We start from the raw sequence: 1,153,433 nt of genomic DNA on the forward strand, positions 1-1,153,433 counted from the left end.
AATATGCATATGGGCTCTTCCTTAACATTTGAAAACAAAGTCAACAAGACACACTTTGTAAATGAAAATGGGACTTTGGAGTGTTTTATTTGTTGTCATTAAAAACAAAGTGATGGAATAAAATCTTGAGAGCAACAACATTAAACTCATCTGCAGTGGGCTGGATTCTGTTGTAGGGGGGCAGTTAGAGAAAGAAACAAGAGACCACCGGTGAAGGTGATTTTCTGTCAGCATTTGGTACTCAATAATAAACAAAAGCTGATCTGCCTTAGCTCTTTGATGTATATTGCAAATTACAGGGTTTAGATGTTTGACATTGATGAGCATATGTCTTAATTTTCATGCTTTAAATTTAGGCTACACATTTTACGCCCTATGCACTTCTCTTCCTGGTGTACCTCTATCCAGCTCAGTCAGTTGACTGAAGCAGAATCTGTGCTCTTTAACCTGGAAATAAGATTTGAGACTAATAAGGTAACGGGGCTCTCTCCCACACTACAAATTAAAGGAGAAATTGTTGGCAAATGTCATACTTTGATGAAGTAGCTCTATTCCTGGGTCTTTTGGCCCAAGGCCATTTTATCCTAAGATGCATAATTTTTAGCAATGCTCTCAAAGTCTTAGAACCTCATGGGAAACCACAGGCCTGATTTCCTGTACCTCACGTAGAATATTATTTCGTGTACTTTCTCCTTTCCACATACATATTGGTACCATTAGCTGGCACATTTTGCTGCTGTTGTGTATAGTACACTGATGACTTTTGCATTCTTTAGGTCTTTGTATCCTCTTCTCAAGGTAAACCATGTTGTTGTGATGAGCAGTTACAATGGAAATCACAGTGAAAAAATGTGAGCACTTCTAGACTTTTAAAAGTAGGTGCTCTTAAGTGTCTTTCAGGTACGTTGGACAATTTAATCCAAAATTGGTGAAGGGGCAGAAGTCCAAAAGCTACAAGATTTCTACAAGTTACCTTAATCAGGCAAATTGAGAAAAAGATACAAATTAGAAGGCAAAAAACGTAAAGGGTATGCTGCTTCCAGCCGTCTTGGTGTTTATGGGAGTTAAGAATTTAAGCTGGGAGATACTGGTATGTATGTGTGGAGAGAAATTATAACTCTTAGAGCTTATAGTCAAAGAACATAAGTATTTTGGCACAGTCAGTACATTTAATAAAGATGAATGAAAAAAATCCACAAAAGACCTTTGGTATCAGGAAATGCTACACAGTAGTAAAATCTCATAGTGCACATAGTTAATGCTTTGGATCTCTGGCCTTTAGTACTCAGCTGCCTACCTTTGCTCAGGAGAGCCACGAGGTTCATCTGTGGCACTTTCCACAGTGGAGTTCAGTGCTCTTTACTAACCAGAGTTTTTCTGGAATGAAAACATGTATATATCCCCTTTGAATATAGGCTCATCTGGTACTTGATGAGATACTGTTATTTAAAAAAGTTTAAAACTGACAGCTTTCTGATTTGTTTTTTCAGCATCTGTGACTGAAAGAGCTCTCAGAAACAACACCTCTTTGTACACCACTTAATCATAGAGATAAATACATTTTCGACTACAACAGCACCCAGCATTACTGATTTAGCACTCTAGAAGCAACAGCTAATATACCAAAAGCATAAACACTGAAGTAGCAAGTAGAAGCATGCTGATCTTCATATTGGGTGTAGGTGGAGTACAGATTGAGAAGTGGGTATCACAGGTCACTGATGAGCATGCTGGGTGTTTAAAAAGCTGCGTATGGTTTGCATTGAGATAGAGGAGTTTCTCCATTAGCTCAAGGAATATGATATCGTACTGTTTCTGCATATAGTATGAATTTTGGACCTGCAGTGATGTTGATATATATCAACATTTACCACATTATATTTGTTGGTTGGTGCAGTATCTCGCCTTCAGCTGAGAAGGAAAAAAACTAAAATACTGTAACTCATTTCAGAGATACAAACACATTTGTCCTTAGTGAACCTGACTAATTATTCCAACTTCAGATCTCCAAGATGTCAGAGAAGCAGAAAAATAATCACATTTGTACTTAAACAAGTCTTTACTGTCTTCAGAGTGCTTCTAAGGTGTCTTGTAACACGAACTGTATCATGAACTTAACCATGAAGCAAAAGTGTTTGCTGCAGGGGTTTTGCAATCTTAAAAGGAACGACTGCATATCAGCTGAAAATCACATTTGTTGTTGCCTTTAGAAATATGTTCTACCTTACAGCCTTGGAAAAGTAGAAGTCCTGTTTTTGAAATAAAGTGAAACAAGTCCTGTTTGGTAACTTTATTGATGATCCGGACAAGGGGATTGAGGGCACCCTCAGTAAGTTTGCAGATGTCACCAAGCTGGGGGGGAGTGTTGATCTGCCTGAGGCCAGGCAGGCTCTGCAGAGGGATCTGGACCAGATGATCTTTTGAGGTCCCCTCCAATCTGGGGTGTTCTGTGGTACATAAACATCACGTGCAATATATGAACTGGTGAAGTTAGGTAAGGGAATTGGTAGTGATTCAGTCAAATAAATAAAGATCATGCTTTCAGAGAGCTCAGAGAAGAGTCTTGCCTCTTCATGAAAGTTGTTAGCATTTATTGATGTTGCAAAAGGAGTTGGAGACCCTAGTCTGAAAAAGGTCCCATTTCTAGAATTTTTATGTAAGGACTTCTAGTGAATGGCTTGTTCTGATTAAAATCTACAAACATTTACTGTCCCGAGTTAAAAAATTGCAGTCTTACAGTACAGAGAAAGGGCAGTAAAGTCTGTACATCCCCTAAATACTGAATTTCTGTTGCATCTCTACTCTGTTGTGTATGTTTGTGAGATTGGATGCTCTTGTATTTGTAATTTAAGTTTAAGGAAGTAGTTAGGTGTATTTGACAGGAGGTTGGTCCTTCCTAAATTCAAGTTTGACCCTATGTTGTAGAGGGCTGAGTCCTAGAATATTTTACAGAGCATTGCACAGCTGTTTGCACTGGGATTACATGCAGAGGTTTGACTCAGTGAGATTATTAAGGGATTGGTCTTGATACAGCTCATTTTACTACCTCTCATTCATGCCACTCACATCTCGTAACTCGAGAATAAGGGTTTCTGCATTTTGCTGCAGTTTATACAGATAGAATACAGCATTTAATCCCACTGTGATCCCAGTAAGTAGTACAATGTTTATTTGCACTGAATTTAGAAATGAATGGAATGAATGCTTTCCCAGGCAAAAAAAAACCCCTCTTTATTAAGGTTGGTAGGTGTTCATAGCTGTACTTTAGCCTTAAGTTGAGTATCTGGCACTACTCCTGGTGCTGAAGATGGTAGTGCAGAGGGGCTAAGGCATACTTTCACAGAGGAACCCCAGTGAACTCCATCAAAAGTACCAAGAATTAACTCTTATCTAAGCTGTAAAGGTCTTCAAGGGTTTACAGAATGATTTAAAGGTAGAACACATTTCTCATACTCCACAGCTGCATTGTGTGTGATACAATTAATATACACCACAGCTGCGTCATGTATGATACAATTTGGAAGCACATCCCAATATATTTCACAAAAAGGTTTTTGATTGTCAGTGTGATGGCTAAAGGGGATATGACAAGGGATGTATATATAACAAGGCTGGCTCAGTTCCAAAGAGGTTCTAACAGAAAACTGAAGCAACATCCACCCTAATATAGCCATGCCCAAAGTTGAAGTTAATTTTGAACAAATTAAAATATTTAGAGAAACTACCATTTTTAGAAAAATATTTGACATTAGTTTAAAAATCATGTAGAAAAATTAGTCTGTTAATAGGACAGTGCTGCCCACAGTGACAGCTGGACTGGAAAGGAGAAGGCTCTTATGATGGAAGTGATGAAAGTCTTTTCTTACAGGGCTGCTGTAGTGCAGGTAGTGGCAGTGCAGAGGAGATGCATGCTATTAAATGTGGTCTTGCTGTTACCTGAACTGTAGTTGTTGGCTGCAGTTATGGCATAAATCCTTCCGTAGCCTCTGTGGTTACATTGGGGTCGGGGGGAAAGCAGCTTAAGTGATACATAACGATCTTCAGCTAAAGATTTTGGAACACAGACTAGATTCAAGAGAGAGGCATATATCTGTAAAAATAACACAAGGAAGCTCTTAGCAAATTTCTGCTAATAACACTTAGAGGATATTCTGAGGTAAATAGAAGAGTGAACAGATTGTCACTGGTGCCAAGATGAAATGTAACCTAAATAGCGTCTTGGTGCCCTGGTAATGGGGCAACTTACCACTAGTGAGGACTCTACTGAATACATTTCTATTTCAGTTCAGAGCTTGGATCCCTGTGCAGGGGCCTGCAGGGTCTGTGTTGTTTACAGCTATTCTTCTGCCAATCCCATGAAAGCTTTGCTTTCATTCAGTTGAACTGCTGCTTGGGCACAGTAATTTTATATAAGCAACTAAACATTTTTTCCTAACCAAGTGTGAAATATTTTGTCTTCTGAATTGTCCCGTTTGACACTTCAAAATTCGAAAAAACACATTTTTATAATTAAAAAGGTGTATTAGAAGGAAGCCCTTTTGAAAATTGTTTTGGATTATCATAGTTAATGCTGAAAATTCAGAGAAACTTATTTCTTGCCAAAGGGAGAAATTTTTTGGAAACTAACCATCTTTTAAGAGTAAGGTAATTCTTAACTAAAATCAGACAGATTTGGTTTCAAAGTTTATGAATTTTTGTTTTACTTAAACATTTAATTTTAAATCAGAAGTACTTACCTAAGTCTTGTCTCTAATGTTGGTTGAAGGAGAAAATATTATGGTATTAGTTTAATGTGGAGGCTTCCTGTCTGGGGCTAGGGAAAGCTATCATATTTGACTCATGGAAGAAAAAAAGAGGCATAATTCATGTTGATCAGGGAGCACAGGAATAGCTGCCCTGCACGAAGGCATAGGTTTTAAGGATTCCTTTCTTCTTACCCAATCTGACTTATATTAGAGTGCTTTAGGAAAGTCCTTAGTGCCTTTAGGAAGGCCCTGTTTTTCTAGGTGTATCAGATTTGATTGTGTATATGAGAAAGCATTTCTCATCTATCTCCTTATAATCTTGGGGTAATCAAGCTATGTGAAAGACTGAGTTAATGCGCTTCTATAGGCAGGCAATAACAAAGAGCAATTAGAAGAAAAATCCTGACCACCTTTACAATCTTAGCTCTGTTGCCTGAAAAGCAGATCTGAGAGCTGAAAACTTGTTTCCCTTCCACTGCTGCCTGCAGTATTTAGCTTCTTCTCATAGCAGAGCACCAGCCTCTGATCTGAAGGATGGACAGGCATAATTCCCAGACCAGTACAGCTGAGCATAGAGATTCAGAGATTTAACTTGCTGTGGAACACATGGGGTGTGATTTGCAGGAGCCGGGAACATCTAGAGAACTTCTACGTGCAATGACAGCCCCAAGTAATGTCTCCTTCAGTGGGAGACAGCAAAGGAGAATGACTAAAGCTTTAATTTCTACTCTGCTTTGCTCAAATGCAGTAGATATTACGTATAAAGGGAATACTTGCCTGTAGTGTGTGGGGTGATCCAGAGCCTCTGGCACTTGAAAGGCTTGCTGGTGAGCACTCTACAGTAAAGCGGTTTTTTCTCTTTTGGACTAAGCTTGTCAGATCTCACAAGAGCTACAGCCTGAGGAGGGTTGCTAAGCAGTGTCACACCTAGGCACTTACAGCTTCTTACAGTCATCACAGAACAAGATAATTTGCAACAGCCCAACGAATTTCACCCTTAAAATTTGTAGCAGCTGTAACCCAGATGAATCCTGACAAGGCTTTCTGCTGTTGTGGCAGTGAGATAGGGTCTACCACAGAGGTATTTGCTTGATGAAGCACAGGATTGGTAGTTCATTTCCCTGAGGGGATTCCTGAAGTGAAGGGAGCTGGATCATCACTGTGCAGAAACAGAAATCTACATGTAAAACAAAGCAGTCACAAGAAACTGAACTGCTGACTTCTTACACCACAGAAGGCAAAAGTTTTACTGTTCTGAGTTGAAAAATAAGGCTAAGTCATGATGCCTCTGGCAGCAATTCAGGACTACTTCAGAATCCAACAGCAGAAGAGAGTTACCCCGTTATGAATGAATGGAGATGTACACATGGTATAGTGGGGATTTTAAGTAATTTTTGGCCCCGTGTAAAAAGAGTTTGACATTTTCAAGAAATCAACTGCCAAGAATTTTGTATAAGTGATGTGTATCATAAAAGGAAGAGTATCCAGAAGTAAGCAGACTGGACAGGGAATTAGAAGCCCGTCTTAAGAGTTGTACTCCAGCCAATGGTTATTGAAACAGGTGGGTTTAAATTTCCACATTTAAAAAATATTTCTCTAGTGTGTCTTCGATTAAAAACACAGATGGGTACTGCTAGTAATTGTTTTATTGCACACTATCTAGGCCATTTCTTGAACCAAAACACTACTAACTGAAGCACTAGCTTGCAGGTGTTTAAATTACATTTGAATATGATGCTCATTCTGATGTAGAAAATTCACCCAAGGTCCAATATTCTGATGAATAACCCTTTTGAAGATGTAAACTAATATTATAATATTTAACAACACGAATCAGCATTAGTAGCATTCAAGAGCAAGCCCTGCTGTTCTGTGGTATTAGAGTACTGCAGGAAACTAACTGTAGCACTAGCAAAAAAGTTTTTCCTGCAGTTTATTGTTAACAGTTAATACCAAAGTATTGTAATTTAAGGCCATAACATCTTAAGAATGTAAAAGCAACCAACTGTGTTACATCAATATTTATTACCTGTGTGGTCTATATAAGAAATCCAACATATGAGAAAGCACTGAAGCCACCTCCAGGTGTTGAACTCTACAAGACAAACTCACGTTTGGAAACCATTCAGGGATGCCAGAGTAGGTAAATTTGGTTTAGTTTTGTTCCCACAAGCTACAGGTGAAGCTGTGTTCTAAAATCTCTGTGTGTAATATGCTCCATCTTTGAAGAAGTGTAGCTCTGACTGGGAACACACTACCTGGTGGGAATGCCAGGGGAGGCAATATGCAGTTGGATGGCAGTACGTGAAAGGGAGCTGGAAAACGTTCCTCATTAATGTCTCTAATGATGTTCTTGGGTCTGCTCAAAAGTCTTTTTAAGCACCATTCAGAATCCACATGCCTTCTTAGACACCTGTGCCATAGGTTACATACTGTAGTATCAAACCATGGGATGCATAGCTCTATTGAAAGATTTGATAGTACAGTTTGGAGGAGGCCTGGGGCAAGCTGGGATATGTTGCTATAAAACCCCAGTAATGACTGTCCTCTAGAAGAGCAGCAGATTACATAGGAGGGTAAAGGCTTCCTGTTGGATTACAGCATCCAGCTCCCAGGAACTAGATGCACCATATCACATAATGTAGTTTATTTCTAGGGAATTACTGAAGCCTGAGGACGGCAGTGGTTTTCAGCCCTCTAGGAGATTCCAGTTATCTGGAAGATTATTCTAACATCAGCTTCTTCTACTGCACTTACTGGAGAAGGTAAAGAAGCAAACAGGAACATTCAGAATTGTATTGCTCCTTTTCTTCAGATCTAAACAACAGGAATTCTGCCTGGTACTGTTGTTCTGCACTAAAATGTCACACAGTAAAGCAGACTAGTGCTGAGGTCTGTTTTGTCTTGAGAAGTAAAACCCCATACCCTCTGATTTGAAGCAAATGAAACGTGGTCTGTTTCCACTGGATGGGAATTAAAAGCCACAGTAAACTATTCCTATACCATTGCTCTGCCAGACAGAGTGGTAGGAAAAAAGACGCTGTGTAGACGTGTTCATAAACTGGTTTGTCCTTTTTATCAGAATTTTCTGGCAGCTTCTCTTGCTGTACAGCTCTGCCTGGGATGGGTCAGTCCTGCATGAAGCAGAGGCAGATGATGACAGAGACCAGATTTATGCCCATCCCTTTCCAGTGCAGAAATCCTGCTGACTTGGGTGAACCCACTGTAGTCCTGTAGGGCTGAGTTAATTCATAAGTATTTTTCCACACGTAAAAATCGTTATTGACATTAAAATGTTACGAGCAAAATTTCTGCAGGGAAAATGGCTCATAAAATGAAAATACCTGTATTAGCAATTATTTTTTTACTCCTCCTTTAACAAGATGTTTTACCAACTATAGGGTAAATGATGTAAACATACAGAATCTGAAGACTAGTATTTTTATTAAAATTAACTCCTTGCTATTGCCAGAACATCTTTGTTAGGTTCTCAGCACCCTCAGAAACACTGCAGTACTAGTCTACTTCTAGCTCTAGAATGAGTAATTTTTAAATTCCTTGTCTAAAACTTCTAGCCACGTAACGGTTTTAAATGGGACATACATGTAGCATTATATGCTGTATTATGACGCAGGGCACTAACGTTGCTGTAAGTTGTACGTTACAGGCTCTTCTGGCCTAAATTTTTAGTCTTTACATACTTCAGCATGACTTTGTTTTGGTTTGTATTGGGAAAAACATCTTCCTTTTATTTCTCAAAGTGTTTTGGAAGAAATGCATGAAAAATGCAGGAAAGAAAAATTAGACGACTAAGTGCAAAATAGAAGTATAAAATTTATTTAAAACCACCCACAAAGTTCTGTGTAATCAGGAATGATACAATTTGTAATAGTCTTTTTAAAAACTCATGACAAGATTTAAAATATATTTTCAATTACAGTATTCATTTAGCCTTATTCAGTTAGGACAATTAAAAAAAAAAAAGAAAGTTTACGTTCTAAACAGATGAGACACACAAGGAAAATAGAACAGACAATTTCCACAACAACAATTTTTACATGTATGTTTCAATACTAGTATCAACATTTCAATGCATCTTGCTACATAAACATGAAATCATGTACAACAACTGCTTGCACCAAAAAACATAGCTTAATTAGATCTTTCAAGTAACATGCAGTCACAACTCACAAGTCTTCAAGTACTGCTGGTAAGGGTTCCCTTGTCTGCAAAGAAGATTTTAAGGTTCAGTTTCTCAGCTAGCGTAACTCTCCACAGCTCCACCAGCCTCATGAAGCTATGCTGTTATACTAGGAAAGAATCAGGCCCAAATGATTTTTGAGAACAGAAGTAATTTTTGTACTTTCTCCTGTAAATACTGTGACATAATGAAGTGCTTTTTCTTTCTGATTTTTTCCTCCCTGTACATCATCTTTTGTTTAAAAAAAGTTAATTTTATGTTCCCGGTCTAAATACAGTAGGTTGGTAACTGGAAATAATCCAAACCCTCAAATTCAAAGTTGAAAAATAAATATCAATGCATCCCAAATAAAGAAAAAGAAAGAGAGAAAAGGAGAGAAGGAAAGAAAAAAATGCTGACTTTTTTTTTTTTTTTTTTGCTTTGGCGTACTACTAATCTTTTGATTTTGCAAAGCAGGAGAGAATTCATTAGTTGTAGCATTTCAGTACACTGTGTCCTTACATATTAATGTACGTTTTTATGATAGCAAATTCTGAACAGTATTTATGAGCTGGTGTGATATTTGATATTGTCACATTATAAAGAGCCGTCTCTTCCAAACTGAACAAATAATTGTAGAATAATTAATTGTTAAAGACTGAAATGTTTGAATGTTTGTATTAGTTAGACCTGGCTTTCTTATAGTGGTACTGGGATATCACATTTGTTTTTCTTGCCTACGGTTATTTTTTCATTTTGAGGACAAGAGATTCATGAAGTTCAGACGCTGCCTTTCGAGTTGCATGGATTAGACTTGACATTCACAAAGTTAGCATGGAATCTGTTCTCATTAGGCTCTGCAGTACCACTGCAGTTTAGAAATTTAAGAATGAAAATACATTTTCTTTTCCTCAATTTTTTTTTAATAGAAGTTTGCATTGCATTGCATTTCATAACTACAATGTAGCAGGGCTCGATGCTTACATAAAGCTTCCACTGGCACCGAGGGAAGCTCTCCCTGCGTGACTCAAGCACACAGGGCAGTGCCAATGGTTTCACTGTGGAGTATCACCACAGTTAGGGCAGTCAGAAAATGCTGGCTTTTAGCTCTGTGTCTAAAAACGCACCACAGTGTGACAACACCACACAATACCGCACACCCTGTTGGGTCTTAAGTCAGAGAAGAACGGAGTTCAGTAGATTGTCACAACCCCATTTTGTATAATCAAGTAAAAAAGATCAAGTTATGATAAAAGGGAAGCAAGTATTTTAAGAAAAACTACCAAAGCTCAGAAATAGTATTATTGACAATTCTGTGAGATTTCTGGCCAGGCTGTTACGTATTGGTACAAATCTTTTACCACTGTCTGTAGCCAATGCTGGGAAAAGGACAGCCAATATAAGTGTATACTTAAAACCTGATGAAAACCAAGCCAGTTTATTTTCAACCTGTATTTCTAAACTAAGAACAATCTGGATGTTACTGGCCAGTATGTGCACAATGGGGATGATATTAAATTGATTTCACATGATTGTACAAATCAGTCATTTGGTAACGGTTTTGATTTATACTACTGACCTTTGCATAAAATTATCGTTATCAGTGTAACGGGATACTCTGAAGGATGCAAGCTAAATGGACAACATTTAAGGCCCTTTTATCCTTTTAATGTGATGCAAAGGACAGTAGTATGAATGAGAATCAGGGCCTTCATTCTTATTTTAAGATGACTCCCAAACCCTAGACCCCTTTTCCATTACAATATTAAAAATACAGACATACATGTAAAATATTGACCAGGTCACAAAACTTTCCACAACAGTATTAAAATGTTTTGTGGCAACAACTGCAATACTGAACATCAAACTAGCACTTCCCTTGGCCCACTGCAACAGCACTTCTTTGGAATACAGTTCATCTGCTCTAACTGGTAGCTTTGTAGATTAACTGCCAAATCTGTCCTCCTTACGTATGTAGGTTTTTTGAGGTCTACACCTGCATCCTCTGACCTTATGAGGAAAGGTAGTAAGGTGTGCAAAGTGTTAAAACAAACATTGTTAATTGGTCATACCAAACAGAGCAAGTCACCTTCACATCACGTTATTTAGCACCCCAGTCTTGCATTCACTGTAAGTATGCTGTTGGAAGATTCCAGCACCTTAATATAAGTATGTGTGGAAAAAATACATATATAATCAGTACACGATGAGAAAAATATACTGTTGTGGGAAGAATTAAGGATACAGCACCAAGAAGCACCTTGTAACTGAAGTTACAAGTATGTGTACAGTTAAACACTGCAAACAATGTTGGGATGATGAACTGGGGAACTGGACTGAAAAAGAGTCCTAAAGTCTTTATATATTGGAAAGAGGAAAACATTGATGCTGACGCCCCTATACCCTTTAATAAAAGACAGGAACTACTTAAATATTTTCTGGTCAAGCTCAATCAATTCCACTTGCTGCTACAGAGGAAGAACATCTTTTTTCCAAGCAGTCCTGTGTTGGTTAAAGCATTTAACTTACGCAGTACTCGGGTTTCTCACAAGGACTGTGACTGATCTAACCAGATGTAAAGAAACACTTCTGCTTTTGTAATTGTGCAGTCTCTGCAGCATCTGTCTTATGACAAGATTTGAGCAGAGCTGGTAGATTAACTCAGAAGAAAAGAGGGCATTCCATAGAGGTGCTAGCAACAGAAGCAAATATTATATTCTGAGAAGGGATGGTTTTTCCTTTGCAGGGGGTAAGCAGTTTTCTAGTCTTGCAAATTCTCTTTTGTTTGGCTAATTACGGCTATAAGGACAGAGGGCAACAACTACATCAAGAAATGTGAAAATTAACTGGAAAATTGATTATTTGACTTAAACAGTAAGAAAACACTGATTGTGACATATAATGAATTGTTCCTCTTTTTTGGAATGAAAAAAAAAAAGTCTAACTGCAATATTCTAGGCTTCCTATGAGAGAACATGCAGTAAAAAAAACCCCAAAGCCTAGAACTGTCCTACACAGAATAAAAGATGACTGAAGGAAACAGATTTTGGAAGAGTCAGAAGAACAGACTCTTACAATATTCCTGAGATGAAGACAGGCTGATTTACATACAAAGCAGCAACAGTTGTGCATGGGGAGTTCACAAGCAGGCTGGCAGCTATACTGCTAATGCCGAACTGAAGCAGATCTGCAGAGGAGTAGGAAGAACTTCAGGAGCAGCTACAAGCATTTAAAGCAGCATTGAGCAGCAGGTTATAGTGTGATCTAGCACTGACTGAAAATAACTAGCCACAACAGCTGGTCCATAAAGAGACCAGGGAGTGAGAAGAGTGGCTGTAGTATTTGACATCATCCATACAGTAGTAAGCATTACCTACTCATCAACATTAGTCAAATTAGGTATTCTTCAGCGAGACAACACAGCATTATGTAGAATTAAGTCTTCATAATTTAGTCAGGTATGTAAATGACAGTATTAAAAAGTTTTGCTCACTCCTCTACAACAGCCAAAGAAGTTTTAATAGGGAAGTAATAAAGTAAACACAAAATACATTTTCAACCACTCTTTAGAAGAAGTGATCCATATGTCAGCTGGTGCCTGATTAGATACTATTAGAAATCCCTGGTCTTTAAGAAAAGCTCAAGTATAAAAATCCTTCCTTTATGTAAATACAATTTTGCAGCAGCATACTGGAGCTGCGTGCAGACAACTTGTGAAAACTGACTAAACATCAGGTAATTCCAGAAGACACTGAAGCCAGTTTCTGTACTGTTCCACTAAGCAGCCACATCCTCAGGACTTTTCACACCGGCCACTCTTTAAGATTACAGGAGAACATAAACGTGTCACAGACTAAATAAAAAAAAGCATATGAATTTAAAGTTAGATGTACCAAAAAAAGTGTCAATATAAAGAAGTACCCTGGCAACTACAACATCTGTACAGAGAAGTCTGTCTCGAAAGCCAGCTGTACCTTTGCAGTTCTGCTGCGACTTACTCATGCTGTGCACCCCATCAGCTTTCCACATTCTATAGTTTGGTCATGAGAAGGAGCAGCAGACTGGTGGTGATGGCAGTGCTCGCTGTCTTGTTCATCTACACAGATTAAAGGGTGACAAGCTCTCTCCCTCCTCTTTTTTTTTTTTCTCCCTTAAACCAGTATATGCAGGCAGAGGACAAAGGAGAGGTTACCGTCTCCAGAGGAACCGTGGAAAGATGAATTCATACATCTATCCACAGCTGCGTGACATGGCAACACACCCTTACTGCTTCGAAACAGTGCTGTAACAGACACTGCAGGGCAGTACCATGGTGTCACAATAATCAATGGCAACTTTCTCTACAGTCTAATTTTATGGAAAGATACTCCCTAAACACTTGCTCCTGAAGGTCAGATCAACACCTGATAAAATTAAGAAGAAAGCCAGAATTTCCAAATGTGATTGGACTGCTTCTCATCTCTAATTGTTTAACTTAAGATCAGATCATAGACAGCATCATAGGCCACAGTTGGGCAAACACCTTTCAGTCAAGAAATAAACCACCATTTTATGGTAGATGAGTCACAAAAACCCTAAGCTGAATTTTAGCAACCACAACAGACCTGAAAGAGAGTTTGCTCAGTGCTGCCTGTGCTGGTAACATATACAAAAGTGGACATGCCATTTAGTTTTCCGTGTATCTGAGGGCCCAGTTATTTCCTCCTGTTAACCTAGAAAGTACCAGATTTCTACAGAAAAAAGGAGAAAATTCCTATACGTATAAATGGATTACAAAACTGATGACTGCTTGATAAGAAGACCTAATTTCAACATGAGAGAAATTTCATGGGATGTGAGAGGGCAAGACTGACCGTATGTTTTAAATACAAAACCATCAAGATGCAGTTTTACTAGCATGCTTCTGCAACAACTCTCTCTCATTGAACAACCTATCACATTAAGAAAAATCAAAAAAGCTATCAAAAGCATAAGCCTGAAGGTGGTCTGAAAAAGACCTGCCTGCCTGTCTGAAATTTGAGGTGAAGGTTATTATGTCTCCCTACAGACCCTGAATCACTTCTCATGCTACAAAAAATAAAACCTCTCTGTTTAACCAGAAGTACGACATCTACTCCAAATCTCTCTCCATTTGCCCTTCCAAACCTGTTAATTGTGGTAGGGCCACAAGCGTCTTGAGTCAGCACTGACTTTGGTCAACTGTTATCCATATCCATCAGTTACATATGAAAATTGCATGAAAGCTTGATGAATGAGCACATTGCAGTCAGTGGGGCTGCAGCAACATAAATAGACCCAAATTTAACCCACCAAATTTAGCATAATACTGCAATGACATTAAAAAGGTCTTTAAAAAGCCCCAAACAGTTGTATGTTACAAGTAATCTTAAGTACTAAAGTAGTTGTCATTTACCCATGCTTAACATAAAACGTTGCTTAAGATACTAGTTATTTCCTGTTCTAGGTATAAAGAAGCACTGACATCGGTAAAAGACTTTTAACAGCAGTTATTCCTAAGTAAAGGTTAGCTTATAAAGTCTACGGACTTTGTTTTATGAAACAAAGTAAATCTGAATACAGCCATTACAGGTAGAAAGCCACAAGTATTTGTAAGTTCTTAAAAAGCTTTCTGGATCTTGTGGCTAAAATATTTATAGGAATAATTTATTCTATTTTCTGTAATACAATAGCATGTTACAAATCAGTAAGCACAGAGAAACTGCATGAGTAAAGTTCACGATTTAATTGGGCATGAGTGCAGTAACTCCAACAGGGACTCAAGGAGTCAAACAGAACCGACTCCTGCAGAAAGCACTACTCCACCTCTGGAGCAAAGGGAGAGTGGTGGTACTGGCCCCAGCGGAGAAAAGGATGACACACATTTCTTCTGGGAAGCCAGAGGTGTCCCATGTTGGATCACGACAGTTTTTGCTAGCATACTGTGAAAAAGGATCATAAGACAAACACGCCCCACCACCAGCCCACACCTGAATCCATTTTCTGGTTTTTCACCCACAGCACAGTGCCAGCTGTTGGAAACCAAGTAAAATATGCAGGTCTGACTTAACCAGCTACCTTAATTTTTATCCAGCTCCTGATTTGGCCATCCTGGAAGGACTTTGTTAAGGGGTAAGAGCGAGTTACAAGTGGTGGTGCAGGCTGCAAAGGAAAGCAATAGACCCACAGAGCTGCAAATTGTAAGAGACAAATACTGATATGAAACGATAACCTTACCCAAAACAACATAAGTTGTGTACAAGACTGATAAATATTCTGAAATGTTACAATAAATAGCACACAGTTGTAAAAACAGTAAATAGTTGCATTTTCTATACTGCAGTACAGCAATAGAAAATATTAGCTTGTCAGATCACAACCTGCTGTGTGCCACAGCAGGAAATGAAAGCGGCCAGCTGACCGACCTGTAGGTACATGTTCAAAAAGTAGTTATGTGATAAGACAGTCAAAGAAAGAGCACCGCAAATGATATTTTATTGTATAAATGATACATTTTCCTCATGTAAATAATCTTAATAAAGTAGTAACTGTGAGTTTTAGCACCCATCAGTAAATAGCATTAACTATTCTGTGAAGATAACCTTTTCTCTGTTAAAATTGCCATTTCAAAAAAGGTAGACCTGGACTTACTGAAAGTCTGTTGGTGCAGTCACTTGAGCAGTGACTTCCCAAGGGCTGTGTTTGGAGGTATCCTGGTAGATTCACCTTTCAGTTTCTCACTTCTTTGAGGAAAACTGCTGGTTTTTCAATTGAAATTTTTATCGTGAAGTTTCCAATCATACATAAGTTAAACATGGGCATTTACAGGGGAAGATTCAAGTAAAAATGATTCACTTTAATGATCTGAACATTTTAAAAGGTAAAGAGATGGCTCTGTAACTTACTTTGCGTAGAAAAATTGTTATTTATATGGGAGTGCTAAATGAGAAATCATTTTTTCGGTGTGTATTATAGAAACTAAAGTGATCCGCACTAATCTTCTCTGTAAATGATGGATCGTGGTGGACAAGGGTTTTCAGATAGCAAATACATGAATGGAACAGCTAGGGAACGTACAGTACTACTTACTGTATGGACAGCTGGAATTCTTGCTAGTCTTCAGCTCACCAAAAATATACAAGTTTTAAAATGGAAATCTAAGGCACACAAAATACCATAATGATTTGATGTATACCGTATATTACATAGTCAATAAGCATAAAACTGCTGGTACAAAATGATGGCATAATATTGGTTTTGTTTTATTATTTACAATCCCTTCATATCCTCTATTTGAACTAATATTAAGCTTTGAACTAAAATTTGCAGCATACCCGGTTTTTACAAATTTTACTTAAAATAGGTAAGATACAAAGAACGGGTTCAATTCGTCCATCCTCTGCCATCAACATTTTTGTTATTTTTGACAGGAGTCTGTGGAATTGAACCCAGGGTTGTTACATAGTGATTGCTACTTCAGACCTTGCTCCTGCAAACACTACACGTGTATACATTTATACAGGAGAACAGTCTCATTGATCTACAGCCACATTTAAGTATTTGTAGCACCAAGGTCCTAACTGGCACTATGTGTTAAAAATACAATTTATGTACTTTTTCGTACCGAAACTGTAAATATAGCGCTTAGAGTTCAACGTTTCAAGGAAAAAGCACCTTGTCTAGGTTTTAAATAAAGCAGATCTAGATATTTCATATTCCTCTGTTACAGCACCACTACATTATAATATTATCAAGTATATTATTAGTATATTTTCGCACTGGAAAACTCTGACCTCGTTATACCTACAGGTTACCCAGCCGGGGAGGACTCCGAGGCAGAATTAAGGTACAGCTTCGTCTCTGGGGCCTGATCCTGCAGCTCACAGTCACAAGAGGAGTCCTGGCTTGAGAGGTCCTCCTGGCTCTGACTGGGCAGGTATGGCTACGCAGAGCGGTTCTCATGGAAGAAGTTGCAGGATGAGGTCAGTCCTTCGCTAACATTGTCATTTGGTAATTTGTTTAAATAAATAAGTTTAAAAAAGAAATACACAGGAGAGGAGAATCAGAAAGAAGGGTGGGATGCTACAGTATTTAAAAGCAATGGGAGTGTCTCTTTCCTCTGGTTTAGCAAATATTTGTTCCATGATATGTCACTTTTTCAACAGAATCTGAGAACACAGATTTTGTATGTTTGGAAGGAAGACTACAACCCTTCCTCCATGAAATGTATAAATAACTTCAGAAATTTACAAAACATTTTTGTAAAAAAACTGAACTTAGAAAGCTGGTGAATATTACAGATAGGTTATTCTTAATGAAAAATTTGCTGTTAAATATTAGAAATCTCATACTTTTCCAACACTTCCTTTGTACTTTCCCAAAAAAATGTGGGTTTTTTTTTTTTTTTTCCAGAATAGAATAAGGCAACTCTAGGGGGTATTTTTTTTTTTAATCCCAAAACAATCCTACCCCTGAGGCATTAGGAACATTTGGTTGTCATGTTAACTTATAATGCTCCAAACGAATGAGACTTACGCACTTATTGCTCAAAGAAATCGTAAGAAATGCTGCCTTTAAAAAGAACAAATAATATTCCTAACTCCCAGTAACAACACAGACATTGACAGGACGTCTCCTAATTTCATGTTTGTACACTCTCTTGAATATAATAAAAATGTTTCTGTACTTTATAACTGTTGTTTATATGCAACATAAAATCTTCCATGAAAAAGGGCAAGTCTAAGAACAATCACATATGCTATTAGCATACATACTACAGCTGTAACAATATGGAACTCTACACAGCAAGAATAAAATTATTTCTTCTGTAGAGTATGCACAAACCATAGACAATATGATCCTTATACTATACTATTTCAAGTTAATTTTAAAAATAGAAAGTGCTTTTAAAATATATATTTACAGCTTAAAAACAACTTCCAGCCATCATTACTGATAACTTCATTTCATACATAATGACAAATCTCGAGAAAAAATTTCATTGGTTTTCTAAAAGATTTATCTGTAATTTGGACTATATAGCAATGGTTGGAAGTTGTTAAAGCAATGGCACCATGAAGTAATAATTCAGCTTATTTATTTTTAACTGTTTGATGTGGTTAAGCACCAAGAGCTGTGTAGAGCTATTACTGTATAACTTGATTTAACGCCATAAACTGTGAACCTGTTAAAATCCCTATAAATGATTTTTGTAGTAAACAGACTTGATTTAAAGCACCAAAATATAAATTCCTACAGGTAATAAACTGAATGATTCAATCAAGGTTAATAACCTAAACAAAATCTTTTTTAGAATGTATTAAAACTATACAACTTTTTTTTTTTTTGCTTAAAATGTGCTTGAGCACCACCAAATGTTAAAGTCACAGTTTAAGAAGAACACCCCCTCCCCCCCCCCCGTTTTTTTACCTCAGCCTTAAAATGGTTGAGATGAGCAAATAGTAAACGACACGAGACTTGTTCTTTAACAGCACCTTAAAGAAACACTGTGTAACACTGCACCAAGAGGAGGCATTTGATACTAAAACCTATGCCCAATGGTTGTAAGGCCCTGCAACTCGTGTAAGGGCATAAGAAGATACTGTTATTACGTTATCCTTAGTTACTGTTAATGCTCTGCGTGATGGAATTTGGTTGAACTCATTGTCTTCATAAAAAATATCTCTGTTTTCACTTGTTTGCTTTGTTTTCCTGCTGCTAGAGTTTAGTTCAGTATTCTCTGTTCCTAATCTTTCTGCTTCTTTTTCTTTCTCTTTCGCCCTCTCAGCCATCTTTGCTTCCCACATGGCTAAACCATGTTTTGGCTCATTTAAATTTTTGTGTTGGTAGAAAACTAAAGATATTCTGGTGGGATGATTGCGGTTGGGTTTTTTAATAGGTGTGGTAGCATGGAGTTCACGTCTCGCACATTCAATTAAGATAGAACCATGAGAAGGTGCCACAGCAACCCCGCCAATGTCATCATCCAAAAAATTGTGCTCACTGTCTGACCACAGTTCCTCAGCTTTTTCTTCAGAATCAGTCGGTTGTCCCAGTGCACTGTTTTGCTTTTCATCAACACAGTCAAAATCACACATCTGTTCTCGAAGGGAGCTGCCCTTTTCCATTGGGCATCCATGGGAACAGTCGGCTTCGTTTCCGACTACATCCTTTGCTGGAGATCTTAGCGGTACTGACAAATCACAAGAGCTGATCATCTGTGAAGAAGGAGAATTGTCTAACTGAAGCTGACAATTCTGTTTGTCTGGCTGACGTTCAAGTATAGTGGGCAGGGGGTCTTTATGGGCAGGGGGACCTGGAGCAGTGACGTCTGGAAGAATCGGTGGCACACCATTCATCTTATCATTCAGCAAAATTCCAGTATAATCTTTGACAGACACATCAAAGTTCTTACAATTAACATAAGGTGTCACATGAGGTTGCTTGCTACTGCATTCAAAATACCCGTAGGGAACTGAAAAATCTTGTTGAATATTAGTCACTGCTGTTATGCCAGGCTTATGTGCTAAAGATGAATAAGGATGTAAACTATCCACCTTAAAAGGGGAGGAAGCCGTATACTGTTTTAATAAAGAGCAATTTTTAGTAGTGTTTGAAGTATGTTTCATGGCATAGAGGTGATCAGAAGTCTCCGTTTTTATTCCAGGTTTTAAAGCCTCTGTTTTGTTCCCTAAAAAAAATGCACACCAAAGTGTAAGTACTTTTCCTCACTTAAGGAACACAATACACCTTTTATAATGTTTTCATACTTGCTTTCTAATACAAAAGACATACATGACGACTACAGAGTTTTTGAAAATGTTATTTTTAGCTTTTTTGGAATACCTCTGTGACCGTAAGTACATACATAATAACCTTGCTGAATTATCGACTTAACCTTTTCCAGTCAGAGTGTTGGTATATAAAATAGAAAGGTATTCCACAGAGCGACAAATAAAATAAACCGATAAAACAAAATAAGCACTCAGTCGCAATTCACACAGCCCAACTCCACGAAAAGTGCTTCCCAGCAGCTGACTGCTGGCCTTCAGCACCGCCCAGGCTAGCAGGAAGCACTATGTTCAAGTTTTTACATAATTAACGAAATTTAGTCTGCCTGAAATTAAGCCTGTGAAACAGTTAAAATTCTTGGCTGCCTTAACCCCATAATATTGTGATGAAATGAAAAAAGGGTGTTTATTGATCCTGTCCATCGCAGCAAAAAAGTTACTGAATTACTTGGTAGCACACAAATCATTGTAATTCCTCAGAAATTTTCTTAAAAATAAAAAGTTTCTGGCAACATACTCCAGGTAAATCCATTCTTACAAAGCTGTACCATGTGATCTGGCTGTCTTTGATCTAATTGCCATGCATTAATTATTTCAGATCTTTGTGGAGACATACTTGTTCCAATTTATGTCAGTTCCCTAATCAATTTCTAGTCTTGGCACCCTGCAGTTGTGCTAGTTTGTGGAACAGCCTCCTCAAAAAGATTCATTCCCATCACAGGCAAGTTCAATCCAGAGTCCACTGGAGTAATGGGAAAGAATTCTATGGACTTTGATGGGCTTTGCATCATGGCCTGAAATTGCTTTACATGTGTTTTGCTGGCAGACTGGCACCCCACAGAGAGCTCCTGCATATTCTCATGAAAGACCACCTCTGTCAGCATTTCTTCTTTGTTCCATAAATACATAGAATCTTTAATTGCTTCACTGAATATAGAAGAACTATTTTTCTTCTATTCTGTCATCTAATGATTTATAAATAATGATGGATTAAAAAACATTCTTTCGGTAGGAATGCAAAAAAGGCAAAGTGGGACAAATTATGGACACAATAGGATGCAAATACTGAAGTTGCGGAAGGACATAAGGAAACAGTACCGATTCTTTAAAAACCTTTTCATGAAATCAAAGTATTTAATTGAAGACGACCTCTGCAGACCAAGGCCTTCCTCCAAAAGATTTGGAACACAGCATCTGAGAACTGCACTTCCCGTAATCTCTGAAGAGAGACCTGCATTCCCTGAAAATAAATTCTAACAACCCACAGCACACTCAAAATAGCCATGGCTCCAGTAAATTCGCCATTTCTTGCCAGAAGCTCCTTGCTCTGCGGGCCAAAGTAGCAGAGATTAAGAGAAGTTATTTCAAATATATGAGCAGAGGGAAATCACTAACAGTTCAGGCAGGGTGGCATTGCTCCCCAGGAATACCTTCTGTTCAGACAGAGCCTGCTGCACCTCCACTGTTGCTGAAGTGGCCACTACTCTGCTGCGGCCAGCTGAGAAACTGTCTCTTAAGTTGATGGTTCCTCTCCTGCTCTGTCCAATGTGGGCCAAGAAGCATTTGACAGTATTAATGGAGATAAAAAGAACCTTTCTGTCTGTAAAGTTTATTTCTCCAGAATAACATGGTTAAATGACAGGACTATACAAGGAAGGATGTAAGGCCTCTATCTTTAATGCATGTTTCATAATAATTTAGGATTTCAAAGGCTCTCAGCATTATCACAAATGTAAAAATTAATAGTTCTGCTGCTTGCTGTTGGAAAAAGGCGCATGACAAGCGCACCCTATTTAACATGCAGTGGTTCTACAAAGGGTTGGCACCATGGAGATTCAAACCAAGTCTTCACATACGCCTGCGCTACCAAGCTGACATAATCAGTCTTCAGCAATCAGAAGGCCCTCCTCACCACCTCTGCTGCCAGGTGAAGACAGTAAAGAGGACTAGCGAGTCCTCTTATCTCTTTTTAATCTCCAGTTCTCCGTGTGGTGAAGACATGCGGGTTAGCAGGGTCTCTCAGGTCCCTTTGAAAAGGACACACTACATCTGTGTAACAGGCAGTACGGCATGGCCGGCCTTGTGACTCCCTCATCATCCTCCCAGGCTACTCCAGAGAGTGATAAGCCTCACATGGCCGAAAACATGACGGTATAGACCATGATTATCTCGTCTAACTGCATGTTCTCCGTATTCTTTTTAATATTTAAAAAGCCAAACCAATATTCTAAACTCTTGTCCTTGTTAGTAAATTGAGTACTATACATACACCATTCAGCCATACCTTTTCCTTTACAGCTGAAGTGTAGCTAAGTGTTCTTTTGTTCTTACATTAGGAGAATGTTTTACGTTTAAACGGTGTGACCAGAATTGAATGCCGCTACTAATATGAAGCGATGCTGATTTAAATAATCATTTCCTCTAGTTTACCATGACTACTGGATAGTCCAATCTCAACTCCTTTGTTTCACAGGCCCTTTGATTTTGTTTTCCTATTAAGCCTAACAATCTCAGCTAGATGAAAATTTTCCACTCCTCAGGACTAAAATGATACCTGCCACTGGCAGAATGGACAGAACCAATCAATGACTGATCCCCTGTAACCCCCCAAAACCAGTACACACAAGTACAACACTGTAGTATTCTAAATCCATATTTACAGATCTTTGCATTTTACTGTGGGTTAGGGGCAGGGCAGCAGTGGTGTGCTGAGGTCTTTACCCAGCCGTTGTCCTGTACAACTAAACGCATAAGTGATGCGCATAAATGCTTCAAGTGATTTATCTCCTGCAGAGCACAACACCTTACGCTTTGCAAACCTGAACTTCCTCTGCCACTGCTGCCCAGTTACTGAAGCCTCTTTGGCAATGTTCACATGGCCAAGTGCAGCAATACGCACCATTGGCAACATTTCGGGATTGCAGTGTTGACACCTATTTTGAGAGACTCCACTATCAAAACTTCCATGACAAAAACTGCAGGTTGATGATAGAAATAAATATTTCATTTTTACAACTTTCTCACTCATAAAAGTATTTTTCCTTGCTCTGTGACTTATTTTTATCACCAGCCCTTGTAAATTACTTTACCAAAATACTTTTAAGTCAAATGAAGTAACTTGGTTGTTTACACAGTTACTTTATCATTTTTGCATGTTCAAGGAACAAAATTCTGTGTTCCCAAAGCATACGGCAAAACTCCGCACAGTGTACCATTTGTTAAACGCATGGGTTTCAGACACCAAATTCAGATCTATTTGTAACTACAATGTCACATTCAGGTAGGCAGTTTGTAACTCCGGTTCAGTGTTTCCAAACAGAGTTCCAGTGAGATCAGACAATTTCAGAATTCCTTCCCAAACAAGAGCCCTCTAATGCTTCCCATCCACCCTAAGCACAATGGAAGTTATTAATCATTGATTCAAAGTTACTGTTGGACGTCATCCTCAGCCTGAGGAGTCCTTTAATTTTTTTTCAAAGCCTGGACTGTGTCTCCCAAACTTGCATGTGGATTAACTGAACGTCTGTAATTTCCTGCGGGTGTCAGTAATACCGTTTTGCTTGTTCTTATTCCATCTTGCTATATGCAATGTTTATTGGTTGTCCTGACTCCTCTACTGAGGCAAAGCAGGGTACAGAGTACAAATGACAAAAAATGTGTCAAATGGATTTTTTAAAAAATTTCATCCCCCCACCGCCAAATGCAGGTGTTCTTCTAAACACATTTAACTGTTACTCCTCCCCTTAACTCTACTACGTATATCTGGATGTCTTTTATGAAATAAAATTATAGCAGATTGGCTAATTTTCCTATCTTCTTCTTAAAAGGTAAATAGGCTATGCTTTAATTACTTTTATTTATATTTTCCCCTCTAATAACAGAATCTAAGTCCATAGACTACGCTTTAATTACTTTTATTTATTTTTTCCCCTCTAATGACAGAATCAAAGTCCATGGCTCTCTCCACTTCTTCCTTCTTTGCTGCTTCTCTTTACTGCAAAGCTCCCTGGAATAGTTCTGTCGTCCAAGGTACTGGCCCACAACCTGACCCCAGGTACAACAGCGTAAATGAAAAGCGCCCCCGCACAGCTCAGCCAAGTCACAGTTCCGTGTTGCACAAACACATGCTACAGCAGGGGCCTGCCCACAGCAATCACCTTGTACCAGAACAAGCACGGCATACCTTTCACCTAGCTGCCGACAGATTCCACCTCTCTGGCCCTTGCTAAGAATATTTCAACGAACCATTTCAGTAGCGCTGTCTTATTTAATAAGACCTGGGGTTTTTTTGCAGCAGTATCCATACCATTGACAGGAAATTATCGAGTTCTGAGAAAGCCATTGTCTTACATAGGAAGTGGGTAACACAGTTCTTGTACTTTCAAATGACAAAAATTCATGTCAGTTATTTAGATAAACATTCCTACAACACATTTCAAGATGATTCTACTGCCGTTATTTATTAGAATATAGGAACTTGGAAATATTTCACTGGTGCTCACACACCACCAGAAATTTATTTTGGGGCAATGACCTGTTTTTTCTCCTGTGCCAGGAGAGAATATTGACTACAGTTCCTGCTCATTAGCCCCTAAAATGCAGAATATGCAGGTATTTTACAAAACCAAGTACTAAGGAGCATTTCCTTCCCCTCAGATGGGGAGTAAGAGGCCACACAGTATCAGGAGAGACTGGCAGAATGTAATAAGCACCACTCACCTAAACAATGCAAAGCGTTGCCAAGATTTTCTGGGGCTTCACTTTTCAGCTTTACTGGTGTCGAATATTTTTTATCCATTAATGGCTGCTTTTCAGTCGGGGCCCTCCTTGTGTCTGGTTTCTTTTTCTTTGTAGCTCTGAGAGGCTCAGCTAACATTCGTACTTCCCTGGGAAAAGCTGTGAGCACCTGTATGGCTCCGGCTTTTATCTTAGCTTCCAGTCCCTCTTCGGTGCCGAATTCATCTGTTTGTGAAATTTTGTAAAGAGGTAACACATGGAGCTGTTCATCACTTGGAATCACCCCCACTCTCCGGTTATCTTCCTTCGTTAATGTACAGACCTGGCAAGAACAGAAACATTTACAAATACAACCCCATATATAAAATACACAAGTTATTTAAATATTAGACTTCATTGTTTTCTTACCTTTTATGACCTGAATGCTATGGGTTTTTCAAATGAAAACATCTTACAAATATGTTGTTTGATTTACGATAACGCAGAAAAATTATTGGTACTTGAAGAATAATATCAAGGCACACATCTTGGACAGGAAAAATGAAACTTTGGCTCAACTTGTGCTATCCACAAATACATGCCAACCTTGGTAAATAATTTGAGCTGTAAATTCCCATGCATTCAGAATTTTTTTTTGTTTTTTTTTATACATACTCGATGTTCAGATTAATTTTTAAGGACTAAAAACTATGAAAAAATAAAATACTATTTTTAGATTGAACAAGAAGTTTCTATGACATGGAACTGGTTTTGTTTTGGCTGGCAAATGAGAGAAAAAGCCACAAACAGTTACTCGTACTGCTCTTATGTTTTTAGCAAATCTCAGCTCTGACTCCCTCCCTCTCTCTTTATACACACTTCCTTAAATCAACACCCTTCCCCAGCTCTGCCTGCCTGCTGTAATGGAGTCATGAGACTCAGCAAATGTTTGGTTTCTCTTAGGCCACTGACCTACTTTCTCCTATTAGATTATGTGTTGGTGAGATACTGGAGCCAAGAGGAGAATGTTGGTTACATCCAGCTTGATAAGGGCACATCAGAAACATGGATAAATATTCAAACCTGCTGCAACAGTTTTCTTGCGATAATTGATTTTGCCAAATCACTGCTGAACATTTGCAGTACTTAGAATTTTCAGCACTTAAAAATTCTGGCTATTAATAATACCAACCCTTCACCTTGAAAGCAGCGCTAAACCCAGCGGTATGCTTTCTGGTTTCACTCTGTGCTTTCCAAGGGATGGCAACCATTTTACATATATGAAAAAGTGGGCAAATAGTCGTGCCATTTTTAGATTTATCAGTTACATTCATAAGAGACTACTGTTTTTCACAACAACAGACTACATTGCTGGAAAGCCATACATTGATATCACGGCTTGCTTAAGCTTCTATTTCACAGGAAGTTAAGTTACTAACTACACACATACAGGAATATGCACGCCATCCAAGGATAAGATGATACTCCCTAAATGGAAACGCTATCATTCCATCATTGTGTAGGCTGAACGTGATACCCATCATAAACAGTTAATCGAGTTTCCCAGAATCTTGTCACCATGCCTAACATTCCAGGGAAGAAGAATGATATTTGTTATTATTATTTAGAGGGAGGGGAAAACCAAACATACTTATTTTATTTTGCAGCACAGCTTTCACACAAAGGCATCACACAATTACTTCCAGAACAATAAAGTTACAGAATCACAAACTAAAAATCTGTAATAATAAGGTGGCAGTTAGGGCTTTATAAATAGCTATATGCGAAGCTTGACAGTTGCAGAGCAGCAAAAGGAGAAACTTTGAGGGGTGGAGACAAAGGAGAAGAGCTTTTCAGGTGGCGTTTTGAAAGGATCAAGAGAAGGGCTCTTAAGAAGGCAAAGTGAAGGAAGGGGCAATTAGAAGCTGATGGGTAGCGTTTACTGATGTGCTTGCTCCATGCGTACTTACCTCCGCTGGGCAGCCTCTGGACTATTGAGGAAGATTTAGAAAAAACAACAAGTTGTTCCATGAGCAGCAAATGGCGCCTGGTTTCCTATGGACTTCTCCGTCCCCACGCTTCCACGCGCCCAACCCCAGCACCGTCATCCCTGCTCCCTTCCGTGCCCCGCCACCACCTCCGCTGGGCAGCGAGCAGGAACAGGGCCCAGCTGAGGCTGGGTGCCGCCTGGCTGCTGGGCCAGCAGAAGCATGCAGATAAACCTGGGCTGTGAGAACCATGCCACTTGCTCCTTGAGCCAAGAACCATGCTCCTTGATGAAGGAGCCAACCTGGACCCATCTCCTCCACTCACCAGTGAAATTTCACAACTTGGAATAACAGGTTAAAATCTCCAAAGACAATTCAGTTTCCACAAAGGTCAATAAAATCTGGTTGAAATTTGGCAAGAGTTTCCAAGTCAATCAGGAAGAGTGAAAGAGAATAGGATATATAGAGAGCACAATCACATATGACTCGTGTTCTTAAAAAAGCCCAGCACATCGCTCCCCTTCTGAATTAAAAAGTAAAGCCATGATAAACAAGTACGGAGGGGCCTAGCTGCCACTTTCTCATCAGAAACAGGGTGATTCTCACTTGTCTTTTAAAATACTCTGTCCAACCCATGTCTCGACCCACGCACTAGTCTGAAAAATGTCCGTATCTTGAAGATTCAATCCACAATCTTGCTTACTTTGGAAACAGAGACCCTCATCCAATTTACAGTTCTAAATTTTTATGTATTTTACCAGACACTTTCATGGAAAACTGATCTTGTACATCTATTAGATTTATTCTTTTCCATAAAGATTTACTTTTTAAAATGTATTAATTATCTTTCATATGACTTACATTTAGGCAAACATAAGATTAGCTCTACATTTCCACGGTGCTTGGCCCAGGGGTGAGCATACAAACAGAGACAAAAATCAAAGCTTGTACTGGTTGAAGGAAAACCTATTTTAAGCAAAAACGAATATGTGTCACTATCACAAAGCCCACACAGCTAACAAACTGTTTTGAGGAACTAAAGATGAGGGCTGCAGGATACTGGCAGAACTACGCTGAAAGTATCGTCAGCTCCAATACACACAATATATTAAATACTGAGTCAGAATACATAAAATTAAGAAATCAGTGTATATTCAGAATTGTGTTAAAAACCTGATGACCAGTACGCCTACAGCCTAAATACCATGACAGCAAATCTAATGTATGTAAAATTTCAAGGTCAGTGTCCTCCATAATGTATTTTAATATAAAAGGAAGGACACAGTGGTAAGCAGGCAACTGAGAAGTTAATGTTATGGGGAAACCAGCTACAGATTAAAGCCCTACAAATAAACTAGCAGTTTACAGCTGAAGTAATCCACCAAATGAGCAACATCTACTTCAACAGCCACTCTAATATTCCCATCTGTGCAAAACGCTCTACTAAGAATCTTAAGAGAAGCTATTGCTGAGAAGTTAAAAGCAATAGTTTCCATCGGTACCGATACTGTGCTGCAGACCAACCAAAATGAAACCTGAACATGAGAAAACCAATCGACTCTGTTACAAAGTCCAGTTACACAGTAAAGCTACGTACCCTGCTACTCTAAATACTTTTTCCAGAACACACAGCTAAATCATCCAGAATGCTCAACAGCCAAAGGAAATGTTGGCCCAGTGGTTTGTTTAGGTTTCCAGTGTGCTTGGTGATCAAAACCATTACCTATTCTGGGTTTAGTGATGTCATGGTAGAACTTGCATGTTTGTAAAACTTTATTTTTGTTTCTTTTAAACTTAAAATGCACCCATGAACTCAATGAAATTCCCTCCACAGATTTCCAGAGAAACATCTGTAGCTACGCAGCTCCCAATGCATTATTCTGGGACTCTTTGATCTGCCTTTGTCCTCTTGAACTTCACATGTAGAAATGATGTAGCCTTTTCCACTGTGTCGTAAGAACAGCCATTTTGAGTACAAGTTTCAGCAAAGCAGTCAAACAGCCTTTCTAAACTTGAAAGATGTAATCAAGTTTCCTATCCTCATCTTCCCGTGGCAGATGGAAAGCAGAGGGGGTGCCATTTGGGACTGAGGTGCTGCTGCATCATCACCTACCATTACAAATAGGAACAATGTTGATTTTCCTTTACAGCTGAGACAGACTGTGTGTTTTATTGGCCTGTTACACCCTGGATAAGCCTGCGTAAGTCTGAGAGTCAGAGAAGGGAACCCCAAACGTACTTTCCTTTTGGCCACTATATACACACACAGACGTACCATCAGTCCGCGTTTCTGTATGTATGCTGCAAGACAGCTATGGTGCGCACGCCATAGAGTGATCTTCTAATGCTTCTCCATTTTCACAGTATAAAGAACAGTAATAAAAATCCTTCCTCTACAGCTCTGCGGGGCTTATCTTTTCTCCTGTTTGGTATATTCTGAACCACCAGTAGTTTAAGCATCTAGGACTTCTGCAGTTCACAAAGCAAGCTGTGGGCATGGCCCAGAATGTATCTAACCTGCACAGACACATTCTGTTACATATTGCAAAGGCTTCCACCTATATGCAATGACTTGATGAGCTGTAACTAAGAAATACAGTAAATTATTGGAAGAGCAGAGGATTTTTTTTTAAATAAATCAGGAATAGTTTGTTGATGGATTCCTGATTAGCGCTATTGCTGCTGCTAATACATTTTATATTGTAGCTGCCCTTGAAGCATAGATTTATCTTCCTCCCCTTCTTCCACAGTGCCTGCTACAGACTGTGTGGCACCAATGATTACACGTAATTGCAGCTTGTTTCCCTCCTTCCTCAAAAAGGACAACATGCCCCATAGGATAAGAAACACCCATATACATCCTATAGATCTAGTGAAGTCTTCATTCACCATTTTGTTCCAGTGATTTAAATGGATTCACACAGCTATGCAGAACATGATCCTATGCAGCTAATCCAACAAACAGAAATATTTCACAGGCTCCATTAATAACTACAAAGCTTTTATCTGTGTGTTGCTCATTTAGCTTCGTATCTACAAGGAACACTGCACCCTAACACTGCAGTTGTAAACGTACATCAGCGGTCCTTAGGAGAACGCTAAAAGATGACAAAAGGAGTCTGAGTAAAAATCGATGGTATATTTATTGACTTAAAAACTCAATCCGTAGGCAGAAATTACTTTTCCTACTTTCAGATAAAAATGTTAGTTTACACCTCTGTAGAATTACCAAGTGTGTTCATTATACTACAGAGCAAACAGAGAATAGTTTTAGCTTTTCTACCAAAAAGCAGCCCCGCTAAATTCAGGGCATGATTCTGCTAGCCAGGAAAGGTGTTCGGCAAATCAAATCTCCCATGGTAAACATCAATTTGTGTAAGTTAAGATGTACTATTCTATCTTTTATCTATAGAAGACATTTCCCAGACTTTTTCCCCCACTGCTAACAAAAATGACAGCCTCATTTTAACAAAAATGACAGCCTCGTTTATTTTCAGAATCGCATACAAATAACACAGCTAATCATTAAAACATGTATACCCAGAAAAACACAAGGAATGCTTTTCTGAAATTCCGGCAGAGACAGAGCAAGGGAATTATTATTGACAGCTCATTAGATAATACATTAGTATACAGTAAACTCTCATGCTTATCGTTAAACTCATCTAAGTGCATTGCTGAACTCACGTCTGTGTCTGGTTTAAATAATTTAAATAGAGTCTGGTTTTCCTTTCCTTTTTGTGCACTGTGCAGCATTCCTTTCATATCTGTGGTAAGAGTGATTCACCAGTAACTGAAGGGAGAGAATGAGAAGGTGTCACTTACACCGCAAGTAGCGGTGATAGAGCTGGCAACGTTCGCAAATACCAACTTATAAGGTATTAATTTTAACCTTTTTATTCTAGAGGAACTTTAGATCTTATAAATGAAGATTTTGTGTTGGAATAAGGAGGAAGGGAAGAATTGTCTTACCAACACTAATGAGATGCAAGATGACAAGTACACTTTGGACATACAGATTTAAACTGTAAGGTGTGACTACCATATTAAAAAAATCAAATAAAATACAAGAGAAAAATAGGTTATGGAAGTTTGAAGTTTGTAAGGCAGTGCAAATTGTTCTCATTATGTTTATTACTATGTTATCAGAAAGCAATCTATATGAAAACCATCCCCTCAGATGTATAACTTGCACATAGTACGTTTTACAGACAAAATGTGTCATAGTTACGTAAATGACTCCTCCATCGTTATTACCGATTATTTATAAGAAATCATAATGTATTTTAAAGTAAGTAGGTAGCCAAAGTACCTTCTGGAACTGAATGGGAATGCAGCTGGTGACCAAACAGAAGCTAGAATCACACGTAGGAATTTCTTTTTGTGTTCTTACCACTGGTTTTCCTATCTTATTACCAGAATTGGTTATAATTTCGATCATCATCAAACTGATCTAGATTGACGAAAGCCAGCATGTCCTATCACCGTTTGCAGAACAGCAATGTTTTTTTCCTTTAGGCTTCCAATACGTACCACTGTAACTATATAGCTAGATAGACTGAATAGACAGCAAACTCTGTATGTCCTATCAGTCACAGCCCTATGTACTCACTGTGAAGGCTGTATATAGATCATTAGGTAACTGAACCCTAATGACCTTGCAAATGCCCCAATTCAAGTATATAAATTGAGCATTAATACGTGCAACTATCTCCTGTTTATATATAGCCCTTTGTTGCAAGTATATTAAAATAAAGAGATAACAAACCTAAATAAAGAGACTATCAGCTATGCACTAGTTATTTGTATGAGTGAGCTGTCTGATGAAAATTGGATTCTAAGGCCTGGTTTTCAGCAGTTACAGTAATTTGATAATGTCCTTCAAGGCTTACAAAGTTTGGCAGAACTTGATAACAGAACGACAGTGATAAGTTCTGGCCTATACAGCAACCTTGCACAGGTCCTAATTTTCCATGCTTTAAGATTTGGAATTACTTGCAAACACATTATGCACAATCTGAGGCTGAAATAACATCAGATGATTATGGGTGAATACATTTGTAGAACTATTCCCTGGTACATTCGTCAAAAAACCAGGGCTAATAGTCCCTTCAGCTGCTTCTGGCCACAACTTACAACTTCTCTGGGATCCAATGTGGCGGAATGAATAGCAGACTCAGTTTCTATTTAATTTGTCTTTAAATTAAGAGGCAATATAGCACATAAAGTATTATTATTTTCAGAATGCCTGAATTAAATTTAATTTAAAAGTATACCATGCAACTTGTCATGAAAAGGAAGCCTCATTTTCAAATCTGGGATCTTTAAGAGGTTTGAATTCCTACACTTCAGAAGATTTGAACGGACTGTACTATCACATGAGCTTACTCTCACACACATAGCATCTCACTAATAGTTTGCGAAGTATGGTTCTGGCACTTTCTTACAGATTATGTGCATGTAAGTGGCATTCAACGCTAGGGCAAAACAGGACTGCCATTCCTGGTGAATTCTGAGACCTGCGCTTCTGTCCTTTAAAGTAACAGACATTTGCCCAACATACAAGCACACAACGTTAAACAGCTGTACCAGTCATTTCATTGCTGATACAAATGCCGAATGTTAAGTATGTGTGTGAATGCAACATTTTATTGATTCACAGCAACATAATAATACAATTTTCATTCCAAATTCTAAAAAAGACCCTTTCTAGAGTAGACAGAGATTTCAGATAATTTTTTTCCAGATATGCATTCCTTGATAGAGAAATTACTCTTGAGTGTACCTCCACTGACGTACAAGAAGTCATCTTAGCAATTTAGAGCACTGAAATGCTTTGAATACTAAAAAACACATTGCCAGTTTTTATCTTTTCTCCTTTGAGCTTGGCTTTCTTCAAGACTGTGGTCTCAATCACTTAACTGAGCAATTCCCCAATGTTCCCCCCTCCCAGCAATTCAGCAAGGTACTTGTTACAACAACTACGCACCAAAAAACCCACACCTGCGGGTTTTTCTTTCATACTGAGATCATAAAAGTCACCTGACTCCACCATGACACAGTACTCTCTATTTTTGGACTAGTAACTACACTAACATGAAGCCTGGTAAGTGCACAGTGCAAGATTAAGTTAATGTGATGAGAATTGAGCTTCGGGGAGGTAGAGTTAATGATGAATCAGTTTGATTTAGCTCTTACTCTACAGCTCTTTCCATACGGCTCCTTGGTTAGGTAATTATTTGCCTTTGAACACCAAACCTCTGCTGTGAATAGCTTATCTGTCCTATGGCCAGTCCTCTCCAAAGGACCTGGGTGTCTCAAAAGAATGAAGGTATTTTGTAGTAGGGATCACTCCCATACCTTTCGTGGTCTGTTCTGTAATAAGATGAACTTACATCATCTGTAGACCAGTATTAAATACATGCAAATAATATGGGAATTTATAAATGGCAACATGCAGTTAATGTCATAATACCTAAAAAAAACCAAACCAACCTTCATGCAAATGTACCCGGCTAAGTCAAGCAGCATTTTAAAACACACAGTTATCACAATAGTAAACAGTACAAATGAGAAAATCCTGTGTACGTACCACAGTGCTTCCATTGTGCATGTTATGTGTATCCTTATGGGCATGGGCACAGAAATCTATGCAAGCTGTTACACCAGAGAAAGGCCTACCGTCCTTAGATCCAAGCCGGCAGTCTGGGCCCATGTGTTCATTCTCCACCTAAAAGTAAAATAAACTACAGGTACTTGGGACTGAAAGTGAGCGGCTTGGAACCCCATGAGCCACAGCTGCACTTGGGACTGAACAAATGCAGCCAGTAAGAACAATCGGAAAGCACCTATTTTCCTATGAAATATGTGACACTTATGACTGGTTCTCAAGAAGATAATCAGCTTCACCAGAGTCAAAATGCCTTTAAAGAATAAAAACATTTTATTCACAGTATTACCTCTAAGCCATTTACGTGTGCACAGCTCAAGGCATAACTTAACCATCAGTTTGAATAAAAAAGGTGCATTATTTTAAAACTAGCCAAATGAAGCAACTGCTGTAAATAAGCAATGGAATCCACCACGTCTGTGAGGTCTGTGGCTTCTACCGACAAACATACTTTGGGGTTTCATCTTGTTTTTAAACTATGCTGTCTGTTCAGAGCTACAGCTACACCAGCTGAATGTCACAGGCCTACCTGGTTCTGGAAAGCTTCAGGAGCAAGCTTTTTATAAACCGGAGCCAAATCAGTAGCTAAAGTTTGCAAATTATTTTCAAGAAGTTCCTCCTGCAGAGAAAGGTGACATTTAGAGTGTTGTAATTTGCTTTGTAAGACTCTAATCCAGATTAAAGATGCCTAACAAGTCAGTCTGTATTTCACAGTTTATTAATCTGACTTCTCTTCTGCTGCCCTTTGTCACTAACCGGAAAAAAAGTTCACTATTGCATGACTAAAATACCAAAATCATTACATGTAAGTTAACCAAGTAACAATGGAGGACATCTGCTAAGGCGAAGAAACCCAACACACACAGAACCAATTTCTGCATCATTTCCCCCGAGCTGATATGTGGACTGTCAAGGAGGGAGGAATGTTTCACACAAAATAGAGAAGTAACATCCAGAAGAGAAAAATTACACCACATGCTGAGTGGAGATGGAACCCCAGGTCTTCTTGTAGCGTTTTGCTTATGGGGCCTTAATTTATGTTGTCACAGCCCTGCTAAAAGAAGCCTAGGTTTCCACCACCTTTTGCTTTTAATTGTATGAGTAACTCCCAGTAGCATTTAACATTAATTTAATCTCTTAGGGGAAAAGGTACATTTCTAACATTGCAACAGAACTTTTATCAGGAACATTTGTTAAATATTTTGTTCTTCGGAGGTGCAAAACTCAGGACTTTATGGAAATGTGTATCTACTAGATTTGGAAGTAATACTCCTTTCCTTGGGCTAAGCCATATAAACATGGAACCAGCTAGGTGGGCTTCTATGGCAGTCTAACATTTAAGCGCTTACTTCTAGAAACAACCCATATGTTCTCTTCCTAAATTTTTGCTTTTCCAGGAAAATCACCAACCAACTGGGAAAGAAAAAGGTGGTGATACACTGCCTACTTTGTTTTCCTCCAAGGGCCGGGCTTTGAGAGACAACCGCAGCTTCGGTTTTGCATACTGTATAGTGGCAAAAAGCAACAGTTGATTTTGTTTAAAAAAAAACAAGAACAAAAAAATTTCCAAAACCAAAACTCCGTTATCACCATATACTGCAAACACAAATGTATGTAAACATACGGATAATTTCACATTTTTCAATGTGATGTTACATTACAAATTGATACTGTATTTTTTAACTCATACAGTTTATCAACAGTTGATTGGGACCACAAGTTTTTCTGAACTGCACTGAAGGTAACGCACCCTTAATTATCTGTCCTACGTACTATTCTTACCTAGGTATATTACACCCTTAACCTCATCTCACTCCATCCAGTGCCTCAAATGATCCAAATCTTTCTGGACTTCGAACTATCTTCTTCTTAATTTGCTATACCTCCTAGCTTTATGTCATCTGCAAAATCATCAATATCCAATATTTAGCTAAAAGAAGCATGTGCTAAAAAAATTAACGACAAAACCAAATTAAGAGAAAAATTATTTACCAGTAATTTCACTTCTTTGAAGTGCACTGACAAGCTGCATGCACACTGCACCTGCCCCAGCACCACTGCCACCAAGAGCTGGAGGCTTTTGCACAGTGGTAGCCTAAGGGTGCATGTGCTCCCCTTGCAGGCACACACCGCCTGGAATACCTGTCAGCTGTGCCACCCTCATCCCTCTCAGCTGCAGAATACAAAGAGGTTTTAAAACAACTTCCATGGAAAAGGGAAAGCTGCTATAAATGCTGTTGTGCTTCAGTAAGTGTGCAAATGGAGCTCAGGGTGGCCACTTGGCAGACTCAAGAGGAAGTGATATCACCAGCACAGCTTGCAGTCTCACAAAGCACATTCCCATCAAAGACAGATCTATTTGAGCTGTCTCGTAAGAGATGTGGCACAGCCTAATATTTCATTAGGCAGCACATATCAAGGTTGCCACCTTTGTTGATTCATCAGCCAATGTTATTAAAAACATTAGAAACCTACAGAGAAAACACATGCACAGAATGCTCCATGCCTAGCATTACACAAGGGAAGAACCTACAAACACAGGATCACAGAGAATGAAAAAGGACAAAGGAGGAGGAGCAGGGCTTCTAAGATGAAAGAATCCCTAATAAATACATTTTTCCATAAATGAAAATGTCTAGAACAAATTCCTTCTTGAGACAAGCAGGGCTATTTTCAGCTTGTACTGCCTTTGCCTTAGTTGTGTATTCAGTGAGAAGGGCAGAAGGACTGCGTGCGCTTTATTCTGTTTAGGCAGAAGCCCCCCCCTTTAAGCCCTAATGAAGTCTGTGAATACCCACAGTGCGAGTGGACAGCACAACTCTGAGGAGACTGAAGGGTTTGCATTCCCACACATATGCATAAAAGATGCTTCATCAAAAAATAGGACTTGGGAGGAATATTTAGCTCCAGTGAAACAACTGACTTCACTCTCTTCCAAGAAACAATTAACATTTCACATTGTGTATACACCACACATCAAAAAAAGCAAGAGTACCTCTGCTACTGTCTGGACTCCACCCAGCTAGGTATTTTCTGTAGCTAGCAGCAGTGGAGTTCAGGAGCTGAGAAAGATGATGGGCAGGTGACCCAAACAGAGCGCTAGGTAACTGACTGCGCTGTAGTATATGTCTCTTCAAGCATGCCAGATGTGCTAGTAAAGCCGTGACACTTTTATCTAGGAGTTCCACAGGGAAGTGGGGTTAGAGCCATCTACAGTCAGAACCAACGGTACTGTTGAGTTACGCTGAGGAACTTATGTTCATGAGGCAGTGGTTATCAGTCTATAACACCTGATTTCTTTTTCATTAAATTATTCCCATTGTAAAAAACATTTGGTTGGTTTTGGTTTTAGAGGTTTTTACTTCACATATCACCATGTTTTCTGTGCTGTCTCAGCTTCATGTCATCACTGACACTCATAAGCAGCAATTACAGTATCATTTCACTGTATCATATCTTGGCATGTTCATTTCCTTCAAGAATGTTTATAAAACATGCTGTTCACAGAAAAACCAGTTTATTCTAGGTGGCAGACAGAAGACCAGGTTGTCAGCGGGTCAGCCAGCAGTGTGAAAGCAGTGCAGCCCAAGGTACAAAATTTTCCATGACAAGACAAAAGGACTAAATCTATGAGGTGCAGGCTTTGGTGCTTAGGAAAAAAATTTAGCTGTATTTTATACTTGCAAAGAATTAACATTAAAGAGTTACACAGTGGAGCTAAATATGCATACAGAAAAGCATTTAAGGGTAATTTTAGGGTATCTTAATACATAGTAAGGGACACTAAATTTTCATACAGTGGTAAAATTAATAAGTTCTACAGTTACAAAACAGCTGGGTGCCTGTGTGACAAGTTATGCATACATGTGTGAGAGAAAAGGGTGGATATCCGTAGATACAATTTCTAGTTCTGAAAATCATCGGAATAAATACCTGGAGGAAAAAAAACCAATGAATGAAATAAATCTTACTTGCTTAGGGTCATCTGTGAGAAGCCTAAATTTCCTGGGGTTTTTGCTTCTGGCAAACTTACAGCCATTGAAATACATACTCCATGAACAGCCAAATGAGAATGACGCTCCACAAGTTTCTGGATCAAGTCCTTGACATGCACAAGTACGACTATGAAAGGAAATAAAGACATACCAAGTTGGCCGATAACACAGCTCTTTTTATCTTTTTCCTTCTGTTTTGCTTGTTTAAGTCAATGCTATTTGCTAGTTCTTTTATTATACATAGCATAAAACCACAGGAGTTTATGAAATATATGATTTAACCGGATACCTTTTGTTAATGAAATACTCGTGTAGAGGACTGACTTTTTTCCCCATAAAGACAGTCTCAACTCCCCAAAGCCCCAGTTCTGGGAAATAAATACATAACAATCAGTTACAGCTATATAGATATACCCACACTACTTCAATTTTTACTTTTCCAGTTGAATAAAATTTTTATCCCAGAAAATACTACTGCTACTAAAGCCCACCCCTAAATCCACAGTTATTTTGTTACATGTGACACTACCACTGGTTCCAAATACCACTGATCCAACTCTGAAAGTCTTAACAACTCCACTCAGCCTGACCCTTTAAAAACACAAGCATTAGATTCAGGTCACTGTACAGCTATTAGTGTCTGTTAAACACAGGCTAGACAAAAATCAGCACAAAGGCAGCACTGCTACAGAGCCTCAGCTGCAATATATTATCTAGTCAATTAAACTGAAGTCCTCCCAGAGACACAGAGAGGAAGATCCTAACCTTGAGTGTTCAGTCTGTCACTTATTTAAACAAATCACATATCACCTTCTTAGCAGCTCGTTAGCATGGCCATGTATGCAAAGGGCACACTGACTGTCTTTGGGCAGCGTGCACAAAGCCAGAAGAGAAGCTCATGGCCATTCATTTCCCTGAATGCTCACAGCCTGGTCTCTAGGAAAAGCCAGGAACTAAGTTTTTTACTGAAATGACACCTAGTGGTTTGTAATTTTAAATGAGCTTTTTTACATTTATTTTATTAGTCGAACTATTGAATTCTCAAGTTACTTATTGCAGAACGTTCAACAAGCAACACAACAATCGTTCGCTATTAAATAACTTACTCTTCATTTAACGCACATCTACGGCTGGTGGGACAGCCGTATTTTCTGAGACTCTGTGTCAGTTCTTTGTACAGCGTATCAGCCAGGAGATGCGGGATCCCTTCCCAGGCCAGTATGAGAATCACGATGACGGCAGTTTGGCAGTGGTGTCCTGCACGCTGACGTACCAAGCACAGCAACTTTTCCTCATCGCTACTTCTTCGTATCACCTGGAAGAATCATTTTGTTTATTCTTTGATAAGCGTAGGAAACGCGTAACGTGCTGCTCTTCTCTGGGACATGTAAGGCCTGGAAGAGTAAGAAATACTGCCGCCCAAAGAGTGTCTGTCAGCAAGCAGGACTGGGACAGCATCACACACTGATCTCTGGTGTAGAACATGATTTTGCGTTGCCTTTTTACCTGTAGAAGAAATAGCAGTACATTTCACAGGAGGAGCAATATTTTAAACGTTCTACATAAACAACAAAGAAGATGCATTAAAGGAAAATAACCACTAGAAGGAAATAATAATCCCGAGACAACGTATCTGCTAAGAACCTAACAGTTAACCTTGAAAATAATACAGAGAACATACCGCCAAAACCCAGCACGCAGGTCCATAGCAGCACACCACAGAAGCACATGCAGGCGTCTGTTAGGATGGTTACCACAGTTATGTATCAGTACATAAAATGGTTCCCACCTTGCAAAGTAAGATTAGAAGAAAGCGATGAGAATAAACTGTGTTCTTGGTGAAGGAAACAATGAGATTTTTCAGAACACATCCCTAGACTACCTACATTACAGTTCTTAGCAGAGCGCTGAAGTTCTTACCAAACTGCATGATACACAACGCAATCTTTGTCAACCTTACCCATAAAACACAAAGACTAATACAATATGGATCAGTACAATATACCAATGAATAAAAAGGAATTTTTTAAAAATATCGAAGAACTAGACAGTCCTACTCCCCCATACTTAGGTTTTTTATCACAATCTGAAACAGAGCTGAAATTTAAAATGAAAAACCACAATAAAGCTAGATAGTATTAGAACATGATCTTTGAAAATATGTTTCTTTATTTTTCCAACGTGTTTTAGCCAGCATAGCCTGTACGAGGCCTCCAACAAAGCTGTCAAGATCCCAGTGTTAAGCTTCAAACACATTAGGCCTGGACCTCTCTTGGGCAGCAAAGGCCAAATCTTCCTCCTCGGCTCCACCGCACATGGATAGGGACCAGGAGGTCCCTCCTTACTGCGTGCAGAGGGCGGCTAAGGCTCTGCCAGCTCCACAGCAATACACTCGCTCAGAGCAAGCAGTCGGTCACCTTGGCTCTCCACCCAGCGCTCCCTCTCCACCAGCAGACCTCCCATAGGTATGGCACTAGTCACGGACTGTAAAAGCAGGAAGACAACGGTGTTTCACTTACTCTTTGAAAACCTCCAGATACCTGAGTTTTCATGCAGATTCCCTACTGGACTGATGTCAAAGCTTCTTTGTTGCCAGAAGTGCAGCTGTCATTTATGTGTGACCCCCAGCCTGATCAGCTCTGATTAAATTATTTGAACTCATTAAAAGTGGGGACCAAAGTACGCTTGCAATTAATCTGCAAATGAAAAAGTTTGCAATAGATGAACAGTTTCAGAGGGAATCTGTGCCAGCTTAGCAGGAAGAAGCAACCTTAAAGTTAATTTGTGTCTTCTGAAGTTAATCATGCAGTCTTACAATCAGCTTTAAACATCATGAGAAAACAAGCAAAGGCATCTGAGGTACCCTTGCTCAAAAGGAGTCTTGGTTGTGACTGACCAACGAGTACAGTATTTTTTACAAAGAAAGAAAAATAATGCAACTCATTTACATGTGAGTGAGGTTTACAGAAAATCTATTATGGCTGATACACAATACAGTTATTCACGTCAGTGTGAGCTTTACATTCCTGAGGCAGCACAGTTCCTTCAAGGAGGAGAGAAATTGAGGGTTTTTTACTCAGCATGAAGGGTGATGCTTTTACTTTTTTGTTTGTCTGGGGGTTTGTTTTGTTTCTGGAGTTTGTGACTTCAATAAGGTTATCTGGTACCTTATAGTTTCTCAGTACGACATCAGGTTGCCTTTTTTGAGTTCTCATATAGTTCTAAACTGGAAATACACAGTCCAGGAAAACTGACAGGCAAACAGGAAGGAAATTTATAGTTAAACATAGCTGGAATTTGCTTCATTATGCATACAGTGGAGAATGCAGTGCTCTTATTGGACCCAAAAACATTTTACAATTCATCATCTTTCAGGCCACAAAGGTAGCGAATTGATTTGTCAGCTGTCTGAATTTACTTTCCGTGGCTCTTGAGAGGTTATATGGTATGCTCATCTGCCTACAGGTGGAGTGCTCCCATCCTTTTGTTACCAGAGGTAAGGCACTTTTCTCACCTGTCTGTTTAGAAGAACACATCTTGCACCAAAACAATCACGGTTCCCCTGGGCCCGCAGACAGAGCTGGAGCCATCGTGCTTTTCCTGCGTAAACTGGCGATACCCCTGTCAGACGTGCTACAGCTGACATTCTCAAGCAGGAACAGAGCCTCTCTTCTGTGACAATATATCCACAGCAACACCCCAGTCAATATACAGAAAAGCACATTTGAGCAAGACAACCACAAACCATCAAGTAAATCCAGCCAGCTGAAACACCATGTCATTCTTGAGGATTTAACGGTTTTTCTAGTGGGGAAAGAGCCACGGCAGTTGCCATAGTTTGACTCGGTGACTTCTTAGTTACAGTAACACTGATGTAACTCTCTTATTGCTAGATGTATACTGTATTATAAGTGTGTGTGTGTATATACACACACATATGTACCTATATAAAGCAAAAGTAAAACTGCATTTTTGTTACTAGTGGTTATCTGAGTAATCCAATCCAAAATATGACTACTAACTGTGTAGTGCTGGTCAAGATTTTGCCTGATGTGCTTACAGATCTGACTTCTTACTGTTTTTTAAGTAAAAGAGCTAGTAAGGCTTTAGTTGACGGATCATTTCTTGAATTACTTTTTAGCTGTCTCCACTTTATTTCTATTCCAGTTTCTGCAGCTTGTAATTACTGGGGATGAATCCAAGATCTTTTCACCCTTAAACATCTCCTAACCATACAGTGTTTTAACCACCTGCCCCCGCCCCTTTACTTTATGGAAACATCACTTGTTAAATTCATACAACAGCAACACCATCTTAGTGGTGTCACCAGAAGAGTAGTATAAATAAAATCTCAGCCTACACTTTAGTTTACTTTATTCTTTTCAGCGTGCATTTGACACTGTGTCCTCCTCAGTAGGGTAAACGCTGTCACTACCACAGATAATACAATAATAATGCAATTTATTAATCAGTTCTTCATGCAATCATTTAAAATGTGTATTTATTTGCTATTGCTTGCAAACATAATTCCCAGTGTACTTATTGCTTACCTATGAAACACTGAGATGCCAGATATTAAGTTAAATATGTAACAAATACAGCAAGTCCCTGAATGTTTCCTCAGACTATAAGCCATGCACAAATCAGCTGGCAAATCTTGTGTCCAAAAGCTGTTGGTACTATTCATGATTTCTGTGATGTAGTTAACAACAGTGATAAAGCAAATAATTTAATACTTCAGTTTGTTTAATTTTGGTCCCTAATACATTTAAAAGGGATGAAAAATCAAACATTTAAGTGGTGGAACTTTAAAGCTCCGTTTTTAAAATGGCAGAATAAAAACATTTTCCCCTGCAATTACTTTTCCACACAAACTAACCATGTGGAAGTGTGGACTTCTTAGTGAGTCACATAGAAAAATAATCAACAAAACAGACTTGTAATAAGTCGGTATAACACTTGAATGTAACAAGCAATAGGACAATAGCAAACGGCCTCAAGTTGCGCCAGGGGAGGTTTAGATTGGATATTAGGAAAAATTCTTCACCAAAAGTGTTGTCAAGCACCGGAACAGGCTGCCCAGGGAAGCAGAGGAGTCACCAACCCTGGAGGCATTTAAGAGGTGTGTAGATGTGGCGCTTAAGGAAAAGGTTTAGTGGTGGACTCAGCCGTGCTGGGTTAATGGTTGGACTCCGTGATCGTAAAGGTTTTTTCCAACAGAAACTATTCTATAGTCATCTTTCTGCAGGTATGTAGGGCCAGATTATCCCTGAACTTGTTTGAGCAAGCACTAGCTGTCATCAGTACGAAGTATCCATCAAAAGATTCCCACATGAACAATGAATCATCCGTTTCAGCTGCAATGCAGCACTTCTGGAAAGCAACAGACCTAACAAACTCGCCCACAATGCTTGATCAGTACTTACCGGCCCCGTTCTGCACTCACAACAACTGGGTGTGATGTTATGTGCTACTCATTCCGTCACCTGTTTGCTAACATAACCATGTCTAGGACAAAAGGAAAAACTGAAATGGGACACTCCTCCTTCCAAAGAGCTGTCTTATGCACACGCGTATTTGGACACACGATACCACGATACATCCTTGCAGGCTGCTGAGTTGGGCAGGATGCTGATGTATTCTGACTGTTTTCAAAAACCAAGTTGTGCACATCCCTCCCGTGCTGTAGTCAGGCACCCACCCTACCACTCTGTACTATGCCTGTTCTGCATTATTATGGCTCTCTGTGTCCTGTTTATGTGTACATCTAAAGGAAGGCAGCAGTTCAAGTAATTTATTTTATTACCTAGCCCAGATATTTGAAAATGGCAGAATGTGAGAATAAGAGCAGGCCTTCAAAGTGAGCCAGCCAGCCAGCCAGCAAGGAGAGAAATACAATCAACAGCGACTATGGCAACATACCACAGCTAAACCTCTGTTTCTACACACCACAAAAGGTAGAAGTTTACCCAATTTTCTTAAGAGAAAGCATGAGCCAAAAGCTAAAGTGTATTTACTGAAGAAGAACCACAGAGCAGAATTTGCGCCAGCAATTCAGCAACAAGTTATGGGATAAACAAGAGGAAAAGTTAGTTTTTTCACTCCTTCACATACAAGGACAGTGAAGAGACAGAAAGGCATGCTAAGATTAAAGAATACAAGAACAGGACAAGGTCAGGAGCGGACTGTCCAGCCTTATCCTGAGAGTGACTAACAGCAGTTGCCTAGGGATGAGGAGTAAGAAAGGCCCTTGGATGCGGAGATGCTTCTCAACAACCACAAGGCACCTTCCAGGCACCTGCCAGCAGCTTGGAAAATAATGGTCTCTCCCAGCTTTTGAAGGATTTGCTTTTTGAGCATCTGTCTACTCACTTCTAAATCTCTGCAGCATTCTACCACCCACTACCCTCCTGGGCAAAGTTCAGTTCCAGACTGTGTGAAAGAAAAAACCGATACCTTTTCTTCAGGGTGAGCTCGCCCCTGCTAGTGCGCTCTGGTTTTGATACAGGGTGACTGTGAATAACAGGGGCTATGCAGCTCTCCGTGCCACCAGAGCCTTTAGAGCGCCTTCTCCCCTTCCCTCTGCGCCAGGCCGATGGGTCTGTACCTCTACCTGCCTTTGCTAGTTCTGCTGTGCTTTGAGTTGAGGGACCAGAACTGGACAGTGTTCAAGACTGGGGTGCACCATGCTTTCTCACACAGGTGTAATTATGTTTTTTTAATGTTTTATGTTTTCTTTGCTCCTCCCCAGTAATTCTCCCCAGTTTCTTTCGGTGTTTTCACCACTGCTGAACACTGAAGCTGATGTATAACAAACTGTTTATCCCAAGCAGCAACACGCAACCTAGTGCCCATCGCTGTATATGAATATAGAACATTCTACTTTTTGTGTAACTGTATTTATCAAGTGAGTTTTATCTATCACTTTAGCAGCCATTCGTTCTGGATCACAAGTCCTTCCTGCTCTTCCATGATATGTGTCCCTCCTCATTATCCTGAAAAACTTCGTATCGTCAGCAGTTTGTCACCTCAGTGTCTCCCACTTTTTTCAAACAATTTCTGAGTGTATTGAACAGCTATCGATAAAACCTGCTGCAGCTGTCCAAAAGCTGAAGTTCTACTTATTTGAATTATTTCTTTTAGATTGTTGAAGCAACTGTCTCAACCCTTGGCAGGAGCTCTAGAACAAGGAATAAGTACACTGTGAATAAAAATTACTTGATATCCTTAAACATAAGCCAGTCTATCTAAATTAGCACGTACATGACTTATGCAAGTAGCTAAGGGGCGACTGCAGAAGCTCAGCATACCAGATGCTGAATTACCACATGGATGAGAAATTACTTTCCAATTTAGGATCACCAGAATAGTTTTGTTAACATGACACAAACCAGACACCACCAGCAAATTTTAATTGCCAGCTAAATGCACCGCTATAAATTACTGGGTGAAATAAAAATAATGGAACCAACAAAAAGGTCCTTTTTAGGTTTATTTCATCTCCATATGGTTCCACGGCAATAATCCCTCCTGTCCATTCTGAATTTCTTCAGTAAAACAGGGTATCAGTAGCTGATTTTAAAGTGAGAACATAGCTCAACTGCTCACTGTGATTTCCTGAAATAGGCAGCTCAGGACACTCTGGCTCCAGGTTTTCCAACCTGCAGATTTTACCTCTGCACAAAGTTCACGTATGGAGTCTTTTCTACACAGGACAAGATTCTCTGCTAAGCTACAATTCCATAATAACCTACAGCAGTGCAAAATGAAAGCTCGGTGCTGTTAAAACCTGCTGCTGTTCTACCAGGTGATGCTGTGTAACAGCAGGAGAAACATTCTTGTCTGCCACAGAAGCAAGTCTGCCCTCCCTTTTTCCTAATTCACTCCTACACACACGTTAAACGACATTAAACTCTCTTCTTACTGGAAAATGTTATATCCTCATTCTCAGCATGTCTAAGAGATATTAAAATGGAAATAAGTTCCACTTCCATAAATTCTCTCTTCTCAAGTACTAGCAGACTACATTAAGAGTTAGCACAGAACAGTCACTGTCCATCACAATACTACGAAGTTACTTAGCTGTTCTTACAGGAGTATCAGTGAAGTGTGGTATCTCCAATTATCTGCAGATGGGTTTTTTCAGGTTGCTGCTGGGAGCAGTATTGTAGCGTTTACAACTGTGCAGATTGCAGTATATATAGGTTAAATGACTCTTCTACAATCACACAACCAACACTGCAGAAATGAGGACAAAATTCCAGTCTCAACTCCCAGCATCCTCTTACCCTCCTGACTCCCTCAGAATTCCCTTTCTGTCATGTTTCAGGCAATGGTAAACTGCACCTCTTATGATACGGATGACAATAAGAATCTACTCTCTCTGTTCAGGTATCCCATTTTTTTAATTAAAGTAATGATAACAGGAACTTAAATGCTTGCTCTTTTTGTAATACTTAGTTAAGATAAACATAGCTTTTTCGTTTAATGTTTACTCTATTAAAATATTTGAGTTCTTCTTCATATTAAACAATATTGAAACTTTTATTTACTTCAGAAACCATGTAAAAGAACCTGATAATTTTGATTGTCAAAGCATTGCAGCACTTAACAAAAAAAGGCTTTACTTTGGATAACATTACAAACATTTTCACCCAAAATAAACTCCTCTAATTCTGTACTTAGCAGGTGTGCCTCCTGGCAAACGGTGAAAATAGTGCTTGCACAGCTACAGTACCTGCTACACACACAAACTGAATGTATTACATGATTATAGCAATAAAGTGATGCTCTAATACACCATTGTCCAAAAAAGTGAACAAAACTCCCACCAACCACCCTCCTTGTGTGTCAGAATTAATTTCCTTCCAGAATTCTCCTATGGAGAACATAATTTAAACATAGACACAGTTTAATAAATTAAATAAAAGCTTTAAGTACAGTAAGCTGTTTAAAGCAGAATGGAGCTGCACATTCTACTTAAACCTGTGGCCAGAAGACAGTCAGTCCAGGAGAATTTGCTTTAAAGCCCTTTTCAAATATATTTCAAAAATTTCCTACTCTGCCATGTTCCAAATAGCACAACAGCTTCACTACCCCCAAGCCAGCAGTGCCGCACCAGGCCTCCTGACCATTTCACTGCCAGGTGGGGTACACAAAGTACCTTGCTCATTTCTCAGTTTGTTTTCCCTAATAAATTACACATCTCTTCTAATACTAACAGTAACTTATATGTAGAGAGCCTAGAAGCTGGAGTAACTTCTCAGTTTTCTTGCTTTTTCAATTTCCAATTTCAGTCACTTACTCAAGTCAAGCTAAACTAGAAAACTGAAAAAAAAAAATAATCTCTGCATCTGCAGAAGAATCTGTTGTTATCAAGGCTCATGCAGCAGCCAATAAATTGTAGTTTTTGGCATTTAGCCACAAATTTCTATCAGTTCAATGATCTATAAAATCTTGGTTGTAACAGTGGGTTATCTAAGCATTACTTTAAAAAAAAATCATTAATTTCAGTGGCTTATATTAGGTTCAGGTCCGTACAGGACTAATTTCAAATTTAGCTGTATTTTATAAGTATTTGTAATCAGGTTTTTTACCCATTTTTAATCCATCCCTATTTTTTATTGTTTATATATCTTACTAATATACAACAACACTGTAATACTACAGGAAAGTTAATAAAGATCTGTCAAGTTATAAACATAAAACCCAAGTAAGGCAGACAGTACAGAAGTGAAAAAGTTTGAGAAACTACTTGCAAAAGATAGAAAAGCCCCATAATACTGTATTTGCAAACAAATCAAGGCCACCAGCAGGCTAACAGAATCTGAAGGGTCAACAGATCATAAAAGGCGGGGGGTGGCGGGGTGGGGGTGGGGGGTTGGGGTGGGGGGAAGCAATCAGAGAAGATAAGGCTCAAGATGAAAAAAACACTGGTTTGGGAAGATTCCTGTATCAGAAGCCTTCTTCACAGGGGATGATCAAGGATTTTTTTTCCTGAAGTTAAAGCTCTGACAAAAGTGGTCAGAGGACAAAACAATAAAAAAACCACCAAAAACCATGCCCCCCACCAAACAGTAGCAATTTGCTAAGTTCAAATAATACCCACAAAAGCAACTCAAGGATGAAACAACTGAAGTATTAAATGCGATGTGCACTGTTTTGATTTATAATACATTAGCATCAAAGGGCCTGAAGATTACCAAGAGGATACCACTTTATAAAAAGACCCTAGAAGAAATATGTTGATTCAGTGATCCCACTAGCCTGGTATCTCTGTGGGGCAAAGCCATGATCACACAGGGAACTATGAGGCACAGGGAAAAGTAAAATAAACTTTTCTGAAGTCACAGCTCAGTCATACTGCAGCTCCTTCTAGATTTCCAAAAGCCATTGAGTAAGGTTCCTTAGTAAAGGCTCTTAAAAAAACCCTAATGTGTCTTGGGACAAATCAAAAGACCACACATCAATAACTGGTGAAAAGACATGAAACAAAGGCTGGTATGTCTCCGATGAGAGCTCTGTAGAGCTGTGTTCAAGCCTGTGCTCTTCAGCATATTTGTTAAGGGTAAATAAAAGGATGACAACATTTGTTGATGACACTAAGCAATTCAGAGTAGTGAAGACAAGCACAATCTGCAAACAAATGAAGGAGGAGCTCATACTGCTGAGCGGGCAGTAAAATGGCAGATAAATTTCACTGTAGATGTGCATATTTAATGCACATGGTGAAAACAATTCTATTTTTAGATAAAGATGGACTCCGAGCTGGCCATTACCATGCAGGAATGAGAATCTGGCATAATGATAGAAAGCGCTATGAAAATGTCGAATCACTGCTCTGCAACAGAGAAATAGCACAAACAACTGCTAGGAATTACCGAGAATAGAGCACAAGGCTGAAAACATTACACCAGCATTTTAACTCCTAGCATAAGAGAACAGGAAGGAAAAGGAAAAACACAGATGGCAACATTTATGAAAGGCAACTGAACACAAAGTCACTGTCTCCAGCTCAGGGAACCACAGAGCTGTGAATTACTGGAAACCAAGTGAATCTTCTGGGAGGCAGCTGCCCTGCTCTTATACCTTTATGCCATCGGTCAGTGCCGGAGATGGGATATTGGCAAGAAAAACCTCCAACCTGACCCGGCCGTTTTTAATTGCTTCTTATCTCTTGTCTTTATTCAGAGCTGGAGCCTTAAAAATTATATTGCAACTCTGAATAAAGACGACAGATAGCAATGATAGCTTAGCTGATCCAAGCCAATGTCCACTGAAAGCAGAAGGAACCCACAGGAAATGGGTTTAATCAAGAAAACATTAAGACCTGCAGCTGACCCCCTCTGAGGTCAGTGACATGTATCTTTGACTTCAGTGCAGCAGGGCAAAGCCTACAGGAGTTACTCACAAACAACTAACAAATTCATAAACCATTTCACATCAGTCGAGGTAACTGTAATTTACCACCAGACATACCAAGAAAAGGAAAAAAACCAACAACCACCCCACAACCATGGGACCAACACGTGTCAAGTCACTTATCCCTGGCTGGTTATAGGGGATTCCCAGTAACATGAAACTTTTTATTATATGAATGGGTTACTAAGAATGACAGGCCAGTAATTTCAGTACTTCAAAGGGTTTTTTTCTTTAACTTATTATGAAGTATGACTTGGGCAAATCAAAAAAGCAAAAGAAATCCAAACAGAAAAGAGTACGTTTATCCTGACAGATGTCACAGAATGGGAAGTTATTTTCTAATCATACAGCTATCACCTACACAGATATCCACACATTTGAAATCTCTGGCAAAACTATTAATTCTGTTTTGACACAAAAATGAGACTATACAATTCGATGTAAAAAAAGTCAAGAGGTCAAGCAGTCGCCTTGCCACGGCATGTAGTGAAAACAATAGCAAGCCCATCTTCACTGCACAGTTTAGTTCACGTGGGTGTCGGTCTAATGCTTACACATACAGCTACCACAAGGTCTCAAACCCTAGGTAGTATTTACTAATAGTATTTAGGTTTAACTAATAGGAGCATTCTTGTCCACATCCAGAGGGACAAAGTATCACCCTGAAATATAATACATGAAAAAAATACAGGAAAGACAGATACTCATTTCTTCTCAAAAGAAAAGTGATAGAGAAAAGATTCTGCTAGTTTGTGATAATCTGAAATATAAGGAAGAAAACATCAGCTCCTTTCGGGGAGTCTGTTTCAGTAAGTGTTTAACACACCAGACACATATCTGGAGCCACTTAAGCAAAACCAGTTTAGGAGGGAATCAGTATTATGAAATGCAGTCACTAACAGAAGAATGTTAGTAAGGTATCTTAGAAAGCTTCCTTTAATCTTAAAATGTTTCTAATGAACCAGTAAGACAAAATTATCTAGTAGAAATAGGGAAAATTAACTGGGAGATCAACAGATATATTCAATTTTTTTTAATCATATTTACTTCAGCAAAGCTTCATCGTGGTCCTCTCACCAGCAAGTCTCAGGAGCCCTAAGGGCAATAGCTTGTCCATCTGCAAAGCAGAAATTACTCTGTCCCAAAGTACATTGTAAATGAGTAAGTGAAAGTCTCTGTGCAGCTGACAGAACCTTGTGACTACAATTATCAGAGAGCACAGCAAACTTTTTCCACAAAATGTGGATTTTGCACAGGATGAAACAGTTCTACAGAGATTTCAGTGATTTCCTTCCCTCTCTTGTACTGAACAGTCACACAGTAACAGCAGACTTGGAAAAACATTCACCTCTTTAGGTCTGAACTTGCACACACAAAAAGGCACTGCTGCATAAAACAAGATTGGAACTTCAGTTAAATGAACATTAAAGCTTACTCTCGCTGACACTTTACATACAGAAATGTCAAAATCTACCTAACTGGAGAGCAGGTCCCCATACCTTAACACAGCCTTTACTGTATGCATCCGAGTGCTTTCTGACTGTCATGATGTACACACGTCGGACACCTACAGCCATGCAGATATACAATAAAATCTATCATTTCTGCTTTACATAAAGGACAGTATGTTGATACTGGCAACAGAAAAATCAAGTTTAAGAGTTAGTTTTAAATGCCTTCTTCCTTTCAAAGGCTCACAAGTATTTCTGAGGTAAGATTTTTAACTCCTGTCCTCTGTTAAAACTGAGTGTTTTATTTAGTTGAAATACTGAAAAAAAAAAAAATAAATCACTCCTTTCTTTTGGGGTCAGTTGTTTATGAAATTAGTTTTACCATCTTTTTTTCCTGGATGCTGATTTGTTACTAAATATTATCTAAAGCAACATGCACATATGGATTCCTTTCTGAACAATAGTTTACGTATCTAGTATGGAAAACACACTTTGACTGTTCCAAACACGAGCAGTAAATATTTAGCATGCGATACCATTCACACATAATATGTAATAACCCTATTTTTGTCATGTAATCACAAATGTCAGTCTACCAACTGTACAGTTACCGTCATCCTTTTTTCAATCAAGTCTGAAATTCCTAAATACATCAATAACATTTTTTTCTTTTAACAACCAGGTTAATTTGTTTTTTCCAAAACTCAGTTACAAGATTTCCAGTCTACTTGTTACCTCCCTCGGTGGTTTCAGCAAAGATTAAGGACAATCAATTCTTGCCAAGCTCTCTCCTGGAGCTTGTGTCTGTTACCTCATTTCCTGGCTCCTATGAAGCAATGTGAGACAAGATTTTGGTGAAAACTATCACCATAACATTTACATTTCCAAATACTGACTTCAGTTTCTCAAAAATAGTGATGAACTCCATGGCATATGAGATTGAACTTCCTCATCCATCATACTCTCTTTTCTTCAGGTGTTCATAAACTAAAAAAATGTTACTGGATAGTTTTCCAACTCTCCCAAGCAAGCATCCCTTCTTTTCTCTCTTTCACACTTTCCAATAACATATTTCACTATAGACTCCAACTTTTGGTCATTGTCAGGGTCTTCTTACCCTTAATTTCATCATCTGCTACCTCTCTTAAGCACCTCTCACACTCATTCAAACCACTACATAACACACAGCACCACATTTTAAATAAAGAAATAAGTAAATTGTTTTCTTTAGCTTCATCATTTACACAGACTGTAGATCAATTAAATGAAGAATGAAATCTTCAATAAAGATCAGAATATATTTAAGCTCAAGGACTACACATCACTTGATATTTAAAAGCCACACAAAATTATTTTACTGCTGTAACATAAAAACTTACCCACTTTGCAATTGGACACCCCTGAGAGCTTTTTCCTTCTTTTCCTGTATAAACCACTACCTCTATTCTTACAGCGCTTCCTTTTGCTCCATACCTGTATTAAAAAAAGTTTATGAGTAAAACAAACTACTGTAGATCAGTTTAAAACAGGAAACATTTTCAATAAAACAAGAATAACAAACTTAGCTTTACTGAGAATGTTAGAAACCCAAAGTATTTATAATGTCAAAAAATACTTAAATTTAAAAGCCTATTTGCAAGAGTGATTTTCAACATCTCTCTTCTGATAACAAGCTTCTGCCACTGAGGAAACATTGTCTGGGGAAGAAATGTTATCTGCATATAAGTCTTAGTGCGCTTAACCACTAACGCGACCTTTCTGTTCAGTTTGCCACAGCTTCTTCGCATGTAGGGCACTAGAAAAACTAATTCTACCAGCTGCTAATCTCTGTCATTCTTATTTATTTCAATGGCACCTGAAAGCACACTGCATTTGAAATTTAACCCTAAAGTTGCAAGAGCTCAGAAAAGACAGATGAGTTTGGAACTGAAATACGAACGCTCACCTCATGCACATCTGAACAGGAAAACATTTAACAAATGAGTACTGCAAGAAGTTCAGAAAAAGAAAGCTAAAACATAGAACCTGATTCCTCATAGCTCTTCTTCTTTCCTGTTTAGACAGTCAGAAATACTGTGAGCATTAAATGCTGAATTTTCCTCACCTGTTCTCCATTATTTCTCTCACAGCAGCAACACTTGGTCCTGTCCCAAGGTGTGTGTAATATGGGCCTTCATCTTTCTCTATAATTTGCTCTGTAAGCAGGTTGAGAAAACTAAGTTGGCACATATGAAATTTATTTACACCATTACAAGTAAGCTTAGAAATGGTTTACAGAAACATCTTCCAAAATAAATTACAATACAGAACATTTGTCCCTGAAATGTAATGAATAAAGAATATGGCAGATTTTTCTCCTCAGAGGCATCAAAATTATTTTATGCTTGTTTCCTCCTATTAATCTGCTAGTATTTTTTCTTTATGTTATAAAGTATTCCTAATTATAGTAACATTTTGCATTCTTTACAAATTTTCATTACAGGAGCTGGCATGTATTGACTAAATAAGCTTCCCAATATCCTTGTTGGTAGGAAAACATTAATTTCTTTCAGACAAAGGAGAATTGCAAGGGGGGGGGGGAGGGGGGAGAGGGGAGAAATAATTAACTGATACTCACATACTACTGAACAGAAAACATAATCCAAGCCTCTTAACTAGCACTCTGTTGATTCAGAACATTAAAGCAAAGATGAAACAATCTGCCTGTGTACAATTTGTTGTTAAGCTTCTGACTTGTTTTTCCATCTGTGCGCTTTGATAGTTGGAAAACACAGCATGTCTAACACCACCAATCAAGCTGTATTTGCAAAACCCTCAATACTGAGGCCTGACATTGAGCCTGACAATGCAAATTATTACATGTGTGGCCTCACGTGAACTCCACCTTACCTCTCCTCTCCTCTACAAGAGGCATCTAGTAGACTTTGGCACAGACTCTTAAGGCAAACTGACATCAGTCATCAGGACTGTGACAGTAACAAGATTGTCCACAGCTATGCCCTGCTGCTTATTTAACAGCATTTACGCAACAATTACAAGATACTGGGAAATGTTTGCCCAGCCCATCTGGCAAAAACTAGTTCTAGACCATAAAAATCAGAAGCTGATACACTGCAAGTAGATTCACATGCAACACAAGTCAGCAATGACAAAACAACAAATAGAAAAACTCCTTTTCCTCCTGGGTTTAAATTTAAGCAGAGAATTTAAACCTGCCAGTTGCAATACCAAAAATACTCAATTCTGCTGTGCTTCGCAGGCCCAAAGAACCCCAGGCAAAAGTTACAGGAAGGGGGAAAAAAATTTCTTCTTCTTCCTATTTCCTAATGACGAAACACTGGTCCTTTTGCAACAGCTGAGTAACTGTCAAGTACAACTTCCTCACATTAGAGAAAATACATGAACACACCTACATCTGAAAGGCACAGGCAAAAGTTAGCAAAAAAGACTTACCAACACAGTCACAAGTTGGCAATTCAGATTGTCCTTTTTTTGTAGGTGTATCTATTAAATTTTTTGTAGGGGTATCAAGAAACTTCATAGGTGATTCAAGGAAACTGCTGAGCGTGTTTTTTGCTGGAGAACATCCTGAGTCGCCTGTGCTCTGTGGGCGGTCAGTACCCAAACTGGTTGACGTCAGAACGGTCACTTCGCCCGCACACTCCATATTCCTGAGAGCTTCAGCAGAACCTGGTACCTGGGCCCCACCACAGGGAACAGGCAGCACCGGTGACTTCAGATCTACTTGTTCTACAGCACCGTGTACATAAGTTTTGTCTTCACTATGCATTTCGTTAGCTCTCAGGTTAGACTGATTACAAGTTTGAGGCAAAGGATGCGTCTGACTGACATTCGCTGTTTGCTGTACCTGAGAATTACATTTTTCTGTAAACATCGGTAGGTTTTCACTTGGTCTGTTCAATAAGGATGCAGTTTTCAATTGTGAAATGGCCAGAGGGTTACGGGAGGACAGGTCACCATGTTGGTTACATGCAACAACCTCATTTTTCAGTGGGTCAATGCCAAGTGGGTCACCGGAACCTGCAGTTTTGATTTGCTCATTCATGACGTCACAGCCAAACAATCTGTCTTTTTTTTTCTCTTGCAGTACCTCAGGTAAACATCTATGGAATTTTATCTGTGTTTGCGGGAGAAATAATCTAGTTTTCTCTTGTGATGCTAAAGTATTTTGATTCAGTGCTCTCTGTACTTTGGTTCTTGGAGATTTTTTTTCAGACGGAGCTATTCTGGAGTCCTGTGGCATGGTTTGACCAAGCTTGTGTAGTTTTGATGATATCCAAATGTCCTGTAACTCGCTATGCTGGCATGACAACAGCTCTAGCTGGCTTTGATTATTTTGTTGATAGCGTGCTTCTTGAGGCTTCTTTTTGTGTCTTGGTTTCCATGGTACAGCATTTCCTTTTTTATTTGTTGGTTGTTTTTGCTTTAACAGTAAGGAACTATAATTATGCCTAAAAAACACTGATTCTTTTTTCTGCAACACATCTTGGTTGTATTTTGGCTGCCTCTCGTGTGATATTAGATTAAGCAGCGATGTCTTTATGTCATTTTTCTGCTCTGGATTAGTCTGGTTTGACTCAATTAGCGCCGCAAGTTGAGTTAGTTGTGTAGCTACATCCTCTTCATCCTGGCTGTGAATTCCTCCTTCTTTAATCAAAGAACTAGTTTCCAAGTTCAAATCATTAGAGGTTGGCTTTTGCTCTAACTGACCAAGAGTTTCCAAGTTGTTACTGGTTTGCTGAACATTACGTGAAGCATTGCAATACTGTGCAAGGGTGACTGGATGATGAGCGTAATTTTTCTTGGTAGTATATCCTGAAAATGATTTTGCATTAGATGTTAAGTCAGATAAAGTTTTGGTATCTCTTGAGGATAACTGTAATTTATACATCTCACCAGCCAGACTGGCAGGTTTATCATGCAATTCAGGGACTGAACTTTGGCCATTGTATAACACTGCCTTATTAGGGAGCTGCTTCTGCGAGTGAGCACAGTGAGCCAAGAGCTGTTGCTCATTCTGTAAGTAAGTGTCTTTGATTTCTTTTAATGCAGAAGATGTGAAGGAGGATGAGATATCCCTTTTATAACTATGGAGGAAGTTCGAAGTTGTCTTTTCTGTATATTCAGTACTTTCAGTTTTAGCTGGTGAAGTTGTTTCTAAAGGGGCTTCTGATAACTGTGTTAAAGCTTCAATAGCTACAACCTGCTCTACAGTTAAATTTCTGGTTTTAATCAGGGACAAGAAAGTCGGCTGGAGTGAAGAATCCTCATGCTGTGTCTCTGCATTAGGTACTTTAAAGCCGTCCTTCCCTACATGTACTTCCTCTTCAGGCAGTGGAGGACAACACAAGCTTTCTTGCAGATCCAAAGCGGAACCCGTCTGCAAACCAGACTTACCAGAACCCTCAAAGAGACTACAAGTGCAGTTTTCCTCTTTCATTAAAACATTTCCTTGTTTTTCTGGGTGAACACAGCCAACACCAGTTGTCAGAGTGTTTACTAAGTTATTCAGATTGCTACCCTTCATCCATTGCACATGGGAGTTGTTTGTCAAATCCGTCCTTTCCTCTACAGATACTTTTTTCAGTGAAGCAACTGCTGGCGGTGGTGAATAATGTAGAGTTTTTATGCCATTTTTGATGGTCTGTGCAAATGATTTTTTTGGCTCAGCTAATGGACTGGGAGAGACTGCTCTTTCACTGTCTTCAGCATTTTTCAAGTGTTCGCTGCCTGTCACAGTTCCATGGATATCTCCGTTGACATGGACACCAAAAGATGGCTTCTCGTTATGTGCCCACTTCTCTGCTTCTAAGCCTGTCATTCTTTCTTTCTCCTTACACTGCACATTTTCAATGGGTACTGTTTGGTTTGCTTTCACCCTGTATTTTTCACCATGACCACATATACTGCATTCCATGAGTTCTGGTCTGCGGCCATTTACTGGTTTGTTTTCTAAATTTGCCTATAAAATAATAATACAAAAATTTGATGTAACAGCTGTTCAAAAGCATTAAAAATAAGAAGCATAAGATTTACAGCAATTAAACCCTACTTTGACACAAATGAGGAATATCCTCATTAAGCACAGACACTGGGGGGAAAAAAACCCAGGAAGTCATTAAAAAACCCTGAAGCCTAAAGACCCTATCCATATTTATAGCCATTTTCCCCCCACTGTTGGAGGGGGCAGATGAAGAAAGCGTGTGCATGTGGTGGTGGTGGTGGTAAAGAAATGAATGAACAGATAAAGGATGTTAGCATTTAGAATCACATCTAAGGACTCAATTTTTAATGAATTTCCATAAGCAGATGAAAGCCTCCCTTGAGTTCAAAGCAGGACTGAAAACTAAAGGCTTGTACCACAGAAAGTGTAGTAGTGATTTGGTATAATTATACCAATTTGGCTAAACCAATAAACTGATACACTTGGCTGGACACCCTAGCAAGAATGGCTGGTTTTCAAGCTTAGTTTCAAGTCCTTAAAAAAAATCACAAAAGCTAAGCTGGATAGTAAGCCAAGTAACATTAGCTCACTTGAAAGTTACCCTGTAAATACTGTGTTTAGCATCTGTATTCAGATGGTAACTTCCAGGTTTCTGAACAGTCTCTCACGTAAGCTATCCTTTAACAGTATTTTAATAAACTCTAAATTCTAATATTTGATTAAATATATTCTTTATCTTCACTGGTGTTATACAATTGTGTGGTTGAAGCAGTAGAGTCAGAATATTGTGTCCTAGAAATAATAAGTATATGGGCCTTAAGATAGTATTATGAAGTAAGGAGTTACGCAATTCAAGTTTAAAAAACAAGGCAGGAATTCAAACAGAGACAGCAAAGGAAAAAGTAATAATTTTTATTATGTTATATTTATTATATATTTATATTAAATTGTCTTTTTAAAAATTTTCAGTCACAATAAACAGTGCTGGTACTTAATATTATTGTAACATCTAATAATTATTTAAATAACCTGTAGCCTTAAGCCCTATTTAACAAGAAAACCAGTACTGCTTTTCAGATCAGATGTATGCAACACAACTGGTTAATTAATCATAACTCAACACAGTACTTCTTAGCAGTTCAGTTTAATATAAAGCATTCAGTTAAATCAGACATGGTTTTGTGGCAATACCAACTAAAGTGCATGGACTTCTCTGAGAAAATAACAAATGCAAAGTAGATTTATGATTAATCATAACTATCAAGATGGAATTGCCAGGAACCTCCAGGCAAAACAAGGCATATGGACCCAGCTCCATCTGGAGCCCAGTGTTCACCTCACAACTGATTCCCAACTGATAAAAAACTTAAAACTGGGAATCCATAGCATACCCTAGATATTATGACAGGCATCTTAAATCCTCATGGAAATGGTATGTAAAAACATGTCCAGCACCTATGCAGCTAAGTCAAAGCTATGAAAATTACAGTAAGGACACCTTATATAATGCTTCTTCATTACACAGAGATGCTGACTAACGGTCTACCAGCCTGAACTCCTCTGGATCCTGATGATTTTCAATCAATGATGCACAGACCCAGGGGATCACTGAGCAATTTCTAAGAGCTCCACAAAAGTGGTTAAGCAGCTTTATTGTTAGCAGGGGTAAATGCATTACATAGGCCTCTGCAACCATACCAGAAAATGTTTTAAGGGTCCACCACGGAAAAGTAAAAACCCACAATTCTGTATTTGTGCAAAAGCTGAATTTCAGTTACGTTAACTTCAGAAAGAACTAGGGATATGAAATTGCTGGGGTTTTCTTCAGCAAAAGTATATCTAAGATCTCCATCAGTCCAAAATTTGTCCCCACCATGTAAAAGTGTTATCAGTAATTTAATTAGATAATTAGGAGGCTGACGAGATAGAAGCAAACAGATTAAAATAATTCCCCAGCATTTATACATTTTCAACACAACACGTGTTTTTGTATTACCTTCATTTTTAGAGGGTATCACTCACTACATTAACAAAAAAGTAAAAAAAAAAATCTAAGTCTGGTAAATTGAGAGCAATGAAAGATGGGGGAAAGGAGGAGGGTTCATCCATGATCAGCTGAGATTAGACTGACACAGAGTCCACTGACAGCACTAGAAGTGCAAAAATGTCATCACACTTCTCTCAACTGTATTGTTCCTCAATAAAATACTTTCATCTGATCAAAAAGCACTGCTATGCTCAAAAATACTCAGAATATTCCCTAATCTGCTAGTAGTGCACAGGTGCAGTGCTGTGTCCCCGTAAGACCCCAATGATTCCAGCAGTAAAGTGGGATTACTTTTTAAATAAAATTATTCCTCATACATCATAATTTCCACTAACATTACTGAAAGCTGCCCACATGCAATGAGAAAGAAAAAAGAACCAGATGAATCATATCATTGGCATGATTTGGTTCATATTTTTCCACACAAAGAATAAATATTATCATGGAACTGGATTTTTTTTTAAAAATCATACTCTCTTCCTTGTGAGCACTATGTTGCTTTTTTCTCTTGTTACTGAACTGCAACGAATCCTAAAAAATACCTTTTTCTTTCCTCTCTTACCAGACTTCCCATGTGAAGTTATTGTCTCCCAATATAAAAAGAAATGCAGGCAAACTACCAGGGGCAGAGCCCATTTGATTCCTCTCCTCAATGTAAGCCTGGCAGACCAAAAGCAATAGCTCAGCAGAAACCTTTCGCAGCTAAATAACCTAGGAGCAATCTATCTTCAAGTTCTGCATCAGGACTCAAAAAAAACTGTAGTCAAAACTACAGACAAAGATACCACAATTCCAAGCAACAGTCTCAAAATTCATGGAAGTTAAGCACGTAAGTCTGATCCGATTGAATTCTAAATCTTTTACACAAGTGTAATGAAAAGCTGAAGAGTAAACCAGATCAATAAAAGTAATTTCCCCTCTTCCTCATTAAGGAGAGCACTACTCTATCTGGAAACATAAAACACTAATAAGTCATGCTCAAGCTCAGACTCTGTCTGCAGTAGTTAGTGCTATTAGGACAGGAACCACAGAGTACAGTCTGCTGTAGTCATTGCTGTATTAAACTTCAACCAGACATTATCTCTGATATACACACACAAACACAAACTCACTCTGTGAGGTAATGCTTCCAGCACACATGGAAAGGCAGTTACAGCAAATCACTTCACCATTCTGAAAAGGGTCAGAATATTAACCTTTAACACAAGATACCTCTGAGGCAGTGCAAAGAGTTCACCAATTCACAATCAAAATACAATACTAAAGCTACACTAAAGACATTTCCACATCATCTGTACAACAGAGAGAAGGCTATCAGTTTATGCCTCATTTCAAACCTCTACAGGTTGTAACAACACATATTGTACTAAAGGACACAACCAGAAACAATTACTCCCATAAACCAAAAATAACAGATGATGACCTGATCAAGTACTGATAAAATGGCTCTACGAGCAAGTCATGACAAGTTAGATGATCACCAATGCCAAGTCCCCCTAACTAGCCCTCCCTGTGAGAGCCAGGTCCCCATGAGAATACAATACCCAACAAATTAAAAAATACTTGCACCTCCTAGCTTGTGCCAATAACCAGGATGAACCGAAAGGCAGTTCTTCCAAGGTCACAACATTCATCAACATAAAAGGACAAGAGGGTGAGCAGTGCTTACACTTTGCATCTCTCTTCCATTACAGTACAATGGGTAAGTTTGGATCCTGATGCAGTGTCTGCAGCCACGTAGCCAGCCCCACATGCCCTTCCACGTTGGCACAGAGCTGGCAGCTCCTCAGAGCTCAAATACCACAACAGAAGTTTTCTTTCAGAAAAACTGTTTGGAAGAACACCCAAACATACCTCATCTAACATTTGAACAGACTGTTTTACTCATGGTCCAACTGTCAGATGTCACTGCTTCAAGAGGTAAGAAAGCACCAGCCAGCTGACCAGCAGCAATTGACTCCTATACAATTTATTCCTACTTTCTAGTGTTTGCTCCCCAGGACGTTCAGTGGAATGCAAGACTTGCACTGTACAGGACCAACATACAAGGATAAGGAGATAAGATATGGACAGGAGAGGGGATAGGGAAACAAACAGCACAGATGTGGAGAAACAGTTGCTTATGCTGAGTGCTGTGTAGAAACCCATGCACTGCTTAGTACTGAGACAAAAGTAAGGTGGAAAGCTGTGGAAGGTATAGGCCACCTTCTAAATACAGCCAAGTTTTTTTGCATTCCAAAATAAATGCAGACACAATAATACACTTAAGGATAAACTATTTAGGACCACACTGGTTCATGTTTGAATACCATAATGCAGACAACAGCAATGTGCTGTAAGTTGCTGCCCAAGGCTGCAGCCCGAGCAGGGTTTCCAAGCAGGCTACCAGCAGAGAGCGAGCAGCTGAGTAGGGGCCAAGCTGCAAACTGGGGCACATTCCCATGACTCTCACCAGAAACATAAAGCAATTAACACCACACTTTTTTTAACAACCATGGACATGAAACAGTCTCTTAGTACAGCACACTTCTACAGAGGCTCAGGTAAGGCACATTTTCTATAGGTCTTTGTGCAAAGAAACACATTTGGACCCTTTATTAATGTAACACAGCCTTCATATACAAGATGTTTTGTTCCTCAAGAGAATAATGTTCATAGATGGCACTGAGGGACAGGACAGGTAATATTTAGAAGCTACTGCAATCAAAGGGAACAACCTCTACTCTTGGCAAAATGATACAGACAAGTTTTAGCAGACAGGCTGGTTTACACGGAATCTCAGGGAACAAGAGATTCTGCAAATCTGAGAAAGCAACCTGACCCGGGGCAGGACATCCAGGCTTTCCTGGAGGGATCCCCCTCACTCCCAATTCCCATGCCCCTGAATATCAAAATTCACCCAAAGCCACCAACTTCAGTACCACAGCAGGTACCATTTCAAACTGGATCTTAGATCAGCTGGAAAGTCTGCTCTAGTTGATAGTGCATTTTTTTTATATCCATAACCACAATGGCAAAGAACATTCTCCAAGCTACAGCTTAACTCTCTCCTCCTCAGTTTCATCTCCATTTTATCTACACCTGTATCCTCTTTGCAATGGTTTTCAAACACCAGGCAGCTTCCCCACCAGCAAAGTTCCTTATCTTGTCTTTCCATAAGGAATTAGTACATTATTGCCTTAAAGTCTTTACATCTTGTTGTCTTCATTTTCTCTCTTACACCATTATGACAGTCCTCCTGCCCATGTTGTGTAACAACTTCAGTGAGACCACTTACAAAGAAGATCTACAGTATCAGACCCTAAAGGATGCACTTACCAACAAAGTAAAACCCTACAGGATACTGCTTCTGGCTCTAAAGGCTTCAAATGCTGGCCCCAGAGAAATGCATCTATTGGATTACTACTTGGAAATAGTGGCTCTCAGCCACGAACTCAAATTATTGTTTCTGTCACCTCTGAAGCTCTAGGTTGTAAAAGCTACAAACAGGAGCAAGAAAAAAAATTCAGAGTGCAGGAAACCCCATTCTCCTACACAGGCACCCAAGAAGTGGATATGTTAAGAAAGAAAAAAAACCCAAACATTACAGTATTTTTTCTGCCACAGAAGGAAACACAAACAAGGCTTCAGGCTTGGTGGGTTTTGTTTGGTTTGTTTTTTACTGGTGTTTTGAATTACTCATCATTTGTCTTCAACATTGAAATTGAGCACTCAAAGAGACACTGGCAGCTCTGGAAAATATAGCACTCAATGAAGCCACAAAAGAAAAACGATATAATCAGCAGCAATATGTATTCCCTAATACAACCTTCCCCTAATGTGCTCTAGCTCAAAAGCAGAGATGAAAGAAATTCAGTCTCCAATTTTATCCATGCTAGCTGATGTCTCTTGCGGTCTACTCATTTATGAAACCATCACCACAGCATTAAGAAAGTACTGCCTGCCCCTTAACTGTAAGTGGAGAATCATCGCAGTGTTCATAACAGGGTCTTCAGGGAACACATCACAGCTATAGATAACATTTTTAGCAATAATCTGGAAAAACAGTGAAATTGATACTGATAAAAAAATATCAAATAATTAAAAGATCAGACATGACGCTTCCTAAATTAACTGGCAAGCCAGCTGCACGCACACAGTTCAGTACAGCTAAAGGTGAAGTTGTGTATCTAGCAACAGAGACATGGGACTATATTTACAAAATGCAGGAACTATAGAAACTCCTGCTGCAACTTCATGGCCAAAAGGGTTAGTGAGATTCTTGGATGTGTAAATAACAACATAATTAGGAAAAGACAGGTTACTTTCTATCCTGTACTTAGCACTTTTGCACCTGCTATATATAAATATGTAATAAGTAATAAATAACTAAAAGTGGGATAAAGCATCCAGTTCTGGCATACCCAATTCAAGCAAGACATTGATATGCTGGAGAGGGCTTGGAGGACCATGAGAACAGCAAAGAATTGGAACATCTTGAAGTGAAAGCCTCAAGTTCATTCTACTCACTCTGCAATTTACCAAAGGAAAAGAAAATTGAAAAGCCACAAACTGCAGCTAAGTCTATGTGGAAAAGAGAGCTGATAACAGAAGACTCCTTGTTGTAGCAGACAAAACTATAACAAGAGTCAATGACTTTAAGTTAAGGCCAGAGAAGTCTGGGCCTTGAACGCTGGCACACATTTTTGCAGAGGGACAGAAAAAAGGTAAAGAATCTTTTAGGCATCTTGTTAGGTGTTTTGATGCACTCTTCATCCACGGGAATTTTCAAATTCAAGTTCTTTGTGCTATTTTTAAAAGAATGCTTAACCCAAATAAATTTGATACAGTCTTACAACCCAACTTCTCAGCACAAGAACAAGTGATCACAACAATCTTGCCTAGGTTTACCATATGTGAACCAAACTGATACAAGTTAATTATTTTCCTTCAGTTACAGTTCAGTAAAGGATCTGAACCACTAAGGTAAGGTAATAAAACATTCTACTTCCTATAACGTAACCAGGAAGATAGGTAGCTCCTTAATCTAGAACCCAATTTAAGTGCCTAACCATCTGTTGTACAACCAATCATATTATTTAAAGTTGCTACAAGCTGGTAGCTGCTCTCAGACCAGATCTGCCAAGGACATACAACACCTTAAGTTAACAATGCCGGCCAGCCCTCACACACACGCATTGTTTTCCCCTCACTCTGAAGTATCAGCACAGGTCCCAAATACACATTGCAATGAGTTCACACACAGGTTTGCTCCAAATTTAAAAATCTATATTATGGCTACACCCTAGCCTGGTTTTAAATCGGATGGGACATCACAAGACTAAAAGGAATAATACTCTTTAGCAATAGAAAAGTCGGTGACAAATATGTCAGAAGAACAGCTAATGGTAATTCAGATAAAAGAAAGAAAAATAGTCATGCTGATCACTTAGCCACCAAACTACCCAGCTGCAGCACTATTCCAGATTTTGTGTCTATTTTTTGGTTATTCTCATAATGAAAAAAGCCTAAAAAATGGCAAACGATGCTTCTCTTCTGTCTCAGGCAGAGCTAGTACAACTATGGTTTTAAATAAAGCTCAAAATGGAATTTACGCTGTATCTAACTTCCACTTTCTCTGTACAGGAATACCAACTTTCACGCACATACTGAAATAATAGCAACGTTGTTCTGGAGCAGCACTGCAACAGTGGTGTCGGCATTGCAGAATTCAGGCAGTGATCATCTGTCACAGAGGTAAATGCTTTACATTCTTTACATAAAGTACACAGAAATTTTTCCTGTTACTCACAAGTTCAGCAAAATCTTTAAGAAAATTAAACAGAGCTCAGTTTTATTACACAGCATCAATGAATAATATTACAATACCAGACAACACCAACAAAACACCAAGAAAGAAATTCACAGTCAAGCATCAAGACACAAACCACTCTATTTTAAGTCAGCCTTGAATAATACTAATATCCTAAAAGGCTTAATATTAAAGCTATTAGGACGACAAGGACAGCCAAATATATTCTACATACTAATTTTACGTAAGTTAATGACAAGTGACTACTGTTATTTCCCTACATGTAATTCCAGTTTCCTTTTTTCTTGATATTGGCTAAGTTTCATCTATTTGACATTTAAAAAGGAAACACCTTTACAAGAATGAAGGGATTCTTCTTACCTCCCAGATGAAATCCTGTAATTAGGAATTTATTTTAGTAGGAATTAAACCTTTTGGTCTCTCCATAGGCAAGGCTCCTACTAATGTCAACGGGAAAGTTTGCTGCAGTAGTATCTGCCATACTCTACATATTTAGATCTACATACTGTACATATACAATACTATATTTAGTAACACTAAACACAAAAATTTTAGTGTAACATCACAAAGAAAAAACAGGTCACAGAAGTGAAAATCTGCTGTGCTCAAGAAAGTTTGGGATTTCTCACTTGTTTTCTCCTACATCAGTTACTAAAAACAACAGACTTGCTTAGCAACATGGTATCAGAGTCTAAATAATTAGCGCCCATTTTCAAAGCACTTTCTAGGTATTAGTGTCTATAAACGTATAGACAAACAGCAAACTGACAACAGATCTCTGGGATTTGCAAAGCCATCTCAATTATTTCAATGCCTGCGTTATATACAGCATCTACAAGTATTCAATAATGCTCAAAATTCAGTAGTGACTACAAATAACATCAACAGAACAACATATCTGGAATAGGAAACCAACATTTATTTTGTAATGCCGTAACTTAATTAAGAACATCTAAACAATGTTTTCAACGTTCCTATTCAACTGACCTTCATCTACACAGGTACATTTTCCTTTCTTCCCACAAACCATGTTACTGTTACTTTACGACATTTTTTTAATCACACTTTCTACCTTTTTAAGAAGCTCCGCCTCTGAACCCACTAAAGTGGAAGACCCAGCACTGCACTAACACACATAAGTGACAGTCAAGATCTACAAATAAGTAGTGATTCAAAATGTGTAAAAACCCTCCAAAACCACTGTAATCACTAGGTCAGCCTGGCCTGACTCACCACTTGCCAGCCACACTGTGCCTCTGCCTCCACCATTCCTGAGAAGTCACACTATCCTCACAACTGCTCCGCTACAGCAACAAATGAGTTAAAACACAAAACCTTACTCCTCCCTGCCTCCTCTCAAAGGACAGTGTCCCTTTCTTCCCTCAGCATTCTGAGGACTTGGGTTGTGGGGACAAAGAGTAGCAGGGCAGCGGAGCAATCAGTCCTGACAAGGAGGTGGATGGCAGAGGGAGCAGCGGAGGGGGGCAGCAAGGGAAGGAGAGCATCTCTGCATCCTGTCCAGCTCGTTCTGCACCACAGGAAAAAGTCCACAAGGGACAAGCTTCGACCTCCCCCCAGAAACTGGCTGGAACAATTAAGGATTAGAAAATTACTAGAGTAAGATTAATAATTTACAGACCACTTACAAAGGCCTTCTTTGTCAGGACTCCATTCACGAAATGTCTACATACATGAGTAGTCTTAGCAGTGCTGTACAAACAAAATATGGAAGTGCTTCTTCATATGCTCACGAGTGCATTCACCTGAAATGCTGGAAAGGCTGCATGTGCAAGTGTGCTATTAAATTACAACCATAATCATGCCTGCTCACATCATGAGGTGCATGAGCCTATCAAGAGGAAAAAAAAAAAAAAGCCCATTCAAACAAGCACATCCAGCTTGAAAAACAGCAAAATTAGAACATTTCTTTCACAAATGATACCGAGACTGTTTTAAATTAAGTTTAGAGCTAAGGTACTTACTTATTTTAAAAATAAAAATTAACTAATTCGTGTGGGCCACTGAAGTATGCTCTCCCTACCAATAAAAAGGAGAGAAGATGCACATAAGAAATAGGCAGACACTTTCAACCAGTACTTAAAGCAATTTTAATTAGTATTTACTGAAGGAATATGTTCCAAGGTGATAATGTCCCCTTAAAAAAAACAGAAAGAATAAGATAAGTATTTGCTGGACAACATCCTTTCCAACTCATACTACACCATTCTGTTTTCTTCCTCTGTAAAATTCCACTGCAGTACAATTCCATCCACTGACTTGCTCATATCTTATTTTAAAGGGGAAAAAAAGTAATAAAATTAAATTTCTTCCAGCTAAATACTCTAGCAGATATGCACTAAAACTATACCATAATTTAGAATAAATGTTTAAAATCAGTTCAATTTATGCTCACTCAAAGCATTATCATGAACATTAACAGTTACTTTCCTTAACTTTTGTATGAGCCTCACAAAAAACCCTGCATCATAAAAAGGGCAACAGCAGGTCTGCCAAACCAACTTTGTATTTTAAAGTTGTTTTTGATAAGAAAAACTATGCTTTGTACGTGTGGAGGAGAAAAAATAAGAGAGTGCTCAAGTATGTGTTTGTAGCTTTGATGGAAATGAAACTTTTGCTGGTTCCTAATATGATTTTTATATAAACAAACGAAAAGCTCTAGATACTGAGTCATCTCTGGCTTTTGGCTTGGCTTAAACCAAACGGATTTTACAGTGCTTAGCAGGCATCATTCGCACTTTTCTGGCGCACACGATTACCATTATAGTGTTTATGCATAAACACGCAAACAGAATCAGTCAGAGAACAAAGAATGTGCATGCAGTTATAATAGTCACTTAGCGCTGCATATATTATTCTGAGTCTCTCCCACAGTTTCTTCCCTTTGTTTTTGTTTAAAAAAAAATCTCCATCAACACAGCAAACATCTGCAGCCATCCAAATGGTAGCCTTGGCTCCACAGAACCTAGTAGAAAGACCACAGACTGTACTACTTCATCAGCTGTATCTTGATCTGTGTGAGATTACCTTACTAGTGCCACTGCTGTCTATACTTGGTAAGTGTAGATTTCCCTGAAAACATGATGCCATGTTCAACTGTCCCATTCTTTTGAACTCTCTGTCAATCAACTTGCAAATGACTGCTAAGGAGAGGTGCATTGCGCTGCTCAAATTGAGTGAGAATGCTGCTAAGTGGTTAAAAGGAAAATGGTAGTAGTAAGTGAAGCAGGGTGTATAATATGCCTTTCGAAATGCAGGTGAATTAATTTTTAAGTATTAATTCCTTCTATATAGACTTTCCATTATCAGGTATAAAACTAAAGAAGTGTCTACTTAACTGGGGGAAACACAATATAAACCGTAAGAAAAACCATGAGTATATTCCTTCCTTAGTATCCGTCACTATAAACTCGTAAAGATGCTTTCTTCAATGAGCATTTGCTCACTAGAAGTGATTAATATTTCAGATGTTCTTTCAAAATAAACATGCAGAACCTAATACAGTATTTATGGTATAGAATAATTTTCTAAACCAATAACCAGAAAGGAGCATTAAACCACAGGTGTTGAAAATGGTAAATAGTAAACAAAAGGTACAGTATAGTAGCATGTATCACTTTGTCTTCATGTTTCTTCCTGTCCAATCTGTTTCCAACAGGAACACATTGCTTATTTTCACCCTCCAGAGAAGAATTTGTAAATATGTTGGTCCCTAAGAAGCACAATTAGAAAGAGCACTAGCCTTCCAAGTAAATAAACGTGCATCTATAAAAACTTAGGAGGATTAGAAAAATACTAACTCCACGTGTTATTGGAAGAAAATACTACACAACCTCCTTCAAGAAAGTGTACAATACCATTTGAAGAAAACACAAAGAAAGAAAAAAAGAAATATTCTGTTAAAATTTTGAAAGCGTCACTGGTCAGATGCCCTCAATTACTAGGAATCATTAAATCAAATGTTGAAGTTACGATTCAACAGATATGACAATACCACTTTACATGGCAGTCCCACCAGTAACAGAAGCCAGGCTAGAGAGTCATATACCAGAATGTCATATTTCTAAAAATGCCCTTATAAAGAAGTCTGCAAATTATACAGCTTTTCCTAAGTTTACTGCAGCTGGCAGAGCTGCAACATAACTTGAGATGACCAACCTCCATCCTCCCCTCCAAAAACAAATGTAAAATCCCCTCAACCCCAATCTAGACATTCCATGATGCCTTCAGGGGTACCATGCCGTACTTGGTGGATGCAAGTGAACAAATTCATACAAAATACACTTCAGCACCACAAAACAAGGACAAGTACTAGAAAAACACAAAGAACAGCCCCTAAAACCAAAGAGAACACACTGAAGAATCAATTCAGCAAATGAAAGTCAGAGCAGAAATAAACGCAAGTCCGATGACTAACGTAGGATTCTACACACACACAGAAACAGACAAGCCTTTCCATTTAAGAGCCAAGGAAAAAACTCTTCAGAAGGCTTTTTGGAAAGGCGAGGAATGACAGCATCATATTACATAGCAACCTGCTCTGCCATCAAATCAGGAAGAGTGGCAAAATGAACTCAAAGAGAAAAATCTGAAGACCCACTACGAATCCCTACTGTAGACAGTCACCTAATACAACATATCCTCCTATAACCAATTAAAAAAAAAATATGTTCACACCTTGACAGAACAGGTGTCACACCAATTACACATAACAAAGCTGAACGACTCATTTACAAACAGTCCTTATTTTGCACACTACTATCAACCTAACCACACAAAACACAGAACGAACAAATGCTGAAGTTTTAACGACACCTATGCATTAAGTTACAAGAGCAACTGTAACTAAAATTAATAATTAAAAGCATATCCGTGACTTACTGAAAAATGTTAATTTTTTAATGGATGAGTTTATTTAATACAAGGGGGGAAAGTACTTACTAGTGCTGTACAACCACAATTACTGCTATCATACAGGGAGGTGGTTTGCAGAACTACTCCCATGTGAAAAGACAGACACCCCCTTGAGGCTAGACATACTTTCAAGTCAAATAAGGTTATTTGCTCCTAGCTTAATCTTAACTTTGCTTTGTCTCACAAAAGCATAACTCCTTTAAGCAACTTTCTGTAACGTGTAACAGTGACAACGAAACTGATGAGAAACGGGGATGTTTTCAAATAAAATTACACTACATTCAGCATTTATCAAACCCACTATGTCAAATAACTTCTGAAATTTTAAGGCACTGAAACAATACTAAACTATCTTACATTACTTTTTTTATTATATCTAGCTGGTATAAAAGAACAGCTCTACAAGTTTAACAACATATACATATACACACACAAACATAAGCATTTTCTCATTTTCCTTAGCTTTGTCCTACATGTACCATCCATCTTACTTGAACCATCCATCCTCCAACACGTTAGTTTGCAACAACGGAATTAATGACTGACTTCTATTCAAAATACTCTAAAGACTAACTGAAAGATACAATACCGATGAGCTGCCACCTGTTACATTTTTAAAAGAACGTTAGCCATGAGTGTAGCAAGTTGATATTTTGTTATAAAAACTAAAACATTTCCACCATGCGAAACACCGATCTTTTGTTATCATGGAAGATAGCCATCTTAAAAATCTTGAAGAAACGTGTTACCACGTGAAACCGAAGGCTGTTGTAAGTTTACAGAATTTTCAGTTTCACTTGAGGTGTTCCAAAGTTTAAAGAAAAAAAGAAATCAAAACTACAGCAACGTCAGCATAAAATTTCCACTTTTGTTAATTTGGTTTGCATTATAACATTGACTTCTCATGTTAAATTTAAGACGCCACAAAATCTGCATACTAAAGAGCCCCACCAACATTCAGCTGTTACCTCTGGATGTAAGAAACTAGGAACAGAGGAAATTAAAGTGACTGGCTCCTCAGTGCAGTGGAAAGCAAACTTTTGGTCTGCAGACTTGTGTGGAAAGATTCAAATATGTATAAAACATGCCGGAAAAAAGGGGGAGGGGGGTGGTGGGAAAGAACATGTTCTACACTTTTAAAATTAGCTAATCTCCTGAAGAGCTGGAAAGCGCCAGCGCCGCTTCCCAGAAGTTAACCCTTTGGCTTCCTAGTCTGCATGACAAGAAAATGCCACTTAAAACGGGAGAGGATAAATATTAAAGCCATCATCGGTTACCTTTAAAACTCTTTGCTTCCTCCTCTGAGGCCTTTTGTTTTCAGTTAGAACCTAAAAAAACATCAAATTGCAGAATAAGTTGTGGTCACAAAGGCAGACACCTCCGATTTTATTCTCAAACTGCAATATTTCTGAAATACCCAGCGTGCTTTACATGCGGCACTTGAGAGGGCTGGCGGAGGCCCTACGCGGCCCCGCCGCCGCCACCCCGACACGCGGCGACGCCGGAGACGGCCGAGGGGAGAGGCCCCGCCGCCCCCTGGAGCCGGCCTCGCTGGTGCCCCGCATTCCTCACAGCGGCGCCCACGAGGCGGCCATCTTGCTTCCTGCCGCAGCGGCGCCCTCCTCCAGGCGGCGTCGCGGGCGCGAGCCTCGTGCGGCCCCGCCGCGCGTGCCCCGCCCCCGCCTCCCCGCGCCGCGCCGCGCGCCCGCCCGGCGCGCGCGCCTCCGGCACGAGGACCCGCGGGCCGGCCCCAGCCAATGGGGCGGCTGCGGCCCGCGCGCCCCCCCCGGCCTCCTCCCGCGCTCGCGCCGGCCCTGCCCACACAAAGGGTCCCCTGTGCGGGCGCCGCAGCGGCCGCCCGCAAGAGCCGGCACGGACTCGCCGCGCGGGCGGAGGCGGAGCCCGCGCCGCCGCGCGCCCCCCGGCCCCGCGCGCGCGGGCGGCGGGGCGCGAGGGAGGGCACCCACCGGGGCCGCGGTGGCGGGGTCCGTCGGCTCGCGAGGGCCGCCGCGAGCGGGGTCAGGCGAGGACACGGCCCCCGCGCACCCGCACGCGTGCCCCCATGCGCGCGCCCAGCCGCGCGCCTGCGCAGCACCGGCACGCACGTGTGCGCGCGCCTGTGCCCACGCAGGTGCCCACGCGGGCGGGCACCGGGCGGCGACGCGTCGGGCGGAGGCGGGGGCGCTCCCCCGGCGGGCGGGGGGTCCGCTCGCAGAAGGGACCCGCAGCGGGAGCCACCAGCCCCGCCAGCAGCGCCGCCCGGGGCGGGGGGCCCAGCGCCCGCCGGGCTCACCAGCTGAGGGGCCCGCACGGCCCCTGCCCACCCGCCGCCTGCGATCCGCACGGCCCCGCAGCGGGGCCGGGCTCTGTCTTCGTGCGGCGCCCAGCAGGGTACCTGCTGCAAACCCCTGCCGCTGCCAACGGGCCACCACAAAAGCACAAAGCGCGGTTGGGTTGTTTCCCTGCATCGCCACCTGCTCAGCACGTTCACCCCGACGGAATAAGGGGTGGCGGGCTCACAGCGCTACCGCCACTTCTCCCACCAGGCCCCCATGCACCGCACAGACGCTTGTACCCATGGCCGACAACCCAGTAACACCACACCTAACACACCACTGCTCACCCAGGGAGCGGTTACTGTAACCACGTGCAACCAGAAAGTTGGCCCTGGATTATCCGCTACACACAGGGGGAAAGAAAACAAAACTAAACAAAACAAAACACCAACAAAGTATAAGATCATCTTTTCAGCAGCTGCAGACTGCTATTTAAAAGGGGTTTTTATCTACGGCTAAATTACAAGTGTAAATCCTGTCTGGTTATTGGTGCAAATCAGTTTAGTGCAAATGCTCAGATGCAGACACACAGCTCCGTGCACAGTGTATCAATGCGGTCAGAGAAACCTGTTGCCCAGTGTTGCCTGACATTACCTTGTGTTTAACTTCCTCACCTGCTGCACCACAGTACTGTATCAAATAGGTTTTAGGTTCAGGAAAAATAAGTAGTACTGATTTGTCATGTTTCCCCAAAACACCACATCCACAAGGATCTTTAAACATAATAAAAATGAGAGGTACGTACACTTGGGGATCTGATTTTTCTTTGCAGTTTTGCCTACTTAAGATGCTTTACAATCCAGGAAAAAAATATTAATTTTGTTTGCTTAGAAACCTAAAACCCAGTATCCTGATTTAGTCCCCAGTTTGTTGCATGACTGGACAGCACTTAGGCAGTATTTTCAGATTTCCTTGTTAGCTGGCCAGTGTCCCCTCCTATGAGGATGGGTCCTCATACACAGGGGAAGGAAATGACCTGGATGAGGAGACAGCAGGTACTCTCAGCAAGTTTGCTGATGATGCAAAACTGGGAGGAGCGGCTGATACACCCAAAGGCTGCGCTGCCATCCAGCCAGACCCAGACAGGCTGCAGAGTTGGGCAGAGAGGAACATAATGAAGTTCAGCAAAGGCAAATGTAAGGTCCTGCACCCAGGGAGGAAACGCCCCACGCACCAGTACAGGCCAGGGGGTTGACCTGCTGGAAGGCAGCTCTGCAGAGGACCTGGGAGTCCTGGTGGGCAGCAAGCCGCCCATGAGCCAGCAGTGTGCCCTGGTGGCCAAGAAGGCCAACGGGGTACTGGGGTTCGTGAGGAAGAACGTGGCCAGCAGGTCGAGGGAGGGGATCCTCCCCTCCTACTCTGCCCTGGTTAGGCTGCATCTGGAGTGCTGCGTCCAGTTCTGGCCTCCCCGGTTCAAGAGAGACAGGGCACTACTGGAGGGGGTCCAGCGGAGGGCTACGAAGACGGTGAGGGGACTGGAGCATCCCCCTTAGAGGAAAGGCTGAGAGAGCTGGGCCTGTTCAGCCTGGAGAAGAGCAGACTGAGAAGGGATCTTCTCAAATGTCTACAAATACCTTAAGGCTCCGTGTCAGGAGGATGGGGCTGGGCTCTTTCAGTGGTGCCCAGCGACAGGACAAGGGGCAATGGGCACAAACTGAAAGACAGGAAGTTCCATCTGAGTATGAGGGAAAACTTCAAAACCTGCCTGGATGCGATCCTGTACAACCCGCCCTAGGTGAAGCTGCTTTAGCAGGGGGTTGGACTAGGTGACCTCCATCCAGGGGTCCCTTCCAACCCTGAGCCTTCTGTGATTCTGTGAAAGAAACCTCTTCAAATAAAAATTTCTCTGTAAAAGCTACAAGAACTGGCACAGAAAACAAGAAGCAGTTAGAAGCAACTTTTAAAATGCATCCTCTGAAAATAATGAGACCCCAAACTAATTAATTTCCCTGTAATTTAGGCTACGTTATAGTCCACACCCAGGATTACAGCAAAGTGTGACTTGCAATTATTTTACACACCCACAGAGCACAGGTGTGTACAATAAGAGTAAACTGTACCACTCCAACTCCCTGCCCTGCGTCCACAGTACACAGCTTTACTCATCTTTGCCACACTTTACCAAACTCCTCAAGCCCTTGTGCTATATCCCCTTACAAAACTCCCAAGTATCATATTCAAGAGGAGTGTTTTTATGCGCAGTCATTTTAAAATTTAACTGGCTTAAGTATTTCTGGAGTCTATTGTAAAATAAATACCACAAAGTCTAAATTTCTTGTCTGGCTAGAAAACAAGAATTCCATTTTGCTTTTATTTTTTTGAGATTTCGACACTTGGTTGTGTTCCAAAGCAGAGCAAACCTTTCAAAAATTCAAGAGGAGACAGATGGGATGTGGGAGACCAAAGTTCAAGCCCCTGGTCTGCATCAGGCAAAAAGCTCTAATCAAGCTGTTCTAATAATTCTCTCCCCACTTTGTAAGTTTTAAGCAGAAATTTCATTTGGAACCTTACAAAACTTTCCCCAAAAAATAGCTGCATCGAGACAGATAGTAGCTGTGAAAGCTTCCTGTTAAATCAGCATTTTCCATTCAAGGAACAGCTTACTGGAAAGTTCCCAACCAACTAACTGCAGCATCCTTTTTAAATATGTCTGGGTTTTCGGCAGCATGTTAAAAACCCACAAGCAAGCAGGCCCTTATTGTTATTTAATCTTTCCATGTTACTCAGATTACAGCTATTAAATAAGATGTCTCAAGACACCTTGGTCAACCCCAGTGAACTCAGGCTCAGTGACATGATTTTATTTCCAGTTTGTTGACTCCAGGTCCCACTAAATCTAACATGGTCCATTACCTAATACAAAATAAAGCTCTCCCTGCCCAAGAGGGGTGCCTGCCCAGGTAGGGCCTTGGCAAGCCTTGCAGAAAGCAGCCTTTGGAGATGAGGGCTCCTTTCAGCTGCTGGTTTTGCTGCAGACCTGTACGTTTATGGCCTTTCGGGCAAGAGGCATGTTACGAAACCCTGTAAGTTCACCTCAGTAATGGGAGCTGCTCAGCTTGGCACTCTCCCGGGCCAGGGCTGGGGCAATGGCTACACCCAGGAGAGCACTGACCAGCTGGGAGCCAGATGAGATCCGAATCCGCTTGCCCAGCCAGAGCCCAGCACACCGTGCAGTCAGCTCGAGCGATGACTGCAAGCACCCAGAAGACAGCATTTTTCATCTCAAGTTTGTGCTGCTACATCTGCAACACCTGCCTGTCCAAAACAAGATTCCCTTTTTGAAGGAGAAAATAAAATAAAACATGGACCACCTTCCCTATCTACATGGTGGTATGGAAGCCTACAAAATCCTTGCCCCACACTGCGATGCACCCAGACAGCCTCGACACGTGTGACAATGCAATGGCAGCAAAGCAGACCACTTCTTGGAATGAAATACGCGTTTCGGTAGAAAGTAGCTGCAAAATAGCCTTCAGTAACTGCCACGCTATTTCAGAAAACAGCAGTCTTGGAAACACAAGACTAAAATGTGAAAGCATCACTCTCATGTATGTAAACTTGTCAAACCCTCTTTTCACTGTGAAGCATTTCCACGTTATTAATTCCGAGAGGCACAGTAACCCAATATAAAGCCTTCTTCCCCTGCTTTTCAAAGCTTGCTTACATTTATTTACTGGGCTGCTCTTTCAAAAAATTCGGTAAACAAGAAGTTTTTTCCCTACATATAGTTTAGAGTTTTTCTTTACCAACTGCTAAGCAAGCAGCCACAGTGTGAATCCCTCAGGAAGAGCGGCATCACATATAACAATATTGCTACACACAGGGGCTGTGAAATAGAGCCCACAATGCTTTATCCAGACTTTCATGATGTCACATCCCTGCAAAACCCATTACATTCAGCAAGGTAAAGTATCACTGAAGGTTTATGTGGATGTTATTTTTAAGTGATATTTTTCAAGACCAATATAGTTTTCAAATCTTTATCTGGATTATGTGTGAATTAATGAAAATAACAGTAATGTAACTAATACCAGCTCCAAACATGCAACCGATACTCTCTGAGGGTTGAATGCTTGTGCACACACGGGCATGTGCGTTGGAATATGCACTTCAGTCTACATTCACAGCTTCCACCAGCCAGGCCTTACCCCCTATAACTGTAAATCCACATAAGTTCTTAAGGAAAACCAACACCTCTTTTTTAAACAGCCTCCATGGACTGCCAACCCATACACCGGCTATCCTACAGCTGTTTAATGTACAGAGTTTTGCATTGTTTAGTTAGAATGCGGAGAGATAATTCCCTTTAAGGGAAAACAGCAATGTTTAAACTACGTTTATGCAGAGCATGTCCACCCCCTACACCCGCCTCCCAGTGAATCACCTCCAAAAAATGCTTACATTCCACCAACATAAGAGAGATTTGCAAGACTCTTCTGAACAAGGAATGCACTGAAGACAACCTCATTTCTCTTAACTATTATGTTCGCTTTCTATACCATGGACAGAGACCTACAGTTTTGGGTTTTACCCAGCTGCCTTGTATTTGAAACACATTACTGTCACAGAAGTCCCAGCTGTTGCAGTTCCAGTCCTACCAGTTTGGGAAAACACAATGGGATTCTCTTAAGGAGTGGTACAAGCTTATCTAGAGGAGAGCTGCTGAACAGAGTGATATAGTGCTTCCCATCCCCCAACATCTCCCCCTCTGTATCTCAATGTCTTTAAAGAGCTCCTGTAACATATCTAAATTGTAGAAATACTTCCCTCTTTCATTTTCTCAGAGCACGGTTTCGAGAGATTACAAATGAGCCGAGGCTTGCTTCTAGGAATATCTGAAAAGGCACCAGGTTTCATTCAAATACAATTTCCTAAGAAAATACCTGACATGTTCTTAAATGTCAGGAATACTTCATTTCCTCCATGCAGTACTCTGAAGCTTCATACAAAATTTAATGAGAAATGGAGGCAGCCTCTGGTGCTGCTCTAAATGCATTGTACAAAACTGAACCAGTTTAATAAAATAAAAGCACACCAAAAAAAAAAGCTGTCAAAGAAAAGAATAAAAACAAGGAATCTCCCGTAAAGAAAGCAAAAGGAGCACCCAGAGAGGACAAAGGTGAAGGGGCAAAGCTAATCTGCAAGGAAGAGGTCAGCCTGAGCAACACGAAAAGAAGTATGTTTAGCCTGGAAAACAAAGGTTGACAGAAAAGCTGGAGTGCTTCCTTTCACCAACCCTGCCAAAACCCTTTTTAAAACATAGCTTTTAGATCACTTCCTACCTCAACTCCACCAATTCGCTCCATGAGCTTCTTCAATCCCGCTGACTAAATATACAAAAGGATGTAATGTCACTACTCTTTTGCTGTAAAAAGTCAGGATCCGTCTCTATCACCTTTATTGTTTTATTTTATATATATACATATATATAAAGTCACATTATAGCTGTCCCTGTGTCCCCCACCCTTTTTTTTTTTAGCATTTACAAGCAGTTGAGACACAAAGAGGTTTTTGAATGAACTCTGAGCCAGGCTGTTTAAACCTACTTCCCTAAACATTACAACTTAAAATATACTTCCCCCACAAAGGGAAATATATCATATCCCCTCGCTGCTGCAGCGCTTTTCTTTCTGCTTGTCTACCTTAAAAACAGAACGGACTTCTCTGCAAACCCTGGTAAGCACAGGACAGAGCAGTAAAAACAGGAGGTCTCCCGAGATCTCCGCAGCTGGCGGGAATTTCTACCTGCTGTAAGAACACGCTTTTTTAATGAAACTGCTATTGAGAAAGTTTTTGCAGGTGCATTCTCCCCAGCATGAACCACTCCACTCAGAGTACACACTGGCGCAGAGACTTGAACCTGTTTCCCACATCCCAAGGCAATGTCCCAGTGACTCAACTACCAAGACAGCGTCTCCCCCTCCGTGGCTCAGGTACTATTGGATCATACAAAGCAGAACACTCCCAGCAGGACGTGGCAGCACAGAGGCTAACTGCAGCTCAGAGGTCAGGGAGTTCAGTTGGGATGTGGGAAATCTATGTTCAACTCCCTACTTACCTGATTTAAAGCCTGATCTTGAACTGAAATGTCTCAGAAGGTCACTGCTGTTATCACAGGGGCATACAGACTGTCTTTTCCCCTCCTCTTTGTTCCAAAAGTAATGACCTGGGTTACAAAAGGCTGATGAATCAGAAAAATGAGTAAGAAACACAGAAAAAGAAAGTATGTATGGGGGATGTGGTAAAAGACAAAGGGAGACAGGCAGGAGAAGTGAAATGAGAGAAACAAAAGAATAGACAATTAGAAAGGCAGAGAGATGTGAAAGGGGAAAATGCAGCTACAGTTTGGTCCTGAGGTTTATAAATTTATTTCCACCAAATCTGGCATCACAAGCAAATTACTTTAACTGAATTAAAGAGCAAACAGTCTGCCTTCCTTTGCTTTTTAACCTTAAATATTATGAAATACAGACTCTCCCCCTAATAACTCAGTCTCCTAAAAAAATCCTCATTCCCCCCCTTCCCCACATTCTGCACTTAAGCCTTTCTCATCTCTTTGTGCCCTCAATTCATTCATTGTTTTGGCCAGTATCTGTAACACAGAGTTAAAGCCATACCTACCTCTGATTTTATGCATTTACACACCAGAAACAAGAATAACACCAGCTCACTTTAATCTACACCTCTACAGATGGCAAAAGAAAGTTACTATACAACCTGTTAGCTCCAACAGTAACCCTAAGCTCTCTAAAGCTGTATGTCCCTTTGCAGAACTTCAAGATGTACCGCAAGCCTCAAAAGAGTGCCTTAATTTGCAGCTTCTTTGGCTTACCTCAAAAGGTAACATGATTGGTGGTGGTGGCTTTTTCAGTTCTTCACATTTTCTCTTTTTACATATCCGGTGACTAGTTTTGCGTTTCCTGCAACAGCTGCATTCTTCACAATTTGTTTTCCGCAGACAGGGCTCACAGACTCCACAACGCCTTCGTTTCTTTTTCTCTAGCATAGGGAGCAGAGATGAATATGGAACAGGGTAACCACCAGCTGGATTTTTAAGAGAGGACGACCCTGAGGCCTCAATTGCTTCAGTGCTGTCGCTCACGTTGTCCTGAACCAAATTCAAGCTTACTCTGACACTTCCCAGCTGTGATGAATAATCATTATGCTGCAGTCTTGAGTCAGCTGGCAAATCCGCATTTATGGCTTTTTCTGAGGCAAGAGCAGAGATTTCCATGCTTGAAGGCAACTCTGAAATAAAACCTTCAGAGAATTGTCCAGAGCTTTCACCAGAGATTTTATCAACTGTGCTTTTTTCTAAAACTGAAGATAAAGTGGGGACATAACCTGAATTCAAAATTAATGTCTCTGCATCAATACATTTAACAAGCTGTTCAATGTCCTCCACTTCAATATTGTTTAAAGAGGTATCAGAAACTGGTTCACATACTGTAAATGTGGGGTTTGACTCAGATTCTGAATTCTCTCTTGTACAGCTCAAATCCAAATTTGAGTCAAGTTCTTTGTGAATGGGTACAAAATCCACAACTACCTTCATGTGGGATTCTGCAAGTGAGCTTGCACCTTCAAACCGTAAAAGCGAATTTGATTCAGTGGCAGCTACAGAGCTGGAATTTGAATCACTATCTTTATTCTCAGACTCTAAATCCCAGTCTGCCTTCAAGCAGGACTCTGCAAGTGAGCTTGCATCTTCTAATGAATGTTCTTGTGAGTTAAACTCAGAGGTAACTACAGATGCAGAATTTGAGTCTTGTTCTTCCCTAGGTAGCACCAGGTCCAACTCTGCTTCTATGTGGGATTTGGCAAGTGGGACCGACTCTTCTAACAGTACCATTGAGGTGAGGTCTGAGGTATCGACAGCACCAGAGTCAGGTTCTTCACTGTTAGGCACCAGATCGAAGGGAGTCTCTACAGACACTTTCAAGTTTGATTCAGAGGTGATTATGGAGTCAGAAGGAGAAGACGGAAGCACAAGTGCAGCATCTTCAACAAATACTACAGCTGAACTACCTGTATCGAGATCGCTGGGTATCTGCTCACAGGACAGGTCTTCATGCTTGTATGTCACCTCTGACGTTTCTGTATCATTATCAGTTACCTGACTGCTTGGAATGGAGTTATTTGCTTCAGGTATTTCTACCTCTCCATCTTGACTAGCACATGTGGTAGCAGGCTCTTCACCTGCACTACATGGAGCATCTTCTACAGGCAGAGGCACTAACTCATTTTGTGCTAAATCTTCTTTCAAAACTCTTTCGCCTGCTTCAGCGCTTTTTTCTTCTACTGCTGCCAGGGCTTCTTGTTCATGTTTTTCCTTTGTTTCTAGCCTTTTTTGTACTGCAGCTTTCCTGGGTTTTGCAATTGCTGGAGTTTGGGACAATCTACGGGAGAACGATCGGTTACGGAGAGACATTGTAAAGCCATTGATGTTGAAAGAATCCTGGTTATGAAAGAGGATATTGTCAGCTTTGTCCAAACTCACCCAAGATGCTCCAGACAGGGCTCTGGTTACACTGCTTCTGAGAAGTCTACCTGAAGAGCTCATGATTGGTTTCTTTTCTTGCTGTTTTTTCTTAACATCTTTTTCTTGCACTGGCTTTTTGCCTTTTCCAGAACTAACAGCTTTTGTGGAAGCCTTTGTGGTTTTCTTTCTTACTTGGCTAGATTTCTTTTTGCCCTGGTTAGTTTTCCTTTTACCTAACTCTTCCTTTTTGACTATTCTGGAAGGCCTCGCATGGTGAGCCATGTCTGCGGAGTAGTAGAAATGTTAAGAGGAGAGATGGAAAAAAATCATGAGCTCTTGAGAGAACTTTTCAATAGAAAACCGCATACTCCCATTGCTGGTCTCTGGTGCTACAGCATTAACTCTGAAATAGAAAGAGATAAAAAACAGCTTTAACATAACCCTAATTAATGAAGGGTGCATATACACTAAACCAACCCTTTTTTAATATTTAAAAGTACACAGGTAGAATTAGAAATACTGGTGTTGGACATAACGTTCAATTAACACGAAAGCTTTGAAAATATTAGCATATTGCAAAATGGAACATTTAACACAAACGAAAAAGCAAATGGAGCTCAACAGGAAACATCACGTTTACTGTTTTATGTCAGTTCTAAGAAGTTTGAATTTTCTCAGCCTTATTAACAGTTTATTAACCAGCTCTCCCCTTGAGTAAGAACAGGTAAAGTTTACATCGTTATGTTCAACGATCACTGTAAGGACATTCAGGAAAAAAAAAAACCACAGCTGAGTTTACTTTGTGTGTGTGTACACACTCATACACCATCACCAGGGCATCCTTCATTCTTTTACTGCCCATCAGCTGCCCACCACGTTACAATTCCAGATCAAATGGGAGAGGTAACCAACTCTCTGAAGATGTCTAACTTAGTGTTACTCACAGGGGAGCTGAACCAGGGAAGAATTGCTGTTCCCAATGTCATCTCCCAAGATAAGATACTGGTGCATGGTGTTATATTGCAAGCCTTGATTCCATCCTGCCTAGCGATTTCAAACGTATTATGCAGGCAGTTGTCTCTGCTTCATCATCATGACTACTAATATATTAGCCCTCAACAGAATACCATACATTTGTCCTAAGCTTTTGTCCCCAAATACAACTGCGATGCGGAAGTCCCCAACTCCCCAAATACAATTCAGTCATCTCAGAAGATACAACAGAATCTTCATGCTCCAAATCAATATCCTTCAAGATGGGTTGGGTTTTTTTACATGTAAAGCAATTCTCATCAGTACATAGTTTCTAAGCACATGGTGCTTTTAAGTGAAGGCTTTTAAAGCTTTATTTAGCTGTCTGAATAGATCAGATGAGTAGACAAGGGCAGCCTAAAAATGGGAGCAGGCAGAGCAAGAGGCTCTGTAGCATCAGGCCGAAAGGTGCCCTCCCTTCGTCGTCATTCCTTTAAATTCCTTGAGCTCAAAAATCAAGTCAGCTACAGGCCACCTACACCTCACTAATGGGAAGAGGGAAAGAAAAGGAAGAACAAGAAAAACAGGGATGATGTCTAAAATTCTGACCCCTACAGAAAGTTAAAAAAAAAAAGGGGGGGGGGGGGGAGGGGAAGAGAGAATCCTAGATTCCAAAGAAGGTAGAAAAGGGAAGAAGGGTGCTACCAGGCTCCTGACACCACCACTCCTTCCTATGACCTCAACCCCACCTTGAAGCCAGCAAGGTGATCTTATGGAGGCTACACTTGCCCACAGCCTGGTCTGAGCTCTGCAGATGGTGGGGAGAGCTACACTAGTGTTGCCCAATCTACTTAACACCCCAGAAACGTTTAATGGTACTACACTGGCCAGGTTTGACTGGCACAGGGCATGTGAAGGGCAGGCTCCACAAGCAGAACAGACCCCGCAGAACAGACCCCCAGACCACAAAAAATATCTACAGCAGAAGGGATGCAGAAAGCTTAAAACTATCTGCAGCAAACAGCACTGCACTCCTCCAAGATAAGCTCGTTAGCCTGCCGAGGGGATGGTCCAGCACAGCCAACATGCACCACCTCTCTGTGGGACCACCAGCTCCTGCTGCTCCCCAAACCAGCACGCTGGCAGCGAGCTTGTTTCTGACTGCCTCAGCAGCCTGCCCAGTGGCCACAGTACCTACCAAGGCTAAGAGTAACTCCCCAAACTCTTTTTGAATAGCTTATTTAAAGCTTTTTGAAGCCTAGGTCTTGTTTATTCAGCAGTAGTAAGCTGATTGATCCTGTGTACTACAACATATAAACCAAGTATCTTACCTAAAGATAAGATTATTCTGTATCACATCTTTATATTACATATCAGGTGAACGTTATTACTGGGACAGCAGTTTTTCCACACACTCAAATACCATTTTAGAGTCAGCGCTGCTGTACAAGACAAGGCTAAACACACTTCTAAGGTCAGATCAGAAAACAACATATAAATAATACATTATATTATTTATATGTTAATAATATACATTTACATGTCATAATACAATAGTATAATATATAATTAATATGTTATGTGTTAATAATATATGCCAATGTAATAGATAACAAAATAACACCCAAACATGCAATAAACAAGCTAACTGCATCCCTCCTCCATCACAGCAAAACATCCAACCTGGAGAGACTAAGCAGACACGTGCAGTTGTTTATCATTGCGCATAATGCTTCAAAGGCCACAGAAAAGGAGACCTGAAGAGCTCCTGCAGAAATGCACTATACATAAAGCTGGGTCAGACACTGAAACAGCAAAATAAATACAAAGCTGAAAGGAAGGTAATCCGAGTCCATTCCTCCCCCTACCCTTCTCTGGAGACACACGGGGGAAGGGGGACATGGCCATTACTAGTCACTCCATGAATCAAAGAGGACCTCGGCATCACGTCAGCAGGTCCATGAAATAGTTGTTGGCAGCCTGCAAAAAGCTTCCCCAGTTTCTTGTGGTTTTGACAGAGACTGGGCTCCTCATTCCAAAGGATAGCCTGGAGGGCTGCAAAACCAGTTGGAAGCAAGCAGCAGATCTGTAGCCATTAGCGGCCGGGCTACATAACAGTGGCAGGAGAGGAAATGTGAGCTACTTGCAGAGGCTATAGCCAGGAAAGCAAGGAGGAAAGCAAGCAAACAAGGAGAGCCAGGCAGCATGGGAATGTGTGAATCAGGAGGGGGACTGAAGAGATAAAAGTTTTTTTCTCTTTATCAGCCCTGAAACAGAAGCAGAATGTCAAGAGGGTACGGGAGATCTGGAGTGGAAACAGAAACTGGATTTTTGAAGATAACTGTATATAATGCTTCGCTCCTATTATTTCTCTACATAAGCAGTTGCCACTGCTGTTGTAGAAGTTTGGGAAGTGTGATCATCAAAATTATCAATTAGAAACTTCACTTATAACAATTTTGTATTTTTTTTAAATCATCATTATAATTACATGATAATACGACTGTACCTGCATTTGGAAATTGCAACATGGTTGTTTCAGAACTGAAGAGACAAGACCATCCTGTTTTGGTTTTTGTGTTTTTTTTTTTCTTTTAACACAGAAAAACATACCTGTCTAGCAAGAATGTAGGAAAGCATCAAAGCCAGTGTTGCTTCTTTTCAGGGCCAAAATTAGAGGCTATAAGCATGGAGTGGTTGAAGACTTCCCTTTTTCTTGGAAAGCACAAAATGCTGATATTTGTAGGAAACTGGCATTTAAATGCTGCAGTAAAGAAGATGGCAAAGGCTGCTAGTATTTGTATTGCTCAGAGATGACAATATGGGGCACAAGAACAGCAACAGTTTTATACATGTTTCAATTTGCCACTGGAGTGAATTTAGGTTTTCCAGAAAAGATCCAGAAAAGACCCCCTGAAGGAAAAAAAAAAAAATCTTTCTTTTTTCCCCTCCAGTTAATACTAGACTTCAGTTACATTTGTCTGGGACTTTGAACACCTGACCCTCAAGGTGACTGCAAGCTCTTGGGAGAAATGCCAATCAGCAAGAAATCTTTGCTTCCCTTAAAGAAAGCCCACAGTCTTTATGAATACTAGTCCACCACAACAACCTTAACCACTAGGTAAAAACTGTCTAATGCTTTTTAAATAAAGTGTCTAATAAAACTAAATTACATTGTTATTTCTTTGTTTACCCTTCCACATTTAGGACCAAAATACTAGGTAGCTACAAGTTTAATACTAAAGTCTTGTTTTCTGTAACATTAGGAAACATTTTACCTTCCCTTTTCCATTTAAAACACTGGACATGACTGTTGATGCCTGCAGCAGCTGCAAATTGCCTCACATCATTTCTTAAGGACAACGAATTACTATCATATTGGTCACATTTCATAGCAAGAAATCAATTATATTTCCAAAATATCTATGTTGACTTAGCAGGATTATCAAACATAAACCTCATGGGGCAATATAACAACTTGGCAGTTCTCCACCATCCTGGACAGAAACAAACTTACTTCGGTGCTCTCTTCTGAAAGCCAAATCAGGCGGGACCTACCATACCCTCCCTGAGAGCAGAGGACAGGCATCTCTATGAAGTAACACAGGTAATATGCGCAGGAGGGTTTGCAGGGAACTTCCCCAGATAATAACAGTGCATCCCGAAGCTGTCTGTTACTTGAGCTGACTTATCTCTTCTAATTCATGTGCAAAGCTGAAAGCTGGTTTTAAGGTCAGTTGCTTAAGTTTTGCTCATTCACAGTAATAAATCTGGACCAATCCCACCGACTGCTATAATCCTCAACAAATACTGCTAAAAAGCTAATCAAGGGCTAAACCTTTTAGTCCCATCTTGGTCAAAATTCCAAATAATTATAATGAGAATTTTGCCTACAAAGTAATTGGGGAATTTAACCCTATACTGCTGGAAGGCTTCCAGAAAAAAAAGAAAGAAAATCCAGTCCAAAACACTCTCCCTGCTTTTCTTATTTACTTTCCCCGTACACAAAAGGATAAAAAAAAATAAAGCAAGTTTTCTTTATAGAGGTAATGTCCATCAAGATTCTGACCCATAACTTGATTCTTGTTGGAAGATGGGGGGAGAAAGAGAGATTAACTCAAAATGGTGGCAGCTTTATTATGGCATCATGAAAGACAGCAAGTGACCCCTGAACAAACACAGGTGCATGGGGAAAAATAATGACCCAGCTACGACTAGTTGAGCTTGGTTTCACTATGTCAGATGCACTAATTAAATAAATTTTGTTCAGTGTTTAGGTATCTTTTTAAAAGTCACTTGAGATTGGTCTGACAGGGAAACAAGACCTGGAAGCTTTCATAAAAGCCACTTAATAATGCACAGGTCCCAAGCAATCAGGCCCACAATCTGACTTCGAAGTTGTCACTCAAGCTCATATCTACAACTCTGAATTGAAAAGCATCTCATCTTCCAGCAGCAGATGCTCTACAGGAAGACACAAGAGACACCCAAGATGACAGACACCGGAAAATCTGACCCTCATGTTAGACGCAAAAGCTTTTTTCAGTCTTTTCAGGATTATGACATATCAACTGCCTATTCTTCCCAGCTGCACCGATGTCAACCTGCTTTTAAAACCCGCCTAATTCCCTGTATCTACTGATAACTCTGCACAATACTTTGTATATGAAAAGAAGGGAAATGGGTTAGGAGGAGGGAATTAGCTTTAATTTTCCCTTTCCCCCCCTTCTTCAGTTCCATTTAGTTTTGGTTAAGAAATAAAAATGAAACTTCTCATCTGCCTTCTCAGTACTGCGAGTGACTTCATACAGAGTCTTGTAAAGAGGCCTCCCCAAGTTCCCTGTGCAGAGGCACCCCCAAAGTCCCCCCCCACTGACTGTCCCCAAGATGTCTCTTCCCGCAGTCCTGTTTCGCATAATGTTTCTATACTCTGACACGTCATTCAAGAACACTTGTTTTCCGTTTTACTACGTGTAATTTCTCTGCTTTGCTTTACAGGATTATGCCACTCTTAAGGCAACGAGGCATGCCTTAGCCACATATATTAAACTTTGAGTTAAGTCAACCCTTTCCAGTAGCATAACTGCAAATCTGGGACAGGCACTGCAGGATGCCACCTCAGTTTCACACAGACAAAGGCACACACTCAAAGCATAATCCTTTTCCCACTGACATCAGTGACACAAGATGATGTTGAGCAGACCAAGCACCAAGGCTTTCCTCCTGAATTTTTGTCCTTGCTGGACCCGGAAGGCCACCTCCGTGCTTGGATTGTAAGTCTGGATAAGGCAGGGCTGCCACCGCATCCTACTTCTCTCCAGTACATGGGAAGCTGAAGACTGCTGTGAAATACATCCTCTCAGTGAATTCAGCAAGAGATGTCAATGTTTAACATTTTGCAATGTCATGACTTCATGCACCTTGGAGCCTGCACAGCGAGTGAAACGGATTTTAAAAAATAGCACCAAAAAAAAAAAAAAAGCCCTCCTGGGTTAGGAAAAGCTCTATTATATTAGAACGATTTAAAAAAAAAAAAAAAAAAGAAAAAAGAAAAAAGAAAAAGTGTGGCAAGGAACCACACATGCTTAAACCACAAAACCGGATTAAGCCTCAAACAACTGGCACCAAAAATCCATTGTGAAGACTCACACCGCATGTGCAAGTATCCTCCCCCCCAGCCCAGGCAGGAACATGGGCTTGCTTTAAGCTCTGTTCAATGTAGCCAAACACTGACCTTAACAGAGGGAATGCTAAAAAGTAAAAATATACCAAGTAATTTCTAAGGGTTCTCCAAATGAAGGCCCATTCCACCAGAACACTCCAGGTACTTTTGAATACAAAAAAGCACAAGCAAAACAAACAAAACCCGTCAGCTAATCATATGCCTCTAATTCTACATTTATGCTGCTTCAAACACTGCATTTCTTTTTTATAACATTTGACTGCATTCTTCAGGGGTTTTGCCTTAAAAGAAAAAAACACTAACTGAATCACCTTATCTCAAACTCAATTAAAAGAAGGGGGAGGTGGAGGGAAGAACCTTCAGGCAAAGATTAAGCCTGGAAAATTTCAGCCTGAAAGGTGTTTTGAAATGTAAGTAACTGAAAACAGAAAGCAGGATGGAAATGCTTAGGCCAGCTTTAACAACCCTGGGTAGCACGCCAGCCAGCCCTAATAAAACACTATCAGTGGAGATTTTGAATTACTACACAGTGAAGACTTAGGTTTTACAGAAACCCTAGGTATTAGAAAGTTCCTCAGTACACCCCCCTTTGAATTCACCCCCAATTACCTGCTTTGTGCCACCCAGCCTGTCCTTGTCTCCCCCAGCACAACCAACCCCTCTTGTCCAGAAGGACTGAACATCATCCCAAGAGCAACCACCACCCATCCTTGTGCTGCCAGGAAACCGGTTCTGAAAAGCATCAGCCAACCTTCTCCCCTACAGTCAGGGCTGACCAGGCTACCCGCCCAGTTTTGCCCAGACCAAATATAAATGTGAAGTTCTCTGGATTCAATCTCTACTCCTAATTCGTGTTGACTGGCATTAATGAAAACAAGGTGATTATGGCTCAGTATAGCCTTCTGCTTCTCCACCAGAGTACCTTAAAAACAGTATCGAGAACAGCTGCGAAGAGCTACTATTTGGAAGATTATTTTTTTATTATTATTATTTCCACAGGTTTCCCCACTTGCTTTAAAATTTAAAGAGGCACCTTTGCCCTAGAAGTCTGCTCGGTCACATTTAGATACATAAGGCTGCAGTACATCTCTGCCCAGTTTTGCCATTCCGTATTAACACCTCCAAAAAGAGCTCTCTGGCCAGAGCCACGCTGGTGCAGCCCCCTGCCCCGGAAAGGGTGCGTGCACAGCCATCGGGGTGCTCCTGACCCGCTCTAGACGCCTACTTGCATGTTCCCCTCTCCTCCTTAAAGAAGTAGCATCCCACCACGCCGGGCTGCTGCTGCACAGGCCAAAACACAAGTGATGCGGACTACGTTGCTCTTTAAATATCTTTGGGGTGCAGCAGGCCGGGCCGGGCACACGACGGGCGCGACTCCTTTGCCTACCGCTGCGCCTGGGCCCTTTGCGAACCCAGCCTGCGGACCCAGCACGGCGCGCCGCTCGCCCTCCGGCACCAGCAGCCATGCCTCGGTAAGGTTAACCCGTCCTGCCTCCCGGCAGGCCGCCTGCTCCTTTCTCCTTACCCATCCCATTCGGTGAACCGCATCCTTCTCCCCTGGCTCCATCTCGAGCACGGCAGGGACCATCCCCGCCAACACCAAACCTCCAGCTGCGAGCAGACCACCGCCGCCTCTCCCCAGCTCCCAGACCAGCTGGGTAGGAGCTCAGCGCCCCGGGAGCACCTCGGGGGCTGCCGCCCCGCCGGGCTCCGGCTCCGTCAGTGCAGGCAGGCGGACCCCGGGGGGGAAGGGAAGGGGCAGGCAGGGCCCGCCTAGGGGAGAGGCAGCGGCTCCTCGTGGCCCGGCCCCGCCGCTGGCCGTGCCCCCCCAACCCCAGAAGCCCTCCCCGGGGCTGCAGACAATGGGGCCGGCCGCAGCGGGAGCGCTGGGGACCCGCGGCGCCCATCCGGACGCGCCCGGCTTCTGCCGCGGCGAAAGCAGTAAGCGGCCCTCGGGGGTGCGCCCCCCGGCCCCGCACGCCACCGGCACTCCGGAGGATGATGTTGCCGCCCGGCCCTCGCTCGCCTGGGCTTTTTTCGGGGGAGGGCAGCTGCGGGGTTGTTCCGGCTGCCCGGGAGCCCCTGCTGCCGGGCAGGGTCCCTTTTAATTGTTCCCTGCCCTCCGCGGAGGCTGCAGGCAGTTTCTCTCGCCTGGCGGGTTTTTCCAGGCAGGCTCTGGCTGCTGCAGCGCAAACACGCTCCAGCACAGCCAGGGAGACCGGACTTTTTTGCTCTTTCGGCCAACAAACTACGTTTTGCATATGAATAACCCCCAGCCTGCCCGCCTGCCTCCCTCCCCGCCTCGGAACGGCTCCGAGCCCGGCCGCGGAGGTACCCCTGCCCCCCCAGCTCAACTTTGCACCGAGCCAAGCAGCTAAGCGGGAGGGGAAGGAGGGAAAAATAGGGAGAGGGGGGAAAGGGAGGGGGTCCGAAAGCAGGGGTCTCCGTCCCTCCCCCCCTCCCCCAGCAGCCCGGGACCCGTCCCACACACGTACCAGAGCTGCGGCGCGGCCAGCCCGCAGCTCCAGCTCACAGGAAGGGGCGATGCTGGCATGGCTTGTCGCCCCGCACTCGGAGGGGGCGAGGCGCGGTTCACGGCCCGGGCCCCCACGGGCGGGCGGCTCCCATGGCGCGACGAGCCCAGGCGCGGGAGAGGGAGCCCCGGGCCGCGAAACGTGCTCTCGGCGGCGGCGGCGCGCGTCGCCCCTGGCCGGACCCTCCGGGAGGGAGCGGGGAGGGGGCGGCTCGGCGGGGCGCTCGCCGCACCGAGCCCTCCCGGCAGGCGGCAAAACGCGCCCTGGATCCCCGCGGCTGGAGCGGGATTCGCCGCGGCCCCCACCCCACCTCCGCGCTGCGGGGCGAGCCGGCAGCGGCGGCACTGGGGCTGGCCCGGCACGGCCCCCGGGGACAGCCAGGGTGGCGGCCGCCTCTCCCCGCCTGCCCCCCGGGAGCCGCAGCTGGCGTGCCAGGCTGGTGACGGCGGGGATTGTTTAACAACAGCAAAAATAGATAAAATGACGATAATAAGAGAAAAGGCGAATTATTCCGTTACTCGCAGAGGCTGCGGTTTGACGCCGCATACCTCCCGCTCAGCAGCGGAGGTGACACCTCTGAAATCATCCCTTGTTTTTGTGCTGGAGGAGGGAAAGCCTGCTCAGCGGTGACGGGCGAGGGGTTCGCCGCGGGCTGGGGCAAACTCCCTTCCCTTTACACGTGCCGTCCAGCAGGGCCCTCGCACCCCGGCGTCCACCCGGGACCGGCCGTCCACGAGTGGAGAGCACACACCCAGAAGCATGGGGAAGATGCTGGCTGAGAGTAGGAAGGGCAGCTGAGCCACCCTCTCCCTCCTGCAAGGAGGAAAAAAAAAAACCTCAGCCTTGCTCTCCCCATCCCCCACCTCATCCATGAAAAGCCACTGATAATATTTGCTGCTCCTTCCCAGAGGGAGCCGGCTGAGCAAAGTGTTAGAGGAAGAGGAAGAGTCAGTCCAGCCTTCTTACACTACTCACTATCACTACAGCCTTTCCGTCAGAGTGGAAAGCAGGCCATCAAGTCTAACATCTCTTCAGACTGGAAAACAGATGTTGGAAATGGGATCTATAAAACAATATACCCATGCAGTACTCTTTCAAAAAGCTTCATTATTATCAAGTCTCTAGCTCCTGTCGTATAAAATACTTAAAATGTGAACCAACGCATCCAAATACAAGCCTGCAGAAAGGCTTTTCTGCTGCATAAAAAGAAAGCAGCACCGTCCACATCCACTCCTGTGAAGATGCTTTAAATGCCAGTGTTTTGCTAACTACTTCAATCGGCATGTGGGAAAGGAGAAGCGGTGGCACAGATCTGCACATAGTGTTAGGGCTGCGGTTCAGTGCCGGTGGGTAGGTAGCCTTCACCAATCTGTACCTCCATCCTCTTGTCTCCTCCCACTTATACTCCCTGCAGTGAAAAAACACATATGGTCTGGGAATCTCAGCCAAGCTCACACATTTCAGATGCAACAAGGTGAAACCAACACCACACACACCTAGTTTTGAACATTTGGCTGATCACCTCTCAGTGGCTGGTAAGTTTAGGAATGCACGAGTCCTCTTTGCTGGGTGTAACCATACTATCTCCTAATCAGTCCGAAAGTTTGCTGAGAAAACTGCTTTTCTAGAGGCCTGGATAGCAAGACTTCTGTCATTCCAAAGATCTACCCTGCTAAAAGAAGAGATAGCACAAGCTAGTTTCATAAGCTAAAATAATAGATTATTTGAAAAGTAAAAAACTATTGTTCTCAAAGTGCTGCACACAGCAAAATTAGAAGGAACTGGAACTGTAAGATGAAGCCCCACAGAAGCTGAGTATTTTCTTGGGAAGACAGTAATAAACTGGAAGTTGTGGGCTTGAATAAAATGCATTCTGAGAAATTAGTAACTGATGAAAGCAACAAGCAATAAGGGCCAAAGCTGGGTTAGAATAAGCAAGTTAATGGGAGCACCCAAACACTGACATGTACAATCACAGCTCCATTAAAGACATGCTAAAGGCTAGGAAACATACAAGAATTACTTGAACAGAACAACTGTCCATGTTCACCGCCACAGACATATATGCTCATGGTCATTTTCATCAGTAATAAATATCCCAGGAAGCATGGAGCAACAGGTGACAATCTTTCCTAGCAACACTAAGATACTCAGCCTACCAAGACAAGCTAGGTATAAACATTTGGACAAAGATCTCCCAGTAATGACTGGCTGGGCAACAAAATAGCGGATGAAATCCTTTCACTAAAATGCAAAGTGAGGCACGTGGGGGGAAACATGGAAGTCACAGCCCCTGAATTAAGTATTACCATTCAAAACAGATCCTGGTACAGTGACAGATACTTCCGTGAAACTGTTCTGTATGCTCAAGTGGAGCACTAGGAATCGTTACAAAAGGGGAGAGCAGAACAGGATACATCACTGCACCATCATTATCTAGTCCAGATCTATTGTCTGCTCACATCTTTAATATAACATGCAGTTCTGCTTAAAAAAGTGCAAAGTGGAACTTCAAAAGCCACAGGGAAATGTAGCAAGGGTGGCCAACTAAACACACCAATATTTTCAGCCTGGAAAGAAGGCAATCTGGGTGAAATGCCAACCAATATATTATAAAAACCAGAGCAGGATAGAAAGTGTTATCAGAGAGTGAACACACAGTTTCTCTAAAGTAGAGAATATCAAGCCAAATTATCAAACAGATGCATCAGAACAGAAGACAGCTACTTCATGCAATGTGTTGTCAAACCATAAAACTCACTGCTACAGCACTATGTAGATGCTAATAACTTTATAGGTTAATTTTTTTAAGCAAAATGGGAAAAAACAGTTAAAAGCTACTTAACATAAAAGTATTATTTTAACTATACGTTAATGGAAGCTGGAAGACCATGTTGCAAAAACAGCCCTGTATGTGACCCGAGCCTTCTTCCCTGTATACGTGGTCTTCAGGGTAAAGTTTTCAGCTGGTGGACCTTTGGCCTAGCACAGTGCTACCATCCCTGTGTTTTTATCCAGAATAACATGCAAATCAGTACATAGCTACAGAATGATTAAAACCAGACAACACAGTAGCAAAGAACACAGTGCACAAACCTGTAAGTAGTTCTACATTGCAAGCAGTACAGAAAATAGTGGAGTCTGTGGGGAGTATGAGAGACCTGCAAGGGGTAGCTGCTCCTCAAGGGATAGGGAGCCCCACACAACAGCCAGCAGGACAAGGACCTCACTAGCCAGCACGCAACCCCACTGTACACACGCAAGGTAAACAGGACAGGCCATAGGGTGGTATCCAGATTCAGCCAGCAGTCCAGATAATAAAACAGCTTTCAGGAGATGAGGCAGGTCTGGAACTGAACTAAGAACTCAATCTGCAAATCAGAAGCAAATCTTATAACCCAATGGGTAAGCAAAATTAAACACATTCCAAGTATAAATTGAACAGGGCCCATAATAACTAAGCAGGACAAAGACAAAGCTCCAACTCACCAAGACCCACAGCTTAGCCAGGGCTGTGCTTTAATAGAGCTCCTGGGCGGGGGACAGAGGATGTGGGTGCGGGCCCCAGGTGCAGCTGGTTGTGTCCATTAAGACCTATTAGTGCCCTCAGGACCCTGACAACAGAGCTACTCAGGTATATGGTCCCTAAATCAGTCCTGCAGTTATCTGGATCAGGTCTCTGCAGCAGGCATGGCATCAGTCCAGGTGAGGGAAGGTTAGACATGTCACTGATGCTGAACCTAAGTTAAGCCCTCCACAAACCAAAAGCTCTAGGAATTACGTTGCAGAGACACCTATGCTGCTTTGTAAGGGAAAGATTGGATCTAACCAGGCCTATCTCAGCTAGCCCTGCCTCCCTCGTAGTGGAAATGTGATGCTGAGACTTTAGAGCTGGCTCCCTGTGCAATTACAAAGCACAGATTACAGCATCTACCTTGCAAGTCCTCCCTCATGTTTGTTACCTCAAACTGCAGTGTGACAAAGTGACTGGCCTGCTCCCAGACCAGATGTGACCCAGGAAGCTATATGCTGCACTGATGTGGTGCTGTGCCTGCGAACCCCGCTGAAGACAAGCCAACCACTGTTAATGCCTTTGTATTTGTAATACAGATGATGAGATAAATCACCCACAGCATTGTTAGTTGGCAGTATCTGAAAGAGAAAAGTCTTGAACAACATGAGTTTAATGCAGAAACTCTTGAATTCTAATTGTGGTTTTGACAATGACTTCCTCGTTTAGTCTTTCTTGGCCCTGGTTCTGTAGATAGTTATCTAGCTGCCTGGTTGGCACTGAAAGTAAGTTAACATTTGTAATCACGCTGAACACAGACAGTTTAAGTGTTAATACCATTTTATGTTAATTAAGGCCAGAAAGGACTATGATTTCATCTTCTGACACCTATTACACAGGGCTATGGCATTTATTTAAGTATTTCCAATCAGATATTCCTGACCTGTGGTGGACAGCAGTTTGTCTTGTTTCTATTTTTATTGGAAATCTTGGCCCTTATTTCACTGCATGATTGTGCATGAGCAATACAAAGCATGAGTGCAGAATGACTGCGGCCAGTAAACGCTACATCTGAGAAGACATGGCTAATACTGCATGCACCAACCCAATATTTTTGGAAGCTTCAAGTCTACTGCACTTTTGTCGTAAGCCACATACCAAAGGGCATAAAGTGCACACCTCTTCCCTGCACCTGGAAGAACAGAAAAGGCCTGCTTAGCTAGAGAAAATTGGCACCTTGTATTTGCAATCTCAATGACTTCAGAGAGTCAAATATTTCTGTTCCTTAAAGACCCCACCTGACACCCTACAGGTGGGGACAGAGGGTGCCAACAGGTGTTAATGGCCTTCACCTGTCCCATCTGGGGCCTCCACCCACACACCTGGTCCATGGGCCCAGCAGCAACATTTAAGCAGAGGCCTTGGCCAAGCAATTGCTTGCTGTATAAGCAATGTTATAAGTGTGGTTGGTTTGAGTCCTAATTTTGGTTTTGTTTCTTGTCTTGATCTGGCTGCTAGATGAACCTCAGACTTGTTTTGGGCCTTATCTCCTGTTGTTCCTCACTTGCCTCTCCAGATGAACCCGGGGCTTGCTTTGTGACCTTGTGTGACTGTTGATGGAGCCTCTTCCCAGCACCCAGCTCTGCCTGCTCTGTGGTAGGGCTGTGCTCTGTTGGTGAGAATATTATCCATGTATCCATGTTGTGGTCACCCTTGACTCCTAACTTGTTTCCCCTCAGAAAGCAGTGCTGTGTTGTCTGCCTGCTAACAGAGATAAAGAGAGCTCAGGATGCCACATTGACAAAGAATTGTGATTTCCTTAAGTATTTTTAATCTGCAAGCTGTAATTTGTGTTGCAGAAGAAGAAGAAAAAAATTCTTAAATTCCTGAGTCTCATGTGCAAAAAGTTCTGTACTTCTGGGGGTTTTTGATATGGTTTGGGGCAAATGAACAGACAACTACACAGGTATTATTTTGGATCACTCACTAGTAGACACCAGAAGCAAGCGTAAAGGGTAAAAAAAGTAAAATAAAATGTTTCTTATGCCTATAGCCCAGAGACATGACACTTCAGGATAATTTGTACAACTGTCTCAAAACAGAGCTAGATGTACATCAGCATTTTAAGAGCACTGAAAATAATCTGTTCAGTAACAACTGCCATGAGAATAGCTTACCTAACCTTAGCATTGATATGTGTCAGGTTGATAAATATTTGAAATATCTTTACAGAAGCAAGCATCCTCAACAACAAAAAATATCAGAAACAAATTACAGCTATTAATGAAGCTACCTGCCTGCTTTTATTTGTCTTCACGTTAGCAGCTCTGCTCTTGAGTACCTTGATGTTAATGTCTTCCCCTGTTTATCATCAATCTGCCAGGGAAGGATGACATAGTGTCAGGCACAAGTGTAACCTGAGTGTAACCAGCATTAAAAATGCTGATGACTTTTAAGAATGGATCATAAAAGAGAAGTCATCAGAGAAATTCTGTGAAGGGCATAAACACTTCAAGGCAAAAAAGGTGAAGTGAGAGCAGTAAGAAGGCTAAGACTTGAAGGCACAAATAGTGAGCTACTGCAGAAGCTAGTAAAGAAAACAGAACTTCAGAGCATTTTATACCAGCAAGTATCTAAAACCCCTAGCTATACACATAAAGCTTATTGCTGAATTCCTTTGTGTGTTGGTATATCTCTATGAGATGTTCTGTTTAATTTTGCAATGCAAGTTTCTTACTGCTTTCCTAAACAGCATGCACTCATGGTGCACGCTTCCCTAAATTACAAGGGCTGACAAAGTGTCTTCCTGAAATATCTTGCCTGTATCCAAAAGAAGTAACAGCCCCTTTATGCAGTTACCTGATTTTTCTAGTCACTGGTGAAACTCTAGAAACTGGATGACTTTCAGCTGTTAGTGTAGTTGCAACACTTTTCTGTGTGAAGTCAGTAAATAAAGTTTTTACAGTTAGAGCAGTATGATTGCTGGGGGGGGGGGGGGGGGGGGGGGAGGCTTTTCCTGAGTAGAATCCCAAAAGAATACAAACTGTCTGGGGAAAACTGCATCAACAGTGACTTAAGCTTGCTTCAATAACTCACAGCACAGTTGCTTTTCCATTACAGACTTAAATATCAGAGTGACTTAGCCAAAAATTATGAATTTTCTAGGTATAACAAAAAAGGCGAAAAGGCTTGAGAGTCTTCTGCTATAAAGGACTTACTTTGCTTTTTCCAGAAGAAATGTGTCTACTTTTGCTACGTATTTTTTTATTATTGGAAAAAATGTGTACTTTAGCAGCCATTTTCTAAATATATAAATGACATAATGATCAAACAGAGCAAAATAGTTTTCCCAATGCTGAAGCAACCTTAATTTTAAGGAATGTAATGTGTTAAAGGGAAAAATGAGTAATTTCTGTTGAAGGCAGTTTGACACAAGCAGAAAGAAAAAAACGTTCCAGCAATTTTTTTTTTAAATAGGTTCATTTTACTTGTGCAAATGTTGAGGTCTGTTTGACTGTTTCCTCATGTTAAAAAACTGACATTTTTAAAAGGGTTTTTGGTATATGAAATACTTGACACTCAGGTCAGGATGTATGAGGCAAAAAGTGTATGAGAGATACATGAGTAACTGCAGAAAACAGAGAAAAGCTGACAGCATTAACTTTCACACCAGTGTCTAGCATCAAGTGTCATCTCCGTCCTCACACCATGCAACAGCTTTCAGGGAGCATGTTTGTTTTTGGGGTTCCCCCCCCCAAGTGTTGAGGATAAATGTTTAACTAAATACCTCCTCAAAAGCTCTATATGCTGTATTCAACAGACACACTGCAGAGAACCTAAAAAATTGCAAAAAATGTTAACAGCTGCAAAGATGATACTGGATTTGACCTTCCCGATTCTGAAAAAGCTGAACTCTTTTTTTTTTTTTTTTATATATATCTGCTTCCCTTTCTGATGCATAATGAAACCTGAATATGAATAAAAGACTATTTTTTGCTAGAGATGAAACCGTAATTGTAGACAGAAGAAATACTGATACATGAAGTTTAGGTAGATATTTAAATGCTTAAAAAAAAAAAAAAAGCCGATGCATGTTATTGTATAGCCTAATGAAATTTACAGGTATTTGTTTCGGTTACACGCAGCTACGGGTCTAGAACTATGTTATTATTTGGAACCGGGCCACTTGCAAGCGGCCCCGGGGGTAGGAGCAGCTCTCGGGGCCAGCCGCGAAGCGGGCTCCCGCCCAGCCGACCCCCGGCCCGCCGCGGGGCAGCTGCACGGTGCGAGCCGGCCCCTGCGGCGACTCCGGGCGGGTCAGCGCGGCTCCTACCCGGGCGAGGCGGCGGAGGGAAGGGGCGGGCCGGGCTGCACCGCCCCGCCACCGCCGCCTCTGACGCGATCCGCAGGCGCCGCGGCGCGGCCCGGCGGCCCCGGGCATGGCGCGGCGCGGCCGGGACCGCAGTGACGGCGCGGGCCGCCCCGAGCTCCGCCCCTGCGCCGCGGCCGGGGCCCCGCGCGGCACCATGCGCCGCCCGCGCCGCCCGCTCGCCGCCTGAGGGAGCCGCCGCCGCCCGCCCCCCGCCCAGCCCTGCCCCATGGCTGCTCCTGCGGCGGCGGGGCCCGGCGCCGCGCTGCCCCCGGGCGCGGCGCGGCGCGACTTCTACTGGCTGCGCTCCTTCATCGCCGGAGGTGGGTGCCCCGGGCGGGCCCTGCGCGGTGCCCGGGCTCCGCGGGCTGCCAGGGGCGGGCGGCCGGGCTTTAGCCGGGGAGCCGGGCTGCGGGAGGTCGCTTCCGTCAGTGCCCGCGGTAAGGCTGCTGCCCGGGGCACCGCCGCCTAGGGGAGCAGGGGGCGCCCCGTTTCCCCGGAACGCGGTAGCGCAGGTGACGCGGCACACGCGAGTGACACGCACGTGTGTCAGCCAGCGACAGCCCTGCAGGCCGCCGGCAAAGTGCTGGGAGAGCCCACGCCCCGGTCGGGGAAGGCGGGTCACCCGCGTCCCGGGCCGCCGGTGTGAGTACTGCGGTGGTGCCCGGCGGGCGGGCAGCCGAGCCAGCACCTTGTTCACCTCGCAGAGAAACAACAGCCAGCCCGCCTGGCTGCGGGGCGCTGGCCCGGCCGCAGGGTTGGCAGGGCGGCGGCAGGATGCTCGCTGGAAGTTTTCCCGTCGCGCTTGCGCTGGCGGTGGGACCCCGCGGGGTCCGCGGCGGGCACGTAGCGCGCTCCGCCGGGAAGGGCAGCCAGGGCTGTGTGCCCCTCGAACGGAAGGGGGACACAGGGCAGAAAACTCTTGAGTAACTTTTTCTGAAAGCCTTTGCTCTGACTTCAGCAGCTGAGAGAGACAGTAGCCTGGGTTTGTTTGATCAGGAAAAGTAGCTTATACGTTTCGTTAAGGCTTTAAGGGTTTTGTAACATACCTCTAATAGAGGCTGTTTACTCGTCACCGCGGCTTTTTCCAGTCCCTAACTGAGTTTCTCCTCCCCAGTTCCGTTTAAAAATACGTTAGAAAAGAATCCCGTGTTTATCTGCTCATGCAAAGAACTTCTTCATCCTGTCGCTTTTCTGTTTCCCCTCTTGGAAAGGTGTTGCAGGGTGTTGTGCCAAAACAACTACTGCACCACTGGATCGAGTGAAGATTTTGCTGCAAGCTCATAACCACCATTATAAACATCTAGGTAAGATGGCTGCTGTGTGTCTTTAATTTTTGGTTTTAAATGCAGCATGTATGGTTTGGGTATGTCGATTTATTCAGTGATGTGGTTGATAACAAAAGTACTAATGGGGCAGAAAGTTGTATCTGGTCAGTCTCCGTGCTGTGTTTTGTGAGGTGTTTGAAAAGAAAAAGAAAGCCCTGTGTGAATAAGTTGCAGTATCGGTTGATGTCTTGAAGACTGAGATGTCAGAATAATCCTCAATAAGGCGTGTAAGAGCCAGGCTTGATCTTCCGCTTACCAAAGGCAGCAGGAGACTGGTAATCACAGGTTCAAAGCCTGGACCATTTATGTAAGAACTGTCACCGCTGGTGGCTGCTGCAGTCTGCCACGGTGGTGGGCTGGTTCCAGAGGGCTGTGGGGATCGGTGCTTTTGGAGCTCAGCAGCTGTCGCAGGGGCTGGCGATTACAAGGCTGTGACCGCTGAATCCAGCAAGACTCACATGCGCTTATGCTCGCAGACAGCAGTGTGGCTGGTATGAAGATAAAGTGGATTTGTGCTTGGCATAAGGCGCAGGTGATCCATGTTCGGCATCTCTATTGCATCATGGTGAGAGAATAAACTCACAGTTGTCAGCATGTTCAGAACCATTCTCTGTGGGGCTGTAACAGTGCCCTCTTGTGCATAGTATTTGAGGTGTCTTATGTCATTTGTTCTTGAAATGTCATCATATGTTCCGAAATTTAAGTGTGTTACAGTTGTCAAGAAAAAAAATAATAATTTTGAATTGGTTACTTTTACATGTAATGAAACTTCGGAATTTTTAACTTAGATGCTAAAGATACATTTTTTTAGAAGGCTGGAAAAATAAATCTTGAAACAAAATTAAATGGATATATATTCACTTCACTGTACCAAAAAGGGAAACTCAAGTAAATGTGGTGTTTTGCTAACAGTCACGTAACTATGTGCTCAAATCTGTAGTCTAAGAATTGAAGCCTGAAATAATTGGTTTGACTGATATTTTAAATCCTTATTTTCTGTTTGCTTTGTACTGTGCCATAATTGGCAAGTAAAATCTTGTATTATTCGCTGTTTAGGGTGTTAGATGTGATGCTGATTATTTGAAATGTCTGACTTGAATGCATGTCCTTGTTACATGCAAGCAAAAAAGAAAATTATGTGAATGAGATGCCTCTAAGTGCAGAGATACGATGGAGTAGTTCAAAGTCCTCAGTAAATGTTTTTACTGCCCTTGCTCTGTGGAGTTTGTGCTGCATGGATCTCAGAGCATGTGTTTTAAGAATTAAAAACAATACTGTTCATCATTGCAGAGAAGAGAGAAATTCTAATCATGGCATAAGGGTTTTCAGAAGCATGTAATAAATGTGACATCTTAAAAATATACTTAGTACTGTATTCTTAGAACCCCAGAAATTAATTAATACTTTTTATTTAAAGTTCAAATGAAAGTTTGTCAACTACTTTTTTTTTTTTGGCCTGAAAGTAAGATAAACGTGTAAGCCTTTTTCGTGTTCAGCTCTTATGTTATTAAGTAGTTGCGTGTGAATGAAAACTGTTTAACTATTTATTTCTTTAAAAAGAATATTAGAGTCAATTTGATAGCAATTGCACGTAACTAATATTATGTTTATAATAAAACTGTAGGTTTTGCCCAAACTTTGTGTGATCTTGCATTATTTCCCACCTATTAAAAGGGAGTAGGATTGCTTCTTGTTGCAATAGCTCTGGACAGGAAGTGTGAGATGTTTAAGTTGTAAGTAATGAGAGTCTTAAACTTGTTTACTTTGTTCCCTCAGTGATGGCACTTAATCTGTAATTTAGCATGTAGCAATATTAGATTGTTTTCCCGTGGTTTTAGATTTTTTTAAAGTATTTATTTTGAATTCACTGAATTGCAAAGTCAACCAGTTTCCTTCCTTCTGTTTCTAGTATTAGCTTCTGTGGGTGGATAGTATCATCTGCAATAGGATTACGTGGGCACGTCTTGAGGCCTGAATGCATGAGTTCAGAAAGGGGTTCACTGAGGCTGGGAGGTGAGGAAGCTGGTAAAACTTAACCTTAAACCTCTTCCTTCTGGCAATGTATGAGCATTGAAAGTGGATTTTCCACTCTCCATAGTTACGTGAACAACGTGATTCAGCCTTAGTTCTGTGCATACTTTCTTATTGTTAGTAATATTTACTTGATTTCTTTTTTCCCCTCTCCCCACAGTGTAATTGTTAAATACCTCTTTTTGTATTGCTGGCAGGAGTGTTTTCTACATTGTGTGCTGTCCCCAAAAAGGAAGGTTACCTTGGGCTGTATAAAGGAAATGGGGCAATGATGATTAGAATCTTTCCGTATGGCGCAATTCAGTTTATGGCATTTGACCAATATAAAAAGGTAGCTAATTTATTTTGTTTTCCTTTTCTTTTTTTCTGCCTACAATGAATGCAGATTTTTTAAGTGATTGAAACTAACACTGTAACTTCTGTGTTTCACTAATTAGCTGCATGTCTTTTCTAAGATTGCTTAATTTTATCTGAATCTAGCCATTAAAAATGGCAGTGCAACAGTGAAACTTTTTGCTGTGCTGCTCAAGGAAAAAAATTCCCACCAATTCTTGTACCTTTTTATTGTTGAAAATAATGCTGTGTTTTTTAATAAAAGAAAAAGGTAATATAAAGTCTGCTGCTATTTGTATTGCTGTAAGGTAGCCCTTTGTGAATAACATAGGAACAAAACGTAAAATGGAACCTTTTATTATAGTGTGTTGGGGATCTTCCTACTTGATGGATAGAGTAACCTAAACTTGAAAGTCTGTCTGGATATGACTGTTACATTTGACCTGACAAATGACTAGGTCAGGTTCTAGCTAAAAAATTACCTGGAAGAGAAAATGCTTATTCCAGGGTACAGCAAGATTTGTGGATTCCTTTCTGCTTTCACACATTTACTCTTTCATAATAAATACAAAATGAATTCCTGTAATCTTTTGGAGGTCAGGTGTTAGCATGAATACATCTTTAAACATTGCTGATATGTAATGAAAAATACTGTTTTACTGTTAGCAATGAGTTCTGTGTTTGAACAGTCCGATTTAGTACCCAGTGAAGTAAATTGCATGATTTTTACTGAAGATAGACTGAAATTGTGATTCCCTTCCTTAAAGAGCAAATTTCAGATGGCTGATACAAAGAAGCAACTGTAGTGAGTTTTGTATGTTCTTTTTTTATAGTAAAATCATAAATGCTGTTGATGTAAGTTTCTGTATAAGGAAAAAAAAATAACAAAATTATCTTCTTTGTAACAGAAACCGCTTCTTAAATAGTCTCAGTTATTTGATAAAAGCCTGGAAACCAGTTTCCAACTTCGTTCTAGGTTGTAAGGTAACATAGGAAGTTCTTGCTCTCAAATGCTTGTCCAATTTCTCTCGTCTCCTCCTTCTTTTTTTTTTTTTTTAAATCCAGTTAAACAAAATCTTAAAAATATATTTATAGGAATACATTTCACATACTGCACAGATGAAAAATTTACTCTTAAATGTTTCACTTTTCAACTTTGCTCGGTGTCCTTTGCCCTCTATCATGCAACAAGGATAGCGTTCAGTTTGCCTTGTTTGACACACATTAAAGGGAACGAAATAAAAAACCTAGTTTCTGAAGGAAACAGTAAAACCACTTTTAACTAATGGTTTTGCTTTGTTAGTAGAATTTTAGCACTTTCATGTTTTTAGTAAGAAATTGGTAACGGCAGTAATGTTCAGTGAATTCTTTTAACAGTAATCAAGTGCTCTGGTTTGAATTTCTAGTGTTGCAAACTTCTTGGAAATAGCTACAGGCTTTGCATTAATGTGCTAATAAACTGTGATGCACTTCCCTGTATTTTCTGATACATGACTATTGTAAATGTTCCATATTTTGTAGGTAATAAAGAAACAACTTGGGATTTCAGGGCACGTGCATCGATTAATGGCTGGATCCATGGCAGGTACTTGGATTTCAGACATCCCTTTTGCTGAAAAGTTAATATTTGTTTAGAGGATGATTTGATGTGTTTTCAGGTCAAACTGTTGCAAATTTGTATTAAGCAAAAATACTAGTAAATGGTTAATGTAACAAATAGTTGCCTAACTGAAAATTGTTTGTCTAAGAGTATTCTTTTTTTTGTTCAAGCATTGAATTCTGTGCTGTGTTGTAGAGCACAGATTTTACAGTGTTTATTATGGCTTTTAAAAAGGAAAAATCTAGTGTCATCAAGATATGAGGTATAAAGATGCAGGTTTTAGTAGAATTGGCTCATCAGCCTGTCTGCCATTGCTGCTAGGTTGAATATAAGCCCATAGAAATAGGGAGAACTGCAGTTCCTTAATTGGTGAATTCTTTGGATTTGCCAGAAACGTCTATTTAATATCCAGCGCAGGATTGCCATGATTCTGTTAGATCGTGTGTGAATGTTAAAAACCCATCATTTATCCATTAATGCAACAGCAGTGGGAAAACCCATTTGTAAACTGCCAGTATATAGTATAATACATTTCTGTTTTCCTCTTGCTAATCATTCAGCGAAAAGTAGCTAAGAAAAAACAGGGAAAGGTAAGTAATAGTGGACTGATTGTTAATCAAGGTGCTTCTTCGCTTGCTTTTACTTTGTAAAACTGGCTTAATACTGTCTAGTGACAGTCGGTAAATAGTTATGAATATTAATATTTAGCTTCTTTTGAATAAAAATACTGGGGCTTGTCAATACTATCTTTAGTTAAACAAGAAGACCTCACAGAAGTATTTAGGCTTCGCATGGCATCAGAGGAAAAGGAAGGAGAATGAAGTGAAACAGGTCAGAAGTCCTAAACACTAGCAAAAGCCATTTAGCAAGCTATGTTCCAGAACCTGGTTGGCTTTCTATCTGAAGGAAATGGGGAAGAGTATATAGATTTTTTTTTTCTTTCTTTCCCCCGACTTTAACTGTACTAAAGAAAATTTTACATTCCACCTTCCTCCACCACCCAAGAAAAGCTTATTAGCTTTTTCAGGGGCCTTGTCAGAGACCTGGATTTTATTCTGTCTCTTCCCAGTTTGGGTGACTGAAGGAGACTGCGTGCTGCATGTACCCCAGTGTTGGTGGAGGGGCATCTTTACAATTTCCTGGAACCTAATGTTAGCAGTTGGAAATGGATAATCCTTGTCTCCTTTTCCTTTCTGTCCCCTCTACACCGTCTAGTCACCCAGCTGTCTGCTTTCACTTCTGCATATGCTACTGATACTTAAATCTTGCTTATGTCACCGTTTCCAGCGTTACTAGCAGGCAACAGACCTGAATCAGCTTCAAAGTGGTGGGAAACATCTGAGTATCTTCTGTTAGTGATGAACAGGATCAAAAGCATATCCACTGGGGAAAAACCAAGCCAATGTGATGGGGGGGTAGTGAAGTGGGGGAAAAGGAAAACCTATTGTAATGCATATATTTGAGGAGGCCAAGTTAAAGTTACTGTGGAAACTTTTAACTCTGAATTTCCTGAGTCTTGTGTGATTCAAATTTCAGTTCTAGCACCTCATTAACAGATAAATGGTGTATAACTTCTTTTAAGGAAACAGAGAGCTGAGGAGAAGATAGAGAAATCATAGAGGTTAGTGGGGTTTAGGAAACAAAATGACCAAATAATACTTGTATCACAGGATGATTTTGCAAATTAAATATTTTGTTTGTTTTCTAATTGAAAAATCTGAATTACAACACAGGAATGTGTATTTCCTCCCCTGCACTTGACTAATTTAAAAAAAGCCAAAAAGAACTAGATGTTATCTAGCATAAACTCGAATTCCATGAAATTGATACAGAAAGCATGTTTTTGTTTTTACTTTTAGTAAAACAGTATTGATCTAGGAGGATACTGATTGTCTCAATTTGAAATAGTATGTAATTAACAGTTACCTATTTGAGTTAACAGTTTAAAAGAATTTGTACTGTTTATTTCTTCAGGTGCATTTCAGAAGGAAACAACTATATATTGGAGGTCTAGAAATATTAGGGCCTTAAATGAGGCAGCTCCTTAACCTGTCTGATAAATATTCTTTGTCATCTATGTCAGCTATTTCTCTCTACATGTAGTTCCTGAAGCTTTGTCTTGTTCAGAAGATGCCTCCTTAATAAATTAATCTTCATAATACGAGTTAAGGAGCATATCTTTCACAGTTCAAGTCTGTGACTTGTGCTTATCACTTTTTGAACTTATACTTCTGATTCGCCTGGTAGTACTTAATTTGATCTACGTAGTTATTGCTAAGTACAAAGAGCATGATACAGAAATTATAAAAGTTTGTTTATCTGATATGTTTGCAGTACTTAATCTTTGTAAATGTGGGGTTACACTTGGGTTTTTTTTTTTCCTCCAGATGTGCTTAAGTTTTTATTTTCAAAGAAAAAACTACTAAGAATAGGGGAATAGTAGGGAAATTGGAAGACAGAGATAAATCCCTCTACAGCTAATCTCACTGTTAACTCCCAAAGCCTGGGAAGCAAATCAACAGTCAGTCTAATTCCTGTTGTGCTTCATAAATGCTAAATCTCAGTAAAGGTCTATATAATCCAGTATCTTGTCCCCAAGAGTGGTCAAAGGTGCTTGAGGACAATATGATAAGTGAAGAATATTGTTCCCCTGACTTCCTTGACTTCTGCGTCAGAATGTGCAATAAAAAGTCTGCTATGCTTGAAGAAGTGGTTCCTTAAAGGAAGGAGTTGCTACATTGCCTTATTACGATCATTTCAGATCAGACACTGGGAATTGCAGTATGTATATTAAATGTTGAGATACTTCCAATTCTATCCTGTTTAACCAACCACGAGAGACATTTTTGGCTCAACTCATTATTTGGGACAGACTTTGCTTCTTCAAGATGGGGAATCAGCCTTAAGATGCTGTGGTCTGACTTCTGATAATTCATAATACTTAGGAAGATGAAGTTAGTAATTGTGTAGACTTCCCACAATGACTTTTTGTCCCAAAGTTGGCTGCTGTTCCTCTCGGAAAGGATAGTGTGTCTTCTGAACTCCAAAGGAAATCTTGATCCCTTGTATGCACATTTTGCTTATATGAACAGCAAGCAGTAACATGCCTCTCCCAGTTGCTTCAAGAAAGCATATTTTGTGGCTGATGTTAGAAATCCAGGGTGTTTTTCAGAATTCATGGCTAGAGGATTTTAAGTTTTTTTAAAAAAAATTCCTATTAAAATCCTTACTACATATGGTTTCTTTTAGTTCCATCTGATTTTTTTTTTTTTTAGTTGTACTATTTTTTGACTGTGTTCACTAGTTAGTGCTTGCACTAGTTAGGGCATTCACCAAGCTCTTGGTTGGTCTGTTTGCTAGTTTTTGTTCCGAGAATATTCCTGGGTGCTATCAGTGCATGATTGGAAAGAAGGGGGATAAAGTTCTCTGTTTGTGAAGTAGGATGACTTTCCTGTGAACTCTTACACTCTGTAAAAGCCTTTTTTCTCTTACATTTTTTTTGAAACTGATTTAATCCATTTTACGGTATTTCTGGATATCTCAGGCAAGCCATTAGAAAAATGCTGTAGTGTGAGGGATTGCATTTAATAATACTGGTCAGTGGAAACAGTCCTAAAGTTGCTTTGGTGTTTTGCAGCTTCTGACCTTTGAACCCTGTGGGTGAGACAACATCAGAAATCAACTGCACATGTCTGCTTTGTGTTCAGAGGTATCATCCAAAAATCTCTGGAAGAGATGTTTTTGTCTTCTGAAAGAAATTGCTAGTAGGATACTCCAGAAGACCACAAACTTTAGTCTCAATTGACAGTTGACCAGTGTCAGCTTTTTGGATAGCTTGCTTATGGTGTTTGGTTTTTTCTTCCCATCTAATCCTGATATCTTCTGTCAGACCATTCAGCTTAAAGTTGTGTTGGTTTTTTTTCTCTCCAGACATAAAAGTTACGAAGTTTCTTTGCTGAGTTGTTGTGTTTGGGTTTTGTTGTTGGTTTGGTTCCCCGCTCCCCCGCCCCGTTGTTTTCTTTTAACCAGGAAATGATACACCTACAAAGAGATATCATTAAGAGACTATTAAAACTAATGCTAGCAGGAAACTACAACTTCTTAAAAAGTGTGCTTATCTTCTGTAGGACTAGTTTTTAAGGGTGATGTTTAGCTAAATCAGAGCAGCTGCCAGAAAACAATACCGATCGCAAAGGTTTTTTTTCTTTTCTCCTTTTCCCAGTTTTTTGGTTTTGGTTTTTCTTTTTTTAATTTTTATTTTTAGTGATAGTGGTATAGCACCAGAAAATTACATCTGTTTTTTAGTAAATATTTTAAACTATTCCTTCCAAATAATTTGTCAGCAATTGAGTGGTTTACCTCAAAAATTAGCAGTAGGAAAGTACTTGTTATTCAGGTAACTGTTAGAGGAGTTGTTCTGTTCCCAGAATTGCAAGTTGGTCAGCATGTAATCAGTTTTGAAGCAGCTTATAACTGGATGAATCCTAAGATTTGATTATTTTGGCATCTTAAGTGTAGAAATAGCTTTTTTTGGTCAGAGTTTTAAAATGGAAGTGCTGGTATAACAACTATTAAAATGCAGTAATGCAACACTGTTAAGTACTCTTTATCAGTACAATCCTCAATTTATTTTAAATGTCATTAGAATATACTTTGCATTTTCAGATGCAGTGGCTACATGTACCCATATCCAGTAATCACAGCAAATTGTGACAAAACCTTTCTGAAATTAAACGTGTAAATTTGATGGGTTTCTTTTATTTTATTTTTTTTATGATATGGTAGGATTAGGTTTTGTGGTTGCAATCCAGTAAAGGTGATGAACTTGAGTAGCCTGATGCTTGTGAGCCATGGACTTAAAAAAAATTGCTTATGTGAATACAGTTAGGTCCATAAATTCTTTGGAAAATCAAGGCCTAGATGTGCAGCTTCGGTGAACACCAAGTATAAACACAAACCCTTTGTGTGTTGCTGGAGTTAAGTGTTTCTATTTGCTGCTAAGTGACTTCAAGTGTTTCTTTAACAAAATTTGTATATGCTATTATATTCACTGCCACAAAAGGAAATTTTAATTTTCAAACTAATTCTAGAATCAGATAAGGTGTAGGTGAGTTTTGTTTGCTTGTTTTGTTTTTGTTTTCAATAAAGGTATTACAGCAGTGATTTGTACTTACCCTCTTGATATGGTTAGAGTTCGTCTGGCATTCCAAGTAAAAGGGGAACACAAGTACATGGGAATTATCCATGCATTCAAGATGATTTACACAAAGGTATTTTTTCTTTTAATCTTCAGTTCTGTCAAAGCAAAATATGCTTTTTAAAGAATGTTGCACTGCATTGAAAATAATGGCTTGGTGGAAAATAACATGACTTCATTGCGTGCACATTGAATTTTTTAATGTAAAAAATTATCTGGATGCTTCCTTCTACTTAAGGCTGCTAAGACACATATAAATGGGAGGTCAAAAACAGCAGAGAATTTGCTTTTCAAGAGCGAGTAGTAATAGTGGAAAAAAATTTGGGGAGGGAGGGATATGTATAAATGCAGAAATGTCTCCTAGATTGTGCTGTTTGATGTAGATTTTTTCTCTTTCATTTTCACTTCGTCTCCTATGGAGCCAGGCAGTTGTCCCCTCAGTTCTTCAGGCACAAGAAATGGAACTTGATGTTAGCTCCTTGGTGCTAGATGATCTAGTCAGATTGCTGTCATGTGAATCTGTATGAACAGTTGTATAACTTGTACAACATTTGTTGTGTTTCTCGCCACAAATATACTTGTATTTTTCTTTCCAAGGAAGGTGGTTTTTGTGGGTTCTACAGAGGGCTGATGCCAACTGTTGTAGGAATGGCACCATATGCGGGTAAGTTAAAAACAGAACGAGGCAATCCTTCAGCAGTTACGTGTGCTACTAAATTTACATAATATATTCACGTACTTAGTTAATTAGCTTCTGTTAAAATCCAGTATTCTGGTTTTTACTGAATGCAGAGGGGTGGCCAGTAGAAGCATTTGCAACTCTTTAATCCCAATCTAGAATTCATCAACGTGCGTTAAAGCATCTTCAACAGGCATAGCCTAATTTTTCTGAAACTTGGAGTTGAAAGGAAGAGAGTTTAAGTAGTGGTTCTTTCTCTTCTTCCCAGTTTTCCCACAAGAAAGCGTGTAGGATATTTCTCTCAAACAGATAGATCCATGAGACAGTCGAGCGCTCTGTAGATGGAGGCCTAAGAGCCTCTGCATTGGCTCCATCTCCTGGCGACTCTTCTGTAAATGCTTACAGAAGCTAAAGCAGTGGGTCACGTGGGTTGGAGGGACATCAGAACTTCCAAGCGAAACTACGCTCATATTTAAGAGATGAGAGATGTTCTCCAGTTAAAAAGATCTTAGGAGTTACTCTTAACAGCAGTCCAGTAATTTAAAACCCACAGTTTAGCTCAGTTAAAGTATTCTTTTAATGTTAATTGTAAATGCTAATTCATTTGGACAGATTTTACTGTAGAAGTTCAAAGTAGTGTTTATCTATTTCTTTCTGCTTAAGAAAAACTTCTAAAAGAATTGGAAAGTAGCTTCATTTTATATTTGCAGCTTTTTGTTTATGATGATGATGCATCAACAAATAGTTTGCTTTTTTTATGAAAGTACATAAATTTCCTTTTAGGTTTTTCATTTTTTACCTTTGGTACCTTAAAGAGCATTGGACTTGCTCAAGCACCTAACTTGCTTGGACGGCCTTCATTAGATAATCCCGATGTCTTAGTTTTGAAAACACATGTAAATCTGCTGTGTGGTGGCATAGCTGGAGCAATAGCTCAGACGATATCGTAAGTTTGGGTATTGTTCGGGGTTTTTTTTTCCTGTATAGCTGTTCATTCTAAAGAAACTTTTATCTGAGAACATGATTTTATGTAAGTCTAGTTATTAATAAAGTTTTTAAAACAGGTTAATCAGATGCTGGAATTCAGTTTCCTATTGTTTCATTTATTAAATATCTATTTAATCTTCAGGCTCTGTAAAGATACATGCATTGATTCTATTAAACAAATTCAGTTAAATCTCCTAAAATTGGTTGAAATCCTTTTTGGTAAGCTATGAAGTTTTGACCACGAACATAATGTGCAGAATTTTATTATTCCAATTTATTTTCAAAACGATGTGACCTGTAAAGCCGTAGAATTTTAAAAAAATAACAAGTCTTAGATACTGTATTTGGTGTTAATTTTTCTTACTACTTTGCCTGCTTTCTCCATTCTCATGCTGTTCTTGTCATTTTATTTTGTCCATAAATAATTTAATGGACTTACATGGCATAATTTTTTTCACTAAATCACTGCATTACAAATGTAATTTTCTATTCATTCTTAAACTGTTAATTTTATTTTTGATTCAGGTGTCTTCTCCCTCCAGCGTTTTACAGACTGTTTTATATTCTCATCTGATCTTCATGTGTCTTCCTTACTCGTGCCAAATGGAATATATTAAGAGATCTGATTTGCTGGTTTTGGTTATATAGGGGAAGTCTCCCTTTTTGGAGAACTTTCAGCTGTGTTGAGAATCTGAGCCGGATTCCTGACTCACTGAAAAGGGAGCTTGGAGGTTGCACATGGACTTCTTTGTATTCTTTTTTTTTTTGAACAATATTCATATAGTCATCACACACCTGGTTGAACTGCTGTTCAAATATCTCCTCTGTAGATATCCCCTTGATGTAACTCGTAGGCGAATGCAGTTAGGAGCAGTTCTCCCAGACTCTGAAAAGTGCCTGTAAGTATTTTCTTTTTATCCGTAGTAACCAAATTCTTAGATGTGTGAGCAAAGTTAAATTCTTAAAGTTTAAAAATAACAAAACAAAAAAAGCCCCCAAGCTACTATGTTGTTGTTGTCTTTGTTCTTTTAATGAGTAAGTTTCTACACCGACAAAAACTGTCATTATCACTCTGGGGTTAAAAAAAAAAACCCAAACTGATATCACAATGGCACTTTTGTTAGTAATGTGTGTTTGTATTAGTAACAATTTTTTGTATTCTAACTCAGCTTGCGATGTCTGTCTAACATCAGCAGAATCCCTAGGAGATAGACTGCGTGCTTCTACTGAAATGAAATGTTTCAGTGTTTTTTAATGGTGCAGAATCTGTTCCATACCATGATTTTGCATAATACTGTTTTATTTGACTTTTTTTACATTTATGGTAATGTCCCACACCCCACATGTGGTTGGGGTTCATCCAGTAGAAGTGGAAGTACTGTAATATCCTTAAAATCATAATATTAAATCGGTTCTTGTCTTGAAAAACTTTCTGAATTTCAAATTGCCTCAAGCAATTCTCAGACAGTTTTATTTTGGTTACTTTTGATCTTGTGGAATTGTGTATAGTGTGAACCTCCTGCCTGGTGAATTGCATCTTACTAACAGCAGCCTGTCTCAGTGCGCTTTCATAAACAACCTAGATGTTGCTTATGGTGAAAGTTGCTGTTCTGTTTTCCTTAACAGCCTTAATGTTGGGGGTTTTTGCTTGGCTTTTTTCCACTTCAGATTATTTTTAAAATAAAAATGTGTTAATTGTTCTTAGTGGTTTACTTTCTGCATTTGTGAGAACTACTTTTACAGACATTAGGCTTCCCAGTTTAACAATACTGTTGTGACCATGTTGAAGAGCAGCGTGCCTTGAGGGAGAGTAGGTCTGTGTCTTTAGAGGATGAGAGGATATAACAAGTAGGGAATCTTGAAGCTTTGAGGCATGTGGAAGATGTTCTCAAAGAGCAATGTCTCTAATAGCTGGGAAATCCTGAGCACCTTACAGTTTTTTATGTTGGTTTGTGTTGAATATTCATTTGCTCTGTTTCAGTATAAGTATGAGGAAAATTTTTCTCTTTGCAAATTCTGCTTTTAAGAAGGTCAAATATATATAATACTTAACATAAATTCTAGCATTTTTCCTTTGAGAGAAAATACTAGGTCTTTGTCATGGTGGAGAAAGCTACACACCTGCAAGTTGTAGAATACAGAGCTAAACGCAGATTTTATATGCAGAGCTTTAGAAGGATGGGTAGTATGATTGAGTGCTTAAAGAAGGAGAATGGGATATGAGCCTAAATACTGATCTGTAATGCAAGAAGTGTGTGCTACATTGGGCAAATGTTGTTTCTGTTACTCTGTATTACGTTTGTAAGAGGAATTGATGCTTCTCAACTGCTTCCTGCCAGATAGGCAACAGAATATACATAGCTGTTCTGTTGTGAAATGTCTGAATATGTCTTTCAGACTGAAACTTCTTTAGATGGGATTGCACTGTACTCTTTGCAATTCCCAGCCATTGTGTCCAGATTTCTTGCAGAAGCTCAGGCTGCCTTCTAAGTCCTAAAAACACTACAGTGCTTTGCTATATGGAGTCCCACATTTTTTTTCTCTATAGATCTCTTAAGAACAGAGTAAAACAAGTGTCTTGTATTTAAAGACAGTGATTTTCGCTATTGCACATGTGTATCCAATAATGATGTGAATTTTTTTTTTTTCAGTACAATGGTGCAGACACTGAAATACGTGTATCAACAACATGGAATACGAAGAGGATTATACCGTGGTTTATCTCTAAATTACATTCGTTGTATTCCTTCCCAGGCTGTGGCTTTCACCACATATGAACTTATGAAACAATTCTTGCACCTCAACTAATGTTTTTTTAGACTTCCCTGTAAAACTACACTATCAGTCTTCAAATTATATTGGTGACTAAATTACTTGAAGTTTAAAAAAAGAAAGCTATCTGTTACTGTGGAACTGCTGTTGTCCAACATTTTTTATTTGCCGAAGTGTGGTTATTTTCCTGGAGTCAAATCAGGAGACAGATCAAAATAAACAGTAGTTAGCTATAAACATTTTTTTACACTTGATCTTCTAGGCTTCATTAGATTAATGTTAAGAATTACACAGTTTAAAAATTACACCCACATTTTATATGGGTTTCAAGCTGTTAGTTATTTAGCTTTATCACCATTCCAGGAGTTACACACATGGTTATGTTGCTTTTTAAACTAGTAGTTAGACATCTGTTCTTTAAAAATGAAATGTAATAAACCAATTTGAACAAAATGCAATGATTTTCATATTCATATACTTGTCAGCTCTGTAGAAGCTGAACTTAGCAGACCACAATTTAAGCATCTTTTCTTTCTTTTTTTGTCTAAGTTTTCTGTACGCAAGAACAAGCATGTATCTTCAGATTGGTACATATGAAAGGCTCTTCAACCATTTCAATAAAAGATGACAAGATGTATGTAACATTATTAGAAATCTTGCAATTTGGAAACTGGTTTCTTGGCATACATTCTATTTTAAAATATGCTGTATTTACACAAATAAAAGCAGGGGGAACTTTTACAGTGACAAGTGCTAGAAAAGGTCTTAAGGCAGTTAGTATGGGACTAATCTTAAAAGGCATTCCAGTACTTTTTCTGTGAGGCTGAAGTTCTCGTTTCAGTTTATTGAAGGCTGAGTATTTATGTACTTTACAGTACTAGCTCATGTAAACAGGTTTGTCCCTTCCTTAAAACATGGTGACAAACAAGACTGCATGCTGCTGCATTTACTTGTTTAGGCATATGGGCCATATCCAACCTCTCACGCAAGAAAAGAAAATGAAGATTGTATTGGAGTCTGTAGATGTGTATATGTACTGTTTCTAAGGTATGGTATGCAACAGACTGTTATGTTTTCCTCCTCTTCCAATTCCTTTTGTAGAGGGAATTATTTTCCAGACGTGTTTATACATTATTTGCATTGGTACTCTTGATTTTACTCACTTGATTCAGGAAACTGTAAAGCATTTAAGTGATGTCAGTTATTTATTTGTTGTAAATATTTTAAAGTGTCTTTGAAGAATTGATAATGTTTATGTTAAATGGTGGATGGTAAGATGGATTTGCTTAATTTTGACAAACTTGACAAACTCAATTTTGAGTTATGTTAAATACCAACTTTTGTGGCTGATTTCCCCCATGCCCCCCCAGTTTCTTAAAAGTATGTATTTCTTTGATATTTAACAATGTAGCTATGGACAGAGAATGAGATGTATTTGAATTTATTTTATTAAAAATTTTGAACTAAGGTCTTTGTGTGGTTTATATGTTACAGTCAGAAAGAATGCGTGTTTCTAGAATTATTTCTGTTTCCCCATGTAGGTAAATCTGCATAATATTGTCATTCATAACTAAAAGACAAGTAAGATTTTTTTCCATATGATCTTTAGTGTCACTTGAAGGAAAACTAACCAATATCACAATGAATTCTTGTATTTTAAAGCCCCTGCAGCAGAGCTATATCCACTGCATTAAAAACCACACCAATAACGCCCCCCCCCAAAAAAAACCAACCAACAACAACCACCCACAAACAAAAAAACCAACCCAAACCCAAGAACAAACCAAAACCAAACACTGGAGGAGATTCACCATTTTTCTTTCCTGTACTGTTCTACTGTGTGAGCAGATAAACATCTTTTCAGGTGCCACTTCCTTGTGATGTTAATACTGTTTAGTGTTACATCTTAATTTCACTAAAAGCAATATATTTGAAGAACTCAAATAGCTTTGAACTGTGTCATGAAAAGTTACGCAGTTCTTACATGGAATAAAGCAGAATCTAGCAGATTCACACTTGAGAGGAAAAGAGCGTAAAAGGTGTCCCATAAATAACTGAGTAGGATATTGAATATGAAAAACTCACCTGGTGGATGAAACTGCTGTACTTTCAGGATTAGTTTTTCAAAATAAAATTTAGAAGAGCATGAATAATTTTTACTTTGGAAGTACTTTGATACTTTTGAGCAAGGTCTATGAAAGAAACACTTTTGTCCAGGGTCTAGAGGGAACAAGACTGCAGTTTCTAAATTTTTTGTCTTGGTAGCTATTTCTAACTCTGTAAAGCTTATTCAGATATTTCTTACTCAGAACATAGAATTTATTTAGAATAGCTGACAACCACAATGGAAATATGGGATTTAATTGTAAGTCTGTCTTTCTCCAGTGCCAGCCCTATGAAAACTGAGTTCATTTTCTTTTAGAACTACTGAGGGATTTATTCCCTTGTTTTTCTTGTCCGCCTTATTCAGTATACTGAAAATACTGAAAAGTAACATCTAATTTTAGCCAACAAAAAGCACAAGATTAGGCTCCAGCCAAGCTCATTTCTATGCCTTAATCACATACTTTCTAATTTTCTGTTTAATTTTTCAGCTAATGGAAGGGACCTAAATATCTGTTTTTGGCTTTATCTCATAATAATTCATATAATAATAATCTCATAACTAATAGTTCTATCCAGTGAAGTAATTACTTCTGTGAATAACTGGTTATGTAGCCTTGGATGATACTGTTAAAACTCTGTTAAACCCACCAATTTCCTGTACTCTTCGACATAAAAGTAGAAAGGAAAGCCTCAGCATTTTAGGACTCCTTCAGGTGAGACATTTTCATACAGGCTTATCCATGTTATGTCTTGAAAATCTCAGTCTCATGAGGGGTTGTTTTCAGTGATTAAACATTGTGCCTTTAAAGTAAACCCCGTACTTCATCTCCACGTTCTTAAAACTGAAAATTCTGCCTGCTCTAAGGTATTTGTATGAATAGTATTGCAGTTTGCAGTCATTACACAGAAAAGATCCATCTATTTGAACGATTATTTTTTTATGCTGATTAATTCCAGTGTCTCTTTTTCATTACTAATATTTTTCAGATTTTTTTTGTACTTAAATGAGCTGAGACTTTAAGATGGACAAATTCTGTTGACACTCTCCAAATTTTTCCCCCCTCTTCCCTGAAAAAGGAGCGTGCAAAAAAAGGAGCCTTCTACAGCCTTATATGTAGGCTTATAACCATGCTAACATGGTTGCATAGTAAATCAGTTCAGGAAGCTGATGGCTTTCCTTGCAGTTAGTTTATACTGTGTCATTCTGCTATTTGGGCGCTGTTTGATGTTTTGCCTTATCTAAGGTTGCTGGGCTAGATATCATGGTGCTTCCTCATGTTTATTTGGAAGCAAAAGAGGAAGTCTGGAGAAAGAAAGACTTTCCCTTGGTTGAGTAGGATCATGTTAAGAGGTCACTTAAGCAAGTAACACCCACAAATCCATGGGCCCCCATGGGATGCACCCCTGAGTGCCAAGGGAGCTGGCAGATGTTATTGCCAAGCCATCCTCCATCATCATTGAAAAGTTGCAGACAGGAGACATGCTTGAGGACTGGAGGAAAGCCAATGTCACTCCAGTCTGCAAAAAGGGCAAAGGGGAGGACCCAGGAAACTACAGGCTGGTCAGCCTCATCCCCATCCCCAGAAAGGTGGTGGAACAGCTTGTCCTGGAGGTCATCTCAAAGCATCTGGAGGAAAAGAAGGTCATCAGGAGCAGTCAACATGTATTCACCAAGGGGAAATCATGCCTGACCAACCTGCTAGCCTTCTATGATGGAATGACTGGCTGAGTAGATGAGGGGAGAGCGGTGGATGTTGTCTACCTTGACGTCAGCAAGACTTTTGACACTCTCCCATAACATCCTTACAGGTAAGCTCAGAAAGTATGGGCTAGATGAATAGACGGTGAGTTAAGACTGAGAACCAGCTGAATGGCAGAGCTCGGAGGGTTGTGATCAACTACATGGAGTCTAGCTGGAGGCCTGTAGCTAGTGACGTTCCCCAGGAGTCAGTACTGGGTCCGGTCTTATCCAGCTTACTAATCAATGACCTGGATGAGGAGACAGCAGGTACTCTCAGCAAGTTTGCTGATGATGCAAAACTGGGAGGAGAGGCTGATACACCCAAAGGCTGCGCTGCCATCCAGCCAGACCCAGACAGGCTGCAGAGTTGGGCAGAGAGGAACATAATGAAGTTCAGCAAAGGCAAATGTAAGGTCCTGCACCCAGGGAGGAAACGCCCCACGCACCAGTACAGGCCAGGGGGTTGACCTGCTGGAAGGCAGCTCTGCAGAGGACCTGGGAGTCCTGGTGGGCAGCAAGCCGCCCATGAGCCAGCAGTGTGCCCTGGTGGCCAAGAAGGCCAACGGGGGTACTGGGGTTCGTGAGGAAGAACGTGGCCAGCAGGTCGAGGGAGGGGATCCTCCCCTCCTACTCTGCCCTGGTTAGGCTGCATCTGGAGTGCTGCGTCCAGTTCTGGCCTCCCCGGTTCAAGAGAGACAGGGCACTACTGGAGGGGGTCCAGCGGAGGGCTACGAAGACGGTGAGGGGACTGGAGCATCCCCCTTAGAGGAAAGGCTGAGAGAGCTGGGCCTGTTCAGCCTGGAGAAGAGCAGACTGAGAAGGGATCTTCTCAAATGTCTACAAATACCTTAAGGCTCCGTGTCAGGAGGATGGGGCTGGGCTCTTTCAGTGGTGCCCAGCGACAGGACAAGGGGCAATGGGCACAAACTGAAAGACAGGAAGTTCCATCTGAGTATGAGGGAAAACTTACTTACCTTGAGGGTGACAGAGCACTGGAACAGGCTGCCTCCTTCTCTGTAGACATTCAAAACCCACCTTGATGCAACTCTTGTGCATCCTGCTCTAGCTGTGAAGATGCTTTAGTAGGATGTTGGACTAGATGACCCCCAGGTCCCTTCCAACCTTGACCTTTCCATGATTCTGTGATTAAAGCGACAGAAGACCAAACTCTTAATACATCATTTTCCTGAAATTTAAACTACATAACAGTGATACTCATGTTTTAAATATAGATTTAGTACCTGTGTCCTTCAATCTTCGCTAGAAGCGATGGTGTCAGCTCCAGAATACTTTGCTGAGGTAGTGGTTTTGAGGCCAAAAAAAGCAAAAGGATGTGTATATCTGAAACTTCCATATCACCTCTGAAAGCCTGTCTGTCAGTGAACAGCACCAAATGTAACAAGAAGTTCTCATCAGAGAACTAGTTTGACTCTCAGGCTGAGATTCACCCATAAGCATTTGGGAGCAAAAGGCACGTCTAATTTTTCTTCACACTACTGCACTGGCATCAGAAGAGGGGCCACGGTTGTAACAGTGCTTCACGCTTGGAAATAACCGACAGACAGGGCTGGGAATTGCCCTCCCTCGCACAGAGGTGCCGGCCGGCGCCCGGGGCCCGGGGAAGGCCGTTAGTTTCCCTCACGGATGGGCCCCGCCCCCAGGGCAGCGGCGGGACGACCCGCGCGCCGCTTCGCGCCTTCAGCTCCTCTGCCCGCGCGCGGGAAGCGCGCGGCCCGCCCAGCACCGCGGAGCGCCGCCCTCCCGGCACCTCCCATTGGCTGCGCGAGCTCTCTTTCCACCAATGGCCGAGCTGGGGGGGTGGGGGCTGTGCTGCGAGGGGCCAGCGATTGCTTGCCCGTCCGCGTCGGGGCCGGGGCGCGGGCTGGGCTGTGGCGCTGAGGCGGGACTTGAGGGAGCTGTGCGCGGCGGAGGCCCCGCTCATGGAGGAGAGGTAGCGGCCGAGTGAGGCGGAGAACAAGGGGGCGGAGACGTTGAAATTCAAAGTGGGGCGCGGGAAGGCCGAAAGGAGTCCTGAGGGCCGCCGCCGGGGGCCGGGGGTGGTAGGAAGCGCTCGGGGTTGCCTGGGGTAGTCGGTGTGAGGAGCCCGCTGCTGCTTGGCGAGTAACCGGCATGTGCGGCGGGCAGGGGGGGCAGCGGGGCGGCCGCAGGCCCTCGGGTGAGCGCTGCCCAGGCGGAGCCCCGGCAGGCATCCTTCGGGGTCAGGAGGGTGGCTGCTCCGTCTGAAATTTGGCTGTTGGCCGGATGAGAACAGAACCTTGAATATCGATTTTATAAACTTTAGGTTACGCGGGTAAAAGTTCGCTGTTTGTGTTCGAGGTACTTGGGTGACTGTGGGAATTCTTACGTGCGTTACAATGTTCAGGGAGTTAGAAGCTTTCTTGCAAGCATAGGGTTTGCAGTACAGTTATAATTAAAAATCAATATGGCTGTATAGACACCAAAAAGAAGCCCTATCTGCAATAGATAACTTAGTATTTATGCCTCCTTCCTTATGTCTCATATGTCCAAATACTTGGTTTTCATACTGTCATCCAAAGAGACAGCGTGGAAACGTTACCAGATTTCCTACTTTTTACCTGTATAGAACTAAAACCCCATGCTAAATACATGTAAAATTTGAAGAGGGTTAAATTTGGGTTTACAGTTGAAGCTTTCCCTCTTATATATAGGTTGGCTGTTTTCTTTTTCAGATAGTATTATGTCTTTGTAATGAATTGTTACTTCAGTTTTCAGAAGACAGTGACTGGCAGCTCTGACACCATACTTAAGAATGGGTTGAACAACAGATACCTTGTGTTGGAAGTCAGCGTAAAACAGAGAAATGGAAGTGACCCTGAGAAACACTTGACAATTACAGCATCTCAGTCACTGGAAGACACAGAACTGTGCATTCTTAGGAATGGCTGGTAATGCATACAGAAATGGAGATGTCTAGAGAAAGGATGAAATACTGGATTGCTAAGTCAATTTTCTTTGTGTTGCCTTTGAGATGAGTTTTACTGTCTTAAAAGTGATCGATATTCTGAAATAACGTTTATCTAAAGTCATCACTATATTAGTGTAATGGATATTTATCTTGAGATAACTGGTGTCATGTAACTTGTGTTTGGTGGATATTGCTACCTTAAAGTTTTAATTTGAGTTTGTACTAACAAAGAGCAAGAAAATAAACCAGCAGGTGATTTTGTTTAAGTGTTGTCTTGCAGCAGTTAGGAGAGTTTTTCTGAATTACGTACCCTCATTGTACATATCAATGTACAAAGCTACGTGTATGAAATGTGTGGTTTTGTACAGTTTGTTAAAATCACCTTACCTTGAGCTCTGCTGCAGAAGTGTTTTCAAGTAAGGATAGGATTCGAATTTAGGTGTTTGTGCGTTTGCATGGCATGTTACAGCAGAAGAGACTAGCTTAGTCTTTTGAAATACATGGGCTTGCACATGCTGCTTGGCAATGCTTTTCATTTTTCATGAAAAGCCTGAAAGGGTGGAGAAAAGTATAAAACTCCATTTCTTGAAGGAAAAATGTAAAAGATCTTGAACCCTGAAATTTCTAAATCAGTAAAAATATTTCTAGTTTTTGCTGACCACCTGAAACAAGTCGTATTGTTAAGTAAGAAGGTAGACCTCATGTAATGAAGAGGTTGTATGCCAGTATAAATGTAATGATACTTAACTGGCTCAGTACATGGATCTGGAATGATTCGAAGTCAACAGGATTTCCCTACATTCAGGCTATTCTGATGAATGATCCAGTACTCAAAATTATTGAAGTTCTGTCAGTAAAAATTCTTCTGTTCACTTTCAGAATTTATTTAGGTCACATTCTTAAAAAAGTATCATAGTAACCTGTTTTAAAGTATGTTGAAACTGATATATTAATATATAATTTCTAATACAGCGTGTGTATAGCTTGCAAATGGTTGTTCAAATGTATTACGTTACAGGGAGTCTGTTCCAGTTGTTCCAGGAGACATAATTCATTTAGAAGGGGAATGTAGCTCCGGTACCTGGGTCATAAATGAACAGTCTGGATACCTGGTTCTTTACCCAGATCTGCTGCTTTCTGGCACTGTGATCTCAAATAGCATTCGATGTATGAGAAGAGCAGTGCTGAGTGAAAGGTTTAGGGTAAGTGTTCTAGAGCATCAAGTGTATTAATGGGTTACTGTTCCATTGAGGCTGGTGGTTTAGCTCAATGGTAAAACTGTCTGAGATGCCGTATTGCAAAATGTTGTTACCAGCTATTCGTAATGTTTATAACATGGAATAATTTAGAATGCAAACTGTCTATCTAAGGTTGGACTTATTTTGAGAATTGCAGCTAAAATAATCCTGTATTCTTAATATAGATAATGGGACAAAGAAATGGTCTTCCCACTTAAAATTCTGGCAACTCTTTTTATAATCTGTTGCCATGGTTTTTGTGGATATGAATCCTTTGTGAGGGATGTTCTACTTGTTGCCCTTAGGAAAACATAGCCACACTTTGCCAAGTATAAAGCCTCTGAAAAAAGAGAGCCACTTCATTTAAGAATTGGTGTGGGCTAACTCTGGAATGTGAATCCACCTGCTGGAACTTGAAAGGAGGAAGGGTTTCTTGTGGTAGTGCCCTTGCAGATATGTGGATGTCAGAGAAGCAACAGCTACCAGTTTCAGCCGAGGAAAACTTCCAGAAGTGGTAGGAATATAAATCCAAGGGATTTGTAGTGCAGTGGTAAACAGACTGGCTGGGAGCCTGTGGCTGAAACAAGAAAATTAAGTACAGGAGATTAAGAGTGTGAAATACTGTCAAACCTTAATTAGAGGAGTAGTGGGAATAAACTAATTGTTTGCAAGGGAGAATGCAGAGGGTCCTTACTCTGGGATAATACCATCCATTAGCTGAGTGCAACCTTCAAGTGCCATGTCTATGAAAGACAGCAGTAAATACTTCAACCACAGGGATAGATTTCCAGTTGTTTGGTGATGGCTTGTGCAGAGGTCATAGCCTACTACCACTTTCAGCTCTTAGGAGTCTACAGAGCCCAGTCCTGGTGATGGTTAGATGAGTTTCTGAGCCATTTTGGTGATATTTGGAATAATTTTGTGAATTGATAACACAGAGGAAACTGCTTCATGTAAAATATAATACCTGTAAGATTGTAAAGGCTTTTGTGTTAGGAAATACTGCTATTAATACTGCCCACAGGCAAAACTTGCTCAATTTTAATTTTAATCTGTGCCTGTTTCGCACCTGTCAGTCACATAAGGGTAGTATCCTAAGGTTATCGGAGTTGGGGTAAAAAATGAGAAGGCAATAGCAGAGACCCATTTAAATTCGGCTGTTTTCACAGTCAGGTCTGAACAGACATTATTTAGTGAGGTGAAAGCTCTTACCGATTTTGCAATTAAATGAGTGTAGTCCATAATGTGCAGCAAATAAAACCCAGAAATTTTATAGAAAAGTTGGCGTGCAGTGGGTGTAAATCTTTGTGTGTGTGTGTATATATATAAAAATATAAAAAATGTGTGTTACATAACATCTGTTGCAGGGCTCAGAGTCTGGTTCGCGCCAAATGCTCATTGGTACAATTCTTCATGAAATTTTCCAGCAGTCGGTCACAAATAATTTGGCACAAGAAAAAGTAGAAGAACTAGCACGTAGAATTGTGTATGGACAGAAGTATCTCAAAGAAATGTAAGTAGCGTTGCAGATTTCTTATGTTTGAAATACAGGGTGGGAACACTTGAACTAGCAGATGGAGTTCTACATTAAAAAAATGTAGCGCTAGTACCAGGAGAATATTCTGCTAAGTGACCTTACTTAATGAAACTTGGGTATCTTTTAGTAAGATAATTCCCTGTCTCATAATGTAATTTAATTTGCCTTCCCTGCTGAGCTGCTTCTATAGATCCGAACTATGCTTCTGAAGTAACTATATGTGTGGTTTTTTTTTTCTTTCAGGCTGAGCAGGTCGGAGTGTTTGTGCCTGTAACATTAAACTTCCAGGCATCTCCCATAGCTGAGTTAAATGTGACAAGCATAATTAATTTTGGTGCTCAGGAGATGAACTAGAAACTTGTGACTAAGCAAGCATTGACATGTGTGATATTTTCATATTCTTTATCAGGTTACTTAGAGGACCTGTAACTTATTTTTCTCTGCAAAGTAGATAGAAATGCTAGCCAAATAAGTAGTCTCCATATTTCCATCAAATGGCAAGATGAATGACTGTCACTTCTAAGATTTTTACTGCAGACTCAAGTAAAATCTAGTTCAAGTCATGTAAAAAAAATACCCCAACTATATCTATGCTTTACATATTTTATGTTGGGCAATATCTGTTGGCCAGTATCTGTTAGCCCCAGATGGGTTGGAAGCTAGAATAGAACCAGAGTAATAAATCTTGTTACAATTTTATCTGCTCTAGGTAGATATTTTGAATTGTGACTGCTAAGGTTATTTAAAGGCTTTTGTGTCGTTCTGAGCCTCTCTGAAACTGTTGATTTGCAATTCCTCTTTGCATATGTAGGCTACTATTTGGATTAAAAAGTAAGTTGTGTGAGTCTGCTGGTTGTGGTCTGTTGCACTTGTGTGAACCTTTGTGCAAAAACCCACTTGTTTTTTTCTATGTTGCTGTAGAGTAATAATGTTATTTCCAGTGAATGCCAGCAATGAATTATCTAATGCCACATGATTAGGTTCTGCTTAATAAGACTTCTGCTTGCTTGTATATCTGTAACTGGAGCAACTGCAGAGGATCGTGATTCCTTTCCAATTAAAATGGTTTGAAGCCTGTCAAAATGCATGTGAAAAACAAGTAGCAGATCAGTCTATTCAGACAAAAAGCAAACTGTCTTTTGCATTTTTTTTAAAATGTTTTCAATTTTGCATGAAGCATAGGAATAGCCATTTTTAAATGCATGAGTCTGGTACTCCTTTCTTGCATTCTGAGAATTAGTTGGGTTTCATTAAATCTACTGTGCTGATGCTTTCATTATGCTACATGTGCAGTTTCAAAAGTTACACCAGAAATGAACATAGTGTATTCTGTCTCTTGTAATGGATGTTCAGTTAAAATTTTATTAATTAATCAATTGAGATGAACCTTAATGAATCTGTCATAATCTACAGTTCATAGATGTTTTTAAAACTTGACAGTTATTTCCATTAACTTGAGGCAAAATCTTGTTAGAACCAGCAGCAAGTCTAATACTTCTGTATTCTTAATGTGTATGGCTTTATCTTTTAGGTATCACTTAAATCTGAAACAAAGAGAAATAATGCAGGAAGTGGAAGAATATTTGCCATCATTTTTTAAATGGGCGGATGACTTCATGTACAATCCAGCTAACCAAATTAAAATGCAACTAAAACTGTAAGAAGCCAGAACTAAAAGTTAAAACCATTGTACATTGTATATCCTGTTTTGGTTCGCTTTTAGTTTCTATAACAATACTTAAACAAATCTGCTCAGTGGTATGGAGCTAATTCATGGCCTTACTGACAAAATAACTCATCTTGAAAGCTGCCTGTTTAGCTGCCATTGTGAGTTCTGGGGAAGATAATAAGACTGAGGGTGAACTGACATAAGATTCTTATTGGTCTTAAAATACTTCTAAATAGTGTGGTACAAAGAAATTTTAGTAACTGGAAAAGCAAGCATATTTGATCTACTCACTAAGCTAGAAGTTATTGTCAGTATGTGCAAGAGTACAAATCAGAATGTGAAACTATTAATGAAATGTAATTCTTCACTAAGATAAATTTATCAGTGTAATGGTGATTTAACTCAACTGCTGCTGAGCTCTTGCCTATGGCTTCTTGCAGTTAATTGTAATAACCCTGGAGTGTTAAAGTTGTAAGTGAAATGGCAGGTCTGAGTAAAATCGATGTGCTACTTTCCAGTGTATATCATTAAACTTTTTGGAGAAACTAAGTGTTATAGAGCATGGTTATTCAGAAAAGACCAAAAACTATTAAAAACAGCTTAAGATTCTTTTTTAACTTTGAAATTTAGGTGAATAGCGAAACTATGTGCCAATGTGCAATTTAAAGTAACTTTCTGATATGATGCTTCCACTGTTAATGGGTAAGGTAGTTTGTGTGAGACTTGATGCACTTTATTTCTAATGCTAGTGCCTAAAGAGTGCCTATAATGAAAAAATGTGAAATACTTCATTACAGAACATTTTAATGTTTAAATATTAAGAATTAAGGGAAACTGTTAACTTCTGATTTAACTTTCTTCCTAGGTCAAGTGGTGAAAAACCTGAAGATTCCTCTTCTAAGATAGAGATTGTAGGTATCGTAGACATTGAAGAGAATATCTGGTCTCCCAGGTTTGGGTTGAAAGGAAAGATTGATGTTACAGCCAGGGTGAAAATCCATCGCCAGTCTGGAGTACAGTCTAGGATAATGCCATTGGAGCTCAAGTCTGGCAAGGAATCTAACTCCATAGAGCACAGAAGTCAGGTACAAAAACAAATGTCTAATTTCACTGTCAGTGGTTACCTGTATTCTTTTATTTTATTATGACCTGTTTTCTCTTAAGAATGTGAAACACTTTGTATGTGGTATAATCTAGATCTATGTTCTGCTGATTCTGGCATGCCCAAAGCTGCTGATACAAAATGAAAGTGAACTGAGGCTTGAGAAGTATTTACATTTGCCACTTCCAAACACATTTATAGTTTTTATCCTGAAATATCTGTTGTTTAGTCTTTTCTTAGATTCAAGTATTAGGTGGAGGCAAGCTGCTTCAGGAATTATTGTACATCTTTCCAGATAGCTGGCCTGATCTAGAGGAGGTAGCCTTGTTACAAGTTTTTCTTAAGGAAGATGCCTTTTAATTGAAATCCTTGATCTGGTGCTTACTGCTTACGGCTTCTAGACGGTAATGGCTGCTTAACTGTATAAATTATGGAAAAGCTAAATACAGCTTATAATGTATTTTGGTTTTAATACACTGTAAAAAGTTTATATAAAATGTTTGCAGGTTGTTCTGTATACACTGTTGAACTTGGAACGGAGAGTTGATCCTGAAGCTGGATTTCTTCTTTATCTTAAAACTGGTAATATGTACCCTGTTTCTGGAGCTCGCATGGACCGAAGAGGTAAAGTTGTTCCCCTTCCCCAGAAACCATAAAACCATATTGTTGGTAAAATGAAACATTTTAGTAATAGTTTTAAGGTTTACTCTCAGGAACTTACTTGCACTTAGGGACATATTGCTTGTTGTAATGTTACTAATTCCAATAAGCTTATGTTAAAAACTCAATTGTTTTATTAACTCTGCTAGGATTTTGCTATGAATACTCACTACTTAGCTGACTAAAAAGTTGATGGGTTGTTACTTCTGAGTTAGAAATTATTACGGATAAACCCAAAAACATCAGCTTAGTTTGTTCTTTTCTTGACAGAATTAATGAAGTTAAGAAACCATGTGGCCTTCTACTTAAAGCACAGTACATATAAATCTGCCATAGGAAGACAGCGTTCACAGCTTGCTGCTTTGCCTCCTGTCATTGATGACAGTCAAGCCTGTAAATATTGCTCCCAAATACACAATTGCTTTCTATACAGCAGGTAAAAAAAATGTGACTCGTGTTTTTAAATAAGCTTGAATAATGGTAGCTTTTGATAACTGTGATTTCATTTTTATGGTTGGCATTTTCATAATTCTTTATGGAGGAGTCTTGCACTGCAAAAGAATATTCCATAGATCCCGCTGCAACTTCTATAGTGCAAGTCCTTGATCTTGCAGAGACTTAATGTGTTTGCTCAGGTGTGTCTTCTGCAATAGAAAATGAGAAATCTCAACAAAATATTTGATGATGAGAGCAGGTTTCTTTTAGATCTGTGTTAATATTATGATTTTAATAAGCTATATTCTTGCAACTTGTTGAAATGGGCAGTCTTTTGGGGCTGAATTAGGGCTGGACAACAACTCTTTCACTTGGACTTTAGAAGATTGTTTCCATATAGAGCAGGGGTCCTCAAACTTTTTAAAGAGGGGGCCGGAGCACAAATGAAGTGGCAGGCAGCCATCTGTGGCTGCTTGGTTCCCACCCCCCCACCCCCCCCCAACCCCTGGCGGGGGGGGGGGGGGGGGGGGAGGGGAGTGGGTGGGTTCTGTAAATACCGGGAGCCGGATTGAGGACCCTGGGGGGCTGTAGTTTGAGGACCCCTGATACAGGGTATCGCACAAGTAATGATACATTGGTATTACTTCCAAATGTTACTGCGTCTCCTGCTAAAGAGGAGCCATAAGCAAATATTTGATACATTGTCACATAAAGTTATAATAGTTTTTTAAAAATTCCAGTAAGTTTGTCTTGTCTTTATGCTGCACATAAACCAGAAGCAAAATTGTATGTTGAACAGATCAAATGGTTTGTTGGAACAGGATAGCTTTTGGGCTGATTTTGTGTAAATATAATGCCTAGTTGTTTTCAAAATTGTAGTGGCAAAATTGTATGTTGAGGAAGCTAGATTTGTGGGCATGCATGATATGTTTTTTGTAAACTGGTGTTTGTGAAATACTACTTCGAATATTAGTTGTTACAGCAACAGAATTATTACTGTGTAGCTATTCACTTCTGAATTAACTTTTTTTCTCTTTGGTTGCATTTTGTATAAGTGATTAGGTATACCATCTCACTAATACTCAGTTTTGAGATAAATTGACTTGTAGTCTGCTTGTGTATTAACTACTAAATCCCCTTTGCTTAGCTATATCTAATCTCAATACAGTATTCATATGTTACAAAAAAAGGAACAAAGGATCAACTATCTGAATGTATACAGTACTATCTTTGAAATGTCTTTAATTGGTATTGGTCTTTGACTAACTTATTTTCCTTAGTTCAAAATCATAGAGATGATGTAAATGACTAGTATGAGACTGTTCATATGAACAAAGGATACAAATTCAACTTTATTTCAGTGATGGTAGATTATTCTATTTGGTATGTTAAGGTATATATTTAGATTGGCATTACGTACATATGGACTTGCAAGGAAAAAGATGCAAGTTGACTCTTTCCTGTGTTTTGGTTCTACTCCTAGAGCTGTAGAGCAAAAGATGGACAGTGTGTGTCTTCCTCCTGCTATGGTACCCATTATTGAAAGAGAGACCCAGCACCTGAAACCCTCTCACTTAGAGTATTTCAGCCTGTGGTATCTATTGTTAACCTTGGAGCTGCAAAGTGGAGAGGGTAAAAAAGGATATAAAAATATATGGATGATACCTGCTTTGGAAAGGTAAGATGTAATTTCTAATTTGGTACAAATGATGCTCCCTTCAGTAACTGGAAATGAGGCACTGTTTCTTGTGTTTTCACTACAAGAACTAGAAATTTGCTAGTGCTTGTAGAAATAGTCAAATATGCTACTTGCATAGGTAGGCTTTTTGTGAGATGTGACCTAATGGAGACATTAGCCTAATAATGCAAATACAAACCCAGTAAATCTATGATACTTGGGTTTTTGTTAGTTATGCATAGGAAGGAGCAAACTGCAGCCTCAGTCTTCAGAAGCAAAAGTGGTACAATTCTGTGGTACAATTCTGTTCTCTTGACATCTCTGGGGGAAGAGGCTGGGTGCTAGCTGTGAGACCAGCTCATTGTGCTGGTGCCCTGAAGGTTTACTTGGCAAACAATGATGCATTTTGGACTGTGCTTTTAGGCATGGCTATGAACGTGGGTAAAAGCAGACTAAGGGCTCTTGTTGGCTGCTGTATTGTGTTATTATACATCACCTGGTCCAGTAGCTCTAGAAAAAATAATTGGCAGTTTGTATGCTCATTTCAAGGCATCTGTAAAAGTGAAATGTAGCTAACTGGTTTTAAGTGAAACAAGCAACTCTACAAGCAAATATGGAACAGCTTAGTGGAGTGGATCCATACATTTTTGGTATTTGTTTTTTAACAGGAAATTATAGATAACTTTAGTCTAAACATTAGAGTCTGTTCTTGGAACAAATACAAGGGTTTTACATATTTTTACAATCCTTTTCTAGTCAAAGTCTCTATTGTAAAGTGACTGTTCAATCTTCCTGGCTCTTGTGTGAATTTGGGTTGAGGTTTTTTTTGTTGCTTTGGGGATTTTTTGGTTTTGTACTTTGATTTTGGGGGTTGGTATGGGTGGTGTATTTTTTTTACTTGTGGACATTTCTTTTAAAATTTCTTTTACTGAGAGTATCTTAATACTAAATATCTTTTTCTAATACTTTTAGAGAGAAGGCTGGAGATTGTGTTGGGAACATGGTCAGAGTTGATGAAGTGCAGGAAATTTCCAAGGGACAGTATCTACATTTTTTTCAACGTAGAAATGGTGCCATACCTGGAAAAAACTTACTGGTTGGCGATAGAGTGGTTGTGAGCGGAGAGGAAAATGGTTTACTTGGCTTGGCTACTGGCTATGTTAGAGAAGTCGGTGTGGCAAAAGTCTCCTGTTGGTTGGACAGGTAATAGAACAAAAAGGAAAAACATCTGTTTAAAGACACTATGATACTGGCTTCAGGAAGGGTACTTCTGGGTGTCCAAAAAGCTCTGAATCTTCTTGCTGGGCTTGGGGAAGAACATTCAGAAGTTCTTTTACATTGATGGAAAATGTCAATACTTGGTCAGTTGTAGTTGCTAGTCTAACTAGGCTGTTTAAATAAAAGCATGCTTGAAAACTCCATTTACTGATGTCTCCAATATGAGACTATATGGATACAGTGATTACAGTGTTAATAGTAACTTTCATTGTTCAGACTGTATTGGCTTTAAATTGGGGTCTGATCATGTTTTATTATTAACACTCAGTTATTAGTGTGTTCTAGCTGTTGCTTCACTCTGGGACCTCTGAAATGTATCCCTTAACACTTAATAATAAGCCTTTAATCGTCAACATACTGCTTGTAAACAGAATTATTTTGTCCGTGTTACTGTCATCCTTCAGGAATTTGTCAAAGCTCCCCGAGAACACCATATATAGGTTGGATCATGAGGAAGGAGATTTTGGTGTAGGAGTCCCTTTTGAAAACCTTTCTAAACTGATGGAAGATTCCCCAGTCAGGTATGAAAAATCAGATTAATTTCACACTGTCAATATTTTGAGATAGTTTCTCAACTGGTAACTTTTATTGTTTGGTTGGTTTTTTTATCCACAGTGAAAGGCTCCGCAATTTGATAATTGACTTCCACAAACCACGTTTTATTGAGCGTTTGAGCTCCGTCCTTCCTGCAGAAGCAAAGGAAACTGTTGCAAGTATTTTAAAGGGTACAAAGTGACTTTCCCCAAAACCCTCTGTTGTACATCTCTATAACCAAAGCATTTATCACACTAATTATAAGGGTTTTTTTTCCTACTTTGGGGTCCAGTCCTAGTTTTCTGCTTAAAAATTAAAAACAAGTTCTTACCTTGCATGTCTTCCTGTGATTAAATTAGTCTTGAACTACTTGGAAGACCTGACCAGATACTTGTTTGCAACTTTATCTTACTCTTGTTAGTTGCTGCAGCTTGCAGTTTCAAACAGTGCCATATGATTACCTCTCTAACCTTAGCAAAAGGGAAGAACAGGGAAGGCTCTTAAGACACGGAAGCAGACTTTGAGGGAGTGTATGGAGATGAGCTTTAGTGTAAGCATTGACTTGTATTATCCCCCTTGCTGACTTGTTGGCTGCTCTGTAGTGTGTGATGCTTTGTGGCACTTTTTTTCTTAAAAACAAAATTTGTTTAGGTATGTGTCAGTGTTTCATATTTGGTGAGAATATTTCATTGTTCTCTTGACAGTTATTTCTGAAAGAAAATTAACTGAATTCTCTTAAAGCAGATGAAACTTTTTATAAAACTCAGTCTGAAGACTTGTTTTTTCTTGCTTGAGTTTTGCCTAGTCCAAATAATCTGGAACATGCTGCTTAATTGCATCAGACTGGGAAAAAACAGCTCTGGTGTAATGTTTCTTCTAAACAAGGTGATGCTGTATGTGCAACTCATTTCCCTTTGCTTTGAGCCATATGCTTAAACATGAAACTGGATATGATAAAATAGAAATGCCTATACGCAATATCATATGGAAGTGGTCGTTTATTGGGGAAAAATTCACAAAAGGTCTAAAAAATAAACAAGTCTTCAGTGACTTATTTCTAGGACTGTAGTGCAGACACTGTACTACGTGTCTTGTGTATTATGTTTGGTATCATTACTTCATCAGAACCTATAGACTTACTCTGCCCAGTTCTTTTCTAAGGGCTTTACTGGAAGAGGAAACTATAGATTTGTTTTATTAATCATTGTAATTAGTAACTGCTAAAGTTACGAAGTGTAGACATCTCATTTTTATTTTTCTTCTCGAAGGTCTAAATAAGCCTCAGAAACAGGCAATGAAACAAGTGCTACTTTCGAAAGACTACACACTTATTGTGGGTATGCCTGGAACAGGAAAAACTACTACAATATGTGCTCTAGTAAGATCGTCTACCCTGATGTTCAAATTTTTTTTTTGTGAGATTTAGAGGATAGCGTTAAACAAACTGTGTTTATACCGTACTGTCCAGAATTATTTGTCATGGCTTAGTCTACTGGTATCTGCTTAATTTCGAAGAAGAAAATGTATTTCTTCTTACTTAAGAACTTATGTTTGGTAGAATTAAAAATGTATTTTGTGGAGTAGGGTTCTCTTTTCTTGTGTAGGAATATACGTGGGAGGGAGGACACTGAAGTGTGATACTTAATCACTTCTGTGACACTTTGATGTCGAGTTCTTGGGCCCCAGATATCAAGAAGTCCTGAAATCCTGAGTTACAGCTCAAAAAGGCAGTGCCTTGAGGAAGTCAGTAACTTGACCATTTTAAGTTGTGTAAACCCATGGTGCTGAAGCTATGTGCAGCCTGCTAGCCATCTCCTCTAGTTGGTGGTTCTCTTTCCCCGGGAATGGATGTAGGATTCAGGCTGTTGGCTGAGCAAGTTTTTTCTTGAAATAGCAGTCATGTCACTTCCAGTTGTCATCAACTTGTGGGGAAGGAGGAGGCTGGAGAGCAAGCAGCTGCTGCTATTATTGGATCCACCCATTCCACTGAATCTGTTGTGGCTAGATTGTCATGGAGAACAGTGTGGGAACAGGCTGTAGGACCTATTCTTACAGCAGGGATCTTTAGAGTGCAGTTCCTTCTTTTCAGTACATTTGCAGATGTGCATGGGTGTTCGTAGCTCTCACTGTTGGCAGCGTGTCGGGTAAGCCAGCTGTTCATGAGAACCTTCAGGTCTGTTGCCCATATTGCTTGGACAATAGCTAGCTGGTAGATCTGGCCAGAAAGACTGATATAAATGAAGTCATACTTGTTGACTCCCTCCAAAACATCTTGTGTTTTTTACCTAGAAAACATGGGATTGTTGATCCTTCCATATGAACTAACAACTTTCTTTTCTTTCCCTTTGTCATTCATTAGGTGAGAATTCTTTCTGCTTGTGGCTTTAGTGTTCTTCTGACTAGTTTTACACACACTGCTGTAGACAATATCCTGCTAAAGCTAGCTAAATTCAAAGTTGGTTTCTTACGCTTGGGGCGAGCTCAGAAGGTTCATCCAGATATACGGAAGTTTACAGAAGAAGAAATTTGCAAGTCCAAATCAATTAAGTCTGTAACAGATTTGGAAGAGGTCTACAATAGTCAGGTGAGAAAAGTGTTTTTTGCTAGTCCTGCAAATTATTATGGATAATTACATTAGTATTCTGGTTATTTGAATGCTGCAGAGAAGGAACCCATCCCAAGGGTGAGTTACTGCCATAAGAAGTCTGAGCTGACAAAGATACTCAACCTCTGCATCACTTCAGTTTCTTGATAGCCAATAATGACCCACATTAACAGTCTAAAAGTTGAAAATCATTGTTTATGTACATACAAAGTAACTTATCATTGTAAGTAATAAGTCCCCAAAACTCCAGTGCTTTTATCTGAGATCTTATGTGGAGGAGTGGTGATAAACTGCTGCAACCTCCTCCATCATTATTCACATATTGCTGCTGTTTGTCCCTTTTTCCCTCCCACTGGTGCTTGTTGTGCCACTTGTACATCAGCAGATGGGGAAGAGGAAGTGATGTGCTGGCCTGGCCAAACACTAATTTTTCATTGAAAGAGTAGTGTTACTGGTGTGGATATTAATGCAAACCATAATGGGAGCTGGGTAAACTGAGTCAGTGGCAGCTTTGAATTAAATTTCTTGAAAGAATGTAGTAGTACATTCTTTCATTTACATAGTAGTTGGAGTAAATGCTGACTTTGCAAAAGCTGCCATTTACTTTTTGTTGATAGGCGTTGCAGGGGAGTGATTGAAGTCATAAGGGAAGTGACTTGATTCATATTTTAGTAATTTTGGATTGCTTGCACTGGAAGCATAGTAGTGGGAAGAACTATGCTACTATTGTTTTGTTTGCTCTTTGGAATTTACAAGAAAGAGCATCATTTTCCACAGTACTTATACTGGCACACTATGTGAATTGTATATGCGTAGGACCTGATATCAATCTGAACACGTGGCAGGAGCAATTTGCTACAGTCTGCTCTAAAGCTGTTTTATATTTGTCACTTGCAATCAGTGCAAGAATGTGAGGCCAATATGTACGTAAGGTGTGCTTGTCTGATTTTTAGGATTAATAATTTAATTTCTTGTATTTTACTTTTTAGTTTAGTTTAATGGGAAATAATTGTTTTTTCTTTTAACCTGGAAAATGTAGTGCTAAAGATGTAAGATGTATCTTACCCTTAAAGCGTGTCTCAATTTTTCAGCCAGTGGTAGCAACGTCTTGTATGGGAGTAAATCACCCCATCTTTGTTCAGAAGCAGTTTGATTTCTGTATAGTTGATGAAGCTTCCCAAATAAGCCAGCTTATCTGTCTGGGCCCGCTATTCTGCTCCAAAAGGTTTGTGCTGGTAGGGGATCATCAGCAGCTGCCTCCACTTGTACTGAATGCAGAAGCAAGGTAAGATAAAATGCTGCTGGACAGTTACTAGTAACATGAATTCTGGGAAGGCTCTTGCAATGTTTTGACTGACATGTTTTTGGGTTTTTTGTTTGTTTTGTTTTGTAACAGAGATCTTGGCATGAGTGAAAGCTTATTTAAAAGGCTGGAACAAAACCAAAATGCTGTTGTCCAATTAACTGTGCAATACAGAATGAATAGGTATTTTAAATGTCTGTTTCTTGCATTGGGGTTTTAATGTGGGATTGAAACAGCAAGATTTAATGTTTTTTTCTTGCTTTTTAAATCTTCAGTAAAATTATGTCTCTAAGTAACATGTTAGTGTATGAAGGCAAACTGGAATGTGGCTCAGAGAAGGTGTCAAATGCCACTGCTAACTTGCCCAACCTAAAAAAATTGAAACTGGAGCTTGTAGATGCTTCAAAAACATGGTTGAAAGAAGTACTTGATCCAGACACACCTGTGTGTTTTCTGAACACAGAGAAGGTAAAGTTTTATGTTCTCCTTTCAAAACTGTATTTTTGATGAAAGTTCTCAATACAGTCAACACGTAAAACTTCATACAGCTTAGGTAGGGTAAAATATATAACTTGAAAAAATCATTTTCTAGTTACATGCAAAATGTGCAACATGCAAGAAAGGTTGTTAGTATAGCTGATCAGTTAGGGTGGTACAACTAGTGGTGGAAACACTGCATCTAAGAGCAGCCGGAAAGATTAATTCGGATAATTCAGAAAATACTGTATGTGCTACGAACTTTATGCTCATGTACAGAGTGTAGCTTAAAACTGTGTAGCCATATTGGGTGCCTTTGCAACTGTAGAATGACATTCTAGGCCAAAGTTGGTTTTGGGTTTTTTGGTGTACTATGCAAACAAAATATAAATATAAGCATGTGTTATCATAAGTGAGACCTAGCTTTTAGAACTTTTTTCCTCTAAAAGTTTTTGGCTACATTAATGCTAGTGTGGGTATAAACCAACTGTCAAAGCAGTGCTTTTCTGCTTGAAGAAAACTTGAGCGCGTGCAAGTTCAGAGGCTTATTAGGTGTGATTGTGTGATTTTTTTTTTTTTTTTTTTTTTCAGAATAGTGAATTAAAAAAACACAACAACCCAAAACAGTACAGGTCTTAATTAGTTGTTATGTGACAGGTTGTAACAACGGTTAGACTGAGTGCATGATAGCAGTGTAAAAACAAGTTTGATTACAGTACCTATTAAGCTGTGTAGCTGTTGAAACTGCTGTTTTGGAAAAGGCGGTGGAGTCTTCTAATATGTAGGAAAATATTTTCTGCTTCTGTAATCTATGCAACACACTAAAAATACACTGCCATGTAAAAGAAGCTTGGACATGTTGCAGAAAAATAGGATTCTTGCTGAAGTATGTGGTATCCTGCTTAAGCAACACAATAGAGACTACTGTTTTTGCATGTGGCTGGAATGCTAGAATAAACTTGATGCAGTGCAGATGTACTGCCTTGAAGACCAGTATATAGAGTTGCAGCACTGTTGCATATGGGTTTATCAATCTATTAATTTTTTGTTTATTTACCATGCTTTAGCATGTGAGACATTGAACATAGATTACACTTAACGAGCTCCCCAGTCAGTTGAATTCTTGGATTTGTGAAGCTTTTGATGCATATTGTACAACTCAGGTTCCATGTGTACAGTGGTACTGCTCTAGCAAGCAGATGCCACTTACCTGGAATACTCTTACAAATACTATGTATTAACCCACACGTTAAACATTAGAGTGATCTCCAAATTCAGCCATTCAGATGATATTGGTGTGGTTGTTTGGAGAAGTAAAACTGATCGTAATAGGATTCTGAGAGTGTTGCTTTAAGTCAGACTATACCACGTCCTGCTTTAAGTGGCAATGCTGTCATAAAAATGTAGAAGGAAAACTGAACAGAGTGGCATCTAAGAAAATAAAGTTGATGTAAGTCATTAGTATCAGTGGCAAATAGTGGAGTGGGTAAAATAGTAAATGAGTAAGGTAGTAAATGGATTTCAGAGCTGGAAAGCAGTTCAGTGTATGCTCAGTTTTAGACTGCTCTTAAGTAAAGAGGTTTCAACTTGACACCAGATGTTTACCTTGCATGACAGTTTACTAGAAGAATGATAACATCAGGGACACATTTATTGCTAATGATAATATTTAGACTTTAGCAAAGGCAAGAGCTAAGCAAAGAGAATAAATTATAGAGCTGTGTTACAGAAATTACAAGTTTACATTGTAAACTTGTTTCTGGCTTTCTGGTATCATTCATACATGATAGAGCGAAAGTAAGTTAATAGTTAAGAAATGTTAAATTCAGGGAGTACTTTTTTTTTTACATTTGGAAGCTTAAATTTAGTACTACCATTTTGGATAGTTTTTCCTGTAGTTTTAAATGTAGGCTTTCAAGTATTAGGAAAAAAAAAACCTTTCTGCCATGGGCAAGGGGAAAATTCACTGTAAAAAACATTAGATGAAAAGCATTAAAATAAAATTCTGATATAAAATATAGTTTGTTCTCTTACCTTGTCAGGTTGGGAAATGTCGTTTGTTTTTTTTGGTTTTTTTCCCCCTTACAGTTCTCACTATATATTGTATGAAAAGTCAGATGATCAAGCTTTGGCAGTTCAAGGTGACTTGCTAGTACTAAAACTCATTTCAGCAGATTTTTTTCAACTCGCTTTGCAAATGGAATGTTCTGAAGTTACTTTGCAGTATAGGCTTTTATACTCTAAAATTGTGCATTTAGGCTTATTTTTTATTAAAACTGTTAGGATAAATAACATGTACGATACAGTGAGTTAGGGATCGGAATGTAGTATGCTATTGTAGATAGCAATAGTAGTAATTTACTGTTTATATTTTTGAAGGTCCCAGCACCAGAACATGCGGAAAGAGGTGGTGTCAGTAATGTGACAGAAGCTAAATTAGTGTTCTTGCTCACTTCTTTATTTATTAAGGTATCTTTTTTACATTGTTCAGAGGGACAGTTTTATAATGAATCATTTTTACATTGTTATAGTGACTGTATGTATTGGGTTATTCTTTGAGGCATAGTCTTAAGGATAAATGTAAGGTTGGCTACCACTAAGTGTAAATGTGGAGCTTGAGGTCTGCATTAAGTTCCCTGTCCCTTGTCTGGCTGGATTTGGGATGCAGAAAAAGCTGGATGCCAAATTACTTTAAGAGATGAGGACATTATTGTGAGGGAGGGAAGAGATGAGAATTTGTCTTCCCTATTTCATCCAACCGGTTTCAGGAGCAGTACAGACTAGTGGTTCTGAATGTTTAGCTCACCATTTGAGGAAGAAAGAAAAATGGCTATTTTGGATTTCGAGGATATATGCCTCTGTGCTAGGTTAAGATGAAGCTTGGGAGCTTGCAGTAACGAGTATTTTCTAATTTCTTTAGTTAATACCAGTTATTGCTAGAGTTCCATAGACAACTTAATTTAGATACAATATCTTGCAGCACTGTTTGGGGGTGGGAAAAAAAATTATCCTAGAGGGTCTTCTGACAGTAATGGGTATCCCAAGCTAACTGCAGTGACGTGACTTTTTTTTTCTGTTTTTTCATTTAGGCTGGCTGTAAGCCTTCAGACATTGGCATTATATCACCATACAGACATCAGTTAAAAACAATCACTGATTTGATGGCAAAATTGAATGAGAACAGAGTGGAAGTCAATACAGTAGACAAATACCAAGGAAGAGACAAAAGTATCATAATTGTATCTTTTGTTAGGAACAGTAGTGATGAAAATGTAAGTTGGTTGTACTAACTTTGTTGCAGTTAATTTTAATACTTAGATGAATTTTGAAAATCTGTGTTTTATCTACATTAAATGTTGACATTTAAGTAGGAAAAATAAAAGCAAGTTACATTTGTTTTAACAGCTTGGCACCCTCCTGAAGGACTGGCGACGTCTTAATGTTGCTATCACGAGAGCCAAGCACAAACTGATCATGGTGGGCTGCGTTCCATTCCTGTGCTGCTATCCTCCGTTAGAGAAGCTGCTCTGCCATTTGCAGTCTGAGGCAATGATATCCTTTTTCTCTACACTGTTTTGTGAAGGGGGGAAGGTAAGATTGACTTACTGAGATTAAGATTAGGGTGGAAAGGTCTTTCATTATTTAGGATATATATTCAACATCAGCAACGAGGTACAAAATGTACTAATAAAATGTGCTTGAGATCAAGCTAATAGTGAAGGTTCTAAAGCCACCTGTCTTCAAAAGCAGGAAATTCCGTGCTGATTTGCAAGTCAACTTTGACTTTTTTTTTTTTTAATTTTGAGGCCTGAATTTTTGATGTTTAATGCTTTCACACTTTTTTTTTTCTGTTATTGTCCTAGTTTCTTGGCATCTTAATGTCAGTATGGTGGTTTTCCTCAGAAATACCATGCATTTAGACGTATCTGGTGAGAGAACAGTTCATGAATAATGTTGCTAGAATGGAAAATGGTGTAACTTTCAGATGACTTGTTAATTTTTCCTTTGTCAGGCATGGTACTCGGTTTACTCTTAACTATATGGGTGTTTCCATCTTCTGTTTAAATAGGGAAGACCTTGGCAGCTCCTTCCTTTGAAAACACCAAGACACATTCAAACCAGTCTTGTGAAAGCGATACGTTATCAAAGTGCTTCCTTAACTTGCTACATCTTCAATCTTCCAGCAGGGGCTCATGAAAGTATCCACAAATGTAACATTTTATGATGGCGAAGATGGAGAGTTTTACAGGCATTCACATATCTTCTTCTGGTGCTGTTCAATGTAAATAACTGATTCGTAGGGTATGAGTGCTGATGTGTACTGTTTAATGTGAGTGAAGCCCAAACAGAAATTGCATTCAATTATTTTAAAGGTTTCCTTTCAGTAAAATGACACCGCATGTTTGTTTCTTTAATAAGCCGAGTTGTTTCAGTACCGGTATACTTGTAACAAACCAGAAATATGAAGGACTTGGTTCCTTCCCATACTTGGATGGCTGCTTGCACATTCACTTTCAGCTTGATAAACACTCATCTGCATAGGTGAATACGAAACACTTGAGGAGGAGGGGGTAGCAAACCTATGCTGCATCAAGTCATAGTTTCCTGGGCTTAGTTTGGTTTTAAAAACTTCACTGTATGTAAAATACATTCTAATTCCATTTATTAGAATTCCTAATTAAGATGCTGTGGTGTTGTGCTGTTTGGAAAAAAAAAAATTAGGAGAAACTTCTTTCTCTTCTTCAGAACCTCACATGCTTTTAAAAATACTGAAATCTTCTATATTTATATACATAACTTAATTGACCTCATAAAGATCCCTTGATGACTTCTCTAATCCCTTGATTTTTGCATACATCTTTGAGACGTGGTGAATCATTTAATCTCATCCCTTTTTATGAACTAATGTATTTAGCAGATAAATCTGAAGTGAAATGCTGCCCAGTTGAAGGTCATAGTAAAACACTGTTATACTACCTCATACTCTAGACTGTTAGTGAGAAGCTTCTTTCAGAGATCACTGGTGGAAACATAAAATATTTTTTTATTATTATTCTTAAAAACCATTAGTATTTGTTTTCTCTTGGATCCATGTCAAATAGTTGTGTGCATATAGTTCCAGACAAACTTCCAGATGTTAAATGTGGGCTTTTTCACTCTTTTTGTTTTTTTTTTTTTTTTAACTGCTCCTTAACTTTTGTAATACTTGAAATAAAATGTTGATGTTGGTTTTGTTATAGTTGTTTATATTTTGTTAATATTTTATATTGTGCAAATATTTTTAACAGTGCGAAAATAATTTGAATAGCTGACAGGATAGTCTCTTTTTCAGGTGAAAATACATGCTTCATCAACTGTATGTGCTCTGGGTTTTTCAAAAGATAAAAATTATACCCTTATTACAGTAGTGATTTCACAGTAACATATCATTGTCTAGAAATATTTTTCTATGTTTAGGATCTAGGTGTACAAAAATCTTTAAGACTTAGCTTATCTGTTTTCCTGGCTAAGCATAATTTCATATAAGAACTTTTCCTCATGCTATTAAAGTTAATAAATCAATAAATTGGAGGCATTGCTATCCCTCCACAAAGTTGTGTGAGGAACAGTCACAAGAACAATTCCGTGTTTCCTTATCTACTTCTAATATGTGTTCTTTCTTACTACATGGTAAAAATTAGATTGAGTAGAGAGCTACAGATAAGAAAACATTTTGATCTGGTAGTCTCTAAATACTCTTGCATTCTAATGAATATGTCTCGAAGTGATATCTTGTAAAAGTAAAAAATTACTTTTTCTGTTAGCCTTCAGAACAGCTTTATCAATGACTTTCCGCTTCATACTGCAGGAAAACGCAGGCTGCATATGGACTTAGCGCATTATGTGTTGCTGGGATTCTTAAAAGAAAAAAAGAATAGCTTGTTTAAACTGCAAACAGTGTTAATGTATAGGTTATTTTGCTTTTAAGAGGTTGGGAATCATGGATGTAGAAGTAGCCCTGTCACCATGGGCTGTGTTCTGCCTCCGTGCTGCCCTCCTCATTTGCAAGCCACAGGGCTGATACTCTTTCTCAGGGCCGTTTTCGTGTGGCCTCTGCAGCGGGGGGAGGGGGAGCGCACCTTTGTGTTCTGCAGTGTGATTTTAAGGCAGTGGCTGAGCACAGCCAAAGGTGATGCTCAGGAGATCCCATGTCTGCGTGACTGGTGCTCGGTGCTGAATGCCTCGGCCCTCTGCGCCTGCACCATTTTTTTTTGTTTTGTGCTGAGATTCAAATGACAGGGGTTTTTAAAGAGTAAAAATAAGACACTTGAAAGGAGCTGCGATACGCGTTTTTTTAAAAGACCAGCTTTTATTCCCGGTACACTAATTTTCAAGGTATTTTTCTAGAACAGTATTTCTCCAAGGCTGGATAGTGTGTGTCGGAACACCTGCTGTTCGTTGGTGTGGATGTAGGGGTCGGAGCTGTCGCTCACAGGGGTAGAGAAGGCTCAGGCTGGTGCTGGTAGCTGCTTGCCCTTAGCAACGGCCATGGCTGCTGAGAGCCGGCTCCCGTCGGTGCGGCTGGGCGCCCACCCTGCGCGGGGCCAGGCCGCGGCCCCTCGCTCGCCCCCGGCTGCAGGGCTGTCGCGGCGGCAGGAGGCGGCGGCGCCGCCCCTGGGGGGACCCCGGAGGGCCGGGCCGGGGGCAGGGCGGGTCCTCCCGCCGCCAGGGGCGCCGTTGGGCGCGGGCGGAGGGGCCGGGCCCACGCAGCGGCGGGGCGGGAGGGGCCGGGGGCCCGCAGGGAGCGGCTGAGGCGGCGGCTCCTCCTCTCCAGCCATGGGTGAGCGGCGGCTGCGGCGCCCGGGGAGGGGGGCTGCGCTGGGTGGGGGGCGCCGGGGCCGGCGGCGGGGGAGCAGGGGCCCTGCGGCGGGCGCCCCTCAGCCGCCGGGGGTGCCGGCTGCCAGCGCGGCGCCCGCACTGGCAGAAAATGTCCGCTGCGGCGGGAGCGGGGCTGGGGGCGGCCCGCGGCCTCGGGGGGTGGTGGCGGGGGCGGCCCGGAGCCGGGGGCCCCGCGGTGTGTCAGCGGGGGCTGGGCCCGGGTGCTGGCGGCTGTCCTCCCGCCCCCGCCGGTGGCTGTGCGGTGCGGGCGGCGCCCGGCTGCCCAGGTGTGGGTCGGGGGGGCCGGGCGTTCGGTGCCGAGGTCGCTTTTTCTGCTGGCTGTCAGGTGGCTTAGGGACACCTTGTCCAGCCTGTAGTCGTAGCAACTGCACGCTTGGGTTTAGGTTTTTTTTTTCTTCTTTTTTTTTTTTTTTTTTTCTTCTTCACAAACACTGTTTGCGGTAAGGGTTTGCTTATCCAAACTGGCTGGGAGGTCTCTTGGGCCAAGCCTTGCCCCGGTGAGGCCGGCGACATCAATGCCACCTGCAAATAGTCCCTGTCTGGGCTGCTGCTGCAGGGTGAGCGCAGCCTTTCGGAAGCCCTTCGTAGCTTGTTTTGCTCCACAGACGTACAGACTAGAAAACATGTTCTGTGAAATTCTAAATCTTGATTATTTTTTTAAGAAGCAGGTGAAGAAATCGGCAGGTAAATCACACTTTAAAATGGACCTGAAATGTGTTTCTCCCTCAGAAAGACGAGGCAAGAGGGCTGACAATTAAAAGGACAGTAGACATGTAGGTCTGTCTGTGGGACGGATCATCTCCAAAACTCAGAATGAGGTCACCTGAAAAAGGAATGTGTCAGGTGCCTTTGGGGAAATAGACTGAGTACGTGGCAAGGGAGAGCTGCCCACCTGACGTCTGAATCGAACCAGGCTTCTCCTACAATAATATTCATATTTAGTAATGCCAATAGCAAACCTTAATAAAAAAGCAGAAAGCCTGACATGAGCTTCACCCACAGAAACGCTCCTGTTGTTCAAGCCCCCATCTGTTCCAGCCAGGGATGCTGGTGCTGCTTTCGGTAGGGCTGGTTCAGTCCTGGCAGCTGAGCGGGCGGGAAGTCAAGAGACAAACCAGTGAGCTGTGACCATTAACTGGATAAATTTTTGCCAGAGTGCTGTCGCTAATTGTCTGCTGTGTCTTCTGACATTTTCAAGTGTTCTCTGTTGAAGTACTGGTAAATTGAGAGACTATAAAAGTAGTTTTTAAGGTTATCTTGGGTACATAATCTCTTTTTTTTTTTTCTGGAAAACTGAGGTTATGTTGTATGGTAGTAGTAGGGTAATTTGATATTTGACAGGCAGTTCAGAATACAAAAAATTAGAAAGTAATTTTCAAAGTTTCTAATATCTAGATACCTGAAATTGCGGTATGCGAGAAATGAGACAAGTCATTTCATTGCTGTTTGAGAAACCAAGAAAGTACCCATCTGTTACGGTGATTCTTTTTGTTTGGCTTTAATGTATACAGTTCTTCACGCTTTCTGATGTGCGAAGAGATAGGGTCAATACTTGAACATACAAATACTCAAATTTGCAGAGGAAGAGGCTCACATTTTTTCTCAGACACAAATCTGTAGAGGTATTTGACATCTGTGTCTCAGTGTCTTAACAAATGAAGGATGCAGATAATATTTTTTGGGTTTTTTTACCTCATTTGTTAGATTTAATTGCAAGTAGCAGAAGACAGTAAATCATCATCCTTTTTTGCTTCTTTCTAAGCTACTTAGATCATGGTGAATAAATAGAGGGTTGTTTTGTCTGTGTTTCAGCCTGACAAAATAGAGGGTGGCCTGAGTGTTTGAACTGCTTCATTACAAATGAAGATCAACTAAGAATCTCCTGAACGCTGGTTTCAGTAGCAGGAGTTCTAAGAGGAACCTTGTCTGTTCTGTCAATTAAGATGATTTTCTAAAGCTGTGGATTTTTTTTACTGTCTACATTTAATCCCCAAATGCGTTTTTGTAGCATGTGTTTTGTGCAGTTTACCAAAAACATTTTTATGGTAAAGCAAAACCTTTAGTTCTTAAGTTTTCTTGTGTAGAAAATACTTTGTAGCTATAGTCAAAACTGAAATTTCAGTATGTACTATTTTCCTGAAACTGCTCCTGGTTTACAGGCTAAGGCCTTGTACAGCATAAGCAGGAAAACATGTGGTTATGTTGCTATGAAATTAAGACTAGAGCAGAAAGTGATTATATATAAGTATGATGTCTTTTTTTGTAGGTAGACTATAATACCCCAAATAGATACTTATATTAATAGGAATTTGATATGATAAGGGCACTGGCTGCTGTTATGCAGCAGAGTTTTTGAGTGCAGCATTGATGCCTGTGTTAATTTGCAGTTACTGACTGCTGCAGAAATGTACTGAGACAACACAGTACCTGAGAGCTGACATTGTCCGCCTCGTTTTTTCATTCATCTATTAAAACAATGTAGGGTCTGTAAGGGTGTTTGTTGGAGTGGGTGCTTTTCTTTAACATGGTGGTTTATAGTGCTTACTAAATTACTCCCTTGAGTTTATCTAGAATAAGGTAAGTTGTTCTTTGACCAAGGTGGTCATGAAGCATTTTATTATTTTGGGTCTCTTCTAAAACTTGAACCATAACTGGTTTTGTTTTCTTTATTGTCTTAGCTGTAAAGGACCCTACAGCTGTAGAAAGAGCAAATTTACTCAACATGGCTAAACTGAGTATCAAAGGACTCATTGAATCAGCTTTGAGCTTTGGCCGCACTCTGGATTCTGACTACCCACCTTTGCAGCAGTTCTTTGTTGTCATGGAGCACTGCCTGAAGCATGGCCTTAAAGGTGTGGTAATTGCTCTCGCTGCATATTTCTCATCCCAGACATGCCATCTTTCTTCCTTCCTTTCTTGAACGAGATAAAATCAAAGTGTGTTACCTTGCTTTAAGAAGTGAAGAAACTATACTCACCTTTTTATAATTAATAGTGTCATTATTAATACATCACAACATATGTTCCCACATTTACCAGCTTTTTCTTTTCTGTATCATTTGTTGTTAGTCATCCAGGGATTATCACAACTGCATGCATGTATGTAGCTTATATTTTTAGCTAGCTTTCGTTTTTACACTATTTTGTTCTAGTACAGCAGTTTTATGTTCACAGTAAAGTGATTTGGAAGATGGCTTTGGATCTGATGAACTGGCCAGTGTCACAGTTATCAGTTATCTCTAAGTCTAGAATCAGTGGTTAATGCTTTCATCACACCAGCTATTTTGAAGGAAGCTGCTCCAGTAGTTGAAGTTAATTCAGGTATTTAATTTTTGTTTTCCTAGTAAGAAAATCCTTTCTAAGTTACAATAAAACCATCTGGGGTCCTCTGGAACTTGTGGAGAAATTATATCCAGAAGCTGAGGAAATAGCAGCAAGTGTCAGAGATTTGCCTGGCCTTAAGTAAGTAGTATTGGTAAAATACAGCAAGAAAATAAAGGACCTGATTGAGAATTTACAGATGTCTCATGATTTCATTTGGCATTAATCAAGTCTTTGAACAGCTAGCACATGATACTGGGGAGAGCACAGGTGAATCTTTTCATATTTTCATATATTTTGCACAAAACAGCTAAAAATGTAGTATTTTTATGTTCTTTTCTGATGTTCCTGGGAGAAAAGCTTTCGGAGTGGTGGACAAAAGCAGTGCAAAAAGAAAAGCGTTTTGTATCAGTCTGCAGTCTAGAACTGCAGCAAACTCTTGAGTCTGGTCAGCAAAGGCTGTATAAAAACAAAGGGTAACATACTGAAAAGTATTAGGCAGCTTTTCAGATTCTTGTGTGTAGGGTCTGTCTCAAATGTAAATTTATGCTGTGAACTACAATCTCCTCCCATTCCTCTGCATTCTGCTTTTGTATTTAGCTATGTAATTGTCTGTACATTAAATTCCAAAAGAGTTTGGTACATTGTGATTGGTATATGAGAGCATAAGGGTTATAATTTATAGCTTTAGACCTTTATATCTGAAGCACGTAGGTATATAAATGTATCAGGTCAGATGACATAATACCTTTTGACAAGCATGTTGCGCTCTTCCTATCCTGACATTGCAGGCAGTCTAAAGGTCCATGTTTAATTTGTTGGGTATTAATATTTGCCAGTTACATCCATTTTCATCTTGACTTGTCCTTCTAAGATACCACTGAATTTGTAAACAGGTATCAGTTAAAGCTAGAATTCACTATGTGTTGTGTGGACCCAGAAAATAGGATTGGAAAGGCAAGCTTGTGTGATGAGTTGTAATGGACATTTGGTTACTTTTTTCACAATTCCTCTGAAGACTTTATAAGGAACTTGCAGAAAGGAGTCTGAATGGTTGCAGACATTTTACTGCAGCTAGAAACGGGACTTTCTTGATTATCTTTACAGGCACTGTCAGGTTATGAGGAAGGTGCTTACAGGAAAACAGCACCACTCAAAAATTCTTTCCATGCTGCTAGCCTTGCGCTGTGTGAGAACAAAGCACATTGAAATATAACAGTGTGGAAAGTTGCGTGTTTTCACTCTCTGAGCAAAACAGTTAATTTTACTGTCAGGCTCTTGTGCTTTCTCTGTTCCTGTTCTTTCCAGGGTCTGCTCCCAAGCCCAGCTGAGTTGAGGAAAATTTTTCTGATATTAACCCAAAGCTTGGAGTCAAAGCCTAGACATTACGGCTTCCCAGACTGCATTGCTTGACTAATAGTTTAGAATACCCTTTCAGAAATACCAGTTGTTCTACCGATAGTCTGGTAAGATGTTTAAGACAGTGAATTAATTGATATATTGTTGATTTGGGACTGTTTGTCTCCGTGCCCTTTTTTCCAGAACACCGCTGGGCCGTGCCCGGGCCTGGTTACGGTTAGCACTAATGCAGAAGAAGATGGCCGACTATCTTCGCTGTTTGATCATTCAGAGAGATCTTCTTAGGTAAACAATTAAGCAGATTTTGCTTATAATTTATTTTTACAGGTTTAGTCTCCTGGAAAAAAAACACTATTATTTTCTATTTGATACTTTTTAATGTATCCTTAGTGTAGCAAAGTGTATCTTCTGGACTGTGGACTGATTTCGCCCAGTCCTCAGGGTAGAGGGACCAAACCTTGCTGTCTCATCAAGATTGAAGGCCAGCTGAGGGGCAAAGGGATGCTTCCTTCCCATCACATGGGAGAGACTGTTCTTTCATGGGTGAGGGCAATGGGGCTCCCGCTGCAGTCTTCCACCATGCAGAATATGGACTAGAAACCTCTGGAGAGGAGAATGAATTCACTCCTACCATATGCATGGTTTCCTACTGAGCTGCCATCACATGGAGGACTATTGCCTTAAACCTTCCTTTCACAGTTCTAAAACTGGCATTGCTCTCTCCTAGTGTAACTTCCTTGTGGTGGGGTAGTTGAAGCACAAAGGGGAAAAACCCTTGTAATCTTAATTTTAGTTTTATAACCTATACATATTTTTAAGACTTTTCTTGCATGCCTGGATAATGCTGGTATGTCAGGATGACATTGGTGTTCAGCAGCTATGGGCTTTTCCATTGAAAGCACAATTTGTTTCATAGAGTCTTAAACTTTATTTAAAAAACACAAGGAGGAGGACATAAATGTTGGTATTCTGTTTAGTGAAGCATTTTTCTTTTAAAATCCTTGTCAGCATTTTAGCCCTTTCCGTTTCCCTTCTCTTACCCATTTAATCTCTTACTTGGCTTCTTTACTTTCAAAATGTGTTCATTAAAGTCCAGACTTTTTCTCACACACGGTAACTTTTTTACCATTTTTCCTTTGTGTTCTCTAGTGTTTCTTAACAGCATAAGAATTGTCTGACTCAGTGTGGCCAAGCATTCATCTGTTGTAGTATTCTATTCAAAAGTGGCTAATAACAAGTATATAGGGAAGAGCTTTATTTTTTTTGCTTTTTTTTTTCTAAAGGCAAAATAGGTCTTGCCCCCCAAATTCCCCAGACCTTCAGCAGCTTGTAGCTCAGATATCTGGAGCCAAAGGTAGTATCTTTGATTTTAACAGCCTCTGAGACAAACCATGCCCTTTCAGTTTTTAAATATTTAGGAGGTAGAAGTATGGGCAGACCCAGTTCATCTTTAAGGATGTTGGAGTAAGGCTAAAATAAGAGAAACAATTCAGATTTAGGTGTCATGTTATTAATTTGTTGGATGTGAATATACTGTGTATACCAATAAGATGCAATTTTCTTTTAACAGTGAATTTTACGAGTATCATGCACTAATGATGGAGGAAGAAGGAGCAGTTATTGTTGGGCTATTGGTTGGGTTAAATGTGATAGATGCTAACCTTTGTGTGAAGGGAGAAGACCTAGATTCACAAGTAAGTCCATACAGGTAAAGTAATGTACATGCAGTCTATAAGATTTTTACGTACAGTGAGTTTTATTAGTATGGAGTTGTGACTTGTTAAAAATCTTTAGTACTAGAAACTGCTTAGGGCGTGATGCTGCTCCTTGATCAGTGGGGGGCTGGTTGCGTTACTATCAGTTGGGTCAGACCTTTAGAAGTTGATAATTGTCAAGAGTGCAAGGGTAACATCTTATGCTTTGTCATCAAATGCATGCAGTGGTAGCAATACAGAGTTCTTTGCATCTTAATTGTATCATTCCTCTGCGGGAGAAGTATAATTCCATGACCAGTTTATCCCAGTCAGTCCATTTATTGTTGTTTTGGAACATATAGGAATGTTTCAAGGACCTGAAACAAGAACTTGCTTTGCATAGTGTAATAAAAGACCTTATAAGAGGGTGACTGCTTTCAGTCTGCAAAACAAGACTTGGAATTCTTCCTCCTTTGCAAAGTGCTTTGACTTTGAACTCTGATCTTTTCCAATAAAATCTTTGCAGATTCTTTTTAAATAAAGTCAGCTGCACAAGTATTTATAAGTAAATGTAGGCTGTGTTCAGTCCTGATTGGGCTTTTTTCCAGCTTCTTTGTGGAAAAAATCATAATAGTTTGAGTATTATTGTGTTGCAGCATATATTTGATGAAAAAGCAATTTCTGTGGAACAGAAAAGTTACAGCTAATCGGGTGGGTGTGCTGTTTAATCATAGGGATAAGTTGTCTTTGGTTGTTCATTCTAGTTACTGTCTAATGTTTTAGGCACTGATCTTGCATACTGGAAGGTGTAACATTGAGAGGTGTGTAGTTACAGAAAACTTAATAATTTGCTTTTCTTAGTATTGAGAATTACTTATGTGTATTACAAATCACAAAAATCTGTTTCTAGCGACACCTTTGTTACCTAGGTCACTTGGTGGCTTTGCTGTATGAAGGGAGATAAAATGTGATTTTAGAAGGTAGTAGTGGCTGTTCTGATGAGGTTTTAGAGTAATTCTCCCTGTGAAGAGTAGTATAAATAACGCACCTTCTCAGAGAAGCCAGAGGAAGCAAGTTGTATTGAGCAGAAAAGAGAAACGTCTGAAGGATGATGGAAGCTGCATCTAGGAGCATAGTTCTGGTATGTTAGAAGAATGCTATTCAGTGGTATAATGTGTATATGTACACACGGAGAATTAAAACAAAGTGACCTTTATAGAGATAACATTTTACTTTTTTATAGACATAGTATTTTGCTTTGATAAGCAAAATTATGTTTTTTAAAAACCTTGTGGAGAACAAGTAGACCATCATAGGAAACTGACAGGAGAGCATTGTGTAAACCAAGGAAACATTGGACTTAGCAAGTTACTGGTATTCAAAAGCTAAAGGGATCTCAAGAAGGAAGCAGTAGATCAGATAAATTGAAATACTTCGTGAAAAAATCACTAGAGGCCGAAAAGGAAGGGTATTGGTAAAGCAAATGTGGTTAAATACTTTCGTTACGTTTGTAAATAGAGTTGGAAGCAAAACTCCTGGTAATGTTATTTATAGTATATATGATTAAATTGCAATTGAATAGAAAATGAATTAATTAGATTCAGATTTAGAAAGGTTTAAAAAAATGAATGTGGTTGAGTTGACACACCTGGGAATCAGCAAGTGTGGAGAGGTAGTATTTGGCAAGGAATACTGAAAAAATAAACATGGGGGAAACATGAGTTTGGGAGATGTGTTGTGATAGCAAATCATGTGAAACATTACAGACAAATTACCACAACTCTGCTCAATCAGTGATAGGGTTGAGTAGTATCTGGTGATTCGCCAAACAAAGTCTTCCTGTAAGTTCTTGGCTAAGCTCAGTCCCCTGAAGTTGTCTTTTCTTTGGGATTTGATACATGGCAAATGGTTAATTTTGTTCAAATGTAACATAATTCTTAACAAATATGTGAGACTACCCTTCAAAAAAACAAAAACAAAAACAAAACCCTAACAACAAACTTGCTTAAAATGTTACAGTTCATTCTTTTGAGCTTCTGGCTGAAACTGGACCAATCTTAAAAAAGTTGATGTAACTACTTAGATACAAGACTGTGAATATCAACAGCAGTTACTTATATGATATGAAACTGTACATTTGCTTTCCCCTAGGTTGGGGTGATCGATTTCTCTGTGTATTTAAAGAGTGATGATGACATTGGGGGTAAGGAAAGGTATGTCCTCACAAAATACCTCAGACTTTGCATGTTAACAAATGATTTCTTGACTGGTGCCCTGCACATTATAGAAATAAGTCAGACTCCCTAAAGTGAAGTCTTCTGATCTCATGCCTTGAGAAAAATGGTGTGCTACCTTGTTCTGTATTACTAGTTAGCTGGAAGAATATTTGCACTGTGAAGCAAGCTTCAGCGACGTTACTTAACTTACTTTACCTGATGGACAGTATTGGAGGATTGCAAGGTGGCAATGAAAAGGAACCTGCTAACCTTTAAGTGCTCAGCTTGGGATTTAGTCAGTGTTTCGAAGAATCAAGAGTTATGGCAGAGTAAACATCCTTTTTCTTTTGCAACTATGTGTATGTTATGTTTCATGTAGAGAAACTGTTTGCAGTTAAAGCATTGGGATTTTTTGTCTCTCACTGATGTCACAACATGTAAGTTCCTGACTTAATGGTTGTGAGTGAAGTTGCTTCCTTTCTTTTTAAGAAGCACAATTAAGATGGACATTTGCATATTAATGATATGTATATTTTCAGTACATAGTTCGCTACATCATTTTGTTGAAGCGGATTTTATTATGTGCTTGCTTTAGAAATGTACAGATTGCTGCGATTTTGGACCAAAAGAATTATGTTGAAGAACTAAACAGGCAACTGAAGTAAGTATTACTTTGAAGTATGCATGTCAGGCCAAGCTTACAGGTAAAACACCTCAGATTCCTTTTCTAACACAGCTTTGTGAGAGAAAGGGGTGCAGATTCTTCATGTTTAGACTGAGGATGTAGTGAAGTTTGAAAGGATACGCGCTTCTGGAGAGACTCAGAAAGTCTCTCAGTTTTCATGCTTTTGTTTTTGACAGTCAGAACCTTTGTTCCTCAAAGAAACGAAAAACAGAAGGCCAAAACTGATCAAGGTCCTCACAGTTTATAACTTCACAGGAATGAAAAGCTTGATCTGGATTTTAACTGCATTCTGTTTAACAGTTCTCAAAAAGTGTTATTGAGTGTTCTGAGTGAATCCACATGGTTTTGTTTTTTTTGCCTTTCATAATATTTTAGTTTGTAGCTTTAATGCCTGGGACCAAAACTGAGTAAGTTTGTTGCTTGCTGGCAACTACTTACACGCTGTAGGTTGTGGTTCCTGTAGAAACAGTTTTCAGGAAAGCAGCCTTTGCTGGATGGAGCAAACCTAGTCCACCACTTTATTTATTATTGTACAAATATAGCAACAGTGATTGTAATTCTCTGAGGAGTATTGTACAAAATTTAACATTGTGAGGAGCTAAAAAAGAAAAAGCCTACCAAAACCAAACAACAAACCCACAAAGAACTTCTGTAGAATCTGTAGTATAGCTGATCTTGATCCCTTTTTGAAATATAATCATATTTTTTAACTTCTAATGCTGTTAATCTCGATCATTAGTTACTGTGTGGCTACTGTTGGGGTAAAGATATTGTGATTTGAAATTGTGTCAGTCAGTGAGCAGAAACCTTCAACAGGACAGAACTGAGTGTGTCAAATATGAGCAAAGTGAAAGGTAAGGAGAAAGGAACTGTCACAATTAAGAACAATTGCATTTATTCAGGTGAGCCTGTGTGTATTGAGTATATTCCTGTATGCTGGTTTTTGCAAGAGATAGAGATAACCCTGGGAGTTAATCGCTGTACCTCACGTTAAAGCTTTTGAGCTTGTTTGAATGAATTTTGATGTAATTTTGAATAACATTTTTTCATTTTCTTTTTCAGTAGCACAGTTAGCAGTCTACATGCAAGAGTTGATTCATTAGAGAAATCAAACACTAAACTGATCGAAGAGGTATTATTTTCTTTTAGTAACGTATAACAGATATTATTTACTCTCAAAGACTGTTTTTCTAAATAAACTTAGATTATTTAGTCAACATACATTCTGTATAATATGTTCCAGTAGCTGTATTTCGACTTGAAGAAAAGGTGCAGTAGCTGCAGGAATTTGAAGTCAGCTTGCCTGGGTAGCCTGCAGCATCAGTAAATTAATACTGTAGAACATCACCATTTCCCATTTTGGACAAAACCAGAAGAGAAATTGTTCTTGATGCCAGCTGTCAGTCTGATTTTGTGCAGATGACTAGTCTATAATAGATGACACCAGTTGCTACAAAGAGATGGAAAGTAGTTCACTAAGCAATTTCTGTTACTGTTCTCAGCTTTAGCCAAAGGATTGTTTCTTGCTTATTTACCGTATGCTTGTAGCAGTTTTTAGCCCTGTATAGCTCTGGTTTTGTATTTATATCCTGTATTTCCAGTTATCTGTGATGCTTGACTAGATTCCAGTATTTTTAGCTTTATAAGAGAGGCCACAATTTATTTTAATCCAAGCTGCTTGAGAAATAGTTAATGAAGGGGAAAATTGAATTGTCTACATTCAGTTGTTGAAGAGATAGCTAGAGCTCACTGTGAGTATTGATATATCCAGATAGAGGGAAACCATTTTTTATGAGCGTTAATTCTTAGATTATTCTGGTTCCTTTACAAGCCTTTAGCTCAACTGTCTACCTGTTTTGATCAGCTGGTTTATAATTCTGACATTAAGGCATATACTGTAGGGCCCAGTTCTAATGTTTCCTTTTTTGTTAATATGTTTTCATTTGGGAGACACTTTCTTTTGTAAGTTGCTCAGTATGATATAATAAGATGTCCAAATTGAAAGGAAAAATATAGGATGAGGAAATGAAGGTCCTTAAGTCATAATGAGGCAATGAAAAGAAAGCATATTCTTTACCAGACATGAAATAGTGAAGAATCTTGGAATGTGCATGCTGTTGTGTAATGGAAGTGACACTAAAACCAGGAACTTTGTTTTCTTTAAAAACAGTTAATCCTCTGTTTGGTAGACTGTGAGAATAGAGCAGAGATTGTCTTGGTCTTGCATTCATCAGAACGTTTTTTTCTTTATTCTACACACAAAAGCAGTCATACTGCTTTTCCTTTTCTTCTTTTCTTTTCTTTTCAGTTAGCAATAGCCAAAAACAATATAATTAAACTTCAGGAAGAAAACCATCAATTAAGGAGTGAAAATACTCTTATTTTGATGAAAACACAGCATCATCTAGAGGTATGTTAGTTCTACCGCATGTAACATAGTAACGTTGTATGGTTCATTGTCATTCAAACGTGCTTACATCTGCAACTTGAAGTACACAGTAGCTGGGCCAAATCTAAACCAGCTTTTATTACGGAAAGAACCTATTAAATTTGAGAAGCTTTAAAGTGGCATAAATACATTGAAATTCTAGGACACTAGATTGTTTTATAACCACATGCAAATTTTGTAGCATTTTTCCTTGCATTCTTTCTAGTTTTTTTCCCTTTTTTTCTTTAGACTATAAGCTATATCTAAGAGCATTTAAGGCCATGTTATCTGAAAATCTTGTCACAATAGTGTGTATTTTAGTTGGCAAACTGTCTATTCTGATGTGCCTCATTATATAGAATGTCATTTGGAGTAATCTTATATACGGTTGCTGAGCTTTTTTAAGCTGTGATTTATAACTCCTTATTTAACTTCCTGTATATTTTACAGGATAATTGGTAAAAGCACAGGTTAATCAGATATTTGGATTGCTCAGTACTGAAACCGCTATGCATTAGAGTGACTTACTGAAGGAGGACTGTAATGCAGTACAGATGTTTATTTTCCTAGATTTAGTCAGTTCTCATTGTAAAACTAATGACCACATAGCAGAAACAGCTTTTTCCGTGTTTGTACTGTGCTTGGAGAATATGTTTTTAAGCCTTTATTCTCTGCTGCCCCCCCTCCCTCCCTGCCAAGTGTTAAATTTATGCTATTAATGGCTAAACTTGTGATGATGAAAGATAAATTCTTTGTATCTTTGTAGGCAACTAAAGTGGATGTTGAAGCAGAACTTCAGACATACAAGCACTCCAGGCAGGGTTTAGATGAAATGTACAATGAAGCACGAAGACAGCTTCGAGAAGAATCACAACTTCGACAAGTAAGTGTTCTTTGCTAGGATTACACAGCACTTCTAGAAGACATTATGCTTGAGAAGAGTCAGTATAAAAGTATAGTTTTGCTTTTGCTGAGATTAGATGCTGCCTTTAATTGACTTTAAATGCCTTTTCTCTAACTGCCTATAATAAGAAGGGTTTTTTAACAGAGCAAGCTACATCAGTATTTCTGTAAAAATGTTGCTAAAGCATGATGAAGCAAATACAATTTCATTGAGAAATTTTTAGGTAAGCTGTTAGCAATACTGTATGCTCTGTACGTGTGCTAAATCTTTCATGTGAAAATAGAAATCCTTTAGTTCTATTTTTGTAATTAATACCTAGGCAACTCTGTGCAACCCTGGGCAGGGTAATGTCTTATGTGAGTTGTATTATCCCAAAGTTAAAAACCCCCACATTGGTCACTAAGTGCATTAACATGTGATGTTTATGAAGTGGATAATTTGCAAAGTTAAAGAAGGGCAGGATTTCTGAAGCGGTGAAATGGGTGGTGCTGCAGCTCTGTTAGTTAGCTTTTGCCTTCTTCAACACAGAGATAAAATGTTGCATAATTACTTAAAGATTGTGTGTTACATTATGTTTGTGTTTTACAGGATATGGAGAATGAGCTAGTGGTTCAAGTTAGTATGAAACATGAGATAGAACTTGCCATGAAGTTGCTGGAGAAGGACATCCATGAGAAGCAGGACACCCTCATAGGCCTTCGACAGCAGCTTGATGAAGTTAAAGCAATTAACATGGAAATGTACCAAAAGCTGCAGGTAAAGGAACAACCTGCTGTTAAACTGATGAAATGTATTTGATGGGAGTGAGAGATGCATTACCATTTTGTTTAGTTAAATGCTGCTCTTTCCTTAATTTTTGGTTTGTTTCTACTTCTTAGGTCAGCTTGTCATTTTGGAACATTAGCGATGCAAGCATGATTTCGCACAAAGTAGTTCATAAGACAGTCACTTAACGTTAATGGGTTTATGGGAGAAAAGAGCATGAGAATAAGACCATGGCCTAATAACATGCTATATGGAATCGAGAAAGTAATAGTACATCTAGCAGTAATGACACTTTTTGGCTTGCATTTTATAAAAACCCAAGAGAACGTAGGCATGTAGTGAGGAGTTAAGAGACCTGAACTTACAAAGTAAGGAAAGGCATTTGGAAAACAAGGTTGTGCTAAATGGAAAAAGCTAATTACAGGGTGGTGGATTTTCTTTAATCTGTTAACAAATTAAGAAAATCTGTAACAGTGCAATGGGAGAATATGGATCTTGGAGACCCAATTTGCAGTTAACAAATGACCAAACACCAGGGAAGTTTAGCAGTTAATTAATTATATTTATGCTGAACAGAAATTTGATTTATGGAATAAATTATCAAAAACAGCGCAAGAAACCAGTCAAATCTATGCCAGAATGAGCAGAAAAAAATTAGGATGCTACAGAGAGGTAATTGAGATGATGGACAAAGGGTGCTGCTTTTCAGCCTGCAATTGTGAGGAAACTGGACCAGAGGAAGAGAGATGGAAAGAAAAATAAGAAGAGACTGTTCTTCTGTATGTTAGGATCTGTAGGATTTTGTTTTTCTTCTAAAGCTGTACTACCGGGGACTGTGGGTAACACTGACTTCACTTAATGGCGTTCAGACCCACTTCCTGGGCAGAGTAAAACAGTTTAATTATGCCCGATCTCTGCTGTTTGGGAACCAGTTGATAGTGTTGATCTGTATAGCAAGGATAATGCTCTACCTTTTGTTCAGATCTTCACGCTGTGGTTTTAACAGCTCTGCAAGCAGTCAAAACTGTGAAGTGTGTTAGTAAAATTCTTAAAAGATTTTTAGGCACATATGGTAGTTTGCTAAGAGTTGGAGAACCTTAGTGATTTCCAGGACTAAGCATCTTGGTTCTTTATTAGTAAGGTTCTAATGAGCTACTTAAAAAGATGATCAGTGGATTTAAGTTGACTTGCAAAATGATTAAGAAAGGAAACAAAAATGAAAAGTGTGTACTTATTTAAATGGCATCTATGCTTGCAAAGTACAAAACTACAGATTTGCTAGGCATAAAATTTTAAGTACTGTCAACTACATTTTTTAGATGGGAATGTTTAAAATTAATCAAAACCTGAAGCCATTTTAACATCTTTCCCTTCAGGTACTGAATTAAGAAAACCCCATGAGGTAACAGTGTAATAATATATATCTACTTCAGTTTTAACCTTTTTTATACCACAGGTTTCTGAAGATGCTATGAAAGAAAAGAATGAAATAATTGGTCGATTAGAGGATAAGACCAATCAAATTAATGCAGCTATGAAACAACTAGAACAAAGGTACAGGTCCATCTTTTGTTTTTCTCCATTCATGTCTCCATCCCTTTACATTTTACTGCATTTCCTACAGTTGCCACTGAAATGTAACTTTCAACTAGAACATTTAAAAAGAACCTTTCTGAAACTTTTATTAGTGCTTTACTGTTCGATTTTTTTTTTTCTTCTTTTTAAAAAATACACTTATTTTAAAGACAAAATTATTGTCTGTTGCTTTGGAAGTACCATTATTTTCAATGATGTAAAGAGTTTTTACATGGAAAGGTTGAAAAGTGAAAGACTACAATTTACAGTATCTAAATTTACATTATGGTTAGACTGCATGTATTACATAATATTAAAATGTGATTTGTACATTTTAATTTAGTGGTCTATATGCAACATTGATCTTTTTAAATGTAAAATATAACATATCCATAAGCCCTCTCATGTTGGTGTTTGACATGTCTTTTTTTTTCATTTAAATCTGATTATGAAGAACATGGTTATATATTAAAAAAATTAGTGACATGAATATTCTTTTATTGACATCCTTTTTCCCTCTTTTTTCTTTTTCTTTTTATCCTTTATCCCAATTTTTGTTTTTACTATTTTGCTGCCTTCATCTGTCTTTGATTTTTGTCCACTGCATTCATGAAGTGACAAAGATCTGTTAACTCAAACTAGGACTATTGCAATGTCATTCGTCAAGTGTGCCAGCAATGAAGCTCAGCACCAGTACAAACTTGTCAAAGACATATCATTCTGAAAGTTCCTCCAGATCAGTTGTGTTTAAATAACTACTGATAAAATACAACTTAAGAATTTTAAAATTACAACATTAAATATCAAGTGGTATTAGAAATCCTGCACTGTAACTGATCGTAGCTGGGTTCTGTTTTGTTTTCTGAAAGAACATCATCTCCGATCTCACTTTACCCCTCTTAGGAGAGAAAAAAAAAAAAAAAAAGAGTAAACTACTGCACTATTATTAAGCAGATGTGAGCTAGTTTTTTAATGCTATGAAATCACTTACTGTTTGTCAGTTTATTTTAAAAGGTTAGCCATCTTTACTTTGACTGTACGTTTTTATGACCTTTGTTTCTAATTAGTGATTTTTCCTATTCTTTGTGTTACTAATAGATTTAAAAAGCAGCCATTCTGACTAATATTTCCCTTCTCCCCTGCTTATTTCTTTCACTTTTAGGCTGTATTAATCCAAAAAGCATGCTCTCTGTTGGGTTTTTTGGTTGTAACTAGCACTGTTTTCTTAAACAGAGTGCTGTATCAGAACAATATATTTTAAAAAAGATGGTGATGTCAACATATATGTTCAGTATGTACAGTGGAAGATTTACAGGCGTTGGAGATAAAACAGCTAAAGCACAAATTCCATTTTGCTGATGTGATGTGGGGTGAAATATTTTCACGGAATTAAAATGTGTTTGGAGCCTGGACTTGGATGGGGCTCCAGACAGCAAGGACAGCCTGCTCTAGCAAATTCTGTAGCTGTGACTCCTGCCTAGAACAGCTGCACCATGATAGCTACAGTGGAAGTTGTAGTAATAAAAAGGATTTACATTTAGGGCCCAGATCCTAAACCTGTCTAACTTGTTTGTCAGCTAAGGATCTTGCCTGTCTGTGGCTGTCTACACTGTAGTCATAACCTACGGTTTTGTCCAACCCCTTTTCCCTCCCTCCGCTCATCACTAAGCAGTCTTTGCAACTCATATTTCTGCTTTGAGTTGCTGCTTGCCTGCACCACAGAAATAAGAGAGTTTTAGCTGCTGACTGCCTTTGATACGCTTCCCACTGTTTGCTCTGAAGTGTGGAGGGGAAGTTGACTGGGAAAAGAATCTTGGGGTCTTTCAGCAGAAGGAGATGAGTTTGCAGAAGTGGCGGCAGGACACAATAATACAGAAGGCTTTCTAGTCCGTGGTTATATAGTACCTTATTCCTTGGTTTGGAATTAGAAAGCCTTTTAACATGGGATGGCTACTAAAAAATAAGTACCTCCCATCCTCAAAGAAAACCCAAACCAGAAAGATGGAATAGAACAGCAGGTAGACCATAGCAGAAATGGGAGCGTTAACCATCTCACAGTCATCTATGCAAACAAGTATCTGCCTCAGTATCACCTGAGTTGCAAATTCTGCTGTGAACTGGGTCCAGCTCAGCATTCAGTTGAATTGGAGCAGTGCAAGTTAGTCTTGGTGCTAGTCTAGAGGATGGTGCTGTAGCTTGGCTTGGCTAGCATGTGTCTTGGGTAGCAAGCTGCCTTTCTGCCTTGGTTGTGGAAACTACACTGCAGTTTAATCTGTGATTTAGGGAGGACTTTAACTTGCTTTTGGTGTTACTGTCTTGTGTAGCTTCGTTCAGCTGCTTCTGCCCAGTGAATTGGTCCTGCTTTTTCCCAGTATTCTCCTTTCCATACATGTTTTGGCCCTCTGTGTACTACTGTTGCAAACGTGACCAGGAACATCCTTAAAACAACTGGTATAGTTGAATGAGATAGTACACACCTCATAAGGTAGTTTAATTCCAGCCTTTTCTTGCTGGTTTACTGGCAGCTTTTGGAAACTCCTGCTGGTGCAACCTCATCAGCGGAAGCACAAATGTAGACAAATTGCTGACTTAATTTCTTTTTAGCTGACATCGGGAGTTGTGAGTTACTCTGCATTCAGCTAGCTGCTGGGAAGTGAGGAATCAAGCACAGAGAGAGACTATCATAGATTTCTCCTACCACTTACCTGAGAGGCCTTTAAAACAGTTTTGTTAAACAGGACGCAGGAGGTGGGGACATTCCAGTGGTATTTTACAGGCTCTTTTACTCTCATGCCTTTTCATTAGGACAGGTGTTGCCATGATATAGCACAAATTGCATTTTAGTACCTTTACTTTTGTTACATTACATCCATCTGTTTCTGGACTGAAGAAGGTGACTAAGCGGAGAGGAACCACATTGAACTAATGGATTCCAAGCGGAGTACTAGCTGAAGCAGAAACAAATCCCTGGAATTCAGAAAGGAAAGATTAAATAAAAGAAATAATCCCTCATTTCTTGATTAATCAGTTTTATTTATTTTGTCTATAGTATGGAGCTATTTTAACCAGTGTAAGAATGCATTATTTTTAATACAGACTATTTAAATTGAATAATATGATGTAGTTGAGGTAGTTCTATAAACGTAGTGGGACCTGTCAGGCTGTGTCTTGTTGTATTAGGCTAGGTAATTTTTTTTGCTGCCTGATCGCAGTGCTCTATATTCAGCCTTGTGCCTGAATTGTTTTGAGCTGCTTTTGCACAACACATGCTCTGCCCTGTCTTAATGGGTGATTAGTACAAGCCAAGTACTTTTACAGGATTTATTTGGGGGGGGTGAAGCTTCCAAAAATAACACACGAACATATGCTAAAGGGAAAAAAAAGAAAAAAGCATTAAGGTATATGCTTCAATTCTAAAATATGTATCATCCTGCTTTGTCATCTGTTATTCATGAACATAAAATAAAACAGTGATTACTTACAGTGATTACTCTCTTACTGTATGAAAAAACAGGAGCTAGTTCTCTAGGCATTGTATGGATTTCTCGTTTGAGTTTGTGAGTTTCCCCCAAACTTTGTTTTTATTTAGAAATGTTTCTATTTCCCCATTTTTCTTTTATTTGTCTTCTTCACCCTCTACACCCTAGTTCTAGCTTCAGTTTTACCCAAAGTTGATTTGAATTACACCAGATTGCAGCAAGCAGAGAAGGCTCAAATGGAGGCTGAGGCCGAGGATGAGAAACTTAAACAGGAATATGTGAATAAATGTGAAAGTCTGCAGAAAGAATTCTCCCAGAAGGAGAAACAGCTGTAAGTATATCTTTCATGTTTGGAAAACTACACAGTAGTACACATTCTGCATTGCAGTGCGTCGTGTCTTAATACAGGCTGGTTGTGGAATGGTTTTGAACAGAATATAAATACTGAAAATCTTCATGTTAGGTACTGGCAAGGTAGAAGAATATATGCTATTACAAGAAAGTCAAGCTGCCTTTGGTTGCCTCTAAAATGGTGTGCAGCTTGAAAGCGGGGGGAATAACAGCATTATTTTTTTGTCTAAAAGTGCCAGCTTAAGTCACAAGGAAATTACCATTAAGTGGGGGAAAATACATAGTGTAGTAGTAACAGTAGTAGATGTATACACAATTAACAAAACTCACAAGTATATAGTAGTATGAACTTAAACAGAAGTGGCATAAGAATAGTATAATTGATCAAGCTTATGAATAACGTAGAAATGCTTTAACTTACCACCGGGCAGGAAATAAAAAATTATAATCCACTGGAGTCTTAAAAAGTAATACAAAAGCCAACCCTCTAGTTTTTCTCCTGTTAAAACCTTCAGTACCAATTTAAATAAATACATAATGTAAAAAGGTCCCTGTAAGGGCAGGTGTTTTCCCTGTTTGGAAAGGTAACAAGTAAATTCTTTAAGCCAGTTCAAATCTGTGGCACCAGAAGGATTCAGTTTTAAAAAAATAGTGATTTCCAATCTAATTATTAGCCCACCCTACCTCTCTTACAACTCAAAATGTTAATAAACTTGTTTAACTGTCATACAAATGTTCACTTTACTACCACAGTCATCTTTGCAGATTTTGGCAAAAGAACAGTTCAGACCCCAGCCTTAGAATTCTGCAATTCTGAAACCTCAAGGTCATGTTCACTTCTGAACTTTTCCAGCCAGATGCTGAGGTAGTGTCCCGAAATGTAAGTTTTTCCTTTAAAAATGGGTTTGATTTTCAAACAGGAAAATTAATATGGATACAGGTTTTCCATCAAAAAAACCTTGCATGACTACTGTCAGATTCTTTCCTCTTTTATTGTGTTGGCACAATTTAGATCTAGAAAGTTGAGCAGTGCTTCCATCCTTTGGTTTCTTTGCAACGTTCTAAACACCAGCTCTTCCATGAAACTGATAGTGAAATTCCAGCTAGAGTGGATCTCCCATCAGAGTAGCCCTAATTCCTTTAACTAGACTCTAGTTAAACAAATAGTTTAGATCCTTCTTTATGTTGAACCTCAGCTATGTAGAAAGCTCACTTAAATAGTAATTTAAAGTCCTTCCTCCTTTATTTTCAATTCTGTTCAAAATGCCATAAACCTTAGTCTAAAATAGAAGTTTCACATCTAAGGGTATAATATTAAATGACTTTTTGTGTGCACCAGAGATATATGCCATCGTTGTCAGCATCACCAAAGGCAGTGTGGTTGGTTGGTTGGTTGATTGATTTCAGAAACAAGCTGTGTGAAGTTAAGGGGGGCTTTGCCTTATGCATGTTTTAAAAGCACTTTACAATTTCGTGGTTAATCTTCTCTTGCTCATTTATTACAAAGGTCAGCTCTTCAAAATTATGCCATGTTCTTGGTCCTTTAAAAAAGCATATATTTTTTTAAAAAAGAATCTTTAAAAAAGCATTTTCTGAATGACAGTGTTTTGTTTTGTTTAGTACCCTGATGTCTGAAATATTATGATATTGATGCAGTATTTCTGTTTCAGAAAAGGTGTAAGATGATCATTTGTTTATTATGATAATAGTATATTGCACCCAGAAATAAATGTTTTTGTTTTTTAAAAATGATACTCTTATGCACAGTGATTGTTTTGTTTTGTTATGCACATTTTAGGCTCCAGCTGGAAACAGATTTGAAGATAGAAAAGGAGTGGCGGCAAACCTTAGAGGATGATCTTCAAAAGGAAAAGGAAACTGTATCTCAGCTGAGAATAGAGACCCAAGAAATAATTAACCTTAAAAAAGTAAATTCTGCAGTAAAACTTGACTAGTAATTTAGAAATTGACTGCAAAGTTAATTATGAACTTAGATGTGGTATTTTTAAGAATTTCTGCAAGTAGATAAGAAAGATTAAATGTATTTGCACAAATAGGTTAAGAAAAAAACATGTTTATTTTACTCCCCATTCAGTCCTCAGATCAGAACTCAGTGTTTTGAATAAGGAAAAACGAAATCCTCGTTTTCCTTTCTCATTGGTATCGAAGGCTCTGTTTTCTCCTCATAGGAAGTGCTTCAGCCCCTCTCTGACTTAGTATCCGTGGCTCTGTAGTAGTGCTGACCTCTGCAATCAATTGTTTTTCTTCCTGGAGAGAACTGCAGAAGCAAAAATGCTTCATCTCTTGGGATCTAAGAGAGTTTAATCCTGAGTTGTTGCTGTTCAAGTTGGATTTGGGAATCTTAATAGAGAGCCTGATGGGTCATTCATTCACTTGACTTTCTCAGTAAGGTCAGCTTTGGGTAGTAGCAGTTTTCTAGGCAGTAGGCAAATACAAGTTTGAGAATAATTGGGGGGTTTTGTTTCTTTGTTTTGTTTCTTGTTTTAAGGAGTTCCTTAAACTCCAGGAAAAGAACAAACAACTGAAAAGGATATGTCAAGACCAAGAAGCTGCTCTCCAAGAACTGGCATCCAAGCTGAGCGAGTAATTTTGTTATTCATGATCATGATTATTTTTGTCATATAAACTTTAATTAAGAAAAATAATAGGATGGTGGTCATGTGAATTAGACTGTATATGACAGTATTACCTAGCCAGTTATCAGTTAGATTAGGTCTGTTTATTTTTATTTTTTGGCGGGTGGGCTAGCTGTGACCTTATGGGTAGTTATAGCGCTCTGAACAGGAAATCCTGGTTTAAAAGGACCTGCGGGCATTAGGAGTTTTTTTGCTCTGGGAATGGCTGGCTGGTTTGCGTGTTGTGGCATTCCCAGAGAAGAACCCATGTAGGAGATAACAGCTCTGTGTGCAGCAGGAAGGTGCTGATCTCTTTGTGAGGGTGCACGCTCTTGGATTCCTTTCTTTGAAGAGATGAAGATTCTCTGTGTGACAATCATAGCTCATTGTTGCCAAGTCTGTAGAGCATGTAAGGGGTTACTTTATCAAAACTCCTTCGGACTATAGTGAGCAATAAATTTTTGAGCACAGCTCTCGTTACAGTTACATGTTAAAGTTTTACTTAATGATCTCTTGTCTTCTAAGTAGTTTTGCTGTGATTAGTGTGGACTTTCATGCCCTGTAGAATAACCTAATATGTATACTGTGCCTCCGTCAGTCCTGAGTGGGTTGGCACCGGGTGACTGTGGGGAGGCTGGTTTCTCCATAACAGCATAACACGCTCTTGTACAGGGCCAGAATTTTTTAAGTTCTGGTTTTGCACCAGTGCACCGTGCTAGCTTTAGGTATTTGCACAGAGCTGTGCTGGTACAAATACCCACATAACCCCAAGCAAACTTCCAGCCATTTGAAGGTTTCTGAGCTCTTTGGAGACAGCGTGTCTTTGTATAGTGCTTAGTATAGCAGGGCGTGAGATTGATTGCATCCCTTCGATGCTGCTGTAATATAAAATACTAACTAAAAGTTCAGAGTACTTAGTTTTTTAAGTACCTACAACTTTTGTTAATTATGGTCTAACAACTTTATATTAAAGTTTAAAATAACATTATCTTATTCTTTAGATCAAAGCTGAAAATAGAAGATATAAAAGAAGCAAACAAAGCATTGCAGGTTAGTAGTATTTGGAGGAAAAAGAAACTTTTGAAGTTTTGCCTGTTCCCTTTGAAATATTTTGTAAGCATGAGAAGACTTCTCTCCAACAGCAACTATTCAGAAGAGATTCATCATATGATTTCCTCCAGTGGGAGAGAACCACAGACACCCTGTAACCTCATGGGGAAAAAGATACTCAGTTGGTTTGGATTTTTCTCGTTTGATGTACAGCTATGCATTTTGACACTTTTCTTGCAATGGTATACCCTTCTGTGTTTTCCAAAGTGTGTCTGGGGCAGAATATGCAGACAACTGTGCTTAAGTTGTCTTACTTAATGTACTACTACTCAGTGATCAATAAATATTTGATCAGCCTAGGAATTAAGTAAACTTGTAGCACCAAAGCTGGTAAAATACAATCTGTAATGTCAAGAGGTTTGGAACTTTTTTGAAGATCTGCAGGGAGCACTTGAGAGCAGAGATTTTGTGTTTGATCATGTGGTGTGTCACCTTGCATGTTATTTCAGTCAAAGTAAAGGTGTCTGAAATGGTTTTGTTGATCAGATCCCTGGTTTTATTAATTGGTTTTGACAGAAGGAAATTAACAGTTCTTGACGCTGCCCTGGTTTTTTTGCTTTCATGCATCTTGGGGACTGATTCTCTGTGATGGGCAGGGAAATAGGCTTCAGCTCTGAAACTTGGATACCTTTCTGCTTTTCCCAGCTCTGCCACTGACCAGCTTTACTACCTCGAGCATGTTCTCTTTGCATCTGTTCCTGCTCTGTCTTGTCTCGTAAGGTTTTGCCGTGTTTCAGAGCAGTCTTGTACTGCTTTAGAGTGTCTCTGTGATATTAGACTGGTCTTGGGGCATTCAGCAATTCAGGCAGTAAACATACTGCTGTTGATTTGTCTTGCATCCTGGAACCCAAAGTTTAACTTCATCAGATATATATAGTTACGTTAATTTTTTCTCCAGGGCCAGGTTTGGTTGAAGGACAAAGAGGCTACACACTGCAAGTTGTGTGAAAAGGAATTTTCTCTTTCCAAAAGGAAGGTAAAACTTTAACAAAATTTCATCCAACTTGTTTACATGTATTATGAGAAAAACATTAATTATCTTAGAGGTCTGGCATGAAATGTCAACACTCAGATGAATGCATAGTTACTTTTGAGATGTCTTTCTAGTTCTCTGATACGTACAATACAGCTGGGACCTAATTTCAAAAGAAACACTGCCGTTTGGTGACGTGCCACAAAGGAGCATGCTTAAAAATTATTCAACCTACTTTGTGGCATCATCATCTCAAACGCTTGTCAGCTCTGGCACTGTTACAATTTGACATCTGTGGAAGTCTTTTTATGGCATTTTTTAAATGGACAAATTATGTTTATTGTTATTTTAAAGTAAAATGTGATATTAATCTTTATGTTTTATTAATGCATGCAGGAATTTTTGTGTTACCGTATTATGTTAAAACTCAATTAGCTACCAGAGAGAAGCATCCACTGGCTCGAATGTCATTGCTTACATTTTTATATAGCAGAGTATGTTATTAATCTGGGGGTTGAATGAATCTGCAAAGCATACATATATATATGCATACACACACACGCAGAGTCCTAGACAGACTATCTACCATGGTCTGTCTAGGATTGCATCATATATTGAGATTCAGATGAATTATCTTTTGAAAACTGATTCCATGCTTAGACTAAAGAAATGGAAGTGATCGCATTTTGGATTGCTTTGTGCATAATTTTATTGGTGTCTAATTACCAAGTGTATTTCCATTGTGAATTTTAATTTTTAATCTTCTCCCCATTATTTAGCATCATTGTAGAAACTGTGGTGAGATCTTCTGTAATGCCTGTTCTGACAATGAACTGCCTCTGCCTTCTTCACCAAAGCCTGTTCGGGTCTGTGATTCCTGCCATGCAATACTTATACAGAGGTGCTCTTCTAATGTGCCATAAGATTATTTTACAAGATATTTATTGCCTTTTGGTATTCAGCTAATCCTGTAATAAAATCCCAACTAAAGAACATACAGCAGTATTGCCAGAATTTCAGGTAAGCAGTTTAGAGTTGCATTTTCAAGGTACCTGAGGAGGAGTTTCTTGTCTGCTTCCTGTTGAAACAAACAGAGAAAATGGGACCCAAATGTAGAAAATGTACGTGTTAAAAATACAGATGAGAATGTCAGTTTACCAAATGGCTCAGATGCTCAAATGGAGGAAGCCGGGCAGTTTATAGAGGAGACTCAGCGTTAACATGTATTTGTTGAGTATCTTAGTCGTTACAATGATCTTGAAAAAGGTGATACGCTTACTTGCTTTTACAGGCTAGTCTGCAAGAAGTCCAACCTAATTCTGCTGCAGAATGTGCCTGTGATGTGCTGTTGTGAAACAAAACTGTGTGCTAGCTGGTTTTAAATTGTATTTGAAAAAAGTAACACAATTAATGCAGTGGTCCGATAAGTTATTGCCAGATGCCGTAGTAGTTTACTTCTCCTCAGTTACTGAGATTTGATACATCCAAGAGTGTTGTACTGATGGCCCTGTTCTTTGTATGCACAGGTGTAAGGGGAGATTGTGCCAGGCAGGTGACAGACAGTGCTTCCAGGCACTTGGTGAGGGAAAGTGCATTTTGCTGAATTCATTTTTTAAGTTAACTATTTGATATATCTGTGTTTCCGTTAAAGGAGAGATGTCCGTCACAAAATTTTTGCCTGACGTTGTCTGTAACCTTCAAGGGATATCTTTGTGTTATTTTCGTGAGTCATGCTATAAAGCTTATAAGTGTAGTCACTGCATAGCTCTAGAGGCAGAGTGAATCTGCCACCAAGAAAGATTAGGATTAAATACTGGGGTACTGTGTTCTTTCTGTGTTGGACAGGAAGGTTCTTCCTTGTTTTGTCAGCACCTTTCTCAAACTTTCAGAGTTTGTTCCTAAACTTCATTTTTTTCCAGAGCACTGTTGGGTAGGCCTAGGTCTGACCACTCTTCGCACTGATGGCAACTTCCACTGGAATGTAAATCCTTATGCTTCCCATAGACAAATACAAATACATCCTTTGATAAATTGTCCTTGCTTCCAGTCACTGCACTCGAACCAATCCACCCTCTTCCCTTCAGTCGCTTGTGCGATGGGGTCCAGCTGCAGAATCTCCACGCTGTGGTTGGCGCTGGCAAGCTGCCGGCAGAACCGTGAGCCCCATGGTTCCTTCAGCCATGGGCTTGGGAAATTCCTCGTACTGACAGGAGAAGGGAGGCTTTGAGACAGGTCTTTTAACTGTTCTTGCACTTTGTTTAGCTTAGCTTTGTCTTTTGAGGATAGGTATTTAGTTACTATTCTAAAAGCTAATACAGCTGTTCTTTTTAACACCTCAATGTAGTTGCTTATGTAGCTTTTGTAAAGAAAAATGTTTTTTAAATTACCTGATGTAACTTTTTGTAAAATACAAAACAAATACTTGTAAATCTGTAAATAGCTTTTGGAAAAAAATAAACTTAATTGATCTGCAACTTAACTGTGGGAATAATGTCATTTCATTTAAATTTGTAATTCAGAGTCTTTTGAGTGTTTTCTTATGACTTGTTCAAGTTGCTTAGAAAGTCCTTGTGTACGCTGGGGAGTGGGAGCTACCCTGCTAATGACGGAACAAACCACGTGCTGCTCACATGCCGCCTGAAGGTATTCTGGGAGTGTTTGCTGGTGGGTTTTACGTGGAGCAGGTATGGAGGCAGCAGGGTTTGATCCAGGATACAGATGATGCTAGTATGTACTGCTTTAATATGTAACTTTTCAAAATGTATTCAACTGAACAAAATTGAGTTTTAAATAGTTGATTTTTAAAATAAGAATATAGTGTACTTCTGTAATGTGCAAGAAATTAAATGTCTGTTACTTAACTCCACTTTTTTCCTCTCCTCAGTGCTGCCCTGCTTGCATGGGAAACTGTCACTGAAGTAGTGTGTAATAACCCAGATCGCTTTTACTTACTTGAAGTAAAACTTCTGCCTGGAATGAAATGGTGAATACTGGATGTTCTATGGAGTTTTATTTCCCTTAGCATCAAACTATGTACCTGGCCTGCTTTTAGCAGTTTTTTGGACCACACTGTTATTAACTCTGTATTTTCGTCTCTCTGTGAACCCGTTTGACAGATTGCAGTTCTAACGCATCCTTCCACGGGGTGGAGGAGGATCTGTGGGGGACCCCTCCACTCATCAGGAGCCATAACTGCCCACGGGAGCAGGGCACCCCGGTTTGTGTTCTTGCGAAGTGACTCCTGAGGGCCGGAGCTGGGGGCATTAGCAGCGAAGCACACGCCCGTCCCCAGCCAGGGCCCGCCGGCGCTGTGCCCACCAGCACGCAAAGCTGGTTCACTGATGTTTGCAGCAGCTTCTCTGAAAGCCAGGGGGACGGGCAGCGATGCCCGGCGTTCCCCACGCCGCTGCTGGCATCAGCTGCTCCCGGTAGCCCCAACAAGCGCTTCAGCTCCTCCTCCTTCTCCCAGCCAAAGGCTGAAACGTAATTTTGCATCCACTGGTGGAATCAGAAACTTCTCAGTGACCAAGCAATCTCTGACCAGAGCTTTTCTTCTCAAAAACAATTCCTCTGCAGTTTGAACACTGCTTAAGTGACTGAAAAGGTGACCAGGCAGGTTCAACTGAATGCTGCTTGTTACAGGGTGGTGTCACCGTGGAAGGGACCAGACAGTCTGAGGGGATTCACTGTCCAGGATATGGAATTCCATTCATCGGGACTCAAGTTCAGCTTGCTTTTTGCAGATTGCTCGGTTATACAAAACAGCTGAAAGTTTCAGCTCTGGGCCTGCTCTCAAAGGGTGAGTCTTACACACGTTCCTGTTCCTGCTCATAAAATGGAACACAAGGTGTGCCCCAGTGAGGGAACAGCGGAGCTGGAACTCTTCACAGAGAGCTGTGGCTATCTGCCGAGGTGACAGAAAACACGTGCTTCCATTAAGCGCAGATGACTTCTACCTTGCTGTATTTTTTGCTGTAACTGGATTAACTCTCGTCCTGACCTTTGCCATCTTGTTTTATGAAAACACAAAAGGTTTTTCAGCAACAGACCAAGAACCCGCTAGTTTTAAAAGCGCTGCCTTAAACCAAAGCCCTGTAAGATCACTGGGGGTAAGATCACCTTCCCCCCCCCTTCCTAGCCAAAACCGATGCAACTGCCCTTTCAGCTACTGTTTCCAGTCACTTTGACACAAGACCACGCTCTCTAGCGAAATAAACTCCATTCTCCTCTCCCACAAGAAGACATTTATTACATATATAACACAGTACTAGCAAAACAGGTGACAGACTTTCAATACCCAAGATCACATTTGACATTTTAAGGGAGGCATTGAGGACAAAGCAGTTAAATTTGGGAGATCACACTGGCTCAGAATAATAAATACCTTTTTTCATTACACATCAGGTATGTTAAGTGTCTTCAAACAATAGTTTCTTACATATCTTACATGTCACAAATGCACAAAAAGTCTTATCAATGTGTTTGGGTAGTGTGTTACTGAACGAGTACCGGGCTTATAGTTATTTTAGAGATACTTTGTTTCTAATGAGCTCATCCATATACTGGCTTGTCAAGTTTGAACAAAATACAGACAAATTGGCCCTGTGCTGCAAAAAAAGCTGAACCATGTTTAAATACAACTTCAGGAAAGAAGTAGTCTACCTTGCTTCCAAATCCCCCACTTTTCTCAAAAGCTGTGTTTGTGGAAAAAATACTAAGTAGACAGCTTCAAATTAGCTAGTATTTGACCTTTCTAATGTTAGCCCAAAGCTGTGCTAGGGGTTTAGTTTAAAATGCAGTTATCGAGAGTGCTACAGCGAAGCACAGAAATAAACGTTGCTTGGTTTTGTGGAGGCACAAAGCTTGGGCACTACTTGTTTGTGCAGCTGTGTATTTGAAGATGATAGTAGAGTCCGGTAGTACAAGAAAGAAAGCCAGAACAATGACTTAGCTTCTGCAGCTTTATGCTGTGTTGAAATTATTACATACAACTTATCAAAAGTGTTTAGGAAGGATTGTTACCAAATAAAAACTAATCTATCCAGCTACTTTTTTCCCCTTAAACAAGTGAATTTTTCAAATTCATTCACTACACCAAGATTACATAGAACTGAATCAGTGTTCATAGGAGTTACAGTACAACCACCTTTATTGAACCATAGTACAACATCTTAAACCAACTGTAATCTTGAATATGTAATACATCCTTAGGAGTAACTAGTATAAAAAGTATCAACATCAGTGGTTTGAATATAAAAATTTATTTAAAGTCAGAGTATGCAACAAATAAAACCTACAGAAAACAGATTTTCCCATCACAATCTGTTGCTTACCAAATAATATTGTGAAAACACATTCCTTCAGTCATTATAAAGTTCTTAAAATACAAAAGAAATCAAATTTTGTAAGAAAGTCTAGTAGACCAGAGACTGTTTCTTCCAGGATGTTCTGTAGAAGCAAGGCTACCCTTCAATACATTCCACGCCATCCTCCTCCACCCATACTGCCTTGCCCATAGTATCCTCCACTATTTCCACTGCCACGACCTGCAAACAATTGACACAAGGTCACGCATACATACCTTAAAAAAAGAAAAAACGTGATGGGTAATACGGAACAGTTCGTTGAAGATAACTTCTACTAAAACAACAATACTTCAGCACTACTTTTCTAAACAAGCATCTGCTGCAGTAGCAAAATGCACAAAGCCCCGATTTACAGTTTACGCTGAACCACCACCCTCCTTCCCTTTCTTCCAGCACAGAAAGCCCAGCCCACCACCCTTCCCCACAGTCTGTCAGAAGACAGATGTTAGCAACATTTTACAAAATACATTTAAAAAGAGAACTTTTACTTACTATATCCGCCCAAGCCATCAGGAGTTCCGTATCCGCCACTGTAATTGCTACCCATTCCCATTCTACCAACAGAACCGTAACCTTGATCTGAAAAGCAGGAAGTGCATCGTTACAAGCCTGGAACTCCTTAAGACTTGGCAAAATGTCAGTTAAGCCTGGAACTGATGCGTACCCATTCCGTCTCTGCCATAGCCGCCCATTCCAGAACCACCTCCAGCAGTTGAATTCAGGAATAGCTCAATATATCGATGCTCTGTAGGGAACAAAAGCACCTCACTTAGTATTTGGTTTCAGAAACCAGAAGCATAGAGATGCAAAGCAAACCCACCCCACCTTACAAGTAAGTCACAAGCCCACAGAAATTGAGTTTGGTATGTGATAGATGGCAAAAAGCCTTCTGACCTGGGTACTGCCTGCACAGCAACTTCAGTTTAATGCAGGTTAAACCCTTATATTCAGTTTCCCCTTATATACTCTGGTCAGTGAAAGCATCAGGTGAACATGACACTCACGCATGTGATTTTTATCCTTAGACATGGCAGCTACTGCATCCTCATGTGTTACAAACTCCACATCAGCCTCTCCTGTAGCTCTTCCGTCTGCCCCAATATCAATGTGAACTCTTATGGGGTTCAATGGTGAGAAAAACTGAGAATTGAAACAAAAATTATAAATAAATAACACTAATGCAGAATTCCAGCCAGGTACTTCCTACCGCTTAAATTCAATTACTAATTTCCAAAGTATCACTTAGTGATGCTTTTGGACCGTCAACATTAGGTTAGTCTACACTTACAATCCATTATTATTACACAACTTGAAGAGCTCCGGCTACAGAACTTGAGGAGCTTTCTGTAAAGGCAAGGATACAAACAAGAATTCCTGCCTCCACATGCTGCTTTAAGCAATGAGTTCTAATATAATGCCATCCTGGAAGAGGAAAATAATCACTTCGTTTTTGAAGCAGCAGAGCCAAATGTATTTCTCAAAGCAAGGACACGTTTGTGGAATTCATAAAAAGCTGTCAATCAGACTGCTCTTCCCTGCTACATAACTCGAGAGATACAGTGGTATTTCTGACTAACAGCCTTTTTACCAAACAGTATATGCAAACAAGCCTTTGGTATGCCACAGAAGTACTACTCATCAACTTGCAACAACATACTCTGAATCAAAGGCTCAAGTTTGGCCCTTGCTCTCAGAAAGTCTTTAGACTACAGATAACAATCAAACAGACACAAAAATACAGCCGAATTAAAAAAAAAAAAGCCACCAAAAGAAACCAAAACAACAAACAAGCACAAGCTTAAGCATGGAGTCCGTCTGTCCCCCAAGAGAGGCTGTGCTTAAACCAAGCCTTATATCCCAGGAAAACTGTCTCCCTACAAACACCACATCTATACTGACACAAGAACTTCCCAAATTCTTGCAGATGTACTTTTATTTGCCTCCCTGGTATCTTATGAGTAATGGGACACCATCTCCTCGAACTGAACACTGCTCCCAACAGTCTCCCCACCCTCTCCCTCCTAAAATAAAGTCTCAGGTCAAAAAATAAATAGGTCAATACAATCAAAGTTTCACATTTGCTATCACTCTTTTACAAAATCAAAAATCTTCAGTTAAGCTTAAACAAACTCCTGAAAACCTTAAAATATGGGTACTGATTGCAACAACTGCTCTCTCTCCAATACACCTTTTCTGGAAATGAAAGAGTACAGAGATTAACGATAAATATAGCTTGGCTGACTTCTTCAGTAATCTCACCTCAGACATTACCCTTCTAAAAGCTCGTTTACTACAAAGTTTTGCAAAACTTGCATAAAAGGCCATTGACTTCAGTTGGCGGATGTATTAGAGCTATTAATCACTTGAGATCTTTAATTGAGTTTGGAACAGGAAAGGCAAGAACGTGCCAACTCTTGGCATTAGAAAGCCCTTTTCCCCACTGTACTTACATTAGCAATATCATTTTCTGTTGCTCGAAAAGGCAGTCCTCTCATGTGAACAAAGTGACCGCCACCATGGAAACCCGACCCTGCCTCTCCAGCTCCACCATAGCCATGTCCTCCCATGCCTATTAAAAAACCCAAACCAAACAAAACCACACACCTGTAAGATCATCACAAAAAGCCAGAAAAGTCCTTACTACTGTTTTTCTGAAAGTGCTGACTTCATACCACTGCATGTAAGTTGTTTACATGTTCCATGTATCAACCCAAATACTAGCAGAAGACATGGCAAGCAATGTGTTTACTTTTTCCTAAAATTCCCCAGTCCTGTTTCCCAGCACCCCCCCCTTTTTTCAACAACCTTCTTTCTTTACAAAATAATCTAATGAAGAAAGCAGTTATTTCTGTCTTGGTAATACTATGTTTTACAACTCAGTAAAAATATTTTTAAACAATTTATTTAAAAAGTATTTTTTTTACCTCTCCCATCCCTCATTCTGTCATCATAGCCATCATTTCCGTAGCCATAGTTATTATAGCCACCATAATCATCAAAGCCACCGTACCCTGTGCAACAGAGAGAAAGAAAGGAGTGATTACATCCTTACCCAAAATTCACAGAGCACTGCACAAGAGTCAATTTTTCAGTCTTTGGGCACCCAGCAGTTTGCAAACAGCCTCTACAGACTGGTAAACCTGAATTTCTGGACAGGGTGCAGGTGTATGTTTCCTTTTACATAGTGACTATAACATGCAAGTGAGAGATCAAATTCTGCTGAAAATACAGTTCCCTTATTATTTCCATTAATCTTAAACACGAAGCCACATTTGTTGATACAGCACAAGTAGACATTTTTTTTGAGATAACTGCGTCAAACCTAATGGGTACCGTAGCTACTGTTCATTTCTTTATTTCTTGACAAAGATGTCAGGAACACAAAACTGACAACAGAACCTCCAGTCATTAGATAAACATACCACCGTCATATCCACCACCTCCTCGACGCATTCTGTCATACATACTTCCACGCCCAGCTCCATAATAACCCCCTCTTCCTCCTAATGGTCTATCATATGGTCCAGGTCGTTGTTGTCCCATCATTCTTCTCGGCATGTCACAGAATCCTCTGATTTCACTCTTACTACTTTTGAAGATTTCAATATATCTAATAAAAGAGGATTTTCAAGGTACCAGTAAGAATACATGCATAAGCTCTCTGAATATTACACAAGGCCATACTACGTTTTCTATAACTAAATGTACAATCCAACAGAAGTGACTAGAGATGCCATACAACTTAAGTTTCTCCTCAAAACTGCAAGAATCTTAAGTGTATATACAAAAAACACACAACACTTTATACAGTGGCAAAAATTACTATGTGAAAATTCCAGCTGTACAGATTAAGCATAAAACATGTCTTTCCAGTATGAGAAACATACTGTTGAAAAACAATGTCTAGCTATAGTAGCATTTATCACTAATTACCCTACACAGGAATGATTGAAACAATTTTCTGAGTTTAGCAAGCTACCCAGAGCAATACTGTCTCCCCCACCCCCCAAAGCTACTGTATTTCCCAAGTTAACTTAGGATCAGTTATAAAAATTCTTAAAAAAAGCCAGTTCCATATAATGGTCCCCAACCCCCCCAAAAGCATTACTGACCCACAACCCCCAAAAATAAAGATTTAACACCATCCCAAACTCTCCATCCCCACCTGTGCCCTATTCTTTCCTTGTGTTTCCCCAGAGCATTTTCTGCTATCTCCTTTGAAGCAAACTGCACGAAGGCCTCCCCTGTGCTTCTCCCCTGGTAGTCCAGCGTCAATGTTATCCCATTTGGCACGATTTCCAACCCTTTAACCCAAGGACAAATAACCCCATCAAGGGGAACAGTGTTAAAGGCTGAAACATTCCCATCTGTAGCAAATACTTAAAAGCATATCTAAACAACAACAACGAAAAAGAAAACCACCTTGTTTCCCCCATCACCCAACAATACAAGCCAACGATCTTTCATTAAACATTTATGGATTTAGCCATACTTCTTTTCCCGTTTAAACTATGCAAAAATACAACCACCTAAGTTACATGAAACATATATAGCTACCAATCAAGCAATTTAGCTGATCCAAATGCTAACATTCAGGTTTTCCCAAAATGCATAATGCGTTTACCACCTCAACAAAATTAGATACGTAACTCTGTTTTACTACATCTATGGTTATTTGTATTTCATTTACAGGGCATAATTCTTACTTAAGATAAACTAATTTAACACAATCCCTCCCATCCACCCCATAAACAGCTATTACAAATTAAAATGTGCAAAACATTGTGTAAAAGATACAAGAAAACTCAAGTCACTATATTCAACTATACTAGAGGTACCTTGGAAAAACTGAACAATCTCTTCTTTGCTGCAACCAAATGGTAGGCCTCGAAGTCGTACCACTGTTCCATCATTAGTTGTATCGTTTGGCCCATTATGTTTTCCAGTCCAGTCCATCTTTTATTTAAATCAAAGCCTAAAAAGAAAAAAAAACAAAACAAAAAACTTTTGAGATTCCATACATGACCAAGTTCCTCCCCTCAACAGAAATCTGGTAGTTTTTCTTCAGACAATTAGTACTAGGAATAATGAGCTTTTTTTTTCTGTTATGTATTTAAAATTGTGTTTGATCGTATCTACAGCACGCACACATCTAGAACCACCCCGCGCTCTGACGGGGGGGCAGCACGTGGGCGGGTACAGCACATAAAGCTCGTTATTTACTCAGAGTACGTCGAACATCCCTTCTATCAGCTTTGGTGGGGGCTTTCTGCGTTATTTCTGGGGGGGTTGTTATGCGTAAGTTGAGGAAGGCGCAGGAACCACGCAACGGTTCCTGCGCGGAAGCACAAAGCCTTCCTTTGTCTGCAAACAAAGCGGCCGGGGCCACGCTCCCGACTGTTTTTTCGGGTGTTTTTTCCCTTCCGCCAAGCCGGGCGGCGCGTTACCCCGCGGGGGCGCGGCCGGGGCCGGGCCCACCCCGAGGGCAGCCGGGCGGGCGCCCAGACCCCGCCGGGGACGGGGAGGTCGGGCCCGCGCGGCGGCAGGTGCGTGCACGCGCGCCGCCCTCCGCCGGGGCGCGTGCGTACGTGCGCGCGAGGCTCCGCGAGCGCCCCACAACGGGCCGCGCGGCCGCCCAGCCGCAGCACCCAGGAAACCGCCGCCGCCGCCCTCCTCGCGCGCGGGGAGGCAGGCCCCTCCCCCCCGGCCCGCGCCGCCGACACCGCGGCCCTGACCCACCGCCCGCTCCCCGGCGCCATTTACCGCGCCTCCCCGCGGCCGCCCCTTCCCGCCTCCCCTCTCCCGCCCAGCTCCCCGCCGCGCCCCGCTGCCACCTCTCCGCCTCGCAGGAGCTGCCCGGCCTCCGCCCGCGCAACCTCGGCCCCCCGGGAGCCCCTCGCCCGCCGCTCTCCTGGGGCCGTCGCGGCCCTCGGCTCCACCACTCAAAATGGCGGCCGTGCTCGGGAACGAGGCTCCGCGGAGAGACGCCGCGCCGCCCCCTCCCCCCCGCCCTCTTTCGGGAGCGCCGCGGCCCACGGCTCCCGCATTTGCGCGCCGGCCCCGCCACCCCGTCGAGGGGGCTCAAAGGCCCGCCCGCCCCAGGGCCTGAGCCCCCTCTGCCACCGCCACCCTGCCTGCGGGCACCCCGGGCGGGCCCTGCTAGGGCTCCCTCGGCCCGCTCCCTCCGCACTCACCAGGAGACCCTCGCACACCCCTCGACGCGCTCCGGCAGGAGCTTCTGCCGCGAAGGAAGCTCCTCCTCACTTCCAACCTGCCGGTGGGCTCGAAACGTACGCAGCGGAGATGGGCAGGCGCGCGTCCCGGCTACGCAAGTATCGCGATAAGCCGCGCCGCGCTGCTCAGCCCCGGCCGCGCGGCCCCGGCACATGCGCGCCTCCGGGCAAAGGCGACAGCGCGTGCGCGGCGCGGCGGCCCGGCAGTTCCCGCCCATTCCCCTCGCGGCGGCCGGCGGCCGGGGCGCGTGCGCACTGTGCCTGCTGTCACGCGGTGCCTGCGTGCGCTTGGCGCCAAGCGGGCTGGGAGCGCGCGGGGCGGGGCGCGTGCCCGTAACGGCTGCCCGGGGATCGCCTCAGGCTGGTGGCCGTGCCCGCCGTAGCGGGGTCCTCCGGGTGTCCGGCTGCCTCGGCGCAGGCTTGGCGGCGAGGATGGGGGGCTTCTCCCGTATGGGCGCACGCAGTGGCAGCCCGCCTCCCCTCGGCTTTGCCGCTGCGGTAAACCCGCGGCAGGCCGCGCCCGCGGGCGGCCTCGCACGGCTCCCGCTTTCGTAAATGCTTCAGCTGTGGTGGGAGGGCCCGTTAGAGCGCTCTGGAGCTGGCGGCAAGCGGCGGAAGGGGGAGGCTAAGATCGTTTTTAAAGAATTGAAAGCAATTTGCCGAGCGCTGGGGGTGTGGAAGGAGGCCTGAGCCCACGTACGTGCTCGGAAGTGACGGGATGGCGGCCCGCTGGCCCCTCCTGCCGTCGGGGAAACATTAACAGAGCGCGGCTGGCGTTTAAGGGTAAAACTGGTCAGACAGCACCTTGCAGAGGGCAGGTTAAGACTAAATAGGCGCAAATGACAATGCAAATTCCTATTTTTACGGTTGATGCATTTACAAACCGGCCATTTTCTGGAAATCCTGCGGCAGTTTGTCTGCTTGAAAATGTAAGTTGAAAAATAACTTCTGTGAAGGACTGCAGTGGCGTTTACCGTTCTGTACTTGACCTGAGCACTCAGCACGGCATTAGACTTTGCTTCCTTCGCTCAGGAGTTTTGCTTGCAAGCTTTGTTTGCTGTTGCTCCAGAATACGGAGAAATTAGTGCAAGGGTATGCTTTTTTTTTACCCATCAAATTTTTTTTCATACAAGACACGCTTCGAATTTTTTGTGGGTTTTAATTTTTTTTTTTAAGGAATATACTAACTTGTTTTAACAGAGTTACGCAAAAAAGAAATGGCTTAATTTTAAAGGCCCAGGAATTCAGAATGAAATCTCTGAAAGGAAATGCTGTAACAGAATCAGTACTCTAGTTTTTGAAGGAAGTGTTAAAAGTGGGTTTTGGTGTTAGTGTGTTTTTTGTGTTCCTCCCTCCTTTTTTCTTTATTTTTTTCTCTTTCTGTGGAAAGAAAGTGGGGAAATACTGAACTGGATCTGAGTCTTTCACCATTACTGGGTCAGATTCAGCTTTGCCCAAGTTTGAACAGCGAATTTTTATTTTTTCAAAGCGTGGTAGTTTTAGCGCAGTTGACAGTAGTCATCCTCATCAGGGCGTTCTGAACAGTTGGTACTAATCTATACACAGTTGATAATTTCTACCAAAACCTAATCATTAAACAGCATTAGAAATGTATAGGCCTTAAAATATTTGTATGGTAACACTTGATGAGAATTTTAAGTATGAAAATATATGTAGAGAAGTCAATGGCGGTAGCTTCTACTGACAATATGAATCTTCTCTAGATGTTCCTAAGCCTATCTAGGTCTCCTACACTATAGCCCACTTACCAGATCAGCTAAAGTTATGACTCGGAACATGAAACTTCAGAGGTATTGTTGGCCCCCTGAAATCTAAATTCTCCCTCTGAAAGTGATCTTACTTAAAACCTATGAGCTTCTAGTTGCATTTTTTATATTAATTTTGCTTTATTACATTAGTATATTGTGAAGGCAACTTATTTGCATGTTGCCTTTGGAATGTTGGGGTTTTAAAGTTATTTTCTACAGTATCTGGGGCTAGAGGCTTTAGTGTTAAAGTAGAGATGCTAATTCATAATTTAATTCTATGCTCCAAGAAAGTGTGGTGCACCTAGCAGCAATGTTTCTGTTCTCTGTTCCCTTCAGAGTCTCAGGAGATGCTTTGCAAAAACTTGGGAGCAAGGCAAGACTGGCAAAGCAAGCCCTTTTGGTTTTCAGAAGTGCCACAGGATGGCAGTATTTCAATGAAGTTCTGTTTTTAATAACATTCTGGTTGGTCTTTGTTGTGGTTTAGTATCTTCAGAGTAATTGACAAAAGTGTTTTCCTGGAATAAAGGAGAGGCACTTGTTACTGTAAAAAGTTAGATTGTTGTTTTACTGTATAGAATGCACTCTGCAAATACAGGTCTATGATACCCATCAGTAATGGGTATGAAATCTGGCTGGGAAAGGATTAAAGTTACTAAGGGAAATAAGTAAAGTTAGCAGGGCAAATGTTTATCTTGCAGAGGATGAACCTGACCAGGTCCACTTAGTATTTTGTTTCATATTTTAAAAACCAGATTCTCAAACCTGGCCAGTTAGCATAGTTGTGTGGAGATCGAGCGATCGAACAAAGGTGAAGTCAAATTTTATGTAATTGCTACAACTTGTGTATCCTGGGCTCAGTGTTCATTGGTTTAAATCTGTAGGCAGTTAGAGCAGAATGTAGTGAGCTTACAGCATTTTTGTTTTTCAGTTTCTCGGCTTCTGCTGACTTAGCATGTCAACTTGTTCTTGTTGTTCAGAGCAGTATCAAGGGTACAGCCATAAGGGCTGATCAGCCATCTTGGTTGTTGCCCTAGCCATTACCACATACCTCTTGCTGGCATGAATTTTTTAGAGTTTCAAAAAGTTGTAGTTATTTTTAGATTATGTTAATAATGACTGACTTCTCAGTGTGACTTTAGTCATAACTTTTAAAAAGAAGATTTGTGTTCATGGAAAGACTGAGTTTAGTGGGTTTGGTGATTTTATTTTCCATGTATTCCAAGAATTTGTAAACTAATGGGAGAGATAGAAGTGCCTATGTATCACACTGATTGAACTAGTTACCCTGTTTTATGCTTAAAAGTTTGGGGTTTTTTTTCCCCTCTCAGAAAGTGTTTTAAACTAAAAACTATGTTTATTATAATTAAATGTCTGTATTTATTTGATAAAGTTTGATTCTGCATTTTTTGGCCTGCTCTTAATTGGATTTTTGGTTTCATCATTAGGACCTGGGTGAAGAATTGCACCAAAAAATCGCAACAGAAATGAATCTTTCAGAAACTGCTTTCATCAGAAAACTGCACCCTGGAGATGACTTTACCAGAAGTGGGTACTTCCTTTTACCCACCAAAATCTCTTACAGGGGAATAGGAAGACACTGTGGGTGCATTTGTAAGGAATGATGCTAATTTGTGAGACAGCCAAAGCATAATTTTGGAACTGTGATGTATCGTACTTAATATAATAATGAGCCTTTTGCACATAGATTCTTTATAAAGTATTTGTGCTCTGTATCAAGTTCATTTTACAATATGGAAACATTTATTATTCTTGAATTAGAGAATTTGTTTTAGTGTCTTTTACTAAATAAGTTGTACAGAGAAAGTGTCCTAAAAATGCTGTGCAAAGATCCTTCAGTTAATACTTGCCTTTCTATTAATAATATCCCGAGATAACTTCTTATACAAGTGGAAGATAGAGATGGAACATGCTTATTCCAAACACACAAGACTGCAAACTGAGTAGAATCTGGCTTGGATGCTTAGGAATTCATCACTGGGGTAACTAAGCTACTATTTGAGTTTGTCACAAAATCTCACAAGTTGTCTATGGAGCCAATACTGGAAAATAAAGGTTTCCAACAAAATTGGGAAATCTGAAGTTGCCCAAATCAAACACACTATGTTGCTTGTTTGAATGGTTTGAGTGGAGGGACTTCACTGGTGTTCTTTGGTAAGGGATGTATATATTATGGGAGAGGAAATGGAGAGACAATAGACAAGATGGAAAATACCAGACAAATACAGAGTTTGTTCAGAATCACTTTGTGGATTAGTTTTCAGCTGAATCAGTTTACTGAATCTGCTTACTTTGCAGTTGTGTGATGGCATGAGCCAGGGGGCTGGAACCCCACTAGCTTGGAGTTAGATTCCAGGTTAAGGCATCATGTTGGCATCATGTCGCTTTGACATGATGTAGTGGCAGAGAGAAATAAACATCTCTGAGGTTATTGGCTGTCCGAAAGAGACCCTTGAACACTGTGCAAACAAACAGTTCTTTATTAGTTGATTGCTTGTATGGGGACTGGGATTCTGTAGTCTCTGTAATTAAAGAGGATTTTCTTAAAGTAGTAGCTATCATTGCTTACTCCTGTTGTTAATAAATTGGAATTTGTTTTAGGGTTAGACTAATTGCTTCAGTCAGGAAGTGGTAATACTTTTCATTTTTCATGGTAACTTTTTTTAAATCTTAACACCTTGCCAGTATGTTTACACATTTTTTTTTCCTCCAAGTCATCCATATTCAACTGCATATAAAGCTCCAGCTGCTTTCCCATTAAAGTGCTTTTGGTATTAATGGGACTAGAGTTTGTGACATCAGAACTGTACAGCTGCTGAAGAGATGCACAATTTTTTTGAAGGAATTCAGTCACTGAGCTACACCTGCAAATGTGTGTATTGAGGGGTGGGGGGGAGTGAGAGGAGACCAGGAACATTAAAATGTTGTTTATGAGACTGTCATCTGCTTCTGGAACATTAGTTGATGTAGTAAGGGCTCCTGGACAAAGAGTATGCTTTTGCAGGAGTATGAGTTTGATCAGTCATTTAATTTCATTTTAGCTTTAAAAAAATCTGTGTTATTTTAGAGATGTGCTGATTTATCAGAGTACAAAATGTCGTCTTAGTCTGAGTACATCTGCATGTCTCAAGCATCCAGGCAGGTGTTCCGAGTCACAGAGCTTGTCTGTCTCCAGTCGGTCATGGGTGACTCCATTTCCTCCTGCGTTCAGCCACAATTCCCACTTAGGGGAGTGCATTAATGCCGCAGGGCAGGCGTGCAGCTGGGTTCTCTGCCGTGCCTCAGAGCACTTCTCTGCCATGTCCATTAGTTTCATCCACTAGGTTTTGCTGGGACTCTGTTTTCATTACATAGGGGACTGACTTCAATGAACAAATTTTTCACGGGGGCAATGACAGGAGTTGTTTGTTGTTTTTTTTTTTTTTTAAATATCATTTGGGTTTTTTGCACCTTTTGGTTGTGTTTGTATGGTAATTATTCACTTGAAATATGTTTTCGTAATCATTCTCTTAAACACCATGGGACAAGAACTCTGCAAAAACATCAGGAAACCAAGTATAGTGCATTTTGCTTCTAGTTCTTTTAAACAACAAATAGAAATATGATTACTAGTGGAGGGTTAGTATGTATTAGAGGCTTTTACCGGTCTTGACTGGTGGTTTAAGCAAAATAATTCATAACTGACCTAGCTCTGATACAGGTTCTATAATACTAAAAAAACTATCTTCAACCCCTACAGTGTAACCCAGCCTGCAAGCGTATAGAAATAGTGACTGTGACGCTCTAGGATTCCATAATATGCCAGGACACAAAGGCTTTATCAAAGGTCTCTACTTTATTAAAAATTACTACATATACCACAAAAATCACCAATAGCAAGTATATCTATGATTAATGAAGTGACTATATATATCTCTCAAGCTATTACAAATTATTATAAATGATCAGTAGTATAGCAGGAATCAGCAATAGCAGCAAGAAGTGTGTATCTACGGTATTACAGGTTACTACAAACTTATCACTAGTCAGTAATCAAACATCAATAATGTAACAGTAGTTATACTTACAGTAGATTACTTACATGTATATGTATGGTACCAAGCACATTAAATAGATTCCAGAGGGTAGGATGCAGCAAGCCCAGAAGTGGAAGGACAAACCAGACTCAGCCCAGAAGTGTGCCCAGAGGGGGACCAGTAAAATAGCAGTCTCAGTTTGACAATGATCTGTGTCATGGAGTTTGGAGTCAGCCGTGTGTCCCTGGCAAGGGTCCATGATCTCATATAAGGTTTGTGCAGACCTGTTTAGGACAGGCAAAAATACATGCAGCACAGAAAGGTCTTTGAGAAGCTCCAATTCGGGTAAAAATTAAGTAATTTTTATATCAGAGACATAAGAGAATACAGGACACCACCACTTGAAGAAGCCAGTGAATGCTGTTAATTCCAATTTTTCACATGGAACAGCCAATAGATAATGATGTTTTCTATTTTCTCAAAGCAGTTTTTATTTTTCCAGACTGTTTTCCTGTTCTTCCAGTTAGAACATCCAGTAGCAGTTAGATTCTTACTTTTTAGGGATGCTTTACCCTTTTTCCAGACTATATTTCACTTTTTTCAGGGGTTAAGTTGCTGTTACAGTTTGTTGATTTTGTGCTTACTGATGGTATCTTGATGTGTCTAGCTACCCAGCAGCGCTTCAAAGGTGCAAGCTTCGCTTCTCAAGGATGCTGCTGGTTCACAGGCCTAGTGCTCAGGTTGGCAGGCATTTCTGCGCTGTATTTCCTTTGCTTTTCTAACAAAGTAGCTTTTTTCTGTTACAAGTAGACTCCTGTTGTTGGCCTGACTCAAAAGCAATAGCTATTTCAAATATCAGTACAAAATAGGTTCCTAATAAGTCGTGTTTAAGACCAAGGCTGATTATAATGTGCATTTTGATTAACTGAAATGTCATCACTCTGTGTAAAGTTTTGAGATAAATTGAAGCTATAGACTTCTTCCACTTAATAATGCATAATAAACTTTATTGTCAAGGTTCCTGCTTTGGACTCAGGTGGTTCACCCCAGCCAATGAAGTTCCTCTCTGCGGTCATGCTACACTTGCAGCAGCTGCTGTGTTGTTTCACATACAAAGTATGTTTACAATCTATTTATTACTATAACATTTTAGAAAATTTACTTATAATTAAGACCTCTATTTTCTGCAACAAAAGCAATTAAATACTCAGAACATTTAGAGAACACATCTAGAAATCCGTTAGGTATTGTCTTTTACAACTGCTCTGTAATTGTAAGGTAGTCTGATGCCTAAACTTGGATTCCAGTGCCCTACTATTACTCATTTAAGAAAAGTGTTAGCTGTCATCTGGGAGAGGTACAATAGAATTTGATGAATAAGGAATATTTCTCTTTCCATTAAAAGGAAATTTCCATTCATTCTAGGAATGTGCAGGAAAGATTCCCCAGCAATTGCTGTGCTTGTTACCTTCAGAAGATTATTTGTTGAGGTAGTTGGGGATTTTGTCTCACAATATGCAAAATACAGGTTTACTGTAGTTAATTCTATTTTAGCTGTATAACCAATTTTTCTGAATATACTGAGCTACTCTATTATAATTCAGATTAAAATCCTTGTGTTTGGTAATGTTGCAGTGTTATCTTTCTAGAAAACACAAATTCAGTTCTGACATTTGTGACACTGAGTGGGGACTTAAAAGCCAGACAAGTGGAAGATTATATTGTGCTGGACTTACCACTTTATGTAACCTACCCACAGGTCAGTCAAAATGTTATTCAGTAAAGGCTTTCAAGGAAAGTGTGTGTTTATATTTGTATGCGTATGTCAGTCTTATCTGTCTTGTCTGTAGTTGGATAGATAGACATATATATATTCTATCTTTTACAGTGTGGTTTGGTTTTTTTTTTCTTCAGGTACTTCATGAAGTAGAAGAGTTAATAAAGGTAAAAAAAATAATCTATATGTGGTCTTAGAAGCACATTTATAATAGCCATAGTTATTCTTATAATTGCTAAGAAGTGGCCACAAGGCATTGCTTGATGTACTCCTGAACTTGAAACACTCAACTTTAAAGGTCCGAGTCATGCAGCTCAGGAAATGGAATTCTCCAAAATGCTGCAGTTGCACTTTTGTCTCCCACTACCATTGACTGGAGTGTCAGTATTTATTTCAGTGGCATTTTCAGCCTGTAGTCTGCATGTGAGAGCAATCTAGTGGCCTTGCCCTCTTCTAGGTCCCTGAATTTCTTTCCAAGTTGACATATACAGAGCTCTTAGCACCTACCCATACCCATTCATGCACTTGGTGCATTTACTTTTCTTGCTTGCATGTACTTGACAGCTGCATGAAAGACCCTGTGTAAGCCCTGTTCTAGCAGGGAATTTGTTCTACAAAAATGTTAAGGAAATATTTTGTACTCAAATGATAGTGGTTTTTCTTTGTCTCCTTTAACTTTTCCACCAGGCAGCCATTGGTGACATGGTTGTTCAAGATCTCCGTTATTCTCCTGATACAAAGAAACTCTTAGTCCGCCTCAGTGATGCTTATGAAAGGTGTCATGCTTTTTTTTTTTTTTTTTTAAATTAAGTGTGCAGAAATTGAGTCTGCGTGTTTAACCTCTGTTCCTTACATACTAGGCTCTTTTATCTGTTTTTTAAATGGGTGGAGGTTAAAACCTCTTAATTTTAAATAACTGTTTAACATAGGATTTTATCTTCTAATGTGAGCTGCTTGAACCTGCAAAGCTGAATAAGATCAATCTGAAATCTATGTCCAAGAAAAGGAGGTGTAGGAAACTATTTTAACGATGGTGCATTTTCCCCATCCGTCTGAGTAAAAAAAGATCCAGTAACCTAGCAGGAAATGAGGAGTCTTGCTTCTCAAATGAAAAAGTAATAGTTGCATAGCTGTAGAGGTCCTCTTAGTGAGATAGGGTGCATTAACAGAATACCATGGATTCTTGTTCCCAGTTGACTGTAATCTGCTTACCCATGCTTAACAGCATCATAAGTAGCTTAACAGAGAAAATTCCAATTCAAATTATTCCAAACCATTTGTTAATCTGAGAGAGCTGAACTTCATTAAGTCAAGTATGATTTGGATAGATATTGGCCAAACACAACTTCTTTATCAGGCCAAATTACTATTATTTTCACTTGCAGTTTGGCTGAGCTAACGTTTAAAGAGTGGGGCTAGCAGGGAGATAGAAATATCTTCAGCAGAGAACTATTTTTGCTCTTTCAGACTTTATTTTTTAAGGAGGTATCTGCAGCTTCTCAGACTTGAGGCTGTTGTGCTTTAGAATCCCATGAGGATCTGAATGGTGTTAGTTATTTGCTTGCTCTTTGCATTCTGTACTGGTGAAATATTTCTTTCAGTGATTAAAATGTTGAAACAAAAGTGTGCTCTTTTGTAGCTAATATTCCAGGATACTCTGCTTTCAGAAATAGATAGGAAATGCATGGCTTGAAATTTTTACTCTGTTTGCTTAAAGCATGTTATATTTAGGGTAGCCTTCTGTCCAATGACATTGGGAGGACAGTGCCCTAGCAAGATTCCTAAATCTTGTCTCTACGTTTTGCTGTGGCTGCTTTGGGATTGTAGAGAAGATGATTTAGTAGTTTTATGTTTCTTTTCAATACTTAATGTAAAATGAAGAATATGGGCTATTAAAATTCTATAATTATATTCAAGGTCTGTTTTGGAACAACTGCAAGTGAGCGCACAATGCTTTTTATCAGCTGAAAAGACGGGAAAGGTGAAAGGACTCATACTCACTCTTAAGGGAAATTCCAGTGGAAAACATAAAGGCCACGATTTTTACTCCAGATATTTTGCACCTTGGTATGGGGTTCTGGAAGACCCTGTTACAGGTATGTTTGTGTGATAAATAACTCTTACTCTTGTTTCAGTTCAGTTAAGAGGTTCTTATTAAACTTAATGAATCTGGTTTTGTGCTTTGGAGTCTCTCATAAATTACTGTTTCATATGGATAATAGTAGTGTGCTCATTAAACTGAAAACTTTCATGACTGTTGCTAACTCATTCAGAAAAAATCAGCTTCTTGCTGTCATCAGGCCAGATATTCCTGTGTCTTTTTCAGATCTTTTTTTAATCTCTTGTAATGATTTCTTAATAATGCTGCATGTCCTGGTGTCCTTGAGCCCTGGTAATTATGGTTACTTCACAGTAGAGTTTCCAGAAGGGTGTCTTTGTCCCTAGCTGCTAAGGTAGACTGAAGCAGCATTTCTAGCTATGAATTTGAGAAGTCCTCCTAAATTTTTAAGCCATCTGCCAGTCAGGAAACAAGAAATCTGTTTTCTAGTTTTCAGAAGCTGTGGTGAGACCATAAAGATCTCTTTGAGTTAGAGCCTGATACTTACTAATATTCGAAACTGAAAAAACCCTGAGGTTTTGTTGTGAAAACTGTTAGGAGAAGAAATAGTTTTGTTTTACACATTGACTTCTATGCACTTGTTCCTATTTTTAAAAAATACCCAAAAGTCTGTTCAGATTTTTCATGATTAGCTGTTCCTATTTCATTGAATAACATCATATTTATATGAATAACATTTTAAATATAGTATTTTGAGATTCTGGTATTAGGAAACCACTTTTGATAGACAAATGAGTACTTCGGCTCAAGTATTGTAATAAAAACCTCCCACCTATTTGTTATTCCTACCAGTTGTGGCTAATCATGAAGCCCTCACCTAGGCAAAATTTCCAGTGAAGCCAGAAGATGAGGAAGTAATACTGCTTTATTGTAAATAAATGATAAAGCCTAAAGTTCTGTCTGCTGCAGACTCTTAGGTGTTTTTGCCCTAAACACACGTGTGGCACTTGATTTGTTTGTGGCATGTACCTTTTGGAATGCACTTGCTCTATAAAGTAGTGATTCTAATCTAATTCCATACTTTATTTTCCAATTTCTTTTAAGGATCTGCTCATGCTGTTTTAAGCAGCTACTGGTCAGAGCAGCTGGGGAAGAAAGAAATGCTTGGTAAGAGAAAATGTTTTCTTGCAAAGCTGCCCATTTATGTAAAAGCTACTCACTAGAAAAGGAAAAGTTATATTATTACTACAATCCAAACTGTAGCAATAACTCCCTATGCATTTTCTCAATATGAATAGAACATTATATAATATTTTATGTGTCAGGTGATCTTTAAGAAATGGCTTTCTCTCCTACCCACCAACATCATGCCTGCAGGGAGTTCAAAGTATCAGTTTCTAGATTGTAACTCTCTGCAGTTAGGTTTTGATCTCAGCTTTTGGGTTTTAGTTTTCATGATCTTTCATCATAACTGAAGCTTGGTGAACTTCAGATGATGTTGTTTATGTCTTTTGATTGAATTTCACTTTACTCCTTGGTCTTTATGGCTTGCATTTTGGGTATTGGGAGCAGGTATCGTTTTCATTATTGATGTGTACTTCTCAGTACAGTTTGGACAGTGTTTTCCTTTCCCCTCATGTATATTAAGATGATACTGAAAAAAGTCATATGGTTTCTGCCTGATTGTGGAATTTTCTTGAGAATTACTCCAGATTAATTCCTTCAGTGACTTCTTTAGGAAACTTAGGGTTTAGAATAGCTAGTGTTTTTATGGCTAGATAATAGGTATTTTTAACAGATTCTACTTACGGAATGTGCCTCGTGGTACGCTTTTTACTGGTTTCTGATACATCTGTGTAGGTATGAAGATCAGTTTTCCTCAGCATGATGATGTTTTACGTGGTAGCAAGGAATGATATAAGAAAGAATAGTCATGTTACAAGAACAGAAAGAACATGATTGGCTTTAAATATGTAAGCATGGGGACAAAATACATAGGCATAGGCAAATTTTGTTTGTGATTTTATTTGCAGTCTTACTTTTAAATGATTAAGCCTTAGTCTGAGATGACTGTCCCTCTGAGGTCAAAAAAAGAGATTTACTGGTATTCTTTCAGTCAGTGAGATATGCTTATTAAATCACATACTTGTTGTTAAGTAGTAAACTGAAGAACTTGGAAAAAAATTAGAGAAGCTTAATAAATGACAACACAAGAGGCATTGGGTGTCTCTTTGCTTCTCAAGTTTCTAGTGCTTTGCCAGAGAATGCACGAACAACAGAAGCAACACAAAATACCCTAGCTGCTATCTGGTTCCCTAAGAGGTGGCAGGGGATTACGATTCTTTTGTGTACCTGACCGCAATTAAGTCTTTGGTAATATTTTGTTTTGAACAGAGGTTGGATCCTTGATCTAATAAGGTTCCCTGTCCATAAAAGTAAACTCTTTTCCAAACAAACAGCTACCTTGAATATAAGCTTTCCTATATTTGGTCAAATGAATCTCAAAATGGATTTTGTTGATAAGGTCTTTAAAGGATATGTGATAAGTTATCATACAAAATGGATTTAAAGAGAACAAGTTCATTTGACATCTGATCAATATGTGGTCTCTACGTGTTTATGAGAAATAATTTTTCCTTACATGCATGTGACTGAGGGGTATGAGGTAGTACTGGGGCAAAATCTATTATTAATGAGATTATTTGTAAGAGATGGCTGGCAATCAAGAAGATTACATTATCACCAAAGATTAATAAAGACGACCATCATTTGAATTTTTAGAAATCTTTGCAGTAGCTTCTGTAATATCTGATACCTTTTATTGCAAGAATAAAAGAAGATTTTCTTCCATAAAATGAAAGATATTTTAGTTCAAAAATAGATCACATATGAAATAATATAAAAATGAAGAGCATTAAATCTATGTTCAGATCTCTTTGGATATTGTGACCTCTAGGAGGAGGTCAGCTGCATCTCTGCTGAAGTATCAGACATAATTTCCTGTGTTTGAGTTCTCTTCTTACTTTTATTAGACCAAATTCTCAAACAACAGCCACCACCCCCATCAACTACAAAGAGAATTTTCCAGCCTTTTTACAAGGTGAAATACTTCACAATCTTTCTTGAAATTATGTATATGTCCTTGAATTTAAGCTGGGTGTTAAATCAGAGTTCGGTATCAGTCCTTGCCTTTTTTTCGTTTGAAGAGTCTCTGCAATATTTAAATATTATTATGTCTCCTATCAGATGTATAGACTTTCATAATTGCTAATGAATGCAGTATTTAGCACTACCTCTGTATCCAGCCCTTCACATAGTTTTCACATTTCGAAGATAACATTTATAAACATACATAAGGAATTTGATGTAACCAAACAGATTAGAGGATTTAGCAAATAATTATGAAGAAAAGGGGCTTTATCCAGTACAATTTTTAATCTCGGTTGAAGCTAGAGGAATCTTTCTGTACCTCTTTACTTCAGACAACTGTAGTGATTTGCAGGGAAATTTTGGTTCTTGTTACTGCCTTTAACTTCTCTGATTCCTTCCCAGTACAGAACAGGTTTATAGCATTTGTTTTTTTTGTGGGAGGTGGGGTGGGGACCCAAACTAAAAAAATCCAACCAAAACCCAAACCTTACTTTGATAACTGTAAGATCATGCTTTCACAAATTTGGCTAGGATTTCTTTCAACAGAAAATCTGTCCCATCTTCTAACTTTTTAGTTTCCTTACTTTTTTGTGTGTGTGAAGAAGTTGCTTTTAAATCTACCTGTATTTAAGTTGTTGCTAATTTGAATTCCCATGAAGAGTTTTGCAGTTATAATCATAGTCTTCATCTTTCCCAGGTAATCTCAACACAGAGATTGATCACATCAGATTTATGCACAAGTGTATCATTTCTGCCAAAGGAGAGGAGTTTCCCTCCGTCAATCACCAGATTTATCCACCTTCTTTCTTAGAATAAAAAAAGTAATGGAGATCTTAACTTCACTTAAGAAAAAAGTGCTGCTTTCATCAGTCCTTTTACAGGGTTTAGAAGTTTGACCCAAATAATAATTTCTAAAAATAGATACTTTTAAGAGAGTGGCACTTGTTCCTGAGTTGATGTCATTATGATGATGTCATGAAGAAAATCCATTACTCCCCAAATTCTGTAAGCAGTGGTCATTGAGATCCATCCAGGCTGATGAGAAGCTCTTCAAAACAACAGGATAATACTACTACAAGGCTGCTGGCTGCTTTGTGAATGAGTGATACATGATTCTATGATTCTGTATATCAACATGCTCAATTTCACAGTGAAATAATTAATCGCTTTTATTTAAATCTGCTGTCATGAGAGAGCGGGAGAGTTTAGCTGTGTATCCACACTTGGCAATAGTAATTGATCAAATTTATCATGGTCTGGATCTTTAAGTGTCCAAAATACTCAACTTGAAGGCATTCCATGCATAGTTGTTATTCTGACGAGTTAAAAACAATAACTGGTGGTTCTGTAAGTGCAAAAGAACAGAAAGTATCTTTCTTTATGAATCTTTACATAGCTGCCATTTCCACTGTTTTGGAGTGTTTGCTTTGGGTGAGAATCTAATATCCTGTTATAAGGAAGACCTTTCTGAGTGGCTGAGAAATTGTTTTAAAGCATGCGTTATATATGCCATCTGTTACAGGTCCTATGATCTGAATACAATCTCTGCCCAATATTCAAATTATGGGTTTGTGAGGAAAACCACGCCTTTTAGCTTTGAAGAAATTTTGCACTAGTTGGAAGTTTGAGTAAGGAGACTGTGAACGTTAATGCCTCTTCATCCATTTATAGCCTTTGACAGAAACAACACTAAACCCAAACCTTTGCTAGGTGCCATCTGCACCAGACCGTTTTCTGATCACATAGTTGTGCAACTAAAGTTGGACTGCTGAAGTAAGTCTGCAGACTGAACATGTGAGGTGAGCATTATCGTCTCACCTGTATATGACTAAACAGTTTCAGCAAAAGTTTAGTTCTGTAATTATTTACAGGTAGAAGGCTATTTCTACTTAAACTTTATCCAGCTATATTAAGTTATGTATTCAGGATTATATAAATCAATATCTGTTCCTGTCTATGTAAGAATTTGGTCTCAGTTTGTGACAGCTGAAGCAGCATCTTTGTTTCTTTGTAGGCTTTTTCCGCTGCCCTGTTTGAGCTTTATTTTCCCATTATCCTGGTGTTCTTCCTTCTTATCTACAGAAATTGTCTATCGCATGAATGGGAGAATTCAGGACTGCTTTTGGTATGCAAAGGAAACTTGGTTGGCCATGTTGCAGCAAACTATCCTTCACTACTTGTCTTAACTAGCATTTTTGTCACTTGATAGACAAGTTCTAACCTGAGATACAGCCTCAGCTAATCTTCGTCTGCAAAGACAATTCATCTAGGGAGTCCCTGCTACAGTGCTTGCTCTGGTGCTGCTTGCTTTGTGAAGACAGAGCTCTCCTTTCCCTGAGTTTTCATGGATTTTTAAATAATTTGTGATAGATACTAGGGTTTTTTTAACTGTGGATTCTTGTTTCCATTTAGCTTTTCAATGCTCCCGCCGTGGAGGAGAGTTGAAGATTTCAGTGCGTAATGATGGAAGAGTTGACATTGCGGGGCGAATTGCTATTGTATTAAAAGGAAACCTGGCTTTCTGAAGAAATTCACACTCATCTCCCACACTTTCAAATTATTCATATTATGCTAGTTATATCTTCACTCTAGGCAGTGAATCACCACTGGCCTCAAAATTATTTGATTACTTATTGTCCATTTGAAAAAATTGCTTCAAAATAATCACTACTCATCTTCAAGATCCTTGGCATTGTTTTCTTCACTTTCATTTTGCCACTTCCTATGTACACTGACCTCAAAAAATGTCCAAGGACAGCTATCTTGTTTTTCTTTTTAAATGATTCTGTTCTTATTTCCAGATTCCATGTTAAAAGCCATTTCTGCTTCCTGGACTGAATTGTAAACATTTCTGATTGATAAAATAATCAAACTTTTTCCCTTTTCAGTCATTTTCCATGAAATCTGACTACAGTCCTTTAAAAAAAATTTTTTTTCTCTGCCATACATCTGCCATATATGATGCTGATATGTTCATTAATTTACTTGAATTAAAATATGAAAAAAATAGAAATGGTTTAGAGATGTGCTTTGTAGTTCTGTTCTGAACAGTATTTTTGAAAGAGGGATGGTATTGCAGTGGCTCATGTTAAATGCTGCTTGGTCAATATTTTTAATTAAAGTTTTACAGAAACATTTGACAGATTGGCATAGTGATGTATAAAAAACTGGTCAAAAATCAGAAAGAAAACTTAGTTACAGCAATGTCATTTACTTTTCAAAGACTGAAGATTTGCACCTAAACTAAAAGTTTCTTCTGTAACTTTCTTCATGAAGTGTATGGCTTCAGTTTTTGTGATTTTTTGCTTTAGTGTTCTGGTCTTTCTCTGAATTTATTAGGAATATTGAAATGTTTCAGTTACTCTAGCTAAAACTCAGTTTTCCCTTTCAAATCGCTTTTGTCCTAAGCTTTGCTTTAGTTTTTTTCTTTGCAATATTTCAAGATGAGGGATTTAAACTCAAAGGCATTTTAATACTGTGGGAATGCTGGATGTCAGCCTTATAAATTATGACGAACTTAGTCATGCCAAGTTGCCCTATTTCCAGTTATTTTGAATTTTACCATAACTTGTAACTTAGATCTTACTTAAGTCTGACTAGCTGGAGGCAAGTAACAGTGTGAGAATCCTAGGATTCATTTGAAATAAAAGCTTCTAGTTCCTGCCACTACACAGAACATACTAAAAATATGATTTTAATGCACTAGAAAGCCCAGGAGCTAGGTGGCAAGCAAAAGGATCTCCAAATGGAAATGCATGTTCTTCTTCTTCCTGAAGTTCCTGGACCTGAAATGTGGTTTATAAACATGGACTTGATCATCAGCTACAAGACTCGGCTATGCAGGCAGCTTAATAGCAGCGTTGCAACAACATGTTTAGCAGCCACCCTGACCTTGCCTTCTCACAAAGCAAACTGATAACTTTCTGGCTACTGACCTGGGTCTTCTTGGGCAATACCGCAGGCTTGTTTTGCTGCATTCGCTACTTCCTACCGGGTTATGCAGAGAGTGAATCTGGCCCATAATCTGAGATGCTTTGCAAAAAACCCCTTCCTTAAGAATATAAATGAACTAAGGAAGCAATTATTGTTTATCCGTCCACATTTAACAGACAGTACAAATACTTTTTTTTTCACTCAAGAGGTCTAATAATGAACAAAGCACAGTACATTGTAAACATATTTGCTATCTAAATTTCCTGACCAAACAAGTATCTTTGCTGCTTAATGCATTTTTTTTATAGTTTACTACTACTTTGTCACTGTTTCTGTTCAGGATAGAAAAATCACCAGAGCTCAGGTGGGAGACTGTGCAGTAATGTGTTTGTAATCAACAGATTAGTTAATCAGCCATGATTTATTAATGATGCATTAATTATACCTGATTGTGCAGTTCTGCTGCCTAAATGGAGCTTTAAAGGAGTTATTTTATTAATCATCATTGTGCTAATTGCAGACACTTACAGAAGGATTGCTAATTAAACATGCAACCATATGCAAAATAAGCAAGGCTGCTGAGAGTGGCAAGAAAAAGAGCACTCATTTTCTGAATAGCAACTTTATTCTCATGAAATATTGTGTAGTTGACCTGGTGATCCTGATTACTCACCGAGACTTATTTTAATACATTGCATATTTTCAGTCAGCAGTAAATTAAATTAATTGTGGCAAATTCTGTCCATCTTCCCTAGTGCAAAAAATATGTAGTGTGAACTTCAAATAAAATTACTTAGAATTTGTGTGGCCTTGTGTCACATTTTCATGTGAAGGATTTACCTGTTGTTTTTTTAGTTGTATATAGTTAATCTAACTTAACTATCTTGACTTGAGCAAGATCCTGAATGCTAAATTACCTTAGCACCAAATGAATTGTATGATTGCATTTGAAATGAGAATTCAGACTCAAAATCACATGAGTTTTACATCAAGAAAAAGAGGAACACAGTGATGTTTAACTCATTCAATTTCCAAAAGCTCAAGTCAGCATAGAAAATGCAGGAAGGAAACAGTGCTTCAAGGTAGATTTCTATGAAGAGACTACTGTAATTTAAATAAACATTAGTGCCATGTGATCTTCAACCTACATAGTACATTTTTTAGGCCCTTACAATGCTAAATACAATTTTTGAGTGCTATAGAATTTGAGTGCTATAGAATTTAACGCATTTTTTTTTAAATGCAAGTTGCTAGGCCTTCTTCATTGATTAAATAAAACTTTGAGAGAATTTTCTAGAACTGCCTGTATAATATTACAACTATTAACATAGAAGTTTACAATTCAGTGTTTCTCTAAGAAAATAGTTAACTTGCATTGTTTTGGTAAAATATTGAATCAAAAGTTAAATTAAGTGAAGAATAAGTGAAAGGCCGGAAAAATGCAGTATCTCTGTTAGGGTTTCTGGTGCAGAGAATTTGCAGAACTGTTTTGTGCTGCTCTCTTATTAAGACTGTAGCACAGGGATGTGTTGAACCAAAGGCAAATACACTTCCAAAAATTCCTATGCACTTAAGAGTTATTTATCATGAAAGTGTCCAACAGAAGGCCATTAAGTTACAGGCCACTGTAAGTTTTGAGTGAGCCTGTGGCTAGATCCAACAGCTGAGATACGAAAATTTAGATCCACATTTGGTCATTTTATTTCTTTAGTGTGTGCCTTTGCAGAGGCATAGCTCGTGTAGAGGTCAGGAAGAAAGCACGGAATCATGAGGAAGGTAGCAAAATAAGAAAAAAAAATACATTGAGCAACAGAAACCATGTAAGTTTGCTGTTATGCAAAGGAATGTACAGCTAAAAGGGATGATAAGAAAATGGAAACCATGTTTTTGTTCAAAAGCCGTTTAATAGATTTGCTTACAGGATTCATGGCAATACTTTGATTTTCTTCTCTGTTATCTAGGTTAGAATAGAGAGAAAACATATGTTGTAAAGTTGTTATCAAAATTGGAAAATTTTGCAAAATGTGGAAATTAAAGATGTCTTGAATGTGTACACAGCAAGAGGCCATAGGAAGGAGCCATGTGCTCCGTAAGGTATAGGAAGGGGAAATTAGCAACAGATGAGTCAGTTATGTCTGGGAAAGGAACAATTTCTTTGTCTCAGTATTCATCAGAGTGACAGGGAAACATGCTAGGAACAGAGGGAACCTTCCCAGAAGTAAGGAAAGGAAACTAAATGAAAATTACGGGTGATGCCAGATCACATAAAAATTAAATTAGTTCGATTAAAAACTGAAAAAAACTGCCAATTAAGCGGTTTGATTCTGACTTTTACATTTTAATATTTTTTTCCAGATGAGTAGATCTGTCTTTCATTACTAGACAAAAATAAAAAGACAGAACAAGCGATTTTTCTATTTTTTCAGTTGCTAGTCACTGTCCTTTTGTTTTCTAAAATTTACTACACACTGTAATGAAAAAATTTCAAAAGAATGGGGAAGTGGAATAACAAAACCCAATATACTACCAGATAGTCAAAAAGTGTGAATTTTTTTTTATTAGACGTCAGCTTTAGGCTGAGACATTTAGTTTAGCCTTAATGTCTAAAGCAGAATAAGAAGAAATAAACTTTTCTATCTCTGTTGGTTTCTTTAGTGAGAGATTCACTTTGACTTGTGTTTTTGCCTTCCTGATTGGCGAAGGATGACATTCTCTGGTTTTTAATATCATGAATCTTACAAGCCTAAGTTTTATCCACGTGCCAGTGTCCAGTGACTTTTTTTTGGTGATAAACCCAAAGGAAGAATCCACTTTCCCATATGTAGTTTTTGTTCTGTTAAGAATTAAAGGGTAGATAAAATACATTAAGCAACCCCCCAAAAAATTGTCAATAACAATTCTAGAATTGTGAAGAGGAAAGAGTTTGAAGGGGATGAAGTAGGTTTGTGAGGAGCAGGAAGAGGAGAAGGAGGTGTACACGCCTGTGTAGACTCTGTAATATGTGAGCATAGTTACAACACCTGAGGGCATGCCCTCAGTTTTTGCTGCTAGTTGAAGTTAGACAGTCTGTGTGACCTGGGAGTCAGGTTGAGAGATCTTAGGCTAGAGGTTGTGTAGATTATAGTAGAGGTGGAGCAGAGTATGAGGTGTGGCAAAGCCAGGAGCCTGAATTTGAATTGAAATGTATTCTCTACCGACCTTTGGCTGTGCTTTGGATCAAAGCATAGGGGACTTACCAGAGTGCCCACCCCACCAAGCTCAATTCAGGTGGGAAATTCCAGTTGGAATTCTTGAATTTTTCTTTTGTTTCAGAATGCCTCCTTTCTCCATAAGTATTTATGGCTGTAAACAGAAATAAATTGTAATCTTAACGACTATGATAATTTCAGTCATCCATTTTCAAAAAGAAATTGCTCCTTACTGGACAAAATAATTGTTTTAAAAACTGCCTTTTGGACTTCAGTATGTTTATGTGTAGCAGCTTTCTGAAGATGCATATAATTGACACTACATATTTAACATCACAGCCTCTACTCTTACCTGTGTTTTTAAGGAGTATGGTTACTACAACATTCAGAAACCTTTCAGCAGTTAATAGCAACAATAAACAAAGTACCCTCTTAATGACAAACTGCAGACACTTTCTCAATAAAGTTACAATTTCAGCAGAAAAAAAATGTAGATTAAAAGGAAGCACCTGCTCCTGTAAATTACTATGCTGCAGGTACCAACCCAGGAGACTCTGCAGATGGTTCAGTATTTGCAAACCTGACCTCACCACCTCTTCATCAATCTCTGACTGATTGATTCTCTCCAAAGTAGAACACACCGTGTCCCAAGGTACTAGACGACACCTTTGAATTAGTCCCAGTCAGAATACCAATTAATTTGTACTTCTGTTTCATTTTGGAAATTCTTAACAAAGGATTCAGTTGTCTTATCAGGCACTAGCACTGACTAAAAAGGTTGTACAGTCAGACAGTTCCAAGAAGACCTCCAAAGGGAATTGTACTTGAGGAGGTGTGATTTTTCCTAGATTTCCCTGCTAGCTGGGAGCGTGAATGATGTTGTGCCATGCCCTAGGATTTTGAGATGGACAAAAAGAAGGTGGAATCTTGATCCTTAGAATGGTACAATAGGAATTCATCGCTTCAGTTAGTCTTTCCTGCCAGCCATGAAAAAGTAGAAGAGAGATCATAAGTTCTGTATATTCATTTTCCCTCCTCAACTGTTTTCAAGCATTTTACTTCCCTTATTGAGACCTAAGACTGATTGTGCTGGTCTTTTCTTAACTAGGAACAAATTTTCTCACGTGCTTCCTCCAGTGTGTACTCATGCAAAGGCCTTGTACAATGTAGTGAGACCAGTCTAATCAACAGATCTTTTTTCTTTGTGGAAGAACACATAAACACCCTTTCTAGAAAACAACCTTTCTGAAAAAAATAGATCCAAGCTTGTGTTCCCTGTCCAGGTGTCATACATGTTCCTTTTTTGTCACCCGTACTCATCAAAATTTAGAGGAAGACTGAGTGATACAGTGATACATTTCAAATTTCAGTAATACCAGTAAAATATTTTGGGTTTGTTTCCTCTTCATTGAGCCTTTTGAATTTTATAGCTTCTTAATTCTCCGAATACCTGAGATATATTAAATGGCTTCAATTCACCTTAAAGAAGATACATGCTTTCCCTAAATAAAAATGAAATTAATTTGCATGCAGTTTACCAGAGTTCTTTGTAGTTTCAGACTTCTAGTGGCTTGCTGTCTTTTATTAGTAGGTAACTTTGGTAGTCTTTTCTGCATTTTATAGATGCATCTATATAAGGCCATCATCTAATCTGATGACCTGAATGTGTACTGCAGACTGTAATAGTCCACAAAGCAATCTGTGGCACTGAAGGCAATACTTTGTGATTTAGGTAAAGTAGAATGACATCCAAATTTAATATAAAAATGTAAGCTTATGAAGAATCTATCATATTCCTTGATAAAATATATTTTGTGTTTCCAGTTCATGGTTTTCAAACTTTGTCCTCTAGCTATTTAATCTTTTTATGGGTTTGTCTGTTAGATTGAATAGCCCATGCTGTAAAGCTTGCATTCTTGACTTTTTAATGCTGTATAACTTGGGCAGGAAGTCTTCCTGGTGATTGACTCTAAAAGCATCCCTAATTCTTTAAATTGATAGCACTTCACTGCACATATATTGGTGAATCTAAATTGCAAAAATACAGATATTACTATGCTTACACTTTTTTTTTAAGCTGTAAGGAAAAACAAAGTAATACATACCTTTTTGCTTTTCAATTGTATATGAGGAAGACCAGCTGCAGGGAAATATAGCTGCCTCAGTGCATTTTCTGTGTTAGGATTTAAGGTCTGGGAGCAGCTGATGGCATAAACCACAGTGTATGTCATTAAATAAAGAAGATTGTATCATTTGTTTTGTATATCTAAAAGGAAACCTGTTTATCAAAAGTGGCTAAATACATTGCTTTAAAAAGCCTTTCATTTGAAATTTTCACTGTGATATTAATTAAGTCTGAGAAAACTTCCCCATCCTCAAGTCTGGATAATTCAAGAGAAAGCTCCACTAAAATCTGATAGAATGCTGTCATTTGAGATTCTTGAAATCTCTGAAATAACAAGGAATGAAAAGAAACAAGTAGCTTCATGGGAGAAAAACCAAACAAGCTTTTTGATACCAAATATTCAGTCCTTTTTCCGTATACATTAGATGAAGTGGTTTTTTTGCTCTTCTAGTCATGGTTTATCACTTTTTATTCTCATTTACCTAATGGGAAACATTGTCCTTTGTGCATTCTAAATACAGCATTATGTATTAGCAATCACTACATTAAGTGTTTCTTTATTCACAACCAGCTTTACTAGTAGCTTTTAGAATATACCTGTCACATCTAATTCATTACAGTTTGGAAATGTGACACTTGGGAGATTAGAAAATCTGAAACATCAAATGTTACCATGTGCTGAAGTATAACATCTTAATCTTTTAGAATTGCATTTCTTTTGATGGAGAAACCTCTGTGGCGTCCTGCTGTCCATTTGGACAAAAGAGCAGATGTGTTATATGCCTGTGTGCATGTGCACTCATCTGTCTATGGCAGGATGCAAACCAATATAGCTATAGAAGTTCCTAGTTAATTTGGAAAGCATTAATTACAACATCAGCCCTTACAGTTGATAGTGTAAACTTTTACTTACACTGAGTGTGAATCACATTTTAATTATAAAGTAAAAATCTTAACAGTAAAATACTATACAAAATGAAGGGAGGTGTATATATGTTTTTTGTACATCTATGTATGTATATATGTGCATCTATCAATTTGTTTTAAGGTTTCCTTTTCTTTTACCCAGATATTTAATCCTTGCCATTTTTCAGTAAGTTTCAAATTTCAGCAAGTAAAGAAAACCTTATTGTAATTTTTTTTTTTGAAATGTAAGTAAAAATGTGCTTGTGGAAAACGTAATATTTGACACATGCTCTCCCAGGAAAGGTGAATGCTATACTTTCATTAAACAAGGCACTTTCTAGCGCACACTAACAGCATTATGAACTGAGGGACTGGATGACCAAAGCTTACAGGTCTTTTGAAATGTGGACACCTGATTAGTCCCATTAACTGCAGTAGGATTACATAAACAGATGAAGGTAAGCATGTATGTGAAATTGGTATGTAGAACATAGAATTCTCATTTTCTTTACTAATAGCTTTTTTGTAGGACATTTCTTCACTTAACTTTCTAAAACATCTTCATGTAATATTTGCATGATAACTATTATACATTACTAAAAGAAGTTAAGTCGGCAGTAGTGTATTTTAAAATATGGTGTACCCTTATGAATATAGAGTATTTAAAATGCCATGAGAGAGAATTTTTAATTTACAAAACTGAATACATTAAATATGAATAATATATATCAAGAGCATTTGATCCATTATTTAAATAACTTAGCTGAATTCTTAAATATACATTATTCTGTATTTAAATAATTTAACGGATTTCTTTATATATATTCTTCTATATATGTTTCTTTAAGTAGAAGTGCCTTGAAAAAGGCACTTGGCTAACAGTTTTTTAAAAATGTCACTAAATATGTTACTAAATAAGAGAAATCTGTCTCATTTTATGAAGCACCATTTGACAGTTCAGATCCTTAAAAATGTTACTGAAAATACTGTCACTTCTTATTTGTACATGTTTCTTTGGGTGGTGACATTTATTTTCTGTACTTTTTCAGTGCAAAAGAGAAAGTTAAGAATGCTTCCAAAGAAATATCTGGACTGCATGGCTTTTACCCCAGAAATGCTGTTGTGACATACTCTGAAAACTGATAGCGGGTACATTTATGTAACAGTTTTGCAAGTATATAAAGTGAAGGATAATCGACAAAAGTCTCACTTGTGTAACATCTTTGACCCATTAGGGGCTTTTAAATCATGCATCACTGGCTTCAGGGTTGCTGTTGTCAAGCTACTTACAGGTCCTAGTTAAATCAGGCATTTCATATTTTTGCCCTCATTCGCTTTTGTTTACCAGCAGGAGACAAAATATTTAATTAGTTTTGGGGCATTTATAATCTCCTCTGGGCCAGCTCCAGCCGCAATGCTGGACGCCACTTCTGAGTTAATTCCAGTCAGGCTGGCCCCTCCAGTACAACATATGGGTAACCTATAAGTCTTTAGCAAAAGTTGCAACTGAACTATTAGAGGGGTGGGACCTCCCTGCTGGGAAAATACTGCGCAACAAAGCAAAAAGGGGCCAGCGTCACCAGCGGAGGTCAAGGCAACACTTAGACCAAACAGCATCTGGCAAACTGTGCCAAGTAGAAATCAATGAGAAGCAGGGCAGTGAGTAGTAATTTTATGCTTGTTTGCACAAGAAAATAGCTACTTCTGAGCTGAAAAATTATTTTATTAAAAGCTTACAGCATCCTTTGGAATTACTCTTGCCGTTGTTGCTTCATATATTTTTATTTCAGTCAATAAACTATATGGCACAATCTATACACAATTTTGTTTTGAGCAAGCAACATTAACTGTAGCATTAATTATGTTTCAGGAGATGAGGAGTTTTGAGACTTCTTCCTAACTGGTTAGGAACCAGATGCATAACTGTAATTAGTTTTTGAAGTGCATTGCATTCTCTGCTTCACGTTACAACAGAGTCAAAGAGTTTGAGAAGAAAAAAAAAGACAGTTCCCAATATTATGGTCTATAGATTCCAGCCCCTGTAAACTGTTGCAACTCAGCCCACTTGAAAGCTTCCCGTGTTTTTCATTTTCCTTTTATTCTCACTTTGTGTTCCCGCCTGTATCTCTGCTTATATCTCATCTTGTGGCCCTTGGTTTTCCTCATTGTCTGTCTTTGCTTTTTCTCTTTTCCCTGAAATTACAAGTGCTGGTATTTATCTTAAATATTGTAAGCAGGCTGCCACTGAATTCAGTGGGTTTACTTAGGGCTTAATATTAAACATACTCAAGTCTTTACAGGTTTGTGGCGTTAGACACTATATTTTATCCCTTATGGAGCTTCTTTCTTGTGCACTTTTCTGTTTCTCAAAACAGGCACCATTCTCTATGGTTCTTGGTTTTTGTCTGCTTGTCAAGAGGTAGTTAAATTTCCAACAATTTTAACGCTCACTTTCATACAAACTACCTTATACTTTCCTACACATCGATTCTTTTTGTACTTTGACTGAAGCAGGTTGTGCATTGCAGATTGCAGTCTTTATGGTATAGAAATTATAGACAAGTAACAGTGTTTCATAAATAGATTTACTATCTTGCAGCACTTGCTTACGTGTCTCCTTAGTTTTTGTGGTTATAGGTGCTGGAAAGATGTCAGCTTCAGTATGAGGGTCTTCATGCCTCTTGATAGAGACAAGAATAGGCTATAGACAGTGACTTTTCACTGTAGGAAAATACGGAGAAAATGAATGTTTTAGTATGCTGATGGAAAGAATAAAAAGCTGAATGTTCATAGAGTCTGTTACAGGTCCTGTCCCATGGAAGGTTGCCATACGAGGAAAAAGAGGACTAGCTCTTGGTGTCTGGGGGGAAATAGTGCTTTTACTCAGAGACTGTGATATTTTGACAGTTATATATTATACAGAAAAGTTTTAATACAATACTTAAAAAGCTGCATTTTTTTCTATTTTTGTAGTAATGTCAAGCTACTTACTCGACCAAAATCTGCGTGTGCAAGCAGTTTGTTTTTTGATTTTGAAATTTTTTCTGATGATGTATCTGGGAAACTTAGTGGGAGCACATCCTTACATTCCTCTCTTTTGATACCATGAAGCACCTTTTATAGCTCCCTTTCTGTACTCCCCTTTCTCCCTGCAACAGGAAACAGAAAACTCCACTAATCTAACAGCTGTCTCTTCCCCAGGCTGTGATAAAGTAAGATCGTTGCTCATTCAAAGAGACTATACTACTGTGTGAACAGTTTCAGTTTTCTCCTGTGAATCAGGAAGACAATCCCCACGTATCAAGAGAAAAAGGTATGTGAGAAAATAAAAAGGAGTTGCTTTTTCACACATCAATAATAAGTGATCTTCGAGAGCTAATTGGGGAGAGCCCTAACACCCCGCAACTGTAAGAACCTGCTATGACATCTGCAATGTATAGTTAGCATTGTTGCCCACGGTCTTGTAAAAGTTGGAAACCACAACAAAGCGAGGTAAAATGCATAATTCATGATTATCAAGTAGGTTAGATACAGGCCTAACTAAATTGGAATTTACAGTATTTGCCATTTTAAGTATAGGATTAGACATAGTCTTAGTAGGAAATTTGGTAAATGTTATACTTGTGCTGAAAATAAAAAGGTACAGAAACTTCTAGGGAAGTAATTTCATTCCAGGATGAATTTCCAGACTGTCTCTTGGCATAGTTACCTGTTCAGTTTCTATGTGCAGGAATTTTTGTGGGTTTTGTTCTGAATTCCAAAGAAAAAAAATAATTTTAAAGTCTAACTTGTGAATGATCTTGGTATTTTTTGTCTAATAAAAAAAAAGTTGTTTTGAATGTAGGACAATTAAAATGACATTAATGTGTTTCTTATGCTTCAGGTGGCATAGCAAATAGGTAATTTAAGAATTACTACAGTGTAAGAAAATGTTTTTCCACAAAGTCAGCTTGGGGAACTGACTCAACCTGTAAGTGCATTATTGCCTACCTTGCGAGTGTTTGGGAGGAAGCAAGCACCTAGGGACAGGAAAGGAGTAAGACCATCTGTTTCAGCAAAAGCCTGAAGTTTCAGTAGATAAAATGTAATAACAAATCATACCCTCTGCTAAGATGACATCCTAAACTGCATTACCTTTGTTGCTTGAGATTGTCTGACCATATCTTTTGATTAAGGAAGAACACTGAGCTAATTTTCCTATTAAGAAGTTTAGTTCATCCATTCTCCTAACAAGTTTAAGATTATTTGGGTTTGGTTTTTTGTAGCACTGCTGTTGCTTCTGTATCAGGGATCTCATTAAATTTAGTTACAGTTATAAACTTCTTAAAAATAAGTGCATGAATCCTAGTTCACCTATGCTGGTTCATAAATTGTTGGGCTTTGACTGTTACCATCTCTGCAGAATCCATTTGAAACAAACATCTCTGGTTTGAAGTTAAAAGGACCGTCTCGTTGTGTTTGGAGGGCAGTGGGCACAGGAGGTGAAACACGGGAGTTTATCCCCCTGTAATCTCAAATATCCCCATACATTTACAGAGGTGATTGTGATGCACAGGAGTGAGGAATGGGCAGGATGACAGTTGGATGGGAGGCATCTGAGAAAGTTCAAGAGTGTGTAAGGGCCACAACAGAGGGAAGTCAGGAACACTGATCCCTCCAGAATCTGCAGTTGAACCCAGGAGTCCTGAGTTTATACTTCCTTCTGGTGTGAGGAAATAGTCACATCAGCTGATGAAATATGTCCCAACCACCTACTTCATCCTTCTAATCCTGAGGTAACTGGTATGTTAAAAGACAGTAATTTATCACTTGAGCTGCTAGTTATCGTGTTAGAAGTTTTTCAGAACAGGTTAGAAAAACATCTAGGAGAGATCATAAAACCAGTAATTCCTGTCTGGAGTCAGGAAGGTAAAGCAGATCCCTTCCCTCATCTGTTTTTTGGTGCATAGCATAGGTAGCACTTTTAATAAACCTCAAGTTATGTAGTAAAGGAAGGTCTTCTCTTGAAGACTCTTGCCTCGCTGGATTTGGGTGTATAGGAAAATAAAAGATAGTTAAATGAATTATATCTTAAATACATGAATTCTGTCTGCTCTTGCCTGAGCCAGAATGCCTAACAAGTAATTTTAATTTTCTTAAAGTGGTTGCTGTGGGCATATTTGTAGTGCCCAGTGCTACTGAAGATAGCACTAAACGAGTTAATTTATGTTTAAAAGATGAACAGAGGATCGGTGTTTTGCCTGGGCTAGTTAGTTCAGCTGTAGAGCAAAACTTCGACAGCTGTAGTACTTGAGTATCCAGTCTTCCTTGCACAATGCTAGTTGAATGGTAAGCAGTGGACATCGTGTCAGGTAACTGCGTCCCTCCCCCCTGTTGTGCGTTGCCTGTACATCCCTTTGTGAAAAAGTTCAGGCCAGCTTTTGCAGATTACTGAGTGTGCACAGGTGGAATTGATCTTGATAGATAACTGTTTTTAACCATAGGAGAACCTATATGGTGTCAAGTACTCAGAAAATTTGCTAGCTTTGTAATGATGTGTCAAAGCTTTTTTTTTCTGCTTTAGTGGTACAGTGGGTTGCAATATCATTCTAATTGGAAACTTTTCTTTTGTTGAGCTGTCGTGTGTATGCACGTGTGTATATGTATGTATGTATATTCAATACATAATACAGGTGAGAAACATTTTAGACAGTTAAAGATTCAAAACATGTTCCTCTAGTACCATGGTAAAATGAACTCTTTCTTATTTTTGTTTTTTGACATTTTAGACCTCCTGTTGTAAAAACATGCTTTAAAACAAAGTTATGTTGAAAGGGTGTTCTGTGCAGGATCACTGGGAAAAGCTACTTAAGAAAGATAACATGGAACAGAAAAGGATGACTGGCAAGGAGAAATGGGTAAATTGAGAAGAAGTGATAGCTGTCCGGTGTCATGGCAAGCAGAGCTTTAAGTGTGGTCGGGAGATTTGTTGAACTGTTAGAGAGAAAAGCTCACCCCAGAGAGACTTCAGAGGAAAATGAAATGTTCTAAGCACTCTAGAAAAGGGTGTCCAGTATGAGGTTGGAAAGCCCCAGGTGAAGTGATTGTAAATTCATCTTACTGCTGTAGATTGCTGTTCAGCTTCCCAGTATGAGTAAGTGTATAAATTTCTCTTCAGTTCAGGATACAACATTCACTTGTGAATTTGTCTGTTTTTTGATTGTCCTAGCTGTGATAACAAAAACAATGTAAATAGCCAAGGGAGGAAAATATGTTATTCTGCACACCATGGATTTCTAGCCTGTCTTGTGAGCTGAGTCAAATATTACTAGAAATTGGACCCTTAAGGATGATCATATTTTGGTAGTTACCCACCTGCTCTTAATTAGGCAGCGTACAGCATGCCAGTCTTTCAGCTTTGCTCAGTATAAACTACAATGGTAAGAAGTCTTGATGAGGCTTTTAGAAAGGATCTCTTGAGATGAAATAGTGAGTTCTGGCTAGAAGGACCAGGTAAGATTCTTTTTTTTGATATATTGCTTGTGCATGTTATTTTTAGTACAACTAGAGAACAGAAGCTATTGAGGAATTAAACTTTAACCAAAATTTCACTTTGACTTCCTTTTAAATTTAGTATTTGGCCACAGTCATTTCACAAGAAGATTAATTAAATTGGGTTTTCCATAGTAGTACAGGTGGAAGATATCCAGCTTTTCTTAGTGGGTGCTGTGATAATCTCATCTGAGTTCTTCACTTGGACATCTAGCAAACAATTTTTAATGTATTTCTGTATGTAGTCATACATCTAGCAGACAATTTTAAATGTATTTCTGTATGCAGTCATAAATCCTGAAACTAGTTAATTTCTTCAGATGGAAACTATACTATATTTTCCTAATATCATTAGTGACTTAATGATGCTGAAATAATTTGGTTGATGACTGAAATAACATTCTTACCTGTCTCTCTTGTTTCTCTCTGAGAAAAATATAATATTTTGATTAAAGATTCTTTTAGAATTAAAATGTGAATCAAGAATAATGCTGCTATGATCATGGAGTAGTGCTAAATTTCCACCTGCATAGTTAGAGATTCAGAGATCGAAATCTGAGTAATTGCGTAGACACAGAACTTCTTTCTGGTGATTCAAATGCTCTTCTGTCTTGAGATTACGGTAGGAGTAAAAGGGAAATTATTGAGAAATGATTGATGTACAATAAGATGAGACCAATATGATTGGGATTTAGAAGAGTTTTTAGCACCACAGCAGTATATCACATCAGATTATGTTAATAGCTTTTTGTAAACATATCATAAAAATCTTGAGAATAATTTGAAAAATTATTTCAAAGAATAAGATCTCTAAGAAATAATTAAAAATAAATGGAGGAGGGGATAGAATTAAATAAGCAATAACTGTGACAAACTGAAATATAGAGGAAATCAAACCAGGTGGAGGAAACCTGGGAGAATTTCACTGATACCCTTTCCATTATTGACTGAGCAGTAAAGCAGTTTATTTTCTAGCTTGAGATAACGTATTTTCATATGGCTGGTGGGCTGTGCAAATGAACTAAATTAGTTGGTGTGGATAAGACCATAATACTCACTTTTCTTATTTCTCTTTTATAAAGCAGAAACTTAAAACAATTGTAAGTGATAAAAAGCAGACATTTTGATCTGCTACAGAACAATTTTTTAGCCTTGCCTATAAACTATAAAATCCTGTTAGAGGTTCATTATTAATCCAGATGGATTTGGGCCCTTGTCCTGTCATTTGATAGTAAATAATTTATGATAAAGTTACAGTTTGTTCTGTAAGAGAGATAAATCATACCGTCTCCTTTGAGATTATATCAGTGTGTTAGTCAAAGCATGATAATGGTGGTGAATCAAGTAGGAAGGGGAAAATTAACAGCACTGTCATGCACTATGTTACTGTGCATTTGTGGGTAAAATGCAAAGTTTTTAGGAACTGATTTTCAATATATTTAAAGTCTTTGTTGTAATTCATACTGTCAGGACATATGAAGTTAAAAATAGGAAAACTGCTGACAAATGAAAAAAAAGGGTATTATACCATATGATATTTTAAAGGGGTCCTTTTCATACTTCTGGCATGAAGTTACCAGCACTCTTAACACTGAGAGTGATTAATTATCTGAACTGAGTAATAGCCATCTCATGAGAATGCACAATATTTATTAACTTACAAAACATCTTAATTTGATTGTGTTCGTTTACATTAAAAACCCCTTGAGATTCATTTTAAGAGACAAAGGATTTAACTAACAAACTTATTTGGGCGTGGAAGGTTGTAGCACTAAAATACGCTCTAGCAATAGCATGAAGTTCAGAGGTGTATTTTTTTTTCTACTGCATGTGTGATACTTCCCATGAAATGTCTTCAGAAAAAGAAGTATCTCACAAGTTCTAATTGCTGATCCTTCTGTGAAAGGCATATGGTTATGTGGCTTTTTTGAAAGGTGCCGTTCTCCACTTGCTCTCACACACAAATAATCAGAAATTGTCATTCAGAAAGTAGCGTTTTAATGTGTAGTAGTAGTTCTTTACGTTTGGGAGAATAGGTCAATGCACACAGATAGGAATGTTGAACATTTATAATGAAACATGATGCAGTTGTACTTCTTTAAAAATTGAAGATGTGGCATACATTTTGATAATGGAATAATGGAGACTCCCTACCTCAGCTATCATTTCTGTTCAAGACCATTAGGATTCAGAATATTAAGAGCAGAGCAACTGGGCGTTAACAGCCTGCGTTCAACATCTGTCATGCTGGAGTCCATTAGTGTTCAATTGCATGCTATTGTTTTTGGATTATTCAACCTCTTTCATTGTCATTGCTTCTGCTAGGGATTAATCAGCTGTTTACAACTACACCAAGTTTTGGAGTCATAATGAAAACAATTGAGCTATAGTTCTAAATAAATATACAGTATTCAGTCTCTAATGAAAAAAGTTACTGATTTATGAAAGCTGGTAACAATTTAATTAAGTTTGAAATCAATACAGATAATAAATCATTGTGTGGCAGGTTTGGGGTTTTTTTAACCTGTTGTGTATCTTATAAAATGATTGTATGATGTTTCCTTGTAAGTTTATGTAGATAATGGTTTTAATAATACAAGTACAGTAAAAGAAAGGTGTTTTGATTATGGGGTGTGGGTATATATATGGTGGCTTCCCTATCATTACAGTTGGTAGCAGAAATAATCCCTTACTGCCAGCAACCAGATTTCTTTTTTTCACATCCTTTTTTATTCTCTTTACTTATTTAGGGATATTTCTAAGATGACACTTTTTTTTTTTTTAAATTCACATAACATACACATATATTCTTCATTGTGATGTAGTAAAAAGGGCAGTTTTCAGATTATTTGTATACTTACATGTTTTTGTGTATGTCTATATCACAACCTATCTAAATATTTTTACAATCATTAGGTAAATTCATAGCTACATCTGAACTGTTTAAATATATTTAAATTATTTTAATGACATTAGATTTGCAGAGAGGTGAATACATAATCCCCATTTTTGTCAAGATACTACTCTCTCTGCAATGTTATGTACTTTATACAACATGAAAATTGTGAGTGCTGAAGAATTTCTAGTAATTAGAGTACTTATTTTGGTACCACATAGTGCAAAAGAGTAGTATTCTCAGCCATATACAATTAAGGTATTTCTCCTCTGTTTCATTAGAACAGTTATTTCTTCTACCCTAAATACTATCTAACCAGAATTTTCACATTTTAATGTACAAATACTACAATGCACAGATTTTTTTTTTTCCTGAGTTGCAACAGATTATCCATTGAAAGGATCTTTTGCTTAACTGCCCAGTCTTGTGGGGCCAGCCAGACACTACTCCAGATGGCAAGTTGTTAGGGCTGGACAGAATGGCTTTGGAAGACTTCTCAACAGATGAAGGCTGGCTGTAATGTTTGGATTTTACTGTTTTGTGTTTTTTTCTGCCTGTAGTTCCCAGGGTGGGAAGGTACTGGGATGGAAGCAGAGTGCCGCCCGCCCACCTGCTACCACCTGTTTAGCTTCTGCAGTTTCTATAAAGCCTTGTGTCAGTAAGACACAATCATTGCTTGCCGGCAGGAGTCAAGAAAGGAGAGATTTCTGTTATGAAGTTACGTCTTCACTTTGCAACAGTGCATCATTTCAAAATACTCTCCTAAACTGAATCAGAACTTCTTTCATTTGAAATGGTTATTTGGAGTGGATGTGTCCTTAATCCATTCAGATCCTTTTTGAATCAAGTGGACCATTTTCTTCAGTAACATACTTTTTGAGAATGGAGATTTCATTGTTTTCTATCTCTTCGAGTTCAAACAAATTAAAAGAATGAAAACATAAGACATTAAAACCTCTTTATTTTTATTTTTTTTTTAACAATAAGAAGCGATTTTCAGACATTTCCAGAAGAATCAGAAGACCTTTCATTTTATTTTTCTTTTCTTTGAGATGCTGAGAAAAATATTCCGTCATTGATATCTGGAAACAGATTCAAGAGGTACGCAGGCTGCTCACTTGAGTGCTTTCCCTACTGCTCTTTAGATACCTAATTTTTAAAAAGTAATCTCTGTGTGTGTGAAACTGAAGCTGCATTGAATATGAAAACCTGTAAATCCAGTCATTTGGATTCAGGTGTAGAATCAAACATCCAGTGCAGAAGTGGACCAGGCTGTGTTGTGAAGTGCAGTTCGGAAAGAATGGAGAATGCTGCCAAGAGGAGACTGGCTGCCAATGCCAGGGAGAGAAGACGGATGCAAGGACTGAACACAGCCTTTGATCGTTTGAGAAAGGTGGTGCCACAGTGGGGTCAAGACAAGAAGCTGTCCAAGTATGAGACCCTTCAGATGGCTTTGAGTTATATCATGGCTCTCACTAGAATACTTGCCGAAGCAGAAAGATACAGTACTGAAAGAGAGTGGATTAGCCTTCACTGTGAACACTTTCATCCGGAGAGCTGCCACCATTACACGGGACAAAAAATGGCAATGGACAGTGATCCTTATGCACAGCGAATATTCAGCTATCACCCCGAACACTTTCAAATAGCTAATTAGATCTTTTTATGCACTGAGAATATGCCACAGGCCAGATGTGTTATTTAATAATTAGCAAGAGTTAATCTGCTTGAATAAGGTAATATTGGCATTATAATAGCTCGGTCTTGTTTGCATCTTATACTAATTTGACAAAATAAATTTGCTTTGAGAACTTTACATCAAAATGCATTTAAGAAGATTGAATATATTTAATGCTGGTGGAAAGCATACTTTTAATTTGAAATCTTTCTGACAGTTGCTTCCTTGTTCATGTAGTTCATTTGATCCTTTTATTAATTAAGTTTTTGGTGTTTTGTTTTTTTTTTTTTTTGTAATGAATGATGATACTATTTTCTACAGATCATGGGCCAAATTGACCTGTGGTGTAACTGAATGGACTAACACCAGAAATTAACTTAATTCCATGTTTTTATTTTTATGTCAGTTTTAAAGTTATTCTTTGGTTTGTTTTCACATAAATGGCTCCCATGGAAAAAGTTTTATAATGTTTTGGAGTTCTAGTCCTCAGAGAACTAACTTTCTTAAACTTTGTAAGTTTAACATGTGGGTTCCAAAGTTGCGTAGGTTTGCTTTAATCCTATTTATGGTGTCTCTTGTATGCTCGAAAAAGAGCTAGTATCGAGTCATGGAAGGAAGGTTTTTATTTTCAATGGCTGTAAAAGCACATGTGATTGCATACCATAAATGAGAATGCTTGAGTGAAAATAATCTAAACTTCTAGATTTTTTTAGGCTTTAAATGTTTGGATTTTAATTTTTAGGCTTATGTTATCTGGAAACAATAATAGATTTTGTAAATCGTAAATAAAGTGTTTTCTATGCTAATGTCCTCGCCAGCTATCTGAAATTCCTACTGTAGGAATTACTTACTAGTGGATTTCCTGCCCCAGGTGTTGCACTACTACCATCATAGTCCTGGCAGTTTAATGTGCAGAAGGATCAACTAGCAAATGATGCTTGCTTCTAAGTTAGAGTAAGAAGTGTGTTTTATGTACCCTCTGAAAAACAGACTTTAAAGATAAGAGTTTGGTAGAAAGTTATAAAGCCTTCTGCAAAGCAGTTGAGTTCATTTCAGCCCTGGTGGCGCCCTGAATGGCCTTTTGTTTGTTTGCTTCTTTCAGTTGTAGAAGTGGGTAGAAAAGGCAGAAAAGGACAGGAGGTGGGGAAGCTCGAAAAATGAGTAGAAGCAGGGCAGCTGGAGAAGCAGATGTGTTTGTAGCAGGATGTAGAGCCTGCAAAAGTTTGACTGCTGATGTCAGTTGTGATGGCGGCAGACTGTGAAGCTGAAGGGTACTGCTGCTGGTGCTGCTGTGGGGAGTTTCCAGGAACAAGCCCTTGCTACTGTTAGCCATGAGGGAGAAGGAGAAAAGGAGCTGCTGTCCCAGAACAGCTGTTGGTGGGTTTCCAGCAGGGAAGGTTGGCGGGTTCCCTGCTGGCTGCTGCCATGTCTTATATTTTAGAATTCTTGCAAATGACAAATGAATAGCTTTGATAGGAGTTATTTTTAACAATTAAGCAGCTTTCAGTGAAAAACAAAAGCATCAGTAGGAACTAAGCCCTGTTTTGGGAGAGCGGGGACTCTGCTGCAGGAACAGTTACATACAAAGATCTGACCTTACTGTCTGTCTTCTCTCAGAAGTCTTATTGACGTTTTGCCCTTGGTCACCATCATGCAGACTAGTAGGCTTCCTGAGGCGCAAGTTGGACTGTTCATGGAGTGAAAGCTGCTGGGACAGACTTTCAGGCTAGGTTAAACACATGTAGAAGAGGCACTGTATGTTCTGAGCAACTCTGTCCTTTAAACACTGGCATTCAGGAGTGGTTTTTATGTATATTTTAGCCTCTCTAAAGGTAATGAATTGTGTTAATTATTAAAATATGGGCTTTTGCTTCTTACGAATTACATTAGGTCTTTATCAGCAAACAGAAAGTGGATTCAGCCTTCTGGGAGTATGAAGTTATGTAATGGATTTATTTGCAGAATTATATATAGAGAGAATAGAATTAAATGTTGTCCATCATATACCCAAGTTAATACTGTTTGGATATTACTCATCAGTCAATATTACAGTTGATTTTAATAAAAATCAATACAATCCATAAATAATGTGCCATTTTACACTAATTCATTAACAAATAAGTAAACCTTAAGCAGACATTGTCTCACCTGCACTGCTAGCACAGTAATGGGTTTTCCATCCTGAAATGGGAGTATGATGCAAGTAAATCATGCAATTATATGACACGGAAAACTTGGCTTAGTGAAAGGTAACCTTCTAAATCTTAGGTGGGAAGGGTAATACAATGCAAAAGCATAAATGTCAGAGTAGTGTGCAAGAACAGTACTGATGTGTTTCTGCACTTCTGGCATATAATTTCATTTAGTGGGACATGACATTGCAGTTTATATGTAATTTACATAAAAGTACTTAACATCCATTTCTCTTTGGATTTTGTTTCTTCCATGCAGCATTGTAATTTAGCATCCACTGCATATGGTGATACATAGAATTATAAAGGTAAGGGATTAATATGCAGTGAATGATTAAATGGTGGTAAGATCACATAAAGAGGAACAAACCAACACAAAATATCTGTGGTCATGTTACCAAAATTCATTCAGAATGGAAACTGAAGTCCTAAAAAGCACTTCAGCGCAATACATTGCTTGTGAACACTTTGTAAAGCAGGTCTTTGCATCAGTCTCTGTGATTGAACAATATAATAAGATTATAATCCTCCTTCTCTTAGATTTGGTTTTGCTAGTGGGAGGTGAATGTTTTACTGATCTCTTTTATCTTGATGCTAATTCATAATGTTACTAGTGGAAACATTCTGATTTTATGTAATGCTGTAGTATTTTTGTTTCCTGGGAGGGTGCAGTGTTGAGCTGGAAGTTGGGTTTTCCAGTTTACTGTAGTACTGAAGGCAGCAGAGTAAGTTCTTTATAGTGTATAGGCAGCTGTCTGCCTATTGATGATGTCAGTGCTTTTTGGGGAGTCAGTTGGGGTGAGGGGGAAGTTTAATCATTAAAAATTCTTTCTGGAGGCAGTCTAAGAAGCAGATACTATCCATGCTGGTTTGGACTTCTCAAACTCAACAACTTTTCAGGAAGTCAGTTTCTTTTTATAGCTTTCCTTTACAAATTTCCTTTACAAATCCTTCAGCGACACTTTGTGGATGTAAACATGACCATTTAACTTGGGTTTGATTATTGCTTTCAAATATTTTTTTCCCTACTGGGTGTTTGGTGCTTGTCAGATGACGGCTGTGACCCTTGTTCTGTGCTGGACTTTACTGGTATGGGCACTTGAAGCCCCTTCCCGTTAGATAATTGTTGCTTCCAGCGGGCCTCCAAATGAAGTAAAAGTTGAATTGCTCAGAGCTTGGTGTGTTTTTAGTGACTGAGTTTTGTCTGCTCAGAAATTTTTGTCCCACTGAACAGCAGTGCAAAACTGAAATACTTCTATTTGTAGTGTCATTACATTGTAATTCTAGAACCACATTATTGTGAGAACATGGGGGATGATGAGAAATGCTTGTTTCATTCAATATTTGTTGCGTGCTACACATACATGTCACACTATTGAAATTCAGTGTGAAATTCTAATGAATTATTTGTGGGAAATTAACCTTTATTCTTGCAAAAGGTTCAGACTGCAGAATTTTCTGTTTGAAGTAGCTATAGATACTCAGTTTCTATGATTCTTTGAATCATATCACCCTGTTTTGACAAGATGACCAGTGTTATATTTGAACTGGAACTGGAGTGACATTTTTAGCTGCAGTAACTTTTCAGTGGCTGAAGGTGGAATTAGGGTAGTACATTCCCAAAATGTATGTTAGTAATGAAAAGTCAGTGGCTTCTTCCTAAGTATTGAGGTCAACAGTGGATATGTATTAGCATGTCTTACAACTTTAATTCATTCCCATTTTATAGGCTTTTTTTTTCCATCTCACCATTTATAAGATATTTAGGGCACAGTCCATCTTGTACTGTACACACATACAGAGCAAAGCTCAATTCTTGACTAGAATTCCTAAACGATGCTGCAGTACAAATTCTGAAAAGTAAAAATGTTGCCAACCTTAATTTTAGTGAAGTCAGTGACACTGCAACTTCTTTGTGGGGGGAAGCATGAGTATCATTAGATTTTTTAGTATTTAGCTAAGTTGCCTATACCTTGTAAAGTAGAACTTCCTTGGTGAAATCTTTGTGGAAGTCCCAACTGTGATATGGTTCACTAGGCACAGATTTTTAAAAATATGATTTCCAATCCAATTTTTGATTTCCAAAAATAAGTGTTTGCCTTAAGGTAGTTACCCTTGCACTTAGATTTCCAGCTATTTGAACTAAGCAATATGGATGCAATTTTCTGTAACTTAGGAGTTAAATTTAGCTAGATTTAAAAAATTCAATAAGAATTTACAGAACAGCTTCTGTTTGCTCCAAATATGTTCAGCTGTTCTATCGCTACAAAATATCCAGGGAAAAAAACGAATGCACTGAGAATAAAGACGTGTTTATTCATTGAAGAAGCAGTCCAGTGTTTCCTATACACAGATATCTTGTAACAAACATTGATTTCACCTGGTACCTGGGCACTTCTTAAAAATGCTTTGTTTTTATAATTACATTTCAAGGAAATGTGGCTTTAAAAAAAACAAAGCAACCCCATGTATAATATTTAAATATATTTTCTACCAAAGAGTACATTTTAATATTGTCTACCCATTTTTTTCCTAATTTGTAATTCAGTTTTCATTTATACAGAAATTAGCATGCAAAATGTATCTTATACAGAATTTACTTAAAATGTCTGCATATGTAACTCCAGGGAATAAGAAGTTCATTGTTGAACGGCTTCCTGCAGCCCAGGGTGCATAGTCTTTTTCTTTTTTTTTTTTTTCTCCAAAATTTCAGAACATCTTCAGTATTTTTCCATTTCTTTACAAAACTGTGTTGCCTGCTGCTAACTGATTGTGTGATCCTAAAGGATGGTCAGTTTCTGAAAAGAATTTCCCACTGATCTAAATGGAGAATGCCACTTATATTCATAGCACATAGAGCCCGTTATTTCTTTGTGTTATGTAATAAATGGTCCTTCATATCTATAGTGGACTTGAAGTATAAAGGCATTAATAAAAGCAGCTTGTGTTGCTCAGAAGAAATCATAAAGTGTTTAGGAGCAGCTTTAGCTCATGGAGTTGTAGCTGAGCTAAAATGATCTTAAGAACATTGTCTCTGATGTAGCAGGCACAGAAGTACACAGAAATCAAGCCAGGTAGGAACAGAGAAATATAGTTACATGGGAAACCAAAATCAGTACCAGCAAATGCAATGTGCTGCGTCATTTTCCCCCCCTGTTCTCTTCTGTACCCAAGCTATAAGATCCCGCTTCCTTCAGGTTTACATCCACTGCTCATTTAAAATTCATTCCAAAGTCTGCTAATGGACCCTTATACAAATAATATGCTAAATCATTCAAGTTGAAAATGTATAGGGAAGAGTGAAATCTGATGTGGTTTGTGCGTTTGATTGGCCCTCATTTAGTTTTCACTTGTTCAAGTGCTGGATGCACAGCTAAGGCTTGAAAACAGTCCTCTGTAACAGGTCTCCAGTGCCCTACTGCACAGAGCAACTGGGAGTGTTGGTCTAGACCCAGTAAACTGGTGTTCCAGGGGGAGTGTGTGGGCTAGGCGACCAGTGCAATAGACAGTCTGTATGGATTTTTGAGACACAATGGAGTTTGGCTATGGGAGACTGTAGGTAGAAGTATATGCTCAAGCGTAGGCTTTGGAGGCTAATTCTCCGATACACTGAGAATCTGGCAAATCTATTGCCCTTTAAAACATAGTGTTTGCCCCAAAGATTCATTGGCTTCTGCTCTGGTATCCCTGAGAAAACTTGTTCTTTCAAACTTTGATGAGTGGGCTGAGGTTATCAGAAAAAGAAAGCATAGTTTAAAACCAAAGCAAATTGATATTAGAACTGTTTAAAAAAGCAGCAACTGTATTTCACAATTAACCTGCTAGAAGCATGGCTAGTATAAACTTGACAGTATTTTATGATTTTCTTCTAGATAATGTAAGGTCTGATTCCATTAACCAGCTGTCACAGTAAAGCTCTGAGGAAACCTCTGGTCTTGTTGCACACTTTCAGTTACTTGAACACTTGAAGGACACAGTTTTGTATGCAACACTGAAGCATTTATTTAGGCTTAGGTAAGACGAAAGTAAATACATTACTGAACAGGCAGGTGTTTGTTTTTTTCTTTCGTATGCACTTAAAATATACTCAAAACTGACATTAACATTTTTCTTCCCAGTGAGAATGACTTTGGATCAAAAAATAAAAAATATCAACTTTAATCAAGAAAAAATTACAAAATAGAATTTTAAGGCTCAAAGTGATTATCTTTGTATTGGAAATAGTAAGGCAATTAACAATTAATCACTTCTCCAATATGTAACAGTTAAAATATTCGGTTGGGTCTTGCTAGTAGTTTTGTACAAAGACATTTTCCATAAAATAATGCTTTTAAACCTGGTAGCATTAAGAACACAGTTCTTAAAGGAATTCTTATTCAAGATTTGTTGCTTTGAAGTACCTATGATTACTGTAAACAGTTGGGATTGGCAGTTGTTTACATATCAAGATAAAGACTGCAGACTTGGCTTTTTGTATTTGCAGTGTATGCTCTTATCTTCTCATGTTAGCAGACATGAGACATTCAGAAGGTGTGTTCCACCTTCCATATGGAAGCTGTTTTAAGGCAACAAGTCCAATGATATCAATGCAAACTGCTTTGTGATGCTGCTGAGGACTAGGTTTGCACCAAGCTGGACCAGAATTTTAAAACAAAGGTAATACTTTTGCTTTTTAGAATTGCAGCACAAAAGTTGTCATTTCTGCTCTTTGAAATACACTGTGCCTCTGTGATTGTATACAAAACTGGAACTAGAAGGAAACGGGAAACTAAATAAACCTACAAGATTCTGAATCAGAAAACAGTGAGAGGTTACAAATCTGAGCATTTCTCTGTCTCACTGATAAAATGCTATGCTCCACATTGTGGTGTTTTAATGGACCTTGGAAGCTAATAACTAATGCTGACTTCAGTTGAAGTTCTAACATTGATTTTTGTTGTCACAGTAGCCTGCCCTGAATAAGAGGATGAAACGCTATGTTAGTGTGAAGTGAAATTGGTTATTCAATTAAACAAAAACAATGAACAGCCAAGCTGTTCAGGAAAGGAGCACAGTTGCATAAGCTCTAGTGCATCTTGACATATGATAAGATAGTGCTGTCCATCACAGGACAAGAACTCAAACAGCATCACGTTTTGTGACAACTTAGTGTTGTCTCTGCTGCTTACACAAGCCTTTCCCCCTTGCCTTTTTCATGAGTTAACAAACACAATTTTTGTGTCTTTTTCTAGCAAGTCTTCTTTGTGATGAGCACATCAATACTACTAATTAACAGCGTTTACATCCATTCACATAAGCTTCCCTTACATACTTTTTATGGGCTCAGTATATGCAGAGAAATGTCCTGTAGCAGTTAATGAGCAAAATTTAACAGCTACAGACCATTTGGGATCAGATTGTGATTTTGTTTGTAGCAATTAACGAGCAAAATGTAATGACTACAGACCATTTGGAATCAGATTCTGATTTTGTTTGTATCAGATGCACTGAAAATAATTGAAATTACTGGCTTCTGCATTATGTGGAGAGATGTGATGGGCAAACTTTTGATCCTTTTGGTTGTAAATACTGCTAAGGAGAGAATATTGTAGTTCAGCTTACAGTTTTGTTGATCTCTCTCTGTAGCCTACCCGTCATCTGGGGCCCCTTCTTGAATGAATAAGAATTAATCCTCCTCACACAGATTTTTGGGAAAAGTCTTTCAACAGTAGCTTCTTGTCCTCCCACTTACAAAAAACTGAATGTACATTTTAAAAAAACATTATCCCACTTAATCCCCTGCTTCAGTTCAGGTTGTAATGATATAAGTCTGGAGACATTCCGCTGAAATCATGGAGAAGAGGCTGAAGATATATGATTTACATATTTTCTCTGTGCACTGTCTTTTAATTTGTACTGAGTTTTTGGGTGTGTTGTCTGATACTGAAAAATGTGAGGACCACTACCACTGTCAATAATATTAACAAGTGTGATTCCAGCACTGGTAACCAGATACTTGCAAATAGTAAGTACTAGTGTTCCTTTCTTCTAAACTACATTCTTCTAAACTCTGATTAAAATGACCCTCTTGTAGCTAGAATTGCCTATTAGTATATATCCCAGTCAAAAAAGAAAAAGTTTGTGCTTGCTTGAGCTTAGTTTCTGCGCAGTCAGTAGGTAACTTAATCCACACAGGGTGTTCAGACAGGCAGTGGAAAGTAAAATAATTTAGCAAGTATAGAGTGATTTAGGTCTGAAGGAACCTCAGGAGGTCATCTGGTCCAACCCCTCACTCAAAGCCAGGCAAGGGGCCACAGGGGAGTTCTAAGCAGACAATTGCTTGACTAAACCTGTGAAGCCTGATGGCTTGTATGCAACTTGGAGTACTTTGTATCAAGATCTACTCTTCAGTTCTGGCATGAAATAATGGGAAGACCAGCGCTGTTGGTAGGAGTAGAATTTGATCTTTCATGTCTTAATTTCCTCCCTTCCCACTTCCCAACAGCACTGGAATAAATAAATAAAATCCAATAATTTTTCTTGGATTATTTTCCCAAGAATAGTTACTAATACAGGAAACTTTAAATTTTGGGTTGACCAACTCTGACTCAGTCTAGGTTTAGTTTTGAAATCCCTAAACAATCCTAAAAACAAGTGAAGATAAGAAAGATAAGAGGAGCAGGAGGTTCTCTGTCCTGGAAAATCACACGCACAATGTGTCTTAAGATGGGCACTCCGTAACTGAAGAATGAATTATAACTAAAGAAGTTCACTTCCTCTAACCCCTTGGGGAACCAACACTTAGAGACAACATAATCTGTATTTGTAGGAAACCCGACAAAAGGCTGTCTCTTTCTCAGTCTCTGGCTATATCCAGTATCCTTTTGCTTTTAAGATAACTTCTCATTGTTTTCTTTGCATATGTAATTTTTTTAAGTTACGTTTTTAAATTTGAAAAAATCCAAATAAGGTCTAAAATGAAAGTTTTCTCTTCATCGCTGTGACTTTGATCAGGACTTTGTTGCATGCTGCAGCCATGTTGAAAGCAGTAAACAACTGCTAGAAAACAATGTCCAAAGAAAAGGGATAGCAGTAATTGAAAGATGAGGAAATAATCTTAGATATTCACAGACTGTAAGTCCTGGGAGGTATTAACACAACCGTATAGATGCTAAATAAATCAATTGTGGTGTTGTCACTTAACACCTTCTATTGCACTTTCATTAAATTGCCTTATTTATTACTACTATTAGTTACAGTAGGTTTTTTAGCTGTTTGCACAGAACTGTTGCTTAACTTCATTACTTTTTTATATCAACAGAATTTTCTCTCTCTTTATAATAGACACCACACTTGTGATCGTTTCCTAAATGATGGTGAAAATTTAAATTCCACCAGATTGTAATTCCTTTTCAGTTGGTTAAAAAATGAGCTAGATAGCAGATGCACTTTTCTTTTAGTCACATTAAAAATTAGGAAAAAGAGACTGATATTCAAAAACTGTGAAGTTACAAGCTTGATACTATCTGTGTTTAAAGGCAGAGAATCACTAACATTGTAAAGAAAAAAGGTATGAAACACATCTGGAAAATAATTTCAGCTATGGGCTCTAGCAGACAACAGGAATTTTGGTTTCCTATGTCAGCGTCCTATGCACGTGCCCTGTACCTTACTTTATGAATCCTTACACCATGAGTACACAGTTCATGGAGTACACACACACAAAAATATAAATATATAGGATATACAGCTGTACCTACATGAAGTGCTATATTTATCTAGTCTTGAGTTCAAAAATTCTAAGGTTATCTGGCAAAATAACATAAAAATGAGTTACATCTTTTCCCTTTAACTTGTGCTTTGTGATTATCTGGCATGTTTTTTAGAACTACATTCAAAGTCTTGTTGTTTACCCTCGTTCAGGATTGTTGTTATTGTAATGTCAACATTTTCACTGGCAGTATTCCAGCTAAACATCATCCGTCCTTAACACGGCTTGCTACAGTACTGTAGCTTTAAATCAAGCAGTAATAGTGGTATTGGCTTTTAGGTGCTGAAAACTATGTTTACTATGTAATTCTTAGCAAACTACACAGTACTGAATTTATTGCACAACACTCCATACCACAATTATCCTGCAGTAAAATAATATGCAAAAGTCTCGTATGATATGTTACTTGCAACATTTGCAGCAGCAGTACACTTAATTACAAACAAGTTGCTTGTAAACCTTGAGCATCTTGACTTGTACCTCTTCCCCACCCCTACTTCCCCCCCCCAGTTCTACTGTCTCTGCAGGTGTAACTGGAACAATTGTTTGTTTTTCAAAGTTCTTCACTCTCCACCACCTTGTGGGTTGGGGATGAAAACAGCATAGGGCTTTCAGTAGTTGGGAAGACAGAAAAAATGTCGAGTCCTTGACCGGTAAGGTTTGCATACCGGCTGCCACCAGGTCGAAGCTTTATTGGTTGCGGAATTTGATGGTGCCACTGAGCTAAAGCAACAGAAACAGAACAGGCTGTATAAACATCTAAGTAAGTTAGCAATGAAACAGCAGAAGTCAATGCACACAACTGAAAAGTTGCTTCCAACATTCTTGAAGAGAGCACAGCATTGCTGTTCTGTTTTAGGCTCTGTTCCTTCAAATATTGTCAATATAGTTATATGTTGATATTTTTTATTAAAGTCTACAGATTAAATTCCATCCCTGTTCAATTCAATAGCAACGTTTACATGGATTTCACTAGGTCCAAAATTTAATCTTTGGAGCCTCCTCCAAAGCTCTTGCAATCAAAATTAAAAATATACCATAGCATGAACAGAGATGAACAAACTGGACATGGCTCTGATTTTGTATTATGACGTCCTCTGGAGAACTTGTCTTCCTGATATTTTTTTTTTCTGGGTGGTATTTCATTTCAAAGTAATAATACAGGGATATTTTTTTTTAAAGAAGTGATTAGAATTTTTATTTCCCTCTACTACTTAAAACTAGTATCACATTTCGTAGATTGTTTTAAAGATATTGAAAGATACGTAATCCAAAACCACATATTCAGTAATTTAAAAGTAACATTCAACATGTTCCCGTATGAACAAATACCATTACAATTTTGTAAGAATATTTAGCTATTATTTATATAATTAACAGTTATCATTATTGAAACACTTCAGAAAGGGGAAGTTGATATGATCTTTGCTGGTATTTATCCATACAAAACCTCCAGGTCTGCACCCAAACTGGACAAACTTATCTGTCAGCAATTAAAATGAAAGGGGAGAAGTTCAGGATACAATTCTCTGAGAACAGCTTAGTGTGGGAGACCTACAATCTACATGTTAAGCATTGATAGCAAGTGTCTTTCCTTGCTGAATCTTTCCATGCTGAATTTTGACGCTGTCTGTCTGGAAATACTTGGAAAAAAGCATCCTTTTTCCTTGCACCCCCCAATTTGTTTCTATTTGAACAATGCACTCATTATTTACTCTACTTTTTTTGTTTGCACATGTAATTGCAAATATCAGATGACACTTTCAATCCCCCAACCCCATCCATTCAAAATAGCACAAAGAAAAATGATTTCTGTCACTCCCTTTAGTGTTTAAGACTTCCAGAGTCTTTAGAAAATATGGTTGACATCAGGCAGCATTTATGACTGTCTGTCTTCTTCCTGTTTGTACCTTGAATCCTTCATATGAAAATTTAATTTGTGTACTGAAACATTTAGATACCTAAGGAGTTATTTTTCATTTTACGTGACCTTTTCTGAATCAGACTGTCACCAGCCCTCTCTTGAACATTACATTACTATTGTCTATATCACCACAAGGTGGCAGAAAACTGACAAAGATGCACTGGTGACTTGTGGTTATCCCTGATAATTAATTGGATTTTCTTTAAAAAATGAGAAACACAAAGTTGAAAACGTGTTGGGTTTTTTTTTTTTCGTTTGAGGCTATGGCTACAATCCAAGAGTTTGTGGAATGTTTTCTTTTATTTTGCTGCTTAAGTGATCAAAGTACTCTCTTGCTCTAGATAAATTGTCTTCAACTATTACATCTTGCATAGATACAGAGTAATTAAATTATGTGCTGTAGTTCTTGAACTGGGCTGGGGCCTTCCATGTCCTAGACAAGCATACTAGATGCAAACTAGCCTCCATTAATTAGGCATAGTTTGCATAATAATGCTCCATAGAAGAAGGGGTCTGCTTCCTTGTGTGCGATTTATTGTTCCATCTCAGGTCAGGGCTGTAGCACAGGCATGTGTCAGAGGGAACAGAGTTAAGGTTCAGCTTGAATACATGTTGATTATATGCTTATGGGCCTAGGGAATTTGAAAGGTGGAAAATGGGAGCAGAGAATATTGTACAAAACTCCTCCTCTGTTTTTTGTCTTTACCAGCTTTTAAACTGATGCAGAAGAGCTAATCAGGCCATTTAGCTGTATTGTGATACCTACTCCTGATGGCCATATTAAGCTGTGGCCATGCTGTGACACTTAATTTCTATTCCATGTCAAAACCAGAAATGTATGGACTAAGAACTAGGTGAGGGCTGGGACCAATCAAAGAGAATAAATTCTGATTTGTTATATTTACTAGCCGACACTTACCGTATATGTCAAGTCTAGCAGTACAAGAGACAATACCAGCTTCGTTTTTTGCAGACAAGGTATACCAGCCAGCATCTGCTTTCTTGGCAGGTTGAATGAGGAGGCAGGCATACCCGGTTGTATCTTGATGCATACTGGGAAAACAAGTGTTTTGGAATTAGTATTTCTCAAGAGAATATCAACTCTGAGATGTTACAATATGTACATTAAATATGAAATAGGTAAGTTGTAACTTCTATTCTCAAAGAGGTAGCAGTCTAAGACATTTATAGTCAATAGGTTGGCTTTCAGTATGTCCTCAGCCAATGATCAGAGTAGCTGAAATCTGTTCTTGCTCCTCTCAGTTGTGCAAAGCCATGGTGTGACAGTGTGAGCTAAATTGTTGCTCTCTATGTGTTAATATTGGAATCGTTTATTGAATTCCAATGAACTAACCCCATGCAAAGCTGCCACACATACTGCATTTTTTCCTAGTTCAGAAGTTGGAAGAATAATATAACAAAATACCAAGAACATTTGTACAAAGCTGTGATATTTTTCACAACAGCAACCAGAAGCAATCAGAAACTTTCGTATGGCACCCTTTTCCTTGAGAAACTGACTAAATGGCAAAATCTTAAAGATCTGTTCAGCCAACACTCTAAAAGAAACCTGCTTCATTATTCCCTCCTCTTCCTTGCTCTTCAGTGATCTAAGACCTTCTGGCTGCGATTTCCAGGAAAAACTGTTCAGTAGTATATCAGAGAACTGAGGCTCCTCTGCTCTTTAGGCTGTGGTTGGTCCTTTTTATCAACCCAAGTGTTTCCCTCATTATAAAGGAAGAGGTAGGGGATGAGCACATCGGAATACTTGAAGTTGCAGGAAGTTCTGAAATTTGAGGTTTTGTTTCCTTATGAACTGGAACGAAACATCAAACCACAGAATTTCATGTCAAGAGGACATTTTGTGCTTCTGACAGCTCTTAACAAAAAAGGGAACATTTACCCTTTGCTTCCTGCACTACATAATTTGCTGTATTCTGGGAGTGGGGTAGTACAGAAGTACAGATATGTTCATATCATGGTACAAAAAGGATCTCTTGGCTTCAGGCACAAAGATAATAGTGACGCAAGACAGGGACAAACAAGGACAGTGCTGTCCATTGCTCCTGTGTGTCTATGTGGAACAACTCAAAGCCTTGGAGTGGTCATGACAGGCTGAAATAGCAGAGGCGTTACAAGCCTTGTCAGCTCCTGGCATTGTGAGGTGTGGGAGGTTTCCCTTAGTCATTCCTTTGCTGAGCTCAAGCAAAAACTTGTTTTCTAATCTTCTGTGAAACAACTGGAAATGAGACATTTTTAGAGCAGTTGTTCATTTTGCATTAACTACAGTGTTTGCGTGTGTATAACTGTAATTCCTGAGAAAGTACCAGTACTTGAAATAAATCCCTGACTAATCTGCCTAGAGGCAGAGGAATAAAGGCTACAGGCTATAGAAGATCAGAGTCAGGTGGGCTTTTTGGAGAAGGACAGCAGTCCCTGAGTGGGGACAGGGAGACCACTGCAATATTTTTTCAAGTAGAAAGCTTTCCCTCATGATAGGTGTGCATTCATAACAAGTGCTGTTGTGGACCCAGTTTTCTTTACAGATAGCCTGCAGGGTATGCATGTGAAAATGTACTTCTGATCTCAGAGATCCAATGACTGCATCAAACCGTTAGTTGGAGCCAAGTGAAATAAAATATTAAAAATCAGTTTTATGCTGAAGTAGAAATCTTTAAGAAATAAACAAAATCAATTATTTCTCATTAATTACAGCCAGGCACATTATTTCATCAGCTTTTCTTTTGCAAAACCTAAAAAATAGTGATGCATTTGAATGGAAGAGGTGAACCCAAACATTGTTGTATTTTATAAGCATGGATCAAAGTCTGCCTGTTTGTCACCAAACTTTGTTATCAGCCTTTGTGTCTGACAGGCTAAATTCTATTATCCCGTGCTCTGGGGCATCCAAAACTCTGTTCTAACTGTTTGGAGTTTGAATTCATCCATAATTAGAACTAAACTGAGGGAAAAATAGTTCAGAGAGAGAATAAGGTGCTAAAATGCATTAAAATACCATATCATAGTATTGCTGATAAGAAGATGCATATGCTATATCAGGCCTATGGCCTGAGAGGTCTATCAGCACTCTCTGAAGCAGTGGTGTATTATGTTCCATGCCTTTATTCTGAACCAAGGGAATAGCTATTGTTCATCTCACAGTGAGACCTTTTTAAAACTTTATGTGGGTGAAAGAAGTTGTTTTAAGAAGACCACCACCTGTCCTTCTCACACAGGTTTTCATGGAAACGATGGGTCAAGCCACAAGAAACTCCAGGCATGGGTATGATAGCACAGTACCTCATCCTCTCTCTGTTTGATGGGATGGTCTCGTTATCCTTCTTCCAGTAAAATATGGGGGGTGGCATTCCCACAACTCTGCACTCTAATCTGACGGGGTACCCTTCAGGAACACCACAGTTCTGAAGCTTCTCCAAAAACATGGGGGCTTTTTTTACTTCCTTTGCTGAAAAAAAAAAAAAAAAAGAATTATTGAACAACAGATACTTTATTCTTTGTTTTGCTTTGAACAGTATGGTAGTGCATGACCCAAAATTATTCCTGTGATATCAAAATAGGTTGTGAATTTTTAATGGGAAGTTGGAAGGAAAATGAAATGCCATGACATATCCTCTGTAAGGGAACATAAAGAAAATAATAGGCAGAACTGATGTTCATAAAAGATTGTATGCATATCTAATGGGTCTAAACATGCTACCATTGAAGGAAATTAATGCCAGATCTATGAATTTCAGTATTTCACATCCTTTAAGGCCTTATTAAAGAACAGTATGCAGATTTGTATTTTTCTATTTAAAAACATTTTTAAACTAATAAAATTTGGATTGAAATCTAGGAGACGTCAACATATATTATTAATTCAAACCCTAAGGGAGAAAATTTCTTGGGGAAAAAATTAAGAATGTCGTTTTGCCGAGACAGGAGAGGTAAAGTGATGATGAGACAGAATTCTTGCAGCCCTCTTAATAACAGGAGTTTACCTATTAACTGAACACCTGTAGGTCCATATCCTTCCATTAGATGAGTTTTACAGCTGTTAAACTCTCCTACTATCAGTGGATTAACTATTTATGTTCGTCTGTTGGGAAACTAAGTATGGTAAGTTTGAAGAAGTATGTAAAAATAACTTCATCATCGTGACTAGTTTTTCCAATTATTCTTACCTACAACAGTGAGTTCCAGACTGAATGAATTTTGTCCTGTTTTATTAGTGGCAAGGCAAGTGTAAGTTCCAGCATCATTTTGTGAGAGAGGATCAATAAGCAGAGAGTGAACTCCAGTCTCTCTGACCAGCATCTTGTGGGTGCCATCTGGTAGCACAGGTTTGCCGTTCAGAAGCCATGTCAGTTCTGGAGTTGGTAACCCACTCACCTAACAGACAGTGAAACAGCTAGAGACAAATGTCAAACTGACAAACAGATTTTAGTAAATTCATAGGTAAGCCTTTTTTTCAAATACCATCTGAATAATGTCAGAATCTAGAACAGAAAGGTTTATTATTGTAGTTCTCAACTTCTGTTTTTCTGCTTAATTTCAAAAGGGAGAAGAACAGAAAACAAGCAACAAAATCCCAAGAAAAACAAATACATGAAATGCCTACATTTTTCTTAGTCAGAAAGGAAGAAATTTGGTTGTATATCAGATTCACAAAAGATTCCTAATAATCTGCTAGTTTGGGTTTTTTTTAGTGCTGACTATAAATCAGAACCCTGGATCTAAACCACTACAGAGTTTTAGAGATGAAAAAGAGTTCTATACAAATGACTTTGTATTTCATAAAATTTGACGAAGAATGATATAGTTAATTGTAGATGTTAAACTTACGTGCTTTAGAACACTACAGGTTAAGTATTTTTTAGAAACATTATTGGACTGTATTATAATCTTAAAGGTCTTTCCAATAGGTGGAAGTACTTACTCATGTCTAAAATTTTGCTTTCCAAACAACAGTCTGCAAACCAGAGAAAGATGGAAGTGGAACTTGCCTGAACGAGGGCTGCTGTCTTTCAGGTTTGTGTAATACCAGACATGCTTTAAGGTTTCACAGGCTCTGCCAGGATAGCAGAACTAAGAATAACCAAATTCTTTGGCATGCTCACTAGTAAACTTTACATCATAAATTGAGTAGTAATTAATCTTGTTCATCTTCAGGGCATTAACTTGTGCTTCAGAGCTTCTATCCTCTTCAGGATAGGAGACATTCTGGAGCATGGAAGAGGTCTGTGTCAGTACTACAACCTTTGCTGTGCTACTGGGACACAGACTACCAAAATACATCGGAGCAGAAGGGTTTCTTAAAGCTGTTCAATAATAGATGTTCTCTGCATGTACTCTAACCTCTGACAACTCTCATGTCAGAATTTGAATCTGTAAATGGGAGTATTTCTGCATCTGTGCATGCTGGGGAAGCATAAAACGAACTGGGCTCTGTTCCCTCTTTTCAGGGAGTATTAATCTTCAGTAGTTCAGTCCAACACAATAGGAACATTTGTTGAACAGAATACAACATGATGAATCCTCTCTTTCTCATGGTTTTGTGCTATTCTGGATTATGTTCAAGAATCTGATAATGGAGCAGAACTTCTGGAGTTCGGACTGACTGCTAAAGGGCATGGTGAACCTATGTAGTAATTTGAACAACCTTGTAAGGGAGCCTTCTATTTCTAGGGTTGTGTTTTCTGTGTTCTTCATTCCATATAGCATGTGTTGGAAAGAAATCCCCTGAATCAGCTCAGAGACAGTGGTAATAGGAAATAATTCTTAAACATAAAGCATTACAACTTTAACAGAAAGTGTTCACGCATGCAAATAAAGAACATGAAAACACCCAGCAATACATGCGCAGAGGTAGGGAAAGTGAGAATGAGCAGAGGAAATAGTTAATACCTTACAATCCAACCTACAAAGTCGCCCTTCGTGTGCTACCATGTCACCTGGAGCCTGTAGAAAGTATGGCCTGAAAAAGCGTTCTTGAACTGCCTCTTTGTCTCCCTCTGGCACCCGGGGTCGTGTTCTGCAATACAAAAATTGCTTGTATATGTTTGGAAGTCAAACTTTTTCCCTAATACTTAAAAAAAGGAAGAAATTGTGGAAAAGGATGAACAGATAGCTTGAGTTAAATAAAAGGGTGGAAAGAAATTATCTGATTGTAATTTAATATTTGTATATTTTCTATTTAGAAAGATTATCAAAGTAACTATATCATGTAGTATTGTTGGATTCCCAAGCTGTCCTTCACTTCTTTTTGCTTTTTTGGCTAGATTTTGTCTTGCTAATCCATCCCTTGCCTTTCACTCCACTGCCACAGGCAAATGAAATAATACTTTACACTTAAAACTTCCCTGTATTTGAAGATGACCTTCAAAAATAGTACAATCGAGAAGTGACCTGTTGGGAGGGAACTGCTGCTATTTCCATTTTATGGCTGAGACCTGAGGTACAGAGTGCATTGAAGTACAGTAGCTAGTTATTTTAAATGCCTTCAATTAAGAAGCATAAAGAGAGTCTGAAGGACTTGTGTTTCCTTTTACCTGTGAGGCTGAATTGTTGATATTCGGCCCCGAACGGGGATACTCTGAACCATCAGGTGTCCTGAACAACTGATTCTCCCCTGAAAATCACAATGGAAACAGAATTAATAGTTGGTTAATAGCTCACTTCATGTTAAAGTATAAATATTTAACATTTAGAATGGAGTAGGATTTATTTTTATAAAGTAACTGAACTATAGTTTAAATATTACTTTTTCAAAGCAGATGTTGTTAGCATGTGGTGGAGTGCAGTTGAGGCAGGGGGTTCTTTGTGTGTCTAGAGCAGTGTGTTTCTCGGACTCTTCAAGGCTGTGGCAATGAATTTAGCAGTGGTGCTATGTAAAGCAGCTTAAACAGTGTCTGTCCCTGCTTGTTCATTCCTGCCACTGTGTCTCCACAGGTACTGTCTGCTAGTACCTTTGTACTAGCATACTTATTTATGCAGCAGCACAGAAACTGAGAAGTAGTTGGGCTGAAATATATTTCAGTAAAAAGACGAAATTTAAACTGGAAAAAGTTGCCTGATCTTCTTGAGTGTACTGCTAAATAGCTAAGCTAGCACGTAGGGTGAAGGAGAATGGTGTTAGGGGATGAGCCTATTTGCAAATCCACATCTTTGCATCCTAGATAAAGAATAATTGCATTTGATAACACCTCCAAATTTGATGGTTTTTTTTTTCCCCTGCTCTGTTATTTCTGCCTGAAATATCATGCCTGTCTTGTCAACACGTCTTGAAAGGTATCTATCAGCAGAAGAGCAGCAGGTCAGAAGATAGGGCGGGAGTTACTAATATGAAAAAATGTCCTTAATGATTGTAACTGGGATGTGTAAAAAAGGGGTGGTCTCATCATTATTCATTATATGGTTTTCTCTTCTATCCTCTGAAGCATCTGATTTTTTTATACAGTCAGTACTCGATGTCAGACTAGGTGGCCCAATCTATGTTCTTATTAACATATATTAGAAAGACATGAAAGAAGCATTTTTGTAGAGGAAATCAAAACACCTTACTTGTGGGTTTGCAGCCATAATTGTGTAGTTGCCGTCATCATCATTAGTAGAAGCTTCAATATGTAAAGAACATGTTCCATCTTCTTCCCTGTTCATTTTGAAATGCTTGTTCTTCTTTGAAATCTGCTTGCCATCCTTGAACCAGTATACCTGTAGTGATCAGACCCCCCCACTGACTTAACACTTGCTCTGTAGTGGAAGAGTGACTAGAAAAAATGTAGATAAGAGCATGACATAAGTTGATCAATTGCTGGTAAAATTTTAGATTATAAAAATCACAGGTCAGTTACAGTGTGAAATAGAATGATTCCTGGTTGAACTCAGAAAGCTGTGTATCTCCTTCACATAGCTGGGCTGTTACTGGTTATCTCAGATCAGTTCTCATCTTTCTGAGAAGTTAATTTTTTGGGGGGTTATGAAGTTCTGTTTCTCTTGGAGTCAGGAGGTTGTGAGGCAGTCCATACAGCAGATCAAGGCCTGATACGTGCTCAGAAGCAGATACTGTTATTTTGGAAAGCAGGAGGGAAATAATTTGTTTTAGAGCTCTCTCCACAGAGCCGTGTTTTTAGGAGCGAGACTTTGCAGAGGGATGCGTAGAAAATAGCAAGTAGTTGTTTTTTTATTTTTTTTACTACTAACAGTGAGAATGACCTACCTTGGGAACAGGTATTCCGACTATTTTGCAAGTGAATGTAATAGGAGATCCTTCCATTACCCGAAAATGCTTGAGTCTCTTATCAAATATCGGTGCTATGTATTTGCCTGTAGGGATTTCCTCGTGTTGGACTTCATCGTCTGATTCATCCACTGGGGTACGTTCAAGGCGAAATTCTATTTCATTCATCAGTCTCTGCTCAAAGCTTGAAATCCTGTATTCCTGCAGAGTGAGAAGGGCACAGTTCTGAACAAGACAAGTCATGTTCTGTGGTATTTGCAGTCATTTGTGCTTTTAGACTAATTCTAAAACGAGTGAAAATGAAAAAGCCTACATAAACTAGGACATATGGAAACAGTCTGAATTTGGTCTGCAGGCACAGATTCTCACTGCATCTTAAGTTTGCAGAATGCAACTAATGAAACTGAGTTTTTTCAAAGGCAGCTGAAAAATCAAATGTAATTCCTCTAAGTTCTTACAGAAAACCTATACTGTTGTACACTGTTGATCAAAAAAAATACCAGATTTTTGAGGAATTTATGTCCAAATATTACCCACCTGCTAATTATAGAAATGAATACTGCTATATATTTCAATTCAGAATTAAATAAGGAAATGATACGTACTAAAATAGAAAGCTAGGAAGAAAGTGAAATATTTTCAGAGTAATTTATCTTCAGGTTAAAACTTGACCGGATTTTTAACTGGTGTAACTGAGAAAGCAAAACACACCACGTTTAAATCCTTAGGAGATTAAACAGATGATGCAAGAAAACCAGTATATTCCTACATAGATGACCATTTCCAGATAGTTTGATGTGATTAGGAGCCTCCCCCTAATCCCTTGAAGTCAATTAGAAACCTCTTGTTACTTAGCTGTTTTGCACGAGAATGTCTCTTGTCTGGACCAAGAGGCGTTTGACCAAATGTCTTGCCTGTGACATGTGAAGCTTCAGACCAGCCAGCTTCAGTTTTTGACACCAAACCAGTGTTTATCCTGGGCATGGTGCAGCACCACAGATGCACCTGAATGTTTTTTTCTGGTAGCAGGTGCTGCCTAGCTACACTACCACAGATGGCTGCAAGAATAGCTCACTTAAGTAATTTTAAACTGTCTTGTGGGGAAGCTTGTATTACCATATGTAGGCCCGTAGCAGTAACCAAATCAGTTTGCTCAGACCTGGATTTATGCAGTTTCTAAGTCCAGAGCTTGCTTTCCTCCTTCTATTGAAGGGCACTGACACCTCTGAAAGCAGGCTTATGTTTTATTCTACTTCTGTGGGAAGTTTGGGTTTTCAGAATCTCACTTTGTCAGATAGTTATTACAGTGGGTTTTGTTACTGTGTTATAGGAAGGAAATGATCTGTGGCTTGAAAGAGAAATGCTTGGGCAATTCCAAAAGTGTAATTCTCATTTTAAAAATAGAATTTTAGAAATTGATGAATAGTAAATAAGGATGTAGCCTGTCTTTAGATATTTATTCCATTTGCTGAAAAAAACAAGGTTCAGAAAATGCATCTTGTCTGAAATCTTACAGAAAGTTGATTAAAGAACCAGCACAAATCCCAAGTCACTGGGACTTACATCCCTGATCATTTAGAAATTCCATCATACTGCTGATTATGCTCTTGACCAGTAGTTCCCAAACAGTAAGGAGCAAAGATGGAGAGGCAGCACGAAATTTTAGCTGGCAAAGACTTCTGATCTCTTGAGGAGACCAAAGAAACAGAAGTAGCCAAAGGTTGAGAGGTTACAGGGGAGTTTTGAGAAGACAGGGATCTCTGAGACTGGGGGTGAGAGGAGGAAAATGTGGCAGCCACAAAGTAGAAAAAATTGGAAATTGCCATGGTGGAATAAATGCCCTGGTAATATCTGACTTTGGCACTGTAATGGTAGATGTTATGTATTGGTCTCTTCATCTAAAATCTTTTGCGGGGGGGGGGGGGTGTTGCTGTAAGGTCAGCTCCAGTAAAGATTAGCTATGGTAGGAAAAGTCAGACAACTCAGAGTAGGGAGGAAAGGACTTTGATGAATGAACTCTCTTGACTGGAAATTGAGTCCTCCTTCCAGTCCTCCCTTCTCTGATGCTGCAGGGCTCTTCCTTCCACGCAGCTTTGGAGCAGTGCCAGCAAGTACAAGGTAACAGGAGTGTTCACAGGGAATTTAGGTTCCTGGGTCCCCCCCTTCAAGATACCTTCCTTACCTTTAACACTCCCTCCACTCTGACAGGGACAGTCTGCTGTCTGATACTTTCTTCAAAGGTACCACTGCAAGTGCAGCTTTGCCAGGCAGGAGTTTTTGAGCTTGCAGTCTGTAGAAGTGTGGGATACATGGCCCCAAGGCAGGGAGCCAGCCACTAGATGGTATCACCCACTTTCTTAGTTGGCTTTGTTTGCTCTGTAGGCTGGCCAACAGCTGGTGTCAGCAAACAGCCTTATAAAGTTTCATCTTGTTGAGCTTTTTTTCTTTCACACAGCATGTCTCAACAAATCACTTTGATAGATCAAATTCTAATCTCAGTTAAGCCAGTGTAAAACCAGAGATCCTCTCATTTCTGACTAACCAAAGCTATCATTTTTCCATGTGGATGGCAAGAGCTGGTTGTACTGTTCCAAGGGAAAGTTAAGCAATCAGTCTTATACCCTTGATACTGAGAAGAGGCCTGTGTGTTTTTAGGAAGGAAGAATCAACAAAAATCAGGGAGTGACTGCTATGTTCTAAGAAACAGCCGTGTCACCAAAATGTACTGTAGTCATATTTCTGGAGTCTCCCATAAATTAAGAAATTCAAACCTAAATGCTTCGTTGCAAGCAATGTACTGAAGAACATATTTGGAGTTTTGTTTTCCTTCCAGTTCTTTGAGAGCTTTCAGTGGTTTCCTTCATGTTGTTTAGGTAGTTCTTGGCAGCAGAGAGCAAGATCTGTGGCAAAAAAATTAACCTACTGAAAAAGGATTACCTTGAGTGTCTGGATTTTCCAGTAGGACCTGAAGATACTACATGTAATTCTTCTAAGAATGAAATAGTTTTCAGGGATTTCACATGCTGTGTGGCCTTTGGAAGTGTGGAGGCTAATTGAAGATTAATTAAGCTGGGGTAATCTCTTTCCTTCCTTCCCTTTCCATGATCTAACAATTTGTCATATGAATAAAGGTCAGGGCAACATACCAAGTATGGCACAGAGAACCTTATTCCTGTTTAAACATGTTGCTGTTTATTGTATAATGATGCTCTCAAAAATTATGTAATAATTTCTGGATGTTGGTTATATGACAGAATAATTATGAAGCTAAATACACTCTTTTGTATACCTGTTTCTAATTTCTCATATTTGAGCACTTTTGAGCACTGTTATGCTCTTTGTAAAGATAAGCCATTTTTCAAGTGTTTTGTATGTTTAGAGGGCAACAGGGCTGATGGACAGAGTAGGCAGTGACTCACAAATCGGTTATCTCAGAATCTAGACACAGTAAGTCTGTGAAGAATTTTTAGTCAAAGAGGGCAATTCTGAACTCAGATTAGAATAAAATGAGTGGGTATGAAAAGTGTTAAGACTTCTCAGAATCAGATAGCAACCTGAAGGCAGTAGTCTAGAAGGCTAAAAATTGGAAGAGTGCTTTTTGCAAGAGCCAAGACCTTTTAGTTTAGTGCAATGTAAGAAAGAACAAAGGAAGAAAAAGTAGGCAGCCTGCATCTGCTCTCTCATACAAAACTGTTAAATCTACATAATCTAGAAGTCAGCAGACCAGTTATTTACTGCCCTGTGAACCTTACCAATAGGTAACATCATTCTTTTACGGTATTATATAAATCTGCCACTGGACTATCTCAGTTGTATCGCATCTTCAATTTTACTGAGCTATATGCATGTCTCACTAGACCTGTGAAGTCTGAATGTGATAACTTTTTTCAGAATGACCTAACTAATCTCTACATCAGAGTTTTCTTACCTCAATTTCCTGGTGACTGTGTCAAAGCAGGTTTTGGAAATGAAAATTGTGAATGACAAGAATAATGTTTCAAATTAAAAAGGCAGTATTGTACTGTTAATATATCCTCACCTGTATATAGTTGAAGACTGGGAAATCACTGTTTGGTCCCTGAAATCAGTTTTTCATCTTACGGTGTTCTCTAGCAGAGGGAGGTAATGGGGCTAGGAAGGCATTACTGTTATACTTTCAAGGCATCACATTAATGGGTAAGATGTTGACTCCAGAACAAAATGCTACAGAGTGGAGTTAAAAGGCAATGAAATACTGCAAGCTAATGGGAGGGTCCAGTATTATTTATAGATAGTTGAGTTTAGTCAGTAGTTTTTCATATTGATGTTTTTCCCCCCCGATTCACTGCTGTCCAAAAGAAGTCATGGTATGTAATAAGAAATGAATAGTGTAGTATTGCTGTAGCCGTGATGGCCTACAGATGAAACCAAACAATGCTGATAGAGACAATTAACTTCTTTTATTTCCTCTTCTCAAAAGGTACAGGTTTGTCTTAAGTTACCAACTAACATAAATCAAACTTTGAGCAATTGTTTTCAAACTGTCATTAACCTAATGTTTCTTGCCTCTGTTTTAGATCTGAAAACATTTTCTGTGAACAGTGTATCATTTTTTCCCTGACTGATATGTTGAGGATATTAACTTACAAACTTAACTTTGTTAAGAAATATAGGCAGTTCTTTTTCAAGTATCTGCTTGCAGAAGAAATATGATAGAGGAAGGAATGCATTGCATAGGGACACTTTTAAGTTAATCATAGACAGGTTTTCTCTTACATTTCGTGAGTGCATGTGGCTCTGGATATATGGGCACACGCAGAAGAAAGGTATAAAACAAAAATAGCAGTTTTTCAGAACAAGTGCGTATTGCTGCACTATCAACACTGGGCTATCATTACCAATGGCTGCTTCTCTGCCAATGGAAGCCACAAGAGTCATTGTGTTTCCATGCAAACACAACAGTCTCTGGCCAGCAACAGTGCACGCTGACTGCATGTGTTTGGACTGTTCGTTTTAAGGAGTTATATTCAAAAATACATTTTAAATTAGAAAATATTGAAGTTAGGGTTCCCACAGTTCCAAAGTGTTGCCTGTGTGTTGTGCTCATACTTCAGTCTTTTGTCTTTCTAAATGTGTTGTTTAGTGTGCATATGTATGCTTATATAAATTTACACACAAACCAACAAGACTAAGTTAACATTGCTGTGAAAATTTTAACACCAACATACATAGACTGAAGGTGTTATACCAAACTTACGAAAAACAGAAATCTCTGAAATAAGTGGAATTACACTGTTATATAGAGCATATAACCTTGGATGGGTTTTTTGCTAGTTTGGTAGGTTTTGTTCCAGGATTAGCAAGAACAGAAGATAGTTAATAGTTAATACGGCTTTCTGAAGAACTGTTTTTATCACATAAGCCATAAAATTATTTCTGAATGTGGTTACATAAGTAGAGTAGGGCAAAGTGTTTGCGGTTGTGGTTCAGACAAGTATTTCGTAAAGCATCACACAAAAAACAAGTCAGTGTGATCACTGGGTACAATGTTAAAACTAGGCTGCAGTTCAGTGTACTGAGGACACTAAGGGAAAGAGTACAAAGGTTCAAGCTCTTTTTTTGGGTCAAAAATGTAGGGTTCCAGCTGCTTTTTGGCAGCTTTCCTGGAACATGAAATTTGTACAGACAGGAGTTCACACACTTGTTTAAGATAATTAAATTGTGCTATCTCCCAGTTAGGAAACTGTAAAATTAAGGTTCCTGTCTAGAGGTGTAAATATTCTGTACCAATTAGAATATATAGAATACATACATATGTGTTATAATTGTATATTATTATCTATAGCTATATATGCTAAGTAGACTGCAGCTTTTGAAACCTGGATATTTCACATACATGCATTACCAAAAGGGGAATAGGCAGTGGTGGTTGCATTAAATTATCAGGGTATAGCTGGAAGGGTAAAAGACTTAAAACGGACCAGAGCAAAGCCAGGAAACCTGCTGGTGAATATGTGTCTTAAGCAGTTCTGGACCATTTTTCTCTAGTCATTAGTAGCACTTTATAAGTGAGCTGTGCGGCATTATTGCCACAGAGACGTGTAGCATATTCAGTATATGATTTCACAGTGTAGCTGAACCAGTTTAGTTGCCAGCTTGTTGTAGCAGCAGCATTCAACTGCTTCCCTCCCTGCTCATATTCACATGCTCCCATACATCCCTCCTGCCATCACTGGTGCTCATCTGATCCCACAGTGATCTGTTCTGCAGGACTCAGCTAGAAGAAAGTTATCTGTTCTGCAGGACTCAGCTAGAAAAAAGTTAACTCAGAAGGGGGGTGGGGGGAAGTCAGACAAGTTCTAGTGGAAATTTGGGGCAGATGGAGAAGTTACATGCAACTTCTCTTCTGGGGAGTTGCTAGCCTTTGCATTGCCTTGGAAATAATGTAGGGTGCTGCTGGATAGTTGTAATTTGACCAGTATGGTGAACAAAATCCATGCAAGTCTTGTTGAAGGTACAGATTCACATTGTTTTGTCTCTGGCCCCATCACCGTCATTTTTTGAGCACCCTTGAGGGCAGGGCTGTTGCCTGCATTTTACATATGAAAAAATGAGGACTAAAGAAGCTGAGTGACCTTGTTAAGTTAACACAGAAAATCTCTGACAGGCCAGAGAGTTGGATCACGGTCTCCTAGATCTTGACTCAAATAATCTATTTCCTGGGCCATACCGCTACCTGTGAACCTTTTGGCAAAAAGGGAATTTTGTAGACTGTAGTAATTCCTGTAAGTTTCTAAGCACCTTTGTGTGTGAATATGAGTTCTAAAATCCTGGATCTGTTGAAGTTAAAACCCGTCTTGCTGTTAACTTTAGCAAGATTCAGATCTTAGTGAGAATACATGCTAACAGTTAGTAGAAGTTTGTCGCATCAAAATAATCTGATGTTAGCATAGTAACCCATTGAAATTACCACAAATAGAAAGACTAGAGGAACTTCATTTGAATGTCAATTTTCATATACTGTATAAAAACATAATTCTCTTTGTCACTCATTACGACCTGCAGATGAATTTCCCAATTTAATCCCAGTTTTGTAACTTTTACTAGATTGGCTTTTTGACAGTTGTTCTAAATCCAGTTGACAGTTTATCTAAGAATCTGGCATTATGTTGCATCTCAGTGTCTGTTTCCGAGCTGTAACACTCCTTGGCTTCAAAGTTCAATCTAGGCTACTCAGAGTGAAATAATGTGTGTAGTTTGGATTCTCACTCCTTCCTCTCCCCTCCCTTCCCTGTCAGTGGTCAGAATCAAAAACCAATAGATCCAACATGTTGCTTTTCTTCACTTATGTCCTGTGAAGAGGTATTACTGAAGTGACTTATTTCTTGCAGATGAATTACGTTGGGCCATTTTAGGTGGCACAAGACATGAATATCATGCTTTCCAAATGTAAACGCATGAAACACATCCAAATGCAAACAGTTGAAGAGTCTAGCAACTCATCTGTGTACACAGCTAGACAATGTTTGAAATATGGTTCAGCTCAGTGATTGAGCAAGAGGAAAACAGAAGAGAAAGCAAATGAGGTTTGCATCTCCAGCTCCCACAGATTTATCAGCTAGAGTGAGTGGCTTAGGAGTGTGTGTGAAAGCATGAGGAGCTCAGGTTCCCTTTCCTAGGTGGTGGGTTCTGCAAGCCAGGATCTTTACCAGGAAAACCTGTCTGTACTTCATTGTTGATTAGACCTAGGTCTTGAGAAGACAGCCACAAGTGGTTGTTCAGTTGTTCATTCCCACAGTTTTATACCTATTAATACCAAGATTTGACAACTTGTCTTGGTCAGGTTCTTAAATCTTTTCTCATTTGTAGTACAGAGCAAATGAGCTTTGATGTGGTTTAATTCCCATCCTTGGTCAAAAATTGCCTACATTTGCTGACCTTTGAGATGTGATGTGAAGCTTAGTTTTGAGCAAGATTTTTGGAGTGATTGAATTAAGGGTAATTCTTGTGCTCTGGGCAACAGAGTTCTTGGTGGTTCTTGGGACCTTTCTGAGGCTGACTGGTTAGTATGGGAACTGCGAGGAAGTGATTCTGTTTGATCAGTGTTGAGGTGTTAATGGTGATGTGGCCTGTGTGATGAGTTGAGTTCTCCATATGACTTTACAAGCCATGGATTTTAATGATCTAAAAACTTTTGGACAAACCCTGCATCTCTTCTGTTCTGAAATCTTGTTATAGAGTATTCCCTAGTAAAAGTAAAGAATGTTCATGTGAGGGCCGTGCATAATTTTCTAAACAGCTGTAGGTTTACTCTTTGTCCTAAAAATAAGGCAGTGACCATGCTGCTGTCTGGGTCTTACGTAAGACACAACCAACTAGCATTGCCACATGATATTCTTCATAGTAAATGACACAGATATGTGAGCACAGTTTGTAGTTCTTATAAACAAAAGGTATATACCAGGCCCAGGTACTTAAATCTCCTTTGCTTTATTATTGCACAGTTAATTCTTTTATTACTGTACAGGATTTTGAGGTTTAATTACCTAATTTTCCTATTATATATTATTTGTATAGCAAAGTTTTGAGGCAGTAATATCATTCATTTCTAAGTTCTGCCTGTAAAACTTAATTTCCTCTATAAATAGTCCCATTGGTGAAGCCTGTAAATGTTTTCAAATATCAGGGCAAGAGAATCAGTTTGCATTACACGTTTACACTTTTGCCAAAATCCCCTCAAATTCTCTGTCTGCCCTTTCCTTCCCACACATCTTTTTGTTTCTACATGACGTAGTCCAACTGAACATTACCAAGATACTTTACTTTGTAAGTAAGTTAAAAGGCCCAGTGGACTAGGTGACAGGTTTGGGGAGGCAGAGATAACACTGGCTGTGCTCTTCTTTCACCAAATGGTGCAGTAGCCCAGATGCTCACAGAGGTTATGAGACTTGGATGCTTTGTCTCACAGAATTTCAACGTGTTTCCAAGAGGAAGCTCTGAGCTCCATGGTAGTAAAATATTATGGGAGTAGAGATGAGTGGGGAGGGAAGTTCTTTGTCCTTCTTACCCTCTTTTACTTTGCAGAAACATTGAAACATACACTGTAGCAAGGACAAGAATCCAGGTGTTTGTCCTAGTTCCTAGGCAGGAGAGTGGCTCTCTTTTTTTCTCTCTCTCTGTCTGTCTCTGTTTCTTTTCTCCGACACAAACTGGAAGAAAGCTTCCTCAAACATCCCTAACCATTAAGGTGAAATGCTATCTGAAGTGTCCTGCTAAAGGAGGGCCTGTTCCACACTGCCTGAAAGTCTTTTAAGTTTTATTCGTTGAGTTGGAGAAGGTGAGAGAAAGGCTCAGGTATCATTTTACGGGAGCTGTTTTGAAAGGTGGAATTTCCAGGTTTTTATCCTGCTGATAAAGAATGCCTAATTATTTGTGCAGCCTGGGACAGCACCAACAGTACACATTCCCACTGGCAAGGGGTTAGGCTGTCCTTACAGGAGTTAAGAGTTATGAGTTCAACTGTTTTCAGGCCAAGGAAGAAACTGAGTTGTCTGCTATATGTTGGGATTTGTCCTGACCTCTTCCTGGAATTGCATAAAGCTAATCCTCATCTGGTATGTCTTCTGTTTGAAAGAACTGAGCAAATCTGACTGAAGACACTTTGTATAACTGAACCAAATTTGTTTCAACACTCCTAATTGTGATGAAATCTCACCTGGCAATATAGCATACTACCATCTGCATAAATGACAGGTGTCTTTTTTTTTTTCTTGTAAAAATGGCAGCTTGTTATTTCACGTACTTGATCAAAGCTTCAGCTAGAATCTTAGCAAAATCATATTTGTATTTCTGTCAGCACTGTGTGATTATCATAGCTGTGGAAGACCAGAGACTAATCTGTTCTGTCTCATGCAACATCAGCAAAATTACCAACTGTGTTCTGATTCTGGATTTCTTTATTGTTGATGATGAATGATGTACTGGATGAACCAGAAGGAGTACATCTGGATCATTAGATGTCATGCTGACTACACAGTGCTGACACTTAGGAAAATCTTGACTTGTAAGCTAAACACATTTCATATGGAAGTCAATGATAGATAATAAATAGAGCACCAGGATGTAAATCACTTATGTTCATTACTGCACTTTACATAGTAATATAAGACAATACCAGTACTTTAAGGCACAGACTTGTCATCTGCAGCTTTCATTCTGGATGATCCCTACATCCTCTGCAGGTACTGTAAATGAGACCAAATGCTGCTATTGAAATATGGGGCTACAATACAATTCTCTAAATAAAAATATGCTGTAGGACACCATATAAAAATACACTATATATAGAAGGAATTTTAAAAATAGCATGTAGAAAATACAAGGAAGCCAACACTTTGAGATTCTTGTTGGATGCTGTACTTCATTATGCAGTGATGTCTCACAGAGTTGCATTTGTAGTTACGAGAAAGCGAGTAAGAAGCCCTTTCCTACCATTATAATTTAATGCAGATATGCTATATATAGCATGAAAATGTCTCCTTTTTAATTGTGTTAGCTATAAGAGGAAAAACCAGAACAAAATGTATGGGTGTGAATCCAGCACTCCTACATACTATTCTCACAATGTTGATTGTTTTAATAACAGCAAATAGGAATTTTGGAAAATACTATGCATCTTCTCATCTCTTTAAATAATCACTGCTTTCATTGAGGAGAAAACTCAGACTTAATTTGCTGGAGTCAGTCAGAGCAGTGGTATTCCTGGGCGTGGAAGAATAAAATCAAAAGTGATTAAAGGTGGGAACTGAGGGAAAAATGAGCAATCTTTTATTGAGCAATCCTAAAATTGTTTTCTAGTTCATTATCATTGGCATTCTAATTACCATAACAATTAGAGATGTGCCAGCTTTGAAGTTTTTCAATGTTTGGGGGATTCGGGAATCTAGATTTTGGTTTGGTCTCATACAGAATAACAAGTAAGTGTATAAATAACTTTTGCTGTCAGCAGATAACTTTGACACTGCTAGTGATCATTGTTTCTAAAGGGGTTATCATGCAGTTAACTCGAAAGACTGATTGGTATTTCACAGTAGCTCTCTAAATAATTTGTCTTGCTACCATAGCAAGTACAAATTGTAACACTTGTGATTCATCTGCAAAATGTACTGCTTGCGAGTTGTTTTACTCAAAGTGCTTTGGCAGCGTGATCTCTCAGAAAGAAAGGTCAATGGCAAAATTAAAAAAACAGGGATTATACTGCAGTTGTCCGCAGAGGGTAATTTGCTCCAGAGACTCCATGGCTTTTTGCTTATCTTTGCGTGTTCTCTGTCAGAAGGGCTAACAGACGTTATGAAAATTCCCTTGTTGATGACAGATCAAGGTAAACCATTATTTGCTGTGTTAAGCTTGAGCTGGCGGGACAGCTATGGAGGGCTTCCTGGCCAAGGTGAAGGTAGGATAGTGGCCTGCAGACAGAACAGCTATCTAGCAGTCCTTAGTGTGTCCTACTGTTATTCAAGGGCAGTTGAACCTGTTCTACAGTGATTTCAACCTTCAAAATATTATTTTCTTTTTTTATTTCTTCTTTAATTTCATAGACACTCTACAGATCCAGTGAATTTATTGATTCCAGTTAAGAATGAACTGATATTTAGTTCCTTGAACTTTGTAAAAGGCTTGTTATTTTGCTAAACTCTAATAATGCTAGGCCTGAAGTTTGGTGTATGCCAGTAACATGTACCAAAACCAGCTACCAAAGTCCCTGTCAATTCATACAAGAAGGGAGATCTGAAGGGAGATCTGGAAAAATAGGTTTAGTGCTAAAAATTGAATATCGCGTTTTAGTTCACCCAAAGTAAAACCAGAAACATTTTCTTAAACAATCTGATTACTTTACTCAATTTGTGTTAAAAATATACAGTGTATGAATGTGTGTGTACACAATGAGTTGAGCAACTGGTAAAGTGAAAAAATGAAATCCGATGTACAGAAGTTTCCATGAAAAGAAGTTTCACATTCCTACTGGTCTCTAACAGAGATTGTTAGAAATTAACAATGCTGCTCAGTCACAAAGTAAACCCTCTACAGCTGCATCCCCTCACACTTGGTATTTAAAGCTCCAGTTTGCTATTCCAAACCAGTACTTACCACAAAAGCTCACTCGGCAAAGCAGTGTAGCGGCTCAACCACACAAACACCTTTTGTTCCACAAGTCATAATACATGTCTTGTCATGAGTGAAATTTATTTTAATAACACTTGATTTTCTTACCTGCTGACTACTTTGTTGATTAACATCCTCTCTGAAATGCAGTTTTCTTTCCAGGTCCTTTACAAGTGCAGCTTTATTTTCACGAATAGAATCATCTGTTGCTAATGGCAGAGGCTTCAGATTTTTCTTTGTTAATCCCTGGATCGGGCTATTAAAAGAAAATTCTGATACTAACATGCAGCAACCAGTACGTATTTTTTTTTGTCACCTGTGTGATATGACATGTTACCCTTCAGTTGTCTGGGGGAACCTGTTATTTATTGATGTAGAGCCAAAGCACAATATGGGATTAGATTTTTTTTGGTACTGTTTTAATGATGCATCCTATTCCCATGCCAGTGAGAATTAAGGACACATCTTAAAGAGAATAAGCATTACAATACTATAATAAGCATTTGGGTTCCATTTATATTTATCCTGGAATAATGTCACTATGAATGCTAAAGAAATGTGTATAGGTGTTACCATAGGTATATAACTTGTACATTTTTCTGTATCAGGCAATGATTTAAGAGTTAATACAATTTCTCATTGATCTTTATCTCACATCTTCACTGATCATTTACACTTGCCATGAACTTTTACTTCTTTCATTTCTCTCACCTTTTTATGACACCTAACATCAACAGTTCTTTTTATTTTTATATTATAGATGTAATCTGTTTTATTTTAGTAAGGTTTGAAAATAGTTAAATTCTTAAATAAGACTGTCAGGGGACTGTGAGAGTGCACCGCTGAAGCACAGCAGCAGCGCACTACTAGAGGGTGTGCAATGTTCTGGTAGTTTACCAGAAGCTGGGATCATAATAACACAGGGGATCCAGGTAAAAGGCATAAGTGATGATTGCTGTGCAAGGTGTCTTCCTTTTGTGGCTCTGCAGACATGGTGTTCTCTCACTGATTTTGTAACCAGAATGAATATGATTGATAATGCTAAAAAAGGAAGCTGAAACTTCATTAGATATTCACAGATTAGCACAGAAATTGTCCAGGTTCCTTCCTGATCTTTTGTGCCCTCACTTTGATTCTCTCCCATGTAAAGATCTAAATTTGAATCTCAGCACAAAGAGCTGTAGTTATGTGGGAATTCAGCTCTGGGCTGGGACCCAGGAAAGGTGAAATGGATAAAACAGTATTTAACTACTCTACCTGGCAGGCGTATTGTAAGGATCTATTTGGAAATGCCAGTACAGCAGTTAGAAAAAGTAAAGCACCTGCAAGGGTTAAGTGTCATTAATGCAAAGAGAATAGGGCTTGAGCACTTGCGCACCGGCTCTGAAGGGGAGGAAGGGGAGTGGATGAGTAGTAGCAGTTGATCTTTTGCTTGCTGTTGCAGTGTTGTGAGAGCAGGCTGAAGGCTTGGGTTGGGTATTGTTAAAGCCTTCACTGTGAACCTTGGAACTTTATTACGTGTGCCTGCCCATGATGCCAGGCCGTGAGGGCCTCCAGGCATGTGCCACAGAGTGATGGCAATTATGTGGCTGTGCTGGGCAGCTAGGAAGTCTGTGCGCAGGAGTGCAGTAATGGTTTGAAGGCAGGCTTCTTGGCACACACTGGTGAATGTTGTTTATACAGGGACACTTTTTTCTAATTATAGATTGCTCGATGTAGTATCAGCAGGATAGTTGGGAGATTGTGACTTACGGATGGCTATCACTACCTTGAAGTGTACCATTGGTAAAAAGGTGAAATAGTCCTCACTTTGTGCAGGATCTGGAGTTCTATGGATAAAAAGTGGTATCAACCTACCGGTGCCAGCCATGCTAACGTGGTGCTCACGTAGCCCACAAAAGGGATATTGATTTAAACTCCACTAGTAAAGAAGGAACTCTCAAGACCACAGCCTTTCCCATACATCATCATCCTTATCTGCTCGTATGGTGGTGAAATCATGGCGGCTGTCAATTAAAATATTTATGTGCAAACCATTAACTCTCCTGAGATTTTTGGGGGGACTTTAAATAGAGAAAGTGTTGCAACCAGAAAAATATCTTTACATAAGTTATTTCTTAGATTTACCTGGACTAAGAAATAACTTATATTATGAGGTACCTTTCAGAACTTTACTTGTTGCTGACAATAGATGAGAATGTTTTTATAGCTTATATAGCCATTGTCTTCGAGTCTTAGGTCTTACCCTGCAAGCTCATGAAATCTCTTTTCACCCACTAGTACAGTCTTGTGAGTCTCTGAGCCCCAACATTATTGTATAATCTGTTTATAAACTCATATTTCTCTATCTTCTTGTAGAAGCTACTAGCTCATCCTTTATTAACTAAATGTAAAAGTTAGATGAAATGACCAGAATATATTAATAACTCACTTTTCTATTTTATGAATGACTTGCATTTCAGTTACTCCCCACTGAACCCCTGAACAGAAATACATCTTAGTTTCCTTTATGAGTAGTTCTTGTCCCTGCTGCACATATGGTTTATGCTACTTACGTGGCTGGTGTACTTCTAGGCAGTCCCATAGCATTGGTTGATGGCCCAGTAGGAAGTGAAGGAAGAACAGCACTAAGGAAAGCTACTGGATTCTGAATCCGGCCAGTTGGGGACATAGGAGCAGGAGTCACACTCTGTGGCTGAAACTGTTTTACGCTCGATGTAGAAAGTGTTAGTGGAGGCAGCATTGATTCTTTAGGGCTTGGTAGAGACTGTTCACTTATGCTTGTAAACCCTCCTGAAGACCTTGATTGGGCAGATGGGGAATTTCCTGTGAAATTTTCCTTGTTGTTTGTTCTTTGAGTTCCTTGAGGGACGTTGCTGAATGTTGTAACTGAAGAGCTGGAAGAAGAACTGCTAGGCGGCGTGGTTTGTGATGGTAGGAACTGCTTAGGTCGGGGATAGCTGAATGCTTGTGCAGCAGGGGCTTTGCTTTGTTTGTACAGAGTTGAGGTGGACTGTTGAGGGAGCGAAGCAGCAGAATTCAGTAAAGTTGTGTTGAATGACAACTCTCTTGTAGATGTCTGATACACCTGCTGCTGTTCAAGCAAGACCTGGTTGTGGAGCTGTTTTAACTGGGTTTGATCGCTGCATATAAAACAAAGATGCAAAAATTCAGTCAAGAGCCCTGAATTGGTGGCTGTCTACATTTCCTTATGTGAATTGCAAGAGAAAAATTCTATGTCCTGTGATACAGTAAGATGTAGGGGAAACTACATGACATATTCCCTAATGTTACGAGAAGAGCATAATATTAGTTTGCTACTAAAATAAACTTTTCCTTCCTCTCCCCTTCTTTGCCAGAGGCACAAAATTTTTTTGTCTGAAAATCATTTGACTGAAGATGATTCTTACATTTTATCATGTGAAATATAAATACAAACCTTACTTGAAGATATTTAAGGGGTAGCATTGTCAAATTCTGCTCTATGTCACCTTAGTGCCTCTCTGCTTGTGTAACGAAGAGTAGGATTTAGTTAATTGGATTTTTAAATGAGCATTTGTAAGATACTTGCTGTTATTTAGCTCCTCAGCATTATGGCTAATAAAGCTTTGTAATAATCCACCCAAAGAGATACTGCCAATGTATTTTAGGTGGTATTGACATTCAGTGATAGGCAGGAGTGCATAATTCAGAGAGGACTTGCATTTCATGCAGTTGTTTCTTAGATGATGTCTACTGTATGTGTCTTCAGGGCTTTTTTACTTTGCAGTTGGGGAATCATTTTGCCTTGTCAAGTGGCTTATTTAGTTGTTATGTATATGGAAATACAACATATAGAAAACAGGCTAATGTTTCCCCTTCCAAAACCAAAAAGGACATAGAGAATACAGAAAATTATAATGTAATAAATCATCAAGTATTAAATAACTGTTCTTAAAAAGCAAAAAATGTAGAAGTAGAGACCAACTACAACAGGTACTAACAAACCAAATACATGAAGTCAACAGAACTGCTTTTTCTTTAAAAGAATTATTGTTTCTATAATGTACTAAACAAAAATTGCATTAAAGGTATATCAAGATAGCAATTTCAAGCTTTCAAATAGTAGAATGTTAGAGAGCTAGAAGTAGTGCAATCCTGATTTTGTGTCCTTTATATATACATCTGCATAATAATGGACTCCTTTGTTACAGTTTATTGGGGGAGGGAGTTTGAGAGAAGTTCTGCTTTATAAAAACATTGGGTAAATTAAATACTGCTTCTGATCCCCCCTTAAAGACACTATAGCTCTGAAGGTATGTAGGTCTGTGAATATAGGCTTAACAAATTAAAAAAGCACTGTTCCAAGTTCTTCTGCTACATGGTATATAAGTTCTATCAAATTACATCCCTGCTTAAAGATACCAATTACTTACTGTATGAAGTCCTTCCTGAGCCTTTACTTAAAGCTTCCGCCTATTTAAGAAATGAAATGAAGGACTGCATGCTTTTTTTTAAACCAGATTTGGGAGGTTTAAAAAATGATGAAAATATATTTCATAACAAACTGCAGTGTGAATTCCGTAAATTGTCCTCTAAGAAAACTACACTACTTCTTAAAATTTCCCCTTGAGCTCACAGTGCACTAATCATGTGAATGCTTTTTAGTTCAAGTGGTTTCACATTATCAAACATTTCCAAGTATTTTATCTGTTTTAAGATTTACATTTGTGAGATGTAAAAGTCATGAGGCATAGCTAGCTGTTAGCCCATACTATGTATAAGACTGAATATATCTGATTTTGGCAAAATCACATACCTGGAATTGAATGAGATATGTTTGAAGAACCTGTTTTTATTTTGCCTGCATAAAAGCAGTATTGTTCACCTTTTGTTTGCAGCAAAAAGCATTGTGGCATTAAATACAATTTCAAAGGGAAAAACATTTTCCTTTTAAAATTGGAGAATGCTTCTCCTAGGAGGGTGATACAGAAAAAAATATCTACCTCTGTTGAGTGTGTTTTCTCAGAGTATGGTTAATTAGGCCAGCACCATGTGAAACTGGCTGTCTTCTTGTTCTGTATTTGAGATTTTTGCTCTAGTGTAATAGTGTCCTGGTCTGTGATTCCTAATTAATACCAGTGATGCCCCTGAGACTTAGAATCCCTTTTACTTACAGCTTTGGTTTAGCCAGCACTGGGGGAGGTTCCTTGGATGGTGATGTTGGCTCTGGTATTTTCATTGGCTGTCCATTTATCTTCTCTTGGAAATAGTTGGATCTGATTTGGTTTGTAGCACCAGGTCCATCCTCTGATGATGATTCACTTCCTTTATCATCTTCAGGCAGCTTGAAGTGCACACGGAGACCTATCTTGGAACTTGATCTGGGTTCATTGTGATTCACAAGAACACCTTCAAGTTTAGGTTTGGGGGTTTGATTTACTACACGATGGGAAGGAGTGTGTGGAGGAGGTTGATGTTCAACAGCAATTAAGTTGATTGAGCTCATTGTGTGAAGGCTAGCAGCATTACTACTGTCTTCAGTTGCTGAAATAGCAAATACCAAACTTTTGGTGAACATAAATTACCATAAATTATGGTGAAATGAAATTACAAAAGTTACAGTTGGAAAAAATCACTCTGATGTCTTTCCAGTTGGACTGAGTTGTTTGACCTCATTTGTTTAACAACAAATTCCCTTAACCAAGAAATATTGTAAAGGGGGGGGGGGGGGGGGGAAGGGAAGGGACGGGACACACTTCTTGTTTGGAAGATTCAGCAGTGCTCTTCAACCATGTCCCCCATGAATTCCACTAGTGTCTTTGAAATACAAACTTTCTTCTCAGAGAATTCTCTAACATTTTAGTTATGAAGAACACTGCCAGAACTTGAGCTGAATTGGAGTCAACGTTGCACTATGCTTTTATGTGCTTTACTTTGCTCACCTAATGGCCTTGGCAGCATAAATGATACAGGCAGTATGAAATAATCTGTTTTGAGGTTTCCTCCTTTGGGCTCTGCACCAAAGGGATATCGAAACAGCAAACTAGACAGTCCATAGAGATTCCAAAAATGGCTAGTGCCCAAAACTTGTGGTCAGCAAGGGTTGTGCTTTTGGAAGCGCTGTGCGGGATTCATTCCCTAATGTTCCTTGTTCCTTCACATTTGTGATTGAGGAAGGACACTTTGAAAAGACATAGCAATCTATCTGTATGTTTGATAAGCTGCCTGGACTGCACAGCGCTGCAGCCTGCTCTGCTTGTATTTACTAGCAAGCAAAGGACTAAAACAAACTCTTACCTTTGACAGTTAGATGAGCTATACTAGATACCGTGCCATATTTATTGCTTGCAGTACAGGTGAAACTGCCAGAATCTTCTGAAAATACTTCAGCAATAACGAGAGTACAAATTTCCTCTGCAAAGCATCACAGCAGTGTCATTACTTGAAGTGAACATGCATTGAACGAACAAACAAACAAAGCCTTGATTACCCTTGGGGACATTTCCTTAAAGTTTTCCACCTTGCTCAGTTTGATTTTAGTTCCATCAGTATTATCAATTTTGGCAGCCTTTGTGTGCAGCAGCTGTTATCAGCATTGTCTGCAGCAACTGGTACCCTCTGTGCTCCAGCATGCCCAACGAAAGGGAAGAACAGGTGTCAGCAGTGTTTGGAAAACATTAGAAAATGTTTTCCTAATCACATGAAGTACAGAATTTATCTCTGAAGAACTTTAAATTTTATTTGGAGAAATATAGTCTACTTTATACTCACAACTCACTAAAATATATGTGTTTTCATCTCTTTGCAGATTGAAAGATTAGTTACAATTAACTGGGAACAATTCAAGTAGAGTCACTCTGTAAGGTGAAGAAATAAAAACCATATACATATAGGCTAGCATTTTCCAAAAGTACCAATGCAGATTGCAGATAAGAGGGGATTGTGCTAATTGTGCTTAGAGAAAGTTGCTTTTTCACTTCTTTGTGAAGAAGACCAGTGGTCATGAACAACATGCTAGCAAAATTGTACTTGCAAAAGATAAATTCCATCTTGAAAAGTCAATCTGGGGCTATGACATTCCTGTCTGACCAGTATCTGACATGTCTGGGCAGCAGTACTAGCTAATAAATACCTATGGTGATGGGATTTTAAATCTTTCATTTGGCTGGGTAGCTGGGATGGGGAGGGAGAGTAATATCTAAAGTGTATTGAAATGTGGGCTGATAGTGTTTCTTCAAGTAGTCAATGACTATTTTGCTACCATTTTGCAAGAAACTTTCCTAAACCCCTACTGGATTAATATTTGAAGAGTATTTCTGTAGAAGACCATACCACACAAACTTGGTTGTTTCATGTCATCACTGAGGAAAATCTAGTAGCAACAGAGTATTTGCTAACAACTATAGGAGAATAATAGTTTATTATAGTACTAGGATTATAGAACTAGTTTAAGGCATTATAGTATCTAGTTTATAGTACTTGGATTTGCCAACCACTGCATGCATGGAAATCCAGATTCCTTCTGAATGAGCAGCAGGTGATGAGGCAGTGACAACTGCACCCAACTGATTACCCTCTAAAAACTGCTTCACATTACTCAGCAGTGATGCCACTGGACAGTAAAGGAACAGCATTGGTGGGTTCTGGTAGAAGCTTCATTTATTCATTCCTAAATCTCAGAGAGAGACATTGCAAGGAGAGGAAGTCTCTTTCAAGCCGCTTTTCTGGGTAAAAAACTTTTAACAGGGTAAGGAGAAGTTACAGAAGTTTATATTCCATAAAAATTAATACTACTTCGGTAATTTTCTGCTTTAGGACGGGTAGCTTTATTTTTAATAGTGAAAAGTGTTACAGGGAGAGCAATAATCTCATGAAGAAGCAATCAAAATCTGTAAGGCTCCTTTGCTCAAATCACACAGAGTAGCCTACATTCTGCTCTGACCCTTGAAATTAGCAAATCCAGCTACTTTTTTAGGATTTGCTGATATCAGGGGTGGAACACCTGATGTGATACTCTCATATTACGCTGGTAGGGAGCAAAGGGAATGGCTGACATGGCTAAACATCTGATGCAATGTTCCCTAACTGGTAAACTAGATAAAAATAGTTCAGTCTACGTCATCTGGTGTACTTCTGAACCTTGGATATACAGGGGACCCTCACACATTAATCTTGTTAATCTTTAGCTCATAAAGTGACAACGTTTAGGTCCTAAGTTAGAACTGGGTCAAAGCAGAATGGAAATACTATTTTCTTCAAAAGTGATAAAATTAATTCGGATTGTATATTTATGGAACAGTCTGCAGTAAAATACTTCTCACTAGTAGCTATAGAACATGGGGAAAAGAAGAAATTATGTTAATTAAATTATGGAGTTTGAATAATTAATATTTTGTGAGGTTAAATAACGACATTTGTATAGTCAAAAAAGTATGTGCCTTTTGATTATCCTCACCTGGTTCAGCCATAGATCGTGGTTCTAAAGGGAAGAAGAGCAGAATTAGTACATTGAAAATACTTACTTTTGCCAATATTTTTAATTTCTTAAGCACTAAATATGAAGCTTGGTCTTCTCAATATGACGGAATACTCCTTTTGATCCAATTTTCTGTTTAAGGGGCGGTGGAGACAGCCAGGCCTTGTACCCAATGGTATGTCAAATCCACTGAACAATATGAACACTTATGAACACTTTTGAGAACTTATGAATAGGAAATAAATTCTGCAAGAAGCAGTTTTTTGCAATCTTAGTGCTACTTTATTGTGTCTTGAAGACAATTCGTCAGACTGTTACACACATGAGATCATCTTACGATAAAACGCTGTTTTGTTTAGTTTTGGTGTAGTGTCGTATTTAAGGAATTTCTATTGAGTTTTAGCAATTTTAGCATTCCAGTGACTTATAAGAAAACTTCAGATATTTAGACTGCATTTGAAAATTAAAATAGAAGTGTATGTTTACAACCTATCATGTGCACACACAGGTATGTGTAAGCATGCTAACGTGTACATCAGGGTACTTTTGTGGATAAATAAGCAATCCGCTGCCCACAAATGCTATTATAATAGCACTTAACTAAAAGATGAGTGATTTACGGGCAGTGGAACTCATATATAAATGGTGCCAAACCCAAACACTAGATGTGAGGCTGAATTAGAAAAGGACATTGAGGTGGCAAAGGGGTCAAAGCAGAAGGCAAAACAATTCAGTAGTTTGGGGAATCTCAGATACTACCTGTGAGTATGCTGTTCAATTCATCCACAGCTTTGACTTCTGGAACCCAGATTTATTGCCATAAATGTGGCTTATATTGTTCTTACCATTGTAATAAGAAATTCAAAATGTTGCTGTGTTAGCAGTTCTGTTGCTGTGTTAGCAGTTTTGTTGCTTGCCTAAACTTTATTAGACACAGTATTTCCACACAAGAAACATACTTTTCTGTAATATCCTAAAATCTGGAGAATCTTCTATCAGTGTTCCTTCTCTATACCATTCAACCTTTGGGGAAGGAGCTCCTTTCACTCGACATTCAAAGACAACAAGCTGCCCCTCAGAAGCTGAAATATCCTGTAACATCTAATAGAGAAAATTAATAAACAGTCAGTAAATGTCTTACTGGTCTTGAAGTAATACTGATTTCAGTAAGATTTCGTAAACCCACTTAAATCCTTGAATGGCTTATGAAATGCACAATTTCTTTTTTTAAACTTTGATAGCTAGAAAATTTTAATTACTTCTCCAAACAATGAATTGACCTCTTTAATTTTCAAATATGTCATAGAACAGATTACCTTTGTAAATACAGGAGCAGCAATTATAGGTCTTCCATCTAGTCCTTGCAAATAGTTAGTGGGGCTTTGCGCCTGTAGATTGCAAAACATTGCATGATGATGTTTAGGTGTACACAGGTTATTTTTCCATATACAAGAGAAACATGCATTTGGAATGACACAAAAGAGATTTTGGTGGGCGAAGTCCAAAGCAAAATATTAATGTAATGAATAAAAGTTGCTCTGTTGTAGACAACTGCTAGCGATCTGCCTGGATGGGTTAGTGCCTGAGTAACAAAAATGCTGTTATTGCCTTATTGAGTTAATCATGGGAAGGAAAACTTCACTGCAGGGTGTTATAATATCTTTCATTAATACCTCACCAAAGCAAATGTATGTAGGCTGCTTGGTGGTGTGTCCTTTTAAAAATTCTTTCTTACAAAATATTTATGGATGTTAGTAAGGAAAAGTTAATTCAAGTCATGTGTGTGACTGCTCAGTAATTCTTCTCCTTTGCCAAACCCAAACAATTTACAGAGGTGGAATATCACCCTATTGATCCTGTTCAGTGAAATCAGAATGAAATTATTCTCCTTCTGGAAAACTTCCTTATATAACTTGATTAATAGAGTTTTTCATTTTAGTGAAATAGCAGCTGCCCCAGAACAGCAGAATTAGGGATTCAGTATCTCTGGAAACATAGCCAGATTTTACAGGTGGTGTCATATAAGCCAACAAGTTTAAAAGTGGTAATTTTTGAGGTAACTATCACTCTTGATTTAGGCAACCTCTGTCAAAATGGCAAACTGTCTCAAAGGCTTAATTCTGTTCTCTTTGTAGTCAAAAGTAAATGTGCATTGTTTCATCAATTCAGTTATTGGCTACCATTAATTCTAGGCTGTAAACATTGAAAAGGCAGCATAAAGCAAGTTTGTCATGAACTTTTGAGTTTTATTTTTAAGTAAATATGGTTCTTCTTTCCTATTAGGAAAGAATTCACAGTTATGAATATCCTGATAGCTTGCAACAAAAAGGACTCAAAATGCATGCAAACATTAATTAGAAATTCTTTGATGTGGATATTAATGTTATGTGGTAAATAAGCCTATCTACATAGAAAGTAAACATAGTCAAATTATTTAGCTTAAAATAAGTTTCGTAGAAAGAACATTATCTCAAGTGAGTTCTGTAGCGAGGGAGAGGGAAAAGTTACAGGCTGCCGCTCATGGAAGTGAATGAGTCAGTCAGCAGTGTGAAGGGGCTGGTGAGCTGACCTACACATCCAAGTGCACTTCATGGCATGCAGTCTCCGACCTGCTGGAGTGCACACAGATTCCCACCGCTGGCTGAGCTAGCGGCAGCTGCTCCTTCTGCTCACTGCCACGGAGATGCCTGTAACCTGGGGATGAAAGGTTCCCTTCCCTTTGCCGGGTGCTAAAGGTTAGCTAGTAGGCAGGACATCTCTTCTGTATATGCAACTACCGTATGGCTGTAACGTTCAAAGCTGAAGTTCAACAGCAAAGCAAAAGCTAGAACATTTTGGGGGTTATGAGTCACAAACTGTAGAAGAAACACCTTTTTAAGAGCTTGGTTTTGGTCCTTGAAATTCACCATATTGTCTCCCCTACCTGATTAACTGGTGTTGACACAGTCTGGACAGGTACAGACACAGGCTGAACGAAGGCAGGTGGTACCTTGGAGGTTTCTTGATGCTTGGTTGCAGTTCTAACAGCAGGAGATGCTGCATTCAAGGAGGTGTCAGCTGGCTTTGTTTTGCTGTAAAATATTAACCAAAATAAAGTTCTCTAACTGGAAGCTAGAGTGTGTCCCTTAGCTATGTCTGTCCCAGTTACATGTCACTTCCAGCCTCACTTCTGGGATTGAATTCCGATTGATCTAAACTGATACATACTCCTAGGTAAACCACATTTTATAAGAGTCAGGCTGCATGTCTTGCCACTGTAATCTCTCATACTTAGTTCACTTACACCAAATGTAATAAATGGCCTGGATTAACCTAATAGTGGCTTGAAAGCTGCTGTTAGCAGTTCTGAGAAGCATGAGAGCACAATGCTAGTTTCTCAGAGGACAGTGCTATTTTCTCTTGCACTGCTCCCTGAACTTGTGTGAAGGTTTGGGCCTATAAGGTAATGAAAATACTATGGTCTGCTTGCATACAGATTCAATAATTTACTGCTGAAGAATAAAAGAGAGGGGTATGCTTTCTGACCAACATGTGCAATTTTGGTAGTGTACAGGTTGGCACCTTTTCACTTCTTCTAGGTTGTTTCTGTATGGAAGTAGAAGAGTTGACCTTTTTTGTTTTTATTGATAAGTGAAATAATGCACACAATGAAGCGAGAGTCTTTTTATTCAGTTTGAGGTATGCAATGGCTGCTCTGGAATGTACCACAGGTCCCCCCTAGGAAAGGCAGTCTTCAAACCAGAGGAAGCCTTACTCAGAGTGAACATATAGTTGCTGTCATCACTGATTTCTCTTTTGAAATTGTGAACTTTTTTTTTTTTTTTGCATTTGTTCTCACATTAATTCCCTTTAATTACAGGTGGTCAGATTCCTTATGACAACAGCTGGAAGCTAAGTAAAAACAAAAGACAGTCTGATTACACCCAAGCCTGATCTTTCAGAATTCTGTCATTTGAGGACATCCTTCTACAATGTCAGAGCAGCATTCTTTTTTTTTTCCAAGAAAACCAGAATGCAATACATTACTTCACAATTTAATGAGGTAAGCAGCTTACAGATGCCATCAAGTGATCATGGTCAACACTATATTAACACCTAATAAGATGAAATGGCTGAGACATTTGGAAAAGTCTGAGCTAGAACTATGAAAAACTTAGCAATTCATCCTAAGACCTTTGAGGACTTCTTGATCCTAAGTTTTATATTAAACACTTACATCCATCAAAGTCTATAAAACAATCCAATCTGGAGTATTTTATGACTTCGAAGTAAAAATCACCTACGACAGGATTTGCTGTCAGCCTGAGGTCTGCAGCATTTTGTATTTGTGTTTTAAAAGAAAATTACATTTGTAATGAGTATAAAACTCCTTAATAAATAATAGAAAAGAGACAGGGTGCATAAGTCTGTTTGGTTAAAATTTCCTCTTTATAAAGCACTGGTTGCTTTTGGGGTTCAATTAATGCATACAAAGGCATGCAAAATAAATGATTGATTATTTCGGTTTTCAACCAGTGTGGCTTCCTTTCCTTGATAGAAAGACTTTGATTCTGAAAGACTATAAATTTTAACAGCTTTGGATCAGGTTCTAAACGCACAGGGAATGGATTTCGTTTAGGAAAAATAATTTTATTTCCCAGGTTTTAGAATACAACTGATACCTTTTCTTACTTCTTATAGTTAAGTAGTTTTTTATACCCATTATTTCAGTTTACTCTAGTTCATATCTATTAATTTCCTTATCTTAAATCTAAATAATCCATGTATAGCCATGTTCTGCCAAAAACTCCATGACATACCATATTTTCATGTGAGAAATTTTACTACACATTTTTTCCAAGTCAGATGCTTAAATCATCATTTAAGTTGGATCTAGTCAAGCGGCATCTGTTTTAGTAAATTAATTTTAGTAGTTTAATCTTTAAGGTAATATAATTCTTCTTATGTTTATATTTGATATTGTTTCACTTCTGAAGCTGAAGTTGAAAACACACAAGAAAATGTGTATTTGTTCCATACTATTTGTAAAGCAAACAAACAAACCCCAACCAATCCAAACAAATGCAAAAAAAAAGCCTAATGTGTTGGAAGTCGCAAAATATTAATGGAAACTGAAATGTCTACACTTGTGGGGTTTTGTACTGTAAGAAATAGGAAAGATGTAATTGATTTTAAACTTACTGATCCATTTCGTCTTTGGTGATTTCACCTTCAGAGTCAGAAGAAGAGACTCCTATGAAAAAGAAAAAAAAAATCACTCAGCAGAGAGTTTTTTGCAGAAGTTTATGTATAAATGATACAAACCTTTATTCAAATTTCCTATAGAGCAGTCTAAGGATATATATTATAGTTATGCCAAACCAAAACATCACATTGCAGTGGAAATGAACCAATGCTGCATACTGTGTAAGATCCAGAACTGCTATTGACATAAGGCAAATTTGGGATGAGGTGCGACTGAAATGAGGAAAACAGCATCCAAGACTAAATGTATACCTGGGTCTTGTCAGATTCTCTTTAAAGTGCCACTAGTGTGATTCAGTCTGTAATTGCTGTTGTGAATCAAGAGCTTTTTTTTTCTCAGACACCTGATACTACCAGTTTAAAAAAAAGAAAGGGAGAGGAAAGAGAGAGACCTGGAGTCACAGCTATTATTCTTAAGCTATAGCCTTATAGCACAGTTTGGAGATGATACAAGCTCAGATTACTAACAGCTGTCTTACACTCCTGATGCAGCCTTTACTGCGTTTAGAATTTGCATTTTCTCTGCAGTTCGTGCCAGGGAGCATCTCCATCAGCCATGGCTTCCATCCAACATCCACTGAGTTAGGTAAAAGCAGGCCTTGGCCCCAGGCTCGAGAACTGGTAAATCCTTGCCAAGCACAGGCGTCTCCCATTAATGTCAGGGGCAGTGCAGATACTAAAAAAGGATTCGTCCTTTCACTGTCAGATTAGAGAGGTGAAAGAAGAATAACAGTAGAGCAAAATTAACCTTGTATTAAGTAGGGTATGTGCTTTAAATTATGAATGGTCCCACTGTTGTCAGTGATGGAACTCAATATATTTTTCTGCCTCAAAAATGGAAAAAAGACAAAAGACAAAAAAATTTCAGTGTGTTTATTTTAAATTTGTAATCCTGCTAGCACAATGATGGATGCAATTTAAAACCTTACCCCAAAAAGTGTTAAAAAGAAATACAATAAATAGACCTCTCTTAAGCCAAGTAGGATATATTAAAGAGCACAAGGAGAAAGAAGAGACACCTAAATCTGCAGACGTAGCTTCTGTTTTATTTACAGAATCTATTGTGCAAGTAAAAATATCAAATTGCTGGCATATTTATTTTGGTTACAAGGTCCCAATAATGGACTACTATGAAGATATATCCAATTTGTAAAAATTACTGCAGAGAAAGGGATTAATAAGAATTAGACACAAAATTGAGGTTCTTATATTTCTGTCAAGTACCACAGACAAAAAATGTAAGGTGGCATCAGAATCTGAATATTTCTAGACCTCAGTCTTGCAGTGAGATATATAAAATCCCTGTGAAGCAGCACAATAAAATTGTATCTAAAGGGAAGTCACTTGTCTGCAGAGTATTTTACAGAGAAATAAAACATATTTTGATAATGATGAAAAGCGTTGCCTCCTTGCTGGGTGTTTTTTGTGACAAATCTATTACACAGTTAACATACAAAATGAATAGTCGTATCTTAATGCTGTATAACCAATTTCAACAACCAGTTTCTTCAACAGTTCTAACATACCTTCTATGTAAATCTCTGCAGAAGTGGAGTCTGTTCCATAGATGTTTGAAGCAAAGCACGAGTAACGCCCTGTATCCTCCTCAAAAGCTTCAACAATAACCAATGAGTGTTGATCACCTGTCTGGATAATTTGAATATCTGGTGAGTTTTCAAGCTCCTTCCCTTCACAGTACCACCTGCAAGGCAAAAAATACCGTTTATCAGTGCAAGCAACTTGGCAACTAAAACGACAATGTTCAAAGTCTTTCTGAGGATAAAATGGGTGGGTTTTAGCCTTGAAGATTCTGACAGAGTACTGCAGACAAGTGTTGAATCAACAGTCCTAGGCGTAAAATATTTGTGATTTTCATAATACTCAATTACAGCAAATAATAGAGCTCCTTTCTTTGCAGTAGTTAAACATACTAACAAGCTAGTTTATCTAAGTGACTCTATCATGTATTTTTCTTGATATACAGATTTCATTAGTAGAGTACAAGGGCTGTGAATCTGGAATGCTATCAGTCCAGCTCTGAATTTCACTTCAGGTACATTCAGATCTGTGTTGAGGCTTAAACTGTAGCAAAAAAAAAACCCCAACAACCTAAGTAAACAAATTTCCCTCAAACTTGTAATTCCAAAGTTCATATTGATTCAGAATATATATTCAGAAATCAGACTGAAATTTACTATAATGTTATGCTTTGTTTTGTTATATATTTAAGATAATCTGCTTTTTATAAAATATGGCATAAGTGTGTCACAAGTAAAGAGAAGTGATCTGTTACAGTATAGAGGCACTTCCTTACAGGGACATGGCCAGTGAGACAGCTGGACCTTCAATTATTTTCTGGATCATATTGCTGTGTTTCTCTTTTAAACCCAACTACACATCCAAGCGTGTATTGGGCCCTATAGAGGCTTCACGCGCTCATCTAAGGCATTCCTAAGTCTCTCAGTGTTCAGAAGGGTTGTTTCAGTAGAAAATGCAGAAATCCAAGCAAAAGTAAAAGCATCACCTGAAAAGACAGCTCCATAGGATGTATTAGTGAGAGTAACCACCAGCTCAACCTGAGAGCTGGTAGGCGGGGAGGGCAGGCCTGATTGCTATTGCTTGTTAATATGGAAAAGACAGAACAGAGAGAGAAAAAGCAGGTGGGTTTGCAGAACCAGATTCAAATTCAGTAAGACAATCTAGGTTTTATAGAGAAGGTGTAGTACTATGTATAGGGATCCAGTTATAGATGTTTGGGTTAATATCAGGAACACCTATATTTTTTGATAACTACCTAAATTTGAAAAGCCAAACTAGGGTGCATGCATCTTCACCGTAACTTTTCTCATAAGTATAAATAGATACAAAACTCCACAAAAATATTTGTATTTTTTCTTTAGTGCTGCTCTCTTAACTACATATGGTTGAATAATGCATCTTGTGCATGTGTGAGTGGGACTGTCATACTGATAACATTTTTTGATCAATGGACTTTTTTAAATGAATAATTGTTTCATACATCTTTATATGGTAACTTAGTAAAAGTACCTGCTAGCTTTTGAGTGCATACAAATGCTAACGAAATAATGGCAAATGTATTTACTATTATGTATTACACCAAATAAGGTTAGTTGCAGAAGGATGAGGATCGGTTTTTGAGTAATAAATTGTAATAATTCATATTTCCTATGCTGTACTGTAAGGTACTTTGATACATTTCCATCTCAGATAATTTAGAAAAACATTAATAAATAAATCTGTTTAATCATTCAATTGTATTCACCTCTTGGAAGTGGAACTTGGAAACAACAGTTTGTGCTACAAATTGAGCATGAAGAAAACACCAAATTAACATCTTGAGGGGGAAAAAAAATATCTATAAGACAGTCCCTACCAATGGAAACCCAGAATTGAATAGAAGTATAATGTAGAATTGAAAAAGGACTCTTAGAGGGACTATGAGGTATGAAAGAGTACAGATTTGGAACTTAAATTCATATTACATAGCTAAGAAGTAAGCCATGCACTATTTGTGCACCATCAGTCCTAGCCATCCAACATGGCTTTCTTAAAGTAGACAGGGTATTCCCCAGTACGCTTGGAGTCGCACATTAGTGTAATCTGTAGCTGTACAGTCAACTGACGTGAACGTACAGCTTGGAAAACATACAGGTCTGCCTGTTACATGGGGAAGCTCCCACACTGTAGAATGAATCACACTGTTTAACACAGTTTCCCCTTTTAGAAAGGCAAACTTTGTAGCTAGAGAGCTAGACCTTAAAAGTCTTGGTTTGTGTCTACATCTGCTTGCTTACCCTCTTTTACAAGCCTCCATTGTAACAAGAATTGAAAATGGGTCTAAGAAGATGACTTTTATGAATTTAACGTTTCTGATTGCAATGGACAGTCATGTAGTAAATATCATCATGTTAAAAGAGGATGCCAGTAGGCTGTGAAATGTCCCAGCTCTCTCCCCTGACATTTCACAACTGAAGTACAGCTAAAATACATCCACATCCTTCTTGGAGGGTTTTACAACAGAGAAACTGGCACTGGTTTATGCGGAGAACTTCAACAGAAGTTACTAATTTCTCTTCCATTTGAGCCTTGGAGCTCTGATAGACAGGCTTTTCCAGATCTGGCAGCAGTACTTTAAATGTTAAAATCCTGATGCTGACTTCTTTGCTGGAGCTTTCTTGCTCTGGAGCAAGGATGGCAGGTTCTGACATATTCCCAGGCCCAGCTGCTACAGTTCTGGTCTAATGAAAATGGGTTTGTGCCAGGACACTAGACATGTAGATCTAGGATAACAGAACTATACAAATTCTCCTATATATCACTTTTGGTAAATGTTAATAGCCATAAAAGAAGGGTCTGGGCAGTCAGGAGGCTACAGCTGCATCTTAAATTGCCACAGGTTTTTGCTTGAGCTCAATGTGAGCCACAATGTTAAGGGAATATTCCTCTGTCCCCTTGAAGTTTGATATAGTCCATTTGCTAGGTTTTCTGTCACGCTGGTGGGCAAAATGAGATGCTCCGATATACTTTCTGTCAGTGGACAATCTGCCTAGGCCAACACTTTACTCCAGGATAGCTTTCAGCAGCCATTCAGGCTACTTCTCAAACCTCAATGGAACTTAGTTTAAGGTGCTTCACAATACAGTTGTAAACAGTGTTCTGGATATTAACCAAACCTATACAACGTATAGCACCACTGGAAACTGAAGAGACAGCTGTCATCATATAAAAGGGAGAAATGACACCAGCACATACCCTAAGATGCCAGGTGAGCTAGCACATGTAAAAAGATAAATAAGAACTTATTGGGTGTTCTGGCTCAGACTACAAGTCCACCTAACCCAGCAGGCTGTCTTGACCAGTGGCTAAAAGCAGACACGGAAGAGTATAAGAACAGAGCGAATATATAGATGTATGTATATTCATATATTTCTCCAGAGTATCTAACCGTTCTTTTTGTCTCTTTATCTTCTATCTTTATCTAGCATTCTCTTATCTTTTTTAGTGTGAAGTAGCACAATTTTTAAAATAATTTTAAAAGGTGAAATCACTGGTCTTAAAATGATTATTTGCAAATTATCTCTGTTTTAAAGGATTTCACTGTCACAGTACCATTACCATTTTTTTCTAGTAGTTGAAATTATATGGTTTTTCACTAACATTTAGTTTGCAAATCCTGCTTTTTATTTGTGTCATCTTTATTTTGAAAGAGGTGATTTACACTTCCATTTGAAATACATTTCCTTTAAAAATAATGATCTTTCTAGCTTCTTCTGTTTGAGCTGTAGTGTTCATATTTCATCATAGTCCGGTCAGGAACCTTCAGATCCTCTAATACAAACGTCTTCAGACAGAAGGAACAGCTACGTGTTTTAGACTTTGTCCATAATGACTTGCCCAAATCTGGTATTTTCACCACTAATAATTATACACAGTGGGGGTTTTTTGACTGGCTCCCCAGAAGTGCAAATCACATTTGCTTTTCTGTTCAGTAATGTCCTTATAAACATGTAGATACAGGCACCATAGCTAGTAGAGGGTCCTTGGTATCCAGAACATAAACGTTTAGTGCCTGGGATAAAGGAACAGCTGTACCATGAGTAAGTAGAGGCAATGTTAGCAGTCCCAAGGGAGAAGTATGCTACTGTGCATTACAGCGTCGATTGAAATTGTCCATTGAAAATGATTAGTGCCATTTTTAAATTCTAGACCAGGAAATCATGTAGGTTTCCTGTGATCCTGCAGGGAGAATTTTTTTTTATTCTATGTATAATATGGTTTAGTCTTCTGTTGTTTTTAAGATTTTCAATTAGTGATAATTGCAAATTATCCTGTGCAACCTGCTCTAGGAGAACCTGCAGGGGGGTTGGACTAGGTGATCTCCAGAGGTCCCTTCCAACCATGACTATTCTGTGATTCTGTGAAAATGGTCACATTTTCAGAGGAGAAGACCAAAGGTTCATGCACAGTTGTGTGACTACAAGCACAAATTTGGTACATGAATGTACAGGTCGCCTTTTAGGTGTGTAATTCATGTAGGCAACTGTGTGCTTTGGGAGGTGAGTCACAGCGCTTACTCATGTCTTTTTATATACCTACCTCATGCCTCTTCCTTATAACATAGCCTTGTTTTAGCATGTTAGCTTTAGCAGACATGAAAAACTATTAAAGCAAATACCCATGTTCTTGAATTTTATCTCATCTTCAACAGCATCTTTTCAGAGCATTAAAATAACTTGTATAGTACAGTGTTATTATATGTTTGTGTCCGCTCAAATGTGGCTCCTTACTTAAGTGACTCATAGGGCAAAACACAATACATAAAATGCTGCAATATAATCACCAGCAAGATGTAAGAACTCTTTGTGTTACTACTGATCAGCTTTTCTAATTAACCTGTTGTGTTTGTGGAGAGATAAGTCTGTATTGCATGCCTTTGTGAGGCACAATTCTTATTTCCTTTAGGCAAATTTGAAAACAGCATGTAAGCTATTCCTTCCAGTTACTTCAGTAGTTTGTGAGTACTATGTTCCTGTAGTAGACTCAAACACACAGTGAGGCAGGACTGAGTTAATTCTTTTCTTTGCAGTTATTTTTTCCTTTGGTCCAAAATTTGCAGTGTGATTTAAAACTTCAGGAATAAACTTCTGTTTCAAATCTATGTTTAGATGTCCTATGCACTGCCTTATTTATTCACTATTTCCACCATAATGTTAAAGTATTTTAAGATTAAGCTGAGAAAAAGAGCATGTTTGTTATCTCTTTGCAATGCTTGTAAATGGAAAACAATTCTCTCTTGGGAAATTAAGCTTATGTGAATCTTTGGTATGGCCATATCTACTCCTTGCTTATTCTTAACATCAAAATGTTGTACGTGGTAGCAATGAAATGTCAGTTCCAAGGGGAGTTCTGACATTGAGATACGTGGCGTGACTGAAGTAGCACTACTTTCTGTCACTGACATTTCATTCCTGCCATGAATTGTAATGATAGCTTCATCATACAAGGCAGGTTCACATTAAGCACAAGCGGTGTCGTCTGCTGTGCCAAATTCATCCTCGGTCTTAATCCATTGACTTGACTGGAGTTGCATGTAAAAGAAGTTTGGCTCTCTAGACTTTGAGCACTAAAACAGATACATGTTTTCATGTGGCAGCCAGGAAGAAAAAATCTTAATCAATCATACGTGGCTTCAGAGTCTCTTAAAATCTGTGATTGGTTGCAGATCTAGTATCCTTAAACAAAGCAGCACTAAAATGCACTTTTTAAGCTTTGTATGTTGATGTTAAAGAATGTTTTCATAGAAACCTTACAACATACAGCCCGTTTTTAGAACATCAAATCCTCATGACACTTCCAGGATAGCTGTGTATGCCAAACCATGCAATGTGATTCATAAGTAAAATTAACCTAGGAGTGATGTGCCAAACAGTTTGGAAAAATGTAGACACCTCTGAACTTGAGGGAGTAAGGAGTGCTCTCTTCATGGGGAGGAGTGAATGTCACACCTATCATTACTCATACAGAAACAAATGTGTAGAAGAAAGCATGAGAAGGAGGTCACCAAAACGTTTAACACTGGAAATATGCTACATACTTCTCTTAAATGCTTATTTCTAACCTGCAGTGTAGTCAGAGTAAAGTAATCAATCAATAATTGTAGTAGTGCTCTTTAATTGCGAGCCAATGTTTGAGCTAGCTAGAGGCCCATATACTAAAGTATCGATCTTTCTTCGTCTCTTCTATGATGCTGCAGCTGATGATAATGAAAAATGGGTGATGTTTCATTGAAACTTCTTTCAAGATAGGTAGGCTTAATGAGCTTCCTCTAATTTGTGGACCTGTTACATTAATGCTGAGTTATCTTAAAAAGCAGTTGGACAGATCTATCTGTATTCAGCCAAGCAGGATTTAGCTTCCCATATACTGATATTTCGAATCAGTTCCCAGTTTCTCCTCTTGTTCCACCATCCAGTTTTATGTCCCTCAGTGAGCCCTCATATATGCCAGGTAGCTACCTACTATAAATCATACTGCTTTATCATTGCATATATCATGATATTTTGACCCTGATCAATTGTGAATATCATTTACACCATTTTTACATCATCACTTTTGTTTTATACTCTCTTGCTTTCAAACATGGTATCTGTCCATCATATTTTCCAGTCCTTTCCATTCCTGTGATCAGCTTCTTTCTAAACCTCCTCTCTCTAATTTCTCTCTTACAATCCCTATTACATCAGTTTAAACATCTGATTGCTTCTAGTGTTGACTGAGAAACTGTGTTACAGAGCTTGTTGAATCTTATTCTTGTTTCACAATGCTCTGGGTTCCCACAGTACCACTTCTGCATCTTAAGTGTATATATTAATAGCATTATAAGCAAGTTGGGATTCCTTTCTGTGGTTAGAAAGTCCATTGGAAGTCAAAGGATGTAGGCAGGTATGCATTCACACACCTGTGTCCAAAGGATGCTTGTTTGCTGAACTTGTTCATTCAGCTAAGTTGAAGGAAGAAGAAATCATGATTTAAAGCCAGCCAGCATTAAGCTTTCTTTCATCAGTTGCTACCTTGCCACTTAGTCCTTTCCTGGAACTACTGATTTTTGTGTCTCTCTTGCTTATCTATTAGAATTCTTCTCTCCTTGCCCAGCTCCACATGATACTGAACTAACTCACCACAAACCTTATAAAACTGTTACCCTCAAAGCAAGACAGTTTCCAGTTCTGAACTCAGTTCCACAACTATGGCCAACAAGATGCTTCCTTCACTATTTTGGAAGCTTTGCACAACAGAGCAAAGACAAGAACTCTTTTTAGTGAAAAAGACCTGCATTCGCCTGATCCCCATAGTTAATGGGACGCATACCCCAAGGTACATTATATTTTCTGATTCCCTTATGCTGTGGCAGTGACTAACAAGGCCACGATCGCTGGAAGCACATAAGTATTTATCACTCAGGCAAGTGAATTTTTTTACACCCTTTCTTAGTGTTACTCCTACACATTGGTGGAGTTGGAAGAATCTTGGATGAACAGGACAAAAGTTTTGTTAACAAAAAGTTGTGATCAGGAAATTCTGTCCAAGCAGCTAACATTCCCAGCTTTCTCCTGAATACAGCATGTACACTCACACATACACAAACACAAGGGGGGAGAGAGTTCAAACTTATCCCCTTGTGATTTATCTTTTATTTGTTAGTTTAAGTAGTGGAACTGAAAGCTGAGCCTGATCTTTTTCTTCAGCTTGACTGCTTCAGACTGATTTTCCCTGTGGGTCTTCCCTGTCTGTACTTCCCTTGGCCTTGGGACATCAGCATATAAGTTCTGGACTTCTGCCTTAGCTCCTCTAGGACCCTGACCTTGCTACAAGCCTGAGTCCGTAAACCAGGTATGCTTTTCTGTTTGAGGCAGTACAGTGCCTGACAGCAGTGTATTATCATTGGAAAAATCTGATGGATGCTTACTCTATAAAAGTGTAACAGCTTCTGTATCAAATGTCATTCACATAAGTAGCGTATTTTATTATTTAAAATAAACAAAATCAAATGTCAAAGTAGAAATGCCAACGAAAAAGCATTAGTTTTGTTGGGACAAAAATAGACCCAAGTTAAAAAGATACTCGTCATCCAATTCTGTGGGTGCATAGGCATCCTGGCCATCCTTGGATGCTCCATGGGATGAGTCATTGTTCCTGGGTTCTCCGATCTGCCCTTGCGAGGCTTCAGTGACTTTATAGTGTCAGCTTCTAATTCAGTTAGTTGTTAAATGCCTATACTTAGATGGCATGAACACCTTGTCAGTTTTATGTATGTGTCAATGGCATGGGCATGATGTGCTGTTGTAAGGATGGTGTTGTGGCCTTCTGGAAAATACATAAAATTAGCATTGTGCACCAGAGTATATGTCTATAAACAAGAAATTCCATGTTCACCTTTTCCGAATGCAAAGAAAGCCAGACTGAGTTTGTGTACAGGTCTATATACATAAGAGAAGATTATTTCAGTTGTTTTCTTTGTATTATGAACTGTGACTGATGAGAGAAAAAAAAATATTTCTTATGTCCAGGGATCCTACTGACATTTTTAATATAAAAAAGATTTATCGAGGCAAGTGCCTGGAGAAATAATTCTCCAAGTTTTTATAAGCAAAAGAAATTTTCAGAGACTGTTGCTAATATCTAGAGGATTATGATATTTCCTGTCTGTTTTCTGTCAAAACCCGCAAAATTCTGGCACTGTTTTCTCTCTTAATCAGACTCCTCTGTGAATTTAAGGGCTAAACACAATACAACATTTATAATGGCATAAGCTCCACCAAGGAAATGATTCAAAATTGTTAATTAAAGCAGCGAGTATAGACATGAAGCATAGTAGAAAACATTCTTCCCAAACAAGGTATTTCCCCCAGCTTTAGAACAGATTCCTCTCCTATAAACGAATTATTCAGTCCTTTGGAAGTTCACCTTTCTGCCATGGACAAGAGACCCTGTGTGGCACCATGGGTCGAGGTCTTGTTAAAGGCTGAGAACCTACATGTTACTACTGAAGGTACTAGTGGGGCAAAATGGTGTGGCAGTCACAGTTCAGGGATCCTATGAACTGGGTAACTTCTTGTCTTCGTGACAAGGCTGTCCATTACAAGAGGATTTGTTTGTAGATCCTTGTTCCTATGTACTTAATATGCATTATAAAAGCTTCTTCCTTGTGAAAAATCAGCAGCTGGCGTGCCAGAAATCCAAGGGAGAGGAAGGCAAAGATTCTTTACCACAAAAATCTTAGGAACTTCCTTCTTTGGATGCTGAAACAGTTTTCATTTGATGATTGTGCCTATTAGTTTAGTGAAAAAGATGATAAAAGATGTTCACTGCAGTAGAAGTGGTAGTAGTGTTGTACTCAGCATTGTTGAAGTATATAAGGAAGACAGTGAGCTGACAATTGGAAACAGTGGACCATCTGTGACTCTCAGAGTCCTTTAATTAGATGCTGAAGATGCAAATAGTTCTTTTCCATGTTTAGTTGAGCAACACAGATTTCTAAAATGCCTATAAAAGGATAGACAACCGTCTAGACTGAGGGTATCTATGATACTTCAAATATTAGGATGCAAATATGTATAGTACATTTCTAAAAGGTGTATAGTGTGTCCTTTCTATTGGATTGCTACGATCCCAGCAAAGGAAATGTAATTCCACCATTGTAAGTGAGAGATAAATTTGACTAATGAGCTCTATATGAACAAATTTAGACTTAGAAATGCTGATGAGACCTAAGAATTTTTAAGATAAACTTGAAAGTAATCAGTTTCTTATTCCACTGATGTCATTGATGAATGAAGTGTAGCTTTTTCACATTTCCTTTAATTGTCAGTGATCTTTGCAGATGTTACTTATTCAGCTTTCAAAATCCTCATAGATATAGGTGAAAACTGAAGCACCAGAATTAGCAGGCTAGTCACACAACATGAATAAGTATCGGTTAATAGGAGTGTCTTATACTTGATAAAACTCAGTTAATAGAAGTGTCTTATACTTGATAAAACGGAAGTGCTTTTTCTAAGGTCACAGCAGAATCATTGTCAGAGTCTGAATTAGAACTGAGCTGCTCCTGGTTATTTGTATAACAGCCTAAATGAACTGTTTTCCTTTCTGTTCATGTATGGATGTTTTTGGTTTATAGGATTCTGTGTTCACTCATCTCAAATACCTTCAGACATCAGCATGAGGTATCATAGCCATGGGTGTTTTTAGCCGGTTTACACAATCAATCTTGTTTTCCATAAAGATAACTAACATTTCTCACTAAGGAGTCAGCATTTTCTTGTAGTTATGGAAGTACAGTATTTAAAAACAGTTATCTAAAATTCAAAGAAAGTAATGCGTTATCTTAAAATATAAGTGGCGTTTTGTACAACTTAAAGAAAACATTTCTTTTTTCTTGATTGACTTTCATAACCAAGATCGAGAGACTTCTGCTATAGATTACTGAAACATATGCATCAAAATATCTGGAAAGAGTAAGGCATACACCTACTGTTACAGAAATACAAACTGACAAGTGCAGAATATGTTTACCTGACTTCAGGTGTTGGGATTCCTACCACAATGCAGTCCAATTGCACTTTGGTTCCTTCAGGAACTTCCCTGCTCTTCAGTTTTTGAGTAAAGCGTGGTGGTTGTCCAATAGGCTCATCAGAATATACAGATGCAGATTCTGACTCTGTTTTTAGCTCTGCACTTGTTAATTGATTGATGGATTCCAGGTTTGCTGCCTGTTGATCATCTGTTTGCTCAAGTGTTTTCTCTGCTTTGTTTTCCAGGTCTTGAGGTACTGGCATGGAAAGCCTTTCTCTGTTTTCTGATGTGCTAGATAGGCTAGAGCAACCCTTTTGAGCAGGCTTATTCTTGGATTCAATTTTGCTCCTGTAGTTTTTGCATGTTCGGGGTCTTATTCTTTCAGAGTTGTGAGCTTTGAAAAGTGACGAGAGCTCCTCAATAAAATCTGCTGCCTTGTTTAGGAATTCCTTTTTTGATTCTGATTCAGAAGGGATGTGTTGTTTCTTTGGATCTTGAGAGCTCCCTTTGGAGCCTTTTGTGTTTTTGACATGGTCCTGACAAAAGTTTGAGTGCAGGCCATTGTCTGATGTTTTCAAAGCTGTAGACTGAGCCATTTGTTTGTGTTTTCCTGTATTTTTCAGCTGATCTGGGGGATGCTGTGAATGTGCCTGAAGCTCATCCCATTTAGTGTCCAGTGGATTCTGATCGATAGCTTGCCTTGCCAGGTTTACACTTTCATCTAGCTCTTCTTGGCTCAAAAAAGCAGAAAGGTCTGGAAGGTCATCTTGGGCAGCTACCTCATCTGAATCACCAGAAGCGTTGCCGTAATGGAAATTATGAGAAGCTGGTTCTGATCTGCTTCTTTCACTCTTCCCTTGATGTTTAGTTTCAGCTAAATAACTTTCTCTCAGAAGTTGAGATATTGAAGCTGAGGATTCTAAACTGTCGTCTTGCATGCTGCCAACAAAAAGGACAAATAGGACCACACCTTATCAATAGCAAATTTTTTGATTGCACACATTCACAGGCTTCTGAAAGCAGAACACAACATTTTCAAAGTGCATCTGTGTGCTGAATATTAACTTGCAAGTATGGCCTTGTTTTAAAGGCTTTCCTCTGTACGTACGGTCAGATGCTATTGCCTTTACCCACTACAATTATTCTTTTATCACTTTCTACCTTTAGTAGCCTTACATAGCTAAAGCAACTGCAGGTGTGGTAATTATACTTTGTTCCAGGCAAAACTTCAACTACTGAGCTAGTAACTGAGTTTCTATGTCAAATCTTTATCATTGCTGATGTGTGTTTCTTAGCTAAGGAACAACCTTATCAGATAGATTAAATGCTGGGTATTTCAAGGACTGAAAGTTGTGAGAGAATAGCAGTACTTTTAAGTTAAGTAAATTTAGCTTGAAAGATACTGAAGTAGTACATAAATGAACCCTCAAAAGCATTTGAGGGATTAGGGAGGAAGAAAGGGAGAGAACAAAAATATTCTATAATGACAATTTTTCATTTATAATTCTTAAAGATATTGCATTATAGGAAGCAATAATGGTACTAAATGTTCTATCCCTTCTTAAATTAGGCATTATTTCTAATAAGCTATATAAAGTAAGTAGAGAACTGTGTCATTATTTGACGAACATCATTTGTACTACAGGCCTTTCAAAATCTTTATCTTAGGTCATCCTAACAGCTAAGAAGACAGTATCAGAAAGCCCATACTTAACTTGCATACCTGATAAGCAAAGCTAAAATACCACTTTTGATACTTAAGTACTTCTGCATAACATTCTCCCTTTTATTTACAGAAGAGCCATTATGAATGCAGCAGGATTCAGACATCCTATTAACACACTCACTTAAGGTGGCTTAAGTGTGAAGAAGAATGAGACAAATACTCTTCACAACCTTTCAGAGAGCTGATACCTCACAGATACTGAAACGAGTGCACGACTATTTACTCGATCTGTCTCTTAGAGTATGCAGTGCACAGTATCACTCTCCTACTTCATTTATGGCCTGGCAAGTCTTGCTGTGATGGTTTCAAATATTCCTGCCCCAGGCTGTCTGATTTGTTGCACCACAGAAGGTTCCGTTCCTGTTGTGGCATCAAGAGAAGGGAACATGCATGCCCTTGCCTCATCCATTTCAATTCATAGCCTAATGTAACAGCCTAAGTTGCCAGAGAAAGAGAAGAAAAGTAAAAAAGGTGAAAGCTGTGAAAGGCTTTCTGCTCTGCTAGCAGGACCATTGTCCCTGGAAAAGGGCTGGGAAAAAGCAAACAAGGTGGTAATATCTGGTACTGCTGCAGTATTTCTCCCCGGAATGTGACAGACAGCCCTTCTTCATTTACAGAAAGGTAAAGTTCAAATTAAGCTGTTTATATTCTTCAATAAATGAACATAAAGCTTTCATATTCCGATGTGCATTTTGAGACATTAATCCATCTGCCTGAGGCACAATTTGCTATGTTGAAATTCTTTTTGTTATGTAAATATTTGGCATTTTAGATTTACTGATTTTGTTTTATTTCAGTAATACTAAACAAGCAAAATTGGTAAGACAACAAAGGCACCCAACTGAAGTAAGTTTGGGCCTGTATGAAAAGCGACAAATGAAAAACCATATAAATTATATGCTTTTAAGCACCCAATCTAGTCCCTGCAACTGAGCCAGGGTCTACAACACTAATTGAACACTTGGCATTAAATTATCTGGCACAGTGTTTCAGTGAAGCTGTGGCACATAAGAGAACATTGATTTGGGAAGCCCACATGAGATAATGTTGTAAGCTGTTTCATGACTGGACAGAGTATGTAATTTAACCTCTTAAGAGAACAAAGAGGTCTCTGTGAGGCTTAAAAGTTCCCACTCTATGGATACTACTTCTGCTTGCTCAGCTTTTACTTCTTGAACAGCTGTGCAACCTTACTGAAGCTGAACGTGTTTAAGGGGTTGTATTATCTTGTTTATGTGCTGATAGCATGATATGCGCTATAAAGGTCACAGCTGAAGCTACAGTTTCAACTCCAAAGAGTTTAAATACATTCTAACATAAGGAGTTTACAGACTGGAAGACAAACCTCCCACATGAATGAACTGCAGACCTAGAATATAGCTGTAACATCGAGCAAGTTTGCTTCAGACCTCCTCCCCATGTGCTGCCTTGTATCTACTTAGAAGGGAAGAAGCAGAGCCACAGCCAGCTCTTTCCTCTGCACCGTGCAGCTGGCTTAGCCTGCAAAAAGGGAGCAATGTGTGCTTTTTAGTGGGATGGCATGGAAGGTAGAGTCTCTCAGAGTTGTCCCTAGAGAGATGTAGTTCCACACTAACCTCTCTACCTGTGGCTGTGGCTAAATTGTAACGTCCAGCTGTATCTTTGTGTAGCTTTAGATGCCACAGTGCAAGGCTGTATTTTGCATGGTTGGGGAAGTGTGTGTTTTACATACTCTTAAGGAGAAAATGCAAGTAGGGAAATAATACTGTGTGATCGAACCCCGCCAAAGTCAAATGAAGTTAAAGAACTCCTGCAATAATTTTGTTGAGAGGGTATATGCAAATCATCTGACTGAGTATTCAGGGTTTCATTTTCCTCTGGTGTACAGATACTGCTTGATTTTCTCATGTAAGTGCTATGTCTATTTCAACAGAGGTTGTTAATCACGTTGCAGCTTTTCTGCAGATAACCATAGTAAAGCAGCTGTTTGTTCAGTACAGTTATTTGAGATTTTGTTCTGGGTCTTCATATCTTCTATTCATCTTTTGAACAAAGCATTGAAACATGAAAGAAGTAATTTCTGCTACTGTGAGAAATAATTTCTACTAATTCCCTTAAGGAGTATTACAGCAATATGAGGAGATGCTCTCAAAGAAGATGCAATTAGATTGGCAAAGTAGATTTATAATTCTAGTTTGCAAAAAAAGTTTAGTGAAGAAGCCACTGTCTGATAGCAAAAAGAGGAAAATAAAATGCATGTTAATGCAACATAACAAAATCAGGGGTGCCTGTACCTGGTGAGAATATAAAATGATAGAGGAAATCAAAGTGGTCAAATCAAAACTTCCTTGTACTGATGGTTCATTTTAGCTAGCTGCAATGCAGTTCTATAAAGCATCTTCCATTCAGATGACCAGGCTAGACAGCACATGGAAGACCAAAACCCACTTGTCTGTCACAGTCCTAAGGGAACACATAAGAAGCAAATGGACAAATAGCTGGTTCAACCCTGTCTCTGCCCCTCTGAGGGCAGTTGAGCAGATGTAAATGGGAGGAAACAAACTTACAAAGGAGCTGGGACAACTTATTTCCTTCTGCCCATTAGAGCAGGAGAGGTTGAAGGGAGCAGAGTGCTCCTTCTGGTGTCGGGGAGTAAGGTATTGATGAGAATGAATCTGATGCCAAATTCTTAATCTTTAGAGAGAGCCGTCACTTTTCTTTAGAGCTCACCCAGGGTCAGAATATTATATCTAACTCTTCTCTATTATCAGCTTGTGTGGAAGATAAGTTTTTATTCTATTTTTAGGAAGAAGTTGGTTACTAGTCAAATGTAGGACTTTGAGGCAGTGCTTGGCTACTGAAGTTTTAAGATATTTTGAATTAAGTGATGTTTCTAATTAAAGGAAAAATGTTGAGTTTCAGCAAATGTTGCTGTGAGGCTACCAGACAATCCAGTTACAATTGTTAATTATGCCTCGCTTATGACTTGAGAGATAGTTTCTTTTTGGTTGGTTGATTGGTTTGGGGTATGGGATGGTTTGGTTTATTTTTTCTGCAAGGAGTTATACTCTCCAAGGACTACAGAGGGCTGATGATGGAGAGAAGCACTGGTTAGGCTGAGTGATTCAGATTTCACAGTCAAGGGACAACAGCTTTTGTTCAAATGAGACCGCACATAGGGCCTGAAAGGGTCTCTGGGCTAGACAGCAATAAAGCTGAATTCAATATATTTCTAAAATATCTATTAAACCATCTTTCTAGTGAGCAAAAAGACACCACCAGAGGAACAATAATCAAACCTGTGATAGCCTAGTTCTTCCTCTGATGGATGCCCCATCCCTGGAAGTGTTCAAGGCCAGGCTGGATGGAGCTTTGAGCACCCAGATGTAGCGGGAGGTGTCCCTGCCCATGGCAGGGGGGTTGGAACTAGATGATCTTTAAGGTGCCTTCCAACCCAAACCAGGCTATGGTTCTATGATTCTCTAATTTAGCCTTTCTATAGCCAAAATGGGAATCTAAGCTCCAAAATTAAGATCTGGTCTTGAGTTCAGTGTTTCTCTTTGCCTGACTTTCTGGATTGTTTAGACTGAGATATGGAATTGGCCTTGATATGCCTTGAACCTTCCCTTTAATTTTTCCTGACTGGGACTTTGGCACAGAATAGTCTTTGTAGATGCACAGAAACCATCCCACAGTCCTGCAGTGACTGCAGATATCACTCTTGAGCAGATAAGTGCTGAGAGCTCTACAGATAACTTGAGAAAGCAGTAAGAAAGACAAACTCTAGTAAAAACACAGTAGCCAGCAATTTGTGGTGTCAATGAAAGCACCAATAATTTTGCAGCCTGGAAAAATCTGTCTCATAATGAACAAGTATCAAGGGGAGGAATTACAATGCTAGTTACAAATAATACTCTAAGCTGGTGTTATTTAGGATTGGAAGTGGGATGACCAACTCCAGCACTCTACTCTTGACTGGTTCATTACCTGCAGCACCAAACAAGTGCATTGAGGGCAACATCTCTTGCTTTCCTGAGACACTAACAACAGTGACCTTGGGCATTTATTATCTTGAGAGGCATCAGAGGATGTCGTGAACAAACCTGCATAAACTTCTTCTGTCTACTAATTCAGTTTACACTAGCCAAATAATTACACAAGCTTTCTGACCTTCCAAGAGCCTGTATATGGCAATGTTCTCTTATTAGCCAAGAGATCTTTAGGATAAAATATTCACAAAGGTAGAATTAATTTCCACAGTTTGTTTTGGCAGTGGCTTGACCTGAAAATCCTTACATGGAAGGGAGGAAAATCGCACCACAGGAAGCTTGCACAGTGTGACACCGAACCCTTTCATTTCCTCTTGTTTGGGGCTTGTTAGACTCATTGCTGAGTCATCACTGAAAGAATCTGAGCTTCCCCTAAGAAAACAGCAGGAGTGAAATCTCAGCAAAGCAGAAGGGAATCCCAGATATATCTAAATGCAGATCCTCTGTTTTATGTGGTGAGAGACATCTTTGAATCTTAATGCCCTAAAGATGTTTTTTTCAAACGCTCCTTCTCTGTATCATAATAAAGAGGTTATCTGCAAATAGCAGATTCAATGCAAAAAGCATTTTAACGTCTTTTGTCTTCAGTTGCAGTTAAAAATGAGTAATTTTACTCAGTATAGGTTGTTCCTATCTAGCTTTTCAAGCTACCATTACTTTAATTGACATTGCTTTTGTATGAAACCCCAGTGTCAGAACAGCTAGCAAACTGATGCTTCTTTCTCTGCATAGTGGCACCTTTGTGACCTTTACACAGCAAGGCTTTGGACCCATATGCCCAGCACCTCTGTTTGGGAACTGGAAAGTTTAGCAGTTATTAGAGGCTATATCCTTTTCCAATTAATTTAATTGCACATAAATTGCATTTACCCGTACACTGTTGAACACTAACAGTTATACATGTGTTTCAACTGTATGATTACAGCTATGAAAAACAAGCTAAGAGATGGCATGAGTGATCAGTCTTGCAGACATTTAATGATCACAATCACATTATTGCATGCTTGCAGGAATTCTCACTTAGCAGTTGCCATTGTCGCTGTTTCTGTTACTGCCTGTTGACAAACTAGCTGCTGCAAGACAAGCTTTGAGACTCCAGACACAGGAAAGGTTAGGCTGGAGCAGAGGACTAAGGTTAGTGGTTTTGTGTGTGTTTGAGGGTGTAAGCGTAAGATGTTTTTAGTAATTATATTCATAAAGGTATGTACAAGAAGGTAGTTTACTTTTCTGTTTTAGACCCATTAGCAGCTTTGAATTCCATTCCTTGTAATGAATCAAGAAAGTCAGATAACCGAACTCTCATTTCCAAGTAATGTAATTAAATAATGGAAAAGAGCCTCCAAAGCCCAGGAGTGTAACAGCTTCGGATGGAAACAAAATCCCTCTAAGAACAAGCAGGCTAAAGGTTATGTCCGTGTTTAGGAAACATCCTACCTCTTTATGTGTATTTTTCAATATAATCTATTCGATGTTCTAATATATGTTGCATTTTCTTCCATCTCTAATCCATTTTATAAATTCCTGATCTTAAAACTCTCACTTGATTGTAAGTCTAAAAGAGGCTGGTAGCTATTTCTTGCTCACTGTTACATGATTCTGTAAATAGTGAAAAGACTGGTGGTGGTGGTGGTTTCGTATCTTCACATACTGCTGCTCTTTGCTTCAGTGTAAATGTCTGCTGTTCAAGGGTTTTTTTAAATTGCTGTTATAACTGATGTATGGCTACTACTGCTTCTGTTCAGAAAAATAAGTAGGATCAGGATCAGGCCCTCTTCTGTATGTAAAACCTGTAATAGTCCAGCTTCTGGCCTTAGCTACCTTGCAGGATAGACCTGCAGCAACTTCACTTAAACTGCCCAGGATTTACATGTAGCTGTGAACAGAATCACTAACTCCCACCCTGCAGCCCCTCTATTTTTAAATGTCACACACCTTAATTTTTTAAGCAGTTTTCAGGTAAAATGCAAAATTTTCCTCTACAAACTTGAATCTTAAACCTTGAAAAGTGTTACCTGTAAAAGAAAGTTTCCTTCTAAAAGGAAGAGAAAACACAGGAAGAAAGGAAAGGAAAAAGGAAGAAAGAAGGGGAAAAAAGGGTAAATGCAGAATATCCAATATTTAGAATTCTGGGAAATTTTCATTATCTTTAATAAGTTGTTAATGACTTGGGAATTGAACAATGCCTCATCTTTTGAATACTTGTGATAGTGGACTGGGACCTTAACTGGTAAAACTACTTCTAGATTCCTATTGAACCGAAACTGCTATCTGGATTTTCATTAGAAAGAGCATACAGAATTGAATTATCTATATACAGTTATATATAGTCTTATCTTTAGCTAAACATTTTATGCTGAAGTAATAAATAATTTGAATTTACAGAGATATAATTTAATGTAAATATTTTATGAACATTAGGTAAATGTCAAACCACAAGCAAGTGATGTGATGCTGGGAATTTTTAAGTCTAGATTTCTGTAGAAGAGGATCTATCTAGACTGCTTTTTGTACCAGTGTTGTTCTGCCCTAACACAGCTCTGTCCCTCTTGTTCACCATTTCACCCACAGGCATTTGAATGCAACTCAAAGTGTACAAATGTTAAAGTCTTAAAATCACCCGTTTTTCTTTAAGAAACTTTAATGCGCCTTAAATGCACCTATTTTGCAAGCAAACAGTGATTATTTGTCCTTCTGGTGCTAGAAATGTGAGAGGTGAAATGCATTCTTCATTACTACTGCATTTAGTCCCTCATGTCTCTTCCCTTTCCTGCTGGCAGCATAAGTGCGCAGCCCACAAAAGAAGAAAAAGGTTGGAATTTATCATCTCAGAAATGGGATGGGATAAACCCTCTCTCCAAGTCATTCTGCAGAAGTCACTGCGAGAGGCCGATGCACATTTGGAGTCGTGCCCTGGCCAGTGACCTCAGGGCTGCTGTAGCAGGCACCCTGAGCAGCATGAAATACTCAACTCTTCTCCAAGGAAAAAGCACAGTCAAAGCTCTTTAACTTTTTCAACATTGCCTTCATACTATCATATAATGAAAAGACCTCTTTTCTTTTTACTCTGATCACAAGAAGTCTTTTATTTTTCCATAATTAATATTGTCCCTTAGTAGTTTTTACAATGAGAAGTGAGACCCTTTCTTACCCATGTCTAAAGTTCCTTTTTCTCCTCAGGGAATCTTGAACTGCAAGGTAAAAAATGTCTTGAAGAAACTCCATATAAAATCAAATTGAAACTGAAATAAATTTAACCTGATTTTTAATTTAGAAGGTCAAAAAGGAAAACAGGTGATGACTGTCTTGGAGGCCCACCTGGGATGCTTCTCCATCCTCCTCTCCCTTTGGCCTGTGAAGGCCTGGCCTCAGATGTTAGGACAAGCTCTGAGTGTAGTACTTCACGTGCCTGTGATGTAGGACAAGTTTTTATTGATTCAAGTAATGTGTACAGTCCAGTTTCCTTCAAGGATTGCCCATATGAGAAAGAGCTTATATGAAAGGCCCCAAAAGATGCAGCAGAGGTCCACAATTTGGTGCTGAACATACATCCTAAAGTCTTCCATGGAAAATATAATGAACAGGCAACAATATTCAGTAACTGTGGTCCAAACGCAGGCACACCACTCTGCAAGCCTTTCATAGCTAAAATTGCAAATTTGCTTTCATGGACTGTGACCCAAATTATTTAAACTAGGTCACTTTATTATTCCTGCTAGCAGTATGTGTGAGCAATGCAGAAATCCACAAATGCATGTGGTTGAGGACTACTGTAAACTTTTCTTTTGAAACTGAGGCTACAGCTTAGCTCTTAGTGTTAAAAAGTGTTTTATGTATTGCATGGACTCAGTCTAGACTGACAGATTACAGCACTGCATAAGGTACTGTAACAAGAATTTGCACAGCTTAAAATGCTGAGAAGTTTCTGTGCTACCTGTTGTCTGTAAGTGGCACCAATGTTAAGGGAATCACATGTGTGTCTGAAGGCTGGACAGCCAACTGCTTATGTAGCCACACTGAACAAGCACAAACTGGACAAAGAAAAGCCCTGAAAAGCAGCAGTATGCAAACTGTGTGGCATTTGCACATCTTTTTGTTTGGTAATTTCAAATTTATGGTTTGTTATGGTTTTAAAATAAAATTCAGTTTTCATACAAATACTGGTTCATAGTGAAAAAGGGAACGCCAGCCTTAAATTAAACGCAAAAGAAATCTGGCTTGCATTTTTCCTCCAAGGTTTTTTAGTTGTGCCTTTCTTTTTTCACACTCTCACTATACTTATTTCTTTTTGTCCACTGTTCTTTTTTATGCTTTTTCATCAGTCTTCCCTAAGAACATTGTGACTTAAAAGCCTTCACATTTGAATCATATTTTCAAAGTACAATGTTCAAATGAGATTTGTATTAGGCAGAATTCATTTGCCTATCCCTGTAGAGTATTACTGTTCACAAAAACAAGTACTAAACCAGTTAAGTTTTTAACAGTAAAGTAAACTGTTTTTGGGGTATTTTGGTAGTGGTTTGTGTCCTGTTCCAACCCCCCAGTGATTTAGATCAAGATTTACATTGCATTGTCTAATTGCTGTTTCGGTATTGTGTAAATTTTTAACAAAACAACTTGATGTTGTATTTATGTAGAAATATACTTAGACTGCTAATTCTTAGCAGCTGTTGATAACAAACATTCCTCCAGTACCACAGCAAGACCTGCTGTAAAATCTCTGAAGAATGCACAGGAATAGCAAACCAGCACAGAACACACAGCTCTCTTTTGTCTTTGATAGTCTGTCAAATACAAAACCTAACTAACTCCTGAATTGACTATAAATAATTTCTGATGGGTAAATATCAGCTATAGGAATGCTCAGCTATAGGAACTCAGACACTTCCTATTGCTGTTTAATTTTGTTAGCTGTTTCTGAAAGAAAGACAAAAAGAAAGAAATATCCTGACCTTAGGAACCTTCAGGAGATGTAGGAAAGGGAGAAGAGTAGAGTTGAAGTTTATGAAGTTGTTCCATTAAGATTTGCTGATTTTTTTTCCACTCTTAAACTCTAGAGCGTCTTCACAAATGTGAGCCTCATGACCAAAACAAAACTACTGATAAAGTAATCAGTGTGTTTAGCACGATTCATATAATGTTCTATTGACGTAAACTCAAGAGCTACCCTGTTCTCTTGTCAATTGTTGACATATTATTTTGTAAAACTTAAGATGGGCTTCTGATTACTGCTTAATGTTGCAATATATTGGGCCAAACATTTGCTACTGACAGTCAAATACTTTTCTGAGAGAGAGAAAGAGAGCAAAGCAGATAGTGAGAACTCAAGGGTGAGAGCTATGCCCTTCTAGCAGGACTGTTTCTGCAGCTGTTGTGTATATTAATCCAGAGAGCAGATCTCCCAGCACTAAATATAGCCGGTGGGGTCATTTTACACGACAAAATAAATAAATAAATAAATAAATAGAAAGTATTTAACTATGGGGACACGTTAAATTAGGTTTGATTTTGCTTAAGAAGGAAATCCAAATTATGGCATCTTGGTTTAAAGGCTGAATACCAGAATGTAAATATTTCAGAAAGTGGAGGGAAAATAAGCAGGAAGAAGAATACAGTCCTGGCAAGGAACTTTTCCTGGTCATTACAATCTTCTGTTGACTCTTTGGAGGAGCCAGTCTGGCTCCAAGGGATTTTGACAACCCCACCAATGCTATTCAGCCCTTTGTAATGCTGCAGAACATTGTTTCCCTTTCACTGCAATACGCACGCCTCAGCATAATTCAAGTCAGTCAGTTTAAAAACTATTTGTTCCCTGTTTATGTCTGACCAGCAACAATTAGCATTCAAATATACATGCTCATCAACCCCTTCTGCACCTGTGCTGCACAATCAAAATGTAGACCGATCTAAAGTTGAGGGATTACCTTTTTTAATTCCTCCAGATGTTGCTGCCCAACCCTGGCAGTTAGTAGCGGTGACAATTATCCAGAAGTGTGAGATTAAAGTTAAGGAAGCGAGGGAATTCTTCGAGTCCTCAGGAACAGAAACAGCTAGGAGTCCGTACAGTGAAGGAAGTTAACCTTCGTTATTATGAGGATGGCTGTAAGAAGCTGGACAACCTGTCACCACCGGAGCAATAGCATTTGTCAGTTTGCAGGTCCCAAGTTATTTTGAGCAGCGTAAACCATGTGCCCACGGAGCATTCCACCTCATTGGACAGGGAATCCACTGCTCTGACAGCACCTATGGGCACCGAGTGCCTTCTCCTCACTCATGAAACGTCCCCTATAGATGCTTATGTGGGTTTTGCTGATTCATCCAAGAGGCACCGTAGTGGCATTGTGTTACTCCTCTCAGCTGGTTTAGACTTCAGCCTTTTAAAATTACTAATTATTGCTATTGTCTTTATGTTTTGATTGGAACTCAAAGATTACAGTCACTGGGAAACCCATCAGCTGATAACAATGTAAAAGTTTTGCAGCTCCAAAGGGAAACTCGGCAAACACTTGTGATTTAATTATATAATATTCCTGACTTCTTTGAAGTGTTCAATTTAATAAACACAGTGCAACAATGCAGAAATCCTTAAGGATGGCCTGTAACTGCAAATCCTCAAAAAGCTAGAAGCTCTAAACTTGTTATTGAATGCACAGAAGAAAACTGTTGGGGGAAAAGTAATTAAAAGAGGCAAGTGAAACTTCGCTGTAAATAAAACTGATATATAAACACAGGTGGAAAAAATTGAAAATATTTGAAGCAGTACACAGAGAAACTCTGTTACTATATAGCATTTAATTTTGTAAAACTGAGTTACTGGTTAAAACCTTGAGTGACTAAAACCTACCTTGGAAATGCAAGGAAAATTGCAAATCTGAAAAATTGAAAATGCAAGGAAATTTCTCTACTTGGAAAATGTAGAGACTAGATTTTCTTTTCTACTGATCCTATACACCAGCAACAGAAAATAATCTGTAATTCTCAACAGTTCAGCTCACCAGAAGCACTGCTTGATTTTTGATATATTACTTTATTAAAAATGCTCGTCACAATTCCGATTTTAAAAGATTACTAAAATGTTATGCATTTATTACAGGGAATGGATATATAGCCCTTTCCACAGCTAATAATATAATTAGATGTCTTTTTGACCTTCTCCCAGTTCTCTCAAAATGTTACTGAGTGAGCGCCTTTGCTAGAAAAGAGATTTCCTGTGGGATGTAGTTCTTCAGAAAGACATTTTTATGAGGCATAACAGTATGAAAAATCAGAGGTAAAGGCAATTCTTTTATGAAAAAAATCCTGAAGCATTGGAGATAGTTTTCTTTTGTTTCTCTTTTTGTAAAATAATGTTGTGGTTCAACCCCAGTTGGCAACTAAGCCCCACACAGCCACCCACTCACTCCCCCGCAGTGGGATGGGGAAGAGAATCAGAAGAGTAAAAGTGAGAAAACTGGTGGGTTGAGATAAAGACAGTTTAACAGGTAAAGCAAAAGCTCCACACGCAAGCAAAGCAGAGCAAGGAATTCATTCACCACTGCCCATGGGCAGGGAGATGCTCAGCCATCCCCAGGGAAGCCGGGCTCCATCACGTGTAACGGTGCCTTGGGAAGACAAATGCCGTAACTCTGAACGTCCCCCTCTTCCTTCTTCTTCCCCCAGCGTTCTATGCTGAGCGTGACGTCAGATGGTATGGGATATCCTTTGGTCAGTTGGGGTCAGCTGTGCTGGCCGTGTCCCGTCCCACCTTCTTGTGCACCCCCAGCCTCCTCGCTGGCAGGGCCATGTAAGCAGCAGAACAGGCCTTGACTTTGTGTAAGCGCTGCTCAGCAATAATGAAAACATCCCGGTGTTTTATCAACACCGTTTCTAGCACAAATCCAAATCATAGCCCATCCTAGCTTATATGGAAAAAATGATCCCCGTCAAAACCGGCACAAATATAATTGCCAGAATAGCTTATGCGCATTGGTTGGTGGTGTGGTTTCTTTAGTGATATGGAAAAATTGCAGTGTGAAGTCAGCCCTTCTTTGGGGACAGGTTAGGCATTTTATGGATTGAGTGATGTCTAATGTAACTTTATACCTGGAGTAGAGATCTAATGTATTCTTTATAATATCTGCAACAGTAGATGTGAGCCATACAATGCTGACAGGAACTGCACGTTGATACTGCACCTCATGCTACTGTGGCTTGGACATTACACTATCTGTACGTCTGTAGGCTGCAAACTCTGAAGCCTGAAAATAAAGTCTGAAATGTCTGATAAAATAACTGTAAGTCTATGTGGACTTCTGCTGAGATGCGCTTATAAAATGTGCATGGAGTCTTGCTGAGCTGTGAACTGCTGTTTGTGCATGATATGCAAAATTAAGCAATCCAAAGTGACTATTCAACCTGATCCAAACGATATGCAAAAATTTTCCACTTTAAGAGAGAGTTTTATATAAGATGCTAGAATTGCAAAATCATTGAATAATCTGTGCAACAAGTGAGCTAAGGGTTATGCAGAAAGTACAGCATTGAGCAACTGCAAAAGTTATGAGCCTTTACTGTGGCAAACAGACTGGCCATTGTAACAGCAGGTGGTACAAGGACAAAACTTCCAGGAATGACGAGAAGTTAGAGTGTACACAGTAAATGTGCCAGGTCTTGCAGAGCTGTCGTCTTGACAGAGCAACATCAGAGAACTGGAGATTCACTAGTTTGAAAATAACAGCATAAAGCCCAGGAAAATACTGTTGTTCCTCTGTCTACTTTTTTAGAAGACCATGAGTTGAGGGTTTTGACTGCTGAGCACCAAAAGAACACTTCACGGTATCATGAGCTCCAGCTTTATGTCCTTTTGTCTTTGCTAGTCGGCAGAAGAGAACATCTGCTTCTCAAGGGTAGGTGTAGTGTCCTAGAATAACTTACATGAGCACTAATTCTTTCCAGATCGTGCCTGTCAAATCCCAAAGTACCTCTAGAAGCAGCAGGAGTGAGTCATAAAATGGAACTTTGTGCATGGCTGGTTGGCTGTTATTTCACAGTAGGATTTTCAGACTGTAATTGTAATTGTAAACCTTTAGGTTTTATCATAAATGGAAAATTCTTGATTTTCTAGATATTAGGATGAAATTAATACAATCCTATTAATGGCATGTGCTGAATTGTTGATTGAGACACGAGATGGGTTACACGTTATTCACAGACAACAATTAATAGACATCTGTGTGGACTGCCCAAAATTATACGAGGAGTCTGTAGTGTCTTTTGGAGGTCATCTGAAGACATTCCTTAATACCAGATATATTGTCCAGCCTGACAGTAAGCCTGTGAATATGGCTGGGGCTGGAAGAAGCCATCTACAGTAGAGTATTGGAGAGTTTTAAAGCCTTAGAACATAAAAAAAGGCACCTAAAGATCTGAAGAAGTCATCCTACACAGCATTGATCTACCACCTTTTTTTTTTTTTTTTTTAACAGTTCAGAGAAGAAGCAGGGCTTAGCTTACTGTCCCAGAGCAACTGAGGCAGATGAGCACTTCTCTGGGACATAGGCTTGCCTTAGTTGCAGTGATTTCAGGGTTACAATTACGCCCATAGTACATGCAGGTCAGTATGATGTACCTAGCATATAGCATATATTTGCTTAATTAGTTTGGAATAGGAAATTCTCCAATTCAAGCTATGTCAAGCTCACAAATATACATGTATGAAAGTTTATTTCGGTTTTAGAGGTTAGTGCTGGAAATAGTCCTGACAGCTGCAAGTTGGCAGTAAGCTTTGGGACATATATTACAGGGCATCCTGATCAGTTAGATACTTATCACAGAAGCTAGTGATGAAAAACAGCTGGACAAACTTCAAAATCTTATTCTGAGCAGGAACACCACCTTAGAACAAAGGCCATAAAACTGAGTGCTGCTGTTGTTTACATAGGCTGGAAGCAGAGAGAGGACGGACGCAGGACCAGAAGGCTGGGAGCCAGCAGGGTGGCCATACCCATGGATCCAGACGGAGCCTCAGGCCGTCCAAGGAAGAAAAAAACCTGCACCAAGCTGAACATTAGCAGTGCAACTCACAGGAAAGAGGGCATCAGTTCCACAAACAAAAACTTGCTGGCAACATGTTTTAACAGCTGGTTTGTGAAGTGACTCTCATTTTAATTAAGCTCAACTGGGCTAGACCAAGCCACTTCCAGATCAGCTCCAGTCAGTTTACACTGTGTGCCTGTGGAGAGACCAAAGTACTGAGAATTTCTGCTGTTGCTCTTTAAAGGCAAGTATGTAAAATGGTATTGTAGCTCAGACGATGCTTCCTAACTCATTCAACCATTATAACTCGATCTGAATTTTTAGGGAAATGTAAATTTGTCAGTGATTTAATTGCATACTATAGAAACACCAGTCAAGAAACATGGATAATCACAAAGACACCTAAGTCACAGAGCATGCCACAGTTACGGTTTCTTCAGTCATTGTCAGCAATCCCTGCCATCATGGAATGAGTGTTCCCTCCCCTGTATAACCAGAACTTCTGCTGGTCCTCACAGTCTGTCCTATGTTTCAGGTAGGCATCTGATAATCTGAAAGGGTCTGGATATATATTTGGGTACCTTTGCCTACAGGAGTAGCTCACAATACTTCCTCACGTGGCAGTGTCTCTGGTAATGAAAGCTCATTCTGGTGTCCTCTTGCCTTTGTTCTGTCATTATTTCAGAAGCACGTAACAGCACTCAGTGTATTTATTCTGGGGTGTTACAAAGTGCCACCAGTGTCTACAGGATAGAGGAAGGATTTTCTGTTTTACAGCTTATCACTCGTGTCTTAATTTTTAAACCAATAAAAGGAGTTTGCAGTATGATTAAAGATATGGGTAATGATGTGCATAACACAGGTTGTGATTCTGTACTAGAAGCATTGGCTGATGGGCAAATACAGATTGCTGTTGTCATGCCTGCCTCTGCAAGAGTGCTGAGGCAGATCCAGAGAGAGTTGATATATTCTATAGATCACACTGGCAAAAAAAGAAACAAATAAAAAAAGAAAATGATGGTCCAGAACTGCTTCTACATTGCAAAAAGCAAGAAAATCTGGTATAGATATGTCATAATAACTTTTTACTATGCTGTCACAAATGGGTTCACGAAAATCTGTGTGCCATTAAGATGATGAAGGTGCTATACAATGCAATAGAAATTTGCTCTTGATTTAGAGGAACACAGTACATGCTTTTGAAAATCAAATACTGCCTATAAGACATAATTACAGGTTTCATGTGGACTTTATTAAAGCCCAGTCTACAAGAGAAAAGAGATTCAAAAGAAGCAGTGATATCATATCAATAATTACACTGTATCTTCAATTTTCACAGATAAGAAAAAGTTTTGAGAAAAGACGCAAAAACCACCTTTTGCTTACCAGTTTTATTGGATTTTTTCGGAGTGATGTTTAGGAAACACCCAACATACAATGCAACAGCAGATTCTGCTGTTGCCCATACGTGTGTACAATAGCCGCAACAATCACTGTGTTCTTGTGACTACCACATGTGACTTTCAGTTATACAGAGCAGGAAGATGGTGTTTATACAGCTATTTCACAAACACAAAATGTGGAGAGATGGGTAAAACTGGAAAAGGAAGAAAAAAACTGTACCATGTCTAAACAAGATTTTCTACAAGACCAGGTTTTTGCCTGTGGTTGTAATCCGATTCCAAATTACTTTCAAAAATATTGATATTGTCTTTGTAATTGGTTCTAGATTTGTTAGGGTTTTGGATTATGATTTTTTTAAATTCCCAGTGAAAATTCTAGAACCAAAACACTAAATGTTCTATTACTTGGAAATCCCCCTTAAGGTTCTTTGCGGTCCAGTTCTAGTGAAGCAGTGATTTTGCAGATCTCTCTGGAGCCCTGTGGAGCGCAGCGTTACTAACTACTTTTAGTTTACATCCCACCAACCACTGGTCTTGCTTACCCCAGGGCTGAACACATTTCTTTCTAATGTGGAACATGAAATAGTGCATTAGGCATGTTTGCTCTAGTGGGCTGAAGGAGTGACTTCCTAAGAGAGGCTTTGCAGAACTGTAACCATTTTGCTGGTCAAATATGAATGTTGACTCATAAAGTACCCACTTTGTCTTTTGTGATAGTAACCTAGTTATACGAGCTTATTCCAAGGGCAGTGAATTGCTCCCTACCTGTGCAGCTTTGAACAGCAGTGATGTCTTTTCTTGACGCATCAGTGACTAGTTGCTGCTTGAGGCATTACATTTAAAGGTCCAGTAATTTGAACATCAGGGGCAAGCCCTATTTCTCTTTTAGATTATAGACTTTAATGACTTGAGGTGTTAATAGCAATTTTCTGAATGCTTCTGGTAAAGCTAGTTCAATAGTGATTTGCAAACCTTGTGTGAGATAATATGATTTGGGTATTTCCTATTCATATCATTATGAAGTACCTCTCTTAGCATAAGCCTGCCAGGTATTATCATAGAATCATTTAGGTTGGCCAAGACCTTTTAAGTTCATCAGGTCCAACCATACACCCAGCACTGCCAAGTCCACCGCTAGACCGTGTCCCTAAGTGCCACATCTACATGTCTTGAATACCTCCAGGGATGGTGATTCCACCACCTCCCTGGGCAGCCTGTTCCAGTGCTTGACCACCCTTTTGGTAAAGAAATTCTTCCTAATGTCCAATTTAAATTTTCCCTGGTGTAACTTGAGGCCATTTCCTCTGTGCGTACTGTGTGATTCTAACTCAGATTCTAATTTTAGAAATGGAGACATATCAGAAGGATGAAAGAAATGGTAGCTCTTTTCTGTAGAAGGCACAACTAATAATGTTGAAACATTCCTTCAGTGCCTGTTTCTCTTTCACCCAGCCCAGAACAGGCTTTATCATTTAACAGGGCAGCACTTAGGTGAGGATTGCCTGAGTGTTACTACAGGATTTTTCAGTCTCATTAATTATTTAGATGAAATATGCTAGTAATTTACGGGGACTGATGCTGTTGCCAATGAAATCAGGGATTGTTCTGTCACTAAAATCAATAGGAGTCAGACTTTTCCTTTAAAGTTAATTATAACCACAGTAATGAAACCAGTCTTTCAGTCATCCACACAGAACCACAATCTCTTGTACTATCCCCATCCAGTTTCATCCAGTGTTCCATTTGCTTTTCAAAATGAATCAATAGGTAAAAATGTACCAGTATTTTGCTTTGTTGCAATAGAAATGGTACAGCTGAAAAATGTTACAAAGATCTCTGTAAAACACAGAGATAATCCCCAGAACATGAAATAATTGGTTTTGGGTGACAACTGTAAAAGCGTATTTGTAAAATCCCTTTTTTCTAAAAAACCTTTATTCAGTTGTTAAAGTGTCAGGTTCTTTAAGGTGGATTCCTTGCCTAAAAAACACGGAGGGCACTGTGTCCTTATTTTAAATTATGATATTTTTTTTTCTTGTGCAGTATTATCCGTTGTACAATACTATCTTGTAACAATATTAGCGTTTCAAAGAACTTGGTCAACTTGCAAAGATGCCTGTAATACAAAAGAGTTAGCAAAAAGTGTCTGTTCACAACCATTTTAAGGTTCCCTCTATAGTTAATATTTTATTAGGTTCTCCTACATTCTTCCTTTTGTAAGGGAAATTCTTTTTTAAGTTGGGATGTCTAAACAACATTTTACAAGCAGCTGGGTTCTTTAATTTGCAGCATTCACATTTTAAAGTGGATAGTTTCCATGTTCAAATATAAAGTGCATGAGCTCTAGTTGGAAGTGCTGACGTGGCTGAGTAGGATCTCCTTGAAGTTACCACCATCTCTGGGTGCAGGGTTTGGCTTACATCAGCCTTCTCTCTGTGGTCAGTGCTACCAGACTGCAATGATTTGTAGTGGACACAGCAAATACCGATATATAGAGACTGGCAGTTGCCCAAAGCAGCAAAAGTTTGATGCAACCTGCTGTATAAGATTGTTTTTAAAAATAATTTAAAAAATCAGATACAGAAAAGATGGAGATAATACTAATGAGGACTCCTATCTCTAAAGTCCAATGACTTGGTGGAGACTATGGTGATCAACAGAAACACAAGATCAGAAATGAGTGGATTGAAATTAATCACCCAGAAACTGGGTTTGGTTTGGTTACTGAAGAAAATATCAAGGGGATGCACTGTTCCATTCATGACTTTCTTTAGTCAAGTGAAGCAGGAGGAAGCTTGATGTGACATTGATGCCAAAAAGCCCAGCTTGATTGAAAGGTATGAGATTCAGAGTCAGGGTTACTACTCCCAGCATCATCAGAGACTGCAGGATCCATTCTGACGCTATAGGATTTCAGTGTCCTGATTGTGAGGCATGACTAGTCCAAAACAGATCATAAAAGGGCATCTGATAAATGCCATTTCTGCTGTCTTCACCTAATTTGGGACACACTGTGATATGTGATATTTGCATTCCCATGAGGACCCTCTCCTTCCCTGTCTTCTTTTATTTCCTCACTTTATTCCTTGTCTTTCATGTCTTTCCTTCTCTTGTTTTTAATAAGAACCTGACTTAGCAGACGAGACAAATTTTGCTATGTTGTTTCAGGCCTCCAACTGAGAGAGCACTGGTTGGCACCAGCTCGGTCCGATGCTGGTACACGTTTGCCAGATCTTGCTGTAGCTGATACAACAGTGGATTTGTTTTCTTTAGTTTATATGTAAGAGAGGGCATGGAGCCAAACACTGTGTTTGCACTTTTTCTGTTCTTTTCTGGGGTTTGCTCTCCCCTTTTTTGTGGCTTGTCTAATTTTTACTTCAGATAAAACAGGATTAGACCCTAGCAACTATGGATTACCTGTTTCAACTAGGTTCTTTATCTTTCTACAGAATGTACATCTCCAAAACATCTAAAAAGGATGTTTATAGCCATGATTAATACCAACTGAACAGATTGTCAGAGGGACTGGTACAGAGTGGAGGTATCTTGTCCCCTAAATCTAAAGGAAAACAAAATACAGGAACGTTATTAAAGTGAAAACCTTATTATATACTTTATATTTTGATTATTTGAACTTTTTCTCCTTTCATTTGTATTGTAATGAAAGTTTAATTTATTTTTTTCTCATGGTAGTTATTTCTGTGGTTGATACTAAGCAGACCTGACATCTACACTGTCTGCCTTTGTTAACCGCTTACTGTTGTCGAGCGAGAGAGTCATATACATGAATGCTTTTGACGGGGTTAAGATTAACACAACAACACATTATGGATTGTATTTTTAAAAGTGGATTAAGAGTCAGTCTAGCGAGGCGTATTTGGTAACCACACAGTCTCTATTTCCAATTACACATTCGTCAAACAGAGATTTACAGTGCAGTCCTTATTCTTATCACTTAAACGGCATTGCATATCTAGAACAGAGAGCAGAATTTCATCCAGGCTATTTACAAAGAAATTCCAAAACCCTTAAAGAACAGAGAAACTTCACTGAGAGTCTATCTGTAAGTGCTTTTAACATAAAAGAACAGAATAAGTGTGGCTGTTATTTGTGGGAACCTGATTAATGTGCATCACATGGTAATGAGGAAAATGTACTGAGGGCCTTGCCTTCTGTCTGAACTAAGGGCTTATATACCATTTATACAAAACACAGGTATCTTCAGTATCTTTTTTCTAATAGGGGCATTCCAGGGTATTTCTTTGTTTTATATTAGAGTCCCTGAGGCCTACAGCAAATTAAACACGAAGGCAGCTGGCAGGAGCCTGAGGCAGCTCAGCCTAACGGTAGGGCAGATCAGGGCCTTTGGGATTCTGGAGTAACCGAAACCAGAATGAATGGCTGGTGGTTTTGGCACCAGAGGCTTTTGCGCCTGTTATAGACAACTAGAACTTGTAGAAAATATAAGCTCTAGTCAGATGTTTAATAGGACAAAACAGTCAGTAACTTAGTTGCCAAAATTATACTTCATGAGATACGCCCCTAATTAGAGTGCCTTAAAGGGTCGTTGCTGGAAGAGAATAAGGAGGGGGCATTTATGGATAGTCTACATCTTTTAAAGTAATCTCTTGAGACCTCTTGCTTTCTGAGCACGCTCAAATGAGAGTTTCAGTGGTTTAGCCACAGTGTGCATGGCTGTCAGCTCATCTCTGAACTTGTGGTCATCAGATCACTGCAGCTAGGTAGGCCTGGGATAAACAGTTTGGAGGACAGCTACGTGATTGTTCAGTGAGGTGACCAGAGGAACGAACTAGAGACGAGGGCTTGACACACATCGATTAGGTAGGAGGAGAGCATAGTTTGCTAACAGTTCGCTAAAATATGACAGAAGCAAACTCCATGGAAAGGAGAGACTTACGTAGTATATTGCAATGGTGCAGCAGGATGAACTGGGAAATGGCCAGTCTGAAGGGCCACAGCTGGGGCGGAGAGATTATATCCGTACTTGCACGGAACACACCATCTCGACACATGGTGGCAGCAGAAAAGCACGGCAGTCTTTGTGCCCAGTAAAAGGCAGCAGTGGCCTCTGGGGTTAGGGGAATCCTGTCGTCTGGTTCTAGCTAGGAGAATGAGTGCTAGCTGCTACTAGTTCACCCCTTGTGCACAGAGTCCAGAAAGCATTGACTCTGCCCAGCTCTCTGATCGTGTAGACAAGGGAAAAAAAACTTCTGCACAAGTTATATGCCTTTAAAATTTTTCTTCCTTTGTATTAAAACCAGTGCCATTTTGTAATGAAAACAGAACTAGGGTGTCATTCCCAAACTCTGAATCTCATTAGGTGACTGATTTGAGAAATAGTTGCTGTTTTAACAGCGCTTCAGTGTGTCACCTTATTCTGCACACTTGAGATCAGTTTACCGGCTCCTCCCGGTGGTTCTGGCACTCTTTCCCTTACGCTGCCTCATCTGTCTGGAACGCCTTCCCTCAGGCCACTGAGTCACCTTCCCACTTTAAATGTTGCGTTTTTCATTGTAATTTTAAACTGACATGCATTATAACATAATGTGTAGAAATGCAGATGCACTGCAAAAATAGTATCTATAGATACTGATGAACCTTCAGAAAACCTGGTTTTTTTAAGGATAAAACTTCACTGACAGAATTAATTTTAAAATAAAGATCTTTCTTGTCAAAGCACAAGCCAACATTCAGAGGGGACAGAGATGGAAATTAAAGTAATTTGATAGTACCAGCTTATTAAACACCATCAGTATCAGAATCACTCTGTCCAGCTGAGTAACAAGTGATATACTGATAATGTAAGCTCACTTACTGGAGTAAGGATCATGACCCAGAAGATTACCTCAGAGCAGCAACAGCAGGAGGTACTGGCCATTCTGACTAGCCATGCAAACTGTTAAGTATGCCTAATGTGACTTTCTCACAAATATATAAGACAGAGAAAGAGACAGAGAAAGAAAAAGAGAGGAGGATAATAGGAAACTAAATAAAACCTCTAATTCATTTCAAATAAGTCACCTAGTAATAAAAAAGGTTATGAGTACTTTCCCAGGCCACATTTAAGCCATTGGTTCTGTTTATGCAGTTGTCAGTCTCCAGAACCGTCTAATCTCCAAACAGTTAAAATATTAATTTACTCAGTGGAAGGAGTCAAAAGATATATCACAGGATTTAAAATATATTCTGATCTGATAAACCACACATATTACAAGCCAAGTTTAGACCAACTGGTACATCAGTGACATGTAGTAATGCCATGTGCTATCACACAAGTTATAAAAAGGAATTCTCTTTCTGCCTAGGGTGCCTCTGAAAATGCTTTTTTAAATGTCTCACTTCTTTTTGCTTTAGAAAAAGAAGAATATTGGAAGACTCCAAACTGTGGCACTTAGAAAGAAAATGCAAATATTATAGTAAGTATTTTTCATTTAATCTAATTAGTAAAGGCCTTTTAAAGCACAACAAAACCTTTTTGGCACGCTTAATTGGTGGTGTGGGGCTGTGGAAGCTCAATATTTGAACTAAATTTTAGACATAATCTTAAGGTATATGCTTAATGTTAAATAAGGACAATATAGCAAATAAATTCCCATTATTTTATAAAGAAATATTTAGTAGTTTGGAAATTCAAAGACAGGATATGACTAAGCCTATGTTTTCATTAAGTAGTTAAAAAAATTTACTTTCAGTTTTCTTACGTATTTGTTGAAAGGCTAAGGGATTACCTGTGTATATCCAGCAGCATATTCTCATTTAGTGTATCTATATAACTTCATATTGCCTAAGATTTTGTCATTTGGGTGACTAGAGGCAGTCACCTAAATCTTTACTCACCATTTTTTGAAAATCAAAATAGACATTTTGAAGAGACATACTTCAGAAAGTCGCAACCATAATGTTAATAACCCATGGGTATCGTATATGAAAATTGTTCCTCCTGCATAGAGTGGATGTGTTTCATTGTGCGTTCAGCTGTTGAATAGGATTTAAGATGTTTGAGTGAATAGAGAAGTTTTAAGTGGGAGCTGGAGCAGGAAGGGGAGCCAGAACTGCTGGTATCATGCTGTGTTGAATAGAGTTTATGTGAAATGCATTTCAGTTTGCTGACTGCACTGCATGAAAAGAGTATAAACATGTATTTTTTCATACTTGAGATACTCAGTTGTGGTTTTCGAGCTGTGATATAAAACGCATCAAGACTTGGCTAGTTTAAATTGGCATTAGTTCCATTGACTTCCATTAAGAAACAATTTACCCATCTGAGGGTTTGAGCTGGAGGAAAGGGAAGTGTGGAAAATGACAGCTTTCGTTTATTGGCCAGGGAGGGCCAAGAGAAAGAACTCAGTGGAAAGAACTTCCAGAGTTTTCCTAGCCTTAGTCAAGATAATGAAGTTTAAAATCCAAGAACCAGTGAATAATTTGATTCCCAAGAATGAGGCCTCCAATAACAGCCTCCACCTTGCAGATATGGCTACTTTCTGTGCCCTCCCAGGGGCTCCTTTTGATTACATTATTGAAACTATTAAGGAAGTAGAACAGTGCTCCATGCATTATTGTTTCCTTTCCTGGTTTTGAAAAACTTGGGAAAGAAACTCTTTACATACTGTATGCTTCCTAATCCTGAAATACTTTTTCTCTATGTACATCACACAAGAGAAAACTTTTGGTTCTTTTGCAGAGATGTGAAGATCTCTCTGCTCTAGATCCTGAGATGCAGGATATGATGCAGCCAGATGCTTACATCAGAAAATACATGACAATGAATATATTATTAGTTTCCTGTTTTATTCTTTTTATGTTGATCACCATATGTCCAAAGAAATTATAGCAGAGGCAAGCATGGTATTTGAATCTTTAATTATAGTTTTAAAAATATTGCAGTTCTACTTGTCAAATGGCATTTCTTTTAACTTGCTATAGTTTTGTTAGAAAACATCAGGAAAATTAATATAACAATATCTGTTATGTTGTTACTTGGGCAAATACTGAGTTCTGTGTCCAGTCAAAATTAGCTGAAAACTAAGGTGTAGGAACTTTTAAAGCTAAGACTTTAAAATTGTATGTATTGCTATTAACTATTTTTGAACTAAATCTTAGTCAAAAGAGAAAAGTTTTCATCAATTTTACTTCAAAATGTGCAGGCAATGCAATCTGAAATACTAGACTTTTAAGAGATCATTGCTGATATAACTTACTGGAAATTATGACTATTTGTAACCGCAATAAACAAAACACTTCTAGGTTCACGTCTATTACAATTCTTCAGAGAAGTCAGTAGGGATTACTATAGTTATGAACAGACTATTTTAATGCTTATGGTTATTATAAACTCAGAAGACAAAACAAACAGGTTTCTAATGTTGATGAGCTATTTAGAGGCTCAAACATAAACAAGAGGTCAGAAAAATCATAAAGATCACGTCATTTGCCTCTCAGAAAAAGTGATTTTTAATCCTAATGCTGTTTATTACAAAGCAACCACTTGGCCATAAGGCCAAATAAGCATTATTTTTGTTCATTTTATAAAAAAAAAAAAGTTATACTCAAAGGAATTTAATTTGTAACATTTCTGTCTGTTAAAGAGCCAGTTTGTTTGGCTGAGTTTGCTACAAGCTTGTAAGCTTACAGTATTGTTTGTATTGAATTGCCTGCAAAATTTTATCACATTGTGCACATTATTTTTTTACAAGTCTACGGGCTAAAAAATAATGTGGAAGTGTTTTCTGATTAAATTGGAGTTTCAAGCTGACTTTCTTGCTGATAATCTGTCTGGGTTTGGATGTCTCCACTGGGTCATGGGGCATACAGGAGCTGCTGTGTCTCAGTTGGATGCTGTGGAAATGCTGTGCCTTTTCCTGAGACAGTCTTGGGGACAATCTCCCAGGGATCCAGTCCCTAGGACTACTCTTAGATCTATGTCTGTGTATGTTTCAGAGTGACTTTGTTGCTCTAGAACCCTGCCTAGAAGCTGAAAATAGCCCTGTATGCTTCCTTTATGAAAGTAAAGATATGTGTGTTAAGTGGGGACTATCCAGTACCCCTCAAGTGACCATTTCTGAAGGGGATCAGTGATCATATTTAGTGGTGTCCTAGTGGCTTGCTGACATCAATGACAAGAAATCCTTCATCAATCAGACATAGTGATGAATCACTGCTACCTCCCTCATCCAAGAAAAAAAACCAACAGCTAAATGCAATGGAGATTTGGCACAGGTGGCTGCTCTACTGTTTCTGCTTCCAAGTGATACATAGTTGCTTTAGCCTCCCCCTTACAAGCTTGAAGTTTTAAAATGAAACAGCTTTTTGCATGCTGCTAGACCAAATAAACAAAGAAACCTTACCCTAGAGACACCGTCCCAAGATTTTCTGGAGAGAAATACGAGCCTCTAAATAACTCATTAAAAAATCAACAACAAGATTGTCAGCATTTTGCACAACTCCAGTGTCAGTAAACAGAAACAAAAGCTTACAAGATTGTGGCGATTTTTCTTTCCTAAACAGGAGCTTAAGAGTATTGGCATAGATCTCTGGGAACATGAGGAGTCAATAGGTTTCTCTACATATGAATTGTGTGGATAGCAGCAGTGGTTCAATTTTTCACACAGCTATGAGGATTTGATTGCTCATTTCATACAGCTCACTTCCCTTCTGTCTCCAAAATCAAATTATTATTTTTAAAAATCTTTTATTCTAGTGCTAAAGTTGAGACCTACAACATAGGAAATTCAGACTTACAGTCCTCCAAGGACTCCAAGCTCTGACTGCTCACACATAATTTCTGTGGAGCTTCTTAACAACCTCAGGAAGAGAAATCTAATTTTCCATCTGTCCAAGAGTCTTTGTCCACTCTGAATATTTAATCCACTTTTTGACCAGAGATCTCCTGTACTGTAGTTGACAACAAATGGCACAGATTCATTACCACTTTGACACCACATTTCAGTCCATGCTATACCAAACATCTATCAGTTGCTAACTGCACAAAAATAGATCTTAGAGTGTCATGCCCCTCTGGGTTTCAGTAATACGTGTGAAATCATGAGTCTTATCCTGAATTAAATCGCAAAAGCTGAAGAGTACTGTCCAGTCTTGTTTACTAAACAGAAATATCTTTGTTGTAAAATAGTCCCATATTTTTGAGCGATAAGTACTAGCAGAAACACCTGGGTGTAGTTTGAACATACTAGCCACAGTTTATGCCTCAGAGTTATTTTCTTCACAGCTATTCTTCATGGAGTCCTACCATAGGACCAGAGAAAATAGCATGTCCTTATAATTGTCTAGGCACAGGGCCACAGGCTACTACACCTAGCTGATGGTGGAGTCCTCAGCTTTCTAGAGACGCGTGCTGTGTCATCTTCTCTCCTAGCAATCAGCCCCAACATCCATTTCATGTCATGCCTGTTGTGCCCTCTGATACTCAAACGTTTCCTTACAGTTTCTTTTTTCTCCTCATCTGCAAGCGTTACTCTGGTCTAGGACCTTTTCTTTCATTATTTCTGTTCCCATGCCCAAGCACATCCATGCCTTCTTGCTACTGCCTGGGAAGGTGGGTTTTTTCTCTCAAATTGTACTCCTTGTAAAGGTAAGGACTTTATCACCCAAGAAATGGGGTGGGAGAGAAAGCTGAATATCGGGAAAAATTCAGTGTGGCTCAACAGAGAGGGGGCTTTATCATGGTATTTCTGGTTTCCAAACCAGCACGATTTTTTCTTCCATTCCACACTCTATTCCAGTAACGACAAACTTAATTATGTGAAGAAAATGCCAGCTTCCTCTGCACCTCTAAGAAAGAGACCATCTGTGTCATTTTCAGAGTTAGTTTTCCCTTCTGCTGTCTCCCAACCCCTCTGAGAGAACAGAGCCCTCCACCCCGCCTCTGATTACAGGAGCACCTTACTTCTTTCACAGTCAGGTCACCCTGTGCGTGGGATAAGAAATGACACTAAACAGTCCAACACAGAAATTTGCAAAGAAGCCAAGAGTGCTCACCATGAAGCGTTGTGACCAGCCTGTGTGTGAGCCTCAGTTCTGGTGCTCTCCTGTGCCTCTTTGTTCTCCTCAGTGCAGGCTGCTACCTTTCTGCTGCTCTTTACGAAATAGTAAGAAGGCTAATTTTAGGATGCTTCATCATCCTGCCATGCAAAGACACAGTGTCATGTCAGAATCAGCAGCATGTGGCACCACTTGGAGCTGCTATTTTATAAGCTGAGGTTCAGCGTGTTCTCTGCACGGCAGAACTGGCTCAATTATTGAGCTTGTATTCCCATAGGATTGCACCTTAAAAATCAAAGGTCAGTTTCAGCCTGACCAAAACCCCAGTTTAATGATGTGGGAACTGATGTCACAGCATCCAACACCTAAGCCAAAAATCCAGAAGATTACATGGGAATTTCCTGGTATTTGGTTGGCACCTGGCCTGCTGCATTATTTATAATAGAAAAATTCATGTAGTAGTGCGAAACATCACTGCAATAAGAAGAGAATGTGCCACGTGCGGGAAGGGGCTGCACTCCCAGCCCTCTGTGTAGGATGCTCAAAAATGTTCAGCATCTTAAGCCCCAACCTGCAGGTGCCTGGGCACTTATGTGGCTTCTGCCATACTGCCAGGATATGGGGTGGTCACTCTGAGTGCCAGTTGTAGTTTGTGTGGGCCTGGGGATATTGGATCCATGCAAGAGTTTGTGAGCACGGGAGCTTCATGCCTAATGCAAAGGTCAGCTGGTTGTTTCCTTCACTGTAATCTTCCTGTCCAGGTTTCATCCTTGTCCTTCACTGCTTTTCCGTTTTCTTTACATCTTCCATCCTATGAATAGAATTCTTGTGGCTATTTCAGTTACATTTGGTGGCCTGAGAGGATGAGGGGAACAGGGTGTTGCAGGTGTTTGGTTTTGCTTATTGTATTTTAAGGTATGACAACTCAGCTTATCCTTAAACAGCTCCCTTAATTAGACACCTCGAGTTAGACACAGAACTTTAGATATTTTTGATTTAGTATTTAGATAGATTTACCATCACAAACAGGTCAAAAACAGTTCATTTTTTTTCACGTCACCATCAGTTAATAAATAATTGGTTTTACTGGTAAGCACATTTGCATTTGAGCTAACCAGAGTCATTACAGTGAGCAGGGTGGGCAGAGGGAGAACTAAAACATACTCAGCTATAAAGTAGCAGACCATATAAAACGTGTGTGTGAGTTATCTGTCTGTGTACACAGCCACTTTCACTAAGAGAACTTCCAGTAAAACTGAAATGGCATAAAAGGTTCTGACTACCTTGTTTGTAAGGCTATTTGCATTCTAAAGCCTTTGTCTTAATCAAGAATATTCTACACAAAAGCTTCACACAAAGGTTAGTAATTTCTCACAGCAAAATGCTGACATCTCTAATTTCATGTTATCAGCTGTTCTGGACACCCATTTCTATTTTCTGTATTCTGTGACACATCAAAGTATAAAACAAAGGTGTTTGAGATGAGGAATTAATGTTTATAAAGTACGTACTGACTGTTGCCAGGAGAAAATGGAGGCAGAGAGCAGAGTCCACCTCTGTTGTTAGCTATACAGAAAGTTTTGTGCTGTAACACCGCAGGCTTCAAAACTGTGTTTATTAATTGGAAGATATTTTCCAGTGATAAAGCATCAAGTATACTTTAGTTAACACTATATATTATTTTTTCATTTTTGTATTATCTGAATGGGTGATTAACTGGGGTACAATTTAAAAACCACAATTTTGCTGACAGCAATCACCAGGCAGTAGCCAAGCATTGCTATTTTAATGGTGGCAGGGCAACTGAAAATAGTTTCCTACTTGTTGTGACCATCAGTGAGAAGACTGTGCAATTGTAATAGGAAACCCTTTGTGCTAAGGCACTCCGAAGGAGTAAATGCCTTCTCCAAAGTTAACCAGATTTAAATTTCTTGTTTTCACAGTATTTTGCATCAATACAATCAATGCAAAATACTGCGGTTTTTTGCAAGTACTATAATGGTCGTTGGGAATTTTGAGATGCAAGCATGCTCACGCACAGTTCTTTTGACCACTGTGCCTACAGAACCACATTTTGGCAGATTTAATGCCAGTGGATGCAGAATTGGTTGCCCTGAGTGCCAGGGAGGCCAGGCAGTGGTGTGGTGTCAGAGCAGGTACTCCCTTCCCGCTGCTGCCTATCTTCAGCCCCATGAAGGAAGGGGCTTTCTCAAGGCACTAAGACAGGCAGGATATGGCTTCTCCAACACGGAGAAGAGGAGTTGCTAAGATAGGTAGTAAGTGGAATGAAAATATGGCTTATACTTTATTTGAAGGTGCATTTGAATTATTTCACTTACAGTAATCAGATTTTAGGACTAAAGTAACTGTTTTAAATAAAACAGCTATGTGTACCACAGAAGGAAGTTGAGGTCTGTGCAACACTGTGTGTTGTTTCAGGCTTTATTATTGTCTTATCATACTATTTTCTCATTTTATTATTATTTTCTCATTTAATGCATTAGGCCAGTTACACCAAAATACTTTCTTATGTAAGAATTGTACTGGGCGTATAATGTTCTCTTCAAGTACATGGACACATCCCCACACGCTGGTCAGAGGACACATTGCACAATGAATAACTATTTAAAATCTACTTCACAGTGTAATTATTCGTAGTTACCACTCTGGTGGTCTCACAAAACAAAGGGAAAAGGAAGTTTAGAAGATAAGGAATGAAATGTTTTCCTCCATTTGCTATGTGTAAGAGCTACTGCTAACCTTCTGTTGTTACATGCAGAATGGGAAAAGGCAAATAACATCTCCTCTTTAAATAACAGACCTGTGTTACTTGCTGCCTTGAAAAGTGCTGCATCATTTAGCCTTTGTCAGCTATGCAGCTCTCTCATTTTCTCAGTGTCTGAGTTTCGTGTTTCTGGTTTGGATCTTTACTGATAAACCTACAACCCCAAGTCCTGAGAAGTCCTGTAGACTCTTACCTATTTAGGTACACAAAGGAGTTTAATGGCTGGACCAAGACATCCCATCTGTTGGGTTGTTTTTTAAATGCTTTCCATTACGGGGCAAAAAGACACCAAACATGGAACCTGCCGTACCCGTAGTTTGCAAAATGATTTGCTGTGAAGTGTGCTTGGTCCTGGCCTTTTTTACTTCCTGACCTACAGAAAGGTGGATCCCAGAATTACTGCAGAGAGGCTGCTAAGTAACGAAACCACATTTGGAATCCCAGCGTGTTCTACTTAAAAAAATTGCCATGGATTTTCCTCCTGGTACTAAGCAAAATCCTAAAAAACTTGTCTAGTGTGTAAATGTATCTTGCCTGCTCCACTGGAGATAGGTGTTCAGTGGAAAAAAACGTTTATGCCCACTTTGCGTATGCTCTGACACTGAGGAGTGCTTGCAACTGGAATGCAGAGTTCAGAAACCTGCACCCACTTCTGTGGGGGGGCGTGCTGTGCTGGCCATGGGCTGGCGGGCAGCAGGGCGAGCGGGCAGCAGGGCTGGCGGGCAGCAGGGCAGCAGGGCTGGCGGGCAGCAGGGCTGGCGGGCAGCAGGGCAGCAGGGCTGGCGGGCAGCAGGGCAGCAGGGCGGGCGGGCAGCAGGGCAGCAGGGCTGGCGGGCAGCAGGGCTGGCGGGCAGCAGGGCAGCAGGGCGAGCGGGCAGTAGGGCTGGCGGGCAGCAGGGCTGGCAGCGGCCGCGCCCGGGACAGCGGCCCGCCGTGCCTGCAGCCGCTGCCGGGCAGGCGGAGCAAGCCCCGCAGTGCGTTCCTGCCGCGCCCCGGCGGCTCCAGCTCCTCCCGCTCACTGAGCGCGCTCCCTCCACGCCCTCGGAGATGGGCCGGCGGCTCCCGCGGGCTCCGGAGGTCACGGCCGGGGAGCAGCAGCGCGCAGCCCCGTCCCGGGCAGCCCCGCACGGCCGGAGGAAGACGCCTCACGAAGCCCTCCTCGAGCAAACCTGGCGGGACCGCTTTGCCCCGGAACATGCTCATTGGGATTTTTTCACTGCTGATGTAAAACCAGTGCTGTAACGCAACGATGGTTTGTGTTTCCAAGCTGCTGTACATTTTTGCGCTCGAGTGCTTCCCCAGTCCCCCGCCGGCCTTTGGGCGCCCCGGGAGGGCGCCGGCGCCGCTCCCCCGAACTCCTCCGGGTGCCGGCAGCTTCTGCCCGGCCGCCTCACAGCCCGGCGGCGGGGCCCGACGCGGTGACCGTGACCGCGACCGCCACCTCCCTCCCGGCTTCGGTCCGGAGCCCGCCCCGGGACCCGCCCCGGCCCCGCTCCGCTCCCGCTCCCGGCAGCTCGAGGACCGCTGCCCCCGCGAGCCCCGCGCTGACGTCACGCCGCGCCGCCGCTGCGTCACCGCCCCTGGCCACGAGGCCGGGGAGGCGGGCGGGGGAGCGGGCGCGCGGTGGCCCCGCCCGCCAGTCGGCGCCTGCGCGGGAGCGGCGGCCCGGCCCTGTCAGCGCTCCGGGCTGGGGCTGCTCACGCCCTCGCGGTGGCCGGTGGGGCCTGCGGCGGGCGGGCCGGCCTTGGGCGCGGCCTCGCGGCGCCGTGGGGAGCGCAGCGCAGCGGGACGGAGCGGAGCGCCTGGCCTGGCCTGGCCTGGCCGCCGCTCGCCGGTGAGTTCCGTCGGGCCGTGACGCGCCGCTGTACCCCCGCGGTCCCGCGCGTGCCGCCCTTCGCCCCGCGGGGCCGAGAGGAGAGCGGCCGTGCCCGGCCCGCAGGGCCCAGCCGCGGGGCCGGTCGGACGGCGACCGCGGTAGCGGGGCGGGACGGGACGGGACGGGCGGCGGCGTCCGCGGCGCGGGGAGGCGAGCGCGGGCGGCCGGTGGGCCGGGGCGGTTGGGACCGTTACGGGCGACGCCGCTCGGCAGCCGCGGGGCGCGCTGAGGGGACGGGCGGAGGCCCCGCGCCGGCCACCGAGCTGCGCCTTTCCGCCGGGGCCGCCCCCGCCCCGCCCGCGCCCCCCGGCGGGGCCGGCGGTGCCCGGGGGAGCCGCGCCGCCCTGGGGCCGCGGGGCGCTGCGGGAGCGGCGGTGCCCCCGCCTGAGGGAGCGGCGGGCTGTGCCCGCAGCGCCGGTACCTGCGCCGCGCCGGTACGGAACGAGCGGGGTGGTTTCCCCCGCGTTCGGTATTTGGTGTCACTGGGCTGCTGCTGACGTCACGGGTGGTAGCATCCAGCAGCTGACACCGTGAGCTGGCTGCCACGGCTACGCGCAGGGGTGAAATACTGCCGTGATTTGCCATCCAAGTGCAAAACTTACTTGGCTGCTGTCTCTGAAGAGAAAAAAGCACAAACACCACACACACACCCCCACACACACCCCGACGGGAGCGGATAGCTGTGCCAACAGCAAGGGGAACTTTCCTGCTTTTTGCCCCACTGGAGATGGAGATAAATCTTGACGATGAAAATCTCAAACCAGTGTAATAATCACGTGTCTCTTCTAACTTCTTGTGTTGCAGGTTGGAGCTTGCACTGCAGTCACTGCTACAGATGTGTCAAAACTGCTGTTGCATAGCTATGTCTTAACCGAAGACGTTTTCATGTTGGTGTCCCCTTCTGAATGTGGTAGGATATAGCTAGGGAAATACTTGATCATGCATCATCTCCTGAGATAGGTAAACAGAATGCAATATATTTTAAGCTGTTTGGGGTTTTTTGCTTGGGGTTTTTTTTTGGTGAGATCGCAGGTGTAGGCATCTTCTTTACTATGTTTTGATGTTTACAAAGAAAATAGTTCATCCTATTGTGCTGGCAAGAATTCTGCCCTTTGGTTTACGTAATGCTTAGGTGCGAACTGATGGCTTGCTTCTCTGAGCAGTTCTTTGTTTAGGCGGTTTACATGTGTTATGACCTGGCAGAATAAGATGGAATGCATTTGTAAGTGCATTGTATTCCACGTTCCATTTTACATGCTGTCTTCCAAATAATGGTCACAGATGAAAATTTGTAGCAGTTTTATACTGTGTTGCACTGATTTTTAAATTGCTCTGAAAATGTGTGGAAACTTATGTCGCCGAAGTGTAGTATAAGTAATAGTGAAAACATTGTCATAAATTCTTTTGAGTGCAATACTGAAAATGAGAGATGTGTAGCTTTGTATCCTTTCTAAATAGGTGCAGAGTTCGTCAGCACAAATACTGGTAATTGCAGTTTCGGCATTAGGCACAGGGGTCTGCGTGGGCAAGTTTGTGTGTGTGGCCTCCAGTTAACAGTAGAGTAACGATGAAGCTGTAGCCGCTTTTGATTGCAGCACAAGAGAGGGGACTTGAGTTTCAGCCATGTATTTTTAAGTTTGGTTGCCTCATAGTTGTTTAAATTTAATGGTTGACACCATATTATTTGGGTTGTGTAACTGGATTGATCAGAGCTGACCAATTTTTTCCAAGCTATGAGTCAAGTGTTGTTTTTGGGGATGATCTTGAGGCTGTACACAGTGCTTTCTGGAGATCCTTGTATAAAGAAACTAGCCTGTACTGTCTCCTTAAAAAGGCGTGTGAGGTCATTTCCACCGGCTAAAATTGGTTGTGACTGCCATTTGTATAGATCTGGATTAGGGATTAGAGAAGTTCTATGAAGAATATTTTAAGTTTTTGAAACTAAGTTATATAAAACTGAGGACCTGCACATCTTACAAGTTGTATTGGAAATGGGAGGGAAAACGTTTTATGCAGAGTTAATGTAAATACTGTGCAAAAAGTAAATCACACTCTTAAAAAAGTGTTTGATGTGTTATATTGGTATATAGAAAGTGAACTTGTGGATTACATGCTAGATAGAAGGTAATATAAATGTTAGGGACAGTACTGACAAACCCTACTTTTTTTTTTTTTTTTGGAACAGCTACGCAGAAGGGATATTCTAGAAAAGCAAAGTTGGAAGATCTCTGTGATCCAGAGAAGCGTAAACATGTTGTGCTGGGGAAATGCATCGTTTGGACAGCTTGGATTGGGTGGAATTGATGAAGAGATTGTTTTAGAACCCAGAAAAAGTGACTTTTTCTTAAATAAAAGGGTCAGAGATGTAGGGTGTGGACTGAGACATACTGTTTTTGTCCTGGATGATGGGACTGTTTATACATGTGGTTGCAATGATCTAGGACAACTGGGGCACGAAAAAGCCAGGAAAAGACCCGGTAAGTTTAGAATTAATGAATTGTGGAGAGTGTGTGGTGGTGCATGTAGTTTTTTATCTTTTTATGCTACATCAAACCCAAGGTTGCCAGTGTCTGCGCATGTGCTGAATTGTATGCATATTAGTTCTTCCAAGAACAGGTATATTTTTAATTTGAAAAGCATACCTTTGCTTGGATTGCATCTTGTGACAGTTGGAAGCAACCAGCTGTGAAACATGGCTGTCCCCCCATGTTTTTGCCTGCTGTGCAGCTGAGTACTACCACTGTTTTTTATTTCCAGCATAGAATTGCTTTACCTAAGGCCGTGGAAGACGCTGGCTGTCTTTAATCTGAAGGGGAGGTGACCTGCTTCAATACATGGATTAGCATTGTAGCATATGTATGGATTTGGCTACTGGAATATGGTAGAAATGAATACCTGGCATACCGTCACTGAGAAACGTCCTGTGTGGTTTTAATTATCTAATATTTGATGTAGAGCAGGTCTGGTAAAAGCAATGTTCTTAATTCTCTGTTTTTTAAGAACTAACGATAAAACTTCTGATAAAAGACTTTCCAGCATGAGCGGTGCTACAGGAAGGGGGTTTGGAAAAGCCTGAAGGATGCAGTGTAAAACTTATTTGGGCTTTTTTCTTCCTATCTATGTTAGGCACGTGTTTCTGCTTCCTGCTAGCGCAGTTCTATAGCAGAAGTGGGTAAACATCTTGCAGGGACTGCAGAGGAGTGTGCACATGGGCTCTTTTCAGAGCTGTGCATGTGAGTCATATCTGCGTGCTACTGAGAGATAGGGAACAGTGCCTCTGACAGTACTTACAGCATAACATAAATGGAAGAGGCTTAGTAAGAGTTTCTTCTAATCACCGCTAGAGTGATTTTTCAAGTTTCTTGGGACAACTATTGATAGAAGTATTTCAGATGGAAACAAGGCATTATGCAATATTTTAGCAGTTCTTCCTTCAGAGTTTTGGCTTTGGTACCAAATAAAGATTTTTTTTGTGTAGTTGATAAGTAACTTTTTAAAACTAATTTGGACTTCTATTGGGTAACAGTAAATGGATATTAAAACTGATGAACTTTAGTCCTGTGCAAACTTCAGCTTCGTGAACATGAATTCATGATTCATGAACACGAATGACTCAGCGTATCAAATTTACTCTGAATGCTTGTTACCCACTTTGAAAATGATGCTGAATTGTCTTTTAAATCTAACAGTTACAACAAAAATACATGACTTAATTTTTGGTTTTTTAAAACAGTCTTTTACGAGCTTTTTTATGTAATGGACAAACATCTACTATAAATCTTTTATTTTTTTTAACACACTCCGACACAGTGGTCATGAGGATTGTAATGTCCTCCGTATTTTTTCTTTCATCTAGAGATTACTGACAATACTGTTGAATGTTCTAACATGAAGTCAGTGCATTGGGACAACTTTACTTGTGCAGCCTCAAGAGGCTCAGTATCTCTACAAATGGGTGGATGCTCTCTTTTGAATGTATTTTTGCTACCTGAAGATAATTTTGTTGTTGTCTTTACCACCTCCATGTCACCAGCGTCACTAGCTGTGCATTCCCTCTTTCCTCCCCACAGAGCTCTGCTTGCCATAGGGATTGTGTAGATGTTCCTTAATCCGTATTAGGCAAAGTCAGCCTGGCTAGTTTAGCAGCTGGTGAAGATAGTCTGAGCTAATCTGCATGCTGTTGCCTGAACTGGAGAGTGCTTACATGACCTCTTCCACTGACAGAGCTGTGGAGGCTCTAATGGGCTGAACTGGGGTGGTAACCTCTTTAATCAGACCACCTGTTTAAAAAAATGAATTTGTCTGCTGCCTGTGTTACTTTATTTTGGAGACTGAGTGCCTGTCACGTTGCAGATAATGTTAGCTACTGTTTTGAATTGAGTTAGGCTATGCTAGGCTGCATTTACAGCACTTGTTACATTGATAATACGCGGGCTTTTTCAGCCCTCTGCCATTCTTAGGCAGGAATAGAATTTCTGTGTCTGAAAACAGGGCACAAAAGCCCGCTTTAACGTTTTATTTAAGGGGACTGTTGAAAAGTCCAACCTTAACGACAGGCTCTGATGATAATTCTCCACTTCAGTGTTGCTAACATGAAAATGTTAAAGACTTTTGATCACAGATCATAAGCACAAAAACAAAATTTGAGTTTTTCCCAGTGTATTGATGCAGGCTACTGGAAAAAAGTCACAGATCTTTTAGTGTTTGCTTTTCAGAGGCATGCACTGTATATCTAGAAAAATTGCTCTGTAGGTTCTGTTTCTACAGTATTTTGCATTATAAAGAAGGACATTGTGTGGCTCATTGCAAAAACAGTAGCTTTAGTCTTTAATTTGCCCTGCCTTGTTCTGCAGGCTTTTTTGTTAATAATGAATAGGTGAATTTAATTTGCTGTGGTGGAATGTTTTCCTCTTACATAATGTCTACACGTGTAGTCATTTGACGATAATCTATTTGGCCTTAATATTAATTGAGTTTCTGTGCTCATTTTCAGATGGGAGGATTAGAAGGAGCCATCAAGCTGCACTTTTTTATGCACTTCTGTATATAGCTCCAGATACAGTTGTTTAGTTACTTTGGGGTGTCAAGTTCAACGTACTTCTAGAATAGCATGCTTATAATTGTAAATAAAGGATGTTTTGGGACGTTTCTGGGCTTGCTTCTGTGTCATTTTAGTTGATATCTTAGTACTGAGTATAACTGTCTTGAATGATACTACCTAGTTAGTAGCTTCTTTTATTAAACAGCTAACTTTCTTTTTTTTTTTTTTTTTTTTTGTTAGAGCATGTTGGTGCGCTGGATGCCCAAAATATTGTAGCTGTGTCATGTGGAGAAGCCCACACTCTTGCATTAAATGACAAGGGTCAGGTATATGCTTGGGGTCTGGCTACTGATGGACAGCTTGGCTTGCCAGGAACAGAGGAATGCGTCAGAGTACCCAGGTTAATATTAATTAGTATGTAATAAGTTATGTTTTTTGGGGAAAAAAAGTGCTTAAGTTCCATTGGTTAAGCTATTCTGCTGTTACAATTAAAAAAGCACATTAGTGTATTTTAGCTGTGGCACTTGCATGCTGTAGACAGTTTCCTTTCTCAAAAAGTCAGCTTATGTGAGAAGTGTGTGATGGGTTTGGTTTGGTCTTGGGTTCTGTTTTGTTTTTTTTTTTTTCTTTAATAGTCATCTACTAAGAATGAGAGTTATGTTAGAAAAGTAGGATGGGTATTTCAAGAATGTAAATGGGGATTGACAACTGCCATTTAAAAGAAGTTAAAGAGAAGTAGAATGTTAAACTTTCAAAACCGGTTGTGGGAGTAGGTTTGAGGAAGGTATGTTTGTGATCTGATTTTTGTCCTTCAGTTTTCACCCTAAATTTTTTTTAGCTGAGATCAAGTGATATGCCTTCTAGTTATAAAAATGAATGGTATCCAGATTCATTTGCTTGTTTTCAGGATGCTGTAAGCATTCCAGCTAGCTGAAGTTCATATTTTTACTGTGATGAATAGATTCACTGAAATCAGTGCAACTGTCTGTAGCAGAAAGTTTGTATATTTGCAAGCTGGAGGCTTTTTCTAATTTTGTATTTTACGTAAGCAAAAGACACATGAAAGTTACAATTCCTTGGAACATTAGTATTCATAACTTCATTGTGGCTATCTGTGACATGTCTAAATATGAAAGACATAAATAACTAATAGAAAGGGTTTTTTATTCCTGTATCAAATTTAAAAGCCCACAGGCCTTTTAGAAAGTCCTGGTTTTCTCATCAGAACTTGAAGGCATACTAGATTTAATTCACATTTGTATGTACTTGCAACTTCTTTCTATTATTGTGCAATACTTAATAGCTCTGTAAATGGAAGTTTTGATTGAAGTTAGTGTTGGTAGAGATGAAAAATTGAGTGTTCAACTTTATTCAGTCTTTAATATTGATAGAAAATGATTGTAAAACCATTTTTCTATTGGACACTAGAAAGTAGGGATCATTTTCTTCTTGCATCCAGTATTAATTTCTTCCACTCACCTGTGTGACATCTCCTTCCTAGCACATGAACCTCCCTAATTCTTCATTTCTAATTAAAGTTACAATATTGAAATTAGTTTCATATATACTTCAGTGAAAAGGATTCACTTATTGTATATTATTACCCTTTGGTGTGACTTTGTTTCATACCGTGGCCTAGTAGCTTAATTCTTTCTCTGTTTTCTTATTCCAATAGAAATATTAAAAGCTTATCAGAGATCCAAATTGTTCAAGTTGCTTGTGGTTATTATCACTCGCTAGCACTCTCAAAAGGTAAGCCAAATTCTTTTGAAGCTTTGTGTACATTCCTACCAGGTAATTCTAAAGGTTTCAACATTTATTTTGTCTTTTTTTAAAACGTGCTACTGCTTAACACAGATGGGATTTCAGGTTGGTGGGGAAGTGTAATTTAACAATGGAAGCTTGAATGTAACAAATTTGAAAAAAAAACAACCCACAAACAAATGTTGGGCTGTGCTGCTTTTTCTTCTTATGCTTTTTTGCTTTTTATCATCTTGCTTTCATGTTTCCTTTTAAAATTCATTTTTGTTTCTCTCCTTTTTCTGGTCCCCTTTCTTTTTCATCCTGCTAGCATGCCATTTTGTCACTAGTCTATTTTAACCTGTGACTTCTAGTTACTGAGGCTTTCACATGATGACTTCCTTGTCAGCTTTTCTATTGGAAAGTCTGTTTTATTGGTGCTTCTGTAGTTAAAATTTAACGTCACATCATAACCCACTTTTTGAAAGGTTTAAACGTGTCTTCAAAGTTTTTCTAGAGCTGTGAGAACATACTTAGTTGGCCTCACTTGTATAAGAATATTGCATGTCTGGTTTGTATAGCTCTCCAGAGAGGAGTGTCAATTTAAATCTGTTGCCTCTTTGTTTCTTTGTGACAAAGCAGAGTTGTGGCCAAAACTTAGGTTTGCAAGAAGTGGCTGCTGGACAGGGTTAATGGAAATAGAAACTCAAAGCAAAAATTCCTGAAAGATTGTAGTCTGACAGTGTTTCTTAACACTGTTTGAAATGTAAACTAAACAAGCTGTGGGGAGGGAGGCATTAATTATATCCTGAATGTATTTGTTGGGTTTTTTTTCTTTAAATACAACAGTTTATACTGACTATATGTGCCTTGATCCTTTGTGTGACTTTTTGTGGGCTCAGACTGAGTTTTCTGTGCTGTTATGTATTCCCAAGCATCTTTACCATTACAACCTAGTGAGGGTCTGTTGTTTTCAGGACAGGCAGAGATTTACAAATAACCCTTTGCCTGGGTTAAGATCAGCAGTAGAGTGTGGGGAGTGTCAGAATTGTGCTAAGTGTTCTGTTGATCAAAGGTGCAAGAATATAATAGGAGTTTATACTTTAAAATTCACTTAAGTGTTTTAAATAGTTATAAGCTGCAAGTACAGCATCACCATCCTGTTGCCAGTTCACAGATTTGCAGCTCTATGGTTCTGGTTTTCATGTGCGTTGTAGGGTGGGGTTTTGTTGGGGTTTTTTCTGATAGCAAGGATTTCTGCAAGTTCTCTTACAATGTAGCAAGGTTATGGTCTTAAAAATAGACCCCCATAGGGAGGAAAATGGGATGAACTTAACTTGAATTGGGCATTTTGAGAGGAGACTTTGTCCTATCTTCAGATCTACGTATGGGATATTGAACAGATGGATTAGTTCATGTGATAAATGATTGGCATAGGATTTCTTTGGTGTTAGGAAGATTGTTTTGTATTAAAGTAATGGTTTGGGGCTTTTTTTTTTGGTTGTTTTTTGTTTTGTTTTTTTTGTGTCTGGTTGGGTTTGGCTTGGTGGTTGTTGTTTAAATAAATACATAAAATCTGAGAGACCTGTACCCCAGGGGATGGGTTTCATTGTTTCCCATCTTGATAAAACTGTTACTGGAAAGATGGAGGTAGGAGACATAGGTAATGTTACTGTTTGAAATGTATCACATCAGCAAAAGGAGAATGTCTTTGTAATAAGGTGGTGATCTTCAGGATAGTCAATACCTTGGCAAAACATTGGTTGTTCAGTAGAACATTTTATTTTGGAGGCAATCTTAATATAAATAGCTCTAATTGTGATTTCTTCAAAATGTTTTTTCTTTATAAGGCATCAAATGACACTGTAAATTTTGTGCTTCATTGATCATTAATATTTTACAATTTAAAGTATGTCATTTAAATTGTATGTGAAAATTAAGTATGTTGCTCTACAAAAGCTTAAATGAGCCTTGTGATTGGAAATTGGAAATTTTTGCATGTTCAGTATTCAACTTCAGCAAGATCTCTGTATAAAACTATATGCAGTAGTGGAACTTCCAATGGAACAGCGTCTTGCTTTGTAATAACTGAACTCAGTTTATCTAACACTATTGAAACAAGGATGTTAAGAGCAATTTTGGGGGTTTAAAATGTGATTTAAATACTTTCAGTCCGATTAAATATTTGTGTTGAATGTCTGCAAATTACACAAACGCTTAGCTTCAGAAGTCAGTAATTGTATACATTTTCCAACTCGCAAATATTTGTAGAGTAACTGTCTTAACTTTTAGCTTTTCTAACAGTAAATAAACTTTATATAATTAAACTATATTAATTGTATTTCTTGGTTTTGGTTTTTTTTCCCCTTTAAACAGGAAGTGAAGTGTTTTCCTGGGGACAGAATAAATATGGCCAGTTGGGCTTAGGTTATGAGTATAAAAAACAAAACTCGCCACATGTGATTAAATCTCTGCTGGGAATCCCTTTTGCACAAATTGCAGCAGGAGGAGCTCATAGTTTTGTACTAACTCTTTCTGGAGCCATTTTTGGATGGGGACGCAATAAATTTGGGCAGCTGGGTCTTAATGATGATAATGGTAAGTAAACATTACTGCAGTAAAATTTCAGGCTGAAGGTCCCGGTTTGTGGATGTAAAGACATTCCTAGAAAAGGAGCAGACAGAACAAACCTTTCTTGAATATTGTTGGAGTGTGCTGATGTCGTGTGAGGGCGCATAAGGAAGACACAGAGGTTTTTTTCTCCTCAGCTGTTTTGTAGTGAAAATTCTGAGTGTTACGTTGAAGTTCTAGCCTGCTTGGTTTTCTTTCCCTCTTCTAGACTTTTCTGTGACTTAAACTTTCTGAATGTGATTGAATTAAAGTACTGTGCAGCTGTTACAGTTTGAACTGAATCTTAGGTAGATGAAATAGCTTGACAAAACCAGTAATCCATCAAAACTACTCGGTTGTGCTTAGAGGACACATGTAAGGCATCTTAAATCGTTTTCTTACTGGCATGTGGGTATCTGCCTGCCTTAGGCCACTTCTGATAATCATTCATGGTTTTTAGCGAACCATTTCCAAAATTCCCTCTGCTAGGTTGTTGATGCTCATTAATGATTTTAAACAAGTGGTTAGGTTAGACAAAAAATGGTTTCTTTGTTGGTTGTGTTATGTTACACGCACGCTATCTGTGCACAGGGTGCCAAGGTGGGAATGTATGCTGTCAGGTTTAGTATTGAATAATCGATAGCTAGTTTCATGAATTTGAATTTTCTCACTGCTTCATTGTTGTCAACACCATTTAAAATTAGAAAAATGTGTTGTAGCTAAAATGTGTGTCTGAATTGATGCTTTAAATCTGGTCACACTGATGTAATAAGAAAATTACACATACTTTTCAGAAATCAGATTTTGGCGGGAGACATCAAGTTGCTTCTGCATATTCTTTGGAATGTATGTGACCTCAGTGTTCTATATAGCATCACGTTTCAGTAAAATCCCTTTTTTACCAGGCACCTTGGTGTACCTCACAAATTCTAAGACATTAGTGTTAACACTTTAAAAAATTGCCTTTGCGCAACTGGATGACCCAGTTGATTGGTTCTGGTGATGGAGGGAGGTTAGTTGTGCTTCCTAATTTTTCAGTATTCCTTTCTATTACACATTTAGTAATACTGAACTATGACCAACTGTTAACAACTTGTAGGAATATTTTAAAAACATGAAACACATAAACAACTCAAACCAGCTGTTCTTTTCTCGTGGCCGTCATGATTTATGTATTCTCGTGATCCTGTCCAGTGAAAATGAGACTATTTGCTATAAAGTATTTCAGTATAGTAGTGTCTCTGTTTTTCCGTGATAGCACTTCTGTCTCAGAGATACATAAACTCTGTCACAATGATTGCATTACGCTATCAAATTCAAAGTGCTTGTTTGACTAGAACGGCACTAGAATAAATAAGCAAAACTATTTGTTTTCTGATTTTGATTTTCAAAATAAGTGATCTGCTGCTGTGTTAAACCTTTCAGACAGGTATGTTCCTACGCTGCTAAAGTCATTGAGAACTCAGAAGGTTGTTCATATATGTTGTGGAGAAGATCATACTGCTGCCCTTACAAAGGTACAATATTCAAATTTAAATTACTTGTTTTTTTAATGCATACAGTTTTTGGAGAATATGCTACCTGAATAGGAAATTAGAAACAAAATTCTGCATAAAATTTCTTCAAGATTTATTGGATGAGGTTCAGGAAACACTGGAAGAATGGTTAAATATTTGAAAAAACTTAGCAAATACAATAAATCTTTCAGTAGTTTTAAATTTTTGACAGATTTGGTGAAATTGAGCATACAAAATACAGCGGTTTTTTATATAACAATTCTGTTTCTTTATTAAAATTACACAGATACTGAAATTTGCATTAGTGTATCCTAAAGAGATTAGCTGTTTTCTGGGCATAACACCTCTAGCATTGCTGTTACCACTGATCAGACCCGAGTTAATTTTTAATTGAAATTAAATGCTGGGGGGATTGGTGTTTGTGGTTGGTTGAAGTTTTCTTACTAAATTGCTATTTGTTGCTGTGGTGGGCTGACTCTGGCTGGATGCCAGGTGCCCAGAGCTGCTCTATCACTCCCTTCCTCAGCTGGGCAGGGGAGAGAAAATACAGGGAAGGGCTCCTGGGTAGAGATAAGGATGGGGAGATCACTCAGTTGCTGTCACAGGCTTGGGGAAATTAATTTAACTTACGGCCAGTCGAAAGTCAGAGTAGGGTGATGAGAAATAAAACTAAATCTTAAAACACCTTCCCCCATCCTTCCCGTCTTCCTGGAGTCAACCTCACTCCCAGCTACTCTGCTCCCTGCCCCGAGCGGCACAGGGTGGTGAGGAAAGGGCCCTGTGGTCAGTCTGTCACTGTCTCTGCCGCTCCTTCCCCCTCGCACTCTGCCCTGCTCCAGCCTGGGGCCTTCCCACAGGGCACAGTCCTCCATGAACATCTCCAGCGTGGGTCCTTCCCATGGGCTGCAGTTCTTCACACCCTGCTCCAGCGTGGGTCCCTGGTGGGGTCCCCAGCCCGGCCAGGAACCCTGCCCCAGCCCAGGCTCCTCTCCCCATGGGGCCAACAGGCCCTGCCAGGAGCTGCTCCAGCATGGGCTGCCCATAGGTCACAGCCTCCTCTGGGCATACTCCTGCGCCAGTGTGGGGTCCTCCACGGGCTGCAGGGGGAGATCTGCTCCACCGCTAACCTCCATGGGCTGAGGGGCACAGCTGGCTTCACTGCGAGCTGCTGCGTGGGAGTGTCTGACCCCGCACCTGGAGCACCCCCCTGCCACCTCCTGCACTGACCTGGGGGGCTGCAGGGCTGCTGCTCTCACTCCTCTCTTCCATCTGCTGTTGCATAGTAGTTATTAACATACTGTTAGCAAACCAACAGAAGAAATTGAAGATTTAATCCACTAGTGAGTATTACAGTTTGAGGTTCTTAGGAAAAGTTGGTCATTTATTTCAAGGCCAATTTGGAAAAAAAACCTGTATTCTGTGTCAGCACGGCGTATTCATGCAGAGGCGTAGGAGCTGACTGAGAGCTGAAATGTATCAAATTGCCTTATACATAACTGTTGGCTAAAGGCTTTATTTGGAGTCTTAAATTTTTAAATTTAATCTGGAAACTTTTAGGAGCAACACAGAATGTATAAAGCTAGTGCTTTCTCACCCTCATTTAAGTGATGAATAGTATATTTCGAGCATCAAGTGGTAAGTACCTCTGTTTTGTGGTGGGTAAAGCAATACATACCTGCTTATCTTTAGATGATCGACTCCTGTACTTTAATTTCTTTGTTTTGTTAGTTGGATTAGACTTCAACATTTATGTATAAATTATTATTTATTAATTCTTTGATGTTTCCTCTTGTTCATCGCTCTCAATAAAATATGTCAATTAATGAACAGAATATTTTGAGCTTACTACTGATAGCAGTAGAAAACAATTCTGGCTGATCAAGATTTGGGCAAGTGACTAAATACCCATTTAATGTCTGAATCTGTTGGATTGAGAATATTGTTGCAGAAGGCATTAGAATTTTGAAAGTAACTATTTTTAATGTTATATTTCTGATGAAAAAAAGAATCTGTGCTTATTTTTGGAAAATGTGTAGGGTTTTTTAATATGTTAGTTTGAATTTTTGCGCTGCAACAAGTTAAAAGCTGTTCTGAAGAATATGATCTGCCTCAGTGTTACCACACTTTTGTTGCTTATACAGGCTTAATTTTTTACAGTGAAAGGAAAAGACTGTTCACAAACAATTGCTTTTTGTCCTAATATATTCTCCTGCTTTGATGGGAAAGATGTGGCAACTTTGTCATCCTGAAATTGGTATTGATGTATTGTGCGAGGTTAGGGAAGTACAGAATATAAAGAAAACAGCAATCTGTAAATTAGGTTCTAAATGTTTTTCCCATTTTAATGTATAGAAGTTAACTCCAAACTTGCTTTAAAGCTGATGGACTTGATTAAGATACAGAATTTACTGTAAATGTTTCTAGAAATTATTTTTGTCACCCATTTGTGTGTAGCTCCTTTTTTCCTTACATGTTAGGCCTTGCAGAATGAGGGGTCTTGGTTTATCTCTTTTTGTAAACAGTACTGAGTACACGTGCAAGCATTCTTCAGGTCCTTCTGATGTTCAGGAAAACCTGTCACTGTTTGTTATCCTGATACAGTGAATGAGGCTGTTGGTTTTTCTCAGTGGATGCTGCCATTTTAATTGTGATTTCCAGCAGAGGTCCAGTCTGATGCAGGGTGGAATTGAAAGAAACAGCTTTACAATTTCAAAACTTTTGAAAATGGCAAGTTTTGAAGTTGTAGTAAGGTAATTTGTATAATTTCTGAAAATGTTTCTGATTTAACATTCTTCTGTTAAAGTTTTTGGTTAATTTCTTGATTAAATTAATCAAAAACACTTAAAAAATTTCCTTCTGAAAATGTTGACGTTTTCTGGTTCCTTAAGCTTTCAAATAACGAAGCTGACTATTTCAGTCATACTCTGCATCATCTGCCTGAGGAGGGCAGCTTCCTATTTGGTAATTGCTCTAAAATTTACTTTGACTTTTAAATTGTGAATATATACTTCTTTTCGTAGTGTGAGTTTATATTATATAATATATTATATTTCATTGTAGTTCATCAACTATTTTTTTATGTAGTTCATCAACTGTATCGGGGGTCCTCAAACTACGGCCCGTGGGCCAGATATGATCCCCCAGGGTCCTCAATCCGGCCCCCGGTACTTACAGACCCCGGGGGTTGGGGGCGGGGGGGGGGAACCAAGCAGCCACAGATGACGGCCTGCCACTTCATCCGCGCACCAGCCCCCTGTTTAAAAAGTTTCAGGACCCCTGAACTATATAATAGGTCCTTGATGAACTATTGTAGTTCATCAAGAAAACTGGAAAAGAGGAAAAAGGAGGGTTAATATCTATTGACACAAATTGATGGCAGGACTAATGTGTAATAATACGGAAATTACAAGAACACAATTTAACATGAGTAAGGTAATACTTGATAGCTGTGCCACATTTTGATAACTGCAATTAACTTGTGACCTTTTTGTGTCTCCGGGCCCTCTTGTGCATGTATATTTTCTCCTTTCCCCACATTTCCAGAATCATCAGACGAGGAGCTTTATGAAACCCCTATTTCTGTTAAGTTTCTTCTTCTGAGATATATTGTCATTTTAATGCAAATAATTTATTTGTTTAGGAAGGTGGGGTTTTTACATTTGGAGCTGGAGGCTATGGTCAGTTGGGTCATAACTCTACCAGCCATGAGATAAACCCAAGGAAAGTTTTTGAACTTATGGGAAGTGTTGTCACGCAAATCACATGTGGCAGGTAAGGGCTATTCTATGCTAGTGCTGTGAATCTTACGAATAACTTGTTTTGTATGAAACTTCATGTATATTGCAATATGAAGTGAGGTTTTTCTTACCCTTTGTGGTTAGGAAAGACAAGATGGTCTCTAATAAAAGATATTTAGACACCTTACTGGGATTCTAAAAACATTCAGCAGAAAACTAAAGGAAGTTACGAGTATTATTATGAGAGGCTATGATTTTCTGAACTGGAAGTGTGAATAACCAGTGAGAAGGTGTTGTTTACTGCTGTCACTTTATCATTTCCTATTAAAGAACAAGTGTGTTTGTGGAGGTACATGAGCATCACTGAGGATAAGAGTAAAATTTGGAACCATAACTTGTTTTATACGATACCTGTAATTCTGTATGGCACTTCAGTTCCTAGTGGGTTTTTATTGCATATATTACAATAGCACCCAAGAAATTGGAAAAATTCCCAGCACACATGAAAATGCTCTTGTCCAAAGAACTGCATTCTAAGATGACAAAATGAGGGAGGCAACATAATTTTAAGAGAAGGGCACACTTTATTATTTGGGTTCAAGAATATATGGATGTAAACCAGTCTTTTTAGCAGTTTTGTTGACATTGAGTGGACCCATTCCCTTTTAATTGTGTATATAAATTCAATACTGGTTCTTCCCAGACTCTTAGAATTGAGAAGGATGGGAGGGAAAAGGAGATGCAGCCAATCTGGTAGAAACTTCAAATTCGTGAATGTCCAGAGATAGGCTGTGACAGCCAGGCTGTGGTGAAGCAGGGGTTCAAGGCAGAACTTGGCATCTTCATTCCACGAACTTTTTAGTGGAAATGGGATACTGCCTATTGCAGCATAAATGGAGTATTGCCAGGGGCAGAGCATTGCCAGTAGAGGGGTGGCGTGTTTGATACTACAGGACCTTTAACACACTAACACAACTCTTAGGCTTGCCTGCACAAAGCATGTTATAATGCTTAGGTTTTCATTACTGAATTTTGTTTGCCCTAGGCAGCACACTACTGCATTTGTTCCTTCATCTGGAAGAATTTATTCTTTTGGACTCGGAGGTAACGGGCAGTTGGGTACAGGAACAACCAGTAATAGGAAAAGTCCCTTCACAGTAAAAGGAAACTGGCTCCCGTATAGTACTCAATGCCCGACAACCGCAGGTAAGCAACATCTGGCATATTTACTGCTGGATTCCTGCTCCTTTGTAGTGTCTTACAAATCTTGAGATTCAAACTAAATATGGGCTAGAATCACTTTCTCCCAAAGTTTGTTTCCCCTGTGCTCTGCTCCCTGAAGTCCATTTCTGCTGTAGGAGATACATGCTTACCTGTGCTGTTGCATAAGCTCCTTTGTTAGCACTAGAGCTAAAACTTAGAGGTGTTGGCATTTACCATTAAATTTAAAAATTTAATTGTGACTATTATATTAAGAACATCTGCTTCAGCAAGGTTATTTAATGAAGAAACCTTTTTCTAATTGAGTGTTGATTGCATTGTCTTAATCATTTCTCAGATTCACAGTTGCCTGTTTTTTATTCCTGTTGCAGACAGTGAGGAGTGTTATTGTGTAAAGAGAATTTTCTCTGGTGGGGACCAAAGTTTTGCACACTACTTTTATCCACAGGTAACAAATTAAATATACTTTGGTTCCAAAATCTGTCAGTTAAATTTTGGGTTTTCTGATGCATTTTAAGAGATTTTCATACTGAAGATGCATGACTACATTGTGAAGTTTGTTAGAGCAGTGTGGAAGCACGAGACACTAAGTCAGTTTAGCAGTTGGAAGACTTGGATCCAGTTATTGAGTGTTAGCTGTCAGTGAGCTCTTGAGGCTTTTTGGCATGAGCTCTTGAGGCTTTTTGGCATAAGCTTTTTTCCTGAGTGATGGATGCGTGCATTTTTTCTTTCATAAAGGAAAAGGGGATTTCTTCATAAGGGAAAAGCCTCAGTAGCTCCTGACTGCAGCTTTGCTACCTTCTGCTCTGCAGCCATTTTAGCATATCACAACGATGAGGAAACACAGAGCTTTTTGCTAAAAATTGTGGGTGATGACACAGTTTATGTGATAGGAATTTTATGCTAGTCTTACAGCTGAAGTTTTGAAAGGACAAGAATTGGTGTGTTAAAATTCTAGGATGGAAAAACAGTCTAGAAGGGCTTCAGAGTAAAAATGGCGATGTGGGAGTATGAGGGGAAAGGACATAATGTTAGAGGACGAGTTGGGAGGAAAAAAACAGGATGAAGATACATAGGACTGTTTCCATTATATCTCAGCCAGTATTAGACCACAGGGATTAATGAAGCATCAAGAGTTGAGTATGGGGGGGTGAAAACTAATTTGGACATGAAGAAAAACAGATTTTAGTGGGTAACATGTTGTCAAGAAAAACTGAGTACAGGTCAGGCTTGCAGCAAGCCTTTGCTCCTGGTTGTACAGAATCAACAATTTTTCTAGTTGTTTGGGGTTTTTTTTCTTCTTAATTCTGATTGAGTTGTGGTAATTATTGCTGTATTTGAGAGAAGCTGGTTTAGCAGGTGTAGACTGGAAAAATTACTGATAATATAGGCTTGAAACTTGTCTATTAAAACTCCTTTCTTAAAAAGTTTCTCATGTGCAATTTTCATAATTACTGCAGTAGATTCTGACTGACTAATTGAAGTGAACTGGAGACTGTATGAATGCAGTTATTGTGGCATGTTTTGTACAAAAAAAAAAATTAGCAATAGATGAACTTTGATGCTGCAAAAGGATCCCTTTTAGTACTCTTAAGTTTGGTAATTTGTATTGAATTCTTTCAAAGTTATGTGAATACTTTACTCCTGGGACTTGTGTGCCCTTGCCGGTTAAGGGGTCTCAGCCAAAATCTGTTTGTTTTCTCAAGTTAGTTTTTGGGCAGCTCACTTCTCCCTGAGTTGTTTCACTGTGGGTTTAAATGACACTTCGGCTGGACACAAAGGAAATGTCAAGAGGGTTTCTCGTCCTGATTCTGTAGGATGGGATCAGAAGTACTGGTTTTTGGCAACAGCAGCTCATCATTCTGCTGAGGCAGCTATGTTGTCAGGCTGCACCCTCAGGAGAAATATGTTTCCTTTTACAAGTGTAACCTTATTTTTGGTGCTCTTTCGCATCTCTTTTCGAACCAATGCTCTCTACTCCAAACAATAGTCTTGGTTCAGCTCATCTTTACTATTGCAAGTCTTACTGGAATTCATTTGGTATGAGCAGCACATCAAAATGCAGCTCGTCTGATGATGCAGTGATGTTCAGAGAAACGTGATTCATTCTCAGAGGAGTCTGATGGAAGTGGGGTGGGAAAGCAGCTGTCTGAAAAATTGAATGGCTCCTTTTCTGTATGCTCACAGCTTGGCAGTGAGCTAAATGGCTCATAGTGACGAGGGAGAAGAGATGCGTGCTACTCTTGTCTAATGCTTGTTAGTGTTCATTATGTAGAAAAATACGATATGTTTAGGGAATTTACCGTTAAGTAAACTGTGGTGTGAATGAACACACTAATCTAGATGGTTTTAGTGTATGCTCTTGCTTTCATAGTGAATGCAGAACTGCTAGAATCCAGTGAATTTATCCCTGGGCTTATTTCACAGTAATAGTCTGGGTAGGCAAATTGTCAGTCAATGAAGAGATAAAGAGCTCAACCACAGGACTGATTTTTCTGGAAATCAATTATGTGTGGTTGATTCTTTATGCTTTCTTTAAAATTTAGAACATGGTGCCACCAGATGATTTTAGGTATCCTGACTTTTTGAAGCAGATCTGGACTGTGAATGAAACGTTTATTCAAAGACTGTTGACTTTCCCATCTGGAAGACTTCCTGTAGAGATAGCTAAGTAAGTGATGCTGAGGAAAGAAGCTGTCTTTTATAATTTTACTTATGAATTGGGCATTAATGGGGTTTTGTACATACATAGCAAAGCTATTTTTAGTGAATGATTTTATTGTGTGCAGAGCTTTTGCTGTGCTCTCACTATCATTATTCTGCTTGTCAAGTAGTTCAGATCCTTTAGTCTGTGTCACCTCTGTCACGTTTTAGATGACTATACAAGATTAAATTAAGTATCTAGTAGCACACTGAAAAATAACAGTATGTGTAAAGGAATATGAAAACTACTCAAAGATTATTGCTTCTACTTTAATAAAGGAGGATGCAAAGAAATTAAAAACAAATTACAGGACTTGCTTTGATTTGAGCTGTCTTAAACATTGAGTCTTGGAGGTTTTATCTAGCGTTGTTTAGTCATATTAAGTCAGAGTTCCATCCTTTGTGTGATGTAATTTGTTAGGAATTAAATACAGTTTTTTATTGCAAATGCTAAATTGTAAAAAAAAACCAAAATAAATGTAATGTATTTCATACGAACAATTTCAGTGAAATTGATGGAACATTCTCCTCAGCTGGGTGCCTGAATGGGAGCTTTTTGGCTTTGAGGTAAGTGGTCAGGCTTTTAAATGAGTATTCCTGTGAACAGCATTAAGGGTGGCTACCTTCTTAGTGTCTCTTGTTGCAACCATCACACCTTCCCAGTATTTCTTTATCTTACTGTTACTCTGGTACCTGCAGTTTGCACTAGCTCCTTTATTGCCATACAGTTTGTCAAGCTGGCCCAAATGCAGCATGCCTCCTGCCAGTCTTTGGAAGTGTGTATCACCTGGCTGCTGCTGTGTAAGCCAGCAAAACTCAGTACTTCTCAGCCACAGGTTGTATGTAATTCAAGGGGAATATATTGCACAGGCTGGTTTAGATCCTAGTGTTGTTACATTGATCGTCTTGCAGTTAGAGAAGATTTTTTTTTTTTTTTAGTTGCTTCAAAGGTCATGTAAGAAATGGAAATCTGACACTGTGATCTCTCGCATCTTAATTCCTTAGTAGGGCTAAAAATTCAAGGTGGAAAAATTCTGGAGTTGCTGAGAATACAGAATTCAGTCTTTTTCTCTGTATTTTTTTTTTCTTTCTGCAGCAACGATGATCATTACAAAACCAGCACTAGATTCTCAGGGGTTGATATGAATGCTGCTAGACTACTGTTTCACAAACTTATACAGCCTGACCACACTCATATATCACAACAGGTTTGTGCTGTGTATTTTCCTTATGTTTGGGATTAACTTTGTGTGTTATATGTATTGAGAAATATTATTGTTATGCTTGCTCAGACCCTTTTAATAACTTTCTTTACTCTTTATGGGCTGCAAATATGTAAAACTGTTGTGTTGTGACAAGTAACACTAGCATATTGTATTTTAGTATTTAATACACTGTCTTTTTTTCTAAATGTATAATAGTCTAATTTAAACTCTTGATGATTGTTTTTTAGATTATTTTTTATCTAGGTGGGCATTTGTTTAAATTCAAAATTGCATTAAAATAAACAGAATTTTATGATCTGCTGTAGGTGGCAGCTAGTTTGGAAAAGAACCTTATTCCTAAGTTGACCAGCTCCTTACCAGATGTTGAAGCTTTGAGGCTGTATCTTACTCTACCAGAATGCCCACTGATGAGTGATGTAAACAATTTCACAACGTTAGCTATTCCTTTTGGAACAGCTATTCTGAACCTGGAAAAAGCTCCTCTGAAAGTTCTTGGTAAGAAACTGAAATCTTTACTGTTAAAACTAAGGATCTCTAGATGAAAACGTGTAGAGATTCAGTCAGTGAAGACATGGTGTCAGCAACACCTGCTGTGTATTTATAGTTCTGTAGAATTCCCCAGTGAGAAAGTTAAGGGTTAACATTGCTTGATGTGTAAGAAAGCGCTTATGCTATTGCTTCTGGGTGAGTTAAATGGCCATTTATATGAATTTATCTCATATTGTAATTTTTGGACTGATTTCTTTTGGGAGGAATTAGACTGTAGTTCAGTGTATTTGATAAATGTCTTCACGCTTTACAGTGAAAATTATGTGGTCAGACAGCTAACAAGCTCTAAGCAATTTGCAGAAGTGTTGCAGAGCAGATGTTAAGTTGTCTTTGAGTACAGCACCTGTTCTGTTGCTTCTGAGCCGTTGATGTTTTCTCACTGATCCTAAGATGAGGTCTTCAAATATGCAGCTGAAAATAGCTCTGGTTTGGGTTTTTTTTCAACTCTTCTTCCTTACACCTTCTTATTGTGACTCCTGTCATCTGAAATTCAGCTTAAAGAATTGAGGTTTCAGAATATTTCCTTTCTAATTGGCATCTTTTTGAAAGGGTACTTTCTTCCTCAATTATTTTTTGTATCGTAACCCATCTCTTGTATTTTCCAGTAGGTTTTGGTGAGAGAAAAGATCTTGTCTGCTGTAAAGAAAAGCAAACCGATAATTTCTTTGAACTGTGGATCCTTTTGTTTTCCATCACTTTTTATTGCTCTCCAGACTGTTTGCTTAACTCAGGGTTTTAGGGTTTGAGCCACCTCATTTTATGTCAAATGTTACTTGGTGATACTGTCATGTACTCTAGTTAAACAGAACTTAGAGTTGGGGTGTAACAACAGAGCATTTCAATAGAGGTTTCATTTATACAAAGAGTCATTTGCTGTTTAGAAGTATGTACCACTCTTGCTATGTTAAACTTTTTTTTTTTTTCCTTGAGAGTCTTTGGTAACTGACAAGTATCCTTTCTAACAAAACATGCTATTTAGTTAAAAAGATAGCATAACAATGTTGTAGTGGCAAGTACTAAGTTTGTGTTCACCGTTTGTTGACAGAAAATTGGTGGTCTGTACTTGAACCTCCGTTGTTCCTCAAGATAGTGGAACTCTACAAGGATGTTGTAGTCCACCTTTTGAAGTTGTGCAAGATGGGCATTCCGGCTTCTGAAAGAAGAATACTTACTAATTTTCTACACACAGCTTTCAGAGTTCTGGAAATACTGCATAGAGTATGTTTACGTCAATTTTAACCAATTACCTGTTTTTGTCAGCATCTGAGTGCTGTGTAGTTGTTAAAAAGAAGTTAAGTTGCTAAAGAGTTTTAAATACTTAGACTTGCATCTGCAGAGATATCTGTAGTTGTTCCATCTGGACCTATGAACCATTGGAATTCTGGATTCCAATCTGACATGGTGATGGAATTACCTATTTTCTTGGGAACACAGACTGACCCAGTCAATTGCATCTGTGAGGGTATGTTGGAAAGAATTGCCTCTTAAGCTTGAAATAATAGCAAATAAGATCACAAATGGAAGAGCAAGCTGTATTTTGAACAAGAAAGATCTGCACAGTTTTACAGAGACAGACATTTTCTGATCTGTTTGAGTTTGTTAGTACTGTAACTTCCTGATGAATTTAAGAACTTTGAACAAAAATAGCCCAAATCATTTGGAGTAACCAGACTGTGCACATCACAGTGTATTATCCAATTGCTGCTGAGGTTTTCTCTCCCACCCTCTATTTTCCCCCCTCTGTAGTTTATTCTGGTCCTGTGGCATTTTGTGTTTATGTGCTAAAAGAATGTTTTAGGCACTCCTTAAGGCACTAGCCAAGTACTGTATTTGTACAGTCTAGCAAAATTGGCACAGGTGTCTAAACTGGACCTTTGTGTGCTGTATGCAAGTGCCCTCCTCCCTAGGCTGTCAGAAAGAATGGAAAAGATTCCTGCTTTGGAAGCTGGAATTGGCATGCTATGGTTTGCTCAGCTTTTCTGTATTCTTTATGGAGACGATGAAATTAAGGCTGAGGGTGAGACTGTGTAGTAACTGTCCTGTGTCACAAGTGCAGGGTGTCCATTACAGATTCCCATATGGAGAGCCATTGGTATGTAATGATTATTTTGCTGCCTTTTCTGTCAGTGCTCGGGCTTGCAATAGCTGTAAATCTTAACAGCAGAAGTTGATCATAAAATCTTAAAGCCTGGTGGGTGATTGTAGAATTGTGATGTGGCTCTCCTAAGTTCCTCTTCCTTTTGAAATCCACCTTTGACTAATATGTAGCTACGTTGTAGAAATAGTTAAATTTGTACCTACCCTGCTGCCAACTGTTTGTATTGGTATGATCTTAGTAATTGGCTAGTAGGGACTAGAGTCAGAGGAAAAAATGGGGTGACATAGCTGGGGTACTTCACGGATTTAGTATCTGGTGGTTTTGGGGGAGATGGGGTTGGTCGGGGAGAGGATTGAGAAAAGTAGATTTAGATTATCTGGTTATAAAGATAGAATTGGGGATCTTGCTGGTTTTTGGCAGTGAACAGTGCTTGGGAAAAGTGTGTTAGGGAAGTATGGATGCTTCTGGATTTAAATTGTAGACAAGCCTGTATAGACAAGCCTTTGTATAATGCTATTTTCCCATGTTTTCTCTAAGCTTAATGTTTTTAGATGGAAACTGTGCCTCTGGTCATAGGTTATAGAGATAGCATTCATACTGTAATTAAAAATAGAGTTCTTGAATTATAGTTCTTAAACTTGTGCAAATAGTATTCCATTGTATACATGGATATACATATTTTTCACTGTTCTGTGAGATCATACGTTGTTTCAAAGTGGCAGTACTGTGTTGTGCAATACTGTGTGCTTAATTAATATTATTTTTCTTTGCGTCTTTGATGGGATTGTGAAAAATCCGCGTCTTTAATGTTGTTTTTGCATTCTTGTGGACACAGTTGTTTTTCTAGAATTTTTTAGTAGCTGCATATCTGTGGCTGATGTATCAAGTGCTTGAAAAACATGGAAGATGTCCTTTTGAAAACTGTTACGCAAAGTGCTAATAAAAAAATTAATTGTACTTCTTCAGGTAAATGAAAGAGGACAAGTTATACAATATGACAGATTTTACATTCATGAGATACAAGATTTGATAGATATCAGAAATGACTATGTCAACTGGGTCCAGCAGCAGGTATTTGGAATGGTAAGTTGTGTTGGTTTTTACTTGTTTTTTGGTGGGCTTTTTCCCCCTGTGTTTTGATTTTGTTTTGTCCCTTTAGAGAAGTCTGTAGATTCTCCAAATAGTGGCACTTTCTTCTCGTAAAAATGTCTTCATGGATCACTGATGCTGAACAAACTCATCTTATGCCAGTTATGATCTAAGGAAGAATTGTTAAATAGCTGTGCTGCTTGTAGGGTATTGTTCTTAGGACTGACACTGTTCAACATTGTAATCCATCAATTAAAAAGTGACTTACAGTGCTGTCACTTGAGACTTGCTACGTCAAGAAGTTGAGGAGTGATAATTTACAATCGGAAAACATGGAGAACAATCTGAATTGCTATATAAGACAGATTCAGTCATTGAGCAAGCTGAAACTGTCTTGGAAAACTAGGTCTGGAAGCATAATAGGGAGTTACAAGAGACATAACTAACATAGTTTTCTACTTTGTGTATGGTAGCAAAAACTGAGATAATTAGTTCCTGGATCTGTAAACAGAAGAGTGGTAAGTGGAAGTAAATTAATGACTGTGCAGAGAATTAGTGTTGGATATGATTTTGCTACATATTTCTTTGACTTACACTTTGGAAGAATATTGAATAAGTTAACGTGCTTTCTCTAGCCACCTTAATTTAGGTTTTTTTGTAGCAGGACCTGGAAGCACATACTTTGCTGTATTTTATGAATACAAAGCAGATGGTGCTGTCTACCTAAGAATTAAAATTGCAGTGTAAAATAATAACAGCAGGGAGATTGGGGAGCATAAAGAAATAACAAGCCAGTATTAGCAGTCGTAACAGATACTTGTTTCAGCCAAGCTTGTCTGAAAAAGTCCCCGGTGTGTGCTGTAGGCTGGTGTCGGTGGCTGCGAGGGGTGCTCTGCTGGGTGAGGTGCAGGAGCGAGGGATGAGCATTGTGGGGCCTTGGAATCAGAGGCAGTTTGTATGCTTGGAATGGGGAAGGGTGCACCAGCGAAGGGTAGAATTTAAAAGACTCTGACTGTTGCAACTGTGCTTTAAATGGATGTAAACAAACCCAAACTGCATATATTATGATCAGAGAAGACAATACTGAATGTGGGGACAATGAGAGCTGGAAAATTGCACTGTAATGAAAGTCTTAATCTCAGTTTGTTAATTAAATCAGAAGATTGGACTTGATATTAAGGATGAAAATACCAGATACTGAATTTCCCTTTAGTCGTCATGATTTTGTCGTGCATTTGTGCAGTTTCAAGTTCAGCAGAAAAATTTATTTTGGTTTATTATAGGACTGAAAGAAATTCCATGGCCTTAAGTCAGATCTCCTTCGTAAATGCTTTTGATGGTCTTTTCCTGCCTTCGTATCCACTTGTTTCCAGTGATGCTTGTCTATTGAATCAGTAATATGAATCAAAATTTCTTTTGCTAGTGTAATTTATATTGTCATAACTTGAGGCAAAAATGTTTGCTCAGTTCCTTAATTGAAACGTGGAGCGGAAAATATAGCAGAAAAGAGACTCGGAAGTATTCAGAGTATTCTCAGAGAGAAACTTGGAAGAAAAAACTTTTTATTTTTTCAGCAACGGAAAAATGAGTGGGGAGAAACTGACGGTACTAAATAATAAACAGTTGATTTGAAGGGGTGTTCTTTAGCTATGCCTTAAAGGAGTTGAGAAAAAACATTTGAATTAGGAATAAATAATGGTAGATACAGTCAGAGTACAAAATTGCATAAATGTAACTGTGACGAGTAGGACACTCAAATCTGATGTTTCCTGTAGGAACTGGGCATACAGATAGAAAGCAAAGTATTCTGGCCACGGCTTTTTGTGAGTCATGGATGTCTACATATTTGACTTCTGAGTTTATATATATATATATAAAGACATATATAAAAAAGTAGAATTTATTAGTTTGCCATTACCTTTTATTCTTTTTCTGCCTGATAGGTGGAAATGAACTTAGCTTTCAGTGGAGGATAAGGAGGCTAACATGACTAAGAAACAAAATAGTAATTCTGGATTTAAGTTGATCTAGCTTGTTGTGGAAGCCTCCAGAGTCCTGGCTGTATGTGTTGGTCTGTCTGGTCCATCTCAAATTTCAAGAGTCCATTGCTTTTTTCATATCATATCTTATCATGAACCCAAATGATTCTTGAGACTTTATCATAAAGTGATGAGGTTCTGTATTTTTAAATTTTTTCCCATTAAAAATGTTTACTGTTTAATTTGACATGCTACAGTCATTTGAGAATGAAAATACATAGGTAAAAGCAAATATTTATTAGTGTATGAAAGTAAACATTTAAAAGGTTTCCTTTTTTGCATCCAAGAAAATGTGATTATTTTAAGTCACTGTTTTTTAAAGACTGATATATAGGGCGTTGAAAGGCATGGATTCTATTCAGTACATTAATTAGAATGATACTTATTTCTCAGTAAATATTCTCTTGTGGGGGGAGGGAAGCTGTACATAAGTATTTTTAATTCTACATCATAGATGAATAATTAATGCAGACACTAATGCTGCTTTTTCATCTTAATTATTGCTACCTTTGTGCAAATGCTGTCATAGGATGTCAACCATGGATTAACTGAGGTAAGATTTGGTTGCAGTGTGATTTCTTTTGCAGAATGTAAGGAAATCAGAAATATGAGTGTCAAGGGTTGTCGTCTGTGTTCTATTGGGACTAAATATTTAAGGTGGTATGGCTGTAATCTGAAAAAGTTTTTGTGGGGCAAAAATATGTAATTTTTTGTATTGCAAATTTAGAGCAGCATTTGAAATCAAGGACTACTTTTATATCTGCTAGCTGTAATAAAAGTTCTGAAATTAAAATATACTAAGTGAGCGTATTGTTTGTGTTTTGCTGTGGTTTGTTTGGTTTGGTGGTTCTGGTCTTTTTTTAAGTACTAAACAATTGAACATTTACTTAATTTTCCTAAGATGCTTTGGTCGTGTGTTGATGATGATTAAAGAATTCTTTCTCTTTCCAGTAAAAGAGATGTATTAAATGAATATTACTGCAATGGCTTCTTTAACGGTAATTGTGTTTTAAAAAAGCAGAAGTAAGACATGGTTCTTTTCATTCTAGTTAACGGATATTCCTGTTACAATTTGCACGTACCCATTTGTATTTGATGCCCAGGCAAAGACAACTCTCCTACAAACAGATGCGGTCATACAGATGCAGGTAAGAGTCTCAGGTTTTAATGTTACGTTTTGGTTTTTTTAGTTGGTGGTCTTGGGGGTTGCTGTGGGTTTTTTATTTTATTTTTAAATCTGTGTAATCCTCATAAGAATGAGGGATGTAGTTTTAATCTCAGGGTATGTATATGATGGGAGCTAGGAGGTTTTTGACGTTTGGACCTCGTTGAAATTAGGTTATTTAATAATTGCACAAATGTCTAAGGAACTTCTTTTCCTTCCGTTAATGAGATGGCTTTTTTTAGGTGTTAACAACCCATAGTACAGGGTTTATAATAATTTCCTGGAATTAAATATTTCCTGAGATAAAAGGAATATGAAGAAGACTTGGGCAAATTTAGTAGCTCTCATAATAGCTATTGCCATTCATGTCTGCTACACTTTTTAAGATGAGACTGATGGACATTTAATGTTGACAGGAATCTTGTTACCTACTGACACTTGCACTTTGGTTTTTTTCCAGATGGCTGTTGATCAGGCTCACAGGCAGAATTTGTCTTCTCTCTTTCTGCCAGTATTTGAATCTGTCAACCCATGCCTGATATTGATGGTACGGAGAGACAATATTGTAGGGGATGCTGTGGAAGTTCTAAGGAAAACAAAGAATGTAGATTACAAGAAGCCACTCAAGGTATTATCAAGTACATATTGCCCAAAGTGTTTTTCACTGATGCGCAAGTAACTGAGAATATTTTTTTGACAAATCTTGTTTCACAATCTGTTTTTAATTCAGTGCGAACTGAATTGTGTGTTTCAGGTTATTTTTGTAGGGGAGGAAGCTGTTGATGCTGGAGGTGTTCGCAAAGAATTTTTTTTGCTCATCATGAGGGAGTTGCTAGATCCCAAATATGGAATGTTCAGGTATTATGAAGAGTCCAGGCTGATCTGGTTCTCTGATAAGGTAGGGAGGGTGTTATCTATAGTCCTTAATCTTCTTTTAACTTACAGTATTTATATTAATAAAGTATAAGCATAGTAGTTTGTGGTGGTTTTATTTCAAGAGGAGAAGCTGATGTAAGTATTCTCAAAAAAAGTTTATTTCTTTCATTGTTAGGTCAAAAGTTTCCCCATTTGTTTTCCCCATTCCTCACTTATTCCTTACCAGTCATCCCCAACGCAGACAAGTTTAGTAGGAAGAAGTGCCAGCCAGAGTAAACCGATTCCAAGAGCAGAATCAGTGAATAAGGATGGCAGAGAAAATTATTTAAGTGGCATGTTGAACAGGTCTTTCTGTGTTCAGTCACATTTATGGGTCCATTTCATAGGCAAGTTATCTAGTCATACTTTCCTGAAAGTTTTTACCATTGACTTTTTAGTCCTCTTTCAGAGGAAAACACTGACTAGGTGGCTGTATCACAATTACCTGAATGTTAGCATTTCCACAGATGTGTTTTAAGGGAGTCAATATTCTTCTCCCAAGAACAGGGTTTTTTTAAAACTAACATTTATTTAAGCACTGCATAGTGCAGTAAATCACTGACAAAACCAGAATCTTAATGTGGTACTTCCAGCAGTATGCATCACTTGTATTACAAAATACGCTGTATCTCAGTTATTGGGTTTTTTTTTTAAGTAGGAAGAGTTCTGTTTACCTGGATTTCAGTCTCTCTCAGCTGCTTAAAACTTTATACTCTTTTCCTCAGTACTTACGGATGTGTATGTGTTTAAAGAAAATAGAAATGAAACTCACTCAGATTATATTGCACTGTACGTTTTTTTTCTAGACTCTGCAAGATTAAAATAATTTATTTTAAACGATCTTGTCTGTTTTCTGTTCTTAGACCTTTGAAGACAGTGACTTGTTTCATTTGATTGGTGTTGTCTGTGGACTAGCAATATATAATTTTACTATTGTAGACCTTCACTTCCCTTTGGCTTTGTACAAAAAGCTATTGAATAAGAAACCTTCCCTGGATGACTTAAAAGAGTTGATGCCAGATGTTGGCAGGTAAGCAAGAAAGAAAAATGAGTGTTAGTGGGAAATAATTTATAATTCAACATTTTCCTTTAAGAACATAAAGATGATCTGTTTTATTTTCATACTAAAAGTGTAAAGGGCTTAGAGTAACAATAGCATGTACTCTTTCTCAAATGACGTGGTGGCTGCAAGTTAAATGTCTGCTTCTAAGTGCTTTGTTTTAATATTTGTGTCTCTGTTCTATTACCCTACAAGAATTTTAGGGGGAATTTAATGTTTGAAATTCAAAACCTTTGAGCCATTAATTTTATATGCCCAAGTGTGAACATAGTTTTCATTCTGAAGGGCTCATTTAGTCCACCAAGGAATCATTTTTCGTTTTTTCAGGAACAAATGCATGCTAAATATCTGCCCTTGAGTAGGGATTTGAATGGCACTAACAGGTAGGAGGTTCAAACAAGCCGAAGTGGGTGTTTGATTACCTCAGTGTTGTAAATGCTGAAGTTTTCATAGATTCAGGAGAAATCAAACAGGTTAATGGAAGAGCCCATCAACGGTTATTGAACTCTTACTGCCTCTGGTTTGGGAATCCCTTAGCTGAAGAGTACAATGTGAATCTTCTCTCTTCACACCTGAAGATAATCAGAAGGAAATAACACTACAAGTAATAGCAAAACAATTGCTTGAGATTTCCCAACACTGTACAAGGTGCAAGTCAATGAGCTCATAAATGAAAGAACAGTAGGAAGAGTATTAATTTTTTTTTTTAATTTGAATTATCAAAGTGTAAAGAACACTTCAGTAAAATAAGTTTGTCTTTTTTCCAATGGTACCAAGTACTTTGTAACTTATTTTGCAGGGGAATGCAACAGTTACTGGATTATCCAGAGGATGACATAGAAGAAGCATTTTGTCTTAATTTTACTGTAAGTTTTATATAGTGTTTGGAGCATTTTTTGTCAAGCTCATACCATCTATTATAGCTGCCTCTGGAGTGTTTGAGAAAAAGCATCAGCTGCTGATTTCCATGACTTTTTAGCATCTGTGTCTGCTGTTCATGTTACTGTTAACTATGTGGTGGGAAGAAATACTCTACATGGTAAATAAGACATACTGGTTTTGTTTGTTTTAAATAGATCACTGTGGAAAATTTTGGTACAACAGAAATTAAAGAACTTGTTCCAAATGGTGCTGACATTCCTGTAGTGAAACAAAATAGGTGAGTTTCATGGGTTACAGGGTAGTTCAGCGTTGCAGTCTCCCTTGGGAATGTAACTGGACTGCTGTAAATATCCTTTGCCAAGCTGTTACACTAATGCTGAAGGCAAAACTCTTTGGTTGTTTTTCCAAGCTGTTCTTGTGTATCTTTAAAATAGCTATTGTATTTTATTGATACTGGCGCAGGCTGCCCAGAGCATTCATGGATGCCCCATCCCTGGCAGTGCTCAAGGCCAGGCTGGATGGGGCTTTGAGCAACCTGCTCTAGTGGGAGGTGTCCCTGCCCATGGCGGGGGGGTTGGAGCTAGATACTCTTCAAAGATCCCCTCCAACCCAAACCGTTCTGTTATTCTTTATTTAAGGATTTCCCAGCTGTGGACAGGCTATCTGATTTTACTCAGAATGTGTAATACTTATTTTTCACTTTGAACTTAAAAGTATTTTGATGCACTTTAGGGCCCATTTTGATTACATGGTCTTTAATTTTATCAGATTCAAAATGGTTGTGTTTCTGCAGAACTCTGTGTATAATTGGAGTTCAGTGAATAACAATGAAAACTTCAACCTAGATGCCATTGTATGGCAACTATTAATATATGAAATATTATTTCAGAGGAGTCTTCCCTTTGTAGAGTGGATAAATCATTGTAATGTTATATAGTGTTATTGTCAGGAAAGTGAGGGGTGAGGTTTTTTCCCTAGTCAAGGATTCTGTTACTTCTGTTTACAAAAGCAGCCTCTCCTACCCTTTGTTCCCTTTCTGCTCCTGGAGGATAGGCAGAATACATCTATCTCTATCTCTGGTGGTGCTTATGTCCCTTTTTGCAGAATACTACCATTTTCCTATTTTTCTCTGCCCCTTTTTCTCGTATATTCCTTTCTGTTCTTTAATCTTTGTGAATGCTCTGTGCTTTTACTTTTTTCCAGAGTAAAGGGAGACTCTAATGGAAAGAGCATAATACTGTTATGAGAACAGAATGCATCTAGGCTGTCCATGGTAGGAACGAGGGAGAAAATGTACCTCTAGGTGTGTTCCTAGAGGGCAGATGTTTTGGGCAACATTTTCTGTAACTAGGTCTGTTGTAGAGGGAAAAAGTGATGATAGAAGATTCTGAGGGTATCATAAGCCCACACACAGCCATGTGCAGTGACAGTACCTCCCACAGCAGAGTGCTTTTTATCCTCCTGACTTATTCTGCCATTAGCAACTGTAATCACCACCTATACCTGTCACACTTCTTTAAAAAAAATTAAAAATCCTTGGCTTATAGATGACTATTTGTGATACTTTATCTTAAACATAGTAGTTTTGAAGTTCTGGTGATATTATTCACATACTGTGGATGTGATTCAAACACAGTAGGTTTCCACAGAGAATGTATGTTGGTAGGATAATTATAATCTATAATGGAAGTCACTCTGCCAATGTACAAACTAACAGTGATAACTAGGATTGATTAAAATGGTAATTAAACCCTCCATAATCATAAATCCTGTATCACATTGAGGAATTTTAGTTTTCCCCCTAAACAATGTGAAGGTGTTTCCAGCAAGATATGAAAACTGCTTGTACGGAGCACAGATAACGGGCCATCTGTTTTTCAGTATCCCAGCTCCTTTGTACTGATCTTTGTACTGTGTAGGACTCAAATGTCCATTTGAAGTTGATTTGCATTTTTAGTGCAAATGTGGTAATCTTTAATTAAAAAAAATGCAACAGCGGTTTCAGGACAGTGCATGTCATTCAAGCCTTTAAGCTTGTTGCCATTCAGTCCAACTCACTGCAATGCACACAAATCAGAAATGTTTATAGTGCCTGAAATAAATAATGCTAATGTTACTGGTTTTCTGTTGCACATTACAGACTGTCTCGGAAGGCATGGTGGGGAAACATGTTTATGTGCTGTTTTCACTGGGTTTATCTTCACTGTGGTTGTAACATGAAGCAGAGAATATATTAGGATCGTTTTTGCTTACATTTCTCCGCTGTGTTCTGTGCAGAAATGGCTGCCATTTTATTGATAGAAGGGTGGTGGGCACATGCTGCTTTTTTTTTTTTTTTTCTCTCAACATAATTTGTTTTTTCTTCTTTGTACAGGCAAGATTTTGTAGATGCATATGTGGATTACATCTTCAATAAATCTGTGGCTTCCTTATTCAGTGCATTCCATGCTGGCTTCCACAAAGTATGTGGAGGTAAAGTTCTTCAGCTCTTCCAGCCCAGCGAGTTGCAGGCAATGGTGATTGGGAACACAAACTATGATTGGAAAGAACTGGAGAAGGTAAGAACCATAATTAGCTATTTGTATCATACATTTTTAATTTCAAGATACAAACCCAAAATCTTGAAGTGTCCTTTTGAGTTCTGTTTTAACTAACGTGATGTCCAGCCTTGATTATATTGAATGTATGAGTGAGGAACTCCTTTTAAGGTGTCAGTGAACAAAGACACTAAAATACCATTTACTTTCCTGCTTAAAGTTTTTCCATCTAATTTCTAAAGGAAATCAGACTTAGGAGAAGAGAGAGGAACAAAAATCCACAGAAACAAAAGGCAGCTGTATACAATGTTTTATGTTAGAAGGGGGAAAGCGAATAAAATGCACACAGTTAAAAAAGTAAATATTACTGATTGCCAAAACTCATTGTGAGACTTTTACTCGACTTTATTGGGATTGAAGGTGCTTTGGAGTATGTGCATCTGTCCCTATAGTTGAAGTCTGACTGAACAGCTGAAGAAAATTGACACGGAAAACAGTAATATGTCACTTGCAGTACCCCTTTACACAAACTGCATTCATTTTACTTTAATGTCGGATTATCCTACTAGTTCTATGTGCAAACAGTAACCTGATTTCCTGCTCATTTTAGAATACAGAATATAAAGGAGAATACTGGGCAGACCATCCTACAATTAAAATATTCTGGGAGGTTTTTCATGAGTTGTCTTTGGAGAAGAAGAAGCAGTTCTTGCGTAAGTATTTGAAATGACTTCACTAAGTTGCTCACTCAGCAGGATCACTATTTCAGGCTCTGGCTATAAGAGGGCAGTGTAAGCGTTTGTCTGTAGTGATGTGGTTAACTTTATTTAGGAGAAAAAAAATCCTAGTAGAAAAAAATTGATTGTGAGCTTGTTGCTGATTTTACTGGCATAGTCTTGAGTAATTCTAGGAGGTGGGCAGTTACAAGATTACAATAGACCAGAGCATCATTAAAAACATAAAAGAAAAAAAGAAAACCCAAACGCAGAAGGACCCTACAAACTAAACTGCTAGTGTCATTTATCTGATAAGTAGGAATTTTTTTCTGTGTTTTGACATGTTTCACATTCTCCATTTTTTTCATTGCAAATAGGATGAAATTTTGGAGTTATAACTGACTGTAAATATGTCAAGGTACTGATATGAGTGGAAGTGAACAGGGGAAAAAACAAGGTTATTGAAGTATCCTGCGAATAAGCTTTAGATTAGTTTCCAATTCCAACAAACTAATTCTGCATATTTGCAAGATGCTTGCAAATGCTCAGTAAAGGTCTAGCCAATGGATTTTAAATAACGAATCCTGGTGTTATAGCTATATTTCTTATATATATAATATTATATGTTATTATTTTATATATTATATAAAAATATATAATAAATTTATATATATCCAAAAATATATTATATTTTACAATATAAAAAAGAATGTTTAATAACTGCTTATTCTCTCGGCCCCCCTTCCCTCCCTTCTTTTCAGGACTGTTTGGTTTCATATGCTAAAATGAAGTGTTTCCCTTTATGTATTACTTGTGTTACAGTCAAGAGTTTACTTACTTACACTTACATGTGTAAGCTTGTAAGCTGGAGATCAGGTTAAGTCTCATTATTCCCCGTTTCTCAAACTTTACCAGAACAACTTCAGTGTGAAAAGCTGACCATTGCTGGAATAATTAAAAAATGCAAATAGTGATTAGAACTGTGTATATGACACATACAGTATTAGTCTTTACTTTCAAGACTTTGTTTGTTTTTTCTTGGCAGTGTTTCTGACAGGCAGTGATCGTATTCCAATTCTTGGAATGAAGTGTCTTAAACTAGTCATCCAGCCGACAGGAGGCGGAGAAGGTTATCTTCCGGTAGCTCACACTTGCTTTAATCTTCTTGATCTTCCAAAATACACAGATAAAGAAACTCTGAAGTCTAAGTTGATCCAGGCTATAGATCACTACGAAGGTTTCAGTTTAGTATAACTTCAGAAATGAGAGTTCTGTGTAATGTGGGATCATTAAACTAACTTTTTGTGTCTTTCTTGTGGTGGTAAATTCAGTGGATTAAGTGATGGGTTGATAATATAACTGATAATTTGCAGAAATGTTCAGTGGTACGAATATTCATGGGAGCCAAAAAACATTTATAAAAATGAGGAACTGTCTTAATACATACCTTCTTGTACAGAACCATGTGGATTTTGCCATCTTACAATAAAAATGAGAGTATTGTGAATGGGAGTCAAGTTTCACTAACATGAATTAACATTTCACTTTATGCAAACAATTTGGCGTGTGAGTGCATGGGAGACTTGCTTAAGTTTTTCAGATCACTTAGTAAGAACATTTAACTTTTTCCCTGATAAATTCACTTGGTAACTTTTCATTTTGTAAATAATAAATTTTTGTGATAAATAATTATGTTCCGATAGCAGTATGGTTTCTATTGCTTGTAATTGAATATGAGCTTATTTTACGGCTTTTAACAAAAAAAGTGACTACTCTGATTTCTGAAGATATATATATTTTTCTGGTTTGTTTTAAGAACCTTAATAATGAAAGTGATTGTTTAAGAGACATTCATCTTCACAATGTACAATCCATGAAGCAGTCACTTAGTGCCGGTAAAAAACTGCATACAATGCATTTTTAATATGTGGATGGACAAGCTGACTTAATACACTGTTTTATTTTTAAGGACTGGTTCTGTAATTAAGTGGATGCAATTATAGAAGAGGTTAATTTATCCTTTGAAACCTCTGCAGCCATGTGTCAAGAATACAGCTTAAAAAAAAAAATGCACCAGACAATTATTGCTGTCAAGAGGTTATATGTTTATTTTTAAATGCTGAAAGCATAGTTTATGGTTTCTAATAGAATTTTCACCTTTTTTCCAGATAAATGCATTTGAAATTAACTCTTTAACACCCCCTCCCCTTTTCTTAAGATTTTATTTTTAGTATAATTGCCCTGAGACGACTGTGCTTAGCTGGATACTTTTGGATTTGACTTCCTTTCTCTGGTTAAATCCCAGATTTTGTGGTGTTAATGCATATGTGACTTGCAGCTGTGAAACAAATATTTATTTTTTTTAGATTTTTAAATGCAGTGAAAAAATTCAAGCTGTAATAAAAGACTTGAATGAAAACCTTTGTTGGTCAGTGTGTATGGATGCTTGCATCATGCATATTTCTTCAGTTAGAAGGTAACTTTTGCATGCATTAAATCAAAAGGACAGCCAGGATACCAAGACCTCACTTGAAGAGTGAGGAGATTAATTCATTGTAATAAACTGTATTACATGCAGTTTCTGTACTAGCAGTAGAGGGTGGATGTAATACAACACAGTACAGTTAAAATTATTCTTTGTTCTTAACACCGTGTTTCTACAGCTTTCTCACGCAGTTGTAACCTCTAGTAATTTCTTTATATGCAGCCCATTTCCTATCTTTCCCAACATTTGTTACCTGGCTGGGAAATTCTCCCTCCTGTGAAAAGCAAGAAATCAACAAATACTAAAGCAGCTTAATCCTACTATGCATGGAAGAAAGAAAAGGAGAAAAGAAGAAGAAAAAAAAATTAAAATATTATGCCTTCATTTTACCAGGTAATATTAAAACACTGTTTTTAAATTATGAGACACCAAGGTTGCAAAGGCAAATTTTCAAAAATTAGGAAGTGGCTAATGTAAAGCTGCCTTCCTTTCTCCCCTAGCTTATTATTACATGAGCCAGTGCTGTTTTCTTTTTTAGGGGACTTTTTCTTCATTCAGTGTACACAGCTGATGGTGTTCACTGAATAACAGGGTTATTTTTATGTTCAGTTGTGCAGGTCTAAGTTTGATCTATTGCATTATTCTAAACCTTGCACTATATATATATGTATTTAATTTCCCTATGGGGTTTTCTCTGATTTGTGCTGTATTGGGTTTTTCATTGATCTCTAATATGAAAGATGAGTAATAGCCTTATTCTGTAGATGAGGGGCTCTGAGACAGAATCCAAGCGATAGTTACTGAACGCTTGTCAATTTTTGGTGCCCAATTTAGGATTTGCCTAGAGAACTTGGATGCCCTTTGTCTTTGACATGCAGCTATTGTTGACTAAAACTGCTGTGGCAGTCGCTTCATATTGCTGCAAAAGTTTCTCCAGTGAAACAGGGCAAGATTTTAAAGGATTAGTTAGGATAGGTTTGGTACCATGCTCTGGGAGATGCTCTGTTTATGTTGAGCTGTAACAGAGGCAGCCTGTACTAAAGTAAGAGACCCGAGGAATGTACTCTGAGCAATCTAGCAGTCATAAATAAAGATCAGGTGGGCATTTGAAGGAGATAGGAAGGCCATGAGTCAGGAGGTTTTGTGTAAGCTCCAGAAACTAGGTCATTGAACAAAGAACGTTGAAAAGTTCAAGCGAAAAAGAAGATTGAGTGACCCCCAGAAGTGCGGCTGAAGAATGGAACGACCACCCAGAAGTCTCCCAAAGGAAGATTCTAGAAGAATCTGCCTCAAGCTCCGCCTAAACCCTGCCTATTATGAATATGATGATTAGGTATCAAAATTAAATGAAAATGTATGTAAAGATGTAACCTCTCATGAAAACTGTATAAATTACCTGACTTTTTCACTGAAAACTTTGGAGCTAGTTTGTCCAGTGCAAACCAGCTAGCTCCCCAGCGTTGCACAAAATAAATACCTTGGCTGCTTAAAGACAAAAATTAATCTCTGAGCAGTTACTCTCTGCTGTTTCGGTATCATTTTGGCAAGCCAGGCAGGAGAACTCTCCGCTGGTGCTGGAATCCAGGGGGCCTGGGGGCTCGCGACTGGATCTTGGGTCAGCGAGACTCCCCTACCCCTCGGTTTCTCACACAGGCGGACAAGGACTTCTGCTTAACATAAAAGGTATTTATATTTGTTCTTTGGTTTAAACTTGGTTGAATTTACCCCTTAAGATGAAGACGAGACGCCATCCTCGCAGGGTTATGAGAAGGGACGCTTTCTGAAAAGGGGTAGCAGCCCCTGTCTGGTATGTTATATTTGGCTGAATACTGTTCATTTTGTCTTAAGGTTTGGGAAGCTAAAACTTCTATGTTTCTTTTTGGTCGTTGTCTTGTTTGGAATTCCCGAAATGTAAACTGAAATAGCGCGCTGTGTTTTGGTTTATGTGCTGTCTTGTTTTATGTTCAAAATTAAGAGTTAAAGGTCTTTTATGGGAAGTAATTCTGGTAATTCTGTGCCATTTTGGTATCATCAGCCAAGACACATTTCTTACTCTCTTGGAGCATTAGTGGACATTAGTAAGCACTGAGAGGGTGAGGGTGGGGAGTCTTGAATTGTTGGTTGAATGTCATGTTAAAAAAACCCTGGCAGAGCAGGGCTGGGGTCACTTTCCTCATGACAGCATTTGCCCGAGATATCTTTCTGTAGTTTTGGCCTTGGTTTTATCCACCTCTGCCAGAAATGGAGTTGGGTCCTACAGAGCGTGATCGTACTTGCTAAATGCTCCTGATAGGCTTACAGGTGTGTGTTAGCTTATTCTGGGCAGTGAGACAGGTGCCCTATTGCAAAACTGACATTATCTAGCTAACAGGGTAAAAGACTTTTCTGTAGTACTAGAAGAATTACTAGCCATTTCATTACTTTACCAAGCAGGTCAATACTTTCTGGAACGCTTACATTGCCATTCGTTCTGTTCACAGCCGTAAAAGCCATGTGAAGGATCTCTGCAGAAGCTGCGCACAGTTAAGTGTTTCCTCTGGCTGGGAAAAGGTGGGCAGCAGGAACTGCTTTCTCTTTCTTGGACCCAGTATCATTTTGCGTATAATATTTGATGCTGTGCATTGTGTGAGAAAAGGAAAAAAGAAATCCCTTCCACTCTATGCTTAGCTAGAATAGCCATGGTGTTAATGAAGAAAGCCTCAGGCCTTCCTCGTCAAATTTCCAATGAATCAGGAAAGCTTGCATACCGCTTTTAAAAGAGTAATGCAAGGAGTTGAGGGATAGTAGTAGTTTGGGCTGCGATAGGAGCATTTCACGAATATAAAAAATCTTTAAAGAAAGTATTTTTATTTGATAATTACGTTAGCATTTTGATAAAGGTTAATAATTATCACTGGAGAATGCTAGTTGCTTGTCAAACTTAGATTCATCTCCATCACTGTTACTAAAGGAGAACTTGTCATTGTCATAGCAGTGCGGTTGTGTACTGGACTTCTTGCACATGTCACGTTAGTACAGGGCTGAAGAATGAACTTGCATGACAAAACTACACAGGCTGTTTCAGCTACACGTATAGCAGAAGTTTGTCCCTTGTGTTCCAGGGGAAAATTGAAGAACACTGTTGTGCTGCACCAACCAGGATAGAAGCAGTGAGCCCTGATAAGCATAATGACTTGTCTCCTTTGGCACTTTTTGGGAGTTACTACTAATAACCTTAGTAGATGTACAGCATCAAACTGTGGTATTACAAAGGATTTTAGTTTGTTGCACTACTCTCTGCTGCAATAAACTTGATTTATCAGGAATAGATAAAGTTTAATATAATCAGATAAACCACCAAAAAGAGAGCTCTTTGTTTAAAGGCACATGATGTTCTGCAGGTAGATAAATGCAGAATAAAAGCTTGCTTTTAAATACTGTGGTTTTCAGCATGACAGACTGGTATATAGCGAGCACCACACAAATGGCTGTGTTGACTTTCTCCATTGTGCAACCAGAACTATGTACTAGCGTGTACTGTGTACAGCTGTCTTAGTTGGGGGAGTGTGTGTTGGGGTGTGTGTGGGTGGAATGGGAAGAGGAAGAACAAAATATTTGTTTCTTCTGCTGACAATTCCTGTTGCTTACCAAATGGACATTTTTTGATTGGAAGGTCAGTGTGGGATTTGGGAAGTAATCATCAAGCTACTATTTTTGTCTTTGTGTGCTGTTCAGGTTTGTGTTGATCAAGTTTGGAGCAGTAACTTTAAAAACATCACCTTAGGCTTGGAGCATCCTCTATGACCTCCTATAGCCAGATTTAATAGTATACCTTAGAGCCCAAATAAATCCTCTTGACTGTTTTCCTGATACATGTGCACACTTAATCAATGAAATAACAAAGAGCCATTTCTATACACTTGAGTTCCCAGACCATTTGACTGAATCCTCAATTTTTTTTTCCCTTGAGAAGAGGAGCCTGTTCATGCCTATACACATTATTTAACTCTGTGCTGTGACACTTGACTTCCTTTCTGCAAGTGGAGTATGTTAAAACTTTTGAACTGCAAACTTTTGCCTGCCCGTTTCTGCACTGATGCAGGTTTGTGGAATGAGAAAGGTGTCTTTTATCTTTTGACCACAAAGACAACGGGGGGGAAGCAGCTAAACCCAACCGTGGCAATACCATAGGCATATTAGAACTGTTCAAAAGTGTCTGGAGGTTGTTACTACCAGTAGACCAAACATCGAGTTCCTGCATATCCCTTGCGTTTGGATATTACTGATCTTATATAAACCAAGAAAATATGTGTTGCTGATGCCAGGAGTGTTAAAGAACTTGGATGGGCTAGGGTAGCAGTCAGCATTTTTTTTTTTTCTGCAGCCAAAGGCATGTGCATCGATCTCAGATTATTAGAAAGGAAAATCAGGTTCATGAATCTTGTTTCACATGCGAACTACAGAGCTATTATGTTCAGCATAGTTAGTGTGTAGGGTGCTAGCTGGGATCTTTATCTCACCAAGGCTCGAGGCTGGTCTTAGGAACAGGTCATACCCAGCACATGTGAATCCTCCACTGTGCAGTGCCTGGAGGCCTGTGAATGTCTACAGGTAGTTGCTGCTTTCTCCCATGTGCCCGGTTTACATGGGGAATTTCAGTGAGGAAATGGATTAATGTTGGATGAAGACTTAAGTTTGAGCAAAGTGCAAAAAAGAAGTTCCATTTCCTTCGCTTTTTTGAGCAAATAGCCTAGCTTTCCATTAGAAGGAGCAGAGATGGCAGACTGTTGTTAAAAGTTAGCTTCCTATAGAAACTATAGAAAAAATTTAAACATGAAACTAATTAAATTATTTGTGGCTTAATTCCACACAGAAGGTATGCGGGTGCACCTGCCAGCAGCAGCGTTTGAGTACTGTGGGAGCTGCGTATAGCACCTCAACAAGCCTGAGGTGACCCGCTGGCAAGGTACGGACACCCCAATGCACTCTGAGGTGCCAAGATTAAATTGGCAATAAACAACGGGAGAGGTAAAAGAACCAAAACCCAAATCAAACCTGGGGAGATAAAGGAGATCAGTAGTACCTTGAACTGAGGGAGCAGCCGGAACGGGGCTGCAGCTCCGTAGCGGGCAGAGCCCAGTGCCCCGACGGGTACCGGGGGTTGCTGTGGGCTCCTCTCTGTCGGTGGCCAGTAGCCAAGGGCTGGAGAAGTTTTAAAGGCTGGGGTGAGGAGGTAGCGGTGCCCCCTGCCAGAGCCGAGGGCGCTGCTGCAGCGCACGGCGTTCCGGGGCCGGCGGCTGCGTGCAGCCCCGCGCGGGGACGGGCAGCCCCTTCGGCGGAGCCGCTGCAGGGCGGGAAGGGGCTGAGGTGGCGCCGGCGCCCGAGAGCGGCTCCGCACGGTGCCACCGGGGCCCCGAGCAGCAGGGCGGAGGTGAGCAGCAGCTCACCTGTGCCAGGTTATCTTGTATCGCAGCGTCCCGTCGGCACACTGAGCGATCCCCGGAGCCGGCAGCAGCTGCGGCCGCCCAGCCATGGCGTGCTCACCCGGGGGCGCAGCGCGGCCGCGGCGGGCGGCCTCCCTCAGCGCCGCCTCGCTCCCCTGAGGTAACGGCCGGCAGAGCGCGGGCAGCACCCCAGGGGCGCCCAGCGCTCCCCTCGAGCGGCGGGAGCGTCCCTGCGGCCTGGCCTCGGCCACGGCCGCCCCTCACGGCCGCCCCTCACGGCCGCCCCTCACGGCCGCCCCTCACGGCCGCCCCTCACGGCCGCCCCTCACGGCCGCCCAGCTGGGAGCTGCCAGCGCGGGAAAGCGGCGCTTCGCCGTTGGAAAGCGTGCGGAACATGACGTGCGGAATCGAACTCTACAGCTCGAGGAGAGTTGTGAAGCAGGTATGTTTATTGCGGCGCTGGGTGCAAGGGGGATCGCTTCTCCTAACACCGTTTCAACAAGCAGTCTGATATTTATTATACAAAGTCGTGCGTATATATAAGGCTTCCAGACAGTCAGAATCTCCTCCCTCTGGCGCCTCTTCAGGATGTACTTTTCATCTTCTTGGGCAGTTACCTGAAGTTCTTGTTTATTTTTGCATATATTAGCAGTCTTTGTTATTTAGGTTCTGTATCTTAAAACATCTGCTAGCTAACGATTATTCCTTCCATATTGTCCACTCTAAACTAACACATGCCCACTGTCTATATCAGCATGATCCCCCCAGTGAGAGATCCACCTTCTTCGGGGTGGGGGCCATTTGAGTAGGAGGTCACTGATCTACTACTGCCACAATTATTTTACCTTGGTTTATTTTCTTTTAGCAGTTAGCACGTCCTCGTCAGAAGGCTCCTTGTTTACGTTCTTGTTGAGCTCATCTCCACCGGTACTAACTGTCCCTTCTCGAAGAGCTAAGTGCTAAGCTCCCACCCTTGCTCTTTCTCGGCTGTTAATGTTTCTGTTATGTATGTAGCTTCTGTCTGCATCACTATATCGAACAGTAATTGCACAGAGCGGGGGAAAAAAAAGTAATAATCCCCGACCAAACAACAAAACCCCGCTGAGGTGGGTCTGGAGGTTGTTTTTAAGGGCTTCAGCACTGCGCTGCTCTGGGAGCCGCAGGCCGCTGCTGCCTGCCGCCGTCGGTAGCCCCGCTGCGGGGACGGCCCCCGGGGCGGGGGGCTGCTGCTCTGGGAGGGCAAAACCAGCCGTGCCCGGCTCACGGAGCACTGGGGTTTGTGTCGCTTGTAGAAACTGCGTCCTTTGAAGACCCGCGGTCATAATACATCTGCGCCCACCGCACCAGGCTCGGGGTGCGCCCGAGGGGCGCTGCGGGCTCCGCGGCTGGGAGGGCGGGTACAAACGGCAGTGCTGTCTCTGCCTTTCACTGGAGAACTGCGGTGCTGGGTTAATCAGAGCTACGAACTGTCTCCACCTGTAGCTAGTTCAGGTGTTTAAGAAGAGAGCAATTCGAGGACCTTCAGTAGTCCTGTCCCACCTGACTTTGCCCAGTTCCTTTTTGAGGCTGCTTTAAGGTCTAGTTGCATCCTGCAGCATGGAGTTTTGCAGCTCCTCGGCCATAGCTTACTTCAGCGCCTCTGCTTTTCTGCATCTTCAACTGAATGGTCCTTGGGCCTTGTGCTGGTACAGTAAATAGCAAATCTCTTCTCTTCATGCACATTGTTAATGTTATCATTACTTTTCCTACTGAGTCCTAGCAGCCTCGGTGCCTTCTCAAAACTGGTGAGCAAAGAGTGAGTTACTAAGGGTATTCTAATGAGTCCATGTCTTTTCTTGATGAGTTATAGCTGGTTTAGAAGCCATTGCTACATAGACATGTCCAGTTAGCCTGAAATCCTGCGCTTTGAACTGGGTTTTATTCTCCAGTCGCTGTGGAGGTAAGTGTATTATGCAAAGAATTGCAACTGCCTTTAAATTTGACCATCCTGGTTCGGTATTTCAGCATAGTTGTTGACTTTGAGGTCCTGAACTGTGTCTTCCTTTTTTGCAAACTTTTTTCAAATTTTCTTATTGATTCTGAATGCTGGTTTCATTCAAATGTTGTACTTTTATAGCCCCTCCCAGTTGGATGTTGTTCAACACTTTGCTGTTGTGCATATAAAAGCATTATGTATTTTCCGTAATCAAAAGCACTAAAAATGTACTGGATTCAAGATAGGTCCATAGAAAATACACAGTCATTAAGAAGAAAAAAACCCCACAGGATTTTTAAATATGGACTTCTTTTACATCACTTGAAATACTTTTGCAAGGTTATTATTGTGTCTAATGCATCAAAATAGACTGAAAGGAGGCTGGGGAGTGGCAATGTCTTACTGAAGAAACGCTTGTACTTCGTTTTTTTTCAGTGTGTCTAATATAAATGCTAAGAGGGTTAAGATGCTTTCATGAGAAAAACAAGTAATCTCTTTGAGATTGTACATGCTCTTCTGTGCTTCCAGATGAATTTTGTGTAAGATGCTGAATACTTAAGGGATAACAAAGAGCTGTGGTAGCAAACGTTTCCCCATTCCCATCGTTTGCCTTGTGATTGTTTTGATATGTAAAGACAAGATCTTCACTACAGGGAAAGGATAGTGTGTGAAATAGAGGAATAAGGTGTCACGTTCTAGTTTGGGGTTCCTCTTCTGTTCAAGTAATATTGGCAAAGATACATGAAAGAACAAGAACAAAAAGCAGAACTACTTCATCTTGACATAGAAAAAGGTGCAGCTGTTTTATTCTAGAGGAGAAATGTTTTTGAGTCCTTTCAGAGTAATAAGCAATTGATAGGGAAACATTATCTGTGTAAAAAATTCTTCGTTTTTTTAATACTTCTTCTCATCTCTCAAGTGTGTGAGTTGCTTATAAATAGGTGGGACTTTTGCCTAATACAAATCTAACTTGTATTTGAGGGAGTGTCATACAGAAGTACGGTGGAATCATCAAGATAGTAAGGTGTTACATAGTGGAAAACCAACTAAACTGGGCCCTGGCCCTTGAGGGCCAACAGGCGTGGATCTTTGCAGCATGCAGGGGGCCAGTACAGCTGTAGCCCTGCGACAAAGTGCAGCCTGACCTGCCTAGGGTGGTCTGTAGTTGGGCTTCAGCCATGCTGTGACGGGCAGGTGAGACTGCTGCCCAGAGAGAAACACACAAACCACAAATGAAGTACATGTGACACCAAAACATGCCCTGATCTCCCCAGTGGTGCAGGTTCCTTACAGAGAGCTTCTCCTGGACACAGCTGTTCAGGGTTGGGGCAGAAGCAACAAGTGCCAAGCACCAAGGAAGCTTTGGGATGGGTCGAGAAAAGGTGGCAGAGCTGCAGGGTACTGGAATGCCAACAGAAATAAACACTTGTTCAGCAAAGACATCTACAGTTAACGTGGAGTTTGAAAGGAGGAAAGTGGTTTTCTGAAGGACAACATTCCATTGTGGTTTAGGAGGCCATTTTACCAGAGACAGTGCAGAGTAGCTTCAGTCAGGCTTTTTTTTCCCCCAAGGGGGCAGATGGAAAAAAGTGATTTACTATATAATGCCTTACAGTAGCTAGGGTATAGCTTGACTTCATAGGGCCTCTTTTGTGAAGCCTTTAAGATCTGACTAGAAATTAAGAGAAACCAGAAATCAAATGACAATTTTAATAGACTTCAGAACAAAGTGTACGAGTATAAAACACTGGGTTTGTATTTCAAAAGTTGCAGGAAGATAGCCAGTCATTTTAAACAGTCTTCTACAAAACATATGCCAGTAGATTACATAAAAGACACTATATACAATATAAAAGAGCAGAAAACAATCCTCACTGTAAAAATAATTTAAAACAAAGTATTTCAATTTAAAATATCTCCTATAGCACAAACTAATACATTGTGACATGCAAGTGAAAACTAAACATATTGCATTCTTTAGTGTAGCCAAGTAAGAGCTGTATTAAATTTGGACAATGAGATAACATGCCAACATTTTCTGATGAATACAGGAGGCTGTTCTTAAATATTTATTAACTGATGGATCTTGTGTTCAAAGAACAGCTACTATACATCTTCCAAAATGTAATAAATATTAAAGCAAAGTATATGAATAATCTACATCATAGAGTTTATTTGGGCCAATGTTGAAAAAGTGGTTTATAGAAAAATGCTGTTTCACTTACTACTGCACTGTGCAATTTAACAAAATAGTTCTGAAGGCCTGGAAACAATCTGCACTTGAACGTTTGCAACACTCAGTTGTAAGGCAGCCTAGCACTTGAATATACAATGCAGTAATTTTGGTAGCTACTTTGCTTTTAACATGCATGGTGGAGCTAGCAGGTGGAAAATTATTTTCCCAACCTGAGACATGACCTCAAAACAGCGTGCTTCCAGGTTAAGTTATTTATCTGTGTTTTATCCACGCAGCGGTATAAGCAGAGGCTCTCAGTACTTGAATTAGTTTCTCCTGGTTTTGTTGCATCTAAGTACAAAGGAAGAGCTTATTTTTTTTGCACCTTCTCCCATGCTGGTAGAAACGGCATTCTGAACTCAGCCTGGCTTCCACATTAAGAGTCTTGGCAACTTATCAAATGCTGTTTTTAATGCAAGCTGCACTATGTTTGACTTTTGTACGACATGAAAAACTTCTACTATGGGGGATCCATTTTGTTTAAAATACCAGTATTAAATTGCTAAGGAGCCAAGATCAACATTGCTTCATATCCACAGGAAGTATTGAACTCAGTAACCTAAGCATTTTCACAGCACTTCTTATCAGCCTAAAAACCATAGGACTTCTCAAGTGCTGGCTGTCTTGTTTCCATTTAACTATCTACTTGCATCTAAATGTGTCTCAAACATACAAGATAACTTGTTAAAGCAAAAGATTAGCTGCCACAGTAGGTCTTGGAAAATGCCAGTGTTTAATGATGGACTAGCCAAGAATGAAAAGTTTAGCAGAAGTGTGAGAAGGTTTTAAATAAACCGAACGGTTACAAAGCAAGAGGTGTGAAAATACCATTCTTTGGTCTAAATTAGCTGTTCCCTTTATATTAGTTAACATTCCAATGGCTTTTTCAAAACTGTTTAAAAATAATATAAGCTGAAATTCATTAAGCAAAAATATGTATTATATACATGGATGCCTAATCAGACAGATGAACTTAAAAGTGAACATAGTGACAATTGTTTAGATATTCCTAGTACCTTAAAAAAAAAAAGATGAGTTAGTGTTGAGTGTGCAGTAATAGAATTTTATTGAAAAAGGTAAAAAACTAAGCATGAAAATCTGTTTTAGTTATTTATAAACACTACATCCTTATGTTTTTGTTGCGCTAAATCCAGACGTAAACATTCATTCTGACATGCCAAAGCTCCTAATGCTGGTGGGAAGTTCCTGTAACCAGTCAGTGATCACTTCACAACTTGTTGCCTGGATGATCAGTCCCTGCAGCTTCATTTGTGTAAGATGACTCATCAGCTGCCGATTCGTCTTGTTCAACTCCATCTTCCCCAAATCCGGGTTCCTCTTCCCTTTCAGGAGCATCCTCATCCTCTATGCCATTGTAAAACTCTTCGATCTCACTTTCATCTTCCACATCTAAGCTCTGACTACGACATGAACCGCTTTCACTACTACTCCCACAAGAGCTAGAAGATATGATATCATCTTCAGAATCTGAGTATACCTCAGCACCGTGGAAAATATAGCGATTTGGTGGTAAAAATAGATACTGAGTACCTGAAACAGAATTTCAGAAGTCAATAAAAGGCTAAAATAAATAATTCGTACAAGATCTTGCAGACTTCTGGTTAAAAGGTACCTGGCATGTATGTCTTTTCCACAGTGACACGTAACCAACAGATTACATTCAAAATGCATTTATTTCAATGTATGTGTATTTATTATGAAGCACAAAACAAATGCTTCACTGAAAAGCTCAGTGTTCCTTCTCCTCCCTCCCTCTGACGCAAAAAAAGCATTTAAACTCTTCAGTGCTTAGCAGCTTTTTTCATTGGTACATGTATTCGCAGCTAGATTTCCATTACTTGTAACAGCACTAGAACCCACTGCACAGAGTATTTGACAAAGTTTAAGAACAGTGTTTGCTTTAGAAAGTTGCAATTTAATACCTGGTTCTTCATCCACACTGATTTTCTAGTGTGATAGCTCCTTGCATCAGTTAAGAGACAGCATACTGGAAGGCTTCCTTGGAAAGGCTAAAGTTTCCTTCAAAATCTGCCTGGGTCCAGCTGTGAGACTTGCTTTTCAGCTCCTATCATGACTCCATCTCTTAGTTCTACTGCCTTACCAAATCATGACCTAGTGGACCAGCTTCTTACCACTTAAGGATCAAACTATTTTTTCTGAAAATGCATTTGAAAATGTTAGAAACTCATGTATTTTTTTATATCTACCTTCAACCTCCAAAACTTTGATCTTTTCAGTGAGTATATAATAACTGATTATAAAAGCCATTATGAATTACAAAAAGAATTCCTATCAGCTTCTTCAAAAGAAATAAATGATACAATTGTGAGTTGTGTGGACACTAGTCTGAACAAAAATAACCACCAAAACCCACTGATTCCATCAAGGATAACTTATTTATTGCTTTAAAGTTAAGTCTGGAATAAACATCTTTGCCAAAAAATGCAAAATACTGAAATGAGTTAACACTTACCATCCAGCCTTTTGCTAATCTGTTCTTTCGCAGATCTGTTTACCCAGCACTTCTTCAGTATTTCATTTTTTCCTTTATTTTCTCCATTGTTAGATCCATTTTCCTTCATTGTTTCAGAGTTCATCAGTTCACTAGTAGGATCTTCAGGGTTTTCTGATGATGTCTGTGTGTCCTGAAGCTTTTCCTCTGTGCAGGTCCCTTTAGTTTCTGACACAGGATCACAGTCTTCTACCTTACATTCAGCTGGGTGTTCTGAAGACACCACTGAAGTATCTGGTGGGGTCATTCTTTCTGGTGAACTAGAGTCTTCTGAAATGTTTAAAGGGGTAGGCGGTAGCTCAGATGAGTGCAGTTCGAGCTCCTTGTGCGTTCGTGGAGGCTTTTCTGTTATTTCTGAAAGTTTTACCGAGTTGTAGCAAAGTTTTGTGTATTCGCTACCTAGCCTTTGACATAATTCATTAATAATAACATCACAGTCTCCAAGAAGCTCCACGTCAAAGTGTAGGTGAGGCAAAGGTTCCCTATTAATTAAGATCTGAGGCACTTCATGGGGGATGGAACCTATATATAGAAAAGAAAATTTAAAGCTAGTCACTTCAGTTTTAATTTCAGCAGAGATCTACTTAGAAAGCTTGATTCCTCAGACTTCTCTTCATACCTTCACTTGTAACAAGACCAAATCAGACAGATCGGGAAGAAGACAAGCAAATCCCAAATTTAACAGCAGTCTGTGGTGCTGTGTTTACTGTAGCCTATCTAGACTTTTTTCCCCTCTTTTTTTTTTCCAGTAAAAAGTGTTCCTCTACTCAATCACTGAGAAACACATGCACTTTGTGATATTGACTACGGCAATGTTTGGTCAAGTGTGAAAAAGATTACTAAAATTAGAACTGTAATCTCTTAGAAGAATAATGTTGATTTTGTGCATTCGTTGTATGTACCAAAGTGCCATGAAGAATCTACTGCTGGTAAATGACACCCCCTTAATTAGGTCAAAATGTTTCCAGGTACAAGCTGTATATACACTATATACAGGGTTGCTCAACCCATCTCTGACGTTTAGGCTTCCAAAACGCATCCGTTTGGTAATGCAGCACTGATTCCTCAAGATAACCAACTAACGAAATCCAGTTGAAGGGCACAGAAAGAGCAATGGTTTGTGTAGTGGATCTTAACTTTCCAGTCCTTAGGCATTTCCCATCAGCTTAAACACTAGGTGAAAAGGATGTTACTACGAGGGTCACAGATGCGGTACTGTTCCCAGTTAAGAGCAGATGCTAAGCACATGTCCTCCTTAGGCTTACACATGAGAATTTTTTAGTACTAGTAAGTCTAGCACTTGGTAGGCAAATAAATCACTGTCACGGTATTTTCTCAGCCTTCCTAAAGTGCATTTTTCTATAACATATATTAGAGATGTTTTTCCACATCACTTTTAAAAGCTAAGGATCCAAATAGTGACACATTATATACTGCACACTGTGTATCATTTAGTTCTGACTTTAAAATAAGCTACAACTTGGACACCTGATGTACTTGATCTGATTTGTTTGACACTACATTTATCTTCTTAAAGATGATTCCTTTCTAAATCTTTCAAGTAAGTCTGACAGCACACTGCAAGCAGGGAGGGGCATGAACTGAATCTCGGAACAAAGTCATTCAAGTTTTAGGGGAGTAGCTTTTTCAGATTATCATTTTGTTACCTTGATATTTGCCTGGAGTGTAGAAAAAGCACTTGGAATTTGTTACTTTCTCTATTTTGCATTTCAGCTTTAGAGAGATAATCAATTTTCATCTTGGAAAACTAGATGCATACTCTAGTTTCTTCACTGAATTGAGCCAAAAGCATTTCTTGGAGCTCTTAACTGAGAATTTCTTTTGATCCAAAATTTTTGGAAGAAAATATTACCAGAGATAGTAACTTACTTGGAATCAATGCTACTGGTCTTACTTTCAGTGAAGACCCAATGACAATAAGGAGATCAACTTCATTTTTGTCATACTTCATAGCGCGATGAAACTGCTCGGGTAAGTTTTCTCCAAAGAACACTATGTCTGGCTTCATGATAGCGAGCGGTTCATCAGGTGGACATCTGGGACATCTAGGTACAACCTGTGTTAGAACAGTTTCTATTACTACAGTTCAAGGCTGTGCCCTTGAAAACCTCAGACTTTAGCAATTCACAGTAACTTATTTTGGCAAAAGACAAGGAAGTTTCAGTGATATTTCCTCACTCCATTTTTCTGTGGATATTCAGATATTACATTTCTTACCCTAGCCTGCAGCAGCTGCACACCGAAATAAAACTACAGCAGGAATAAAGAGGGAGTCCTCTTAAGTCAGAAGGGAGAAACCACACAGATCTATACCACCGGTCTTTGTCTGACAACTAAGCCAAAATCCAGAAGTCATGCTCAGCACCAGTGAGTAACTACTTCCTGTTTGATAGGAATATATTTTTCTCTGTTTAATCAGAGCAAAACCTTACAATTTCACGGTCATTTTCCACTGTAGGATCTGATATAAAATCCTTCCTAATCAAAGGGTGTGTTGCAGACCTTCACTGCTCTACTTTCTCCTCTCCTGAAAGGGTATGGTGTTTCACACAAAAAGCAACATGGAACTGTAGCAGGTGGCTACCAAAAAGCATACAGGACAAGAACATAGGAAAGAACTTTTGTTTGGTCTCTATTTTAAACTTTTCCAATTCATCCAAAAAAAGAGAAGAATCCTTGCTCACTTAAAGTGGGTGAGAGTTATGTTTGTGGCGAAGTATGCTTCCTTTCCTCCCGAAAAGAGAGGATTTTCTGATCTTTGGGACCTCTTTCAACTCTTTCCTATCTTAAGACTTTTTCAGAGAGAAGAAAAACAAGGTGGTGATTGATCTATGTACAGACAGTACTTCAATTACTACTGGGCAACTTTTCTTTCAAATAGTTCACATCTTCTTAGCCGTAGTGTTAAATACAATACCCCAGAATAAAATCTAAGGAGCTAAACATAACTGCAGTCGTATAGCAGTCATCACAAGCAAATTAGTGCTATGTGAAGGTGTAAAGGGATGTGTATTAGCTACTGTAACAGGAAAATATATGAAAAGTGACATTTAAATGCCAACAACTCCCTTTTGTACGGAGAACATATGCAGAAAAAGTAATACAGAACTTAGAAGGTTTAAATCAAAGAACCAGTTTATGGATGCCTACAGCAGGACAAAAGACAATGCTTTCCAAATGAGAAAACATCCCAAGTAAAAGGCCTTCCTCTAGTGTCAAAGACCTTTCCCAAAACTTTAAGCCTTCAAACAAAGAATCAATTCTCCTTTGAAGAAAACCTTGTGGGAGGGATGCATAAGCAGCAATATGGCACAAGAATTGGGATTTGGTATGGAGGAAACCTTCACCATGTGCTAGTGCCCAAGGGAAAACAACTAAAGAATTCCTGAAAAAGGAGCAGATGGGTGGAATGAATCTTGAACTTTTCCCTTGGAACCTTATGTATCAGAAAGACAGCTCATAATGCACAAACAGCTTAAACTTTTCTGAAGATTTTTACCCTGCTGTCTCTTCTGTTGATGTTAGTGATGCTTTTGCACTTTCAGTTGGAAGCTTAAGAAGGGAAAATAATTTGCTTTGTATTAGGAGGAAGATAAAATGAAGACAACCTCTAACTTTAAATTTAAAAAGACCAAGTAGTATAAACTCCATTTCTATAATTTCTCCCAGGAAGTCCAATGATTTGTGACTTAGTGGATCATAGTAAAGGAACTGATGTCCCTATCCAAATCACTTGAGTCCCTGTAATGGGCCCAGAAATGGGTTCATTCAACACTACACTACTCACCAGCTTCTCTGCTAATTCTCAGGAAGGTTTTCAGTAAAGGGGAAGATCTATTCCAAGAGCTGACATTGATACCAAGAAGTTAAAGCTAGATAACTGGCCACTCAATTGCCTAGGGTCCTGTTTCCCTCCAGAAGGAGCATTTCCCCAAAATCCCACCACCACCTCTGGTGATGTATTTGTCTAATGAAAGAGAAATGGAATTTCTCATTGACTATTGATGTTATCTGTACATCAAAAACAAGATTAGTAAAGACTACGTAGGCTTAATAATATCCAAGAACTGGTGTGCATTTTCCATTTCTTGGGCCTTTTCTTCCTAAATCTGAGACCCTTTCACTATTTCTTGAAACTGACTAAAATAGTCAAAAGCAAAGTAAAAGTGATACTTTTGGAAGCGACTGACAATTGTTTTACTCGGAAGTTCTATGTGTGATGTATAGCTACTGCTTCTCATCCAGCAGGATGCTTGTATACAGCAACCAAGACAAAGAATCATGCTACACAGGGACCTAGCAAGTTATCTTGGAAGTGGCAAAACAATGGAGCAGCAACAAGAAATTTGTAGTTTTCTAAACAGATGACCTCAAACAATTCTCAGTCCATAATATGCTGAAAGGAAATCCTGGCAGAAAGATGCTAGCTAGACTCACTTCCTTGTGAAGCACTTATGACCATCAGGGAAAGGACCAGAGCAAAAGAAAGGTAGTATTTTTAGGGAAACCTAAGGACCTGGAGCCTTGTATAACTGAACTTTCAAGCAGTGTAGGACTGCAGAGACCAGAAACTGGACTACCTATTAGGACCCAGGTGCCAAAACCATTTTTCTGAAGGAGGACTTGTTAAGAGAACAAAGCTGTTGAAATGGACAGTGTTTTGTTTCATAAGTACAGAAAAAGTTTCTTTTGATAGATATCAAAAGAACCAAATTCTATATTCTAGAGAGGCAACAGGAAAAGAAACTGCATAGTACTGGTTTGGGAAATGCAGGCTATGGAATAAAGATAACGATGGCAAATAGAACAATTTTTTTTAGGCATAAAGGAAGAAGGGTATGTTTTCTTTCAATAGCTCCATTTCTTCTTGTGTGAAATTATACTTGGCAATAACCACATTTATTTTGCATTATGAAAATAATTCAGTATTACAGCTAGGGCCTGCCCTGGAAAGATATACCTGGTAACAGTACTGTAAGATTAAGGCTAAGAGACTGAGTGTAAAAAGCTCCTTCAGTCCTATCTCAGAAGTAAGAACTCTTTTTTTTTCTCATTATGCAAAAGTTTTGCTACAGTCTTCTGCTCTCCACTTCCCCATGCTTCCATTACTGACCACCAGCAGGTATGGGCCATCAGGGCAGAAGTTTGGTTCAGCACATGAGCATACAATGACTAAAGTGTTGTTGGGAAGCGGAGACCTCACCATTAAAAATCAAAACAGAAAATTACAACATGCTTAGGAAGGCTGTTTAGAAGGAAAAAATCTTAAACTCCAATCAGCTGGCTTTGATGGTAAAGGAACAGCAAACATCTGTAAGATAAAAAATTCTCAAAAATAATATTCTTAACAGCAAAATAAACCAGATTTCACATTCAATATTCCAGTGTTACAAAGCTTCAGGCTTATGAGATTGACATTTCTTAAAGCTTTAACTCAAACATCTCTTCTGAAAGGGCTTTCATCAGGTTCCATTTCAAATGTAATACCTGAAGGACTTACATTGCTTCCATGTTTCTCATCTAAAGTTGCAACTGTGGACCTAAGCATTTATCAAAAAAACATGAGCCTGCAGAAAAGAGAGTCCCTTTCCATTTGTATAAACAAGATCTCTTTGACCAAAGAATCATTATTTCTGTTCCTTCAAAAGAAGGGGAAGAAGAGCAAAGAGGGTTTCTCCAAGCCAAAGGTTCATTCTTCCAGAGCAGAACTAATTCCTGCCTCGGCCCTGGGGCACGTCACACCCAGATGTGTGCAGTTCACAATATGGAGTAGTTCAGAACTCCTAGAAAGCAACCTTCGACATTTCATTTGATCCTCTTCATTGCTCAGAGGCTGCTGGCAATTTCTCCTTGCATCACCTACTGTTCAAACATATTTTTAACATAGGTAGGTGCTCAAAGAGCAACCAATATTATAAACAGATAAGAATGCTTTCTCAGTGTGACTGTGAGTTGAGATTAACATAAAACAGGTATAAATCCAACCTGCTATTTACCATTTTAACCTCTACTTTTCTCGGAGATGCCATTAAAAATGGACTCATGGTTTTGTTCTGCTTCTTCCCATTACCTAATTTTTGCAGTACAGCATCTGAGTATACTTTCAAGTGTTAGAGGAAATGCTAAAATGCAGATAGGCACTTTTATGAAATACATGCAAAGATAACGTAGCCTTTTAAAAGCAGATCCTTTAAGCAATCCAAGTGTGGTGTTTTGGGTTTGGTGTTTTGTGGTTTTCAGTTTGTTGGGTGGGGTTGTGTTTTGTTTTGTTTTTTTGGTTTTTTGTGGGTTTTTTTGGAGAGAATTACTTATTAGAAAGCTGCAGTGAGTTAAAGTAAAATTTTTACCTGGTTGAAAATATCTCCTCGAACAACTTCGCAATCAACTTTGTATTTACAGATCAGGCAGGAAGCTGTTGCAAAGGAACCTGAGGGGAAAAACCCGTACAGTTGAAATAAGGATTTTCAGTCATTCAGATTTGGTTTTTTGTGCAAGCTATTTTGACACAAAGGCTGTTATGCTGCAGTGCTATAAAAATCAGTCATTAAAAAGTAATGGAAAATTAGGAGGAGATACTTGTAGTACTACAAGTAGTTCCAGATGTTAACAGAAATCTTGGTTTAGGAGTAGTGATATACCACATGCATGTCAACAGAGATTATATTGTGTCCTCTCATTCCCCCAACCTGTACAAGCATATACTGCAAGGGGAAAACAGAACTTTCCCTTTTCTCTTTACGCAACTAACAGTAGTGCCGACAGCTCTGCAAACAGCATCAGCTGAAAAAGAACCCACATGAAATCAAGAATCTGTAGGGCAAAATAACTAAGAAAATGCATTAGTAAAGACTTGACTGTAGGCAACTGAATAGGAGTACTGTTCCTTTCAGCAGAAGTGAGAAGCTACAGCTATATTGTTAAAATTGAAATACTGCTCTGAATCTGGTATCCAGCTTAGCTACTGTGTTAATTATTTGGCAAGACTGTAAGTTTGTTGCTCCATCCATCTACTTGGTAGCTCTAACTGGCCTGTTCCTGAAGCCACTGAGGGTGATGCCCAAGTGGTAGCGCATTCATGTCTGTCTCTGTCTAAAGGGAAAGCATTGGGTGGCTAACACACACATGAAAATATAGAGTATGAAATCACTGTGGCAAACCAGAGTGGCCTTTTATGTGTGCATCTGTCCAGGAGAGAGAAGTCTACAAGGCCTTTTATCTGCAGAAGGAAAAATGCTAGAAGTTGACAGAATGCTGAAGAATGAAACGGAAAAATTGACAGACTTTCTCCTAACCATGAAACAAGGAGTAAAAAAAGAAAATTAAAAAACGGGGATCTTTGACCCTGCGCTAGAATATGTCACTCATACAGTAAAAGTCTGGAGCTATCTAATTTCTAATGGTGATACGAAAGCACCTGTAAGTAAGCAAGCCCTGTGACTGAGCAATGTACAAGGGGGTATAAAAGCCTCTCTTCAAAAGGAAACTTTTAGAAAGGTAACCATTAAGATGTTGAAAGCATTGCAGAAGAACAGTTAAAAACCTCTGGTACCAAAACTTTATCCGGAGCATTATTTTAAGCCACCCAAACCAAAGATGTTTTCTGCTCATAACCTATGCACAGCAGTCAACCAACACTTACACTGCTAAATGAAGGGATTCTGGGGCTAAGTACATCATCAAAATATGCTTTGGGGATATTGTATCTGGGTAAGAAAAAAAGAGTGAAAGCACAGAAAAACTTGGAGCAGATTGTTTATGAACAACTGGCAGTTCAGCTTGCCTGATCGCTGCTGGCGTGGAAAGTGCACAGCTTCTGAAACGCTTGCTCAGCACTGCAGCTGCCAGAACTCGAGGGACTCCAAAAACTACAGGAAGTATGACAGTTATTTGCTCATTGTAACTTGTTTATAGTAATAATTGAGGCCTTTATACAGTATGCTAGGGCTGTGTCTGTCAGGCTAGCAGACTTAACACTGTCTGAGGCATTTGGTGCTACCTACTTGCAACTCTAGTACTTGAGTTCTCATTTTTCACCGTCAGTAGTTGATTAAGAAGTTATGCTGCTCCATGCACGAGTCATGTGTAGCCAGCAGGCCACCACCTCTGATCATTCTTCTACAGCAATGGCAAGAAAAAGGATCTAATTCCAGACATGCTGGTCGACTGTAATAGCCATTTTAAATTCAGAAAATGCATCTAAGATACAGTGGTTTTCACAATAGCCACTTTACTGTAAGTCTGCAGTGTGAAATATGTTCAAAGGTTCATATATGGACTTCCCAAATCATGAGAAGGTTCCTTGTCATTTGGCACACATAAACGTGCCATTGCCGCAGCTAGACAAAAATGACAGAACATAGCAGTATGCACCCTTACATAATGGTTTCAGTTTCTCTTTTACCATTAGTCAACTAGCGTTTGTTGAAGAGCAACATAACTGTATGTCAGATAAAGCTCGATGTGCTCAAAACTTCACTAATGTCTGGAGGCCTCAAAATCTCAGAGTTCATAGCATGTTTTTAAAGAATCTTTTTAATTTAAAATCCACTTATAAAGAACGTACACTGAAGATGGTCTGAAATCTAATACTGTAGGTGTGCAACTGAAAAAATGGAAGCTAGAGTGTGACGTGATGTGCAAAACCACAACCATGTAAGAAGTTCATGATAAATACCTCATACAGAATGACAACCAAAGGAAAATGCATGACACAGCACAAACAGAAACTAGCACCAGATCTGGATTATTTGACAGGTAGGATTCTACTGCATGCTGTACGGTCACCATGACAGAGCACTGTGTTTACTCTGTCTGAAAAAAGAAAACTGGCGAATCTGATGCTGAGCTAGGCTTTGCAGATAAGGAAACCAAGTGGGTTTGGTCCCTGGAAAAGGTGGAATTAGATAAGAAAGGTCTTACAAACATGCTAATGCTGCTTTTAAACAATTTATTTGTCAGAAGTCTACTAAATGATCCAAACGTGCACTTGAAGAACTAATTTTCTATATCCTTTCCTTAAAAATGAATCCTTGGACTTTTAACTTGATATTTGCAAGTCCTTAGAAATGGAAAGCGTATCAAGCAACTAATTAAGAGATTCCACTTAATTTGGTATCATCATTACAGAATGTGTATGACGGGGAAGGTGTAACAGGATGATCTTCAGTTCAGCTGAACTGGTGATTAATCCACAGTATTTTATTCATGAGGTAAATTCACTGAAGTGTCAGGATGTTTTAAGATTTCAATGGAATATAACCTAAATAAAGAATGAGGTAACAGCCAAACTCCATTTAATTGACAGACAGCAAGAGGGACCTATGAAAAGACGGATTTCCACACTATGTTCTCATACATAAAGAAACACCAAATACATTTTAAAAGTTAAGGTCTAAGCTTGTGCAGACAGGGTGTGGATCTTCACTGATACACAAAGACCACTGTTTAACAATTTCTGAAAGAAGTATTTCCACTTGAACTTCTGATTTAAATACTTCAGCTACTTAAAAAAAAAATCAACATTTTAAAAGCAGAATATTTGTTGCCAAGAGATACCAATTTTAGAAAAAATAATTTAATTCTAATTATTACCTTGTCACATGCACCAGTAAAAATCATTCCTATATATAAAATAAGTGAAACTAAAACCACTAACCATGACACTGTATTATCCTTTGGATTCCTGCAACCTGTTCCAATGTGTCTATGTTTTGAGTATAGTTGCGAAGTAGTTTTCCTTCTTTATCCATCAAAGCTATGAACTTGTGACAAAGAGACGGCTGGAATTGTCCTGGATAGATTTCCTAGGGAATCCAGAAGTACATTAGAAAGTGTAAATGTCTTTATTCCAACTGCAGCAATTCACAAAAACCTAAATATTATCAATAATGATTATGTCAGCAGTTAATGTTTTCTGGGAATCCTTTGCATTTTGCCATTTCTCCCAGATCCAACTCTTCCTTCAACAGCTGAGCTTCTAATCATGTCAGGATGAATTGCTCCATGCAGGTTGATGTTTTGCTCTTCACACAACATAAAAGCAAGATTTAGATATTTTTGGGGGTTTGGGAATGGTGAAATAGGAAAGCTTTTTTTTTTTCCCCCCTTTGTATATGTCAAGTAACCTCAATATTTGTTATTAGAAACATACATGGTTTAACTGCAGTCTCACAAATATGTCATGAGGAATTTTAATTCTGGTCTTCTGGTTTGGTGTAAGCAGTTTTTACTCCTCAGCATTATCAGCAGCTGTTCCTAGAGGATGAAAGCCCAGAAAGCAGAAAGGCATTGGATATAAAGGGGAAGATCGGTCGTATTCAGACCAGCTTTGCCAATTTAGCCACTTAGCAATAGTCATCAAGTTCAAACCATATGGCTTAGCAGAACAGTTCTGCTATGCCTGACAGATTCTTAGCCCTTTCATTAAATCAAGGTAGAAGAGGTAGGTGTATCTAAAGAGCATACAGGAAATAATGTAGACACTTTTGTAGAATGTTTTCATGTTTGCTCACAGTGAATGAACAAGGAGCCTGTCAAAAGGAAAAAATAAATGTGGGCACCCAGCTGAAAGCGTCACACTAGAGGCCTCTTTCTTGAGCTGACCACCTGGGTGGTACCTCTGGTTGCTGTGCAACAAGGAGGACAACAGCAGCAGCAGCACTATCGCTCTTGGTCAGGAGCACTCATTTAGGGGAGGCACTTTAATTCCAGACCCTCTGCTCTCCAGTCACTTTCACCACTGAACAGTCAACTGGCCTTTTAACACTGGCCAAAGCTGAACCAAAAGTTCTAGCTCAACAGTGAACTATTAAATTAATATTTGTAAAGGCTCTGCCTTCAGCTCTGTATAGCCCAACTATTAAAATGAAAGCATTTGGTTTTCCCCCAAAATATTTCAAGTTACTTCTAATTCTGAAGCTACGTGAGTCTCTGGAGTTAAACTGCAGCAAAATGAGCAGTGATTGCTAATAGTGCTATTAACTGGGTTATGACTAGACTATTATAATTATAATCAGATATTCATATAGTCCTAACCGCTTTTATATCCTGGTCTGAAGAAGTAAGACATGGTCTGCCACTGAGCTCTGCAAATTTATACAGCCATTTCTTTGCCCCTAGAATTAAAGGAACTTAAGACTTCATGGAATAAGAAATCAATATTCTTAACTGAGCTGACGGACAGAAAAGGAGAAGGAGAAATTATTTTAGTAAGAAAGTATAAGCCAAATTGGATTTGGTCTATTTGGGTAAAAACTATGTATAACAGGCTTCAAGTAAGTTTTGGGTTTGTTTGTTTGCTGTAAGGTTTTGGGGGCTTTTTTTTTTAATATTAAAAAAGCAAGTAACTGAGTATACACAACTGAGGATAGGAGGCTTTCAGAGAACCCCAAGCAGCTGAAGAATGCATTGATTTTTCTTTTCCAATCTTTGTAAAATAAATAGTGCAGCAGTATAAATTACATGCAAAGGGAAGAAAGAGCACTATTAGTGATTGATTTTTACAAGTCCTTACTGATCCTGTAGTAATTCTTACAATATTTTGGGGTTTTGTTCTTTGTCCCAGGGAAATTCCAGACTAAATGCAGGTTTGTACATATGTCTACAGCTTCTACAGTTCCTTCTTGTCTTGGAGATGTAGTCCCTGCTTTTTAAACTGTTTAGTATCACTACATCTTTCAAACAACTGTGTTCTCCCTTTTAAGCGAACACAGTCCCTGCAAAAAGGGTTTAATTCTGTAACATGTACAGATCCTTGTAATAACTATATCAAAACCTGAAACAAGAACAAACTTATTAGTGCATGAAACTGCTTCAGTCCCCTTTACTATAAACACAGTGCTAAAATGAGAATGTATTCTATTGAAGAGCATGCCACAGCACATCAAATTCAAATGTAGCTTTCCGCATTACTCATGTGCTGGCCAAAAGTTTCTCGTACTCTGTCATTTTTCAGAGAAAGTAACAGCTGCCAAGATGATTGAGGTTTGATTAAATAATTACAAGTTTTTATTTATCCTTCCTGAAATTAGAGACATCATCTAGAATGGATGAATATATAATGAACTTACAGTGCTAACAGTAAAAATAAGCTAAAAAAAAAATTGTTGCTAAATATTTCTAGTAAGGCTAATACCTGGTTGCATACAATGATGCAAGTAACACTGAGGATATAAAGTTGATACATTGCAAAGATGTGCCCAAGGAGAGTTCCTATGCCACTGCATGAGGTCTGTCATTAAAATGAATTCAATATATTACCATGTTTTTCTATCTTGTTTATAAGAAAAGACAGAGATACCATTTTGTTAACAGAATAGTTTTATATCTGGTTTATACTTTTTAATATTATCTGTCTTTACTGACCAAGATAAGAACTGCTGGAAAACCATACCTTTGCAAACTTAAAAAACGGCCTGGGATCCTTTCTGAAGTATTCTATATCAAACATTGCTTGAGGATCTGGAAGGTCTGGGAAGTCTACAGCAAGGCGTGCATAGATGCCATCTCTTGATCTAAAGTCAGGTATTCCACATGACACAGACACCTGAAATATATTTTTGCAATCTGAAATAAGCAAAACTACCACATATTCGGCTATAAAGAGTTGCTATGATACAACCTATTTGGGAAACCACATTTCTGTATGCTCAGTGCTCAGAGACGTTAAGAACAAAACCAGGCTGGGTTCTCTGTATTTATTTTTCTTTTCATTTCATTTTTTCCCCCTTTATTTTTTTTTTTTTTTTGACCAATACAACAATTCCCAAATCACAAGCAGGAGAGACAGCACAGAAACAACGTTTGACAACTGGACAAAAAAAACCCCTTTGGTACAACCTGTAGAGTTAGTAACAGGACACCAGAATTTACTTTTACTACTGGAAGTTCTATAAGAAGTGAACAAAAATTTAAAATTGCATTAAATTTGATTAGGAAGTGTTCATGGATCTGCCAACTTAGGCTTGGACAAAGTGGCCGATTTTTTGGTTTGGTTTTTTTTTTTTACATGCTAACACAGTAACTTCTAAGGCTTACTTTTTCTGAATAACCCCCTTTTGATAAATAAACATTGTTTATCACAGCATTGTAGTAGTCAATAAAGACTAAAATTTATTGCCTCAGACTACCCCAAAACACTATGGGAAGAGGAGGGGAAAAATGTGTATGATGGCAATTATAGAAAGAGCAAGACTGGGTAACAGAAGTAGTAGAACTTTTCTAACAAGCTGATTTGAATTACTTATCTTTTCTGAATGGTGTCCTACCCTCTGTGTATGAACAACAGAAGCAAAAAATGATCGACTTTTCTATCATATTCTGGTACATGGGTATAAAGCTGCAAATGTACAACAGTTTAAAAATCTTCTTCAGTAAAACAGTGAGTAATCTTATTACCATCATAGAGCAGCACATGTTAAAAGTAATATTCAGTCTACTGAAACCTCATCATACTCTTCTTACAATCCTCACACACAGAAACTTTTTATTTTTTTTTTACTTTGAGTCCTATTATTCTAGTTCCTGTAGCTCCATCAGGTATTTTAAGAGATCCGTTGACATTTTGTTTAAAAAATCATAACTTCTGCTTCAAATGAAAAAATGACTAGGATAGAAAATGTTCTGGAACAGGTAGATGTGATCTTATTCCATAACTATTTTGCATGGAAGCAGCTGTTTTAAAAGTTTAAATGTTTTAAGAATGTTTTCTTATAAGAAGAGAGATCTTGAGATTTCCAGCTTAAGCTTCAATCCTGCAGTGTGCATCATTCTAGTGGATAGCTGTGCTTCCTCTTCCCATCTAGCACATCTATTTGATTACAACATTGTGAGGGTCACATCACCTGCACGCTGTAAAGCACTGGGAAATACTTAACAGTCTACATAATTCTCTCACTGTCATTGCAGCAATACATACCCCAGCTCCAGTCAAGACCATTATTTTTTTGCATTCTTGTAAAAGTTTCACAGCATCATCAATAGTATTAATATCTTTTCGTTTTTTTCTTTTTGGTGGTTCTGAAAGAATGTTTATAACAATTTGCCACAGTGTCATATCATCCAGTTCAGGTGGAGGGATTGTTTCTGGTAGCAGGTCTTTCAGAATTGTCCGTGGGTCTGTACCTAACATGAGATGCTGCTGCACAAAAGCGTAGGGACCTAAGAAAATTTAAAAAAAAATTAAAAATAAAAAAATTGAGTCAAGTATTTCAGATTATTATGATCGTTGTCCCATTTAGTAATGCTTGCTACAGCAGACTACAACAATTTTATTAATCCAATTTAGTGCTTCATTCATCAAAACCCGTGTATGTTTTGGTCTAAATTCTGAGGTGATAGTATAGCGAGGGTTTTTACTTATTTATTACTATTTTATGTTAACTCATGGAGGATGTCATAGCAAGTGAGTCAAGGTAGAAATCCCAGCTCATTGCAAACTCAATGTGTCTTAGAAGTGCACTTATTTAGCAACAAGATTTTCACAATGTACGTCCATTTCATGGCTTCAATTGTATTTTTCCAACATTTTGTAAGGTATTTACAGTAGTAAGTTGAAGAGACAACAAATAATACATATACTTTCTAGTCATATCAAAAACACCACTCTAAAGAGACACATAGGGCCCACTAGTCCATGGATTGTTGTTGTCCTTTTAGTCATCTAACACTAACAATTTCAGATTCAAATCAATCCTTCCAGAAAGACTTGAGATTAGAGCAGCAGAGGAAAAATAAGTAAATCTTAAGAAGTTAAACTGACTAATAGGGCCCAAATAGCTATCACTAAGGCCAGTTACAATACATATAAAGAAAACTGTTTGTTAAACGTATCTACTGAAAAGGTACCAAGAGTGATCCTGTAATAAGGGATCAGCAAAGACAACATATTGGCAGATTTTGAGTGGAATGTTGTGTTATCATAATGTGTTTTCTTGCTGCTATTTTTATCAATACTGGCAAAATGAATGCTGTAGTATTATCATGCCTGTGTAAGGCAAAAAAGCCCCAACCCCTCTGTACCCTGGAAGCCACTGTCCCACACAAATCACCGGTGACCTTAGAAGTTATCTTGTCCCTGTGTGAGGCAAGAGCTTTCTACTGTGTTCCTAACTGCTAATATGCAATATATATGCAGACTAATAATTCCCAAACTGATGTTAACACTTAGGACAGTGAGCCCTAAGGGTTGGCTAAAATACAAGAATCATCTTCTTGTTCCTTAAGGAATTAGTACCAAGTAAACAGGCCAGAAATATGCCATAAATCTGTTCAATTCAGTGAGTCTGTGTGTATGCTTTTAAGATGGATCGTGACAGGATTCCTACACAAAAAGAGACATTGACAATTTTTTAATCATAACAAACCAAGTTTAAAGAGGTTAATTTTAAAACTCCTTAAATAGCACACAGAATACAGTTAACAACTCTAAGCTGCTCAACAGCAGTAACTGACAAATTTTTTTGCTATAGAAGAAATCATTTGAAGACTAGGAAGAATTAAGTAACTATTCAAAGGCAAACAGCATCTAAGAACATTAGACAGGATTCTACCTATACGTGGTCTCGGAGTCCAATCACTAGAACTTGCATGTGAGGCTCTGTCATCTTCGTCACTATCACAGGAGTGAAAACCATTGGCTATGATTTCATCACTAAAAAGGAAGTTATCTGCAAGACAGGACAACAATGATGGGTTATGCTTGAGCCAAATGACACATATATATTTAAACATATCACAAACCTAAAATTGTATGCTTTCAAATTTCATTGCAATGAATTACAAATAGGCAGCTTTGTTATTAGACACACAAAATGTCTTTTTTTTTTTTTGAGTTTACAGATAGCTTTCAAGCCTTCAGTAGTTTACTGAAGGATTTGCTATCTTAATACTGGGCTTCACAGTGGGCTGGATGTTGACCTTAGGGAAATTTTCATTCTGTGAAGTGTTGGGCTTTAAGAATTTTGTAACTTAATATATGTATCTCTCCAAATGCTTTAAAAGTACAATTAAAAATCCCTTTCTCTTACAATTCTCCCTTCATTCAGTTAACTGAGAAACAGGATAAAATGTGTGTCACCATTTATAGCCTAATCTTTGACTAGGTTTTAAGAGCACAGTATTTTAAAAGAAACCCACAGATACACATTTGAATACAACAAAGTTACAGAATTTTGTTAAGCTGTTATCTTGCAGCTGAGCTGCGATGGGTAACCACATACACACTTTGATATTTTAGTTATGACAGAAAATATGCTACCTTGAATCACCTTCACTAAGTTTATCTCATCCTTTTACCCTGCAGCTGGGTTTGGCTTGGAGTACTGCAGTTACCTCAGCTCAGCTCATGGCCTTAAGCCAGAGTAACTCAATCCAACTTCATCATGTATCTAGATGGAGTCCAAAGAAGAATGAGATACCTATCGTACAGCATGCATTACTAAGCTAATGTTTAAGGGGAAATCTAAATTTTAACCCAAGCAGCTTATTAGAATTTAGACTACTAAACTTTTTTTATTGGCCTTATTAGAAATAGCCACAATAACTGCAGCTTAATTTATTGAAAATTTAAGACTATGAACAAAGGAGAACAAGTTTCAGTCATTCTCTCTGAAGCAAAGAATCACTGTAATAGTTTTCAATTTCCGTTTGAATAGACCCCTAAAATATTTTAGCGTGGTTACTTCACTTTACTCTTAAATAAAAAAACACCACAAAACACCATCATATTTTATTTAGAGACTGTGCTGTCCTGTTCTTTCCTACTGGCATAAATACTTTATTCCAAACAGAATGGAAAGAGGTAGAGGACAGGTATTTGCTTTATGTACTCGCTGCCTTGTTCTTCTGAGACTACAGGTGCTCACTGACATCGCTATTTCTTATTATTAACCTGTGTATGTACAGCATTTCACTTCCATCTCAGTATGCATTAAATCAGTGAATATATTATGCAAAAAGCATTATGAAGAAAAAAGTTGATTAGTACACATCAGTAAGCGTGAACTGCAAGTTTTACTACAATGACATGTCTACTGTATAAAGAATGAAAGCTTACATTATTAGAGTCTCATCACATACAGGTCACGCTGTCTTGTATTTGAAAAACACTGTGACAGATCGAAGCAGGCTAAAGGAACAGTTTAAACTGTAACACTCCCTGGGTATTCATTTGATTCCTCAAAGGACTGAAGGGAATGCTTGCCAGAACTAAGCAATCCGCAACAAAACATGCCTGAGGACCTGAGTAACTTGAGGAAAAAGGCTTCAAACAAGGCACTGATTAAGGTATCATTAGCTTGACTGCGGTTCCAATGACGTTTGTAAACACTGAGGCTGTTCCAGGCTTATCACACTGCTCTGTTCCCTTTCTGAATTGGTTTTGCACATGCAGAAGTTTTTTGTCGTGTTTTGCTATGGAGTTAAAGGTAAAATATCTTTAACTGTATTCCGGGATAAAATGCAAAGCCCTTGCTGGCAGAATGCAGTATCTTATACCTTTTAAGAAGTCTCTTCAAAGCACTACCTTAAAACCGAAGATGAAAAAAAAACCTGAACAAACCCAACCAAACCCAAAAAACAACCCCTCAAAAGCTATCTGCTTCAATAATGCAATGCAAGGTGTTTTCACATCGGCACTGCCCAAACAGTATGCTTCAAACACGACCTGCAAAGAAACTTTTTAGAAGATTCTGGTTTCGTTATGCGCTGCAGTCGCTGAAATCTTAAACAAGGCTGTAACTTGAAGTTTTTTAAAGAACTGTTCAGGACTGCTGCTCCTGTGCAAGTTTCCAAGAAAGATAAGTCAAATAATTACCCGGGCAGAAATTGCAAAAAGGAATCGGGGCTTACGATTTTCCGTTTTTAATAACTTGTTGCCAGCGACACAGCAAAATGAGTGCTTTCAGAAGCGAGAACCGAGCCGATCTCCTCCTGCGAAGACCGCCGCAAAAGGCACCGGGCTCTGACAGGGGCCCACCGGCACCGGGCCCGGCCAGGGTCAGCCGGCGGCGGCGGCAGCCCCCGCCCCGCTCGCATCCAGCGTGCGGCTCAGCCGGGCGGCGGCCGCCCCCGCACGGAGCACCCGCTCGCCGCGGCGCCGTGTCCCCGCACCCGGCGCCGGCCCCGGGCGGCGGCAGGCACAGGGCCCTCCGGGCGGCTGCCGCGGCGCCGCGCCCGCGGGGGGAGCCGGCCCCGAGCGCCCGCCACCCCCAGCCACGGGTGCCTGTCCCGCCGGGCCGCGCGGGGGAGGGGAGGGGGGGGGTCCTCACCGGGATGCAGGGCCGGCGCCTCCGCCGCCCCGTTTGAACACTGCGCCCGCCTGCAGCCAATGGCCGCCTCCGCCGCGTCTTCGCCGGGCGCCGCCTCCGCCCCCTCCCCCCGGCCCCGCTGCCGCGGCTGCGGCTCCGCCCGGGGCAGGCCCCGCAGCCCGGCCCTATTGTCCGCGCCGCTCCAGGCCGCCGCCACCTCTTCGTCCTCCTCCGCCGCCCGGCCGCCGCCATCGCCGGCCGCGGCCGCCCCCTCGCACGGCTCGCACGGCGGCTCCGCCGCGGTGGCGAGCGGCGGCCCCGCGCCCCGGTCCGGGCGTTGGGCGGGCCCCGCGTCCCGCCCGCCGCCGCCGTCTTCCGAGTCCAGGCGCTGGCGCTTCGGAGCGGGCTCGGGGCCCTCGGCCGCGCCGCCGAGGCCGCCGTCGCGCGGGCGGAGGAGCGGAGTCTCCTCATCCGCCATCTTGGAGTAGCAACCGCCGCCCCCCTCCCGCCCGGCGCAGCGCGCAGCAGCGCCTCCGCCGCGGCCCCCTCCCCCTCCCCCAGGGAGCGATTTAAACACGGCACGTGACCGCGCCACCGCCCACGCGGGCACCCGCCCCGCGGAGGCCGCAACAACAACAAACCGGGTCACGTGAGGGGGGGGAGGGGGCGGGGGCGCTGGTGCCGTCACGTCACGTCGCGTTGCGTCACGCGCCGCGCCGCTCGTGCCGGCTCGCCCCTGGCGCGGCGGGGCGCTTTTCCCCACTCTGCGCGCGCGCCCGCCCCGGCGCCATGGCGGGCTCTCGTCAGCGGGCGGCGCGGCCCTGAGGGGAGCGTCACCGGCCCGCCCGCCGCCGCGGTCCTTCCCCGCTGCGGGGCGGTGGTCGCCCACGGCGGGCGGGGGGAGCCCCGGCATTGTGCACCCGGGCCGCCCCCCCCCCCCCCCCCCCCCCCGGGTCTCAGCCCGCAGCGCGCTCCGCCGCCGCGGCGCTGCTGGTAAATGGCTGCTGCGGGGTGGCTGCCCGGGCCTCCCCGTAACGGCAGGCGGGGCGCCGGGCAGCGGCCGCGCCTTCCCGAGGGGCGGGCGGTGGTCCCGGCACACGCTCCCGCTGCAGGGCGCCTTGTGGGGCCGGCCCGCGGCTGTGCGGGGCCTGGTGAGGGGAAACCCGCCAGGGGAGACCGGAGCGAGCCCCGCGTGTGTCGTGTGCCGGCCGGGAGCGCTGGCGGGAGCGGCCCCCCGTGCTCTGGAGGCGGAACGGAGCTGAGGGTGGGAGGCATGTGCACGATACAGCTGCTGCCGGGGACGCTGCCGGGCCTGCGGGCTGCCCGCAAGGGTTTGCGCCTGCGGGCTGAGCGCCTGGTGGGGATGGATGCTGCAGTCTGTTACCGTGGCGCTTGGCCTTCTGGGCTACAGGAATGTTTGGGGAGGGGGAGCCTCGGCACCCAGCAGAACAACAGCTGTTTTAGGAACGGGCCCTGTGTAGCGTACGAGAGCGCTGATGGTAAATTGCAAGGGTTGCCATTGGGGGTTTGCTCTAGAGGCATTCACAAATTCATTCTGTTTCATATCGGTGTTCCCTGGTGGGATGTGTGCAGCCAGTTGCTGTGGTGGCCTGTGGCTTTCCAGGGATCTCTTCTGTTACGTAAACTAGAGAGACAATCCTTAGTGGCTGACCTCAGTGCTGAACTGTGGACCACCACTTTATAGTAAATACAGAGGTAACATGTGTGGGCATCCTTCAACACAGTGTCGCTTTCTACCTGGAAGTCTTGTCTGGATAGAACTCTGCTGCTTTCCCAGGACTTCTGCTAACAAAATTTTGATCAAAATTTCATGGATATAAACGTAAATATTTTGTTTATCATTATTTCTTAACATCACGAACTATTTGCAGAATAGTTCTGCTGAATTTTATACAAGTGAATCCCTAAATTTAGTGGCAAGACCAGGATTAGGCAGGTAGAGTTTCTCCCTCGCAGGCCTTGATAACAACAGCTTCTAAAAAAGCTTTGCGTTAAGATTGTTGATATGTGGTTTTTGGCTTCAAAAGGGATTATTTTATCGATAACTGACTTTATAGGTGGAAGATGTATTTGTAAGCAGGTGTGGGTGTGCGTGCGTTATTTTTTTCTTTTTCTAGTTCTTTGGGCTATTAACCCCCCCAAAAAAGATGTATGTGACGTTTCTCACACTAACTAGATGTGAATCAGAACATTTTTATTATTTTGTGCAGACTTGTAGCCAAGCATTTTTTCTTGTAGCTGAGGCAAGATGATTTATTAAAAAGCACATGCCAGATGCTTTTTGTCAGCATGTAAAGGAGAGGTGTCACTTCAATATTGTTTTGGTGCTTATTTATGTGAAGATTGTGTTCTAAGGAAGAAAATACGTTGAGTGATACAGGTGTATGATCTAAAGCTTTCTGTGAAGGTTTTGGTGAGGAAGTGATCGAAGGATCCTAAACCTGATTCTAATGTTAATGGTGATGTTGCAGTAGTTACCCCAAAATCGGGAAGTCGGTCTGGTAGTGCTTAGATCCTCTGCTATTCCTGCAACTCTGAGCGCGTGTGGGGACAGGGATGGAGCATGAAATGCAAAACTCACTTGAGCTATATTGTGCCTCAGACTTCTTGGGAGTGTATACTCTGTCCTCGGGAAGCAAAACAAAGTCAGTTGAGAAGAACTGGTACAGGAAGATTTGATGTATTGGAATAAATTCAAATAGAGATTTCCAGATCTTGGTGTTTTATTTAAGGAGCCATTTATGACTTTTACAAGTTGATGGTAAACCTCCTGTTATACTGAACCAGAATTTAGTTTCACTCTTGGCTCTAAAAAAGCAAAATTGCTGATAATGTGTTAGGAATGAATAGAAACGTTTTGTTCGTGGTTGAGTACACAGAACAAATACGACATTTCCTCACTTTCAGTACTGTTTGCATGTTCTGAGCAACAGAGCAACACTAGCCAAAATGTGTTGACACATAAGCTGTGCCATCTCCTGCACTGCGATTCTCTTTCAAATGAAGTTTGTCCTGAAGGCAATCTTTTTTTTTTTTTTTTTCCCCTGCATACTGTGTGCAGGTTCTCTTGCTCTCCATTTTTTTTTTTAATGATGCTTTGCTGTGAGTTCTCCTGCTGAAGTCAGTAGGAACAGTAAAAGACTGAGTTATTACTCAGTATTTTGTGTCGTGTCCCCGTCCCCCCCTCCCCCCAGACATACAGACTGCACCGTGGGACCCCTTTTGCCCCAAGCATTGGAAATCTCGGGGTGAGGTGGCAGGGGACAGTGGATAAGTGTGGTCACTGCTCCAGTTTGAATCAAAGCCCTTGTTTATTTGGTCTGAACAGACAAGAGGATAGCAGAGACCAAGGCTTCAGCGAGCAACTTCCCTGTGAACAAGCAGCTTGCAAGTCTCAGGGTCTTGCCATCTGAATCCCGCTCTTGGACCTGCAGCTCACCTTGCAGCACAGAAACAGCCACTGAAAGATGAGGGGAAAAAGGGTTAAAGAGCCTTCCCTTTCACCTTACGCAAATATGCAAGAAATACTTGGACATGAAAGGTATGTCAGGAGTGCTGTTGGGAGGAGGGACAGCTGTTTGTTTTTTGTCCTCCCCCAAAGTACAATCTATTTAAATATTTACACGATCTCTTGCTAAAAGGCTTTCTTTTCTTTCCTATACTTTTCTGGTTTATTATTAAGTTATGAATAGGGGAGAGGGAGAGATTTGTAATTGCTAATTCTTCTACTTTGTTGAAAATAGTATCTGTAGTTTTGATTACTCGGAGAGGGATGGTAATTTCACTGAGGCTTGTGCTTTGCTGTTTAATATTGTTCCTTCTTTTCATATACTTTATATCTTTTATGATCTTAATAGGCTCTCTGAACATACAGTAAAAACAGGACATTTCAGACAATACAACCTTGAAGAGAAAGTGGAATGCTAATATTATATGCAAATCATTTCAGAAGATTGATAGTATAGATTAAATAAAGCACTTGTAAATGCAAGCATTATATATTCAGTATTTTGTAAACGGTTCCGAATGGCCGCTAGGTCCTTCACCGATGAACACACACCTGTTGTAGCCTTGGTCACACCCTATTTATCTGTTCTGTGTAGACTCTCCTACTAGGTCACTGCATCTAAAATTGTAGAACTAGTCAAGGCACCTACTTGGGTTAGTTCAAAGAATCAGCAATATTTAGTGACATGAAAGCATCTTGAATTACAAAGCTCTTGCAAGGGTGGGGAAAGTAAAAAACAGAGCTCCTTAGGGTCCAGAGAAAAGACTTCAGCAAGTTATCAATATTACACCTAGGAAGTAATTTTTAAAAGATCAACAGATGAGAGGAGACACTGCAGTTAAACATGTCTGTGGTCTTTGTTGGATGAGACCTTGATCATTATTCACAGTTCAAAATTAAAGGTATTTTAGCTCAACGTAAAATGAATTTTATAAGGAATGTTCTGCACGCAATGTGGACAAGACATAATTTGGAGGTGGTTTAGCATGAGGATGGCTCTCTGATTTGGCAGTAGGCAGTAAACATCTCATGTTCTCTTTTCACAGTCATAGTTTTGTCAGACACGCAACTGATGTACAAGAGCTGTTTGTTTTGAAGGGTAGCATGCGTGTACCCTAGGTAGCCTTCAAAGAGTAAAGATTCCCCCTTTACTGTTGAAGTGCCTGATAGAGCTCTGCAAGGCTTTGGCAAGGTCAGTACTTCCTTCTCTAAAGTTTGCAGCCCTGTGATCGTTATTTTGGAAATAATCCTTTACTCTTTTCTATAATTACCCATGTAATCCCTTTGTCAACGACTGCGGCGAAACTTGCAATTAGAAGTTAAGCAGAAAACACATTTTAGTATCTGTAGGCTCAGGTGGAGGAAAGATTTCAAGTACATGCCTGATTTTAAGTGGCCGTACATGTGACGGTGTGATCTAAATCTCAGATAGAGCTGGAGTTTAGTTAGGGTCCAGAGCTCTTTTCGGTCTGGGCATGACCGACGGCTCAATGGTGAAGTGACTTTGGCAACTACAAATCCCAGGGAGCATTGCCACTAGGAGGTTTGTGCAGCGGATTGGCATGCTGCGGGGGCCAATGGCCGGCACTGGATTCAAGAAAATTCATGTGTGTCAGCTGCCAGTATTAAAAAGCACTGCGAGAGCGCTGTAGACCTGAGTGGAAATTGCCTCTCTCTTGGGGCTGCCGCTAAACCCTTGCGTGAGCTTTGCGTTGATATTGTATTTCACACCCCCTGTGCCTCGGCTTGAAGAAGCCGGCTGGACTAGTCCAGATGGATGAAATTCTGAGCTGCAGACCGGATGACCTGGAAGATTACTACAACTTGCTGGGATGCAATGAACTATCTACGGTAAGAGCCATCCCCACCTCCCCGCCAGGCTGATAACGTTTTGAATGTGCTTGTCTGTCTGCAGGGGAAATTTGAAGCTGTTTATCTCTGCAGGCAGGACTATTTGAAATGCATTGTGAACCTCCTTTCTTGCCACGTTTATCTTCTAGTGGCTCCCTTTGTGAAGCCCAATTTTCTGATCTGTATAGTGATGTTAAGATCCTAGAATAAGACTTGTATTGAAAGTGTCTTATAGGTCAGGATTATGTTATAGATACAGCTGAAATAATGGTTTATTCATTAGTTTAATTCAAAGTGTGATATGGTTATGAACTGTGAGCTAACTGCATAAATTTGACAACATTCTAATACTACTTTGGAATGTACTTCTGGTTCTAAAAGATCAAAAAAGGCATTTGAATGCAACTAATGCAATGAATGTTTGTAGCTGTAGATCACTGATAATGCTATTGAGTCTCTCAGGTTTTATACACATTGTAAAATTTTTTTAAAAACTATTTGTTGGTTGGAAGGATACCCAAAATTAGTATCTTTTTTTCATTCATCACATTCATGATTTTTAAATGCTAATTGTAATGACATTCCCATACTAGTTTTACTGATTTGTTTTGGTAGCAGATACATACTTTATAATGAGATTTAGCTAAGCAATTGTTGAAGGCTTTGTAGCTAAAACGAGTGTTGTTCTTCCTAAAAGTGTGCATATAACGTTGTTTGGATAGTCTGAGCTAGTGGTATGCTAATATTTCTTAATCTAGTTGTTACATTAACTGGAATTGTTTTGGAAGAGGAGTTTTGGTTACTCTGCTTAATGAGGGATGTATTCAGTGTGGATAAAAGCTGTATTTTGCTCAGTAAATTTAATCAGATGCTCTCATCTGTCCCAGTAGTCAAATGCTGGGAAAATACCTCTTTCATCATACTAGTAAGCATCTTCAGCCTGTTACAGAAGGTAATTTAAAGCTTCTCCTGAGGTAACTGCTAAGAAGTCACCCCAGCAGAGGGCGGTGTTAAAGTTTCGGTGTAGGCTTGTTTCGCAGATGCTATTTCTCATTTACTACCTCTCCCTAATTCCTTAAGGGCTTAGCAATTAATGAATAGCTCAAGTACATATGATAATGATTTTTCAAATTGCTTAAAAATGAAACTAAAAAGATAGAATAAACGCTAATGAGTCCTGAAAAATAATCTGTCAAGTGTTATTTGTTGAGAGAAGCATTTGACATGGGAGCAGCTAATATCTCAAGTTGACTGAGTGTCATTACTGCCTTCCCTCAGGATGGTGCACGCTACTTCTAACATTTAACAGAAATCAGATGCGTTGCCAGTGTTTTGCAATCACATTACTTTGTATATGCAGTCAAGCATTTGTAGCTGCACAGGCTTCTTTGGGCATATGCATGACATTCCCAGCTGCAGTACTTTTATCTAAGCTGCTGAATATTCCAGCCTTGATCTGACCTGGTTAAGCACAAGGACAAGTAGTCTCAGTTTCTATAGATTTTCCCTATATTCAGATAAATATCCGTGTTCATTCTTGGCTTCTTATAGAATTGAGCTCATGGGCACCTAGTTCATCTTCAGGTGTGAGAGAAAGAGGGGAGATTTAAACTAAATTCTTCTTCCAATAACAGTTATTCATATATAGTAGGTATTGGATACCTTGGATACTATCTCACTGGATATATTATATAAGCTTCATATATTTTGTATAAACTTCCTATAATTTTTTCTTCTACTGAGTTTTTAATTTAAACTGAAGACTTCCATGCTACCCCTCTGCTACTGTACATATTTTAACTTTAAAGTTCCCCTTTATGTAACTAAGTTTTGGCGATGGTAGCTAGCTATACAGTATTTCAACAAGTTATCTGTACAATGTGCATATTGTTAAGTGTCTTACTGCCTGGAAATATACCACGGTATATCTGTCCTTCTGGAAGAAGTTACCAAGAAGAGTGAAAAGAGTAGAATTCTTAAAATACCTCTGTCGACCACATTTTTCCCAGCATATGACAACAAAATTTGGCCAGCTAGTTCAGTGAACTGGAATTGTATTCTAAAGAAAAAAAATCTTATGAGCCTTAATTTTGAAATAAATCATTTAAATTGTATGTAAATATCAGGGTTTGAAGGATGAGGAATTCATATAAACAACCTTTCTAGCATGGGAAAGAATAGCAGCTAATTGATATCTTAGGGCAAACAAATTGTTGTGAAAGCTGAAAATTTGGAAAATCTAAGCTGATGCCCACTCCAGTGGTTTCCTGTATTTTTTTAACTGTTAATATGCCTTTGTTTTTCCAGTGGTTGTAATGCTTTATTGCACTATAAACTGTGTGGGAACTTGTAATAAACTAATATATGCCAATATTCTAATATTGATTATGAATTTATTCTATTCCAAGCCAACCTTTTTGCACAGCAAATTAACTTGAGAGGAAAAATATGAACTACTAGTTATCTGGCTTTCGGGTATCCAAAATGGAAAAGTCATGTGGTGCTGGCCAGATTTCCTGTGAGGGGGATATGGAGAAAGCCCCCCTGTCCCACAGATTGATCTTCAGCGGTACAGAAGGTCTTTGCTTCCTGCAATGAGACTTCGTTAAAACTTAGAGTTGATTAAACAAAGTGAAGAACAGCTGAAATGATGCATTTTGCCTACGTGGTCAAATGTGAGGAAGGGGTTTTGCAAATACGATCTTTACACATTTTTCTTAAAGCCAAATTGCCATATTGGTTGACTGAGCTTCACAAAAACAAGAATAAGGATGAGCGCCTGGAAAATGAAATTAAATAAGCAGTGTCACTGACAGATGGTTGTTGTTACCTATTTTGCCTGTACTAAAGCTTGTAAAAATGAATAGGAAAAAAAAAAATCTGTCTGCGTTCTTTGTTGTTCCTCCCAACCCCTTTCAAAAGCAAATTTGAAAATCTTTTCTGTGTGTATTTACTCACTTTGAGTCTCAACGTTCTATTTAGGTTGAACAAATTATTGCAGAATTTAAGATTAAAGCCCTTGAATGTCATCCTGACAAACATCCTGGAAACCCCAAAGCAGGTATGTATTCTTCCCAGAAAACCCCAAAACAGGTATTATGCTCTTCCCTGTTTAAAAACAATCTGTTTTTCTTATATTAACATGACTAAGCTATTATTTTCAGCCTTAAAACTTTATTAAATATACTTTTTTCCCCCAATATATTTTATCATGTCGTATTGAGCATATTGTCTTTAAATAGCAAGCTTTAATATTCTTTTCTAGCAGTTGCACACTCCTAGGTGATAGAGCAGGAAGACACTTTTTGAGGTTTTTTTTTTTCCTAGGACTTTCAATTTTTTTTCTTTCTATGATAGAACATCTTTTAATCCAGAAATTATTGATGGCGTGTATCCCTTTCTAGACTGTTGAAGTTGGCCAGCATACTTGCGTCAACGAGTTAATTTGCTTCCATGAAACAAGCCCATCGGGAACACATTAAATGTACTTCAGTTTCTTTTAATGTAACTTAATGACTGGAAATAGAGGAGCCAGCACCACCTGCTTAGCCATCTGTTAGCAGAGCAGCAGCTCACGTTTGCGTTTATGAAAGCGTGCAGTTCATCATACCTGTGATGGCTAAGCAGCCCCTGAGTTGTTTGGAGACAATCTTGCCCCTTCCTATCTATGCAAGATAGCTCTAATCAGTGCCCACCGATGTCAGAATAGTTGATATAATAAAGGTTGTTCTGACCATAATTATGGTCTCCACCAAAAATTTGTTGTAGAATAATTAAATATGCTCCTCATTTTAATTAATGCACACAACTTCCTTTGGATTCCTCGTATATGTTTAACTATAAACTGAACAACACAAGAATAAACTGAACACTATAGCGTACCTACTTGTGTGAGTTTGACCTCATCCACACCCTCCTTCAAGAGAGCAGAGCTGGGAGTTCAGCAGGTGTTAAATGAGACATGCACTCCGGTGCCTTGAGCAGAGCTCTCGGCAGGGCTTGGCTTTCCTTACTGATGTGCCATCCTAGCCTAGAATCAAGAGAGTTGATGGTGGGGAATGTGGGTGTTAAAAGGTGTAATAGGTGGGGTTTTTCACTTTGAGATTCCTTGACAAGGACCCCCCTGAGATTTGGTGTTTGAGAGACAATCTATCACCTATTAACAATGACTTGATCACTAATGTTTAATTTATTCTAAATGACAGCACAAGTAATAGTGAAACCAATGAAATCGACTTTGCAGAAAATTCTGGATATTGCAGTAGGGAAAATATTCCAGTGCATGGTCCTGTTCTGTCTGCACTGCCCCAAAGTCCGTCCATCCCTCTGCCCCCAATTAATTGAAACGAAGTAACTCAAAAAGGGAGGCCAGGTGCCAAATGTTGGAGCAGCTTTGTTTGTCAAGAAGAGATAATTTATGCTCCATTTACCTGAACGTGCGCTATTTACTTTAAATACCTTTTTACAGTACATTACTGGTGAAAGTTTGTATTTTTTATTTCATCAGCTTAAATCTCAATAAAGAGTAATTAAAGTAGACCTTTTATTTGTTAAAAACTAATAACACTAGAAAAAAGGAAACCTAATAGAACTGCCCCTTCAAGCTGTTGTCTGCTGTTTAATTTACAGCTATCAGTTTTGATTAGCATTTGGGCTTAGTTTATTTCAAAAGAAATCTCTCTAATTTGTAAACTGGAATAAATGAATAACAATAATAATAGATCATGGTAACATAGGTGACACAGAGATAAAATCTAAGTCTTTATAACCCTTCTACAAACAGTAATATGCAGCTGCATCCTTAGTAACCATTTAATGAAAAATTAACTTGTAGGGGAAAATGAGAGCTTTCATTCATGCAGTCTGGTATTCAAGACAACATTTTAGCATATGTAGAAAACATGCCTAATAAAATGCACAAGTTACTTAATTTGAACTATATTTAGATTTCTCTTTTTGCTTGTCTCCCCCACCCACCCACTCATGCCGCCTTGTGCTTTGCTCCGAGTTCCTTGCTGCTGTGGACCTGTGTTCCTTCTAAGCCTTAAATTCTAGTATGATTTCCCTTGTCGAGGGTGTCTGCAGGGGGTGACTTGTGCCTTTTGCCTGCTGTACTTTGTAAGTTTCTCTGAACTTAAACGTAGGAGTTTTTGAAGCCAGTAGACAAATGAGCAAGCATTTTAGTCTTCATTTGAAAAGGGTATGAGTTGTCCACCGAAGGTGCTATGACCCTCAAGCCAGCTAGGTCTGTGCAAAGCTGTAAGCAGAACAACCCTATACCTTTATCACTTAGTTCTTCTGTCTCCTCTACTCTGTTTGCTCTAAGCCATTGTTGGCAGCTCCCCTTTCACAGCTGGATTAATTTCTGTGAAAATGAGCATTGGCTTTAGTGTCTTTTTGGTTTGTGTTCTAGTGGAGAACTTCCAGAAGCTACAGCAAGCTAAGGAGATTCTTGCTAATGAAGAGAGTCGAGCACGTTATGATTACTGGCGACGAAGCAAAATTGCCATTCCATTCCAGCAGTGGGAGGCCCTGAGCAATTCTGTGAAAACGGTGGGTGTTAGGTCTAAGTTTGGGCCTTCAGGAGGAGGGGAGGTAGGGCTGGGCAGAGAAAATGTTGCAGTGAGTGAGGGGATGAGTTACAGCGCTTCTGCTGCACTGGTGGGTTTTGAGGATGGGAATAGTAGAGAGTTATCCCTGCACTAAGCGTGTTAAGGAAATTCAGGAAAAGTTGGAGGGCTACAGAAGCCCATTCACAGAAGGGTTTTAGGCTAGTAGGTTTCGATTGAATTTATCAAGTTGCTGCTTTTACGTGTACTATATGACGTTAAGTAACTTAACTGTTTTGAAATGCTTCAGCACACCTTGCTTTTGTAGGAACCCTTCATTTATTGTCAAAGTTAGATTAAAGCTAGGACCTTTGTATGATATAGTCTTCTTTTGGGATATTGCTTATCAGCTGGGTTTTCATGTCATCTGATTAAATAAAAAGCTAACTGAAAAATCTAGAACATAGGCTCCTTGGAACTCTGGCTTTCACACAGGTCTTTGGAGACACCCTGCTAGGCTAGTGGGGTGATTTGTGACAGACAGATGTTCTGAGGGTTGGTTTTCCTCCTAATTTTGCTAGTGAGGTAATTTGGTAGTGTGTTCCTAGTAGATTCTAATTCGATAACGTCTAGGTTTTATTTTTTTTCTGCCTTACTAGGGTGAATGACAGTTACAAGTCTATATTACATTTTAAGGCAGGTGAATGTTTCCCTTGCCAATTCTACCCACCTCAATTCTGCCCACACGAGAGGTTTGAGAGCCCCTCCCACTAAAGCGTTATGCCTGAGCTTAGATGTTTGCTGGAAGCATCCCATCAAGTTTAGTTCAGTTTCAAACAGAAGTCACCCTACAGACTAATAGTAAATCTTTCCAAATGGTCTTCCTTTCAAAGGGCATCTTGAAGTAAAAGATAGCTTTGAAAATGGATGTTTCCTAAGTCACTCAAGCCCTCTTAAGGTGTCTGAAGTCATGACAGAAGGAACTGGACAGAAGACCTTTAGAATTACTTGGTGCATTTGTACTTTTTGTTGTTCATCCCCACCTCACATAAACTGTCCTCTCACATGCTATTTGCAGTGTGTAACCATGCTTTCCCCTATCCTATCGACCTGCAAGCTTCTCTCTAATATGTGCTTATCTTATGATACAAGAAAGAAAAGACAAGTTAATTAAAATCTTTTAAAGCATAGGAATTTGTTCTTTGTTGCTTTTGCATTTCTTTAGTCAATGCACTGGGCTGTCCAAAGTAAGAAGGACCAAATGCTGGAAGCTCCTGACTTGAGTAATAACAGCAACGTAACTAATGAGATTTGGACCCAACAGACTGAAAACAATGAAGATGGATTGTCGGATGGGAGCAGGGAGCAAGGAGATGTTGCAATTCCTGATGCGAGACCACAGTCTTCAAAGAATCCAGACTCCCCAAGTAAGTGAAACCAGCAGTTACAGAAAATTGCAGTATCCAGGGGCTGGCCTGAAATTAGTCATAAGAAATTCTTCTCTGGAATAATATGTTTAACTGGTAGCTTTTTTAATGTGGTTTTAGGTTGGGGTTTTGTTTTGGGTTTTATGGTGTTTATTTAATTTTGAAGCTTTCAGACCTTTCTTCCTACCCCATATTTGTTTGCTTGTTTGCTAGTAAAAGCGCAAAGAAGAAAAAAAGTATTCTTCTCAAACCAAAATAGAAAGTTCAGTTTTGCTGCTATATCAAGATGGAAAAAAAGCAAAAAAGACAATTATTTTCAGCAATTTAAAAAAAAATATTTAAAAAACCTGTTAAGTATTTAGGTATTCTTTTTTTTTTTTTATCCAGCATTCGGTACTTTTGCACAGTTTGCATGTGATGAGTTAATGAGAGCTAAACATTGAGACTTGAAGGCTTCTTTCGTATTTGAATAGATTTTTTTAAAGAATAGTGCAAGCACCAGAATAAATGTGTATTTCAAAAGCTGTCATCTGACAGTATTTCCTGGTTTACTCACCACAGTGGCCACCCTCTGTTCTGCTTGATTCTTCAGGAGTTTCATTATCTTAGACTTACGTTATCAGAGAACTATTATTAAATTCCTGTCATTTCTTCCCATCTTGATCAAACAAGAAATGAAGTTGAACGGTGAGGGTAGGAAAACCTAATTTAATTCCAAACATTTGTGGGAATGCAGAAAATATGTAAGAAAATTCTACAAACAAATTTATATGAGGGGTAACTGAAAAGTTTATATTTAAAAATTACACTTTATTATATTATTTGCTATTTTTTGGTAATTAAATCATCATTTTATGCTTTGTAGAACAGTACAGTTTCAAAGTAAAGAAAGCATCGTTATGTTCCTTGTAATGGTGAGCTTTCTTTGGAGGCATCTTCTTTCTCATAGTTTTTTTTAGTTTTAATTTCCAGAGATTTCAATGGGAAAAATATAAACCCATGAAATGCCTGATTTATCCAGTGGGCATATATTTATATTAATGAATATTAGAATGTATTTATTTACCAGGGCCTGTATGCATTAATTGTTCACATTTGATGTTAGGATGGTGATAATACTTCTGGTTTAGTCCAGGAAAATGTACTATATTGGATTCCACTTTTAAGCTGGGATATTTTCAGTTCCTGTCTGCTGGTCCATAAGAATTACAGGCTACAACTCCATGTAGCTATTTCAGCCTGAATAAGAGATTTTAACACTAAGTCTGGTAATAGGTTTCAGCTTCCGGATACAGGAAGATCACATTTTATTATTAACAGCCCATAGAGCTTACCAAACGTAGCACAGGGTCTGAAAAACTCCCTTACTGCCTTGTATGTGCACGGACCATCAGTGCCTTCTCTCCCCACTGCTGCCTTTCACGTACTTGAAGATTTATCATGTCACCCTCTACCTGTTCTTCTTCAGATTAAGCAAATGCAATTTGTTCAGTTTTTCTTTCTAAATCCTCTTTTCTGGGCTGCCATGCTCTTGCTGTTCTCCTTTGGACTCTTCCCAGCTGATAAATAACTTGAGTTTGGTGTTTGCTTGAGTTCTTATTCAAACAATGCCAATAATACAGAGGCTGTCCTGGCTAGTCAAGAGCACTGGAAATTACCAATTTTTACTTATTATTTTTGCAGAAGATTATCAGGTATTATTTCAGACAACTTAGTTTTATACATGTTTATAATAATTTTCTTGCCTTTCTCTTTTTCTCAGGATTTTCAGAGGCAAATTACTGGCACTTGCGTTTCCGCTGGTCAGGGGACGCTCCATCAGACCTTCTGAGGAAATTCAGAAACTATGAGATCTAAAATGTGCAAGAGTGTGCAATCATCTGTTCGACAAGTCAGTATTTTTTTGGTCAGCAGTTACTTGTATTTTGTATTCATTCATTGTGATGTGAATGTTTGAATAAATGTCTGAATACTGATTTGTTGCCACACACTCTCTGAGCATTACAGATGGAGGTCTTTTTGTTTAATAAGCAAAGCTTTTTTCAGTATTAAAATAAAGTGATTTTGTGAAATTATCTAACATGTTATGTATTGTATCTTGTATTCTTAAATACTGTGTAGTGAATATTTTTCTCCATTCTGTGATGTTACGAGGAATGTACTCTCAGTAGAACCAAAAGTCAACGTTAAGACTCCAGCATATCATCCTATTCAGTGATGATTTTCCAAAAGTGTATGACAATGTACTTCAAACAAAACTGTGCTTGTTTCTAAACTGTGTACTCTAGTTCTCCATTACTGCAGTGATTTACAATGCACGCATGCACAATACTATTACAAATGTAACTTGTTGGAGAATTGTGATCTTAGGATACAGATGAAATAAGAAGGTTCTTATTATCCAAGGTCAAGCACTCCTAAAAATCACTTGCTTTCTATCTTAAGTACGCTTTTTGCTCCAGCTATTTACTTTGGAAGGCAGTTCCAGAACTTCACTTCTCCAGTTAGCAACTACTTCTAAAGATTTATTGATGGACAACTGATACCCCTTGCATCTGTGCCAGCATTGTTCTGTGGCTTAATAGTAATTTCCCTCCCTGCTCTTGCCTGGTAGACAGGGTCCTGTCGGGGTTTTGTACGGTGAGGAATGAAGAATTGGGGCAGTCAGCGTTCATGTGTACAAAATCTCACGTTAAATGGTTTTGATATTTTGATATAGAATTGTCAAATCCTACATTGTGCTTGTTGATTTTGTATTTTCTTTTTTCTCTGTAAACCTGGCTAAATAGGTCAGGTATCAACATTGTGGTTTTGTGCAGGCAAGTGATTCCATCAGCAACAAATAAAACTGCATGCATCCAGAAAAGGGTTGTTTTCATTTTTAATATTTAAATCCTCTACCCACCACAGACATCCCTTTCGAATTTCTTGTTACTTGTCCACTCAGTGGGTAAAAGCTTAAGGGATTCCAGTTATGAATCTTGGCCACCTCCATGGAAAGTCTTACGTGAGAACTACAGTCTTCTCGAACACGGCATCAGTATTACTGCGTCTGTCTCTCCCTGAAGTGACATGTGTGGCTCTGCCGTGCAGGGCTATGATGTGCTGACTGACCTACTGTGCTTCTCCTGTTTGCTATAAATCGTAACATGAGTGCCCACCAATGGAACCCTGATAATACGTATTTCTTATTAGCCTCGTCAGTAAATTTATTCTCGTGCCAGTTTTCTTTCCAGGGGCTGATCATGTTAATGCTGGTTGTGTTTGTACCAGTTTTATAACAGCTCGAAGTACTGGTGTTCTGCTGATACAGCTACATTGATCCTAGACTTGATGGCATCAGTAGCAATAGCTGTTTTTGCAGCACATCTTTTTGCTCATCCAAAGCTCGCTCTTTTGATTCTACGTGCTTGTCCCTTGCATGTTTGGCAGCTGAAAACATTATAGAGATTATTAATTCTCTGCAATATCTGCTAAATGTAATTATAAATTTTCATCTAGTGCATATACTGCTTTCCTTTATATAATGGTATTTGCTCAAGAAAGATTTTCAGTGTGTTTTATAAGGAGGAACTAAAGAATGTCAGCAGAAGAAACTCTAGTTTATGCAAAGGATACAAAAGTAATCAGGTGCAACTTTTGTCTCTGGCAAAAAGATGGAAATGCAACCAGCTAGAGTAATTTGAATCAAACGGCAGCTCGGATCCTCCTCTCCCCATTTCACTTGCTGGTCAAGGGGAAGGGAGGGGGTAGGTAGTTGGGTGGATGATATAGCACCTACCTGGCTGGTTTCCCTCGAGCAGTGGGTATACAATAGACCTTTGAACAGCAAACTCATTTTTCGTATCATTCAAATGGCATGATGTCATTATTAGCCACATATTACATGGTTTGTTTTGGCAAAGCACCTTTAGTTATTTGTTCTGGATGAATAATTGCAGGTATGTGGGAGATCCTTAGCCCAGTGAAAGTTGGTAGCAAAACTTGCGCTTTACAACATACCGGATAGAGATCAGTACTCTCATTTGTATTTGCCCTAGTGAAGGGGACAGACCATTAACTGGTGCTCTAATACACCAGTGCAGACTTTTTCTCTGTAAATGTATGTGTTTAACTTAAAATGGTCCAATTTTCTGTATTTGTCAAATGGAGTTGAATTAACCTGTTCCCAGCAGAGCAAACCCAGAGGCAAGACAAGCAAGAGGAAGCTGTGCAGCCTGTTTTGCTTTTGGGACATCGTAGGTGGGACCTGGCCAGCAAGGACAGTGAACTGGAATAAATGGGCAGCCCAGATCTTCCTCATGTTAGAAAAGAAAATAATAAGGACCTGACAAATTAGTCCATGTTAGATCATTCAGGACCCATCCCCAAACATAAACTGCTTTTTTTTTTTTTTTAATACATAGTATTTTTAGACTTTTTTTGCCAGTAGCAGGAAAAGATCCAGCAAATGTCCAGCATGATGTCATCCACAATGACATGGTGCTTTGCCCTCTGCATGGTAAGCACATCACGTACCTCACATGCTTAAATAATCATTGGAGCAGGGGCTGTAAGGTGGATCTCTGAAGGTCTGCATGATGTGATTAAGAGGCAGTAGAGTCAGGGATACAGGGTTTTTCAGTGGCCAACAGAGAACTTGGACTTTCTTTGCAAAGTGGAAACAGCTGCAAAAGGACAGTTGTGGGGGTGGGGAGCAGCAGCAACAAGCCCAGATACTATAAATTAGAAGGAGAGTCTGTGATTCTTAAGTTGGGGGAAGAGGACAGCTATCTGCAAGGGATGTTGAGGTCCCATTTGCTTTCTTCTTCTCTTCCTGTGAGTTGTTTAGGTAGGTAGCAAAGTGTCCTGAACCTTCTGGGTATCTGAGGGGTCTGACCTGGCGTGTGCTCCCATTACACAGCCATGGAACACTGCCATGCTTGAGGGCTTTGTTAGCTCCAGCTCTGAGTCGCTTAGCGTAGCTTGGTATGAAAGTAAACAGGCCTGGGAGGTGAGGCTGGGTCCTGTGGAGTCTGGTCAAAAGTACTGATTAAACTTGGACATTGCTGGACTTGTGAGGACTGATGCAATTTCAGCTGGAAGTTATGAGAGTGCAGGTGGATGTTGATAAAATACAGAGAATAGGGCTGCTTGTTTAATACAGAGTTTCTAGGTCCCTGGAATTGTATCAACCAGTTTTTTAATATCAAAACCAAAGCAACTATTTAGCCAGCTGTTTACAATGAAACTGAACAGCTTGGGGGGGGTCTTGAATTATATAAAATTGATATATGTTTAATTACTGCTGTCATGCTTGTTCTTGTGCAAATGCTGAATATGTAAGATTGAGAACATTCTAGATCTTCACAAACTTGTTGTTTTGCCAGCATTTCCCACATGACAATGTAAAAGTTTTTTGATGGTTAATACAGGCAGTATATGACTTAAAGTCTTGGGCTGAGTAATGCTGAATGATAGGTAAGGTTGTTTCCTGAATGCTTGTTTTTCTTTTTAAGTGAGAGAGGGGAAGCAAAAAAACCCCAACAACCCCAAACCAAAAAGATAGCTGCTATATTTCATAATAGAAGCAAGTATCCTGATGATTAAAAGAGATACTAGGCAGCTTTAATTTCCTGAGCATGCACATTGCTATCTTATACTTTCATATCCTGCAATGAGGGACAAGGCTGTGGGAAGGTAAGCAGTGAGGCTGTCGTAAAGCTGATGAAATTACACAGCAAAAGATAAAGCAACTCGGTAAACTGCCAGCCTCTGTCACTGTCAGGTGGGGTGATACTTATCGGTTCGCTTATGCTGGGTATCTTTATTGCAGCCCGGTGTACACGCTCATCCTGCTGTTGTAAGAGTTGCTAAGCCTCTCCCCTGGTGGTAGGCACTGGGTATGTTTGTACTTTCATCTTCACTCTCAGTCTCTTCCCCCCTGCCCCCATGTTAATGAAGATGGGGCTCTTCATGTGCTCTGTTTGTCCCAGCTTTGAAGGCCTTGTGGCTGAATCATTACAGTGGTGCACAACACAGACTGGGAACTTTTACACATTCTAGGTCTCTGATGGATATCATAACCTGTTACAGGTGATGGATGCTGGAGAAAATGAGCGTTCTTTCCTCCCTACTCCATCTCCACAGTGGTGTGCTCTTGCTCCCTTCTGGTGGAGCAGTAAGGGAGAGGGGTTACCTCTAGAAAATGAAACATGCTGCCAGTGTTTGGACGGTTTCCAGTCTTAATGTGTGGCGTGGTTCATGGTGCTTTGGGCAAAATGATTTGCTTGTTGCTTTGTCAAAACTGTTTCTTTGAAAATATTGAAGGACTCCTGGCACCGAAGGCAGACTGCTTTTCTAAGGAGATGCAGTTTGACTCTTGGGCATCAGTCCTTACAGAAATTATGTTTACTTTGTCAGGATTGTCAGAGCTGGTCCTTTACTGGAAGGTAATTTCCCTGGAGTCCCCAAATTTATGCTGGGCAGAGGACCGTCAGCTCCTCCTCTTTCTCATGAACAACTTTCAATGATATCGATGGGACAGGGGGAGGGCAGAATAATGAGCAGAAAGGTCCAGAGGGTAAGAGATTGTTCCAGCTGTGGTTGGGCCTGGGCATCTCTGGTGCTTTCTGCTGCTTGCAGTCTTGCCTATCAAAGGGTCTTAGCGTTCCCCAGGATTCCCATGTCCATCCTTAGCCTGCTACTGCCAAAGGACTAGGCTCCTTGCTTCACTGCGAGTAGCTGATGATAAAAGGAGCCTGGACATCTTCAGTATCTCTTTCCTTAGCTGGCTGGAGGCACCTTGATCCCCGCAGGTGCTGTGCAGTGGGGCTGCGCTAGGCTTCAGGAGGAAAATCGCACCAAGCGGCAGAGATATGGAGCAGAGCCGTGCTGAGCCCGTGTGTACCTTCTTGGAGTCTGGACTCCAGCACCAGCTTCATTACAGCCTTGCTTGCTCTCACTCTCACAGCTGAGGTTTGAAAAGGGAAGCAGATCAGAACAGTAGCGCTTTAACTCTTTGCTACAAAATGGAGATGAGAAGCGATAGAACTCAGGAGGAAAGCAATGAAGCCACTAGTGCCACTGATGTGTGTGTAGCTTTAGTGGGCTGTTTGGCAGTCCGTTCTTACTTTCTTCTGTAATTACAAAAAAGTTACAACCCCCCCTGTCCCTGCAATTAAAACCATATGGTTCTTCCCCTTTAGAGCCTTGGTGGGAACGTTTTCATAAAACTTGCTGAAGGGTGAGGGTGGGAAATAACTTGGGTGTTCGCTGCTGCTCTTTTATTTTTCAACTGCAAATTTTAAGGACAATCACTTTCGAGGAGAAAATGTTTACCAAATACAAATACTTCCTTAGACAGAGGAGACTTGTTGCTTTTCTGACAGACTGGCCTCTTATTTTTCAATATAAAATTTAAAATAACATATTTTGGTGTTGATCACTTGACTTTTCCAATCCCAGCAAGATCCCAGTGAAAAGGACATCTTGAAGTTGAAGAATTTCTAAAAAATATTTATTGGATTGGTGCTTTGTCATCAGATCTACTAAAGCAATGAACCCTGTATTTTAGAAATAAGACACTTAAAATGGTCAGTAAAAGACCTGGCAGCTGCTTCAGTGATGCACTGGAAAAGAAGGACTTGGTGCGAAGCTTGCACACTGTGTTTAGTATTTTGACTCTTTTAATACTGTGGTTTTATTTATTTGGAGTGCTACCCAAAGCTGCATTACACAAAATAGAGTTTTTCCTCATCTGTTCTGGATTACAGGGGTGGGTGGGATCTTCGAGTTCTAAAAGAACAAAAAAAGTCTTCAAATTCCTGATTAAACAAAATCAAGCTTTGTATGTGGAGAAGTTATATTTTTTAATTTATCTGAAATATGCACATTCACTAAATATTTTGATATTTTTCAGAGTGACTTACATGTTGTACTGCCCTAAGCACACCACTGTAAGTTGCTGTTAGAACAGAAATATGCTAAGGTGAAAGTAGCATGTATACTGCACTTTAGCAAAGGATGCTTAAGTCAGTACTCCTGAATTTAAAAATTGTGTCTTCTGCAACATCTGATAAGATGTCTGATTCTAGTATCCCTTGGCACGTACCTTCACATGTGAGAACTTAAGAGAAATGCCTAGTGTTATGGTCACGTATTACACAGTGCCACTGTAAGTTATTTACCAGTTCAAGATTCCCTCTGAAGTGTAACCTCTAAGATTTGCATGTGCCCTGACAGAAACAAGCACTAAACCTGAAATCCCTGGAAGCCGTGTTAGGGAGCACTTTGAAACGTTCATTTTGCTGCCAGCTTGAACAATTGGTTTTGTCCCCTTTATTTTGTTCTGAGCAGAGATATTTTAATGTTTCCTCTTCCCCTACCTCCATTTTCTCAGCAAATTGAGTTGCGCTAATAAGATATGATGCTAGAAAGAATGGGTTTGCTTGTGTGTGGGGAGGGTTGTCACCTGTCTTTCAGAAAGATGGGAATGAAAAGTGGTTGCTCCTACTCTAGTGTATTTTGGCCTCTGTGGAAATATCCTTTTTCTTATTTCCAGCCTTCTCTTACCTGAATTTGCAAACTTTTCATCTCTTCATGAATGCTGGGGACACACATATGAGGCAATTGACAGCCGAGTGGTGCAAGGCCGGTCAGGAAGAGGGGATGTGTGTGTGCAGGGGGAAGTGCCTTGGTCTTATGCTTTTCCTGGTTATTAGTTGCATAATAACTTATGTGGGGTTTTCCCCCCTTGTTGCCAGATAGTGTGTAGACGTTTCATGTCTGTGCAGAAGGCCATAAAGGACAGGAACAGATGATCTAGGGGTCTGTACTGGAGGTCTAGGAGTAATCCAGCCAGCTTCCTTCCTGAAAGGGAAAGTTTGATGGAGCAAATGCATTCAATATAGAGTACCCTGCTGCTGCTGAGACTTTATTTTGTATCAGTTGTAGGACATGCAGGCAGGACAACAGCCCTTTGGGCAAATAGGGACACTGTGTGGAATGCTTTGGATTACTCCTGAGCTCTGTGCTGGGGCAGTGCCTGTCATGTCTACAGAGGGCCTAGAAGGTCGGCTTTGGAAAGAACGCTAACCTCAGTGTGCCCCTTTCCCACCTTCACCAAGTTTATCACGAGTGTTTTAGATGCAATGCTGGAAACTTGACCTGGGACCTATTGCTGCTTTTGTACTTTTGTTTCTTGGCAGCAGCAGGGCAGGAGTGTGTAGACACGGCCTAATGAGTTGCAATAGGCTAAATACTAGATAATCCCGCTTGTTGCTGCAGAGGCACCCTTAATAATGAGACGAGACACCAAGAGTAAAACCTGAACATTCTGAACAGTAGGAAAAGTTTGGGAGGAGAGAAAAAAAAAAAGTAACCCACACCGGCTCGCAGCGAGCAGGGTTCGAACCTGCGCGGGGAGACCCCATTGGATTTCAAGTCCAACGCCTTAACCACTCGGCCATCGCTGCTGCTGGTAGCAATCTGCCCGCGCTGACACTCTTACCCGTCCCTCTGGCGGCGGAAGTTCCCGCCCTCGGCCGCGCGAGGGGCCAATGGGCACCGCCGCCCCCCCTGCGCGCTCCGCCACGGCCGCTGGGCCCGCCACGCTGCTGCTGCCGTGCCCAGCGGGCCCCGGGGCTGGCGCTGCCGGGCTGCGCTCGGTACCGCGGCTCGGCGCGACGGTGCCGAGTGCCGTGAAGCTGCGGGCTGTAGCTAGAGGCGCTGCCTCTCGCGCAGCGGCTTTGTTTTGGCTGCTGTGAACAGCGGCTCAGGCAGCTGGGGAGGCGGCCGGTCGCCGCGCCCGTCCCCGTGCAGGTGGTAGCTTAATAAATTTCCCGTGCAGCTGTTCAGCTCAGCAAAAATAAATGTCAATTTACACCCGTCTGGGTGTTTCAAACCCGAAACGTGACGGCGGTGCGGGCCGCGGGGGAGGCGCGGCCACAACCGGAGCTGGCGGGAGCCCGGCGGCGTCGAGCGCGGCCCTGGCGGGTACCCTCGTGCCCCCCCCCCCCCGCTTTACTAACTCTTCTCTCAACTGTTAGAAAAGTTCTCTATCGTGTGACTTTTACATGTAATTTAATTCACTGTAGCTATTTTTTCATCTAGCAATAGCTAGATGTGTCAGCAGTAGTAAATGGAAATTAAATCTAACTTGACTTCATATGCTACAATGGTTAAAAACTTAAGTTTTCCTTTTCACTTATTGCAGGGCTTATGCTAGGGATTGTACCCTATTTTCCCTCCTATAGTCACAGCTTTTGTTACTTTTTTTTTGTTAACACCTGGAATGATGGTGATGACTGTGCTTCCCCCTCCCAGGTTTTTATGAGTTATTGATCAAGAAGCACTCTCAATTACTCTTTAACTGTTATCAGCAACAAAAAACATTGCTGGATTAATAAAGACCTTAAAATAGGCTTAATGAAGTAAGTCTCTTAAAACTTTTTCCCTGGAACCTGACCTGGGGAGTGCAGAGGACAGACAGACATTAGGAAGCATGAGGCATTTCTGTAATTGTCAAAGAAGTCAGTTATTTTGTCGTACTTAAATGGTAAAGAGAATTTAATAAATACTTAAGTTAGTACAGCTTTTAAAAAATCCTTACCTTTAATTGCTCATTAGTAGTTGGGAAGTTAGTTTGTGGTCGTTGTCAGGCACCTCTAACTGCTCAGTTCTGCAGTACGAAAACCAATAGAGAACTTCTCATTAGTTTCTATGGGAAACAATAGTGTTGATGGACCACTTGTAGAAACAGGGCTGATCCCTTAGCTACGTGTAGCAGCCCTCTAATCTTCCCTCTGAAGTAGACGGTAAAAGGTTGGATCAATACAGAAAACTTGATACATGTTAGTAGTTCTTTTTTCTTGCACTTAACTGCATAGGGTTCAATGCTACTGTTGATATTATCTGAGTGTCTTTTTGTGTTATTGTGGATATATTACAAAAATAAAATCAAACTTCATTTAGAGTTTATGCTTGTGCTATTTGCTGTGGCTTAGATAGAGGAACATTTAAAAAAAGTTCGATGGTCCTTAACATATAAATGGTCCATATGAAATGGTCCTTATTATCCTACTCTGTATCCCCCTATCTCACTCAGTAGTTTAGTGTCATAATAATCTTCTTTTAAATTGTTGCCTGTTTAATGTGCTTACACCCAAGGTGATTTGGTCTGTTTTGCTGATGTCCATGTAGTTTTGTGTGTTTGGGTAAGGTTCTCATAAGCTGCATTACGTCTGATAAGATGCTGTCTTTATCCCATAGTGTATCCCCTGGTTTCATATACAGGAAGATGAAAAGCAAGATTATACCAAATTTTTATGATAATGTAAATAGCAAATGTGTGAAGAGCAGGGTGAGGAAAAGTAGTGCCTTCAGTATACCAGGTTATAGCCGGGGGGAACTTCTTAAAGAGCAGATGCAGAGTGGACACAGTCGGAGATCATGTTTGCTTGTGGACAAACAAGTATTTCTCAGGTGTAAATTCCAGAAAAGACTTGTTGGGGCTTTTAATACAAAGCTTTTTTTTTTTCTTCCTCTTTAATTGATTTAAGGAGAAGGAACAGAGCTGTTTACTTCTACACTAATGGATCTGCTGCAGATTTATTTCCTTTACAGAAAACGGACTACTTGAAATCCATACAAGTAATTTGTTTTAGGAAGATCTTACGAAATGCAAGAACATTTTTACTATTCAAATCCAAAGAAAACCAAAAGAACAACACATCAAAGTTCAGATTTGGTAATACCCCTTCAAGTAAGAGCATTTGTTCTAACTGTTCCTGAAGGGATTGAACCACAGCAGTTGATTTTTTTCCCCTCCTTCTACAAAAATGTATGCATATGTGCTATATACTGGTCTTCACTTGCTTCTTACGCATATTTGCCACACAGCACATGCATGATGGATAGGACTGAGATTTCCAGTCACCTAGCAGGCAATTTGAAGCTTTGAGTGAACTGCTGGATATTTATAAATCCTGGATGATCACACAAAATCTTTGCCCTCTGAATAAATGACATTTCTAGGGTGAGTAAAGGGCAGCAACTTAGACATTTATTCTGGTCATGAATGAAGGCCTTTTGCCAGTTAAAGTTTTTTAATGACCTAGAGATCTGTGCAACAAATGGCATGTTACCACCGGAGTCTTTTATGTTATTTGCACGAAGTTATTTTACCCAGAAAACATTCACAGGAAAATTTTAAATGCTCTACATTCTGAATTTTGCCCATTTATTAAGGACATTTTGTAAAAGGGGAAAAATCCCCCTTGTCTATATGAAATATAAAATATGCCTTCCCTACTTTTCCAGATGCTTTGTTATGTTACTCTGATTGGAGAAACATGCAAAAAAATTATTCTGTTATATTACTGGGAGTAATATGTTTAAAATGTTCTTAAAGTCTAAATCAAAATGGTTTTGGTTTTAGACTACAGAAGTGATTCTTGCATTTCATTCTATTGAAGTAGTACGTAGTACAGTGGTTTCTGAGATCTCTAGACAATTTTTTCCTGTACTTCATTGAAGCAGGGTCGTTTTTAAATACTCCTTTTCTTGACTGAAATGTTAAATACAGTTAAGATTTTTTGATAGCTTTTAAAAATATAAATCTTCTGTAAGCTGAGAAAATGTGGAAAACTAAATCTACAGAGAGGTTTTGAGCTGCATAAAAAGAGAATTCAAGAGAAAAATGGAGAATCTGTATGTTTGTTACTGTTTTACATGGGTTTGATAGTAAGCAAAGTCAATGTGAATGGTATCATTAGTGTCTGTGCTATGCTATTTGATCTCTGTTCTGTTAGCTGCCCCAAACTATAATAGCACAATTCCTGCATCTCAGGAATTAAGTTAATTGGCGTCAATACTAAATCATGGAATCATGTTTTGGAGTTTGCATTTGATCTCCTTGTCAAGACATGTGTTTTAAATCTACTGAAAATTAGGCTGGAAAGGCAATTATATTCTGAAGCCATGCAAAATGCAGAAAACCCAAACAAGACACAGCAAAAATAAATTACAGTGTGGTCTCAGTAACAAAAGAAGTTTTGTTCTCTACTTGGAAGAAAGAGAGGGGTGGTTATAGATGTTGGGCTCAGATTGTATCAGCCCTTGGATTCAATGAAAATGCCTTCGCTCCCTATTAGCAAATCCAAGCTGGTTCTTTAAACCAGACTTAGGATGCCAAAACAAAGATTACCAGTCTGAGCTCACAAACGGCAAGACCATGTCCTTTGGAGCACTGCATACTTGAGCACAGTTTTGTGTGGTGACACAAAGACACATGGATCACTTAGGAATTGTGCACCTGGAAATCCCTGGGTGCCTGACAGCTATGTAGGAATAGTTAATGTATTTCTAAGACCCCTGAGGTGTGAGGGTTTGGATCAGAGCTCGAGGGAACACTTAAGTTCAGTTGTTCTCCAGCAGGTCTTCCTTGGAAGGTGAAACTATATAGCTGAACCATTCCAGGTCCATAGGCTTTTTATCAGGTTGAACACAGATTTGCAAACTTGATCACAGACTTGTAAAGACGCATCTAAAACATCCATGCAGTATCCTGAGCCATTGAAACCTGGAAACAGACTCAGTGTTCCTTTTGTCTCACAATTTGCAATGTCTAACTTTTTATATTTTGAATTTAGGAGCCTTTATTTCCTAGCAGGACTAAGAAGAAACAACTTTTTTTTTTTTTTAAATGATAGTTGGCTTTATTTTGTATTCACGTGAATCTAGGACGTGAGTTAAATGTGCAATTTCATTAAAACTTAATAAATCATTAAATTTGTCTGACTTGTGTAAATGACACACTAAGTGTTATATTTAACCAATTACATTCAATTGACTCTTGAAAAATTCGGCGCCTGTCTCTCGTTAGAGAAAACTGTCACTTGAGCAATACTACAGGGACCTCCAGTGTTCTTTGTGCAAACTGCAAGTAAAAGAGCAGATGGGATGTTGCAGGTACCATATACAGGAGCAGGTTTAAGCACTTTCATATGATAACTTTTGAAGATGAGCAGTGATCAAAAAGGGATTACGGAAGAATGGTATCACTTGCAGAGTGCTACTTTAATTCTAGCACTTAGCTATGAAGTTGTGGTGTTCCCAAGACAGACAGATCTTACTACAGCTCAAATCACTGAAAATATTCTAAAGAAAGCCTCAACTAAAATAGCACTGCAGTGTTAAGTCCTAGATACTGAGACAGGGAAACTCAACAATATCTTAAAAAGTCATTAAAACCTTGAGATACAAGCCTGAACTAAACTCTGAGTTAAAAGAGATGTAATAAGGTCTGCTGCCAAAAGCTGGAGAGCCTCCAAACGTACAGGTGTTCAGTTAATAAAGCATGCTACTTGCTGTACATAATCTTATTTTAAGACCTTAAAGTCAGAGATATTTGGATGCCTTTAAGAGGCTGAGACAATGTAAGGGGAGAGAGGTCAAAAGAAAACTGATTTGAGTAGGACAGAGCTTCCCCAGCATTCAAGCAGGTACTTGGCTTTTAGGTGCCTTGGCCAGCTGCTTGGGTCACCTTTCAAAGGCATCAGGGGGAGATCCTTGTCCCTAGTGGGCAAGTAAGCTCCCCTGTTTCAGAATGGTATAAGCAATTCTTCAAAAATACTTTCCAGTAGCCATTGAGAAGCCCTGAAGATGACTAGATATAAAACTGAAAGCCTAACTAAAACATTTTGGTATGTCATAGGCTAAAATTAGCAATGTTTATGCATATATATGGTTAATTTGCACACAATGATGTTGTCAAAGAATTAGCTCATTATGAGAATTCATACATATAACATTGCTTTATGAATGTATTGTTCTATAATTTTAGAATTTTGGAACCTATGGCACTTGTTTTTAAATGGGAATAAAAATTACAGGTGACAGCCTTCAGAAAGGATTCTGGTATTTAGAAAGTTTTCATAAACTGAAAATTGCTTTGGAAATGCAAACTAAATGAAAACCATCAGTGCTTAGAGTTTTTCTTCATAACAGGACTAAATGTGAAGTAAACTAAAAAAAAAAAAAAGCTTTAGTATATCTCATGGGCTTCTAATGAAGATTTAACTGGCCAAAAATGAGCACAAGATAGCAGATAAAATTTCCCAATGGATATGTGTATTTTGGAAAGTAGATTTAATCTCCTAAAGGAGTCTTAAAAGTTTCATTTCTCAGTCACTTAAAATTGGCAAAAGCTGGACACTGGAATAGATAATGGAGAGAGAAAAATCTGGTTTAGGACTGTTATATAAAATAGTGGTACTAGGATAGTTTGTCCATTTTTTTTTTTTCCCCCAAGTGTTTAACTTCTGTAAGTAAAGAGGACAGATACTGCAAAATCTTTTAATAGGAATTTGGACAGTTTAACCAATCAGTAGAAGAAATGTGCAAGTGATAATCAGCATGCAAATATATTCTTCAGCATTAAATAATCTCTATGTTATTACTGTCGATTATAGAACTGAGCCGCAAGCATTTCAACACTTCAGTTTTCTCGCCTTTTTTGCCCTGAAGCGCAATGTTAATTTGGTAATCCCTATTCCATCCCTTCTCATGCATTTACTTTGTGGCTTTTTACTTTGCTGGTCTGGATCAGCTTTTCAAATGCAACAGTTCTAGCAATGCTGCTAGAAATCTGTTAATATGTTATGTCTGTGATGCTTGCAACAGAAAAGTTAGATTAGATTCTGCCTAAGATTACAAGACACATTTACAGCAACGTCAGTGAAACAGTGACTTTGTGCTTATATGTTACTTAGAATATTCAAGAGTGAATTCTGCATCTCCCTTGGAGAATGTGAATGAATTAACAAACCCAACACAAATTGTCTATTACAACAGATAATGCTAGCGCCACTAGACTACGTAATTTCATGTTTTCTTACTGAAGAAACTAATGAATAACAGTAGCAAAAATAATGCTGCATACTGAAGTATATTTGTTTGGTATTTCTCTCATTCTATCTATTAGTTTTGTAGATCATTTAACAAAACTGAATGCCTAAACCATACAACCAATAAAAATAAGAATTTACTTCAGAAAACACTATATGGCTAAAACTTTCCATTCTGTGTCCCAAAGAACAGATCTGGGGACCAGTTTCAGGTACAGGATCGAAAGTGGCTTCATTTTGGAGCTACTACATAATGATGTTACGGCCTGCCCCTATAGTCTGTTTCATAAACTCCCCACATAATTTGTTGATGCTGTGCTGTACACCCCTACTCTTAGTCCACTTATTCAAATTTTTAAATACTGAATTAGTTTATAACATTACTCCTCTTATTAAAACATGCTGTATTTCATTTATCCTAAACCTCGAGAGTTCTTTTGGCATCTCCGATATCACTGAAAAGCCCTTTAGGGATCGCTTGCTGTTTTCATCTATGTTATACATAATTTATATATATTCATGGTGTAAGACTGATGTTATATGCATGTTATTTCTGGTGTGCTACAATATACTTACAATCATTTAGGGTCATTTGGGTAAAAGTGATTTATTTAGCTTTCCTCCAAGTTTTTGTTGCTAGTTCCATTAAGACATTTGGAGACTATTAGATATGAATGCTAAATAAAACAAAAAGCTATTATTCATCACTTAGAGTTCTAACCACTACACCAAATTAACTTGCCTGTGAAACAGATACTAATTTAGTATGATTTTTTTGTGTGCTTTATGAGAATTGTCCCTAATTAAGTAGTCAATAGAGTTGTCAAGTTTCAAAGAGTTTGCATTTCATCATGCTATGCTTTCTGGCACAATTTATTTAAAAAGAACCTAGGTAACTTTTCCATGACATGGGTATGTTTCCTACTTTCTTTCCTAGTTCAGAACCCTGTACTGTGCTCCTATTCACTGTTCATTATTAAATCTGTTTGTCCCTCCCCCTGATTTAGCATTGTGCTTCCCTGTTTCATGGCTCCTGTCTCTTTCTTGAGGCTAGTAAGATGGTGCTCTGCTTTCCTTCTGTTTGGTTGAAAACATTCTGACAGAAGTATACTAAAATTCTGTATTAAGGGATTGCTGACTTGTGAAGTATTTTACTGCCTTGGCTTTATTTGCTTAACTCCACATTCACAGCACCAGGATCTATTGCTAATGACTGAAATGCCTTTCCTGGTATGATAAAATGCAAGAGAACTTTCAGTCAACCAAAGTGCTTAAGAATTGACACAATCTGATCTAGCAATTATGCGTTACCATTAGAAATGTTGAATGGGATCCTGCTATCTTAAATGAAAAGGCTGTTTAATGAATATTGCAGATGTTTATCTGGATAATGGAAAAGATTAAAGCCCTTACCTTTATTAAGATATTAATTACTGGTTGGGAGATGGTAGCATTTTTAAAAACTTCTAATGCCTTTGCTACTTAGAAGTCAGAGCTCTTCTCTGGCTTCCCCTCTTCTGGTCTCCCTCAGCTACGAATAGGGAGTACCAATATGGTCTCTGAGACACAGCTCTAATAACACAGCAGAGAAGGTTTTGTATTTCCAGCAGACATCTGGTCCCTGTAAGAACAAGGACTGGTGATTGTGAGACTTCTCCCAGCTGCTTGTAAAATGTCTCATTGGCCTCTTAATCCTGGCTGGGTGGTTTATAACAGACTCCCACCAGAATATCCGCCTTGTTGGCCTTCCCTCTGATTCTTACCCACAAACCCTGAACTCTATTGTCACCATCATTAAGCTCTAGGCAGTCCAAACACTCCCTGACATACAGGGCTATCCCACTGCTTCTCCTTCTTTGTCTGTTCCTTCTGAAGAGTTTGTAGCCACCCACTGCAGCACTCCAGTCGTATGAGTCATCCCACCATATTTCCATGATGATGACTATGTCATAGCCCTCCTGCTGCATGATGGCTTCCAGCTCCTCCCAATTGCTGCCCATCTTTTGGGCATTGGCACAGGCGCACTTCAGCTGTGCTATGGATCTCGCCAGCAACACTGGGGTGCTGCCCCCAGGCTCATCTCTAATGATCAGGGTTTTATTCTCTTCCCACTTCAAATCTAGTTTAAATGTCTCTCAGGGAGCCCTGCTAACTCCTGAGTGAGAATCCTTTTCCCCCTTTCAGACAGGAGAACCCCATTAGTGGCCAGCAGGCCTGTGGCCCTGTGATCAACAAACCCCAAAATGTAGCCAGTGATGCCAGGCCGGGGGCCACGTATTGATCCATCTGACCTTCCCATTGCAGGCCCCAGCGCTCCCTGCAGCCGGCAGGGCAGAAGAGAGCACTGCCTGGCTCCTGATCCCTCAGCCAGGCGCCCCAAAGCCCCGAGGCCTCTTTTGGCTGCCCTCAGACTTCTTGTTGTTTGGACTTAATCATTGCCCACTTGGAAAACCAGTAATGGTTAATAATCTGAGGGCCGTACCAGAAAAGAAAATTTTTCTGGTAGCACCCCTTACCTGGGCGCCAGGGAGGCAGCAGACTTTCCTGTGGGCTGGCTCTAGTCGGCATACCGGGCCTCCGCTCCTGTCAGAGCAGAGTCGCTGATGACAGCCACCTTTCTTCCTTTCCTAGCAGAGCTGGCCATGATGTGTGGCGGTGACCAACTCTCCCTGGCCAACTCCTCCAACATGGACAGGCTTTTGTCCACACCATCATTTCCTGGCCTGCTTGTTCCAGAGCCGCACACATATTGCATAGGAGTAGCAGGAAAGGTGAAGAAGGCCAGGGGGTGACTTGCCTGCTGCCCCAAGCAGGGACCTGACTCTATTCCTCCCTGTCACTTCAAACCCCTCCATCTGCCTGATGGTGAGTAGGCTGGGGAGGCTCCGCATTCTGTGATGTGTCCATGCAGTGCATTTGCCTCAGCGATGGCAGGGAGCGGGTCTGCCAGCCTCTTTCGCTCTCACACTCCCTGATACTCCTAAAGCATTCATCTTCCTCTTCTTAGCTCTGCCACGAGGCTGAGCTGATCATCCACCTGGTGGCTCCTCACACAGGTGTTATCCCAGCTGCCCTGGGACAGCAGTGACAAGCTGGGGCACTCCCTGCAGTCCCTGGCCCAGACAGCTGCGTGCTTCTGTGCGAGCTGCGTCTGAGGCACCAGACGGTGCTTTTGGCTGAGAGGAAACCACGGCTAGGTTTCTTCTGAAGGGCAGATGACCACTGCTGGGCTCTTTTTGACCTCTTTGAGCTGTCAGGGTGACAGTGCGCCCCCTGCGCCAGCCGCCGCGCCACCCCTGTGCCCTGGGGTTACTCTTGTAGTGTCGGGGTTTGGCCGCCTTCGCGCCGGGCCCTGCGTGCGCTGAGGCGCAGCTGCCGCTCGCCGCTTCCCGCGCTGAGGGGCCGGGGCTCCGCCCGCACCCTGTCTCGCCGCTTCCCGCGCTGAGGGGGCTGGCGTTCCTCCCCTCCGCCTTGGCTTCCCGGTTTTGGCGGTTCGCAGAAAGCTCCCCACGGTCTTTCAGCGTGATCCTCCGCCCCAGAGTAAGCCTGCCAGAGTAGCAGGCCTGGCAGGCTTCTCAGGTTGCTGCTTGGTTGGTTCTTTTTGTTTTGAAAAATTGAAGAATAAACTCCCTTGGTATGAGGGAATGACATTACTCCAGTGTATAGACTTCTTGTAATTTGTCAGAGGAATTGCCGAACTGCTGGTCTGTAAGAAGCTACTGAATTCTATAAGTACCTCAGCGACTGATCACCTGTTTTGTGAATTTATTACATGTAACAGAAAAGGACAGAAATCTTTGAACAAAGGAATAACTTAATCTAAAAATGCACTTTACAAAAAATAAATACAGATATAGCACAAGGGATTTGAGGAAAAACTCCCAACAAGTTTCCTTTTGTGATTAATGTAGTTTCCACGGCAGAATGACTGGTATTTCTGTGGTGAGAACTCATTTTCCTGTGTGGAGGCCATTGAATTGGACTGACCAGCCAAAGACTGCACAACAACAGATTAAAACTGCTCAGTGAAGTTAGCGAGGGATGGGCTAGGTATTGAAGTCAGAGGATTAGATTTACCAATGTGTAATGTTATGATATAAGGAGTTAGGACTGGTTAATAGAGAACAGATATTAAAGAGGCTGTTAAGAAAATCTGGAAGACAGCCAGGGTGCAGTAGTATAGTATATAGTACACAGTAATCCATACCATTAACATATTTTTAGATATTGTGTGTGGAATATTTTAATGCTACTTAAGAATTGGTACTGCAGTGGCATTTGCGGTGGGTACTGCATAACTTCAAAACTTGCAATGTTTACTTGCAATGATGTGCCTACCACTTTGTTTCACAGGCGACATATCAAACCCAAGTTTGAGTGGAAAACCTTTATAACAACAAATTGATAAGAGGATTTATTACGTTAAAGACAACTTGGGAATGATTCAGGTGCCTGAGCATAGGTGTGTAGAGCCATTTTAGACACTTTTGGCCTCATAAAGCATGCTCATATCCAGCCTTGGCATATCTGGTTGAAGTCTGTGGGCGACCTGCGATACACTGAAGGTTTACGTGATGGATACCCTGCAGTATCTAAAATGGCACCAGCTGCTTAGCTTAAGTGACTGAATCCCATTCCTCATTTGATAATGCAGATGACAGGTCAAAGAACTTTAAATAAAACTAGCATTTTTCCACACCTCTCCTTTATGTACCTATTAAAATAAGGAGGATGTCTGTTCACCACTGTAGTAATGTGCTTCATGAATGAAGCACCAGTATATTTACAAAGATCTAATGATTTAAAAAATTGCAATAGGCATCATCTACATAACTCCACTTGTCTATATTGAATCTTGCAGTTAAGTGAATTGTGGTTTTGTTTGTTCTTCACTTTCAAATAACATTAATGAAGTAAACAAGATAGCTAAGAAATACTGAGAAGTACTAACTGCAGTTAGTAAGATTTAGACTTGGATTGCATCACGTAGTTTTAATATAGTGCTCAGAAAATTTAATCTTTCTTAGTCTAGCAGCTTGCTTCCCTGACTATTGTTGTTCATGTCTTCTAAATTCATGAGTTGAAGGTGAGCAAAGAAAGAATTATCTCTCAAGGTTGAAACTTGAAAAAATTCTGAGATGAATGATTTATGAATAAAGTTGTAAGTTTAACATGGCAATACCAGGTACATTTCCCCATAATAAATTATTATATCATCTAGGAAAGTCTGCTTAGTTTCTATGAATAATATATAATGCTATTGCTGGGGAACAAAGTATTCTGTAAGATGTTCTTTATACACTTTTTATCTGACTTTCAAATCTTTTCCTTCTATGCAGCTTTAAGTGCAGAAGATGCTACTGAAATGGCTTGGCCCAAATGGGATTGATTTTTATTTTTTATTTTTGTGTTCCATCCGACTATTTCAGTACTCTCTCTTATGTCTGTCCAAGTCTTGTTTTTTTCCTCACTTATGAATAGTCACAATATGTACTTATTCCTCAGATGCCCTTTTTACCTCTAAATCAACTAAAAATAGCCAAGCTGCTATGGCTGAAATTTTCCAAAAAGAAAATTCAGCTAGATGCATGGACCTCATACAGATTTTCAGACTGAATAGTTTAAGACAATTAAGATCTTAAGCAGCAGAATAGAGTCTCTAGCAGAATAGGTATAAATATTGAGCAACCTCTACCTTTTTGGAGTTTCCAGAGTTTTTTTTACATGAGTGGTATTGCATGCTGTGCTTCAGGGTACTCAACTTCGCTATAATAGCAAATTAACAAAACTTCAATCATATCCATTTCTTAAATGGCTGCCTTGCTGGAAAATCTTACACATGTGAGATTATTGACCTGGAAGTATGTTTTGAGTGTTTTGTGAAGGTTAATGAAGAAGATTGTCATGTACAGCATGGTTTGTATGAACTTTTAGGATATGTAGGTTGCAATTATATTTGGCCAGGCTTTTACAATAGTGGCCTTTGCTTTCCCTCTTCCCTTTCCCCTCCCATGTTCAACCTAAACCTCATCAATTTCAGAGGGGGCTTTGCCACTGATTTAAATGGTGTCTGATTTCTGGTCTAAAAGTTCAGTGCCAAACTATGTTTGCAAGACTAGGAATGAGCTTGGGGTTTCTTTAAGTGGTATTTTCAGTAGCAAGTTGTCAGTGAAGTCAGGAACTAACAGTTTAGGGGGAGGTCCTAAGTGGGTAGCGCCCTCCCCACTTTAATTCTCTTCCCCTCCTATTTCATTTCTCATAGATTAGGAATGACAGGCAACCATTTGCTGTCTTACTGTCAGTGCCTCTGGAGTCCAGCTGCATCAAGAAGAGTTCTTCACAGAGCTGTTTCTAGAATCTCTTAGATTCTTGATATAGAAGGTAAGATTGAAGAGAAATGAAGGGAATTTTCCACTTAGTGAAAGTACACGAAGCTGTGAGTGGAACTATAGTTGCTTAATCAAATGATCACTTCAAAAGTTTGAGATAAAAAGCTGGTTTTCTTAACCAGCTTTTTAGAAGAAGAACTTCTAAACATGATATTTTTAATGTTCTGAGTATTTTAAATTGTCATGGTCTTGTCACTTGAAGCCAGTAGTCAAAGTTTTGCAATGTGTTTTTGTGTTTTCCAAATGTGAAAAAACATATTGGAATATTGGAAAAGGAAGTATAAAATTTTGCGTGGATGCTGTTATTTTAAAAGGTTTAATTTACCTCCTGGTGCTTTGCTGGATTTTGTGTCTAATGCAAGGAAAGTTTATGTAAACGTACATTTATCACCTCGGTGTTGAAAATACTGAATTACTCTACCAGGCAATTTTATACAGCTGTTTCTGATTTTAAAATATGAAAGGCACTTGTTTATAAGTGAGGGGTGATGGAGGGCTGTTATGTTCAATATAACGATTGGTATATTTCTAAAACTTCCTGTACACTAAGACAATTTTCCATTATGGAAAATCCATTTGGATTCCTCTTATTAAAGGCAAGCTATGTTCAAAGCTAGTGAAGCCCAAAAGACATCCAACAGCAAAGAATTAGGCCTGGTGAAAAATGCATAATGATGCTGTTCTCTTCTATTCCTAATCAGCTGGTTGATGTTAGGAAACTTATCCGCCTTGGGAACAAAATTTGGTTGGTTTTGGGTTTTTTTCTTTTTTTGTGGTTGCTCTTTAGCCATTATGCTCTTGAGTTGGAATGAGAAAGGAGGTCAAAATGGGCAGGAATGTCTTCAGTCATTATTTCTGAAGCTGTTTCACCAGAACCGATGTATCAACTAAGTAGGGTTTTTCTTCTGAGCTACATTTTGATTTGAAATTGGTTTTCTGACTTGATAGTGGAAATAAAGTGCTGTGCGGTATCAGGAGCCCTGTGGGAACAATTAATCTGCATGTCAATGGTCTGCCCATGTATAGAGGCATGGCATGGTGGGAATATGGTTTTGCTTATGTACTGTCTCCTGTTCTTTAGATCGTGCTTTTGTAGGTGTTAGCTAACTAGCTGCTTGCCAATATCCAAAATGCCGCAGTTTCTGAGAACCATTTCTCTTATTTTCATGCATATCTCAAAGTTATATACTTAAGAAGTATCAATCACGTATGGTACCATAATTTTGGGGTGGTTTTATGTGTGTCTGTAGACAACTGGGAACAATTATGCTATTTGGGTCACTGGACAAAACAAATAATGCAAGCCTTTATTTCAACTTGAAAACAGTTACATAAAATGGTACATGATGGTGAGGCATCCAGGGATAATGCATGGGTATGAAACAAGAAAATCACTTGGCAAGAGTAGCAGCTCTACAAAGAGAAGGGTAAACCATGTCTTTTTACCTCATTGCAACTAAGAGACATTGGTTAAGCAAAACAGTATAGTATAATTTTGCAATAGATAACCCTCTGCAGATAACAAAAAGGGGAAATCAGGACATTGCATTTAACAAAAATAAAATATAAAAACCTTTCAGTAGCACATCATGGGATTTTTTTGTTGTCTGTTTTTTTTAATGAGTTGAACAATATCCTATTTTTAGTGGAAGGTCAACTTGAACTTTATTTAAACACAGTCTCTTGTTCTGAATAGAGATAGGAACACTTTAACAGTGATAACAAAAGGGAGGGCTTGGAGCCAGACCTTCTTAACCTATCATTACCAGCACAGGATAGCCATCCATGTAGGAGCTATATGCCACTTAAACAGAGATCCTTGTTTCGTGCTCAAAGTGCAGGCAGTGAAAATAGCACAGACACTTAACCAATCTCAATGGATTTTTTTTCTTTAAGAATTTGAAATGTCTCCAAAGAGTATTAATGAAAACCTTTTCTTTTTGAATGAAATGAATCTGATGTCACACCACCTTCTTTTTTTGAAGTGAATGCTTTTTCAGTATCTTCAATATTACAACTGCAGTTCAGGACCGAAAGCTCCAGTACCTGCAAAAATGTACCTGGTAGACATGTTATGAAGATAAGATTGTTAAAGCATTTCTAAACCAAGCAGGATTGCTTTGGTTCTACTGTCACCCACTAGAATGTCATTGATATCAGTGGAATTATTTAGTTTACTGCTAATACAGTGAGAGCATTGTCAGGTTCACACGTTTCTATGGTTCCACTTCCATGGAGAAGATTTTCCTTGCTGTGGCTCTAGGCTCAGGACCATAACGCACATATTTTTGATAGCTGTTGGTTGGAAAGCACAGCCTGGCATGCTAGTGCCAAAGCCAAAAGTTCCGTAGCTGGTCAGGCTGTAGGATTCACACCTCTGCTGGAACATCTCCTAGAATTCATCAGTGTGTCGCAACTGGCTGGAAGTGCGTGCATTCAACCAAGGCAGTAATTTTGACAGTGTGTTTAAGGGAGAAGAATGTATTAGCTGACCTTACTAAGAATAATACTGGTATCGGGATAACCTTGACATAAGTATGGAAGATGAAATTATATTCTTTAGATTTACAGTGTAAATAGTATTTGGAAATGTTTTACTGTCCTTAGCCTGCTTATTGGTCTCAGTTAAAGAAAGTGTGAGTAAGACGCTGTAGTGACTAGATAGTGTATTTCAGCACTCCATCCCTGATTCTGCCACTGGCATTCTGTGTGATCTTGAATAAATAATTTTTCCTCTGTGATTCTGTTTCCTTATGTTGTATTGGAAGACAACCTCTGCTTGAAAAAGTACTTTCAGGGAATGCATTGTAGAAAAAGTAGGCTTGACTATTAAACAGGGAAAGAGAGCGTGTTCTGAGTGTTATAACCCTGGGAAAAATCTTCATTTGTTATCTCACTAGAGATCAGAAAGTCAGCATGAGACAAGTTCATGGAGGTGTGATGCTTTCCCCCATCTCAAACATTTTTTTCCATAAACCTTAATTAAACCTTTTCATGCCAGTAGGTCAGTCATAACCTGTTCCTTGCCATTTGTATTTTCCAGTATCCAGTAAGAACTAGGCTTAAGCTGTGTTCTTTTCCTTGGTATATTCATTATAAGGGATGATGTATGACACTATTTATGCTGAGAAGTATGTTGAAGAACTTAACAGAAACCTTATGTCCTTGGGAATTTCATCTGCTTTTCAGGTGTGGTTGAAGTTGGCCAATGGATTGTAAAAGTACTCTAGGGAGAAAGCAGGCACAGACAGAAGTGAAAGGGAATGTAAAAAGAAAATAAGTGGGTTTTTTTTCTTCTCTTAGCTTTAAAAATTATCTTCCAATTACTTCACTGTAGATCTACATCTAAATGCAAAGCCAGTTTAAATAAAATAATCTTCAGTGGATGAATGTTATTAATGGATCTGAATCTTGTCACCTTCTTCAGTTCTCCAGCTCATCTTTCCTTTGTGTTATCTTTGCATTAACAGACGTGTTTCGTGTTACTAGTGATAAGAAGTGATAAAATCTGAGGTAGTTAGTGTGTAACCTGACAGCTTTGTATGGAAATTTAAAAATTTGGCAGGTGCGTTATAGGTTTTTCCTGGTGTTAAATGGCCAGATCCTTCCAGGTGCCAGAGGGATTGCTCCATTCCAGACATGTTCTGGCCCACAAAGGTCTTCAAGCAAAAAAAGCCCATGCTGTCGTATTGAAAATGGAACTAGTACATTTTTAGCATTCTGAATATCTTAGTTCATGGATCAGCTAAAGGATTAAAGAAAAATGCGGTGACTGTTTTTGTGGCTTCTACAAAATCTGATTTGCACTTGCTGTACTGACTCTGCAGAAAGAGACTAACAAATTTTATTCCCAGAGTGGTGTTGGCACCAACTGATGAAGCTGTATTTGTTCTTCGTTTCAATATTTATTATAATCAAATATATTACATACTCTCAGCAATGTTTCACATCCTGGAATTCCTCAAGTGTCCTGTCCATGTGTATCTTGTTTAAAAATACTAATCCAGACTAATATATTTTCTTGTGTTCCCTGTTTTTTAGAAGGTAATAGGCCTGTGCATTTTATGAAATTGATAGGATAATATATTTTATGTCTGTGTTCAATAGAAAAAAAACCCTAGAGAAAACAAATTTGGTGCCAAGTTGCTGGGTGATAGCCTTATGAATCCCTTTGCTGTCCAGCTCAAAAGTCTGAGACTGAGTCATTGCCTCGAGACAGAAGTTGGCATACAATCAGAATGTATAGGAAAACAGTAGCTGTTCTGAAAATTGCAAGAATAATCACCAGAAGTATCAATAATGACATGTTTCATGTCATCTAATTGTTCAAAAGCTTTTTAACTTTACATTTTTTTTACATATTTGTGCTCTAGTATATAGCTTTAAGGATGCCCATCCCCCTGCCACCCCTCCAGCAGCCACTGTGTCCTGTCAGTCATCCTGAAATACACTGGAGAGCTTGTCAGGCAGTCCCTTGCAGATGCCTCAGAAGCCTAATAGTGAGCCTTAGCAGTTGCACTGAAGTTCCTAACACAAGGAAATTACATAGGCAGTTGCTTTAGTGCTGAATATGGACCATATATATTCTAGGATAGGTGAGTGATGTGCTATTGGCTTTCTAATGATCTAGCAGGAAATGGATTCTAAAGTTAACGTTTTCTAATTTATGCAGAATATCTTTGGCTCTGCTTTCTGACATGAATTAGTTTATTTATGTCCGTATAAAGTGTACTTATAGATTGTTTAAAAGCTCTAGGTACTATGTTCACGTTCTATTGCAGATGGATACAGACTGACTTTTTCTGGTGTCTTTTTTTCTTACACCAAAAGATTCAGCAGTTTCAGTTTGGACACATCTGCTGAAAAGACAAAATTCTCATTATCTTAAAGTTTGTAGCACTTGTTAGGAGTGTTCAAGGTGGCTGCTTTTCTGACTGTTCTGACACATAACTGTATCTTGTGACACATGCTTAACATCCTAAGTGTTGTAAGAGCTGTTGGTCTACAGTGCTGAAATTGCCTACTGTAAAGGTTAATATAACGGAGTGTGAGGTTATAGCAGCCTTTTACCAGAATATCTCACAGTCAAGATCCCTACTGTGATTAGACTGCATATTATACTGGAGTAGAAATATATATTTTTAAAAACATAGACTATGGACTGTGATTCTCATGTTTTTCCTGAGGCAAGCACCAAAATTTATTGCCTCAATGAAGATAATCAGGAAGGACAGAAGTTCAGTTTCTAAGTGGAAATATCAGAGAAAACCCCCAAATGATCTTTACTTTCTGTCACCTATTATCCTTGCCTTGATTTAAAAAATAAAAATTAAAAAAATCCTATTTAAACACTGATTAGCTAATGTAAATAACAATAAGGTAAGCCTGGCAAGTTAAAAATAAAAAGTCAAGGTATCAAAATTATTTTAAGGTTTTGTAGTTTTCACTGCATTGGCTTGCAAACTTGTTTCCATATTTTCAGGAAACATTAGAGTTTTACTTTAAAAAACCCCATGGACTAGAATCAGCAAGTGAGAACTTAAGTAAGTTACTTATACCTTAAAATATAATTGAAATTTTCAAAAACAGTATTTTTTGCAAATGACTCTCAGTTAATGATAAGTTATGGGCCTGACCCAAAGCTAAAAAGCTACTGTTGTGTTCAAAAGCCAGTTAAGCCAGGGCTCGAGCAAAGAATGAAAATGGTTACGTTAGACAATACACTAGGGTTAAAAACCCAAAAAACAAAGAAACCTCCAAACAACCCAAAACCCCAGAAAAGGGAGAGTGATAGCACATGGATTCACATTTTTCTGATCTGCAAAAATGGGATTTGATTTGTAACAATTCCCAAGTTTGAGACTGCTCAGTGGTATGATTCTGGAGCACATTGATCTCTAGTAAAAGGAATTGACTGTGATTACAACTACATTTTTATCTGCCAAATTTTAGAAAAGGTCTGATCATTGTAGATGACTTGTAGTATAGGAAGCTGTGCTGCGAGAATGGAGAGTAGCTCTTGCTGCAAGCAGCCAAGATTTTATTTCTGAATTTTGAGAAAAGCAGTTGCTAACACCCTTCTATCAAGAATTGAGGGGAAGCCACTGTGAAGTTAAAGCATGAGTGTATCTGCAGAAAAAATAACCAGAAAATCACCTAGTCATTTCTTCAAATCTCAGTAGAAGCATGAAGTGCTATATCCACCCAGGTCTTACCTGTCCCCTTGCAACTGATATATGACTTAACCAGAAAAAAATTCACAGCACAATTGATACCATCTATTTGCAACTATTGTGAAGGATTTCAGGAATTACCCATATACTGGGAGGCTTGTGAAAATGTCAAAGGTACAGGCTGTGAACCAGCAATATCATAACAATATTTTTTTTAATATGAATGAAAGGCAGACTCATTGGAGGGTTGGCCAAAGGTTTTCAGAACTAGTGAACTGCCGACAGTAAAAAAAAGTCTGTCTTTTCAAGAGTGTGAAATTATATGGTTTGATGCAATTCTAGTGAAGCCAGAGGAGGGTATCTTGTTGAATTAAAAGGCTTTTTGATTCAGGGAGGAACAGCACGGCAGAAACAGCTTTTCAGCAGTGTAGGTGCTTCTTTGCTGTATATTGATAGGCTGTACCAGGTAGGTGCTGACAGGTAGGCACAGACATGACGCACTATTTGCCAGTGCTGCAGAGTCAACCAAAGGTGCACACGCTACTGGTTTGTTATAGGAGAGGCGGTTTAAGAAGCTATTAAATAGCAGTGCAGTTTGGAGTTGAAGCTAACTGAGAAGAGCAGGGATATGAATGACAGACATTTGTGGCTTTAAGAACAAGTTATTAGTACTGTAGGAAAGCTTACTTTAATGGGTTAAAAAGGGTCTCCCGTTAATATTTGCTATCTTTAATTCAAAAGATGGTGTGGAGGTTTGAATATTAGTGGGAACCTGGCTTCCAGGTTACTGATAGCTCCCTTGATAGTATAGCAGATGTTACTGGAAATAACTATATAGCTGTAGCTATAAGAAAGTTTGAATTTTAATCTACTTTGCAGACACAGAACCTTTCTGAATATTCATTATTCAATAAAATGATACAGTTAATAGGTGCCAGCCCTTTGAGATTGTATGAAGCCCTCTGAGTGATTGTAAATGTGTCTCTTATTGATTCCTCCACTGAACAGCAGATGGAAAGAGCTTGTCTTATTTCTTGCTTTGTTGCATATACAGTGTATTAGCAAGAATTGATAGCCTGGCCATAACAAACATACTGGGCTAGATAGACTGTTGGTCTGATTCAGTAGGACATTTATTATGTTGAATGTGCTTGTAGATATTTTGAATTTGTTGACTTTCGATGCCTTCTGTCTCTTGCGGTTCTCCTTAGTCTGAAATTCTGAAAACACTGGTTAAGCAAAGTTTGGAAACACAATATTTTGCCTTCTGGGAACATGTCTTAATGACTAGTCTCTACAGTTATGCTGTGTTTTCAGCCTGTTTTGTTCTGAGCTCAGTGAGTAAATAAGTATTTTACATTGAGTAGAACTGAACCAGCAGAAGATACAGAGTCATCCATCTCAAACCACTTTGCAACAGCTGCAGTGAAGCTTTGTGCATAAGAGGTGTGGTCTGTACACTTGCATAGCTGCAACTTCACCACGTGAGGGAGGATACATGACAATTAGAGCTAGCAGAAGGGCCACAGTCCTTTTCCGTACTAGGGGCCACAACTTGTTTCTGAAGCAGTGAACGATGAGGGGGCTCGGTCCCCTTCAAACAGAGGGATAAGTTAAACTGGAGTATTTCAAAACTGTGGGAGTATCCTACCTACTCATTCATTGGACAGAAAAAGAACCACTGATGCCGGTGATTTGAGGAGTCTCAGATTTTATTTCCTTGGGAATTGTTACAAGTATCTAAAAGTTAAATGTGTAATATATGGCCAAATACATTGACATTTCTAGAGTTCTCTTTCTCTTAACTAATTTCCATGGAAGGAAAAGTGTAGTTCTAGTCAGTCTGAACTCAAGGTTTTCTTCCCTTTGTCTTCTGATTTGGAATTAAAACTGAAAAATCAATAACCTGACTGTATGCAACTGAATCTGTGGGAACTTAGGGCTGTGACTAGTATAGCTTGTAATAAAAGAATAAACTTGGCACTTGCATTATCTTTACTAAGAATGGCAAACCCCTAAATTACCTTTAACCTTAATTCTTTAATTATTATTCATACTATCTTTGCTTGCAAGTGAAATGTGGATAACTGTTCTGTGGCAAACAATTTGAATCTGTTTCTACACAACTTGCTATAGAAACCCTAAACATACTGTGTGTATTAAATCAATGCTAGGTTCAGTGGAAGGTGACAATATATCTCTTCAGCCTGCACAACTGCAGTACGTTATTACTTTATTATACAGCAGTAATGGATGTAATAAGTCCTGCTTAAAAAGGACAGATATCCATTATTTGTGTGTTTGAGGTCTTTATTGGCTAAAAAGGCTTTGCTGAGCTATGTTTTATGGGAAGTTAAGTTACTGGAAAACTTAAAATGTTTTTTATTTTGGGACAATAATCAGTTGCATTCCTACTAAAGCACAGTTATAATTCTTTGCTGGCGCACACACATTTCACTGTGGCTGAAGGTCTGAACCATGGCCCAGTGAACTCAGTAAAAACTCTTAAATTAACATCGGTGGACTTTGGATCAAGCTCCTAATGAATGATTTATTCACTTTAAAGACTTCACTTAGCTTTACTTCCATCTTGCTGACTTCAGTAATAGGCTTTCTTGACATAACCTGTCTTGACACTTAGAAAATATTTGTTATTAGAGGGTGTAAAATAACTAAATGTTTCACTTTCTCCTGCTATTAATTGTTACGACTTTTAAGAGCTTTTTGTTCTTAAAGTGTTTATTATGACCAGTGTAATTTGGCACATGGAATAAGATACAGGTATTGTGCACATAGCATTCATGTTTTTGTTTTGTGATAGATTCAGTAATGTAATGTATAATTTTTGCTTTAAAACTCCTTTTTATTGACTACTAGAGAACTTATTTTCAAAGGTCTTCTAATGCAATTATCCTTGTGTATTTTTTAATATACTGTCAATTGAGAAATCTGGAAGGGAGGACAGGGAATTAAATGTACTATAAATCGATTATCTCACAGTTTATGGAAATACCTGCATTTTTTTTTCACAATTTAGAAATGAGGGATCATAAAAAATAATTTTATCTCTTGTAATCCTGAGCCTGTTATGGTACCAAGTCTGTACTCCTGTAGGCAGCTCTGTGCTCTGACAGAGGGCAATGAGACTTGTGATTGTGGATAATAATTGCTTATTGGAATTTTATTTTCTTTTGTACCTAGGTGAAATGTCAACAAAAGTGCCGAGCATTAAACTGAAAATTGATCCTCAGGATCTGCAGATCCAGACTTTTACAGTGGAGAAATTACTGGAACCATTGATAATCCAGGTATTTTAGTCTTGCAGAAAATAAATTGGATAACCATTGAGGGAAGGGCGTAAGGCTGAAGAACATTGGCTAAGGACACTATTATGACAGGCATAATCATATCTCTACTTGTAGTTTACGCTGGCTCAGAAACTCTCCAAAGGGATCTGTCTTTTTCCAGATTTGGTCATTCATTTAGTCACTTCCATTTTTGCAAATGCCACACAGAATATCGTAACAGATGTTGCATGTTCTAGCTGATCTCTTGTACAGTATTATCTAGTGCATGTTGAAATGTAGAATACACTGCAAATGGATTTCCAGCACATGGAAAGTTTCATGTTTTAAGTAGTGGACATAGTGGGAAAGAAGAGACTTGAAATCTGTAGTTGAGTTTCTTTGTCTGAGTTTTGAGAATAATTGCATTCTGTTGCATTTTAGAAGAGATGCCCTAAGAACAGTGCAATTGTTGATGTAGAAAACTACCTTAGTAGTTTTCCTTCCAACTAAAGAAAACTCAGACTGGGGAATTTACAAAACTGTGTTTGGGCTTGTTGATAAAACTTTCTTTTTAGGAGGAGTGATTTTACTGCATATTCCAGTTCTATTTCAGGTATTCACTGGTTAAATATGCGATGCTTAGTGTGTTAAAGACTCTCTCATTATCTCTATATTTGGCATGGATTAGAATTGTCTTTTTTAATACAACAGGAAGGACCTACTTTAAGACCTGACCTCATTTTGCAAACAACATGTGTAACTAAGAAGGTGTTAAAAGACCTCTGTAGCAATAAGTTACAGGGTAAAAACCAGAAAAGACATCTTCTGTTTTGAAATTTGAGATATTTTGAATTTTCTCTTTGTGGTACTTAGAACAAAGATTTTGGGGTACCTGCATTTAGCTAGTCAGACACATAGCAAAAACCCCAGGAAAAGGGAAGAGGTGGTGGTCATGTTTTATAACAGTTCTAGGAAAATTTGCTTTTAAAAATCAGGTAATTCATTGCAACAAGCTTATCTTTAACAAAAAAATTAGATATTTTTGTTAGATATAAAGCATAGATATAAAAACAAAAAGATTGTATTTTCCCCATTTGAAACCTCTGACTCTCCCCAACTCATCTAGTTTCTTTTATTAATTTTTCATTACCAACTTCGAAATTTCTTCTCTTATTTTTAATTTGGTGGTCTTTTCCTCCCTTACTCATTCGTCCCTTCTGGAAGATTCTTTTCTTCAGAAAGTAATCTTTTCTTTTTATCATGACTTCATTTCCAGCTGTTCTTAACTGAGCTGCCTCTCACTCATTTTGTCTGCTTTTATTTATTTATATTTGCCTAGGTTTGACTGATGGTGTATAAAACTGCAGGTAACAGTTCAGTGGTTTGTGGGAAGTTGTCAAGCTGAAGTATCTTATATGGATGGATTATAAAATTAGTTTTACAGTAGTAGGAATAGATGTCTTGATAGACTGCATTTCAAAACCTTCCCTTGTATGCCCGTAGGTCAGACTCAGGCAGCTGCAACACTGGGTATTTTTAGAGGAGGTGAAGAAATGTAAATTTTGGCCTCAGTTCTGCGGGATCAAAGAAACCTGACAAAACAAAGAAATACATTTCCAGAAAAAAACCAAAGAAACGATCTCATTTTAGTTTTGTTTTTTTCAAAAGCTCTTCTCAAGCATCTTTAAAAAGATTGAGTCTGTTAAAAATGGAAATGCTTAGATTCAAAGAGAATATGATTTCAGCTGTCTTTTCCCCCACTCAACCTTAATGCTTGCTTTGTTTCGTAACAGAACTGTGGAAGGGAAGCTTTCATTTTGAGTGGGAGATAGAGAAAAAATGTTGAAAATGCAAAAGTGGGGATTATAACTAATACTCAGTGAAGGATGATTGAGATGCTGGAAAGGCAATAAATGAAAACTGATCTATGATTAGAAAGAGAATCATACTAGTCACAGGTAAAAACAAATAGTGTTGTGCTCTGGCCTGATTCACTTGGCAGCTGCTGCTCTGAACATAGTTTAACTTTTATTTTGAGAATTATGGTCTAATTAATTTATTGGATAGTCTTGTAATGCTCTGGTAAGAAAGAGGCAGTGGAAGTGTATGAGCCTCTCTGAAGTCTGTCCGAGCCAGTTATGCTAAGTGTTGAAGCAATCATTAAATTAACAACATCAATATGGGAAAAAAATGAAGGCAAAACTAGCCTATGTGGAAGTAACTTTACAAATGACTTTGCTAGATTCTCTCTCTTCCCTGCAATTTGCAATCGGCAGTGGTGATCATTTCCAAGTTGTGAAAACAGTATGACACACTTTTTTGTATAAACCCTCCTCTAACTTGGCAACTTCTCCATCCTTGGAATAAAACAACGGCCCTAGATTACAATGTCTGGGGGGTTGCAGGGGCAGCAGTCTCACTGCATTTCCTTCTTTGCATCCCAAACAGTGGCCTGACCCAGGGTGGTAAGTTCAAATAGTGCTGCGCAGGGCTCTGCAGAGATAGAAACTTGTGTGTTGGAAGTGACATCACTGTGTTGGTGCAATTCTGTGTCCAGCCTTGTAAACTGTACTCTCGTGGGCATATACTACTAGCTGCACTGTTTCCTATGTATTGTAAAAAAGTTTCTTTAATCCTGTCCATTTACTCCCTCACCAGAATGGGGTCCTTCTGTGGCCTTTATTATATTTTATTCCATGGGCTTTGAGGACATTAGTGAAGGAAGGCTTTTAGGTAACATTCCTTATCAATGCATCTAGCACATTAAAAATTGACATCAGCTGACAGCTGTCTTGATGTGAATTGGGTACATGCTCAGACAAAGAATATTTCTTTAATTCTGGGCTTTTATTAGAGATGCACTCTGTCATGGAGCAATTAGTATGCACCAATCAGTAGATCATGAAGCATTTTCATGCACATAGCTGATGTCTAATATGTGTCTTGCTTGTGCTAGGTTTACTCACAAAATAAAGCAATTAATGTAATGCAAAATATCCTCTTGTTTTGTCTCATCCTCAGAGATTGAAGCCTGTTTAATCTCTTTGCTATACTACGTAATGATTACAGTTATGGCTAGGTATAAAATTGCTTCTGTAGCAAGCTATTATAAGGCTTTTTTCCTTTTGAATTTATGTGCAAGTAAATTTTTGAAAGATATGACTTGATGAGATTCATATAGCTTCATGAATTTGTGCAGGAAATACTTAATAAGTGTCTTTGCAGTCGTTGCAAGTCTTATAAGTTGTAAATTTGCCACATTTGGATATTGTATCTAGAGCTCTCTCTTCTATAGAGATGTATATACACACACAATTAATATATATATTATGTGTGTGTATGTATACACAAACAAATGTTTGTAAGAGCTTTCCCTGCAAAACCTCTTGCTTCCATCTCTTTATATTTTATACAGGCATACATACTAAGGAAAGTTTATGGCTGCAAGAATTATGTAAGTTTTACAGAGTATGTAGAAACATCCATGTGTTCTAGAGTCCCTTGCATCATTGATGGAAAAATAGGCAAATTGAAAGTTATTTATACTCACCTGTCATCCATACCAACAGAAGTTTTCTTGCACAGAAAACACATGCTGTTGGTTTCAGTTCTATGTATGGTAAGTTTACTTTATGCCCACTGAAAGTGATTCACTTGTATTTATTTGTATATGCAATACTTCAGATTTGAAACAGTGAGTAGGCTGTTCTGCTGTTGTCATTAGATCACTGAGTAAATATCTTGTTTTTTCAACTGTCTAGGGTTTGCAGTTACACTGAACTAAATTTTAAACAAAAAAGACTTTTATGGTTCATGGTCTAAAATACTTTTATGTTAATATCAAAGGTGAGCCAAATCTTTTGATATTCAAGGTACCAAGACATTGTTTCCTTAACTACTGCAATCAATATTAAAAGATTGTAAGGGCTGGCAGGAATTGAATACAGCATTGGAAGAACTGCTGCACAGTTCGTTAGGAATTCAGTATTTGGAATAACCATGGCAAAAAAATACTACCCCTTCAGCCTAATAAATAATGGCAGTAACAGGCAACAACAATGTGATTCAGATTTGCAACTGTAACAGCATATGGGCTTGAAAAATCTCACTTAAAAAAGACCTCATACCACTAGCGCAACTCTGTTGCTCCTACCAGAGATACAAAATAACTTCTTGACTGATTTCCTTTGAATGCTGGGAGACCTGGTGTATATGGCAATAAGAAAGTCTTAATAACTGGGAAATACAGTCAGGCATCAGCAGGATTAATTAACTGAAATACAAGTTTTTCTTTTTTCTTTTAATACCATTTTGTCTGGGTATTCTGCCACTACAGTACAGGCTGTGTTGACAGTGGATCAAAGGGGCGCACTGTATTAGCTGCTGTGTAGTTGAATTCTTTCTGTTAGGATCTGCATAAAGTTTTTGCATTCCTCATTGGGATTCTGTATTAGATGATTCAGAGTAGTTTTTCTGTATTCCTTAATATCCATGAGCCAAGAACTACTTATCAAACTTTGACTTGAATTTGAGTTCAGAAGCTGCCTCTGGTATTTCCTGACAGTGATGCTGAAGGTAGAGGTCTTATAGTCAATAATTTTCACCTGCAGGAATGATTATTTTTCATATTTCACCATTTGCTTTGTTTCCTTTTCCTCCAAAACATATGAATAAACAGTACATAGAATAGTATATTACATAAAAAGGAGACTACAGTAAAAATCTGAGAAATGGAATAGATTATTTTCTGGGAATGGTGATTAAATAGTTAAGACACTTAAAAATGTCTTTTACTTATAGATTTTTGAGGCAGCTTCTAATTTTCTACAGTGTTTTATGACTACTTGTTGGAAGTATCAGCCTATAATCTCTTCAACTCACTCTTAAAAATATGATCATTGAAGCTGTATTAAATACTCTAGAACTAATGGTAGAGGGTTTGTAAAAATAAAAGATATTAAGATTCTTACTCCCATTGCATTCTCTAGCAGCTGGCTGATTTATGTGCAATAAATAACTTCATTTACTTTCTTTGAGCCACAGTCAGAAAAATACACAAGCCCTCTTTAACAATCTGAGCCGGAGTTATTTATGTTGCTGCCTCCCTTGTGACATGCCAGAGCAGCCGATGTCAAGTGGCTGGTCCTTTTTTCCCCGAAATTCCACATGAATGATGTAGGGGTCAGGGCTTTTGTCTTTCAAAGATGTGTTTATAGAAATGCTTCCCAGAGGATGTTTGTCAGTTACTTTTAAAAGTACTGACTCATAAAAAACACTAAAGTGTGTGAATTCGTGAGCAAGCTCTAAAGGTGAGCTGGGGCACAGCTAGCACACTTCTTGTTACATACCTGTGAATGGAGCCCTTTTTCCATAGATGAGCTCAAACCAGAAGCTGTACTGCAGCCTTTAGGTAAGCTTGCCTGCAGGACCGAGAAATTCATATACAGCTTTTGCTTTGCTTATACAATTCTGTTAACAATTGGAATGACATTTAATAAAATGAAGCAATTATATACATATGTGTTCACTGAGCTCCAAGACTAGATCTGTACTTAATATTATACTATCCATGTTCTGGCACAGACAACAAAATAGAAGGAGGATTAAAAAACATCAGTGAACTTAATGAAAATAAAATATGTTTTAAAATAGCTATATAACGCGTTTTAGGAGTCTTGTCTTAGTGTGAGAGCTCAAGCAATGACTTATAGAACAGTCTGTTGGAAAAATTCTGTTGGAGTGTGGAGGCTGTGCTCATATGATGAGGAATGTGGAGTGGAATGCTGTATAAAAATAAGTTCTTTATGGATGTTGAAGTGCTTTTTCAAAAAATATAACTTGGACAAAGCTGTGGTAAACCTACATTCTGTGTAAAACTATTCAATTTTAGTGTTGAGAGCCACCCAGAGAATTCTGAGGTGCTGAGTTCTGACCGCTGTGATCATCCTTTGGAAGAAGAGAAAGCATTTTGAAATGTGTCTGTCAGTACTCATTTTGGGTATTTGCTTCTGAGATAACTTGGGAGATTGAAACTGGAAGTATGGGAAGATTCAGCACTGATTATACTTCCTGCCTTGGAAGTATATATATAAACTCCTTAGATAGTTGGGGTTTTTTTGGTTTTTTTTTGTGTGTGTAAATTTTAAAATAAGCATTGTTGGGAGTTTGCATCAGGGTTAATATGACAGTGAGATTTCTATTGACTTTGCTTTGGTTGTACAGAAAGAATACAAAGATGAGGCATATTAAGTAAAATTATCTGTAAGTTTTCATTCAGTGGCTTTTCCATTCTCAGTATGTGTGCTGAGCCTGCCTGCCCCTCTCTAAAACAGGGGGAATCTCATTGCTTATTCTCAACTATATTAATCTGATTTTTTTAAAAACTTGAGAACAATATAAATTCACTTATTATAGTACTTACACCACTATCATCTTTTATGTTTCTTTTAAATGTAGGTTACAACACTAGTGAACTGTCCACAGAATCCTTCTAGTAAGAAAAAGGGCCGTTCTAAAAGAGCTCGTGTCTTGCTAGCATCTGTGGAAGAAGCCACTTGGAATCTGTTGGACAAGGGGGAAAAAATTGCCAAGGAAGCAATTGTGTTTAAAGAGGAACTTCATGCAGCACTTGCTGATGTCCACAAAGAGAGTAAGTACATGACAAATAACTTAGACACCAGAAGGAATGAGTTTAATGTGTGACACTGGTATAAAAATGAAGCTAGGATGTTCATGATGTGCAAATGTCTGAACTTTGAGTTGTCTAGTTGTATGTTCTCAGATAACACTTGTGAGAAGGTAAAGTGTGCAAGATGCAAGCTGGGTCCCATTGTGGAAAAACATTTACAGCACTGGAAGTGTTGTGTGGAGGTTTTTTTGCCTGGTTGGTGTTTTTTTGTGGGTTTTTTTTTTTTTTTTATTTCTCCCCAGTGAAGACAGGATGCCCCTTGTTAACTTTAGTGGCTGTTAAGCACAAGTATAAGTTAATGCGTGCTTTAATGTTCTTGAAAATAATTGTTTACCTGAATCTGGGAATAAGGCCTTTTAATTAAAAATTTAAAAACAGAAGTCTTCTCCCTCTCGCGCAGTAGTAAAGAACTTAATTTGGGAAGGTGTAATAGTCCAATCTGGAGGTACGTTTTGAGACTTCAATAGGAGGAAGATGAGTTCTTTAACCTACTGTAAGATTCATCCCTTCATGACAGAGCAGCTCATCTTTGCTGAATTTTGCCATGTTCCATTTCCTTATGACCTGTCTCCCCATTTCCAACCAGACTCCCAAACAGGACTAGGTTTTATCACCTGCTGAGAATGCTGTATTAGCTACATTCTTTCAGGATCTTTGTTGCTTTATTGATTTTTTACTCTCCACATGCATAATCAGGGCCTAGTGGGTGAGTATGAAGGCAAGGCTCAAATAGTAATAAGCCAGATAACAGACACCTAAAATGTGTTCCTGCAGAAATCAACTTTAAAATTGATTCAGGAGAAGGTTTCAGAGGAGAAAGGGGACCAAAGAGTAATGCTTTTAGTGCCTGTCATATGCAAATTATGTTCTTTCATCAGCGCTCTCTGAGTTTTGTAAACAAATGGTTCCCAAGTGTTGCCTGGAATCAGATTAAGAGAGGCTGATGAAAGCCTTCCCAAACAAGTGGGAGCAGACAAGCAAAGAACAATGGTCTGTACCATAAAGTTATTGGGAGGCCATGGTATTGAATGACCTAGCAACCAGGCTTGGTTTTATCAGGGGGCAAAGTGGGCTTCAGTTGCCTTTTCCCTGTTGAGCAGTATGGTGTATATTCTTACACTATGTAGCAACTTGTGCCTGAAGGACTGCATGTTAGCCATTTAAATCAGGTCTTTACATCAGAATTTTATTTTGCTTGGTGGTTTTTTTTCTATTTTGTCTTCCTCCATGTGCAGCTGGGGTGGTTTCTGAGTCTCCAGTGTTGGTCATCATAGTGATTACTAGCTATTTTCTTCCTCTGAATCCAGAGATGGCAGCGTTTTAGAATTTGATATATGCATACAGTGTCTGAGATACCTCAGGGTCCTTTGCGATTAAAAGCATTATGAGCAGCAAATATCATTGTTATCTGTCACACTGATCAGCTGAGGCTTTTAAAAAAAATCACTAATTTTTGAGTACTCTTAAAATGTTAGCCCATCTATTCCAGGCCGATAACACAAGACAAGAATAACATATATAGTTTTATATTGATTTTTATACATAGATAATATAAAAATATTTCACATTTTCTATTTATTTATTGATTCTCAGCCAAGACCACAGATAACTACAAAAATAAATAATACATAAAGTAGATTATATACACCTCATGCATTTTAAAAGAATGTTAAGTTCATGTTATCACCTATCATTATGCAATGACAAATTGAGTGTTCACAGCTGATCTTCCTCCAGGAATTTACCAAACTGCACAAGTTAATTTTAAGAAGTTGGTGAACAATTGTAAAACAAGCAGCAGTTTATTAATTTTGCAGATCTTATTAGTCCTTTGAAGCTGTTTTATATTTTTAATTTGTGGTATGCCATATCATATATAAATTTATTGCCTCATTGAAGTTACATTCTGCTGCTGTTAAATGTCTCATGTTATTTACTTCAAACTCTTTGGAAGGATGTGAGTCATAAACTGCTTGCATGCAGTCACCTGCCATGCGTGTCATAGCATATAGTATTTAATTTTCTGTGGGCATATTTTCCTGTGGTGACTGGCAGGTATTTTTATTAATATGCTCTTAAATAAATTATTACTTTTTGCATGTGGTTACAACTTGTATTTACTGTGTAGTAGAATTTTGAAACAACCCTTTGGATAATTTCACTCAGATGAGAACCAAGCTACCAGTCCTGAAGTTGCACACCAATGTCTGGAAACAATAAATAGTCTCACTTCTTGCCTTTTAGCTTGTGTCACTCACTGAGCTTGTTGAGCTGAAGGCTGTTACATAAGAATTAAATGCTTATTTCTTTTGAATGTCAATTGCCAGTGTGAAAATGTGGCTTTGTTTACTTCTGGAGGTCATTAATAGGGGTTCCTTTTAGAGGAGTGATAGACTTTTTTCAAGCTGCCGGTGATAATCCTGTTAATCATAATGTTTTGGGGAATAAAGGGGCATATTAGTAGGATAAAAGTGAGCAGTGGAGATAAACACAACAAATCTTCTGTTTATCTTAATTCATCTGATGCACTAGAGACTCATCTAATGTCTTCAGAAATGGGGACATGGTATGGCTTTGCAGTCTACAGTTCAGTCTTGACAAACACTGTCAGTAGATGAGATTTTGGTCTCTCAAGTTCAGTCAAGTTCTGTTAGTGATATCTGAAAGAAAGTGTTGTTGTAATGAATGCAGGCACATTCCCTGGATAAATCTAAATTATGCTTCCTTTGGCATCTGCGAAGTTTTACTAGAGATTTATGGTCTTGCAGCTGATCATCTTAATACAGAGGTCCTCTGCATTTTGCATTGAGTTTCCTCTTCAGAAAGTACTTTTTAAGGTCTACCTCTTATCTATATCTTGATTCACCTTCTTCTGGAGCTCTACTAAGTCACCAGGCAGGCCTGTGGGTGGTGGACTATGTGCATCACCCAAAAATCCACTAGCCTAGTAACTGAAGAACTGTCATGTTTCCCTGTTGATCTGGTTTGATGAAGCATTTAAAAAAATTGCCTTCTGAGGAATAATGTGACACTAAACATCAGACTATAATTAATGTCCTGATTCTGATATTTAATCGATTTAAACTAAATCACTGTTTTGTCTTAATGTGGGGAAATATTCTTTTAGGAATTTGCATTGAACTCTAGCATTATACTATACATATTGTGTGTATATATATTATCCTATATATATAGGATAGAGATTTTTTGCTTTTACATCAAGGTGTGATTGCTTATAGTTTTCAAACAGTTGTACAGGCATAGCTAAAATATTTGGTATTTATTGCCATTGCTTACTGACTATATATAGTCAGAAACAGAACAGTTGTCAATGTTGTTTCTATCTATTGCAGTGTCAAGGTTTTGTGCATTTAGCTGTTATCCTGCTCAAGTGTGTTCCTAGATAAGCCTTTCATCACACGTAACAGTGAATTGAAAGCAAGTTACTTGCTGGAGTTACATTTTGAGCCTTCAGTTACTCTTTAAAAGGAAATTAGAACAAATAATTTGGTATTTCAAATGTCCATATTTAATTCGTTTTGACATTTAACAAGGGAGGCAAGACTTTGATGGCGTGGAAGAAACTACCATTCACTGGCAAGGTATGGGGAATGTACTGTAAGGGTATTTACTAAAGGAAGGGGATAGTGATCTCTTACGTTATATACTATATTCTTATTTGTCCCCACAAAAAATCTTAAAAATAGGCTTAGCTTTCTCATCCTACATTAAGAGGTACATGCGTATGATCTGCATGTAATGGACTTTCGTTCTAGGAGACAGAATTCAGATGTTCAAGTGGCTTAAAATAATCTGTACTGTACACCCTTTCCATCAAACCAAGAACAGATCCCTTGTAAAAAGCTTCTGATACCACCATCACTGGATCAGATGTCCCTGAGTGGGAAAGGGGGAATGAAGAGATGGCTTTAGGGCATGAAGGGGGTGTGTGATGGCTCTGATTACACGTTAGGAAGAACTGTATGAGATGTGGAAATGGAACTTCCTGGTCTGCAGCAGTGAAATAATTGTAGTGCAACAGAATACAGAGGTATGTGAGTGGGGTAAGAGACTGTGTGGCAGGAGAAAAATGTCCTGTAACATCTACAGAAAGCTATTGTGACAATCTGAGTTATCATGGTGTTAACTTAGGAACATGCAGGAGGTATCAATCTGCTTTGCCCTGACACTGATCTTGTCACTTCCAGCTGGCCGGCTGAAGCACAATCCTTTATTTGCTGTAGCAGATGGAGATGGTATTTGTAGGAGCAGAACAGGTGATTATACTAGTATTGTTTAAATCTCTTGTTTTCAGAAAGGGTAGGTTGTTCTGTGCTATAATGTGACATTGACTCCCAACCTTCTCTAGTACTGATTCTGCTTATGTGTATGTTCATGCCTGCAAGGATGTGAGACTGCAAATGCCGGTGTAAATCAGAGTTTAGAAGTTTTCTGTTATTTGTATAAACTGTGTTTGGTTGGTTTGTTTTTTGCTCTCTCAGGTTTGAGACTAGGATGTTTGAAATCCTGTCTTTTAACTGACTCTGTTATGTCCCTCCCTCCCTTAGTCAATGGGCTCCCTTTAACACTTGTGTTTCTCTGGAACTGTAAATCCACCAGCCTCTAAGGGTGCAGATCACAGGAGTGGGTGACAGGACTTGCTTGGTAACAATACCTCCTTGTGGGAGGACACAAGAACGGCATAAAATGCACTGCATTCTGTGTGGATTTCACACTGCTGCAGTTAAAAATAAAAAACAAGAGGAGAAAGCCAGATGTAAAAACAAACAGGAGGGAGAGGAATGTGATGGTCAGATAGGATTTAGTAGGAGAAAGAAAATCTATTCAAAGAAATAAAAGAAGAAATTGTAATTCTGAGTCTTGCCTAAAAATAAAGAACACACAGAGTGTGATGTTGAGCACTGTCTCTGAGGGGTGCTCACAGACTGCAGTTAGCAGTATTACTGCAAGTGTGTCTGTATAGGCAGAATGCCTACCATCTGCAAGCAGCCCAGCAGAAGTGTGTACCTTTTGTCAGCTATTTGCCAACAGCAAATTCGCCAAAAGGCTTACAATTGACTTGTTTTTAAAGGAATTTTCATGTAGGTTTTTGGATATTTTTGGTGCTGGATAAAGTGCATGGATCCTCTACATTTTTTTTTAAAATTACTTGTGGCTGAACTGTGTTTTGACCTTACCCTATGCCTGAGCATAGATTTTTTTGTAAGCACGTGCATAAGAATCAGTCATTTGACAGAAGGAGCAGCCATCAGTAACTGATCAGCTAATGGTAGTAATACCATTTACTTTGGGAGTCATCTATTTGTGTGTGCTGAATAAAGTCTTGGAAATATCTGCCTTCCAATCGTTACGTAGTTATGATATGTCCTGACTTTGGTTCTTTGAACTGCTTCTTATTTGACTGTCTAAAATAATTGAAATACTATGAATACTGCCACCTTTCTTCTTCCCTATTTGTGCCACTAAAAGGGCACATTCTTTCATGTTTCATTGTTCATGACAAATGTAATAATGGAAGAACATCCACTTGATAGGAATTACAATAAAATGGATGAAATTGCATCAAACTGTCATGCCATCTACTGCATTTTAAGAAAGTTCCAACATCATGTTGTTGGAGCTGTCATTTTCTCCTGTTGTGCTTGTAGCTCCTATCTGCCTAGGCTGTATCTCATAGCTCTGTTTTAGGGTCATGATTTTATAGCTGTTCATCTGGCCATCCCAGCTTATGCCCAACTCACTTCTAAGGGGTTGGTCATATTCAGACCCTTCTGGCTTGTCTCTGCTCACATGCTTGATCACAGAATCATGGTATGGTTGAGGTTGGAAGGGACCTCTGAAGGTCATCTGGTCCAATCCCCCCAGCTCAGGCAGGGCCAGCAGTCTGCCCAGGACCATGTCCAGTCAGCTTTTGAATACCTCCAAGGCTGGAGACTCCACAACCTTGCTGGTCAGCCCGTGCCACTGCTAAGTCACTCTTACAGTGAGAAAATGTTTTCTGATGTTTAGATGTAACCTCCTGTAGTCAGTTTGTGCCCATTGCCTCTTGCCCTGTCTCCGGGCATTACTGAGAACACTCTGGTTCCATCTTCTTTGCATCCCCCCTTCAGTTATTTATATATACTGATAAAATCCTTCTGAGGTTTCTCTTCTCTAGCCTGAACAGTGCCAGCTCTCTCAGCCTTTCCTTGCATGAGAGATGCTTTAGTCCCTTAATTGTATTTGTGGCTCAAGTACCCAGAAGATACCAGTGTTGAAATGGTATTATTTTCAGATTTTAGGACTATTTGAGGTTTTGAAGTGTCTTAGGTGCTTGAAAGACACACAAATCTACAGGGCTATTTTCTGGAAAGCACAATAGCAGAGACCTCAGCAAATAATCACGTGGGGCCTGTGAACATGCAGTTCAGCCTTGTGTTTATGGGTAGGAGGAAACATTAGAGGTTTCTGAGGAGCTGTTGTGCTGTCAGAAGATTATTTTTTCCGTCCCAGCTTTTATTATATATTCCTGGTAACAGCACTGTCTCCTATCCTCAGCTAAGCTGTACCTCACTTCTCTCCTGACTCATTCAGTTACTAACTCTGCAGGCTCACCATTCACTCGTGTCTGGGCTTCTCATAACTGAGTACTTTCCTTCCTAACCAACCTGTTCCTTTCAATCTGTAGCTCTGCTTTCCGAGTCAGTTTTGTTCGGGCCACTTTTACTGTGCACAAAGAGACTCTACTAGCAAGATCTACAGAACTTAAAAAATACAAAGTATTTGGTTATTGGCTAACGCATACGGTAGATAGCTCAGACTAATGAGTGACTGAGCAAAGAATGTATTTACTGCTGGTAATGCCGACCAGACAGTTGTCAGTCATGTGGGAAAATGTTGGCCTCTGTTGTTCATTTGGAACTGTGGCTCAGTTTTGCAGAGTTGTTACCTTGCAAGTTCCCGGGTCTTTTTGCCTAAGGTTCATAACATGTCATGTCAGTATTTTTTTCCTTTTGGATTCTTTGACTGCTAATTACTACTATCTCTACAACTCCACCTCTGTCTGTGTTTTTACTTACCTTGTGTGATGTTAGCTAGTGTACTTCCTTGCACTTTACTAAAAATTTTCTCAGCTAAGGTCACATAGTTGTGGTACACCAAACAAGTCCCTGGATCACAGAGAGCTGAACTACAGGACTGAGGATTTCATATAATCTTCCTCTGGATGGTTGGTTCTCTCACTTTTCTCCCCCTCCCCCTGCACTCCAATTTTTCCTTTCAAAGTAACTAGTTCTATTATTTTCTTATTGCCTTCTCTTCATAACTTTTTTTTCTCGGTTTCTCCAGACTTAACTAGTTTTCAACAGAAGTTCTTCTGAACTGCAGCAGATTCTGTGCCTGAGAAGTTTTAAATTCCCCAAAGATCATCAAGTTGATTTGCTACTTGTCCTTTTATCGCGGGAAGTATGTGAGGTTAACAAACCACGTTTATCTTGGGCTACAAATCTATTTGCAAATCTGGATTAAAGTGTTAAGTTAATGTAAGTTAACAGCTGCTTTACCTTTGCTGAGATGGCACAAGACACTGAAAAAATAATGGTGAATCTGGTCTGTTTGCTTATCTTGTGAGTAAATGCTGATAAATAACAGGTAATAGAATACTGTATGCTGTTTTCTTCATTTTCTATAAACACTTCAGATGTTCTTTGTGTCTGGGGGAAAAAAAAAAAAGAGAAAGAGAGTCAGTCCATAAATAATGGCACAAGGAGAGCCTGTCTTCCTTCAAATTTGCATCTCAACACTTCTGTAGATTCTTTGAAGCTTAGTAGTAGGTGAGCTTTTACTGCCAGCCCCAGCTTGCTATCAGTGAGGGCTTTAACTTGGTCTCCTTCCTGATTTCCCATTTTCGTGGATAAGTAGTTACCTTTGAATATCTTTCTCTGTGTAAAGATTTTATTGAAGATGGTCAGAAAGTTCAAAAATTAGCAGGTGACCAGTCAAGCAGTGATGATGTTGTTTTTATTGTTGTGGGAAACAGTGTCTCCCTGGTACTTTAGTCAGTATTTGTTAAAGTGAATCCTGAGGGTCCAAGGTGGACAGCTCTACACTTACGCATCATAACTGCAGAAAAAAATTCTGTTGTTTCATGCTTTCTTGTCTTATTAAGACATTGCATGTGTCAGCTTCATGCTTTTGTGCAAATGTATTTAAGAATCTGACAGTTATAATGGTCTGAATTAATATTACAGTGTATATGCTCCAAATACATAAAAAACATGTTGTTAACTTTTACTTTTACAGCCTGAAAGATAACATGTCATATTTAAGATATTCCAAACCAATAACTGGCAGGGCAAACATATGGTAGTTAAATACTATGAAAGTAAAACGGAGATAGTTTCTGTTGTTCATTGACATTGCTTTCTCTCAGATATTGGGAAAGTTTTCTTTCTGTTTGAATTCATAAGAGAAATGAATGGTCAAGGATTTTAGTTTTATGATGGTGTGTGTGCACTCTATTTCCCACGTCCTTATTAAGGCACAATCAATTTCCAAAGTTAGAATTCCTACTAAAACTTCTCAAGTTGCTATTAATGTATTAACATTTGTAGTAGTCACCTTCAAGATATACATGCATGTAAGCAGAATTTACTCTCTCAGTTTACTTCCCCCACCCAGAATTACTGGGTTCAAATAATTGCTTTGAAACTTCTAGTACTGAAAATGGTACTCATTTGGAGAGCTGTTTCTCCCCATTGCAGATGGGGAAATAAAAACCCTTAAAAATGGGTCATTCTATTTAATATTTGGGTTTTATTTCCTGTAGTTTTATTTGTTGTGTTGTGCTCAGCTATAGTGCATTATAAAAGTTCTAATTTGCTGTCCTGAGCACAAGAAATTGGTATATTTTACTTTCACTGTTTTGTGATGTAGCAGGTGCTAGAACGAGATCTCAAATTAGTGTGATTTTTATTTGCTTATGGAGTTTGCTAAGCTTAAGATACATTATTTGCACAAAGACTAACAAATCCAAGAGAAAATCAGAAAGAACTGTTAAAGATCAGTGTTCCTGATGAGTTTCAGCATGTTGAAAGTATTCAGTGAGTGTTCTGAGAATCAGGCCAGTACTATCTCAGGTGCTGGTATGGAGACTCTGTAGTAATTGGTAGGTTTATTTCTGTAGCTTTTGCTCAATATTTTTCTCAAATGCAGTTTCTAGTAAGAGCAGTAAAACTTGTTTTTTTCTCTGAATCTTGAGAAATGAAATCACATATAGAACCAGTCTGGCAAACTGCTGCACTTAAATAGTCCTCATGCAATTCTGACTGAGAGAGCACATAAAAGTCTGTATGTATGTAATTGCAGGAAATTCCTATGTTTGTATATATTTCTATGAATATGCATTAATTAATGATTCTATGTATTTTGTACGAACCTTGTTGCCTAGTTTTTGATTTGAGGACTCCAAAGCTTATAAAAATGCATACGTGGTTCAGGTAGCAAAACTGTTTGTGTGACTTTAGTTTTGTCTTTACCACCAGAACTCTGAAGTAGACATGCCAATAGCATTCCTGCATGAGCCCTGTCCAGACTTCTTGCCTTTGAGTGAAGCTATACAATGCTAAGGGTACTGTGAATTTTATTTCAGCAGGCAATATTCTCTCCTTACTTCTGGTCAGAATTTGTAGAATGAAAGGAAACAAAAATTACATGTTCCTGTACTCAATCTTTCTATGTAGAACCCCCCTGTTACACAAATGACTGCTTGGAGAAGCGTACCTCATTCTTATACCAAGACTTAGGTAATTTAGATATAGGTAGAAAGAATATTACATAATAATAAAAAAGGATTTAACTCTTTAACATTCTTAAATGCTGTATTTACCTTGACTGTTGCATCCAAAATCCAGGATACACTTAAGGCAGTTGTCAACAAAGGGCTGGTTTTGTGTCTATGTAGTCTTTTAATAGCTACGTTTACTAATGATGTTTCCTAATTTTAGCACAGCGAAAACTATTCATTTTTGTGACTTTTTCTCCCTCTTTGGTTTCCAAGCTGATATAGAGCGTTTAATGGGTCAAACATTTATTTTAGCAGTTTGTGTTTGTGTGATGAGTTTTCCAGTGCTGCTCTGTGTAAAGTTCTGTCGGGGTTTTGCCATCACTAGCAAAGCACCTCAGTTGATAGTAGACTTTTGAAATGCTTTTAGAAATGAGTGTAATGGCATTTTATTTCTCAGTCTAGGTGGCAGACCGCTGAAAGTAAACTTGGGTGTTTGTCATTGTTTTTACTGTTAAATTTCATTTGCAAAACTTCATGCTGGAGAGCAGTATATTGTTATCAACTGGCACGGTTAAAAGCTCCATTGCATAGATTTCACATATTTTATGTCAGTCAGATGTTCAAGTGTATGAGATTTTCATTCCATTAACTTATATTTATAATGAGAAGAACGAGATTTGATATCCTTCTGTGACCAGGAATTATTTAGTAGCAAGGACAGCAAAGTACATAGTAATATAAAAAGCAGTGACTAGAAAAGTTTAACATAGCATCCCTGGCCTTGTTGTGTACGATTAAGAGTAACAGTGTGATTGCCAAGGGAATTATTTCAGAATTAAATGATTCAGAAGAACAGAAAGGGAACATAATTCAAAATGTGGAACATTCTGCATGATCTGTAATAACTGACCTTCATTTCAAGGCATTAGGGCAACAAAGAGATGGCAAATTTATTGGCAGTACTTATGAGTTGCCAAATAACTGATGGAGTCTAAACTGCTTTTTTTCCCCTGGTTGTTGCAATATAGCCTAAGGGAATTTATGTCTTCATTTTGCAGGTCAAGCCTTAAAGGTATCAGCAGAGGCATTTACCAGTGATCCCTGCTATCTGCCTAAGAGGCAGGCTGTTGTCCAAGCAGCACGATCTCTGCTTACAGCTGTCACAAGGCTTCTAATTCTGGCAGACATGGTTGATGTGGCATACTTACTGGAACATTTAACTGTGGTGAGTAGAATTTGACTTAACTCAGACTCCCTTTAGCCAGGGAAGTGTCTGCTGGTGATTCTTTCTGCATTGAAAATTCATCTTTTATTTGGGAATTGCAGATCTCATGCACATAACACCTTGGCAATTGGTAAAACGGTAGATTCTAGGTGAGATTTGTAGAATGTACCAAAAAATAGTCTTCTACTTTTAGCTCAACATGTTTGTTCTGGAGAAGGAGGTGGTTATCTGTACAGTTACATTTTAACTTCCTTTTATTTCTTATTTCCTGATTTTTCTTACTTGAATTGTTTTATAGCTTTTTATACATGAAACCTCCTTGATGTTTATGGCAGTAGTAGGGAATAATTGATTTGCAGAGAATCTTAAAGTTGGAAATTTATGTGGGTATTTGTGGAGGGAAAGAACTGAGTAGGTAAGGGTCTATCTCTGTATTCAAGTTAGTTTGTGAGAAAGATCAGCTAGAAGGAGAGGGAGAAGATGTGTGAGAGGCCTCTGGCAAGTGTACGGCTCCAGCTATATATTTGTACACTGCAGACAGAAGACTGGAAAGTCCTAGTGCTGACAAAGCTTTAAAAATTGTGCAGTAGAAACTAGTCTCTAAAACTCACTTAATTTTTTCACTCAGGGGAATAATGTGTTACCAAAGTGCTTATCATAATAGTGCTGTGTTTTGGGTCATCTTTTTTTCCACCTGTCTTTATACAGGAGGGATGGCTTAATTCTTCTATTCTCATGTACAACTAATGTGTGGTTGTGCCACTATTTCTGAATTAGGCAAAATGCCCGCACTTCTATTGTTCAACATAAAAATACTTTCCTGTGTACATAAATGCAAGTTCCTTTAATGTCAGCCATGGTGTCCCTTGTGAGCAGCCTTTTTTGAACAACATGATTTTAATCTTGCCAGCATCATGTGTCTGACCACAAAAATGTGTTTACTGAGTTTCTTCTCTGGCTCCTTACTCCATTCAGTCTGGTGTGTGTCTTTGTTGGGAAGAGTAAGGAGCTGGTCTGGTTGTGTTTCCTTTTTTTTCCCCCTAACATCTTCAGTAATGTGTGACAGACTGATAAAAATTCAGAGTTCTATTGACTTTTTAATGTTTCAGGGCAGAGGTGAATAATCAGTGACACCTCTAAATAATGCCACAACAGGACCCATTGACTTAAAGGGAACTGTTTTGAAGCAAGTTCATTTTGGTGAGGACAGGGGAATGAAAATCTAGTTCCCAGTTGGAGTAGGAACAGTATTTCATCATAATGTTGTGGGGGTTTCAATGTGGTTTTGAAACATGCAGTGTTGGAAATGCAGTACAGACTAAATGAACGCTGACTTGCAGAAGCCTCTGTGGTGTTATGTATGTAGGAAGTTTGTCAGCTGTAAGAGGAGTAGCCTGTATCTCTCATGCTATTTGTGGACAGATTTCTTAAATTATATTTTTCATTTGTAGCCTAATACATGTTTAGGTATGTATTTTCATAATCCTAGATGCACCCTTCTAAAATGCTTTCAGTACATTTTACATGAGAGAACTAAAATTAGGTACTTTTTTCCTAGAATTTCAGTATTTCTAAACAACCATGTAATTCACTTCATGATTTCTATTTGAAAATGAAAACAAACAGTAACTGAAAATTATAAAAGAATGCAAAGTATCATTCAGGAAAAACTCCAAAACTGCAAAATGTGCAATCGGGTTTTCTTCTTCTTCCATACTTTAATTTAGTCCTCTTAATAGGAGTGAGAACTGAATTATCAATTAACTCTTAGAATAAATTAGTGTGGCATAACACTCTCCAAAATGCCACTATAAAAAGACTCATCCTAGTCCTAAGAGGAAGGTGGGACATTTTCCATATTTATTTAGTCTCTGCCCTGGCTGTTGAACTGGCCAACAGTGGTATTAGCTGTAATGGTGTCTTTTTATGTTGACATCGAATTAGAAAATTGACTTAGAAGATAGACTAATTTCAGCATATGCTGCTGAACATCCTTGAGTTTATAACAACTTTGGTCATGCCTAACTGAGCCAGATTTAAATGCAATTAAATATTTCAATGAGTTTCAACTTTGCTCTTTTCAAAGTCCTTAACTTTAATTATCATACTTTAAAACTCCCTTAGGAATTCAGGTTTCTTTCAATGTGGACTTGCTCCAACAAAAAGACATTATATTCACACAGTGGCTGCAGTATAGAAAGTAGACCTTGTCTTTGCTGTATCAGCTTTAATATTCTCAATGTTTGCCTGTTCATATGACTTGAAAATCAACTCTCTTGAAAAGTCATTAGCCGTTTTTCTTTGAACTTATTCTAAAATTATAATACTTCTACCATATTATCCTCTTCTTCACAAAGACATGGATATTACAGCTGTTATTAATCATTTAAGAGACAAGAAATTTCATTGCCCTTTATTTCCTTAACTCTGAGCTCTATAATTCTCATAGAATAAAATGAAGAAATTTAAAGGACTAAGCCAAAATTATATATATATATATATATATATGAAGTAGTGTAATAGTAGAATAAATGGAATGAAAATTCTAACCAAAAAAGATTTTTTTGTTTGTATGTATAAAATGGAAGTGGTCCAGCATCATCAAAGAACTCTGCAGAGTATTAATCAGATCTTATTCAATATATAAGTATTTCATGGGGAGTTATCTAGTTATGTATCTCTTTTTTTTTTTTTTTCAAATCCATTTATCAAAGAATGTTGAAAGTTTTTAGTCTGGCTCACTCAGTAAAGCTGGTTAATTCCAACATTGACATTCAAAACATTTAAAACCATACTTCTACTGACAGAATGCAGTCTGGATCATTAAACTTTAATTTCCTCTGTAATCTGTGAATAAAAATAGAAAGAAAATAATGACAATGTGACTAGCTGTCATATAAAGCCTCATCTAGTGTTACCTGTCACATCTGCCATTCTAAGTATACCTAGGAAAAAAGATGAGCCTCGCTTACCTCCTTCCAGATTATGTAGTCTATAAGAGTATTATTTTGTGTACATTTTACTTAGACTTTGGACTGATTTTGGCTTCTATGTAATAATTTTTTTATATAAAACAGAGTATAATGCTGAAGATATAGAATATTGTTGTCACCAAAATATTGAAATGCAACTTTTAAGCTAGAAATAACAGGTTAGTCTTTTTGGAAGATTTTGATAAACCTGGTAGGAATTTCACTCCAAATGTCCAAACCCATACCTTTGTGAACATGAGATTAGCTTTTTTGAAATTTCACTGATAAAGTGTAGAGAATTTTGGTTGTTTTATGGATTCTATAGAATCCTTACCCAGCAAAGTGTGTATCAAATAATGCGTGTAAGCCAGTAAAAATTCTCAGTGACTGATTGTATTCTGGTACAGTACATTTCTAGCCATTTGTGGAATTTACAGCCTTGTAAGAGTATGGTGGTGCAGTGCAAACAACAAGCTCATCTTACAGTTGACTGAGAAAATAAAGTACATCATATCGATAAGAATAAGAAAGGTTTTGCTTCTTTAAACAACTTAAATTTTTTTTAAACAAGGAAGAGTTTAAATAAATAGCTGTCTGTATCTGAGTTTCTGTACTGATTTTAGAGTTTGAAGTCTCTAATCAAAAAGCTGAGTTGTGAAAAATGTAGTCAGGCAAAGGGCTATCTCATGCACCGCACTCTGATTCAGAGCTGTATTACCAGCCTCATTCCTTATGGTTAGTAATGCTCGGTATTATTTAAGTGAATTTAACAGACTAATGGAATTGCTCGAATTTATTGATCAGAAGAGAACAGCAAGAAGGTAACAAGTTCTGAGAATTTCATTCAAAGCACATTGGCAGTCTGTCTTTCTCTAATCTATTTCAGATCATGCTGAGCCAACATGTTTTATCTGCCTTTTTTCCCTTCTTGTCATGCTTGTAGATTTACTGTTTAAGTCTTCATATTTTTCATGAACTCCTCAGACAGCATGATCTTTATAAAATGCTTGCTTAGAGTTATTTAAAACTCTTACCAGAAAAAAAAAAAAAAAAGAGAATGGCTATAGATAAGAAGCAACTTGTGAACTTGCACCCTGTGGGCATGGTGCTGTCTGTTCCTCCCTTCCCTGCAGGGTATTCATCAACATTAAAAGTGCAGGAGAAAAACAGTATAGTTACATAAAATAAGAGAGGTAAGTAATCTCAGGCTTACCTACACTTCAGATTTAGGTATTTGGTATGACTTGTGTAACTCTGCTTAAACTAGAATTTAACTTGCTCCCTGCATTACTTTCTGATGGTTTTGGTATTGTGGTATCATGCAGTAAAAAATTAAAAAACAGAAAAAGGGCAAAAAAAATTTGTAGGCTACCCCAGGGGTACAGAGCCAGGTTCTGAAACTGATCAGAATCATAGAATCATTTAGGTTGGAAAAAAACTTTAAGATCATTGAGTACAACCATTAACTCAGTACTACCAAGTCCACCACTAAACTGTGTTCCCAAGTGCTACATCTACATGTCCTTTAAATACCTCCAGGGATGGCGATTCCACCACTTCCCTGGGCAGCCTGTTCCAATGCTTGACCAGCCTCTCAGTGAAGAAGTTGTTCCTAATATCCAATCTAAACCTCCCCTGGTGCAACTTGAGGCCATTTCCTCTCATCCTAGTGCTTGCTACTTGGGAAAAGGGACTGACCCCCACCTGCCTACAACCTCCTTTCAGGCAGCTGTAGAGACCAGTAAAGTCTACCCTGAGCCTCTTTCTCTCCAGACTAAACAACCCCAGTTCCCTCAGCTGCTCCTCATCAGACTTGTGCTCCAGACCCTTCACCAGCTTTGTTGCCCTTCTCTGGACACACTCCAGCACCTCTATGTCCCTCCTGCAGTGAAGGGTATTCAGTATTGAAGGTGCAGCCTTACCAATGCTGGTTACAGGGGGACAATCATTTCCCTTGTCCTACTGGCCACACTGTTTTGGATACAGGCCAGGATGCTGTTGGCCGCCTTGGCCACCTGGGCACACTGCTGGCTCATGTTGAGCTGGCTGTCAACAAGCACCTGACGTCCTTTTCTGCTGGGCAGCTTTCCAGCCGCTCTTCCCCAGGCCTGTAGTGTTCCATGGGGTTGTTGTGACCCAAGTGCAGGACTAGGCACTTCTTGCTGAACATCATTCAATTGGCCTTGACCCATTGCTCCAGCCTGTCCTCTCTACAGCCTTCCTATCCTTAAGCACATCAACACTACTGTCACCTAGCTTGGTGTCATCTGCAAACTTACTGAGGGTGCACTCGATCCCCCTCATCCAGATCATTAATAAAGATACCAAACAGGCCTGGCCCCAGTACTGAGCCTTGGGGGACACTGCTTGTGACTGGCCTCCAGCCAGATGTAACTTCATTCACCACCACTCTTTGGGCTTGGCCATCCAGCCAGCTTTTTACTCAGCACAGAGTGCACCCATCCAAGCCATGAGCAGCCAGCTTCTCAGGAGAATGCTGTGGGAGATGGTGTCAAAGGCTTTACTAAGGTCCAGGTAGACAACATCCACAGCCTTTCCCTCATCTACATGTCATCTTGTTGTAGAAGGTTACACAAACCAAGAGAAGATAACAATGAAAGCAGATTTATCTGGACTCGCTTGATCCTAAGCTTTATACAAACTCTTTGCACAACCCACATGTAAGGGGAGGGAGAGTGAAAGAAGTAGGGCTTATTTTGAATGGGTAAGACTTTATTTAAGATGGACTTTTTCTAGTTTGGTTTAACATACATAGTATGAAAGATATATGCTAATTTTTCATAGAAATGAATAATTGTAAAGTTGTGAGATAAATTCCAAATGAAGTAAGTTGTAAGCATAAAGCTTGAGGAGATTTATGATACAAAGGTGGCTTGTAGCATAGGAGTTATCATAGAATGCATGAAGTTGCCAAAAGTACAGCTGAGTTTGAGAAATCTGTATTATGTTTGGTGATTAAGTTTAAAAATTATTTTAGGAAAGCTGGAAGGTAGGATATCTGAAAAGCAGACACTTATTTTAAATTATTATTTGGACTGTGTAATGCCTGCACGCTCTAATCAGTGACTAGGACTCCATTGCAGTAGTCTCTTTGAACCTATTCAGGAAAAAAGAGCATTGCTAAATTGTTTCCTTCTGAGTAGTTATTACTGTGTTTTGCTTCTACATCAACCCTTAACGCTGAAGTACAGTGCTTATAAAAGGATAATATGGAAGTGACACTGAAATTTCCTTCTATAGAGTGCTAATCTTGGAAGGTAAATTCTAGGCTGGTAAAATAACCTTGGAAAATCAGTTTATCTTGGCAAGTTATTTATTGATAGCATAGCAATGAAGTCAGTGTAATGTAAAATGGCTTGTCTGATCAACAATTACTTGTATCTCAAGCATGCACGTCATTCTGATCTAGAGAAACTTATTTTATAACTTGCTCTTGCTTTTGGAGGCAGACATGATGAAATGCATGCAGACCAAGCAGTATCTGATTTACTATCAAAATGCACGTCTTCAGACCTTAAAATAAGAGCAAAATCATCTGATATTTTCTGAATGGAAAAAGCTGTGTGACCTACTCTCTGTAAACCTCTCTGAAGAGGCATGTTGCCCATTCCCTGACAGCAAAATATTGGGAAAGCAGCTATTTTCTTATGTGTTTCAGTAATTGGAATTTAAGAGGGTTTTTGAATGTTTTTTTTCAACTCTACGTCCTGGCGTTGTAAAACAGTACGTTTGATATAATATAGTCTTCTAAAGAAGCAGTACGTTATTAAAATAGAAAGGTATTTTTTAATGGATGGCTTCCTTATGTCAGAATGGAAATAAAATTGGCTTCTCGTCCTTAATTTGACTTCTGTTAATCCATATGAAAATAAAGAGAAATATTTCACAACTGGAAAAAATATTTCAGTGCTATTTCACTGCCCTGAGCAGTAGAAGATAATAATATTGGAATTCTGAAAGACAAATACTCTTTCACTTATGCAGCTCTAGAAAAACCAGAAAAGAGACAGTTCTCATTCTTGAATAACAGACTGGCTTTTTGCAGCATTGGCCCAAAATATGGATCAAGAATGTAGAAGGAGACTAAGTAAAGGATGTGCAGCAGGCCATTTGATTGTCACCTTTATAACTTAGCTAGCCTCCCAGGCAAATGACATTAAAGATATGTGGTTTGTCAAATAGCATAATTCACAAACTGAAGAAGCAGTATCTGCTGCCTCCCACACATCTTTCTGTTTATATGAAGATTGCAAGGTTATTATCAGCAATAAGAGTTTGTACTCCATATGTAATGGTCTCCTCCCACATCTCTGAATTGTAAGCAATGAAGTACTTTGCATGTTTATATTCTCATATTTTTGTGCTCTGGCCTCCTGTTTAGCTGACATTAGCCATTAATTTTTATGGCCTATGTTGAGGTTCCCAGGCTTGTCAAGGGAATCCCATTAAAATTAGAGAGAATTTTATCTACTTTGAACCAAACAAGCTCAAACTTGTCTAGTGCAGAAGTTATTTTCTTCGGGATTCCATAAAGGATGCTATGAAGTGCAGCTGCAAAGCTACATTATCGAAATGTAGTAAACTAAACTTTAAAAATCAGACAGCAACTGCCTTTAATATCATTACTTATTGCACAGATACTAATATTACGAACCAGTTTGCTTGCAAGAGCTGAACAAGGTAGCAACAGTTGAACATGGAAGCAACAGTGAACAGTGATATTAACCTTTTGCAGAAAGATGCAGAACTAAGCTACAACATGAAGAGACTTTGAAGTCTTTATTAATAGGATAAAATAATTTGAATGAAGACTGAACATAGTAAATTTTAACTTAAGCAGTACAAAAATTTTAGTATGATTTCCTGTTGAAATGTTATGCAACCACTCTGTTTATGACTCAGCTTCTTCTCTTTGAACTCCTTGCCTCATTTCCATTTCATACGACAGAAGAGCAGAAGTTCTAAGGTTCCTGAAAATAGGTAGATGGATAGTGGAGAAAAAACCAAAGGCAGCATCAGGAACTTACAAAGACACCAGGGGATTCTCAGCCCTTATAAAAAGCTTTCCTGCAGAGCTCACATCTCTTCTTTGGCATTACAGTGAATAAGCTGTGAGACTATAGGAAATTTAGTCCTGATGCTTACAGTTATACTTACTACTTAGATGGTAAGTATACCTGTATCTTGATCCATGATCAAGATACCATGATCACTATCTGAGAGAAGATTGGAGGACTTTACTAATCAGGGGCATCATACTTATGAAGAAGCCATATTAATAACACTCTTGTAGTCCATTTGCATTTGGGAATCTTCATCGCTTTTCAAGTTTTGATAGTATTTGTTGCTTCAGGATACCTAAGATGGGTTTGTGAGAGTTGCTGCACTTAATTTAAGACATCCATCATGTGCGGGTTTCCAGTCAGATAAGCATGCAACCTTCATTCATCAATGTCTTGATGGTGCATGTTCAGGACATAGCATCTGGTGTGTTATCCACCTTGTGTGTTGTAGTGTAGGGTCCTTGGCTCTAGTTTTACAGTTCTTGATCTTGGTGGGGTTTTTTTGGTTTTTTTTTTTTTTTAAATTGTGAAAGCAATGTAGTGTATATTGTAATGTAAAGTTCTTGTGTTTTGAAAAGCTATAAAGTTGTCTATGCAATATCTTTGCTATGAAGTTATCTGCTGTAACTGGACAAACAGAAACTCTTCAAAATTGTGGAAATACTGGTATTTCTTCTGTACTTGTGGTCCAGCTTTCCTCAGAGGAAGAATCAGTTCAGGCAGTTACACAGCAGTGCCACAGAGTGCAAAAGTAATAAAGGAATGCTACTTTGTAACTTCCAGAAACTGTGTTCAGAGTACTTTGGAAAGAGTGACAGGCAAAAAGGAGCTGGTGTATCTCTTATGATTGTTTACATTTGGTTATTGGTGAAAGAGGGGGGAAAAAATAGTTTTGCAGTACTGGTATTTCTTTTTACCTCTAGACAGTAAAAGTGTCAGTGAGAGAGGTTTCTTGCCATTCACCAAAAATGGTGTTTCACACAGATAGCGAATGATATGGAATGATCCAGATGTGGTTTTAAGTTTAACATGTGTATGTCTAATGCACATTTTTCTGATTTCCTGTTGACCGTAGTGAAAAGAGCATATGTATGTTTTCTTAAAATTGCTGATTTGTTTTTTATTTACTTTTGAATTAAATTTTCCTGGCCATTACCCATCTATTTTATTGAAATTTATTACCCTTATAGTTACACATTTGGTTTGTATTTACTCATCCTTATATGCTGGTTCTTAGATCTCCTTCCAGAGAGCCAAATGCATTATTAATGTTTGGGTTGCTTCAGGATATAAGGAAGTGAGTGAGCTTGCTAGTAGAGTTCCTGCCACAGGAAGGTTTGAAGCTATGGGATCAAGGACGTACTTAGAGGAGGATGATGATTCTACAACTGTATTGTAGTTTAACATGTTTATGACTAAAAAAAAAAAAAAGTAAACAAACTCAAAAAAAGACTGTACCTTATGTCCACTTAGTGAGTTTGGGAATCATTAGAGAAGACCTTTTCTCGGTATCACTTAACCCCATAACAGGGTGCAGCAGCTTTGGGGTAATTTCTGGAGAAGTGTGTGTCATGGTTTGGAGCTGAGGGTGTATGATGAACTTGTACGGATATATTATGAGCAGTTTCTTACTCCCTTCTTCTAAAGAGGTAGTAATATGGATAGCTTTTGGTCAGCTTAAACTGTACTCGGGTCTTGCTTGCAGATGTTATGATTAAATTGCTTCCATCTAACAGAAGTGGTGAAAGCAAGCATTGTAAATTCAAGGCTTTTCAGAGCAACTCTGGGCCAGAGATAAAATCTGAAAACAAAAGAACCTACAAAAGGTGAAAGATAATGAAATCAAACAGAAAAGAATAGAGAGTCTTTTGGTTTTGCCTTGGCATTTATGTTCTGTCACCCATGCTGTTAAAGAATTCAGGGAAGTATGCTTTGAGTGAGTGAGAAAGCTTTCTTTTATTTTTTTTGGTAGCAAACATTTCAAATGCAATAGAAAGTCTCCAGTTAACTCCAGTTAATGGTGCTGAATGAGGTACAGTAAGATAAAGTACAAACAGATATAAATACTGCCTCAACTTGCATCTTGGTTATGAGAGCAGTGAGACTGAAATAAAAGCTGCAACATGGCAAACAAGAAGTGCTAACTTGCCTGAAAATTCCAGGATGTATCTGTCTATTGTAAATCATCAGCTGAAATCCACTGCAGCTGTTTGTTATCCCCCAAGAGGAAATAGTGGCTGTTCAACACCATGTACAGCTTGGGCTTGATCTCGGTCAGATGCCTACAGAATGAGTCATGCTGTGGAGCAGTCTACGTCAGCACTAGGTGTCAGTTCTGTTGTGAGCTTTTTAAAGAGAGACTGAAGATGAGTGGAGTTTTTCTTCCTCTTCTACTCCTAGGTTTTGTTTTTCCAATTCAATGTCTGTAGTTTTAGCAAAGATATAGAGAAATGTGTGCTGTAGTTACTACTGAAGGGCTTGATTTTACAGATGTGAATGGAAAGCAGTCAATTTCTTTTGGTCTTTTGCGTCATTCCTTGGACATCAGTATCACATGCAAGCTTACAGTAGGTACTTCTACAGGGCCTGCAACTGTAGTAAGCTAAGTCAGTATTTTGGATGGATTTAGAAGACGTGTAGTTCTTCCTGATTATATCAGTGTAAATAAATGTTTATAGACTTGCTTCCTGTGGTAATCATTGTGATAACAGATATTTCTGAACTACTTACAGCTTTACAGCTGTCACATGCTTGTGAAGTGAAGAACATTTACAGATGGGGAAATAGTGAAAGTCCAGAGGAGAAGGTTCATGATTTCCTGAAGGTAGCAAGGAAGCTGTAGCTCCCATTCTCCTTTCACACAAATCTTAGCCTTTCTATTATATTTCCCTACAGCTGGATTGGTATTGTTCATCTCTTTGAAAAATACCAGTACTATTTTCAATAATAGTGTATGCATGAAAGAAATTTTAAATTCAAAATTAAGATCTGTAATGGAGTTTAATTAACAGTGTCACAGCTTTCATGCAGAACGTGAGCACGTTGCCCAAGGTGAGTATCTGGTCTTGCAAATTATTTTTAAATAAATTAACCTGATAAGGGGTACCCTGTTATATATAAGATCTACTGTTATGCTTGATAGAATGATGAGTTCATGGCCTGCATAAAGTTGCATAGGCTTTTATTAGTTGAAAATAAATAATATTTTAAATCTATATGAATATAGTCCATCCTGTAACATGATATAGAAAAAGAACTAACCTTTAGAGATTGTGTTGATTACTAGCATTTTGTCTGATGCAAGTCTGACCTATGAAGTTAGAAGATTTAATTTAACTAAACAGGGCATATGTACTGTGCTTTGAATTCTGGGATTGATTTCAAAACAAAATTGTAGGAATGTCTAAAAGGTGGTTATACTCAAGATTTATATTCATAGAATAAATCCCAATACAGTGAAACATACCGCAACTGTGTGAATGATGGTTTTTGTTTTTACCTTCACAGTTTCAAAGAACGTTTGAATCTTTAAGAAATGTATCCAGTAAGTCTGATCTACAGAAAACCTACCAGAAGTTTCGAAAAGATCTGGAAAATCTTGATGATTTAGCATACAAACGTCAGCAGGTAAGAACATGGAAACTTGGCAGGAAGACATAGAATACTGGGTGTAAACATAGTGGGTGGCAAACCCAATATGTTTGATAGAGTTACTGTTCTGTCCGTAGGGTTTTATGTTTTGTGTAATGTCATCACCTAAGCCAGTAGGAGGAGTGACAATTTTATTTAATGCATATGATGTTGGACTGCGTGGGTTTTGATTTCTCGACAGAGAGAGGGATAGGTAAAGTAAGTGAGTGAGACTTAGCAGTCTATTAACCTTTGCATTAACAGCTAAAAATTTCTTTTGTTTTTAATCTAGGGCATAAAAGTACTATTTGTATTTTTTGACTTGAAAAATAAACTAAATCCACAGAAGTTAATGGCATCAGATATTGACTGTTCATGCAAACTACTCATTTTTTTTTTCTTTAGAAATGAATTTATGAGGCTAGATTGTGTAAAACTTTGAAGTATACATGGTCTTTGACTTGTGCTTGCAACATCAAAGTTAAATTGAATTGTTAACATGTTGGGCATAGTTTCTGTCACTTATGCATGGATTCTGTGAAAATAGCTCTTATAATAGGTTTTCACTTCTTTTTTGTGTTCTTGGTAAAATAAGACTGCCTCTTTCAGAGTGTACTGATGAAATGCTCTAACATTTCTGTAGGGGTAGTTTTGGTTTGTATTTTTCTGAATTCTGTCGCTTGGTGTCAGTGTTGTCAAACACTTAATTTGCTTGCGGGCAGACCACAAGTTGTTTATATCAGGTAATTGATTAGATAGTTAAAAATTAGGAAAGGGCTCAGGGACAGGCGGCATCTGGACACATGAATATCTGATTCCTGAGACAGGGAGGTCAGGGAGCAATTGGTTTGGGTGAGTTTCAGTGTGGTGGGAGCTGTTATTCTGGTAGCACTATAGTGTAGTTCTTTAAGCCCTTTGATATGGGGTAGCCAGCAACCAAAAGACAATATTTTAACTGGCAACTACTGTGGGTTTATGTTATCTGATCTCATAATTATGTCAAGCATAATAAATGTCACATCTGCAAGGGCTTGGAAAGCGTGAGCCAGGAAAGTGTAAATTCTGTAATTACTTCTCAGGCTATCATCACACTTGTATTTGGAGTAGCTTTCTCTAGTCTGAATTCTCACTCTTAGCTTTGGAAAATTCCTTGTTATTTCAAGTGATATATATCTGGTTCTTCAACAGACTCTGAATATTCTTCAATGACATACTTCATTTCACCCTGAACACGTTGTCTTTTCTCCTGTTTTCAGATCTTCACTACCCTTCCCATGCACTTTCAAGCCATTTGTAGAATCTCATCATCCTTGTTTAATATCAGGCATGCGTATATCTCCCTGTGCTGTTCCTGCTTTGCATTTAACTGTGGTGGCAGAAGCTTTTGCATTTGGAAGTACTAAAGGTGTGTTAGGTGTAAAATCACTTCCTGCTTTCAATCACAGAACAGAAGATAGGGTGTTCCATCTCCTGTTCTTTGAATCTTTCTAAATTGTTAAAAAATGCCATTAAGAAAATAAACTAAACAAAGGGTGAAATTATTAAAAAACTGTCAAACTGAAAAATTATCACTGCTGTTGCTGTTCTTAGTGTTAAGAGTGCCTTTTGGATGCCTGTAGCAGTGCTGTCTGTAATTCAAGGACACTTAGTTTTTGCCTAGAAGTCTCCAGCAATGTGGTAATCTAACAGTTGACAACAGAACTTTGGTATGTGAACAGACAACAAGCAGTATCCTATTGTAAAGGTATGCTAATTTAATGTTTACTTATTAGATTTTGATTGTATGCCCTCAAAGTAATGGTGTGTTAAAGGACTGAATCTATGTGAAACCATTTTGGTTATCCCGTTTTAAAATATTTTTAGGATTGCTTCCTGATGATTGTTTTATTTAGAAATGTTTTAAGAAGTTCCTTTAGAAACTGAAGAAATTAAGGGCTGTATCAAAGATGTTTATGGGTCACACAGTAATTTTCTTTGCTTATGGCAAATAATGCTTCCAGGATATGGAGCAGAGCCCTTAACCTATTTTACTTCGGAGCAGTCCATTATTATCAGTCCAGCAGTTGTCTTCGTGATCATTTAGATCAAATTTACATTTAAAAAGTCTTAATTTTGGAATGTAGACTCATTTCCACAGTCAAATGGTATTTCTCTTTGTTAAATAGATTAAGTACACTTTTATTCTCTGCCTTTGATTGTTCTGTTTGCTTTTTAAGATAGCATTGTGTTGAGCATGAAATTTGTTCATCAAAGTGCTGTACTCCAGAAACTAGAGCCAAGTTTTCAAAAGAGATTATCACCTATCATCTGGTAGTTTTATCGTGTGACAAACGCTTTTAAAAATATGCTGAAAATTGGAGGGAGTTCAGGGCAGAGGTGAATTATTTATTTTCAAGAAAATAAGTGTTGTGATGGAAACCTTAAGGAGCTCAGTCGTCGTAGTTTATCTGCAAAAGGTTATGGATTGGAAATATCACAGAGGTACTTAACTAAATCTTTATTCTAGTATGCAGAAGTATGACAGGATCCAATGGAAGGAAATCAGAAAAGATCAAACCAGAAAGCAAATGAATGTTTTTGACAATTAACTACTGAGATGGCTTAGTTAAGAGGCGCAGTACATTAATCACTGCTTGTAGCCTTTATATCCATAATCCATGCCTTTCTAAAAGATGTATAGTAACTGAGATGTACATCAAAGGGCAGGAATTATTATGGAAATTTTTAAGACTTGTGCTATTCAATGAATTTGAATGAGAATTGATGATTTTTTTTCCCTAAACTTAAAAATGACAGTACATTTGTTTGTGTATTTGAGGGTAAAGGCAGAATTATGTCTCTTGAATTGCCAACCCGGATTAATAAATGGGTGAGTTAGTTTACTTTTGTATTTACTGCACTACTGCTGTCTATTATTCTGTAAGGTTGGATGTGTTGAGTTCTTGTTTAGGAATTTTCAAACAACCCTAGGATTTCACTTTAGAGTAATTTTAAGGACATGTAAGCATTAGATTCCCATAGGCTTTTCCTCAAATGCCTTCTTTCCTTTCCTCCTTTTAATAATTAGTCACACAATATAAATTACAAAATGAGAGGATAGGTTGTATTTCCAGTAGTCTAGCTTTATATCTCCCCTTGACATAAGAACAACTATTTATCATGTTGTTGTGTAATTAAAAGAATTGATTTATGCATTCATTTTAAAAAAGCAAACAACAAATCAGCCTCAGTAGCTAAGAGACTGAAAAATTGTGACAATTCTGGTTTCAGCCACCTGACATTTCTTGGCAGCTCCATGATTATAGTTCTGTCATTTAGCTATCGCTTCTGTCTGTCCCATGTGTCTATATGGTTTGCTTAATGGGTGAAGAGGCTTTCCTTTCCCCTGCCCACCTGGAAGTGTTGATATTCCCCTGTTCCCAATTTTTGATTATGCATTCAGGATGGTGGGGTGGAAGACGTTTGCATCCCCCATCAGCTTTGCACTGCATGCGTAGTAGTTTTACATAGTTGCATGCACTGCATGCACCATAGTTTTACACATAGCACAGCTCTTCAATTAGATTTGTCTGTCTGTAATGCTAGTCTTGCATGATTTTAAGCTGCAAGCAGTTTGTGTCTCCATGTATGCAATTTTTCTATCTGTGTAGGAAGTCAGATTTCTGAGAAAAACTCATGCCTTTTTCATTTGAAGGAAGGAGAAATCAAATGACAGGGCAAAAAATGAGACATGGTAGAGAATTCCTTTGTAAAAACAACTGTTCAGCAGTTTCTTTGTGTGTGGATCGTGATGTGGAGATCTGGTGTGCTCACTCTGCAGCTGCATGAGGAGCAGAAGGAAGGTTTTTCTGGTCTTCTCATAGACAGAGTTTTTACTTGCTAAGCATCAAAATTGGGTAAATTAGACAAGAAGCCTTAGGGGGCAAACTAGGAAGTATATGTAGTTGCATAGTTAGTCACACTTGCATCTTGAGTGCCTGATACTTGTTCTGTGGTTAATGCCAAAGCTGCCTGAAGCTGATGGCCTCAGAATCCAGCCTCACATTAGTTGATGTGATGAGGGAATAACAAGAAGTTGATTTTTAGTAAGTGATTAAAAGTGTTACTATACAGGGGTATTCTACTTTTAAAAAGGTATTGAAATTTCTGCTGGAAGTATGAACACTGACAAACTGAAGAGTGGGTGGGATTCCTCTTTTGGACCAATAAAGGTGTATCCAAAACTCACAGAGGAACCATTTGCACTTAATTGCTTTTTTCAACAGTTGTGATAAATGGATGAGATTTAAAGAAACAGGGAGGTATATTTTTGTTTACCAAATGTAAAAGGAGAGTAGCAGTCACTCAAATCCTGTCAAAAATCCAGTCATGAAGTGTAACTGTCTTGCATGTCTTAGAAATATTCTCATGTGAGCTAGTGTAAGTGTTTTGGAATTTGGGGCAAATGGACATCATGGTTTGTCTTGCATCCGGAATAAGAATTATGAGAAATAACTTCTTTCCCCCTTTCTGTGGGGGATATAAGTAGTTAGCATGTAAACCCCTGAACCTCCAAGATACAAAGAGTTGAACTGTTATGAGGTGCCCATGGCAAAAAGACCTTAAAACTTGGATGCTGGAAGGGAAATACAATTAAAGGAAGGAGGGGGGGGGAGGGGGGAAGTTCTGAAACAGGTTCTGAAATCTGTTTCTCAGGTATAAAACCAGTGGTGCTTTAAAGAGGTTCAGATAGATGTGTGGGGTTTATTTAAATCTGCTTCTTACTTCTTGAAAAAACAGAGGAAGACTTGTAGGGAGCCTGGTACTTGAGCAGAGGGCTAAAAAGGCTCCCTGCTGGTCTTTCCAAAGCTGTCTGTGCTGTTTCTGTGAAACTGAGTTACTGTCTACCTGTGCCCCAGTTTGTGTAAAAGATTCCAGTCTAATCTTGTCTTTGATAAATGTACCTAAAATGTCTTTGGAGCCAAGGATGGATGATGGTTCAAGTTTAACCATGGAGTGCCCAGGTACTTAAAAACAAGCAATACAAAATTGACTATAACAGTGGGAAGGAAATGTAATCTTCAGCTAGTAATTAAATTACAGTAACAACTAAGCAAGAAACACTAAAAGGGCATGACTTAAAAGCTGATAAGGAATTTTATGTGCATACCATGGGGGACTTGCAAACACCACTGATTTTTGTACCTGACCATTTGGTATGGTACCATATGTGTGTCCTATATGAATTGCGATGTGTGGGCATTTTATTTCAGTGGTATCTAGTGGCTCAGATTAGAACCCTAGTCTTTTCGTAGACTAGAAACTGATATTCCACCCCCCACCCCCAAATTAAATATACTGGTACTTCAGATTATATGTTTGTGCTGATGTGGGACAAAACCAGAATTTGTGGAATGTAAATGGGGTCAGAGTCTGAAGATGTTGGTACTTACTAATGAAACAATAATTGATAATATGACAATTATAATATTCTGCTAGGCAGCAATGTCCTCTGAAGGAGCTAACAAAACTGTTTTTATACAGCAGGATTGAGGTGAGCCTTAAAAGGAATAAATCATTTGAGGTTAATAGCTTTTGATTTCTGAGGAGAGTTTATTAAAAAAAATGCAAAGTATTTGTGAAATGTACTTTAACAGTTGATATCACTGATAAAGCAAAAGTAGTTTAACTATGTTTCATGTTGATGTTAGATAAAGCTGTGCTGCACTCTGAGCTCCCCCAGCCACTTTTAAAAACCAGTGATTGATTATCCTGACCTAATTTAATCAGCTGCTAATTATACTTGTCATCTTAATGAATTCCTGTCCCACAATCCCTCAATGCTATGGTTTGTGGTGACACTAGTCTCTCCTTGCTCCTTCCTTTTTAGTTGCAAATGTTGACCAAAAGGATTGGCTATTCCCTAGCCAGGACTCTATAGAGTGCAGTTTTAAGAGAGCTCAGATCTACTGCTCTAATCATAATCGAGGAAGTAAGGGGTAAGGTGGAAGTAAGTAAGTATGTATGGTAAAAAAGGGAGAGGCAGATTTTCAGTGATGAACCAAGTTCCAGGTGATAGGTCAAAGTGGACACCTTTAATTTCACTCTGCTGCTCCTGCTCTCCAGGAACACTTCACTGGGCAAATAAGGGCCAGTAGTGAAAAAATGTCATTTTGCAGGTAGCATACTGTCTTTTGAAGTAATAGTAGCTTTTGATTGGTCTTCAGGTATGATCTGTAGCAGATTATGCTTTAATTATTTAGCCCTAATCAAAGATGTAAGAAAGCAGAAGATAACTTCTTTCAGGTACAATCTGCTGTACAAACAGGGATGTCCTTGCTGAACCTTTTTACTACAGCTTAATTTCTACCTACAGATGGTTCAGGGTGTGGCTGTTGTAACTGTCTGCAATGTCAGTAAGCATATTGTGGATTAGGCTATGTGATAAATAAAGCAGGATCTTGTGTAGCAGAGTAGATTGTTAATGATGGAAAAATGGTCAGGTGAGAGACAGCTGGAGAACCACTCCCATACAAGCCAGTATTTGGGCTTATTTTTCTCTCTTTTATATTCTCTTATTATATCAAGAAAATTCAGTGCAAACTTAGGATGATGCAGAGATTCAAAGCAGAAACATTCAGTGCTCAAAAGAGAAGCAAAGTGATTTAATTTGATTAAGTTGGTGAGCTGTATTCCTTCAGTTTTTCCTAAGGCAAAACTATTGCTAACTGTAAAGTGGTATTGGATTTTCCTGAGCAGGGACTCTAAGACCAGGCTTTCTATCTAATGACTAGAATTTTTAAAGAAAAAGGTATTCTCTGAGCTGCTGCAGATGCAGTGATATTAACCAGACTTAGGTGCATACATTTAGAATCTAGGATTAGAGAGTGTTTAACAAAGTGACTACTAGCCCTGCTTTCAATGATAAATATCTGGCCTAAATAATTTGACTTCCTCACATTTGCAAGGAAGACAGAAATAAAGAGCATCTGATATGGAGGAATAATGGGGGCAACAGATACAGTACTCTAAAGTAGATCATATGATTTAGCCGAGAGTAAAGGTGAAATAATGACTCTGTGTATGAAAATGCACAAAGGAATAATTCTGTGCTACAGAGCCTAGACTCTCTGAAATGGCAGTCATTAGCTGTGACATTTCTGGTACAGATAACTGCTGGAGTTGGTTGGCTTTTTTTTATTAAAAAGTTACATTTGGGTATATTTTTTTATTAAGAGCATAAGATGGACAGATTGAATGTCTTCTGTCCAAAAATGGTTTTTGCTCCAAATTCAGATTAAAGTTCCTGTTCTATTTGATTTGTGAGGCTTAAACCAACATGGTCTAGTGAGTTTGGTATTTGTAATTCTGGGTAATGTGTTTCTTCTCTTGACAAAGGTTTTTCAAAGTGCTTCATTTTATGCTCCACTGCAAAATGGGAAAAATCTTGAAATCTCTGGGATGATTTTAGAATTACAAGTGGTCACCAGTAGTTCTGATGAACAAATACTGGAGAGATCAATGTGTTGCTGCATTAACGTTATGTCTAGTGATCTAAAATATGTTAATTACTTTAAATGGATGATTTTGTAAAATAATTGGATTGAAGCCAACTAAAGGCAAAGCTCTGGGTATACTGGCCTGTTAGCTGTAAAATTCTAACAGCACTGAAGCAATCACTTTGGTAGAATTCAGCCAGCCACTGAGAAATTCCATTCTTTGACCTTAAATTTATAAAAGGCATAATTTCATGCCTCCAAATGCTGATACCAAACAGGCACCTTTTGCTGTGGACTTCAGAAATCAACACTCAGCATGCTCTAATATTTTACAAGACCACAAAGAACTGCAAACCACTATCTTTTCTGAAAGGTGTCTGCGTTTGCTTTCTTCTGGTAATAGTTATGACAGTCCAAGTTCACCTGGAAGTCCTGGTCAGTTGGCGTGGGTCTGCATTCTGGAATATCACATGGGATTCCTAGGCAGTTTCTGTAGCTGAAGAGACACCACCTTTCCTGGGGAAAGATGAGACAACACAGTGTAGTGGCTGCAGGCTCCTGCTTAGTTCAGAACAGGGATAATTAAAGCACTATTTCTTACAGATGCAAAACTGTGCTCATCCTGCTGCAGTGAGGGGCAGCTTGCTTCTCTGGGCATACAGTGCATCAGATGATTGACAGTGTTTTACATCTGCACTGATTTTCTGGACTCCTCTGAGTGCCCCTTATGCACGTCCAAGATACACGCAGAATGAGACACATAAGCTGTTTCTGTGTGGCTTGTCTTGTCCATTTTATGAACATATGAACTGTAATCAATGCAAATTTTGTCATCTGTACATGATCAGCTGCTTATTCATGAATTCTCTCCATAACACAAAATGACTCAAAAATTTTAAGAAAAAAACCTGGATGAGTTTATGGTGCCTAACAAGATAATCCCCATGTTAGCTAAATGGCTTTGGGGTATGCAGAGTTTTTGAGAATAATTGGAAATGGTAAGAGAGTAGTGGCTTGAGAAACGTGTCTGAATGGGACATACTTTAAGTTTATATGACATTTTCTGATTAATGGAAGCTCTTCTGAATAGATGTTTTTATAGGATAGATATATATTTTATCCATGGAGATTTTACATGTTATATGCCAGAACCAACATGTAGTCTGTTTTAAGCAGTCAGCACTCTTTGGAAGGAACGTCGTATTGTTTGTGTCAAGATATAGCTAAACTATCCCTGGGAAATCTTAAAAATTAAATTAGGCTGAAAATAACAGGGTCAGTTATTTGATAATGGAAGTTTCTGTGATTGTGGTAATCTATCCTGTGTACAGAAACAAAACAGAAACAAAACCCCAGTTCTGATAAGTCTTATTTTAAAACAAAATAGAACAAGGAAAAGTACTAAAAGAAAGTAAAGACATAAATTAAGTACAGTTGAAGTACATGTGATTAACAGAAAAACTACATGCAAAACTTTTGCAGGAAAGATGAGTGTTTTGGCAGGTGTGGTACACTTATTACAACACTTGACTCTATCATTCAAATGGTATTTTTCTTTTCTGCTTTTCTGTGGTTTCTTCATTGTATCTGCTATGTTAGTTTTTAGAAAACAATGGTGTTGCATGTGTCAATGGGGTTGTGGTCTTCCTGACTTCCATTCCCCCCAGGATGATATGCTGTAGTGTTTGTCAGATTCCGAATCCTGGAAATGGACAATGAACTCATCAAGAATCATTTCCAGCTAATAAAAGTGCAAAACTCTTCTCCACAGACCTAGTTGTACTGTATTTATACCAGACAATTTTGAACCTGGAGCTCTGCCAGTAGATGAAGTCCCTGCGGTCAGAAGCTTTCTGCGTTCTCTTTGGAAACTGTATTGTCTTTTATCATACGTTTATGTAAGAACCTTGGGGTAAAGATCCTGACGTATCATATGCGTTGCACAATGCTAAAAGCATCCGCTGCTTAAAATGATCTAACTCTTCGAAAACTTCATCATAATGCTCTGGACCGTGAATGTCAACAGGCTGTGGATCTGCCAATTGTCCGGGTTTTCCTGGGCTTGCTCTGGCCTTGGAGAATGGCTTTTCACACAGTGTTGGTTTTTTAAGGGAGAAAAGTCCTAACTGTCTTGATTTTGGGGCACTTCCTTCTGTTTCCCATTAAAAAGCGGAGATGATTATTTTTTTCATGGGAACTTTTTCCCCCCCCCGAACCCCCATGTATATCTCCCTCCCAGATTCTCCCTTACATCTTTATGTTCTGAAGTGATCGGTGTATAAGGAAGGAGGAGAATATTAAAACAAAAATTATGTAAAAAAATAATGTAATTAGACCATTACACATGGAGAATTCTGCTAACGAGGTGCTAAACTTCATTGCAGAGTTCACAGATAGACATGAAGAGCAGCAGGATGCATTGCAGAATGTGCTTGTTCAGGGATGCTGTACACTGACTACACACAAAGCACCACTACTTCACCTTGCTTTGAATAGATTTTATTCGGTTCTGTCCTTGAATGTGCAGTTTTAGCCGCTGATATCGCTACTGTTAGATGGCTAGGTTTTCAGAGCCAAGCTTAGACATGGGTCATTGTGAGCCTGAGACTGGCTGAATGAAGGGTTGTAGTGTTCACATCCTCTCTGCTTGTGCTTCAGTTGCATCAGGCATAAGGGCAGAGCTCCTCTTGCATTCCCTGCGAGGCTGCATTCTTTCTATGTACCACGCTCTGCTTTTATTGAATCCCCCTCGACCCAGTGGAACACTGCAGCATGCAGTTGTATCTTGGTCTTTGGTTTTCCTTCTCTTCTTTTCTCACACAGCCCACCAAAAAGGCAGGCACTGTACTTTTTTTTTTTTTTTTTTTTTTTCATCCTGGTGCTGGGCGACTGTGCAGATCTGAGTGGATTTATTAAATGTGGGGAAGTTCAGTGATGTGCATAGATGTACTATGCACTCTGTAGTATTTTATGTAGCTGGGTGTGAGGGAGGACGGTGGATCAGGAGATGTGCTCTGTAACTTTCCGAGAGTGGGTAGAAGGGGGGTTCCTTCAATGTTTTTTGTGACATGATCTGTCTACCTGCCCCTGACCTCTCTGTCCTTGGACTGTTCGTAGGCCCTAGACAACATATCCAATACAGCTATGTGAAATCTGAAAGTGGCAAGTGATAACTCCCTTTTGAGAATGGATTGGATATGCTTTGGGGAAATTTTTGCTCACAAGACCCCGGTAATTGACTGATTACTTCCAGTGCTTTCATCCATGCACAGGTGTCTGAAATGCTCTGGCTCCTTGTGAGCTTCATTTCCTTAGGACCCCCCATGTGGAAGACCTGATCTTGGCTCTTCAACAAGGAGGACAAAATAGGCTTACCAAAGTTATTTGTGTGCACTGCTGAGAGCTTTTGTGACAAATGATTTTTGCCTGAAATGGGCCTATTGTTGGTTTTTTTGGTTTTTTTTTTTTTTTGTTTGTTTGTTTGTTTGTTTTCTGTGTGATAGTTCTAGAGAGAAATGCAGAAGTCTGGCAGGAGAAAACTAAGTGTAGGCTAGAGAACACAAGATTTACTCATATAAAACAGCAGTGATCTCATGTGCTAGATAGCTGGTTGATAATTTTCTGTCAAATTCCAATTAGTTTTCACAAAAAAAAAAGTTTCCAGTTGTAAAACTTGATTATTTTTCATATCTTTTACTGTGTGTAGCAATGGTGGCAGTAAAATCCAAAATGCTACGTTTTAGCTTTTAACAGCCAAGGGGGTTGAAGATAAATACATGAACAGAGTTTATTGAAAACTGCCTGAGAGGGGACATCAGCAGCAGCAAAGAACTGAAACAATGATCTTCATCAGATACAAAAGGCAACTTAAAAATCCTTAAAATCTGGCAGGTCAGTTCATAGCTTTGAAGTGATTTCCTGTTACTGGCACATGCTGTATGCACTTGCAATGAAAACAGAGCACAAAGATGACTTAACAAAGAACACTAGTTATTTTCTGTAAGGTTTGTATATCATATGTGATGTTTGCTACCATGACTTTTCTTCCTGTTTTCACCACTTAAAAAATAATTTCCAGATTCTATCTGTGAAGACAGTTTTGATGAATGCAACTTAGAGCTTAAGCACAGATAGACTGCTGGTGATATCTTTTTTTTATTTTTCTTTTTTCTTCCATTTACCAGGCTGTTACTGGGCAAGCTGCTTAGTCTTGCCAATAATGTGTCAAAGCAAATCTGATTGTATATTTTTGCTGTTGAACTACCCATAACATACAGGTCCAGGTGAGGAAGAGGAAAATGGAAAAAAAGATACCAACCAGCATGAGTCTTCCCACTGCCACTGTGAGAACCAGCTATTACATGTTACTGTCTCCTTTCAGTAAATCATTGCAGTGCAGGCTGTAAGAAAATGAAATACATCAAGGTTCTGTCTTGCTTCTTGTATGAATGTGGTCGTGCTAAAATGAATGTTCTCACTGCTGAATGAGAAAAACAATCACAAGCCTAGATGTCTCTGAAGATAAAATAGAAATACATTACACTGTGGAATGTACAACTGAAAAATCTGCCATCTTCTGAGAATTAATAGATGAACATATAAACTCACTGGTGATCTAATGACCCCTAAATAAGTGAACAGTTTTTCCACTAATGAACTGAAAACACATTCCTCTTGTATATATGTATTATTAGTTATAGAGTTGGCCAAGTATTTCATGCTGGAATAATCTGATAGGAGAAAAATGTTTCATCCTTAATTTAAGAGGTTGTTTTTCTTGTGGAATTGCATTTCAAGGGCATCAGACTGACTACATTCAAGCTATTAAGGCACGGATACTTTATACCTTAAACTGTGACATTCAGCTGAATCCGATACAGCTAAAGATGTAATATAAGGAGGTGAAAAAAAGGAGTAGACTATTCAGAACATGCAGAAAGTCAGAAATGGGGAGGGGGGGGGGGCGAGGGGGGGCAGTGAAGCAGGTACTAAAACTTGCATTAAGGAACCTAGAGTTATACCAAATGTTAAGCTTTTCTTACTGGTATCAACTACTCTAAAGAAAGTAGCAGGCCCTGATAGATTCTTAAGTTCATCAGAAAGTTCTGTTTATAGTAGTATCCTGGAAAAATGTTAATGGCATATACTGTTCCTTAGACTCAGATCTGTCTCATTCCTACAGATGGCAAAGATCTGGTCCTTTGGAGTTCATGCAGGTATGTTGTCTTAAGGCAAGCTGCAAAATCCTAGCTATACCGAACATTGTGCTCCTTAAAGTAGGCAGCATGTTTGTTCAGTGCTCTAAATGTAGCTGAGTGCATTTGTTTGTCAGGAACTGCATTATACCTTTATTTTGCATACAGGTGTCATTCATGACAGTAGTCTAACATTAATGTATCAATACAGTTTTGCTTTAATGCAGAATAAGTGTATTTAATATCTTCTAGTGGTTGGTGTCTTCTCTGCAAGTGCTTCAAATACTTTGTAAGACTGTGTATGAGACTTCTGTAAATTAACAAGTAAGGGAGATCTTAATCAAAGTATCTATTAATCCCGTAAACTGGTGCTGAGGAACAAGTGCTGTTTCAAGAAGAGGTGAATGCAATAAAAAAACAGAGTTTTTTCGTTTGTTTTTCCACATCATGGAGCATACAGTAATTAACATCCTGAGTAGGGTAACAATTCACATCACTATTAGGCAAAAGAGAGAGGAAAGCAGCAGTCTTAAGTTAGAGGACTAGACCAGCTAAAGAGAAATAAACTAGAAGCATATTGCAGATAAGAAAATAATATATTTTAGGTGAAGATTTTACTGTCATTACCAAGTTCTTCCCAGCTAACTCAGTTTAGGCCAGTGCATTTACAGCATGAATTATAGAGCTTGAAGCTGCTTCCTCAAATAAATTGTACAACAGAGTCCAGAGACCCAAACGTTTTGCAGCGTTTAGGATATAGTTGTTTGTTCACAATAATGAACTTTAAGTATTTAATGACATTTATATAGCCTTTGGTTTTTAACCCCAATATATGTGCAAGGGTAAAAAGAGGTGATAGCCTACCAGCGTAGCAAACTAGAGATGTTTGTACTCTGGAAACACTTCCAGCTTTCTCTTCTGTGGTTTACAAACTTCAGCTTCACACCTTAACAAGTATCTGACAGCCATTTGCACCACCCACTCCACTTGTGCATTTGTTTTTCCTGTGCTGCCATGTGGTAGTGCCATTCTGCCAGAAGAGTTGGGGAGTGCTTGTCCCAGAATTCTTTAGTAATAGGATCAGTGCATTTGTGATTTGGTTTTTTTTTATGGGACAAAGTACTTATTTTTGTGCAGGCCTCTTGACATTTTTAGAATATGAATGCTGCACAGCAGATCATTATGATAAAATAGTATGCGTGCTTCTTATGGTTTCTTCTGTATAGATGTGATGGTATCCTTGTTTAGGAGACTGTAGAGAAAAACATGTTTCTTTTTCTATTCATCGTGTGTATTTTATTTAGTTATAAGGTTTTGGTTTGGTTTTCTCTCTATGGTCCTGTTGAATTAAAATGATTTAAAACATTCTTTGCTTGCTTGCCCAGTCTGTGACCTGCAGAAGAGTGTGTCCATGTAGACTTCATAGCTACTTGCAGTGAAACTTAAATTTGTTGAATGAAGTGTTCTGGTTGCCCTTGGTATAATGTAGAAAGTACTCGTGGACTTTTCCAAATAAATATTGCTTTTTAAATGTGAGTGGTTTGTAACTGGGGGCAAATATTTTGTGTGGGTGAGTGAATTTGAAGAAAGAGTTCACGCTTGTGTGTTTTTAGACTGCATTGTTCATGCAGTGGAGATGGCAAAACAAGTAGATTTGTATGAATATAAAGTATTGTAAGGAAGTAGGGTGTTTGGTAAGTGAAAGATTAACGTTTTACTAGAGTCATCTACTTGCTTGAAAGGAAGTGGTTGTATCTTCATGTTTATGAGAACTCTGAGAAACCTGGAAGTTTTAGTGGTGCTACTTCTTGATACTAAATTTGGTTGTCTGATGTTAAGCCATTTGTGACTTCTATTTTTCCGTATTTACCTCAAAGTTTGTTGAGACTGAAGTATGCCTGTGTCCTGCAAGTGAATGATTGAATATTTTGAGAGGTAATTTATATGTTCAGGTGTGGTATATTTGATTTCCTTACTCTGTGATTTGCGCATATGCATTTCTTTTTGTATTTGGCAATCATAGGTCATGTGTATATGGTGTTTTTATGAACAAGGAGAAGATTGTAGCTATATCTACTGAGGATAATTTAACTCTGTTACGTTTTTGTATGTTGCAGAGTTATGTGCAAGCCCTGTGAGGCTTAAGAAAGCAGTACGTTTAATGATTGATGGTCCTTGTTACCCTATGAATTAACCCAGCAGGATGTCTACAAGCAGTTTAGATTCCAGTGGGAGAGGCAGTGCTCAGAGATTAGAGTGTTTTAAAAAAATATTTTTGTTTGTTTTTTGCAAGACTGCTTTGTCAATCTTATGTTTATTCTTGGTAAAGGAATATCTAGGTTTTGTTTGTTGGTTTATTTTTTTTAAATAGTTTCTGCTCTGCCTAGACAATAAATAGAAATAACTTTTTTTTTTTTAATATGCCAGGGTAACAAGAATTGTACTTTCTTTCAAAAGTCAGTAACTTTTAAAAAAATCATCTTTCAAGGGTTGAAGTAGCAGAGATGATACTCAAACAGTTGCTGTTTGAGTACATTTTCCTTGTTTCTACTGTATAGACTGTCTCACATGGAAGTGTCATCTTGTTTGCAAGGAAATCACAAATTTCATTCCAGGTGAATCTTCCCACAGCATAGCTAATCTCGCTGACAAGAAATAAGATCACACATTAGATGGAATCATAGTGGGATAACTGCTCTATAAAGCTGTGATATATACAGAGTCAAAGTTGTATTGATAACATCTTTAGCACAAAAAAAGTTGAATCATGTTTCAGTTGCTCTGTGAAATTCAGAATGTTGAGAACTCGGGTTAATTTTCTTACAATAAAAGATTGCAATATACAGGCTGATGATTCATGGTTTGCTTCATAAAATACTCTGAATTTCATGGAAGAAAAGTATGGTGGTGTCTGAACTCGACTGCAGAATCTCCATATCACTGGGGATAGGCCACTCCAAATTTTTCTTTCCCTCTTATATTGAGTGTTTTAAAAAAAAAGATCATAACATTCTAAATGTAACCAACAAGCGAAGTTCTGCATCTGGATACGGTTTATACCAAGAGGGAGCATTTATGTGGTGATATAAATGATACCTTTTCTGGACAGAATGATGTTGGTTTGAATATACATAAAGCCTTTGTGTTGTAATAGGCTTTTTATCAAATTGTTTTGGCAGTTACTGCAAGTATGAAAAAAATCTAAAGAAAAAATATATTCAAATCTTTGTGGGTTTGGGTTTTGGCTTTTTTTTAAAAAAAACCCATAAACTAAAAGGTACATGAAGAGAACATTATTCTGTTTTTCCACTACCCAATTAGATAAACTACAACAATAATGTCAGACTATGACCTACACTGACAGGTGCCTTTATGTGAATTTTGTTAAAACCTCCAGTGGCTTTTCCACAACACCCCTGGCTGTCCTTATGTTTCACTGGAAGTTCCTTTTCCTGATATCTAATCTGCATCCTCCTTAATACATTTAAGGTCATTGCATCTCATACTTTCCACTATGGGCATAAGAGTCAGATTATTCCTCTTTACCTTGCTGTGGTCTTGTGTATGTTATCATGCCTTCCCTCAGGCTTCTCTGCTTTAAAACAACTAGCCACAAACCATTCCATCTTTCCTCCTAGGGTCATGCTTTTGACACCTTCTGTTATATCCTGGGGCTCAGACAGTTCTACCCCTTTATTAAAGGATGCTGTTGATAGGTAGAATGGAAGGATTTTTTCCAGTGTCTTCTATTTACACACGTGTGATTTGACTTTTCTTGTAAACACAATAATCTTTGTGTTCCTTGAACAATTTCCTGCAAAGTGTCACCTAATTGGTGGTTTCTATTCATACATTGTGCAGCTGATTGTTCCTGCTTACATGTGATGACATGTACTCATCCTTACTGAACTGTATCCTGAGAGCATCACACCTGTTTATAAACACAACTTTGAGCTCAAATCCTGCCTTCCAGTGCACTAACAGTTCCTTGTGCTCCCTACCAGGAAATCCCTTTCTGTTTTCTTATCCACGTTAGGTTGCCTAGTGAGGCACCCCAAACAGAACCCTGCAGAAAATCATTTAATGCATTCTTCTGTAGTGGCAGTGGATAACTGGTCACTACTTTTAAGAAATCTCCATTGATTCCAGACTAATTGAATCTATTTTTTCCCATTTATTTATGAGAAAGTCACATGAGACTGTCAAAAATCTAGTCATATTATGAGACATTTGCTACTAATCCTGTGACTACAAGAACACAGGGAGAAGGAAATTGGGATGATTTGGAAATACTTTTTCTGGAAAAACCTGTGGTGGCTATTACTTATTCCTGTGTTTATTTCTAGATAACTAGTGTTCTTCATTATTCATTCCAGTTTTTTCCCCCAGGAACTGAAGTGTAACTGACTGGTCTAATTCCTTAGTTTCTCTCTTTGAAAAAGGACTAGTCAAGTTTGCTCCCTTTCAGTCTTCCATTGCAATGCAGAACTCCACAGTCTCTCACAGGGGGAGCATTGGGAGCAAGGGGTGTTGAATAGCTTTGTCATCACTTGGGGAGTTCCCTGTTGTCACAGGATGGCATTCATTCAACCCAACTGCCTCGATGGAACACATTGCTGTTTATTTTGCAGGTTTTTGTCATGCCTTTCCAAGAGTAGTGAGTGCCATCAGGCAAAGTGTAAGACTTACAATGTAGGCTTTGAACTACCCATTGGGGAAGGAAATACAGTAGCATAGAAAATGTTCAAGATCTTGAAATGCGTTAGTGTTTGATAAGGAAGGTAGAGCAAGTGGTGAGAGGGAAACTCTTTTGATTTTAATCAATATGGAGAAACTACATGAAGTTCTGAAAGCCATTTTAGTTTAATGATGACACTGATTACACAAGCTGTATATAGAAAAATTTCCCTTATGTTATGTTCTCAGTATGGTTTGCTGTACAGATCTTCCTCTCCCCTGCTGGTTCACTCTTGCAGAACTCCTGTTCGCAGCAGCTTGCTTGCAGGTCTTGCTGGGACACAGGACTGCTGGGTTTTAATGTCCTCATTCACACACCTGTCAAGATTCCTATATTATATAAGCCTTCTGTAAAAGCTTATGCAACATTATGATCTGGGAAGTGTTACACTCTAAAGAACTTTGACAATGTTTTTTATCAAAAATATTATAAAACATAACACTCATATTTGTGCATGACAAGCAATATTTATATTTGGACTAGGTCTAAGTGCTGACTTTATATCTCTGGAAATAATAAAAATTTGGCTTGAAATTTGAAATACTTAAGGGATGTTATTTTCAAAGACTGCCAAGTTCTTTGTCCCTGTCTTATAGATCTACAGCACAGTATGTTTTTATTGGTTGAAATCATCACCTAGTAAAGTGATGCATGATTCTTAGCCATAATTCCCTAATTTTCTGGGAAGTAACATATTTGACTCTTTTACAGAAAAAGCAAGAATTATAGAGGATGCTTCATTTGTTAAACACTATCAAAGGTGATATATGTGCTATTTTGATTTCACCTTCTTTTCTTTTTTGAAGTAAACCACTCTGGAGCAGTAGGGAGTGGTGGTTAGAGTAAGATCTCCCTCACTAAAAAGTAAAGAAAAAGAAAGGCAAGAGGGAGAGATGTATGTAGATGTCTTGTAAACATTTTAGTTTGCTCTCTCGCAGGTTGCATGTGGGCCCTTGAGCAAGCCTCTTAGTACCAGACCTACTGGAGGACATCACTAAATGCCTCCCTCCATCCAAGAGTTAAAAATCTACAAGTGTATAAGGACTTGCCAGTAAAATTCTGTGGATATTTGAAGTTCCTTTGAACTTGAAGTTCCAGACTATGGCAGATTTGTGTCAGACTAGGTAAATCCTGTCAGCATAGGATGAGAAGACGGGACGTTGGCCTCTATACTAGACCAGTCTGGCATGGGATCTTCATATTAAGGTTTTGCTCTCACTTGTCTCACCTGAGGAAGTGGTTCAGTGAAGTTCAGTCTAAGCACAACTGACACACCTTTACAGGGTCAGAAGCAGCATAAAACATACCATATAGTCTGAGCCACTAGTTTTGTGTTTGTGGTGGTTTTAATGTTTTGTTTGTTTGTGTGTTTGGTTTTTTTTTTTTAATATGAAAAGAACCTGTTGTTCAGATGCTGATATAACGCAAGTTAGAAGTGGAATAATGACTTGGAATGTAGAGCCCTGATTAGGAAAGACTGTCTAATGAATGATGTTTTGTCATGGTGAAAATGAGAGTAATAGTTTGTAAAAGACTGTCTGAAGGGAATATTATATTATATTGATTGAAGCCTGACAGACATATACTAGTTTCTCACAGAGAAATAAATTCTCTTAAAATGTTTCTCTACCTTGGCACTTCATAAAAATCAGGTTAGATGAAATTCAAAGCTTTGCGCAGTGACAGAGCTCTGAGTGGAAAATGGTTTGAGTAGATAATGTTTGGGAACGATGGACAAATCCTGCAAGAACGCTGTTCCTGAAGTGCTTGCTTGAGGAACCCTTAACACACAACAGCAAAAGCAGACTCTGCCAGGAGCAGTTGTGTCTTCTTGCTATATTTTGCTAAGGCTGAGCTTGTGTTGCAGTTACTATGCCGATACTACTTGCCTGCACTTCAGTGTTTTAGTAAGTAGAACATTACACAGGAAATAAAAAACTTGGATTTAGTGCACTCTTTGAATCTGAGAGAGTTAATGCAGGATGTAGATTTCTTTTTTTTTCTGTTTTTCTCATGTGGATACCTCTGGCTGCCTGGCCACAGGTTAGGGATCTCCGTATCTCCTATGAAACTCAAGTTCTGTAACTAATTAGGATGATGTAACAAGTGAGCTTCATAGCTCATCCCTGGCTAACAACTTTGTTTTGAGGGAGGAACTCATAAGCCATGTTCATGAGCTTTCTGTCACTTGAATAGTAGATACCTATACTGTCTTTAAATTTCAGCTGTTTGAGGATACTGCTAAGCTGGAACAATGCTACAGAGGGCTGAAAAAAACCCCTGAAGATAGAAATCAATGTTGCATACACTAACAAATTACTTGTTAGTCTTATATTGAATCCAATACAATATTTTTACCTTGTAGTTTGTGACATGATCAAGTTGGGCTTTTAGACCTTCTTTTTGTGTTGTCTCCCCAACACTCCCTGCCTTCCCCAGTACATGTTCTGGTTAAAGTTGCATTCTGTATTTTGCATTTGCATAATGTTACCTATATGCAGTTTTCCTCTAAAACTCACTGTAGTCATTCAGCACTTAAATTTCTTATCCAGTTGCTTTGCATCAATTTTTGTTCAATCTGTCTCCTTCCTCCGCCAAGCCTTTCTGTCATCCACACCTCATTCTATTTGTTCATTCTAAAGGTATTTACTCATTCATTTTTATCACAGAAAGATGGTTACCACATTAGATTCAAACAGACGTATCAATTGCACCCACATATATACCATTTCCCTTTACTCTCGTCTGTCCATGCACAAAGATACAGTACTGTTGGGTGTGTATTTTTATATATAGGGTCTGAAGGATTAGCATTAAAGAGTTGGAGTGTATGTGTGGACTGACGGGTCGTGGTGATTTTGTGCACGGAGGAAGGAGGGCAAAGGATGGATCATGACAGAGGTCACTGCCTCAACCTAGTTTTGTCCCTCCTGATCTGAATTTTGTCCCTTCCTGTCCCTCTAGAACTTCAGATCCCAACCCATCCCAAATGCATTTAATTGTCAGCGATATATAGGCCTGCCATCACTGACTCTTTTTCTTATTAGGGACTTGGGAGAGCACAGTTAGACTTTCCCCTTGCTTGTTGGGGTTCACCAGGCTCTAATATTTTCATTTATTTGTTACCTAGCTTTTGTTAAAATGTGAGTCTGTTTTGTAAAATCTTCATTTTTTAAGAGCACTACAGCTGGTTCCTTTTTATTATAGCCCTTATTACTCAGTTCATGTACCTTAAAGTCTGCCTTCATGTCATGTAGCGAAAATGTGGCTTTATAGATGGTCATGGGAACAAAACTTTCTTTAGGTAAGATTTTGATACTTGTAACAGTGCTTTTATAACTAATGATAATAAATTCTGCTGGCAATGGAACAGTGAATGCTTTCCTATGTCCAATTTAAATCTAAGTTTATTTCCTTGAATAATAATGATCTTTTTTTCTGCATGAATTTAACCGTGGATCTAACTTTACATTGTAAGAACAAGAGATAATATGTAATAGTCTTACTTCAGTCAAGCTTTACATATGCAACAAAAATTATATTAATTTTAGCTGTAACTTGGTTGGTTAACACTGGGAGAAAGATGGGCATCCTCTTTGATTTGTAGGAGAGAAGTACAAACTGTACTGCAGGACAATTTTATGTAGTTTATTTTAGCTAGATCACAAAGGGTTGCCAGAAAAAAAAAAAGAAGGCATATTTTATTTTATAAACTTACCAAGTTATGCTGTTATGTTCTCTGCACTCAAATTCAGCACTGGATTCACTGAAGTGTATAAGAGATTAACAGACCACATGGTCACAGAGTATGGTTAAATACCCTTCATGGAAAGGAGAACTGGAGGCTAAGATCTCTTAATGGTGATTCCCTCTTTTTTTGGGGGGGACCTGGGAAAGATGTCTCTGAGCAGTTCCTGCAGATGGGATGTCTGAAGTGCAGAGTTACTGTACTGAAGAGATATATTTAATTTGCACTTTGAACATAGCCCAGAAATACAGAATGAGACCTAGAAGAATTGCTGTTATGGATTCAAGAGGTCTGATTAGCAGACCATGGCCTGGTCTTACATGATCTTGACATCATCTAGTAATGCGCAGTAAGTATAGACTGAATATATAAAAAGTTACAATTCATATATATTATCAGGAAAGTACTTCAGATTGTACTATAGTACAATCAATAATAAATCTAGCTTGGAACAGTGAATTTTAGGCACAGTCAGTGCAGAAAAAATTTGAGAATAAAGCAGCTATTGCAAGTGCTGGTTGAATGGGACCTAAAAGCATGGAGAAATCAGGTGTTTGAGGCATATTCATGATTCAGTTTTAGTATATGATTTCTAATCGGGGACTGAAAAACCTTTAAAAAGCTAGGAGAGGGCAGAGCCATGTTGCTGTCTTCCAGATTTTTCTGTATGCTGCTGTATTGAGGGAATGCTAGCCATGAACATAGTGTTGAGAAAAAGAGAGCGATTCTGTTTATACAGCAGCCCTTTCACTGTCATTCTGTCCACAGTATGTTCTCTGTACATATATTTTAGCGATATTACAGCTGTATGGCATGGTTAAAATTAACTTTTGCCATCTTTAGAACTATGAGTGTCATTGCTTTTTGTTGGTAGATATCACTGTTATTCTCCAGTCTCTTCTGTAACAAAGCAAGCCTGCTGCTGAATTTGTATGCAGAAACCTAATTGTGCCTCGGCCCAGTACCTAGTTGCCCTCAGAAATACTAGCTGCGTTCTCTGAGCTGTTCAAATACTCAAAAACCATTGCAGGAAATGGCAAAGGGGAAGTAAGAGGCAGGAGTCCTTGGAGCTGATGGTGCAAATAACTTTGATGTATATTTTGAGTAATAGCTGTTTTGGTTAGTTATTGATTCTCTTTACAGACTGATACAGATATTATACTATGCTTCTACCAAGGACAGACACTAGAGAGATGTATTATACATTTCTTTGTACATTTAGATGAGTCAGCTAATGTTAAGTTTCCTTGAGCATCCTGAGAAACTACTGCAGTATTTCTCATGTTCTGCTAAGTTAGTAGAAGCCAATAAATTGTTTCAGGATCTGAACAGTGTGCAGCATCACATTTAACTTCCTTACTGATTATTAGTTTATAGACAAATAACAGATGTGCCAGAAATGAGCTGCTCATCGTATGTCTCTGGGTAAGATTCCTGGCAAAGGTTATATTTTCACTAATACTAATAGCCAGCTTTCTTAAAGCAGTACTTCATGTCAAGGATCTGAACCTAAATGGAGGGGCTGAAGTCCATGGATCTAAAATTTGATCGCAGATGAAAACTTTGGAGATGCAGAATATGTTTTATTGTTAAATTGATAGAGGAGAATATAGGTACAGAGACAGTAAGACAATATAAGAAGAAATATTATCTCCATTTTCTTCTACACCTGCATCCCCCCCCATTTCTCCCCCTCATTTTACAAGTAGGTTATTGTTTTTAAACACAAGTGAAATAATGGCAAAGTGTCCTGACGCACCTGAGCCTATCTCCTCTGAACTCAATGGGAATTGTCTGTTGGAGAAGTGGTCTGCATTTCATCACAGGAAGAGCAGGTAGATTCATTACTATGGTATGTATTGAATTGAACCTAGGAGGTCAGGGAAAGGAGTTAGTGAGAAAGATAATTGAAAGTGTGTTAAAGGGTTCTTGATACTGGCCTTGGCCACTTTCTTGGCTTATTGGAAATGAAATGGGAAAGCTTTTATGTTGCTCTGGAAAATGATTCATTAGAATTGCAAAGAGCTAGCTGAGAAGCTTTTAAGAATCTTGAAAAGATTAGAACAAATGAAGATTAATTTAAAGAAGTGTGTGTATCTCTGTCTGCACACTGCATGAATCTTGCCTCATCTTTTTCCACCACTATTGTCAGCAGTAAGGATAGTCTAGAAAGGCAATGTACTCCCTTTCCAAGTGTCTTTCATAGTTTAGGGGAGAAACGACAGATGCTTCTAACGTAGTGCAAAATTAATGCAGTTGTCAGGAGGGAGGAAAAAAGGCAATTCTGAAAATAAAATATTAACAGAAATAATGTAAAAAAGATTTGAGCACTATTGGAGACCTCCAAAGAAGATGCGGAAGAGAAATGTTTTAAGAAAATTCAAAATAATTTTAGTGCATTCTCTCTCAATCCTTTCTTCACTGCTTTTAGTAGTCTCAGTAAGACAACTCTTAAAATCTTTGTCTTTGTAAGTAGAGATAAACCTTAACCACAGGAGTCTTCCTAAGAGTGTTAGTAGCAACGAGATTTTTAAAAATGTGATTAGAGTTGACACCTTCAAGTATTTCTGCAGGGGGCTGTCACCTGTCCACTGAGTGCTGGTACCCTTCCCTCTAGGAACCAGTACCCATGGAGGAAGCAGAACTGAGGATACTGATCACCCACATATGTTAGCAGTCTGGGGGTTGCTGGTAGGTGAATCTGCCTTAGGTGCAATTGTGCAGTGACCTGCAAGGCCATACATCTGTTCCTGCTAGTCTACATACTCGTATTGTATATGTATCCTATATTACTCTTATTCGCATGGTCCCACAGTTTATGGATCTTTGCCAAGGGCAAACTCCTCAGTGTGGGATGATGGCTGTCAGTAGTATTCGTACACATCTGAGTGGCGTGGGAACTCTACAAGAAAAAAGAAGTAGTGTTTATTCAGTTTCTAGCTAGTCAGCTGACTAGTATAGAGATCAACTTATCTATCTACTAAAACCCAATAAATTTAAAGCTAGAAAGCAGTACTTTTTAGTTGGGTAACAATGTACTTGAGAGCCAGGAAAGGAAAACGTGTTTAATTGGGTTAAGGACTTGTTCTCTTTTCCTGCCATTAATTTGCAGTCGTCATTGTGTATGTGATTTGTGACAAAGGACTCTGTGTGTGCTCATTCCTAAACCAAATCAGAAGTTTATGAAGCTATGTGTGAGGCATGCTGTGATCTCCATGCACCAATATTTCTAATTTTCCAAGTTCTACTATAGCAAATACCCTAAAACACCAGCTAGAGATGTCAGGCCCTGGTGCATTCATTCATCAATATTCTTTGAGGCACCTGTGATTGACTTGGTCCTATTCAGATGTTAGAAACAGGATGCTTGACTAAATATACCTTTAGCCTGATCTGTATAGGTTATTCTTTTTTTCCTTGCTGGATATTGCTTTGTGCATGTGTCCTCTGAAAGTGTTCTGCTGAGATCTTGTTTTTTCCAGCCTTTTCTGATACGGAGTTTGACACATGTAGGAAATACATGTACAAACATGACTGCATGCTCTCAGAAAGCTGCTTTGCTGTATAGAAACACTAAGGCACATCTCACACTTAAAAAAACCCCAACAAACCGCCATGACAAAACACCCCTCTTCTGGGTGAATTGATGTTAGCCATAATGTAAACAGGTTCGGGGTTATTGCAGCATATGTGCTGTTCTGGTATGTAAGTTGGAAAGGCAGACTTAGGGGGCAGAATTGAAAGGGTGGTCCTAGCCAAAGAAACTAGTTTGAATTAGAGCTTCCTTTGATATTGTTAATGGGAGTCCAGAAGAAGCAGTATTAACACTGGTGGGAATTGTTCTGTCACGGACAAGATTTATTTAGTTAGAAAATCAGAGTTAAAAGCTGAAGCATGTCCATTACTTTAATATTTAAATGCATACTTGCCTTTTAGCAAGATGTGCTTAATTGTAATACTTAATCCTCTTTTTTGGAAGGAAGTAATGCTAATGAAATGTAACTAGTTAAATCTTATAAAAGTTTTAAATGAGACATTTTACTATGCATATAATTTTACTATCTTCATACATACTATAAGAATGGTTTGTGAACTTTGTATTATGACTTTATAGTCTCATATAATAATTTTAATGCAATGTTATTTTATATGTCACAAAAGTGTCACAATGATTTATTAATGGCTACTGACTCCTCTAGCTTCTCCTTATAATTATAAAACCACAGAATAATTCAGATTGGAAGAGACCTCAAGAGGGTCCTAGTACAACATCCTGCTCAAAGCAGGGTCAGCTTGGGGTGCAGATAAAGTTCCTCAGGGCTTTATCCAGTTGCATCTTGAAAATCTCTGAGGATGGAAGCTGTACAACTGCTGTGGGCAACCTGGTCCACTGTTGGGATGTCCTCCTGGGGAAAAAGATTTTGCTGACATCTAATCTGGACCATTCTTTTTTCAGTTTATGGCTGTTGGCTGTCATCATCCTACCATGCACTACTGAGCGGACTTTGATTCTTTTATTGATGACCTCCTTTTAGGTACTGGAGTGGCTGCTATTAGGTGCACTCCGTATCTTCCCCAGGCTAAGCAAGCCCCATTCTTTCAGTCACTCCTTACAGGGAAGTGCTCCAGCCCCCTGGCAATTTGATGGCCCTCCACTTAGATCACCACAGCTTATCGATGTCTTTCCCGTATCAGAGGGCCCAAAACTAGAGACAGCTTTCTCGATGTGGCCTAACAAGCCCCAGGTAAAGGGGAATACTCACTTCCCTTGACTTCCTGGCTATGGTCCTGTTAACGTAGCCCAGGATACTTTTGATCCCTCAATTCCTTAAGCATCTTCCCAGAGAATCACTTTGGGATTCTCACAGGTATACCTGCAAGCCCATACCATTGTTGGCATGACTAATGTCAGTGAAGTGTGTGTTTGAAGGGCTATGGCCGTATAACTATAGTGTGTGTAAATTATACAACAAATCCCTTTTCTGTGGAAGTTGCATTTAAATAAAGTGCAAAGACTTTATAAATTCTGTTCTATAAATAGAATGGTATATCTGTTCATGGTTCACGTGTTGTTAAAGGCTGTATCATAAAGCTGTTTTCTGTATTCCTTAACACATGAAGAAACTTTTTCCTACAGCCTGATAACACTGCTTCCTTTTGTAACTTGCAGCAGTTGCAGACCAAATGACTTAAAATTCAGGAGGCTGGTGGAATCAGTGGTCAGTCCAACATATGGCTGTCTTGAGTGGAAGAGGGTTTAATCTTATTTAGCAATTGTTTTGCAGTTGTCTTAGAAGATGAATTATTTTCCAATGTGTCTAATTAATAGGGCTTTTTTGAGTGTAGATTTGTCTCAAAACCAAAGGAAGCAAATACTTGCTTCGCTGGAAAGAAATGACATCTCCTGGCTTGTTTTGTAACTCATAAGAAGAATTCTAAGTAAATAAATCAATATTGCTTGCTCTTCATTGCAGTGGGACTGGGAACTGGGATTACATGATACTGTTTCACAGTGGATTACTTTTCCATATTTTTTACTTTCATTATGCATTGTGATATTGTGACAAGTAGTGATTGTAGTCAAGGTGGCATGAGAAGAGGGAAAGGCAGTCTGCCTGATCATAGGCTCGTTTCCATGTGTTGGTTCCCTCATATCTCTGGACAGATTTTTTTCTCCCCCTCCCCCCCCCCCCGACAACATCAGATTCTTTGGGCATCTTTGAGGAGTCCTGAGTACTACTGAGGGGCTATCTATTTTTATGCCCCTTTCTGAAACTTTAGTTTTAATACTTTCTCCTCACTGCTGTTCTTATTTTCATATTAGCTCCTTGAAACTGTTGTGCCTGCATCTCAGCAGAGGGGCAGCCTAGGGACAGTTTGCACTTTCTGTGGGTGCTGATAGGCATTCAAACATTGTGTCATCCACTTTATCCAGAAGAATTACTACTAATAACATTTCTACAGCGTGTCCTACTTTGATACCTGTGCTCCTTTGCTGCAAAAATTACTTGTGTAGTTGTTTGTTTGAAAGAACTGTAGGACTCATAGTTATCTGGTTGTAGACCTATTCATACTGTACTAATAAATACTTTGCAAAAGTAATGGAGTTTTCATAAGACAGAATTTCTGCCACCTCCACTGTTAAATCTTTCCACAGATATGGGGAAAGACTTGGAGAAGTTCGTGAATTGACAAGTGTTACCTGTACATTGTAATTCACAATGACATTGATGAGAATTTCTATGTGGTACAGAGGGAAAAGTTATTTTCATAATAGAAAATAAAATTGTATCTTCATACCATGTCTGTTCAGTGTAATCCTGTCATGACAGGAAGAGACAAATGCAGCTGCTGCACTAGTAACAGAAGAATGGATGGCACCATCTCCCTGCTACAGAGAATCATTTACTGTTGTTTTTTTTGTTTTTAATACCATTTTTAGAGGAACAAGTCAAAAATTTTAGGTATATATACACTTTATAAACAGGACTTTGGGGCAGCTCTAGTAGTCATCACACCTATTTCACATAAGCTTTTTACTCCCTGAGCTGGACAGTGGCTTATTAAAATGATGTTGTTGAATACGTTTTTATAATTGTATCTTTCTGTGAATGTATGTAATACAGATAGATGGTGTATATATGCACACTATCAATTCTAAATTTAAATGCAGGGACAATGTAAAGAGATGTGTACCTTTTCTGTTTTGTGTCTGACACTACCTGTCATGTACATTATCTGTTAGATTTATTCCTGTAGCATTGATTAATTCTGATCACGTAGAAAGGTCCCTTTCAACCCAAACTACTACTACTAAAAAAAAAACAAAAAAACACATAACTGGACCAAATGAAGACTATTTTTCTCTTTAATTCTCTTTCATATTCTTTTAAAATAAGTTTTTCAATTATTTTACAGAAGAAATTATTTTACTTTATCCCATTAATCTTTGCCTGTGTTTAATTTAGGTTTTCCATTCAAAACTAGTAATTTTAGAGTAGATAATGTCTTACTAAACAGAATGTTCTTTCACAGATATATGTTTGTGTTTCCCTCATTGGACTTCTCTTCACCTTCCCAGTCATCTAGTTAAGTTGACATTTCCTGAACATCAGAAAAAATTTTCTGTTATACTGGACATCAGAAATAATTTTCTGTTATACCTATATATATTAACTTCAGTTTGGTTTTGTACCTGTTAACTTCTCTTAAAAGGTGAAGCACGGAATACAAGGTGTATTGCTTGAAATGTTCTGGCATGTAAATAATAATATGAGGTAATGATTTGATATTTGGTGGGGTTTTTTTTGGTTGGTTATTTTTTTTTGTTTGTTTTGTGTTTGTTGTTTTTTTAATGTTAGCGTCTGAAACATGTCAGCTTTTTCTGCCTATTTCTCTTTTATAAAGGATTCTTCCAAAATACTAGTTTATGTGCCCAGGAAAACTTTTACCATATGCACTCTTGTTCTTTGGATAACTTAAACTTACATGAGGTACAAAACTTTCAGTACAACGTTATGTTGTAGCATGAAACTTTAAAGCCTGCAATTGTGTTGTAGCTGCAGCAGTCCAAAGATAAAAAGTTGTCCAGGCTATAGGAGAGCTAATGCTTCTTTTAGGATAACAGACAATGCTTTTGAACAAAAGCATGCCTACTGTTTTCTCCATATCCATTAATTGTTTTGGTAAAATACATTAATGGCCTGTAAAGAATCCCAATGTTTATATGGCTGCTTTTTTCCTTTCTTTTGCCCTCTGAGAAAAATCTAGAATAAATGTTTTCTCTAGTCCGAAGATGCTATTTTTTGAAACAGAAATGCAAACCTTATATATATATTATTTTTTAAATCTAGTTTCTTTCTCATCTCCCTACGCTACTCTGTTCTGATTTTAAATTGGGACTCAAACATTCATGGGTCAGCATGGGGCTGAGATCTAAGGATTAGAGTCTAGCACTGGCTTGCTTCTATGAACAAAATACAAAAAACTGCTTCATACATTCAATCAGCCTATGGAAGCAATTACCTATCTTTGACAGTCCTCATTACTATGAAACTGTTATTTTTGTATTTGTTTCTTGAGTGCCTGATCCTGTTCATATGAATAGTCTAATGGTGAGGTGAGGGCTGTATATGCAAGTGAAGCCTTATGGTCTGATTTGAGCGGTAGTTTGTATGTGTAAAGAATGACTAAGGAAGCCTTCTAGACCAAGCTGGGAGGACTACCATTTTGCCATCATAATGTGTTGATTTAGGAAACTTGCCTCGCTGTTAAATTTTGGTAACCTCAGTCTGCTGTTAGTAATGTTACTGACATGCATAAGGTCTGGATATGCATTAGGGAGCAGCGAGCCTTTTTAAATTTCCTGGAAAGCCTGGTTTTTGAAAGCTTGTATGGTATGTTGGGTGTTCTCTGTTGAAAACCAACACCCACCTCCCCCCACCCCAGCCCTACAAAAGCATTGTATGATGTTAATATATTGTCAAATGCTCCGCATCTTCATTATTTGATTTAATTATATTGCATAAACGCTACACAAATACACACTGTTCCTTGAATTTTTCATATTTGATTTGTTGCACACATTTTTTATTATTTTGGCTGTAGGGTTCTTTCCTTAAGATTATAGTATTTCTCCATTGTGTATGGTTAGAAAATAGGTTATTTTCATAGCAAACCACTAAGCCAGATGTTAGGTTTATTCCATGATTGAATATAGCATGCAGTTACAGAAGTATTTCTATCTGGGAAAACCATATTTTTTCATCTGGAATAATTTGAATGGGATAAATTTTGTTCAAATGACTTTTTTATGACTTGTATTTTTTTTGCAATGCTGCTAAAACTCAACAGAATTTAGTGCATATATTTAAGATGTTATAAATATATTCTATTCATATTTTTAATGGCTTATATGTTCTTGGGAATTTAATTATATGGATGGTGCTATTGTAAGCAATTCAGGAAGGAATTAAAAGACAGTGGCAGAATTAATCTTATATGACAAGTATTCAGTATATTCAGGTTATGTACTCTCTTCATCTGGGAAATAAGTTGTCTCAGTGGCCCCTAATGGCCTTAAACACAGTATTAATAAACAAAAAATAGTCTTTCAAGGGGATGAAGCAGAGCAGGTTTTGAGGTACTACAAAATCTGCCATTGAAAAAATGGAAAGTAACTTTGCTAAACTTAAAATTTCTCACCATTTGACTCTACAAAGATTTATTAAGGAGTTGTAGGGGAAATCAAAATGTGAAGAAGCAGTAAGTTTTGAAGGTAAAATATGAACAGATGCTCTGGACAATAGGAGGGCTGCATAAGGCAGTCTGCAGGTGTACAGAGCACCAGGAGGTTTACACAAGTCAACATTCATCTTCATTCTGAAAAATTCAGTAATGAAATCTGAAAGAACTACGTTAACATCTTCATAATAGGGAAGTTGTTAATGACTACTGAGTTACAGTGCATTGGGGGAGACTAGTGTAGAAGTAAACTGGACTTTATAAAAAAGTTGAATATTTGTGGGGATATAAATGATATACACATTTATGACAGAAATAGAGCAATGGTATTTATTTTCTTCTGTATCTGTGGAAGTCTGCAGGATGTTAATGGTTTGTTCATTAAAGGATTACTCACATGACTAATTTTATTGGAGTCGCCAACCTCTAAACTGGTTACTTTAAAAGATGAAATTCTTTTCATGTATATGTCTAAATTTGTTGGTGCAGAGGTAAAAAAAACAAAACAGTGTAAGTACATTACAAATTTACATTGTAAATTTTATAACAGTCACTGACTCAAGTCCAATGCTTTACTTTAGGAACATTTGTGAAAGAACAGGCTTTGTGATTTTAAAAAGTCAGCTCCAGCTTTTGGGTACAAATATTTCCTTAGGGTACTGCATATTCCATGACTATGTTAATTCACCCTTAGGTGAATAAAAAGTCAATATTCATATGATACTATAATCCAAGCCAAAAGGCCATATGGCTTTGGTTCTGCCATTTTTTAGCACATAAAAATCCTGTTGAGTTGAATGAGACTTCTGTGTACAGAGACTTAAAGCATCAGTCTTCATGGCCATAATCCAATAAAGCTATTTAAATGTGTAAGGAGATTTACATGCATGGAGTGGTGGCATAAACATAAGCAAGAATACATTTAGTATTGCAAAGCTGTTTCCAGGAACGAGTCAGCTCTCCAAAAATTTACAACTTGTGTTCATCTTGAAAAAATTGGAAGATTATTTTGGTTTTGAAAGTCTGTTTCCACTGAAACTTGGTTACACAAAATTCTTTTAATATGTCCAACATTTCATTTCTGAGAAAGTTTTTTTAAAAGGGGGAAGTGGGGCAGGGAAAGATTTTTGATCAGATAGAATTGCTGTATTTTGGTATTTTTTGTCAAGGTAATATTAATCGGCTACAGCAAGATTGGAAGTTCAGTTCAGCAGAGCTCTATCACTTATTGAACAAGACCGCAAATGTTCAAAAAATTACACCTTACTGAGGCCTTCCTAGTGTTCAAAGAGGTGCTGTAATCTTAAAAAGATCAGATTTATTTCTCATTCATGCTCTAAATTTTTCATTATGTCATGCGTTGAACAGCAGGTATGACCTTATGTAAATTTATGAATTACTTGAGTCAATTCATGATCTTGATACATCTGCTTTTAAAGAACGGGTAACAGAAAGAATGTAGATTTCAGTACTTAAATATCTGATAAATAATAAATTCACAGTAATAAAAAGCAAATGCTAACAACCATGTTGACTGATCAAAAATATTATTAGCCTATAGATTAAAACAAGTCTAGCTAATCCTTTCATAGTTAACAACATTTTATAGAAGTGAGGTTCACAACATAGCTTGGGATTCGAGACCTAATCCTTTAGAGTACAGGTCCATATCAAAGCATTTTGGAATGTAATATTTTGGTCTTTCATTTTCAGCAGTTTGGGTTTTTTAAGCATTTTAATTATTAATATAAAAAGGTTAACAGTAGAAGAAAACAGAAGATTTAAAAAAATATTTCTAGGGGGTAAGGCAGCAAAGAGTTTCCTGAAGTGCATTGCAAAATGACATTTAATTATCCATAGACTTCTGCCAGCCAGTAATAGTGCCACACAAGACATACTTGCATGTCCTGGCTTGTATGTGCCACACTAAAAATATTTTCCTCCTCTATTGATGTTTGGCAAGCGAAAAAGATAAAATGCTCTGCCTCTTATGTGTTCCTGTATACCTATCACCTTGATATTTGAACCCTGCTGGGTAGGGTCTTTCCAGTAGCCCTACCTTTAAAGACCCATCCAAATATCTCAATTATATTGTCTTAAAGAATTTCTGTAAGATTAGTAAGGAGTTAAGTAGGAAAAAGCAATGTCAGTACACATGCGCGCAAAGAGTGATGACTAAGAAAATTCTGTCTTTGTTAACTAATAATATTTAAACCACAATTATCAGGAAACGGGGAAGTATTATGCTATTCTGTATTTATTCAAACAAGCAAAACCCCAGGCTGACAGTTGATTAGACTGAGAAAACAGGTTACAACAGTCCTTAGATTTGCTAGACTTGCTTCTAACAAGTAAAAGGATGTAAGATTGTGAGTGGTAGCAATTCAGTGGTGTTGTTAGCATTTTTTATTGCTAAAATTAAAACAATTTGTTGTAGCACTGACTTGTAGTTTTTTGTTTTCGTTTTTAAAAAAGTTCATAAACTGTGACAAGTATCTGCTGCTGTTCTTCAGCATGTTTGTGGGGGTTTATTGCAGGATGCTAGTCTCTCTGTTCTCAGCTGTAAAGGTACATTGGAAAGGAGCTAAATCAAAGAGTTTTTCTTCTCTGAAAAGCGATTTAGTAACAACGGAATAGTAGAGCTGTGTGTTTGTCTCTGACTTCTGTATTGAATATCCTTACCACAAAAGTAGAAAATTCACCAAAATTAACTCCAATCTTAAAACTGGCATTTGGTTGCAACTTGGCTCTTTAGACGTCACTATAGTAATAACAATGCACCACAGTGCAACAGATGAGTTTCAATCAGCATGGTTACATATAATTATAAATCTGATTAATAATAAGTGAATAAGTAAAAAAAATTAAAAAATATATCAACACCCCACCCCCAATCCCCTAGAAACCTGTATCCCAAAAAAATTAGGTTGGTTTTTATTTGGTACCTGCATCTAATCCCATTATTATGCTATCCAAGTTGAATAACTTGGACACAGTTTTGGGTTGTCTTTTTTTCCACCTCCTGTGCAAAGGGCTCTGAAAAGCCTTTTGGGACAGTGTTCATTGAGTTCAACATAATTCTGGAAGGCATAAATCTGGTGATTGGCAACAACTCCAGCTCTGTGAATTCAAGGACTGTCACTGACAGAATGGCTTGCAAGAAGAGTAATTGGGGAAAATTGTTTTTTAGAATACAGGTGTTCCCCTTCAGCCAGGGCAAGTGGCTGCAGCAAAGACTGTGTTCAGCTCTATAGTGTGGCTTGCTTTCGCTAAAACAACTAACTGTCAGGCCTCGAGACTTGACCAAGGACATTAAGTGCACATTATCAACAGTATCTGCACCTTTTCTGTTCCTTGCTTTTGAACATGTTTAACCATAATGCTGTATCCCTTCAGCAGTGCTGGAGCTGGGTCTTTTTATTACCTTTTTGAACTGATTATGATCTGAATGTAACGCAGAGGCACCTTGTGCCCTCTCTTTCTGGGTAACAAACTGAAGCTTCACTAACGAACCTTCATCCCTTTTAAATGTGAGAATTTTAGACTTCAGTATTAGACTGTGAGATTTCTATTCAGGTCTGAAGGCTTACTGTACTGTGTGTAGATACCAAAACACATTTTTAAGCTCTGACAACCACTGTATCTCTCTTATCTGTCTCAGCAGTTACATCTTCAAAGCTCTCCAGCAGATTCTTTTTCTCACGCTCATCTCAGGCTTACAGGTCTCTAATTTCCTTGTGCATGTATTGTTTCCTTAAACTATGATGCTTAGTTTTTATGTCATCCATGGTTGGTCTTGAGAGTATTTTATATATGAATGAAAGAGATGGTTCATACAAAACCTATTCTCCCCAAGTCTTGTTCAAAAAAACCAACAACCAGACAAACCAACCAACCAAACAAAAAATTTGCATGCATAGAAGCTTTGGATTCCTTTTGAACATGCAGTAACTCAGTATGGTTCTGGTTCCACAGGCAGTTGATGGCAGGAACCATATTTAAACCGCATAGTTTGTCCAACAAGAGAGGTGTTACAATTTTATTTTGGTTATTTTCTTACTGCAATAGCAGTGACTTTGGTTACTAAAAACCTTAAGATTCACCTACTGTGCAGTTCAAAACTCTATTCTATGTCAGATTGATGGTGTTCTGTGTTTGTAAAACAGTGCCTTAATTTGATTCAGCATAAACTGCGATTATGCTGTCTTTCTTAAAGTCAGTCTATATCATGAGGCTTTATGGTGAAAAGTCTTTTTTTGCGTATGAATTAGAGACACTTAAGTAAATGGAGCAGTTAATGAACCAGAGTACAACCTATAGGAGTTTGAATAACCTAAGAATAATTGAGATTAATGTGAAAACAGAATTATGGTTATTCTTGTTATTTTAGACATATATTTGACCTATATAATATACATGATACAATGTAATACATAAAATACAAAAGCACTTCAGAAACTCATTTTCTAGATAGCTGTGTTGCAAAGCTGGAAAGGAAATTGGATTCCATGTGATAATCAGATCTATTTTTATGCATTTTATATGCTACCTGAATAGTTTGTTAACCATCTGTGTGTCGTCCACTGTTCTGGACACAAGCATCCATATTCTTCCTTCTGTGAATTTCAGTCAAAACACTTGAATTGGTCCACATGTCTCTTCATGGATTTCCATTAACACTGTGCATGCAGCATATTAGAAACAGGGTTAACTGACTTCTAAGCAATCAGGAACCATCTTTTTACATACTTTGGTGAAGCCAAACCCCTGGGGCCTACCATGTTGGGACGGTCCTGTAGTTGACCTAAAGATCTCTATAGACTAAATTGCTTTTCCTTCTCTGTTCTTGCCGTGATGACATGCACAGAAATGTGACCTTAGTAATATGAAGTATACATAGAAACAAGAAAGATGTGTAGACCAAATATAGTCTCTTCCCTGCCAGTTCACTGTCCCTTTTCTAAAGAGTATGTTGTAGCACTTTAAAATACTAAACAGAAAGGGAGAAATCTAGACCTGCAGTGGCAGGATCCTCTTGATTTCAGTGGAAAAAGGATTTCATGCCTGATCACAGCCTGCTGGCAGGCAGAAATTGTCCTGAACGAGAGGCATTGCTACTTCTGCGTCTCTTCAGCAATCCAGTTTTGAGTAGCTTCCCTTGATTTCACTGGGAATTACACTTGAGGAAGAATTGCTGAGCAGAGGCTTTAATGCAGGTTATTGTATTGCACTACCTACCTGTGCAGGAAAATGTTTCTGTAAATTTGGAGAATGTGGTCTTCAAGGTAAGATTGATAGTAAAGCAATCTTATTTTGGTTGATCTCTTAATATAATGATGGAGCATGTTCAAATATTTCTAACAGGGTCTCACTTAGAGTATACAAATAGCTAATTTTTTTTTAATAGTATTTGGAAATGCTTGGTTGAAAGGCAGTGGAGCAAAAAAAATTCTCACATTGACAGTTAATTTCCTATCAAAATATAATTCTAATCTTCCAAAACTCAGTTACATAACATTTTATGAGTGTCATAGGATTTTATAAGTCTGAAGGACTACTATTAACAAGATGGAATCATATTATTCCTGCATTTAAAATTTATCAGTGGCTTATGTAATAATAATCCATCTTCCCTTCCATTGCTATGCCTAGAAGGCAAAAAATTGTGGGATGTTGTGAATCTAAGAGGTGTTTTTCAAGATCTGCTGTGAATGGATTGCATGGACTACTACTGTCAGGTGTGCTCTTGCCCATTTTGGTCCTATTTGCAGATGAACTTTTGCAGCCTAAAGAATCTAAGGTTTTGCTTACTTCTTGAACCGGTATGAGGTAGCTAGTAGAACTTCTGCGTGTGTTCAAGTCTGTTAAAAATGCTTTCACTACAAAGCAGAGAGGAAACTGTCTCCTGGGGAGAAGAGGCAGCTGATTCTTCTCAGAAGGAACAGACTACGCTGAACTCTGCATGTGGCTTCTAAGGTTCAGGGTACAACAGGACAGACAATGCGATACAGCAGGTATGGCCTCAGTATAGACTGAGTGGCTCCTAAAAAGAAGAGAGGTGAGGCAATGAGGATGCTCTCCAGAGGCACCAGTAATGGTGTGGGGTAAAGTGGGACAGGAGTCAATGCCCTGAGCCTTGGGGATAGTGTGGCCAGGGAGATGTAAGGTTGTCAGATCTCATATAGGAGCGCTCTCCTAGCACAGCTCTGTTGTTTTTTTTTTGTTGTTGTTTTTGTGTGTGTGTTTCGTTTTTGTTTGGTTTGTTTTTTCCTGTTTTTTTTGGGGGATGGGTTTGTTTGTTTTTTACTTTTCTTTTTCTTCCCCGCCCCCCCCCCCCCCCCCCCCCCCCCTTGAAGATATCTCCTTGTTCCAAGTTGCTGTTTTCACAGTGTTACCAAAGTGTTACCACAGCTTTACCAAAGGGCTTCTAATGTCTTATCTTTTTGTATGCTCACCTGATGGAAAAGGTGCAAAAGTCCTGTTATCTGTCAGTAGCAAATATTCAACATATTCAACAAACAAGACATATTATTTAATTATTTTGAACATTAACGGTTAGGATTCTTTTAGTGGGAGCAGCTGCCTGCACTTCACAAAAAAGCTTCATCAAGCTGATCCAATGTGTATTTGTGGTAATCTGTGTTGGCCAGTATTAGGAACTGAATCAGAGACTTCTAGCTTCAGGACCAAAGATATGATTTTATGTAACTTAATCAGTAGAGGCAGGATCTGTAGTTCAGAATGCTACTTGTCAGGACCTCCTTTGGAGGAGTGGGTGTGATGTAGTGGCATTGCTGGCTTTCACATGCATGTCCTGCCTCCTTCTATGCAACAAATGTTAATATGAAAGCAATGTGAGCCTTGACTGCTGGCAGTTTTGCCCTCTGTGTATTTGGAGTGTTTTTCCTGTTCCTAATCGAAACATATATGAATGTGAAACACTTTGAAGACAGCTTATCAAGGCATGCTGAAAATGGGTTTGAGCCCCAGAACTTCAGAAGTCATCTTCTTTTTGCTTTTTTATTTGCTGTTGGTGGATAAAAAAACATGCTGCTGCTTCTCACAGTTCTTTTAACTTGCAGTTATTGATAGTCTTTCCAATAGACATTTACAATGTATTGTTTTATTTTGCTCTCCATTATAGTCCTGACTGAATCTTTAAATCTAAATCTTAGCAGAGCTGTATTTTACAGTCTGCTGTGATTCAGGTTGCCCAAAAGCCAGTGAAATCACAAAGTCATGTCAAACGTGGCCAAAATACGGAATAGATAGGGGCTCATGTATGTGTCAGAAACAATTCCTGAAGGAATAATATACAGTAAATATCTGTGTTTGGTAAACTGTATGCAGTGCATTTAATTAGATATAAATTTTCATGAGAATGAAATGGGTTAGCACTTCTCAGTGCAAATAATGGAGTAAATGGGTTATTTAAAATGCACACTGAAATGGAAAATATTTGACCTTTTTTTGACCTGCTCTTCCTTCTACAGATCAACCCTGAAAAAGCCTGAGCAGAAACAATTTTCAACCATGTTTCTGTTGTTAATGTATGTAATGTACTTGTGGTTTATTTACCACCAGCAATTAAATTGAAAATATATATATAAAATCTGCAGGAAAATATACATAGATAACTGTGTATACTTACTGTTTAGTTGAGAAACTACAACTTTAATTAGTCCAGGTTTGGAAGATTTTGTTTCATTTAATTGCAGCTTTGGAATGGGAGATAGTAAGCCTGAAAGGGTATAAAAAGTTTTAAAGTAAATAGATAAATAGGTATATAAAATTATATTCTACATAGGTTTTCCAGTATACTTTCCCATACAGAGTGAACTTTCAGGCTGTAAACTTTGGAATGGAATGGCTGAGAGAATCTTCAGGGTCTCTGGTGTGTGTTTTTAAAAGAAACTGCAAAACAGACAAGGATGTAGCTCATTAGGATTCTGTATGGGGTAAGAAGTCTACCTACAGGCTATTAATATTAGTTCTAGAAATAAATCCAATCAAGTTGTTACTCACTATTATACTTTGTGCCTTACATTTGGGCATGATTTCCTTATTCTTATCAATATTATAAAGAGAGTTAAAAATATGCTCTCCCATAATTTTAGATAAAATTTTCTTTATTACATACAGTTTATCTAGAAGAGGGGAGTTAATATGTCTTTGATAAAGTTATTTAAACGAAAAAAGTTCATTTTCCAAAATGAGTGGCTTTTCAAGGAAAACAAATTCCTTTGGTTACTGTTTTTGGTGAGGAAATAAAAAATTACAGTCACAGTTGAATATACTTCTCCTTCAAAGTTTGCTAGTCTGAAACACCAGTCTGTGGTTTGAGTTGCAGTATTTTTCTTTTGGCATTCTGTTTTATATGCTCAGAGTTTTCCAAATATTTATCCTTAAGGGTGAATTTTTTCATGAATGACCTTTTCTCAGAGGTGAATTTGTTTCTGAATGCAGGAGAAAACACTGTCTGGTCCCTTTACTCATAAAGTTATGGTGAAAACAGAAATTTAATCTACTTTGGAAAATTCTTTAAAGTTAGCTTTATGTTTGGTATGTTATATGCTTAGTATAGACTCATGATATGTGCTTTGGTGCATTTAAGATTAAAATTTCCCCTTAAAATGGCAGACAGTATATCCCTTGAGACTGTATTACTCTTTCTGATATAATTCTAAACAATCCCTGAATTCTTAAGGAACCATAACATCCATATTTGGACATAATTTTAAGATAACTTCTAAATAATTGTCTCTTCCAGTTTTCCCTCCTGACTGACTCATGTAATACTGATGTTTTAATCACAGCAGCTTCTGCAGGCAGGCAGATACAGTTTCTCTTTTAAGTAAATTCCCCCAGAGCCAAAAAAGAAGTCATTATTTATCTATACAACCTGGAAAATGTAGAGATTGTGGTTAATGTTTGTTTGTTCTTTGAAACTGCAGGGCTCCTGAATCAGCCAAGCATCTGAGTATCTTTTTAACCACAAATAGGCAAGTATTCCAACTGATTCCTAAATGTCCCTTCACAGTTTTGCTGTTGTAGACCAATATTTGCAACATATCTGTGCAAATCTACAGAATGGAAGGCATAAAGTGCAGAAGGAACATCATTCTTTTTTTCCTCCCTTTCCACAAATCTGAAAGGGTGGGAAATGGTGATGAAGTAATGAGCAAAAAATAGCAGTAAAAGGAGAGCATTTGGTAGAAACATATTGATGAGACTGAAATTTCCAAGAGTAGAATGTTGCTCTTGAGTTATGCTGGCAAAACTTCATGCCTTAAATATTTTTTTCCCTGAAACTGTTAACTACCTGTCTAAAGACAGCCTGATCTGACTTTCCATCCAGGTAATGAATTCCAGGCAGTATGTTCTGTGCATTTGAAGATGGGAGTTTAGAAGCTTTGTAGTAATTTTCCGGGGGGGAAGAAGCTGGGCATATTCCAAAAGCAGATTGGTTTTCCTTGGTTCTCTTGTAGAGTTTTTTTTTTCCCTCTCTCTACCCCAATCTAGAAAGCTTTCATTTTGCTCGCTTTCTAACTTCTCTCTGCACCTATCTTCATACTGCACTTGATAAATTTGCTGAACAATTCAAGTTGCGTAGGTCTTGATGTGGGATTACACATTTTCAGTTATGGTCCTTGTATTGTGCAGACAGATCAGTGTTTTCAAATGCAGTAGCCTGTTTTTCTGAATTTCTAACCACACCTTTTTTCTCACTAAAGGATTGGTGTTATGTACCTAATGGTTCTTAAAAATATATCACACTGACTTAAGCCCTCAGTGCCTAATTGGCTGACCACACTTGAAAAAGGAATGCCTGTTGAGAACATCGTAGGCAGAAGAGTCCATGAAGTTGCTTTAAAAACCACTATGTATTTTTATGTTCAGGCAGCAAATGCTGAAAATGCCAAACCAGATGTGTTACTGGAAGGTGGTTAAGGGGAGATTTTTTTTTTAAAGTGGATTTTAAAAAGCAGTGACATCTGCATGGAGAGAACTGTGTTATGAGGAGTTTCTCTATATCATGATGCTAATTGTAACACTTTGCTGAAAAGTCTGCAATGATAAGATGAATTTTCTTCCTTGTGGACCTGTTCTGCTACCCTTTCTTACACTGGGTGGTATATGGTCAGCATATCTGCTTTTGATGTGCTGGTCTAGTTGCAATTACTAAAAAATTATGGCAAGAAATCTGAATGAATGTTCCAATGCTGATGTAAATTTAAAACAGCCTGCAGGATAGCTTTGATTTTACATCTTTCTTTGGCTTCTGCCTTGTTAGTGAAATCAGCAGAAACTTTATTAGCAATGTTAAGCTACAAGAAAATGCAGTGAGTTTTGGCTAATGGTGGTATTTGTGAACTGAATTTATGTTTTGGATATAGGGGGTCATTTCCTGCTATAGAATAAAATCAAAGCATTGACAAAGATTTTTCTGGTTGAGGTAAAAGAACACAATTCAAATTTTAACTTCAGCACAGTGTGGCACTGAAAAGATACTTGTCTTCTACAAGTCTATTGCTGTGTAACTTTGCCAAGTTGGAACTAGCAATGTGGAGAAGCAGTAGGTCAAGATATAATTTGCTTTTGGGTCCCCCCTCCCCATCCTACTTCTTCAGTTACCTGAGTATTTCCTGTAATCTGAGACTGCAGATGTTGTAGTAATTCTTTTTAATACTCAATCCTGTACTATGCTGTTGACTGTTGCCTACTTTTGAGCTGCCACTCAAGTGTCTGTTAACACTTCTCACGCCAGAATCACTCTTTGACTACAATCAGGGAGGGGAAGACATCACTGAGTAGTTTGCTGATATCCATTGTTTTGACAGGATACCAAGCAAAAATGAATTCCAAATTAAATATAAGAATAAATGCAGTTTATTATATTACACTATAATAAAGGAAAAATAGCATGAAATATGATAAAAGGAAACAGCAGTAGTTATGCATAATATCATTAAAGAGCAATAGGAGTGAAGCATCAAATCATTACTGCAAAGCGTTACAGAGTCTAAGAAAAGGATAGATCACCAGTTATCTCCTTAACATCATCCAGGCCCACACTTCAGCTGGGAAGCCCTGTTGCAGCTGGTGCCAGGAGTCTCTCAGTAACTGTGAAAAATCCTACGTGGCACATCTACCTGTAGGTGAGGCTTCTGGCCCAGTCCTGGAGCCTGCCCACCTTTATACTTGGTGAAAAAAATAGTTCACACACCTAGCGTATGTAAACTTCTACATTTAGGCTAAGTGCAGGCGTGCACTCTCTCACAATTTGGAAGGTTCACACATCCCAGGGATGTTGGCCAGAGGCCCGAGTGTGGTGGAGTTACCATCATGACATAGCTGCACACAATATTTATTGTTTGGATGGTCCCGCTCATCTCTTGCTTGTTCAGGGGGCTCAAGACAAACACCACCTGCTCATTAAAGTTGTCTTTGAGGTCCCTGTCCAAGTCAAGTGATCCCTAATTAAAGACAAAAACTTTCATAGCAGTATTCAATTTAATAAATTTTCATCACATCCATCTGCCAAAATTTTAATGTAGCCACTTCTAAATCTGCCCAGAAGGATCAAACATGAGCTTTTTCTTGTCACTGTTGCTTTTGGCTTGTGCTGCTCCAGAACTTTCAGGCATTGTGTTTTTCTCACGTGAGTGATGTAGAGACAAAATGAGTGCTCACATACAAATGAAAAGAAATTTTTGAATAATCATTTTGCAAAAGATTGTGTACTATTCGTGTCTGAAAATAGGTAGCAACAGACATGGTAAAGCAGGAAAACTGCTGTAGATTCAATTTAATCACTCCCAATTAAGGAATAAACAAATGAAAATAATACAACTCTGTTCTGCAAGTACTCACCTAGTACATGGCATCAACAAAATCAAACAATTATTCTTTCAGGTATTGAAAAAGCTTTTGGAACAGCATGTGAAATGCAAGACAGAATCCAGAGGTGTTATGTATGTGTTTGAAACGAATACAGAAATATTTTGTTTACTTTTTCAGTTTTATGTAGGTAAAACTGAATGTGTTTGGTAACTTCTCTAATTATAATTCATTAATGATTCCTTGCCTAAATGGTCATGGTCTCTTACCATGTACATTAAGCTGTTTTGCTTCTCCATGGCTAGTTTTCTCAAACAGTAGCCAGAAAAGAACATATATGAAATTCACTGTGGTTTTGGTTAGCAGACCTCCAGGGCTGTGATAAACTAGTAATACTGGAACAAATTTTAGAGTCACTGTTTATGTGTGACCTGGAGACATCCAGGTCTTATGCTTCCCTGCAGCAATTCTAGCTTTCTGGGTCTGTGTTTAAGGCAGAGGTATTTCAGCCATTCCAGTAACTGTACTGAGTGTTTGCCTAATGTCTCACTGTTCTAGAGACTGACGAAGGGTTTTGTTCCAGCTCCACTGTGATCTCAGTGGGGTGTCCATACCTCTCATTGAAGCCTTAATACTCTTCTTGTGTCGGTGATCTTGTGTAAAGTCATGAGGACAGAAAGCTTTGACTGGGTTTTCTCTAGATAAAATAGATAGGGGAGTTCAGGTTATAATATTTTCACTTTACTTTTGCACTCAAGTGTTTTATTTTGGGAAATAGTTTAGACCAAAAATCAGCATAAGTTTTCTGTTTAGTAATATTTGATGTAAATATATTTCAAAATCAGCATAAATTCTATTCATTGTTTTTGCAACATTTCCCCACAGATAGGTCCTCAGCTAACGATCATAGAATCTTAAAATTACAGAATAGCGTGGGTTGGAAGGGACCTTTGAAGGTCATCTAGTCCACACCCCCTGGAATAAGCAGGGACATCTTCAACTAGATCAGGTTACTCAGAGGCCCATCCAACCTGACTGAATATTTCCAGGTATGAGGCACCTACTACCTCTCTGGGCAACATGTTCAGTGTTTCAATGCTCTCATTGTAAAACATTTCCTTATATCTAGTCTGAATCTGTCCTCTTTTAATTTAAAACCATGACCCCTTGTCCTATTGCTACAGGCCCTATTAAAAAGTTTATCTCCGTTTTTCTTATAAGCTCCCCTTTGAGTATTGAAAGGTCCCATCAAGCTCTCCCCGGAGCCTTCTCTTCTCCAGGTTGACCAACCCTAACTTTCTCAGCCTTCCCTCATAGCAGAGGCGTGCCATCCCTCTGATTGTTTTTGTGGACCTCCTCTGGACCTGCTCCAACAGGTCTAATAATCCTTGGTACAAAGAAGTGATTGCTAGTGGGAAGTATAGCCTTTTGTGTATGTTTTCATCTTCATCTTGCATTTTTAGTAAACAAAAGAACTGTTAAATGAAATACTATATCCATTCTGTAACAGTAATATCAAGACAATATCAAGAAATGCAGTGCCAAGTTCCTGGCCTTCTGACTGCATACCCTAACCTTTGCATGTCCAAGAGCCACAACATGTATATGGTAAAACCTTGGAAAGCCTAAGGGAGGGAGACCTGGCTTTAAGTTCACAAGCAGAGGTTCCTGTGATCACTCAGGTACAGCTGACCCCTGAGGTGACTGGGTGATGGAGGCCTACTTCCTTAAAGATCCAGGGCTTTTGGCTATGGAGTGTCCTCCTCTGCAGTCCTGCTCTCCCAGCTGGAGATCACTCCTGTGACCAGCAACGTGGGAGGGACATGTAAACTGCTTTTACTGCACAGACACTCCATTTGCATGTAGAGAGATGTGTCTGCATTTAAAATAGATGTGACAGCTGGGGTCTGATGGAAATAAGATACTAGGTATAGGAATGCAAATTCTGTTTGGAGTTAACACTGAGTGTTTTGTTTGTTTGTGAGCTGTGCTGGTTTGGTAGGATATACTTGATAACAACTTTGAAAAAGGAATTGGAAACGTTCTTTGTAATGAAAATATTTCAGAACTTCACAGGAGTTTACTCACTGCAGTAGTGCCTAGAATCCATTAAAAAAGCTCAACCTATTTGGAGTAACAGTATAGAAGAAGTGTGGAAGAGGGCAGGCATCTGTGATGAAAAATTAAAACTACGTTTACTTTTTTTTAAGAACGGCTTTTAAAGCTTATGGTAGTCATGTGACAATGAAAAATGAAGGGAATGGCATACAGCTTATCCTGGCAAGAATTCAGTAATCAGTGAAGACAGAGCTCAGTATCATGCCAAATTATATAGTTACATTATAATTTTCTACAAAGAGAAAGGATTTTGGAGATTTGTAAATACTAGGACCTTTGGCCTTCTCTGAAAAACCTATTTGCTGTTAAATGACTACAACATCAGGTGCTTGAAAAATACAAAAATAGATTACTGGACTAATGCAGAATTTGTTGCTATCAGAGAAGGGTCTGTCTGTTGGGCTTTGGATCCAACTGGATTTAAGAGGAAGTTGCCAGTATTCCTGTTAGTACTGGCCTAAATCCTCACGGACAGCATTTCAGAAGCTTGTGAAAAGAGGAGCTGGAACATAACCCATTCTTTCAAAACATTCTCAAAAAATAAATGAGAGCCATTCAGTCAATACATGATGTGCAGTGGGTATAAATCTTTCAGGGCTGCAGATGAAATCCAGTGTGAAAAAATCTGAGGAGCTGAACCACACAGTATCTGGTTCTATGGGAAGAGAAGTCTCACTGTTCCTGTGTACCATGGAATATGGCTATCTTCCATTTTGTTAGGAGAAATTATTTTGGTTTCCACAGTCTTTAATTTCGTAATGAATAAATTTTATTACAATGAAACTGCTTCAGTATTACTACAGTAAGACAGAATTCAGTACACTTCTGTTCATCCTAGAATGTCAGAGAAAAATGTGAGATTGTTAACATTACACAGCTTCCTGGTAAATGAAAGGTGTTCATTTCCCTTCTAGCTCATGACCTATTTAAAATGGAGCAGTGTGATGTGCTTTATGTATCCCTTCTAGTACAACCTCAATTAATCTTATTTTTTTTCCAATTTCAACATTTGCTGCAATAATTTTCACATGATTGATAACAGCAACCATTAGGGATGTAAGGTTAGAGGATTTTGGAACAAAAACCTAGTAAGACAACATTATACCAGGTTGTTTTCAATGACAAACAGAAAATAAAAGGCACGATGAGCAGTGACATTCTGACTGTTAGCATCTTTGATCTGTAGATTCTAGAAAAACATAAATGTTGGAAGAAAAGAATGTGCTTAAAATTTTTGTTCTAACTTTATTATGTAACTTAGCATTTGTAGCGTTTCAGTATATTTATAGATCTCTTTTTGGGTCAAACATTTTTGCAGCCTGAAAAGTATTTTCCATATAATAGGTGATTTTATGGATTTAATGAAAACATGGATTTAAATTCTTGTGAATAATATCTCAGGTTTTTCCTTGGCTTTGTGAAATAACTGAAACTCTTTTTAATATATTACTATATACGCTTCCAGTTTTCTTGTTAAATTAATACCACCATAAAAGATAATACACATTGGTAATAACTTTTTTGTCCTTTTTGTGTGCATAGCTTATTCAGGAAAAATGATGTAACTGTGCTTTTCCTGGAGTTTGTTTTATATAAATACATTTTCGTGTCTGAACCTTAAATATCTAATTATTTCTTCCAATAGGACAAGAGCCCTGACTGCTTACACAGCTGCTTATACAGGCACCCTCAGTGCTTGTTTTCTTTTGGGTGGCATAGTGATCTTAGAGAGTGTTAGATGGCCAGAGGGTGGTGGGCCACCGCCTCTTGCCGCTTTGCAGTCCCTTTGTGTTGGTGTGTGGCAGGCAGGCTGGGGAGTTGGCTTCCTGCCTCCAGCAGAACAAGAGCAGATATAAAAGACTTCTCTTCTTCCTGCAGAAGTCTGAACAAGATAGAAGTGGAAGATGGTTATTCTCCCCTATAACACCCACCCCTTCTTTAATCCTTGGTGCAGTAGCTACGAAATATTACAGGATACCCTTGGTGACCATAGGGAAATAAAATTCAGTTATCATTAATGGTGGTTGCTAAGGAACCCCTGACAGCTTCCTAGCCGTTATGACTGGGACTACAGGGATTGTTCTTTGTGCAAGTGAATCTCTCCATCTACTACTCGGAGAGCTACCTTCCTTTCTCTGCACCCCCCCACCCCAAGTTGCTTAATGGTCAGTTGATATAGGGGAAGAGAGAACAGGGTGCAAGAGAGATAGAGTAGTTAAACTGCACCATGAAGACACTGCTAGGTGTGATAATGACAGGCTTTCAGATCTGTGGCAGAATTGATCCCATGGAGAATTTTTACATGGCTGAATTAAGGTGTTTGTAAATTCCAGAGCTTGAGTCTGCACTACTTGTTAAACCTTTCAATTATTTACTAACAAATGTGTGTATTATACTTTGACAGGGTGTGTTTCTGATGTAGTACTTCGGGAAGAATGCCCTTATACAGTGTTTATTACCTATCACTCACTGGATTTAAGAAATATTTGGTTGTTTGCATATTCAATAATACATATTTTCAACACTAATAGTTTTTACATGTTAAAAAATTGCTTAGATTCACTTTGCTTGTCAAAGAACATGCACTGATTAGTGCACTGATTAAATAGGCATTTTTGATTACCTTACCAGATGTACATTTTTATCATATTCACCCCGTTTCCAAACAATCTGACATTCAGTAAACTAATCAGTAGATAGATTTTCCATTGTTTACTGAAAAAATTCCAAAGAAATGTCAACATTTTCCCATATAGTTCCTAATTCTTGATCTCTTTTAGCACTCATGAAAGAATGTATCGTTTAATCTATGCTGCTGATGCTACTATTTTTAGCTTGAGCCAATGGCAGCGCAACTGTATTACTAAAGTAAAGCCGCCTGTGGGGTTTAAAAATGTGTTGTGTCATAGCTGTTAAGGGTTGGTCTGAAGTTGAGTATGGGTTAACTGAACTATTGGAATAATTCTCTATTTCCTAAAGATTTTTTTTTATTTTTATAGTATTTTTAGGAGTAATTTTCTAATTGAAATGCCTGCTTAATACTGCTGCAGATATTACTGCCTTCTGTTTAGATAGACAGACTTCTCAAGTGTTAGAATTTATTTTTCATGGTCAGCTAGAATGAAATAATCTTGGCCTTTTTCTTTTTATGTTTAAAATGTCCTTCAGACCAGCAAGTATTTTGCTTTATAAATGACTTAAAGACACTTAAAATGTATTTTTCTTTTCTTTTTCTTTTTTCTTTCTTTTTTTTTTCTCTTTATTAAAGTCAGTGCTAAAGGTTTGATGGGGCCAGATGCCAGCACAAATATCTTAAATGTGTTCCTTTAAAGCTGTTCCTTATCTCTCTGTGGAGGTGTTACAAAAATTTACTGTGTGCAAAATGACAGACAGACTGCTGAGCAGTTACTGTTGTTTATGAAGTGTATAGATGTGTCAAGGTAGCTTGTTCTTTCTATGCTAGTGAGTTGTATCAGAATTTCTAGACTTACAAAAGTAACTTCATTAAAGCTTTACTTTTAGGATTTTCTGTTTTCGATCTTGAGGTCACTAAGGACAGTGAATAGAAAACACAAATGTAGAGGAAAATGGTTTCAATGTTTGGCCAGTTTCTGCCTTTTCAGAAAAGGTCTTTCTTACCTTTAGTAGGCTGTGACTTGCATGTCAGAGTAAGGATAACTTCAGGGGGATTAGGTGAACTTTAATTTCTGTGTGAAAGGCAGGGCTGGGGTACTGAAGAGTTGTGTGGTCATCAAAGTTGGATCTGATTTTTTTATCTACACAACTGTCTCACCATATTTTTTAAGTGCTGAAGTGGAGCAAATAAACTTCAACACTTGCAATGAAACATCACCAGTGTCTCACCATGGTCAGCCACTGATCATTATATATCTGTTGCACTGGACTGGAAATGATAAACTAAGATGACATTCTTCAGATTAATAGATAGAGGCTATGTCATGAAAATCTGAGGTTGGAGAGTTGATTCCTAAACTGTGAAAAACTAGTTGAAAATTAGTTCAGTTCAGGAATGTCTATGTTCAAATGACAAAGGCAAGTTTTCACATCTTGCATAGAATTCATAAAATCCATTGATATACAAACAAATTAAGAGAAAAAGAATATAACAATTTCTCAGATCTTAGTGCAAAAAATATGTCAAATTTTTGGTTAATTTAATAATCTACCCAGAATTTCCAAGAAGTGAAAATGAAAGGTGACTCATTCACTGTGAACATGGAATTCAAAACATATTAAATGCTGTGAGTCTTAGCCCTCTATCCATCCATATGTACCTTTGATAAAGCAATCATTTTTATATTCTTATGCTGATTTATTCAAACATGTAGTGGAGAAATATATGGTAATTGATTTAACTTTCCTGCCCTTTGTCTTCTTTCAAAATGTTGCAGTGATGTAAAACATCAGATAGGTGGCTTAGTACAGCTTTATGGTGGATATGAAATTTGGAGAGGAGGAAGATACTTGAAAAATGTTCTTTCTGAATATTATAAAGTGTCATGAATTATGACTAGGCATGCACAAAAAAAGAAGTTTTAAAACAGAGGTGGTATACACCAATTTAAGTTGTTTTGTAAAATAAAGCACGATTCTTAATTGTCCTTGTGTGCTGGACTGTGAATTGAAAAAGCTGATCCAGTGCGTTGCTTTCAGGGGAAGGAAGTTACAGGAAGCCCTTTCTTGATCCTTAGTCATGAGGATTTACTGCTGGACTTGTTTGTGGATAACCCCATCAGAGCATATGACCTGAAAAAAGCCTTCTGAAAAGACCTTGAGATCACATGCTTTTTCAAGGCAGGTCCTGGTCATCATTGCCAATTACCAATTAGATGATTTTTGAAGGCTCATCAGTTTCAGTAAAGCAGTTCCTGACCTTACAACCCTGTTGTATGGCATTATTTGTAAAGAGAATATTTTTTTTTTTCTTTTTTGTGAGAGATCCCACAATGACTAAATGCAAAACTGTTGTAAGTATGAGCTAAACATGCTGTGAGAGGAGACGTTTCAAGGTGATTACTGGTTTGGTGTAGTTAAAAAAAATACACCCAGGGTGGTCTAATAAAAACTAATAAAAACAGATGTTTGTAAACATTATTTGTCACATTCTTGCAGGGAGAGAATAACAAGACTTTGAAACCTGCATTGCCCTTAGAACAGATTCATGTGATGTCTGTAATTTGCCTGCTTCACTCACAAGTCCAATAAAGCAAACAAACAAAGGCCACTTAGATAAGGAAATTGAAGAGGAGGGGAAGTAAGTGATGTCAGAGGCACATCAGAAGCACTTCATTTTGATCAGGAGAGGGGAAAATCCCCCACTTGACAGGATGCCTGTTGAATTCTACAAAACCATTAATGTTTACTAAATAAATTCCCTGCTTGTGTTTAATCAGCTGTCTCTGCTACTTTTTGGTCGGTATAGCACTAATTACAGTGCTCTTGTGATGTATAAAGATCCTCTAGGTTAGTGGTCTGCAAAGCTGTGGTGTGCCAGAGTATGCTCCAGATTCATGGAACTGTTGTAAGTGGTGTTTTCCAAGACATTTTTCAGTTAAAAGTTTGAGATGTGTTCAAGAGTCTGTGAGAAGTTTTTAGGCCTGATAGTGTGCAGCTAAGCTTGACAATTGTTGCAGTAACACAGATTCCAGCATGTGAGTAATATGCTTTCTAAAAGATTATGTGAAAGGTTGAAAGATACATTACTAAATTATTACTATTAATAATGAAATATTACTGTGATTCAGGAATTATTTTCCACAGGTTCAATTTAAAAAAAAAAAGATATCTCTCAACAAACACTGATGTGTGTATGTTTGGTAAAATTTCTGAGGTTCATACAGCAGAGACGCAAAGTATGTGGAATGGATTTCACAAAGGAAATGGAGATTTAACTACAACTAAGCAAAGGAATATGGTAGGCACAAACCCCTGAATGAGTGCTGGTTCAGACTGCGATGTCTGTGTATAACTGTACAGAGATGGTCAAGAATCCCAAAGCTGTCCTGCTGCATCAGCCCAACTTCGCACAAGGCTGATAAACTTGGGTTTACTTTCACTGTGCTAAGCTGATCATTGTAAGACAGCCTGAAATATTAATCCTTTGTATCTGAAGGGGTTGTTCTGGGGCAGTAAAATTATGCTGTGGCATCGGCATGGCACAGCACTGCACTAACTTGGAGGTTTCTTCTGGATGGAGGCTGTTTATCTCTTTGTGTCTCTACTGTGGAGATGTATTACCCTGCGTCAGTGCTAGGAGAGAAGTTTCTGCACCATGCTTCACTGCACAGTGTTAGCATTCAGGCTTTTAAGTAACACTTTCAGGTGCAGTTTGATGCTCTCTGGAATCATTTCAAACCTACTTGATAAATAAATTTGAGATGCCAAAGCAACTGAGGATACCTAAAACCTTGGACCGAAACACAAGCATTACATTCTGCATTAGGTCCTTCTGTAATTTAGGAACTTGCTCAGACATAGTGAATGAGCAGAACATAGATGTGTAGGAAATAGTTGCTTTTAATGTCTTTTTCAGATTGCTGTACTTCACATGCAGCTTACTCATTAGACTGTACTTATAATTGCTGTGTGCTTTGTAGCATTTAATTTAGTGCTATGCAAGCTGCTGCGTTGAGCAAAATTCACACGCACAGGGCTGTTTAGCCACAAGGCCAGTAGAGCAGAAACATGGACCCTGTGTATTTCTGCTTTGTTCTGACAACATGCCTGATACTTTTACAAAAGTCTGTACAAGGCAGTTACTTTGGTCATGACTGGGGAAACTGAGATCCAGTTTACTGACCCATAATGAAAACCTCTTCGTGCCTTTGTAACTCTCTTCTGTTAGTCAGACACATTTCCTTCTGTATTAGATATGAAATCTCTCTTTGCTTAGTCTGGTGGAGAGTCATGGTATTTGTTATCTGTTTCAAAATGTGTGTTCACAGAATCAGAAAAGTAGGTCTGAAAGGAATGCAGGAAGTCATCCAGTACCTGTGCATCCTAACACGGGAAGCGAGCAATTCAAACAGATTTTTTTTTTTTCTCTAAAATTTGTCCCCATCTGTGCTACAACCTTTCTATACAATCTATCTCAGTATTTCACTATCCTTACTGTTAATTTTTTTATCTTTTTATTTGTTTTCCTTGCTGTCATTTAAATATGTTCTTATTTTTCTTATCTACTGTCCACAGAGAACAGATGATTCGCTTCCTTCTTATGTATTTGAAAAAAAAATCCATACTTCCTGTAACTTTTCTCTTTGCAGCTTCAGTCTCCTCAGTTATTACTCTAAATTAAAGTGGCTTCTTTAGGACTCTTGTGCATGCTCAGTGCTCTCTTCCCTCTTGTTTTGAAGAGAGATAGGGGGTTTTTTTTGGGGGGTAGGGGTCAGGGGTTGTAATGCTCACAACTATTCACAGCACTTCTGGATTTATCATTGTTGAAGGTGATGGGAGGTAACCAGATGTTTTTACAGGCTATAATATAGTCATTCATGTCACTTTGATATTTGCTGTTTTGGTCAGGGCTGAAGAGGGATTTGCAACAGGGCACCATATTTCCTTCGCGCTAAGCTTGTGAACTCACTATCGTAATACTTTTTTGTAGGACTGTAATAGAGTCAGCAGTTTATTTTTTCCATTTTCAGTACAGATATATATATGCATGTTCAAATGTATGCTTTTTAAATTGTTTTTAGGTTTAGGTCTGTTTCTGCAAGTTATAAAGACTATTTCAGTTTTAATCTTGGCCTTTGTCATCTTGGTGTTCTCTTTTTGGCTTTCTCTCTTTTTCATAACCTTGCTTGAGAATTTTTAGTTTTTTCTAGATGCAGAAATAATTTCTGAAGATTTTATGTGATACATCTTTCCATTTGATAGCGGTCAACTGTTATCTATTCCAAAATGCTTCCCCTGCTGATGTGCTTGTACAGTCTTTGCTCTAGTTTCATTTAGAGCATGTTTTCTGAACCTGCTTTGAAGAACCTCGTTTGTGATGGGGTTAAAAACCATGCTACAGAAATGGCATATGTTACTGCCATCGACTTCTTTTAGTCACACACCCATGGGCCTATTATAGAAAGAAATAAGTCTGAGCCAACATGAATTAGCTTAATTTACTTGTCACATATTTTTTTGTGTGCTTACCAATGATCTCCCTCTACAGAATTAGTTAAATTTCTATTCTCATACTCTTCCTTGTTTTCCTCTTTTTAGGGGATTCCTGCCCTACCCCCCTTCTCTAATGTCCTCATCAGTACTCCAGCAGGGTGTTTAGTTCTTTAGTTTAATCATTTATGACTCTGAGGCTTGATCAGGGTATGATGAGATGAAACTAAACAGGTTTAGGCAATTTGAAAGCTGCCAGGTTATCCTAAGTATTCTTTAATGTGTTCTTTTCCAATATTAATCTGAAGCCTTACCATTCTCTTCTGATTTTAATTAATGATTGCAACTGATCTTTCAAGTCTGGACAAAAAAAGAACAACCAACCCACCCAAAACCGGAGATTTTGTCTTTCACAGTATAATCTATCCCTGGAAATTTCCCTCTAGTGCTGCAGCACTTTAACATTTCCAGAACCTTTTCTTGCTGTTTTTGGTGTCTCTGGCTAATTCAAGCTCATTGTATGTTTTGCCAGTATTGATTTTTGTCCTTTATGTGTTTGTGTTATACTTTTAAATTTGATTATAGTAATCTGCCCTAGTTTCTATTTTGGATAGGCTGCCTTCACCCTCCTGAGAAGGTAAAGAAATATATGAGCATTAACCCATTTGGTCTTTTTCTCTCCATTTCCCACATTGCAACTATTAGTCAAGGTTGTTTGTGTTTGTCAAAATTATCTTTCTTCAAGTCCAGCCTTTTATTTTGCTAAAGGAAAAAATTAACTGAATCTGTACCATGACAGAGTAAAATGCATGAGTCAAACTGCATTCTGCATGCATGTGATGGTGTAACCTAGATGCAGAAAGCAGCAACAGGCTGTAACCTGTGGGCTTTTTGCTTTGATGTTGTAATTACCAGAACAGAATTTGGCTGCAGACGAATCACTGGTCATTAGTGTGAGAAGGAAAGCCTGTAATCTTTAAGAAAGCAGAGAGCAGAACTGTGACTTGTCTTGATCTGTTAAGAAAGATGAGTGGTGCAGGAATAGATTAAGAACTGTGCTGTGATTCAGTTGGAAGTGAAAAATATAAGGATATCTGACCTGTATAGCTTATTCTGGAAGTGCCCTAGCCCTGAAGCATTTCTAGTGGGATTGGTTAGTGGGAGTAAAATGGTTCCAAGGTGCAACATGCTCAGCTCTTTCTTTGTCTAATTGGTAACAGGTGACATGCATCCACTAGAAAATTATTTCATTGAGAACTCCAGCTCCTTGTTAGCAACTGGGGAGGAACACCACAGATTACAGCAAAACCAGCTAGGACTTAGATGCTTTCTTTGAAGGTTGGGTAGTGAGTGATGTAGGTCAGGTATCTATGTTCTAGTTCTGCTGTTCACCAAACAACTTGTTTTTCCATGTAGTCCCATTGTTGTACAGTGACAGTGGTATGGAAGAGTTTTATGTCTTTTTATAACCAAGTATTGGTGTTTCCAGGATGTAGTAACATCTTTATTTGAGCTTAGTCGCCTTATTTCTAATGGCACTCTTCCTTTGTGGACTTTCAGATTTATTCATTCATACATGCTTATGTTTTTGCTTGGCACTGAAGCTGCAGCAACTAATGAAATACTTTTGCTGACTGTACTGAGCAAATACTTTTGATAATTAATCTAAGAAAACTGAAATGTCCAGAAATTTTCTAAAATAAAAGTGAAGCTAAAATGGGTTAATGGGATCTGTTTTTTCAGCTTGTTACCCATTTTCTTCGATGATTTAAGTTATGTGGGTAGTGCATTGCAACATGACTGTGCATAAGGCTTCCTAATGAAGCAGCAGCATATTCTAACTTAGTTGCTGTGGCTTATCCATTTGATATTCAGTGTGATAGTAAACAGCAAATGCAAAAGTGTAATATTCTTCAAAGCAGATCCATGTGATTTATAGAATTGCAGATGATGTATAAATAGAGATGTAGTTCTGTACAACTATTATTCTAATCACTCTTATCCTCCCTCAACTGAAAGTTTTACCATGGAGCTGCAAGCAAAGAGGTTTCTAAAAGGTTTGCAGCATTTAAAAGTGGAGTATTGAATCCTACAGAAGTTAATCTATTTTTGCTAGTATATAAAACAATAATCCTGACAAAGTATTTCTGTAAAAACTGGAGATCCTGTGCACTAATGTGGACAGTGGAAAATATGGGAATTTTATGTTGAATTTTTCTGGATTTTGATATACAAGACAGGCTGCCTTGATCTCTTGGCTATGTTAAATACACCATATTGTGAGCACATGGCTTTTACTACCATCATGAATTGTCTATTCATGAAAAGCTGAATGTTTTCTATTGATTTGAGAGTGAAAATGTTGTTTTTCTTTCTTGAGCTGGACAACAGAAAGATGATAAAATCATTACCTGTAGTTTTCCTAATGGGCAGTCTTGCTTTGTGGTTTGTAGAAGCTATGAATTTGAAACCTTAGATTCCTTAAAAAAACCCCAAATATTTAATCTTTTTTAAAATAAAAGAATCTTGCAAATTCTGAGATATGTGTTCCATCTAAGTGGCAGAATTATTTTTCTTTTAGGTTTCATTACTGAACCAGGAACACTTGATTAGTCTTTGATTTTTTTGACATATGGTATTTGATGAACTGTTTAGTCCAAGGATTTGACACCAGTATATGGGGCCTTCATTTGAAGAAGAGAGGTTCAAATCCGACTTTTTTCCTGATGATTAGAGGTGACATGTAACAGCTTTTCTCTGTCTTACTGGCAATCATCTCTGTCCATTTATTAGTCTATCAATGCCCACATCATAATTATTTTAAATTAAGCAGAAAGTATGTCTCCAGTCCCATGGAGGTTGATGATGTCACTTGTATTTTCAATTAGATTTATGTAGTCCTTTGCTGCATCAGGGTCTGAGTAAGAGAATGACTTAAGTAGAGAGTAGGCGCTGTCTCTCATGAATCAGGTCCTTTTGGTACCTTAAAAAATGTTCCTTGTGGCGAAAGAATGAGTTTTAATGACTTTGGAACAGTTCTTCCTGGTGTTAATGGGTAGATAGTCTGTTGGAAAATTCTGTACCTCTCCCAGGAAAGAAACTGCAGAATAAATTACTACTTAACCTAACAATAAAGTTTGGGTCAATTTTTTGAAAATAAATTATTCTTCATTTGAAGGTCATGCCGTGGCTGGTACTGTTCCCAGCTCAATGATTAAAAGCTTAGTCATCCTCTTCAGTTTCTCCTGGATTGGTGCCCTGTGTGCAGGAACAGAGTCTGAGCTTGACAGGGACCAATAGGCCAGTACATTGGTCTGTGTTTCGATAAGGAGCCTTTTAAAAGAGCAAGATATTAGTAACAGTCATTTTTTGTTTTTGTTCTCTTTAAGAAGCAAACAGCTACATTTTTGATGCAATTTTTCTTTGCACATCTGAAGTAGCTAAAACTTGTTTTACTGATTTATCCTCTGGAAGTTTCTTATTTCTTTTTTTTTTCCCCTTTTTATAACAGGAAAGAACAGACCTGTTTTCACTGGGAAAGGAAAGCTTAGGGAAACATGGACTTAGGTAGTCATTATTTCTGTCTGGGTTTCCAGATGCACAGAAGGGTTCTGTGTGGTTTCTTCACTCTAGACCCCTCTTATAATCAGAAAAGAAACGTGTTCAGTTGCTGGAGGTCACAGTGATGGAGTTCTCATGGGTTCTCCAGCATTCTCTCTGTTAACCTCATCCACATCCCACTCAGAGCAAGCTGGAGCTCAGTGAGTTTCCATTCCACATGTGATTTTTCATCAGAGGGGGGACAACAAAAAGGAGCACTTTAGACAGAATACAAGGCTGCTTTGAGCTGCACCTTTGTGAAGCTTTCCAAAAGCTACTAATTGGTGCCTGCAGGTTTCACTTCAGTGCTGAGTAGTAATGTTAAAAGGTCTTGCACGCTGCGGTACTCTTAGGTACAAGTGTTTAGGGGATGGAAGAGGAAATCTACCATCTCTGTTGGAGTGGTTGAGCAGTCTCATTTGGAAGAAATGATTATGTCATTATTTCCAGAGGGGAGTAATGAGTGTTGCAGTTCTTCCAAGTTGACAGCAAGCCACAGGTCCTCACCTCTCTTGCACAACCAGTTTGACCCAGAATTTTTATTTGGAGGCTATGCTTTTATTTAGGCAGTCTGCAAAGCACCATACTCCTGCAGCAGTACTGGCCATGCAGAAACCAGTGGGGGAAAAGGAGCCTAGATACTTTAATTGCACACGTAATGAACTTTTGCTCTCCCTTATCTCATAATATATTGCTAGTTGGCTATGTAGTGGTCTCATGCTGATTGCTTTTTTCCTGGCAGGTACATCCATTTATATCACTATTTTTGTAATTTACTGAAACTGCAAGTTTAGCCAGGTCAGACAAAATGTGTGTTTTGGTTTTGCTAGTTCCTGTCTAATTACTGTAAACTGTCATGATTATCATAATTGGAATTCTAAATACATAGTCTATGTACTTATCAGCAGTCACCTACACATCTCTTGTTCTCTCTTTTGAAGGATTCTCACTAATTGACACACAAACCTCCTTGTAGGTGACTAGGTGCAAGTCCACATGCAGTCCCTCATAAAGAGAGTTGCCAAACATACCAAATCGTCTGACAAGATATGTCACACTGGTCCAGAGCTATCAAAGTTTTCTTGCAATATAGCAGCCATTGAATGCAAATGCTATAGAAAGAATTTTGTTATGATAGAAAAAATAATGTTCTTATAGAGATATTATTTCTTTCTTGATTATCTGAGAAGACTGTAATTATTAAAATTGTTTTCCAGTGGGAAGTGTTATTATGTGCTTACATTTTTGGAAGCTTCCTATTCTTACTGTGGCATTAACAGGCTGAATCAGTAGTGGACCTGAACATATTTCACTGTCTTTCACAAACCTGAGTTTTCAGAGCTAGTTGTTTAATGCAGTGTTCAAAAAAAAATTTCAAATGTTTTGCATTTGGGACATTTTTCTGTGCTGAAGTGATTGATGAGACTGATTTTCAGTCTAGAAGTTAGCATTCTGTGACTGCCTAACAAGAACAAATTATTTTTGTGTAAGTCAAGAAGAGTGTCTAAAAAAGTGGGGGAAAATAGTTAATAACAGACATTCTGCAGCTGCTGTGTGGGTGTTGTGAGTAAGCATACAGAATGCAGGTGTATGCATTTGTTAAATGTCTTTTCTGGGTGGGTTTTTTGTTGGTGGTGTTAGTGTATGAGTGGCACTTTAGCAGAAGAATATTTTCAGTGCAATGATTTCCTAATACAGTTTCCAGTTTGGTCACAATTCTGTAGAGAATGTGGGATGAAGAACATTGAAATTATGTTGGAGACAATTTTTAAACAGATTTCTTTGGTTTCAGTGGACGGTTCCTAAAAAAAAAAAAAAAAGGGGGGGGGGGGGGGGGCAAAAAAATCAAAGCAACAAAACCCCCCCAAACAAAAAATAAAGCTCACCACCCCCCCACCCCCACCCCCCCACCCAACACAAAAAGAACACCCAAACCTGGGAAAAATGTGGCTTCTTAGAATGAGGCAGTAGTAGTTTTTACTGATATTTGATTAGCATGAAAAATGCTTGAAGTGAAGGATTATTTAGCTTTGGAGGAATATGGTTGCCAAGGTGCTATGGGACTTTATGTGCAGAACCTTCTTCTTCGCTCTGTATCACAAGCTGTGGAGTGAGTGCACAGTACAGCTGGCCTGTTCAGAGCCTCCATATAGCCTGTGGTCTTGCAGTAGCCCAGATGGCTTTTGTTCCCATTTGGGAACACTATTTTGTTCTGTTAGATGAGTCCTGTGCCAGGTGCTATTCTTTCCATTTCTGTAATCATTAAAAGGACTGAGATTTCTTTTTTGCTATTATTATTATCATTGACATATTGGGAATGTCACCTACATTTAACAAGCTTTCCTAAGATTGCTGCAGTCCTTTATAATCACAAGCACTTCCTGCCTCCTCCCATTCCATTCTTTTCTCCCCCTAACCTGATTATGCTTAAGAGAACAAAAAGCAGAACATGTGGTTAAAATGATAAATCCCTCTGCTCACATGTTTATTTTCTCCTTTCCATGTAGTTTCTCTTCTCTGTTTATATTTATATATGTATTACCTGTTTCTGTTATCTTGTGTCAGGAGCAAAGTGTCCTTCATGTAAGGTTTATGCAGTGCCTGTATGCTGAGGCTTTAATCCTAGGTGCTGCTATGCAATCTCACAGCAAATTTTTCCAACTGAGGAATGGAGATGGAGATCCTTTACCTCTTCTCTTGAAGAGCTAGTAATGCAGAATCAGAATATGGTTCACAAATTTAAAATCTCTTGCAGGGAGGGAACTTAGGAAACTCACTTTTGAAATATATGTATACACAACTGCATCCACATTCATGCTGGAATTTATATTAGTAATGTTGGAGCTTTTTTCCTGAGCAAGAATAACTTCTCCAATATTGTGTAAAAATGACTGTTATAATAAAATACAGAAGATTTCTTCCCATTCAGAAGGCAGTTATGCTTCTTAGGTTTGAAGATCAGTTTTATGAAGGATTACACTTTTTAAAAATTCTATTCGCTTTTCAGAAATGATGTTCTAATAATAACCTAAAAAGTAAATTGATTAGATAGTCATTGAGTGTGATTTATCATTTTAACAGTGAGGTATTGTCTTATGAAAAAAGTTTTAATGCTGCATTAATTTATCACAAGAGTAATCTAGAAGAAAGGAAACATTTCAGAAAGGTTATTTTCATGTTAAATAAACTTTCCAAGACAAAAGAACTCTACTGCAGTTTTTATATGAATGTAATTCACAGTCCTGAAATTAGAAGATATTAGGTTGATTGTAGTGTGGCTTAGGGTGGATAAAGAGAGAACATAATTTAATGCGTTCTAGTCTCAGCAACCCAGGAAATTACACCACTCATCCAGAGTTATAAATGAAAAGCACTCTGGATACTTGTAAATCTTAGAATTTGTGAGTGTTCTGCAGACAAAAGACTGGTACTGTAATGAGGTGAAAGTAATTAAATTTAAATTAATCGGGCAAGACTTAGGTAGCCAATGAAAGAAATGCCTAAGTCAACTTTATAAAAAACAAATCCAGAAATATACAAGAGGACTTTTTTGTTGTTTATTTTACGGATATTTTATTAATTTTTTTTTTTTTTTGCAAAGACTTATGTAGTAGTTTCCAGTTGGCTTGAGGGGATTTTGGATCAAATCTGTGTTTAGTCAAGTTGTAACAAACAATGGAAAATTATAGGCTCGTTAGTAACATGGTATTCATCTCGGAGGGGTGACTGCTAGTGAGAAGCATACAGAAGCAGAGAGTCGTAATGTTTAAATATTCAGTGCTTGCTGAGCACGTGAAATTAAGTTTCTGCATGAAATGTGGAAAAAAAAAAAGAGTTTTTAAATGGTACGTGTGTTGAGGTGGTTTCTGCTTGATAAATTATTTGTTTATGTGAAGTACAGTGCTGCTTAGACTGACTTACCTAGCCTTATTTTACTAATGAGTCCTTGTGAAATAAATTCTAAAATACAATATTATGTCTATGGTAGTAGTTAAAAAAATGACTGCTGAGCCTCTGTTCCCATGTACCATATGTTATTTCCTTCCTTGACATACCACCAAAGAAAGAAAAGGAGTCTGTTGCAGAGGAAACCAGGGGACAGAGAAACTGAGGTTTCTCTCTGTGTTCTGTGACACTTGAGATGTTGGAATTCATCTTTCCCCCTTTATCAGGAGGGACTGCTGTGTTTGCCTGTCCAATAGCATGCCCTGAGAAGATTTTAGGATTCACAAGACACATGCTACTAAGGTCTAATGGCTAATGGTCTGCTGTACCTGCTATTCCTTCTGTTTTTTGCCTTTAACTTTCCCGTACCTCTTCCCTTAATTTAGCATTCCTGCTTTTTAACATACTTTTCTTCCATATTTTCTTTCTCCCTATCTGCTTATCTACATATCTTTCCTTAATTTCCCCCCTTATTTTCACTTCCTTTAGTGTATGTCAGAACCTATATCCCAATCATGGTCCCTCTCATTCTCAAGAGTATGTGCAGAAAATGTGGGGACTGGAGGAAATCACTTATTTATTTATTGACTGGTCATAATCTGCTTGGTAGAGTACCATGGGATAAAGCCCTGGTGGGAAGAGGGGCCCAAGAAAGACGGTTAATGTTCAGGGATCACCTTGTCCAAGCTCAGAGGCAATGTGTCCCAACAAAGAAGTTGTCGGGCAAGAAAGCCAGGAGGCTTGCATGGATGAACAGGGCGCTCCTGGACAAGCTCAAAGGCAAAAAGGAAGCCTACAGAGGGTGGAACACAAGGATGGGCAGCCTGGGAAGAATACAGAGAAATTGTCCAAACAGTCAGGGATCATGTTAGGAAGGCTAAAGACCTGATAGAATTAAATCTGGCCAGGGATGTCAGGGGCAACAAGAAAAGCTTCTGTAGGTACATCGGTGATAAAAGGAAGATTAGGAAAATGTGGGCCCTTGCTGGAAGGAAGAGGGAGACCTGGTCCTGCTTACCTGGAACACGGAGGAGGCTGAGGTATGCAGTGACTCTTTTTTTGCCTTGGTCTTCACTGGCCAGTGCTCCAGCAAAACCACCCAAGTCACAGAAGGCAAAGGCAGGGACTGGGAGAATGAAGAACCACCCACTGCAGGAGAAGGTCGGGTTTGAGACCATCTAAGGAACCTGAAGGTGCACCAGTCCATGAGACCTGATGAGATGCATCTGTGGGTCCTGAGGGAACTGATGGATGAAGTGGCTAAGCCACTATCCATCATATCTGAGAAGTCGTGGCAGTCTGGTGAAGTACCCACTGAAGTACCGGTAAAGGGGAAACATAACCCCCATTTTTAAAAAGGGAAATAAAGACGACCCTGGGAACTACAGGCCAGTCAGTCTCCCCTCTGTGCTTGGCAAGATCATGGAACAGATCCTCCTGGAAACTATGCCAAGGCACATGGAAAATAAGGAGGTGCTTGGTGACAGCCAACACGGCTTCACAAAGGGCAAATTGTGCCTGACCAATTTGGTGGCCTTCTGTGATGGGGGTTACAGCATTGGTGGATGAGGGAAGAGCAACAGCTGCCACCTACCTGGACTTGTGCAAAGCTTTTGACGCTGTCTGACACTATATCCTTGTCTCTAAACCAGAGGGGCATGGACCTGATGGATGGACCGCTTGGTGGATAAGGAATTGGCTGGATGGCCGCAGTCAGAAAGTTGGTGGTCAAGAGCTTGACGTCCAAGTGAAGAGCCGTAATGAGTGGTGCTCCTCAGGGACCGGTACTGGGACCGGTGCCATTTCACATCTTTGCTGGTGACAGGGACAGTGGGATCGAGTGCACCCTCAGCAAGTTTGCTGATGACACCAAGCTGTGTGGTGCAGTCGACACACTGGAGGGAAGGGTCGTCATCCAGAGGGACTCTGACAGGCTTGAGAGGTGGGCCTGGGCAAACCTCATGAAGTTCCACAAGGCCAAGCGCAAGGTCCTGCACGTGGGTGGGGGCAATCCCAAGCACAAATACAGGCTGAGTGGAGAATGGGTTGAGAGCAGCCCTGAGGAGAAGGACTTGGGGGTGTTGGTGGACGAGAAGCTCACCAGGACCTGGCAGCGTGCCCCGGCAGCCCAGAAAGCCAACCACATCCTGGGCTGAATCAAAAGCAGCGTGGCCAGCAGGTCCAGGGAGGCGATTCTCCCCCTCTGCTCCGCTCTCACGAGACCCCACCTGGAGTCCTGCGTTCAGCTCTGCCCCCCCCAATGTAAGAAGGACATGGACCTGTTGAGCGAGTCCAGAGGAGGCCACAAAGGTGATCAGGGGGCTGTTGCATCTCTTCCTGCTAAGACAGGCTGGGAGACTTGGGGTTGTTCATCCTGGAGAAGAGAAGGCTCTGCAGAGACCTTAGAGCAGCCTTGCAGTACCTAAAGGGGGCCTGCCAGAAAGCTGGAGGGGGACTTTCTACAGGGGCCTCTAGTGACAGGACAACGGGGAATGGTTTTAAACTGAAAAAGGGTAGAGTTGTATTAGATATTAGGAAGAAGTTCTTTACTGTGCAGGTGTGAGGCACTGGCACATGTTGCCCAGAGAAGCTGTGGATGCCCCATCCCTGGCAGCGTTCAAGGCCAGGCTGGATGGGGCTCTGAGGAACCTGGTCTAGTGGAAGGTGTCCCGGCCCATGGTTGGGGGATTGGAACTAGATGTTCTTTAAGGTCTTTTTCAACCCAAACTTTGCTATGATTCTGTGATAAATGACAAACTTCTGCTATGTAATATGTAGCCATAGTATTGTGGGGTCTTTTCTCATTAGAGGTTGGGGAAGCTGGGCTTCTGTGCACAAGTCTTGCTCATGGCTGTAGCTGTAAGCAGCAAAGGGGCTGTCTTTGCAGGTAGTTGAGAGTGGAGCAAAACGCTGTCCAGTGTTTCAGTGAGAAAAGTATGTGGGAAGCATCAGATAATATATAAGAAGCATGCATTCTGATTGTAAGTAGGTTTTGGTGGGATATAGATAGAAAAAAAATAAAAGAGCCTACATTCTGCTCTTTTACCTTGTCTACCCTGGTACACTTACACGATGTTGCTTGTCAGAGAAGTCTCTCAGGATGATGGATTCTGAGACTTGTCTCTTAAAAGTGTCCTAACCATTATGTTGTAGAGTATTTTGTACTTGATCTTTATTGTTGCAACTGCACCTTCACAGGGTATTAAGGGAAGCAAATTTTAAGTCAGTTCTTCAAAAAATGGAAATACTATATTTTCTCAAGAAAATACTGCTGACTGTTAACGTGAGGAGAATGCTTTCCGTAGCCTGTAAGCTGAAAGTGCCTCAGCCCACCTTTTCTGTAAACAAACAAACATCAAATAAGAAAAGAGAAACAACCCTGTGCAGATTCCTGATGTGATCAGTTTTAGCCCAACCTGTTTATTTGTCAAAATTATGAACAGCTGAAACCAGATTTTTTATAATTGAAATTGTTGGACAAGGCAATGCTAAATAGGCCATTTCTTTTCTACACTATATCTCACCTGCAAGTCATTTTTTTTTTTTTATTCTTTCTTCATTACGTTTTCCCAGACTTAACTGGAATTTGAAGTTCTACAACATGGGGGGTGAGGCAGAAAGAAATCCACTAAAATGTTTCCTCCTCCCAGTCTGTCAGATTTGTGGAATACGGGGTAATTAGCTTTTCACCATGACAGACTTTGCATATCCTGAATAGTAGGAGCTTTCTGCATCAAAGATGGAGAACCAGGACCTTGGAGTACTTTGAAGTTAGTTATTTACATGGATGTGGTTTTGAATCTTCCATAACGGTAAATTGCTTATCCTTTACCCTGATGAGGACCATTCAAGCATGGTTATTATAAAACTCCCTAAAAGAGATGACTCCTAACTTTCCATAAAGTTACAGAATATTCACTTTTGGCCCTTGAATAACTGAAGTTAGTATCATACTGTAGCTGAAAGGGACCTCCAGGGATCTAGTCCAATGTTTTACTCAAAGCATGGCTAAGTTCTAAGTTAGGTCAGGCTGCTCAGTTCCTGCCTGGTCGACTTCTGGGTTTCTTTAAGGATGAAAATTTCATAACCTCTCTGTTGCAGTGCATCACCCACTTGCAGTGAACTTTTTTCCTCTCTGAATATCTTGATGGAAATTTGCTTTCCTCTCATCATTTAGCTGTGGATCTCTGAGAAATGCCTGGTTCCATCTTCTCTATAACATCCCTCTTTGTAATGAAAGTCTGTAAATGGGATCCCTTACTTTATGCAACCTTGTCTTTACGTGCCTGTGTAAACCTAGTTCCCGCAGCCTCATGCTATGTGCTCCAGCACAGCTAACAATCCTAGCTGTCTTCCGCTGAACTCTTGAAAACCTGACAAACCTGAAAACTTGTGATTTATTTTTGAGGAAGCATAAAATATATGTGTCTTTCAAAAATTGTCTAACCTATCTGCACAGAATCGTGTCAGAAGTTTTGGTTTTCCTCCTTTATTATGATCAAGGGAAGTAGGGAAAGCTTGGTATTTTTAACCTTTTCCATTTCATTTCTTAAATAAAGAATTTGGGTTTTTTTTCCCTCGAGTTTTAGCATACACACTTGAAGGTTTTACTGAAGATTGTATGATTTATTTTACAATTTGTAAGGTACTGGGGTTTAACTAATGCTAATTCGGTGTCTTTTGATTCAACAGGGGAAAGAATGGCTTATTTAGAAACACTTAAGTTTGAGTAATGTAGATCTTTCTCAACCAAGAAGGCTGTCCTAGGCTCCCTAAATTGTCTGAGGTCCTCACGGTATTGTAGTTTCTTACTAGAAATGTTAGTGATGAGGCTATTTTCTTTGACAATGACCTTTCCTCAATGGAAAAACTGACCTCATTATCATTTGTGCAAAACTGCTAGTCATAGAAATGAGTGTATTCTGTTAAGGCTTATTATGCTGAGGGGTTTATAAGAAAAATAATAAATTGCTCCAAAGCAAGAACTTGGTAATACAGAGAGAATAACTATACTTAAAAAAAACCCTTGAACTCAAAAATTTCTCCATCAGTTTCATTAGATGAGTCTTTGGATGTTCTAATTCCTTAGTGTTCTTCCACACTGTTGATACTATCATAAAAAAAAGAAGGGGAGGAAACCCAAATCCAACTACTTCTGATAACATTTTTTAGCCATTTACATAAATTTTCTACTGCTAATGAAAAGATTGAATTAATAATGAAAATTATTAATATAAGGAAAGGATTCCTATAGGTTTCTATCTCTTAGATGAGTGAAAAAAAAGATGTAAGGAAGTCAGCATATGGCTGGGTGAAGGACATCTGGTAAAACTGCAGCCATGCTGCGGGAAGCTGGGAGTTCTTTACTATTTCCTCTCTTTCAAGGAAAGAAAATTACAGGCTTCTTTGATCTGTCCTGAGGTAGGGAGATGATGATGAAGTGAAGCAGATTTGTTTGTTTCTGATGATAACTTTGATCTGCTGTGGATTAATATTTTATTCTTTAGGAGATACAGTGCAACTCTGTAACCAACCTATTAAAGGACAATTCGGTGAAGGTAAAAATTTCAGTGTTTCACAGGGTCTGTAGGGTCTGCATCATATTTTCCCTAATGAGCTTCAAGCTGTTACTGCTTTCCACTACATTTTCTTGTATTAATGAGAATCACATTTTGGATGTTTTTTTCTATGGAGCACAGCTATCTTAAGAGCATGTTTATGAAGGGCAGGTCCTGCTTAACAAACCTGATCTCCTTGTATGAAAAGATGACCCACCTGGTGGATGAGGGAAAGGCTGTGGATGTTGTCTACCTGGATCTTAGTAAAGCCTTTGACACCATCTCCCACAGCATTCTCCTGGAGAAACTGGCTGCTCATGGCTTGGGCAGGTGTACTCTATGCTGGGTAAAAAGCTGGCTGGACAGCTGGGCCCAAAGAGTGGTGGTGAAAGGAGTTACATCCAGCTGGCGGCCAGTCATAAGTGGTGTTCCCCAAGGCTCAGTGCTGGGGCCAGTTCTGTTTAACGTCTTTATCAACAGTCTGGATCAGGGGATCAAGTGCACCCTCAGCAAGTCTGTAGACCACACCAAGTTGGAGGGGAGTGTTGATCTGCTGGAGGGCAGGCAGGCTCTGAAGAGGGAACTGGACAGGCTGGCTGGATGGGCTGAGGCCGCTTGTATGAGGTTCAACAAGGAGAAGTGCCGGGTCCTGCACTTGGGTCACAACAACCCCACAGGCTGGGGCAGAGCAGCTGGGAAGCTGCCTGGTGGGAAAGGACCTGGGGGTGCTGGCTGATGGTCAGCTGAAGTGAGCCAGCAGTGTGCCCAGGTGGCCAAGAAGGCCAACAGCATCCTGGCTTGCATCTGAAATAGCATGGCCATCAGGACAAGGACAGTGATTGTCCCCCTGTACCAAGGTGAGGTGGCACCTTGAATACCATGGTCCATTTTGCACTCCTCACTTCAGGAGGGATGTAGGAGTGCTGGAGTGTGTCCAGAGAAGGGCAACAAAGCTGGTGAAGGGTCTGGAGCACAAGTCTGATGAGGAGCAGCTGAGGCAACTGGAGGTGTTTATTCTAGAGAGGAGGTGACTTAGGGGAGACCTTATTGCTCTATACAGATACCTGAAGGAGGCTGTAGACAGCTGAGGGTTGGTCTTTTCTCCCAGTTATCAAGTGGCAGAACAAGAGGAAATGGCCTCAAGTTGCACCAGGGGAGGTTTAGATTGGATATTAGGAACAACTTCTTCACTGAAAGGGTGATCAAGCATTGGAACAGACTGCCCAGGGAAGAGGTAGTAAAATCACCATCTCTGGAGGTGTTTAAAAACCACGTAGATGTGGTGCTTAGGTACATGGTTTAGTGGTGGACTTGGCAGTCTTGGGTTTACGGTTGGACTTCATGATCTCAAAGGTCTGTTCCAATTTAAATGATTCTATCAGTCGATGTTGCCTGTTGTACTCCTTGTATTAAGGTTAAGGGTTGTGTTAAACCCACTGAATTTTAACAGCTAGTGCCACATGAGATTATACATACAAACAGACTTGCTGTTTTGTTTTGTAGTGTTATGTGTCTGATACAGGGATAAAGCTGAGTTCTGACCAGTTGAAAGGTTTCATATGACTGAACTTCAGATAGAGCATTCAGTTTAGAAAAGTGGGAATTATATATTGGGACTTTTCTGATTTTCTGCAACAAAAATCACAATTAAATGTCTTATTTCAGATCAGATTAACTCAGTTGGATTTTTTTGTGGGACTTAAACACCTTATTTCTTACATATTTAAAGATCAAGAATGCTACATTTACCAACCTTATTACTATATAAGAAATGCGCTATGGGGTTAGCTGTCACTTGCTATGAGACCAGGAAGACATTGTCTCCTACTGAGTCATTTCAACTATAAAAGTTGGAAGCTGACATATAAATTAAAATGGGGGTTTGAAGTACTGTTAACAGACAGTAGTCTCTTAAGGTAATAGATGTACTAGGCAATGCAGTTCTATACTGATCTCATTCTTGAAGGAACTATTTGTAATGCCTTCAACAATACAAAATAATTTTGGTTGCATGAATTTTGAAATTACTTATGCTAATAAAGGTGCTGTTATGGAATGGTTTTTTATAAATACACCTGTTAAAATGTGATGTCTGGAAAAAAAATAAACTTCAGAAGTTTTTCTCATTTTCTGAATCAAACCCACAGGCTGATAAGTTGTACTTCCTTGCTAGTGAAAAATTCAGGTTTTGTTTATCCCTTAAAAATCCGTTGCTTGGTGTTCACAAATAAGCAATCATGTATAGCTGTTGAATGGGCATGTGACTTTGGAACCCAAAATCTTGGATTTCTTCCACAAAATTAATCAAATTATGCAGGTTTTAGGTATTGGTTACAGTATATACCATTTTTATAGCTACTGTGTTATACTACATATTTTATAGTCTATTGAGTCACACTCTTGGGCTGGTCTCACGATGCTGTGCAAGTGATGCAAAATTCTCTCAAGCATAAAGAACAATAGGAATGTGGGATATGGTGGCTGGCCTTACTGTTGGTAAGGATCCATCCTGAAAAAAATCCAGCTGTTTAAACCTGAGATATGCTTCTTGTGGATTTGTGTAGGATACACCTCTTCTGTAATATAAACCATCTGATCAGAGCACTATACTTTTCAATGTATAGTACATAGCATATTTTTTTGTAAAATATTACATGCTGATCATTAGCTTTATACACATTTCTTACATTTATTTTATAAAACTCTTTTGGTGTTTATGCTTTTTGATTTTTGTTTAACACTGGTAAGAAGTAAATGACATTCTGCATTGAAGTGCCATCAGGGAAGATGAATAAACGTTCTAATCTAAATAGAATCTATATAAGGGTAATTTCTAATTTTTATAGGAATGTTAAAACGAAGAAATCAAGTTCTATATTTGCAGCATTCACTGACAGATACTGATGCTGTAAATTATACAGCTGTTCTTCTTCTGTATGGATTTTGTAGTACTCACAGCAATTTATAGGTACAGAGTGCAGCTGCTGGAAGTCATTTATTCTCAGTTCTGTATTAAATCTATGATATACAAATGCATTAATATTCAGTACAGAGCTCAAGGGCTTATGGCTTTTCTTTCTTGCTCTGAGTTGCGGTCCTCTAAGTGTTTGCAAGGTATGCAGAAAACAACATTAAAAACTTAAACCGATATACAAGAAAAAAAGGAAACTATTGTCCATGATAAATACTTGAAACCAGCTCATTTTGCAGTTAAGCTGAACAGCAAAAACAAAACCTACTGTTAATATTTCTGAAATGGGTAATGATAAGAAGTTTGTTTTGATGGATTAACACTTCTGTTCCATTTGCTTTAGTGCCGCTCTTTATGCATGTCAATTGTATGTGTCTTCATGTTATAGAAACAATATTCCCTGTAGTGCTTTGATTGTTCCATCTCAAGAGAGTGTGTGAGGCTGTCATTGATTTACTTGATTTGGCTTGTTTTAGTTTTGGATTTTTTTAATTAAAAAAGGAAATGAGCTTATTTTAAGTTTTTCGGAAGTCTCTACAATGAATGTTAAAAGCAGTTAAACTGTAACTGGAGTATGACAGAAGAATAGGGGCAAGGGCCATGAATATTTGTTGAGTATATAATCTGTGAGAAAATAGCAGTTGGAACAGGCTGCCTGATATGAGTTGTGTACCTGTTTATTGTTGATGATTTCACATCTGTCATATTGAGATATTAAATCTAGGAAAATGGCACTATACTCTCTGTTCGAGACTAGGAAAACTTGTACCTAGGGGAACTTGAGCTGATTTGTTGGAGAAAGAGATCCTGAACTCTTGTGGCAGATCAAATATGTTTAGACAGGACTATTTGTATAAAAAGATGGCTAAAACAGAACAGGCTAAGTGTGAAAGATCTATTTGGTATCTGTTAAACTGTGTATCAGTGAAAAAATGCTAGTGGACTATGTATAACATGATCTTCCACTACCAATAGTTTTACTTACATTGTTCCTAAGGAACCACTGCCTAAGGCAGAGAATGAAACAAATGTTCAGTCTAATAAATACCCCCAAGTCCCTTTTTATTAAAATCTTAGTTAAAAAATCAAGTATGAGAATTTAATAAAATTGCAGAAATAATTGTGAATAAGTCTCATTCTGCCACATTTTTCAATGAGTCATCTTCCCTTGAAAAATTCCAGGCTGAAACATTTACTGGAAGCTTTAACAGCTGTATTCTGTGCATTTTACTATATATGAAAGCTGTTACTTTATATTTTCCATACTTTTGAAATAACTACAGTATGAAGTATCTTGTATTGGGTCTTGCTCAATGTGTTTTACTTTGATTTTTTATTTTTAAAAATGAATATTTGCAGAATAGTTTTAACCTGTCATTTTTGTCCTGGTTTCAGCTGGGTTAGAGTTAGTTTTCTTTTTAGTAGCAGGTGCAATGATGTGTTTTGGATTTGGTGTGAAAACAATATTGATAACAGACTTTTTAGTTGTTGCTAGCTAATGCTTATATTAAGTCAAAGACTTTTCAGTTTCTCAGGCCTTGCCAGTGATAAGGCTGGAGGGGCACAAGAAATTGGGAGGGGACACAGCCAGGACAGCTGGCCTGACCTAGCCAAAGGGATATTCCAAACCATAGAATGTCATGCCCAGTATATAAACTGGGGAGAGTTGGCCAGGGCCTGTGAATTGCTGCTTGGGGACTGGCTGGGCATTGGTCAGCGGGTGGTGAGCAACTGTATTGTGCATCACTTCGTTTTTCTCCCTTCCCTTTGGATTTTATTCCTCTCCCATTCTCTCTCCTTTTGTTATCCTTACTATTATTGTTACTATTATTATTGTTTCTTTTTTTTTCCTATTTCATTTTAATTATTGAATCGTTCTTATCTCAACCCCCAAGTTTTACATTCTTTTCCAATTCTTCTCCCCATCCCTCGGCGTGGGGGCGAGGGGAGTGAACAAGCAGCTGCGTGGTGCTTAGTTTCTGGCTGGGGCTAAACCACAACACATTTCTCACAAATGCCAGTTTTCAGGTGTCTTTACTTGTATGAAAGAAGTTAGGTCCTGCTTTGGCATATCTTTTGAACTTCCTACTTCTGCAAGCTCCATGTTCTCCATTATTTGCCTTGTATTACTTAGGTATGTATGCACAAATTCCTTGTCCATTGAAAACTGTGATAGGTTGCTTTAATATTAAGCTTTACATTAAATTATAAATTGACTGCCAGAAATATGTGTCAATCTCTGAGCTCTTTTCCCTCAAGTATGGATGTTAACCAGCAGATTATTTAGCTTAAAGCATAAAATAGAATTTGAAACAACATATGTCAAGCTAATGCTACCTGATACAGTGCACTTCTGAAACAAATGGTTACACCTGCCACTGCTTTAGCTTTCTGTAAAGAGATCTATCTCCAAGTCATGTTAAGAGCTAAGCACTGAAAACAAAGAAAGTTTAGATAGGAAAATTACATCATGAAAACACTGGACTTCTGAAAATTTTAAACTGTATTTGACAGCAGCGTAAAACGAAGGTATTCCTTAGGTAAAAATGTTAACAAAGGAAAAAAATTACTACTTTACTCTGCTTTTTCTTCACAAAGAGAAGATTGCTGCTTTACTCATTAAATTACATAAGAGGACTATAGGCTGATGCAGCCTTACTTCTGGATGCTTCTGCACTGGCTATTCTATTTCCAAGTGCTTGGAAACAAGTGAGGTTGGTATTTCACTGACTCCTTCCCATCCATTATTTCTTCATTTTAATCTTCCTTACACTTTTTCACTCTCACTCTTTAGTGTTTTATTTCCCTCATTTCCTGTTTTTCTCTCTTTAAATTAATCTATATCTCTGCTGTATTTCTTCCCTCTCTTTCTTCCTTGCTTCCTGTCCTTCACATTTTCATTAGCCATCTCCTTGTCTTCAAGACGTGATAAGACCTTCTGGAAGTTCCTAATTTCAGAGCCCTCTCCCTGATGAATTTTCCCCACTCTAGTTCCAGGCAAGTTCATTGCTGACAAATGTGACCATAACTGTACTAGGAGAAAACCTTTGTGAGCCAATATATTAAGTGGTGTATGTTTGCAGAAAAAGGATTGCTGGACTCTAAAGAAAAATTCTTATATTAATTCTTACAGGGAAAAATTGCTTTGCTACCTTTCAAAATCAGCTACTTCATCTAGGAGACTGAAAGTTAACAGAGCAGGGTATTAGAAGCGTTGGGACCAAATCTTGAAATAATGGACAGAGAAGTGACAGCAACGTGTTACTCTGTCAGTTGTAACCGGCTTAGAAGTTGCTGAAGCATGAGACGCATAGAATATTGTGCAGTAGTTGCAATCTGATGCAACAGTGTCATCACAAGAAGCTGTACCTTTCCCAGCAGAACAGTGAACTCCTGAGAGACATTAGTAAATTAAAAAAACTGGAATATTAACCAGTCATGGGCAGGTTTTTATACTTTGTATAGGATAGCTTTGCTTTTCTGTGGTATTATATATCAGTTTGAGTATGGTTAATAGTAAATAGGTATAGATACAGAGAGAAGGTTGCAAGGCTTTGCTTCTACTGGGAACCTCAGACCTGTAAATCTGTTTTCTGCTTGCTCGAAGTTGACTGAAAATTATGGTTTTATAAAGACAGTATTGAGTTATCTTAGAGGCAGAGAGTATTACTTAAGGTTTAGTACTATGACAACATTGACATGGCTTTGTAGTGTGATGCTTCCCATTTTGTGTATTCATGCATAAGACTGATGCAAACAAGCTCTGCCTACCGTTTATAGCCATACAGAGTGTGTAGATATATGGTGTTTATGTACTCTGTATATGTGCTGTAGCATAGTTTAGCATGAGATGCTAAGAACTGCTGATGAAGTTAGGAAAAATAAATCGAGGCTGGTTAAGACATTTTTATTGAAAGTTAGCTTGGAATTCCCAACAATCAAGCATATTGAGTTGCTGCTTTGTAAAGATAGGTTCCTATTTTTGCCTCCAGACCTGGTCAATCTGGTAAGATTCACCTTTTAAAATGGCATACTCCTGTGGTGCCTGCAAACAAACAGGTGCCTACAAACAGGTGCCTGCTGTTTTGGGGATTGTCTGTGTTTCATGGTTGTCTATTGGAGAAGAGAAATGACAAAGGAAAAAAAAAATTCTGGAGTGTGATTGTTAATATATTTCATCTACCTGTTTGGACTGGAAACCTATGTATTTAAAAAAAGTAAAAAAAGTAAAATGTGAGTGAACTGGCTTTGGGAATACCTGCTTTCTCTGTGAAGGAGCAGATGAGATATTTTTAAGAAGAGTTACCAGTGAGCTTCCATCCCTATGACACTGGAAGATCTAATCCTTTGCTTCCTAGAGGTAATGGCAGGCTTTTGATTCAGTCAACGAGAAATGCACCAGCGTGTGTTCAAACAAATTCCTTTGATTCAGCAGTGCTCTGAATTTACTGGCATACCTTCTCAGTGCTGTTCGACTTGCTGTGAATGCAGGTAAGGTGACCTTTTACGGTCAGTGTAGTACAGGTCTGTGATCTATTGATGTTTTTTGTGCTAACAAAGCCATTACTCTAAGTCAGGCATTTTCCTAGTGTGGGTTTGTGTCTGTGTTTTGTATGGTTACAGTCACTTATGTAGGTCATCATTTCAGATGTGTAGTGAAAAGCCTGGAGTGGAGGAAAGGGGCCATGAGGTCATGCTGTTAACTGCTGTGAACATAGCATTTTGTGGAGCAGGCAGGGTCAGCTTTATGACAGAGTTGGTAACAGGTGATCCTGCTTATCTATTTAGCAAAAGGTATTGGACGTTGCACTGAGTCCATGGATCAAGCTGAGGGTCCGGACTGGTGAGGGCAACCAGGTGAGAGATAGCCCAGTGGTGTCATGGAGGCACCATGGTGACAGGGCAGGACTGAGCTCAGGAGGCCAGTCTGTGTGCTGAGGCCTGGGCCTGGGGGCCATGTCCAGGCGGGGGGGCAGCTGTGGCTGAGATGGAGACCAGTACTTGTATGACATAGCTCAGGAGGGACTGAAGGTCCCAGTGAGCTGAGCTGGGGCTCCAGGGCCCAAGGGTGGGGTGTGAATGGAGCCCCCAGATGAGGCTGGCAGGGCCTGTGAGGCCTGGCAGTGCTCTCAGAGCCCTGATGGGTATAAGCCTTTAAAACCTGTGTGAAAGTAGTATTATCTTGCCAAAAGTGACACAGCTGAAGAGCAATGGGGCAGTCAGTATCAACTCCAGATCTTTTTCACTTTCTGGTCTGTGAGATACTTTCTTCTGCCGAGTAAAACTACATAGTACTTATGAAATAGGTACACTGGAGCCTTACACAGATAAAGAGTGCATAAATAAATCTGGAAGAGTTCGAGCTTTGTTATTGTCTTTGATTCACCAAATATACACAATTTGGCAGTCACTTTTGACTGAAAGCTGAACACTAAAGCCCAAGTTTAAGTTGTGATAAAAAGTAATGCTTTTATCCCCTGGCCCTATAGTAGTATGAAATTGTGGGGTTTGTAAAGCTGTGTTTTTCCTCATAAATATAAAAAACTCAGTTCAGTGACATCTGTCTCTGCAAAGAGAGCTAGGGGACAGCAGCGCACTTTATTTGAAGCTGCCTTTGTGAACCTTGTGTTGACTGCAGCTGGTGCAAAATATGGCAGTGTGATTTATACCCACAGTGATGCCTGGTTCCAATGAGTTGTGCTGATATGAGTACTCAGTGAACAAGAGCTGGTTTCCTGGTGTATTGTGCTGTCAAACCTTAAATATATCAAGTGTGATAAAAACCAGTTGTTTGGGTATTTTTTTCTTATTACTGAGGTAGTGCAACACAAGCTTAACTGTGAAGGTAGTTTTCAAGTTTTCCATTTGAAGTCGTCTTGTCCATTCACCATGTTTGGCTGGAACAATCCACAGCTGGGAGTTTGTGACTATCCATTTATTTTATATTCTTATCAGGGACAGGCAGGTATGAGGAAGGCAGAATAGTATGTCCTGGGATGGGTGTGGGACAGAAGCCTGGGGAAGTATCACTATACCGGGCCTCTAAAATTGGCAAGGATTGGAGACAGGATTATCTTTGATCTCAGGTTGTCTCATGTGACGTCTCATCTAGGGCTCAGTTGCTAACTTAGTATGGAAGAACACATCCCAGACCAGTGGAAATAGTCCATTAGTCTAAAAAAGAGTTGAAATAAGAGGGAAGTGGTAAACTGTGAAGAAAAAGTAGACTAAAACTCAGTAGTGTACTTGGATGAACTACAGATGCTCAGATATTATGGTATAAAGAAAGTAGTAGTAAGAACTGGTTTGGAAAATTTCTTCTCTGTAGTTACATTTGTCTTCTGCCTCTGTGCAGATAAAATATGATCCATCCATGCTTACAACAATCTGAGTAACAAAAAACACAGGCATGGTTTGTGTTCTGTTCCTCTTGTTCTGGTGCCGTTTTACAGATACTTCAGTCTTATATGTAAACACTTATCCCTGTATGATTCTTTTGCACACTTAAGTAGCGTGTTGTCTTATTGCATTTTGTGTCAGAATTAATGTAGCATAGTTGGGCAAGGGTCAGCAAGTACAGAGTACCTATTTGAGTCCAAATTTCAGTGCAGCCAAATTTGACACTGAATGCTCAGACCTTTAGAAGCCTATGGTCTTAATTGGGTAACTTGACTAAAAGTGTGTATCAAAGGATAACTTAAAAGAAACTGTATACTTTCTCAGCATTGCTTTCTTGTGTTTCCTAGTGTTATATTATCTTTGACAAGTAAAAAAGGAATCAGAAGGTTTCTGCATTTTTCTCCCCAGTGGAAAAAGTGTATGGACTAGGGATTAACAATCAGTTTGCAGAGACTAACTTCCTTCTTCAGAGAACTGGTTACTATTCTGATAATGCACATATACAGAGATTGAATAGAGAAATCACTCATTTGTAGGGTTTTTTGGCCTGTTTGTGCAGAAGGCCAGACTAAAATTATCAACTGTCTCTTCTTGTTCACATAAAAAATCTTGAGGAATGAATTCTTCATCAAGTTGGGAAAGACAGTAGCCCTACACCTTCTTTTTGGGCTGTCCAAGGCTCACAACTGAACAATGAAGTAGTGAGGAATTTCATGGGTCTAAACATTATTATTTTTAAAAAATAGTTTTATTGAATAAATGTGAAGCTCTTCATAAGCAAATTTACCAATACCATGATTCTCAAACTCTACACAATATTGTGTGAAACAAAGCGTTCTGTGTTTTAAAAACATTAACACACTGAAATTTTTGGATTGTTTCCAGACATGTTTCCAGATGCTGATGACTTGCTGTTACTGGCTTTGTGCTGCTGGCTTGCCAGTTTTGCATTTCTTATGGACCCCTCATTCCTGCTTAGACAGCACTGTTAGGTTTTTTTTGGGGGTGGGAACAAGTCTTTTGGAAGGACTTTTGAGTTTGATTGTTTGCATATGATGCAGCAAAGTAAGAAATGGTTAAGAACAGAAGGCAGCTAGACTGAAGTGTTGTATTGGTCTGTAGCTTTCTTGCAGCACGGGAGAAAAGAGTGCATTCTGTTGTCTTTCAGTTTAGTTGTAGGAAAGGTAGATTTGCCAATTAGAGCAGGAGTCTGGGTTTAAAAATAAATACCAATTTTTGATGAGAGTGCACTGGATAAATTGCAGATGCTTTACCAAGATTGGAAGTGCAATAGTATTTGGATTTGAGGACATGGGGCAATAAAGTAATTCCTGCACAGTGGTGCAGGATTCAATTATATATTGGTTTATTGAAAATGTAAAAATATGTTAAGTATTCATAAGCTCCAGAAAATAACTCAGTTTTCTAATTCAGATGATCATCTGGTTAAGCCACTGTCTGCCTCTGTTTAAGGCTCCACTGCCTCCCTGTGTGTCCTTGTTTTTAGCTATAATGCTGAGATTTCCAAGTTAGCCTGCGGAAGTAAGATGCAATCCTATGTCCAATGTGTATCTTGCAGTAAATGAGATTTAAAAAACATAGGACTGGTTCATTTAATAGTGAATGCTCTTTTCTTCAACCATAAACTTACAAACTTGATGCAGTGAGAAGTGGATACTGTGATGCTTTTGTAAATAATGCATATAGAGCCTGATGCAATGCAAAATAAAATAATTAGAAAGACTTCAGCTTGCTTTAGAGCAGGCTGTGAGCAGTTTTGTATGCTTTTTGTTGTTCATTCTTCATTGTGCCTCTTCTTATCATTTGATGCTGGTGCCACAGGCTTTTATTGTTCTGTTGTGCTGTTTTCCCTTTTTTATTTTTTCCCTAAATTTAACTGTTTCCTTTACCCAAGCCATTTTGCAAATATCTCCTAGGTGTTTTTTTAAAGGAACAAGATGCAGAAGGAGAGTTGGGAGAATGTCTAGAGTAAAATAGGATGAGACAGGAGGCTCTTTGCAATCCTGATGTTGATTATATGGTTGTTCTAAAGTCTATAACTTTCACCTGTTCAAAGAACAGCTGCCAAGCTTGATTCCTAGGAACAGTTAAATCTGACTTGGCAGCTCTGTTGAGCTGTGCGTTCCTTGTTGTCTGGGCTGGCAGGAAGCAGCAGTGTTTCAATAAGATCTGGGTGGAGAAGGGAGGAACAAGATGACTGTGGCAAGATCCGTGAGTGCTTTGAGTGTGTACCTAGCAGGAAGAGAAACAGGCAGTGGCACTTCAGAGAAGGCTTCTCTCAAGCACCTTTCTCATTTTCACACCTTCCACACTTCCCATTTCCCAGGAGTACAGGATTCTCATCCCTGACCTGCGGTTCCTTTCTGCAATGTGCTCAGGATGTATGCTAGTGGGGCAGGGAAGCAAACACAGAAAACTTGTTTAGATGCATCAATCACAGAATTCCTTGCTTAACCCTGTTTGCACCTCTGTCCTCCGCTATTACTTACGAAGAAAGACCTGTCTGGAGGAAACACAGTTAATTTTGAAGCCAGTTTTCTCATAGGAAAACTATGCTTAAAACCAGAAAAATATGGACAGTTCATGGTTCTGATTACAGGGCACAATAAAAATTTGGGTTTTTTTACACAGATGTTGTTCATTTTTCATGAGATAAAGACGATTCAATTCTAATTACTGTTGTAGTCCATTTTCACAATCTTTGATGAATTTAACTCAATGTTTCCTTAGAGCAGAGATAGGGAAAATAATTGTTTCTACATTACTTGTCAGTTTTGAAGTGCTTTTGGAAATAAACAGAATGTTCTTTTGCTGACAGGATTTGAAATCTAGCAATCAGCGAGATGAAATTGCTGCAGCACGTGCATCCCTGAAGGAAAATTCCTCTCTCCTACATTCAGTATGTTCAGCTTGTTTGGAACATTCAGATGTTGCATCCCTTGCAGCCAGCAAGGATTCAATTTGCAATGAAATACAGAATGCTCTCAATGTAATTTCTAATGCTTCCCAAGGAGTTGGAAATAAAGTGGGACAACCTGCATCTCACACAGCTACTCTTGGAAGTGCACTTGATGAGCTTGAGGTACGTAAACCTGTCAGACTGTAACATTTTTGGAAAAATGGTGGTTTTTTTTTTTTTTTTTTAAATTAACTACAGCTATCATCAGTGATGGACCTAAAGGCATTAGAAACTGATGCTTTGCTTAGTCCTAGTCTAAATAGTATCACTCTATATTATTTCATGGGAAGGGGTCACTTCTTGCAAAAGAGTTTGGAATTAAGTCTTCATGTATGTTCAATATTTGGCTTCCTTCAAACAGCAGGGAAGAATTAGTTCCAAGTGTCTCACTAACGATGAAGACAGGTACATCCTCGAATAAGTGGGCAGAACCCATGAGTTCAGTTTACAAATAACAGTGGATATCAGATGATGGTGATCACTGCTACCTTGACTGCATTTGAAGTAGTACATCACAAATAGAAGTCCTTCACTCCAATACTTGTCAATGGGTTCATTATATAATTGGAGAAGTTGGAAACCTGATTATATTTTCTGCTTATCATTAAATAAAGTGACATAAACAATATGCTTTCACAAACTCTGCATTTCTACTTCCATTATTTAAGCAAATACTTGGAGAAGGTCAGTTATTTTTCTATTCCTGACCTGATCCCAAGCTTTTGTATGAAACTTTCACTTTTTCTCATGGCTGCTCTGGCTCTTACCAGTGTTGTTTTCCATTGTCTTGACAAAAACGGTAAAAGTTCTCCTGCAGATGAGATTACAGACCATGCTTCTCTTGTGGTGTAACTGATGTAGGCCCAGATCAACAAAAGGAATAAAAGTTTCTAAAAAATTTTGTAAATATTGGTCTTTTTTGTTGTAAATTCTTGGGCTTATCAGATCTCAGCCTTGTAACTCTAATTTTGTTGATACATTTTCAGAAGAATTGTGTTATGACTGATGCTAGTAGATTTTTTCCTAAAATTTTCAATGACAGAGTAGAAAAATACATTGAAATATGACACAAATCTTGTAGTGGCAGTTTGACCAAAACAGACCTTTCAGTCATGCTCAAAGCTGAATCTACACAGGTTGTTTCCCCTAAAGAAAAAGGCTACAATTGCATGTTGTGTGTCATCCTTCCTTGCTTCTCACAGTGGGTTTTAAAATTATAGTTTCTAATCTATTTTCTTAATAAATGGAATAAAAAAAAAAAAGTAAGAGTAATACATGATTTGTTACAATGAAGTTCTGAATGACAAATTATATACTTTAAATGAGAGCTATTATTTACTTGTCTTGATTACAATTTTTTTAAACAAAATTTGGCAAAATGATTGCATCTTTTGACCACAGACAAATTAATCTAGACTGTATGTGAGCAGCACTATTTTAATGATTTTTAAAAAGTGTAATTAAATTTACTATTGTTTTAAATTTTAAGATTTGTGATAATCATGAAATGAAAAAAAATTGTCTTTTGGATTGAATTTGGTTTTATTCAGAAACATAAGAACATAGAATTCTGTTGTAAAAAGCCATTTGTTTATGGAGTTTTAAATATATTTTTACCTAGGTAACCCAAATGGGAACTGAAGCTGTGTGAGTTAGATAAAGAACAATTTACAGAGCATTTAACTTCTTAAAACGATGCTATGAATTAGATGGTTACACTTTTCATTCTTAACAGCATGTTCTATTGGCTAAGGACCTAAAACAACCTTTGCTCTATCTTCTTGTTGCAAATACAGTGCCATGAAATAGATTGATGTAGTAAATAGTCTGTTGGGAACAGATTTCATTAAATGTTTATAGTGTATCATGAAGTTTACCCAACAATCTAGTATCTAGATGTTTTACAATGTCATTCTTCCTTTGCCAGTGCTGGCAGTGTGAAAGTTATTACAGATTTATAGGTGAGGAAGCTGCCAGTAAAATTAAAACAGCTAACTCTTAAATCAGGTGATTCTCAAGAATTCCTCTGAAAGGCTCCATATAACTACCATGTCATTCATAAATAAGCACAAAATTGTGATGTTAGAAATTTAATTACATATTAGGATCTGTGTTAGAAGAGCATGTAGGTCTTCTAACGTGCGGGTTATCTGATGCCTTTCACTGGTCTTGCATCTTCTGAATGTAAAGAGATTTCTCACAAAATGATACAGGTCTTGCATGCCTGACTCTCTGTCAGCATATTGATCTGATACATGGTCCTTCAATGACCATGGCTATCTAGCAGAGCAGTTACGTATGAGATGTCAAAATACTGTAAATCAGGCCAAAATGTCAGGAAATATAAGCAGGCTTCTGAATGCCCATGGCCCCTCTTTTTCACAGATCAGAAGACCAATGAGGGATAAAATAACTCCTTTTAAATGCTCGCTTAAGAACTCAGGTAGCTAACCCCTGTTTAGCCCTGTTAAAGCAAAACTGCAAAACTGCTTGTGGCTTGTCTGGTGTCTTGTGATTGGTTGGAAATTGGATCATCTTTTCTGCGTTAGATGTACTGATCACAAATATTTGATGAAATTGAAGAATTTAATCTGTGGGCAGAATCTTAAGTCAGATTTTCCTGGTTATTATTGCCTAGATTTATTTATTTATTTTTTTATTTGGAGATGAACTGTAGTAGCATTTTGCTGGTGCTGTTTGTCCATCTTTGCATGACCTTTCTACAAACTGTTTCCTAAAGGAGAAACTCTAGTTTCATCTGAGATTTGAAGGCAGTCATTTTGCTACCTAAATGACTAATTGGCTGTTAACGATCAATTTTCCACAATCTTCCACAAGCTGTTTCTTTCTGTAGTAACACTTAAATATTCTACTGGGAAGGACTGTTTTACACTATGGCAGACATTCTCTGTATAGGCTAGTGTTGAGGGTGCTTACCTGAGATATAGGAGCGCAACAGTGAAGTTGCTGCTCCAGTGGATAGTGACCAAGTGGCACAACTCCAGCAGAGGTGAGATACCACAGAGTGCTTTGGTATTAAGGACTGTGATGTGCATGACAGAGACAGAGTTTGCAAACTCTAACACAACTGAAACTGCCTTCCACATCAGAAACTAATGTCCTGAGCTCTGGAAACTGACAATATCTTAGGATATCTTCCTTTGTCATTCTTAGAAGATCATTGTGGACAAGTCTTTTATGTATAAGATTAGTTTGAAATTATTTATTTTGTGTAAGTTAATTATATACTTATTGAAAAAGTAAATATTTAAACATTAGCGAGTAGTTTTGTGCAGTTTTTCAAATCTGTATCAATATGCTAGTTATTAAAGTCAAAGGTTTTTAACTTTTACTTTTGCCGTGTCTTTGGATATAGAAAAAGTAATGAAGACCTAGATAATGCAGTTATTAAACACTTATTATGCAGGAAAACACAGTTCTTACTGCTGAGAACGTTTTGATTCTGCTTTTGAAGTTATGCATTCTTACTTGAAGAGGTAGCAGTTGAAAGGGGTTAATTTCCCCTGCATTTCAGAGTCCTTAATGCACTTCTTTCCACTCCCTTACAATTTCCTTTACTGCATTTCCCTAATTTCCTGCAATGCATATTGTGTTTGAGATATGTAGTAACTTTGCCTCCAGGTAAATCAGACGCAGTTTTCCTTTATATTCACCCATAATCTCACTATTGTAAGGAAGCTCAGCAAAAAGAAGAAATGAGGAAAAAATGGATGCCCCATTCTAATACTCTTAATATGAATCTAAGTTATACTTGTGTCTTACAGAATAGTGTCTTCAGGTACATTTTCTTCCTTAGGTGGAAATAGGTATTATAGAAAAGGAAGGCTTCTGATGACAACATTAAAGAGCTGGATTACTGCTCCTATCAGGCCTGGCTTGAGGCATTGCCAATTAAGAAATTGCCTGCAAAAGCAAAACTACTTCCTGTGCTGTTGCCTGGGAGAGCCAGTCTGGCTCCATCCACTGCCAGCAAGAGGTTAGGGTATATGGAGATATTTCAGAGTAGAAGAGAAGGCAGAATTCTTCATTCTGTCCAACCACTCTTTCTTTTCTTTGGATTTTAGCCTTCATGGCACAGTCTACCAGGCCCTGGCAAACTTTCAGCTTTTCTTCTCTCTTTCTTGGAGAGGGCAAAAGCTATGTTTTGTGTGGGTTTTTTTCTTTTAACTAGTGAGTAGTTCTTAACTAGCTTCAACTTCTCTACCCCTGCAAAGGGGATGAAAGCAGCGGACTGCCTGTTTCCTCTGTTCTGTCTTTGAGAGTAGGCAAGTTATTGTTCCATCCCAGTTTGGATTTGGTTTCAAAGTTGCATGTGAGATTAATGTGCCCATGATCAACATATTTTTTACATCTTTCAATTAGGAAATAATTGAGATAAAAATCAAGTTAATATGTTGCTTTTATGGATATACAAATAGCTGTGTTTTTAATCTTCAAAATATTTAAGTTCTTTCCCTCCTGGTTGCACATAAACTCTTTTTCAGTATATTATGTGAACATTGGTTTGAGAATATCCAGGAGATTGGAAATACGTTGTTAATACCTTAATGTATAGTTCCATCTGCTGGATGCACATAAACACCTGACATAGACCCATAAACCATTTTAATGGTCTGTCCTGTCACTTGCTGAAACAAGTCCATAAACTTAGTTTTAGACTTTTTATAGTCTCTCAGAATAGACAACAGAAAATTGTACTAGTAGTAGCACTGGCCTAATTTTTTTGATACTGTGCAGTGGTATGAAAATCCCAAAATTCAACACAGAAAATGTGGAGACAGACAGAAATTCACTAGTACCTCTTCTTTGTAGTCATTGTCTGGATATTTGAGGACTAGAGTTCATGTAGTCCCTGTTCTGGTACAAAGCATAACATAATTCTAGAACTTTAGGCCCCATAAGGTCTTACAGAGGTTGTTTAAGAAGGTTCGTTATCCCCTGTTTTTATGTGTGTTAATAGGTAGTAAGTATGGGGCCAAAGTGCTGAGATTACCTAAATAACTAGAATGCTTTTAAATGACATGGAGGGCTTCAAGGCAGTAGAACAGTGGTGGAGGTGGAATGTTTAGAAACCTACACTGGTATTGCAAGTTGGGAAATACAAGCTACCATTTCAGTGACACAGCAATGCAGAAAGACCCTGCACTTGTTTCCTTTGGAAATATTCAGATTATGAAGTCTGATTTTTTTTTTTTTTTTCCTCTGGTTTTTCTGGAGAATCTCCCAGCTGTCTGCAAATAATTTTTGTACATTTCAGAAAAGATGGGAGGATTGAACATGTAACAGTGTTCTTTTCACTAAATCATACCTAACATGGAAGAGATTGTTAATAATAACCAACAAGAAAATTTCAAGGTGACTGAAATCCCCTCTTCTAGCTGTTTAAGCTTTTATCTTACAATGTTCTAATAGCACACTTTCATTACTCTTAGAATTACCTAAGCTAGACAGTACCTGAAATTGTGATATTAAATCTAAATTGAAAAAATAATTAAAATTCTCTAGCTTAAAAATAGTCTGGCACATACTGGATAAGCATCAGTAAATCAGATGAGTTCTGATTTACCTGACCTAAATTCCACTTAGGTGTGTATGGCATAGTTCTCTTGTTTGATATTTTTTCTGAACGCTTGGAACCACATATGGATGTAACAGGTGAATGGATTTTTGTGTAATAAGTGATTTTAATAAGTATAATTTGGTGATCTGGACCATAATGACACTGTTTCAGATATTCAGTTAGATTAATAATTATTAGTTGAATTCTATAAATGCTGAATATATTTTCACATTTCATGAAAATACCACCTAATTGTCTTTCTCTTTAGAATATTTATTAGACAGACAAATGTCATTATTTTTATCATGCCAAAAGAGTTGTCTGCTTTTGTTTACTGCTTTTGTTTGTTTCTTCTCTAGTGAGAAGCCAAAGGACACTTAGACCTATGTCTTTTGAAAAAAGTTGTTGAACAAAAGCTACTGTTTTGATTTTTGCCCATATTCAGCCTGTTAAAGGTAGCAGCAATGACTTTTTGCCTCAGTGGGGGATTGTATTAGACTAAAAATCAACAGAACTAGACTGCACATGTAATTTGATTTAACATTTTCATCTGTGAGCTAGCACTGCTGGTTTTGTGTTAAATTCAGAGGTGGTCCTGATTTCTAAAAGACTGTGGGGGTGCTGAACCCCTCTTTCAAAGCCAAGACTCTTAGATAAAACATGAAATATTACTGAGTAGTACACTCATACAAAGAGTCATAATTGTACATAGACAGTACAAGCTTAATATAAGATTCATATCTTCTTCTTAGGTATTTACAAGGTAAATGTACAAGACAAGCCCACTGGCTAGGAAGACAGATGACCCTCAAGAAGTGTAGACAGACACAGGAAAGAGTGAAAGACATTTTCTCTGTGTGTGTGTTTTTATACACATAGAAACACATTTCTATGTTTACAACCACAGTGACAAAACTTGAAGAGGAGAAACAATCCTGGCTAAGAGCTTGGAAAGATGGCACACAGCTGCCTGTTTTAAAGACATACTTTCTGTATGGCTGTGAACCTGGCAGTCTGAGCATCAGTTCTTTGCTTATAAAATGGGGTTGATAGCTTTTAGTTCTAGATTAAGATGTTGTGAAGATTGATAGACCAAGTAGTGCGATGATAAGAATGCATGCATTTTTATAAGGGTAGACAAATAGTGTTTCTGTTCCTAGAAGTGAATTTGTAGAAGAAGAAATGCCAGATACAGGTGTAGGAGAGGCTGAAACTGAGGATGAAAATCTTGAATCTCATGCAGCAAAAGCAGGAAACAGGGGGAAAGACTTGGAGACAAGGCAGTTGTGGTTGTGTGTCAACGTGGCCTGCAGGGTGATGTGATGTGTTTCCACTTATTTTGTGGGCTGCTTAGGTGTGAACCAGCTCCGGATGGAATGCTCTGTTGCTATCTTAGCACTGGGTCCCGGCCAGTAGGATCTGATAATGTGGATATTGCTTAGAACTAGTGAGATCCAAATGGCAGGGAGAACTTGGCTTTGTCTGCAAATGACCTGTATGCATAGCCCCAGCAGGGAAAATGGGATCTGCCATGGTCAAAAATACCTTGGATACTTCACAGGGAAAGGGCTGGTTGCAAGTCTAGGGAGCATAACGTCCCTGTAGTTAGTGCAAGTAAAAATAAAGCGGCAACTTAATTGGGCTGACTTTTCTTATCTGCACTCCTAATGTTTTCCAGAATTTAATTATCCTGGATCCTCTTGTAGTGAATGAAGAGAAAATAAGGCCATCACTAGAGAAACGTCTGGAAGCTATTATCAGTGGAGCGGCTTTGCTAGCTGATTCTTCCTGCACGCGTGATTTTCATCGAGAACGCATCATTGCTGAGTGCAATGCTATTCGCCAAGCTCTCCAAGATCTGCTTTCTGAATACATCAACAATGTAGGTAACCAAACTGTTTTCCTTTTTTTAATGTCTGCCTCAAAGCCTGTTTTAGTGTATCTTAGAATTTACCTATAATTAGGGTAAATTAGTGTTTAACCTATATATTTCTCAACATGCACTTTAAAAGGTTGAAAGGAACATTTTTCTGCGTAGATCTAATCAAACGCTAAATACAGATCCCCAAAATGAGTATGAATCGTATTATATCATACAGTCTGTGGAAAATGCTGTATTGTAGATACAGTGGGCACGTTTAGGTGGTTTTATGGTTATTGTGAACTGTCACCAGTACAGAACAGACATAATCCATCATACTCTGGCAATAAGAATTTCTTCATAATGTCACTTCCTAGACCAGAGTTTTAAAATGTAATCTCTGTTTCTGTAGAAAGCAACAATTTAAATAATAATTTGTTAAAGCATAAGTAATCTGTTAGTATAACTTTTTAAAGTATAGCATTCACACTACTACCTTTGCTCTGTGTAAAATAACAGAGTTACAAGTGTAAAAATGACTCAATTGCTAAATTAGAAAGCTAGGACTGTTTGGTGAACCGAAAAGGAATCTGGTTGTTGTGCGTTTAGGCCAATTAATCTGTGAATTTTTGAAAAGGAATATAGTTTGATTATGTTTTAAAAATAACTATTTGATTTAAAGAACAGATTTGGCACTTTTTATGTCTGGCAGTTAAATGATAAACCAATGGAGACTCAGATACTGTTAATATGGGTACACAGTGTTAATATCATGCTTTTCCTCTGGAAACATTTTCTGTAGACATACTGTTTTCTACAACAGACTCAAGATGATTCTTCAAGCGCATTGAGAGGATAATTGTATGATACAGCTATTTGTTTCTTTCTTGGAAAGCTGAAATTCCTTTCTATTCTTTTAAGTCATACTGGTTATCCCAATCCAAAGCTGTTCTAATGAGACTGTTTTCTTGATCTTATCCTATTGTTATTAGGATAACAAGACAAAGGGACCAAGATAATCTATGCATAACAGATGTTTTTTCATTTCACGGATCTTGTACTTTTTGATACTTTTTATTTATTGGGGGGCAGGTTGGAATTTACAGCTGATTTCTTTCATTTTCTGTGACATCAAGTTGTTTCAATCCCTATACTGGATAAAGATGCTTTCATATTTTTACCTAAAATCTAGCTGCAGTTTCTGTTGAATGCAACAAAATTCTTGAACCTCTTCGGTGATGCTTTACACAGGGGTTAACTATGCGAGATTTCTTTAACATTCTAAGCTAACTAGAGCTAGTCTTTTATACGTTCTTGTAGCAGGTGTCTATTGTGGTATCTGTTCTAGAGTGGATCAGGTTTGCTATTAAATGACTGAAAGTTTAATAAGGGGAGGCATCAACCTTTACCAGTTGGACTTGATAACCTTAAAGGTCTTTTCCAGCCTAAATGATTCTATGATTCTAACCTGTGGTAGCCAGAGCACATGGCAGAATGCAGATGTGGTGTAGAGCAACCCATATTAATCCAAAAGGTCACTGTGGGTTTGTTGCAAGAACTCTTTATGGAAATTCTACGTCTTGCAGGAGTAAACCTATGTTATTGTAAGTTAAGTGGTGTTAGAATCTTGGACTCTTGAAATAAAATTGTGATTATAATTGCTATTTCAGAAATAATCTTGGGGTTTAGGGTTACATAATGCAGACTGAGGGGAAAAGAATACATAGGCCACTCCACTGATGAGAAAGTCAGGAAGCAGCTATTTAAATATGGGAAAAAGGGAAAGTGTCATATAATTTGCTGCAGAACACCATGTCTGCACAAGGTGGCAAAGACAAGGATGGAAGCAAAAAGGAAGAAATACATAAAATTTAAAAGTAATAGGTATTGTACTAGGGTTAAATGACAGGAGTGAATGTAAAGTTTTTAGTTTATTTTAGTACTCTTGATCTGCTAGTACAATTATTATTGATCTCAGTGGAAAAACTCTCACCAAGAATAGTTTATGGCTGTTACTGAGACTAGATTAAATGGGTTTTTCAATGAGAAAGATTATCAGGTGTCACTTACTTTATTTCACAACTCTAAGTCACTGAAGAATAGATGATAGATCCAGGAGACAGTGCTGATTTATCACGGTTTTCTGGGCTCTTCTATTAATAATTTCAATAAGCTATGACTGTGAATTGAATGAGCTATAAAAATTATGCCAGCCATTTGTTAACATAGTACAATTTAAGGATTAGGTTGCAATTCCTGTCTTTTCCTTTAGAACGCTGTTGAACTCCACAAGCAATCACATTGTCTATGTAATACTTTATGTAAGTTTATGTGTATATTCTTGTGGTGTATTTGTGCCCTGTGCCCAGTGAAGTGCAGGGGCTTTGTACCACCGCTTGAGAATGGAAAGTTTTCCTTGCCCACTCTCCACAAAGGGCATGCTTTTGCTCCTGTCCTCATCCTGATGGTGTATGGTTCACAAAACATAACCTACGCACTATCATTTCAGTTCTTCTCCGTCACTCTGCTGACTTGCAGGAGTCAGCTGCTTAGATTTTTTCTGGATATGTGTCTGTCTTTCTTGCTTGTATATTTGGTTACTTAAGGCTTTTTCCTATCCGAGTGTTGCTAGTGGGAGCTGCATTGCTCCAAAGACACCACACACAGTAAGTGCCACCTTTGCAAATCCTTCTCTAGCAGCTGGTTTGCCATGAAGCTGTATGAGTCGCATTGACACTGGCAACATCCAGTCTATCTCTAAAGCCCCTGGCTCTGGTGCTGATGGTAGATGTGGTTGGCCTACATGGTAAGTGTTCACCTTTAACAGGATCATTGCCCAGGACTTGAGTGCCTGCATTTTGTGTAAGTTCTACATCGTCTGGTGGTTTGTTTTTTTTTTTTTCCTTTGAAACTAGCCTCCCCCCCAATTATTCAAAGTCTCTAGTAAGCCTTAAGGACACCAAGTGAAATCAAGGGCCTATTGGTGTCAGTGATAAAATTTTGAGTTTTTATTACAAGCTGGGAGAAACATCTTTTCAACAGATAATGCCTTTTATGTCAGTGGCTGTTTTTCACAGAGGCTGTATCACAGTGAGATGATCCAACGGGAAGTTAAGCAAAATGTTCTTTACACTAATAAAGACCCACTCTGTCTCCAAGAATCTTTAAGTTTTTCTGTTTGCAAAGTAATTCAGACAGGTAGTAAATTGCAAATATATTTATAATTCTTCTGAAAGGCAGCAATTTTTTTTCTTGTATTTTGGAATTATTTGTGTACTATTGTTATCCTCTCTGAATTTTACTCATTGACATATATTGTTAAGGGATAAATTTGCATTTCAGGACATCAGATAATAGGAGTTACTACTGTGAATTTGAATGGCAGAATCATACTATGGTGTGTGGATAATAACGTATCCATACAAGCAATCATTTTGTTCCAGTAATAAGCACTTGTGTTTTCCTAATGACATGTTCTTGTCTTATGTCTGCTCATCCTTTATAATGAAAAGTTGTTTATTACATTGGAGTGCAGCAGTACTAACTCCATGTTTCTTGAGTTCTCTGTCTGCTTTTACTTCCAGTCACAATAGGGATATGCGCTTATCTGGGTGATCAAAAGGGATAATAGAATTATGATTGAGTGTAGGTTAAAGGGGCTGCTGCGAGCAGCAGTTAGGATGATTGCAGGCACTGCTTTCTCTGCTTTCATTAAATAGGGAGGGTATATCTGAATAATTATTCTGTACCCACTGTAAAGATCGCTGGCTAGATTTTTCAGACATGGCTGAAAAAAGGTTGGTAAAGAAAGGTCAGATATGGTATGATAGCTGCTTTCTTGAATTCTGGTTTCCTTACTTTTGAAATGTTGTTTCATGATATTTGACCTTTATTAATTTCTCAGCTTATTCTGGTTATTGGTTTTGGATGTGTGTGTATCTATATATACACACACACTGTTATGCATACTGGGCCAGTATACTTTACACCTGTTCTGATAGATTGTGATTTCATTCGTGTGTATTTCAAAACCTTCTGTTTCTTACCTAGGTTTTTAAGTCAAAATTACCTAAGTGTTTGGGTCAAATAATGTTAGTAAAATAGTTTGCATTGTAATTTTCAAAATTTTTACATGTTTTTAGGACTTCTATCCTTAAAAATAGTTTCAAATGAAAATCTGAAATGTTGAGATCTGAAAATATATTTATAGAAACAATTTTCTTTTCATTTTGAATACATTAGCAAACTTTATACAGATTTGAAAAACACATCAGTGCCGCAGAATAATTTCTCCTGTTAAAAAATATTTCACAGAATGTTTGACACAACATTCACAGAAGTGTGTGACTATGCAAACTAGCAACAACTTAGTAATTTGGTCTGAAGTTTTGGATGCCCCTGTGCTACTTGTGCCATACGTGGTGGTGGCTGTTGCTGCTTGCTGTACCACTGCTATACCGTGTGTGTGGCATTGCTCTACTGAGTGTGGCTTGGAGCAGAGCCAAGCCATCCCTTCTTATGCCAGCAGTGGTTCCAGTCTCTTAATGAGACTTTTAAGAATATGGAAGGAGACTGATGATACATTTTACCTGGAGACCAGATCAGGAAGTGGACTGAAGTTGACCACATTGTACATATTTATATTACATATCCAGGGTACTGATTATCAAGCCCTGACCATCTACGTAGTCTAAGGGCAGGCCAAGCTGACTATAAATCTCATCTGCTTTTGTCAGACAGCATTGGCCCACTCCAGGAATGGTGCTGCAAGGGAGATGAATTAGTTGGTGGCAGATAGCGAAGGACCTGTATTGCATGTAGGGCATACTTGAATCTCACTGGGAATGCAGTTGTTGGATCATTATCTCCTTGGGTTCCCTGAAAGTTCTCTGAAGTCTGTTGCTTCGCAACAGGTTTGTATGCACAGCTTCTGGCTGTGGCACACATTCGGATTTGAGGCATATTTGGATCTGAGCATGTAATGTGAAATGCTGTGAGGATGATACTAGGAGCTAGGATCCCTGAAAGTAGGGGGGCACTTGAGATGGGGAGTGAGCTGGACTGTGCTGAGCCCTCTAAGGAAAAGGTATGCAGTACAGAGTTCTCTGCAGCCGTGGGGAAGATCCAGCTGCAGGGAAGTGGATAGCTGGGACTTGTGCAGTTCTGTCTGTCTAGATTTCAAATTGTAATTGTTGTTCACTTACTAGAACCTGAGCATTGGAAATTCAAAACAAGAAAATGGATTGTAAGCCAGGAGCCTTTATTTATTTATGGCATGGTTCTGGGCCTTACCCTTTGTCTCAATTCATAAATTTGAGTGCTGAGAAGTGCTAATGCCTTGCTTTATGCCTATATTGAGTACTCTTCAACACCAGCTTAAGGTCTGACCCACTGTCTCTGTAGAGACTGCCTGTGATTGATAGCGTTTTGTGCCGTGCTTGCTCTTTTAAAGTGGAAGGACATATAGATATCTCAAACTTCATGTTATTTGTACTTTAATGGTTGCTGATGAAGACTTTTAATGGTTCTCTGGATAGAGGGAAGGCAAGACACTTCGGTTTATCATCATAGTGGTGCAGTGTATCTTGCTTTTAAGCTACTTAGTCTTGTTCTGAGCAACAGTTTTTTCATTTCAGTGCTCGGGGCAACATTTTCAGTAGTTCTGGAAATTGCAAGAATTCCTCAGAAAGAGTTGTTTCAGATTGAAAAAAAGATTCTGTTCAGCTTAAAAAGGGAACGTTCCATATTTTTAATTTAGAGAATCACCTTGTAATCTTTATTAGATATTTGCATCTCTTGGGACTATTTTCCCTTAATTATCCATGTGCTATAGCTGCAGAAAAGTGGATTACATAGTTAATAATATGTATATGAAAAGACTCGTAGTCCGTAAATAAGAAGTTAGGGTACAGAATGGTATCTCTTACCAGAGAAGATCCACATTGCATGAATCAAATAAGCAAACTTGGTAAAAAGCTCCAGACACTTCATATCTGCCTACAGCTCTTTATTGTAAAGCTTATGTTCTCCATTCACATAAGGGTTCACCTAACCTTATGCTATCGGACATGCTTCAGAGAACACAGGCTATTTCAGAAAACAATGTTTGCCACTATTTAAGTGTCATTAATATTGGGGTAATTTGCATTTAGGTTTTGGAGTGGGGGAATAGTGAGCGGTTTAATATGAGTATTTTTTTAATAGTATGCTGAAAATGGATTTGGAATGTATTATTTCATTCATAAATACATTTTTCATGACCTAAACCTTAAACCTTTTCATCTCAGTACCTGCCAGCTACTGTTTGCTCTTCTATGGAAAACTGCTATGGTGATGTGTGTTCAAATTTTGTTGTAAGAGATCTTCTTGCCAGATATCAAAAGTTTTACAAGCAGTCCACAGATCTTATATTGATAAGTATGTGTATTTTACCATCTTCACATTGTTTGTCCTTTTTTGTTGTTGCTGTTGGTGAAACTGCTGGAAGGACATTACCAGTTCTGCTAAGGCATGTACATCTTTTTACAGAGCTCCAAAACACTGTTTGATTGTGGCTTCCAGTGAAACTGTCTCTGTAGCTACATGGTATTGTGAATCTGTAAAACTGATAATTTGGTTCATTAATTAAAAAAATCTTAAGAGCTGTGACTGAAGAAATACATAAAGGTACAAAGCTGTATATGAAAATGCATTTAGCTTGATGAGTCTTTAACTTTCTCTGTATGGTGAAAATGATTCCAAACAATCATATGTGAGACAATTGAAGAGTACAGCAACTGTTTAGAGTTATGATAATGTGTTATTTGTTCAATAATATACTTCAGTGATGGATGCTCCAAAGTGTTGCCAGTAATATATGTCTAGGGAGCGAAGAATAGGGGACTGTTTGACTTGTCCTTCTTGGTTACTTCTGCTTTCTTTTACTAATATGTAACTTGAAAATTTCTGTGTAATTGCACTTTGGTTGAAGAAATGAGCCCAAACCTGGCAGACCAGACTAGCCAGGGGGTTCGAAGAAATCCTTTGTTAAAGTATTCAAGAACAGAATAGCTGTTGGTTATTCATGCAAGTGGGTGAACTAACTGACTTCCTGAAATCCTTTTTTTCTGTATTTTTATATAGGAACATGAACAAACAGAGCTTGTATTCACATCTTTTTGTAAAAAGAATGGATTCAAATGTTCTTACTTTACTGTCCTCTTCATATTCAAACATTTAAAAAACCCCTGCTGTTCCAGAGAAGTTTGGAAGTTAAGCATAGCAAAATGTAAACTATAAAAAATTCAGTGTGTGGATGGGAAGTGTCACTCAGATTATTCTTATTCAGGGTTTTTTTAAATGACTTTGTAGAGTATTATGTTTTCAGAAAAAAGGACTTCTTCCAGTAAAATTGGTGTGCCCCTATGGCATATTATGTTGTCATTTATGCAGGAAAACATGTAGTTTTCATAATTCTGTTGTTGACATTCATAGAATCATAGCAAAGTTTGGGTTGAAAAAGACCTTAAAGAACATCTAGTTCCAATCCCCCAACCATGGGCCGGGACACCTTCCACTAGACCAGGTTCCTCAGAGCCCCATCCAGCCTGGCCTTGAACGCTGCCAGGGATGGGGCATCCACAGCTTCTCTGGGCAACCTGTGCCAGTGCCTCACACCTGCACAGTAAAGAACTTCTTCCTAATATCTAATACAACTCTACCCTTTTTCAGTTTAAAACCATTCCCCGTTGTCCTGTCACTAGAGGCCCCTGTAGAAAGTCCCCCTCCAGCTTTCTGGCAGGCCCCCTTTAGGTACTGCAAGGCTGCTCTAAGGTCTCTGCAGAGCCTTCTCTTCTCCAGGCTGAACAACCCCAAGTCTCCCAGCCTGTCTTAGCAGGAAGAGATGCAACAGCCCCCTGATCACCTTTGTGGCCTCCTCTGGACTCGCTCAACAGGTCCATGTCCTTCTTACATTGGGGGGGGCAGAGCTGAACGCAGGACTCCAGGTGGGGTCTCGTGAGAGCGGAGCAGAGGGGGAGAATCGCCTCCCTGGACCTGCTGGCCACGCTGCTTTTGATTCAGCCCAGGATGTGGTTGGCTTTCTGGGCTGCCGGGGCACGCTGCCAGGTCCTGGTGAGCTTCTCGTCCACCAACACCCCCAAGTCCTTCTCCTCAGGGCTGCTCTCAACCCATTCTCCACTCAGCCTGTATTTGTGCTTGGGATTGCCCCCACCCACGTGCAGGACCTTGCGCTTGGCCTTGTGGAACTTCATGAGGTTTGCCCAGGCCCACCTCTCAAGCCTGTCAGAGTCCCTCTGGATGACGACCCTTCCCTCCAGTGTGTCGACTGCACCACACAGCTTGGTGTCATCAGCAAACTTGCTGAGGGTGCACTCGATCCCATTGTCCCTGTCACCAGCAAAGATGTGAAATGGCACCGGTCCCAGTACCGGTCCCTGAGGAGCACCACTCATTACTGCTCTTCACTTGGACATCAAGCTCTTGACCACCAACTTTTTGACTGCGGCCATCCAGCCAATTCCTTATCCACCAAGCGGTCCATCCATCAGGTCCATGCCCCTCTGGTTTAGAGACAAGGATATAGTGTCGGACAGCGCCAAATCTTTGCATTGGCCAAGTACTTAGTTCAGTGGACTTTGAACACTCCTACAGTGTGTTTTCTTACATTTTATATGCAGTATGTGTAACTGAAAATTATTTTTCTAAATGTTAACTTTGGTCAAACATTTAGTTTTATAGAGAAATTAAATATGAACTGTTCAAGAAGATGTTTTTAGTGTGCTTAAAATACAAAAGTAGTCTCGTGAATTCCCCAAGTAGATTTACAGTTGAAAAATAAGCTGCATTTAAATTTACCTGATTATAGATGGTCTTATAGATTTTGCAACAAATTTTGGATCTGTGCATGTGAGCTAGAGAAAGATAATGAAAGATTTTTCTATTCTTAAGCCCTGTTTTTCATTTAACGGTTCTGAGCCAGGCTATTTCAGGATTAATCGGATCTTAACTCAAGGCTTGCATTGAAGTAATGTAGCGTGATGAGCGACTGATGGCTCTGTAGAGGATGATTCAGTACAATAGTCAGTAATTTGTATTTGGTATACCTGACAGGACTGGAAATATATTGGATTGCTGTAGACTAATTTTTTTCAGGGAACCTTCAATAAAGTAGGATTTTCTCTCTCCAAGATGAAATAAATCATTGGTTATGGTAATAAACAACCATTAAAAATAAAAATTAAAGTACTTGTTAACTCAACATCTACCTAGCTGTTTAATTTACTTTTTTTTCCCCCTTTTTTTATAGTATATGGAAAATGGTTGTCATTACGTGAGGTTTTTCTTAACCAGTTTCCTATTTTCTGGAGGATTTTAAAGACTGATCATTTTGCAAAATGTTAGTATGCCATTTCTAGGAACATTACCGGTCTGGTGTTTCAGAATGCATTTGTCTTGTCTTTTATCCTTTATCTAGGACAGCAGATTTTTGTTGTCCAAATATATTTCTAAGTTTTATTCTGCTTCAGGTTAAAAGATATTTACTTCTTGTTTATGCAACACTTTTTTATTGAAGAGATCAGTCATTGATAGTTTAGAGAGCTCTTCATTTGTCTGCAATATCTATATTCTCTTAAGACCAAATCCAACTTTTTAATGAAACACTTATTTTTTCTAAACAAATCCCAAATGCCTTAAATTATTTTTAAAAAACCCTTAATTGCTAAATATTGTAACTTACACTATCCCATATATCTCCATGTAATCTTTAAACACTGGTTCAGTGTGGTAGCATGCTGAGTGTTTAAGCTGACTTGAGTCAGACTTCTAACACTTTCTCCTGTAACGCAAAGTGATGAAGTATGGACTAGCTACATTGTGAGGTGGTATGAAAGTGCTGTGCTCAATGGGGTGGGATCAGCAGCATAGATTCCTGCTAGGGGTGTACTCCTGGGGTCAGTGCTGGGTCCAGTACTGTTTAACTCATTAATGTCCAAAGTGATGGAGAGTGCACTGTCAGCAAACTTGTAGATAATGCAGAACTCGGAGGAACGGCTGATACACCAGCTGATTGTGCTCCCTTTAGAGGGACCTCAACAGGCAGGAGAAAAGGGCTGACAAAGAACCTCATGAAGTTCCACAAAGGGAAAGACCAAGCCCTACACCAAGCTGGGCACGAGCCAGCAATGTGCTCTTGCAGCAAAGGCCAAGAGCCTGCTGGGCTTCATTAGGAAAAGCATAGCCAGCAGGTCAAGGAGGTGATACTTCACCTTTACTGAGCTCTGGTGAGAGACATCTGGAGTGCTGTGCCCAGTGCTGGGCTCTCCTTTGTACACAGCTATACTGGATAGAGTTTAGTTGGAAGGCTGTGAATCTGGCTGAGGATTTGGAGCATTGACTGTACAAAGAGAGGCTGAGAGCTGGGGTTGTTCAGTCTGGGGAGCAGAAGGCTCTAGGAACATCTTACAGTATGTACAAATATCTGATGAGAGGGAGTAGAGAATGCAAAGGTAGACACGTCTGAGGGTTTCCTAGTGACAGGACAAGAGGCAGTGGCAGAAACTGAAATACAGGAAATTGCATTTAAACAAGAAACTTTATTTTCTGTGATAGTGATTGAACACTGGAACAGGTTTCCCAGCGAGGTTGTGGAGTTCCAATCCAAAACCCAAATGAACATGGCTGTAGTTGACCGTGCATTGAGCAGTGTGTTGGATTGGATCATCTCCAGACATCCCTCCTGACTTCAGTATGAGAAGTTTGATTCTAAACATTTGAATAAATCCCAAAGTCTGTGCAACTTGTGCAACTTCCTGGATGTCCCTTCCAGCTTCTTTTAATGTAAAGTAAATCCTGTTATTTACTAATTTAAGATAAAAAGATACTCCGGTAATGAGGGTAAGACAAGAAATTACGTGAAGTAGTAAACCCAAAGTTTCTTTAATTTGAATAATCTCTGACAATCTTAAGGTAGAGAAAGGAAGAGTGGTTACTAATTTGTGTGCTGGTTAATCCTCTATATAAAACAAAGGTTAGAATGACACCTTGAATTCCTTGTAGAAATAATTCAGGAAGTGGTTGATTAAAGCCTGTCCCTATGAATTTCATCAGCTATAATGCTGAGATCTACTGTGTGGATAAAATCAAATGCTTTTTCTTGTAGTTACTCAATTTTTAGATATTTGCATGCCAGCAACCTATGAGATGCTGCAGTTCTTAATTTATAGAACCAAAGGTGACTTCTTTGATGGAAATGGAGATAGCTGCATAGTTCTGGACTGGCTTTTCAACTTAATTTCTGGCCTAATTTCTGCTGATCTTTTTTTGTGAGGAATGAATAGTGGAGCTTTATGTGAAATAGCTTATGTTCACTTTTGATTAAATCAGTACTGTATCATAAAACCATCGTTGCATACAAATTTCTAATGCTTTGTCTTTACTGTTCAGCCAGATCTTAAAACTGTGATTTAAAAGAGATCGGGGACACGAGGATCTAAATCCAAATTCCACATTTCCATTTTCTTTCTGAGAAGAAAATCAAAACATGTCTTAAGGAACAAAACCAGATCCTTTTCTGTGGTCATAAACAACATTTATTGGCACTTCCTTTTTAATTTAAATTTTATTTCAGTGGATTCATTTCCAGTTGTTGTTTCTCTATCTGATGTGCCACTCTTTCTTAATTAACTAAAATGGAAGAATATTCTTTTGTATAATTGCATTTGTGACCAGTGTGTGATCAGAAGACTAGAGAAGTAAACAATCAAACCAACCACCACCATCGTATTAATTAACAAAAACAAAACCAAAAAAAGTTCTTTCACGATCAGCTTTTCTCAAGCACTGTTTCTCGCAGTTGTTTTCTAAGCCTGTGTTGCCAATTGGCACTTTTTCTTTCTGTTTGAGTTTGTGAAGAAAATAAATGTTTCAAATCAGACAGCTGCAATGCTTAGTAGAATACATTAATGTAAATTATTCTAATTACTCTGTTTACTTGAAAATCCTTGCTATCTTAGGTTATTCTAATTATTTTTAACATTGTTCATTATAAGTAGCAAAAATTAAAGAAAATTTATATGAAGATGGAAAGAAAGGATAAGCCAGCTACTTAACTAGGGGCTGTACTTGAGAATAATCAAGGACTATCTTTTCTATCAATTAGTGATGCCTCTGATTTTCTTAAAACCCTTTATATTGTATAGGAGGTACTATCAGTCTGCAGAAGGAGATAACTGGTAAAGGAATCCCTCCCTCTGTTCTCTTACTGAATGTATTTAGCTCTTTGCAGGAGAAGTGAATAATATTCAATTTGAATTCCATGTAAATAGGAGAAAATAAATATAGTAATTAAATACACCCTGGAAGCAGTTAATGGAAAACAAAACTGGAGTCCAAGGTAAATGCCTTCTCTGGAAACTTGATTAGGACTCTTTTTTTGGTTTTGTTTTTATTATTATTATTATTTCTTCATACAGAAAAAGATCACTGTATTATTAATGTGTCTTTACTAACTGTACGTATGCACAAATGGACAGTGTATACATGATAGAAGATATGGACACAAGCAATAACTGCTTTGGTTTGGTAATGATGTTTCCAGTCTATTGGTTGGAATAATAAGGAAGAGAAGTAGGTGAAAACTTTGCAAAATCCCTGTAGAAAGTGTGAACTAAATGAAAACAAACAACGACTGGGTAAAGGAATCATGAAATGCTGTATGACAGTTTATAGCCATTTTTTAAGCAGGCAAGTTCATAATGACATATTTTATCCTTGCTACAATTGGCTAGGAAATGGAGCTTTTATTTCTTGGTTCTCAAGTTACTGGAAAACTTTTTTATTCTAATTCTAAAAAAAGAAAAGGCCTCATAATCTTCTGGATTCTGCCAGGCACCTCCTGTGTTCAACTGTGCACACATTAAAGCAAGATGTCTAAATGAATCACACTGCGATGTCTTAGGCGATGGTGACTGATATTACCAAGATTATTACCATTTTTTTACCTGTCCACTCCTTAACAGCTGTGGACCAACTGACCAGACTGTTGAGATGAGAGATGAAGTATTATTCTAGATGCCAATGGGAAACCAGAGTGCTGTTGCGTATAAGTGAACATGCAAAATCTGAATAAGCCCCAGGTAAGGCTGCCAGGTTCTTAGGCTGTTTGGCTCCTTAGTTATTGTGAGCCTCAGAACACCTGCCTCTCTCAGCTGTACGAACAGAATTTTTGTAGAGCAAGATTACTCAGGGACTGGTACCTCCAGGTTCTTCCCAGAACTGACTGGGAGCAGTGGATCTGAAACTTTCAGGTTTTGGTTCCAAGGCCATCTTGCAGAGCTGGCAGGGCATATGCTTGTGTTTTGTCAGCTGTTGTGCTTGCTCTGTTTCCATGGAATATTCTGCTTTTGATAAACTAGAAAAATTCAATAAAAGAATGATTCCTCTGGAGAATTTCTAGTCAGCTGTATTCTGGATTTCTGATGTTGTGCTTCGATTTCTACTATGTTTGTTTTCCAGTTAGTCTGTAGACTGTTAGTGCCATTTTAAATGTTTGATAGAATTGTAAGCAAGTAGTAAGCCCTCTGACTACTTAATTTTTTCTCTGTAGCTATCATCAATATTAACTTAATCATTGAATCTATTAGTTAAAATACAATTGTATGATGTTTTAGGTTATGAGGGACATCTGACATCTGGTGACACTCCCTGCCCTAGATCAGGTTACCTGAGGCCATGTTCAGTCAAGGCCAGATTTTTAAGGATGCAGATTCCACTGACTCTAGGTGCCTCTTCCAGTGTTTTATCATCATTGTGAAGCACTTTCCCCCTGCTCTGTCTCATCAGTTTCCCTTTCCCCCTTGCTTTGCTTTGATCTAAGTGCTCAGTTCAGCTGGAATAGGTAGCCCCATTGTGTACCCACATGTTTGTGCTGTCAGCCACTCAGGTCCATCCCCTTGCTTGTGCTAGTTCTGATACTTGTTACCCTGTCTGTCAGCCCGGTCAGCTTGCCAAAGTGACTATTTGCTTGTTCTTGTTGGATTAATTTTCTTTCACTTTACTGAGCTGAGTCAACCTCTGAGAAGGGCGCACAAGCTCTATATACACGCCCAGGGAAAGAGGAATTAGTTACTCAGAGTGCTGAAGTGGGCTACTTGAGCAGAACTGTCCTTTTTGTGGGCTGTGAGCTGTTAACTCAGTCCACCCTAGGAAATCAGAAAGACTCCTGCACTTTCTTCCTTATCCACCTGACTCGTTATCCTTTCCTGGCAAGGTGTGTGTTATGAACTCATTCTTAATACTTACTTTAAGCCTCATGTTGCACCCTTAGACACGTTCTCGTGCACCTGCTAGTCCTTACAGCTAATTCCTCCTTAGAAAGCTTAGAGGAGTTTTTCCTTCCTGAGTTTTCTCTAGTTTTCTCTTCCATAGGAAAATAATGTGTATTTAATGCAGAAACTTGAGCCTGTTTCACTTGCTTGGATATGCCAACACCTCATTTCACATTAACAGCTGCTCTTCTCAGAAACAGCAGAGTCTACTGACTCCTTTCACCTGTTTTTGTGCTTTACGGATTTGCTTCAGTATAAAAAGAGTTTTATGCTGGTCTATATGTTCAGCATGTATCTGTAGATTGTAATCGGCTCTTGGTTGAGACAAAAAATAAAGATGTAATTAGCCAGATTGGGGAAACTGTTTTTTTAGAAACACACTGTAACTGAATGGCATGTGGGTTGTGTATGAGCTACATGTTGGCAGTTTCCAAGTATGAGGTTAAAGAAGGAGGCAGATGACATTCCCTTGAACATACATCAAAAAAAGAAAAAATGTATTAGTAGGAGTATCACTTGCAACATGGGGAGGTGGCAATCCTATTCTTTAACACTGGTGAGGACAGCAGTTAATTGGGTGATATAAATCAGTCTTCTGTATATTCATAGACATTGTCAAAGAGTTTGGCTTTTCCATGTCTGGAGCAAAAATGATATTTGGCAAGTTATTCAAATGTGGCAAAAAATATTCAGATTACTTGCCTGTCGTTTATTTAGATACAGCTCCAGTGGGATACTGCTACAAACCCAAATAGTTATTACAACTTAATTAAAATATGGAGGTTGAAAAAATAACTCAGAGGAGTGTTTTAGATTTTTGTTTTGACCATTAATTCAGGGTAAAAGTTTTAATTTTTTTATTCTCTAGTTCATTATTGTAGTGGAGAAGCTGTGTGTGTCTGTGATATAGATCTATAGGCCAACCTGTAAATCTGGAATCATGCATCGCTTGCAAACAGCCAGGATATGATCCTGTTCTTAGTATTCCCTCTGGCTGGTGGTGACAGGAGCAAGTAAATGAGGAGGAGTTTGAAAATAGTGTCATGGGATTGCTGTGAGATCTAGCTCTGTACTTAGGACAACCTTATAACATAGTGCTCCTGTGGGGGCACTGGGAAACCATTGCCACCATCTGGCTGTGAAAGTCACACCTTCCCCTCAGATCTGTAAGGCCTGACTGTTGGCTAGATGAAGATTTTTGTATGTGGTTTCTAGGTTAGAATGGCTGCTTGCTTCTTTGTCCAAATAACAAACATTCTATTGCAAAAATGATACAGCAAGGCACTCTCTGGCCAAGTTTTGTATAGCATCAAAGATTTTTTTTTCTCTGTTATAAGAAAGAACTAGTGAATTTAAATATTGAAGAGGAAAGCAGAAATCTGAGCATTAGAAGTAAGAAACATGTTTCTAAAGATTACAAATGAAACAGCAAAATCATTCATTAAAAAAGATTGTAGTGAAGACAAGGGATTCAAAAGAAGGTAGAGGGTAGAAGCTAAAGCACAAGAGCAAACTTATGGTAAAGTGGAAAACATAGAAAGACCACCTTGCCTGCATCAGGAGCTTTTTAGTGACTGGAAAATAATGTAGAGATGCAATGTAAATAGAGATAAGCATTGATTGTGGACACAGCCAAAAAAGCTGTGGCACAGAATGTGTTAAACACAGTAGAATTTGCAGAAGGCACGAAGTTTCTACTAATCCATTATTAATAAGAGAAACTAAGAAGGAAAGTAAAAACCTTTCTAAATGGGGGACAGTAACTCAAAAATACTGTGGGTTTTCTATCTGCTTCAGGCTTGATGTAATAGTTAGCTGGGAGTAAGCGCTTAATGAAGTTAGTAAGGCAAAGTGAAATACGTGCCAGAAAGAGGTCATAGAATATTTAAGAAAGGAGTTTCTGAACAGTTGGCCTTGATTGTAAAAAACAGTGAGGAATGAGGATTTGCAAGTAATGGAAAAGCAAAACTTATCTTAAAACTAAGGAATTTGTAGATCAGTCCCTGTAACTTGGATAACCAGGAAGAAGCTGCAGGAAACCCTTAAATGTTCATTTTCCTGAAAATCTTCAGGGTAAGAAGGTGGTGATAAACAACAAGCATGAATTTTCAAAATACGTTTTGTCAAATACATCTAGTTCTTTAACAGAATAGCTGGCTAGCAGTTAAAAGGGAAGTAGTAAACATGATGTAGCTCTTCACACAGTGTTTCACACTGAGAGAAGGACATTTTCATAAGCAAACTTGAGAAGCATAGTTAACTTAGAAGTTCCAAGTTATAGTTCACTGAAGAATAACATTCCTAGTGAATTTATATTTTTAATATCGCAGATCAACTTGGGATAGTTTAAGTGTAATTCTGCAAGGACTGGCCTGGGTCCACATATATTACATGTTTTCATTAACAAGGTGGCTAAGGGAATGAAGAATGGACTTAGTGAGTGTTTGAATGATGCTACCCTGGTGAGAGCTCTAAGTATTTTATGGGACAGCAAAAGCATTCCACCACCACCACCTTCTTAAATTTGGAGAGATGGTCTGAAATCTGCAAGTTGAAATGACAAGTGCAAATGATTATCCTGGGAAGAAGTCAGCTGTATAAATAAAAATGCAGGATTTCTGGTTTAGCGGTGATACTATTCATAAGGCATCAGGAGCTTAGAGAATTACAGATGAAATGAACCATCAGTAGGGCTCAGCTCCATATGTAGTTTTGGGCATCACAGTTTAAGAATAGTGTGGACTGAAAAGAACAAAAGGAAACAAGGATTTTAGAGTATATAAAAAGTAAGAAGCAGCTGATGACTACAGAAAGGAAAAAACGGAGAAGAGGAACACGATAATGTTTTCAAATATGGAGGAGGTTTTCATAAGATTATCTGTTGTTAAGTTATTCTTCATATCTGTTAAAAGAAAAACAAATGTATTTGGCAAAAGGCAAAATTTTTGTGATATTAGGATAAAAAATCAACCATATAGATGAGTAAACACTGGAACAGGTTACCTTCGGAGGCCACAGAAATTTGTTTATGGACACAGTTAATGACTGGTTAGATAAACATCTGTTTGGGCAGCTCTAGGAACATTTGTGCTGTTTCAGAGTGGTCAGGAGGGAAAAAGAGACTATGAGGTCCCTTCTTTCCCCACTGGTTATTGGCTTACATTCTTATTAAAGTAATATTCCCAGACTTCATTGTGCATTTTCTTACTACAAATTGCTTTTTTCCCATTTTTCCCAGATTAGCGTAGAATTGTCATGGTGAATGCTTTTCATATGCAGTCATCAAAACTGGACTGAAATTTGGTGGGGCTTTTAGGCTTCTGGGTTATCTACAGATAAAAAACTGTCCCTTCTACAATTTTGCCTTCAATATCTGGGGAAGGCTGAATATACAAGAGGAGCTATGAATAGTTGTATGCGTACTAAAAGTATTTTCTCACGAGCTGTTTGCATGAACGTAGTGCATTTAACAGTGATTCAGCTTATCATATCAGCAGGATTTTTTTACCCTGCCAAATTTACATTAGAAAGATTTATCTAAATGTAGTATTTCAGAATCTACCTAACAGTTTTACATCATATAATCTGTTCATGATCTAGAACTGAAATGCAAGAAATAGAGTAGAATTTTACTGTACAAGATTAAAACTTTAGCAACCAAATTCAATTTGTGCAATGTTCTCTCATATTAACATTTTTCTCTGAAGAAGGTTGATATGCATCATAGAAAAACAACCAGCCAAGCAGGAAAAAAAATCTTTCTAGAATTTGGTTGTATGGCAGAAATCCACAATAATTTCCCACTGTTAATATAAAATACAATAGAAAATATTTCATATTAAACATTACTCCTTGTACTTACTATTACTTTAAATAGTAATTATTTAACTGCTTATTTAATAATTTAAAGAATGTCAATATCACTGTTCTTAGTGCTTTTATGTAAAAGGGAATATCACTTTGTTTTCTTTTGACTCTGTCTGGAGGAGCAATTTACCTAACGTTTTGTCAGGCACATGAAACTTCGCCTCACCTGTTAGCAGGGAATCAGCCAGCCTGACAGGCAACACATGACTGCATTGTTAAATGTTTATGCTCTCAATGTATTCTGTATGCATTTCATATCACGCTATTTTAACATCAGGATGAATTGACCTGTTCTGGTTATTGCATTTTGGATTTGAGAGAGCTCTGCAAGGCTCTGGAGGGTGCTCCTGCCTTTGAGCTGTGTGCAAGTGAGAGAACTGCCTGGAGCGTGGGGTGGGCTGGGGTACACCTGGGTGGCAGGAGGCTGCCCCAGGCCTGCACAGCTATAGGGAGTGGACCTCCAGTCAAGCTCCACATAAAATCTGGAGAAAGGAAAATTTCCCCAGGTTCTAGATGAGGCTCTTTAAGAATGCTGCAAGCCAGGAAGCTGCTGGGAGTTGTTGGACTAGGAAGCAAGAAAGGAGTAAGCTACCCACTGTCTCAGGACACAGATGAGGGGGAGGTAACCTTTTCCATATGTTTTGAGTCACTTAGCCACCTGAGCTTTCTTTCTTAGATAGTTAGTCTGTTCAACTTGTATAATTTTCCTGTTCTAATAAACAGAAGGCTATAGTAAAGATAACTTTAGAGACTGAGTGTGCTTCTGCTACAATCACATGAAGGAAAAAAAAGATGGTCCCATTCCACGCCAGGACCCTGTCACACTGTGCCCTTTTCTGAAATCTGGTATGCCAAATGAGCAGAAAATTTGTCAGGGTGATGATGCAATTTTGTGTGACTAATGGCAGTGCTACCCTCTCCATGAACTTCTGCCAAGTGTCCAGCAGATTTCCTGTAGGAAAGCTATTCAAGAAAGTGTGTCTGCAGAAACAACACCATGAAGACTGGAGCAGGGCACTGTGGTAGATATGTCGAAGATGTGACTCCTGTTGTCAGCAGAAGGGTCCTTTTACAGTAGCTGGTTTAACTGACTGGAATGTAAGAACAACCCAGAATATGTAGTTGCCTTTCAGTGGGCAGAAATCATGTAAATATTAGAGAGCTTTGTAATTTTTCCAGAATTTCTACTGGAGCTTTAGGTACAAGCTGATGGATTTCTTCTGGAATAAAGTGTAATGCATTCACCTGATTTAGTTGAAGCACACATGCACCCCACCCCATCCCCCCCCACCCCCCCACCCCCCCCCATCCCCAGTTGGGTTTGGCAGTTATAAAGGAAGAATGACTTAATTATGTGTTGATCTGACTTTTCCACAATAAGCCTGAGAATCTAAAACCATTCTATCAAATGTCACTATTTGATGATGTATTTCACAGTTTAAAACATAAATTTTTTTCCAGAGTTGAAATTAGAACTGCTGACAGTAAGGAAATAAAAATGATTGATGAACTGTTTACACTTGACCAGCTGCTAATGAATTCTCACTCAATATCTTGTTAGCTTGTGCTGAAATAATACATAAGGCAACCTAGAAAATAGCCTGAAGTTCCTAAAACTACAAAGAACAACAATTTAAGTTATTCTGATGCTTTTGATCTATGAACTGTGATATAAGTTGTAACTTTTGATGTTCTGGGATGATGTGATCGATAGTATAATTTTTGTTTACTCTTTACTGAATGTTACTATATGTTATATTTTGGCTCAGAGGCAGGGAGAAAGGTCACTTATTTTCCTTCTTGGCCCCTGTAGCCCTTGTTCAGGTGGGGCTCTCTGAAAGGAAGGGAGAATGCACTTGCTTTGAGAACAGCTGAGCATGCTCAGCTGAGAGAAATTTCTGGAGTTTCCTAAGCTAGGGACTAGCATCTCTTGGAGGAGACTTCAGAGAAAGAAGGCAATAATACTCTGGATCCTAAGGGAGTTTCATAAAGTTATTGCATCTCAAAAAAAACCCATAGAGAATTCTTAGCCTGGGAACAAGCTTGTAGGAAAGGAAGGGTACATGATGAGCAAGGGAAGGATTGGCTAACACTTTGATTTTTAGTTCCTTTTATCCAGCAGGACAGCTTTTTTGCTCTTTCAGAATTGTGTTGCAGTAAAGCATAGCTTTGATTCAGTGTCTTTTTGATTCTTTTAAGAAGGTGGAGGAGGTTCTGGTCAAGAAGGGGAGCAGTCATCTCTGGGAGGCTTCTAATAGCCATTTCTCAGTGATACATGAATTGTAAATACTTAAATCACTATACGGATGAGTTGTTTTTTTCAGTGTGAGAAGGAAGGAGTTACCCTCTCATCAAATATGCTTTCAAGTGTAGGAAATATCTCAGAAGGCTGCAGGTGAGTGTTTAATGATGAGATTAGCAAGTCTGTTATAGCTACTGTCTGTGTCAAACTGTGCTATGCAAAAACCTCATTTTTATCTCCATTGCTGACTCTTGACTATCATCTGTAAAAGTGCAAAAATCCCACTACTTTAAAACGTCAACTCTTCTAAAGTCAATGGTGGAACTTCAACTGACTTTAATGGAGTCAGAGTATGTTGTTTCAGGGAGTTAAGCTCAGCTCTGTGGATATAAAAGAAAAGCTGTGTAGCATCTGGTAAAAATAAGGGGGAGGGGGTAAAGGGGCTCATTAATTTTTTTAAAAGTATGGTTGGTGTTGAGTTTTTCATGCAGTGCTTTTTGTGTTTGCCTATATTGCCAGACACCCATGTTTATTGTAGTGCCTTATAAACATCCTTTGAAAAATATACTTAATATTTTTGTTACAATGCAGTCCTGGTTGTATTTCTTACTGGTACTGTGTTTTGTGTTTTTTGTTTTGACATCCTTTCTATGCAGTTTGGCTATTACTTTCTTGTTCTATTGACATTCATGATGTAAGTTGGAAGAATTTTTGCAAAGCAGAAGGAAGAAATTGTGGTTTCACCTACTGTTTAAGTGAAGCAAATTAGGAAAAGAAAAAACGTTGAAAAATTGTGTAAATTCATTCTGTTTTCCTCAAGCATTTTTTATCAGTATTTTGTGGCAGCTGAAATTTTTGACAGGACTAGACTCTATATGACTCTCTTGGCCTCAGACTGCATATAATTATTCGGAGTACGCTGTTTCTCCTTGTAGGAAGCCTTATTACCCACAGGCAAATGTAATCTATCATCTTTTCCTTCAACAGTTCCCCTTTTCCCTCAACCCCAAAAGAAATCATAAAAGATTTATAAGGTTCTGCAGCACACAAAACCTGCTTCATTATCCTTAAATCAAGTGTATCTGATTGCAGAGCTCTTATTTTTATAAGAATTTTGGGAGCAGAGTATTTTACGGTTTTTGGTGTGCTTTTACTAAAGGTGAAATATGCATTTTTAAAACAAATTCTTCTGAGAGATATTGCTGCAAAGTAAAAGCCCGTTTTGTCAGAGGGGGGAAAAAAAAAAGGGATCTACCTTGAGATGTCCAAAAAGTATTCAAGCTGAAAAGATAACATCAATTCAGATAGTATGGTCTTATATATATATGTGTATATAGTGTTACATCCTATCTTTCTGATGTAACATAACATCTTATTCACCTATTTTTACTGGCATGGCAGATGAAGTAGACAGCTTGTTGAATCTAGACGTCATTGTGTTCACCCCCTTTTGCCAGTAGATTAAATCTGATTTGGGACCAGTCAATATGAATAAGCACTTGATTTGTGCTTCCCATTTTCATTACTTCATCTTTACTTGCTGATCTTAATCTGTTACCATAATGACCGATTACACAGTTTTCTCAAGTCCTTCACAGCTGAACCATTTTGGTCTTCCTTTTGTGTTGGTCTCTCAATCTTTTCTCTCTTTTCTTTCTCCATTTTGTACATCTACCTCTTCTCCTGTGCAGATAGAATTATTTTTTTTCCTGGTTGGATGTATTTCCTAAACTTTGTGGTATAGGAGAATATGTTTTCCAGTGAAATGCTGATTCATTTTTGCACTGCTTTAATGGAGATACTGGCTTTGTGTGAGAAATAACTGTAAGGATTTTAGTTTTTATTGGTAGTTAGCACATTTCACCCTCATTCTTAATTACTGGTTTGCTTATTTATCTCTTCAGTCAGACAGTAAATGTATAAACTCATACTATTTCAGCTTAGTTCACCTGTTGATGCTACAATATATATGTTAAAGATTTCTTTTTATAATGTTTGCTTAATTTTTTAATTATTTTTCATGGTTACCTTTATAGCTGAGAGTCTTGAAAATTGTTGTTGATGGCAAAATATGCCACTAAATCACAGCAGACTTCTGCTTTTGATAGAAGCAGCATTGTGTGTCCTCGTTGCCCCATGTAATTGAAATAATTCTCATATAAGCAATCTATTGGTGTCCTTAGCTACATTATTTATGTATGTATTTATAATTCTTTGATTTACTTTTCCACTTCTCTTGGTTTCCCTCTTAGGTGAAACAGGTTGTTAGCAATAAGATATTTTTAACATAAACGCAGTTGTTTGAGACTCTAATGTAGAGTTATTTGCTTCACAGAGCAGTTAAAGAATTAAGATGTCAATGTTTGCATATGTGGGTCTTGTCTTTATTTCTCTGTGGTCAGTTACTCCTAGTTCATTTATATAAGGCCAGCTTTTTTATCTCTCTTAATGATTTACATTTGCTTACTCTCTTTCTGCTTACTCAGATATACAGAAGATATTTGGTACTAGAGAAAATGGAAAAAAAATGTTTTTCATTTGAGTGGAAGGTAGAAGGCTTTTTCATTTTCAGGTTATTTGTTTGTGTATTTTCAGTCCAGACTTAAATTTAATCCTTCTCATCTCCTGTTTTATTTAGTGCCTTATTAACCTGTACGTCCCTTTAAAAAACACCCTTAAATATCTTCTATTCTAGCTACATATAATTTTTGAGAATATATTTTTTTTGTTCCAGCAGCAGAACTTAGTTGCGCCTGTGTTTATATCCCCTTTCTTTACATCCTCTCTCAGGAGTAATACTGAATTTTCGCTGCATTTAAATCACTTCAAGTTTTAGCTAGCAATATGAGTGTTTTAGTTCAGTAACTATTGTATTTTTGTGGTATTAGCAATTGCCCTGCCTAAATTTCCTTCCCCTTCTTCGAATTTTGTAAAAGAAAAACTTTAAAGCAAAGTCTTACAAATAGGCCGTTAATTCTTATTTCTGGAAGCACAAATCAATTTATTCTTTTTCAAAGAATTTTCGGTAAGATACTTGCATATTACATGAAGAAATCTTTGAATATAATTTATAGCAGTATAAATGATCTGAAATAAGTTCTTAATTTCAGTGGGTCTCTTAATTCCTTTGCTAAAGAAAAGGTGGAACTTCAAAAATCCTGAGGCAAAATGCATGCAGGCAGGCACGAAAAGAATGAACAAGAGCCAACGCTTGTGAATATTGGAGAAGAGACTGGCAGCAATTTACATTTGAGTTGTCATTTGAAATTTAAATCATAACAGTGATCCTGCAGTGCAGAACAGAGGCAGATCTTTATGCCTGTTTAGGATCCAGGTATTTTCATGAGACTTTGTAGATTCAAGGAGTTATTCAAAGAAAAAAGAAATGGAGGAAAGCTTCAGGAAAAAAGTAGCCTACAAATAGCTATATTTAAGCTAGACATTAGACAGGATTATGAATCCTGTCTTACAAATCTTACGAATGGTAACATCTTAAAAATGGAAATAGAAACTTAATCAAGAATACTTATTTCTGATCAGGTTCACTAATTCCATTCCTATTTAAGTATATAATTTTAAAAAGATTTTTTTATAAAAGAATGTACTGGTCATTTTCACAAGTGGTGCATCTGTTTTTCTGGAAGCTCAAATTTTGGGAAAAATCTTACTTTCTTCTCTTCAAATATTATGAGACTTTCAGTCAGTAGTAACCTGTATGGCATTTGTCAAGGTGGCCATGACACATACGGGTTTAGACATCCGAGAGTTGTAAGCAGCAATTACGTTAGGTGTAAGGAAAAATATTTTAATAGCAAGAATAGTTAAGTATGGATACAAATTGATGTAAATACTGTGTTTCCCCAGAGACTGAAGGTTTTTGAAGAAGTTAGAGAAACATCTGCCGTAGTAAAGGTGATTTTGCTTTGAGTTGGGGAGGACATTGTGTTCACCCCTTCCAGTTCCACTTGTGAAGCTTCTGTTTTAATCACTTGATAAAAGTAGAATTAGGACAGTTTTTACTGACATATATTCATCATGTATTCAAGGATTTAGGGTGCAAAAAGTTTTAAAAAAACTCACCCAAAACAAAAAAAAACCCAACCAAAACAAACCCAAAACCCAACACCACCTTGTGTAGTGTAGTGGTAGAACAACAAAACCAGGTTGATTTTTATTAGCATCTTATAGCATTAGCATATTTATGAGGTTGGTTTGTAAGATCTAGTGGTGAAGCAAAAGGCACTTAAGTCAGACAAGCCTGTGTTCGGTAGGCAGCAAACCTGTTCAGCTCTGGAGACTGATACCTGAAAGGCATTTAACCCTGGGTTTTTTCCCTCCAGTAACTCAGTCTGAATATTTTTTTATTTATTTTTTGCATTCTCAATTGTGACAGAGCTTGGAGAAAGGAACTAGCAGAAATGTAAGGAGAAATATGAACTGTCTAGATAATGCTAAAGCAGAAGACAAGAAAAAATAATTTTCTTCATGAAAACTTGCATATTCAGATATAGCATTGATAGTTGTATTTTTTCTTTCTTGAAAATGAGAATAAAGATTTTCGATAGTGAAATCTAGACTATTTGTGTGAGTTGACAGATTCTTTAAAAATAAAGTTACCAACAGCAAGATGTAAGAGGGAGATGCATCATCATTACTAGAAAAATAAAGCAGTTTCATTATTTCTTTTGAAAGAATAAATGACAACAAAATGTATTCAGTATGAATGGTTCAGTTAATGGCTTTCCATGCTTCATTTATAACATACTCTTGTATAAAACTACTGAAATTATTGAAGTACCGAGTGCTAGAGGGACACATCGTTTTCTTTTAATGAGTATTCTCATCCCCAGTTGATTAGTTTTGGTTCTCTAAAAGGCACAGAGTTAGTATATACAATGTTCAAACTATTTGACTTTGAAATATGTTTCATTGGTGCAATCATTTTATGATTAGATTGTAGATAGAGCTATTGCTAAATTGCATCCACCTTAAAAGTCTGTTTCTTAAGGAATACAACATGGAAGGCACTCTATGAAAGCTGGAAAAATCATGTTCTTATGTAACTGAACATTTTTAATTCCTCTAGTGTTTATTACAATAACATCCATCCTGTTTACATGAGTTGACCCAAGGGAATTAATAAGGCAGTCATCAAACATTAGTTAATCTAAATAAATTCCATACTAATGCAACATTAATTAATGCTCACACGTATATTGTTATTGTTACATGTGTGATGTCTATAGTGGTGACACTTTGAAGTGTCCACTATCATGGATGTATTAGAGCTTTAATGTAACAGGACTGGGTATAATGAATTCCATGTTGCAGGCTCATTTGCTACTACACAGCAGGTGCTCCTGTGTATTTAACCATCTAAAAAGACAGTTTTAGGGAGGAGTTATTTACATAGAAAATTGATGTTGATAAAGTAGAATATAAGCTTTATTGCCATGTGGGATTTTCACAGTTGTGCATGCTGCACTTCAGCTTACATAAAAATTCTTGGCAAGTTTCTAGTGGCAAAATGTTAATTCCTTAGGTGTTCATTAAAATAACATTAATAATGAACTCTGATGTTCACGTTGATTTATTCTGAAACTTTATAATTAAAATTAATCAGATTCTATACTTAGGTAGAACAGGAAAATGGAATTTGGCCTTGTTACTTTATAATAGAACTGTTAATTCACTTAAATGTTAGGGTTTTTTGTGGAATTTAATGATCCTTTTAAATAAGGATCATGCAGTCAAACTCTGACCTAATAAGAGATTCCTGTGTGTCTATGTTGAAAAGTGGTTTGCTATATTTTGTGAGGAACAGGCTTATTTTTTGTTTACTGTTGTGATGGACTTGATAAAGCTAAAAAAATATTCTGCTTTCTAGTGAGCTGAATCTTGATTTTAAGAACACCCACAAGGGAAATCTGATAATTAAATCTACAAGGTTTCAGATAATGTCTGTACTTTAGATGACTGGATGGATGTTATTCAAGCTACCTGGAAGTTGTCAGTCTGTCATTATTAATTACTTGATAATGATATTTCTGTGTCAAAAGTGGAAGTGAAAAGTGTTATTATTACACTACTCTATCATTCTTCTCTACTGGAATAAAGAAAGGAGGCAGCTTTTATTGTCAAATAAATCTACTTTCTTCAGGAGTTGTGAGTGTTATAAATTTATGTGGCTTCAAAGAAACCATATACACATTCAAAGAGGGACTATATAAGACACCACATTTCGCTCATTAAGTCCCTCACCTACAATTGTTGGGGACTGTAGGAGCATTCTGGGGAAATATTCCTGTGTGTTCACCCCATTCTTTAGTTCTTTGGGTTTCTTCTTTCAGCTGCTGTTCAAGCCATGTTATCAAGCCTAGATGTACTTTGTTCTGACCAAGTAAACCCATTATTATATTCATTTACAGGTATTTATGCCTTTACTGGCAAGATTTGCCTTCAGGAAGCCCAGGCCTCTGTGAGCCATGTAAAAGTCTGGAGCAAAAAGATCTTTCCCTCAAGAAAGGAGGATCAGGCTAGGGAACACATGTTGAACTGTTCTTTCTTACTTGTTCAACAGACTATTTCTGCTAGACCACTTAGCAACTAAATACAGCTGCTTGTATTTGACACTGTACATGAGCATGCAATTAACTATCTCGAAGTGCCTATATTGCTAATAAAGCAATTTCCAGATTTATTATAGTTCCATTGATACTGGAATCCTGGTGTCATTATTCTAGTCAGTGGTGTTGCCTTTGCAGGTTTGTTTTGGGTTTTTTTTACCATTCGCATTGTGGGTTTTGCACAATTTCTGCTCTCTTGTCCAATCTGAGGATTGGAAATAAGAGTAAGGGATAAAAAATGCCTTGAGATAGAAGGGGAGAAATTGAGTGGCTGTCAGTAAAGCTATCTAGTACACAACTTCTGAGGCTGGTACGTTTTCCGTTTGTTGTATGTTGCCAAAAGAAGTCTGATATTTGTGACATATCTCTGAAAACTGTGTATGGATTTTGTTGTTGCTAGTGATAGCTGTCAGATCCCTTGTTTATACAACAGTTTATACAATGCCTTATACTGCAAATTTTGATCGCTTTGTAATTGAAACGTCATTTGCTTTCTTGTATAGATGTTATTTTTGTGTTATGTTTTTATATACTGTCTTGAGACATATGCCGTAATTTGTCAGATTAATCGTTAATCTGACTATACACCTTCTTTAGATAAGCACTCCTTTCAGGTACTTGTGCTCAATTTCCTAATGGGTATTTCAGCCCTGTAACTTGCTGTACAAACATGATCCAGTGATCAAGGAACTGTGAATTGTTGCTTGTGGCTAGATTTATTTTAAAATTGTCTGTGCTTTTTTTATTGATAGAGGTTATACTCCATCAGTTTGCATTCTGCAAGCATAATGAATTCACCCAGATTTTTCTTGATAAAATGATCTAGCAGGGTATGGTGGTGTCACTTGACTGTAAGACTGAGATCGATGCTGTTGGCTACTGCTGTTTCTGGTTTATGGATCTTGCAGCAAAGGCTAATGATATATGAAAGTGACCCTCTGTAAATAAACATTTGAACAGATAGGCTCCGCCTACTTTCTTCTTGCTAACTTGTAGCTTAGAAGACTGGGGCTTTCTTAGGTGATATTTTGTTTTGTCCTCATAACTAGAGCATTTACTATTTCTGTGCGGTCCAAGTCAGAATAAAGCTGGCAATAGTATGTCAGAAAGCAGGTATACACACACTAACATAGGACCTTTGGAGTGAGTCCTTGTTTGGGTTAGCGTAACCTAGATTTTTTTTTGCACGATATGGATTTTTTAGGGAAGGTACCTACCTGCCATCTGGTTTTCTTGAAGACATCCATCTTGTTCAGAATAGCAGATTTCAGGCTGCTGTAGTCCATGAAATAAATGGTATTCAGTTATGTGTATGGAAACATGTTTCAACACTCTAGTTGTGGGGTAGGCAAATATTCCACTGCTGCTGTGGGTCCTGGGGTGTTGTATCTGTCTTTCAGAGCACTGGAGTGGCCCATTTGGGTTACAGAGTGCCTGGCATGACAAATGCCCAGGAAGCTGATTGTGATAGTATAGCAGACCTGTGAGGTGCGGGATTGCTGCTGCTTCTGTGACCCTGCTGTTCTAACATTTGCCTATTGATATGTTGGTCTGAAACTGCAGGTCTTTCAGGACAGGTCCAAGACAAACCAGATTCATTAATGTATGCTTCACTATTTAGGGCAAGAAACAAAGGAAGAAACATTCGTGTGTATGTGAATAAATACCCAGTAGTGCTCATTTAACAAGATGTATCAAAATGATTTTGCGTCTCTTGACGTGAGAGTTATTTTATCATGTTGCTTAGCCTACGTTCATTAGAGTGTCTAACATTGAAAATATTAATGTTGTACAGTTCTCCATAAATTAGGAGTACATGGTACAAGAAATACATTTGAACATTTGTGCAATTTGAGTAGTTACATCAGTGCCAGGACCATGTTCACGCACCATACATACACATACTTGAGGGCAGTGGGTCAAGGTAAAGCATAGGAAGTACAGAGTAAGAATAGCTGAAATCTTTTGGGAGGGTGATACCTGATCCTAACAGCTCAGGCCTTCTATTACGACCAGAATGCTTAAACATTAAACCTTAAAAACAACATTGAAATGAAGCAGTTAGCTTCTTCCTGCAGTATAAAAGTCACTCAGCTCCAGAATGACACTGCATTTTTGGTTTCATTTTATAATTAGCAAAATGTATTTTCAAACTGTGCATTAAAAAAATCCAGCACTGTAGAAGATGACCAGAAATGCAAGAACCCATGTAGTAAAGAAATAAGAAACTGAAGTGTGGAGATTTAAGATGAGTCTTAAAAAGACAAGTAATGTTTTGAATAGGAAATAATTTATGCAAAATATGTTACAAAATCTATGATGCTAAATAAATAACCAATACAATGTATTCTGTTTTGACACTTTGTTTCCACTTAAAAGATAGTGAATGCAGATTCATTTGTTAACAATATTTTGAAGCTATTTTTCTTTATATTTGCTTTATATTTTGTACAAACAGTTGAACTAATTTTAAATTTCAGTCTTCTGCTTTGAAGCTACAGGAAAATATGGTGGGATAAACATTCAGAAAAATAGATTTGTGGTTATATATTTTCTCTTTATTATAAAAAAGTTGCTTCACCATATGAAACTTTTTTCTCCTATACTTTGGAAGGCTCATGTTCCCTTTTATATTTACCAAGTCAGCATATAATATTTTTCTAATTTCTGTAATCTTTTATGATTACAACATGAGGGTAGTGTTATAAAAGTTATTCTCATACAGTATTGAGAAGTCTTGAAGATTTAAAACCAAAGAATGGGATATAGGAATGCTTCAATCCAGATATTAAATAGTAGACAAGCAATGTAGTAATTTTTAAGGACTTAATACTACATTTTTTTTATGTTTGTTTAGAGATTTTTGGGGTTTTTTTCTTTGTTTGATGTATCGCAATGTTAAAGGACTATTAACCTTTAACATTTGATCCAAATTACTGTGTATTTCAGCAAAGTAGAAGTTTCTTACTTAAGAATAACATTTTACATTCTAAGACTAGTATAACTCCAAGGTCTTGTCTCTGTTGCCACTTCCATCAGCAGCTATCTTTGACAGAAGCAGGTTTTGGGCCTATTTGTCTTTAAGTAGAAATACAAATGCCTGATTTGGCAGGCTCTGCTTTCACAGCAGTTTTTGTAAAGACAGCTGCCTGTTGAAGTCTCCTGTCCATATTGTCTTGCAGAACAGTGAGACTTAACAAAACATCATCAGTGTCAGCTAGCAGTTGCATATGTAAACTTTGTTCTTAAAATATATCTGTTTATCATTACATTCTTCTGATTTAGAAATCAGGCTGTATTTCAAGGCAACAGGTAAGTTTGAGGAGAATTTTATTTTTTTTGTAATTTTCATTTATAAGAAAACTTGGCTATGTATTTTAAGAATTTCTTAGAAGTCTGAATAGTTTAACCCTCCTTTTGGTTAATGCATTATTTCTGGAACCAGTAGATAAAATTCTACACATTAAACACAGTAAAAATGATGCATATTCTGCAAAGGACAGAATTTTAGATTAAAGTTTTCTGGGCACAAAAGCAGTAACAAAATGATCCCTACAAAACAGAGTAACTTAACACAAGAAATAACCTTTGTTAATTTGAGACTTTAGAAACTGAAACTTGTAAATTAAGATGTAATTAAATTATGGTTCTGTACATACCAGCTGTTCTTGGTAATTGAAACTTTACAATATGAAAAATACATTACATCTGTACAGTTTATACAGGTAGGTAGGATGAGTTTTGAAAAAGATCCACTTAAAGGGTCATACTCTGAAGTCAGAAAAATACTGCACAACTTAACTAATTACAAATTGTAGAGTTGAAACAATTATTCTTTGTGATTAATTTTTAATTTGAAAAGGGATCCTAGAATCCATAATATTATGTCTTCTCATTTCTGTCCATACATAGAATTTGGTTGCGACCTCTGCTACAGGGAAAACAAAAACAAAAAACCAACAAAAAAACACCAGTTAAGCCAGCTGCTGACTGTGTTCCTTGATTCGTGCTGCTGTTGTTATTGTGCTCAGATCCAGATCAGTTTCTAGGTGTGTTTCCACTGTTTCTTCCTGGTTATTGGAGTCATAGGGCTTGTGAGCAAGCAGTTCATGATGTACTCCACAGTAACTTATCGTGGGCTGATCATATGCAAGAAATGTTGACACATTCATAGACAGTGGTATCTAGGGGAAAAGCAAAAATGAAAACCAGCCAGTTACCAAAAGACATAATCAAATTGTACCTACCTGAATCTGATGTTGAAGAAATTGACCGTGTAAAACCACTGGCTAATAGAAATACAGTGCTGCATGTAAACAATCTCTCTATCCCTCTACTTCCTCCACTCCACCCAAACCCTAGTCTTTACTAGGGTGTTTTAAGCCAAACTGCTACCACCTTTGATCATGTGGCCTAGAGCCAGGTGTGTGCTTGAATGTATTTATGAGGATTAAGATATGATTGAACTCAAATTATCTTTAGAATGTAATTAGCCTCTTCTAAAATCAATCTATCAGGGAGGAGAAAGAGGAGTGTCTTAGTTGGGGGTATATGAAATATTTCAAATGAAATTTAAATGACTTTTCAAGTTTAGAGCTGTTAGTGGATCTTTTTTGAGTACGTCAGTGGGTGTGCTACCTTTGAACTGCTGGGAAATACTCTCAGATGACACGTTTCCTATTATTTATAACATAAGCATTGATTTCAATCTATCAGCTTGCAGTAAATACTGGACCACGGTAGATGATTGCTTCATCCACTGTTATGCTATGGTAGCTCTGGAAGCTTCACTGTTGCATGTTTAAGTCAAACGTTTTAGGCTGAAAAGTTTTATTACATATTTTTTTACTATTGGCAATTTTGAACATACTTCAGCACAGAATTATTTACAATACACTGTAGAAACAGTGGTGAAACAAATGCAGATTTTGAATTTGTATTTGTACTATTAGATTTTTTTTTACATATTAAGAAAATTGAAGGATAGAAAAGGTGACTATGTTGTAATGGCTGTGTGAGTCATACATTAAAGTCTTTAAAACCCAGACTTCTGTTTTTCTGAAAATCAGTGATATGCAGACCTGTTATAGAATCATAGAATGGTTTGGGTTGGAAGGGATCTCAAAGATCACCTGGTTCCAAGACCCCTGCCATGAGCAGGGACACCTTACACTAGACCAGTGGATGGGGCTCAAAGCCCCATCCAGCCTGGCCTTGAACACTTCAGGGATGGTGCATCCACAGCTGCTCTGGGCAACCTGTGCCAGTGCCTCACACCTGCACAGTAAAGAACTTCTTCCTAATATCTAGTACAACTCTACCCTCTTCCAGTTTAAAGCCATTCCCCGTTGTCCTGTCACTAGAGGCCCCTGTAGAAAGTCCCCCTCCAGCTTTCTGGCAGGCCCCCTTTAGGTACTGCAAGGCTGCTCTAAGGTCTCTGCAGAGCCTTCTCTTCTCCAGGCTGAACAACCCCAACTCCCTCAGCCTGTCTTCATAGCAGAGAAACTCCCAGATAGTTTCTTCTGACCTACACCTTTTGTCTTGTTACATCTTTTTCCCCTCCTTAAGTGTATCCCCTTCTGTCTCTGTTTCCTAGAATGGTCAGGATCTGACCACCTGCCATATTTCTTTTCAGAGTAAGTATTTGGGTGAGGAGACTTCTTGGTCACTGCAGTTCATACCACGGCTCATTTGAAACCATCAGTGAAGCTGCTACCAACAGTTGCTTTATTGCTGTCTGGGTGTGCTGGATCACTTTGAGGTTCTCGGGTTATACTCCTGGAATAGATATTAACCCTTGTGGCATGGTGACTAAACACAGAACATCCCTGTTTCTATTTCCTCCTTTGCATTTTTCCTTACTATTTTCCTCCTGACAGTAGTAAGTGTCTCAGTAAAAGTTTTATCTCTGTAAACCTCCTATACTTTGAACTTTTTTTAAACTCAATTAAGTAATACCATTATATTTGTAATGATAGCTCTTATCTCTTTGACAGCAATTCTAGAGTAAAAAAACACGGCATTGTTTAATTACTAGTGTTGTGTGAACTTCATATTGTTTGGAGTTCAGGTTCAGATAAGTACCCAAAAAGCCTTGGCTTATCTCAGATTTACAGTTGAGAAGCCTTAAAATTGCAACTGCTATTCAAGGAAGCATCTATCCTGCAAGCTGTTTTCCATTGCATGGTATTAAATATTTGTAGCGTGTGTGTGGCGGTAAAAGTTCCAGCAACCCATTAGCTTTTCAGTAAGGAAGTCTAAAACTCCAGGCTTGTTTTATATAGAAAATGTAGCTAAAAGGTTGCATTTACAAAACTGTATAGCAAACTAGAATTTTTTTTAAAATAATTCTGTTTGGTCCTGATAAGAATTTAATCCAGTGTTTGGGATGTTGATGTTTTTGCATTTATGTTTTGATCCTCACTGGTAGTTGAAAATTTACCACAGATTAAAAAGAAAGGGTGGTTTTTTGTGGTTTGGTTGGTTGGTTGCTTGGGGTTTTTTTTAATGAGAGTGAGAATTTGGTTCTGGCTTTTCTCTAGCAATTTCAGAGTCCTGCAGGAAATACATTAATTTATCCAGACTGCAGAAGTATATTCACTGCTAAACAGATGTGAACTGGTTGGGGAGGGGAATTCTTCTAGTTAGAGATTAGTATCTGGGCAATCAGCAAAGATGGGAAAGGTTCTAGGAAAGGCATGCAGCATTTATTAAGCTTCTGGTGTTGTGGCTGTGTTCTTATCTGATTGCTTGACATTGGCTTGGCTTTCATAAGAAAGGGAATGGCATTTTCCCCCTCAATTTATTGTACTTAGAATTAGAGGCAATATTTTCAGCCCAAGAATTTTGGTATTTTGTTAATTTTGTTAGATTTAATGGGCATGGGGAATTCAAACCTCCTGGGGGGATTTCAGGATGCAACCACAGAATCCTGCAAACGAAAGGGTGGAAACTTAAAGGCATAAGGGCATAGCCACAGATCTGGAGTGGCTTAAGAATGCAGGCATGGGAAAATACAATAGGGCAAAGGAATATTATGCATGGAGACGGCAAAGATAAGAAGCTGAAAAACAGAAGACCATGAACAGCAGGCATGAAAATAAGTAAACCAGGTTGTACACTGAAATAGGAGAATAAAATGAGCTGAAAGATGGATGGAAGTGGTGGAGTTGTGATGTATAATTCTGAAAATGTACAGAATATAGGAATGCCATTATAACATAGGTATGGGAATATAATATGTCAGCATATGATCAACATATAAGAATGAAATCTATTGCATATAGAAGTCAGTGAAATTCTGCTATTGGCTTCAGGGAAAAAAAAAAACCCAAGAAAAAAACAAGAAACCACAAAACCAAACAAACCAAAAAACCAGCCCCTGTAATATATACCAGTGAACCATAAAGGTTTTATTGGAATGAATCAAAATTAAATGCTTTATTCATGACCACTGTGAAGAATCCTGTTGTTTCAAATGAACCCCAAACCAAACCTGATCCTTTACCATCTATTGGTTTTTCTTTGTGATGTATTTACCATATTACTCAAATTTATTGGAGGTTAGATTTTAAATAGTACTATTTTTGAATCCTTATGCATGTAAAACAAATACGCTTGGAAGGAATAAAATACCTTGGGTTTATTAGTTAAAGAATACATTAGAATAAATTATAATTAATGTATTGAAGAAATCTTATCTAAATTGACTTTCATGAATCTTAACAACCTGATTTCAGACCTTGAATTACAAGTGAAGGCAGTTTCTGTCTTCATTTAGGAACCCCCTGAATTCCTTGTTTTCCTGCTGTTTCCTATAGCTGTGAACCTCACTATTGAACATTATTCTGAACAAAGTATCACTGAACCCATTTTATTCATATTTACTAGCCAATATTTCCAGGATATCTTTGATACTTCTCTGAATACCCTTGCTTCCCACAAACTTTCTTATTGGCAGATACTTTGCTCCTTTAGTGGTTCCTGTTTTCTTCCAATACCCTAGGCAGGTCATGGAATATTTGAAGTCCTTCACAGGGTTCTGGTTTTTTGATAAAGTTGCACAAGAATTACCTGAACACTCATTCAAGCTTCTTAACTGGCTTCTCCTTGAAGCTGAGTCCCTGTTCTGTATGGAGTCTTAGGAGAGGACTATAGCGAGATTATTCTGTACCTTTGCCTATGCCTCCTGCTCCTGTGCCCCTGTGTTTAAATCCTCTCTGTGATTTAGGCAGGTCTTGCATGTAACAAGTCCCTTATTTTTTCTTTTAAGAAGCATGTCCACTGGCTTTCTGTGAAAGCCCTAAACCTGTCTGGTGGGTATGGTTATGAAAAGAAATTACCTATCTGACCATGATCTCATCCCATTGCTTTCACTGCCTGCTGCTTCAAGCATCTATTTACTTAAAAGTGCTGTACTGATATGGAGAAATAGTGTGAAATGGGGACAATGGACATCGATTGTGATTGTATATGTCTGCTCAAGGAATGTGGGTATGGTGACTAGTCATGGGTGCGGTGTCTGGTCACATAGGCACACAGCCTTGAGGAGACGCCTACAGTTTTGAGGAGACGCCTGCCCTTCTTCCTCTAACAAAAGGGGCTATTTTAAAAAAGAATGAGAAAAGGATGAGAGATATTCCAATGCTGTCTAGAGGGAGTGAGTGCTAAGTCTCCTTGCTGAAGAAGATCGGATGGTCACAAGAACATGAATCACCTACAAACCTGCAAGACCACCACATTCCAGGCAACAGACTGATAAGCTAATTAACATATGAAGCGAGAGTAAGCGGTTTAGGTAACGAATATGTATAGGCATTAATTGAATATTCATTTGTTTTATTGTATAAATGTGAGATGGTTCGTCACTTCGGGCATGCACGCTTGTGGAGGAGCGATCCCCCGTGCATCTGCGCGCAATCAACATACCTACTTTATAACTTTCGAGTTATAGAGTCTAATTCCGTACGTCAGTACGGTGAAAACAAGGAGGGTAATTAAATTCAAGCTTCTTTTAAAGGAATAGGTCATAGCCGATTTGCGATGGTCATGGATTTACAGTTCATATCCTCCTAGCTGCTCTACTAAAATATATCTCACCCATGGGAGTAAGGTTACCAGAAGTTACTTTTTGTTGTTATTGGTATTTGCATACACTGTGAGGAGGCCTTACTGTAAGGCGACGAGTACCTCAGATTAAACTGTGGTCCCTTTAAAGTGCTGAAACTGGATGGCTGCTAAAATTGCTGGTTACTTTTAAAGATCTTAGTTTTTCTTTAAACTTCTAAATTCTTAAGTGGTTGTTCTTTAAAACTTGTGTCTACGTATTTCAACCTTTCAAAGTCTAAATTCTAAACCCTGGAAAAGGGCAATATATTGTTAGATCAGCTGGTGAGAACTTTGGCATGAAATGTCATAAGGCATTGGTATTAACTTGCCCAGCTTTACTTACGGGTGGCAGGGAGGAGTTGTGCAAGTTAAGGAATGCAAAGGGAAGGATGTTTTCAAGCTTTTTCTGCTTCTTTCAAAATTCATTTCTACTCAGTTCAGGCTGTACTTAAAAACCTACCAAAAGCGTAAGCAGTAACAATAGCTTTTTCAAATAGCAAAATTTTTCTTCACACAAATGTTAAATTAATGCCCTTTTGGTGAGAAAGAATTGTGTTTTCTATTCAAAGGGCACATCTGTCCACATATTGTGTGTGACTTCAACGTGAATATTTCTGTGACTCAAGAACACTTAGTTTTCTTCTCCTGTGATTTTCCTTCTCTGCAGTAAATCTAGGCAATAAAGTACAGTAGTGATATAGTTCATGTGCTTTGTTTGGGTTTGGTATTTTTTCTATTCCAACGTGTTCACCTCTGGTTACCTAAATTGTGGTCCCACATTGTGAGAAATAATGCAACTGAAACCAAACATGTATTATTATGCATCTGTTTTGTGCCCAGTCTTGACTGCCATGTTACAGTAAACATGTCCTAACTGTACATTCTTATCAGAGAAAGACAAGAGTGAGGAAGCAAAGGACAGATGAAAAGTCTGCATCACATCTGTGTTTTAAGCTTTTTAAACCATCTCTTCAATCACACTGAATGTGAGGACCACTTGTCTCCATGGCAATATAAGAAACTTACTATTTCAAAGCTCCTGTTGAAGTAGCTGCTGCTTCTAGACTTGTTCTAGTGGCTGAATGCTCTATGTTTATATTGATACCAAAAAACCCCCACAAACTTTAGTAAGTGCATGATTAGAATTATAGTCCATCAGTAATAATATTCTTACCTGTTCAATGTTTAACATTAATGGTAAGTAATGTATGATGCAGCATATTCCCGGAGAGAGAAGGGTGGTGTTAAAAAGTAAAAATCACCTTTAGAAACAAAGGCCAGTACTTTTGAACCTTTGTGTTGCATGTAAACAGTAAGTGATTTTTTGTCTTTTTCCTGAGGGATGGGAGAGAGTACAGAGAGCATTCAACCACTGTTGGGCTCCATGGGAAAACCATGCAAATTTTTTTGAAGATATTTCAATGTAGATTTGGTATCTTAATTGTAAAGTAGAAGCAATTGGCAAATATTTTTCAGTAAGTTGAATATACTAGTTTTGGCAATGACCTTTACCAGTTTTTTGAAATGCAAGAGTGAACAGCTGCTAACAGCTGCTACAGAGTATCACCTCCTTCTTTTTAAAAGGTAGAAATAAGGAAGAGGAGGAAGCAGAATAAAAAGGTTTTATTTTTCATTCTGATTCAGATTGTCGGGGTTCAGACTAATAATGAGCTCTGGTTTCCTAGTTGCTGGACATATTGTCTTGCATGCTAGTTTTCTTAAAATTTGAACAGGTTGACATTTGCTTACCGCCTTTCCTTCCTGCAAGGAATGTGGCATTCATGGGAGGAGAACAACTTGCAACTTGATTAGCTTTAATTGCTTGCTTGGCTTTGAAAGCAGTATGTATTACATCTTATTTTAGTTAGGCATTCATGCTAGCTATTAATGTTAAAAAATGAACAAGTTATAAATACTGTTCTGTCTGCCAAAGTAAATATCTGCCTTTCTTTTCTGAGTATTTTACGTGTTTGAGTGGGTGGGTTGTTTTTGTTTGGTTATTTTGGTTGGGTGAGAATTTTTTCTTTTTTTAACTGTAACAGCCTGCAGTTTTGAATTTATTTTTTAATAACAGTCCTTAAATTCTAGTGTAGTAAATTGTATTAGGGAAGTAGGCATGGGAGTGTATGATTATGAGTAAAAAATTATATCCTTTCAGTTGATGCATTGTTTGAAATTTGCTTCATAATATTAATAATGAAGTGCATATTGCCCTAAAGTATTTCTAAAAATGTTATTATAATTAGATCTGTATCTCTTGACACTACTCTCTTTAGGGTTCTCATTTGTTTTTCATTGGTATACAAAACTTGGTGTTTATTGATAGACCGAAGGAATAATTACTGAAGTACAATTTAAAAAATACAGCTCTGAACTTTGTGGGATTAAAAGTAAGTCAACAAAGATAAAAGTTTTTACTTTGAACTGAATCCATCATTTAGCCAGTATCTAAAGTATTAGATAGCAAGCCTTTGTTACATATGGGAAAAGGTAGCTATTTTTGTCTTAGTAAGTTTGTTGCAGCTTGGAGAATCTGACTGTCATACTGTATCTTAGTTATAATTCGTTATTTAGCAATCATTAGATAATCTTTAAATATGGAGAATTTGCATGAATAAAAAGCATATAAAAAAAGACATCTTTGAAAAGTAAGTAATGTATTTGTAGAGACGTCTCAAACAGAGTATGTTTGTAAGCCACCTATACGTAGATGTGTATATATTGTACGATTTACACTTAAAAGTCTTGTGGATGAGCTCTAAAAGAGTTCAGTGCAACTCCTTCCCTTCTCCTCTGAAAGCTTTAGAGTACTGAAAAGGACTGGAATTCATTGGTATATGCAGAAGGAAAGAAAGCTGAATGGAAGAAACCGATGAGATTAATCTGATTTATATTATAATTTGTTTCATCTTACAGATTTTCATTAAGCATATTTGTTTTGGTTGATAGTTAAATTGTTTGGCCCATCATAGGGCTATAAGTAGGTTTTTTTGAGGACTTTATTCCTCAGAGGTTAGATTCTTATATATTGGATAGGCTTGTGTTGAGTGTGATTAATCTGATCTTATTTTCGTTATCCTTCTCTAATTATTTTAATGTAACAAGCAATTTTAAAATCCCTTAAGTGCTATAACAGACAATCTCATTACTTTTCATCAGGATTGTTTATAGAGAAATAAACCAGTGTAAAATAAATAATGTGGAATAAACCAGAAGTTGAAGTATTACACGCTCCATTCAGAACCACAATTCAGACTCTGAAGAAGTCACAAGCCTACCTTAAGAAATAGAGGGTATTTTTGTTGATAAAATCTTAGCTTCTTGTTTACTTTTGGTGTGCGAGCGGTAGGGAATGTTATACAGCTTTTGCATCTAACTATAAGGAATAGGTTCTAACTTTAGTGAAAGCTACAGTTCTTAAAGCTCCAACAGTGGAGGCTTTAAGAAATGTCAGGAAATTTGATAACACTGATGATATAGATGTCTCCCTTTTTCCAATTTGCTCTTTCTCTCTCTTATTTCCCAGCTGTTAACCCCTTCTTACTTCTCTTGATTTATTGTTTTCCCTGTATTTCTGTCTTTAAGAGGAAGCATCCTTCTTATTACTGACCATATTAATAATTTGTGTAACCTCTCCATCTTCCAGTTATATTGCTGTTGGCTGCCTTTAATTTATTATCTCATTCACCTTGGCTTTTCTTTGTATTCTACTGTATCTCTTTGGCTACTCTCCAGTAAGGTGCCAGAGTGCTCTTTTTCCTTAAGTGTCGTAGCCCAGAATAGGCTTTCTTGATTGCAGGAAAGGAGACAGGAAACCCTGGTGGTGCCGAGACAAACTCACAGTGAATCCACCTGCTGTTTTAAATCTTGAGCATTAGCTTTTAGCCCTTGATGTTTAAACAGTTCTCCTCCTGAATGGACTGTGAATGTAGGTTTCATAGCTGCTCCTGCCAGCTGTAGCATGCAATTGTGACTAGTCTACTAGAATAAGCTGATGAGACATCCACGTAGTTAATCTAGTATTTGTATAAATTGGAGCTGTATGGGCCAACACATGCCTGGGCTGAAAGATTTATAGATTTGAAGGGAAAAGAATGTGCATTATCTCCAAGAGCAAAGAGAAGGTCTTATTTACTCTGCTATTTTGATTTTTCTTTCTCAAAATTTGGGGTGTAGAAAACTGAGTTTAACACAAACCTGATGTATTTCATTTGAATTCTATGTTAGTGACAGCTTGAAATTAAACTGAGGCACCAATTTAAAAACCACAAAAAACAACCAAAACCTGATGCTCTCAATCCTCTTCTGAATTTTCTGGAGAAGAGGTTTTCTAATCACATCTATATCTGACAGAATCCTGTCCAGTGTTCTTGTAACTGAAGAGTCATCATGCCCTCTCAGCAATGCAGGTGTGCTGGCAAAGCCCTTCATGCAGATGCAGCCAAGCTTGATTTTATTAGCTTAGCTTGTATCACTCAGGATGTTCTTCAGCTCGTGCAGGAGATCTGCTGTTAGACTGTTCTGATGACTATGATTGCTATTACAGCGCTCTCAGCTGACTTGCAGTAATATTGAGGCATTTGATGGTCAGTGATATGTTATATCAGGAGTATTTCTATGTAATAAAGTCTCAAGTTCCAGGAGCCTTAGAAAGTGTGTAAGAAAGGTTAAAAAGCCAATAACCCCCCTACATCAACCTCACCTTACCCTTCTCTGATACCTCTTTGTACCGTTGCACTATTTTGTGAGGCAATGCTGACCAGTATTTTAGGTTGGCCAAAGCATACGTAGATATGTATGGCATGTATAAATTCATTTAAAAGGCACATCAGGAAAATATATCTTTACACGTACGAAACTACTTATGAGGAATGAGAATGTTAAGTGTGTGTGTCTGTCTTTATTTTCAACAGTGTGGCAATATAAATGCCTCTTTTTACATTTTAAACAATCAGTTTCCGTGGAGTAGTGTCCCCTTGTGCACAGTGTTCTCAAATTAATAAATTAAATTTTAAAATCTAACTTAACATTCATAGCTTGCAACAGCTTATTATATGAGTAGTGTTATTTCAACGACTGATCCAGACATACCTGTCAGAGATGGAAAACCTATACTGAGATTGCTTTGATCCATTTGCTGATTTTTATGGTCTCAAAGTCCCTTGAAGTACCTGACTGAAATCCAAATTTGCTCCACATGCTGAGTTTTGCATTTAGAGCCTTAAATTAGTTGGAAGACATAGACAGATTCCCTTGGGATTCAATCATTTCTTGAAGCTTAAATGGTTTGTTTATTGTAGGAAGTGTTTTATATTCAAAATCTATTTTGCAATGTATAATGCATCTGTTCTCATTGAAAAAAACTTAGTACATGCTGCATACAATTCCAGGTATTTTTCTCCCACCCTGTCTTGTTCCCTCTCCCCACCAAGCTGATAAAGGCTAGTTTTTGTTTCTTTTGTTGCTTTTAAGTACACTTTGCTTTGCTGGAGAGGCAAGAGCTGGGAGCTCCTGGCTTGGCTAGAGGCAAGTTGGTGCTATCACTGGTAATTTGCAGCTGTGTGTTACAGTGAGTGTTATGCTGAAACTCAGGCAATGCCAAGACATCACAGAATGGGGGGTGGAGGCAGACAGGTTGAGGGGGTTTAAATTGGGTGTACACAGTCACAAAACAACAGTTAGACATTAGGTTTCCTTGTTCTATGAGGTGGGTTTGTGTTGCTCAGACAGTACAGGTAGGGAGTGGAAAGAATTTGAATCATCATCCATCTATTCACAGAGTAACTAAAATAGGCAAAATATGAATTCTCCATATAGTTACCACTACAGTTTAGTTAAATAACTAGTGTATTGCTCTTTTCTAATTTTTTGAACAAGGGCATTTTCATGTGTCTTAAAAAAACCTCTTGAATGATGCCAAAATGATAGTGCAGTTTTGGCAGAGGCTTTTTTTGGAATGAAGTCCTCTTTCTTTGTTAGTGGTAGGAATATTGACATGTTCACCCAGAGAGAAAAGACTTCCTAAAGGATATAGGGAGAAACAACTCAAAACACAGAAGAATTGACACTAAAAGTCAAATTTCTAACTGTAAACCTATAAAATTAATATATATGAATGTACCAAAAATATTAAAATATTTACATTTAATGTTCAAATAAAATATTGCTTTAACAGACTCAGTTCCTGGAATCTACCATGCAATGAGCAGTGTTTTCCTTATTTCTACAAGATTGTGTAATTTCATAAATCTCATTGGAGTGAAGTATTTCCAATTACATTAGTGAATAAGCTCTATGTAATTATTTAAGTAAATTAAAGAAAGTTCATTATTAAAAAATGTAATGATATTGTAAGAGAAGGTAAATACCAGATGCAGTTTGAAAAGCAAGAGAAGGGTTTAATATAATTGGTGTTATCTCATGGAATGGGAAGCATGGGGTATATGGTTCTTTCAGTTCTCAGGAAAGAGTCTTAATGTTTACCTGACAGTGTTTACCTGACAAATATAAAATTGTTATTTTCTGATGTGACGGTAGTAATAACACAGTATTTGTTTTCCTTAACCAATCCATCCTCTACATATATTGTTTAATGTTTGCGCTAGTGAAAGAATTTTCTTTCTTTAAACTTCTTTCCTTCTGTGAGTGTAAGTGGTCTTCATGTCATGTTTTATCACTGTAATATTCTAGAAAGAAAAAGCTCTGTTATATTCTGAAGCAGTATGTGCTAGATGATTTCTATTGATGAGAAGTATTAATATTTACAAGTTAAAATGTTTATATCATGTGCATCAGTTGCACTGCTCCTAAGACATTTGTGCGGCACTCAGATTGGATGTTTGTATATCTGTTCATAATGACACAATTCTTCAGTGTAGGGCTACACATTTTGCAGGGCAAGAAAGCATATTTTGGCCAATTTTAATACTAATTCTTTTAAAATCCAAGCCAAACATTTAAAGCATAAAGTGGCTTTTTATTGATAGTCAGGCTGTTCATTATCCTTTTCACTCTTAAATGCTGCACTAGTTAGTTACTGTGGCAGATTTTCAGTAAAATTATAGTAAGCAAGGAAGTCTATGGGCAACACACTGTGAGAGTTAGAGGTATGAAGGTAAAGAACCAAAGCTGAGTAGAGCAGTTTAAAAAAAAAAAAAAGTCCTGGAAAAGTTGTCATAGACCTTTTTGGTTCATTAAAGATGACCTTAATTGCTAGATGGCATGGTTCACAGAACTGGGACTTGATTTCAGAGTTTCAGATATTCAGGTGAGTTGTGCTTAGCCCAGTGTGGTAGTTACCAAAAGTCATTAGGAGGCTGCTCTGTTATCTCTGTACTGCAGCCTCCTTTATAGCCCTAGTGGTACAGGAACTTGATAGGACTACTATAAAAGAGAGACTCTTTCAGTCTGTATCTGGGTTATTATTCCCCTTCACAGCTTTTTTGGCAAGTGGACCTTAAAACCCCATCCTCCTGTTGATACCAGTGGTATTCCTTTCAGATTCGTCCAGGTAAAGTGCATTTCCCCTTTAAAGAAGTCCTCAAGCAGTGAGGGGAATAAAAACTGTTTAGGATATTTATTTAGAGCCGGCCAGTTAAACCTGGTCACTTTGATCTTTTATAGTACCCAGTCATGCAAATATGTTTACTTTCTTATATTAACTGTGGAAAGAGACATCAATATGTACTTACTGCATAGCTATTTTTGGTTGGTTTTCTTTAGGTGAAAATGGAGTCATGTTGCTGTGATAAAAGAAGCAGCTTGTACTATTTTTGGTATTGTGGGTAGGCAGGGGATGGTTCTTTTCAGAACATGCAACCTGAGATATTAAACAGTATTACCCCCACCCACCCCCTACATAACAGGAGACCAGCATGAGTTTAAGGGAACACACAAAATGATGATGGGCAGCACTGCCAGCATTTCTAACAGATTGGGCCTGGAGAAAAAGACTGGAGCCTGAATATTTTTGAAGTATTGAACATAAAAATAACAAGTGAAAATATTACAGCAAATGTAGTAAATGTATTCTACTTACGCAATTCTATATGGAAACATCCACAGAATTTATAAGAGAAGATGTGTTTATGCTCAGATAGCTTATTTGCTGTTAGAACAAGTGGGGAAACTGGAAAACCAGAGAAACTTCGAGGGCTCAATAGCTAGGCATAGTAAACCAGGCCAACTGTGTGCAAGGAAAAAATTAAATACAGGTATACTAGATATTCCTAACTTTGCTTGGCCTAATGTCAGTATTTACTACCTCCAGGAGGCAAGAGGGGGAAGGCTGTCCTGGTAATAAAGGATAGTACGCTCTGTGTTTGAGAAATATGAAGATGATCTGTGAGCCATCCAGGTTAACGGGTACGTGCACGTTAAAGATAATAAAATAGTGATGCTTTTCAAAATGTTGAGAAACGTGCATTCTGAAGCCTGCATACTCTACCTGCACTCCTGATGATAGAATATGAACTTTCACTTAGATGGAAATTCAAAAAATTGAGAGATTTTTGGATACACAGTGAATTCGTATGAAAGATAATTTTTTTAGGCCTTTTGAAGTTTTTTCACAGCACTCAAGCATTTTCATTTTCAATTAAAATATTATGCTCTGTTTTTGTTGCATGCTGTATGAATAATTAGTCGCAATAATATCAATTAGCAAAATTGATTTTTGAGAAATTAGTTTAAAAACGACAAGAGTATATTAAAAATTATAGTGGGATAATTTTTCTCTAATCCAAACATTCCAGAATTTTTAGTGAAATATTATGATAGATTTTTTTTAATTAAATAGAATTCATTAATTGGAATTATCTGATGGAGAAATCCATCCATCTGTTTCTGACCAAATCTGAGCACCTTGAGAATAATTCCAAGGATTGGTTCATTTGCTGAGGCCAGATCATGCCATTAGCATGATGATCTTCATAGAATGGTTTGGGTTGGAAGGGACCTTAAAGATCATCTAGATCCAACACCCTGCCATGGGCAGGGACACCTTTTGCTTGACCAGGTTGCTCACAAAGTACTGAGATATCAGATTCAGACAAGGCAACCTAGCAACAATAGATTGCATTACTACTATTAGTAACTCAATGTTTAGTGGATGTTAGTAATTAAAGTACTTAAATTGTCATGAAAGAACATAGATAATCACTGTGTCAGTTCTTTATCATCTAGCTGCTTGAGCAAGCCATTGTCTGGTGTATGTTACACACCAGTATGTGGCATGGATCCCCGTTTTCTTCCTTTCAATTTCCTTAGACCGTTCTGTGTTCTCTCTCTTTTGGAGTATAGCGGTAAGAAAATAGGTGTGGACATTGACTTGCCTTGTATGTATGGCTCTGATGGCCCCTGTTCTACATAGTTTTGGGAGTTTTAGGGCAAAAGATGTTATGAGTAATGTGGCTTTATGTAATCATAAATTTCTGGTTTAGTACTTATTAGCCATAAAGAAACAAAAAAGTTCAATTAGTATGTGTAACTTCTTTGGAGTGTCCTCTTGCATGGGATCACTGACAATAGAACAGTAACAGCTTACTTGCATTTGCTTGACTTCATTCACAGCTCAAGTAGTGTCTTGTCAGTGAAGGAAGAACAGGATTTTCCTCCATTTAGTTAGTCACCATGGAGTGCTCTTGTGGTTCTACAATCCTAAGCAATACAAGATCACTTCTGAAAAACTGCTTTTGAATTAGAGGATGCTGACATGCATTTGGACTGTTCCATGTGAAAGTACTGCACATTCAAAGTAATGTTTATGGGTCTGATCTTAGAAGTCCTGCAGCAGACTCAAGGCCTTATTTGGAGAAGGATATATGAGCTTAAATGGCACTTAAATGGGTGCTAATGAACCTGAATTGGGGAAGGCAACCCCAAGTCCTGTTCCTTGGTTTTTTTGACCTGTAAATTTCTTCAGTGCTGCAGTTCAGTGTAGTTTGTCGACTCAGAACAATCCTAATTTCCCTCACACATAAACCTAACTAAAAAACCCTATCACCAGGGGATCCCATCAGCTGTGCTGAGTGATGTTTGCACCTGGAGGTTGGATTAAGCAGTGCTGAACACTGCAGGAATGGCATAGATGTTTGCTTACAACATTGGCTACAAGTGCTGATAGCACTACATTTCATCCAAAGAATCTGAATATACCTGAAGAAGGGCCAGTGTAAGCCCTTGCTGGGCCTTTGTCTTTTAGGAGACCACTGTGTGATCTCACAGAGAATTGTCTTGGCTAACTTTACCTTCTACAAAAATCTATTTAAACCAGTCTTCTATGAAAACCTTTGTGTAAAACTTTCATTGTAAGAATTTGCATGAGAATGACCAAAACAATTAATTTCTCATACAACTTTTCAAAAATCTGGATTTGCATACCTTAATATGCATGCCAGATGGGCTGAAAATATGACCAAATTTCACAAAATTTCAAATATTTGGGCAGAATTTCTTTAGGGTGATTTTAGAAGAAAAAAGAAATATTTTACATAACTTCATATGACAGAGATGTTTTCTGCCTTTTAAAGACTAGTTTGCTATTTATTGTTTTGTTCCTTTTGGTAATGTGCCCATTAAAAATAGATGAACAGAGAACTATTGAGCTGAGCTAACCAAAGACACAGATGGCTAGTACAGAAATCTGCTAGTCTCTCAAATCTCTGTTGGAAAACTTGTGAAAGTCTTTTTACCTTGAAGCTAGTGAAGTTAAATGGAATGGATTGCATGTTTGTTTTCTAGCAATGGATTTTACAGTTGTACAAACAATTTCTCTAACCTTGTGAACATTAACAGCACACTTGATAAATCACATAAGGATTTGAAAGTAGCAGTATTGTTCACGGGAAAGATTTGATTACAGGGAAGCTAATGTAGATTTCAGTGCTGTTGAGATAGTTCATTCCTTTATGCACTGCATCTGTGGTGCCTGCTCCTAAATCAGGCAGCTGGCTTTGGAAATCTAGAAGTTTATTAGGACACTTTGTGCCTCCACAGTGTCTTTGTGTCCCAGCCACACAGGTGGGTCCTCAATTGTAATTTGTCTTCCACAGAGCCATCTGGGCCGCCACAGTCTTTGACTTTATCTGCACTCTGGATCTGGCATTGATAGGAAATGGATCTGGAGAAGGCAAAGTGCTGCCCAGGAAAGATTACTTTTTCCTAGACTAATTCAGGACTTGGTGGAAACTCTAAGTTTGGCACTCTGTCGGAAGAGGAAGGTGATAAAATAGTTGAGTTGTCATGATTTTTGAAAGATACAGCCAAATTACTGATTGCTGAAGGCAAATGCACTAATTTCACATGTATGAAATTCTGTAATAAGTGAAGGCTGGCTTGAGAAGGAAGTTACTTTAAAGCAAGCTGGTGTGTCAACTGATTTATGCTGCAGTGATTGCCCAAGAAAATGCTCTTGCTTTATTGTCACAAGGTAATCCTTTGCACAAGGTAATCCTTGTTAGTTTTCCTGCCCGTTAAAATAGTACCTTGGATTTTCTCTGTCAGTGTTTTCACTGTTCCCTAAGGTATCAAAGAGGTGCCATATCTGAAGATGGTGTCCTTGGCAGCACAGTGAAATGCACTGATGAGACTTCTAGCAAAGGTACTCTACTCAAGGAAGTAAATCTCTCAGCCTGCAGTCCAATGAAAATGCTCTTAAGGGAGTTTCTACGTTACACACTGTGGTACAGAGTTGCTAACTCAAATCCCAGAAATGATATAGTCATATTAGATCTGTGTGTCTTAGTAACAGTGCCAACCCCATTGCCTTTTGTTTATAAGCAAGCTCAGTCTGGGTTAGATTACTTACCTTCTCCATTGCTGTGTGTTCTACAGTGCAGTTTTACGTGCAGTGTCTTTTAAATCTTCTAACAGTGATAGCTTAAAATTGGCTTATGTAGAAATAATAACTTGTAGTTTGAAAGTAAGTTAGCAATTTGATAACGCTATTCAGTGTTACTGTTGTCTGGATGTTACTGAGAGAAGGGATGGAAAAATTCTGTTGCAAACTTCTCCAGAGATAAGATGGTAACTTGGAAATAGCGTGACAAGGAAAGCAGAAACAATTAATTTTAAACTCAGGTTGAATCTGTAAGCTATACCACTCAGTGTCCTAGGTATCCATCTTTTTCAGTACATGCTGTCATTCAGTTTATGGACTAAATGTAAAAATCACAGTAGAGCTTTCAAAACACTCTTATGAATTCATTTTCTGAAAGGTAGTTATGCACTTTGAATAAATGGCACACATTATTGTTTTGGTTTAGAAAGAGAAACTTTAACAAGCAAAAAATGGGATGGGTAAAAATTCACCAGTCAGGGAAGTTACTGTATTGCTGAGGTTATTATTTGCATTACATTGTTGATATGTTCATTTGTTCTTTGTGACATAGTCTGTTTTATTCCATAAGAGCAATACCTACAGCATAATGGGATTTTCAGTTTCTGAGATTCTTTATGTTCTGTTTTTATTCAATTAGTATGTGGTGCTTTCACTCATGTTGACTGTTGACTGAAAGGAAATGAAGAGACAGAAACAGAAAAACAGAAAAAAATATCCTTAATGTATTCTAGTCTTTACCCTTCATCTACCTACCCGTCCTTTCTCTTCCTTTCTGCCCCTGGAGATGTTTGAGCAACATGTGCTACTGCTTCGTATCACCCCTTCACTTCCCTGCAGCAAAAACACATAGTCTCTAGACTACAGCATTTTTACTGCATGTGAGGAAACCAGATTGTTACTCTTGCTGCATTTACTGTACTTCTTTCACTGATACTGCTCTGCTGCCCCTGAGGTCTGAATGACATTGATCTGATACAGCCTAGAAATAAAGCCATCGTGAGCTGTTCAGAAATCTCATGGCTAATGCAAGGAAGTCATTAATGCTTGCATCTTGTTTGGATAAATAAAGGAGGGTAAGGAAATTGCACCTTAGCCAAAATATGAGAAGCGTGATGATACTGTTAGGACAGGATCTCCACTGAAAAGCCTTACAAATGCACATGTTGTAAGAAGTTGTTTTTAAAAAACCAAACTTGTCTAGCTGTCCGGTTGGGAAAAATGGGTGCAGTGAAAGCAGTAGTATTTGCTTAATGCTAGGTTTTCAGAGTTATGGGAATCTTTGCCATTGTCAAACTCTCTATCTTTGTTAATTTCCTTGTTGAAAACAACCTTTTAGAGAAAAACTCTCCATCAGCAAAACAGTTTTCCTGAGAAGTATTGTGGCTTTTTTATTTCTTTTTAAAGCGTGGTATAATTTATTGATGTATCTCTCCAGTGTTGGTGTCCTTGGTCAGGGGTCCTTTTTAATCTACTGTTGTGCTGTGATCGTAGTATATCGAGTACTGTGCAACATCATGGTAGCTATTCAGATAAATGCTTTCCATTTCCATTTCTCCTTTACCTGACATAACACAGCATTACTTCCTGCACCGTTGTGCCTGTTAGTGACTCTCACAGAGTGTCCCATTGTACATCTGTGGCACAGCACCTCACTTGTAAGAGCTCCATTATATAGGCATGGTAACATAAGAATTGGCAGAGCTTTTTATTTATCTTCATTTTATTTTGTAATCATAAATATGTCTGTTCAGTGGATTGTTCTAACATCTAAAATATATGCAACAAATGTGGGTTTTACTGAATTTTGTGGAATCTGCTGCTTTGATGGGTAGAACTGTGTGTCCCTTTGTAATTTTTTTTTTCAGTGTTGGAGGATTATTAATACTTCTCAGCTGCCTCTCTAAATGTTTCTCTTCAATCAGGGCCAACTGTAACTTGATGGAACAGGTGGTTGCTTAACCAGCAAATCATTTAACATAAAGCCCCAGCCAGAATGTAGCTTTTTATAATTAAAAGACTCATACTGCTACTGTGAGCCATCTTTTCCCTTGCTCAGCATTGCACCACCGTTTCAGACAGAATGTGCGACAATAAAATAAAGAACATCTCCAATGTTAACCCTGACTCACCCAAACATTTCTCACATGTATTCGATAGTAGGGTGATGTAAGACTTGAGGGACTTGCTTTCCATGTCTCAGGAGAAAGTGTTTCTTTTTATTTCTACGTTTCTTTTGAAGATGGCAATCTCTTCTTGTTTTAAGGGGAAAAACCCCAACCCAAGCATATGGTTCTGCCTTTACATTGCAAAATGCTGTCACTCAGGGACTCTAAAGGCAGGGCATGGAGTGAATGTTTGGATTGCATGTTACTGCAGCATTGAATAGCCACTGACACGGGGGCAGAAAGAGAGAGGTGCTTTATGTTCTTCTTCTTACCTAAAGTTATGACTGTCTCAGAGGCTGGTCCTCCTTATTCGGAAGCTGTGGCTGGCAGGGAAGGAGGACTGTTAACCTGTGTAGGCAAGAGGTCCACATAGTGGACATACAATGTCCCCTTTTTTTCCTCAGTAATTTGAGGACATATTCAAAACCTCTAGCATACTTACTCCTGGTGAATAGTTGTCAAAACAAACAGCCAGCCAACCCTGAAGCTAGTTTTTGGGAGGTTTTTAACAATTAAGCTGTTATTAACTTCCTGGATGATAGTCAGTATTATTTTCCAGGCAAGCAAACAGACTCGTCCATCACCTAAGCAGGTAGTCTGGTCCACTGCCCATATTATAATACTGTATACTAGCATGATTGTTAATCATATAAACATCATAACTGTAGGGCATTACAGCCTTTAAGTCAACTGGTCAGGATTCTATGTTGAAATCTGTAGTTTTGGCTCTTTTATTTATTTGTAGAAGTATTTGCTATAAATATAAGGTGAATGGTTGTACCAAGTTGCATAATTCGCGAAGTGAAACTGTTATTAGCTGCAATTGTAATTTTCAGATTTGACAAATGTATTATAATTCCAAGTATTTATGGTGACCTACTTAGAAAAGATGCAATACAACTATTACCATACTATTTATGTAGATTTGCCAAATATAAAAGAAGTTTGATATTATTACTTTATAAAATATTATCCCTCTGTTTTTTGCATACAGTGCTTTTCTCATGTACCAGTTAATAGTGTATGCAAAGAGTTTTTTACCAGATGCCTGCAAAAGGATCCAAGAAAGCTTTGTTCAGAACAAATCTAATGTTGATTGCCACCAAAGGGGAAATTGGGGCCTCCAATATAGCTCAGTCTTTGTAGTCTGAACTAAGGAACTGGCAGCTTGTTTACAGATAAATCTGGACTGAAATAACAGAAAAAATCCATTTAATTTACATCCCCCCCCCCTTTTTTTTTGAGTGAAAGTCTTTGTGCAGAAAGTTTTTAGCATAAAGTTTTCCTACTCCATTTTTGTCTTTTTTTTTTTTTGTTGTTGTTGTTCTTTGGCTGAAGTTTAAACATTTGCTTGTGATGTCGGTGGAATATGCAAGAAGTTAAAGCTCCATACTTCAGAATGAAAAGGCTATTCAGACTAGTTTTGTTTAAGCAGCAAGAGAACTATATACATATTTATTCCTAATGTTACCGAGTGATTATTGCCAAATTAATTTGCTTGAGGCATAGAATGAGGATCTTTAAACTAGCCACCATTACATATTTATTTTCTTTTTTAATTCTTAGTGTCTTACGAATTGCATAGATACTTCATGTTTTTGTTGCATCTACTTGCTTTTGATATAGTAGTATATCCATGTGTTCAAATAAATTATAAGAGTTTAAGATTGATGTATCATCTTAGTATTGTACCTAATCTGTTACTATCCTTTAAAGCATGATGGATGCTTTGATCAAATAATAGTTTCAGCTGACTACTGAATTAAGTGAGAGACAGATAGATATTTTCACTCTCATTGACATGTTATTAGTCTTTGAATAATCCTGTAAATTCAGGCTTTGTATCACACTCCTTTGTATATACAGGGTGAAAACACTCCTTTATTAAAAATCAGGATGAAAGAATTTACTAAATCAAGATTTCAGAGTATTGAATGAGTATTCAGTATCATTTGGTGTCCTTTCAGAAATGTCCTAGTTAATTGTGACATCAGGGCTTAATACATGATAGTGGGTTATCATGTACAAAATCTCAATTTTATATATGGCACTGAGCATCTTTTATTGCAAGTACATTTTTAAAACCTGTAGTCAGATTGTACACTAGCTTTTATTTCTAACATCCACCCTGCATAGTTGCATTTGCTTACTAGTTGTAAGTTACACTTTTTCAAAATTAATACATAGAGTGACATTGTAGTTTGGTGTGTGTAAAAGCCTAGCTTTGAAGTGTTTTGAAGTGGTTATGATAATGGCTGTGAGGTACATAAAAGTGTAAAAAAGAACATCTGCTCCTGTCATAACTGATGCTACTTTTCATCAAGATCAGCACTTTAATTTGAATAAGGCATTAATTAATATCAAAACTGGTTTAATTGTGAAGAATTTTTTCCTCTGTGTATTTTTGGCTAGTATATTTGGCTAGTTTAACAGTACTAATCCTGATTTCAAACCTGTCCAGATAAAAAGTCCTTGTAGCTTTTCAATTTTTCGAGGAAATCCTTTGTGTTCCTGGACCCAGCTCTCAGTTCTTTTGGGACATGCTGCATTTCCAGGAGGGAAGCAAAACAAATTGATGAATCCTGCCCTTTAAAGAAATACTGCGGTGTTGTACTATTTCACAGCAGTTCTTATAATTCGCTCCATTTGTGCATACATATATTTTAATTTTTCACTTCAGTACACACATAAAATATGACAGAGTTCCAGTTGCTTTGGGAACTTTAATTTCCAATTTTCTTATCTTTACTTTTAAAATCAAAGTGTTTCATTAATGTGTGTTTCTTCCTCTAAGTTTGAAAAAGACTGTATTTCGTTCTCAGCCTACAGCTACAACTGATGGTAGTAATAGACAAAGGCATGGTAAGTGAATTAGCTTTTATTATACTCACAGTTGCTTCTCTTTTCTATTTTATTTCTGCGTTTTCTTGTGTGAATTCTCAAATCTATACATACTAAAACTGGAGAGGGATGATTTCAAAGCTGTACGTGTGATTATTTCTGAAGAGGGCACTCTGTGCTCCTGAGCTGCACACATGACCAGCAGAGCTGGCATACCTCCATTTATTGAATGTGTGTGACTGATCTGCCTAGTGCATTTGGCTCAGCAGGTCCAGGATGTGTTGAACAGAGACAGTAGACATGCCTGACTCAGGAAATCTGCTTAGGGCGTGTGCCGTAACACCAAACTGTCTTGTGTTTCAGGCTCTGTGGTACTTGTGGTACCTACCCAGTGTCATAACCACAGTTTTCTACCTGGCAGCCATACAATCTAAAAACACTATAGAAGAAATCTGCATGCCTGTTTTGCATATTTTATATGTTTTAATTGTGTGTTTAGAAAGTAGCGTTTTGATGTATTTGTAGCATAGACTGTATTTTTAGTTATTTACACATTACATAAATGTTATGAAATTGAAAAAATGGGTTCTTTAATTAGATCTGTTAATGTATGTTAATTTGCCTATAATACTATAGGGAAAAACTTGAAAATGAAAGAGGGCATGTTGGGGGATACGGACTGGAAGGTGAGCTTACTCCTTGTGTGCTGAAATGCTGGTGAGGGAATAGAAGGAGCATTCTAACAAATGAGCTGTACAGTTTCACTCTCAGGTTGGAAGAATGTAGCAAATGAAGTCCTGCAGAAGTCTCTCCTAGATACATTGGTCGTAAGACAGCTTCTTAATGGAAGAGGGGACTAGTCAGCTGTGTCCCCATAGGGTGAGAAACAACTGAGTGAGTGGCGATTCAGCATGAAAGTGTCTTGTGTGCCACAGGGCATGCGAGTCAGCGTTATCATGCTGTTACAAAAAAGGCATGGTACATGAGGTAGTTCACTGCCTCATCTCTAGTAATTTTTTTACCCTGTGGAGCGCTGGTGAGGCATTGGCTGGAAAGGAATATGGTCCAGTATTGAGCAGTGTGGCTAAAGAAACATACAAAATAATCAGAGATTGTCTAAGGACAAGCATCAGGAGAAATCAGAATCTAGAAATGATGACTTGGGGGAAAGATTTGGAGCCTTTAGTTAAGAGAAGATGAAACAAGATTCTGTAAAACCCTTCAGATACATGAAATGCTGCTGCAAAGAAGGGAAGATCTGTTCTCCATCATAGTGGTAGGTAGAACAAGACGCAGGTCTTAAATAGAATTAAACTTCTCATGTTAGGAATAATTAAGTACTGTAGTAGGTTGCCAGAAGAAATAGTGAAGTGTACTTCACAGAAAACAAGGTAAAAGTAATTAGCCAGACTTCTGTCAAGGATGACAGCATCATGGCCATTCCTGCTGGGGCACATGATAGACAAGTTGATCTCCCCAGGTCCTTCCAGACTTATTCTAAAATGTAATTTTTCAAAGATGCTTTGAATCTGAACAAAAATATAAATATATATCCCCTTATTGTGTTTCCAAAGGCTGGTTTGGTGTAAACATTGTGTCAGTAAGCTTCTGGATAGAAGACTTTTTGTTGTAGTAAGAATTGGCATCACCCCCCCAACCCCAACCCCCACCCCTCCTTTTAGCCTTGAAAAGTTCCTAGATAAGTAAAAGCTGTTTATTGTTTCCAGAATTAGAAGGTATACATCAAAGAAATACATTTTTGTGTGAGGATAGTCCTTGTTAGGTAGAGAATTTGGAGAGATCTGTGTTTTGTGTGGGATCAGAGATGTTCTTGCCAAAGTCCCATCTGTTCAGCTTTTATTCAGCTCTGTTTTCTTTTCACCTCTCTGTTGTGCTAGCACGCCAAGTGGAGACATGACTGACAGAAGCTGAGTCCTTAAGTTGTGCTGGTTTCTCTCCAATTGCAGGTATCACAAATAGTGACTGAGTTTTCATGGAGAGGTTTCATTGGTAGTAAAGTCACCTGGTTAAGGAGTGGTCTGATCCAGGAAAGCTTAAGAAGCTGTCTTTAACAAATAGAGAGCAAGTAAAGGAACGATTATGCTATTCTGGACATAGATGACAAGCCTAGTCCCCAGGATTTCTGTGACTGGCTGAGAAATCATGTACTCAGGACTCTTTACAAAGCTTGTCTGTGCTAGTGTATGTGTTAATCACACCTATGATGTTCCTCTTTATAAGTTAAACTGTGAAGCAGGGAGATCTCAACTGAAATTATGGGGAAAGATGTGCACGGAAATGAGGACTGAATCCTCTGTCACAAGGATGTAGCTTATAGCATATGGCATAGCTCTGTCATAAGGGAGGTCCTGGGTAACCTGTAGCCTGGGAATGTATTTAGAGGCTGAGTGATTGAAGCGTAGCACCTACAGCAGCCTTAAAACACTGGAAATTCTTCATTTGCACCTCATAACAACACCCTTGTGGGTGGCCCATAAGCCTGAGGAATATTTCTCTGTGTAATTTGTTGGTAACTCATTGGAGATAGGAGAAAATATTTCCTCCTGAGCAAGGCACTCTGAGGAGAAGAGATTTTATGTTTTATCTTGACCTGATTTTGATGAGGTAGCAATTTGTTCAAAATAGATTGTTGCCATTTCTGTCCTTTTTCTGTAGAGGTTCTAATGGAGTTTCTCTCTTCCCTTATCGTGAAGAAAGAGGCCTTGCTGAAGGTGGTAGCAGTAATTTGGAGAGACAGCCCTATAGGATGGGCAGCACAGGGGCTTTCATGTTTGAATTATGAAAGATTTGGGCTGAATGGAGTATTTTTCCCCTCAACAAGACACTTAGAATTATATATATCATAACTGATTCCTGGGAGAGTGGGATAATGGATCCAATTATTCTCCCATTTAGAGAGATCACAAATCAGGACTGATTTGACTGGGTTTATGCTAATAACACAGTAGATGTAAAAGGAAAACAAGGGGTTAATTTGCTGAGATATTTTATTTGGGCTTAATAAAATCACCACATTTGTCAAATAACTTTTGGTTAATTTGCAAAATTTTAATTAATATATTCTGTGCTACTGAGTTTTTCTTTGGAAGCTAGGCATCTTTTTGCTAATGCTTCTGTCAGAAACCATCACTCTGGCAGCATTTTCTTGGCCTGACCCTGTTTTCACACCACACATGGCAGTGAGCTGAATATGTTGCAGTACTGTAGCAAAATGAGTGTCAAAGCAGTGTATACATGGCATAGGCTACTTGCTCAAGGACAAATTCAAAAAGAATTAAAAAGTTCTCACTGTCAGATCTATTTGTAAAGAAAATCATTCCTTTGCTAGGAGGGTACCTGTAATTGCATGTAAAGCAATACGGGGGGTATCTGTAATTGCTGTCTATTCCATAGACTTTTTCCTGAAAGCACAGATCCATAACATTGCAAAAATTCAGCTTGAAGTTTGGGAGTTGTTAACTGGCCTCAGGATTTGTCTTCATCTTTCTACAACAGTTTTGCCCAGGCTTTTGCAGTGCAAAGTTATTGGCAAAGGTAGTAAAGTTTTATTGGAAAATATTTATTGGTATTTTGTAATTCAGATAATTAAATAAAGCAGATTTACAGTTGTGGCTTTACTGGTGTGGCTAAATTGAATAATATGGTGTGCAAGAAAATCAACATGTAGGTAGAGCCTGTGTGCAGTAGTTAGCTTGAGCTCCATCTCCAAGCACAAAGATGTGGGGTTTCTCTCTGTATCAGCAACATTAACTGAACTGATATTAATCTCGTAGCAATCCTGGTGGATACCCCAGAGGAGGAATTAAAAGCTGCTTTGAGGGAAGTAGCTTGCTTTCCTGGACTGTGATTGATAGGCCAAGAAGCAATAGGCTTCATTTATTTTAATACTAATGATAGAAAAGCATTGGAGCAGTTTGTGTAGGGAAGGTGTGGATTCTCTGTCATGGAGACATCTAGATATCTCTCAGACTGATCTAGGAAAAGTTGTCTGTGGCCTGAGGCTGAGGGTGCACTAAGTGACTTCTTGACAGTAGAGCAATGTGCTACAGTAAAAGGGGATTTTTGCCATCTTGGCCTACAGTAGAAACAAACTGGTTTTTGTATTAGTTACAAATATGTCAGAAGAGAACTCAGTATGTTGTTCGACTTCTATCACATTGGAACAGCAATTTCCCACTGCATTTGAGTTCTGTGCGCTATGACGCCTGTGCAACTGTAGATCAGTATCTGCAGTTTGCTTTGCAGTTCTTCCCTGTGTTGTACTCAGGTGTTCACTGCAGGTACTGCATCTGCTCTTAGACAGCTAACTAACAGAAGTCTGGGTTTTGTGAGTAATTTCCTCCCAAGATTGGCTGCCCACACATCTCTAGCATAGAACAAGTTATAATAAGCCATTTTATTTCTAAATCAGGTGATTTTTCCTGTGAGATCTCAGTGAGGTCTGAACTGATTGTAGTACAAAACTCATGAGGTATGTTTCCAGTTTTACATATATGAAAATAATGAAATTATTTTAAATGTCAAAAACATCTTTACTGGGGCATAGACTGCAGAAAGCTTTGTGAATAAATGCTTTGCTAACTCCAGTCTATAACTTTCCTAGGGAAGCTGATCACATTTGACAAGGGAAATAGGATTCCACAGGAGGTTATAGGAAATTATGAGATGATGCAAATAGAAATAGGGGGAGGAGGAGAGAACAACTTCTCTGTAATTGAGTTGCAGATAAAATTGAATTTAAAGGGTCCAGCAAGCTTGTTTGAAGTTCAAAGAAGCTTGTGCATAAATTTGGCCTGCCTGGAGTTATTGCATCTTAACACATATAGCTTGATCAAAAGAAAAGTAGAAATGGAGTAGTTCCAGAATTCCAGACTGATTAAGTCAATCTTTCTTGCCCACTGATGGAATTCAGAAAAATATCTTTTGGTCTTCTCTAAAGTATTATCCTCCTGGATCAAAGGATTTCTCTTCCAGCCTTTCTATACTAATCATACAGTGAAAAAAATGAACTTCTATAGCGAAAAGGTTATTTTCTTTGTGATCTGTTCAAGTTACCAGTTCGTGGGGGCTGCTATCCTGCAATAAGCCACAGAAATGCCAAGTCAGTAAAAATGCTTACTCCTTTAATAGCTTACATTTACCTTTATGACAAACTTGGAGAATGAAATAGTCAAATGCAGTGTGATCTGTGAAAGTGTACCCATTTTGTGTTGTGATTTCTTACTTTGTTTCTGTGAAATGGGGTGCTATTATTTGAAGAACCTCTGAATGATCCTGCTAGCAGTGCTCAACAGCAGGAGGAGGTCAGTAGCAATAGAAAGCATTTGTGAGTTAAGTTTTGAGTATCCACACAATACACAGAATATGGGTTCTTTCAGAGGTATGCATTTGAATTGGCAGGAATTGATGCTATTGAATTAGCTAGACTGAAAAATCTTAGTAGAGACAAACGCCCTGGTACCATTCTTAGCACATCTAGTTTCAAAAGTCTTAATTTAAGGAAGCAGGACTTGAAAGTATAATTTAGGCCCCGAAGCGGGACAGGATTGGATGAAGATTGATGCGGACAGAAAATCCGTGGGACTGTGACCTTTCACATAGCAGATACTGTTCTGTGATACTGATAATTTTCCAGCCTTTTAAAGTCTAATAATAGGCAATCTAGGGGAACCAAGTACAAAAGTTTTCCATGTGTATATTTCCATATAGTCTGTATATAGAGTGGAAATACAAACAAGGAAATTATAAAATGTCCTATTTAATTAATTTTGATCTGCAAGACACTTGGGCATTTTGGAGCTCAACTGACTGAAAGAGGTCTCTTTGCAGGCCTGCTAATCTACCAGCATGGACCTAATTGCAGTATTAGAACCTGCCTTATTTTATACGTATTGTAGCTTTACTGTCTGTTGTAAAGGTGTTTGTATCATTTCAGTGCCTTATAAACACTCTTTGACAGTATTTAAAATAGGACAAAGAAAATATATTTAGGTGAGGTCATTTTAGTGTAATGAGCATTTTCTCCTCCTTTCCCAGCAAGGTTTTGTGCAGTTCTAAAGGCCTTTAAGAGCCACTGAGGAAGCTGACTTTTATGGAATGTGGGAAGCATCATAGCTCATTTTAAGTGTGTGCCTAATATTCCTATGTGCCTAGTAACTTAAAATCTGGCCTCTATTTGAGATGGCACAAATCTTTAATTCTATTAGGCTGTTAAAAATAATATAAATCTATTCAGTCACTGACAACAGGTTTTTTTATTCTGTGTTGATTTGGGATTATGAGAGTTATGGAGGAATGTGACCTTGATGCAGGTTTAGGTGCAACACTTCTTGACACAATGCAGTAGAGAACAGCACTGGTGTTAACTTATGTGGTTAAATGCATTAGGGGTGAATTACTTGAAACAAATTAAAGAAGTGGAGTTCTTATTTCATAAACTGCATTTTAATCTCATGGATGGCTGTGTTTATGATAGTTACAGCAATACAGTAAATTAAATGTGGATAGAAGGCTTACCAATATCTTCATAAGCAGATATTTTATGTTTGAACTAAAATAGAAATAGGATATGCCTTAAGTCAAGAAAGTTGAAGTCTCATGTATTTACTAAAAAAGATAAATTTGCAATTTTGAATAGTTAATATTTGCTCTGTTATTCAGTCTGAAGCATCCAGAAAGAAATTAGGCAGGTCATTATGTCATGGAGTAAAACGACACTAACAGAATTTTGCGATAGAATTTTGTAAAGAAGTCAGCACAGGTGACAGTATAATCAACTTCAGGACTGCTGAGACTCATAGCATATGGATCCAGACATCTTGTGCCTATTGTAAGAGTACAGTTTTTCCTTGATGTTAATTAGAAAAACCTGTATGTTGTATGAAAAAGTTGTAAATATATTAAAAAAATAATTGCCACATTTTTTGCTGTGTTTACTGGAATTTCACCACAGCCTTTTCTCAACAATTCCAGTTAGCTATGGGAAGAGTTCAAAAATCTAAATAAAGGAAAAACATTTTGAGTTACATTTGTACCCTTATTTTTTTTCAACGTGTCCTGTCCCATTGTCCCCCCCACCAAAAAAAAAAAAAAAAAAGGTATATTTGATCTACATTTGTCAAATAAATTTAGGAAATCAGTGTTGCCTTTTGTGGTGAATAAGCTGGTAGGAAAAATCAGGCAGCTCTGCTTGTTAGTAATCCTGGTGCAGAAATGTAGTTTTATATTGTGAATATAATCCATGTGTGGGTGAAATTTGTAGTTTATCTAATGATTGCATTCCATTTTGCAGTGACAGTTTTTACTAAGAGTACATTTATTCAGAGACAATCTAACCTAATAAGAATAGCCTCAAGTTAAGGGATTTCTTGTTGTCCTTTTTTAATGCTTTGCTTATTCTGAAATTAGTAGCATTTAGGCATAGCAAAACAGGGTTTTTTTGGTCGTGTTTTTTTTTTTTTTAATTATGCAACACTTTTTTTCAGTAGTTTAATATGTATTACTTGGAAACTGTGCAGTACGTATTTGAAAATTTAATATTTTTCAGATACTGAGGTAGGATTGAAATGACTGTAAAAAAACCAGAAAAAAACCCCTTCCAAAATTTGGTCAAAGCTATAGCCACAGATTTAATTTGAAAGTCATATGGGACCTCTATGATTTTACCTTCTGCATGGTATTTTTACAATTTTATTTGGGTTTGTTTGAGCATTAAAATGAAGGTTTATATGCGGTGGGGAGTGGGGCTTTTCACATCATTAGTTTAAACACACTGTAGAAAATATTCGCTTTTATAATAAAGGTTAGTAGTTAGCTTAACTTTTACATTGTATGTTCCATCCAACATGGTATATATATTCAATAAACCTGTGACTAATTTTTATACCTGTATATTTTGAGCTAAAATCTGATCAGTGGACTAGAACCCATATAAAAGAAGTTTTGATGTTAAAAGTGGGGACATCTGAACACAGGAGTGACAGGCCCAGCCAATCTTAATTTTACTGCAGTTTTTCCTGCAGCAAAATTGAGAGAATTGAATTCAGTTACATAGTTTGGAAATAGTTCTCTCTTTCTTTCAAGAGGCTTTGAATTCTGCAGGGTGTCTGAGTGGGGGCTGTGTGTGTCCCTGGGAGACAGACAGGGTTGTGTGGTATCTGCACTGTGTGAAGGAGAGTTGGGGTTTCTTTCCCCTGCTTGGGTTTTGCTGTGCTGATTGTTCAGAGAAAAGCTTTACCCCATCTTCTGCTCTGATATAACTTATCATACCCACTAAAGGAACTCTCTCTATCCGTTTTAGCCTCCTAAGTGTTACGGGCCAAATGCAATGCTCTCTAACCTGACCTCTCATCTGTATTTGCAGATAGAGACATATGAGGCAGAAGCAGTTGTAAGTGAAGAAGTTAGAGACAAACATACCTGCCATGATAGTATACGTGTATACACAGTATAATTGTTCCTTATCTTGAAATAACACTCCTTATCACTCCAAGGTCATCTTTCTTATGCCTAAAAATGTAGTTTGGTGGGGGTTTTCCCTCTCATCTAATAAAGCCATCACTTTTGTCACACATTTTTCATAAAACTGGAGCTGTAAAGTCATTACTGTAAATTTATGAGTACGTGCACATATAAGCACAGAGCGTTATGGCTTTTGCATTTCCCTGTTTTGAAGGAGACAAGAATCAAGACTGTAAAGTCTAACACAGGAATAAAGCAATGACAAAGTCTGGAAAAAATAATTTCAAATAATTACTGAATGAGCTTTTAGGAGGGAAACAGGATATGCCTTTTGAGGAGAAAGTGAGTTTGAAAGGCACCAGCAATATGATTTATCGCGTGTTCCTGGATAATACATCACACCAGAATCCTATCTATCTAGTCTGTTGCTCTTAGCAATTAATCTCAAACAAGGACAGACGCATACTGAAAAAGGTGAATTGATAAAATGGAAAGGTGTCCATACCTGCTATAGGATGTTCTGTAATAGCTTTCTAGTTTGAAGTATCAACCAGACAGAGGTCAGGAAGAAGTTTCTCCTCTGCCCACTTCTTGTGTTTATATAATTTGGTTTGGCACTGAAAGAACATCTTGGTGGTGGTGTGTTTTTCTTAATTTCACAACTATATAAAATTTTACTTCATATTACTATAACCAGAAAGGTTTGAAAACAAAATCTGTGCATTGTAATAACAGGGGAAATCCTGGCTTGAAAAGCTTTGTATTGGTTATTAGCACTATAGTAGGTAAATAAGGTTGCAACTTGATGGAGTTTCCTCCTCATTTTTTTTCTTTCTTTCTTACCCCGTAAAATAGGTACCTGAAAAAAGTGGCTTCAGGGCATTTGATTGAAGATTTTTTTAAGATTAGTGGAAATAAACTTGAATTGCAAATTTTGCATCCAGATCTTAATATTTTATGTCTAAGAGTTCTGGGAGACATTATTTGTATTATAACATTTTGGAAAAAGTGCTTGGGTTCTACAACTGAGCTCAGAATTCGAATGCCAGCAAAATAAACACGTTTGGGTTGTACCTATTTGTAATTATGATGGATGCAGAATTTGTTTGTTAGGGAGGTCTCTCACAGCAGTTGCATACAAAATAATTTGCTTGTTACCTTTCCATACTTGTGGTACCTCATCACCTTTGAAAGTTGCTATTTATCACTTTATGGCACTGGTGAGTAAGTGCTGCTGAGTCAATGCTTGATTAGTTTCCAGCTAGTCCTGTGTGAGTAATTTATTTAGATGCCAAACAATCAAATCAAATTTTCAGAGTATTGTGGCTTTACTAGAACTGCAATGTGGTGTCATCATGGTGCCACCCCCAAAGACTCTTGTGGCCAGTGATTACTCTGAAGTCATCTCCTCAGACTGGCAGTGACATCATTCTGACATAGTACAGCAGTCCCTCTGGATTTTCATTACCTTTTGCAACAGTGTGATGTTGTAACAGTACTGCCAATGGCTTCTATTAACCAGCCTGAAACTATTTTGATGAGAAACATTGCAGAGGGATTTTTGTTAAGAAAGTATGAAAAGTTTTACTGCAGAGTCAATGTTTTGAAAAGAAAATTACCAGTAAAATAATTCTTCTGGTAATTTTTTTTACAAATACTAGTAGATTTTCTGTACATCTGTATTATCTAACCATGCATATCAATGCATATTTAATTTTGTAATAAAAATCTCTGAAATTGATGTGACATGAAACAGAAAGCATACCTTAAGTTGCCAAAAAATTTTGGAAATTGTGATTAGGTGATATTTGTGTATTTTTGCTGATGTTAAGACTCAATCACTTAATTTAGTTGATTCAAATGTCAAATTTTACTTGAAGTATTAATGTCGGCTGATTTCATAGCTTCTCATAGCTTGTACTGTGGAACAAGAAGAATAATTGAAACCATGCATGTTGTTTATATAAAATGGCCTAGCACGCACATGGTAGTTTGAAAGTTTAGAGCTGTTTCATGGGGGCACTGGCTCCTGCATATCAGGATGGGTACCTCTGGGAGAAGGCAACCTCATTTTTTCTTTCTATTCTTTCGTCTTTTTTAAGGATTTTCACTGCTTTACAGAAGCTGGGCAATAGGGTACCAGATTAAATTATTATTACTTTTACCTTTCATTAGGCAGAAGGAAAAAAAAGATATAGGTAAATTATTGTCTTCACTCAGCTTCCACTGTTCCAAGAACTGTCAGGGCTCATGGGCAAAGTTTCAGGCCAGTACTGCTTTTGTTAGAGGAGCTTCTAGAGAAACCACTGGCAACATCCAGATGAGTGAGTGCAATAGATGTGTAGAGTGAAACAGTTAGTGATAGGGACCCAGTCTGCACTGTTTTCTTTCAGACCATGTCTGATCTTATGAAGGGAGCACTCACAAGCAGATGAAACATTCCTGAAGCAAATCCTTATGATTTCATTTCCTACAAAAGGAGTTCAGTTTGATTTGAGACCACTACGCAATGCCAGCCAAAATGTGATAAGCTCCTGATGTGCATGTTCAAATGGGTGAGGTGGGAATTTGCCACCGTTTAAACTGTGGATTTTGTCAGATGTACTAAAATTCTTTTTCTTCAACCAGCATGGCAGTCCACAGATGCACTTAAATGAACATAAGAATGGCAACCTTTCAATAGTACAGGGTCAGCACACATAAAAGGTGGTAGGAACTACAAATAATACAAAATAGCTATATTGTTGGTAATGGATAAGCTTCATGATTCCCATGCCTCCCTGATTGTCATTGTTCTTTTCAAGTGGGAGTACCTTGAGTGTCTTAAGTATTTACTGTGATCTGTCTGAAAGCTACAACCCTTTCTGTAAACCAGAGAATTTTAAAGTCACTGAATTCAGAAAAGTTGTCAGTTCCCCTGCTTTCAGGCTTCTATATGATCCTAAAGTTCTCTGGAGAAGTGTTACAGCATTACATGGTGTGATATTTGGCATCTGCATTGCCTCAGGAATATTTTAATGATTAAGGCTTGTCATTAGTCTCCTAAAATCTCTGAGAATAAAATTACATTTTATACTAACATAATTTCTGGAACAACACAGTCAAGAAAACAGCTGGAGCACATTTCACCTTTATTAAGGAGTTTGGTAAATGAATAGAATAGGGCCATAAAAATCTATTGTGACTCTTCTCTCATTATCAAGGATTCACTGTAGAAACCATAACCATGACCTTAAGCATTCTGTGCCCAAAAGGGAATATATAACAAATGTGTGTCAAAAAGTAGTGTCTCACTCTATGAATGTAACAAGATTGGTAGGTTTTCTAGTTAGCTCTGATCCTTTTATTAGTAGTCTTTTTTTTTTTATGTTGGAAGGGGACCTTTTAGGGACAAGAAAAAGGTCTGTGTATATACACCTGTTGGTAGTTTTTTGATTAAGTCTTGTTATGGCCAAAGAACTCTGCTTCTGAAATCTTAGGAGAGATGCCTTAAAAATAGCTCAGTAAACATTTCCTGTATTTATCAAAACTAAATTTGGTACAGCATTGTCAGAGGTTTGAGACTTCCCATAATTCAGACCATATAACCAGAGATGCTGTTTTGTATGAATATGAGTTACTCGAGCAAACCTAGGGAAGTAGGTTGGCCTAAAATCTGATGCAATTAATCTGTTAGAGGTTACTATCAAATGTAACCTGGGGGAAGGGTCCTTATTTAAGGACAAAGGCTTGTGGAATGTGTACTTTACTGAATCCAGCTTTAGATTCCCATGCAAAGGGCTCTAGAACTACTTCCTACCAACCTGGGAACCTGCACTGATAACATTTAGAGGTTACTTAAAAATAGCAGTGTGTTGGAACACAATTGTGTCACAATTGTGAACAGAGTTGTGTAATATCCAAGAGAAACTCACGCCTTTTATAATAACGAACACCTCCCTTTCTTCACTGAAAATTACTCAATTGACATGTTTAGGATCAGATTTACCTGTTTCAAAGCCGTGTTGCATTACTCTTTCATATATTAAGGTTGAAATTGATGAATACATTCATAACTTTTTTCCTGCTGTTATTTTCAGTGAAGAAACCCATTGTTTACAGAAAAAAATATTTTGTCTCTTAATGCATGACTTTGTACTATTTCCCATCAATTTTAATCTTTTCCTTCTACTGCACTCTTCTCTGACACCTCCCTCTTTCAGTGTAATACTCCAACTCCCCTGTATTGATGATACTCCATAAATTTGTGTATCAGCCAATTTCATTATCATAATTTTACTTTTTTGTGTTAAGATCATTAATGAAAATACTGAGATAAGCCATTTATAATCTCTCACTGGCCCTTTACTTTCTCTTTAAACACTGAATTTTTGCTTCTCTTCTAACTAACTCCTTATCCACCACAGAATTCTCATTGCTAATCACTTCATCAAAACTCTACTAGTGTTTCTGTTTGTTTTATTGAAATCCAGATGCAAACTGTGACACAGGGAAGTAGCGTATCTTTCAGGGAAGAATTTTCAGAGCTGAAATGTATAATTTGGAGCAAAAGTCTTTCACAGGAACAAGGGTCAGAAAATAGGATGTTTATTCTGGAACACAACAAAGCGAGTGAGAGAGAGGTGATGGCATGGCCAGTTTGATAGGTGACATTTTAGAAGAAATTATAGATGCATGTGTTATGTGTTTGGGGCAAGGGGAGTAAAACAGTCCCTTGAAAAGGTCATCAGCAGGCACACAGCTAATGTACTTTTCACACAATACTGATTTATATTTGATTGAGGAGCCAGCATTGCATCTTTAGACTAGCTGATGAAGTTTGGTTATGAATACTCCTTTTGCAATTGGTATTTTGTTAAATCCTTTGCCCTTAACTGGTACCTCATGTAGGAAATCAGACTGAAAATAACTGTCCTGGAGTGACAGAATTCAGTCATCAGAATCTGCTTCTTTTCTGAAAAATGCAACAAATCCATTGATAATGACTGGTTTACTTATTTCTCTTGTCTTTGTTGTTGTATCGTTTAAGCAGGTCCAAGTGCTGTAACTGTATTCAGTATGAAAATGTTGGCTCTTATTCTCTGAGTTTATAATCTGTTTAAGTAATTAAAGAAGTTGGATTATCACTCAGTTAAGGGAAACACAAGATCTTGGTCTCATTTTAATCTGTATATAGACATCCTGACAAAGGTAAACGTCAGGGGATAATCTGGGGGAAGCTGGAAGAAGGCAGTTTGAATTTATGAAACTGTAGGTCTTAGAAAGCTTGCAAAATCCAAATGCATAAGAATCTGTTTTAAATCTCATGGGTGGGATTCTTATTGTTAGAGGCCATGTCTAAGATATCTAACATTAGGCACCTGTTTTGAAAGTGTTTTGTGTTATTATTTCTCTGATTCTGCCCCCCCCCTCCTCCTCCCCCCGCCTCCCAAAAGAAGTGTGACTGCATTAGTTCAAAAGGTTTCCCCATCCCCAGCAAATGTCACCGCTGTTAGGGGCTCCTACAGCTTCCGGACCTGCTTGGCAGTTTTAACAGCTACTCTTGCCTGCAGTGAATCATAAATAGCACCTAAAAATATACTTCCAGCTGCAAGCCCTTATGCAGTTTCCCTTCTCACTCTTTTAAAATCACCCCGGTGGGCACCGTTGTGCCAATTTCATCAGAGTCTAACAACTTAATGGGCGTGAGTTTCTTTCACTAATCTGGAGGTGGTCTCCACAGAGCAAGAGAGGGTAGCAGTAAAGAATCGTTTTCAGCAGATGTCTCCTGAGATGAAGAAACTAGTGGACATTTGATGCACACGAATGCACAGAATCTTAACTGAAAGAATTCTGGTGGGCTTTGTTTTTGAAGTGCTGCTATATGTCACCTTTCTGAGGAAGTAATCCTTTTTAAACACAAAAACCTCTCAAGAACTCTTACAAAGGAGCCATGTATTTATAGTTGCATGCACATAGAATACAGGAGGCTGGATTTATTTGAGAGATACAACTACTATATGGAATTAGCATGCAGTTTTGTGGTTTTTCCCATTAATTTCTGAAGTCGGTATTATAGACTAGAAATCAGATGGTAATTTTAGCATCTGTAACTTTCAGGTTTGGTGCGGATGAACATTTACATGTTTAGGCATTGATGTGTAAACTTATGATCTTCCCTTGCTTGTCCCATCTTTGTAATATGCCTGATGTAATGGTCTAAACATCAGGCCACTGAGCTGTTTTATCCAATTATTGACGTAGCATCAAGATATGATGCAACTTTTTATTCCTGAAGTTGGCTCAGTCTAGTAGCTCATTGCAGTCTTCAGCCAGATTACACCAAGTGGGCATGAAATATATACCTTCTGCTTTTTGTCTTCTGCTCCTCCTTACTTACTGCTTACACAGTTCATGAGAAACTTCCATATTGGAAGCTTAAGCTTATTTTATAACATTCAGTATAAAAACGAGTGGAGGAAGCTGCAGATCTGATTACATGTATTAAATAGAGGCAATGTACTTCAAATGTGAATAGCAGTAAGAATCTGAAAGAAAATTAGAAACATTATAATTTATTCTATTAGAAGTTAACTTTAAATGAATTTTAGTGGGAACATGAGCAAGCTGTGTAACATTTTGACATATCAAAACTCTTCTTCCTGTATAAAAACACTTTACTATTGGAACATTAGAGAGAATGTGACATAAAGTTGAGCTTCTAACACAGAGAATCTGTGAAATCATAGAATTGTTTACATTGGAAAAGACCTTTATGATCATTGAGTTCAATCGTGAACCTAGCACTGCCAAGTCCACCACTAAACCATGTCTCTAAGCACCACATCTACACATCTTTTAAATACCTCCAGTGACGGTGACTCCACCGTTTCCCTGAGCAGCCTGGTCCAATGCTTGACCACCCTTTGACATAGTCATGTCCTAAATGCATCCTATTGTTGCTGGCTTTAGCCATTACGTTGTTCCCCTGTTTTCTGTGTCCTACAAAAAGCATGACTTCTAACAGCTGGAGGAGAAGGCAGCGTACTAAGAATGCATGGAGGAGATTCGTAAAGTTCATTTTCAAATATCCCAGATGAGTTTCTTGGCTGTCAGCTACTTCCATTAGGCAGAAACCTGATGAGTTCCAATTTGTGCCTCCACAAAAATGCTGAAATGTGTCTGCTGATACATTATTAAATTTGTAGGGCCAAACTTTCTGCCAATGTAAAACATCCACTGGTGATGCTTACAGCATCCAAAAATCTGGCCCATTATTAGCTAGTTCCTTAGGATTTAATTTCTTGTACTAGCACTATAATTTATTTGGGAGACTGTACCACCCTATTACAGCTTTTTGTTGTAAGAAAATACTGTAAGATACCTACTCAGTCTCAGAATTATTTTAAAGTCAGTGAAAACTTACGATTGCTATTGTGAGAGATGCCTATATTGGGTAAGATGACAGCCAGGTGATTGCTAAAATCCGGTCAATAATCTGAAACAGGTAGTACTCACCAAGGCTTTCAGTGTCTTTTAGTGCTGTTACCAGACCACAAAGAAGAAAGACCATGGTAGCATAAAATACTAATGGACTACTGCCTTAATTAAGACAGCTTTCTAAAGATCTGAAATAGAGCAGTGCTGCAAACTGTGGCATGATTGATAAAATTGATTAGTTTGAAAATGTTATTAATTCTGCATACAGGCTGGAAAGTATTGTGTTTTACCTAGTATTTTCTTTAGGCAACAAAGACTTCTGTCCTTCTGAACTTCCAGCATTTCTGCCTCGCATTTTCAGCTCTGTTGCATGGGTCTTAGTCTTGAATACCTGGTTGCATTCGGTGGAGTTACATTGTGCTTGTTTTGCAGCAGTTGAGAAAAGAATAAGGCTAAATGCTGGTAACTGTTTTTGGGGAAAACAAAAGGCATTATGGAGGCTGTATTTTGTTTTACAATCACTGTTAATTTTAGAGTTTGCTGCAATGACTTGCTTGGCATTGGTCATAAATTGTTTACTGGGGAGTCGGATTATAGAATTATCTGATTGATACAGACAATGACACCTTTTTATCTGTCTCTTCTTTTGCTAAATTCTTAAGTCTAATCCCTTTTAAAACTGTGATCATCAGCAAGGCAGTCGTTGCTTTTACTGCAAACAAAGGATTGAGAGGTAAGACCAGTGGCTTCTTCCCTTTAGTGAGTCTGCTAGTGTAAAGGAAGCTTCAGCTGATGAAAAATCCTTGTGTTCAGGGCAGTTTGTGAGGGAGAAAAAGCAGTATTGCCAGGTCATACTTTATTGCCTAAATGGACAGGGAGGATTTAATCAGAGTTAATGCTCCTCTACAGGGGACTTGCCCATTCTCCTGCTGGCCCTGTTATTTAATGAACATAAAGACAGCTAACAGAAGTCTGGCAACACTAAGGATTCTGAAATTGTATTTCCTGTATTTTTTTTCCGTCTTGACTTTTCTCCATCAACAGCAGTCTTAAGAAACATCATGAATAGTAATAATTTTTAAAGTTTTTTATTCATGGAGAGAGGAATGTCCACTGGAGAAGCAGTCTTGGAAAAGGCACACCACAACATCAGAGGTTAGGACTCATGAATATTCACAGAGCTCTATGGAAATGTATGAACAAGACCTGCCTGGCCTTGTTCAGTAGTATCAATGCTTCAGTTTCACAAAGACTACATTTTATATCCACATTTACTATGCACCAAAGCTGAGCTTCTACTAGCAATATGCTTTTACTACTGAGTCTTTCAAACTCTCACTGTAAAGATTAAATTATTGCAAATCACCTGTTTTTTATTCAGTGGTTATGCCTATATAGTCCTGAAACTTTAGCTATAAAATCTTGGCTAATCAAAGAAAGAGGAAGTTCAGATGACTCTTTATATTAGTTACAGTATCCTGAGCAGTTAAACAATTTGTTTACGTGAACTGACATGTTTCCTTAACACCATTGCCTCGGTTCACAAAGGGTCAGTAAACTCTGGTGGGTGGGATTTCTGAGTTGTGTCAGTCCAGCGCAGAGTGTATGAGGTGTAGGAAACCTGGCTTCTGTCACCTGCCTTTGCTAGTGCCCTGGTCATCTATGGGACTTCCCTTCCTGAAACTCAGCTCCCTCCTCTCGATTATAGATTTTAATGCTGACTTTTGAACAGGGCTTTTCTATTTACTGATGAAATGGGTGTTGGTATTCATGCCTATCAACATCTTTACAAAACTCTTGTGGAGATAAATAGTAACTGCATATTTTGGGCTGATGTTTGGGCAAGGGTTGATGTATGCAGCAAAACAGGAAGGGCTGTGAATGAAATAGGAATGTTCTTGTGAAAGCAGCAGTACAGAAATGCAGGATGTGCTGCGATTATTGTCCTGCTCCAATAAAATAAAGAGGCAGCTGGCATCAGAACAATTAGTAGTTAGAAAAAAATACTGCAAGTGGAAGTATGGGTACCTCTAATGAGATGCAGAAGTGTGATGCTTTGAATCACGCTATCAATGACCTGGGTTAATGCCTTGAGTGTTTGAGTTATGCTGTTTATCTTGCAGCACAGAGAACACACTGACATGTCAGGTTATTCAGAACTTCAGCATCAGAGTTATGCTAGTCTTCAAAGGAAAAATTAAAAAAGTTTCTCATAGAGTAAAACAAGCATTGACTGCATGGGAAGAAGTGCCTGACAAATTAAGACTCCCTGTAAAGGGTTTTGAGGTCTTGCATTAGGTACACTTCTGAAAATAAAAGGCAAATGTGTACTTCACCATTCCTTCAACAATGTTTTGCTTTTTTATTCCTGATAGAAATTAAATTTATGCTTGTCTGTGGTAGCTTGAGAATTAAGTGGTTCTTCACCTTTTTTGCAGTCTTTTCATGCTGAGTTCTGTTGACTTAAAATATGTTTGATTTTTATCAGCCACGAAAAGAAACATAACTGAAGAAAAAAGCTTGCTAGGAATGAGTTTGCACCTCTTTTTATACAGTGTTATATAAGATGAATAGAAAGGTTTTCTTAACATTATGCTCTTCAGAAGTGTTTTGAGCTCTTTACTTCTACTGGCATGAATCCATGCATCTTCTGCTTTCTTACCTTACTTTTATTATGTCACCCCTAAAATTATCATGTCAAAATCAATGTTAAATTAAATAATTGTGTTTACTGAAGACAGAACTTCACATGTCTTTTGTGCACAGTGAAAATATATGTGGAAACAACTTTCTCTGGCCTTAAGCTATTTTTTATTCTTAGAGATAGTGTGGAAGAACTTAATTTTAAGCTTCAGATTTTCCAGAGTATTCTTCCCAACATCAATCATGATAAGTGAGTCTGAAAAACTGGTCTAGAACACTTTTAAAATGAGCTATGTGTGACAGTATTTATTTTCCTTAGGAAACAGGAAATCAAAGTGATATTAAGAATAAAATTAGAAAAGCCATAGTATGGACTGTGTTACTTATGATTTCCATTACTCTAGTGCCAGGACAGTAGATGTCTTGTTATCGTAGGTGTAGCAAAGAGAAGAATTTTCAGGAGTGCTTTTTGCTTTTTTTTTTATTATATGGTAATTTTTCAAAGGTAGGGAGTGTTCAAAAGTCATCAACTGGACTGTCCAAAATCACAGTTTAAGATTTGGAAAAAGGAAATCAGCAATTAATACATTTAAAAGTTATCTTATTTTTCACCTCAGTTTCGGAGTCTTTACTTTCAATTTATTTCATATTTACAGTCTTTTCCTCACAGCCAAAACAGCGAGACTTGGGTTGGTTTTTTTTGGTGGTTAGAGATTTTTTTGGTTTTTGGGTTGTGGTTTTTTGTTTTTTGGTTTGTTTTTTTTTTTTTTTTAGTAGCATATGATTCACTTTTCTCACCATTGTATGCCTGGAAGATATGCATACAGCAAAATTTCGAGTGGTGGGAGTCTCAGTTATATTTTTACAAAGATAACAGGTATTGCTGAAAAATTTACAGTACTCATGCTTAGGATAAGTGCAGTTTGGATACTACTTAGTTATGAAAGGCAGTATATTGTGTTGGGTTTGGGTATCACTCTTAGGATGTAGACAATCTGGAGAAATAGTAATGATAAGAGGCTTAGAAAATAATACCTATGAGGAAAGATTGAAGGAGCTGAGCTTGCTAAATCTGGGAACATGAAGATGAAAAGTGCTGGAACAGTTTTTCAGTGCATAAAATACTGTTGAACTTGCTCAATGCCTTCAGAAGAATATATGGTGTAGCAATTTAAATTTAACCCTTGAAGCCAAAGTGCTGGACTACAAGGCTAAAACTAAGATATGAGGCACTTTGCAGCCATATGCAGGTGAGATAGGAAAAAAATTACAGATGTGATTGTTTCCACTTTAGTATTCTGTTTCTGAGATACATAAGACCACATTTTGAGGTTGTGAATAATAAATATTTTTAACTAAAGGTCCTTTGTGTTTGGTGAACCCTTGATTGTCTCATGTTTGATTCCAAAATAATGATTGAGAATTTAGGCAAACAGGATAGGTGTCAAGATAGCCTAAGTACTCCCATTTAGTTTTCTAAACTTTCTCCAGTGTTTATGCTGTCAGTGCCTCATAGAATGTCACTCAATTTTATTTCACCTACACAAGATCAAACCCAAACAGCTCATGTCCATATACTATGGCTGTCATAGAAGTGACAGAGTGAAGTTGCTTCTTGCAAAGGCTAATGGATGCAGACCATCAAAAGATGAAGCTATAAAGAATGACATTTCAATGGAGATTCATCTTCAGATACTTCAGGTGTTGCTTTAGTTATTTCTTAGAATTTAAATAACCTACCTTCATCCCCTGTTAAGCAGCAAGGCTCCAGTAGTATCAAGGAAACTAGCTCAATTTAAACTTGCTGAGGATGTGGCTGTGAATCATTTGAAAGAGCCAGAAATAGTTCTTATTCTAAAATTTGCTTTGTATTAAGATCTCTTTTGTCAGTGCAGTTCCTTATCTGGTGTGTTGGGGTACCTTAAGCATAAGTTGCATTTCTTAACTGTTTCATTTTTTTTACAAGGGCAAGCACTGCTCATGATGTGTGCATGGAAAAAACATAGCGGAGAGATGTATGCAGGGTAATGTAGTGGGGCTGAATTTAGATCTGGATCCAGCTTTGCTGGCGGTGGTAGTGTTGTACATCAGCACAGCTTTTCTCTGACATGATCTGAAATAAATATTTTGGGATGAGGATACTGATATACAACCAATATCTCTTCCATCTTTGGGAAGTTTGCCCTAGCTGCTTTGTGCACCAGTAACAGGAAGTCTTCAGTAATGATTGCCCTCTTACAGACGCCTCTGTAACACATTTCTGACAGTATATGCTAGAGTCAATTACAGTCCCACTGAGTAAAGAGCTATAATACTTTGAAGTGACTCATGCACTGTAATTCTGAGGGTAGCTGCTTACAATCTCCAGATGCCATCAGTCTTGGTGGTAAAATAATTTCCTGCCTTTGTACATACAGAGGAGGGAAGGATACACCATGAACTTCTGATGATGGGAGTGACACTTAGCCTTCATATAGTGTTTTTTGCCTTCAAGGTAGTTTACGAGTATGATTTAAAGTTCATCATGTCCTTCAAAGTTGTTAAGTTTTACTATTTCCACTTTATAAAGGGAGAAATTAGAGGAAAAAAGTTAGATAACTTTCCCGAGACTTTGAAGGAGTCAGGGGAGTAATTTTCAGTCCTGTGCCTAGGTTAGGTATCCCTTCTTTTCCTCACATGCTTCTGTATTTATCCCACTGTTTCCTAGCGTAAAGGACTGTACCAATATGGTACGCTATGCAGTGTCAGAGGGTATGCTGACAATTAGAATAAGCAAATAATTGCTGTTGGACATTTTTTAGAATTTTTTAAGCTAATAATTTGAAAACTGTTGAAAAATGTTCCCAAATGGTGTTTAATGTAAGTACATGAGATTTGAATCAAGGGGTTAGCTCATTGGGAGATAGGAAAGTCTTCAAAAACCATTCAGCCACAAGGATGAAGTGATAAAACTGCTTGATATGAATCCTATTCAATGTTGTTGGATTGTTTCCATTAACTTCAGTGAATTTAGATAGAAATCTTGAAGGTAGCACTTGCAGATTAAAAAAATAAATATTTGTCTGTGTCTGCCATTGCTTTTAACTTTTCCATAATTTGAAACAAAAATGCAAGTGAAGGCTGCAGGTACAGATTCTTTTGAAGTGATGGGGAGTCTGCCAGGGAGACAGAAGTGGCAAACATTGATACTTGTTTACAAAACCCTGATGTCTATCAGAAACATGTTCTATTAATATAAGATGATCCATAAAAGGTCAAAAACAAGAGAAAGCTTATTTACTCTATTCTCTTAGGCAGAACACTGGCACACTTGAGTAGAAGTGCCACATCTAATCAAAGGACACTATTTTTTAATATGTTCTGATCTAAAAGCTGTATTTCATACTGCGTGTTCTATATGATGACCCTTATGGTACACAAATGTATTTGATATTGAAGAGATTGGTCAGGAATACACAAAAAATAAAAGATCATGAATTCTTATATGTAGATAACAGCAATTAAATGTGCTTTGGAAAGAGGTACGTTTTCCTACTTGATTTGACTCCTTTCTGGAACTTTTATGCATTTGTGTCCATTCACTTGCAAAGCAAAATTCACAAACAATTGAAGGCTATGATTTCTTATACACCTGATGATCAGATTACAGTTAAAGTGAAAAAAATAGCTAACTGAACATATTTTATTTGTATGACTTGAGGGCCTGTGAAAGCCAGAACTGCTATATAGTCAGCGATCATCTTCCCTAAGCTGGCTTTACAAATGGATTTTGAGTCCCAGGTTTTAAACTTTATTTCACAGATGTGAATCCCTAAAATGAAGAGAGATTAATCTATGCTGAATTAATTCAGCTAGCTTTGGTATGGTGAATATTTTTTAAAATTAGTTTTGTAGACTGTCATTCCTTCGTAATGCCTGCAGTATAGTGGCAGTTAATGCAAAAGTTCTGTATGTGATTCAGGAGATGAAAGGAAGCCAAGGCATTTAGGTTGTGTTTGGTGTGCTAGCACAGATGGAGAGAAGGTCTGTAAAGCAAATATACAACCTTGAGTGTCCACAAAGGAGAGAAAAAGAAAATAAATGTAGGCATGAAAGAGAACAAAAAACAAATTTTAAAAGGCTTTTTGTTTCAAACCTTGGAGGATTAGCATGGTTTCTTAATGATTTCTTGATTCTGAATATTTTTAGAGCTAAATTTGTGATTTCTGACTGAGGTTTCATGTTTAGAAAAACAAGCATCTAGCTAAACTAATTGTATGCTTGTGATGATAGTCATATTTGTGCATCCATTTCTAGAATTCAAAAGTAATAACCTTGCTTAAGACTTTCTTCTTTCACTTTAATGTTAGTGCGGTGAGCATAGACTCAAAATTACCTGGATGTTTATTTTTGACTCTCTGTTCTTTTGGTGCTTAGGAACTTTTGAGTCCTGTTGTCGTTTTTGTTTCTTTTGGAGTTTGTTATGTTTTTTAAGAATGGATCTAGTAATTTCTAATTCATTGTCATCCCATGGTGAAAGATGGTCTGTTTTGGAGTTAAATGTCAAATTTTTTTATTGTGGTAAAACAAGATGATCATTTGGGTTTGAAAAGTACCTTTTTGTACTGATGCAAAAGCTAATGTGTAATTTTTAGTCAGCATTTATCTTTTTAAAAAAATCATTATTACCTTTTCTCAATAATAAAAAAAATCATTCATAGTTATAAGATTTTTTAAAGTTTGAAAATATTGAAACATTTAAAAAATTTTCATTCTTTTAGCCTACTTCTAGTCAGTTGCTGAAATTTCCAAGGTTTTAAAAGACAGTGAAAATATTTTTACAGCTCGATTTTTGTTATCAGTTTTGTTTCATTTAATTTAGAAATGCTTTAATCACAAGCATTATAAAAATTGAGAGTTTTTAAGCTTCACGTTCATTTGACTGTCCTGTAGAACCAACATTTCTAATGACAAATTGTTGTGCAGCCTTCTATCTTTCCAAAATAAAAAATACCTGTGTCTTAAAAAAGATAGAAGTCAAACTGGGCCAGAACAGGCTAGCTGGCTAAAAACTGACAGGAAAGGAGACAAACGGACGTGTAATGATACAGAACCACATCTCCTCACCCGGACATATCTACAGCAAAATTTTCTCTCACTTGATTCTGTTTCTTCCTCCACTTTATGGAAAGATCCTGTAGCTGATTTTAGATGGACCATCAGTTTTCAGATTTGTGTACACTAAAATATTTAAAACTCAAAAGTCTGCAAGATTTGTTTAGCTTGAGAAGTGAGTGCACATTCACTTTTTATTTTACAGTCCCAAATCTGCATGTGAGTTCTGTTGAATAAAAACAGTATATAAATTTTTGCTTGCATTTGCAATGCTAAATGACTGTAATTTAGCATTAGCAGTGCATTTTAGTAACAAATGATTTGCAAGGTTAATATATTTGTTGACAATCCATGTGCTTGATAAATGTGATTGGTATAGTCCAGCAAACTGAGGCATAACACCTGAACCTGGCTGAGACAGCTCACATTTTCAGTGGTAGCAAAACACTTTCCTACCTTTCTTTAGAGTGATGGCCTCCTTTCAAGGCAATTAACAGCCATACTTTTTGCAGACTTAGCAACTACTACTGAAGTATGTGTAGAAAACAGCATTACCAGATGTTCAGTGTTGATGGAATCTTTTACTGCCTGGGAGGGACAAGTTAATTCTTTTCAATTCCATTGCATCTAATGAGCTGAATAGTCCACTGCATCTTTACTTCAGTGGGAATATTCATAGTCTTTCTCTTATATTTTGTTCCCAGTGTTCACAGAATTTGTAAGAACTTTATATTTTTAAGAGTTTTCCCTCTACTAAATCAGGCCCAAATAGGCTAGTTGGCTAAAAACTAGCAAGAAAGAAGACAAATTGGCACTTGCACATATAAAAGCATGAGAAAACATTATGATTTTCTGTGGAAATTTGGCCTAAGAAATGGGCTAAAAGTAGCAGAAAACTTCACACCCCAAACACAGCTCTGCCCCTCTAATCATTCTCCTTTTTTTCCCTCCTTTTTGAAAGCATTATGGGAGATGTGGAAGACAAGCTTCACAGAGCTGTTTACTAAAGCTTTTGGGGAAAGCCTGGCAAAACTTGCTTTCATAAATAAAACAGAGCTGATTACAAACCACCTGAAAAGCTAGCACAGGGGAAGGATGGGACAAAATTACCACATAGTCTGTATGTGGTTAGCAGAAGCATAAGTCTAGCTGAAATGAGGCAGGTACCTTACTGGGAGATGGATCCATCCATTCTTTCTCATGTTGGGTAGTATCTTATTAAAGAAATGATGCCATTACATTTGATTGGACTATTTGGCAATACTAACGGCAGCAGAGTAAGACCTTCCCTAAGTAACTTGCAGCTAAATAAGTGATAAATGTCTGATAAAGTTACAGAGAGGGGTACTGTGTAATTATAAGAAAAGACAATTTTAATGCCTGTGTTTGTTTTTCAAGTCAAAAGTAATGAGTTACATAGGAAATACCAAGGGGATAATGGTTCACCTGTGATATAGTAGGGAAATTTAGTACACTTCCTAAACAGGTTTTAGGTGGCATGGAAAAGGAAGGCAAACCTGGTCCTTGAGAGTGGGGTGTCTTGAAAAATAGTAACTACATGTGTAGTCTATGCCAATGGACATTTAGAAAAAGGTGGCAACTATTAATGCTGTTACCATCTGCTGCGTGACTGCCTCTGAATCCACTTCCTAGTGGGCAGATGAGAGTGGCACAACTTTTAAAGAGGGTGTGTGGGGACTGGTCTCATTTGCCTGGTTGTGGCACATTGAGTGATGCCATCAAGTCTCTGGATAAGTATGCGTGTCACAAGCATGAGGTAGTTTTGATATATTATTAAATTGCATTAGGGAAAAAAAGAACACCTTTAGGGGCTTCAGAGAGGCTTTCTTCGGGCTTTCCGTGGTTGAAGGTATTAGGACATGCCAAACAGAAGAGCGGTTCTCGGGAGATTGTGTTTTTTAATGTCCTCTGGCCTTGTGGTTAATTTCTGCATACATTTCACGCACATGGAACACACCTTACTGATATTGCCTGGTTTTATTAGCGCTGAAGTTTGGCATGTAAAATCTCTGCCATCATTTTTTAGTTCAGATCTGGTCACAAACTGGCTAATATTGTCTCAGTGCTGCAAGACAGTTTATGGAATGACTCATCTCTCTCTCTCACCTGCTGGGAAAAGACCACAAGACCACACATTTGGAGACAAATGTGAAGAGAAAAGCTTTGTGTCTTGCAGAAAATCTTTGTACTTGCTATGTGGCATAAAGACCTAATTTGTAAGTCCACTTTGGCATACTGGCACATATTTCATCCAGTTGTGCTAACAAGATCAGTCATGATGAGGATAGCTTCACTGTCAAGGGGGCATAAGTTACTTTTTCCCAGCTTACATCCTAGCAGGCTTCTCAGCAGAGAGGGGTCACAAAGTTTGTAGACCTATTTCTTAGGAGGACTGTGCACTGTCCAGTAGTGAGACTTCCTCAAGTTTGGGGTGCTCATCAGGTCTAGGATTTTGATCCAAGAGCATCTCTGATTTGCGTTTAGGTTTTCTGCTGCTGCTGCATTTTTTTGAAATGTTTTATTCAGGCATAGCGTTAGCCAAGCCTCGCTGCCATATTGACTTTTGCCCTAGGTAGGAGTCCTGCACAGACAAAATACGGTTCCATAGGAGATGTACATTTGAGTGACATTTTCTCCCATAGTATTTGGCAGTATCAGTAGCAGCTGAGCTGGGACTAGCCAAGCCTACCCTTTTCTTCTGGTTTAGGTACAGGAGAGAGACCTATAGGACTTAAGAAAGCCAGTTTTCTACTGAAATGCATTTTCTGCTGTATTAATAAAACAGATATGGTTATAGCAGGAGCTGTGGCTGTTAGCTTGTGAGGTGAGAATTCTAGGTAAAGAACAAAAACACTTTCAAACACTGAAAACAAAACAGTTGTAGCAGTTCTAGCTGCAGTATATGGTGTAAGGAAGTGGAGAGCTGGAGATTTGTCTCGATGTAGGGAAAAAAAAAGAAATTATGAGCCCTATTTGCTTAATTCTTCAGGCAAAGAACAGTTATTGGGCATTGCAGAATTTACATACATTCCTGACAACAAAAACTGTTCTTCTCAGGGCATTTCTAAAACCTGGACTGTAGAAGAGCAACACGGAGTTCTACTGGAATGACCTAAGAACTGTCAAGCTCACATGTATGAGATGGGCTGTCCTGTCTGTACGCTGCTCAGCCATCCATTTAATTCAGACAAATACTGTCTCTTTGCATTTCATTTATTCAAATATTCTTGTTAAAATCCTTAATTTTTAAAATCCATCTGTATTTTCTTTCACAGTTTTTGTGTTTTTAATCATATTTTATATTCATAATCTGCTGGTTTTCAGCTCCAAAATGCTGGCAAGCTTCACAATTTCACTGAGACCCCTAGGTGGCATTTCAAAGCAGCTGTTAAGAGAATAGCATACAGCACAAGTGAGGAAAACTAAACTGATATGATCTGCTGCCTTTACACAATGTGCTTGCTGAATTAATTTCACCGACTGGCAGTAGATGAAGGTGAAAAGAAGGTTGGAACAGCAGAAAGGTTGGGTTAAATGGCAAGCCTAACTTTGCTTTTTAATGTAATGGTCAGGTTTAAAATCTGTGCATTATGGCTGGAGCCTGTGCTGTATACTGGGGAGATGGGAGGCAAGCTGCATCTCAGAACCCCCTGACGTGTTAACCAGTTTTTTATGTTCGGCTTTTTTTTTTTTTTTTTTTCTTTTCTGAAAACTGTTTGTAACACATAGGCTGTCAAAACGAACTCTACAACAAAGTGCCATGCATATAATTTGTCCTAAATATTATCCTTTTGCATCTGCCAGAAGCTAAATACCTTCTGGCCATATGTATTTACACACGATAAAAGGTTATAGTCATCTCTGAACAACTTTGCATGCTTAAAACGCTACTGTGTTCACTCATAGTGCTGCCAAATACAGTACTGAATATTACTACCTCTGTAGATAAAAATGTGCCTTGAAAAATTGAATTTATACCTAGTTTTAGGGAGATGCAAGGAAGTAAGAATCTACATTATCCCTTTATCATGTTTATTTTTCATGCAGTTAGCACATAGAATTGATTTATCCTGAAAGGTGGAATGAGCTTGGCCTGTTACAATTAGCTTTAGGTAGATTTTAAATGAGCTTGGTGACATCATATCTGGCTACTACTGCTTTTCCTATATTTCTAAGGCATCTTTATTACTCATTGTGCTGAATATGTGATTTGTAGTTTATTGGCACAGTTTCTATAGTTAGTGGTTTAGAGTCTCTTTTTACTGGAAAACACGCTGATTTTAGACTTTGATCCAAAGAAGAGAAACTTCTAGGACAATTTCTCATTATTTGGCCCTGGAACCTCACTGTCAACCTCTTTTCCTAGCCTATTGACTGTCACCCATCTTCCTGTGTATTGTTTACATAGCTAGCTATTTATGCTTTGTGATGTATAAATCTGGGATTTTTTAAAAAATGTCTAGTTTTCTACTTAACACTGACAAATGTGTAATCCATTACACTTCTTTCACCTAAGACCACTTCATATTTTTGATAGCCTAATACACGAAGTATTAAAGTTGCATAAAATCTCAGATAAATTGTGGTTTTTATTTGTGGCTTTTAAGAAGCTTATGTATTCTTTGCTAACATCTGGCAACTCAGAAGCACGGGTGAAACCAAATGAAAGTTGCTCTTAGCTACAAATTGTGTTTGCTTCAGTGCCTAATAGTGTGCTTTTACACAGTGGCCTTTCTACAGATCAGGCTTTCTTCCCTCAGCAGGACAGAGGCAGTAAATACTGTTGCTGTGATAGAAGGATGAAGAGAAAACTGCAAATGGAGTTTGAAGAAGTGCTTGCTGTTACTCAGCCTAAATCAATATTGCAAAATTCTGGATTTTTTTTTTCTTGGTTTGCCCCCCCCCCCCCTTTGTTATTGATAATGTTGATTATTACTCCTTTTGTAACAAATTTTTATCAATTGGGGGATAGTTCTCTCATTTCCATCAATCTTTTCCAAAGTGAATCAGTTCAGCGTGTCATAGGTAACTTTAACAGTGTTTCTTCTCATTTTCTTTTCTCTTGATTATTTTACCTTTTGCTTTATTTTCCTTAAAATGCAGTATCTGCAACTGGATGCAGTGTATCAGCTCAGGTCAATTGGAGTGAAAAAATTCTGCTAGGCTTCCTATGCTTTATAAAAAATATCCTGGAGCCAACATTAATTGCTTATCCTATTTGAAGGTAACCCAGGTATCTGTTCTTTCTTCCCCCTGATCCCATTTTTTTTGTATAATCATTCTTCTTGAGTACTATGTCATCCAGATTTCCGACCAGCGCTATTTTTGGCTTTTCTTGAAAATCTTTTATCTCCTAAATTTAAGTGTGTTAAGCTAATTAGAACTGTGGGGCAGAACTTTTAAAAAGCTGCTTCCGTTCGTCTGTGATTTCCCTTAAATGTAATTAAGTAACAAAGGTTAAAATGTCTTATGCATAAAAATCTTAGTGACCGATGATGTCCACAGTACTTAGGTAGTTTTGATGTCACTAACCCTTGTTCTGACCTGTACTTTAGATGTTTTAAAATTCTTCTGGGTGAATTATTAGTGGGAATCAGAGAATTTCAGAAATACGTATTACAGGAATCAGCTTTTCAGATAGTTATTTTCTTTGGCTAAACAGAATTAGAATTAGTATCTCTTCCTTTCCCCACAGCCCTTTCCAGGCTTATTAGAAATCACAGAAAGGACTAATGGTCTCGGACAATGAAACAAAGCTAAGGCACCATCCAATTGCCATGATAAAACACTAGCAAGTCTTTCATTAACTTTCACAAAAGTTATGTCGGAGTGAGACCAGTTTTCTCTGCTAAATAGTAGTAAGATTATCTCCCTAGACTTGCAACTTGAGCTATATTTGGGGCTGATCCTGTATTTGTTTTTATCCAAGATTCCCACTGAAGTCAATTACATTTCTTGTAAGTATAGTATAGACTTGGAGATTTTTTTTCTGTTTGACAATTTTTTCTGTTTGACAGTTAATTGATGTGTTATCAATGAATGCGCCTTAACACTAATGTTGTTTTGTACTACTTAAAGTTAGCAATAATTTAAATTAAAGTTATGCTTCTTTTTGTATGAACAAAAAGGCTTGCTTACATCATGAATTTTTAAAACACTTTTCAAACATGTTTCTAAGGTTAATTTTTCTTGTCTTCCTTTTGTGGTGATGTAAGAATTATGTGAGTGTGAACTTCGGGCAGCAGAATGAGTGTGTCCCTGGCTTCCAATACAAACAGATACCACTCCTTTTCTTTCATCTTTAAATGGGAAAGATTACACAGTGAACCCATTTACTTACTAATTGAGCAAATATGACAACATAGAATTTTAAAGCATGATAAATGGAACTGTGACCATGTCTGTGCCTTTGTTTATTCAGCCACTGGCAGCAGCATAATCAATTACAGCCTCCCCAGGGGTGTGTTTAGCCTGCTAAAAGGTCTGCTGGGGGAATATGTTGTTTCACGAGCAGCCTAGGGTTTCTCATCCAGCCTTTTTAGAAGCTCAGGGTTTCTGTGAAGCTGAAGCTTTGTAAGGATTCTACCTAAGCTGCTTTTTGGCAGAGGTCAATGGAATTAACTGGTTTGCATTATTTTTGTCAATTAGGTCTCTACACCTGTTTATGTGCAAAGCTGTTCCTCAGAAAGCTGTTTCCCCACTTTCCTCTTCATTTTGCATTGAGGAAAAAATGGCTTTGTCCTCAGGGAGAAGGAACAAATGAATTTTTCACTCATCCTATTCCAATTATCTCGTTCAACTCAGTGACATTTAAATAGTTGTATTTTCTGTAAACATACTAGGATATTCCACACTGCACGTGAATGAAATGAATATTATGAAATGTTGCAGTAAATATCTGTTAACTATGGTTGCGTTACATTAAAAAACAGAGAGAAATGCTTGTCATTTGTCATCAAGCATGAAAGAGACGTTCTGTGACAAATTGAGTTTCACATTGAAAAGGCAGAGAGTTCTTATTTTAGTTTGTGGTTATGTAATCATGTTAAATGAAGATCAGCCATCTCTTCAGTGCTAGCTAGTTTTGAACAGAATTTGTTTGCTGTAAATCACTTCTGTCTATACTGTCTGGCAGATATTTAAGACTTCACCAGGTGCGCACAGCACTACAAAATTCTACAGTAGTTTACAAAACTTTTCCACTTACTTCTTTCAAACATGTTTCAAGGATTCAGTGGTACCAGCCATCATTTCAGACCTATGGAGGTCAATATTTACAGCATTAGTTTTCTTAGAGTCACTAACTTGCCCTTTATTTTCATATGAAACAAAAAGAGGAAGAAAAATTCTTGGTGATTAAGAAATGTGGGGATATAGTGCTTTCTATTCTGTTCTTATAAGAGTAATCTGATTCCACTTTTCAGTAAAGCAGCTATGTTAGAGACTGTGTTTTGTCAACTCTCAAAAATCACTCCATTAAATGATCTTTTGTAACTTTCTTGTTTGTTCTCCGTGAAACCCAAGAAGCTGATTTTGATGAGATTAAGACATGTTCTATAATTACTTATATTACTGACCACCCTACACCAAATTCTACTGGAATTCATAAAGTGAAAAATAATCTTTCATAAAGGTTTTGTTTATAAAGTGTTCTATGTCTACAGCATAAAGAACTTCTTCCTGCTAACTGATATGTTGTGAGATTACTGAGAAACCTCAAGTAGGTTTGAGTGAACCTGAATGGTATGGCATATTCATGGCAACAATATTCCAAGAAAATGCTGAAATATTTTCCATTATTTCAGTGTTCTTGGGAAATACCAGTAAGGTAATATTTTTCATAGACTCATGGCTTAGGAAATTAATAGATAAACTGTGTAAAATTGGTCTTAAGTGAGTTCCTAAACCTTTCTCTGCAAGGATGAGCTCTCAGTATTAATCTGCACATCCATAGCATTTTTAGCATATCTGTGGACTAGCAGTGAACGTGCTAAATTTCATGATTAACTTCAACCAAGAGTTTTCTAAAAACTTAATGCGACAGTAAAGGCACATACAAGGGTTTTAAGGATAGATCTAACAAAGACGGTATTTGTCAGTTGCTGTGTTCTCACTCCTGACTTACACAGGTCTTGATTTGTCTGTTTCAGTAGTCCTGTTCCTCTCAGATTTCATTAATATTTCTGAGGCTCAGCAGTGGAAGAATTTTACAGACAGACCCATATGCTAAGTGGTAGTTTCCATAAAGAATGTTTCATGCTAATTTTTGGCAGTAGTGACTTTGGGTTTTGGTTTCTTTTTGACTTGTATTTGCTTCTGCAGTCTCGGTTCCAAAAGGCCTTGATAAAACATCTCTTCTTCCTTTTCATCCTACTCCTCTCCCCTCCTTCCATATGAATTGAACTATGATGCACTTCCCAAAAGGTCCTACAGCTGACTTGTATTTGGCTGACTCCAGGTTCTTTCAGCAGGACCCCTGAATTATTGTCTGGGTACCTCTGTGCATTTTCAGTTTAGAATGAGGTAGACTGGGGGAGAAGAATGGGAAAGAAAACCTAGCAAAAAGACTTAGAAAAGTTTGTCTGGTATGAAGCTACAGGTAAGCCAGAAGGAGAGGCTTTTAAGCAGCTAAACAAGGACAAGGGCCTAGAGAATTGCCAGAAGGCAATTCTTGCATCTATTTAGTGTCATTGAAAAACATCAAAGAGGAGCTTCAAAAATGGTTTGTCTAAGCAGGTTCTGAAAAGAAATAAATTGCTTATTTACAGACAAATATAAATGTCAGTTCTGCTTATAAAGAGATTCTTACTTCATTTTTTGAATACCGCTTGATTCGCAGGACAGGAGCTGCTGCCATTTGATCCCTCTCTTAGTTTATCACACAAATTAATTTCTGTCCATTTGTATGTGTGAAGCATGGTCTTCTAGCCACAACCACAAAGACATCCACTTTAAGTATCAGAAGTATGAAGTCTGTTCCGAACATTTATATAAAATAACGAGATAACTGAAAATAGAAAAGTGACAGATTTCTAGAACTGGAACAGGTTTTTTGCAAATTGGCTATTTATGGAAAACTCATAGCCAAATGTTCTTCCCTGACGCCTTGCTAAACTGTGTTATGTTATTGGAAGTCTAAAATCTGTCTCCACTACACATTGCATACGTTGCAACTGCTTGTTTGCAGTCTGGTAGGCGCACAGAAGCTTTCTGTCTTGTAGCCCACTGCTGTGAATAAAAAGCCTGAGTGATCTGAGAAAGATGGAAATGTTTGCAAAGTAGCAGTAGATAGGACTTCTTAAGAACCACAGGGAGTTGCTATAAAGGCAGGAGAGTTGCCCAGGACCATGAGTTATTTCCTGTCTTTCTGGGTGGAGCTGGGGCCTTCTCCAGGTGTGGTGGCTTCATGTCTTGTTTAATCTAAGTGTGTCTTTGAGGTGCTCGGGCTGAGCCAAAGGAATGAACTAATCAAGCCTAGAAGTAACTTGGTAAGAGTTTAAAACAGATCTGTGCCCACTGCGAAACCCCAGATTCTGCTCAGTACCAGGTCTAGTGCCAGCACAAGGGAGGGAGAGAAGACGCAGACTGTCTTTCCCATCCTCTTGCAACAGTCTGTAATTAGGTCAGTTTAACTGTGGAGCTGCAGCCTGGGGTGGAAAAGATCAGCAAGTTCTCCCCCTTGATAAGGGTTTCTCTTTCATTATCTAGTCTGCTAATTTTCCTGAAGGCCTTGCAGACAATACGTACACTTTTGATTGTCTTGTGTCAGCAGCAGGGTCAGTAAAGCACACTGAAAGCTCAGTCCTCTTTGTCCCATACCTGCCTGCCTAGAGCACCCTGGAACTTTCCTTGGATGCTGTGAGCTGCTCATACTGCTCATTAGCATCTTTCTCCTCTTCAGCTGCCCTATTGCTCCAGAGGATTTATTCCTGCATCTCACAGCTACTATAGATTGCAGCCAGAAGTATTATTACTGTCATTAGGGAGCCTGGAAAGTAGCTTTGTATCTGCAGTTGCTTTTGGAAGCTGAGGTAGTTAAGAACAAACAAGCAAACCAAATCAAAATCACAGAGAAATATGTTTAGCTTTTGTGATGCTGAAATTGAAATACTTCATCAACTGGATGAATTTAATCACACAAATGATTTACAAAAAAAAAAAAAAAAAAAAAGAGTGTGTGCCTAACTGGGTAGTTCAGACACTGATTTGGGAGACTGGTGATAAACTTTAAATCCCAGTTCTGCCTAATTTGAAAAGATTAATCTAAACTTGAAAAGTTTAATTTAAAAAAACCCACCACCACCCCCAAAGCCACCAAACAGTGTGTCTCTCTCTAGTTACGTATCTCAGGCAAAGCTCAGGATGCCAGTTCATTTTCTAAGAAATGTTTAGAACAGTGTCCCAGGTACAGGGAAAATATCTAAATGGTTTGTCTTCATCCTTCCCTAGAACAAACCTGATATCAAAGCCTCAACAGTGTTTTGTCAGATCTAAATGCAAATTCCCTCTGGAGAAAGGATCATTAGCAGTATTCACTGGTAAGTGATGGACCTCACAGTGGTTACCTAAGGGAACCATTTTAAAGCACCACTCATTGCAAATCTTTTGGGGGTTTCCACTGTTTCAGCACATTAGCCTGCTGGCTAATGAGGATTGATTCTCTTACATGAAATGCTGTTTGTTATGCTGTGTTCTCTAGGCAAGAGGAAGTCTTTAATTTTGGAGGAGCTTTGTTTATCTTAAAGATATTTTCCTCCCTATTATATTCTCAGTCTCCTGTGTTTTCAGACCTAGAGAGCGATGTCCTTAGCTGCTGTAGAGAAAAGATACTCATGAGTTTATGGAAACACCACTGATCAACATTGTGGGGATCACAATCTGGTCCTTAAGGTTTGTTTTTCCTTCTTTATAGCTTATAACACATTGAAAAGAGGCATTAGCACTGGCTAATTCTAGACCTGGGCAAATCCTTCACGGGAAATCATTTGCTCTAGATTGTTTGCCGTTCTTGCAATGTTGGGGTGTGGATCCTAATGCCATATTAATAAAATCTTAATTTACATTATTTTTTTCAGTATTGTTGATCAATAATGTAATTGTTCATTCTTGATGTTTAATTCTGAATATTAAAAAATGAAGGATGTTTTATTAATGTTAGATGGATGAGTTGTGGGAGAACTCAAGTTTCCTGACTGCTCAGGTAGCACCCATTTTTGGCTTGCATACAGATATGAAACATTTTCAAAGAATAAGTTTGTGACTCAGGCCAGGAAAGTGCAATCACCCATAAATGTATGAGAAGTACACAGATGCAGTGTTGTTAGATTGGTAAAAAAGGATCAATTTTAAGAGACTGTTCTAGAAATTCTGAACAATTTGGGCAGTCCTAGTTATTACAGTGAAATGCAGATTGCACCTGTGTGCAGAGCCTCCATACAGCAGATTTGTTCAAGGATCACTGAAAGCAGAATGAATTCCTATTGCATGATTGACAGGGCACACATACTCTGAGCTAATCTTTAAATTATGCACCTCCTTGAAATTATGTTAGTATAATGATGCAATATAAACTTTATGAGAACATCTTTCTAAGCAAAATTCTCCCTCAGAATTTTTTACTTAATAGTTCAGCTTGCTCAGAGACCCCTTTGTGTAGTGGGCTGGTAGGAATTATCATGTTGCCTTTCTACTTTAAAGTGAATACTGCAACATTCCTTTTTGTATTTTTAAATCCCAAATAATTTTTAAAGCATGAAAAATAGATAAATTAGAGAGTCATCCCTGTATTTTTAATTACTTTTGTTTTGACACAGGAATTGCTTCCTGTTCTACCCTTGCTTCCCTGAACAGTAATGTTGAGTCACTGAAGACTGTATGTTATTTGAAAGACCATATGCTTCTGATTAACATGAAGTGTAAAGTATTGCAGCTTTTCTGACATTGAAGTTTGGAGCTACTTCTGTTTTATTGCATTGAAGCTGACCAGAAAATCTAGTTAAACCAAGGAAATTTTTTTCCTGTGTACCAGCCGATCTGGCAACTATACCTGCATTAGAGCACTTAGTAGACAAAAGTACTGGTGGGTTACGGGCTGTGCATTAATGCAGATATATTAAAACTCTTCTAAAAATGTTGGCAGAATTCTCATGTTGCTCAAGGAAATATAAATTAAGATTTAATTGCTAAATCCAAATATCTTCTGTATTGTAAAGCTTTTCCTTTTTTTTTAATTTATTTTGTAAGAGAAGTACTAGCATAACATACTAATGTTTCCTCTAGAAATCACAATGGTACTATATAGGTAGAGCTACTAAAACAATAGGGTGTAGAAATTAATAGAAAAATATTTAAAAGCTTTGCAGCAGAAGGTTTAATTATGAGCTGCCTAACATGCCTGGGCAGGAAATGAATGCCCTGCAGTTCCTCCAGTGTCCTGAACAGCCTCACAACAGGGGGATGTTATTTCTCCCAGCACTGTGTTTAAGGCTGAAGAGTGGGCAGGCATAACGAGGAGGAGGGTTGAAGGTCTCCATCTCATCAGCTCCTGAGACAGTGGGCAGCGCAGTTAAGCCAGCTTGCCAGGGAAAATGGTCTACACTAAATACTAGTAGGAAGAGATGCAGAAAGTGCACACTGAGAGAGGACTCGAGTTGCTGGTACTTACAGACTTGTAGGATTTCTCAAAATCTGAGCACGCTGCACAACTTTTAGATATTTAGGGTGTAGCTTTAAAATTAGCCTACATCAGTTTGTTTCATTTCTCCCTGAGGCTCTGTTCAAGGAAATAGTGATTAAAGTGAAGATGGTGGCTGTGAAGGGTTGATTTTGGAAAGATGAGTGTATCACTTTTCTTCACTCTTATTTTTAGAAAGATTTCAAGATGCATTTGTAATTTCTTTTCCTTTGAAGTTTATGCATGACACACTATGCACAGCTTTTGTTTAGATTTATAAAACTGCAGCACTTTAGTGAATCTCTGAGGTTTTTGTGCCTGATCTTTATTAATGTAGTGCCTTTCCAAAGAAGAAAATGCTATGAGGCAGAAGCAGAAAACAGCCACCATACCTGCGTTTCAGTGCAGTATTTAACACTGCTATATTAAACTGCGAGCTAGTCATGGTTGGTTGGGTTTTTTTCTTCTTTTAATCCCTTTGTGTCTCCAAAAATGCTTCGATTTTCCTCTTCATTATCCTACTTTCCACTGTTACTCCCCCTTCCTCTCCCCACACTCTTAACTTTCGCTTCTACTTTAAAAGCTCATCAATAGGGATATGCTGTACAAACCCAGAAGCTTGCTTTGAGGTCGTGGACCTTGGGCTCCATGTATGTGTTGACCGGGAAGCTTGAAGGGGAACAGGAAATCAGGCACACACAGCTTGGCTTTTGGGGGAAAGGGGCAGTAACAAACAGAAGCAGAGCTTCCTAGGGGAGCTTTTTAACAGGGTGTCCCCTGCCCATCTTCTTCCTCCTTCAGTGAGATCTTACTTCAGTCTTTCTTGGGGACATTCACCTATATACAGCCTTCCCTTTACTTGGGAAAAGGGTGAGTTCATAGATCTTCACTGCCTGGAAACTGGCTGTCTTTCTCATCATAAACTTGAAAAGTTTATTTGCGTTAGGTGTCTGCCATGTTGTCAGCTATCAAATACCTATTGGAGTGTGATGAATAAGGGCTGAGCGAATTTTGAAGGCAGGGGAACAGTGACAGTGAAAGAAAAACAATGTGTCTATTTTAAACTTGAATAGCAACTTGGGATTTGTATAATTATGGTGTTCAAGCAGCAAAATAACACCGCTCCAGGAATTAATTTTACCTTGAAATAACAGAAGTGAGTTGGAGGAAGTTGTTAATGGAATGGCTGGAGCTAACTTCATCACAGAACCATGTCAAAAAATGTTAAATTCCAGTATTTAAAAAAGTACCCATCAGTGCCCAATTCTGTCAAACTTTGAAAATCCCAGCTGAGAGATATGGACTAGAAAGCTGAATTTATTCTGTGTATGTGACAATTTTGATTTTACAAGTCATTCTCTCCACAATGGGTATAATTTTAATAACTTTCTAGATTATTATTTTTTCTTAAGAATTAGTTGTAAATTGTAAAGCTCTCCCAGCTGTTATTGGAGTCCTACATAAAGTTTAAATAGCTTTGTGAGGTGTGAATTTTCTTTACAAAAATATCCTTCACCCTTTGTCAAGACAGTAATTGTCCATTTTCCTGTTACTTTGGTTCCTCATTATTGCTCCTACCTACTGTTTCACATCAGATGGACATTGTGCATACTGGTCCTTGTGTTCAAGGCTTCGTAGTAAGAACCTGTGTTACTTGTGCTCTTTTCTGTTCTTGTGACACTGATGCAGTTCAAAGCATTAGATGGCATGCCACAGTGACTAGTTTACTTACTTTATCTTTGAATTTCTTTTGAATTTGCAGGTGAATTCTGGCTGGTCTGGATGAGTTCTTACAGTTTACTTTTTCAATTTATTCTGCAATGAATTGTCATTTTATTTTTAATCAATTTTCAGCTGCATCGTCCTTTCATTTATGGAAACCTCTCAAAGATTTTATGTACTAAATGTGTGAAAAGGCTCGTGCAGGTTTTGTACAATTGCTGTCTTCTGTGGATAGTCCACCTTGATGATCCCACAGACTTTTGACAGCCTTCCTACCCTTGATGAAATGGTAAAGAAGGTGTTTTATAGCTTACTGTATTTTTGCAGCTTGTTCCTTAAACAGTTTTGTGGCCTGTCATACAGGTTTCTCTACAACTAACTTGCCATGATTTATATACCTTTCTGTTATACTAATGTGCATATGCCATGATCTAGTTTTACCCATCTCTTTTTTTTAACCTTCTCAGCATTTGTATAGAAATACATATGCATTTGATTTGGTTTTCTATTTCTTCAGCCTCTTTTGGGAAATGTTCTTGTTTCATGTTTGACTTTGGCTGATGTCTTCTCTATCCTTGTGCCTGTGGACAGATACAGGAAAGGAGACATAAAGTCTCACTATGCTTGTGTCTTTCTCTGGGGATCCTCGGATGTTTTTACAAAGTTTCAATACCTAGATGAATTCTGCAGGTAGACTGATGAGCGCCCATGATTTATTATGGATTTACGTTTATGGGAGCAGGTGACTCAAATTAATGCAATTTCAGTCAGCTGCTTAAATCCATTCCTGAGTCAGCCTTAGTTATTATGTTTGTCATGATTGATTTTGAGCATAGTTGCAGATGCTGAGGCTGAAGACTTACTCTGAAATCTGTAGAAGGCCATGGGACATTGTGAGGTGTGAGGCATGCTGCTTGTTGATAGCATTTAATAAATTTGTAGATACTATTTCAGTTTTGCTTTAGAAATACAAGGCAAATGATACAAAGACAAGTGGGAGCTGCAGTACTTTTAGTGAGAAAAGACAATGTTTGTGTCATTATGCACACTGGCTAGTGAAGAATAAACCCCCAAACAATTAGGGTTAGATGGTTTTCCATACTGATTTGGTCTAGAATTTTGACTGAATCAGTTCCTAAAATAATCTTAAAAATTATTTGCAGTGATGTATCACAGAGAGAATAATACAAGAAAATCTTATTTTTGCAGTGAGATGCATAAAGCTATATATTGAAACAAGATTTTGAACCACAGTAAATTTTGGACTCATGGCAATTGCATTACCTCCTTTGTCTCACCACCAGGTGCCGTTTTAGAAGTGTGTAACATTCTACATGCAAGCAGAGAACAGCTGATTTATTACAGAAATGAGAGAATATTTAACCTTCTAGGGGGCTGTAAGGACAACGTTAGCCCAAGTACATCTAATCTTGATGTGTTAATAGCAGGCAAATGAACTAACAATATGCTATATTACACTGAAATTTCTGTAACCTAGTTGCAAACAGGTTTTCATTTAGGTGTGGTTTTTTTTTTTTTCTTAAATTGATTATATTAAAAAAAAAACCAAACCAAAACAAAAACCAACCTGCTCTGCTGGCACGTGCAAGATAGATATTGCTCTGTTTTTCTTCTGAATAAAGGTCTGCGTTTTATTGACTAGGAAAATTGCAGTGTTTCTACTTTTGTACAACAGCTAGTTTTTTGAAGCTTCTTTCTCAACAGGTGTGTTTTAACGGCTTTGTATTTTGAAAAGGTATGCCATTTCTAAATATCTATCTACAGGTATTTTAAGTACATTAAGAATGAACACTATACAGAACTGTGAAGGGAAAATATGTATGAACAATATTCAGACCAGAGCTAACCTTTTAAAACCCAATTTTAGCCACCTAAAGAGAAATCGCCTATGGAGACCTCAATCTTAAAAAATCCACCTATTAAAGTAGTCATCCAAATGTTACTTTAAGAACATCCATAACCTCATTCAATTTGATGGAGTTAAGGAGGACTATTCATACCACTAAGATTATACTGTGTCTAATTTAGATGGATGGATGATAAGAGAGTTCATTTATAATTTAGGGATTGAGTTTGCTCCTGTGAAGTTCAGTGTGGTTGCCTGTCCTTTCCTTTCCCTCATACCGAATGCCAGTAATACACCTTTGGAATAGAAGTTGAAGTGCTCAAGTCAGGATTTGGTAGTCTACCTACAAGCACACAGGCTTGTATCTTTTTATGTGGATTAGCATTCAAAAGAAGTTCAGTTAGAATTACAGTGCCGTGAAGATATCTGGAGATATCATTTAATGGTATTTAATTATTGTCATTAATAAGCAGTGGCTCCTGATTTGAGATATGTAAGATATATAAAAATATGTTTACTTAAAATGTGTTAGTCTATGGTGTATCTATTTGTGGTGTAAAGAGGGCAAATTACCTTTTTAGTGAAAAATAGTTCATATGAGACAGCATTAGTTTCTGTAAAATGGTATGTTAGTAGGATAGCAAAAAATGTGACTGATCTCATATATGTGTTTTATAAACCAATAATTTATATGTTATTTTTCTTTTTACTCTGGTATGGAGGCGTTCATGCATGGATTGTTAGAATAACAGACATTACTTGAAGTAAATATGCCTTTGTCTGAACATTGGCTATGCTTGTAAACTTGTGTGCTATTTGTGTCTAGTATTGCATACGCTTCTATTTGCAAACTGTAAAATAAATAGATTTTAATTTTTGTCATTTACATGCTTTTTCATTGTACGTCAACACGACTCTTAATCAAATTTAATTCTACACCCATTACTGAATGGTAGTTTTTAACATAATAAGTCTTGATTTTTCCTATTTTATCTCACCGATTTTCAAAGGGAAAGTGAAAGAACCATTGGCTGCATTCTCCCTAGAGAATGATAGCTCTGTAATAAACTTTTCTAGATTTAATGCAGTGCGTACAAATGAAGATAACATCTGTCTGCACACTCTGTTAAGCCTTAATTCTTTGTAGTATGTCTAGCCTAATATAAGCACATCCTGTTGGAAACTAGCACTAAGCATAATTGAATCAGAATACAAATAAATTAAGGATAACATTATGGGGTTGACCTGAACTCATCAAAGATAAAAATTCAGAACCACTGTTGGAAATTCCTTCTTATGTGTTTCCTGGGAGATGTTATGGTAGATACTTGAAATATTGCACATAGCTGCTTTTTAAGTCTTCTAAATGTCAAGTAGATGTGATAATTGAGGGTTAACTACTACTGTTTCAGGTGCTCAAAAGTAGCACCAACTCAGAAAATATTTTTTTTTTTTCATAGAAGAGCTTTACCAGAACAGCTAATCAGTACTGCCTGACAGGGTGAAGAAGAGTACATTGACAGGATTTATTTGGATTTTCAGAAAGACTTTGCTAGGGCTCTCACAAGAGGCTATTTAGGAAATTAGATATTCCTGAGGTAAGAGAACTACTCTTCTGGGGTAGGAACTGGCTGGAGACAGTAAACAAAGACAAGGAATGAAGTGTCATTTTTGTACATGGCAAAAGTTTAATAGCAGGGACCCCTGAGGTATTCAGGTTAGATTCATGTGGTACAATTTGAAGTCTCTGTGAAAGGGGGAGCATGACAAAATGTGCAGATAATATACATTTGTTTAGGTCTGTCAAATCTAGGAAATGCAACCAGGACTTTCTAGAATTCAGCAAACCTAAATGAATAAGCACTACCATACCAAGAAAAATTAGTTGACAAATGTAAAGTAATGCCTGTGAGCAGCAGTAGTAGTTTGAACTATAAGTGCCTGCTGTTAGTATTTAAGCAGTGTTAGCAAGGGGGGGGGGGGGAAAGCATGTGGTGTTCTTCTGGACACTGTGTTTGAAAGTCTTGTTCAGAGTACAGCAAGGACATAAACAGGCATATATGTGATATACTAGAAAATACACTGAAAATTAATAAATGCCTCTAAATATTTCACCTTTTCTCTTGAGTCTATGTTCAGTTCTAATTATGCATTATCAAGGAAGAATAGTTGAAACAGTAATGATTTGGAGCTTGCTGAGCAAAATGTTTAGGAGCATTTGATTCAAGGGATAGGGAATTGATTTTAAAATGGCCTATTAAAATCTTTTTGTTCACAGTCCATAATTCATCTACAGAACTTGCTGCCAGAACTCAGTGATGTTAAGATTTCAGTAGAATTTCTGTATAAAAAGATTTCATTTCTAAATGTATAATGAGAATACTTACAAGTATGTTATTTAAAATTGAAAGTATGATATGTGATCCACATGCCTGAGGGAATAATATATTAAGGGCTAAGACAGTAGCATGTTTTTCTCTAACTATTGTAGACTGTCTTTTCTGTTTTGGTTTTTTTTATAAATATGTGTTTCTACCTGTTAGACACAGGTTACTCACAGTTAGAAACCTGCTAGGTGGGTCTAGTATGACATTTCCTAGTGTGATTGTGATATCTTTAGCTCAGGAGAAAGCACATATAGTTAAATGGCCTGTGTAAAAATTCCTTTAATTTATGAAGTATTGCAATTGTCTGTGCTTTTGCAAATGTGTCCCTGAATTTAAGGTAGACGATTGTGTCATGTAGCATCATGAACTGAGCTTTTTAAACACAGTGGAATTTTCATGTTGATTATTTGGTTCAGTTTGATTCTGAATTTCTCTAGAGCCATAATAATCTCATTAGTATTCCAATTCCTTTGTAATGCTAATGTGGTCAGTGAAAGCTGGATCAGAATTTTCAACTTGTAAAACACAATTTATATGCCTTTCTCACCTGCCATTGTGTTTTATAGGGAGGGATGGGGAAGAGCAGCATTTGGCAGTTTGTAGCTGGACCCCATTCAGGCATGTAGGAGAGCTCCCCTGAGCTGCTACTGCTATAGAGGGTGGGGTAGCATGTTGTAGTAGCCTTGGTGTAGTCTGGTTCCTTCTGGATAATCCCCTGTTCTTTCTGCATCAGCAAGCCTGGCTTCCTGTGCTCAGTCTGTTTCACTTCATTATAATATTTCTTAAAATTAAAAAAGGACTATTTATTTCAAGTTGTCTGTTTTCTTGACACATCTTTTGTTTCTCTATGTATTAGGGATGAAACCTAATAATGACTTGTGGTTGTTGCCAGGATAGATCACTGCTTATCTTTATTTAAGCTGGATTTAATCAGTTTCTCACAGACAGATGTGTTTCAATGCCACTTGGTGGTACTGATGTAAATACTAGGATCAAAACGGGTTGTTTTTTAACAGTAAACTTGGATCTTTTGGAAATGATAACCAAAATCAGCATGCTCTTGCAAAGTCATGTTGGGTGGGACAGATGGTAGAAATCAATACATAGAGATTCACAATGAAACTGAATTTTGCCTGGCACTATAAATACAAAGTTATTACTTCTGCTGTTAATAAAAAAATATTAATACCACATTACTAGATGATAAATACAAAATCTGATTATAGTAATTTTCTCAATTTATAGAAAGTATTCATCTGGATAGACATTCCCAGTAATAATATTACAATAATCTGACTGTACAATCTCTAAGCAATTGGATCATGAACCACTTTAGAAAGAATATCCATAATTCACAAAGTGGAATGAGTCTTTTAAAACTGAACCCCTGAAACTCTGGATTTATTATGGTGGTCATAATTGCTAGAATGGATATTGTGAGAGTTTTAGTGTATTTTATTGGAAGATATACAATAATTTCCCATGCAGTGTTGTTCTGCTGTCAAGCATTATGTTTCCCTTAAGTTCTGTAGGCCACCATCATCTGTTTTATATTTGTCAATGTAGGGGGGAAGCCTGCCAAACCACAACATGTTTTTTGTGGTGATTATAAACTCTGAGTAGTTTTATTTTATGGTTTGACAGGCTATAGATCTTCAAGCAACACTTCTGGAAAGTGTGCTATTATGGGATTAAGGTTATATCTTAATTTAACAAATTCTGTACCTTTCTAAATTCAGATGGTAGTGTCTGGGGTTGCTCCCCTGCTGCTGCGTAGTCCTTTGGTCTCACTACATCTGACTCATGTTTCCTACTCAATTTCCACTTGCTTTGTGAGTAAGAAAAAACAATAAAATTGTAATAATTAATAAACTTTTAAAAATGCAGTAAGGATATAGAGCAGGGGTCCTCAAACTACAGCCTGCAGGCCAGATACAGCCCCCCAAGGTCCTCAGTCCAGCCCCTGGTATTTACAGACCCCCCCGCCAGGGGTTGGGGGGGAAACCAAGCAGCCGCAGATGGCTGCCTGCTGCTGCATCCGCGCGCCGGCCCCCTGGTTAAAAAGTTTGAGGACCCCTGATATAGAGGGTATAATATATAATATTCACTGTATAAAATGAAATTATGTTAATCTGGCAAGCAAAAATGAGAGTGGCGATGCTGCTGAAGTAGGGGCAAGGCAGTAGCTAAGAGGAAGTTGTATTTTTTACCATGTATGTTGGGGTGAAGGCAATTTTCATCAGGGTTTCCTGAACTACAGCTAATAGCTGCACAGTTTAGGAGATCCAGACCCCCTGGCACATTTAAAGCTGTTTGGCACATCTGAGTGTTGCAGCATACCTGCCTTTTGGAAAAACCTATGAAGCTGCTCTGATGTTTGTGAGGCTCCCATCACCTTTTTGTGAGATGGGTGTTCTTCCCACCCATCTCACAAAAAGGTCACTGTTTCAAAAAGTTCTTAAAATGCAGTGAGGAGTAGCCTTTTTCCCAAGTACTGATAACGTACAGCATTTATTTGAATCCCAGTTTTAATGCATAAAATGGGAATCCACTCTGGCTTGTAAACAAAGTTGCCCTGAGTTGTGTGGGATAGGCAGTCACACGGATCTCATGGTCAGAGCTGGGGACTGGTGGTGGGGCGCGGACCATCTGCTCCCAGTGTTGCCATAGCCTGTAAGGAAACCAGATCATGTGTCTTTTCTGTATAAATGTCATTAATACTATCTTGTAAAGTGTTCCAAGACTCTCTAATGAAAGATGCTTCAGTATATTTGTTGTTGAGATTACTTTAGGGAGTGACATTTATTTCTAATTACAACTAATTAATTCTGTTGTGAAGCAGTTGGGGAGGAATGTTATAATCTTTAATTTATTAACTAATAGATACCTGACTTGATGAGCTGTTTATTTTCAGTTTGAAATTCCTGGAAAATTAAGTGGGGTTTTTTATATTTGATAGTAAAACACCAAGTAAAAAAAATACTTGCTGGATTGATGAGTTTTATTTCTGCATACACCAAGCAAAGAAACAAAATGAGATGTAGTCCTCATGTTGAGGGTATAATTTAGAAGAAGTCTTTATGTCCGTATCTACTAAATTCCCAAACCATAACCAAATATGAAGGTTAGCAGGGAACAACAGATAGCTGGCTCACTGAGGGACTTGGAAAAGTGAACATAATCTGGTGTTTTGCAGCCTCCTTTGGTTTGGGAGGATTTGTAGGCTGGTTGGGCAGTAGCCTGCCTCCTCTGCAGCGGCATGCTGCAGCATGGCAGAACATTGCCTGCACCAGTTGCCAGGCCTTCCCACCTGGAGCATTAAGCACAAAAAAGGCAGTGATATAAAAGATTTTCAGAATCCATTACTGAAAGCCATCTGCCTGTAAAACTCAGAAACAAAACCCCAACCCTTTTTACAGTGTGTTGTGGCTCTAGATTCTTCTCCCTGAGGAAGATCTGGGACTTGACATAAAGGGTATTAGCAGCTGGTTTTCACCTACAGGTCAAGATGACCTGAATCCCGTGACTCTGATTTCTAGAAGACATGAAGAATCAGTGGTGCCACCTTCCTTTCCACTGAACAGATTGACCTGCTTGCCCTCTCCTATAGCTTTTGTATTTAATAGGATATTTCTTATTTGTTAATAATATTTAATGAATATTATTTAACTATATTCATTAATATTAATAAATATTATTTAATCAAGCCTTTGAAAAACAGAAAGCAAAAAGGGCTGTTGATGATGAATTCATCTTTTCACTGTACAGATTTTTAAATCTTAAACCAAATGTTTCTGTAACTTTAATAAGGGACTGTAATTTCAACAGGAATAATGTTGCATGTCTTGTTAGTGTCACACAAGTCTGTGAAGGTCTATGAAGTGTAGGCCATTCATAGCTTCTGGTTCTATTCCTCAGCAACAGTAGCCTAATGTTTCAGCTTCTCCAGGCTGGTCCTCTCGCTGTGCAGAAGTTGCTGTGTGTTGTGTTGAGAAGGGAAGGTGGCATGTTAGGCTGCTTTTCCCTGTCTCCTTCCCCCTCTCAATGGCTCTGCTGAAAAGCTGATGCTGAGAAGAGTGGATTTGTTGCAGCCATCACAAGTCATGCTTATTTAGTGAGGAGACTGTTAAATGCTAAGGCCTCTTGTCAGCATGATACCGCTGTCCTACTTTCATACCACTGATTTACAGACTGGTGCATATGACAGTCTTCTGTAATATTCAGCTAACCCTTTGGAATGCTTTGATGTATTGATTAGTTATGCAGGTTAAACTTTCTGAAACACCTTTGTGGCTTTATGGTAACCATACTCACAAAGTCCTTGTGCCAGTGCATTCTTGAGAAGCTCTTTGATTTTTGTGGGATACTTATCCTTTGGAAAACTCTTGCTTTGAGTTCCATTGGACCAATCAGAGTTGAAGAAAAAGAGGGAACTGAGGGTACAAGGGTGATTTCCTGCTTTGTAATAGCAGTAGAGTTTTCTGCTGGATTCATATGGATGGCACAAAGGGAAAGATGAGTATGCTGTCCTAGCCATCACTCCAGCCCTGACTGATATGGGCCTCTGACAAGAAATTCAGGGTTTGAAAGGTATTCAGGTGTTGCCTACTCAACATGAGTTCTTGGGGAGGTCTGGGGACCTACTGAGCTGGCCACTGTCAAAGCAGGAGGCATTTCTTTGTAATAAAGCAGATAGCATCTGTGGTGCAGTTAGTGGAAATTTCACAGGATTCTTAGTGAAGATTTGAAAATCTCTCTCCTTCGTCTGTTTGAAATCAAAACTCTGTCACATTTACTTCAAGTAGGAAAATCTGTTAAATACCTTGAAACAAATTTTGCATTAGGGCTGGGGGAGATGACCAGGGACCTCAGGAAAAGAGCTTTTTTTAACTCGTGCAATGCATTTGCTTCTTTGCTGTATTTTACTTGTCTCAACGCTGCAGCCTGAAGCCTGAAAGCCCGAAAGCCTGAAATTAAACTCCTAAAATTACAAAAGCTTAAAGTGAAGGTTAATGGTCAATGGTTTCTTTCCCACAGGGTCTGCAAGCTTTGATTTCTGGAACGTTAATAGAATAGGAAAGCATAAAGCTATTGCTGTTATATATTGTTCTTCTTACAGTCAGTGTTACTACTGTCAAGCAAAACAGCACTTGCTAAAAATTAGCACACCTGAGCTGACAGTTAACTTGAGAAAGCTGCTGCTACTGTTGAATACTCTGTAAAGTGCACTGTTTTGTCCATTAAACAAACTCTTCAATAGAATGAAACCAGTGGAAGAGGGATGTGCAGTGATTCTTCACTGATCTATGTTGTTGCTTCAGTGGCATAAAAAAAATGTAAAGGTGTTTGCAAAGGTGATCAGACTTCCCTGGTTTTGCCAGGAAGGGGCTTTTTTTTGCAGGCCGCACCATGGAGGTCTACCTGAATTCACCTGTCAGAAAGCAACTCATTGCTTAGAGAACAGCTGCTTTTCAGTCATTTTTGGTAGGCTCATTGGGCAGCTGAATGGAAAGCAGAATGCAGATCTAATATATAATGTTTCTCTGAAACATACAGAAGTTTATCAGCTTACTGGAGACTTCCAGTACTGCTTGGAGAAAACGTATAGGCCAACCCAGTCAAGGTATTTGACTAGAGATCGACTTAAACAGGATTATTTTAGAGCAGTCACAAATGATCCACGTTAGTGCTGGGTGAATGACCAACATGTGAAGGTACTGAGTCAGATACAGTCCAAACTTAAATCGAACTGAAGAGGTTTAGTTTTCAGGTATCCACGTTTTACCATTATTGACTAAATGAGCCTTTTGATTATCATAGTGATTTTTACAATGTATGAACAGAAATATGGAGGGGCTGTGTTTTCAAGTGTTCACTAGTTTTGAGTGGTTGTCTTTGAGGCATTCTTTTATTCCAGGCTTTTTCCAAACAGTTTAATGCCTATTCATTTTTAAAGTTAATACTCCTTTGCAAATCTCCTTCTTTCTCTTACTTACATTAGCATGCAGCACCACTGCAGTGTGTTAGCAAGTACTACACAGCAAGTGGATTTCCACTTTCAGTCCTGCTCCATCTACTGCCTGGCATAGGTTTTCTATCAGCTTTTGCAGTTTTCCCAGTTACCCTCCCCTTCAAAGCTGTTAACACATTGTTCTGAATTAATTTGACAAAATTGGACTTACAGCTTTATGCTGGAAGGAACATGTGATAGTGTTGTTTGTTTTTTCTTTTTTTTTGGGTGCAAAAAAGTGGAAAAGGAAGTATTAAATTGTATGAAACAAGCATTAAATTGAATGAAGGTGCAGGTAAGGGGCACAGGCTACAGGTATTTGGAAGGGATCTCTATGAAAATGGGTGTTTCATTTGAAACATTTTAAAAAGGGAAAGACTCCTTGTTCCAGAGTGTAGATTGGAAATCTTTGATTAAATCCTGAAACAGGCCTATTAAATAGACGCAAAGTGTTCTGTGGTACTGAGAAAAAAGGATCATGGGTTGTTCAGCTGCAGTTCTAAGAGCAGCTTGTTATAACCGTGCATTTTAATTAACCAGATCAGCTGAAGAAATGTCTATATACTGCAGCATAGCTGTCCTCCTTAAAAACTATCCTATCGATAAACAGAGGACTTCTATTTGCAAAAGCCTTTTAAAATACATTTTAAAAATGAATTTGGGAGAGATTAATTAATAACTAAGCTACTGTGGAATTAACCTTGGGCAAATCTGCTTCCTTGTGCAGTGCAGGGGCATGTCCTGTCTGTCATATCCATATAGTGTCCCAATAAAGTACTGATACAAAAAAAATTAATTCTTTGTAACTATTCAGCATAATGTTACAGCAAGGCCCATAATTTGAGATAACTTTTATTTTCTCATGCATAACAATTTTTTGACACTATGTTAATTTTCACTTAAAATTGATAGGATAGGGTTCCTGCAGAAAGTACAAATATTCAAAACTGCTTTATTTTTTTTTCTTAGGATTTGAGCATGAATCATTTCACTGTATCTCATTTTACTTGTTCTTTGATCAATGAGTCTTCTCTACTGTGTGAAGTAATTTAAAAATGTTGTGAAAATGTCGCTAACATTTCTTTATTGCTGAAAGTTTGCTTTCTGTTGGAGCTCAGTTTGCTTGTAAACAAGGCTTTGCAGGGGCAGAATCTGGTAGACTTGATGGAAATACAAGGGTGTCTGGTACACCTATACACCTATACGCAAGTGTAAGTCCTTGTATTCTTCAAGTAAGAATCCTTGGATTGTCTTTTGGTTTTTTTTTTCCTTTTTTTTTTTTTTTCTGGGAAATAGATAATCAAAAGAAAGAGGAGCGAGACTGGAGGAAATAGACTAGAGTGGAAGAGAGAAATCAAAATAATGATGCTTTTCCTTTCTATGGCCTGATCCAGGGGAGTCCTGCAACTGGGAAATCCCCTTAATAACCTTTCTCAAGGTTATAAGCACATACAGAAAATCCTACAACAAGGATGAAATTTCATAAGTCCTGATGTTGCTAAATAGAAAGGAAATTTGCAAGTCTGTGAGAACAGGGATGTATTCTTCTGTCTCTTATGTCTCCCCATATCCCACTGTAGTAGTTCACCCACAGTTCTATAAACCTTTTTCCACTGCGCTCCTGAACTAATTCAAATAGAGGATCTATCCAAAATCATTACAGAAACATATACAGGCATGCCATTAGTGTTCACCATTAGTGTTCATATAACTTATTTGATAACTTAAAATGCTGGACAGTTAGCCTAAAATACCATTCTGACAGTTTCCCCTACTTAAGACCTTGTCACACATACAGCTTAAAAGACAGACTCTTTTATTTTGATTCTAAGGCAGAATTTCGCTACCTGCCAGGTGAACTTTGTTATCAGTTTTGGATAGCCATGCTGTTGGATGGCTGAGGAAAGATTGGGAATATGGAATAATTTTCAAATGAGCTTCTGGGACTGCACAAAAAAGCTATCAAACAGCTATAGCAAGCTCTACATGAAAGATGTCTTAAATTTTGAATCAAGAGCAGATCACAGCTGGCTAGCGTGCCCTACTGGTTATTCTGGAGGTCGTCTAGGTTGGGGAAGAAGGTCATTGCTCTTGGAAATGACTGTCAAGCCCCAAATATGTACACAAGCACATTCACAACAAACAAGATTATTTTGGTATTTTTCTCTGTTGGTATTGGAATGTTGACATAAATATGGGACATTTTCTTAAGTATATGAACTAGGTGGAAATACTGAGTACTTGTAATAAATTCTCGCTACGGAGTCTGTATGTAGGAGCATTTTCTTTTAATCATCTCATTAATGAGTTTGAGCCATTAACAGCTTAGAGTGCTGAATAAGGATTTACATTTAATTGAAGTCCTCTGTTCTTAGCTTACAAAATGTATTTTACACACTTGATGGCTGTAATTAGTGTGATGAGGCTTTAAAAGAAATTGGCTTTGTTAAATTTAGAACTTGCCATGTCAGTTTATACATGAAGCCAAAGCATGTGAATCAATAGTTCTGTGGCTCTGGAAAAATGCATTTTATTATTATTACTGATATATAGGTGTTTTAATTTATGATGCTGTTAAAGTACAAATACAGCATGTTTTCATATTTGAGAATGCAATCTATTATGTTATGATTTCAAATTATTTTATACTGCCACAGGTACTCTTACACATCAGAACTTACCATTATATGTTATGGCTACAGGCAAGCCTGTATCCTTTGGTACAGTAAGGAATTGTGCATAATTGTTTAAGTTACTGTGCTTTATTAAGCTTTCATAATAATAAACCTCCGTGAATACTGCTGGACTTCACTACATGCAAACTAAGGGCAACTGTATACCATGCACAGTACTTTTTCCCCTACAATGTTATTGCCTTCTGCTCAGCCTGATAGGCAGTAACTTCTTACTTCAAAAATATTTCAAGGTTTGTCCTAAGAAACTTATGCAAAAATTAATAAAAAAATAAGAGAATGTTGAGACACCGTAGCTGTGTACTGTAGGATTCCTTAAGCTGTAAAATAAACACTGCATGTAAGTTCAGACTCTCAGAGAAAAGAACATGGTGACTGGCAGCTACATGCCAAGTGCTTCCACAAAGTTGTTTCCTCTGTCGCAAATAGTTTATTTTTGACATACATATTTTAAAAATAGGAAGCCACTTATGCAAATTGGGGAAGATACAAAGATTCAATGTACAAGATTCCGATTTAGAATGTTAGAAATTTCCCCCCTGGTATTGTCTGTGATTGTGACTCACTAAGAAAAATGAAAAACTATTTTTGTGTTGCCAACGTCACTAGGGATGAATAGGAATATGCTGTCCAGCATCATGTGTGTTTTAAGTAAATCTGTTTTTTAATGAAGTACAAGTTACTGGCTAGTAATTGGAGCTTCTGAGCTAGTTTTTGCTGCAGGCCCACATTTTGTATCAGTAGTGTAACCTGGAAACTCATGTTAAGGATGAATGAAAGCCCGGAAAACTAAACATTTAGTCCCAAAAGTACAGAGACTTTGTGATATGTACAATTAGCCTCAGGGAAAGTTCCCACTGAAGGGTTTCCATCCCTCTCTGTTGTGGTCCTTTGTTGGAAGGTGGATAGTAAATATATTACACTCTGAATCGCAGGTGTAATATCACATGAAGTTAATTTCTGAATTGGTAATTGCTATTATATGCAATGCATATGTTTTTGGATTGTGCAGTGTGTTTCAGGAGAAGCTGGCTGTTATGAAGCAATGTAGAATAAAGCCTGTGCTGTTCTGAGGATATGACTCATATTACAGATGGCTGGAAGGGTAATGCTGTGATATGAAACTGTTCTATTACGAGTAATAGTGCACTGCTAACAAAACTCTGATGTGCTGGAATGATTATCTTATGTTATTCTTTTTTTGAAAAGGAAAAGATGATCCTTTTCTCAAACTTTGGCTAAGTATTTTTGTGTAAGATTCCTATGATTGCTGTTAGTAAGGGGCATGGGGACTAAACTCATCTGGTTAAAAAACCGTTAAACTCATCTGGTTAAAAAAAATCTGTAGGTGTTTTCAAACTGAACCATATGTAATTATTATTCAGAGGTCAGTTCATTTTAACTGTGTGCCAGGAATTAGTGACAGTCCCTTTTGTAGTAGGTCAGAAGGCAATTTCCCAGTACATACCCTTTTTTAATATGCATCCCACCCAATCTAATGGATGTAATGAGATACATCCATCACCATCTGCACATCACAGAGAACAACTGCTTCCTTTCACTTGCAAGAAAACTTGCGAAAGTCTCCAGTAAGGTGGTTCTTTTAGACCAGCTTCATGAAGCTGGTCAGAGCACTTTTTAGACCTTACCAATAGTCTTGTTCAAATTTCAAATTCTGGGGAGAAGGGGAGAAAAGAGAATGTTTTGTCACAAAGGTTAAGTGCTCAACTATTGCAAGACATGGGTAGGATCTGGGTGTTTAAATTCCCATTTGCAGCTTTGAAAATCTTTCACATAGTCTGTTTAAAAAAACCTCACAGGATAATCAATAAGAAACTGAAAAATTAGTAACAAAACACCAATTAAGATGAAGTCTAAAGCGTTCTTTACATTTTGTAAACTGTATTCCCTTTTTTATTCTTTTATCATCTGTGGCTTTTGCACAACTTAGCACAAGCCAAATAGATGCTTCAGCATAATGTGGTTTGTTGTTGTTGGTTTTGTTTTGGTTTGTTTGTTTTAAAAAAGTAAAACAAACAAGAAAGAGTATGAATGCTAGAACATACATTATAAAGTCTGTATTTGGGAATAAGGAATCAGTTTATGATGGTTGTATTTTCAGTGGCTCTGAGACTGTATGACTAATGTATTATTATTGCTTATTATCTACAGTCTAGCAAAACACATGTTCAATCTTCACATTTCCTTCACCTACAGCTACTTTTAATCTTGAGGGCAATGAACAGAAGAATTACAAAGGCAATTACGATGCCCAGCTTTCATTGGAGATCTTGTTTTGTACCTTTGAATGTTTTGGGTGCATTTTCTCCCCCGAGTTACAGCTCAGCCAGGAAGGTGGTCGTAATCTCATTACATTATTTTGAAGTTGATTTGTGAGGTTTGCAGCCTTTAAGGAAGTGGAAAATATTTGTGGTTGATTTAAAGCAGAACTGGGAGTTCTACAGCACCAATTATTACAGACACTAGTTAAAGAACTAGTATTCATACATTCAGCAAGGTGTTCCTGACTAAAAGGTACACATAAGACCCATCAACACAGACATGTTTTGTCCTGAAGTGCAAAATAAATGCCAGGAGAATGCACTGAGCTAGAGTAATGTGCATGTTACCAGTCAGCAGTATCATATCATTCCTACAGGCGTTCAAAATAATCATACAACAAGCAATGAAATAGTAAGCTGAAATATATTTTGATTATTCCCATATCAGCTCAGTCCAACAGCTTCAGAAAGAGGTGTCTTCCATTTTAAGAAGGTATTTACTCCCTCTCATTGTTAGGTGTGAAATAAAAGCTAGAGAAGTTTTTTGTTTGATATTTAAAGATGGCTATAACCATATAGTAGCAATTTTAAAAATATAGATGTTTAAAATACTTTTAGGAAATGCATGAAAATTTATTTAACATTCCAGTTTTGCTTTAGAATGTGATTTTATCTCTTTTAAAAATGGTTGTTTAACTTCTGGAAAAACTGAGTGATCCTCTCTAACTTTTTACTAGTATTGTAAGCCATACGCAGTCCTTTTCCTGAATCTTTTCTGTTTTCCATCCCTCAGTATAATTATGCACATAAACAGAAGTGCCCATAAAAATGCAAAGTTTTCATATAGTTAGTACATGACACTATGGGATATGGCGCAGGTATAATACATGACAAGTATAGCAGGTACTGCTGGATTTCAAGTTGGAAGAACTAATAAAGGCTGAGTTCATGATGACAGCTTCTGCAGGCTGCTGCAAATATCAACATGTTTAGGCTTTTTTTTTTTTTTCTTTCAGCATTAAGCAGTTATGTTCCTGAGAGACCTAGCTAGTTAAATGTTTGTTAGTTTGAAGAAGGGAAGAAATTGCACACAGAACTGGGCAGATGATTTTCTCAGTGGTGTAGTGAAGCAATAAACCTTGTAATGCATTTATGTCCTTGTTTGGAGTGTAAGTAGATGAGTAGTTAGGATGTTTTATTTTCTTATGTCCTTATGATGTATTAATAGAGTCTGGCTGCCACAAAACACTTTGAGAATTTGCAAGGTTGAACTGTAATTACGAAGTCCTACGTGATCTCAATGCTACTGCTAGTGTTAAAGTAATAGAAATTTAACATTCAGTCAAGAGTGGAAGCTGTGACACGTGGTCAATATATTAGTCACACAGGAACACAGGAAGGGAACGTTTTGAATTGGTAAGAAGACACATGTGAGGGCCTTTTGGAGAACTCTTTTTCTAAGATTACATCTGGAGTCATTCTGTTTCTTGGCAAGTGAAAGAGTTTGTGAGAAACAGAAACTGTAAGTAAAGAATGAAATACTCTTTTTTGTATAAGAGTTTAGTTGATTTTGGTAATGAAGAATCTAAAACTTATGATTTTTCACATGAATATAAAGTATTTCCTGCAATAAGCTCAGTAAGTTTCATTAAGCTGTTTAGAAAGAAAAAGTTAATAAAGAGCGATTAACTGCCCTGTTGTCCCTTCTCAGTAAACAATACTCATTCTTACATTAGAATGCTTATGTTGAGCTATCATGACCTTAACAATATGAGCAAGACAAGAATTATAGGGTGATGTGATTCCTGTGATGGCTTGGTCAAGTAAAATATACTGCCTACTACTTGCAAGTCTTTTCTTATTAAGACTTTTATGATGGTTTTGCTCATTCTAAATGAAATTTGCAGTTTCTTTGGTAGGTAAAGTAGCAGCCATCAACTAAGAGCTAGCCATCCCAGAGTGTTTTGAATAAACTGCTTTTTATTACTTTATGATGCCCTTGATGATCTGTTCATAGCTATTTAACTCAGTCACTTTTTAATTCTTTTGTGCTTTACTGCGTTCCATAAATATTATGCCAAGAAATAGTTTGGATGTAACCCTGAGAATCACGTTAAAATCCTACACTGTACCAGTGTGATAACACCTATTCTAGAAAGCCTAGCTAGGAGTAAAATTCAAGGCTACATATCATGGACTGATAGGTGACCTCCAAACACACCTAAGTACATACAATTTAGAAATACAACTGTATTTCATTCAATATGGGATGAAATGAGTTCTTGTGCATCTTCTTAACTGAAATGAAATCTGTCTGTTATCAACAGAGCTATAATCCTGATTGCATTGGTTTATGTCATTCACTATGGTTTAAAATTCAAATGCCAGTAACATTGGCATAGAGTTACTCTGAGGCCTAAAGCAGTTGCTGCAAAACTGCCCAAGCAAATACGCTGCATATTAATGCTGCTGGTGAGTTTCCCATTCTTTGGTTTTATTATTGCTTGTTAATTTGGTCTTTCATTGTTTGCTTATTGTCTCTTTCGTACACTGTGTGTTTTCAAGATGAAGCTGCTACTTAAACTTGTTCCCAGGTGGTGAATTCCCTTCCTTTTGATGTCTAATAATACATTTCTCTCATTATTGTAAAAATAAACTCAAAATTTTTATTTTTACTTTACCTCTGCTGTTAGGAAAGTTGAATGAGTTGTTTGAGTTTATTTTATAGTATCTTAAAGTCACTTAGTGGTGTTTTATAAGTAGTAAGTTCTAAATGAGTGGCCACAAAGGTTGTTACAGCTCCTGTCCTTGCTTGCTTATTAGATGCTTCTTGCCTTTTACTGCAGTACTGACTTACACATTGGGTAGACCATTTCTTGTTAGCATTCATCTACTCTTATTTTCGCCATTTATTCACCACATTCAGGTTATGACTCCTAGACACAGATACAGTTGAATACTTGTATGCTGGAAGGATTTGATGCTACTACCATGTGATAGAAAAGAATGCAATGTAAAAAGGAAAACACATCTGTGTGTGTGTTGAGATAGACAATGGATACCTGTGATTAAGCTAACTACCCGCTGGATGTCACTATTGTTCCATAGAAATTCATCTAAGCGACTATAGATCTAGAGTTGAGTGGCTGACAGCAAAGGCCAGTAGCTTGCAGCAAACTGAAAACTTCCAAATGTGTTTGCAATAATATTGTGCATTTACGTTAATTTTTCAAATGCATTTTATATTAAGGTTCAATAATAATAATAATAATAATAATAATAATAGAAGCATTGCCAAACCTTAAGCTGTGATGACTGTGTAAGTGCAAATAATGAGTAATGGAAACCTACCAGCCAGTAGAGAAGCTTGCATTCATTATACTCAAGCCACTTGTTCTCATTATTATTCTCTTCCTCTGCAATTGCTGGAGGTAATCTCAACACAGTGAATGAACATTACCAGTCTTCTTGAATTTGCTTAGTACATTAGTTATTTCCTTTTTCCAAAGATGTGCATTCTGTGTGCTTTATTACTCTGAAATACCTCTTGAATATTCTAGGATCTAGGCTGTTTAGTTGGGAGGCCAAGTAGTCCACTGACTAGGAGGATGTCTTGGTGTGAGGAAACTGGATAGTATTCCCAGGACTGAACTGGTGTGTGATCTCAAGCAAACTACCTCAAATCTGCCATGTTTATTTGCCATATTCTGTCTGTCTTCTCAACATCCCTTGAAAACATTTGATGTAAGAGATTGTTGGAAGGTGTTTGTACAGTGTCTAGCAGAGGAAGTCCTGACTGATTTTTGGGGTGCTACAGAAAAATGAAACAGCCCTGTTTGGTGATTCTACTGAACATTTGTCTCAACATTGTTTAAATAAATGTAGACTGCAAAACTGATGAAGATGAAAATGGGCATGGAAGAGTACTGCACTTTGTGGCTTGAAAAGCACTGGTTTTCAAGTGTTAGCCCCAGAACACCATATACGACTCAGGAAAAGGAATAGGAGTTGATTTAAAAAACCCAAAACAACACCTCCACACACACCCCCAAACCAAACCACAACAAAACAAACCCCAGACACCTTCAAAATAAATTATTGCTTTCCTAAACTTGGAATACCTAGGCAGCATCTGATCCCTTAAGGGATAGGCAGGTCATTAGAGGCACTCAATCACATCTTCTTTTTTAAGTTGATGTCTAAAATGCTTGTGTGAAAGCTTGGGGTTTTTTTAAGAGCTATCGCAGCTGTTGTGCGTCCTCTGAGGATTCCTGGGCATCACCCCAGCAAGGTTTTAATAGTTTGGTGGGAGACTGGCACCAAAATATCCAGACAAAGTGGCATCAGAATTCTAGACGTCCACGACCCAAACTGGAGAGGAGCAAAGGAGAAATGTCTTCTCTGGAATCTCTGAGGTTTTAACACTTCATTTGTATTCAGGAAAGGGGCAGCCTTTCACAGGGACTGAAAGCTGCTCAGCTAAGACCAGGTTGTTTCCTACAAGATTTATTAGAATTTGTGACTCTGGTGGTCTAGCCACCCAAAACAAGTCACTTGTAGTGTTTAATTTGACAGTGGTGTGACTAAGTTTAGTGTAGTTCACATAGTATTTGCACAGAGAAAAGCATGGGTTTTGTAATGTGCTTTAACATGCTATGAAGCTGGTTTAAAATGTTTTCTAAGCCATAGCCACTAGAGTGGGATTTAACAACTCAGCTCACAGGCCTCAGGCTGTGAAAGAAAGTTCAAAGAGTTAAACTGGGCATCTTTTTTGTGTAATCAGACAGTGGTTTCATTATCAATGACTATAGCAGCAATTAAAATGAAAAGTGAATCTCTGTTTTTTTAGGCAATAAATTAATTAGTTGATCTGAGCGTGTCTGTGCTCGAATAGACATATGCTGGATTTTCATTATTATTTTTGTTACCCATGTATGATTAATGACATGCTGGCCTTATTGAAATGATAATGAAATATTTTTCAAAGGAAGCTAGTGACAATTTTACAGGTATTGTTTTCTTTAGGAGGTTATGGATTGGTTCTTTCTAAGTATCATTATGGTGAGAACAAAGCATTAAAGAAAGATAAAGGGACATATACATATACAGTCAAACTCAGTTATATACAACTCATTCACAATTACAGTCCATTAAGAAGTTTTAGATGTATTGATGTATTTAGATGTATTTTCAAATAGCAAAAATGCTGAATTAATAGTATGAAATTATTTTCTGATTCCAGTTAGCACTTTAAACTAAATAGTGAAATTTTCTTTTATTTTTGTATATTTTTTTGTATATGTACATGAATGTATGTATGTTTTAGGCCAGATCTTTCTTGTTTGGTCTGTGCATAGCTGTCACCACTGCAGAGATTAAAGCCTGTAGAAGTACAGAGATGTTTTTTAACACAAAGTTTACAGCAAACTCTAATCCTTTAGCAAAGAGATAACCAAGACCATCTGATAGAAAACCAAATCTTATAATAGCTAGGTAATTCAATGTGTATCGACTTTTTAATAGTAACTTTCAAGGTACAACTCAGGTTAAAAAAATCACAATCTGCTCAGTGCTGCTGAAGTGTCTCAAGCACTTGCATTATTAATTGTGTGGGATCCTCTTTGTACTCAGTAAAACGGGATCTCAGTATTGCAGGGTTCAGTATAGTCTCAAGCTTCTGCTCTGGGGTATTTCCTTACTACAGTCCTTGAAAAATGAGAATGGTTTCATTATATGAAAAAAACAAAACAACCCCAAACCCCTTCAAGTGTATTAGTTCTTTTTAAGAGGTGCTTTCTCATTTGTTTTCATTGTATCTAGCATATTTCAAGGTGATTGGCTCGGGTTAGGTTTTTTCCAGTGAAAATTCAGAACATTCTGCTAAGGTTTTGCTTTTTCTAATCTGCTGCAGTGAAACTGCTTTGTAGAAACATTCCCTCCCAAGTGATTGAAGACGTGCAGTTTACTAAGCCAAATCAAGTTACAAAATAGAGGTAATAAAATTACTGCCTTACTTCTATATAGGTTCTACTGTATAAATTCAAGAATGAACCACCCCACCCCCCATCCCTTCCTGATAATCAAAATAGGGGGTATGATTTCTTTGGAAATATGGGGGGTATTATATTCTTCTGCAACCAACAAAAATACGTGACTTTGGGTCAGAGGGCAGGGAGTAACCAGGTTACAAATCTGTGTCTTGTCCAGAACCACTGATGAATGACTGCACATTAAAAATTGTGCATTCTGTGAATTCTTGTAATGTTGTTAGGGTTTTGCTAAGAGAGAAAAATAATTTGTCACTGATTTCTTTAAGGACTTTTGGATGCACTCTTCTCAGATCTGCGAGTAACCAATTTTCTCTGAAAGGTCTTTGTAGTTGCAGTCTTTCTGAAATGTACACTGTCTGGCTTTGTAAGTAATGAAGCTTTATTTGGTCATTAGAGGGACAGTGTGCAAAACACATCAAAAACCCTAACAAGCCCAGCCCAGCAAATAAGAAGCAATAGAAGAAAATGACAGATTTAATGGTTTCCTCAGCTACATTAATGTCTTTGACAGTCTTGAAAAGAGAATTTCTAATGAGCGTTGAAACAAATGTGTGCAGGAAGTGGTCTTGCTTTTGCTGCTGCACATTTGAGTTCCTCTAATTGCATCAATAAGGAATTTCTGCTCTTCATTTAATGAATGCCTTTTGACTACTTTCTGAAAGGCAACTGGATGTAAGGGAAAAACACTGGCACCTTTTGTATGAAGTCACATAAACAGGTTTCAATTAATAGTTTTCAGCCCTGGAAACACTGTATTATAATGCAGTACAGTAAATCCCATTGTACCTTTTTATTTTTATTTTTTTATTAGGCCTAGGTTTCCCTCTGCTTTGCTTTTGGTGTGATACCTCACATCCAAAGACAGTGCTTTAACTCCCCACTGGCTTTTTACTATATCTTGTGTTGGGCAGAAATCAGGCATTCTTTCAGTGCTGGTGCTGCACCATCTCTTTCCTCAAACAACTCAGAATTACATGATGCTACAGTACCTTGGGTCTTTGGTTTGGTTTTTGTTCAAAAAACGAGTTTTAGGGCAAGGGCTGGGTTTAGACTGGAGGGGAGGTGGGTGGGCTGGGGGGGACGACTGAGTTGTTTTTTGTTTTTTGGGTTTTTTTTCATTGTTGTTATTTTTCTCCCTAAACAGAGGTACAGTCGCTGCAGGTGCAGTGGATTACTTATGAAAGAAGTTTTCTATTTAAAAACAAGAAAGACTTTAATGAAATCAGTAGAGGGTTTGTACAATAGGTATTGTATTAAACCAGAGCTCAGGCTTCACATTGATTACGGTATTTAAATTTCAATGAGTTGATTATGTATGAGAGTAAAATGACCAGTATTATGAATGTACAAAAAAGAGACATGGAAGAGCTGTGCCAGAAAAGTGAGAAAAACGTTCCCTTTATAGTCCCTAGAGTTCAATAAAGCACCACTATTTCCCAGCTTTTAAAAGCTCTTTTATCACAATGGTTCATACCTCACATTCCCTGGAGCCTGATTTGTTATACGTGCAGGGTCCTGTTCCATTCAGCAGCATCTCACTGGTTTCAGTGTTGGTAGGTTTGTAATCTACATAAAATTCCTGTGTGCTTGGAGTCATTTGCTTCAGTGACTGTCTTTTCTTTTTCCTGTGCCTTCGCATGAGAGAGCGCTGCTGCAGCTGCTTCATACTGGCTGGGTAACGCTTCCATGACACATAGATTACCAGCAGGATCACAAGCACAGACAAGAAAAGGGCCACGCTGCCTGCTATGATTTTATGGAAGGAGATGTGTTCTGTGTCGTGCTCAGGTTCAGAGCTCGATTCAGTCGCTCCAATAGTTGGGGGCAGAGGGGGCTTGCTGTCATGTTTAGGCCTGGTGAGTTTTGGTTTAAATGTTGGCTTTGGGAGAGCTCGTGCTAATTCAAACCTTTCCGTGGTACTTTTGCCACAGATGCTGTAGTTTTTCACTGCATCAATAACATTCACCCCTTGCAGCTCTTTGGGGCTGGCACAAATAATTGTATTTTCTCTCAGCCCTTTAAAACTTTTAAGCCAGTTTACCAGAGAGCAAATGTTTCTGCTGCATTCCCATATATTCCCGGCAAGGCTGATGTCATTGAGGGATATCCAAGAATCCAAAATTTCTTGACCAATAAATGTGAGCTTGTTTGAATCCAGGTTGAGGCGCTGTAAATTGGGCACACACTGAAAAACACTAGGTCCACTGAAAGCTTCTATTTCATTGCCAGATAAATCAAGTCTTTGTAACGAGCTCCAGGTCCAGGACATAGTTTGTCCTATCACACTGATTTTATTCCACTGTAAATAAAGGTTCTGAAGGCTGACTAGCCTTGGGAAAAGTGCCAGGTTGAGCTTAGAAAATTGATTGTGCTCCAGATGAAGCTCTTTCAGTCTGATCATGCCTGCAAAGACATTCCTTGCTAAACTTCGGATGCGATTATAACCCAGGTCCAACAGTTCAAGGTTCCTACAATCTTGAAATATTCGAACAGGGATGGTTCTTAGGGAATTGGACCGCAAATGTAAACTGAGCAGCTTCCTTAAGCCCCTGAACTGTTCAGATCCCAGAGACTGCAGCTGATTGTATGACAGATCCAAATTCCGAAGATTTGTCACAGGTCTGAAGGTATTATTAAGAAAATAGGAGATTCTGTTGGAACTCAAGATCAACTCTTTTAGTCTGCGTATTCCACTGAAAGCATTTTCGTCAATATTGCTGATGTGGTTATGGTCTAAATAGAGCCAGGTGAGTTGATTAAGACCTTTAAATTGATTGTATTTTAGTTTTTGGAGGCTGTTATATCGAAGGGACAAACCTAAACAACCAGCAGATATACTTGAGGGAATCTCCTGCAATTTCTGAGATTCACAATATACCATTTTGCCTTCACACCTACAGCCCTTAGGGCATCCTCGTTCAGCAGAAGAAAGCATTGTCAGTAATACAGTAGGGGCTATTACCAGAGCTACAGCTGATCCGCTCAGTAGCCTAATTACATTGAAACCTGGAAATAAAAACAACTTAGAAAAGTTATCCCCCCACACATCAGTCATTTCTTTCAATCATGCTAAAATCTTTTATTTCAACAATCATTTTAAAATCCCTAGCTCGACTCAACTACTTTTCACATTGTTTTCTTTACTCAGATTTTTTTTTTAAAGAATACCTTTATATAAATAATGAAAGACAGTTGGGTAAAAGGTGTAATCCCTAAGCAATTTAACTGTAATGACAAATCACATCAAGGTAAGTCTATGGAGTAATTAAAGCACAGGCTATGCAGTGGCTATGAACTATACATAAAAAAAATAACATGAAAAACATACCCATCCTTTGTGTTGTTCAAAGGTCGTCCTTAGGTCTTTTGTTTTTTGCTTAGTGTGCCACAAGCATGGCAGCCCCTGTCAGCTGCACTGTAGTGAGTCAGGGCTCGCTGACACCCAGGAAGAAAAATTGGACCCCTTGGGAGATGGACCGATTTTGGAACATTATTCTTTGCCAGCCATGCAGAACACTCCAAGAATAAATCAATCCCGACACAGCATTCGCAGCAAAATGTCAAATTCTTCCTAGGTAATAGGATCTTCATGGATATTACGTTTTTGCATCTTTCTAGTTAGGAACCTGGCTTTTAAAATTTCGCTTTATAGGAAAGCATGTTAGATTCCTCCAAGCACAGTTTAGCTATCTGAATTCACACATCTGTATTCCATAGCACAGCAGTTCCCTTACTTAGTACCCGATCCGGCTAGGAAGCTGCTTTGTAGCATAGAAGGTAGAATAAGCCCGTACAATGAACAAGCTCTGCTCACTTCTGCACACTGTCATTCTGAAAGCTCCGTCCGTCCGACTGTTGCTTTGGTTTCGGGGAATGCAGTCTTATGTAAAGCTGCCCCCAGTGGTGAAGAATATTATGGGCATGTGCAGAAATGTCTTCCTTTATCTTGCAAATGAGTAAGCTCTGCTGGGAAAAAGAGTGATTGTTCTGAGCGACTAATAGAAGCTGAATGGTCAGCTTCGATGTAAACTAGTGAGGTGTGATGAAATAGCCAAAGCCTCTTAGTCTCTTTTGCTGTTTGTGAAAGCTGTTCTGCATCCTTGAACTTAATAGCTCAGCATGCACTGCTGAGACTTTTGTCTGAAGGGCTTACATGACATTTGTAGGACATAGATACAAATTTTTGGTCCGAAGGGTGTTTTGCTTTTTTTCTTACTGCGTTAGATGTATTCACATGATCTTTTTGCAATAACTCACTATTTTTAAGCGAAGTATCAGCCCCCTCAGTGTGTCTCTCATCAAGCGTTTCAGTGGGGACACTGTATTTTACAACATGAAAAATGTTTTGGAGCTGACATTTTGCCTTTTTGCTTTTTTTCTTCTCTGTTAAAAGGCAGAGTGCCAGGAGGTTAGAAGAGAGTATTGTGCTCATTTATTTCCCAACTTGCTGTCACTTCGTTCCACAACACTAACGCTTCAAACACGGGCTTCCGTAACCCTGACAATATAGGCACTAAGCAGCTTGGTGTAGTACCGTAATCAGCTGAATTATTTTTACTGTAACTTATGACATGGGCAGGATTTTTTGTGAAGGTGTAATATGCAGGGGTTTTTTAGATGTGTGACCCTGGGCAGTCCTTATACATCAGATAAAGAGCCATCTTCTCTTTCCTTATTCTTCCCTTCTTTCCTGCATCCTGTAGAGAAGGGCACATCCTCTTATCTGGGCAGAGAAAAGGTAAGGTGCTGTTACAGCAAATGCACCACACTGGCAGCCTTCTTTCACCAAAAAATGTGTGATCAGAGATGATGACGGGGAAGTGTAAAAACCATGGCTCTTTGTCATGCAAGAATAGGCTAGAGCTTGAAGAGAAGTGTGCTGCCCATTAAAAGAGGACTATTCTATAGAGAATATAGGATATAGTCCCTCAAATGCAACCAGGCGGCTCTGAGAACTGCTCTTCCTTTCTAAGGCAGAATCCTTACCCCTTGGAATAATGTGCTTTGACTTTTCCCTTATTATTCACTGCTGTGAGCATAGAAGAACTTAAAATGAGGTGAAACCTGAAATTTTCCATGCATTAAAATGCCAGCATTGCCAGTACTTAGTCTGTGAATGACTTCAGGCTTAGAGTAATCCCACTAGTATTAACACACCTATCTATAGTCCCTAAATTAGGAGCACAGTCACCCCTGGCTAACAACTATGAACATCTTTCATGTCAGGAGTCAGAAATAGATACCTGCATCAAAGCACATCCTGTGGAAATTCTCCCCTTTGGGTCAGATTTGGGGGGGGGGGGGGGGGGGGGGGGTGGAAGGGTTAATTCCTCCATTAATCTCTGTCACTGCCACCATCTCCCATTCTCTATTACAGCTTGTTTCTGGCTCTTAAATCTGATCTGTAAGGTTGAAGAGTCAGTGACAAACTGCAGACTGCACTGGGATCTGTGATAGTCTGGGGAGCTGTTCTGCTGATGGGAGTGTCATGTGCCAGTCCTGGTGTGCCTGTTATAGATTTTCCATCACTGCTTTGAGGTCTCTCTGTACTTGATGGAGCAGGCTTGGCAGCTTCAGAAGACAATTCAGACCATCGTTAAGCCCATTTGCACCTTGGAACTGGTGCTCTTCCTCTGTTGACAGTAGAGGATGCCTGTGACAAGTAAACTCTTCATTGAAATGGCTCAGTTAGGATCCTGAACTTAGATGGCATGAAATTAGGTCTGAATCTTCACCTGGTTCAAACACAGCATTTAAAGCTTTAGGTAACAGCCAACTTCTTTCTCCTGAAGACTTGGTGATACTTAGGATACCAGCTCAGTCTGAGCCTTCTCCCCAAACTTTCCTTATCCTCTGGCTTTTCCTCTTTTGTCTTCTCCCTCCTCCATCTTCATTGTGGAGTTGACAAGTAACTTCCCTGCCACCATGAGTCAGCAGAGCTTCAGCAGCTTTTCCAGGGTTTTAATAATTGCCAATATACTGGGCAAATAAGAGGGAACAGACACTCTTTTACCATGAGTTATTTTCATTCTTCTGAAAGGGGTGAGACATCAAGAGATGAACAGAGAGAGCATCAAATCTATGTTAATGGATTGCCAAATTCAATCTTCTTTACTGAGATCCTTTTTGAATTACACAAACAGGAAAAGTGCCAGTGTCTGATAAACAGTTTTTTAAAATTACATTTCTGTATCTTCATACAGCTGAATGGGTTCTTTTCAAATTATGGATATAAAGCTCTCCCAGTATGAAACATTTCATACAAAATTTCAGACCAGTCTGGCCATATTATAAACTAAGGAAAATAGAGAATTAAGTTAAGGCTGTGTTTTAAATTAGAAGATACAATGCAAGGGTTAAACCACTTACAAAAGGTATCAGCCACACCTTATGTACCTGTGCAATCCCATTGCATTACCATTTAACTCATGTAACCAGGAAAAAAGAACTCAAGGCCAAACTGGCTAGCTTCTTTTATGGTTAAGCTATTTTTCATTGGAACTAATACCATGACTCCGGAGTGCCTAAAACCTAGGAGTTTGTTGAAGGCTTGGTGTGAATGTAACTTGTACTCTGTGTGAGTTTGTGTGTATTAATTCTACAGGATACTTGCTATAGTCACAGGGCATTTTAAGTTCATCTCTCTGTGCCATGCTAGGCAGCCCTGACTCCTCTCCTGTCAGTCAGGAACAGGAGGTAAAAACTGCAAGGAGGAGAAGCCTCAATGACTTCACATTGACTGAATATTAGTGCTCAGAAACAATGTTGTTCCTTCTCTTCTGCCAATCGAGACAGCATTTTATGTGATTCTGCAAAGACAGATACTCTTAAGAGAAAGCTTTCATTTATTTGTGTACTCTTGCACACAACCTATGTTTTGGGATTTCAGCCTTAGATGCAAATTGAGATGCCACAGAACCTGGGAAGCTTATTACTTTTGAGTTGTTTGCCTCTATGATCACTCTGATTTGTTTTTCTGGGCTTTTTCTAAGGGAGAAAATGGCATACATCAGAAAATACACTGACAAATGTGTTGCTAAATATTTTTTAGCATTCATACAGATGAAAAGTGATGTGTTGGGTGGAACCTGTGTTGAAAACGTTATTTTCTTCATCAGCACAATAGACAAATTAAATTCAAAGTTGTTTGGAAATAATGTACTATACCAAGGTAACAATGGCCCAGACTTTTCTCTTGGTACTAAACTCTTTAATAGGTTTTCTGCCTGGAAATTGTTCTAGGTGGTTTTCACTACTATCTGATTTTGCAGCAATTTGTTTTAATTTAATTTCATGTTCTATTTTGGTTTTGCTTATGTAGTTAAATTTTAGCATGTTTTCTCTTTTCATTCATTCTGGCTGTAGTTTCTGTACCTAGCTGCATCTTTCCCTATGGAAAGTTTAACATGAACTATAGCCAGAATAGTAAAGGGTGACCAAAGATGACATTCACTGTGAAAGCCTGTTCCTTCACAGAGCCGGCTGGGAATTTAAACATTTTGCAGAAGAAAGGGAAACAGCAAATCTTGCTTTTCTCTGGGTTATGAGAAGGCACATGTAATGAGCAAGTACTTCTGTTTGCTAAGTACATTTGAAAAGGAAGGATGACAGAATTGTCAGGCTCCAGTGGAATAGGGATGAGGGGTATAGGGAAGAGGTGTAAACTTTCCAAAGCATAAGGAACCAGCAGTTACCAGCTTCTAGGGGCTTTCCACGTAAATCAGCTGTCAAAAGCCTTCCCCTGTTCCCTCACTTGCTTCTTATCAGGCTTCCTCAGGACATTTCATGCTTACTCTTTAAAGTGCAGTTCTTGTTTAATGATGTTGTTACAAGAAAAGGAATCATTAAAAAAAATGTTTCTGTTTCTGTTATTCCTGTAAGAAATACATTCAGAAAATCAGTATGATCCTTTCTAGCCACAATGCATTATGTTCTTAACGCACAAACTTCAGAATTTAGACTTCTGGATACAGCATTTTTCCATTCACAGATGGGGCTCCTGGGTCTAGGAGTGCCTTTATGTGTGTAATTGCATGTCCCTTTGGGGAACTGTAGTTAAACAAGTGCTGCACTGTGTTCTTTTTGGGTTTATGAAATGACAGCGTGTCTTTCCCTTGACTTTATTTCACTATAAAGAAACTAGGAGTCAGCTGGGTTAGTAATAGTAGCTTGTTCTAAATGGTACTGTAGTGTGCTATCACTGTATCATTAAGAGTGGATAAGTCTAATAAAATGTGTTTGCAATTTTTGAGCCAGTGATTAAATGAACCTGCTGTTCCATGAGGATCAGATTAGAGCTGGGAGAGTATAACTCACAGTGTAAGTACCAGAGCGTGGGAAGACAGAGGGAGATTCAGGGTGCAGGATTCGCCAAAGGCAGCCATAAGGAAAGGGAAATGTGGGAAAGCCAGGTTCAAGGAGCATGCAGGCAAGGGAAATCGAGGCAACAGAAAATTCTCTGAAGAAACCGGGAAAGAGGACTGAGAGTAGGGAGGGACTTCTCCCAGCAGTTTGTCAGTACTGACCCAAAGGACTGTGGTGGTAAGTGGTAGATGGTGAGTGCATGTAAATGAAAATATCCCCTTGCTCTCCTGCCAGGAACAATTAGCTTTGCAAGGACTCCCCTGGTCTCTGTGAGGGTGAAAGGATCCCATGGTACAAACTCTGTGAGAAGCTGACGGAACATCTGGAGCTGAATAGGAGCCGTGCCCCTTTTCTAGGAGTCAGTAACCTCTGTAACATCCGATTGCTTGTAGAGGACATGAGGGACACATCTGTCAGTTTGTGTATACCCTGAGGATCTCCTCAGTGCCATGGTTCACAAGGCCACATAGGCTATCGCTTTCCTCATGCACTTGCTGAATAATGAAGCTTTTCCAGTTGTACAGTTTTGTTTATATCTGTGCACTGTGGATAGGTCACAGGGGCCTCTAAGCTATCCCCAGGTAGATAATGCTGCCTTCAAGCCTACATCCTTTGTTCATGGCATCCAGTGGCTAGATTCTCTACATCCTATCATAACTCCTGTATCCTTAATGAGGCACTGGACACTCAGGTGTTCCCCAATTGACTTTTTGTCGTGTCATTTTGAAGCTGTTTGAAGGCAAGCAGCCTGTACTTCAGTCTTATCCTCTGGAGACATGAACACATGAGATGCAAAGCTATCATTTTGCTTACTCTCTGGAACTGATAGGTGCCACTTCTGTTTCAGTGGATTTAGTGTTGATTCATTCAGACTTGTCCTCCAGCATCTTGGTGAAAGGTGAGTGTGAGTAGAAGTAGCTGAAGACAAATGATCATCACTGAGGGAAAAGAAATTAATTACATCTTACACATAGTCCTGGCTTCAGCCTGCAGAGCATGAATGATATGTGCCATAAGTGCCCTGGAGATGTGTAGGTGCAAAATGAGAGGCAGTCTTAGTGGCCTCTGCTTGTGATTCTACCTGTAGGTACTGTGAAGATGCCAGGGAGCTGAGGTTAGCATAAACTCAGGTTTGTTGCAGATGCTTCCCACTCTTTTATGGGCCTGGATGCCATCGCTGCAAGAGTGCCTACTGTCATGTTGTCCAGGCAGCCATGTATGGGGTTTATCTAGCCTAAAGTATTCAGAAATTTTTAGGTGTCTCCATGAAGTATGCCTGCTTATGAAGTATGATTTGTTCTCATAGGGGTATCTGACTCCTACCTTGCTATAACAATTCTGCATGTGGATCAGTGGCAGACTATGATAGATGGCAAAGGTAACAAACTTACTTCCTAGGGTAACATGACTAACATGGACATCTTCTAGAACAGTTTTGTTCATGGAGAACCCTATAATGGCTGGGACATCAGGCTGGAGGTATTGCATAACGGAATTCAAGCACAGTTGCAGCCTGTTCCCAGCAATGTGACTGACATCCCTGGTGCAGCTCTGTCTGCCATGTGAAGAATCAGAGGGGACAGGGAGAAGCTGGTTTCAGAACAGTACCTGTGTGGCCCTTGCGGCTCTGTTTGCTATCACAGGCTGCTCCGAGCTGTCATTGGCTGAAGAGTACATGGCTTGCCAGTGATGGTCATGGTTGATGAGCGGTAAAAGGGAGAAGTGTAGGTCTCTGGTGTCTCAGTTAGACTGAGGATAAAACCATGGGTCATTCAAGAATGTCTGGCTTTATCTGATAGTCTGCCTAGAACTAGTGTGATGAGCAATTTAACTGTGGGTGGGTGGAGCATGTGCATGTACGTAAATACTTCTTTGGAGAATGACTTGGAAAACTGGAATCTCCAACAAAGTTTTTGTTTAAGTGGATGTATTTCAGTAGAAGATTTGTACAAATAAATATTTTCTGATAAAGACACTTCATCTTTTTTTTGGGGGGGTGGGGTGGGGTGTGTAGTGAAAAATCCTGACAGTGTCCAGTTCTGGCCAGAGGGAAAGGAAGGAGCTCTGAGCGTGTCCCGTCTTATTGGTCAGAACAGGAAAACAGGAACAGTGAAATTTGACTAAGGACTAATGAGGTGGTCGTAGTGTCAGTAATATGACCATTTTGACAGTGTTTTATTTTCCACCAAACCCTAGACCTTTTCAGTCTTCGATGTTGTTGTGTAGTTAAAAACCTCAGGGCTAGCCCTTCCTCGTCAGCCGTTCCCTCTGCCTTCACGACTTTGCCTATAACTTGACCTTCTTAACTCCTACCCTATGTATACTTCCCTGAGGAATTAATATTTGTCAGTTGCTCAGCACAGAGCATATATATTTACACAATGCATGTTCAACACGTGTGCTTAGGAATTTCAGACATGTTCCTTATTATGCATTTAACTTCTTGCTCCTTGGCTCTCCAAATAAAACTGCCTTGGCATCTCACTATATGCTGTAGCTGTAGAGTCAGTTATTCTGTCAGGTCAGCCTGGGGATATATGATGGCTGCTGTGGCTTCTTGACTGCTGGAGGGAGGCAGCTGGCAAGAACTTTCATTATAGGAAGACCACGATGTCACCATCACATCAAAAGCTATTAAAAAAATCTCAGAATTTGTTTCCCAGACTTTAGCTTTTATCCTAATTTTCTTTGGTTCTTAGTATCTCCACTTATGAGAGAGGGATAGTGACATCTAATTATGCTACAGGTTGATCAGCATTCACTTGCTTTACTTTTTGTCTGACACTCCTTATTTTCCAACATATGTCTTTTCCATCAGTTAAGCCATTTATTCCTTTTCAGACTCCCAACACAAGTTATTTCATATCTGTTGTCATTTTTATTGCTTGCTACGGATGTTGTTAATTTGATGTTTTTTGGGGTTTTTTTGAGCTAGAATGATCAAATAAGAAAATTCCATGTGAGGACATGATAGTCATAAAATACAGGAAAAAAGGCTTCTTCTTAAAATGCAAAATTTTTCCAAGCCTTTAGTTAATAAAGTTGTCAACTACTGTTCACTGTAGTACCTTTTTTGATGTTGCAAGAAAACCATTTTGAAAACTATTTAAAAATCTGCTTAATATTACCTTTAATTTTCCATATGAAAATTGTGATGAGCAGATGGTATTTTTCAGCTAGCCGAAAGATATGTACACATAACATTTCTTAGGATCAGACCTAGATTAGTAGATAAGACAATTACCCTTGTTCTTTCTAGTCTTACTGCTCTTCAGTGAAAACAGGCATACAGATGTAAGCAGTTAGAGTGCGGAATAGCTTGATGTCATTTGACCTGTTGAAATAGTCTAAAATAAATTCCAATTTCTACTTTCACTTCCTTGTGCATGAAAAACTCTATAGAGGGAAAAAAGCATTCTAGCTTACCTCTGTTAGGACTCATGCTTGTACTCAAGGGTCATATTCTGAGATTGTGATTTCAAATCCAAAGACAGTCAGAGTGATGTGTTACTATACAGCATTAGTAACGTTTTGAAGAGAAAACTAAACATGACAGTTAGGAGGATCTGCAACTGTAAGAGAAAAACATGAACAAAGTTAAGAAGCGTATAATTATGTTCATTCACGCTGTGACTAGCATAAAAATTATTTATTCCAAATTGTTACAGTTGCATGCTTAGTCACTCCTTCCCCAGCTTCAGCCTAATTCTGTTTTCTGGCATTTTCCTGCAAAAACATTTGCTCTCTTTTTCATCAAAAGTTTCAGACTTTTGTAGCTTTTAATAATTCAATCAAGTCTTTTTCAATTAAGCAAGCTACAGCAATTTTAAGATATTCCAGCTTTGGTAGCTGGTGTTCCTGAGAAAGCTCGGAATCTTAATTATACTGACAGTCTTGGTTAGCTAACCAGCCTGTAATCTACTTCTACTTAGTCACGGAAGTCACTTGTCTGTGACTGTAATGATGGACTAGAACTTTCTGGTTTAAAAAAAAACAACCTACAAAAGGTGCTTTGTTGCAGGTATGTGTTGACTATTTCATTATTTCATTCTGTATTTGCCATCCTTCTTATTCTTTTCCCATTGGTGTATCTGGCAAACAGAGCTCTGAAGAAACCGTATGGGTTTTAAATGACTTATTAGCTCATCTTTTCAGGCCGTGTCTACCCAAGAATATGGTCTTAAATTGAATGTGATTAAATAATAATAATAATAACAAACCAACCAAAGCCCAGCATATTTATGTGATTTACAAAAGTGCAACATACTCCCATGTGATTAATTTCAAAACAAAAACCTTGGTTACTGCAGATTTGTTTTGGTTTCTATGACAGTATACTCTACTGTTTATTAAAACTACGTGTCTTTTATCCAGTGGACAGGACAGCAAACAAATGACAAAACCAACTCAAAGAGACTCATAATATTATACAAGGTATTTGCCTGCTGTGCCACAGTGTAACACATTAAATATCTGCAAAATGTTAATTTCTGATTGACCAAAATGTTGAAGAGTGCTGCAGGCAGAAAGAGGAAGAGAGGGAGCTGACACAAAGAGAAGAATTGGAGTTTTCACTTTTTTCTGTCTTGCAACAATGGTGGGATAGGCATGTTGTAGTTTTTGCATTTTGTAAATCCTTCTAGCCAGTATTCTGTGTCTCCTAAGTAGGTAAGAAGCTTAAAACCACCTTTCTTTCTTACAGCTTAGTTGCATACAGAAAAGGTTAGAAAGTGACAAATGCTGCCAATTGATAACCAAGCTCTGGGCGGCCCACATCATGGAGACAGGACAGCTGAAAATAAGTGAGCCAACACCTTTATTTCTGTGTCCCTAAACGGTAACAAGAGTTGGGAGAAAATAGTAAGGACCTATAAATGTGAACTCAGTTTCAAAACCAAACATTTTGCCTGCAGACACGTGGGAAGCAGGCACTTCTCCATCTACGTGTTCTTACAAGGTACCTTTTTTGTCATATATGACAGAAAAATCTTCTCTGTAATAGGGAAATCATGCGGCTTGCTGATTTGATCTTGCAGCACATGTTTGTGCCATCTTTTATTTGTCATTTGGACAATTTGACCAGATTGAAATCCAGAGCGTGAATAGACACGTGCCAATAAAAATAACACAACAAAAATTCTTTATGTGCTTGTTGAGCTTCTACTGCTGCTTGTTGAGCAGTTTCCCCTGTTCCTTTGTAAGACTGTAAGCTCCTAGGAAAGGAATGTATTTTAGTCTAGCAATGTAAGACTAAAAAGGACCTTAATCTTAAGATAATTGTGTACACGTCTAATACAGAGAACAGCCATAAACAGAGTGATGTCAAAATGTTTAGTTTGAAATTCATAGGAAAAGTAACAAAGAAGGACTTTTCAGGGGAGCCCAAATATATCTTTGATTCTTTTTACTTCATCAATATGCATAATTTCAGCTGTACGGTTTAGTTTATACTATGATATTGAACCCCACAATACAGTCTCTGTGGAATTCCTTCTAAGATGATGTGCCTTGGCGCTGTTTCCATGCATAAAGAATAGGATAGTAAAAGAAAAGACAGAAGCCTCACGTTTCAATTCAAAAGTGGAAAAGTAACTAATGGGTGTTAGGAAAAGTAAACCAAAAAAGGTACTGTATGGCCATGTTACTGAGTATAGGGTGTCTCTTTTTCAGTCTTTGCTCCTAAAGGAATCCTTGCAGTTTCCTTTAAAATACCTAGTGGTTGCCACTCTGAGACAGAAAGCTGGAAGAGATCCAGTGCTCTTATCTGACATGGCAATTTCAGTTCTTTATGTGATTTAAAGTCAAGTAGAAATATGCTGTTCTAACAGAGATATCTGTAAACGGATAAAAGTCTTGGAGGTGTATCACAACGTCACTGTATGAGAGAATCTCCAAAAAGAAAACTATAAATGTCCTTGAATGTATTTGCTTCTTACATAAGTACCATGGTATTTGGAATTCTGTGTTGGATACTTGCTGATCAAAAGATTAACATTTTAAAGTAGTTGATACTTCATTTGTTCACATAAAGACCAGGGTTTAACATTCCACCCTTTCATACACACAGAAACATGAAAGGAACACAGAGTGAATATGCCAGGCTCTGTTACAGTTGAACTGCGAGACATGATTTTGCAAAGCTCCTTAATTTTGATAAAACAAAGTTTTATCCAAAGACAGATTTAGAATAGGTTTCTAGTAACAGTTTCTACTCTGGTTATTCTTGTCTGTGCGCAAAGTCCAAATCCTCTTGTGGCATTTATCGTACCTTTAGTGCGAACTGTGGAAGCCTACTTCTGTCATTACCCATTACTGACGTGGTGGGGATTAGCACAGTACTGATAAACTTCCAACTTGGATCTTCTACTTTAAAAAGGTTGTTGTAAATTAGATCAGGGTTACCAAGAAAGAGAGAATTTCCACTTTTTGTAGCATAGTTTTTTACAGTTAAATGTCTTAATTGATGACTATTAATTATCACATAATGAATGTGGTTCCTTTGATGAATTTCACAGTGGGAGAGGATTTTCCATTGGCATATTTTTCTGTCTCTTATTGACTGTTTAATGCCATATCATATCATAATACAACAAGTTGCATCCAAAAGATTAAAGGGGGGAGTTGCTAATCCTTTTAAGTCTGGCAAAATTACTCTCTTGAATGTTCATATAATTTAATAGATATGCCAGTGACCTTTCTTCTGTTGTGGTTCTTTTTCACAGCCACTCAAAGTACTGGATGGCTGTTTCACGTCCCTTTATTTTAGACTGTTTATCTAGTACATTTTTATTCTTTTCCTATGTTGCCACTTATGTTGCCAAAAGTATTTTTTACTTTAGGCCACTTGCAGCAAAATTGTATGAAACCCTGTATGTCCCACTGCGCCTAGAACATGTTTCAAAAAGAGTAAATGCTTTCAGTGGTTTACAAGTTTACAGCCTCTGACACTCTTTGCTAGTATTTGTCTTTTGCTTTTGTGCATACAATTTGCTTGGGTACCATATACTACTTCCTTGTCAGAGGCTGGCTGGAAGTGTCGCGTGTGCCAGCAGTGGCTTATTTTACTTGCCACAGTTTAATGCAAGAGCAGTCAGCAGCAGAAAAGGAATCTGCTTTGTTTCAGTTCCCATTCTTTCCATTGTTGCCATTCAGGAAAGGTAGAGACCACATACGAAACCATTTATGACATCATTAGGCATTTTCTCATGTTCTCAAACAAAAAAGAGAATTTAAAAATTATTGAGAGTTTTTACTCATCATTATATGAAGTGATATGCTATTTAAACACTTTCCAGGAGCACTAGTGAATAGGCATATCAGTGAGTCAGATATGAATGTGTATGTCAGAGCAACAGTATCCTTCAGCACATATTTTTGATTGTCTGTCAGAGGTCGTTATTAGGAACTTGGTGATGAATTTCATGATTTAACGTAACATTTACTGGGTGTATGTTTTGCTGATTTCTGTTCCCCATGGTATTAGTGACTGTCTTTATTTGTCTCCAAGTTGTACTCTACATGTTTAGAACAAGGGTCAGAGGTGAATATTTTATGTAGTGTCACTGTTGGAGAGTTCTCCTCTTGATATTCAAGGTGATTAATCTATCATATTTTATACTAAGATTCCATTTATACATTTTTAATTTACACATTAGTAACTCTTACAGGACTTACATGTGTTAGACGTGCTTTTGTGTGCTGTAGGTGATGTTTTTAGAAGACTGATAAAATCCAATATGGAAATATTCTGTTGTCTTAAAGTCTAAGAGAACCTGTAGGAGTTGTTGCTGGATTTGAAACAGAATGAATAAATGGGAGCTCACTATAAAGTGCTGCTGCCTCTCCTGAGTTTTGTCGTAATGCTTATCTAATGGAATAGGTTTGGGCGTTCATCAGTACTGGCCTCCCATTGTCTTCCCCAAGAAAGGGAATTATTTCACATGAAGAAAATGCATTTTAATGTTTTAATTGTTCAATGTTGAGACTGTTAAATGGAGACTACCTTCATAAGTCAAGAGACAAGCAGATACTGCATAGCATTGAAATTTGCTTGGCTCCGTTTACAACCACTTAGTCTAAACACACTGGCATGAAAAATGTTCTTCTGTTATAAGTAGCTGTCCCTCATACTGTTGAATATCTTCATTTAGGGTTAGGAAGCTGTGCTGTAACATTGTGTCTTCAATTTGCATCTTAATTAACTTTGAACTGAAGCAGATAACTTATTTGACATTCTAAAGGGGAGCTTTTGTGTCCAGTTATTCAGGATTAGTATTCCATGGGGAAGAGGCTGAGATAATCAGATTTCAGCACCTTGTGAAAAGTCCCTCGGGTACTGGATAAAAGTCTTGTTTGCAAGGTTCATTTCTGCTAAGTACTATGAGAATGTAGGATGTCATGTTTCACCCTTCTCAGCTCCTTCTTAGATCTACAATTAAAGGTCAGTTTAAGCCATGCATATTCATCCACTTTGCACTGAACCGAGTAGTTTCTGTGAGTCTGTGTGTGTATCTGACTATACTGGTGCCAGTTTGTAATGTGTCAGCCTTCAGGTTCATCGCAGCCTGGTGACGGTGGTGGTGTTCTGTGATTTGAGGTGTTTTCTTTCTCCCCGCTACAGCCCTTAATCAATATACAAATCTAAGTTGAATCACATTCTAATGCTCAAAAGGTAAATAAACATCCATTTGATATTTATATATAGGATTTTTTTCTGTAGCAGACAAGGAATGTGTTTTGATTTTTCTGAAGACTGTTGCAAAATGTTACTGCTCTGGAAAAAGATTTCAAGGGAAATACGATAACCCTTTTACCAAGATACTTGTCATTCCCATTTAATCATAGCTTTAACAACAATGAATGCTTCTGACACAAGTCTATGGGGTCAGATGGGATCCACCCAAGGGTACTAAAGGAACTGGCGGAAGAGCTCACCAAGCCACTTTCAATCACTTCTCAGCAGTCCCGGTTAACCAGGGAGGTCCCAACCGACTGGAAGTTGGTATATGTGATGCCCATGTAGAAGGGCTGGAAGGAGGGTCCGGGGAACTACTGGCCTGTCAGTCTGACATCGGTGCTGGGCAAGATTATGGAGCAGGTCATCTTGAGCGCCATCACATGACACATACAGGACAACCAGGTGATCAGGTCCAGTCAGCGTGGGTTTATGGAAGGCAGGTCTCGCTTGACTAACCTGAACTACTTCTATGATGAGGGCAAGGCTGTGGATGTTGCCCATGGCCAGGCCCAAAGGGCGGTGACAAATGGAGTTGCCACCAGTTGGTCACATGTGGTGTTCCCCAGGGCTCAGTATTGGGGCAGTTCTGTTTAATGTCTATATCAATTATCTGGACAAGGGAATTGAGTGCACCCTCAATAAGTTTGCAGATGACAACAAGTTGGGATGGAAAGTTGGAAAGTTGAAGGTTTTAGGGTTGGTAGGGGTTTTTTTTCTGGTAATTTTTCAAATTAGCTGTTCCCTTTATACATAATAAAAATTTACAAGACATATAGGGACTGGAAAGTAAAGTTAAGTATCTGTTTCCTTGAGTAGAGTCACAGCTCTAGGTCTGTTTGGGTTTATGTCTGTATTGGTATCCCTTTTGATGTGAGAGGTAGACAAATGTTACAGTTCTAACAATAGCTTTGCTTAGGCAGAAGGGTAAATGTTGGAGGCAAAGATTATCTTCTTTGTTAACTCCAGTTTCCCTGTACACCGCAAGAATCAAATAGCAGTTGAGTTAAGCCTTATCAGTACTGTTTCAAGCCTCTTTCAGCTGGGCCACAGCCAAAAATACATACTGCGTTATTTTTCTCTGGGTACTGCAGTCCCTGGATCTGATGAGATCAGATAATTTAAATTATTTCATAGCTCAGTGCCTGTGATGTTTATCCCTGCTTTTCCCTACTGTACTTACACAAGCCTCCACGAAGCAACAACTACCACTTTAATAATACAGTCTAATTTCTGACCAGGTTTGCACGTCTTGGTTTTTTATGTGATGCTGGCATATGCTTGCCTTTTATCTGGATAAAGGCTTCTGCGGCCATTATTTGACTGATTCTATGGAGGTATGAGGAGTTCTTGCAATTATTTTCAATGAAACATTTTTTAGAGTTATAGCTGAAATTGGGATTTTCTCAGGCTGTCATGCCTGGCCTGGGTGTGCCAAATGTAGGGTTGTGCTGAGGATTAAAGTTAAAAATCTTGAGTTAAGAAAGATGCTCAGAAGCAGAGTCATACCAGACTTGGGGCAAGGAAGCTCACTGCTCTTACCAAGGAGGCATTTCATCATTTACAAGCGTTTCATTATTTACCGAAGCTATGTAAAAGTAGAGGTGGTTAAGGTTAGGGAAAGATTGGAGCTTTCCATTTTGGCGTTGATCTAAAAAGTACTGACGCAGTGAGGACAGGGCAAGTGCTATTCATTGTTTGGGAAAAACTTTTAGTATTTCCCCTGGTCCAGTCCAAAGAAGGGTTTGTCTTATCTATGCTAATATTATGTCCTCTTCAGATTAAATCTGTGACCATGGCCAAAGAATGTTTGTGTAATTGCCATAACTGTATTAAAAAAGGCAGTAGCAGGTTAAAGTGAGAAGTAGTATATGTTATTATATGCCTGTTTTCACATCTAGGATCTTCCATATCTTTATAATCAGACAAAGGTTTAGAATCAATTAAAAAAAAAAAAACAAACAACCAGCTTTGATTTAAGACACGGGATGGTTAATATTCCTTCTGTTACTACTTCACTGCCAGATAAAACTCCCACCACTTCAGTGTTCCATGCAGTAAATTTGGTTTTGTTGTGGGTTTTTTTCCTCCTTTTACTGGTGATTCATTGAGATTAAGCACTTGTTAAACTGCACTTTTAAAATTTCTGTTTATTATTTTTCTATGGTTGGTATCTGAGAGCTGCTTAAAAAAGTCGACACATTTTTCTACCAGGCTAACCTTAACTCAGATTTTCTAGTATTAATTTTATTTAAAGAAATACAAGTTGTAAAAAATATTGCAAAGTGACTTTTTTTAGAGAGAGCAGACAAATTGAGCTTGGTTGAATACTGGGGAAAATTACCACTCCTCTCCTCCACTCCATTCCAAAACATTTTCTTGTCCATATGCTTTCATCAGGAAAGACTTTTTTTTTTATATATAATTGATGTCCTGGATCGGGTTTTTTTTTAAGTTGCTCTTTCATTCTCCTTCTTACCTATGCCTACACCCAAACATCCTCACCCTACAAATCTTAATTTGCTTAACCGAGGTAAATAACAGGTATATGGTGGACTTAAACAGCTGTACTGAAAGAGGGATCAAAGGAGGGTAGCTAGCGTAAATGGAGTGCTGTGAATTATAGTAATTGTGGAATTAGGTTAGAAGAACATAAATCCAGATCTGAAGGCAGGAAGGTGTGAGATGACAGCATGGTGTAGCAGGGAGGGCAGGTGAAAGGAAAGAGAAAAAAACCCCACAGGATCTAAAGGGAATTTGGGGAAGCAAAAGAAGGGCAGGACCTCTGATAGTAAAAACACAAGTGTTAATGTATAATCCTTTCCTTTAGCAGAATGAGGTCATGATTGCTTTAACTGTCATCAGCTTTAATGAAAAAGGCCAGTTCTTGTAAATGAGAAACTGAGGAAATTTATGGCAGAAGGTATAGAAGGGACTCTGTCAGGCAGGATTTGTGGTAAGGGGAAGGATCTTGCAAGGATTAGAATTGTGATAACTTCAGAGTCCACACCAGGCAGGAGAGGTTGAAAGCTGTGGAGAAGGTTGTGGTATTGAATAGGGTTGAAGACTTCTTGGTTATTAGACCAGAAAAGCAAAAGTTTATAGAGAAGTGCATTTGGGATGAGGGACAGATTGCAGAAAACAGTCTGGTCATCTTTAACAAAGACCCTGTTTTTGAGTGGTGACACTAAGAGAAGGCTGCTTGCACTCTTCCTTAAAGGCTCAAGGGACTCCCTAATTTTCTTTTTGTTTTACATATGCCCACAGGATCCCTAATTTTTTAATAGGAGGACTTTTCCTTTATTAGACCATTGCTAGGGTCTAGGTAGTACAGAAGTATTAGTGCCTGGTCCTGCACTTGGGTCACAACAACCTCATGCCACAGGCTTGGGCAAGAGCGGCTGGAAAGCTGCCTGGTGGAAAAGGACCTGGGGGTGCTGGTTGATGGCTACCTGAACATGAGCCAGCAGTGTGCCCAGGTGGCCAAGAAAGTCAATAGCATCCTGGATTGTACCAGTAATAGTGTGACTGGCAGGACTAGGGAAGTGGTTGTTCCCCTGTACTCGGCACTGGTGAGGCCGCACCTCGAATCCTGTTTTTGGTTTTGGGCCCCTCGCTACAAGACAGACACTGAGGTGCTGGAGCGTGTCCAGAGAAGGGCAACGAAACTGGTGAAGGGTCTTGAGAACAAGTCCTATGAGGAGCAGCTGAGGGACCTGGGGCTGTATCCTGGAGAGGAAGAGCCTCAGGGGGGACCTTGTTGCTCTCTACAGCTGCCTGAAAGGAGCTGTAGGCAGGTGGGGGTCGATCTCTTCTCCCAAGTAACATGTGACAGGACAAGAGGACATGGCCTCCAGTTGCACCAGGGGAGGTTTAGTTTGGATATTAGGAAAAGTGTCTTCACTGAAAGGGTGGCCAAGCATTGTAAAGGCTGCCCAGGGAGGTGGTTGAGTCACTGTTCCTGGAGCTATTTAAAAGATGTGTAGATGTGGTGCTTAGGTACATGGTTTAGTGGTGGACTTGGCAGTGCTGGGTTAATGGTTGGATGTGATGATCTTAAAGTTCTTTTTCAACCTAAATAATTCTATGATTCTGTGATAAAGCTCATTCTCCCTGTTGGCTACCCTTGACATCACCTTTGTCCTTTGGGCCTCACCACCTCTACAGGTGTAAATGCTTTACACGACCAGGAGTAAAGCATTTACAAGCTGATTGAGACTAATAGTCACAGTAATGTGGTTACCTTGTTTAGTCTAGGTTAAAAGTGCAATTCAGGGAAATTGGCTCCTGATAGGGAGTAACTTATTGTGGTATCAAAGTCCTTGAAGGCATTTTGATTAGGAAACTTTAACATACCTGCTCAAATGAACTGTTAATGGCTTAAATTGTTCCGTTGTGGAGTCCAAATACAGCTGTGTGTTCTGCTGGCAGACATTTAACCAAGTCCAAAAATTTGATAATTTAATTCTGTTCATAATTTTCTCGGAACACCACTGCTAGTATGACTGTTGTGTTGTAACGGAGGTGAATGCGTTTGATATTCTGAGATACTCGCTGGTTGCTGATTAGGGCTTTTATGTAACACAGACTACAGAATAGGTTCTGATGGCCTTTCATTGTTTGGAGGTCACGTAATCTTTCAGTTTAATGAAACCATTTGTGTACACTGAATAAGAGAAAAATCAATTTCTGAGGTATTGATTAGAGCAAAATTCAAAAGGTCAAGTATCATGCTTGATCTTGAAGTCTAGGGCTTAATACTCTGTTCAGCTAGGTATTAAGTGTTGTGCTTGGCTGCTCATCATGGATCAGGATCATGAAATAGAGAATGAAATGCTGTTTCAAGCAACAGTTGTTGGCTTTCAGCATTTAGGACCACTAATGGGGAGTGTTCAGGCGTGAATTGGTTCTAGATTTATCAAGTTTCAGCACTTTCTAACATAATTTTAGATTAAAATACAAATTCTGTGTAGGTCTTTAATGTGTAAATTATTGGCTGGAGCAGCAACAGTGGACAGTATACAGAAAGGCTTAATCCCAGCCCTAGGAGTTTATAATCTCATTGGAAAAAAAGACAGGACAAGTGTTTTCAGAAGACTGGAGGGAGTGGAAGATATGATAGTTCTATTAAGAGCTGTGCATTCTGTACAGCCGGATGGTTTGACAGCATTGACCCATATCGATTTCATTGGAAAGTTGAGAGTAATTGCTGCCATTATTTAATTGATGCTATGAAGCTATCACAACAGACAAAAAGTGTATATAGTAGCTTCACTACTGTTAGAATGATAATGCTTCAGTTTCTTAGTGCTTTATACACTGATAAATCAGGATAATCGACCAGCTTTACCTGAGGGGTGGATCTTCGCACAGACAGGAAAAACATATTAGACACTAGACAGGCAATTAGACACAGAAAGAGGAAAACCTGACTGTCCTTTGCATTTCAGTCTTAGTGTATTTACGTCTTTAACATAAACTATTTTTGTCCACACCCTGGGATAAAAGGTTTTTGAGAAATTTCTTTGGATTCACTAAATACTTAGTAGTGTTGTTATTACTGCTTCTCTTTTCAGAGCTACAACTGTGTGTGTGGAATAAAATGCACATTTCTCTCTCCATTCTCACTGTCTTACCTAATGATAGTATGTAGACATGTTAACCTTTCTCTTGTATTGGGTATGGTACATACATCTCTAGATGTCCCATAGTTGTCCTATCCAACATCCCATTTGCTTTCTTCTCCACTGGTTAGGCTTATGTGAAAAGGCAGCTTGCGAGATGGAAAGGCATGGTGAATCTTTCTGCATAGAACAATTAAACATAACAAAAAGAGAGGAGGAAGAAAGTAAACAGACTCGAGCAGGGTACATTGGATGTAGTGTAACGTAGTCAGGCTGAAGGTATCGGACACTACATGGAAAGAGTTAAACTTCAGTCCTGAATCTTTAAAATTCTGTTTATCCTGCAGCAAGGAAAGGTGCCTCTCTTTAAGGGTTAGTTAAAATTATTCAATGAGAATAAAACTTTTATGGCAAAAATTGTTCCCTGAGGAAGAATGGAATTACAGGAATAGAGAGACTTGCCTGCCAGTCTGGTCTCAGTGGGAATATGACACGTAGAAACAGCATTTGTTATTTCTGAGTGTGTATTAAAGTGATTTCTTTGGATGCTTGTAGTGATGCAACTCTCAGACCACAGCCAAATTGTCACCCGCACTGGAAGTTATTTGAATTGATATAATTTAAACAGATCTGTTAGAAATCTGTTAGATACTCACAGAATTTTGTTATTGCAGCAAAAGGCAATTCATTCCTCAAGACTATAGGAAGGTATTTAAAATCAGTTGGAAAACTGAATTTAAATAATGCCTAATAAATGTGGAATTAATAAAAAATAATGCATATACAGAATAGTTTTAATTTATTATACTCATTGCATTAGCACTTTTAAATTACATTGAATTTTCGAATGTATAATGTTTGAATGCATACAGTCCTTGAGATTGCAAGCAGCTTAACATAATCGTGAAATACAATGGACTGATAACAATAAAAGAAATCAGCAGTTTTATTGTTTTGTTTAGATTCTGAAAATCAGACATGAGGAACAAGATAAGTGTTCATAGATTTTATTAGTAAATTCCTCATCTGCATAAATGTGACTCAGTTAATGACAACCAAATGGTTCCATGCTGAAGTGAGGGTGCTTTAGAAAGGGCTCTTAGCTGAGAGGTTTGTTTTTCTTTCAAGGAAGATGATGTAAATATAAAACATATTAACCTACTGATGATAAAAAATTATAGATCTAAATGCTACCAGTGCTAGCAAAGTTTTTAAGGTTGATTGACGTGAATTATAACTGGCAGCCATCACCTCTGGCATGCTTATGGCTGCTGCTGAGGTGACATGCTGAAATCAGTGATGAGGTGCATTTTTAATCCATAGTGTGCCTATGGAGCTGGACAAATACTCTTTCCCTGAAGGTATACTGCATTTTCAGAGTATTTAAAAAGCTAAGAAAGTATGCTGAGCTTCATGCTTCCACTGCTTTTAAATCCCAACTCCTCTTACAACTGGTATATATCAGTGTTAGGCAGAACTACATGGTTTGTGGAACAGACTTCTCTGTTAAATTAATACTGGGTATACGCCTTTGTCTTTAGATAGGCTGTAAATGTAATTAAAATATTTATGTTTTTTCTGTTTTGATAGCAATGCATTTTGGTTACTGGTCTGTCAGATTACCATTGATTAAATTACTAACCCATATGATTTCCACTGAAAGCCAGAGAAATGGAACTTTGTATTTTCTATCTCCCATATAAGCTAAGATGATCTGAGAAATCTGTGTCACTTCAGTGAGCTGTTTTCCCCTTCCTCTGTGGGCCAGAGGACATTAAATGTGATCCTTTGGTTAACCAACCTGCAGCAGCTCTCAAGTGCTTATTCCACACTCACGGCCAAACTCAATTTTTAGTAGAAATAGATGCAGTTCTGTAGAAGAGTTTAATTAGGTTTAGGATGCCAGATTTAAAGTCTTTATTCCTCAGCCATTTTCATAGATGTTTTAACTGTATCCAACTCTATCATTGTATTGTCTGGAAACTTTGTTTTAAAGTAGTGATAATTTTTTTTGAATGCCTGATTCTCACCATAGGGGCTGGAAATTAAATGATAGGGAAAAAACAGGGTTTATGAGACATCTCTAGCAACTGAACTATATTTTATAGAAATAAACTTGTAATTGCAGTGTGTAAAGTATGAAAATATTAGCTTCAGTGTTTAGTGTTAGGTTTGATGGGCAAATAAACATACAAATGTTGCAACGCTGCAGAATTGTTACCCGAGTCAAAACTTGAAATGTAGGTTGCAGGAATGTTACTTGTAGTTTAAGTTCAGATGCTGAACTTCAGAAATAAGCTGTAAAATTATAGAATGTTCTTTGTAAGGAGGCTTAGGCTTCTGCATTTCAAAAATGATTATACTTAGCAATTATTTTGTTTTATTTTTTTGCATAATCAGATATAAGTGTGATGCTATATATGCACATGATGACGAAAATTATTTTTATAGAAATGAACACTTTTTCAAGTGAAGTCAGTTCCTTGGAATACCATTTATGAGAGGTAGCAACAAAGACAAAAGCATTTATATCTCTAGATGCCCCCAGTAAGCAGGTGACACTGTATCTCAAAATTGAGAGTGATGTGTTTTAGAGTGAAAAGACAGCATCTGGGCTTGTTGGTTTGTGAGCTGGGAACCATGGAGCTGTGAAAGCACAAACACGAGGGAACCAGGCTCTGAGGGAGAAGAACTGAGAAGTGATGGCTGTACTGCAGGATGGATTGGGAGACAGAGTGGAAAATATAAGGATTATTTGGGGGCAACATTTACTTGGCATTTGGAAAGGCAGATACTTGAAGATGACTGCCCAATACCATAGGACAGCTGGGTGTCTACCTTTCCTCTGTCCTCTGCAGCACAAAACTGCTGGGTATGTCATCCCTTGCTGTTCTTAGCCCTCCCAGGGCTGTTTTCCAGTCTCTCACACTTCCCAGATCTCAGTTTTGATTATAGTGTAAGTAACTGTCAAGGCAAATATTAGATATGTTAAGGACTTTGTTTTATCAGGAAATGCATTAAGCAGGCATATAAAACTACAGGCATATCTGTTCATATGCATGTGACCCACATTTGCGTTTTCAACAACAGATATAATAGATTCATAGTTAAGTCTTTTGGGCTATTTATGCATGAAAAAAAAAATCACATTTGACATACATTTTGTAGTTGTATTGACCAGAAGGCCAAGGAAAATACCATTTTCAGCATGCATGGCATAACATGGTTGGTCTGATGACAAAATCGTTAGCACTGGTATATTTTGTCTTTGTTGCCATGCAAAACAGTGAGGAATTCTGATGTGTGAGAGAATACAGTTGTTACTGGACTAAGACATACTTAATTTTAAGTGGTATCTAGAAACACATGCTTTCTGCTGATGCTCATATTTTTTATGAATTCATGTGGCAAAGACTGAAAAGAGTAATGGTATGTACCATCAACGCTGTTATAATGGCATACATATTTTATGAACTGTGAAACATAGATGATAACCTACTAAGTTTATTTTGGTGAACAAGATTCAGAAGAATAAGAATATTTGTGTAAGTTCTTTAGTAACTGGCATACCTGTTGGAAATACTGTGTTTCTCTGGCTTCATTTACTATGGGTTATTTTTTTTAGTGTATATTTTAGTTAGTATACCATGTTATTGTTTAGTCCTTCATAATAGAGGAGACTTTTGTAGTCATCTTCAATATTTCAGTATGAAATTTTCAAAGCAGTGTAGGTGTTGTAGAAACACAGCTTATGGAACGTGATGACAAATCTAGTAGCTAAGGCTCGTTATCATTGTGGAGTTTATTTCATTAACTTGAATAGTATGGGATCAATCTCCCCTCCTCATGTATTTCAGTCATCTAACAATGTATGTGATACCGCAAAGAAACCCAACAAAATGGATTTTTAGCTTGCAGTATTCTAAGTCCAGTCTTCAACTTGGTATCCCCTTTCTAGAAGTGGGCATGCCTTGATTTTATTTTGGACTTGTACGAACAGGGAAGAAAATAGAACCCTGACAACAACAAAGAAGTAACAACAAAATCAAGTAATCTGTCAGTATTAACAGAATAAGCAGGGAGCTTATTTTTCATGATTGGCGCAAAACAGAACTGAGACCCCAAATGAATGCTGCAGTGATGGGAATACTTACAAAAAGAACTTATCTTCAGGACAGAGTCCATGCTTCTCTGGTTAACATCCAAAAAACAAAAGAAAAAAAAATACAGTCTGAGTCATCTAGTGAAAAGAAAATCTAGTTTAGAAATTGAGTGCAAAATCAGAAACTAAGCCAAGATATTTTTTCTTTTTTTTATCCCTCCCTCTGCCAGCTTGGGCCCTCACAAAACTACAGTGTTCCAGGAGGTGCTGGTAGCTACACCAGTGCTTGGTAATGGGAATTTTTCTTTCTGAACAGCTATACACTGCATTTAAAAGAGGGATGACTCCTGACTTTACTTAAGCTTGTAGTTAAATCAGCGATCTAGATAAACGTTGGAAGTATAAAGCCATTGTAAATCCCGTCTCCAAAGCATACAGTCCCTCTATGCGTGGAGAATGAATGTTAAGCAGTCTTAAGTGAGTGAGGTAAGTGCGCCACACAGAGGAGCGACTGCAGCAGGAGTGTGAATCTGTGGGCGCTCACTTAGGACGGAGACATCTCAGTTCTTGTTCTACCTTAATGAATTTTTTGGGGTTTACCTCAAGACTAAAGAAAAAATCCTGTGAAAAGGGACCACGTGGCCTACCCTGAAGTATGTCAGCAGCATGCTCTGGCCCCTTGGCACCTGCATTGTCCCCTCCTTCAGTGTGGGGGATGAAACACTGTCGTACCTAACCTGCTCTGTAGTCTGGTAGACAGGCCTGGAAGCGAGAGGAATGGGATGTGGAAGTATGTCAGGCCAAGTTGTGTGATATCCTGAGATATTTATCTGATCTCTGGAGTGAGGAGGGTAATTGGATGCACTCTGTTTGTTAGTTTCTACTAGCTAACTCTTGGTAATTGTTCTTTTTGTGTATTATGTTTCTAAATTGCCCTGTAAGAACTAGCACTCACTCCCTATTGATTATATAGGGAATGTAGAGTGTTGTCGATAGATGGCATTTAGTTTTGTGCATTGAAGTTACTTGGAGAAATTCACGTGGGTGTCTGGATCCAGCCTGAAATTCTCAGTCCGCAGTACAGAAGGTGATACTGCATTTAAGGCTAAGTTCTGTTGGGCCTCTACTCACTAGAAATTCTTTGTTTAAACCTCTAGCTGTTTGAAAACTAGTTTGACAATGCTGAAAATTGAAGGGGATTAACAAGATATACATGGAATTTGTGACAAACACATAGAAGGAACTTCCACTGTGTGGTACATAGTGAACATCAGTGTCAGCAGTAGGTAGCATGTTTCTTAGCAGATTAGCAGATAGTTTCTAGTAGTCTGCTTTTCTCTCAGATAGTAGCGTTGAGACGTTGTTAGAAATTCCAGGAGATACACTTGTTATTGTCTTGTCTTTTTGCTTTTCATGTTAGGTAGCATCTTGAATTGAAGGCAAGGAAAAGAGAAGAGAAGCATCTTTGAAATAGCTACAGTATGCAGGAAACATTAGCTGTGAAGCTGCAGTCCTGACTGATTTCTGTTTGCCTTGTGCTGGCGGAAGTAAAGGACTCAGACTTCAGGCAACTTAGTAGTCCGCATCCCCCAGTCACTGGCATTCCCCCCGATGGGACCGGGGTGGGGGTGGGGGTGAAGGGAATGGGAAACCACCAAAAATCAGCAGTTCACCGTGCATGGGGAGTTGGCCAAACTCTTTGTCACAAAAGAATCATCTGGCTAAAGTAGTGTTTCTTTTGTCTGTGAATTGTTCGTGAACAGGCATTCCTCTTCACTTATAGATTATTCACAAATGTTGAAATATTTTGTGAACAAATTTCAGCCCATGGGGATGAATATTGTTCATGGTATGCAGCTGGTCACCTAGGTCAGAGTATTGTTTATACACTTAGATTCAGTGACTAAAAAGTAATGAATTACGCGTCGCTAGCTCTGAGACACATTTTTATTCACTGCAGCTGTGGATTTGCACTAAGAGGTAGATACTACCTCTGGCTCAAGAAATCCCAAGCTCAGGAAGTTATGCTGCATATTGCCAATAGGTTGGAGCACATAATTTAGAAAACATCAGTGTGTATTTTTTCTGTCCTACATATTTTTCCTAACCGTCCCTGGCTGATCACTGTCATAGGGTACTGAGCAGTGGGGACATGTGGTCTTATCTCTTATGCATGTTCTTGTATTTATATGAAATCCCAAACACTTGTGTGTATACCTTTTTTGATGTGATTGAGTTTAAGGTAATGCTAAATTAACCGGGAATAATCATTTGGGGACCATCTGAAAAAGCTTCACACATGAGCACAAACATTGTACATGGGGTCATTTTTATGTGTTGCTTTTGTATTAGGTAGATTGTTCTGCTGAACTATGGCAAAGATTATTTTTGCCCACTTTACCATTGTAATCTAAGTGAATGGTTCTTATTGGGCCTGTACTGTACTCTTAGAGCGAAAGTCATATGAAAATTCAGTTAATTGGAAGTCTTGGAAACAGGAAGTAATAAAAATGTTTTGTATTTTTTAATGATTTTTCAGTATAGTTTGGAGTAACTGAATGGAATGAAAGAAACTTAGTAACAACATACTAAAGACTTGACATCTATTCATTTGAATCCTTTCATATTTTTCTTTTAAGAGTGTTCCTTCTTGTTAAAGGCTTTCTCACACCAATCTGTTCCTGCATTCCAGTTATAAATGCAGTATATGTCCTCTACAGAAAGTGTAAACTTATTTGCATGGCATTAGATTTTCTATTGTTGTTTAAAACTGCGAGGAAAAAGGGGAGAAAGACAGTAAAAATACAATGTCATTTTAATGGTACATTAAAAATGTTTATCTATTCATATGTATTATAAATAATTGGTTACTGCATAAAGTAAGTATTTTTTATAAGCTACTATTTACATTTTATAGTATACTCTTGCAGGCAATGTCATTAACGGAACTCTAGCTCCTATTATTGAGCAATGTAAAGCTGTATTTTACTGGTTATATCATGAGTAAGAAATCTCTCTCAAAAACAGTTCATCCCCATCTTGAAATTTTGTTTGAGCTTCACATGAAAAATATATGTCTATAGATCAGAATGAATGCTAAAACAATACTGTATACATGGGTTTGGTTATAAAGAATCTACGTGCAAAACCAGACCCGTGGAAAACCTTCTAAAAACAATGAGAAGAAGTCTTATTTATATCATCAGAGCAGGAACTCACATGAGCTCTTTAGTCTCTGCTTAAATTAAGCCTGTCCCATTGGTATCGGGTCTGGTGCTGGTTTCACTTGCTGGTGAGAGAAGGTGAGACTTCAGGGCTCTCTTAATTGTTGGCGTGCAAAGTTTTACTGCACTCAAAACCCCTCTGCTATGCTACTGTTTATTTGATTGGACGACTTCATACTTAAAATTGGAAGATTATTTAATGTGTTTTCCTGGCTTGAGGCTTTTATAAAAGAATTGCTATTTAGCTTGGTTTCTTATGCAAATGAGGTTTAAGTGATTACATTGCCAGCTGTGGGTCCCCTCCTTGATAATTTTTGAACTTTTGCCTGATTTCATCCAAATCTGTCTTGAGTGTTGAAGTCACTATGATAAAGATTTTTAAAAAAACAAAACAAAACAAAACACCACCAAACAACAATAGTTGGTTGGAGAAGAGGTTCACTTTAAAGCTTCTGTGGAGCATAAAGCAGTTGAACTACACCTTAGCCATGGCAGGGGGGAGTCATTTGCCTGTTGGCCTGTCAACGTAACTGGGTGGGTGAATCAGCATGTACCTTACACCAGGATTCCCATGCTGCGTGCTGCTACGTGGCCTGTTAAATGAACAAGGCATGTGAGAGGGAGAGCCAGCAGAATGGGACAGGCTGTAAGGCATGTAGTATAAATCCACTGGAGATCACCCTTCGTGATGTGTTCTGCTCATTTTCCAAAAGCCTGTATGGTCTTATATGTCCTTCCAAGAAAAGCCAAGATGATGCGTCCTAAATATGAGTTGGTTTTATTCTCAATAGGTTTTGAATTTCACATTGCATTATGTTGTCTCCTGCGAGCTTATTCATGCCTTACTCTGTAATGTCTGGAATATATGCTATAATAAGAAAAAAATATCAACCCTGAAAATTTTTTGTGAGAAACATTAGTGTAGTTCTCAATATATTAGTGGGTATTGGAGGATTAATAATGAGTCTTGAGGACATAGTAGAAACTTTACAAACTCTGTTTATTCTTCAAGGTATTCAGCATTGCTATTGTTATGATGAATTGGTTTGTCTTCCATAAACAAGAAGACCTTGTACATTAACTGTAGCAATGTCAATATGTTCTTAGTATACCAGTCAGCTATGTTATAATCTCAAAGGTAAGAATATTGATTTGAGAGCACACTTAACCTGGAGGATTGTTCTTTTTCACATACTATGAATCTTCTCATATTACCTTAAAGGAAGAAAGAGAGTAAGCAATGGACATCCTCCCACCCCTCCTCCACTTCAGCAACATACTATTGTGAGGCCTGGCCACATTCCTTCCACCAATGAGTAAATTCTCTAATGGAGGGCACAGCTTTCTGCTTTGCAGAGGGTGGGGTGGGGGAGAGCGTGTACTCAGGATAGTCTTTGCAGTGTTACCTAACTTTAGTGGCTTTCATGAATACAGGACTTACAAAACTTGATATCCTAATTAATTTTCACCTCTAATGGCACTATAGAGGTGTACAGAGACCCTTTGCAGTATGCAAGAATGACAACGATGCATCTAGAATGACTTCAAACGGGCAGTTTATCAGACACACTCAAGAAGCACTTTTGGGTGATGGGAGACTTGTGCTGGGTTCTCCCTGAAATCACACAAAAAGTATCAGGGTCACCAAATGTGGAGGGCTCTATTGGCTTCTCCACAGAGGATATGCAAGGGCTGGGGCTACTGTCTTGTTCATTGTGTATCTCCCAGATGAGGGGTGAAGGCAGGACAGCAAACTTGGATTGTCTTTGTTCACATGTGACTATCTTAAGGCAGTGGAATGGTCCCAAACTATGCGCAGTGAGATTTTTTTGTGGTCTCTGTGATGAAGGTATGCAGGTTCACTTCTGGAGGGGAAAACCCGACACAAAAAAGAAGAAAAAAAAGGCCTCCAATGTGGGCTTTGGCTCTTAAAAGGTACGCGAACAGGGAATTAGTAATTGGAGGAATTCAGGGACAAAGAAAGCTTGGGGAGGAAATGAAAACAGAAAATCATGATTTCATAGCAGATTAAATTAAGGTAGAAAAAGAGAGGCCATGCTAAATGTAATCAGTCATTGATTCCCTGTGGGGGATAATAGAATAGGCAATGCTGCTGAGACTGTGCGCCAGTTACATTCATAGCCAAAGTATGCATACAGCTGTTGTTTTGAGATAGCATTTCTCTGTAATGTGCCATTTTGTTTTATTCCTGTGAGTGGTGAAGCGATAGCTAGTTTATTTGAAATCCATCAATGTAAAATGCATTGCAAACAAAGGCTGTGCATGCTATCACGTTATCCTTCTCCCCATTTTTATAGTCTCTCTACATAAATATGTACACCTTCCTTCAGATTGTTCAGTTTAGGGGCTGTACATGAGTGACTTGTGGAGTACACTGGGCTCTTGCTCTGCATAACAAGCAAAAATTAACTCAATTGTGTAGAAAACCATCTTATTTATGCTGGTTTAGAATGAAGTAGCTCAGGTCTTAAGGGAAATGTACTATTGTGTCTTGCTTGGTACAAACACAAATATATATGCTGATGATGGGCTTGTGCAGTTTTCTGCCACATCCTGAGCACTGAGCTGTCTGTCTTCAAGCATCCTTAGTTCACCTCTGAGTAAATGTTTTGTCCACCTTGTATTCCTGCAGCTATTGTTGGAGACGCAGTTGGAGGTGTTCTCTGTGATAAGATTAGGCCAATTCTAGTACAGTCAGGACCTTCTTCTGTCTCAAAGACTTCATATCTGAAACAGCCAAAGAGACAAACTTAAGGCAAAGAAAAATTTTTAACCAGAAATTTCATCTGTAAAAATCAGAATATAATATCAGGCTGATTCTGAGGAGTAGGGTAAATAATTTGCCATAATTTTATCATATATTTTCATTCTCAGTTTTTAACTGTAATTAAATGCCAAGCTCTTTACCATATTCTGCTGGAAAGTAATAACATCAGGAGCAATGGAAACCAAGGAGATGAAAAATCAATGTATTTGCATACACAGCGATACAGTTTCTCTATTTCATTATTTGCCTCAGCTAGGCCAGCTGCTCTGTGTTAAGCTACACTCATTGGGGTGTTGCCTATAGGAATTACTGTAAGATATATTGTAGAGAATTTAGTGTAACAACAAAGAGAATGAGCATTAAATTAGTCCTTTGAAGTTATACCAGACCTCGCTCAGTTTTTTTAAGTATAACAGTGAAATATTATTAAAATTCACACATCTAATAGATAATCTGTTTATTGCTAACATTTCTATTTTAGACTTGGTCAGCGCATACACAGGCTTTTTTTCAGCTTAAACACCACTTGTTTTTCTAAACTAATGACAGGCAGTAAGGGAGATTTAAAGCAAATGGATTTATGATAGAAAATAAAACTAGAATTAGCTTTGTGAGCAGAATTTAAGAGCTATACAAAGCATTGACCTCTGTCCTGTTTACACATCTTTAGCTTTTTGTCAGGTAAACGTTATCTGCTGCTTTCACCGAGCTAGTATTTGCTTTCAGTTACCACTTTCTTTTTCTTGGCTACTGTTACAGATTGTACCTGTAGTTTAATTATATTAAATTATCTCTGTGATTCCTAATATGTGGTATCTGTCAATGAATATACAGCCACAAGGGAAGGTTTTATCTGTGAATCGGGGAAAAGTTTTTTGTGCGGAAAGCTGCCTTGGAAACCGGTGTTGAAAACCCCAGGTGTCTCCCTGGCCTGGTTCCCGGGGCACCCCCACCCCAGGTGCCGCCAGTGCGGCTGGGGGGCCCAGCTGGAACTGGCTGGAGCCGGCTGCACCCAGCGCAGGGCAGCCCCAGGCTCCTCTCACAGAGAGCTCTCAGCCCTGCTTACAATGCCTGGGTGCAGGCCCCTGAGACACTTTTAAATATCATTCCCAGCACTAATGTTTATTTTCCTGTGGAGCATATCAGCAAAAAAAAAAAAAAAAAATTCAGTTTGAAATTGTGATTTCAATCTTCTGAAGAACTGCAACTTTACATCATTATCCTTGCTGTGAAAAGGGACTTTGAGGTAAGAAAATGTTTACCAAGATTATGGAAATGGGGACATTTTATTGTAACATTTTTGAGTGGAATGGAAAGCTTTTTACCGTTTGAAATTAAAAGAGTGTATGTCACTTTGCATAACTGGCCTGATAGAGAGCCAGGCTGAGGTGAACAGTGCGGGAGGGACGAGGCATCAGCAGCCCTGGCTCAACAGGCACCTCCCGCTACGTATCTGGAGATTGCCAGCTGGCTTTACACTGCACATAGGTTTTCTGGTGTGGTTTTATTGTGAGGGAGATGTGTAGGTTTTCTATGGTTTTCCAGTTATTACATGCACTAAATGTTACGCTTTTTTGTGTGCTGCCTTCAAAAAAACCCTCTCCGTGTCCTTGTAGTACAACGAAATCTTCCCCATTTGGCTTGAACTGCTGAAGGAGAATATGTTGGTAAGATTTTTACAGAGGGAAAACTTGGATTTTTCAGTAATTTCTCTCTAAGGCTGCCCTTTTTGTTTGAAATATCATTCAAGCAGGAAATTCCAGTTTTCATTTTGTTTTTACTTAAGAAATACTTTGAGGTTTTTAAACTAAAAACCACAACCCTAAACTTAGAAAAAAATGTAATCTAAATTGAATGTTGGTTGTTGGGGTTTTTTTTTGAAATTTAAAAATTTATTTTCAATAGTTCAAAACTTGTGAAAAAATGTTCAGATTCCTTTCTCCTTCCATTTAAACAAGTGGTTGTATTCCTGTTTTCTTCAGCGGATGAAACATTGTCTTCTACTATTTTCTAACAAGTCTTTGAAATAATTTTTTGATGTTGTATACATTTTCATGCAGGTTTGCTGATAGCTAAACAACTTCAGGTGTTTTAATTTACTGTCTAGACAAATTGCAAAAAGTTTGTGCAACTTCAGGGGATATGCCTTTTAAGTTTCTTTCCAAAAAGGTAATACAAAAAATACTGAAGCTTTTAGTTTACAATTATGCAGCGAAGGAAGTTTTTATAATGACATCATCAAGCCCATCAAAAAATAAAGGGACATCCAGTTTTCAGACACTGAGAGTGGAACTTGTGTTGGCTAATTTTCAGTATCCCCAGTGTAGTGCTAGCTGTTTGAGTGGCCGGGACGCTGAATCAGTACAGTCAGTGGCATCTACAGTCTGATCAAATATGAATGCCAAATTTAGGCTCAGTTTAATTCCTTTGTCTTTACCAATTATGTCTCCACTGGTGCAGTAAGAGTTCAAAGCAACTCATTCAGTTATAGATATCAATATTGTAGATACCAAAGGTCAGATGATTGGAACTGAGTAAGAAAGATGATTTTTCTGTATTGCAATGTGTGCCTTGTCTCATTGTTGCGTTGCCAAGCGTTGATGAATCAATAGAGCCAGATATTAAAAACAGATGACTTGAAATCTGAAGTAGCAAACGTTTGATACACTAGGGTCTTTCAAATATTGACTAACAATAACTAAAAAATAGATCAGTACTTTTAATTTAATCTTTTAATTTATACTGTTAAAGATCAATGAGCTTCATCAAAATACAAGAGATTGGAATAGAACTCAGAAGATAACTAACCTTCAAGATCAGAAGTATAAATTCTGATACATATGCTTCCTTCCTCCAACCCACCAGCTGTCAAATACTATATTGTCAACATAATGCAAACTCTAAGTTCTGAGATCTCATAAACTAGCTGGAAAGTAGGTGTGAGTTTTTTGAGACTATCCTAAACAAGATAGGTTATTTTAGAAAGATGAATTTTCAGTTCTGGATGTGATGCTGCATGTCCACCCAGCATTTATTCCACTTCTATTTTACATTCTCTGCAGCTTTCAAGCCATTCAAAGGGAATTGATATTTCAAAGATCTATGACTATACCAGTCAGCTAGACCCATTTGGGCATAAATCCCAAACACTACACAAATCATTTTAAAGTGCAAAGAAAACAAATAAATTTAAGTTTTGCGGTGGTCAAGTGAAAGCTTGGGGTTTTTTCCTACATCCAAATTGGAATGACTACAAACCTAATCAAAATATTTTGTGGAGGAAAATGAATTCCAGGTTAGAAACAGAACAAATAAAAGAAATAAATAACCACTGTATAGCACTATAAGATTTGTGGCCTAAAGGCTGAGAAAATTAAAGGGAATTTAGCTATAATAAAGGTACTGTATCATAGTGAAGTGTAACGCAATTGTAATGTTAAGTCCATTTTGTAGGAACAATAAAAAAGACCTGAAAAAGGATTTTTAAAATAAACCCTATCCCAAGTGACATTGCAAGTAAACCATACAAATATTTCTCATTGTTAATAATTACTTACTTTAAGAAAATCTACTTGACACGCACACCAGTAAATTCCCATAAGGCATATATCAATACTAATTTAGGCTCTGTATTTCCTGGCATCCTGAACAGCTTGAAGGTGCTTGGTTTTATATTTCATTTGTATAGCTATTGCTTCTGAAATAATTGATTCTAGATGTTGAGAATATTTTTTTTCCCATGCTGAAGCCAGTCAAAATCTTGTCCAGAGATATTTTTCTGTATTTAGCAAATAATTGTGTTCCTGTAATGGTGATAAACAGTATTTCATGTGCATGTCTTATAAAAAGAGTTCAGAAGGAAAGTATGAATAGCATCAAGCCTTTCACGTTATATGAGACGCTACATTATAGGATTGTCCTGCGGAGTTATTAACAAAGGCTTGGCTGGTCATAAACATCTCACAACTGCAAAGTACACTTTGCAAACTGAATAATACTAACAGGCTTTCAGCCCAGGGTATTTACCATTACTAAATGCATTAAAAGTTGGCTTATAATCTGCATGATAGTACTCATATATGGCAAAGCTACTCTGTGGAATAGCAAAGTCACAGAGGCATGTAGGAGGAAAGGCATCCCTGTTGTCAGGCCTGTAAAGCAGCTGTGGATGTTTCTTGTACAGTCTTGATATGACAGTGGGTTATACCACCTCAGTATTCAGCTTCTTCACTGGAAAATGAATCCATATCTGGATCCACGTGATCCCTCATAACTTGACATTTAGCAAGCCACAATAAACTGGAGTCACAAACCTCAGTTTTGGTCTTGGCACAATAGATTTGCACTTTTTTCCAGCCAGGTGATCTGTAGTGGGAGAGGAGATCTCTGTACTGAATGTCCCATCTGATGAAATGTTTTCAGTTAGGGGAGGTATTGACTTGACAATACAGTAGATTCCGCGCCCCCGCCCCCCCCATCCCCTCCCCGCAGTTGTAGCTTCAATCCTTATGTTATTATTGACCAAAAAATGCCTTCTCTGTGAAGGCTTGACATTGGTCAGCAATGACATTGACAGCAATGATCATAGTTTGGACTATTCAGATGATTGATTCATAAATCTATCAAAATCTGGATGGATTACCGTTGTGCTAGTTAATAGATAGGCACAAGTGGCTGCTGCCTTCATCACAGGCTTGATGTTTCTGGCTCTTCATCCTGTCATCTTCTGGAGTTCGTATGATTTTATATGTAACACATCCTGTGTTACCACTTCTTTTCGGTCGCTCTAAGACACAAAGTACGTTATTCTCTTTCTGTCCCTAGACAGCTTCTATATTGATGGTATATTTCAGAGGTACCATTGATTCCTAAACCCTGTAACAACTGAAGAGCTCTAAAATTTCATTATACTGTTATCTTTTTCCCAACAGAGTAATGGGAGACCTCTGCACACTCCCCTCCAACCATATGTTTATCTGTGAGTGCCATGTGCAGTGGTCCTGCTTGTTCCCTGCATGCTGTAGGGTGGTGCTAGGACAGCCTTCTAGGTACAGGCCCAGGCCCGTGGGGAATTGCCCCATAATGGCTAATAAACTCCTCTGTGCCATTGCCGCTGCATGTGGGGAGGTTGCAAGGACAGCTAGATAGTTTGTCCTTTGCTGTGCTCTGGAAAGCACATGCATCCTTTCTCTTTTGGGGGAGGCAGGTCTTGGCATACACACACATTTTCACAATGGAGGTTCACCACAGCTCTATAGAAGCACTGGAACAGCAGCACTTGAGAATTTAAGTGGTAAGGAAAAGAGCTTCTGGGATTAGGTTGTGTCCTCTTAGAAAATAGGACAAAAACTTCACAATGTGCAGCTGTGTTTGATCTGCTGAAAAAAGGGTATATCAACTGTAGTCAGAGGGTAATGCTTACTTTTATTTACTGGCATCCTTGTTTATTATCTTAACCCCAAAGCTAAGGTCTGTAAAATGAATTAATTTCATTCTGAGATTATTTCCTAATGTGTGAGAAAAAATAATGAATGATAGCTTGCTGTGCTCTGACCTGCCTTTTGACTGTGGTTTCATAGCTAGACAAAGAACTGTTCATCCAAAATACTCTGAACTGCCACTGTAGGGAACTTAAGTGAGATTTATCCATCTCCAAATCCGTGGAAGAAAACAGTAACAAAGTGCTTTTTTACTACTGCTTGTTTAATGATGATGAAGACAGACAGGGATGGCACGGCTTCTTGTAAGGTTCCAAAAAGCATTGAAACAACTTGCAGAGACTCATTCATCTTGAAAGTGATAAACTTAAGCTTTTCCTGTAATCTTTAATTTGTGTCTTTGTTTGTAATGTGCAGCAGTACTCCAGCCAATTCAGATTATTGCTATAGCCACAACTCCATAACTTTTGCAGAATGTGTTTTTGAAATTTGTAGGGGTGAGTTCATGAAAATATACCTAATTTGTGGATCCTTGTTACAATGAGTAATGAAACAATTATTTCATTTTCCTCGTGCCACAGAGTAAGATCCAGGGTAAGAAGAACAAATGCATTTTATTTTTTCTGGTTTTGCATGACCTGCAAATTATTTTGTTCTCCAGCAGTTCATTCCTACACAGTTATCTGGCTCTTACTTTCCAGCTGTCTGATATCCATAAGCTGTAAAAAGAGATCTCTACAACTCTGTTCTGTTTTTTTTCTTTGAAACTTTTTATTGCTTTCAGGGAATATGAAAGGTTTATACTAATTATTGCCCTAGATAGATTTTTGCCTGAAAAAACCCGGGGAAGTTGGCATTCCCTTCTTATTAGCCTTGTCTTGAGCTGATGGAGGTACTCTGCCATTGGGCAGCAAGTCAGACTGGCAAGAGTAGAAATTGGACTCTTCTGTGTTTATGAAGAGGTGAAAATGATTATGATATCAATGCATATAATTGTAAGCACAAAAGTGGGGAGATTCAAAGGCAAAATTATTCAGCTTTTGATAAATTGAGGCTGTCTATTCATTTTCCCATGTATGCCTCTTCAGTTTAAGACTACTAGCTGGATAATGGCAGACTTTATTTTATATTGTATTTCATTTTCTTCACAGCAAGAAGTTACAGCAACAACTGGTGTCACTAGATAGTGAGTCTGTATGGTGAAATCCTGACTTGCATTGGAAGCCTCATGGCAGGAAAGAAAGATTATCCCATGTATGTAGTCAGTCATGCTTTCGAGTGTGAATCCTTTGAGTTAAAGATTGGGGAGTTTTAGCTTTATGTTTTATCCCTGGCTTTCCTATTGGTCTGAAAGGTAGCAATGGCCAAGTAACTTCACTGTTCTATGCCTCAATTTTCTCGTGGGAAAACTGAGGGAAGAGCACTTGCTTCCTTTACAAAACACTTAGAGAAAAGCTCAGTGTAAGAGTTAATTATTGCTATTATATGTTATAGTTCTGTAATAATACTTACTACAATATGAATGATATATTACATTAGACTGATTGTATTGACATAATAACGAAGTATAAATACTGATGAGTCAACATGTATCACCCAAGTCATAGAAGACCTTTTGGCTATAGATATGATTCTTCTGCAGAAAGAGTGAAATGAAAAACAAAGTAGTTGAGCAGTGGCTGAGTTGAAAGTGTCTCTGTATGTGTTTTGTAAACTGTGGGTTGGTAGCTTTCTCTTCTGAGTTCACTCAGAAGTCCAGGGCGCTGCTTATTAGGTCTGCCACATGTTGAGTGTTTAAAATTGTCTCATTCTGTGCTTAAAAGCGGTGGAAGATACAGTTGAAGAAAAGCTACTGTTGATCTCATACAGCTGATCATCTAGTTACTGTGATTATGCTCAAGCTGATTATTTGCTTTGGAGGTTATGAGAGAAGTAGGAGCAAGGCAGATAATAAGATTTTAATCTTTTCTGTGTTTACATAGGCTTTAACTAGAGTGGGTTCTAACAGCAATGTTTAAATTGTATGTGCATCTCCTCCCTGTATGGCAGAGATGGCTTGCTATGCAACTGAGCTTACTCCGTTGATAGTAAACTTCGTGGCTAAAGTGGTCTGCCTTTATATTAGATTAAGCTGCCTTAGATTTTCAGTTTTCATGCCTATTACAGCTGGGGCAGTTATGTAGCAGGTGGTATCTCTATTTTCTGTTATCAGCGAGCAAGCTTACGTGTTGTGGATGTGTATTTCAAAGAGGGGTTTCTCTTTGAGTGTATAACATGCCACTCAGATTCTTAAATTGTTTTCTCATTGTAAAGAACAGCTTAGTCAGAATCAGGCACTTCACAGAATTACCTCTGAATATCAAAGTACCCAGGTTTTTTTTGCCTTTTAAAATTTCTTGCTTTTAAAGTAATGATACAGAATTGTTTATAACAAATACACTTGGAAAAGCATTGACATCTTTAAAATGGGATTAGCAATTGCCTTAGAAACTGCAAGGAACTCGCATAGAAATTCACTTGTGAATTCACTTCCTGTGGATTTTAGGTGATTTGGGGTGTTTTCCAGCAAACTAATGGATTTCTTTATAACACTAAATATATATTAAGGAAAATGTTTTACATGGGAGATAACATCATATATATACATGTGCTTACCTACATGGATGTATGAAGAGGTAAACTTTACTGAAAGTAAAAAGCATATGAGTAAAAAATCATAATGGCATTCATTCTGATTCAGCAGCACCTTATACATACTTGCTTAACATGGGCAATCTCATCTCTTTTCATGGGGCTTTTTCAGATCTGTCTGTCCATTGATGGAAATGGATCCCGTTGACATTGTTTCAGGCTCTTAAAGCATATGCTTATTTTAAAGGCCTATTTTTTATCATTCTTCAGTGAAAAAGATGGAATTATTCACATGATAAAACCTCTCTACTGAACAAAGTTTGTAATTAGAGCTACTGTGAAAAATAGTTCTAGTCTGGCCAAGATCTTGTTTCATATTGTCTGGATAGATTTATGTTTTAGTTAAGATACCTGGAAGAATGTTGTTTAAAAAAAATTCTTAAGTTCTTCAAGGTTAGATGTCATTGTATTCTGAAGTTTTAGCTAGGATAAAGAGCACCGTGATAAAGCACTATTTTTTGGGCATCATTTTGGCATCACCTGTTTTAATTCTCATTAAAAAAAAAGGTTAAAATAATTAAGCAAAGCCATAAGTGGGAGTATACCTCTTAACTGAATTCAGATCAGACGAAAAGAAATACACTAGGCAGGAGCAAGAACCACAGTTAGTTTTTATATATGAAATGTAGCTATCATAACAAACATGGGGTTTGCCCTTATATGATCGTGCTGGTCATGTCAAATTTGGAGTCATTTTTGTGTGTGTGTGATTTTTGTTAACCAAATGTTTAATGATCAAAAATCAGCAACAGTGCCATGTTAGAAAACTGTTAAATCACTGTCAGTTCCAACAAACAAGCTAAATGATAAATGCGTACAAGCAGAAATAGAATTAATCCTTCACCAGCAACTTTCGCTGGCTTCACTTAACATACAGTTCTTTAACAGACCATACAGATTTGGCAGGTCGTTGGTGTAGGGGCACTACAATATGACTGAGTCATGGGAACGCTTATTTAAAAAACAAAGCAAAAAATCCAAACAAACCAACCAAAAAAAGAAGGCAAGACAGCAAATTTCACCTCCAACATGCACAGCAAGTATGACTTTTTCCACAACCACTGCAAAAATATAATGCCAAAAGTGGACAGCACTTCAAAGTAAGATATAGAAACAATTATTATCTGTTGTCTGAAACTACATTTGTTGTTGTTGTAACTTCTCTCTTTTGGTTTAGGTTAAAAAAGGCAGAGATGTTGCCATCCAGGCAGGTTTCTATACTATTCCACCTTCTATTGAGAAGCCGTAAATGAACCTTATAAAAAGGTTTCTTATTAATATAGTCTTCTATTACATATGTCTGATGTAGCAAATTATGCTTACATGGAAGACTGCGGCATAACTCAGTCCTGAGGATACATCACAAATTTCTCCCTCCCTTATACCTGGTTTTTCTTTATGTAGTACAAGAACTGGCTGGTGTATTTCCTGAACTGTGGTGTGCATCTCTTCAACTGTCAGAACTTTGTTGCTTGCCCTTCTCCCAGTTATTTTTTTGGTGTAAAATAAATTCCTCAGTTTTTCATGAATGGCGCACTGATTTTAGTACAGAATGTTCCTTTTTAAGTGCTACTTTGTAATGCATGTAGATTTAACATCTTTCCAGAAGCAGCAAAAGTAAAAAACATCTGATACACTACTGCTTGATTTGTAACAAAGGAATTAAAGTAGACAAAAGAAAGAAGCTAACTAAATCAGTTACGAGGGACCTCTTTCAAAACTGTGTGGAGACTGTTTCAATATACCATATTGGAGGCCCAGAGCAAATACATAGTACCTATCAGAGAAGACTCTGAACCAGCCGCAGAAAGCTAAAATGGTTGAACAATTGTGTGAATGTAAATACAAACAGCATAAAGTTAAATCACAGTGGCTTTAAGTTAAGAGCATGCAGAAAAGCTTGCAAGGATTGCATTGAGAGAACAGTTTTTCAAATAGGTCAGGTCCAGCAAGTCTTAAGAGAGTCTGTATGTTGAGCCAGAAATGACTGAAACATTTTCAAGAGTGTTCAGTGAATTCAAATTCATCCATGTTCATTATGAAAGTTGTTGGTAGGATTCTTCCTCCAGTCTTTACAGTGGACATCAGTACTGCTCTTCACCAAGCACTGGTAAAAAAACCCACAGAAACTGACAGAATGAATAGCAATAAGTCTTCAAAACCCTGTATTCTTCCTTCTACTAAAGGTGATGGCTAAACTACTGGCTGTGGTGTGTAACTATGCTAAAAAGTGCCTCTGCTGGAGTACTGCTACTGCTGTCTCTGCTTCTAGAACACCTTTCATGTAAAATTCTAGTGCCATATGATAAATGGCATCAAGGTAGTAGAGATGTTTATCTGAAGATAAGTTTAGTGAGAAACTTGTTTGCTGGTAAACATGGATGTAAGACACTAAACAGGTAAGCTGCATGATGTTTTATATGACTAGACACTTTGAATATTTTCATGGGGTGTGGTTTCAAATCAAAGCCCTGGGTTCAACAGTCGGGCCCACTGGGTTTTGGCAGCCTTTCTGCTGAAGTCCAGTATTACCAAGTCAAGTTTTCAAGGTTCTAAAAGAGCCTGCTAAACACAGCTTGTATATATAAATGTTCTTTTCTACCAGTTGACATAAAAACACTTGTAGTGTAACCTGTGAAACAGTTAATGTACAGTTACGAAGAAATAACCTAGCTGTGATGCTGAAGCATAAATATTTCAAAGTAAACCTAGTATTTAGGGTACAGTCTTATTAATGATGTTCTAAACATATTTGGTATATCAGCTAAATCCTTTTGAAGATGTTGGAAGTTGTAGATGTACCATTTCCTTGCCTAGTCTTCATTTTTTCCAGATCAGTATTATAACTCATATTTTATAATAGATAAAGATGAACATTTCATGAAAATCTCACAGTATTCACTACTATGCAGTAAAAGTTGAGAATAGTTTTATATCAGTACTCCATTTCTGTTAATTATTACCTTTGTTGCACTTCCTTGTTTCCAGCAGGAGCCTCATTGTATTTGATTGTGTCTAAACAAATGAGAAGGATTTTCAGAGTGATTTTATAATATACAGAGATGAATGTTAGAATACTGGCATGATTAATATGACAGCTGATCCTGCCTTAATAATAGACAATTGGCTCTTTGTTACATAAACTGCAACTATGCTTTTCCATCGGGCTTGATAATATTAATCAGTCAAATTTTCTTGCCACAGTAGCACTGAATATTTGGAAAGAAAGGACTGTGGTCCTGAGGACCAAACCATGATGATAACTCCACTTGTACATGAGATGACCCTTACATAGACAAGAGTTGTGCACACCTCAGTGGTGTGCCCTGTAATAACACATTAGGTAGCTAATTAGCCACATTGGAGTGGCTAAGACTGTCCACTCCTTGGCTGATTGCTGTTGTCTCCCAGCTTGTCTGTTCTCGTTTACCTATGCTAGCTTCCAAATTACCTCCAGTGTTACATTTGAATCAGTTGGGTAGGGTTTTTTTTGAGATTGTATCTCTGGCTTGATCTTGCTTTTATTTCCTGGCAGATGCATTTCTCTGGCACTAGAAGTAGTATTCCTTGATTTCAGCTGTTTCTCACCTGAAGTGAATTTGTGAGAGCCTGGCTCCATCCATATATTTTCTTTTTCATGTTTAGATATGCTCAGTTAATACTTGCTGGTGAACAGGTATCGCAAATCATGCCTAAAATTTATTTCTTATTTTCTGTTGAGTGCTAAAGATGAAAATATGCCTCCCTGTTTTGTAACAGGCCAACACACTTTATTTATCTCTTTTCCATTTCAGAATGGAAATAGTGTTTTAATCTAATAGAAAATACTTTGCAAAAATAGTTATTTTAAAAAAGGCAGGCATTTCATAATTTTTTCAGTGATTTCTCAGTTCAGTTATAAAATCATAGAATCATAGCCTGTGCTGAACACCATATGATAACTCCCTGTCACACACAGGCAGGTTGTCCAGGCTGTAGATTAACTGTGTGTCAGGCATGGAGGCCTCTGACTGGTTCCATGCACTGAGCTTTGCTTTATCAAGAACACCTGGTTTCACTGGAGCTCGCTTCATGCTGCTTCTAGCACTTTGGGAGCAGTTATCTGCCTTCTGGCTTTCCTCTGTGGAGATCTAAACAGAGAGTTATGGTCTTCTGGATGTGACAATTAGGTCGGTGGAAGGCACATGTTCTAAAGTTACATAATGACCTCTGTATGTGTGTGTGTGTCTGTCCTCATGATTTTTTTACTTACCTTGTAATTTAAATATATTCTGTATAATAGAATTTTTTTCCTCTACTTGGGCTCTCAAACACCTTTGCCCCTTATTTCAGATAAACTGAGAGCTGATCGTATCATGTAACAAAAATGTTAATGAGAAAAGTATTTTTTGCTAATTCTAGGTCAGACTATTTATTTTAAAGCTATTATGTAGTGTTAATAATTTCTGCTATTTTCAGACACATGTTTTCATTCTGAAATGAGCAGCTATGGAAAAGCATGTGTTGTAGTTTGACCTGCTCTTTTTGTCTTGGCTTATTTCACTGTGGGGCATAGAGAAAATGTATAAAGTGCAAACAATAATAAAAGAATGATGGCTGTTATGTAGAACAAAATGCTTGCACACATACATGTTCTCTCTTCTTTCACTTGGCTTCTCTCTTGGTTACGTAGAAAGCTGATGCTACCAGTTATGTGCAGAAGAAGAGATGGTTCAAATAATCTCTTTAAAGATGCTACACAAAATCTACTGCTAGAAACTTTTGTAAATCCATGAATGATGAATTGCAAAGGTAGACAAGTAGCAATAACAGAGACTATCAGTCTGAGAGAAGCTGAATATGGACGAGGCTGGTACAGTACCTTTGGTTATTATGAGAAAAAAAAAATGGACTGAAATCGGTATGATTATAGAGAGAAAATGTAAGGAAAGATGCACAAGCAGCACTGTCCTGAAGCAAATACAATTCAGAAAAGGATTTGCTATGGGTATAGAAGGTGAGCAGAGCTTATAGCAAGTTGCAAGGACTGTAGTGATTTTCCCTTCTGCTTTATGGAAAATAATGGTGTTTCTAATTTGTCTCTGTTTTGTTTCCCTTCACTGAGATTTTGATTTCTTCCTCACTCTTATCTCTTCTTGCTGTTGCAGCTTGCATGCTTTAAATTTCCTGCCACGTGAATATTCTTTATGCTAAATTTTTTTTTTTGCTGCCTTGTAAAAATTGTTTTCCTAGTCCTCTATCCATCTTTTGACTCTATGAAGAGTGTATTATGCATATTTTAAAGTAACTGTATAATATTTATGAACACAGACAGAACTCCCACGCGTATAATACAATTGTATAACTCAAATAAAGAGCCTATACAGTGCTCAGAAAGCTCCAAGTAATAACATCTCAAAACAGATTGTGTTGCTTATACTGAATTATCCATCAGAAGCCCATTCACATGGACAATGTTTCACCAATCTGATTGCACAATGCATATTTACACACAGAAGAAAAATCAGGAAGACTGCTACTTGTTATGGACTCTCCTAATTTTCCAATGAAAAATATTCTTGCACTAAAGAACAATCATGTTAAGTTTTTTTCCATTTATATGCAAGCAGGACAACCAGGTGATCAGGCCCAGTTTGCATAGGCTTATGAAAGGTAGGTCCTGCCTGACTAACCTGATCTTCTATGACAAGGTGACCCATGTAGTGCATGATGGAAAGGTTGTGGATTTTGTCTGCCCAGACTTTAGTAAAGCCTTTGACACCATTTCCCACAGCGTTTTCGTGGAGAAACTGGCTGCTCATGGCTTGGATAGGTGTGCTCTTTGGTGGGTAAAAAGCTGCCTGGATGACCAGGCTCAAAGACTGGTGGTGAATGGAGTTAATCTAGTTGGTGGCCAGTCACAAGAGTTATTCCCCAGGACTCAGTATTGGGGCAGTTCTGTTTAACGTTTTTATCAATGATCTGGATGAGGGGAATGAGTGCACCCTCAGTAGGTCTAAGATGACAAGGTGGGTGGGAGTGTTGATGTGCTTGAGGTTCTGCAGAAGGTTCTGGACAGGCTGGACTGATGGGCCGAGGCCAGCTGTACAAGGTTCAACAAGGCTCAGTGCTGTGTCCTGCTCTTGAGTCACAGCAACCCCGCACAATGCTACAGGCCTGGGCAAGAGCGGCTGGGAAGCTGCCCAGAGGAAAGGGACCTGGGGGTGCTGGATGATGGCTACCTGAACATGAGCCAGCAGTGTGCCCAGGTGGCCAAGGCCAACAGCATCCTGGATTGTACCAGTAATAGTGTGACTGGCAGGACTAGGAGAGTTACCGTTCTCCCCATACTTGGCACTGGGGAGGCCACACCTTGAATACTGTGTTTAGTTTTGGGCTTCTTACTACAAGAAAGACACTGAGGTGCTGTAGTGTGCCCGTGGAAGGGCAATGAAGCTAGGGAAGGGTCTGGAGCACAAGTCTTAAGAGGAGCAGCAGAGGGAACTGGGATTGATTAGCCTGGAGAGGAGGAGGCTTGGGGGAGACCTTATCACTTTCTGCAGCTACCTGGAAGGACACGAGGAAACGTCCTCAAGTTGTGCCAGGAAAGGTTTAGATTGGATATTAGGAATTTTTTTTCACTGAAAGGGCTGTCAGCCACTGGAACAGGCTGCCCATGGAAGTGGTTGAGTCAGCATACCTGGAAGTATTTAAAAGAATGTAGATGTGGTTCTTAGGGACATGGTTTAGTGGTGGGCTTTGCAGTGCTGGGTTTATGGTTGGTCTTGACGATCTTAAAGTTCTTTTCCAACGTAGTGATTCTATGATTCTTTATTCCAATAAATTCTTTATTATTATGATTTCTAACATAATGATTCTATGATTTCCTTTGTGGCAGCATATGGATTTTCTAGTTGTGAACTGAGGCTCTGCTAGGCACAGGGTAAACACATTGATGTCCTCTCCCTTACACTGTTACATCAGGAGTGTTCCTGTTATTGGACTGAGGACTCCTGCCCCCAGGTGCCCAGTCCACATTCTTACCTTTTGCCCTGCATCTGCCATTGGTACCACTCCCACGTGAGGCTGCCCACGTAAGGGATCTTTGCTTGGTGATCAGGGCACTTAAAAAGGACTTACCTTAAGTTAGCCCCTTCAAGTGCCTTCCTATTGCATAGACAGAAAAGGATCTGTTTGCTAGTCTATGTTTCAGGGGGTCAGGCCAGAGAAATTTAAACTGTGCTTTAACTCTTTAGATGGGGGTATGTTAGCATTTGGAGCTGGAGTTCTGATCTGGGAGTAACAATGTGACACAAACCTATTCAAAAAGTGATTTCTGGTAAAATCATTTGCAGTGATGTTGCCAAACATGTGTATGCACATTGAGGTCTTGTCTTTTTTCAGTGTTTGTTCTGTGTCTGGCTACAAGCTTACTGAGAAAAATGAGAAATGACTGTAAACAGGGACTTTGAACTTCATCTCCCCTTTCTCTGATCACTAGGGGTAGCTGTTCTTCGGCATTCTCTTTATTGAGAAGGCAGTCTTACTTTGTGAATATGGCAAGAAATTATTAGCTAACATGGCACAGATAACAAGCATTGCTGTACTTCTAGGGCCGTGTCATATGAGATATATATCAAAGAATCTGAGTAATTACTTAATGACAAGGTGTAGTATTCAAAAGCTTTTGACCCACCAAAGTTTTATTTAAGGTATAAAGAATAAGACAGACAGAATCTAAACAGGCTCTTGCAGTGGAATCTGAAAACGTTTACAGCTTTTTTATTGTTAAACTACAAGTGGGGCTTAGATATTTCAAAGGTTAAAAAAGAGAACTTTAGGGTTTATTAGCATAGTGTTTTGCAGGCTGCAGATAGGAAATATGTTTTACAAAATGTGATGATACTGATTTGCAATTGAATCAAGTTGTCATCACCGAGTCTCAGGTGAATGAATTTCTGCAGCTAGCAAAACTGAGTAAGAAAGGCTTTGATTTTATTCTGGCACGACTGAAAACTGGAGTGTGTTGTTAGAACTGTGGTGAATGGTCCAAAAACCTGTGGGGGTTAAACTCTTCATAAGGTCACAGATGATGGTATCTAATGTCCTTTGTATGAACCCCCAGTTTTCAGAGTTTGTCTGAGTCTTCTGTGCTAGCTTCCATCACTTTCCAGTATATGTACTAATGAAGGGAATTAATTTAAAATCATTTTTCAGTTTAGCAACTTTTAATATTCATTTAAATATTAATCGGTACCTGTGTTGTCTGTACCTGTTGTGCACACATAAAATTTATGGCATTTGCTGGCTTATTAATCAGTGTGTTGAATGAGACTTTTGACTCATTTAAATATGGATTAAAAATTGGATCAGTGTGTTCTTATAATAATTTAACTATTTTATCAGTGCATATCATTATGCAGCAAGGAGTATGACCCATATTTTGTGAAAAGTATGTTGTAGTCATGCACTAGTAGAGTACACTAATTGAACTGCTTCTGTAATAGTAGAGACGTATTTGGACCAAAGATTTTGTTTTTTGAACATCGGTTTCTCTTTCAAGTGACTGGAAAAAACTGCTTGTTAAAGCCCTGCATTTCAATTGCACATTGCTGCATAGTAAGTCAATAGTAAACCTGTTGAAAATTACAGATACTGTTTTCAGACCTCCTTGTGTTAGCCTTCCCAAGATGTCATTGTCATCTGGCTCATTCATGCTCAACTCTCCATTTTCCATCTCTAAAATTATTCCCTAAGTGGGAAGCTGTTCATTTTCTGCCTGTCTCTGGAGTCTGTCAGTGCCTTCATTTTATGGAACTGGCTTCTAAGTGATGATGTGGTTTTTAATTCCGATTAGTACTTTATAAATTCAGGGATGGCAATCTTGCATGGAACAACCTCAGAAATTTAAAGTTAGCAAGAACTGGCAATTCCTGTCGTTCTTGGCCCTAGGTTGAATGTACCATAGGATTGATGCTGGATTCCAGTGTCTTGATTTTTGTTTCTTCACTGATTTCTATCATATATCATTTAGAGTGTCTGAGTGTACTGTTTTTTGGTTTTTCAATTATATATGAAAATGAAAGCAAAGCATTGTTTGTGCTTTTTAGCAGCTTGCTCTTACTTTCTTTTTTAGCTTTATCAACACAGTTGCCTAGGGTGTATTTAGGTTTACTGGTTCTTTCAAATAGTGCATTGATTCTTTCAGTTTTGTTGTCTTGTTTTTATTTAGGCTCAGGCTACAGGTAAAATCCAAGTGTTTTTATCTTTCAAAATTATATTGGCTGCCACTAGGTAGGATCTATTTTTACTGGATGAAATCTGTTAAAAGCATAGCACTTACTTGTATGTTGCAAGTTCCACAGCATTGTGATTGCTAACAAACTAATGTTTAAACAGTTAATAATGTTGATTTAAAAGGTGCAACATTTTCAATGAAGGCCATAATTAATATATAGAGTGATAAGTGGTTAAAGATATTTTGCAAATCATGCGATCTTTATCTCTTTATTGCATGAGAAATAAGCAGATATTATTCAGTATATTTTGTTTAGCCTGTTTGATCTGCCCTATGCATATAATTTCTGCTATCGCTTGAGTAGTGATTGCTGCTTACTGCAAAACCAGTAACAAAGTTAGCACAGATGTAACATCATTTTTTCAGCTCTTTTAGAGTACGTATGTACTACTTATGTATTCTAAACAAAACCTGCACTTCTTAGTGTTTTTGCAAAGATTACAACCTCCTTTCCTCTCAAAACTTTTTGGAACATAGGTAGGAATACCCAGAGGCTCCAAGTACGCATTGTCCATATATTGTTAGGGACTGTTCAGACTACACTGCTGATGTGCTGCTTATGTTGGATTTAACCGATGTACTTTAAAACCTCATTTTTGTACCAGTCTCTATAGCCTCTATCTACCTGTTTTTCTTCAAATGTCACTAATTTAAGAAAGAGAATGCTGGTTTTTATATGCTTGAAAGTGCCATGGGATTACCACTGAAAAATAATGATGATTTAATGAAATCACTGTTGTGTTGGACATTTCTCAGCTTTTGGGTTTGGACTTGGACAGTATGGAGTGTGTGAAGTGATCCTGTTTGACTATGTAATCTTACAACACAAAGTTACTTTTTTCTTACAATGGGTTTGAATAGCCTCAGGGTAGTGTAAATCAGACATAGCTTCTGTGCTCTGTACCTCTGTCTTGTCTTCTGTTCTCCTCTCTTGACCACTCAGTGGGTGCAAGCAGTTGCCTTGAGAAGGGGATGGGATTCTCCCAAACCAGGAGAATCTTATAGCTGGCACCTGCTCTGCTAACAGAGGCTTAATGTCTTTAGGCAAGGAAAAGTAGTGGTGCAGGGATCACGGCATGTCATTTATTGCCATCTTCTGACTTCAGCCAGTGGCATGGCTCTCTGGCTTTCGTTATCTGCCATAGTCTCATGATATGGTGTATGAGGATCCAAGTCTTTCTAAACCTGGATTATCAGAAGGATAATCTGGAAGCATTCTGGCTCATCTCGCCCAAGTTCCTGCACTCAGCATAGCGTAATGAAGCACCAAGATTGAAGTCTTCCGTAAGAACCTTCACCCTTGATACTTTCATTTTTGAGTCTTGTTTGTTTTGTTCATCTCAGTACTCTTGAGTTTAAATTGTGTCCGTGTATGTCTGCAGTAGCAGTTATGTGTTAGTTCCCACCTGAGGTTTCTTGAGTGTAGCAAAATTGTCCTGTATATTTAATTTGCTACTATTATGGAAGAGCATAAACAAAGTGTATTAGTAATCTTGAAAAAAAAAAAAAAATATCACGAGCCAGAATTTGAAAGTCTTCAACAAACAAAACCAAGCCCCAGATCTGCAAACTCATTTCAGTTCCAAGTACCCTTCTCATTCTTGCCTTTTGAACAGGAAACAACTCTGCCATAATTTATCATTTAGTTTCTCTTGTAATTACAGAACAAACCTTGCCTGAAGTATTTACTTGGCCTTTTCTGCTTAGCTTTCCCATTCTCTTTTTTTTATGATTTTGGTTTTGTTCTTATTAACATTTTTTGCAGACACACTGTCACATCAGATTTGCTCTTTATGTAATATAGTTTACTACAGCATCCCATTTTCTCTTATGGTATCAGCACAATCTGACATAAAGCCTTTTCATGTATGATTGCACTTAGGTTTTCTTGGATCCCATTAATGTGGTTTTGTTCAATTGTTATTTTAGTTGCTTTTAATATATAGTAGTCATGTGATAGTAGAGATACTTTGTCTAAACTGGAACACATCCTTTAGTTAGAAATGAGCATATACACCCTTTAATATCCCCAAAAGATAGACATTTAAACGTGTAGCTTCAGTGCGATAAATTTTAGTAATTTGATAAAGGAGGTATCCACAAATGTTTGTTTTTAGGCAGTGCTTGTTGTGGCAGTTTGCAAGCATAGCACACTGAAGTGTATTTGACATAACGTGTATTTTTAAATACATTTATTTACATACAAAAGATGATGGCGAACTGAAGTTATACTTTCAACACAGAGTTATTGAATATGTTTTATACTTTCATTAACAGTTGATATTTGAAAAAAATTCACTCCCCCCCCACCCCCGCCCCCCATTGGCATATATTTTTCCTTGTGATTTTAGAATAGGGATGTAGGGATATCTTTTGCTGCAACAAGAGTGGAATGGGAGAGATTACAGAAGAAAGCTTACTTTCTACCATACTGTTCATAGTACAATAGCAAGTATTTTATTCATGAAAACCTGAAGATAGATAGGTCTAATGAGTATCAACATTATCTTTGTTCTCAGAATTTCATTCACAGTTTGACTATATGCTAAACTCTCTCCATGGTGTTTCTTAACATTTTTTTCCATGGTAACTGTAAATATTTATGTCTCAAATTATGAGAAAATTTGGTTTTCTTTGGTTGGCAGTGCTTGAACAGGTGGCTGTCAAATATGGTAAGTTGTCAGGTTAGTGGCTTGGTTTTGTGCATTTGCTATTTTCAGATTTCTATCAGATCCGCTTGCAGTATCAGCAGTTCTTTCAGTCCAAAGAACTTTTATGAAGTAAATCAGATTCAGCTTGGCATATTGTAATCTGTACTTATATTTGCATATGTGTGCGTGAGTATTGCAATGTGTTTGAATAATATGCCTATGTGTATCATCAAATACATAGATATATAGTTAATAGCAACAAAACTTGAAGCAGCAGGGAGATGGTGGAATTAAGATTCTTCATCACACCTATCATGTCCTATCAGTTGGGATACATAAAGCACAATCCTTAAATGCATGCTTAAATATTATGTTTTCTCCACATGAATGATGTTTCGTACACCACACAGAGTCACTCAACAGCCCCTTTCTGATTTTTTATCAATTTACTGATGGTTACTATTGGGAGGAATTTGTGTCCAGCTGTTTCCAAGAGGACAATATAAGTGGGTAACAAGCTGTATCTGGGCCTTTCCGTAAACTGTTGAAAGGAGCCATGCTACAGTAGTCAGAGGCTGTTGTAAGAGTCCTCAAAAACTTCTGTGGCTGGGCTGAGATTGTAACTCTAGATGCTGCTGTGTTGCCACCTGGAGCTCCAGAATCACTTGTATTAAAATGCAGCATCTTTGAAGAATCGGGAGATGATGATGATGATGATGTGACTTTTGGCAGCTGGCACTACCACCAGTAATTGCATGAGAAACTTCAAAAGTATCTGCCAGCTAATAAATGAAAATGGTAGCTGACTGCACCTGTTGAGATTATATATAAGGACTTGCAAAGAATAAAGAAGGCTTCCTTGCCAATAAACTGTTCCGTGAAGTTTGCAGTCTGTGTGTGAACTTGACTTCCACCTGTCTTATTATTCTTTATGTGCCAGTCCTGTGGCTGAGAGTTCACTGAACCAGTGGCAGTTACTCAGACCTACATACACTACCTTGAGAAGCAATGAGGGAGGTCTGAGAGCAAACACTCTGTAGCTATTATAAGGAAAAATTGTAATCTTATGTAATGGTGCATGCTTGTGCCCACTTTCAGACTGGTGCAAGCAGACAGCGTATCTTTGGAGACCCTGCTTCCAGGTCATTATAACACAACCTCAATATTTATTTAATACAAATGCATCTGTCTAATTTTACATGTACATTATAACTAGTGAACAATATTACAATGAGCCTACTTAATATTTTGCTTTTAATCTTCTGACTTTGTGTATTTTTAACATTCTTTAAACTTGGCATATAATTCAGTAACGCATTTATAGAAAGAGGCGGTTACTCATTAGATTTGAGCCATGTATTTCATTTATTTCATTGAAAGTGAAGGAATGAGCATAAAGTTCTTAAAAGAAAAAAAATGTTCTTTGAGGTCTGTGATACTACTGCACTGGTAAAAACCCTCACTATTGTATTTTTCTGATTTTTTTTTTTTAAAGCTGATTTTCTCGTCTTTTTTTTTTTTACTGTATGGTAGCAGTGTACCACCATATCTCTGGCATTATGCCAATAAATGTATACCAAGTGGGTGTGATGTTTTAAAGAAGCAGCATGCTTGCCTATCTTCAATACAGCCTTTGCTAGACCCGGATTTGTAATTTTTATTGGATCTCTTGATAAGACATAAGTAGCATACATTTAAAAATGTTATCTTCCACTAAAAACCTAATTTGAATCTGTTAAGATTTTTTTGCTTCTGGTGTGATGTGTATGTTCAGCAGTGGTAGTACATGAAACTAGCTAATGTCATTGGGTTGGGTATTCAGACACCTTGCCTGGTTCTACTTCGGTTGGGGTAACTGATGTCATTACAAAATGCTGTTGCTGGATTGCCAGCTATTAATTTCTCTGTTAAAAAGCATTTATGGTACCCGTTGCTCCATTATGTATGGCTACCTACAAGCATTTACACTATTGTTAAAATCAATAGGCCATACCTCTAATGGGTATGTTCCTCTTGAGCTTTGAATTTCATAGGTCTGCATGACTCTTACCTTCTATAGCCACAAGTCACCATGCCTCCTGTATCTTTTCTTCTACCTATGTGTTAATAGTTTTCCTTGAGCTTTCTGCTAATATCAAGGACTTTTCCTTACCCTTTACTTGATCTTCACTGCTACATGTCACTCGAAAGCTTACTCTGTACAATTAATGATGCATCAGCACAGGATTTTAACTTACACACATCTCTCTTAAACCTTTAACGACTCTTTCTTGTGCTCCTAGCTTTACCCAACATGATTCCTAGTTACTTTTCCACTGATACCGTTCCAGTACATACTTTTATATCCTTTTCTTTCTTTCTATACTATTTCCATGGAGCTGATGACAATTACATGCAAATTTAGATTAATTTATAGTTCAGAAATTATTTGGCTAATTAAGGATGTAAATGGTTAAAAAAATGAAACATGGAACTTGGAAATCTTAATTTGGACAAAAATTTTCTACAGTGTTTAGAAGTTCTGTAGAAAAAGAGCTTCCAACATGAAGTATGATCACTTCATTAGAATGTCAGGAATGTTGCATGCTGAGTTTTAACTTTTCCACAGATATATTGGAAGGGGGGTTTTCTGTGTAAAAATAAACAGGGAAAAAGCCGTAGAGAATTTCTGCATAGAACTGCAGAGGAATATGCCCTGAATAGCTGACTGTCTTGATCTCATGCAGGATTCTGCAAATCCCTGCCCTGTAGGAGACTGTAATTTTCAGTTGTCTTCCCTGCATAGCATCACATACAGCTTCCCTTGCTCAGTTTGTTAGCTGCTACATTCTACCTTTTTTTTTCTCTCTCTTTTGTAGCACAGAAACGCAGGATCTTCAAACTTGTACTGAGAGTATAATCCAACAGCCACAGTAATGCTGTGTTTTCTCACTGTCCAAATCAATCTGCTAAATAAATGGCTACGCAGTGGCCTCTCTTCTGGCAGTCGTCAGTGTAGAAGGATCATTCAAGTGCTCTTTTATCAATCTATTTCATATTCTTTCCCCTATAAGTGCTAACAGCAGAAACTATCTGAAGTAGAATAGATTTTCTTTGGTTAACTGTAGTGATTTAAAAAAATAACATTTGAGTATTGAAAATATGTAGTCATGAGCTTCTGGGAATAACACCTTGGAGTAATTTCATTATGTTGCTATAAATAATGGTGGGTTTTATTCAGGAGTGACTGATGATACTGAATTCACCTGGTGAAGTGATCACAAGCTTTTGCTTTGCTGCAGAAATAGCATTTTGGACTTATAATAACTCAGTTTATCCTTAGGTATGGAAGAATTTGGGTAGCTTAGCACTGGATGTTTTTCCCTGTTTATGACTCCTGTTGAAGATCATCGCTTTTTGATTTAGAGCACAGCTAAGACTGTTAAACAGTCTGGATGAGGACTGTCTCAGCAAATCTACTATATTTTATGTTGAATTTTCTTCCCCCTCCATCCCCTTCCTCCCTCTCATAACATCATATAATCTCCAGGAGATTTATATGATAGTTCATCATAGGAAAGTCTTAAGCTGCTGCTGTAGGATGAGATTATCTCCAACTAATTTCCTATTTTCCTGCTGCAAAACTGCTGGAAAACTTTGGTGAATTGTAGATGGGTATTCAATTAAAACCTTCCGTATTAGAAACTTTGAAAATTGCTTCTTAGTAAAAAGCAGATTAACATTAAGTATGCCTCTTTTTGTCAGTTCACTAGTATGGATGTTGCTGTGTTTCTAGTTACATTTGCCTTTCCTTCCTGCATCATCATCGAATGACAGTAACATCTGTTTAAAAGAAATTCAGCTTCTTGCCATTTCTTCCAGTAGTTTTAAAGTTGAAATAAAGTACAGTTGACTTGTGTGATTTCTGGATCCAGTGTAAAGACTGTCATATTACAAATACGAAGTACATGTGGCTTTGGATTTTGCATTAGAAAGTAAGCAATCATTATAATTGCTTTGCAACAGACTAATTATGATACATTAACTTCCTGTGACTCTCTTCCCCAAAGAAGTAGAAGAAAAATGCGGGTTTTTTTTAGGATCACCTTGGAATCAGGCAGAATCTTTCTAATATTGCCAATGTGAAAAGTAAGACTAAAACTGATATAATGGGATATTTGCCTTATATATTCAAAAAGAAACAATACACACTGAAAGCCGCACAGTTTCCTCTTTACCTCCTTTGGCAAAGTCGTTTTCAAGAGAATTTAAGATCCTTATTCTCTTACCAGAAACCAAGGATCCATCTCTGTCCTTTGAGACACCCTAGCTACCCTCCACAACTCAGTTGCCTGACACAGATGTTTTGGAGAGTGGATTAGAACATGCAATTTTACGCATATTCCAGGAACATATTTTTTTTCTGAGAATTTAGGTTTAATTAGGATCTGAAAATTTCTGCTTTTTTTTTTTTTATTAAGGGGCTATACATTCTAAATATTTTTTCTGTGGTGTTTTTTGTGTTTTTTTTTTTTTTTTTGGCTGTTTTATGTGTGCTCATTTAGAATGTTTATTTTGCAGTATTATGAACTAGATATAACTGAATGCTAAAAGAGAGTTATACTGAGAGGCTTTAAATTCAAGGCTTTTCCTGCATATTGATTGAGAAAGGGTAATTCACATAGTGAGGAAAGCCCTCAGTACTCCAATTGATATCGATGGAGGTTGAGGTAATTCATTCCTTATGAGGTACTTCACATCTCCCAGCATTAGGTCCGTAGGGAGCTGTCCATGATGGCTTGAAGAGGAAAAAAATTACAATCTCATATTGAAGCTGTGGAGGAGAAAAAAATATCTATAATGAGAAACAGTTCCACATGAAAGATTCCTTATTTGCTCAGTTGCATGTGATTTTCCATACCCTTGTTATTTTTTTATTTCTTGGCTCTTCCCCACCCCACTGCACCCACTTGTTTATCACAGAATTAGGTTTTCTTGAGTCAGGTGTCTTTTAAAAACATGCACTGGGCTTGGTTTATTAGAATAGGGAATCTGTGCTACCAAGTAAATGTAGTGGGGTTTGACTTAAAATACTTGTGGGTTATTCATTCTTTGTGTTTCCTATATTAACAAAGAAGGGTAATAAATATACTTGTAAATGAATTCCTTTTGCAGACTTTTGATGTATAGTAAAAATATGCTTTGAAATGGTGTATGAAAAGACCTGGGAGCTTTTGCCTTTTCAAAGGAATTTTTGTTCTTTAAAATGTCAGAAATGTCAAGTCCTGCCTTTACTGTCTTGTCAGAGGATTCCTTGAATAACTTCTAAAATGTTCATTTAAGAGATTTCTCAGGCAGCAGTTAATAAGGTGGCACTGCTGTGAATCCTTAAAGACTTTTGGAAAAAAATTAATACAGAAAAACGTGCATATAATTGTTCATGCATCTAAATAGTCCCATTGTTTCAGTGAGATATTTGCACTCAAAAAGTTACTCTTATCTGCTTCCAGGATGGGGAACAAAGAGGTCTTTTAAAAAGTTTGTTTAAAAGCATAAGACATACTAGAAAACTAGAATTGTAAACAACTGGCTTCCTTTTGTGTTCGAATCTGACACAAACTTGTCCATTGATATCTATAGCTTTGGAGGGGATCATAGTTTTGGTTTATTTAACTAGACATATGACCTTCAACAAGGGATCTTGTTTGTTACTTGGAAGTTGTACTTTGAGGAGCAAGCTGAAAATTTTAAAGGTAAAATACTGTTTCCATTAATTCTGCATGTAAGTGGCAAATATTTCTAGGGCCTAGTGATATACAAATTGGTGCAAGGAAGTACAAAGAGGTTCTTAACAGCCTTTAAATGTCTTTGATTTTGCCTATTGATTATAAGAGGTTTTGTTTCTACTTTGCTGGGCACTCTGGGACTGGGACTGAACAGTAAGGGAACTGAAGGATTTAGCAGTCTAAAATGAGACAAGATGGCAGTAAGGAAAAAAACTTACTTGAGGGGTCTCTTTTTTATGTTTGATCTAGGAAGCAGATGCATTTGGGTACAAAAAGCTGTTTGATGAGAAGACAGCTGAGGTAACATGTTCTGGTAACAGGAGACCTATGGTGCCCCAAGAAAAACAGGGACCCCGGGGGTGCAGTTTCTGCAGCTAGCACAGGCCATGCAAAGAGCAAGGGGCAGGGAGGAGACTCACACAGCAGCCTGGTGGCAAGCAGATTGACTAGAGTAAGGCCCACTGGTGCAAGAATCACAGAACAGTAAGGGTTGCAAGGGACCTCTGGAGGTCATCTAGTCCAACCCTCTGCTAAGGCAGCTTCATCTAGATCAGGTTGCAGAGTCACGTCCAGGTGGGTTTTGAATGTCTCCAGGGAAGGTGAGTCCACAGCCTCTCTGGGCAGCCTGTTCCAGTGCAATCTCAAAGTAAAGGTTTAGATTATATGGTTCTGGTTACTTGTTCCTCAAGAAGGAGGTGTTGGAGGGAGGGAGGCTATCCACGGAAATAGCTGCCCCGCATACTCACTTTTGCAAGACTGTGAAAAAGACAGAGATTATTCAAACACTGCTGATCTGGACCTTTTGTGCTGTATTATGTTGTTCCTATCATCAGGATGTTTCTCGAGCCCTGCTGTTGTTCTTGTGGTGTGGATGCCCCAGACTTGGCACTTCCCACAGGTTTTTCATAGCTAAGCACTCATCTCAGATTTCTCCATTCTTCATGTGACCTTCAAGGTGACAAGCCCTTTGCCTTCTCCCAGCAAAGAATGTAAGCAGTGAAATTAGTTCTATTTACTTATTGATGGATGAAGTACTGAGTTAACTAATTTTGGCAAAAGAAAACCCACTGTAGTCAAGTTGACAAACACCTTGGCCCTTCTCTGTTAGTTCACGTGTTTCAATATAAATGAAGATGTAACAGGATTGAACTGGATCTTCCCTTATAAAAGCCTATGGTTTTGGACTTTTTTTTGAGACAGATACTTGCAGTTACCTGTTGAATTACACAACAGGATTTGAAAGATCAGGGTTTCTCTGAGCTGGGTATGAAAAAAAAAAGTAGTATTTGTCTTTGCACAACAAATCCATTTGTTGAATTTTCCCAAGTAATGGCAACAGTGTTTCAACACACAAAAATTTGTGAAAGTGCTTTTTATACTTTTTTTTTCACCACTGTTACGTTTTTGTCTACAATTCAAAATTACTTTATAATTCAAGAGACGAATCATTTATGAGCACCATATACACCAGAAAATATTTAGTGTTAAATGCTAAATTGTAACAACAGACATAAAATGCCTGGTATCTCTATAGGAACTGTGACTTAGTTCTAATATATTATTTAGGTTGGGTGAGGGTTTGTTGTTTATTTGTCTATTTATTATGGTACAATGTACGGGACCCTATAATTACTGAGTACAGAATTATTTTCAGCCAACATGTAGCCTGAAATGATCGGTCATTTAATTAGAGCTCTGACATTTATTAACTTATTATAGTATTGATTGGTGTTTACCTTTTAGCTTGACATTTCTTTGAAGATTTCCACAGAGAACTGATCTCAGTAAATGTGCTAGACTTTTTAAAAATCAAATTGTACTTGGATACATTGAACTAAATCAGAAGATGTTTATCACAGAGTCGTGGTACAGCTGTTGACATAAACTATGAAAATCATGCTAGTGAGGTTTTTTTTTTCCTATTCAGTTCCCCCAAGATTGTGCAAAGAGCGGGACAGAGACATCCCAGGAAACAAAACAGTTTCTGGCCGTAGGTTTTTAAGTATGGAAATCTATTTTCAGGAGAGCCTTTGAGTACAATATGGATTAAGTTTATAAAGTTGTTTTTAATCATGTGTGGGGTTTCAAACATTCCACTGAAGTACTACTGCTTTCTTTTAACTTCTGTTATTTTAAACCAATACTCAAGCCAGCAATGCAAGATGAACTTGCACCCAAATATCCTAAAATATCAGGAATGCCCTGAATCTCAAGCCTGCTTGTTTTGTGTGTTTACAAATAACTTTTTATAGTGGCGTTGAAGGAAAGAAATTCAGGGTGCCTATCAAGATAAATTACTTACTGCTTTGTAGTTTCTGTAGACCATGGCTCACACAGACATGTATAACACAACTAGGCTTATATTGATGTAGTCTGTTTATAATCTTATACTGCCCAGTACCTGCATATATTTATTCCTTTACAGACAACTTGGCTGAGGACAGTTCTTAAAAATTCCAAGCAAGGCTCAAGTTTAAGGTTTTGCATTCCCTACTCCATTGTCACTTTTCTTGCATAGGGGACTGAGACAGATCCTGACCACTTCTGTTTCAGTCTAGATCCTAATTCAGGTGTTCTATCTCGAGGCCCTGCATAATGGCATGGGTAGAATCTCCTGACCATGTTGTTGCCATACAAATACTTGAAGGAAACCTTTAGAACTAAAGTAAAATATTTTTAAAGTTTATAGCTAAAGACTCCAGCTGTCTGGAATATGGAATTCAGAAGACATCTGCTCTCATTGTGGGTGTGATAAATTAACATTGCTCCCTTTTACTCCACAACATTGTACAGCTAGAGTCTGCAGATGTGTTTTTGAACATGTAAGGCAACTTTTGAAAAACAATTACTTCATGTTTGAAACCTTGATACCTATTTCAGGTAGATATGTCAAAGCATCCAGTGTGCTTCATGAAGGCCTGTTACAATTTTCTTTTTATAGTTTGTGGGGGGTTTTAATATAAAAATTATTATTTTCGGGGATTGTTCACAAGACAAAACTTCAGCCTACCAAACTAGGTGTCTCCCATGACCCTCTATAGTGAGTAGAGGCTTAGGAGCTTCAGAGGTGATGCAAAAGTGATTACTTTCTCCGATGACTACAAAAGGACCTCAAGCAGTGTGGCCTTGCAAGATTTAAGTAAATCCTTGTGGATACTTTTATCACTAGTACATATCCAAACAAACGGGCTCCATTTCACTTGACCAGATCTTGTTTATTTTAGTCCTGCTAATGAGAGTACTTCAGTTCTGTGTTGTAACGGAATTCTTGATTATGGCTAAAGTGGGGGTGTTCTTTGATTCACATAATGAATACTAATAGCATTTGCTGTTTTAATACCTGTGGCTGATTGTATCCTTTTATATATCCTTTTTTATATTGTTGGGTTTTTTTAATAAATTTAATCTGTATCTATTAGCCTCAGTACTTGAAGAGATTATACGATCAATTCAGTAGTTCTGCCCAAATCTTCTTTGTAATCTACTGATCAGTTTTCAGATGGGAGATACTGTGTAACTATTAGGTAAACATTTGTAGTGCTTCAGAACTATAAACAAAGTGAAATGAAAAACCTTATGAGAATTACTATTCTTTTGTTTAACGTATCTGTTCAACTCAGTGTAAGTATGAAGGTTGTAGAAATTACCGCTGTCCTTGTTAATACTGTTAACTGTTGGCGTGTACCCCCCAAACACTCCACTGGAGATTTGTTCTTGAGTCCTTCAATGTTTTGTAGCTAACGCAAACATATTGGTTTGCATCTGTATAACTTGGAGTGCAGAAGGATCTGTAATGTCTGTGAAGGTTGTGATCCCCTGCTGATATAAATGAACTCCCTTAAGAACAGTGGAGACATGGTGATTTGTTTAAACTGAGAATCTGCCCATAGATATGTACTGTATTAAATGAAAATCCAACAGGAAAGATTTTCTGCACACGTGGTTTTTAAGTCATTCAGCTAATGTTGTTTGCCAGTGTGTGAAATAGATAGGCCTGTGTCATAGGCAATATTCAGCATTTATCTTCAGGCTATGCAGTGTTAATTGAAAATACTTGTTTTCACTTAGTGGAGTATTAATAACAATGTGACTTAGTGCTTGTAAAATGTTTCATATGTTAAAAATGCATTGAAATAGGAGCTGGATATTACTTGTAATGTCTTCACAGGGGAGCCATATAGCTGTTATTACATATATTTTACAGAATAAAACTGTAGCTGTCTGCAGGAAAAAAGGGAAATGAGTGAGCTCAACTGCATGATTTTTGAAATCCAAAGCCTAGAATAACATGCATAATTTTCCCAGCCCTTCTCTTAATTCAGTCACATTGTACAAGAATGAACTATTTCAGATAGACTTGTTTTTAAGTACAGCACTCATGAGACGACTGTTAATTGACGAGCAGATGTAGACTTATATATCATATATATTATGTACATATATAAAAATACATGTTACTGATAAGTGGAACGTTATGTAGAGAAGTTCAGATCACGTTTAGTTTCACTATGCCATTGTTTTAATATAGATTTTTTAAATATTAACTCTGGTATTTTTCAGCTATTAGAGAATGTAATCTTCTAGTGTAGATCTTGAACTGTTACTTTCACATACTTATTTGAGATGGAAGTCTGCAGAGGAATATAAACTTAAAGGAGTAATTCAGCATTCAGAGGTACTTGGGACAAATGGACAATACTTCACAGAACCTGGACAATGTGGCACGAGGCCATCAATGTTTAAGAGTACTCCCACAACAGACTTTGTCATCAGGCGTCCCCCTGACTTTAACAGACTATACACAATTTTGAAATACTTAAATATTTGTAAGGTTTTATCAAAACAGTAATGTGTTTTTTTGACATTTAAATTTCTTTAAGGAAGAATGAGAGCCTGCAGTTAGGAGTTTACACACATTCTGAACCTGTCTACGTTCTACAGTTAGAAGCAGCATTTTACAGTGTATTTAGTTCTTGGGGAAAACATGAGGTGAAGAATAACTTCAATTATAGTGAGGTTTGCTTTGTAGGCATTGACTATTGGCAGTTACATTAAGAATTTGCAAATAAATTATTTCTTTCCTTGTTCACTGTTAAGTATTTTTATACCACTTGCTGAGTGAGGTTATTTCATACTAGGGGCCTCAAAGGTTTAGGTTTGCATAGAGCCATTTGTATCATTAGTTGCCACCTTTAAAGTTACAGCTTACTAGAGAACTTTAAAAAAATCCCAATATTTTACATTGATTCTGTCGTTTTGGAAAAATAGGCTTTAAGTATAAAGCTTTTAAAGGATGTGCCAATGTGGAACTGCATCTGTGTCATCTGAAAATGCATAGGCATAAGCTGAGTTGTATTCACAACACTTTTACTGGTCCTGTTTAGCTAGCAGTTTCGAAGGGATCAATTTTGTGTTCAAGGCTGACAATAGCTTGCAAACCATAGTAGAAGAGTCATTATTCACTTCAGTTCCTATGCAAGCATTGGTATGAGAAATTTGGTTGTCTTACTGTGAAATAGAAAGTCAGTATCTACCTTTAGGGGATTCCCTGGAGGTTTCAAGGTGAAGTTCATACCTCTCTCCAAGACCTGTGTTTGATCATCTGTTCCCTGCAAAGACTGTAAGCAATTTCAGAAATGGAAAGTAGTAGGAAAATTTCTAAGTCACCCTGAATATATAAACTCTGTTTTTCAAAGTAATTGTTCCTTTCCATTGGTGGAGAATGTACTAATCATTTCAAGGCATTTATTACATCACGCATTAACTTTTAATGGGAAAATTATTTTCTGACCATCTCTGTTTTTTGTTTTAATATTAAGCATATTGCTCTGTTCACAGATAATTCTATTTTTTAATTTTATTTTTTAGCAAGGAAGCAACTCTGACTCAAGTATGGTATCTTATACGTAACAAGATTATACACCTAGGTGCCTACCAAGATATTACAACTTTTTTTTTCACTGGTGTTCATTTTATACAATTTACAAAATAAGACAGTCATGTTCATAATACAGACTTCCTATTGTACTATAACTGAAGCCCAAATATTATGGTCAGTATACATAGCTATTTCTTTAAAAGTTATGAGAATCTCATCCTTTCCCTGGAAATGTAACACGTATTGACTTAAGGCTTTATGTAAAGACACTTTCACTGTTTGTAGTTTCTTTCTTTGGACCAGGGCAGTCCAAGGCAGTGAGCAATGAATGATTGATTTAGAGAAATAAAGTTCATCAGACATCTTGGATTTTCATATAGTTTCTGTACTAACATGAAAAAAAGATTATTCAAAACAGCTAGTAGCCTCAGAACTACTATGGTTTTATTGTATAGAAACAGTGCTGGGTGGTGCAATAAAAGTGTTAACTGCACTTTTCAAATAGATGATAATAATATAAGCACTTTCCTTATAGATAGAAATAAAACATCAAGATTGTTCGGAAAGTATACAGCTGATTCTCTTAAGATCTCTGAAATATGCCAAAAGCTTAGTCTTCTGTTGATGCTGAGAATGAATGTGCTGTTAAGCGAAGAGACTGTCCATTTTCATTGACAATGTTTGCATTGCAGTGTCTTGGATGTTTTGAAACTCACCCATTCTGTTTTACAGGAGTAAAATGATGAATGCGTCAGACTAAAGCACTACCAAACACTGTGGGCATCTGAATTTATAAAGTTTTGTAAAGAATTAAGATGATTTTCATATGAGTATGGTGATAATGGATTAGCATCAATAATAATAATTACAGAAGTAAACGTGGACTAAAAAAAAAGTATTATAGCAATTCAGAAGATAAAAAGCGCTTAATTTTGTTCCTATATACTGCTAGTAAAGGATATGTTTTGATTCAACAGATTATGCTTAACATCACAAATTGACACTCAATGAATACTGTGGTACTAGCTCCTGAAAAGTATAAAAATAAAAAAAAATCCTTAAGCATATATGATTTACCAAATGCTGTGGATGAACTAAGGCCACAAAGAACATGCTTGCCAAGAGATGACAAATAACTATTGTTGTGTTTTCTATCATATTTATTACAGACTGACAAGAAAGAGAGAAGTAATGCCTTGAATGTTGCAATAGATAGTATGTGCAAGAAGACAAGAGACCTCCGCAGACAGGTAAGCAACCCAGGGAACTGAAAAGGTAAAAAAGGAGACTTGAAGTACACTTTTCCAAACTGCTATTTTCTGGTTTTGTAGGACTGCATTTTGAAAAAAAAAAAACCCACCAAGTTTTCTTCTATATTAAAAAAAGATTGAAGATAGTTACAGTATTTCACAGACTATATAAATACAAATTTTCAAAACTCTGGGGAAAAAACCCTACCAAATGATACTGGCTGAATATATGTACATACATAGGCAAAACTCTGCATATGTACATGTCTAAATATGTATTTGCTGTAGACATATATCACTAATATACTTTGAACATCAAGACTTGTTTTATTTTAAATGAGCTTGAATTATTATTGGTTGATGGAACAGATACCTTGAAGGGACCACTGAGTCATTTAGCTCTTTACAGTTGTGAGAACTCATACAACAGAAAAAGGTCCTTGGAATACCTGGTCCACAGTCCACCCCACCCATTTTGCATCCCACTATCCTAAAACTACTGTAAGACATGGGCCAAAATCCAGAACTTCAGTGTACTGCAATAGGTGAGCAGTAGATATCAGCTGTGTTTACATCCTTTCTCTGCAAGGAACATCTTTGAGAAAAATTGAAAATAATGTTGAAACTATATAATGTGCCGTTTTAGAAAAGAGAGCTATAAAGCCAGCAGTTCTTTCAGCCAGGCTGCCCCAAGGCCACACAGAACACAAGCAAATGCTTCTTTCATCCTGTGTCTAGCTGTGGCTATTTATCAACTCTCTCGTAGAAGAATATCCCTCCCAACTCTGTGTACAGTCTTACAAGCCAACCTATGTTTCAAGATGATGAATAAATTTCTTCCTGTCTCCCATAATGAGCCAGGGGAAGCCTTGAAAGATGAGATTAATATAGTATAAATATAGCGTTTATAACTAGCTATCCAATTTCTGCTCATATTCCATCAAAAATATGTTCAGCTGAGACACCCAGAAACTTGCATCACAATCTCAGTGTGACTGGGAACTCTCTCGTTCTGTCCTATAGTCTCTTCCATGAGATAATTAAACTCTGGTTTATAACAGTTTACTGCCTCTGTTACAGAGTTTAAAATCTGTTAACAAATTAACTTTTTTTTGTTTCTATAAACCTTTCTGAAATGTTGAGCCTGAATGTGATCATGCCCACTTTATAGTCAATCTAGAACCAATAGTTTTCTTTAACCAGAATAGCTTTACGGCTTCTTGACATTTTCCACTGGGAGATATTTATGAGAAATATTTCATCTACTTCCTCCAATTCTGTGTTCATACATGTGAATTGCATAATGATTGTTTTAGGAAGAGCGCTTACTGCATGTCTGACTCCTGGTCTGGGAAACATGACATTGTGACTTTTGGGCCTGCAGATATTGCAATGGAGTCTTGTTTGCTTTCACTTATGAACATCTGTTATTTTGTCTCCCAGCACTTTTACTAGAAACATGAACACTGTTATTTGGCCTACTCTTACAGCTGTTCTAATATATGCACATTTTTTTACAATTAATACCGTGTACCATAGCTTGTATTACATTAGGCATGCATAGTGGATTCAGGGTTATGGTGTGCACAATGTACTCTGCTTTCAGTCAGTTACTGGGATTGCCTCTGCAAAATTGGAATTGAAGATGAAACCTTGTGAACTTATGGTTTTCAAATTTTTTCCGGTGTAGTGCACAATAAACAAAAGCATCATGTAAGTGCTGGCTCCATCACCACCTGATTGTGAGTTATGGAACATCTTTGTAGACCAGAGTAAGTGAAGGAAGACTTGTATTTGGCAAGATTTGAAGGCAAAAATAGCTATCTCAGTGTATTGTAGAAGTTGTAAAAATCTCTGGTTTTTCAAATGAAATTATTTATATTCACTTCAGGAACTGGGCCAGTACTTGTGGGGATTTAAAACTATTCTTGTATTGTTTTGATTTTTATTTTTATTGTGCTAGAGATATGCATGTAATCTCTGTGTGTGCAGCTTTACTTAAATCATTGCTTTCCTGCCCAGTAAACTGTATGAATATTTAGGAAGGAATTCCCATTTCTAATTCTGAGAAATTACCATACTTGTTTCCTACCTCCTAGCTGTTTCCCAGCATAGCGTTGAATATACTGCACGGATATTTCTCCTATGGTTGTTCTGCAGTTTTGGTTGGTTGTTTTTTTGTAATGTTATTCTTGATGATATTCTTACATTTCTATGTTGCTTCTTCATCGTGGATAGCTTTTTCTGAACTCAAAGGAGATCACCTTCCTGGCATCCCTTCTAAACAGGATACAGAGATCCCTCAGTAATAACTAATCTTAAGTTTTTCCAGGACTTATACCAGTGTAGTCGTGTGCAGCTGTAGGCAAAGAGATGTAAATGCAATTTTCTGTACTCATTAAGATACTGATGTTTAATAGGGTTGCAAACAGCTGCTGGGATTTTATTCTCTACCCTTCACTGTTTAGTTTTTACAAACTTATGCCCCATGTTTTATAAACAACACGTTTCTTTGTTATTTTTTAATGCACTATGATATCAAAACAAAAACTCTCCATGCTTCCACTTCTGTAACAGTCTGCAAAAAGGGTAAGAATAGGACCTTGCACCTTAAAAATAAAACAATTTGTCAGACATCATCCTCTCTTTGCTTTACCTCTTCTGATGGTGTCTCTTACACTTAAAAATATGAGCAAAAAATTAATTATAGCACAATAACTTCCCTAGTACTGCCTGCTAGCACTGCTGCTGCTGTTCTTTGTCTGTTTATATGTCTCTCTGTATGGCTACTTAGCTTTTAGCATTTTGCTCTAGAGGTGGCCAGAGTCAGAAACAGACTTACTTGAGTCATGGAAAAAATTATGATTAGGATGAAGAGAAATAGATATTGCTGTAGATATTCCTTTTTTCCTTTGTCTTTTTCCTTTCTTTGTTGAACATTGTATTTCTTTGTTCTTTAATGCTAGACAAGCCATATTTTGAAAATCTTAGCTTCATGTATTTTTTTGCATAGCTGAAACAGGAACATAGTTTCAAACTTGTTTGTATTCAGCAAAGACATGGCATTATCTCTTCTTCTTCTTTATTTTATTTTTTTTTAAGAAGAGGCATTGCACTGTTTAATTGCAGAACAAAGGATTTCTTTAGAACAAAATAATAATTATAATTTATATGTGAAAGGTTAATTAAACCAAGCAAACCAGTAAAAAGCTACAGCAAAGAGTTATGTGAAGAGAGATAAAATTAGGCTGTTGGTTTGAAAATTAGATGCCTGAAGCTCACCACAAATGTGACTAAGGTCATCACAGTCACTGGTCCTCAAATAGTACATTAAGGCTGAAAAAGCGCTACAATCTGGGCTATGCAAAACCTAAAAATATATCTCTTGGAGATAATGAATCATTGGCCATGGATATGGTTCCACAGCTTTTTGTTGCTATTGTAAATTGAAATCTTAATGTTTAAAATGTGATTACTCAAGGTCATTTTTAGATACTTAATTTTAAGCAGATGAGTGTGTCTGTTTTCTTCATTTGGACTTTTCCAGCCTAGGAATTTTAACGGGTAACTTGGCAGGACTGAAGGTTCAATGTATTTTGCTCCTGGTAGTAAAACTTTTTATTATTTCTTTCTTTATATTTTTTAAAATTCCAGCCTGAATAATTCTGGGATTGTGAAAATGACAGTAAAAATCCAATTTTTTATTGGAATCCCATAGCCTTTGTCTTTGTAAATTACTATTGAGTGCATACAACGTATCCAGATAGTGTATCCTATAGTAATAAACTGCAGGAAGTTAGAAGACAAAAACCAGATCCAAATGTAAACTTACCTGTATTTTTTGGGAAGATTTGTTAGTCCCATTTGCCTGGTGAGTCAATGAAAGCTGGCTTGTGATGGTGAGGCTATCCAAAAGTTAGTGGTGGGATTCATATCCAAATCTTGTCTTAATAATCCACAGATTTCTCTATTATTTCAGATTTGCATATTAACTTCCCTACCTACAAAGACAGAACTATCCAAAAGATTGTGGGGTTTTTTGCATTTTTCTAGGTGTAGCAGTCTTTACTTCTACTGAGTTTTCACATAGATATATTGGAGCAAAATGATAAGTGAAAATGTGTCCTTTGGCAACAAACCTGTCAGCATGCAAGAGCTTAAAAGCCTTTTGTGTTCTTCTCTGTTCTAATCAATATCTTTTATATGTATTGTAAAAACAATTTTTTATTCCAGGAAATTCAGTGAACTTGATACTTCAGTTGCACTGCATGAATTTTACTATTGGTATATTTCTTGTTGTGGTCTATGATTAAAATGAACAATTGCCTTGTGGTGGTTTATAACATGGAAAATGACCTCTTAAGTGAAGTAGTGTCCCACTGATCAGTTATAAGCTTACATGAAACCTAATTTAAGAAAGGTAATTTGTAGCAGAATATTACACTTCTTCAACAAATTAAGAAATTCAAGAACAATTAATTTAAATAGAGAAAATTGAACTTCAGACTCATTTATAGTTCTTCTTGCTCTATTAATCTGTTACCAGGTGGCATAATCAGTAACCTCATTGATATAACTACCATGAAGGCTACCATTTTGCTAATCAAACTGTATCATTGAGTTTTCCAACAAGACAGAAACAATTTGGGTAGTTCTGCAATTAGGAAAACGTGTGATATAGACTATTTCATGAGTACAAACATAATTAAATTAACTTTTTTTTTTTTTTTCTGGTAAAATGAAATAGCCTTCTCCCTCGGCATCTGAACTTCAAGAAAAAAATACCCAAGAGACACTAGTTTTGGTCTAACAGTAATTTTTCATGTGTGGAATCACTGAAGTAGTCTATTCTATTCATTAAAGAACATGAGTATTTGTTTGACTACCTTGATTTCAACAGAACTAGTACATGTTGTGTTTTATGTATCTGTACTCACACGCACACACACACACACACATATTTAGATGGTGGTATATTAAAATTGTCCCTAAAATTAAACAGTGTAATAGATAAATTGCAGCTGTGGTAGGTTTCAGACACATAATCCTGCAAATAATGCAGGAATACAGTGTGTACACATTTATGTTATAAAATACTAATGGACAGTAATGAGAGTAGACTTTAATAAATAGTCTTATTAGCAGCTACTAATGTGATGCTTTCTTTTGCAGCTCCGTAAAGCCATTATAGATCACATCTCAGACTCCTTCTTAGATACCACTGTTCCACTCCTAGTTCTCATTGAAGCTGCTAAAAATGGAAGAGATAAAGAAATAAAGGAATATGCTGCTATATTTCGAGAACATACCAGCAGGCTTGTGGAGGTATGTTTGATGGAGTTGCACTTTTTTTGAATATATGGTATAACTGACTTGTCACTGCAGATTTCCTTTGCTGGCAGATATCATAAAACAATTAAGCCTGCCATTTCAGGGAAGAATAAATAAATGGCCTAGGGTAATAGTAAACATACTCACATTTTTTATATAATGGTATGCAGTAAGAGTGGATTTTGTGGTATCGGCATTTATGTAGTGTTTAATTGCATAGAAGTTAGCTGGTGGGGAATTCTAATTTAAGAAATTAGTGTAAGCCTTTCCACAAAGATACTCAGTGGGAACGGCATCAAACATGCTTCTAAGGAGTATTAGCTCAAAGTGTTCAGAATACTTCTACCTAAACTACGTGAGATGCCATATTAGTGGTAACTGTTTGCCAGCTTTCTCACTTTGACAGTTTATAGCCTGTGTAATTGTATGCTGAAGAGGAAATGGTGCTCTGAGACACAGTTTAGGGCGATGAACCCTCTAGCAGGCTGGAAGCATATTGACGTATATGCTGAATAAATTCACTTGCATACGTAGTAGAGTATTTATTTCTAAAGGATATACTTCTTTATTACTTATGAAGGATATTTCTTTGTCACTTAAAATTTTGCAAATAGAACCAAGGAGAGATTTTAGTTTGTTGGACAACCAGTCCTGCAAATGTGACTAAATATTCACTGACTTAACACTCACTCAAACTGGAGCTTTAAAAGCTGCTGGAATACTGAAGTAATGGATTTTGCAGGAGTATTATCTGAAGTGCCTGTAAGGAATGCGTTGTTAATTTTTGCAGGTTTTTTTAAGCTTTTAGTGCTTTTGTGTGCAGTAATACAAAAATGGGAAAAATCAATGAATTCACTCCGTGGCTGAAAGTTTACTTAGGAAAACTATTTGTCTCAGAATGAATTCATTAATCTCGGGTGATCTATAGATAATGAAAGACAAATAGGTGAACAGCTAAAGTGAAAGTAGGGTATTACATTTATGTTTCTCTTCATGGTCACGTAGTTACAGAATAACGGTAGTTACTCAATGACCTTAAAGGTCTTTTCCAACCTAAACAATTCTGTGATTCTATGATTATTCTCTGATTTACAAGACTGTATCATTTTGACTATGCAAAATCAAATGGGAGCTAAAACACAACCCCAAAGTTTTAAAAAGTTTTTCAGATTTTTAATACTGAAGCTAAACCAGTCTGAAGTGGCTTGACTTTTAGAAAGAATAGGTGATCTCTGAAGATCGGTAACTTTACTGAATTTGGAATTGAGTCCAGGTCAGCTGACATATCCAAATCATTATTCAGTTTAGAACATGTGAAATTCTATATTCATCTCCTTTCACAGGTTTGAATTTGTTCCCCAGATGTAAGGAGTAGCCTGCCCTCAGGGTAGGTTTGTGATTAAAAGGGCTGATGGCTGCACAGATACACTGCCTTAAAAAATCTAGAAGGACATGTACCAGCTGCCTGTGAACAGAGGACTGCCCAGAAGATTGCTATTCTTAGTGATGTAGGAATAACTATAGTAAAGTTTCACAATGCCAGCATGGTTACTACCTAGAAAGAAGAGGGGAACAAAATAAAGTCAAATATTCTTTTTCAGCACAGACTTGACTAGTCCATTTTGAGGTGTCCCTTCTGCAAAGTGATAAGCAGAAGACAATGATGCCCTCAAAACTTACAGAGATTGCCTTTGTTCACCTCACTGAATGATTAACTTCAGAACCTTCTGTTTTTACCTAAACTTATTACTTAAATGCTATTAAGCAGAGAAGTCTAAGAGGGCAAGTATGTGTATAGTTCATGAATTTAAATACTAGTGGAGATTCATTTATGCAGATTCTTCTGAGGACATCAGATATACTTATTTTACAAGCAAATTACTAAATCATGAACAAATCATGTGAGGGGATAAAAGCAAGAGTCTCATGACTATTCTATAAAAGGGGTTCTATTACATGGTAGACTAATCTTACTGTATGTGTAAATATACAGTGTGTGTATACATATTTATGCTGTGACTTTATATGCTGCCTACAGCGAAGAAAACATACTTTTAAAAATGTTTTAAGCAACTGGCTTTCAGAGAGGCTGTGCACAGTGCCACCTGCTATCGTTGGATTAGTTTTTCCAAATTGTGGCTTTATCGTATGCTGCTATTGAAAATTAACATAAAATAAAATTGAAGTTATCTTCTGGATATCTACTAGAACTGAAGTATCTTATTTAAAAGTTGCTTATATCGGTTTAATGCACTTACCAATATTTCTTAAGTGAGAGCTTGATTGATGTCCTTTTGATAAACTGTAATGCTAGATAATTGAGCAAATGAACTGGTAGTTGTACTTCATCTGTCAACTTCTAGACTATCAAATGTGAAACAAAACAAAAAAAATAAATATTAACAGCTAAGCAAGTGGCCACAAAGGGGCTTTGTACACATTAACAATTTATCTGATTTTTAAGAAAAACTCAGTCATTTCCAACAGCATCATCAAACAAAAAGAATTATGGTAGCTGTTTTGTGGAAGGTGTAATTCCAATTCAATTGATATAAATGTAATAGCATTTAAATACATTACAGCTGTAAATCTGAAGCGTATTTTGGGTTTTAGTGGCCTAAAACCTGTTAGGCTGAAAATATTTTTTTTTAAATTGGCAGTAGTAGAGCACTGCACTGTTGCTTCAAGTTGTCAAGGAACATAACAGACTTAAATTCTATTAGTCTTAGTTTTCACAAGCGTATGTGTTTCAGAAATACACACATACTTCAGAAACTGAAAAGTGGCAAATATGTATGGAGCTTGGTTTCCAACTGAACATAGGTAATGGATATTCCTCAGAACTCAGGTATAGCTAAAAGTACTACCAAAATCAGGGAGCCAGATTCTGCAAGGGCAAGACAGATATGAAGGAGATGAGTTGGCTTTGAATCCTTGCTACTTCAATTATACATTCATTGATCAAAGAATTTACTTTTTCTTGGTGAAACTTCTAATGTATAAATATCACCTGTCCTCTTTGGGACTGATGCCCAGCCTTTTGCCAGGGATATGTTTCATAATATGGTGTTGTCTGCAATCTGTAAGATTTTAAGTTGGATGACAGATTAATTCAAATCCAGCCCTGTACAGTACTTGCAGAGTTTATGAGAAAGTTGTCAGACATCTTTGTATTTTATTAGAAGGTTCTTAAACGACAGATATGATTTGCGTGTTTGCAGGAGAGTCCTCCCATTCATTCCTTTGTTATTTATTTCCTTCACTGTTGTAAAAGCCAACAAACAAATCCCCGTACAGCTTTCAGGTTATGAAATATAAATCTGGAAAGCTAGTCATGTGTGGTAGTGCAGAATTGGGCTTGATCTCTGAAACAGAGAATAACTTAAGTGTTGAAGTGCAAGATCATGGGTGGCATATATCTGGCTATGGAATACTAGCAGAGACAATAGTTGAATGTAAAATATTTCAAAATTAAACAACTAAGAAGAGATTGTTGCAAAAAATGGCATAGGACAGTAACGGTACTAGAGAAGGCTCGTAGGTGAGGTAGGTAAGACACCAGACAATTGTATTATAACTATGAAGGCAGATTTAGCATCCACATGTAGTTGTGACATCCAAGGAGTTGGATGGATTGTGGGCACCAAATGATACAGCAAAGGCCAGTGATGCAAACAAGACTGCCCAGATGGTTAAATACAAAATACCTTATTTATCAGAAGAAAAAAGTTTTTTGTTGGTTTTTTTTTTTTTTTCTCAGCTGCAAATAGCTTTTATGGAACACTGGATATATTGAAGCTGCCAGCAGGCTTTGAGATGTGAAAACCAGCTCAGATGCTGGCAGTCTCTAGTTTTTGTCTTGGAGAACAAAAGCTAAGAAAAAAGAAATTTACATTCTCACTGTCGTTGTGTCCATCCCCCCCCCCCCCCCCCCCCCCCCCGGCTTTTTTTTTCCCGAATGTAAAACACCCTAGGTGTGGATCTGAGCCCATTGTAAAACTTTTGACATCCATAACATCCCATGGTAAAGATTTCCACAGCTTGACTATGTGTTGTGTAGAGAAGTATCTGTGAAACCCCCACATGATCATTTCATTTGCTGACCCTGAATTCTTGTATCAGAAGAGAAAATGAACACCAGGCCCTGTTTTCCTTGTCAATTCCACTAGCAGACCTCTGTCATACCCTCCTTCAGTTGTCTGTTTTCTAAGTTGATTATTTCTGGTCTTTTAAACTTTTCTTTGTTTGGATGCCATGAAAAGATTACCTTGCTGCCTTCCCTGTACCTTTGCCAGCACCTTCCAGCTCATGAAGGTGGTAGGTCAGAACTGTGCATACTATTCATGCATGATAGTCAAGATATTTCATTATGTTCTTTTCCCACATCTATTTAATTCCTAACAGTTTTTCTTCTCAGTGGCTGCTAAACACTAAACTGCAGTTTTCACAGAAAGTTTGTATGGTTATCCCAAAATCTTATTCCTAACTAGTAGTAGTCTGCTGCAGTCCATTTTATATATGTATAATGCTGGATTTATTGTTTTTTTCAAAATTACTTTGCATCGCTCTAGATTGAATTTCATCTTTTGTGTTATCTTATAGTACCATGAGGTCCTTTTGCAAGTCTGCATCATTAGTTATTTACTCCTCTGAATAACTTGGTAAAAGATGCATTAAAAAATATATAAAAAGTTAATGCGGACACTGTGACCACAAGGAAATTTCTGGCTCATGGCTTTCTCCCAGTTTCCTGCTAGTTTGTTCCTGAGGTTGAAAAAAGTGATGCTAATCTGTCTGCATCAGCTGAGAATTACTGGTTACTCAACCACCCCGATTGTTGGAGGAGTTGTAGGATCTACATGCCTGTATCTTAGTACTGCATACAGAGTACAATTAATAGTCTAGCTCTTTCAGAATACTGCCGCTGCGCGCCCCCTCCCCCCCATCACTTGTTGTTTCACTGCTTTTTTCTTCTTTCAAAGTCGAAAAAGTCAGGTAGGTATTCTGGGATTTCATTGTGTTGGTGTTTTTTTAATTTAAAACCTTATTTACCCAGTTTAATCTTAACCCAAGATAAAGATTTCCCACAGAAGATTTATCTTGCTTATATTAAGTGCTTGTCTTTCCTTTGACTAAATGACTAGTTTAGTCTGGATGTCTAATTTCTAGATAGCTGAAGTGAGGTGAGATGAATTGTAACTTGATAGATGAGTGGTCATCTGTTTTGGGACATACGTTATGTTGCATTTTTTTGTGTTCTGTATGGCAGTTTTTAATCAGGTGTATCCTGTTTTTCAGGGCATATTTTTTTTAAACTGTCCTTGAAAGATCAAGGATGTTTGAATAATAGTTTGTGATATTGTTTTGTATGTAAATACAATTGACTGAGTCGGATATTATAAAAATGATCTCACAAAGGTTTCTCAAACTATGAATTTGATATGGAAATGAGAAGTACTACTTGAAATATCAAGAGAGGTGTTCTGTGGTTTCTATTTTAATGTGAAAATGAAAACTTCTCAAATAGAAGCAGTAGGTCTTGAGAAAGAACATACTTTTTTTTTCCTCTTTGAATATGAAATGTTAATTGAGCCAAGCTAAACTGCCCGCTACACTGACTCACTGCTCATATTGTAATTTAAGAAACAAACAGTGTCCTCGCAGGCCAGTGACCTTTGTGAATCAGCTTGAGGATTAATCTCTTTTACAAATATCTCTCTTCTGAATTAGCATTTGGAAGTTACGGTCTTTCCTTTGAAAATTGATTTGAGACATAACAATATAATACAGTTCAGAAGCATGTGAATAAATCCAGTGAAGTACAAAACATCAGTGAAATAGAAAGACTGAACACCACACCAGATCTGGGGTGATGATGTTTCCAAAGGTAGTAGCAACTACACGTAATATCTTCTTCCTTGTTTTCTTACATTCTCTCTCATGAATTTATGAACTGCTCTGTTCCCTTACCCTAGAGTCCTAGCTTCTGTTAAAAAAATGCATACGCTTGGGATGTTAGCCATACTTACCCTTACCAGGAATATTAGCTGGTGCTTTGTGGACAATGCTAATATTTGAAAGGCTCAAACAGTGGCAAAGTACTTGAGATATCCTAGTTAACATATTTGTACTATTAAAGCTGCACTATAATTGCACAAAACAGAATCTCTTTAGTTGTAAATGTGAATAGTATCTTCAGGTAGATGCAGGAAGTAAAATAGTCCTAGTTACATATGTTGTGGTTTAACCCCACATGGTAATTAAATGCCACGAGCCACTCACTCACACACCCACTCCCCCCTGACAGGTGGGGAGGAGAATTGGAAATGAATGTAAAACTTGAGAGTTGAGATAAGAACAATTTAATAATTGAAACAAAATAAAACCAAAAGAACAATAACAATGATAACAATAACAGTTATAGTGAAAAGGATGGAGAAGGGGAGAGGAATGAAATCCAGAGGAGAGGAAGAAAACAAGTGATGTACAATACAATGGCTCACTACCTGTTGACCGATGCCGAGCCAGTCCCAGAGCAACAATCCACAGCCCTGGCTAACTCCCTCCCCCCACCCAGTTTATATACTGAGCATGATGTCCTATGGTATGGAATACCCCTGTGGTTGGTTTGGGCCACCTGTCCTGGCTGTGTCCCCTCCCAATTTCCTGTGCCTTTCCAGCCTTCCCGCAGACAGGGGCTGAGAAACCAAAAAGTCCCTGACCAGCCTGTTCCCACACCAAATCCAAAACACAGCCCTGGAATAGCCACCAAGAAGAAAATTAACTCTATCCCAGCTGAAACCAGGGCAACATAGTGAAAATAAACCAAAACACATTAAAATGCCCACTTTGGTTAGTAAGTTGGATACTTCCCACATAGGAAAGGGGCACTCAGCAGCTCAAGTATTTTCATGAGTACCAAAGGTCATGTTAAACGTTCTTCAGGTGGAGGTTATTCTAAGCTACAGGGCCTTCTATTGCTCATATATTGCATCAAATATTCGTAAGTCTAACTATTGATTTTGTGACATTGAAAAACTGGGTTATATTGCAGAATGAAAAAAGCAACCAAATTTGGGTTGAGGTTCTGGCTGTACTCTGTGTCTTTATGAGCCTTGGCTAAAATAAATTCCCCAAAGATATGTTTCTGTTAGGGAATACTTGTTATTAATTGGAATTCCTTATTGTAATGCAGCAATTTTGATGACAATATTTCAAAAAATGAAGCTTAACTGCTTTGAGATTTCACACATTTAGGTTTTGCTTTGAAATTCCTTTTCATTTAAAATATTACAATTAAATTGCAAATCTAATTGAAATATTTGATTATATGGAAACATTTTTGAACAGTCTTCTAGGAAATTTCAAAATTAGCTCTGAATATAAATGCTCTTTAAAATTATGAAAATTGTTACTAAATAATAATGAAAAGCCTTAGGGGACTTGGTTGTACTTCATAATCCCTTGTGAGACGTGCCAGTTGTTAGTGAATATAATGTTCTAGCCTGGACTTCGTTTCTACCAAAGACACAACCAAAATCTGATATTGAGAGAACAAGTATGTAAAAGTGAACAGAAGACAGGTAAAAAGGAAGACTGAAATGTCACATCTACAAAAGGGGGAAAAAAGGGTCCTCTGTAACTAGAAATTTCTTGTTTGGGAAAGCTCACAGGCTGTTTTCCTGAGCTGATCTTTCAGAGAGATGTAATGCTTTCTGAGAGGAGTAGTGATAGGCTGGGTGAACTTGAGATTAAAAAAGGAATTCGATGGGAGCAGGGAAGAATCCTCTGATTATCTTTTCTTTTGGCACAGATGCAAATCTCCCACTGCAGTGTTTAAAGGTCAGCTGTACCAAGCAGAGGGTGAGAGATTTAATGGAAGTGGAGGCAATGATGAAGTGAACTTTGTGTTCTTCATCTCTTCTCTCAGTACATGAGTATATCACATTCTATGTAGTTTGATCTAATAACACTGACTTCAGTCTGCTACTCTGATACATAAACTTGAGGGTGTAGCCGACTGCCTAATTCTTGCCCTTGGGTTTTGCTGTTTTGACTGTATTCCAATATGACAATGCTGGCTTCTAGGAATTAGGATTTCTAAGGTTGAATCTGTCATGAACAATGGACAGTAACAGACAGCACATATATTTAAGTGCATCACTGTTGTAATATGTTGGTATAGAACAGCAAAGGCATGCAGGACATACAGAGTGTTTTTAAAAAAACAAATTTGCCAGTCAATATAAAGATTTCCAGTGCAGGAAATCCAGCACATCTATTAAAGGTGAATTCTCCGTAAGGAATCATTCTTCTAAAATGAAGTTAAAAGTTGTAAAGGAGAAAAAATCTTGTGTCATAAAAATATACATACAGAAATAAATTGTTTTGTCACTTTCTAGTTGAACAAGGTACAAGATGCATAGGAACAAACTATACAGATACTGACAGAATCTTAATTTACTAAGAAATATTTGGGTCTCTAGATTTGGGAAAACAGATGAGAGGTAAATTGCGGAAGGAGATAGAAAGGGAGAATGAATCTGTCATGTGGATCAATGATGGAGCCTGGAAAAAAAGAGATAAATGAATTTAGCTAACTCAAAATCAGTCACCATTAAACTCAGTTAAGAACGCCAGGGTTTATTTTAATGAACTCATTCTATTTAGAAAACCATTAATTGGTGCAATTTCTATAAAGAAAATGAGGTTTGAGATATATGTAGATATAAAAATTATTTTTCATTCAATGCTATTACAAATACAGTGCAATTTTGGCAAACAATATTGAAGAATTTACATATGGTAGAAATGTTTTCAGGGTTAAACATATTAATCAAAATGTTTGCAAAACCCATTGAGTGAAAACAATAGTATTTGGTAACCACAGTGAATCTGTGACAGTAACTTCAGAAACATATAATACAAGGAAACTTCCTTTCTCTCAAGCAAAACACAGGGCTAATGGCTCTTGAAATAAAGCTTCCTATAACTGCCTCTTTTGGAAAACAGCTCTGCTAAAAGTCAGTTTCAACATGGAATCTGCAACTTAATTGGATAAGTTGTTTTTCATTTTCTGTATAAACAGTAAATATTTCTCTCTGAATACAATGGGAAAATTCTTACTACTTCAATCTGTTTTATTGACATATAGATAAAAGATGATAGTTCTTATTTGCCGCTTTGTCTGATTTTGTATGTAATTTGCGACATCTTTCCATGTCAAATTTATATATACTGACCCAGAAAATTGGGTTCTGAGAGCAATTTACCATAGCTTTGACAGGTGCAGGCAAAAAAAACTCTAAAAAAAACGTATCTTACTCTTTTGCTTTCCTGGTTCTGGTCTACAACAACCAACCATTAAGCAGCCTGTGATGACTTATTATTTTAACCTCTGAACATCCAATACATAGGGACTACGTTCCTTCACCTTACTTTTTCTTTTTCTGTGTGAAGGATTATGGGAAGAAAACTACCTGAATTCTGAAAAAACAATATAAAAAGACTGGATTTGCCATCGAAAGTAGCATTACATAGTTTCCTGGCAAATAGCAACTTAATCTAAAACGGAATTTAACAATCCATTGAATCTTGCTTCACATATTAAAGTACTGCATATACAAAGTCTTGTGAACTGGAAGATTCTGATTACTTTCTACCACCTTCAAAGACAATAGGGAATTGAGTGTTCTTAGCACTGCACCCGTTTCTATGGGTTTTCATCCCAGACTGGTAAATGTTAAATAAAAATAACATTTTAATGCTTCGTTACTAGTTCTTTACTATTGATTTTACTGAGCTATTGAAAAACAAACCCACTTCTGACAGTGGCAGAACCCCACAACTGCATGGGTAGAGGTCAAACTAATAGATTACTAGAAATCTTTATTAACTTTCAGGATGTCAAAAGAGAGTAGAATCTTAGGAGATCCATTCTTTTTAGGAGCACAATCAGAAGACAAGAAACATGAATTCTGTTATGTAGAAGTTCTGAGTTTGACAGTTCAATTCTAAGGAATTTCATGCCCAGATGTAAGATCCAAGTCTAGGGCTTGTCATGTTTTTGCTGGCACTTTTGTTGTTACTGTTCTTCTTTAACCCATAATATACTTCCAATGGTATCATGAAATATATATGACATGATGTATCACATCTGTGTCACAATAGCAATTAAAGACTCTTAAGTTGAAGACTGTATCATCATCCCTACCTTTGCATTAACTGTTTAACTCCTGTTAGTTAGGTACGTTTACCCACACAGCAGTTGTCATAGGATGCAGGATCCTGTTGTACAATGCAGTCTGCAGACACAGAATTTAGATGTGATTTTCTGCTTGAAGCAGTTAGTGCATAGAGATATGCATGCAGAATATTGGTCAGCATTTTGGGAATAAAATGTACCTGTTACCAAACTCAGAGGATGTTTTTGTAAATAAGATGAGCACTTTTAAGCATGATCAATATTTGTGAATGGGAAGTGGATTTTCATTACATTACCATACTAATTTCTAGAATCAGTGTATCCTTGGCAAATTAACTCTCCTCTCATCACACACTTTTTTTTTAAACTCTTATTAAGCTAGTTTACATAATGCTTTGGGTTTTGGTTTTTTTTGAGTGGAAAACTACCTTCTGTTTGCTAATTTCTATGCGTCTTCAGTTTTTGTGATTTAGAATTCCCATTCAGCACTAACCTGTTTTTGTTTGACTTTTTCACTTTGAAGAGAGACGAGTGTGCAACCAGGGTTTAGTTAATGGCACATCCATGAGATCTGGGCAGTGGAGGTTCCTTTCTTGTAGGTTCTTCATTGCTGCAGTTGAGTTAAATCCAAAGATCCATTTTAGCGATCCAGCACTCTGATTTCGCTAATTTTAGCAAATCTGTGATTAGATAGGTCTGTAGTGAGCAATACCACTCTAACTACAAAACCAAAAAACAGACTTTGTCATTTTACTTACAGATATTTTTTTCCTGCAGCTTTTTAAAAATCAATTTTTAAATGATGTGCCTGAAACACAAATTTGGGTTTAATGGCATTAAGAGTTAGTCCTAAACCCCTGCTTTCCCATTTCAGCAGGAATTCATTTCTGTGCTGAAGGCTCGGAGTCCTTCAGCAAACTGACCTGCTCGTCAAGATGATGTGACAGCTGTCAATAAACAGCATAGACAGCCTTACGGATTACAGCTTAAAACTCCTCTGTTGTCAGGTGGTGCTCTGGTTGGTTGGTTGGTTGCAGATAGCACGCAGAAGGGAAGCCTAAAGATGGTCATGGCATTTGGAGTGTGTGCGTGTGGAATTATTTCTGAAATGAAAGGCAACAGAGGAAAAATGCACAAATGCTTTAAATGCAAAAACTCTTTAATTTCTCACAGAAGAAGCCTGGCAACAGTAATTGAGAGATGGCAGGCAGATAGGAAGAGGCCTTTAAAGACAGGTAACTTGTTCTTGATGTATTGGAGCTGGTACATGAATGCTTAAATGGAGAGCTAATGTGGTCAAAATAGTGAATTAAGAAAATGGATTCAATAAAATTAGCTTAAAGTCAAGCATGTACTTCTAAGTGTGTGTAAACTTTACGACTTTGAACCTTGCTATTTTGGGCCTCACAAAAGTTCCAGCATCTTGCAATGAGTCTTGAATTCATAATGTGGGATTTTTTTCACCTTTATGTAATTAATCAAATAGGGCCCAACTTTCCTATTACTAATTGAGCTTCAGGTGATAAATGATGACATTTTCATTAAACCTCTTAATCACAGCCTTTATTGCAGAAGTGTGAAGCAAGGGAACAAAAGATAAACAACCCAAAGATTTATCAGACTTTCTATGTCTGAGGGGCGTATTTCAACAGCTAGAAATGTCAGCCACGTAGTATGGTGAAGCAGGGTATACTACAAGTTATGGGAGCTTCAAAAGGAAAATTGTCTTCGTTCAACATGGGTTTCTCATCATAACAGACCCAGTTTAACATTTTTGCTGTCAGTGTAAAAACAGCTGACACAAATGAAGTAACAGCGACTTTTTTTCTTTTATTACTGCAGGAACCAGATTTAGAAGTTCCTCAGAATATTAGATCTTGTGATTCCATTTTATGTCCTCAAAAGTCTCATAGTTTTGATAGTACTGATCTGTAATGAGCCAGTCACCTATAACAGAATAATTCTGAAGGTGCTAAAAAAGGCATGTCATCAAAATGTTAACATCAGTTTACTAAAGCTTGTGCTTCTTAAATACTAAATATCTCTGTCAGTGTGTGTACTTATTAGGGTTTGTTGTTGGGTTTTTTTGTGGTTTTTTTTTTTTTTTCTCCTTGGAGCGTAGTTGCTGTAATATCTGGTGAAGGAGGAGGTTTATTCCTGTTGGTGGAGGTGCTGAATATTCATTGTTCTACGTGACTCTCTATGCAAATTGTCATAAGTGCATCTTTGGAGGCTGTTGTCCTTCTATCAGATTATCTGCACCCTATTGGGTCAAACTGGCCAATGGGATCTCAAGTTCTTGAGGACAGAGAGACATATCTTATATGTATAGTGTGTGTGTATACGTGTATGCATAAAGAATAGGTTTACATTAATTTCACCTCTTTTGGAAACAGGATTTCTAGCCTAAAACGTGAGGCTTTGTTGTAAGTTGTTATGCCACAGTCTAAGAGAATTTTAGAAGCATATTTCTGACAGGGAGGTGATTAAAGACAGCCAACATCGTTTCACAAAGGGGAAATTGCGCCTGACTAATCTGGTGGCCTTCTACGATGGAGTGTCTGTGTTGGTGAATAAGGGAAGAGCAACAGATGCCATCTGTCTTGATTTCTGTGAGGTCTTTGACACTGTTCCATACAACATTCTTGTTGCTAAATTGGGAGAGATAAGAGTTTGATGGCTAAGGAACTGGCTGGATGGCTGCATCCAGAGAGTTGCAGTCAATGGCTTAGTGTCCAAATGGAAATCAGTAACAAGTGGTGTCCTTCAGAGGTTTGTACTGTTCAGTGTGGTCATTAATGACATTGACAGTGGGATTGAAGACACCCATAGGAAGTCTGTGGATGACACCAGGCTGGTGCAGTTGATATGCTTGAGGGAAGGGACGCCATCCAGAGGGACCTTGATAGGCTTGAGGTGTGGGCCCATGTGAAAATCATGAAGTTCAGCAAGGCCAAGGGCAAGATCCTACACTTGAGTTGGGGAAATCACCACTGCCAGTACAGACTGGACGATGAACTGATGGAGAGCAATCAGTTTTCCTCTGGAAAAGGACTTGGGGATACTGGTAGATGAAAAATTAGATATGACCCAGCAATGTGTGCTTGCAGCCCAGAAAGCAAACCACATCCTGGGCTGCATCAAAAGTGTGACCAGCAGGTCAAGGGAGATGATTCTCCCCCTTTACTCTGCTTTTGTGAGACCTCACCTGGAGTCCTGCATTCAGCTCTGGGACCCCCAGCATAAGGACACAGGCTTGTTGGAGTGAGTCCAGAGGAGGCCACAAAGGTGATCAGGGGGCTGTTGCATCTCTCCTGCTAAGACAGGCTGGGAGACTTGGGGTTGTTCAGCCTGGAGAAGAGAAGGCTCTGCAGAGACCTTACAGCAGCCTTTCAGTATGTAAAGGGGGCTTATGAAAAAGATGGAGGTTTAATTTTTTATTTTTTTTTATGAGGGTCTGTAGTGATAGGACAAGGGGTAACGGTTTTAAATAGAAAGAGGCTAGATTCAGACTAGATGTAAGGAAGAAATTCTTTACAACAATGATGATGGTGAGAGACTGGAACAGGTTGCCCAGTGAAGTTCTGGATGCCCATTCCCTAAGTGTTCAGGGCCAGACTGGATGCAGCTTTGAGCAACTTGGTCTAGTGGAAGGTGTTTCTGCCCATGGCATGGCAGTTGGAACTAGATGATTGCTTCCAACCCAAAGCGTCCTATGATTTTAAGAGTATTTTGTAGAGGATCAAGCAACATGTATATTTGCTGAATTTAATTACCTCTCTAGGAATATTTCCAGCTACTTTACCACTGCCAAATGGCTTTTGAACTAATGTTCTTTTATCCCCACTGCCAGGGTGATGGTTTTTACAACACTACTTAATAATATGAATTCTTGAATAGATTGAAATAACTGAGAAACGTTCTTGTTCTGAATTGCAATTTTTGCACAATGCTTAGAGAAACTATCTTACTATCTTGTATTTAATGCAAGAGAACAAAAAGTAGGACAAATCCTTTCATAATACAGACTTAACAGCATAAATAAAATTAAAAGAATAGTGACTGAACTCTCCTGAAAAAAACCCACAACCCAACCAAACAAAACCAACTAAGGAATTATCAAGAAAACAACTGATGGGAAGTCATGGACTAGAATTTCTGGTCACAAGGCAGGCAAGTGATCTTTGCTTAACAGGGAAGTTGGTCTTGTTTGTTTTTGACAATCTGGCTGAGGCACATACTGTTAGGAATTTCCCTTTGGTGTAATTCATTCTCTACAGAAGCTCTGTAAAAGAGCCTCAACAACAAACTCAAGCAACATGGAATAATGTCAACATAGTTACTTCCAAGGAGATCACATAGGTTGCATATTAACATCATTATATTAAACTTTTTAAATAACTGTTAGCCTAGTATCAAAAATACATTTTTTCATGACAAATTTCTAAAACTTTCCGCTGGAAAATACAGGCTGGTCTTGCTAGACACCAGGAACCTCCTAGCTAGACTCAGGAGGACAGAATTAAAGTATCTAGGAATGTTTTCTTTTAATGAACTGTGCTCAGTCAGACAATCAGCCCTCTTTTACCCAACCGGTCCAGTAAAGAGGCTGATGGACAGGACTGGTCACATCCCATGTACTTTTGTGATGGGAAGTTCAGATCACCATTCTGAGTTTTAGCTTAGTTTACATGTACCCTGTCAGCCCTTTATTAGGAATCATTTATAGGTTATAATTCTAGACTTCTTGCACAGGGATTTGTCCTTTGAAACATTAGTAACCACCACATCTCTTACTCTGTTGTTGGATGGACGTCTGCTGTGTGTTAGGATTGTTTCTCAGCTGTGAATTCATTTACCCTTTTTCAAGGCCAGCCTACTGTAAACAAGATAGTCTCCATAGGAGTTTGTCAGTGTATTTAGTAGGGGTCCTATACTTCTGAATTCTGCCCACGTGCTTAAGGGTGAGCCCACATGACTCAGACTGCATTACAGTCTGCAGTTTGGAGATCTGGATGATTTTATATGGAAATTTTTGTTGCAAGACTTATAAATGGTTTTAAGTGTTTTCCTTTGTGATCAATTTTACCTTTCCTAGACTAGATTACAGTGCAAAAATGAGTCAAGGTTTTCTTATAAAATGTTTTATGAACGTTTCAACTCTATTACTTCCACTGACAACATAAACATTTTATGTTGGTACAACATTTACTTCATACAAACTACAGTAGCTAGGAGACTACCTCCACCCAGCTCCATTGCCACTGGTTTTTGCCGTCTGTGGACAGCTTTCACAGCAGCTGCAGGAATGCAGCTCATGGCATCATTCACAAAAAGAAGAAAAACTAATACACCTGATAAAAGTTACTTAAGATATTCATTTAGGGGATAAAGGAAGGGTAAAAATGAGTGAGAGGATTAATTATATTTTTACAAGTTATTTGAAATGTAGCCGATAGTGAATATGTAAGAATGTACTGTAATAATGTGATAATGTAATGCACAAGAACATACTGCATGCCCGTGGCACAGATTGGATTTTTACCACTGGAGTAGTGTAACACTTGTTTTACTTTACAACTTATCTGGAATATATACATGTACATACTTCATTATGAGTGAGTAATGGATTGCTTTATAGCCACTGCAAATATAATTCACTTGAGCATTTCATAAAAAGCTTCCTAAGCATGTTCAAAATCTTAAATTCCAATTTAAAGTTTCAGTTCACTTCAGTATAGAAGTTTTTCAAATGGCGTCAGCATATACCCAGTCTGCCTGCCTTCCCGTTGGGTTAGTTAATATTCAGTGAGGAGAAACCCAAACGGCCGGCAGCAGCCACCCGCGGTGCTCCCGCTGCCTTCTCCTCAGGGATCCGTAGTGGGACCAGTACTGTTTAATATCTTCATCAATGACATAGACGCTGGGATTGAGTGCCCCCTCAGCAGGTTTGCCAATGACACTGGGCTGAGTGGTACAGTTGACAGGCCTGAGGGGTGGGATGCCATCCAGAGGGACCTGGATAAGCTCAAGAAGTAGGCCCCTGTGAACCTCATGAGTTTCAACAAGGACAAGTGTAAGGTCCAGCACCTGGGTCTGGGCAACCCCTAGTAACCCCTAGTATCAATACAGACTGGTGATTAATGGATTGAGAGCAGCCCTGCAGAGGACGGGGGGGGGGGGGGGGGGGGGGGGGGTACTGGTGGATGAAAAGCTGGATGTGAGCCAGAGATGTGTGCTTGCAGCCCAGAAAGCCGGTTGTACCCTGGGCTACACCAAAAGAACTGTGACAGCAGGTCAAGGGACGTGGTTCTCCCTTTCTGCTCTTGTGAGACCCCACTGGGAGCACTGCATTCAGCTCTGAGGCCCCCAACACAAGAAGGACACGGACCTGTAGGAGCAAGTCCAGAAGAGGGCCACAAAAATAACCATAGAGTTGCAGCACCTCTCCTATGAAAACAGACTGAGAGAGCTGGGGTTGTTCAGCCTGGAGAAGGCATCAGGAGACCTTATATCAGCCTTCCAGTAGCTAAATGGATCTTATAAGAAAGATGGACACAAGTTTTTTACAAAAGTGTATAGTGGCAGGACAAGGGGTAATGCGGAGCCGCTCCTGCTCTCCCGGCAGGGCCTGACGCGCAGCCCTCGGACGCGGGGCCGCTGCAGCGCGCTCACCTGCCGGGGCGGCGCCGGGCCCCGCTGTGCGCGCCAGCCGCTCCGCTCCCTCCCGCCAGGCTGCCGCCTCGGCCCCGCCCCGCTCTTTCTGGAAGGTTCCGCGGCCGCTCTGTGGTGGTGGCGGGCGGCGCGCTCGGAGGCGCCAGGGTGAGCGGCGGCGGCTCCTGCCCAGCCGGGGCGGGTGGGTTTAGTTGCACATTTCGCTGTCAAGCTTTTAACATTGGTTGCCAAATGTGTGCATTCCTCTTGCGGAAGGCGAACGCTGCCATTCCCGGCCGAGGCGTTGCTGAGTGCTGGCTGCTGAGGAGAAAATGGTGTGGGCAGGCGGCGCGCGGCCCGCAGCGGGCAGGGCAATGCAGGCTGCTAAAAACTAGTAACGTCTGTGGGTTTTCTCTTACCAAGTGACTGTGTTAAGAGGTGGTGTTTTCTTTTGCCAGCAGTAAGCTCAATAGCCTTGTCATTTTAGGGCCTAATTTTGTGCAGCATAAAATCTACAATATCAGTCTGTGAGGCCACAACAGAAAACAATATATTAAGAAGTATCTTTTTTCCTAGGCTGCCAGATATTTTTTTTTTCTTTTTTTTGAATGTTTGGACTTGTTTGCACTGAAGGACTGTATATAAGCGATAATGAGCTTTTAGCAACACTTCTGGGAGCAGGTGCTCACCAGTGGAAGTGAGGGATAAACCATTTTAGTAGTTTGGTCAGTATTTGTACTTAATTATTATGCCTCATCCCTGTGCTTAAAGCTGGTTGGTGGTGGATTTGTAAAATAGTCCTCCTCTGGATATTAAGTTTTCAACTCCTGTTCATTGGAAGCAGGACAAGAATTGACCAAAGGTCTTATTAACAGTGAAAATGTGAAGGTACATTGTATCCTTTGTACTGATGTCTAGTAATCATTAAGGTAGTCTTCTCTGTGAGGGTTCCTCTGAGTTACTGTTTTTTTAATTCTAGGAAACAGCAGTTGTCAACATTTCAACTGTTGGTAAGCTCGGTGGGGGAATGAGTCATACAATTAATTGTAAACTGTAAACCCACATTTTTTTCTGAAAATGAGATATGTTTTTCCATGTGCAACTGTGCTGTAAGGGTTGCACACCACTTAGCACTGAATTGGTGCTGTCCTGTCCCAAAGGTTGGAGGAATGGAGAAAGATTCCAATAATACGGAGAGACTTAACTCATGACAAGCTCTGAAATGAAACTTTTTTCTTTCTGAAAAAACAATATTTGAAAATAATTCTTAAACACATCTTAGGTGTTTATTTGTGTGAGGTAGGAGGAGAGCTGGTGGTTGTGGGTCACATAAGGTGCCTTAGGCTCTGACCTGCTTTCTTCAATAAATTTTGCCGTCTTAAATTGGGAGATGGACCTTGTACTTTCTCTGGGAAGGCTTTCCGAGTTCAGATATTGATACAAGCTAAATATTAAAAAAGTTGGATGACACTTTTTTTTTTTTTGGTGGTGGTTTCTGGAGGATGGAAGAACCTGCATCCATACTTTTGCATGGGTATCAGCAAAATTACTTCTATTATAAAGCATTTTTTTCCCTTTTGGGGAGAAGTTGTCTCAGGATTGACAATAAGGATGCCTGAAGTTTCAGGTTAATCCTTCCTGTCATGCAGTATGAAAAGGCACGCAGCTTTATACTATTTCCCATTTTTGTTACATGTTCATTTTATCTGTGTTTTCATTTTGATTTTCATTATAGCCTTAATCAATTTGTACTATTAATAATAAGTTAGCAATTACTGTGTTTATTGTTACTGTATTGTCCCAGTTTACTCACCATGTATGCTAGTATACGTGGTGGAATGGTTTTGTGCATTTATTCTGCATTACTGATTTGATTCAGTTAAATATTGAGGAAAACTGTGTTTCTGAAAAGTCAGTGACATATCTGAGGTTTTGGTGCAAACCGCAGCCAAAGTCAGTGATAGTATTTGGGGTTTTCACAAGTAAAGTGAAATTGGATTCTTGTCCTGTGCATTGGTACACATTGCATTGGTATGTTTTGGTCCTCCTTTGGTTATTGCTAGTTACCATTGAACTTCCATTCTGGTGTTTACAGGGAAATGCAAAGTTGCTGTGCAAATTTCACAGTTAAGTATCCAAGGTAGTCTTTTTGCTCTTAGCCCTGTGAACAAAAGGACAACCCATCAGCATGAAATTTTGTTTGTTGTCTCAAGGAGATTACTTTTCTAAGAGAAATTGGGACATGCTGAATTCTGTAGTAATTTTTAAAGTATAAATAGTTTCACTGGTTTTGGATTTGTCATATGCAATTTGTAATACAGTACTGAGTCTTGCAGGAAAGAAAGTAGGTACTGTTAATGGTGGATGTGTGAAAATTAGTATCAAAGTTTGTATGGCTGATGTGAGCTATGTAATTTCTGGTAATACAGTGAAATGAATTTGTATTATTGAGAAGGTGTATGCTTGCATGTCCTTGTCTTGTTCCCTTTCAACTATGGAGAAGAAAGCATTCTTTTGTTGCTGAAGCGTTCAGTTATGCTTCTAGGTAACGTGCATTAATATTCTGCATGTCAAACTCTATTCAGCAGCAACTAACCATAAATATGTTATTGTTGACTCTCCTATTATTCTCATCCTAGATTTGGTTCTAAGTGCTCAAGCACCACACACATCTGTAATTCTGTACCAGTAGTTAATGATAGTTGGGAATGAACGAGAATATAGATTAATTGCTGCTTAGTGCAAAAAATACATATTCCAGCAACCTGTATAGCTCTATACTTTCTGTATTGCCAAAGCAGGTGGTCGGTATTAATGTTAGATATAAAATGAATTGCCATGGTTTCTGCAGAGGCAAAAGTTCTGTGAAGGGCTGATCTTGAGATGGATTAAATTCTGAAAGTATATCTTGTTGCACTGATCTTTAATTTTCTTCGCTTATCAGTGGATTTGTTGGCGCATTACTCCCACCCCGCCTTATATCACAATTTTATTCTATTTGTGTTACAGTTGTTACTACATTTGAGTAGTTCTTTGTAACTTTCCAGAGCTTAATGTGTTTTTTGTGTATTGTAAAATTATTTAATTTATGCTTAGTGTGATTGACCTTTTATTTATAAAAATGCAAATCTGTCACATGTATAACCAGTCCAGGTGTTGCATCAGAACAATGTGCTTAAAGTGTTAATGTTTTTTGTAAAAGGATAAATACCTAATTTTTGTAGAAGACTGCTTCTATTTAGAACTATTTTAAGAACTGTTAAGTGAACAATATATTTATTTCTGATTCACACCCAGTCATTTAATGTTTTATTTGTTAAGTGTCCTGCTTCTTCAAGGAGTTGAAAACATTTACGTTGATAGGAAAGAATTTCTGGCATTGTAACTAAATGATTACACTGCTGGAAAGAAAACTGTTTCCTCTCCTGCTCCACTGATATTTATTAAGTGCTAAGTGAGAGCTGTGTGGTTTCATTTTGTTAGCATATGAAGTCTTTTTAGCTCATGCTGATTTAAATAATAGAGGGTGTATGCATCTTGGGGGAAATACGCTGCATCTCCTGGAACTGATTTCAATCTCAGTTAACCAGTCAGAGGCAAAGAAGTGAAGATTTTGATTCTGACCACATGAAGAGTCTTTTAAGATTTTGTGGCTAGGGGAAACAAAGATCACCCAAGTACACTTGGGTATTTAGTTGACAAAACCATTATGTTATTTAGTCTAATGGGAAAATCCTTAAGACAAGGGTAATGAACATTGTTTCATAGAATATTGGAATAATGACTAGTAAGAAAATAAATTGAGGATGTTTTCATGCATGTTTGGATCTTACAGTTTTATAGAGGAAAAGGGCCTGAAATCTTGAGTGTTCTCATGACAGTTCACTACATCTGTTGCATTTGCCTTGGTTATTTAGGTGCAGGACATAGAAGGTTCCATGTAGAGAGGAAAGGAAAAAAGAAATATTCAGGCAGAAGGAAAGATATACTTGGAAATGTTACACTGAAACACCTAAGAAGATACAAAAAGATTAGTTCATGGGGGTGGGACACTCAAAATCTTACCTCTCATAAGATGTCATTTTATTTAAAAACTGGGAAATACATGAGTTATTTGGAATTTGCAGTGTTGTATTTGTTTTCAGAACTGGTTGATCCACCTGATCCTTACTGGCTTTCGCTGGTGATAGATGTTTATCCAATTTTGCTATTGTCAGACAGTCAAGCCCAGTTTACTAGTCTGTTCAGAAGCACTTCTCTATGTGGTGGCCAGTTCCCTCAAGGACTGTATATTCTGGCAGTGAGTTTTGATCACTCCTCTTCTGAGATATATTAGGGAATTTGCTAATTCTGTCTCTTGCCTCGTGGTTAACAGCTGTCTTATTTGCCATGGTTGTTGTTAGACTGAGATAAGGAAAATCAGAGGTTGGTTATTGGTTACATGATCATAGAATTTGACAGTAACTTTCTCCTTCTGAAAATTATGCTTTCTTCCAGTTTAATATAACCTACAAGTTTACTGCTAAAATAAATTTTTGTCTTTGTACTGACACTTTTTTTCTGTCTGCATGAATAAACTGGTAGGGGCAAGGCAGTAAAACAGTTGAGTCAGTTCTTTGCTTGTCCTGTTCTCAGATAGTTATGTTTCTGTACCCGTGTGGTACTGCTGGAAAGCCCTCCACTGCTAACATGTCAGCAAAAGGTGCTAAAGAACAGGTTTCATCAAGTAGTTTACATATATATCTTTCACTTGCTGTTACATTGGGGGACAGGGAAGGACCTTTCTTCAGATATCAAATTTCACTTGGTGGCTGTTCCAGTGGATTAAATCTAGTGCTGGTGTGCGTGGCACATTTTTTGAGAAACTGTCAGTGAGACACAGGTCATGCTTATGAACAGTTTGGATTTAGTGGAGTTTTCAGCTAACTCGGGTTGCCAGAGCACAAATGCAATCCACATACAGTTGCTTTTCTTTGGTTGTAATCAGGGCTCTGCATGCTGCGGTTTGGGGAAGGAATCCTTAGTTTAGTTCTTCAGCTGTCTTTACTGTGACCTAAAGCAGGGAGAGAAAGCTTAATGGGGCTCTTAAGTACGTTAAGCCTGCCACCTTTGTTGAAAAGGAAGTAATTTCTGAAATGTTAACTGTGCAGAATTCTCACTTACACGTATGCCATCTTTACCTCAGAGTATTATGTTTAATTTGTTATCCATTTTTATTTTGGCAGAGGCCCAGTTTATCAAAATAATCTTCTAAATGAACTTGTGTGAGATAAGACTTGTTTGAGCACATGAACTTGAAATAAACTGGTTGAGTGGGTTCTAGATTTGTTGGTTTAAAAAAAAAAACCACAACAGAGACAACAATGTAGTCCATTGGTATTCAAATACCCTTTATTAATTAATTGCTGAAATAGAATCTGTAGCATGCTTGACAAATAATATTACAGGAAACATCTAAAGTTACATAATACTCTGAGGAGATTCTTGATGTTAACAAGGTGGTTGGTTACAGATGAACAGGGGCAGTGATAAGCCTCTGGTGTACAAGGTAGAGCTAATTTTGTTGAATCAGTAGTGATTATGGTATTAATGCAGTACTATGTAATTCATTTCTGCAGAACATGGAAAAGACAGAGACATGCAAAATTAAGAGAAGTGCAAAAGGAACCAAAAGATGAGTGAAGAGGCTTGCAGTTATGTAGTGCCCCACAGTAGTTAAATTAGCAGTTCAAGAATCTTTCTGGAAGAGTGGAAGGTGGAAAGCTGAAAGAGGTAGGGAATGCCACATAATAAATCTTAAATGTATTTTTGAGTACAGTTTCTAACTTTATTACCACAAAAGTAAAAAATAATAAGAATTAAAGTAATAGTGTAACTTTTGACCTGAAGTATCTTAAAGAATGCAAAAATAACACATGAACTCTCCCAGCAGCTTATAAATAGCTCAGTATTACTATTTTGACTTGTTATGGAAAGAAATTAAGTTTTACAGTACAAAATGGGTCAGAAAGCCAGCAACATTGTGACATTACTTTATTGCCCACTGGAGGTAAGTTTTCAGTCCACAGGAATATGTTTGCGCACTCCAAACAATTGTTAGTCTGTGTGAGTTTTATTAAGCTCATAAAAATGTAGATAGTCATCATTAATGGATGTAAAAGTGCAGTAATGACTAGTAGACATACATATATCAGTGTAGTCTTTTCCTTAAAAAAGTATAGAGTGATTATTGGTGACCTTCCTTCCTAGTTTTTCCATGACATTTTTTTGTATGAGCAGGCACTTTCCTCGCAAGACTTTTTAAGGCTTCATGAATAAAGCCTAGTAGTACGAGCTAGGAACACAATAAACTTGTAGGCAGTAGTTCAGTGTACTACAAAATTAGAAGCAAAGAATATGTAAGTACCTATTTTCATTAATAGTTGGAGGAGAGCAGACTAACTGTTAAAATCAACTTGAGTATATAATTTTTATCAACATTGACTGCTGTAATGTTGAATTTTGAATTTCTCCTCAGTTCAGTATTCAATTTGTCTTCTATAAATGAAATATCTTTTGAACTGTGGTTACTCAGCATTAACCTCTACCTTGATGGATTGCTGTATTGTATTTGCGTCTGTTGTTGTTTCTTATCTGTCTGCTCCCCCTACCCTGTCTCCCCACCCCAAATTTTTTTGTTTGTACTTGGTGCCCATCTTTTCAGGGTACAAAGATAAAGCTTGATGGGTCAGAAGGTCATTGATGCTTTGCCTTTTGTGAAACTTTTGGCAAAGCAAGTTCCTCATCTTGGTTTAGGCCTTTTTAACCCTCTACATTACAGTCACCATGTTAGTGACTTGGTAAATTCATATAAGTGTTAAAGTGACAGTGTTTATAGTTAGTGTTCTTAAGAGGTATGGATAAGAAATAGTCATGCTTGGGTTTGAGGAGCACCGATAGGTTTTTGTTCAGATGTTTATTATGTGCATTAACACCCTCCCCCCCCCCCCCCCCCCCCCCCAAACTAGCAAAATGACAGGATCGGTATATTAAAATTTCTAGTAAAGACTGTATTTGAAATCTTGTGCCACACAAGTTAAATTTCCTTGATTTGAAACGTGTCAGATTTTATTTTAGTCATGTCATTGTTCTCCTTTGTTTTTGATCAAGAGTTTATTCCAAACACTTCAATATGAACAGAGCATTCATCACCCAAGGCTATATGCACTTGCAGCATGGTCTTAAGAATTTCTGTAGGGTTATCAGTGGGAGCAACTGGGTTGCCACTGAGCTCTTCACACTTTGCTGAAAAACTACAAAGAACATATTTCTGGGCATACCCTGCAGTGTGGTGAAGGACCTTGTTTAGGGTAGGCAGAACTTTGTAAGGTCTTTCCTCAGTAGAATAAAATTTCTTGACAGCAGATATTTGCTGTGAAGAATAACAAGTCTTTATGAAGAGGAAACACACATTTTCTTGGAATTAAAAAATTAGTCATTAGTGATTTACATATAAGTGAATTAAGAGCTCTTTTTGGTGGAGCAGGGGGCATCATATCTAAAGAACATAGTGCTTCATTTAGTACATTTATATGAGCAGAATGTAGTTAGATGTCAGACTACCTGTTCCCTAGAAAATAATTGTTTTGGGGAGTTAATGCAGAGAACTTGACTGAAAAAAACAACTTTGGGTCTGCATTTAATCAAGATTTCGCAGTGCAGACAATAGAACAGTACAGCTGTTCTCAGCTGAGTATGGAACAAGTGGTGAGGCAGATTTATTTACTCTTTTGCTACTGAAAGTCTCACTTTTGCATTTGGCTTTGCATATGTGTTCTCATCTTGGAGTTAACTCTGAACCAGGATTCTTTCTTAAACCACTATCAACAGTTGAAATGTCTCTCACAAGGACTATTACCAACAGGATTGTGTTTTCCTCTTCCTTTTCAGTGGAATCAACATGGTAAGACCTCTTGGTCATCTCAGAGTGAAGAGGCAGTCTCACTTTGCGCGTGAACTTCCACTTGTCCTGAGGCTCTTAATGGATTTGGAACACTTTTTTCTGTAGGAAGGATATTACATTATCTTTATTACCTCCAGCAATATATGGCTTTATGGCATTGGCTGTTGCAAATTTTCACACCTTTCTGAAGAATCTTTCTTGGCACATCTTTATAGCAATTGACTGGAAGTAGGTGGGAAACCAGTGAGTTGTATTGGAGTACCAGGGATATGTTTGTGAAGTATTTGTATGTAGGCACAGGTGCACATGGAAGGCCATGCAGTCTAGTCCTCATCTTCTTCAGAAACTGTCTTAGTCTCTTCTGAATTTTGGATGGGAAAAGTAGTTTGGCTATGCACTAATTCCTTGTAATTATTTGTATCAATTAAGTAAGAATAATAAAAGCCTTTGATAATAGATTGTCATTGAACTATCATTCTTTTATGGAAATAGTGTCCTGAAATATTGATAATTTTTCAAGATTTGCTTCTGTTTTGCAGCAGCTACACTGTAGAACTTGTTGCATGAGATTTGAATAATTGCAAATTAATTACATATACCTGTGTTTATATCTACATTGGTATTTGCAGCACTACAGAGGTCTATTTCTCAGGCAGTTACTGATCTACATTAACACTGGAGTGATATATCTGTAATGCAGCTACTTCAGTGAAGGCTATGAAGACTGGCAAGTGTGTAGTAGTTTACATAAGGATATTATATGACTTCAGCAGGATGAAAAGATCTACTGAATCCCAGTATCCAGACCTCTCTTGTGCCTTTGTCAAACCTGTCTGTTACAGCCTGTTGATGTTGAGTTGCAGCGAGCTGGAGTGCTTCTTTTTTCTTTCATCTCTTCAAACTTGTTGAACTGTGGAGTGTCATGGAAGAGCAGTTTTCCATTTAAAGCAAGCTGTATCTCCATGGTGTATAGTAAAATAAAAAAGAAGATAGATTTTTTCTTTCATAGATTTCAAGTTTCCTTATACATTTTCAGTTTAAGTTGCACTGATACAACTTATTTTAGTAGAAAACCGTACCACTAATTAAAATAATAATCTGTGGATAGCATAGGGCATAAATCATTCAGTGTTTCATTACAACAAATCAAAGCAAATGTTATTTGATCTTTAAGGTCTTAAAAATAAGTTTTTTAAAAAATTAAAAGGTTGGACATGGTTTGAAGGGCTCTGAAAAATTAACAGGCACAACTACAAGTAATCTAGCTAAAGCCTTAGAATCTTTAAAATTTCCTGATGTTACCTAAAACAACTCTGCAACTATTATGTGCTGAACCTAAACTGGGGATAGTTTATCAGACTTCCTGTACTGTCACCCCTTACCACAGCTGCTCCTTTTTTTTTTTTTTACACCCAACCACCCCACCCATGTTTCTTTATTCAGATATGTTCTTTGACAAATTAATTCCCCCAAATAATGAAGGCTTTCTAGCAGAGATGTTTTTTGGCAAGTTTGAGAGTCTGGGGATGAATACTTGCTTATGAAATATTTGTTTGTTTATTTAAGGTGGCTAATCTTGCTTGTTCATTGTCAACAAATGAAGATGGAATGAAAATTGTCCAAATGGCAGCTAATCACATAGAGACTTTGTGCCCACAGGTATGACTTTTTCAGTTAATTCCCATTACAGTGCACTAAGCATTTACTGTGTTTTTGTCACACAACATAGAGGTTTAGTCATGCTCCTTCAATCTGAATTCAGATGCCATTCACACAGCTTGATATAGTAAACGGAGACAAAATGATAAATCAAGGGCAAATAGGTAATTTGTTTATTTGTTCTTAGTGGTTAACATAGGAATTGTTAATTGTCTGTATTGATTGAGAATTTGAGAAAGCTGAAAAAAAATACAATAGAAGAAATGTGCTGATCTGTTTCTGAAATTAAACCTAATTGAATCAAGTGTGACATAAGCAAGTTGTATTTTTACTCATAGAAAGCAATACATATTTTGACCTTTAACTTGAAAAGTTATTACCACTCAGTTTGGCTTTTGTATATGTGAATCTTAAAGTATGAATTTTTCTGATTATCACCAATCAAAAAACTTAAGCTTTTGTCTTAAGCAGATGAATGAAAACCAGCAGTTACAGGTAAAGTTTTGGAAATTAATATCTTATTAAAAATGTATTGGCTCTGTTCTTGTCATGTTCAGAATTACAGAGACATAAAAACTGCACTTATATCTGTTTAGGGCAAAGATTATACTTGTTTGTGTGAATCTGATCGGAGTGTTTCAGCCCCGAGGCTGCATAATTTCAAGATCATTAGGTCTTTGAAGAACACTGTAGTTTACACAGTGGCCCAAATATTCTTACACTTTTTTGTGTGTGAATGGTAAATGTATTTGAAATAGAAGGCGAAGAGGAAATGTTAATAATATGTTCAATTACAACCTTGAGAAGTCCCTTTTATGCTTGTTGAGTAAATGCAACAGGGGAAAAAGAAACTTGTGTCAAGGAAACGGGATATTCTGAAAATACCACAGATCAGTGTCTTCTCTTGAATCATTCAGTTTCAATGTCTATTTTTATAACTTCTACAGTTCTGTGTTTCACGTCCCACTCTATTTGATTTAATGTGTTACTGGTTTTATAAGACGGTTGCTGCCTTGTAAGAATTCATGAATAGCTTCCAGTTTCTTAGTTTCTCCAGGGGTACAAGTGCACCTTTGAATACATTATTATGAGCCAGATGTAGCTTTTTAATTGAAAACCTACACTTGCAGTATTGCATCTGATACCAGAAACTCCTGAAATCTAATTTTGACTAAAATATTGATTTTTCTCCACAGCCATTTAACTTGATTAAGTTTAACTTAATTTCCTATCATAAAGTAGAAGTTTCTTGTTTGTTCCCCGCCTCTTTTTTTTAACCTCAAGGTAAACCAGGGGTGCATTAGTTGATGATTGTACATCTGTCTAAACAGAGAATGTGGCATGCACATGATAAGATTGTATTACTATTAACGGTATGTTCATTGTGCAGGATTTGCTGCTTTCTTAGATGAGGACCTTTCCCTGGGAAAGAAACTGACATTTTATTTAAGTAAGAAATAGCAGAATAAGGCTCCTGCATTTTTCAGTAAATCAGATTATGCCGTATCATTTAAAATGCCTCCACAGGGGAAAGACTTATCTCTGAAGATCCCTGCAGGGCATATCAATTAGAGTTTGGAATGGGGAAATTTGCATGTAGAACTTCCCAATGTTCTTAAATCTTTGGAGTAAAAAATGGGGTTTTATGTGTTCTGAAAAATATGTTTCTTGAAGGGAACCACTTAGTTTGGATTAAAATCTGAAAACAGAAAGTAAAACCTCAACCCTCACACCCCAAACACACTAACCAAAAAAACAGCAAAACCAAGCAAAACTTCCCATGTAGCACTGGGGAACAGACAGAGAGTTGGCAAACCCTGGAGAAAAGCCTTTATGCTTATGTTATATTAATTATACTGTAGTTAAAATGTAGAGGGTTAATTCTGAGCTCTTGACTATTTTTTTATCTCAAGTGAGATTATTAGCAAATATTTTTACTGTTCAATAAATGAAATAAGCTAGGCATGTATATTAGAGCTGATTGAAAACACATAATGCCTGTTGTTCCTGAAGCTTCATGAATACTTCATGAGAAATTAGTTTTATATATATTTAATATAAAGTCAATAATAATTAATAGAATAAAGAAATGAAGAGCTGCTAGCATAGGTTCTGATGAAGGTAGAATTATTTCTGTTCATGTTACTAGCTTTTGGTTGGGGGAATTTTTTTTAGTGGTGTCAAGTAGGTAAAATCTACTATGTCACTTGTTCTGTGCGAGAATCCATGTTACTTTCCTGGTGTGCAGATCAAATCATGATCTCATGAAGTGCACGAGAATGAAAGAAAAGGAAAAGAACCCACAGAAGCAAACGAGTAGTTTTGAACAGCACGGGTATAAATCTGTAGAGCTGTTTTTGCTAATACAGTGGCATGTTTGAAGAAGTCTGTGATTCCTCTAATAATTAGTCCTCTGGAATAGCCAAAGATACCTAATAGATAGTAAACCTGTCAATACAGAGATGGAAAAATATCCTAAATGTAGGAAACCAGAGATCAGCAGACAAGGGTCTGGCTTTTCTGTCTTAATTCTTGGTAGGGTTTTACATTTTTACAGGCTAGTAAGCTTTCAGGTGGTTCAACAATTATGTCTGGCACAGCAGGCCAACAAGAAGAGGAAAAGGGAGAAAAGACCTAGAAAAACATGTGTGTTTGTGTATAAGGAGGATATAGCCTGTTATTTGACCTGGCTTCTGTGTTAGTACTGGATTGTCTTTCCTTACCTCCCTTAAGGTTGGCCTCTGTTTTTGCTGGGCTGGGGAGCTCTGCTGAGGGATAAGCTTATGGAATAAGGATGGTTCTGCAGCAGGCTCTGACAGAGGGAGGAGGTGAGAAGGAAGCCATTGATCTCACCTTGGATGGAGTTGAAGGCCTTAGATAATGCAGCTTAACCTGGGGTAAGGATATGGTGTTGGTGGCGAGCAGAGAATCAAGGTTGAACAGGAGCTGAGGCAGGAGACGGTGTGCAGGTTCTCTCTGAAACTCCCATTTATTAGAAGCATACATAGTGGAAGTGCTGTGATGCACATAATGAGACATAAGGGTGTTTTCTTCCGTGAGGGAATGGAAGCCAGGGAGTGCCAGGAGCATTAATGCAAACAGATCCTGAACTGATATTTTTGAGGGGAAGAATAACCTCGAGCCTAAAGCTGGAACAGTTGTTTCAAAGTGGAGATCAGAAGTGGCTAGTGTCAATGCAGCAGCTGGGAAGAGCTTTGGCATGTCAGAGGGCCCTGGCTAAAGCCTTTTTATAAGCATAAAGATCCCTGGAGAGTTTTAAGAAGCAGGAGGTTTGGGCTTGTTTTGGAAGAACCATACCTGAAAAAGCAAATTTCAGGCTTGCTTCCTTTGAAGGTGACATCTCGCTAGAGCTTGCTACTTATTAGTTAGTGAGATGGCGCAGACTGGTTAGTTCTGCAGTGAGCCACAACTGTTCTGGTACATCACGAAAGCAAGCAGAACACAGGAAAAACACATGAATGTTAGCTTAATCTGTGTTTAGCGGTAATTTTTTAAAAAAACATTCAATCTTATGCAATATTTTTATCAGCTATTTTAAAAAAGACAGGATGTAGACTAGTATAACTGGAACCTCAGATCTTAGTATTTTTAGTGAGCTCTGTTTTTCTCGCAAGTATTGAGAGAGAGAAACCATGTAGTTATAAAGCTATTAGGTGAGAAGGAAATCTATCTAACAGGAAACCCATTAGAGGTTGAGTTGTTCTTTGTGTTTAAAAAACAAAAGTGGAGATGAGGGAAAACAGCCTTAAAAAAAAGAGAAAGTGATTGTATCTTCAGCTATTTTAAATGTGTAGGCAGCTGTAACCTCATTTCTCTTCTTAACTTGCATCTAACCAGGAATATATCAGAACCTGAAGCAGATATTACAGCATATTTCAGAACTAGTTCCTAAGCTGCTGGAGGAAGTTTGCAAAGACATAAATGTCCTTTATAGCTAGCTGTTGTTGATGCAGAATGTATTATGAGGAAGACATTGATTCAGTGGATATGAAATGCATGCTGAGCCAGTTAAATTTGCGGTCGCTCCCAGTATGAAGCGTAGATGCTCAGATAGTGCTACTGGCTCTGAGAATGCTTTCTGCCTGAGTCTTCCCTTTGTATTCGAGCTGTTAGAGCTGTTGGCTAAAAAGTAGTGCCTGTTACTTATCATTTGTTGGGTAAATATGATAAAGAACAAGCACCTTGTGGTAGGCCAGAAGCTTTGTCACAAGCAAGACAGTGTTACAACCCATAGTAGATCTGGGTATTATGGGTTTACTTAAGAACCAGGGAGATCAGGTTTTAATCTGATTGATGATACAACACACTCACTCATTTGTTTCCCCCATAGTGGTATTTTCATTAGGTCTCAGCTTCCCTTTCCAGCAGGGAGATTGCTGCTAGTCCCGGAAGGTTGGGCAGAAAGTTAGGGTAGCTTTGTCCTATATATCTGTTCGCAATCAGCTGTCTTGAGTTTACTGTTTAAGGTCCCTAGGTGTCTCACAGTATTTTTCTCCACATGTTTTCCTGACCTCCAGGGTCTTTCCTCACTTCCAGGATTGTTTCTCTAGCCAGGATATTCATCAGCCTCTTTTTTGGCCCATAAACCCTTGATTTTTCCCAACCCAGGTGTGTGTGCAGAAGCATGAAGTGTCATCTGCCTATTAACTGGTGGCTCTAGTTTGTGTCTCTCCATTAATGGTTGACTCAGGATATGTCAGTTTTGTTTAGCTGAGGTGGTTACAGAACTTAAAACCAGTACATACCAGTTGCAGTTAGCTAGTAGCAGGCTTGACATGGCCAACAGTCAAAAAAGTCCTGTTGATAACTGTTTCTGAAAGCAGCTATTGCTCTTCTACAGCCCTGCTGGTGGAAGACTGGAACAGACAACGTGTGGTATGTATTGACTGGGGTTACCTGAGCACTGATCTCTAACATACTTTGAAGAAATCCAGACAAAGCACCAATCCAGTCCACAAGCTGCTTGTATTCTGTCCTCTTCCAGAGTACACCGATTACACCTACAGTTCAGTGCAAAGTAGTATTAAAGCCTTCAGCAGCCTAACAGTTACAGCAGTCTGCCCCATGCATACGAACACTCAACTGAGAAGCTCTAATTTCCAAGCGAGGCTTGCACATTCTCTGCATTCTTTCTTAAAACTGTGATCATAAATTTGTTATGTTTCCTGTAAGTTTTGCTCCAGCTTTATGTTTTAATGTCCTATAAAATCATCTTCAGAAAATTGTGTGTTTTCCTTATTAAAAAGTAGTAGGGGGATTTAGTCTTTCCTTTGAGCTAAGTTTCATTTTACACTGAAACTGTTTAGCCCTTTCAAGTTGATACAGATAGATGGATATTATGTGCTTCTGTGTTATTTTCTAGGAAGTAGGTGCTGTATTGAGTAAACTTAAAAACTCTCGTTTGCAGAAATGAGACTTGATAGCTTGTAAGTGGGCTGCACCTTCTGATGTGTTACATTTTTCGAGTATAGGAGTTTAATTATATATTTTATGATGCTGTAGATTTTTGAAGCTAGCAATTTACATTTCCTGTATATTTACTTTTTCATGAGAGAAAATCAATCATCCATTTTGTTATTTGTTCTGGTACATTAAATGGTAGGGGACCCTGAAGGAGTTTTTTATTAGCCTTATAAAAACTCTTCACCAATATCACTTTAATAACCACAATTGTTTCATCTTCTTGGTTGAACTGTGTGGGATCTCCTTTTATCTACCTTAATACAATTTTCTTCAAATACAGCAGTCTTGTGTAAGGGAAGAAGTATTGGAGACAACATGGTAAATCAGTGAGTTCTCTACCATCTGCTTTAAAAGAGAGAAAACAGATGTTAGTATCTCTGCAGTATCAGACATCTTCTTAAGTACCATCTCCAGCTTCAATTGAGAGATTAATTAAAACTACCTATTGTGCTTTAGTAACAATATTTCTAAAATTAAAAGAAAGATATTTGTTAAAGAGATACATTTTCATGTAGGTTTTCACCATCTTAGTGAAGTACACATGCAGTGCTGCTTAGGTTACTGGATAAATTGTCATTAATCTTGATAGTTATGGTAGTCTGAACATTTCTTTTTGATTCCTTCTCTTAAATCTTTGTTCCACAGCCAGTTTAATCTGGCATTTGTCATCAGTGCTGCTAGAGACTTGATCTCCCTCCTTATTCTCAAGCTGTTATTTCTGCCTCCTTCCTTTGTGACTAACAGTAGCAATCATACAGCTATTCAACAGTCTGGATCAGGAAACTGATGCAGCTGAGAATTAACCTGGGAAAGAAGTAAGGTTAGTTTTCATTCAGGTCAGTTGCCTGATGGTGTTTGCCATATGGCTGAATGAATGATCGAATACTGCCTGCTGGCTCCAGGGAAGGAATGAGGGAAGAGGAGTCAGGAGAAGCAGGCCACTGCTTTTGATTGCAATGCAGACCAATGCCAAGTTGAACTGACAGTGGCACAGCTTTGGTATTAGAAGTTAATGTTTGTTTTCAGTATTAGTAGATAGGTGTTAATGGCTACTGGGAGACACTGCATGGAAAAAGTTGTTGATCTAGTCCTCAAGTATCATAATAATACACTATCCTATTTGGATGGATGATCCTTTGTACCATCAGAATGCTGCAGTCCTATTGTGACAGGCGATCTGCAGAAAAGGAACAAGCATAAAAGCAGCTGTGCTCCAGTCTGCAGTCTGGCTATCTGACAAGGACTGAAAATGATACGAAGAAGAAAACCTTTCTCATATCCTCTAGCATCATTTACTGACATGAGTAGTTGTAGGATGTTACCTTTTTCTGTTTGTGGAAATTGAGTTTTGTTTTAAAAAGATGATAAAATGTGGCATTTTTAGCTGGTTGGGGTACTATGGACTCCTAAAGCGGTGGGCCACCAAAATGCATTGGAAGGGCTAATGCTTTATGGTGTTACACAAATAGACTTAACTAGATACTTGCTTTGGCTTGAACTTCTGCAATAAACAGTTTGAAGGGAAAAAAAGTAAAATACTGTGACTCTTAGATTCCCCTGAAAGTCTTATGTTGGCTGTGACTGCTTGGCTGGTTTATGGTAGTACTTGGAGGGAGAATAATTAACTACAAAATTCCTTGAGGTTTTCAATCTTAAATTTAATCTTTCAGTATCTGTTGTGTTAGAATAGAATCCTCCACAAATTCTCAGTTTATAATATTAAATAAAAATACCAGCCCTGAGTAGCCTCAAATTCTTTAGCAATACAGAAGGTGTTCTGGTTTATCTTCTCTTCTGCTTGCCCCACCTGTAGTTAGTGGACATAAGACAGGAGAATGATTGAGTTTCTGGAGTGTGTTTGCTGTAGATTGATGCTGCACCAAAGTGCTATGAATGTTTTATAAACAATTTATTTTTCCCTGTGCCTTTAAAACTTGAAAGTATTTTTCCTGGAAAGGTATTTCTTTTTCATCTCTTCAGCTTCATCCTTTTTTCTGAATTTATAAGTTTTCATGAGATGCCACATTTTGTTGGTGACAGTCCTGTGGTAGAATGCCAGGGAAGGAAAGAAAGGCAATAAAACATTATTAGAAACTTGTGATAAAAGAAGCCTATTGCATCTGGGGAGGAGGGTGGTCATGCAGTAGGAAAGCTTAGAGTAGGGCAAGACAGAAAAATAATACCACTGTTAAGAAACGTAGTTCTGTATGGTTTTTGGAACAGAGGGGCAAACAACAATAAAGAGCAGAGTATGTAAATAGCTAATAGCATGCAGTAACAGAGAGGTATCAATAGCATAGGTTGACAAGGGAATGATTCCTCTTGTTGAAGCAAGCAGCTAAAATCATTGATACGTGGTTTCATCTGGCATAACTGTTCTATGGCTTTGGGCATATCACTGTCATAAGCTTTTTACCTAATTCTGTGATGTTTTTCAGCTGGAATACTGGAAGTCTGATGGGATCCTTATGAGTGCTTCAGCAGCCTGAAGGTGGCTGATGATGTAGAGGGTGGGGAACAGATGCAAGCACTTAGTCTGGCAAGCACCAAGGAATGTGAATGAAGTAGACATAAGTTTGAGGTAGCTGCAGCACTTGACAGGGTGGGACTGCACGGTCCATGTTCTTGTATGTGGTAAGGAAGAAGCTTGCCATTTTCTAGTGTTTTCTGCACAAGCTTGGAAAGCAAAGGCACAATAATTCCCACCCCCTTCCCCTGCACACCCACATTCTCCCTGTCACTGATGCAGGGTCAGACTTCAGTGATTTGGGGAAATTCTGGTATGTCTGAGGGAAGTGTCTGACCTGGAGAAGTGTGAAGAAGTCAATCTTAGAAATTTTGGCTGGTTTCATGTTTCTGATGAGTTTCTGAGTTTTTAAGTTGACCTTTTAAATGGTTTCTGTAGAAGTAATATAAAATTCAAAGCAGCAGTTGACTGCCCTTCTTGTGTTTTCATGATTTCTTCCTGGAAACTAAAATGTTAAAATGTCATTAAAGAAGACGAAGAGAGGTAATGTGGTCTGCAAGTGGATTTTCAATGTTATATTTGCAGAATGATAACCACAAAATATATCTGGCAATTCAACTCTCCACTTTTCTAAATAATTCTAAATTAAAAGGCATTAGGAAATGTATCAGTAAGAACAGCTTTGGAAGTAATAGTAGAAGTAGCAAGTACAGCACCAGTTTGGTTCCTGTATCTCTTAAATTATTGTGCTTTATTGTTGATACTGATGCAGTCTCATTTGCTCTTCTGAGTTAGAAAAAAACTTCACTTACTGCCCTGAAGCTGTCACTACTATTTTAAACAGTATAGTTTTAAGTGAAGTTTTCTTTCTGATTTCTTTGGAAATTGCTGTGTGATGTGATGTGCTAGCTAGACGTGAACTCATGTTTATATTTATGCATAAAATAGGAATAAGGCACGTGTGTTTCTCATTATACCACTTCTGTCTGCTTTTTGCTTTTTCTGGGAAAATGCAAAATTAATTTTGAATTAATAACTGCAGTCACACTAACTGTGTTCTACTGTAGCATTGCTGATCTTGAAGAAAGTAGACTGTTGTTGTTGATTGTTGATCATATATCTAAGGCAGAATTATTATCTATACATGCCTAGTGTTCTGGGAAAGATGTTCTTATTAGGAACTCTTTCTACATAACACACTGCATCCTTCAAACATATGTTTTACCTGTATCTAAATCATGGCCTGTGTAAACAATTAGTAACACTTGAAAAATCAACCCATTTCTTATTTCCTTAATGGTACATTTTTCTATTGGAGGCAATAGCTTGCCTCTTTCTTGATCCTGTTTTAAGTAAATATTCTGTTGGGCTTTCTGCATGTGGAAAATAGAAAAAAGGCATTAGAAAAATAGTACCAGCAATGCGGGAGGGAAAAAGTAATCATTTGATGGTGGGTGACATACCGTTTAGGTAGTGTTGGGCTCCTCTTTTACAGGATCATAATGTAAATGATGTGTGGGGACACAATTTCATGATAATGAGTCACTGTACTTGGGCTTCAGAAATTCTTCTTATCATAACAGAGGAATAAAGATTCCTTCCTAAGGAGGGGGGAGAAAAGATTTTATTTTAATTTCTCATTACCTGCCCTTAACTATGCTCACTGTCTGGAAAGTAACGAGGGTTTTGCATTGCCATCTGCACTTCTTTTAGCTCATCGGGTGTACAGACTGTGTAGGCAAAATACAGGACAGAAAATGAAAATGAGGAGGAAGTGTAGAAATACTTACTTTGCCTGAATGTCCCGCTTTCTTCCTAAAACATTGATAATACATTGTTTTCACTTTCCACCATTTTCTTAATTCCTTCTGGGTTTGGATGTTTGGTGGTGGTTTTTTGTTGTTGTTTTTGGTTTTTTGTTTGGCTGCAGACGATTTTACTTGAGGGAATTGTGGAAAAAAGTGGTTTGAAACTCCTGGTGGGAGATACTTCAGTAGGGCAAGAAAACAAACCACCAACACAAATCCCTCAAAATGAAGTGGTGAGGATCTTTGGGACTACAGTTTTATCAAGGGGACAGAGAAAGTGTGTTGTTATATTGGCTTCATTTTGCAGCTACTTCAGTGTAACATCTGGTGGTGTGACAGAATATTTGTTTTGGAGGAACCTGTAAAATCTTCACAGTGTTAGTGATAGTTTTATGCTCTTATATATGGAAATGTGTATCCCTGAGCAAACAGTTATTCTCTTGAAGGAACAGTATTCCACTTTATCTGTATGAATGTAACTGAAATCTGCTGCTCTGACAAAATCATATGATGCTGATTCTTGTGGGCTAAATCCATTAATATAAAATATTACTGCAAATAATTCTCTTGAAGTCCTACCTTGTTCCTGAATATATAGAATATACCTGATTTGTCATGATGCATTTGTGTAATGCTCATGATGCTGTCTTAATCTGTTAGCTCCCAGATCTTACTGTGTCTTTCAACTGTTCCGTTTTCATTGTTGCTTCTTAAGCCTGTACTTCTCCTGTATACCTTCACAGAATGAATTGATGAAATTAAATTTCAGTTCTTCAGATGAGGTGATGGCATTGTGTACACATTGTGGGTTCATAGTGCTTTCAGGACTATTCTTAGGGTTGGCTAGGCTACACAGACAACTTGTGCAACATTTTGCGTTTGTTAAAAGCTCTATGGAAACCTTAGTGTTGCTGGCTTTCACTTTTTTTTTTTTCCCCTAATATATTGTCCACATCTTTTTCTGCTAGGATCTTAAATAGACTGCAGTCTTAAATTACCTTGTTCAGTCTGAATTGTAACTGTCCCTTTCAGTTAACTTCCTCAAATAATTGAACTATTAAACCACATAACTTCTGATACCCAGGAAATCAGATTAGGCATGGATAACAGGATGGTTGTAGTTGCCCTGGGTCAAGGATGTTTACCTTAATTAACCACTAATAGTAAGAGGATGTACTATAGAGAATATACACATCTAGTTCCATTGCAGTTGTAATTTATCTCTGCAAAGTTTGCTACATGAATGAATAGCCCATAAGGACCTTTCTGTTTTATATGCAGTGCACTATAAATTGGACTAAAGATTTACTTGGATATGAAATCCAATAAACAGAAGGCTAAAAACATAAGTGTAATTCTTATACTGTAATATCAGTATGCAACTAACTTAATTGATAATTATGGGTGTTGTATTGAGACACAGGTTTTTAATGCTGAATGCCTTTCAAGATCAAGCCCCAAGACTGTGAACTCCTATGGAGAGTTTCCTTTATGCCTGCACTCTGGAAAGCTGTACTGTAGCTGTATGAGTATAACTTGTGCTGTAGACAGTATGGCTTACACCAGTTTGGTCAGCAAACTCAGCTATCACCAGTGCTGACAATTTTTATACTGGTGTAGTTGGTATACTGTGATGGAGCATTTACACAGCCTACGAAAACAGAAAAAACTTTCATCTCTAAAAAGCATTGCTATATCAAGAGACTTTGTTCTCAATTTAATGTTATACTTAACTGAAGATAGCAGAGCTCCAGTTCTGGATGGAGCACTGTTGAAGGTATGCCTTCCACTATGGTTTTGAGTGTAACGTAAAAAATGAAACAATATAAATAGAACTAGTTTTGAACCTTTTTTAAAAAATTTTCTTTCATATATCAGCAGGTCTTGAGGAATATTTTAGCCTTCTATTTCAAGAACTTGCTTTGGACATTAAAATTTGCATTTGAGAATGCATTGCTTAAGGCTCGATAAAATTTTGTGCTCTGTGCTTTCTGAGCAGCATCTAGTTGTCCCCACATACACAAACCATGGACACAAGAAGTAATTGTTTAGTCAGAGAATTGACTGTTATTACTGTTTGCTTGATCCTAAGCAAGACATGGGATACTGGGTGTGAAAAAAACCCGACAGTTTGAGGAAAAGTGTTTTTTGGTTAAGTGTCAAAATGCACTTTTGATGCTTGAAATAAACTAGGGGATTTGTGTAATCTGCCCCCTGTATGTTTGAGTATCTTATCCAAAACATTCCCTGGGTCATTTACAGACACTATTCAATAAGGCAGAAACAGAAATGTTTGTTTATTTTCATTACTTCAGTTTCACTGTAGCAAGATAGAGAAAGTACTTAACAACTGAAATTACTGATTTCATGCAAATCAAGCACCTGCTATCTGACCTACAAAAAAACCCAAACCCCAGCATATTTTCATAGAGTTACAGAATCATTTAGTTTTGAAAAAAACTTTAAGATCAAGTCCAGCTGCTAACCCAAGACTGCCAAGTCCATCACTAAACTGTGTCCCTAAGCACCACATCTATGTATTTTTTGAACGCTTCCAGGGACGGTGACTCTACCATCTCCTTGGGCAGCCTTTACAATGCTTGACCATCCTTTCAGTGAAGAAATTTTTCTTAATATCCAATCTAAACCTCCCCTGGCACAACTGGAGGCCATTTCATCTTGTCCTGTCACTTGTTATCTGGGAGAAGTGACCGACAACCACCTGTCAACAACCTCCTTTCAGGCAGTTGTAGAGGGCAGTAAGGTCCCCCCTGAGCCCCCGTTTCTCCAAACTAAACAACCCCAGTTCCCTCAGCTGCTCCTCATAGGACTTGGTGCTTCAGACCCATCACCAGCTTCATAGCCCTTCTCTGGACATGCTCCAGCACCTCAGTGTCTGTCTTGTAGCGAGGGGCCCAAAACTGAACACAGGATTTGAGGTGCGGCCTTACCAGTGCCGAGTACAGGGGAACAATCACTTCACTAATCCTGCCAGTCACACTTATTTCTGATACAAGCCAGAGTGTTCTTGGCCACCTGGGCACACTGCTGGCTCCTCATGTTCAGGTGGACGTCAAGCAGTACTCCCAGGTCTTTTTCCACCAAGCAGATATCCAGGCACTCTTGCTCAAGCCTGTGGCATTGCATGGGGTGGTTGTGACCCAAGTGCAGGACCTGGCACTTCTCCTTGTTGAATCTTGTAAAACTGGTCTTGGCCCATTGGTCCAGCCTGTCCACATCCCTCTGCAAAGCCTTCTTGCCATCAAGCAGATAAACACTGCCTCCCAGCTTGGTGTGGTCTGCAGACTTGCTGAGGGTGCACTCAATCCCTTCATCCAGATCGTTGATAAAGACATTAAACAGGACTGGCTCCAGGACTGAGCCCTGAGGAGCACCACTTGTGACTGGACACCAGCCAGATGTAACTCTGTTTATCACCACTCTTTGGGCTTGGCCATCCAGCCAGCTCTTTACCCAGTGTAGAGTACACCTGTCCAAGCCATGAGCAGCTAGTTTCTCCAGGAGAATGCTGTGCGAGATGGTGTCAAAAGCTTTACTAAGATCCAGGTAGACAACATCTGCAGCCTTTCCTTCTTCCACTAGGTGGGTAGTCTTGTCCTAGATGGAGATGAGGTTGGTCAAGCAGGACCTGCCTTTCACAAACACACACTGTCTGGGCCTGATTCCTTGGCTGTTGCACACATGCCACGTGATGGTACTGAGGATGATCTGCTCCATAATGTTCCCTGGCACCAAGGTCAGGCTGACAGGCCTGTAGCTTCCTGGATTCTCCTTCCAGCCTTTCTTGTAGATGGGTGTTACACTGGCTAACCTCCACTCTTCTGGGACCTCCCCAGTTTGCCAGGACTGTTGATAAATAATGGTGAGTGGCTTGGCGAGCTCTTCTGCCAGCTCCCTGAGTATTCTCAGGTGGATCACATCCATTCCTACAGACTTGTGCGTGTCTGAGTGGAGCAGCAGGTCACTAACTGTTGCCTCCTGAGTTGTGGGGACTTCATTCTGCTCCTTATCCCTGTCTTCCAGCTCAGGGGGCTGAGTACCCAGCGGGTAACTGGTCTTGCTGTTAGAGATCAAGGCAAAGGCAGCATTAAGCACCTCAGCTTGTGTAAAGTTGCAGAAATTGTTTTCATAAAAACCAAAAATTTTATCCCAATGTAATAAAAACTTATTTCTGTGTATTACTAGGAACCACTGCCCAGACATCAGGAGATAAAGATACGCAGGATTGTATTTAATTTTTAGCCTGGAGTATCAGACCGATAATGTTCATAGTATTGTTGGCTTACCCACTCCTCCACAATTCTGTTTGTTCTTGAGGGATTGCTTTATCTGCGTGCTCTTAATTTATTTGCAAGATTCTTGGATAGTAGCATATAATAACAATGTGGAAATGAAATCTGTCCCTAATGGTTGCTATCAAGAAGGCCTTTACTAGATTAGAATCAGCTTTCTTCAATGACCTTTTCTCGAAGCTTAAAGTTACCTGATAATTTTGGAATAAGGAAATCCATATTTCTAAAGCTTAGTACCAAACATAGTCAGCTATGTCACTATCAAAGAAAATACATCAAGTGCAATCCCTTTTTCCTGCTTTAAATGATTGGAAAGGAGGAAGAAACAGAATCATACAGTAGGTTATTTAAATGCTAGTTCTGCTAAAACAGAGAGAGATTGCAAACAGGACTTTGAAATTCTATGTTTAGTCAGAATTTATTTTAAGTATTTTATCCATTGCATGTAGTGTTCTAGGGATTGCTGTGTTCTTCTTAATGCATAATTATTTCTTGTTGGAATTTTTGAGTGCCTGTCTGAAGCAATAGGTGTCTTAATCTTTTTGAACATAACACAAAAATTTACGGTCATGTGTTTATGCTATCATACCACCTGTACACCTAACCTTATAACTATCAGTACTTGGGTAAGGCTTCTGAGGTAGAAGTTCTCAGGATGTTGTGAAAGAGCAGTGTGCTGTGGGTGGAACTTTTCCTGTTTTCAGAAGAGGAGGGAAGTTTCTTGTGGAAGTACAATCTTGCTGTGTCACTGATGTGTTACTTTTGATACAGTGATTAGATGATCTTTCCTAACTTTGCATCTCCCTTTAGCTGTTTTCAGTGGGTGTAGATTTCACCTTTTAAATTTGTTGAACAATTGAATTTGATTTTATTAATAAATATAGCAAGTAATTGATTTACTCTTGGAATACATTTATCCCTCAGGTAGAATTTCTCTGTTTTCTACAGCTGTGTTATCAGCATGATCTCAGTTTTATTTAATTATATTGACAGAAATACATTTTATGATTAGATATTTTGTATACAAGATACTCAGCTTTCAAAGCTTTTAAATTATTAGGGGGGTTTCATACTTCTATTTTAATGGCTTTTTACGGCAGATGCCAAAGAAACAGCATCATATATCCCTGAGCCTTTTTATCATTATGGTGGGTTTTTTTGCTTGCAGGTTTTTTTTGGTTAGTAGTAAATATGTATGCCTTCTTACAGAGCTTGGGGATGTCTGGATATTTAAGCCCCCCCACTGCATTGTTTAAGAGAAATACAAGGCACAGTTTGACAGAAATAATGTTCTGCACAGTTTTCTGTTAAGAGAACAAAAATAGCAGGCTGCCAACATGTTTCTGTGGTTTCTTTAGTAGTGACTGTTGTGTCAGAAAATAGTTCCATGATATTGCTGCATTATCCATAATTATCTGTTTACAAGTCTATTACCTGTCTTATGGCATCTCTGAGAAGTGAGTTGTTCTTGCCACAGAAGGAGTCAATGTTAGTAACTAAGTATGTGTCACGTAATTATTCTCTAATTGTGTGTTACAGAACAACATTATACAACAATTCAGTTTGGAAAGGACGTTAAGATGTCTGTAGCCCAGCCTTCTGCTCAAAGCAAGTTCAGTTCTGAATTTCAGACTGGTTTTCTCTAAAGTTGGACTGCTCAGGTCTTGAAAACGTCCAAGGACAGAGACTGCACAAACTCTTTGGGCAGCCAGTTCCACTGCTTGACTGACCTTGGTGTGAAAAGTGCTCTTGTGCACACCGATGCTCTCACTCATCAGAACCTCCCTCAATTTCTGACAACTGTCAGAATGTCCTCCCACCATGTATGGTGGTCTCTGTCATCTTTGTAATCTCCTCATATGCACTGAGTCCCTCATAATGCAGTAGGTCCCTCTGAAGCCACCTTTTTTCCAGGCTGAACAAGCTCAGTTTTCTCTCCCTCCTTGCAGGGTAAGAGCTGCAACCCCTAACCATCTTGGTGGCCTTCTGCTGAATTTGCTCTACTTTATTGGTGTCTGGTATCAGAGAGAAGGCCCAAAGCTGGACACCTGGTCACAGTTTTCTAGATGTGACCTAGTAAGTGTCATCTTTTTCATTCTGCTAGCTATGCTCCTGCCCTATGCTGTTAGCTTTCGTTGTTGCTGGGGCTTGCTGCTGATATGCATTCCAAAATGTTGTTGAGTGGGATGTCGGGTCCTTTTCCAGCAGAGCTGTCCCCCAGCCAGTTAGTTCTCAGACTGTATCATGAGAAGTAGTTATTCCATCCCAGCTGCAATACTGGTTTTTAGATATTCAGTTGATCATTTTTGAAAGGAGGAAGCAAAACCTTAGGTTCTTTTGCATCAGAAATAGTTGGACCTGAGTTTTATTCCTTGCTGATACTTCAGCTACAAAAATGTGGAGCTACAGAGTTCCATCTTCCAGTAACAAACCTCAGTGGACAAGTAATATGCTTTGGATTCAGTTTCTGTTTATTTACACGAATGTAGAGCATGCTGTTCTATACACAGGAAGAACTGACTGGAGACCGTTTATTTACTTTTGGCTCCAAAGAAACTCCAGCCTACATTCAGCTCATAGCTTGAGTTAGTTTAGTGTTTTGGGCTGGGTTCTCAATTGTGTATCAGATTTTGGAGACATTAGGTCTGCATGAAAATTAAGAGAACTTTATGGCATTTTACACTTTCCATGAACACAAGTTCTTCAGAAATACCAGCTTTACAGGCTGTTGATCTTGCCAGTTTGGTGAGATTAGAGAAGGCAACAAGTGAAGTACCCATCTGGACTTTGCCTTGTGAGTGTGTTTTTTACATTTCTGCAGCGGATCAGTACTAAATTTTTGTAATCTGTGCACAACTGCTATACTTCTGGTATGTGTGTCTGAAAGTCCCTTTTGGCAGAGTCCATGAGAACTGAGTCCTGAACCAGGTTTGAGTGCAGTCCATTTTCCATTTACATACTTTGTAGAGCTAGATCTTATTTTTCTGTGTAGTTATCCATGCCTTTCCCTTAGAGATGAACACCCCATCCATGCACAACAAATGAAGTAAGTCATCATTTTAAAGGATGGGATGAAGTAGTCAATCACTTGCCAGTAAAGTCTGAAGAGCAAAGTTTTGCCTATGCTTTGGTTAGATTTTGTGGTTTTCATGCGGATGTGATTCAAATGTTAGTAACTGTAAACACGGTAACTTTGTTTACTGCTGGGTGTGGATAAGGGTGGCATAGTGTGGCCCTTGGAGAAAAGAAAATGAGGGACAGAATGCAAAACTACCAGAAACGTAAATTCAGTGTCAGGAGTGGTCTGGGTTTTTTTAGTTTCTTTGTTTTTTTTTTTTAATCGGAACTCCAGTCTTACGATCTTGTTTTCAAAAGTGTGAATTCAGTCCTAAATAGAAAAGACTGTCATTTTGGGAACACATTTTCTGAAGTTCTTGTTTTTGATGTTGTAGCTGCTTTTGAGATGTTGTTGCATGTAGCTGTAAAAGATACTGCATACAGAAAACAGAGTTAATTCTGGTAGGATAATTGTTCAGGGCAGCACAATAATGACTGTCAACCTTAGTACATCAGATAAACTGACACATTCACCTTTGTAGCAAGCTCCTTGTAGAGACAGGATTATGAAAATATCAGTGGCATAGAAACATGCAGGTGATCAAAAGGCTGGTTACAGATGTTGACAAAAGTGAGGTAAATGGTTGCCTGAGAATTCAGTTACAAATGAGAGAGGGCTTAAGTGGCCTGTACTGGTGCGTGGGGCGTTTCCTCCCTGGGTGCAGGACCTTACATTTGCCTTTGCTGAACTTCATTATGTTCCTCTCTGCCCAACTCTGCAGCCTGTCTGGGTCTGGCTGGATGGCAGCGCAGCCTTTGGGTGTATCAGCCGCTCCTCCCAGTTTTGCATCATCAGCAAACTTGCTGAGAGTACCTGCTGTCTCCTCATCCAGGTCATTGATGAGTAAGTTGAGTAAGACTGGACTCAATACTGGTAGCTACAGGCCTGCAGCTAGAATGTGCTGTTGATTACAGCCCTTTGAGCTCTGCCATTCAGCCAGTTCTCAACCCACCTCACTGTCCACTCATGGACCACCTTGACATGTTTCCCAGGCAAAACAAAGACATGTGTTCTATATCCTGTTCTGCAACTTAGCTATGACAAGATTTTAATTTTGTTAGTATCAGTCTGAATTGTTTTGTGGAATGTAGATATTGACACGCTTGTGGAAGCCACATTTATTCAGAGTGGAATTAAGTCTTATAAGAATATTGAACATTAGAACAACTTACCTTGGAAACCCTAAGGAACATTGTCACCTGAAATGTTTAAATCAGTATTAACAGTCTTCGTATAGAACATAACTGATTTAACCTCTAGCTGTAAACTTCCTGAGGGAAGCCCTAGGTAAATTCTATGTTTGTATTACTTAGGTGGTCAGACTAGATGATTTGTGGATCGTGTGTAACCTTAGAGTCTACCAGTCTGTGTCCAGTGCAATCTGTGTACTGTTAGATGAGGATGCCTGCCTGTGCTGTAGTTTTTGCATTTAGTGAAGGCTTCAGGACTTTATTTCCAGAGACACCTGGAGTTGTCTGAATTTCAGAATTCACTCATTTAATAAAGTTGACTATGTTTTGTAACAATTGTGATCTTCCCAAGCAGTTTACCTCTTTACTGCATTTGGCAAGATAAAAATTTCATGGTTGTTCTGATACTGAAAAAGTCTTTACATAGTGTCATTGTTATTTTTAGTAGAAGCAATCCCCTGGTAAATCTACCAAAACAAAGAAGAAAATACTAGGGAAAAAAATACTATTGTAATCAACCAGAAATTTCAGGTAATACTTTATTGGAGGCTTGAACAGAAAAGTTAGAACAGCATTTCAGTCTTGATGGACACATTTTAAAACCTAAACTGTTTCATTAATGTGGTGAATGGAAACAGGACCGATGTGACCTAAGAGTTATTGAGTTGGAATTTTGAGCCCCTGGCTTAGGAAACCGATGCTGTGAAATTGGGTCAAGTGTGACAGGAATAAAAACTGTGAAGTCTCAGCTGGAGGGAGCTGCTGTTGTAGAGGCAAACAGAAATGGGCTTTTATGTATTATATGTGGAAAGTTCTTGTGTCTTTGATATTGATGTTTATTAAAATAAAGAAAATGTAGATTATTTCTTGTATGCAGCTGTGGAATGTCCAAATGTGATCAGATGTACAGGTGCTGTTTTGGTTTAAAAAGCTCAGAGGGTATTTAATTGGGTGCTCGTACTTGGCCACCATTTTTCCGTCTTTGTAGGCCATCTCCTGGACCCTTTGGGCAGCAGACACTGGTATGGTTGTATAGCCAGTGCTCTTAATGCTGTATTGGTAGCTCAGGTTGTATAATGTTAGATGTATGGAGGAGGGAACCTAATACTTAAAAATTGTACAGAAGTCTGTGTGCTGCAGAGCCTAGCTTTGGGAGGACTCCTGTGCATGTTTCTCACTGGTAGTGTAAGAGAAAGCACTGCAGTTACACTTGTTCTTGAAAGCTGTTTGCAAGCTTTCCCATCTCACAGTATGGTTTAGGAAGCAGTTCTGGAATCAAAGCAACAAAGGCAAACCAGATCTGCTCCTTCTCTGTTGGCTGAGTTGTATTTCTTCCTGACCACTGCAGATGTGTTCAGTCCACATCCTAGAAACAGGATTTGGGCTAGATCTCCACCTGGCAGAAGCTCAAAACCTTTCTTGTAAAATCCCTGGCCTGTACGGGGATTGGTAGTGAATTGGTTTTGTGTGTGTTTTATATCTTAAAAAAAGTAACTAACTGTATAAAATGTATGCTGGTTGCTTTAAACATGCTTTCCAAAAAGTGTTCCCATTTTGAGTTTTAAATATTAGTGGTGAGTATTTGTTTACTTTATAACATTTTCAAATATTTACAGTTAGGATTGGGAAAAAAAGATAATTACAAATATATCATCCCAACTCTAAAAAATGTTCCACAGTCTGTAGATGATGCCTGTTTGATGCCAGCCTTGATGCCTTTTCTTCCTGGCAGTATTAGAACAACTGCTCTTCTCCTGTACTATAAGAAATGTTTGTTATCAAGTCAGGAAACTATTTCTTCTTAGCTCTGTTTTGGTGTCATGTGTAGTCCACTTTACCTCTCCTCTTTCTTCCACCAGTACAGGAGCAGCTCTTCCATGGTTTAGAGCAGGGGTCCTCAAACTACAGCCCGCAGGCTGGATACGGCCCCCAGGGTCCTCAATCCGGCCCCTGGTATTTACAGACCCCCCCGCCGGGGGTTGGGGGGGAAACCAAGCAGCCGCAGATGGCTGCCTGCCACTGCATCCGCGCGCAGGACGAGAAGGTGCCCGGGGATGGGTGCCCACGGCAAAGGTGCGCACACCAGTGTCCGCAAACGTACGGGCACTGCCACACACCGCCGGTAACTCCTTTCGGGGTCCTGTGCAGCCCCAAAGGGCTAACGCTCGCCTCTCCCTGCCGCGCCGCACTCGCCCTCGGCCACCCAGCACTACAGCAGGGACCCTCCGCCCCCCACCACCCTGCGACCCCCCGGAGCGCGCGCCGGCCCCCTGGTTAAAAAGTTTGAGGACCCCTGGTTTAGAGATTTAATATATTCTTTGCCAATATTTTAACTACCCTGCTCTCAAGTACCTTAGTGATGGAGAGTTTAGAGTCTGTTGAGGCCATCTGTTTTTGTGCATATTAACTGTCCCTTCAGTTAGGCATTTTATTTAAAAAACGAACAACACAAAAAACAAAACAGCTTTTTCTCTTGCTACAGTTCTGTCCACTACTTCCTGTCCTATTTCTTGTGGCAGAGATTGCAGTTTTATTTCTCCTATTCAGAAAGCTGCCTTCTATGAATTCAAAGATTGTCATGTATCTCCTCCCTATTATACTACAGTTTATATATGCTACCAGTACTGTTAGTCCTTCTGTCACTCTCTTTCCTGTAACAAATCTGTGACATAAAGGATTGCTAGTAATAGGTTGACCAAAATGGTGAAGGTAGCATTCTTGTTGCTGATTTATCACCATATGCTGGCCTATTAAGGTACCTTGCAAAGTATTTTTATTGCTTTTTCCAGGACCAACATGCAATTTCAACTGTTCCTTCCTTTCTAAGAAAGCGGAAGATAACTTAGAATATATTTTATTGGGAATTTGGTTTTATTCTTCTCTTCAGCTTCTCTTCCTCTGCCTTTTAGTTATTTTCCTTTTATTTGTGTACATGGACACTGTCCTGAATTTATTACATTGCATGTTTTCTGGGTGTAATTTTGGAATAGTTACAAACACCCAACATTAAGAATGTTGCTTGCTTCATAAATTCTTGTTCTTTACTGATTTTTTTTGTTCTTTTTCTTGTAATGTGTTGTGTTCTGGCTGATGAAAACAAAGCTTAAGGTAGAGTAACATGATTTATGTAAGTGTAATGCTTATTAGTATGGTTTGTACCATTGAAAAACAAAACATGAGTTGTCTAAAGGACAAATGAAATTGATTTTTCTGCTAATTGCTAAAATCACTAATTCCCAAAATGATTAAACTGCTAATATTAAGAAAAAAAAAAAAAAAAGGAAGTACGCTATTACTACACTGAATTTTTGGTGTATTCTGCATTCTACATCTACATTCCTATAGAAAGAGCATCACAGGCAGCATTGTGTCTCAACTGAAGAGGTTTGGGCACTGAGCTGATGCTTGGTAGGGTTGCTTTTGTTCCACAGAAGTTTCTGTGAGGAGCTGAAGGATGTGCTATGTACTATCACCAGAAGTGGTTCTCCTGGAGTACCAAATGTAGAATTGTTTTAAATACATGGTCTGTGTGCAAGTCTTGAGTCACCATGTTTTCTTCTTCATTTTCAATGTCTGGGAGTTAAATTTAGCCATTTAGGGGAGACAAATGCTTTGGAAGTGAAAGCTCAGTCAGTTTTAAAAGGGATAAAAGAGAGGGTAAGTTAGTAGTTCAGGCCCTTTCCTACTTCAATTAAGTCTGTTCAGTTGCACATGTGTGGGATTTTTTATTGGTTTTACCAAGTCAGTTGGAACGGCCACAGTCTGTAGTTCCTTGCAAATGAGAAATTAAGTTGTCTTAGCAAATAAAAACTTCTGGTTTATCCTATTGCTGAAGCATCTTCAATCCAATAGAAACCTTAAGTGATCGACTCCATTGCCACTGGTCCTGAGAAATGTAACAAAATTGAAAAGGTGTCTGAAGTCTAGTTCATAAACCTCTTACAATTGCATTTTTTTAATTTTAAGCATTTGTTTTAATAAAGGAAGGAAATAGTTTGTATTACTGGTGAAACTGGAAGTCAGTTAAGACTGCCTTTAGCACAGTATTATTGCCTACTTTGAAGTATTTATTCAAAGTGTGTGTTTAGTTCCAAAGGTAGTACTATAACAGAGGAAAATGCTGAACACTTATCTTTATAAAAGTGAACCCTAATAAGCTCTTAAATTCCCTGCTTTAACTCTTTGGGGGGAAAAAAATACCTGTACTTGCAGAGCCTTCAGTAGAAGTAATGTATGTAAATGGAAATTTAAGCCTTCAGCAGCTTGAGTGGTATGTTAACTTATTTGAGAAGCCAGAAGCAATTGGCTATCCAAGCATAAATAAATGTGTGCAGGAAGAGATCTTGTGTTTCCAAAGTGGTGCTGCAAATGAACAGTACATGTGGGAATGTAGGCAGAATGTTTATTATTGTATTTTGCATATGCCTAGGAGATAGGCACTTTGTTGGTGTCTTTGAATTGGGCTTCAATGTCCATGGTGACTCTATTTTAATGTCTGCATTCTGATGAGGAATAAATGAGCAACCTTTTAATCTACGTCAGCATTGCTGTGCTATTACTATTTGTCAGATGTTAGAAATGATGCGTTACTGTAGCAGTGTGCCAAGCTGCACTCAACATTCATTTGGGAGAGCTTCTCTTCTGATCTTCCTGGAAGTTACTATGATTCTGTCCTGCATTTTATAGGAGTAGAGAATGTTATTTACAAACTGAAATATAAGGTGCCTTCTGCACATTCAATATTTTAACTGTGCATGTTTCCTAGCAATTGCATTTTTAAAAAAGGCAGTAAATGAGAGTGGGGAACTGGGATTGTGTTTTCCACATAAGAGACATAAATAGTGTGCCTACTTACAGGAGTAGAATCACACTATCAAGATATATCTGCTGTAGATCTGGAGTATGGATGAAGTAAAATTGTATAACACATAACAAAGGGGGTACACTGAAAGGATGTCTGAAAACTATGGGGGAAACTAAAAAACAAACCAAATTATGATCAGAAAAGGAAAATGAGTAGTCAGTTCTAAGTCTTTGATGGGCCTGGCTCAAGCAGTATTCTGTCACCCGTTTGTAACATCTACTATTTTACAAGTCAGTGGCTTTAAGGGTACTGTGTGAAATCAGACTTCTTTTAAATGAGCCTTTAGGCTTCATTATGTGTGCGCTCTATGACTTGTGAGCTGTAGTATTCTAAAAAACTGTTTAACTGCTGAAACCGTAGCTGGCGGTGGTGGATTTTGATTTTGTTTTGGTTTTTTTTTTTTAATTTATTTATTTTTTAAAGTGTCTTCCATATTGTCTGAGGTGCAGATCAAGTGATTTTATTATTGTTGTTGTTGTTATCAGATATTTTTGAAACAACAAGCTGTGCCACTTTAAAAAGAAGACTGATCAGACACAGGACTTTCAACTTGCTCAACTGTTCAGCACTTTTTTCCTATAGCATTTACTTCTTGCCTTTAATCACAATGAACATCATTCTTTATTTTGATTCTTTAGTGAAATTTTAAATTCTTTTCCAAATATGGATAGTTCAGTAGCACGTTTTCTTTAAGGTAGCTGCATGGTGCTGTGCTGTGTACCTGAAGGCAGAATTCATTGTCAAAAAGCTGAAAGTCTAATGAATTAATTCATATGGGTATTAGTAATTGGGGAAAAAAGGGGAGCATGACAATGTCAGCCTTATTCAGTGTGTTTTGTGGTTTTCTGCATAACTTTGCAGATGTTTTGTCAAAATAAGAAGGATCTACAGTGTAAATCATCACTAATTTAGTAGTAATTCTGAGATGCTGGGGCTCCTGATTGGTTACATTTAGGCAACAATTAAAACAGTATTTAAATATATTTATTATCTCATTTTTTTAAGTAACAACTTTATGATAATTCCATTCCTGTTTTACTAAAACATGTAGTAAATCATTCTGGTCTGCTGGTGTAATAATGTATGCTAGTGCTGTTTAATGCAAAAGATGACATGTTAATAATGTAGTCTTCCTCAGTTCAGCACTTAAGTGTTCTTGATTTTTTTAATCTTAAGCAAATTACTGTTTCCATATGTTTATGAATTTAAGGTAAATGGAGAGCTTTTTGCTGCAAAAAGTTGAGTGAGTATTTTTTGGTTAATTTGTGTGGGGTTTTTTTGTGGGGTGGTGTGTTTTTAATTTTTCCCATCCTGCAATAGAAAGGTTTTTTTTGTTGCTTTTCATGATGCACATAGAGTAGTTTATTCATTTCATCTATGCAAGTACTATTTCTCTTCATGCTCTCTGCTGCTGTCAACTGACTTCAGTTTTTTCAGTCTTCTATCACAGTTTTATGGTTTTTAAATCTACGATGACGATATTGATGCTGTTCTGTCTTCAGTGAGAGAGTAACTTTGTGTCTTTCTGCCCCCAAATGGATAGGGTATTCCACTTTAAAAATGTAAAAGTGCAAAAGTAGAGCAAAAAATTTGCCTCACTTTTCCCATTTATTTCTTCTGGTTTTAATTCTCAGACTGTTCGTTTCTCTGACAGTACCTTTATTTTTTGCAACCGCTTGGCATGGTAGACTTGCATTTATTGCTTGATGCACTGTAAATGCAGTTGCAGTTTTGCTGCTACCTGTCCACTTGGTTCCCGTTATAAACTTGTTTTGCCTATTGGGATTTTTTTTTTTTTTCCTTTCTGGAGAGTAGGATGCTTTTATATCCATTTGTACTTGAGTTGGTAAAGAAATCATACTATAGCTGCATATTCTCTGCCTTCTCCAACTGCCTGGTAAAGTAATAAGGACGTGGTCTATTCTTCCTTATCACAATCATGAGTAAAAACACTCGATCCCAGCAGTATGCTTGTGAAAGCCTAATTGTTATGTTCCTTCATTATGAGGACACAAATATTACTAAGTTGGTCATTATTTAAATTTCACCAGCTTTGTAAGTTCATGTGTTATATAAAAATACCAACCAACCAAACTGATTACAAATTAGCTTATGATCCAGAACAGAGTCAAGAGGATTGATAATTATTGTGAAGACATGTCAGATGGGCTTAGGATGAGGAATTTCCTAGTTCTTATTCTTCAATGCAATAACCTGATAATGACACACAAGAAAATTTCATGAATGTATACTGCCAACACTGGGGATTAGTGTGGCATATTGTTTTTATTCTTTTTTACTTTACATAGTGTTTTGCTGTCTTAAAACCATTCTCCCATTGATAAATAAGCAATATTGGGAAGGGGAAAAAAGGTTAATGTTAAGATTAATGTTCAGCTTTTACCTGGGATATGTATTAGTTTAAATAATGTTTATAGATACCACATCAACAAAAAACCATATTAGGGAAAAACTCCTCTAGCTAACTGATTGAAGCAGTATCTGTAGAAGTAATCACTTCAGGATTAATTATTTCAATCCTCAATTAGTCTTTCCTGGGCTAGATGGAATCTGCCCTCTTCATGTGAACATAGTTACTATTTTTAGGCCTAACTGATTTAGAATACCACTTTGCTGCTTTTTATATAGGTGTAGTATGTGTTATGTCCCATGCCACTGATGTTAAAAGAGGTATCTGTTGTCCCAGCAAAACCTTCCACTTGTAGTAATCTCTCTTTCAGTGAAGATCCTTTCTAATCAAAGTGCTGTGATAACAATAACAGCTGTTAAAGAGTTTAAACTCAAAACTGATGTATGGCATACTGACAAGTGTGTGCCTTAAGTCTGTGTAAATAAAAACCTCCTTGTATTAATACCTTGCAAACTCAAATACTATGAATCCTCCAAGTAAAAATGTTGGGATTTTTGCTATCCTGTTCCATTAGCTTTTTGATTTATAAAGCTAAATTGGAAGTTAGCCTAAGCAACATCTGACTGATAGTCCTGCTGAGAACAGAAACAAAAGCTGAACAATGCTTTTGCTTAGAGAACAGAAATGCTGCTCTGCAAGTTTAAATAAAACATAAAATTTTATTTCTGAAGACATAATCATTTAGATGTTGGGTTTTGTGTCTATTTTTGGTACAGGTTATTAATGCTGCTTTAGCTCTTGCTGCCAGACCAAAAAGTCAAGTTGTGAAAAACAACATGGAGATGTATAGAAGTACATGGGAGAATCACATCCATGTTCTTACTGAAGCTGTGGATGATATAACAAGTATTGATGATTTTCTTGCTGTATCAGGTATGATAATTTTCAGAATTTGAGTGTTCTTTTACATGCTTGGAAAATTTTTTGTAATATTTCAGTAGGAATCAATGGAAGATTAGATTGTGTAAGCTTTTGTGAAGCTATTGCATCTGTTTAAAATGTCCCCAACATAATAGATACTCCTCTTGTGCACAATGTTAGCTGGGTAGAAGTTACATGAGCAAACTAGGTGCATGAAACAGAATAGGTATGTTATAGTGGGTAACTTTATCCATCTTCACAGGTTTATTTAGCTCTAAGTTTCAAAATCTTTGTAACTTTGTCCTGGTTTTGGCTGGGATGGAGTTAGTTTTCTCCTTAGTAGCTAGTACAGTGCTGTGTTTTGGCTCTGATGTGAGAACAATGCTGGTAGGACACTGATGTTCTTAGCTGTTGCTGGGTGATGTTTATACTAAGTCAAGGACTTTTCGGTTTCTTGTACCTTGCCAGCAAGAGGACTGGAGGGGCACGAGAGACCGGGAGGGGACACAGCCAAGACAGCTGACCTGAACCAGCCAAAGGCATATTCCATACCATGGGCCATCATGCCTGGTATATAAACTGGGGGGGTTAGCTGGGGCCGAGGGATCATTGCTCAGGGACTGGCTGGGCATTGGTCAGCGGGTGGTGAGCAGTTGTACTGTGCATCACTTGTTTTCCTTTCTCCCTTTCCCTTTGGATTTTGTACTTTCCCCCACCTTTCCATTGTATCTGTTGTTGTTAATTCATTTTTATTCTGTTTAAATTATTAAATTGTTCTTATATCAACCCTCAAGTTTTATATTCCTTTCCAGTTCTCCTCCCCACCTGTTTGGGTGGTGGGGGAGAATGAGCGAGCGGCTGCATGGTTCTTGGTTGCTGGCTGGGGTTAAACCACAGCAAGCTGTGAGAAGTCTCCTGGAAAAGGAGGTGTATATCAGCATGCATATCCATAAAACAGAAGATTCTCACAATGTCCTATGTTTGAATTACTGTGGAATGAACTGTAGCGCTAATTTCCAGAGTTTTCAGTTACAAATATTTGTCAAGCAAAATGTACTTCTAAATCTCTTCACTGATGAAGCCTTTGATAGCAGTAACTGTATTTACTGAAGCAGTGAGTGTCTTAAACTGTTTTCTCTGTTCTGTTTAAATGTTTTAGTTCTTGCAGTTTAAAGATCCCAATTCTCTGTTTTTGACTTCCCTTAGATTAGTGTAAGCTGGTCAGGAAGGAAAAATTTGTCTTATCTTCATTAAATGTGGTTTAACATTTGTGTTTCCTCATGGCCAGTGGGTCATTTTTCTCTGGACATGTCTATTGGCTTCATTGTTAGGATTATGTGCTTTATGCAGCAATGTAGAACATGAATAATTTTGCAGATGTCAGTAGTTTGAAGCCATTCTAAGTGAAGTCAGAACAAAGTTCATTTTTCCAGATCAATTTTTCCTCATTAAACATGAGGGTGGACTCTTGTCTGCAAGGGGGCTTAGCTTGGACATTCATTGCTCTAAAGCTTACTTCTGTATATTTAAAAATATCACCTTTACTGTGGTAAGTGGAAGCCGCTGGACTGGAGTTACCATAACTGAGTAGTGTTTCTTTCTTGTGATCAGGATGTGGATATTACAGTGCAAAAACTGGAAGCAGAGATGTTTGTTCAGGACATTTCTGGGTCTGCTGATGCTGGATACAGACTTTTCCTCAAAGCATGAAAGTTCTCCTTGCTTTGCAGTGGTCAGTTGGTATAGCTAGGAACTGATTTAGGTCTGAATGGAGAAGAATTCACTGCAACTAATGTGAGTTGGTTATTAATTGAGGTACTTTCTTATGTATATCTCACCATCTTAGTACAGAAAACATAACCAAAGGATTGTTTTTTTCCCTAAGTTAGCCTTTAATGGAAGCCATGTCTAAACCTTCCTATTGCTTGTAGGATCTGGGAGGTTGCAAATCTTTTTTCTTTGATTGAAACTGAAATTTCTGCAGGTATTGCTAGAGCTGTTAATAAAGACATGAAACAAGTCAGTTGTCAATGAATTCAATATGTGGATCTCTTTAATCTACCATGAAATTTGAGTTTTAAAATTCTTTCAAATTCACAGAGCTAAATGTTTCTTTTTAACTCTACAACCATAATTCATTTAAATGCCAAATTACAGATATTTTTTCAAAATTTCTTTGAATTGAAAAATTAAGTTAGGCATTCTAGTAATAACTGGGGGGAAAAAATCTGTCGTTGGGCAGCTGTTCTTTTCGAGTAGATGCTGGCTTTTTGGTGTGGTTTACGTTCTTTGGTTGAGCATAATTGAGTGACAGTATTTCACAGTAAGTAGAAGCAGTAACTTAAGTAGCAGTGATGTGTAGGCCTACATATCACGAGGTCCAAAAAAGTAAAAAATAATGTATTAGCTCTAAACCATGGGTAGAGCATCTTCTTTAAACTTTGGTAAAACCTTTTGGCACATTTTAATTTAATTTGTTTAACTTCAAGTGTCGTGCTTGTTCTTAAGTGATCTGCGGAGTAGATGTTTCCCTATGGCAGTGTCACTTCCTTGCTTTGGGAAGCTTTTGTTTTATTTTATTTTATTTTTTTAATTAGCTTATGTACAAACAAGTAATTATTAAGACTAATTATAAGGAATGGTGCAAGCCACTCTTGGTCTACTCCTCAGTGTATTAGCACCATTATTGCATTCTGAGGGAATGAAGCATTCGTATATTGGTATGTCTAAGTAGAAAAGTTAAATGTGTAATAGAAGATGGTATCTATTTTTTTGGAAATTAATTGGTAATTAGGAAAGATAATGTGCATTTAGTGTTTTATGTCATGTTTGAGATGAAAGGAATAAGAGAATAGATTTGTAATGGATCTGTTTTTTCTACAGAAAATAGTGTTTATACAACATGCCAACATGGGCATAGTGGGGGAAAAAGGTGTTTTAAATAACATACTTTGTTCAAAATTGTTACTCTGCTGTCTCAGAGTGTCTGCAGCCCTGACTGAATCTTCAAGGTTGGCAAGGGAAGTGTTTCATCTTGTAGTTTTAAAATAATTTTTAAAAATACAGTACACTTTTTTATAAATATGGTAAACACACCTACCCTAGTAGTTCTGGTTACTCAGGATTCTAAATAGTACAACAGAATTACCTACTTCAAACTGTATTTTAAATTGCACCTCTGATTGATAGGTCAGATTTTTCTGCCAGATACAAAATGTAATTCCTGAACCTGTTAAGAGTTGGGAATATGTATTTTGTGGTTTACCTTATCTATTCCCTTTTCACACTGTCCACCTGATCCTTGGGTGGCAAGTCGTTCTATAAAATGATGTTATAAATGCCAGTTATTCTGCGTTACTAAAGATTGGGAGGGTAAATTCAGTACTTTTAGCTGTGTTTCTGCTACGGACATTTTAAGACTTCTGAGAGTGCTAAGGAAGTTCTGTGATAAGACTAAAAGTCATTCAAACTGACTTGAGTAGGCAAAAGGGAGTAATTTTTTTAACTGAAGAACTGGCACAAATCAGTTACTGTTGACAAGAGGGAGGAGTCTTAGTTCATCTTCCTATGATACTCTTGTTCCAGTGTGGTGTACAGATTCAGAGTAGATCCAGGGAAATATTGCATGGCTCTCCCGCTGAATGGAGCTGAGAAGAGCATGCTCCAAGTGTGGAGCGTGTGGGGAACTCCCTAAAAATCTGCAATTGTGCAGGCTAGAAATTTGGAATCTTGGAATCTTTCCCTTGGAATCTAAGAGTATGTTAAGTTTTTACAAGCATAATGGGAAACAATGGGATGCCACGATGTTAGAACAGAAGTCGCCTTTTAATGTAAACCTGTGCCATCTGAAACTACTTTTAATTCATGGAAAGCAGCAAAACATAGGTTGTTATCATAAAGCTGCTGGAGAAAGCAGTTTTATGGGTGCCAGTAGTCTTACGGTCCCTACAAGAGCTAAGAGTGAGAGCTAAGGGACCACATTTTTTGCTGATTTTGTCTGTAGCTTTTACTTGATTTCAGTGAAGCTTCCTCACTTTAACACTAGAAAAAATAAACAGGGAAAAAGAAGCTTACCTTATGCCTTTTTTTGCGAAGGCCCAGTTCTAAGAAAGTAGTTTATACTTCAAAAAATTTGTGAAGTATTTAAAAAACAGCACCAAGGGAGCAAACATGCAGCTTCACTTCTTTCCTAACATTACCACTTCAGATCTGAAGCCCTTGATGCCACTGCAGTTTCTACAGTTGGAAGAAGTCTTTAATATTTGATTAGGAAACAGGGTGTCAGATGAACTTTACTGACACATAGCGTAGCATGTACAAAATGACAAAATAGGAGAATAGAATCAAAGAATAAAAAGACATTAGAAGAGAACTCTAGAGATTATCTACTAAAGCATCTTGCACAGAGCAGGACAAATTTCCAATTTGCTAAAGAAATTTCATTTGAAACTCCGTCAGTTATATGTGATCCAAATCTTGAGTTTTTTTGGTCTTAGCTGTTGGCGTACAGCAAAGCTTAAGCAATGCAATACTTAAGTATTATTCATCTGCTACAATAATATATAGAAAAGTCAACTTGATGAATCCTTCTCTCAGTTGCATCACTGAAAGAATGCAGTTGATCTGAGTCAGAGAAAGTAAAAGTAGCTTCATGTAAATGTATTTCCATAGACGTCTTTAGGATTATATAAAAAATGACAAAGTTCAGAGTAATACTGAAGTATCGTATCTGTACCTTGAAAATAGATTCATTTTATTTACACATAATTTCATAGCTGTACAAAAATACTACTAATAATAAGCCACTTATAAAACCTGCAATTACTAAATAAATAAATTTGGCAATTACTAAATTGTATAGGTCTTTAAAAAAACTTTTTTCATGTTTTAATTTTTCAGTTGTATAGACACTTTGAGAAGTAGAAGGGGGAGCTCTCTGCTGTTTTGTAGTGTGTTATTTTAGGTTTTAAAAATTGGAAAAAGTGTGTGTATGTGTGCATATGTGTACATTCGTATTTATGTTCCTATATGTATACATGCACTTAACTATATATATTTGATTTCTGTGAATTATTGCATGGCTTTTCTAAGCTGATGATACTGACTGGCGTTACTACTTTCTGGGTAGATGCCCTGTGAAAATGCAATAATTGTGTTGTGACGATTGTAATTTGTGTAAGTCAGAAAATATAACTTTTCTTATGATGGAAAAGGCTTTACGTAAGCATTTAATTTGTAATTGTTTGCTTAAAATTATTTACCAGACAGAGCAACTGAAAGTTACAGGACCACACCATTATTTGATACATAAATGACTGCAATTAGCATTATTGTAAGCTCTTTTTGTTTTCGAGTATTTCAAAACAATAAATAAACATTCAAGAAGGTGGAAAGCAAAATCTTTGTTGTTTATATAACAACATATTTGGAACTATTTTGACCATATATTGATGTTTGAGAATTTGCTTCAGAAAAAGTGGGCTGCCTTCGTATTTAAGAATGTAGTCACCTGTTTTTACTGACATGGATGTAATTTTGGAAGGTCTGAAATGCCCATGTAATTATCCTTCCCCTTCTTGGGTTTCACTCTGGTACTGCCAAAGCACTGTGGGGGAAGAAACTCCAGTGCTTTATTATTTCTGTGCAGTACTGAACCAGAGTTGTTGAAAACTTTTAGAAGAGGTACCTAGCAGAAACCTCTTGTGTCATTAGACTTGTTGGCTGAATTTTACCGCAACTGTTTGGTAATTTTCTTCTCTAAGCTGTTTTTGTTTTTAAGTGCTATTTTTGGGGTTTTACATCATTTGAAAGAAATGTGTGAGATGGACTTTTGTGTCTCAACTCTATCTCTGTCTGCGTTGTCTGTGTTCATTGTAAGCTTTCTATTAATTTCAGTTTTATGATGGTTGCGGAAGTTTGTTGGTTTAAGTTTGGTACAGTTCTTTCCTCTCTTATTTCCCCTAGACTCGTGAGTGCAATCAATTTCACTATGCAGTTCTGTTAATCTTACCACAGTTTACCTCTAAGAGAATTTATGTTACGGAGTTACAGTCTTCCCATATAGTTCTCTCTAAATTCAGATCAAACCAGTGTTTGTTACAAATCATAACCTCTGTTCTTAACAGAAGTAATTCTTAAACAGGTGATTTTTATTTTATTTTTTTTTTACAAAATCAGATGAGCATTTATTCTTCAATCTACAGCTCAATGCATTTCCTAAGATTAATTTAAAACACACAGTCCACACATGCCCCTTTTTTTTTTTCACTACTCAGTGGACAGGGATATGCTCATTTAGAGAGAGAGCATCACTTGTCTGGCTGGATGATTCAGTCATTCTGTCCCGAATGTAGAAAAAGCTTGTTGAGATTAGTCTGAGATAAAATTTTATGAATTGTCTTCTTGATCTTCCAGTTTGATGTATTTCCTGTTGGTAGCAAGGTTTCTAGTAACTTTCAAAGTGTGTTTTTTCCAGTCTGTAGAAGATCCCTAGCATTGTCTGCTTCCAATACAAAAAGCAGACCTTTCCTCTACTTCTCCAAAATGACTTTGAATCAGTTGTATTTAAAAAAATAGTCATGCTGTCTTTTCAGTGTGTCTGACTTTTCACATCCCTAACATGTAATTATATGCAACTACATTTGCAATTTTTGTAACGTTCTCTGTATATCACATTCTTCCTTATCTCTGCCCCATAGTAGTTATTCTGTTGTTGAACCATTGGTTCTTCATTATCCAGTGTCACATTCTGTATAAAGGTAGTCTTAGAAAATAAATTTCTTTATGCTGCCTGTCCTTTTAATCTCATCATACTCATTTATCCAGGATTGTGTCATAGTCTACCAAGTGCAGCTTTTTGTCTTTTTTTCTGGGACCTCATATAATCTGAAACAATAATTTATACTTACCATTATGGTCTGAGGATGGAAACAGGCCAAGATGTGAAGGGTGTGTTAATATCTTTTTGTTACATTTGAAGGGAAAAGAAAGCTTTGGGTTTTTTAGTATAAAATGCCTATTTCTTATTTGAAACAGAATCAGAAAACTTCAAAGTAAAAATAGCTTAGGATTTAATTTACATTAATTAATGACATTTTGGGAGAGAAGGATTCTGAGCATGAGAGGTAATTAACATAATTCACCCTCTCATGCTCTGTTCATTCTGTCTGCTAACCAGAGGTCATGGTTCTTTTAGGATCTGTGTGATGACTCACACTGGTTGTCACAGATTGGCATTGAAATTGGCATCCAAATTAAAATTGCAGTCATTGTTCCAGCTTCAGGCACTCTTCTGCTGATGGATTGAGGGTTGAGAGGGAAGGAGTCATTAAAACTTAGATTATTCTTTGTGTTGGGGTCATGTTGTGCTGGAATCACATTGAATGATTTCTTTGTTTTTGGATATATATCAGTTACTTCATAATTGAAGGAACTGTTAAATAATGGAGTCCCATAAATAAGTTGGTCATGCAGTAGAGAAACATTGTACCATAAACAAGTTATTATAACAGAAAACAGTTTACCAGTTCACAGTGTTCATTTCTGATGTGCATTCATTTGCAAGTTCTTAAATTGTCTTGTGCTTGCTTTTATCTGGAGTAACTGAGACATGTTGATTTTCTTTACGTAATAACTGATGTTATTTTCCCCAGGTTAATTGCCAGAAGGTTTGGATGGTAAAAAGAACTGTTTGCTCCCTCATTGATTAGAATTGAGTAACCGATTCTGGATAGGAGACAACTGGAAGGAGAATGGAGAATAGCTATGGATAGGTTTTCAGCTCTCTGTGTATCATGCCTTCCTGCCAAAATACAGGTTCTGACACTGAGGGCATCATCATCTGTCCTTCACCGCCCTAAATCAGTGTCTGGAAACAGACTGTGTTTTGTGCTTTTTGCACCATTACTAGAGAATGCATCATACGTGTTAGACCTAGTATTTATATCCTCTGCAGACTCCTAACTTGTACAATTAGTTACTGCAGTGTACTGATTACATCTATGCTGTTGAATGGTGATACTAAACTTGCCCAAAACTTTGCAAGTTGATGACCTGTTGTGGTGGGTTGGCCTTGGGTGGATGCCAGGTGCTCACCAGGCTGCTCTGTCTCTCCCCTCCTTCAGCAGAATGGGGGGGTGGGAGAAAATGAGATTAAATAAACCTTGTGGGTCAAGATAAAGACAGTTTAATGAGGCAATAGTAAAGTTTGTGTGTGCAGAAGCAAAAGAAAATAAAAGGTGTTCTTCTCTACTTTCCGTCGGCAGGTGATGTTCAGCCACTTTCCGGGAACTAGGGCTTCAGTACGCATGGTGTTGCTCCAGAAGACAAATGTTGCAAATAACGAATGCGCCCCCTTCATCCTCCTCTTAGCTTTTGTGTCTGAGCATGTGTCTTACGGTATGAATATCTCTTTGGTCAGTTTGGGTCAGCTGTCCTGGCTATGATCCCTCCCAAGACCTTGCCCACCCCCAGCCTATTGGTGGTGGTGGTATGTTGAAGAGGCAGCCTTGATGCTGTGTGAGCACTGCTCAGCAGTAGGCAAAATATTGGTGTGTTATCACCACCTTTCTAGCTACCAATACAGAGCACAGTACTATGAGGGCTGCTATGGGGCTCAGCCACACCCGGTACACCTTTTTATTAAATTCTTCCTTCCAGTTTCTGCTTTGATGATCATCTGGGGGTTTTTTCGTGTAAAAAAATGCTGCAGGTATGAACCTAGAGACAGCAAAAGCTTTTTGTAGAGGTGCCTTTTGTAATTAAGGTCATTGTAAATATGTAGAAAGTAGCAAATAGTAGAACGTTCAGAACTGCTGAAACTATTTTCAAAGTTTAGTGGAAAAGAATCCCTACATTGTTGAGATGCCTTGTGAAAAATACTACTCCCAACTCTGTAAAATGCTCTTTATCCTTACTAATTCTCACATTCTACTGGAAGTTTTAGATCTCGAGGAAATTTATTTAATGCCAGCTACTCAAACTCAGTTAAAAATTCTGAAAGTTTGTATCTGATCTTGTAACATATCAAAGTTTAGAAACTATTTTGATTGTGATTTCTTCTTTTTATTCCTGAATCTCCTCAGTTCTCTAGTACTGTGCATTTCCACTGAAAATTTCACATTTCTTTCCCCTCCCATACCAAAGTCTTCTAATTTCTTTCCTTTGACATTTATCTTCTAAAACTTCTAGAATCTCCTTCCTCCCTACACTTCCCATCCTCATTTTAAAACAACAACACAAAGCAAAAAAACACGCTTACACAACATTCTAGTACACTGCTGGTAAGTTTGTAAAACTTTAATGCTTTGTCTGCTAGTTTAGTGGAACCACTTGAAAACAGAAAACAGTGTAAGACATCTGCATTTTTTTCAGACGCGCTTTATTTTGTTCATATTTATTCAGTTGTTTAGGGATGTCTGTTAGCTTTCATCTTGCTGAACACCTACATTAAGGCTGCATTAAGGAAGGTACTAGTCTGAGGTTATTGCAGTTCAGGTACTTCTCCAGGTAGAACTTTTTATGCTTTGCCTGGTCACTTGCTCTTTGCCAAAATATAGTTTTGCTTAAGCCTCATACAGTGTTGGATGTAATTTGGGCTAATCAGATTAGTATGTTATTTCATTGTCCTGGGGATTTTGCCTTTTGCCTCTGGAGTTACATCTTTCTCTTAGCACCCGCCCCCTTAAAGTTTGTCTATGAGCAACAACTGTTGTCTTAGAGGAGCAAGTCTAATGAGTGAAAACTTTATTTCATGGTAGAATAGCTTGCATAGACCACCCAGTCGATTTTAAGGAGCATCACTGAGTAAGTTGCTTATTTTCTACCTGTATCTTGTAGCAAATAGTTAGGTATATTGTAAAGAGAGTGAGGACTTTTGGAACATCTCAAAGTTTGCTATTTTAGATGCTTGCAGGAACTTTACTATTGTAGCATTATAACAAAGTACTATGAACTCATCAAGTCCATGAATAATACCATTAGAGCTGTTCACTTCAAGTCATGCATCACTGCAATTATAGGACTGATTGCATGTTTGTGCATTTGTATGTGTGTGATTGAATTACGGTGGGTAAAACCCTCTAATCTGTTTTAATTACTGCTCTATTTATTGTAGTTGGACTTTACCTATGACTGTTGTAATTGAGCAGGTGGGTATTATATGAACCTAGGACTTGGCTTTGTGAGACTGTTTCTATTAACTATGTTGCTTTTTTATTAACCCCTAAAGGAAAACAAACCCAGGCTGTTTACTGAATACCATTTTTTTAAAAAATCAGATCATAAAAAGCATAAGTTCATGCCACATCAAATGTAGTAAGTGAATATGTTTGCCTTTAGCTTAAAGTACTCTGCTATGTGGCATAGTAGAATGAAGTCCATCTGTGGAAATGGCCTGGGACCATTGGAGGTCTCTTATCATTACTGCTAGTTTTAACGGTCATCTAAAATTTCTTTACTTTGACAAAGCCAGCAGAGGCCAATGCACTGTTGTAGTGTGTGTACTTCCCTTAATTCCACATGCATATTTTATTTACAAGTCTTGTGCAACTTGTAGCTGTATCTATATGCTGCTTACCTGCACAAAGACATCCTGCTTCGTTTTTCTAAGTGCACATGTAAGCATGAGTCGCAGAACTTTGGGCCTGTTGATTCTGTTGCCATGAAAAATCCACATTGTTCCTTGCCACTGATGGTTTCTGTTTCTGAGCAATGTGGGAGGCCTTTAAGCCTGTGTAGAAAGACCTCGTTCTGGAAGAATCCTGAGTATCAGTGATGCCTCATAGCTCCTGGTTTTAGTCCCAGTTTCATGGGTGAGCAATGGAATTTGTTGTCCAGTGCCTTCTGTGTCTTCCTTTGTGAATGTGATTTGGACCATAGTGGATAGCCTTGGTATTTTTCTGGAGAAAGAGGAAGGCCTGGTTCTGGTTCCTGTTGAACTGTTGCATAAACTGCAATCACACTAGAACATTTTTCATGTTCTAGAACGTGAAAGAGAGTCTGAAGTTTCTTATAAAATTATCTTGGTTTAAAAAACACACACTCCCTGCCTCCAAACCCCAACAACCAAACATGTATTTATGGGCAGGAGAATATTCTTTTTACTGCTTACAAATAAAAATACTATAATGCACATTTACTGATACCATCCATTTCTTTTTTATTGATACTGAAAAGCTCTTATTCAGTCTGCTCCGTGGTGCTTGTTTAGAAAGCTGAGTTCACTCTTCTTTTAACCTTGTAACATAGCTACACCTTCTATTATGTTAAAAAAATGCACTTGATCAGTACCACTCAAATACAATTAATCATAAGGCTAGGCCTCAATCTCTGGGTATTTATAGCATTAAATTTTAGATTTTTGTCAGTCTCATGTTTCAGATCACTTTGGATAGTTACAATCATTAAGATGGCAGTCTGGACAAAATATACTGTAAATACTTGGGAAAGAAATAAGGGAATATTCAGATTTCTGGCTTGCTTATCTCTCTTGATATAATCAGTTTTCCATCAGTGGTTTAAAGTTCTGGTTCAGTTTATTACTATTTTTCCAGTCTGTGTAGCATGTTTGCAGATGAATGCATCGCAAAAATTGGCAATTATAGATCACTTTTAGCATAGTTGTGAAGATAGGGGAAAAAACCAAGATGCTCTTCAGAGACTTAAGATTAAATCTACAGTTTCCATGCTGCCTTTTTGGCACCTGCAATAGCAAAATACCATGCCATGCTTTTTGACAGAATAAATGTAAGAATCTAAGTAGAGATGTATGTGCTTACGGTGAAACGATATTGAAAGAGGAATGTAAATTGCACAGTGGGTTTCAATACCATGTATCTCAAGTTTGTTTGGCCTGACTATAATATGCTTCAGGATAAATGGGAATTTACTAACTTAAAACGGTCAAGCTCCCTCTTCATGGTTCTCACCTGGAGTGTGAGAAGAAGATGGCTTTGAGTTTTTCCTTTTGATCAAGACTAAAGGCTTGATGTGTGTGTCGCTGAGCATGCAGTTTGCTTCTGCTGGTATAGCTTTCATCCGTTCAGTGACCCACTTGAAAGTTCTGTGAAAGCCATTGTATGACTTTGCCCTTGCTGGGCATATCCTCTGCTGCCTCCTCTTTCTTTTAACATGTTTGTCTTCCATAATATTATGTAACTGTTAATTCCACAGTTTAGAGGTGTATTTTGTGAATGTTTTTTTTTTGGTTTTAGTCCTGCTTCTTACCGAAATGGATGTTTTCAGATGGAAGCAAGGACAAGAACTATTCATAACATTTAAGATGTAGGCATATCATGGATTATGCTAGCATAGTAAACCCCTTTTTTCTTTACTGTCAGGGCTTCCCTGGGAAATCCTAGCATTCTTTTCCTTTTGATCATCATTGAGCTAGTGTCCTTCGAGAATTTCCTTAATTGACTTCATAAATTTCTACGCTTAATATTAGTAATTAATTTATAGCTCAGTATTTTATATAGACTTAAGGCTGTTTTGTCACTATACACATTAATTTGAGTTTATAGACATTGAATATGGTCTGTCTTGTTGGCTGATCATTTGGTTCCGTGATAGCCATCTTCAGTTGATGTAGCCATCTATCCTACATGAGAAAAGACAAACAAATCTTTACTTTGTTACTTCACTACTCTCTTTTTATATTACTTCTGAAAGTTCTGAGTCACACAGTTGCAGAGCCAGCCACTGTGGAGCTGCTTATGTAATTGCGAAAATGGTCTGTATATTTCTGTCCCGTTTTCTGTTTTGTAAGAAGTAACACCCAGGAAAATCTGTCATCTTATCCCATGCCATCTCAGAGTTGTCCAGGAATAGTAGCTGCAAGACCATTTTGAAAGCTTTTTGGAAATCTGGTCTATAGTTACCAAATGAATCACCTCACTGTTTGCTATTGCCTTTAAAAAGTCCAATTTGTGATACTTGGCTTTCTACGCTACAAAGCTATTTTCACTCTTCTTAATAACATTATATTCAGCTCTCTATCTGTTCTGTTTCATATAAAAGTTTCTACCAGTTTACCCAACAGAAATACTGTGTATAGGTTTCTATTTCCTCTTGATTCCTACCAAATGCCTTAAAAGTTATCACCATAGCAAACGGTTTCTCATAATCTACTATCAAGGTTAATAGAATTTAATATGTTACATGTAACAACTAGTAGTTCAGCAATTTGTTTTCAGTTTCTTTTGGAAGAATCTATTCCTGGAAATTTGTTCATGCTCATTGTATCCATTTTATTTTAATTGAAAACCTAGTGTTGCTTCCTACCTCCCTTTGGTATCCATATCCTTGCCCCAAAAGTACCAGACAGTCCCTGATACACTGATCTAAATGCAAATTACTCTGGTAACACTGATTGTCACGACGGAGGGAAGACACAGTCACTCAATATGAGTGATCAGCAGACTTCGTTTATTGAACCTTATAGTCACCTTTTATGCCTTGTTATAATTAGCTCATACATATTACAAAAGTTAAGCTCATTATTGGTTAGTAGCCTAAATATCAAGCCTGCCCGTAGTTTCTCTTCTGTAGTTATCTGTTCCCACCTGCAACATTCTTTTCCCACCGAAATCTTCCTGTTATTGTGTAACAAGAATAGCCAAAGACAGTGTATTTTTGCTTTACTTCAGATAAACTGAGAGCGATGTGCATTTTTGTCCAGCCAGCTGGACTATGTCTATGTGAACTTTTTCAGCTAGCCAATTATCCACAACTGATTGCTTAGACTCAAGGGCAAACATTATAGTGGTGGTACACTCATTGATCATTGATGCATGCTTAGAGACTGCTTGTTTAGGTTTGCCATATTCTAGCCACCAAATTGGACCGCGTTTCACACACTGATTTGTGAAGCTGTTTTGGTGTTATCCCATAAAGACCTGCTATTTCAAGTGAAGATTTGATAGTGTGTCATGGGATAAAGCCCTGGAGGGAAGAAGGGCCTAAGAAAGCTGATTAATGTTCAGGGATTACCTCCTCCAAGTGCAGGAGTGATGTGTCCCAACAAAGAGGAAGTTGGGCAAGAATGCCAGGAGGCCTTCATGGATGAACAGGGATCTCCTGAACAAACTCAGACACAAAAAGGAAGCCTACAAAGGGTGGAACACAAGGATGGGTAGCCTGGGAAGAATACAGAGAAATTGTCCAAACAGCCATGAATCAGGTTAGGAAAGTAAAGACCTGATAGAATTAAATCTGGCCAGGGATGTCAGGGGCAACAAGAAAAGCTTCTGTAGGTACATCGGTGATAAAAGGAAGATTAGGAAAATGTGGGCCCGTGCTGGAAAGAAGAGGGAGACCTGGTCTTGGTTACCTGGGACACAGAGGAGGCTGAGGTACTCAATGACATTTTTTGCCTTGGTCTTCACTGGCCAGTGCTCCAGCAAAACCACCCAAGTCACAGAAGGCAAAGGCAGGGACTGGGAGAATGAAGAACCACCCACTGCAGGAGAAGGTCGGGTTTGAGACCATCTAAGGAACCTGAAGGTGCACCAGTCCATGAGACCTGATGAGATGCATCTGTGGGTCCTGAGGGAACTGGTGGATGAAGTGGCTAAGCCACTATCCATCATATCTGAGAAGTCGTGGCAGTCTGGTGAAGTACCCACTGAAGTACCGGTAAAGGGGAAACATAACCCCCATTTTTAAAAAGGGAAATAAAGACGACCCTGGGAACTACAGGCCAGTCAGTCTCCCCTCTGTGCTTGGCAAGATCATGGAACAGATCCTCCTGGAAACTATGCCAAGGCACATGGAAAATAAGGAGGTGCTTGGTGACAGCCAACACGGCTTCACAAAGGGCAAATTGTGCCTGACCAATTTGGTGGCCTTCTGTGATGGGGGTTACAGCATTGGTGGATGAGGGAAGAGCAACAGCTGCCACCTACCTGGACTTGTGCAAAGCTTTTGACGCTGTCCGACACTATATCCTTGTCTCTAAACCAGAGGGGCATGGACCTGATGGGTGGACCGCTTGGTGGATAAGGAATTGGCTGGATGGCCGCAGTCAGAAAGTTGGTGGTCAAGAGCTTGATGTCCAAGTGAAGAGCAGTAATGAGTGGTGCTCCTCAGGGACCGGTACTGGGACCGGTGCCATTTCACATCTTTGCTGGTGACAGGGACAGTGGGATCGAGTGCACCCTCAGCAAGTTTGCTGATGACACCAAGCTGTGTGGTGCAGTCGACACACTGGAGGGAAGGGTCGTCATCCAGAGGGACTCTGACAGGCTTGAGAGGTGGGCCTGGGCAAACCTCATGAACTTCCACAAGGCCAAGCGCAAGGTCCTGCACGTGGGTGGGGGCAATCCCAAGCACAAATACAGGCTGAGTGGAGAATGGGTTGAGAGCAGCCCTGAGGAGAAAGACTTGGGGGTGTTGGTGGACGAGAAGCTCACCAGGACCTGGCAGCGTGCCCCGGCAGCCCAGAAAGCCAACCACATCCTGGGCTGAATCAAAAGCAGCGTGGCCAGCAGGTCCAGGGAGGCGATTCTCCCCCTCTGCTCCGCTCTCACGAGACCCCACCTGGAGTCCTGCGTTCAGCTCTGCCCCCCCCAATGTAAGAAGGACATGGACCTGTTGAGCGAGTCCAGAGGAGGCCACAAAGGTGATCAGGGGGCTGTTGCATCTCTCCTGCTAAGACAGGCTGGGAGACTTGGGGTTGTTCAGCCTGGAGAAGAGAAGGCTCTGCAGAGACCTTAGAGCAGCCTTGCAGTACCTAAAGGGGGCCTGCCAGAAAGCTGGAGGGGGACTTTCTACAGGGGCCTCTAGTGACAGGACAATGGGGAATGGCTTTAAACTGAAAGAGGGTATAGTTGTATTAGATATTAGGAAGAAGTTCTTTACTGTGCAGGTGTGAGGCACTGGCACAGGTTGCCCAGAGAAGCTGTGGATGCCCCATCCCTGGAAGTGTTCAAGGCCACGTTGGATGGGACTTTGAGGAACCTGGTCTAGTGGGAGATGTTCCTGCCCATGGCAGTGGCTTGGAACTAGGTGATCTGTAAGGTTGATTTGAACTGTAAAGATTCTGTGATTCTGTGATTTTCTTTTACTAAAGTTAGGGAGCATTTTAGTGGTGAACTTCTTGCAGAGCTGTAAAGGGTAAGAGCAAATCAGATGTGTGAAGTCATTCAGTAAGTAGGTAGGACTAAGGAGCTAGGTAGTGCAGTTCAACAGTGGATTTAGTAATTTGGATTATTTAAAGATTCTCTCCAGAAACTGAATTTCCATACTGAATTCCTGCTCATTTTTTACTGAATTTCAGTGAGTTGTTGCTGAGATGTAGTTATCTGCAAGATTTGTTTCTCATCACAAGGTTTGCAAACTAATGGCATTCACTTTAAGAGTTTTGGAGGCTGATGCACTTGGAATTTACTTTCTATTTGATCTGGCTGAGTTCAGATTTGGCAGCCTTTGGAGCATGGTCTAAGATGCATGAGTTTGATGCAGATTGGGATTAATTTTTTGTGTGTTTTATTTCCTAACAACTTGGTTGCTAATAGCTTTCCAACTGCAGCTGTGGCCATAGTTTTTAATGGTTTTGTGCAGCTTTGCAGGAATTGATTTGCTTGTTTTTTGTAATGAGGCCTACTGAAAACATACATAAGTGTTCTAAAACAGTGGTATCTAAATAAGCACAACAAAATTATAAGGGAAGATTTTTTTAATCAGTGTCGCTAAGAGTGTAAAGTGATGATGCTACTAAGGTGCAGAATGCCAAATTTTCCATTTCTGGGATATAATACAAAATATTTATCTGGGGGAGCAGGTTGCAGTTGTGTTGTTGTTCTGAAGCTTCTGGTGTGTGCTTTTATTACTGAAAGTTAGCCAGCCAGCTAGTGTGTAGCGTGTTATCTACAAAAAGGAAAGTTGAGAAGACAGACATAGATGCATGCACAAGATGAGCAAAAGCTGATTGTTGAATGTGATGTTTTCCCTTAAGGTCTGCTCTTTTGAACTTGGTAACAAGTGGTAGGATACTAATGAGGTTTTCTTGATGATCAGAAGGCAGCCTACTCTTTGGAACCTCCAGCAGCTCACTAGGGTACGTGCATGTTTGTTACAAAGCTGGGAATCCTTAGCACATCAGGGCGGAAAAAAGTGTGCAAAATCAAGGAACGTGCCTAATTGGATTTGATGATTGCACGAAGTCTGACTTACGTGTGCGAACTTCTGTTGCCAGTAAGTTTAGCAGACACTTTAAATTTGGTCCTAGAAATGTGGTACATGGCAGTGTAAAAAGCCTTTAAAACAAACAAACCCCCAAACCCTAACCGCTCCAAAACCCAAAAAATGCCCAAAGCAAACCACTGTGACTACCCCGCTGCTGAACAACAATACCAGCTTTACACTTCAGTGGAAAAACTGATCGATGAAAAGACAGCTTTTCTTTCTGCAAGTTTAGTATTTCAAGAGGTAACTATTTTCAACAATAAACACTGCAGTTCACAGATGAGGGTAATGCTTCCATGAGGATAACTGACAAATTTATCACAGCTTAGAATTTATCATTTTTGTAGGGAATCTTAGGAGTTTCCTACCTCAAATTATCTCTTGTCGATTAAATGTTTTCCATCTGTTAACATTTGCCCTATCTGTGGGTTGGCTATTGTGTCAAGCAGAATTACTAGGTGTTCATTAGATGTTCACTGTAGCAGATATAAAGCTGTTACTGAGAATATTACCATAAAGCCAGTGTTTTCACCTAACGATTATCTAAGAGTGGCAGATGGCTCTTATCATTTGACAATATTTTATAGACATAAATGAAATAGCTACCATGTAACATAATATGGTCTGCTTTGTTCTACACATTGTAAAGCCAGGTAATGCAAAAGATCTCAAATTATACACCACTAATCTAGCAGGAGGAAATAATGATCGATTTTCATATTCATTTATCTCCCACCCCCCACCCCAACACCCCCTGAGGAAATTGAATCTTTTGAAGGTGATAAATTGACAAAATACTCCAGCTGATCCAAGGCAGGAATTGAGTATTCCCTAATAATTGCATATTTTTTTTACACATTTTGGTCCAAATTAGGAAGATCACCAGCTCTTCATTTTATAGCATCTGCCCTTGGGATTACTAACTGGGATATCAGCTGTGCACTGGTTTTTAAGATATCTGCTGTGAACTATTTCCCTGTAATCTGGCTAGTTATTTCACTGTTCAAAAGATTTTAATTTCCAATGAGGTAAGAGTGGAGCTCAATGAAGAACTCTGTGTAATTCCTGGCATAAACCAATTCCTTCAGATAATCTGTTATTCAGAAAACATTGCTTTTGCCATTTTAGACTTAAGGATTTATGATTTACCAAGGCCTTTGTGAGTTTTTAAGAGATATTTTCATGAAGTTAGATAATATTTTAGCTGGTTTTGGATTTTGAATGCAGAATTTAGAAAGCAACAATAAATTTTCTATTTCCCATCCATAGAAGGGCAGAAAACAGATTTATTTATGCCCTGCTTAGGGCCAACTCATATTTCACCTAAGGCAATAAAACTGCAGACTTCAGCTCTTCTTTTTTGGCAGAGCAAATGATATGGAAAATTGAATCTCTCACAGCACTGAGAATACAACTCCTTTTTTTTTTCCAGTTTTGGTTTGTTTGTTTTTTTTTTTTACCTCTATCTGCTTTAATTCATCAGCTGTGTAAGCAACTCTGCCTTCGAAAGAGGCAAGTAGGGCACGAAAGACCAAACAAAGGTATGTGGAGAGGTTTTTGTATGACACAGTCTTCTGCTTATATGCTGAAGGAGAATCCTCTCTTGCAGTTAAGAATTCTCCCCCAGACAATTCTAGTAAAATGCTGAGAAGCTGATGGGAATGAAGAAACAAGTGGGAAAAAAAATATGACAAAGTCTCTCCTCTTTTGTGGTTTATCTGCTGGAAAAAGAAACCTTCCAGAATTTTTACCTGAGGTTTATGAAGGTGACAGAATGGGAAACTGTATCTTGCGGTTTTTTGAGACAGAATGTTATGAGGAGAATAATAAATACTATGGTTGTGAATTGCTGTGTAAATGAAGGGATCAGGCCCAGACTGAATATGAAGAACATGGTTTTCCTGTGTGTTTTATGAACTGGATGACACATACTAAGGAAAAGTATGACATGATTTTGTAAGGCAAACAATTCTCCATTATCCAGTAGCTAAAGGGAAGAGTGAAAAGTAATAATTACATCTAAGATAACAAACTGAGAAGGAAAGTCTTAAGGCTGACGGTTGGTGGCATATGTTGTGAAGGATTTTATAACCAAATCTGTAAAAGGACTTGCTGATGCAGAGAAGGCATGTTTCAGGAATTTGTGGAGCCTGGATTTGTCAGCATTAGCCCATGCTCTTTTTGGCTGGCAGTTCTTACCATTTTTTTCCCCTCTGTATCACAGAGTCATAAAATCATTCTGGTTGGAAGGGACCTCAAGGTCTAGTCCATCCTGCTGCTCACAGCTGGGCCCACACTGCATTCAGACTAAGGACAGAGATTTTATAATCTCTCTGAGCTACTGTTCATTATTCTGGTGAACCTCATTATCCTTGCAGTGATTCTCACCCCCCCCCCCCCCCCGCCCCCCGCCCCCATCAGATCCTCACCTGTTGCATTTTGACTGGTTATCTCTCATTCACGAGCCTCACACATCAGTGATGAAGTGAAAGACCAGAGTCAATTAACCTGTTAATGCAGAGTTAAGGCTAACTGGCAATATTCTTCTGGCATGCTGTGTTCACTAAAATTTAAATTTCTAAAAAGTGGTACATGAAATGAGGGATGTATGCTGATTAAATCATGGCTTCTTGGATCTGGCTGGAAGCATTTATTGTATTACATGTAAATGTATTTAAATGCTGGAGCCATTTTTGGCAAAGCTGGGTGTATATTGCAGGTCTGTTGAAGTACTGCTTATGCTATGGAAGGCGGCAGTGGAGGTCATTTGTAATTTCCCACATTTGTGATCAGATACAAGAGATGTACCATGGGAATTGTAATATAAACATTGAAATATTGTCTGCAGTAGTTGAGACAAAAAAAGTTTGTCTAGTCTGGTGCTACCTAGTCTCCTAGTCTCAGCCAAATAGCCTTCTGGTCACTGTTATGAGGAGTTAACATGGTCAAATTAAAGTTGAAGGGATTTATTCAATTGTACTTCAAGAAGCTGAAGTTGTTGGATTTGTTTTTTAGGAAGATAAATTACAGTCTTTGAAAAAAAATTGTCAGTTATAGGTGCTTCAGTGTAGAGAAGAGAATGCTCTTTTAGGAGACAATAGTTATTAACGTAATTACAGTTACCTAGGTTCATAGCTGAGACATGGCTAGTCTGAGTAAAATATGCTATGTGCATTCTGGAAGTTAGTAGCAGTGGGGAAGGAGGGGCACATGACAAACATGATTTGTGGTTATGGTGATTTCCAAGGATTAAACAAGAATGCTCTGTTTCTTCTCCCTCATTGTCTCCTCTTCCATGTCTTGCTACTATTTCCAATTCTTTATTTTCCCCTTCTTGTCCTACAAAGCTAACATCATATCACAGGTTATTAATACATAAAAAAATTCTTTGTTACCCTGGATGTTATCTTTGATAATGGGAGTATAAACCATCTCCCGTAATTTTCAGAATAAAAACTGAGCTAAACGTTCTCAGCTTTTTATAGCCAGAGGAGAGAAATGGGCACCTCTAAAGCCTAAGTCAATTGAACATGTTGACGTGCACATAAAGGATAAGGTGGATTGTCCTTAAAACATGTAATTTCTCTCAGCTGACCTGAGAAGAGTGTCTTTAAGATGACTAGGCCAGTGAAGAGGCTAAGGGCAAGTTGTATGGGAGCGTGTCACTCCTGCATGTTTCTGAAGGAGTGTTTTCTTGTTCTTGTGGCCCAGGAGAGAATTGGAGTATGAGAAGTGACCCCTACCCAGCTGGGTATGCTTATGTTTTTGCTTTTTCTGGCTTCTCTTTATCTCTTGCCCATCCAGGTGCCCATGCTTCTGTGCACTTTTTCTCTGCCTTTCCTCTCTCCAGGTCCTTATCTAGACATCAAGATGGCCTGTATGTTTTTATGTATTTTCTCATTTTTAGATATCTCAGAGCCTGGCTCATGCAAAGCTCTAGGAAAGGAGAGACTTAAACATGCTGAGTGTTGCAAGACTGTGCTTCCTTCATTTCCCCAAGATACTGGAATATATCTGGATGCTGAATGGGGAAGCTGATGATCCAGGGATCTGTCTGTAGGCTGAATTTTGTGCCCAAGAAATTGAGGGCAAGGATTGAAGCACCAGTAGTTAGCATCTCAAACCAACCAAATCATATTGTAATCATGTTAAAATGAGTGGTGGAAAGAAGTAGAACTCTGGAAAGGATTAATATTGCTATAAGGTTCTCACTCATGCAGGGAGAGAAATTTTCAGTGATCTGAAATCCTCATTTCCCAGTTAAACTGATTGTTTTGGGCTGCCAAATCTGTAATTAATAGACACTTTAAGAAAAATTCTTATTGTCAGTGGTTCTTTTTTGGTGGTGATACGGTGGGGGATTTGGGGGTTGTTTGTTTATTTGTGTGGTTTTGTGGTTTTTTTTAGCTTTCTTGACTTTAAGTGCTAACATCTTGGAATCATTCATGCATAAGTGAATGAAAATGAACCTTAAGGAGAGGCTGCCAACTCAATCAATACTTTGTTCACCCTAAGGTAATATCTGAAAGAAATAAACACTTCAGTTAGTATTTGCTGTGAACAGAACTGAAGTTAATGTTTCAGACTACGGATTGAAGTTTCTAAAAACACAAACAACAAATTTATTATACAGTTTAAAGTGTTGCTTCTCTTTTCCTTCATAAGTAATCTATAGGAACTTGCACAGATAGCGATAGATCCTGAAGAACTTTCAGTACCTTGCCTGTGAGGGTGCCTTTATGCCATCCTTTCTTTTCTCTGCCCACATTCATCTTCATTTCCATCGCTGTTCTTCTGTTGTCTTGTAGCTTTTGTCTTGCAGCCTCCAGCTTACTGTTTGAGATAGCCGCAATATTTTTGTGCTTATGTCCCATGATACTGGACACTCTTATTAGATTTTTACCTTTCTCCAAGTTAGCTCACTGTTTCATGGAACTGTCTGGCACACTTCCTAGGCATGTTCTTCTTTCAGGAAAATTTGTCCTTGCAGCATAGTACTCATTAACATGAAGCATACCTATTAACTCAAGAGGCTTTTCATGTATGTGCTTTTCCAAATGTGATCACTCTTGGCATCACAATTCCTGTTTCAGAGAGAGGTTGTACTTGTGGCAGACCTTCTTAGTGTTGTTTAAAAGTAATAACAATTTATTTTATCTAGCACCTGAAAAAAAAGCCATTTGCGCCTGTTTCTCTATCAGTTTATTTCTGGTCTCCACAGGCAATTTTTTCAAGTGTTTAACCATGCTCATAATCAAGAACCCCCGCCCCCCGCCTTTACATCAAGTCCTAAATTTCCTTTGCTTTGACTTCTGACCAGTTGCCTGCCGGCACATTTGTCCAGCTTGTCAGGGTTGCTCTGAATGGCAGCCCTGCCCTCTAGAGTACTAGCCAGCCATTCTTCCAAGTCATTGTCACCTCCAGACTTGCTGAGAATACGTTCTGTGTCATTGCCCAAGGTGTTAAGAAGTTAAATGATACCAGCGTCAGCATTGACCCTTCCTGAAGAGCATCTGTCCTAACTAAGATCCAGTTTGACTTTGAGCTACTGACCAATCCTTTGTGAGCCTGATGGTCTGGCCGCTGCTTCATCCACCTTGTTGCTCACCCACCCAGGTGTTATCACCCTAGTTTTCCTGTAAGGAGGCTGTGGCAGACTGTGTGAAAAACATTCTTGGAAGTCAGCAATAACCAATGCACTCCACTCATCCACAGGGCCAGTCCTTCATCACTGAGGCCAATCCCTCTGGCCATGCTTGATTTGCCCTTGGTAAATCAATGCTCTTTGTTCCTAATGATCTTCCTGTCCTTCATGTGCCTGGAAATGCCTTCATGAGGTCTTGTTCCGTAATATTTCTAGGAACTGAGGTGAAGCCTTATCCTGTAGCTTTCTGGATGCTTCTTCTTACCTTTTTTAAGATGGACACAACAATATACATTTATGTGCACTTTATATTATAGCTGTATGTGTCTAAAACCCGAGCATTTTGGAAGCACCATGTGTGCATTTCAGTAAATGGCAGACCCTTGTGAGCCCTGCCTCTCAATACCACTCTTGGTCTGAGATAGAATGATGGTGTTGTCAACTAGATTAGGAACAAGTAATATTAGAAATTATCATCCAGTTTCTTAGTTTGGGGAAATAAAATACATTTAGTTAGTACAGTCAGAGAAGAAAGGTTGTTTATTTTCCTTGTTCTAAGTAATTATTTTTCTCTACTTCCTTATTAATTTAAAAATTCTTCTATTGAATGTCCAGGGACTTTGAACATTAAGTGATTACCAGTGATTTCCTTTTTGTGTAGTGACTAAGACACTGTCTTGCTTACAGAATGTAGATATTCTATTAGAAGAGCAGAGCCCTGAGTGCCAAAAAATCTGTTTCATAAGATTGCTCATGGAGATTTAGCCTTGAGTATTCCCTTAACTTGGGTATGTAGCAAAAAGTTGGGAATTAAATGCAACTTCTTTTTTTATCTGAATATGGGAGCTGTGATAACAGGCAGTTGTATACTGGAACTTGCCTCTTCCACTTGGTGGTCTTGTTCTCCTAACTTTGGCACCAGAAATTGCTAAATCTAAGTATGGATATTATTAACAATTAATTGATTTCAAAAATCTTTTAGGGGTTCACTAAAGCATTATGAGTCTGCAGGAGCACGTGTTTTGCTGTACTAGGTAGTGCCATTAGTGGAAAATCTGGAATCCTTCTTGGAGTAGCACACAAGGTACCACATCCTTGGGAATAGGAGTGGTCTGAGGAGGAGTTTACTTTTTGTATAAAGTGTCTTTGCTTCCCATTTTATCATGCCAACAGATGGTAAAAGAAATAATTTTGGTCAGGTTAAACCATGACTACATACATTTCTACATCTGAATTTATGGTTTAGGGCTTGCAGAAAAGTACGTATTATTTTCCATCTTGTCTTCTGGAGACCAAAAAAAATGAGTTTTCTAATGCTTCTTCATATACTGTATTTCTTAAATATTTAATAATTCTTTTTTTTTTTCAAATTTTTCTTTTTTTTTTTTTTTCTGTAATGCCTCTATTTGGACCACAATTTTCTTGAACTGAGCAGAGAAACTTAATAAAAAGTGCTTCAACTGAGGCCTTATCAGTGCCAAGTGGAGTGGAAGGGCATCACCTGTCTTTTTCTCCAGATGACGTGCAAAGGAAGAGCTATTGATTTTGTCCCAGAGACAGTCTGAGTCATGGCTTTGTCAAAGACAGCTTTATTATCCAGCGGTTAGCTCAGCTGAGATATGGGTTTTGGCCAGTACAGCTAACACTAAGGTCCCAAAGGAAAATCAGAAGATACAGTGCACCACTTGGGATAATTGCTGTGGTGACCATGGCGATCTGACAATTTCTTTAAACATCTGTCAATCCACTGTTACAATTAACTCTTATACTAGACACTGACTCGTGACAAAGAGATGGTACGTCGTCCTAATCTTTTTCTGCTTTGGAAAGTGGGATTCTTGGATGAAAATCAAAAGTTGATCAAATGCATTTTGTATAGAAGGAGGAAGCATCTGTAAGAAAGATACAGGTTAAAACAATCTCAGTTGGACTGTGATCAGTGCTGATTTCTCTCCTTTTTCATTATATGTGCTCAGGCAAATATATAAGCTTGTTTGTGCTTCAGGAAAATTAAGTTAAGCAAGATTTCATTGATTGTGAAGTACCTCATCTGGGGAGAGCTTCAGAACATAGTGAGAGACTGCATGTTTGGTATGGATATTCAGATTCAGAAAGGCTACCGCTGTGTAGTACCAGTATGTCAGGACAAGGTCATTTATGCTTATGGAGTATGTGTATTGTCTGTGCATTCTGTCATGCTTGTGAGTTTTTGACATAAGTACAGCATTTATCAAGTTCTCAACTGACCCCTTGCATTTGACAATGTATGGATGCAGCAAGAAAAGATGTTGCACATCTTTCTAGTACAAGGTAGATGGACAATACACAGTCAATAAAATCTACATCCGTCGTCTTCTTTGAAACCCAGTATCTGGAAGGATATATGACATTCTGATTTATGTTCCCTGATACTATTATGGGCTTTGATAGTTAGATTCTAAAATGATTTAAAAGTACAAAATAAAAATTACAAATTTGGAAGCAAGCAGCTAATTGGGATCTCAGGCCACAATGTACAGATCTAATTGCATTTCTGTTGAGCGTCTGGCCTCAAGTTTGCTGCTTCTTTCTCCATGAAAGTGTTGGTTTTGACATGTCTTAGAAGGGCTTGGAAACTGTGAGCTTTCCATCATGTGTTCTGTTCATACAGTATTTCCAGTAGGCCACATGCAATATATTTAAAAAAAAAATTACTTGAGATTCATACCACACAAAATAACAAGTTAACTATGTTTTTCACTTAGGGAGGTTTCACTTGGTGTAGATATCAGAAGGTTCTTACCATTATATTTACACAGGAATAAACTCTTTAGTTGTTGTCTTGGCAGAACAGTTAAAAGGCAGTGTATTCTTCACACAAAGGCCCTTAAAGCGGAATTTGTGCTATCCACTTCTGTAATTATCTCTATTAACACTTGGACAGTATTAAACCTAATGCAGTGGTGACCTATACTCAGTCACTTTAGACATAACTGTGGCAGCAGAAGTGGGGTTTTGTTTCCTGCATTCTTTCACAGTTTCATGTGTTGTGTTTGGCATGGGGGGAACTGAAACAGTTGCCAGTACTCTCATTGTCCTACTTCCATGTAGGTGGTAGTCCATGGGTGTCATAACAGAATATGCACAGACTGAACGAACAGTGCCAACAGTCACCATTATTAAAATTTCATTTTTCTGCTGACCTTGGAGATTGGTGACACGTACCTGAAAGGATATGGACATCCCATATTCACAGACGAATTGTGTGATGTAGCTGTTTCATAAACTGAACCAGAATTCATAATTTTGCATAGGTAAAATCCCAAGATACTCATGCCAGACACAGCTAGTAATTCAGGATTACCTAATGGTGTGCTTGCTCTGCCTGAGTTACCATGGTCGTCCAATTCATTGTATAACATAAAATGTAATTTAATACTGACTTACCGAATGGCAATCATGTGAGTTAACAAGAAACATGTAAATTCTGAATTATTTCATGGCTTAGTGCAATAGAAGTTTCACAGTGTTGCTTCTGAAGACAGAGCAAATCTGTTGCCTTCACACCTTGCATTTCTAATGTTCTTGTATTACATTCTCTGAGAGACAAAGCAGATTTTAAAAGGTCTGTGTGTGAAAGGAAATTTAATACCAAAACTAATATGGAAGCTTTTAAGAAACATTTAAGCTTTAAAGCCATAAACATATTCTCTTTTTAAATTGTATTTTATGTTATTACCCTCTATACCAGAACCTAAATTTTATATTTACATTACTTTGCCTGAAAAAATTGAATATACCTTTCAGTATTGGTGGTATAGATGGGAATACTAATATACCACTTACCTGCTCTCTCTGTAACTTTTGCCACTACTGTCTTCTAGCTTGCTCAGAATTCTTACTCAGGTCTGTTACCTTTCGTTTTATGACTAGTCTTACTTTAGTATCAGTATTTCTTCCTTTGTCTCCACCCTTCCTGCCAATGTTCTTTTTTCCACTACTATGTATTTGAGTATCAAAAAATAGTTTCTTAAAAACAAATAATGCTTTACTATTGCCATTTGACAAATTGGGAGAAGGTGGATATTCAGAAAGACAGGAGGGTAATAATTTATTTTAGAAGAATAATTCTACAGTTATTCTTTTTTAGCAACCCAGAAGTTTCTTCCATCATCCTTAAGCAACCATTTTCTCCTTGTGCATTCCTCTGGCTAAGTCTTTGTTCTTTTTTAATTGTTCCTGTTTTGCGTGGGTGACTTGGAAATGCTCGTGTGCCATGCCTCTGTTGTATTTGTGTGTGTTATTAATAATTTCTCTTTTCTGGCATAGACACCTACGTCATCGGATCCATTCAGTGAGATTATCATATCACATATAGCTGAGTGAAATAGCAAAGACAGGTTCAAGATAAGTGTCTCTTCTGTACTGAATGTTTGGTGCTTTTTTAGTATGGAAGTGTGTCAGGTAGCTCAGTTTGTCTCAGCATAGGGCAACTACTGCCATTTAAAAATAATATGTCTGTCAAAGAGGAAACAGCAAAGGCAACTTTGCAGTTGTACCTGCATTGGAGGTGACTGCCAGATACAAACATGTTTGATCTGTATGGAAGACAGAGTCAGCTTCTTTCAGCTCCAGCCTTAGCAAACACACCCCTGAGTACCTCTTTGGTTAACCATACAACATACACTTCTTCAGCTCCCAGGTGTATCTTTGTCTTTATCAAATATTGAAGAAGCCCTCTCAATGTTAAATATTGTCTGTAGTCAGAAGGGTAGCAATTACTGTGATATATACTGTTGTGGTGTGTGTGTTTGTTTTTTTTTTTAAATAGTGCTGTGGAAGAATAGCCCTTTTTTATTACATCTTTTAGCCCTTTAGTAATGGGATGGTTTTGTGCCTGTTTATTTTTTTCTTAAACCTTTTTACTAGGAGGATCATATTTAACCCATTTAATGTCTCATCCAAGAACTGGTGTCTAAGAGACTTTTTGACTTCGAGAAGTTGTGTTTCATATAGATTAACAGTATGTGTCTGCCTGTTCCCAAACTTCCTGTTGTGTTTTATGTAAAAACATGAACATATCTGTGTTTGGACAGGCAGAAGGTAGTAATAATGTGTATATGTTTTAATTAGTAAAGTAAAAATGGATATGGTTTGGATATGTTGTGGAAAATCATTTAAGTATAGTTGACAATAAACCAGTTGCCATACTGTAGAAAAGATGAGACAAACAAAAATGTCTTCATTTCCTCAATGTGGCTTTGAATTTGTGATGTGGCCATGAATTCTGAAGAGGAAAACTTTAATAAGGAAAAGAATATTGTAGGAATGAAAGCTTGATAATAGAAAAGAGAAATCCCGTCATTAGACAGTGACAGAGATAGCTGAAGGGGGAAAAGTATTGTGTGGCAAGGAGGCACAGTGAAATAATGTAGCAGTAGCACTTAGTGGTGCACAATCATATTAATATATTGGTAAGTGATACTATAAGTATGTTTATAGGGATAGATATTTGCACATAATTTATTTGAATGTCACCAGTAGCATATAAATCAATAGTATATAGTAAAATAGTAAATATATTACTATAAATAAGAAATGTAAATCATATGGAAAATATAGAATCAATACACATTTTGTAATAATGACACGTATTGCAGTAATTTAATAAGTAGTAGTGTAATTTTAGTAACAGGGAAAAATACTGTTCTTTCTATTCATGTAAGAGTTTGATTTGGCATCAGTGTCCCAACACATTGATGTAAAAGAAGTTTGCTGTTGGGACAGTTGTTTGTCGATGGAGATTCATCTCACTATGGAACCTTTTGTCACAGAGGCTTTAGAAGTTTTCAACAATAAGTAACAGCTTTAGTCCTTGAAATTTTCCTTCATTCTGCAAATATTTACTGTGTATGTAATGTTTTATGGTTTTCGTATTTTTCAAACACTTTCTGACTCAGTATTTTATTGTTGCTGTTGCTTGTAGGAGAGTATTACTGTACCTTTGAATTGTAGGAATTAATAAATTGTTTTAAGAATTCCAAGGGAAATTCAGTGTAGATTTAATATTATAAGTTTTTTTATCCAAGCCTGTGTTGGCTTTCATTTCAGCAGGGGAAGAAAAAAATGCAATAAACTTGTGTCTAATATGTGTCTCATTGTGTAAGAGGTGCTATCTTAAAAGAAATGCTGTTTTATTTGCAGAAAGCCATATTCTTGAGGATGTAAACAAGTGTATCATTGCACTGAGAGAGCAAAATGTGGACAATTTAGATCGTGCAGCAGGTGCAATCCGAGCGCGTGCTTCAAGAGTAGCTCATATTGTTTCGGGTGAGATGGACAACTATGAACCAGGGGCTTACACTGAAGGAGTGATGACAAACGTTCAGTATTTGACCAAGAATGGTAAGTCTGATTTTTAAGCTATGACCTCGGTCTCTTTAGTGGCATAAACTTTCCTTTATATGTCACATGTAAAGTGAATCCTGTGATTCTGTGATCTAATGCACTAGTTATGCACTAATGATTCACTGTATGGTCTCTAATCTCCTTTCAGCATGCTATCCAATTATTATAATACCATGCAGTTAAAAACTAATTTTAAATTTTTTATTTGAACTACATTATTTATGTAAGGTTTTTTAAGTTATGGAGCACTTTTACTGGAGTTCTTAAATAAATGTAAGCAGGAATGTTTGGAGACTTGTAACTGATGAGGCAGAAGCTTTCCACTTTGTTGTACTGGTCTTACGACACCTGTTTTAAGGAGCTGAAAGGCAAACTTGAGAGAAAGAGAAGAAGACTCATAATTTGTGTGTGCTACCACTTTAAGGACTGCAGAGCAGTGGTTAAATATCCCCAAATATCTTCAGATTTGCTAAGCACATTTGGAACTTCCTCAAATGGTTATTAGTATCCATTTACTTTTTCATAATACTCAAAAAAAGGGTATCCTATATTGGAATATCCCTGTAGAGAATAGTTCAGGGGTGTAACTGCTCTGTTCTAGAAATGTTTTCTGTTGTTTACAACAGTTGTTGTTTATATAAATGAATTGCTGGCCTTTCATAGTGTATACTTAATTATCTGCTGAGCTCCCAGGACTTCCATATTTTCAGTGGTTGCAAATCTAAATAGTTTGGCAGTTAAAAAATTGCTGCTAATTTTTCTGGCAAGTCTGTATATCTCTGGAATATAGGATTTAGCTTCATGAACTCAGAAGTCTAAATCCTAGCTCTGTTAGTCTAAACAAATTCCTGGTATCTTACATTTGACTGACATTTACTTTATTTTGCTGCAAGAAGAGACAGGGTTTTTATTTGAGCTCTTTCTTAATCAGTTCAAATATGTCCAGGACAGAACAGTCCTCATGTGAACAAGAGTGAACTGACATTGCAATGAAGTGGCAAAAGGGACAGAATAGTGAGAAGGGTTTGAAATAGACTTCCTTGTTTTTATATTCTTTTCTGACATTTTGATGAGAAAATCTGAGAAAACTTTCTACATGACATTCTTTTTTTCATAACTTCTGAAAGTTCTGTGACAAATACCAAGGGAATCGGCAATTATAGGAAGGCACAGTTTTGATTCCCATGTAAAAGCTGAGCCTTTCTTTCTTGAAACTGGTAGTGTTTAAACACATTTTAAGTTGACACTGATTTCTGTTCTGTTGTCTTGCTTTGACAGTAATATATAATGTGCCTAAATCTGTCTGTCTGCAAAAGACTGGAAGACATAAAACAGGTTTTGCTTGGAGTGTTTGCCTTTGTCAAAGGTCATCAAGCATGGTGTCTTCTCAAATGTCTTTGTAGTACTTCAAACCTAAGAATCCACTATCTTAACAGTGTTCAGTAGGAGTGGAAAAAAGAAACATATACTTCTGATTCTGTATTTATATGATCTGCGATGAACCAAATAGGGAGGTTTTTTGATTGCTTGATGGTTTTCTTTTTTTTTCTTTTAACTATTTCAGCTTGGGGAAAATGCAGGTAGGCTGCAGCCTTCAGGTGTAACCCAAAACATTCTATCACCGCTGCATCTTTCAGGAGCCAGCTGATGGCAGAGTAACACTTCTGAGAGAACTGTGTATTTATGCTGCTGTTAGCTCCTAAGTTAGCTTACATGAGTGACCTAGGACAGTGAAGTGCATCCTTTATGCCAGCCCCACCCCCCATCCTTTGATACAATACACAAATTGTCCCTTAGTCTATGGACCACCCCTCTGACATGTATGTAAAAGGTCCACAAAATGTCAGTTGAGTTAATTTAATCCATGAGTTTGGGCTTCATCTGTTATGCTGGTCACTGAGGACAGGAGAGGTGGTGTGTTGTGTGGAGCTGTTGGGCACCAAAGGCAGCTCAGGTTGGCACTCTGCTGCACTTGCACTGCTTCTTGTAAGGCTTGTCCTCCATTGGTTCAGGTGGTTCCTTCTATAGTGATTCCTGTAACATGCAACTCAAGTCATGGGTTACAACAATCTAAAGGTATATCCATTACAGTCTCCACCCCTGGTCCTTTTGGGCCAGGTGATAGGATTTAACATTGTAATGAAGTTCCCCCCTTGTTCTTGGCCTGGCTAGCAAGAAGGGGTTCCTGCTATGGTAATTCCTGTAACATGCAACTCAAATCATGGATTGTTTTCACCCAGGAGTAAATCACCTTGAGATACACATTGGACTTCCCCATCCTTCTGCATTACCCACCAAGTGCACCCAGATCCTTGCACTGGTTGATGCCCAGCCAGACCCTGAGCGGTGGCCCCCTGGCCTACTTTCCCCCTAGTTCTGTTGCTGAGCAGGAATATGACCCAAGCCAAAACCAGCACACATAATCATAATTATTAGATATAGGGGATACCAAGGACAATTTGTGGCCCCATTATCTCCTTGAGCTTGAGAGCTGTGTAGACCTATTAATCATAATTAAATATTTTCCTCAAATTTCTAGCATTTATGCATGGCCAGTTGTTCACACTGACACAAGAACTAAATGTACAAACTCTTCTGCCTCCACCTGGATTAAAACCAGTTTGGCCCCAGAGGGGCAAACACCTTAAACTTTTAAGCCTCTTCTGGAGAGATTGGGTTTGTGTTCAGTGATTTTCTTTAAAACCTTCACAAGTTTCAGTTACCTTTTTTTTTTTTTTTTAAAGCCCTTTCCTGCGATGTTATCCTAAAAGTCATGCTATTCTTCCTGACCTAGCTGTCTTCTGTATTGGCAGAATGTTTTAACATCATACTGTTTGCCAGTGTCACTGATTTATTTATTTATTTATTTATTTATTTATTTATTGGTCTCAGGACTTGTTTTGGCCAGCTTCCAGATTCTTCTCTCACTTTATAGCCCTTTCAGTATGATCAGTTGTATAGCCTCCATACTAATACTGATCTACTCCACCTGAAACAGAGCTTTCCTGTACGGTGCTTTATTAAATGTTTCTGCAGGGTGGATTAAATCTACTGCATTGCTTTTCTCTGGGAAAAGGTAATTTATCTTAGCAATAAAAGAGAGTAGTGGTATTTGATAGGAGCTTCCGTCTGTCTTCTGCTTTTTATTTAGCTTTTCCGTTTCTTCCATGCTTATGTGCACAAGCTAATGACTTTGTATTTTCCTAGATGCTTCACTTGCCTTTTTCAAATACAGTTTGCAGTCTTGTCTCAACAGCTTATGTGAGATGACTGACAGTATCCTTTGTCTGCAGAGTCTTTTGCAGTAGGGATTGTCTGTTTTTTCCAGTTCAAGAATGTTACATTCTTACTCAAAAGACACCTGCCATGAAGGCAATTTCATAAGGCTTTGCGATCTCTTTTCCCCTGCCCACTCCTGACATTTGGTGCTTATTTTATCCTCTTTTGGCATGCCATCTAAGCCAAAAAGGGAAGAGAGGAGCACCTTCAGAGACTTCATTGACTCTTCCTAAGATACATCTTCAGATGAGGTAGGATAAATCAGCTGTTGAAGCTCCTTACCTCCTCTTGTAGTATAAAAGATATCAAGATGACCAACTTTATTCTAGGTAATATATTTGGGAATACTTAAAACGAGGTGGATGAATCTCACTAATTCTGTGTTGTGTGCAAAATCAAAGGTTTTCAGTAATTTAAAAAGGTGTTTTCAGTAATTTAAAAAGGTATTTTCAGTGAAAAAAATACCTTTAAATGCTCATTCGTCACCCTCAGAATGAGATTTAAAGATAATACTTGCTATTTGAGTCTGTTTATTATTCAGAGGTTTTTACACTTGCTTGTGAAGTCAAAAGACTGCAAAAGAAGACTCAGTCTTTTCACTGTAAAATATTTTTTTAAAAAAAGGAAACCCAAAACATTTGATAGAAAAACTGGAGCAAGGCTTGAGTATGCAAGCTTATGGGATTGGTAAACTTGTGACATTGGTGTACAGCTCAGACAAGGAACAGCTTGTAAGAAACTCTTCATTGGAGAATTATTCTAAGAGTTAAGAGGGGAGAAACCATTAACTAGGAAAAATGCCGAGGTTGTTTGCATGACTTTGCCTAAAATAATTTTTGTCTATAATTACATGATGATTGTAAGACTATAACTTAAGTAATAACCCTTGGTTCTTGTGACAGTTACTTGATTACAGAGGTAATAACCTCCATTTGGTTAGTCTGCACCTAGCTTTTTTTTTCTGTAAGGCTCTGTTCTAATCCTTCTGTGAAACTGTGTTAAAAATGTTTGCTTTAAAAACTGTGAGATTTGCTTCACTTGTGAAGAATGTTCTGAAAAATAGAAGTAGCTTCAATTTTTTTGTGTTCCAGATAATCAAAAAATTACCCCAAACAAAATGCCATTTCTTTTTGCCATTTCTTTTTTTTCATTTCCTGCAGCTCAAAAAAAGCTTTTCATCACTGTTAATAACAGTAATGTCCATGTTGATTATAAATACTGTGTGGGAGTTAACACATTTGCTTGCGTTAAAATGCTATTCCACTTAGTGATCATCTGAGGTACTGAGAAGAAACTCCTCTTCAATCACTGTTCCCACAGGCTTTGTTCAGTAAAAGGTGGCTTTGGTTTTTTTTGGGAGATTTGTTTTTTGTTTTTTGGTTTTTTTTCAGTAGAATTGCCTTTCTGTATTTATCATACCTGACACTTTGTGATGAATCTTCACTGCTTTTCCTCACGAGGCAACTTTAAGAAATTGCTCCTGACTTTCCAGTGTGTATATATCCTTTACCTATTCCTTTGAATATATTTTTCTCTTTTAGATCTTAGACCACAGTCTGGGTCTTGTCTGGGGGAGTGCATTCATAACGACAGCCCTTCCTTAAGCTGGTAACAAGATCAGGGACCTACTGTTCTTTGTACTAGGTATTTGTAACTGAAGTAGACTCTCTAACTTGGATAGTTTTTATCTGTGTGCCCATATCAAAACCATTGCCTTCATTTCCGCTGTGACTTTCTTGCACAGGGTCCTAAGTGCCTTAACCTCTGTAATGTTAAGGACCCTTCATTTGCAATTCTGTAGTCTGCCATTCACTTCCAGCCCTGTAACCTTTTGGGTCATTTTTAATGTATTTCCGAGAGCCTCTCTGGCAGTGTTTTTCCATTACTGTTGTCATAATGTTTTTCTTGTGGTCTTGCACCTACAAACTGAGATACTTTTGTTACTTTGCATTCTTTTGGGAGTCACAGTAAGCATGCTGTGCCTCTTGCGTTTGTCATGATTAACTTTCTGTCTCAGAGACTAACAATTATTTCCTTTGCCATTCAGCATTCAAAGAATCCTTTTTATCCAGTTGTCTTCTTAGAATGGTGTTGTGCATCGGAGCTGATATCTGCCTTACAGCAGTTGAAGTTTTTTGTCTATTTTAGAAATTTGTAATAAGGACATTTTAATTCTTAACCTAGTAACTTTGGCTTTTTCTGATGCTTCCTGGAACCAGCTGGTCCGACATGCCTACAGAGGAAAATGTTTTGAATTCTTCTAGCTATTCGATTTTTTAACATATATGTGTCAGAGCATGATCTGCCTCCTAAGCAGGACAGTGGACTGAGTAGTAACTGTATTTCACAAATCATTAGTGCTTAAGAGTTAATTCTATATTCCATAGTCTATGAGGACTGGGTTTTTTTAAGACTTCACCATGAATCCAATCTCATTAAGGATTTGCTTAGAGCTGAAAAATTGTGGTAACTTCTTGTTTTTCAGCTTTGGATCACTCTTAAATTCTTCAGAGCTATCATTTGTTGTTGTTTTCTAACCTGAATTTACAAAAAGCACCTTATGCAGTTTTAATTTTTGCATGGGATACTTTTAAAAATATTTTATAAGAATTTGTAATTGTAATAGCATACTGTATCCTAATAATAAAATTATGTGGTCTCCTCCCAATACTGTTTCCAAGTATATATAGCTAACCATTCCAAAGTCTGTTCTGCTTAAGATTTTCATAGTGTCTCACCCAGAGTCCTTTCTGGCAAACATGCCCTCAGCTTTTTGTGGTTCCCTCCTTAGTAACTATGAACTGTTAATATTTGGAAGTGATACAGCAGATCTTGATGGGGGAGCATATGCATAATTCAGTAGGATTTATGTATGCATGTGTATGTATGTATGGATTATAAATCTGTTAACATAGTAAAATTGAGTCTTGCTGAAATTATATGCTTGTGGTCATTTCACCTTGGATCTCAGTAAGTCTCTCAGCATTAACATTCATGGCAGTATTTGGAGAAGTGGCATTGAATGCATTATATGCTGAATAGATATTTCTGTAAACAGAGCTTCTCCTTAAGTGCTGGGGACCAGGTTCTGTTTTCTACCAGAGTGTCACCGCTACCAGCTCTGTACAAAGTCATCTCTGAAACATTTTGTTTTCTGTTGACTTTGTTTTGACTCACAGTTGATGAGAACACCAGACCATCTCCTGGGTTTACCCAGTGCTATTAAACAACTTCAGCTAGAGTAGTTTTGGAGTAATTCAATAGATAGCCAACAAAATGTAAGTAATACATCCATCAATTTTAGGGCATTCATCATGGAGTTTCATACAGGGATATACAACCATCTGTCACTCATGCTCCTTTATGATTACTGTCAGGAATTAAAAATTAAAAGGTGAATGACTTCAGTCAGCAGATTAGAAGGTGTGTACCTTGGGCATTGTATAAAAAATTCATTGCAGAAACCTTCACCCTTCCAAAGCAATATAAAGCAGCAGCCATGCTTCTCTCATGGAATACTCAGAACTTGACAGCTAGGTTAGGCAGTAGACAGTTGATGCCCCTCCTGATCAACAAAAACATTTGGGAGAAGCCATAGATATTTCAACAGCTCGTTTTGTTTTATGTTTTTTTATTTTGAGCAATTTCATAACTTCTTTCCTGACCTGAAGCTGCCAGTTTGCATTCCTTGTGTCAGACTATTGGTGTTTTCCCAGTAACTTTATTCTTGGTGTTGAGGGAGGCTTAAAATAATTTCCTGAAACTGATTCTCAGGTTTGCAGTCAGAAGTGTTTAGTGATCTATTCTACAAGATGACTGCAAGTAATAGACCTGTTTTCATTGGTCTTAGATTTCCTGGGGGCCTTGGTTTTGATATACTTGTTTTTTAGGAAGGGGAAGCTAGATTTCAGAAAATAATACTTAATGGTAGTATGCCAAACGTGGAAGAAAGATGATGTATTGATTATAACAAAAATGCAAAAAGGAAGGTGGGAAAAATCGGAGAATGTGCCTTTTGGAAACAGGAAGATGCTCACTGTACACTTTCCAAAATAGGCTTTGCTAAATTCAGAAATGCTAGGGAAAAGGTTTCTGGAAAAAAGAGGCTTTTAGGATGGCCAGGGTCTGGAGCAGGTGACCTGTGAGGAGAGGGAGACACTGAGGATTTGTTTAACCTGGGCAGGTGGAGGCCAAGCAGCAATCAAATAGAAGCCTACATCTTCTTGCGAGACGGTTACAGAGGCAGTGGTGCTGTTGATTTTACTGTTCTAGCTAGCTTTCCCCAGCACTTCTACATGCTTAAATTAAATTAACCATCTTCTTTATCCTCCAAATGAAAACAGTAACTTTCCACATCCCACCCACTGTAAGTTTTTAATTGGAAATGAAATCAGATACCAAGTATTAAAAATAAGAGTGCCTTGTGTATCCTGACATAAAATTAGCAAAAAAATCAGTGAGAGTAGCCTGTTACTGCACCAGTATTGTTTGATAATAGAGTCAAGTGCTAGAAACATCTTAACATCCCTCTGGATTATCCTTCATTCTTGTGGACTGCTAATTCTCTTCCCACTGATTTAGAACAGGTTTGATTTTCCTGTTTGTTCAGTTGCAAGCAGTAAGACAAAGAGATTGTAATATCCTTCACATTTTTTCCTTTTTTTCCTTATGTAGATATGAGAGTATGCATGTGTGTACATAACAGCAGTGATGCAGTTGAATAGAAAGTTGCAGAGGTGGAGTTTAAAACGGTAGAGAAAGTGTTACAGTCATACTCTAGAAAATAAATTAAGCCAGTCTTCAAAGACTCAAAAATTGTAATCTATCAGATAAGTGAAAAAATAATTTTGCAGGTTTTTTTCTTTTTAAAAAAATCATTGTGCTTACAGACACAATGTTTATATGGAACGTGTCTGATAATGTTACAGTATGTGCATTTACAAACAAATTCACCATACCCCCAGCAGCAGATTGTTTTCTGGAATTCCTTTTTTGTTGGATGAAGCCTGAATGCTTTGGGCATCTTCTGAAGATGCCCAGTATTATCCTCCTATCTTGATGAATTATCATCAAGGAAAGGAGAAGGTGTACTAAGAGTTACAAGCTTAGGGCATAGGCCAGGGTAATGCTTACAAGTGGTTTCTGGGATGTAACAATAAACGTGGAATAAGCAGACTTGTCAGCCTGCAGGTAGTCTCAGCATTCATGAGTATGTGAGGAAGCCCACTCTTTAGTCATGGCAATGTTAATGTATAAAACCTTAGCCAAAACTGGGGTTGTATCGCACATGGAATAAGAATACGTTCCATGTTCCAGCGTGTCTGTTTCCCAAATAGGTAGATTCTTAATACAGTTGTGAAATTAATTGCATGAAGTGAATTTTGTTGTCTTTTCAGTACTTCTCTCCAGATCAGCCTTAATAAGATTTCTATTTTAGTTCAAAAGAGGTAATTCTTTCTGAGTGCTCTTAAATGACTTTAAATATCTTCTAAATGACCTTTTCAAAGGCCAGTCTTTTTTGAACGCTAAAATAGTCTTATTTACCCCAAAATATCTCTTTATATACTTTGTTAAGCATATTCATTTTACTTCAGATTTCATAGGAATTATTGTACTAAACATAAAGTTAACAAAACCCAGCATGTAGTAATACTCACAGAAATCGGAGTGGTTCAGGTTTTTTGCTGATAAACACCGTTCTCTAGCTTAAGCAGGATATAGCATAGTGCTTATTCACGAGAAACAACCAAGTTTAAGAGATATTTTTTTTGTTGATGTTTTTATTCAGCTGTCTTGAGGTAGGATTTCTCTTCCTCACCTACATTACTGAAAGGCTGTTCTCTGTTCAGATAGTCTCTCTTAACATATGATGAAGGAACTGCCCCATAGGAAGACCTCCATTTCCTCTTAACATTTTGTGTGGTGTTTCCTGTGTCTATTCAGTACATTTGAACAATCCCAATTCAGGAGTGTTTGTTCAGCAGCCTTTAGAAATTGTGTGATGTGTTAGTTGGCTTCTTGTTCTTGCTGGCAGAACTTTGGCCTTGGATATAACAAAGCCAGTGAAGAGGAATTTCATTAGAAGTCTGTGGTAGCAAATTCTAGTAATGGAAATACAGGCTGCAATTCAGAGTAATTTTAAACAGATCCAAATGCATCTTTTCTTGACAGCAGTGGTGCCTGGCTGCCCCGTCTGCCTTTGCCTACCATGTTCCTTGTACCAGTACTAGCATGTCAACTATCTAGCCTGGTGGCAAGTTGGACTGGAACACTGAACCACCTCAAAAGTAGTTTGGCAGCCAAATATCGAAGTCTTCAACTGCTTCAGTGCATTGAACTTTGTTAACATGTTGCTCTGTATGATCAGTAGTTTTGAAGTGAGGATATGCATGTGGAAGTTTGTGGGGGTAGCCTGCAGCTGTACTGAAGGTAAACTGAAGCCTCTGTGTGCCCCATGAAATTAACTTGTGAAGAGTAATTGTGCTTTTCTTCATTGGATACAGGCTTAGAGTATTTACTAGTCTTAGCTTACCTGTATCACAAGACATTCTGTTTAGTGAAGGTGCCTCTTAAATGAAGCCCAGTGACTTCAGTTAGGCTAAAGGTGGCCATGGTGTTCTGCTCTGTTTCTCCTGAACTTAGTTCAGCAGGAGTGGATGTTTCCACAGCACATAAAGGCCCTGCAGTAGCAGGGAAATGATGAGGTAAGACAGGCCCACATGGTCCACAGTCTGCTAAGAAATGCAAAAGAAAAAAATAAAAAAAAAAATATCTGAAATTATTCACCAGGATGAATTAGAGGGAAGTGTCTTTCTCATCTGAGATCTCATGGGCAGTCTGTCCTTGAGTGTGGCAGCAAAATGTAGTAGGTATAGAGCTTTAAAAAATGTGGACTATTTATATGATCTCAAAGTATCTTTCTGCTCTTTGGGAAGGTGTGACCTGCCTCTAATACCTCATACAGGGAAATACCTCTACCCTGTCAAAATCAAACCCACGTCTCTCTGTGTTTTCTGCTGGACATTTGTGCAGTGAGAGGAAAAAGGTCCCTTTAAGTCACCACTGAAGTCTTGAACTGTGGTATTTAATTGCAGGTACTGCCTTAATTCCCAGCTGCATTGTTAAATGCATTTGCCAGGCTGTGCAAGGACTGTGGAGAGAGAGCTTCAGTAGGGAAAAGTCCAGAGGCTCACAGATTCCAAAGTCATAAGCAATCACCCGTACCCGTACTCGTCGAGTCTGCTTATAGAGTAACAGTGACTTTGCATTTATTTAAATTGTCATGGAACAAATGAAAATATCTGTGTGGTTCCCAGGTAGGGAGTTGAGTCACTGTCATGGGTGTGTTTAAAAGAGGGATAAATTAGGGCCTTCTCTAAACTTAAAAGCAGCAGTTTACGGGATTGCCATTCATTAATAATATACACTGCTGATAATTAGGTCTCACTCATTATCAATCATTTCTCATATTCAGGACAGTTAACTCTTAACAATCTTAGGTTTGTTGTCTGTAAAGTTGTAATACCAAAAAACTGCTGTCGTATATTCAGCATAGATTATGTATAAATATATGTGTAAACATATGCATATATTATAAATAAATATATATGTATTTATATATAAACATAATTTTCTAGGCAATTAATATATATTTATATATATGCTTAGCTGTGGTACTAGATGCTTGTTGGTTATGCTAGTAGTCTTACAACTTTTCAGGTGCTTACAGTGTTGCAAAATGCTTATAAACTCTTTCTGGTTTCACTATTCTAGTATGTATATGTCTGGGTTTAAGAAAAGGAAATACTAATTATATTTTGCATTTAGTATGCAACTTCTTTTACACACAACAGGCTTCTGCCTTGGCTACTTCATATTGTACTACACTTTCAGTATGCAAAAACCTTAGCATGAAATACCAAATCCCAGAAAGACAATCTATAGTTCTTTATGCTCTAAATAGTCAAGGGGGAATGGGCACAGTGGGTGATTCAGAGATCTTTTCTCTCATATATTTTCCTAGGATTGAGATTGGCAGAGGAACATGAGCTGTTTCATGTGTTAGAAGTAAAAAAACCAAGTTAATCCCTTTCTCTGCATATAGCCTGTAAATTTGTAACCAAAACCTGGTAATTTGAACGCATATCCCTTGTACTTCTGTTTGAAGTAGAAGGGGTGTATCAAACACACACAGTCACAAAGCTCTGGTACTCTTTTCATATATACATATATATATATATATGTGTGTGTATGTCTTGGCAAGTCATCTGATACAGTATTATAATTAAATTTCACCAATTTAACAGTGTATCACAAAAGTATAGGCTTGAAATTAAGTGTCTGTACCATAGTGAAATCAAATTCAGAAACAGCTTGATGTTCATATTAGGATAGTATTATGTGGATTTGTAGCACAATCATAAACGACTGGAATTTCAAAAAGCTGTTCATGTTACTCAGTTCAGTCTTTTTCAGTGAATACAGAATAATATTCCTTTGCAGTAATTATATTCTTATTTAAATGTATTTTTAAACACATCTAATGAAGATGTCTCCATCAGTCATGAAACAGTTTATTCCGTTCTAAATTGCATGCCTTGGGTGGTGTAACTCAAGCTTCTTCCAGAAGAAGCCCTTGCATTCCAGATGTTATGCCCTGGCCAACACAGTGGCCTTAGCTTAGATGGTTTTTATTTGATGTTTGTATTAATTCTTTGTATACCATTTTGAATTGAAATGACATTAAGAATTGACATAATGGTTTGCAGTAAAATTGGGTTACCAGAATATACTGTTCTTACTACCTGAAATTCTTAGATGCCACTCCAGAAGAAATTTGCAAATGCTTATTTTTAAATCACAAAGAGCACAAACTATTCTTTGTTCTCAGACAGCGAAATTAAATAAAGTAGTACTGCATAAATACTGTGCAGTTTAACTAGATTTCTTATTTACTCTAGTATTACCATGCAGTGAAGTGGTAGTTGTAGTTTTAATCTTCTACCACACTTGGTTTAGGCCTCACTTTAGCTGAAATCCTGCAACTCAAATACTACTTAAATCCTCTGAAAGCAAACTGTCTATACCCATCACACTGACTTTCATGATAGGTGATCAGATTATGGGGGATAATAAAATACTTGAGATACACCCCACTTGCCACAACTCTCTGCCTATGCTACCACAAGAGGACTCATCTGAACTTGTTGCTGAAAGATGAAGGACATCCTTAAAGTAAATCTTTAATTTGCATTAATTAATTTGAGATTAGTTCAGTCTAACATGGTATACAATTCCAGGATGAAGCATGGAAAAGCATCCTCAGGAGGGCAGAGTTCAAGCATGTATTCCTTTTACTGTGTGGCTTTCTCAGTGCTAGACAAAACTAGACAAGCACGATAAGACTTAAGCTATGCTGATGAGCATCGAAGAAAATGAAAAGGCATACAGAGAAGAAATTGTGAATTACCTCACATGATGAGTATTTTTTTTTTTTTCAAAAAGCACTGAATAAATAGGCACTTGTTCTCCCTAATTATTCCGTTTGGTTGCTAATGAAAAATGTGTCTTGTCTTTTTTCCATATAATTTAAGAAATCTGTTCTTCCCACTGACCTTTCAGAAGGCAAGATAATTCAAGTGATAATCTGAAGACGGAAGAAAGGATTTCATATATCCCATTTTTCAAATTAAATGGCATCTACTTGTCTCACACTTCTGGAGGCCTCTTTTACAGAAGAAAATGAACCTTCAACCACCACTGAATTAACTGATTTTTTTTTTATTTCTGAGAACTGACACATAAGTAACTGTTCTGCACTCTAGAAACAGCTGAGCTCAAATGCAGTGAAGTTAATGGTAATTTAGCAGTGAATTTAAATGTTTCCAAGGGTTATGTTTGTTTCTCCAAGTAAAGCTAGGTATTAAAGCATTATTGTAGCATCTTTCCTAATATTTCAATTATATGTTACCAGGTTTTCTAATTCAGAAGTGCTGTTGACTTCAGCTGAAGTTTTGTGTAAAAAATTATTATATACTTCAAAATTTTGCCTGAAATGATTCGTACTTAAGTTATAGGTAGTGGTGCTTTCCTGTGGTGAGAATTCATGAATTACACAGTGAGCAGTTGTGGAGGAAAAGATGGAACACATACTCTACTTGTATTTGAAACCAACACATTGCATGAGAAAAGCTTCTTTTCCACAAGGTGTATGTTATTCATATTGAATATTACAGAAGTTTAGTTCTATCCCTTTACCTGTTTTCTGTCTTCAGTCTACAAGTGATAGGAAATGAGTTGTTGCAAATTAGTTTAGTCTGTACTTTTTGAGGTCCTTCTGTGTGTGGTGGATTCGTGGGTTGGGTTTCCTTCGCTTCGAATTGATGTGAAGGATCAAGGGAGATATGGTGGTACCAGGTCATGACGCAAAATAAGGCCATGGAGTACCAGAAGAAAATTCCCAGGACATTCTGGGTGAAGCACACAGGATAATATCAAACTGACTCAAAATTTACAATTTATTTAATTCAATCATACAAGGTAAACTGTCTCAGTAATTCCAGGTTACAGTTGTGGGACTTTTTAATTTAAAGAATAAGCATCAATCTTTTGGTAGTTTTGTCTCCGTTCAGACTGAAAGCAGATTCTGACACAGTAGGACTTTGTGGAATACTAGTTCCAGCTTTGAGCTACATTATTCATCCTGATTCTTTGGCTAAAATTACTATTGGAATCACTGGCAAGGGTTTACAGCTGCTTCCCCAACTCCCATTTTAAAACTTTCTTTTTCGTTGTTGCACTTTATAACCATCCTCAGCCTACATGCCCAGCAAGTGTATTTTTATCACCATGATAAAAATTACAAATGTGTTCCCAATTAAAACTAACCATGTTATTACTATAATACTTTTTAAAATAAAGTTTTAGTCAATGTGAGGCAATTTGCTAGAAAGAACAATTACCTGGTTTATACTTTTTATGCTCACTGAATTTTGTTCGTGTTTTGTTTTTCACATAGTGATTCCAGAGTTTATTAGTCAAGTAAATATTGCATTGGAGAGTTTAAGCAAGAGCACAGTGCATTCATTTGATGATAACCAGTTTGTGGACATCTCTAAGAAGGTGTATGATACAATTCATAACATCAGATGCTCAGTCATGATGATTCGGGTAAGTTATTTGTTTGTTCATTTATTACTCATGTCTAAGATAGTTCAGGACATCAGGGTGTTTTCAGGAAAATGTAGAACTCTGCATGTGAACAATGCCCCATAGGTCATACTCAGGTTGAACTGATCTGGGAAATTTGGATTACAGTGAAACACCAGTGATTATAACTTGGAAGGCTAGAATTGTGTTGAGTACCAGATCAGAGTGTTACATAAAACATGTTTTGTTCTTCAAAAATGTTTATTTATATTTGGTTGATAAAGATCTTAATTTATTTTCATGCATTACAAACTTGCGGCTACAAACCCAAATCTGCTTACAGCTCTTCAACCTTAACTTTATTTGGTGGACTGTAGAGTATATTCAGGTGATTCTGATAATCTCTTGTTGAAGTTTTGTCAGCTTCATAGCGGAAGACTGAACAGCCTGATTTCTATAAATCTTATACAGTCACAATCAATGTACTTATCCTAGTGTTCTTCCTGAAGTTCAAGAAATGTTTCAAAACAGCTTATTTTTAAAATTTGAAACAGAATTTTGTCAGATGCAGAATTTTCACAAAACACCTTCAGTCAGCAAATCCCATTTCACATGTTATAGCAACTGAGCTACAGTATCCCTATGTTCAGCAATTTTGTTTTTTAAATAAAATTAAACATGAATAAGAAATGGAGATACACTTTTCAAATGTAAATTTGTCTTCTGCATTTTCATTTTCAGTTGAGAAAAAAGTAAGAAACAGATTCCTCTTCTCTTTCAAATATAAAAACCTATTGAAGGCTAGCATGACCAGCAGGTCAAAGGAGGTGATTCTGCCCCTCTGCTCTGCTCTGGTGAGACCCCACCAGGAGTCCTGCATCCAACTCAGGAACCTTCAACACAGGAAAGGTCCTGTTGGAGCAGTCCACAGGAGGGCCACAAAAATGATCACAGGGCTGGACCACTTGTCTTACGGAGACAGGCTGAAAGGGTTGGGGTTCAGCTTGGAGAAGGCTCTGGGGAGACCTTATTACAACCTTTCAATATGTAAAGGAGGGCTTTTAAGAAAAATAGGGACAGACTTTTTAGCAGAGCCTGTTTGGACAGAACAAGGGGTGCGATGGTTTTAAACTAAAAGAGGACAGATTCAGAGTAGGTATAAGTAGGAAATGTTTTACAGTGAGGGTGGTGAAACACTGGAACAGGTTGTCCAGGGACGTAGTAGATGCCCCATACCTGGAAATGTTTGAGGTCAGGTTGGACAGGGCTCTGAGCAATCTGATCTAATTGAAGATGTCTCTACTTATTGCAGGAGTGTTGGAGTAGATGACCTTTAAAGGTCCCTTCCAACGCAAACAATATTATGGTTCTGTCATTCTAATATGGAAAAATATTAGTGAGTTAACATATTGCAGTGTGTAATGTAAGTCAAACAGTTTCAGCAGAAATTCAAATGTGCAAAATCTTTAAAATAAGCCTCATTTAATGCCTGCATTGTTCATCCTGCTTGCCCTTAGTGACTCAGGGACTCTTGGTTTTTTTTAAGATTACACAGTTGTTCCTATCTGTTCCTCAGTGAGATCTGAGTCTTCTGTACATCCAGCCTTCTTGGGCTTGAACTCCGGATGATCATGACTGACTATCGCTTTATGGAGTTTTTAATCTTTGGGAAATACACTGAGGAGTGTAAAAAGGCTTCAGTCAGTTTCTATGAGGACACAGACACTACTCTGCAGGAAGCTCTGAGTGTACTTTGTTACAGTCCTCTGTGGTGTGTGTATGTGTGTGGACAGGCACTCAAAAAAGAAAAGGGTATCTCCCCTATACTTCTTTTTGAAGCATGAGGGGGAAGTACCTTAATCTCAAGAGACTGTACATATGTATAATGCATAGTAAGCATACAGTGTATGTGTACTATGTAAGTGCACAGTGCATCTAAAATTACGAGTCACTGCACAAGACCTAAATGGGAAGTATTAAGATGAGGATTTCTATTGGTGCCATCTTCTGCTTTTGCTCTTTAACAAGGCAAGAAAAAAAAGTACCAGAAATTACCTTGTTGGTTGTACCTGAAGCTGTGAGTAGCAATGAGCAGATACTCCTCCTCCTCCTCTGAACTGAAGAAGTTATGTCCAATGGGACAAGAGCCTGCCTCCACCTGTACTGAAACTCCCATTATCTTAAACAATGTATGTGTTTGCCTTAGAGATCAGTGTTGCTTGTATTCAACTATGATTGAATGTATTCAACAGCCCAGCAATTACAGAGTCCTGACAAAAGCTCAGGTTAAAAAAAAATAATTCATTAAAAAGGACATGTGCAGCTTTCTACTTAATGAACACTACTATTCAGACACTGTCATGAGAGAGTTTTTTTGAGATTTGGTGAAATGAGTCAGCTACTCCACCATCCTTTAAGAGGTACTGACTTCCAGCACAGAGAGTGTGCTGAGGAAAACCTGGCATTCATTTTTTGAGTAAGGTTGTATTTGCAGTCCTAATTAGATACATTCCAGACAATAGCAGTTTCATTTTAGTCTGCCTGTAAGAAGCTTTAGTAAATCTGATGGTTATTCGGATCTATGCTGTTAACCACAGCAGCCAAGGTGAGGAAATAAAAGTGTTCTGTGGCCAACTTACAGGGGCTTACTGATACAGTGCCAAAGAGCAACATGTTGCTGATTACAGACAGTTGCAAGACTGAATCAGGGAGAGAAATTGTTGATCAAAATGTAGTTGGGAAGTGTAAATGAACAAAGATGCTGATTCACAGGGGACAATTCTTCAACATCAAAGTAAAGCAGGAACACTCCAGATCAGTTCTTCAGGAAGCATTTCAAGTATTTAATTACACAGAGAATGTTTTTAAAAATAGAGTTCCTAACTGTAAAATGCTGCCAAATAACTATTGTTAATGCAAATGATCAGATATACTTTTCAATGTTCAAGCTTAACCACAGATAAATAAAACATTTATTCCAGTCCTACAGGTATACTGTGAGTAACACTTGAAAGCAGCTAAATAGCGGAGGGTGTGTTGCACTGGTGAGCTGCAATAGACATGCATCTGGAGCTGCAGGATGCTTCTCTTAAGATGCTTTTCATTGTTTCACTCACAAGGATTAATTCATCCAGTGATAGCTGTTGATCTGAAATTAGCAGACATTTGATCCAGGGAGTATAGCTGCTTGTGCTTATTAGCATCTACATTCCTCAGTCCTTTTTTGACTCTTGAAGCATCTGATTTTTGTTAAATTGTAGAGGCTTTGGGAGCTTGATTTTGCACAGAAACATTTGGGCATTATCTGGGGAGTGTTTTAATTAGAAGATTGCTGCTATGGAAATAGATTAGAGCAGAGACTAGACTTAAACACAAGAATTCTGCCATGTGGCATATATGGAAAAGTCAAAGGAAACAGGATGATGGTTTTTGAGACAATACATATTGAATGTTGCATAATGTTAAGGCTGATGCCAGAACTTCTTTTTTAAGAAAAGGAGCTTCTATATGAAAGTATAATTTGTTGAAGAATATGAGACAGCTGGATTGAAATAACAGCTAATAATATCCCATTAGGATATTAAACGCAGTGGAAAGTGGTAATGGCTTCAAATGAGTAATAACTGCTGATATCTGAAGCAGTAATAAAGTCATCCTAACAGAAATACAAGAACAGTGGAAGAGAATTCACGAAGTCGAAGTTTCATAGAATTCTTTGTTTTTATTGGAGGATAAACAAGTGAACTGCTACCAGTTTTCCAGAGAGGAAGAAGAGGGAAAAATGTTCATATAGACTTTATTTAAAATGCTTTTACTACTTTCATGTTCATGAAAGCAGTGAATGAGGAACCCGTGTTCCCTAATTTTATGAGAGGTGGAAAATGTATATTGAGATTGTAGTTCTTACCTGATACAATGCATCATTGTGATTCATTACTTAAAAATCCTTTCTGCTGAATTTGTGTTCTGTGTGCTGTTTCTTTCAGAATTCTGGCATGGAGACTTTAGGTTCCCTCAGAGTTTATGGTGTTTGGCTTTTTGAGTGGTTTTTTTTGGTTGTTTTTTTTTTTGCACATTGCTCCCTTATTACCCTTGAGCAGCCATTCTCTGCACCATGTTGTACATGATCTCCACCCCGGTCTTCCCTGGTATTCATTTTGGTTTTCTGTAATACCTATATAGTTTTATTTCAGCTAGATCCTCCCTACATCCCTGTTAGATTCCTTACCTTCCTGTTTCTTTAGCTAATAGTCATTTATTGTGGGTTTTAATTTCCTTTGCAAAATCAAACTTGGTTTAGCTACACATTCAGATGTCTACCGCATGAGTCTTTTAAAAATTTTTTGGCTACCTCAGAATACCCTTGGGATGGGTTCCCTTTTTCTCTTGTTGTGTTGGTTGCAAAAAAAAAAGTTTTTCATTCTGTTTTGAAGAAATGTAGGAGTTTGTCCATAACAGAGCTTGTGAGCTCTTCAATACACATGATTTCTCTCAGTAACAGACTTCACAGCGGACTTTGATCTCTTGCATCCAGCAAAGTTACAGGAATTTTCAGAACATGGACTTCTTGGAAAGAAAGATAGCAATTGGTAAAAACTTTCCTGTCATCCTGTTTCTCTTTTAGCCAGTTAACAAATGTCTGGTTTAAATTCTGCCTTTGCTTTTACTAATGTCACAATTATCCTACACATGCAGGGGTTTCTACATGTTTCTACTTCTATAGTAGGAATGAGTTAGAACTTGTCAGATGCAGGTAATAGCACACATGAATTGAACCTCTGTTTTAAATCTAGAGAAAGCAAAGCAGGGAAGCATTTGAGAAAAAAAAACAAAAACATTTACTGCAGTCTTATGATGGGTTATTTTTTTTTTCAGAAGAGCCCTAAAACTTCGTGTGTGGGGAGGAAGAAAGACAAAGAACTATTTATATAGTCTTGGTAAACTTCATTGTTTCTTGTTGGTCTGAAATTGACTGATGCTGGCTTATTACAAATACATATTGGGAAGTTTGTTAAATACTTTTTTCTTCATTTTTAAATCCTATGCCAATTGCACAAGAGGAAGAGCTTCTGCAGCGGTAATTAGCAAGCCAGTTGGGCCTGCACTTCTCATCACTTTCTTGGCATTTCTGACCTAAGTAGGTCAGAGCTGACCTTTCCTTCCCTCAGTTCCTTGTCAACTTCAGTTCTGTCATCCAAAGGTTGATACATCTAGATGCAGTGTGCCTGAAAAAGGATATATCTGATGTTCTTTAAAAAAGAGCCTAGAAGTGTCTGTTTTGTTAAGGATACCTGGAGACCTTTTCCAGGTTTTTATCCTGAGTCACATGAAAGGTGTTACTGGGGAATGTTATGGTTTTGCTGCTGACACCAAATAAGAAGTGAGTTAAAACTGTTTGGTGCCGTGATCAAATATGCATACTGGCAAGTAAAAGCTTCTGGCAGCTATTTGTCCCTGCCATACTGGCTTTTTAACATCTTGAGTCAGGATCACCAACCTTGAGGTACTATTATGGAGAAAACTGAACTCAGAGCACTATCCCACATAGATTACATTTCATACCTTGATTCATCTACATATATATTTTCCAAAAAGTCTTATGTTTTTTACACTACAGTGTACCTGGGAAGCGATCTCATACTGTAGAAATATGTATTTGTTTATATTTAAATCTGTATTAGCATCGTAAACTCAGGCATTATTATTATTACTTTGCCTTGCTGATGTCTTAACAAAATGCTCTGTACTGCAACAGTTTTGCAACACAGTCTGCACACATTTCAATGTAATATCCTGACTTTTTTTTTAATGCTAATCTCCATTTAGTACTAGGTCAGTTTGTGTTCCCAAATAAATAAAGCTGATTTCTGTTTTCTGGCAAACAACTACACATACCATTTTGCTTGTATTTCATATTTATGTACCATATAAAAAACTCTCAAAGGTCTGATTTTCTGCCAGTTTCATTAGTTTAAGGCCTTCAGTATCTTTGACAAATCAGACAAACAGTGTGGTTCTCTGTGTAATAGTGTTGCTGGTTTTGTTGCTTTAAAGAGCAAAAAGGTGCTCAGCAGTGTAACTGTAATTAAAACCCACCCTCTCATTTTCCTTGAAAGCTGCATCCTGTTTTTTCTGAATATGTGCGCAGGTTGCTACCCTAAGAAGGATCTTTAGAGTTTGGAGTTGCCACAATTGCTGTAACAAGTATGTGTTCTTAAGAGTTGCAGTGTTTCCACAAAAGAAGATTAATTTATTGATTTTAAAAACAGATGATGTGTTCACATCTCAGGTAAAGGGAGGGAGACCAAAGAGGAATAAGCAGATGCTCACCTTTTTAATCTTCAACAGTGGAGTGGAAGCCAAAGAACAGATACATTGTTATTTACCCAAGGAAGCATGGCCCTTGTCCTCCCACATATTCAGGTCCTCTTTGCTTAAACCATTGTATTAGAGAATTAGAATGAGCAAGGTAGTTGGGGAATGATAGATATTTGGGGGGTTTTATTTAAGATAAGGGAAAATGCCTGAGTTCTGTGCTTCTACATTCCTATACTTGCAGACTGACAAGTTTTAACTTTTTGGTTCATTGTACATCCTTCTGACTGCTGCCCCTGCACCTGTGCTCCAGCCATTCACTCAGTTTTTGCAGGGAGATTTCTGATTGTAGACTCTTGAGTTCTTTTTACACATAAAATGAATAGTGGGTAGGAAAAAAGATGCCTCCTTCATCCTAATACGTGCAATTCCAGAACTGTCCTTTTACATCCATGCACTCTATCATTATTATACAGAGAAATCATCCTGTAGTATAAGGGTATCAAAAGCAGATGCCCCCTTCTGAGCAAGAATATGTAGAATTTTCATATTGCTTTATATTTATGTTGGAGGAGTAGATTCCTCTAATTCCATGTATAAGCATATGAGAAAGCACTTGACATTGTGAGGCTACATCTTGCATGCTTGTCTGATGGTGAAGATTTTCTTTCCCCTCCAAAGCAGCAGCTGACATGTGCCATCCAGGTGTCTAGATATGACTAAATGGAAGTATGTACTTAAGTGCCAGGAACTCACCACTTGGATAGTAGCATGTTCAAGTGTAGTTACTATATGTTAACATTTATTACTTTTTTTCATTATTTGAAATTCTTGTAGTGCTATTCAGTGTTACTCTTTTTGTCAGAAATATTATGGTTAACTGAGCCTTGCTTCTAACCCAAAACTACTGCAGTATCTTTTGAATCAAATCGTACTTTGCACTGTCACACATTCTACTTGTCTCACACTCTTGATGGAGAGAGGAAGGAGAAGAGAAACATCTATAGAGGATCATGGAAGGAAGTGACCTCAGGAGATCATCTGGCCCACCTCCTGTTGAAAGCAGAGTATTATCTAGGGCCCTGTCAAGCCAAGGCTGACTTTACTGTCTGATTTTTTCTTTTACTTATTAGTGGTAATGGAGAACTGATGGGGCAAACAAAGCAATAGTGTGCGCTGAATCTTACTTAGAAAAGCAAGCTGCTTGCTATATTGCATGCATCTACTAGACTATAATAGTTGCCATTGTTTCCTGTTTTTATGCCTGCTTCTTTATATTCAGTACATGACTGTATGAACCATCTTCTCTTTTTTTATACTTTTTCCAGTTAAAAATCTGCTTTAGATTTCCAGTTGGTAAAGTGTCAGCTAATGTGAAATTGTGTTGGTTTTGAAAAAAGGAAGGGAGGGGAAAAAGGCTTTGCAGGTATATATAGGTAAAAACAGTGAGTGATTTTAGAAAAGCTGATACTGGGACCAGTGGTGAAAGTGTCAGCTGCATACTATCGGTTACAAAATACATATGCAGTTATCCATCCTGGCGAATCTGCATTGTCTTCTGCCCAAGCTATACAGCCATAGGCATCATACAAGGCTGTGAGTTAAGAACTTTGCAGTAGCAAATTGCTACATGGCTCACCATCAAACTCACTTAGTGCTGGGGTTACTGGTTCAGTCAGGGAAGCCAGTATGCTTTGTACAGAAATGGATGATGTGAAAAATTTTGACTTACATAGTACTTTAAATTTCGGTTCTTCCCATTTTGGAGATTAAATTAGACTGCAACTGTGTCACATATGTTTATGTTTTTAATTGTTCTCAAAGTTATCCCTCCCTTTCAGGAAAACAACTTTCCAGAATGATTTGGTAGCTCTAGTTTAGCGACTTACTGGAAAATTAAGCACAAGGCAGTATTTTTGCTGGAACATTAAAATCTTCACTGAGGGTTTTTTTTCCATACAGCAAGGAAAAGTGATGTGTATTCCTCCTTGCCATTTGGTGCTTACTGTCTAATACAAATTACATTCCCAGAGAAGTGGAATGAATATTATTTATTAAAAGGGGAAGACAATTTCTGTAGCTAAGTCTGGAAGGCACAGAAAAAGTGTTAGAAATCACAGATACTCTATTAAAATATGCATCCTGCCACATGGTTCACTGGAGTATGAGAAATGCAAGCCTGGAAATGGAGATTGCAGTCTTTCGGTAGTGTTAATAGCTCAGGCTATGGTTCTGATTCTGAAATCGCCCCTGTCAATGCTAATGCCAGTTCTGGCTCAGAGACCTTCATTGCTCAGTGTAAATCTGGCCGCAGATCCCTTTTACTGATCATAATCATCTGTACAGTCCATGGCCTAGTTGAAATTTCTCAATTGCCGTGATTTTCACTGTGGAATTATTTAACTGCTAGGATGGACTCTTTAGCACGATGCAGAAAAGCAGTGAGGTACATTACAAATATATTCAATATGTAATCAGACTTCAAAAACATAATAATCTGTGTGCTAGATTGTGATCTCAGTTTTGTTGTCACAAGAATGGAGTAGCAGTGCTGTGGTCTGTGTCATTCTGTGCTTTGATGTTGGTGTAACAGTGGAAGATCTGGTCATGCATGTCCTTGCTGATGAAGCAGTGTGACAGTGCAAAAGGTATAGGAGGAGTTATTTGTTTACTTAACCTTAAATAGTTCTTTGGTTTATGTTTTATAATTCCTTAGTATTCCATAGGTATATTTGAGTTCAGGTTTTGCTGTTAATGATGTCTTCCTGTTTTTTTGGTTTTTGTTTTGTTTTGAACATGGTTGGGAACTTGAATCATGCTAGATTATTTTCTTGAAAGTTTGCTTGTAGAGTTGGAATGCAGAGTTGATGAAGGCAGGTGGACATACCAAGCAAGCAGACATAGTAATAACATGGAACCTGACTCAGAAAAAACAGAAAGCTTGAAAGAAGATTCTTTAGAGAATTTTAAAAAAATCCTCCACTGAGCATGATAAATGGAAGATGGTATTTTTAAGTACTGCTTACCTGAAAAGATTCTCTAGAGGTTGACAAACCAGATACTACCTAATTACTTGAGAACCTCTGGGATTTGCTGTTCACTATAGCAAGTAGTTTACTTATTAGGAAATAGAGCAGTAACATTAACATAAAATTAGTTTGTTATTCCAAGTGCCTTGTTATCCTGGTCTCCATGAAGTAGGCTGCATAAAATGGTTATAGAAAATACAAGAAAATCCAATTATTCAGCAAGTTGGACAGAAATCTTTGTGAAAATAGAAACCTTCCTTTTTCCTAGGCACAGTCCAGCATGAAATAGTGCATGAGAAATGATCACATGTGCCAATTTGATTAGCCTTTAAATATCCTGAAATTTGTTACAGTGGTAAATTCATTACAAAAATAGTAATAACTTTTATGTTACGATACAGCAAAGCAGATCCATATGAAGTACTGAAAATAAAGAACTGCCAGTAGACCGGGAGTCCTCAAACTACAGCCCACGGGCCGGATACAGCCCCCCAGGGTCCTCAGTCTGGCCCCGGTATTTACAGACCCCCCCGCCGGGGGCTGGGGGGGAAAAACAAGCAGCCGCAGATGGCTGCCTGCCACTGCATCTGCGCGCCGGCCCCCTGGTTAAAAAGTTTGAGGACCCCTGGTCTAGAGTGAGGCAGTGACACCTTGGGGATGCACACAAGTGCAGTTACGTGTCCCTGAGAATGGCTTTGTCAGCATATGATTGCCTTTGTTAGCCCCTTTGCACCCAGAGCAACTGCATGGGATCATGTCCAGCACAGGTAGGGGAATATCATCATTCTTCCAGGGGCACTGAAATCCACTGGCTGACTGTACGTAGTATTGCTGTGAGGGCCACATGCTTGACTGCAGTAATGGGCATCAGAGCAAGCTGAATCACTGACATCCATCATGCTTCCACCTATATGTATTGTATTAATCATACCAACGCCTGCCTTTTACTTTCTCCATAATCAGTAATTTGCTCATTGAGGAAATCAGATAAGCAGATGTCAGACAACTCTACATTCTTTGTGTTGTGATGTGTTATCAGAATGGGAATCGGTCCCTTTTGCCTTAGTGAGAAACCAGTCTGTCATCCCACCTGAACATGGCGTGGCATGCCATGCTATGTCTGAGTTTTGCTGACCCCTCAGGACTGTTCTGTCAAATACACTCTGAAAATCTTTGTGGGTTTGTGAAAGTTGGATTCCAAATGTGTAAAAAAACAAGTATGAGACATAAAGAACAGAGCCGAATGTTTACTGTTTCAGTGAGGAAGAGCTAACCACAGCAAGCAAAAGTAAATGCCTTGTAGCACAGTTACATGCTTGAAGTGATGATGAAGTCAGATCTCACCAGTGCCCTGAACCTGTATAAGAACAAATCTCAGTCTGACTGGTCAGTGGCCAACAAATAAAACAAACTTGTCAGCTTCATAAGTGAAGCCAAAAATAGAACTTACCCAGATTTTAAGTAGAGCAGCACCAGAACAAATTTTTGCTTCATTTGCCAGTGTTGGTGTTTGCAGACTAATCACTTTTTTTCCGAAATGGAGCCAGTCCGCAGCAGAGGTGAAACCTAAACTTGTGTCTGCCTGAACTTAGTCTTCCCTTTCCCCTTGGCTGTTCCATTTCATTAATACAGCCTTAAGCCTTGCATCTTACAGCTTACCATCCCAGGCTTCACTGCTTGTTTGCTCCTGCCGTTTATAGGAAACTCACAGATCAGAAAGCAGGTGACTCACCCTAGTTGCCTTTTAACTGCAGAAAAGATTTGCATGAAGGGAGTTGTTTTTTCCTGAATGAAAAGATCATCCTATCTGATAGTGTTGCTGCTGTATTGTTGATTTTGTCTGGAGGGTTGGGTTTTTTTGGTGTATGAAATTGTACCATGCATGTGAAGAATGTACTAGCTTTACAATTCACAGGAGTGTTTTCTCCCTATAAAATTATTGCATGTTTCTCAGCTGTTACAGTTAAATCCACATGAAATTTTAGGTTGTGTTTAGTTCATCAATAAAAAGCTTAATTTTCTCCTGATATTTTCTATTCCATAAAATGCTGTAGCAAGTATTACCTGCAGCATGGATATTTAGAGATGGAATGATTCGTCCTTACACAGTCTGTAGGATTGCCAGATAGCTCAGAGGTTTGGCAGGGAGTTTTTACCTGGTATAATTGGATTTTAGGCTGTGATACGTTTCTGCTCCTTTTTTGTTTATTCGTGGGTATGTTGGTGAGCTCAGAGATTTATCTGCTGCCTAGGGAAAAAAAAAAAAAAAGAAAAGATGAGAGCATTACTAATTGCCAAAAAATACCATGCTCCACAAAGTAAAAATGAAAGAACAATTGAAATTCATATCAGGGACCATTCAACAACTAACATGAGTAGCTTGCAGTGAAGACATAGGATAGTATTCTTTAAAAATCCTGATGCTGCGACACAGATGTAACTATGCATTGTCCCACCTCACGTAGTATTCTTTATTTGTATTCTCTTCATTTTTTTCCTGTCCTCCTTTTTTTTTTTTTCATTCCTTTTCTCTTTTCTCTCTCGTTCCTTACAGTTTGTCTCATGTTTCTATGCAGATTTACTTCTCACGCCTGATATCAAAGTAGTATAAGAATCTGTTCTAAAGCATGAAAACTGAATTCCCACAGGGTGCTAGTCTCTTTAGAAAAAAATGTAACTAGTGCATGAATTCTGATTTTTTTTTTGGATACTAAAATAAATATTATAATCAAGTATGAAATTTAAAGATGGTAAACTGTGTATAGAAGTTGTGTAATACAGTAATACAGTCCAAAACATCTTGTTAGAAGCAGAGGCATACATGCTAAAAGCTGCCTTGGCATATGGATGTGGATTAGAAGATGGATGTTTAAATACAAAGTTTAAGGCCCATAGACCCATGTTCGCATGCCCTGAAGTCTACCTCAGTCTATGTACTTAGTAGTTTACACAGACAGGGGAAGTCATCTGAGCTAGGCAAAAAACAGGTGGCACCATGAATTTAGTCCACTTCAGTCTCATTTCCAGAGTTGAAATCGCCACTCTGCCATGCCTTCCCATGCAAGATAAAGGAAGTGCTGGACAGACCAGAACAGGATCCACTGGCTAGGAATACAATTTAAAACAGCTGGCATTTTGTGAAAATACTGTCATCTTCATGATTAGTAGTTTCCATTCTCTTCTGGGCCAAGTGACCTTGCTAAAGGCTTCAGAGGTTAAAAGCAGGTCCCCCTGCACTTGACACTGGTGAGGCCACACCTCAAATCCTGTATTCTATTTTGGGCTCCTCACTTCAGGAGGGATGTAGGGGTGCTGGAACATACCCAGAGAAGGGCAACGATGCTGGTGAAGGGTCTGGAGCACCAAGTCTTATAAGGAGCAACTGAGGGAACTGGGGTTGTTTAGCCTGGAGAAGAGGAGGCTCAGGGGGGACCTTATTGCTCTCTACAACTACCTGAGAGGAGGTTTTAGGCAGGTGGGGATTGGTCTCTTTCTCTTCTCCCAGATAACTAGCAACAGGACAAGATTAAATGGCCTCCAGTTGTGCCAGGGGAGGTTTAGATTGGATATTAGGAAAAATTTCTTCACTGAAAGGGTGGTCAAGCATTGGAACAGGCTGCCCAGGGAGATGGTGGAATCACCATCCCTGGAAGTGTTTAAAAACCACATAGATGTGGTGCTTAGTGACATGGTTTAGTAGTGGTGGACTTGGCAGTGCTGGGTTTAGACTGGATACTGGGAAGCGTTTCTTTACCAAGAGGGTGGCCAAACACTGGAACAGGCTTCCTAGAGAGGTGGTTGATGCCCCAAACCTGTCAGTCTTTAAGAGACATTTGGACAATGCCCCTAATGACATGTTTCAACTTTTGGTCACCCCTGAAGTGATCAGGCAGTTGGACTAGTTGGCCGTTGTAGGTCCCTTCCAGCTGAAAATATTCTGTTCTGGTTTATTCTGCTACTTGTTCCAGAAAGTCTAAGCAAAATATATTGTTTTCCAAGGAAGCTATTAGGTGGTATTTTTTTCTGTACTATTACATAGAATGTTAACTAATTGCTTGGGAAAAAAAATATGTATTTTACTGGAAATACCGTGAAAGGAAATTGGAATTTCAAGGGAATTTAATGTATTTTTAAGCTCTAGTGGAGCACATCACTGAATAGTGGGCCATTGTGAACTGATACATGTAGATGTTATGGGCTACATGGTCTGCTTATAGAAATTTAGCAGCAATGTTAAAATCAGTAAACTCTGGCAGTTGCTCTGCTTGCAGGTCTGATTCCTATTACTTTGTAGGACAGAAAATTAAGACTTTGTCGATAAAACATTAAAAAAGAGGAACTAGATAAAGGACATTCCACCACTATGAGCAGCAGACCTTATTTACCCATCTCACTCCGCCTGTATCTGGTATTCATGTGGTCCCATGGTATGACACAGTTCATTGACCATTCATGACTAGTTATTTCCTGTCTTCTAACTCTTTTGAAGTCCTCTTCTACCTTTTTCACTCCATTTGGAATTGGATTTCTTCCTTGTGAAAGTTAGCTTCCTCTCCTTTTTAAATCTTAAAGTCTCTCAGACTCATGTGGGTGTTCACACCTGATTTCATTCCCTTCTCTGTTTCATATGTTGCTCTATCTATATTAAAATACTACAGTAAAAAACTGTAAATGTTTTAGAAACAAGCACTTAAAAGTTAGTAGATGGTGCTGTTCAAGTTTTCTGCAAACTTAATGCACTACATCTGAATAATGTGTCATTATATCATCCCTAGTGTATGTTTAGCAAGTAGGGGTGTTTTTTCATGGTATCCTAGTAATAATAGTAAATCTTGTTGCACTGCATTAAATAAGTACACCTTAATATCCATACTGCCTGCATGTATATGCATACTAATATGTTAGTATTTCCATAATAGAAAACAAAAGTTTAAACCAAGTTGATGAGTAGATTATTGGTTTTTATTCAACTGTGCGAGTTTGTTTTTACATTACATTAGGTATTGCAAGTCCCATTCTAAACTTTCAAGCAGTAGTAACTCCTACAACAAATTAACAGTAGTGCACTGCATAACTGAAGATAACTTCAATGGCTGTTGTTTTTTTCTATTTCTCAGAATTTACGCTATCAAGGTGTCATTCCTATATATATCAATTTGTATTTAAATTTATCATTCTCATAAAGACATACTTGTACTCTAACAGCAGGCATTCTGTAGTGTAATCTGTGCATGACATGGTATCTGCTTTCAAAAAAAAAAAAAATGGTTGGTAGCAGTGTTTACAAGCTTGAGTCTTGTATAATATTTGCTTCCTTTTCCTTCATGTCCAGTAGTTCAAGCACAGTGGTACTCTTTTCAGTAGTTTCCTTTCAGACCAGGATTAACTTCTAATAATTCCCAATATTAATTTCTCTGACCTGTTCTTAGAAACCTCCACAGCTGGAAAATCCCTGGTGTCTTCAAGCAATCAATTCCACTCTTTCATTACCTTTAGAAAGGGCCTCAGGTTGTACCAGGGGAGGTTTAAATTGGATATTAGGAAAAATTTCTTCACTGAAAGGGTAGTCAAGCATTGGAACAGGTTGCCCAGGGAGGTGGTGGAGTCATCATCCCTGGAGATGTTTAAAAAACACATAGATGCAGTGCTCAGGGACATGGTTTATTGATCTACTTGGCATGCTGGGTTAACAGTTGGACTTGATGATCTTAAAGTTCTTTTCCAACCTAAATGATTCTATGATTTATTCTATGGTTCTTCCTAAAATCCACCCCACATGTCTCCTTCATGGCAGCTTACAGCACTTCTTGTCTGGTCCATCAAGGATGTGAAGAACAGTCCGTTTCCAACTTCTTGTTTCTAGTATATTTAAAGAGCTTCTTTTCACATCATGCTCTTGCTTCTTGTGACCATTTTCTTCTGCTGGTTTACCTCCTTGTGGAGGTGCAATGCCCAACACTACAGTACTCCCAATGGAGGCCTTAACTCTGAGTTGAGTAGAAGGCCTATTTCATACAGCTTGCTGACTGTGATCCTGCAGATACTTAATAACAGTCTGGTTGCCTTTATTTTCAAGAATGTGACATTACTGCTTCCAGTTCAGCCTGTGATCCACTATAGTTCTTAATGCTTTTCTGTAGAGCTCCTGCTTAGCTGCTTTGTTCCCATCTCTTATCTGTACAGTTGATCTTTCCTGCCTAAATTCAGTACTTTGCATTTGTTCCTAATGTGCTATCTTCCTCTCTTTCTCAGTCAGTTTGTCAAGATTATGTTACATTATAATACTGGCTTTACGACTCAGTCTCTATCCAGAATGCAGTACCACCTAGAGATTTAGCGAGGCTGCTCTATTCCATTGTACAAAGTTTTTTTTAATGAAAATACTGGGCTTAGTGCAGATGCCTGTTGAATTCTACTCAATAAATCCTGTCATTTTGACAGAAAAATTTGGTAACTATTTTGGAGTAAATTTTTTTAACCAATTATGTACAAACACTATCATTGGTTCATCTAGAACTTATTTCGTTAGCTTACTTAAAAGGAAGATAATGTGAAAGCATACAAAACATTCTACTTGTTTGTCCACAAAGGGGAATTAGCCCATCAAACAAGTAAGCTTGATTGTTTTGCCATGGTTTATTCTTGATAAATCTATGTTTGCTGTTAACTCTGGTTGTTTCCTTTCAGGTTATCCTTTCTTTTAGCAGCAGGTGTCATTAAAGCACCTTGGGTATTCTTCCTGTGTAAGGATAAGCACTTACGAAGAGGCTGTTCTGTGTATGGCTTTTGCCATACTTCATGCAGAAACATAAGCTCTGCTTCGTATCGTACACTGTTTAAAATACAGGTTCACCCAGTTCACAGGACAGACCTCTGTTGTTCTTCTGCCTTACATTCTGTAAGTTGCAGGTTAATGCAAATGAACAAACTACTCTTCATGTTGGAGACTTAGACTTTGACATGCTTAGTTTATTCATGAAAGGAGTATAGCTTCATCCTTGCTGACCCACAGCTCTGGTTTGTGGAGACAAGAGGACATACTATCCAGGGTCCTATTTTCCCCACAGCTTTTGGGGACTAGTAACTTAGAATGAAAGACCTCAGTGAAGTCGATGCAGTCATGCACATGCACATGTAACTTGTAGTTGGAATTCGTGTGCCTTACAAAGCCTTCCTGTATTGAGATACTTTGGCTGTCACATCAATTACATGCTGTAATGCCCAAAGCTGCTTTAGTTTGTCAGGGAAGTTTGTTCTCATTGCCAAAATTAAACTTTTCCAGGAGATTGGAAACCTGATCTAGTTCTAATACTTAACTGACTGTGAAAGGGTTTTACTGAAATTATTCGTGTGCCTGAGCAGTTTCCACAAAACCTTAAAATTATTGGTAGGCAACACCAATGACAAACCAAATTAATTTCATTAATACTTTTTTAAAAAGTGTCTATCAAAGGCTTTTTTTTCTTTTAATGAAAAAAAATAAATCTTTGTATTCCATTCTGTCTGTTCTAGTAAGAAAGACTTCCCCCCCCCACCTCCCCCCCTTTCTTAAATCCATTGCCATGGGATAAAAATATTGCTGATCATTTCCAGTTCTGATTGCATTTAGGCTGGGAATGGTTACTATGTATTTAGATTCATTAGTTGTTACTGTTCACTGATTGTTCAAGTCAGATAATAGCGGAGATCTCTCAAAGACCAATTTTACCCCATGCAACCAAGCGAGAATTATTGAGTTACAATTGGCTGCAGTTACTGTGCTTTTTATGTACCTTAGTTAAAAAAAAAGGATAAGTGAAGCTTTATGGTCCCAGGATGAGAAGTGAGCACCTCCTAAATTCCCTAGTTGTTTAAGCAAATGTACTCTGGTGTGTTGCAGCTAGAATAATCACAGTACTAAAAAATGTGACCTATGAGAAAAACAACAAAAAGGTTAATTAGCCTAGCAAATAGAGCAACAAAAGGGGAGAAAGAAGGGAAAGATAGGATAGCCATTTTAAATTATATAAAATGTTTTTGCACAAGAAAGGAGAAAATCTGTGTTACATGTTCATAATGGATACAAAGGGAATAAGCTGTGATTGCATGGGGGAAGATTCAGTTTAGACATTAGGAAAACTGATTTTTTTAAGTAAGATTCTGTTAAATTTTCATAGATATTAAGGCTCTTCTGTCTGCCTTTGTGTAATTTTTATCTATGGCAATCTGTGTTCATAAATCACAGTTATGCTGAATATGTCCCATTTCACTGGCCAGCAGAGGCTGTTAGAGATGCATATTGTGACAAAATAAGCAAAGGGAAAATACTGAACTGGATAAATTTCCCATTTGATGGGTTAGAGGGGAATATTCCTTGCTGACTTGTTTCACATAACTTTGTCATGAAACCTCAAATTAAAGAAAACATGTCACATGCAAAACCAAGAATTTTCCATGGACTGGTAAATTCATTAGTAACACTGTACATAGAACTGAAAAGCTGCTGTTGTATGATTGTCTTTAGCATCTATAAAGTTTATAACAAAATCATGTAATAAATTGTTCAGAAACAAGATCTGAAATAATAATGTTCTTTGAGGGGTGGTTGTGTGTGTGTGTTTAGTTCTACTTCACTTAAGGGGAGCCCATTTATTAATAAAGGCTATCGGCCTCTTAAAGCAGAATCAAATTACTGATTTGTTACATGAAGGCTGGTTTGCACAATGGTGTGCTTAATGGGTTATTTAGTTCCACATCAATTGGCACAGATCACTCAGTTCAGTGGTTATTGGTTACTGAATGACTAAATGTGTGTGGAGGTACGTTCTGGGCATCAGAAGCCTCTTGATAATTGAAAGCAGGAATGAAAGCAAGGGATGTAGGATTCATGGCTAGGGTAGTTTTATTTTCACTGTCTTGGTGTCTGGGAGGAACATTGCTAAAACTGAGAAGTTTACATTTCAACAATAAGTCATAGGTGGGAATGTGTGGAAGGAATGACAGCAGTGGTACCTGTGCATTCAGTAGTGGGCTGTGCATTAGATTATGTATTTTTACAATAATGCACAGGTTTTTGATTGGCAGGCTTATGCTGTTTACCTTTTTTAAAGATGGTATATTTACTTGCAAGTCAGACAGTAGAGACTGTGAGTTGATACTGGAGAGACATGAGAAAATCTTGAGGTTGTAGATAATAGTTTCATCTGCTCCAGTTTGAAAAATGCAGTTAGCACTGGCAATCTTTTGCTAAGGGACGTATTCATGTACCCAAGGAAATTTATATTTTTTTTTAGTATGATCATTCAGCATAATTCATTTAACAGAAGCAGATGGATTTGGCATGTTAAAGAAGAATCTTTGATGCAGGGGCTACCATTGCTCAGGCTATATTCATCTGATAAACCTACATTTCTTACGGAATTCTGAATTGTCTATTTTGTCCCTTGTTTCTTTTCCTTTCTAGGTACTGAAATGTCTTTTTACAACAGTCAGTCTTTGAGGTATTCACTGCACCTTTTTTACCTTTGACATATTGATGTTATCCAAAAGCAGTTTCAGTTTTCTTGTCTGCATTTCATATGACAGTCTGCCTTGAAACAACTATTTTGTTTCTGCTTTGGGAGTGAGACTTTGGGATATAGTCTCCTTCTCCACAAAAAATGGACTCTTCTAGGGAGGAAAGGGAGTTTCTGCAGGAAGGCAGGCTGTGTCACATGTTTTCAAAGCACAATTTCAAATCTCTTGTTCACAGAAGTGGATTTATCTTAGCACACTTCACCAATCTCTATCACAAGGAAGCATTGTGGAGAGTTCACCATGAGATAAGATTAAAATACAAGCTAAATGTTTTTGTTTTTTTTTTTAAACAACAACAACAAACAAACAAACAAAGCAACCAAAAAAACCCAACCCAAACCAAAAAAAACCAAGTATGAAAGATGAGGAAGGAAACAAAGGTTTTTATTGAAAGTACCTGGAACCTGTGACTAGATCTAGCTAAGTATATCTTCATTGTAATAATTTCTTCTGTTTTGGGTTTTTTTTCGTGGCCTTCCATCGGACTCCCCAGTCCCATGCAGAGGGTGTTATCCAGCTGTGTCTTGGAAACATCTCAGGATGGAGTCTACACAACCTCTCTGGGCAGCCTGTTTCACTGCTGTGCTGTCCTCATGGGGAAAAAGGTTTTCCTTACACTCAGGCTGAACCTCTCTTGTTCCAACTTAAACCTGTTACCTTTCATCCTCTCACCATGTACTGCTGTGTGGAGTCTGACTCCATCTTGATGATCTCCCCCATAGGTTTTGGTGGGCTGCTGTTAGATGCCCTGAAGCCACCTCCTCTCTAAGCAGAACCAGCCCAGTTCCCTCCCTCAGCCTCTCCTTGTAAAACAAGTGTTCCAGCCACCAGCTGTCTTGATGGTCTTCTGCTGAACTCACTGCAGTTAATCAAGCTGTTGGTGTCCCTTGCTGCCAGGGCAGGCAGCAGGCTCCTGCCCACCTTGCTGTGTGCAGAGAGCTCCAGGTCCTTTTCAGCTGATTGGCTTTCTGGCCAGGCAGTCCCACCTTATTCTGTTTGTAGCAAGAGGTTCTCCCTTCTTAGCTGAAAGACTTTACATTTATCTTTGGTGAATTTTTTAAGATTTCTGTCAGACGATTCTTACAGTGTGCATAAATCCCTCTGGATAGCAGCCCTGCCCTTAGGTGTATCAACCAGTCCCCGTATCTGATGTCATCTGTAAACTTGCTGCGTGTGCACTGCATCATCTCCTCCAGAAACTTGGTGAAGATATGCAGAACTTGTCTTGGGATAGACTTCTGTGGTGCTCCTCTTGTTCCCAGCCACCAGGCACAGTACAACCCATGAACTGTTGCCCTCTGAGCCTGATCATCTGACCAGTTTTTATCCATCTAGTTGTTCAACGATCCAAAGTCTAATATCCCACATTGGTTACAGAAACTGGGAGATGGTGTGAAGAGCCTTTCTAAATGGTAGCCACTGTTCTTGCCTCATTAAGAAATGTGGGAGAAGGTAGTCAGGTTGATGAGGCATGAATTACCCTTGAGAGATTCATGCTGACTGTTCATAGGACTATGTCCTTCATACGCCTGGAAGCGTGTTCCAAGAGGAGCCAGTCCATGATTTTCTTGGGGACTGAAGAGAGGCTGAACAACCTGTACTTTCCCAGTTTGTTCTTCTGTCCATTTTTTGAAAATGGAACCATTAAGAATTTTTGAAGTCAAAATGCAAAGCATCTGTTTGGTTGCCTTTGGAGTTAGCCAGTCCTACAGTACTGGCTATTTAGACTACTTTAAATGCATACAGATGTGATAGAGAAAAGAAATTCTATTCTCTTTTCATTTTCAAATGTTGGAGTAATGTGTAGAAATAGTCTTGTATTTCAAACACGACTATAAAGCTGGTAGGCCATATATAATTTACTTTATAAGTATTAGTGGCACAAGTGAGAACAGTGGCTCAGCTGGCTTTTCCCTGTCTGTTTTCAAACAACTAAAGTATTTCCATTGTAAATTAAATGTATTGATTCGCTTCCCACTAGATGGAGCAAATGTATGTCAACCTAGGAGAGGAAACAGAATACATTTTAGATTAGCAGAACCAAATCACTTGTATTGAAAACTGCTGTTCTGTTCTTTTGAATTATTAATTTTCTGAGTTTAAAATGGAATCTTCTAAGCCATGTTGTGGTTTCCTACTTAATGAGCATAAGCAAAGGACACACTTTGTGTGGAGGTCTGTATCGGTTGTCATGTTTTTAATGGAGTGAAGACAGGGACTTCAGTTACAACAGAGGTGTATGATTCTAATAGCTACGTTTGATCGTATTTTCTGTTGTTCCTATTTGGGATTTAAAATTATTTTTTAAGATATCAAACCAAAAAAGTGCTTCCTTGAAATGAAATAATTGGGAAAAAGTAAATAAGCTTTCAGGTTCCCAAGTGAGTCCTCAGTATGAGTACAAATGAATAATTTGTACTACTGAAATCTTAGCTTCTTTTCTGATTACACTGTTTTGTTCCATGAAAACTGCCACTTTGTCTATAAAACTTAACTTACCTTGTATCTATTGCCCCTTATGGTTACAGTACCATTACTAGTTTGGATTCTCAGGCAACTTTCAAGCTTCCCCCAACATTTTAGATTTAAACATGTGTTCAGTGCTCTTACACAGCATAACTAGGTCAGTATTTTCAGGAGTAAAACTCCTAGAATTGTTCTAGGTATTATGAAAGAGTGGCACACCTACAAAGTGCCATCAGTGCTTCAAGAGGTACACCCAAATTTCAAGGAAGAAGGAATGAAAACAGGGCTGTAATACAGGTTTTCAGCAAAAGAGTTGTAACTTAGGATAGAAAATAGGTGCTAAAACTCTGTGCCAACTTACTCAGCTGTGACAACTTCACAGTTTTTACTTTAAAAATACTTTCTGAAGGCAGTCGTTAAAAATTTCACTTTAAGCTTTTCAGTTACATTTCCTCTGCTCACATCCTTCCTGTCTCCCACGCTGTTTATTGAGAAGACCGTTACCTTAATGTATGTTCCGTGAGAACTGAAAACACAGGAATTGTCACATGGAGACAGGCTATTGATCTATCTAGCTGTTTTTAATGGTGATTAATTTTGTCTTAATTTCCTGGAGCAGAATATTGTAAGTTGGGTTATTGTTAAATAAGCAAGCAAAACCTCCTAGCATCTAGGAGTAATAAGGTAACATTTGCCCCGTAATGTGAGTTCGTGTCATTTATTATTTTAAAAACCTCAACTCTTTACCATATAATGTAATATTTTTTTCTTATTGAAAATTCTTTAATCTTTCAGTGTTGAAGGTCATAACTTATTCTTACCATTGAACAAACTGATTGGTCTTTATCGAAGTTTATGTTCTCACCACTAATTTCACCTGAAATAACAACTTAAATAAATAATCTTTTGCACAGTTTTCTCTGTTAATAGCAAGAGGAGTTTTATCACCTGTATTTGAAAATGTACTATCTGTAATGTGTACAGGCTATGGCAGGATAGTGATTTTACTATCACTTGATGACAAATTCCTTGCCAGCAGTTGGTGACAATACTGCTGTCAAAGACAAGAGTTCCGATCTGTGGTTTAATTAATCATTTATTAGCTTTGTATTTATAATATTCCAAATAATGTGCTATGCAAAAGATCTCATTTTACAGGAAGTGCCAAGAATAGATTTCAAGAATACACATATGAACATTTTTAATGATAAATAGGGTGGATGGTATTTGCCATAGCATCAAGATGTCACAATATTGACAGATTAAGAACATAGGACTTCAATTTACATTTTATAATGTGGGGTTTTGTTGTTTTTAAAGTAACACTCAAAATAATTGCTTTCAGCAAAAAAGTTAAAAAGTGCTTTTAGTGAACAGATAGCAGCAATTATATGAAGTTCTTACTAAATTAGTCAGGGGAAAGAAATAACGCTTGCTATTTCTTGTTCTCCCTCTAGTGCATCAAAATTTCTCTGGCAGACTGTCATCTGGCAGGATTAAGTGTAGGATAACGGTTGTATTGTGACTAATGCACAAAAATATCAGACACTAGCTAAATATTTGCAGAGGGCTGACTGGTAAAACATTTACCATAGTTTGTTACGCTGAATGACATGCTGCTTGACACAATGAAATTTTTGAAATATGGTCATTAGTCAAATGTCCAGACTAGAGAAAGAATCTCTTTAAAACCATTCTGTTCTCAGTGAAGAACATAATAGACAAATTCTGACCCTCCTAGAGTGCATACAAGCATTTCTGTTGCTGCTGTGCTATTTACATATCACAAATAACTCTGTATTTGCAGTGGTATAATGAAGATATCACTCATCAACTTAGCTCTTGTTAAGGTGTTAGCCTGCACTGCATTTTAGTAGTCATTTGTGAAAAAGTATGACTGACAGAGGATGTTGAAACCAAGATAAAATAAAGCATAAGAGCATATAATGACAGTTTAAAGGTCAGCATTTAATTGAATGTAAGATAAGAAGAGATAGCTTCCTTCTTTCACATCATGATGCCTCTTTGTTCATTTATGTTGTATATCTTGAAATTTTAGACTTGGCTCAGCATTATTTTTTAGCAGCTGAGACCCTTTATTTGCAGGATTGATGGTTTCATGGTTATATGTGACCTTTAAAAATTAATTACCTGGCTACAGTTGTTTGGATAATCACTTTTGAGGAGGGTTTGCATGAAAAACTTTGTGTTGGAGAAAATGCTGTGAAACCTAGTCAAACACATTGTTTCACAAAGCTTGGATTAAAAAGCAAATAAGCCGAATAGCACATTCGCACCCAGTTTCGACAGACCGGCAGAGATTTAAAGACTAAGGCCAGGCCTTGGTTTTAATTATTCACTTTTAAATCCTAGTAGAAAAGCAAAGTATAAGGTTTGTCATCAGTGTTTATTTCATAGATGAAAAGCTAATTCATAGCCTGAAATCACACGTGTGCAATAGTAATGACTTGCTATTGTGGCTTGAAGTTGAATACCAGGAAGGTGTAAATTTCATTAATATTAGACTTTGCTATAAATAAGATTTTGAGTCCTCAGCCTGAATCTTCCCGAGCAAAACCATCAAGAATGCAGGTTTATTACAAGTATTGAAATGTGGAAAGGAATACACACTACTTGTGTAGCATAGCAGCAGTAGTAATGTAATTATGGTTTTAAATGTATAAGGACATACTTGAATGCATTTTAGTTGGGGTCAGCAAAGGCTTTCCACAAAACTACTGACACCTCTCTCAAAATCATGGGCCAGGAGGCTGAGGCAGGTGTCCTGTCTCGTCTCACACCTCCATGTTTGCAGCCAGCTCTTAAATAACCTTGTTTGTAGGCTGCTCTGGCTTCATCTTGTAGCTGATTTCTCCCCTCTTCCTGCACCCCTATGCGAGGCTACTCAAGAGTTCTGCTCCTATGGCTACTGGACACTTTCTTCTAAATTTTCCTATTTAAATTTATTTCCAAACTCTTTTTACCATGGTGCTTCACGCATGAGTTTGTAGGTTGCTGATGGACGGAATCTTGCACAGGACTTCGTTTTACCTCAGTATTCCTCCTACTGGAAATTCCATGCTTTGTATGTGTTAATTGTAGATTTGCCATTTATGTCTTGTATTCATCCTGTCACTGACTGTGAATGCCCAACCCTCTTCCTCTTCTGTCAGCTTGTGGTTGCTGACACTCCAGTTTATGTCAGAGGTGTGTACAGTTTATGTCAGAGCCCTAAATACTAAACCTTAACCAATACTTTCAAATCCCTTCTATTCTTATTCCAGTCCTCAAGCTCTGCTAGTGTTCCTGAGCAACATTTCTGTTCATGGATGATAGCACCCTATTTTGTGTTACAAGCCCTGGTAGTCCATACCAGTTCAACCATGCAATAACATTTTCTTAACCGTAGCATTCAAAGTGAGTGTAGAATTCAAAACCAGTAGAGAGTTGCATTATATTCAGTTTTTCCAATATGGAATATCCATGTCTTCACATGGAATGTTAATATAAACATGTGTGTCTCAGGTATTTAATAAATAGTGGATTATGAAAGCAGTGTGAGAAATCACAAATCTGGCACTGAATTACATAAAACAGCTTCCAAGGAGAGAAAACCATTACTACTACCGTTGTTCTCATTATTATGGTGGGGTGTTTTTTTCTCAATTTTTGATGCTTTGTGTCTGAAAATTACTCTGGTTTATGGTTTGCAATTTAAGGTTTGATAAATGAAGAGCTTCTTTCTGCTTGAAACTTTGTAGTTAGTCTTTAATAGTGATAGGGTTTTTTTTCTGAATTCTGTAGTACTAGTAGTTCAAAATCTGGCAGACCTGGATGCTGGAGAAAGAGCTCAATGAGAGTATAACTCTTCCGGCTAGGAAGGTGGGCTTTCTGAGAGAAACTTGTCATCCCAGCCACAAATAAACTTTACTAACCTGAAAAGAGCATCTGCATTATTAAAACAAAAACAAAGAAACAAAAATTCTGACGTTTGGGCCAAGAGGAGCTCAGAAATGAGCCTGCTTGTACTTAGTCTCTGACTGGTTCTGCACGAGGTAAGAATTGGAGAGTGAATCCCTGTGCCAGTGCACCTGAAAAGAGATACCTATTCTACAACTTGCAGTTTTGAAAGTGCTGTATCAGATTAGTAGATCAATGCTTTCATCTATGGAAATCTTACCTGAGACTGTCATTTAGAGATGTCTTACACTAGGGTCATTTTCCTGTGCTCTTTGCTCTCTATGGTTTCTACATGTAGGCTGGTAATACTCATGTAGTTCTACTTTACAGAAAAATAGTATCAATACAGTTCTACCGAACCTCTCAATGGCTGCTAAAATAATCTTTTTTTGTAAGTATATGCAATTTTTTGTGAGGTGGTAATGGTATAAAGCTCTTGCTGACATGACCTAAATTTCACTTACAAATAATGTGACTGTCTCGGAATCATTAACTATTCTGCCCTGTCACAAAATAGTGTATCCTATGTTTTATAGAAGAAAAAAAACTATATCGGAAATGTGGTATTGGTAAACGTTTCCAAGTATGTGTTCACCCAGGAAGAAATAGTGCCCTGCTACTATGAATCCAATTTTACGATCATTGGGGGGAGGGAGGGGGGCGGTGGGCGGTGGAAATTATAACTAATGTTTAGAACACACCTAAGAATTGCAATAGATTTCTTTATGTAGTAAAGAAGTATTGTGTAGCTTTGAAAAGAAAGTGATTTCTTTTATCTGTAAACCTCTCATGAATCAAGGCTATTACCTGCCTGAGGGCCCTGGTCAGTGTAATCCTGAGAAGTTAAAATTACTCCATTTTAATACACTTTCTGTTTACTGGTCCTCTAATACAAGTGTGTGTAAGTGTTTCAATTAAAGCGAGTTTGTGGTAGTTTTATTTCACAGCTATCCACCCACAACTATATCTGATTTTCCTTCCACATTGCAGGTTTTAAAACAGCTTTTGCATGGTAACAGCTTTTGGCTACTGTAGAATTCTTACTGTGTCTAATTCCAAGAGTAAACCTGAGTTTACTCTTCATGCTGTAAGTTTTTGCTTGAAAATAAAATGTTCCTTTTCCCTGGTTTACCAGTGTAGCATTATGCTCATCTTTTCCCCAAAAGTTGTCTGTTTTCTTGAGGAAGTCTAGGTGTATATTTCACCACTAGCATTGTATTTCTGCCAGCTTGTGCACCAGCTTTGAGTTCTTTATTTCTTACAGTGTTATCTTACAGAAATTATTGTTATTTTGTTCAGTGACTGAAATTTACTTGGTGCTCTTGATGTAACGGAGTACTATTTAAACCTTTAAGACTGACCTCGAAGTCTAGTGGTTCTTATACTACCCTCTGGTCACTGAGGTGCTTTCCCAAGTGATACAAATGTATGCAGGTGGATTTATTCAGTTTAATATAGTGCCATTACCATGCTGTGGACCCAGAAATAAAATAACAGAGCCCTACAGTGTCACTCTCAACAGATCTTGTTTATATATAACTTGACAGTGAAAATAAGAAGATGAGAAGGTATAGCAATTCTGGACTTAAAAAATTACATTCGGCATGATTGAAAATTGGGTAAAAGTAATAACCAAGGGTGGTTTTTTTTGTCTGTCTGTCTTTTGGTAGGTTTATCTGATACTCCTTCTGTTGTCATTTTTCTCTTGGCATGTCAGGCTTTTGGGATACTAAGGATGTCAGGATTTCCTTCTAATTTGAACTCTAGATGTGAAGCTGGTAATAGATCATTCAGTAGTAGATCTGTCACTGGTTATGTATTGAGTCTGCTTCCATATATTTTTTGTTCTTTAAAATGTGAATCAACTTGATAAAGGGAAATTTTCTGAGTGCCCTATTGCATTGGCAGAGCCAATACTATTTTTTAAAATAGTTCATAATCATGAAAGTTTTGTGTGTTTCATCGTTCAGTGTTTTGTTGATATGAGTAAACTTGCTTTTGACGTTTTATTTAGTGTCCCTCATACAGCCATATTAATTGTGCTTTTTTTTTTGCTAAGTTATTTATTATAAAATTCAGAACTTCAGCATGAAGCCTATTTTTGTAAAATAATACGTTGGTAAGTGGGAAGGAGGAAATAAATGTCAAGACCTGGACTGTGTAGAAAATTGCTCGTCATATGTTAAACAATGTTTTTTGATAGAGTTGCTCACATATGATTGAAAAAACCATTACCCAAAACCTGTGTTACCAAAACAGATTCTTTTACCTGTGGGTACATTACAGTACATACAGTATAGACTGTAAGTCATAGACTGGCCCAAATCACTCATGTTTTAGGATTTATGGGGAAAAAAAAGAATCAATGGAGGGAAAGAGAGAAGAGAATTCGGAGAGCGTATTAAGAGAGGAGACTAAAAATAAAAGTTACTTTTTTTCCCCAAGATATATAACCTAAGGATAATAATTTAAGTGTTGTGAAAGTCTTATGTGCTGAATGAGGTGTAAATGTATTTACCTAATATTGTCGGGATTAACTTTTCTTTGTTGAGAAGATGGGTTGATATCATGTCTCTAAGAACAACTTCTTGCTATCCACCTACAGGCAAAAACCAGACACACCTAAGAAAACATCACAACAGTAGAAAAGGATAGCAAATTATCATCATGCAAATGTGTATTTTCATGTAATAAACTGGTATTACTTAAATGGCAGTTGAGGTGACTAGAAGGAAGAGACAGTGGCGTATGAGATAATGCCACATAACAAGCAGCACATTAGGACCACTTAATTTTTCCTGCAGTGTAGGATCTTGGGCTGATTGATAGAATTGAGAAGTGACACATTCAAAACTGGAAAGAGGTGTTCTTTCCCTCCCAGAGCACTTAGCTGACTTGGAGCACTCTTTTATGTAAGTGTAGCAATAAAAATCACCAGGATTCTGAAGCCTCTTACTCCCACTGACAAAGTATTAAGCCCTTTCGAGGGCCTACTAGATCTGCTGCGTCTGATGTGAAAGTGGGAGGGTAAGCATATGAGTATTTCTGGACAGTGAGGAGAAGTAGTAGAAAAACTTGTTTTAAAAGTAGAAAAACCTTTTGGTTCTAAAAACCTAGGCATCTGTTCTCATCATCTAAAGGTTTCTTGTAAGACTTTTGCTAGCAGCAATGACACAATATTTAAATACCTAAGTACCAACTTCAAAAGTCAGTGTTTTAACTAAAGCAGGGCTATTCTGAACTTGTACAAAGCTGTCTGACACTATTTTATTTTAGTTTGCATTTAGTAACCAGTGCAGTGCTAGAAAAGGACCAGTATTTGTAGACATGATCTTAGACCGAATTATAAGTTTGACATTAATAACGAAGTTACTAACCATAAAAGAGAATAACCCCTTTTCTACATTTTTTCCCTCAGACACCTGAGGAGCTAGAAGATGTATCTGACCTTGAAGAAGACCATGATGCACGTAGTCGTACAAGTATTCAGACCGAAGGGAAAACTGACAGGGTATGTATTACACCTGTTGATTTTAAACAGTTTGATGAGGGGAAAAGTGCTACTTTGTTACTTTTTCTATGAAGCCACTTAAATTCATGCAGTGAATCATTAAAAAATTTTTTCAACACAATAGTTTTCTCAAAATATGCAGAGGGCACAGAAGAAATGCGTATGACCTGGAAGAGAAATATACAGTCTAAGTTGTGAACATGTAAATTACAAAAATACTTACACTTGCTGAATGAATTTCTAACATGTTACAGTTTTTTAAATGTATCTTGGTCTAATAGAAGCTTGGTTAATACGGAATTTTGTGTATCTGGGTCTTACTGAAGTGTGCAATGCATATTGACTAAAAATAACGTCTACATGAGAAAGTTCCTATGCACAGAAGAGAAAGGGATACATTTGCAATCTTAGCCACTGCGCTGCCTGAGTTACACACTTTTCCTGCTGTGTTCATGTGTGAACCTGTTCTATAGTTTACTGCTTAACTAGTGAATTAATGAGGAAGTACGAAGGACTTAATACAGTATTTGACAATTTCTGTATTTCTGGAAGTTCTGAATCTGATTTTCCTGTTGTATCATCATTTAACCTGAGGACTTTCACTGTATTACTGGGTTTTGTGTATTGTTTACATTCAAACATTTTTAAGAACCTGAGAACATTTTTCAGATAGCAGAAAATTTCTTAGTACAAAAGTAATGCTTAGCAAATATTGATCTTTATTTTTTTTTCACTTTAGTTAATGTTTCAGCAAAACTGAACCCTATTCACAGCTTTCTGAGGTGGAAAGATCCACGGGGCCAGAAATGTCTACTTCATTACTTGTTTGCTCCATACCTAGAGCAATAACAGATCTCTCACACTTGATTGATTCTAGTATTGTTCCCATAATGGAAATTATAAATGATAGAATTAGTTGGTAAAAAGCAAAACTTTTCAATATAAAAAGAATTATGTCAAGAAAATGGTATTTTAATTCATATCAGTTTTTCAGGAAACGCTTTTTTTTAAATTCAACAAACACAAATATTTTATTTATTAAGACACTAAATACCAGTGAAAAAACACTAACCAAAATGATGTTCACTTGTGTTACCTGTGTGCATATCAATTATTTTTTAATTAACTGTCAGTTGATTCTTAAAACATGAAAAATCTCACAACTGTATGTGTAAGATCACCTCATATAATCTTATTACTCAATCAGCGTAATTGGCAGTTAAAATGTGCTAGCTGCCCTTTTCAATTTAAATCAGTCTTTGTAAATGTTAGCACATTACAGGCTAAAATTTCTATATTAATTAAGAAAGGGAAGGTTTTCCTTGAAAATGCTGTCAATATAAGATGCTATGATTTTTTTTGGAACAGGTACATACAGTGTGCTTGCATATTTTCATAAATATCCCATAATGAATGCAGTTGAAGTTTTTTTCTTGCTGGGAAATCAGAAGTAGTAGTTTGTAGATGTTTACTATCACAATGTAGTAACAAAAGATCCGCTAAAGCTTTAAAAGACCACATTTTCACACATGGCCTTCCAGAATGAGTAGTAAACCAGAGTACTTCTTTAAATGGAATGTTTTTTGAAAAGAAAACCATAAATAACACATACTTCCAGATGACTAAGCAAGAAGCACATGTTGAAAACTGTTGTAGGTAGGGAGTGGCTATCAAGAATCAGAAGCATAAGATATTGTGGTGGAGAGAGATCTCTGGGATATGCTTTTCCTTGTAGTACATGCACAACGCATAATCTGCGCTGTTGGTGAATTTGGTGAGGAGGTGGAAAGGACTGTTATTTCTAGATAAATTATGGTTAATCCATCTCAAAAAACCAGTATTTTAACACTATAGGATGTACATTTCTATTTTTTCTTCCATTTCTCCCCCAAATAATACAGCTACTGTAAACGTTCCTTTTGGGAGGATCTAGATAGCAGTCATTGCTTAAAGCCTGATTCTATAACTATACTTGGGAATAATTTTCTTAGATTTGAGTTCGTGCTATCAGGGCCATAAATGCCAGACACATTACCCCCAAAATTAATAGAAAATTACAGCTTTGATACTAAACTAGATACATACCCTCTCAAACTAAATCAACATATTGACAGAAACCCTCATGTATTTTTTTTAAAAGAAATGTTTGAACAAATCTGTTTGCTGCTACAGCAAATGTGAAGAATGATTTAAGACCTCTTTGTTTGGACAGCTATTCAGTATTGATATTTGAAGATTTATACCTACATCTGTTTAGCAATATGAAGAATCTGTATAGGGAAGATAGATCTTAAGATTTAAGCAAGGATTGTTTTGGTTTCTCTTCTGCAGCATATTTCTGTTATTGTGAGGCTTTTGCATGCAGTGGTAACACCAAGAATGACTGTTCCAGAAGCGATATGTCAAGATCATAGAGTAACCTTTTTTCCTCCTTGAGTTCTTCCTCTTGAGCATTTCAGCTACAGTAATTCAATTTTATTTATATATGTCTGTCTCACTACCAGTTCTGTGTAACGGTACTCTTGATTCTTCTTGCTTTGTCAAGAGTGTTGTATTTTCTCCCGTGTCACATCTCTCACTGCTCCAACAGGGAACTAGTACCTATGAAAGCATCTTTTTTCTTTCTCTTTTTATCACAACGTATAAAGCGTGTAAAACCAGATGTGACGTGCATATGCCACCTGTAACAAAGGCTGCATCTTAACTAGCAAATGTAATTTTCCTTATGTAGGAAGAATTCATATATTATTAATTATAACTTCTTCAGAATCTTTCTCTCTATAAAGAGAGTATAGATTAGTGGTGAGATAGCAGGTCTGAGATTTGACCTTGCATTTATGTTCCTGACTGCAAGTATATAGGTAATCTTGGAAACGTTAGTTAATTGATCTTTCCCTCAGATAATTCCATATCTCTTAAGAAGAATATGATAGTGCTTATGGCACTGGCTCACACTGTGGGATGCAGGTTAACTTGGGCAACATGCTGTGATCTCTCTGTGTAATTAAACTGGATAGCAATACTGATTATTATTTGTAGGGCAGGTTTTTATCCCTGAAGAAAATCCTTAGGACTGAATCCTTAGCTACTATAAAAACAAGTACTGCTTGTGGATCCATGGACTAGCACAGTTTTTCTCAGCTCAAAGTTAGATCTTCCTCTAGTTGTTGTGTCTAATTTGTGTAGTTACTCTGTAAGCTTATCACACAGTAATTTTACTTGAGGAAATTTATGCCATCGTGATCAGTATATTTCTAGTGAGGAATGTAGTAGCTTACTATCATATAATTTTGCATTGAAGAGAAGGTCAAGTAAGAATTTGCCCAGTTAATTTTCATACTTGGAAGACAGTGTACATTTTGATGACAGGAGGAAGTTTATTTTAAGTATTTAAAGTTACTAAATTAGGGAAGAGAAAAACTTAGCTTAATATCAGAGTTACTGCTACAGGTTAGATGTTCATATTGAAGAAGGGGCAAAATGTTTTATCTCTTAGAGATGACAAGAGCAGAAATACTTTCAGGCAGCCACCCATCCACATTTTTTTCCTCAGAGTTCAGCAGACAATTTTGTGAATACATAGAAAAAAATACCTGAGATAAGATCTTCTTTCATTCAGATTTGTTGCATACTATGTTCACACAACAATTCATGGCTGATGAGGAATTGACTCTGCATGTATTATTGTGAATCCAGGCTGAATTATTTTACTGTTTTATTTGTATTGCATCTTAAATACAGCAATCATTAGTATGTCTAAAAATATATTTAGTCTTTAAAAGAGGCCATATAAATGTCTTGCCAAACTCTATAAGAAGAGAAACTAGACATAGAAGCAAACACTGAGAACACCTATTGATACTCACATTAAAAAACACTTAGGAAGGAAGTTGATTTGCTACCAAATGGATTAGCTATTCTTACACAACTAACAAATACTTTACATCTAAGTGTCTACGTTTAAAAAAATGCTGCTGTACGTTAACAAGAAGCGTGTACTATATTGTTAATATAAAAGCCAAGTCTAGAATATTTTGTAGGTTTTATCACACAGAGGCTTGCAATCCTGATGATAAGAATTCAAGCATAATGCAAATTAACTACTGTAAATTTGAGTATGTTTTATGAATAGTAATTTTGACACTTAATACATGGGAATAGATTCCCTGGCGGGAGTCATGGTCTGTCAAAAGCACTAAATTTCCTTGCTGATCTTAAGTTACCTCAAATATCAGTAAAGGGAAGAGATGATGTTAATGGAGGACTCGCAGTTGTAGCAGTATAATATTATATACTATTACAATTTAGGACTGGAAAGAACCTCAAGTAGTAGACTAATCAAGCCATTTGTCCCAAGGTAGAATAAATATACTTCTTCCTGACATCAAATATGTATAAGAGCAATTGCATTGCTGTGTCTATTTAGCTCATTACTGGAATTGATTGTTTATTGGAAAGTTTTTTCTTTATACCTCATACATTGCAGTTGAGCGTATTAGTACTAGTCTTACCCACAGTGCACACAGAAGATATGAGATTTCCTTTCTTTATGTATAATTTTTTTTGTAATTGTAGATCCTTGTTCTATGTCCTCTCTGTGCTTTCTAAACTCCAGATGAAATAACTCCAGTATGCTTCATTTAGCTTTTAGGGTAGTGGTTTCTCTGTGTCTTTTTCTCTCATTTGGATGCTCTTCAGCTGGGTAATTACTTATTTAATTTTGCACCCACAGTATTTATATTGTTAAATGCATTATGCCAGCTGTGGTGTCAACAAGCACTGCTGTAAGGTTTACAAGGTTTTCTTCTGTATGCATACTTGAGAAGGAGTTCTGTGTGAGGTTTACCTCTTTGCCAAATGTACATTTTGATCAGCTACAAATCTCCACCCACAGAACCACTGATAACTGTTTTTGTCTCGGTTCCATGTGTATATTGGTGATTTTTCTTAGGTGAAAAACATTGTACTTGTTTCAGCTGAAATACATTCTGTTATTTTTTCAGATCAGTTCTCAAGTTTCTGAAGATTGCTTTGAATCGAAAACCAGGCCTCTTACACTGCAGACGTGTGATGTGTACTCCTGGTTCTGCCACCCATGCCATTAGTGAAAATACTGAATAATGCCAGGGTCAGGGCACATCCTTTCAGAATTTCACCTGATGGATCCCTCCAATTTGGGATGTGTTTTTATAAGTATTCTGTGAGCAGTTTTCTAAGCAGTATCACATGCACCCAATGGCAATTACATCTAGATCATATTTCCCTAGATTATTTATGAGGCTGACATGAGAACCAGCGACAAAACCCTTGTGAAGCCCAGATTTATGACATGTTGCTTCTTCATGTATAGGCCTACTACTCTGGGACAGAGAAACTAGATTAATATGACAAAATTGTCTCATCTTGGTCAACCTTTTTGGTGAAGGCTGATGCAAGAACAGTATCAAAGATTTTGTTCTATTATCTTCCAATACCTTTACCTCTTTATCCAATTATATGGTATCTAAGAATACACAAAGGAACTGACTTTGCAGCACAAATGAGGCATTTCTGAACTTGTTCAAAGAATGCTGGACTTCAGCAGGCATGCTACAATTCTTAAAATTGGGAGAAGATAACTGGTGACAGCAGGTAGTAAACTTAAAGAAATTCAACGTCTCCCAACTGTCAGTACCAAACACCCATGCAGTTCATCTCTAGGGAACATGCTGTGTATTCACTTTGCCAGGAATTGCTGAATATCCACCATTCTCTTTCACCTCTTTATCCAAACTTGAACAATTACTGACTCAGTAGAAAAAGTAGGACATTTTGTAAATGGTAGTGGACACATTTTACTCATTTTACCAGAGTCACTTTTGACTCTGCTGTATTGAAGAAATGTACTTGCATACTGGCTTTCAAAACACATCTGTATAGTAGTCTTTTTAAGTGCCTGTCTTAATTCTCACCTTCCTGATAAAACAGGCTCAGCTTATGTGTGCATGTTTTAGAACAGTGATCTATAAAGTTTGTTCAAGAATAAACAATTAAAGGTCAGAATTGTTTTTGACCAGTTTGATTGAAATATTTTACTGTCCTTTGAGTGATTTGGAGGGGTATTGTTCACTTCCAAATGTTCAGCTGACTCTGCAGCAAAGGAGCAAGAAAATAAGTGAGAGAGATTCTTGTGGCTTCTGAGTCTGTGGTGGAATGAAAAACAGCTCTCAACTAAGGCAAAGCAAGGACATGAATCAGGTCTTTTTGGATCTATGCCATTATCTTATAACTACAGTATGTGAAGAGCATGTTGTTTTGTGTTCTTGCCTGTAAAAGCTCTGAGAAGTTTTCATCTGTTCCATCAGGAGAGTGATGTTTGTTTTCTTTGTAACCTACAAAATTGTAGAAAAACAGAGTTTTCTTCTTTGTTTTTCTATAGTTATGTGACACACTGCAGCCTACAAAGGAGGAAGTGTTAAATAATCTTCAAAGGGAGGTTCTTCCCTGTTCAAAGAATATCTGGCTTGCCTCTGTCTCAGACAGAAGGAGTTTTCCATAACAAACAACTTCTTGAATGTATTGTACTCCTCTCTGTTGCTTTTCTTTCCTTCCTGCCTCTCTGTAAGTGGTAAGAATTTTGGTGGTGTGCGTCTGGCCTTTTTTTTTCTGTTTTTTTTTAGGGGATCAGGAAAGAAAAAAAATGTGTCAGTCTAAGACTTGGAGAGAATAATCATATGTTTATGTGAATGTTGATTCCTTAGAGTGTAGCTAGAGACAAAGGTAGGCAAAGGTCCAGTTCTTTGGGTTTAGGTCTCGTTGGCAAGTAATTGGCCAGTGAAAGAAGAGTCAAGATCTTCACCAAGTATACACCCTGTGTGTCCTCTGTTCTTACAGTTATGTGGACAATTTGTTCTGATCTTAAAATTTCAGTATCTGTGATAGTGAATTGACTGAAACTTGGAAGGGGCTGAAATGAAAAGAAACACCAATCTCACATGGTAAGTCAAGCTGCAAATGGGACAATGCAAATAACTCCAGTGTTGGGGATTCCCAGCTACTGGCAATAAATAGCCTTCTGGAGTTACTTCAAGGAAATAAAAGAAAAAAGAAATCCACTTATTCTGTAACAGAAGAATGAAAAAACCCCAAAAATTTACCTTCTCACATAGTTTTAACTCTGTTATCTGCTACTGCAATAAAAAACATTCTGTCTTAGAAGTAATGAAAAAATTATTTTCTCCTGGTGTACAAAATAAACCTGCACTCATGTAATAGCAGTCATTAAATTTAGATCTTCATTTCACACTTACCTTTATGTTGTCTATTTTGATTAAAAAAAAATCATACCTGCACTTAAAAGGCTGTGTATACAATTATTTTAGTTTGTTGCTGTACATGGTTTTAAAGCAGTATGAGGAAAATGAAAGAAAAGTCAAGGTCAGTATAGTTTCCTTTGCCCTTTTGTTTCAGTGGATAATGTTTCTCATTCTACCTGAAACACGCTGTTGTTGGCGCATAGCAGGATACTGTATGTCACAGTTCACTCATTAAAATGTCATCTTTCCTGTGGTTTCCAGATGTAGGGCTGTGTTCTTGAGCTCACAGTTATTGAAGCTGGGGGTTAGGAAATAGCATAAGCATCCACCACAAATTAGATTATAAAAAGGGGTACTTCTGTTTTCTTGACTCTGTAGCCCAACTCTTATTTTTGTCTGTTTCATACCTTTCCCACCAAGCTTGTCCTACAGCCATGAGGAAAGTGTTTTGTGGTCTTCTCTGGTGTGTTTTGGTTTTGTATTTTTTTAACAAAACAGGAAAAGTATTCCTTAAAATAGTTACACTTTCATTTCCAGTAATTCGTATAAATGGAAAATTAGCCTTGTGACAGAGGAAATCCAGCATAAATAAAATCTTGGAAATGACATGGCTTGAAAAACATATGCACTACGTATTAAACTGAATACCTGTTTAATTATAAGTAATTCAGCCACTGCCTTAAGCCTCGATTTTATGGATGGTAGATAGTGTTTTATAAACAAGAATAAGTCAGAAGGTATTTATTGTTTAATTGCAGCATAATTACAGTGTCTTAATAGTTGCTGCGTGTAACTGAGTTCCAGATGGCCTGTGGTGCAAGAGGTGGACCAGTTCAGAGAGAAGGTGCTAGATAAAAAAACAGACCAGAAGGTCTCCTCACTGCCTGTGGTAGAAGGTATTATGAAGGACCAGGACTGTCATATGGCCACATAGTATCTTAGCCCCTGTCTGCTTCCTAGCCCGATTCTGGCACAGGTAGTGTATCTGACTCTTGTCTGGAGCAGGATGATGATCTTGCTTGTGAAGAATAAGTAGTAAAATATTTCTCCCACCATGTGCATTTTCATAAGTCATTTCACTCTTTATATATTAAATATTTCACTAATGCTTAAATGTAGGAAGAATACATGCATTCAGTATACATTGAATGTTAATTCCATAGTGTGAACCTGCACAAAACACACGGCTTCTCTAGCTATACTAAACCTTTATTTGAAACAATTTTAGCCAATGGAATATTTGCAAAGAGTCCAATCTAAAGCTGCAACCAAGTCCTGCCTGAGCCGAGTTTGGCTGTGGCTTTATTTGAATGTTGGATGTTTCCTACTGTTGTTCAAGATACTTTTTTGGTAACCTTATTCTCTTACTGATTTCTGACAAGTTCATCTATTTGTTTATCGTCTTCAAAGACAGAAGATGCATATTTGAAGAATTCAGTCTTGCTTGGTTCTTGATATGTAGGACCTTGTCAGGAGAGAGGGCAAGCATACCTGAAAGTTTTAGGGCAACTAAACCTTTTCATTTATTCTTTTGTACCTGAAAGAATATTGCATTCTGTAACTTGCATATATACGCATTGTACTTAAAAACACTTAGGCTCCTTCATCTCTTAAGAAAAAGGAAAATCTATCAGTCATACTTCAAAAAGGGTCTTTTGAAGAATTTATTATTCTTTTTCGTGCTACTTTATTGTTTTCATGGACACAGCTGTCCCCATTACACTAAGGTAGTTTATTTGGCCTAACCCAATGATAGCATATAGATTTTGAAATTCAGAAGTGCTCAGGCTGGAACAGTTGGCTCAGGCCGCAGTGTGTTTAAACTATATATTTTATAGTATGCAGAGATTTTGCTTAAAAAAAAAAGAAAAACGCTCTGACGTAAACATTTTGCAAATCAGATTATTTCATGTTTCAGGCCAAGATGACTCAGTTGCCAGAGGCTGAAAAGGAAAAGATAGCTGAGCAAGTGGCTGACTTCAAAAAAGTCAAGAGTAAGCTTGATGCAGAGATTGAAATTTGGGACGATACTAGCAATGACATCATTGTTTTGGCCAAGAGGATGTGTGTGATTATGATGGAGATGACTGACTTCACAAGGTAATTATGCAAAAAAAAAAAAAGGTCTTCAATATTTCTAAATGTTGGAGGCCACTGTCATATTGTTACAGCAGAAAATACTGAGTTTCTAATGTCAGGTGACAGCATCTTTACAAAACTGAGTGGCTAAGCTAATGTAGTTAGCTTTACCACACTAGCTAGTAGTACAGAAAAGTTGGAAGGGAAGCTTGAAGTTTTGAACTATGCTTGTCAATAATTTATATTTTTTTCTTTGTCCTCTCTCCAGTCTGTAATTCCAAGTTCTTGCACATGGAAGAAATAAAAGATTCTGACATTTTGTATTTGTTACATTAGAAGCCACTCAGACAAATAGTAGATTTCCATATTTGAGTCTCTTGTTACCTAAGCTGTTTTCTTTTACCTTCAAATGTATTACCTTGCATTCATTTTTATTTAATCTCAATGAGTGCTTTCCAAAGCTGTAGTTTTTCAAGGTTGTCTTGGTGTCTTAGTGTGTTCGTGTGTATGTATTGTCCTGAACATTTATGCAACAGTAATATATTTGACTAAAACCAAGTTAACACTGGTATGAAGATATCTCATCATTCAGAAAGAAAGTAATGGGAATGATGATGACATAAAACATTGATGTGAATGCCTCATGTTGTTAACAAAAATACCTCAGGACAACTTCAGTGAATGCCAGTGATAATCAGTGATTGCTCAGCAGAAGTTAGAACTGATGTAAAGAGTAACCATCTGAAGTAGCTTATTACAGCTTAGCTTCATTGTTTGATTATAGAGGCAGATGCATCTGCTTTTTTCTTGAGTCTTGGCAAAAGGGACCTGCAGACCCTCATTTGAAACAGTTCTTATCCTACTGAATATTCATGAGCAAGTCCTCTGCAGATAGACACTACGCTAGGCTACTGTAATTTTAAGTAACATATATTTTCCCAGCTTTCTTTAAACTTTGTATGTACTACATGACATAAGCTTACTGAAACTTGGTGATGAGCCTTGCTGCGGTGAACTATCCTATAAATCATTGTCATAGAAAACTTATACTTGACAGATGGAAAAGTCATGGAACGAGCAGAAACTACTGTTGGAAGTTTGTAGCAGCTACCAGCAGCTGCTGATCTGTGGTATGAACATGATAATCAGGCCTGATTATGCAAAACTGGTTATACTGATTACTGGAATGTGTTAAAAATTATGTAAAAATACCGTATTACTTGCAGTAGTAAGCTTTTGCCCTGACAGGCAGAGGTGGAGGCAGTGCATAGCAAGGATTTGCTCTGCTGAAAGTGTAGCCCCTGTTCCCATTTGAATTGCACCAGACTTGTTGCTTGTGGGGGATAACACCTGAAGTTCCTGCTAATTTCATTCTTTGTTCACTGAAGAAATGAGAGTTTGGTAGAGGTTTCTTTCCTGACTTTGCTGAAAATGAACGGGGTTATAGTTCTTGTTTCTTTAGGGGAGCTACAGTGAGTAAGGCAAGAAGAATGAGTGTGAAATTGTCCCTATATTGCTATGGCTTCAACAGCAAAGGAATTCTGCAAAGCTGAGAAACAAACGAGGTATCAGTGGGTCTGCTGATGTTTTCTGCCTGTCTTAAGACTATAGCTGCAGCCCGACTCCTATCCTTACAAGATACCATCTTGGCTTGGCTCTGCTAGCTTCCCCAGTGGTTGACCAGAAGCCTGTACTTCTCCCTCTGGCCATATGCAGGAACGAGCAAAGCCTGGGTGATGGTTCCCTTGTGCTTTCACTTACCCTCTTCTGAATATGCAGGAGAGGTGCTTTGTCAGTTCTCTGTTCAAAGGGGCTAGTTGTTCTCAAGAGCATCTTACTGGGTTAGGACCTATCCAAAGAGAGTATCTGCATCTCCTTTGAATGCCTGCTGTGCAGAACTGTAGAGAATTCAGCTTTGTTTGGTTTTCTGATACCTTAGGGATTCCCTGGAGATAGCAGGACATTTGGGGTTTTTTTTGGCTAGAAGAGGTTTAAACTTTTCACCTTGCAGAGTTCTAGGCTATAAATTATTTGGAATTGTGGGAGATACTTTAACACTTATCACATGGATACTTCCCCTGTGCAGAAGAGGACTTTGCTTAGTTAACGTTTAAGGGATTCCAATTGCTGTTCCAAAAGCTGCATATATATTTGTTTGTTAAATATTCATTGGATAGTTTGAGGATAGGAAGATGAGAATTAGGTTCCTGCTTTCCACAAAGCCATCATTTCTATAGTCCACACAGTGTACCCTGTTTCCTAGCAGTTAATGACATTTCTTAGCAAGAGGTGGCAATAGACATGGATCTATATTTCTGTGCACTGAAGTCAGACCCAAATTCTGCCAATGTGTGGTGAGTGTCAGTTGGTTATGTTATGGAGAAGAGAAAACAGAATTTCAGTCTGAGGTTCAGCTTTTGAAAGGGTCTGTTTCCTTGGCAAGGATGTGATGTAAGTATTCCTCTGTTCACAATTTTTGATACTGGCCATCTTAGATGACATTATGAAGAGCGTTTTTTTCTGTGTGTAGTTCACATTTTGAATTAATTAACTCCCATTTATCTGCATGTCACACTGTCTAACAGTGCAGTGTGTGTAATGTGATGATTGCTGAAGATGTATTCAAGTGCTGTGATGTTCACTGAGTTGCACCTAAAGTACCTTTGTAGTCTTAGATGTCTTGACATCTGAAATGCCATAGCTGTACAAGGACCATTACTGACTTGAAAACTCAGTCCAAAACTTATGCCTACCGGTTTCAGCATAGAAGCTGTTCATTTTGGGTTCGAGCTTCCACTTTTCCAGCAGTGATAGGTCTGTCCTGCCATGTTAAAAGAGTAGATTCTGTCTTGGTAATGAATGAGTTTTATTCCTTTAAACTGAGCTTTTAATTGAGCGTAATTCCTGGAAAGAATCTATATAAACATAGACCAGTCAAATAATTTAACTTGCTGCTTAGGGTTCAGTGTATGCGACGTTGTTTCATTGTATTGATGGGTGGTACCTAAATGAAAGATCAGAACCGGCATCTGAACAAGCAGACTTGTAGGGGAGTAAGAGGAGGCTAGTTTGAATTTGGCCATAGGATCTATCTGGGAAGCAGATACTGTCCACTTAATCTAGTTATAAATCTTGTCTTGTGAACCAGTTGGTTCACCCCAAACAAAAGAGAAATTACAAAGATTTGACATTAAAGAAAACACAGTTTCATGGAACAAGGAACTCTGAAGCACCTATGAACAACTACAGAGGGTACAGCCAGCATATATGACTTAAGAAATATGAGTTGTCGTAAGAAAGACTGGTTTCAATTTTTTAAGCAATTAATTCAAAGCTGTCCTCTGACTTTCAGAGTTACTGTTTTTCAAAGCTGTATTGTTACAGAATTGTTATGGACAAGTAGCTAATGAACAGGCTTGGATTCATCATCGATTCAGTGTTCCAAATGCACTCCTTTTTCCTCTCAAAAAGAATTTTTTTTTCCCTAAACTTTCTAACCTTTTTCAAATTACAGTATTGGTATGAAAACCTGGCAAGGCTTTTCAAATAACTATTTATGTATTTAGCTCACATACAGGCATGAATTGTGTTTTTAAACACATGAAAAAGTATGTGTTTAAACTACTACTATACAGTAGTCTCTATTCTCTGCCACTATTTGGAATGCACAGCAGGTGGAATTACCTGTAAAAAGAGTGGAAAAGTGAAAGAATAGGAATTTTGGTATGTATAAACATACATGTGTGCTTACATAATTTGAATTTTTCTTCTTCCTTGGGTCTTGTCACATATTCCCAGTGCAAAAGCATAAATATTTACTGACTGAAAATGTGTAAGTTCAAAAAGAAGTTAGAGCTTTTAATTTTATGGGAAAAATGTATTTGATCACAAGGGTCAGTCGCATGTCAGCGTTCTGCCCCTTTAGCTGTGTCTTCTGTAGAGGTAAATAGCAAGAAATTGCCTTATCTGCTGTGATAGTTTTAATAACATTGTGGTGAAAATACTCTTAATTTCTCTGCTCATTGGCTAAAAATGTACAAGAAAAATCCTGGTGTTGTGGGTTTCTATTTTCTCTAAGCTTTATGCGTAAATGGAACAGGATTTTTTTTTCCCATTGCCACAGCATATTTGTAGTTAAGGTGGTATTTACCGTTGAACAGACACAAATTCCTTTTTGCTCATACAAAGGAATGTGTGTCTAATTCAAGCAGTGCTTAGGATAAGAACACTGCATATTGGGACAGTAGCAATAGGAAAGATGCTACCGTGTCCTCAGATGAGATTCAGACATACAAGGCAGAGCTTGCTGCCATGTTGGAGGTGATTTTAGAGATAAGCCAGGGGGAGACCAGCTCTGGTAACTGACTCCTGCTGTGCTGTTTCACAGCATGTCCTAATGGCACACAGTCCATGGATTCAGGATTCACAGTATTTGGTTGAAGTCTCTAGGACAATCCCATTCAGTTTTCTGTGGGATAAACAGTAAATGAGAGTCTCTGGGCTTTTACCCTAACCCATTTTGTAGGTTTGTTCAGATTCCAAATGGGGCCATATGAACAATTTCTTAAAAAAAAAAGAAAAAAAAAGAAATATGCAGCTCTTAGCAAACTGAAAATCTTATATTTGTTTCTAAAATGGCACAATATCAGACTTACAGAAAAAACAGTAAAAATAGCAAAACAAATTAACAATGCTTGCAAAAATAAATCTAGAAGTGTCATTCCCCAAAAGCTGCTCCCCCCCCCATCCTTATAGTAAGCCTAAATATAATTCTGCTTATACCTCTAGTACTTCCAAGGACTGCAGCTTAGCCTAAACTTTTCTCTGTAGTACTCTTGGTTAATACCAAGTGCATCTGCCTGGTCTAGCAAGTCTCCTCACCTGCTAGCAGTCACAGCCTTCAGCCTTAATTCATCTGCTTTCCCTAGTCTTTTAGTCTTTGCTTGGGAAAGCAAGAGAGGAGACCTGAAAGAATATGGGAAATCAAGATGGCAGTTCTGTCATTACTGGGATTTGAAGAGAACATGGGACAAAAAGGTGAGGATGGAAGAGGCGAGAAGAATGATTCTATTCCTATCAAGTTTATCCATGAAGATTTGTACCATCACTCCCTATTTGATTTACCTTTCCTGGTGTCCATTTCCACTTCAGTTACCCATAATCCTCCTAGTTTCCCTTCAGAGCCAGATGCTTCTGAAATACTACGGAGCTTTTCCATTGCACCCTAAAACTCACTGACTTCCTTGCCTTTTTCTAGACTGTCCTAGCCCTCAGATTTCTGTCAGTTCCATCCAGCTTCTCTCATCCATATGGAAATCGCTCACATGGTCCTGACCCTCCTACTCACTCCTCTCCCTGGTCACCAACCCAGTTTGTCATTGCCACAGAAAGTAATGGTAACATTGTTATTAAAAACCCTGAATTGACTAAGTGCCATTACATATGCAGTTCAACTTCAGATATGTGTAAAATTTTCCCCTTTCCCTCCCTGCATTGCTCATACCAGAGAATTCGTAAGTCAGCACTATTTCATTAAGCAGTCTGGGATGCTTTTGAGAGTCCATAGCTACACTTATGTTTGCATCATAAGATGCAAATGAGAACAAGCAACTTTCACTTTAAAAACTAATCTCATCAAAAATCACCCAAAGATTGAAGGTTATAAACTTTTTGTCAACAGTGGTGTTGTCCAGCTGAGCCATCAGAAAGGACAGAGTTACTTTAGACAGAATTACTTTGGTCAAAGTAGGTGAATCCTCCTTGGGATAATATCTAAGAGCAACTTTTAATAGAGTTAATTATATTAAAATGTTCTTTAAGATAAATTTATTTCTAAAGCAAGTATAGTTTTATCGTATTTTTATTTTATCATATATGCTTTGATAGACAGAACCACCAGGATTTACTTGTTATGACGTAGTGTAGATTAAGCAGATAAATTTTACTGTTAAAATAAGCAGCAGAATTGCATTAGTTACAGTAGTGTAAATGTTATTTAAGATTTTGCAGTACTTGCAGGATACTGATTGTCCTGCCAGAACTACATGTAATAGCCTCAGGCAGTTGTTACCCTCAAGTAGAAACATAGTCTCTCAGATTTGTGATGAATTGTTGAGATGTGTCAAGTGAAATTGTACCCTGTAACACAGAATCAGCTGATACTGCTCATTCTTCCTGAATGTCACAGAGCTTCTAAAATTCAACTTTCACAAATAACTGAGGAATTTGAAGGCAAAAATTCTTTATCTATCTTCCTGCCCATCTCAAAAGGTATAGACTGAGTCTGGCATGGTACTACTGTGTCTTTATTAATGATATTTTATAGAATACAGTAGTGCATGTTATACTTATATGAATGTTCTTTTACAACTTTTGTATTAAAAATAGTTTCAACTGATTCCTAAATACATAGACCCGCAAATATTTAATTAGAAATGGCAATCACTACTATGGTGGCCTCAGTATAATTCTAAAAGGTAAGCCCTAAATGTTCATCCTCTGATAGTAAAATTTCTAAAATATATATATACACACAAATATAGTAGGTTTTTTTATACAACCATATATTTCAAAGTGTAAAACTTGTGGAATGAAGTCAGAACCAAAAGAGAAACCTTTTAAACAAACAAAAAAAAAGTTTGGCTTCATTACTCAAAGTATTAATCAAAGTATTTAGATAGCCAATTTCCCTGCAAGTTAAGTGGATTTTTACCTGCTATAGTATGCATAATTAATGTTAATAGTACTATTATTAAACAAACATGGTATATCATGGATGTATGGTATCTTTTTGATGTTTTTGTTAGGAATTACAAAGAGTTTACTTTTAGACAGTGACAAAAACAGGTTCTAAATATATAAACATACGCAGCTAAAGAGAACTTAGGTGATAAACGTAACAAATACAATGTTAAGATGCTTGCTATTTTGCATATTAATGAAGCATATTAAATACTCATAGACCAATGCAGTGAACAGCTAATGACCAAAATAATGAGCATAACATTGCTTTCTTTCCTCTGCAATATTACTGTGAAAAATACAGCTAAACGCCGTACAACTACCTTTAGTAAACAATTTTTTGCTATTGCTCATAACTGGACTAGAGATACTAAAGGGAATGGATAAACTGAAGTTCCATGTGAACATCAAAGTAGGAGCATGGTCAGTACATATGCATGCCTATATGCATTGACTTTGTTTTAAATCTGCATTTTTGCAGCCTCCTTTTTCTTTTGCATGATCTCTGTTGTTCCTTTAATCACAACCTTTTTACACACTTCTATTCTCATCTCTGCTGCATCAAACCACTTGCCTTTACTGTCAGAAGCTTTAAGCACACATCTTTTCTTTCATCTCTTACTCAGTATTGCTGCTGTCTCCAGTCAGCTTATAACATTTGTAATACCACCCTATTCCTTTAACACCTACTAGGTTTCTTTTTTTCAAACAGGTGCTTTCAGTGCTGTACTGTGAAAGCTCATTATTCTCCTTTACATCACAAAAACACTCCACGTTGAGAAATGGATGCTGACAGGCATGTTAGTTTGCTGGGGTCACTTGCTATCCAGCAGTCCAGTCTCATCTCATTGCTTATGAGTTTTCTTCCTACCAACACCAGAAAAAAAAAATGAGGCTAAAAGGCACCTTTGAAGATCATCTAGTCCACCCTCTTCAAAGCAGACTGATTGCTATATTAGATCAACTTGCTTAGGGTGTGGTCCATTAAAGCTTGGAAAATTCCTAGGATTGGAGATTCCAGTATGTCAGACCTCTCTGGTCAACCTGTAAGTGTTTAACAGTAAAGAATTCTTCCATCTTCATGTAACAGGAATTTTCTAGCTCCACTTTGTGTCCCATGCACCTTATTTTTTTACTGTGCATCTCTGAGGAAGAAGTCAGTGGCCTCTACTCTTCCTCTTCGGTTAGTAGAAGAACGCAGATTAGACTCTCCTTTGCCTTCTTTTCTTGAGGCTTTAAAGCTTTGTTTCCTCCGCCTCTGCTCTATACATCATGTGCTCCAGCCCCAAACCTCTGGACTCTTCTCCATTTGTCAGTGTCTCTGTAGTGCTGAGGGTCCAGTATTGGACAGAAGATTCAAGTTGCAGCCTTGCAATGGCCAAGTATAGGGCTATCACTTCTCTCAGCCTCTTGGCTATGTTTGTAGTAATGCCACCTGTGATATGGTTTGCCTTCACTGTGCAAGGGCACACTGCTGCCTTATGTTAGGTCATTTTATTATAAGCAAAGTTATTACCTAACTGGTTAGTTCTGCCTCTGCGCTGGTGTGTGGAGCTGTTCCATTCCAGGTACAGGAACATGTCTTTTATTTTGTTGAACTTTAAAAGACTCTTCAGCTCATTCTTCCAGCTTGCTGAAGTCCTTAATGGCAGCCCATCCATTCAAGTATAAAAAACTACCTCCAGTTGGTATCACCTGCAGACTTCTGACAGTGTGTTCTGTCCCATCTTCCAGGTCATTGATGGAGCTGTTAAACTGCATTGGCCCCACTATCACCCACTGAAGAATATGACTCCTCAGTTAAACTTTGAACCACTGACCGTTACACTGTTGAGACCAACAATCCAGCCAGCCTGCTCTGTAGTTAACCTGCTCTGTAGTCCACCTATCTAGCCATGTCTCTCCAGCTTGCATGCAAGGATAGTGTAGGAGTCCCAAAAGCTTTGTTAAGATGATCAGCATCCACTGCTGTCCCCACATCCACAGAACTAACTGTTTCATCACAGAAGGCAGTTTGTTTGGTAGACCCACAATTTGCCCTTTGCCCTTCCTAATCATATTCCTGTCCTCAAAATGCCTTCCATGAGGACGTGCTCCATAATTTCCCCTGGGACTGAGGCTTATCTTAGCGTGTAGGTCTGCAGATGCTCCTAACTTTTTGAAGATTAATTTGAAGACCAGCTTGGAGCTGTCTGTTGTTTCTTCTTCTATGTTAGTGTGCAAGTTCTTTGGCGGCAGGTGCCTAGCATGTGCTCTAGTGGGTCCAGGACATCTTCAGGTTCATGGTAGTAATTACTGTGATATCTGATGAGTAGCTTCTGCTTTTTTGAACATGTAATCACATATTATTGTCACTGTTCCTTCCCAGTCTTTCAAGTTCATTGTAAAATTTTAAGTTACAAATGTGTTACTGGAAACTGAAAGCTTCTAGAATACAGCAGGTACTTGAGTTCCACCCATGAATGCTATTAACTTTCAAATTATTCAGTTAACATATGATATAATTTGCCTGGTAACTCTTTAGTTACTAAACTTCTGCATAGGCAGTTGCTTACAAATACTGATCTACTTGTGAAGCTGCCAGTTCTGGAAAGAAAGCAAGCTGATCTTTGAGTTTCAGTGTAAGGCTTTAATGGAAGAGATTGGTTTGGGGTAAGCTAATTCCACAAAATTTGTAGGAACTTTTTTACTACTGAATCACCATTGGATCTGTGTGAGCTGAGGTTTTCTCCACTGTATGGGCAGGATAGACTTCTGAGTCCCTGAAATTGTTCACGGGGAGCGCAGTCGTACTGGGAAGGTGCAAGCTCTTCAGCAAATGGTCAGGAGAGAACAATGTTGTGTAGTATTTTTGCCTTCTCTTAGTGACCAAACTACATTGTGGATATCTGTCTATACTACAAGCCTGTGTAATGGTTTCACTCTTGTTCTAATTGCCTCTTTCCTTGAAAGTGTGTGGCATTCAGTTTGGTCTTTTATTTAAGAACTTTTTTGAAAAAGACACTTTCTTTGTGTTTGTGCAACTTTTCATTTCTTTGGTTCAAAATTGAAAGCAAACATAATGCTTCTTATTGTTGAGCTTAATAGTTACCCTTAGACGTTTGATAGAATAGTGTGGGGGGGAAAATTAGCTTGACAATTGACCTTTCCAATTTCAACTTTTTATATTGCCAATGCTTGCAAACCATTTTTTAAAATTCTTTAGTTTTCCTGTAAAGAAAACCAGGTGTTGATATAAATAGAAGGACTCAGAAATGGAGCCTTTTTCACCTAGACATGAAGATTTTTAAAAGTAATGTTTTAATTGATGGGAAAAAAATGTCACTTGCCAGTTGGAATAGAAAATAATTCCTAAATTCCATACATACCAGCAGAAATTCAGACACATTCTCTCACAAAGAAAGTTCTACTAGGCATCAGGTTAAAAGTCTATGTAAAACGTAAAGATTCTGGTGATGGTTTGCTTTTGTGATGTTTTTAGTTGACTCACTGCTGGACTGTGGAAAGCAGTTTCTGAATAACTTCTTAATGCCTTGTTGTCATGGACGCTGTGTAGATTAATTTCTCTGATTAGAGCAATTACATGCTCCACATCATAAAAGAATTTTATAAATTTAGGACCAAGACAGTGTGTTCCATTTTAAACAGTGAGTCTCTACCGTTTCTGTATAAATCCTTTGTTTGTGCTGACATGTTAGTTATACCTCATGTGTGGGTAAACAAATTGTATACATAGGACAAAACAATATACTAACACGAGCACAGAAATATTTTCAGACCTCCCTACCTCAATATTTAAGTGTAAATAATATTCCCTTGGAAACAATGGGTCCTGGAGAAATCAGATGAATAACAGTTGTTGCTACTTCACTATTTTTCCTCTATTCCTCTGCAAGATTTCAGTGAATTTTTAGCAGTCTTACAAATAGTCTTAACAGTTATTTCAGGGTACCTAGTACTTCTTGATAACAGTACTATAATCCTTAGCATAAAAGTTGAAGCAAAAAAGTGAATGGATAAAGAGATGTTTTTGGTTGGGCAAGGAGGTTAATGAGGACCTGATGTACATAGCCAGAGACAACTTAATAAAATAGGGACATATTCAAATATAGCAAAATTGTGACTAAGACAGATAAACTGATTTATATACTCATTGGTAGTATATAGTCCCTATACAGGACTAGAAGCAAGTCACCTACAAAGTCAGAGTATACATTACAGCAAATACAAGTCGTCATTAAAATAGGATTGTATCTCTTGTGCCAGAAAGAGCCATCTTTTGCCTTGCATCTTTAGGGACCTCTATACTACAGAGGACAAAGTGAGTTCAGGACTCCCAAGTATTAGCTCCTGGCAACAGAGACGTAAGGGGTGTAAAGCAAGAGGGGTTCAGGCAGTAATTTAACAGCTCCCAGGCCACTTTTTGCAGGCAGCTGGGAAGCCTGTGGCAGGACAGTCTCCTTTTCATGTGGCAGACCAAGTCAAAACTGTACCTGTATGAGCAGCCTTAGGCCCAGTGTAAAGCCAAAAGCAGTACTGCCTCACAGCAGTATTGATCATGCTCTGCAGATGTTCGCCATTTAGCAGGGATGGGCAGAGGGTGACAGCTCCCTAGCAAGGGGAAGCTGAGCACCCCTGAGGTAACAGCTGCCTGCTCAGCTGCAGACTTCTGCAGGGTCAGCCAGCATCACCACTCTGACTGGGGCTTCTCATCTTCCATCCATGGTCATCTTCCTCCATGTCCTTGAGGCAGCAGGAGTGAGATCAGGGAGCCACAGTGGCCAGCTGTTCCCTAAGGGAGACAAGCTGGGATCTAAGGGTAATCCTAGCATGGGCAGAGCTTGGGCTGAGCACAGCTTAGCCTGACAGCATCGATGTAGTGAGGAGCACTGGGTGCTGGTAACAAGATCCCTCAGTGGTCCCAGACAAAGTAAGCAGCAAAGCAAGCTGTATGGTCCATCCAGGAGCAAAAGGAGAAGCAGCCAAAGCCAAACTCCAGCATGTGCGTGAGGGGACCATCCAGGAGACAAGCTACTGGCAGGGCAGATCCAAAGTCCATCCAGAGGGTCGGGCTAGAGGCAGGGCAGGAGAGAGGTGTAGCTGTGATTCAGGGCTGAGGACGGTATGTGTGCTGGGCAAAGCTTAAGTGGACCTCTTGGGCCAATGTGCAGAGGCTGTGGGGAGGAGGCTTCAGGGGAGGCTGCTCAGGACCATTAAGGCTTAATGGTGCACTCAGGCCCATGACAGCTGGAGTAGAGGAAAGCTGTTTCTTCCCTGTCCCTTTTCCTGGTCTATTCTGATGGCTTAGGCCCACCCAGAAGGCGAAGCCAAGAAGAAAGTGTCCAAACGGGACATGAGGTCATGATCAGTGACATATTACAATTTGCTGTTCTTTTGATAATATTCAGGGAAGTGACAGTTTTTGCAGCGTTCTCCCACAGGCACATCGTTGAGCCTGCCTTTTGAACTTTAGGTGCTTGATGCAAGACAAGTTTTTCTATTTGCTCAGACTGTTGTTCGCTAAGAATGCACAGCAATGTCTCCTAAAGAAATGAAGTAGTCACTGAAAAGGCAAAGCACCTCTCCCAACTTTTTTCCCCTTTAAAATACAGGCCTATTTTTATGGAATTTGCTATATTTTGTACATGCTGTATATTTTTTGCTACACCACCATATGTTCAGGTTCCTCCTGAATTAATTAGCAGAAATTAGAAGCTTAAACCTTTGGAGGGTTTCCAAGAAATAAAGACTGGAAACTTTTGCAGTTATCAGCCCCTTCATTGGAAGTGTAGGCACATCAGTGAATTTATTATGACCAGAAAATACACATAAAATATGTTTTGTTTTGGGTTTTTTTTTGCTATGAATTTAATGCTGATCCAACTGAAACTTTTGCTTGCTTTTACAAGAGATCTGTCACATTCAGTGTGATATACACCTGCATTTCCCTTGACTGTTGATTGTCCTAGGTAAAAAAGAAAATGCATTTATGGTAGTTACTGCACTGTTGACCTGGCAGGTGTTTGTGAAATACAAGACTAGAGTTTAATTCTCCAGGCAGAGTTTGTGAACTTCGTAATAGAGATAGTACCCAATGTGGGTACATAAAAATGAGTAGCAACTGTTAAAAGAAAGAAGGCAAATAGTGATTGCAGACAGTGAAGTAGAAAGGAAACAGATCAGTGGGCTATTATTTTATAAAGCGAAAGGGAGTGCTTTTGATGCTGTGTAGACTTTGCAGTGCTGGTCACCACAATTTGCAGATACACTTCAGAGGTTTGCTCATGATTACCAGGATGAGATGAATCTAGTAAAGAGTTATCATTTTCTGAGCTGCTGTTTTGATCTTAGTGAGGAGGCAAGTGGGCAGTCTGGAGAAAGGAGAATGAGGAAGGCTTGTAGTCAGGGACTTCTCTGCCACCTTGTTCCCTCTTCTTTACCCTTAGAAGCCACAGTATGAACTTTGTATTTCAGGGCTTCTCTATTGGAATGTAAAACATGAAAAAAATTGAGGCCATAAGTCATGTTTTCAAAAGCAAAGAGATTTTGTAGTATTTGTACAAGGATCAGTTACTTTAACCAAATTATCTTCTTTTACATTCACATGTACAGTAAATCATAAACACTGGAGAAATTAGGCTTTGGCTTTTCGTGTTCCGGACATACCCCATATCTTTTAACATGTAGATGAGGTGAAGGCACAGCACACAGTAAAAAGCAGGTTTTATGGGGGTACCCAGCCATACCCAAATCAGCTAGAGGCTCTCCAAATTGTGTCTGGCTTTGTCGTTTGATATATTGAAAGTACATTATAGGGTGGGGAGAGGAAGTATGGTTAGAATTTTGTTTTCAGTATATGATTTCAGTCTTTCCTAAAGGATTATTTTACTGTTATTTTCCCCTCATCCCTAAACTGGGTTACAGACCCTTTGTTTGACAGTACAGTAGCACTTGCTATAGTCACTCTCCTCTCTGCGGATGAAGCCATGGTTATTTCAGAGAGATAAAGACTTTCATCTTCATAAAATCAATTCACCTGTATTGTTTTTCCTCCCCCTGTTCACTCTACCAAATGTCTGACTTCCTTCTGATTAATCCACAGGGAATAATTCCAGTTGGACCTTTGGTTTCTTTATAGCCAAGAGTCAAGCTGGGATGGAGTTGCCATCTAATAAAATATAACGGCTCCCAGAAGCTGCAGGGCTACAGGGAACCTTACTGTATTTTCTATATGATTAATTATATTTAGTATCCTTTTAGTTTAGTTTTCCTTTTTCAATATGCATACTTCTGAGAAAAACTGTTTACAAATGCTCACCTTGGCACCATGGCGAACAGAAACGGTGCTGAATTTTTAGTGGTGTTTTCTGCTAAAAATACGACTGGAGTCTGTTCCAACCTTTTTGAATTCAACCAGGACCTTTCAGGGTTCACACAGCCTGACAGTGGTTTTCTCACTTTTTTTCTTCAACACTATGTAACATTTTTTTAACAAACATTTTTTTATTCAGTGCTTTTGATGGCTGCTGTTTTGGTACCCTTGGGGATTGAACTCCACGTTTGAACTTAATATGGCAGTGGTAGTGGTATTCAGCTTCTCTTAGTATGCCTCAGACCTGATGTAATACTGTTGTTAATAAAGGTTAGCAAATAGTTTTGCCTCTCCATCCTACTGCATTCTTGACACCTCTGAGGCACAATATTGTAGGGAAGAAAAAGGTATGCCCATACCGAGCCTCTGGCCCAAATTCCTGACTGCCCTGACACCAGCTGGGAGCAGATTCCAGCTTTCTTAGTAAAAGGGTGGCGTTTCCCTTGTCGTGGCCTGAGTTCTGTGTAGAGGCATACCTCTGATTTGCTAGAAAGAAGGTCAAATGAGAAATGATGGCCAAAGCTTGTGTTTGGATGGACTGGCTTGTTCATCTGAGAGCTATCCTTAACTGTCAGCAAGTTGTGGGTCAAACAGTTCAACTAGTTCTGTGAGCTCTCTGATTGCAGAAGGAAGGAGTACACTGTTAAGTATGTCCTGGATGGGTGAGCATTAATGGAAGGAGTCTCAGAGTTCAGCAGAGTATCTTCATTTCATGGTAAACGTACTGAAAAGCTGCTGTTTAAAGATGCTTGCTGTAGTCATACTTGTTTCACAGACCATTGAGATCATCCCTACATACACACCTCTATTATTCCCCTAAAAGAAGCAGCTCATATTGTCATTGAGGTAATCTTTAGATTTATAGAAAGGCCATGTGTCATCAACATATACGGAGAAGCAAAATAAATAAAATACACCTAGAGCTGTAAAGGAGGAGAGGAGGGGGGTTGTGAGCACACTTGGGTCCCACATGCCAACCGCCAGGAATGTGTGGTGTTCTGGAGATAGTGTGCTTTGGATTAGCGTTGTGTCAGGGAAAGAAGAAGCAGAGGAAAGTAGTTTCTGCTTTTCACCTTTCAGGTCGGCTTCCCACTTCCACCTGGATGAATTAATTACTACTTCTCTTGCTATCCTGAGGTGGGTCTATCACTCTTTCCCTAGAGCTGAAGGTAAACTGTATAAGCTAGAACTAAAATTAAGAAAATATTTGGCCACTTACACTAATAGCCTTTGATTTGTATTTAGCACTAAGCAGTGGTTTCTTTTCAGAGTTCCATTCATTGGTTTAAACAACTTTTTTTTCCTGTTGGCTGAATCAGCTAGTAGAGCAGCATACTCTTCAGTGAGTAATGGCTGAGAAACCTATTCTGTATGTATGGGCTTGTGGTAATTGCTAGACGTATTGTAATGCTCTGCTCTGAAATAACATTTTTTTTGCTAAATAGTTGTAAACAGATCATAGTTCCCAGTTAATTTAGCACTTCAGTGTTTCTATACTGGGATATACATGATTCCATTTCTCTCTCTTGAATGCCTTCATTAATGCTGTCTGATCTCTGTCTGTATTGCTTTTCAAGTGGGCCAGTCAGAGGTAACAGATGAGGAGAACATGAATATTCTAAAAGGTACTTCCTTAAGGAGCTCTCAGCGCTTATACAGGAAGGCATGAGCTGCAGGCACCAGATGCTGCACATTTGTTACTACCAACTGTGAGAGCTTGTGCTATCTTACACCAAGGCTTTTGCTGTCATGCTGTGGGTAACAGAGGATATGGCAGGAAAAAGTTGCTGCTAAAGAAGTTACTGCTGTTGGAAGGGGTGTTGCAAGTGTTCACTCAGTATTTCCCCTAAGTTTCTTTTATGCCTAAAATATGGTGTTTGCATTTCTAAATATTCAGCGGCTATGAATGTGTAGGACATATCCAGATTAATCATTGCAGCTTGTCTGTGTCCAGAGTATTTGGTTTTTCACATTTTTTTTTTTTTTTTTTTTTTTAATTTTGCTTTGGGACTTGTAGTTCAATCTAGATTAATAAGAGAGTCAGTGAGTTAATTGGAGAATCTAATCTTTCTTTTCTTATACATTTTTTAATTGACTGTGGGGTTTGTTTGGGTTTTTTCTTCAAAGAACACTTTCAGAGTAGTTTTCCAGGTTCTTCCAAGAGCAGGTCTTGTCTACAATGTGGCAGGCCCTGAGGCTCAACCATAAATCATAAGGCTTGCTCAGTGGACCACGTTGACGTCTGGCTGGTGTTTGAAGAACAGAAGGTTGTTGGGATTGGAAATGCACATCACCTCCTTGTTCTCCCACATTCCCAAATGAGGACCGCTGAGATAAGGTGTCACCTTGGCTTCTGACAATAGGCAAAGCAAACAGAAGGTGGGTGGAAGGAAGAATTGTTATGGAAATACTGTAGAGGCAAGTCCCCACTAAGTTTCTCAGTCACAGTGATGTTTTTCATTATGTCTTTGCTGCAGCGTGGAGCACTGACATCTTGTGTTTCCTTTTCAGAGTCAGGCTGTGCAGTGTTTGAGTGAATATTACTAGTACTTTTAAGAAAATTTGGAAGAGTTGTCTGTCAAACCAGTCCTAAACCAAGCCATGCTAAAAGCTGTACAGCCCCATAATTCTGCTTATGCAGTGGGAGGACCATTATAAATGTAGATAAATATATTAGGAAGTGTGGCTTAACTATGATAAAAGCAACTTTTCTCATCAGTAGAACACAGTTAATAATATAGAAGGAAAACTTCTCATGGCCTAGGACAGAGCACAACCCTCAGAACAGAAACCCTTGGGATTTTGTCAGGATTTCAGTGAACAAGCAGCTGTCTGTACTGCATTGCCTGCCAAGACAGTAACTTAATCCAGATGTTCTCTTCAAATCTAAGTCCTGTAGGCTGAGGAAACAAGCTGCAGCTATAGTTTTTAGGCCTTAGAATAAAGTATGGTTTAATTCTGATGAAAAAGTGGCATTTTTGTTCAGGCCTATCATCTTTGCGGCATGTTGTATTCAACGGAAATACTCTTCAGAGGATACTTCCCCCTTTCATTCCTGAGAAATTTTGACTACTGTGATACAATTTAAAAGTCTCATTCACCAGAGAGCCTGTGTCAAACATCTTTTCCAATGCTTTCATCTTGACATAGTAAAAAGTGAGTGTGACACTTGCTGATGGCAAGTAACTTGCCCCGTTGAACTGTGTTAATTGTATTGAATGTAATTTTCTGCATAAACTGTGTGTCAAGGAAAGTTTCAGGCCTTCTCAGCTGTTAAGAAGGCTTTTGGAGTGCATAATTAATACAACCAGGAATGGTCTGTTTTGCCAAGGTTGCAGCAGGCAGTTCAAAACAATAAGGAATGATGTAGGTAAAACCCAAATTCTGGCTCTAGTTTGCAGTCTCTGCAGCCAGGCATTTCAGCAGGTGAGTTCTTACATCACTGCAGGGAAGGAAATCCCTTTCTCGCCCCCAGAATTCTGCATCAGGAATGATGAATGCTTTCTGTTGCTAGTCAGTAGCTAATTCCTTATTCTTAAGATGGGGGGTGGGAAAAGCAAGGTGAGCTAAGCAGCTTTGTACAACACTATAAGCAGACATAACTGTCTGCCACAGGGTATACATTGTAGCAAAAAGCACCCATAATAAAAGTTTCCCCCCATCTGCTGCTCTTATTTTTTTTTTTTTTTATTTTTATTTTGTCATCAGTGATGGGTTCTAGCTAGTGACCACATCCTCCTCTCACGCTACCACTTACCCCTTACCACCATGTGGCTGCTAGAGAGCTTTCTTACTGGTGTTTGATGAGCAGAACAGGAATTAAGACCTTCCATGTTTCAACCACTCTTTACTTAGACTCATATAGTCAGTGTTAATGACTCAAAACGTTATTAGAAATCTGTCTGTGTACTTCATGTCTTGGCACTTGAGATAACATTATTTATTAGGTGAAACTTACCTCCAGCATTTTTTAAGTAAGTTTCATGGTTGTTGAGCAAATCCTGAAAATGTGACCCCTGAAGGCTTGGAAAACCAGAAGTTAATACAAAGAACTTCAGATTTATTATTTCAAGTCTCATGGTATTTATTCCAATTCTGTGCTATTTTGGAGCCTAGCTCATGATGTGTGAATACTTGAGGCTAGCTTTACAAAGATTTCATTCACGCACTCTCTATGTTACGCTGAGTTTACGTAAGTAGTCAAGAGAGATGAGGCAAGCCCACCATGAAAAATGTGGGAGATTTGGGAGGATGGGAACATCACGACCCTTTTCCTTTGATCCTGTAGGGCTGTTTGTTAACTGTAAGACATCAACAGTATAAATAAGACTTGGTTTACTTTTTTCCCAAAACATGTACAAGGCACCTATCAAATTGTTAAAGAACGCATGAAGAAAATAATATACAGTCTGTCTCTATTTTTTTTTCATTATGCAAAGTACATATTTTTATTCTAAAAATCTGAAATCAGTTTCCTCTTTGCATAGGATTTTAAATCAGATACTTTTTCAGTAAGAGGTGAGTAAGTAGTACAATCATGAAGACTACCTAAGACTGAAATTTCTTCTTCTGGTCATGCCCATTAGGCATTGTATGAAAGAAATAAAAGTAAAAGATGTATTTACTGTTTTGACTCAAAACCCCCCAAACATTAATAAACCCCAAACCCCCAACATTTGAAATGCAACAGATAGGATCACAGTAGCTGGTGTTTTAACTCTTCAGAGTCGTATCTGAAGGATTCTGATCATATCTGGTGTCCAAGGTAACACTTCAAACAGCTTCTGTTGCCTTTTAGTCTGATTCTGCGGCAGTGCCATGTGAAGCAGGAACTTGTCAGTGAGCTAGACAGTCTAGTAGGAAATAAATGGGGCTAAAGTAGTATCAGAAAAATCAAGGGAATTCAAAAGTTCAAGCCCAACAAGTCCAGCTTGTTCGTCTTCTGTGAACTTACTTGTAATAAAAGTAAGCCTTACCTGTACCTTCATCATGGCTTAGAAATTAGGAGAAGAGCTGGTAAGAGAATATGTTTACAGTGAAGTACAAATGTGTAGTGGACATCAGTAATAAATGACGGGGATATTAGGAAAAGATACTATGATCTTTAATGTAATTAAACCATTATTATTTCCATAGTTTGAGGAATCTTAAAACACTGATGTTCATCTGTAACCAAATATTCCAATAATTAACCGAATTTTCTAATTGTCTAACTGAATAACTGTCTAACTGAATGCCAGCATTTCAAATAAGTTCATGCGGTTTTTTACTTGGAGATTTCGAAGTTGAATGAGAAAAAGATATTTGAAAATCAGTATCCTGTTTTGATGTGTGGAAGTTTAGTCCTTTCCTTTGGACATAAGAACCAAATTGAGAGGAAAAAACAGGTTGCAAGGCATAAAAATTGTAGAGTGTGCTAATGCAAGAGGAATCGGTATTTAGGATCTATAGATTCCTGAAGATAACTGAAAGGAGTAGCGTCCAGCTGAGTCGCCTGTTTCACGGTCACCAGCCCTACCATAGAACATACTCTTTCAAGAGATCGCTTCTATCAGAATGCATTTCTATTAATTTTACCTGATTTTCATACTAGTTATCATATTGAAGAAAGTGTCTTGAAAGGAGGTCTTTCATACAACGTACATATTGTAAACACAGTATGTTGTAAGTATTGCTATGATAGAATTGTACATTGTTGAAACAAAACTGCAAGTTAATGGTGCTTTTCAGAGGTCATAGAGGTAAAGAAGTCATTCTTTGGAAATATTTTGATAATGATTCAACATATAATCAGAAACTTGTGCGGTATTTAGAAGATGGATTACTGAGCTCTTAACAATCTAGCAATATGATTAGATATCCATATTAATAAACATCTGTCACAATGGCATAGCAGATGTGCTACGTGCATATATAACATAAAATGTAAATTTTTGATGAGTACTTTCTTATTTATTACTACAAAATGTTTTAATTACCTTATCTAGCTTACCGCTTATTTCATTTTGCAACACTGAAAGTGCTTTTCAAAAAAAAGTATCTATGGAGATAGTTTTCTGATAAATTCTAAAATACGACTCTGCTAATAGAATGAACTAATTTTGAAAGGTGAATTTTAATGTCTTTCATTACAGACTTACAGCATAACATTACAGGTTTTTTCTGGTAGTTACAGTGTAACTACCAGAAAACTGACTCCCTAACTCCAAAAAATTTTCATTCTGATCTTCTATGTTCTTAACTTCATTAGTTTATCGTATTCCCTAATCTTCGAACGTTTTGAATTTTTTTGTTTGCAAAACACTAGGTGAGTACTCTGAAAGACAATTTGGCAGTATTTTTATATACCATTAGTCAAATACATCTTTTTGTGAAAAAACGTTAGTGGGTTATCAATAGCCCAGATGAGTTTTGAATCAAAATTTGGTATTAATTTGTATTTTTCTGGGGATTTTTCAGAAGACAGATTCCTTTGTGTGACATACTGGATAGTTAAAATTACAATTGTACCACTGAGAGGTCTTGTTCTTTCAAGTAGCTTTTAAAACCTATTAATGATAGCTTGTCAGCAGAATTGTTGAAAAATGTGCTTATTAATAGCACATGTTAACACCAGAAGTAGGATAGCACATGTCTGAAAATGGCATGACTGGTGATTAGCAAGATGATGTTACATATAGTAAAGGCATTCTGAAAGATTAATTTGGGAATTAACATTTCAGTGGTACGGTAAACCCTTCAGTAAAGAATATTACAGTAGGAAGTATGGCAAGATAGAGGTAAAATAACTGTGCTGTGAATCAACATAAAGAATTCAAAAAATTTTAAGAGGGAAAGCAAAAAAGAGATTTGCAGTGCCTAACGGTGTAGAGTAAAATAATGCCTTAAGACAGACCTGCTTGTAGCATGGCCACCTTTCTAGCCCATGATATTACTAGTGTTCAGTTTTGCCCATTCTCCTAATTTTCTCCTGCATCTAGCAATGTGAGTTTCTCTTTCCTTTTCCCTAAAGTATCTGCTTCTGAAGATCTGTGGATAGATGAGCCTTTCAGGGCTGTGCTTCAGATGTGAAGATATTTTTTGTCCTTCCAGCCGTCATCACTCCTGTGTCTTCTTGCAGAGGTGTCCACAGTGACTACAGTCACGGTGCTGAGCTGCAGTGCGTCAGGGGCTCCTGTGCTGCTACCTGGCAGGGTGGGGATGCTGGACAGTATGGCCTGGTTAAAAGTGGCCACTCATCATAGCTGTCTATGCTAAGGCAGGGCTTGTTTTGAGTTGGACAGAGCTGTAACCTTTATTTAAAGGTAAAATGTTTTGGGCTTTCAGGATTAGAGATGAAAAGCTTGAAGACATGACCAGTGTGCAGACTTGAGCTTTAGAAATAAAACAAGCTCAGCATAATCTGAGTAGCATACTTTTCAGCCAGTCTTGTGATTTTTGAGATCTGGATGAGTTTTTTTAATTACTGATTGAAGATACAGTCGGGGGGAATGAGAGAATTTGAGATAAGAAGGTTTCAGAATTAAAACTACATGTTGTTAAAAGCTCTTCGCTTAATTGTGTTAAAAGACCTCTCAGCAATGTGTTCACACTTGCATGGACTAGGTTCTGGCTTTCTTTTCTATTTTTAGGTAGCCTGTGACATACCCTCAGCAGGAAACATGCATCTTAAGTCTTCATGACTCGTAAGGTCTGTACTTCGAAGCACAGAAGCCTAAATCTGTAAAAGTGCTTACTTATCTCCATCATCCATTGAGGAGTCATGTTTTCTAAATACCTGAAATCCCTGAAGTGGAATACTTTAATGGCAGCAGACCATAATGCCTATGGTGTATTCAAGGCATATCTGTTGTGCATAGGTAGTCCTTGTGTCAGGATGGCTGCATGCCGCAATACATGCAGAGTCGGTAAAACACCCAGACAATTAGCAGGTCAAGAGAAGCACTAAGGGAGCTGCCAGGTGAGCTGGTGGGAGGTTAATAGTTGTTAGCCTGCTAGAACACCGAGGATTGCATGGAGAACATTCTCCAGCCCTCACTGCTCGTCCTCACCTTTGCTTTATAGCTGGAGTTTATGGCTGAGCGGGACTACCATGGTTGTCTTGGCCAGCTGTGTAAAATACCTACGTTCGATCCATTGCCATAGATATTTCCAAGGAAGCCAGGTGGCAGATAGTGGAGAAGGATCCTGCATTTCATATACTTACATACTTACTATGTGCTGTGTTAGTCTGAGAGGCATATTGAAAGCTAGAAATTTTTTAAGAAAGCAGGTCAGTCTTTCTGTGTGTGAGAGACAGATTTCCCAGACTTTTCCATTTGTTTGACTGTTATTGAAGTCCAGACACAGTATCTTTACCTGCAAGGTAGTCTCCATGTAAAGGTGATTACTCCAAAAGGTATCTAATTGTCTCACCACAAAATATGTATCTGGTGTTTAATGATATGAACTACAATATATGTGAGAGCAAACTGACGTCATTAATCTACCTTCCTTTGCAGTTTCTATTGTCACCTGATTAGTGGGATTGTGGTCAATTGGATCAGGGAGAAAAACAGATCAAAAGTGTAAGCTCAGGAATGACAGATTGGTCATATACTACATAGAAACTCACAATTACAGCTATCTGGGTATATAATACAGCTGGCACTATTACCCTGTATTTCTGAATCAAGAGGTCTCATTCTGTGACTGTAGTTCATGACAGTCTTTTTATTTTATTCTGATTAATAAAAAAGATCTCTCTGAACTCCCAAGTTTGGGTTTTTCCCAAAAATGTTTATTTTTGGATAAGGAATTTATTATCTCCTTTGTTTGCTTTCACGTTTGAAAATCTAAAAATGCATTAGAAGTCAATTCTTTACAGTGTCTACATCTTCTTTTGCTACCATGCATTTTTTTCCCCCCAGGAATAAGTACAGCGTACCTTATATTTTACTCTGGGTCTGTGACGATGTATTAAAAGCTTCTCCATAACTCCCTGTCTGGAGGGTAGTTGGCACCTTCAACCTTTAGCCTGGCCCTCCTGAATTTAAGTGTTTAGTTATGCATCTACCATAGTTCCTAATGGGTTTCTACAAGTAATTTGTGTTTTTAAATTGCATCGATTTATTCTGTATTAGCTTATTTTCTACATCCAGAAGCAATCATACGTGCTTGAGGCCAGAGGAGGAAGTGCTTTCTGCTCCTTCTTACATGCCTTCGTTTTACCAAGTGTCAAAATGTGTCAGATCCTACCATGCACTCCATCCTTGCTTGCTTCTAAAAATACGGAAGAGACTTCAAAAGTTAGAAAGAGTGACAATTTGATGTTTCGCAAAATGTTCTAGTCAATTCATTTAATGGCATGCATGGTCCAGGAACTGCCCATGTAGTCATCTGCATCCATGAGACAATGGATGAAAATGGGACCTGCAGTGAGTGCAGACAAGGTGACCGAGCTTTTAGCCACTTTCACTGAGGATGTAACCAAGTGGTGCAAGAGCTCTCTGGATGGCAGTCCTAGAGTACCCTTGAGATTTCTCCAGGCAGCTGCTGCTGTGTGGATAAAGAGCTGGGGTGGAGAATCTGGCCCGTCCAGACTCCCCAGGCAGTTCCTACTGCAAAACCAATAAAACTCTACACCAAAGGTACTTGTAAATAGCCAGTAGAAACTGTTGGTGCAGATGCAGAAATGGTGACATAGGACAGTTCTTTGTACCTCACTAAGGTTGTGAGGATGCATGTAGTTTGGTTAATGAATAGCAATGGATTGATAATGCACAGGCTGGAGTGGCCTTCTGGAACCCCAGGCCAGCTGAATGATAAAAACTTAGCAGAAGAATGGTTTGGGAAGTCTCTGGCAATCCAGCTGAAGATGCTGCTGTAAGGACACTTGCAGTAGAGAGTCTGGAGAGAGACCAACTGTCCTGTTCTAGAGATGATTTCGCACAAGAGCATTACCCTCTGCCAAGTTCCCAGTAACAGTACTAACAGTCTGTTCATGAGCGTCTGTGCACTGCTGTAAAATCTCAGAAGGTAAAGTCTGCCATTAAGTTTGTTTGTTTGTTTGTTTTTTTAATGACACAATTAAACAAGGGATAGATACCCTCAACAAGTCATAGCATAGTGGTCATAAAGCACCAAATTAAAATTTGGTGTTTGAGTTTTTACTGCTACCTTTTGGGATTCACTGAGTTTTAATTCCTGCCTATTACAGGCTTTGCTACAAGGCATGTTCTGAAACAGTAAGGAAATAGCCTGTGTATATACATATGTGGCTAGATTCTTATAAAGAATAAATGTTAATAGAAAACAGATGCAACAAATGATATTCAGAACAATTTATTAGCTTTCTGGCATTGGAGAACTGAAAAGGTACATTTTGAAGAACAAAGGGAATGTTTCTTTCATTTTTTAAAAGGTTACAGCATAGCAAGAGGATTTTGTAAGACAATATTGACTTAAGTGGCATTGCTGTATGTTTGCACTGTACTGCTTACATTCATATTTTGTTTCATTAGTGACCCTCCGATGGCATTTTTCTGCTCCCAGGCTGTTAACACTTCTTTTTCTAGACGATGTTGTAACTCTTGTCGAAAATTCAACACGTGGTCCACAACAGTGGGAAGCAGATGGGCCACTCTGCAGTGGGAGCCCTTAGCGATAATGCTGACTTTCTGACTCGGCCATAATTAATTTCTGTGCTTTGAGAAAGTGCAGATATGGAGCTGCAGTGCTGTTATATTTGAAACATGCTCCATGTAGTGGAACACCTCCATGCTTGCTCTTTCAGCCCTCACAGGAGACAACCCTGAGTACCTCTGCAGACAGGCTATCAGCGCGTACAGAAGTATCATAGACAGGACACGATTTCACACCACCGTTTGCATTGTCCACTTTGTTGCACAATCCAGGTCAGACTGCAAGGAAGCTGTGCATTTATTAACACGTATGCATACACTTTAAGTGTTACTTGTTCATAACCAGTAGTTTCTACTTACGGAAAGGCTTGAATTTTAAAAACTTACTGAAAGATAAAGTCTGTGAGGCTATTGGATGGTTTCTTGTATTAGATATGTTAGTCTCTGGATATTTTGTGTTTGTGACAGCAAAAACAGGAGAAGGGAGATTGATGAGGCAAATAGCAGAGACTTTTCCTGTGATCATCAAAACAGTAACTGTAGATACGTAACATAGCAATTAAAATGATAGACATCCAAATTAAAGCCCATGACTGGTAAGGTCTGCTTACCTTCTTAGCAACTAAAAAATCAGTGTCCTTTGAAAGTGGGAAAGCGGATTTGGAAGTGGAAAGAGATGGAGAAACATCCAAGCGGTAATGAGAGGAAAAAGAGGTGAGAAACAGTAAGTGATGCCTGGTTTAGCTACCAGAACTCACTCACTGGTGATGATGTTGTGGTATTCTCTTACATTATACCAACAGTGTTTGTGTGTGGATGTAATAGACAGACAGAGGGAGATTTCAGGAGAGATTTTCTGGTGGTGCAGGAGAAAATGGCTATTAAATACCTAATGGGGATCCAGTTTCTACATCTGTAAATTGTTTCCTCTATAACTAAACAAACTTGAGCTTCATGGATGGCATCTGCTCAGATGGCATCATCAAATTTATTCAGGTGTGCTATATTGTACAAACCACTGCTTTTGTTTTTCAAACAGAATATTTTCATGTGCATACAGGGCTGAAAATCTAAGAATTGTGAGCTCTTTCCATACTTAGACTTGTGCACACAGACAGACACCCTTGGATGCTTGGACTTCTCTTGCAGTCTTTGCTGAAATGCATCATCAATGTGTCCAGTTTATACCCAGTCAAGACCTGCTGCAGTAGGGCAACTTCCTGTCTTTCCACAATTTTTATCACTCAGGCTCTTGGCATTTTTTTTTTTTTTTGAGTCCATTGACTAGCTTTATGAAGCACCATGAAGTGCTGTTCTTATCAAAATGACAATTCTATATTGTTATTTTTATACATATAACCACACATATTTATGTAATTATATGGTGTTTTGATGTGGGTTTTTATTGTTGATTTGTTGTTTTGGTTTGGTTTTTTTATATATGTATTTCCTGCAACTGGTCTCAACTGGATAGAAATTGGACATTTTCATTAACAGATTTCATCGGGGTTGGCAAGAGAACTCCAGATGTCTTTGAGAAGATTTGGACTTAGGGATTTATAGGTGAAGGTAAGATGTGGCTGGCTGTGTGCACAAGTGTAAGTATGGGAAGATCTCACAGTTCGTAGAATTTCAGCTCTGTAAGTATTTGTAAATATACAGGTACTTCTGCATTTGGTTGTTAAATATTCAATGCATATACATACACATCAGAATGAGACATGTACAAACATATCCCTTTGATGCTTTGCTTTCCACATTCTGTTGTCGCTATGATTAGTTTTGCCAGACTTCTGATTTAACAACTTGTACTCAGGGTTTCATCTGCTCTGTCACCTCCCATCCTACACATACAGCTCCTCTCTCCTGGCATACCTTCTCTTCTGTTCCCACTTGACTTCTGCCTCATGTTCCCTTCTCTTCTCTTCCACACTGCTTACAGATGGAGTTAGATGTAGTTCCAAATTATGAAGCATCGTTGACAAGTAACATAATGTTCAGGAACTATTCAAGTAATATCAGCATTTTTTCCCTGAAATATTTCAGGATTTCTCAGTTTCAAAAGTGTCATGATTAGGATGATAGAGCAGCACTCTGCTATGTAGGACTGCATTCTGAAGCAAAAATTCCTTGGTGTTAAGCCATATGCCTTCTAAAATTGGAGACCAGAAATAGCTCTTCTAGTGACAGTTATTTTGCAATACTGTCATGTTCACCTTTGACTCTGCAGCGAAGTTTTCAGTGCCTGGATTCTTCTGAGAAAGTTTATACAGCTGACAAAATAAGATAGGTGAGCTTACAAACAAGAGTGTTTTGTCCTTTTCATGTTTAAGTAGCTGTATTCCTACTTCATTAATCAAAGCAGAGAGGAAGAAAACACAGTGGATTGCTAAGAAAAAGGTATCTTCTGTGTTTTAATATTATCAGATAGTTTGTTCAAATTGTAATGCAAATAAAGGGCATTTTGTTTGTTGTTACAGAGTCACATTTTATTTTACAGGGTCAGAAATGGCCTCCTTTGGGAAAAGTATGAGGAGGTCAGAAACAAACACTATCAGGGATGGATCTAAGGGCTTCTGCAGACTGATAGCCAGGGAGCATGCCAGTTAAACAGCTGGGGGCGAAGGGGGAGGCAGGGCTGTGCTCTTCTGGGTTGCAGTGCCTGAGGGGTAGTGGTGGCCGGCCATTGAGAAGCACTGTTGCACAGGCATGGCACCGAAGATGAACAATGAATACACCACAGAGTCTTCATGATGTTCTGTGAAATTACCAGAAGACTCACATTTTCTTCAGAGACAACAAGCGATCTTTAGTGAAATTCAGAGCATTTTGGACATTGCTATCAGAATGTAAATTGGTAGACACTAAAGGCCTTTGAAAAATCTGCTTTTGTATTGTCTTCTAAGTTCTGAGGATTTTTTTAGGTGACAAAATATAGGAAGTAAGAGCAACAAAAAGACATAAATGACTGGGTTCCTCTTAGGGCAAAGCTTTCTGAATACTACTTTGCTTTATTTTGTAAAGCTGGTGAAAGGAGAAGGGATTTGGGTACAGAAGGATGACCTAGATAAGAAAATTATCAACATGAGATCAATGATGAGGTATCTAGATAGTAGAATCTGCCCCAGAGCAGAAAATGAAATAAATCATAGGACTGATAAAAATTTATATTGGTGTAATAAAATTGCTGTATATAACAGTACTTTCCAGTTCCCATTTAACTACCACACTTGTGTAAAGGATTTAACTACTCCTGTGGATTATTACACTGGCCTTCATTTTCAGTATTTCCTTACCCATAGTTGCATTATCGTTCTGTAAAGGTCTGGGAGAAGAGGTAAGTGTAGTTTGCCTCCTGCCAATTTAACTCAAAAGAAAAGTCTGGACTTTGGAACTGTTTCTGTGTTTAGTATTTTTCCCACTACTTTGGTTTCTGGAAAGCTGGTGCTTAGAATTCATCGGCCCAGTTACTGCAGGTTCATTCAGAAATTCTGTGTCTATTCCTAGTGCTCCTAGGAACAGAAGGGTGTCCATTTTGACAGAATAGATGCCTTCAAGACAAGACATGTGTGATGTTAGGTAAGATGTCATTGTTGATAGACCACGTAACACTATGTGTGTGTAAGTGCCATATAATCCTCTTCTGCCACATAACCCAGTGACTGCAGTTGAAGAGAAATTCCCCTGTCAGGCTTTTTCACAGAGCCTTAATGCTTATTCCACCATAATAAGCTGAAGCTTAGGAAGCAAACCCAAACCCAATCCATTCTGTTGGCACTCAAGTCTTCTCTTTCTAAATTAAGTCTTCTGTATTTCCAGGAATTCTACAGAGACTTCATTACTGTAAAAATGAGAAGTCTTACTTCTCTGTTTACCATTTTCCCATTGCCTTTTCTTCTGCAGCATGCTAGTGTTGATTCCTGATGGATTTGTGATCCACTGAAATGCCACATTGCTTCTTACTGTCCTGTTGTGAAGGGACTGACTCTCCACTTCTATACGTGCCTTTGATTTTCCTACCTGAGTGCACATATACTTTTTTAATCTCATCTACTTTTTCTTCCATACTTGTCTCAAGATACCAATGGTACCAATCCAATAAAAGCCAGTCTTAGCCACGTCAGCCCATGTAATACTAGTTTATAAAGTGTGTTTCGTATATATCACCCCACTCTTGCTGTAAGAAGGCCTATGCTTTTGGACCTCTTCTCCCTTATTCCTCTTTGAGGGAGACGCAGATCCAGTGCAGGGATATTGCCAGTGCAGGAGGGGAAAAAAAACAGAAGTGGGAAGAGAAACTTCTGTCTTAAACTCACTTTCATTTCCAGAATTATAGAATAGATAATAATATATATGTTGTGTTCACATTGCCTGGAACTTCATTCACCCATTCCTGGTTCCATGGAATATAATGCAGGTATTTTTACAAGTCTTAAATTCCTTTACTCAAAAAATTATTTATAGCTACAAAATACTATTTAATACAGAGTTTATGGCCGTTTATCTCACACCTTTTAGCATTTCTTCACACTGGCCTTTTATCATCTGGCTACACTTCTATTCATATTACATTTATTTTGTTAATGAGTGGAACTGCTTTCAGCCATTGCATCTTAAATGTTGAGTGTGGATTTGGCCTTAGTTACACTGGCAGTTTTGCCAGCATTAAGAATTGTCTTCTCCTGATTTCCAAATCTGTAAACTCAAGATGGGGGTAAGAAAGTGAGTGAAACTAGAATCTTTCTTGCTCCTGTGTGCACAGCTGTAAAGTGGTAACAGTCAGCTCTGGGATCCACCTTTAGAAACTATAATTACGTTCTCCCTAACTGAACTTCCCGAGGAACTCTGCTGCCTCTTGTTTGTCTAGGTATAACTGCTAGAGACGGGCAGCCAGGTGTAACAAAAGGGCCGGGGGGGTTATAGCCTTGATTCTAAAAAGCATCATTTTTCCATCCTTGAACACCAAGCACTTCACAGATTTCATCTAAAACTCTGCACATTCAGCTGGGAGGGGCAGACAAAATGATTACAGAAAAAAATTTATTCACTCTGTAAGTTAATCGAGCATTTGTTATGAGTAAGCTGATTCCTTACCCCTGCTCCCAGGACTTCACAAACAATCACTAGGTTAAAATTTAAAAAAAAAAAAAAAAAAAAAAAGCAAGCAAGCAAACTTAAGAAACAGTTAATGGAATAGAGATCAGAATGTGTGATGGGAATCCAAATTTTTTTAAGAATGCCAGTATGAGAAGCATTTTGCAGAGCAGCAGTGGGAAGTAGGAGAAAGGAGAAACACTCTGCTTGGGACAGAACTGCAGGAGGCACAAGCGAACCATGCAATCTAGTGACAGTTGCATGAAGTAAATACCATAGCGTATATAAAATGTAACTAATTTGTTGAGGAGCATTTTTCTTTTCTCTGCGGCTCAGACAATGGATGTCCCTTATAAGACTAGACAAATTCATAGCGATGTAATTAATGCACTTCCCCCAAGAGTAGACATGTACCTTAAGCAGTGTCACCTGGATGAATGTTCTGACCTTCTTCACAAAGTCAAGAAATGTTCCAGTTGATTCCCATCAAGAAGGAGCCTTTGCCAACAGTCAGCCTCATCCAGGCCAAGCCTGACCCCTGACTGCCCATACAAGGTGGGACTGCTCCGATGGACATTGGTCAGGGGTTAGCCAGGACTGCCAGACTGTCTCCATCGCTGAGCTTTGATTGGAACAGCAAGGACCAGTGACAGATGTATTGCTGGGTCTCTGCTGGTTTAAGAGTTAGTGCCTCCCTGCAGTGTCCCCAGTAAAACTGTTACTACAGTGTCAGCTGTCCAGATTTTCTGAGCTAGAAATTAGGACTGATGAAATTAGTGGTCAGTGTCTGATGCTCAAGACTTTAATGTGGCAAAGACCACTCAGATTGTGGTTTGGAGATGACAGTAGTTGCGAAACTTAACTTCATGCCTTGAAATGCTTGCAGTGCTATGAAATGCTTATGTTTGATGGGACTGACGAGTCGGTAGAGCTCCCTGTTGTTTCTGATGAAAGGGAATTACAAAACTTCTCCTGAGGTGAGTACCGTGAGTAGGAGTAAGCCACTGAGCTTTGCTCGGAGACAGAAGACGTGTCTGTTTCCTGATGGCAAAGGCGTTTTGGGTTTAAGGCAAGAGTACAAGTTTCCATTAATATAAGAATTAAGACAATAGTTTTGATTTTTACTTATCAGAGCGTAATTCCAATGTGAAGAAAACCAGAAAGTATTGCCCGATGCTGATGCCTGCTAGTCATTGTGGCTAAGTTCAGGCAGACAGGGATGGAGTTATCTGCAGATTCACTGTTTGTCATGGCTTGGAGCAAGAATGATTAGACGAAAAGGCTTGTCTGTCTTTCACAATTTTCAAAAATGCTTGGTGTTGTACTAAATAACATGGTCCAGCTTTTTTCTTTGTATAACTGTACCTTTAAAGAAACATTTATGTGAAGCTTTTTTTTTTCCTCCTACAGCTTTGTGGACATACTCTAAACTGGTTTCATTGTACACAATCCAACTACATTCCTTCTAGTTAGACTTAGCTGGATGTGTGTGTCTCAAATTTTTTATGGTCTATTCCCGGTTTTCTCAGTGGCTAGAGAAATGATTTAAGAGATCTAGTAACAATCCATCACTACCTTGGGGGCATATAATTGCTCATAAATACAGTACTTTGTGTCTCGTCCTTGTTTTCATAGCCTTGAATGTGTTATCAGCTTACTTAGCTAGTAAGGCTTTATGCTTGGAAATAGTGAAATGTGAGGAAAATATATGTATTGGGCTTCCATGCAATGGATCTAAATCAGGCAGTCGGAGACTACTGTAGGCTGTGAACTCAATGAAATTACTGGGAAAGAATTTCAGTAAATGCAGTAACTGAGTGTGAGAGATGAAGTCTGACTTTAAAAATTACAAAGACTGGAAGCAGGGGAGAAATAGCAAGATAAGTCTGACTGAAAAAAAAAAAAAAACCACCACAAAATTGCATGGACACCATAGCAATTAAACTAGAATTTATCTCGTGGAAGAGGAGAAAAAGGTGAAAAACTCCCATGAAGGAGAAATTTTGTGATGCTGTTGACTAGCAGATGGTACATAGTGGGAAGGATCTTTTTTAGTTGTCTTTAAGCATCTGCTGTAGGTGTACGAGCTAAGCTAACCTCTTTAAGCTTCTGCACGCAAATCTGTATTATCTGTAGTAATTTGGTTATTTTTGACAGCTGGACCAGTACCACAATAGTCTCACAGATTAGCCAGGGGTATTTCAGCACCTGGTAGAGGAGGCTCATGGAATACATCTGTAGAAGGAAAGGGATGTTGGTGCAGTGATATGGAGAGCAAACTAAGTGAAATACCTGGAAAAGAGTTTTCAGACAGTGAGATGGGTAGCTTAGAAGAACAGCTTCCCAAGCAAAGTTTATTTTCATACTTCAAACTTGCTGGACAAAATGCAAGTAAATATAAAACTGGTAGGAAGCCACCTAATGGCTGAATCACCTGGGTGATTTAATAGACTCTGTGTCTCTTAACATCTAGATTCAGAAAGTTAATCTGAGCTAGTGGCATTGTAAATCTGCTGATCTGGTGCTAAATCAGGGAAACTGGGAATTCACAAAATGCACAGCTGCACTGATAACATTAGACGGCAACACACTTCTTTGGTAATTTAAAAATAATTGTAATTTAAAATAAAGTAAGAAAATTGTTGTACTGGAAGCAACCTCAGAAGGGGACTTAAATCATCCCATCATTTGTAACAGCTGACTGTCCAGCCTTGTCCCGTGGTGGAGATGCCACAGCCTCCTGGCTGCTCCGTTTCAGTTCTTCATGATCTCAGTGCCTCACCTGAAACCTCCAGAATGTAAGCTCAGTGCTACCTCCCCTATTCACTACAGCCATGAAGTCCATTTGGAAACTGTTACCATTTGTATCGTACAGCCTTTTTTGCTTATGCTTTCTCCTTTGCCCCACTCCTAACTTTCAAATGTCTGTATCAAAGGAGGGTTTAAACCCTTCATTCTGTCTTTGTTGGTCATGTCTATGACATGTCTAATCATCCTATTTGCACAGTTTCCAATTGTGTCAAAACTTTTATTCATGGAAATCCAGACAGAACTGCAGCTGCAGTCTTACTAAACTTGATAAAGCAAAAGGAAACTTTGTTTTGGGTATCTGCCCATTTGTGTATCTCTGTGTGGCATCTGCTATTTTCACAACAGCGCTACCTCATGGACTGTTCTTCAGACTGATGCCCTGTAAAACCCCTGTATCTTTTTTTTTTTTTTTTTTAAAACTACTACATAGGCTGTATCACTCTCTATATGCAGTTGATTATTTATGTTCAAATTTAGAGTTTGCAGTTGTCCCCATAGAAATTTCATCCTGTTTCTCCCATTTGGCTGGTGATTCAGCAGGTTTGGTGTACTGTCCCAAATACTCTAAAAATGTATTTAGTTTGTGGAGTTGCCAAGCATTGTAAATTGGGAATAATGGCTCATTATGTCATATCCCAAGGCAGTTAAACCTGTACTTTATGTAAAAGTGTCTGGATTTTACATGAAGATTAAAAAAAAAAAGAGCACAGATAGCTCTTGGTTACAAAGGAGTCGTCTTTGTATGTGTAACTTACTTAACATGCTGGTTTTTCAACACATTTTAGTATAAGCCTGAGGCATTCTTAAACACTATTTCTGAGCATTTATTTACAGACTTAGCTGCGGTTTATAGTTTGTAAGCACCATGCCCTACATTTCATAGAGAATGTAGTAGAGGAGAACTTGAGCCATAGGTTGGTGCAGTTAGCTGGTAAGTGGAGCAGAAGTCTTGTCAGTCCTCATTGTCGAGTATTCCTGTAATGGCTCTCACAGTAGGCATATTCGTGGTAGAAATAAATACTTCCTTTTCATTTGTTTAAAATACTTTTCTTGGGTAGAATTGCTTCATTCTTGTTAGCCACATCCTCTGAGGGGCTTGCACAGGTACAAGAAAATTGCTAGTTTAATTTGAACAACTTCACCTTTAAAATACTCAGACAGCATATCTTCCAATGTGAAATGTCAAAAAAGCTGCTGACTTTTGGAAGAATAACCCAGGCAGAAATTACTTCCACTGTTAGGCCATCTCTCCTTTCCTTACTGCTTTAATTCTGGCCTGTGTTCACCTTCTGTTGCTTGGCTGGTAGACTGGGTTGTAACTTTCCAGGAAGGTACTGGACTGCTTATAGTTCGTAGAACACCTGAAGGACATGCTGTGGACAACTGACATACCTATGGCCTTGGAAACTTGCCACAGTGCAAATAACAATGAAAAACTAATCAGTAGACTGAAAGGGCAGGAAGGTTCAGTATGCAGTCATGGGAATTCAGTTGTGCAGCTCAGGGTTAGAAGGGAATATACCAAGAAGGGCAATAAAGGGTATGGTGAAGTTTGAAGTACTTAATCCTGGAAACATGGGATTGCATTTGCAAATACATTCTCCGCATACACTATTAATCTTCTGTAAGCTGATCAATTTGCTAGATAGGTTTTCTGTAACAAGATACCTTTCTGTAGAAAAATAACACATAAAATATCGGATTCTGGTCGTCCCAAATGTGGGCTTCAAAAGTTGACAATAAGGAACTGTTAATTTGTAAAGTATACTTTTTCCCCAAGGATTTACAAAAATTTCTTTGCTAAGAAACGTAATTAATCAAGAAAAGAGCAGATTAAACATTATCTGCCATGTTGTGATGTCATTGCTGTCTTTTTAGAGAGTGAAATGTTTGTGTAATTGTGTAGGATAATATTTTACACTAAATGAGTTTTTTATTGGAATGGTTTGCCTTCTTGCATGAAATCATGCTGACTTCAAGGAAAAGGGTCTTCTCATTCAAACAAACAAGTATGGTGATTTTTTTTCATGTTGTCTACTTCCTTTGTCCATTGCAAAATTTGTAGGTTGATATGAGGCCTTCAGGAATTAAATTTTTACAATAATAAAACTAGAATTAGTCCTGTCAAAGATGTTTAATGCATAGCTGAATTTAGCAGGGTTGCTCACATGTAGTATAATAAAGTGTTGATTTTAGTTTAGCTGAATTATTTCAGCATTGAAGATGCTGAAGCACAAGAGAATGTGAAGATAATAATTGTCAATATTACCTACTCTAAGTATTCACATTTTACTTCTTAGGTTCTAGAAACTTCTTCATGTAATTGAAGTTTTTGAGGGTTGGGGGGGGGGGGGGGATGGGGGGTGTGTGTATAAAAAAAGAGGCTGGCTTCTTGACAAACTGTTCACAAGGTTTCCTAAATTGAAAATTCTTCTCTGAATAATTTATGATACTATTTGGAAAGTACTTTCAGAAATGGCCTGTCTGTATTTTGAGTGGCATTCATTAGTTTTAATTGCAGCCCTGTTCATATATTCCCATTCCTGTTTGCGTAAACCAATTATATTAAAAAAAACAAAACAACAAAAAAAACCCAACAAAAAACCACCCTATGTTTTTCTGACCAGATACTCATAATGAGTCTCAGAATACATCACTGTGCTGAACTTTCTTTGAACATATTTACTAGAAAATTCCTGGAAAGGAAAGGAACATCAGCTTCATATAACCATGGGAAAAGCAAATGACACCGGTAGTCTCTTAAAATCTCTATCCTCAGGATTTGGCATCGGTTGTGCTTCCAGTATGAAAGAACTATGTGACATCTTTCTGGTACTTCGCATCCAGTTGATGCCAAACAGTACAACTGTGTGGGACATGAAAATAAAACAGCTGGGGGCGGGGATGGGGATTTAATTAATATTGCTTCTGTATGGATTAGTTGTTTTATTTAATTGAGTTCTTCTGTGCCTAATTTGCATGGATATGATTTAGTCTCAGGTTTTGAATAATGTAGTAGGATTCTTTGTTTCATTTGAAGGGGTAGAGGACCGCTGAAGAACACATCTGATGTAATTAATGCAGCCAAAATGATTTCGGAGTCAGGATCAAGGATGGATGTCCTAGCACGGTTGATTGCCAATCAGGTGGGTTATTTATGCAGCAATGCATTAAACTTTGTCACAGATTAATCCATCCACACTTAAGAAGTGTGTTGGACTGCTCATGACGTTTTTTAGAGCTACTTGTCTGATTTTACTTCTCTATTTCTGAAGTGATACATACATACATTCTGTCTTAATTGTATGTGTGGATTCTTTTCATCATACATACCAGTGTGTCTGTTTATATATACCTACAAACATACCTAAATGTATGTGCACATACATCACAGATTTGTATGTACATACATTTATCTACTTATGTATTTCTACATGTGTGTGAGCTTCTTTAAGCTATGAACACAACATTTTAGACATACAGTATATATGAGTATCTATGCATGTATATGTAAATATATATATTTGTGGCTCCTTTAAGCTATGACCATAAAATTTTAGATATATAGTACAGTCCATTCTTGATGTCATTGGGTAAACTACCCAGAAACGACGAGTCATTTCAGGTGAGTCAGCTTAGGTGTGGGAACACAGGACTGTTGCATTGGCATAGAGCTCGCTGAGTGGGCTCACTTCGAGTTTGGACAGGTGCCAGGTCTCAGCACCATGCTTGGTCAGGTCACTGATTTTTCTTCTCTGTCTTTGAAATGGTTTGGTTTCCACTGTAATCTCTCTCTCTCTATAGTTACAGAATCTGTGGGTTTGCTGTGCCTAGGTTGTCTTTCTTCCATCTCTGCCCCCCAACACTGGCCATTTCTTTGGAGTACTGATGTAAAATGGTTTTCCTTCTGGACAGTCAGTGTATGTATCATCATCAAATGCAAAGTGTTAGAGCTGTAAGGTCTACTTAATTTCCACTGGATTTTTAAAACATCAGATAGCGCAAAAACCCCCACCAAAATACCCAAACCAGTATCTCCAGAAATCGATAAGCATGCTCACTTTCCTGGCTAAGACAACTGCATAGTAGCTTAGGAAATGAATACGCCAAGCAACTCGTCACATGCAGCCTTCTTCACTAAGGCTGGTTGGTTTAGAGCCAGACAGTGCCAATGGAAGAGTGTAGCGACACGTCAGCGTGCAAGTATCAAAACTAGAACACTTACGTTCCTAGTCTTTGTGACTGCCTTTTCAGACCAGGGTAGCGTGGTATAGTCACTGTCTTCCACACGCTCACATACTGTCTTTACCCCCTCGACTTTTGACTTTCATATACAATGCTTACTTTTCTAATACCTAACAATCTGTTAGTGTTTTCTGTTGTGTATCTCTCTTAAATTCAGGATAACAAAGAAATTTTATTCTGGAGCTATACAGTTGTGATCTGATTTGTGAAGAAACTAGGTGAAATGTCTTGAGTCCCCATTTCTGATCTTGACAGATATTGTTCCAACACATCTCTCTCTTCAAGAGCATTGGAGAATGACTCCTCTCAACATTTTATCAATTACAGATTAAAATTCAAAACCGTCACTGATCTACTGCAGAAAATGATGGGGTATCAAAGTGAAAGGTGAGTAAGGGTCATAATCCCTTGCTCTTTTTAGAATAGGGAATCCAGTCTCACTGAAATATTTATTTCCTAACATTTTCTTTTTTCTGTATTACTACAGGGACTCCAGACTAGAACGCAAATCAGTGTGAGGGAAAAGTAGCCATGAATCATTATTGCTAATAAGTTGTGTGTACCCTTGTAGCTGCTGGGAAATGTGACGTTATTCCCTGTGACATCTTGCTTGCATCTGAAATACACTATTTACAGGTGTTGCTTGTATTTTAAATCTAATTTCACACTAGAAGCAAATAAGCATATACAATTAAAAAAAAAAAAAAAAAAAAAAAAGATTAACCAAAGCAGCATTTCTGGTACCTCTGTGGTGAACACAACTATAATCATTGCTAGGCATATGTCAAACTTGGTAAAAAGAATTTTACCTTTACTCCTACTACAGAAATGCTTAACATGATCCTCTCATTCCTCAGATGGCTAGAAATCTTTTAAGTTCTATAACCTTTTCTGCTTGTGCCAAGTCATCTTTTAGCTTATAAAACAAGGTATTTGTAAAAAGCAGTAATTCCTTTTCTCAGGTGTTACTTTGCCAAATTTTCTATGCCTAGCTGTCTTGGGATCCTAAAATAAAATAAACTCTACATTCCTCTGGCTACCTAATAGCTGTTCACTGAATCTGGTCCAGATGAAGGAACCCTTCAAGAATATGGTGCCCAGACTGGAACATGAATTCTAATGAGGTTTTATGAGTACCTTTCTCATTAGCATTAATACTTTTTAGTGGACTATTTCACCTGTTGCCTTTTAGTAACATCTAAATTATGTAGAATTTTTATTCAATGTAGAAACGGATTTGTATGATTTGTCTCAAAAGTGAAAAAAGATAGCCCTTCTTAGTAGCAATTTTCAAGGAACTTGTAAGATAAAGATCCTTGCATTCTTTCTGTGCATACTTTTCTTGACACTGTTTCAGCACTTGCTATCAAGCTTAGACTACCCTGTAAGTATTTGTTACCACGTCTGATACTGTCATTTAATTAGGCCACAACACTTCACTGTTCACAGTTGTCCCCCATGGGTCAGCTATTACTCTGCCTTTGCATTTAACAGACATAACTGTAAAAAAAAAATACAGAATGTGCTGTAGGTCTTCCAAGGAAGAAAAGCAAAAACCTCGCTCTATTTCCTCCATCTGGCTTCAAACCCCAGCAAGAACCCGAAAGAAGCAATCACTGCATGATGACGAATCATTGTCATATCTCTTTGACCTTTTCCTGTTCATAAAACATTTTCAAATGAATGATTTTGGTTCACACTCTGTGTAATTTCAGAGAATCAAAGTTGAGGTGTGGAATTACATAATTCATACAGTTTTTCGGTTAGGAGGAAAAAAAACCCCATCACCCTACCCTGAAACTCTGATTTGCAGTGTTTTATAACTCATCAGCCACAGCAGCACCTCTCTGATACATTGTTCTTCATTTCAGGTTTTTATAAACCTCTCTTCCTGTGTTTGAAGGAAAGGGACACAGTGTGGTACAATTAACAGAACTCAGTTATTTTTTGATCCATACTTACAGCACTTTTAAGATCACTTAGATTTAACAGCTGTGAAAATAATCACAGTACAGCATCAGCATAAAATCTAGGCAAATTAAACAAGGACATTGATAATAAATTTAGTTTTGAATAAGACTGTTTCGAATTCATTGTCAAATCTGTGACCTGAGGCCCTAAGGTAATTAAGGCTGTACATCCTGTTTTTAATGGAATGTGCTGTAGGTTAAGATCTTCATTAAAAGCCTCCTAAGTATTCCAGTTGTTTTGCACCAGGAGGTGCTGGTCTGTTACGACTCTGTGAGGTGTCATTTAAAATGCTGTTTGTCAGAGCTGACACTGCAAGGAAAGAATAGCGGAGAGCATCTTGCATCCCTTTCAGTGATGGGAACCCCAGGTGGTGCACCATCAAACGGGCCTCTGATCCGTGCGCAGCATGCTGGGCAGACCCTGTCCAGAGTCCCACATTTTGGTCGATCGAGCTATTACAGGATTTTTCCCAGAAGGAAACAACTTTATCATTTCCACTGACAAACGGGATGTTCACATGAAAACTTCTTTCTGCAGTCCTAGATAAAGGCAAGGATGTGCAGGTGTCCTAATCACCAGTACCAAGTGGGAACTGCCCACAAGCTCCTCTGCTGCTGTCTGTTCGCTAGCGGTGTGCTGTGGCCAAGGGATTTCTGCGTGACAGCACAGCCTAGGCCTGGCCCTGCTCAGGGTAAGTGCTGTGTGGGTCACAAACTCCTTGATGTACAGCGATCTCTTGGTCAGGTTCAATACATCAAGGCAACAAAATGCTAACTACTTTGAAATTCTGGAAGCGTAGTGATCAGTATGAAAAATCTCTTTCCATAGAACCAGGTGGTCTCCTGATTTATCAGCTGTTTTCATCTACTTTATAAAGTTTTCCTGAAAGCAAAATTGAAAAGGCATCCTTTAAAATGATTAGCTGATAAATGTGATGCAAGCAGACGTGCTGAAAAGATTACAAGATATGATTACAGGACCATCTTACCTAAAAGCTTACAGTTAACAAGTAGTTGCAAGAAATTACACATTTGTATTTATAGTAGTGGGTCTTTGGAATCAGATTCAGATTCTAAAGGAATGCTGTTGACTTTGGTAGGAAAGGGATGAAATCGAAGTAAAGCAAGAACAGCATAGTTTACAGTCAAAATTTGCTGCAGAATTGTGTTGATCTTTCAGGCCACTGCCGTGCCAGTGGCTTTTTCACTTGGGTTGTACATGTCAGTTTCACTGTGTGTTTAACCACTGCATCATTTATCAGATCACTTGGCGGTTTCTGTGGCTATAATTTCTGTTAGGTAAAACACCACTGCATCTTCTGGATGCAAGTCAGTTCTGATCTTGTTCTTATGGAAAGCCCTTGTTAACACCCCACTACCATCAATATGTACTGGAAAAGAACCTCTCATCATTTGCTAGGATCTCTGGCAAAGAATGTGAAGCCTTAAACTGGTAACCATCAATTGCCTGTGGGATGATTAAACTCAGAATTTATTAATTGTCCTTCTGTTGCAGCCTAGTATTTGGTTTCACTAGTGAGCAAGTGTTGCTTGTGCCAGATGCTTCTGAGCAATATGTAGCAGATACCTTATGGAATATCTTTTATACAGAGTGCATCTTTTTTTCTAATACCTGTTTATGGTTGATTTGGATGTGCTATAAGGCATGAGGATTCTTTTGGGTTTTTAGTACTTTATCCTGCTTAAACTAGTGTAGAATGTTATCTTTACCCCTATAAACACCTTTTCTTTGTATTGTGTTGCTGCGTGTCTTGATGGTGTCATCCTGTATAGTTTTATGGACAAAGTAGATAAAAATGAACACACTTGGACAGACATATGTTCATTTAAGCTAATAGCCTGTTGCTGACAGTAGTTAGTATTGAATTTATGCAGAACCCTGTGAGATAACAGCATGCGTTTCATGATACTTCCGCAATATCATCTCCCAACTTCCAGCAGCCATTTAAGAATTTACTTAACGCAACGTACTTTTGATACACTTGACACATTAAATAGTCCTTGATATTTTTTCATTAATTTGTCCAGTAACTTTTTAAACCTGTGTAAGCATTTAGTATTACCATTCTACAACAAAGATTTCTGCAACTTAACAACACACTGTTAAGTACCATCTCCTTTTTAATGGCTTTTAATGATCTCTTGGTTTTGTTTTGGAGGAAAGAATACCTGTTGTCTTTGTTGTCCTTTTCCTGTTTTCTTATGTCTTGTAGTAGGGCAAAGGAGGGGAAAGTTGCACCACATCTACACAGGGTAGTAAAGCTGTAGGTATACCACAGAGTTTTACAGTTGGATAATTACATTTCAGAAGTCTTTCCCTAATATTGCCTAGCATTTGCTTTTCTTGAATGCTACTGAGCACTGAACCAGTGTTTTCATAGAACTGTTTTAACCTCAAGGTCTTGATCTTGAGTGGCAGTTTTCTGGCCTTTGACACATATTATCTTAGCATTCCTGAAATTTTAAGCATTTCTTCTCCAATGGTATATAAGGAAGATAGTAAATGTGACTGGCCAGCCAATATTATTATATGAGTGTTGTATAATAAGGCTAAAGAATACTTTTCACTTCTGTAATTGACATTGTCACTATTTGAAGTGGATGAGACACTGGCACCCTATCTGGCCATCTCTTGAGTTTTTCCAGTGGGGGAAAAAAATTAATCAGTGTATTTAAGAAGAGAAGAAATGGAGGTGCAAGCATCTCATTACAGGAAATACACCCTGTCTTTATGTAACTACTTCTGATGCTTAAGGGGATTACAGTTGCATTTGACTGGAAGGAAAAATTTTTATTAATTAAAATTAAATAAAAAATGAGTATTCCAGTTTTCTAAACAGCCATTGAGATACCAGTATTTAAATACTGATTTGTGCAGCTCTTAAAGCAGTGTTGAGTAAAGATGAAACAAAGACATATTTTAATACAGTTTTCATAATATGCTAACACTTTGAAAACACTACACATAAGAAAGAGAAGTTGTCAAGAAACTTCTATTTTTCTTCTGAACTATGCTAAGGTACAGAAAATATTTTAGTTGTGAATCTGGCAGGTAAGGAAGGTAAGGAATGACATTTAATTCATATTAATTACTATTTAAAATTCTTCACTTTAATCTTCATTAGTTTTATCTTTTCCTAAGTCTAAAACATGAACTTGTTTGCTTAACCATACATATATTGCATAGTCATGAAGAGTAGAATCTTCAGCCTGCCATTTTAAACAAATATCAAGTTTCTTCAGCAAAGCCAGTAGTTCAGGTAAAGTATTCAATGAATTAAGTATGACTTCTGGCAGGGTTTGGATTTAAATCCATTGACCACAATTCTTTAAGACCAAACGTTTAAATAACTATACAAAACCATAGATGATTGTTGCTGCTGCAGCTGGGGAACATATTTTCTCTTTATCAAGAGAAAGTGACTATATTTATAATGTAAGTACACCACACAGGCTAAAAACACGTATTTGAAAAACTGTAGGGATCTATTTCTTATTTATCATGCTCACTTTTTACAGCTGTTGTAGCACGATAGGGACTCACCATTCACCTTAAGATCCCTTTATTCTGCCAGAGCAATGAAAAGCAGCTTTAGAACAAATGCATACCAGGCCTTGGGTGTCTAGACTGGTACTCACAGAGCAGTATTTCCCCTCCAGGTAGCCCAGGTACTTTGGGAGTTCAGAGAAATGAGGGTAGAAAGATGCTATTTTTATAAAAAAACCTGTGTTTGTAAAAGTATTGAAATCAGTGAGTTTTCTGTAAGACATTCTTACTTTCCTGTTCCCACTGATACAGAAGATCTGCAGATCAACCTGAATAAATTCTGGATGGAACACAAAACAACCCCCACAGATCATATTATAAGATAAAGCATAATTTCATATAAATGTTAACATTGCTTTGCATTTATGTTTACATTTGCCCACATAAGTATCACTATTAATGTTGGTATCTTCTTATGAAGAAATTATAGCTTCTTGGGAATTTAAACGAAAACAGTTATTCCATACATTAAAGAATTTGTTTAGAAAACATGCTAAGGCAAGCGTAGCAGTGTTAAATAAAAAGTGAATATGGGGAAGTTTGGATTATCCCGAGCTTCTCCAATTATTTTGTTTAAAAGCTTTGCAAAAGGAATGAACTATGCAACCTGATACAGCTGCAGCAAAAAGCAAGACTACACTTATGTACGTACAATTTGAACACTCCTCAGTGAAGTATTAACCTGATGTCTGAGACAAGATTTTGAATCAGCAATTGTTGAAATGCTTTATTAATTGTTCTTTTCTTAATCTTCAGTGTCCAGACCAATCGTGCAAACAGGATTTGTTGGCTTACCTAGAACAGATCAAGCTGTACTCCCATCAGCTCAAAATCTGCAGTCAAGTTAAAGCAGAAATCCAGAATCTAGGTGGAGAGCTCATCATGTCTGCTGTAAGTAGAAAAATGGTATCCATTACTCTGTTAATCAAAACAAATCTTAAATTTGAGTTGTGCTGTCCTGTGCTCGTGAGAAGTTCCAGTGTAGTCCTGAATCTCTTGTTTTATTCCCCACTGTTTTTTGACTAAATTTCTTGGATTTTGCATTAATTTAAGAGTCATTAGCTCTGTTATAGGTAAGTCTTGTTAGCTAAGGAAAAGATACTGTTTATGATTTTGTGGAACTTTTATGCACTTGTCCTCAGCACAGATCTGATCACAGGCATTCATAGAATGCCTTCACATATTCTTTGATTGTTAGTGTTAATTACCTGTAGCATACGGGATTATGATTTCAAGACATGAAATCTGCTAAATGGTACAAAAAACAGGTACCAAAATCCTCCCACCCTTCATTCTTACCATTTAAATACTTTCCTCTTTATAGTAACACTCACATTCATGTAGTCTGGAGTATGCGTATCACTAAAACTATTAGTACATTATATATAGTTTATGAACTAATCAGAGATGAAGCCTCTTATTGCTGATGTGAGATTTGAAATGCTGGTTTTTGTAGAATATTTTTGTTGAATATTCAAATGATAATTCAGAGACCATATTTAAGCCTCTGGAACCTACAGATAAGTAATTTTGAATTGAATGCATACCTTCTGAAGCAAATACCCATTTTCACTTGGGTTGTAAATTAATCAAGTTTATCTTCATTGTCTGTTTCTTCTTTCCTTTTACAAGCAGTTACATGAGTAGTTGGGGTTAATAAAGCGAGATGTCACCGTTTCATGCCCTTTGTTGCATGTTAACTGCTATCAAGTCTCTCAACTTCCCTATGTTGTCTTAAATCTACCTGCAGTGGTCCCACACAGCAGAAATCCATGTATCCCTCTGTGCTTAGAAACCTTGTTTCAGTATTTCACTCTTCCACTCATCTGCACATAAGCTGTTAACGTCTTTCTTAGAGCACTAGTGCTTTTTACCCCAGTTTCTGTGCTTCTAACATGCAGAGGTGCAGAGAGAGAGAGAGACTCATCTGCCACAAACATCACGCAGAGCACACTACAGCTGTGCAAGAACAGCAGTGCCGCAGATACTGACTGCAGTCTGGTCTGACAGGCTGCTGGCCACCCACTTCAGAGCCAACAAGAATTGGGCTGTCTCTGTCTTTTCCTCTCTGGGACCTCTCATTTGGGACTTCTTCTCTGGAACTGTGTCTCTCTAGACAGTCTCTGATTTTGTGATCTGGTAGAGGTTTATTATTTGTCTTTGGCATTCTTGTGTCTCTGTGAAATCTGGAAATCAGATTAGCTAACTAGTAGGTTAAAAAGTTACTGGAGCTGACAAATGAACAAATATGCAACACAGATAAATCTTATTTGCTTACAAAATTAGTAAGATGCAACTTCTTGCACATCACAATGTATATCTGATTTGAATTGTCCATTGCTTTGGCACATTTGGATTCACATAGATCCTTGACATTCAAAAATCGCATACCACCCGATACATATGATCTGTAATTTTCCTGGTCCTGCGTCCTTCACTGAGCGCAAATTATTAGGGGATTCACTGCAAGAAAATTTGGAAGCCTAGTTTGGTTCTTGCTCTTTTTTTTCTCCCACTGTAATGATACTCACATTGTTTTCTTTGCCATTTTATTGTGTCACCCATATGTCAACAGTAGGAAGGACATAATCCTTTCACAAAAATTTTACTTCTAAAAATGAAAAACAAAACTTAATTTATAATCCCAGAAGGTTGACTATAGATCTTAATCCTCTTTCAAGAAAGGAGGATGAGTACAAGAGATTGCGTGCATCCAGAAACTCCAGGAAAGCAATTACTTGCTCAAATAAATGCGTAACTCAGTCCCTGTTCAATAAACACTCTTAAACAGGTGCTTAGCTTCGAGTCAGTGGAAATTAAAAACATGTTTAGAGTCGTGGACAGTTTTGGAAGTGTGATGTGTAGTCAAGGTGAGATGCTGTAAATTCTGGTTGATACTGTGTTAGAGCAATCTTGGAAGACGCTCCAACAGTGACTGTAATATTTATTCTTTAAATACGGCCGATGTGGTTAGGCCTATAAAAAAGAGGAGAACTGCCAGCCAATGCTCCCAGAGATCTCCCAGCCAAAGCCTTTTAAAGTCAGTGGAGCCATACCGGGTTGGTATTAGTGGTTCTAAAAAGTTTTAGAGAATTAGAAAATAACCCAAAATATCTCCCTGATCTAAATGTCTGCTAGTGAGAAGGGGAGGGCATTACTGGTTGACTGTGCTCAGCTGTCCCTTTACAATTAAAATTGTGGCTACATGAAAGTGCAACCAAAGCAAACTGTGATGGCTTTCCTATCAGGCTTGTCCTAATCTATATGTAAATGAACTATTTGTGTTTAACTTGCTTCAATTTTAGAAGAATATAGGAATTTAAACTATGTCATATGGATAAAGTGATAAGCAGAGAGGGAGAGAAATTCACTACTGATAGAAAATGGCTGATAAGTGAACTTCTTTTTTTAAAAGCTAGAGCAAATTCTGGCTTTGAAGATCCATGTGGAGGCTATAGAATTTGATCATGTAGGTTAGCTGGCCTTGGAAAGTAACAAAATCCAAAGTTCTGCATAAGAAAGCACAGAGGTGTTCTCACCCCTCACCTCAGGGAGCATAGTAAGGGAAGAACTCCATAGAAGATACACGGACAGAATATCTATGTCCTGATTGTCCAGTATCTCTTTAGACAGATGAATTTTAGTGTTCTAGACAAAGCAGGGTTTTTATGGTTTATGCAACACTACTAAATCTTCAGACTTTGTTCACATAAAATCAATAGCAAAGTTATTTTTTCAAGCAGCAGAAGTGTAGCTGGAATAGGATTATATTCTCCCTAGTCCTGCTATTCTTATTTACCTATTTATCCTAATAAAGAATGAGAATCAGAAAAAGAGACATCAGGCATGATTAAGGAAAAAAAGAGTGCATGCCCTTGGAGACAGTAAAGTTTTCATTATTTATTAAGTAAAAAAACTCAGGAGTCTCAAAATACTGTATCCGTCATCTGGGTAGTGAAGATGTGCTATGGGAGAAAATGCATTAGGAAGAATCACACTTCTACAGGTTGCTACATTTTTTGCTTTCACTGTTTCCCTGTGATTTCTCTCTTGTACCCCTGTACGCTCAAGATAACTACCTGATTCTTGGTCCTCCCTCAGCTGTCATTTGCTCCTCACAATTCCCTTTTGTTATCTCCTGTCTCCTTCAGGAGCTGTGATAAGTGTATGCAAACAGAAGCACTGAGGAGGAAAGCTTCTCTCTTGTGAGAAATTACAGATTTCCACATTTCAGGTGGTTAATAACAGCTTCCACACTGGCCTAGTAGACTTCGCTGCACAAAAAGTGAGAATGAATGAGCAACCGGTGACAGACCACAAATCCACGCATTAAAAAAAGCACTGCTGTATGGATGTAAGATGGCACTTACATCCACCCCACACTTCCCTTTCTCTGACAGTAACTGTGCACAAGGATCGCAGATTTAGATCAGCCTCAAGGAATTTTAAAGTTTCTTTCTCACAAGAAGAGTAGCAGTTCATGAAAAAAAATCCTCTGTTGAAGCTTAAAGACAAAGACTGAGTAACGAATAGAGGGATATAGTCTTATTCTATCTCATGCTTGTAGATAAAGAAAGAACTGCCTCTTGAAATAGAGCTGTCACATCATCTGTCTTACCAGGATCTTCTTCTGGGTGAAGCTACGGAGGAGGAAGTAAAAGTAGTCATAAAATGGCATTGCAGATTAACCTTATGTACTACTACTATATAATAGTGGTCCGCAGTGCCACGGTATATGGGCACCGTACCTCTGTCAACAGGAAAATGGATTCCCAGCTACAGAAGCACTGTACCTAAGGAGGTGCTGGGGGCTGCCAGCATAGTTCAGCTCAGCACTTACTCCCATGACAACAAAGAGCATTATGCATATGAAAGTATGTTGTAATCCACAAACATAGCTCATAGTTATTCATTCTCTATATCACATTATCTTCAGTTGTTTTTCACCTATGTCCCCTGTGCCCTCATCCTTGTCTTCCCTATAAAACTCACCTGACAACCTGTCCTGGAATGTTTTTTACTTAAAACTAATACCCCTGCCATACCATAAGGGTAGGTTAACTCGGCCAGTTTCCCTGGGCCAGCTTTGGGGAGTATCCAGCTGACTGTTCTCTTGAGCTAGCGGCTGGCTGACTTTAGGCCATATAGCCTTGTAGTCTGTTACTGCACGTCTGGGGACACCCGCCTGTCTCACTGTACCTTTATTCTAGTGGCACAGTCAGGCTCAGAGCCCCAGTTACGGTGGTTATAAAGGGTCATGTCCATAAAAAGAGAGGAAGAGATGTGTGACTCATTAGCTTCTAATTCTTCATACACTGTGGGGCTTTTTGCATTCATTAAAAATGCCTTGATCAGTTATTTAGTCTTGCTCCCGTGAAATACTTAATTTTTTTTAAATAATGTAGCTAGCATTGCAAATTTGTGCTGCACAAGTGAAGATGGTGAGGATTCAGTAAGTCTTCACTAGGTGTGACTAAACAGGAAGTGGACAGTGCCTTCTAGTAATTAGAATAAATTTGTGCTTCTTCAGGCATAAAATAATGGGGTAACATTTGCAGTACGCAGATTGACAGTAATTACATATATTTATGTAGATAAGCTGATAATTCATTTACAAGTACTGCACAATGATAGGCTTGCACGTTGCCAGCTTGCTTTTTTCCCAACAGTAGCTTTAAATAAAGAGAAGTGTATCACAGGGCAGAAAATTAACATATCTTATATGTAAACATCATGCTGTCTGGTTTCCGCGAGGCAATTCTGTTTTGTGCTATTTATAGTCATTATCTTGTATTTCATTTTATATTTTATTTGGTAAGGGAAACAAAGCTTTTTGGCCTTAAAAAGGAAACAGAAATCTGGACAGAGTTCTCAGAGTGACAGTATTACAGAATTTGATAAATAGCAGAGAAGAGATCTCTCAGGTTAGCCAGCCTTACCTGTGCACTGAATGCTGTTTCACTCTTTTCCTGGAAATGTCTCATTTGATTTATCTTTGACTCTTCCTGTTGGTATCTCAAGAACCAGACTTACTTAAACAGTGATATAAATCCACTTTTATGTAAATGTAGGTGCTTTAATACTTCTAACTTCATGCTTCAAGGCTAGATTTAAATGTCTGTTGCCCTTGCTGAGTTAACCACTGAGTTCCCACGCCAGTTAAATCAGAAGTTGCTTGCACGATATTGCCATGAACATGTTTCAGCTTTGAAGGCTATGCTGCAGGGAAAAACGCACGGAGTCTAAGCTGGCAGGTAGAAAAATATAAGGTAGGTACTTGTGGCTGCCACCAGGCTGACACAGTCCAGATCCTTGGATAACCATACCTCAGGAAAATCATGTCTTGGCTAACATGTGAGCATGGTGGCAGCTGCCAAGCTGCTCAACGCCTTCGTTACAGTTGGGAGATTTTCAGTTACTGCCAGAGAGGAGCCACGCAGCAAGAGCTGGCATTTTGCTGAACCCTTTGAAGAGCTGCTCCTTTGGCAGGGGAGGGGAGGGGGAGCAGTGCATTTCCATTCCTTTTAAGGGTTCCTGTTAGGGTTTGCCTTTTCCTCCTAAAAGAGAAGTCAAGATGGGCAGAATGGCTTCCCAGCTGCAGCTCCTGTAGGACTGAAGAATGGGAACAAAGGGCTAAGCAGCAAGCGGGGCAATCGTATTGAAATACTAGCTACTGTAACAGCTCACTTGATTTAAGACGGTTTGTTCCACTGACTTCAGTATCGCTGTCCTGCTTTTACTGCTGTGTGGCCTTCGGTGAAAAAAATTATCTTTTGCCTTGCTTTAAGTCCATAGCTGCTGTTCTGACAAAGCTGGTGCCTGCGTGTGCCAGAGGCAGAGCGACTGCTCCTTGTTCAGCCAGTTTGTTTCTCCTTGCTGGTATTTCTCCATGTCATTGGGAACTTTGGTCAGTTTGCTTGAAACTGCTGCTTGTAGAGCCTGAACACTATGCATAAAATTACTTCTTAAATCAGTATTTGATTCTGAAAATGCTAATTTTCTAAGTTGACATCAGCCCCTATGAGCTAGTAAACTATTGTAAAATTTTCTGTTACTGAGAGTTGACAGAAATGTTTCACTGTGTGGGGTTTTTTTTATGTAATAATACTACTACATCTTCCACTGCTTTTGCCTAGTGTATGCTGGTAGGTGTGTATACAGAGCTCCTGGCCTTTGGAAGCAGAGCAAGGGGTATATTTTTTCCTATTACTCACAGACAGCTCAGTTGCTGTTGCTTTCTGAACAGCATCTACTGAGAAGAACAGATTTAAAGCAGCAAGACTTATTACTGGTAATGTACGCTACAAGACATTTAAGTTTTCCTAATAATAATTACTTGTCTAATTAGCAAAATAAGGATGTATTTTATAGTTCTTAGCCTCAATGAATGTAAGATTATTGCAACAAGCACTCCATTTCTTCACAAACTAAAGCAACTGATGGAAACAAGCAAGGAAAAGATTTATATTAAACCATTATTCTCTTTTTGTCAAGGAACTTTTTTAAAAAAATAGTTTCATTTTCTTAAAACCTTCCTGCAAGTGAAAACAGCAGTACTTCGGAGGGACTGAGCTAACCACTTGTCTAAGCATATGTTCCATTATGGTGTTTCAGGGAAACAGTTTTACAGTACTTCATGTAATTTCTTTATCATTTAACTTGGACACAGGGCCTGGCCTAATTAAAGGACTCAATGTCAGTTCTTTGAATCTTGCATAGCCTGAAGCAGATTGTGGTACTGGTTAGTTACTTAGTTCATCAGCTTCAATTTCCCCACCTGAAAAAGGGTTAAAAGGCAGAACAAACCCCACATACCTTTGACGTGTATAACGTAAGCACTAGACAGGCAGACAGACAATGGAATAGCCACATTTTTAGGAAAACTCAGCTCATTGAAAAATAATCACCCCCACATTATCCACCCAAATGGTGAGGCAGATTTCCCAAGGCCAGTTCCACAAATTGGGATGTATCCCAAAGGGAGAGCATGGCAAAGCAGAGGTGAGCAAAATGCTGAGGGAACATTTTCCAGTAATGGGAAAACAGAATTGCAATGGCAAGTCTCCCTTTGGCTTAATTTTATATGTAACTGTACTGGAGCTGAATCCATGACAGATTCTATGTAGTACCTGGCATTTACATGAAGAAACATAGTAGTTAATGAAGTGCTTCCAACTCCTGAAATTTTTCCTAGGCTTTCTTGAACGCCCATCTTTTGGTGCGACTATCCGTTTTCATTAAAATCAAATTATCACAATGCTGGGTGGAGAAAAAAATGTGGAAATGTAAATATCCTCAGCTCAGGAAACAAGGCAAGTAACTAGTGGTAATATCCTGGCCCAGGACAAGGAAAACACTGAGTTCTTCAATGGTCAGGATTTCACTTAATAATTTACCTCGTTTTGGATTGGTTTGTTGTTTTTAATCTTAAAGGATTAAATCACTTTATCTAGCAACCTTAGTAAAAGAACCATAAAATAATTCACAACAGCAAATTGTTACAAATAAAGAAAAAAATGTAATAAGTATTTTTTACCTTAAATGCACCACTACTCAGATGCTCACTCTACTCTTCATAGAAATGTAGAATTCATGTTTTTTTCAGAAGTAGCTGCCAAAGAAAGAGAAATTCAGTCTTAGTCTCTCGGTATAGTGTAACAAAGAAAACTTGCTTCTAGGCATGTATTTAAACCTAGCGGTTCAGTTAAGATTAACTTTTAATAACCGACCTTGTTTCCGAAAGAATTTTAAGTTCAAACTTCCAATGGTGATTAAAAAATTGTGTATTTGATTTTACTTTTTTTTTTTTACTTTTTATTCTTACTTTTCACCTGTATGAAAAATGAACGTCTGGCTGAACTGTAAATAGGACTCGGGAGACTGTAAACAGCCAATTGATAAATCTGTGCTCAAACAGTAAAACCTCAGTTCCCTGCAAAAAACCCCGAGACTCACACAGACCAATCGAGAGTATCACAGCTGGGGTTCTAGCAGACTGGCACGTTGCATACCAAGAAATGTTTTGTGAGTATTCTTTTGCATAGTTTCTTACAGCTTTATTCCAGCAGGCACTTTTCTGCCACTTCTTTGTGTCAAAGAGACAGTGTCTGCAGATCTGTGCAAAGAGTGTGAGTGGGAGAGCGAGAATGCTGTGAGAATAAGGAAATTCTGTATTTAACTGCTACAGAAACAACTCCTACTGATACATGCCAAGGCAAGCATTTCTTAATACACTGAACAGAAAATACTTTGACAACGGAAGTTTCTTTCAGTTCTAAATCGTGATTTTCTTAATCGTTCTGAATATTAAATAAAAACAACTGACCTAGCAGTTATATTGTTAAACTTCTTATAGTCATGGATTGCTACTACTGCCAAGACATTAAATTATTTTATTGAAAATGTGAAAAATATAATGCATGTAAACAATTTGAAAATAAAGTTTCAAAATTTAGTTTTTTCTGAACTGTCTTTTCTACAGCTTTGTTATTCAGGGGAAGGTTTGCTTTACTTGCACACAGGACTCATTACAGAAGAGAAATGCACATGCTGGAGATGAGTTGATTTCAGCATGATTTGGGTGATCAGTATGTTGGTTTTTTTAAAAATACTATCTTCAGGTCTGCATCTTCTGTTTCTCACCACAGTGTGAAGTTTACAGCAGTTACAGAATCGTTCTGTATTCCTTTTGCAATGGAAACAAAGTACTAACAGAGGACAGGTGACATTTAAATGAGGAAAGAGATGGCAAGGGATGCTTATCCTAAGTCCTTTAAGAATCACTGTCTCGACTGACAGTCAGAGCAGTGAAATGTGGAGGCTGGAACATTGTAGATCCATGGCAAGTGCTGAAAGAGCCAAAGTGGGAGTCACACGAAAATAAAACTGCTTTTAGGTTGGGGTTGGTTTGTTTGGTTTTGGTAGTGAATCTTTACATATCACTTGCTACACATTTACAAGTTTGCAGCTCCACCTCTAAATGAAATGAGCTTAAATGCTCAATGAATATTTTATTAATCTTTCATTTATGCCATTTCATTTCATCAATTTTCCTAGATATGTTACACGACCTTGAAGAGGCTGCTGAATAGCTGAGATAAAAGCATCCAAGTGAAGACAGTCCTTGAGTACATTAGATTTATAGAAGAACAATAGATTTACACCAAACTCTATAATGTTACTGACATTGAAATATAAAACCAGCTGCTCTCTAGAGACAAAAAAAAGATGAAATGTATGGCCTTATTCTTACCATCTGTAGTACATGCCCAAGAATATCTTCTAAAAGCTGCTCCAAAATTTTGCATGAAGAGATATCTCCACACCCGCAACCCGCATCCCCTCATTTTCTGTACAGAAGAGTAGTGTGAGATGCATCCAGAGAAGTGAGGGGAATGTGGACACCAAGACGCTGCAAGTAACATGGATAGCCTAAAGGGCAGCATTAAGCCTCACTGTATTTCATTGCCTATGCAGAGAGGCCGAGAGCAAAGCAGAATTAATGGTGGTTGCTGCCTGTCCTGACGCACACCATCTACTCCCCCCAGCACCGCCGCTGTGCAGCAACACCCCTAATTTAAACAGCCTTAGTGTTGACAGGTCATCTGCTTTTCAGCAGTGGCTCTTTTGAATATTTTTATTTCAGGTATCTGTTTCTGAAAGCCTGTTTGTATCTCAGAGCATCTTTTGTAGAGCTTAAATAGTATGGCAGAGGTTCAGTTTTCTACTGGCACAGTAAGGGGGCAGTGAATTAAGCCACTTCCATTTGGTACATCTGTACAATTGGGTTTATAATTCAGTCTTCAGATTTTCAGCATTTAAAATGCCGGAGTTAATAGGTGTCCACTGCTCAGAGCTCATCTCAGACTATGAGGCTAACATGCCACATATTGTTTGGTAATTACAACCTCACCAAATCAGAGAACCATGAATTTTACTTATTATTTGTTTATAGTAGATATGTATGATTATAATTTAAGAAATAAAAATACAGTTTTCTTGATCACAATGGTTTGGTGAAGGAGCTGCGGACTGTTCCGCAGCCACGGCCATTTTGTAGAAGGAGCTACAGATGTCAGAATGGGTGGTAACTAACTTCACTCTGCAGAGAATAGGAAAGGCAAGTAAGTTGTAACAGTCTCCTGAAAAGATTCCACTTTATTGTCCATATTTCACAGTATACACTATAGAGTCACAATAAAAACTGGATGAAGCTTTGGGATAACCTTTATCCTGCTTGGATGCTGCTAACAATTTATTCTAGAAGCTTTTTCCCTTCCCTGCAAACAGATTTTTTTTTTTTTCTCCCCACTCCTGGAGCAGCAGTCACTGGACCTGCCACTGACACCCCAGCCCACCTTGCTGCCCTGCCTGCAATCCTGGCATCGCTCTAACTCCAGGCAACTTTAAAAAAAATGGAAGGATTACAGACACTGAAGTCACTAAGAAAGCTCAGTAAAAAAGCCTGCCCCTTAAAGCCTATACATCTTCTGCCACCGAACCAAAACTACCTTTTCTTTTGCCCCCCCGGCACGCAGCAGCTTCATAGTGGTGTTACTACACAGCCAGTGCTAGAACAGTGAGTGCACATGATGCCACCGATACGGACCGTTGTTGGGGGGGTATTATTCAAAGCTCCTAAGAAGCTGTCAAGATCATGGTGTTGTCAGCCATTCATAGAAAAACAATAGATTAAGAAAAATTTGTGTATGTGCACATGTCTGTGTATAATTAATCCTCCGGTTACTATGAAAGAAAACGGTTCACAGCAAACTTTGTGTCTCTCCCCTTCTTCCTTCTAAACAAATAATATACATCGTGACAGTAAGTATTCAGCAGTTTGAAATTTGAACAGGACACCAGTTCATCTGGCAGTGAGCTAACGCTACACCACTGGTCAGCCTCCCTAGGATAAGGGGTGCATGAGGGACTGCAGACGTATCAGGAGCGTAACGACAAGCCCTCTGAGCAGAGTACCTTACTGACAGCCTTGGAATTTATAAACTGTTTGGCTTAAAAGCAGGATCTGAAATAGGCTTGGAGGTCACCATGTGCTTTAAACTTCATGTCAGATCGTATCAGACACACTGTGTTGTACTGCTAAACCTAGCGAGGGACTAGGAGCCTGCCTCCCTGAAGGCCCCCAATACACCTACCATCTTCTGTTAAAATACTGCCATGCAAAGATCACATGCCTATTACAAACGAAATCCTTTCTAAAAAGCTCACATGCTGCAGCAAGGAATGAACTTCAGAGGCCACCTTTTCCTGGAGTATAGAGATGAAAATTCCAGTTTGCTATTGCAGACGTGTGCATTCAACCAGACCCCTTAACTATTTTAACTTTCGGGCAGGGGGTGGGAATTAAAAGGATTTTTTGGCACTCCCAGATGGAAGCAGTAAACAGGATCTGAACTGGCAGAAAAACCTGCCAGTTAATAGGTGTTTCCAAAATGCAAGTAAATGCAGCCCCTTGGCTGCATTTTTATTACTACCTTATTTGTGTGTATGTGTACAAAGCGTTAACACAATCAACATGAAGACAGACAATAACATTCCTCTCACCTGATCAAATCATAAGACCTGGCAAAGGGGGAAAGACCTTGAACCTCTCACAACAACTCAGTTTGCAAATCTGCATCTCGCAAAAGACTACGCAGTTAGGCTGACTGACAAAGTGCAAGATCATTTTCCTTCTAAAACCAATGGCCCTTTTAAAGAACTAACTACCTTACTTTTACAGAAGACAAATGTTTCAACGAAGAGGATGTTTAGAAGTGGAAATGTTGGCTTTCCAGTTATATAGAGTAATCCTACTATTTTTACATTCACATCACAGGTGGGCTGCCTCAGTGTTAGTATACATGCAAGTGACAAATATTGCTGAACAAGGTGCTTGCAGTATGTCAGTGCATGCACGCACACTTGTATGTTCTCTGTGTGTGCATGTACACACGTTTGCGTGCATTCACACATGCTCTCTATAAAGTAGACTGTCTTGCATTTGAAGTTTATATATTGCCCTAAAATCAATACTGTTCTCATCCTGGCACACTGACAGAAGTTTGGCTTTTAACACTCCTTTTCCCTGTTTTGGGGAAAATGCCGTACAATGGTAGGCAACCCGGCAGAATTTATTTAAATAATATTTATAATAACCAATATTTCTAAAAAAAATTGCTTAAGTATTAAATACTAAGTAATAATAAATATGTAAAACTTTCTTAAAGGTATTCAGACTGGAGATTCCTTTCCAAATTGAAATAGTCAGCCTTGTAATTAAATAGGAGCGTGGTGTCTTCTTCCAAGGTAAAAGGCTACTCATTTAGGTCACTGAGATGATTTATGCTAATATTTGTCCCTGGCAGTTCTTTGGTGCACTGTGACAACAGCAAAGGTACCTTTATGTTGAAGGAGGAAGACAGTCCTTATTTCAAGCAAATAAATCAGAAAGAAATACAATGGTACAAAAAGCACTGTGCTCAAAATGAAATATGGCATAATTCAGCTTAGCTGGCCCTGTCAAAGTGTCCCATACGACCAAAATCAAATTGTAAACTTTTAACATAAAATGGTATCATTTTTTCCTGTTTGAGTGCACTGGACACATGACAATACTTTCTAAGTGCCCAGGGTGGTATGCAATGCCTAACACACACAGCTGTAGCAGATGTACACAAGTTCTCTGCTCTTGGATTTTAAGACCACAAGACATGGAAGGACACCCGCCATCACACACACAAACACACACACTCTCACATGCACACAGACACAGTTCCTCACCTTTTGTGTGTTTGTTGTTCCTGTTACTTCTGAAATGATGAGCCTGATCAGTGTTTTGAGACCAAGAGAAATGAGAGCCTTTTTCTCATTTCCAAGGGCTGAAGTGATGCTGATGGCCAATTACAGGCATCAGTTCCTTTGCCGGTGTTGGGCTTTTGTCAAATACTTGTGCTTGTTCTTGGTTTTGTCAAGCCACAACCCCCAAGATCATAGCTCTCCCCGTCAGAGCAGTAACTCATCACAGGATCTTATTTGCTGTTTGCACAGTACAAGCAGCCTCTAGCTTGGCTGCCAGCCACTGGGGCTGAGGAAGCGGTTAAGACGGTGAGGAGTCCCCAGCACTCTGCTCTCAGCCCACAGATACTGTGCAGCATGCAGGCCTCAAACGTATGAAGGGAGCAGTGCCATCTGAGTTTGTGTTACATTAGAGAGCAGGGTGGCAAAGCCAACCTGCTTGTTAAAGCTGGCATTTCTTTGTTCCAGTTAGCAGATTTTCAGTTTGAATGAAATGCACAATTTCCTATTGCCGTATCGACGCAAAATGCCTTTGCTCTAACACTTGTACGCCTATGTGGTATGCAGCTGAAGATGGTAGGAGGTGATGGGGATTAGTTTGTTACACATTCTGCCTCTTAGGTTAGCACTCCTTAAAACAGTTTGAGGCCACACAATCATTGCAATTTCTGTGTACTGTCCTGTTCTTAATTACCCTTAGAAATCTTGGCCACTGACTGAGACTAGGTTCAGCAGCTCTGACAAAACCAGCCACTTCAAGTATCCCAGCACTGATCAGGAGCATGTGTGGGAGCCTGGAATATGACAGGAGCAGCTAGAGACTTTGCTTAGTGCTGATACGAAGGAAGTAATGGGTCACATTTTCACAGCTTTTCTTTGAGTTGGTTTCATTACTCATCAGTACTAATTGCAACGAGACCCTGCAGGCAAGCATCATGAATGCTTGTTTTAAAAAAACAATAAACTACCTATATAACCATTTATATTCTATCAGCACAAATTTCTGCATATCACTTTAAGCCTGAGCAGTGGAACATGAATATAATCACAGAATCATTTAGTTTGGAAAAGGCCTTTGAGATATTCCAAGTCCAACCATTAACCCAGCACTGCCAAGTCCATCACTAAACCATGTTGCCAAGCACTGCATCTATCTGTTTGTTAAACACCTCCAGGGATGATGACTCCACCACCTCCCTGGCAGCCTGTTCCAATGCTTGACAACCCTTTCAGTGAAGAAATTTTTCTTAATATCCAATCTAAGGATCAGACTCACCAAGGGAAAACAAAGAAATTAAGCTTCAGTATGGTAGAGTTACTTTTTAACCATTGTTTATTCCTAGGCATATCGTGATTAAAAGAAGACTGGCTTCCTAGGCTAATATTTCTGTTTCTTATTACAGTTGGATAGCGTCACATCACTAATTCAGGCTGCGAAAAATTTAATGAACGCTGTGGTGCAGACAGTGAAGATGTCCTATATTGCATCCACAAAGATTATCAAAATTCAGAGTCCTACTGGCCCACGACATCCTGTTGTGATGTGGAGAATGAAGGCTCCAGAGAAGAAGCCCCTAATTAAAAGAGAGAAGCCAGAAGAAATCTATGCGGCTGTCAGAAAAGGTTCTGCAAAGAAGAGAATTCATCCTGTTCAAGTAATGAGTGAATTTAGAGGCAGAGAAATAGTCTAATATTCTGCCACTTTTTGTGTTCCTCTCTTGAATTTCTGATGATTTTTACTCCTTCCCCCCACTTAATAGTTATATATGTTTTGCTTTTCTCTACATCTGTAAGATAACACTTAAATTATTTGAAAATGCTGTTGGATTAATTAGAAGCACACAGTTGGAAAAAAAAACAAAAACAAAAACCAAAAAACCCCCCACAAACCAACCCGTTCTCTTGCAGTGACAAACTATCATGTCTTTATACTGGCATGTTTTCAGCAGAGCACTTTGAGTAATACATTATGGGCCTGGTTCTGTAGCTGGGAAAGAGGATGCAATGTGCCGGCCTGCCCAGAGTCATACTGCGCTTGCTAGGGTTAGGCATTCCTTCACCGGGGATGAAGGTGGCCACTACTCAATGGTATGCATTTTATGACATACAGTTTTTAAACATTATGCTATTAGGCCAGAGCCTTTAACAGCACCATTACATTGTGATCAGATCATCTGGATTGCTTGTGCTAGGTGAAAGTCTGGGCCCTCAACTCGTATCTAGATTGAAAGACCTAAAGATCTCCCCCCGTCCAAGGCCCAGCCTTGGAAACGTAAGTTTGAAAATGTTTGATGAAACCCCAAAAGTGTTAAAACAACATGGATGTAATAGCGTAATAAAAAAAGCACTGACTTCAACACAGCAGCAATAATAGCTCTTTAAAAGGCCTTTTGAAGCATTAACATTAATCTGTGTTCTGCTTCCTACTCTGTTCTGTGAGCCCTAATAAATCTGTTACATTTGGAAGTTCAGATAAATCAGATGTTAACAATAAAAAACTTCTAATCACTGTACAAAAGAACAAATATGAGATAAATCATTATTCCTAGATTAGTGTGTGAAATAGATGCATATCTTGAATCTTAGGAATTATGAGATTTTTGCAAGGTAACTGTAGCGATTTAAATTACCTATGACAGCAGAGTCCTAAATGCAGGACTCTGCCAGTAAGCTACTTGCTAAATGGCTGCGCTGTATCTCAAAGCATGTAATAAAGGTAAGTGCTGTTAGCCTGTGATCACCACCAGGTTTCTGTAAGATACTCTGAGAAAAAAAGTGTTCCTAATCTGTCTGTATCCAAAATCCACTTGGACAGACTTAAACCACGGCATTCCCTGCCATGTCACTCAGTTTTCGCAGACTACACTTGTTACTCAAAATGCCTTTGCTTGGCAATTAACTAGATCCTTTGGGTGGGGGTGTTTTTGTCTGTTTGGTTTTGGTTTTTGTTTGGTTTTGGGGGTTTTTTTGGTTGTGGTTTTGTTTTTTTTTAAAAATTTGCTACAGTGAAAGGGCTCCCTCAAATGCCAGAACTTCATGATATGTCATTGACTGCCATTATGAGGCAGCTCCAGACTACGGGCTGCTGCCCCCTGTCATTTATTACCATGTTTTGCACAGCAGTGCACCTACCTAGCACAATGTGGGCAGCAAAAATAACCATAAACTGCATTTTTCCTCATGGGGCCCACTGTTTCTAAGCTCCGGACAGTGGAGCAGTGTAATTTCTAGGCTGTTGGTTAAGAAATCCCATTTAAAAATTACAGACATCACTATTCCACCCTCCTCAACTTTATTATCTGTTAAAAGAAAGGAAGTAGGAGTTTGGAAGAAAAATTACTTCTTTCCAATTTAAATTTCTTCCAGCATAGCATGCTTGATTCAAGGTCTTAGTAACATGTGTGGGTCTTTGCTAGTCCTCTTACAGCTGCAGCGTGGGAGCCAGCTAACAGCCAAGTGCAGCTAATACAGAGCGGGCCATACAGCCTACTTGCAGTAGGTCTGCCGGCACACTGAGCAGAGCTGAGGTAAAGATTCTGCGTGGTACAGAGATCAGGAGAGCGTACGTTATTGCCACACCCCAAAACCAATATCTCCACGTGGTATTTCAGGTTCTGCCCCCCCCTCCCCCCCCAGCAAGGTTCCAGTCCAGAAACCCACAGGTCAATTGACGTAACCTTGTTCTGGCCAGGGTTAGATCCACATGTCTCCAGGTTGCACCTCTGATATAGGTCACTTTGACATCAAATGTTTGTAACTAATGTCTTGTTATCACATTATTAATAAAAAGCATGTACACCACTGAGAAAATACCCTTTAGTGTTGTGTTTTCTTTTTTTTTAATTTTTATGTGTCTCCTTATTGGTCTCCAACACTAGTGAATACCCAGTTCAAAAGCCTGCCAGGTTTGCTTATATATATATATTGCCAGCCTTACATTACACCAAGTATACACTATTAGTCTGGTTTCAGTAAAGCACAGTTTATTGCTTAATTTAAGCTCCTTCCTGCAATGCTAGTCACTACTCTTACCCTGGCCACACTCAATGGGCAGTTTGATCTCAACTTCCTATCCCCATTACACAGGAATTTATCAGGCAAAAACCAGCCCTCTAAATGAACAAGAAAATCAAAACCTAACAGCTCATTTTTGAGATGAGCCAAAAGAATGATGGGTTAATGGTATATAGACCTTTACTTGGCTAAAGTTCAAATGCAAGTGAAAATGTAACAAGGTAAAGTTTCTTGCTGGCTAAGATGGAGGGGTAAGAAACAAGTCCTGGAGATGGAAAAAGCCCAACGTGTTAGCTCATTACCTTCCTCAGCAGGGCTGCGAAGCAGGGAACTACCACTTCTATGCCATTGTTACTAATGCTGAAGGAGGATATGCTGCTCTCTAATTTTTATTCAAAAGCAGCTACTAGATTCATCCTGCCATCTACTCATTCTTAGCCCCAGTTTTCAGAGAATGATTTTTCACTCCATTGTTGCTTGCCTCTGTGTTTGCATAATGTCCACAGTGTATCAGCATGTCCCTTGAAAACTATGCTCTTAGCTTCAGCTTTGCAAAGCTTTCTCACCTCAGCAGCTCAGATTATTTTATTAGCTTGCCTTGTCCTCTCCCCCTTACCACATTACGGAGCAAAGTATGATGGACAATTGAAAGCAATTTTATTAAAAAAAAAATTATCAGGGGAGCACAAATATGAGACATTGTTGAAGCACATTCATGCCATTTTCATGAATCCCAAAGCTATTGAATTTTAATTTTTTTAATAAACAAGGGTGTGTCACACTGCTCTCACTGCTAATGTTGTTTCCTCTAGTATTTAGCAATTCTAATTTGTAAACAGCAGTTTCTGTCACTGCAGATTGTGCTGAACATGGTTTGCAGTTTGTCCCAATTACTTCATTATTGCCTTGACTTAGTGAGCCATTCCTGGTAAGTAACAAAAGTTTTCTCATCTTTTGGGCCCTCAGGAAAACGTAAAATTACGTCTCTGCCTCTGTCCACCCGCAGAGCCTTGCTTTTGTACACAGTAAAACTATTCTGACATAAAATAAGGGGCCTTGTTTGTTTTGTTGGGTTTTTTTTGAGGGGACAGTGGGGAACAGACACAGTAACTCTCTGCACTTACACCAGTGTGCTTTTTCCCCAACTTAACCTGGTATCACTTGGGAAGCTCCAGAGGTGCTTCTCTACTGAAGATGACTAAGCACCCTGACATCATGCACATCTTATGTTCCAGATGGTTTTAGAAGTTCTTCAGCTCTTTGAAAAAGTGTTTTGTGTTGTTTTTTTTCTGTGTGTCCACAATTGAACCATGTAAGAAAGTGTTTATACAGCAAGTTCTTTAGTGCACTTTTAGTTCTTTTTGAGGAAAATATTTTTAAGTCTTTACTTACTAAAATTCTATGTGGTCATACCTGCTATTTTTGCTTCCAGGTACTACTTATCCCTTGTGTACTGCTCTTGGTTAAACTTTGGGGACTTGCCTGTTACATTTGGATGAGGAAATAAGAAGATAAATAAAACGCTGTTCCTCGGGTTGGATTTAAAACCAAACAAATGTCCTGCAATGGAAGAGACAGAGAGGGACTGGTATGTATGTGTATGCAGGAGAAGAAAGAAGTCTTAGGCCCTGGACTGAGGGGAGAGGTAAGGACAGTAAGTAGGGGTGGTACTTCTGGCAGAGTACGTGGAAGTTGTTGAAACTCTAGAGACAGAAGAGCTTGATAAAATGATGGTGGACATCGTGATCTTGTACCCGAGACCTGCACTCTGGATTCGGCAAGTGAATGGTGCCTGTTCTCTGCCTCACAGCCTCGCAACCCCCTGCAAGCCTTGAAAACCACCATTCACCTCCTTCATCCTTCTGGGCCTTGCCAGCAGCTCCTGGTAGTCCTTTGAGGCACAAGTGACTCCCCATCCCTCTTCTGCGCTCCTGCCTCCATTCCTGTCCTACAGTCTCCTTTGCATTCCACTGTTTTTTGCCTATAATGCTGAGGCTGCTCTGGTTATATACAAGTGTTACTGAACTTCTTCCTCTAATAACCCACTAAAACCACTGGGTGCTTGGAAGAAAAAGTTAACACAAGCAGTCATCTAAAATTGTCCAATAGAATGCAATTTAAAAGCATATTAGTAATTAAAGATCAAGCAGATGATGCTATACACTTCATTTTTGCTTTCCCTGGGAGATCATCAGAACTGGCTTACTCTTTCTCCCAAGATGGCCAGTGGGTTTGGGCTTTTTGCAGAGAAACTTCTTAAAGTAAGGAAAATGCACTAGCACTGTTGATGAAAAAACCTTAGGGATTTTGTGTTGTACACTGAAAGTTAATGAACCGCAACTCCATGGAAAATTTCTTGGGATAAAGAGAAACAAAATATATTCAAAGCAGAAATTACTTTAGGGTTACCTAAAAACCAACCAGGAAAATGGTTCAAAGCCTCTGTTGCCTACCATAAACAGGAGAAACTTGCTGCTATGGTAAAAAGGAATTGAAAGCTGAGGGGCTAATTTTTGACTCCAGCATACAAGAAATAGTTAAGATGAAAGCTTGCAGTGCAAGAGATGGATCTAGCAATTTTAGTTCTAAGGAGCTTTTTTTACAGGATACGAAATACTCATGTTCTACATCCTGATGGTGCAAATCACTGCATTTAAGCACGCTAGAGACTAGAGGCACCTTGTCATGCAGGATGACGTTTTCTCTGGACTCTCAGTCTTCTATCAGCCTGGCCGTATTAGAGCCATTGACTTTTCTGCTGTAGTTCTCAATTATTTTTATAGAAGACAGCAAATGATTTAACAGTAGCTGAAAATACTGCTGTAGCTCATTAGCTGTGGGGCTGACTGTGCCTTTTTGGCACTGCTCTTTCGGGGAGGCAGGAGGGCAGGACGTTAGGGAGCTGGTGCTAACTGCTCCAGCAAGCCAAGCCTGCCTGGTAGGTATCTTGTTCGCTTAGTTCCCAGAGCTCCCTTACTAGATGGAAACACAATTGGAAATTGCTCCCATACTTTCAAAATACAGAACATGGCACCATGCTCTGTTTGCCCAACTAGCCAGCATGGCTGAGGGGATGTGAGAGAGGAAGAAAACTAACTTTATTGTGTTTTTTCAGCTTCTCTGATAGAGAAAGGCCATCATTGAAAAGAATTATTTCTCCAGGAAAGCATAATTTCCCTGGGGTCAAGGCTTTACAAGGATCAAGGGAAAAACAGCAAAAGGCTCTTTTATGCCTTCCAGTCCCTCTGTAAACCCAATCTAGTCCTCTGTTTTCTCTGTCCTAAACTTGCTCCTAAATTGCAACTCCTAAAATAAATTATGCATTGTTCACCCAGCTGTTATTTTACAGCAACTGATGCACATACTGGAAGCCTTCCTAACAGAAATTCGCAATGATTAATTGTTTCATATTACTCCTTATTTTTATTTGAGGTACTAAGGACGTCACTCAGCAAGCTGCAAAGCCCAAATTCTCAGTGTTGTCTCTCAGCACTTGGACAGGCAGCAACAAAGAGAAGCAGGCAGTAAACCACTCCTACTGCTACTTGTGTAAAAATTTTGTGTGCAGAAATGTGTGGTTCGTACCATATTCCTCTGCTCAGTAGTGACTGTGACACAGCCATAACCAAGCCCTCTTCCAGAGGAAAGCGAACAGCCCTACAGATGTAATGTTGTAAGTAGATGGTACCTAGTCACACATCAAGATTCAAGCTGTCAAGCTATCTACTTCACCTATATAAGCGGAGGTCCTGCACATTTGGGATGTGGCTGCTTTCACAGCTTTCTGTATTTTGCCCTTTACTGTCTGGTGTGGGAATGGGCTTGCTTGGACTAGCACCTTTTGTTACTGTTTCTCATCTAACACACTGTAACCACACTGTGCAGACTGTGTCCTCCAGGGGAGCCACAGTTCATACGATGTTCAGAAATTGGGAGTGGTCCTCAATAGCTCCACAAGAGGTGCTTGACTTGCTTGTCTTCAGGTTAGCAAAGAGAGGAAGAGAGGAACCACTGAATCCCTTCCCCACAACTTCCTAGCATTATTTGTATGCAGTGACCAAGTAACCCACCTGCCCTATTCCCTTCTGATCCACCTGTTAATTTCCATCTGTCCTATTCTCATATTATTTTGATATCTATTCTCTCCCTCAGCATTAGCTTCCTGTCTTCTGTCCTTACCACTGCAACTTCTGTAAACAAAATGACAGCGCACAGGTCTTCAGCACCTCCACCACCATTTCCCAAGATCCTGTTTCACTTCATCTTGTAAAAACACTACAACAAAAGAACAAGGAGAAATGGTTTGTGGCCAGCTCAGCAGCCAGGCTAAATCAGCACAGCTATTGTGAATTGAGTGGTAAAATATCCCCTTGACAGTAGTTACTGTAGTTCTTCCTCTGTAGCAGCTCTCTACAAATGTTATCCCTCATTCAGGCTAGCCAGGACTGATCAGTCACCTTGAATTTTGCTTTTGAACAGCTAGAAGGCATGCCACAAGTAGAGAGATGTTCCCCGAAAGAAAATAAGTCTTCCTTGCCCTTTCCTCTTGCTGTATTTCAACCACTTATCTCTATTTAGGTGTGTTGGGGCCAACTTTAAAATACCAAAACAGAAAACATCAAGGTTATGAATATGGCAATCCAAAGGGCAAAGAGCTTATTGGTAGTATGAGCTATTGAGTCATGTGGGTGGCAATGGCACATCCTCAAGCACTCTATTGTCATAATGCCTGGGCTGAAGACTCCATTAATTTTCTGCATCACCAACAGCTGAGCACCTAAGCTGACAGCCAATAATACATGAGTCCAATGTAAGCAAAACACATGCACAAGCAAACCTTCCCATCGCCTGCTAAAATATTAACAGCAGAATATAACAGATCAGAAAATATGCAGTGAAATAAAGAATTCAAAGAAAATTGTTCCTAAGAGCCCTTACGATATAGTTTTTCAGCAACTGTATTTCACCATCCAAGCAGCTGTACATTTGTCTTTTTTGCTACTAAGTGAATTCTGAGGGCCTGAATGTGCTAAAATAAATTCATGTACTTTTATTTGTCAAGGTATCAAAGGAGAGAAAGTGAGCAGCTCTTCCTGTGTTTTTGCTTCAGGTACATATTACATGGAATACATCCCCCACCAGGGACTTACGCATTAAGAGATGCGTGTCATTCTAGGGATTTCTGTGAATTAATTTTGGCTGGCTACTCATCAGATAAAACAGTATGTCATTTCTTGTTAACAGAAGTGTGTTCAGCCATGTTGTAAATAGAACAATTTGCAAGAGATTTTTTTAAAAGCCCCTTTTTTGGCCAAATTCCTCATCCAAAAACTTTACACCCTGATACTGCAATCTCTTTTTCCTTATAGAAGGCATCATCTAAAACAGAATGGTTATCCAATGACACCTAACTATGAGACCCACACTTTGGCACAGAATTTGAAGGTTCCAAAGTTTATTTCCAATGCTACTAGAAAATTAACGACTACAATTCAGTATTTCTTTTGAAAACTAATTAAATCTTATTATCATTGGTATCTGACTTTTATAGAAACATATTTAACAAATATTCAAAAGTAACACACAATATGCTACCTAGACAAGATACAGACTTATTTAAACTGGGCATCATGCCAAGTTATTAGACAGCATACAGTAGACTTCTCAATCCTTTGTTGGTTTGGTATTCTTTGACAGATTCATGCAGTTTGTTATAATGAAAAATGGAATTACTCATTTCATATGTAGTGTTGACTATACAATTCAAATGTTAGGTAAGATATTGAACGTGTGCGGGGAAACCGTGTCTGACTTTTGGTTTGGTTGTGTTCGGGGTTTTTTGGTTGGGGGTTTTTTGGGGTTTTTTTGTTGTTGTTGTTGTTTTTTGGTTTTTTTGGGTTTCTTTTTGTAAACAGTAATATAGCCTTTGGTATGGCCACTGAATTGACAGCTGCTAGTATTTGGTCAGGCTAATGGTAGCATGCTTTACCTTCCAACACATGCTAATATAATATTTTATCACAGTGAGCATAAGCAGTGATTCCCACTGAAAAAGAACTCTCATGGATCTGCCAGTATTGCAAACAATATAATTAATGTGCTTAAATGATCTGTTCAGCAGGCCTGGTCTTAGGACTGTAAGTGCTTTGCTGAATCAGAGCCATGCTGCTGGCACATCTAGGTAACAACCTGTCTCAGGAATCAGCCTGAGATGATGTGTAACTTAGGTATGGTTACTAAGAGAAATGCTTATTACCCCAAACTTATATGGATTATTACAGAAAGTGTAAATTTGAAAATAAAGTAGTAGTCAGTCAGAAAGTAAACTGGAACATAAAACACCAGCAATTAAAAATTTAGTACAGAAGAAATATGTCTACAAACCTCTGAAGAGTTTGAACAAGATATTTGTATTTAGTAAAAAAGTGAAACAAGACAGGTTTTTGGCTAATAACGATCTCTATTTTCACTGAAATCATCTTTGTCTACCTGCTAACATTACACAAGTCAATATAATTTCAAGTCAACTAGCTGTTATGTTAACAAGAATGACTAAGATACTTCACTTGCCCCAGCATCCTATCCTTTAACTGTTCTTCCTTGTTTTCCTCCCAGAAAAACCTCTTCTTCTCAGGGCTCTGGAAGAAACATAGCACATACAAGTTTACTAACATTTCAGCAAGTGTGTCCACCTGAGAGATCTGATATGGAACAGTTACTGTGAATTAAACCCATGATCTCAGCTAAAAATAAATAGGGTGTAAGCAACCCTGTTATTGGAACAAAATTCAAGACTCAAAACTGCCAAACTATTCAGTTTTCATTCCTCTTGTCCCACACTCTTCACTGTTCTATTTTTGCTTTTTTAGCTTGTATGTAAAACACTGCCTGTCACTGGCTATTACTTGATACAGATTTCACAATATAACAGGTTTAGTTTGTGATCGAAACAAAAGTTTGTTTTATTGGAAATCCAGTCACAAACCAGACTGTCATAATACCTTGGAGCCTGGTGTCTAACAGACACAAAGCTTTAAGGTGACAGTCTCATCTTCCCCTCATTCAATTACCTCTAGCAATCCCAGCTGGTGTGCCACCTGGTCTCACCTTCACCTTCCCACCACTTAGCTCACAACTGCGTCCTTGAGTTTTCGCTGCTGGCCACACTCCCGCTTCCAAGCACTTAGCTCTTCAGCAGCCTCAACTCTTAAGTGTGGTGCCTACGGTCTAGGAGAATACTCAGTAAAGTTCATATATCCCCCAGCAACCATGTGTGGGTGCCAGTAGTGAGCCCTCGTGTTCTCCGTCCTGCTGCTGGGTACTGCTGAGAATTATTTTTTTCATGAGAGAACGCATTACCGATTTCTGAGGTGAGGGAATAAAAGGAGGGAAGGAGGGAAAGTGACATTTATGCAACAGGCAAAAATTCTAGTTCATAATTCAACTGTAAAGTCAGCATTTCCCAAAGGGCAGAAGAAAAGTGCTATTTTTCTCCAGAAAGGCCTCTGGAGTTTTTTTGTATGGAGTTCCTACACATGCCCACCTTGTACACAGCACTTCACAGCTACCAGTTACCAGTACAGAGTACAGATTTTGAAAGTAACCACCAAAGGCCTTCCTAAGTAAGTTCACTTTTCATTTTCATTGTTCTCTAAAGACGGGATTCAGGGGACATGCTGCTTGTTCACCGAGGAAAAAGGCAGCATTAGGACCCTTCTGACATATCTGTAAGTACTGGGTAACAAACACCCAAATGGGCCAACTTGCCAGAAGCAGCTGAGCTGGGACAGCAGGCAGATCACTCTGCTGTGGTTTTAATACTGCTATTATTTATACAAGTCCGATATTTACCTGAACTGTATTCCCTGCCTCTGGAGGGAAGTTCTTTCTCCCTTCTGTCAAATCCATATGAACCTGCCCTGCTCATGCCCTCCTACTTTTCTAACCTGGCAGAAGCAGATAGATGTAAGCTCCCCATATGTTTTCAACACATCTGTCTTCCTACATAGATAAGTCTCCATAAATAAAGAAAAGATCCATTGACCAGCTTCTACCAGAGCCTCACCCTAATTGCAATCATTCACAACACTTCCTCCCTGGTGCTAAGAGTCAAACTTTCTTTTTTTTTTTTTATTGAAGTGGCAAGCTGTTTTAGCAAGCTGTGTTAATTGCCCACTAAAATACCACAAAATTCTGATATTTGAAGGGAAGATAATAGAGGATCTAGTATCGAAATACTAAAGAATTAGTGCAGTGCACACAAGAGAGCTTACAAAATCTGAAAATCTTAGACTGCAAACAGAGCAGGCTGTACTTGAAAAGTCAACAAATTAATTACAGTGGCCAAAGGCTTCACCCTCAGATTTTGCAAAACTTTTGGGGTTTTGTGATTTGTTAACAGTGAAAGCATTTCATTGATTAGGAAAATGTTAGCTTATTTTTTTAAACTCCAATCCTTAAACTCGTGTGCTCTCAGAACAGATGGCAAACCATACGTCATAAAACAAAACAAGAATTTTAGACAGAAAAGTGATGAAAAACAAGTTTTCTCCTTTAAAAACAGGAATTCTTCATTGGACTACTGAAGCCTCTGCATTGCAATCCCTTGTTATATAAGCTAGTCTGACAGGGTCTCAAATAAATCAGCCATCTCCCGAGACTTACGTTAAAAAAGGGGATAACACAAATCATCAAAAAGACCCCAGCCATCCCTCTTTCACTGCTTACTTCTGTAGCTGTCTCCAAGTTTTAGGGACACTGGTTTCTACATTCTGTGATCACTGATGTCTAGCTCTTCCCAGAAACACGGTGACCATCAGATTATTATTTTTTTTAATTCTTTCTGCATCTCAGAGGGAGCCATTTTATTTCTCTCTTAGCCGAGTAGGTAAGGAATGTAACAGTTATGGAAGACTGCAAGGCAATTCCAAGAAACATCTGGCATAGAAAAAAGGGCCATTGCCTATTACTCTCCATCAAAATGGTAATAGGTTGTAGGCAATTTTCCCAAGATCTCTTCTGCCAAGCCACCTACTGTGAGCAGACCCAGTTTATTTTATGAGGGGGAAGCAGTCACTCTAGCAGACTCAGATACATTATAATCTTATCATGTTTCTCTAACACGTGTTTAGGAAGATTATTTCATCTGAAAGGAGCTTTCAAAATGTTACTGACTGAACTGAGCAGAAGAAAGAGAGGTGACTGAAAGAATGCCTCCCGCTGCAGCACAGGGGTGTTCTGTGTGTCAGAGATGCAGAACCTACAGAGGGGAGCGTTCCCCCAGCCTCCCACATGGGCACAACTGATGGAAAGTCGAACCCTGCCTGTACCCGGCCCTGGTGAGGCTGCACCTCCAGTCCTGTGTTCAGTTTTGGGGCCCTCACTTCAAGAGGGACATAGGGGCACTGGAGCGTGACCACAGGCAGCGGGGCTAGTGAAGGGTCTGGGGCACAAGTCTGATGAGAGGTGGAGGGAACTGGAGTTCTTTAGCTTGGAGATGAGAAGACATGGGGGGGACCTTATTGCTCTCTACAGCTACTTGAAAGGGGCTGTAGGCAGGTGGGGGCCGGTCCCTTCTCCCAGATGACTAGTGGCAGAACAAGAGGAAAAAGCCTCAGCTTATACCAGAGGAAGCTTAGATTGGATATTAGGAAAAATTTCTTCACTGAGAGGCTGGTCAGGCATTGCAACAGGCTGCCCAGGGAGGTGGTGGAATCACCATCTCTGGAGGTGTTTAAAAGATGTGTAGATGTGGTGCTTGGGGACATGGTTTAGCGATGGACTTGGCAGTGCTGGGCTAATGGTTGGACTTGATGGTCTCAAAGGTCTTTTCCAACCTAAAGGATTCTGTGATTAGCCACAGGCTGGTTTGATTTCTGGGCGCAAGAAGGCACTGAAGGGACTAGCATAGGATGGCCACCCGAGAGGGCTGTCCCCCTGGCTTTCAGCGAGCATGCAGTCCAAAATCACTGCATCGCCTCCCAAGAACAGAATAATTGAATGTGAATGGGACAACTGCAGACATTTCATTGCAGGGGCGTAAAATATAGACCATAACAAGGATTCGTATTAACTGCATGGCAACAAAACAAACCCAGTATTTAGGCACTCTATTTCAGTATCAAGACAATTTTACCTTGTATTTTGATAAGCTACCTAAGCAGCAGGCCATGTCTTGCTTCCTGACTAGTGATGACTTTCTGTAGTATAGCATGCATTATTCAAACAGAGGAACTGATTAGGAACAGCTAGGCTGTAAGTAAATTATAACTGTATAAACTCCTGCAAACATTTAAATTGCTGTATTTTGGTGGTGATGGATTTGGTTAGTATGAATTTATATGAAGCACAGAGAGGAATGAATTATTCTGAGAAATCTTTTGCACACAAGATCTCAACTGATACTATCATCTTCCATAAATTTGTTATATTTCATTGTAGAAAACTAAAACATTTGAAGACTCAGATAAATGAATGATTAAATCCAGCTGAACTTTCCTCTTCCAATTATTTGCCATATTAAGAGAGTGGATTTTTATAATGGAATTGGATGTAATGAAATTCATAAAATGAGAAATTGAAATGAATTAAAAACATTGATTTTTCTTCTAAAGATGCATTTTCTCTTGATATCTTTTTCATTTTTTTCCCCACTATCTTAGCAGGATCACTAGGTACCATATTCTGAAGGCATCTGGCATCTCCAAAGCAAAATAAATTGATTTTTGGACTAACATAGTAGTACAGTAGCAAAACCGCAATTTTTATTCACCCTATTCTGTTCAATACTGTTGTAGGAGGAAGACATTTGAATGTATGTGTCTTTGTGTATGTGTGTTTTTTCAAGTTAATAAGGTTGAACAAAGAATAATTGGACCTATGGTAGATTTAATGGATATTTAGTATGTACACATTTTAGGTATGTTTTATTCTTTAGCAGGGTTTTGCATGGAAGCTTCCTATTTTTTGTCCAGAATACAATATATAATTTAAGACTCTTCTCAATTTCTTACATATGACCTTAGGAAAGTCACTTGGCCTTTCTAAGAATTACTATAAAGTAACACAAGTGATGTAATTATAAAATGTATGTAATTAAATTCTGTAAAGCAATTAAAATAAAATTTAAAGGGTAAAGCAGAGTAGTGATTGATTTTGACATTGCAATCAGTTTTTACTGCATGTTTTTAGCCCATATGCCTACACCTTAAGAAGTAAATTTCATTTTTTTTGCCTGTATATAGGAAAATGTTTTGTTCTCTCCCTAGTTCTCCTCGAAAGTTAGTATTCTCTCCACCGTTGCCAAGATGCCTTAACTGTTGACTACTGTAACTAAACATTATAAAATGATATTATCACCAAGATAATTTTTCCAGCTGTCCCCAAAATTAACTTTATTCAGTACACAGCGCTTCACACACATACATACAACAGAAGACAAGAAAGCCACATAGAACTTATTTCAGCTTAAGAACAGCAGCATGTAAAACAAAACCTTTAAAGTCCCTCATGACAGAAATTAAGACACAAACAATGACTGACAAGCTTAATGTCATGTGGAAGGCCTGTATCATCTGATGATTCACTGTTGACTGGAGAACAAGTGAAATGGTTTTAAAGTGAAGAGTAAATTCTGAGCAATACAGAATAAACTGTAATACCAAAATAAAACTCTGGCCTTCAATGCTGTTGTGCCCCACAAAAAACACTGTGGATTATAAACTTGTCCAACTACTCTGAAGGATTTGTTAAGGAATTCCTGTGTCTTTGGTTTTGAAGAGACCAAACAATGAGTGACACTGTAAATATGCTTCTAGAAGAGGTCTTTTAGTTAAAGCCCGGCTCCTCTTTCAGGATCCTTCATATTCTCATTCATAAAACTTGATAAGAAATTATAGAAAACGTAAAAAATAACAAGGACTTTTGTGTAATCCTACAGCAACTCTGACTTCATATCTTGGCGGCAGCTGTACAGAGCAACATCAACAAATATGGTTTTTGTTTCTTATTTATTTATATAATAAAACAGTAAAGAGCCTGCCTGGAACCTCGTGGGAGACCATGAACTGAAGCAGCAGGTAGAATGCTTGAACAGGAAGAAATGGGGCAAATGGCAGAGGGGGAAAAGAACAAACAACACTGATCCTAAGAACAAAGGAAGATTACTGAGAAGTTTTGATAAACTGTATTTGTGGTCAAGGCTTTCCAGGATTAAGAAAGTTTTTAAATCATATAAAATTGATTAGTCAATGAAACCTTTAAGATAAAACTCCAGTTTTCATGCCCATGTAGCCCCTTTGCTACAGGATACATGACACACTGCTATAGGAGGACAACACGTAGCCTGGAGGACTCCCATTGTAGGCAGGGTGCTGAGTGTAACATATTGCCCTGTCACTATAAGCATTGTAGGCCAGTGGAAGCAACAGCTCACAGAATCCAGCAGTCAGCAAGATTGCATCTGTGAATGATTCCTTCAAGACTCGGTGAGTCTTAGAGGGCACACAGACACATTGGAGATACTCACATTGTTCCAACTTTAGGCACCTAAATTGGCTAGCTAGGTAAACCAACTAGATCTCCACTCGTGTTTGAAACTCCTGTGGGCAATTCAGAGCACCTGCAACATCAGCGTGTTTTAAATTGCCCTGTGGCAGCACTCTCATCTCTTCCACTGACCACAGAGCAGCCCTAGGGAGATAAGCCATGTATCCAGCCTAGCTAGCTGAGGTCCCAAACTTTGGAGGGGCTCCTCTCCTTCTCCACAGACATTGCTGGAAAGGGAGCTGCTGGTGACTGCAGCAGAGCTTGGCTCTGCCTGTCCATCTTGCCCTAATGCTGCCCTTGGCTGCGTTTGGTAACCGGCCTACAACGGGGTATGCCTGGGCAAACAGCGTGGGAGGGGACCATGGCATGCTCACTAGCACTATGTATGCAACAATGATGCCAGCACAAGGGAATTTGGCTGCTGGGAACCACTAGCTGGCCCAAAGCCAGCTGAGCATGAACCAAAAACTGATCACAGCACACTGAAAATCCATTAATATAATCACTGCACCTTAGATACCTGAAAGAATGCCCCTGACATTTAAAACCTATCAATTTACTTGAACTCTAAAGAAGAGGAAATCACTGTTGAATATGATTAAAGCTTACTGCCAAGAAGGAGAAACTATTATCTGAAAGTTAGGGAAGAAAAAGAAATCCTTTGTTTTTGCTAGCAGCTGTAAGATTTCAAAAATGTTGCTTGCACTGAAAATAAGCAAAAGTTTGCTGAAAGGACTCAGGAAGGTGCTCTGCTATTCAGTTAGCACAGAAATAAAGAAATTATCTTTCATTTAAGCACTGAAACAGAAATCTAGGATGTGAGAGCAGTCAGACCTATATTTAAGAAGGAAGGAGGTAAAGGGAATTGCCCAATTTCAGTGCCTTTCTTCCCTTGATCTTTGCTTGCTTAAAGAGCTGTTTTGTCAGAAGACTGTCAGACTAGTAAAAAGCCATATCACCTGGACAGTCAGTAAGCTAAGGATCTGAAAGATACTGTACAAGGTATCTCTAAAGCTTAATCTGCAGGGACAATATTCATCACTGGGCATCACTGGGCTTTGCCTCTGTATTGTCCTGCTACTTTTCTAATTAAGTGTGACAGAGTCATTTTCTTTTCTCAGTCACTCCCCCCAAACTGCAATGAGCTACTGCCTGAACTGTCTTCATTTGTACAGCTATGATGCCATGCTGTCTGTACTGCTCTCTTGTCCGTTCTAATACATTAAGCCATCTGCCAATAACAAAGCATGAATAACAAGATGCAATCCATGTCTAATATAAGTATAGCGCTCTTCTCTGCCATTTCCACTCATTTGATTAGCTTTCCTTCCATTCAGGATGGGAAGAAGATAATATTTTCACTTTACTGTTTTCTGCAAGTACAAACATATATTTCAAAATTCAGCCTAATTAAGCATAATCTCTTACTTCAGCTAAGTAAGATACAAGAAAGGCTGTGCCACCTGCTGAGAAGCAAACTGGGACACAGTGCATTTGAATAGATTTTATGGGTAACCCTGTGTCTTTCACATGAACCACATGGTTGGTGTACTGACTGCGCTTGGCAGGCCCATATTCCAGGGCCCAATACACTATTCTCTGCCTGTTATGCCAATCTAAATTTCAGGAGGAACTGAATAACATTCAGCAGGAGAAATAAATTACATTGTCGGGGAGGTTTACAGTACAGCTATAGGAAGGACCCCAGGAAAAACTATGCCATACAAATATTACTGTAGCTTGAGCCAGGATTTTATCCTGTTTCAATAAATGATCCTGAATCTGCCCATACAGATTCAGGATATAGAGAAGGACTAAGACAAAATGTTAGGCTCATCATCCAGAGCAGCATAACCTGAAAAACCCAATTTTCAGTATTCTGAAGGTGAAGCATTACTTCTAAGTGGGAATCCCAGTGCAAGGGGCTGGGTGCTTCCGCCAGGATGCCTTTGTAAGTTGCTGCCCTGGTGAACATCTGAACTACATGAAAGTGAAGACATCTGTTCACCAACTTTAGTGATAATACACAACCTGACATTTTTGGACAAATATTGTCACTGCCTCCCTTTTCAGCTTTTCCTAAAGCACCTGCGCATATAATATCCAGGATCATAATCTGATTTAGGTTTAATTTTCTTACCTGAAATATCTTACACATTCTTTGTCCTCACTTGAAATTCAGACACCTTGCTGAAATCTGGATACCATATTGTTTGAGGAAAATAGACATGGAAACCAATTCTTATTTACACTATGGTTTTTTGGCAGTGCAGAGTATAAATTGCACCTTCATCCAAGGGAAAGCTCTTTGCACTCCCAGCACAATTTAAAAGTATCTTAGTATGAATAAGAATCAGAACCTGGGAGACATTTCTGATATAGATTCTGCTGGAAAATGGCGTTCTGCTGTCCTAGCTGCTTGGACACACTATTTTCACATTTTCTGCTGCTTGTATGTCAGGACAGTCTCACACAAATATGAGACACACATTGGCTCCTTCACAGTAAAGAAAAGAAAACTTAATTTTCTGCTTCAGAAAACAGAATTGCTGGTTCAGAAGGTCATCAAATACCAGCCTCCTCTATGGAGAAAAAACACTGAAAGGGAGTCTTGTAAAGGAAAACTCTCTAACGCCATTAGATCCTAACCAGCTGACTTTTGGTGGTGCGTATGAGAGAAGATGAAGAAAGTATAGAAGGCAGATTTATAGCTCTGCAAAAAGACTAGTGTTACTTTTTTTCAGAAATAGTCATGTATTTATTTATTCTGTCCTGCACTGATATAGTAGTTACAGCTGAGAACCCTTCTTCAAAAATTCAAGAATGACTATCAGAAATATTTAATAAGGCAATTTTTATGTTGAAGCTATGATTAAAGAAAACAAGACTATTGCAAAGGTATATGCATGTTTTGAACTATTATGAAATAGATTTTTTCTTACATTATTTAACATTGAAGAGTGCAGGACAATTAACTCCAAACTATCTTTATAAGCACAGAATTTTAATAAGAAATCTAATGCAAAACAATAATCTGAAAAAGTATAGAAATCAACACTATAAGTTCTGTTTATGTTGGTCTTACAAGAAAGAATAATCTGTTCTCTTTATCTCAATGTGAATTATTAGAGACTGATATGAATTATACCAGACTGATCTTCTCCAGAATTTATCTAGTTCCCCGTTTCCAGCAAAAAATTGCCCATTGGTAACACTGTAATACTAGAAGTGTTCACAGAATCTAACTAAGATCATCCATTTTAGAGGCTACAAACCATCCTTTGGAAGTGTGTATCTCTCTCCTTGACTATGCAAAACCCAAAGTCTTTGTAACCCAGCATTACCTACATAAATGAGGAGAGCATCCCTTCTATTATTAAGACAACAGAACAATATCTACTGAAGCCCATGCTATTTACCAGTTATAATACTGAAATAATAGTTTAGAGCTGGACACATAAAAGGTTTGACACATCTAACAATCTCATACTCCAGCTATTCTGACTTCGCATGTTGCTGTTGCCTTCACTGTACAGACATAGATATTTCCTAAAAGTTTAATTTTCCACCAGGAGGGATTCCCTAGATGATTAAATAAGTTCTCTGAGGAATATGTTGTCACCTATAACATGACTGCATCAAAGCCATCAAATTAAGATACTTTAGCCTTAAGAAGATTCAAACCTGATACTCTTTTTAGTTTGTTGTTTGTTGTATTGGTGGTGCTTGTTTGTTTTCCTTCATCTTCAAGACTTGTCTTGGTGGGTAAAGGAAAAAGACAATGTCACACAGTGAGCTAAGCAGCTCAACCAACTCAAACACTGCTTCAAAATATAGGACACTGCTCTTCTGCTTGATTTGGACTGATGACCACACTACTCTCTGCTTTCTCAAAGCTGTTCCATATTGTGTTAAACAAAACTGAACACCATAACAGGGGCATGACTTGGATTCTTTAGATCCCTGCGGTGTGCTCTTATCCAAATTCTTTTCCTGTGTGATACAGTGAATATATATATACATTTTACTCTGGAAAATGGAAGAGCTTCAACAGGTAAGTATAACAGATGAAAAGCTCAGACAATGAAAGCATAAGTTGCATGGATTATAAAATAGTAATTTTTGCAAGGCTTATAAATAGACCAGACTTAGGAGATTTTCAAGGGAGAAAGATATTACTATTCTATAACTATCCCTCTGCTAAAAAGCATGCCCTACCCAAAACTTTTTTATACTATTTATTGAGTTGAAATAAAGACTGAACATAGAAAATAGCAGCACAAGTGGAGTCTGCCAAAATTGAAGGTGATCAATATATAAGAAGGTAACTTCAAATTTGGGAACAAAACAACCAAAAAAAAGCCTAACTCTCAAGCATCCTGGCACCCAGTGGAAAACGTAACCTTAATCTAGACTTGCATGTTCCCTATGGATAAGTACTTAAGATGGCTTACTAAGTTGACTCCTAACTCACCAGCATGTCTTAAAAAATAGCCCAAATAAAACCAGATTTTTTACACCTTCCTGATCAATTACCCTTTAAATTTAATTGAAGGAAATTCAGCAGGTCAAATGCCAAGTTTCAACCTCACCTCTTTGAGTTACTACTAATGAATGGAAAGTGAATTTGCTTCATGAACACAGATCCTTACATATAAACTATTTACTTAATAAAGCAAGTCTTAGCAGAGCAACTTCTTCACCAGTACTCACAGTGGAATATTTGAGTAGCCATGACCCCAGATAACTATGAATTGGAATGTCCAGCCCATGTGGCCTACTCAATGACATCAAACTGAGAAAGATTTCTAGGTTCTTTATAATACATAAAAACAGATACCCAAGATTTTGCTGATTTTTTTAGTATTATCCATAGTAAAGATTAAAATTTTATAACCATAGGTGTAACAAATTTCTTTTAAGGCAGTAAAGCAGTACCCAAATCAGAGACCCTTATTGTATATTCAGATCAGCTCAGTTGTAGAAACTTCCTTTTTTAATGTTAAACTTCAGGAAATCTAAAAGCCAAATTACCTCTGAAAGCCTGTAGTGCTTGTAGAACAGATTAATAGATCTCAGAATGAATACATTACCAATGAAGTTACAAAATGCTTGCATCAGGTTTTCTCCGCAACATTTCATGGTATATTAAATAATTGGTTCCACAGAGCAAAGCAGAGATGTAGAAAAGTATTTTCAAAAAAGCTAGAAATAATGCACGTAAGTCTGTATTACATGCGCACTGCTGTGCATTTTAAAAGTTCAACAGATTCTGGAAGCACCACCGACAAAACCTAATACATTCACTGTACCTCAGACACTAACTAGAAGTAAAAATGGAAATTAAAAGGTACGAGGCAAAAACCACAACTCACAAAACCCCAAGAGCAGCCTATGTGTTAAGTATCCTTACAAAGTTTACTACATTCAAGCACGGAATCCAGCATGGGCTTCTGTCTGCACAGGACATTGAAGCACCTGTGAAGCACTGTGGGACAGAAACTGGTAATGGAAAATGTAGGAAGGGAATTCTGCCTCAGAACAACTTATGCGCACTGAAAGGCTGCATGTGTTTCATTCATTTGTAAGTAACTCAGTTACTCCACTGGGTTTACTTAATCACAATGAAGTCTGCCAATACACAACTCTGAAAGTTTGTCTCCCTACCATCAAGAGGCGGTACACCTCAAACGGCAATCTTTTCTCTTACCATTAAAAGAGGGACAAGGAAGGACTTGAATTGCTCCTAAGTGAGTAGATGCTAGCTAGCCCTACCTTGGAACAGGTAACATTGTATCTGAACAGATCTACTGGATGTTTGGTCATTTCTAGACAAACTGTATATTGAACCATATATTGATTCTGGACACACACCGATTAACTTTACAAAGTCTCAATAGTATGTTTATAATGAAAGGGAAACATAAGGAAATGAAAGAAACAAAAAACCCCCCTCCAACAAATTCGAGACCTAAAACAAACATAAGACCTAAACTACACACAATGATGTAAGGAAGCCCAGGAGGGAATAGCTGGGCAGCTGCCAAGGCAGGCATGCAGAAGTACATTAAGTCATGAAGCTACAATGAAATTGCAGTGGAAAGGAACTGGAGGAAAACAATTAGGCATTCGCTTAAAGAGAGAAAACAGAGACACAGACTTCTGGGCCACTGATTAAAGACCTAAGCAGGAAAGTGAGTAACTGAGGAGAAACTTTAGGAACAGGTTTCAGGAAAAGAATTCCACTTCTTTTCATTCTGTTTAGGGAATGTAGCCCTTTAAAAGAACAACAACATAAGGAACTGAAAAGGTAGAAGAAAAATACTAGTATCTGGAATACGAAGGAACAATTAGTCAAGTGTTTACCCTCAGCAGATTGCCAATTTAAGTGTTCAGCTTGTAGGCTCTTGATATAAATGAAAAATACCTCTGTAAGGGACCTACATCTCCTTCTAGTGCCTGATCATTTCTTTCTCCTCCCCCCATCTGCCCACCCTCCCAACTAATAAAATCCAATGTCTATTTAAATCCACGTTAGTGCATTGGATGCAAGACTGAATATCTGTAGATGGCAGGTACAGATACGTTTCTTTGGATACTGTTCCTTCCCTACCTCCTTTGATGAAGGCTCATCTCTTTCTGCAGCTCACAGAAAACGTGATGGTCCTTTCCTGCTGTCTCAGGGGACACAGTTGTATTAGCCACAATCAATGGAGCAGAAGAACATTTGCCATAAGAGATAGTGGCAGATGTAGTTTTTGAGAAATGTTCTTTGCAACGTGCTCATCTTTCAGCTGGTATTATAGATCTCGCCCAAAGCCATGTTTTCCTTTAAAAACTTCTGCATTCTGCCATTCTCCTGCCCTCCCCCCCCTTTTATTTTCCCTTGCTTTACTTCACCCTTCTAACTGTCCCCTTGATAAACAACATGTTATTTGTTTCCTGTATTTCTTTTTTTCTCTGATGTTACTAATGTCCCCTTCACAGATGAATACTCCCAGACTGTTTTGATCTCTCTTGCTCCTCATGCAGCGAGACAACCCTGGAAGCTAACACTTTCATATGTTACCCCCACCACACACCCTACAAGCTTCAAATCCCATGCTGGCAAGCTTCAGATTCACTGTATTTTAGTAAGTTCCACAGTCAATAGCTGGTCAATGTCTTTCTTTTTCTTTTATACTTGGGACAGTGACAGCCATTCACCATAGACAAAGCAAGGCCTTGACAAATGCTTTCTGAGCATGTTCGACTCGATTATCCAACCACATTTTGATCAGATGGACTAGTTCAAAGGAGACTCATTGTGTGTGACAATGCTGTTTAACACAAAAAAGCCTGTAGATCGGAGCCACAGGATTTCAAGTGAGCAATCATTTTATAATTCAACTTCATAGTGAATTCAATGTTCCTTAAAAAAAGGTTAAGGTCTCCTTGATCACAAACAATAGGAACAAAAGCATCTGTGGTCCTCCTCCAGTGTGCTGCTGCTCTGCCTGCAACCATCACTGCCGGATAAGCGAACTGTTCATTCACCTTCACATCCAGAAAGGTTCTTGGGCTCTTTCCCTGGTGATCCCCATTGCTACTGCTTTAGCAATGACTGTGATGACAGCTTTCACCCAAAGGTATTTCGTTATCAATTGCCTAAGCTATTTAGTGTCCAGCCTGAGAATTTGATAGAAACACAGAATTTCATTTGAATTTTACACACACACACAGAGTATTAGCCACTACTTTGGCTCTCAGCAAAAGATCCCAATTCATCATTTTGCCAGTATGAAATGTGCTGCTTAATTGCTCAGAAGTCAAGTTACATTAACACCAGCATTAGCTATTGAAAATTGGCAGAAATACCATTAACAGATGAAGCATCATTTAAATTAAATGCTTCATTTGTATTTTTTTCTATCAAAATTAATGCATAGGAAATGGGCATAGTCAACTTGAAAAAGTATTTCTTTTTGGTGAGGAAGAAAGCGAAGAAGAATTTTTGACTGAACAAAACTCAATCACATTTGTTTTGTTACATTTTAGAAATGGAAATGAACACTTGACCTACCACTTCTCAAAATAAATGTAGGCACTTCTAAAAGAAATGTAAGTGGTTTCAAAGATGAATTTAGATATCTAACTATGGACATCTCTATTTCAAAAATCTCTACTTTAATTTCCTATCATAGCATATATTACAAATGATTCAATATTAATAAAAAGAGTTTATTATAATCTTGCCAAGTAACAGGTTCAAAACAAAGAAACGGGATTTTCTTCAGCATATAATGTTGGAATTTACTGCCACAAAATGTTGTGGAAACTAAAAATGTAAAGTGGGTTAAAGAGGAGAAACGTTAACGAAGAATGGATTGCCTCATATATGTTAACAATGGTTGGGCAAATGCCTGGTTCAGAATTAACTTATTTTGGGGATACCTTCCCACTTTTCAGCAAAGAATCCCATTATGCGTGTCCTGCTTCTACACAAATCCCCTTTGAATTTGCTACTGCACAGTTTCACAAGCTACGAGCCAGATGAGCCTCTGTGTCTGACTAAATATAGAAGTTTTTATGACTGAATAGTAACATCTAGGAACTACAGCAAGGCTAAGCTGTCCCTGCAGAAGTCATAGATACAAGGAATTGCAAGAGCTGAAAAAGTTCTGGTAATTAAGAGTCATGTTTCATGTTCTTAAAGTAACACAGCTATTCATATTTACCTGTGCTTTGTTCTCAGTGACACTAAAGGGTGACCTTCATATTGAACATATATAAAGTTTAACTTGCTCTCCATGATGCCAAGGGCTTCAGGGAAAGCTGATAAAATGCTACTCTGGAGTCATGGAACTTGGTACAATCAAGTCTTACACAGGAAGTATTTCTTAGTGTAAATTATGATTAGTGTCTCTTTCCTACTTACAGTTATATCTTTGGCAGAATCCCACATAAGAGGGTGGATAGTTCACGTGCTTGTTCAACTATGTCCTGAAAAAACTATCAAAATGAAAATAACATGGAAAATACAGACCAAACAACTTCATTCTATCTTTCACTGTTAAGATCTGACAGTAGATTTCTATTTTCCTAAAACTGTGTTTGATTGCTGACACAAAAATAATCATCAAACTTAGGAGAAAGAAAAAAAAAGCAACGTGACATTTTAATGGGTCAGATTATGGAAACAGAAGTGTAAGTTCCATCTTAGAACCTCTAGCCACCAGAGACATCCATAAGAATTACTTATTTCAGTCACTGCCATTTTAAAGCAAAATAAAAGAAAAAAAAAATCAGTTAGCTTACTAAAAGCTGTTCAGTCTAAACTATAAGGATTAGATCTTGTGTCACAGTATTTCAAGCCAAATATTTAACATTAATATCCATCATATTACATTGTACTTGAGACCCTCATAAGAATAATTTTGTGGCAGTGGTGTATTTTGCAATAGTGCTACTACAGTTTAGAGTTATGTTTCTGGTGGTTTACAGTCTGGTAGAAAAATTCACAGCAGTAAGAAAATCCACAGACTAAGATAAGTCCACCTCAGTCATAAATATTTTCACTGTAGGCCATCACTGTCAGAAAAAAAAAATATTTTATAGCATATTGCTCATCTGCAGACTATATTTTCAAGGTATTTTTGGATTGAGTCATCAATGAGGTTATGAAAGGATTGACCTACTGCTTTGAAGGCATGACTTCATTCAGTTGTAGCAAAATATACGTATGCATGGTACATACTGAGCCTTTTGAAAACCTCCTAATCATGTATTCATGTATTTATGTAATAAAAGGAGCTATTTTGCTTTATGTCACATCAAGTGAAGAAGAAAATACCAAATAATTATATTGACTAGTGAAATGAAGTTGGCAGCTGTGTGAACAGAAAAATCACTGTTAGTTTCTTTTCTGTAGCACTAAAATACCGTTTGCAGTGCCTTGCTTGTCTGTAGGTTTCATGTAAACAAAACCACTAACAACGGACTAATATTTGAATAATTGTTGACCTTCCCACATAGCCAGAGACGAAGTGGGAGATTCAACATTAACATTCTAAATGCAGACTGATCACTTGAGTTTCAGCCAAGCCAAAAACACGAACCTATGGCTTTGTCTGTCTTCAAAAAAATACGAGAGATATCAGTGAGGAGACAAAGACGACATAGCAATACTAGAATTAACATCCAGTAGTAAATACAGGCTGTGAAACAGCTCCATTTCATATGGTATCTCTTATTGTACTAATTACATGAAGCATTATTCTAAGTCACTAATATTTTTTAGTGGATTCCAGACAGCACTTCATGGCTTTCAAAACAGAACTGGATTCTGAAGCTTAGTGATTGAGATTTTCTGTCCTAGCTCAACATGCTCTCAGCTGATGTGTGACTGTCACTACCATACTATAGATCAATGAATGGCAAGTTCTAAAAGACAAAAACAATATGAAAAACTTCTACAGGAAAAAAAAGTAAAACCATGATGTATAAAAGCCATAATCTTAATACAACATAGATGCTAGAATTGAAAAACGATGTTCAGCTGGGATGGACTTTAACTTTCTCCTTAGTAGCTAGTACAGTGCTGTGTGTTGGCTCTGATGTGAGAACAATGTTGGTAGGACACTGATGTTCTTAGCTGTTGCTGGGTGATGTTTATACTAAGTCAAGGACTTTTCGGTTTCTTGGACCTTGCCAGCCAGAGGGCTAGAGGGGCACAGGAGACTGGGAGGGGACACAGCCAAGACAGCTGACCTGAACCAGCCAAAGGCATATTCCATACCATGGGCCATCATGCCTGGTATATAAACTGGGGGGGTTAGCTGGGGCCGAGGGATCGTTGCTCCGGGACTGGCTGGGCATCGGTCAGCAGGTAGTGAGCAGTTGTACTGTGCATCACTTGTTTTCCTTTCTCCCTTTCCCTTTGGATTTTATACTTTTCCCTACCTTTCCATTATAACTATTATTGTTGTTGTTACCTTTTTATTCTGTTTAAATTATTAAATTGTTCTTATCTCAACCCTCGAGTTTTACATTCCTTTCTGTTTCTCCTTCCCAACCCTCTGAGTTGGGGGAAGTGAGCAAGCAGCTGCGTGGTGCTTGGTTGCTGGCTGGAATTAAACCACAACAGATGCCTAATACAGAACCACACGTGGAAGCAGTAATAATAAGAAAAACTCTGGATAGATACAGGAAAGTGAGGAGTGAAATATGACTGGCCATGCAGATCAAGAAGGCTAAATTTTAGGGGGTGAGGGGATAGGTCAGTTTAAAAAAATATTAGAACTTCACAGTAATGCATTTGTAAACACAGATCCCCTTCTTTTTAACAGTTCTGTATAGAAAGGCCCCCTGGAGCTATCCATATTTCACTGATTGCTCTATCAAAGCAATGTCATCTACTTGTAAAATAGAAAAGCATTTATTTGAAAGTTATGTTTTGTAGAAAGCTCAAATCCAGATCACATAGTCAATCTAATAAAACATGCGAAAGGACACTGAGACCATATGGTAATCTTCCAACAAGCTGGTTCTGTACATCTGCTGGCTTCTGCATGTCAAGTGCTCCAAATTATTTTACTTGGGTCTCTTCATCACACACAAAATTAATATAAGCACCTGTTATATATCCTAAGTTGCCACACAGAGAGCTAGTATATTGGTTTTATTTTTCATTAAGTATATCTTTACTGCAAGGATTGGTTTACATATTATCTTCTACATAAATATGTGGTGCCTAATTCCATATAATCATCTTGCAGTCAGTTTTAAATTTTCTAGGTTTGATACTGTTGAGGGATATGGTGAAAAACACCCTTAAGTAAGGTAACATAGATTTTAGGATAGTATGCAAGATCATATTGATGTTTCTACAAAAGCATGCAATGCATCTCCTGAGTCCCTAGGGAAGCAATAGTGTGAGATTCAATGGAAGTGAGACTAGAACAAGGGAAGAACTATACCAAGAATGTTCTTTTCTGGAGTTTCATGGAAGAAGAGCAGATTAGATGGGAAGGTCAAAGAGGCAAAGGAACCACTGGGTTAGCTTCCACAAATCAAGACAAGGCATGACAACTACTTCAAAGATGAGGACTCTGGCAGTAAGGAACTTGGCACCCAGAGGCTGAGAAAGGACTCCAGCAAAAGATTACTCTAGCTCTCCCCCTTCTGCAGCCAACCTCTTTCCCACACATCAGGGGAACTGGCCATGGAATCAGGACTTGGGCTGGGCACATGCCAATGAATAATTGCATATAGTGGGGCAGCAGCATTATCTGGGAGTAGTTAAAATTATGCTGTCATTGCAGTTTCTGACTAGCCTTTGCATTCATCATGATGTCTTAGTCCTAGCTGCTATTGTATAACTGAGACCCAAGTTCAAGGCAGCCTTTGCAGGAGGCTAATATTTGGCAATTCAGTTATATTTGGCATACTAGTCAGCATGGCATAGCAAACCAAAGGCTCTGGGATTCATATGTAGACAAAGGTAAATGACTTGCTAGAATACTAAGTATCAGAAGACACAGGGCAAACCAATTAGCCTTGGAAAAATGCGTAATAAAAACACACCAAGCAGCAATCACTGAAAACAAACACACAGATTTTTTCATAGATATGGTTTATCACCCAAAACTGAACAAAAATCTCTACTTCATGAGATATTTTCCCCTTCTTAAAAAGGCAGCACACCACTTACTTGTAACTGATGAACATCCCTTATTCTCTAGAAAATTATATCAGTTGCACTAGCCAATATGACAGGGTCTGCAACAACCTTAACATGGGTTTGTGGGAATAAAGAGTTACAGGAATTTTTATCTTCTAGGAGCTGGTTATACACATAAGGAAAAGTCTTCAAGAACTGTAATCTTACGCAGATCAGAACAGGAGCTAGTTCAAGTAATGGACAGACAAAAATACAAGACCCTGAATTAATAGTGATTCTGATTTATCTATATTTTTTTTCTGCTATAAAGAGATGATCAACGTGCATTTGTAAACATCCTACAGACTGACAGAGACAAACCAATCCCCTGCTTTGAAAGAAAAGACTGTGGACAAAAGGTGCTACCCCAAACTTCAGTTTTCACATTAAAATGCCCAAATATTTCTCAGTCAGAATTGCTGTCCATCTTCTGTTCTTATTAGAATGCAGAAAAACTCCAAAAGCCTCTTGTATTTCAGGATTGTGACGTTTTAGCACCGAGCCTCTTGTAGGAGACTCACAAGAGCATTCCCTAAAAGGGAGAAAGGAAAGCTCAGATACAATTGAAAGCAGGCTGAGTGCAGTGTATTTTTAATAATAGAATTTTTAAAAGTTATGAGGTAAGCGTGTAAAATCCATTTTTTTCTGAAACTGTAGGCTGCCAAATTAAATAAAAAAAAATTGCAGCGCATTCCTGAAAATACATGCATCTGTAAATACTGACAAATAGAAAGAAGAATTAGAAATTCTGGTTTAGAGCCACAATTTATCTCAAAATTTTGTCATGGTGCTGAGGCACCCTAGGTTTAAAGGCTAAAGAGATAAATCACATAGCTACAATGTTTCCCTCTAGAAAGCACAGGCAGAATGTATTACCATCAGATACTTCCAAGACACAGATCTTGGAACTAGTGGAAGAAGCTACCATAATATAGGAGAGCATACATGCTAAAATAAACCTAGACCTACACCCCATAAAGGAATAAAGCCCACTAATACAGGCCCTTAAAAATACTGAATGACAGCTCAAACCCAATAAAAGTTGAAAATAATATTCAGCAATTAGACTCAACTGCAATGAGCAAAAAGAAAGAACCTCCAGCTCAAACAGCAGCTGAGTGCGTGATGTTTTCTGCCCATTTAATGACCAAACGCTGCATATGGGAAGAGGCTTGGAAAGCAGTGCTGTTCATCCAGGTGAAGTAAAAAATTACACAATCAACAGCTCCTGCACAGATGTTCCAGAAGTGTAATGTACATACAAACAGGAACTTAAAAGATATTTTACAAAACAAATCAGAGTGATGGTGGGATACTTCCAGGTTTAGCCCCAGGCTGAACTGAAGAAGAACACTATTTTCCCTCTAGACTGCAATGCTGCTACAGAATTGCCATTATGATCCCTTCACTGCTGAAATTAAATTAATCTGGACTTCAAAAGCTGGTATGAATCCTGTATCACTGATCTCTATAAGAGAAGTAGAACCATGGGGTAGACAAAAAGCATCAGTTGGTGATAAATATTCAATACATAAATATTTAACTAGCATTTCTTCATCTTTCTAATTGAATATGGACTCAAGGTGATTTAGGAAGTCAGAAGTTGGATTCAAGACCAGATTTCAAAACCCTCAAAGTTAAATTCTCTCTGGAGCCAGTGATCTAGTTGGCAGGTCTCAGAGTCTGTGCCCCTTTTGAAGGAAGTCTTTGTTCTTTCAGAATGCTGCTGCCACCAGCCAGAAAGATCAGATACAGCACCATATGTATACTTGGGAGAGAAGAAGGTACCACACTAGACAGCATTATGTTTCAAAGTCTGTGTTATCCATTTATATAACATTATCAACACTAGTCCCTGCTCCTACAAGTAAGTAGGAAAAAGAATATAAACCACTCTAGTAGTGGCATTTTCTGTTGTAGGCGGAGTATGTTCTGCCAGGCAATGAGTTCAGCATAATTATGCAATTTTCTGGAGGCTTCCTCTCCCACCAGGAAAAAAAATTCTTGGTCATTTTGAGCAATACCAATTTTAGACTTCAGATTCTGGTCACATTAAGTATTATACTGATATCAATGGTTCAGTGAACATTTATGTTATAAATATTCCAATGTGCTTTATTTTCAGAGAGTAAGTGGTTTAGTAACTATTGGTTTTCCTGTCCTTTAGAAAGACTGAAAAAAAAAGGCATTCAAGAGCTTTTATCCAAACACTTTGCACACACAGTAAAAAGACAAACATTTCTGTATTATTTGACATTTCAAGGATATTCCCAACATTTGTAATAACACTAAACCAGGTGGAACAAATCTCTGAAGAGGATAAAACAGAATATCCAATCTTTTCTAATCACTTTCAAAAATCTTTATGTCTACTTCACATCTGCCTCCTCCACACAAGCTGTGTTTCCCCCAAAGTAAATCTTGAAACAGTTGTTGCATTCTCAGGCTAAAAAGAAATGACATCTGGATCCAAAGTCAGCCAGATGGCACTTATCCATTGAGGACATACAATTTCACTTTTTGTTTGACCTGCTGTAATCTGTGTAACCCCAATGATATGGGATGCTCTGCTCTTCTGTGCCTTTCCATTCTCCTCATTTGTGTCCCTTATGTGCCTGGAGAAAGCCAAATCATATGCTGGTTCTCTGCTTCACACACTAGTGTATTGCTCCAAAGGCTACATAAACTCTAATGTAGAGGAGTGGTAATTCAGAAATAGAAACCCTATGAAAACACTACTGGATTTCTGGTACTTAAACCTTTAATCCCTTATATATATATATTTATCCCCAGAATGTGTTTCAAGAGAAAATAATGATATTAATTGAATTGTATTTTCTTTGAGAAAAACAGGACTACCCATGACTGTAAGACTGAAGAATGATCTCTAAAATAACATGTTGAAGTCAATGTCTATATACCTATTTGTATACATACACTAATTCCAGCAAAACTATCAATACGGCATTAAAATATTTTCCATTACCTGTTCTGCATCAACATGGTCTGAAAGTATTTTCTTTTGAACCTAATCTTTCATATAGACTGCCCCAAACCAAAATATTTCTTCTCAGAATGTCTGAGATTTCATTCAACTGTTTTTTAGACATTCAAGGTGTTTAGAATGCATTTTCCATTTTCATATACTCAAGGCATAATTTTATTGTCATTGCTGCTATTAAAAATCTACTGCTTAAAACTTCAATTTATGTAACCCTTATGTAGATTATCCTGGCTTTAAACTGAGAAAATACAAACTAGAATATACTGAAAGAAGTACCATGCTGAACACGTGCAGGAAGTTTTGCTGATACCATTAGCCCAATAGCTTAACTTACGATATTATGGATAGAGTTGTAAATACTAAAAAGATACAATAGAGCTTACTTATAAAATCTGAAAAAAATATCCTTGTTCTGGAGTACAGTAGTGCTGTGTACATCCTCTTAGTGGAGGAGAAATCCTACAAACAGAACTATGAATAGGAGAAATAACTTCTGATTTCACAAGAGAAGCAGAAGCAGGTTCTTAGCCCTTTCCAATAAGCTTATCAATGCGAATGAAATTAATTTCCCATTGGGGCAGACTGAACTACTTTACCTGATAGACTAAAACCAGAGCACAAATCACTGAGAGTCCCCTTATTCCCCTCCTTCTCTTGTTAAAGTATGAAAACAGCAGGTTGGTGATGAAGGAGAAGGGTTAGATACTAAGAAAGAGCTTTTATGGTGTGACTTTGCCAAATCCAGCTGTTGTGGCTGAGTGCAAAAATCAAAATCAACCAGAATCAAGAAAATAAGTTAATGGATGGAACTTCTAAACATCTTGCACTGCAGTAATTGCATTATTTTAAAATAATTACAATTACAGACAGCAGATATGCATGAAATTGTGGCCATGAATGAGGTCAAAATAATTTGAACACATCAGCAAAGAATACATTTGTAGTTTATAACACTGGGGGGATCATAACCTACATGGCTACTTCTGCATTATGAATGAATGCAAGAGTTAAGCACTTATATTTTCAAAGGGAGAGGTACATATATTTTAGTGTGATGAATGCCAAAACTGGGAAAAATTAAGAAGAAAACCAGGCGATAATAAAGGAAAAGTAAAAGGAAGGGCTAGAAACTAGCTGAACTCTACACCAAAAGTCTGTCCAGACAAAACGTGTACACCCAAACACTGTCAAACCTACAGTCAGGAAATCAGAAGGACACCTGCATATTGTCAGTCAGAGAAAACTACAGCACCAAAGGAGAATTTATTCTGGTACAGTTTGTGATTCATTAGCTGTACTTGAGAGTCTGAAAGTAAAAGAGGAGAAGGCCTCCATTTCTTGGGTTTCAACTTCGTGTATGTAACACAACACGTAACGCAGATACTGAAACCTGTTTTTAAGCACTATTCAAACTGAAGGAAGAGCAAAAGCCAAACAAAGCAACAGACAAAATTTTAGTAAAACATATTACTAATGTTTTTTAAATACATGAGAATATAATATTACTAAGAAAGAGGGTTCCTAGATAATCTAGTAAGGGTTAATTTAGGTTATTTAGGATAGGAAAAAAATAAGATAGGCAGAAAATAATTTATACACATTCAATAATAATTAAAAACTGCAATAAGAAGATCAAAGGTGTATCAAAAAAATCAGAAGATGGCTGTTGACTCAAGATATGTGTCAGAACAGTGTTGCATAAAAGCTCCCATCACAGGTACTCAAAGGTGACAGAATCCGGGTGGAATAAAAGTAATGGCAGACAGAAAGAATACCGTCGGAAACTGTGTAAGGATAAGGAACAGATGAATGATATTGACTGAGCAGGTAAAACAGAACCACTGCCATTATAGTCTAAAGCAGCACATGCTGCTGAAGAATGAAAAATGGTAAAGTTCAAAGACAGGACAATGCACCAATAAAGCTTCTCGAACAGCAGCAGTAGAAAAGTTGCTCATGAAGCTATGGGAAACTGGAGGGCAGCCAGGTTCTTGGAGAAGATCAATGTACGTTCCAGGACCTAAGAAAGAGTACTAGAAGAAACATAAAACTACAAATCAATCTCACTGATACTGCATGGAAGCAAGGTCATTATTCTGGAAAGGATTCAAAGATTAGAAAAACAACTTGGAATATCAGTGTGAATTAGTATGATACACACTTGGAAGAGGCACAAGGGACAAACCTCAAGACCATGATCAGTCATGTTCAAATATTTTGGTAATCATCTCTCTTGTTTGTTGATTTCATTAAAGCATTTGATTTAGTGGGAAATGATCGGTTAGGGCTGATGATGCTTGAAATGGGTTTTCTATCTTAAATGAGCTACTGCGTAAAACTTGCCACAGATGTAAAATTGCTGTACGAGAAGTGAGACTAGTGTAAGAGTGGCTCTCAAACAATAAAGGTGTACAGGAAAATCCCATCAAGCATTCTACAGAGATAGCACAGAGGAAAGCATTAAAAAAGTTGAGAGGAGTTCTGTGACTTTTGGTATGCAGATTGTATAACCAGCATATGATTACCAGATGGTCTGAGGATCCACAGAACATGTCAACATCATAGATATACTAGGAGTATAGATTCTCGGTTACTGTCTTTACTTAAAAGTAGTGTGTTGGGTTTGGCTGGGGTAGAGTTCATTTTCCTCAGAGTAGCTAGTCTGGGGCTATATTTTGGATTTGTACTGGGAACAGTGTTGATAACACTGATGTTTTAGTTGTTGCTGAGCAGTGCTTGCCCAGAGCCAAGGCCTTTTCTGCTGCTCACACGGCCCTGCCAGCGAGGAGGCTAGGGGTGCACAAGAAGTTGAGAGGGAACAGGACAGCAGAGCTGACCCAAGGGATATCCTGTACCATACGACATCATGCCTAGCAATAAAACTAAGGGACAGCTGCTTAGGAACTGATTGGGCATCGGTCAGTTGGTGGTAAGCCAACTTCATTTGCATTGCTTGTCTTTCTTGGGTTTTATCTCTCTCTCGTTCTTATTTTCCTTTTCATTAGAATTTATTATTATTAAAACATTTTCTTTCAATTATTAAACTATTCTTATCTCAATCCATGAGTTTTCTCACTTTTACCCTTCCAATCTTTTTCCCCCGATCCTGCTGGGTGGGTAGTGAGCAAGTGGTTGTGTGGTGCTTAGCTGCCAGTGGGGTTAAACCACAGCAGGAAGAGATCATTCTATGGTTCTGATGGAGGAGAAAGAACAGCAGCAGGTCAAAGAGCTTTTACATCTAGGCTCAAGTACTGACCAAAATAATTCCCATGAAAATAATTCTTTGAGAAAATTAAGTATTACAGAAGCAAAATCCACAAATTATGAATGATCTGGAAAAAAAAAATAGGGGTCAGCATGAAAACCAGTAATCCATGCTTTCTGAACACAATAGCTTGCTAAAAAGTAACATATACCTATGAGAGTCGAAGGTTGAGAAAAAAAGGTGCTTTACAGATTGCATTTTGAGTATTGCTTGTTTCACAGAAAAATAGTAGAGGCACAGATCTTGGAAGGTACATAGTAATGTTAGATCAAATACAACCACCCCAGATTTCAGAGCTGCTGCAACTGCATCTTCAACAATGATCTTATGACAAAAGACCACATCAATATGATTAACAAAGGAAATCAAAAAATACGGTCATATGATCAGGAGGGAAATAAAAGCCCAAAGAGGAGAACCATTCAAGAATGTATTGAAAATAGGAAGCCAGGAAGACTAAGAGCAGCAGTGTGCTGGATTTCATTGCAAATCAAGCAAGCAGAAAGACTGGTAAAGAGAAACAATTGTGGAAACAAACGATTTATCATGATCTAAGGAGAATTCACATGGGTAAGAAAATTCCTCTAATAGAAGTGCACATAGAAGCCTCACAAAATTCTAAGGTCTTAAAATATCTTTTCTTCCAACATAACCTGCTCATCCAGTTGACCTGATTACATGGCTTCAAAGCTGTGCAGAGGTATCTGTGCTGTCATGGACCATCCCAGCAGGAAAGCAATGCCAGCATGGAAGCCTATTTGGGTTAATGTAGTTTGCTTCTTGGCAGACCCAGTAAGCCAGTGTGGACAGGAAAAATTCTTTGTCAATTTTCTGTTGATGCACTCTTTTACAGGCACTGCTTTTGGATTTATCTTTTAGCTAGCTTTTCCCTGTTGGTTCTTCATCATATTGGTAAACTTTACATCAAGTATCAGTTTTAAAATATAGAATATAGCATATGCAATGAAACAGCATAATATTTGGGGTTTTCAGAGTAGTTAAATTGTAGAGCCTGCCACTCAGCTTCAACTAATCTTGCTAGGATACAGCTAGGATTGAACATCATTTGACTTTTTAGATCTCAACATTTTATGAGCCTTGAAATTTTTAAGTATCCCACAAGCTGTCAAAGAATGATAAGCTGAACACTTATTTCACTGGGAAGATGAATTTTATGATATTTCACACACTATACTTTGCCTTTAATTGTAAAGCTCAGTTAAATGATAAAAAATTCACTCTTTCCAGTGGTAGCACTAGACAGCCATTCTGTCTCACACTTCAAATTGAACATACCAATATAACAAAAAATAATTTTCCATGTGAATATAAATATAGAAGACAACAAAGTTAGAGGCATGTGTTTAAACATGTTAGAGTACAAGTCTTTGTAAAAGAAACCAACCAAAAAATTGCAATGCACAAGTTTTCTTTCAAACCTAAAAGAACAAAGTATTTTTCTCTTTGACTATGGATAGATCTCATAAAAAATATTCATGAATGCATGTGTAGATTCTATATGCTTCCATCTATATTTTAAAATTATACATATAATATATACATAAAATTATGACCGCACTATAAGAAATCTGTTTCCACAACGTAGACCTACCCACCACAAGTCCTAAATAACATTTAATTCATCTAAATCAATATTTTATAGTGATCATAAACGGGTACAAAGCAGTTCATATTTTCTCCATTACAAGTGGTACTTCCAAGGTTGTTTTGCCTTCATTACGTTCAGCTGTATCAGAATTGTGTCAGTTATTTGAAGCAAGCACAGTCCCAACTGTACTGTGGACATATTGAAAGAATTCTTGTTAATGTTTATGGAGAACTTTCTATCAGAGTACTAATTTGGCTGAGTTTTAGCCATTCTGCACACTTAGCATGGCTATTCAATTTATTTATAGCTGGGCAAATAAGTTCTAACCTCATTTCCATCAGTATCTGGAACAGCTCCAGTAAAGTAAATTAGTTACCCTTTTTCATATGCCAGTGCAACAAAGTAAAATGTATGCCAGGAATCTGCCCATAAACCATGTCAAAGTTAGTCACCTCTCTTAGCATTAGTTTCCTATGAGTTCTGGTATGTGTATCATGAAAATATTTTTCATCATACCTTCAATATCACAGTTGAATGGAATCATATGAAAAAAGCACATATAGGAAGAATCTCAAGTTAAGATATAAGGAATTAATAACGTGCTATCACAATCACAGGTCTCAAGGTTAGAAGAAGAAACACACAGGTTAATTGCTTCTTAACGATCTATTAATACAGTCTTTTTGTTAGTTCTGTATTCAGGAATGTAAGCAATTACCTAGATTCAAGTTTGTTAATAGCCTCATTAAATTCTGGGGCCTCCTCTCATACGAGTCATTTTAAACATATTCTTGCTTCAGGACCAGAGACAAATAGGTAAGTGAAGAAGTCAGCACAAAGAATGTTAAAAAATTGCAACATTTTTAAGAATACTTTTATTATCTGTTGAATGCAAGACATTCAGCATGAGCAAACCATGGACAGAAAGTGAAGCTCTAGTGGATCCTGACTACATCCTAGGAAGTATGGCTGCATCAAAGTAACAACACAGAAAATATCTAAAACCAGAAGTATACAGGCAAAGAGATTTTACAGTGCAACAAATTTATATGTGGTATTCATGCACGATTCTCCCTCAACCAGGAATTGATGCAGTCTGCCAGTTAGTTCAGATGAAATCCACATTCCCTAACTATCTTGCAGCAACAACCTAAGAAGCTAATCTGATAGGAAAGCAGACAATAAAAAGAGCTTCTTCATCCCCTAAAATTAACATGAACAAATAGGAGAAAGCAGAAAGACAAAAGAGCAAACATCATGAGGATAAAAAAAGTAAAAGTCTTATAAATGAAAAATAAACAAAACTGAGTAAAGAGAGAAGGATGATTTTATTACATTTTTAGAATAAATGAGGTAAAAGTGTGATAGTAACAAACTGAACTGTTTTTTACCTATTCTTCTAAAATAAATTTGCCTTCATCCCTCTTACTGAAACATCCCTGCTTATGAGAATTCAGAAATGTTATACATTTAGAGGAAATTATTCTAACGGGACCAATGATCCTTATCTTTATATTTACATATTTCCGTTTAATAATACCCCAAGGATATAGCAGACATTGTATGCCTTCTAAGTGGCAGTTGCTAAATTTAAAATAGAATTGCCAACTAAGAGTTTTATAGCAATCAAAAGTATAAAGAGATTATTTGGGACACATAGTTTGTCAATACATACACACCATAGGTGGGCACAAACAAAACAAGCTAGAGACATTTTAGCCGTAAAAGTGTCTGAAAGTGTGCACTATCACAAGTGTACTATCACAAGTGGACTCTTGTATGAGTAGAGCTCAGTCCCAGACTGCAGATTATATCCTGATAGAACACCAGGGCAAAAGAGAAAGATGCATGTAGGGATAGGAATTCTCTAAAAATGTCAAGGTAAGTTAAAGTAACATCTCTTTTGCAGTGATTGTTTACCCATTCTTATCTGGGTGACTGTTACCAGTATAAACCTAACCTGCATAGATTACAAACATGAAGATTTCCTAGAAGAATAGCAACTAGAAGCTCACCTTCAGAGAGCTGATCAGGCCTGGTAGTTCCCACAAAACATACTACTTGGCAAAGGTGCGTACAAAACTTCAGACAAATCTTGGGAACAAAGACATTCATCACAGGTGCCCTAAGGTTGCCTGTATTCTCCTGAAGAATGTTCGGGTCATGGATGCAGCTTAAACTCGCCAGAAGAGGCTTAACATAGTCTTCCTATTCAGTACAAGAGTCTCCGAGTCTAGTTAACTTAATGGCCTTTCTGCCATGGAAAAACAGAGGTTAAGCCTCTCCTAGAATAGCTTTGTCCTACACAGATGGAAATGGAAAGCACCAGCAAACGTACTACGTGAACTGATTTTTTTTTTGAAACTCAGATGGCATAAAGTTTAGAGATACAGTGAGCTGAAGAGGGTTTTTTTTTTAAATTAAATTAAATTGAGTGACAGCTTGAGAAATGAACTGGGGATAGTAGAAAAAGAACACATAAAGGCAGCAAATTGTTATGACTTGAATCTGTAGTTCATTTAGCAGAGTCAACAGCCACCAAAGAAGCCACATTCATCTCACCATAGAGGAAGAGGAAGGGGACCATAAGATTCAAAGTCTTTCTCATGAGAGATTGCAGCACCAAGCTGCAATTCTCTTAGGGCTGGAATACTACACTGAACTCTGAAAGAGCTGTAGCTGTTAAAAAAAAAAAAAAAATCAAAACCAGCAAACACATCTTCCTGTGACACAAGCAGAAATTGCATCTCCTCTCTTATTGACTTATTAGAGATGAGCAAAAATCCAAGTCTTATCCACAAAAATGTTCATTTTTCTCACTTTCACCTGGGGCAGTTCAGTATTTCTGATGGCTTGAGCTTTCAATTTACCCTCAGCATCTCCACCAAGCCATTTATTCTATGGTTGCATTTGGACTGAATCAAGTTCCTCAATATTTTTCCTTGCTACTCCTAAACATTAAGCTAGCCTTAGTCATATCACATATATTCTCCATTTGGTAGAGATTTTTGGCACACAAACATGGCTCAATTATTACTTAGTTGCTTAAATCCAAAATGTAAATCCCTAGAACACTTGCTCAGCTACCACTTTAGGTGTTACTGCCTAAAATCCTTACAAGTCTGCATTGGTAGAGGTTCTCCAAGTACCAAAATCCCCCATTCTGAAACAGTGGGCCTGGAATAAATCAATGACACCCTCTCCCCCCCTCCATTTTAGTCTTTTCGGCTGATATAATTTTGCAAAATCACAATTAATTCTCATGCAAATCCATCTCTACATTCACAGGCATTTTTTGGCAGTGTAAACAACAATAACAAAATGGCCAAAGCCTGATTCCCAAAGGCTGGACCTCTCTTACTCAGATGACTTTTTAGTTACAAAGAAAAGATGTAGGCATCCAGATTTTTGCCCAGGGGATTATGATTTTCAACAACTAGGGAAAGCAGACAGGTATTATTCCTGTGCTTTGGATTCCGTGGCTCTTTGAATCTGATGCAGGGTATGCATAGGATGAATTCATATCTTCCTGCTGGTTTCCAGGGGAACCAAAAGCAGGAGAACATTTATTCCTTACTGAGGAAAACAACCTAATGCCTATCCACTTATCCATGCACCCACAAATATGCATAAGCATATACAGTGTGTATTTACTAATTGTAGTCATCATGGAAAAGCACAGATTTTCTACCCTTTCTCTTCCTATGTTTAGATATCCAGACATTACCATAAATCTTGGATTTCAGATGTGCAGAGTTGCCTTTAAGAGGCATGGAGATTACTTACATGATCTACCTGTCACAGTTTGATCCTGAAGTTAAATTTGCTTCTTCAGCTGAAAGCAGAATCTAAGCCCTAGCTTCCCAGGATTGTTAGGCCAATGAACACCTGAACTTTACTGGACTTCAAGCCCTTCTGAGCCTCATACCTATGATGTTCAGTGATAGTAAACTAGAGTGGATGGAAAGCGTCTAATTTCTCCTTCACAGCATTAATTAAAAAATAAAAATAGGTACACAAAAATATCTTTTTTTTTTTTTTTTTATTCTGGAGTTTAAGAAACTCTATCCCTATAGGCTCAGTTGGAGTATTTAACAGGGAAATCTACTGGTTTTAATCAAAACGGTTTTAGGTAAGAATTAACTGCATTCACTAACATTTATGTACAAGCTGCTCAGCACTGAAAGGAAAGTTTTGTAGTTATCCCAGGAGCCAAAACCTCTTAGATCTGCCACAGAATTAATGTGTGACTTTGTGCAAGCTGTTTAACCTACATTTCCTCTGGTTCAGAACTTAAAAATAAGGTTAATGTCAACTCTCAGATGTGTTGGTAGGGCTTCATTAACCTTTACATAAAGCATTCCAACATCCTGTACAGAAAACAAGCTATATTCTTGAATATTTATATGACCTCCGATGTAAAAGCAGGAAACAGTCTGTATTGGCCTGAATGCTTACCCACTAGAATAAACACACACCAGACTTACACCACCAAAGCCTTCCAACTTCTAAACTTAGTTTTTATTAAGATACAAACCAACACACACAAACCAAGGTGACTCTTGAAACAAAGAAAACTCAGGTTTGTTGGGTATCATGGCACCTATAACTTGCTGGTCTCATAAATCGATCATTTTACTTCCTTAAAAAAAGGGGAGGGGGAGGAAATAAAGCAATGTAAGCAACACATGAGAAAGTGCGCAACTAGATTCTCATTTCTACTTAACCGTGTAAAGATGCTGTAAGTTCTAGAACTGATGACAAGATATTCCAAGTTCATACAGTTTGACATAAATTTAGTATGTATTTTACAGGTCAGTTGACTGGATGAGGCTGTAAGATGTCAACAAATTATGGTTAGGAAATAAGCCAGATCAGAACACAACTGTTTAAAAAAACATCATAGTGAGTTCCCTTCTTCTTCTTGGGCAGGCAAGTATCTCAAGCCCTGGGGCCCCTGAGGGACTTGCTTTTATAATAAATCTTACATAAGCTGAGCTACAGAAGTGACCCAAGCTGCTCTGATGGCACCAGCTGCCAACCAAAAATAAAATTTTAATATCAGAAGACTACATCAGACAAAGGTCATGAGAGCAAATAACCCATTGCCAAGAGTGGCAATGAGTACTTTTAAGGTAAAATTCTTCTAACTCATTTAGCTTTTAAAGTAGTACTCTTCTGTCAACTATTTTTGGCCTAGGGACTTAGATACATAGAATCACGTAAGCTGGAAAAGACCATTGGGATCATCAAGTCCAAGCACTAAGCCAAGACTGCCAAGTCCTCCACTAAACCACGTCCCCAGGCACTACATCTGTGTGTTTTTTAAACTCTTCCAGGGACGGTGATTCCACCACCTCCCTGGGCAGCCTGTGCAATGCTTGACCAGCCTCTCAGTGAAGATTTTTTTTCCTAATATCCAATCTAAGCTTCCTCTGGTGTAACTTGAGGCCGCTTCCTCTTGTCCTGCCAGTCTTTATGCTGCTGGTTATCTGGGAGAAGAGATGACCCCCACCAGCCTACAGCCCCTTTCAGGCAGCTGTAGAGAGCAATAAGGTCTCCCCTGAGCCTCCTCCTCTGCAGGATAAACAACGCCAGTTCCCTCAGCCACTCCTCATCAGACTTGCACTCCAGACCCTTCACCAGCTTTGTTGTCCATCTCTGGACATGCTCCAGTACTCCACCCTCTTGCAGTGAGGACCCCAAAACTTAACACAGGATTTGAGGTGCGGCCTCAGCAGTGTCAAGTACAGGGGGATGGTCACTTCCCTTGTCCTGCTGGCCACAATATTTTGGATACAAGCCAGGACACTCTTGGCCTTCTTGTCCACACTGCTGGCTCATGTTCAGCCAGATGTCAACCAGCATCCCCAGGACTTCCTGACTTGGATGATATTTCTGAAAGTTCAGCATCCCTTCACAGGCATCTATTCCATTAACTCATTTATTGATCTCACCCAAAATTTTAGCACCTACAGTGTCTTTGCTGGGGGATTCCACAGCTCAATTACTTGTTGCAGACAGACCCCTGGTTGCCTCTTTGTTTTGAAAATGGCTCCTACCACCTTCACTTGATCCACCTCATTCTTGCACTGAAGAAAGAGTTTGAACGATTAATCCCAGTTTACCTTCTCCATTTAGTTTCACGCACTTCCATCAAATCACCACTGAGTTAACTTAGTATACATACCCCTTGACTATGTAACTCAGGAAAAGCCAAAGAAAAAAACATGCAATTCACTTCCTACCACTTCAAGGAAATAAGCCACCATTGTGTCAGTGATTTATATTGCCCCACAGCCTCCAGCACAGATCACTGCTGGTCACATGCTATAACCCCAGCACAGTAATTGCTTTCACACCCTTTTGCAGTGACCCTTCCTTCATTAGAAGCCCTGATTATTTGATGCATTTATAACTAACTTTTGACCCATTACTCTGGTGATTTTTTTTTTTTTCAGATTGCTTTCTGACAGATGAAATATGAATAAACCCAGAGTTGCTTATCATAGAATTCACCCATTTTTCTCATTATAAGGCAGTTACTACAGATTTATTTGATCTAGCTATATATTTGCACCTTAATGTATTTAGGAATTTTGATTTAAAGAGGGATTCAGGATCCCTCTTTACAACACAGGATGCAAGTCCTTCAGTATTTCTTTTTTTCATTTAGTGGGAAAACTTTGAGCTGCCTCTACGCAAAATAACAAAATGCATTGAATTTTTGGTGCAATTTTATAAAACACAAATGAGACAAGATCATACTAACCAATTCCTCAAGTACTGAATAGAAAACTGTGCTTTTTAGGCTGTTTAAGGCAAAGCTCTCATCTATGTCACTAGCTATCTGTAATATCAAGTGTCACAGAGACTGAGCTCATTGTGTGGAAAAAAGCTTTGCTGGAAGTGCAACTTCCTTGAATTCATAATGTCAGAGATATGCCTGTGTAATGAGCAGTTCTTTAACAATACACATCAGTAAAAGATACTGTTCCTAGCCAAGTTTGAAATACCTGTTAAGCTTCAACAATAGTTTTCACAATAGTGAAATTTTTCACAATAGTGAATTTGCCAGTTTTACAGAGTAACACATCCCTTAACTGAAAATAAGACATTTACAAAAAACATTTCAAAAAAGCCTCATGCCAAAGATTGGCATTGTATTTCCATTTGAAATTTTCTCCTATATAATTAATTCCTGAATAAATAATTGATGAATTCAGAACAGACTTGTCTGAAAGAGTTTTACATGCTCACTAGCAGCCTTGCAAATACGTATATAAGCTATTTCCTGTTACTCATATATATCATACAAATGGTTTCAAGTCACTTAACTGCTTATTCAGAAGAACACCCCATTCCACAGCATTTGTAAGCCAAATAAGTTTCATAATAAAAGAGTATAATTTTAATAACCGGTGTTAATTGGGAGTTAAAAAAAAAAAATCTTCCCTGAAGTGTGCTGTGTATCCACAGAAAATCTACCATGTTGTCACACTCACCCCCACCTAAAGTGTCTCTTGCTGAAGCTAATACACCTTCTACTTCCATCTTTTTTAAAACCCATAAAAAAATACAACTTTCAAAATAAAAATTAAACAGGAAGAGAAATTTAAAGAGACAGAAAAAGACATAGTGTCCTAAAATTGTATCAGTAACTGCACTGAATTTAACGTGACATGTAGATGAATTGGGTAAAACTGTAGTTGCCCACATAATAAGATCACCCCGGAGCCTTTTCTTCTCCAGGCTGAACAACGCAAAAATCTCAGCCTTTCCTCACAGAGAGGTATTCCATCCCTCTGGGTTTTTTGGTCCTTCTCTGGACTCACTCCACCAGGTCCATGTCTCTCCTGTGCTGAGGGCTCCAGAGTCAAATGCAGTACACCAGGTGGGGTCTCACAAGAGCAGAGCAGAGGGGCGAATTGGCTCCCTCTACCCGCGGGTCATGCCTACTTTTATGCAGCCCAGGTAGACTGCAGGCACACATTGCTGGCTCATGTCCACCTTTTCATCTGACAGCACCCCAAAATACTTCTCTGAAGGGCTGCTCTCACTCTCTTCATCCCCTGGCCTGTATTGATACCTGAAACACTGGAACAGGTTGTCCACCAGAGAGGTGGTAGATGCCCCATCCCTGGAAACAGTCAAGATCAGGTTGGATGGGGCTCTGAGCCACCTGATCTAGTGGAAGATGCCCCTGCTCGTTGCAGAGATGTTGAAGTAGATGACCTTTACAGGTCCCTTCCAACCCAAACTATTCTATGATCACTAGCAAGCCTTATACTTTTTGAGGGGAGACTATTCAGCGTCTTCTGTTTGTAAATCCAGTGGCTTGTCTGTTGCTAGATGCTTTAGCAGTAAAATTTACAGACAAGAGTGACTATAACATTTGAGGAGAAAACACGACCACAGTGGATACCATTACTTTTATCTATAAACAAGAGATAAGTACTGGTGTCTAAAAAAGGAATGTTTTATAAACGATTCACTCCAAGGTTGCCTGCTTACCACTGCAGCTACTACAACTTGAATTTTCCACCTGCCCTTTTGGAAGGAACCATAGTGACAGGCCAGTGTCTTCAAGTTTCTCTCATTCAGGAACCATGAGTAAGTCCCTGAATCTGAAAACATTTGCTCCCTCAAATTATAATTTCCTTGTCTTCAGTACTATCAGCTGAAATTAAAATTGTCATGTGGCTGAAGTTATGGAATAAACCAAATATACCATGAATGCTTTCAAGATTTCAAACCTAGCTATAATCACCCAGATTTTAGGAATACATGAGAAAATGGATGAGAGCAGGAAAGGCTGATAATAAAACTTAGATAACAAATGACTGAGTGGTAGGTACAGTAAATGCTGTTTTAATACACTGGGTAGTTTATTTGTTAATGTAATTTAGAAGGCACTAACAGAATCCATCTCATTAAGGACTGCAATTTTGTATTAATTATGGGTGTGATGGGGATTTAATTAGTAATTTTGTAGAAGTGCAAATGTTGGTTATATTCATCAGCAAAATATGTTTGTCTATTGAGCAGAAAGTATTTAGGTGGAACGTTGACTCCTCTTCCCTGGTTACTACTAACATAACTTGCAGGGTCCAGCCTTAACATGTACTGCTTCTCATCCCATCCTGACAGTGAATTTAAACGCAAGGTAACTTTATTACTTTAAAGAGATTTCACTCTTCTGCCCTCTTTCCTATTCATTATAGACCCCTAAGTTGGGTTGACCAAACTGAAGAAGTTATTTCTATGAACCAGCAACCAACAGAAGAAAAGTATCTCTTCCAGCTCCTATTTTAGTTCTGAAAAACAAAGACCAGCAAAAATCTGTAAAATCAGGGAAGCTTCTCTTCTACTTTGGTATTATACATCCTTGCTTATTACCCTGATGTGAAATCTGCCTCACTTTGTAATTTGGTTTGCTCTTAGACTTAATTGCAGTAGAAGGAATAACATGCTCTGTCGTTGCTATATAGCCTATTTGATCACAGGCATCTCTTTCTCCACAGTAAAACAGTTTGAAAAGAAATGCAACCTTACCTCAATATATGGGTATTTCTAGAAAGGGACTAAGCACTCTTTATTGTATATGGGTAATCCACATATGAAAGACAGTAAAATAAACTTTCTACCAGTCCTGCCAAGAACAAAACAAAGACCTATGATATGGCATACTGTGACAAATGGTAGCCTGTTAATATCTCAGATGATTGCTCTGTTTCACCCTAACTATTGGGATAGCTGTAGACAACTTTTATGTTATCTTTAAGAAAAAGATATATCTGAAAATCAAGCATTCTTGTACTAATAATCAGTATTTTAGAAATTCTAGCTTAAAACAGAACTAGGCTTTCTCAACATTGTTTTAGAAAGTTGGGATAGAATACAGTGTCTTATTAAGGCAGAATGAAACAAATGTTTCTTTTTTTAAAAAAAAAAAAGTAAGGCAATAGTATTTTTCTCTACAGAAGACCCCCGGTACACATTATTACCTGTTTACAAAATGATGTCCTGTTGCCTCTTAAATTTACATAAACCAGTAAAATCTTTCATATATCTTTTACAGATGGTGACAAAGAAGCTGAGGGTATTGAAAATAAAACTACAGAACACTAATTCTGGCAAGAATTCTTGATTTAATCCCATAACAGTACTTAGGGCTATGAAAAAAAAAAAGTTTGTATAAAATAGTAACTTACTGATTCTAGCTGTTAAGACTTGCACACCACCATCACCCTTCCCCCCCAGTCACTCCTGGGCCAAGTATTTTTCTAACAGGTCAATTTTCAGCCATCATCTTCTAGTTTTATTTTTATTGAGAAAAATATGAAAATGTCTTTGTGCTGCCTCATATTTTTTTTTAGTGACTCTTCCTCAAGTAGCCTTTCTCCTTACGCATCTTACTTGTTTTCAATCTAGTAAAATGCTACCTCTCCTGATCACTTCTCTCTTTCTCAATGCCAGTGTTATTAATTATGAGCCCAGGGAACATTACTAGTTGTCACAGGCAACAAAGCCTTATAAATTATGACAAATTCCTGTCTCCAAAAGTGCTTGCACTATTTTATCTGGCTGATATAACTAACTCCTGACAGAAATAAGGAGTTATTATGGAACATGCATTTCTTTTTAAAGTGCAAGAGTAATTTTTATTCAGCTAAACTATATGAAAATTACTTTCAAGTGTACTGTGCCCATAATATAGTCCAAGACAATTCTGGTTAGCCTTTGAGCCCTATATTAAGTGGCAGTTTTAGAGCCACAAAAATTTCCAACAACTTACACCTGAAACATCAAAAAGACAAAATAAATACTAGAAAATTTGAAGTTTGACAAGATGCAATATGTGTGTATATACACACACAGCAGTAGTTTTTACAACAGAAATACTTATTTGAAAGTAAAGATATACTTCTGATTGCAGTATTACTTGAATGCAGCTGTGACTTACTGTTTCAATCCACACACCTTGTGAAGTCTAACTACTAATCCATGAGTATGTTTTCATAGTTTTACCCATTCTTGTGAGTGTCTCGGATGTCTAGGCCTTGCATGTGTGCAAGGACAAGCAGGTGGTATGTGTTGGACATAGACATATGCACAGAGTCGAACACAAGGTGGCATTTACTATTGCTGCATGTTACACAACGTTCTGGTACCCTCCCACCCCCCTGCTCTTACACAGACTTGCATTTTGGTGCAGTATCAAGAGTCTATAACAAAGGTGCACTTCGTGCCAGCACAAACCCTTGACAGAGGTATAGTTTTAGCAATCAAAGCGATTTAAAAAATCTCCCAATCTTTCTCCAACAGCATACAGCTTTCAGGGAGCAAATGCAAAAGAGTTTAAGGGGAATATTTTCTGCAGACAGCTGTACATGGTGCTGCACTAACATTAGGAGCACTTGTAGGGCAGACTCAGGAGGTCAGTAAGATGAACAGCCCCAGGTGGAAGGGACAAAAGAAACCACAGGTAACTATGGCCCTATTCATTTGATTCAAAAAAATGTTTCTATGGATCTGACTTGTTTCTCTCCAATGAGGAATAATCCTCCACCTGTAAAAGACCATCTCCCACATAAGTCATGAAACTTTCCAACATGCCATCACAAAATTTCATAACAATTTTGGGCTATTCCACGTTCTCATGCCCTTACGTTCGCATCATTTTATTTTTGGTTCTCTTACCTTGTTTTCCATAGGCTTACACCCACCCTTCCAGGTTCTAGTCCAGAATGCAACAGGATTTGCTTCTTCCTTTTCCTTACTATGACTTCAGCTACAGGCAATCCAAGCAGCAGTTTGAAGCACTGTGCTCATAGCTTTACACCAGCCTTTCACAAGGCAGAGCTTACTTCAGTGCTTTTCCTGGTCTTATTCCTGCTCTCTGTGCCCAGCACACTGGCTTTGTTCTTTGCTTCTATCACAATTTCTCTGAAAGTTCTCCAAAACAGCCCCCACCTGCTGCTGGGTGGGCTGTACATGTTACACAGCTGATTCCTGTTTGCTACTCAGGCACACATGGAAGAGGTGAGGAGGCCACATTAGGTTTGAGGCAATTACCTCAGAATTGGCTGATACCCACAGCAGTATCACAGGTGTTGCAGGTTTTGCAATTTGCAAAAAAATAACTGGTATCTCAAATACTGCTATGCAGTCATTTGCTTTCAAAAACTCTGTACTACAATAAATAACAATGTTGGGGGTTTTGTTTTGTTTTAATATTCATTTCTAACATTTAGAAACTCAATATGGGACAAGTGAGAAAGAACTTACTCGTGTCTGTAGATGAAGCTGAGGAACTTCTGTTTACTGCAGGTGGGCTATCACCAGGTCTGGAAAGAGTAACTTCTCTTCTCTTGCAGCCCAGTGAGACACAAGAGACAGTCAGGTGCTGAGGTAACCTGAAGCAACTTCAGTGCAGCCAGACCATTTTTACAGGTAGAGGACATGGCTCACAGGATTCTCTGAAGAAGCCTTTAATTGTCTGTTCAGAAATTGCTCACTAATAACTCTTTGATGGAACACGTTGTCATGTACCACAAACTCTCACTGAGTTATGGATTAATATCGAAAACAGTCAGCAGCTCACTGAGAAATTTCAATCCAAAACCTCTTCCTAGAAAAAAATAAATATGTCAGCTAGGATATAACAAACTTTTAAGTGATGTGTTCTTACTATAAACTTTGTTTTTCACAGGCTATGCTATCATATTGCAAAATCCTCATGACAAGATGTTAAAATTGTACGTATAGCAGTTTACTAAAAACAGAACATCATTTACTCTATAGCAAATGAGTAACAACAGTCTTAATTTCACAGCAGTTTCTACGATGTGTATCTATTAAAACGGCTTGGCTTTTTATTGGTGTTTCTAATAACTCAATAAAAATCCCGCAGTATTTATGATTAAGAAGCTATATTACAGTGATCAAGTTCTACAGTTCTCACTCCCAAGCCACACTCTACTGCTATGGCTTCTACAGCACAGTTTACAACCATATTCCACTTAGTTTACTGAAATTTCACTGGATGTGATCCAGTCTGTAACCAAACCTTAACAGCTATGAATAGTTCCACACAGGACACAAGGATGCTGAAAATGGATGCCTAGACCTTCTTCACAAGTCATCTGCAGAATTTCATTCAATATTCCTGCATCAAAACTGTAACTTCCGGTTGAGCTAATTCATAAGACACACCCTCTGCCCCCTTTGGTGATGACATCGTTTGGAGGGGCTGAAAGGATCTCTTAACAAAGCTGTCTTAATCACCAAAGTCTAAAGGATCTTGCTAATTCCTGTCCTACCCACACATTTTTAACCTTTGAAATATAACCTGCTTGTATTGTTAGTACTTCTCTCAAACTGATACACTAATCACCTTTTCTGCCAAACTTTTATTACATAAATCAGGCATTTACACTACTACAATTATGACTATTATCTGGACAAATTTTTTGTACAATAGCTGCTCATATCGTCTCTAGTTCCAGTTCTGTTACTTCTCCTGCATGCTTGCACAAAGCATTTTAGATGTGAAATATTTCTGTGATAAATCTTGATACAGGAACATTACCAAGACTAGACTGAATGGGAACATGAAATAAATCAGTGGTCCTCCATCCAAACATATTTTACTGTCAGGATTTGCTGACCTGGGTCAGTGGTAGGGCTATTGAGGCCTTTATCATTCCAGAATCAAGCACCATGCAAGTATGCGATTCTTTTATACATTATTTTCTTTTGTAAGGAATATTATATTGTACTTTGTCACAGAAGCTGTGCTAGCACCACTCTGAAATGAAAAGGACAAGCAGCTCACAGCTCTTCCAGCGGTTATTCCAGTTTTAGATGTCTGTCTCAGTCACAATTTCTTGAAGTCTCTTTGTAACCTAAAGCCACTAGGAATTCACTTTGAAAAAGCAAATCAAAACGGAGTGTAGGTCTGCAGTGCACACAGCAGTGCAGAGAGGTCAGGCTAGTGCCGACTGGTACATCTGCACAGAAGAGTGTTAACACGTTAGTGATGCACTGTGCCCGTGCTCACAACTCCCACCTCTCTCAAGGGCTTATTAACTGTAATGCAATGCCAGCTTCACACAGCCAGCTCCAACTTCTGTGCTGCTGTGCAGCAAACCACCATGAGTTTGAATGCCAGCATAATTAAATCAAATGCATGTTGGTCTCACACAACCAAATTCAAATTTCCATGTTTCCTAGCATCACCTTTAATAAATTGCTCTTCATGAGGGGGAAAAAACTACATGAAATCTGCTTGCTTCACTGGGAATATTAATGCATTAAGGCAGAGTCACAATCCATACTGAAAGAAAACAGACTTAAAATTCAGAATTTTTCTTTAAAGTCAAATATGCATGATCTTGAAAAACACTGACCAACACCAGAAAAGAATGAGAATTCCCAATAACTAAAAAATCTTGCTATTATTAAATATTTGACATCAGAGATATTTTAATGGTCCTTGCTTACTATTTATCTTCCATTTTTTATAATAATTGACCATTTTACTTTGATGCATGAGAGGTCCACAAATAACCTCCTATACTGGAGAGAAAAAAACCACCTCTTTTAGATAAATTTATTTCTACATTTAATTAATAGAATATTTAGATATTAATAGAATATTAATAATTTGGACAGAATACACGTAAGGAAAGAGTAAAAGCTTCCTAAAGTATTCAGATATGTTACATTATCTACCTTTTAACTGCTGAATGTTTAGTTCTACAAAGTTTGGATAAACTGCCATGACTGCAAAAAGTCCAGTTCAAGTCTACTTACAGCCACTAGCCAGACAATGAAATGCATCCTTCCATTAAAGTAATTATCAAAGAGAGAATAAGATTACAAAAATTGAGTAGTTACTGTTTCATATGGTCAAAAAATGATTTTTTGGTTGATTTGGAAGCTTACTGATAACACAATGAAAACAAGTGGCAAGAAATAAAATATGTCCTATTTATCAAACTAATTACCAATATAATCTTCAACATGTAGCACTAATAATGATTTACTAAACCTTCCAAATCAAAGTATAGCTCTTTATTGGTAATTAACACTGGAGACAAACTTAAATTTTACATGTGTCTTACCTGTGAATTTTCTAGTAATAGTTTCTTCACAGCAAGTTTTTTGGTATCAGTCTGAACAAAGAATTGCAGGTTTAGGTATTTAAGTAACCAATATGCTCTGGAATGGTTTTAGATCAAGCTTTCTACATGTTGTCTGACAGCACCTGTAGCTCATTCAGGGTAATTTACCTTCAGTGACATTCAACACATACCTAACCCAAAATGCTCCTATTTACAATAGAAAGCTTTTAAGAACTTCTACCTCCATTCTAAAGACTTAACTGCACCTGATACAACCTAAACCAGGGGTCCTCAAACTTTTTAACCAGGGGGCCGGCGCGCAGATGAAGTGGCAGGCAGCCATCTGCGGCTGCTTGGTTTCCCCCCCAACCCCCGGCGAGGGGTGCGGGGGTGTTCTGTAAATACTGGGGGCCGTATCCGGCCCATGGGCCATAGTTTGAGGACCCCTGACCTAGACCCACATAAAAATGAGAACTGACCCACAAAGTCAGCTAGAGGAGAAATGGGATTGGTGCCTTGGCTGCCTCAGTGGCCATAGGGTTCTCTATGCTGTTTCCAAATTCTTACACATAGCCAATTCTACATAAAAATTGTTTCCTGTTAGGATGTCAGCACTGAGACTATACCACATCATACAAGTCATAGTATGAGTACCATCTTCTGCAAACAGCAGTCACATTTTTCCCCCTTGCCTTTATTGCCTTTAACTACCACAGACGATAGGATTAGACAATCCTTAGCCAAACACTAGGAACACTCATCTAGACCCTTGAACATGGGTTATTTCTGCAGCTGTCAAACTCCTCTGTGATCAGAGGATGTCTCTTCAATACATTTGTTTTTCTCTCATGAAGCGCTTATCCCTCTATGCATTGTCTTTGATGTCTTTGATATCTCCATCTGCCAGCCACATACCCTCATATACTAAATCCTCAGAAGCTGCTGAAGAAGAAATGGAGGCTAGAATACTGAGTGACAGATGGAAACGTGTATGTGTGTTTAGTACATAATCTGTGTGGAAGAACATACCCATATCCCCCACCAGCAACCAATTCAGCTTTGTCAGGGACATGTATCTTATCACAGGTACCTAAAATATCCCACTTGAAACTCCTAATACAATGCTTCACAAATATCCATACACAGGCATGACAGAATGCCTGGTTTAGAAGCACCAGTTTACCAGGACTGCTCAGGAGGCAGAAGTCCCAAGATCCAGTTGGCCTGACGGCTCACGGCATTTCACTGGAAAGGTACTCGCAAGTGTAGGATCTTCCATGCTCCATGTCAGAGGAGTCCTGAAATACTTTTTAAGTTTCTGCTTTGAGGAACCATACAAACATACAAAAAAGCTACATTTCTACTAGTCTTAACTGTGGTACAGTTCTGCCCAAGTTTGTACACAGAGAGGAAGAGAGCATACTGGAAGCGTGGCATCTCCACCATTCCTATAAAGGTAATACTATGAACATGTATTTCCCATGTCCCTTTCATCCTGCTTTTTTCCTTCCTTCCCAAATCAAACTGTATTACATATCACATTAAAAATAATCATAATAAGCATAGAGTAACTGACTTAACATCCAGATTACTTAAAAAAAACCCCAACCTTAAAATCATAAATACCTTTATCTATCTGTTACAACCATTCTGTATTCTTCCTAACCTGCAGTACTGTAAACCTTCCTCAAGTACCTTTTCCAGTGACAAGCTGCTCAATGTTTTAGTCAATACTGGTGATTTCATAAATTATTTTTAACTTCTGTGTCTGTTCTCACTTCACTTGTCTCAGGAAGCTCTAGGTGTGTTGAGCAGATGCTTATGATTCTTCTGTATGACTTGTGCTTTTTGCTCATGATTACCAAACAGGAATGAAGCTTACTTCTGTTTGGCCAGAGGAGCTTTAAGTGACTTTATTTCATGTCTTTTTCTGCCCCACTACAGAAACAGCATCAGATGATCTTCTGTTTTATACTGTAAGCTCAGTACACTCAGTCTCCAGGGGAAAGGGTGTTCAGAATTGCTAGTTTTCTGCAAGGCTAATGCAGAAAACTATGAGCATAATGTCTATTTCTTCAAAAATTTACAAATACAATTTTTAACAGTGTTTTGGTCACCACATAAAAATGCAGAAGAATACTGTTGTGGGGGATTTTTTTTTTAACAGTATTAGATAACAGTTCTACTAGATTCACAACAGTATCTCAGAGCTAAAGAAAATGCAATTGCTGACAGCATTTCTAAAACATTACAAACAAAAATCGAGTTGCTTCTTTGCAATGCAAAGTTATAATCCTCTAAGTCATTGTAAGAGGAAATAATCCTAAATGTTGTACAGCTGCGTTTGTTTGCCAGGTATGAATATGCTTTCTGAAAGTATGTCAAAAAACAGCAGCTAAATAGAAACACTGACAAAGAAACAGTAATTCTAACATTTTTCATAGGCAAGTAACTCATAAAACGTGATTCCATACTGGTTTTAGGTCATTATTAGGAGTACCTGGGGTTTAACAGTTTAATTAAATTATCTTTGTATTTGCTTCATTTGGTGAAAAGATGTGACTATCCTATGTGTTTGCTTAAACACATAAAAAAGCACTTTATACACAAGTCTGCCCATCTATGTATCTTCTAAACATGTTTCATCGTCTCCTCTGATTTACATCATACAATTCATTGATAGTGGAGATGGGATTCATGAAATAAAAGTTCAGCTGATATGAAGAATCTAAGATTACAATCTCACACACTGTTGAGACAAAAATAATGCTGTCACCAAGACAGTGAAGCAGATGCAAGCCTTGGTCTGCCATAAATATATTCAGTTGCCTTGTTCAAGTCACTTTTTGCCACGTTAATTTAACTGTATTTCCTAGATATGGGATACCATGCTATTATTTATCTCTGTAGTCCTTTCCTCAATATGGGTTACAACTTGAAGAAAGCAGATTACTATTTGGTAACGGGAAGCACATTCTCAAACTTGTAGTATTCAAGTCCATTAACCTCAAACAAGCAATACACGTATGTAACCCTGATAAAAGCATCACATGTTGTAGCTTTAAGCATCTGGAGTAACTTGAATACAGCCCCTACTAAATATGAAAACAAGTAACGACACCACAAAATGGAGGGGAAAGATCTCTACTCATATTTCTAGTAAAAAGAAGCTTTCAGGGATCTCAGCATTGCTCTTGAGAAGTCCACAAACTATAGGTGGAATAACGATGATAAGGAAAATGCTGAAACATAATATACAAAGGGCACCTTGAGACAGTCAAATCAAACAGAAGAGACAGAGAAAGCATATACAGGACCCACATTAATAGTGGCATCAAAAAGCTGATGAGTATAAGCATAACATGACACACATGGTGAATCCCAGCAGGACAAACACACTTAAATTTCATGGAACCAAGCTGGGATTGCTATATTTGGGTTAAAAAACATGATCAGCAAATGGCTACTATCATTTTCCAGGACAGTCTCAATTTAAAGAATGATAACAATATCTATCACCAGAAAAGAAGTTTAAAAACAGTAAAATATGCCATTGTTCTTAATAGGACAGCTAGCTGAGACACCCTCAAATTTAGAAGTTTTTCCAAGTACATATTTTTCAAAAAAGGGATGAGTACAAGCAAAAATGCATACTTGGCATTACCACAATACTGCATCTGTAATCCCAAATACCAAGAGCTTTATGAATTTTCAACTACCACATCGAAAGCTAAATAGTAAGTTTATGATAAACAGGAAAGTACTGGCACATATATAAATAAGCACACAAAACAGCACAACAAAGAAACAAAGCTGTTCTAGCAAACTGTACGAGGCAGTTTCTACAGTACACAACATAAGGCAGTCTGACATGCAGACAACAAGCCAATTTATCACACTGCCTCCACAAGTCTACTTACATTTAAACATCAGTTATCTGAAATGATTTTTTCCCATTTATAGATGCACCTGTAGCAAAATTAGAACTCCTAAAAAACAATTTTTAAGAGCATGTTTTTAACTGCTTGTTTATTTCTCTTTGAATTTTGATTTCATTCTGAAGAGGCAAATTATAGACTTCTTTAACTGAAAACACTAATCTAAAAAGAACCCTTTCACTTTATGAAACCCTTAAAAGAAAATTCCTGAGTGATTGCCAGGTGCTGCTCTTATCAGCCAGCTAACTCCTACTACTGTGCTTTTAACCAGGGTTAAAAGGGTTAGTTTTTGTTGTTCTTTTTTTACATATCCTAGATTCTACATATGAAAAACATATCTCTAGATACTGATGTAAAAGAGGTATTAAACTCCAAAAAGTAAAAATATGGAATAAATAGGTATGTATAAAATATATAAAAAAGAGACATTTAGAAGGGGATCGAAGGAAATAAGAATAACTCTTAGCTAAATATTCTAAAAATTTGTATCTGTTTTGATACCAGTATCATTAGTGTCATCGTGTTTTACACAGATTCTGGTGCACTGGAAGTTTGAAAAGTAATTACACAGCATCAGCAAAACCATAACAGATCTCTTGAGTTCAGAAACTACTGATGACTTAGGATCATAGAACACCTTAGGTTGGAAAGGACCTCAGGAAGGCTCCAGTTCAACCTCCTGCTCAAAGCAGGGTCATCTGCGAGGTCAGACCAGGTTGCTCAGGGTACTATGCGGTCAGGTCTTGGAAACCTCCCAGAAGGGAAACTGCACAACCTCTCTGGGCAACTTGATCCACTGCTGGGCTGTCCTGGGGATAAAAGTTTTCCTTGTAGCCAGGCTGAACCTTTCTTGTTCCAGATTACTCCTGTTGTCTCTCACCCTCCCACCATGTGCCATGGTACAGAGCCTGGCTCCATCTTCTTGATGACCTTATATTGGAGGGGCTGCTGTTAGATGCCCCTGAAGCCATATCTTCTCCAGGCAGAACAAGCCCACTTCCCTCAGTGTCTCCTCACAGGGCAAGTGCTCCAGCCCCTGACCATATTGATGGTCCTCTGCTTAACTTACTTCAGTTTATTAGGTGTCTGCATTTGCCCATGTTCAATCCCATAAGGTTTCTATGAGCCCATTCCCTGCTTCAGCTCTGTTTGAGCTACAATTCCTAAACTCCATATAGACATGAAATACCAAAAAGGAGTTACATGAAATTTTTCTTTATCACAAAACATTGCTCTGTGAGATGACTGTAGCAAGCTGTAATCAACCAAAGCTGGTATGATGACATGAGACAGTAGTAGAGTAAAAGGTTCATAAAAAGATCAGAATTTCTGTAACATTGCTTAGTTGCTGTCTGGGGTTAAGCCAGGACAGTCCTACAGAGAACAGCTGTAATATCTAGCCTTAAACCCCTGGGTGTTAGGTTTTATCACATAGAAGTCTTGCTCTGTACTGATGGGCATGCATTAAAACGCTGTCCCTATGTTATGCATATACAGTTATATGAACTCATTATTTTCATTATCATTGCCTTTTTTCTACCATACTTCAAAAGCAAATTGTTTTCTTAACTATAATTTATAATGAACTTTGTAATTTACTGCTATAGTGAATGTGCAGAAAGCATTGATTTAATTTTGAATTTTAAAAGCACAGTGTTTTACTTTAAGTAGCAGCCTCCTGAACACAAAAATCATTGGTTTTGTTAAGTTTTTTTTCTTCAACTATCGACTTTGCTTTTTGTATTTTTGCTTAACTGTAGGTCATTTCCTTAAAATTAATTCCATTTTATATGCTGATGTATTAAAAAAATGCATTCCTCATGGCACCTGATAAATATCTAACTTTTTGCTGAACTTCTGTTATGTAATATACCAGTTTTCTCTCTTGAATAGAAGCTAGAGAATGTTGCAGAACAGTTCAGAAGTTTTCTTTACTAAGCAAAGTCCTTGTTAATGAACATAGTGGTTCAGCATAACACTGCTCAAATACACAATAATTACAAAATTATTATTTAAAATTATAATTTAATTATATATAATTATATATATTTAATTATAAAACAACTGTAAGTACATACTAAAGGATTTTTTTTTAATTCTTCAAGAGGTTTGGTAATCTGAATTCCCATTTACTTTTTAATAGTGTTTGTCATTCTTAAATATGAAGATGCTTTGGAAAAGCATCTAGTATAAACTGCATTGGTTTTACCAGGTATGGAAAAATAGTTTATGAATTTTTTAGTATGTTGTTGTTTAATATGTTGTGTTTTTTCATAAGTTATAAGAAGAATTATGTGGAAGACAGAGGTACTGTGCTATGCGCTTTATGAACACAGAATAAAAGACAGGCCCTGACCTGAAGCCTACAGCAAAACTTGTAGTGATAAGTGATAAGACAAATTTTACACAGGGAAGACTGAGGTCAAAGTTCTAGTCCATGGCCTTACCAGCAAGATTTTCTTTACATATTCACAATTCTTACTGGAAATGTTAGAATATAAAAGGAACTATTTCATAAATGTGATTAAATTCCCAAACAATGAAAAATTATTGAATAGATCTATTAATTAAGATTAATTTGGTTGAGAAATTGAGAAATTATCTTGACAAACAGATCCTTTACAGTAATTTGTGAAATTAAATTGTATTCTGTTCCTTACTGAATAGTTTAGATAACAAGAGCAGTGGGAATTTTGATATACACATTTTGCAATTCACAGCTGGATCCTGCCCAGGCTACTTGTGAGAATTCACATGAGAGAAGTTGATTCCCCAAATAGACATGAATAGTAAATAGAGAATTATTTCAAAGCACTCAGCATTGATTAGTTTAAAAATCCAAATGAATATTCACAGAAATGAATTGAATTATTTGCCCAAGACTTTGTTCCCTGAGACTTTTTGCAGAGATAAATCTAGCTCATATCTCTGTGTTTTGACAGGAGGAGAAAATTGGTGCTTTTCTGCAAGGGCTGATGTGAGCATGGCAGACCGTCATATGCTTCCACGTTATACAACTTCTGGAGATATTATCTTGATTGATGAATCTTTCATTCTGAAGCACAGAGAGCAAAATGTCATAACTGCATTTTTTGCAGATGTTTAGAAGAACATAGACTGATATGCAGATCCCAGACTTATTTTCCAGTGTTGGCACGGCTGGAAAACCGAAACCAAAACCATACTCTTAATCAAAGCTCATTTGGTCTGTAGTTGCTGAGTGGTAATAAACATGGGAACACCACTTCTAAGATAACTTTTCAGTGCAGAGGCAAACAACAGTTTTTTGCATCACAAGAAGCTTGCTGGGGCATTGGAACAGTAGCACCTTGCAGTGAGGCAAATGAGTATACAGATGGTTTTAGATGCATTACTGATGTTGCAATAGCAAGAAAAAAGGCAGACCATTGCTAGATGGTAATGAATGACCAAACTCACAGGAAGATTTTCAGCTATAGTTTCTTGCCTAGGTTCCCCTCTTTACACAGCAAAGGGTCAAAAGATGAGCCTACACTCACAATTGGGATGGCAGTCAGAGTTAGGGCTAGGTTTGAATTAAAATAAACCCTAAAGCTTCCTTGGTGCTGGAAAGAAGCTGCCAATGGAAAGGCTAGACTGCAAAGACTACTTGGCTGTGAGAATTTCTTCATGTGTACTGATGGGGGTGGGCAGGGACAGGGGGGAAACGCTTAAAGCTCGGCCTTCACTTGGGTTAGGGTTATGATTGAGAGGAAGTGAAAGCCTATTTCTCCCCTCCCCACCCCCTTTATTTTTCATTTTTATAATGAAATTCATCAGGACTAATGTAATCCCACACTTTCTCTTGGTCATTTTATATTTTAAGTGTTATTAATATGCACAGTGTTTAGCTGAATTGGATGTGGTTGAACAAGACTAAATGGTAAAAGTAGCAACTGAATGGTAAATTGGCAATGCTGCTAGACAAGGAAATGTTTGGGAAGGGAAAGTAATTTAAATGAAGAAAAAAACAGACTTTCTAATTTCATAAAATGATAATGCTACTATACTATCCTATTTAATTATTTTCCTCTCTCACTTATTTTTAGAATAATTTTTATTTTGCTTCCTTTTACAACTATATATTTAAGGGTAGCAAGGTGGGACAACAGAATAAAAGTATTTAGATTTTATACTGGAATACTCCTGAGGTGTGTCTGAGTTCTTCAGAACTCACTAAATAACGGGAAATTTTGTTTAACAGAAATTATGGGAGGCTGATACATTTGTACTAAAAGGTGCGATAGGCTGAAAGGAACCTTACCCAATTCAGGAAGAGCATATGCAAAGTCCTGCAGCTGCAAAGAAAGAACCATCCAGCAATAATACAAACCAGGGGCTGCCTAGCTGAGGAGTAGCTCTGCCTGAAAAGGGCCTGAGCATCCTGACAGACAGCAAGCTGATCCAAGAGGCAGCAGTATGCCCAGGCAGCAAAGAAGTCCAAAAGTTGTCTGACCTTTATGAATCACAGCAGAGCCAGGACACTGTAATTATCACCCTTTATTTGGTACCCAGTAGACCACATCTAGGATAACCCTGATCAGTTGTGGGCTCCACAGTAAATGAAAGATTAGATCAGCTGGGTGAGTTCAGAGGATGTCCACCAAGATGGTCAGCAGCTGGAACACTCACCCTGTGAGAAAAGGTTGAGGGAAGCAGGCTTGTTCTGCCTGGAGAAAAGGTGGCTGCAGAGGCACCTAAGAGCAGCCCCTCCAAAACCTATGAAGTCTTCAAGAAGGTGCAGCTTGGCCCTGCATAAGGTATTCTAGCCTACACACAGTGTTCTGTCATATTTCTGAGATTTCAGTTTGGATAGAAGAAGAAAAAAAAAAAAGACATCCTTTGTAGATAATGTCTGGAATTTTCCACCATTGAAGGTGGACACAGGCCTGAAATTTGAGTATGAATATTCTGTCAGCAGTTCAATTGGGGATGCTAGTAAGCATCTCCTTTAGCACCTAGTATGTGTGTTGAATGCTACTTCCCAGCAAATCCAGATGTTTTCTTTGTGCTTAGTGGTAAAATTACCTGATGAGTTTTGGGAAAATCTGGAAATGACACTGAGAGGTGGATACTCCTATAAATTACAGATGCTAAGATAAGACCACAGTCTAATTCTAGTGTTATGCAGTGGTCCAGTGATCTTACTTCACCTACCATTATACTGAGTTCATCATTAAGAGAGAAACAAAGCTTTGTTATAAAGCAATTGTCCACACAAAGAAGGTCCTATGCAACTCAATATCCAAGGTGTCTGCCAACAGGAAGCAAAATCTTTATAAATGGGCTACAGGAAAAATGAAAAGCAGAGCTTTGAACTGATTGATACTGGTTCTTACCCAATGAGAACTAATGCAATGATCTGATGCAAATATAGGTGTGTGTATGTCCTACAGCCCAAGAAATGAAAATTATTTCCTTCTTCAGCAGAATTACTGCCCACAGAGACACCATTCCAAATGACAATTTTTTATCAAAAAATTCAAAACATTTTCTAGCCTTCATTCTTCTAGCTGGGGAGCAGTTTCTGAAAAAACTCATTTGCATCAAAGTGTATAGGGGATCAACTGTATAGCAGCTGGATAAAATGATAAGATTTCAAGATCCTGTGATGGTGTCTTAGAAAGGGGATGGAGAAGGAGGAACAGACCGAAGTATTCTCAAGAATTAGGAAGTATAGCCATAGACTAGGATATTAAAAGCCTGTCTTGCAGAATTTATAGACTGCCATTTGGATTTAAATCTGTCAGTCTATCCTTGAAAAGACATTTGACTGGAATTATGGGTGGTGGATCTCTGTGTAAGATTAACAGCTTTCAGCGCCCTGGCAGAGCTGTCTCACTACTGAGGTATTTGATGCTGAGGACCGATGACAGCAGCCCATTATTTACACCTGGAAAATTTCTGGAGCATACGCTAAGAAGGGGCTAGGGCACAGAAACAGAAGGGTGTGCAAGAAAGCAAGGCTGTAGGGAGGATTCTTCCCTGGGAGTGTCTTATAATATTCCTAATGATCTCAACACAGGTAGTGGATGCTCTGCAGAGTACAGTGCTTCAAGCACTTGGGAAAAAAAATGGGTTCTTCCCTTCAAGGGGTGCAATGTTCCACCTGAAATGAGGCCTGAAATTTCAAGGTAAAAATACCCTCTCAAAGCAGGAGTTGTGGATTTTGCTGGGATTTCAGAGCCATGCCTACCTAATTTGAAGAGTAACCATGAAGTCTGTATGTTGAGCTATCTTATGCCGGGAGCCTTTCTTATTCCTGCTGGAATGAGGCTTGAAGGGGTCCTTAGTAGTAAAAAAAAAAAAAAAAAAAAAAAAATCAAAAAAAATGGTGGCCAGTAATAAACTGGGAAGTTGTAGAAGACAGTAAAGGGTTTAGTCTGTAAATGAGAATAGAAAGTTTATGCTGCTTGGCTTCTTCCTGTCTGTGACAAAAGCTGATGCAAAAAAAGAAATTAAAATCTGATGCAAAAAAAAGAAATTAGGATAGCTGAAAAAAATCCCTGTAATACCCTCAGAGGCAATAATTCCTATCAAAACTTTAACAGGCAGAGTCTTAAGATGCCATGTTTTATCAGAACACGCAAGGAGACACAGGCTGCTAATATGCAATGTTCATTAAACAATGAAATTATGTCAGAGGACATTCTCTGAGGTTGCTAGCCTTTCTGATAATTACAGGAAGAATTTTCTGACCACACCCTCCCGTGTCCAAGACAGCACATGGTGTGTCTGTACTAAACCAATACAGCCTGAAGGAATGCCTCTTTAACAAAGAGGAGTCAGGGATTTATGAGGAGAAAGATGCAAGAAAAGATGAGAATGGCTTGAAACCACAAGTAATCCCGGGTAGATTTGTCTTCTGCACTCATTTGGGAGCTGCACATTGAGAATTTATTGTACTGCTATTTTCAACGAGCAGATCTAAAAAGAAACTCATGGATTTGGTGAGTAAAATTCCCTGCTGCATGTTTCCTCTGAATACATAACTTAGACTAGCTCTTGTCCCTTCTTTCCCGATGTAATGGTTTTGGCTGGGATAGAGTTAATTTTCTTCATAGCAGCTTGTATGGTTTTGGTTCTGTGATTAAAATAGTGTTAATAAAACAACCATTTTTTAGTTATTGCTGAGCAGTGCTTACACAGCATCAAGGCCTTTTCTGCTTCTCACAGCACCCCACCAGTGAGTAGGCTGGGGGTGCACAAGAAAGTGGGAGGGGACACAGCCAGCACAGAGATGAAGAGATATTCCACAGTGTTGTGGTTTAACCCCAGACGGCAACCAAGCACCACACAGCCACTTGGTCACTCCCCCCACGGTGGGATGGGGAGCGGGTTGTGGGAGTAAAAGTGAGAAAACTTTATTATGAGATACAGTTTAATAGGTAAAGCAAAAGCCATGTGTGCAAGCAAAGCAAAACAAGGAATTCATTCATAAATCCCATGGGCAGGCAGGTGCTCAGCCACCTCCAGGAAAGCCAGGCTCCATCACATGTAATGGTTACTGGGGAAGACAAACACCATAATGCCAAATGTCTCCTCCTTCCTCCTTCTTCCCCCAGCTTATATATACTCAGCATGATGTCATACAGCACGGAATATCATTTGCCTAGGTCAGGCCAGCTGTCCTGGCTGTGTCCTCTCCCAATGTCTTGTGCCCCTCCAGCCCTTTCGCTGGTAAGGCCTGGGAAACTGAAAAGTCCTTGACTTCTATAAACATCACCCAGCAACAACCAAAACCATCAGTGTGGTATCAACATAGTTCTCACACCAAATCCAAAACACAGCACTGCAGCAGCTAGTAAGAAAATTAACTTTGTCCCAGCTGAAATCAGGACACATACCATATGACATCATGGTCAGCATATAAAACTGGGGAAAAAGAAGGAAGAGGGGGATGTTTGTAGTGATGGGGTTTGTCTTCCCAAGTGAGTGTTATGTGTGATGAATCCCTGCTTCCCTGGGGATGACTGAACACCAGCCTGCCAATGTGAAGTGGTGAGTGAATTCCTTGTTTTGCTTTGCTCACACATGCAACTTTTGCTTTATCTACTAAACTTTCTCTATCTCAACCAACACATTCATGCTTTTGGATTTCAATTTGCTCCCCTGTCCCACTGCGGGGAGTGAGTGGCTGGCTATGTGGCATTTAGCTAACTGGGGTTAGTCCATGAAGCCTGGAAGTCTTCAGTCTTCAAGCTGTGAATCTCATGACAAAGGAGCTTCACGCTGACTTTTGGGCACAATGCATCTGTGCACCTTACACTACTGAATGGAAACCTGCAGCCTTTTGTTGCTATTAGTAGTTAAATATTTAGCTCTTAAAAGCTGCAAATGACTTAACAAGTAAAAAATGTACTCTTTGTCACTACTGGTATCACATACAGAGTTACACAGGGTGGTATGGCAGAAGTCTTGCTAGTGCTGCCATTTTTTTCTCCTCATGTTCCAGATGTTACTGTCAGCTCCGTATTGATTTGAAAGCAGCTCCAGGGGCTGTGACTGAATCTGCCACAGTTAATCATGAAAAGAAAGAGAAGACATGGCTGATTTCAAGGAAATCCATTATGTTCAAAATGAGCAGAAAGGAAAAAATACCCAAGTAGTTTCCAAGATCCTAGGAGTCAGGTCACAAGGAAGACAGATGTTTCAGTTTTCAGATATGTAACTGATAATCTCCTTCTTTACACTGACCGCTGGTTGCCTATTGTCTCAATTTCTAGGAAAATGACCTAGTTTTCAGGAATAATCAATGATGTCATTCTGACTTTGGAGATCCCTTATGTATCACTGTTAGCATCTTAGAATGACAACTCTGTAACACCTAACTTCTGCAAAAAGGTTTCCAGCAGACAGAATTAAGATTCTGGTATTCAACTAGGTCACAATCCACAGCTGCAAATAGAAATATGAAGATTCACCAGTGTCTTGCTATAAGCAAAAAATCCAGAGCAAAGGCAGATTCAAATAAAAAAAGGCAGACGAAAGGCACTAGAAGTTAAATTCAAGAAATTTCTTCCCTCCCCAAGACACAATGGATACATGTGTCCAGATGTAACTTAAATGCCACAATAAAATTAATATTAACAAAAAGTGTAAATGTTACCAACTATAGAAAGCATAGAAAGGGCATGCATCCATAAGCCCCAAATGCTGAGCTAGATTGTTACCTTTGGGTTCAACATACTAGTTTACTTCTTTGTCCTTTTTCATATAAGTTATTTAAAGAGACTTTATATAAATACAGGCTTAGCATCCGTCATGGTTTAACCCCATTCAGCAGCTTACTCTCTCCTCCCTTTTCCCCTGTGTGCTGGGGAAAAGAATTGGAAAAAGGTGAAACCTATGGGTTGAGATAAGAAAGTTTAATAATTGAAATAAAGTAGTAGTCATAATAATAATGACAACAGTGATAATAATTGTAACGAAAAGGAGAGGGAGAGCGAGGAATAAAACCCAAGGGGGAAAAAAAGCAAGTGCTGCACAATAGACTTGGTCACCACCTGCTGACCAATGTCCAGCCAGTCTCCCAGCAGCAATCAGCAGCGCGTAAGCACTACTTAGCAACAACTAAAATGTCAGTGTGTTATCAACATTATTCTCATACTAAATCCAAAACACAGCACTGTACCAGCTACTAAGGAGAAAATTAACTCCATCCCACCTGAAACCAGGAGAGCATAACTGCTGAAGTATTGGAAGGGAAAATTCAAATTGTAACTGCTCAGCAGTGGTAATCTGTGACCAAAGAAATGGTCTGTCATGGAGGGCAAAAAGGCCCAAGTCCAGAAGGGGCTGAACTGGCTGAAAGCCCAAATGCCAGACATGGAAGAACTCCCTGTAAGGAAGTGGAGTTTCTGCTGCTGATAAGAAATAGCCACAGCGTTGCCTTGTAGAAATCCTGGAATACCAGTGCTCCAGGGTTACCTTTGGGCAGCAGAGCTGGCACTGGGGGATGGCCCCAAGGCAGGGCTGAGGCACCTCATGCCAATGCTTATGGGACTGGTGTTACTGCAAGTGTATGTAAGGAATCAGCCTGTGATGCATCTTTGTAGACTCCTTGTAGAACCACTTAAAGTAGTAGGACTCTGTCCAATGCTTTTTTAAAAATATATTTAAGCTCAATTATTAAGAACTCCACCATTTCATGGTTACAGCAGCCAAGGCTGCCCTTGACCTTCACATTCCCCACCAGTGCCTCCTTGTTGGTGAGAATAAGGTCTAGCATAGCACCTCTCCTTGTTGGCTCCTCAATCACTTGGAGAAAGAAGTTATCATCAATGCGTTCCAGGAACCTCCTGCATTGCTTATGCCCTGCTATGTTGTCTCTCCAACAGATACTGGGGTGGTTGAATTCCCCTATGAGGACCAGTGCTTCTGAACACAAGGCTGTTCCTATCTGTTATAGAGGGCCTCATCCACTTGGTCTTCTTGGTTGGGCAGTCTGTAGCAGACCTCCACTATAATGTCACCTGTCCCTGTACTCCCTTTAATGCTGACACATAAGCTCTCAGTCAGCTCCTCATCCATTCCCAGACAGAGCTCCATGCACTCCAGCTGGTCACTGACACAGAGGGCAACACCGTCTCCTCCTCTCCCCTGCTTGTCCTTCCTAAAGAGCCTGTATCCTTTCATTCCAGCTAATCCTGTCATAGAGGCCAACCAACCACACCTCTGTGATGCCAATAAGATCACAGCCCTGCAGGTGTGCACAGGTCTTTAACTCCTCTTGTTTGTTTCCCATGCTACTTGTGTTTGCATAGAGGCATTTAAGTTGGCCCTTTGATGAAAAGCAATTACTGGCTGGAGTGGCTAGAATTCCTTTGTACTGCTCTTCAGGTGCTCTCCTGTTGGACCTGCACACCCTCTCCAGGCTCTGGGCATTCACTTGCTGGCACTGGCATCAAACTGGTAGGAGTGGGATGCATTGAGGTTCCCCCTCTCCCAGTAACTTTAGTTTAAAGCCCTCTTTAAATAAATAGCTCCATTCTTTAAATAAAAAAGCTCCATTCCCCCAGGAAGAGTTAAAGTTGAAACGTGAGAGCTGTGTAGGCAGTATACTGGGTAAACTACTGCATACACTGTGCAAACATGCAGTAAAATGAAATTAACATTAAATAAACATTGGTCTTTATTATCGTCCTAAAAATCTCACCCCTTGGTCTTTTCCATTCTATTAAATTTGGGCTATCACTTCTATTCATATTACCCTAAAGGAACTTGCAGAGTAAAAGCTGGATGAATGAATCCTCTTTGCTATACTAGAGCAGCTAGGCATGTTTCTCAAGGTCTATGAAGTGTAGGAACAGGCATTCATCTACCATCCTCTTTCTTTTCCCCAATTTTGTTTATATTGACTCTCCTAGGATATTGTAAACTCAGGATCCTTTTTCCCCCAGAATGTCAGTGATCAGTTTCAAAGTCCTTTCTTTTCCCTAAAGTTTAAGCTCTCCTGTGTTTTACTGTCATGAGAGTCTCACTGCTAAAAGTTCTGTCAGAGAGCTCCATGGATTTTTTCTTCTTTTATTGTAGTATAACTGCTAAATTGTAAGATTCTGATCTTGAGGGGAATAAAAAAAAAATAATTCTCTTTGTCTTCCCTTCTCACACACCACTTCTAGAGTATCAATTCCCCTTGGGTGATCACGAATTTCAGTGCTCCCAAAAGAGAGAGATACAGACTGGAAAAAAACCCCTCCAAAATCCCAAAGTTGGGGTTTTTTTAACAGCTTGTTGGCAACAGCTTTATTTAACCTCACCCTGCCATCACCTGTTACCATTTCCAACATCCCAGCTCAAATAGAAAAGATTAATTCAATCTGAGGGTTGGAGGAACCACTGTGAGAGTCTGCTCTCATCTCCTGCATAATAATTTCTGCTTCACACCTATGAGCTTCTACATAAGCCATAGCATATTTTTAATAAAGGGATGCCACCTTGATTCAAACATTACAAATGTAGGAGGATTTCCCTCTTTTCTGGCTGGTGATTCTAACAGTTTAAATATGCTTCATTCTGAAAGACGAGAGCAGGCAATAACTGTGCACCTGAGGGTTTTGTAACTGCCTTTTGCCATCGTCAAATGGGTCAAGTTTCCAAAGCTTGTGACCATAATTTATTTAATTTTATATGCATAAATGATAACTCATATTCAGAAAAAAGTGTGGCAGTATAAGTCACCTACAATGGGACGTGTTTACTACCAGCCCCATTTAGTTCTCATTAAGAATGAAAACGCAGGCAGTGAAAGAGTACACAAAAACTCTAATTAATCTTGTGTTGTGTCTATTGACATTATTTCATCAATGTCAATGCAGATTTCATGTCTGCTGAGGGTCATGTAGCAAACACAGAATATTCTGAAAAGGTGGGAGGCCACCAGCATACAAACTGAATTAAAAAATAAAATCAAAAGAAAATTATTCCTGATAATAAATAACATCTGAAAGTCTCAAAAGCGAAGAATGTTTGATTAATTAGAAGTGGAAGAGAAGTTAACTTCCTGGAAAATTACTGTGGGAGAGAAAAAAAAGAATGTATATGGAATGGAATAATGCCAAATATAGGGAATTTTATGTTAATATAACCAGAAAAATGAATATAACAGAATCTGTCTGTCCAGCAGTTACATAAAAGTTGTATATACTATACAACCAGCAGGGCATTTCCACAATTCAAGATTTCTTTACTTTTAGAAAGTGTTGGGAGATACAAAGAAATAATGGACACAGCAAGCCAGCTTCATCTGTTTCCTTAGGTTCTACTGATAAGTTAGTAAGTAACATCATCATATGTGGCTGCTGTGATATATGTGCTGTTTGTATGTATATCTGGTCTGCTCTGGTGGTAGCCAGAGTAAGATAACTTATTCTTGCTAAACAAAAATTAGGTCAGCCATCTTAGGAGATTTTACGAGCCAGACTTTTCCAAGGATTCATAGTATAAAAATGGCATATTGTTTGTCATAACAAACCCTGAAAGGGGCATACATTGTTCAAGGCCTTTGGCAGATATTTGAGTAATTTTATAGTCAGTCTTCCTGCTTTGTATCATTAGATTATGGTCAAAATGAGCCATTTTAATTCATCCAACATTCCCTAGGTTTTTTTACTTTTCTTCAACCCAGAAAATATAAGCATAAATCTAACAACTAAAATACTATTCGATGGGTCACCAGATCATGGAAAAAGTCTAACAATTTGTTTTGACAGACTGAAGTCCTGCTCTATAAGCATAATTACTCTTTCGGGACAGAGCAAGATACGTCAATGTACTGCAACTCTGTGGCATCTGACAGTAATACTCACCTAGCTGGCCCGCTTGGTTGATAACAAAAAGGACTTGATAGTATTGCTGGCTCTGCTAGTGACCTGTTCTGTGATGCTGAAGTAAAAATCATGTTGTGATTTTATTAATAAACATTTATTATATTTACTAACAGAAAAAACAGAAGCTTTATGAGTACTACGTAAACTCCAAAAGACAGTTTTACTGCCATAGACTGTAAATTTGAACAAGTATATATGAACAAATTAGTAAGATAACTTGAGCATTCACAGTATATATGAATTAAACTCTCTTAATTAATTGGTTTCTAAAGCAATTATTTTAAGCAATACATAACTGAGCACTGGCAACAAGCTACCAACTATTACATATAAATATCACATAGAAAAGTTTCCTTAATAATTACTTTGCCTAGTTTTTAGGGCAGAATTGATGACGTAATACGTAGCAAGACACCTCTGCCAAATCATGTATCATTTGAGCAATTTTATAGGAATTGTCCTCCCACTGTTTCTGTGAGCTTTCAGATTTACCGAGAGCTGGTAATTGTATAATCCAGTCATTCTGCACATTACCAGGTGTTGGCTGATACAGTGAAGCAACTAATTCCAAAAAGTGGGCTCCGTACTGCTTTACTTCTGCATTTCCTGATACAGGGTTCATTCTTCCTGCCATTAATGTCTCAAGTGCCGAGCAATCGAAGACACCCCTAAAAAAAGGGACACAAGCATGTCATTTAATTACTGATTTTTCAAAAAACTCTGAAAAAATAGTGTTAGTTGCTAAAATCTTCTGAATATATGAAACTTTGGATAAATACAGGGTTTGGTTTTTTTTTAATATTAAATGAATTACAATAGACACACTATAAATCATAAAGGGTTTCAAGTGCAGGGCTTCATTGACCCTGAAGTAATGCACTTTCTCTCACACAGATTTCCCTGGAACAGTCTATCATGCTGTTACTACATTATGTTGAACAGTGCAACTTGTTGTGAACAAATTTTTTACTGGTTAATACAGTTGGACTGATTGAGAACAGATTAAGAAATATTTTCATCTTCATGCTTATGAAGTCAAACTGTACTGTACAGTACAGCAATAGATACTAGGAAATTATTCACAATTTCGAAGCCTGAAATTTTGCCATGTCTTTAAAGGAAGTAGGGGAATGCTCTTATTGTCTTATCCTCCCATGAGCAGCTTCTTACAATAAGAAAACATAGAAGAAACTTCTGTTTTCTGCTAGCACCGATTTCTCCATTAGTATAAAAATACGAAACCCCAAGGCCCCACTAGATGACAAATGACACTGCTTTTGGAGCCATGCATCTAAAAAAATGGTCAACTAAGTCACTAGGTATAAGATTATAGATAAAGAGAAAAATCAGAACCTTACAGAGAACTTTTAAAGAGATCGGTACTTGTTATCATGAGAGCAGATTCTCATTCTTTGATGTCCCATTATAGTCCCTTGCCTCCTTCTAAGCTCTTAGGCTCTTATAATGAGAAGTGCACTTGCCATCTAACTTCCTTTCTATATTTTTCAACATTTATAGTGTTCTTCAACATATTTGCCTGCGCTTAGTGAAAAGAAGTTAATCAGTTAAATCAGCTCTAAGAGATAAGTTCTTCACCTGATCAAGTCTGTTATTTAATGATGTAGAAGATGAGGGGACCCTTATTCATGAAGTCAATAATTTATAGATTCTTCTTACACAGACAACTTCTCATGAGTTAGATAGAATTACCCTTACTAGATATTAAACAGCAAGGGTCCTACATTTCACACTTTAATTAAAGCAAGGTTTCTACTCCTTTTCCTTTTAAAAATGTAGTCAAGTTAATACACACTGGCATCCTCATAATCCAATTATAGAAATGAAAATTCTACAGGAAAGCTTGATTACATTTTAATTACATTTAATAGATGTTTAACATAGTAAATCTAAAAAGAGAAAGAAAACAGTGTCCTGCTATATTTGCCACATTCACTGCCTAAAAGACATATGTTACTACTTTATAAAACACACTTATTTTTTCCTCTACATACTGAGCTTTTTTGATTGACTACTTACTTTTTTAAACAGCTATAATAGAATAGCAAGTATCTTTAGTTAAATTATTTTGTAAAGAATGTTTATAGCATTTTCCTCCTCTGAAGATCCTGAATTATATACTCTTTGTAGAAATAAGAGAGACACAAAAACAGGTCAAACATGCAAACCTTTCTTTACCTGCATCCTCACCTTTGGAAATGAATTATATGAATCAGACCACATTTGGAATTAATTCACTTCATTATATGTAGAATTTTATATGTACAATTTTCATATTCTGAAAAATATGACATCTTTTAAGTTACCATCATTTGGCTTCTGCCCACGGTTCTTTGTTAATGTAAAGGCTTCCCTAAAGGTAGAGAGCACTTTTGAGCACCACATAGTGCAGGAAGCCCAGCAATCTGCCCTGGAATATAGAGGATCTGTTTCACCAGGACGACAGCGCATCAGCTAATCAAGAAAACAATCCAAAGTCTCTTTGCATGAAAGCATACTTTTAAAGGTGGGAAAGGGAAAAAAACACGTTAGAAAACTACCACTGCTGGATACTTTTCAAAATACGACATAAAGCTTCAAAATATACCTCTGAAATTTAAACAAGACTGAAAACAAACAGTAAATAAATTCTACTGTGGATCAAATTTAGATACATCCCTTAGGATGTCATCTAGATTTCAGCGTTCTTTTCTAAAGTTCAATTAAATGATTCAAAAGAAATAAAAAATTACTTTGCCTTTTTATTATAACACTCTAGGAAAGGTATAATAGTAAACTTGGAATTAAAAATTTCCAGTGCAGCATTGTGATATTGTGTATCACCATTTAGCTTCTAGTTATGGCTGTCATGTAAACAAGTCTTAATATGCCTGCAAATTGTGAAAAATGACATAACAGTGACATCTAATTGCAAAACAGTTAACTTTAAAATTTAGATCAATAAACGTGATATAGCTATACTATACAACATGTACCTGGGATGGATAGGTACACGCACACGTATGAATACAGAGGCAAAGGGAGTGACCATACACACTGTGTTATTCTGACACTATGCAATCAATAATGAATTAAAAGGATCCATACATGTTTGTAAACTGCATCTCTTAGAGCTTCTGAACTCAATGAATAAAAAAAAGAAGAAATATTTTCTAGAGAACTATTAAACATATTCTTTAATGGATATTCTTTAATCAATGTCTTTGTTTAAAAGCAGTACTACAAAATCATTATTAACACAAGAACTACTGATCTACATTCCATTAGTCCATAGAACTTGATAAACTATCAATAGTTCAACTGTCATCAGCATTTTTTGACTGCTTTATGATAAAAATAGATTGAGTAGGCTGAGCTTTAATTCCAGTTTTGTAATAATGCCCCTAGTAAACATGATCTGACTTTCAAATCACTGCAGGAATGCAGCTGAAAAAATTAAAACATATTTTACTGTGAAAGAGCATAAACAAATCATTTTGAATTCACACTACTAGCATTAATTTTATTTTTTATGCAGGTACTCTTTCTATACCTTTAAATATTTCACTGATTATTTGCCTGCTAGAAATCAGGACTGAGTACTAAGGTCAGAAATTACTGTCTATGTCTGAACTTTCCTAATTGACAGCTTAAGGACTGCATGCATGCTGATGACAAGCCCATCTTTGTATATTCTTTATGATGGGAGCTCTAAACATCTTTTTGTTCCATGGTTCTGAAAATTAACACGGTTAAATATTTCCCTGAGAAAGTGTCATATGTTTGCCAGTGTACAAACACACTACTGTTTCTATTTTCAGAGAGGGGGAAGGGCTAGAATAATTCAGGAGAAAATAAACCTAGATAAGTAATGGCAGATTGATTTACATAAGAAATTACTAAGTCTTGTCAGCTAATGTAAGCTTTAACTCAAATAAAAACCCAAAATAGTACAAATAGGAAACAGATTTTCAGAATGAGCAGAATAGTAATGAAATAATATCTATGGGTTTTTATTAAAAATGCATTGAAGACGATCACTGTTTTAAAAGTGAACAGAAAGCCTGATAGCTGATGAAGTAACAGCCATTACTTACTAAGATAAGTATAACAGTAGTACTCAAGGATTCCACCCTGCTGATCAAACATACACAGTGGAGAGTCCCAGACCCCCAAATTCAAGCTACATACGAAAAAGAAAAACAAAAGGGCAAAAGGAAGGAATTATTACCCTTATTTTAATGACGATGAACTGAGGCATGGAACATTATTGCAGTCGAGAGTTAATGCTTACAGGTCACATAACGTGTCTCTAAAATTTTAACACCGCTCGTAAGACATTAGAAATGAATACTTCAAGGCATTCCAGCAAATAACTCTTAATGATCAGGACAAATGTACTCATCGTTTGCATTTTCAGATGGCTTAAATTTCACGGTGTTCCTGTGTTCAGTGCTATCTATTTGCTGCAGCTAGACCTGTTATTAAAACATCCAAAAAATAACCAAAACAATAAACTAACCCAATACACACTCTTCTTTCTTGGATTTTAATTCAATATTGCAGAGAAAGCCTCCCTTCAGAAATACCGCTGGAACTGGTAAGTGGGTGATGACTGAAGGGTAATTTAAGTAAAAACAGTAATGTGAGATAGCTATGTAAATGTAGCGCCCATAAAATGCCTGTTCTCTATTTATCATTTAATTAAGAACTAAATCTTACAAAAAATACTTTTTCTGTGCAGACAAAAGTTTTATTAGAAGATCAAAAGCATATGCTCTTTTTCTTTGCTTCACTACTTTTCAGCACAGTATTATTAAATACTTTGTAAGTTCATATTTGAACCTGAGCAGTTCATTGGAGGCATTTAAGGCCAATTACTAATAACAATCTAAAATACTGAAATATTACTGACATTAAAACTTAAGAAGTAATTACAAAGTACACCACAAAGTTGCAGTGAAAGAAATAATGTTATTACCAGTTTCTTCACTGCACTTTTTATTTTAATCATTACTATTCACATGCAAGATCATCTTCATATTCACACAGTCCCAACAATATTATTTTCACTCTGAAAGTTAAGTTCTGGCTTGCAGTGTATCCTTAGTTCTCTTGGTTCCAGCACTCTGCCTCCTCACTATCTAGTTGATAATACTTAAGAGGTAATAAGCTCAACTCTAACAGAAAAGAAGCTCTAGCTCTTCTCTTTTTATTTTTTTTCCTAGCTTATCTCAATCCATTAAAAAAAAACAACCAAAAAACCATAACTCCCATTAAGAGCAACAACAAAAAACCAAAACAATGTGAACAACAGGAAATCCACATTCTTGTCAGAACATGTGTGTGTATCTCCTCAGCTCCCTCTAGGATAAGATAGCAAGGAAATACTTATATTTCTCTTTTTTTCCTACTAGGCCTTTCCTCATGAGTAAGATGGCAGGGCTCTCAAAGGTATGATTTTGCTGCAGTATCCTTGTACAGTTAAAATGAAAGCAGCCTGAGTGACTTCTTAAAGAGCCTATAGCTGTGGAGAAGACAGTCCTGCAGACTCAGCAGGTGTGAAGTACAGAGTCTGTCCTCAAATACAAGGTGTTAGGGTGGACTTCACTTTGTAAAGGAAATTTTGAAGAGTGTGGAGAAACTTCAGAAAGTTTGGGGACCAGTCTTATGAGATGAAAATTCTCCCATTTCTTTATCAAAGGTCATAGTGATCATCTTTACAAAGAAGAGAATGATGTGCCCAGAAACACAAAGTTGACCCTAGAGAACTTCAAAGAGTTCAAGGTTTAAATATTTTGGGTAAGTAGATGAGGAGGAGAGTATGTTTAGAAATCATGGTGTTTGAAATCTGGAGATTCAACTTATCTCAAGATCATGACAGAGAAAGCCACTAGGTGAACCTTTACTGAGTTGAGAGTCCTAATTCCTTCAGTTCCAGGAGCTAACAAAGATGACTGAGACTAAAGAAACTTTTTCTAACTTCTGCTGTTCAACAGAGCAGACTAGAAATATAAATCATCATTCCATTGTATTCCAAATTTATGATCAAAAGTAGTGAATAAAAGGCCTGCCTTCTTTATCACTGGGAAGGGAATAACGCAGAAGATAACTCAGGTCTGTATTAGTATTAGTTTAAGATCATGTAGCTCCATTGAAAACAATGGAATCATGGCAGTACAAAACCAGTTATGCAGCAGGCAGTTGTTCAAGCTCAATAACGTCAAAGTCTGTTAGCACAATGACTGAGGATAAATAACAAAACACTCAGCTGGGGAGGAATGATGCCAATTTACTTGAGCTGAAAGACAGTTTTCTGAGTTCAATTGGAGGCAAAGTCCTGTTCCACACAAGATACAACAGTGAACATTTTAGTTTCTACCATAGAAGCACCTTCTTTCTAGTTTACATTACTCATTGCTTGTAAAAGTCACCATACCCCAAGGTATTGTCCAACCTCAGGACCTGCAGTCTGCTAAAGAAAGTTTTACTTTTCCCTTAAAAAAATCATACCAAAAACAAAAAAACCCTTATTATTATTATTATTTGAGATTTATCAATGAAAGAGCTTAGAGTACCAAACTGTGAATAAAATATTCTACTACCTTCACAGATTCTACATCACATTTTAATCAGTGCATCTCACTTCAAGCGTGCCTTAAGCTCTGTTGACTTCCATGCCCACTGCTGCTGTACTTAGCTCTGGACTCATATACTTGCTAGGAATGCAGTGAAAATTTTAGAAAAGCAATTGATTTGTAGGCTTATTGTAATTCAATATAAATAAACCAAAATATTTTTAATAGGAAATCTGAAAGACTATTTTCCTAGCAGATCCCAGCATCGTATCAGTGATACCTCATGAACGTCCTCCTTTACCAAAGTTCAACACATTAGGCCAATTCCTGTTTCTTCTGGCAATCTTACAAGTATCCACTTCGTTTTGCATCTGCCTTTCTTTAAAAGGCTGTGAAAAGGCAGTTTCTGTCAAAAGTTTTATGGAAGTATTGAGTAAAACTCCTTTGTTACTACATACAATACCAGTTGGCTTCAGGATGTTATTTCTTATAGCATGATTATGGAAAGAAATTTTTAAAAATCTGTTAACTTTTCATAGTGAGGGTCACACAGTTTGCTTCTCAGTCTCTCAGAAAGTACTAAAAATAAACCCATGTTTTCTAAGACAGCAGTGCCGTATCAATGCTACAAAATGAAGTTCACCATGATATTATTCCAGAGGTGGGGGGAAGGGAGATTTCAACAAGCTTCTGGGCTGAGTGTTTTTCTACCACACAACTGCAGCCTGTAACTTCCACCTTCTCTTATTACCATTTTCCCAATCTAGCTGTATATACATTAACCTCTTCTGGCAATTCTTTCACCAACACCCACAGTACTGTCTGCAGGTGCAAAAACTTGTAATGCCCTGGAAATCTAGACAATAAATTTGAATGAGCTGCTAGTAACATCTTGGGGGGTGGGGGGGGGGGGGGGTGGGGGGGGGGAGCAGAAATGCTGTGTATTCAACCAGGTTTTCTCCCTCCTCCTCCCTCCCACTCTCCTGGCAACCCTTCATTTTCAGGGTGCTGCAATGGAACAAAGATTAGTTACAAGTAATTTCCCTTCCCTTTTCTTCATGGAATTATCTAACTGCAGTGGCTACTGTTAATAACTAATTAAAACTTACATTGTATACTCTAAGGACACAGTCACATTAAACTAGAATAGAAAAGAAAATAATGCCTGGTTGCAAATCCTTTGTTTACTGTGCAGCTAATCATCGCACAGAGCTGGGATAAGAAGGGTCTGCATCTTCTCCTGCTATGAGAAAAGTCCAAAAGCAAAGGTTGCTGAGCCCTATGAATTCTTGCTGATATAGAAGAAGTCTCATTTCGACAGTATTTTGGCTGGAGGTCAATGGAATCAGCTTTGAAGAATACTACTTCATCATGTGCAACTCTGTAAAATTGCAGACAGATGCGAGACAACTTGTAAATTACCTTGACCCTAAGAAAAGAAGAGGTCTGATTGTGAGATTGATGTAAATCTTCCTAGGTGTTAAAAGACTTGGTATTTTTTGTTGCTGTCCAAGCCAGATATCCATTTCTGGATGACCGTGATCTTGAGAAGGTATCCTTAAGAACAGGTCTAAGATCTATCATTACAATCCTATCAGTCAAATTTCCTGAGACTTTCTCCTCATGTGCATGCTGTGGGCCTGGATGCTTAAACAACTAGCAGATACTTCATATAAAAATTATCTCTTTTCATGTGGAAGGCAGAATTCCACACGTGTCTTTTAAAAATATTTCATAGGAATGTAAGAAAGTCATTGGACAGGATCAAGTGTCTAATTAGTCTGATTTGCTTTCTCATAAGACCAGATGCTATGGCTGCAAAAATAATCTTTGTTCTGGCTCTGGCATTTGGTATCTCTACAAACATAATCCATTACCTTGCACATGAGTTGTAATTATCTTTCATTACATGATCACAACTTTTCTTCCTAAAGAACTCCTGCCTCAGGTATTGCTCAGAGTGAATACTGGTCAATGAAGCACCCAGCAGGTATTATTTTGTTTAATCCTTATTGTTCTTTGTAAGGTGTGTTAACATGTCAGAATATTTATTGCATGCTATTCAACCCTTAAAAGACAGAACAATAAAAGGTGGGTGAACTTTTCCATGTCTCTCGTCCTGAGACCCTGGTTATGTCAGGAAAATGAAGTCAAAATAATAAATTATCCACGTGGAATGGTTTTTCTGGAAATCTGGAAGACTTCCTTTAATTCTTTTGGCTAAATTTTACTTTGTTCTTTCCCAGCTGATGGAGAAAAACATTGATCTCTGGTAGTGAAGCTTCTGGTCTGCTTACAAAGGTCTTAACACCTATTGTTTTCTATTCACACACAGTGTGTTTCAATATGTGCAGATCTGTCTTGCTTTGAACCTGATCATATCTTTATCAATTCAAGCTAATAAATGACGCAACTCTGGTCAGACAGTTGCAATAGTAACTCAGTGTTGTGATAACAAATTTAAAACACTTTGTATGTGCAAACATGCATGCATTCTGGATGGAGAGCAGATGCGGATTAATAGGAAACACCAGCCAACAAAGATATATCATATACACCAATTCTGTTCCAAAAAATCCATCATCTCTTTCACTGCACAGATAAAAATATAACATCAGAACATCCTCCTTCTCCCGACCACTTCACCGATAGTCAAATTCAAGACACACAGCTCAAACACCACTGAGATTAGCCCTAAACAAAAAAACCTGCTGTTGGTGAGCAGTCACAGAAATGGAGACTGACAGGAGAACTTGAAATTCAGTAATTTCCCAACAAAAATTCTGTTTCACCACATTTGCAGGTCCTGAAATAAATGCAATATTCCCATAAAACATAACTGACATCTTGCCCAGGTCTAGTTTTGGGTCCCTGCAATGATGCACTTGGATATAGGAAAGGATTGTTCAAATGAGAATTTAGTAGGGAGTGTGTCACAGTGTTGCTTTCTTCCCTGGCAATCTCCATTATTCTGTCAAGTGTCGTGTCTTGTAGGCATACACAACTACTGCATCATCTCTGCACTTAACATGAAAGCAGCTCCTTGTAAGACCATAATGATGTTTTACAAGCAAACACGAGAATGCATTAAGCAGCAAAGAACCCTATTCATTTAATTCCCATCCCCCTTCTCCATTACATAAGACTAAGCTTCATTCAGCAGTCCTCACTGATGTGATCTCTGCAAGCTCAAGGTAAGAAAATCACTGTTCTTCCAGAATTTCAGAATTTTGTGGCAACTGGAGCTGTTATGCTGTGCTTTGTTATTTTTTTGTGTTTTTCTTAGCAGGAAGGAGATTGCCATTTTTCTATTATTCTTTACCTATATGCATACATGATTTGTGAGATTTATGGTAACACTTTTTATAAAAAAATATAAATTGCATACTATTGGTAGTTACAGAAGGCTTTACCTTACAGCAGTTACAGTATTTTGCTAGTCACCCATGGTATGTTAAACACATAAATGGCTCACAAAAGGGTATTTCTGTGCATTTAACTTGAGAAGTCATTCTTCAATGTGAAGTGTCCTTCATTTACTAGCATTATGTCCCGCATCTCCCTTCATTTTGCTTTCCTCCTGTCTTAAAAAAGAGTAAATAAGACAAGACATTTGCTTTTCACAGAAAGATGGATCCCTGCTTAAATTTGGTATTTGTTTCATGACTGAGATAACTGAGCTCTTTATTTTGCAAGTCATATGCCACCTTTGAGAAATGTAGTTGAAATTTAAAACAAGCAAAGAAGCAGGGAATCAATTTCAGATGGATTCCAGCAGGGCAAGTGAGACTAGCTTATTGTTTTGGAGTACAAATCATAAATCTTGTTCATAGTTAAGACTCATCCATGAAACCTCCATGAAGGGGCACAAAAAAGAAAACATACCCATATACAAATATTGATGTCCTTAATTCCACCTTCCCTTACAGCTTCTGGTTGAAGTTATGCTGCACATACACAGGTTGTAGATTATGAGGACTGTTCATTTCTGGTAACTAATGTAGATGCCTAGTTGATAGCAAGTAGACACAGTGTGCTAGGGTCCCCCTACAGTCAACAACCACAGGCACCTGCAGGGAGAGATTCATCTCTTCTGCTTGAACTATATGTATACATTTGAAGATGTACTGAACTGTCCAACAGAAATGTCTGTTCCCCTTGCAAATTTAAGGAAATAATAATCAACGACCTGAAACTTGGACCATAACATTCACAGGGTTAACGTTAAGCTATTATGCCACAGGGAAGACCACTGTGAGGCAGCAAAAGGAAAAGGACTTTGGTTTTGTGATGTTTCCTCCAACAGTAATAAACCTAGAAACAGAGAAAACACATGGCACATAAGGAGAAAGAGGAGATAGCTGAGAAGAAAGCTTTCCAGATCAGTTTGGACCATGCTATTTTCAAAAGTACCACAACACACAATTCAATTTCAAATATAAAGCTGTGGCATAGAAGAAAAATAAATAGCTGGAAAAATAACAGGGCAATAAAGGCGGCAGTGTCAAAGTCAGGAAATGTATCATGCAGAGCAGGAAGGAAAAATTGCCTTTAGGGCAGTTTGGACCAGAGAGAATAAAAACTAACCCAGAAGAGATCCAAGAGAAAAAAATTTAAGTCTTGGTGAGAGAAAACACAAAGATCTAGAAGAGAAAAGGTACAGCAGTCAGGTAGCTATTTGGTGAGACCTTACATTTTATATGGATCAAAGGACAGATATCAGAAGAGTGCGCTTCTGAGCAAGAAGGCATATTACAGAGCAGATCAGCATAAATGGTAGAGAATGGAGAATACAGTAGCACAGGACAGAAAATGAAAAGGAATAGCTCAAAATGAAGGCTCAAACAAGCAGGGAGAATTCTTCTGGATGCAGCAGGAAGATAGTGTGATGGGCTAGAAAGCTCTTGCTAGTGCCAGTCTTGCTAGATGGTGTCTATTTAATATTAAGAAAATATGATACAATTGTGAGCTCTTTAGGCAAACATTTTTAATATGTTTATTCTCATTAAGAAGTTCCTGCACTCAAACTGTTTCACTATACTTACCTAAGTGCAAACTAGGATAACAATGCCTTAAACATAAACACACAGGTTCTCCAGATTCAAAGATGGCTTTGTGTTTCTGAAAGCATACCTGATTTTTCTCAGCTGTAATGTCATAGACCAAATCACTTTCAAAACAAAGCATAAACAAGGCCCTTTTTAATATTTTAGTGCCATTACTGTGACATCTATTCAGTGTTTCACTGAAGTGCAGATTTGACTTTTCCTGAAATCACTGGCAAGTCCACCACTGCACGCAATGTATTTCATGCCCAAGTGCATTTATCTTTTTGTCCTGTGTAATCTCTGTGTGATTACAGATTTTTCCCTGCTGAGTCATCAACATATCCTTGTTATAAATTAAGATAATTCCTCTACTGTAAATTGATTTTATTTTTCCTTTTTTTTTTTTTTTTAAATCACATCTTTCTTGACCTTTTGTTATTTCTTGGTGATTCCATGTTAAAACTACCTGAATTACAGTTTAATGGAATAGGCACCTCTACCCATAACTCATATAGCCAAGGCCATAACGAAAGGGTCCCTTTGTCCATCACAACATCTTTACAGCAAAGTTTCCACATGGCAAGCATCACTGTACAACACAATTAATTGCTCGCATAACACACTTCATCTACATGATTAGCAAAGACCAGTGAGATAAGTTCCTTATAGCTTTGTCATAGAAAAAAAGAAATTAAATTGTTACATGAGTAAAAATTTTGTCCCAACCCTTTGGCAAACATATCAATGTCTCTCACCCATTTTTCTTTGCTCAACTCAAGCATCAAGAACTAGATGCACCACAGCAGGAAATTTACTTGCACAATTCCTGGAAAATATATTTGATCTGAACTGTGATCTCACAGGAATGCTGCTGTCTTTGTCAGCTGTTTGAGAACTATCTGCTCTCTTGAACCTCTTGTCTCTGAGTCCAGCATTGTGAAACATCTTTCTTAATTTCCATGACCAACAGCTATTAACAGTAAGGGCAACTACTTCTGATTTATCTGTTCTTTTATTTTTTTCTCAGCATTTATGTCTAACATCGGTTGTTATCCCAGGAGCTTATGTAGGTCTGAGGGATTTTAAGAGAAACAAGCCCCCACCTATTTTTCATTACTTCAGAAGAAATAAGAACTTCCAAACTAAACAAATCTTACCTTGCTACAGCCTAGGCAACATTAAAGTAAAATAGTATGTGGCATTGCATACAGCTGTCATTTTAAAAATAATTAAGAAAGGCAGTGACAGTAAAATAATTCTGTTTCTTCTGAACAATATCAGTCTATCATAAATGTCACATGTCACTTGTATTAAGAGTTGTAAGAAGAATGTTCAGTGAAATACACGGTATTCAGTTTGAAAGCATGAGGAGGTATGCTATCATTCAGACAACTTTACAGGAAGAACAGCCACTACCTCAAATCGAGCAATTGTTTATGTCTGTGAAGCTTTTTATGTGTCTACTTAATAACACTGAAGCTAAAATTGCATATGTCTTTGCAGTACTACACCAAAAAGAAATAATACCAAAGTGCAATCCAGAATATGGAATACCAGAGCAAACGTACAACATGAAACTAACAGCCATAGCTTGCAGCAAGTTAAAAACAGAAGCATCTGTCAAAAGCTATATAAAGTAAGATTCAGGTAGCAACAGAGGAAATAAATCAACAGAATGCTAAAAAGGAAATTAAGCAAATAAGCCACCTAAAGATGTCTGCAAGAGACCATTTAGAAAGCATGAGTCAGATGAAGAAAGTTGTTGGAAGTAGAAATCACTGTAAAAGAAGCACCCAACTTCCTTCTCCTTTGAATTCCAATTTATATAGCTGTCCATAACCAGCCTTATTTTAAAATAGAGGTAATTGAAAAAGTTCATTATTAACCTAAGTGGAGCACAAAAAACCTTTGTCTTAAAAAAAAAAAAAAAGATCTCATGTCTATTACTTGTAGCATATTTAGTCCTCAGCAGCAGAGATGATGCACAAAAAGTCAGATGAAGCAGCACAGGGAGAAATTAGAAAAACAGCTGTCTTAAGAAATACTTACTCTTGGATGCTCTTAAAGAGGAGGCGACTGAAAACTCAAAGAGATGCAATGATACACATTACACAGAACAAACAACACTAGCAATTTTCTTTGTTAGATTGTGGAAGAATTGTGCAAATCAAATGTTCTGCAAGCAGGACAAAGACAGAAAAAAAGGCTATAAAGGAACAGTTTCTCTAAGGCCAAGCATACCAAAGTATCACAATTGAGGCTATATTTTGGTTAAAAATTCCAAGTGCTGATTACAAATGCTATCCCTTTGAAAAATCAGTTCTGAAGAAAGGAAGAATGAGTGCTACTAAGGTTATTTAATGGAACTGGTTAGGGTCAGCTGGACACAGTGACCCAGCACAACAGTTTCCATAACTGTTCTAGTGACATTGCTTCAGTCAGAGAATGTTATCTAAGAAAACTATCATTCATTCTCAGTCCGAAGAAAAATAAGATAGAAGTCCTCTTTCTGTTATACCCCCATATCTGCACTTTTGTAGCAGTGCCATACTGCATACTTATGTTCACTTCAGCACTCCCAAGATCCTGCTTCTCTAACACTGTTTCTTAGTTAGCATTCCCACATGTTGTGTTTTTCATTGTTGGTTTTTACAGAGTGAGAACCTCTTTGTATTCATCTTGATTACATTTTACTTTGCTAACATCTGCCTCTCTGTTAAATGCTCTACTTCCTACAGCCTTTTATGTCCAACTTTGCAAATGTTAGTAAGGCCTCCTAGATTAATTTTTGTCAGCAAATATGATTGGTGTTATCTTCATTCTTTCCATAATTTTCTTTATTTTCTCATTACATTTTTCTTGCCAATTTTTTTAACTAATGCAACATTGCTTCAGTACCTAATGAAACCTTACTGTTGAAAACCTAATGAAAAACCTTACTGGACTTCTCTTCTGAGATGGTAAATGGCTTGGGACAGACAGCTGTGCTTGTGGGCCTGGAAAGCAGTTTGCTCATAATGAGGCCACTGTGAACAAAAATAATACTAGTGCCTGTGATTTGAACAGCCACTATCAAGCACAAGGAGTGGTGCAGTGGATAGATGCTGGATGAATTAGCATGTAAGCCCACATAGATAACAAGGAGCTGCTTTCTAGGGCCCAAGGCACTGGTTGCACATTTTACAAGCTCTCACTACATCAGAGGAATGGCTTCAGGCAAGTCAAGCATAGCAAAATTTAACATCTTTTCTGGAGTCCTACAGGTGTGTCTGAACATTGATATATCGAGTTCCAGTCTAGTTCATACTTCCTCTTCCATGAATTGTGACAAATATTTTTTTTTTTAATTTTATACAAGTACTTCCACAAAGCTGCCAATAAAATAGAAACTAAAAAAGTTAGCAACATGCTACAGTTGCTAGGATCTTGAGATTCCTATTAACACAAGTGATACTTGTGTGTGAATCATCACGTCTGAAATTACTGTAATTTAACTTACAAACCTACATACAAATGTTCCAATGCACTTAATGCTTCCAGTTCTAGCCACTGCTTTTTGGCTATTTTGCTGTTAAAGTCTCCTGCTATAGTTAAGAACAGCAGAAAGCAGTGGCTTGGTCAGAGCTGGAAAAGAAAATCTTTAGCCACTCATTGTTATTTGAATGCTCACATTTTTCCTTTTTTCTTTTCACACAAGAATGCAAAATGAAAAGTATTAATTAGGACCAACTGGATCATTTGATTAGCTATTAAGAAATATAATCAGAAATGTATCCTTGAAAGCATAGACGTTCATGCTGGGCTAGGGCATTTACCAAAATTAGAAAGTATTTAAAGTACAGTGAAATTTCAAAGCAGATAAGATCTATAGCTTTTACAGAACATGTGACTTAACTTCCATTTAATTTGTGCCATGATTTTCCCATAGATTGGTTACACGTTTTAACACAAAGACAGAATTGATCTATATCGCTTTGACTATAGCTTTTATCCATTCACTGATAAACTGTATTTCACACAGGTTTACAGTAAATACAAAATAGCATCAAATGAAACGAGTCTTCAGATTTTCTCAAACTGTTATAACAACTTGAAGTGTTAATGCTCTACAAAGAAATGCTTACTCCAACAGTTAATGGAGGACTGAAATTAATATTTAGTTTATTTTTAAAAAAATAAATCAGTGAAAGCCTGCAATATCAGTTACCTCTTCCTGACACAAATTTTCAGTGGGAATTGTACCATGCACAGTAAGATTGATTCCAGACCTACATAGGTGTGCAAGACTGAAACAGTAAAGAAGCAGAAAAGAACTTGTGCACCCACACCACAGATAAGCAGTACCAGTAGGAAATCTGAAATAAACTTAATGCCAACAGTCTTCTTTACTGGAATTCTCCTAACACTCTATTCAGACAGATTTTTACGTAATTTCTCTCTATCCTTTGCTTCCATAGAATTAAGTTGGATAATCCATATCGCATCCATATCCTTCCTCCAGAGCCAAGATCCTCTCCTGCTTTCCTCTGCAATATTTCTTCTTTCCTGAGACCTTCTCGTCTCTTTCACTATAATTCTTTCTCTGCATTCTTTCTGAGGATGCCTGTAAAATTCTGTTCTTGCTAATCTTTGAGTCCTGAAAATTAATCCCAGGAAACCCCAAGATACTAAGAAATGAACAGTGAGCTAAGAGGCTCCCATGCCAACTAGTCTGTCCCAAACAGAAGGCTACATGAAAGGCTATCATGGATTCTCTGTGTGATACTGTTATTCTAGGCAACCACTTCAGAATTATTACAGTATGAATTACAAAATACTACAAGATTTTAATGGGGGGGGTGGGGGGTGGGGGAAGAGAGAGAGAGAGAAGAGGCTTTAGGATTCTGACTGCTCTAACGTCAGTTTATCTTATGGAAGTGGGTATCATCTTTCCAGTCATCCATTACCGATCTCTGTCAGCATCAACTGGTTTGCTCTATTAAGGCAGCTTCTATGTTCAATAAATGACAATGCAACAGGGATGCTGACAGACAAGCTCTGTTCTATTTTTTACCTTCATAACACAGGCTGGAGTGAGAGAAGTGTTGTGGGAGATTTCAGTGAGGAACTTCCTAGGGAACTAGGAAAGGGAGAATGATAATTTTCAGTCTTGGCCAGAAAAGAAAACAACTTTGCTTTCCCGGGACTTCTGCTTTGCTAGGATGTGTGACTACACTGAGATAAATTGCTTGAAGCATATGATTGGGTGTACTGGGTCTGGCTGAGCCCTACAGCAGCCCTCAAAGTGCTGCGCTTGTATTGGTAGCTAGAAAGGTGGTGATAACACACCAGTATGTTGACTGCTGCTGAGCAGTGCCCACACAACATCAAGGCTGTCTCTCCATCCTTCCCTTCCAGCCTCTCACCAGTAGGTTGGGGGTGGGCAAGATCTTGGGAGGGGACATAACTAGGACAGCTGACCCAAACTGCCCAAAGGGATATTCCATACCATATGATGTCTGGTAAGATATAAAAGCTAAGAGAAAGGACAAGGAAGGGGGGGGGGGGCGGGGCGCGTTCGTTTTTTTAAAATGTTTGTCTTCTGGAGTAACCGCTCTGCGTACTGAAGCCCTGCTTCCTGGGAAGTGGCCAAACGTTGCCTATTGATAGAAAGCATATAACAACATATTTTCATTTCTTTCACTTCCACATGCATGAATTCTGCTATTACTTTATTTAACTGCCTTTATCTTGACCCACAAGTTTTTGGTTTTCCATCTTGTTTTCTTCCACCCTGTTCTGCTGAGGAGGGGAGTGACAGAACAGCTTGGTGGGCACCTGGCATCCAGACAAGGTCAATGCATGAAGATGGGGCAAACAGAGAAGTATCTGTGGTAGAAGAAAAGAACACACACAACTAGGGAAGAAAGAACTCTCCAGATGGGCGCACATCATGCACTCCAACACTCATCATCAGTCATGGTTTCCTAAATCAGATAATCCAACAGAATTACAGTACTGTTTGTAATTTGTGTGTAGTATTTTAGTAATTATGAACAATTAAAACAACAGTTGCCTAATAAACTTTAATTGAAATGTAACAATATAGAAAAGCAAAAGGCAAGCAGGCTCATGGCATTTTGTTGCATGCTCTGATAAGGTCAAACATTACCTGTAATTTGAGCAGTAACAGTCAAACTCAGCATAAATATTTTTTACTTTTTTTTTTTAGCATACTTTGAATAGACAAATGTCTCCATGACATAATGTTAATTATTAGAAAACAGCGGCAATGTGTGCTTTAATTTAGAACAAAAAAAAAGTGAAAAAAATTCTTTCATCAGTGGGCAATTCTCCTCCATATTTTAAGCCATTCTTTTTTACTCATTTATGACTGCATAAAGCCTTCGTTGATCACCGATTTCTGTGTTATGTGCCGTGGAATCACTTCAGATTTAGGGACGTGACATTTATCCTTTGATGGCCTTCCCTCTGATGACACATATCTGAACTATCTTTGCCTACACATATTAAAGGCTATATACCTACCATATGGTTTTAGCTCATAGACTTTGCCCTGCTGAGCTCTTTGACCTGTTGTTACCGGGTCCACTGCTCTCAGCTCAGACATCAATATTCCTCTAGCTGGGACCATAGCTGAGCTGAGAAGATCCTTCTTCTCCTTTGGCAAGTAAACTGTAGCTGACTGCTGCCAGCTACCAGCACCTCCCTTCGCCTGACCAAAGTGCCTGCCCCTAGCAACAGCAAAGAGTTGGCATGGGGCATTACTTCTCAGCAACAATGCACTTGCTGTTTAAACTGCAGGAGGGACTCACCTCTAACGTGGGGAACTGAAAGCATCTCAAAATGTCAGTTAGGGATTGCTATCACTGAGGGTAAGGATTTGACAGTGTTAATAAGGGAGAATTTATAATCTAAAAGGAGATTATGATCCAAGTGTAAAATGCTATGAAACATACTCCTCACACAGTACTCATTTCCTCATTTCCTTGATAACCTTTCCCCTCTCTCTCTCTGTTCCTATGTAATTTAATGACAGAAAGACACAGCACAGCTATTTTTTCCCAAATGCTGAATGAAGTAGAAATTACGTTAAATGAGAAAGTTAAGATGCAAAAGTTACTTCAGCATTCAACTCTTTGCAGCTCCTTAAAACAGCTTTATCACTTTTTAATACTGATGAGGACTGCCATCTGGCTGAGAGCAAGAGTGGCTATCATATGTATAATGCACAGCGTAATTACAATGACAATGATAAACTGGTCCCTGACCATGTAGAGCAAAATTTGGTGAGGCCATGAAGTTACTGTGTTTAAATAAGCATCTATCTGCGTTATAAAATTGTCTTACCTGGACTGTATGTATACTAAGAGCCATTCATGGCTGGCATAAAGTGTTACTAGCCCCTCATGCTGATTCCTGTCAATTCCTGAGCACTGACGAAGGTCTGATCAGGCTAAAACAAATATATAGTAAATCTGATATAACTACTTATATAGCTTTAACTTCTTTGACACATAACCTTTACAGGTCTCACAAACAGATTTTTTCAGAACAATCAGAAGTGGCACTGCAAAACAAGTAGGGCAGGAATTTCTTAGAGCAGGCAGGACACCTGGCCTGAAGCAGCTGCAAACTATCATAGACAGAGTACATGAGAGCGCACAGGAAGAGGCCATCCTCTGTCTTTCAACCTAGGCTTTTCTGGTGCTTTCTCTTGAGCTTCCCTCCTTCTCTTCTGGTTATTCACTGTATAAATTATGTCATTCAATCTGTACTATGTTTTAATATAATCCTTAAACTTGACTCTTGAAAACAGGGGGGAAAAAATGCTAACTGTTAAGAGGTAAGACACAGCAATTTCATAGCCACATAATTTATTGGCAGAACAGGGATTTCAATTTGGCTTTCCCACAATGTCAATAAATGCCCCCATACAACCAGCCTATGACTTAGTTTGAGATAGGCTTATCCCATTTTTTCCTGTTGGAGGCATTCAGCTTGTAAGCTGAATATTAATTAGAGCAAGAATTTGAACAAAATTTTGCAGGCAGGCAAGCACCAAAGCGACTTCTTCTAGGTCCACCTCTCTCTTTAACAGCGGAGAAACCTTTCATCTGTAACAGCTGTATTCTTACACAATGCTTAAGGTTTAATGATTCAGAATTTCTGATAAAGCCAGTTAAACCAGAATTCCTGACTAGATCTGACACACAACCTACATTTCTCTAGGGACCCAAAATATTCAGCAGCACTTTTTTTTAATGCCTAACGCTATCTGATTATACGAGGCAGAAACGAGATACATTACTCTGACTTAAGAGTTTACAGACTACATTTCAGCGAGATCTCATACAATTCTATTTTAAGAAGCAAATTAATGTCGACTAAATAAAGAATTGTAAAAATAAAGGGTTCTGAGGAAGAATGGTAAGACAGCTTATTTTTAATAGGGAAATGAATGTATTATTTAGTGAAGGAACCAACTTACTGTAACAGACAACTTAGGGAACCCATCATCATGTAAGGGGAAGTTGAAAATAGCTTAGAACTTGTTCTCTATTGAAGAATTATGATGAGCTACTAGTATAAATTGTCATATGAAAGTGGAGAATGTACAGGTTGAAAACCACTATTGTTAGGGTTAATGTAAATGGACTTTGTTTTCCCTTTACACAGATTCTAACATCCAGTTATCTCTCTTGATGTTTATAGGTGCTTATCAGATCTAAGCTATCTAATTTTATAATATTATAATATTATTTTATTAATGGGTAATGTCACATTGGTGGTAATTATTATATATTGTATATATTAAGTTTATGAGATCTAATCACAGTTTATTTTATATATGTTTTTGTTTATATATAAGTTTATGAGATCTAATCATCTCTGTATGTTTATAGTTCTTAATTAGAAAATTAAACACCCTGGACAATGGCTCTAAGTATTCACAGACAAGACCAAATCCCTCTTGATGAAAAAGGAATTGTTTTAAAATGCTAAGTTTATGTTTTTCCTAAAGACCAAATGATGAAAATAGAAAGACTGAAAACAAAACACAAGGATAAAGGCCTCCAGAGGAGAGAACCGAAGGCAGAAAAAGCCTCATACCAGGGATTCAGCCACTGCTTTAAGACGTTTGGCTATGAATTCTTCAATATTATTAAATTATCAAGATCTAATACACTTTTTAAGGAGCCCTTGAGGCTGTCTTTCCCTTGTCATCTTCAGTACAGAGCAAGCATAACTCTTCATGGAAGGGCATGAGCTTGCCTTTTTGAGTGAGAGAAGAGTTTGACCATTTTCCATCTACTTTGGCTCTTCTGCACAGCAACGCTTCAATGCTGTAACACGTGAAGAAGCCACATTTCAGTGCTGGAAGTGTACTGCAATAGGGCTGGGCAATTATTATAGGAAACCTAGTAATCTTTGATGGTAACACTACAAACAAAGCAGGAGTCTATGGTTTTGTTCCTGTTTGCCACTGAAGGTATACAGAGGACATACTGATAATTGTGTGGACAATTAATACCTGGCTGACCTCAGTTACAGACACTGGAGACATCTCTATGCTACCCCACCCCATGAGATCTGCAACCATAAAGTGAACATGTATTCTGTCTTTTTTGTACACTCTAGTCTGCAAGTAGCTATGATATGGTTCAATATAATCACCCGCTTGCCTCTCACCCCCCGCAATTAATTTCTCTGTTCATCTTGCTCACTCTTTTATCTCTTTTTTGTTGTTGTTGTTTCTTTGAAGTTCTGTATAACATTTTTCCCTTATGGGGAAAAAATAATTACCACATCTACAACAGTTTTTATGAGCAATTCTGCTTGTTTAATCTTAACAGGTTTGCGGGGCTCCATAAAGTCTATCAGCTGTGGTACAGTTCTTCAAAGGTAAAAAAGCATTTAGAAATTGAAACATCATTTGAATATGTCCTACACTGTAATTAAGATTTTTCTGAACTTAGAAGAGCAGCCAGGAGTCTGTGATCGCAGCTATCTCAGAAAGCCTAAGAAATATCACTGCTTTAAGAATTCTTGGATATCACATCTCTGAATGCTTTTTTGTCAAATTGGACAGGAAAAACTTCTGGGATTAGTCCATGCGTCCAGGAACATGTCTAATTCTTCGTAATTCCTTGCACTAACTCCAGTTCTTATCTCACCCTAAACGTATCAGTGACCTGACTCTGATCAAGTCTAAATCTTCAAAAGACAATCTAGGTAAGTGCTCAGCCCACCTTCAGTTTTCCCAAAAGAGTAAAAAAGAAAATGAACCAATCCAAAGGTACAGCTCCTCTAAATCTGGCATAACTTCCCCCCAGAACCTCTGTAAACAACAACATTTCCTTCTGGATGGGTTCACCAAATTATCTAACACAGTCAAATGAAAGAAAACACTGACAAAAGTTGCCAGTGCTACAGCAAAAAGACATTGCCAAAGTCAAAAAGGGACACTGGATTTTAAGAATACATTTCTTTCACGAAGCTATCCATCTTATATGGACTAAGAATAAAGCTAAATTATACACCTACCTTCTCGCGTTACTTGTTTTTAATCATGTAACTCATTTTACATGATCTTAATATTTGGATTATTCCTCCTAAAAAGTCCAACTTTTTCTTTCCTCCTTGACATTTATGTCTGCAGAAAAAAATGAGGGAAACTTCCTACACTTTAGGAAGCTAAATGATAGACACAGTTAATTTTCATTAAGTAACTTGGTTTAGTCTGCAGTTTAAAAAGAAAAAACAACAAAAAGCCCAAAACACCACCCCTCCAGCAACACCTCCACCTGAGATTTGAACCTGACCTGTGGCTTAATCACAAGACAGCCAAGAAACATATTAGGAAGATCAGCACAAGTAACATAGACATTATCATAAACATTTTCTCTCAGAGTGATTATACTGGAAGCATCTTCGTATGAGCATGGAGGGTGTGTGTGTGTGTGTGTGTGCGGGGGGGAAAGAATAGTTTACCATGCCAATTGTAGTGACTTTCTTTATTCTCTATTCACAAAACTGTCCTTTAGGTCTACTGGTTTTGGTTTTGTGGGGGACTTTTTTTTTTGTGTCTATGGCTTTTTTTCTTCCCCCATAGATATCAACTAGTATTTTCGTCCATATATTTTATATGAATTCTAATAGAGCCTTCTTCCTGCAAATCATTCCTGAAAATAACCTTTTCATTCTTACATAATGTCTTGGAAGACAAATATCATTATTATCTTTTGTCTGACAGTTGGCATTTTGTCATTCAGTTTTAAATGAAGTCTCTAGGCCAAGTCAGTTCCTCAGCTTCCATACTTCTGACCTTGTTAGATTAGATTGTGAAGAGCAGGTAAAAAATAATTCACTGACATGTTTCTCTTACTTGTCAAAGTTAAGTGATGCCAGTTGAAAAGCTACACTGCAGCATGGGTTGACATAGCCTGTTTTAATTTAATACTACCAAGCTGTTTCATCTGAGCCATAATAAAGCTTCCAGTAAAGATACAGTCTGATACTCTGTGTTGCATTCCACAGATCTTGCTTCTCTTCTGTTTGCTGATCTAAACTAAAACCACTGAAATTCTGGCATTGGCTGGTTTTGGTAGGGCCTGCCCTCAGCAGTGATGGAAGTTAAAATCTGAGGCGCACTGTATTTAGAAAACACTGAGAAGTAGCTCTCACTGTACATTTCCTCCCCTTTTTCCTGTTTATGCATTCATTTAGCTGTAGTAGAATTGTGTGACCCATAAAGTGAGCACACTGCTGTTGCCAGTGAAAGCTTACCTTTGTACATTTAGGTCTTCTTACGACCTGATGCCCTATTGCAACTTCTTGTGGATCCTCTGTGGTCTTAGATGTCCTACCTGCTTGTTTTGCTTTTATTTGATGCAATTTTAGGGCTAGTTGTACTAATCTCCCTTTTGGCACAGTATGTTTGTTTTTTTTTTAATCACTATGCTTAGTCCCTTTCAAGATGCAAAAACCCCTCAATGTCCCTGAACAGGAAAAGGATTATTGTCAGGTCTGTTTTCAAGACTCAAATTTGTGCTTATCAGTTCTGTTTGTCTATGGTTTCTTTCTTTCTGTATTAATCACAGCAAACATAATATAGGCAATGAGGAGGATGACTGTCACTTCCTCATTGCCAAGAGATACAGTATTTCCACAGAGTCAATGGCTAAATTCCTCACTAACCTATGACACCTAGTAGGTGCTGTCCTAAAGCTCCTACAAGATGAAAAAAAAATTGATTCATTTGACCCACTGCTTGGGACCTGAGAGACAATGCAAGTTACTGCACTTAGAGAACGTAAGTTACACAAAATGTGATGACAACTTATTTTAGGTATCTTGCTGAACCAATACAAATTCCTCTACTTAGACCAGTCAGCAAATGACAATACAACCGTGTCTTTTGGCAGTCTGGTACCAAAGTAATGTCCCCTGTAATCCTGACATCATAAGATCTGCACTAGCATAGTGTAGAGATTTTTGAAGAAATAAATACAAAAGAAAGAAGACGAAGAAGTGATAAACAGCAGATAATATTTGTATCTGTGAATGCTTGTTTCAATGACATTGAATCTAGACTCTCCCATAACTCCTTGGAACTATTCAGCTGCATATGCATAAGCCCACTTACTCTATGAGACTCTAATCCCAGAATTTCCCACATAAGTATTAAATTCAATGTGAATGTCCATGTGTGAGTGCGTTTCTGTTTTGTTTATATGTATGTATATTTCTAAACACATACAAAATATGAAATCCACACAAAATCTGAAGAGATAAGTCTTCCAATTAAGTGAAATATTTGAAAACATTCTGATACATAGATTACTGTTACATCATCTTTCAGAATGTGAATAAAGTACTGTACAGCAACTTAGATCCGTATGGAGAGCTTCCTTTCTTGTCATCTGAACTCAGACACATGGTAGTTTTAATATTTAACCTTTAGCCACATCCTCCAACAATCCCAAGTGCTCTCAGAGCTGAGCTGCTGAATCTCAAAACTATTCTTTCACTAAATTCCCAAACCTCAGATCTCACTAGACAGTCGCTATATGAAAGCAATAACTGTCAGATGAAAACTCTGAAACACATTAAAAATTTAAGAAAGCATAAACTAACTGAATGTAGCAATGAAACAAGTTAGGTAAAGATTATATTCTGTTTGTATCTTCATTTTCATAATTTAAGTAAATAAATAATTTTGCTTTCCTTTTTACATTAATTTACTGCACTATTTTTTCCCCTGCATTTGCACTGCTACAGAAGTCAGTCAGTCTTAAATCTACTGACTACAAAGAATGTGGGTCCTGCAAATGAGCAGTTTCTGGTAAGAGTTTTAACCTCTTACTTATAGAAGTCCATGATTAAGGAGCATAGTTATGAGTTTTCATTTAGGACAGAAAAAAACAACAAAAAAAAAATCCCACTTAGAAGAAAAGAATTATGTGAATTATACATGGCCAAGGCAAGGATGAAGAACTAAAAGTTTGGCATCCTGGAAAAATGCTCTATGTGTTACAAACACCATGTGTTAAAAACTGGGACAAGCCCGCCCAATTCTGAAATAAAGTGAGAGCTGGTAAACCTATCTTAAACAAGATTTCTAACCAAAATGCTCTCTTAAACTTTTACCAAGCTCCTGTAAATTCAGCATAGGTGGATTCCATTAATAGGAAGAAAAGGATACAGTGTAATTAATTACTTCTCTCCAGAGGCTGCCATTTCTGTCAGACATGTCAGCAATGGATGCTAATAAAACATATGTAGTTAAGTTTTCAGCTCCTTGAGCTATTATGGGCTTTAGAGAAGCTCTCCTGCGTTCTGTTTACATGGATCAAATTTGGGCAGACATTTAGATGGCACTTCGAGCAGATGCTAGTTCATTAACTGAACAAGAGGCTTTTTCCTAGGCTTAGATTAAAATCATGGTGACATCCAACCTTTATTTTCATATACATATCACAGCTACATAAGTAACATTATCTGTTTCACCTGAGCAAAAATAGACATGCACTGATAATCAACCAAACCAGCCTCATTTCTGATTTACTTTTTATTTAATAAGTCAGTTCTCTGACCTTATTTTTCTTAGGTTTCCTGTGCAGAAATCTAAGATAAATTTCAGTTCCAGCTGTGTAGATTCTGGGTTGACATGAAGTCATCTTACTAGTATCGCTCACAGATATTGAAGTGTGTCTTCAGACAGGGCTCAAGTGTTGCTCAACACGGTCATCCTGCTTACTTCCTTGTGGACGGCTTTACAGTCAGCCTCTCTCACGTATGCAACTTAGGTAGCTGAAAGTTTCAAAGCATCTAACCAGATTTTTGGAAGAGAAAAAGCTTGCGTACGTGAAACCTGACAGGTTAAAGTAATCTCATTTTTTCCATTCTAGGAAAAAATAGTAATTTCCTATAGCTGTACCTGTTATAATATTAATTGAAACTGTGTCTCTATATTTGAATATTCGTTGTACTACAAGAGAGGACCAGGTAATACTGGTTTATAAGTACACTCCATGCTTAAGTTGCACGTTTAAAATTTTTGTGAGATTCTTTGAGACAGACCTCCCTTAACAGCCTATTCCACAAAGGCTGATTTCTGTTCATATGGAAAAGAACAGATTTTTGTGAGTGACTTCATTTGGGAAAGAACAGCTCATATATTATGTGAAAGACTGGTAGACTCATGCCCTGTTCTGCTGTCCCTCTTTTTTTCCCAATTACAAAGAAATAAATACAGAGTGGGAGTCAGATGACTTATGTGATGTTGCGTTTTGAAATCAATAAGCATTACACTTTAAACGTTCACACTGCTTAGGCACATCCTGTAAGACTGATTTCACAAAGAAATTGTGAATTTCATCAATGCAGAAATAGCAATGCTTCCAAAAACCTTAATAGTCTCAAACTCCCATTTCACTTCAATGATAGGCATAATTCAATAATTTCTCTGCCTTCTAGAAAATACCCTAGGCATATTCAAAACCAAAACAGAGCTATAGCAAGAAATCATACTTGCCAGCATGTTGCCTACTTGAAATACTGAGTTGGTCTAATCATCAACCCCTCTACAATTACTTTTCCAAAAGCTGAATAGTCACTGGAGATGGGATTTTCTAGTTTGTAAGCAGGTGATTTAATATATTGATGAAGTATATAACACAGAGCTTGAAAAAAGAACAACAAAACCCAACACTTGAATCTGCAGGCCACCCCCATGGCTGGCTATGTGAACACTTGAAGAAGGGTGGCATAAAGCGGAGAAGGAATGTAAGTCAGTAGGGAAGTAGAAAGATTGTGAATCTGAGTAGGCAAAAAAAACCCCAAACAACAGAAGATAATTGAACTCAAGAGGTAAAAAGGCAATTATTATATATGCATTGTTTGAAGACTCTAAGTCTGCTCCAAATCCAAAACATAAAACAGAGTGCCTGGTGTGTGGACACAGTCGTCGGCTATCATTTCTTGAAAACAAATGCTTATATCTGATAAAGCATAATGCCCACATAAAGATGAAAAGTGCTAATATCACCATCAGGCTGGTTTTAATAACAAGTTTTTAGAGTGAAGAGCTGCAACCAAACATACTTTTAAAGATATATATGGAACATTCTAAAGAATCTTTAGCATGCAAGGTCTCAGAGATTCCATCCCAGAGAAAATAAAGATTTTAGTGCTTCTGTATTTTTTTCCAGCACTATGCCATATATAATAATTTCTGGAAAAAACAGTCCTCAAGCATGCGATGAAAGTGATGAAACCCCTCAACAGAAAAGCTGAACAAATAAACATATGGAAAATATAATTAGTAAACAATCCACAAGATTAAATTTGTCCTCATTAAGCATTTTCTAAATAACTCGGGAGAACAAAACTATAAAATTCGAAGTCTGTTGTAAAACATTTTGCAAACAAAAGGCTAAATCAACATAGCAAATGGTTTTAAATTAACTATTTGCCTCCAGAATACATCTTGAGAAACCAGCTTCCCACTTCACCCTTTCTGAAATTTATTTCAGAACAGAGTTTGAAAATAATAATTTTTTTCTTTCTGTCTGTCAGAATTTGCTTTGTAAAGGCCTTCCTTTCTATACTTCTTAAGTGCACACTTGCCCTTCATCAGTGGCATAATATCTATGCTTCTGATTTTGTAAAGCAGTTCCCCAGAGAGAAAAGAAAGCAGACACATACTTAACCAACTCCACTGAAATCAACCTAAGAATTTAAAACTAAGTATTTGTGCAATGCTGGCATAATCCTTTATATCCATATGATCAAGAATTGTGACCTAAGGGCTTCTCATTACATAAACACAATCTTCAAATTGACTCTTACCTATAAAGACATTTTATGAAAACAAGAAAGCAGCCAAATTTTTTTCTGCACAGGTTAATTTTGGGACTCTCTTTGCTTTTTCAAACATTTTATATTTGAAGAGGAAGCTAGGTAAAGTGGGGTTTTTTTGTATTGTTTTAAACAGAACTTAAAATGGCTTCCTGAAAAGTATTCCTTTGAGATTTTTTATAAAGCAATCCTCAGATGGTCATTTATCTTTTTGCTGGAAATTCTCTATTTGCTACACTTTCTGTGGGAATGAATAAGTATATTCCTTCCAGTCACAGGCTTTTAAATTCTGAGATAAATAACTTATTTTCAAGTGGATAATGCACAGAAGTTTGTGAGGGCTTCTGCTGTGAGAAGGGAGCCAGTTTGCACAGTAATGGACTAACCTACTGTACTGCGGTGTAGTTTACTGAACTGACTTCTCTATGAAGTCTGATCTCACAGTTAATGAGATGGGATTATGCAGCGCTGTATTTATTAATAGCATACAATTACATTTCATATGCTGAATTTTCATCCCTAAATTTGATGTCCAAACGTTCCATAACAATTTGACAGCATCTGACTTGTGCAGACTTTTTTAGTATCTTTTGTTACAATTTTTATTTGCATAAAACAGTTTATTCAACTTCTTGCCCTAAAAGTAAAAGCACATAGTGCCAATTAGAAGAACAGGAGCTAGTGTATTGACAGTATCCTTGATCTCTTTCACCCTACTTCTATAACCCATCAGTGCTGCTGTGGCTTTTTGATTTACATTACACTCTGCTGAAAAGTAGTTTCTTGGATCACATTGTTGTGGAAATCCACACAATAAGTATATTTGATAGGCAATATTTGCACTCATTACTCATAAGGGGGCTTTTAAACAGAAAAAGTTACGGATGTATAGAAATAGATGGGCATTTTTACTTTTAAGATGCCTACCTAAAAATAGCTAGGATCTGTTACAGAAGTAGGTTGTGTAACTAAAATAAGCAGGGAACATAGACTGTAACAGAATAATGATTTATTAGTTTTATTTCTACAGTAACAAAAGCAATTAGTCTTCTAGTACAGAATTGCGGCGAACGAAGAGACGGGACGCAGCTTGATGCAAGCAAATGTCGGTTTATTGTACAGGAGCACAACTTTATATACACTTTCAAAGGCTGCGCGTCTTAAACCAATTGGTTCCTGAGGCTAACCCTTGCATACTAGGCAATCCCTGATTGGCGGCTAATTAACAGCAAGGTGTTGCCTTTCCTTGGCGCCAACTTTGGCGCCATCCGTTTCCCGCTCCCCTGTGCTCTGCAAACAGGCCTTATCATGTTAATTGCTGTCTAGACAAGCTCATCATGTTGATTGTTGTCTAGACAAGCCCGAGCACATTCCCCTCAGCTAACTTATTGCCACGCATGGTCCTAGTTTCCAGCCTGCTCCTGCATCTCCCCCTTCCTGTTGCACAAAAAAAACCCCTGAAACCAAGCAAAAACAAGGCACAAGTAATAGAACAAATAAAAAACCAACTAAGACATGATATCAATGTCAAAATAACCCACTGTCCTCGTTCCGTACAATTTTACAATTTCCCCTTTTTGCTTTTTGAACAGCTAGTACCAGGTTTGCCATGTTCTGCAGGGCCCTTGCAAACATGACAGCAACCAAGGCAATAGCAAACAAACAATACTGCCAATTGAGTGAATGGATGCCAAAAAGGCTGAAATTTTCTCAGATTTTGATAACATGTTGCTGCAATGGGGCGCGCCTAAAATCCACGCAGCACATACCATCCAAATCCTCACAGCCATGTCCTTGAACCAACAACAAAAAGCAGTGGCAATTTTGACTCACATTCTTAACTGCCTACCAAACAAGGTGATTTAACTCTTTAATGCTTTCCCTGCTGTTACTCTGGATAAGAGAAGAACCGCTGCGACACGTTCCCATCATACTACATTAGCATCTACAGAAAGACAATTATTGACATTCAAAGTGTAAACAATATCAGCTTCTTTTGGATTAACATTATACATAGGTGGAAGGGCACACCAAACAAGAACTGGTTCAGTCAAAAAGCTCGAAACATAGCATGCCTTCTCTGAACATACCTCTGGGGTCATTCCCTTCATTCCCTCTCTTTTTTATGCAAAGAGAAACACTTTTACCATAACAGAGAAGCCCCTATTTACATCTCTGAGCCCGGACACAAACCGCAGCTGTATGCTCCACCAGGCTCAGGGCAGAAATCATTCATGTAGTTACATAGCTATATATCACTACAAGCATGCAGACACCTATTAAACACTAGATAACCATGTTTATCTTTCCTATTCTCCTTCACAATACCCAGCTGTTCTCTCATCTCTTGTTAGGTCAAATAATTCTCCAGTTTCCTCTCCTATCTCTCTCTTCAGACATTCTCTATCCTCCTCTTTTTTGCTTGTTAATTGCGAGGAGGCAAAGGGTGTGTGTAGCTGGGTGACCATGACCTGCTTTAAGTTACAATCAACTAAACACTGAATACAGGGGAAAAAAAAGCATGGGAGACATAAGGCAAACATCAATAAGGTGGTTAAAGATAATTATAATAAAACCTGTAATACTTTTGAGTCATGGGCCAAAGTTTCCCAGCCGTGAGAAGAGACCAAAGGCATCCCGCCCCTGGCTCTGTTGCAGATCTTTGTTTTAAGGCTTTTGAGTTTTGTATACTTTTGTAAATTAATTCACAGTGGTCACTCAGATTCATGTAACATCCTATCAAAGTCTTCACACTTGTGTCCCTGTGCCAATAATAAAAATCAATAGCAACTCGGTTCTGTAGCAACATATGATGGACAGAATCAACATCTATTAATAAGCCAGAAAAAAAAAATAGTATTTGTAGTATTACTTTGTTTAGCAAGCTAGCAGCCTAATTTACTAAGCAAGTTAAGAGCGTGTACTATTCTTACAGAAGAGATTAGAGCAGCAAAAATCTGTTATGCTGCATTCCAGAACTCAGCCTGAGAATTACAGTCTGCTGTGAGTTCTGCGTTACAATCATTTGACACATGTTGGGGTTGCGATTGTGAAAGTTGCCCGTTTACAATTTTCATTGACGTTATCACAGCCAGTTGTTTTAAAAGCAACCCTTGAGCTTCCTGATGTTCGACTTGTTGCAAAATACTCTGAAGCCAATCAATCAAGTTAGTATTAAAGTTAGTGACTCTCTAGGACCCTGCAAGACTGTGGCAGGACTCCTGCATCCTGCTTTAATAGCCATCTCATTCATTTGCAAACAGTTGTCCCTGGCATACCTTGCCTGAGTCACAGAATAGGCACAGGTAATTGCTCCAGCTAACTGCTCATAGTTAACAGCAATTCCCCGATTAAGGTTTTCAGTCAAGGCCACTACACATAGCTCACAAAAATCAGATAACCACATCATATACTGTATCAGTTAGTACCATACAAAGCAATAACTTCCAATCATGCAGTGTGAGTGTATAAGGCTCTGCCATCACTTCAAGAAGAGACATAGCAAATGTATTATGAATCCTCCCTTCCCGCACTGCTTTGCTTAACCCTTTAACAGCCTCGTATCGCACAGGCTGCCACTCTGCAAGTTGATTTGTCTGACAAAATACTGAACATGCCCTAGCGACTCCCAAAACCCATCACTGAAGTGTTTCCCACTTGCATTCCCGTCACCAATCCCTCAGACCCCCTTTCACCCTCCCCCCAAAATACAATCAATGCATCAGGAGAGACGAGGGGGTGGGGAAAAGTTCTAGCTCCTTTTCCAGATCTATAGGACCTGGATCAAAAGGTTTATCAGTGTCAATAAAATCATTGTCCGAGTTGTCCTGTTCCCGTGCTTGGTCCTGTGTTGTGAGGGTCGCTGCAATCAGTGACAGAAGCTTTGGGGGCAGAGGAGGTGTGGACAGAATTGCCGTCGCTGACGGTGTCTTGAGAAGAGTCGCGCTGTCGGTGGAATTTACAGCTTCCTCTGGTTTAGCACCGATAGTAGAGTTAGTCCACACTTGGCAAAGAGTAGTCAGAATTTGCCACCAAGATGTTAAATGCATTCCCGACACGGAGTTCCCTTCCGCGGCAGCATCACACAATTGGCTGCTGTTTGTACACACTTTCATTCTTTCAAAGTCTCTGAAGTTTCTTGGCTGCTCACCTGTCTCGATGCATACAGGCGTTATCCTCGGGGTTTAGGTTGTCCGCCTGGTCCAGACAGTAAGACGATCGTTCAGCCAAGCCGTCTCCTCCGGAACGCAGCCCTCTTCCACGAGCTGTCCTTTTTCCATCCTTATTCTTCCAAGGCTTCGGAACACCACCATAGGGGTCACCATTTGAGGAGACTGAGGCACGGACTCTCTGATCTGACTAGAAGACCCTTTATGAGTCCATATACGTCTCTTTCTGGGGACGAAGCCTGATTCCCCATTACGGATTTCCCACAGCTCACCTCTCACCTCCGGAGGGATTTCTGGCCGGCTCCTGCTTCCTTTCAGCAGATCATTCAAAGTTCTGTGGGATTCGCTGCATGTCGCTCAGATAGGCGATTCGAGAGCCCTTCACGTTAGATCCTTAAACGCATCACGTCGGGGTCACCAATTTGCGGCGAACGAAGAGACGGGACGCAGCTTGATGCAAGCAAATGTCGGTTTATTGTACAGGAGCACAACTTTATATACACTTTCAAAGGCTGCGCGTCTTAAACCAATTGGTTCCTGAGGCTAACCCTTGCATACTAGGCAATCCCTGATTGGCGGCTAATTAACAGCAAGGTGTTGCCTTTCCTTGGCGCCAACTTTGGCGCCATCCGTTTCCCGCTCCCCTGTGCTCTGCAAACAGGCCTTATCATGTTAATTGCTGTCTAGACAAGCTCATCATGTTGATTGTTGTCTAGACAAGCCCGAGCACATTCCCCTCAGCTAACTTATTGCCACGCATGGTCCTAGTTTCCAGCCTGCTCCTGCACAGAATGACCATCTGTCTATTCCCAGGTTCAGAGTTTGAAAGGATACAGAGAAAATCCCGTTCAGGTGAAAGTACAGGAGAAAGCACTGTCCTGAAAAATTTCCCAGGACACTGAGATCAATTCATGATTCAGAGTCAAATCACCCTTACTTACTCATCTGTTGGTCTGAAATCGTTATATGGATCCAGTATCTAGTGGTTCTAAAAAATACTAACAAAGAAAAGATGATGCAAAGCTAGGGTTTGGAAAAAGAGTAACTATCTTGACCATAAAATTGTATGTGTCATACGGCAGGAAGGTACTGTATTACCCAGGATATCTCCTGAAATCAAGGCAGGTTTAGTGGTTCCCTGTCATTACTGACAGACATGGTCTTCACTGTTTAAAATGCTCCTATTACTGATACTCTACTATCTCCCCCAAGGAATCCATTCAAAGACTTCTGTATCCTCTCATGATAAAGTTTTAATCTGCATCTATCCTGAGCTTTTACTCCTCAGATTTATATGGGAACAGGTAATGTCTTTTCAGCTAGAAACAGTCATTTACATACTTGAAGATACTTAAGTTCTCCTACTACACTTTCCTCCACCTTCTCATATCTTTCTTCTTTAGGCTGAAGAAACTCCACTGAGTATCTGAAGAACTATAGAAAATGCAGGGAAAGAAAACTATTCTTATGCTTTCCTCTGGACCCTCTCCCAATGGTTTTATCCGTCCTGATTTTTGAACTGGGTATATAACTCCATTTAACTATGTTAGAAGGATTATTTTACTGTATGTACCTTATGTCTTATAAATGCTGCCACTATGTATACAATGCAGTACTGCATTTGCTTTTTTTCCCCTGCAACAGCACGGTATTTTTGACTCCAGCTGGGGAGCCTGAACTATTACATATTACATCCTGTAAAAAAATATATAAATAATTCCTCCTTAATCCTACCATACTTTTGTTTACATGCTTGATAAATTCCAACTGCAATGTATACTTCTGACTGAACCATGGCTTTGATTTTTAGACCATTTATTGCATTTGTCATAACTTTTTTCAGTTACAAACCTGCCTTCTAACATGTCCTGTTCTTCCCAGCTGCATGCTACTGTCAAGTATAAGAAGTACTTTCTACTCCACGATTTGAACCACTAATGAAGACACAAAGCTGTACAAACCTCCAGTCAATCCCCCTGGAAAACCCGACTCATTCCAATTCAGTAGTAGATCATTGTGAACTACTCTCTGTGAACAGAGTATCCAGCCAGGTTTGCATAAATTCTGCAACAGCTTTTCAAGACCATTATAAGAAAAAATAGATTACATCAAAGACTTACTAAATTCAAAATAATATAAAGGAAGGAAGCAATTACAAGTCCAAAATGAATAAAATAAATACTCTACCTATATAGAGTACCTGACAGATGTGTGGAGCTCATTCATCTGTACAACAGTTGAGAAACCTTAAGACAGGGTCATATCTGAGGAGTATTTGTTTAAGAGAAAAGGCTGTTTCTACAGCTTCAGACCTTGCGATGGATTTGTCTTATTCTTGCTAAGAAATAGAAGTAGACGGTAAAAAAACCCCACCAAAACTATTAAGACTTTTGCTTTGGCATCAGGAGCGGGCTGGAAACTAGGACCATGCGTGGCAATCAGCTGAGGGGAATGTGCTCGAGCTTGTCTAGACAACAATTAACATTATGAGATATGTTTACAGAGCACAGGGGAGTGGGGGAGGGATGGCGCCAAGGAAAGGTAACACCTTGCTGTTAATTGATGGTAGTTAACCACCAATCAGGGATTGCCTGGTATGCAATGCTTAGCTTCAAGAACCAATCTGTTTAAAACACGCAGCTTCTGAAAGTGTATATAAACTCGTGCTTCTGTACAATAAATTGACATTTGCGTGCATCAAGCTGCGTCCTGTCTCTTCATTTGCAGCATTTGTCCATACTTAACTGTTATTAATTATAAATATGGTCATATCTACACCTTAAGATTTCTAATGTGCAAACAGCACAAGCATTTTCTGGGAAAACTTGAACAGCTTAAATGGGACTACGTAATAAGAGAATTATTTAAAGAATGTACACTTAACTGGTCTATCTTTGTCTAAAAAGCACTTTTCTCTCAGTTGTGGAAACCTGCACTTGGCCCACACAACCACCTGTATCAGCAACCAAACAAGACCAAAGCAAGATCTTGTTTTCTGATTGACCAGTGTTACTTTCAAAGCTTGATATCCATTTAGTTTTGAATGGAACTGAAAAACAATAAGCTTTACTAAAATTCCCAAATGTATAAAAAATAAAGTCTCCTTGCTGCAAACACTTACATGTGTGCAAACTCAAGATGTAAACAAGCTCATCATTTTTAATAGGATTATAAATATACCTAAAGTAAAGCATATGAAACATTACTTGAAGGCTCGTGTAAATAACTCAGATGGCTGATTCACGATATTATTAAGCCAACATAAATCTGGGCTGCTGCCAAATGAGGCAGTCCTATCCTCAGCTTCCCACTCAGATTGTACTTGAAGTTTGTTTGGTTAGATCTGTGGAGCATGACGATTTCAAGCCAAATCAGTCCCCTGAACCACTGACTGCACAACCACAAATGTGTCGGCATGAGAGAGGTAACAAAGAGGTGAGGACAGTTGTGTTTGGCAGAAACGTCACTGTATACTTCAAGTGATCATGGCACTGCAACCACACCAAAATGTAAGACACCTTTTTTGACTTTGGTTCAGCATTTTTTTCCAATATGTCAGCAAGAAGATACTGTAAAGTATTACTTAAAACAAAGTACCATGTCATAGAAAAAAAAGGGTTTTTTCCTCTTTCTTTACCTTCCAAGTTAATGAATTGTCTACTGTTTGCATTTTCAAGTGACTTATGCTGCATTACCTAATCCAAAAATGTTATTGAAGAGCTCACAAGTGAAAAGTTGAGTAGAATTACACTCTCAAGAGATAAGTGATAAAGATTAAAAGTAGTGCATATTAAAAAAAAAAAAATCATAATAGAAACATGAATCAAGAAAAACCCACACCCTGAACTGTGATATAATGTATTGTTCAAGTAATTGCAAAATGCCCAAATATTTTACTTTTGCTTGGTAAGAGTATTTATGGAATGCTTTAAATCCTATCAGTATTAATAAATACACCTCATAATATCAATCAAAGATAAAGAAGTGTTTTCACATTATTAAGAAAATAAAGCAGACAGCTTATATATAAAAGATTGAAATCCTAGGTGACTTGACTCTTTTATTCTTACTGTAACTCTCCTCTGCCTTTCTCTCCAGAGAGTTCCAGTGAGATCTCCAAGATCACTCTATTATTATAGTACTTTTAAGCTGAACTGAAGATAAAGTTTTAACAGCTGCTTAAGGCCAGTCATTGAAACAATAATCTAATGATTACCTCAAGGACCTCATGCATCACTAAGCTCTATTCAGCATAATAATCAGTAATGTGTATATTAAAATTATCAAACACAGTAAGTATACCTTCTTTCCCATTCTGTCCCCATTGTGACTATTTAAATGAAATTGAAATACATTTGTACCTTCATAGAAGTACAAATATTCTTTCTTTTTCGTACCCATAACTCGTTTTCCAAATAAAATGGATTTAGGATTTATCAACTTTATTCCTCCATTCTAGACCATTCCCTTCCAGACCACCAATGGTAATACTTCAAATTCAGGTCAGCCTATTCTTAAATGTAGAGTCCACCTACTTGAGTTGCTTCTTTTATTAATCAGCTATGCAAAGTCAGGGGTATACTTTCTTGTTTAAGGGACTGGAGTTTGAAGAAAACTTATTGCATGTGAAAAAGATAAATTCTGTTCTTACTCACACAAGCACTTAAAGGCATTCTTAAAATTTAGGACCTACTATACCAGTAAACTAGAGCTTAACTAATAGTAACACAAGTAGTGATTCCCAGGTAAGGAAATGCCACACTGAAAATAACTTGCAGCCTTAAAAATTTGCATAATACTGTCTTAAATTTCTCAAATCACAAGCTATGCAACTTCCCATTTAACATTAGAAACTGCCAAATTCTTCCTCAAGAACAAAGGCCTGCATGAGTTAATCTTACAAGCACGGTTCCTGTATAAAACTTGAATATAAAAATTGCAACTGAATTAAGAAGTAGGTACAGAAACTTTCAAGGTATGTGCACATACCAGAATATCACAGAAAATTTTCTTTAGTGTTGTCAGGTCATTGCTGACCCATACAATAATTTGAGAGGGACAGCTTTATGGAAAATAGACAAGAATTAAATCACATGCCATTTTCAAAACCTTATAACTCAGCAGAAGGTCTATCAATCTACAGGGAAAAATATTTCCCAACCTCTGATCTACAGTTTTCTCTACAGAGAAAAAAGGTCCATTTGTAATTAATTTTAACTGGATTCTCTCAACAGTGTTTAAAACTTGGGTTTTCTTGATGCAAATTGAGAGTGTGTTATAGAACAGTCCATAGGAGCAGTATTTGAAAAGCTTTGGATTGGTAAGTAGATCACAACCAGAGTTCAGGTGGTGCTAGTTCCTCTCAGTGTACTTTGGTCCAAATTCAGCACTATAAAACTTGCTTTATTTTTGACCAGTTTTGCTCAAATAATATGTACCTCCATGAGGCATGAAATTCTAATTTCATTGCCCTACTATTCACTGAAGACCCTTATGAGGAGAAAGTACAGTTTGGTTAACTGCATTTGTGTACAATTTACTGTTATAGTACATTGTTTACCATCCACCTTGTCTCCAGATGATCCATATAGAATAACTAGAATAACTGTCTGCTGTTGCCACCAGCTGAAGGTATTTAAATGCCTAAATATATAGCCAGGTGCCTTACTAGGATTTCTAATGCACTTGGTTACAAATTTAGAAGAATAATTACCCTTAAAAATTGCGACGCATTACTATAAGGGATAGTGTTGTCTGCCTTTGTGTACTCACATCACTAGCTCAGTTTCTGCTAATGGGAATCTGCCTTTCGGTTGTTAAAAGGCAGAAATGCTTTATTATGAAGATGTAGATAAATAGAAAAGAAAATGGCGATTTTTAAATTAAATACTCTTTCATTTAGTGAACATCATAGAATGTTGAAGATACGCTTCTGAATATTGCATAATCACATGCTGTATGTAACATGCTGGTTTTTACCCCTGGTATCTTTTGTTGGGTTCTCTGTATTTTTTCTCCTAACATGAAGAAAGATGTCAAGTTCTAAGAGAGAGACAATGGGAACTGTCATTCTGTGGTGCGATTCAATAAGAACCTCTAACACTGAGTTACAAAAGTTAGGCCTCCGTCTTCAGCATTTGTTGACAGTGAGAAAGAACTACAACACTCAGTTACCACACCCCTAATGGTTTTCAGAACAAATTCCATAGTCTAGTACACACCCATGCTATAAATCACAGCTAGCAGACATTTGTTTGAAATCCATGAGAGTTCCTGTTTTTTCCAATAATGTCTGGTATGCAGCAGTGCTTGTATTTCATTATAGGTTTATAGCATTTACCAGTGATGCTGCGCAAGCAGACCTCTCTTGAAAACAATGACTTATAAATTAACAGATAATTATTAAGTAATACTCAGTTAAAAAAAATCAGAAATAATTTGAAAAAAATAATATTGCTTTTGCCACTTTACAGAAATAAAAATGGATAAAGTAATAAAACAGCCTTATGAAGTCATCTCACTGGAAGGATTGGGCCCATGTGTTTGAAATCTGTATTCTACCAGAGCAGTGAAATGCTGGTGCAGCAGCCTGGCAGTTTGGCATTCACCTGCACACTCGTGAATCATTAATCTGAACTTCTGAAACATCCTCTATTAGAAATGCTTGCCCGTTGGAGCCATTTAGGGATTCAGAGAAATGAGTTATGAGTACCAGAGTGAAGAAAGACTGGAAGAACGTAGTAAGTTGAAACAAAGGAACGAGTCAACACTTGGGGCTGGGGAATGACAACGATGACAGGGAAGTAATATTTGAACTAAGAATTCAAAGAAGAAAGAAATACTAAATGAGACAAAACTTGTAAGCATGTCAAGAACAGAAGAAACTTTGCTAGTGTCAATTAACAGAGATGTCCCAACAATTATTAACACTGAGTCTATGGAAAAATTTCTTCAGAATGAAGAACCCTTCTGTATACTGAACTATCAAATAACAAAATTAAAAGCACTGTAGTATCCTCAGGCAGGCTATGCTTGAGCCTTTAACTCAATGACTAATGTTAAAGCAGCTTTGAAATATAAAATGTATCCTAACAAAAAAAATATACTCAGGCTAATGCAGCACATGGCTCACTCCTCAATAACTCTTTAATTCCAATTACCTCTTAGTTGTTATTCTTAAGGAGAAGCATTTTCCATTTCAGCTATATTACTTTACCACTCTGCAGTAGCAGAGTTAAAGAAAAACAACAGAGAACTGTATAACGAGAAAATAACGCACCAAAGAATTCTTGCAAACATTTTACTGTTGTCTGTTATAATCTCTTGTTAGCATCCTTTATGCAGGATTTTTGTAACAGGCTGCATTTGACTAGAGACCTTGTCAGATCATGAGCATTTTATCAGATTAAAGGAATTTTCTCCCTTCTGCTAAACCTTACACTGCTGAATTTAGATTATACTGGAGGGAGAATGAGGGATGTTAAAACTGAAATTTTAAATTAATTTACCACTGACAGTCTGCTTCATTCACTTATTGTGACACACCATTTTCTAGCTGAACTCCAAGAAAAAATATAATATTTATGCAAACTTACACCAGATGAAAACTATGTGGCAATCACTGAGTGCACTGGATTTAAACCTTTTTATACCTATCTGTAGTGGTTTTATTTCTATTTTGTCTAGGCATAATTTTCTTAGTTTCTTGGAATTCCAAAAGTCGCACTAAAACATGGAATGGTAAGTATCAAACCTTGTACAAATCCTTCTTTAATTACACGCAGCCCAACCACAAGACAATACAAGACCTCTTTCTGTCCTCAGTGTAGTTTATGACTGAACCCTCAAATTAAACGAACAAATGAAAGCAAGAGATAATTCTAACTACTGATTACCATTAGAATATGTGTTATTTTCCCATTTAAGAATTCAAACTGTGTACCTAGCACAGGTTCTGCTATGTACAGATACACTGTTGCCTTCAATGCTGTTGTTTCTGGGTATGTCTAGACTGTGGAATAGAGCATCTCTTCTAAAATAGGAGTTTTAAAGGCTGAAGTATAATATATTTTTACTAGAATTGTAACATTATCAAAATAAGTATTTTTAGGACTTTGAAGCAAAATTTTACTTTCTACCATTGTATTTGGCCTAATTTTTGTTCTTCTGTCAACAACCATCCTCGACCTCCACTCTAAGAACATTCAGCTTCCTAGATTGTTGGCCCTTCTCCATGCTTATCAGCCTCCCCTGCTTTGTGTATGTATTTCTCTACTGTACATTGCGTGATTTTGCAAGGATCAGAAAATTTGTAAGGTTTTCAAATCCTAATCCATTTTCCTGTTCCTTCACTTTTCCAGGCCTGTTATCTATGCCATAGTATACTTGCTCTTTGTTGATTACAAAACAATGTAATTCCATATTAACCTGTCTTACAGACTAAGTACTTTTAAGATAAATTTTGATAACCTTAATATGTTAAAATGTTACAGTTTGGTAATGAAATTCAAATGTTTCTAAACACTTTCTATTCCGGGGGGGTTTACACTGCAATCACAAATTCACAAACTACTGAATATTAATTTCACTTTCTACAGCCAGATGGAGTTGTTTCCTATGTACTTATTTAATGAATTTCACTGTTAATTAGAGTAGTTTGCCAGTGGTGATCAATAAACATTTTGGATATTTACAGAGTAAGTAGTATGAAGAGCAGCCACAGACTAAATGGACAGACGGAGGGAAGAGACTGTAAGATTTTATTAGCTTAATTAGCAATAGCTTCATAACCTTCAAAGAACACAAATGTTTCTAGTACCCAGTGATTTACTTCACCACCCCATCCCTCCCAGTAACTATCCCATCCTCATAAGCAAAGATCACTTCAATTAAAATCCAAATTAAAGCATTTTTTTCGAATTTTAAAACAGAGATACACATAAGTACTTTTGGGTTGGGGGGGGGAGTTAAGAATCAAAATAAAAGTCAGAAACAAACATAAAAAGCATAAAAGTATAAACAAGCATGTAAGTAGCACTCTGCTTCAGTCTCTGCCCTCCTGCATTATAACTGGGAACAGATACAATGCTTTAGCGAGCAAGGTCTGCATGGACATACTGTCCCAGCAGCACACCTTGGTTACTGCAACAAGAAATGACGGGTGCTTGTAGTGGGTGACTCTATTAGGGGGCACTGAGGTATCCATCTGCCAGACTGACAGGGAGTCACACGAGGTACGCTGCTTTCCGGGAGCTGAGATCCAAGATATTACTGAGTGTACCACAACATGTCAAGAGCACAAACTACTATCCTCCAGCACTCTTTCAACATGGGCACAAATGACAGCACAAGCCAGAACTCGGGCAGAATAATCAAGGAAAGCTATAAAGCCCTGGGGGTGCAGGTGAAAAATTTTGATGCCCAAGTTATTTTCTCTTCCTTTTTACCAGTAAGAGGAAAGGATGCAGCCAGAAATAAGCATATAATGCACATCAACTTATGGTTTTGCAGCTGGTGCCATCATGAGGGGTTTGGCTTCTATGACAATGGGACATTCTTTGACTATAGTCTGTTAGAGAGGCATGGGATCCATCTGCCTAGAGGAGGCAAAGAAATCTTTGTCAGCAGGCTGGCCAACTTGGTGAGGTGGGCTTTAAACTGAAGGATGTGGAGGAAGGCATCGCACCCAGCTGGGGAATAAGCCAGCCCAACCAGAGCAGCAACATATGTTCCTTAGCTGCCTCCCAAGATGAGTATCAGAAGGCCAACCACCTCAAGGGTGTGTGTCACTGTGGTGGACCCTCGTGCATACGCCCTGGGAAACCTGAGTGCTCACCTCTCTGAAATGCCTGTACATCAACGCACACAGCATGGGGAATAAACAGGAAGAATTAGAGATCCATGTGCAGTCACAGGGCCATAATCTCATTGCAGTTATAGATATGGTGGGATAGCTCACATGATGGAACATTGTTATGGATGGCTATGTACTTTTTAGGAAAGACAGGCCATCATGGAGAAGTGGTGGAGTTGCTCTTTATGGAAGGGAGCAACTGGAATGTATCAAGCCCTGCCAAAGGGTGTATGTAGAACTAGTCAAGAGCTTACAGGTAAAGATTAAGGGGCAGGCCAACATGAGGTACCCTGTTGTGAGTGTATGCTACAAGCCACCTGATCAGGAAGAGGAAGTCAGTGAAGCCTTCTACAGACAATTGGAGGTAGCCTCACAATCACAGGCTCTAGTTCTCATGGGGGACTTCAGCCTCTCTGATATTTGCTGGAAAGACCACACAGCTAGGCTCACACAGTCCAGGAGGTTCCTGCAGAGTGTTCATGACAACTTGTTGATGCAGGTGGTGGAGGAGCCAGTGAGGAAAGGTGTGCTCTTAAACTTTGCCTCCACAAACAAAGAAGGGCTGATTGGGGATGTGAAGGTTGCTGCAACCTTGGCTGCAGTGATCACAAGATGATGGAGTTCAGGGTCCTGGGTGAAGGAAGCAGGGCAACAGGTAGTATTGCAGCCCCGGACTTCAGGAGAGAAAAATTTGGCCTTTTCAAGGACCTACTGGAAGGAATCCCATGGATTAGGACCCAAGACAGCTGGGTAATATTCAAGCATCACTTCCTCCAAGCTCAAGACAGGTGCATCCCCATGAGCAGGAAATCAAGCAAAGGCAGCAGGAGGCCTGCATGGATGAGCAAGGAGCATCTGACAAACCTCAAACAGAAGAACGTTTACAGGATGTGGGAAAAGGGACAGGCCACTTAGGAGGAATACAAGAATGTGGTGCAATCATGAAGGGAGGCAACAAGGAAGGCTAAGATCCATTTGGACTTAAATCTGGTGAGGGAGGTCAAGGACAAGAACAGCTTCTTCAAGTACATCAGTAGGAAACCGATAACTAGGGAAGGTGTGGGCCTGCTGTTGAATGATGTGGGTGCCCTGGTGACAAAGGACACAGAGAAGGCAGAGTTACTGAATGCCACCTTTGCTTTGGTCTTCACTGCCAAGGCTGGCCATCCAGATCCCCAGACACTGGAGGCAAGAGAGGAAGCGAGAAGAAGTCTGGAGAAAGGAAGACTCTCCCTTGGTCAAGAAGGATCATGTTAGAGGTCACTGCAGCAATCTCGACACTGACAAATCCATGGGCCCCAACAGGATGCACCCCCAAGTACTCAGTGAGCTGGCAGATGTTATTGCCAAACCAGTCTCCATCATCTTTGAAAGGTTATGGAGGACAAGAGACATGCTTGAGGACTGGAGGAAAGCCAGTGGCACTCCAGTCTTCAAAAAGGGCTAGGCCTGTTTAGCCTGGAGAAGAGAAGACTGAGAGGGGATCTTATCAATGTCTACAAATAACTTAAGGGGCAACTGTCAAGAGGATGGGGGCAGGCTCTTTTCAGTGGAGTAAAGGGTAACGGGCAGAAACTGAAACACAGGAAGTTCCTTCTGAATACAAGGAAAAGCTTCTTTGAGGATGACAAAGCACTGGAACAGGCTGCCCAGAGAGGTTGTGGAGTCTCCTTTTCCAGAGACGTTCAAAACCCACCTGGACATGACACTGCAACCTGCTCTTAGGTGAACCTGCTTTAACAGGAGGGTTGGCCTATATGATCTCAAGAGGTTCCTTCCAACCCTGAACATTCTGTGAGAATCCCCACATTTGCAGCAAGAAAAACTCTATAAAAAAGCCCCAGATGTACCATGCTATCAAAAATTTGACTAGAATTCCGATTTTACATTTTGTACTCTTTTTAATGGAACAATCAAAATTCATGAGGAACATTCAGGCAGCGAGTGTAATAGGTGCCTGGACATACCGGATGGAAAGTGCAAGTGATAAAGGATCTTTGATGTGCTCAGATTATGAATTTGCTGGCTACAGGCAAATTAAGTGTACTACACTCACTCAGCAGGACTATGGTACACACTTCAAATCCCATGCATCTGAGCCTGTTACTTTTAATAGATCTGTGATTCTCTCAGCTTGACCATCTTCACATATTCTGACCAAACTGAAGCAGACTGACCACGACAGCAAACACTGTTAAACTCGTAAGTCGGATGAGGGCAAGAAAAGATCTTATCGCAGGTGACTAAAGTAGCTTAGATGGATTCAAAACTACTGGCGTCACTAAGTAGTCAAACACCTAATTACTGCTTGCTTAGGTGCATGAATTAAAAAAAATTATAAAAATTATTTACCCTAATGACTGAAGCCACTGGATAAATGGCACAACTCTGACTGTGACAGAAAACTGCAGGATTTTACACTACAAAAGACCCGTAATACCTACAAACACTCTGAACTGAGAATTTTCTGCAAAGGGCAGGACTCAAAGCTCAGATCGTATAACAAGCAGATCTGATCACACCTGTTTTCATCCTTGCAGACAGCAAAGCTACAAAACCATTAAAAAATTCAGAGAAAAGTACATTTCAAAACAGGGCATTTTTTTTTTCTTCTGTGAAACAATAAGCTAATTCATAGAGCAGGGGTCCTCAAACTACGGCCCGCAGGCCAGATACGGCCCCCCAGGGTCCTCAATCCAGCCCCCAGTATTTACAGAACCCACCCGCACACACACACACACACACACACCCCCCCCGCCGGTGGTTGGGGGGGGCGGGGGGGGAACCAAGCAGCCACAGATGGCTTCCTGCCACTTCATCCGCGCGCCAGCCCCCTGTTTAAAAACTTTGAGGACCCCTGTCATAGAGCAAACATTTTATCCAAATTTATCAAAATAGTACATGCGGACATTTCTTCTTATAAGGAGTTCAGAGAGACAGATTTAATAATAAGGGGAATCAGTATTATTTTAAGTTATCAACCACACTTGAGAATAATGTCTTTATACTCAACTAGCAATTCTCAATTCCAAAGCAATTTAACTCTGTATGATGTTCCCAGATTTTCATATCCATTGATTGCTGCTTCCTCTAAACACTCTGTTCACAATTTTTACACTGCATCTACTTCGACCTGGTTGCTTATATGGTATTTTGTATGAAAATAAAGCATCTACATAATCAGCCATCTACTATTACAACTGGATTAGAATCACAAAAGAAACAAGTGACTTCGAGAAAGCAGGAGGGGAGAAAAAACAAATCACTTCCACACTTTCTATCTCTTCTCCATTAACATGAAACTGCACTTTGAGAATGAGCTGCCACTTACTGACAGGAAACTTGTGGATTCTTAAATTTAGCATAATTGCTTACTCCCTCAATAAAGTAGGTTGCTTTAAGCCTATTTCTTTGCAAAAAAAATGCAAGAACAAGAATCATATTGATTCCAAGAAATCAGCAAAGAATTAGACACAGCTGTATTTTTGTGCATGAATTTCAAAGAGTCAACTCCAACAAGATGAAAGAAATAGATCTTTATGTAAATGGGATTAAAGGAGTAACTTATAAACAATTAAGACCTAATGCAAACTAGTTATAAAAAATAATTCTATAGCTTATGTCCTTTATTCTCAAACCTTTTCTTTGGTTTCACTTAACTTATATCAAGCTCAGATTTCACTCCAAGTTGCATACTGCAAGTTTCATCCCAAATATAAAGTGCAAGCCTGCAAAGCAGTTGTCAAGGTTACGAGCCTTTCAGTTAACTCAGCTGGTGTAACTGGCACATAACCAGGGCTGGACACCTTTTAGCTCACAACCAAGGACGAACAAAGTAAATTTAAAACCAGTTTCAGTCCTGTTCCCTGAAGTAACAGAGATTTGATTTCCGAAGCACTGTTTTGACCAAGTAATTTCATTCTTCATAGCAAACAAACCTTCAACTGAGCATTTAATTTTTTTCTTCCAGTAAATCTCAATGTCCTGAAATTCAGTTCATATGGAGTGTAATATAAGTAATTTTGTATCACTATTGTAATAACCAAATTTACTAGTTATATTTAATACATATTTTTAATATAAGTTATTTTAATTAGTACTGTAATAATCATCTAAGACTGAAACAGCTACATTAGCAGTTCTACCATCAAACCCACTTATGAAATCAGCCTTAGTGTCTGTAGCAGAAGCCTGAAATTATGAAATTTTGATTGTCACTACAATAGCTGCTGCCCTCTATACCTCAAGTATTTAATGGCACTTGCTGTGTATTAGCCTTTTATAGCTGCATGTGAGGGCTACTGCACATATTAAATTAATGACTCCAAATGACTAACTTTGTTTCTTCAACAGCTGCCGTTTCATTTATCATACCTGCCACACCACAATCCTCTTATTTCATAAAAATACCTTTATTAAGTTTTCTAAATTACAACACTAAATGAAACAATAAGTTTTTGAAAATACGATGCCCCCTCAGAAATAAGGGAAGACTAAAAAAGGGCACACAAAATGGATTTGAAGGAGGCTGTTCTCAGTAAACAGAGAGATATTAACAGCAAATACTAGCATAGTTATTTCTGAGCCATATTCCAATCTCTCAGCTAAATTTAAAGCGGCAGCTATTAAGACTTAACAGTATGATATTCCTTTAAAAGCAACCTGATTCTAGTAAGAATTACAGGGATAGGTAGTAACAAAGAAGGTAGCTGTTCCTGTTTGCAAGCATCATTTTGCCAAGTAAAAGAAAGTAGCCTTCCCCTTCCTACTTCATGCTTTTGAAAGCTATAATTATTTAGACCTTCTAAAGTTGCTTCTATAATCACTTCAATTTCTCCAACTCAGATTATCTTTAATTTCAGAAACTGGAATGCAATTTCATTATCATTAATAGTGTTTTCAAATTAACATAATTCTTTTTCGATCCTAAGTAATCAGACGCAGCCATTTCCTCCCAAGTAATATGTAGTGGCTTGTGAAGTGTTCTTCAGTTAGAAATCTGAATTAGTATCTTTTTTTCTAAAAGCATCAGAGGGGAGTTTTAGAACTCTGTTCCCTTTGGTGCGATATCTCAACCCCCCTAAATTAAAATGGTAACAGTTCCATGCTGATTTACAAGTTAACTTCTTAAAACTGGGATTTTGGCTTGCCAAATTCCCAAATAAGCCCTACAATATCAAACAAGTATCAGATACAAGCATTGTAAATTTCCAGGATAATATCATAACTTAAAATAGAAGAACAATAATGTCTTTCTTGCTTTCCAAATTTACTTTCTCTAAACAGTCATTACCAAACAAATAACTTTAATAGTCTATGACTTTTTTTTTTTTTTCCTTTATCCCTACATGGATTGTCTAAGACCTTTCTGGGCAGTATCTCACACTCAGGACAACTTCCTCCTCTTCCTATGGTTTGGACTAAATGTTACTTTTCTGCAGGTTATTTTGGGAATATATTCTGGAATGTGCAGCTTCGCAGAATTATCACCGTGGTTTACAGCCACCAATTACCACAGGGAAAGCAGTAAAACACTTTTTCAAAGAGATGTCAATTCCCCAGGTATCATATTAATTTGTTTTCTTGATCTTATTTACATATTTATATTTCTAACAATTGCTGGTTCCTCTGATAACATCAGCCACTGCTATGGCAGGTGCTCCAGTTCCCTTTTAATGTTGTCCTTGACAACGACATCCTCTGACTTGTGCCAATTACAACTTTTGGTCTGATCATGGAGTTTTTAGAAAGCATATTGACAGATACCATTTTCAGACCTCCCTGTCTGATAGTTCACAAATACTTACTTGACATGCATGATTGCTGTTTAATGAAAGCATCTTCCAGTAAAGATCTCAAAATCTCATGGAAGTCAGATTAATATTCCAAAACAGCTACACAGTTTGAAAACAATGATCCTGTTTTGCTTTGCTCACTGAAGTAATTTTTTCCTTAACCAAATTTTACCTCTATGACCCAAGTAAACTTTTTAAACTTTTTTCCTACATTTCATCATATGTTTTACAGTAATCCTAAAGACATTTATTCAAACAACTCTACCTATGACCAGTGTAAAACAATTGCAACTCTCTATATATCAGGCCTAAATAGCTTCTATTTTATTTTTAACATCAGTTTAATTAGCCATGTTCTTGTAACATTTGAACTTACTTTCTGAAGAGTCTCTGTCTCAGCCATAAGCTTGGGCATTTTATGTATTCAATCTGAGGAAAGACAGGTATTTAAAACATTTCAAACTAAAAGACTATGTATAGCCCTGGACTTGGTTCTGTGGTGCCATTTAAAATGGGCTAAAAAGTGTACCTCAAGCAATGCGCTTCTCATCCGTATTTAGTCACAATTTTGATTATATTATTACATGAGGACTGTTCCAACATCCTCTTTGAAAATATATTGGTGTCTTGTTATTTTGTGTCATTTCACAGTACTTAAGTTGTAGAGCATTGCTAAACTGACCTCCTCAATTTTCCTATTGGCAACATTCTATTCGGTACCCACCACACAAAACCATGGACTTCAGTGAGTTTCAGCAAAAGTTTGTTCCAAGCTTTCATATTACTGCCTCCAATAATGTGGGTTTTAAATTATAACTCCCTACACTTATCAGCCTCTTCTGTACTGCAGCTAAAGAGTCACAAGAAGAATGTTATCTTCTCTACTAGTATGTGAAATTATACAGTATTCTTCCTAAATTTATTACAGAAACAACCTGCAAACCTTGCTGCATAGTTTGAGGGTGTTTTCTGGACTGCATGAAACTTGAGTACTCGCAGTTTGAGTCATGCATCCCCCTGGAGCTCAGTTTCTACCTACACTGCGGCACTCCATAAGCAGCTACAGCAACGCTAATTTGAAGCTCTCCTTGAAACTCATCGTTCATGATACCTTTAATGAGACTGATGATCCAAACTATATGAAAACTTCCAAATCTTTCTGGTAGAGACATCTTGACAGCAGATAATAAAAACTCAATTTCTGTGTGGTTTGAATATTGTTGTTGTTTATTTTAGAGTTTTATGCCTTTTCCTTGAATTATTTTAAACAGCTTCAATGACCGACTGTATTTTGTCAACTGGCTCCCAGACTCTGCCCTTTGCACTGAGTTTACATATACTCTGATCACAGTAGGCCCTCACTTCACATGTTTTCATCCTATCACATTTGTAACAGTTGCACAATAGGGCCCTGACAAAGAACTTTATTTCAAGTCATCATTCCACATATTTCCTAAGAGTCATCATAATGTTTCAGAAAAAAACCCAAGTCTATTTTCCTTAAGAGACAAAGCTCACTATTCAAAAATCCTGCCAAGATCACCACGTGGTTGAGAACTCCAGAATGACAATGCAAAAGGCAAAATAATACATTTCTAATTCAAACATAGGAAATAAGGTAAAAAATGAAAGTAAATATGCTATGATCCATCAGAATTTGCTGTAGCAATTACTAGGAAATTAAACAAACATTAAGTAATTAAAAACTGCAGTTTTCTCCTTCACCAAGCACACTATCTTGATGGCAATATTGTAAATTTAAAAGTCTAATTTATTTAAACTGACAAAGAGAAGAAACTAGTCCTTATACATGGAAATGTCCATAAAACTGTTTTAAAAACAGTACCCAAGTTAAAGGAGAATGAAAACCAGTGAGTCTTAGAAGACTAATGTGCAAAGGAAGAGAATCTTAATTAGGTATCTAAACTCTTCTCGTTGCAATTGTGGTTTTTTACAGCACTGTGGGAGACAAAATTCAGGAAGAGAGAGAGAGGGAGAAAGCCTGTGTGACAGAGCGTGAGTGAGTGATAGTTATCTATTATTAAAATTCTAAACAGGACTCAGGATGTATCAGAACTAACAGCTGCCTAACATTCCTCTTAAGACTTCTCTCTGTAGCACAATGCTAGAAGCTAGGGCTGTGGTGGTGAGCAACCCTTCAGAAGAGTTCACTGTTGGCCTCGTCCTGTTTCCCATGAACTTAAACAGCATTAGCACTGAACTGAGGTCAAGTGCTTTCAAAAATCCAGCTTTAAGAGGTACTTTTGGCACATTTTCAAAAGGGCAGCTTCTGCTTTAACATATATCTTGAAGACAAAACACTCCACTTTATACCTTGTGATGGCCCTCCACTGGTACACAGCAAAATCTAGGAAATTGTTTCCAACACAGTAGCTGTCTACTTATACTTTGGTAATTCCTCTTCAGAGATTTTGTTTTACAAAGCATGTTATATAAACATATACAGCCAGTACACATTTCTCAAGCAGAATAACTGGGAGCTGAGGTAAATCTCCAGGCAGAATGCCATTACAAGTTATTATGTTGTAGGTGCTTTATTTCTTGAGAGCTGTGCGTGACTGAAACAAAGTAGAAAGCAATTGTGGATCCATATATTACAGTGCAGTCTGAATGTCTCTTTCACGTGGGAACTTAAAGCAACCTTCACTGCCTTGGCCTACATTTTCATTCAAGGGGCTCCAGGCACTAATCAGGAGACAGGAAATTTGGAGGGAATACAGCAGGCTCAAAGTAGTCCTTCATTCAGCATTCCACTACTGTGCAGGCTTTCACAGTTTCCACACAGTCAAAACTACTTACGAATGCAATAAATACTTCCCAGTTGAAGTCTTACGTGTGCCAAGCAGCTTTGTACCTGTGATGGTATTGCTTCCCTGTGCCCAGAAGGATTTGCCCTGTAGCTAGCCAGTTCACTATTCACCTTCCTTTTTTTAAAAGGATGTTTCAAATTACAGCAGAATACCAAATTTTTATGTTTCCACATTTATTCTGGCATAATTTGCACTACTTTCTTTTGCATTTTACTGAAATGAATAAAATTATGGAAAACTAAGAAAACCCAGCCAGCCAGATCCAGCCGTACTTTTCTCTAATTGAGGTCCAGAGTGATCAAGGATGCAGAGCTAGAGCCTCAGGCTGCAAGGGTAAAGGACTGGTATCCAAGTGTAAACTCCTCCACTCTCAGAAATGGAAGTAAAATTATCCAAAGACTTTGATATTTGGCCAAAAGATTTTATGCATATAATGACTGGATGAGGTCCTTGGGACTTAACCTAAAGTTCTTTTGCGAAATTTTGTAACCCCATTATTGTAGTTCCCATCAAGATTCTTAACTCACCTTGTCCATTATTGCTCTGACATCTCCCCTGCCCCAATCTGCCTGCCACGCTATTTTGAAGAACATATTGCTGTCCTGGATAGATTAATCATTCTTGCTCAACTTTATCATTTGGCTGTTTTCCACCTACTGCTCATTAGCTATCTTTCAGTTTTGATTTGCTTGCATTAGTGCTATATACCTCTACGAATATACATTAGGTAGCAACTGCACTGCAGCATGTTGGCATATGTTATCCTCTCCATTTGCTGTCACCTCCTTTGACACGAATAGCATTGATTAGCACAGGCCAATATATCAAATCATAAACCATTTTTCGTGGTTAAGAAAAAAATTATTTGGTAAGGTACCATACAACAAAAATAATATGATCGTCTTTACTTCTGGATTTACTTGCTTATTCTAAAATTGTCTATGATACCTGAACTGCAAAACACACTCACACTCTAGTAATAAAATATACAGCATATCTATAAAGAAAATTCTATCAAATAATAAGCACGTATTAGAATCAAATTAAAAATACAGAGATCAATTTGCATTTACCAACTTTTAACATTTGAAAATTTCAGCACAAGTAAAACCAGTTCCTCTCCCTTGTTAGAAAGACTTATATATGCATTATTTTCTGAAAGTCCACATTTTTACAATTAAATTCCCAGCATAAACTGGACAGCTGGTATAATGTTCATAAAGCACAAAGTAGCTTCTGCTGTAGGGCTTCAAGTCATTGTCTTTTCGTGATCAGTGCAATCCAGTAGGAAAGGTTGTTGTCAAACACACACAATCACATTACAGCTAGATGCTGATGGATTGATATGCATCACATATAACACTTCCTTAATTTTTACTACCTCCATAAAATGTTGCAGACTCCTGTGTTCATCTCAGAAGCACTACCCAAAATGATTTATAACACATCCTCCTGCATGGAAGGAGAAAGCCATTTTTATGTTTTCATTCATTAGGAAAGGTGGAAATTGTATCCAGTTTTCACCACTAATAAAATAGTGGTTCACTTGACTTCCAGGTCAGTACCTGTATACCAGTATTTGCTTCTGAATTCAAGCTGTCTCAAAAAAAAATTATTTTCTACAACCCTGCTAATTCCAGGCTGGAATTAACCTCTGGATAGGTTAAACACTCACAAACAAGTGGTCACTAACATTTAAGTAGATGCATACTACCTTCTTTGAACCAAATTTTGGCAGCACTACGTAGGTCTCTCTTCATTAGCAACCTATAGAATAAATACATTGTCCTTGCAGCTACACCAAAGCTGACAGACACTGCAGACATACCATAGTTTTGAGGTAACTAGAGCATGCACCCTCAATTGTATGTACATACACTTGCATGTACACACATGCACGTTTTTTTCACTATTAGAGCTCCCTTTTTGCCGTGATGATCCTTGATCCTAATCACTTTCACAGGCTTTAGCTACTTTATAGCATTCACCAATGAGAAATTTCTACAGATCTAATACACACTGGGATGCCAAATGACAATACAAAAATTTATGACGTCTAAAAGGCTCTACCCCTTTCCCTCTATTCAGGCCTGGGACAGCTCTCTGCAGCTGATCAATAGCTTTTTCTCTGGTTGCCAGCAGCATGACCATAGTGACCTAGAGTTCCCAGGCTTCTTTTTGAGAATGACAGAACTGTTTTGTCTTCTGCAAACGCTAAGGATGCAAGCCAGCTATGGCAATCCTCAAACAGAAAACTACTCTGGTATTATAATCAACAATAAAAAAAATTACCTTAATTTCCTTCCATTCTGTTAAAATGATACCAGGGTCTGTTTTGCAAAGTTTCAACTCCTCCCGCTTATTAGAATATTGATAGACATGTAACTTGGATCATTAGAGCTGTTTGTAAAAAGACATGAACCAGAAGAAAAGGAATCACTGAATAATTTTCTCCATCTCCAAGTACAGAAAATGTATAGCCTGTTCTCAAACAGCGTTCGTAAGGACCCTGCTGATCTTTCTGAGCTTACAGGGCAATTTCACATAATTCATGAATTGGAGTAATATCACATGACTTTAGGCCATAAACCACAAAAGTAACCTCTGTTAAAAAAAAAAAAATTAATACCTCAGTATTTGTGTGTATATATACTGTGTTATCAAAGGGGTCTCAAATTTACCATTAGTAAGCCAGTTATTGCAATGAGTCAGTATTCCACCCCACAAGAACAACAGAAATTTTCACACACTAAGCACTCCTGCTATTTCTGCAAAACTAATTTTGAGCCAGCTCAGCAACCTATACCACTTTGATCACAAAGGATATACTGCATTATTATTCTAGCAGTGTAAATTATAACATATTAGAAACTTGTTGGACACTGGTCATGACACATGGTTTTTCTATTTAGACTAGGCATGCCCCCTCAGATCTGCTAGAAAGAGGATACAGGTAACAGAATTGGTTATGCTGCTGAAGTACCTCATATGCACTGTAAAAAATTTCAGCTGATCACTTCCACTTTCTTGTCTTGAACAAAAGAAAAAACCTCCTGGTGATATCATTCAGAAGCTCAAACAGCACGTAACATGAATCAGATTACCTTTAAACATTAAATAACCTTATCTATGCTTAACATAAATAAAGCGCTCTGCTTGCTAGTGACTGACAAAGAATAGAGGTGCTGTTTTTAATAAAAACAAACAAACCAAAAACCAACAAGAATGCAAGAATGAACATTATAGAAAGTATTAACTTTCTCTACTGTCCTTTGGAATAAACCTGAAAGCAAAAATGAAGACAAGCCTGTTGGCAAATAATTTTAGGCTACACTGACAGAATAAAAATATTTGCAGGTCTTTATTTAGATTCTCATACCCAGGAAACTGTCGCTTCAATAGTAGTGATTCTGATCAACTGCCCTGCCCTTTTGGGTCATGGGCCATCATCTGACATGGGAGAAAGATCAGAAGGTGATCTTTCTATTTACTAGTAAAGTAGTATTTCTTTGCATGTAACTGGCAAGTGTTAGGAATATCACTGCAAAGGACAGAAACCAGGTCCGCCATGGTACTAAGGGATGCTATATAAACACAAAGAAAGAAAAAGAAAATTCTTCCTTACTTCAGGCACTTAAAATCCTAAAGACTTCAAACACTGATCAAGTTTTAATCCCTAACTGACTGTAGCATAGCTAAAGCAACAGGCCCTTCTACCAGAGATACCACATATATATGAGCTTTTCTGCAGTATAGCTAGCAGAGGGTTGTAAATTCCCAGCTAGCATAAGCTAAGCCAGCAAAGGTAGCAGTCAGCACAGCTGCATCTAAACTAGGGGTCTGCTGATGGCATGCAGTTTGTTCACAATTCCTCAGTGATGTTACTGTGGGAACTTTTGCAGTGAGAGTTTGTTATATTTGATCCAAGTTTCAGAAAGACAGAAGTAGGGACAAAGGAAAGAAACTGAGGAGAACGCTAAGAAACCACATCAGCACATTGTGTCCCATTTACTGGCCTACTGGAGAATCCCAGTAGAGATGAGGGTACTTCTCATAGGCAGTAACCAAACAAGATTAGCATCACATCACTGATTTATGATATAGTTCATGTCTTAAATATTTAATTAACTATTGAACATTTTTTTACATTAAAAAAACAACAAACACCAACACCAAACAGGGGCTTTACCCAACCACATTGATAAAAGACAAACTTCTGCTAGTCAAAACATTTGGAAATACTGCTGAATTGCAACTTCAAATATACATCTTGGTACAGCTCTAAATTCACTGATATATTCACTAAATAACAAAAAAGTATACACTTGGCACAACAGCCCACTGTCCTACCATCAAGAAACAAGAACTGGTGGCTTGCTACCAGAGAGAAAAAATAGCACAGAAATAGCAACAGTGACACAGATCTGCTTACCCCAAAAACAGAGCCAGAAAACTGAATGGAGAAATTTGTGTATTGTTAATATGCTCCTGCTTCCATGACACCACAAAGCCTGTTCAGGCTGTAGCACAGGCTCCAAGTTTTCCAATTTTGGGGGTATTTTCCCAATTTTGTAGTATAATGGTAGCTGGGAAAAATGACTCAGTTGTGGATATACCTTGCCTGAAGGATAGCAATATTACTGGAATCACCATTTGTCTCAGGGAAATCAAATGGTACTGGGAGGAACGTGCTGAGCCACAGAACATGTTTAGCATATGAGAAGTTGTAGTCAATGTTAATTTCTTTTTTATTTTCCTGTTATTAATGCTGGCAAAGAACAGCACTCAGCCTCTCTTCCTCTCCAGTGTATTTCTGTTTCAATATACATATCAATATTAATTTCCCCTGCAGGATTACTGTCATACCTAATGAGCAAACACATGCTATGTGACATGGCTTTTTATGCCCTTGATTTTTACGTTATCTCTAATTAATTCAGATCACTAATAATGTATTTTTAAAGTGGTCACAATTAAAAAGTCATGTGCTGTAAGACTGCACAAAGTTAATATAATGCACAAATCCATATACCAAGTATCTGTTCCTGTTCCCTGTCAAAAAACAGCGGTCCAATTTTTTCTTTCAAATTTTAATTTAGAAAACCCCTCAAAAACTAAACAATGAAGCTTCACAAGACACAATTACAGTGTTAGGAAAGAATGCAAACACAGCCTAACTATTTAACTCTAAACAGAGCATTAATTTATGGTGATAAGTTGGTTCTGCAGACATGCATCCTGACAATGTCATCTTCTCTGAAACATCTATGTTTTAAACCAGTCAAGCATACTGACAGTACTTGGTAATAACATATTCATACAAAAGCCCTCTAAATTATAATCCACAATATTTTTAAACCAAAGATGAATCACAGCCTCAAATTAATTTCCAATATTTCTTTCCTTCTCATAATTTCAATTTCAAATTAAATCTCAACCGAGTTGCTCATCAATTCTGTAAGGCATCACAACAGTCAACATTTTTAAGGAAGCTACTAAAGCACCAAAGAGCATAGTGCCTTTCAAAACAAATACATAAACCAATTCTGGATTCACTGGTCATGTCTGTATTTGCAAATAATGTGGCCTGGCAGGAGAAGACTTACAAAATGAAACAGTGGGGCATAGAACTTCATATCCACGTTTCATCCATTTGACAGCATTTTTATTTCAGTTTAGCCCTTCTCTCATCCCATGGTCTGAACGTTTATTTGAGGTTGAAGCTTATCAGGTACACTTCTGAAATGTGTCCTGAAGTTCAGTCTAATGCAAAAGGAACTCTGTTTGTGTCTCTATGATCACTTCATGATGTGAACCAAAGCACAGTAAGTGGTGATGATCAAATTGGCTTCAAAAGCATGCTCCCGATTCAAAGCAAAGCACAAAAGGAGATGCATCCACTGAAGTCAATGGGAGCTTCATCATTCCTTTCAGCGAGATAAAACTTAACTTGATCCCTCCCTCCTTTTTTTTTTTTTTCCTCTGATCTTTCAGTTTAGGTTCAGTATGACATGAAAGGTAAGAAAAGAATTGACAAATAAAGTGGGAGAGAAGTGTGTTAAAAGGAAGTTTTGCCAGTATGGTTTTTAGATTGTATTAATTTACTCTTTTTTCTCATTTACATAATCAAGCACTTAGAACCAAAGCAATGGGATAAAGATGGTGCTATTTCCATGCCTGTGCTCAGAAGTTCACTTTAGGGTCATACTGCTGTGCCCAAGCTGATTGCTTCTGAAGGCAATGACATTCTCCTGAGGCTGAATAGTCTCCTCACATTCAGGTAGTTGTACTATAGAGCTTTAAAGAACATGCCTGTGATGGCAAAGGTAACATATGTGAATCTGTCAGCTCTTTAGGAACTTTTGTCCCAAGTACTTTACTTAAAAATGCCTCCCCTCACTCTTGCTGATATAGAGGTGAAAGAAATGTGAGTGCAGGTAAGGTATCAGCATACTACAGTGCCATGAATAATCACAAAAATCTAGTTATTGTACAAGGAGCTGTTTAAAAACCTCATACCTAGAAATAAGAAAGCTTTTTTATTTTGTATTATGCCTCTCCATAATCTCCTTTATCAATCATATATATTTTATTTTCTTTCAAACTGTGAAAGCTATTCATACTGTGATTTATCATTTACATAGAAATGATTAGGTGATTATGCATGCTTATTGTCTACCGCAGAGATAACACATGAAATCTGAACATATATTATAAAGATGGTGTGTATGACATTAAACTAAGACACTTAATAAGCACTTAATACAGCCATAAAGCAAGGGGCAAAATGCTGAGCAGACTATAAATACAAACCCAATCTTTTAGCATAGTAGCTCCTTAGACATCTTTTCTATGAATTAGATACCATCCCCCTCATATTCTTTACTGAAGTCACCAGAACTGCTACCACTTCTTCCAAAGTGGAAGATGAATCCAGCACATCTATCCTTTCAGAAAGCATATCCAGTACAAATTGAACTCCCAGCCACTGGCAGGTTTGGGAGGAAAATTTAAAGGGAACTGCCTTCTTTTTTTTCCCAGTCTTTAATAAAAGTGTCATGGCTTTATAATGTTACAGTCCGCATAGCTTTGCTGTCAGTCTTGCTCCCTATGATACTGCACCTGCAGCCATGGAAATTAACAAGATCTTGTTTTGATTAAATAACAGATTTGTTTTTTAAAAAAAAGAGGAACAGTGTAATCATGCCTAACAAAGCCTTCCAAAAGAGTAAACGTTATAGGGAAACAGTGACTTAGGAAGTATACATCAAACACTTCCTATTTGATGGAGTAAGTAAATGAAGTCTGCAAAATCACAAGCTTAGTAGCTTGTCTTCAGCTCTTCTCCAAGACACTGAGATCTGAGCCAGACTGCTTGCCCACCGAGTTCAGCAACCTCCCCAAAGCTGCCCTAAGCAAAATGTTTGTCAAGAGTTTGCTGGCTGACCCACCTTCTCAGAATCACTTACCTGTATAAAGTTCTCTGTGTACTCAGTATTTACATCACTGAGAAAGGACAAGGCATCAAGCACAACAGAATCCTTGGTATGCAAACTGCTAAACATGGTATAGATGTCACTTGATCACCTCTCTTCCCACACAGAGAGGGTGGGCCTGAAAGCAGAGGGTAAAAGAAGTGGTGTTTACAACTACAATCCAAAGACCAGAGGGGTCATATGCACTGCAGGGTATCTCTCTGCAATCTTAAACACAGGAATCCTTGGACCCTCAGCTCTGAAGTTCTCACTTTCCTTCCATATGACAGAGAAGAAACAAACCTTTAATTCTGGACTCTCCTCTCTGTTCTTGTTCAATAACCAAGGACCATTTTTTTTCTTTGTCATTTGCCCATGCTGTTCCTACCTACTGCAGTAAGGCTTTTTTTCCTCTAGATATTTTCTCTTTTGGAAGCTTCTCTCACCTGTACCTGTATCATACAACTACTCCACCTGCTGCCCACACTGTCTCTCAAAGCATCTGTTTCTAACTGGCTGCCTGGTCACAGCTGGAGGAGATAATTAGTTCCCATATTAAGCTTCTTCAGCTGCTGCTGAGTGGAAAGCATGCACCTGCAAGAATTATGGGTTGATCCTGTGCAAAGTGCATGGAAGGTCTGTGACCTACCTACTCAAATTCTGCTAAGATATTCTGCAATTTCTTATCAATGCAAAATCAGACTGGATTTTGGCCTAACCCCTGTGGCAGGATGGAATTAGAATGCATTTACTTTTTTCAGTCCTTGTACACATCACACTCTATATAGCTGTAGGTGTACCTGGGTGTCCAGAACCTTGCCTGCAACAATAGGTGCATACCTGTTTCTCTGATGCACCTGAAACAGCCTTCTCATAATGATAAACAAACCCCCAATTGTATAAAGCATCTCTTCTCTGGTTCTCATTTAGTAAATATGTGCACATATCCCAAGGCTTTCCTGAGCAAAAATTAAAACAGCTAAATACCTGTGGCAGACAATTGTGCTCTATAGTAAGTATTTCAGCAAATTTGCACCATTTAACCACAGCATTACCGAGGGAACTTATCTTAAGAAAACAACTCTAGGAATGCTTAAAAGTCTGTTTACAGTTTAAGGCAGACTTTTAGGACTGCTCAGAAGTTGCATTCTATTTCCTTAAAATTTGTAATATGAACTTGCATTCTTCTAGTGCCTGACATAGAAAAGTTTCATTGAGGCTACTTAGTTGTAAGAATGCAAATCATGTATTGCAATATTTTTTTGCAGATATCTTCCTATTCACAATTATGATAAACATCTTAAATTTATTCTAATATATGCATGTATTTTATTACAGATGGTTCCTTTTGAAAAAGTCATTGCGACAACATAGCCAGTTTCAGGTTTTCTAAAAGTATCAGAATTCTGTAGTACTCATCCAGCTGAGACTGATCACTGAGAATAGGCTAATGATGATTACAAGAACATTTGAACAACCCTAATCCATATATACTACACACCTGCTTTCGGTCAGCATGTGTTTCTGCCAGCCTCCCCTACAGCTGCTGTGGCAGCTGGGATTTTTTGCGTGTTCAAGAAGTGGGGGATGAGTTAGCATCATTTTTAAGACTATTAAGGACTCTCACATCTCAAGACTTTGTAAGACACTCAAGTTTTCAAGAGCATTCTGGAAGGAGAGAGTTAAACAGGCACAAGGTATTCCATTTCTTTGCCATTTCCAGCAATGACGATTTAGAAATGATCACAGGACCTAGCACTAGCAGAACATATCCATGCTACCAGAACTGCCTGAGCAGTCTAAGGGCTCCCTGAAGAAGATACGATGCATGGCAATACCACACAACACTGACATTTTTAATCTAAGTGTAACATTCATGGGACAGATGGATGAAGTATAAGACATCTTGAGTCACGGCTGCCTCTGATTTATGTGATCAGGTAATGCATTATACTGTAAGCACAAATGAGGACTTCCCTTCTGTTTTGTTGAATAGGTTGTAGAGCACAATTCCAAACAGTCTTGAGGCCAGAGTACACAAAACCAGTCTGCCTAATGTCAAGCGAGAGATACACACATCACGTAAAGCCGCATATGTGTTCCTACTCAGTTTTGTTGGAAATGACAGTGGACAACATGAGAATCTTATTTGCAAGTATTAAAGCTGTACAGATTTGTAAAATTGCAAGAGATCATCAATAAACAGACCCTCCAAAAAGCAAGAAAGAAAAAGCAATAGGCAATAGATTTCTGTTTTAAGACAAAAAATATCGTTCTGCAAAAGTGCCCTTCAAAGCAAAAAAAGGGAAAAAATGGTAGTGCCTATGAACTTCTAGCACATGAAAAATTTCTGCTGAAAATTCAATGCTTCTAAAATATGTTGTAATCAAAAATGAGATGAGATTATGATTCTTCTAATATTGCACTAAAAAAATACAGGAAGTATAGCAGAGAATACAACCAGCCTAATCAGTATTACTTCTTAAGTATTCCAAGCGCAGTTCCATTAAGTAAACCTTGAACAGGATTGCTAAAGCAGTAAAACACTGTTCGTACTGGAGCTATTGACGCAATAAGCCGTTTTATCTCCCAGTCTTGAAGTGTTTTTTCTGTTTGAGAATATATTCTTATTGCCATAAAACCACACTTCAGGACATATAAGCCAAACTATAGCAATCACTACTTATCGCTAGTTATCCCATTGTCTATTCCTCAAGAGAATAGACAAAGGTTTAGAAACCCTTGAGTTTTGAAAACCATTGAAAAAGTCTTTTCCTTACCTATACCCTTACCTTCTGATACCGGGCAACAGTGGAAGAGCATTACCTAAACATGACCGGTGAGTGAACAGCAATGAAAGAATTTTTATACCCTGGGTCATTAAAAGCACATGGTGCGAAAACTGGCAACCTGATCAAGTACTAGACATACAAATGGAACCTTATTATGCAACCCTTATATTCTCCAATTAAAAAACGCCTCAACCCCCCCCAAAAAACATTTCCGCGTGATGGTTAAAAAATGAGTAAGTTTCCACAAAAGACACTTTCTCCTCATATTTACAATTCAAAATACCCTAAATGATTGTATAACCTAACAGCTCATAAAAGTGACCCAATCCTATTTGTTTTATAACAATTGCTTACATCCCCTGAAACAGGGAAGCCTTTACAGAAGTTTTTCAATATTATATTCAGCTGATAAGACAGCCAGCTTTTAAGGTGGGGGAAAACAAGAGAGATACCTGAAGCCCTTAACCGTATACAAAAATAGAAAGGTATCATTCAAATTAAAGCACAAAAGTCCAATTTCTCCTCAGGAGTACCATGTAACGCAATCTATGTAAAGCACAATTTTTCTTAATTTAGAATTACAATATAAAGCATCTTCTAAGTTAAAATTACAAGGATTTTGATGAAAGGTTCTATTATTTAGCGGACTATGTAACTCTAGCACTACTACGCAATACCGAAGGATGAGAAACAATTTTATGCAAGACAATTTTAAGCATAACAATCATTGAAAATGTTATTAAAATTTTAAATGGCTGTCATGAATAGCGTCCTTGTAGAAATACAAAGTTAAATATTTTTCTATATATTGATTCAGTCCATTTCCATTTATTTCCATTACCTCCACATGTTTTACAAATATCTCTCCCCCACATGAAGCAGAGGTACTAAGGAGCAGGACCGCTCCCTTTAACAACTGCACTACTTCAGACATCACCTTGTCCTTCTGAAACACTTTCTAAACGCTGTTTGTGCATTGAGCTACACCAAGCGGTTAGCCCCGATTTGAAAATGATAACTGTGATAAAACATATAAACAGTAAGGTATGTTACCCTGTCTGGAATATCAGTGGTGTTCTCTCTCAGGTGTTTTCTGAAAGGTTAGAACAAGAAGGAAAATGGAAGGATCGCTACCCTTAAAGGAGACTTACTTCTTCCTTCAGCCACTGTCTCCCGAGAGGAGGGGGGCTCTCGTTCGATTTAGGAAAACCCAAAGATAACAGAGAAAACGTCTCTCCTCCTCACTTTTCACCTCACCGGGAGGCGCTGCCATTTCCTCAGGGCTCCGGCGCACCTCAGAGCGTCGCCGTGCGCTGTGGGGAGGGCGCGCGCCACAGCCGTTAACGGCCGCTCCACAGAGCCGCGAGGGCGCGCGCGCGCCGGGGCTGCGCTCGGCTCCCGCCAGGTGCGGCAGGGTCCCGCCGCGCGCCCTGCGGGCGGTGCGTCTGGCAGCAGCACGGGCGGGCGGGGGCGCGCAACGCGGCCGCTGCCAGCGCTTGTCCCCTCCTTTGCAGGGGCTGAGGCTGGACCATGGTAACAAGCCAGCAGAGAAACACCTTTGTTCAGGTGTTTTTAATACGTGCACAGGGATGATACAACCACCTTCAGCTGTTGGTTCATGTTTCACACGGCATCTACCATGTTCTTTCCTACACGTAGACTGCAAGAACGTAACTAAAATGTAGCCTAAAATTAATATGCAGTTAAGCCATTCTTTTAAGGCCACTGTATGGGTTAAATACCTTAACTGACCTTCCAGGTTCATAATACCTGGAGCTTGCAAGACCTAGAATTCACATACAGATCTACCTGCAGTTCTTTATGTTCTTTAAGAGTTGGTATAAAACCAGCCGCCTATTCGAACACCACCTGTAACAGCTAACCTTTCTCAAATTTTAACCTGTCTTGTTTGAAAGCTTCGCCTAAAAATCCCAAAGAGTTTGTGAATTAAATAGCTTGTGATCTCTTTAGCGTATCTCACACTTTCTGTAGTTCCCAAACCCCCAGGCTCCTACCAGAGCTACAGGGTATTATATGTAGCTATACATAACGTACAGGATGCATGGTCAGTCTAGCTGTACAGCTCACGACAAGGGCTCTGATGCACCTTAGGAGAAACAAGCAGAAAAATTCCAGCATCTATTTTATTGTCTAGAGAATCTAGTTACAATGAGGTGGTAAACTAAGATAATGTTTGATGAAATACTGGATGATATAATCATAAACAAAATGTGGAATTTTGTTTGCTGATAATTTTTGAGAACAAGTATCTGTAGAACAAGAAAAAGACTGGAAAAGATGACTAAAATCTAATTCTTCCAGCTGGAAAAAAAAAAAAAAAAAAAGAAAATCCCTGAATGCACAGGATAGTGATGTCAAAGAATGGAAGAACTAAAGTACCCTGCCAACCTAGATATGCAGAGAGATTCTGGCCTCACTGAAACTTAATGGTCAAGCACCTGCTGACTTGCACCAGGACAGTTTTCCCTGTGAAGTACTGGCAGCTCTCTCATCCTGTTTGCCATTAGGAATGCTAATTTATAGTGAGGAACACCACTCACGCATTTTTACATGGTGGGGCATTAGTTGGGTGAGTACCTCTGGAAATGTATCTGTAAGTGTCTGTGGTGATGATGTATGGGTGCCCCATGTGCTTATTTCACCTTACCCGGTAGCTAGGTAGCCACTGATTGCATCGTCCCTGTGCCTGAATCCCTCTCCCTGCAGCTCATTCATCTCATTCACACTCTGCTCAACATGGAGCACAGCTAATTACAGCACAACTGGAATCATAACGAAGACTGTAATGCTATTTATAGACTCTTTATGACATTATCACATCCAATTTCCTTCCAATATTTCATGGCCATGAAGCACATAGTAACACTAAAAGAGAACAGGCCAGATCCCTACAATTATTTAGAAAGGATTTAAGGGCTACTAAGGTTCTTCTGATCAAAAGGAGAAATCTTTAACTGCCTCTTCTGTCTCCCCTCAAATTCAAATGAGCAGCCTCATGACTTTAGGATGCCTAAGTTCAAACGTTGTCGTTTTACTTTAAAGGCTTTACACATGCATTAAAAGGTCCCCGGACAGTTCTGTTCCCACACCCATGCTGAGAAGTTTTGACATCTTGAGAGCTGAGCCGTCCACCACTGATTTTATGGATGACTAACAGAAGTTAGAGGGTTTATACGTTAGCAGTCCCTGTAGTGAGAAACTGACACCACCACCCACCTACACCCTTCTTTTCTTTCTCTAATGAGCTGAGAGGAATCCTGCACCTTCTCAGGATTATATCTTTTAACAACCTTTTACCCCAGCCAAACACAACTGAAATAACCAGATACTTTCTTTGGCTCCAGCAAAGTGTGTAGAGACAACTACTTATTTCAGCCCAATTTCCATCTTAATGGTTCGGGCTTCCCCCAGCAGGTGGCTTGATCCGCTGTCCCACAGAGAACACAGAAAGGAAATGCAAATCTGTTTTCAGCCTTGCTAAATGATTTACTACTTACAAAGCGATACAAAAGGGAGTTCAATAATCACCAGTTCTTCATCATTTGCACTGCTCTACTCTGTAAAAAGTGTGGAGAAGGGCATTTTGTTTGCATGTCATCTTTATGTCATCTTTATGTCAGAAGATTCACAGCCATACCTCTTTTTGTGGGCTGAACTGCACTTAACAGTGAGGGCTAACCCCCCCGCCCTGAGCCTCGACTGCTTCCCTTTTGGCTAGGGCCAAGCAGCCCATGTCGAGCGCACTTGCTCTGTGCAGGTTTCTGTGCAGTTCACGAGTCGTTCTAGATCGTACCCCTCTTCACAGGGAATCAAAATGAGTGGTACAGAACCTGCATTTTATATTAGAAGGAACAGGAACCCAAAATTTAGACACCACAGTACCCTGGTTTCGTTTTAGGATGCAGTTCCATTTTCCTTTTCCTTTCATTTCTGATGAAGTATTGTCTTGTGGAATGTACTGTCTATACAACTAAAAGGGAGAATGTTTCATGTCTTTTCCTTGTCAATTGAGACTGTTACGTAATGGTAACTTTAACACTTTCTATATTAGTTAATTAAGCCTAATCTCCTATCCGCCATATCTTTCTATGCAAAACTCTTGCACTAAAGTACGCAAATATAATTTTCAGAGGCTTTGTCATTTCAGGAAAAAACCCCTACGTACTCTGTACTCCACACATCACAAAATTTCCTTTCTAACAACAGGTACAAAAAACACGGAAAAAATCCTTAAGAGCAGAAAGTAATGCAAGCACAAATTAAGGTTACTTTGGAAGACTCAGACTAAATGATTTTGTGTATGTTCAACTCCTGGCCTCTGAACAATCATTTAGAGTGCTGTTTAGAACAAACTCAAGTACATTAACAGAATAATACAATTTTATACCTGTAAGAAAGATCAATCCAAAAGACAAGTAAATCTTACTTCAATTACAATTTCTTGTTTCTATTACAGGACCATTGTGAGGTAATTAAAAAAAATAATCCACCTGTCTTAAAATTTTATATCAAAATAAACCGATAGATATTATTAAAAATTCATAAAATAACCAACTGCTCAGGATCACTTTGGAATGCTGTTAAAAATGCCAAGTACTGGTCTTTTTCTCTCATTTGAGAAACAACCTCTGCTGTTCACAAAAGTTAGGTGTTTGGGGGGTTTACAGGGAGATGGAAAAGGATATAATTTCCAGGTATCCTCTACAGAACAAAAAATATTTTTGTAATACTAAGTAAACAACCAAGTCATATGTTAATAATGTGCTTAAGTGCCAAAACCTGTTTGCCAGTGTGCAATCTCCTCAGTAGAACTGAGCAACGACAGCTTCCTGAATTCTTGGGATACTTTCTAAAGGATTTGAGAATGAATATTGTATTGTGTTCAGTGATTCATCATCTCTCATTACATGAAAAGAATCACAAGACTGCATTACAATTTATAATATGCAAAGTTTTTGTGATTTAAATTTTCAACACACTGAAAAGAAAACCTTGAAAGCCAGCGGTTCTGCAAAATCCCCAAATACAGGGAGTCTGTTCCACTGCTGTGCAAAGTAGCCTGCTCATCCTTCAGTACCAGCCCCAGGAACATCACCCCAGCACAGAGAACAGAAATGAGAGAGGCAGGCTTTTTAGCCTAGCTCTGGCTGCAGTGTTCATATGCTGTTCTGGTTAACAATGTGAGAAAGCAGATCCAGAACCTGCAACATGCTGAAACTTTTACACAAGTATAACTTGCACAAATAAAATGTAGAAAATCCTTCATATCCATGGATTACTTTATTAGTAATTTCTTAATCATCCTTTACTACTGCTTTATAGTTCGGAATCTCTCCTAGAGATCTAAGCCTGATTTTTACACCCTTGAAATGTAATGACACCAATGTCAAGAAAGAGCTCCAGACAGGGTTAGATCCTCAGCTGGAATAAACTAACATGTCTTCAAACTGTAACAAAATTATATATTTACATCTGTTGAGATGCTACTGTAGAACTCTTCTCTCACCCTTTTCCAGTATTTTACTTTTTTAAAATACTAAATGTTCCTTTTTTGAAAACGTATACAGACTAACTCTGCATGGTGCCTACCTTGCCACCAAGCTAGCAGTTTAATGCCTTTTCCTCTGCAGCCAAAACCCATATCTCATTAATATTTTCACAACTGACCCTTGCTGTTTCATCCAGGCTAGCTGACAGCAGAAATACCAACTTAACTGAACAGTTGGGTAAGCTGGCAGTAGAGGGTGTGAGATTCAGGTCTTGCAAGAAACAATGAGGTGACAGGGCTCTGGAATACAGGGGGAAGATGGGATGGTATGAAAGTTCTGGCAAGAACTCTGTAAGAACCTTCATCCCATTATTTTTTTTTTTCTTTTCTGCTTTGGACTTTACTTAAAGGAATTTAAATGTTCACTGTGACCATGAAGTAAGTGTGCTAACCACCAGGCTGAAAAACCTATTGCTGTGCCCCAGTCCCAATGCAAGTAACTCTCCCTCTCTCTCTCTCCCCTCAAAAGTCTACTGTATTTCAGTTAACTTCCCATTATTTATACCTCCTCAAATCACTTTCTGCAATTTCTCCTGTCAGCTTAATGCTGATGTTTTTAAAATATCTGTAGGCATTGCATTGTCCCCCCATATAACAGACCTCCTACCCAAAATATCTCCATTTAGATGGGTCATTTCTCCAAAATATGAATGTGTTTGTCAAGCCCCATCACTTTTGGCTACATGCTGAAGTGCTGGTGCTCAGGAACAGTTCCCTCTGAAATCTAACAGGAGCTTTTCTGGTGTAAGAAATTCTTAACCAGGTCGTTTGTGAATTAAAATGGCCAGCAGTACACTTTTTTAATTCCCACTTATTATAATTGCTTGTTCCTGCTAGCCCAGCTGACATCAATATGGTAACAACTAATTTAATTTGTATAGAAGTTAAAACTGCCTTTCATTCATATGTAATAAAAATAAAGGCAGTGTAAAAAAGAGTCCTCCGGACAGATCACATTTCTTTCCATAAAAATGTTCCGCATCTGAATCCTGACCACCAGCTACACGATCATGTAATGAAAGCCCCATATCACAGACTCAGTTAGCCTTGCTTAATAGTCACATCCTTACTGCTGCCTTTGCAACAGACCCAAGTTTTGCCTAATGCACAAAGAAAATGGTTTCTTAATACAAATCTACAGGTTAAAACTGCCACAGAACCACACTCTTCAAGTAGGTGACACTGCCTCCAGAGGTCCTTCAGGGACATTATGCAACAAGGAGGTACAAAGCAGGAAATGAAAGTTCCTTTCCAGATAAAGAAGGTCCCTGAAGCTCTCAGGAGCGTAATGGCCCTGACAAACATTTTTGTGAACAAACACTTTCACTAATGTCATAAAGGCCTTTGCCAAACTTAAGAAGAAAAAGCCACGGATGTGTCTGTATTATCTAAGGATTTATCTTCAAAGAGCTGAACGGCTGATGATAATCTCAGCAGAACATCAAACAGCAACTCCTGAGGTTGCTGCAGTCAGTGGAAATGTAATTAGCAGCCTCCAAACACCATATACTTCAGTTATATAGAAATTTCTTTACTACATTACTTGGTATGGAAAATGTTCCAGTTCTGAGAGGGAATAAGTTTACTACCATTTAATTTCCAGTTGGTGGCAGCTTGCTTTCAAGCTACCAACCAGAAGCCCTATTGAGGCATGTGCATCAATAAATGGTAATATTTCTATTTCAAATAATATGCATTAGATGTTCCACTTGTCTTAGGTCAACACCTAGCACTTTGTCTTTAAAACTGAAACAACATTCTTGGAGCTATTTAAAGCACACATTTTGGGGACAAATGCACAAACAGTACCTCGGAAGACAGTAAGGTAAGAGAATGGATTGCTGATGTGAGACTAATAAGTCAAATTCATGTTTATTTCACAGCCTTTTCATTTCTGCCCCAAAGGAAAAGAATGTATTCTGATACAGAGCTATGAACATGTGGTTTTAATAAACTTAAACCTCTCAGAACTGTTGGGATGGAGCTTTACATTTCAAAGCATTCTGAGGCATTGTCAGAGAGAAGGTGATGAGGAGGTTTGACTGAGGGCAGCTTGTGAATCAAAACTGCACTGTGACCCTGTCCAGCAAAGAAAATTACAGTTTAACTTGCTTTTTAGAATATTTAAATGTACACCAACTGTATGACAATGGAACATGTTCCTTTTCCACTCTACTACTGAGCAGTCCTAAACCTCTGGGATGTATCTGCTAAAAGATATTAGGCATTTGCATCTGAAGATGGTATTTGAACAGGAAATGGATGTCTATGTCCCTTAAGGCACTTTCACAATTCGCAGTTGTAAAAAGTAATGTCTTTAACCATTTCTGTCTTTCCCCAGTTTCAAACATCTGTGGCCAAGGACTGCGATTTCAGCAGGTGATAGAAGTTTATAGGATAGATACCACAAAGATGGTATCTAACCAAAATGAAAGTCTACCAGTTATCCTAACTCCTCCTTAACAAATTAATTACCCTTTAAAATGGAGAATAGTTAGAAAGAAAACCCATTCCGTAATATTATTTTTAATTTCCCTGTAGTCAGACAGTTATAAACAGTTATAAACCACTGTCAGGAACTGAGTTCAATGGAGTTTGGCAGAGTTATGTGAGTAAAGAGTGGATTTTGATTTTGAAAAGAAAAAGCCCATGTTTCATTAACATTTTTTCCATATATCTTGATTCTTGTTCATTACTGAGCCTTTCCCCGCCCCAAATTAATCTCTAAACTTGTAGTATTATTGAGGAATCAGCTCAGTAAAAATTTCCTTGGAACTGCACAGAAATTCCCCGTCACCTGTTGTGTAAATCTTTGCCTGTATATCTGTATGTGAAACTAAAAAAATTACATATAATTTCATTTTACTTCTTAAGTGCCTTTGTAGTTTTCAGTCACAAAAAGACAGGGGTTATTTATTCTATCCCCTTGCCAGCTGACATTCTGACACATCTGTGTCTAATGCGTTCTTAAATATCTCCAATACTAGAGATTGTACAGCTTTTCCAGGCAACCTATTATCATGCTTTCTGCTACAAACAGTTTCTAATAAATAACTTGAAATGTTTTGAGGATTTTTTCCTGAAATTAAAGCTCATTGCTTCTTATCCAGTTAATTATAGAAAAATAAAATAGATTAAATTATTTGAAATTACGTTACAGGTTATTTATCCCAGATAAACAACCCATTTCTCTGATGCATTACTCTCTTTGCAATGACATCCTGCCCTGTGACTGTCAATGTCAAACACCTTTTTATTACATCGCAGCATTTAACATGATAATGTACAGCTTCAGATTTGAAAATTCTGCCTAAACACCCACCTTTTTGCACTGTATAAGGACACATGTATTTAAGTAAAATAGCATTAGACTGAAGCCAAAAATGTTATTAGTGAATTAAACCATATGTAAGAATTGAAAGTGTAGCTAAAGAAGATAGACATTCTTTCAAAATAACTGTGCTATAATATAATGATGTCCCTTCAAGTAAATGAAATACTAGTAATTATACCTATAAAGCTTCATCTTCTGTAAATGCTTATAGCTCAGGGGTTTTTCTGCTAGGAAGACTTCTTTTGTTATTATTTTAAACACAAAAAATTTTTTCTTTTAACCTGGATTTATGACATACAGTGACTGACACACTAGCTACATTTAGATGTGGCCAGATGGGAGCCAGGATTATGAGTCAACACTAGTGAGTTTGCTTCCTAACACTGTGCATGGCAGCGTGTCCCAGCTTTGCCATAGTGCTGTGGCTCTTTCCCACTGTCTGCCGGTGATACATCATATGTACCTCCCAGCATGTGACAGACCATAACTGTGTCACACACTGGAAATGAAGACATACCTGAGGACTGCAGTAGTGTAGTACATTTAATCAGGGCAAGGGTTATTGAAAGAACTGAACATCACAAGAAATTCTGTAACATCACAGAAAAAAGTTTTAAATCAATGCTATTGTATAATTAGTATTAATTTTAGCATAAAAATACTAAACACATTAAATTACATATATTATCAAATGTGACAAATATGCAAAAAGAGTATTTCATCAAACTGAATTCCAGCCCTTATGAAAGCACTGTAAGCAAGGCAAGTAACAGCATCCTCTAATGCCAAAATTCTTCAATTTTCATATTATTTAGAGTCCTTTTATATCTATTCAACATTTCTCAAAAACGTAAGGATTTTGCATAAAGCCTTCCTAAGTCATAAATCTCTCCCAGACTGACTTTTTAAAAACTCAAGTAAAATTACTCAGGCATTTATAACATAGCTGAGGAGAATAATGGTTTGCTCCACCCCTACACCCCAAAGATTGAAAAAATGCTGACTTTATATGAAATGCCTTATTATTCTTACCTTGTTGAACAAAGACTTGAAAGAAGCTTGTCCTTGCTGTCACAGCCATCCAGCCATCTTTTTTCCATCTCCTTGAATAGGACAGCGTCAATATATCTCTGCGAGTACAGAACAAAGTGTAAATACACAGACTGGACAAAAAGCTCAGAAGACTATCTGAAGGCTACAGTTTAAAAGACAGAAGAGTAGAAGTGACATTAAAAATCCTTAGCAGGGCTGGCTTGCATACTCCTCATGAGGAAAAAGGCACTAGTATGAGGAGTGTGCCAAAAAGGACTCATTGTGAGGCAGGATGGAAAGATGGTGCAGAAGGAATCTAAAGCTTGAAGGACACAGGCAGAGCACTCTAGTACAAATACCCTTCACAGCTTGTAATTTAACCCAACTTTCACCCTCTGTGGCAGCAACTACCTGTGAAACCTAAGATGAAAGTGTCCTCAGTCCTCTTGGAAATGGTACAGAGTAATCCCCAACAGCAACATCTCAGCAATGCAGACAGCACAGGTCTGTAAGGGAGAGTCAAAGGTTCCCACTGTGTGCAGTGCTGGGACCCTGAAGCTCTGAAAGTTTGATTCTGGTGGTGTTATTTTTTCATTTTGAAAAGTTGTAAGAAACCCATTAAATATGTTAAAAACAGTTATTAAACTTGCAACATAAAACTCTAAACCAGTAGGAACTGCTAAGACCAAGGTTGCCTTTAAAATTTGTATCTTACCTATCACAATCACTTAGTCAAGATAACACACTTATTGAGCATTGCATATCATTACATATTGCATATACATTACACCTCTGCAATACGTTCTGCCATAAAACATGGCTAACAGCACTGATCTCCCTGAGCAACGAATGAGGCACATGCCCTGTGGACAAATAATGTAGATTATGAGGTTGAGTGCAGTATTAGACTGCAAATGGAGAAGGGGCTAAATTAGGTGTTACTGTAATTATGGAAGTTTCTAGCCTTTGAGTATTTGATTTGCAGTCTAACAATGGTTTTCTCTATTTGTTTGTAAAGTAGTAAGCAAACACTAAGCAAGTGTTTTCTTCAGCCATGTTTACCAGTCTTACTAATCAGTTATGAATAATTGCAGAAATGTTTCTGTTAGTATCACTTTAAAAAAAATGGGTAAGTCATAGCAAAGCTGTTTCAACCTCTTGCTAAGATGCACATTATACAGCACACTTTGGCCTCAGTTTTTGTTGTGCAGACTATCTGGTAAATATTTGTTAACAGCTGATACTTTGTAGCATTCTGAATCTGTTTACAAACAATTGACTTGCAGGGAAAAGGACAACCTTTGGAGATTCACTTGCAAAGACTATTTTGGGATGATCTAGCCAGTACAGGCATAGCTGTAACAGTCATTTAAGAAGTCCCATGAATGGACACACTTAACAGAAGCAGCTTATGAAGCAAAGAAAGGTAACTGGGAAGAAAGAGGGCAAGTTAGCAAAGCCCAATGTGTTCCAGGAGCCTTTTTCATGGCTATCAGTTCTAATATTAGTGATCAAACAGCTGCAGCAGAAAGCTGATTTCACCAATGTTTACTTCAATGGGATATTGTTTTAGCTATATTTCACACCAAAATGTTTTACATTCATTTCTGTGAAGATTCTAATAAACTGATTTAAAGGACTCTGTTCTGTATTCATGTCACAAGCTTATCTCTTTTGATTCTGCAAATACTAATTTATGAAACATGTACGTATAGCAGTATTACTGAAATCACGTTTAGAACTGCTAGACAGTATGAATAACTGTTCTGAATTATTTGCTTGGGCTTTACAGATCAGCTTTTATTCACTCCAATCAATTGTCCAGTCAATGTGATCCATGTCCACTGTGCAGAAAGGGCAAAGTATGAAGTGGTTTAATGGCAATACTTTTTATTGCTGCTATATTTGAACTTTGCGGGAGGCTCAGCAGGAAGCGTTGCAGAAGTATTCTGCAGTCAAAACACATTCCTCTAAATACTAGTAATCCTTTAAACCATACATGCCCAATTTTCCAAAGCCAAGAAATCACTTAATCCCCTCCTCTATACTAGTTTAGCACATGCTGTCTGACACCGTCCTGTTGTTTGCAAAAATGAATATGAATGAATATGAGGACCAGCTATATCCATTACAACTTTTGGGTTGTAAAGATTTATACACAAGCAGCACCAGTGAGAAATTCTATTATTCCACAAAGTTGAAAGTAAAATAAATCACAGGCTTCAACATCAGGAAACAAACATAATATAAGTCTAGAAGTGGTTGTGTTATAGGAATAAAATCTTGGAATTATATTATAATCCACGAAAGATTTGTTCTACGCTGATTCACAGGAAACTGCTATACAATGTAATGATGCTCCATTATAAAAGATTCACATCAAGCCAGCAAGTGTCTGCTCAGTCTTGGTTTTAGCATCACCAAAAATAAAGGCTTTGAAATCAGATCTTTGAGGATTTTAGTTCAACAAAACTAGTAAGATTTTTAGTATTAGTCCTTGTCTGTACAGTCAATAGCTTTTTATTTTATTTTATTTTACGAAATGAAACCCTAAATCTAAACCATTCCAATAAATACTTGTCCAACATTTGCACATACACAAATGGCCATTAATTTGGAGAGTAAGTGGTGACTATTCTTAAAGAATTGCAATATCACAGTGGTCTGCCAAAACCGTCATTCGTTACCTGATGTCCATAAACCAGGGACTACTGAGAAACTGACACCCAGGTACTTACAGCGTACAGGAATATTTGAAACACAAAGGAAAGAAAATAGAACTAAATACAACTTAAGCCTTGCAAGTGTAAGAAAAATTCCAAAGAATGTCGAAGTTCCCACTAAGAAAATCAGAAACTACATCATCAAGAAAATGCTGAAAATCATCTCTGTGAAAAAGGAGAAAAAATGGAAACGTATTATATTATTATATGGGGAAGGAAAGCAGCAGTAAAAAAACCATGACAAGGTACTGTGACAAACATCTGATGGTGAAAGTAGATCCTCCCCCCCCCCCCCCCCCCCCCGCATTGTAACTTTTGTAATAATACGTTACATTACATGCTTACTACGTTACTGATTGCATGATGTTCGCATCAGCAGAAGCAGTATAATTTCATTACAGGACTGCTGCAAACTAGCCTGTGCCATTTGCCTTTGTCAACTCCATCACTGGTTTTCAGTGGATTAATGGGTTTCTATTCTTATATGCTTAGTAAATGCAGTAAAGACGTGTTTAGAAAAGATTTGAGTAGTATTTTAGAGCAATAGGCATTGTTATTTAAGACCAGTGACTTACGTCCATTTTATATTTGAATATTTGAATTATCTTATAGTCGCTCTTCTCTTATAAGTTATTATTAATATTGTTATCTTTTATTGCCATTATTTCTCTGAGCTATATGAGCTCTGGATGTCTCAGGGCCTTGTTATATAAGGCAGCAGAAGCTTATAGTAGAAAAGCAGTCTTTACTACACATATTGTAGCAAATCAGCTGCTACGGAATATCCCATATAATACAACATACTGAGTTCAGCTGCTTTGAAAAAAAAAACAACAAACACCACACAAAAAAACCCCCACCATACAACAAAACCTCCCAAAACCCAAAACCACCCCAAACCCAAAAATAACTGGAGTTCAAAAATTAGGAAAAGTAACAAAGTTAACAGTGGATAAAAGCATTTCAAAGAAAAAGAATTGACATATAGGGAGCTTCGTTAGCTGTGCTACAAATTACAGACACAAGTTTCTCTGCTTAAGAGTGGATGACATGAAAAGCAATAAATAATTTATATCTGACAGCAAAGGTATTTCTAATCTTATTAGCAATAGAAATATTATTTTGGTGATCATAACTTATTTACAAGTACAGCAGTGTGGAAGTAGCAAAGATGTACACATACAAAAATAGGCTTTTTACAGAACAGGTGGAAAAAAATATAATTAGAAAGCCTGTTTTGTTTTTTCATCTCAGCTGGAAATAAAATAGTTTAACTATAGTGCATATACAAAAAAAATAAGCAAAAGTAAAACCACAGTTCAACGGAACGTATGTTAAAAAACCAAAAAGGAATGTCATCTATTCATCTTTCCTTTCACAAATCAGAAAAAAAACCCACCTTCTTACTGACTTTCCTTAATTTTAAGGGGTTTTTTTCTGACAATGTTCTGTAACTTATATTCAAAAAACTGCCAATGTTGCAATATCCACTGTTCACTTCAATGAAGTAAATGGGATTGAAGAGCCACCACGGAACAAGATTTTTGCCTGGCCATTTATGAAAGAAGGCTTTATTCACATATAGCCAGTTTAATACCATGACCCACATCTCTTGTCCTTTGATCAGCCATGAAAGATCACTAGAAAAACCAAAACCAGGTTGCAAATACTGAGCAATCACTAGAAAATAAAACTTCCTAACTTCATTGCAGGTCAGTCAATCCTATACACCAGCAAAGTGACTGCAGATTGCTGAGTGCTCCAGAGCTCTCTTGAAATAGTTATTGACACTCACTTTTGTTATTAAAATATCAGCATCCAACTTCAAGCATCTTAAATAGATTTCACACTCAGTTAAGAGCTTGGTGATTTAGATAATGTGCTGAAGACCATTAAAGGTTCCTAGTTTTTCTCTTCAGTGCCTCAATTTTACAGATACAGAGTAGCTTGAGAATATTTAAGCACTTAGCAGTATCTTAGGGCTTTCAAGAAAGAAATACTAATTAAAATACAGCTAACAAAACTATCTTAGGTTTGGCATTTAAGCAGGTCCTTTTCTCATAGTGTCATAAATCTAGCCTAAAAGCATGTTGAACACACAAAGCTTTCACTGCTTTTAGAATTTAATCAGAGAATGGACTTCTTATGGAGAGATTGCTAAATGCATCTGACATCTTAATTCCCAATTTTTTTCCCTGCATTACCTTTAGACTGGTTTTGTGTTTGTAAAGTCCTAGCTTCTCTTCACAGAATAAGGATAAATTTCCCGTAAAATTTCAAGACAACTGTCCAGAAAATGTTAATTAACAATTTTTTTCCATTTTGAAATTTTCAGCCCAACAGTCTTGTTTACCTTCTTCATATCAGAAGAGTTATGATGCAGATTTGTGCTTTAACTGGGGAAAATGGGAGGAAATGTCACCATAGCATGTAAATACAGAGGCACCCAAATCAAGCATGCACACGAATTTCTGTGTAAACCTAGTTTCAGTTCACTACACACCATGAAAGGTTACTGCATGGGAAGTAATGTAACAACAGGGGTTTTTTTCTCAAATATAGAGTGCCACTTTCCATGTATACCAGGATGTGTACAAAAGATGGATGGACTATCAAAAACTTTGCTACTATTTTTTTTCTTTCCTTTTTCAAAATGCCATTAAAAATAAAATTTCCCCTCTTTTTCTATGTATAGTTACAGGACATCATTTAAATAGTCTATTACCATACAGAAGTTGAAGACTGTTGGAAAAATATAAAGCACTACTTCTATTCTGGATCTGCACTGCATACGCATACATGATATTCACACACAGATTAGAATGAAACATCCCCTATTTACCATTTAACTGAAACCTCAGTAAAAAATAGCGCATTACACCCAGTTTACAATGAAGTACCTCTTTCACTGAAATGGCAATGTAGCACCATCCATTCAGAGGAGTGCTTTGTTGTCATGGAATACACGCAGTTAGGGTAGAAGAACAAATTTTTCTATCATAGTATGTGTAGAAACATTTGAGCCATGAAACCAAAACAAAAATTTATAACTGAGTAATAATGCACCTGGAATTTCTTTCATAGAACTACACTCACTAAAAGCAATAAAGAAAGAAGTTGAACCTAGAACTAGATGCATGTGTATAGGAGAAAAATTTTCCAATGTATGAATTTTTTGAAATATACATAGTTTCAATAGGATTTAATTTAGACATGAGAAATAATAGCATTATTTGTGTGTTTAAATGCACTTTGCTGCTCAGTTAATGATAGGAACCAGCACAATAGTCCTCCTGCCCCTCCGCCAGAGAAAACATCTTCTTAGATCCAAATGTCTTTCCATAAAGCAAATATTCAATTTTGCAAATTATTGCACATTAGCTATTTAATTTTATTAATACTTTAATGTTATTAATACTAATTAAAAAAACCCAAACTTTTGCTTCATAGCTTAGAATAATACCTTATTCTGATGCAGTTTCATTTAAACAGAAAAATTTCAAAACTGAGAAATCAAAATTTCCTACTTAAGCACTATCTAGCTAATCTTGGAAGAAAAAATTAGTTGCTTTACCTGTCTCTATAAAAACATGTAAAGAAATATAGTCCACCCCAAAAAGCAGGTAGCTAACAAGTATAAGAGAAACACACTTTGTTATAAATAATTCTACTTTAAAATGAAAATTCTTTGCTGTTTCCACTTATCATTTTTCTCTTGTAATTTCAGCTAATACACCTCCTCATTACCACGTCTTTCACTTGTGGTACCGAAGTATAATAATTTCTCCTAATAATTCTTGACTGTAATTATATTTTATCACAAGATAATGTTAACATAAGGAATTCAACCTCCTTTAATAACCGTTTTCAATAATTACAACTGTAGGCTTTAAGAATACTAAAACACACACTTTATTCTCACTGAAATGAACAGGATTTAAACCTCCTAAACAAGGACTCATTTAAAACATGCATAAAAAACATTCGTAACCGGAGCACACTGAGTCTACCCAGCAGCAGGTTAAATAGCATGGGAACATAGCTCAGTATCAGCGACAGTATTCAAATATTCATACAGATCTGCTAATTCAGGAATGTACCTGTGCTCACTGCATACTTCAGCCCAATACAGGCTGCATTACCCCTTCCCTTTCTCTGAAGCTGACTCCTGCAGGGAGGCATGCACCCAGTGTTTTGCATAGAGGTTCATTTAAGGTGTTTCATATTGATGCCTTAAAAGCACAATCTCTTCGCTGTTAAAAGACACTGCTATTTCTCCTAATAATACAGATTTTTAGTACTTCATATAGATTCTTGCAATTCCTATAAGCAGCACCTATTACTGATTTAATCCATAATGTGACATCATGCCTTGTATAAAATGAAAGTAGCAACCAATAATTCAACCTATACTAAAAACAGGCCAGGGTGCTGACATTTGTATTAAATCATACCGAGTTGAGGGAAATGGTGAAATACTTAGCAACCATAAGTAGTTGTTTCTTATTCTTTTTGTAGAAAAAGAGTAAAAAGGTGAGATAAAAAGATAGACTCCTGAAGGACTTGACATTTTACTCAATAGCTCCATTTTTTCAGTATCATGTCATGTATTAAAAACCAACCACAGAGCACAAGCTTACCTAGCTCTCCCACCAAAAAGTACAGTACTTCAAAAAAGAAATAGTTTCTGAACCTTCCACTCAAGCAACAAGAGGGAAAAAAAAGCTAGACCATCTGTTCCTGCAACTTGCTTTTTTCTCTTCTAACAGACTAGAGTCAAGACTGAAGCTTTTTCAGAAAATCTGTATTTAGAACTTGCCATCACTCCAAGTGTGTTCACCATGAAATGTGAACTGTTATGGTCATAAACATCTCACTCCTCCCTTTATAGAAAAACATTTTTACTTGAAGTAACAAAGAAAATATAAATGATCTCATAGCACTGGTGATCATTCTTTGAATATTCCTGTGGTCTTTCAGTCCTGCAGTAAGAGTAGGGTGAAAGCACACTGAAGACTTTGTGTAAATTGCAACACAGCTGTTTTCTCTGTTGCCTCAATTCCTTTGCAGGGCACATAAATGAATGCACATTAAAATGCTGAAACAGTTGATTGTTTTTGTGAACTACCAAAATTCAAGATAAATTCCTGTAAGATGGAGGACATACAGAGAACCTCGATTCTTCTGCTTCTAAACTGAGCATGACTAGATGTTTTTTGGGGTTCTTACCTAACCTAAAAAAAACAGGTCCATTAATGTATTGCTGTTCATTAAAGGTATAGAGGTGTTAAATGGAGAAAAAACCACCTTTGGATCATATGGAAAAGGATATGCATACTGGCATACATAGGGAACGGCTGGGAGCTGCCTTCTAATATCCCATCTCTGTCCTCTGCCCACCTACACAGACCCCAGCTACACAGCTTAGAAACGGAACAGCCCAGCTTGGAAGGGACCTCAAAAGTTTATCTGGTCCGACCTTTCACGGGAAAGACAGCCTAGGTGAGATTATCTAGCACCTAAACAGCTTCTTTGTTTTCAATCCAGCACTCAGCACATGCAGTAGTCTGGCCCTCAAAGGGGCACCCTGCTACACATGGATGCTTCACACACAAGTTTAAACTTAAACTCCGTACAAGCTGTCTCTGCCCAAAATTAAAGGCTCCTGTCCCCATAACACACCTTAACGTCCATTAGAACTACAGGGTCTGCTCTGATTTAGTCAGCATTTTTAAAGTTTTTTAGTCAAATTGACATGTTCCCTGAACTTTTTATTAGACTACAAATCAAGCTCTCCTTGCTGCCTGATGACAGCTGCTGCTTCTGTTTCCACTGAATTCCTTCGGTACAGTGTTTTGGCTCTACTTCAAGACCACACTCCCTGGTTCTCATTAGTTTTTAGACTGTGGACATCTCCAGCTCACACTGCCAGAACCATCACCCTTACGCCTCATTTTTTCATCTGCCTGAGACAGCTGCTCTCCCAGTCTTCTTTTTAGTGGTACAATTTTCTACCCTGGGGCTTTTATTTGTTCACCTCTTGTTCGGCTTCTTGTAGTAGGAGAGCTGTAAAGCATCTTCTTTGTCCACCTCAGCAGCTCACCACATGTTTTTGAATCCTCCAGACAACTTCCAGTTTGTGCATGCAGGATGAGAAGTTCTGAAATGATGATATGGGTCCCAGTCTATGTATGTTTCCCCTCATCCCTTTCTTCTTTATATAATTTATTTTATTTTATTTTTTAGCAAGAACTGAGTGTTCCAGTATGCTCTGTGTTTCCAGTTCAGTTCTGGATAATGCATAAATTCATTTACCCATGAACACAATGGAAATTGCATGGGAGATGTCTGAGTATTACAACCATACATATACAGTATACAAGGGTTGAGTGCCTACCGATCAAGGTTAAAAGGCCTCACAAGCAAGAGACGGTCTGGCTCTTTTTGTAGATTACCTGAAGACTTATGGTTACAACATCCCACTCCATCGTTGGTGGCATTCCTTCCTTGAAGGGTCTTCCCTTATTAGATCATCCTTATTAGATCATTCCAGCTTTGAGCCAGAGACAGGGATGAGGAGAAGCAGAATGAAGTCCCCACAGTCCAGGAGGTTATTGACCTGCTGCTCCACTTAGACATGCACAAGTCTACAGGGCTGTATGGGATCTCCCTGAGGGTACTCAGGGAACTGGCAGAGGAGCTCACCAAACTACCCTCCATCATTTATCAACAGTCCCGACAAACTGGGGAGGTCCTAGAAGAGTGGAGGTTAGCCAACATGAAGCCTATCTACAAGAATGGCTGGAAGGAGGATCCAAGAAACTACAGGTCTGTCAGCCTGACCTCAGTGCCAGAGAGGTCATATGGAGCAGATCATCCCGAGCATGATCACATGGCATATGCAGGACAGGCAGGGGATGAGGCCCAGCCAGCGTGGGTTTGTGAAAGACAGATCCTTGCTTGACCAACCTGATCTCCTTCTAGGACAAGATGACCCACCTAGTGGATGAGAGAGGCTGTAGATGTTGTCTACCTGGACCTTAGTAAAGCCTTTGACACCATCTCCCACAGCATTCTCCCAAAGAAACTGGCTGCTCATGGCTTGGATGGGTGCACTCTGTGCTGGGTTAAAAGCTGGCTGGATGGCCAAGCCCAACAAGAGGTAATAAATGGAGTTCAATCCAGCTGGCAACTGGTCACAACTGGTGTTCCCCAGGGCTCAGTATTGGGGCCAGTCCTGTTTAACATCTTTATCAACGATGTGGACAAGGGGATTGAGCGCACCCTCAGTGAGTTTTGCAGATGACACCAAGCTGGGGGGGAGTGTTGCTCTGCTGGAGGGCAGGAAGGCGCTGGAAGGCAGGCAGGCTCTGCAGAGGGCTCTGGACAGGCTGGACCAATGGGCCCAGGCCAGTTTTATGAGGTTCAACAAGGCTGTGCTGGGTCCTGCACTTGGGTCACAACAACCCCACACAACCCCACAGGCTGGGGCAGAGCGGCTGGGAAGCTGCCTGGCGGGAAAGGCCCTGGGGATGCTGGCTGATGGCCGGCTAGGCATGAGCCAGAAGTGTGCCTAGGTGGCCAAGAAGGCCGATAGCATCCCGGATTGTATCCAAAAAATTGTGGCCATCAGGATAAGGGAAATGATTGTCCCCCTGCACTCGGCACTGGTGAGGCTGCACCTCGAATCCTGTGTTCCATTTTGTGCCCCTTACTTCAAGAAAGACACTGAGGTGCTGGAGCGTGTCCAGAGCAGGGCAACAAAGTTGGTGAAGGGTGTGGAACACGTGTCTGATGAGGAGCAGCTGGGGGAACTGGGGGTGTTTAGTCTGGAGAGGAGGAGAATCAGGGGGGACCTTATTGCTCTGTACAGCTGCCTGAAAGGAGGTTGTAGGCTGGGGAGGGGGTCGGTCTCCCAGATATCTAGTGGCAGGACAAGAGGAAGCAGCCTCTAGTTACACCAGGAGAGGTTTAGATTTGATGTTCAGAAAAATTTCCTCACTGAGAGGCTGGCCAAGCATTGGAACAGGCTGCCAGGGAGGTGCTGGAATTACCATCCCTGAAAGTGTTAAAAAATGCACAGATGTGGTGCTTGGGGACATGGTTTAGTGGTGGATTTGACAGTCTTGGGTTAACGGTTGTAGCTGATGACCTCAAATGTTTTTTCCAATCTAAATGATTCTATGATTCTATAATTGAATAGGTTTCTCTAGTTGCCTCTTCAGGAACTTCAGTTTTATTAGGATGATAATAGATCCTCATATTTAGGGTCCCTGAGAACTCACACTCCCTATTAATTCTTCAGGCTGGTCCTGAAACATTTAGGGAACCTTTTTGCAGATGATTACTGCATTTTTGGTAGTCTTCTGTTATATCCACAAATTGGTATCAATGAAAGTATTTTTATCTGGATATTATATTATCTGGGAGAATGGGCTGATAGTCAGTAGGACATATCAGTTCATGGATGTGAATTCCCTGTAAATTATAATTTTTTTAACCTGTTGAGAAGATGGTCCTGTATATTTGCAGTTTGTCCAATACAGAAATTGTAAGATATGTATTCACGAAGACAAAATTAATGTATTTGGATATTAAGCTGACTTGCATGTAGGAACATCTTTACCTACTCTTATGTTAAGTAAAAAGAACATGCACTTTATTGAATATGTGAAGTTTTGTTTTAAACCATTTTATTGACTATCCAGTTAACGAATAACCCTTGCTTAGTATGTGAAAGCTACACAAAATAAACTACATGAAATTACTGAAGTGCTTTACTTCGATATCTTATCACCTCATGGCTGCAAAATCCATTTTAAAAAGCTACTGATTACACTCAGAAACATTTCCTCCTGCACAGCAGGAAACATCACTGTATCCCAGTGACATCTTTCCCCACCAATCTGCTAATTACAAGAAAAACAGCAAGATTAAAATATTTCTCTAGTATCCGCAAAAATTCTCAATTATAATCAACATGTGAATGAGACAGTAAAAGCCACCTGATAACCTTTTGTACATCTCTTAGACCACTGACAGACTTTCACACTATTAACCACTTAAACATTTTTGAAACCGCTTCTGAAAACTTCCAGCACTTTTTCAATCAATTATCACTAAGCAGTGATTGCTGTAGCTCTATGTAGCTAATCATCTTCTATTTTCAGCTTTTTAAGATTAAACTTCTAAAACCATGATTTGTTAGACTGATTATGATAGTGACCTTATTAATATTGCTAAAATGAACAACTGTCCAGATTAATTCTATCACAAAAAAACAAATAATCAAGCAAAACTTGACACTCTTCCAAGCAGACAGATACACTCATTAACTCTAATCCGTTACTTGATCAACAATACAACCATTCCCATCTTATTATTGGTCAGTAAGGCAGCACGTCATGCCTGGAAGCCAACTGTTGGCCAAATGCAATAGTTACCACAAGAAATGTAAACTAGCACAAACACCTAGTAATTGTATGAGCGAGATATCACAACTTTTCCATCTGGATGAAAGGCAGATTCTCCTGACTTTTTTTCAAATTAAATGATGTCTTGGCTAGTGGAAGTCAGTAAAGGTTTGCTCTTATTGAGCCCACCCAGCAAGCTTGTTCTAGCAAAAGGATGTGAAAGCAGCAGGCTTCATCTCTGACTTCACTTTGCTTTGTTCTTCTCACAGCCTCTTCTACCGCATCATGAACTGTGGGTCATATAGGCTACACTGCAAGACATGGATTGACTCTGGATTTATTCTGAATTTATTAAAGTCCTGGATTAATCACCCTCAAACACAGGACATGAATGAGTTGAGAAAAAGCACACAATCCATGCCAGAATATGCATGTGCACACAAGGACAAAACAGAAAAAGAGGCAAGTTAATGCAGGAGAAATGAACTGAGGAATAACTTCATAACAATAGAGTATGAGGAGGTGAAGAGAAAGAGAAGAGAAGATGACACAGCAAGCAGGGATAAAAGGAATTACCTCTGAAGTCATCCAGAGACAGCCAGAAGAGTAAATATGGCAAGACACAGGAACCTAAGAAAAATGGGAATGAGGAAGCTGCAAAGGGAAGGTACCAGAAGGGCAGAAGGGACTCATCAGTACCAGAACCATAGGGTCAGGCTGTCTTGGCAGAGAGAGTACCTGTCACCAGAAAATACAAGCTTTTGAGGAGATGAAATATAAGATGTGGACACTGAGGAAAAAGCTGAAAAAAATAAACATGGATCCTCAAGATATGAGATTAATGTAATTGTTACGGGGGGGGGGATATTAATTGATTTCCAGAAGAACATATCCAGGACAGCTTTACAAATGCAAAGTCCAAAAACTTCACTGTGTAAGGATATACTAGAAATGTATCTGAATAAAAAGTTCTGAGAAAATAAAGAACTGAATCAAAGAAACCTGACCTTGAGGTACAAGGAAAAGTAAGCACAAAACTAAGCTATCTGTAAAAGGATCATTGCAAGGATACATAACCTTTGAGCGCTATGGTTGGTAATGACAGCAATGGTTTACATGAATGCTAAAATCCTTTGGCTGCAAATGAAAGTGTAAACTGACTGCCAGAACTATAATGCAGGACAAGATCTGCAAAACATGAAAAAGGTATTCCTAACAACAATCTTCTAGGATTTTTTTCAACACTTTGGGAGTAAGCATTCAGTTCCAGTTTGTTTTTTATTTAGCTATAGTAAAAAAGGCTTTTAAGATGTTACCTGGAGGTGGGGGGTGGGAAGCAGATAAAAAGAGAATGACCCAGAAAAAGTAATACTATTTTTTGACTGAAAAATCCCAGAGACACAATGTTAAAAATTTCTTTGGGTTTGTGGTATATGCCATAAAAATGAGGTTGTGTGAAACAAATGATCACATGCTAATGATCAAAAAAGATACCCTAGAGCTAACACGGCATTGATTTATTTAATTCAAAAGATGTGGTGAGTATGTGAACATGATCCATGGTTCCAAACAGTAAATTTATCCAGAGGTTTCCCTAGAGCCTGGGGATTGTCCCCCAGAAAGGTGTGCATTTCTGAATACTTAAACCAGGAGGGTTTTTGCTTCCAGAGGGAGGGAGAAAAGGGATGAGTTTGTCATTTTGCCTGAAATGAAAACAGACTGAGCAAGTGGACTTTCACTATGCAACTGCAGTGCTGACACTTTAAGGGGGATTTACAAATTAGAACGTCTACAAAAGACACTTCCAAAACCAACCAAGTATTGCTGGGAAGCTACTCAATAGATTGGCTACATGCATTTGAGGCTGCATGTTAAAAAAATTGATAAGAATTTTCCTTATGAAGAATTGAGTGGAATGGAACTGTGATAAATGCATTAAATTTCTGTTGCTACCAAGTATTACAGCTTGATAGAGCTGGTAAACAGATGCTACTTTGATATCATCCTTATTGCAAACTAAAATTTTATTTTAAACAGCAGAGGTTTATTTGTGCTGTCTTCATGGGCTACTATGAAAATACACACAAACCCTGACTCACAGATAACTACACAGATCTACCTCTGAATTCAGATTCTGGAACAAGCCTAGCCTTTGTAAGGTTGAGCAAGCAGATCTTGCAACTGCTACAAGTGATGTAAGTCCTCTGTACAGAGCTATGAACTGCATTGATTCATTTGGTTTAAAACCACTGAATTTTAAAGCATCGTCATACTAAATTTATTTCATCTAACTTCTATGTATTGCTGGCTTCCAAAGCAAATGTGGCATTATTGTTATGCTTTACTTTAGACCTACAACTCAAATGAAAAAACCTTGTGGACTTTATAATTTGGTAGTAGTACCTTAGTGATTTTATTTCCAGCAGAAATTCTAGACTGAGATTGTCCTTATTTTCATGATGAACCTCTTCATTTTTTTTTTCTAGAATAATTAAGAATATGATGACAAAGCCTATATATTACCCTAAAGGTTTAGCTTGAAACATTTTGTATTCTACCTCTATTGAAATGATACACTGTCAGAATCAAAAAATTCACAGCCCCAATCTGGAGCTGCAGCCCAATAATTCTTTCACACAGAAAATGTAATGTCTCTGCTTATATCCAATGTGGCACTCTACTTTCAAGATGATATATGTACATAATATACATCAATATGTGGAATATCTCTCTTTAAATTATTTTTTTGTGATACAATATTCTCTTCTAAATATTTTAATTCTGTAAAATTTTAGTTGGTTCAATAGAAGTCAGTCATGCTTTAACACTGGTCTACATGTTTATCATTTAAACACTACTGCACTGATTTATCTTGAACTTCTGACTGCCTGTTATAACTTGGGTTATTGCAATGCTTTTTCTAGGGCTCTTGCTATCAAACAAATGTTGCTGTTGAGGATGTTGATATTTGGACAGCTCTTAGTGTATTCTTTTAAGATGAACCAACTGTCAATGTTTAGACTGTCAAAATATTAAGCTTTACTGCATATTATTAAAGACAGTCTCTTCCAGGAAAATCTGTAATTAATATATGATTCTTCAGGTCAAAATATTTTCAAAATGAACGCATATAAATAGGCACTTAAATCTACATTTCTAAATCTAAAAAAAAAATATCTTGACTTCAAAAGGAGCTGAAAATGCATATTTGCAGTTCCCTTTATTTCCAGAAATGTGTCTGCTTTTCAGTCAGGCACATACCTGTGATTTAGAAGCTCACATTTAAGTACTGACAAGGCATAATTTGACACACCATAGCTTTCTTCAGTGAATGTGAAACCTGAACTCAGAAATAAAACTGCTGTCTTGATTCACAAAAGAGTAGGTTAATTTGCAAAGAGATGTACTACAGCTATTTTTCTGTTCTGATAAAATCAGAAGTATGTAACTTTTAGCAAAGTCGGAGAACACACTAGCATGAAAACAGTTCTTGCTACAGGCAAAATAATTTTACTTTTGGCAGGTTTACAGAAAAGAAAGTCAGTTATATTTTCACCTCAGGTGGTTTGTGGTATCAAAAAAGGCAGTTTGTGCAGATGGAAACCTGTCATTACATGAGGACAAGCTGTTTGCTGGGGGAAATGGAAATATTTTGCTCTCTGTCAAACCTGTGAATATTGGAGAGAAAATCTGTTTTCAAATAGGAATGCTCAAAACAGAAGCTGATGGTTTAATGGAGTTCTACTTGACTGGCAGAGTGGCTCACCAAACTGGTGACTGGCCAACTTGTGCTTCAATTATTACACAAAGTTACCGTAAAATTTCAGTGAGGAGTTGCATATAAAAAAAACAGTAGTGTGGACCTAGAGGTTCTTTCAAGTAGCCTCAAACAGATCTGGTGAGCCAAGCATTGGTGCATGCCTCTGGAAATGAACCGTCACCAGGTCAAAGACCCCACACAACATCTGCAGGAAATGCACCAGTTGTCCAGTCCGAATACTCTGGAGTACTTTATTCCTGCTGTAAATTGTCCATCGTTAATGACTACTGATGTAGAAAGAACTATAAAGAGGGCATACAAACAGGTGGAGAGTTGCTAGAGAATCATGTGCAGCTCATTAGCTTTCCCCAGGCTTTCCATGTAGATGCAAATCAAGGGTGTGGAAGTACTGTCTGTTGCCACTGCCTGTTACCTATGCGTTTAATCAGTTGGAATCAACTGGTAGGTTGAAAGCAGTAGAAGCAGAAAGTCTTCAGTGGTGAATCTGAGGGCATCTTGGCAGGACTTACTAATACTACCTTTAATAGGGCAGAATCATCAGATCCAAGATTTACACAGATGAAGGTCACAGACCCCAGAATTTTAGCACAGTTACATATAAATCAGAAAAATTATCATGGGAAATTGATCCGAGCAGGAAACCTCAAACTTCTCAGCAAAAAATTCAGACTTAAAGCTAAATAAAATGCATGATATATAGCCCAGCAGTATACTCAGTTAAAAAGATTTATTTACATTGGACTGAACCAATATTTTTGAAGCTTTTCAAGATTTAGGCATCCTACTGTTTCAGCTTAATACAATTTAAATTTTTTTTCCCATGCTCTGGTCTTCATCATCCACAATTCCCACAGCCCCTTCTGTGACAAAACCTACAGAACAATTTATGCAGGGGTGGTAGGGATCATCGTCTGTACCTGCCACGCTGAACCCAACGCTATCCCAGTAATCCCTACATTTCTGCATGTCCACACACATCTTCCTACACCAGCAAGTGAAACATACATTGACAAAGCTATAAGACCACTTTTGCTGATGCACAACAGCATGCTTATTACTTTACGTGATGGACTAGAACACCAAAAAGCAAATTAAATTGACCTTCCACAGGGCATTGATGCAGGCCCATAGGATCTTACAGCAAGAACAGAGAAAACCAGTGTACTCCCATCTCTATCTGTTATAGAGCTAGGCCAGGCATAGTGGCCTCTGTGGGCCACCACAGGCTGCCTGACAATGCCAGCTGAGGTTTATAAATTGCAGAGAACACCTTCAGGCATTCACTGCACACAGAAAACGTGCTTCCACAATGCCATGCTGCACTAGAGAGGCGTAGCACTGTTTAGGAGAGAGGGTGGATAAAGCAGTCTGGCATCTACCACAGATTCTTCATCTGCCTCTGCCTGGTATGGGAAGTGGAAAATATAGGAAATGGTTGCCTCTGATGAGATGTACCCCCAGAAATATGCACCATAGGGAACAAGACAAAGTTTAGGCCTTCTGGTCAGGTTTTTGTCACCCTTGCTGCAAAGGAAATGTGTCTGAAAACACGACTCTTGTCTGTGCAACTCAGACGTGACAGAAAACTGCATTGCAGAGCAGAGCTGATATTACCATCAGTCTCCTATAGCCACTCCAAATGATGGTATAGCAATGCAGGGTACATTTCTAAATAACAACCCGCTACCTTACAGCTTGTCTTGCCATTCACGGAGCACACAACATGCATCTGCAGCAGAAATACTAGACTGAAAAAATCTCACAGAAGATACTACCCAGCAAGTTTTCATTTACTCCTCGGCACGCAGGCAGAACACTTCCAGCATGAAAGAAACACTTAAAGCATAAGAAAAATCAATAAAGTGGTGAACTGGAAGGTCTAGCTCCAATGGATACAGTATCAATGCATTTCACATGAAGAAATTTGATGATAAGCAGATAAGCAAGGAGACAAGGCAATACAAAGAAAAAATAAAAAGGAAAAACTGAGCAGGCTGTCATGGTTAAGAGAGCTTAGAATTTAATCAAATTAGCATAAAATCCCAGTGAATGAGTAATATAAACCGTATATAAATCCATAGGCCTAGATTAGAATTTCGCTTTGGGTTTATATTGCCCATACCACCATCCAGGATGGGGTGACTGATCATGACACTGGGATGGGAAAGAGAGACACAGTGGTACTAGCGAAAACTGCTTCAAGAAACAGCTGCTAAAGGAAGTTCTGAAGAGAAGATGCAACTTTGATTTGGTCTCGAAGAACATCCAGGATCTGACTGAGAATCACACAGTTAAAGAGCATGCACATCGTGATCTAAAGGCCAAGAGACCTAGATACCATCTTGGTAGCACAAGGCAAAACCCATCACCTATTAAGGAAGACTTAGAAATTAGTGCATATTCCTCTCATTTTCTGCAAATGGGGCAGAGCTGGCTCAAATAAGCAGGGAGTTAACAAGCACTGCATCTGCTTACCTCTCTTCTATGCCTCTAAACAGAAGTTAGCACCATTCCCAGGCTTCCTTTTGCCTCTCAGAGCCAGTTACAAGAGTCTCAGTGGCTGGCACAAAACACAACAAAACCACTGACCTCATTTCGAAATTATGTGCTATACCACACACATACAGAGTTCTGAACAACAGGGATACAGATTTTCTGTAAATCACAAAAGGATTACAAAGATTTGCAGTCTAAACATACTGATGTACTGAATAAGTTGAGGAATTTTATACAACCCAGTGCCTGTCCCTAATAATAAATGGTGAGATCAATGCCCATTTTTGCTTGCCTCTCGTTTTAATAAGCTGACAAGGTTCAGCACAACACTAACCCAACACGTGTTTTGGCATGTCATACAGATGCTAACACGAAGATGTCTAGAAACTATCTGCTGAATCAAACATAATTTCTAAGTCATCATCAACAATTGTCCAGCGTGATTTAACCTTTTCCCATAAAGTGCCAAGGAATCTCTTACAATTCAGTGACGTTGGCAGCACATTAATTTCCTGCCTTTATGAGATTTAATAGCCTTTTTTACCTCACAATTAAAACCCATTCATACAATCCCTTCCCCAAGTATTATTCTCTCTCCAGAAAACTCAGATCCCATTACACCTTACTCGTTGATTTCTGTCTGAAGGTTCAGATTTGTAAGGCTTGACAGGAGTCAAGACTCTAGTTTGGAATTTTGCTTTAGGTTCGTCTCTCACATCTGAGTATCTGAGGAATGAAGTCCATGCCTGATGTTTTATGATTTAACAGACTCAGCTATTGTGCTTGCTTTCTCCCAAATCTCAGAAAGATTTTTTTACTCACACTTTTATACTTTATGAAGTATAAATTGTTCACATTCTGAATTTTCTTTGATAGTTACATCTATATTACATTTTTAAAACAAGTTTTCCACCACAACAAATACCTGTGTTTTAATAAAAGACATCTTCCTTTTCCTAATTGCTCTACTGCAATTTTCATTCTGCCATGGGGGATTCCCAGTAGACTTTCAGAGGCACTTTTCGTGATCCGCTGGCAGTGCTCCAATGCTCTTTATCACAAAATCACAGTAGTTTTTGTCATCTTATAGGCAATTTATAAAATTCTACAAGCCTACTGTGTGGCAATTTAAAATACTATTTTAGAAGATTAATCTATAAAAGTCTAAAAGGTACAATATGTGCTTTGAAAAGGTCACAGAGAAGCTTTCCATTAAAGAAATCAATATGATCACAAACAGATCCTGAAGTCATATTACCATTTTAATTGGCTGGCACAGCCTTCTTGCAACTCCATCTCAATGGTGACATTAATTACAACTGTGACAGTACAAGGCTGTGCCAACACCAACAGGAAATTATTACGCATCGACTGGCTATCTTTTGCTACTACCCAAATGTATGAAAGTTATTACATCTAACATTGTTTTCTACTCAATAGATTCACCTCTTTCTTGGACTGATTTTGACTTTCTGTTCTTCAGAATGTGATACTGAAAACACTACACACACGCAGGACAAGCTGGAGTTTAAAATAAATTTAAAAAAAAGTGCAGGAAAACCCCTCCACTCCAAAGCCACACTACTGAGCAGCATTAAGACTGGCTGGCTAAAGAGTGATGAACAACTTTGTCCACTTCCCAGAGAGATGCCAGGGCAGCCGCCATACTGGTGAGCCGCAGAAGTCACTAAGAGCAGAGGAAGAAGGTGGGTGCCTGTCCCCCATTCCCATTCATGGCTCCTATAAAATGCCAGCCTCATTTCTTCTACCCTGACACCTCCCTGTTTTTGGTTTGGGGTTTTTTTAATAGCTCCCTATCGCAGCCTTTCTCTCAAGCTCAAGTCTGCATTACTGTTTACTTTCATCTGTAGTCTTTACACATTACTTCCCAAGTTAAAGTTGTCTCTTGCTGTTATATTCAGAGTGTGTGTTCTCACTGTATGTCCATGGCTCCTAGTTTTTGTCATTAGCTGCAATCTCACTGCTCACCACATCCCAGACTCCTCTAATATGCAGAAATATCCACTTCCTTACCTGCCACTCCTGTAACCTCAGCTCAAAGTTGCCAGACTTGCTTGCCAAACTAGTCATTGTTTCTCCTCCCTCCTGCCTGCCCTTCAGTTCTAGCATCACCAATGTTAATCTGAAATACTACTTCTTTGTCCTTGATCTGGCTCCAGGCCATTCACACTCAAATTAGACATGCCATCTTCAAATCCACTCAGCTTCATTACCAGCAGGGGTGTTGCTGAAAGCATCTAAGACATACTTGAGAGCAGCTGGGGACAGCAATTACAAGAAAAGTTTGATTTACTCCATGGGGATGGCATACGTGCCATCTAGTCAGACCCAGGAGTTATGAGAAGATGACACTTGCTGTGCTGCTCAGTGGGTTAAGCGCACACAAACTGGCCAGCACCATGAGTGCTGGAGGGATGGAGCACAATCAGCGAACACAGAGCCCTCAGAGCTTTCAATCTGCCCTGACATGCATGCAAAGTTCTGGTTTTTGTAAACATAGTTTGGCCATACTGGGGCAGATATTTTTATGAGTATGGCAAACCTACACCTTCTTGAGAACATGCAAATGTTAAAGCTTAGTAAATTATCTTGAAGCTATTTGTAGCTGTCATTTCTTTTTTCTAGAGTTGTTTTTCCTTTGTCTAGTTTGCAAAAAAATGTGTGAAATTGGCTGATTTATTTTAAAAAAAGAAGCATTTAGCAACCAACAAAGAAAATTCCAGCCCACCATGTCAATTTGCACAGTTAGGAGAAACTGAAAGGGCTTGAATATACTCCCAACAAGAGGGAGAGGGAGAGGGAGAGTGTGTGTGTAAAAAGTAGGATTTGTGGTCTCAGTGCTGGAGATAGTAGACTATAAATAGAAGGAGAAGAAAGTCAGACATTAAAATTAAAATAAGAAATTAATCTGATGATCTATAACTGACATTTGAGATTGCAAAGTATCAAACAAGAGAAAGTTATTAATGAATAACTTTGGCATATGAAAAAAAAAAGTCTGCGGGTTCTATGAATAGCTAGGAATAAGATGATAGGACACAACCCTGGGCTTAAAACACTAAGTAACTTTTATCCATGATCAGACCTTTGAACCTTAAGAATACAAATAAAGGTTCTGCTACAGCAGAGTATCTCTGACACATATACAAATGCACCTTTGTCAATTAACAAGAGATATTTGGTGCTCATCAAATGTTTGGAAAAGAAACTTACCTTTCCAAGATAAATGAATTACCTCACCCCCATGATGACATTTAAATAAATGTTTTACTTCAAGAATATTAGTAACCTCTTTAGGAGGAATGTGTGCCTGTTCAAAGCTCCATGCCAACCTGCTACAACCGGCCGCGATTTATTTTGGTGTAGGTAGTACAAATAAATGACTGTCTGTTGGGTCTTGGGAACTGCACTGAAATTTCCCCATTGTCAGAGAAGTGCTGGCAAATCAGAGAACTTATCTGGTGTGCAAACAAGGCCAAGCACAGGCATAATCAGGACATTTTAGGAAAAGAAGATCAGGTCTCCAGTCAAAATGAACAAAATGTAGCTGTATCTCCAGTTCCTAAGATGCAGAACTCTGTACATTCAAGACAGAAATCTAGGAGAAAAGGAGTAAAATCAGTCCCAGTGTTGCTTTTTGTATTTTGAAATACAAAGTGTTGTATTTTGAAATACACTATTTTATGGTTAATTTATTTCTGCTTTGGGCTGTTTCTGAGAATACTAGTGTTTCATCAGTGGTCTGTGCTGGTGAAAGACTTTTTTGTGTAAATGTTACTCTCTTATTTGAAATAAACCCATTTAAGCAGATATGCTGATTCATATAGTGGACATTTTTAATATAGACTAGGTAAAATGAATTTAACTACACCGACACCTATTTCTATTTGCAATGTCATTTTCTAATAACTGTATTTTAAAGCCTAAACAAAAATCTTCTTAGTGAATTAGTCTCCAAAGACAGTTACCTAGCTCCAAGAATGTAGAAACATACTGACATTGGCAGAAAAGCTAACAGTTAATTAAAATCTAAAGTATGTGCAGAAACCTCTCAAATACTTTATGCATTGCTGAATGTTCCTAATACATCATGACATTAAACTAATAAAAAAAAAAAAAAAAAAAAGAAGAGATCATTTAAAAGAAAGGAAAAGTAATAAGAACAGAAATATCCAGAATGGTAAAATAAAAAAGTATTTGCCAAACTTAAATTCCACATGCAAGGCACACTACCTTGGTTTTGCATTGATTATTTTTTTTAATTTTGCAATATTCTTATCATATCAAATAAAATTCAAAAGTTTAAGGCTGACAGAGATGAAAATACAGTCACCAATATTACACAGAGAATAAAAAGTACAATGGAACATTCTGAAAAAAAAATCATGACTTTTGTAGAAGTGGAACTTTTATCCACTGAGCTACATTATTTCATTGGTAGCTGCGTATTATGAAAGTGTTTCATTAACTATTGGCAGAGGAGAGGGTAACTGAAATCTAGTAGTTTGCCTTATATAATGTGCATGTCACCTTCAGTGTGCCCTTACCAATTTATATGTATCTTCAAAACCCCTTCAAAAAGTGTCTTTTCCCCTCTACTTTGTTTAAATGTATATTTCAGCATAAATTGGATGTATAAGCATAGTTAAATTCAGTTTCATGTGGAAAATTCAAGTTAATCTCAGAAGTTTTCTATCTGGTACAAGAAGCAGTAGCCAGGACTCAGCTGATACTTCATCTGCCTGAGTTTCAAGAGTTTTTCCCGTGTAGAAACTCTGCAGAATTTTGTTGCTGAGATTTTGTTTGTAAAGATCAGGTCATTGTCCATGACCCAGAAGAAAATTCACTTCAAAAATAGAAGATGTCATTCAGATTTCTCCTATTCATTATCAAGGAATTGAAGTCGGAACAGATGAAGTGAATGATCACTAGGACGATGTGGGGAAGTGAGAGCCTGTCTTATGAGACAATATAGTGTGCCATAGAATAATAAACCATGATATGAATAAGCATCCTGGGGCTTAGCCCCAAGGAAAGAGAACAGCCATTTGTGTTTAAACTTATTCTAGGGAACATTTTTTATTTCATTCCTCCATCTCATGAGTACATGAAAGGCTGAATCAATCAATCAGACCTGGCAGAGCTATATTATTGATTAAACCTTGCTTTTAGTACAGAACTTGGCCTGAAGATACCTGACCTTTTAATGAAGTTTAGCCATAATCCTCAAAACACAACCAACCCCTTATTCTCTATTTCTTATTGTTTTAGATCAGCATTGATTTGCACACAACAAAATCACAGGCACAGTTTTCTTACCTCGTTACGAAATTGTACAGCCCCAAGCCTCTACTTGCACGTGAAATGTACTGCTTATAATCCCAAGAGGGAAATGTTGTGCAAGGTTCACTAATGGCTATGCAATCAGTGAAATCTTCCCAATGGGCAGCTGATACTGGGGGCCATTGCAAAAGTTCAGTAAGTACTGTGTACACAGCGGCACTTTGAGACATCTGAAAAAACAAATCCTTTTGAAACGTCTGGGTATTCCCAAGGAGGAGCTTTACAAGAAACTCTTAAAAATATCTATATTTATTCAGCAGACTATATGGAGAGAAGGATTTTAATAAATGATGCTTCAACATACAGACACTATTTGCTCTGTGCTGGTGAAGGTATTGTAAGAGGAGGGCATTGGTTCTGTGAAACTGGGGGAAAGTCCTCTGCTTGGAGACCTTGTGCCCCTAGATTCTACATGAAGATGGAAGAACCTGTCCAGAAAGAGGCAAACATCAAGGAATGGCAGACAGAAAAAAATGTGATGACTGGTTCCCCAGGACTTGATGACTTCCTCTTCCCCAAGCCACCTTACTGTTTAAACTGATGCTAACAATATAGTAGCTCCTTTTTACACTGAAAAAACAGGAGATGGCTGAGAAGCACACATTTTTTCCCTCTGTGGCCAGCTTTGCCTCAAATACCATACTGTTTCTTATTTTTGTTCATTGCCATTCATGTGAAGGAAGAATGATCATCATCTTCATTACGACTTTCAAAATAGCAACGCAGCTGCATAAGAAATATTTGAAAATACATTAAAAATGAAAAAAATATATTTTAAAATATGTGCATTAAACCGAAATGGCTTGAATTCTGACATGTATTCTTTTGCATAATGCTACCATCAATTCAGAAGATGCCTTTCTGCCGAGAAACAAGTGGAAGGGAAAAGGAGTATCTGATTTCACCTAATTGTATAGTTAATATACTGCTAAAGAAAGCTACAGATGAGTCTTCATTTCATCTTCTATAACAAGTTCTAAATAAGCTTTCCTCTTCTCCCAATAGCATTTCAAAATTACAGGACATATTTTAAATGTTTTTCAAACTTGATTATATGGAAATATTAAGCAATGTCTCTGAAAAATGGCTACCTCTATATTCTTCAGTTGAAAATAAATTAAAAAAAAAAGTATTTTCTAGCTATTACAAATCAAATTTTCCTCAGTTGACGATTGCCCAGTATCTATTTTTAAGTTCACTGTGGGTATGGAGGAAATAAGAATGATGCAGAAACACTTTCAGTGGCTGACTATTGTATATATTTCTACCAGAGATTAATAATTACAATAAATCAATTTAGTATATATTGGATTATATGACATAAGCATTTGCTCATGTCAGCTGAGACAAATAATTGATAATTTAATTATTTGGTGATAAATGTCATTCATATAAATATGGAACATGGAAAAGCAAAAAATGGAACCAGATTTAATTCAGTCATTACACCAGCTCTCAAACACCTGACATAATTTTTCTTTTTTTTTTCTTTTTTTCAGGAAAACTATTACTTCAATCTGGATCAATCACTTTTTCTTTGAAAAAAGGGGAACTTCAAATACCTAAGCATTAAGTAATTTGACAGATGCTTAGATATAGACTATTAATATGAGGGATATTATTTTCTCAGAGATTCAATAGACCATATTTTTCACGCATCTGGAAACAATCTGATACTGTATCATTAAATCCTGTTTCTCATAACATTACAAAGTTTCTGCAAATTATTATGTGAATTCCTACCTCAAATGCAGTAACAGACAGGTTTGTTGTGTGATAGCAGATCTGCATAACCCAGAGAAATTTACCAAATCCTGCTTCAGTACAGCTAAACTCCAAATTAACATTAATTTTATTAACATTGCATGTGTGGAACATTTTATGAATGTGCTAAAAAAGATGTATTTCTCAATTACCTTGTGGAAGGTATGTAACTTGTCTGTCTCTGACAAAAAGGAACTGGCCTTGATATTTATTCCTCTTAATCTGATAACCTATGAGTCATGTATTTCAGGAGCAGTTCCTACACAGTGATTTCCCACAATTATTTCATAAGAAACTGATACAAATCCAATTGAAGTCAATGGAATTATTTCCATGGACTCCCACTGACATTCATCCATGTCCTAAATACTTTTATAACCGAAGGAGTCTTTGTGCAGCACTGTAGGAATAGATTCAAAGAGAAAAATAATCTGCTTTCTGTATTTATTATATTAAGAGTTTGGCTCTGCCTTTCCTCAATACATTAGTTTGAACAATAAATTTTAAGGTATCAGCACTAAATTGCCTTAAAACATGACAGTTCTATGTCACGAAGAATCTAAAAGAGAAACAATTTATACTTCCTTTCTCTAGACTGTTTTTGCAAGACTTTGTCATAAGGGGAAATTTCTATCCATTAGGCCTATATCATAAGTATGCAATCTAATTCAAATAAACAAACTAAAGTTTGTGTTTTGCTCAGAAAGGGATCCCTACAGACACTACTTTTAGTCTGAGAATTTCTGGACTTTATGTGAACCACTGCTATACTAAAAACACTAATACACTGCGTCTATGAGGTGCAAAGAAAGTCTAAGTGATGATCACAGAGAGCTTGACCCTAAAAAACGTTCAGAAAGCATAAAAAAAACATAGCACATATTTCAACATTTGGTGACTGAGCAAGACAATGTTTTAATAATGCATCTGTATTTTTAGGACACTTGCCAACCCATTCATGATGTCTTTATACTAAAATGACTGTTTTCTTGCAGACACTTTGGGTAGAGTACCTTTCAGATGGGATTTACATATAAGCCAGCTGAGGGGAGCACACAAGCTGCACTAAGCATCAGTCCAAAAAAACCCACTCCTTCTTTTGAAGTAGATTAAAGACCTCAGCAGCTGAGAGCTGCAAATGAGGCTGGAACAAGCAGGGCAGGTGCAGCAGTAAACTGTTTACTCTTAGGCAGAATTGGGCAAGCTCACACATGGCAGCAGCCCATGCATTAAATGCGTAAGCAGGGCAAGAGAGTGTCTTGCCCTGAGCATAGCTAGTAGAGGTAGTAGGTGTGAATGGGGAAAAGAAAGGTCATCCTGAGAGGGTAAAAAGGGAGGGGAGTTTATTCCCGCTCTTAGCTCTGGTTCAAAATGGGAATCTAATTTTTTTGTTTTGTTTTGTTTTTATTTTTTTTAACCATGGAGCTTCATGTCTTGAATATTGTGCTGGTGTTTTCCACAGCATGTGTTGCTTTTACATACAAACAAACCCACAAGCTGATGGATGAAAATACACTCATCATCAAATAAACAGAGCCTAGAGGTGTCAGAGACATTCAGAGGCCATTTAGTCCATCCCTGTGCAGAAAGGTGGGAACAACAGCTCCTGAGATGCATTTGTCTCACCTGTTCTTACAGGATTCCATGGCACCCACCCAATTTGAGGCAGATTATTTCAGCACTCATGCATCCCTGCTGAAAAACTTAACACCTTTTCCTATCATGTAACTTTATAATAATCTTAATCTCACACTTAATGGAGAGTAGAATTATTTTTTATTCTAGGAAAACCAATCCAATTTGCACATTATATGGCTGCATGAATTATTGGCTGGAGGGTGCTGTTACAATATTACAAAACTAGTGGGTTTGGATCAAGAAAAAGTTCCCATTATTATTGCTGGAGGGAAAAGATATGGTCTTACATCAAACAGAGAAATAAATGAGTGTATGGGGAATTAAAAGCAGGGCAATGGGAATTGGTATCAGGCCTACTGTCAAACAGCAGATGAGAAAGCCTGGCTTTTCACACCCCAGGAACTAGTCTCCAGTACACAGAAACAGCTACAAAGAAAACTGGCTATCAGCTTGCATGATGGAGATGACTTAGACAAGATGAGCATAACCTCTTTTCTATATGTCTAGAACTCAGTGCTATATCAACTTTACCAGTGAAAGTTACTTAAAATGCAAACACCTTCCCTCCCAGCTTTCCCAGCTCAGCAGACCTGAATAAAAATTCATCCAGTCCAAGAGCTGTAAAAGGAGCAAAGATTTTAACAGGCCTTTCAGACGAAACAGCTGCAGATGCACACTCATGTAGAGAATCACCTTGAAGAAACGATCAAACACTGTTAACAGTACAGAGTAATTCCCCATAAAAGGTTTTGTTGTTTTTGATTAAAATGTAAAACGTTAGCAATGCAGCGTGAAAAAAAAATGTTATCCTAAAAGAAAGCATTATTTTTTAAGTTAATTACAAAAGGCACAAATATTGGCAGAGATTTCAAAAGATGCCCTTCATCTGTGTACTAACATATTTGTATGACAGACTCTGCCAAGGTAGAGAAGGAAAACAAGAGAAAACCTGTCTTATCAAAATAACAGAGGAGACATCCCCAGATCTCTAAAGCACTTTGCTAGAACCTAGAGAGACAGCAGCACGGAGGAGACAGAAAGAGAGATAACGTCACATCCGCACACAGTCCCAAAGCAAGAGGCCTTTTATCACCAGCTTCTGCAAAAAAAAATATAGAGGACATAAAGCTGAAATGCCCCTCTGCCTAGGAAAAAAAAAATTAGACTGTCTGGATTTTTCAAATAATCTGACTTGTAAATTGCCTACAAAAAAAAAATTCAAGCTGGAGATTCAATTCCTAAATTAAATCCCACAAAACTGGTGTCTGGGATTGGGCTGTTTTTCTCATTTGCATTCAGTTCTACTACCACAATGAAGTAGAGGAGATAAAACAACAAAGCGAAGAGCAAAAATTGTTTTCTGAAGCAATTCTGCTGAGGATTTTCTTTTCTTTCCTACTCCCTCCTGAAATAGCATAATGTATGTGACATACGTAGAATTCTTGTAGAGGCATTTTGGTCTGAATAAATTTAGCTGTTTTAGAAGGGTAACATCAAAAATCAGTAAAAAGTAGCAGGCTCTGCTAAGACAAAGCATGACTCTGCCATCTCCATGGACAAAGGCTGTACCCCCAAAACACATGTTCACAGTTAGAAAGTAACGGTGTTACCTTATAGAGAGTTAGATATTATTTTTTCTGTTTGTTGTAAAGGGCAGGACCATACAAGTAAGCAAACAGCCTGACAATTGGTTTCGTTCCAAACCATACCGGTAGATCATTCCCTGTCTGTGGCCTGCATGTGGGCAGTTCATCATTTGGAAGTATTTGAGTTTTAAAGTTCAGACTCTTCTTGTTATCGCTGAACCCGTGAACTGCATAACCCACCTTCTGGGTTTTGATTTGCTAGGTAGTATCTCTGCAGCAGATTTTTTGTATTAACAGTCATACTTACAAATTAAAAACCTGTTTTCAAGATTGTTCTAATATTTACTCAACTACTTCTGCTTTCATGAACATCCCTGGTTACCAACATGTCTGAATCAGAATATTTATGAAGAGCTAATACAGAAATTAGTGCAGTCAAAAGCACAATCATTGTCTAATTCAAGTTAATATTCATTGAAAAAATGCTCAGCAGGACTGACCGTGTCATATAAGGCCCTGATCCTGCATGATTAAAGGTAACGGTATCTTTGTCATTGACTTTCAATGAGCATTGGAATGAGCCCCAAGGTAGCAGCTATCAAAAAGGGCAGATGTTTAAATTTTTTATTGCTCTTTTACTTGAGAGCTATCAGAATAAAACATACATTACAGATATAGGCATAAAGGGATGCAAATGTGCCTACACATAAAGCTTTAATTTTTCTCAGGCTTTTGTAGCTGCAAACATCTACAGATTCAACAGTTTGCATTTGGGAAGCACTGCCAGAATTTTACATTAGCAACTAGTCAGCCTCAAGGACAGTGGTTTTAGTGCTGCCAATGTCTAAGGTTGGTAATTTCACAGATTCAGTTAAGTCCTTGATACTTCTTTTGCTGTATCCACTTAGGATCCCTGGAAGCTGTTTGACTATCCTTTTAGTTCAGCATACCCGTGGACTTTAATTGCCTTTTTTTAATAGCAAGAAATCAGAATGTAAGAGATCTGCACCAAACAAGTCTTTCAGCTGATTATTTTTGTCAGCAACTACTTTAATCCAGGCCACACGTTCATGTTTAGACCTGAGCTTTCAAGTGTGCAATTGCAAAACGGAGCAATCTGAAAGCTGAAAGGTTTTGGCTCCTCCAGGAAACTCTGCTTACAATGCAGGGGTTAACAGCTGAGTTCCTGGTTCAGCAGTACCAGGGGAATGCTGAACATCTTTGAGCTTGTTTGCAACAGAAAGCAGCAACACAGGCTTAAGATTTAGTAAGGGAAACTTTTGTTAATGGCCCATACGCACAGTATTTATGGAGGTATGTAGATGAGGAAAGAAGCAGCTGGGCAAGTGATTAGGTTGGAGGAAAAGTCTCATTCACTTTCTTAAGGTGCTTAAGAACATATTTAACCATCCTGTTCATAACCCAGCCCTACCTGTTTCTCAATGATTAATCTAACAGCCTAGCTTTGTTCTCCTACCCCATCTGTCAATCCTTACACTTTTTCTTTATTGTTGTTTTTAAGCTCAGGCCTCCCAGTTCATTTCTTTTTCCCCTGAAAAAAAGTGTAAACAAGTAACAAACAAGGATAGAGGTAGCTTTCTAAATGCTGATTCATGAAATATTTCCTGTAGTAAGCCGTAATTCTCATCCAGAAACAAGGTGATGATGAAACCAGAAATTCACACCTTAGTGGCAGATATTCTATGACTTGAACATCACATGAAATACTGAACTGTATTCAATAATCAGCTTTTTTGTCCCTTTTCAATATCCTCTATAGTGACATATTGCTATATTAATAATATAGTGTATTATTAATATAGTATATTTCAATATGTTCTTAATACAAAACTACATATGTTTTGATGTCTGTTATATTCAACTATATTAATAGAACATTACTGCTAAATTCCTTGCCAGGAAAAAAGACAAACCAGCCACTTTTGTTACAAGGAGAGTTATAACACTAAAATTATGGGCACTATAATTTTCAAGCATCAGCCTAGTTTTAGTTTCAAAAGTTGCAGAATCTTTGGAGGTAAATGGTCTTAATATTCCTTTTCCCCTGCTTTTTATTTATTTTTACTTTAAATAATTTTGTTTTAAATTTGTTTTAGATTTTAGTATTAAAACTTTCTATACATACTGTTCTCATCCAAAAAATCCTGACCGTATACCACTCTTTTCCAGTTTTGTTTAGATTTCAAGGGCTGGGGGATTTGCAGTTTTCCAGATCACTTCCTTTTTCTGTTCCTTCCCTTTCCTCTCCCTTTACTTCCTTCTTCCATAAGGTATCTGTTTGCAATATTTATAATAGCATCCCATTCATTAAAACACATCCATATAACTGTGTTGTCTTTGCCCTCCTCTCAAACATTCTTTTGGGATGGAAAGCAGCCTGTGTCTTTTCACAATCTCAGACACTAAGTATACAATTTAATACCCATGGAGGAAATTTAGAAGGGTGCTGACAGCTGGTGGAGCTGTCCCACATTCAGAAAATGCATCTATCATCTCTAGTCAAGGGAACCCAGGGACACTATTATTGCTACTTAAATCCTGTTTATGCAGGATGATGACAAACACAAACCTATCTAGAAATTAACGCACTACTTTGCTGATAGAATTTGACGAGAGATATGCCATACTAATTCTGAAATGTATTTTGAATGTTTTTTTGAATTCCAAGTGAGTAGGAGTTTGCTAGCTATTTTGTGATATTTTTTTTATGAACCGCAGTAACTTACTGCTCAAGAGGTTATTATTTTAAATTATGAAACAGAGTTATTGTAAGCATCTTCAGAGTCATTCTCCTTCATGCGTTGCAGTTTATATTAACTGTGCATTTTCATCTGGATTTTTAGATACATAGCTCAACCATTTTCATTACATTTTATTTCTAATATCCACTGATGAGGTTTTGATCATATTCTTGCATGAAATTTTGATTTAAAAGAAATTCAGTATTTCTTTTCATGGCACCAATTACAATATGGTTTTGAAGTTATGATGTTTTTAATGGCTACTACTAAAGTACTCTCTTCATTAAGTATCTTCATAGAAATACCTAGTTCCATCATGAAAACCAACAATAATGTAGGCAGACTGACTGCCTGTTATCAGCTTAAAACACAGAACTGGTAACTGAGCAGTCAGTAAACTAAGGCAGAAATGGTCAGTGCATGCAGGGTACAGGAGACAGGCAGCACTTGCATGCAGTCTTTCTTACAGAAGGGCACCCTGCGACAGCACAGTGGGGATGTGGGCTATGGAGGGTATGGATAGATGCTTTGGCACTGGCAAACCTACCACACTGATTTAGGTGGATTTCAGTTATAGACTTTAAAAGATAAAGTAGTATCTTTTTCTTTTTTTTTTTTTTTTTAACTTCTTTTAGCGGATTTTTCTTTCGTTAACTTATCCATATACTGGTTTTAATTTATGCAAAATTTTAGCATCCACAAGTATGTAAATATGCTTGTTGGCTTTGACCTTTCAGCAGCTCATACCTGTATGCATGTATTAAGGTAACAATAGTAAAGTCTCAGTGTTCATCGGTACAAACTTAATGATATATATGCTGCTTCTTAGAGGTCTATCTGTTGGAGACTATAGTCTGGTAAGAGTAAGAACATAATTTTTCAAAATACAGAAACAGAAAGAGGGAAGAAACAAGGTGCCTGGAAAATACTAACCAAACATTACTGTAAGGCAGAGTTACTGAAATTGCTCAAGATTAAGTATATATTTTTGTCAAGATGTCAATTTCCTAGGTATGTTATATGTTTCTAGCCAACATTCTTGTGGAAAATCCTGTTTCTTGGTCTTCTCCTGGTCACTTGGCTGGCCTGCTTGGATTTCATGCACACTTCCCATCCAAGATGATCTTGCTAAAGCTACCTATCAAATCTTATTAAGAAATGAATTTGTAACCTTGTGTTACAGGACCACAAAAAAAGACATACAAATAAGGAACCCAACATTCATTATTTTTAAATTTTCAGAAAGGTCCTCAATTTATTTGGCTTAATTCATTATTTTTATTTTTGAGGTTCATAACACCACCAATAACTCTCTGAAGGATTTGGACCTCATCTTGTACGACTGTTCATGCTGGAGTCAGATGTCTAAGCAGAATAGCTCTTGTTTTGCTCAAAGTTAAGCGTTTGTAAGAAATCCAAACCTAAATCTGTGCCTGTAAATAGATGGTAAACAAAAGCCTACAAAACAAAATTTCCGCAGCAGGAGCAGAGGTTGCATAAGAGCAATCAGAATATTCTGTCAAGTTCCAAGAGCCTTGAGCACTGCTGGTCATCCTCTCTTGAGTGAAAGCTATTGCCTCCATAAAGGAGCTTGCAGCTACCCATATACCAAAACTCCAGTATATGGTGCACATATATGCCAAGCACATTTGCAAGCAATGCAGCTTCAGTAAGAGGCAGATATTGCTTAATAAGAACTCAGGATGTTTCTTTAAATAGTGAAAAACTCATTCATCCTCGCTTTTCTGTGAAATGTAGAGAAGACTGAAAATAAAAAAATTGTCTCAGGTATAATATACACATACAGCGTAGAGCAAAGCTCTAGACGGTATCAATGAAAGGAAGCTGTCAAAGAAAGATACTCATTAAAGAAGAAATAGTAGCAACAGATAAACTATCTAAATTGTAACAACACATAAATTGTAGGGAAGTCAGAGATACATGAGGGAGGGAAAAGCAACTGACTTGGACACCAACAGATTACAGGAAGTGTTACCTACTCTGTGTAGCTATTCGGGAACCAATTAACTCTGCATGAGTTTGACCACTACCTTTCAGACAGTTTCATCGATGATGCACAAGTTTCCCTATACTGTGTGTACCAGTATCACTGTCTACCACCAACATGAGAAATTGCACTGCAATGCCAGTGTCAGTGGAGAAGCACGTAGCAGAGATATATTTATATCAAATTTTGTTCTAAACTGCTATCTTTCTTGAACAATGACATCAATAAAAAGAATTTTTGCAGTACATGAAGTAAGACTATATAAGCAGCTGCAAAATCAGATATATCGACTGCCCACTTGAATATTTTTCCCTTCTGTCTTTAATTTTGTAACTGAAAACCTAGTTCAGGATACCTAACCACATTTTCACATTTGCTGTCAATGAAATAGCTTTTCATTGTTTTTCAGGATGTTGATTTTTTTTTAAATTAGATGTTCAATGAGAAAGTATGTTAAATGACCGGAGATGGTGATTTTTAAAATTTTTATACCAGCAGAGTTTTAGTCATAAACAGAGATTTACTTGGGGAAGAAAAAAAAAAAAAAAGAGTATCCCCACTATGAGTTTCTCAAGGGAAAACAGGTTCTTCTTAATTAAACTATGGAAGAGTCCCAGTATAAAAGCAAAGAATAAATAAAATAAAACTAAGGTGTTTTCAGAGCAAGGTCAAAATCAAGAAAATGCTGCTTCTTAGAGATTTCTCTTTACCACCTTGTTACAAGATTCTCCCTGTGACCTGGTAGGTAATGTTCAAAACAAAAACCGAATGTTTTCACCTCTAGTGACTTCTAACAGCTCACAAGCCACCCGCACGCCTCCACCCCTGGGCCTCTGAGGAAGAGTTTAAAAGTTAGCTTCTTATGAGCCTACCCCCTGGAGAAGAGCACATATGTTATCAGCCCTAGGACTGCCCCTTCTTAGGAGTCCTTCAGGCCTGTGGCTCCACACCTTAACAGGGTTAACAACCTAATTCTCTGGAAAGAACTATCTTCCAGCCACAATCTACCTTGCCAGCTTTGCTTCCCAGCACTCTCATTCTCTTTTCCATAGCTTTAATTTCACTTGCTGCAGCAAAGACTGTGCTGAAGCCTCACTCTCTTTCGCAGAAGAATTTTAAAGTCTTTATCCTGAAGTGCCATGAAACTGGATTTGGGCACTTTTAAAAAGTCCAACTCCTCTACAAAACACTTTCCTGTGGTTGGTTTTACTGTGTTACCACATGCTATAACCATGAGATGCCTCACAGCAAATAAGCTACTGAATTCTGGCCAGGCTACAGGGTTAAGTTGAACTGAGACGCATAGAATGAGGCATTGCAGGCACCATGACCATCAGGATAAAATGTGAAGCTCTTGCCACACTTCTAAACCCCTTCCCATCAAGAGTTTGGCAGTGACATATCAATTCTGGATCTTAAGATTCTATCAGTGACTTATGGGATGATGCAACTTCAGGAGCAACTTTTAAAGTAATTTCCTTACATACAATTTATTCCCCTACATGACACAGAAGGGGCATGCACTTCCATGTATGTCAGTCTGCAGTCTCAACCGTTCTCCTCGTTTGCTGAGAACTAGCACCAGGCAGCAGCTGACTGATGATCCTGCTACTCAAATTGTATGAAAGAAAAGCCAACTGAACTCACTGCATTCAGTTTACTGAATATTAGTCAGGCTGATTTGGGCTTCAGAATAGCAAAAGCTGATTTAACAATGAGAACAATGAGATTTGGAGAGTGACCTTTGAAGCCTATGTAGAATCCCTACTGAAATTGTGCACACCTCATTCTTTCTTAGATTTAACTGATAAACTTACCCTTACATTTTGTGCTTTCCTGATGAGCGTAGAGAAGAGGATTTAATAAGTTTTGATACATTGCATGCTGCTTAAGGGTATGTATTATCTCCTCTAAGAAATTACATAAATCATTTTCTAAAAAGGGTCTAGAAATACTGTGACAGTTGTCACCATCCACTACTGTATTGATGCCGTAAATTTAGAACAGCAGAGGCAGATGTCACACCACAAAATCTCGCAGAAGTTTGTAACTCTTGAATAACTGATAAAGTATTTGTAACAAATCATGTTAAAACTGTTTCAGAGACTGACCCCTAACAGCAAAGTTGATGGATATATTTTTATTCGTTTCACTGAGCTGTACTTTGGGGTCTTACTGGAAAAGTAGAATATCAGCAGTAAATACTGAATAAGTGAACTCATTGTTCCAATTTGACTTTTATTGAAAACTAATGAGATAAGATTGAATGCTTTCTGCTTTATAATTGAGAAGAGTATTCAAAGAAGTTCTACATTTGCAATAAGAATTTATTAGTGTCAGCCTTTAAAATCATGACTATCCATTTTCAGCTTTCTTATAAGCATTTCCAGTCTACCAGTCTTCTAGGTTCTCTTTGAACTGAATCAGAATGCAGAACAGACCAAAACCAATCCCCTGTGATACCTCCAAATACCGTAAGTACATTTTATTCTTCTGTTCTTAAATGATAGTCTTTTTTCATTTAAATGTATCATAGTGTCTTGAATGGTAGCCAATAACTTCCCTGATGCAGCCTTTGCCCCAGAATTCATATGGTTTCACGATGTCCCCACAAAGAAAGGCTTGCAGACAACAGTTGAAGAAGTAAGTGCATTCTGCAAAATCCCTGCTAACCACAAACCAACTGGAGGCTCCTCAGTACTGAGGAATCAGAATTCTGACTGAGACATGGAAGAGACAACTCTATAGCTAGTCTACACAGACATGACTTTGGGCAAAGCTGTGAAGCAGATATAAGTATAGTGAGAACAAAACTGCAGGTTTCACTACAGCCCGAAAACACATACAGATCTATAGATACACATACAGAGAGATAGATAGAGAGAGAGAGAGAGAGAGAACTGCATTGGAAATTACTTAATCTGTACACTACATGCTGATTCAACAAAATCTTATGGTAAAAGCTGTCCATCAAAAATTTTTACACTGTGTTCTTGTTATTATTCTAATCTCTCCCCATGTGCATTACTATTTCCAAGTGTTACAGTATATAAAAAAAAGAACTAAGATGGCAAGTGGTTTAAATATTTTTTGTGGTAACTCTCCAGCAGTGCTAAAAACAAATCTAATAAAAAAACCCCAAAACATTAGAATGTAATGAAGATTTAACCTTATTTTCAAAACCACTGTGGAAAACACCAGCACAATATTCAAGACATGAAGCTCCACGGTTAAAAAAAAATAAAAACAAAACAAAAAAATGCAAAACAAACCAGGAAGGTCAGGAATCATTACTGGAACTCATTAGCTATGTACCTTTTCCTTTAAAGGTATGTCTTTGAGTGTACAAGCACATTGGCTGGGCTGTGTTAATTTAAGTTTCTTTCTTTTTTTGAAAAATAGGTGTCTTTTATGATTATTATATCAACCGTGTAAAATAAGCTCAAGTTGGCTTTATTTCATAGTAAGCCCACGTATGTCATTACAGCAATACATTAATCTCAGCTTATCAATAGTGTCCAGTCTGAATCATATGACCAGAAGATGGAATTGGAGAAGTAACTCTCTGCCAGAGCAGTCAAAACACTGTATACATTGCCAATCCAGTAGAAACTCCTGGTAACAAAACATGGCAATACCCAATGAGTTTTAGGAAATTTTAAAAGAACACCTTAGAAGAGATTGTGCAAAAGCTGAAGATGGAGATACTAAAAACAACTGACCTGAAGACAAAAAAAATAATAATTCAGAATATAAATCAATAAATAATTAAAATTAGAAACAATAATAGTAGGGAAAAAATATATAGTGTTATATTTCAAACTGCTTTACAGTAGTTGGAGATTTATTTTATCAGTTCTTATTTCATAATGTATTTTAAAGTTCTTCATGACCAATTTTTAACTGAGAATTGCTTTTTCCATAATTTAGCCCACAGACATTTGAATCACAGACTTCCACTAATACATTTGCATATAAACAGTTCTCTTTTAAAATTCATCTGCTTCAATTACTTCTTTCTCACCTGAAGTCATAAAGCTCCATATGGGATGTATGAACCTTTCTGCTGCCTGGGGCCACATTACTGGGTACACAGGAACATAATCTTTCTCTGTCCAAGGAATTCAGCTGATGAAGTGGTACAGAACATGGTGCAGAAAAAAATGTAAGAGAAAAACAAGAGGAGCACTAATTACGACTGGAAATTTAAAAAAAAAAAAGAAGAAGAAAAATAAAATTGTTGTCTGAAAAGCTGCGCATATTTGCCGTCAAGGAAAGACAGAAGTAGGTAACAAGAAGGGGAAAACAGTCAAGGAGTTTTGGAAACTGTAAGCTACAAGTAAAGGCCATTTTCTCCAGAGTCACTGGAGCCTAACTTACAATAGTGTGTCCAACTGCAGACAAAACCACTAGGGTCAAAAGAGTCCAGGATCCCAAAGCTGAGTGGGCATCCAATATAGATGTCTGAGACCTAAATTTTGTTATCCCCATTGGTATATTCCAGAGGCTTATTCAGAGGACACCCCATTTCCCAACACTACTCTTAGTTGCCATGAATACTGAGAAAGAAAAATGAAAATTTGCAGCATAGTATCTGCCTGCAGACATGCAAACACATCTGCAGTGGTGTAGTTCAGGCTGTGACACAGAGATGCCTCGTGGCTGTTCTTTCTCTGTGAGGATGTCCTCCTCCAAAGGGCTGCAGAACAGTCAGTTGGGGCTCACCAGTGATACTGTGAAATACCACAGCTGCACATAAAGTACTAGGCAACTGGGCTGAAGTGCAATCAGTTTCTCAGCCATTGAGAATTCAAGCAAAAGCTACATCAGTATTATATGCCCTCCTTGACCTTCATGGCACCATCTCTTTTGTGCATGACCATGTCACTCAGCCTTTAAGCAGAGAAGAATTGATTCTAAATGTTCATTAACTGACTGTTAATCTAGCCAACAATCAAAAAATGCAGTATCAGGCAGCAAAATAATTACTATAATTTACATACTTAACATACTGCATATTTATTCATATATTATAACAATATAGTGCCTTCCTGAATTCTCCTCAGCACAGTGGGAGATATTTTCGCATTTAAAACTTTTTTGAACAGCTTTTACTGTGCTTGTTTCATGTCTTTTATTAAATTGGCATAGGACTGTCATAAATCTAATATATTCAGAATTTAGATAATTTAGACTGAATTTATCATATAATGTTATACAGTTAATGGTTTTTTAAATCCATGAATCTTTAAATAATAAAAGTACTTTGGCCTGAACCATCACACACTGCACAGACAAAAAAAGAAATACAGAGTATTTTGCTGCAATTTCTACTGATAGTCTTATCATTATTTACTGAATAGTTTAAAAACCATATCCATTTTTTAAAACCAATTACTATTTCATTATTTTCAGAAGTCTCTATCAATGTTGAGAACTTTTCCAGAACTTTGTGAATATCTCCAAATATTATTAAACATCCGTCTAAATGACTGAACCTAGATTATTAATCATAAATCAAGACTATGAATTCAACAAGGGTGCTTGTATGAACTACTTTATCCTTACTAATAATTCCATTAAAAGGCTCAGCTCAGCTTTCATTCCAGTCAGTGAAATAATGTACAAAGTGACTATGGAAACTTCAAACTAAACCAGAGACTAAATATAGAAGTCAATCACCAGTGTTGTGACAGCATTCAGATCTACACCTACTGCCCTGCAAAACTGAAGCAAAATAGTTTACCTGCAGTGCTGTATTCATGTTTAACAATTTTACAAAAACAATGATGCATGTGCAAAGCTATTTGGAGTGTAGACAAATGCTAGAGACTAGAACAGAATACAGACATAATTATAATCTTGTTATAAAACCAGAAGTATTCTTCCAAAACCGTAAGAGTGGAAACAGCAGGAGTCTAAGAGGAATACAATGAACATTGTTACAGAAACAGTGTCCTGTGTGAACAAAAACTAAAAAGACTGACGCAGTGTGCATTAGTCATTAATTAATTTAGGATATGCCAGAAGAACCCAAAGCAATGAAGTGTATGAGCAGGGTAGACCAAGTGCTCTCTCCTAATAGAAGAAGATACGGTTAATGAAATCACAAGGCTACATTTAAATACATTAAAAAGTGATTAACAGGGTATTTTAATACAACATAAAATTAACCGGAACACAATGCATTGCAGGAGAAGAGTAAGAGATTAAAAATGGATTATACATTTCAGTGATTGCACTCACACTTATAAAACGCGTGTGATCTTGTATTTGAGGAAGCAGTCAGACACTGCTTAACACAAATGGGGATTTCTCCTCTTATTCTGAGCTGTTCATTGCCCAGTGAGCAGTAAGACCTAGGACAGTCCTATTGGCACTGGAAACTCCAAAAAAACCCCAGCATACATTGCTGCAAAAAGTTACTTCGTGTGAAGTAAGCTGTGATAGCTGGCCATGTATATGCCCTTACACACATCAAATCCAAAGCAGTTAGGCTTAGCTTAATTGCTCTTTCAGGACAAAAAGGAATGATGATAACTAAATAATGACTAAAGGGAAACATTAAAATTGATAGGTTTTTGAACAGTGAAAACACATAGACATAAAAAATGAAACCTGTTTGCCTGACGCACGTTAACATGATGGTAACAGTGTGCTCAGAGACAAGCTCAGTACTTGGGCCGCTGGGCCAGGTTTGTAAAACAGTGAGAACTGCATATGGAAAACTGTCCAGCTGGAACCCAGGTTAGTTCTTACATGAATGCTGCCATGGGCCAGGGATTTGCCAGCTCCAGTCTGTCAAACAAGGATTGACTTCTATTGACCATAAATACATGAACAAACACCGACAAAAAGCCCAACCTGAACTGCATGGGTCTGGCTCCTTGGTGACTGCCCAGACCTCACTGGCATTTTTGTTTGCTGTTTCAGCAAATAATTGATATTTAACAAAATCTTCAACAGCTGCAACAGGCTTAAAAGGGAGATGTGGAGGTCGGGACTGGTTTGTTCAGTTTACAAAGTTAATTAAAGCTTTATGAGTAGCTGCTTTTAATAGTTCCTTACAGTTAGAAAGTTAGAGGGTACTGTCTTGGCCCTCTGTCTGTTGCCCCTGGTTAACAGTAACAGGCAGTGCTTTTACTCCTGCTGTTGTTCCTAGGCCTGATCTTTTCTGTTTTTTAAGACAAAGCTGACATGCTACGAGAGGCAGCTAATTCCATGAGGTAAAGAAATTTTCAGACATGATGTCAGGAAACTCGGGAGAGCAGTCCTAGAAGCTTTAGCATGTAGGCCTCTGCCCGGGAATAATACCCCGTCAGCCTGAGGCAGGTAACACATGAGGAAACTTTGATATCAGTCATGAAATAAACATATTTCCCCTGGCAAAGCTAGGAGATACCTATGTCAAGACAGATATAAAATCAAAATGATAGTGTTCCCAATGGATTTTTGAAGGTAAGAAACATATTGTGCCACTGCTTATCAGATGGAGCTCTATACAAAAGTTAGGAGAAGCTGCTTTTTCGAGCTCAGCTGAAACAGATCCAAGTGGAAGTGTCTGGCTCTAAGAAGGCTTGATCTTCTTAATCTGACAGATTAAGAAAAGCTAGTATCAGGATACAGGAACCTTATTCTAGCCATCCAGACCCACACCCGAAATTCAGACTAAGCGAAAAACGGCCAGAGAGATGACTGTCCTCCATGACGCCACTGACACTTGTCAGACAAAGTCTGAGACAACTAATACTGGTTTGAGCATTCAAGAAGAAAAAAATAAAATAAAATAAAAAACTTTGCAAGCACTTTTGAAGTTATAGTGGCTTTCTTTGTGTATAATTCTTTTCCCCACTCAGTATTGTGAACAGAAATGTTAACAAGAGCTCTTCAAGCTGTGATTAGCACAAGCAAAAGGAAATCATCTTCAGTCTATAGTGATTTGTTTTAGCTTAAAGGAAACAGAAGAGAGGCAAAATCATTGGGGTACAGCACAGAATATTTATGTCTTATTCACACCTCTAAAACTCAGAAAACAAAATGGCTGATGTCTCACAGAGTTCTAAAAACATGAAAGAGGGCCTTCCCAGAACACAGTCATATACATCACATTTCATCATCATATATTCCACAGAAAACCTAAGTACTCTTTTATAGTTTATATTAAAGTAGGTATGCTGTAGTCTTCTGCATTTTCCTAACCTGTAGTAACCTATAAGCTTCTTGGGTTTGACTATACATCTCCCAGCCAGGCAATCATGCCATTGATGGCACACGTTACGATATAGAACATCAAATCTATAGCTACATTTTTGGATATTCTGCTAACAATGCTGTATACATTTTTTCCCCTCTTCAATACAACCTTTTGGAAACAGATTTGTCTGTTCTCTCTCTTTCTCTCTCTATCTGGAACTATTTGCTGGCGCTGCTTTTCAACAGGGACTCTGGATCCCTAAATCAGTGGTTATCAGTGAGGCACTTGATTTCACCAGAGCTTTTCCCCAGATCCTGTCACAACACTGGGTCACTGCCACCCAAAACCTGCAAAGAGCAAAACATTATTTTGCTTTGATGCAGAGCACACAGAAAAAAGGATTATAGAAAAAAAAATTACCTTACTTAAACTGCAATCTTTGCCTGCCAGTACATACAAGATCAGCCTTCAGGACAGTGAAACTGATAGAGAAGGGCTTTGCTACAGCTCCTCTGTCAAAACCTCTTCAGCTATATCCAGCAATTGCCTCCTTTTTTTTTTTTTTTTCCTTTGTGGCCTTTTTAAACTCAGACTTCTTAAGTATTACCTCTGAATATATGTTTTTTAGCTGAGAATATAGAAAATATATTGCCCTAAGAAAAGACAGAGCCATCTAATACCCCCCACGTTGTTCAGCTCCAGGATTTAGCATTTTTTGTACTGGGCCCATTGCTTCCAGGCATTGCTTGCTCTTGCTTCGGCTCCGGCTCTCAGCTTCTTCTGAGGTAATGCTTTCCAGTCAAACAAAATAATATAAAGGTATAGAAATTAAACTGAAAGACAGTTTCTTTATTTTCAGTAACACAGATTTTGCTTTACTTCGAACATTTGAGTTCTTAATTTTAAAATACTTTTTTCTTCTGGCTCCTAGTGTAAATTTTAAGTTTTAAAAAAGCAACTAATACCTACCACTTCTGTCAGAATGAGGACATACTTTTCACCAGCGACATTAGACAACAAAAGCATTATTTTTCTACTCTACCAGTCAGATGCTCTTTGGGCAAGGACTGTCTCTCTTTGAACAAATATCTGAGTATCTTAAGTACATTTAGAACTCTGTCAATATAAAATATGCAACATTCCAAAGAAAGACTTGCTTCTTACTTATTTTAATTAAAGCATTTATTCACTGCACTCAGATGGTTTTACCTTATTACACTGGTGAGTATAAATACTCCTACTTTTGTACATTGTAATGGAACGCATCCAGTGATCAATATGAAGCAGGGACCAATCTTTACAGTTTTTCAAATTAATTTTAATAGAGCAGTTGTTGTTACTAATATATCTATAATTTCTTTTAATGTTCATATCAATTTGCTCTGTTTTATTGATGGATTGGAACTTCCATTTCACCTTCTGTAACAGTCATACAACCATTTACAATCTTCCTTGTTCTATTTGCCATTCTTGGAATAAATGGAACTTTATGAATTTGAGATCAAAAGACCTGGTCCCCTTGGCTATTAAAATATTTCTGAAAGTTAACATTAATAATATAATAGAGAGCAAAGAGCTTGAAATTATGGCAATACTCTCATATTTCTCAACTGCAATACGTTACCTCTAACTGCCCCTCAGTTTAACATGTTTCCTTCTTTTGTTTCAAACTATCGAGAGATATATAGCTATTGAGCTTTTAGACCAACATAATGAAAGAAAAATCAGCAATGACATGTGAGCTGATATAGCAAATGTACAATAAACAAGGTTAAAAGTGGTAAGGATTGTCAGAAGAAGGTACTGTAAAGAGACTCTTAAGGGTCTCACATTCTCTGACATGCTATTTCAATATCTGTCCTTTTTCATCTATAAAGTAAAATGCTGAACCAGGGCTACTTGGCTTTGTTTTGATATAAATTATGTGGTTTGCTAGTTTAAAAATAGTTGCTAAAGGAGACTGTAAACTATGTTTGTGTTGAACTGAAGATGGAGGTTGTTTTGCACTTCCCTGCTGCTTGCCTCTTCTCTATTTTGGGAATGTAAAACCATGAACAATTTGATGGACTTCAAGAGTTCAAAGGCTGTAGTGTAGTTTTGAGCTTGCTATCGCTAAAAAGAGGAAGAAAACATCTGCTCCGTGTTTCCCCTGTGCAAGCTTTATACTATCAGTTGTAAAAGTTGCATAAGTTTCATTAGCTACTGTACCTCATTTACACATTGGTTTCAAACACACCCTAGTGGGCCAGAAAGGGTGGACAAAGGAGAAAAGAACTGTTATAAAGTCAGTTAAAAAAATCAAACCAGCACCGTTTATAAAAGAAGCTCAGAACAATTCCACTAATTGTCATGCTGAGAAAATGGGCAAATTTTTATTTCTTTAGTTTTACCTATGACATAAACTAAAGATGCCTCTTGATTGCATCACAAGCAATTAAGAAATATCTTATGCCCTTCACTGAACAGAACAATGAACAAAACTATCCCAGTCTTGAGGAAAATGTGGGATGAAAGTGTGTTAACCAGAATAGTACAATCCATAAGCGTAACAAATACTTTCAAATAAAGTACTCTGTGAACTCTGTCCATCAGAAAAAGCTTCAGAATGACTGAAACTGTTGGAAACTTTGCCCAAACTTCTCCCTCCTGTACTATCCTACTTGCTCTATGGCTTTTTTCCTGTTTGTAAGATCATCCTCATACAGATAATACAACCTAACTCCCTGCTTTCATTTGATCATACTTCAGAACAATGTTATCAACAGTCACCAAGTTTATTATTCATATGAAAAAAAGGAACCTCTCAACATAAGGGAAATTTATATTTAAGGCAAAAAGTCCCTTTAGATTCTAACTTAGAAAGCACGCTTTCCCTACTTTTTTCAGCAGCAGAGCATTTCCACTTACGTGCTCCCTCTTGCTTTCTAAATCTTGGCGACATAATCCCACAATGTAACATAATCTCTCTGTATCAATGAACAAACAATATCAGATCAGAATTACGGGTTGAACATCCAGTTGCAGGGGATGCTGCTAATAAAACTTAATAGCAGCAGTTTCATCCTTGAGATTAAAGAGGTTTAAGCAATTGCAAATTCTTCAACTCAGCACATTGCACTGTTCTATCAAACTCATGTATTCCACTGAATATTTTAAATTATTTTTCTAGAATTTGTGCAGATCTCTTCCGACATGTCTTCTACAGACACTTCCTGGCTGAGCTTACACATGGACTACTCATTAGATTGATAAGAACTGTAAATAAAGGCTGTAAGGGCAAGCCCGGGGTTTGTAGGCATACTTGCCTGCATTAAAAAAATTGCTATTAGTGGTTTGTCCTTAGCAATTTAATTCCAAATAAATTCTGACAAGTAAAAATCTGATAAAATTGTCAGCTCATTATAAAAGCATGAGTGAAATATGCTAAATACAGAAAAATATGCTAAATACAGAAATTTGTGACGTCCTGTATTCCCTGCCACTTCTAACATTCCCAAGAGTTCTTCATCTTTCCAAGATACATTATCATAGTTCAAACTGGGTAACAGTCATCTGGAAGGGTTTAATTTACTGAATAATAATTCTTTCAAACACATTCAGCTGAGTTCTCTCATCAGGTATCTATTCAAACCCAGAATGTTTAAAATATTCTTCTACATCAAGCTGTCTCATTTTCTTTCCAAAAGACTCATGCCCTCTCTTAAACAATTTCTTGAAGGATCATTCTCAACATGTGTGATTAATCATAGCCCAAAGCTTGCTTCTGACATGCAATTAACTATTTCTACCTGACTCAAAGGACACAGGCCAAAGCATTTCAGCATTGCTGCACTTCACTCAAGCCCTGTACTTAAAGATCTGTAGATTGGGAAAAGGGAAGGAAGTCCATCATTCATACGTTATTAGCAGAAGGCCAAAAAATAGTCTAAGGGAGGATTTTTACATGACCCATTGATTTCTTTTCTTTAGGAACTGTCCCAGAATTAAACTTGTCTGCATTGGTCATGTTCCAAGAATGCAAAGGTTTATGCAGTGCATCAGACGCTATTACAAGGTTTTGCACATCATAAACACAACTTATAATGCATCTCATGCATGATATGCACCACTAACAATTTCACTTGATGAAAGCTATCCTTACGCCTTTTATCATTCAAGCATGTTAATGAGTTCCCCCAAAAGATTAGTGAGGAGCCTAATAGACCAAAAACCTATTTTAACAATCGTTTTACACAGTCTTTCAATGAAGCAATGTGAACTTCTGCATCTAAATGATCCTTCCCTTAATAACTCAGGAATAATCACACCCTCTTTCACTTGTGCCAGGCCATTAGGGTATTTTAACAAATTAATGAATTTATATTTTTATGAGAAGCTGTGCCAGGGAGAGAAATTACCCTTTGGAAAAAATACATCTAACTTGTATAAAAGATGTTTGCACTAAATAGCTTAGGTCCTCTTCTTCCCAACACGGAGATACAAATAAGGGTAGTGACAAAAAAATCACGTTGCTAGTAAGAAATACATCAAACCATTGCTATCAACCTTTCTTTGATCCCTGAGATAATTTTCTAATAGAGTACCCAACATCAGTGGAAACATTTTGTTACTCAGAGTATTTCTTTTCTGTTAGTTATTTAGATATGACTATACACCTCACATGTTCCAGGGAATGAGCAGGTTTTACTCGGTTCTACTTAATGGAAAATGCTTAATGTCTGCCAGAAGTCCTTTCGTCAAAAGTAGGAGAGACAAAAGCCTTATATAGACATCCTGAGCCAACAAGCTGGGACTGAAAAGCTACATTTTCACCAACAGAGGACATAATTAAGTATCAGAAACTGCTCTCCACATACTTCATCAGTCTTCACAATCATAAGAATGAGCTACAACATCACTCCAAGCAATTCTGCTTAATACTTCTGGCAGCTACACATGCATGGAAAAAGAGAAATGAAGGAAAACGCAACGGAAACACCTAACATCCTTGCAGTGCAGGGCTATGTCCATGAGGTATTTTGCAAACAAGAACAAGCTACCTGAGCTCCATGCCAGCTGGATGTAAGCCTGCTCTAATCCTTGGTTATCTTAAGACTGTACCTAAAGTGCTTTCCTTGCATGGCTTCCAGATCAGAGTTGGTTTGCACTAATGGGTAGAGGGCACAGGCAGAACAAAGCTCATTTCCCTACAGAAGATCATGCACATGTTGCACATGAGACAGGAATTTTGCTCCAAGGAGGGTGTTCTCTGGGCCCACCTTCCTGTCCTGTCTTACTGCATGAAGCTGCTCACACTCCTTTGTTTCTCTTTTTACATAAGCACATGGAGCCTGGGAAACTCTTTAATAAGGAACTGTATTTTCTAACTTGAATTTCTGTCCTAGAGTAACTCTACTCTCTTGCCTGAATATATTAAGGAAGATTTAAGTGAAGATGAAAATACAGTCAATTAAATGACATTTCTAAACCTGAAATTTGTATTCTTAAACTATTTCTTGTTCTCCTTCCCTTGAACATCATCAGCTCTTTATTTCAACTAGAGCAAATTATTTTCTTAAGAATATGTTTAGCTATGACCAATAAGAGCTCCTTTGCCCTTGTCTAGGCTGCTGTCAGACTATTTGTCTTCACAGTTCCTTTATTCTATAATAGACCTTGCATTTCAAGTGCTTCAGTATTCTTTTTGTGTTCTGCTTTAAAAATCAAATTACAAATTAGTTTTACCATATAAAATGAGTTCTTGCCACAAACCCAATATTATGTTTCCTTTTTCCAGTTACATTTCTAATTCTTTAGTCATGTAATTTGCCTAAACCATTAACTTGTATTGACATAGTTGGCAAGCTGTACAATGCAAAAAACATTTTATTACTGCACAATTTTCAATATACAAGCTTTGCTACATTTAATTTTATACAGTCTGCTTGAGCAAGGTCATACCTGCTTTTCCAGTTATTTCTTACATCACTTGGTGTGATTAAATTGAAAATATAAATCCCCGAGTTGTAGAGTCTTGAACTATAAATAAAGACACTAATAGGCAATTTTATATTAATTTTCCTCCAGTATAGTGGGACTATTTGCCCAGAAGCAGATCTGAAAAATATTGTATAAGATTTTACATTATGTAGATTTTTTTTCTTCTTGCTGACTCACTACTATTTTACTTCTAGACAAAAACTATATAGAAAGAATTCGTATCCAAGTTCTTTTTGATTAGTTCCTTAAAACTACTGAGTGGAAGAAATCCTCACAACCTTTCATGGTCCACCTCTTCTGGAGGTCACTACTACAGATTTCAAGAGTCTTATGAGAGAGGGGAACTGCAACAGTGTCTTGTTATCACTAAAAACCCTTCCGAGGTATTTTCACATGTCAATATTGCCATTGGTATTGAAAATCTGAAAAGGGAAACTTTCCAGCCCATGTTGACAAAATAATAACTAACAAAATTTAAAAAGAAATCAAATTAAGTTGTTCATGCACGTACCTGAAAAGGTAGCACAAAAAGCCTATAGGTATTGGATGCTAAGGTGTGATCTAAAACCCGGGAAAACAAATGCAAGGACACATACTGCAGTGCAACTTTCAGACAGGTCTCAAGGAATCACCTTGAGAAAGAAATGGTAGCATCTTGTGCACTACTAACAGTGTTTTTCACAATGTTCTTTACTGATTTTTTCCCTAACGTCACAAGACTTCACTTATTTGTAAATGTATTTGCTTTTGTGGAACTTTATGAGGTTTCTGTCAACCCACTTCTCCACGTTGTTGTGGTCCCCCAAAATGGCAGTGCACCCAGTCCTCCCAATTATGTACCTTCTGCAAGCTTGCCAAGGGGGCATTCTGTCTCACTGTCCAAGTCACTAATCAAGATATTTTACAGTACTGGCTCCAGTATCTGGGCGGTACTGTCTATCTGATGCATTCTCTGCTTGGTGCTTCCCAAAAGTATAACCCTGACTTTTTAAAGGTGGTCACCTGAGAATTCAATAGCATGCAGTTGAGCAAAACTGACAATTACAGCTCAGATTACTTGTTTAGATTACATATGAATGCTGTGCAATAGGCTGATATGGTATATAGGAAGAGTCCATTCCCCTAGGACAGCTTTCTACTGCCTTAACCATGAAACTATACTTTCTGTCTTCCCAAAATTCCTCTTCTGGTCGCTGTGCAGATTCTGCAATAATCTAGGCAGGAGTGGTGATAGCATTAGCCTTTTTTATCACATGACATTGACTCACCCTGCTGGTGCTCTACAGGGCACATAAACCTAATGTAAAACATCATGAAAAATCATGCAATTTAAAAGAATTTTATCATACAGAAAGCATTTCAGAGGCATATTTATAGCTCATTAAACAACAAACTGCTGAGGAAGATAAGCTACTTCCAGATATAGGAAGCCATTGGAAAGAAATGTAGCTACACAGCCAGTGAATGATTATTAAAAAGGGATTGTCAACCAGTCTTCTTCCTAAACCAGAGCACTGTTTCACCTGGGGGTATTTACATTGGCTACAAGTTATCTGTACAATCTTTCTTCCAACTGCTGTTCTTAGATGGATTTTACAATGATATCTGCTAGAACGTAAGGTAATGAATCTCCTGGAGTACCTTTCTTTCTCGAAGTGACTCCTAAAGCAGATTGAAGAATGACAGATCCACTTTATGGTGATTTTAAAATTCTTCCATCCTGACTAGAAAGAGCTTTTAGAAAGCCTTCTCTGAAATGATAACAACACCCCAGACTGAAGGCCTCCATTTCTCTGTTAAAAGGTAGTTTTCGTGTATCTTTCCTTGTGGAGGAAGTGTTAGCTTGGCATAAAAGCACCACCAAGAGCCCAAATCTTTGCACTCGAATATAGGAATTATCCTTGCCTCTTCCCCTTCTTCCTTTTCCCTGCTGTTCACAGAGGAGTAGGAAAAAATTACCAATTCTAATGTCAGTATTGTCAAGAAGTATATATTTTTTGGAAATATATATATATACATTTTGGAATTATTCTGACCTGTAATTATCCAGCAATTTTGCAATTTTTTATTTTTTTTTTCAAAATGTCTGCACTCTGCACTTTCACTGTCATCTTTGGTCATTTATTCTATGAGCTCTGCAATTGTTTACTATGTCCTTTAAACCAGAAACATGCCTAAGTTTCTCTAGAGCCATTCACTTTCCAAGTATGTAGCCCTGCCTATAAAATATCACACAAATACTTAAAAAACACTGAGTCAGCAGGCCTATAGAAATATTTTTTTGTCATTTTGAAATAGTTGCATGATGAGATGCAACACAATGAGATGAAGATGGCCACTAAAGAGAAAAATAGTGTTGGTCTTACAAAAGATGAGGTCCAAAAGGGACTTTGTTACACAGTTGTTTCTGCAGGAAGCCAAGCACACTCAGTAATGAGTTAAACAGACACTAATTTGTTCTATGCTTGTGCTGTTTCTTTCAAATGAAGTAAGGTAGGAATGCCTGTCAGATTAAGGTTTGAAAAGAGATACAGATGTTTTGCAACTGTCTGAAACTGGCAAACTTCCATTATAACTGACATGCTTGCATGAACGCCATAAAAACGTAAGCAGAGACCACAGAAATACTCTGAGCATTATTATAATCTAAACACAGAGAGGAACTGATAATTTGAACAAATTCTGCAGGGTTCAGTTTGTATGTCTCTGGAGATGTAGTCTGCAAAGAACCAACATATGCAGATTCTTCAAAGCAAAGATATGATCAGAGATCATGTTTATGTCACCGAGTGATGCAAATAATAATGCCCTGGAGTTAAAACTGTGCTGAACTTCTCCAACCTAAATTGATTCTTGTATGATCTGACATTCCCTGGCTTTTGTTAAACCAAATATAATATATTTATGAATCAGACAGATGTCTTCAATATTGCAGTGCTGTCAGCAATCCTGCCTGTCTGATATTTAATTTTTCATATCTTAACAGTTCGTATAGGGAGCTACTATTTGGTGAGAAACCTCAGAAGAGAAATCTTGGTCCCCCAATGTCAATGACCACTCATGTTATACTCTAAAGGAGCACTAGAATGGCCATTTTAGTGTAATACTGGCTGCAGAAAAGGAATCAGATTAAAGAGAATTTGAAAAACATTGAGTTTTGATGTAGCCTAATGAAAAATGGTTGCAAGAACATTGAGTATCTTTCCTGTTTCAAAGAGAAAAATCCTGCTCTGGTCAAACCAAAGGGAGCCTGCCACTTACATTGAAAGAATCATGCCAGCACCATTAATAGGTGTCAAGTTAATCATGTTTCTTTTTATGCAACATTGTTTTACTGTGCATTAAATAAAAGCTTGAACAGCTCTGTTTAATTTCAAATTCCCCAGACTAAGTGTTAATACATTAAAAGCATTAGGCTGTGAATCAATAGTTAGATCTTGACCTCCCTAATGAAATTCCTTCAAAAAATCCTCAACCAACCAGACAAAAGAATCAAACAAAAAAAAAAAAAAAAATCAATGCTTCTGTTCACTTGCAGAGATCTCCAACAAGCTCTAATGCAGATTCTTCATCTGATAGCTGAGTTACTTGCATATACAATGCCACAAATAACAGAAATAAAGCTCCAGCTTCTCCTGGCACCATCAGATTTGATCACAGCATCAATAATTAAAATTTTCCCTGTTTAACTAGTACTATCACAATAGTAAGTTAAAGAATGAAAAATGAAGAAACCTGTCGAACTATAGGTTTACCTGACATAAACTGGTGTTGATCCAATTACTGATGTTTACTGTAGTTTAAAAAAAATATAATAGACTAAACCAGAGATATTGCAAGAAGAAGTATGTTATGTTACGTAAGTAAATACTCAGGCTTCTGATACAGCTGTGAATCTGATATACAGACCTATCAAACAAGAGCTTTGCAGTAACTTTTAGAGGATGAAATTCAAAGACAGTTTATGGGCTATGTCAGGTTAGGTACGCACCTGATGAAATGCGGGAAGGCACTGAAATAATTTCAATTCCTACTCTGTAATCCAGGGGAATTGCTAAGTGTCCTTGCAGCCTTCCAACACAGTAGAAATATTTGCAAATATTATTTCATCAGCTCTGTATTGCAAATTAGTTGCTTTTAAAGAGCTTCCTTCAGTTTTCTGGGAACATGAAAGCCTGTTTGGTACAGTTCATTTTGGTGCACAGCATTAATTATGCATTTATGCTGGTCATCCATTTATCGTTTGATTTGTTCCTATGGGCACATAACATGACTTCCCTAAAATTATTCTAAGTATCTCTAAATAGCTGAGACCAATTCTAATTTTAAAAAATCTTCATCATTAATATCTATTTTCTATTTATAAGACAGTATTCATTAAATGCCTACAGTTGTTAATCTGTATTATGTTGGGCTAGCTTTACTATATTTTCCTTTCATGGTTTTTTTTCCTCCTAAAAAAAAGAAATATTGCTTACAGGTCAGCTTATTTTCACATCTAATTTTATTTACTATTCAGCTAAATCCCTGAAAGCTGCAGGCTTGTTAATGAGTGCCACATGGATATTAATAGGAACTGATATCAAAGCCACTAGGTCAAATGAATGCTTACTTAAGATAGCACTGTTTGTCACCAAGATAAAATGCCCTGTTAATGTTATTCATAAAATCAATTGATTTTCATTTTCTGGTATCTGTTTCAGTTCTCCTCACTTATTAGTGACTAGCACTCATAGCTCTATGGGAAAATTACTGAAAAAGATGTGCTTCATCTCTAGCTAGAGGTACGCAGCTGATGAAATATTCAGAGCTCCATGGTTGCTAAAAAAAATATGAAACAGTTAGACAAATCCAGGTACAGCACTGGAATTCTATGTGACATATGAATGTTAACATTTGCAGGATCCCATATTCTCCAGGTACACAGCATGAAGCTCCAGCTGAAATCAAAAGACCGAGGAACACCGTGAAAAATTTTATCAAAGCCACAAAAACACAGTCAATGATGTCCTGTTAGACTAGCTGAAATTTCAGCACTTCAGTGTCAGAGCCTTCACAAAGCATGTAGCTCATCTTACACACGCTTGTCACCTGCAATAACCAGGCCTCATCTGAGCAACTCTACTTGAGCTGCTGAGAAGTCCAGCCAGAACCAATGTCCTGGAATAGCCTGGAGTAAAAAAAGAAATACGATGAGAAAGGTAAGTATGATCTCCTGAAATAGATTACATCAGCTTTAAAAATGGGTTGTTTCATTTGTACCGGGGAGCAAGAGGGCAGCTAGGAAACACAGGTGGCAGAACACTTATTCTGCTGATTACTGCAAAGCAGAAAGCCAAAGGAAAGAGGACATTTTCAGCCAGTCACATAAAGATGGACCAACAGCTATGAAGTAGGTGGCAGAAGATTCCTGCAGCACCAGGAAATTTCTAGGAGTCTCCAAACTGAGAAACACATTCAGATTAAAAGGGGAGATCAGTGGGAAGGACTAGCTCAGATGCTGTACTAAAAGAAAAAAAGATCTTGATACTTTCAGAAAAGAGGAAGAATGTTACAGAGTAGGGAATAAATATGTCCACCAACCATGCTAGATGGTGGACCAGAAGCCAAAGAAGTGACATGAACCCAGAAAACTACAACCTTGCTTAGACAGGGTAGCAACAATGGTGAAATCTCAGTGGAAAAGGGAGACTGCCTTTGATCAGATGTTGAAGTCTGGAAGTTGGTGGTGTATCAGCAGGGCCTACTATAGCAAGTAATGATCTGAACATACTGATACAGGCATATGCTATGCAGTGGTATCTATAAAGATCACCAGCGAGTAAGGAAGTTGATTCTGATGATAATATCCTAAAAGGTATTATAAGGACCTCAAAATTACTTTACCTGAGCCAAAATTCTGTTTTTCTTGGGAAGATTCAAAAAGTATAAAGACAAAATTTCTATTCTGCTTTCTGAAGAGACAGAGAGACACTGTAATAAATCCTGTGCCTGAGGCTAACCACAGACAACTCACAGGTTGACAAAAAGGTTTTCTGACTACTTCTGCAACTGGTACCTGAGGATGAGCCAGATTTCCAAAAAGCATTGAGCTAGGATGCACTATGGCCATTCCAGATGAACAATCCTCCTGAAAAGCAATTACAAAGCTGTGAAAACCCAGTCAAGAGTGAGCTGATGAGTACTGCAGAACAGCAACCACCAGCAGTGAGGGAGAGTCAACGTCACTCAGCACCTTCCTCATCAATCTTGAGAGCATGGAATGCAAAGTCCCAGGACCCAACAGTCCCGCAGTAAGTGCATACTGCACAGGGGCCCCAGATCTTCACCGATACGCTGATCTCCTAAACACAAAGACTAAGCTTGCATCTTGCGGGGCAGCAAAATGCTCCCCTCCCAGACCATGAGAAATACAGCTGGTATGCAAATCAGTTTGAGTGATCTGAAGCTGGTATGAACTCTTATGGGACACAAAATGCTCAGTCTTTTCAAGATACACACATTTTCCATGGTTTTGATCATGTTCTATGTAACATCAACCCTGATTCTTAAAAGGTCTGGCAAAAATCTACTCTTGGAAACAAGGTGTTTGTGGTGAATTGGCATGACCACATTACGAATGAGATAATCACAAAAAGTAACCATGTGGAAAGACTGTGAGTCATGAGAGAATCCAACTGATCAAGTCTGTCAGATCATGACTAACCGCTTGCAGAAGACTGTTGTTCTTCACTTGGCTAGAGAGAAGGATGTAAGGGGCAGGCCACAGAAGAAGGGCCAGCTGCCTGCCAGAAGGGTTTAACTTAGTAAGGCAGAGCACAACACGTGGTTACAGTTGCAGTGTGGCCCTTCCCATCAGTGGGCTTCTCAACAGAAAAATCCCAAGCTGTAGAAATACCAAAATGAAGTATCTTTCCATCTGATACTAAATAATGCAAACACACAAGCAAATCTCTCCAACCAGGGTATGTGGAAGATAAAGTACTTATGGCGACCCTCACTGTATGAAGAAAATCTGTACCATTTCTTAGTATGTGGAACTTAAGATACTGTGAGTAATCAGTAGGTATATTACCTGTAATACTCCCGTAAAGTTTTCCTCCAGATTCTGAGCACAGGTGGTGCTATGGAAAGCATCTGAAATTAGACTGCTCTCTTTAATAATGAGACATAAATATTAAGCTAGAAGAATAGAACAAAGAGGATGGCAGTGTAATCAGTGAGTGCTGGAAAGAAAGGGGAAGCACCAAGTAGCTCACGTAATAAATACCAATTGGGTTTTTCAGGAATAAATTACTTTTGCACTTCAATTTTAGGTTTCAATTTATTTTGAGATGTATAGAGACTATAAAAGATAAAGTGATTTATAGAATACGTATACCCAGAATGTAGAGGAATGAGAACATGTGATGACTTATGGAGGTACGCTTTATAAAGACTACTATAAAGTCATAGCTTTCACATTAGGAGAGTACTGTACAATCAAATCCAAAACTCATATTTAATACAAACTTAAATCAATTATTTGTTCCAAAGGCAAAGATGGAGGTACGGTTGGCTGAAGGGAGCTCCTAGCTGTGACCACCATTCAGCAGGCCAGAAACACAGATCTGAGGAATAAGAACATACAGGGATTTTAAAATGCCCTTTCTGGAAAAGGAATAGGATCACCACCTATCAAGAAACAACTGACCATTCCAATGGCTTTCCTGCCTCTGTATAAACTGTATAATTACGAGATCCAACCAAAATAAATGCAAAGTTAACTGGGGCTTGGAAAAGGGAATTCTGTTATTTGATTTGTTTCTTAATGGAAAGCACTACTGGGAGGAAGGATGAATGTTCTTATTTAAACACAACTCCTCAATATTCTAAGTGTTGCTGTACCTGTTATATTCTTCTCTCTTCCAGTAAAACCAGTACTATAAATATTTACTACTTCTCATAAAGAGTATTTCTATGCAAAACATAATTAATTAACAGATATTAATCATTTTACAGCCATGTAGAATTACATATTTCAATTTTCATCTGGACAAATGTATCTCTGCTCATATCATGATCAGCATGAATTTGATTACCTTATTCAAATGCTCACTAGAATATTGACCAGAAGGACCAAAGCTTCCATGGCATCCATTTCAGAAGCTTTGTGTAAGTCATGTGGGACTTTGGTTACAGCTACTGAAAAATCTTGGAATACACTTACAATTAAACCATGTACCTGGGCATGTTGATCTACTCATCTAACAATTCTCTCCCATCCCTATAGATGCAAAAAAAAAAAACCAAAAAAAACCAAAAAATTTTGGGGACAGATTTGAGGTTAGCATACCATTCCAGTATATCTTGTTTCAAGTGTCATCAGTCACTGACACAACTCAGTATCTTATGGAAGTAAGCTTTTTTAAAACTGGGCTTAAAATGAATATGATTCTCTCTTTCAGTGGTTCAGAGAAACCTGAGAGTATGGCTCTCTAACATCATGTGGCATGTGATAGACACACAACGGTTTTCTAAACCCAACACCCAATGTTAAGAGGTTTATTTTATACTCCACTTTGTTTTTTAAATTATTTCTTTTCCAAGCATATATTTCATTTTATAAAAACATGAGACATTTTATATATGACAGATCCTTTTATATATGAAAGTTCATAAATATTTTCTCAGCTTTGCTGTTTCCTCTGTAACTTTTTCATCATGGTGTAAAAAAGATACCAGTTAAAAATTGTCCGCTACAATCCAACATATTAGCTTAGAAGAACCACATTAAGAATTTGTTATCTTGAATTACGGAAAGATTCCATTTATTAAAACATTATCTCATTGTGTTTTAAACAACTAATTTCTGACAACTACTCTAAGTCTCTGTTGAATTGTTTTGTGTAAACATGGAATTCAACTGAAGGTAACATGAGCTGCTCACTATTTTGCTTCTACCGTATCCAAAGTTTTGACTACAGACATCAGTACTATAAATTACTGGCAATGAAAATAACATATAAGACGAAATTACTGAAATAACTGTTACGAAAGAAATCTCAGACCATTAATTTGATATACAGAAAAACAGACCTGCCAAGAACCTGTGGTAGCAACGGAGATACATATGCATGTAGTTTGTATGAAGTAGATAGTGTCCAGGAAAGAGAATCACCAGGACAAAATATAAGGGAGTTTTTGCAGCTGTTCTGCACTATTTGATTCAAGTATTATAGCACTGGTTTTAGATTTATTGTTTTGACTGGGTTTGGAGGTGAGAGACTTACTCATTTCAGTAAAGAAAAGGCAGAGTTAAAAATTAAACAGTCTCTAGAGGACAGGTTCAGTACCAAACTGTGAAGGAAAGAACCATATGTTAAATGCTATGGCAGTGCCCTAAATTTAACATCAAGCTATGATTAAGTATCCCCAGATCACTCATAAGACACCCAAAACTGCTCTCAAAATTATTGACAGTCATAAGATGATGGCAGAGGCCTTCAAATAAAGGCAGAAGATGATACTAGAGGCCCCAGGGATATAATCACAAATGTCACAAAAGGAATGTGACCATGGAACTGGCTTATGGATAACATGATACACCGATAACAAAAGAGCACATATACATATAAAGAATTGTGCATAAGGTGAAATTGGGACCCCACAAAGAAAGACAAAGCAAATGACCCTCATTAGTTAACTTAGTGGATCCAGGGGCAAGGTGGAGAAAAAACCCCAAAGTTAAAATTCTCCTTATTGAAGAAGCGGGGCCTGCAGATGGCTCATGTAACACCCTCTCCCTTCTTGAGGAAGACGAGCACCCAGTCTTGCAATTCACAGCAGCCATGGAAGGGCAAGCATGACACATTGGAGAGAAGAGAGTGGGTACCTAAGGTGCATGCAACAGTTGCAACTGTTTCATTATTATGACATTTTCCTGAAATTGCTTTCTTTTATTTCTTTTATTTGTTCATTTTCTATAGTAAGTAGATTTGGAATAGTTATCAGTCTTCTATTAGATTAACAATAAATTCTTTGCTATGCGTATAAGATATGTTGCCTGTTTGCCCACAACTAAGTTTTGCATGCAAGTGTGCACAGAGCTTTTGAATATAAAGTATATCAAATATACAATCTCATCTCTTTCATTCAGCCTGCGATTTTGCCTGCAAAGACCATTTGTGTTCACTGGACTGTCATAGAGTGTGAGTCTGAAATGCTTGTTATGTTATCTCACATATGTCTCCAAATACAGAATGTTTCATGATTCTATTAAAGTATGCTAAAAGCTATAATTCATAATCTTCATTTTTATGCTAGGAAGGAATGTTTCTCTTACATTAAATTTTGTACTTTAAGAGTTTCTATTAGCTAAGCCTAGCTCAATTTTTATAAACCAAAGGAAAAAATTTGTATCAGTAAAAATACACCTTTAACAATTCATCTGTGTTTTCATTAATGTCTCGTTTAGACCCCAAACCCTCCCCACCTTCTATAAAAGCCATTAGCTAACCTTTAAGCCTTAACTGCAAGGCTCATTTGTAATAACTAGAAAGGAATTTAAAGGATTTATTAAGGAAAAAACATATAAACATCAGCATTTTCACTTGTTTAATATGCAAAACTCATACCAATTGAGGCAAATTAATATTACAGAGTGAAAGCATTATAGAATTCCCATTTTTATGCCTGTAAAAAATGTGTCCCTTGAGAAGAGAAGAAAAATAATGAGTTAAAAATTACATTAAGAACAAAATTGCGGCTCATGATCTGAAGTCAAGGTATCAGTCCATATGAAACTTGAATTTCATTCTCTCATTTTAGTCTCTCTCCAACACCCTCTCACCTAACATCAGCTAAATTAACCTATATCTTCTCAGATTTCTCATTTCTCAGATCAAGCAAACCTGAGACACCTTATATTTAAAAGGGATTTTTTGGAATTCAGAAGAAAAAATAAATCTATTTGTGACATTGAATATAATTCAGAAAACCAGCTTCCTAGACAATAATTAAAAGTTAAAGCATGATTTACAAGCGCTATCAGAGAAGATTTGTTTAAAATAAATCTTTGTAATCAGTATACAAAACAGGCCCTTTGAAGCAATAGCTTAGGCTTACAGTATACACAAACCCGCAAGGCTACACCAGGCATTAATCTGGGGCCAAAGTCCACCGTCCTTATACCCTCTAGATATTACCCCTCCTCACAGGTCCCACTGAAATGCCCAAAGCTTGACAATGTAAAGGTGTGTGCCTCCTCTGGGAACCAGGCTGATGATACACTTTAAACCTGCCAACCTTGCAACAATTTCAGTGCAACTATGCAATTATAATAGGAAAGAGGTTACTCAGAAATATTTGGAGACTCAAGAAATGCAATAAAAGAAAATATTTTTAAAGGTCTGACAGATATTTTTTCCTGAAAAGCTATCAGTTCTATGTTGCTATCACTTTTCTAAGCTCCTTCCTGCTTGTCTACCTTGTATTTGATAACTTTTACAGTTTTCTGCATACTTGATATTGTTTGCTTAACGAACCTTTACTTCATAGTTTGTCTATGTAGAAAAATACATCACTGCAGTTGGTACTGGCTCATGACCTGAATCAATTAGCATTTCTTCTCATGAGAATGGTCCTCCTTATTCCAGAGCCAGAGTCAATGCCATTTCGTTATCAGTTATATTGCTGCTGATGACATTCAAAGGACAGAAAGAAGAAAATCTGTCTCAACTCTTATGCAATTATGACATGTCAGGGAGAATAAGGAAGTATAATCCCTAGAAATGAACTTTCCATTCCACTATTCTTCCACTATAAATGAAGACAAAAGCAATCAGAAGCAAACCTTTGTAATAGTGAGGGACTTCAGTTACTAATACTCTAATTTCTAACTAGTAAAGTTAATTCACAAAAAGGGAGGCATAAGCAATTTCTCCAAATGTATGTTGTCTTTCTTTTTTACTAAAGCCCTTGGAGAGATAAAAACACGAATCTACTGGTAGAAACCACCACGATTCACAATCAGTGAGCAAGAATTCCAAACAGCCTCTAAGTATACTTTCCAGAATAATCAGTCTTCAGGCAGAAAAGAATATAATTTTCAAAACTTGTAGGAAAAAAGTTATCTTATATTCACATGTCATACCTGAATATATCTAATGTTCATTTCAGCTTTCAAAGATAATGTTTTCAGTATGGAACCAACTGTGCAGCTTAAAGTCATGTCTAGGGCTTTTTAGAAAATTTAGCAGATCTTCATCAGTTGTTTTCTCTCTAGTTCTTAGTCAAGAGTAACTTCTTTAACAGCGAACTGCATCCAATAATCCATCAAAAGGACAACATTTTAAAACACAGTGCACATATAAATTGGAAAAGTCAGAGGCATATAGAAACCCAAGGAAGATTGCTACTAATTCTAGGACTGTGGTCATCCTCCTGTGATGGAAGAACCTCAGTACATCCAATGATGTGGCTGAAGACAGTCCTCTATAGAGCACCGAACAACGGTATTCCCAGCACATAGAAGCCGAAAAGTATTTTCCAGAGTAAGAAGCAATTACTGCACTATTTTCTATCTTACATGCTTAGCTTCTTTCAGTCATGAAAGATCAAACTCAGCCATGACATGTGCAAGTCCCAAGTGCATTTTCATTGCTTCTCAGATGCATAAAGGTCATGAAGGAGCATTAAATATGGGTAATCATTAGAACATACATGTGACACTGCTGAAATACATATATAAAGGAAGATTTCATTGACAGGTAAGTGTAAGAAATTCTGCATTGATGACTACAAGGTTAGACATGGTGGGTTTTTTGAGAAAATATCTGTTCAAGATATGTCACAAAATATAGACTGGGTGCAGATTTCAGGAACAGCTGCACAGCTTATGGTAGGAGATAATGATGTATATGAAAGAACATTAATTTAATATTAAGCTGATATAACTTGACTTCCTGATGTTCAACACAGTATTTTTAGTCTAAAAAATACTGTTTAGTTACTGAAGTAGCAGAGCTTCAGTTTAGACTCAAGCACACCAATTTTTAGCAGTATTAGGTTGTTCAACTTTTAGCTTTAGCTTTCAATTTGAGTTATAAGTAACAGTTTAAACTGTAAGAGTTAGAAGCTCTTAGAACTGCAATATTTAAACTAACTTATAAATTCTCTGGTATTTGCACATGTTCATCAAGGCACTGGCAACCGCATGCCTCCATAAAACATACAGTTTCCTTTTTCATAAAGAAAATGTTTACACAACAGAACAAAACCTCCCCTAGAGTTTGTAAAGACTATACTGTTACATGGCCAGCAAAGCACTGATCCAAACCTTTAGACAGCAGTAAGGAAAGACGTAATGTTATAATCAGAGATCTCAAAATAAGAAGAAAGTTACCTTCTTATTCTAGAAGGACTGAAGTTCTGAACTGGAACATGTTAAGTTCAATCCACTGCTGCATTTACTGCATATTTGAACCATGACTAGGAATGAATACAAAGTCAGGTTGTTGTTTTTTCCCACTGAAGAAAGAAAAAAGAAGAAAAAAAAAAACCTTCAAGTAGGTAGCACTTCAGTATCAGATACTATTAGGATTACTTCACTGCTTAAAATGAGGCATTTTGGATTTGATTGCTTATCTCAGCTGATGGTTACCCTGCATTGGCTACAGCCTCCCACCTGCTGCACTGCTTGCTGAATAGCAGGAGCACTGCTAACCTGTGCCTAGTGCTTAATAAGCCCTCACCCAAGGCAAATCAGCAGCATACAAGACAGGTTTTGCCACAGTAGCAGAAAGAAATGTTTCTGGCTATTCAGCTAATCTTTTGGAGTTGCCCTCCTCCAACCCTGTTAGGCTGTAGTCTTGCTTTGAGTATCACAAGCATATTCAGTGCAAATCCTTTGGGCTTTAGGTACTCGAAGGGAGTTACTGATTCCCAAGGCAACTTTTAGCCAAACTGTCCCAAACATCACACAAATGCTACATTCATTAAACTTTGATCACTGTCTTGAATAAATTCACTAGTAGATCACTCAGGTGAATATTTTTGAAGCATTAGGAATATACAGGTATTGAGTGAACATTTCACCATCTTTTTAAACTTGCCAATATTGCATTTTTGAGGATGTCAAGAAGATAGCAATGTATAAAAATATGAATGACACATTTTAGTAATGGGTTAACTACCACTTCAATTTTCTTTTCCTATAGTGAAAGCACTTTATCCAAGCCCTATGCAGCATAGAGACCAATTTATTTTATTTTTTTTCCCCTGCAGCACGTTATTATTCCCTACCCAAATCTGTCAGTGAACTGTCTATCACCCAGTTAAGGATCACAATCTCTCCTCCCACAATTATACTCAAATCCAGATATTGCACCTTGCTAGAAGTTGCACTTTTTCAAGGTACTGCTCATATCTCAGTGTCTGCAGCCCTCCTGTGCTACCAGTTCTTTTGGGCTGCAGTCAGTGCCTTCATTCCCTTAAAACTTTTTTCGAGGGCCTGGGAGCTGCTAAAGAAACAGGCTACCTCCCCTAAATGATGTCAAACTACCCAGAATTTCTTTCCTTAAATTTCTACTCAAGCCTTCCTCCTGTTACAAATCTTATTCTCCCTGAAAGGCAAACTTCCTTGCTTTCAAAAGCCCTTTTTTAACATTGCATAGCTCTACCATATGATCCCTGAATTTTCACGTCCTCCAACAGCAGAAGTAGCTACAGCAGACAGAGTGGCTTCTGATCAGCCAATTCCCTTAAAGCTTCCATGCAGCTGCACATAAAATGCTTCACTGTTAATTCTGCAGAGATGATTTGTTCTAGGTGAAGTCCAAAGAAGCTAATGCTGGACCTAACGCTGACAGAAACTATAGCTGAAATACTGTGTTTGAATCCCATATTAGGAAAGGTTTCTTCACATATCCTTACCTGTTAATTACAGTTCTAATCAGTGGCTTTTAGCGACTCCTGCTGCATTTTTCCCTCACATTCCACAGACACTTTAGGAGTAAGTAAGCTGCAGTTGGAAAGAGATGCTGGGGCAGTCACTCCTTCCATTAGCTCACATGAATTGCATGGAGAAAAAAATTTAAAATAAATGCAGTTCGACACTTTTTTCAGTTTTCTGCTTTCCCATGCCATGGGATTTATCTGCAGGTCACAGACAGTATGTTTCGGAGAAGGAGTCCTAACACTGTGCTTCCACCACGTTACACTGCCCAAGAACTAAAGTAACGTACTGATCACAAAACCTATTTTTTATGCTTGGATATGAGGTCGTTGTTTTGGTTTTTTTTTTTAACTGATACTATCATCAAAGAATAAAGCAACCTTCTGGCTCTACCACACCCCAAGCTCTACTTCTGAAAGCAGTAATTTTTGGGAAAGGCAGTGAAATAAAATCCCCTCACCCCAGAAGAGCTTTTTATCTACCCTTATTACCCTACCACAGCTGCAATAGTCCAAGAACATTCAGAGTTCTATGGTGTCACCCATAGCCCTAGAAAAAGTCATCTTCCATATGCAACACCAATATAACACCTGAGACCCACAGTCCACCTCACTTTTACTGGCAGGGCTTTTTAGCCCTTCTGACTGACAGAACAATAATTTAGAATAACATAATTCACAATAAGAATGTCACTGAATAAATTCAAGAAATAAATTCACATTGTGCTGAAAAAAAATGATAAGCGGAGCTATTAAGTACAAATTTTCTTACTAGAATAGACATGACTGAATCTAACAGAATATTTCACTTTGAAGAGTTTTTTCTTTTAAGAGTAGTCTAAAATCTATGCAAGACTAGAGAGAAAGAAAAAAAAAAAAAAACCAAACCCAAAACAACTGAACATATAGCATATGGGAAGTTTCTGAAATTATATCCCTGATGGACAGATCTGTGAAAGGAAACAATCATAAATATAGCACAACCTTGTCTTTCTGTTAAACAACGGCAGAACATATCTTTTTGCTCGCTGGTAACAGAATAACTTTTTTTTTTACATTTGCACTCATTTAGGGTCAGATTGACATATGTCTACTCAAAATTAAATTGGTGTTATTCCTAAAAGCAGTAGTGTGGGAGTCACAAGTAATTTTTTTGTCAGCCTGGTAACTGGTTTTCATTTTTAAAGCCCAAAATGTCTCATCAATCTTTAATATTAGAGAGGTAATGCTGAGTCCATTCACAAGCTTGACATGTTCTAGAGAAAGAATTTTGGTAAATTCTTAAGCTGACACATGCAATGAAACACATGAAGCTTCATGGATATTCAACAATGGAGAATTTGATCCAGAGGCAGTTAAATAACTTGCCTACAGATATAAATGAGTCATCAGTGGAGACCATAGAGATCTCAGCAACTCCCCGGCTTGGCCCACTTTGTCCATGGTGAGGTTTTTGTGAGCATTCTGGCAGAGGTTTGGGTTCAGCAGAGCCACATTTTTCTTTTATCTGTAGCCATTGTTTCATTCCTTATTGTCCTAAGTGAGAAAGCTGTGTGCAGCCCTAAATGGTAGAATGTCATATCTCTGTTTTCAAAGTTGCTTTCAACTCTGGTTAAAAGTATCCAATATTTGGTGATGTTTAAGAGCAGCAAATAGCTGAAACATGGAAAAGCCAGAGTCTAGGGTTTGAGAAAATTATGAAGAGTAATCTGAAGATGTAAGAAAAAGTAAAAGAGATTAAGATAGATATACCCTTGCTGTGGCTGCTACAAACTTGAGTCAAAACCGCTGTTTATGATGATAATTCCCCAAGAGAAGGTGTTTATCTGCAATCAGAGATTACCATGGCAATATTTCATGGTAAACAGATTCTGCTCATTAACAGACTGGGCTCTGGCATTTTTATCTTGCAGACAGGATAAAAACCATTGTCAGGATGAAACAAAACATTTTAAGAATACCTTATTAAAAGAGGAATTGGATGGGTTAATAGATACTTTTTGGATATTTACAATTAGGAAATAATTTGAAATTTTATTATTAGATGAGAACTTTGTTGTAGATTTTTACTTCATGTTTTGGCAGAGGTTGCTCATGACATACATGACCTACTACCACTACTATTTTTTATTGTTACAATAAAAGAAAAAATATATGTTTAATATTTCATTCTAAAAAAAAAATCAATAGTCGTAGCTGCTTTTCAGTCCTGGTTGAACTTTTCTACATCACAATACCTCCTGTTGTAATGAAACAATCTGGCATTTTGAACAAGTAAACATGGTAAGTACTCAGTATGCTAATTAGAGGAGCAGATGTTTTCAATAAATTTGTGTTAGCCTGAAATAATTTTTCTACAGATATAAGTATGCACTTCAGTGTTTGGCCAATCCATAAGAGTTTGATTTCAATAGGATTTTTACCTGACTAATGACCCAGTGTCCTCAGGATTCACTTTGTGAAATTTTTTTTAGAGTGAAAAAGATTACTCCTTTCTCTAGATAAAATAAGACTGGTCTAATGCTTTTGTTACAAACTCTTGTGTCTAGCTATTTATTACCACAAGTACATCCCACATCTAAATTTAATGGAAGATTTTTGAAAAGTTTTAGTCAGTTTGAAGTATAAAATTAAGACAAAATATTTTTCTTGTTAAAAATAATCCAATGCCTATAATTATGTGACACTCCAATATCATTGTAATCTAGAAAAAAAACCTCTATAAAGAGACCAGAGAATTGTATTACTCAAATTTGAGAGATGCTCTTAACCAAGCTGCAAGCATTTTTTTTTTTATTTTTCCAGAAATTTGCTATCAGCTCCCTACAGATTCCATCTGCCATGAACATGCTTCAACATCAAGCTACAAGACCTGGTGGGGAATGCTTCCCCACATCAGCAGAGTCCCTGGCTCCAGCACCACACACATGAACTGAGAGGCTGAGACTTGGGGCTGCTGCTGAAGGGGCCCAGGTGCAGAGAGAGGAGGGAGCGCCGGCTGGATGCTTCCCACTGGTGCAGAGAAAACCAGGCTCTGCTGCTCTGAAGATAAAGAGGCAAATCAGGGTCACAGAGAGGGGCAGAAAGAGCAGAAGGGAAACTTAGTCCTGGAAAAGATCCTGGTGCTGGTGATCGGATGGTGTGAGCAAGGTAGTGACTGCTCCAGTCTGCATTTCCCCATCAACTACAGAAGCTGTCATGAGATTCAGAAACCTTTGCAATGGTAAAGCTATCATCAGGAGGATTACTTAGTTGCTGCTTCTAGGACTCTGCTGTGAGAGGGAGCTTGGGTTTTTTTCAGCTGGAGTCAGCCCTAAGAGGAAGCATGGCTCCAGCCTTGCATAGGCAGAACTAGGTATCTGTCATTTTTCACAGCATACCAGGGTTGAATGGCATGGGAAATTAGAGAAATGCTGAAAGGCAAAGCATTTGCAAATTGACAGGAAAATCATGTACCAATGTTACCTCCACAGAAAAGCAGTTTCTATCTTTGGTAGTGGGTTTAAGGTCTTATGTTTAGGCTGCTTCAGTAACAAACACGGTTTTCCATATTGCCATAGGAAGCTCTGTTTGAAGCTCTCTAGGCACCAAAAGTCCCAGGTGAAGGCAATGACAGCAATAAGGAGCACTCTTTACTCTTAGGCTGTGGTCCTAGCTTGAAATCAGATGACCAGGTAAAAATGTGAGATTAGTGAGGTGAAAATAAAGATGAAATTCTGACTCAGCTAAAGCTGTTGCCTCTTTTGGAATGAGTAAGAAAGAGACGGAACTCCAGCTGCAGACCACTGAGTAAATCACATATACACCCAACTTTCCAACAATCAGAACGTCAGGAGGGAAAAGGCATGGGTGCTTGCTTCACTGTCAGACACAAAAATCCAGTGCAAATATTTTCCCATATAAATGCTTTATGTTCCTGGTAAACTTAAAAAAAGTACCACCTTAATATCAACCTTTTTCCTCCCTGTTTTCCCTGGACTTTTCACCACAAATTTTCTATGCAGCATTTGGCAAAAAAACAGCATTAAAAGAAAACTTATTTTCTTCTCACCTCAAAGGAAGTTCATGATTTAGAGAATTTAAGTTTCACTTAACTTTAGAGAAAGTGGCTCCAATATGAAAGCAGAAACTGGTGCACATTGGAACAGGGCCCCAGAACAGCATCTTCAGTTCTGAAGTACAATCACTTCCACGTGCACTAGTGATATCTTAAAGAAGTAACTCAGACAGAAGAGTAACATTTGCATGATCTAATATATGTTTTAGAGAAATAAACCAGAAAGATTTGATTTGTCTCTCATTCAAGTCAATTTTCCACATGTGATGTCCAGTACTGCATCAGGTGACACTTTCAGACCAAGACAGAAGTGGACAATAGACCATGTGTGCAGCGAAGCTCTCAGTGGCAACAGGCAGATCTTTATGACTCAGTGTTCTCTCCCCCTCAGTCTAATATCAAGACCTCAACCATCTTCTACTAGAGGGGTCCTCAAACTACTGCCCGCGGGCCGGATACAGCCCCCCAGGGTCCTCAATCCGACCCTCGGTATTTACAGAACCCCCTGCGGGGGGTTGGGGGGGGGGAAACCAAGCAGCCACAGATGGCTGCCTGCCACTTCATCCGCACGCCGGCCCCCTGGTTAAAAAGTTTGAGGACCCCTGGTCTACTACTTTACACAGCAACTGCAGGTGCTACCACGCTCCATACAAAGCCATGCTATGCTCTGTGCACATCACCACCAATGAAATACACACAAAAAGCAGAAAAGATCAGAAAATAGGAAAAACCCCACACCATTTCTTCCAAGACTGCCAAAACTTCCAAAGAGGTTATGTCTTTTTCTTTCATGCACTGCTTTTATTTTTAGAAAATGCTTGCACATCTGCTGTGTAGGAGAAATTAATACTGATGTGAAAATATATTCATTACATATACTGTTTGATTTAATGAAAACCTAAAAATCAAAACATGTTCTATGATCAATTTATGTTGAATACTACGTTTTCTATAAGAATTTTTACTACATTCAGAACATCAGCTATTATTTTGCCCTGATTTTAGGCTAAAATATACATATGAAAATGATATATTAATATTTCATATACAAAGTCAAGCCAATCTTATATAAACTTAGTGGTTTAAACAAAAAGGGGGTGTGGGGAGGGTGTGGGGTCTGGAGGCAAGGGAGGAAATGAAAACTACCAGTTGGGAGGCCCAAAATCAAAATTGCCAACTACATTCTGCAAGACTATGCAGAGTTCTGGTCCTCACATTCAAGGCAGATAAATTCAAGTATTAATGTGCAGTGGAAGACAGCTGGGGAAGAGAACACCAGTGGTACCAAAGAAGTCTAGCTACAGTGCATTACCAGTTTTACAATACTTACAAAGTTAAGAGAGGAAAATACTGCTGCTCATAAATAAAGTATGATAAGCATGAGGGAAGGAAAAGCATTGCTGTTTCAGGACCAGAGAATAAATAATTCCAAGGACAAATGTGTGTAAATGCATCATGCATATATTAAGGCTATATAAGAAAAAAATGGGTTTAGCTATTTCACCATTTTATATTCCTGGGGCATGTTTTCAAATAAGGTGGTGGAAAAAGAAATTTACTTTCATTTACAGTTGTGTAGAATAAGTTCCATAAAAGTAACTGCATGATGTTGCCCTGAAGAAGTACGGGACCATAATTAATGACACATTATTTTCCAATCCCCTGTTCTTATTTTATGACAACGAAGGAAATTATTTATCCCGTACACGCTGAGATCTGCGTGACTGCAGAGGACATAAAGGTCAGAGAAGTCACAATAAAGCAAAGAAGACATAGGGATTCTCATGTCCACCATCAAAGTCCAATTATTGTTCACAGTATCATACAAACAAGATCTTCTAATCCTTTGCTGCATAAGCAACAATATCATACGGTTTCAAAACCTTACTAAAACTGCCTAGATCAAAAGATTTTGAACTAGAGACTTGACACCAATAACGTTTCAGCTAATTTGAAACTGCATAAGAACGAAAACAAAGTATCAGTACAGGCTGACCCCTTTAGTGACCTCAGTATTTGTTAAAAGGCAGCACGTTAATTATTTGCAGGTGGGTCTTTTTAGGGTCTTAGTGTCCCTGTGTGAAACTAGAATGCAACTGGAAAGGAGGCAGTGAGATGCAAAACATACTTTTTGGTGATGTACAGCATTCAAGTTTCATTTGATGCACTATCCTGTATAACTCAATCTACTGATGCTGCAGCTTAAAAATCTGCAACTAAAGAAACAATCCATGATATTTCTGACAAAAACTACTATGGTTTTAAAAGGAAAAGATATCTTGGAATTTATATTATTTTACAAAGATGAGCAGATGCAAAAATTTTATACTCAAACCTTCTTGTGGAAAGGAATACCTTAATATGTATGCCTAAAAATGTAGCTCATTCAACAGTATCCAACTAGCATTTAGCTTATACATGATTAATGAAATCTTTCTATTTTCAGAATATTTTAAAATAGATGGTTAGTTAAAAATATATTTGAAAAGCAAAACCTTGATTAAAGATAACATCTTAAAACTATGTCGACTTTCAAGTGTTTGTCAACTGACAGTCAGTCACTGTATTTCCTTGCAGAAGTTCTCTGTCCCTACACAGTAGCGCATTTTTCACATTTTCCAGAAGACAGAAACATTTTGCCATTGAAATTTTATTGTTTCATTTGTGAGTTATAAAGATGTCTGCCTTCTCACAGTTGGTCTTAGAAGTATCACTAACACAAGGGATTGCTCTCAGAAACAAATCAGAAGTTATAAATTAGAAAAACATTTGCAGTGACCAATTTTGTGGGTTTAGCCTTTGCCAAAAACACTCAATCTGCTATTAGAATTTGTCTGCATTAGTAGCCCTTTGTTTACAATAGAAAAAGAAACCTGTTCATTGAATAAAAAACTGTACAGCTTAAATATAGCAAAATGGGTACATAATAATGATCCAACAAAACAATTTGATGGTTTGGTCCTTTCCTTCATACCCAGCCATTTAGACAAGAAGCCTCATATTCAGAACCAACTGATATTGTGATTTCGATGGAAAACATTAGGAACACTACACTTCAAAACATAAGCCATGCCTTTGCACTCAGAACAGCATTTCTTAATCCAAAATCATGTAAACCCTACTGCAGCTGCTATTCGATATTGGACACATATGTATATACACATACACACATTGTTTATATATTGATATATAAACATGCATCAAATGTTTAAAATAATAAATAAAATTTAAATTTACATTTTAAATTAATTTATTATTTAATTTAAGTTAATTTAATTTACAAATAAATAATATATATATATACATATATATTTAATTTATATGTAATAAAGCCCCCTAGTGGGTGAGGGAGAGGCTATGGATGTTGTCTACCTGGACCTTAGTAAAGCCTTTGACACCATCTCCCACAGCATTCTCCCAGAGAAACTGGCTGCTCATGGCTTGGATGGGTGCAATCTGTGCTGGGTTAAAAGCTGGCTGGATGGCCAAGCCCAACAAGAGGTAATAAATGGAGTTCAATCCAGCTGGCAACTGGTCACAACTGGTGTTCCCCAGGGCTCAGTATTGGGGCCAGTCCTGTTTAACGTCTTTATCAACGATCTGGACAAGGGGATTGAGCGCACCCTCAGTGAGTTTGCAGATGACACCAAGCTGAGGGGGAGTGTTGATCTGCTGGAGGGCAGGAAGGGTCTGCAGAGGGATCTGGACAGGCTGGACCAATGGGCACAGGCCAGTTTTATAAGGTTCAACAAGGCTGTGCTGGGTAATGCCCTTGGGTCACAACAACCCCACACAACACCACAGGCCTGGGGCAGAGTGGCTGGAAAGTGCTTGGTGGGAAAGGACCTGGGGGTGCTCGTTGATGGTCAGCTGAACATGAGCCATCAGTGTGCCCAGGTGGCCAGGAAGGAAGTCTTGAGAGCAGGAGAAGATGTGGAGACCTTATTGCTCTCTATAGCTATCTGAAAGAAGGTTGTAGACAGGTGTGGGTTGGTCTCTTCTCCCACATATCTAGTGTCAGGATAAGAGGGAGCAGCCTCAAGTAGTGCCAGGGGAGGTTTAGATTGGATAGTAGGAAAATTTTTTTCACTGAAAGGGTGGTCAAGCATTGGAACAGGCTGCCCAGGGAGGTGGTGGAATCACCATCCTTGGAGCTATTTAAAAACCACATAGATGGGGTGCTTAGGGACATAGTTTAGTGATGAACTTGGCAGTCCTGGGTTAATGGTTGGACTTGATGACCTCAAAGCTTTTTTCCAACTGAAACGATTCTATGATTCTAAGTCTAAAGTCACAAGGGGCTTTCTAACTGTGGAGTGTTGCCAGGGCTTCTTCAGCTCTGCCCCATGCAGTGCACAGGAGCTGGGTTCACTGCATCCCTGATATTCCCACAACATAAGAAAACCAAATCTCCCCTATCTAAAGGGAGTTCTTACGTGGACAGTGCCGGGTTACTCTGCAGATGAGAATGGGATAGCCAAACCAACTTCTCTCACTAAACCTGGATCACTGTGGATTGAAGACAAGAGACAAGGGCCATAAATACATCACTTAAGGACAGCAGCTCTGCAGCCTTTTCCTTCCTAGCCTTGTGTAGCTGTCAAGCTGCTGCAGGGCAAGATTTTGCATATAAATCAATGCCGCAGGGTGATCTTCCCAGAATAATTATAGCTCATATCCAAGTCTCATTTACTTCATCCCCAAAGAAACAAGAACTAAAGACAATCTGGATAAGGGGGGAAATAAAGAGAATAAAGTTTGGAATTTAAATAAATGAAGATACTGCTGCTGATTATAAGTTTTGCAGAGTAAATTAAACTGCACAAAACGTCCACGACAGAACTATACTGCTATCAATACCTGATAACACCACCTCACGAGAATCCCCCTGATAATGGAGTCACTGTTTGCTGCAGGTAATGCTTCAGGTAGTCAAGATTTGCTAGTTGCTCAGAGCAACTGGGTGTAGAGAGATCACTTCTTTGCCCTAATTTGATGACGTGAATTTCTTAGGGAGGCAAATGATTTTTTACATTTTGTTATTATTTTTATTGCCAGTTTTCCTAATAAATTACAAAGATCAAGAACTATGCTGAAAGCCAAATCTTACAAAGTCAGGGTAAAGGAAAAAAAGCTCAGTAAAATTTGATTTTCCTCATCATTGGCTCTTTCATATCCCAATAATCCATTTTGGGGACAGATTCTAATCTCAGACGCAGTGTGGGCATCCCGGCATACCTAGGAAAAATCTGTTAATGTGCATCATGCGTGATATTAGAATCTGGCCCTTCCATTGTAGATGAAACATTTGCATAAAGTTCTTACAACTTTTTATACGAGCCATATTTTCTAATACTTGCAACTGTGCACATTTTTGCCTGAATTGTCTTTCATTCCGCAGATGGCAATTATGAAAAGCCCTCACATATGGCAACTACAAAAATAAATTTGTCTAAGGCTATGAACGTACAAACTCAACACAAAACCCAGCACTCTCAACACAGTCCCTTTTCTGAGAACTTGGGCCGTGCCTTAGGCCCTGCTCCTATAATGAAGTCAACTAGCAATGTCAGAAAGTAAGTCAGACCTAAGAACTGTCAATTACTACAATTTTATCCTGTTTTATTTCTCAAGTTTGAGAGTGAATGAACTTTCTGACTGTATGCAGGAAACCCTCCAGGCATACATTTAACTTTCTATAAAAAATTAGCCCCAGGGAGATCAGTCATATCTTTAATTACTTGGACAGATCATCACCCTTTTGTTCAGATACTTTTTTTCCCCACAATCAAGTCAGTATGTGAGTACATGATGCATAATACGGTGCAAAAGGTGGCCTCTGACCCATGGTTTTCAGCTGCTTTTCCAAAAATGTTGAGGATAAGCCCAAGTTGCCCATCCTTGCCTGCTCTGTGCCCACCAGCAGGCCTGCTCTGGGGTGCACAGCTCTCCCCCCACCCCCCTCCTTGGGCCGCTGGGCTGTCATGGCAGGCCCTAGCAGAAAGGGGATGGCACGCAAATACACGTCAGGTATCTTAGAATGGTGGTTGCTCTTTACCAGCGCATTACTTTAAATGTCTTTACAACAATTCTTAATAGCACAGTTAATTTTCCCTTCAGAAAGACATAATCTGTTGTCTATTTATTCTCTTGAACACTCCAGTCAACTCAAACTCAGTCTTAAATACCACTTACTCCATTTTCCAACGGCTGCTCAAACCTCTACATATATGTTATTTTTCATTAAATCCAGAATGCACTAATTCCTTCTTTCTTATTTTAAATTACCCATAATTCCTTTGCCACAGTGTTTCTCTAATGTAACCCTCTTGTGTAATATCAGCTTACTCATAGCTATAGAGTCTCTAGAAATATAGCAAGTCCTCTATTAGTTTCCATGCATCTAAGATCAATGCTACTTTCTGCATTATTTAATGGTCATACAATTTGGAAATGTTAAGTGCTAGATAAATGTATATTTTTATTTTGCTTCACTGTGATGTTCACAGCACTTTCCTTTTGATTTTTCACCTGCTATTGACTAAACTGTCATCCTATACTGGCCTTAAGATTTAGACTTATCTTTACATAATAGTTTTCAGTGCTTCTGATCCAGCTGCACAACACCTTTGCTTTTTAGTAGGTATCCAGCTCCAGGTGTTTGGGGTGGTTGTTGTTTTTATTAATACAGTGATTACATTACTTTCTTAATTTGCCTCATTTTCCTCCAAAATTTTCCTGAAAGGCAAAACACAAACCATTCGTACAAGGGCATTAGTATTTTGGTATGTTTTCCTGACTTAACTTTCAAGTCCGTTGTCTAACTATGTACTATTTATTTGAGAAAGATATACGGAGAAAAGACTGAGTCCCAAACCCGCACTGGAGTAAATTTGCACAACTTACTTGAAAGCAGTGACATTCTGCTCAATTAAATATACAGCAGGTGATGATTTGGCCTAAATGTGTTAAACCTTCTACTTGCCTTCAGTACACACCTATAAAAAAAAGCTGAAGCCTTTTCTAGTTTATCAGTTGACACTTTATTACTCCAAACAACCATCAGCAAATTGTAACCTCCTCTTACATCTCTTGACTACTACTCTAATGACTCTTGACTTGAGGAATGCCTCATTTGCCTTCACCCAGCCACTGGAAAAGCCTCTCAACACTAAGCTTTGTGTACCATAGTATTTCTGTCCTACTAACTCAACATCCCTTTGCACTTTCAAATAATCTGTCCCCACTTGAGGCTACCAGACCCCTTTTCCTATTGCTGTTCTCATAAAGTACAGTAAAAGCCTCCACACCTCTAACCCAACTAATTTGTCTCATTAACATCAGGAGATGGTATTTGGTCCAATTTACATCCTACGAAATCCTAGTGACTTCAGTAAGTTGCAAAGGATGTAAATCAATCCACAATGCCTCACAAGCAAGTTTCCCATTACATGCCAAAACAGCTGGCTTTTCCCCACTAACTAAACTCTGCAACTCTTCCCCTCTGATAGCATCTGTCTTTTCTTGAAGAATATTCCTCAGATGTTCAGTTCTCTGTCCTGGTTTCAGCTGGGATAGAGTTAGTTTTCTTCTTAGTAGCTGCTGCAGTGCTGTGTTTTGGATTTTTTGTGAGAACAATGTTGATACCACACTGATGTTTTTGGTTGTTGCTGGGTGATGTTTATAAGTCAAGGACTTTTTTGCTTCTCAGCCCCTGCCAGTTAGAGTGCTGGAGGGGCACAAGACATTGGGAGGGGACACAGCTAGGACAGCTGGCCTGACCTAGCCAGAGGGATATTCCGTACCGTAGAATGTCATGCTGAGTGTATGAGCTGGAGAAAGAAGAAAGAAGGGGGAGCCATTCCCAAGTAACCGGTACGTGTGATGGAGCCCTGTTTCCCTGGAGATGGCTGAACCTCTGCCTGCTGATGGGAAGTTGTGAATGAATTCTTTGTTTTGCTTTGCTTATGTGTGTGGCTTTTACTTTACTTTGTATTTATCTCAACCCATGAGATTTTTCACTTTGACTCTTCCATTTCTCTCCCCCATCCCACTGTGGGGGGAGTGAGTGAGGTTGTGTGGTGCTTGGTTGCCGGCCAGGGTTAAAGCATGACACAGTTAAACCTAGCTCCTTAGCATTTTTTCTTCTGAAAATACGCCTTTCTATTCTTCTCAGTGATACTGCAATTCACTGTTCCCCAACACTCTTCTCAACTTTTTTCCTCTTATCACTACAATAATTTTCATGCTATTGAAAGACTAACAGCTTTGTTTGCCATCTTGCCTTCTCATGCTATTACACATCAGAGCTTTCTCAACAGCTGCTTTGATACACTGTACATCTAAATGACTTTGCTTGCATTACCCTCGTTAAGAAAACAATAATTAAGAGCAGTTTGTTTGTTTTCAAGTAAACAGAAAAATTCAACACTATAAAATTCAACTGAGAGACTCGATCTGGCTATATCCATCCATCTCACTTAGCCTACTTGAAACAAAATCATCCACAAAGAGTGGATGTATCCTATAAGACAGGCCTATTTTATAAACCAGTCCCGAAATATAATTTGCAGTGGTTGTGTTCAGAGTGTTAGCATGAGTTAACCATGAGAGAGTGCTCAGAGCCAGGGTGGCATTCCCTGTATCAGTGAGGTTTTCCATGCTGCCAGGCAGCAGTTCTCAGCTAGCATACACTAGGGACAATTTCAGTCAAGAGCCTTTGAAGACATGTCTTTGCACGGTGGCAGTAGCCTAAGGCTGTATGGAGAAAGATGCATTTTAGAACATTACTGTGAACAATGTTTTAAATCAGACTGTAAGCACTCATGGATAGGGACCATATTTTACTCTGGTCCTAAATCAAAGGTGATGAACAACAGATTTTTTGATTGTGCCTAGACTGGGTGTGTAGTGAAAATAACACTGATAAATGTTGTTCTAACACTCTGCTTTAAATAACTGTCTTCAGAAAGAGTAAAGATCTACCGTCTAGACGAAATCTATAATTTTTCTGTCTGGCCATAAAAACAATTCAAATAGCAGTGAAGATTACAAAACAGAAAAGAAGGAAAAAGGAAAAAAGCAAAGAGGGTTAGCATATTTACTTTTTCCTGAGTCTAGAGAAGAAAAAAATAAAAAGCTTCTTAAACATATTTGGAGTGTTGGAAGCACAGAAAAATCAGATCCTGTTGTAACCATGAGGCAACATCCTTGTTTGTGTTCATCAGTACCTGCATATTTGAACCAAAAATCACACTGTCCCCTGGAGTATTCAGCCTTCCTCCTGTGATACAAAAGAAGAAATTATTTCAGGACGTGTTCATTTTATTCCTGTAAAACTACAAGTCCATTAACCCATTTATCTGAGAGAAACATTTTATTCACTATTCTGTGTTCCATTCATCCATTAGGAATGAGAAGTGGCCTCACATTTGTATTAATGGAACATAATTACTGATGAATGACAAAAATGCATTTCTTGTCAAATGATCTATTGCAATTGTTCCAGCAATACTGGTAGTGTTGTGTTTGCACAACTTCCTTTGGTGGCACATCACCAGGGGTTTGACAGGTAGGATGCTGTCCAAAGTTATTCACATCACAGGCGGTTCTATTAGGATACCTTATCAGATTCTTGTGGCTGCAATATCTTTTGGGAATGTATAAAATAAAGGTTCCTAAAATGGTCCTGCCATTTGCACGTTTATCAACTAAAGTTGCCAAGACTTGCAAGGATACAGCACAATCCTAATTCTTCCGTAAGAATGTGGGTTGTGTATGCAGCTTGCTGTTCATCTCATCTAACAGCGAAATGAGCAGAGTATTACCGAACGACACAGTTTAAAGAAGGTCAGAAGGTCAGCTTTCTCCAGGATGCTATAGTGAAATGGACTGTAAAAAGCTCCTGCTGTGTGTGAGAGAGGGAAGAAAGATATTCTAATAGCCATACCAAATACAAGGTAGAACCAGAATTTTAAACACAGGCTGATTTGATTTCTCCATTGGAATTCAGTATAAATGTAATTTAACATGTGAGGCTGAACAACGGCTAGAGCTTTCTTCCTGTCCTGTAAAGGACAAATAGGTTTTTAAAGTCTCACTCCGGAAGACAAGATGAAGATGTATATACATAAATGGAACAGAAGTCTCATAATCATGAACAGCTGAGTAGTTTTCATGGTGAAGGTGGCTCCAGTTTAAGTCCTAGCATTTTGAAGTTGTGTGATGCCCTGTTAGTGAGGTGACTGTTTATCCCAGAGTAGGTATCATTTACCTTCTGCTAGTGCAAACCTACACTGTATTAGTAGTTACGTATGAACAGGGGACTATCCCACTTTCCTGTGTCTCCTCTAGCACATGACTGTGCCATTTTCTTTTTCCATAAAGATTTCAGTGTCTGTGCAAAAGCCACAACAACAAAGAGCAAATATACAATACTCAGGCAGTAGCTGGGATGTGGGACACAAGGACTGAGGACATTCTTCTGCTGACTAATTCAAACCATAGATTTCAATACTTTGCTTCCTTGGAGGATGCTCTCATGCCAGCTAGTTTCTTTATTCTTAAGGAGTACAAGGAAAGGTCATCTGTGTCCAACTCTCCTATTGCCCTTAAATTCTATGTCAGAAGCTTTGTCTCCTGCAAACTCTAAGAAATACTCGGTTGTGAGAAAAATAGTTTCAACAGGTTGGATGGTATTTTTCATGCTAAAAATAGATTTGGAAAAATTCCCAAACTACTTCAGATTATTTCTGAAGTTCAATAGACTGATGGCATGGGGGGAAAAAAGACACTACATTACATACAGAAGGCATTACAGATGACGTGGTTTAAAGCAGAGGTAGAAAGGTAGCCCCTTGTCTATCAGCTAAGCTCTTCTTTTATTAGAGTTAAGGCATTTTTCTGTACAGTGTAACAGAAGTCTTCACAGTCCTTCTAAGACAGACCAGTGTCTAACAATGATGGTTTGATAAGCAACAATACCTGGACAACATCTTAATCATTTCTGGTTTAGAAATTTTTCTACAAAATTGAGTATTTGTTTCCTTATTGGGTGGGAGAGGCATGATACTAGACTGTCAGGCAAATAGAAAACATCTGCTTAAAACTTAGATGTTTGTTCCCTCTCTGTTACAGACTATGCTCTCTCCTGGCTTTCCCAAGACTTCTCTGGCTGGCTGCACTGGCAGGAGCCCACCTACTGTATCAGAACATTGAGAAGGTAGATATGATGGTAGATAGGGAGAGGAGTGCTTCAAAAGCACTTCCATGACAGCTCCATCTGTCTAGGACACCTGCAAGATGATTAGGATGAGCTGGAATTCTGGACTCCAGCTGGAGTCTTTGAGGCTACTGAATGTCCAAACAGGAAGATACGTTACAAACAAAAAATCTACTCAACACCTTGATAGCTGCACTTGCCTAGACCACCTGGTCATGGCATACCATCTTTTTGAGTTCCAGCTTCAAACTCGATGGACTAATACTTGGGAACGAAGCCACAGTTGACTGAAGTAGTCCAATTAGCATGAGAAGCAGCAGCCCATCTGCTCACTAACAGGGGCCATGCAAACACATCACTTTCGCATACCTCACTGCTTTTCTGTGAAATCAGTATTTCCATCCTAACAGTCAGAGCATTGCAAGCTGCTAAAGTGTGAAACAAAAGAGTGGAAGCAATAGCAGCAAGCTTATTGCAGTATTTCCACAAAATTGATATGTGCTCTATGGAGAAGGGCAAACTTCCCATTACAGACAGAAATATCTCTGCTAGAGCACCACAGTTCCAAACAGAGGTGGAGGATTCTGTGTGAAGGCATTAGCTGTTTAGCCATATTGTGCAGACTGCCAAGGTCATCCACGTTTCCATAGTCAGAACGCTCACTAGATACAAAACAGAAAGGAGTATAGCTATTCAATACAGAAGCCCTTCAGAATCCAGGCCTCCAGGGAAACCTGAAGTGTAACCAGGTTCACAGGCCAGTGGTCTTCAGAGAAAGGGTAATGCAACAGTCTTACACCTTAAAATTAAAAAAGAAACATGGCCATAAAAGAGTCAGGGCAATTCAGAACAGCACTGCTGCTCGTCAGCTACTCAGCCAAATACCCCAGTTATGAGAACGGCTACAGCACACATACAATTTGTATTTTAATCTGTACACAGTAGTAGAGTTTTTGTTTTTTCAACCACTGCTGTAATGTATTGATGTTTTACTGATGACTGACTCTGCTGGCCTTGGTCAGACCAAATGTCCATGCAGCATAGCACATTATCTCTGACAATGCCAGTTCAGAATATAAAACCACAGCAAGCCTATTTCATCTTTCCTCTAGTAAACCCTTCGAACTACCTGAGCCAGATGTTGTGTCTTCATATTTTAAAGCCTCTTCAGGATTTTCTTTCATGAACCTGCTTTTATAATACTATGTCTAATCCAGCTAAATTGTTGGTATCCACGACATTTTTGAGGAGCAAGTCACACAGTTTAATTATGGGACTGGGAAAAAAAGACTACTTCATTTTGGTTTTAAATCCACTTCCAAATACTCTCCCCACTGGGAGAAACATTTACTAATCCTTCCCTACTCAAGTCTGTTTTCTACTTATTATTTTACAGACTCCCTATTTCATACGACTTCACTTACCTCTCCTTCAAGATGAAGACTCCTTGTCTACTTTGTCATTCCCTGTATGAAACAGCTTCAGAAATTCAATCATCTTTGTTGGGCTCCTAATCTATCTTTCTGAGAGGGGAGATGTGGCAGAACCGTATCTAACAGTCAAGACGTAGACACTGAGCACCAGACTGATACGGACACAGAATTACCCAAAAAAGCTCAGAAGTAATAACTAGTTCAACTAGTTCAGCACCATTCATGTTACTTGTACAGATTAGGACTAGTTTCTTCAAAGGGCAGTGCTTTACATTTATCAACAATGGGCTTTGCTTATCATTTGATCCCTCAATCACTTGTTATTTTGAGATCCCAGCACACATCTTCACAGCCACTTTAAGTTTTGCTACCACAAATAATGACATATTCAGCAAATGCTTCCTCTCTACTGTTACCTTTTCCTGCAACTATTTATAAACAGGTGATGAGATCTCTCCGGGACATGCTAGTAGTCTCCCTCCTCAGTGAAAATTAACTATTTATTCCTTTTTTTTTTATGTCTTCCATAAATTTACAAGTCATGTTTTCTTTTTATCCTTTGACATTTTAGTTCTTCTAAAAGCTGTCAGTGAGAGACCTCATTTGAACTTTTGGGAAATCCAAATACAATTCTATACCTTAAGGCTTTTTCTAACTATTTTTTTGTGTTTAGCCACCAGATTTTCTCTTAGATAACTGCATATGAGATTTACAAATAAGCTAAAGGTTGCAAACACTTGACTGCAGACATATTTTAAGGGTGGAAAGGATACTATACCTAATTTTCATCAACTACAACACTATAGTATCATGATACATCTAGACAAGACAGACAAATAGAAAAAAGTTACTTATTGGGTTGCTTTAGAAAAAATACAGCTATTTTCATTGAAAAATAATCTGTAGTGCATTTCAATAATGTCAGAGATTATACATTATTTTTTTTTAAAAAAAAAAGGAGCATGATTAAGCCTCCTTAGCATGACATACACTCACCTATAGTGTCAATTAAGACCTGGTGGGATGCTTGAACAGAGAATAATGTATTTCCTTGAACGCTCCCAGAGAAACCCTCCCCACAAAACATCAGTTCTGCTTCACACTTTCCCCTGCCCTCCAAGAAATACCCTTTAAAACCTCCCACAACAGAAAAGACAACAATACAGAATCTGAATGGCAACCATAGCTTCTGGTAACTCTCCAAGCAGTACCTCCTTTCACAAGGAAGGAAAATTACGCAATAATACAGAAAAATGTAAGAAAGAAATATTCTCAAGCTCTCTGGAAAAACAAAGTATTTTCCACCTAAAAAGCAAGGAAGAGAAACTTTGCAGAGCCTTAGGAGAAAGCAAAAAACCTGCAGGGACAACATATGTAAGATCCGGCACTCTGCCAAGGAATCACGACTGGACAATAACACAAGATAGAAATACTAGCTAAAACACCCCCATGGACAGTATGAACCATTTTCTAGACTCAGATAAACTGGCTGGAGTATTAACACTGGCAATACTTCCCTGCTTTGTCATGCCAACAGTATAATGGAAAATGAAACATTGATTGATTGAACTGCTGCCATAAGATATGAACGGTATTACTTAGAGAATCTTGAACGGATTCTCGGTAGCTCTGCTTTGTAACTAGCTAGTGTTTTATTTTTAACCACTTTAGAACTGTAATGTGCAGATGGAAGTGGATTTTACAGCCCTGCTTTGCTTTATTTTGTGTTTCAGACACTGCTGTGCCATGGCACAATGTGTATCTAGGGGATTGCGAATAGGCTGGTGAAAGCCCCATGCAATAAAGTCTACATTTGGCTTTTAATTGTGTAAATGCTGAAAACACTCTGAATACACAACCTACTCTACGCAGCAATCCTACAAGGCAGGCAGACTTTACTGAGCTGGGCCATAAACGGGCCCATAGTCAGGGCCCAGTAAAATGTTGCAGGTCTTTATTTTGTTATCATGAGTGGTGTCCCTCAGGTGTTCCTTGGAATTACAGCACAGCACTTTCTCCTGACAAAAAACTGCAGTCACTCTGACACTTGTTGCCAAGGTTGTGAAAGGCAGCAAGTAATTGATTCTAAAACGCACGTAATCCCAAGAAGTGCACTGAGTAACAGTGCTACTTGAAGCCATTGAATATGTGCAGCTTCCCTGGTTATTACCCAAGATTATGGAGTTGGCAGGACCAACACATTTTTGATATTAAAATGCTGGGAAACCACTTAAATATCAATGCATTTTCATTATGAAAACATCTTTTTGACATTTGCTTCCAATTAATGCTTGTGCTTTAGCACAACCAGTTTTCCTCATTATATTCAAATATGATGGCTATGTGAATGACTGAACATGATTATGGAAATGTTGGCTCACATCCCCTGAAATGAGTATTTGTAAGGAGGCTGTCAATTGGAAATATTTGAAAATTTATCAGAAGTTCAATCACATTTTAAAAGGACATCTGTGTACAAGAAGCAATGAAAATCAACAGTATTACCACACAGGCACGCTGGATAATGCAGCAGAGGTGTAGTTGCTGTGCATTAAGTTGCATTATACAATATATGGTTCAGCTGTACAATACCATTGCCAGTCCTAGCTGTATAGTTAGGAAAGGAATTGATATCGAGTACCAAATATGAACTTAAAGGTAAATCATGAGGCAGCATCACAATCAGCTGGATGTCAAGAAGGGAATAATTCATTTTCAGAAGCCAAAAGGCTAAACACAAGATTTTTTATTAAAGAGTGTTTGCATTATAAAGACAAAGGCATTCCTGGCACAGACACAAAAGAAATAAGCCATCTCTACCATCCAAATGGTTTGTTTTAGAAATGAATTCCATAAATTTTCAAACAGCTGCACAGGACTTAGCTTCACAAATCTATTAAAGTAAATAAAGCATGATGACTGCCCATCTACTCATCTAGTTGGACTTTACTTTTTTAAGCTGTTTGCTGTGCTGTAGAACCATAGAATTGTTTAGGTTGGAAACGGCTTTTAAGATCACTGAGTCCAACCATTAACCCAGAACAGCCAAGCCCACCACTAAACTGTGTTCCTAGGTGCCACATTTACACGTCTTTTAAATACCTCCAGGGACTGCAACTCAACAACTTCCCCAGGCAGCCCGATTTATTCATATAATGCATTGGACTTGTATTTTGAGGGAACTGTTCTTATCAAACAAGTGGATTACAAATATTTCATTATGAAGGGACAGAAGGCTCAGTGTAAGCCAGGGGTCCTCAAACTACGGCCCGCGGGCCGGATACGGCCCCCCAGGGTCCTCAGTCCAGCCCCCAGTATTTACAGAACCCTCCGCCGGGGGCTGGGGGGGGAAACCAAGCAGCCGCAGATGGCTGCCTGCCACTGCATCTGCGCGCCGGCCCCCTGGTTAAAAAGTTTGAGGACCCCTGTTGTAAGCTTTCTAATACATTTTAGCCAGTATTCATCTCTGATAATCAGCAACATCCTTTAAATGGAAGTCCCAGCTAATTTACACATGCTGAGCTACCCATTGTAACTGAAGAGTGTCAGTAGCAGTTTCATTTTTCCTTGAGTAGCTGTCTGATACACTCCAACACATGGGGCAGAAGTAGCCTACCCTAGCCCACGGAACACGGGAGGATATCTGTTGTTCTTTATTGCGACAACATAATTTTCCCCAATATGCTGCTGCTTACTGTAGTAAAAACTCCTTGCTACTGGGGCCACAGTAAAATAAACTATGTAAATAAGCACCACTAGATAAATCTCAAGACATGAGAATTTAGGTTTTTTTCTGTTACTGTTTGTGCTGTGCTCAACCTGTGACAGAATAGGGAATGTTGGCTTACAAGGTTGTGAACAACAACAACAAAAATCAAAGAGGGAGGAAAAAAAAAACATTTTAAGTTTTGGTGTGTGATTTGTGTTTTTTGTTTTGTTTTTGTTGTTTGGTTGGGGGGTTTTTTGTTGGTGGTGGGCTATTTTTTTTATTCTCTCAAAAACCTGCCTATTTGCAACACACAACTTTGCTGCTTGCAAAGATAATACCCGAAATCTAATTCTAAAAGTTTTGAAGATTTGTGACTATCAGGAAACAGACAACAAAATTCAACCAATGTAACAGTTAAGCCATTTTTGCAATGTTGAAAAGCACAACTATTTTCGGCACCAGTTTGAACAGATCAAGTATTTCAGTTTGCAACTGTGCAAGTATTGCAGTCAAAAGCAAGCTAAAACCCAAGAAAGATTCATAGGACATGTTACAGGGTCCCACTGCAGCCATTTTTGTACACAGTTAAATTCAAAAGAAAGAGGAAACCAGAATGATTTGTACATCCGACCAAACCGTAAGAACTGAATATCTGAGGTAAACAGAGGTTTTGCTTCCAGGTATTCAATATTATTTTAGAAATGCATATACAACTGTATGTGGCCTAGTTAGACGCTCAATATTAAAAACAAACAAACAACAACAACAACAAACCCACAAAGACAAAACCCCAATGTGGTCTTTGACAGATCGGTAGAAATGAGAAAAAGACAACTGTATAAACATAGAGTCCATGTTTGTAAAAACTCATTAATGCCAAATTAAACTGTGAAACATGAGGGGGTGGAATATGCCTGTACTTGTTCCATCCCCCAACAAAAGTGAGGCTTTACCATTGAATGGTATTTTGTGCAAATCAGGCTGGTTTCTTTCCACTCACAAGCTCCTACTGAATCAAGCATCAGGCGGTTCCCAGGATATTTTTGGTTGACAGGATGTCAGAATGTCCCATTTTTTTTAATGGGAGAGTGACAGATGAAGAGAGGCAGGTGTTCAAGCTTGTATATTAAAATAGGCGCCCCTGTAAGCTGTTTCCTGACATATTTCTACGACCTACAACCCACTTAGGCAAACAAGAGGGCACACAGGTGACAAACCCCACCAGTGATCCCAGGCTGAAATATATCTTAATGAACTATGTTCTGCAGGATTTTATTATTTCTCATCAAGACCAAAGGAACCTCTGAAAACTATGCTTTCAGTCTGATAGCTATAAATCTGCTATTATGGACAATGTCTTTGGGACTCTGGAATTAGTTCCTCTTCCATGCTTGGTTTGCTTCCAGTAGAATAGCTCTCAATATGAATATACTCAGATGCAAGCAATAACCACCATTCAGCACATCCGGGTGGTGTTTCCACACATCAGGTAGTTATACCCAGAACAACATGTCTTACCCATTCGGAAGGGTTTTGGAAATAAGTTGTTTAGCACCACAACATACTTAAGAGTAGACACGAGCCACTTGCTCAGGTGACCTTCCAGGTAAAAGGCAGATTGCTGAAGACACTATCAATGCCAAGAGTGTATCAAATGTGTCAGTGTTTGTGGAGAGGTCTGCCTGGGATTCTTCGGCCCAGATTCTGCCATTAGAATTATCAATGCTTTGTGGAAACTGAACCTAGCAGATACAAGTTTTTAGCCTGCAAAACAACTGCTAGAAATGATGAAAAAAAAAGTTTGCCGTCATGCTCAATCTAAGCTACAGTAAAGAAACAAAGGGCAGCCAGTTAGCTAGCGCTGACAGGATTAATTGAGAAAGGCAGCCCATCCAACTAGGAAGCTAAAAAAGCCGAAGGTGCAAAGAATACGCTGCACTGCACAACAGACACAGAAGTCAGCTGCTCCTCAGGGGGGCTGTGTCTATGTCAACTCAGTGAAGAGCCTTTCTTACAGAGTAGCAGCCCCCGTTGTGCAGAAGGAGGGTCCTGCAAGCAAGTTGGGAATGATGTTTCACGAGAAACCTTCCTCACAAGAGGTAGATACGCTCAGGTCATGAACCTTAGTTAGACGTTGCAGGCTACAGTGTTGGGCAATTCACCTCCCAGGAAGAGAGCCAGGTTTGTGTAAAGCTGCTGAAGCTGAGAAGTGGAAGAACGCTGATGGGTGCAGAAAACCTCACTGGGGAAGTCAAAAGAATTTATATAAAGGATACGATGGAAGCTAGAAATAATCAAATAGGAAACATCAAAGAATAGCAACAGTTCTACACAAAAGAAATGGTTCTACAGAGAAACAAAATAAAAACAACTTATACATGCTTTTCTGCAGCCATCTAAGCAAGAAGATGGGGAACTAGACCGCTGACCTGACTACCTTGCCTACACACTTTGAACTGACAATATCAAATATGGGCATAATAAGTGTACAGAATGCCTAGTGGAAAGAAAACAACCACAGCCACTGTACCATGAAAGTCAAAGCATATATAAAAGATGGAGCAAGCTGTACCAAGCAGTCAGTAGCTTCATATGTTAAAGAGTAGTTTAAAACTAATTTTCCAAGCCCTCTAGTCAGTTAATAAGATGTGATCCTACAGGAATGATATTCTGGGCAAAGAGAATAAATATACTCTTAGCATTATATTATCAACTATGCAATGACATGGTGACAGGAAACCGGTGGAGAGTGGTAGAAGTGCTGGGACATGTTGCCAGGAATCTTTTTTTTCGCGGGCAGCCAGGAAACTTGAGAGGAAGAAGCAACTCTTGGCTTTGGTGGAAGCACTGCACTGGACCAGGTTTTTATGTTTTCTTTTCTGTTTTTTGAAATGACAAAGGCAGTAAGAAGGGTATTCAAAGGCAACTTTGTTCACAAATAAATTGTGCCTATTAAAAGCTTAAAAGAGAAACCAAAAGAACCTGATGCTGTTAAACAGGACAGTAAGTGGTTTCATGTCCAGATGAAGAAACCAGAGAGGATCATAAAATCTGTCAGGTATAATAAATATGATACATACAAAAAAAGTGTTTGTGGAACAACTTTAAAAAGGTGTAAAACGCATAGAAGAAAGAATCCTGCTGAGACTCTGTAGGGTCAAAAAACAATGAAGATATCTTAGAGAAGATAAAGTCATTGCAGAAAAAAAATATGCATTTCTTGCATGTGTGGAGGAGATCAGAAAGACTCCTAGGCTCGACTCTCTACTATGGTATGAAAGACAGCTTATCTCAAGTCAAATTTATGACAGAAGACACTAAAAAGAGTTTTCTAATGAGCAAATGAACAGTTACAAACCACCAGAACCACATGGTAACTGCCAATAGCATAAAAAAACCTCAGGACTTAACCACCAACAGGGCTATTCAAATTCAGATTTAATTTTGCTTTGATACCAAAGGAGATCTAGGCAATCACAGACCAGTAACACCAGGCAAACTGGTGAAAACTGTTTTAAAGAATAGAATGAGTGGCTTTATATATTTATTGGCAATGAGAGAAACAGATGTTGTGAAGGAAGTCATGCATCATTATCTATCAAAATATTTCCTAAAGGCATCAGTAGGTATACTGACAATAGAAATCCAGGCTGTATTTATATACTCAAAGGCATATGACAAGTCCTTTGCCAAAAAGATCTTAAAGAAGCAGCTGATATAGAATAAGAAATTCTTCAAAAGGATGAACAAATGGTTAAAAAGCAGTAAAGAGAAGTAAATTTTTAGAGGACAAGGAGGTGATGAAGGTGAAGATGTGATTTAATAGGCAAAAAAGATTAGCAGGGAAATGGAGACAGAGGTGACATGGTTCACTTTTATCACCCGCTGGGTCTCAGACAGACTGACCTCTGTACTTAGCTGTCCAGTGCCCAGTGCATAGGGCACACTCTCAGGAGGGAAAAGATACATCTGTACAGAGAGCTCCCTTTCATCTCCAAAGGCAGAATCTATGTACATGGAGCTGGCAGTTATCAAATTACTCTTTTGACAAAAGACAAGGATCTAAATACCTTATGATTAGTGGGGAAAAAACAAACAAGTCCAAAAATATATATTTCCACCATAAATATCAATCAGGTATTTTCTGTTTAAAAGATTTTTTTTGAGGAACTTGAGATACTAAAGAAAGAGTAGGCTTATATTTTAGTTCAACTGTGATCTTAATTTTATCTTATGCACTTTTATTAAAATCAAGAGGCACTCCATCCACAAAGAGATGCTCTATATTCAGGCCTGAATGACCTTTCAATTCTTCCACAGCTAATATTCACACCAACTTCTAGAGAAGTTAGTGTAAGAGGAGAAAACCATCCCTTTTTTATTCTTATTACCTCTGCACATCCCTTTTCCACCCCAGTTTGTCTTTCTTTCATTATCAAAACTGTGCTTTGTGTATCTCCAGATTTTAGATATCCTGAAAACTGCTGGACCAACACAGGCTGATTTTAATTCAGTCCCCTGGTGGTGCTCAGAGCAGAAGTTGAGTAGGTGCAGGAGTGGGTAGAGGATGCAGAGAGTGCCCGCTCTGATGGCCTTCACCACCCACATTTTGCAATCAGGCTGGGCCAGACAGCAGAGGAACACCTGGTGTCATTTCACAGGCTTCATAGCTAACAACACTAGGAATGAACAAGGTGATGCTCTCCTCCTCCAACCCCTGAACTGGCAAAATTCAATTTAACCCATGTTGCTGAAAAGTCTCAAGCATCCCCTTCTGAGAAATTTTTAGGTTGCTGTTGTGTCAAATATAGTGAGCCCTAAAAGGAGAATGGTGCTTCCTAGTGCTATTGCTGTAAAAAAGTAACTGCTTCCACCTTCTCCTGCAGGTCAGTATTACCCAACTCAAGTAGATATTTAACTGTTCCTACAGCAGCCACACTGGAGAATGCATGAAGTATTGGCCAGAGCACTGTTTTTTCCATTGAAATTTCATGAGAAGTTAAATGAAGCAATAGGGTGGGTTCCTCACATAAGGTAACCGATTTTCTATTACAAAAATAATAGGAGAAAGCCCTTTGAAACCTCTAGCTTATATAAAAATGCTAAAGGATTTGAAATATTGGATATGGAATATTGAAATTAACTGAGGTTTGTTCTCTTTCAAAGAGAATATTCATCCCACATTAAAAAGATATATATTCCCCTCTGACTTTTCTTTAAAACACTCTGTACATGTGAGAACAAAATTAAAAAACCCAAAAGATTGTCATACATTCTGAGAACCAGTACAGTGGGATCTCTCTACTGCTATTTGTGAAGCATTCTAAGTATTCAGATCATTTATAATGTTCTTTGATCCTTAAAATGCTATTAATTTTAAGAAGCTATGCTTTCTGAGTATTAGAAGTAGATGTGTTTAACTCCATTTTTCACATACCTTATAGAATTTGCTTGCCTGAAACTTCACTCATGTGAGTCCATTGGTTGACCCATCAAACACAAAGCTGTAGAAAGGCAAACAAAAGTGCTCATGAACTGTTAGCAAGGAATTTGCTTTCTAAGACTACACAGAAAATACTGATGAATTAATAAATTCAATCTATTCCAAAGAGATTTTCATGCAGTTCTGCCAGTGCAGAAGAGCTCTATAGCCGTATGATGACAATGGAAAAAAAAAAAAAAAAAAAAAAAAGAAATTAAGACCTTCTGTATTAGTATACGGGAAATAGTTAAGGAAGTATCTAGTCTACAAACTAAGAGAAGAAACTGAATTTACAGCATGCACTTTTTTCGCTACACACTTCAGGCCTATCAATATCTGTTTCATGTTAGCAAATTAGATGTAACACGTTCACATTTAAAAATAGCATGAAACCACAGGTCTGCTTCTTCTTGCTATTCATCTGTCATCTATGCTTTTATTGACATACAATAAAAATAAAGTAAATGTTATTTTAATTTGGCAGTGGCTAAGAATATGTCTGCTGATCATATCAACAAAGACCAAAAAAAAATCAGGAGTAATTTTAAGAAACACAACATACACTCCTCAAATTACTATGATGGTATGTTCTATCACCTTTCTGTCTTTAAGTTGTACATAGAGAAGTTAATTATGGTAATAATTATGACAAAATAATTAGATTATCATGTAATTACTTTTAGGGCAAAAAAATCTTTGTAAAAGTCCTCGAGGCTACAGAAAGGCCCCAGGAGATGTGAGTGGAGCTGTTAGAAGGCCTTAACTATGATGTCAATTTATTTGCCTCCAGCTGTGTTTATTGAACAATGATTAAAAAAAGGAGAAATGTCTACAAGATATTTACTGGGTACATAAATCAATACTCTTCACTACTAGAAAGCTAGCAGTATGTTGGCCATAAACCAGCAGACTGAAGGCATCCTGAACTGAGAGATGATGGGAAGAAAGAGTTGCTTTGTTTTAGTAAGTGGTAGCAGCACTCTAAGCAGCGCACTTACAACAGTCATGGAAATTATTGATGGGTGGAGGGGAGATGAAGCACTTCAGTATATGTCTGCCAGGAAGAAATGAAGAATTCTCTAGTTTCAGCAAACAGCAATGAGAAAGCGTAAAGATAGCAGACACTGCCCTGGAAAGGTGGTGAAGGGAAGGTCCTACTAGGATTTCACTTATTTGACTACAGCAGCTGGTTACCCGAAACAGGGGGTGATAGCATAAGAATCTAATTTCAGCTCTAAGGCAATTGGGGGTGTGCAATTTGGTGTGTGTACTTACATCACACGCTTTTTAAAAGCTTTAACTCAGCATCATTTGTGCTGAAGTTATCACTGATTTTAGAACTCTTTTGGTTTACAAATAATCCTTATTTCTGTGATAGCCCATTTGGAAAATGGAGTTTGGAATAGAGCTTGCCCTGCTGTGGAATTTCTACAGTCCGGTAAAAGTCTGCATAAATCACAGCTGGCCACAGGTTTAATTCACATGCAGCTTACATAGACAGTAAGCTCTACAACAGGACAAAACTACTGAAAGCATTGCTGTAGTTAGTGCAGCACAGGATGACAGCACTACCAGCAGGTAGTTGCTACACCCATGGAAACAGCTCCTTTTGCTCTTACTAGCTTATGCATCAGCCTCACAAAACATTTTCTTCAATATATTCTTGTAATAGGTACCTGAAACAACACATCTGTAGCTATATATCAGCTGTCCAAGAGCCTGGCTGCCATAATCCCCTCCAAGTCTGTTTTATCATGGGGAATCAAGTCTTGCAATATACTATCCACAGCACTGCTTACATCGAGGGTGAAACAGTGGTAAGAAAAATCACTTCTCGCTGAAATACTGTGTTTCATTTGATTTAAAACATTTTATATGAGAATCCAGTCTGACTGGAAAGAGTAATTACAACTAAGCTATTCACAATATGATTTGAATCTGAGCCCGATTGCAGGACTTTAAATCTGTCTCTGAAGCTTGTCCAGACCTGGAGCCTCTATTCAAGGCAGCCATGCTTTCAAAGAGTTTGGAGGAAAAAAATGATGCCTTCTTATTTCACAGATCCATATGACATGTGTGGATGGTTCTTGTGAGTTCTTAAGCATTTTTAAGGCTCTTTTTTTTTTCTTTAATTTTTCAAATTATTCTTTTGTGAGGAAGAAATACTTTGGAAAAAAGCATTTGAAGATCCTCCCTAACTGCTACGGTCTTAGCAAAGCTTAATTCAAGCCAACACTGTTAACACTACTGGCATTAACATACATTGCTGCAACTAGATATACCACTCGGGAGCTGCCTGCTGTAAAAGAAAAGTTTCAGTCTAGTAAAATAGAAAGGCTGATCTCAGAGGCCTGAAAGAAATAGACACACACTCCAGAGGGAGTTATGATTTAATGACAGTTCTGACAGTTTTGATCAGACTGCCTGCAATATCAGAATTTTTGTCAAATATTTCTCTGTTGCCAAACATATCCTATTGGATTAATTTACTAAAGCTTAAGAATTTCTCTGAAGAACTAGCAAGAAACAATGACAACTGGGACAGTACCACAGCCTGGGGTTTTTTTCCACATTGAAAACACAGAATATGAGGAAATACTTTTTGTTACATGAGGCTATAAAAAGTAGTGGAAAACCCAAATCTACAGGAGTTTAAAAACTGGTAATGGATGGCAGTGATCACATACACCTAAGCAGAAAACAAGTCAGGATATTAATAGATGAACTCTGTTATAGAATCTCAAATAAAGAGGGACATGTGTACAAAGTAGGTGTGCTTTTATTTGAGGATTAAGGGAGGGAGTTTATAGCTATGCAAATCAAACTACAACACAGAAGCAATACGATTTATGCATTCTATAACAGCCGTATTTATTACCGTAACTATATAGCTATATCAATGACTGATTTTTAGTTACTGCATCTAAAGTAATTCTTACCATTCCTCAGTCAGGAAAATTCTGTAAGTCTTTAAATTACCTGACTATTAATCCTGCCTTCACTGCTGTGTTACAACATCACAAATAACGTCACTGAGCAAAACTTTTTCACCCAACGTTCTTAACACTTCTCTGTAATTTCCATTTTGCAGACAGAAGGAACGGAGAAGTGAGGTCTTTATTGTTATTTAATATGCCAGGAACAAACTACACTGAATTCAGCCTCCTAACACTGTTTAATATAGTAACCATCTCAGCAAACAGCCCTGTAGGTTCAGGATGCAGCTTCAAAGGAATGTGCCATTTCTTCATAGCAAGTAGATGACGTATTCCCCTCTGCTGCCCTGCAGGTCATATTTGGAAAATGAGTGTGTGTCCATATGCAGACAAGCAGAGGACCAGACACACAGATACCACACATTGCTGCACTGCTCTTTTAGCAACTTGTTTAGCCTGCTTTTCCCAGAATTATTCAGCACTCTCCATAGAAGGTCTTGTAGGGTATATAACAAAGGCTAGCACATGGTGAAGCCTTAGAGAACTAGTTTCTCTGAGAGAAGAAAGCAACAGTACCACCAGCTTCACAGATTCCACTGTGCTAACCTCGTGAATATTTTTGCTTGACAGGACTGCTTATGTGTTAAGAAGAAACTATCCTACTCTGCTATTTCTAATAATCGTAATCCCATTGCTGTTCTTAGATAATTGGCGAAATCTTTAAAATCTCTATAAAGACATCACAGTTAATGATTAAATTCACATTTTGAGCCTAGTAGATTACCTAGATGACATTCAAGTTCGGACTACCTTTTTTTGTAACCAAGTCTGAATTGCTCTCACTTATCAGCAAGTTCAAATAACGTTATTTTTATTTTTACTGGATAATTAAGTTCTAAATCATAAGGGATGCATCACAGCCCTTATGATGCTAGAGAGGTAGACAAGAACAATGTTGAGCATGAACACATGCTACTGTTATAAAAGACAGTGCCATTGGCATACAATGAATTAAGTTTAGAAAGGATGCATGAAGTGCTAGAAAAAGCAGTTTTTGCAGTGTTCACTTTACACTATTTTGATACCTCAAGAAGAGTGGCTAAGTAGTATATTTAACAGCTGTTAAGTCTTGAGGTCATTATGGGATTTCTTGGCACAAGTAGATTATGTGTTTGGTAAAATTTCACTAAAACATTTTTTTCTCCAGAATTCATCAAGTCACTCAGGAAAATATGCTGACATTAAGTGGTGTTTAGATGATGTTCAACAATTCAGTGCTTCAGTGGCAACTGCATTTCTTGTAGAGACACGAAAAACAGAAAAACAACAATCTTGTTCAATCTCTGACTTTCCAACACAAGCTGTCTGATGAATATTCTACTTACAGTGAAGGCAAACTGAAAAAAAAAATCCCCCAAGCAATTAGTGGATAAACTCTAATTGTATAAATAAGGCTAATTATACAGATGGGAAATCTTTTCAGTTCAGTAAAATCAGATGCTAAACATTCCTCCTATTTGTAGAAAAAGGCTTCATACCATGCAAACAAACAAGCACATGAAAATCAGTGAGCTAATCAAGCTGATTCTTCTATAAAGAATCTCCTTGCTCTGAAAAGGAAGAAAAAATTAACTTTATTTTTGTATACTGGAGGCCAACAAGAATGCTACTATAGCTAGGACCTGTGCTTTGTAATGGCCATCAGAGAAGTAGAAGAGAAATTGCAAACGGATGTTCTACTCTAGATGGAGTGGGCAGAAGCAGCAAAAGCAACTGGCAGACTGTTTCAGTGCCATGCTGGCTGCACAGAAGAGGGTATTTAATGAAGACTAGGAGCAAATGTGCTCTCAGAGTTACTTCTGCTGAAGGTTCCAAAATAAAATAATATGTTCCTTTATACACAGCACCTGGATTACAGGTAAGGTCCAGCTCTACACTGTCCATCAGCTCTCAAAAAACAATTCCCCACAGCATGTCACCATCATCAAGCAGCCAGCCTGTGCCATGAGTGCTATCATGTATCTGCATCACACAGCTAAGAGAAAAGACTGGCGTCATACAAGAATCATCTCCTTGCACCCATCTGCTGCACTCCCAAGCACTCCCAGAAGGAGACACCATGCGAGTTTAGAATCTGCAATACTTCCATATGCAGATGGGATGCCAACTTTTGCATAAGGGGCCAAAGGATTAAGGCAGCACATCCAACATATATAAGACCACTTAATTGTTAAACTGAGTATTAAATAACAAGTTTTGTTAAAGTTTTTATTACATTGTCACATTTTTTTCATTTGTCAACTTACAATGTGTGTATATATATTATATTTATATTATGTTTCATGAAATTATATCTTTGGCCATGACACCACTGGGTAAGTACAGAAGTACTACCAGATAAAGTGAAAGTTGGCTGTTTAGAATATTATTCCAATAATTAAATTTGGATTCTAGAAATTCTACAAGAAAATATTTAATGCTATTTAAAACCTTTTCCATTTAATACTTGCATTCTAAGTGCAAGGGCAGAATACTGCCAGTATTTCTGTTATGTGGCTTCCATGTAATCAACAAGAAATGCTGTTAACTTTCTCATTAAGGCAGCCCAAAAAAATTCTGTATGACTTGAATGCTTACTACATTTCTAGTATTCCTATTTAATAAGAAGGAAGCAGACCCCTCCAGCATAAAAACATCTTAATACTGAAGGAACCTTGTAGCTTTGAAAATTCCAGTTCCCCCCTCCACCAACTTTCAAGGCTTGTTTGGTCTGATGCCTTCCCTACTTTGACAAAAGTGCCGTAAAGCAGTACAAATGACACTGGATTTCTAGAGAGGCCTGCCAGCTGCTGCAGTTACTGGGAGCTATTACTGCATTGTGACAAATAGTACCTTCTCACAGGAGGTTATACAGTGGTGCGCTGGAAGTTAGACCACCCAGCATGGAAAACAGTAAAAGGTCTAAAAAAGGACACGTGCACAGTCCAGTCACTGGAAAAAAACCTGTTTGTGTGAGGCAACCAAATGAGCAGGGTATATGCTTACTACCCAGATTTTCTAAATTCCAGCAGCACATTGTCCCACCTACTCTATCTGGACACCAAGTGCTCCTATGCATTTAGTGTGCCACCAAATGGACAGAGACAGGCAACTGATACACTGGTTTCTAGAATGCTATTCCCTTGCCCACAGCCTGGCTGGTGGACCAGACAGATTCTACAGGATGTAACAAGCCTTGAAAATTGTTCTGAAAATGGACAGCTATTCCTGGATGCTTGTCTGACAACATAAATGAGTACGTAGGATGACATATTACTGGCTATACCAGAGTCTCTGGAAGCGTGAATCTGTGAAAACAGCAACGTGCTTTTCCTGACTGTTGGTGAGTGCTACTGCTCTCATTATGTCATCTTTGGTGATCTCTCCTTTCCTCCCAATACCATGTGCAGGGCATGAGAAGCAAACCAGAACTAACATCATCCACTCTGGTTCTTTCTCGTTTCATATCGCCTTTTCCTTCAAGCAGTCGCAGGATAAGACTAAAACTCTGATGTCAGGCTTCAGTCAGTTCTCGGTAACTCACAACAAAGACAAAAGTATTGTTTGCAGATGCAAAGCAACCTTCCCCCCCCCCCCCCCCCCCGCCCCAGCATGAAACATGCCAGTGAGATAAGCTGAGGCTGCCTTTCAGAGACACAGCTTGAACATCAGTATCAGAACAGTGCAGATATCCCTTCACTGCCTGTGCAAAGCTAATCAGAAGATTCCTTCACTCTGCATCAAGCCTGCCAGAAATCACTGGCTTACCCTTTTAGGCAGATTCAGATTTTCAGGGAAATCCATGTGGAGTCAGGCACCGCTCTGTGTGAGCAAAGGTGACCAAAGTGTTATTTCTGTCTCTGCAGGGATTCATCTGATTGTTTATGGAGCTCGAAAGAATAATGATAAAGGTTTATCTAGCACACACAATAGTCAAGACTAATTCAGAAGACTTTCCACTTGACATAGCAGCACTTTTTTCAATCTTTTTCAATCTGCTTTACCCATGCAATGACTCAAAACTACAAATGAACCAGCTTTAGAGCTCCTACATCAGGTGAAAAATATGCAACACACTGCTTAGGTCAAAATACGATTGAATATAAATTCACACTGTGGTTCAAATGTGATAACTTTTTTTTTTCCTGAAGAGTTACCCTTGTACCGTAGAATTTCTCCCAGATAGTGCCTCATCCGACGTTGCCACTGTATCACTATGCTTGAACCAATATAATTGGCTGTTCTACAGTTGACATGAAAACTTAAAACCCATTTAACGCATAGTGGGTGATTTGAAAGAACTGGATCATATGTTGCATGCCAGATCAGCTTGGAGTGTTATGCTGCAGGTGCCCAGTAAAATAATGGGAAGCACACACTGCTTCAAGCCACTCTTGCAACACTTCTGCATTGACTTTGTACAGAAAGAGATGTTTGCTTTCTAACTGCAGGCACACATCTGCTGATTACGTACAGAGCCTTGAACCTGTCTGTAGACTACACAACAGTACTATGTCAGCTTTGCTTAAATGTACTAATAATTTTTTGCAGAGGTGACTAATAATTTCTTGACACCTGCTGATGCTTCCTCAGCCACACAATTAGCTCAGCCAGCTGATTTTATAGAAAATGATAGAATCTTGCTGGGCACTAGCAAGGAGCTGGCAAAACGTCTGTTCTGTTATGTGCTGTACTTGAGCAGCTTAATTTATGGGGCTGTTTTAGGTCAGTACCACTTAAGAGACACAAAAGAACTGGCAAGAGTTTTTACCAGGGATTTTGCAAGAACCTGCTTTCACCTTAGGAATTTGTCTTCTATTGGTTAAAATGATGTTCTCCCATATTCTCTCTTTTCCTCACCCCAGCCTCTATCTGCTACTTGCTTATGATGACAAATGTTCACAAACCTAGGAACATGAACTGAATGATTTTTTATTAGATTGCAAGCTGCATATATAAATGATATCCTTATGCATAACTTTCTGTTGGCACCTCTGAATTAACTTATTTTAACAGGAATGTAAATGCCATTTTGATGACCAGGTAATTTAAAGACCAGAGAGAGGTGTACAATACTTTATGCCCAAAAAACACCCAAACCCACAAAAACCCTGGACATTTTCAGACTCTGTCATAAGCAAAGACTTATGCAGCTAGGTTTTAATTGAAAATTTTTAAAAGGTTAACTGTCAGCCTGGGCTGTAAATAACAGAAATGAAACAAGATGTTCACATAAGCAACATCTGATTTATTTACAACAAATAAAAGACTACATCCAGCTCAAATCACCTTCCTTCCTTTGGTAATCTTTGTAAACATGTTTTCGAGAGTTTATTTTTTTCTTGGAATGGAAACATTGGAAAGTTGTTTTGAAAAGGAGATAACTGGTAGAACCAGCTGGTAGGGTGTCACAGCAAAGGCACCAAGGCTGCATCTGACAGAACAGCCTAGCAGAAACTTGATTTTGCCACTTTTTTTTTGCAAGAGAATTCTGTAGCCTCTAAGGTGAATCAGCTGGTATGGGTTTTCAATTTCACATACATAGACTGTTCACTCTACTAGATACATTAAATACTGTGTGATATAGTAGACCAGACTTCTACAACTTGACTCTAATTATGCCACAGTGCTGGTCCTGGAAAGGGAAAGATGGGAAGGGAAAAAGTAAAGATCAAATGTTTTCAGTGCTTTTTAGTGGGGGGTGAGATGGGGACAGACTTAGTAAACACTGGCCTGCACTCACAACAAACTGCTGCTTTCATCATTTTCTCACAAATAGGTATCTGGCGTTAATCCCTACACATCAGTGTGAAATACTTGATCAAACACATATATCTTCTTGAAACGCAATCAGGAAGGCAAATTCTGTCCTGAGAATGGTCCTTTGCAATAAAAATAGAGATAGTTACATCCTAAAAGTCCATTCTCCATCCTTTACTCCTCAGAAGTGCCCTCAAAAGCTGAATCCCAACACGCTAACATTGGCAGAAGATGCTTTTTCTGTCTTGTACAGTCTAGCAAAGAAGGGGAAGAATTAATCTCTGCAGAAGGGAAGAATTAGTCTTTGCATCCAAAGCAACAGGCCAGGTACTTCCAGCAGAAGATGGTCACACAGTGCCGAGACAGTTACAGACTGCTATGAATATCCCTATCAATAATCTGATTGAAATGAGAATGCTGTAAAAAGAAGAGAAAACTGTTGTGGGTTATACAACATAGAGCTGAATGAAGATTGGCCATCTGTTTGTACTGGATATTTCCCACTGGTTTAGAGACAAGCTACTCACTGGCAATATGTTCAACAATTCAAGAAGTCCCGTAAATGTTCTTCCTTTATTCTTTATGACTCCAGTGAAGAGAGTAAGTAGCACCATTTTCTACCACTGGATGAAGTTAAGGGTGCTGGGATGATGACAGCAATGGTCAAACATTTCTAGACTCAAGGCTCCTACAGAAGCTTTGCCTTCTTCAACATTAACAAAAGCACATGAGATGGTTCACCTGGGAATTCCTATGGTCCCCTACACAAGTAGCAACTCCAACTTTTAAACACAAAGGTATTGCATGTAGCATAGCACTTGTGAAGGAAAACAATTCTGCTTAGTTGATTTAAATTTTTTTCTGCTCTCTGAGTCTTCCAACCTCCTGTACCTCTTGTCCTACTGCTAAAGAACAATCCAGGATAAAGAACTTTATCCTGGAACCAGGATAAAGCGTGCTTTGTGCAGTGTCTTTTCAACTTAGTGAACGGGCATGTCTGTCTGTAGAATACATATTTATAATTTACACTGATTACCTGGCAGCAGTTTGGCTTGAATTTTGCTTAGTCTATTGGACATGCTGCACTTCTGTTTCAAACTCCTTGTTTTAGTTTGCATAGAACTTTTACAGTCTTTGGGTCTGAAACCTATTTTTTGTTCCAAAACTCTATGGCATCTACAACAGCAGCCTGATCAGTAGCCTAAAGAGTAATATAACAATAGTATCATCCTCCATTTTCTGATAGCAAATATGTGAGCATTGCCTACAAGATGAGATTTCACAGTGGGTTTTCATTTTCGTTTGTACCTCAAAAGAGAGGAAAGCTAGGTGAATTTCAGACCGATCCTTATACTACAATCAAAAAGGGCACAAAAAGGAAAGCATATTTAAGGTTCTTCTCATTTAGTGAAACTGAACAGAACATGCTGACTTAAGAATTACAGTCATCCAACAGTTACATTTTTCTCTTACTCATCAGCTTCTTTGGCAGAAATAAGATGTTAAAAGAGGTCAGTGAAAGCATCCGTTGAAAGTTTTCACTAGAGAAAATAATAAAATAGAAAAGTCATAGTAAAGACTAGCATTTTTTTATTTCTGATGTTTCTTTCAAAAGATTTTTTTTATCTTGTAGACATGGAGTGCTAGAGTTTCCAAAAGAACTTCCACCCTCCTGCTCTTTTGAAGCAGCCTCTGTCACAATACTTGAGATGTGGATGAGGATGTAAAAAGTGCACTTGATCAGCACCGTAACTGCTGGTGCAGCCTTATGTGATCAGAGAGTCTTTAGAGTTTGAACTCCTTACAACCACCACAAAAAGATTTCTGTGACTCTTCTAAAACAGCAGCGATGCACTTCATATCATAACAAATGCATCAAAAGAATCTGAGAGAAAAAATAGTTAATGAAAAAGAAATAAAGTCATGTATTGCTAAACCATTAAAGCATATTTCAAGGCAATTTTTTGAAGGCAGCAAGAAACATGATCAACTACACCAAAAAAAGAAAGTATATCCAGGGAAATATGGGCAACTTCAATTTTCTTTTGGGGGAAGAGGTAGTGTTGGCATTGTAAGTATCTTGATTACTTTTTTTTACTAAAAATATAGAGAGCTTTTTTAGATGTTCCATCATTACTCTATTTTTATCTGCAAAAGCCAACTACAAATAGCAAGATAGAACTTGACTAGTGTTCCTTTTTATATAGTTTTCTTTAAACAACAGCCATTCCTGAACCTGCTTTTAGTTTTTGAACTAAATACCTGAAAATTTTATAGCCCTTGTCAAGATTATAGATTTACATTATACGTTAGGAAGAAATTCTTCACTGTGCGGGTGGTGAGGCACTGGCACAGGTTGCCCAGAGAATTCATGGATGCCCCATCCCTGGCAGTGCTCAAGGCCAGGCTGGATGGGTCTTTGAGCAACCTGCTCTAGTGGAAGGTGTCCCTGCCCACGGCTTTTCTTTAAGGTCCCTTCCAACCCAAACCATTCTATGATTCTATGAGACTCAAGAGTTTGACTTGATTTTCCTATGATTTTCCTAAATTTTAATTTCTCAAATTCCCTTTACATTTTTGTTTTTTGAAAAATGTATTCTACAAATAGAGATAGCTGTAAATACATGTAAATATTGGTCCTTCCCATTTTCAGGGATAAAATTTTAGAAAAAAGGTTCAGCTGGAAGTTTTTTGCTGGGCTTTCCAGATACTGCTTCAGGATTCAGGCTCTTCAGGAACAGAATGGTACAGCAGCATCAGCAGACTATGCACTGCTTTATAAACCAGCTTCTCAGTCACAATTAGAATCTGCATGTTGCTGAAGGAAACCATTTATACCCATAAGAGCTATTTCATACAGCCAGGAGACAACTACCCACACAGCCCATTTTGCATCTAAACATGGAAACACTATGTATGGAAGAGTTTGGTTCTGCAAGAGACCCAGAGCTTTGCAACAGCCAATTCAGAATCTGCTCATGCAACTAAAGAAACTTTTAAACCCCTTGAAACAATAATTGCTCAGAATATTATTGTTACAAGTATTATGAATATACATTCATACCTCTTTGCAGATCTACAATCAAAACCTGACAAAATAGGTAGGCTATAAAAATAACTTCTATCTAAAGGTACTTTAAACTAAAACAAATGCTTTTGCTGTTTGAAGTGCCAAATAACTGCAAGAAAAGTGTCACTGGAGAGACACTGCTGCTTCTTCTATCATTTGCGGTATGCAGAAATACATACCTCTGGATGAGTTATTTCAGTAAACCTCTCTTCCAAACGGTGTACAAGAACTAATGCATGCTCATTTGTGAGTTCTGCACAGTTTGTCTGGAATACTAGAGATACTCAGGTCAACCTAACAGCCTTAAAATCAATAGGCATATTTTCTCCAGAACATTAAAACACCACTTTGCATACAGGAATCTGAAGATTTTCATCATTTCCTTTTTTCCCCACTCCAAGCACCATCCAGTTTGGTCTTCAAAAATTATGGATGCATAGGAGTCTGAATCATATTTGATAAGCTGGACAGAGTGCAGGTTTTTCAGCTGTCTGTGTTAATTTTATTTGAGCTTCTGAACACAGGTCACGACACATTTTTACATCTGAAGTGTCTTAGAGACTGTTTAAAAACAGTATTTCCCTGAAGTCTGATAAGCTCTTTAATAACACATTAATTCTTTTAGACTTCCTGGGTTGTTTTAGTAATTTGTTTTTGTTTTTGTTTTTTTACTGAACCCATCACTGATAAAACATCTATCCTTCAATGATTTGTTTTTTTGAATCTCTGCTACTATTGTGCAAGGACTCCCTTTCAAGATATTCCATTTTGCATTCAACTGCATGCAATAATGAACAACACCTGGTCACTTTTACATCATCTCATGGTCCCCTTCTTCTCTTCCTCTTGTATTTTTCACTCTACTTCTCCAGAATGCTGCAAATTCAAACATTACAACTTTTTTTCAGCTTCATCATAGGTTCAGAGTTTTATATTCTTTACGATCTGTGCCTGTTAGTTTATTATCTCATATTTTTATATCGTGAAGCTTTGTTCAGGGAAAAAACTTTTATCTCTCAATATTTATTTGATGATTAGTGCTTACATCTGTATGTCTTAAGCGATTCCATTACCTCTGAAAACAATTTACAGTACTATAAAATTTGTGCATTTTACGATTCCTATATAGTATCTTTTGTTCTACCTCTGAATTTTTATGGTTTTATGTGATTAATATTTACATATAATACATCCGTCTCATGCTGCAATAGCTGGTTCTTCTAACTCTTACCTTTATACTTACTGCAATTCTTATCCTTTTTGTTGTTGTTTCTTAGTAACCCACTGGTAAAACATAGACATAGGCTATTTACATACAGAAAGAGAAAAACCTGATGCTACAACTCCGCATTTGTAATACTGTGAAGGGATTTCATAGTTTATTCTGCATATTTATCAACACAGTTCTCTAATTTTCATTACTTGGAAGGTATATATAGTGATGAGTAGCTATATACAATATGTTATGATTTCTAACTCTCTTTTAAAGTTATGATTTAAGAGTCTTATATCCCTTAAACACGCAGTTAAATGCTGCATAAATTGGATACTGCACTTCTACAATTAACTAGAATGTTGCTGTTTACTTCAGTCAGCAAAACACGAGGTTCCAGAGGGAACGATTTCTGCTCATGAGCACTTCCAAGCATAGGTATCACTCTGGGCTGCTTTTTCTACAATACAGAAGAATAAAAGCTGATCATATCCCATGTCCTTGGTAACAATTACTGTCTCTAGTGTGTGTTTCTGAAACATGGATAGAAGTCTCCTTAATTTCCATTACCAACAACATTTACAGGTTTACGGTTAAAAACTTTTTACTGCCACTTGAGTGTACATTTTCATCAACAAAAGCTGAAAAATGTTGGCTATTTTTAGCTCAGTCACAACTAGAAATGGGTCTTGACTTTCTCTGTCTGGATTATTTTTTTTCCAGTCTCCCTCAAAAAAAAATAATTCTTCATAACCACAAAGAAAACATACTTAAATTCTAAAAATACAGTATAATATAAATTGCATCCACAATTTTTCTGTTCTTTCATTGTGTGCCTCACAAACATCTCCCACAGACTAGCCTATGAGACAGTCTCATTCTACAATAGGAAAGAGATTATTTAATTTTTTGTATGATGAGTAACAGAAAGGCTAAATCATTGCAGTATCCATGTCTTGCCAACAAGCCACAATGTCCATTTTGTATTAGTTTTTGAATAATTATGACTAAACATAGCTGATCTGAATTCCACACTCTCTTTCCCTTCCTGTTCCACATTCCATCACATTCAGATCCTGGCCGCAGCTATGTCTCTAAATCTTTCCACAGCATTTTCCTGTGTCTTTTCCTGAAGGTTATATGCCAGTCAATGCAAAGTTCCCATAGATATTACACCATTTATCCTCCCCTTTGAATCACCTCTTTTGAGATTATTATTTACTTTTTAATTTCTGGAAGAACTGCAATATAATGTTCATTTCTGGGATAAACAGACTGTCTCTATGAACCAATGCCACAAGACAACCTTATGACCTTCATTCCAGGGCCACATCCTTTGGAAAAAGATTTATCCCAGTGCCTGTAATATTTTTACTATATGCCTGACACAAGATCATGGTGTAAATTAGGATGCAGAAAATGCAGATAAAATAAAAAATAAAAACAAACACCCCAAGCAAAACCACAATGAATCTGAACTACCTTAAACCATCTGAGAAGCTGGTCTGATAGTATTATTTAACTGTAACTCCCAGTGCATTTTAAAAAGATAAGATACAGTTATTGGGGTGGCTGCAGTACAAGGATTCCTAGAAAATCACCTCTGTGGGCCAAGACTTGGTCACCTCACTCTGCAGACAAGTACAAGTAGACCCAAATTCTCTAAGACTCAACCCCTTGCCTCACCTCTGGGATCCACTGCTGCTCCAGAGAGAGATGTCTGCTCACATTTACAGTAGAGTGGTATAATGATCTTTTGAAAATGAAGAGAAAATTATAAACAAGCATGTACTAAAGCATATTTTTGGAACAGTAACACTTTAATTTTTACATTTTTCCAGTTTTAAACCTCAAGACTAGCAGTTTGCAAAAGAAATGTGAAGAGATGAAATATTCTACTTTGTGACTTATTCTCAAGTGCCAGGCTGACAGAAGGATATACACTGTAGAGGAATTGCATGGAAATGCCCTTGGAAGTAAGAGCATTGTTCTCAAACAAAGAACCACGTAAACAGATGCAGAAGAGAAGATGGAGTGTCAGAGTCCTCATCAGCATTTGGGTAATTTTCTCTGTCAACTTCAGTGTATTTCCAGATTCTCTATCCAAGAACACTCACCAGAAAATGAAAGCTTTTTTTTTTTAAAAAAAAAAAAAAAAAAAAAAAAAAGCAAGCAAAATTTTCTATGGTAAACAAGCATAGTTCTTTAAAGTGACTTCAATTTCTTTCCTGTGTTAGCATTTAGAAAAGGAAACATTGCCTCATTGCCTCCACTAGGCTTTTGCGTAGTTTACTTCCCAGCTCATTTGAACATCAATTAAACTGCCAAGTTGTATTTCTCTATATGGTAAAAAGTCCCTTCAGAAACTGACTCCAGTCTTCTTTGTAAACCTCAAACATGTACATAAAGAGAAAATTATTGAAGCGTTTGCAAATCAGATCATTGCCTGAAATCTGAAAAGCAATATATTCTGCTGTCTACAAGGATGGAGAAACAGCAGAATTGCTACAATCCCAGGTGGCACTAGAATTAAATTAATCAAAAAGAACTCAATTATTTGTAGTTTATATAAAGGTGGAGCAGTACAACAAAGGAAAAATGCTACAAGGAATTCTGAAGTGAGATGGAAAAGGGACAACCCAAACCTAAGCAAGTTGTCCATAACATAATCACAGAAAGAGAAATCAGGAAAATGGTTTGGTAGGCTTTTTCGTGTTCTTTTCATTTGATGAAGAAAGCTCTTTTTTCTTTCTTTTTTTTTATTTGTTAATTTTTGTTAATAATATATTGAAAGCCATAAGAGAACAAAGAGGAGAACATCTGATTCGAGCCAGCAAGGAAGCTAGATTTCCTGAAAGAAGAAATGATCAAATGGAAAATCATAATGAGAAAGAAAATGAAGAAAGATCCTCTCCCCTCTGCAAGAACCACCATTTTCTGTAGGCTCAAAAGCAAGACAGAAATGTCTGTAACTACTTCTGACAGCACTGGAAGAGTTAGCCTTACCACTACAAGAACCATGAGAGTTAATCTTCAGAGCAGAAATGCCTTGAGATCCAGGTCAATGCATTTCTAACAAAACAGTGATCATTACACTTATGAAATGAAGAAATAAGTACACCTCTCAACAGGTGATTTATAGAAATTTAGTCCCAGATTCTTATCCCAAGTCAAATAAATTCACAGTAACTCATGAAGTTGCTCAGGTGTAAGCAGATGAGGTTACAGGCATACAGATATGATGTATGAGACATTTGAGTAATGTTATCAGTTATGAACTGAATCTCAGACTTGATGATCAGGTGAAACCCCCATTAGCTTCAGTGATATTTTCACCCTGGTGACTAAATAATGACACCCAGTTTTGGAACAGCTCTTTATACTTGCTAGATACCCTCAATATCCCTGACAGTAAATTCGCAGGCAACCTTGAGAAACAATTTATCATCTGCCAATTGCCATGAAATCTCCCTCTTTGCCCCAGAAGTGTCCATGCGTCGTACTTACAAAAACCTGTTCCATATCAAAAGCTTAAAGTGTGGGAGCAAATGTAAATATATTGAATGCAGAAAGAAAAAACCTGGGACTGAAGTAGCAAGGACATGCTTCAATATCATAACCAACACATTAGTGATTCAGACATGCCTTTCCATTTAAATTGTACAGTTGCACAGTATTTTCTCTGTTGCAGATTTCAAGAATTTTAACCCATTATATTACAGAATAGTTGTAACACTATTGCCATTAATAACTCACAATTGGTTATAGTTAGTACAGGAATACAGAATCAAAACTTCCTTTCTTATCATGGAAATATTAGAAATACTACTTCTAGCGCTAAATATCTCAGGCATGATAAGCAGCAACTAAAAACAATTAGCATAGATACTATCAGATGTATAGATCTGTAATACCACGCAAAAAATGATCGGCAGCAGTTCCTTGTTTTTTAGAAAGCAGCAGGATAGCATGTATCTCTCTTCCCTACAGCAACACAGCCTCTTTTGTATTCAAAAGAGAAAACATGCCTTTGACTATGGGGTACCAGTCTGCATCCTCAGGTTAAATCCTCATATAAAGGGAAAGAAAACCCAACAGTGTGAGTCACAACCTGATGGGTGCAATGAGCATGGAAACCCAGCTGATCTTTCAGTCACACATAGTCTCTCCTCTCCTAGAGACATATTTAAAACTATAGGGGTATGCTTACTTTTTCTATTGTTCCTGAAATACAGAAGTCTGCATTATACAGAAAATATGAATAGACTGCTATAGCACTTGGGCTCAAAAATAAATTAACAGCTCTGCACCCTTGGTTTTCTGTCTCCAAGGTTACCACACGTGTTTCATGAATGCTATTGTTTACTTCCTTCATTTCCTTCTTGTTTACTTGTTTTGCATACATAAAAAAGAGGTATTTTTAAAAAATATGCATTACAGTTAGTTGCTATTTACAAATGAGGACAGAAGGTTAGGTGCCAGTGACAAACTCGCCAAGTATCTTCCTTTTCAGCATAATCTGTGAAAAAGGCTCAGAAAGCTACACAGCACATGGCAGCTGATGCTTATGGCTCTAATTAAAGTCCTGGATAACAAAAACCTGCCAATGCCAGTTTTTCACACATAACCCTGAGGAACAAAAGCGGCAAGAAAGGTTTGGGGAAAGCAAAAAGGCAAAGATGATCCTCATGATTAGAAAATATAAAATCAACAAATAAAACTGCCACAAATAACAACATTTAGCATGAAGTAAGCTCTAGGGTTGTCCCTAATTTTGGAAAGTGCGGGGCCAAGCCTGTCTTTCTGATAGGATTGTAGATTGTCTTGCAAAAAGGATCTTAGTCTTCAGGACTGAAGGTATTTGGGGGCAACAAGAAAAGGCAAGGGTTGTTACAAGAATTTGAAACATAAGAATTTACACTGATATATTAAATAAGGATTCTAAAACTCTATTACCTTCTTTCTGACTGGAGAACCCCCCCACTTTGGTAATAGAAAACCATTAAATCCCTAGAGATCTTTTGCAGTAATGGTTTTAATGTTTCTGAACCAGACAGACATGCATTTGCCCTGCCTGTGTTTTGGACTAAAACTAATGGGACCTGCAATTCCATTTATTTCAACTGAACTACATGTGCTTTTTTTAACATACCTGGTGAGAGTCTAGCCATTTGGCATGCAGAACATGGTCCACACAAAGGAGACATATTTCAAATCTCAGGATATACCCATGCATTCTAGAAAGCAGCCTGTAGTACAGCATAAGCATTTGAAATAGTAGATGCTAGATTCAAAAGAGGGTGGTTTGCAGAAACACTATATAAATATCAATGTTGTCTATATCAATAATTTCTCATCCTTCGGAACTATGAAGTGGAGAAACTGTGAATAAATTTTCAAAGGGTAAATACAAATATTTTTATAGCATATGACTCATAAAATGGTATAAATGCTCTTGAAAATATTGTGATTTGTAGTGAGAACACTTAAGGAAGAATAAAGGTAATAGTTAAAGAGCTAAATATGACTGAGAGGAGGCTGGTGGAAAGAGAGACTGGAAGCAAAAGGCAAGACTACAGTTCAGTTTCCAAAGTACACTGAAAAACAGAGGAGGTAACTAAAAGAAATTTTGCACTAAACAGAACTTGGTTTACTATTCTTTTTTCCTAATATATAACCTAACCCTTTGCTTTGCTGGATCCCATCTGTTCTCATCTTTGAGACTGCTCTCAGGTGACTTTGAGGAGCCAAAAAGCACATGGGTAAACAAACCAACAAAAAAGTGTGCATATATTCTTCAGGTCCATGCCACTGAACACCTTTCTACCAAACTGAAGCGTTACGAGGACTGGCACACACCAGGTCTGCAGATGAGTTGTTTCCTGTACGTAAGGCAGAACCCTTCTGATGGGGAAAGCCAGCAGGGGAACAGCTTGTCACCACTAGTGACTCTTGAATCGTTATACCCTGCAGGTCTCTGAAATGCCTAACTGACCTCCCACCTTTTCAAAGAAAGGAAGAGTGTTACCAAGCTTAAAGTTCACATTCATCATACTCCTCACTCTGAAAGTAAATATGAAAACTACCTACTGGAGAATATTTTTCAGAATCCAATACCATAAACTCTATATATGCTATCAGTTACATCAAGCAACAGAAAAAAATTTGCACAAATCTGCAGGAGAGGAAATCTGACATAGCTATTCTTTAAAAGAAAGCAAAATGGCACATGATGATGGAGAATCCAGGGGAAAGATGACTGAGGAATTCCATTTTTCTGAAAGCACAGGGAAAGTCTCTGGGTGTAGTACCTTTCTCAGTCAGCACCAAAAAGTCAGTCTGAAGACATAAGCAAAAGATATTATATCCATAGTCTACATATGTAAAACAAATACACGATGACAGTGCTAAGGCTTCATCTTAAACTAGTCTATCCCAGTTGATCCACGATATTTAAGCTAAGTAGGTTTTCTTAGCAATTCTTTCATTCCTACCATGTACATTAGTGATTGCAGATATTTGTTACTATAGTTATAGATCAGGCTGTAGAAGTACAACTAAAATGCTAACAAACAGTACTGTAGCTAAAACAGCACAAATTCAGGCAGTTGTTTTTTGTTGACTATTAAGTAACTTCTGTGTTGTGTTTTTTATAAGTATTTTATTCACAAGAATATCTGGGAAAACCAAAGGTTTTCCAAATCAACATGCACATTTAAACTAAATGTAATACATGACCATTTTCAAAATGCTTAGGTCTGTCTCAGAAAGGCAATAAAGCGTGTATGCTGCTCTAAGCATCCCCAAGTGGTTTTGATTAACTTAAACATGCTTAAGAAATACATACACACTCATGTACATCACTGACTGGGAATCAGGGGTAACTTTGATTTCAAAAGGAAAGTAAGGAATATATCATATTCAGCCTGGAGGAAAAACTTCACATTTTAAATTTGGTGTACAAAGCTTTTCTTTTTTAAAAAAAATAATTTGTGGTTCTATCTTGAATATAGAAATCATCTGTTTTTATAGGCCTGGAATGCACCTTAATATTTCTTTAGCTTATTTCACAATAATTGTGTTTCGTGCTAAGCTTTAGTGTATTTTTTCCCCTCCTCCTTTTCTAACATTTCACATGCTACAATATATACATCCAGGGCTAATAAAGTATTCATTAATACCAAAAGGATATCCCTGGCAGGTAAGTATCACAACACCCCTATTAAAATGCCTCTAGTTGGTAGGAAATTGCTTTACAAAAAAATCAGTTCTGGAAAATTAAATGAAAAACAGAAGAAAACCAAGCAGATGACCAGTATCCCTGAGAGGTACCTAATGTCTTTCACACTGATTTTATCATATTGCTTTGGCAAGTGCATGTGTTCCATGAACCTAAGATACTGATCAAGTATCTCTTTATCACAGAAAATCTCAAAACAGAACCAGGATGCTTCATGTCGTTCTAGAAGTCAGAATAGTCATGAACATTAGTATTAAACTCACTGTGGAAACTGCTGTATTACAGGATATTTGAACATCTGAAAAGAGTAATCAGAGTTTTGTCTGACCGGTATCTTGACTTCAGGAAAAAGAAGCCTTGAGTTTGCTGGGATTCAGCATTGCTTCTCACCAACATGGTGGTGTATATTTCAGCTATAAGAAATTCTCATAACCACCTCCTCATGGATTTCTCCTCTTCCAAGGGCAACCTCAATGATCCATAGCTGATTCACTAAGAGTCACATAATTATTGGCGTTTCTATGTTTGATGACACTAGAAGTTGAAAAAATAAGCTATAATGGAATGATACTGCAGAGCAGAATCTATATTTTATGCTGTTGGCATGCTCAGAGTTCATCATTTCTCCTATTTACTTATTTATTCTAAATTCTTGTTACATAGAATGTAATTTCTATTTCTCATCAATTGGATTCACTTAATACTGCACTGGTTTTTATTAAATTACATATGGTTACAAAAAATTAGATGAGCCATAAGATAGGTTACTTTGTATCAGTATGCACGACTTTCCTAGAGACACACTACATAATTTCCAATTATCCAAAGCAAACCTTTACACAAAGTATACTCTAAAAAGAGTAGGATCAGATTTTTCACTCTTAGGAAAGCCAATTTCAAATGAGAATCACAAATACAGAAGAAAGAACTTCAAATCACAATCTTTTCCTACACAAAGCAATGTTACATCACAATGTTCTTGTTATGTTTAGATACCTAGAGATACTCATTTCACTTTATGATTATTCCTTCAAATAAGTTCATTATGCATGAGATTGACTTTAGCAAGATGGGTTCACATATACATAAGCGACTGCTTGTCTAACTGGCTTATCTTTGAATAGTTGTTTAATAATTTAACTCAACTTTTGCAGTCACGCACCTCGCAATTCAATTAAATTTTATGCATCAAAAATTTCTTCTTGCCCCTCGCTTAGCTAAAAAACAATGTCCTTGCATCATATAACAGGGTGCTTTACTACATCAGTTTGGGGACACATTTACAACCAAGGGAAATCAGTCTTCTGATACAGAAAATATATCACTGTCATCACTTCTCCTATGAGGTATAGATTTTAAAATGCAACGACCAAGAAATTTTCCAAAACTCATTGTGCCATGCCTTGGTCCCTTTCAAACACAAAAGGTTATGCTTTTCCTCCCCTCCATTTTTATTTTTTTTTTTTTAAAGCCATGAAATTACATCTGTAAATACTTGTTTTTCAGACAGGTAATTGTTACTTCTTATAACATGTTAGGAAATAATTGTACTGAATTAAAAAAAAAAAAAAAAGTGAAAAGTGAGACAAAACAGAGAAAAAGAAACTGGAACAACTATTCTCATTACCTAGAGAATTCCTTTGAAAACATGGAAATAACCTTATTAAAACTGTAACTAGCATATAGAATGTAATTTTTCTTCTGCTTTCACAATGCTTGACATAAATCTATTAGAACACCCAAAACTACACGACTAAACAGTTGATGCCATCAAACTAAATATTTCAGTGTCAGGAAACAAAGTAAAATTCAAACCCAAACTTTAACTAACTATGCAAGTTATACATCCATGCAAATAAGAGACGCTTTAGGTTTTTGCCCAAACTAAAAAGAAAAGTTTACAATAAAGTAAAAGCTTTTGTTATCTCTCTTAATGAGGAAAAAAGCAAACCAAAACAAACAAACAAAAAAACCCCAAACAAAAAACCCCGAAAACCCTATTTGACTCCTCCTGAGCCATATAAAACATTTTTAATAAAAAGAGACCAGAAATAGAGGGCTAACCTTGACTGGAGGCAAATGATGCGGTTGCTATTTCAAGGTGTGCACCCAAGACATGGGTTACAGAGCTTGGGGTTCCTTTGCTGCCCACAAGCCTTCAGACTCACGCTTGCCCCAACTCAGAGCACAGGCTGGGTGTGCCGGCGTAGGAGGGCAAGGGGATAGTAAGGAAAGGCAGTCACAGGACCACACTGTCCCTCACAACAGCATCCTCGCTATCCTCAGCCTACATAGCTGTTCTTTGTCTCACTCATTAAATTATTGCTTTAGTAAACAGGTATGTTGCTACAGAAAAATGCCTGGGCTACAGCACTGTTTCTACTGCAGGGCCGAATAGTTTGTTCTCTCATGTTTTGCCAGAGGAATGCTTTTCAGTTATGCAAGACAAGCAATGTCTGGACTCATTCAGCATTCAGTCACACTCTTAACATTCAATAGAGCTTTGCTAGACATATACAGATACTGGACTGGTCCCATAGTTCAGAGAAACTAACTTGGTTACAGTTCACTTTTAGCTAACAATTATAATTCATTATTTTCAAATACTATACCCTTAGTCATATTATTTTTCTAATTTGTAAAGCTCTCAGGTTTTCCAGACTTTGCATTGATGGCTAAAATTTTAATAAATGTAAAATAAAATTCAACTTCTTAAGTCAGGAAACTGTTGGCCTTTACAGTTAAAAGTAGACCTGATACAGTTAACAAATCTGGATTCAACCAACTAAAGGGGTTAGTTCTACACAGATCTATTTCTAATAAGATATCACTGCCTCACCTCCACCCAGTACATATACCTGAAGATGTCGAACTCCCATTCATTGTTCATCAGAAACTGAGTGGATCCCCCTGGAAGGCAGGCCAGAAACCAGGCCGCACAATTGCTGGGCTTTTCCAAGTTTATATTCCAACTGAAAAGCAAAGGGGAATAACCAGTGATACTGAAATTTCTCAGGATGCACTAAACCCTTCTCAGGCTAGACAGGAACGCAAAAGACCAAAGACTATTTTGACACTACATGAAGCTACTTCTTGGTCACCTAAGCCAGCAGGGGAGCTAAAAAAAAATAAAAAAAAATTAAAAAAATCTAAGCTTACAAGCTTTGGCCCTCAGTCTCACTGCTTTTGTTACCAGTGCTTTTTGCACACCAACTTCTTTGTGTGAGAGCCAGCACCACATGAAAATGTCTAGGTATTTATAGGAGGCCACAACAGGTCTCTATAGCCTCTACCAGTCTTTGATGCTACATCATAGAAGAAAAAACCCCAGAATAATCTCCATGCATTGGCTGGGTTCAGCACACATGTCCTGCTGCTCCATTAGCGGCAAAAGGCTGAACAAGGCAAATGTGGGCCTGCTGGTGAATGAGGCGGGTGACTTAGTGACAGCAGACATAGGGGAGGCTGAGCCACTCAACAACAAGTGTTGAGTAACGGTGAGTACTGTACTTAACCAGTAGGTGAGCCGTACCTTCTCCAAAAAGGCCTCTGTACTTGGTCAAAGGGTTCAAAGAGAAGATGAACAATCTTAATATGTTACTACTGATAGAGGTAGAAACTACTTGGGAGAGATTGATCCTTACAAGTTATCAGGATCCAACATCTGAAGGCGTTGAGAAAACTGGGTGTGTCTTTGAAAGGGCATTCTCTGTCATTGTCAGAAATTCACGGAGACCAGAGATACTCAACAACTGAAGAAAATGAGTTCAGAAAAGTCAAAAGGTTGATGTAAGGAACTACAGGCTAGACAACCTAAATCACCAGGAAAATCATGGAATGAGTCCTCTTTGAACCCATTTTTGGGCACATAAAGGAGAATAAGGTAATTTGGAACAGTCAGAATAGATTTACTGAGGACAAATCATGCCTAACCAACCTGATTACCTTCTACGATAATATGACCACATTTGCGGATAAGGGAAGAACAATAGATATCATTTAGTTTGACAAGGCTTTCAGCATCACCCACATTATTCTTGTTAGATCATTACAGTCTAGAAGGATGGATTGAATAAAATGGCTGGATGATTGGGCTCAGATGGTGATGGTAAATAGGTTGTACTCTATCTAGATGCCAGTGACAAGTGAAACACTGCAGGGATCAATCCTGAGACCTGTCCTGTTTAATATTTTATCAATGCCATGGAAGAGGTGACAGAATGCACACTTCTCAAATTTGCAGATAACACCAAAATGAGGGCATCTGTCAATACAGTTGAGAGGAGGGCTGAATAGGTTGGAAGAACAGGCTGACAAGACCTTTTTTCTTCCATGAGGAAAGCCCAGCAGTGCACCAGGCTCCCAGAGAAGGCGTGCTATCTCCATCCTTGAAGATTTCCAAGGTGTGACTGAATAAAGCCTTCAGCAAACTAGTCTGACCCCAGAGACAACTGTTTAAGCATGAGGTTGGATTAGAGCCCTCCTGAGGTCCCTTCCAACCTGAACTATACTGTGATCCTATCCTACCCACAACCTCTTGCAAACTGAAATGATATTTCATTAGGCAACTCACAGGTTATGAGAACAAAAACATATTCAGCTGCCTTCACACAGAAGAGAGAAAACTTCAGAATAGATTTTGAGTGAGCAGAGTTAGCCTGGCTACATTTCTAATAATGGTTCCACAACTCAAAGTTAAAAGTGCCCAAGACACTTCTACATTCCTTTACTCCTGAAAAATATTTTGGATTTGGTAGAGAACTGCAGCAGGTGCTTGCCTTTTGCCTGTGTCCACAGGCTTGCCTGCCACCCAGAAAAACTGTTCTCTGGAGAAGTCTCGAACAGGCCAAATTTGCTTTAGAAAAAAACCAACAAAACCTCAAATTAAAGACATGCAGTATCAACCAGAAACTTAATGTTGACCACAACTCTAGATACAGTAACAATTAATTTCCCTGTACATACGTGTCAAAAGAACACCACCAATACTCCTCTTAATACTGCAATAGAGCTCTACTCTAGGAAAAAAAACCCTAAACAAACCAATGAACAAAACACTAACTAAATGAGAGATATGTTGAACCAGAAGTCTTTTTAAACTGTGATGAGTAATATACCTTTCCCCCCTGTACAAATGTCCTTTGTCTACCAGTTATCACCTCGTGACTTAAATTTACATCCATTATAAAGACTCTGCTGAGTCACACAATATATTTAAAGGAAATGCTTTTTTCTGCTCTTAGTTCATGGTAATATTCTCTTTTACCTAATCCTTCTCTAATAGTCTTTCTCCACTCTTTATCTCCTATTTTACTCCCCTTCCACAAACCTTTT

At 38.3% G+C, this 1,153,433-nt stretch overlaps 13 protein-coding genes, 3 long non-coding RNA genes and 1 other non-coding gene across 46 annotated transcripts; 10 read left to right on the top strand and 7 right to left on the bottom strand.

The window, feature by feature from the left end:
• Positions 1–8,559: 8,559 nt before the first annotated feature.
• Positions 8,560–89,100, bottom strand: TET1 (tet methylcytosine dioxygenase 1). Of its 4 annotated transcripts, none has more exons than XM_056350677.1 (12): positions 88,678–89,094; positions 77,878–79,930; positions 69,987–70,037; positions 53,407–55,936; positions 52,058–52,148; positions 51,333–51,426; positions 38,188–38,396; positions 37,058–37,208; positions 33,616–33,705; positions 33,009–33,146; positions 24,432–24,771; positions 8,560–19,612 (listed from the first exon to the last, which is right to left on the bottom strand). In XM_056350677.1, the coding sequence occupies exons 2-12, from the start codon at positions 79,807–79,809 to the stop codon at positions 18,471–18,473; spliced, it is 6,768 nt and encodes a 2,255-aa protein (XP_056206652.1). In that variant the 5' UTR covers positions 79,810–79,930; positions 88,678–89,094; the 3' UTR covers positions 8,560–18,470. The 4 variants fall into 4 exon arrangements, with proteins under 4 accessions (XP_056206652.1, XP_056206653.1, XP_056206655.1 ...); XM_056350678.1 differs by lacking the exon at positions 88,678–89,094 and adding an exon at positions 87,708–87,921; XM_056350681.1 differs by having other exon boundaries at positions 18,985–19,139; positions 88,678–89,100.
• On the top strand, positions 16,768–24,425 carry LOC130154577 (uncharacterized). The gene is made up of 3 exons (XR_008823788.1): positions 16,768–16,904; positions 19,589–19,635; positions 20,725–24,425. It is a non-coding gene; the product is annotated as an uncharacterized LOC130154577 (long non-coding RNA).
• Positions 89,101–96,644: 7,544 nt separating the features above from the next.
• On the top strand, positions 96,645–112,990 carry SLC25A16 (solute carrier family 25 member 16). Of its 6 annotated transcripts, none has more exons than XM_056351689.1 (10): positions 97,093–97,522; positions 97,811–97,903; positions 99,834–99,937; positions 100,153–100,286; positions 101,810–101,873; positions 107,037–107,158; positions 107,683–107,749; positions 108,548–108,710; positions 109,582–109,650; positions 111,403–112,990. In XM_056351689.1, exons 3-10 carry the CDS (start codon positions 99,904–99,906, stop codon positions 111,557–111,559), a joined length of 810 nt encoding a protein of 269 aa, XP_056207664.1. In that variant the 5' UTR covers positions 97,093–97,522; positions 97,811–97,903; positions 99,834–99,903; the 3' UTR covers positions 111,560–112,990. The 6 variants fall into 6 exon arrangements, with proteins under 6 accessions (XP_056207665.1, XP_056207663.1, XP_056207669.1 ...); XM_056351692.1 differs by lacking the exon at positions 99,834–99,937 and adding an exon at positions 101,197–101,272 and having other exon boundaries at positions 97,094–97,522; XM_056351688.1 differs by lacking the exons at positions 97,093–97,522; positions 99,834–99,937 and adding an exon at positions 96,648–96,919.
• A 4,209-nt stretch (positions 112,991–117,199) lies between these two features.
• Positions 117,200–138,070, top strand: DNA2 (DNA replication helicase/nuclease 2). Of its 2 annotated transcripts, XM_056352469.1 has the most exons (21): positions 117,200–117,321; positions 118,118–118,297; positions 119,336–119,519; positions 120,923–121,068; positions 122,624–122,749; positions 123,627–123,846; positions 124,370–124,487; positions 124,794–124,959; positions 126,442–126,636; positions 127,609–127,839; positions 128,319–128,435; positions 128,530–128,639; positions 129,717–129,826; positions 130,808–131,032; positions 132,145–132,338; positions 132,450–132,539; positions 132,632–132,824; positions 135,213–135,302; positions 135,923–136,105; positions 136,239–136,385; positions 137,002–138,070. In XM_056352469.1, exons 1-21 carry the CDS (start codon positions 117,311–117,313, stop codon positions 137,056–137,058), a joined length of 3,093 nt encoding a protein of 1,030 aa, XP_056208444.1. In that variant the 5' UTR covers positions 117,200–117,310; the 3' UTR covers positions 137,059–138,070. The 2 variants fall into 2 exon arrangements, with proteins under 2 accessions (XP_056208444.1, XP_056208445.1); XM_056352470.1 differs by lacking the exons at positions 117,200–117,321; positions 119,336–119,519 and having other exon boundaries at positions 118,167–118,297.
• Positions 138,071–139,567: 1,497 nt separating this feature from the next.
• RUFY2 (RUN and FYVE domain containing 2) lies at positions 139,568–165,686 on the top strand. Of its 2 annotated transcripts, XM_056351652.1 has the most exons (18): positions 139,568–139,653; positions 142,391–142,564; positions 143,056–143,173; positions 144,575–144,676; positions 145,962–146,085; positions 148,237–148,298; positions 148,897–148,962; positions 150,049–150,118; positions 151,295–151,396; positions 152,181–152,297; positions 152,907–153,074; positions 154,540–154,637; positions 158,349–158,468; positions 160,287–160,416; positions 160,998–161,092; positions 162,126–162,174; positions 163,133–163,210; positions 163,987–165,686. In XM_056351652.1, exons 1-18 carry the CDS (start codon positions 139,650–139,652, stop codon positions 164,128–164,130), a joined length of 1,821 nt encoding a protein of 606 aa, XP_056207627.1. In that variant the 5' UTR covers positions 139,568–139,649; the 3' UTR covers positions 164,131–165,686. The 2 variants fall into 2 exon arrangements, with proteins under 2 accessions (XP_056207627.1, XP_056207628.1); XM_056351653.1 differs by lacking the exons at positions 158,349–158,468; positions 160,287–160,416; positions 160,998–161,092; ... (1 more) ...; positions 163,133–163,210; positions 163,987–165,686 and adding an exon at positions 155,274–155,491.
• A 1,733-nt stretch (positions 165,687–167,419) lies between these two features.
• HNRNPH3 (heterogeneous nuclear ribonucleoprotein H3) lies at positions 167,420–174,972 on the bottom strand. 5 transcript variants are annotated; one of them, XM_056351656.1, is made up of 10 exons: positions 174,768–174,972; positions 173,412–173,548; positions 172,739–172,877; positions 172,041–172,183; positions 171,498–171,584; positions 171,024–171,142; positions 169,578–169,713; positions 169,238–169,318; positions 169,066–169,152; positions 167,420–168,753 (listed from the first exon to the last, which is right to left on the bottom strand). In XM_056351656.1, exons 2-10 carry the CDS (start codon positions 173,527–173,529, stop codon positions 168,677–168,679), a joined length of 987 nt encoding a protein of 328 aa, XP_056207631.1. In that variant the 5' UTR covers positions 173,530–173,548; positions 174,768–174,972; the 3' UTR covers positions 167,420–168,676. The 5 variants fall into 5 exon arrangements, with proteins under 5 accessions (XP_056207631.1, XP_056207629.1, XP_056207630.1 ...); XM_056351654.1 differs by having other exon boundaries at positions 171,996–172,183; positions 174,768–174,971; XM_056351655.1 differs by lacking the exon at positions 174,768–174,972 and adding an exon at positions 174,408–174,544 and having other exon boundaries at positions 171,996–172,183.
• Positions 174,973–175,150: 178 nt separating this feature from the next.
• On the top strand, positions 175,151–192,331 carry PBLD (phenazine biosynthesis like protein domain containing). The gene is made up of 9 exons (XM_056351660.1): positions 175,151–175,735; positions 178,021–178,120; positions 181,627–181,725; positions 182,259–182,368; positions 182,524–182,553; positions 183,074–183,162; positions 184,304–184,482; positions 185,550–185,612; positions 190,008–192,331. The coding sequence occupies exons 1-9, from the start codon at positions 175,646–175,648 to the stop codon at positions 190,118–190,120; spliced, it is 873 nt and encodes a 290-aa protein (XP_056207635.1). The 5' UTR covers positions 175,151–175,645; the 3' UTR covers positions 190,121–192,331.
• A 3,901-nt stretch (positions 192,332–196,232) lies between these two features.
• LOC130154931 (uncharacterized) lies at positions 196,233–227,043 on the top strand. 2 transcript variants are annotated; one of them, XR_008823887.1, is made up of 5 exons: positions 196,233–198,205; positions 198,797–198,896; positions 223,955–224,001; positions 225,690–225,749; positions 227,000–227,043. It is a non-coding gene; the product is annotated as an uncharacterized LOC130154931 (long non-coding RNA). The 2 variants fall into 2 exon arrangements; XR_008823886.1 differs by lacking the exons at positions 223,955–224,001; positions 225,690–225,749; positions 227,000–227,043 and adding an exon at positions 207,735–208,380.
• Positions 215,708–267,831, bottom strand: MYPN (myopalladin). Its single transcript, XM_056351646.1, has 19 exons — positions 266,894–267,831; positions 256,327–256,502; positions 254,738–254,789; positions 252,480–252,627; positions 250,873–250,944; positions 250,516–250,657; positions 249,536–249,559; positions 247,378–247,494; positions 246,255–246,624; positions 243,654–244,241; positions 241,207–241,354; positions 228,937–229,158; positions 228,282–228,431; positions 227,270–227,349; positions 226,626–226,752; positions 224,903–225,110; positions 224,019–224,184; positions 221,638–221,771; positions 215,708–219,517 (listed from the first exon to the last, which is right to left on the bottom strand). The coding sequence occupies exons 1-19, from the start codon at positions 267,829–267,831 to the stop codon at positions 219,348–219,350; spliced, it is 4,032 nt and encodes a 1,343-aa protein (XP_056207621.1). The 3' UTR covers positions 215,708–219,347.
• Positions 267,832–290,477: 22,646 nt separating this feature from the next.
• Positions 290,478–335,005, top strand: HERC4 (HECT and RLD domain containing E3 ubiquitin protein ligase 4). Of its 5 annotated transcripts, none has more exons than XM_056351648.1 (26): positions 290,478–290,498; positions 300,546–300,701; positions 301,927–302,218; positions 305,023–305,182; positions 306,458–306,534; positions 308,899–309,120; positions 310,558–310,649; positions 314,290–314,420; positions 315,432–315,592; positions 315,979–316,055; positions 318,154–318,278; positions 318,818–318,877; positions 319,407–319,518; positions 319,842–320,031; positions 321,131–321,303; positions 323,150–323,266; positions 325,841–325,864; positions 326,361–326,459; positions 326,937–327,104; positions 327,231–327,374; positions 328,255–328,421; positions 329,251–329,317; positions 329,528–329,610; positions 331,708–331,891; positions 332,481–332,583; positions 333,632–335,005. In XM_056351648.1, the coding sequence occupies exons 3-26, from the start codon at positions 301,993–301,995 to the stop codon at positions 333,838–333,840; spliced, it is 3,171 nt and encodes a 1,056-aa protein (XP_056207623.1). In that variant the 5' UTR covers positions 290,478–290,498; positions 300,546–300,701; positions 301,927–301,992; the 3' UTR covers positions 333,841–335,005. The 5 variants fall into 5 exon arrangements, with proteins under 5 accessions (XP_056207623.1, XP_056207622.1, XP_056207624.1 ...); XM_056351647.1 differs by lacking the exon at positions 290,478–290,498 and adding an exon at positions 299,513–299,699; XM_056351649.1 differs by lacking the exon at positions 290,478–290,498 and adding an exon at positions 299,513–299,699 and having other exon boundaries at positions 300,546–300,651.
• A 9,160-nt stretch (positions 335,006–344,165) lies between these two features.
• Positions 344,166–366,040, bottom strand: SIRT1 (sirtuin 1). Of its 7 annotated transcripts, XM_056352592.1 has the most exons (10): positions 365,107–365,497; positions 364,313–364,668; positions 362,808–362,924; positions 361,175–361,416; positions 359,651–359,803; positions 356,915–357,062; positions 353,607–353,686; positions 349,129–349,315; positions 347,200–347,760; positions 344,166–346,256 (listed from the first exon to the last, which is right to left on the bottom strand). In XM_056352592.1, exons 4-10 carry the CDS (start codon positions 361,385–361,387, stop codon positions 345,934–345,936), a joined length of 1,665 nt encoding a protein of 554 aa, XP_056208567.1. In that variant the 5' UTR covers positions 361,388–361,416; positions 362,808–362,924; positions 364,313–364,668; positions 365,107–365,497; the 3' UTR covers positions 344,166–345,933. The 7 variants fall into 7 exon arrangements, with proteins under 7 accessions (XP_056208567.1, XP_056208564.1, XP_056208568.1 ...); XM_056352589.1 differs by lacking the exons at positions 364,313–364,668; positions 365,107–365,497 and adding an exon at positions 365,526–366,038; XM_056352593.1 differs by lacking the exon at positions 364,313–364,668.
• A 127-nt stretch (positions 366,041–366,167) lies between these two features.
• On the top strand, positions 366,168–370,491 carry LOC130155407 (uncharacterized). 2 transcript variants are annotated; one of them, XR_008824061.1, is made up of 3 exons: positions 366,168–367,003; positions 368,854–369,066; positions 370,080–370,491. XR_008824061.1 is itself a non-coding variant. In XM_056352602.1 (2 exons), the coding sequence occupies exons 1-2, from the start codon at positions 366,502–366,504 to the stop codon at positions 368,994–368,996; spliced, it is 645 nt and encodes a 214-aa protein (XP_056208577.1). In that variant the 5' UTR covers positions 366,168–366,501; the 3' UTR covers positions 368,997–370,491. The 2 variants fall into 2 exon arrangements, 1 of the variants encoding a protein (XP_056208577.1); XM_056352602.1 differs by having other exon boundaries at positions 368,854–370,491.
• A 177-nt stretch (positions 370,492–370,668) lies between these two features.
• On the top strand, positions 370,669–380,726 carry DNAJC12 (DnaJ heat shock protein family (Hsp40) member C12). The gene is made up of 5 exons (XM_056352603.1): positions 370,669–370,884; positions 373,867–373,945; positions 376,298–376,437; positions 377,659–377,860; positions 379,623–380,726. Exons 1-5 carry the CDS (start codon positions 370,807–370,809, stop codon positions 379,715–379,717), a joined length of 594 nt encoding a protein of 197 aa, XP_056208578.1. The 5' UTR covers positions 370,669–370,806; the 3' UTR covers positions 379,718–380,726.
• A 6,507-nt stretch (positions 380,727–387,233) lies between these two features.
• Positions 387,234–387,315, bottom strand: TRNAS-UGA (transfer RNA serine (anticodon UGA)). The gene has a single exon. It is a non-coding gene; the product is annotated as a tRNA-Ser (tRNA).
• A 12,701-nt stretch (positions 387,316–400,016) lies between these two features.
• Positions 400,017–900,783, top strand: CTNNA3 (catenin alpha 3). Of its 3 annotated transcripts, XM_056352597.1 has the most exons (18): positions 400,017–400,128; positions 409,511–409,617; positions 416,053–416,245; positions 427,127–427,293; positions 438,857–438,976; positions 516,780–517,043; positions 524,180–524,383; positions 702,425–702,505; positions 707,678–707,830; positions 734,203–734,295; positions 760,687–760,843; positions 789,843–790,043; positions 804,343–804,494; positions 833,217–833,309; positions 842,523–842,704; positions 878,364–878,469; positions 885,863–885,997; positions 900,307–900,783. In XM_056352597.1, the coding sequence occupies exons 2-18, from the start codon at positions 409,516–409,518 to the stop codon at positions 900,592–900,594; spliced, it is 2,691 nt and encodes an 896-aa protein (XP_056208572.1). In that variant the 5' UTR covers positions 400,017–400,128; positions 409,511–409,515; the 3' UTR covers positions 900,595–900,783. The 3 variants fall into 3 exon arrangements, with proteins under 3 accessions (XP_056208572.1, XP_056208573.1, XP_056208574.1); XM_056352598.1 differs by lacking the exons at positions 400,017–400,128; positions 409,511–409,617; positions 416,053–416,245; ... (2 more) ...; positions 516,780–517,043; positions 524,180–524,383 and adding an exon at positions 670,597–670,801; XM_056352599.1 differs by lacking the exons at positions 400,017–400,128; positions 409,511–409,617; positions 416,053–416,245; ... (4 more) ...; positions 702,425–702,505; positions 707,678–707,830 and adding an exon at positions 730,382–730,466.
• Positions 553,696–640,652, bottom strand: LRRTM3 (leucine rich repeat transmembrane neuronal 3). 2 transcript variants are annotated; one of them, XM_056352601.1, is made up of 3 exons: positions 640,048–640,652; positions 638,194–639,725; positions 553,696–555,608 (listed from the first exon to the last, which is right to left on the bottom strand). In XM_056352601.1, the coding sequence occupies exons 1-3, from the start codon at positions 640,049–640,051 to the stop codon at positions 555,399–555,401; spliced, it is 1,746 nt and encodes a 581-aa protein (XP_056208576.1). In that variant the 5' UTR covers positions 640,052–640,652; the 3' UTR covers positions 553,696–555,398. The 2 variants fall into 2 exon arrangements, with proteins under 2 accessions (XP_056208576.1, XP_056208575.1); XM_056352600.1 differs by lacking the exon at positions 640,048–640,652 and having other exon boundaries at positions 638,194–640,009.
• LOC130155409 (uncharacterized) lies at positions 878,483–900,295 on the bottom strand. Its single transcript, XR_008824062.1, has 3 exons — positions 893,643–900,295; positions 885,902–885,995; positions 878,483–882,421 (listed from the first exon to the last, which is right to left on the bottom strand). It is a non-coding gene; the product is annotated as an uncharacterized LOC130155409 (long non-coding RNA).
• Positions 900,784–1,153,433: the final 252,650 nt, after the last annotated feature.

Source organism: Falco biarmicus, chromosome 9, assembly GCF_023638135.1.
Source record: "Falco biarmicus isolate bFalBia1 chromosome 9, bFalBia1.pri, whole genome shotgun sequence".
Taxonomy (NCBI): domain Eukaryota; kingdom Metazoa; phylum Chordata; class Aves; order Falconiformes; family Falconidae; genus Falco; species Falco biarmicus.

What these genes read in the sequence shown, in the direction of transcription:
- SLC25A16 (XM_056351688.1), top strand. Translation starts at nt 96,826, where the DNA reads ATGGCTGCTCCTGCGGCGGCGGGGCCCGGCGCCGCGCTGCCCCCGGGC. An exon ending in CCACCATTATAAACATCTAG is followed by an intron (nt 97,904 to 100,152) that starts GTAAGATGGCTG and finishes TATTGCTGGCAG; the next exon opens with GAGTGTTTTCTACATTGTGT. An exon ending in AGGAATGGCACCATATGCGG is followed by an intron (nt 107,750 to 108,547) that starts GTAAGTTAAAAA and finishes ATTTCCTTTTAG; the next exon opens with GTTTTTCATTTTTTACCTTT.
- LOC130155407 (XM_056352602.1), top strand. Translation starts at nt 366,502, where the DNA reads ATGGCTGCTGCGGGGTGGCTGCCCGGGCCTCCCCGTAACGGCAGGCGG. An exon ending in AGCGTACGAGAGCGCTGATG is followed by an intron (nt 367,004 to 368,853) that starts GTAAATTGCAAG and finishes TGGTCTGAACAG; the next exon opens with ACAAGAGGATAGCAGAGACC.
- HNRNPH3 (XM_056351654.1), bottom strand. Translation starts at nt 173,529, where the DNA reads ATGGACTGGACTGGAAAACATAATGGGCCAAACGATACAACTAATGAT. An exon ending in GATTGTTCAGTTTTTCCAAG is followed by an intron (nt 172,878 to 173,411) that starts GTACCTCTAGTA and finishes CTTGGGTTAAAG; the next exon opens with GGTTGGAAATCGTGCCAAAT. An exon ending in CAGAATGAGGGATGGGAGAG is followed by an intron (nt 171,143 to 171,497) that starts GTAAAAAAAATA and finishes GTTTTTTAATAG; the next exon opens with GCATGGGAGGACATGGCTAT.
- LRRTM3 (XM_056352600.1), bottom strand. Translation starts at nt 639,774, where the DNA reads ATGACTGATGTGTGGGGGGATAACTTTTCTAAGTTGTTTTTATTTCCA. An exon ending in CAGGCTCCAGGGAATGTGAG is followed by an intron (nt 555,609 to 638,193) that starts GTATGAACCATT and finishes CTTTTCCCCTAG; the next exon opens with ATACCACTGTCTATGAATGT.
- HERC4 (XM_056351648.1), top strand. Translation starts at nt 301,993, where the DNA reads ATGTTGTGCTGGGGAAATGCATCGTTTGGACAGCTTGGATTGGGTGGA. An exon ending in TGATCTGGTTCTCTGATAAG is followed by an intron (nt 327,375 to 328,254) that starts GTAGGGAGGGTG and finishes TTCTGTTCTTAG; the next exon opens with ACCTTTGAAGACAGTGACTT. An exon ending in CATTTTGTCTTAATTTTACT is followed by an intron (nt 329,318 to 329,527) that starts GTAAGTTTTATA and finishes TGTTTTAAATAG; the next exon opens with ATCACTGTGGAAAATTTTGG.
- DNA2 (XM_056352469.1), top strand. An exon ending in TCACTTCTTTATTTATTAAG is followed by an intron (nt 135,303 to 135,922) that starts GTATCTTTTTTA and finishes TTTTTCATTTAG; the next exon opens with GCTGGCTGTAAGCCTTCAGA. An exon ending in ATTTGCAGTCTGAGGCAATG is followed by an intron (nt 136,386 to 137,001) that starts ATATCCTTTTTC and finishes TTAACTTGCTAC; the next exon opens with ATCTTCAATCTTCCAGCAGG.
- TET1 (XM_056350677.1), bottom strand. Translation starts at nt 79,809, where the DNA reads ATGGCTCACCATGCGAGGCCTTCCAGAATAGTCAAAAAGGAAGAGTTA. An exon ending in AGAGAAATAATGGAGAACAG is followed by an intron (nt 51,427 to 52,057) that starts GTGAGGAAAATT and finishes TTTTTAATACAG; the next exon opens with GTATGGAGCAAAAGGAAGCG. An exon ending in TGCACAATGGAAGCACTGTG is followed by an intron (nt 24,772 to 33,008) that starts GTACGTACACAG and finishes TGTTCTTGCCAG; the next exon opens with GTCTGTACATTAACGAAGGA.
- RUFY2 (XM_056351652.1), top strand. An exon ending in AGAGATTTGCCTGGCCTTAA is followed by an intron (nt 143,174 to 144,574) that starts GTAAGTAGTATT and finishes CCTTTTTTCCAG; the next exon opens with AACACCGCTGGGCCGTGCCC. An exon ending in ATGAAACAACTAGAACAAAG is followed by an intron (nt 154,638 to 158,348) that starts GTACAGGTCCAT and finishes GAATTACACCAG; the next exon opens with ATTGCAGCAAGCAGAGAAGG.
- CTNNA3 (XM_056352597.1), top strand. Translation starts at nt 409,516, where the DNA reads ATGTCAACAAAAGTGCCGAGCATTAAACTGAAAATTGATCCTCAGGAT. An exon ending in TTTCTGAATACATCAACAAT is followed by an intron (nt 524,384 to 702,424) that starts GTAGGTAACCAA and finishes TATTTATTACAG; the next exon opens with ACTGACAAGAAAGAGAGAAG. An exon ending in TCAGTATTTGACCAAGAATG is followed by an intron (nt 790,044 to 804,342) that starts GTAAGTCTGATT and finishes TTTTTCACATAG; the next exon opens with TGATTCCAGAGTTTATTAGT.
- PBLD (XM_056351660.1), top strand. Translation starts at nt 175,646, where the DNA reads ATGACAATGCAAATTCCTATTTTTACGGTTGATGCATTTACAAACCGG. An exon ending in TGTGTTGTTTCACATACAAA is followed by an intron (nt 181,726 to 182,258) that starts GTATGTTTACAA and finishes TTATCTTTCTAG; the next exon opens with AAAACACAAATTCAGTTCTG. An exon ending in TCTGGAAGACCCTGTTACAG is followed by an intron (nt 184,483 to 185,549) that starts GTATGTTTGTGT and finishes ATTTCTTTTAAG; the next exon opens with GATCTGCTCATGCTGTTTTA.
- DNAJC12 (XM_056352603.1), top strand. Translation starts at nt 370,807, where the DNA reads ATGGATGAAATTCTGAGCTGCAGACCGGATGACCTGGAAGATTACTAC. An exon ending in GATGCAATGAACTATCTACG is followed by an intron (nt 370,885 to 373,866) that starts GTAAGAGCCATC and finishes CGTTCTATTTAG; the next exon opens with GTTGAACAAATTATTGCAGA. An exon ending in TCCTGGAAACCCCAAAGCAG is followed by an intron (nt 373,946 to 376,297) that starts GTATGTATTCTT and finishes TTTGTGTTCTAG; the next exon opens with TGGAGAACTTCCAGAAGCTA.
- MYPN (XM_056351646.1), bottom strand. Translation starts at nt 267,831, where the DNA reads ATGCAAGACGACAGTTTAGAATCCTCAGCTTCAATATCTCAACTTCTG. An exon ending in ATCCCAACACCTGAAGTCAG is followed by an intron (nt 256,503 to 266,893) that starts GTAAACATATTC and finishes TTTGCCTTGCAG; the next exon opens with GTGGTACTGTGAAGGGAAGG. An exon ending in AGCTCATCTAACTGTCAAAG is followed by an intron (nt 246,625 to 247,377) that starts GTAAGAGTTTGT and finishes TTGCTATTTCAG; the next exon opens with CAACTGAAGACAGTAGTAAT.
- SIRT1 (XM_056352589.1), bottom strand. Translation starts at nt 365,982, where the DNA reads ATGGCGGATGAGGAGACTCCGCTCCTCCGCCCGCGCGACGGCGGCCTC. An exon ending in GACTCCGAGACCACGTATAG is followed by an intron (nt 361,417 to 362,807) that starts GTAGAATCCTGT and finishes AAATTTTCTTAG; the next exon opens with GTCCCTACGCTTTTGTGCAG. An exon ending in CGTTTTTTAAGTTTGCAAAG is followed by an intron (nt 357,063 to 359,650) that starts GTATGGTTTTCC and finishes TGGATTCCCTAG; the next exon opens with GAAATCTATCCAGGACAATT.